Source organism: Opisthocomus hoazin, chromosome 8 (assembly GCF_030867145.1).
Source record: "Opisthocomus hoazin isolate bOpiHoa1 chromosome 8, bOpiHoa1.hap1, whole genome shotgun sequence".
NCBI classification, from domain to species: Eukaryota; Metazoa; Chordata; class Aves; order Opisthocomiformes; family Opisthocomidae; genus Opisthocomus; species Opisthocomus hoazin.
Window position 1 is genome coordinate 54,618,874 of NC_134421.1, and position 1,153,433 is coordinate 55,772,306.

A 1,153,433-nucleotide genomic window follows, 5' to 3' on the forward strand; every position below is an offset into this window, starting at 1 on the left:
TACTATGTCTATTCCAATAAATGTCTGTGCTCCTAAAACCTGTCATAACCTAAACTGTATTATCTCTATAAACCATCAGTACTTTTCTGAAGATATAATTGTCTTCTTTATATCTTATAGCATTCAATTCGTAACTCACTTCCATTTGTCATTTATAAGTATATCTGTTCTTTCTATGACACATTTCATATAATTCTCCCCTATCATTCAGTCCATGTAACAGTTCTGCCTTTAGTTCCTTAATGGACTAAAGTATAACTCTTGAAATTCCTCTTTCTTTATGTAATGAGTACCTTTTTTTGTACTTCTGTAGCTAAAATGAGGCTCCTCTCACACTATGGCTGGCAATGTCACCTAAAACCTTTCTGAAAATCTTTACGCCTGTTCATACCTTGAATGATTGTGTAGTTACATTCATTTCTTGGGTCTACACTTCTATTTATAAATCTAGTGGAGTTTCCAGTTCTCCCCACTAAAGCACCCTTGAGGACTTGGATCTGGCTTGTGTCTTTCCAGTTCTGAATAGACTTACACATGCATAATCATACAGCTAAACATACTCTCATTGAAACTTGTGTATAGATTATGCATAAGGCTTTACAGGATCAACAGCATAATTCTTACATCTGCTGAAGGACCTTCATGTATACTCGTATGCTATGTAACACATTGTTTACCCTTTTTCTAGTGAGCTGATCTAAACACAAACAAGCTTTCTAACAGAATTATTTTACCACATTCATAACTGTAAGCCCCAGAGAGGCAGCCTAGAGACATGGAAGTGTAATGGCCAGTTTGATTTGCGCAATGATCACTCATAGTTCCTTCTACTGACTTGCATTTCTTGTTTGGAATATGCTTATTATCTGATTATAAAAATGAAACCAGACTATTATCATGAACTGGCATAAGTGTTGTGGAGAATATGTGTCCTACAGCGTGTGAGCCAGTCTGAATTCTGAAAGGATAAGTGTTGAGTTTTAGCATAACAATCTCCGTTCCTCTTTTTTGCTTGTAAGTGGGCAGGGAAGTGGGAAAAAATTTGGAAGGAATATTTACAGCTAATAGACAGCAGACATTGTAGAATCAACAGTGGTGAGATAATAAATCATATGCAAGATTAGATATTTTGCAGTTAATTTTCCTTCTTCCTCAGCTTCACATACCTTCAAAAACTGTAGATCCAAAATGAATGTCAAAGAAATCGAACTTCATGCAAAAAAATTTTGAGTACTGAGGATTCCATGCAAAAGAGTGATGTTACTGTCACAACAAAATATTCCACTCTGTTACCTAGGTATTACTATAGTAGCATCATTTGTTCATATTTAATGGATGTCCACTTAATATTTGAAATCTGTATTTTTAATAGAGCCTTTAGCATCTGTTTTATAAATCCAGATGTAAATGATGGACTCTAACCTAACATACCTAATCTAACCATTATCTCAAGAAACTGTTCAAGTACAGCCTAATTCTGCTGTGTGTTTCCATTCCTTATATTCAGGATCCAAAGGCTTCTCAAATTGTACTTCTTGTTCTTCTTCTAAGATTGTTGATGTATTTTACTATATAATTTTAACATAAAATTCATCAAAGACCTGAAAGGAGACGCTGGAATTCAGGGCACCCTCTTCTAAGGGCCTTAATCACTGAGAACACATCTCTGAACTTATTTTAGACAGTAGGATGATGTGTGTCATGCTAAAAGTAACTACCTTATTCCATTACTGTAAACATTATCCAGATGGCCAGCTCAGACATAGATATCTAGACCTGATCATAGGATCTTACATTAATTCAGAAGGTCTTCAAGAAGTCTGGAATTCAACTCCTGCTCAAAACTGGATCAGCTCTGGGTCAGAACAGCATGCTTGGAGTTTTTATCAGTTGGGTCTGGAAAGCATGCAAGGATGGAGACTGCACAACCTCCCTTGTCAGCCTATTCCAGTTCTAGCTTCATTATATTAAGAAAAGAACAACAGACTCCTCACAGTACTTAGAATAAATAAGTTTGGATGCAAATGTTCTAGAAGTGATCCTGAGTGAATAGAGCATTCATCTGCCCCCCCAGCAACAGTACCTGAGTGGGATTGTTAAGTTATGTTGTTAACATGCCTTGGCTACACCAGGAAAAATCCTGTTCCCTTGGGAAGCTGTGTCTGACTTAAGGGCAATTAACTGTCTTGATAAATGTGTACGGAGAGTAGGTAACTAAAAACAAGGCTCTCATTTCCACTTAAGGGGGAATCCCATCACTAGCCATCAAAAAGCACTTTCTTCGTCCCTGAGGTTATGTCTGCACTTTGTTATTAAACAGTGGCTATGAAACCCAGAACAAGTAAAATTTCAAACCTTTAAGGTGTGTGTTAGTTTTTGGGTTTTTTTTTTGGGGGGGGGGTGATGTGGAGGTTTGGGTGGATTTTATTTCTCCCCTGGGACAGGCATATTTGTTGGGGTACAGTGCTATTCTGACTGTGTCTGGATAATTTCTGTTCAGAGACTGTTTATGCCCAGCAAGCTCACCTCCATGAGAAAATAGCTATATACACAATCTCCTTTATGTATCAGCTTTTAGTCTTTTGAAAACTATCTAAACACATACAGTGAAACTAGGAAAAAGGCAAAGAGTGGCAGGAATACTTTCAGCTGGTGGTAAATGTATAATATGTTTCCACTGAAAGACTACATAGAAAATAAGCATCTGCAAAAACTGATATGCTTTTTTTCTCTTCTTACCTACTGTGTCTCTGAGACTGCAGTATTCAGATTGTCTGCTCTGTTTATCTATTTATTTTTTATTTTGCTATTATGGATTTGCCAGTTATCACACAGAACACAAATAACAATATTGACACTTTCTCTGTGTTTGAAGTTTATCATGGATGTGGCATCAGGTTTTTATATTTACAAACAATCCTTAATTTATGTTCATATTGTGCATTTTAATTTATGAAACAGTCAGAGAAAAAAATAGGTATTCCAGAATCCATAATTACAACCTGGACTGTTTAAATCATCTGAGGCCATGACTACTAACAGTTTGTTTCATCCAGAAGGTATGTAGCACAAAAGGACTTAAGCTAAAGGAAACTAAAAGTAGAGGAAAGTAAAAAATTCTAAGGAATGCACTACATATTGTAGCAATGGGTTTTTATAGTAGGTTAAAATCTGCTCTTAGCCAAAGAACAAACAGTGAGCCAATGAGTAAATGAATTAAGTGAGAGCATTCTGATTTCTGTAATAATGTTATAAATACTAGGAGATTGTGTTAAAAAGAGACATCTGAATTTTCTGGTTTTACCTAATCTCCTTACAAACAGAAAGAAACAAGCTCACTATCTTTATTAATCAAAAATATTTTGCTTCTGAGAAGGCAGCAAATTTTTAAAGCAGGTGTCTCATATGCATACTAAAAAAGAAAAAAAAAACCCCAAAAGCAACACAGAATGACATATCCAGTTATTGCTAGCTGAAAATGCACTCTTAAATCTTAAGCAATGCCTTAACTAATTAGCCTCATTAACACTATTCTAATGCCTTTTGGCTTCCGAAGGCCAAGAACAAAGTTTGTACTTGGAACCAAATACATTTTAATTATAAAAAATATTACATCAAGTGCTCTCTAGAAATGAAGCCTTTTTGATTAGAGTTAGTAAGCCCCAAGAGCACTTTAAGAAAAATCTGCTTGCAAATCCTAACCCTTTTCTTGTGCAAATAGTTATCGAGGAATTCAGCATGGTCTAAAATCCTAAGAGGTTCTTGTTGTTCCTTCAAAAGCCTTTAAAAGCAAATAAACTTGATGATTCAGGATGTCAGCCTTTCCAAAGCTAAGCATGAAACACTTCAGGAAGACAGACTAATCATATGTTTATTAACCTCTGCTCTGAAACCGTCATGGCTGGATATCTTTGTTGACTTTAAAGTAAGACTAAGTTTATTAACCTATTTTATAGACAAAGATTAATTGCTGTTTTGTGCTGAATCCTCTTTGAAGGCAGCATAAATTGACTTTAATTGTAAATATAGAAATATTTTGTGAATGATGTGTCCTATTTATAGTAAATCTATGCCAGGACAAAGACAAAGTGTCAGTAGCTCCTGCCGACATACACATATATTTAAGTAAGTGGTATGAATGGTGCAATACCATAAAAAACCATAACGGAGTGTGGGCTACTTGGTTGATACGGTTTTGCAGAGTGAATTAATTCAACCTTGTGTTCTAAACTTTAAAAAATATTATTAGATGTCTTAGGTTAATTAAAACCATGGATTAGGTGCAAACTTCTAGAGATCAGTAAAGGTATTTGAATAGACAATGTGATGGCAACAGAAACTGAGTGTAAATAAAAAGGAGTGTGATTATAGATGGGGAAAAAATGTGGATATTGAAAGGCATTTGGGAGAGTGATGTCCTCAGTTGTAACAAGAAATGAAAAACTTCTTCCCTGTCAAAACCATATTTTCTAAGTATAATGCAGCTGTAAAAACGAAGTCAAAATAAACCAACAGCTTCCCCTCAGGGGAAATAATCCCAAACAACAAAAAGCTCATTTGAATAGTTTGGTGCAAAATATACAAAGTATAGAGACAGACTTTACTATTGTAGTGTTAAAATCAGTTTATATACTGAACAGGAATCTTATATTCATTTATAGACATACTATCACAAAAGAGATGATAGGCACAAAAAGAAGTTAAGATTGAAAAATATTTTTTTTAAGAAACTAAATGATGAAACTACTTTCAGCTTCAGCAGTTCTCAAGTTTCACCTAGTGGTGGTAACTAGAACAGATTACCCTCAATCTTCCAAAGAAGTTTCAAACCTGTTGTAATGCTCGTTTGTATTCAAGTTTAAGTCAACTTCTAACCAATGAGGTTACACTGTGGGTATAAGAGAACACACCATGTAAGTGGACTCAACAATTTATTTTTTGTGTAATTAACATTTTAAAAATCTAATTAAAATACAACCGTCACCATTTGCCCACCTAAAGAAACACTAGCACTCTCAGTATAAATCAATATAGACAAGGATCTTTAATATCCTTTAACTTATTATACAGAAAACTTACTGATATATCTACTCTTTCCTTTGATGCTGCTCTCACCCTTGCAATGTCCCTCTAAAGTTGATGGAGACACTCTCCAGCAGAGAAGTAAGGGGTGTCACAGAGAGTCTCAAGGCCTTCACTGGGAGGGGTATGATTTTCACGGAGAGGATTCCCTCTTCCTTGGTATTGGGGTCTACTTGGGCTTATATTTATGTTTCCTTGCCTCATGCTGCTGCCATCTGGCTGCTCCCAGTTGGGTGTGAATGTGGCCCCATAGCCTCCTCAGGCTCAGCCCCCCACCAGGGCATGATTTGTTGGGCAGTAAGCCCTGACTGTGCCAGACCCTTCCCACATAGGCACTGGCAAAGCTCAAGCTCAGGCAGGGGAGGCAACTGGCACTTGGCCCAGGGATAGCTGCTGAAACCAGCTTAGACCAGCTATGGCCAAGGTGACCCCTGAGCCCTGAACTTAAGGTCTGTAGTTTGCTTTTGATTAATACCAGCAAAAAAAAAACCCCAAAAGTATTTACTCAGCTATGATGTGATTAGAAAGAAACTCCTCTATCTTATTCATCGTATTTGCCCAGCAAAGTACCTGGTTCAAGCCTACACCCCCAAATCAAGCCACTGGTCTGACCCACTGGCATATAACGTTTAGTCCATGTGTAGGATCCCAGTGACATTTAACATTAATTCCAGGCACAGAGTACTTGATTCACCTCACCCTAGGCACTTGCCTGAGGGCTGTAAGGCAGGGGCTGTTGCTGATGTGATTTTCTCTTATTAAACATTTATACATTTTCCACCTGATGTAATTGCTCCTGATGTTAGCTTAGATAAACTTCAGACTACTGCTCTGCTGGCAGCAAAACACTCAACAATGTTTGACACACAGATGAATGTTGTTAAACTTTCTGTAAAAAGAAATAATCATAAATTATATATACTAATAGCTTAATGAGATTTAGAAAGATCATATATCCAGCACAGAACAAAAAAAAAATAGAAAGGTAGAAATTCAAAGTGCCTGGATGCACCTAAGTATTTTGGAATATCAAAACAGTCTTCCTTTTCCCTTTGATATTTAAGCTACCAGGCTATCTGGTATATCATGAGCAACAAAAGACTCAGCATATTAAAAAAAAGAAAAACAACAACCACCACTAAAACAACTTCTCCCTTATTGTTGTTTGGTGGTGGTTGTTGTTTTTCTTTTTTTTTAATAAGACTGAAAAGTGACAAAGAAATCAATCCATGATCTTACTTTTTCTGGACTTGGTTTACCCAACTTCTCATCTTCTAGTTATTTGGTTTCGTTATGGTCTGAACTGTATAATTAAAAATAAAGACATTCCTAAGAAAGCTTACCTGTTCACCCAAACCTCCCTCTACTGCCAATAGAGATAGATAACTTACATCTGTTCTGTTAAATAAAACAGCGCCAAGAGACAAGGTCAGCATTGAACTACTGGTCATCCATACTGTTTAACTGGTTGCATGCTCCCTGGCATATTTTTAGCCATTCCAATTAGTGTTTTCCAGGACACTGCCTGGGCATGATTTAGGTGTTAACATATGCTAGGGATCATTTGCCATAGACAGGAGGGAGAATAATGCGCCATCTGTCTTTCTATGCCCTATAAGATTCTCCAACATTAGCCCAGTTGACTGTGTATCTTCAAACACCCACTATGCGATTTCACCCCACACACCATGGCTGGCCACACAAGCTATCAGGTTATTACTGTGAAAATACCCTCACAATGAACTGCAACACATTTTTTCAATTTCTTGACTTACTTTGAACTGAACCCCCTCCTTCACACGCAGACATGCACACATACACACACCACACAGAACTGAAATTATTTGTTTGGCTATAGAGACACCATGTCAGCCCTGAATAAGCCTTGGGCCAAATACTGTACAGTGTGAATTTAGTGAGACTCTGACAGCTGGCACCAGGGTCAGACAGTGGTCTCTCCTTGTTTTATTTAGCAATATGACATAACAACCTCAAGGGTGATTTGGCCAGTCTAAGTTCTGACTCACCATCTGATGATATCTACCACTCTGTTTTCACAGTGGATATGTTGTGTATATCTAAACATACACACACACACAGAGAAACATTTAGGTATATATAACATATATAGTCAAAGAATTAGTTGATCTAGTTGAAGATGTTCCTGCTCATTGCAGGGGGGCTGGACTAGACAACCTTTAAAGGTCCCTTACCACTCAAATTATTCTATGATTCTATGATTAGAGTTCACTGTAATGAGATTCTTTAGAAGACTGATAAATCAAGCCAGTTTAAAACTTTTTTTAAAAAAAGCTTTCTAGACTGATATTCATTTACAATACATTTTGTGCTTATAGATAGTTCTTACCCACAATTAAGCATCACCACCACATATTAGCTCCTACACATCGTTATCAGTGCCTGTTCAAAGCAGTCAGCCCATAACTATTGTATCATGCATGATCTGTGAGTACGCAATACCATAGAGCTGTTACTGTACAGTTAGACTGATGGATGTAGTCCCTGATGATCTCTGTCATCAGAATTGAAAATTTGTCAGTATGGAGCAGTAGTACAGAAACAGACACGTTTGTTCTACACTCTCTAATTTTCGTATCTAATCCTTTTATAAGATGACTGAGTTTCTAGGCAATTCCCAGTCTCTGGCACCCATCCCCAGACTGCATACCTCAGAGATGCTACTTCCCCAGGCAGCTGCCTTATCCTATTCCTCAGCTGTTTGTTTTGTTGAGTTTTTGTTGGGTTTTTGTCAGGGGGGAGGAGAGTCTCTTCACTTTTTTTCTTAAAGCAGAAGCAAACTTCTCCCTGCTCTTGGGCTCGTGTGTTTTCCATGACCATTAATTGTCCATCAGTAAATTTCCACAGTTTTGTGGCTCTTCTTTCAACTTGTGCCCATGTTTTCAAGGCATGTGCAGTTACCCCTTGTTTAAAGTGCAGATGATAAGACACCCCTGGTAGCAAGCTCTGGTTCACAAAAGACATTCTCATAAAATATTGATAACAAGCTTAACAAGACAGACTTGGGTCCTTGCACAAATAACATAGGGCACAATTAGTAGAAGGTCCATTTCTAGCAACAGCAGTACTGGGCCTCTGGGTGCAAAACTGCAGCTTATACATTTCTGCTACTTTAATGTGCTTGTGTTTGGGGTCAAAACAAGTTAAAGTTAAAGTCTGATGAGAGCATTTCTACTTTTATGGGTGCAATAGGCCTTCTCTTTTGTTACAGAAAAAAATCCTCACTGTGATATATTTCTTCCAGGTACATTGATTACACTGGATATTAGGGTGGCTCCTTCAAGTCCCACAACAATGAAACTGCATCAGATAAAAATATGGAAATCAACCTGAAAGCTGTTCAACCATTCAAACAACCGCATTTTTTGTTTTCTGGAACTTTCTTGAACCACTACTTACATCAAGCCTTCAAAAAATCTAACACTGTGCCTTTTACCTGTCCTTTCACTTGGTGCTTTTTATTACAAAGCAAATAATCTTTTTATTTATAATATTTTTATCAGCATGTCAAAATATTTAATAACCTGCATTAACACAATAATTTGAAGCCTTTCAGTTTTACTTCCTTGCAGCATTGTTTTCTCATTATTCATCTTCACATATGGCACTGAAGAAAGAGAACAAAACAGCCTGACTAACAAACTTCACTACATTTTTAGACACTTATTTTTGTTCCAACTTTAAAGGTGTTTGAAGGCAATGGAATACTATTTGTTTGTTTTCTTATCTTTTAAGAATAGTCTACTTGAAGAAATATAGATGATCCAGAGTACCGAATTAATTAACTAGCTCTCAGCTTCACCATTAATCATACACTTTATTTTCATTCTGATTTTGGTTAATCAATGACATACAGATCATTTTGATCAAATACTTGATTAAATTATTTAATAAATACTTTCTCTAACTTCACCTTTAATTGCACTGCAACTGTTGGAGCAGAGAACGAACCTATGGTCATTCAAGTGGTGTACAAACAGGGAAAACTTTATTGTTTACTTTTTAAAATATTCCCATACATATTCAACAAATATTTTGGAAAACTCAGAGACAGAATTATTTTTTATCTCACATCCTGCTTACTGGAAAGCCATTTATTGTGGCCTAAACCAGTTTGCTTTGTAATTTAATATTATCACAATAGCTTAAGTTCAATTCAATAAGACGTCTTGGATTGTCATATTTGCCAGCATCATCCATATCTGATTATGTTAGACAACATAGGATGTTTTCCAATAACTACTGGTTCATTGTACAGCCTGTATTTTTCGGTAAATTGATGGATGTTCATGAATTGATCATCACTGACTAGAGTAAGTTCTGTGTCTGCATGATCCTGAATTCTTCATATTACAACATACTAGATTTTGTGTAATTTAAATATTAGGATATTAAATTTAGATTCAGCAGATGGTTTGAGAACAGCATTTCACCAAAGCTGGAAGCTTATAAAAGTGATCTACTTCTGGCTGAACACTGAGATTCAGTCTGAGGATAAATATGAGGTCTATATTCATATCTGTGTACAAATTTTTAATTTATAGTAGGGCTGGAACTCTGAAGACTCAGAACAATATAAGCAACTGAGAAAAGCTGTCTGTTCTAATAACTTTATAAATAACTGTGGCATTATTATCTGTCATTAAGTCCAATGCTACGGTTTCTGCATTACACATCTTTCTGTACTAATTTGTATTAGTTGATTAACTTATCTTTTAATCGTTGATCACATGAAGGAAGTTACTGTAGTTCCTTCATATTTAACCAGACTTCAGGAAAGAAGTAGGTGACTCCATTTTACTTTAATGAGAAACAGACAGTAAGAAAAGGACACAGGAGAAACCATGAAAAACAGAATTGTTTTGATGCCTAGAAAATACTTTCTCTTAGACAAGTATTTAGCTTTTTTCCAGCTGTAGAGCTCTTCTGTTTCTACGAATAATTTCTAAGCATTTTCATCTTACTAATAGATGGCTTCCTCATTTTACTGTTGCAGCCTAAATACTATTCAGGAATTAATTCTCTCTGTCAAATAGGGTTTTCCTGAAGGAGGTATTATAACAATGTAATCTTTCACAAGAGCCTACAATAAATAACAGGTCTTGTTTTGTCAATATTATTAATAATAATAATAATATAAATGTAAAACTTGCTATATAAAAGTATTCTTTTATAAGGAATCTAAGCTGATTCTTTGCCATTGACATTTGCATGTCAGGGACTTAGGAATCAGTGCTTTTCCATCAATTCTGTGTTTCTTTTCCATGCATCACCTCAAGTGTTTGCCACTAGGTGCAGATGTGGTTACAAATTCATGTAGCGCAAGTATGTCATTTAGCTAAGCTTTGTTGTAAAAAGATCCAGCCCATTTAAATAAGTTTTCTTTTTTTATAACTCACTGAAACACCATGATTTCACTGTAAGCAAGAGCAACTTACGTTTATCATGTAGTGCTGATTTAAGGATTGACTAAAAAATGATTAGAAAATCGTATCTCTATTGTAAATAAACATGTGTTAAACTTTTGCTATAATTATTAAAGTCATTTGGTGAAACACCAAAATGTTTTAAACAATTTAAAAGTAAAATCATTTTCTTGAAACTTATTTCAGTAAATTATCATGCACATATGTCTCACCTGTCAAAATTTTGTTTATAACTTCAATAAACAGTTTCTATAAACAGGTTCCTGAGTAGCATTTAAAAGCCATATATGTCAGTGGTGTTGGGAGACAAAAGTAATTGACTTTATCACCCTTCAAACTGGTATTGGATGAGGTGAATATTGCTGAGAGTCTGCAGAAGTAACAAATTTGGATGAAAGTCTTAGAAGTAAAGAAGTAACAAGGACCTGTTAAGATACAGTAGAATCTTCTGTAGGTGTGGTAGGTTGACATCATTAGCTGACTGCTGAATGCCCACCCAGCTGCTCTCTCACTCCCCCTCCTCGAAAGAATAGGGGGAAATAATGAGATAGAAAAGCTCATGGGTTGAGATAGAGACAGGGACATCACTTACCACTTAATGACACAGGCAAAACAGACTGAATTTGAAGAAAATTAATTCAATTTATTGCCAGTTTAAATAGATTTGTATAGCGATGATACCTGTAAATGTAAAACTTCCACTTACTAGAGTGCTTGTAATTAAACTAAAGTAGATCCTTACTGTTTTGGGGAGTGCGGGAGAGCTCTAAGATAAAGAGGCTCCTAAATTATTTAGATAACTCAACATTGGAAGAAGCAGATGTACATAACTATAAAGATAAAGGAATGACAAAACAAACACTAAAGCAGAACAGATTACTCTTGATGGACATGATATACATGATCTCAGAACTGAGCATACACAAGAGCAGAGGTCAACCAGTGGACACAATGAGGAAGAGTATATCCTTCATACCTCCGGGGTTCATAAATGGGTATGCACAAAAGAAAGTTAGCATATGTTAATGATTTACCCGAAAAATAATGAATATATAAATTTTTTTCCTCAGAAATTTGATTAATATGTATGTAAAACTTGTATATAAGCTATGCATTTAACCTGAAAGGACACACACAGTTGGAGCAGAACTCCCCTGTGTGTCCAGCACTGCAATGAAGAATACCTGTTTAACAGTCTTCTGACTATTGAGTCTGTAACTCTGGCTTTTCACAGCATCAGTGAGAAACAAAGACAAAAATTTAAACACTTCCGTATCTCCCTTTTTCCCAGATCAACTTCACCCCTTCATTCCAAACTCTTCTACTTCCCCATCAAGTGCTACAGAGTGTACGGGGAGTGCAGAGTTGTGGTCAGTCCATAAGCATTCCTTACTGCTGCTCCTTCCTTGTCATGTTTTTTCATTGCTTCCACATGTGTCCTCCATGTGCTGCAGTTGCTTCAGGGCACATCCACCTGCTTCATCATGGTGTCCTCCACAGACTGCAGCAGAATCTTTGCTCTGGCACCTGGAGCACCTCTTCGCCCTCCATCTTCTCTGACTTTGAGGTCTGTGGGCATATGTATCTCACATGTTTTTTCCTCATTTCTCTCTGACTGTGCAGCATTTTGACCTTTTTTAATTATATTACCACAGAAGCACCACCAGCTTGGCTGATGGTCTCAGCTGTGTCCTGTGGTGGGTCATTTGAAACCAGCTATCTCCAGCGCAGGGCAGACTCTGGCCACCTGTTCTGCATTCAGCCAGGACAGGGTGAATTTTCACCAGAAGCCAGAAGAGGACATAGCCGGGTGGGCTGACCCAAACTGACCAGACACAACAGGGTATTCGATACCATGTGCCGTCATGCTGGGTTCTGGTGGTGGAGCTGGACAGGGGGAAGAAAGTCACGGCTCAAGAGCGTGCGGGGCACTGGGCAGTGAGAGTTGCTCTGTGCATTTCTGCTGTTTGTATTGTATATTCTCCTTATCGGTATTGGTGGTGTTACTGTTCCCTTTGTTTGCTGTTCTGTTAAACTGCCCTTATCTCAGCCCATGAGTTTTTGCTTTTTTCTTTCCATTCTCCTCCTCACCCCAGCCGGGGGGAGGGGCGATAGAGCAACCGCGTGGTCCTTTGTTGTAGACCAAGGCCAAACTGCAACACCTCCTCCTACTTCAGCATCCCCACTACCAACACCTGGATATGGACACCCAGTACAGTATGAATAGCAAAAGTCAGAAATTGCTTGCTTTCATACTATCTAAAGAATAATTACAACAAAGAAATAATTTGTGTGACAGATTTCTGTAGGAAATGAGAGATACATCGATGTTTGTAATCTGATGTATATGATGCCTTGGTTCTAGGTCTGTTAGTTAGCAATGTCCCAAGGTAGCATAGACATTTTCTGACACAGTTCTTACCAACATAAGATTCAGACCTCTGCCTTCTATGGTATGTAATTGCTATGAAGACCAGCAAAATAAAACCTGTTTTGCACAGGAAGAAAAATTTATTGTAATTCCACCGATTTTATGGGAACATAATTTGCAAGAAGCATGGCAATCAGCTCCAATCAGATCATGTTTTAAGGAACTTTTTACTTTTTGTTACTAAGATGTGAAATACGTATATATTTGGATATGATTGTTTCTTATAGAACTGATTCTTGTCACATCCTCCTATAAATCAGGATTATACTTGAGAAAATAATTTCTCTCCCTTGCTTTATGACTATCTCACTGGTATTAAAGACTGCACAGATGAAACTGTTATGAGATACAGTTAGTAGCATTGGATCTGATCTGATGTACTGAGTCAACTGATGTTTGTATCCCTTTGCTCCTTCTTCCCCTTTAGTAAGTTTCCTGTGTTTTCATCATATTTCCTTACGCTAAATATTACTATTTCACACATAATAAATAGAATAGCCTACAAATGATAAGAATTCAATTTTACTTGTACAATTAAATTTTATTAAATACTCTGAACTGATAACTTGTATTCCTACCAAATTACTTGATAAATTACTACACTTCGAGTTGAAATCAACCTAACAGAGCCTCAGAAATCAAATGCTAATGTAACAAATACTTTTACTGCCTACAGGAAGGCAAAACCTTCCTGCAGTGATTTAAATCAAGAAGGGATACTAAACTTTTTCCTGATTTTTTTTTTCCACTAACTTGGAGGATTCAATAGAAGTGTATTTGAGGATGTTATGTTGTCTTTGTATTGGTGGGTTTTTTCCATCCATGATGACCAAAGAATATCATAGGGCTCAGTGAGAACAGTGTGTTTTCACTTCTGCATTCTGTGACCATGTCTATACAGATTCCTGCAGACATATTGGCTCTCCCTGCTCATGCTTTGGACTGTCTGGATAAAATCCAGTCTTATACAGTCTTGCAAATCCAGTCTTGCATCCATAAAGCAGTGTTAACATGTCTTAGCCCATTAAGAATCAAAACCTTTTTTGTAGACATCAATCTCATTGTCATTATCCAAGCTGCCCTCATAGAAGGAGATTCCCTTGGAAAATTGTATCTAATTAAGATAAAGGCCATTGTATCCAGCTTTACCTTGGCAGGACAGCTTTGGCAGAGAGAGAAGATGTTGATGGTCATGTGAACTAGCATGACTACACAGCTTTTGTAGACGACAAAGATCCAGAAAGGAAGAGGAAAGGACAGGAAGACGGCAATATTGCAGGAACGCTGGTCTTCAACAAAGAAGTTGAGTCTGTCTGAACCTAACAGAGAGCTGCTCCTTGGAGTTGACTGAAACTTTCGGAGTTTTTCCAAAGCATATTTTCTTCAGTTTATACTCTAAAAATAATTCCAAATTACCAAACCATAATATCAGAGGTAAATGAACTTATGCAACATTCCTCCAAAGCTTATACAGGTAGAAGCATGACAATACCAATGTTTAACGAAAAGTGGTATTTTAGCATTGGAGAAGAAGTACAGGAATGGAACATGCTCAAAGAACATCTCATATCACATTCTGAAAAGGAAACTTAATTGATACCTATTGGCTGTGAATCCATTTAGATCACCTTATTTCATTAAGGACTGTATGATGAATTACTCATGATTATGCTAAACTAAAATCAGACAACAATGGTAATTTATGACATCATGTCCTGATTGAGAACTAGGTACACAAAATAATGTGTTTTCTCCCTTGTATACATAATGCAACAATTAGAAAATGTTGCAAGGTGTCCATGGCTTAGCATGTTATTAGCTACTGGGTTGACTGCTGTAACTTGTTCATTGTTATAGTCAGGACACTTTAATCACCTGTTGGCTAATTATTTATTTTGTTTTTGGAACTTTTTATTTTGGTCTTTGCATTGGGATGGACAGCAATGAAGGATCCAGGCCTATTGGTAATCACTGAAAGGTTTGACAGCTGTGAGAACAATACTTTGGCTTAGTTCTCTAGGAAACCTAATACATCTGAAAAAGGACCATCTATTTGACTAGGTTTGTGAGTAGAAAAATAAAAAATGTCTCTACTCCTAAGTCTATATTTATTTATCAACTGCTTTTTACCAGAATCATTTCTTCAACTTAAAAATCCATCACATATATAAGTGATACTCCAACTATTTCTTGGACAGTACTGGATTTGTAATCACTTGTATCTCAAATTCTCCACTAAGAATTCCTACCATATAGGAATCCAACCGTACCATGCTTCACAACAAATATTCAAAAAATCTGACGTAACTTATTCTGCCTAATGAGGAACAGTTATCATTATTATTTCTGTAGAGTTGAGCAGCCTCACAGAATGGCTTCAGTTCTGCCCACATTAAAATATGTTTTTAAAGGTTCTGAAGAAAAGTGTTTAGATCAGCATTTGACAATGCTGAGCCTTGTCACACAGAAACAGGTTCATAAGACGTACGTCTATGCTCTTAAGTACTTTTACAGCCTTTAAGTACTTTTACAGCCTTTATTAAGTCAGATTACATACGTGTGTCTGTCAGGAAGAAGATAATGCATTTTTAATAGCTAAGTAAAAAGATATATTGTAGTTTCTATTTTTGTATCCTCATTTTCTGAGGTCAATTCTGTTTTTGTTTTAGTCAGCTATGGAAAGCTGACAATTTCTTTCATTTGTCAGCACCCAGCTGATATTCATAACCCAAACAATTCTTTTCCTGTCAAGAGAATGAAAGAAACCAGTCACCTTTGGTTCCATGACAAAAATGAGATGTCACTCAACACTGGAAAAGAAATGAAGCACTGCAAAATTCAACATCTAGTAATTATAGATATATATAGACAATATTGTTCTATTTATTTATTTATGTGCTAAAGAAAAGGAGAAGTAGATTTCTTGCCTAATGAAATAAGCACTGGTTTTGATTCAAGATCATATTATCATAATAGTAAGAAAAAATGTTTTTGCTGGAAAGAACTTCTTTTACACTTTGGTTAGACAAAGATTTATCCATCTCCTGTGTATTTCTTTAGGGGTGAGTGGAGTTTTGTTCTTGTCTCTAGGTAGACCTTTCAGAATTAATAAGGGAGCCATCATCAACTCGTAGTAGAATGTGTTACAATCTTTTGGTGATAACTACTGTAAATATTTTACCCCCACTGTGAACAGAACTGTCTACTTAAATGTGCAGAACATAGAGATGTCAAAATCACCTATAAAATGAGATATAATGAGCCTAATTCTTTTCTGTTATCTCCAGAAATCTGAATAAAATCAAGGTGAATGGAGTCACTCTGCTTTGCCCAAGTATCAGCTAAAGCAGAATTTGATTTTGTTTATGTAAATCACTTTGCAACTTCTGAAAGATGTTTTAGAGGAAAGCTCCATTTAACACTTGTAGACAGGATACTGTAATAAGAAACATCACGATTAAATTTACCCTTTATCAGAATATAAATTAAGGTTTCAGTAATTTTTTTTCTGGAAAGTTATCTCAAGTGGATATTAAGTTTGTTGTTAGGATAAGTGATACACACAGAAGACAGAGAAGATAAGAATGGTATTCAGAGGTCATAGACTCATAGACTCATAGAATAATTTGGGTTGGAAGGGACCTTAAAGATCACCTAGTTCTATCCCCCCTGCCATGGGGTAGGGACACCTTCCATTAGACCAGGTTTCTCAGAGCCCCTTCCATCCTGGCCTTAAACATTTCCAAGGAGGGGGCATCCACAACTTCTCTGGGCAACCCATTCCAGTGTTTAATCACCCCCATAGTAAAAATTGTCTTCCCTATATCTAGTCTAAATCTAGCCTCTCTTAGTTTGAAGCCATTGCTCCTTGTCCTGTCACAACAGGCCTTGCTAAAAACATCTTCCCCATCTTTCCTATAGTCACCCTCCAGCTACTGGAAGGCCGCAACAAGGTCTCCCTGGAGCCTTCTCTTCTCCAGGCTGAACAGCCCCAGCTCTCCCAGCCTTTCCTCATAGGAGAGGTGCTCCAGACCTCTGAACATTTTTGTGGCCCTCCCCTGCACCCGCTCCAACAGGTCCATGTCTCTCCTGTGCTGGGGGCTCCAGAGCTGGATACAGTACTCCAGGTGGGGTCTCACTAGAGGTCTGTAAGTGTTTTGCAAGTTGAATTCTGTCAAAAGCTTTATTTACCTGGGTCATAATTTCTAAATTTGTGGAATAAGGTTAATGATATCACAAGAATATTGAGAGGTGTAATAATCAGCTGTAATTTTTTCTTTAGAGTATCAGAACAAAATATTAGCTTTACAGTAGTAATTTGCTGAAGTTCTAAGGTGATATTAAACATGACCAACATTCTCAAAAATGACTACTTTTTCCTTAGGAATATAGTATAAGATGGCAAGATGGGAAATGCTGTTCTCTTCCCCATCCTTTGTTGATCTGTTGCATAGTATGAGTTTTTGTTATTTTTATTTTGCTTCTGCTCCTCCTGTAAAATGGATAAGAGTTCCCTAGCAAAATGTTCTGTGTATGGACACAGACAGGAAGTATACTTCAGTATTTGTCAATTGTTCATGGAAACTTTTCTTGAATCAGATATTTTAAAAGTTAATTTTTGCTGTTAACTCTTTCATTTCCACAATTTTTCCTGGTCCCTCCAGTACTAACACTGTGATATAGCTGATCATCTGCTTTGTCTATGTGTCTTTGTGTGCATATGGTGGTATGCTGACTGCTCCTTGTAATGTGCAATTTCTGAAGTTTTGCTTAGTAGCAATTTATGGGTTCATTAGTGGCAATTTGTGGGTTAGACAAGTGGCCATTGAGGTAGATAGATTGAAAGCTGGCTGAATGGACGGTCCCCAGAGGGTTATGATCAGTGCCTCCAAGTCCAGTTGGAGGCAAGCCACTAGTGTGTGTTCCAATTGTAAATATTGGACCAATACTCTTTAACAGCTTCATTAAAGTCCTGGATTAGAGGGCTGAGGGCACCCTCTGCAAGTTAACAGATGATACAAAACAGGGAGGAGATGCTGAGACTAGCAAATTGTGCTGCCATCCAGAGGGACCTGTTCAGCCTGAAGAAGAGAAGGTTCAGGAGGATCTTATCAATGTCTATAAATATCTGATGGGAGGGAATGAATATGAGGCAGGCTTTTCTCAGGCATGCCCAGTGACAGGGGAAGAGGCAATGGACGCAAACAAAAAAGTGTGGAATTCCATCTGAACAAAAGAAAACACACCTTTACTGTGAGGGTGGTCATGGTAAAACACTAGTGCTGATCGTCTAGAGAGGCTGTGGAATTTCCATTGGCTAATCTGCTCTAGGTGACCCTGCTTGAGTAGGAGGATTTGACTAGTTCTTCTCAAGAGCCCGTTTCCAACCAAAATGATTCTGTGACTCTGTGAACTTTGTACTGTAACTACTCTGAAGTATTTGCACTACTGGAAAATACCAGCATGAAGTGCTGCAATGTAAAAGTACCATCTTCCATATATTCTGTTAACCTTACAAATGATTCCTCCCTAGCACTTCTTACTAAAAAGTGGATATAAATATTACTGGTGTTTTAGGTAGATCACTCCTTGACACATGCAATTCACCCAGCCTATTTTAATAACCAAGGTGTGTAAATTAGCCCTTTGTGAAGCTAAGATCTAGGTATATCCACTGAGATGATTCTGTTCTATGACAAAAGATAACCTTTCTAGCTGTGACCATAGTGCCAGTCAGTTTTAAGGGTGACACAGTATAGCCTTTCATAAAAAGGAATAAGAGAATATTTCAGCATATATGCTGGAAATCACCTGTAGCATCAAACTAATGTAATTATATGAAAAGGTTTCAATGTGTTTGAAATTCAACAGAGAAAAATGAAACAGGATAAATGTGGATTATATCACATGGAATTTTCAGCTTTTCTCTATATGAAACTGAACTCCATGTCCTACTGGTTAGTTTTGTTTTTTTTCCCTATTTTTACACATTGTTCATGAGTTTCATTTTTATATATTTACCCCATACATTTAGCAATATATCCTTCCACACTTTCTCAGATAGAAGATAGAAACATTAAATGAAAAAGCATTTCACAGATGGAGCTAATATCAGTTAAGGGACTCTGTTAAAAAAATACATATACATACAATTCAGTAAAACCCTACTGGAAAAGGTATCCCTGATCTTTACTTCAGATTTATACGCACAAGTTTGTATCACATAGCGTCCTCGGTTTGGCCAGGACAGGGTTAATTTTCACCAGAATCCAGGAAGGGACACAGCCGGGCGGGCTGACCCAACCTGGCCAAACAGAGCAGGGTATTCCATACCATGTGCCGTCATGCTGGGTTCCAGTGGGGGGAATCTGGATGGCGGGAACTCACTTGCGGCTCGGGAGCGCACGACAGTGGGAGGCAGTGAGATGTGCTCTCTGTGATCTGGCTTTTTGTGTTGTGTATTCTCCTTATCTGTATCGTTGTTGTTACTGTTCCCTTTGTTTGCTGTTCTGTTAAACTGCCCTTATCCTGACCCACCAGTTTCTGCCTCTTTCTTTCCATTCTCCTCCACACCCCAGTGGGGTGAGGGGTGGCCGCGTGGTGCTTTTGTTGCTGACTGCAGCCAAACTGTAACACATAGTCAGCCTTGCCTGCAAAACTGTTCTGAGTGCATTTTGAAAAAGCACTTTACATATCTCCATTGCCCAGTCTCAAGGCAATTCATCTGGAAACCATATCATTTATAATTTTTGCTAATGGTTTGGATGATAACAAGTATAATCTAGAGTTTATGTTCATTACATTTACATTTTAACTAATCTAGTTGGTACTGTTAAAAAATTGGAAATAAGCTTAGAATTTTGATATAAATGTACTCTATTTGGAGCAGAAGAAAATGATATTTAACAGTAACACACAGAAACTACTAAAAGTAGGCACCAATAACTGAGTACTCAGGTAAATGGTTGGGACAAATTGACTACAGAACAATTTTGAAGAAAAAAATCATGTATGTAGAGGATCACAAGCTGAGTCAACAATCTTGTGAAAAAAGAAAGCACCATTATGGGTTGCATAAATAAGCATATAGAAACCGAAGAACATGAGGTACACCTTTGATAAACATACTTCAAACAAGACCTCTACTGGAGTACTGTATTCAGTCTGGACCAACTGGGTAAGTCTCGGTCGAAAGCTGATGGTAAGTGAGCTAGAGAACACAATTGCCTTTAAAAAACAAAATAAAACAAAATACAAAACCCAACAAAAAAACCAAAACACACCCCCCAAAAAAAAAGAGAATAACCAAACCAAGAAAAAGAGGTTGTTTAGTCTAAGGAAGAGACAATTCAGAGACTCTGTGACAGAAGTCTTTTGATATTGGAAGAGCCACTGTGAAGAGAAAAGGCAGTAGGGTATTTTGGAGGACAAGGCAAGAAATTAAGGCCTTAAATGGCAGCAAGGAAGATTCAGGAGAGAGATTAGTTAATACTTTTCACTGAAGCATTAAGTTGCTTAAGGAAACCGTAGACACTCCATAATTCAAGACTTTTAAGAATAGTTTAAAAAATGTCATAGTGGATCCTGCTTTAGGCAGGAAGATGGTACCGGTGTTCATTTCAGTCTCACAAATTCACACAGTGGGGAAAATGAGCATGATAATGAAATATAAGCTATTGTCATTCCAGCAACTACACTATTATCTTTTTGTTTAGAAGACTTCGACTGCAGTCCCCTTGGGTGGGGATTGACTTTGTTACAGGATAGAATAGCATATGTTTCAGTGATGTCTTGACTTGTAGGTGTTAAAGGGAAAGCACAGAAGATTATAACAGTGCAGGGAGTCTCCTCTTGCTTTTCTCTTTCCAAAATCCAGCCTTTTTTCACACTGATAAACAAATATGTGAGAAAATATGATACTTCCATAACATATCTGTCATAGAAGATCAGTTTCCTAACACACTTTGAAAACACAGTTTCTGTGGTAGATAGAATCTACGCTTATTCTGTTCCTGGGCTAAGTGTTACCAGCAAAGAAATACACAAAAACCCCCAAAATTTCTGTTCAAATCTGCTTTCACTTTTGTCTGCCTCAAAGATTTCTTTCTTAGTGTCTCTAAGTCTACAATCTAAATCCTGTTTCTCCACAGCAAGCCCTCTTTTCCTACTCAACTAGGGATGGCTTGCAGCTGAGGATGCACTGAATCATTCCAGTTCTTTCCCAAGGAGATCAATGACCGTTGACATGCCTGTGTCCCAACCTTTTCTTGGCAGGTTTGCCTGATCCTGAAATGCTGACTGTATTATTTTGTCACCAAATGCTAAAAAGAATACTAGGAAGTAATGGAAACATAGGAAAGTATACAGATATTTCCATACACATTATGTTATTAAAAGCCAGCAGTGTGTAGTCTAGAGGAGCTGAAGACTTGTACATTCACAGAAGATGTGTTAATCAACTGAGTAGCTGACTTTCAATGGGCAAAAGCAGCCACAAGGCTGCTTTAATTCTGGAATTGTTACCGTGATTTTTTTAGAGGATATGGACTTAATAATGATTGTGCAAAGTTCACATTAATAGATTACAAATCTATTTTTAGATTGTTGATTAGGGAGATCAGAAAGAGAGAACAGATGTCTCTCAATATAAATATAACGTAATAACCTCATCAGTAATAGAAGTACCTGATCAACATAAACACCTGCAATATAAATATCTATGTATGGACACCCTGTCACTGGATCAGATATAGACGTTTACACAGTATAAACTAGCAGAAAGGTGAGATGAACTTCATAAATCTTTTTTTTTCCCATAGAAGAACCCTCAGTGGATAGCTCTGATCAGTATGCAGCTGCTGTCCAGACGTAAATGAGGTTATACTCTAGAATAAATGAACTGTTGATTTGCTCACCCAATATTAAGATAACGTTATATGTATCAATGCTACACAGTTATTTGGCATTCTAAGAATCTACACATTTCTAAGCCAATACAGATAAGTCATCTCAAAAAATAATGAAAAAATTATGAATGTAAAATTATAGGAGGAGAATTGAAACTACAAGGTCTGCAACAAAATTCCAGTACCAAGACAGTTTGTACTACTTACTTCAGACAGAAAATGTGTTAAAAGAGTGGATCAAATAATGAAGGATACAAAGATCTTAAGCATTTAATTTTATATTTAAAAAAAAAAAAGGAACAAAACAGTTAATAAGAGACAGATGTTATTGGGCTATCTACTTACAGGCTGGCTGGACCATGGATTCCTAATAACAAGAATATTTGCAACATGGACTCACTTCTTTCTAGACTGAAAGGGAGTCTCACAAATAGCAACCTTTTTAAAAGACCTTGACAACTGTTCTCTGATATATGTTATTTGTTCAGGTTCCTTAAAATGGCACTGAAGAATGGAATGATCTGAGAATGAAAGTGAAAGAATTAGTAATTTTTAATATCCTTAGTGATAAACATCCCTTGTAACTCCTTTTCCTATTTCAACATTCATAAAAGAATTGTGGAAAACAGCCTCACCAGACCGCTGAGTTACAAGTGGCTGTTGTACATAAGTCTATAGTGCAAGGATAATTATGATGGATGTAAGGTAATGTCACTGAAGACTGCTGTGATGCAAGCTGATTGTAATCTATTTTATTCAAGACTCAGGGAATGCTAAAACACTTTGCTTGTCTCTTGAACACTTGTTAGAATCAAGATAGTAGTTGGCAACTTTCGTTAGTCACTTCACTTTGAAATTTCATGGCCACATTTTCTAACTTCATTCCCACCTCTTCAGCTGCACCTCTCCACTCCCTGAAATCTTTAGTGAGGAAAAAGCATAGACAGAAAGGTCTGTGAATGCAATGAGTAGTAGGAACATATCTCTTGGGGTGTTTTGGCATGCCATCTGCTATCTGCCACAGCTGTGAATCTGCATGGCCAGATCTATTCCTACGGACCAGGCACCTTGTGCAGGAGAATTTGTGAGACTTCCCATGGGCTTCTCACTGACATGTACTTTACCTCTCATATGAGCATCTCCTTATCTTGACCTCCTTTTGCCTCTGGGGAAGAAATTAGCCTCACTGTTCTGCCTGTATTTCAAACTCTTTCACCAAGTGTATCTTTGATCTACCTGTGGCTGATTTAACATATGTTCCTCTTCCCCTGCTGCTTTGCCAGTGCACTTGCATAAAAAGATGGCATTTTGCTAACAGCAGGGGTGGCAGCCTCTGCCTGGATGGCACTGATGATCAGTGCTGTGCATATAACCCCACGCCAACAACTTTTTGCCAGTACAAATTTTCGGGGTTCAAGTATATCACATTGCTAAGTACTTAGTAAAATGTACACCTTTCCAGTCTTGTAAGCAGCATGCCATAATGGAAAGGTTCTCTAACTGGGGGGGAAGAAGCTTACTTTCAATGCATAAGAGGCAATTACATTGTCTCTGTAGACATATGCATTATATAATATTCCCCTCCCCCCTGCTACTTCCTCTTTTACTTACAACTTCGCATTAATAGAATGAATGCATATTTCATGTTAAACAGAATTGTTATCTTTATAGATAGCATTATGTCTAGGGCTTTCTGTCTCAAGACTTGCTTAAACAAGAAGTAATTTCTTTAAAGTATTATGAAGAAACTTCCTTCAATGCAAATAATGTAAATATGCTTTTCAGCTACTGACTTCCATCAGTAAGTAATAGAAAACATCTAACCATGTCACCTGGGAAATTAGCACATCTAGAAAAACTGTAGAGTGAACTTATATATGCTGTTTATGTTAACATGCATAGAGGATTTCTCTCCCTGTATGAAACCAAAATGGATGGTTTCCATTGCACTATTTGCTCCTATCATAAAGCACAGCAGAAGGTTCTCTTAGCTTGAAGTCTTGATATGTAGGGATTTTTTTTTTTTTATAAAGGCTGATTAGTATTGCTTTTACCACCTTCCCTGCTTTAAGGAAAAGTATTTGCAGTCATGCTGAGTTTACACATATGTCAACTAGAACAGATTTGATTTGCTATAGCTAGCACAATCACCTACACAAGGCCAACAGTTCATTAACCTATTTTGATAATTTTACATCCAGATACTCTTACATTCTAAAGAAAATAAATTCCACCACTAAGGGCCCAATTTTCTAAATGTTGAGATAAATTTTCTCAGACCAGCATAATGCATGTGCATACATGCTTTCAATTTTGGTTTATATCACAGCAAATAAAGAACATAGACTTGAAAAATAAAACACCCCTAGAACTAACCCATAGACATAAAATTCATGAGTTCTTATTTTTACAAATCCAAGTATCTGAGTATAGAGAAGACAAACTATAAAGGCATTCAATATTTTTTTTTCTTGTATTTTTAAGATCGAACATTGTCGCTAAAAATGACAGCTATGGGAAAAGATGTGCTTTCCTATGAGTTTTCAGACATTAGCCTGAATTTTGCAAGTGTTCTTAGAATTCTATGTAATAAAACAATGTGCTACTCATCATATCTGGATCAGTTAACCACTCCTTGATAGAGTGAGAAAAAGTCAACATTGATGTAAGATGGTGCAATTCCAACGACTTCACTTGATTTATGTCTGCTTATACTTGAGATGAATTTAGTCAACTCACTTACGCATGACTTCATCATCCCAAGCAATTGGAAATAAAAGCATTTTACTAATGTGACCCTCATTCTGTGAACACTTGCAATTCTGTGCATGAGTCACTAAATCTGGTTTCATGGACAGACTTGCACAGGCTTAAGTCATTCAAAAGAAGACCAAAAAAACCCAAAAGCCAAAATCCTACTTTATATCTTTATATCACATTTTCAAAAACTGTCTCTGTAGTTTTGAGGATGTAAAACTCACCATGCTTTGTGATGAAAGCTTATCATATTCTGGTAGGCATGATCCACATCAGCAATGTGACACTTCTCATCCATGAACATTTATGTTTTATTTTGGTGGAATTCTCAGATAATTCCCTATTAGCTTCTTATGCTCTGTAGAAATTTATGGGTTCCTTCATGTTAGTTAGAACTGAAGTGAGAAAACTATGTCAATGAATATAATTGTAGCACCTCAACACGAGTAACGTCTTTTTTTCTTTTCTTTCTGTAAGCTGCTCAGCTTAAGGAAACATACACAAGAACTTTAAATAGAACAGAAAACAGAATGGTGCTGTCCTGTTACTTTTTCTTTTAATATTTCATAATACCTTTTATAGTATGGTTCAAACAGAAAATTGAAGTGAATTAAAACAACCCGCTACCACGGATATCACAGAGATATGGAGAAGCTGCAGGCTTTAATTGTTCCTGTGCCATGGTGTGAAATCACTATTAATATTAATTAAGAGACAAAGAATATGTTGTCTGTAAGTCTTACAGAAGAGTCACTTAGGACTTGGTAAGGCTTGATGTGAAATGGAGATGATCACAAGTCATTTCATTTTCCTCAGGGCCCTTTGAAATCTATATTGAGAGAGCAATTCCAAATACAAAATTGATGGGAAAATGTCAGTTTATTTCATTTTTCCCCATTAAGAAAAAATATGAGAGCTAGGTAGAACTTTCTATTTCACCCTTCGATCACTAGTTAACACGGTTTGCTTGCCTAATCACCATGAAAAATTACTCATATTTCAGTCAGTAACAGTACACAAGTTGTACACTAATTTAGAAACAAAACCTTTGCCTAATATTGCATGCCTCCCAGTAACTGTTTGTCCTGGGTTTGGCCAGGACAGGGTTAATTTTCACTGGACTCCAAGAAGGGGCACAGCCGGGGGGTGGGGGCTGACCCCACCTGGCCAAACAGAGCCCGCTATTCCATACCATGGGACGTCACGCTGGGTTCCGGTGGGGGGGGGGGGAGCGGCGGGGACTCTCTCGCGCCTCGGGAGCGCATGGCACCGGTCCTGTCTGGGAGAGAGGGTCTGTTGTGCCAGTTTGTGTCGTGTTTTCTCCTTATCTGTATCGTTGTTACTGTTCCCTCTGTTTGCTGTTCTGTTAAACTGCCCTTATCCCGACCCACCAGTTTTCTGCCTGTTTCTTTTCATTCTCCTCCGCACTGCAGTGGGGGGAGGTGCGGCTGCATGGCACTTTTGTTGCCGGCTGCAGCCGAAACCAAAACACTGTTCAATTAACTCATGCATGACACTGATGTCCAATGTAGGTCTAATCAGAATCTCTCCAGAGTCAACTCTCCGAGGACTTAAAGTTCAGTTACTTGCAAGGAATGAAAGGACTTCATTGTCATTGAAATCACAATGACATAAGGAGTATTAATAAGTTTATTTCATAAAGCTACTTGTTTACAGTTTTACTTTTTTTGAGCCCTTTTTTATTTGCTAGTTAACTATTTGCACAACAAATTTCTGTTGCAATTTGAGATGGATAAGACTTATCCAATGAATTAGTGATGAATATTATCAACCTAATATATGTTTTTCCTTAACCCTTTGCTGGTACTCAAAGTCCATCATTTATCCTTGACTAGCCCTTGCAGTAAGATCATCATCTGTCTCCAATATTTTCAGTGTGCCTTTTTTCATCATTTTACCTCTGAACAGCTTTTCTTGTTAATTGATAATCCTGCTTCTAGTTTTTTGGAGGCACATTCACAGATCCACAAATGGCTTTGGAGAACAAATGAGTATGTAATAGTCTCTGGACGCAGTGGTAAACAGAGTCTGCAAGGCTGGTGTTCATGTAACATTTAACTCAAAAACTCTTGGATTGGAGAAACCTGGAAAGCTCAGTGATCTAAGAAGTGTTCTCAAGCCCACACTGTGCTACCAGCAGAAAGGCAAGACACTGTGGAAAAATGTAGGACTTGGTCAACTGTTTGCTCAGGGAATATAGATATACTTGCAAAACAATCCAGTAAAGACATAAGAGAAACTCAAGACCCAGATTGTGAGAGCTGATTTCAATATACAGTTTATTCATACCTTGGAAGTTCTAGTTCATTAGGAACTTGACACACATTTTTGAGAATGCAGCCTGGAAACTGATGGCAGCTTCCATAGCTTTCAGGATTGCAAGCAGATTCCTGCAGTTAGCAATTTAAGTCTTCAACATATTTATCTTCTCTTTTTTTCACCTGGAATTTCCATGAAATAGTTCTGAATATAAGCGCTATCCATGCAAACAATGATACTTCAGTTCATGCTGAGTGAATCAGACATCTTTATCGATTATATGCATATGCCAAATATTTAGTGAATGTTTGGCAAATCCATAAGTCAATATTATGCTTCCCAAAAACATCAAGTTTGCTGTTTGTGTGCTGTGTAGTACCTACAGACAGACTTTTGCTTGAAACTGCCTCAGGTTCATAGGTCATTCCACTGCAAAAGTCCGGAGCATGCTTTTAAAAACATGTCTCCAAGCACCTTCAAATGATCAAATCTTGCACACTTCACAGCTTTTGTTACGATATTGAACTTGACTGTCATGAAAATATGAAGCCTGAAAGAATGGAAACTTTGTGATCCTTTGTATCGGGGCTAAGAGGGATTCACATTTTCAGTTGACTCTTCCACAGAAAAGCTTAACCTTGTAGTAAAAAAAAAATTAAGTATATGAGAAAGGAGATTAGGTGTGTGATGGAAACCAGAACAGGCAGTTAATATGGGGGAAGTAGAAAGAGGATCAGACAAGAAAACAAATTATTTTACTTCAGATTGAAAAATAAGCCCAAATATTTGTATAAAGCCCCAAACATATCACTTTTCAGACAATGGATAGAAGTATTCTCTTCTGCAGTTCCAAAGTGGACACTTTTTTCAACCACTACAGGACAGCAGCTAAAATTATTTCAGCTTCTGAGACATTGTCTTTTTTGAAGTATCATGGTTGTTGGTCTGATTAAAATCAGCAACTGCTGTATAATGTCATATTATAAATTGCTATAATTTGAGCTTGCAAATACAAGAGAAGCAATAGAAAGGTAAGCTTCTTTGAGATACTTGGGCTGTATTGGTCTATATATACAATAAGAGCTTTTTATAAAAATGTCACATGTACAACCTATTCTCATATCTTACCTGTTAAATAGGGAACATGTTTTAACTATAGTAAGCATTGTTTTTTAAAAAATAAATTAAAAAAATTTGTTCTTGTGTTTTCAGAAAGGAATGCCTGAGAGACAATACAAAAAAAAATTAATTACTGAGTACTCAGAAATATAAAGAATGTTTGGGTGTGCAGGGGGCAATCCTTATGCCTAATTGCTGACAAATACTATTATTCTATATATATATGTATTTATATAATTTTGTTTATTGCAGGAGTAGTTCCAACGAAGGTGTAACACATAGAATCCCAATCTTGTCTTCTTCACATTTTCTAAGATTAAGAAGGCTTATGCTGATTTCCAGATCTGCAACAGCCAGATAACCTTGGACAAACTATTTTTATTTTTCTGCTTCTGGTTTTTCCCTTAAAAAAAATGGAGCAAATCACAATGACCTTTTAGTACCTTATGTAGAATATTCTCAGTTACAACAGCCACTTCTTCTTCATAATTAAGTGCCAGGTATACTCTCTCTCATCAAGTAGTATCTCTGAGTACCTTTAGATTGAGAAGGGCAATACGACTTGAGTGCCAGGCAGATAATCTTTGCTGCTGACTCAAGCAAATCAGACATTATGCTGCAAGCAACACCTAAATAAAAGATCTGAGTTTCAGATCTCTCATAGTATTGTTTAGTTATATGCTGAGATAGTCACAGAATCATAGAATCACAGAATGGTAGGGGTTGGAAGGGACCTCTGTGGGGTCATCTAGTCCAACATCTCCCAGCTCCCTTAGCACTCATGGGTGCACTACATCAAGGCCCATGGACTTCAGTATGTTGTTTGCTTAAGTATTCTTAAATATCTGTGTTACCTGGAATCAATCTGCAAAACCGCAGCGGCGAGGCGGCAAAAAGCGCCGAGAGAGAGGAGACCCCAGCCACCCCCCCCCCCCCCCCCCCCCCCCCCCGAGGGGGAGAGTGAGAGGTGCCAACGAGCGGCAGCTCTGACTCAGCGGGGCGGAGTTTCGTGTGACAGCGGCCAAACACCCTCACGGATAAGAACAGCCCCCAGGGAGCGCGGGCGACCAGGAGCGCGGGCTACCATAGCCGACAAACAAAAAGAGCTGGCAAACAGAGGCGGCACAGCTGCCGGGGAGCGGCGCAGCAGTTTGCGCGGCAGTTCGCGTAGGGAAGGCGACAGGCAGGGTGCAGCCGCCCCTCCTGGCAACTCAAGTAGTGAGCATCGCCTATCCAGGAGATATTCTAGCCATGGTTACTACCCGTGGTAAAGCTGTTCCTAGAAGGAGTGTGTGGACCCAGACGGAGGCCCCACGCAAGAATGCAGGTGTCCAGGTCTCTGGCTGCAGGGAGTGCCTGAGCCTGGCGCTCGTACCGGAGGACAGCAGAGACAACTGCTGTGTTCGGTGCGAGCAGGTGAATGATCTGCTCAGCCTGGTGGCAGAGCTGAAGGAGGAAGTGGAGAGGTTGAGGAGCATCCGGGAGTGTGAGAGGGATATCGACTGGTGGAGCCGCTCCCTGCCCTCCCTGAGGCCGAGGCAGCAGGAGGCCGCTCCACGAAAAACAGAGAACCCCCTACCCTTTTGCCACCGAGCAGAAAGAGGGGACCTAAGAGATGGGGGGGAATGGAAATGGGTCCCTGTTCGGGGTGGCAAGAGAATCCCCTCCCGGCCTCCCTCACCTGCCCAGTTGCCCTTAAGCAATAGATACGGGGCTCTGGAATGTGAGGGACCGACCACAGAGGAAGTGGGTGAAGGTGAAGCTCCATCCATGGGGTTGCCCGGGACGAGTCAGTCAGCCCCACGTATTACGACTGCCTCGGCTAAGGAAAAAAGGAGGGTAATTGTCATAGGTGATTCCCTTCTGAGGGGAACAGAGAGAACATTACCCCCTCTTGGTAATGCAGGTTGGCGGGGACGAGATAGTAGAGAGAAGTCCCAAGGCCATCAAAAGGGACTTCAGGGCACTGGGACGACTGGTTGAGGGATCAGGGGCGCAGGTGGTGTTTTCCTCTATCCCGTCAGTGGCAGGGAACAGCACTAAAAGGGGCAGGAAAACTCACCTGGTTAACAAGTGGCTCAGGGACTGGTGCCATCGGTCAAATTTTGGCTTCTTTGATCATGGGGAGGTGTACACAGCACCGGGCCTGCTGGCGACAGGTGGATCTCAGCTGTCTCAAAGGGGAAAAAGGATTCTTGGCAACGAGCTGGTGAGTGTCATTGAGACAGCTTTAAACCAGGTTCGAAGGGGGAAGGGGACATCACCCAGCTCACTAGGGATGAGCCCAGGCTCGGTGTGCCAGGGTCAGGGGTGAGACTGACAGCCCAGCTCAAGTGTGTCTATACCAATGCACGTAGCATGGGCAATAATGAGGAGGAGCTGGAAGCCATTATACAGCAGGATGGCTACGACTTGGTCGCCATCACAGAAACATGGTGGGACAACTCACATGACTGGCATGCTGTCATGGATGGCTACAGACTCTTTAGGAAAGACAGGCCAACAAGGAGAGGTGGGGGAGTTGCTCTATATGTGAGGGAGCAACAGGAATGCATTGAGCTTGGCCTGGGGGCGAATGAAGAAGGAGTTGAGAGCTTGTGGGTTAGAATTAAGGGACAGACTCATACTGGTGACATTACAGTGGGTGTGTACTACAGGTCACCTGACCAGGAGGAGGAGGTTGATGAGGCCTTCTACAGACAGCTGCAAGCCACCTCACCATCACAGGCCCTGGTTCTCATGGGGGACTTCAACCACCGACATCAGCTGGGAAGACCATACAGCTAGGCAGGTGCAATCCAGGAGGTTCCTACACAGCATCGATGATAACTTTCTGATGCAAGTGGTGGAGGAATCAACAAGGAAAGGCGCTCTGCTGGACCTTGTGTTAACAAACAAGGAGGGACTGGTGGAGGATGTGAAGGTTGGAGGTAGACTTGGCTGCAGTGACCATGAAATGGTTGAGTTCAGGATCCTGCATGGAGGAAGCAGGGCAATAAGCAGGATCAAAACCTTGGACCTCAGGAGGGCTAACTTTGGCCTCTTCATGGAGCTACTGGGAGGAATCCCATGGGCCAGGGCTCTCTAAGGCAGGGGGTTCCAAGAGTGATGGTCGCTCTTTAAACATTACTCCCTCCATGCTCAGGAGTGGTGCATCCCCCTGAGAAAGAAATTGAGCAAAGGAGGCAGGAGACCTGCATGGTTGAACAAGAAGCTTCTAGCAGAGATCAGGCAGAAGAGAAAGCTCCATGGAATGTGGAAAGAGGGGCAGGCCACTTGGTAAGAGTACAGGAATGTGGTCAGAGCGTGCAGGGATGCGAGGAGGAAGGCCAAATCCCACCTGGAATTGAAGCTGGCAAGGGATGTCAAAAACAACAAGAAGGGCTTCTTCAACTACATCAGCAGCAAAAGGAAGGCTAGGGACAATGTGGGGCCGCTGCTGAATGAGGCAGGTGTCCTGGTGACGGAGGACGCGGAGAAGGCAGAGCTACTGAATGCCTTCTTTGCTTCAGTCTTCAGTGCCAAGGCAGGCCCTCAGGAATCCCAGGCCCCGGAGGTAAGAGAAGAAGCCTACAGAGAGGACGACTTTCCCTTGGTTGAGGAGGACTGTGTGAGGGATCACTTAAGCGATCTGGACATCCAAAAATCCATGGGCCCCGATGGAATGCACCCACGAGTGCTGAGGGAGCTGGCGGATGTCATTGCTGAGCCACTCTCCATCATCTTTGAGAGGTCCTGGAGGACAGGAAAGGTGCCCAAGGACTGGAGAAAGGCCAATGTCACTCCAATCTTCAAAAAGGGCAAGAAGGGGGACCCAGGAAACGACAGGCCGGTCAGCCTCACCTCCATCCCAGGAAAGGTGATGGAGCAGCTTATCCTGGACGTCATCAACAAGCAAGTGGAAGAAAAGAAGTCTATCAGGAGTAGTCAGCATGGATTCACCAAGGGGAAATCATGCCTGACCAATCTGATAGCTTTCTACGAGGGCATGACTGGCTGGGTAGATGAGGGGAGAGCCGTGGATGTTGTCGACCTCGACTTCAGCAAGGCTTTCGACACTGTCTCCCATAATATCCTCCTAGGGAAGCTGAGGAAGTGTGGGCTGGATGAGTGGTCAGTGAAGTGGATTGAGAACTGGCTGAATGACAGAACTCAGAGGGTTGCCATCAGCGGTGCTGAGTCTAGTTGGAGGCTGGTAACTAGTGGTGTCCCTCAGGGGTCAGTACTGGGCCCAGTCTTGTTTAACTTCTTCATCAAAGACCTGGATGAAGAGTCAGAATGTAGTCTCAGCAAGTTTGCTGATGACACCAAACTGGGAGGTGTGGTAGATACACCAGAAGGCTGTGCTGCCATTCAGCATGACCTGGACAGGCTGGAAAGTTGGGTAGAGAGGAACCTGATGAGGTTCAACAAAGGCAAATGCAGGGTGCTGCACATGGGGAGGAACAACCCCATGCATCTGTACAGGCTTGGGGTGGACCTGCTGGAGAGCAGCTCTGTGGAGAGGGACCTGGGAGTCCTGGTGGACAACAGGTTGACCATGAGCCAGCAGTGTGCCCTGGCTGCCAAGAAGGCCAGTGGCATCCTGGGGTGCATGAGGAGGAGTGTGGCCAGCAGGTCGAGGGAGGTTCTCCCGCCTTTCTACACTGCCCTGGTGAGGCCTCATCTGGAGTACTGTGTCCATTTCTGGGCTCCCCATTTCAAGAAAGATGAAGAGCTACTGGAGAGAGTCCAGTGGAGGGCTACAAGGATGATGAGGGGACTGGAACATCTCTTCTACAAGGAGAGGCTGAGGGAGCTGAGCTTGTTCAGCCTGAAGAAGAGAAGGCTGAGAGGGGACCTTATAAATGTTTATAAATATCTGAAGGGTGGGTGTCAGGAGGATGGGGCCAAACTCTTTTCAGTGGTGCCCAGTGACAGGACAAGGGGCAATGGGCACAAACTGAAGCACAGGAAGTTCCATCTGAACATGAGGAAGAATTTCTTCCCTCTGAGGGTGACGGAGCACTGGCACAGGCTGCCCAGGGAGGCTGTGGAGTCTCCTTCTCTGGAGATATTCAAGACCCGCCTGGACAAGGTCCTGTGCAGCCTACTGTAGGTGACCCTGCTTCGGCAGGGGGGTTGGACTAGATGACCCACAGAGGTCCCTTCCAACCCCTACCATTCTTTGATTCTGTGATGTCATTGCAAGGCCACTCTCAATATTCTTTGATCAGTCATGGTATTTGGGAGAAATGGTCAAAGACACGAGGAAAGCAAATGTCACTCAAATCTACAAGAAGGGCAAGAAGGATGATGCAGGGAACTACAGGTTGATCAGCCTCACCTTGATCACTCCATCGCTCAAAGTGATGGAGCAGATAACCCTGGGAACTGTTTTCAGGCACATGAAGGACAAGAAGGTCATAAGGAACAGTCATCATGTCTTCACCAAGCAGAAGTCATGCTTTACCAACTCAGAAAACTTCTATTATGAAATGACTCCCTTGGTAGACAAGGGGTGAGCAGTGTATATTGTCTACCTTGACTTTACTAAGGCTTTTGACACTGTTTACCATAAGATCATCATAGATAAGCTGTTGAAGTATGGTCTTGATAAGCAGACAGTGAGGTGTATTGAAAAACAACTGAAAGTTTAGGCCAATAGGGACCAGATGACCATTGGCATCATGTCTAGTCAGAGACCAGTAACTAGTGGTGTACCTTAGGGGTCCACACTGATCTGGGGTTCAATACACAACACAGGAGGTTCCATCTGAACATCAGGAAACACTTTTTTTTACTGTGAGGGTGAGTAACACAGGTTACACAGAGAGGTTGTGGAGTGTCCATACTTGGAGCCATTTAAAAGCTGTCTGGACATATTCCTGGTCAACCTGCTCTGGGCCAGTGAATGTGAGCCAGGGTGCTGTACCAGAGGACCTCCTGAGGTCCCTTCCAATCTCATCCCTGATGGGACTTCATAAGATGCAGCATATCAGAGCTGACCTGTGGAGAAGAGCAAGGCCTTGCAAAGATGGTTGGTGTACTGAGATCCCTGACAAAAGAGGTAAAGGTCAGGAATAGTGTTTTCAGGTGAAGTTTAAATAACCTTCAACATGGGAAAAACATATTTATAGAGTAGAAAAACACTAAATGTAGGATTATATAGAATAAAACACACATTTTTTTCAATTTATTTTTTTTTAATACTGTGTTTCAGTTGCTTTTGTCCCTGTCAGTTTTGCCTGTTGCATTGAGGCAGCCAAGTCTATTGCCTTGTCTTTGGCTGCAAACAGGCTGTGAACATCCATGTTTAGTGTAAGGCAAAAAAGCTAGTCAAAGCAGTCAAAGCTAATGAAGATTTTTATTTGTCTTTTAATCCATCTCATTTCAGTCTTTTCTTTTTATATTAATTTTGCATACATAAAGACTACAGTAGAATTTAATTGGACTGCTCCTTCTGGGTAAAACACAGGAAATCTGGAAAAGACAAGAACAGACTTGTCTTAATGTAGATGGTTTAAACAGAAGACAGCAGCTCTCGTTGATATTTTTGATTTCCAGAACTTGCAGCATTATCTTGCAGAAATTCCTCGTTTCCCTTGAGAGGAGTTTTGTACTGAGACATGGGAGTTCAGCCAGTGAGTTCACAGTCAGTGAGTTCAGAGGAGTCATTCTCCTTTAAGTACTGAAATGCTGCAATTAGGTCTCCCCGCAGCCTTCTCTTCTCCAGGCTGAACAAGCCCAACTCTCTCAGCCTGTCCTCATAGGAGAGGTGCTCCAGCCCTCGGATCATTTTTGTAGCCCTCCTTTGGACCCGCTCCAACAGTTCCATGTCCTTCTTGTGCTGAGGGCTCCAGAACTGAACGCAGTACTCCAGGTGAGGTCTCACCAGAGCAGAGTAGAGGGGCAGAATCACCTCTCTCGACCTGCTGGCCACGCTTCTCCTGATGCAGCCCAGGACACGGTTGGCCCTCTGGGCTGCCAGCGCACATTGCCGGCTCATGTCCAGCCTTTCGTCTATCAGTACCCCCAAGTCCCTCTCAGCAGAGCTGCTCTCGATCCTTTCATCCCCCAGCCTTATTGATAGCGGGGATTACCCCGACCCAGGTGTAGGACCTTGCACTTGGCCGTGTTGAACCTCATGAGGTTCACACAGGCCCACCTCTCCAGCTTGTCCAGGTCCCACTGGATGGCATCCCGTCCTTCTGGTGTCTCGACCGTACTACTCAGCTTGGTGTCATCTGCAAACTTGCTGAGGGTACACTCGATGTCGCTGTCCATGTCATTGTAAAATATATTGAACAGCACTGGTCCCAGTACGGACCCCTGAGGGACTCCACTCATCACTGGTCTCCATCTGGACATTGAGCTGTTGACCACTACCCTTTGGCTGCAAACATCCAACCAATTCCTTATCCACCGAATGGTCCACCCATCAAATCCGTGGCTCTCCAATTTAGAGAGAAGGATGTTGTGGGGGACCGTGTCAAAGGCTTTACACAAATCTAGATAGATGACATCCATAGGTTTTCCCTTGTCCACCCTTGTTGTTACACCATCATAGAAAGCCACTAGGTTGGTGAGGCAGGACTTGCCCTTGGTGAAGGCATGCTGGCTGTCTCGAACCACCTCCCTGGCCTCCATGTGCCTTAGCATATCTTCTAGGAGGATCTGTTCCATGATCTTCCCAGGCACAGAGGTGAGGCTGACAGGTCAGTAGTTCCCAGGGTCTTCCTTTCTACCCTTTTTGAAAAGGGGCACAATGTTTCCCTTTTTCCAGTCACTGGGAACTTCCCCTGACTGCCATGACTTTTCAAATATCATGGAGAGTGGCTTGGCAACTACATCAGCCAGTTCCCTCAGGACTCGGGGATGCATCTCATCAGGTCCCATGGACTTCTGTACATTTAGGTTCTGCAGGAGGTCCCGAACCTGGTCTTCACTTACAGTTGGAGGGATTTTGCCCTCCTGGTCTCCTTTATGCCATTCATTGACTCGGGAGGGGTGAGGAGAGAGGTTGCCAGTGAAGACTGAGGCAAAAAAATTGTGGAGTACCTCAGCTTTCTCCTCATCTGCTGTTGCCAGTTCGCTGGTCTCGCTCATGATTGGGGGTACGCTTTCTTTGACCATCTTTTTCTGGCTGACATACCTGTAGAAGCCCTTCTTGTTATTTTTCACATCCCTTGCCAAGTTCAGCTCCAGCTGTGCCTTGGCCTTCCTGACCCCATCCCTACACAACTGGGCAGCTTCCCTATACTCTTCCCAGGAAGCCAGTCCCTGCTTCCACTGCCTGTTCAGTTCCCTCTTCTTCCTTGGTTTGACCAGCATCTCTCACCTCAGCCATGCCAGTCTCTTCCCTTCTCTGCCCGAATTCTTACACTTGGGGATCAAGAGCTCTTGTGCTCTGTGGAATACATCCTTAAAGACCTGCCAGCTCTGTTCTGTTCCCCTGTCCCTGAGGACCGTTTCCCAGGGAGTTTTTCTGACTATCTCCTTGAAGAGCTGGAATTTTGCCCTCCTAAAATTTAGGGTCCTGACTATGTTCTTCGTTATTCCCATTTCCGTCTGCAGCGTTAGTTCCACCAGCGCGTGGTCACTGCAGCCCAGGCTACCTCCGATCTTGACATCCCCAACGAGCTCACTCGCACTGGTGACCACCAGGTCTAGTATCGCATCCCCTCGGGTAGGGGTGCTTATTACCTGGCTTAAGAAGTTGTCTTCAATGCATTTTAGGAACCTGCTGGATTGCCTACAGCTTGCCGTGTTGCTTTTCCAGCAGATGTCGGGGTGGTTGAAGTCCCCCAGTAGGACGAGAGCCTGTGAGCGCGAAGCCTCCTGGAGTTGGAGGAAGAACTCTTCATCTATCAGCTCCTCTTGATGTGACGGCCTGTAGTAGACACCAACCACTAGGTTCCCTTTGTTGCCTCTCTCTCCGATTCTTACCCATAAGCTTTCGACCTGCTCGTGGCTATTCTTCAGGGACAGCTCTTCACTCTGTAGTGTTTTCTTGATGTAAAGGGCAACGCCCCTGCCCCTCCTTCCTCGCCTGTCCCTTCTGAACAGCCTGTAGCCATCAAGAGCCACATTCCAGTCGTGGGATTCATCCCACCAAGTTTCTGTGATGGCAATCAGGTCGTAGCTTTCCAGCGCAAGATTGCTTCCAACTCCTCCTGTTTGTTTCCCATGCTGCGTGTGTTTGTATAGAGGCATTTCATCTGAGCTGTTGGCCTTCTTACCTTCATAGCAGAGCACTCCTTTTTTTCCTTGGGGTGCTTCATGGGTATTTTCTTGTTGGCACCTGATACCTCAGGCGCCTCCAGGTCCCCTCGGCAAGACTTCCACATTGCTGCAGTGTCCCTCACCTGCTGCTGGGCAACGGGTTGAGGGCTCCTACTAGCCCCCCATCCCTCTAACCATTGTGTATCCTCCCCTAGCCTGTCGCTGGCAAGCCTGATATGTTCTCCTTCCCCCTTCACCTCTAGTTTAAAGCCCTGTCAATGAGCCCCGCAAGCTTTTGGGCAAAGATCCTCTTCCCCCTTTGAGAAAGCTGGTCCCCATTTGATGCCAGCAAGCTTGGTGCTGTGTATGTAGTCCCATGGTCAAAGAACCCAAAGTTGTGGAGGTGACACCAGTCACGGAGCCATGTGTTGATAGACTGAGTCTGCCTATGTCGCTAAACGTCTCTGCCCAGCACTGGAAGGAGCGATGAAAAGATAACCTGTGCTCCAGATTCCTTTACTAATCGTCCTAGGGCTTTGAATTCTTTTTTAATTGCCTTCGGGCTATTTACTGCAACTTTGTCCGCACCCACATGGAAGAGCAGTAGAGGATAATAGTCTGAGGGTCGGACCAGTCTAGGAAGTTTCCTAGCAATGTCCTTGACCCGTGCTCCCGGGAGGCAACAGACTTCCCTAAGAGAAGGGTCTGCCCAGCATATCGGACCCTCTGTTCCCCTCAGCTGGGAGTCTCCTACAACTATGACTCTTCTCTTCTTCCTTTTGGAGCTGGTAGTAATACGAGAGGGAGGTCCTTCTGATCTTTGTGCCTCCTCTGATGTGGATGGGTCAACCCCTGCACCATCCATCACCTTGTCCTCCACATCTAGAGCCTCATACCTATTATGCAGAGGCACCTGTGGAGATGTGATGGGCAAGGGAATGGTTCGCCTCCTGCCCCGATTGCGGACCCGCTTCCACTCGCTGTTTTCCTTTGCGTCCCTTCCTTCAGCCCGATGGGGTATTTGTTTTCATAAAATGTTCAGAGAGTGTAATTATTATTCAGCTTTACTCAGAATGAGTTATTATAAGACTGACAGTATCTAGTATGCACAATTACTTCCCCCGAAATCAATGTTAAGTATAATGGCGGGCATTTAACATAGATGGTAGTAATAATCACAGAATCACAGAATGTTCGGTGTTGGAAGGGACCTCTGTGGGTCACCTAGTCGAACCCCCCTTGCCGAAGCAGGGTCACCTACAGCAGGTTGCACAGGACCTTGTCCAGGCGGGTCTTGAATATCTCCAGAGAAGGAGACTCCACAACCTCCCTGGGCAGCCTGTTCCAGGGCTCCATCACCCTCAGAGGGAAGAAGTTCTTCCTCATGTTCAGACAGAACTTCCTGTGCTTCAGTTTGTGCCCATTGCCCCTTGTCCTGTCACTGGGCACCACTGAAAAGAGTCTGGCCCCATCCTCCTGACACCCACAAAGCTAGTTTATTACAGCACAACAATTTACATCTAAGTCAACAGAGGCATGTAACCAAGAAAAAGCCGCTAGCCTATAATGTAAAAATTTGACTGTTTTACTTCATGACGTAGGTTGCTCACCTGACATAATAGAACTTACTATTACTTGGTAACTTGGTTAACTGTGGTCATCTATTGACAGAAAAGCATAATTTCTGTGGAATTAAAAATGTATTGTTGCTGCTTCAGTCACATTGCATTCTGACATCTTTGCTGAACGAATTTGCAAATGGGAAAAACTTTCAGAGCTATGGAAAGAGGGAAAACAGAAATATAGACCTATAACATCTATCATCTACATTTTTGTTTGTTACCTATCTGTAATTTTATAATACCTCTGCTGTAGTTATAAGTTTTCTGCTGGATTTATTTCCTCAGTTAGTAAAAGCACAATTTGGATCACTAAATACCATTAAGTCATATGTGACCATTTTTATTAGAAGTGTTCTTCCAAGCATGGTGAACTCGGGAATGTTTCACTAACATTAGGATGTTTCTAACACTTAAAAAACTGTGTGTAAAGCATTGGCAAGGAAATGCTATAACAAAGGGAGGAGATATAGACATCTGCAGAAATCTTAAAGGTTAAATAAAAAGCACATTACTTGGCCTCAGAGACATTAAAATTTCATATATTTGCAGCAGATATAATGTAACACTAGCAATAGCTTCATAAACTTGCACTTTAGGTCTTTGAAGCCAAAATAAGTTCAGCAGAATAATTGAAACACTAAGACCTACCCTGCAAAATCTTGCATATTTAAAAACTCTTATTCATTATGTATTCTATGACATCAAAATATCATGACTCAATGACTGTCATCTCATTGAATTGGAATGTTTATGTTACTAGTTCATATAACTATTTTTAGAAGAGTTTGATAGCTCATGTACTTTCTAAAAAAACAATCTGAAGGCTTTGTATTTTATTTATACAAACAACATCTGAGCACAAAACCCACTGGCTGACAGAATCTGTAATAATCAAAAACAATGAGTTTGCACAGATCTACTGTTCAGACTAAATTTATGCATTAGAAATTAAGTAGTAATTTAGCAGTAATTAATTAGTAATTAAGCAGTACTAAGTGCACACTATTCAAGTTGAAGTGTGATTATATCAGAGTTAAAAAAAAGAAAAATAGATACTTGATTGTGTCATAAGTTTGCTCAATTATCTCCAGTAACTTTGGGTCAAATCTCAAGAGAAAGCACTAAGAGTCTAGGATGAACATGTTCATTCAGTTTCTAAAGCAAGTTGGGGCAAAGGCAAAAGTACCCCTCAGCCAAATCACCAGATAAATACCTGGTTTTATATAATGCTAGAAAAAAAAGGGAGAATTCACAGCATATGCCTAGTATTTCTGTGGAAATTAGTTTATTTTCTCAGAACCAGATGGAGAAAGCACTCTTTATGAACTCTTAATGTTCCTTACTATCATTCCAACTGTAATCCTACCTTTTAAAACAGTATTTGGAGGCTTAAGGTTAATGACATGATAGGCACTGTGAAAACAAAGATCTTGACACACATATCTTGTGTTCTTACCTATGGGAGGACATAATTCTTACCCTCCACCTTCCAAGGAGAATAGGAATATGACTACCCAATTTATGCAGCCATACAGATTCATTGGAAGACATTTTTCAATCATATTGTTCAGTTTAGGGTTGAAGAACAGAATAGCTCTAAATGTAGAGGTCATTAGTAGTAATGAAAATTAAGAAGACCTCCTGAATACTGTGTGACGTGCAAGACAAACCTTGGTCCTGAATACATTTACCTATGCCTTTAGATCTTGACACAGATAAGCAGGTCCACAGGTAACCTGGGCTGCATGAGAAGGAATGTTGCCAGCAGGTCAACAGAGGTGATTCTTCCACTTTACTTCGTGCTGGTGAGATGTATCCAGAGTGCTGGATCCAATTCTGTGGTCTCCTGTACAACACAAATACAGACATACTGGAGTGAGTCCATCCAAGGTCCACAAAGACGATGAAGGAACTGGAGCATCTGTCCTGTGAGGAAAGCCTGAGAGAGCTGAGATTTTTCAGCCTGGAGAAGAGAAGGCTCAGGGGGATTTTACCAATGAGTGTAAATACCTCATGCCAGGTGTACTGAAGATGGAACTAGACTCTTCTGTGTGGAGCCCAGTGGCAGGACAAGAGCCAATGTGCACGGACTAAAACACAGGAGGTTCTGTCTGAACAGCAGGAAGCACTTTTCCTATGGAACAGGTTGCCCGGAGGGGTTGCGGAGTCTCCATTCTTAGAGATTTTCAAAACCTAATTGGAAACAGTCCTAAGCAATCTCCTCTAGGTAATCCTGCTCTGAGAAAAGGTGTTGGACTATGTGTTCTCCAGATCCTGGATCATTATGCGATTTTCTAACTGTTTTAAACGAAATATCTCAGTATTGACTCACATTTATGATTCTGTAAAGCCATGTTCAAAATATTTAGCCATAAGGTAATACAGATTTAGACTCATAAATTTTATTTTTTTCTAAAGTTTTTGAGTTTGATCAGCTTATACTTTTGTGTACATTGTCCTCCATTTCTGTGTTAATATATTGATTAATGAAACAAAGGAATAATAACAAAAAAAAACACCCTGGATGTCCCTGCTTTGGCCATAAGGATCCTATTTAGAATTGATTAGGCTATATATATCAGTTACATTGCTTTAAAACAGAAATTATTTAAAAATTGAAATAAAATCTTATTTTAAATGTGTGAAATTGCAAGCTTGCTTATTTGTTCAACCTTTGCAGAGTTTATTATAAGGATTCTATTTCTCCTGTATTGTTGCCAGTTATGTCTGTGGTAATAGCTACTAAAAATAAGTTCTTTGGGATACCTAGTTTTAAAGATATATTTCTACATACAGCAAGTAACCACAACTTTGGTAGAATAAGACAGAAGTTATTGTCCCTAGGAACACAATTTTTTTGTTCTGTAAAAGTGAGAAAATGTCTCACATCACAGATTTCAGCCACTCTTTTTTTATTATAATTATTCTGAGCAGATTCCCATGAGGTATGGTACCTATCAGCACAATTCCTTCATTAATGAGAAGGAGGAAGTTGTTAAAAAATATATTAGTAAGTTAAAAATATATTAGTAGGTTAAACATCTTTCTTTCTTTTTCTTTCTTTCTTTCTTTCTTTCTTTCTTTCTTTCTTTCTTTCTTTCTTTCTTTCTTTCTTTCTTTCTTTCTTTCTTTCTTTCTTTCTTTCTTTCTTTCTTTCTTTCTTTCTTTCTTTCTTTCTTTCTTTCTTTCTTTCTTTCTTTCTTTCTTTCTTTCTTTCTTTCTTCCTTCCTTTCTTCCTTTCTTCCTTTCTTCCTTTCTTCCTTTCTTCCTCTCTTCCTCTCTTCCTCTCTTCCTCTCTTCCTCCCTTCCTCCCTTCCTCCCTTCCTCCCTCCCTTCCTCCCTTCCTCCCTTCCTCCCTTCCTCCCTTCCTCCCTTCCTCCCTTCCTTCCTTCCTTCCTTCCTTCCTTCCTTCCTTCCTTCCTTCCTTCCTTCCTTCCTTCCTTCCTTCCTTCCTTCCTTCCTTCCTTCCTTCCTTCCTTCCTTCTCTCTTTCTCTTTCTCTTGCTTGCTTTCTTTCTCTCTCTCCTTCTCTCTTTCCTCTTTCATTATTCTTTCATGAAAAATCAATGAAAGAGTGAATTCCCAAAGCACATAACTTGGCAGCCACAAGTTCAACTAAAACAAGAAAAGATTTCATTTGTTTTTCATTTCTTCCTTTCAGGTTTAACCACTCCAGGAGTTCTATTTTCCCGCTGCAGGGAGGAACTCCCTTCAACTTTTACATTGAACTTTCTATTGTTGTACTGGTGAGAAAAGGGTCCCAGGAAACAATTAGAAAAAGAAGAAGGAAGGAGATTGTGACATTTGAGCAACATTTAATCACACTGTTTGACCTTGCATTCCATTTAAAAAAAAAAAAAAATAGTGGGAGGAACAAAGAACTGTCCCAGAGGCTCCCCCCAAACACCCAAAAGCACTTTGTCCTGTGTTATAAAAGATTCAGTGAAGAAACAACTCAGTTGAACATAATCAGCTGATGGAAAATACTTCTATGGCAACACAGTAGCTCTTACAATAACTCATATGACTCACATCCAAGTTTTTCTTTTCACTTAAGCAGCTTGAATTTGGACTTTCCTTGTGAATTGGATCCTTACAGTGTCTGGACAAATTTGATCAGGCAAACTGAAAGAAATATGCTAAGTTGTATGTCACCTTCTGTCAAGAAATGGCAAGGACTTGAATTCCACCATGATGTCAACTTTTCTTAGCTCTTTTCTGATCAATGTTGAGGGCTATGACAAGTGCCCTCTCCAAGTCCAGAAATAAATAAAGAACCAAAATAGAACCTTTCATCTGAACCTTTCAGAGCTTTGGGGGATCTATTAGAAAGTGAAAAAACAACTTTCCTTTTTCACTTCCTGCAAAAGATATAGAAGGTTTGGCGCCAAAGAGACCACCACAATGGCCACATTCTAAATCTTTCACTGGGTCTGAGTTTACATTTGTGGTTAACTTTCTGAACATGCTGGAAAACAGTGATGTGCTACATCGAGAGATCAGGAGAACCTCATCTTTTTCCTCTGTCCTTACTCATTTGACCTAATCACATTTTACATTCCAAACCTGAGGATAATGCATATTTTGCTCTATCTAAGAAACAATAGCATACCATAATCATGTGTAGCTGTTGGGAGGTATTAGTATCTTAACAGTAATAATAAGATTACAATATTCTAACATTGGCATGTTTTTCTTTCACAAATAAAGAAATTTTAATCAGGTAGAACAGGAAGAACTTCAAGCTTTGACTGGTATCTATTAATTTCTTATACAAATTACACTATTGCTATGATGACTACAGATCAGGCCTAACATATCTAGGATGTATCAGATGAAGCTGAAAAACACCAGCAGTCTGTGCAGGGATACTGAACTTAGCTCATATACTGCATACGTATTCAAAGCAGATACAGAAAATGTGATATGTTCAGAATACATCAAATTCACTGTATATGCACATATGTACCAATTTGTGTCTGTGAAATCCCTGTGTTCACACTAAATGAATACACACAGTCTCAAATTTGGTCTACAATACAAACTAACAGTTTCATCTTGAGGGTAGGGATAAATGCAGAGGAAAGGGTGGTTTTCTATTACCTTAATTTCCTTCTTCACATCCTGAAGCCAGTAAATCAAAAACACAACTCCATGGACTGGCCATTCTAGTTCTGTATGTGAAACAGTTTCAGGACATGTTTAAAAAGCAAATAAATTGCAAGCAGCAGAGTGTTGCTGAGACAGAAGAACTAAGTGAAGTCTGATAAAGACTCCTTTAACAGTGTAGAGAGTATGTAAGTCAGTAAAGCAAAGATCTAGCATCAAGTGTGACCTTCTCAACAGTTCTTTGAATGTTTAGATGCATTCAGTTTTGCTTGCCTGTGAGTTTATAAGAAACATGTATGATCAAAAGCTTGCTGAATGTTCATACTGAGCAGGTAAGAACACTGTGACTGAATTCACACCTGCAATCTGAAATCTAGTTCAGGAAAACAGTTATTTTCAGGGCAAAACCTGCTTTCTTTAAATCAGGACAAGAATCATACTTATTTAACTCCACTGGCTATGGATATAGATACAGAAATGTTTCCTAGTAGCACTACAGCATAAAAACTACTGTGGTCATATAAACCAGGAAGAGAATCCTACCTGCATATCACCAAAAAATTTAAAAAGAAGTGCGATTTCAGCAGACAGGAGGATTTTCTAAGAATGTCATTCTACTGCGTGCTATTGTCTCTTCCAATAGTCTCTGAGTATTTTTGTCCAGACGGACCTACTCTGCTGCTGAATCTGACCAGCACCACATGGCCATAATTCCTTTAGGTACCCTCAGCAAGTTTGCTGATGACATCAAACTGGGAGGTGTGGTAGATACACCAGAAGGCTGTGCCGCCATTCAGCGTGACCTGGATAGGCTGGAAAGTTGGGCAGAGAGGAACCTGATGAGGTTCAACAAAGGCAAATGCAGGGTCCTGCACAGGGGGAGGAACAACCCCATGCATCAGTACAGGCTTGGGGCGGACCTGCTGGAGATCAGCTCTGTGGAGAGGGACCTGGGTGTCCTAGTGGACGACAGGTTAACCATGAGCCAGCAGTGTGCCCTGGCTGCCAAGAAGGCCAATGGGATCCTGGGGTGCATCAAGAGGATTGTGGCCAGCAGGTCGAGGGAGGTTCTGCTTCCCCTCTACACTGCCCTAGTGAGGCCTCATCTGGAGTACTGTGTCCAGTTCTGGGCTCCCCATTTCAAGAAAGATCAAGAGCTACTGGAGAGAGTCCAGTGGAGGGCTACAAGGATGATGAGGGGACTGGAACATCTCTCCTACGAGGAGAGGCTGAGGGAGCTGGGCTTGTTCAGCCTGAAGAAGAAAAGGCTGAGAGGGGACCTTATAAATGCTTACAAATACCTGAAGGGTGGGTGTCAGGAGGATGGGGCCAGACTCTTTTCAGTGGTGCCCAGTGACAGGACAAGGGGCAATGGGCACAAACTGAAGCACAGGAAGTTCCGTCTGAACATGAGGAAGAACTTCTTCCCTCTGAGGGTGACGGAGCACTGGAACAGGCTGCCCAGGGAGGTTGTGGAGTCTCCTTCTCTGGAGATATTCAAGACCCGCCTGGACAAGGTCCTGTGCAGCCTACTGTAGGTGACCCTATTTCGGCAGGAGGGTTGGACTAGATGACCCACAGAGGTCCATTCCAACCCCTACCATTCTGCGATTCTGTGATTCTGTAAAGCAAAAGTTGATTTCTAATTGTGCTATTACCTTATTTTAATTTCCCATGTCCCTGTGTGGGAGGAATATGGGGAAAAGAACCTGGCACTCAGCTTTCTGTATAAAGCATAGAATCATAGAATCATAAAACGGTAGGTTTGAAAGGACCTCCAAGCTCATCAAGTCCAATCATCCATCCAACACTACCATGCCTACTAAACCATATCCAGAATTGCCACATCTACACATTTTTTTAACACCTCCAGGGATGAGGACTCAACCACCTTCCTGGGCAGCCTGTTCCAATGCCTGACCACTCTTTCAGTAAAGAAATTTTTTCCTAATATCCAGTCTAAACCTCTCCTGATGCAACCTGAGGTCATTTTCTCTCGTCCTGTTGCTAGTTACTTGGGAAAAGAGACCAACACCTTCCTCACTACAGCCTCCTTTCGGATAATTGTAGAGAGCAATAAGGTCTCCCCTCAGCCTCTTCTCCAGACTAAACTGCCCCCCTTTCCTCAGCCACTCCTCATAAGACTTGTTCTCTAGACCCCTCACCAGCCTTGTTGCCCTTCTCTGGACATGCTCCAGCAGCTCAATGTCTTTCTTGTAGTGAGGGGCCCAAAACTGAACACAGTACTCAAGGTGCGGCCTCACCAGCGCTGAGTACAGTGATCTGGGGTCCCAGAGTTGTTCTTGAGAAACAAGTGAAAATTCAATGTTGAATATACTCTGTGTCCCCTGCTGAGGACCCAACTAGTAGTGGTTATTTAACAGCATAGTTGAGTGATCATTATGAGATATTGAAATAAGCTTTCCTGAGCTTTTGTGGCAAGCAACACAAAACCAAGTTGCTATCTTTCAGAACCTATTTATTCATTTCACCAAAAGCTTCTATCAATATTAAAAAAGAAAAGGAAGCCATTACAAGACCAACATGATGAATAAAAAAAAATGGAAAGTTTGATCGCATTTACAGAAATTATGTATTTATTTGTGACCAGCCTAACCATTTTAGCTAAAAAAACATCACAGGAGAGGAAAAATATATTTTCTTATCCTGTCTCTTGTGCTAAATTTCAGGGTTGAATGTCATATCCTTTCACATGCCAGAATGTATTTTCTTTTGTCTTGCCACTTGCTTTTTAATAATTCATAAATATTTTTGTTTCATTTTTGGGGAAAGAATAAGATGACAAGGATCCTTCTTAAACTCAAGACAGACAGATGGGAAGAAAAGGGACAAATTATTTCTTCAATAGTATTGTGTTAGTGACAGAACAGACTAGCTCCGCCTAAAGTCTAATTAACTCCCTGAAAAATGCTGTTTAGAGACAATGTTAATCAGATACTTTGCTACTATACTATAGCTTCTATAGCTAGCTTGTACTTGGGGACTGGAAAAAATATGGCATAGGCCCTTGAGCTATCTTGCTACCACCAACTCTTCAGTAAACCAAATCCTCTAATTGTGTTCTGTCTGAAAGTAGTAGATCTAGATCAGCAAAAGAGATCCCTCCATTTGGCATTCTGTATTATAAGTGCGAAATAAAATAATTTAAGACCCAAATGTACAGTTTTGTCTGCCCCAATCCCAGATCTGCACTGAATGCACTAAAAAGGGTGCATCAGGCTCCTATGTTATTTATTAGCTTCTTATCACAGCAGTGAGTACAGAGTTGCTTTCTGTAAATACCTAGTTGATGCTTTCTACTGATGGATGTTTGCATGCAAATCAAGCATCATGTCATTTAATTATAAGAAGCAGGGTAATAAATGTGAAGCTAAATATTTCACAGACCTTATCAAGAATTATCTTTTTAAATCACTATTATGTGTTGAGAACTATGCTCAGCAATTGATACCAGGCGAAGACATCTAAAAGAGAATTACAACTGTGCACACTATAGCATGCCTATTTTCAATGTTGGGTTTATGTCAAAAATGTCCAAAACCAACTAGAACATTGTATTGGCTTTTTTGCACAGATTACCACATTTCCTTCTGTGCTGAGTATAAATATAACCTTCTTTATAATACTTCATTTCTTTTGTAAAAGATTTTGAACTTTTACCTATACGGAGATTTTGATGATCTTTTTTTCTTCTTATTGACAGTTACACAGTTCATCAAGAGTGAAATGTCTCATGCTACTAACAGAAGGAAACAATAGACATATAAAACAGATTCACCAGAATACTGTGCTTTTTTTTCAGTGCTCTACAATAAGCATAATCACATTTGTAACAGATTTTTGTCAAGAAGTCCAAGATTTATTTTCAGAATTATGTAATAATCAATTAAAATAAAATAATAAATCCAATTCAAATGTAATATTTGGAAGTTATGATGTGGATTTTCTGAGTTTTTAAAAGTGACAGGAGAGGAGGGAAAAGTCATGTGGTAGTTTGGAAGTACCATATAGTCCAAGTACTTTATGTATATGCATTGTTTTATGTACTATAATTTGCTGGGATGGGTTAGTTTACCTCCAGGACTTTCTCTTATTCTCTTTCTCTTAGGCACACACAGTTTTCCCTGATCACCTGTCATGGCCACTGTCCTTCTCATCAACCTGAGAGGGAATGGTTGAAGCTTTCTGGGGAGACCATCAGTTTCACCCTCTCATCTGTCAAGAGAGCACAAGTGAATGGAAGAATTCACATCTTCTCTCTAGAGTTAAGCACTTTTTCTTGGATTCAGCAGTCCTCTCTGCATTTGACCTGGTGTGGATTGATGCTTGATTTACACTTTTAAATATGAAGTTTGGGTTTTTTTGTGGGCCTTGTTTTTTTTTTCACAAGAAATGATGGTCAAAGACATTTAGAAATCTTAGTTGTTGACAGGAACTTTATCTTGTACAAATTGCAGTACATTGCTTTTTCTCAGCCATTCTTAAATGACGTTCAAATCTAAGCTGTTATAGAAAGTTAGTCAAAATGTAAGAAGAGTCACTGGTTTATGTTCTGGTATACTATTCATATATATATATTCGTATAACTAACTTGTTTAGCATTAATGGCTAACTTCACTGAAGCCTTAGGCTTGCACGCTGTGAATTTGCCACCTGGATATAGCAAACTTTCCCTGGAGGCTTGCCAAGCTAAGTGAAGGAGGGCCCCAGGGACTCAGTAGCACCTAGAAGATAAGGAAGTTTAGTCATCAACTGAGAGCAGCAGGACCTCTTTGAAGATAAGGGAAGAATCCTAACCCTACCCAGAGACAGTGAAGGGGACCAATAGGGGTCAGAGAATCCCAGACCCAAATAATACCATTGGATCAAGCTGTCCCTTGGACACAACATGAACTACGTGTGTGTGGTGGGAACTTAAGACTGTAAGGGATTAATTGCTCAGGGGTTTGTTTATTCAGGGTCCCTCTCCAGAGGCACTCAGCTCAAGCTGATTTACACTGCTATATCACTCAGTAAATATGTTGTGGTGTATGTCTGTCAGAAATTCTGCTTTGGGAAACCGGGGGTTACAGTGTTCACTAATGCAAAGTTTATACTGTGCTGAAGATCTCTATAATGCATGCCTTGGCAATAATTAGATGCTTAGTAGGCTAATTATTTTGTGAATAAAATCAAACCAAGTAATTAAACAACAGGCAGAGAATATGTTAAGACTTGCACTAATAATTGTTGAAGTTCTGATTTAGCAGGGGACTTTATGTATTAATAATGTAATGTTATATGCCAATAAACAAAGGAATGTATAAAAATGCTTATACATAATATTCTAAAACATTTGCTTTCCTGATAGTAAAGGATGGTCTATTTTTAAAATATTTTCATTGTATGTAATGGTACAGGAAGCAGAAGTTAAAAGCAAAAATTCTGAGTAGGTGCATCTAAAAAGAAAAGGTTCTGACAAAATTGTCCTAACACTTTGCTTCATATAATACAGCTCTATCACTGTAGAATGCCACAGAAAAAAAACCTCAGGGTTATTACTATCTAACATATTTATTACATTCTAAACAAAAATATTAGCATATATCATAGGTTATTTGTACAGTCTTGGGGATTGACAACACATTCTGCTGGTGAAAGTACTTTATTGTTCATACAGAGTTCATATTATTCAAGAAATTCACTAACATACAAAGAATATTTTATCTGACATAAGGAAGTATGTTGGGTAAGATTAAGGGAAATGGGAGGAGAAAGAAAAATGAAACCATGAAAAACAGAAAAGATAGAAGATAAAGGCACCCAAAACACTGAAAAAACAGCTTTTCTAAAAATCAGTCCTGAAATTTGAAAGGCTCTTGATAAATCTAACTGGACTACTTATAGGTTTAGAATTAGTTAAAAGTTTAAGAGTTTCTCTAGATCAAAATAAAAATTTAATCAAGTTGTATCATTGAGCCACAGGTAATCAAGTTGTTCCCTGGAAATATTACCAATATACACATTTGTTCACATCCACATACATACACAACTGTCGTGGTTTAGCCGCAGCTGTCAACAAAGAACCACAAGGCAGCTCTCTTAGTCCTCCTCCCCTCCACGGTGGCATGAGGAGAATAAGAAGAAAAAGGCAAAATTCATGGGCTGGTGTAGGCGTGGGTTACGGATCCGTTGTAACGATGTGACCCCAATATGAGTATGATCGTACACCTTTATTAGTCAGCAAAACAAGGTTTATATAGCAAAACTGTTACAGCATCTGAATGGTTAAACCCCCAATCCATATATAGGCAAAACTACTGCAACTCGTTGTGATTGCTGCAGAGCTGCATCTTGAAGTGAAAACAGTACTGTGGCAGGAAACAACAATGTGGCAGGAAGGAAGTGAGAGTGTGGCAGGAAACGGTGACGTTCCCCCTGCTCCAGTGTTCCGAGCTCGTCGCTCTGCCTTCCCAGCAGGGTTCCGTGTCAGCCGCTCCCAAGGCTCACTTCCGGATCAGAACCTGGGTTGCTCAACGCACCAAACTATGTCCCCTCTCATCCAGCCAGGACTCCACAATTCCCCCTTCTTGTTTTTGAGCAAGCCAAGTTTGCTTCGTCATCTTGGAGAGAGACTTTTTAAGACAGCTAAAGCAAATACATATTATAATTCCAACAGCAAGTAACACGATACATATGAGTAAAATTTCTATAATTAAACCGTTAAGCCAAGCGGGCAGATTACCAAAGAGAGAGGTGAGAAATCCATCAAAAAATCCCTGGTTTTGTTGTATTTGATTGGCATGCTGTTCAAGCCATTGTAATTGCTTGTGGATGGACTTACTATGATCGGACAAGTTCATACAGCACATGCCTTCAAAATCCTCACAACCATGTCCCTGAGCCAGCAGTAAAAAATCAATTGCAGCTCTATTTTGCAATACTGCATGTCGTAGACTACTCTGATCTTCTAGCAGGGATTGCAAGACTTTTGTGGTAACACTGGCTTGCTTCTCTGCCCAGCGTTCCGTGTTCACCAATCTACTTCTGTAGCAGTGTTCCGTGGTTCGCTACTTTCAAGGTCTATCTCCATTACCAAGCCTGGGTTGCTCAACAGCACCAAACTATGTCCCCTCTCGTCCAGCCAGGACTCCACAATTCCCCCTTTTTGTTTTTTGAGCAAGCCAGGTACAGTTGATGAGGTGGTTGATGATGATGAGAGCTGACATAATTTTGGTCTTCAGCTTGCCACCTTGCTCACTTTTTCAGAGGCCCACACAAACTACAATACTAACAGTATAAGAACACAAATGCTAATTGAAGACATAGAGATGTGAAGTGCATACCGCAACCTGCTGTATATAAAGAAAGATTAAATTAACTTGAGAATGATACATACTGATGGTAAATCTGTTACCTAGCATATGGGTGTAGATTAATTTACTTGTATTCTATTTTCTTGCTGGATTTACTTGTATCCAATTTTCTTCCTGTGTGGACGGTGGGACTAAAGTACCGCTTGACCACAACATATCATTATTGTCAATGGGAGGGGATGCATCTCATCGCATTAGGCGTCGAAATAGAAGTGTATCAATAATATGAGCTCAGTAAATTTGCACTTGGGTTATAGGTATACTTATCACATATACAAACATCCATAACATTTAGTATTGGCTATCGATATTAATTACCTAGGTTAAGATCAATGTATCTAGAACTATGACTCATTAACTATATAGGCTAAAATTAATGTACATAAAAGCATAAAGCTGCAAACATCACCACATCTATTCCCTGCTGCATCAAATGCTTCCAAAGTTTTGATAAGTCAGAGTCCAATTACAACAATCTAAAGTCAAAAGCCAGAAATAGTCAATACCTGCAGAACTTACCAAACCAGAGACACAAAACAGTTACTTAGTCCAGACAAACCCGTTAGATCACAGAAACCCAATAAATCCATCAGATCACAGAAATACAAGCACTGTAACATGGAACCACACATTCATGGTCGCGACCACACACACACACACAGGCACACTAAATTTTCAGCATAAATCCAAATATTGCAAAGACAGGACTTACAATAATATTCAACATTTACCAGACAAATTCCCAAGCTTCAGTTTCAGGAAGAGTACTCTCTTTTCAATTTTGGATCAGAAAGGATGCTTTCCTTTCTCGTCAGGGATATAGCTCAATGCTGTGAAGCTTTTACTATGACTAACAAATAGGCAACAAGAAACAATACTGGAAGAATGCCTTTGCCTTATTAATGATTCATGCTCAGAACTTTTTGGTCCAGTGATCAGAGGTTCTCCCCGAGAATCCCTCGGTGCCGGCTGGAGGTCCTGCAGTCCCTCGGACCATTGAAGTTCAAGAGCAGCGTCCTACCTGGGTACCCAAAATCTATTACTAGAAAGCAGCAAAATAATTAACTTCCTAAAACTTAATGTTGGAGTTCTAGAAAGCAGGCATTCTTTACTGCAGTACTGAACGCACAGGGAATAGTTCTACTCAAATGTGTGTACCGAAAAGACACTCTTACTAGATATTTATGCCATGTTAACATACATAATCATTACATTTCTGCAAAGTACTTATCATTCTCCATTTCTCCCCTCCCCCCCTTTTTTTTTATTTTTAATATATATATATATTAATGTCTTTTGTACATGCATATTGGCACCTCTGGGCAGTCGTCGGGAGCCCTCAGGTGAAGGTTTATACTTTTCCTCACGGTGTCTGCTAGTTGACCTTTGCTCTTGTGCAGACGCAGTTCTAAAATCACGTATACCGTGTTCTCCAAGATTGCTTCGTTGTACAAAAGCTGTTGTAGAAGATAATTGCCAAATATGCAAGGAATGTATTAATTGATGTGGGTGATACACCCACTGCAGTCATCAGAGTACTTGCGTTTGCTGCAATTTTTTCAGTGTTCCCTGTGTAATAGGATCATCCAGAGTGGATCTCTTCTGCTTCCACGTCAGAGCTTGCTCCCTGAGAGTGAGCATGGTCACCTCTGGCATCGGATTCTGCGTTACGTTCTTTCAGCTTATGATATAGCTTCACATATTTTGCCAGTAACCATCGAGGGCCTGTTGAAAGAAGAACACATGCATACCCTCTTCCCCACATTATTAGTTCTACAGGACTTGTCCATTGTGATTCCCCAAATTCTTTATACCATACTTTTGGTTGAACCACAAATGGAGGGACCATCCCGAATTGACGGTCAGCTGCTGTTGTAAATAATTGATCATCAGAACGATTTTAAAAATTAAGTACATTAACTGTTCCTGTGGGGTAACACTGCCCATAGGATTCCCCCTTTTTTGTTTATTTAGCATAGCTTTGAGGGTCCCGTGGACACTTTCGACAATGGCTTGTGCAGTAGAAGAATGTTGTATACCTGTAACATGTTGTATACTCCAGTCCTGTAGGAAAACAGAAATTGTCCGTGAAACGTTCCTTTTCTCCTGTATGTGCCGTGGCTACCAGAAATCCTGAGAAAGTATCCACATTAACATGTACACAATGCAGTCAACCAAATGTTGATATATGTGTAACATCACTTTGCCACAACTCATCAGCTCGTAAACCACGAGGGTTCACTCCTGCACACGATGGTACGGGTGTAATGCATTGACAGTCAGGGCATGCATGAACATTTTCTGTGGCTTGCCCCTGGGGCAAAGCAAATTGTTTACGCAAGGAAGAGGCATTTTGATGAAAGAAGTCATGAGATAATTGGGCTTGCTTGAAACTGTGTGGCAGTACTGCTGCCATTGTCAATTGATCAGCTACAACTTTTTCTTCAGTTATTGGTTTTAGTAGAGTAGTATGTAACTATATATGCATTATAAAATATACACGTACACGATTTTCTAATTTCAATAGCAATTGCATCTGCAATGCGTTGAACAATATTCACAACATATGCAGAATCTGTGACAACATTGAGTGGTTCAGTCGAAAACAATTCAAAGACATGCAAGGCCACTGATTGCTTAAAAATTTGTGTGGATCCTTCAACGACTAAAATAGATGATTGCTAATATGATGAATTTGTTTGTTTCCGAAACACTGTCCGTGCTCCTTTAATAGGGACAGAAACACATCGGTATTTTGGCTGCAATGAGATTTGAGAGAGGGAATGTAACAGCTTATGTTGTGGAAGGGTATAACGTATGTTATTTAAATAATCAGCTAGAGCAGCTTGCAGTGATAAGGATTCACTATTTAATGCCACAAAGTCATCTTTAGCCAGCAGCAGGCAAATAGTATCAACTTGCTGACAGTGATTCCAACCTTGTGCTATTAAGGACACTATGATGTGTACCTTTGAAGTCAATGTTTTCATGGGTATATGAGACAAAAAGATTCATTCCAGAGTCTTCAACTTCTGCGTGTTAACACACCACTGATCGAAAAGAGGGTAAGGCTGTAAAACAAAACCTTCATAAATGATATACAAATTTGTAGGCAATTCGACATTAATTCTGAAGGTAAAGGCAATTGCAATTCTATCTGAAATCTTTTGTAAAACAGTTTTTGCTTTTGGCATTGATCTTCGGGAAAATAATAAATCTGAGTCCCTTTTAACAAAGTAAATAGAGGGGACAAACCTTCAGCTGTAAAGTCAATATTTTCACCTTTCAACAGAGTGAATAACATAATCTAGATAGACCATCTGAACCTTGGAAAGATAATAAAGTCCAGCTGTTTGTTCACAAGGAATTCTACTGCAGTAATTGAATTGCATACATTTTTTTGTAACCAAGTCCTTGAATGTCAGAAAGATGGTTCTTGCCGCGCCGCTTCTGGGCTGCCCGGGACGGGCCGGCGCGCTGGGATCGAGGGAAGGGGGGGGGGGGGGAAAAGGGGGTGGGGTGGGGGGGGAACCGTGCCGCCGGTTGCCCGGGGGGAGCCATGTGCCCCACCAGGTGTAAGGTTTGCTGACCCCTTCGATGCGGTGACTGCTGGCGCGGTGGCTGTACAGCGTCTGAGGGACTGTGCAGTTTTATGTTGGAATTCACCTCGTTTTGATCTCAGGTGGGGTACGCCAATTGCTGTCTAGAGACCCTGTTGTGCACTTTCGGGATGCCGGATTTTTACACCCCACTTCCAATTTTTTCTGGATTCAAAGGATCGTCAGGTTTTGGCAGATTTACTTCCCGCACTTCTCACGTTCGGTAGGAATTTCGTCGTATGTAGGGTTAAATTTCAACAGACTGCTGCTCTGTCCCTGCTTTTGAGATAAGGACAGAGGTATAGCAGCTGCTTCTAAGATAGTCTCTGTAAGTTTTAGAACATTTAAAGCTGTATGCACTGATTTCCAAGTAATGATTTCCTCAGGTATTTTAAACTGCAAGACTTTGTTCTTTCAAACTTCACTGTAAAAATTCTTTAATGGAGCCTTCGCTCCTTTTCTCAGTGACTGTCCCATTCTCCAGCGAGCCGGGGGTTGGGGGGGAAAACAGACCTGATTCCTGCTCAGGGTCTGTTAGACCCAGCCCCTGCTCACGGCTTTCTTCAGGTGGTAACTTAGTGGCCACTCCTCCGGCCAAACACCTGTACTTACGATTGTCATCCATTAACCTGTTCCACAGGACAGGCTAAGGCTTGTGTACCTCTGATAATGGTGGCAACGTTCCACTGTCCATCTAGGATGGCATCTCTTGTAACACCGCTCCAGCGGGTAGGTGTGATCGGTGCCAGAGGCCCAGTTAAACATCTCGGAGAGGAAGCCTCATTTTCCCGGTGGGGGGGTTGGTAACGATTGACATATGCTGGAACTGCGAGCTCTTGCCTTGAAGATTATGCAAAACTGACTGCAACAGATCGCACGGTTTTTGGTGGGTTTTTTTGGGGTTTTTTTTTGGTTTTTTTTTTTTTTTTGCAACTCGTTCTGGCCGGCATCAGAGGGCGTCGGGAGTGGAGATGCCTCACTGGAATGTGGCAGGGATGGATAGAGAGGAGGGGCCCATGTTGCAAGCCGCGCCCCAGGAGGGGCCGATGTCGTAAGCCGCACTCCTTCTCCCTCCCCCTCTGGGGGTGGTACTAGCCGCTCCTCCCCTCTTCTGGAAGACAGTCGCAGTTCCGCGCCCAACTCCTCCCCGTTCCCCGGGGGCGGTCGTACTACTGCATCCGGCTCGCATTTCAAGTTAATGTCTCTGGCAGCAACTTCCGGTGGGCCACCCCCCTCTGTGCCGAGACCGGAATCGCACGCTGCACTCGCTCAAATCTCGGCAATTGTGTTACAAGTGATCCCAATCATCCCTCTAACAGCAGGTAGCCCGAAAACCCATGATAATGTCCCAGGCTTAGGCGCGTGATCTTTCCAAGGCTCCGGAGCTAGCATCCGAGCTGCAGCACATGCCACCTCTCGTTCAGCTTTCATGGCTTTTAAGGTGTGTAATACTGTTCGCCAGAGCTCGCGGACGGCTTTTATCTCCTTTTCCTCCTTGTCCTCCCCCGTTATTGTCCTTTCCCACATCGTCTCTCCTAACTCTTGCCATTCCGAGATGGAAAACAGTAGCGGGGTATCTGCAAAGTGACCCCATTGTTGCCCCAGTTTAATCAACTTCATGAGTTGCTTTGCCGTTGCGTCTATTCCTCTCTCAGAGAGAATACCGACTAGCAACGTTGCCGCAGCATCCACCTCCATGCCTGCGACCACGGCCTCCACGTTAAAATTTAGCTGCGCCAGGCAGCCCCAGTGTGGCTCGAAAATCCCTGGGAGTCGGCCGTCCGTACCTGCCCTGTGCGTTCGCACCCAGGCAGGACCCTCCCAGCCATTGTTCCCACGCCCCCCTCTCTAGCTGCTCACCGCAGACCGAGGGCCTCCTGCAGGGAAACCGTCCATCCTCTGCTACCAAATGTTGGCGTGGGTTACGGATCCGTTGTAACGATGTGACCCCAATATGAGTATGATCGTACACCTTTATTAGTCAGCAAAACAAGTTTTATATAGCAAAACTATTACAGCATCTGAATGGTTAAACCCCCAATCCATATATAGGCAAAACTACTGCAACTCGTTGTGATTGCTGCAGAGCTGCATCTTGAAGTGAAAACAGTACTGTGGCAGGAAACAACAACGTGGCAGGAAGGAAGTGAGAGTGTGGCAGGAAACGGTGACGTTCCCCCTGCTCCAGTGTTCCGAGCTCGTCGCTCTGCCTTCCCAGCAGGGTTCCGTGTCAGCCGCTCCCAAGGCTCACTTCCGGATCAGAACCTGGGTTGCTCAACGCACCAAACTATGTCCCCTCTCGTCCAGCCAGGACTCCACAGGCTGGGATAAAGACAGTTGAACAGAACAGCAAAACAAAGGAAAAATAACAACAATATTAGTGGTAAAAATAATATACAAAGCAAGGGATGCACAGTGCAATTCGCTCACCACGGCCAGCTACCCCAGCTATATAGAGAGCATGATGTCACATGGAATCAAATATCCCATTTGACTAATTTGGGTCAGCCTTTCCGGCTGTGTTCCTTCCCAGCTTCCTGCAAAAATTATGCTAGACAAAGCCAGGACAACAGCATGTCAAGATAATCCTTCTTCTGTTTCTTTTACATCAATCCTATTTGTTGCAAAACAGGAAAGAGAACAAGGAAGTAAACAGAAAGCAGCAACAACAAAATTTTGCTGAATCATATATGGACTCTCAGTAGGAAGATCTCCAATACTAATCCTACAGGATGCATTTCTATCTCAAATTTATGTGTTTTATTCGCAGATTAGGTCCAAATTAAACAAACTTTGAAAAGTTAATTTGCATTTCATAAATCCCTGGTTAGAGAAACACAATTTAAAACAAGTAGACAAAACAGCAGAGGTAGAGGATATTCCTACAAAGTTCAGAAAATGTTCTGTAGTTTTTGATTTGAAAGTTAGTATTTAATCTGTACTATACCTGTAAATATTTCAAAAAATATCAGTCTTTCAGCAGTTTGGATGGTGAGATACAAAAACATAAATTAGCCAGACAGTGTCCAACTAAAGACACAGTTTTGGTTTATTTTCTGTGCCTGATATTAACCACAAATTTTTGGTGAGGAAGACATATTTAGATATTCAGAAATTTTTAATGATATTTCCCACGGTACATCTGTGCAACTGTCAACTGTATGAGTCTTAGGGACATCCACGTGCTTGGGTTTAACAATATTTACTTCCATTACTTGGTTTCATTATCTTATCTAACTCTTGAAAGCGATGACCTAATCATTGAGTATAACAGCAGTATTAAAAATAAATAAATAAATACATACATACACACATATTTCTTCTCACTGTTTTACATCAGATGTCTGATAGTTTCATAGAAATACCCTCTGATTTTCAATCGGTGAGAAACAAAATGCGATCATTATCACTTCATATTCCCCTCAAAATTTGTGACTTTAGAGCCCTCTATTACATTTATGCTTTGGTAAGGACAGCATCAGTATTTTTAGCAAGCGGCACCGGCCAAATACAAGTGACCTTCAACAACATCAAAGAACTCAGAAGGATGAGGAGTGTGTTTTTCCTTTCGCCATGCTGAATTCTCTCAGTATGCTTTATTTATCGAAGGTTCCACTATTATTTTTTTCTTTATAACAGTTTTAACCCCCTTTTTCTTAGCAAATTATAATTACCAGTCTGTAGTTTTACAGATCACTTGCTGAGCCCTTGTTGAATTAGGTATCCCAATCCTGAAAAGTTTCCTGATTAACTATGAGGAATTTGCATGACCTTTCCCCCTTTTCCAAATCATCTAAAGTCTGAGGCAAATCTGGAACATGAGCCTCATGATCCTCCTGTTATACTACTTTAGATACTTGACTATCAGTTTGTTTTATCCCTTGCTGGTCAACTTTGGCTTGAGCTTATCTCTGATCTTGAGGCACTGGTATGCCTAGCACAAATAAACGCTAGTCAAGTGATCTTTGTTTCATTTTCCAAATTTACCTTGGATCCCAATAATCAACATCCAAATAATTTAACTGTCCTGCTTTCAAAGATATTCAGGTACTTAACTCCTTGATTTTAATTTGAATTAGGAACCTCCCAATATCTTTTAAAATACTGTCAGTGTGGTTTTGAATTACTAATTTAAAGACAATATGAAACACTACCTTGAAAAAATACAGCACAGGTAGAAATCAAGAGAAATCTCTATAGAGATTCATGTGGACCTCAAGGTAATGGAAATAAGATTTTTCCTTGCAGGGAAATTTTTTTTTCAACTCAAGACACCATGAAATTTTCTTGACTGAGAGCACAAGAGGAGGAAGGGATCTGTTTTTAAAAGACATAGCAGAAAGGGGGGAGGCTTGCTATCAAATATTCCATTATAACCTCTCAACTAATAATTCTGATTTTTTTTCTTATAAAATGCTACACAGTATTTAAAGAAAACCTAGTTTCTGTTACTTTTCACCTGATAATTTTATAGAAAAGATGGAAGTCAAAACAAGCAGGGTTCTGTAAAATTCATCACACTCATTAAGAAATTCAATCATAGGATATTTTTGAAAGAGCAACTAATAGTTGATCATATGATATTGAATCCATTGTTGCATTGACAGGTTCACCAAGTGTGGTGTCACGTCAGGCACAGTCATTCCATTTGGTAACAGTTGGAAAACTAGGTAAAATAGCATATGATATTGGGTTAATTTAGTAAAAATAACATTTATTGCAAAACATTGCTTCTAAAACTCTATGTGTAGCATGTATTATCATAATGCTTTCAAAGTTGATTTGATCTGTGCATAATATGCATTGTGCAGCAATTTTCATTTCTGGAAAAAAACCCCAGCCTATACTATGTTTGAAGACGATGGTGTCTTTGATTTAAGTATAGTTTATTTATGTAAAGAACAAACTGAATATATATTGTCAGGAGCATACTGTTTTTTGCAGCTTTGCTATTATTCATTCTCCAAAGCCACTTTAATATGTTTCACTGTTCGATTGGCTTGCTGGAAAAGTGCATGTTTTGAAACTTGAGCTCATTTTAGCACTATTCTGTTTCAAGATGTGAAATAAAGCAAATTCAAAAGTGACAATAAATTGTGAAAAGCCAATTTAAAACAGATCTTTCATCCATGTTTTTAAATGTTCACAGTTGTGCCAACATTCCACTGAAAGACAGAAGCAAAGAAAAATGTAGATATTGAACCTAGGGAAAAACCTATAAACATTGACAAATCTGATGTGATGCTAAGAAATAAATTAGAAGAGTTAAGTTACTCATAAAAATCTTCTACTATTCCAGTAGAAAACTAGTAGTATAGGAGGTACATCACCACTACAGTCAAAGTGAAAAAAGACAAATTAGCACACACTGAGTTCTGTGCTTGCAGTTCTAATGTAGCTGATTAGATACACCAAATAAAAATATTTTCTGTAGATGTACACTCACAGGGCTATCTTTAAGTGAAGAAACATCCATTGTCGCTAAGACACAAATTCCCCTGTGACACATAATGGTACAAATTTGGAGCCATTCTATTTTATTCTGGGTTATTCCGGATCTGTATGGATGTGGAAATTGCTCTTGCTATATGGAATGCTTTGACAGCAAATCAGAAAAATCAGTTTTGTATAGCTAGGGCTAGTTATGTAGAATGAAGAAAATTTAGCATATGGCAAGTGGGAAGATAAATGGAAAAGACAATATACAGGGACTGAGAAATTTAGAATTAGTTTAAAGATGACACTGAGAAATGACAAAAATACATTATGTTTATTGTTTAAGATGTGTCTAGATGGAATAAAGGGTATTTTACTCTGAAAGACTAGCACTTCTCAGGTGGCAGTAGTGAGATTTGGACTTAAACTCTTTTCCTACCACTAATTCAACATGTGATGGTATCACAGCTCAGTTCATACCATATCAGGACTTGTTGTTTAACTCAATGGTCGGTTGTATGATGGGATGTGTGCAAGGATTATTTCAGATAAATAGTTGCTAAAAACCAAAAATACACTGCAGATATAACCTACTCAAGTGTAAATAGACAGCTGAAGTTTAACCAAAACTACAAATGTAAGTTTGAAATAATGCATAGTTGAAAGAACTCGGAACCAAGTACCTCCAGCAAAAAGAATATGGGGAGGAAAGTAGAGAAAATAACCCAGAAGTAGAGGGATAAGCACTAGGATCCACATGTGTGAAGATACTCTGCATGAAACTGAAGTAAAAAGAGAAGCACAGGGAAAGGTGTCAGATGAATCTGTGAGAAGGAATACGAAAGGCCAATAGCAAGTCCCTATAGTGAAAATGTTTAATGACTGTAGTGTATCCTAACACTCTAGGAAGAGAAGTGAGTTGAAGGTAACAAATTCGAGCACTGTGAAAATTATGCACAATTTACACATTGTAGATTACAGACATTAATGACAGATAAGAGAATACTGATGTTCTATGTTTTTCCCTTTCAAATTTGAAAAAAAAACCACTAACTGAAGACCAAACTAAGAAGAACAGATACATAAATATGCATAGAAATTGTAGGGGAAAGAAAAGGGGAAGAAAGAGTACTAGTGGATGGCCAGTTGAACATGAGCCAGCAGTGTGCCCGGGTGGCCAAGAAGGCCAGTGACATTCTGGCTTGTATCAGGAAAAGTGTAGCAAGCAGGAATAGGGAGGTGATTGTCCCCCTGTGCTCGGCACTGGTGAGGCCACACCTCAAATACAGTGTTCAGTTTTGGGCCCCTGACTATGAGAAGGACATTGAGTTGTTGGAGCATGTCCAGAGAAGAGCAACAAGGCTGGTAAAGGGACGAGAGAACAAGTCCTATGAGGAATGGCTGAGGGAACTGGAGTTGTTTTAGTCTGGAGAAGAGGAGGCTGAAGGAAGACCTTATTACTCTCTATAACTACCTGAAAGGAGGCTGAAGGAAGACCTTATGGCTCTCTACAACTACCTGAAAGGAGGTTGTAGTGAGGCAAGTATTGGTCTCTTCTCACAAGTAACTAGAGATAGGACAAGAGGCAATGGCCTCAAGTTGCATCAGGGGATGTTTAGATTGGATATTAGGAAAAATTTCTTTACTGAAAGAGTGGTCAAGCATTGGAACAGGCTGCCCAGGGCAGTGGTGGAGTCACCATCCCTGGAGGTGTTCAAAAAATGTGTAGAAAAGTAAAGTTAAAGGATTTTGAGTAGTAAAAGTTGCCTGAAGTTTCTGTCTTAATAATGGAACAAAACTCCAGACCAGAACATCTGGACAAAGAAGACAACAATTGTGTCAACAAACAGAAGAATAAAATCTAAGAACTGTGGAAACCTACCAGAATTTTATGTTAGATGATAGCCAGTATTTTCTGTGCCCATGGAAAATGCGAACTGTGGTCTCTGACACAGTAGCTGGTTATCCAGTTACAAGTTCAATGTATGAATCAAAACCTGACATAATACAGCAATAACACATATTAAATGAAGACATCACAAGCACATGTGACAGTCAGGAGCAAGGGATGATGATGGTTACACTGCAGTAACCCAGTTTAACAAATTAACATAACAAAGTCAATTCAAGTGAACACTGAGTTACACACATAGCAGAAAGGAGCAATAAAGGCTTAGATAAAGCAAGGGATGTTTTTTTAAATTTAGGTTTGAAACTATATTTACATATCAATACATAAGGAATATAACTGTTCTTACAGCTCAGACCATCTTTAGATTGTTTTGCTTGTTATCACATTCAACCATATAGGCATTCAACTATGAAATCAAAATTAAGGTTGATGTTGGAGTGAAAATTATATGGAACTAGCAAGCATTGCTTCCTTCAGGCACAGTATTAGTATGCATAATGATGGAAAAATTTAATCAGAAATCAAAATCGTCTCAGTTGTCACTGAAATATCACCCTCAATCCACGTACTTCCTCTTCAAAAGAGATACAGGGAATCTGCTTCTGCAAGCAGACTCCATTCTCAGTCCATTTGTTAATGGTAGAGACTATTTTGTTCCTCTCACAATCAGTGTAGGAAATAGCGAGGATGACAAGAAAGACAAAAAACTTCTTACTAGTGGGTGGATTGAAACATGTTTTCACACGGAGTTATAATAACTGTATGCTGTGGGTTTTTTTCATTCCAGATAGGCTTTGAAGTATAAATTAAATTATTAGCTGTGAAAAAAAACCTCTAGTAGACAAAATTCTTTACCGTTTTTGAGTTTTGTTAGAATTTGTTGACTCTGTGAGTGCCAGGAGTTTCAAGCAGCTATCTTTTCTCTCTTTCTCTGCAGCACCATAATATACAAGTTTCGCCTTCCTGTTAGATCTTAAAAGTCACATTTTTTTTCACAAGTCAAGACTAATTTTTGCTCTATATACCTTTCCAGTTCTCTTCCAGAAAGCTTACAGACAATAAAACTATGTATTAATAAAAATTGCCTGAACTGGGGAAAGTGCAGCTTAGGTAGCTGCTTTTTGTGGGTTTTTTTAGCCAGATGTGTTCATCAATGATTAAATTAAATCACAGATTCTTAAAAAGGGGGTATCCTCTTCATCTAGCAATCTTTCTTCTTGAGTTCAGATACCCTTCTGCTTAAAGCTGCAACAATATTTTAATTGCACTTTCATCAAACTCTGAAAATAAAGCATTGCGTTATCTCACTTATTGACTTTGAAATTGAATCAACAGAGAAACAAAGAAATAAGAAAAATTCTTGAGCTTCTTTTTCTCTGTTGAGTGTGGAGAGCTCATTCTTTCCTTTCTTTCTATGGACACAAAGTTAGCTATAATAGGAAAATTTTTTGATCTTTGAAAGATAAAAACTGTTGCAGATGCTCACTTAAAAATGACACATACATTCAAGACACCTTAATTAAAATCTTGAAAAATACAGAGAGGCAGCTAGATTAATTTAGATTATTCACATACACAAGAGTAGGAGATTAAATCAATATAATTGTAGTGTGTCTCCGTGTTCAAAAGGTCCAACTACCAGTGGGTCTGGATGCATCTTATTATCTGACATCTCTAGAATGCCAAGCACCTAGGAACTAGGATTTGTGCTGTCTTTCAAAGTGCCAACACTGAAGAGAATGGCTGTGGCAGAGAGTGCAGAAGCAGCATCCCTTTACAATTCATAAACAGATCACCATCTACACCACTCCTGCTTTTTTATTTTTTTTCAGATAAAGAGTGGAAGGAATAATAGATGCTAAAATGTTTCAGAGATGTTACATATTATGATATTTTTCTTCTTTTCTTCTCCTCCCATCAAATTGGCAACTGCCAACATCTAAAACCAATTTGCGAATCCATCTGCTTAACAAATGGAGCATTTACATCCCTGCAACTGCCTTTCAGGCAGAGGAATAGCTAACACATAATAAAGTCAATTTGTTCCTCCGTGTTTCCTGCCAATGCCAAGGTAAACCAATGGAGAGTAGGAGGAACTGAAAAAAAACACAACTCAGAACTTTAAGCATAAAACTCTGGCCTGTATTGGCCAGTCTGCCCTTTTGGCCCCACAATCAAAAATCTTACTTCAAGTTCTGCTAAACTCTGTCAGAAAGATTTTGTGTCATCCGATCTACTGACTTCAGCAAAACAACTTTGATTAAGTTCCTGACTCTCTACACAGTAAAACTTCTATTGTCTTTAGTTTCACGTATTGTCAATCTGAAAAAGAGAACTTTCTGTTGATCTAGTCTATAAGACAGATGGCAATACTTCCCATTGATGTTGATGTTGAGATGATTTTAATGTTGCTAATGACAGAGAATGCATTTGGTCTTCCATGATTTGTAGTCATTAGGCCCTTTCATTAAGTCAGAAATTAAGCCTATGGAAGAGTTGGAAAACACAGATATTCTGGCTGTATTAGCAACACTCCTGTGCCGTATTCTGACCTGTGGAAACTTAGCTGTGCTCCCTTGACATACAAAATTTACTCAAAGAAGACCAACAGAGAATTTAGTTCAAAATGTTGAGGCCTGTCCTGACTATGAACACATTGCAGAACACACAGATGAGTTGGAAATGCACCTTAAAATGAAGGTTACAATGTGTTCAGCTAACATAAAAGTTCAGTTTAAGGAAATGCAAAAACATATGCCCCAAAATTGCCTCAAAGCCTAGTAACTGACAGCTTAGAGATAAACAGAGGTTATTATGTCTCGCCAGCTGTAAACAAAAAGATTACTTCAGTCCATAACTTTGGATTAATAAAACATATGAAATCTGTTTCATTGAATTGCACTGAATTTACAGTATAATTCATAGTTACTGCATAAATAAAAATTATCCACCTCTTCCCAAAATATTTATTTATAAATTTAGATATTGTCCTTCTCCTGCTAATTAATTACAAACTGTTCTGCAGTATGTGCTAAAACCATCCATGGGAAGAAAGGTGAGAAAGGACTTTAAAAGTTGTGTGCCAAAAAGCTGTTCTTAAAAATTTAAGTGTTTTTATGGTTTCAGTAATTACAGTCAATCACTGTTTCCACAAGTTTCCCAAGTTTTCATCAGAAAAATATGTTCCCAACAATATTAAACAATATTTGCAGTGTGCATTCTCCATCTGGATCAAAGCTCTTTTAAGAAGAGTTCAAATCTAGTAAATTCGAGTTCAGGTAATGTTGCTAATGGAGAGCATGCATTCAGAGTAAGAGCCACTTAAAGAAGCAATTCCAGTACGAATCCCAGCTAGGTGTTACAGCTCTGTGTGTTCACACAGAAATACATTAAAAATGAAGACTTCATCCTACATGAAGAACCATGCAAGAAGAGCATTGTTTTGTGGCAGAAAACAATAGAATGTTTAATGGAAGTCTGTTTATAGGACTGTCAGGATTTGTGTCATAGAAATCAAAGTGATTTGCCTAAATTTACGCAGATGAAAAGCCTCACAGGTTTCTATGATTTGATCAAATTACTAAAAGAACAACCACTTCCAAAAGTGTTATTTGGGTATGTAGTAGCATGGATTTTAAACACATATTTACTTGAGGTATATAAAGCACCTTTTTCTCTAAATATCTGGCAAATGTACATGTCATGCCAGCTGTTTATCACTAGTTTCTCTCATCTGACTAGCTGCAGGCAAAGAGCACGGTTTCATTTCCCAGACAGAAGATCAAGAAAGGGGATATCACTGTCACTTTTATTCCAACTATGAGAAGATAGAATGTTGTTGTGTTTCTCCTGACTGACAGATGAGTGAAGAAGTCAACCAGCTGTGTCCTATGGTTCAGGTTATTTCCTTCAGAGAATATAAGAATAAAATTGAAAAATAAGTTCTTGCTATAGAACTGGTATAAAATTGTGGGATTTCTGGAAGAACAGGGACATATTGTGAACAACCCAGACGCTCTGAATATGGATGTGATCGGTCTGTAGCAGCACAGGCCTCAAGGCTATCGAGAGTCCGGCTGTGGATAAACAGATGCCCCAAGGCCGGCAGCGGGTAAACAGGTGTTCTATTAATAGATGCTTTATGAATAGTGACCAATCATAACCGAGCGCTGTACTGAGTGCTGTCTATGTGCTGTCTATACAATCCAGATTCTTTGCTAACAAAGTTGACTGTTATGGATCATATTGATCGAGTCCTCGTTCCCGATGCAACAAATGGTGCCCGAACAGGGACCCTCAGATCGGCACTAGCATCTACAGGTGATTCTTCCAGGAAGACCGAACCTTGAGGGAGCGGAAGCCAGACTAAGGTGAGTGCTGCCCCAGCACCCAGAAAAGGCACTAGCTAGCGTGAATTAAGGGAAATCCTGCCCTGATCAGGTGGGTAGCCAGGGAGGAGATGGGGTCCACACTGACACAGGAAGAGTCAGCAGTGGTTAACCTCCTCCAATATATCCTCTCTGTGAGAGGGTTACTATATGACTCGGCTACCTTGAAGTCTCTGTTGCTTTGGGCACGGAGAAATGACTTAATCCCTTCAGTTAACGCTGCCTTTGAAGTTCAGACACGGGCTGATATAGGAGTGAAACTGTGGGAAGAAATTAGGAATGGGATCCAAGGAAGCGAGCAAATTCTCCACTTTGTGGAGGCTGAACTATGAGACTTTAGAAGCTGTGAGTGCTGAGAGGGGAGCCGCTGCCTCTGCTTTTGCTGCGTTAACACCCGAGGGAGGGTCCTGCTCGGCGGCTAGTCTGCTGTTCCAGGGTCCCAGTATCCCTGCACCACCTGTGAAAGCACGAGGGGGTCAGAGTCAGCGGCCTGTGGAGGCAGGGGAACCTGCAGTCCAGGAGAAGGAGCACGTGTGGAGCGACCCTCTGGCACAGGAGTTTCCACCCCCACCGCCAGAATCGCTTCCACCGCCACCGCCACCATGCAGCGGAGAGGGGTGCGCTGAGGCGCCACCGCCCGCAGACCAGTCGCGCACAGCCGCTGCCCCTTCCGATCATCCCATGTCCCCGAATCCCGTACCACGGTATCCTCCACTTCCTCTACCTACGCTGCCGTCTCCCGGGACTCCAGTGACTCGTTGCACAGACGAGAAGTCTGCCGCCCGAGAAGTGCAAGAGGACCAATTCAGAGAGCTGATAACTAAGTTAGAGAGACTGCAGGCACACCTGGACCAGTCTCCCGGGAAGGTTATGGACATTCCGCTGCTGGAGCCACCAGTCCCTAACCCATATAACCCATTGTCTCTTCCAGCCCCACCTTGTGCCGGGGGTATGGTGGAGAGGGATAGATACAGTGATGGCAGTTGCAGTTGCGGTAGTGGTGCGACCATTGGTCACAAAACAGAAAAGGAAAAAACAGGACAAGAGTTGTTTTAATTGTGGAAAAAACGGTCACTTTCTGAAGGAAAGTGGAGTCAAAGGACCGGTTAGCCAAGGGGGAAGAAAGTAGTGTGTGAACTGTAAGCGGGATAACCACAATACCAGTGAATGCAGAAAATCAGGAAACAGATCAGTTGTTCGACTCAGATGTGTGGCAGAGAATCGGGGATTCTGTGCATGCAGGTCGGCAACAAAGAAGAGCGATAATTAGCTCCTGTTTTTCGAGCTGTTGTTAGCCTGACTCAGAAGTAATGGAGTGCCCGCGGAATCACCGCGTGTTTTTGGTGTTTTAACTTGGACTGAGTCAGGAGAATTACCTTTTAAACATACTTCAAGGGGTGATGTGAATGCGAGTCGAGTATTAACAACTTGGTGTTTGGTTTATGAAGCATTAAAAGATGTGTGAGCAAAAAAAAAAGTAGTCAGCGCCACTCAGAAAAGTCTTTCTGTTGCAAATGTACCACCTGAAGAAAGCTGTGAGCAGGGGCTGGGTCCAACAGGCCTTGAACAGGAATTGGGTCTGCCCTCCCCCCCCGGCCCACTGAAGGATGGGACAGTCACCTAGAAAGGAGCGAAAACTCCGTTAAAAGATTTTACAGAAGATTTTGTAAGAACAAAGTCTTGCAACTTAAAATCCCTGAGGAAATCATTACTTGGAAATCGGTGCATACCGCTTTAAATGCTCTAAAACCCGCAGAAACTATCTTACAAGCGGCTGCTACTCCTCCACCCTTATCTCAAAAGCAAGGACAGAGCTGCAGTCTTTTGAAATTTAACCCTACATACGATGGAATTCCTAACCCAACACGAGAATTGCGGGAGGTAAATCCGCCAGAACCTGACGATCCTTTAAATCCACAGAAATGTGTACAACAGGGCCCCTCTGCAGCAATCGGCGTACCGGACCTGAGATCAAAGCAGGGTGAATTCCAGCATAAAACCGCGCAGTCCCTCAGACACGGCACAGCCCGCAGTGCCAGCAGCCACCACACCAGACGGGTCAGGGAACCTTACACCTGGTGGGGTACACGGCCCCCCCCGGGCAATAAGCAGCGCGGTCCGCGCCCCCCCCCTCCCGCCGATCCCAGAGGCGGCGCGGCAACAACCATGTTAATCGGCTGGACTTTGTTGTCTTTCAAGGCTTCAGAAGGCCTTTTTGTATGATGTTGTTCACCCTGTTGGAAAGTGAAAATATTTGCATCACGAGTGAAGAGTTGTCCCCCTCTATTTACCTTGCTAAAAGGGACTCAGATTTGTTATTTTCCCGAAGATCGAAGCCAAAAGCAAAAATTGTCTTACAAAAAGTTTCGGATAAAATTGCAATTGCCTTTACCTCCAGAATTAATGTAAATTTACCAGAAAATTTGTATATAATTTATGGGTTGTTTTTTCTCCCAGCCTTATGCTCTTTTAGTTAGGTGGTGTGTTAATGCACAGGAGTTGAAGACTCTGGAGTGGATCTCTTGGTATCATACAACCACGAAAACATTAACCACTTCTCGAAAATGTAATGATTATGTATGTTAACATGGCATAAATATCTAGTAGGAGTGTCTTTTCGGTACACATATTTGGGTAGAACTATCCCCTGTGCGTTCAGTACTGCAGTACAGAATGCCTGCTTTCTAGAACTCCAAAACTAAGTTTTAGAGACTTAATTATTTTGCTGCTTTCTAGTAATAGACTTTGGGTACCCAGGTAGGACCCTGCTTTTGAACATCAATGGTCCGAGGGATCGCAGGACCTCCAGCCGTCACCGAGGGATTCTCGGGGAGAACCTCTGATCCTTGGACCAAAAAGTTCTGAGCACGGACCATTAATAAAACAAAGGCATTCTTCCAGCATTATTTTTTGTTGCCTGCCAAGTAGTCGTAGTGAAAGCTTCACAGCATTGGGCTATATCCCTGGGGAGAAGTGAAAGTGCCCTTCCCAAAACAGAATTGAAAAGAGAGTACTCTTCCTGAAACTGAGGCTTGGGAATTTGTCTGCTAAATGTTGAATAATACTGTAAGTCCTTGTCTGTTCATAAATTTTTGCAATATTTGGATTTATGCTGAAAACTTGGTGTGCCTGTGTATGTGTGTGGTCGCAACAATAAACGTGTGGTTTTATGTTATAGTGTTTGTATTTCTGTGATCTAACAGATTTGTCTTGACTAAGTAACAGGTTTTGTGTCTTCCGGTTTGGTAAATTCTGCAGGTATTGATCATTTTCTGTTTTTTTTTTGACTTTAGATTGTTATGTTTGGACTCTGGTTTATCAGGACTCTGCAAGCATTTGATGCAACAGGGGCTAGATGTGGTGATGTTTGCAGCTTTGTGCTTTTATATACATTAATTTTAGCCTATATAGTTAATGAGTCGCTAGGTGATTAATATGGTTAGCCAATACTGAATGTTAGGGATGTTTGTATGTGTGATAAGTATACCTATAACCGAAGTGCAAATTTACTGAGCTGATGTTATTGATACACTGTTATTTAGATGCCTGACATGGGGGGATGCATCCCCTGCAATTGGCAATAAAGATATGTAGTGGTCAGGCAGTGCTTCGGTCCCACCATCCACAAAGGAGGAAAACTGCATGCAAGTAAATCAGTCTACACCCTTATGTTAGATAACAGATTTGGCATCAATATGTACCATTCTCAGGCTAACTTGACCCTTCTTTACACTTGGCAGGTTATGGTACTCACTTCACATCTATATATCCTTTTATTAACATTTGTGTTCTTATGTTTGTCTTTAGTATTACACTGTAACAGGGCTGTTACTGGACCATAATGTCAATTTAGCACCTATTTTAAATTCATTAAATAAAAATGGAGGAGATGTAGAGGAACGGGACAAAAGCAGATTGCTGTGACAATGCAGATTGCTGTAACAATCAGAAGAGAAAAATGCTGAAGTAAACAGGACTTGTGGATTTGCTGAAGGAGCTGAGTACATGACCAGGAGTTAAAAAACAGTGGTTGTGTACTGCCAGCCAGTGCACGGGCAGCGCAACCTCATCAGCAGCAGCAGCAACAGCAACATCATCGGTTGACCTGGCGTGTGATGTGGCTACAGATTGGACAGAAGTAGAACAGAGACCCTTGTGCAAATAGCTGTCTGATCGGGATAGAAAGTTCCCAGGAACTAGCATCCAGGTACATGATCATCTGCACAAAACTGGATTCAGCTGGAACCACCTAATGCTTCCGGCGTCTCGAGAATCACCTCCTATCCTAACTCATTTTCTGTCACTACAGAATGCTGATATACGGCCTAAGGCAAAGGTGCTGGCAAAGGATTTGCAATCAGGATCTCGGACAGTGCCATGGGAACTATTAATGTGGGGGCACGGGTATGCTTGTGTTTCCACAGATGTAGGACCTAAATGGTTCCCAGCAAGGTGCGTTGAGCCGGCGCTAAAGAAGCAACAGGCAACCACAAAAGACCCTGAAGTGCCTGCTGAAGCATCGGAAGACATTTTGAGTAATAACACACTGTTTGATGGGAAGTGATTGGTTTGAGACTGTAAGGAGTGGTGTATCAGGCCTCACTAGGCCGCAGGTGTCTATACGTTTAGTCTGTAAGCACTGTTGTAGATACATTATTGCACATGATATATTTTGTAAAAGGCATATGATTTATTTTAATGGTAATCAACACTTCTGTCTGAATTGTAACTTAACACCTTTGTGCCTTTGCTGTGGAAGAATCGATACCGTAAGTAAGATCTATTCAATCCACTGTTTTGCTGTAACACAGACCGGTATATAAGATGGAAATGAGGACAATCCTCTTTGGGTGTATACAAGCAGTATGGGTGCCACCGCAACCAAAATGAGTGTGTGGGTCACACTAGCAAACCTGACAAGACCAGATTCGATTTGCCTGTCCATAGCATCTCCAGGGAACCCCCTTTTCCACATGCCTTATTGGTGTCCTTTTGGATGCATGGCCCATACTGCCGGCACTGACCAGTGTGGTCCCCCCAAACAATGGCACAGTCACTGATATGTGGGACCTATGGACTGTTCAGCTGCCATTGGCCCAGTTAGAGCCTCAGGAGATAGAGTTACTTTATACCAAAGGACTTTTGTTTGTTTTTTAGCTATACAGGGAGAAATCAAACACATGCATGGAGCGTTAATACATTGAACATTATATATCGCAATGCAAGTGCTTGGTGCAACTATACCACAAGCAGCTTATCTAAATTGATTAACCAACAACTTGCTTTACCCCATGGAGTATTTATCATTTGTAGGGACCATGCTTAGCCATCCATCCCATCCCATCCCATATAAAGGAAGGTCCCTGTAGTCTAGGGAGATAAACACTTTTAACACCAAATCAGATCATGATGATTGGCCACCGAAATACACGATACCAAGGGAAAAGAAGAATTCATGCTTTTACCTCAGATTGCAAACACAATATCGAATTTTGGAATAGCGGTGAAATCATCACTGCATCACTTTTAGCTCCCAGGACTGCAACCTTTCAGGCTCTAGCTACCCCAATGAAATTGGGATGTGGGTTAACCAAGAAGACTAATGTTACTTCTTAGGTCTTAAGTAGTTTGTTTTTAGATGTTGATTTGGTTAAACACGCGACTTTACAAAATCATGTGGCAATTGATTTTTACTTTTAGCACAAGGACATGGGTGTGGAGATTTTGAAAGAAAGTGTTGTATGAATTTGTGTGACCACTCAAAATCGATACATCAACAATTGAGTGAGCTATGCAAAAATTTGAATGCTATAAAGGTAGAGTCAAGATTGACAGACTGGCTCAGTCACCTGGGCTTCAGTGGGTGTTAGATCTGGTCAAACAGGGGACAGTGATGTTGGTTAAGATTCTGATCATGCTAGGCATTTTTGGATGTTTGACAAGTTGTGCTATAAATGTGGTTAAGAAGAACTCTGACTTCTAATACTAGTTTTGTAGATTTATGAAGTTCACAGCAAAAGTACAAAAGTAGAATCTGTATAAAACTAATAAGTAGTTCGAACGTCTACAGGATGCTGAATAGTTTTGGCTGTCTAAAAAAAATACATAGATATAAAGTCATAGAATTTGTGTAACACAGTATTTCAACATAGAGAGAGTATATGGGAAAAGAGACACAGCAGATCTTCAAAGCTTTGAAAAGAGCACTTCAAAATAGAACAAAAACAAGGTAAAAAAATGAAGATGAAACTATACGACTGTCATGATGATGTTGTTAAAATATTTCTTTAGCAGACAAATAATGAAGAAGATACGAAAGACTAAACAGATCAGTTCTGGATCTGACATAATAGTACAAACAAAACTTGAAAGTCGACTTCAAATTCATCTTCAAACTATTTCTAAGATATTGTTTGTTTGCTTCTGACTATGGTTTTGCCATCTCTTCTTACTGAGCCTCTTAAAATCATTCAGCGTTTTATATGGTATATCACATGAGAATGGCAAACAATTCTGTTGTATGTGGGATATGGTTTTAGTACTTCTTGTATCTCCTTGTAAAAAAAAGAAGAGTATTTTCATCTTCAGTGAGGCATTCACAAACCTTTACTTAACAAAAATAGAAGACAGTAGTTTAAAAAATAAAACTAAATCTAGCCCAGCCTCCTGTTCAGATGTCTTCTTAGAGGTCAGACCAGGCAGCTCAGAGCTTTATCCAGAGGCGTCTTGAAAACCTCTCAGGAGGGACAGAGGCTTCACAATCTCTCTGGACAGCCTTTTCCACTGTCCTCACAGGGAGAGAGTTTCTCCTTATCTTCACTGAGACAGGCAGGAGGCCAAGTCTTCAGCTCAGCCATGCCCATTCATGGACCTTTATGAACCCTGTTGATTCAGTCCTCAACCTGTGGACTGACTTCTTGGCTTGACCTTTGGACCTTTCTCTTGTTATCATGGACCTGCCCAACCATCTCTGGGTGGTTTCTGACCCTGGTAGCCCTCACCAAGATTATTCTGATCCCTACTCACTGACTTGCATTCCTGCTGCCCTGACCCTGAGGAAGCTTTCAGCTCCTGTGATATTCTAACACTTTCTGTTTGTTTCTGCTCATATAGTCCAGGTGGCTGTTGTCTTTCTCTGCTGCCAGGGTGCTGCTGGCTCATCCTCAGTTTTCTGTATGCCAAAGACTCCAGAGCCTTTCCTGCAGAGCTGCTACCCACCATCAATCCCCAGCCTGTATCACTGTGATTAGTTCTTCCTTCCTGAGTGCAGGAATTTTCATTTGTCCTTGCTGAATTTCACAGGGTTCCTTTTGCTCATTCATCCAGCTTGTCTAGGTCTCTCTGCCTCAAGTAAACTAAGTCATCTCAGCTTGGTGTCAGCTGCAAACTTGACCAAGAGTATATATCATTGTGTCCTCCAAGTTATTAATAAAGAGGTTAACCAAGACAGATCCCAGAATAAGATCCCTGTGGTACTCTACCTATCAGACTGCTGGCTGAGGAAATCCCATTAACCACGGAGTTTGATCATTCAATCCATGTTATACCCATCTATTTATCTACCCATACAGACTACAATATCCCAGTTTGGATACAAGAGTATTGTGGCAGACCGTGTCCAAAACTTTGCCTTATAAATTATATCTATGCCTTTCCTCTCATCCACAGGTCCAGCCATGTGATCTTCAGGGACAATCAGGTTGGTCAGACATGTTTTACCTTTTGGTAAGTTACGCTGACTGTTCCCAAACACCTTCTTCTCCTTCACATTCCCAGAAATGTTCTCCAAGAGGACTTGCTCTACAATTTTCCTAGGGACAAAGGTGAGGCTGGCTGGCCTTTAACTCCCCTGGTTTACTCCTGGCCATTTTGAAGATGGATTTTTGAACTCTTCTCTTTCTGCAATTGTTGGAGCCTTTCCTCAGTCTCCATGCCTTTTCAAACATGATGGAGAGTGGCCTTGCAAGGACATCAGTCAATTCACTGATCACCTTTGCATTCAGGCTGTATGGGTCAAGTCACTTCAAGCAATCCTAGACTTGGCTCCCATCTACTGCTGGTTGTTCTTCTCTTGGAACCATTTCTCTGAAGGCCTGGGCAAAGAGGTTGTGTTGGAAACGGCTGAGGCAAAGAATGGTTTGAATACTTCAGCCTCATCTGTGTTCACTGTCACTAAAACACCTACCCTATTCAACAGAGAGCCCACATTTTCCTTGTTCAGATTTTCACTACTAATGTAGCAGTTGAAGTTCTTATTGTGCCTTTGATGTCCCTTCCGAACTTTTATCTGTCATTGAGCTTGGCCTTTCCTGACGCCATCCTTACATGACATGGCGATGTTTCCAAGCCCTCCTTTGTAGCCCATCACTCCTGCTTCCTCCTGTATGTAATAATAAAAAACTTGAAAAGTGTGCTATTTGGTTGATGCAATATATCAAGAGAACTATGTAGTCTCTCTACTCTTCCATAGAATTTTATACTGCAAAAAGAACAGTAGTTTCATTGTCTTTCATCTCTAGACATTGTTGAAGCTGAGTGTATCTTATACAACATTGTGTATCCTTTTGTTAATAAACACTATGTGAACAAATTTTACAACCTGTAGTGTTTCCCATTTTAATAGATAGTATCGTTCTTACCTTTACTAGCTAAAAATCTCTTTTTACATTTATTTCTTAAAAATATGTTGCATTATTCCAACACAAAAAATGGGTTCAGTCAGATCCTTCCAGTCTCCTACAACATGAGAAAAAGCTGATTTTCAACAAAACTAAAATTTAATATATGTCTATTATTTTTTACCTTTACTATAACCAGTGGAATTCAATGCTGTAATGCTGTATTTAGCAGGATTAAAAAATGGACTGACTGAATCTAAACATGAACATCCATAATAATATATTAAGGATTATATGTTATTATGCACATAAATCTTTCCACTTTAGAATGCATTGTTACACATTCAGAGTTCAAAAACTGTTTTATAAACAGATTATTGTGTAATTATGGTACCTGACACTGGTTAATTATCAAAGAGAAAGTAGAAAATTGATAGCATAGATCATTGGTCAAATTTAATATGCAGCTTTGTTGTTTTCCTTGAAACATGGAGTATTCTTATGTAATATTTACACTTGTTTTATGTAGACATTAAGCAGCTTTAACAGAACAGCAATCAAATCCCAGTTTTGAGGCCAATTTACAAGACAGAACATTGCTTTCATGAGTAAGAGGTGATTCATAATCCCTGCAACTACACCCAACCAAATCCACATTCATATGCAAGAACACCTTTGCACTGCAGAACATTCCTTATGAGAAAAAGCAATTATTTCTTCTTGAAGGAAACTTATTTGTCAACAAAAACAACCAGAGGAAGTCTAGGTGGAAAACAGTGGAAAGTCAGAACAGAAATTTCCAATGTTTTTGAACAGTTATACCCACATTTTTGATTTAACTGATAAAAAAAAAAAATCTTTACTATCCTAGCTGTGATGACCTGTGGAAGTTTTCATGAGAACAAGCATATCTCACTGCATATTCTTCCTTTCTTCAAATAAGACAGAGAAATGTCTTTTCTAAATAAATGATGATTTCAGAGAACCTGGTGTAGAGATTTCTATCATGAGAGACAAGAGAATATTGATATGTAAAATCCAAATCCTGAACTGGAATAACTGGGGATCTAGAATGTAAATCTGGGAAAGAAACCACTTTTAATGAAGTCAAACTTCTTGAGAAATCTGAAAGATTTCCTAACCAGCTTCATGATGAACCAAAGATTTTACAACAGAGAGCAGAGAGCCCCTCATCTCCTCAAATAGTCCCAGAGGCTAGAGAACTTATTTAACATTCAGACATGCATTCCAATGCTCCCAGCGAAAATAGGTTAACAGCACTGACTTTTCTGTTGGATTCTTTCAATTTAATTTAAATATCTAAGTAGTCAGTGGTAGTCAGTAGTCAGTCAAGTGAGACTTGAACTTTGATCTCCCTGTTTCTAAAGGAATTTCTTATATACTAGGTTTTTTTTTTAACTCTTCCAACCCTACACCTGGGAGAAGGAGGGACTTCAGAGTTAAAATTCTGTAGGCCTGTGTTATGTTGCAAAAGCATTATAACATTAATAAATGAATCTGTTATTTGGCTTCCAAATTCTCCTGGGAAATGAGCAGTTGAAATTGTCATTGTTATTTATTTCCTCTTGAAACAAGAATGGTAATAAATAAATTTCAAAATTAGTTTTCATGTGTACTGTCACAGTTGGTAAGAAATATTTCTTGGTGATCAATTTTTTTAAAACACAGAACCAAAATAATCAAGCAACATGCAAATATGAAACATATTTTACAACTCTCAGGCACTACTTCTCATTCATAGGGCATAGCATATAAACAGGATCTTAAGAGACTGAATTAGTGCTATAGTATACCAGTCACAACCATTTCCAAAGAATGTCTGTTCTCCAAATAATAGTATTGTCTAGTGCCTGCATAATATCCACAGCTGCACCTGTTGAGTGTTTTTTCTTCCTGAAAGCAGATGTCAGATTTATACCTGTAGCATGACCAAGACTGCAAATATTAATTAATCTTTTACGGTTAGTGACCAAATGAGCCTGACTGGAGTGTACAACACTGGCAAACGCAAGCTTTGCAGTAAGTAGCTTCACAGGATCAGTTTGGCAAAAGCTGGTCAGGGATGCATAGCACTTGAACACTACTTCAATAGAGACTGAAAGGTATGGTTTTCACCTGCACTTTGGTGCACGCTGCACTTGGTAGTCAAAGCACATATTTTAGAGAGATGACTGTTTTGCAGTGGTTTGGGATTTTTGGTTTTTTTGCTTTATTTTTCTTTTAAAATTAAATGTTTTACTCATATAATTATCAGTGGGCTGCATGGAAAATATCAGTCTCCCAGAAAACAAAAGCTGTTTGTGGCTTCCATTCTTTTGTGGACAATGGGAGACTTATCATATTATGAATACTTGTCAATGTCATGGATATTTCTATTATGTTTTTCAGCTGGCTAAGCCTTCCTAGAGAGACAGTGGTTAGAGAAAGCAAAAAGTAAGACAAAATAATTGAAGGATTGGATTCAAATCTGCCTAAGCTAGGCAACCAAATTGTGCCAAAATTTAAAGGTTTTAAATTTTGGCACAAGCATTCCTCCCAAATACATGCTGGTGGGCAAGGTAAAGAAGAAAATATGTTTGAAGGAGTAGAGAAGAAAATCTTGTCTGCCTAACTTAGAGTCCTGAAAATAATCCCACCTTGAAAACACATCCCTGGGTAATGGAAGTGAAGTTTGGACATGATAAAAAGACACTTATCCATGTGCAAGGAAGAATTACAGAAGCAAAAAGATGCCAAAAATTTAATTGCTTTTTCTTAGGTAGAGAAGATCACTCTATCATCAGAAGCAGTTTGGGGGGGTACTATTGCTGACATTATACCTAGGACAAAGCTGCAGCATAGGGGATAAAACAGTCTGGCACCAAGCCTGAGCAGAATCAAGATGTGACAGAAGCTTCTCCCATACAGAGGATGCCTGGGTGGACGGTGAAGAAAGGTTCAGGAACAGCTTGTTCCGAGGCACAACTATACTGTAAACCATAGCTCAGCAGTGACATTTTCTGTGGCAAATATCTCTTATATTGAAGGCACGGCTGTCCCTCAACTACCTCAGCCCACCCTGTTGCCCTGCAAAAGAATGATAACATGGCAATGATTAGGAGGTTTTAAACTCCTGTTCGTTAGGACTTGACTATCTTCCCATGCAGAGAATGGAGATACGCCAATTTTGCTGTCATTTGGATCATATTTCCCTGAAGAACAGATGTAAAAATTAGGTCAATTTACATTATATTGCAGGGCAGAACAATTTGGCCATACTTTGCATCACTGGGTTTCTGATCAGGCACAGAACGACTGATGTGCATTTATCCTGGAAAGGGTTATTGCCTAGAAAATGAACAGCTATATATATTCAATGGGTCATTGAATGCAAAATTTTTTGAATTTTGAATGATTATTACAGTGTATTGTGTCATAAAATCATATGGAAATTCACCTTACTCTTTAAACCAAACAACAATCATAAGAAAAACTCTAGGTAACATAGGTCTAGATTTAAATTTCTTTTGCTCAAATATTGCCCTGCCTGGAATCACATTTCACTTTGGAGAAGTCTGTAGAATTTACTTGCAATACTAATTTAATGAATGCTCAGAATCTATTAGATATTAGATAACACTATTGAAATAAAAGAAGTGGTGAGTGCACTGCAGCAGGTGTGTAAAACATGGACTAGGAGCTATTTGTCACCTCCGAGACTTGAACGAATTCATTCACTGTAGCCACCAACAGTCTGGGAAGCTGCCCATGTTATGTTTTCCTGGAACTCAACAATCAAATCTGTAGGTATTTGCTGTAATAGGAAGGTCTCTGTTAAGTTGCAAGCTCATTAAATCCTGCTCTAAAGCAGAATTAAACCCTCTGTGGTTCTAATCTCCCAAACTGCTGATTGCACTCACTAAATTAATGAGCTGTTGAAAGTAGCAAAAAGGAGAAACACATCATTCAGACCTTAAGAGTACTTTGGACACAGATAAAGGACTCATGTCGCCTTGGAGAAAAAACAAAGAAGTCAACTTTTGCTTTGAAGATACCTTTGCTTCCATTTAAAACATTAGTTAGCCCCAAAGGTATATAATTTCTCCATGCTCATCATCAGAGAGTAGAGATGGCCTTGAAACTACAATGGCCTTACTTCTATGTCCAAAGGGCATAGCAACGACCGTGCTTCCAATGCTCTTTTGTTAGCTTTTATTGTTCACTCCTCTATTAATCTTTTCTCTGTCTTGTTTAATATTCTGCTCTGCTAACCCTTGTCAATACCTCTTTTATATATCCTCCACCCTTGATTGACCTTGATTCATCTAACAGGATGACATGATAAAAACTTAAGTGCTCACAGAGGCACAACAAGGATGCTCATGGAAAGATTTATAACAGGTAGTCAGTCTCATAGATGAAGAAGTTGCAATCCATTCTGAAAATAAAAAGGTCTCTGAAAAAACAGTGAACAAACCTGATGGTCCTGTTCGTGCCTCTCCACTGTCCATACCATATACCTGTGTATTTAAATAATGTATATTTCTTAAGTTTCTGGATGCATTTCCCTCATTACATTAATTCATACCAGAAAAAATTGCTTCAATATCTGTCAAATCTCCAGCCTCCACTTTTCAGGAGCACAACCTCAACAGGTAGTAGGGTATGGCTACACTTGTTCGATTTCGTAGAACAACAATAAATATGACTAAGTAAAATGCATTCAGACTGTGTGTTGAGAACTATCCCATTTTGAATATATTGTTCAGTCTACAGTAAAAACACTGATTTATATCCAGGCAGATGTTTTCCCAGTTGTGATGAATTTCATAGCTGACTCAGCTGTGTGGGAACTACTGCTGCAGTATTGCAGGTGAATCCAGGAGGGTGGGCCCTTATCTCTTTCATGTGAATATCAGTAAACATATGTATGAATATAAATGGCTGGGTAGTTGCATTAAAAATCAGTGCCTTTGTTTTTGATGAGAATGAGAGTCAGCTATAGTGTATGGAAAATTTTCTTCTTGCCTGCAGATATTCAAAAAACTGTAAACAAGTTACTCAGGAACCAAGACTACATTCATTTTAGATTTCATCATTTCCGCCATTTTAGATTAGATGCACTACTAAAGATAAGGTAGTCTATGCTTGTGTATGTTTTGAAATCTTTCAACTTGTCTGAAGCTTTGTTAACTGCATATTGGTCTTTATCACAATGACGTTGTCAATTTTTAAGTTACCTCAAGCTACATGTTTTGACATATAGCTTTGAGACAGACTCACTGGCCAGAAGTGAAAAGCTTTTTTAATAGCTAGGTTACAAGAAGCCAATGAACCAAAGTGATATGAAATTTAAATACTGGTAAACCTTTAACTATAGCATTGCACTAAACTTCCTATCTAATATGGCACTAATCATCCTATCATTCTTCAAAAAAATATTGTTCTGCAGATGAAATATAACAACTGAGAATCCCACTTCAACATAAGTCAATAAACTAATAAGCTTGCTAAAAGAAAATAATTACTTGGATGCAGTCTTTGAAGAACATCTATTTATTTTTAAATCCTCTGAAATACAAGAACAGAAAAACGAATAAATCTTATCACAGGAATAAACCTTCTCTCTTGGTTTTCATGATAAATTAATAATTAGCAGACTGCTTATGTATGAGGCTAAGTAGCTGAATGCTTAGAAATAGTCATACAGACTTATCTCTTTCCTCAGAACTTCTGTAACAAATACAGTTTTTTTCTTGACATATTCATAAGCTACATGAAAAAGAAACTTCTCATCAAATTTGAATTTCCATCTTTCTCAATCACTATACTTCTAGTGGCATCAGCAAATTTGGATTTCATATTTGGGTTGTAGGACTGGTGAGTCTAAACCAGAGCCCAGCTGCTTGAAATTAGTTTAATGGGGAGAAAAAAGTACATTAGGGAAAACATCCTCCATTCTTCCATAATTTCATCTTACAAGCATGTTACACCAGGACTGATCAGATGACTGCTCATTCCATGGAGGCTTAATAGGTTTCTAGATGCTTCTGCTTCTGAATAAATTTGGCAATAACACAGGCTAAAACTGCAGTATAAATTTTAATTTTAAAGCCCACAGACACCAAAATTTGGTCTTATAAAAAAAAAGTTCTAGAGGATCAACAAGAAATTTTCGGAACAAAAATAACGAAGCCAGACTTCCAATGAATTTGTGCTTGTTGGTTATTAGGACTGCATCATAAATTACTCTCATGAAATCCAGGAGGGTAGGAGGAGTGAGAGAGAGAACTTTGCCTGGGGAACAGTTTCTCTGATATCTGTTTGATAAGTGCACACTCCTGCTCAAGTTAATTTCCAGAGTTCTCTTAGCAATCCTCACCTTTGTGTGTTCTTAGCGTAATAAGGGAAGAAGTAATGCTCGGTTGTTTCCCTAAGAGGCAGCCAAAGTAGATTCTCTCCTTCCTATCCTTTTTGTCTTTCTGTCTGGAGAAATTCTACATTAGTGATATCTTATCTCATGTGTATCACAGTATCACTTCCATTTTTTTCACGTTATTTTACATGACCTTATCCTGTATATCACACTCATTATAATAAAGATGTAATCAAATTTGCATTATATTGTTATAAAGATAAAAAGAGAAAGAGGATACAGCTCACAAATGCCTCATTTAAGCAAAGTGAAGTCTAAATAAACAAAATGTGTTACTTGTGCTGTATTCAGACCCAAAACCAATGTTGTTTCCTTAAAGAATTTCTGAGGTTACCTTAACAGATAATGCTATCTTCTGCTGAGTATTTACTTTACAACTTAACCTAAAGAAATACAAACATCAGGTCTCTGAATTTTACTTTTTTTTCAGTGAAGTGTTAGCAATACCAGAATCTATGTTGATATTATAAGATATCTACATATTTGATTCTCAGGAATATAAACTCCTAACAAAAAACTGCTAGAAAAATACATTCATGAACATATAGTCTAAGCACTACAAATGGCAATTAGTGAGTGACATTAATTCACTTTGATTAGTAAAGTATTAGTAGATTACCCAGTCTTGCCTGTGACTGTCAGTGACACTGATGGATCTGCATTTTGACTGGATATCAGATCAATGACTCTTGTTGTCGTCCCATCAGTACAGTCAGAGGTGGATTTTTGGAAGTAGTCCCCAATAACCTCTCTTGCTTGCAAATTGGAGGTGATCTTCAAGTGAGCTCTTTTGCCCACCCTGCGTAATTCACAACACGTTAGGATGACCTTTCATGAAGACCCAGAAGGAGAAAAAACAGGGACACAAGAATAGCTCCTCACTAGATCATCTGAAGAACTTCTGTTATTAGCTATTCAATGAGAGTGGAAGCCTGAGAATCTAGCAACTGTCAAAGTCAAATTATAGTAAAGTAGTGGGAACCTTATGGGCTTACACACTTGAATTCATGTCACCTAACTGAGACTCCAAATCCAGAAGCCTACTCACTCTTGTTTAGCTCTAGTCAACAAACATTAATAGATGCTTCCAGCAGTCATTTAGCACACCTGAACTGTGAATTACCCTCAGTACAGCTTCCTGTATCACTTGACTGTGAAAGAAGGATATGTATGCATGAATTTTACCATCTCAGGCCCTTAAGCCAAATAAAATCAGTACAGACAGAAACAGTTCTATAATTAAAGAGACACTGTAGTGTACCTAAGCCTTAAAATATCTAGCATACAAGAGACTATTGCTGGACAGAATATTTCAGAGTGGATGGATTACTGTCTACCTGTGGAGTAGGAACTTCTATGACATTAGAGTATATACTTACAGAACACCAGACTTTTACACATCACTAGGCTAGACAACAACATTTTGGAAAACCTCTGCAGCACTAGACTGACTGCTTTCTACAGAATAAATAAAATTTTGGTATAGAAATTTAGGTCATTCTTCTTAGGTGCTGTGAGTTTTTTTGAAGCTATAGACAACTGTATATTACAAAACTCTATAGATGGTCTGGAGCAGGCAGTTCATTAAGTGTGGTTTATACTGATCTTAATTTTATTTTTTAAAATATTTGAGGTATAGAGTATTGACAGGTCATTCTGAAATAACTGAGGGTTTCAATTATATCTAGACCAGAAAAAGAAAAGCTGCTGATCACACCCTACTCAGAAAAGGAAACCAAAGCAGCAAATCTGTAAAAAGTGGGTCTTCTGCTTATGACACAGGTTGAAAAAGCAACTGAGTACCCCATTTCTAAATTGCAGTTCCTCTCTCCAGCAGCAGTAAGCCCACGTTTTGAAAGAAATAATATCCTTTCTCCATTCACCACCACAGTCCTCCGTGGAAAATATTTCCAAAGTATGACAGCAAAGAAGCAGTGGAAATTGAACTTCTTTTACAGACTTGCCTGTTCCTCTGCGAATGGAAGTAAGGAAAAATATTCCTGTCTTAAACAGAAAATTTCAGACCAAAGAGGCAAATAAGATTCTGGAAGCAGATGAAAGCTATAAAAAATTATTCTGAATTTTTTTAATATCATCTCAAAAGCTGAGGTCTGCTCATAGAAGCTGTTTCAGATCATGTTGCCTAGTTAATATAGAAGATAAGAAAAGTCTGGTCTCCTAAATTTTTTGAAAAATCTTAATTTAGAGCTTCAGAACACTGATTTCTTCCATGTAACTTCTTTCTTGTCCATTTATCATACCTAAATATTTTTCATTTGGCATTTTTAGTTTCCTGTGGGGTGAAAAATGAAGTGATCATGATGAGAGTCCTCTCTTAAACCAAAGTAGTAAGCAAGGCAGATGCCTATAAAATCTTTCAGGCCTAAATAGTTTGTACCACTGGGTCTGGGTGCTTAGTGGTTGTCAGAGTCAGTGAAAATGAAGAATAATTTCCTATGCAAATTAAGCAAAGTAATCAAATATAGATCACTTTGTCTTCTGGAGACTGTAAATTAACTAAAGCAGTTATTGTGCTGTATCAAGAAAGACAGCGACTTCTTATTTATAGGCTAAGTAAATAACAGTGTGCACTTAGGGCTCTCAAGTAGAACAAATTGGGTCCTAATGTCCAGACGCCAGTTTGTGATTTAAAACTCTATACCACTTCTTTATGCCAATCATTTTAGCCTGACAATGACGGATGACGATCTACCACCTGACTAAGTATAAAAAACCTATGTCAGGTACAATGTGCTTAAGCAGTGCAGCTTTGTACTAAGGCTTAGAATTTTACAGGGTTTTAAGAATGTAAACAGGCACATAAGACATCAGCTCCTCTGTGAGCATCTCAAAAACTGCAGTTAATGTAACATCCATATCATTTGGCTTCTAAAATTATCACAATTCTGTCTACTCAGATCTTTAAAGCAGGTTAAGCACTGATGTTACTCAGAGCCCTAGATTAACTTAAAGAACACGTAGCCAAACTATTAAGCAGAGAAAACTATGTGGCAGGTGGGGCCAGGTTCTAAGAAGACGATGTTTTTTATATCCCACAGGAAAAAAGTTAAAAGCAGTCACTGTCATGTAGCCAGGCAACACAATGAGCAAGATATGTAGGATTAGAGGGAGAAGCAAACTAAGCTTGCACAGAAGAAGAAGGGAAATTATTATGGTCTTAGAAAGTTTGCTGCATGTGGAATTCTAGTCTTCTTGAAAGATAACTTTAAACCCGTTGCCACCCCAAAATGGTTAATTACTGTTATGGCTGGTCTTATTCATGCACTTATCCTAAACATGTGTTGTCCTAGTTATGTTTCTTTACATATAGTATGAAGAAAATGAAGGTGTAGTACAGAGGCATTTCTCACTGAGAAAGAAATGAAAGAATGTCCTTGTTTCAGCTGGGATAGAGTTAATTTTCTTCCTCGTAGCTGGTATAGTGCTGTGTTTTGGATTTAGTATGAGAAGAATGTTGATAATACAGGGATGTTTTAGTTGTTGCCGAGCTGTGCTTGCACAGAGACAAGGCCTTTTCTGCTTCTCATGCTGCCCCATCAATGAGGCTGGGGTGCACAAGAAGTTGGGAAGGGACACAGCCGGGACAGCTGACCCCCACTGAGCAAAGGAATATCCCATGCTATATGATGGCATTCTCAGCATAAAAGCTGGGGGAAGAAGAAGGAAGGAGCGGACTTTCAGAGTTATGGTGTTTGTCTTCCCAAGTAACCTTTATGCCTGATGGAGCCCTGCTTTTCTGGAAATGGGTGAACACCTGTTTGCCAATGGGAAGTAATGAATAAATTCTTTGTTTTACTTTGCTTGCATGCGTGGCTTTTGCTTTACCTGTTAAACTGGTTTCATCTCAACCCACAAGTTATCTCACTTTTGCCCTTCCAACTCTCTCCCCCATCCAACCCGGGGCGGGGAGAGAGCAAGCGGCTGTCCGGTGCTTACTTGCTAGCTAAAGTTAAACTATGGCAGAGAGTGAGGAGTTCAAGAAATGGCTTAACATATCAAACACTACAGGTGACACCGTCTAAAAAACAATTAATGCTTTCATAAGTGAAGAACCGTGGTATTGCTTAGTTGGAAGACTGAAAAGACACTCATCCAATTAAACTAGTAGTAAAAAAATTACTACTTTGTCATTATAAATTTTATAAATTTTTGGCATATCTCTAGAGCAGGATAACAGCACACCTTGTTTAGTTCCAAGTGTATTCTCCAGACTATCAAAGGGTAATAACTTGCCAATGTATGGTTCTAGACATATCTGAGTGCTTTTATCACAGGGTCCCTGAGAGGAAAAGATGTTTTTCAGGCAGTAACAATGGGGACAGATAAAAGACAGGTAGCAGCCAGCACATCCTGGATCTGAAGATTTCTAGGAAGTCTAATGAGAAGGATTGTTTAGATTATGTGCTTCAAGGAAAGAAAAAGTGGAAAACCATACAAGAGAAATTTAATACGCATGAGCTGTTAGGCACGTAGCCTTGTTCAGAAGTAGATTTAGGTGCCCATGATGGAATTTAGGTATCTGAGGTTGGGATTCATCTGTCCTAATTCAGAGTTTTAAACTTCTAAATCAAAACTCCATCAGTCAATGGTAGAAGAAATAAGCAATTCAAAGGGCAAATTCTCTAACGTACCTATTTTCCTGTGTAAAGGGTGGTGCTATCATCTTGAATACCTGTAAAAGAATCTGAGGTAAATAATTTTCTGATAAAAACTCCCTGTACACAAAGAAAAAAGGTACAGAAAAGTTCTCTTGCAGTTTTAATATGCAATTCACTAATGTTTTTTTTAGCTGAAGTGTGTTGGTTTAATTATTTTTCTTTTCCCTTTGTTTTTAACAAAAATGTAAGAGTTTCTTAAATAGGATTCTTAATGCAGTACGAGTAACGTGGAGAGAGACGGCAACATTACAAACAGAAGACATGATCTTTTAAAAGTGAATAAGGCTATATATGTGTCCTGTGCCTATTGATTTTACCTTGCCATGAATAAAGACATCAGTTATGATTCTATCACAATAACAAAAAAGTTCTGATGAGAACTCTAAGTTGGTATAGTGGAGTATCATCAAACCCGTAAAATGAACTTACTGAGGACAAGAAGATATGGAGTAAATATTTCTGTTCATAAAGTTTTGCATTTGAAGGAAAGTAGTATCATAGAAAATTAACTTTGTTTGGTAATAGTTTTACAAAAACAATGTAATATTTTAATAAGACTACATTGCTGTGGGGTTATGACAACATCACAAACAACTCAGGCTTCCTCTGTTATCTGGGTACAATCCTATATCATTGTGTGCTTATGTTTACAGATCTCAGTCACCTTTCTGGCATTATATTCTTATATAGATACAAAAATTATTGTCATAAGAGCTTTTAAATAAGTATCTCTGCTCTTGCATATCCCTAATACTTTTTAAATTAATGCTAACTTTTTTCACGAGAAGACTGTGGGTTTTCTTCTTGCTTGTTTCCATGGAACCGGAAAAACACCTTCCACATTGTATTCCGGCAACATACCTTTTTAAAAATCAGCTTATTTCTATCCCTGCTGCTAATTACAGAACTATTTATTCAGAGTATGAATCTTCCTTTCAGTGCCTTTCTACGCTGTGACAGAAACTCCTATTAGAAAGGAAGATCCAAAAGAGATTTTCTAAGAGATAATTAAACACAAGGGGCCATGCTTACTAGTCTGTTACTCCACTTTCATGGTAGTGTAATTCGTTGAAATCAATGCAGTTACTCCAGTGTAAGACAATAATTTTGTTTAGTTATTCAGAACCAAGTTTTTAGTGTTTTGTCTCTTTTCATAAGTGCAGAATAGAGGCTTTTGAAAGTCATTTGAAACAGATCAAAACATTTGATGTTATGACCTTTGCAGAGTAATAGTATCTAACAGGTATGAACATGTTTAATGAAGTGATTGAAAACATTCTAAATCACTTTTGCTCTAAAAAACAGCGTGTCATAAATTGTACTACTTCCGAACACAACAACCAGGGCAATCGCCACTCAGGTATGTTAGTATCAGTCTTATTGTAGCAATGTCACTGAGAGAGGATCTTAGCTTTTTTAAGTAAGTGGTATAAACGTACAGGAGGGCATGTATTCTGTCCTCTGGTAACTTTAGGTTATTAAACATACTTGCTTTTCCACATGGGAATGAAGACAGAGCTTGCCAAATATGCTTAGCAAAAGTGAGTATGTCTCATGCTATTAATTCCTACTTAGAAAGGTCAGACTTGCAGTTCTTACGCTTTCTCTCCTATCATGTACGTACACATACACATGCATACTTTAGAAGTGACTAGGAAAATTTGGACCTCAGCAGTCTTCTGGCTGAAAATTTAATTCAAATTTATACATCTTCATGAAAATTTTTACTTCATTAAAACAGTAAATTTCAGCAAAAAGGCATATTCCCAGAAATATTTTAACCAGCTTCTTGAACAGTAACAGTGTTTATGTTCTCTTACAAATTATTAGGAGCAATAAATTTCTTTCGTTGTTGTTGTTACTATTATTGTTTGAATTCTGTTCTTCTACAAAAGGTACATCAGGTTAAATGATGAAAGAGACATTTTAATTCTATCATTTGTCAAATCTATGATACCTCCTCACAAAAACAATTTGTCTTTGGCCTGAAATATTGACTGGCAAACTCCCAGCTTACAGCACCTGTTTCATAGCTCACAGTGCAGATTTTATAAATACCTTAGAGTCATCTTGTGAAATCATTCATTTCATGATATGACTGAAAGTCATTCCTGGAATTATAGGCATTCTATTACACTATTTAACTGTTCCACTGGGTTGTTATATGAAATGCCTAGAAGTGTCAGGCATATCAGGAAATGGCTGGTGTCAGTGCTTTAGTCATTTTATGAAAAATAGCTTTATGACATTTTATTCACTAATGATGCAAAAAATCAATTTTTTCCATAGGAAACAATGTCTTATTAGAGTCCCACTGATATAAATAGACAGATTTGTCATATACTCCTCACAACCCCTCAGCTGATGCAGGCCTCGTGCAGACTGCCTTTTCTGACTTTGCTCAAACAAACAGACCTCCTCCACTTTTGCATCCGTATTCCTGCATGGTTATATCTCAGCATTTGTCACTTACAGAATGAAGAATATCAAGGAGAATTATTTTATTTTATTTTATTTTATTTTATTTTATTTTATTTTATTTTATTTTATTTTATTTTATTTTATTTTATTTTATTTTATTTTGCTTTGTTTTATTTTATTTTGTTTTATTTTATTTTGTTTTATTTTGGTCTACTTTTGTTTTGTTTTGTTTTGTAGATAACCCATACCCGAGTCTACATTCAAGACTCGCTTAGTAACATGCAGCACCATTGACACACAGATAGCAGAAAGTAGAGATAATAAAAACGCTCACTTTCCTATAATTGACCAAGGCAGAATGGGTCCATGGAACAGTTTGGCATCATAAAAGACATAGATGAAAAAGGTCTGAAAGGGATTGGTTTGAAAAGTAAAATCTGTCATGGGAAATTTTGTAGGAATTAATTGGGTTTGTGTCCCAAGCAGCTTCTTCAGGGGAGGAAATTATTAATGATAATAATTTTTCACTGTTTTGGAGCTCTGATGCTGAAGACCAGGGTTTTGTAAAGGCTGTGGCAGCTGAAAGAAAAGTAAAATAAATAAATGTAAATGTTACAAAGCCAAACTGAATAACTCAGTACTACATACGGCTGTAGAGCAAAATATGAAAGACCTTGTGATTTTAGAAATAAAATTATTATGGAAATACTTTAAAATATTCTTTTAGGTAAATATTCATAACTAATCAGGAATTGAGCATTTCCTTTAATTGCATACAATGCCTAATATTGTATTCATTGCACAAACTGCTTCACAAGCTAAACGATAGCAAGAAAGCTCAGTAGTAATCTTCAGGAGGAATTTAACTGTTTTCTTTTTTTATTATATGCTCTGTCACATTGAAGATCTTTGAATACTTATGACTTTCGTCTTTTTTACAAGCAGCTGGATTTGGGAACTGTTCAGTTATTCCATGGGTGAAAAACAGAAAACAAGAGAGCAGGCAAGAATCAACTAATCAAGAAAAGAGGATTAATAAAAATGAAAAAAAAAATTACATACAGATGGATCTTAAATTCTACTAAGTGATGCGAAATAACAGACTTCTTACCAATAGGTAATGGAATGATCTACATGCACAGTTATAATATTTGTGAATTATTCTTGAAAAGAAAGGTAAGTTCTAGCTCTCATGAGGTATTTCAGAAATTTTTTGTGTGTAGTAGAATAAGGGCACTCCCATTGAAGCCAGCTTAGTGGCTTACGAAAATCTATTTCCATAATCATGCTGCTAATGATTACCTTTGCTCATTCACACTAGAAGTAACATAACATAAGGTGAACAGATTTGCACAGTAGGAAATATACGTAGGCAGACATGATTTTATAGTTGTTTGACTAATTTGGAGACATTCGCAGAAAACACCAAGCATGACTTTCACTGTTGTTATCTGATGTGCATTGCACTGAATTTCTCTGCTATATGCAAGTTAGCTGAAGACCTAGATCTGCCATTTTTATGATAGCAATATTCCATTGCAGCGAATAATTTTTCCTGCACTAGAATGGTAGAGTGGAATCTTAAAAAAAATTAGAATTTTCCAGAATTCCAGTTTTCTTTGTCTTTCTGTCTACGTTCATCAGACTGTACAAAAATTTCTTACTAAAGATAAACTCCCTATGGTTCAATTTCCAGTGTTTGCTCAGTTGGATTACATCAGAAATCTCATTGGTTTTATTAAAAGAACTGAAATAGTGGAAAGCACAGGACTTGCTTATACAGCATTCAGGTTTATCAGATTCTTATATCACATTCATCACTTTATATTTGAACAAATTCTAAAAGGGCAATGTGCTATAATTTGATTTCAGCTATTTAAAAGCAACTTTTTATATGAGTTTTGTTGTTTCTTGTCGGGAAGATATCTTGGAGACTTCAGAAATTCCTGGAGGAAGTTTCTTGTCTTGGACTGACTCTATGAGGGTCTAAAGGTTTTTTTGATAGCTCTATATTAGCTATCTACTTAACAATTTTCCCATATTTCATTTACTTTCTCCAGAAGCAATACAGAATCTAGGAAAATCCATGAACAAAGTTCTCCTCTGCTGTATTACATGTCAAAGAGGAAATAATTGATCAAACTTCCTGAGGATATACAGCGGATAGTGCCACCAGCACTCAGAAGTTCAAGGAGACTATACAGGTGAAGTATACTTATAGCCATATTTTTGCAACGTTTTTTCTTCTACCCTTGTGTTTTAGCAAATGACTGCAAGACTGGAGTGAAAGGTAAATAATGCAATCAGACTGCATTGTAAATAGGAAGCACATTTGATCTTGCCAACAACTTGTGTGCATTCTGCCTACAAATGTCAGGAGCAGGTATGATGCCTCTAGCTTAGACACATTTCCTCCTCCCTTCTCAGAACACAATGTGGTCTAAGAGTCTCGGTTAAGAATTAAGATTACCATGTTTGAGTGATTAAAATATCTCTATGTTGTCATTGAGTCTGCAAAAAGTATTTTAGAACATATCCAGGTTCGTAGCATCTCGACAAACCTCTTTAAATTATGTGTATTTTTTAATTGTCATGATAATACATTTTAATACCTGTTTCTGCATATATTTGTACAGTCAAATATTGCAGACCTTGAAGAAGAGAAATGGAACCTATGTTTTCAACCCTGCCTAAATAGGGTGATAAAACCAAGTCCAGTACTTCATTATGGTACTTCTAGCACAAATACCTTTTAACGTATCAATTGCAAGGGCATAATAATATTCTTTATGAGTGCAGCACTCAAATGTTAAATGAAATTGAAAAATTTCTGTTAAGAATTGACAAAGGGTGCCTGGACAGATATTATTTTGTAAGCAATATTTAAAAAGAGAGAAATCTGTTCTCTCATTTTACTGAATATTTACACAATCACTCATACAATGAAAGCAGGTTAGATCGCCAAAGAATATAAGAATGAATTCTGTTTCCCAATGTCTGAATGTTCCTACACAAATGGAATTAGGCAGATTTCTCTAGAGGAAGAAATCAGCCACCATTGTTCTACATGGTTAAATTAAACAGAAGAACAGAAGAAAAGTTTGTCTGAGAAGAAAAAAAAAATCATGTCTTAAAATTTCCCCGATACAACTCTTCATATTTTCTTGCATTGCCTTTATGCTTAGTAGCCAAGCTTCACCATTGCTCAGTTGTTGTAACAAAGAGTAGAACTCTGCTCTGCTCAGTTTTCTCACAGCATGGGACAGTTAGCAAAATAATGGTGTAAGTGAACAGATAAAAGTGGGATGCTAATTTTACAAATGATCCTCTGCTACTGCCAAGTACTTCAGAAGGTTGGCATGAGCCCACTAACAGGAAATATCCCTGTGTGCCATTGTTCCTGAAGAATGCCAGCTATTGTAGAACAAAGAGGAGTATGAATGTGTCAAGCATAAAGGGCTATATATAAGGCTAGAGATTATACTAGGGATATATTTGGCTCAGAGTTTTTGAACGATGATTTAGCATTTTCTACTAGGAGAGCTAGGCATAAAAAGCATCTGGTTGTTTTGCAAAGAGGAAATAAGAAGTGCCCCAGAAGACAATACTGAGAAAAGCTTTTGCTCTTAGCAACTTTGTGTTAGCTGAACAAATTTGTGTTCAGGTTCCTGCCATAAAAACTGTGCAGGAAGTGATTGAAATAGAACATGTTAATTCTGCATCTGCTGCCCACCCATTTTCTCTCTTCTTTGAAATAACCAACTTTCCCAGGACACTCTACAACATCTATTTGGTGTCACGACAATTTCATTAGATACATAGTAAACACACAGTTTGCAAACTGAGGAATCAAAAGGCTAGCTAGGAGAAAACCAAAGTGAATATACCACCAGAACATCTGAAGGGAGTACAGTAGACACAGAAAAAATCAAACTGAAGCTTTGGTCAGCAAGAAAAAGATAAAAGCCCATCAGGTGCGTGAAGGTGAGCAAGAAAGATCAGAGACAACAAACAACGGGAATAAGCAGAGTGATTTCTCAAAGCTTTGTAGAAGTGCTTTGATATTCTTTTTCCAAAAATTCTTTTTTGTAACTAACCTTACTGTGTCCTGCACATACACACATACAGGAGTATGCATTTCTTGCCCAGTCCACTACTTTGACTCAGATTTGCTGCTTTGTGAGTAATTTCTTCCAATAATGTTTTTTCTACACAATATTTTCTGCCCTTTTTGTCCTGTACAGCAGACTATGCATCTTCTCCACCTTTTGTGTCCTCTTTTTTCCAGGAGGAAGGCAACAAACACAAAAAGGGAGGGATGGCTTTCATTCATCCAAAATGTCTCAGACTATTGGGAAATATTTCTTCCTCACCTTAACAGCACAGCTGAAGGTCATCAGGAGTCAGTCCTCTGACTCTCACTTGGTGTTACTTTGCCTCTCCTTCTTCAGTTACTCGAATTGATGGCTCTGCCCATCAGCTGTCAATCAGCTATACACAAAAAAAAGGAAGCATATTCGAATGGCTGTTTACAGATATACTTTGTGAGCTAAGAATGGTTTGTTTGCGTTTGTCTTCTTAACAGAAGAGTTAGTGTTGAAAGAGAAGATAAAACTTCTTCCTTGCTCCTTAGCAATAAGAGCAGCATTTCAAAATAAATGCAGGGATTCAATGAAAATAGGACTACTATACATCTTTTCAAGGTTCCGCAGGTATCCACCATGCAAGCACAGAGAAAAACAGCCTGAAAAGAACTTAATATTGGAAGAAAATAATGTACCCAGAGAAGAAAGAAAGCTTTCTGTTTTGATGTATTCTCGACATCTAATTGGATCTTCACCAAGGTCTTTTCATCCTGTGTTTGATCTACCTGGAAAAGGAAAAGAAAATAAGGGAGATGCCATGGGAAGAATCCAAAAACCTGGAATAAATTCTGCTGAGTTTGGAATAATGTCTTAGCTTTGGAGGACTTGCCTGTCTTGTATTCTGAAGGAAAATCATGAATAATTGAGCAAATAAGATAAGTGGAAAGAAAATACATAGATACGGCAAATTTTAGGTCAGAGGACTCTTCTGAGTTATCTCCTCAATTTATTCCGCTCTCAAGCCCCATTTTGAAAATTTAGGTGAGTCAGAGACTCTGGGATTCACCTCGTCAGGCAGAATTTCACCCCTTTATTAATGCCTTCCTCCTGAGAGTTTTTAAACTGATACTTAGAAATCAATCGGTAAAAGAACACAAGAATGAGTTTTGATCAGCAGTCTTTGACACTACTCAAGACAGAGTCAGTGAGGCATTTCTCATTAACAAGGCTGATCTTGCAATGCTTCTGCAACACTCTCTCCATTCCTCCTTATGTTCATTCAAAGCACAAGCAGCAGGTTCAGGTACTAACATGTCTTAGAATTGTCAAATGCTACTTATGCAAGCGTCAAAATGAAGAATTATTTCTTACTGTGATTTCAGTCAGAAAGTATAATAGTTATGGCTGACTCATGTGATGAATGCATATACAGCATTATGTAAAAGAGCGCAAAGGCATAAGGACATCAGAAATTACATATCAACCTGTGTTTCAATCCTGAATTTAGGTCTAGGTCTTCTAAGAAATTAGAATGAAATTAATGCTTTTAATGACCTCAACTGGTCACCAGGAAAGAGCAATCCCTATTCTTCTGTAGATTAGAAGGACAGAGAGGACTAACAGACAATAATACATGGAGATCTCTGTAACAAAAACATAACATTTCACCACAATATTTCTGTATAAAGTCTGGTAACTTCTGTACCACTAAAGCAGATGTTCCAGAAAAGTTCACTCATATGCAGAAGTGTTTCATCCTCTATTTTTACACTAATTAGAGTAGCAAGAGAGAAAATTCAGTCACACGCTATATGGATTTATGTCCTACAATTTTTAGTTACATTTGATGTCTTAGTCGTACTGATGCAATAAAGTTCACTGCACTGCCAGAGGAATGTAGATTGATCTTTGAGTTGTACTTCTGGCAACAAGGGATTTGTTTCAATAACCTCTTTGTCTAGTTGCTTTCCCAACTTTAGGTGTACTTAGTCCAGAATTCAAATGAGTTTTTCATTCCCTGCTAGATGTGTACTTGCTTGAGGACAATCACACTGCAAATTAGGACAGTGTTGCAGTGGCTACAGCTGATATCGATTTGACCAGTCTGTCAATCTCAGGGTCAAGAAAGGGGGTCTCAGCAATCTTAGCCTCCAGTCACAATTGTGCCAAGGCTATGGGGCTCTAGACATTTTGTGTTACTATATTGCTGGGGTTAATACACGTTAGAGAATGAACTTAAGGCAGATTGTATAACACTTCTAAATTACTATTTAGAAAGACCATAGTGCTTTATTTGAGATTACAGATGGCATTAAGCTGCTAAATTCAATTCTTTTCAAAAACAAACCATGGAATTTAACAATACAGTTAACAATATTTTGGCAGAATCTAGGTGTCTAGAGAGCTACTTAGATAACACATCCAGACACCACCTTTAAGCTTATGTTTGCCACGTGTCCGCAAAGTTCATCACTCAAATGTTAGGGTATGATTAAGATAGATATTTCAGATCCCTCCTTATCTAACTGCAGTCTAGGCCATGTATCTCATCTGCCTTGCAGAAATGCCTCATCAGCAGCATTATAAAGTAAAACGAGAAGAAAAGTCCTTCCAAAAATGTCCTCCACACTGAAGGACTCAAGCCAATGTAAATTACAGGTAGCCATGGTACAAATATCCTAAATCCTGTCACTGAGAGCTGCATCAGGGAATGTGTTGGACTTTGACTTTTTCTGGGTTCTGCCAATGAAAATTCTGGACACATTCTTTGACTATTCAGTTGTTAAAGCTCACAGGCAGCAGATGACAGGCATCTTATATGTACATACTATTTTTCTGCAAATAGCTGTGGGTCACCATTATCTCCCTTCCTTGTTTTAACAATAATTCACATGCCCTGAGGACAGCAACATGACTTCCAGCTGAAATTTTAACTCACAGATGAGGTGCAAGAGCATGGAGAGAGTATGCAGCACTGTGTAACAGTGTGTCTGCCACCATGACTGAAGTCTTGCAGAGCTGTCCAACTTCCACCATGCAACTCAGTGCAAGGACTGAAGGAATGTGGTCACACTGCATCTGGTGGAACAGAAGTCATTCCATGTTGTGCCAGTCAATCACTTTTTCCCAGGAGAACAGATGTATCAGACTACTGTCTAGGTTCCAACTGACAGTCTAAATACAGCTTTAAGTAAATTCAGAGGATCAGAGAGAGCGCAAACAAAACTGAGTATCATGCTTAGCCTCCACAGTAAGTCCAGAATCCTAATATTTGCTCCTCTTGTTGAATCATTTTTTATCCAAGAATTTGCTAATATATAATATACATGCAGACCCCAGAGCAGAGACTAAACAATCTTAATCATCCCTCCTTACCCACTGCACTTTGTACTCCACATCAAAAGACATTATGTGAGGGTCAATATAGTAAAAAGTGTAAGGAGCTCTGATACTGTAGTGACAAGGCACAGACCAGCTCAAGTACATCTACACCAACGGACATAGCGTGGGCAATAAACATGAGGAGCTGGAAGCCATTGTACAGCAGGACAGCTATGACTTGGTCCCCATCACAGAAAAGTGGTGGGATGACTGTCATGACTGGAGTGCTGTGATGGATGTTTATAAACTCTTCAGAAGGGATAGGCGAGGAAAGAGAGGTCATGGGGTGGCACTGTATGTTAGGGACTGCTTCCATTGTATACAGCTCAATGATTGTGATGACAAGGTCGAATGCTTAAGGGTAAAGATGACGGGGAAAGCCAACAAGGCAGACATCCTGCTGGGGGTCTGTTACAGACCACCCAACCAGGATGAAGAGGTAGATGAGGTTTTCTACAAGAGGCTGGCAGAAGTTTCACAATCGCTAGCCCTTGTTCTCATGGGGGACTTAAACTTACTGGACATCTGCTGGAAATACAACATGGCAGAGAGAAAACAGTCTAGGAGGTTCCTGGAGCATGTAGAAGATAACTTCCTAACACAGCTGGTAAGTGAGCCTACCAAGGGAGGTGTCTTGCTAGACTTGCTGTTTACTAACACAGTAGGACTGGTGCAAGATGTGGTGGTCGGAGGCTGTCTTGAGCTTAGCGACCATGAAATGATAGAGTTCTCTGTCTGAGGTGAAGTAAAGAGGGGGCCAGCAAAACCGCCACCCTGGACATTCGGAGGGCCGACTTTGGTCGGTTCAGGATGCTGATTGAGAGGGTCCCTTGGGAGAGAGAGCTGAAGGGCAAGGGGGTCCAGGAAGGCTGGACATTCTTCAAGGAGATAGTCTTAAAGGAACAGGAGCAGGTTGTCCCCATGTGCCACAAGACGAACCATTGGGGAAGACGACCAGCCTGGCTGAACAGGGAGCTCTTGCTGGGACTCGGGAAAAAAAGGAGGGTTTACCACCTATGGAAGACAGGGCAGGCGATGCAAGAGCAGTACAGGGGTCTCATTAGGTCATGCAGAGAGGAAGGAAAGGCTGTGGATGTTACCTACCTGGACTTTAGTAAGGCCTTTGGCACTGTTCCCCACAGTATCTTCCTGGAGAAACTAGCTGACCGTGGTTTGGATGAGTGTACTCTTCACTGGATAAAGAACTGAATGAACAGCCAAGCACAGAGAGCGGTGGTGAAAGGAATTAAATCCAGTTGGCGGCCGGTCACAAGTGGTGTTCCCCAGGGCTCAGTTTTGGGTCCAGTCTTGTTTAACATCTTTATCAACGATCTGGATGAGGAGATTGAGTGCTCCCTCAGTAAGTTTGCAGATGACACCAAGTTGGGTGGGAGTGTCGATCTGCTGGAGGGTAGGAAGGCTCTGCAGAAGGATCTGGACAGACAGGGTCAATGGGCCAAGGACAACTATACGAGTTTCAACAAGGCCAAATGCCGGGTCCTGTACTTGGGTCAAAACAACCCCATGCAGCGTTACAGGCTTGGGGACGAGTAGTTGGAAAGCTGCCCATTGGTAAAGGACCTTGGGGTGTTGGTTGACAGCTGGCTGAACATGAGCCAGCAGTGTGCCCAGGTGGCCAAGAAGGCCAATGGCATCCTGGCTTGTATCAGGAATAGTGTGGCCAGCAGGAGTAGGGAAGTGATCGTGCCCCTGTACTCAGAACTGGTGAGGCCACACCTCGAGTAGTGTGTTAATGTTTGGGCCCCTCACTACAAGATGGACAGTGAGTTGCTGGAGCATGTCCAGGGCAACGAGGCTGGTGAGGGGTCTAGAGAACAAGTCTTATGGGGAGTGACTGAGGGAAGTGGGGTTGTTTAGTCTGGAGAAGAGGAGGCTGAGGGGAGACCTTATTGCTCTCTACAGCTGCTTGAAAGGAGTTTGTAGTGAGGCAGGTGATGGTCTCTTCTCCCAGGTAACTAGTGATAGGATGAGAGGCAGTGGCCTCCAGTTGCGTCAGAGGAGGTTTAGATTGGATATTGGGAAAAATTTCTTCACAGAAAGAGTGGTCGGGCATTGGAACAGGCTGCCCAGGGAGGTGGTTGAGTCACCATCTGTTGAAGACTGCTACAAACTGGTTTTGTCTCTACATTGCCATTGTCATCTCTTGCTGGCCTCTGGAAAGAAACAGCCACAATCACCTGCAGGAAAGCACTTGCGCACAGAGTAGCGCGTGGATGGGCAAGAACGGACTTGTCTAAATGGGCATCACGCATGGCAGGAACTACACGTATGCGGAGACGCTCTGCGCATGCGCAAATGCCCCTATAAAGGGGTAGCACATGCTCCTCGCCGCCCTCTTGCTCTCCTCCTCGCCACCCTCTTGCTCTGCTCCTCGCCGCGTCACTGCTGGGCTCCACCCTCGCTGGGGTCTCCACACCTGCACAGAGACTGATCCGACCGCACATCGCTGTACATATTTGAATCCATGGTGGTGGTAACTGATCCCCTCCTCCCGCACTTCTTTTCCTCGCCTGGTGGGGTTTTTCCAACTTTACTCTTTTTTTTTTCTGTCTCGTCTTCTCCTCCCCCCCCGCCCCAGCTGCCGTCCTCGCCAGACCTCCAATTCCTGGTTCACTGAAAATAAAGTTTACAAGGTTGCCAGGCATATGACTGCGTTTGCGTCTTAATCTCGTCTCCTGGGATCGCATCAAAACCTCCCCGACATCGGATCGGGACACTATCCCTGGAGGTGTTTACATAACATGTAGATATGGTACTTCGGGATATGGTTTAGTAGGCATGGTGGTGTTGGGTTGATGATTGAACTTGATGATCTTAGAGGTCTTTTCCAACACATGATTCCATGATTCTCCGATTCTATGTTTCTGTGATAAATACTGCGAATATCCTTCAGTATCCTGTGATACTGCTGCACTCTGAAACAGTAAAATTAGTAACATTTTACTAATATATTAATGTGTACTGCATTGTTTGGGTAATTCTTAGAAGAATAATTTTGACAGAGATGGCATGAGAAGCATTGTCAATATTGTTATAGATGGGAATAAAAACCTCCTGATCAGAACAATCATCTCACTTCTGTATGCATTCCAAGTCCTTCCAGACATCCCAGGGTGTTTGATTTAGCTTTGAATCTCCAGTTGAGCTGAAAGATGTGTGAGAACTCATGTACCCAGACAGCTTTCTGTTAGCTCTACACCTGAGGAGTCTCAAGAGTACAAATTAATCCTTTCAAAGTCAATTGTAACTTGCCCTCATCAAAATGGCTTGAGATTGTTCTGCTTGAGATAATAGCATATGACTAACTTAAACATTTTGCTAAACTCTGCTTCTTTCCCCACCTCCTCCCTTTCTTTGTCAAAATCTGTTTGACTTTGTCATCAGCTGTCATGCCTGCAGAACAGGCACATCTTAGACTTTTTATTTTTGAGAGGGGGACAGCACTCTGATGCAGCTAAATGTGTGGTATACTACTATATAAACACTACCTGATCCTGAAGTGTCTCTTATCTGACTGGAAGAAAGGGAATCAATGTAGATGAAAAGGCAAAGTGGAAACGGTTGTGCAGCCTTTGGTGGATATCCATTTTCCACCCTTTTAAGAAAGTTGTTGCTAGTATTTAGTATGCACTCAGAACTCTTATTTTTCCTAAGACAGTAGCAGAATACAAACACTGGCACTTGTGTGAGGGCTAGTGCTTCAGAATAAGTTCTGTCACGGAGGCGGGTGAAAGTAGCAGTGCTGCAGAGTTCATTTTTCCTTGAAAATTTCTGATGTCAAGGGCAGTGAACTTTGCAGGCTGTCCTGAGGACTACTGCTTCTTCTGGAGAGGTTGCTATGCAGCAGAAAGGTAACATCAGGTTTTGGAAGCTTGAAGAATTAGAGAGGCACTTTTACTTATGTTGGTGAGTACAGCTGCATGCATTTGGGTGAATCACTTAATTCAGTGAAACAAACTGTCAGTTGCCTCTCAGTCTGGTCCGTATAGACTCAATATACTTATATCAATAAAAATTCCAGTAATATGCAAATGAAAATAAGGCTGGATTTAACACTTCATCTTTCCTACTACCTCACAAGGATTATTCTTCCATGAGATACCCTGTACTCACATTATTATTGTCTAGATTCAAATCTTTCTGGCTTAACATAGAATTTGCTTTCAAGGACAAGTTCCTTTTTCCTTTATTGTCCCTATAATTTCTCTAATTAAAAAAAAAAAAAAATTTTTGATCAACATCCAAAAAAACAAAAAAGGAAGTGAAGATAGTCAAGGATAATGACAGGTCTCTGGGAAAAAAAGAAAAATTTAAACATTCACTTTGGCTGGCATATCTTTCCCGTTTTGATAGCTGATCTCAAAAGCAAACAGGATTCAGAAGAAAAACCCTCACTGTTTCAGCAAAATCTTTAAATTAGTCATATGCAATCATATCAAGCAAAAACAGCTTGAGCCAAGTTATTGAACAAAGATGCAATTGATTTTTTTTAAACTTTCATTTCTATCTTCCCATCTAAGATGGGTTGTAATAGAAAGATGTATGGGTATTCGAGTTCTCACACCCTGGCTTCTCTACACTAGAGAAAAATAATTACAACGGATTATGAGTCTTTATCTACTACCAGAGTGCAATGCCCAGCAGTCATGGAGAGTGCCCAGCAGTCATGGAATCTTGACTTGAAAATGGTGTAGCACCAAGTAAAACCTTCTGATATTAGGCTGATACCAAATAAGTATCTGTGAAAAAAAGGCATCCTGAGAAATTAATGGCAGTGGTAGATTCCTTATTTTTCTCCTGTTTCTTGGTTGCACTTCCAACTCCGTTTCCCGCTGCTCAGCTCCTGACTTCAGCTTATCTCTACTTCTGGTTCTCTTGACTGTCACCTCCCATTTTCTGCTTGCCAGCTTTAGTACATTCTGCCCTGATACTTTCTTTCTTAGCTCAGCCTTCTCCTAAGCATACTTTAGTACACTGTAACCCTGGTCATGGCTGTAACACTCACTCAGTTCTCAAAACTTCATAGAATGGAGAGCCTTAGATATGTTTAATCTCTCTTGTTCTGCTGGAAGAACAGGGAACCAGCCATAATAGACCATAAATCAGCCAGTTACAGGACATATAGTACTTTATATAAAAAGAAGAGCTCCATTTCTAAATGTAGACCCTTAATTAATTTAGCAGCTTGGGTGTGTTGAGGTCTGGCTTACTTTTGGCTGTGTTGAATTGATAGAAGATGTACAAAACTATGGAATCCAAGCTGATGCTGGAATTTAGAGAGATTTATAAGGGAGTTCTGTATGTAAGAGTTAAAGTAATCTTCAGTTTTCTCTACACTTTTGAAAACAGATAGGAAAAGTCATTAATGAAATACATTTCCCTCTGTTAAAACATTACAGATGACAAACATTTCAAGAAACACACAATCTAAAAAAATTGATTCTTCCTCCAATAATGTCATATCTCTTCCTTTGTTGAATCTTGTAAAGGATTTACTACTCATAAGATAAAAGCACAAGAATTTTTCCAATTAACTCTCCACAACATGCTTTAATTAAATAAAATAAAGTAAAATTTTGATGTTGGCTTAATCTATATAAGCTGTATAAAGTTCCTTTATTTCATCCTCAGTCTCTCCAAATTTATGTATCTCCTCATGGTGCAATAAATATTTTAAATGGAGCATAAAGACATAAACATAATTAAAAGTACTGCTGCACCATCTCCTTATAAATATTTTATAAATTTTTACATTAAAATAATATGAGTCTGAACATAGTGAATGTGATGGGTATTAGAAGCATCTGTTCAATACTTGGTAAAGAATAAATTCAATTTCATTAAACAATAATTTACAAAGTACAATGCAAATCTTTGTATAATAGGGCATATCTCAGTATATTGCATTGTTTTTTACACCTCAGGGAGATAAGCCTGACTTTTATATCGTTCTCTGAATTATAACAAACTTCGTATAGTGGAAGGTGGCACTTGAAATTTTCTAGGTGAAAAGTTTACATCAATAAGAAGTCATTAATGTATAATTTAGGATAGTATGTTTACATACAAAAAACAAATGACTGTATTAGGCATCATTGGGTAATTCAGTCAGATATATTCTAGCTATATTTTAGTGAGAGAGACATAGTGTAATTTACAGTGTACTGAACAAAAACTTTTGACTACTACAAAATCTAAAACCAGAACAGAAGGAAAACTCCTATCAAACCTGACTTTCAAATACTCTGAATCCCTGGCTGAGGAGATTGACGACATGGACTCCGATATCCAAATTGAAGACCCTTTATTTATCAGAAAGCTGCATTTTATACCCTTACAAAGCTGTTCACACGCTCCAGCCCCAATGCTTATTCCCCAACATACATTGTTCACCCGCCTATCCTAAACATTCAGTTGGCTAACTTAGCTGTCCATGATTTCTTCGCTTGCTCCGGGAGTTCTGCCAAAATCCTCTGTTGCAAGTGATAAAGTCCTTATTTTAGTCTTGTTCAGAAACTCTCAAGGACATCATGACCTTCGTTAATATAGTATGTTCCCACACCTGGCTCCCACAGAAGAGTGTCAGCACAGTTATGGATCTAACTTGTGCAAATATAAATGTGTAAGCTTCTTAAATATGAAGACATTCAAATAACCAATCTGATGTCAACCTAATTAGCCAACTGTATAAATTAATTATACAGTTAATGTATGTGGTTAAAACCACAGCTATAAAGACATAAAGGAATGTATTATGGGCATGGGATTCTTATGTATTTGTTGTTCAGTTCAAGTCAAGAAATTAATTCAAAAGGATCAACAAAGATATACTTTCTAGTGCCAAGTCCACTCTGTCATTTGTTTCAAACAAGCAATAGTAAGAGGTGGTCACTAGTTCATGGATATTATTTCTTCATTTCACTTTCATAGGTAGCAGGAGAGCACCTGATATGCTGGAGGCCCTATATTCTTTTAGGGAATTTGTCTCTGGTGTGCAAATGGAGAGGGATCTATTTGAAGCATGATTCTGGGAAATTTTCTTTCAAGCTAAGTTATTTTTTTGGTATAAGTTATAAAATGTATCTGTGTCTAAGGCTCTATAGCATACACTTCAGTGTGTTTCATATGGCTCTTGGCTTTAAGCAAGTATGGATGTTGTCCTGCAAGCTTATTTGTATACTGCAGTTTATAGGTTACCATTTTTTGTATACTGATCATTGTCCCTCAGAAAATAATGTAGAAATATATGTATTAAATTTTCATAGAAATATAATGATTGTTAGTTTTTGACTGCAATAATAGGCTTGCAATCCAAATGACTTTATGCTAAAGATGAGGATACTATGTAGCTGCAATGCGTCGTGGACTTTGTGGTAACTTATTCAAATCTCTTTTGAACTTATTAAAAATCTCATAAAAAGTTTGGCATATGATGAGACAATCAGTTATCTGTCATAATCTAACAAAACGTTTATTGTGGAAAGTAAGTTTGGCATGAGTAAGGTTGACATGTATGAGACCAGAGAGTTGTAAAAGTCATATTTCAAGTACCTTTGATGTGCTTCTTGTATGCACTTTAATTTACATTTCTATCCTCTGTATCTTTAATTTTACGGACACAAAATTTACAAAGTTTATTAAAATTTTTTAGAGCTGTAATAACTTCTTCAAAATACTATCAAAATTCTCCTTATGAAAACAAAGTAATCTTAGAAATATCTTATTTAAACTTCCTTAGTTTTCAAAATTAAAACATCCACATGGGCTTTTCAAAATAATCCAGTCCACCCATATAACCTATCTGCCATTTTTCATTGACTTTTATCCTCTTAATAAAGTAAATATATGTAATTCTTACTTATCATATGAGAACTTACAGGAATTTTAACCAACCCATCTTTTCAGAATTTCTTCCTACTTAACACACTAAGGTGACAAGGACCCCTAAATGGTTCATGTAGTTCTGTGCATGCTTATGTATTAGGATGCAATGACATGTAGCCACTATTTTTATAGATAAAATAAAGGCCATAACAAATCTCACCAAGCATGAGAAACTGCATGAAACTAGAAGATTTAGTGTTTTGTGCTCCGAAACCGGTGATCAGACACATCTACACACCACTAGAGATCTGATCGCTAAATAGAGGAGAGAAGGGTGGAAATAATTTCGTTCTCGGTAATAGAGCTGAGCTGAAGGAATACCTCACCTCGTTTCTTCATCACTCTTCCATCCTATATCTGCTAATTAGCTGGCATCAGACTTACCTAATTGCTCAGTTACAGCATTATTTGGAAAGAAAAGCTCTTAAGCCCAGTCCAGGTGCAGCACATTGTTGCCTTGCAAGCACAACACAAAGAAGGATCAAATTAAAGAGGAAACACAAAACTGTAGCATCAGAATTTCTTTTATCATTATTGAAAACACCAAAATGACTTTTATGTAAGAACATGTCTTAATAATTTGTTATTCAATCAGCTGTTTTTTTCACACTCACTGGCATAATCTGTCTCTGCTGATTATGTCTCACATTTCCACTTTTCTAACTTCTCTATATTCAGTGTTGTTTGCCTCCTCTTCCATTTCAGAACTATTTGTGAATAAGCAGGGTTTCTATTTAAAAATGTAAACAGGCCCTTGTGCTGCAAATAGTCTGTGGCTTAAAATTTATGTGCTGAAGGAAAGTCAGAATTTCATTCCTGAGGGAGGTCACTTGATACTGGTGCTTGAAACCCTTCAACTGATAAATCTCTCATTAAATTAGACACCTCCACGGTTGGGAGAACTGCCTTTTATGAGCCTACTGTGCATTTTTAAGTATAAGTGCAAGGAGCAACTAGCTGTTAAAAATGATTTTGTAAAACATTACTGAACTCTAGAACCACGATAATGATTTCAGACACTACGCGAAAAAGATGACTGCTTTATCTGAAGGAGATTTTGTTTAATAACTACTTGCTACATTACAATATCTTGTAAGACATTTGATAAATATTTTACTAAGTGTTCAGTTCCTAGAGTACAAGAAGTATAACTCAAGACATCAATACATAAAAATATGTGTTCCCTAATAACATTTAATATTGAATATTGGTTTATTTTGTTCATACCAATGTCATAAAAATCAAATGGAAGGTGAAATAAAGTGAAACATCTTTAATGCCTGTTAGTTGTAGTATTTGCAAATGTGCCCCACCTGCCACCTCTGTAAGACAGCCAAATATTCAGCTACCAAATCATATCAAATTTTGGGAGCAAATTTTACATACAAGTCAAAAGAATTCCTGAAAATTCCTGTGTAGAAATAAAAGCAATGAATCACTCACAATTTAATTTAAATTCAAGAAGGAACTTGCATTTAATTAATGGAAATTAACACTATCTTGCTGAGTACAAAAAAAAAAAAAAAGAATCCATAATTTTTTGCATGTATATGTTCTTATAAAAACTTAATTACAGACAGCTATGGCCTATATCGTTGAGACAGATCTATAAAATATGTATCATGTCTGATGAGAAATGATCAGCATTTCATGCCACTTGAGAATCCTGTAAAGAGTTGTCTGCCACCTGTAACATCACTTAACATTTTCAACAGCCTGTTGCAATCCTCCATAAGTACAACAGTTCCATGTCCAAAGATGCCCTTTCTTCTTGCAGGGCAACTACATCTCATTTGAATTAGTGCATTAAAAAAACCCATAGCAGTACTAAGAAAACATGGAAAACCTGTGGACAGTAAGGTTCAGTGAGATCATGACAAAGTTTGAATTTTAAGCAATCATGGCTAGTGATGTCCTCCTGTTGTCCTAAAACTGTTCCTCTTGTAGACCGGATAACTGAAGATAAATATTTTCTTCTGTACCTGAAGCCGTCTGATACGGTCTCTGACTCACTGACTATCAGTGCTGCAGTATAGTTATATTTCTTACAATTCTGAACACTAAGCAGAATTATCGAAATATTTTAATATTTATGACTTCAAATGTATATTATGCAAATAAAATTACTTGCTTGTATATCAGAACATGTAGACTGTCATTACCAAAATTCACTCATAGACGATTTTTCAAGGCACTCCTTGACTCCTAAAAGTTTAAGATGTTTTTTAATTAGTATTGGAAGTTACAGTGTCAGTCCTTTAAGGGATTTGATCAACCTTGAACATTGCACAGTACTGTCAGCTTACCATGATTAATATGGGAATTGTGGAATTTTGTCAAAGTTGTCCTGGATCCTAAGTTTTCCAAAGTGAATGAAAATATTAAAAGAGCAATTAACCTTGCTGTATACAACTGTTTGTTAAAAAAAAAATAATTAAAAAAAAGCCCAAACAGACAATAGCAGTCTGATAGGACACAGGATTAGATTCACAGAATCACAGAATTGCAGAATAGTAGGGGTTGGAAGGGACCTCTGTGGGTCATCAAGTCCAACCCTCCTGTCGAAGCAGGGTCACCTACAGCAGGCTGCACAGGACCTTGTCCAGGCGGGTCTTGAATATCTCCAGAGAAGGAGACTCCACAACCTCACTGGGCAGCCTGTTCCAGTGCTCTGTCATGTTCATTTCAATTATCTAAGCAATGAGTAACACTCTGACAGTAAACATAAAGTTCTTGCTAGTAATCTTTCATTAATACATTTTCTTTCCTCAACGTATCTTTTTATTAATCCTATTGTTTATCTTTTGTTTTTTACCTTCTCTCTATAAAACATCTGGCTTAGCTAAAGTAATAGGATTAATCTTCTGTAACAGTATTGCAAACCTATGGCTAGGAAAGCAATATAAAATCAATGGCTTAAAAAATTTCATGCCAGAAAATTCAATTCTTTGAGTGGCAGATAAGACTATGTGATATATCTGTATTTTTCCACCAGAAAGGGTGCATGGGCGAGTAGGATTCAAGACCAAAATTGTCTGCTTTATATTTTCTAATCCATTTTTACTTCATATGTATTTAGCAATATTTCCTGTTGAGGGAAGTAGCATCAGTCTTCAGATTTTTAATTTTTTTGTCCCCTGAGGACAGCTAATGTCATCAAAATTGAGAGAGAATACAGGAACTGCTGACATGAAATCCCTAATTATTTTTTTAATGCTTTATCTAGTTTTTCCAAACTGAATTCTGTATCTTCACAGTGGCTAGAAATCTCGTTTTGCTAATAATGATGTTTGATATAATGAAGGGAAAGTAAGGATAGTTCGGTCTGAGGAAGCAAAAATAAAAATTATTGTTATTAATGTTATGAGTGGAGCTTTTTTTTTTTAATTACCCTCATTTTCTTCTTGTTTTAACCAATTTCTAACGCCTTCAGTTGGAGTACAGACACTTCCTCTCTGAATAAAATATTCTCCTGGGTAATTTCAGTTAGAATATTTCTTTCATAGTATCATCTATAAATGATGTATGTTAGAGACAAAATAAATTGGTTGGACCATTGGTACAGACTAGTACAACAGTTCTTAATGTTATGAATGAAAGAATCAATTTAGAAACCTTTAATGACAAATTTGGGTTGAGTAAAATATTCAAAATAAAAAAACTATCTGCAAAAATTACATTTCTGCCTTTCAAAAGATAATATTACATATGCTCTGACTCAAACAGATATGAAGATGAAATCTAATTCAAACATTTAGTAGCTACATCCCTGAATGTAGTACACTCAGGAAGAGGCAAAAAATATCAGAATTTGGCTGAAAAATTAAGTAAGCTTGGAAATCCCTTGTTTATTTCCTATTCAATATTTTCTTCTTGCAGTGCCCACAGGTGTATTTTCTTTTTTCTCACATTGACATTACAATTTTGACATCAAAGGAACAGACAATCAAGTCTATTCATTTCATACAGGACAAAAGAAGAATTTTTATGCCAGCAGACAAACCACCACTCGTATAGAGAAATTTTGGCAGTGGTTGTAAAGGACAGAAACTTTTCTATGGAAGAAAAAAGACTTGGCAGTGGGGGTTTTGTATTTTTCTAGTAGGTGCACAATGATTGTCACAAGGTACTGGGTCTATCCACCTTATAATAATACACTTAGAGGTGGAATTAAGGATACACTTACAGTCTTAGCACTTATGTTTCCTCTTTTGCATATTTAATTGCACAGTTTAAGTCTTAAGAACACTGGTTTGCATACACTCTAAATACGACAACATAAAACCAGAGAAATTCCCTCCAAAATGTGCTAGAAAACCAAATTTTAATTATTTTAAGTTCATTTGTCATTCTATTTGTCTAAAATTTTAAAATTAGCGCCCCATTTCCTTTTTTTTGCATTCACTAACAATTGTTGCCACTGAAAAATATTTTGAAACATTACATAGTTTTTGCTTGTCTTGGTCTCTTCCAAAAATTATAATATCATTATAAATATTCAAAGACTCCATACATCATTGCATGATTTGTTAATTAAACCTTGATATTTCTCAGGTGCTGATGAAATTTCAAATATCAATCTTCTATAACACTGTGGTTTTGCATGTGTTGCAAATAGCACGCTCATTTTATATTTGGACTCCAGCTCAACCGAAATGTTCACACTCTCGAGGCTCTACAGAGTCCTCACTTGGATGCTGCAGACAGTTAAAAAACTGACGGTCCTGTAACAAACAAAACTGATACACAGTTGTAGAAGATAGGGAGTCATTTATTACCGTGATACCACTCCTGTTCTGTAAACTGTGGAAGTCTGTGCACATTTAATCTACTCAATTTTCCCCATATTTTTATCAGCTTATTTTAGTTTGGAATTGTCAGAATAATGCCTTTGTGCAGTCAAGAGTGCAGTCAACTTCCCATTAGCAGTGCTCTTTTAAGTTCCTCAGGGTCAAGAAATTGCTTTCAGCAGCTTCTATACAACTGCAAACAAATAGTTCTGCTCTACCAATCCACTTAGTAAGCAGACGGAAAAAATACACTAATTCATGCATGTTACTTTTATATGCTAGATATACACACACATACACACGTACTTGACCACTTAGGTGAGGTGATGAATCAGTGAATACAAGTAACAGAGGAAAGGACTGGCTCTAGGATTCAGCACTCATGAGTTTCCAGTAAACAGCTCTGAGAACAGCAGGCTGAGTTCAGGCATAGATCCTTGTTACCTACATAACAGACAGATTCAGTCTTAGTCCTCCTTCTGAAACCACGTCTAACCTACTAAAATATCTCGAGCTAAGAGATTAGCTAGTAAACATATTCAAAAATAAAAGTGTACAGTTATAGCACCTTTATAATGTGTTATCTTGTAATGATCAACTTATTTTCTTGTCTAGACAGGGCCTGCAACCTCTGTAAACTTTCCTATGAAAGGAGAATTTTACAAAGACTCTGTAGATATCTTTCTGAAGTTCTAAACAATAGCTTTTCCATCCTCACAGGGGAAAGACAAAAGTACCTCTCAGTCTGGAAATCTGACCAGTTTATTCTCTGAGCAGTTTTTTTCTCACAATTAAATTCACTCATTAAAATCTCTGTGTACGCACACAGCATTGTGTAGTAGCCACTATTTCACATATAGATACATAGCTACGGTTATAATTCACTGCTTTGATTTGCCTAATTTGGCTTTCACTACTTTTTCATTTTAAACAACTACAGGGTACCTGAGTATCTAATATTTAGACTTACATCCAATGCTAGATGAAGACTGATGATAAATTTAAAGTCTGGGGAGGTCTGAGAGCCTGGAAGAATTTTAAAAATTTTACGAAACATTTTTATAACTAAATATTTTGAGATAGTCATTTTATTGCATGGGATCCATTAGAAAACTACTTCCAAAAGGATTCCATTCTTTCCTAGATACACATCTGCAGCTCCTACAGCTGTAATACAGTAGAGCTTAATTTTCTGTAATACTGTTCATCCAAACTGTATCTCAAAGCACTTTAAAGGGGTGCAATTGGAGACAGAGTGAGAAATTAAAATGTAGTTTTATAACAAAGTAACAACAAAATGGTTCTCTGGGGTTTTGTATTTATTGTGTCTCACTGATCCCATTAAAAATTTGCTTAGGTTAGCTTAGTTTATGAATAGCAGATTGATTTATTTATTAACCACAGTGCTTCAGATTCCATCTAGGCCCTGTGAATCAAATCAAGCGGAGTTATTTCCTCCATATTTTTTTTTCAAGACTAATAAATGATTGTATGAAGGAAATAAAAAGTCATGTTCAAAATGCAGCCCAACCACGCAACAGCTAATCTTTAATCAAAGAAAAAGTGAAGCAGTGTCTGCATCATTTCACTAGTCTTTTTTTACTCCATGTGTATTTCCATCTTGATTTAGCTTTTGAAATATCCAGACATAAGAGTTTTCAATAGCTATTGGTTCTTCTAAACATCCAGGAATTTATTTTCTGTGGACAATTGTAGTTACATATCTTGCTTTTCAACATTGCTAAGATTTCTTGAACAGGACTTACAATCTCCTTGAAATTCAGTTTAGCAGAAATTGTTTTCACTGAGAAATAGTAAATCAATTATTTTGCCAAATCTATAAGTTTAGCAGGTGCTTTGTAAGCAATACATAAAGACAAGACCTTGTTCCAAAAAGCTTACAGAATAGTTGATAAGGTAGGCAATGAAGTATAGAGGTGATATAAGGTGATATAAGATGATATAAGGAATAGCTAGAAAAGGACCCTTCTCTAAAAGGAATAATAATCATTACATCCAGGTGCATGGTGGTTCACTAGTTCTACATATGGTTAATCCAGCAGTGTAGACACCAACCTGCTGGCAGATAGCATGGCAGGTGTGATTGCTCTACAGTGATCTGAAACAAATGAAGACACACAAGTAACTCAGAAGTAGATTTTAGCAAGACATGGACAACCTGGAAAAACCATAGGTACAGTAGTGAGATAAACAGGAAGAAGGTCCCAAATCTAGTGTCATCAACAGTAGATTAAAACATGACAGCATCTTGCTGACAGAACTGGGGGATGCATGACTGTTTTGAAAGTAAGACCAGGATGTCTGCATTAGATCAACTGTAGCAAGTCCAGCAAATTCCCAACAATAACAGCTTGCTTTGATATTAACGCACAATGTGAAATAATTCGTTGGTAATTTTGTGCCTATCACAGGTTAAAAATACAATCTTAGGAAACTGGAATCTCCTTCCACGGGTATTAATTAATAAAAAGAGGCCGGATCTTTATTCTGTCTCTAACAGAAAGCCAAACCCAGAAAATCCAAAGTCAGTCATACTAACGGGAAATACATTAGAATAAAGTTTTCAGATGTTTTATTTTGTTATTTTTGTTTGGTTGGGGATTTTTTTCCTCTTGTTGTGCCTACTGTGTATAGAAATAGTAATTAAGGTACTTGATTTGATTTCTGTAGTTACAATTAATACTATATGTTCATTTGCTGCTATAAAAAAATCCCTACTTTAAAAGCTTTGCAGTGACTTAAAAATATTCGTCCTCTGATTACTCAGTAGAAATACCACATAATTTATTCCCATTCAGAAAGTTTGCATTCAAAACCTAAGAGACTAGCCCCTCATTCCTCATCTACAACATTTATCAGTGGATCACACATCTCACCAAGCAGATGGCATCCAGGAAACTGTTAGAAGGGCTTAATTCTTTTCTCTGTGAGAAAGGGTGAGCTGAGATGGAATTTCATTAAAGTCGAAAGACTTTCACTGTTATGAAAGCAGTCCGAATAGAATCAAGCCTGAAATGCAGAAGTGTGCAGGATTCAAATGAATCAGCGCTGGCAAGCAAGAACATGGCTGTCTGCAAGATAATTTGCTATTCACAACCTGTCCTGACAAAAAGCAAATTTGTTATAAAATGTGTGCCATGTGCAAAATTTTCTAGGAAGGAGCAGTACTGGAGTAAATAACATTCTGTAGCCATTCACATTATCAGCATATAACACTGTAATGCTAGGATAGAGTATAATATAGTTTCCTGCATTAGATGTCACTCCTATAAGATTGCCTTCAGTGCTCCACATGAGAATGTGAATATTGCCATAGAAGAACAGACCAACATTCCACCAAACAATGCCGATGGAGGGGAAAATTTTGTATGAACACATCTGTGAAATTTGACTCAAGATTCAGTTCAGGTACCTGGTTTTTGTCCTCTCTATCTGTCCCTTTTTTTTTTCTTTTCTTTTTTTCCTCAAACTATTTCCAGTCTCCTCTGCACTTCTGTAGGACAGGGTCTTCTCACTGAATGTAACAGGGAAGAATGATCTAGTACCCAAATCAAATGGTTTCATGTTCTACACACTAACAAATTACACGTATTTGCTCTAATCAGACTGTGGAATATTAAAGTGCTTCTCAAGTTGCTGTATAGATTTTCATTTTGAGATAGTTTTTTCCTGTTTGTGGGTTTGGAGTATGTTTGGGGGGGGGGGCATTTTTATTATTTAATTGCTTGAGTAATGCATGATTATCACAGTGGTTTAAGCATACTGTTTTCTTTACTACTATGCATCATTAACACACAAATAGTTCTAATCAAAGATCATTGAATGTAAAATATGAATAAATCTTTATCACTTAGGGATTATGCTGTAGAAGAATTTATTTCATTTTGTGTGTTTGACAGTATTTGGTCGTGCTGAATGGCAATGTCATTGTGACTTTCTGAAGTAGTCACATAGCTTGTTGCTATGTCAGTTACTTCAGAAAGGGACTTACACTGTTATGATTGGAGGCCTGGGAATTACACACAGCTTTCCCTAAATAAGGTCTACCATAGCAGATTTCAAAGAAGCCAGTATTATTTTTCTTTTTTATTTTTCCCTTCCTCTTGCTTTTGTAACTTGTCTCTTCAGAAAGCAGAATGTACCATCAAGATTCATCATCATGTTGGACTTTATAAATAAATAAATAAATACAACAAATTATTAAGGAGAAATTTCAACCATATTCTCTTCACTGGAGACAGTTACTCAGTATGTGGCAGAACTGAAAAAAGCGATTTGATACGGCTTTTAGCTTAAAAGACATAAGCTTGGCTTTCAGCTGGGTTCTCAGCATTATTTCTGACTATTTCATTCTTCCAGAATAAAGAGCTTTGAGAAGTGATGCTAGAATACAAGACCTTCCTCCACTGGATTTGGTCACATGGCTCCTTGTTTTCTCTTCCTAGAACTTCAAGAATCTTCCAAACTTTATTATATTTTTGCTCAACTTCAGAAAACTTCGGATATGGACGATATTACAATTTTCTTACTATTTGATGTCTTTAGAGAAGTGGAAGGTCTGATTTCATATCTCTCCAGTTTGAGGAGTCAAATAAATAATGAGTTCTGTAAAAAGCAGACTATCTGTATGAAGTGGGCAGTGTGGCCCCTGGTGAACCTTTTGAATGCAATGGTGTTTTAGAGGGGAGGGCAGAAGGGAGGATGCTATTACCAGCTGTCCTCCAGAGATCTCTTCCAAACTTCATCTACCGTCAATTGTCACACAATATCATAGCTAAGCAGTCTCAAAACGAATCCACAAGCTTTTCACAAGATATGGACACAGCTCTACCAGAAGCCAAACTGGAGTTAAGACATCTTTGTCTGGAGGTAAGTAAGAGAAAAAACTCGAAGTGTAGGGATCTTATGTATTTACTGTTGGTGGAATGGAGACACCTCTGTCAGAAATATCATTGAAATGGATGATTTTTGAGAAGTATCAGGGAACATTAATTCCTATGTTCTTCCTGCTAATCAAATGCTGGAGCATGTGGATGCTGAAGATTGTTTTCACCTGATATTAGACAGAGATTGGTCATGCTAGGGCTCATGCAAAACCTCTTGGAATCTAAGGAAGTGTTCACAGTATTTCCAGGGCACTGGGTCAGACTCCTATAAAAAATCAGTCATCTGGAGAACTAAGTTAAGATTTCTTCCTATGGCTATTACTTGATATTTTGACTTTAATGGAAATACAGTGTAAATTGGAATTGAATGATCATTTTTAATTTTGTTAGTTACACTTCTGCCCAAATCCTCATTTACACAGAATCACAGAATGGTAGGAGTTGGAAGGGACCTCTGTGGGTCATCTAGTCCAACCCTCCCGCCGAAGCAGGGTCACCTACAGCAGGCTGCACAGGATCTTGTCCAGGCGGGTCTTGAATATCTCCAGAGAAGGTGAATCCACAACTTCCTGGGGCAGCCCGGGCCAGGGCTCCGTCACCCTCAGAGGGAAGAAGTTCTTCCTCATGTTCAGACGGAACTTCCTGTGCTTCAGTTTGTGCCCATTGCCCCTTGTCCTGTCAATGGGCACCAATGAAAAGAGTTTGGCTCCATCTTCCTGACACCCACCCTTCAGATATTTGTAAGCATTTATTAGGTTCCCTCTCAGCCTTCTCTTCATCAGACTAAACAAGCCCAGCTCCCTCAGCCTCTCCTCGTAGGGGAGATGCTCCAGTACCGTCACCATCCTCGTAGCCCTCCGCTGGACTCTCTCTAGTAGCACCTCAACTTTGTTGAATTGGGGAGCCCAGAACTAAACACAGTGCTCCAGATGAGGCCTCACCAGGGCAGTGTAGAGGGGAAGGAGAAACTCCCTCGACCTACTGGCCACACTCTTCTTCATGCACCCCAGGATGCCACTGGCCTTCTTGGCAGCCAGGGCACACTGCTGGCTCATGGTACACCTGTTGTCCACCAGGACTCCCAGGTCTCTCTCCGCAGAGCTGCTCTCCAGCAGGTCCACCCCAAGCCTCTACTGATGCATGGGGTTGTTCCTCCCCAGGTGCAGGACACTGCATTTGCCTTTGTTGAACTTCATCAGGTTCCTCTCTGCCCAACTTTCCAGCCTATCCAGGTCATGCTGAATGGCAGCACAGCCTTCTGGTGTATCTACCACACCTCCCAGTTTGGTGTCATCAGCAAACTTGCTGAGGGTACAGTCTAACTCTTCATCCAGGTCGTTGATGAAGAAGTTAAACAAGACAGGGCCCAGTACTGACCCCTGAGGGACACCACTAGTTACCGACCTCCAACTAGACTCAGCGCCACTGATGACAACACTTTGAGTTCTGCCATTCAGCCTGTTCTCAATCCACTTCACCGACCACTCATCCAGCCCACACTTCCTGAGCTTCCCTCGGAGGATATTATGAGAGACAGTGTCAAAAGCCTTGCTGAAGTCTAGGTCGACAACATCCACGGCTCTTCCCTCATCTTCCCAGGCAGTCATGCCATCGTAGAAAGCTATCAGATTGGTCAGGCATGATTTCCCCTTGATGAATCCATGCTGACTACTCCTGATAACCTTCTTTTCCTCCACTTGCTTGTTGATGACGTCCAGGATAAGCTGCTCCATCACCTTTCCTGGGATGGAGGTGAGGTTGACTGGCCTGTAGTTTCCTGGGTCCCCCTTCTTGCCCTTTTTGAAGACTGGAGTGACATTGGCCTTTCTCCAGTCCTCAGGCACCTCTCCTGTACTCCAGGACCTCTCATTACACTCATGTCTAGAATGAATATCATGCTAAACCAGATTTAGCGTTTTGTAGTACTGTGCTGATGATTTCTGTTTGGTACATTGAAAAGCTAAATATGACACAGATTGAGAGTTCAATAGAAAAACACTCTCTTTACGTAGATGTTTTCCAACAGCATTAGTTGGGGATAAGACTACTACATGCTGCTCTTTTTGGCACTAGTTTTGTCACTGAAATTTTTCCTCATACTCTGCAGCAACATGGAACTTCGTTCCTATCCTCCTAAGGACTAGAAAAAAACATATGCTAGAACTGAGAGAGAATCCAAAAATCCTGAGAGAACCAGAACACATTTTCACCAACCTGGTATTCAGGCAGTCATATTTCTCTGCTGGATCACACTTCACAACTATTTTCCATTTTTATACTTCTTTTTCAGAAACTTCATGTTATTAAATGATTGAAAGAGAAGATAGCTGACCATTACAGGAACACAACGCAGTTTGTCATTTTAAACTCTTCCCCAGAGTACTGTATACTTTATATGACATTCAGTGCTTCCATCTCCTTAGAGAATCAGGTACAGTCTAATAAAAACACCTGATAGTATTTTGAGCGACTTTAAAAGTAAGGTATACAAAACAACAGTTTGCTTGCCTATAGAAACATCCCTGGGAATATTTCTGGAGCAATCCAGACTTTTCCTGGGGAAAAATAAATTCATGGATGTTACCTAGATCTAGAAAACGATCAAGAACATATTGGTTAATCATAAAAAACAACATTCTGAATTCAGATACTAGGTAACAAATATTAGCTACAGAAAATGGTTTGAGTTTCTTCCCAAAAGATCCTGCCAGATCACCTGCCAAATGAGAAACCTGAAGACAGTGACAGTTCAGTATACTACCAGAACTACATGGATTACTTAGGTCACACAGGTACAAGGCAAACATATCTCAAGTAATGTGTTGAGAAAAGCATTCAAGTAATCAGAAAAGGCTGATACTGTTGATAATAGGTAGAAATAGCAGATGTAGATGCATCTTGTGTTTCTATAGCCAGAATTTTATCACGGCAGTGTGTCTGGAATACCAAAGGCAGATTTTCAGCAGTGACAAAAACCAAAAAGATGAGAAAGCAGTTTGGTTGAGACAAGATATCTGATACCGGAATAATAAGTTTGAATTGAAGATAAAATACAGCTGAAATGTCAAAATGAGAATAAAATATATGTCTGAATTCCTGATAGGAATAGCTAAAAAAATGAGATATTCAATTTTTTTTTGATGCTTTACATTTGTCTATAAATACTATTTCCATTGTGTTTTCCTTAAGAAAATAGAGGTCGGAGCTCACTTGTTTTTTTGAAAAATGCATGAAAATCCTTGTGCTAAATTAGTTGGAAAGCGTCGTCATAACTAGTTGGAAAGCTTATACACCATGTCATGAAATAAAATGAAGTCAAAATAAATACTCACAAAGACATTGTAAAGACCTGAGCTTGAAATAAAATCGTGATTTTGGGGGTCAATTATTGCCAGGCTTACTGAATCAAGTCACAACTAAAACTGATTAGTGTGTGGTGGGTTAACCCTGGCTAGACATCAGGTGCCACCTATCACTCTCCCTCCTCAGTTGGACAGGGGAGAGAAAATATAACAAAAGGCTGGTGGGTCGAGATAAGGACAGGGAGAAATCACTCACCAATTACCCTCATGGGCAAAACAGACTTGACTTGGGGAAATTAGTTTATTTTATTAACAATCATGTCAGAATGGAGTAATGAGAAATAAAAACTAATCTTAAAAGCACCTTCCCTCCACCCCTTCCTTCTTCCCAGGCTTAACCTTACTCCTGATTTCATCTACCTCCTCCCCCCCGAGCAACACAAGGTGACAGGGAATAGGGGTCGCCAACAATTCTTCACACATTGTCTATGCCGCTCCTTCTTTCTCACATTCTTCCCCTGCTCCAGCGTGGTGTCTTTCCCATGGGAGACAGTCCTCCACAAACTTTTCCAACATGGGTCCTCACCAACTGTTCTAGAGTGGATCTTTATCCCAGGGTGCAGTCCTTCAGGAACAGGCTATTCCAGCATGGGCCCCCCACAAGATCACAAGTCCTACCAGTAAATCTATCCAGTGTGGACTCCTGTCTCCATGGATCCACAGGTCCTGCCAGGAGCACGGGCTGCCCATGGGGTCACAGCCTCCTTTGGATTTCTACCGGCCTGTGGTCCTCCATGGGCTGCAGGTGGAGGTCTGTTCCACTGTGGACCTCCATGGGCTGCAGCGGGACAACTTGCCTCACTATGGTCCTCTCCACAGGCTGCAGGGGAATCTGTGCTCCAGCACCTGGAGGACCTCCTCCTCCTCCTCCTTCTTCACTGATCTTGGTACCTGCAGAGCTGTTTCTCTCACATGTTCTCACTCCTCTCTTCTCCAGCTGCAATTAACACAGGTTGGGCTTTTTCCCCCTTCTTATGTATGTTATCACAGAGGCGCTACCACCATTGCTGATGGACTTGGCCTTGGCCAGCAGCGGGTCCATCTTGGACCTGTCTGGCATTGGCTCCATAGGCTGTGGGGTAAGCTTCTAGCAGCTTCTAGCAGCTTCTCTACCAGTTCGTTATTCCTTTGCAGTTCTCTGCTAAAACTCAGCTTTGCAATTATCTTCAGCAAGAACCCTACAGCTGAATTGTTGGGAGAAAAAGACTTACCTACTTCTCATTTTTAAATTGCTGCTTGATCATTTCAGTGCCAACCCCCTGCCACGAGCATTGTGCAATCTTGAAGAAGCTTTTCCTTTAGCTTTTTTGCAACAGTAAGTATGTTGCAGACATGTATAATCAATGTACAATCACTATCCACACTTGTTCTGGTTTTGGTTGGGATAGAGACAATTTTCGTTGCAGTAACTGTTTTGGATTTAGTATGAGAAGAATGTCGATAACACTGATTTTTGCAGTTGTTGGTATCAATCAAGGACTTTTTCTAGTTTCTCATATTCAGCTAATGAGGAAGTGTGCAGGAGCTGGGAAAGATCATAGCCGTACAGATAGCCAAGCTGGCCAATGGAAATATTCCACACCGTAGATGTCATGCTCAGTTTATGACTGGACTTGGCTGGGGGAAGGAAGGTATTGGGTTTTTTTATTTCTAGGAGTTTGAATACTCTCTTGGCCAGGAGTCCAAAATTTTTTTGGGCTGCGAATTGGTCATTGGGTGGCGAGAAAAATTGTATTGTATATAGTTTGTTTTGCATATTAATTATTATAGTTGTTAGTATTATTAGCATTATTAGTAGCATTAGTATTTACTTTATTGTTGTATTAAACTGTATCTCAGCCCACGAGTTTCCCCTTTTGTCCATTTCTCCTCCCCATCCCACTGTGGGGAGAAGGAGATTGGTGAGAGAGTGGCTATCTAGTGCTTAGCTGCCAGCTGCCAGGTCGAAATATGACAACACTGAATATTCATAGACTTTTAATCACTTATTTAAAAACAACTAAACTTTCCCTTTTACTGTATAACAACTCAGTTCCTCAAAGAAATACAGGCGGAAAATGTCCTTAAAAGATTTTAGAAATCTAAATACCTTTTAACAGTCCACTCACCTGTCTACATGATCCCTCACTGCACTTGAATAGGCTTGAATTTTTCCTAGGAAATAACGGAGTTTGTAACACCATTATATTACAATGGTTTCAAATAGTTTGCCTGCTAAAGAAATTTGTAGTCATCTAATATTGCATAAAACTTTTTGAGAAAGGAACATTTTAGTCACAGCATACATATAACAGGTAACAGTTTTGTTCAGTTCATTTATGTATGATATCCTTCAGTACTTATGGGTTTCATATGGGTTTCATATGGGTCTTGCAATTTCCTGTATACATTTTATTGATATTTTTTTAACTTTCTCTACATATGGTTTTGTTTGAGACATTTCCTCAGCATGGACCAAGCAAAGTAGAGTTTCTAAGCTCATTTTTATGGAAAAGTAACGCAACTCTTTTCTTTAGGTTTTCATCTGTGATCGTATCTTTGAGCGATTTTTCCTGACTTCACTGACCACTTTACTCCATCAGTTCATGGTCTTCACAGACACAGGTCACCCTGCAGCACCCTGCCACCAAAACATCACAGTTATGCCCAGTGTGGGTCCACATGGATGTTTACCAACCTGCAAGAGAAGTTACACATTGTTATTATAAAATCTTCTTCTTCATAATTTCCTCCTTAACATTTAGCTAAGGAGAATGTCTACCATTTATTGAATGCAGGGGAGAAACATAGTAACAAAGGATGAGGAAGAGGTTGAGGTACCTAATACCTTCTTTGCCTCAGTCTTTACCAGTAAGACCAGTTCCTCTCAGGGTACCTGGCCCCCTGAGCTGGAAGACAAGGATGGGGAGCAGAATGAAGCCTCCATAATCCGAAGGGAAATGGTTAGCAACCTGCTACACCACTTAGACATAGGCAAGTCTACAGAGCTGCATAGGATCCACACAAAGGTACTGGGAGAACTGGTGGAAGTGCTCACCAAGACACTTTCCATCATTTATCAGTAGTCCTAGCTAACTAGGGAGGTCCCAGTTGATTGGAGGTTAGCAAATGTGAAGCCCACCTAAAAGAAGGGCCAGAAGGAGGATTTGGGGAACTACAGGCCTTTCAGTCTGACATTGGTGCCAGGGAAGGTCATGGAGCAGATCGTCTTGAGTGACATCACAAGGCACGTATAGGACAACCAGGCAATCAGGCCCAGTCAGCATTGGTTTATGAAAGGCAGGTCCTGCTTGTCCAACCTGATCTCCTTCTATGACCAGGTGACCTGCCTAGTGGATGAGGGAAAGGCTGTGGATGTTGCCTGCCTGGACTTTAGTAAAGCCTTTCGCACTGTTTTCCACAGCATCCTCGTGGAGAAAATAGCTGCTCATGGCTTAGACAGGTGCACTCTTCACTGGATAAAAAAATTGACTGGATGGCCGAGTGAGGAGAGTGGTGGTGAATGGAGTTAAATCCAGCTGGCAACTGGTCATGAGTGGTGTTCCCCAGGGCTCAGTACTGGGGACAGTTCTGTTTAATATCTTTTTCAATGATCTGCATGAAGGGATTTGAGTGCACCCTCAGTAAGTTTGTAGATTATAAATTGGGTGAGAATGTTGATCTGCTGGAGGGTAGGAAGGCTCTGCAGAGGGATCTGGACAGACTGGATTGATGGGCCAAGGCCAATTGTGTGTGATTCAACAAGGCAAAGTGCCAGGTCCTGCACTTGGGTCACAGCAACCCCATACAAGAGTAGAGGCTTGGGGAAAAGTGGCTGTAAACTTGCCCATAGCAAGAAGTACCTGGGGGTGTTGGTTGAGAGCCAGCTGAGTATAGACCAGCAGTGTGTCCAGCTGGCCAAGGCCAACAGCATCCTGGCTTGTATCAGGAATAGTGTGGCCAGCAGGAGCAGGGGGGTGATCGTGCCCCTGTACTTGGCATCGATGAGGCTGCACCTTGAATACTGTGTTCAGTTTTAGGTCCCTCAATAGAAAAAGGACATTGAGGTGCTGGAGTGTGTCCAGAGAAGAGCAATGAAGCTGGTGAAGGGTCTGGAGAACAAGTCTTATGAGGAGTAGCTGAGGGAACTGGGGCTGTTTAGTCTAGAGAAGAGGAGGCTGAGGGGAGACCTTATTGCTCTCTACAACTACCTGAAAGGAGTTTGTAGTGAGGTAGGTTTTGGTCTCTTCTCCCAATTAACAAGTGACAGGACAAGAGGAAATGGTCTGAAGTTACACTAGGGAATGTTTAGACTGGATATTAGAAAAAAATTTTTCACAGAAAAGATTATCAAGCATTGGAACAGGTTGCCAAGTGAAGTGGTTGAGTCGCCATCCCTGGAGGTATTTAAAAAACATGTAGATGTGGTACTCTGGGACATAGTTTAGGGGTGGACTTGGCAATGTTAGGTTAACAGTTGGACTTCATAATCTTAACGGTCTTTTCCAACTTAAGTGATTCTATGATTGTATGCTTCTATGATTTTAAGCCCCTACCACCATTATCTTGTCTCACCTGTGATGTTACATGTTAAGATTACAGGCAACAGAGATTTTGCAGTAAGTTTTGATGCAGTGGTTTGTTTCATGGGTTTGAATCTTCTGAAATTCATAACAAAATACTGAGATCCCTTTCTATCTTACTCCTGTTCAAAGAGAAAAGGCTAGAAAATACCAAGGTACATTGTTTCACTGTGATTCAACTTACGAGAGGAAAGAGGTCTGTCTTTGTTTCTTACATACGTGTGATCAGTTGAACAATATGACAACAAAATGCAACTAGGATCTTAATCTCTGATTCAGTTTTGATGATAAACAGGGAGAGGAGGAGCAAACGCTCCTGAGAAAATGGGGTACTCATAGAAATGCAGGAGATACAGTATAAGAAATAGGGAAAGTTTTCCCTTTCAGGTAGAGAAAATCACAGAATGCTTTGCAAGTGCAATAAATAATGTAGCACAGGGCACACAGACACTAAAACCTTTTCATTTAGCAAGAAAGCTAAATCATAGACTGGGAAGAGACTTGAAAACATGTTAAGTGTAATAGAAAAAAACATGCTACTTTCTAATGTAAAACTGAGGCTCTGGACAATAGTTTCATATTCCACAAATTGTTTCAACTTTCTCTCTAGGACCAAAATGACTGGGTTGTTAAAGTGTTCTGTTTCTCTATTTATCAGCCTATTTGACTTCCTTAAAGAAAGATATATTTATGTTTAAAGGAATACTGAAATATTTAATGTTCTGTGACGTGTCCTAGAAGAACAACCTAAACAGCTAAACATATAAAATGCTACAGATTTTTTCTTCAACCAATTGACCAAGTTATTATAAAATACAAGCCTGAATTTGAGTAAGGAAATCAACAAACTATGGCTAACAGCAGTCATGATCCTATCATCATTGCTGATGCAAGGCCCACACTAAGCTATCCTACATGGTTCAGACCTACAGCTGATTCTGTACCTCTTCATAATCAATAGAAACATCAATAGTTTGAAGCTGAAAATATACATATATATAACTGATTCTTAGGATGCAATGCATGAACAAAACAATAAAAAGAAAAAGTCACTTGGAAAAAGGAGGATGACTTGCAATTAGGAATTGCCCTATCTGGGAGATCTTGAGCCAATAAATGTTTAACTACTTATGCAGACTGGGATGGCTGGAATGCTTTCAAGACTTATAGGACGTACTTGGAAGCCTGTTCCAATGATCCTGAGAGATGTGGTAGCAGAGGCTTTGTTGCTAATCAAACAGAAATTTCAATGCACAAGAGCTAAAATAAGATTCAATTCTTTGTTGCGCACTTATTCAGGATCACAGAAAGCTAATATCTTCTCTTGGAGAAAGCATAATTTATATGAACTCTGAAATAAGTCTTGGTAAAACAGATATAATAATACTAGGAAAAAAACCCCAGCACAAACCCAAACTCGAAAGCACCCAAACAAAACCAACAAAAAACACCCAACAAAAACCCCCAACCTTCAAACAACGAAAGCAAGATGTGAAATAGGAATACATCATGTTTTGATATCTCCAGTTTATAGACCAGGAGCATGTACCCGTGACTTCCTTCTCATACATTAAATGATGCGAAAGTAGATTCCTCCAAATTAGAAGATCCATGTTTTTTAACACAGACAAGACATTCAACAAGAATCAAGTACATGACAAGCAGTTCTAAATTATCAAATGTGCCTGGCTTTGAAGCCATCAGGAAACTAGTCCTAAGGCAAAAAGCTGAATGACTCAGTATCAGCTTTGTTTTTTACGTAATCGATGCTATCATTGCAGATGTAGAATAAAATATTTTATGCTTTTTTGCAGTACAATATCATAACTCTATAGGGGACAAATAAAAAATATGGAAGGAGGCTAAAGAGTATCCACATGGTATAAGGCTATTTTCATCAATAGTGTGCGACTTAACAGGGAAGCATCTTAAAAATAGATGGATTTTGATCCGAATGTCTGCCTATTAGATTATTGTTCTAGAACTTCATAAACAAATTTGTTAAAAACTTTTTTCTAATTTCCAGCCTTGTGTTATTCATGAACTTTATGCACATACAGCATAATCCATAGGAAACAATTTTAAAATGTTCTGACATAGTCAAGAAAAATGTTTATTCAGCTAAAGAACAGGAAAAAATGAAACAGGATGAGGTGCACAAATACGTTTCTTCTCCTCATTGTGATCTCTTAGTAAAATTACCACAATTCTCCTCTGTATGATCTCTTAGTAAAATTAATACAATTCTGCCTTGTGCAGTCAGTGCACCGATACAGCTGTGATGGTGTCCTCCCCCACCCTGACCTGACAATTTCCCACCAGCAGCGGTCGTGATGGACGTGCTTGGTCAAAGTAGATTGTTATCGTGTTGCTACACGATAGCCAAGGACTAATTTGTGGCAATGTGCGCACCTAACTGATGCTCTACTCTAGCCAAATTTGGAAGAAACTAACATCTGCAGTCAGTAAGCAAATAGGACTACAAGTCAATCATCTTACCCCATAAATAGTTAACCCTTTGAGCTCTCCTGCAAGGCAGCAGGCTCCATGCCAGAATCTCCCTTTGATTAAGGATGCCACTCGAGGCTGCTCCTCGAGGTTGAGAGAATCCTTATCACATCAGACACTCGGTAGGTGAATTGGGAATAAGCACATTGAAACTTTGTAATCTTAGCTAAGTGATGTAAAGGATTGATTGTGCATATATAATCCTTTAGACATAAACCATTGACTGAGTCTGGAACTAAGTCTCGATCCAGCCGTGCCTAGACTTGTCTCGGAGAAGGAGTTTAGAACACAAGGTGTTTAGAACACAAGGGGGTGTTCTCTGAAGCTCATGACTCAATGAGAGGGTCAGCAAATAGTTTCATCTGACCTTGTGCTCTACGAAGTAAATAATCAAGTGTACCTTGCCATTGGATCTTGTGAAACCACTGTGGTGTTTACCATTGAACTTTATTAACTCACTGTCTTCTATCTATAAAATGTATTGCTGCTTCTCTCTTGCAAGTGAAGTGCATCACTCCATCTTCGACAACAGCCAATGCACTGTGAGTAGTTCAAAGAGAGAAACTGTGCCTGGGGCACTGGAAAATCGTCTTTTATGATTTTAACTTGTTCCGTGTGTTAATAATAATGATGAAACAGATAATTTGTAAATTTTATTCAAATAGGATAAAAATTGTGATTGAGTAATCTCAAGCCATTATACTGAACCTAAATGTAACTTTGCAATTATGTTGTACAATTTCCTAAAGACATGGGAGGTCTTAAGGCCTCTATGATTTTTAAACACATATTCTAAATATCTGTATATACAAAAATCTCAAAAAAAATTAATCCCTTCCTTGATTCCTTATAAATGGGAAGACTGCTTTTTCCAGAACTAGGTGATGTTCTTTGGGAAGGAACCCATGCTTATAATAACTGATTGTTATAGATCATATTAACTGTACATTTACTTCATTGGTCTTTCTGCACAGTCAGGTAATACTGAGTTTCATAATTTCCCTGTGAGATTATGTTTATTTAGCACATCAATAAATAGCACAGATTTTAAAGCTATTTAATGTAAATAACCTTCAAATTATTAGCTTAAATATTTACATGTATTTAATATGTTAAAATATTTTTTTATTGACTGGAATTTAGTAATCTGTTTTTTTTTTTCTTATATTTCAGTGTAGATGCTCTTACTACTGTCACAAATGCTTAAATCTACCAAGTGACTCTACGTTCCAGTAAAAATTCTGTATTAAACTCTGGAGAAAAGCGTTGTCTTTCAGTCTCATGTATTGTTGTAATTTGGATAAGATTAGAATATTTCCTTCTTCCTACAATTATTTGCTTCTTCCCATCACTTGTTCTCTGTGCTCTGTTATTTTATGTACAGCTATATATCAACTAAGTTCCATATATCTTCTCTCTAAACATAACTCAAAAGCTTTACTTTGCCAAACTAATGTTTCCTTTTTTCTTTAGTTTTTATTTTTGTTGTGTTTGACTGCTGAAAAGGATCATTTTATATTGCTTTTGGTAACTTCTCAGAAGAGCTATATTTTATGAATTATCCATTCAGTAATCTCTTGGAGCCTTGATTAGTGTTTGAAGAAGTTACTGGGAACAGCAAAGACAGAATAGACCTCAAACTGTAAAGATATCTATTTCGCCACTTGATATATCCTGTGTGGCTAACTTTTTGTTTATGTATTAAAGTTCACATATTGCTGAAACTAAAAGTTACAAATGTACTTTTGCTTGTTTATATCTTTGACATTGTAATCTCCCCAAAATTATTTTTAAAGTCTGGAAAGTATGTTTGAAATATGGTTTCTCAACAGGTGTGTAAAGCTTTCAGCTACATATTTCAGAGTGCACTTGTGCAAAATGAATAAAGTAATAATATCATTAGATACCTCTTACTTTTGGAACTGTTCAGGTCATCTTCACTGCTTAACGGCTGCTACAGAATGTGCTTTGAAGTAACAACTTTCACCTTTTGAGGTCTAAAACATATTCCTTGCACTAAGATCTGAGAGAATTCTCAGGTGTCACCACTGTCACCCTTTGATTGCTTTTACTATATGCTGAAAGCACCTGAAAGTCTCCTGTTCAGGTTGCTGTAAGGTTGACAATGCCTCCTGAAATCTTCTCTTTCCTGACTTAATTGCATCGTTCTTAGAAAGGCACTCCAGAGCCTCATGTTCAAACTAAATCTGTCATATTAAAATAAGACTTTTCAGTAGCCTTGTACGATGGCTGTTCTTGTTTTTTATGCTGCAGTTGAGTGAATTATCTGTGGTCCTTCAGGGCTGCAAACAAATTAAAAGATTTAAAACTGAGCTTGTATTTATCTTCTAGAAGTAAGATTAAACTACTGTCTCTTCTTGTTTTCTTGTTGTTTACCTTGGTGATGTCCTTATTTTAGATATGTTTAACTACTTTACTTTTTCAAGTAGTAGTCATGCAGTTCTCCAGAATAATGTGACCTTTGTTCTTTTGATACACTAACAAACAGCAAAAGAAAATAAATGTGCATAATCATGTCTTGGGTTATTTTTGCTGTTGCTGACTTAAATGAGAAAAAATATAAGAAGCTTGCAATAGCAGATACTGAAAGAGAAGGAAGGGAAAGGTGTATAATTTTTTTCTCACTGAAGAGAAACAAGAATTTTTTACCAATGAATCAGCAATCAGGAAAAGAACAGATAAACTGTGATTTTTATATGGTATTTTCTGAGCTATTGTGTATTGAGTCTTAGGAAGATTTCATCCAACAATTTGTACTGGAGAAGAGTTTGGCAAGGCAGTGGGACAACCCAGGGGCAACCAGCAGCAATCTGGAAAGGCAGTTTATCACCTACTGGTAGATGCTTTGATAGGATGTTCCTCCGCTACTTCACTATCCATGCTCAGTAGGCATGGAAATAACTGCAGCCTGGAGCAATGACCACAGAAAAGATCTGATATCTTCACTCAACCCCTGCCAATATACAGCAATTTTGTGCACTTTCAGAGGGCATTTGATGTAGTATTAAGGCTTTACTTAAAATAAATCTAAACTTATATGTCTCTATAATTAGTTTAACATAAGTCTGCGGGATAACAAAATGCCAACAAAATAAACATCCTGTTAATGAAACATAGGACAACATCAGGGTTTCACACAGAACTCAGAATGCATCCTAATAAAACTCAATGGGAAGCCAATTTTAATCACACAATTTAATTTTAGTCCTGAGATTAAAAACAGTGAAAAAAAAAAATCACAATTCATTAATTCCTGCAGGACACCAACTCCAGATTTAGGATATGAAAGAAAAAAAGAAAAAAAAAGGAGTGGGACAAAAAAATCTGGAGTTAAATATAAATTACATATTTTTAATAAAAATATTACTTTTAAAAATAAAAGTTGCTCCTGCTGAATGTTATATTGTGTCACTATTCACATTGTTTCAAATATTCTTAATCTTATAGACTAAAAAGTCAGATATCTTTATACAAGGAACTCTATTCAGTAACTTTAAAAGATCTGCTGTTTTAAGGGTTGAAATTGACACAATTTTATGAAAGATTTAGACAGAAACTCAAATACCAATGGAATAGAAAATGTAAAAAAATATACCTCACATTTTGAATGGTTACTTTAAAAATTTATTCACCTTGCTCAATTTTGGGGGTCAGAACTTTTCTCCTGGTTTTCATTCATTTCCTCACGGCTTTTCTTGTAGTACGGGGTTCAAGCGAAACATAGATCAGTGTTCAGTTCAGAGATTTTAGTATGTCTGGGAAGTGTATCCTGCTAAAATACAATAACAAATATTATTTGACAGCTCTGCAGATTTATGACTAAGACTTGGGATGTGGGTTTTTTTTTTAGATGTATATAAACACAGACACAAAATAAAATGTCATAGAGCTTTTTCAAAGATGAATCCTGCATGGTATGCAAGCAACAAAATTCCCTTGAACTGTTTGACAAAGATCAGAAATTTATTGCTAAATTCCATCCCTATTTTTCTATACACAAATACAAAATTTTAAGTACTTTACATGTTGTTAAAGCCCTCTCATCAAAACTTTTTCTCCTTATTCACTCTGCAGGATGAAACAAAAAATTAGATTGGGAAGGTGTTATAGTTTGGTTATGGCCGGCAACAAAAGGGCCACATGGCTGCTCTGCCGTCCCTCCCCCCGCTGGGGTGCGGAGGAGAATGGAAAGAAACAGGAAAAGTCTCGTGGGTTGGGATAAGGGCAGTTTAACCAAACAGCAAACAAAGGGAAAGCAGTAACAACACCAATACAGATAAGGAGAATACACAACACAAACAGCAGAAGGCACAGAGCCTCTCTCACTGCTCCCTGCCCCGCGTGCTCCTGAGCTGCGACTGCCTTCCCGCCACCCAGCTCCCCCCAACCAGAACCCAGCATGGTGGCACATGGAGTCGAACACCCTGCTCTGTTTGGCCAGGCTGGGTCAGCCTGCCCAGCTGTGTCCCCTCCTGTCTCCTGGTGAAAATTAATTCTGTCATGGCCGAACCCAGGACAGAAGGCTAGGTCCAAGTGTTGTGGTTTGGCCTCAACTGGCAACAAAGAACCACGCAGTTGCTCTCACTCCTTCCCCCTCCCTGGTAGGATGGGGAGGAGAACCGGAAGGAAAAGGCAAAAGTCATAGATGGCGAAGGTAACAGTTTAAAAGAATAGCACAGAAAGAAGAAAGTATCAATCAATAATACTGATAAAAAGAACATACAACATGCAATGTTCTCACCACCCAATGCTTAGCTTGCTCCTGAGTAGCAAATCTCCCCGCTTCAGTCAGCTCCCCACTTAAATACTGAAAATGACATCACATGGTATAGAATATTCCATTTGATTGGCTGTTTGGGTCAGCCCAACCAGCTGCTTGTGAAAATTAACTCTATCCCAGCTGAATCCAGGATATTATCCACTCCTTATTCTATACCATCTATGTCATGCCCAGGGTCCACACTTTACTATCGCTTTTTCTGGTTTTATATATATATATGTACACACACACACACATACAAATATAATTAAAATCCACATTCATCACACAATCTTCACAAACTACCCCAGTGTGCGTCCTTCCATGGGGTGCAGCCCTTCAGGAACAGACTGCTCCAGTGTGGGTCCCCCACGGGGTCACAAGCCCTGCCAGTAAACCTGCTCTGATGTGGGTCCTCTCTGCATGGGTCCACGGGTCCTGGCAGAAGCCTGTTCCAGTGCAGACTACCCACAGGGTCACAGACTCCTTCAGGCATATACCTGGTCCAGCGTGGGGTCTTTCACAGGCTGCAGGTGGAGATCTGCTCCACCTTGGACCTCCATGGACTGCAGGGGGACAACCTGCCTCACCATGGCCTTCCTCACGGGCTGCAAAGGAAAAAATCTCTGCTCTGACATCTCGAGCACCTCCTCCCCCTCCTTCTTCACTGACCTTGGTGTCTGCAGAGTCATTTCTCTCACCTAGTCTCACTCCTCTCTCTCGACTGCCATTTCCCTGCAGGTTTTTCCCCTTCTTAAATATGTTATCACAGAGGCACTACCAGCCATTGCTGATTGGCTTGGCCTTGGCTAGCAGCTGGTCCATCTTGGAGTCAGCTGGTATTGGCTCTATCAGACACGGTGGAAGCTACTCGCAACTTCTCACACAAGCCACCCCTGTAGCCCCCCCCGCCCCGATACCAAATCATTGCCACACAAACCCACAACACTGAGAAAGATTTCAACCTCCAAAGAGTGGCTTAAAATTATACACATCAGTGTGAGACTGAGATTATGAAAAAGCCCTTGCACGGCTCAGAAGTACTTAAACTCCAAACCTCTTCTTAGCAGACTGCAGAGTTTTAAACTACGTATAACTTCTGGACATTGACTTTCATGGGACTGGGAGTACCAATGTGAGATTCAGTGTACCTAAATTACACACCTAACAGGAGGAATGCACTATTACATACCTACTTGGTAGAGAGTGGAATAGTAGAAGGTTTCATTTTATATTCTCCAAATAAATGTATACTTCCTCTATTAATGCAGTGTGAATCACCTCTACAGGTCTTGGGAAATTGCTTGGTCCTCCTAAATTAGGCTACACAGCTCTGTGCCTTGATCCAAGAGGATTCCAGAGGAAAACGCAAGATCTTTAACTCCACTTGGAATCCAGTTGCCTTATCCTCCTGCGGAGTCTAGTCATCTAAACAGGTCTTGTGAAGAAAGACAAAAATGATAACGTTGAGCAATCAAGAGTATTCTGCAGAGACACTACAACTTACAAGACAATCTTCTTACAAAAGAGTGGCCTGGGGATGCGGTCTTTTTTTCCATGAAGGCTTCTGCTTTTTAATAGCTAATGCAAAATGTATTTAACTGTCATGGATCAGGATCTCCAATGACTCTTCCATTCCCTCTCTATTGAGAAACTCCCTCTGGCAGCGATTCAGGAAGTAAATTGTCAAGGTGGCAAAACAGCACAAGAGAGGGACAGTGATCAGCTGTTCTGGCCACATCTCAGTCCAACAATTTCTGCTTCTAGTACTGCTGAGAGCAGAGTAACTGAGAGACTTTCTTGTCTACTCTTTCTACAATTCCCTCCCTGCCTGTCGATCAGTTGTGTTTTGGGTTGTGAAAGTTTCTAGATTCCACTTAACTTCAGAATAATTTTTAACAAAATCTCCTTTGAAATATCATTCCTTCAACAAAATGAGGCAGTTGCAAAACCCTAAGTGAACAGAGGCATAGCTGAAATGACTTGGGATGCCTTGGAAACAGAGTGCTCTAGGATAGAGAAAGAATTAAGAAAATATTTTACTTAAGCAACAGGAAGTGATTTTTGTCTTAGCACTGACAAAGATGTCAGGACTTCTGAATATGCTGTTGTGGATACATTCTCAACATTTCCTCTGAAAAATTTGACGATGCCTGAGATCTACCCTATGGAAACAAACAGGGAATCAGAGGATCTCAGGCATTCCTCAAAACTAGGTTCTGGTTATGGAAATAAATTAACTAAACTTAGCAGAAATTTGAACAGCTTGTAAATGTGCTACAGGGCAAACTCCCACTTAATGAAAGTTTCTCGGAGTCATTGGACCAAATTTTTCTTGTACAATTTTGCTGAAATTGCACCAATACCAATGAAGTAAGATTCTGCCTCCTGCTCTGTGTTTTATTTCAAATGAAAATACTAAATACAGGAAAGTGGAGAGTGTGGGAGAAGGAAATAAAGCATATGAAAATAAGTCTCATAGAACAGGAAAGAACTAGTGTAGCTTTCTTCTTAAATCAAAATCTGCTAAGTTTGTGTATGCTGTCATTGTCTTCATATCTACTTCAGGCATAAGAAGCTGAGCTCATTCTGTGCAGATATTCTAGAGTTGTCCTAGAGACAGGATATTCAAAATACTTAACTGCTATCTTGTGCAGCAAATAATTGTGAGAAAAGCATTTAATCGAGGAATTACTCCAACACGATGCTGCCAAACCATCCAAAGGCCACTCTTTCCCCCTTTAGCAAGAATCCCTACCTTTCATTTGTCTGAGTCTTGTGAGCAACAGAGTGAAAACTCATAGCACTTCTACAAACAAAAATTCTGAGTGTGATACATCTGTGCAACAGCATGTTCTTTCATCTGCAATACAAACAGTCCTCCATCCTCAGGAAATTGGAAGCCAGCTACAAAGACAATTTTGTCTCATGTGTCTAGTGAACCAGGCCTCCAAGGAAGCGAAGAAGCCTAGGCTCTGCTCTTCACCTATTCCCTCCAAGAAGAACAACTATGCAGGGTAACATTTTCAACTAACATGTGGAACTGAGGTCCCAAAAATGTTGTTACTTGTCTGTTTGAGAGTACATCAGAAAGAGCTATCTTGAAAATATATTATTTAAACTGTAATAAAAAGTGTTGAACTGCTAAAAACCAGCAGATTCCTGTTCCCTGTAGAAGCTAAATACAAGCTTCTAGCACATTTCTCCTACATCGTAAGAAAAATAAACCCTTTGTGGAAGTAGCATCCTCCTGTGTAATTAAGGATGTCCTTGAAATAAAGTTATGGCTCTAGAACTGCCACCCTTACGCACACATAAACACATGTGGACACTCTTCCCTCCTTTCCTAGGCTGTTTGTATGCAGCAGGCATTCTCACATACAAACCCCTTTCCTAATACACTCGGGTTGAGCCAGCATTCAGTGTCCTAGCTCTAACAACAACTTAACGACTGGATAAGAAAGCACTGTTTTACTAGTGACTTTGCCAATGAGTAAGACAAAAGCCACAAATAATCCAGAAATGCTAGATGCTTCCCAGTTTCAGAAATCATGTTGAAATAACTAGATACTGACTCCAGACAAAAAAGTGTTGCCCTTTTATTGGTTAAAGCCAAGGCCAGGTGTGGTGGGTTGACCCTGGCTGGATGTCAGGTGCCCAGCAAAGCCATTCTATCGTTCCCCTCCTCAGCTGGGCTGGGGAGAGAAAATATAATAAAAGGCTGGTGGGTCGAGATAAGGACAGGGAGAGATCACTCACCTATTACCATCACAGACAAAACAGATTTGACTTGGGGAAGTTAATGATTTTATTAACAATCAGATTAGAGTAGACTGATGGTTGGTGAAGTGGATTGAGTGGTCGGTGAAGTGGATTGAGAACTGGCTGAATGGCAGAACTCAGAGGGTTGTCGTCAGCGGCTCTGAGTCTAGTTGGAGGCTGGTAACTAGTGGTGTCCCCCAGGGGTCAGTACTGGGCCCAGTCTTGTTTAACTTCTTCATCCATGACCTGGATGAAGTTAGAATGTACCCTCAGCAAGTTTGCTGATGACATCAAACTGAGAGGTGTGGTAGACACACCAGAAGGCTGTGCTGCCATTCAGCATGACCTGGATAGACTGGAAAATTGGGTAGAGAGGAACCTGCTGAGGTTCAACAAAGGCAAATGCAGGGTCCTGCACCTGGGGAGGAACAAACCCATGCACCAGTACAGGCTTGGGGTGGACCTGCTGGAGAGCAGCTCTGCGGAGAGGGACCTGGGTGTCCTAGTGGACGACAGGTTAACCATGAGCCAGCAGTGTGCCCTGGCTGCCAAGAAGGCCAATGGAATCCTGGGGTGCATCAGGAAGAGTGTGGCCAGCAGGACAAGGGAGGTTCTCCTTCCCCTCTACACTGCCCTGGTGAGGCCTCATCTGGAGTACTCTGTTCACTTCTGGGCTCCCCAGTTCAAGAAAGATGAAGAGCTACTGGAGAGAGTCCAGCGGAGGGCTATGAGGATGGTGAGGGGACTGGAATATCTCCCCTACGAGGAGAGGCTGAGGGAGCTGGGCTTGTTCAGCCTGGAGAAGGCTGAGAGGGGAATCTCATAAATGCTTATAAATATCTGAAGGGTGGGTGTCAGGAGGATGGGGCCAAGCTCTTTTCAGTGGTGCCCAGTGACAGGACAAGGGGCAATGGGCACAAACTGAGGCACAGGAAGTTCCGTCTGAACATGAGGAAGAACTTCTTCCCTCTGAGGGTGATGGAGCACTGGCACAGGCTGCCCAGGGAGGTTGTGGAGTCTCCTTCTCTGGTGATATTCAAGACCCATCTGGACAAGGTCCTGTGCAGCCTGCTGTAGGTGACCCTGCTTCGACAGGAGGGTTGGACTAGATGACCCACAGAGGTCCTTTCCAACCCCTACTATTCTGTGATTCTGTGATGAGAAATAAAACCAAATCTTAAAAACACCTCCCCCACACCCTGCCCTTCTTACCAGGTTTAACTTCACTCCTGATTTTGTCTACCTCTTCCCCCTGCAGTGGTGCAGGGGCATGGGGAATGGGGATTTTGGCCTGTTCATCACATGTTGCCTTTGTTGCTCCTTCCTCCTCAGCAGAACTCACACTCTGCCCCTTCTCCAGCATGGGGTCACTCTCATGGGAGACAGTTCTCCACAAACTTCTCCAATGTGAGTCCTTCCCATGGGCTGCAGCTCTTCACAAACTGCCCCAGCGTGGGTCCCTTCCACGGGGTGCAGTCCTTCAGGAACAGGCTACTCCAGCGTGGGTCCCCCACGGGGTCACAAGTCCTGTCAAGAAAACTGCTCCAGTGTGGTCTCCTCTCTCCACAGGTCCACAGGTCTTGGCAGAAGATTGCTCCAGCGTGGGGCTTCCCACAGGGTCACAGCTTCCTTTGGGTGCATCCACCTGCTCCAGCATGGAGTCCTCCACTGGCTGCAAGTGGAGGTCTGCTCCACTGTGGACCTCCATGGACTGCAGGGGGAAAACCTGCCTCACCATGGTCTTCATCATGAGCTGCAAGGGAAAACTCTGTGCTCTGGCATCTCAAGTACCTCCTCCCCCCTCCTTGTTCACTGACTTTGTTGCCTGCAGAGCTGTTTCTCTCACGTAGTCTCACTCCTCCCTCCAGCTGCAATTGCTGTTGCGCAGCAGTTTCCCCCCACACACTTATGTTATCACAGAGGCTCTACCACCATTACTGATGGGTTTGGCCTTGGTCAGTGGCAGGTCCATCTTGGACCCGGCTGCCATTGGCTCCATCGGTGGTGGGGGAAGCTTCTGGAAGATTCTCACAGAAACCACCCCTGTAGCCCCCCCGCTACCAAAATCTTGCCATGCAAACCCAATACAGCTAGAAGTGATTCTAAGCCTATTGCCTTCACAAGATTAATGGTTCAACGTTCACCCATATTTTCTAACCCTTATGTTTCTTCTATATTAATGCAGTAGCCTAACCTTTTTGCACATTTCCAAGTATGAAGAACTCTTAAAAGACTGAATCTCCATTTCATATGAAAGTTAATTATAGTTTGGAACAGCAAAGAAAAAAAGAACAATTGGATTAATTTTGACAACACTGTGACAGGGTTTTGCATATGATAATAGAACTATAGCCTTTGAGTTCTGAGTAGAGTCGGATAGCTGTAAAATCAAAAATATTTTGAACACACAAATGTGCATAATTGTGACAAAACTTTTTATTTACTTTTTGCCACAGTTGTAAACAGTAGAGATGACACAATTCCCTGAAGTTTTCATATCTTTGCTGATGTTCCCAAACATAACAGATTGTGCACTAAAATCTCTTCAACTTTTCTAGGGTAGCTTTTGTATGCATTCACAATAACCTTGTAAAAAGGAAAACTATTAAAATTCAGGCAGCAATACTACTTTTTCTTATCTTATGTGTTGCTTTAGAATACACAAGACATAACAAATATAAGATCACTGTACATAAGTGATTTAATTTCTAAAAATTGGTAATTGATTTTGTTTTGGTTTTAGTTATGTGAATTTACATTTTAGCTAAATTAAAATACATTTTTAACATTGAAGTTTTATTATTACCGTCAATGTTAATAATAAAATGAAACACACACAAACTTCCACTTCATAGTCAACTTAGTGAATATGTTTTTTAAGAATTTAACAGGGAAAGGTCAATTTTTATACATGAATAACTTGAATTTGTATTTCCGATTCATACGCTTTAGTCCCTGTAGCAAAACTTTCAACTGAGCAGAAAATATTTTTCCAATGAGCCATTTACTAAAATAACCACATACATGTAGTTCTAACACTGCATGAACTACCACTGTGACAATTTGCCATGATTTAACTTTCAAATTTGGAATTGCTGACAAAAATGACATACAACAAAAGCAAATGCATTACAGAAAAGGGCAGGCTTCTTTTTGTAATTGTCACAGAATTATGTCAAATGGACTTATAGCTCCTGTTGTGCATAATTGTCTCATACCTTTGATAGATTCCAGCTTCATACTGTGTATAATAATTTATGGCTCTTGGAGAACAGGTGTCATCTCCCCGAAACAGTGCATTTTCAGTCCTAGATACTCCTTTATGTTATTACTTAAAGTCTTCATTCCCAAAATTTTGTTTTGCACATCAGTTACTTTTTCCATTATTTGTTTCCATATATTCTTACAACGTATTTCTAAATGAAATAGCCTTTAATAACCTCAATGTGTTAGCAATTTATCATCTTCTTATAAAATATTCTTTTCAAAATTAAGAAATCAATAATTTTATAATAACTTATTTATTATACTTTAATATAAAGATTTCTTAGTGTTGAGTAGTTCTTTTTTAGTCATTAAAAGAAAGTATTGACTCAAGTAATTTTTCCACCTATATAAAGAGAATTTTAAAATGTGTATAACTTTGCCCCAGAAACAGGCTTTCTTACTGTTGTGAGATATTGTTGTTCCTTTATAAAAAAAAGAACATGCCTGATTTAATAAAGAAGTGCAGATATGAATACAGAGGATCTAAAGACATGATGTACTTTACAAACTATTAAACAATAATCATTTGTCTCCTACTAACTCTTGTTCTAAAAAGACTGAAGAACTGCAATAAGAACAAGTTTATTTGCAAGTGAAGATTTTTTCTGCATGAAAGATCGTGCTTCCTAAAAAGAGTTTAAATGACAGTTTTCTCAATTTTCCAAGCCATAAGGTAATCAAAACATTTTTAAATAGAAAGGTAAAAAGAAAATCCATCAAAACTACCTTTTGAGGGAAACTCAGCTTATGAAAACAAAGAAAAAAAAACAACAAAAAATCAAACAAAAAACCAAAGTTTGTATCCTGAAAAGTGACTTCTGAATGTCCCCAATCCATCTAAAAAAAAAGAAGCTCAAAGTATTGAAAATGTATTCTCCCTCAGAATGTGAACATGTATCTGAATATGACCATTTTGAATTTTAAAATTTCTAAATTTTCTATTTCATTGATATTTTGCATAGGGCAGGAAAAAAGAAAATTATTTTCTAATAAATTCATGTACATTCATTGACTACCTTTAAGGGAAAAGAACATGAAATAAATATTATTCTTGATAAACAACATGCATGCGAAAATTTGAACAGCATTAATATTTGAATTTGCTAGAGGAATATTTTTTTAAATTTCCCATTTAATTACTTATATATTCAAAGTTATTATCAACAAATTCTCTTTTCATTGATCTTATTAACATTAGATGCACAAGAAACCGATTTTGTTATGCATGAAACTAGCAAGAAATAAACTTTTAAAGAAATTAATATTACCATGATATTCACCTTTTTTGCAGTTTATGACAATATAATGATGAATTGTCTTGCAGTAACACTCACTAAAGTCATGAAAGGTTAATAACTCATTTAAACATTCATTACATGTCCCTATCAAAGTCATCTTAATTTCACAAAGACATCTAAGTTTCTCTTTAGGGAAACACTCTCTCAGGATTCAAGTGTGATTCTTTATTAACAAAATGGCAAGTGCAAAGTTACATGTCAAAATGCTGACTGATGATGCTGCAAATTGGTTCTTCCACCAAAGCAGAAGACTTTAAATTACTGCTTTTTAAAGGCGTGCTCCCTCAAAGGCAATTAATGTGTCAGTTGTCAGTCAGGATTATTTAATTTCCCAGTGAGGGCTAAGAAAATGGGCATAGCAAATTGATGAACAGAACGTGGTGCTGCCCACAAGGGAATTCTAATAACTCTACTGATTTTCTACCTCTATTGGGTCTAAAATTTAAGAATTGAAAGTTCACTGTGTCTGTAGTATTTGGAAAGTTCTTTACAAAGAAAAAAAACCTCCATAAAACAAAAAACCTGCACTCCTAGGACCATATTTTTCCTAGACATTTATAACTTTCCCCATGCAAATCAGAAATAGGAGTGGTAAAATTGCTATTTGCAGTATATCTCTTTTGTTATTTATCTATTTGACCAGCTATGTCCCATACAGCCCTATCTCAGAATGAACAATAGTTCACCTAAAAGTTGTAGGTAATCAGGTTTTAAATATTCTTTATATTGTGATTTAAGGCAGTGATTTTAAACTGGTGTCCTGTGTTTTACAAATATCATAATGTTCTGAAATCAGGACTCTTTGCATCTACATTACTAATTTTTCATAATTCAAATCAGAAGTGCTCTTCAGAAGTGGATCTTTGAGTTGAATCCACTTAAATGCTGTTTGGTTCACATTGTGCAGCTTTCTCAGAGTGCATCAACTGGATTCCTTATGGATAAAATTAAATTGGAAAATGCAATCCAGGATGCCTAATGCACTCTCACTGTTATCAGCCATTCAGCCCATAAGACCACTCTAAAGCCAGCCTGAAATATACTCTCAGAAATTATAACAGTCTGAACATCAAGTTCTCAGTACCATCTACTACAGTGTATAAATCCATTCCAGCTGAACCACATCATTTGCTAATGTACACATAGCTCATGTCTCTCCTGCTGGTGCTGTTCCACTTGTCTTCACATAAACAGTTTTCCAAAATATAAATATTTCTGCACACATGCAAGGTGCATTGTAATTGAAATAAATACCGAGAAGTTGAGAAACAGAAGCCATGTAGAACTTTGGTATGGAAAAAGTCATACCAGTTATGTTTTTCTCCTTGCAAATACTGATGCTTTAAAAAATGAAACAACATTAAAACCTAACTGTGCCTTTCAATAGGATAAATGTTTGCTGTGTACACAGATCGAATTTCATAAACCCAGAGGGGTAACTTACAGAAAAACACGTGTAAGTTTTCTAGAAAAATGAGGTCATATGCAGTACATTCCATTCTCCAAATAAATATGATCATCAAAATTGCTGTCCCGACATTTGTCAGATTAATTTTGCAGTGTGTGATATTACTTACATCTATCATTTTTAATTTTACTTATTCACAATTCAGTTTTTCAGCCCTCCAGTAATAAAATGCAGTGTTTCCAAAGATAGCACAACAGATTTAAGTAATTTCACTTTAAACATCTTAAACATGCTGAGTTGTTGGAGAAATTATTATCAGAAGAAGCTAGCATTCCCTGGAAACTGAGGCTGTTGTATACTGGAATGTAAAAAGTCAGGCCTCTTCATGTATTCTCCTCAACTAGACATTTTATATTAGAACAGGGACCAAAATATCCTACATATTAAGAAAATACTGAGGGCTGTAAGCTGAAAAAAAAGAAAAATAGATAAGACAACATGAGCTAACTTTTCAAACTGAAGCACTTGTGTTCTGTATGACCAACAAGGAAAAGAAATTATGGTTTCATTTTCTACTTTCTGCCTTCAAAGACCTATAAGTAAGACTGGATATTTGAAATGCAATGTAAATGACATTGTTTTTGATAATCATTACAGAATGTCACATTGCCATGAAGAAAGAATGCATTATCTTTAAAGAATCTAGTCCAAACTGCATGTAGACACTAACATGCTGCTTTTAAAATCCAGGCAACAAGAGCCTTTGACTTGTTTAAAGCCACAGCTATCACAAGGATGCACAAGTAAAGACCATATTGCCAGGGAAGTGTGTAAAACAGACGCTGCTGAAGCATCTATCCATTCAAGACAGAATCATAGAATATTTCAGACAATATATTAAATTAATTTAGAAGTATTTTAAGTGTGAGCAATAGGATCGTATACAAGAACATAATTCTTTAAAAAAATACTTAATGGAATAAGGTTACTATTACTGTTGAACTAATGCCAAGAGCTTTTTGTTTTCTGCAAACTTCTCTTATTTCCAAATTTAATTAAAAAGTCATTTTTAACATAAAAATCTACCAAATTAAATTTAATTGCATGTCCTTGTATCTTATTAATATTTATATTCAAAATGTCTATTAGTATGTGTATGTAAGTGTACTTTGTCAGTCTCTGTATTTCTTTTCTAGAACACGGCACATGGCTGACAAGGACTGAACGTCACTCTCAATACACTTGGCCATGTGTATTAAAATATTTATTAACATTTTGCTTACTGGAAGGCTTGTCTGAGGAAGTACTAATTTCTGAATAATCTCTATTGTGGCATCTGACTCAGGTTAAAATTCATTTTTATCAGAGTCATCTTATTTTTTCTGCAACTTGACAGAATAGCTTGAGCTTTAAATTCCTCAGCACGTGAAAAGTTCCTTGCCCAGTAACAAGGTTTTCCTTCATTCATTTTCTCTAATATTTAAAATCATCTTGCTTTCACTGTCTTAATCTCCACACATTTAGTCAGTTTCTCGTAAAAAAGCACCCAGATTTAAAGCTGCTAGAAAGGAAAAAAAAATCCCTGACTTCTGCACTTGTTATGTGTCCACAAAGGATGGCCTTTGTGTTGTTCCTTTTCTGAAATGCAAAGTTTACTGCATGGATCAACAAAAGCAGAAAAATTTTTTGCATAAAGATGTATCTGAAGTAGAGAACAATTGCACTCTTGAAATCAAATGGATGGAAGGATCCTTCCTCTGTTTCATAACTATGTAAAAGACTTGCATATCTTTAGAAAAGCAATCATCACCAGTCAGCCAAACAGTTTTGGAAGAACAAGTGTTCTCTGAAGAGTGTTATGCAACATCCTTGGGCTGGGGCGATATTCTGCCGGACAAGATTCACTAGGGTGACATGAATGCTGCCAATTTTTATCCTGTTCCAGGGAAGAAACTTGCAGGCCTTACATAGTTTTTGCATTTAACAGCATTTAGTTCAACTTATTCCAAAGATGGAGTCACTCATGGCCAAACTGTTCTTTGTCTTCAAATACATATTTAACTGGAAAGCTGGGGACAGGAATAGATGGAAGAACCAAGCAGTAGTTAAAAAAAAGTGATCTTCATACGTTTTTAAAAACTGACTATCATAAATACACCTTTTAGTACCTGTAGTTTTCTTTCAGAAAAAATGGAATTTCCCCCCCATCCGAACAGCAAGCAAACCGCTGTAGTTTGCATGTAGCTTGGGGATCAGAATATAAACATCTGCTGTAGTCTTGTTCTGGACTGTCTCTGGGTCTTATTTCTGGATGTTGGGACTTAGGATGCTGTAATCTTATGAACTTTTGCCTGCCATTGAAGCTCAGACGAAGATGATCTCAACAGCATCCTTTCAACTGACATGACATATCTGACTTTGCATCTGTCCTCTTCATGACTAGAGTTATTCTGTATTTTTTCTGGAACTGATAGAGCAACAATTCATGGAAATATAAAACAGGTATATTTGGAGCATCGAGTGAATTTTCTTCCAGTACTATACATATATTTCCATAATCTATTCAAATTTAGGAAACAAGTTCTGATTCCACTGAAGCCAGAAAACTACTTGTCATTATATTCAATGATAGAAGAAATGGCAGGAGGCAAGGCAAGGCAAGGAGAGGGGAAGGGAAATGATCTTGTCACTGTTCAGATACAAATATTAAATTCCAAAGGGAAGTTATTGCTGGGAAATCACACACTATGCAGATTAAAACACATTTGTTTAAATTGCCTCACTTCCCTGGCACTTTTTAAAGAACAGTTTTCTCTTATGATGAAAACACAAAAAGCAACTGGAAAGCCTTTGAGGATTTAATAATGAAGCACACTTTTCCCTCCAATACTTTGATTCACATGTTAAAAATTTACTATAATGTAAAATATATATTTGAATGAGTTTTAATAAATTGCATATAGGAATGACAGAAATGTCAAAATCTGAAAACACAAGGGGTTGTTCCTTTACTGGAAAGATTTCTCTGTAGGCTGAAGATTAAGGAGATAACGAATTTGGAAACCTGCTTGCCCCTTTCCATTAGTGTCAGCAAGGTCAAGGAAAGGGAATATGCATATGAAAACATGTAATTTGTTTCGCTTCTCTTCCCCTGACTGGGAAGTCATAGGTCCTTACAAACATTGTCAGAAAGAATTCCACAAACTAGAGTTATCATTGCTACAGTCCGTAGTGTGATTAGTGCCTTTTCATCTAAGTGTTTGTTGCTTAATTCTGTGCCTTTACTTAGCCAGTGATATTCTATTGTCAGACCAAAGCTACCCAGCAGTGACTTTAACCTGAAAGAAATCTTAACAGCTCTGAAGTCAGCCTCTGTATTCCCAAAGAACTGGAGTAGCAGTGGTCAACAAAGTCCTGCACTTCTAAAGTGTTCGGAGCAGACATGAAACAGAAGAGAATGTGGGACGAAGTTTATCACGAGGGAGGACGTAAGTCATGAGCATGATGCAGGGATGTAAGTTGAGTGGCTGACAGCCTCATCAAGTCTTCAAACCACTGTATTATGAAGTATTTTGAGGTGAGGCTTTCTTAATTCCTCTTGCAAAACAACTCCACTAATAAAATACATAATGATCTTTTCTTACTAGTACTTAGCCAGACCACTAGACTATGATAAATATTTCAGATTTTCACCAGCTGAATAGAGCCATTATACACTTGTGCCTGAAGTTCATATCTTCCATCTAAACCAGGCTTCCTCCTCCGACTGCTGCCAAAAAAAATACTCAAAACAACAGGTAAACCTAGGTTGTATACTGTGCACAAGAATAACATTTACAACCCAGGATCCTGAATGGAGAAAAGCATTCATAATGAGATATTAGTTTGATTCTTGCTTTCTGCACCCAGGAAAGCAACAGAACCCTAACCTTTATTCTTGAATTTAATTGAGCTTTATCAGCTTTCCACTCAACAGATTACTGAGAATCCCATCCTGAAGTGTTTCCTCTCCTCATGCACAATAGAGTGAGCTTAGATAGTTAATTTTGTGCTGAGGATTCAGCTAAGTGGTGAATCGGCTCGCTTATTTTTTGCAGAAGCATTACAAATGCCTTAAATACTGCAATGCACAGGAAGGTCTATGCATGTCCCACAAATCACTTCAAATCCCAAAACAGAGTTTCAATGTAGTGTGTGCTATTCATAGGTCATGTATTTCCCCTTTGCAAAACATAAAATCACTGACAGAGTGCACAGACACAAATATTTAAAAGAAAATGTCCAGAGAAGTCTAAAGAATGAATCACTATACAGGGAACAACTCTGCTTAAAGTTAAAAGGTGTATTGAGAGAAACTTGGCAATATTTCAGTGACACCAGCAACACCACGTCTCAGGTATAGCACCTCTAAAGCTACCAGCCATGTAGATTGGTTCTTCACACTCCTTATGCACCATGCCTCAAAGTTATATTCTATGTCTTTTAAGTTATGGAATACAAGGTATTTGGAGGTTAGTATCAGGTTTCCTGTGTGCACTAGCTTTGGAAACCAGCATGCCATATCCATTTAGGATTCAAGCAGACAGAAGAGAGCACAAAAGTTCTTTACATACATTAACTCAGCAACTCTACCACAAAAAACACATGTAACTGAACAGGAGACAAATATCAGCATAACGTTTCAAGAGAAAGCTGGTACAGGTTGTAAATCTGAAAGCAGGAAGGGGAGTTTGAGGAGAGGAACCTAAGTAAGTTTTATTCTGTCATCCCTGGTATAGGCATGCCAAGGAGTTTTGCAAGGACAGAAAAAAGTGAAGGAAGCCTTAACAGAAGAGGAATGTCCAAGGCCAGAGATTTGCAGGAAGTGACTGCAGCCACAGGAATATTTTGGGAGGAAATAAGCATATTTACAGGGCACCCGGCTGTACTTTGAGGCCAGGTAGCTTAGTGGGAGGGGTGTGAGGCAAGAAAGTTCTTGGAATCCCTCTTCATCCACCTACACTATGCCTGACTGGGGCAGGAGTTTCCATGAAGGATTGTGGTCTACTGTTAAGGCAGTGCAGAATATATCCAAGGATGCACAGGAAGAAGCCTAAATTATTTCAGAAAAGATGAAGGGAGAAAATACTCCACAAACTCAGAACTTCTGTTGAACAGTGTTTCTTTACAAACAAAAAACTCCTGTCTAGTAGAGACTGCATTTTGTACAAAATCCAGTACACTTTAGATGGACTTTCAGATGGACTACTAGATGAAGATCTGTATATTTGGAGCTGATAACTGATTTATAACATTGGGCATGATGGGTATCAGAGAAAAGTTGTCTAAATTTTTTCTTCTGTATCTTCTAAAATACAGTAGTAAAAGAAATATTTTCTGAAGTGTTTCAATTTAGCAGTATTTAAAAAAAAATTCTTTATTAGCTAGAATATTAGACATATAGTCCTGTAACATATGTGGCTGAAAATGTTCTGAATTTTCATTTGGGAACCTCCTACTTTGAAATTCGAATTATATATTTTTATACTACAAAAAAACCAAAATATTTTATCTGACCCAGATTAATACATTTCAGAATTTTTTATGATACATACTTTAATTTTGGCTTATCATTTTGTTTGATAATTAACTCAATTCAGTCTTTGATTCCTTTTCATTTTAATTAGCTGTAACACTCACCTATGGAAAATTTGAATGATATGTACATGCAGTAATTTAAATTACGATAGAGTGCAATCCCAGTTCAGCTCATACTTAAGTTCATTTGCATGTATAATCCTACACAAATCATTTAGACAACTCACAGCCTGCAACAGTTTGAAGATTTTGGAAGGTATCTCTAGATTTCCGAGATATAGATACTTTCCTGACTGCTATCCTGTAGTTTTACAGGCAAGATTTTCTGGGTTTTTTGCTATGTGCAACTGTTAACATATTCCCCAGAATTCTATTCTGTTTCAGATGCTGAGTCTTAGTTAAAACGGAATGCAGTGTGGACAAATTTAACTATTTTCCCTTTGTATGATTACTTATTTCCTCAGCCTAAATAAAGAAATTTAGCTGACACCAATTGTGCGAACATTATGTATATCATTTATATGAAAAGACATAGAATTTCCCTACCACATTTTTCAGTAAGCTGGAAACAAGATTATCTCAAGACAATACACAAGGGAAGCATAATACATGGAAGAAAATGTGTCATTAATGTTAAAGAAATTATCTCAAAACAGAAAGCAGAATACTATAAAATGAAGTTGAAATGTGCTTTTTATAGTTATTAAAACAGATACTTATCTTACAATGCTTAACCAGATGAAATGAAAATCCAGTGTAATAAAAAAGGAAATGAGACACTTGATAACATATCTAAAGAATGGTTTAGACGTGAATTTGAATGATTCATTCATATTTGTTTGTTGTCAATGTAAAATAAATCTAGTAGAACATGAATGCAAAACAGAATTTATTTAGACTGACTAATTGGCTCATTCCAAGTGGAACAATAGTATAGGTTACAGTGATTATGGCCTGTATGAATACCGTGGTGGAAATTTGGACATTAATTTCCCTGAATAAAAATGCACATGATTTTCCTACTTGTTTTCTCTGTGTTAGATCAGTAAAGTGCCATTAAAAACTTAATCAGCATTATGAAGACAATATGCAAGGCTACTTATGCTTTCACTTTTGAAAAGCCAGTGCTTGTATTTACAAAATCAAAACCTATACTAACAAAAACTGCAGTATACATACACGCTACTTCTTTCATTCCCTATGAAATTATTACATTTCTTCTATTAAAATATTTCAATATATGGAGAATATCCAAGTGTCATTTCAGAAGAACAACTTTCTGATGCTAATTCTCAACTCCAGGCCGGTCAGCCTCACCTCCATCCCAGGAAAGGTGATGGAGCAGCTTATCCTGGAGGCCGTCATGAAGCAAGTAGAAGAAAAGAAGGTTATCAGGAGTAGTCAGCATGGATTCACCAAGGGGAAATCATGCCTGACCAATCTGATAGCTTTCTACGATGACATGACTGGCTGGGTAGACGAAGGGAGAGCCGTGGATGTTGTCTACCTCGACTTCAGCAAGGCTTTCGACACTGTCTCCAATGATATCCTCCTAGGGAAGTTCAGGAAGTGTGGGCTGGATGAGTGGTCGGTGAAGTGGATTGAGAACTGGCTGAATGGCAGAACTCAGAGGGTTATCATCAGCAGCTCTGAGTCTAGTTGGAGGCTGGTAACAAGTGGTGTCCCCCAGGGGTCAGTACTGGGCCCAGTCTTGTTTAACTTCTTCATCAACGACCTGGATGAAGAGTTAGAATGTACCCTCAGCAAGTTTGCTGACGACACCAAACTGGGAGGTGTGGTAGATACACCAGAATGCTGTGCTGCCATTCAGCGTGACCTGGATAGGCTGGAAAGTTGGGCAGAGAGGAACCTGATGAGGTTCAACAAGGGCAAGTGCAGGGTCCTGCACCTGGGGAGGAACAACCTCATGCACCAGTACAGGCTTGGGGTGGATCTGCTGGAGTGCAGCTCTGTGGAGAGTGACCTGGGAGTCCTGGTGGACAACAGGTTAACCATGAGCCAGCAGTGTGCCCTGGCTGCCAAGAAAGCCAATGGGATCCTGGGGTGCATCAAGAAGAGTGTGGCCAGCAGGATGATGGAGGTTCTCCTTCCCCTCTACATTGCCCTGGTGAGGCCTCATCTGGAGTACTGTGTCCAGTTCTGGGCTCCCCAGTTCAAGAAAGATGAAGAGCTACTGGAGAGAGTCCAGTGGAGGGCTACAAGGATGATGAGGGGACTGGAACATCTCCCCTACGAGGAGAGGCTGAGGGAGCTGGGCTTGTTCAGCCTGAAGAAGAGAAGGCTGAGAGGGGAATCTCATAAATGCTTATAAATATCTGAAGGGTGGGTCAGGAGGATGGGGCCAAGCTCTTTTCAGTGGTGCCCAGTGACAGGACAAGGGGCAATGGGCACAAACTGAGGCACAGGAAGTTCCGTCTGAACATGGAGGAAGAACTTCTTCCCCTCTGAGGGTGACGGAGCACTGGAACAGGCTGCCCAGGGAGGTTGTGGAGTCTCCTTCTCTGGAGATATTCAAGACCCGCCTGGACAAGGTCCTGTGCAGCCTGCTGTAGGTGACCCTGCTTCGGCAAGGGGGGGTTGGACTAGATGACCCACAGAGGTCCCTTCCAACCCCTACTATTCCTGCGATTCTGTGATTCTGTGATTCAACATCTTTAACAGCAAAGACATTCAACTCCTGCTGTCAGAAGGCTGAGTTTATTCTTCATAATGATAATAATAATAATGTGATACAAATCTGACCAACAGAACAACAGAAAGGGCTTCCTTGTGAAAAAAAAGAGGAAAGTAAAATGGCATGCAAAACATTATTAGCTTTGAACAAGGATTATGCTACAGCTTAGGATAAAAGGATGAAAGGATTAAGTTTTTAGACAGACTTTATGCAGTTAAGCTGGACATAAAAAAGCCATTGATTTGCAAGCATAAATCTCAAGTGCATGTTGCAGAGATCTTAATATTTGGATGTAACAGAGGAAAAGGATGCGTATTTTTCACAATCAGACATATTTAATCAGAATAAAAAAGCTTTCCTTGTATAACATGGACAGTTCATATTCAGAGAGAGTTTAGATTTAGACTCTGTTGCTTCCACATCTGCATTTCACAAACTGTGAAAGGAGAACTAAGTCAAGCAAATTTATATACTTGATACTGCGCTGAAATCACATTAAGGATTAAATCAGGGTTTTTTTCTTTAGCCAATATCTAAAAAGAAAGAAAACTATAATTTCTCTGGTAATTCTAATAATTCCGTCTAGGCAGACTTTGCTAACATCAGCATCACTTTCCACCTCATAAAACATCTGTATTAGTATTATGAGGTCTAGTAGTATAGCAGAACTTATTTCATGTTTAAATATAGGTGGATAATGACTTTCCTATGAAACTCAGTTTGGATTTAGTATTCATTCCCCACCTTTCACTGAAAGCAGTAAGAAACCTGGAAAGAGATGGAAGACAGGACCACACTTCAGCTTACAGAGTGTATCGTCTTTGTTTTATTCATGTAACAACACAAGGGGATTCAGATCAGCTATGGAAAGGAAGGAAAGGAAAGGAAAGGAAAGGAAAGGAAAGGAAAGGGAAGGAAAGGAAAGGAAAGGAAAGGAAAGGAAAGGAAAGGAAAGGAAAGGAAAGGAAAGGAAAGGAAAGGAAAGGAAAGGAAAGGAAAGGAAAGAAAGGAAAGGAAAGGAAAGGAAAGGAAAGGAAAGGAAAGGAAAGGAAAGGAAAGGAAAGGAAAGGAAGGAAAGGAAAGGAAAGGAAAGGAAAGGAAAAGAGAAGAGAAGAGAAGAGAAGAGAAGAGAAGAGAAGAGAAGAGAAGAGAAGAGAAGAGAAAGAGAGAAGAGAAGAGAAGAGAAGAGAGAAGAAGAGAAGAGAAGAGAAGAGAAGAAGAGAGAGAAAGAAGAGAAGAGAAGAGAAGAGAAGAGAAGAGAAGAGAAGAGAAGAGAAGAGAAGAGAAGAGAAGAAAAGAGAAGAAAAGAGAAGAAAAGAGAAGAAAAGAGAAGAAAAGAGAAGAAGAGAAGAAAGAGAAGAAAGAGAAGAAAAGAAAAGAGAAGAAAAGAAAAGAAAAAGAAAAGACAGTTGGAAACTGAAAAGGAAAATTTGAGAATTTTGAAATGAAATATTAAGAAATATTTAAGAAACACTGAAACATACATTTTCTGAATTTGCCATTTGTATTTTCCTGCAAAATAGAATTCTACTGCTGTAATTGTTATAATTAAAAAAAAAATTCCCAGCAAAACAAAAAATCACATCAACAAAATAAAAACAAACAAAATGAAGAAATAATTATCAAAGAAGATTGAAAAATGGAAAGCCCAAATAACACTAGATATCTCTGGAAACTGATTCGGCTAAAATTTTTTTTTAATAATCACATAATTTCTGTATCCGTTACTAAATATTTGCTTGTTTCTGTGTCTGTTTGCTGAAAATTATATTATACTCTATATTCAGCTTATCATTAACGGAGTTATTCTTCCAGCTCTATTACAAAGTATTTCAAAAGTGGTAGGTTATTAAGGAATAAATAGATAATTCTGAGAATGAATAAAAAGCTAGCTGAAGTTAATTCCATTTAATATTTTCTTTATTACAGTGAACATTCCCATCCTCTGTTGCTGCCTAATCAGCTAAATTAAAAATTAGGTCTACGTTTAGCTGCTTAGATTTAGCTGAAAGCACATGAACAAAAAGTTATGGTCTGAAGAACCTTCTCAACATGCAAAGGGTCAAATGTTCTTTAATATACAGTAAGCAAGAAACACTAAGAACACAGAGATTAGTGCTTTGTCTTTCAGGTATTTCTTTGATTTCCTGTGACCTACTGCAGCTCAGAATTCTACCTGTGACCTGTTGTTCTTCCAAAACAACCTGAAGGTTTCTTGAAAGATCTGCAGTTTTTGAAGGACTGTGTTTCTAATTAGAGAAAAGTAATTTCAAATACGCTTTTAAATTCTCCATCTCAAAAACGCTTCCTAAAATTACAGAGCTATGACAAACTACCACTTACTAATTTACCTCAAGTCAAAAGAAAGCTGTCACAAGATACTGTGAGTTTACAGTATTTTATCTAAGCATCAATATAGGGAACATACAACTAACAGAAAGCAACCTACATTCCTAAATTAAGAGTTTGAACATCATGTCTTCCTTTATTTATTTGCTAACTTTTGAATTATTTTTTGTTTCTTCATGAAAGATGACAAATCCAAAATGTGATATGGTAACAAGGTACCATATTCAGCAGTGTCAAAAACAGCACAAAATTCATGCTGGCCTGTAAGTAGGAGTAGGCACATCGAGTCATATTTGAGTTTACTTGGTAACAAAGCTTTCTGCAATTTTTAGTCCTAAAGCAAAAGGTCCAGAGAGACTTTATCACTACTTTTAAAAAAAGCAAAGTACTGCCCCACAGAATTTAATTTGCATAATTTCTCCAGGGAAACTTTCACTGTGGAATGTAAAGGGGTAAAGAGACCCTTAGAGTGCTGTTAGCCTGGGAAAGAACTCTGTTCTTGTGCAAGGGGTTTATTTCCAAGTGGTAAGATTTTGCTCAGAGGACCTAAGCACTCTTGTCTCCAAAGGTACTCAGTGCCAAACCTTTCATAAAGGTTTCTATGTGAGGCATTTGCTGTAAGAGCTGTCATAAAGATCATGCGAGAAATAACACAGTGGGCAGCAGCAGAGCTAGAGGACTCCCTTGGGACCTGGTTTTAATGCTGATCATTTTTAAAAGCCAATTAGTAAGTATAATTGAACAGAGCTTTCTCAATAGCATTTGACAAGCGATTTGTTGAGTCTAGATACTGACCTGCAACCAAACACTTGATAATACTTGATTCAAACTGAAAGCGACGTCTAGATATGTGACGTGGAATCTATAACTGTTTTCTCCTGTGTTTGTGATGGGGTAATCTCACCTTCATATCAATTTCTTCTTTATATTCAGTCTTAGAAGACTTTATGACTCAGAGTTATACTTGTTAAAAAACTCATGAATTCACACTCCAACTTTGAAAATTATCAGTGAAATTCAAACAGTTCTGCTATTTGCAAAGAGGTCATTAGATATATTGACCTTTTTTGGTGAAAAAAATAAAAAGGTAACACCCTGGCATCATTTCTTCCTATGTTTAGATTGTCATTTACTTCTTAACCTAACTACCCTCTTTACTGTAACATCCCTTACCAAAAAACATTGTTTTAAAAGTGATTTGTCCCTCTTCTTTAATCTCCTGACACATAATCTTTGTTAAACCTTGCTTACCAGTGATGATTTTTTCAAATTTTTATATTTGTTTTCATTGTCTTAGCTTGTCCTTTTGAAAAAAGAAAAAAATCAGGTCAAGAAGCTTGTCTAAGCACATATTTTTGACATGTATCTGTGTCAGTGCAGTAGCATTGTCTACAAATCAGACATTCAAACATAATTTTTTCATATTTCCACCAATTCCCAATCTGTGCACAGGAACAATACTGAAAATTCTATAGTATGGTTAGGAGTGTCAATTTTTAATTACAAAGTTTCGCTGATACCAGTATTCTGACCAGCATTTATAATATAAAATTCTTGACAGCATAGAAAACAATAGATTCCTTAAAGCTTTGTACTATTTTTCAGCCTTAAACTTAAAAGAAATTCTACCTCTGCCACAGAAAGTGATCCTTTGAGATATCTTGGCATGTAATCAAATCTGGCTCACATATATGAAATAAGCTTTACCATGATACATCTCAGATGATAGTGATAAGTTTGATGGAATTCCTCTCATTCACTTTAGACATGTACGTCTGCTGACCAGTGGAGATCAAAAGGCTTCTTAGGAAGATGTTCCTTAGATGTAACTTAAATATTTATTCTGGGATGATATGAGTCATATCCTGGTCTCTAAAGGGAGTCTGGACAACTGTCTCTGATGCCTAATAAAGGCATTAGATGAATCTCATTCAGAATTATTAAGTACGACACGTTGAACTCACTGCTAAGAAATAGGTACAGGTAAGATAGCTCTTTAAACCAAAAAGTCTCATAGGAATTTGCATCCAATTTTCTTTCTCAGTAATTTTTCTGATGTCAATATCCTAGTAATGCTATGTAAATTTATCATCATTTAGCTTTAACAGCCATCTATCCCAGAAACTCAACAGATATTGATATTCATGTATCCAGCTTTCTACTAATTTTTTTTTTTTTTTGGATGTAAATTTCACTGATGACTACAAATAGAGAGTTTCTCCTGCTTAACAAGGTTGTTCTTACATAGCCTTCAGTAGTCATTCACAAAAGGAGGGGAAAATAGAAGACATTATATCAATAAAAAGAACTTCGGGTTTGGAGTGCTGTTTTTTTCTTTTCTTTTGCTTTCATCCATCAGGCCGAACAATCATTTACTGAGCTGGCTCAGAATTTATTCGTATTGAATCCAGATTTTCTCAAAAATATGGAATCAGTTGATCTCAAATCATGGTATATCCAGGAAATAGTATTGTACACACAGAATTAAAAAATTAATTATTTTTAATGTATATGTACATTTACATTTAAAACTTTTCCTAGTTGTACAGGCCAAACTTTCCTTGGCCTGTTGGCACTTCTTTTTTGTTTCTCTCGTCACTCAGAATAATATCACTTTTTAAGACAAATTGTTTGCTAGTGCCTTTTTACATCTTCCAGATAATTTCTTTACCATCTCGGCTGTAATCACGAGCAAGGAAATTATATTATCACAAAGTTTGTTTTGAGTAAAACTGCATATTGTACCTGCCAACTTTATATGCATGAGCAAAATTGGTATGGAAATAGGAGCTGTGCTGGGTGAATTGTGACTCTTTTCCCTTCCTGGTATGATCTTGACTCTACAGTTTAGTTTCTATAGCAGAGTAATAAAAAATTCAGCTTCACTAGATACTAAATGGAAAACAAAATAGTTATAACAAACCTACATTCAGACTCTTTGTCATTAGCTACTTCATTTGCATTTTCTAACATTTTAAGAAAGATCATTACTGAGTGCCTAAAAAAACAGTAATTTAATACCAAGCATAAGCTAAGTGTCGAATATGGACATATTTATGAGGTATTACTGTTAACACACAGAATTGTAGGCAAGCCACATCAACAGACTGAATCTAATTCCAGATTCCTGTAATTTCCACTCTGGATTCTTACTCTTTCTGGAACAGGACTTGAATATCTTAGCTATGATCGTGCGACACCAGAACTTGGTATATCCAGAGATTTATATTGGAATACTGAATTTCAAGAAAAGGATCTAGCTATTAAATGAGTCTGTAGAAATGTTTCACATCGTAAACATTAGTGTCAAAGTCATAGCGGAATCCAGAAACATCAAATTGCTGTTGCTCTTTCAGATACTCATTCAGCTTCCTTCTAGCACCTCATGCTGCATGTAGAGACTTCAAGCAGAGAATGAAATTCATGTGTATATGTAAATGTGTCAGCATTCCTGGCTAACAGGGGAGGTCCCAGCTGACTGGAGGATTGCTAATGTGACACCCACCTACAAGAAGGGCCGGAAGGAATATCCGGGGAACTACAGGCCTGTCAGCCTGACTTCAGTGCCGGGCAAGATTATGGAGCGGCTCATACCGAGTGCTCTCACCAGCCATGTGAAGAGCAACCAGAGGATCAGGCCCAGCCAGCATGTGTTGATGAAAGGCAGGTCTTGCTTGACCAACCTGATCTCCTTCTATGACCGGGTGACCCATCTGGTGGATGAGGGAAAGGCTGTGGAAGTTATCTACCTGGACTTCAGTGAGGCCTTTGGCACTTTTCCCCACAGCATCCTCCTGGAAAAACTAGCTACTCAAGATTTGGATGGGTATACTCTTTGCTGGATAAAAAACTGGCTGAATAGCCAAGCCTGGAGAGTGGTGGTGAACGGAGTTAAATACAGTTGGCAGCTGGTCACAACTGGTGTTCCCCAGGGCTCAGTACTGGGGGCAGTTCTGTTTAACAACTTTATCAATGTTGTAGATGGAGGGACAGAGTGCTCCCTCGGTAAGTTTGCAGAAGAGAAGGCTCTGGGGTGACCTTAGAGAAGCCTTCTAGTACCTGAAGGGGGCCTACAGGAAGGATGGAGAGGGACTTATCACAAGGGTGTGTAGTGATAGGACAAGGGGGAATGGCTCTAAGCTAAAAGAGGGCAGATTTAGATTAGATATTAGGAAGAAATTCTTCACCATGAGGGTGGTGGAACACTGGAACAGGTTGCCCAGAGAAGCTGTGGCTGCCCCCTCCCTGGAAGTGTTCAAGGCCAGGCTGGATGGAGCTCTGAGCAACCTGGTCTAGTGGAAGATGACCCTGCTCATGGCAAAGGGGTTGGAACCAGATGATCTTTAAGGTCCCTTCCATCCCTTACCGTTCTATGATTCTGTGATTCTATGACACCAAACTGGATGGCAGCGTCGATCTGCTGGATGGTAGGAAGGCTCTGCAGAGGGATCTGGACAGACAGGATCAATGGGCCAAAGCCAACTGTATGAGATTCAACAAGGCCAAATGCCGGGTCCTGCACTTGGGTCAAAACAACCCTATACAGCACTACAGGCTTGGGGAACAGTGGCTGGAAAGCTGCCCATCGGAAAAAGACCTTGGGGTGCTGGTTGACAGCCGGCTGAACATGAGCCAGCAGTGTGCCCAGGTGGCCAAGAAGGCCAGCAGCATCCTGGCTTGTATCAGGAATAGTGTGGCCAGCAGGAGTAGGGGAGTGATTGTGGGGCTGTACTGGGCACTGGTGAGGCCGCACCTCGAGTACTGTGTTCAGTTTTGGGCCCCTCACTACAAGGACATTGAGATGCTGGAGCATTTCCAGAGAAGGGCAACAAGGCTGGTGAAAGGTCTGGAGAACAAGTCTTATGAGGAGTGGCTGAGTGAACTGGGGCTGTTTATTCTAGAGAAGAAGAGGCTGAGGGGAGACCTTATTGCTCTCTGCAACTACCTGAAAGGAGGTTGTAGTGAGGTAGGTGTTGGTCTTTTCTCCCAAGTAACTAGCGATAGGACAAAAGGAAATGGCCTCAGGTTGCATCAGGGAATGTTTAGATTGGATATTAGGAGAAATTTCTTTACTGAAAGAGTGGTCAGGCATTGAAACAGGCTGCCCAGGGAGGTGGTTGAGTCACCATCCCTGGAGGGATTCAAGAAACGTGTGCATGTGGCACTTCGGGACATGGTTTAATAGGCATGGTGGTGTTGGGTTTACAGTTGGACTTCACCTTAGAGGTCTTTTCCAACCTTTAATATTCTGTGATTCTATAATTCAATGATTTAATTTTCACCGCCTGCTTTCTCAGTTTCCAACCATTCAAGGTACAGGAACCTCTTGCGTTAAAAGGCATTTCTTTTATTTAGCACCTCTCAATGGATTTTCCTTCCAAGTACTTCCCCAAATGCAGTAATAATACAGCAAATATGGAGAAATTGGGTATTTGTCCCGTTGGCTTCTCTGTGCGTACCAATATTTATTAATTTTAGAAGTAACTCTACATACTAGACTTGTACCAGAAGTTGGAGAAGTTGTAAACATTCTTAGTAGTCACTGTATCAAGTGGTGGCACTATCTTTTCTTTTGGCTATTTTCAGCATAAAGGGAGTTTAAACAGTCAAGCTGGAAATACATTAACAAATAAGACAGATGAAGATCAAGAATTTTGTCTGACAGGTACGCAAGTCCACATTAGAAAAGATTGTCAGGAACCTGTATTCACAGATTTCATTAAAATAAGCACAAAATTCTCTTTCTCACCTAGGAATTTGGATTTCACTTAAGTATAGGGACCTCAATAGGTTTGCTTAATGAGGTTTTAGTTCTTCTTTGTAGTCTGAGATTACAAAATTCTGCTCATTTCAGCACAATTAGGACAGTGACCATCTTGAAAAGGATAACTGATCTGAGGCTCATTATGATTGATCTGTCTTCCCGGTCTCTTTCTACAGACGATGGAGAGACAGACTCCTCCAGAAGGCAATACAAAGCAGGAATTTATTTGTGATATTCCAAATCACCCTGCAGAGGAGCCATTTTCTGAACACTGGAAAACTTGGAAAAGAACATTATAACATAGATACCTAAATTAGCTGTCTCATCTAAGGAAGCCTCATACAACCTGATAAGCTGCCTGAAAGAATTTTAAAAAATGATAATCTTTGAAGGAGGACTGCAAAGGAAAATACCCGATCACCAGTTTCATGCAATCAAGCTAACAACTTTACATTAAAAAATATGATGTATAATGAAATATTGACAGAGTGGACAGAGCAAGCAGGTAGTCGTCTTTGTTCTAGGAGATTTATGTATGTACGTGCATGTCTACATATGGGGAGGAGAATAGAAAATAAATGCAGAAGGATTATTTGTAGCAGGTAGAAAGTAAGCTAAATATCTCCACAGCAAGCTGCTACCGCAAAGGACAAGGATTACCAAAATGCAGTTTTTAATTGGGTTTGACAGATTTCTGAGAACAGGAAGCATCAGCACAATTGCTGTCACCATGTTCAGGGATCATAGCCAGAAAGCGTGGTCTCTGAAATGCATTAACATTTTCTGAGTCTCTCTGGCGTTGTGACTTTAGTTAGAATCAAGCATGCCTCATGATTCAGAGGAACAGCACATACTCTGCTACATAATCATGAAAAAAGCACCTGGAATGCAGGCCAGGGATGTGCTTGATTATTTGTATACTAAGGAGGCTGTTGTTTTCACCAAGTGTTACAGTGCTGCAAATTCAGTAATCTCAGCATAATGAAGGAATGGGAACACAATCACAAAACACACAGGCTATAAGAAATCCCTATTGAAACATCTACCTCACTGGTGGAAGAGGCATCTGATTTTGCCTAGTTTAGGTCTAGTTTGGTATTGAGCTTCCATGGATATCTTCTGCTGGTGGTCTGTTTTATGAAAGTGTAAATACAGAATAACAGAAGAGATGAAGCAAAAGGTCTGGAGAGAAAATATTTTTTTCCTGTCATTCTGAACACGACATTTGCAAGAGCTGTTACCTGGGTGTCACGTCGTGAAGGGGAGAAGATTGTGTGCCATGCCACTTCCAAGTATTCAGCCACAGAAGCATTCTCAAATGAAAGACTAGATAGTCTGTGACATAAAAATGTTCATTCAACTGATAATTAGCCACTTAGTCATCTCTGGCCAAATTTGGAGGTCTTTATTCACTTTAACTTGGGCTTGTGAACACTAAGATTTCAAGGCTTAGTTGGAAGTTTTCAGAACTGTTCAGCACAGTACATAGGACCCAAGCATTATAATCGGGTATAGAGTCTGAGAGAAAAAAGAGAGTTCTTTGTATTGTGTATACCTCTCAGAGTGAGTCTGAGAAGCCTTGCTGATAGGACTAAAACTCTGCAGCTATCACAACTGTTTGTTACTTTTCTCAGTACGTCAACTCTTTCCTAACATATACTGGGTTAGGAAGATGCCATGTAACTACCTATACTATTTAAAACAATTTTTCTCGATAATTCTGATTTTGCATAGCAAGTCCATATAGCCAGTCCCTCTGAAATGTAGGAAATCCAAATTTATGAGAACAATGCAGCATCCTCTGTTATCCACAACAGTCCCAAAAGCAAATACCAGCAGTGATAAACCATCTACTTACTCTGACATAGCTGCAGTCTCCTGAAACTCTCTGTGATGTGATTTGTTTAAAAACAAACACTTCCAGAATCAAAATATGAATAACACAGTCTATTCACCAAAAAGCAGAGAGGAAAATGTCAAAAATTCAAGAAACATGTATTTAAATGCAATTTCCCCTTTTTATTTTACTTTGAATGCACAAAAATTTGTAAATAACACAGGGAACTTATTTTCACTAGTTGAACATATATCTTTTACATTTTTTTACTCAGCCCTCTCTGTCCCATGTACTAGGGTTATGCATCTCAAAAAAAGGTCCACTGAGTTTAACACTGCAGCAATAGAGAAGCAGGGCTTCTTCATAAAGCCCTGTGATTATCCATGTAAAAGTTTTGTGCTCATTCTCAGGCAGTGAAGAAAATCATTATTATTGTTACTAACGATGAGAAAATGGTATTTCAAAGTAAAAAGAAAAGGACTTTATGAATATAGAATGCCTTGTTTCCCGGTGCTGGTTGTTAGTGTTCTTTTGCTATTGCCCGTAGCTTGTCTTTATTCAGTTTCACTACAGAAATTTTATCACCCTTTTGTCCTACTCTAATTTTCCTTCTTAATTCTCATTTCAGAAGATAATAGTCAGCCTGCACTCCATTTTAAGACCTGAATAAGAGAGATCTAACACAACACAGACAGAAAGATTGTTTGAGAAAAATAACACACAAAAACTATAAAGGAATTTCTGGCTTCCTTTTCTTATCAATGTTATGTGTAATCTATCTTTTTTTCAAAGTTTTAATCCAGTAAATGGCCGAAAATTCTGGCTCTAATATAGCCAAGAATTTAAACACATGCTTAACTAGAAGCTTACATATCCATTTCTTTGAAGTCAGTAACGCTACAGAATTCTAAACTCAAACACAGTCTCTAATGCTTTGTTGAACAAGGAACAGAAGCAAACTTTCAGTTTTGTTTTCTAGAAGAGACAAAAGTACCTTCTACATGTCGTGCCACTGCTTTTGCTAGTATGTATATGGTCCTATTAACCCGGGCAGTTTGATGCAAAGAAAAATCAATGGCATATAATTTTAAGGGTTTTTTGGTTAGTTGGTTGGTTTGGAGCCTGTCTGTTTTTTTTTTTTTGTTTCCAGGTGATAACTGTCCTGACAATTGGGTTTATCCTTCTTTAGAATACTCTTCGACATCAGTACTCACCAACTGCAAATTTACCCATCACTTCATGGAGTTTGTAAGCCAAGAATTGTGTTGCAGTGAGTCACTGCATTATGCTGAATTTGGCTGATATGTACAGCAAGGTACACAATTATTTTTAATGTATTCCTACAGAATAATAGGAGTAAACGGTGCTAGAGATTTCAAACACTGTGTTTTCCATGAGTGAGGAGTATTTATAATGACTACAGTTGCTTTCTTCTTCAGTCTGGAAGAAGTACAAGAAAAAGACTCTGTCCGTTACGTATGGGCTAGGATTTCTTGACAATACATTGCTGGAGATATTTGTTAAGGATATAGAGCAGTAACTGCTAAAATACATGACTCAAAATTATGACTTTTAATAATGGAACCAGGGATAATATAATGCTGTTTCCCATTGCAAGTTCCTTTATCCATTGATTTATAAATCCGAAGTCTCACAATGGTATTAATGGTGCATCTGGACATTTTCAGCATACACATTGTTTTGGTTTGGCCTGGATAAATGCCAGATGCCCACCAAAACCGCTCTGTCACTCCCCCTCCTCAGCTGGACAGGGGAGTAGAAATATGACAAAAGGCTCGAGGGTCGAGACAAGGACAGGGAGAGATCACTCACTAATTACTGTCACAGACAAAACAGACTGAACTTGGGGAGAAAGGGAAAATTTAATTTATCACCAATCAGATCAGAGTAGCATAATGAGAAACGAAACTAGATCGCAAAACACCTTCCCCCCACCCCTCCCTTATTCCCAGGCTCTACTTCACTCCCATTGCTCTCCCTCCTCCCCCCTGAGTGGCACAGTGGGACAGGGAATGGGGGTTATGGTCAGTTCATCACATGTTGTTTCTGCCACTTCTTCCTCCTCAGGAGGAGGACTCCTCACACTCTTCCTCTACTCCAGCCTGAGGTCCCTCTCACATGGGACAGTTCTCCACAAACTTCTCCAACATGACTCCTTTCCATGGGGTGCAGCTCTTCACAAACTGCCCCAGTGTGCGTCCCTTCCACGGGTAACAGTCCTTCAGGAACAGGCTGCTCCAGCATGGGTCCCCCACGGGGTCTGAAGCCCTGCCAGCAAACCTGCTCTGGTGTGGTGTCCTCTCTCCATGGGTCCTCAGGTCCTGCCAGGAGCCTGCTCCGGCGCGGGTTCCCCATGGGGTCACAGTCTCCTTCAGGCATACACCTGCTCTGCCGTGGGGTCCCTTCCACAGGCTAGAGGTGGAGATCTGCTCCACCGTGGACCTCCATGGACTGCAGGAGGACAACCTGCCTCACCATGGCTTTCATCACGGGCTGCAAAGGAAAAAAATCTCTGCTCTGACATCTTAAACAACTCCCACCCTCCTTCTTCACTGACCTTGGTATCTGCAGAGTTATTTCTCTCACAGAGTCTCACTCCTCTCTCTCGACTGCCATTTCACTGCAGATTTTTCCCCTTCTTAAATATGATATCACAGAGGCACCACCAGCCATTGTTGATTGGCTTGGCCTTAGCCAGCAGCTGGTCCATCTTGGAGTTGGCTGGCATTGGCTCTGTCCGACATGAGGGAAGCTACTTGCAACTTCTCACACAGCCACCCCTGCAGCCCCCCCGCTACTAAAACCTTGCCACGCAAACCCACATCAGACATATTGAAGAAAAAATTGCCCTTCGTTAGCCACCTTTATCTCTTTCCTTACACTTTCTTCCTCAAACAATTATCTTTTCAGAAACATCCTAATAACATACACATAACTCAAACAGCAGACAAGTAGTTTTCACAACAAACTCATGCTTACATACATCTAGAAACTCTAAGACCAATTTCTTAGTCTTTTAATGTGACTTTTGGCGAAAGCAATGTTTAAATCCAAGGTAGCAATTTCATTTTATGGTAGAGCTGTCAGCAAAATCCCTATAGTTTTTGTAGATGTTAGAACACTAGAATCAATTTGTGGGATGAGATGCTTTTGAAGAAATATGTTCACTAAGATAAAGGCTCATCCCTCCTGATTTTAATCACTTATTATTATTAGTTATTTTATAGTTATTTCAACTATATTATACACCTAAGCCACATTAGGATGAATTGTCTCGTGCAGGTTCCTCTCCGCAGATGATTGATAAGTAGCTTGGAATAGATGTCTGATCTCCAAGAAAGTCAATTATGCTGAGCTAGATCTTAAGCCAAAGGAAAGGCCTGAAATGTATTGTACATTTCTCTTACTTCTACCCCCTGTCCTGTCTTGTTGAATGCAGTGATGGAAATCTTGGCCAATGACAAAAGCTTTTGAAAATCCTATACAAAGTCTAGTAGTCTAGAAAGATATTTAAGCTAAGTAACTAGCTCATTCAGTTTTCTGTCATTCTCCTAGTGCCTGCCCACATGAAAGGTTAATAGCAATCCATTTTCAAATGTCTCATCCAGTCTACATAGTATTGTACTAATATGGCACATAATAGGAATTAATTAATGTTTGAAAAATTCATAATACTCATTGTATGGTCTACATAAGTATCACAGGTTGCTATTACATTCAATATACTTCCTCCTCCAAATCAATGTAATCTGCAATGGACTTCATGTCAAAGATCAAACGGGAAGAAAAAAAAAAGACACTTTGAATCTCTTCTTGTTACTTGGGTATCACAGAATCACAGAATGGTAGGGGTTGGAAGGGACCTCTGTGGGTCATCTAGTCCAACCCCCCCGTCGAAGCAGAGTCACCTACAGCAGGCTGCACAGGACCGCATCCAGGTGGGTCTTGAATATCTCCAGAGAAGGTGAATCCACAACCTCCCTGGGCAGCTTGTTCCAGTGCTCTGTACCCCTCAGAGGGAAGAAGTTCTTCCTCATGTTCAGACGGAACTTCCTGTGCTTCAGTTTGTGCCCATTGCCCCTTGTCCTGTCACTGGGCACCACTGAAAAGAGCTTGGCCCCATCCTCCTGACACTCACCCTTCAGATATTTATAAACATTTATAAGGTCCCCTCTCAGCCTTCTCTTCTTCAGGCTGAACAAGAACTGGACAGAGTATTCCAGATGAGGCCTCACCAGGGCAGTGTAGAGGGGAAGGAGAACCTCCCTCGACCTGCTGGCCACACTCTTCCTAATGCATCCCAGGATCACATTAGCTTTCTTGACAGCCAGGGCACACTGATAGTTCATGGTTAACTCATTGTCCACTACGACACCCAGGTCCCTCTCCGCAGAGCTACTCTCCAGCAGGTCCACCCCAAGCCTGGGGTTGTTCCTCCCCAGGTGCAGGACCCTGCACTTGCCCTTGTTGAACCTCATCAGGTTTCTCTCTGCACAACTTTCCAGCCTGTCCATGTCACGCTGAATGGAAACACAGCCTTCTGGTGTATCCAACGCCCCTCCCAGTTTGGTGTCAACAGCAAACTTGCTGAGGGTACAGTCTAACTCTTCATCCAGGTCATTGATGAAGAAGTTAAACAAGACTGGGCCCAGTACTGACCCCTGGGGGACACCACTACTTACCGGCCTCCAACTAGACTCAGCGCCGCTGATGATAACCCTCTGAGTTCTGCCATTCAGCCAGTTCTCAATCCACCTCACTGACTACTCCTCCAGCCCATACTTCCTGAGCTTCTCTAGGAAGATGTTATGAGAGATAGTGTCGAAAGCCTTGCTGAAGTCTAGGTCGACAACATCCACGGCTCTTTCCTAATCTTCCCAGCCAGTCATGTCATCATAGAAAGCTATTAGATTGGTCAGGCATGATTTCCCCTTGATGAATCCATGCTGACTACTCCTGATAACCTTCTTTTCCTCCACTTACTTGATGATGACCTCCAGGATAAGCTGCTCCATCACCTTTCCTGGGATGGAGGTGAGGCTGACTGGCCTGTAGTTCCCTAGTATCCTTCACCTTTGACTTCAGCCAATTAGTTCCTGCCTTTGTGAAATTTCAGTTTAGCAGTATTTGGTGTTTCCTAATCTACTGTGAAAGATAAATTTTAAAAAATTCTCCATACTTCTGTAATGCTTTACTGGATGCAAAAGCCTATGTTTACAGTATTTTGACAGGAAAAAAACCAAAACCAAACCAAAAAAAGCCCCAACGGTCTAAGAATAAGCAAGCAGGAAGAGTACAGAATAAACATACAGGTTTTCATTATTTCTTATTGTATGTGAATTCTTTCATTTGGACCTCAGCTACCCATACCCGTATATTTTTGGCCTCAATGAGACAAATCTCATATTTTACAGGTTAATTTATGCATGTGCCACGTTAAACTTTTACAAAGCACTTCGTACATTTCTTCTTTCATCATTTTAGTATGTAGAAGCAATAATGCAAACAAATAGTAACTTTTTCTTCTGACTTCATGCAAGCATGTCCATCTTTAAAACAGAAGATATCATTACGGACTAGTGATATTTCCAGAGAGGATGCATTAACATTAAAAATAAATGCTATTCATTCACATAAAATCAGAGATAAGTTTATGCAATAAATCTCAGTTTTAGATTCACATTATTCAGTAATGTGTAAGAAAGTGGTTACAAAAAAGCTTTTACCATATATATATGTATGAGTACACAATTTACTTATCGCTTTTAGGAAAAAAAAAATCCAATGCTCTTTAGCAAACCTGGATGCAATTAAATTCAAGCAGTGTGGTTCTTTCACTAATGAGAAGGGTGGCTAACAGTCCACCAGTTAATTTACTGAATAAATTCTATGTAAAGAACAGCTTAGTAGTGTGTGTTCATCTGTTCCAGGAAACTCTTCAATTAAATATATTTAGATACAAACTATAGTGTCAATGCGGGTTTTTTTACAAGAGATCTTGTTGCATGAGGGCAAGATGTGACTTTAATTATATTTTCTATAATAATAGATAGATGAGAAAAAAATAATTAAAAAAAAAATTACTGTTGTATCTGTAGCCAGAACTGTAACTCAGTACACATGATTTTTGCCAGTTGTATTAAAAGACTCTAGGCTCTGCCCTGAGCTGAGGGCACAGGTCTCAGGACTGGCCAGGTATCACCTTCACTGTAGATGGGCTGAGCTGGTTTCAGCTTCTGCCTCGGAGCCAAGTCCCTGTTGCCTCCTCTTCCTGAGCTTGAGCTCTTCCAGCGGTGGGAAGCGTCTGGCACACCCAGGGGCTCCTCATGTTTAAGCATGGGGAAACTGTGGGGGCTGTGTTCATCCCTCAGCTGCAAGCAGCCAGAAGGCATCAGCCTGAGGTAAGGAAACATTTAACAGGAAGTCCAAATGTATCAAACTGAGGAGGAAGTGCCCACCCCACTCCACATACAAATCTCCCATGCACTCCATAAATAACCTGTTGCTCCTGGTGAAGACTTTGTGATGTTCTAAACTCATTAAAACCTTTCCATCCTGCAGCTCATGAGGCATACTGAAGTGCTGACCAAGGACACTGGAAGGGTGAGAATAAGATCAAGTAAAAGGGGTAGGTCCTAGCCAGTTCACTTACAACAATTTTAAAGTATTATTACAGACCTGTCAGTGTTAGTTTTGTATTTAAACTATTGGACTGTTAAATAGTTAATTGGACTAACAATAAATTCATAGCTGAAAGTATATTATGTTTCTTTTTGCTTACAACAAGATTTTGAGTGTAATAGAGCATAGCAGCAAGGCAATCAACTTCTAAAGAACAAAGATGTTTAATTCTGTTTTCCCACTTTGATAAAAAAAATTCTGCAGCCATCACATGAGCGTGAAAAATCATAGAAGGGAAAGATTTATTAAAGTCCTAGTTAGGTAGTAGCCCCTCTGCTTTACTCAACTCTGCTCTAATAAGCTTTCTGCCTGAAGATTTAGTGCATTGCCCCCCCCCCCCCCCCAAGAAAAGCTATCTTTCCAACACACATTGACCACTAAAATGCAAAGTTAGGAAGGCAGGTAGCTAAGACATGCATGGCAACAGAATATACATGTGGTATCACAGAAGCAAATGTGTACCTGTGAACGAACTTGACTATCTTTGCTTACCCTTTACTCCAGGATAGAAGGATCTCCCTACCATTTCCCTTAATATCTTTGCAGGGATTTCTTTCACATGGAGTGAAAGAGAGAGTTTTAAACAGTTCTGTGCAACTTGTTATGATATGCAGCCACAGCATTTGGGGGTGTACCTTTATATATCACAAAATAAGAAGAGTTTGTCTAGGTCAATGTTTAGCTGAAGAAACGTTAAGGAGCAACCAGAGGTTCGAGGACCTTAGGTGCTCTTCTGCAATAATATGTTAAAAGGCACAGCCAGGTTCCAGTGATATGCTTTCAGCTGAAGCAGAACATATATTTTCAGAAATTTTCAATCTTAAAAATTATGTGTAATGTTGGTGAACAAGCTAACGAAATAGTAGGTAAACTAATGATACTAACGAATATTACTCAAAAAGGGGAAGTGTTATTCCTCATTTATTTCCTGAACTATGCAAGATTGCTGTGCACAGAAAACAGATCCACACTTTGGAAGTAAGCTGCACTCAGTGAGCGAAGTGATCTCTCTCCTTATATTGCACAAGTCATTTTGAAAATTTCCATGTTTTTCATGCTGAGGATTGTTTACAAATTAATGTGAGCTTTACAGGCAAAAAATAATTTAACATAAAACTTCATTATGATCATATTTTTAAACATTCAAAATACCTTAGTTTACTGTATGGACAACTTAAACAAACAAAACAAAGACATTGAATATAAATAATTAACACATTTTGCTACTCTTATTAAATTGAGTGTTCCTCATTTCCCTTGTGACATCCTTTTTGTATCAGCTACCAAGAGATAAAAGACCTTCTGTTTATGAAGGGGTAGGTTGATATCTCTGTTTTGCTGGTACACAAAACAATAATTACACAGACATCAGTAGAGCAATTAAAAAATATACCAATACAGTTGAGTCAGAATTAAAAGATCCCTAAATTCAAAAGCTGCCAACATGCTCGCTTAGTCAGTTTAATTCCAAACGATGTTCTCCTACATTTATACACCTGTCTGCATAATACATTGAGATATTAGAAGACATTGCGTGCTTTTGTTTACCCTATATGAAATTTGTTTCTGAATGCATAAGTTTGCTGATGACATAGCATTGGACACTGAAGAATTATAAATAGTGATTTTCACTATGGTCATGTCTTTCTGTTTAGGTAATGAAAAATGAATTCAATTTAATAACATTAAAAGTTATTGTTTATAATAGTGTGATATATTAGCAATAATTTCTAGCTGAATATTTTGCAGTACCCAAAGATTTTAATGAATCTTGAATCACAAGGTCAAGAAATACCCAGCACACAAAGTTAACAGCAGTGATTCCTGAATAAACTTAAATTACTTAACATTTTAAGTGAAACAGTCTCAACAGTTAAAATAATCCCTACTCAAATAAGGCTTGCTGTTTTCTTCTTGTGAAGACATGGAAACATAATCATAATCTTTCTACATGAAGATACTTATATTTATATCCTTCTAACATAAGTTCCATATTATCTGAAAGTGATTTCAGATGCATTGTTAGAAAATAGAAAAGACATTTTGCCAATTCATAGAAATATAAAAGGAACGCCGAGATCATGATGGAAGCAACATGTGGAATGTTTCTAAAAAATACCATGCAGGAGGAAAACAGAAATGTGTCTGGAGATAATCCAATCCTAATAAGTAAACAAACAAACAAATACTTCAGATGAAAGTATATGAAAACAAAGAGATTTGTGAACTATTGTTGCAGTCAAGTCTGAGATAAATTGTGAAGTTGACAGGAATATCTCAGTCCTTGATATAAGGAAATGTCAGACTTAACATAGTAAGCGTGAGTACAATAATATAAGCAATGGAGAACATTGTATGTGAAGATATGATATCATGTATGTAGTTTGATAACTACAGTGATGGCAGTTTAGAGCATGGGGAAAGTTAAATTTGGAAAGCAGTGTTCACAGACAGCATATTATAGAGCTCTAGGGTAGAATAAGAGACATCAGAAAATATTGTGGCAGCTAAGGGAATCTTGTAAATAGTTACAATAGTGATATGAAGGGATTTAAATTCCCTAGATATTGATCACAAGTTTCAAAACTGAACAGGGAAGTGTCAGATATTGCCTGATAATTTACATAGCAAGCCCCAAGATCATTGGCTATTTTGAAATATATCTTAGGAAATAAACCATTTACATGGTAGGGTGCATGTGCTGAAAAACAGAAACACTGACATTTGATCCTGCAACAGAGAAGGGTATGAGGTTATTTCATTTCCTTTCCATGCATTTTTTTTTTATGTTTCCACCTCTGTGGAGCAGAGCTGTGGCAGCTGTTCAACACATTTTCTCATTCAAGATAGAGGAAATAAGCAAAAGAATAAAACAGACAAAGTGTGAAAGGAATATTGAATATTTTGAACAAAGCTGCTTGTTCCTCCTCTCTTCACAAAGAAATCTTTCTTCAGTCCTAGATAGTGTATTCTCAGCTGGTGTGAAATCTAACTGGAAGTAGGTAGTTACATCTGTGTGCACTGTTATCCTTTATCCAATACATGAGTTTTGATCAGGAATTATTAATTTGTTATGATTTTTGTACAGCCTAGGTACAGTTGTTCTCAAGCTTTCATACCAGGCTCTGCTCTGCTCATTTGTAGTAGTTTGGGTGGCTCTCTTTCTTTACCTTTACCCTCTTGCAGCTCTCAGAAGGCCCTACATTCAGAAACCCACAGAAGTCTTCTCTCCACCACTTTTAGCCTCTGTGTAAAAATTTCTGGGGAGCTGGCTCAAGGTTAGCGTAGCAGCCTTGTGCTAACTAGGCAAACCCTGTTGCATTTGAAGGAGAAGTTATAGACTTGTCTTTGAGGAGAAGCAGCAGTAACATCCAGTGAGTCAGTGGCCATCACAGGTAAACTGAGATCCAGACCAGGCCTTTGATCTTTAATTTTCTCCTATTCTTCCATATTCATTAGCGCAGAATTAGTATGTTAACTGGAACAGATGTGGGGCACCGAGAAAAGGGGTAATGAAGACTGAGACGAAATGAAGGCTAGCTTTTGGGACTTCTCCCTTTTTTACCAAACACCTTCACTTTGCTATATGTAGGATGTTGCTTGCAGCTTGGGAACAAACAATAGAACCCATAGCTCAATGCTCTGTTGCAAAACAGAAGGAGAAGCAGTATTCACTGAGCTTTAGTCTACCTTAAAGGCCCATCTCCCTACGTTCCCTCTGTATTTAGTAGAGAAAAAGCGGATTCTCTAAGGGACTATTTGGAGTGTGACCTTGTAACAGTTGTTCTGAGCAGTCTTTGTCCATCAATAGACTTCCTAAGCCAAAGGTCTCTTGATGAATATTCCATAGCGATCAGAACAACAAGGCTTAAATTTACTTCTCTGACATACCTACACAAGGTTACTCCTATGTACTGTAACTTCAGTTATGCAGCTTAACACAACATTGAGCTTAACATATCACAAGGGACTTGCACAGACCTGCTTTAGCCCACAGTTTTTACAATAGTTTCAACCTAGAGTGCTCTGATTCAGAAAAAAGCCTGGAAACTTGTGTTTTGAGTGGGGTGGGATTTTTTTCCTATATCTTTTAAATGGAATGTGTGAATGAGAGATATGAATAGACTAATTAACTTATCTGTCATTTCTCTCCCATGGCTTGCAAGTAGTGCACCTCTTATACTCTTATTTTTTGTGACAAAGTGCATTCTCTCAAAAACCCCTTTTTAGGAACTATTCCCATTGGAATCTCCTGAATGAAACAACAGCCATAGACAGAAGCAAATGTATATGTTTTAATTTAACTGGAATAACTCCATGTATTATTTCGCTGTTTTATTAATGTACTGAAGTTGGACTGGATGATCATAAAATATTTTTCTTTTTAACAAAACTTGGTGGAAAATCAAACTGACATTGAAGACAGATTTTTAGAGAGATGCTCAGACAGAAGCTAGACTTCTGTTTGAGAGAAGGAAAGATGACTAAAGGTAAAATATCACAGGCTTTGAGAAAATATTTGTCTGTCCTATTGTTGTTGCTTTCTTTCTTTTATGAGTTTGATTATATAAATCCAGCAAATTTGACATAAAAAGTTCTTTAAAAGGAAAATAATTTAGAAAAAACTATTTTCCCAGTAGTGTTATGACACATAAAATTACCTGTAACTTACTGATTGCATATTAATTTCCATAGCATTTGATGCTGCAGTTAGTGTATGTAATGGACAATGTCCACTCCACTGAATCGGTGCGTACGCAGTATTTTGTTATCTATTCGTTATTCAATGCCCCTCCCTTTCTCATCCAAATTTACAGCTTTCTATTCAAAACTGGTTTTGAAGGGAGAATTTTAAACATTGCTATGGATTTTTCTCAGCCATTGATGAAGATTAATTCTTTTTGTTTCTCAGTGACTTTATCTCATTACTGTCTTGTGAGAGGCATGTGTATTATTTCCATTTTACAGATGCAGAATGCAGATACATGGAGGTTAAGACTGGCCATATCCAATGACCATACATGCATTATTTCTAAAAAAGGTCTGATTTTTTCATTGTATAGCACTGCTCTCTTTACAGTTGTGAGAACTCAGTACTTCTAGTCTGTTGTTATCCGTCCAAGTTTTTTGTGGTGACCTTACTAGGGAGGATATCTCCAGTTTGACTTACATTCTGCAGCTGAATATATCTTCAAAGATCAATTTTTAATATTCAGCTCAAGTAATATTTTATTCTTTAAATTCAGCTCCCATAAAATTTGTAAATTTTGAATGTCATCACAGATTGAGTCTTGGGTCTGAAAAACACAAAAATTTCAAAGTTATCCTTATGAAAAACATTCAAATCTCATACAAAATTATAATGAATGAATAATGAAAAAAATGTAGTGTTTATAATACCTATATCAGACTATATATAGACCCTGTTATACTCTTAGCACCTAAATCACAAGATACTAGTTCCTTAAAGAAAAGCAAAAAGACACTGAATTTTGTTAAAATAATAATTACTTATTGCATATTTATATGCAAGCTATGCATGTGTCATAATTTAGAAAAAAAATTACTTGCCATTTTAATGTTTTGCTTTACAAGTTACCTGATTCTAGAGCATTGAACCAATTGAAATCAAACTAAATGAAGCTGCTAGACAGAAATCTGCATTTGGAAAAAGGACAAAGAGTGCTAGGAAGGAATGTGAAGAATATTTTTTTTTAAAGCCAAGAAAAAAGGCAATTCTATTTCTATGCAGAAAACTATAGAGTGTTTTCATCAATAAAACAAAGGTATTTCTACAAAATATTGGAGAAGAGAACTTTAAGCACTTCCTTTTACATATTCATAGTGACATATTTGGTAAGTTAACTGGCATGCATGAGTATGTATTTCCAGTTACTGATATGCACATTATTGTTACTCTCTACTGTATGCCAAACCCTGTTATCAGTTTCTTATCTGGCTGTTTGCCAGTGCAAATGCTTACTTTCTAATAATGAATTAAATCTCCACCAACACTTAACGTATTTCAAATAGCCTGATTATAGTTGCATATGGTGTGAAGTAGCGAATAGAAAGAACACAATGCATTTTTGTAATTTTTGGATAACACGTTGTAGCAAGTGGCTGTATTGAGCCTTGCATAAGAGTTCTTCATTCTCAATGTAAATCGTACACTCTAGGGAAATACAAATAATAATATCATGTGTGAAGCTCCAGAGGTTGCACTGATAGCCATAAATTAATGAACAACGCAAGAGAAATTCAAGGAACTAAATCATTTTCAGAGTAGTCAAAAAAACAACAGGAGTCAAGCAAGGTTGAACCCAATGCTGAGTTCAGCAAGGATTTGGAGGAAATCTCAGTTCTAATTCTATTTATGTTTTACACTAAGCACTAATTTTATTTTAAAGAAAACTGAGACCAAATCTTAGAACCTTGATTATTTCTCCGGTACTTATTACCCTAACCACAAAGCTATCAAGTCAGAAGACTATATTTCTTCTTCAATTATTCCCTGGGCCTATAAAGCCCTGTGTGAAGGAATGAGTGAAGAATTTCCATGCACTACCTTTGGTCTGATAAACAGGGAACTTTCACAGAATGTAGGATACATTAATCAGATCCCCTGACATGGCTATGTGAATTTACTAACCACTGGGCTAAATGGAAAAATGACTCCTGCAGTTGTATGTCAAAGGCAGACCTGTAACTCCTTCTTGTTAGAAGAGTCATTGGTGTCTACACTTAGCAGGGGGGCTCTGAGTGTTCAGGTCTTACACAGATTGCCATCATAACTTTACACCATGCAAATGGTGACTGAGTCCAGGACAGAGGATGAGACTTAAACCCAATGTGAGGCACCTAATTCACCCTGTACAAGAATCGTAACAATCTGACACCCATCTTTGGTTACCTGTGTGCCTACGAGTCTTGAAAAAAACTCTGTCCCTTTCTAGTCTGTGACTAAAATCAGCAATTCTCTACTCCGCTGATTTCAATAGCAATAGAAGCAAAGGTTTTATGAGCCAAGTCATAGACCTTGTGAAGACTTCTAATTAGTTTCAGGAGTTTGGGTTCATTCCATTTAGATGTTGAATTTTAATGGGATATACATGTCTGCATAAATTGCTCATTGAACAAGGTCCCAAAACACCTAAGTGGAAAACTTGTATGAAATATCCAAAAAGCTACACCACGGACATGAAGTTCATATTCTGTATATTATGTTTGATAATAATAGGCAGTATTGTGAAATAAAGACAGAAAAAAAAAGACAGACTGGAAAGAAAAAAAGAAAAGATGAAGAAGTAAAAAATCTTTCTATGTGTTAATTTGAGAGGAATGTGTCATGAGCCCCCCATGGCAGGGGGGTTGGAACTGTATGATCTTTGAGGTCTCTTTCAACTCAAACCATTCTATGAATCTATGTTTCTGTGACTTTACCTGTAATATATTCAATGTCATCACTGAGGACTTACTAAGGAGTAGAAGATGTCTTAAGAACTCGGGGCCAGATTCCAAATTGTTTTCTTTTCACAAAATCATTTATAACTCTCCAAAGGGGATTAAAATGCTAACCAAATTTTAGACATAATTTCTGATTTGATATTATATTCCTTTAATATTACAGATACATACAGTTTTATGGGGCACAAAACAAAAATTAGAGCAGTACTTTTCACAATTCAAGTGGCATTGATTATTTCAGAATGTTATTTGAGGTTCATACAAAATAATTTCATGAAACTGGATTCTATTCTTTAACATATTTTCTTTTTTTTCCACCAGAGGAGGTGGAAAGGAGGCTCATTAGGGAGCTAAGGCATCAACAGTGTCCAGATTAAATAGAAAGAATCTAAAAGGTTTTCTGCATTTCTCATTTAATCTCTTTCAGTTTTCTGTTGGTAATTTCAGTTTAAAGATACTTTGTGACACATCATAGGGCAAACAATCTCACAGCTGAAAACCGGCAAGGGATATTAATGGGCCTGCTATTTAGTAAGAGCAAGAATGTATTATTCTATAAATGGCTTTTTTTCCACCTTGTAAACTGAGCCCTCAGTATGTCCTTGATAACTGAAAAATACCTCTGGCATGAGGAGACCAACAGGCAGTGTCTCAGATATTTTAAATTATAGTTGCGACCGCAGGTCTTTTTGCAACGGAATGATGACCAAAATCTGAAAACATTTCTATAAACAAAATTTCATAAAAGTATTTGACAACTTGTTGTTTTGTTTTAATACTTCACAAGAATCATTTACCTTTATTAGATGGCTGCCTCCATTGGGGAAAAAAGGAAAGTCCAGGTCTAGCACTCCATCATTCTTCTTTTGAATCCATTTCAGATTAATAGGACCCTGGTGATTTCAAACAATTTACCAGCCTGCCACTGGTAACTTCATAAGAATTTTTCCCTGAGGGATTGCAGGATGTGGAACTGCTGAGTCTGAGTACTGGCACTACATCACTAAGTAGATGAAAGTGGTACAATTAGATGAGAGCAATTTCAACACCATTTGGTCCTTGCTGTTTTGCAACAAGAAGCCCTGTTGTGCCCAGTGTGTGAGATCATGGAGAGAGAAGATACATGTTTATAGAGTTACCTGCTCATTCATGAACAAGTGTGACTGAAAAGTACTCACCAACTACAACTTTTTTGGTAAGTAAAAGCTTGTAGAAGTGGTGAAAAGGCAAGATGGATTTTAGCCTCTGACTTTCATGGAAAGAAAGATTGAAAAAATAAAAGAAGAATGAGAAATTGTTATAACCAATGTGCATCTATAAGTCTATAAATATAATAATTCAGAAGGAAATTTGATGTATTTTGTATGAAATAATGGGGATTTCAAGGAGAATCGTGTCAGTCTTGCAATTAATTCTTTTTTAGAATGCCATTTATTATTTGAATCGCAGCAAGAATAAATTTGGATGTATCGTCAATTTAATATGCAGTCTTCTATCAGAAAACAATCAAGGAGTGCTTGTAAAGAGGGAAATCCTCTTGGATTTTAAAGTTCCCTCCCCATCTCCTTTCAGTTTAGTTTAAAGGTTGCTGTTATTTTTGTGCCATAGTCAAAGCAGACATACACCTCTTTATCTGAATTCAGAATGTAATATCAGACATGCTGTCATGTACAGTAAGAAGGAATCATTGAGTGTCCATGTATTTCGTAAGATATAACACCAACCCAAATAAAATAGCATAGTGGTTTTAAACCTGTTCAGTTCATAAAATGTCACCTTTGGCACTTAATACCAAAATAATCTACTGGATTCCTTACCATTCTAGTGCAGAGCCATTATCTTCAATGGCATACCAACTGATGAAGGAGTCACAGTAGACATGTTTTAAATGTTCATAAAGTCTAGAAAACACTGACCATGTGGAAATGTTATAAATAATTTCTGAAAAAAAAAGGTTAAAAAAAAATCCCTATTCCTTCTCTGTCAGAAATCCAAAGTAGATGAGTCTTCAATCCCTTATAAACTTTAATAATATATACAAAAAGACAAAATAAGTCTGTTCTTTAAGCAACTACAAATTATCGAGTGTGGCTTTATTCTAACTATTTAATATGAGCTATATCATTGATCTCAGTCATTAGGATCTAGACTTGTAAATATTAATTACATTATTACTGTGAAGGAAATACCCATAGGTCAAGGTTTGTAAATGTGACTTCCTTAAATTAGTAAACCTTTAACTTTATATGAGTTCTACAAAATTTCAAAAATCTTACTGAAGTCACACTGGCTACATTATATCACCACTGCAGTCCTACATCATTTTTGTCATTGACGTTTCCCTTTTTTTAGGTAATTCTAGAAATGATCCACACAGATAGGGATATTAGCTCAGGCAAATTTGTGGCGCAAATTCTAAAGCATATGACATTTATTTTTTAATCTTATATGGTGCCAGGTTAAAGCTGGAAGTCTTTGAAGTAGAACAAAGTAGAATTTCTGTGGAGCACATATTGTAAAGTATATGCAGGTTAGAAATGGATACAAGTTCACATGAGCTTATTGACCAGAAGTCTCTGCCACTGTGATTTATAGCTTTGGAATAGAATCCTATAGATCATCTCAATTTCTGTAGCTGTGCAGTTCAAAGTTTTGCAGATGTCTTGTGGAAAGAAAGACATCACCACTTAAGTCTGTGTATCTGAGACATTGATACGTTTCTCATTAAGACAAATGACCCTGGGATACAAATGAAAATGAGATGTAACTGCTCAACTCAAAACGTTATTCCAATGTCTACAATGTGAAATAGAATTTCAGAAAGGTTTGTTCCACTAAAAAATAACAAAAAAATTATCAGTGGACTTACTTTAATTAATTCATACCATATGCCAAACTATTCTACTAAAAACTGCTAAGGGTCAAAGTGATGGAAGGAGCCTTCTCCTGCAGTCTAGGCGAAAAAACAGTCATGAAGTTGCCCTTCAAAAGCCTTATCACAACTCTAGTGTCACAAGCTCATCTAGGACTGGAAACAGTGCAAGTGTATACTGTAACTGGTGGCAGTAAGCTGCCATAACTGAAATATTCAGGATTTCTTAAATTATTCCAAAGGTTCTCCAGGCTCCAAGAAACCAAAAATCAGGAAAGTATCATTGGCTAGCGCTGCTAGAAGTGTCTGTTCTTCCAGATGCAAGTTCTGTGATGTACCTTTAAAAAGATGAAGCAAGGAACTCTGAAAATGTCAATGAAGAATAATATCTTGCTAAGGCGATTAAAGTCATTACCACCTGCAGCTACCGATATGCCATGCTGTTCTGTGAGCACAAAGAAGGGTATTGCACAATTTTTGCAACCCCAGCTCATTGTCTGCTGTCTTAACTCCTCAGCTAACAGCACAGTAAATCATGGTAATACAGTTAAAAAAGAGGTCTCTGCACAGAAATGTCTTGCAATCAACCGTGTGCAAACAGTAGGAACTTGTGAGCTGCTCACATAATTCATTGTTAGACTATTACGCAACATATTTTTAGAACTAGTGTACATTTTTGCTGGTTTGTTCTTTTAATGAAGATACGAATAAGCGCTAATCTCTGTGATACATACATTCATATATGTGAGCTATAAGCATACTTTTTACCATTGAGAAATAGTTTTTTCTGGTTGGCCTCAGTAAGCTAGCAAAGTTTTCTGAGGTTAGCTTCCATCTTAATATGATAAATGTGATAAATTCTATTTATTCGTTTGCTCTCCACACTTGCCATGTTTCAGGTAAGGATCCAGGAATGTCATGACTTACATGCATGCTCTATTTTCTGCATAGTGACTTTCATTAGAACTATTAAATCAAAACCAATGCTAAAAAGTATAGCTTAGCTTTCCCCTGGTCTTTGCACCAGTCCTCCTCGCACTGATATCAATGTCAAAATTCCTGTTGATTTTCCTGAGAGGAAGATGGGCCTCATTTACTGCATACTCAAGACCCTAAAGGCTCTTTTAAAGCCTGCAATAAACCAAGCTGTACTGTACTGTACTGTAGCTGATTAATTCTGTCAGATTTATTCCCTGAGTAACACTCCATTGAAAAACATTTTTTTTTCATTTCAATTTATTTTTTCTCATACCATTTTATTGCCTTTAAACTATTCCCTTTTCTTCGTTTTTCGCAATTAGCTCCAAATGTCTTCTTAGGTTAACAAACGAATTTACTAAGAGGGCAAGCAACAGATGATGAATCAAGGGCAAAACAGAGCAGTAGAAAATCAGAATTACTGGAAAAGCAGATGCTATTTCAAATAGTTTTAAGAAGTTACTCAAATGCCTCTACTTCCATTTTTTATAAGGCTCTTGACACTAAATGCTTCAGTTAGGTGAATCTTACAGTTGCCTCAGCTTTCAGTAGCTTAATACATCTTCAAGTTAATATTATTTCCCCTGAGAGATACAAACCATAAAACCTAGAGATAAATCATTGAAGTTTGAAATAAATTACAATTTTTAGTTCTTTCAGCAAACAAAAATTGTCTGCAAATAAATTTTGTCAAGTAAAAGGGTTTCTTTTGCGTTTCAGACATTTTAATACTTTTATTTAATTTTCTAAATTCATTTCAAAACAGAAAACGCAAAAGAGTTGCTTCAAAAGATATTGAAAAAAACGTATTATAGCATTTCCAAACTCACAATTTTTCTTTATATTTCCCCAATATAAACATCTTCTTTAGAATAATCCGAATTAATGATTTTTTTCACTCTATATAGAAAACCATATTTAAACTGCTTTTATATTAGCCAAAACATATTTGCTCAGCTATACTGATTTGCATCAAAGATAACAAAGAGCTCATATACACACAGGCACATAACTGTATGTATACAAATGTGCATTTGTAGAACCTTGTGTGTGTTGTGTATGTATTTACTTCCATCCACCCTGATGTTCTTTCCTTTGCAGTTCATAGCACCAGCTGTAAATTGTCCTCCAAATATACAGTATGTAACATGACATAACTGTCAATTCACTTTTCCAGATGCTCTGAAAAGGGCAATGAATACTGGAAAGACAGTTAACTTGAAATGCCTAAACTCATTTGAAGGAAAGTAACTGAAAGGAATTGACAGTACGTTCCTGATTAGACCTCTTCACCCGAAATCATTTTTCATTCTCTTTCTGTTGGCATCACCTTTTATTGTAAGGGGCTAGGTTTGTGCAAGATACTTTTTAGAGCCAGTGAATAACTAAAGCAAGCTGTGCAGCTACTGTGAAGTGTACAAAATTATACTCTACTAATGAAATCAAGCTCTGTCTCCTTATGGGATTAGATGGATGATAATTAAAACCTCCCTGCTTCAAAATGACACAAACCTGTCAGCAACTCCAGCTCACCATTTTTAAAGAAATGGTATTTGTAGCGTGTAGAGTTGCAGAGTTCGATCCTTTTGTGACACACATTGGTTTCCTGTCTGTGTCAGGGGTCAGGGACCTGGATCACTTGCTCTGAAATGTACACTGTGTTGACATTCGCAATAATTTTTCCAGAGACAGGATAATACCTGGGAAAGATGGCTAGTAAAAAGAGAGCACAAAACAAAGCCACACAGCAGGAGTGTCACAAAGCACTCCGCAACTGCATGAAATATAGCTGTGTTTATAATGATGCTGTCTGGCAGGACAAGACTGCACGTTACAGTGTGAATATTTCAGAAGGCTAGTATCGGTTCCGTGTTCTTACATCATCTGCACTTGCTCATGCTCTGTGCTACATTAAAACATGATCCAAAAGTGGAGCCAAAATGTTTTCAGATACACATTAGTTCAACTACAAATGAAGGGAATGGCAATACCTGCGTGCCACTCCTCTTTCTGAGACTCTTAAGTTGAAATCACTGTGACTGACAAGCAGTGAAACCCCCAGGGCAAAATCCTTCAAAAGATTCACCCAGCCCTGAAATCTGTTACTGCCACAAGCTAGTGTTTTAACCAATGGCTTAATTTTGTTCAGTTCATGAGCAACAGAAGAAATTGCCTTGAATCTTTTCAATGGCTTTACTGGATGTTAGGTAGACCCCTTGGGAGCTAAGTTTCAGATGTCATAAGTTTTCATAATGCTTTAAGACTAGTTTAACTGTTAATAGCATCCGGAGTTTTTTAGGCATTTTTTGTTCTCCAAAACATTTTATTTTCTTGAAATGTTTACTAAAAGATCTAGTAAGCTAAATTTATTCTTCTCTATTGCATCTGGTTGCACTTCAAATCAATTTCTCTTTTAAAGGAAAGGTTTAAAGGAAAAGGTTTCTGAAATATAAATCATAATTTATGAACTAAGCCATGATATCACTCATTTACATCACTTAGCAAAGCCATATGCAATTGGATTCACTGGGCCTGAGAGGAAAAAACTGGTCAGTGTCAAAGATTGCCTTTTCATAGTCAGGCTGCAACAACTTTCCAAGTTTCTGTAAATAGAATAATAGAATTATAGAATCTTAAAATGGTAAGGGTTGGAAGGGACCTTAAAGATCATCTGGTTCCAACCCCTTTGCCATGAGCAGGGTCATCTTCCACTAGACCAGGTTGCTCAGAGCTCCATCCAGCCTGGCCTTGAACACTTCCAGGGAGGGGGCAGCCACAGCTTCTCTGGGCAACCTGTTCCAGTGTTTCACCACCCTCATGGTGAAGAATTTCTTCCTAATATCTAATCTAAATCTGCCCTCTTTTAGCTTAGAGTCATTCCCCCTTGTCCTATCACTACACACCCTTGTGATAAGTCCCTCTCCATCCTTCCTGTAGGCCCCTTCAGGTACTAGAAGGCTTCTCTGAGGTCACCCTGGAGCCTTCTCTTCTCCAGGCTGAACAATCACAACTCCCTTAGCCTGTCCTCATAGGATAGGTACTCCAGCTCTTTGATCATCTTCGTGGCCCTCCTCTGGACCCACTCCAACACATCCATGTCCTTCTTATGTTGCGGGCTCCAGAGCTGGACGCAGTACTCCAGGTGGACTCTCACCAGAGCAGAGTAAAGGGGCAGAATCACCTCCCTTGACCTGCTGGCCACGCTTCTCTTGATGCAGCCCAGGATATGGTTGGCTTTCTGGGCTGCAAGCGCACATTGCCAGGTCATGTTGAACTTCTCATGCACCAGTACCCCCAAGTCCTTCACCTCAGGTCTGCTCTCGAGCCCCTCACCGCCCAGCCTGTACTTGTGTTTGGGATTACAAAATACAAATACAAAACTGTCTTGCACTTCCTCATGAAATGTTCATGTATTATCTTCAAATATTAAGAACAAAATGTCCTGAAACTACAGGTTATCTACACAGAGTACTGTCACCATCTACAGGTGTATTTCGTATAAACACATGATGGGCAGTAACCAGATGGGACAGTTATATCACAGTTTACATAAATATTATCACCTAATGTAACTTCTCTAAATTCCTGGAATATTTGAAAGATTACTGAGGTTACCTGTAAGCAATAAATTTAAAAATCTGCTCTGAATTTATAAAGCCTTAAAGAGAAATTACCTTATTTTTATTGTGGATTTTTATTTTAAAATTTTCAGTAACAAAGGAACAGTAAAGCAAGCTGTTGTTGTAAAGCAAGTGAAAACACAAGTGAAAAAAAGGAATGTGATGTTTATTGTGGGTTTGGTCTGATAATAATTTCACCCACACAAGTTTAGTTTTGGGAATCTTTTCAGTCATTACAATTCACTTTCTTTAATGAATTAGTGCATTCAGTCTTCTGGTTTCCAGAGCTCAATGCTCTGTGATTAGTACTGCTTCCTTGCACACGCAAAGGGACTGAATACACAAATCATTTGTAGCAGGCTGCAAGACTATTGACATATGTATTAACTGCTACATGTGGTGGGATGGGCCTTAGACCAGTGATCCACAGTAGCCAGCACACTACAGCACTGCACAACATAAACCTCACTAAAATGAAAATAGTACTAGAATTTGAACCAATTTCATGCAATAAAATGCTACTGTGTTATAAATTGTGCATAGCCTGTTTTTGGAAGACTCAGCAGCAGCAAGTGAAATTACAAAGTTCATGCTTTTTATTTAACTTTGAATCTGCCGATACTCATACTATGACTCAATGCCATACGTCCAAAATAGATGTCAAGGTCTGACTTGCCAAGAACACCCAAGGGAACTTTGAAAACTTTATGTTGCTTTTTTGCATTAAAGCAATATGTAATAAATATTGCTTTGAACTGTGTGAATATTCAAACGGTATTTCAGGGTCATTTCTTACAAGCTAGAGAACCAAAAAAAAGTTGGAATGACTCACTGTGGAGAGAGAGAGAGAGGAAGGAGTAGACAATTTTTTTCTTCTCTGTCGGAAAACTTCCTGTCTGCTCATGACAACTATGTGCATTATGGAGAAATCTATAGCACATGACCTGGCCCCAGATGTTGAAGTCAAATAGAATTCAGTATTATATTCCTATCATAGATTTGAACAGAAGGTACATCCATGGATATGTAGTATGACATTGATGGTAGTCTTAGGGAATGGGGAGTCTTAAGACTTGTTAAGATGGTTTGGTCATGCTTGTCAAATCTCAGGCATCTCTGACTCATTTAATTCTTTTTCTATTTTTACATTGAATGTTAGGATGTTTTATATCGAATGCTAGGATGGAAGACTGAATAGTAATATCCATATTTAATCTTGTGCAAGATGGCACAGCCCTGTGGAGGTTGGCAGGATCTACTGAACAATGAATATGTATGTGTGATTGGTGTGCACTTCGCATCACGTTGCTGTCAGCTCTTCTCCAATGCTGGTCAAGTCTGACTGCAAAGCATGTCCTAAAATTCTGCACAGCTAATCTGTGCAAGCACAAAATTATGTGGAAAACCAAGAACTAAGCAGAATTCTAGTCATTTGGAATATTGCCACGAGGAACAGACCTTTGGTAATTCATATGAGGACAGGAACTTTATGCTTTGGCATTTTATTTGTGTGGTAGCAGGAGAAATTGTATAAAATATCTTCAAAGCTATTGGCTTTTGAAACAGAAATTCTTCCACACATCAATGGTTTTAGATGCCATAAGAAATTAACAATTTAATAACAAAAGGTAAAAAGAGAATGCTGAAAGTGTTTAGTATAAGAATTAGTATATTAACTCAAGAGAATTTTCATCAGCCAGTTTTTCCAACAGGAGAAAATTCTGCCACATATAAAGAATATTGGGGAAGATATGACTATTTATACAGAAATGATTTTCACATACTCATCTTCAACATTCATTAGCTTTCTCCATGAACCTCTATTTATTACAGCAAGACAGATCATAAACAGACACCCTTTCAGCCTTACTCAAAAATTATAAAAAAAGTTTTAATAAAAATCAGCCTTCCATAACTACAGAAGGAAAGTGAATGAGCATGGTGGGTTGACCTTGGCTTGACAAACAAGACTTCACTAGAAACACTTACTCCTAACTTGGTCTTCTGCCCAGCCTCAACTTCATTACTAATTCTTCTACCTCCTCCTCCAAAGTGGCTCAGATGGGTGGGGAATGAGGGTTGTGGTCAGTTCATAACCCTCTGTCTGGCACTCCTTCTTCCTCACACTCTTCCCTTGCTCCTGCGTGGGGTCCCTCCCATGGGAGACAATCCTCCATGAACTTCTCCAGTGTGGGTCCTTTCCACTGCCTGCAGTTCTTCACAAACTACTTCAGCAGCGGTTCTTTCCACGATGTACATTTCTTCAGGAACAGACTGCTCTAGAGTAGGTCCCCAACAAGGCCACAGGTCCTGCCAGAAAACCTGCTCTAGTGCGGTCCTCTATGGACTGCAGGGGACAACCTGTTTCACTATGGTATTCTCACAGAATCACAGAATCACAGAATGGTAGGGGTTGGAACGGACCTCTGTGGGTCATCTAGTCCAACCCTCCTGCCGAAGCAGGGTCACCTACAGCAGGCTGTAGAGGACCTTGCCCAGGCGGGTCTTGAATATCTCCAGAGAAGGAGACTCCACAACCTCCCTGGGCAGCCTGTTCCAGTGCTCCGTCATCCGCAGAGTTAAGAAGTTCTTCCTCATGTTCAGACGGAACTTCCTGTGCTTCAGTTTGTGCCCATTGCCCCTTGTCCTGTCACTGGGCACTACTGAAAAGTGTTTGGCCTCATCCTCCTGACACCCACCCTTGAGATATTTGTAAGCATTTATGAGGTCCCCTCTCAGCCTTCTCTTCTTCAGGCTGAACTCCACAGGTCACAGGGGAATATCTGCTTGGGCTACTGGAGTGCCTTCTCCCCTTCTTCTTCTCTGACCTTGGTGTCTGCATAGTTGATTCTGTCACATTTTTCTCGCTGCTCTCTCTCACAACTATTGTACAACTTTTTATACCCTTTCATAATATGTTATCACAGAGGGGCCACCCACTTGGCTGATGGGCTCAGCTATGTCAGCTTATTGTATGAGCTAGGAGCATGCATCACATCTGTGCCTGGGAAGATCATGGAACAGATCCTCCTGGAAGATATGCTAAGGCACATGGAGGCCAGGGAGATGATTTGAGACAGCCAGCATGGCTTCAACAAGGGCAAGTCCTGCCTCACCAACCTAGTGGCTTTCTATGATGGTGTTACAAGGGTGGACAAGGGAAAACCTATGGATGTCATCTATCTGGATTTTTGTAAAGCCTTTGACACGATCCCCCACAACATCCTTCTCTCTAAATTGGAGAGCCATGGATTTGATGGGTGGACCGTTCGGTGGATAAGGAATTGGTTGGATGTTTGCAGCCAAAGGGTAGTGGTCAACGGCTCAATGTCCAGATGGAGACCAGTGATGAGTGGAGTCCCTCAGGGGTCCGTACTGGGACCGGTGCTGTTCAATATATTTTACAATGACATGGACAGCGACATCAAGTGCACCCTCAGCAAGTTTGCAGATGACACCAAGCTGAGTAGTACAGCTGAGACACCAGAAGGATGGGATTCCATCCAGTGGGACCTGGACAAGCTGGAGAGGTGGGCCTCTGTGAACCTCATGCGGTTCAACAAGGCCAAGTGCAAGGTCCTACACCTGGGTCGGGGTAATCCCCGCTATCAATACAGGCTGGGGGATGAAAGGATCGAGAGCAGCTCTGCTGAGAAGGACTTGGGGGTACTGATAGCCGAAAGGCTGGACATGAGTCGGCAATGTGCGCTGGCAGCCCAGAGGGCCAACCGTGTCCTGGGCTGCATCAGGAGAAGCGTGGCCAGCAGGTCGAGAGAGGTGATTCTGCCCCTCTACTCTGCTCTGGTGAGGTCTCACCTGGAGTACTGCGTTCAGCTCTGGAGCCCTCAGCACAAGAAGGACATGGAACTGTTGGAGCGGGTCCAAAGGAGGGCTACAAAAATGATCCGAGGGCTGGAGCACCTCTCCTATGAGGACAGGCTGAGAGAATTGGGCTTGTTCAGCCTGGAGAAGAGAAGGCTGCGGGGAGACCTGGTTGCAGCCTTTCAGTACTTAAAGGGAGCCTATAGGAAAGATGGGGACAATCTTTTTAGTAGAGACAGCAGTGACAGGACGAGGGGTAATGGTTTTAAACTAAAACAGGGTAGGTTTAGGATGGATATAAGGAAGAAATTCTTTGCAATTAGGGTTGTGAAACACTGGAACGGGTTGCCCAGAGAAGTAGTGGAGGCCCCATCCCTGGAAACATTCAAGACCAGGTTGGACAGGGCTCTGAGCAACCTGATCTAGTTAGCGGTGTCCCTGCTCGCTGTGGGGGGGTTGGACTAGATGACCTCTAGAGGTCCCTTCCAACCCAAAACTTTCTATGATTCTATGATTCTTGTAGGCTTTTACTTCACTTGCAACAATACAAAAACAAAATGGAAAACTCATTGTCAAAAAAAGCCACAACTAGAAATGTAAATAAAAATATCTGATCTACAAATATGAATGAAAGCCTGTGTTACACACCATACAATGGATATAAAAGAATCATCCACTTAATATAAATGCTCTTCTAATAACAGAGTATTCGGCATCTTTGGGAACACTTTGGAACAGTTGTCTAAAGATGAAAGGTTGTCAAAAAGAAAGATGTTTTGTCAGATTTCACAGGAGCACAGATACACAACCAATACTTATCTGATTACTGAAGAAATATTCAAAACTGTTGCTTACATTTCTGCTTTCCTTCAGTAATTCATGCTCCTGATGTTGCCCTTAGCAAACAATAACTTGCCAGCGGTAATTTCCATATGATCTGTATGGATGCAAATGCACCATCCCTTACTACAAAAAATTATTCATAGGACTTAACATCATATTGTTTTTAAACAACTTATTTGTGAAGAATTACATAGAATTCACAGCAAAGAGGCTATAAAGCAGTTTTCCAGTCACCCAGAGCAGCTATATGATTTTTAATAAAATGTTTAGCAGGCATTTACTTTAGATTAAGAAAAAGCAAGATCACAAATTTGCTGCCAGAAACAAGTATCTACTCTGGAACTACTAATTTTTTAGGTGCTTTGAGAGCAAAAAGGCCATTGCTTGCTGAAACACTGAAATCTGTGCTTGGTTTTGAGTCAGTGAGAATAAAGGCTGACTTCCATGCTGCAATTTTAGTTGCCAAAATGGTAGTATTCTATGAAATTTTACAAATACTTTGAAATTTTCCCTCTAAAAAATAAGCCTGACGTGGAACCCTGCCTTCTCTTTCTAGCAGAAGAAGGATTCAGGGTAGAGTAATTGAAAGTACTGTTTAACAAATATTTGAGTAACATACATACAGATAATTTTCTGGGAGATGCAGATATAAGGTCACTTCAGTAAACGTAGTGAAACCTCCCTGGATTCTGCCGGTGCAGATCTCATTAGCCGGGTGTCTGTCTTCAACAGATGGTAGGAGATAATTTCACAAACAGCCTCCAATGCTGCCTTTCTCATGCAACATCAAATGGAGTAGAGAATCACACTCAAAGCATGAGAGAAAAAAGTTGTTGTCAAAGCATTAGTAGCCAAACTAAAGAAGATCACAACTAAGAGTATGAAGTGAAAAATTTGTGTGGCAGACATTGCATATAACTGCATCCAACAGAAAACTGGTGGTAGACATGGAAGAAAAGAGATGATAATTATGACATAAATTTCACTCATTTATACCCAGCTGCAACTGTATTTTTTTTCTCTTTTTGCTTTATAATTCATCTTTGCCAAAGAGATACAATGGGAGAGATGAAAAGAAAGGGAGAGAGAAAAAACATATTTCTACCGTATTTCTTGCAATTCTTAATTTGTCTTCCTTCACTTCTGGCTTTTTGGGATAGGTATTCAGCTGGTAATATGTCCCAGTTTCATTAACGTCGGGAGAGCAACAACATTTCACTCCAGCTTTGTATCTGCCCGGTCGTATAGTATATCATGTAAAACTTCCCAGCCTGACTTACTCATTTCTTTCTCCATTTTAGCAATTATATGGGCATTGAGTAATCCAAGCAATTTTTAGCTGCTTATGGCCATGTGTTGTATTGTGTCTCCTGCTCCTCATCTGAAAGAACAGAAAGGTTTTTTTGAAATGCTTCATAAAAGCAAAGAGTTTCAAAGAAAAATGATTTGATACTAGAGAGACCAAGGAGAAAATGGAGAAAAAATCCCTCCTTTCATTGATGAAATTAAGAATGAATGAGCTTCACTACTTTTTTCACAATACACTTTAATTCCTGTTCGTTTTCAGAAGGATGAGAAAGTTTGTGTGTTTGATATGAATTTAAATGTGATGCCTTTGTCACTGAACTTCACAGATAATAAGCTCCCTTAGCCAATAGTGTCTGGGAAAAGGTCATGTGATACATAACAAGGCCAAGTATTTTTTCTAAAGCAGGCATTATTTTAAAGTTTTGTAGTACTTACTCAGACATTCTCCCTAACAGCAGAATCTGTTTCAATGGTAGAACTTTCAGTTTAGGGAACTAGACAGTATTAAAGCAAGCAACTCAAAGAATCCTGTCTTTTAAATCTGTGCAAGATATAATTCTTATATGCTACCATATAAAAATGGAAGATTCTACCATGAAAGCTAAGTGATTTATTACACTGATATGGAGCACAGGTGAACATATTTCTTCCTTTTTCACTGATACTATTAAGAAGTATTGCTTCATTTATCTTATATATTCTACCTTCATTTACCTTTTATATTTTACCTTCAACACTGGTTAGCAGGCTGCAATACAAACTTTTAAAAGAAACTTTTGGTACTCAGTGAGATTCCTTTGTACAAAATATGGTTTAGGAGACTGTGGAACTCCCTTCTTTTCACTCCTTCTGTGGGGAGAAAATTAAAAATAAAATTAGTAAACAATCTTGAAAGAACAGAAACATTAAGCTCCATCTTACTACTAGTCCTCCCTTTTTTTGTGCAAAAACAAACTTAAAAAAGTTTTTATTTGGGAAGTGTGTGATAACAGATGAATATACTTCATACTTCAATATCTCTCCCACTGAATGATGAATTACATTAAGTTTTAACTCATAGAGTGAATAAATCAACCACAAGATTAGAAACAGAATTAAGCCATGGGGAAAAAAATAATATCAGGAACATCAGAAAGAGAGATAACAGGGTATATTCGAGAAAAGTATCACAAACAAACAAGTTTTTGAGTATGAGAAAGCAAATCATTCTCCCTTTGCCTCTCCCATGATGTCAAGAGATGCGGTTAAGCACATCAGGGTAAAACTTCAAAGCTCAGCAGACACTGGATGACGTAAGACAAGTGTTTATCAGGCAGGAAGACATTCTCTTTGAAACTGCTGTGAATGGCTTTCAATGAAGTTGCAATAGATGAGAGACATGAGAGACATACAGAGCTAAGAAATCCAAGGGAAAAAAAAGAAGAAAAATACACATTAGCTAATGCAAAGTCTAGTAACTGAAGGAAAATAAATTATAAGATCTACCTTCTTATTCTAGCTTTCTCACTGGACTCGCTACAAGCTATGCAAATGTTGTAGTTTGGCTGTGGCCAGCAACAAAGGGGCACGCGGCTGCTCTACTGCCTCTCCCTCGGCTGGGTGGAGAGAGAATGGAAAGAAGGTGGCAAAAACTCTTGGGCTGAGATAAGGGCATTTTAACAGAACAGCAAACGAAGCGAGCAGTAACAACAACAATACTGTAAGGAGAATATACAAAACAAACAGCGAAATGGACAGAGCAACATTCACACCCAGTGCCCTGCCCGCTCCCGAGCCGCGACTCACCCCCTGCCCAGCTCCCCCCACTGAAACCCAGCATGGTGGCACATGGCACTTAATACCCTGTTCTGTTTGGCCAGGTGGGGTCAGCCCACCTGGCTGTGTCCCCTCCCGGCTTCTGGTGAAAATTAACCCTGTCCTGGACGAACCCAGGACAGCAAATTAATTAAAATATAATTGTTTCTACTACAGAAGACAAACCCCCAGAAGTCAAAATCGTTTTTGCAAACAAAAATTTTCTCCAGATATTTTTCTGTGTTGTTGCTGACATTTTAGCAACACTATCACTGTACTTCTAGGGATTCCTCTTAGTTCTAACCAATAAGAATCTATATGTCCAGCAAAATATTTCTGCTTTATTAGAATTATCACACGATTAAGATTGTTCAGAGGAATCAGAAGTATTTCCTCTGAACTATCTCTCATATTTTTTACCTTTCTAGAAAAGTTAGTTTGAATAAACAGTATGTATTCTTTCTCTCTTGGATGTGTCATGTAACTTCAGATGGAATCAAACATTTTCTATGATGAAAATCATATTAGTAACAAAATTTGTTTTTCGGAGAAGTAAATGATTCCAGACATGCAAATATGCAGCCACATTTCTCCTGTGATTAGGACTAGAGAGAATAGTTTATTTGCTCTACTTTTTCATGATTGCAAGACAACTTGTGCACATTTATAATTTCAATTTTCCTTTTCATTTCACTTTTAAATGTTTCATGTATTCACACAGAAATTAGGAGACAGAACATCCCCATACCTTACAAAGAGAATCACCATACTAGAAGACCAAGAGACATAAGCATACATATAGTTTACAACACAGAGAAAGCTCAAGGGTTGCACTAAGCCCAATGCTATAGTGGTAAAACTAATACACACAAAATTCCCTAACAACCCGAGCAAGTGGATCATGCCCTCTGCTACACAGAAAAGCAGAAAATCATGGCAACAGCACAAAATCCAGTTTATCACAGCAAGAGGGAGATTTATTCCTCTGGTTCAAAATCTAAAAACTATTTTAAACCTAGGAGCATGAGCAAGTTATACAGAAATAAAACAAAAGACAGTAAAAAGATTTTTATAGAACTGTAAATATACTATACTTTGGCTAATATCCTAAATAAGTAGTGCAGAGCCTTCCTTCATCTCTTCATTTCTCAGGGTTAATCTTGAATCAGTTTAGGAACTCTGCCCCACTCCCTTGTTGCAAAAGCCAATCTAGAGTTTCTTTTGTTAAGAATGTATTGACCCACAGAAAAGCAAAAGACATTACCATGTCACAAGTCTAGGTATTTTTTGTAGTGTTAGGTTATATTTTTAGCCAATTTTTCTATTATAATGGAGTTTCTTGTAACTTCCCTCTAAAACTAATTTGGAATCTAATAATGAGCCTAAAGCTACATGGATCATATGGATACTTTTTTTCTTCTTTTTTAAAAAATATTTATATATCATTTAGGTGCAAAATACTGATCTCTAGTCATTGGAATTCTTCAGTAGCTAGGTTCTAGAGAAAAATGCCTTAGTACAGATGTAAAATTTCATCAGTAGTTTGAATTTCATAATAAGCAATGGAATTTTTGTGTCTGTGTTGGATATTGTCGCTCCCATTGTTCTGTATTCAGTTCTTCTCACTTCTGACCTCTGCAACATCATTAGCCTCATAAAAAAATATGAGAAAAATAATCAGTGATCTACATGTAACTGGCCAAGATTCAGTTTGTAAAAACTCAATTTCTCCATTCTTGTTTTCTTTTTCATGTCGAATAAGAATTTTTTGCAATGTTTTTTTGGTTGGCTTTTTCTTATGTGTGTTCTTGTTGTTGTTGTTGCTTGTTTTGGTGTTGATTTGTTGTGGGTCTTTTTTTTTGTTGGGGGGAGGGAGGCTCATCTTAGCTATGTTTAATCTTATCTACTCTTAGCTATATAAAAACGAGCAACTACTGGTGTACCCCAAGGGCCAGTAGTGGGTCCAGTCCTGTTTAAAATCTTCACTGATGGTCTGGATTATGGGGCAGAGAGTTCCCTCAGCAAATTTGCTGAAGACACAAAACAGGGAGGAGTGGCTGACACACCTGAGGGTCATGCTCTCATCCAGTGAGACCCTGACTGGAGAATGGGTCTGACAGAAACGTTACGCAGTTCAGTGAGGGGAAGTGCAAAGTCCTGCACCTGCAGAGGAACAACCCCATCCACCAGTACATACTAGGAGCCACCCAGCTGGAAACCAGGTTGACAAAAAAGGACGTAGGAATCCTGGTGGACACCAAGTTGAATATGAGCCAACAATGTGCCCTGGCTGCAAAGAAGGTTGATGGTATCCTAGGCTGCATTAGGAGGAGTGTTGTCAGCAGGTTGAGTGAGATGATAGTTCCCCTCTACTCAGCACTGGTGAGGCCACACCTGGAGTACTGCATCTGGTTCTAGGCTACTCAGTACAAGAGAGATATGGGCATACTGGAGAGATCGCAACGAAGAGCCACAAAGGTTATTAAGGCACTGGAGCATTCCTCCTGTGATTCAAGGCTGAGAGAGCTGGGACTGTTCAGCCCGGAGAAGACAAGGCTTGGGGGAGAAATCATCAATGTATATAAATACCTGAGGGGAGCTTATGAAAGAGATGAAGCCAGGCTTTTTTTCAGTGATGCTCAGTGACAGAAACAATGGCAATGGGCACAAAGTGAAAAACAGTAGGCTTCTTCTGAACATCTGGAAAAAATTTTTTACTATGAGGGTGACTGAACGCTGGCACAGGTTGTGGAGTCTTCAGCCTTGGAGATATTTAAAAGCCATCTAGACATGGTCCCTGGCAACTGGCTCTAGGTGGCCCTGCTTGAGCAGGAAGGTTGGATCAAATGACCTCCAGAGATGCATTCCAATGTCAACCACTCTGTGGTTCTGCAATTCCTTGATTTTTGGCCACCTTCACTTGATTTCTGAGATTTTCCAATTTTCAAGACACAGTTCTTAGTAAATTTTTTACATGTCTTGTGGGTTTAATCTTTTAATATCCTGTCCAAGAAATCTGAGATATCCTTTCTGTATTAGACTCATTTGTTGGGACTAGCCATAGCTTTTCTCTGTCATTATTTAATTGAGCTCAAGATGCCACTTCCAAAGAACGCTTTCACTATGACTTATAATAATGTCACATCTTACCTAGGTTCAGATCTAGAGCTCATCTTGAGCGCATTTGTCTGGTCCGTCTAATTTCCTTTGCCTTTTAAAACTTGCACTTCTTAAATATCAAAGCAACTCAAAAACATGGAGGTTTCTCGTTTATTTCTTTTTATTATCACCTTGTCTGTATCATCCTTGTTGATGCCTAAAAAGTCTAAAATACAGTCACTGTCTTTGGTTCATTGACTACGTCCTGGAGTGAAGTACTAGCTCTTATCTAGTATGACTGTGCTGAATACTGTGCCTAGCTCCTCGTCTGATCACACACATCTTTAAATTGACTGCTGCCTTTGGCAGAGGCATCTAGTTCTTTGAGAGCCAGTTCTTAAGCCTCCCAGTTCCTGAAAGGCTGCAAGAGTGCATCTAGATTCCTAGATCTGCCTGTTGCCTGACCTAGTGTGTACATCGTGCTATGGAAAGATCCTGCTTTCTTCAGAAGGAAACAAAACAGAAGAGACAGTTATGTTAAAGTGTAACAAGGTAACACAATGAGCTGCGTCTAGGAATCTCTGAAAGTTTCCACAGGCAAGCAAAGCCATTGAATTTATTGTTTTGCATGAATTGTGGAGGGTGTACCTAAGAAATACTAGGTACTTCCACCCACCCAGGACCAAAAGTAGTTAATTTTTTTTAATGATAAGTAACTAAATAAATGGGCCTAACTGGAATTTTGTTTCCTTTTGCTAGTTAATGGTTAACATATTCGGTAAGTGATCCCTACATTCTAGATCCACCTTATCTTGATAAGACTTAAACAAACATATGGTTTCTCTTTCTGAAGTTGGACTCTCCTCTATGAAAACTGGCTATATTTCATATAAGATCACCAATGAATAAAAACAATTCTTGGAATGGGGGCCAGTGTCTCATTCTACATACTGCAGCTTAGTAAGGCTTACATGGCCAAGCTACATCAGAAGTGGAGAATATTTCTACCCAGCATACACCATAGCACTGTGGTTTCAGTTCCCTGTTAGGATATTAAAGCCATTTTTCAGTATCTCTTCAAGTTAGGGGGTGACTCAAACCAACCTTCACACTCCCTGAGTGACTGTCACAGTTTGTCGGGATCCTGTGACTCTTCTAGTAACAAGAAATGTAGGAGTTTAGTATAAAAGGTAGGCACCATCCCAATGACAAACTGGAACATTAAAGTCCACAACTAGCAGATTTGATTCAGAGACATAGGCAAAATGTTGTCCCTGGGAACTGGACAGATGGGAGTTGATGGGAATCCCAGGCATGTCCCACTCTCTGTCAGCAAGGGAGCAAGGCAGGTTGGGGAGGTGGAAAGCCTAGACACCACATTATCAGACAAGTTTGTGGTGATGAGGTGGACCTCAGGTCAAGCCAGAAACATGGGTCAGGATTTGGCCTGCTGAGGGTATCCAGAGACAGACACAGCCCTGGGATGGCTAGGCAGGGCTGTGGGCATAGGGACAGACCATTTCTGAAGTTCATCACTGTTTTCAATTGCAGGTTTCTGGGATCTTCTCTTCCTAGAATTGTATCAGGTGATTCTTCAGTTATAAAAATATTTCTTTACTGATGAAGTATCTAGATTGATGTACTATCCACAGCTTTTACATATGATTCACTTCAATATCTGCATCACATTCTGCACTTAGCCTACTTTACTACCATAGTTGTCCTCTCCATCCCCCCTTATGGAAAAGCAAGCAAACCTCCACCAAAATCAGCATTTCACCTTCAAACTGCTATTTGCTCATGTTTGCTTCCTTTGCTGATGGCTTTCCCTTGCTTGGGACTACATAGAAGAAATTCTTCACCATGAGGGTGGTCAAACACTGGAACAGGTTGCCCAGAGAAGATATAGATGCCCCCTTCCTGGAAGTGTTCAAGGCCAGGTTGGATGGAGCTCTGAGCAACCTGGTCTAGTGGAAGATGTCCCTGCTCATGGCAGGGGGGTTGGAACCAGATAATATTTAAGGTCCCTTCCAACACTTACCGTTCTATGATTCTATGATTCTATGAACTGTGCCTGTACTGTAGTTGACTGCAGGGTTGTGTATTTGTCTGTGCAGAAGAGAGCTAGGAAAAGAGTGTTAAAAATGTCACCTGTTAGTTTTTAAATCTATAGTTGCTGAAAATACATTTTAATTCCACAGTTCAGAGCAAATGATTGTACTTATTACTTCTAAATCAGTCTAAGTTTGCTAAGAGCTTTAATTCAGGTAATATTTAAACCCATGACTGTACAATAATTTTCCTGACCAATGTAAAGGCCGAAGTGCTGTCAAAGTTGCTTCCAAAGTTATTTCTAGTGACATTGTTGTAGTAATGCATGAATAAACAAAAAGTCACAGCAAATGTTTTCAGAAATAGGGCAGGACAAAGGCATGTATTTTTGGAAACTGGATATATTGTGAAAATGTACATTTTATATAAACTTATATAACTGTGAATTTTCTTGAGACATACAGTCTTTTTGTCTGCATTCCACATATCCTCCTAGTTAATATGAAGAAGAATCTTTCCTTTTTTATTACTATTTTCTTTTCCTATAAATTATTTCTATTTTGTGTTCTTCAGGGAAACCGTTGAAAAAGTTTTAGAAAATGAACATCAAGTGAGTGTAAACTTCGCCAGGATCCTACTGAGCAGACACAGAGAGCAGAGCACATACAGGCATGTTATACTTGCATTCATGTTCTGATACTTGCATATCCAGCTTTAAGCTTATGGGGATTCTAACACTGTACTCATTATTCTGTTCATTATATAGTGTAGTAAATCTCAGTGACTGTAAGGAATGGAAAGCAGTACTGATTTTAAACTAAACTAATTTTAGTTGTCTGATACCATTTTTCCATGGAATTAATTCACTTTCACACTCAGGTATGCTAACAAGCATCAAGATGCGTAGAATCATAGAATATCTCAAGTTGGAAGGGACCCATAAGGATCATTGAGTCCAACTCCTTACTCCACACAGAACTACCTAAAAGTAAACCATATAACTAAGAGCATCTTCCAGACACTCCTTGAACTCTGACAGGCTTGATGCTGTGACAGCTTCCCTTTGGAGCCTGTTCCAGCGACCAACCACCCTCTCAGAGAAGAACTCTTTCCTAATTTCTGTATTTCCCCTGATGTAGCTTCATTCATTCCCTCGTGTCCTATCACTGGTCAACAGAGAGAAACTAGCACCTTCCCCTCCACCACCCCCCTTGAGGAAGTTGTGGAATGCGATGAGCCTTCTCTCAGCCTTCTCTTCTCCAAGCTCAACAAGCTAAGTAACCTCAGCCGCTCCTCGTAATTCTTGCCCTCAAAATCTTTCACCACCTTTGTCACCCTTCTCTGGACACACTCCAAGAGTTTGACGTCCTTGTTATACCAAGGCACCCAAAACCACACACAGTACTCCAGGTGGGGCTGAACCAGTGCAGTGTAGAGTGAGACAATCACCCTCCTTGACCAGCTAGCTGTGCTGTGCTTGATGAACCCCAGGACACAGCTGGCCCTTTTGGCTGCTAGGACACACTATTCACTCATACTCAAGCTGCCATCAACCCAAACCCCCAGATCTCTTTCTGCAGGGCTCCTCTCCAGCCTCTCATCCCCCAGTTTTTATGTATAACCGGCGTTACCCCATACCAGCTGGAGAAACTGGCACTTGCTCTTCTTATATTTCATGAGGCTGGTGATTGCCCAGCTCTCTAGTCTATCCAGATCTCTCTGCAAGGCCTCTCTATCCTTGAGGGAGTCCACAGCTCCTCCTAGTTTAGTATCATTGGCAAACTTACTTAATATACTTTCTATTCCTGTGTCCAGATAATGTATAAAAACATTAAAGAGCACAGGCCCTAAAAATGAGTCCTGGGAAACCCCACTGCTGACTGGCCACCAGCCTGATGTAACCTCATTCACTATCCCCCTTTGATCCTGACCTGTCAGCCAGTTGTTCACCCAACATATTATGGACTTGTCTAGCTGTGTGCTGGACATTTTGTCCAGAAAGATACTGTGAGAGGCAGCATCAAAATCTTTGCTAAAATCCCGAACCACATCATCTACTGACTTCCCTTGGTCAATTAGATGGGTGACCTTGTCATAAAAGTAAATTAAGTTGGTTAAGCAGGATCTTCCCCTCATGAACCCATGCTGGCTATGTCCAAAGACTGCATTGTCTCTCAAGTGTTTTTCGATAAAACCCAGAATAACTTTCTCCATAACTTTACTAGGAGCTGAAGTGAGACTGATATGCCTGTAATTACCAAGGTCTTTCTTCTTCCCCTTCCTGAAAAATGGGACAACGTTTGCCAGTTTCCAGTTGGCTGGGACCTCTCCAGACTCCCAAGACCACTGAAAAATATAGAGGGAGGTCCCACAGTCACACCGGACAGCTCTTTCAGTACCATGGGACAAATCCCCTCAGGCTCAACAGATTTGTGCGCATCCAGCCAGAGCAGCAAGTCCTAAACAAGTTCAGAGTTGGCTGGGAGTTTGTCATCCCCTCAGTCACAGTCTTCCAACACAAGGCTCCAGGGGTCCCAGGGTCCATCATCAGTGATGAAGACAGAGGTGAAGCAGGAGTAAGTCTAGGAAGTTCCTGGAGTATGTGGAAGATAACTTCCTGACACAGCTGATAAGTGAGCCTACCAGGAAAGATGCCTTGCTTGACCTGCTGTTGACAAACAGAGAAGGACTGGTGTAAGATGTAGTGGTCGGAGGCCATCTTGGCCTTAACGACCATGAAATGACAGGGTTCTTGATTCTTGGTGAAGTAAAGGGGGGGGTCAGCAAAACCACCACCATGGACTTCTGGAGGGCAGACTTTGGCCTGTTCAGGACGTTGGTTGAGAGAGTCCCTTGGGAGAGAGTCCTGACAGGCAAAGGGGTCCAGAAAGGCTGGACGTTCTTCAAAGAGGTAGTCTTAAAGGCACAGGAGCAGGTTGTCCCCGTGTACTGCAAGACGAACTGGTGGCGAAGACAACTGGCCTGGCTGAACAGGGAGATTTTGCTGGGACTTAGGAAAAATAAAAAGTTTTACTACCTATGGAAGAAAGGGCAGGCGATGCAAGAGGAGTACAGGGGTCTCATTAGGTTGTGCAGTGAGGAAATTAAACAGGCAAAAGCCCAGCTAGAACTCAGGCTGGCCATTGTTGCAAGGGAGAACAAAAAGTGTTTTAACAAATACATCAACAACAAAAAAGGGCCCAGGAGAATCCAAGGATGAGGAAAAGGCTGAGGTACTTAATGCCTTTTTTGCCTCAGTCTTTAATAGTCAGACTAGTTATTCCCAGGGTAGTCAGCCCCCAGAGCTGGAAGACAGGGATGGCGAGCTGAATAAACCTCCCATAATCCATGAGGAAGCAGTTAATGACCTGCTAGGCCACCTGGACACTCACAAGTCTATGGGGCTGGATGGGATCCACCCAAGAGTACTGAGGGAGCTGGCAGAGGAGCTGGTCAAGCCACTCTCCATCATCTATCAGCAGTCTTGGTTAACAGGGGAGGTCCCAGATGACTGGATGATACTAATGTAAAACCTATCTACAAGAAGGGCCAGAAGGAGGATCCTGGGAACTACAGGCCTGTCAGCCTGACCTCGGTGCCGGGCAAGATTATGGAGTGGTTCACCCCAAGTGCATTCACCATCTACATGTAGCAGTTACAAGACTGTAAAAGAAAAGATATTTCCACTCTTCTTTATGAAAAACACCCTGAATGTTTCTAGAGTTAAATCTCTCACTACAGCAATTTAACATCTTGGTTCACTGTGGAAAAGCTCCAGAAGTTAACATGTTCTTTGGAGGTGAACCCTTCAAGCTGAGCTCCTTGGTATTGATTGTGTCATTAGCTTGTCAGCATGAACATCCAATATCCTACTTAGGCAATATTTTTCATTAAGTTGCGTAGGCTGTGGACAGCATCAACCTAAACAAATGTGCAGTGTCAGAGGACAGGCAAAGTGCAGCACCTAGTTTTAATAAACTGAAAACAATCCACCCGACAATCTCTTATAATTTTAACTCTGACTCAGTTTATACTTTATTCTATCCAACATCCCTCTTTTTATCATTACTCTAGTTTCTGCTTCTATAATCTTTCTTTTTTTTCCAAATGAGTGGCTTCATAGAGGGCTTGATACTGCTTCATTGATTTAAGCAGTAATATTCTCATTGACAGCAATGGTCCAGTATCAAGCTCATCCCTAACAAAAGTAAAATTTTTATTGCCATTGCTCTAAACTGTGAAGAGTTGAATACTCTTCTCTAGTTATATATTTCACGCATTAATTCTTCACTAGATTCACAGATTTTAAAGCATGAAGAAATCAGCATAATCAGCTAATTAGTATCTTGCATAGCATAGAGCATATAATTTCACCTCATTCTTTTAATGAGTTCAATACTTTCAACTACACCACCTCTTTCCAGAAGTCATGTTCTCTTGAATGAATGACATCATATAAGGCAGAACCTGTCATAGCCTTTGATAAGTTGTTCCAATGGCTCATTAAATCACTAAACAGTTGCCTTTCAATTTTCAGTATGTTTTGTTTATGATGAAGTCACCTCTTAGAGTGCTCTCATATAAACCAAAAAGCATGTCTGTTAAGACACAGTGTCAGACTTTGAATACTTTCATATCTCTTTTCTGAAGCTGTTCCTATGGGTCATTTTTGCTCTAAAGAGCTTCACACAGTCAGTATTGAGGTAATGACCTCACTAATGTAAGGTACTGTGGTAATATAAGCTCCCTCTTTCTTCTCAGTGGTCTCTTGATTATTAAGACTCAATAGTCTCAAGCTGTTGCCTGCCAAGGGAAGCTCAAAGTGCTTTCTAATTGCTCACTTGTCAAAAAATATTTGGGCTTTCTCATGATTTTTGGTTGGTTGGTTAGCTGGTTTTACATTTAACTGTCTTAAAGGGCAAGTGAGTTTGGCTGCTGAGTAGAATAGTTATCTGTATGACAGCTAGAATTTGTGTCATCCATTGGTTTCACTAGAAATAACTTCGTATTTTATTCTACAGACATTCCAGCTCCTTGAATGATGTCTCAGATGTTTCTGAAACTATGTAAAACAGGTGGGATTTTTTTTCAGTTAGAGGATATAGAAGAAAACCCAACATCCACTAACATGTGTTCTTACAGAACTCTCTCGGACTTCCTGTAATAGAACTCCAAATATAAAACAAAGAAACTAACAAACAAAAACTGAGATACTGTGGAAATAGTTGAGAGTCAAAAAGACTAAGTGCAGGAAGTTGCGATTACACTGTCTTTATTAGTGCCATGGCTTCAGAGTCTCTAAGTTCAAATTGAGTCTGTAAGTTTAAAAAAATTACAGTCTTTTGAATTTTGTATTTAACTTTGGTAATAAAGAGACCAGATTATGCCCTGCTGAAAGTGGGACCTGATCCATTTTTCTTATTAGTTTTGAGTTATTGAACAGAACCAAATTTCAGGAATCCTGTGTATTCTTCATATTGACTTAATCTGGCTATCAAACACACAGTAGATTAGGCATTTAATCATGGTTTACATAACAAAGTCAGAGCCACAGAATTATTTTTAAAATCTTAACTAAATTCCCCAAAGCCTAGAAGACTATGTTTGGTATATGTGTATAAAATAAACATGTCTCTGTGACAGTGAAAGATATGCAAGAAAAATGAAATGTGTAAAAATTCAGATAAACCAGAAGTTGGAAATAGGAAGAAAAATAGATGAGTAGAAGCAAAATGGCAGAAGGGAAAAACTCTGGAAAATAAAGAAGAAGTAGTTTTGAATTGTAGCATTCTATATCTATAGATTGAGGAATCTATAGATTTGTGGAAAAGCTAGACATTGTAATTTTGTGAGATTTAAAACATAAAAGGCTTTCCATTTTAATGGAAAATCACAAGATTGCTAAATAACAGTATGATAGATGTTGTTAAATCAGCAGGTCTGGATAATTTTGCCACGAAGTGCTCTAAAGATTCAGCTCAGGAGATCTCTTGATCATCAGTGATGATTTTCAATAAGTCTTGGAGCACTAGAGCATTTCCACTTGCACTAGAGCAAGTTTGCTGATGACACAAAACTGGGAGGTGTGGTAGATACACCAGAAGGCTGTGCTGCCATTCAGCGTGACCTGGATAGGCTGGAAAGCTGGGCAGAGAGGAACCTGATGAGGTTCAACAAAGGCAAATGCAGGGTCCTGCACCTGGGGAGGAACAACCTCATGCACCAGTACAGGCTTGGGGTGGACCTGCTGGAGAGCAGCTCTGCGGAGAGGGACCTGGGCGTCCTGGTGGATGACAGGTTAACCATGAGCCAGCAGTGTGCCCTTGTTGCCAAGAAGGCCAAAGGGATCCTGGGGTGCATCAAGAAGAGTGTGACCAGCAGGAAGAGGGAGGTTCTCCTTCCCCTCTACACTGCCCTGGTGAGGCCTCATCTGGAGTACTGTGTCCAGTTCTGGGCTCCCCACTTCAAGAAAGATGAAGAGCTACTGGAGAGAGTCCAGCGGAGGGCTATGAGGATGGTGAGGGGACTGGAACATCTCCCCTACGAGGAGAGATTGAAGGAACTGGGCTTGTTCAGCCTGAAGAAGAGAAGGCTGCGAGGGGACCTTATAAATGCTTACAAATATCTGAAGGGTGGGTGTCAGGAGGATGGGGCCAAGCTCTTTTCAGTGGTGCCCAGTGACAGGACAAGGGGCAATGGGCACAAACTGAGGCACAGGAAGTTCCATCTGAACATGAGGAAGAACTTCTTCCCTCTGAGGGTGACGGAGCACTGGCACAGGCTGCCCAGGGAGGTTGTGGAGTCTCCTTCTCTGGAGATATTCAAGACCCGCCTGGACAAGGTCCTGTGCAGCCTGCTGTAGGTGACCCTGCTTCGGCAAGGGGGGTTGGACTAGATGACCCACAGAGGTCCCTTCCAACCCCTACTATTCTGTGATTGTGTGATTCTGTGATTCCAAAGGGCTGGAATGAAGCTAACATTACGCCAATATTTTAAAAGTATAAATGGGACATCTAATTATAGGTCTGTCATCCTGACATTGATCCCAGACAAATTATGGAACAAGAGATATGGGATTTGATGAATAACCTATTAAAAGAGGATAATATAATTAATGGCAATCAATCAGCATGGGCTTATAAGAAAGAAATACTTTTGAACTTGCTTGTAAGCTGATTGGGAAAAGCTATCTTTGGACTGATAAGGATGATGCTGATGATTTTGTTTTACTTCCATAGCTCATTTAGTTTCATCCTGAACATGCTGATTAACAAAGAAGAAATTGCAAACACCAACATTATACTTATTAAACTGAATAAAAGCTTCCAACATGCAGTTTTAAATATAAAACTGTATTTAAAGAATCATCAATGAACATGTGTTTTTCTAATAAAATGCCAGAGAGAGTATCTTTGGCTGTATTTGCAGCCTCAGTAAAACACAGTATTATTACTGAAAAAATTGTGGATAACACAGCAATTGGAGGAGCAGTAGATAAGGAAGAAGGAAGGTTGCTGACAAGCAATTGGCATCCACCAGTAGGTCAGGGATACCACAATTTATTTTCTTATAGACAAAGAGAGTGATGTATCTAGGGGCAAGCATCAGTGTAAAGAATGGTTAGGGAATGGGAACTGTATCCTGAGGACTAGAACTCTAAAACCTTGGAGATGACAAGCAGTAACATACCACAACTGGAAAAGCCTAACGATGTAATCCCCATCTGTTCAGCATTCAGACTATCTCTCTTGGAATATGAAGTCTAACTCTGTACTCCTCAATTAAAGAAGACACTGGTATATTGAAAAATAAGTATAGAGGATCTTTATAAAATTATTAAAACATAACAAAATAAAACTTACACCTAAACTTCAGATACTGCTCTAAATTTCCTGATGTAGCAGTTTCTTTCACCTCTTTGAGCATACAGAACATAGCAACAATGCTGGCAGGAAGAAGTCAGCTTTCATGACTAACCCCAAGATGTTTAATCTGTTGAGATTTACAAAAGAAGGTGAAGGATTCATTTGACCATAAGCTGTACCTGCATTCAGAGCAGAAATAAGGCTGTGGAAAAAATGCAATAACCAGAATCCATTCACCAGAGACTGAAGCTTAATTTCTATTTTTCCCCAAAAAACAGACACTGATTCTAACAGAAAGGGTAGTTAATTTATTTGTTGTGAGCCTGTTTGACTGCACTCGTTTCCCCTACTAATTGGCTTCCACAAGTCAGCATTGTTAGATTATTCCCGTAGACTTTGCTCTTGCTATGTACTGTCCTTCACGAATCCTATAGAATACAACAGCATTTGTGAGATTTATGGTTGATTCCCCATTCACAAAGAGTTGAAACTGAAATGAAATTATTTTCCAAAAATTAGTTCAACAAAGAGTTAATTCAGGAAAATGTTGTACCTTGTATTACATGAGATACCATACGACACAATGACCTCACATCATTTATGGTTTATCAGCCTCCTGAGACAATGACCTTTGAGTAAACCTCTAATTTTTATTTGAGTGTGTCAGTTCTGACAGAAGGCAAAGAAATTACTTTGAAGAAGGTGAGAAAGCAGCTAGAAAGTTGGCAGATTTGCCAGATACCACCAGTGTAATTGTACTGATGTCCTCAAGTTAGGCAATTTGCCCCAAATTACACAAGACCATATCGAGTGTCTTTTGGCCTGAGCACTCAAAAGAGGAAGAGAATGCACACAGTTCTCTTACATTTCTGCACAGAGATGTACATCAAAGATCTCTGCTATACCCCCATACCATAAAGGTGTATAGCAACAGACAGGGACGAGATGAAATTTCATATATTATTTCCCTGCCCTTCTTACCTTCTTACTCACCAAAACGAAAAAAAAAAAAAACAAACCACAAAAAATCTACAGAACAATCTGTAGCCAGCAGCAAAAGAAGTAGCACAGATCTCTGGGCAGCAGAAAGTAAGACTGCAAAATATGAAGTGAACGTTTGCTTCTCAGTTTAGCTGTTTTTCATTCAGCTTGCAACAAATTTGCCTTTCTCTGGAATAGAAAATAAGAGCAATTTATATTCCCAATGTTTGCTTTGATTTCTAGAGAATACTGCATATTTCTATATTTTGAGACATAAAGAATGTGTGCTCTTTTTTTAAGACTAAAAAGTCATGCTTTGAACTCCTTCATTTTCACCTGGCTATTTATAGAGCAACCTACCTTGAACTTCTACTGATTCTCTATGACTTCAAGTCTTCTAGTCTAGAAAAAAATGCACAATTGCTGGACAGCATTCCCAGCCCATTCTAAGGAACTTCTGTAGAACAAAATTGAGATAGTATAATAATATAATGTAGTCTATATATAATAATAACATTTTACTTTACTGGATGTTGTCCATCTCTGTGTCCGCTGAATTCAACATAATCCTAACTAAAGGTCTCAAGCAACAATGTCAAGGAGAGACATGATTCCATAATGCTAATTGAGGAGTCTTCTGCATAGCAGACAAAAGTTATTGAAGAAATAGCTGCTCCTTTCAGTCCTGAGAGTTCAGCACTTGTCCTTTGATTGTGAAAACAGTAACAATATAACATCCAAACAGAAGAAATCTTGAAAAATAAAGATGTTTTGAAAACCAAGCTTAGTATAAAAATTTGAGTTGGCTTTTCAGCTCCGATGCTATTATATGGTATCAACAATTTAAAGCAAAGTGAAGTACGTGCAAATGTGTAGAGGCTTGCCAAGTAAGGTATGCTGTTTTTGAAAAAGAGTAATTCATAGAAGTCTTATTTTATGAAAGACTGCATAAAACTGCTTAAATACTAAGACTGAAATCTGGTAGAGCAATTTTTCCCCAAAGAGCAAAACCTCATGTAAGAATCTAACTTTCCAAAGATGCAGTGCCGGAGTTCAATTTTCACTAGAGAATGTTTATAACAAACTAAAAAATCTTTATCCTACTATTAACTGATTGACCAAAAGCAGCAAAATCACTGCAAATGCAACAAATTTTCTGGTTCCCAGGTATTTCACAGACACACACTGCCAAGGTACTGGAGCTTGAAATCAGTGCAGCGCTTATGCAATACACAGGCATAGTGAATATGATTATACGTAAGATATGATCCTAGTAATGATAACTTGAAGCTCACACTACGGCAATTACTCATTTATATCTGGTGATAAGTGTAACAATTTTAACGCTAAAGGTCTCTATTTCAGTCACTCCAGTCTAACAGCACCTGTACGGATATATCCTATGTAACCATCTACTAACATGGAAACAGTTCATTTTCTGTTCAAAGGGCTGAGGTTGGGATGGGATTATTTTTTTGTTAAATATAAGTCTTATTTCAGTTCTGTGTGGCATATGTATGGCTAAAGGAATTTCAGTCTGGCATGCAGTCAGACCACTAAGCCATGGAGTACATTTATAGAATAGAATAGAATAGAATAGAATAGAATAGAATAGAATAGAATAGAATAGAATAGAATAGAATAGAATAGAATAGAATAGAATAGAATAGAATAGAATAGAATAGAATAGAATAGAATAGAATAGAAAAGAAAAGTTGGAAGGGACCTACAACAATCATCCAGTCCAATGACAATATTTGGTCATACATTTTACAGGTTATTACGCTGATATGTTGACTGCAAAATTATAAGATGGGTCAGTATTATGCATGTTCTAGAATGAAAGGGCAAAATACATGAAATGGGAAAAAAAATCTAAGGCTAAGGCTAGGTACTGATCACAAAGTATCCGGATATTTAGTCAGGGTCAGCTGCTCATGAATGTAGACAGATTGTGGTTATATTTTAATACAAGGAAAGCTTGGAGCTGAAAAGATAAGATAATAAGGTCCCAAATCTATCACATGTAGAAGTTCTTGATTATTTTTTTTCTTACTGATATTTGGAAAAGAGGTGAATTCTTTTCTTTCTATTTCACTAACATCATGCACAAAGAAGTGCATGTAACAATATCTTGAATAAAACTTATATCGACAAAAGAATAGGATTGAGACATAGATTGAAAAACAACAGTAGAGGTGTGAAGATATATCTTGAATTGTGCAGAAGCATTTGGTCCTTTACCACCAGCTCTAGTATATCTCTAATCCACTTATACAAGAGTATGTATTCAGCATGAACTGACAATTCGCTGTGTAGTTGAACACAACACCAACCATTCCTAGATCTCTAGTAGACAAACTATGAGTTTTCAAAGCATCCCATTCTCTTGAAAACTATAAATTATGACATAGCACATGCTCAGTATTTAAATTTGTTTTTATATAGACAGCTGAGTGGCAATCATCTCTTATTCTGCCACTGAAGCCAATTTGCACAGATCTTCTCAAGTGCTGATATTTAAAAGGAAAAAAAAAAAGTCTTTGAATGTGGACCAGAAAATATCTTGTTCTTCAGGCAACTGCAATCACAAATAGATGCAGGTGGGTGTCCTAGGCATCTATCTTTAACTTACTACTGCTTTGTACCGATGTCCTCAAGCAAGAATTCTTAATTTCATTTCTGAACATATTACCTACTGAATTATAAATCTAGAAACAGACAACTAGCCTGAAGTAAATTAATTTTAATATTATCTGAAACTTTTGTTTGGATCTTATTTTCCTCCTATGGCAGTATAATCACCAAGATAATTTGTATGACTAGCTGGAAAACTCTGTCTTAATACTAAACATGCATGCATGAAAACCCGTGTGGGTTTATTTTCTCATGTTTTTCAAACTGAAACTGAAAAAAGTGTTTTGTTCTTGAACCTAATGTTCAGGAGTCCATAGAATAAGTACATTTTAAAAAAATATTTGAGGGAGCAGATGGATCAAGTATTCTTCTCGAGACAATAGCTTTCATCTTTCCTCAAAATCTTAATATTAAACCTGTGTGGAGTCAGTAATGGTCTCATTTCAAAAACTTGCTTTATCATGAGTCTCAGAATTAATGTCTGAGAAAGTGACAAATTATTTCATTCTAAGGTGACCATTAGCCGATACTGTTGTTGCCGGTGTTATGTATCATTTTGTACATAACCAGTCCTTTTCTTTTTCCAGTGTGATGGAAACAATATTCATGGATGCTAATATTTTCTGTAAAAAGTTACTGCAGGAACAATATCAGCACCACTTACTATGCAACTTAGTCAAGCAATTTTTGTTTCTTTGTAACAGGTTATCTGTCTTGTCTGAATTTCTCTCACAACACCTTAGCCATTTCTAAGAAGGAGACAGAGATTTCTTTTTTCCTCAGATTGAAACACATGCTAGTGAAATTTTCCTTTGAATGTCCCTATGTCTATAAAGTCCATGGTAGCAAATTCAGTTTTCCCAGGTATGATAGTTGTGTTAAGAATCTGTCCTCTTCATTACCTTTTTCTTAAATTGCTCTGAGCTTTGAAAATGCTAGCACTTCTCACAGACCCTCACTGAAATTGCCCAAGTTCTCCTAGCACCTCAAAGATGACCAGAGTTGTTATTCATAATGCCACTACATAAAATAAGTGTATGCACCCTCTATCACAACATCTTTGTATAGTAGACTTGTTCTTGTTCTTGCCTTTCCCCACACCCCAATTCCTCCTAATTCAACCAGGGTTGTCATATGGGAAAACCATTTTCTCTCTAATACTGCTTCTGTCTAACCTGAGCTGAGTTCTACCCCTTTCCTGACACTGAAATGAGAAAACCTGTCTTTTCTGGGTTTGCAGAGACATACATTTCTGCTATATCCAAACAGCACTGAAGAGGGCGCCACCCAAACCAGAGAGAGATGTCGTTTTCATAGGCTAGTAGAGGTGAACAACCCAGGAACAAAATATGTAGCCCAAGACAATCAAGAGCCAAGGCAGGGGAGTCTGACTGAGCAAAGCTACTGAAACTTGAGAAACAAGATACTAGAGATGGGGACTGAGGAGTTAGGGGGCTTGCTTTGGAGCATGATGGAGCTGAGGAAAGAGCTGGAAAAAGACTAGGCCTAGCCTTGCAAGTGACGACTGTAAGGAGCAGTGGTGAAGGAGGACATAAGATGGGGACCAGGGTCTCCTGTGACAGGGAATAGTGTGACACGGACCTGGGACTGGCTGAACAAAAAACTGGGGTGAAAAGAAAGATAAATGAGTTTAGGTGACAAACTTAAGTGCAAGGAATAAGAGGAAAAGCAGATGAATAAAGAGCAGAGCAAAAACTGATGAGACACGCTTGAGAGAATATTTGTCCTGGTATCAGAAGCCCATTTTAGAACTGGAACAATACAGAAAAAACAATAAACACCCACAAAACGCAACCAATCAAAAGAAAAAGAAAAACACAGAATGGTCACGTGAAGAAATATCAGAAAGTAATTATCACCACTAGCAGCACATGCCTCTTCCCCATTTGTCTGCCTGTTCAACATATTTGTACAATACCTGTACATAGATGTTGCGGGCGGGATTAAGGACTCGTCATACGACCAATATGATCAGACAAAGCCAGTTTATTGTGCTACAAACCCGTGTTTATATAGTTCTTTGCCACACAATAGGTCTAACGAGATTGGATACATGCGCTGTCCACGTGCTGTTCATGCGTACTTCTCAGTCTCTGATTCGTGCGACGTTATCGATCACGCACATCAAACTGCTCCTCAAGATCTTGTTTTTTCTTGCTAATCGCAGTTAATGCAGGCCTCATTGTTCCTCATTGTGACCTTGATGCCTGCTCCATTACCGGCTATCAAGGGTATCTGGAGGGCTCACCACATGGCCGTGGTTCCCCAACACATAGGTATAGTGAAGGGTGCAATAATTTTCATCTATAAAATATTATAGAGGAAAGGCCAATAAGGGGAAGCAGTATTAATCTGAGCAATTAGTTCTTACCATTCAGTTTCCAAAATAGACAAAGATTCATGTCCTTCGTGACATGTCACTGAAACCTCTCTTCATCCATGTAGTAGCTAAAACCAGGGATTTCGCTTTACTCCATCACCCTCACTAGAAGAACTACAGCTGATGGAACTGAAGGTCTTTCTCATCCAGTTGAAGACTTAGGTGGAAATGCAAATTGTATCATATATTGGAAATTTTTAGTTTCTTCAGCTTGCTTTTACAAGAATTGGGAAGGTATGTTCAAAAATCCACAATACATCTACAAAGGCAACATTGAGATTCCCAGATTTGCTCACTGACCTGAAATAAAAGGTGTAATAATTTGTCACAAGACATCAAATAAGGCAGAAACAATGAAAGAACATGTTCTCAGAAAAAAAGACTTGTAGGTCAGGTGCTGGACTTGCCTCAGGAGATTGGTATTCATTTTCAGATTCAATAACAGATTCATTCTATAACATAGAGCAGATCTGTGCCTCTGCCTCCCATTTGCAGAGTAAAGATAATGCTATTTACCAGACTCTCTAACCACAACATCCCCCAACTGATATGAATTGCTGAACGTTTCTAAAAATCATTTTTTTACACCTTTGTCTTTACAGCCTCCGCAAAGAAGAGGCTGGGGCACAGGAATAAGCAAGAATTTCCTTTCCCACCAAAAATTTTCTTCCCCTGTGCTCAGCTAACATGACTGCATTTGTTGCTGTCTAGCTACTCTCATTGTATTGTCCTTGTATTGGCCTGGTAGCCCATCATCAAACTCCAAGTATGTTACCACTTCAGGGAGTCTTTCAGCAGATGTATCACCTTGTTTATTCTTGCATCTGCAGAGAATCTCACCTATTTTGCTTCTGTAAATTCTGGCTTTATGGAAAAGCAGGGATGTTGGAAAATCCCTGTAATACATCCTTAGAAACAATTTGGAGCTGAACAGAGAGTTAAAAGCTTGATAGCAAAATGTGGACACCATACTATTTGGTGCTCAGCACCCAGTCTACTTTCCCTTTTACCTTTTGTCCCAGTCATTCATAAGAAAATTGAGTTCTTGTTAATTATGTATTGCATCATGTGCCAGAATAACATGCCATATACTAAGATCAGAAGAAAAAAATACGTGATATTTTAAAGCATAGAAGTAATTTTTGAAAAAAAATTGCTTCTAAAGAAAATATTTTTTCTGAAAGTTGCAAAAGAAACACTGTGGGAATACCCTCTCTGTACTAAATTGTCCCAGTTGGATGTCTAATGCATTAGTTTTGGAAAAGTAATGCCCAAGTGATCTATAAATTTCACACAAATCCTCCAGTTATTTACCAAGTGATTAAAAATCAAATATACCATAGATGTATTATGGATTTTTTTTTTTTGCTAGAATCTTAAAAATGCTGTTTCAGACATGCCCTTTTGTTGCTAGTTTTCAATACTGATACAGTTTTATTCTCATTTGGAAACTTGTTTATTTTTATTATAATTTCTTTATATTATTATATTTATATTATTTATCTTTATATCATTTATATTTTATGTTATTTCTTTATTATTATTCCTAAGATTCAAATCATAATTTTGCTCATAAAAATGTTTTGAAGCTGTATTCACATTAATAATTTAACAATAACATTCTTTATGTAGTGTTTGAAATGCCTATTTCAAACAAATTTTAGACTTTTTATATTTCAGATTTTGATTATGAAGCTTTCTGAGGTAGGGAGCTGAATTTTTTCCACACAGGCTCTTTTATATTCATAAATGAATTTATTTTTACAGAAAATTTTTCATTGCAGTCTGAACTTACAGTATCACATAAGTAGTGTTGTATTCCTTTCTTCCTTTAGTTGGATACACTCACCAAAATTATCAAAGAAAATTTAAATGCATTTTTTTTCTCCTGTCTCAGACACAAGGCTTTGGGTGAGAAGACTTTTCTTTGATAAGTACCTATCTTTCTCATTTGAGTTTAGGGCTTATGTGAGAGTAAGAAAATTCTTATGAGAGGACTCTATTTTCTATGGTTTGAGTCAGAAACTGGAGCCAGAAATTGTGAGTCCGTAGCAGAGACGGGTTTCTAAATACTCTGTCTCTGAGGTACTCCCTCCCTTACTTGAGGACACAAATGGGAACATCTATTGTCCGATAATATAAACAAATTAATCATTCATAGAATGGAACTTTGTTTGTATTCATGTTTGTCATATGCCTTGAGGAATCTGCCTGCTGCCGCCTGATCCACATCAAATTCAGGGAAATGTGAGGTTTCCTATTTAATTCCAAAGCATAACCATCAAGCTACTGTTTTCAAGTGGCACACAGTATCTCTCTTCTGAACTGACTATTAGCTATAATATGTCATTCATGTATTCTACTCGGAAACACAGAAAACATTTTTTCCTTTTCCCAGAATGTTAATAATAATTTCCCAGTACTAAATCAAGACATCAGTTTCTTCTTAGTATTTTCATTCTTTACTCACTTTTTTGAAATATTAATATGGAAAAAAAAAAAATAAAACCAGAGAATACATTGTTATATTCATCTTAAGAAAAAATACAGTTACTGAGCTGGTAAGAAATACATTAACTTTAAGAGAGGTTTGTCTTTCCACACTTGTCATATCTTTATGTCTGAATTACAATCATTCTTAGATCCTAATCTTAATTTAGGCTAATAGCATACTCACAAGTACTACATTCTGTAAGTGTTTACACTTGCTCCACATTGACATTGCATTGAATGGACAAGAAGAATAAATTATGCATGTAGGATTAAGTGACAAGCAATAGAGAGAACTATAGAAGTTCCTGTGTATAACAGTCGCTGCAAGGAATGGGCAGGATTTACAAAATCAGGTAGCGTTTCGGTACATCCAGTAAATTCTACCGAAAGTCCTAAAGCTGATCGGAGGTAAGGTACCTTTAGGACTACAGTTCAAATAATCTCAGTGCTAAGAACTGAGACAATCAAGAATCCTAGTTTGAACCTTCTTCTAATTAAACATATTAGGTAAACATCTGGGTGGATGGGGGGTGTTCTTGTTCTTCTGAAGTGTCATAGGTACCTTGAACATTTCTTCATGCATCTTTTTCTCTAATTTGTTTATGATTTCAAAAAGCTGCATGTTTCATTGCAATATTGGTCTCTACTGCATTAGAAGAAAGACATTAACACAAAATACCCCAAAAATGCTTATGCACTGACAGTTTAAGCTTCAAATAGAAGAATTTGTAACAAGAATCTAGAATAAACCAGGTTAATTAAAGTCCCAAATGATCCTTCTTTCGGTGGCAAAGAAGTCTTAAAACTAGGTTGCTCCACCCTAAATAATGCAAAAGTATTTTTTTCTTGTAGGAGTGCTGGCACATTGCACTACTCGTTATCCTGGTTCTTCCCAACTCACTGGGGCACAGCTCGATGTATAATCAGAAGATGGAGTGTGGGGCAGAAAAGTCTACTATTGTATGCAGGAGGCTACTGAGAAGCCATCATTACTACTCACTACTGTCAGCAAGGGAAGTATGTGTTGAGGTGCCTGATCAGCAAGTTGAAGGAAGAATTTTACTTTTTTTTGACCCAGAGTCAGGGTGGTTTTATATTCTCAGCACATCTAAATAAAGTCAATGTCCAGAAAAACACTCATGGAATTCTTCCTGCTTAGTGTTAAGGATAAAGCTTAATCCTTTACTCTGTGCCCACTTGTAGCTTCCACTCATGCTTGAACTTGCGTGCAGTTTGTACACTGCACAAAGCCTTATAGCATCAGGGCTTTTGCACAAAAACTGTAAATTAATCTGAAGGATCCACATGTCTGAGCTGACAATACTACCGTATGATAAACTACTATTTCTATTTCTCTCAAACAAATGAAAAAAGTAAGTAATGGTATATAAAAAAAAATAATTCCAAGTTGCAAGCCATGAAGATATTAAAAAAACCTAGGTAGATATCAAGAAAAATGTTCTTCCTTTATGACTATTGGATGCAACATACAGTAAATACATACTTTCTTCCTTTTTAAAAAATGCCTTAGATACAACAGTAATCAGGTCAAATGATCTATGGATTTATTATTTCTCTTTGAAAAGTAATTTCAAGGCCAATACAAACCCATTAGCTGTCCACCTGTTGTACAGTGTGCCAGAAATACCCGAGAAAAATGTACCTGTTGTGCTTTGCAATATTGCAGAACTTTCTAAATTAGAAGTGGATTAGAAATGAAATATTTAATATTTATTAGGACTGATCACGAAATTAAATCTCATATGGAAAAATTATAGCAGTTTGCAATTTGCTGAATATCTGTACAAAATTGAGATCTCTCAATTTTTCATAAAGAAGTGCAGGTAAATATCACAGAATCACAGAACCACAGAATCACCGAATCACAGAATGTTAAGGGTTGGAAGGGACTTCTGTGGGTCATCTAGTCCAATCCCGCTGCCAAAGCAGGGTCACCTAGAGCAGGCTGCACAGGACCTCGTCCAGGTGTGTTTTGAATATCTCCAGAGAAGGAAACTCCATAACACCTCTTGGCAACCTGTTCCAGTGATCTGCCACCCTCAAAGTAACGAAGTTCGTCCTCACATTCAGCTGGAACTTCATCCAGGTCATTGATGAATAAGTTGAACAAGACTGGGCCCAGTACTGACCCCTGGGGGACACCACTAGTTACCAGCCTCCAACTAGACTCAGCGCTGCTAATGACAACCCTCTGAGTTCTGCCATTCAGCCAGTTCTCAATCCACCTCACTGACCACTCATCCAGCCCACCTTTCCTGAGCTTCCCTATGAGGATGTTATGGGACACTGTGTCAAAAGCCTTGCTGAAGTCAAGGTAGGCAACATCCACTGCTCTCTTGTCATCTATCCAGCTGATCATCATAGAAGGCTATCAGACTGGTCAAGCATGCTTTCCCCTTGGTGAATCCATGCTGACTATTCCTGATAACCTTCTTTTCCTCCACTTGCTTAGAGATGACATCCAGGAGCTGTTCCATCATCTTTCCTGGGATGGAAGTGAGGCTGACCGGCACTTATGTCCAAATATATACATATTAACAAAAGGCACAGTCAAGCTTTTTCTCTAGGTGTCTCACTGAAGCTGTCAGGCAGTTGAGAATTTAGGCTTTATCTATTATTCTAATTTGCTTTGACCAGAAAATACTTTCTAAATAAAAAAAACCAAACCAAAACAAAACAAAAAAACCCTTAGAATTTATATGTTCCCACTAAATTTTTCAGTTTTGATTAATAGATGTATTTTGACAAAATTTGTTCCATTAAACATTCCAACATGTTCTTTGCCCAGCATTCTCGAATTTTAGTGTTTTAGATAAAACTGGACACATATCTGAGTAATTTCCATTTCAAAACCTAATCCACGTAAACCAATGTTTGCCAGAGTGAAAATGAAAGCAAGATACAGTCTCTTTAGTGCAGCTGTGATCATAATAGGTTTAATCACATCAGAATGTTGAACTCGGGATTGTATTTCTTGATTTCTATAATTGCTGCATAGTCTAGAAGTTGAAACTGAAACTTAATTATAAACCATTGCCACTCATTCATAGAGATAAGATAGTTGAGACTAATAACAGCTATTGTTGCTTGATAGCATGTTAAAGAGATTGCATCTGCCATCGTGATTCGACCATTGCCTCTTCGCTGAGTGAGAGAATAATAGGTTTGTTTTATTTGCATTATGTCCCACTTTTAAAATAGAGATGAAATCTATTTCATTTTAATAAAATAACACCTCTGAATGGAAATGTATTTTATCTTACGCTGTATCATTTGGCTGGTATTGATTTAAGAGGAAAAAAGGGATATAATTCAAATATCATATGATTTAAAAAAAAAGAAATCAATTAGAAAGCAAAAATAACTTCTCATAGATGAGAATTTAATAAAGTAAAAATAGAGTTCTGTATCAGTTGCAGTTACCAAGAAACTTTTGTTGGCAGAAAAATATACAAAAGAATAGTTAGAGTCATGAGCCTGAAACACATAACCATTCAAACATGAGCAAAGGAAGCCTGAAATTATATATAAATCTCAGGGGGTCCATCTATAAACTGTGTGCTACCACAATGTTGCAGAACCATAAATAACACTGGACTTGAAGGCTAAGCTTATGTTACTATTTCATTGTTCCTGCGGTTCAGACACCAGTTCTCACCGTTAACTACCACAACCCTGCATTTAAGCTGGCACTGACTTCTATAAACTATTTCCCCATTTTGTGTAACTCTTCTGTTCATTGTGTTGATCAAAATTTTGACCGTGACCGTGAATGTTATCAATCATCCTACCAAGGCTTCCTTTATTCCAAACACTTAATTACAGAACATATTCTGAGTTCCGAAACTTTGAAGCTGGTATAATTTTTTATGTACTTGAGCTCAAGTTCAACTTCTTAGAATACCCATCTTTTACAGAAGAAGCAAATAACAAATAGTGCATAAGCTAATCTTAAATCTTTCTGAGTTTTCTCAGTGTTACAGGATGGGGTTTACATGTTTATAATAGTCTTCAATAACTATCAATATTTGATAAAATACTTCTTCACCATGAGGTTGGTGAAACACTGGAACATGTTGCCCAGAGAAGCTGTGGATGCCTCCTCCCTGGAAGTGTTCAAGGCCAGGTTAGAGGGAGCTCTGCGCAACCAGGTCTAGTGGAAGATGTCCCTGCTCATGGCAGGGGGGTTGGAACCAGATAATCTTTAAGGTCCCTTCCAACACTTACCATTCTATGATTCTATGATTCTAAAAAATCAATTTTTCTTATACTTTACAAAAGTGAGAGAATACCCAACATAGTAGGCATTACTGTGACAGACCTAGTTTTTAAAACAGTTGAGAGTACTAGAATATGTACCAGATTCCATATTTTTCAAAATTCAAGTGGATTTATCCCTTAGTTATCATATGATGAAGACAAAGTTCATTAAATTAAGGTATTCAAGGATGAAAGCTTGTTGTCTGAGCACAGAGGTACATCTTGTTAAGAAAAACAATTGTATGTATCTATTAATTGCAAGGACTTGATGAAATCTCCATTTAAAAACTGCAATGTGCCACACACGCCACTATGTTGAAAGAAAACCTTAAATCACTTCGGCAGGAGAATTTGAAACAAATGGTATGGTGGACCCTCTGAGATTTGCACAAAATTTGGATGTAGGCTGAAAGAACAATATTCCACATAGTGAAAGATAACTCAGAGACAACGGGTATTGCCCGCAGGACAATCCCAGGCATAAAGGAAAATTTAAAAAAACCCACCAAGCCTAAACAACAAAACAACAAAACCAGATTTGTAAAGTGAGATTATGTAGCAAATTTGTTTCTTTCTGTGATCAGTGTCTGAATGTTCTACTCTAAAGAGTCTGAATGTCCCATAAGAAGCAAGGCTACCTCTGACTTCACTTACTGCAGCAGAGAAACACAATGGACTCTTATTTTGGCAGTTGCCGATAAAAATACTTTCCAGAATAAATACTTCTTAGGGCCATGACTGGCATTTTAGCTGCATACATTAATCTCCATCTGTTACAGTACGCCTGGGCACACTCATTTGATGATGACTTCAGGAGGGTTAAGGGCCATCTAGGAATCATTTTAAAGGAGAATCTGCAGAATATAGCTAGTTCTATTTCTTCTCTAAGGAACTTCTAGTTAGTGACAACAATGACCAATAAAACTTTCACACCTGTTCACAGTTGTATTCCAAATCAGAGTTGGATTTGATTGCCTGGATTTGGTGATACCACAGCTGTATACAACTCCAAAGGCTACCCAGCAAGGATTTAAAAGCCAGTAAAAGAAAAAGCATACATAGTGAAACCAAAACAAATACATTCTAGGTCTGGACAAGGTACAATTCCAGTTTAAATAGACTGAGCTTCTTCTCATCTGCACATGCACTGAATCTTTCCTTTAGGTTAAAAATAATTACTACCGAATATGGAAAATGTTAAAATGGGAGAAGAAAATCAATAAATATAAATCCTACAGACTTGAAACTGTTGAGAATATGTATCAATCACTTATTGATGTGTTTCTCAGAGAGGGACACAAATAAGTAGCTGAATCTAATAATTCTGTGGCTTTTGAAAGACAGCTGGAAAAGATGAAGATGTGAGAACAGATTCTGAAGCTGCATATTCCAAGTCAGTATCAAGTCACTCCTAGTGAACAGAGATAAAGCAATGTAAATAAGATTCAGAACAAGCAAATGTTATTCAGCACCTTCTATACTTTAACAAGACTTTACAAGAGTACACAAGTGAAAGTAGTCAGTTTGGTTTCCAAAGTGGTATTAAAAATTTCAACTTCAATTCCATAGTCAGGATAAGAAAGTTGAAACTAACAATCTTAAAAACTGTGGTCCCATCCCTGAAAGTACGTGCTCATTATAGCTCTGAATGAAGCAGGTTTAAAAAAAAAGACTCTCTGAGAGATGATTTGCTTATTTTCTTTGTCAGTTAAGGACAGAAAAATAAGTTAGTCTTACAGACATAGATGTGTTAGAAACAGTATTGCGATACATAATTTGTCTTCATGAAACTGTAACTGTTGTAAAATGTCATAAAATCTTTCTTACTTGATATGACAATCATACATTCATGTGGGTCTCCAGTAGATGGTGTACATAATTTAACATCAATTCAACATTTACTGATGAAGCTGTGGTTGAACACTTGACAACTATCCAGTTTACCCCACTGCACTATCTGTATTATGTCTGTTTCCTATTATAATTTACAGGTTTAACCACACCAGTGTCGCTTACATAGTGCTTTGCAGTGCTTGCTGTTGACTTATAAATTTAACTGTAATAGTTCAAGATCCTGAAGATAACATTTACTTGGAAAAAAAATGTGTCTTTGCGATCTGATATATTAGGTATTAATACATTAAACTATTACCATTATGATTTCTTATTCCTTTCATTTGCAATTATGTATGAGATTTCAATTTTATTTAAGAGCCTTTATTCCATTGGAATTTACAATGGAATTATGAGGTTTAGATGTAAAACGTCTTTCATATACATTCAGTGAATAACTGTAAATGAACAAAATTTCTAACATATAGGTAATACAATTATTCTTATATTGTTCTACTTTAATTTTCCCCTTGATTAAATTTTGTGCAGGTTGTATTCTAAGCTCTGTGATGAAAAGGTATCAGTTTGCATCTAAGCAGTTCATGCAGAATTACAAAACAGAGTGCCAAGATAATTAAATAAGTATTAAGTGAATTAGTTGGTCACATCCCAAAGCTCTGATAGGGCTTTTCAGTGGGAAAGAATGCAAAATTACTACAAATCTGATGGTATAATTTCAGTTGTGGATTTAGCTGTCTTTGTGAGAATGAGCTTTTACTTTCTGCCATATTTTTTACTTGCCATCTTACAACAGCTACCAAAGGCTAATGACCATGTTCTAAATATCTGCTATTTTCAATATCAGTTTACATGGGCGAGAAAGGGTCTAGAATGAAAATCTGACTCCTTGTATTTCCAGATAGATTTCATAAGGTATGTTAAATACAGAATGTTCTAATTTCTTTTCTTCTACACTTGTAGAAAATGTGAGTGTCATACTACGGGCATGTCTGCACTATTCTGCAGGTCACAACACAAAAAATCCGGATATAACTGCTGATGGATGTTGTAGCTGCTGAAATACAAGTTCAAGTCCTGAAAGTCCAATAGCTGCTTTTAACAACCAACATAGCAGAAGAATATCAGTGAATAATTGTTCTTTTAATCCTTAAGTAAAATCCCCTCCCCATCAAAAAAACAAAAGGCAAGATATCAGCAGATATCAATGGGAATGGGATTCCACCTCATGCCTTACTGTGCGGCTTCCAAACTTAATTTAAAATTTTTAAGCAATAGAGAATTTATTATATGCCTTGGAAACTTGTTCAACTAATTGCTTGCTTAGTCTAAAATGTGCAAATTTTTTTGGTGTAATTTTATCTATATTTTCAGTTTTCCCAAAGTTTCATATATACATTTCTACCAATGAAAAAACCTTAGGGTCAGAAGTTCATAATTTTGTATCTTGATATAATAGAGTGAGAAGAACAAATTCAAGTATTTGAAATTAATTAGTTTTAGATAGTTTATAAATTGAGATAAAGATTGGGATTAAATTATGAGTTTCTGCTTATTTTATTTCTTTTCATAATAGATTAAAAGAGACTACCAGGTTTGTAAATAAACAAAGACGGTGTTGTAGAGATACAGATCCCAAGAACGTATTGATAGAGGGGATTGTAAGAAATGTGAAACTATAACAAAAAGCCTAAATATTTTCTAGTTTTTAGTAGTCTTTAGTACTGTAACTTGTATTTCTTCATGCATAGTGATCTAAGGATGCAACTGTTACACTCAACCCTGTTTTCTCATTAAGGAATGTAATGGAAGGACATGGGCACAAGCTATCACTTAGTCGTTAGACAAAATAATTAATTGAAACAAAAGTGGTCTTGGTTCTCAGCAAATAATTGGGATAATTGTGGGATAAAAGAGACTCCTAAATAATTCTACCCCAGACAGCTCGGCCTTGGGAGGGCAAATGCAATAAGCTACAGAGATAAGGAGGCACCAAGAGAGCAACAAGACTGGAGCAAAACAACCTGAAAGACATGATATACGTGATCCTAGAACTGAGTTTGCGCAGAAACAAAAGTCAACCTGTGAACAGCTTGATGAAGAGGATGGGCCTTCATCTTGGGACCCGCGAAGACCACCCAAAGATGCTAACAGATATGCGTGAAAGATATTTACATATGCTAATTAGTTCCTAGAAATGTAATGAATATTTACATGTGCGATTGTATTTACATGAAGCAACAGGGTGCCTGACGCGCACGTTTGGAGGAAAAATCCCCCATGTGCCCAGCGCTGCAATAAAAAATACCTGCTTAACAGTATACGTTGTACTGTTAGGTTTTTCCTACCGGATCTTCGAATCAGTATCTGGGTGTGTAATTTCATTTTTCATTCATCAAAAATATGGAACCGAAGTGCCTTTAAATTCTGGATACTTGCTATTTGCAGGAATTCAGATAGGTAACATTGTTCAGGAAAAAACAAATTGTTCATATTTCCTGCTAAACTGCTGTTTAGTTTTGAACAGTTATTTAATTAGAATTAATACTTACAGCAGGATCAAAAAGTTTTAGTTTAAGTGGTGTCTCAGAACTCAAATAATACTTTTGAAGAAACAAAAATACAGAAAGGACAACGCATTGGATAAATACAGGAATTGTTCTTTTAAAGACAGTGACCAGACTTCTTTAAGTGACAGTCTCAAGGACTACAGACAGAAATGAACTGGAGTGATAGCTACTTTTCTCCTTCCACTTTGGAAATTTGAATTATTCCACATCCTGCCTAGTGGCAGAGTTCCACTGCTAGCCATGTGATGCGACCCTGGCAAGGCAGCCTCAAGCGAAAACTTGATTTCGAAGTCAAAATCTATAAGCAGCTACAAGCTGCTCTAAAGTATCACTTTAAAAAGCTTTGGCATCCTTTTTTATAACTGTGTTCCAGTTTTCTCTTTTTTGTATTTGGCCTGGGGAAAGGTACTTAAGCAAGCACAAGGGACCTGTTTCATTGCAGGGATTTAAATGTGTGTTAATTAATAAAGTCTATATAATAATCCTTCACAAGGAATCTGTACAGGAAATATTTGTCTTTTCTTGGAATTTTCAGTGTTAAAAAACTGATGAATTAGCTTTTAATTTCATCTCTAATTCCCTGGAAATTATATATTTTTGACTTATGAGCCTTGTTCTTTGCTGAGTTCTCTCTCATGAAGAACAATGTTGCATTTTTTCTTCTAAGTGTTGTCCATATTTTGCAATACCTTTTCATGTCAGGCCACAGCTCTCTAGCAAACCCTCCTACTTTGTTTCAGGTATTGATCTCTGCTGGATTTTGCTTTGGAACTCTGAAGAGAAATTTGCTTTTGTGACTCAGTTTAAATTCTCAATAACAAAATGTTAAACTTCCTCAAGGTGTTTCACTGGGATTCTTTTCTCCAGTAACACCCCTGGCTGCAGCTTATTAATTACAGACACATGCTGAATTTCTAAAATATTATGAAAAGAATTTTGTTTTAATATGCCAAAGACTTGTGGATATCTGAATGGTTTATATGTTTCTTTAAAATCATAAAAAGACACAGAGCAGATCCATAGTTAGCAGACACTGGATAACAATGTAAAATCAGAAGATAATTATAATTAGTTATTTACTTCCTTGCTTTCCAGGCTTTAGTCAGCAAAAATTATCTGCTAGTAACAGGCTTATGCTGCATTGTTGTAGTTCTGTACAATATAATAAACTACGTATCTTCATGACCAATTTTGAAATAATGAGATTTGAGACCATTTGAATTTTATATGCTCATTATTTAAAAGGGATTTTATTAAAGTAAATGTACATTTATCTGAATAAGAGCTATGGAATATTTTGTCAGGGTAACCTTTTCTTTCCAGAAAATATGGAAGATTGTATCAGAAAAATACCTTTTTAAAGTGGTACGTGTGTGCTACAAAATAATTTTGAACATATTTGTCTTTAAGTATGGGAGAGTTGAAGTAAAGGGAAAGTCAAACAACAGAGAAAACACCATTACAAAAAATGAAAATTTTGCCTCTTTGAGTTCACAACTGTCAAATCAGGAAATGCTGGAAACCGCTGTTTATATAGACATACATTTCCTTGCAAAAATGGTATCAATCAATCAATGGTCATTAAAACTGGGAGGAAAATTGAGAGATAAGAAGGTCTTTTGAAAAGGCAGGACTCTGTCTCCCTGTATTGAAAAGAAAGGAAAGTACATGTTAGAAAGGTACTGGGACAGAGTATGGAGAAGATGTAGAAAAAGCAGGAGTTACAGCAGAGAAAATATTTGTGTTACCATACGCATATAGCTCTTTTACCATCAGTTCTCTGAGGTGTCTTCATTTCACTAGAGTTTTTAACTAACTCTTCAGGTTGAGAAAATCAGTAAACTGAATATAAAGTTTTCCACTGAAGTGACTTTATGCAAATGAGTCATTAATGCAGTCTCCAGGATGTTGTCAGCCCAATCTGTTTCTATCTTAACATTAACTTCATAACATATGTTTGCATCTATTTTATGATACTGGTAACACCTCTTTCATGTGAACCAGGAATTGGCTCCAAAACTTTTGCATAGTAGCAGCTTGCTATACAATACAGGAAGCTGTTGTGGAGATCCTTTAAAAATGATTTAAAACATTCCCAAAACATCGCTTAAATAAATTGCTCTTTTAAAGGATTATAGAATAAATGGATAAATTGGTTCTAGCTATTATTCATGCTTCATTCTAGGCTATATTGCAATGTGTCATTTCTGGTGACTTTCCTACTTTATTTCCTTAGCAGTTCAGATATGACATGCTGTCACTGTGGCTGATGCAATTTTACAGGACCTGAAAATTTACATGCCAGGAATCAGCAATAAAGAGTACCAGTGCTTTGTTTTGCACTTTTATGTGAATTAGTATTCTAAATATTGTACACATGAAAATATTTTTCTGATTGTACAATCCGTGTCAAAAAATCTCTTTCTTAAACTGGTAAAACCAGAGTTCTTTATGTAACTTGTAAACAGCAAGTTGATGCTATGACTCTTCTGCTCTCAATAAAAATGAAAATTCAAACCCCAAAATTTTCTTTTTTGGCATTTCTAAATCTTTGATAGCTGGCTTTACACTTCGCAGTTTGAAACATTGTCTGAAGAGTCCAAATTCATTTTTGAAAGTGCCAGGTTTGCAAGAACTGAGAAATACTCAACTATTATCTGGTATAAAAGGTATTAGAAGCCCACTGAGCAGGGACTGAAATTCTGGATGACTTCTTAAGCCGTTTCATGAGTTTTTGAATGAAATGTAATTTTGCTACCGCAAGAACAAAGAACAGGGCTTGGCCAGTCATGCCATTGAAAGGAAATAGTGGAGAGGCAAGGCTCATAGTCTCCTCATCACAGCTGGAGGGAGTGGGAGCAAAAAAGAGAGAACGGTGACAGCTTCAGACAGGAGGGTCTTCTCACTCTCTAGCAGTAGCTGTTGTCCCAACTTCTCTCTTTGGAGCTGACAGCAAAAGTGAACCCAGATTTCCGCAGCTCTGGCACAACAGGGAATGCAATGGTGCAACAACTGGTTTTCCGACTCCAGCAGGAAGCTGTCTTGGAGGACTGTACAATTAGCAGCTGCTCTGCTTTCTTCTTAAGTTATCATTCATAACAACTGCGCTTCAGCTATGCTTCCACTTTGTTCTTTTTTGCCCTGGTCTCATGAATCATATACTTTGATTTGTACAGTGATACAGCTTTGTCATATAATTAGCTCATAAGAAGTGGTCATGATGAGATATGGATCTGCAACCATTGAGCTGAAATGGGTATTTTACCTTATCACCAATTTTTTGCATGATTCGTAAAACATTACATAAAAAGTTGTCAGGACTTTTTATGATTATGCTTTGAAAGAAAATAGTGGCCCATGGGCAGTAACAGCTATAGATGCTTAAATACAGAGAAGTCCAGTCTCCTTTTGAATTTGCTGAAGATATCTACCTGCAGTTAAATCAGAGGCCTAAACCTGAAGAGCTTTCAGATATCAACTTTGTGGTCATCCTTATTTCCTAAATCCCTATCAACACACGAGTATTTTGAATCATCTAGCTTCTCTGTGTATTGCATAGGCTTTCCCTCTCACATATTTGGCTTTTCCTCAAAAAAAGTCAGGATTTCCGAACAAGTGGCAGCCTAAGATTAACTGAGGGAAAATTTCCATCTTTAACCCCCTTGCAGGATGACAGTGCAAGCTAATGAGGAGGTTGTTCCATCTTATCTTTTTTTCACCTACAAATTTGCGTCTGGATACTGAAACATTTGATATGTTAAGGCTAAAAATTTATTTTGGATTTTGCTTATTGACCTGTCTATGGTGGATTTCTTTCTTTTTCCCTACAGGTTTTCAATGTTGTTATTGTCATTTCTGTGACATATACTATTTTTTCACCACTAAAATATAAAAGTAAACCACATATTCTCCAAGTCTAAACAAAACAGTCACCAGGGACATCACTGTAAGGGGCATAACTGGACCCCTGGGAGCAAAGCAAGAGAAAATCATTCTCCCAGAATATTCTGCTTCCAAAGTTGTAGCTGTGAGGAGAGAAGATGACAACCAATATAACAACAAAGTCCAAGATCTAGAGAAGAAAAGAGAAGGAAATGAGGTAAAGACACTCAGTAAAGGTACTCATTAAGGAACAAATGAAAGAATATGTCACAGATCAGAAAAGAAAAAGAAATGACTGTTACTCTTTGCTTTATCAACATCGGAAGCTTAAATACGGTTTCATTCTCTGTATTAAGGGTACGAAGTACATTCTGTGATTCTGTGATATTAAGTATATTAAGATACTTTGTGTAGATCCTTGAAGGAGCAGAAGCGCACAGGATACTTCAAGGTTTTCTGTTAAATACCTTTAAAAAGTGGGATTATTTCCTAAACTTGACTTTCAGAGAAAAATTTCTATAGGAAATACATGTCAGAATCTGTTTCTGACATAATTAATTTGTCATAAAAAATCATTGAAACAGAGAAATGTCAGATACGTGTTTATATTTCAAACTGTATGTTTGTTTAACTAATTTCATGAAGTGTGCTCATTTAAGCATTTTTCAACTTTCACCTGTAAATACAGGTAAGGCTTGTAGTGCTGTTCAAGCTTTTGCATGTACGAGAAAGAACAAGTTCATCTGAGAGGTTTATCAAAGGAGTTGCTTGAAAACTACATCATTAACTGTAAGATGATTCTGCATCACCTTTGTATAAGGTAATACTGAATCAATTTTGTTTCATAAAGAGACATGTCAGTAACACTCCCTCCTTGTATTTCTTCTGCTCTGTCTTCTTGAAATGTGTGATTTACATGTGTATACTCCTCTGAAGTAGCTTTAGTCTGGTTGAAAATAATATGTGAGTATATATGGAAGGAGAGTGTCTGCTCCCTTAAAAGTACATGCTCAAAGGAGCCATAAACAAGAACACACAGAGACAAACCTGAGCACACAAGATAAGGGAGGCTATGATACTAACAAACATGGTCAGTCACACAGATCAGTAAGGATATATGCAGAGTGAGAAGGTTTATTTTGTTCAGTTGCAAGGGTAAGGAAAGGAAGGGAGACAACACACAGAGGCATAAAACTTGACCAATTAAAGTTAACAAAGACAACTGGAAACAAACCTGGTCATTAGCACTAACTGATGGGCTATCAGCAAACTGCAGGTGAACCAGGATATTGCAACTGATCAGGACACAAACCTGAGGGTCCAGGATGTTGGAGGAGGTCGTTGGGACTATGACAACTGAGGAGGTAACATGCAGGGTAAGGGGAAGCAGGGAGAAACAAAGTGGGGGTAGACAGAAAAGGGTATAAAAGGGAGCAGCTATGCATAAAATGGGGCCAGTCAGTGCACTTGTCTGTTTGAGCCCTGTGTCTGATCACCACAATCTATCCTATTTTCTCATGTCTTCTTCTTAAACCTGTTCTTAAGTATGTCTCTGTGTAATCTCACTCTATCTTGCGTGTATGTGTGAGGTGCAAGGACTAAATGCCAGCTACTGCTGAGATCTCTGTGTATGTGAGTGAAAAATGGTGCCAGCTACTGGAGTCATACCTGGGGGGTGGGTGCCCCTGGACTTCCAGCCATGGAGTGGGAATGGCGCACCTCGCAAAACCCAGCTACTGGGGAAGCCAGCGTGAGTGAGGCACTCAGTACCAGTGGCTGGAGTGAGACCACAAGACGTAGCACATGTCCCATATGTTGGCTGCTGGGGCTCTGAGCATCTTTATCTCCCCGGTCCTTGTGTGCATGGAGTGTGCATATATATTCACTGATAAACCTTAAGCTGGACCAGCTGACAAGCAGGGGACCTCATGTCTGGGCCAGCGTATCAGGTGGGTAGAGAGTCTATGCTGGTACCTGGGGGATCCCTGATAGTGGAGTGCCTGTGGGACAAGTGTGTGAGTGCTGCATGTGTGCAGCGAGCACCGAGCTGGACCAACTGGAGAAGAGGGGACCCGTGGGTGGGTAAGAGGGCTGGGATGCAGTCAGGGGTGCCAGGCAGACAGAGATGCCTTGCCAGTACTCAAGGGAGCAACAAATGTGCCTGTACTTGTGAAACTGGAGAGTGTCATGTGCGCCTGCACTAGTGACCTCCTGCCTCTGCCAGCCCAAGGTGGGGGGGGACCTTTGCTGTCTGCACTTGTGTTTATGTGAGTCCTGTATGCATGTGCTGTTGAAGGCAGAACCTTGTCTGTGTGACCGGCCATGTCAGTGTCCTGCTTATGCATGCATATGTGTGTGTGTGTGTCCGTCTATCTGAGTCTGGGATAAGTGCATAGATTTGCTACTGGTTGTACCAGCAAACACGAAAGCAGCAGCTGTGTCCCTCGTCAGACCCCAAGTCCTCAGGAGGGAAACCTGGGACAGAGCGGCTGGAGGAGGAGTCCACACTCTTAACATCACTTGACATAACATACTGTAATGCAGAATTTCTTTGTTAAATTTGGAAAGAAGTGAATTCCATGCCCTTTTCTTTAATTCAGTGCAGTTTTCATTTGAAAAAAAATGTATGTTGTTAATGTGTATTTGTCAAGGATGCTGAAATACTTACCAATCAGTTTTTACTAAACAAGTTCTTATTAAGATATATGAAGCTAAAAATGGCATTTTAGCCTTTTCTCTTGATTTTCCTCTTGAATAATGGTTAAAATTACTTACCCCTCTCTGGTGAGACCACACCTGGATTACTGCATCCAGCTCTGGAACCCTCAGCACAAGAAAGATATGAACCTGTTGGAGCAAGTCCAGAGGAGGGCCACAAAAATGATGAGAAGGATGGAACACCTCTCCTGTGAGGAAAGGCTGAGAGAGTTGGGGTTGTTCAGCCTGGAGAAGAGCAGGCTCCGGGGAGGCCTTATTGTGGTCTTTCTACACTTAAAGGGGGCTTATAAGAAAGATGGGGACAAATTTTTTAACAAGGCCTGTTGTGATAGAACAAGAAGTAATGGTTTTAAACTAAAGCAGGGTAAATTCACACTAGATATAAGGGAGAAATTTTTTACAGTTGGGGTAGTGAAACACTGGAACAGGTTGTGCAGAGAGGTGGTAGATGCCCCATCCCTGGAAACATTCAAGACCAGGTTGGACAGGGTTCTGACAGATCTAGTTGAAGATATCCCTGCTCATTGCAGGGAGGTTTGACTAGATGACCTTTAAACGTCCCTTCTGACCCAAAAGACTGTGTGACTCTAAGACTCTAAAAGAGCACAGTATGGATCAGCTGCTTGGATGTGTCATAATGATCTATTTCTCTTCAAATTTCCACATCAGTTTTGAAAATATAAAATGGTAGACCCTTTGTGCATCAGATTATTGACAGCACCAGTCCTGATATTTAGTGTGTAGCAACATGTAAGTCAATGAACTTGTTATTTGTAATGCTTGCAGACTGAGAAGCAAAACTGATGCCCAGATTCTGATTCAAAATTACTAGTAAATCAAACTGTACATTTCCTCTTCAAATCTGATTTCTTTCATCGTATGCAAATAAACGGCAAATAAAATGAAGACAAAAATATTTCTACATATTTAAATAGGATCAGTAGTTCAAAAATGGGTTCATGACTAATTTCAGTGCCAAGTTAAAATTTTGCTTTGTCTTTTTTCTTAGACTTAATTAAGACAGTATCTGTCAAATGTGCTTTTGAAGTTATGGAAATCTACTGGATAAATAATTCTTATGTAACTTCCAATACTTAAAGCAAAGACTACTTCATAGAATTTTTGAAGACAGCTCAGCTTTGTGTAGCAACTGAATGTTCATTTTATGCAATAAGGGAGCATTTCATTGGAAAGCTGCCTTTTTTTCTCTAGCTACAATCTACGAGCATCCAAAAGAGCATTTCCAACACGGTGCAAAGGCAAGGATGTAATGTGAATGCATGTCTCCAAGCCAATATAACTTTCTCACACATTAAGAGCCAGAGCCTCTGTGATAACTCGAAAGGTCTCAGGAGTAGAGGAAGGAGGAAAAATGTTTCTAAGTCACATTCACCTTTCTGAATCCTAGCACGAGTCTTGCCACTCATTAGAGCTCCCCAGTACAACTTTGCCATAGGGTGCAATGTGATCCTCCTGCTTTATCTTCAGACACTTCTATGTAACAAGTATCAATACTAGAAGCTGGTTAGAAATCAGTATAAAAGATGCTCACTAGGTGGATCTAGACTACTAGAAGACAAATTTCGCAAAATCACAGAATCACAGAGTCACTGAATAGTAGGGGTTTGAAGGAACCTCTGTGGGTCATCTAGTCCAACCCCCCTGCTGAAGCAGGATCACCTACAGTAGGCTGCAGAGGACCTTGTCCAGGCGGGTCTTGAATACCTCCAGAGAAGGAGAATCCACAACCTCCCTGGGCAGCCTGTTCCAGGGCTCCATCAGCCTCAGAGGGAAGAAGTTCTTCCTCATGTTCAGACGGAACTTCCTGTGCTTTAGTTTGTGCCCATTGCCCCTTGTCCTGTCTCTGGGCACCACTGAAAAGAGTCTGACCCCACCCTTTTGACACCCACCCTTCAGATATTTATAAACATTTATTAGGTCCCCTCGCAGCCTGAACAAGCCCAGCTACCTCAGCCTTTCCTTGTAGGAGAGATGCTCCAGTCCCCTCACCATCCTCGTAGCCCCCCACTGGACTCTCTCCAGTAGCTCCTCATCTTTCTTGAACTGGGGAGCCCAGAACTGGATGTAGGACTCCAGATGGGTCCTCACTAGGGCAGAGCAGAGGGAGAGGAGAACCTCCCTCTTCCTGCTGGTCACACTCTTCTTAATGCACCCCAGGATACCGTCGACCTTCTTGGCAACAAGGGCACACTGCTGGCTCATGGTTAACCTGTCATTCACCAGGACTCCCAGGTCCCTCTCCGCAGAGCTGCTCTCCAGGAGGTCCACCCCGAGCCCAAGCCCAAGTACTGGTGCATGGGCTTGTTCTTTCCAAGGTGCGGGACCCCGCCTTTGCCCTTGTTGAACTTCATCAGGTTCCTCTGTGCCCAACTCTCCAACTCTCCAGCCTGTCCAGGTCACGCTGAATGGCAGCACAGCCTGGTAGTGTACTAGCCACTTCTTCCAGTTTCGTGTCATCAGCAAACTTTCTGAGGGTACACTCTAATTCTTCATCCAGGTCATTGATGAAGAAGCTGAAGAAGACTGGGCCCAGTACTGACCCCTGGGGGACACCACTAGTTATAGGCCTCCAACTAGACTCAGTGCCACTGATTACAACCCTCTGAGTTCTGCCATTCAACCAGTTCTCAATCCACCTCACTGACCACTCATCCAGCCCACACTTCCTGAGCTTCCCTATGAGGATGTTATGGGAGACAGTGTCAAAAGCCTTACTGAAGTCAAGGTACAGAACATCCACGGCTCTCCCCTCATCTATCCAGCGAGTTGTGCCATCATACAAAGCTATCAGATTGGTCAAGCATGATTTCTCCTTGGTGAATCCATGCTGACTACTCCTGATAACCTTCTTTTCTTCCACTTGCTTGATGATGATCTCCAGAAGGAGCTGCTCCATCATCTTTCCTGGGATTGAGGTGAGGCCGACCAGCCTGTAATTCCCTGGCTCCCCCTTCTTGCCCTTTTTGAAGACTGGAGTGACACTGGCTTTCCTCTAGTCCTCGAGTACCTCTTCTGTGCTCCAGGACCTTTCAAAGATGATGGAGAGTGGCTGAGCAATGACATCTGCCAGGTAAATTTCTTACTCCTTCCATTGTTCTTCCCTTGCATCAAAATAAAAGGTGAATGTTCTAAAATTTCCAAGACCTTTAGAGACTCTTCAGTGAAATACATACAACAGATGTTGCACAAAGGTTGTCACAGGAAAGAAGCAGGACTCCCAAGAACGCTGAGTCAGGCATGAATTCATAAGGTAATACCAACTAATGACATGTAAAATTTGATACGGAATCACATTTTAAAATCATCACAATAAACAGGGAGCTGAGCCAGTGCAAAAAACTCATTTCAGGGATAGTGTGATAAAAAAATTTCGGTCTGTGTCAGGAGTCTGACTACCATACGCCAGATGTAGTGAAAAGGACATATAGGGCACCAATAAAAAGATCATAATACAGTGCATAGCTGTAACTGAGTGTACTACTTATAAAGAACTGCTGCAGGATTGTGTACTGCCCTTAGTGAAACAGTGAAAGAGACTAACTGTAGGCATTTCTAATTTCAGAGAATTAGAAGAACAATCTCTTTTGCATTTTTTTCTAGAGAATGAAAAGCAGAAATTTACAGCAATACTTAACAAAAACACACAAACAAAATATAAGCAACCCCCCTCCTATAAAACTCTAACTCACAGCAAGAGATGATATCTAATCACATATCCAGATATGGGTTCAGATCTTAGATCTTCATATTATTTCTGTTAAGGTCTAATTCTAACTATCAAAATAGAAGAGCCAATGAATTATATTACACTAGTGTTAATATCTGCTTTAGTTCTGTACTAGTACCAATGATTTTAATGAATTATAAACAGTATAGTGCTCCCTAATCCAAGAATAATACAGTTTTGGTCTACGTAGCAGTTTACAGGTTCCTTTGTCTTTACCACTCCTGAAATTGAAATGAAAAATGCAGTTTAAGAGAAAAGTTATAGCAAGGAGAAAGAGATTGGTAATATAAGCATTCTCTGCCTGCAGATTAGATGGACTGAGTTTGCAAACTTATGTGTGTTGGAAGGAACTCATTCTGTAAGAGTTTCTGGCTCTTAATGCATCTGTATGCACTTAACATGTGAAATCAGTATCATTCTTCCTAATATAAAATTGACTATACAGAAAGGCAGAGATATGTGTCTGCATGCATTCAGCACAGCTGGCAGACTCCCAGGCACCTCTGTCTGTACCTTCTGCTCTAGAAGCATGCCAGCATAAAAATGATCTGCAAAATCTCATCCAAAAATGTATTACCACCTGTGTAACTGTGATCTTTTTCAAAACTAACTATAGAACTCAGAAGAAACTGACAGGAACTTAAGAAAAAAATTTAAAGCTTTCATTCTATGTAATAACTATGGATCAAACTCCAAATCACTAAGTCACGTTGTTCAGACCTTGTATAGCATTGTGATTTAAAAAATAACTCCATTGTTTCCTCTTATATTTCAATGGTAGAGATAACAACACTTCAAAATCTACAATTAGGATGTCTCATGAATTCCAGGTGATGACAGATGTTAGCGATTAGAGAATTCCTGCTTGCAGTGGGAACATAGTCCTCTGAAATATTTATTTAAAATTGTTAATAAAGTTTTAAGGTACAACAGATGAAGAATGTCATCTATGTATTAAACATCTGCAGAGGAAATGTCTATCTATTAAATTCATTCTCATTTTGGTATAAAACAGCCATTTTGCTCTATCTCATTAGTATTAGGACAATAGGATCATAGGACTATTCGGCTTGGAAGGGATCTTATGAGGTCTGTAATACAACTTCCTGGTTCAAACAGGGTCAACAATAAAGCAAGACCAGGTCTCTCAGGGATTTACCCAATCTGCTCTTGAAAATCTCCAAGGATGGAGTATGTACAACCTCTCTGAGCAACCTTTTGCAGTGCTCTCCCTTATCATAAAAATTTTCTTTCCTTATACCAGGTGTTTCCTTTTCAGCTACTACTGGATGGTGGCTCCTTCTTCATCAGAAGATAACACTTTTTCTACTTCTTCAAGCAAATGCAACAAAGCAATATAAGAATCACAACTTAGTTTTAAAAATGAGCTAACACTTAGGCATAGATCCAAAACCACCCCTCAGGCAATTTGAAGTTCAACTCTTATGAAATCCAAAAAAATAAATTCAAAATTATACTCCACAAAATCTCTGCCTAATAACACAGTCTATATGTTTTTTAGCTCTGGTCACTAAATCTACCCAGATATCTACAGTACATTCTCAGAACTGCTGTCACCTTGGCTAACCAAAACATCTTAATGCCTACCTCACGCTTAAGTCTCACCTGCTTTGGTCTCTGGTATGACACTGTGATGACAACACTATTTTTGGGGGGACTCTTTAAGTTCAGTTGTTGGTTTCATGACTTCCTCTGCACTGGATCTTTTGTCTATATGTTGGAAAATGCATGCCTATGAAGCAGAGAAAGGATCCCAACATTCTTTCCTCTCATAGGAATCCCTCACCACTGGGCTGCAAAATCCTGCTTTCGTTTTATTGTTCTTTTATTTACCCCTTCATCCCACCCAGACTATAACAAATGGTAATGGAACCTTGTTTGCTTTTCATAAGAGGAGGTACAGTAACCCATACATAGCCAGCTACAGACATTCTTCTGTCCTATAACGTCTTGTGCATTAGCATGAAGCTGACACACACAGTTCAGGATTTACAGGAGACCAGCAACCTTTTGAAGCAGCAGCTGGAAGCTGGGAGGGGGACTCTAGGGCATGCACCTGGCTCACCAACAATGTAGTTGGAAGAGGGGACTCTGAACACTTAAAAGTACTTTGCTAGACCTGCAATTCATCTAGCAATAACAAGACAGCAACTGATCCTTATGTCCTTTTACAAATTAAATTTGATCTCCAACACTAGAGTCAGGTAGCACTCAGTGAACTCCGTGTTTTCTCCCACCTTTCTATGCACTGAAAAGGCAGACTTGGAGGAAGGATTAAACATGCAGGTCTCCAGGCAGCCTGTAACTCTCTTCAGACAGGCCAACAAGGAGAGGTGGTGGAGTTGCTCTACATGTGAGGGAGCAACTAGAATGCATTGAGCTTGGCCTGGGGGCAAACGAGGAACAAATTGAAAGCTTGTGGGTTAGAATTAAGGGACAGGCTCATAAGGGTGACATTACAGTGGGTGTGTACTACAGGCCACCTGACCAGGAGGAAGAGGTTCATAAGGCCTTCTACAGGCAGCTGCAAGCAGCCTCACAGTCACAGGCCCTGGTTCTCATGAGGGACTTCAACCACCCTGACATCAGCTGGGAAGACCATACAGCTAGGCAGGCGCAATCCAGGAAGTTCCTACAGAGCATCGATGACAACAATCTGATGCAAGTGGTGGAGGAACCAACAAGGAAAGGCGCTCTGCTGGGCCTTGTGTTAACAAACAAGGAGGGACTGGTGGAGGATGTGAAGGTCGGAGGTAGACTCGGCTGCAGTGACCATGAAATGGTCGAGTTCAGGATCCCGCGTGGAGGAAGCAGGGTGATAAGCAAGATCAAAACCCTGGACCTCAGGAGGGCTGACTTTGGCCTCTTCAAGGAGCTACTGGGAGCAATCCCGTGGGCCAGGGCTCTCGAAGGCGGGGGGGTCCATTAGTGCCGGTCGCTCTTTAAACGACAGTTCCTCCATGCTTTGGATCAATGCATCCCCCTGAGAAAGAAATCGAGCAAAGGAGGCAGGAGACCTGCATGATTATAAACAAGGAGCTTCTAGCGGAGTTCAGGTGGGAGAGAAAGGTCCATGGAATGTGGAAAGAGGGACAGGTCACTTGGGAAGAGTACAGGAACGTGGTGAGAGCTTGCAGGGATGCGACAAGGAAGGCCAAGGCTCACCTGGAATTAAAGCTGGCAATGGATGTCAAAAACAACAAGAAGGGCTTCTTCAACTACATCAAGCAGCAAAAGGAAGGCTAGGGACAATGTGGGGCCGCTGCTGAATGAGGCGGATGTCCTGGTGACGGAGGATGCGGAGAAGGCAGAGCTACTGAATGCCTTCTTTGCATCAGTCTTCAGTGCTAAGACTGACCATCAGGAACCCCAGGCCCCGGAGGTAAGAGAAGAAGCCTACAAAGAGGACGACTTTCCCTTGGTCGAGGAGGACTGTGTGAGGGATCGCTTAAACGATCTCGACGTCCACAAATCCATGGGCCCCGATGGAATGCACCCACGAGTGCTGAGAGAGCTGGCAGATGTCATTGCTGAGCCACTCTCCATCATCTTTGAGAGGTCCTGGAGGACAGGAGAGGTGCCCGAGGACTGGAGAAAGGCCAATGTCACTCCAATCTTCAAAAAGGGCAAGAAGGAGGACCCAGGGAACTACAGGCCAGTCAGCCTCACCTCCATCCCAGGAAAGGACATGGAACAGCTTATCCTGGAGGCCATCATCAAGCAAGTGGAGGAAAAGAAGGTTATCAGGAGTAGTCAGCATGGATTCACCAAGGGGAAATCATGCCTGACCACTCTAATAGCTTTCTATGATGATATGACTGGCTGGGTAGACGAAGGGAGAGCCGTGGATGTTGTCTACCTCAACTTCAGCAAGGCTTTTGACACAGTCTCCCATGATATACTCCTAGGGAAGCTCAGGAAGTGTGGGCTGGATGAGTGGTCGGTGAAGTGGATTGAGAACTGGCTGAATGGCAGAACTCAGAGGGTTGTAATCAGTGGCACTGAGTCTAATTGGAGGCCTACAACTAGTGGTGTCCCCCAGGGGTCAGTACTGGGCCCAGTCTTGTTTAACTTCTTCATCAGTGACCTGGATGAAGAGTTAGAATGTACCCTCAGCAAGTTTGCTGTTGACACCAAACTGGGAGGTGTGGTAGACACACCGGAAGGCTGTGCTGCCATTCAGCGTGACCTGGATAGGCTAGAAAGTTGGGCAGAGAGGAACCTGATGAGGTTCAACAAAGGCAAGTGCAGGGTCCTGCACCTGGGGAGGAACAACCCCATGCACCAGTACAGGCTTGGGGCAGACCTGCTGGAGACCAGCTCTGCGGAGAGGGACCTGGGTGTCCTGGTGGAAGACAGGTTAACCATGAGCCAGCAGTGTGCCCTTGTTGCCAAGAAGGCCAAAGGGATCCTGGGGTGCATGAAGAAGAGTGTGGCCAGTAGGTCGAGGGAGGTTCTCCTTCCCCTCTACACTGCCCTGGTGAGGCCTCATCTGGAGTACTGTGTCCAGTTCTGGGCTCCCCACTTCAAGAAAGATGAAGAGCTACTGGAGACAGTCCAGCGGAGGGCTATGAGGATTGTGAGGGGACTGGAACATCTCCCCTGCGAGGAGAGGCTGAGGGAGCTGGGCTTGTTCACCCTGAAGAAGAGAAGGCTGAGAGGGGACCTTATAAATGCTTATAAATATCTGAAGGGTGGGTGTCAGGAGGATGGGGCCAGACTCTTTTCAGTGGTGCCCAGTGACAGGACAAGGGGCAATGGGCACAAAATGAATAACAGGAAGTTCCACCTGAACATGAGAAAGAACTTCTTCCCTCTGAGGGTGACGGAGCCCTGGAACATGCTGCCCAGGGAGGTTGTGGAGTCTCCTTCTCTGGAGATATTCAAGACCCACCTGGACGTGGTCCTGTGCAGCCTGCTGTAGGTGACCCTGCTTCGGCAGGAGGGTTGGACTAGATGACCCACAGGTCCCTTCCAACCCCTACCTTTCTGTGATTCTGTGATTCTGTGATTCAGGCAGCAGTTATATAGCTATAATGGCATAAAGAAGTAAGCTAAAGACTCTAAACACCAATATGTCCTGGGAGATAGCACCAGATCAGAAGACATAATCTCTTTCTTTCTAGTTTTCTGGGTATGGCGGAGTACACAAGTGAATCATACAGTTTCTTTTAGGAAGGATCCAAATCAGTCAGAAGCACAAGGGGCATATGATTTTCCCTCTCGTATGTTCACCAGAGTTTAATTGCAGAAGAGCCATTGCATAAGCAAAATGAGAGTCAGATGAATGAGGCTGGAAAGGTAGTTAAATTGTTTGACTTTCTGGCATAAAATATTTCGTATCACACTCATTTTATTTTATCTTTCAGGATATCTTTTTTTTACACTCACTACTTTGGCATTCTGAAGCTCAGTGTTCATTTTAAAATATGTATAGGCTTCATTTAAAAGAAATGAATCTAAAACCCTCTGGGGTGAAACCATGTTTGGTGTATCTCAGCTAGCTTCAGTGGAGTTACACCAAGGTTGAATCCAGCCCTATGTCCTCTCACGTCATGAGCTTAGAGAAAAAAAGACTGCTATAAAAACATGGGTTATTTTACATTCTCTCCCTCGTCTACTTTTGTTTTTCTACCTTAGTAAAAAATCATATTAGTGGGATTTTATGCATTTATGTTTGATAACATTTCTGAGCACTGTGATAAAATCAACGGAAATTAATGTAATTTTTTCCAGCCAGATTCAATAACTGTAATTACTGGCCTTTCTAGTCAAACTGCTTAATATGCTTAACTATCCAGTATACTGAGGGAAGTTTAACTACCGCTGACTCAGTGTTCTTTTATGTTTGTGTAACAAAACATAATCGGAAGAGTAAATAAAGAAAAAAATGATTTTGCAAATTTCTATTTTTCATAGAATTATCATTCAGGATATTGCAGAGCTCCATAGAAATATATGAAAAATCCAATCAGGAATATTTTGTCATGGTGTATTTACAATTAGAGAAAACTTTATGAACACATTATATGAAGCAATGTGCTATTACAGTAATGCATTTTTAAATTGAAAAACATCTTTGATATCCTAAATTAACTAGCTCTTTCTGATAGGATATATTCATCACTGTCTTCGTACTCTTCTACAACCTTATTTTTATGTTCTTCTTGACTGAAAATGTCTCCAATGAAAGAAGACCAAAGAAAAAGACCTAGAGTACTGATTAGTTTTCTGAATTTGATCAAGGAAAGCAAAGATCAACCATAACCTACTTATATTCAGAAGAATTTTAAATACATCTTCTTGTAAATCATTCTGTTGTTAAATTCCAAAATAAAAAATTTATTAATCTATCACTGAGTTCTGGACATTTTGGCTTACACAGATATTACTCTATCTTTTTATCTAGAAAATGTACTATAAAACCCAGGCACAAAGTATGACTGATGTCAACTTTCTCTACTTTATCACAGCTGACTCATGTGACTCCAAACAGTATGTTCAACTAATTTTTATGTTACCAAGCTATTAACAGGCACAGTATCTCTGATACCCTAAGATAACAAACTGAGAAGAAAGACCGAGAGCATAATGTTCAGCTGTGTGATCACCAGGGATGAAGTCACTGCTCTAACATATGATAGATAAGCAAAATACCTAGCTTCTCACCACTGAAAATATAACTATTTATATGTTCAGAGACAGTCAAGGTTTGGAAAATGCTTTTGCATTTTCTATGCAAACATAATTGTTCAGAGCTTGTTGGAGATATTTGATTATAACTAATTCTTCTCAAGGCTGTAAATCAGGTGATTCTCTGACTTTATTACATGTAGCTCAAACCATGAGATCTAAATACATAGATCACACTCTACTCTCTTTAAAATAAACATTGTCATCACACAGTAAACATGGAGAATTGTTTTTCTGACATGCTCAGTTCCTAGAACAAAACATATCTTTTCTGTTCAGTCTTTACTTTAGAAAATCAGTTTCCTATGCAATATCTGAAAGACATACTTATTTAGCTTTCTGCCTATATGTCCCAGCAGTAAATTTCAATGTGCTTCTCTATGGTGTTCACTTTTACTTGTCCACAAACCCAGCTGAGACATATTAAAAACATAGAAATCTACATGTCTTGTGTTACATGCATGTCCAGAAGCTCAGCTACCCATTGTGTTTAATCTGAAGTGAATATAAACAGACTGTTAGTCTGATGTGTTTGTCACATCCTTTTTTTTCCTGAATAGACAAAATTACCTTCACTGCAGAGCAGTGGCACAGCACCACTACACTGCTCACAGTGCTCTAAATTCCTGACCTTTATATTATTCCTCTTCAAAGAGATACGTGTCAAATTTAGTATTGTAAGACTGGTAAACATTTAACAGTCCTGAGTGTCTGTAATTTCTAGAGTGAGATACTAGGTCCTGTTTATTTTCTTAGCTTGCTTTGTCTATTTTAATTCCTGTTCTACTCTGACCTGCTGCTATATCTTGTGGACTAGTGCTTGTGTCAAGCATATTTTTTTTCTGTTCACATGGAGCCCCCTGCCTTTAGGGTGACTGTGACAATCCCAGTAAAATTCAACACCTCAAAGAAACAGAACGCTTGTTCTCGCTGAGAAATGCAGTAACCACTAAAATTTAGGGATGTGACCAATAATGTTAAAATAATAGATTTAAAGAATAATGACCAGATTCACTCAGTGGGACACAGGGAGCCTCAGTAATTCTAAACATCCAAGCTTAAATAAGTCCTCAGGCTGCACAATCGTAGAGAGCCCAATGAGAAATAAAAGCACCTGGGAAACCAGACTCTCTTCAGGAGATCCAAACTCTCAATATTTATTTTTAGACGGCTAGCACTCTAAAGCTTCCTTTAGTGATAATATTAATATTCCTTATGTATTTCACCATAAAAATGACGTTGTTTACTTCAGTAGAATTTTTTCTAAAACAAATACTTCACAAAGTGGTTTAATACCATTTGATGATTTTTTAAATCTTTGTAGCCATCTCCCTTTTTGTGAACTATGTTTGACCCTGGCCTCGATTTTTTTATTCTTTATTAGAGTTTCACATCCTCATCTGAACTGTGTCAGACAGAAAGATGGATTGTAGGTGCCACACAAAGTGAACACAATCTCAGTTGCTGCTCTGAAAAGCTGCTAATGCACTTCGTATCGCTGAATGTATAGAGTAGTGATCACTAATAATAATGCACAATAATGAAACAAATGTACAATGTATATAGATTAACCCACGTGTTATAGATCTGAAGAAAATAACCTAGTTTTTTTCACCTTTTGGACTTTGACCTTTTTTTGCAACTAGGAGAAAAAATTAGGAGAGCAAAATAAGGTAGTAAAATTGCTTCATGAGGAAATGTGAAAGTTACAGGTGGTCCTACTGAATACAGATTTACTATCAGGTATAGAAGCTAGTACAATCAGGAGGTTTGGAGGAATTATTTTTTTTTCTTTCAAGCAAAGTAATTATTAACAGTTCATTCATAGATTACATTCTCAGAAGCCTTACATATTTATTAAAAGAGCTGAATATTTTCACTCAGGTGTAAAATACAAGATCTTTAAAGCAATATGAGTGCTTCCTTTTTTACTGTTTTTCCACACTGAATTTGCTTTTTTTGCTCCCCCAGTATTCAAACACTCCAATGATTATTTACCCTCTTTCAAGGAAAAAGTTCCAAAGCACCGCAGACCCAGTAGTGTGTTTTCTACATCTGTCCAAGACCTTGGCATACTTTCCTGTGCTCTTCCAGCCTCAACCCTAAGGGCAGCCAAAGGCAAAAGTACTTTCAGCAGACTAAGAAACACTGTAAGCTTCAGGGATTTCTGGATGACAGATTTTAAATTGTAGCCAAAGTAGAGGTGTGATCAAAAATAACAAGAGCTAAAAACTGTCTCTGAATCGTAAAGGAAAATGTGCAAATTCAGCTTTCCTCAGCATCATAACTGGTAATGGAATCTTTTCTAAGTTATTCATAAAAGTTAAAAGCAGGATCAATATATTATGTTCCATGTCCCTAAATAATACAGTAAAACACTCTACAGTCCATTTTGCTGTCATTTTTTGCAGTCAGGATTCAGATGTTTTGAAACCGTCCTTGCTGTATATAAGGTGCTGACATGAAATGCCTGTGCATTTCTTGACTGTTAAGGATTTTAATTTCTGAAATTCTGAAGAAAGTTTTATGTTTTTGTCATTCCTAAAGCAGGTTGTATAATCACAGCAATAAGAATAACAACTGCTTCTATAGCTAGCTCAGTCTAATTAGCAAAGCTGCATTTAGACAGACTACAGCATTAAAATCATGTAAGGTAGTAAATAGTATCAGCTGAAACATGGAAACTTGTGGAATTCGGAATTAATTCAGTATAAAGGAATATTTATAGTTATAAAATTGGAATCAATTCTGCACAAAGGCCTAAGTCCGTCTGAGTAATGGTATATACATTGGCAATTCTGCTACACATCTTGAGAGTAAGTGTGGTAACTGAACAAGTTATTTGCAATTTTATAACAAAATTGCTTATCCCGGGCAAAATGACCCACAGATATTAAAAACTGAGGAACCTTATTGTGAATATAAAACAAAACTTACATGTGTTTTGAGCTATTTCCTGTCTTTGCACATGAGAACCTTAACCCTTTCCATCAAGTCTTCTACCAAGGACTGCTTTTCTTGAGTCAAAAGGCTTTGCCACACCAACTCACAAAATGGTTTTCATATCTCACTCCACCTCCAAAATAATCTGATTAGTTAAGACTAAGATGTCCTTCCAAATGCTTACTTCTCATCCAAGCCAAAGTGTCTCTATTTTTTTTTTTTTACTTGGAGAGTATAATAGATTTCCGTTATCAATTTCTTGAATCCAAGTTACACAGAGTAGGTTGCTTGAATTCCCACCAGTCTTTTACTTTCTAAAGCATGTCAGGGATAAAAGGAACGCACTGTAAAATCATAAACCAGAATATATCTTCAGTGTAATTAAAAACCTAAGAGAGTAACCAAAGAATTATTGCTATTCCAGTTACAATGACACTAACAATTATAGTTCAAATTATGTGCAGTTAAATAGATAAATATACAAAATACCATTTTCTGGTGTAGTGTTCATGTAGTCACTGTCCCTCTAAGTCCTAAGCACGGACTTCTGTTTGGGTGCAGAAGGTGGGGGTTTGTGGGGAGCCTTCTGAGACTATGATGCTGATCTTGGTGATTTCCTCCTCTTCCCTCTAGGACTTGCTTGAGAACATTTTTGTGTTTGCTGATACACTTTACAATTTGTTCCTTCTTCATTGGTCTTCAAGTTTACATAGACCTGAATTTGTAATCTATGGTGTGTTTCACTCATGTTGGGTACTTGCTCTTTATTCCGTTGCTCCCTAAATTTTCTTTTACTCATCTCACCATGGCATTCCTGTGATAAGAAGTGGTTGGTTGATCACTGTTTATAGTCCTGGGGCCTCCCATGTTGTCCTGTACCTGTATTATTAAGGTGCTTAAATACAGGTATCGTGTCACCAGGTAATCTCACCTGGTCTCCAGCAGCCACTGCAGAACGGTACACAGTTACAACTTGTATCATATCTGCCAGAGTTAGAGTGTCTAAAATGGAATTGCAGGTTTAAATTTAGGCCACTGAATCACTTCTGAAGTTCCTACAACTTCTGAGAAAATCTGTAGCTGAATCAAACTGAGAATAAAAATATAGTAACTCCCCAAATGGCAAAAAGCTATGGGACAAACCCAGTGCTTTTCTGTCCAGTTTGTCCATTTGTCGCAGTCTTAAATCAGTCACTGTCTTAAATCACAGTCAATCACCACACATGTGGGCCAGAATCAGCTATAACAAGTGTTGGCCTTTATTCAGCTGTTAATATTAGGTCACAGAAAGAGATGAAGATACAGCAGAGGAGTTCAGGATACTGAGAAGGAAGGGCAGAGCAGGTAAATGGAGGGCAAATGAAGGCATTACAGGGAAAAGAGCTTGGGACTGTGGGAAGGTACTGCAGGAAATGCCTGATAGATTCTGTAGTAGAATGATAAAGATACATGGAACAAAATGTTACATGAAACCAGGTTTCACTAGTTCTGCTACTAATTAAATACTTGTCATCATTTATTTTAAGATGATGTTGTGTAGGATATCTTTATTCTGTCTTCTGCTTCTGGAATTCCTGGTTACTCCTGAAGTGATTTATGTAATAATACAATTTGCCTTGCACATGTCAGAAAGATGACTTTGGCCCCTGTCTTATCCCCTTGACAGCCCTGAAGGATGTTTTGTTCCTACCTCTATTCACACCAATACATTGGAATTAGAACTGTTCCTCCAAATCAGCCCTGTCCCCTCAGACCATCATTCCTTTTCCTTTCATCAGTTAAGCTGTCTAGTTCTCACACTTTCCCAGCTCTACTACCTATTTTACAGATTCCACTTTCGTATGTAGGTTCTACATCAATCACTTTTACATCAGCTGGATGGTGACAGATTCACTTCTGTTCCCTACCAAGTTTTCCATCTTATCTCCTACATTCAGAGACAGAAGGAGTGATCGTTTAGAGCAGGACCTTCATCTCTAATCCGGGTCTGAAGGAGGAGGAAGCAATTTCAAAGCCTTTTGATCACCTTTTCCTCTTCCTAAGGAAGAGTTGTAAGGATAGAGAAGGAACAAACAGAAGGAGGAGATATCCCTGCGTTAAACGCACAAAAGAATCTGCCTTGACAATCTCGTTCTTTCTGTATCTCCTTTACCATCTAATTTAGGAAACAAAAATGTCACTGTTTATACTACCCGACAAGACAGGTCTGTGGAGAAAGTCTTTCTCCTTGAGAAAACTTATCGGACTAGAGGAACTTTCTATGTCACTGAAAAATTTTTTTCAGTCCCTGACAAAAACTTGTTATTCAAATTTTCATATTCTTGATTGACAGCATTGTCATGATTAGGCATATATTATAAGTAAATTTCTTACACATTTCATTTTATACACTAGGCAATAATAACTTATAGTTTCAGCTGTTCTTTTTATAATTACTCTAAGCCTCCAATCTCAACCACATAATTTTAAAACATACCATGTTACCTTTCAAGACACTAAGGACTTTCTGACAAATAATGGCAGCAGTTGTAATTCACACATTTTGTCTTTGGGTTTTGTTTTTGCTTTTATGAACAGGTCTCTGGACATATCTATTTCAAAGTAATAATAATTTATATGCTAAGTTTGTGAGTATTGAAAATGAATATATTTGCGTATAGATTAAGATTTGTACCAGTTAGGGAATTAGAATTTGTGATAGGATTGACGTTAAGAAGACAAAAAACTCAGGTCCATGGAGCTGATGTTGTATTGTTAGCAAAAATATCTGCGGTCCTTGGTGGTGTTTAGTCCCTGAAGCCAAGGTGATTAGGCTTGAAAGCTCTTTAACAAAGAAGTCAGGACTATGAAGTGGAATTGACATTTTTCTCCAGCTTCCTCACTTATGCCAGATACATTTATACTACTCAACTCTCCATCCCAAAGAGGGTTCTCATTTGTTCCTGATGCTGCTTATCTTGTATATGCTTTTTCTAGTCATCCTTGTGGATTTGGCAAGAAGTCCTGCCTATCTGCAGTCCCTTGTGCTTACCTTGTTCTTTGTTCTCTAATTTGAAAGACCTATGATTTGAATGCCTCCTGGGAGACACCACACATGTCTTGGTTTGTCTCTTAGATAGTAACATTGCATACATATTTGTGCAAAATGTCTATACATTTTATTCACCTATGCCATTACAGTATTACAAAGTACTTAGATGCTTCCATCAGTCACATTATTGTAGTACACTTATAATTTTGTTTGAGGCAAAATAATAATAAATGTTTCCTGATCAACGCACTTTTATCCTACAGGTGTCACAGATGTCTGCTTGAGCTGTATAACTGTCATTACAGTATTTTTGTTTGGTATAGTTATCAACTTTGAGATCTATTAATTTCCTGGAATATGTATTATTTATATGATACCTTGGCCAAGTCAAAGAAAAAACAATGTAAAACAACTTCATAAAACTGCAATGCAATATCCAGAAGTAGAAATATTGGAAAAGAGAAGGAAAAGAAAATTACAAGCAATTGAATTCTGAGCATATTTGGGAGAGGAAAAATACACAATTTAAGCAAAGGGAAATACAGAAATTATAACAAAGGAAGTACCCATGCCAGAGATAACTAATATCAGGGCTTGTGCAACTCTTGAGGAATCCCATCCTTCAAAGTCTGTTCCGATTTATGATCAACAGATTTATTTGAACACATAGGCTTTTTTTTTTTTTTTGTAATATTCCACCATCTTCCATTTAATACGCATTAGAATTTATCTGAATCTTCTTGTGTATGGAAGTTGGTCATTCTTAGATATTAATGTAAGTGATGTAACTGAAGATCTGTGATCACCACAAACTGGCAGCCAAGTTGCCACATCAGTCCACAGTAGAGCACAATGGAAATTCTCATCCCTCATGGAAGCTACTGTGAATTGCATTGCACTTTACACAAAATGGATGGGCTTCATCTTGCCTAGTTGAAGATATCTACAATGTAGGTTTCTATGGCTGAGCTAACTGCATTAGGATTTGTTTAATCAGTAGTTTTTATTCACAGAGGAAGAGATGATTTTAGGACATCATTCAGCTGATGAGATGAGGTGTACCCATGATATGCCATTTGCTTTCCATTGGCTATGAAGGGAACTAGGGGTAACCAGCTCAGGTACCTGTATTTAGCAGGACACCCCACCTGACGGCTAATTCAGGAAAGGAGCAGAAAGTCGTCCAACTGAAAGAAAGTAGTCCGCACCTCTAGCCATTTGACTGTGTAGCTGAGTGTTCTGGTTTGGCTGCAGCCGGCAACAAAAGCTCCACACGGTCGCCCCTTCCCCCGCCATGGTGCGGAGGAGAATGGAAAGAAGCAGGCAGAAACTGGTGGGTCAGGATAAGGGCAGTTTAACAGAACAGCAAACAAAGGGAACAGTAACAACAACGATACAGATAAGGGGAAAACACAGCACAAACCGCACAACCCAGAGAGCTGTTCTGCCGCACTGCCGCCACTGTGCGCACCCGAGCCGCCAGTGAGTTCCCGCCACGCTGCCCCCCCCCCACCGGAACCCAGCATGACGGCACATGGTATGGAATACCCTGCTCTGTTTGGCCAGGTTGGGTCAGCCCGCCCTGCTGTGTCCCTTCCTGGATTCCCTTCCTGGATTCTGGTGAAAATTAACCCTGTCCTGGCTGAACCCAGGACACTGAGTAATAAGACTTTCATATCTCCATGTTTAACTTGCAAAATGTAACAATATAGGAATTAGTAAATGGCTAAAAATCCAGACCCATTAAAATCAGTAGGACATTTGGCATGGCACTAATTCTGGCCCTGCATTCCTTGTCTTAAGAACCAGAAAAAGAGGCAGATATATTTCTTTCCTGGAGAAGTAACTGTAGTGGAGTTAGTAGACTCTTTTCTGCCTTTCTGATTAAATGAAAGCCAAATGTAGTCTTGACTTCCTTCATTCAGATCACTTGGTAGGCTACATTTGCTTACATTACTTATCGTGTAATTTACAAATGGGTGTTGCTAAAATAGCATCAGTCTATAATTTATGTCTATTTTAAAGTTGAACTTCTATCCTAAATTTATCTCATATTTGATCTTTCCTATGAAAATATATCTGAGTTTAATAGCGTGAGAGTATATTTCTTTTAGAATGCTGTCTTTGCATTTTTCCTAAATGTTACTTGGAAAGACTCCCATTAATTTCAGAAGATTTGGTTCGGGTCCTTTTTTAAGGAAAAACATTCTATTTTAAGAATTCTGTGTTGCCAGTTACAATATTTCCACATAGAAAATTATTTTCAATTTATTTTTGAATTCAGCATATCACAGAAATGTACTTCAAACATAACAAATACACAGGGATTTATACAAATTGGAAATCCTTTTTAAGTCAATATGCCAAGAATAAGTAATAGGAGATGGTTATATAAATTACATCGATATGAAAGTTGATGTGATTTAAAGTGAGAAGTAAAAATAGATGTCTGAGATAAGAGTGATTGAAAATTTGATGTAAAGTTGATGTGAATCAAACCCAGAAATTGAAGCAGACAGGGAAAATAAAGCAATTCACAAAAACTGATGATGTTCTATGTGAAGAATGGAAATCGTGAACTCAAATAAGATTGATGTAAAACTTCAAAAGATTTAAAATGTGAAGCAGAGACATAGAATAGGTGCAACTGAAAAACCTATGTGATTTAAAGAGAAGACTGGAAGCAAGGACCTGGAGTAGAATTAACCAAAAACCTGATATAGTTTGAAGAGAGAAGTAGAAATAGACAGTTGAATTATGACTGGTAAATTTCAAGAAGGAAGACACACTATTAGATTACTTGCTATGTCCTTGCTGACATCCAGGATAAATCCTGCATTAAACCCATGCCAACTCTCAAATCTAAATGCCAAATGCTTTTATAAGAATTTTCTTCCATTCAGGTATCTTTTGGATGGATTTTTCTTTTGGACCTGCAGTTTTCTGTGGAATCTTATATGCTTATGCCTTATGCTTCTGCAGTTTCTAAACCTAAGATTTTCACCTATTTGCCCCATTTTATGACTGAACTATGGCTTTCATACCTATCGTGTGATCCATGCTTACCTGTGTTTCTCAGCATCGAAAGATTTTAGAATATTAAGAGATATTGCAGAAACATGCTGGTTTCATTTTCTGCAGTCAGAGGTTTTCACAGACCTTGAGTGATATCTTCTTATATTTAGAGAACAAGGATATGAATCATGAGTGAATCCAACCTTGGCACTAACATTGACAGTTCTGTGGTTCTGGACAAGACACTTTGTGTTTCTTTGTCAATTTCTCTTTTTGTAAAACTCTGATATAAACACTTCTTTGTCTGTGCACCCTTTCAGTGAGTAATTGAATTTGTGGGTGTTCAGACCATTACTCGTGACAGCTTTTTGGCACAGAAAGACTCAAGAAGAATGCTGGTGCCATGGGGAGAGTATAAACTCAAGGAGTTAACAAGGAGGATCTGGGAGTGACTATACTGCAGCTGGGCAATAAGAAACTTAAAGTATGACTCCAATTATTGGACAAAACCCTAAAATACCTTAGCAATGACAATGAGTGATGTGATTTAAACTTCAAGTAAACCTACTATTGTTAGAAGTGCATTTATTGACACTCTATTTGTTCTGCAGTAACATTAGAATTTTTGGACCAAAGTATTAGTCTATAGCTGTATCTCTTAAAATGCAGCATATTGCATATATCAGCTGATGAAGAAGTTAATCTCTGCAATTTTGTGCTGTGAGTTTTAGTATTTTATGGAGCTGCTGATATAGGTCTGACTAGGAGAAAACTGAGGTTTTGTCTGTTTTACTACTAAATACAAACTTGACTGTTCTGGATATGGTTTTAACTCATAAATAAGCTGTATTGTCATTAAAAGTATATAAATAAGTGTACCACAGCAATAAGGGTGGAACAAGTACTTACACAAGGCACATTATTGATGGCAATTCACTTTTCTTCCCTGAGGTACTATCAGGTGGAGATTCAGTGAACCTCTTACTTAGGCTGCCCCATTCCCAGTTACATTTCACAGAACGAGTTTCTATAATTTTCATGGAGAACAAAACTGTGAAGAAAATCAGGAGGAAGGCTGATTATTCACTCATTCCAGACATTTAACTGAAAAGCTTAGGGAGAAAGTTTCACAATTCATTTTCCTCAGCCATGAAGCTGACTGAAGTTTGGGGGAAAAAAAAGGAGAATACATTTTCCACTTATCCATTTATTTGTTCAGTCCTATGAAACAGATTATGAGAACAAGCTGTTGAGGCATTTAGATGAATTCTATAAATCAGTGTTGTCAAATGAGTAATTTACTAATGTAGCTGACAGTTCAAGTGATAACTTCTTATAAATTCAAACTTCCAGCTTTTCTCATGCAAACACTGTTGTATACCCTTAAAAGCACGGATTATCCCATTAACTTAATGGGACTGCAGCCATGTTTCAAATTCAGGAATATATAGAACTGTTTGCAGCAATGGGGGCAAATAAGTAGAGAGTACACTAAAGTTGAAAGTAATAAAGTAGTAGTATACCACATTTTTATCTGTCAGTGGGAAAGGTCTCTGTGAATATAGATATGTTATTACTGTATCAAAACTTAAATTCTCTTCATCCTTGGTCCATTTTTGGTACTGCTTTGAAGAAGATTTTGAAGTAGTAAAACGATGATTAGCCTTTGATATTCATCCAAGCACAAGTTAAGATTCATGACAAGGGCAGGGGAGGAAAGATTTAATTAGCATCCAATCTGCTTACTTGCAGATATATTTTTGTTGCTAGTATTCTTTGATGGCACTCTGCTGCTCACTTGGTTCTACTTAAAATCCAGATATTCAAGACAAATCAGCTATAAAGTTAGGCCTTACTTCTGAGTCCTAGTATTTGAGATCGGTTAAACTGTTCAGTACCTATGCATAAATGTCTGTGTGTGTGCACACATGTAAAGTCATCATTTATCTGTTTGACAGAGAGTGTATTATACAGCCACTGTCTTAGATTGCTGTATCCAGACAGATCAAGTAAGGAAACCTGAATTTACTGTACATGAGACTTCATTTCTCCGTTCTCTTTAAGATAGATGGGCACTGGATTAAAACTCAAAAGACTTGCATCTTAATCCCAGTTGTACTACTAGGCTTCTCTGCTGCTCCTCGTAAGTCATTAAAATATGTTAAAACTTTAAAGGAAAACAGGACAAGTATGTAAGCCTTCCCTGAGAATACGTGTTCCTTTATGCTGTACACCTTCAAGATTCATTAAGGTGAATGAGTGGATGGTATGTTGTCTTGATTCTTCTTTTGGAAGGGCCATTTTTCACTTTCCCGGAAAAGACTGAAGATTAGACACTGCAGATTTAAGTAGTGCACAGAGGTCTAAACAGATTCATTACTAGCAAAAGTGATACTGATGACTGCTGTATTAGTACATGTCACGAAGAAGTGGTTAGGTCGCTTAAAATCACTCAATGTTTTGGCAATAAAAGATTTTACTGAAAATTTAGAAAACATGATCTTACAGAGTTCATTGGCAAGGTTCACTCTATGTCTTATCAAATGAATGGAATACAAAATCAAAAGGGGTTTTATACAGAAAATGATTTATACAGAGTAGAAGAAAAGTGTAAGGGGTAAGGGACACCTTCCCGTGAGTCACCAGGTTTGGACTGGACCCCCTTGCTCTCTAAACTATTTCTGAGAGAGGAGCCTGTGTGCAGCTGGATCCAGAACCGGCCTTAGGCCACAACGGTTTATGTCTAAGGAATACCTTTACCAGCAATTCAGGGTGTGTTCACAGCTTAAAAAGAGAAAGAGAATCATAGGAATTTAGCTGCTATAAATCACTGGTTAACTCAGCATTTACAGAGTGCTTAGAAAGAATTTACTGTTACAATCACAGTAATAGGATATTATGCTTTGAATCGATTCACATACACACACACAATCCTAAAAACTCCCCTCGAGTTCAGTAAAATACTCACTTTAAATAAAATGATATCTCAGCGGTGAAGGCTGAGTATCAAGGATATCAGCTCAGGTAGTTCCCGAGTTGCTCTGAGAAGCTGCCCACTCAGAGGGAGTTACTGGGTGCAGCCCACTGCAAACCAGAAAATCTCAAAGGATCTTCCTTGGTACTGCTGTTTACAGGATCTCAAGATGATTGACATTAGGCATCAGTAATTTTCCATCCTGGTCACAATCCACATGATGCAAACCTGATATTTAGAGAGCAACTGCACAAGTCTAGTACTACCCAGAATGTACAGTTCTGACATTTACCAGGTGGGTGAGACTCCAGGCATCGCGAGTTTCAGGTGCGGTCAGGGACCACCTGATCAGCCCAACTCACTGCTCTTGTACAAAGTCAAGGAGAGTGCCAAGTCATCCCGACTCAATGCACACCAGACTGGTTCTGGGATTTCCAGGTGTGAGGGGAGGCTGCACCACCACAGTACATGAGTGTCCATGTTATTCCTACTCTGGATCTCTCTGGTCACATAAACCGATCCTTGTATTTGGAATGCCAGGGTAAAGTCAGCAAGGTAGTGAGGGATCTTGTAGCACAGGTACCATTTCCTCTTTGTGATCTTGGATTGCTGGAACTCCTCTTATTACTACTCTACATCCCACCAAAAAAAAAGAAGGGGGGGATGACACCCCCCAAACCCACCAAAACCTTCTAGAGCTGATACAACAAATCTTCTATGTATCAGAGATGAAAGCATATTTTTTCCTGAAATCAGGACCAATCACTCATGGCTTATTCCAAGGGGAAGTTACTGTCATCAAATAGCTTTCATCTAGCATATAAAGCCTTAAGAATAACTAAAGGTCATTCCAAAGCTCATTGAACTCAATGCAAATGTTGCCTTTGCCTGTGCGGAAAAGGCGTAAGAATTAAATAGCACAGAAGTGACATGTTGGATGATTTGAAAGACAAATTCAAGATAAAACTGAATGAAAGGAAAGAAAAAGCAGATAATTAAATTAATAAAGGGAATAGTTCAATGAACAAGAAGATAACGAAAGGAACGAGAACTGAAGTGTGTGAGACACAACCAATAGAAGGTACAACACAAAAATTAGCTAGAAGCAGTACAGGGAAAATGATCTTTTAAACAGAAATTTGAAAAGTGCAGCAGAAGTAGAAGGATGCAGGATATAATTGACTAAATGCTGCTTAAAAATCTTTAATGTCTTCATTATCGTTCCTGATTTTTTCCCCCTCATTCTTCTGTTTCTTTCACCAATCTGGTGCTGAAGTTTTTCCTGCAGTGATCAGCAGACAATCCCTAAGATTCTCTTAAAAGAACCATTTACTGTTTGTTTCAAAGGCGAGTTAAAGCTCTATATGTCTATTTGTTACAATTTGCGGCTAGCAAAATTTACAGATACCGTATTTGCTGTCATAATGGCCACAGTTCCCTCCTGATTTTGCCATCAGAAACAAGAACACAGCCATTTATGCACATCTGCTCTAAAAATAAAGCAATCCATTACTAGCTACCCACCAGTTATGGATTGCAGTCACATGCTACTCATAGCCATTAGCGAAGAGAGGTGCCTTCTATCAAACTATCAGAGAAAGTCTCTTGAAGAAGTCAGTTGAAAGACGCAGGAAAGGAGCCCCAGCAGTGATCTGTACGGAGAGGCAGGCAAGTAAGAGGTGAGATAATATCACTGACTAGACATTGTTATAAAATAGAATACTTTTCCCTAGTGTGTATTCATTTTCACTTTCAGAGGAAACACAAATGTTTTTGAGAGGAAAAAACATGGCATTTATTATCATCCTTACTTGGACTAATACAGTGCCTTTGAGTTCCACTTATGGTGAAGGACCTCACTGTGACAAATGGATTAGATGTATAACAATGTTCAATGCTTCTCTATGCATGTTTTATATTACTGGTAAATCTAAATAATAACTAAATAAAAAATTTCAGATAGTTGACCTTGGGCAAATGACACTCTTCTTATGTTTTAGTGCCACATCTGCAAAGCATGGATATTAACACCCTTTTTCTTCAACTTTGTTTAATTTGTAAGTACTTCAGAACACGGTTTGTCTCACTGTTTAATACACTGATATCCTATTCTTGGTCAGAGTTTGAAGATGCTTTTGTAATAAAAATAACAGTTCTCTCTTCCATTTCTTTTTGCCGAAAGTTGAATAAAACTTAAGAGATTCTGCAGAGAGCAGATAAAGTGAATGTACCTCCTTAACATACTGTAGAGTATCTGTATCTGAGGGCATGCTATATCAGCTATTCTATAAGGACACTCAAGTCTTGTTCAGACAACCAAAATTCTATTGATTCCAATGAGATTTAAGCACTCCACCACCTTGCAGGGCGCTTACTGTCCATCTGACCCACACTGTCTATTTCTAGATGGTATGAGAGCTTTCGAGTACACCAATATGCTATCATAATAATAATAATTTGATGGAAAATTTATTACTCCCAATCTTGTCACTTGGTGAGAAAATAATAGCTAATTAGCAGGAGTCCTTCCCCAAAAGCTATCTGTAAAAATAACCTTATTATTTTATTACCAAGTCTATGAAAACACTTCAGTTTTCTTTTAAATTAATTTTCCTGTGCTGAATGTTCACTGACACTGGAAGTTATCACTTAAAAAAGTAACTTCAGTCAGCAAGACAGACTAGCACTTAATACAGAAAAAACCTGAGAGTCAGAGGCTCAGCTCTTGGACTTAAAGAGCTTCTCTGGTGAAACCATAGGAGCTATACAGATTTACACCAGCGAAAGAATCTTTCAGCCTCACTGCCCCTGCAGCTCTAGGCTTTGACACTCTCTGAACACTACCCCTAACCATAAAGGTGGGCTGATCCTGAGCTCACAGGTGCCATCACTTATCCAGAGGAGATAGCTGTCAGGGGAGGAATCTTGGTGCAGCCTTGCTGGTTTTTTTGCATACTTGTATCCACTGCATACTTTCTTAGAAGTAAAAAATAATTAACTTCTAAAACTTAAAGGAGACATTAGGAATCAGTTTAAATTTGGTGAATTATTTCAAATCCAAATTACTTACTTTGGACATTATAAGTCAGCAACTACTGATGGACTGACAGCTCATGATTACTTAGGGTAGGAACCAAAATTCTGAAACCAGATTTTTAAGAATACAATTAGATCATATAGCCCAGAATAGATAGGTCCTAAACCATTTTAAATTACAGTATCTTGCTTCTCTTAGTTAAGAAGTTACATTTTCCACAGATTGAATGCTAAGATACAGACAGGTCGCACACTTAGTGATATTCAGTTGGCCTTTCACTAACGTCTTCCCAGAGATATTTATTATGTTATAAAACACCTTTTTATTTTATTCACCCCTCCTCTGTGAATAGCTAATTTCCTTATTGTGAAAGATTGGTTAATAATACATCTACAGCATTATGCTATTATGCATCTGTCTTTCTTTCTTGATTTAGAAGCAAGAGGGTGACCTCCCAATATAGCAAATTTAATCTACAAAAATAACCTTACAAATTGACTTGCCAGAAACTAATACTAGATGAAATCTTTGTTCTATTGAACCTGACTGTCATTAGTGATTCCCCATGAAAGGCTTAATCTACAATTGTAAAAAACCTCTACTAATGTTGTCTAGTTTCATAAAATATCTATTTTATTAAAAAATTAGTGATGTTGACTCTGGTGTATATGCAATATTTGGGTAGAAAGCCTGGATCTGATTTAAATTCATACCACCTTTTGTGCTGAAGTTTGGTAGAGCTGAAAAAGTGCTGCAGTAACTACTATAGGTACCAGTCAGGACTACATGGTTTTAAGAAAACATTAATTCTCCTAGGAATGTGAGACACTTTGTTTCCTATGAAAAGCAAGAATTAGATCATTAGAACCTTTTTCAGCAGTCACCATTAACATGACTATGACTTTCCTTTTACCTAAATAACTGTACTAATTATTTCAGATGCCTTATACCACCATATAGCAAGGGCCGATCTTTACAGCAAAATGAATATGTGATGGTAGTGCACACTGTAGGTAGTTCTGAGAATAGATAGTGTGGGTCAAGATTAGAGCTGAAAGACAGGTTCACAAAACAAGTAAAGTCTCTTTGAACACCACTTCACAAATGGTGAACACGAATTCAGCTCAAAGTACAAAACCAAGGGTTAGAACTCTTCCTTCTAGTGGTCCATTGTATAGTGCTATTAAATACTGAACACTTTCATCTGAGGCCACAGGAAAATATGTGCGTGTGTGTGTATGTATGCTTCCAGAATTAGTCTGGTTTACACAGTGAACTGATTCAAGCGATGCACAGCTCTTGCTTGAATACTATTTTCAGTATATGTCTGAACATTGTCATCAGACCTTGGACTGTCACTTTAGGATACACAAGTACACAAAGAGTACAAAGATTTATATTTGTCCAAGTTGTATGTGTGTATGTATATTGTTTTATACCATACCTGCATTTGTAATATCAATATATGATTATGCATAAATATGCAATACACAAAATACAGGTAATTTGCTACCTGTGCCAATAGCTGTGCAAGTACCAACTAATTGCATAGATGTATTTATTTATATCTGTGTACAAAATACAACCAGGTACTGCCTGTGATATTGTTGTTTGGAATTACATTAACTTTTTTAACACTTAAATCCTTAAAACCTATTCAGAAAAGCCTGATTTTGAACATTGAGCTTGTAACAATGGATCAAATCACACTATCATTTTTTTTAAATCAAGTACGTGAATTCAAAGGTGATGCCTATTTTTAAATTAACTGCCAGTGCTGTGTAGAATAAAGGAACTATATAAATAGACAAGAGGGCATGGGAGCAGGCTTCTGATGAAGTGCTGATATTACACAGAATGTGAATTACACTTGAAGAGCAATTTCAACTAGGCAACAATGATTATCCATTTGAATTGCACTGTTTGCTTTGCATCCTATTAAATAAATAAACATGTTAATGGGCCAAATAACTTGTGTCCGTATAAAAAAGTTTCGATTGTCACAGTGCATACTAGCGCCTTCCGTTGTTTCTTATGTGTTGGCTTGAGCTTGGGCTATAGTAATGCAAAACATCAGAACAATATTTGATCAGTTTTTAGAAAACTCATGTTTTCCTTGTCAAAAAAGCCACTGTAGAAACATTACACTTCCTCTTGACAGTACCTTTTCATGAAGTAGTACAATCAAAGGAAAGCAATTTGCATGCTTACAGCATGCATATCTGCATCAGGATAGTCAATATACTTCTCCAGTATTATGAAAATTTCTACCCTACAGTTAAAAATTATTGGTTAATAGCTTTCTCAGGGAAAGATGTGAGTCTGAGCAAGAAATGAAGTACAAAAGCATCCTGGGACCCCACCATTTTGCTGTCCCTGTTTGTATGGTCACTTATTCCAAAAGGCTTTGTTCCTCTAGCAGGCTGCAGCTAGATCATCAGGAGAAAGTCACCCATTTGCTGTGTTTCAGCTGCTGCACTCTGAGTCACCCAAATCCTCCAGAAAGTGGAGGTGAGAAGGGGAGTTGCTCGTGTATGGAAAACGACAGGGCAGGGCAAGCAGACTAAAGACAGTAATGATAGAACCTGAGGCACCCAGAGAAAGATGGATCTTTCTGAGATGAACCAGAGGGCAGGCTCAGCAGTCAGGGGTTGAGATGTGATTATGTAGAGTTTGTTTCAAAGCAGATGCAGCTGGAAATTGCTGGATCAAAGCAAGCCACAAGGCTTAGAAATGTTACCTTCAAAATCTTGTTATGAGCAAAAGGAACCACATTAGATATATGGAACTAGGGATTTATTGCCAGCAAAATTAATGTTTTAACAGTCTAAAAGTCCATGTTATCATGCTGGAATAGAAAAACTTCATTAATAATACAACCAGAATTGTATGTAAAGAACCTAATATCTGCTACTGTTCCTGCTTTGCATTCACCTTTCCTTTCTCGCTCTGGATCTAAAGTTTGAAAGTTTCAGTCTTTCACAAATAGCACTGGGTGTATGTAAGCAGATAATATATAATATGCCATATCCTAAGACCTTCACTGGGAGGGATATGATGTTCATGGTGGGAGTCCTCTCCGCTGAGTCTTGGGTGTCCTGCTCCGGCAATTTTTATATTCTTCCTTGCCCCATGATGTCGCCTTCTGTCTGCTCCCAGCTGAGTGCGAGCTTGGCCCCACAGCCTCCCCAGGCTCAGACCCCCCCCAGCAGCTCCTGTTTGTTGGGCAAACCCCCGGGTTTGCCAGACCCTTCCCACAAAGGCACTGGCAGAGCTCAGGCTCAGGCAGGGGAGGCAACAGGCACTTGGCCCTGAGGCAGAAGCTGAAACCAGCCCAGCTCTGATCAAGGTGAGTCCAGGCCAGCCTTGAGCCCTGCGATGCAGCTCAGGGCAGAGCATATGATTTCTTACCGGAATTGCCAAACCCAATTGGTCAGGCTATACAAAGTGCAATTCTCAAGCTTCAATTTCAGACCCTAGAACTGTAAACAGATATTCAGTCTTTATCTACAATCATAAACACATATGAACATATGTTTTCTTGTGTAAATAGTGAATTGGAATTAGAAAAAAAAAATAGTGAAATTAAGTAACAGAAATGGACAGAAACAAAAGCCCAGCACAGATACACTTCTAGTAACATGTAAAGTTTCAGTGGAGTGAAGAAACCTGCTACCTTCTCACATACATACACGCACATATAACAAGGAGAGGCGTGTAGGACCTCGCAAAATGATTAGCTGCATGAAGTGGTGAAAACAGAGTGTACACACATGATTATATGATAATTCATTGCCCTGACCTGAAAGTAGAATAGAACTACATCATGCTTGATGATCTGGCTGATTATATAATCATCTAGAGAAAAGTATGGAGAAAGGAAATATCTTGCACCCTCAAGAGGAAAGCAGAAAAGTGTTTTCAACTTCCAAGCCAAGTGTAACTTCAAGAAGAACTATGCCTTTCAAAGGTATAGACTGATTTACAGATTTATTTTACGACAGAAAAAAAATAATTTCCATAACAAGGTACTGTCTACTTTCTGGCATTGCAGCAGGAGCTGTTGAACTTAAATTGCAAGGATCAAATTACAGTTCATCCTGCAGTTGTAGTTACAGCATAGCTGGGAATCAGGTCTGTGTCAGTGTTCAAACCCAGTGCACTCCGATCATTAATTCCCTGGGTGGTTCAGCATCCCCTCAGCTAGTCATTTGCATAGACGGGCTGACATGGTAGGGTGGACCAGTTTGAAAGAATGGAGTCAGTTGAGACAGGGTAACTGACTGAATACCTCTCCACCTTCACATTACATAGCTGACTAATTCATGCGGTAGCTCCTCAGGCAGTTATATCGTACCATCATGAACATTTTCCTGGGCAGCTCCCACAGTGTGCGGCTTAAATATTAAAATCCTGGGCAGAACTTGGCCCTCCTGGAGACTCCACTAGGTGGTTCCTGCTACAGAAGTGATCAAACTGTGCATAAAAGATATTTCTGGATAGGCAGTAGAAACTGTTCCTCACATGCAGACATGGTCAAGTGGGACAGTCTTTTGTACATAGTTAAGATAGGAGATGTATTGCACCTAGTTTAAAACAATCTGCAGCAAAGGATCATGAATGTGCTGGTATGGTCACACAGGACCCCATGGATCAGTTGGATTGTAAGAACTGAGCAGAACAACAGCGTGGAAGGTCTTACCAGATCCAGCTGAAAATGCTGCTGCAAGGACTCTTGCAACAGAATTCCTGTCACCATACAGCCTGTTATCAGTTATCCTGAGAGATTTGCTGCCCCACACAAAGCACTATGCCAAGATTTCAATAATTTTTGTTGGTTTCTTTAAGGAACATTCATGATTTCATGAGTGTGTTTGCAGTAGCATGCTAAAAATATGTTCATATGAAAGACAGGACCACATGGTTTGCAAATAAATGCACAGACACTATTCATTTGAATAAGGGTATGGTGGATTGACCTTGACTGGCTGTCAGGTGTCCACCTAGTTGCTCTCTCACTCCCCTCTCCTCAGCAGAGTAGGGACCAAAAATAGGATGAAAAACTTGTGGTTCAAGATAAAGACAGTTAAATTAAAAAAAAAAAAAAAAAAAAAAAAAAAAAAAAAAAAATACAAAAACCAAACAAACACAAAAAAAACCCAAACAAAAACCAAAAACCCCAAACTCCAAACACCTTAATGATGAATGCCCTCCCCCCTCCTTTCTCTTAGCTTTCGTTGCTGAGCATGATATCATATGGTATGGAATATCCCTTTGGTCAGTTTGGGTCAGCTGTCCCAGTTGTGTCCCCTCCCAGCTTCTTGCCCACCCTCAACCTACTGGCCTTTAGGAGGGGTTGGGAGGATGATGGATAGACAGTCTTGATGCTGTGTGAGCACTGCTCAGCAATAGCCAACACACTGGCATATTATGAACACCATTCTACTTATAGCTAGAATCACAGTGCTGTATTGACTGTTGTTGGGAAAATGATCTCCAGCCAAACCCGATACAGAGGGTCATGAAGTCATATGACTTCACCTTTAATTGAATGAAATAAAAGAACAGCTTTATGATAGATGTTTATTTCCGAGTACTTAAATATTAAATTTCTGAAAAGCATCAATATGCAGTCATTCTTTCCTGGTGATTTTATATTATTGTCTCAATTTCACTTTTTTATAATCTTGAAGTTTTTATAAATATTGGAAAAGAACCAAACTTTTATATTCGTTGTTCTGCTTATATTTCAGCCACAACTTGGCAGTCTACCTTGTGCTCCTTGTCTTGCCATTGAATGCATATTTAGCATTCCTATGTAAATAACTTTATACAAACATGAAGTTCTGATGGCTTTAGAAGACCTCTGTAGATGTACAAAGTCACCAAAGTGTTTCTTTGCAGTCTTAAAAACATATTTCTTTTTTTTCTTCTATAAATGACAGAAAAATATCAGGAAAAATATTTATTTCAGTAAGGGACTTGGGGTGGAAATCTTGAGGCAAGGCTACCTCTGAAGAAACCAGGTTCCAGTTGGTTTTCAAGTTGATCGCATCCTGTTAAATTGGATAGTTTTCCTTCTGGAAAATTGGATGGGAAAAAATGATGATCTGTTCTTCTAATACTTTGAAGCTCCCCTGCACTCTATATGAATTACGGAGATCAGAGACAAAGACCAGGGAAGATCTTTAGAGACAAGGCATTGCCCTAGACTTAGTGCCCTCCCCACCCCAAGTTGCTCATATGCACATATACATAAGCTTAATTGAGGTGGAAATTTTTAGGATAATATATTCAGACACTTGGTAAGAAAGGTAGGTGCAAAAACACGCCTCACTTACCACAGCATGGTTGATTCTGCAAGGGAAATTTATAGTAATATACTAATTCTTCATGCTATACAGGCCTGAACTCCAAAATGTACCAAATCTTCACTTTTTTGAGAGCTTAGTAATGTAATATAGCTATATATCAACATAAAAGTAGTTCTACCCACATCCCGTTAACCTCAGAAAAAATGTGCACAAAAGGAAAGATAAAATTATAATTAGGTAAGACAATAAAGGAAGAATTTTGAGTAAGATCACCAAAACATCTTTAAGGGTTGGAAGAAACCTAAAGCTGCTTCAGAAATCAGCAAATTAACTGTGTAATAACTGCCAGTCCTTTGAACTATCAATTAATGATCAAAGCAATCAAACCAAGGCAAAAATTTAATGTAGCTTGCTACACCCATATTTACTAGGGAGGGCAATGAGGAAATTTCCTGACTGAAAGATAATTTTTGTAAGAAATTAATGCATGGACTTAACAAAGGCTGATGCCTCTAAGAAAGATGTTATTGAGCAACTCAAAAAAACTTAAGGGCAGTAAATCACTGGGACCAGATGGTGCTGATGCAAGAATTCTGAAGGAACTGAAGTGTGAAATAGCAGAGGTAGCAATGAAGATATGGAATATATCCTTAATAAACCACACACTGTTCCCAAAGATTGGGAAGTGGTTACCTTAGTTTAAAAATAAAATAAAAAAGCTGTAGATGATCCTCGGCATTACAGACCAGCGAGTCTTATATCTGCTCTAGGGAAACTGGTTCCGAATTTAATTAAAGACAGAGTGATACAGCATTCATGTAATTATAGCCCAACAGGGTATGGCTTCTGTAAGGGCAAACCTTTCAAAGATCCTAGAAGTTTTAAATGACAGCGGGAAAAAGAATGGTGCTCCTTAACTGATCAGACTAATAATGTTTTACGGGTTCAGCACGTTACCAAACACATGGGGATCACAGTATACAATCTAATAGATACAAGTGCAGAAAAGGTACTTCATTTTACCTTCCCAGAGTCATGGTGTCATGAGAGGCAACTGGGTGCTTCTGAAGTGCCGAAAATGTAATTACCATCTGAAATGAAAATAATCTCACTAGCCTGCTCCTGAACACCCTAATCTCAGGAGAAACTATTCTTTGATGATCTTTCCAAACAGTGTCACACAAATAAACTCTATTGACATCCCACTGATACATTTCTGTACTTGCTTTTACAGCAACTGTAAGTAAGGTGGTCATGAAAATTTAATTCTGAATAAGCAGACATCTATTTGGAAAGGCTCAAAACTTCGCTTTAGGGGAATTACTCTCATTTTTCGATATGGTCTCTTTTTTTATTGCTAAAGTTCTCATTCTGTACCTCACAGCTTAAAAAAAGGTAGCTGCTAGAGGCCCTGAGGTAGCAAGCATTCGTCATTAATCTTCCCATCACTTCATCTTTGTTCCCACCCTTCATACCTAATTAGAGCTTTAAAGAGAGGAGTAATTCCATTTCATGAAAGATTTTATATTTTTGAAGTTTAGGTTCAATTCAGAATTGGAAAAAAACCAAAAAATACCTCTTGTTCTAGGTGAAAGAAAACAGAACCCTGTCTCAAACACTGGAAGATCTAGGTTGCCTAGAAATGTGTATCCCAGAAACACCAGAATCCATGCTTCTGGGTTGAATCCACATGGATCAAGATTAGCCAACATGGAAGAATTGCTTGGTGTTACAGTACTGGTGTGCTGTGTGCGCCTCAGCCCAGTGGCAATCAAAATGCCTGGCAGCTGCATCAGCCAAGTTACCTCCCTAAGTGAACCTGTCTTTAAGTAAAATGTCAACAGGACACACTGTAACACCATACAGATACATTAGCACAATTCCCAAAGCAATATATTCAAAACTATCTTGAATTCAGTTCAAGGTCTTGCTTGCTCAGCACCAGAGCATGGCTCTCAGCATCATGCGGAGCCATGCTTGCAGAACTGCACACCTCAGAAGCCAAAACTGCTGATGGATTGTGCAAGTGAATTACCAGGAGCCTAAGCAAGATTCCCAAAAGATGCAAGCCATGTATTTAGGACTGATTTATAAAGCTTACAAATTTTCTATAGGGTTATTTTTTATAGAATTTCTAAATTTCAGCAAAATACTGTGATATGACACCCAATTATTATGTATCATGCCAATTACCTGAGGCTTTGGCTCAATCTGTTTCTCTATTGCAGAGCCCTCATGGAGCTTCCACCTCCCTGCTTCTCTATTACATTCCTTTTCAAATAAATACTGTATTACAGACGGTGGAGTTTTATTGTATACACACTATAGTGCAATGAGTTGTTCTTCAGGCAATACTTCAATACAAATATTAAATAGCAGTAACAATAATTTCATGCAAAATACAATTATATCAGAAGAGACCTGAGTTCTTACTTGAAAAAGCATAATATATTTGCCTGTTATATGGCAGCTTCATTTTTCACTCTTGTAGAATAGTTATCTAGTATAAACAGTCAATATGTTTTCATATTCTTATTAGCCTCTTTTGTAAATCAGTAGTACATTTATAAATGTTTATTCTTGACATACTGAATGTTATAGATTCGAAACAAATGATTTTTCAGCATGGTATAAACAGAATGGAGAATTTAGTTAAGAAGGCTGTTGAGTTTCACAATAAGAACACATCTGTCTTCATATCACTTTTCTGACTGTACAATACTCTTTTGTAATGCAAATATCAGAGTAAAGCAAACATAATGCTGAGCTTAATTGCCCTATGAAATCTTTATTCATTTTTCAACATGCATTTTACTCAGTCCACTATTCATTAACAGATAGTTTGCTATGTGGACATAATATTTTTAGTATGTAATGCAATTTATAGAGTATAAAAGTGCCTACAGTACAGAGCTGTTATATAGGTCATTGACCTATATGGAAATTAATGAAGAAAGCTTCTTAACTTATGAGCCCCAGTGAAAAAATGAGACGTGCTAACAATGCAAATGGATCATGTTTACGTATGTAAATCTTCTCTGTATCAATCAAATCTCAGACAAAAATCAATAAATTCAACCATTTTTTTTCCTTTTTTCTAGCAAGCACTCTATTACAGCTATCAAAAGCAAAAATGATCTTTAGATGTTATTCACTATCACTTAGGGTGACATTCAAAAATTAACATCTACCAATAACTAATCTAAAACAATACTTGCATGTAAATTCAGGTGTAACTTAAACCAGTATCAGTTCTTTGTTCTGAGGCTAAATTAATTATGTCTTAATACTAAGACATACCAAGACATTTATTTCCCTATTTAGATGTAAATGGGAAAAACCTGAAAAGAGTGATATATCAAAGAATCATAGAATTATGGAGTCTTAAAATGGTTTGGTTTGGAAGGGACCTTTAAAGCTCATCTAGTTCTAACCCCCTTTCCATGGGCAGAGACACCTTTCACTAGACCAGGTTGCTCAAAGCCCCTGACCTTGAACACTTCCAATGATGGAGCATCCACAGCTTCTCTGAGCGGTCTGTTCCAGTGTCTCATCACCCTCACCATAAACATTTCTTCCTTATATCCAGTCTAAATCTACCCTCCATTAGTTTAAAACCATTACCACTTGTCCTATCACTACAAAGTCTGCTAAAAATTTTCTCCTCGTCCTTCTTATAAGCCCCCTTCAAGTACTGAAAGGTTGCAGTAAGGTGTTCCTGGAGCCTTCTCTTCTCCAGGCAGAACTACTCCAACTCTCACAGCCTTTCATAAGAGGAGAGGTGTTCCAGCCCTCAGATCATCTTCATCACCCTCCTCTGGACCCAATCTAACAGATTGCTGTCTTTCTTGTTCTGGGAGTTCCAGACCTGGACACAGTACTCCAGGTGGGGTCTTACCAGACCAAAGTAGAGGGGCAAAATCACTTCCCTTGACCTGCTGGCCGCACTTCTTTTGATGCAGGCCAGGATATGGTGGCTTTCTGGGCTGTATGAACACATTGTGGCCTCATGTCTGATTTTTTGTCCACCAGTATACTCAGGTCCTGCTCAGCAGGGCTGCTCTCAATCTATTAATCCCCCAGCCTGTATGGATATTGGGGATTTCACCTACCCAGGTGCGGGCTCTAGCCCTTGTTGAACTTTATAGAGTTCACATGGACCCATTCCTCAAGCCTGTCAAGGTCCCTCTGCATGGCGTCCTTTGCCTAAAGTGAATCAACTGTACCACTCTGGTTTCATCTGCAAACATGCTGACGTTGCACTTGATGCCACTGTCTATGTCATTAAAAAAGACATTGAGTAGTACCGGTCCCCGTATGGACCCCTGAGGCACACCACTTGTCACTGATCTCCATCTGGACATGTAACTTGACTGTAACTCTTTGGATGTAACCCTGTGGATGCAGCCATCCAGTCAATTCCTTATCCATCGAATAGTCCACTCATCAAATCCATGTCTCTCACACCTAGAGACAAGGCTCTTGTGTGGGACCGTGTCAAGGGCCTTACAGAAGTCCAGCCAGATGACATCTGTAGCTCTTCCCTCATCCACTGATGTGGTCACTCCATCACAGAAGGCCACCAGATTAGTCAGGCACAATTTGGCCTCTTGAAGCCATGATGGCTGTCTCTAATCACCTCCCTGTTATCCATATGCCTTGACACAGCTTCCATGAGCATCAGTTCCATGATCTTACTGGGCAGAGGTGAGGCTGACTGGATAGTAGTTCCCAGGATCCTTCTTTTTATCCTTTTAATATATAAGTCCTCTAAAACTTCTGAAATATTAATTAGTATCACTTTCCAGTTTTTGAGCATATTAAGCATACACAAAAATACTGCTAGCGTTTAATTAAATACTTTTTGACATAGATGTTGTGGAAAGTAATGTATACTTTTTTACAAACATACTTAAGACTTGAAGTGGTGAAGAGTTGTCTTGGGTTCGGCTGGGATAGGGCTAATTTTCACAAGAAGCTGGGAGGGGTGACCCAGGTGAGCCAGTGAAACGGGATATTCAATGTCATGGTCATGTGATGTCATGCTTGGTATTTAAGTGAGGTAGCTGGCCAGAGAAGGGTACTTTGCTACTCGGGAGCGAGCTGAACATCAGGCAGTGAGAAAATTGCACTCTGTATATTCTTTTTATCAGTATTGTTGTTATATTCCTCTCCCTTTGTTGTTCTGTTAAACTGTCTTTATTCCAGCCCGCAAGTTTTGCCTTTTTCTTTGATTTCTCCTCCCCATACCACCAGTGGGGGGAGGAGTGAAATAGTGACTGTCACGGAAGTGTGAGACTGACAAGAATATGTTCCACAAATCACTTTTAAAGGTGTCAGAAATAGAATGGTCGAATTGAACTGGAATCTTTTATTACAAACAATTCAGCAGAAACAACTTATTTACAGGTTCAGGATGTCAATTTGGAGCTAATAGTACATGGTGTGTAGCTAGATCTATTCAAACAAACTTTAAATTGTGACTGAAATTAAACAACCAAAACTAACAAAATAATGGGGGTAACCAAGACAACAGTCCAATAGCATTTAACAAATTACAGGTCTGGTATTACAATCAGGGATGCTATGACTACACAACAACGCGCTAGAATAGTGGTCCAAGGTATGCACACATTCACTCACAATGGGGAAACTCTCACTCAAGGGTACCCAGAAGATAGAATCGTTCACCCAGATGGGGTGAGGGCTCACTCAATGGTATCCAGAAGAAGCAATCCCTCATTGAAAGTGGGTGAGTGCACTCAGTCCTGGGAAGTTTCCATAGGCGACATCTCGACCCATAGGGACAGTCTCTGATCACAGGCCTGCTGCTCCATGGAGAACCAACTGTCTCTCTCTCAGGGGGTCTCTGTTGGGGGTTCCTTTTGTAGCCTTGTCAGATCTGAACTGTGGTCATTTACGATCAGAGGTCTAGCAGTTTCTTGTAGCCGAGGCATGTCTTCAGTTAGGACCCTGCCTGCCAACAGAGGGGTCCCGCCTTTCTCTTTCCCACCACGAGGACGGGGGCATGTGACCAGGATCATGGTGTCCCAGCAGGGGAGTGGTGGTCAGCGCCGGATCACAGGTGTGTATGTGACCACTGCCACTGCAGAGCACCAGACATGCCAAAGTCAGGGCACGAAAGAGCCAGTGGCGGCCATGTTGAAAAGCCCTGGTTCTTATCAGGGCAGATGCACCAGCCACAGTGACTGCGTGGTTCTTTGTTGCTGGCTGGGGCTAAAGTGCGACAAGTCCATTAACATTCATCAGCTATTCTAGTATTTAATACTGTGTGCCGGTTTTTGAACCTAAATTAATCTGGCTTCTGCTTTTAGTTACTATTCATTTTCATGCATTTGAAATAAGTAATCTGATTCTATAAGACATCTATAGTGAGTTGGGATTTTTTATTTCCCAGATTTCTCTTTAAACACTTATAAGTCTGTGATCATGCCATTTTTTAAACTACTTTATGAAGGTTAGCTGGCTAAACCCTTCTCTCCAAAGTGCTAAAATGGGATTTCCACCACTTGTGTCATTCTTATAGCTCTTTTCTAAATCCTGTCTTATTTTTCTATATCCTGAAGGGGAGTGGGAGTAAGGGGTAACGCTACAGCATTACACTTTCCCACATTCAATAGTAGCGTTACTTTCTCTATATTCACTTATGCATTGTCTTCTATGTCTCTGGTTAAATTCCTATATGCATTTCTTTTATTGGCACAATCACCTCTACCTGTGGTCTATATATTTCCAAAATCAGTGGAGAAATGGATAACACCTCATAATACAGAATCCTAGTCTACTATTGGCTCTGTCAGCAGATCTCGTGAAACATCATCGATATGATGAGGACCCAACCATGTAAAAATACAGGACTGTAGCAAATCCAGAGAAAGAAGAATGGTGTGTAAATTTCTGATATAGAAGTGATACAAAATGAAATATAATACTTGTCATTGCTCTTGGTACTGCCACATAAGAAGAAATACTGAAGTTCTGCAGGTACCTGGATGCAAAAAGGGGTAAGAAGAAGAAAAGGGGGAGACTGTGACATCATCTATGTCAGATGTCACAGTCTGTCAGATTTTTTAAGTTGTCAGACTTTTTAACCACAGAATGAACATGAGATGCTACACTGGCAAATATATGTTGATTTTGGGCTTCTCATTTTGTATTCATCACTTTCTGTCACATAAGAATGTGTTTTTATACATATGTGTGCAATTCTTTAAAACTTCAGTAGGACAGAATAGCGTGTAGATGACTCAGGGATTTTAATCCCAAACTTCAGGATTACATGGTTATCCTCTGTTCTCCTTGTTATATTGGGTGTTTTTGGTTATGATAAATTCAAAATGTTAGGAGACAGTTGAAAGCAAGCAGATCATCACCCACTGTTTCCAGAAAGCATAACTACATAAAATCTTCTGGCAGCTTTGTAAGTAAGAAGGAACTGGTCACGACTGGCCATTTCAGCACTGAATTCATGCATATTTTCCTCAATATTCACAGTTCCCATTCCTAATGGGAGCTGACAGAATGTAAATGAGTTTCTAAAGGAACCAGCAAAAGTGGCAATTTTTCTCATTTAATGTTCAGATGAGCTGTCTGTCTCCCAGCTGCTGAGCTTCATTAGAATTCTGAAACTAATTTCACCTATCAACAGATGATTATTGGTTTGAGTGAGGTTTTTGGGATACTCTGAGTAAAAATCACTCTACAATGCAGAGTTGGTTCAATAGAAAAAGAAAAGAATAGAATAAAACTGGCAGGCTTCAGAACAGTCAGTTCTTACCCTGAAGAAAACTTACATCTATCTTTGGAGTCTGGTAAAAGTTCATCCTATACGGATCAGCAATGTAAAAACATGTGATATGTAGGAAAGCTACAAAGAGATTATACTTTATTTGTTAGCATAAAAGAAATTATAAAAGATCAATATTTCTGCCTAGTGACAAAAGCCAGTATCCAGCAATTACTGCTGTGAATTCCCAAAGATTATATATGAGATCTGAATTGCAAAAAAAGTAGAATATACTGCAAAAAATAGAACCACTAAATGATTCCGCTATGTGAAGTGAGCTAGTTTTAAATATTAACATTGCATATGTATAATATTTTCCATCTTTTCCCAGCAGTCATGCTATAGTCACCCCTAATATTCATTATTCTGTCATTTGTCCTTAAGAAAACAGTTAGCTGTCTTTTTTGAGATCTGTGAAGACTACTGATGTCATCACAGCTTTGTCATCCAACTATATGTTTACAAAGCAAAAAAAACAAAATTACTTTTGTATATTACACTTCATCCAAGAAATGATATATGTCTGCAGGAGATGGCTTTAATTGTTGCCATGACTCTGTGTCCTTGGCACTGGACAATTGTGTTGTGCTGTGATTGTCTCCACTTTTATTACAAAAAAATCTGTTTTCTGTCATTTGTTTACCCTGTATTTTGTCTTTATGAATCAGTGCATGTTCATAACAAGATATACTTCATTTCTCTCACTGTCTTTATTTGGGAAGTCAAGCTTTCACTAATCTTGCAAACTATCCCCTGGTCTCTTAAAGTACAGTTCATTTCTCACAATAATTCAGCTTCGACCTAGTTATCAGTTGCATCACAAATAATTTGTCTCTGTTGGTCTATCTGTTATGTGTACGGCTTACACGATTTAGCTTTATTATGTAGGGCTAACAGAATGGCTAATAGTCTCAACTAGCAGGTTGTTTCTTGTAAAGAAAATGCCTTTCCCATGTGATATTATTGAATGCATCACAGCAGTCTTGAAATTTCTAAGTAATTTTGCCTAGCATTTTACCTTCCCTGTCTTTCTCCCAAAAGAGCATTGCTCTCAGCTTGCAATACAACATTTTGATTGTTTCCAGCTCCGATTTCTCTACACTATTACCCACTTCAAGTCAATGCAATTTTACACCAGGAACCTCTGACACAGGTTTTAAGGGGCTGCAGAGGCACTGAGCAGAGAGAATGATGTTTACTTCCTTTTCTGGGCTGCATCAAAAGAAGCGTGACCAGCAGGGCAAGGCAGGTGATTCTCCATCTCTACTCTGCTCTGGTGAGACTCCACCTGGCATCCTGCATCCAGCTCTGGAGGCCTCAGCACAGAAGAGACATGGACCTATTGGAGCAGGTCCAGAGGAGGGCCACAAAAATGATCAGAGGGATGGAACACCTCTGCTATGAGGAAAGGCTGAGAGGGCTGGGGTTGTTTATTCTGGAGAAGAGAAGGCTGTGAGAAGACCTTACTGTGGCCTTTCAGTACTTACAGGGTCTGTTGCGATAGGACAAGGGGTAACTGTTTTAAACTAAGAGGGTAGATGTACACTAGAGATCAGAAAGACATTTTTCACAGTGAGGGTGGTGAAACACAGGAACAGGTTGCCCAGAGAAGTGGTAGATGCCCCATCCCTGGAAACATTCAAGGTCAGGCTGGAGGGGGCTCTGAGCAACCTGATCTAGTTGAAGATGTCCCTGTTCATTACAGGGGCCTTGGACTAGGCAACCTTTAAGGGTGCCTTCTGACCCAAACTATCCTATGAGTCTATAATTCTATTATCCATCAGTCTCATGGCATGGGGCAGTTTGCAGAAAGGTAAATGTACCACAACAGAAATTAGCAAAACCTGACACAATAACTGCTGGACATATAGTACAGAAAAAAAGAAACAAGCCAACACTAAAAAATAAAACCTGTTTTTCAAGGTCAGACAGCTATTTTTTTTTCTGAAAATCAGGATGTCCCAGGAAATAAATAGAAATTCTCGAATACAGGAGGACTTGGTGCCAAAATAGCTTCCTAATTCCCTTTCATTTCAACGATCGGTGGCGAACAAGGACTTAAATAAATAAATAAATAAATAAATAAATAAGACATAATCATACAGATTCATACAAGTGTCACTTGTGTTTACAATTTGAACTCAACAGCCAGTTTTTAATGAAACGCTTATAAGGAATGAAAAGTAAATTTTCAGCTAGTTTGTGTAGTATAGTGTACATATATATATCACAGAATGAATGGCGACAAACTGTATCCCATGTCATATGTACAGGTTTACACCACAAGCTTAAAGAGGACATTCTCATTACAAAGCTGTTAAATACCTGCGAAATATGATCCAAGATACAAGAATGCAATAGCTTACATTTTGTCTGAAAACTTTGCAACTGTATCAGAGATCCTTACTCTTTTCCAAACTACTATCATTAAGAATGTTTTTTTACACATCCGTACTTTATTGAAGTGTTACTACTTTACAGGAAGTTCTGCAGAATAACCACAGAAAGTTATTATTATTCCATATAGAGCAAGTGACTCTAACAGGACTGTTTTTCATTTGCCATATTCATGCCTTTGGTGTAGTTAATAACACATAAAGCACCTTTACAGTCAATTTAACATGCTTTAAAACTATATTTGTCAACCATACAACAAACTACACCTGCTGCAGTTCTTTCAACAGGTTACCATTACACTAATATATTACAGTAAAGTCAATGATAAAAGATTTGACATACTGTAAAAGTGAATCTTAACAATATATTATCCATACAACCACAGTCTCTTTCCTGAAGAATGGTCTAAACTCTGTCTTCTTTTTGTTATTGCATACTGTAATTAATTTCTGCAGCTTCTAAACGCTGGTTTCCTACTTTTTCTGGGTTCTTACTTCACGGTGCTTGATATTTCCCTGAAAATTGTGTGGTATGGACAGGAAAAGCAAAACGCAGGTCTGAAGCAGATGACAAGGAGGGCTGATATATGGAAAATGGAAAAGGTAAATTAGGCTAATGGAAATAACTGCAGTAAAGTAATGATGCACTAAAAATCCAAAACAGTCCATAGAAGGGTATTTTATTGTGTCAAAACTGTTATAATTTGGGGGATTTGACATTTTAAACTATAGTAATGTAGTACTATACTGAATGTGCATTTTAATAAGCCCTGGTCATGGTCAGCCTCCTGCTTGAATATGGCACAAAACCCAGCAGCCTTTCCCTTTCACGTTAGATTTGTCAGTGTTCCCTCACAAACTCAGACAAATCAATTTCCACCCTCAGGAGCACTCATTTTGACCACATGCTGTAGAAACAAGCATGGTTAGAACACTTTTTACAGTATCTGCCTGTACTCTGTATGAGGGTCTTGGTATCTCATTGCATATTTACTGGAATAAACACATTCTTAGAGTGAAAAATCTAAGATACTTAGAGACAAAACTGTTCTTTGCACAGGATTTCATAGCTATATAGAAAGTGTGGACAATTTGTGGTTTGGTTTTTTTTCTGATCTGTTTTTAGGTCATTTTTCTATTTTGATGGTAATTTTTCCACAGGTTCAGTTCAGAGGCTCTCACTATCTACAATTTCTGTTCCTGGTTGATAACTCACTGATGATTCTTAATCTCATAATGAAAAAATCAGGTCCTGGGAACAGATACTGTCACACAAGTTATTAATATGGGTACTGTATCTTAAAGAAAAGAAACCCACAACAATTCACTAAAAGGTAATAATTAAAACAGGAAAAGAAACACCTGATTAAATATCACTGAAATGAAAACCATCCTGAACGGCATACGGACCTAAAGATTAGACAGCTATGAGCAGCAAATAGTATTTTTATCACAGTGATACAAATTCTTTTTTTCAATTCCAATAACAAATTCTTACCTCCTCACATGATTTCAGTTACCTGATTGGTGGCTCTTCTTGTCTGATATATATATTATTTTTTTGTATTTATTAATATCCCCAGGTCTGATGATTTTTTTCTTTATTCCAACTCATCAACATAATTCCTTTTTTTTTATAATGTCTATGTTTTGTCTTTTGTTACAACATTCATCTCTACTTTGTGTTATACACAAGATCCAAGCAAAATCTTAGAGAAACCCACAGTTTCAAGCATTCTGTATGGGAGAGGCAGCACACTGACAAAAGGTTACAGTCTCAGGGACCACTGCTATTTCTGTGGAACCAGTGAGATGACTTCCATTGTTTCCAAAACTGTCAGATCAGTCCTAGATATGACTAATCAGACAATTGAGAAAAAGTATAGCTGAGGTTATAAAGCTACTTTTAACTGATTCTGAATTGCTTTTCTCAATCTCCTCATCTTTCCTGTGTCACGCAAGTTTTTGCTAGAGAGGATAAACAAGGATGTGGGATATTCAAGGAAAGATGAGGATACAGGTGTGGTGTCATTTTATTTACTTTTACAAAAGGACATTCAGAAAGCATGAGTCATTGCTACGTTCTGCAGTCTGTGAAATGGTTGATATTAAAAAAAACATCAAAAGTGGAATAACCTTATTTCAGACTTCTTTCTCGCTTGTCATCTTTATACACACAGCATACATTATACTGGACTGCTGGCCATGGTATAAATCCATTTACATAAATGTGCTTCATTAATTGAACTTGTATTTTTTCCATCCTTTTCTCTGAGTTTCTAAAACTATTTGTGTGGAGCTGAAGCTTTTTCATAGTTATAAATGTCATTCACAGTGGTAGATTATATTTATTCATTTGCTTAATTAGTTCATTTATCAAATGGATGTGCTCCATTGTAGAGAAGCCTGATTAAAAGCCTGTCTTTTCTGTTGGTTGGTTGGACTCCAGCTCGGCTGTGAGTTGATTTCATGAAAACCAGCCAAAAAGTTTATAGAATGAAGACATGAGCCTGAGCAGTCTCCAGTTCCTCCTGTTGTGTTCAGAAGAACATTAATAACAGGGAATTTTTCTGAAAATGAGGAATTTTCTTCCATTTGTCCATTGAGGGCAGAGTTAAAATTGGCCTCATTACTATTTATATTGGAGTGGTTTCACTGTGCATGCTACAAATGTGTAACATAGACTCTTTTAAAGACCTTAAATTTTAAAGACAGGAGACAAAGGGTGAAATGAGTAATGGAAAGTGAGAAAGGTGAAGTAGCTGCTTAGAGACCACACTGCAAGGCACAACAAAACCCAAAACAGAACAAGTCTCTTGTCTTTCAGTTCACATTGTCTCCAAAATCCCCAGTAAAAGTTCATAAATTCTCTGAAATAAGTTCTTTAAATGTCAAATATCAGTCTTCTTGCTATCAGTTGTGAACATCTGCTATTTTCTTGGCGAGAGTTCCAGCCATTCTGAGGCACATAATATGTTTTGTTCCTCTGCAGCATTCATCATGGTACTTCACAGAAATAAGTGTAATTTAAGCCACGCCAACATAAAGCACGTATTACAATACATTGCACCTAAGTATTGACTAGAATGGGCACAGCAGCGGGTCAAACTTTGTGTGTTTGGAATATTCTGTGTACACTTCTGTTGAAAACAACTAACTTTGAAGGAAAGCAAAGAATGGTGTTTATGTCATGAAATGCAAGAACGAAACAATACCTATAAGATGAGGAGTTCACTCACAATTGCTGCATTTAGCAGACTTCTAACAAATAAATTCAAATTAAAGAGACTGAGTGTTTTTGGCAAGATAGGGCAGATTGGTCAAGAAACTTTAATGTTGTTGCAAAGCTGATAGTTAAATCTTACTTACCAATATATCTTTTCCAAAGATCCATAGTAAATTATAGCCTAAACCAATGATGGAGCAAAACCATTGCCAGCAGATCAGCTCCAATGCACATAGAACATGATTACTGAGAATGACTAGCAGCAACATGGTTATTAGAAATAATTACCGGAGAACTACGTCATAGAGACTGATGAGGTATCTGGTTCCTTGGACCTGAGGGAACAGCTGACGTAAGTGGCTAATGGTTACTGGGCATCAGGACTTGGTAATTTTGGTGAGGCCACTCTACACAGTATTCTACATTTGGCCTGTCATTGTAGGGCCCTGAAAACTCATCACATCCTAGAAGTGTAAAGAGTAAGTGATGCAGGTGCAGAGAGCAGGAAATCTTCATCCTGCTGATTCTCTTGCCAAATTAGGGGTCCAAAGAGCATGAATACTAAGACTATAGGCAAGTGCTCTAAAGTTATTTTCACTAAGTATTAAAAACTTGGGAGTTTTGCAGTCCAAATTAGTTTTCACAGTTCCGGCTACAGAGAAGGGAGGGTTAAACACCTCCTGATTCAATGCACATTTCTTATACCTATCTTCAGTGTTTTAAGACAGAATGAAATATTTTCTAACACTTTTTCCCTGTCATTAACTCTGGATGCAATCTACATGTCTATGCGCCGATGAGAGAGCAAATACAGTCTCAGAATGATATTTCCCTCAGTTTAATATTCTCTGAAATTAGAAGCAGCATCCTGTTGTCCTTGTTGCTCAGTTAATGATCATTAACATGTATGAAGATAATGTATAGCTCAGCTTCCTTCTTGATTAGCCACAGAAATTGTTAAACTTGAAGTGCTAGGAAGAGGAGTAGGAAAATTAAAAGCAGAATAAATACTATAACCGTTGAAAATATCTTTAGTTTAGTACTATACAGACTCTTAAACGAATACCACAGTAGAGCATAAAGCATGACATATGTAGGTTTTTAAGAACTCCAGATATGCTTGCATCTTTGCTAAGGTAGCTGAGATAGCTGTGCACAAGGCTGACCCGAACAGGTGGACTCCCTTGTTATTCTAACTATGGTGGAATATTTCTTCTCTTATCTTCCTATTGCTTCCAAATCACAGTGTAATTATTTCCCTTCTTATTTTCAGTTATGTTCTTCATCTTACTTCATGTTCCTTAAGAATATTCTTCATTGCATTTGGCTGAATTCATAAATGTCTTGTTTTCATGAGTTTCCTTAGGAGTCCTTAGTTTTATTACTCTTCCATGTCAAATTCAATTTTGTATTATTTTTGGTGTCTTGATTCTGCTAAAAAACATTCCCATGTGGTTCACTGCTGTTCATAAATTTCAGTCAAGTGTTTTCTATTCAAAGCTGATAAAAAGGTCATTTGGTATTAGCTATTTATAGAAAAAAAATGTTTCTATATATAGAGAGAAAGGCAAAGAGCAAGAGTTGTATGTACACTTCTAACTATTTTACTAACTCCTTAGTCTACCAGGTCCTTAATTACAAAAGCACAGCTTATTATAAGCCTAAGGCCGAAAAGTTGTTTATCCCTGGCTCACTTTCTGTAACTTAGCCAACAAGATGGATACCAATATGAATTAGTTCATCCACTTAGATAAAACTTTTTAAAAAAAACCACCTATAAATAATAATCCAAGGAGTAGAGAGGTGATCATGCCTCTGTACTTGGCACTGGTGAGGCTGCACCTCGAGTACTGTGTTCAGTTTTGGGCCCCTCACTACAAGAAAGCCAGTCAGGTGCTGGAGCCTGTCTAGAGAAGCGCAGCAAGGCTGATGAGGGGTCTAGAGAACAAGTCTTATGAGGAGAGGCTAAGGGAGCTGGGGCTGTTTAGTTTGGAGAAGACGAGGCTGAGGGGGGACCTTACTACTCTCTACAGCTACCTGAAAGGATGTTGCAGTGAGGTGGGTGTCGGTCTTCCAAGTAACTAGCGATAGTAACTAGGACGAGAGGCAATGGCCTCAAGTTGCATCAGGGGGGGCTTAGATTAGATATTGGGAAAAGTTTCTTTACTGAAAGAGTGGTCAGACATTGGAACAGGCTGCCCAGGGAGGTGGTTGAGTTTAAAAAACTTGTAGATATGGCACTTTGGGATATGGTTTAGTAAGAGCTATGGATGTCAGCTATCGGGACTTCTGTAATGCCTTTGACATGGTCCCCCACATCATCCTTCTCTGTAAATTGGAGAGATATGGATTTGATGAGTGGATTGTGTGGTAGATAAGGAATTGATTGGATGGTCACATCCAGATGGTAGTGCTCAATGGCTCAATGTCTACATGGAGACCAGTGACAAGCGGTGTCCCTCAGCGGTGCTTACTGGGACCAGTAATGTTTAGTATCTTCATTAATGACCTAGACAGCGGGATCGAGTACAACCTCAATAAGTTTGCAGATGACTTCATGTTGAGTGATGTGGTCGACATGTCTGAGGGATGGGATGCCATCCAGAGGGTTCTGGACAAGCTGGAGAGTTGGGCCCGTGTGAACCTCATGAGGTTGAACAAGGCCAAGTGCAAAGTCCTGCAGATGGGTTAGGGCAGTCTTCAGTATCAATACAGGCTGGGGGGTGAAGGGGTTGAGAGCAGCCCTGTGGAGAAGGACTTGGGGGTACTCATGGATTAAAAGCTGGACATGAGCCAATGATGTTTGCTCACAGCCCAGAAGGCCGACTGTATCCTGGGCTACATCAAAAGCAGCATGGCCAGCAGCTTAAGGAGGGTGATTCTCTTTCTCTACTCTGCTTTGGTGAGTCTCCACTTGGAATCCTGTGTCCAGCTCTGGAGCCCTCAGCACAGAAGAGACATGGACCTGTTGGAGCGGGTCCAGAGGAGGGTCACACAAAATTTATCAGAAGGATAGGACACCTCTCCTATGAGGAAAGCCTGAGAGAGTTGGGGTTGTTCACTCTGGAGAAGAGAAGACTGTGCGGAGACCTTACTGTGGCCTTTCAGTACTTACAGGCGGCTTATAAGGAAGATGGGGAGAAACTTTTATCAGGGTCTGTTGCGATAGGACAAGGGGTAATGGTTTTAAACTAAAAGAAGGCAGATGTACACTAGAGATCAGGACGACATTTTTCACAATGAGGGTGGTGAAACACAGGAACAGGTTGCCCAGAGAAGTGGTAGATGCCCCATCCCTGGAAACATTCCAGGTCAGGTTGGAGGGGGCTCTGAGCAACCTGATCTAGTTGAAGATGTCCCTGTTCATTACAGGGGGCTTGGACTAGACGACCTTTAAAATTCCTTTCCAACCCAAACTGTTCTATGATCCTATGATTCACGTAAACATTGTTTATAAATTTTCCTGTTGTTTATACTCATTAGGATTCACACATCAAATCTGACAACAAATCAATATGAAGAGCAGGCTCTATAACATGCAATCTCTAGCAAGGTTGCAAAATATTTCATATATATCTTTTTAAGTACATTTAATGAAGAAAGAATGGAGACAGCATGCATATATCCATTTAGTTTGCACATATATACTATTTCAAACAGATAATAGTTGTGCTTTCTTCTATACTCTGTATATATATCTATTAGGAGAGATGCCCGAGGACTGGAGAAAGGCCAATGTCACTCCATTCTTCAAAAAGGGAAAGAAGGAGGATCCAGGGAACTACAGGCCAGTCAGCCTCAACTCGATCCCAGGAAAGGACATGGAGCAGATTATCCTGGAGGTCATCAACAAGCAAGTGGAGGAAAACAAGGTTATCAGGAGTAGTCGGCATGCATTCACCAAGGGGAAATCATGCCTGACCAATCTGATAGCTTTCTACGATGACATGACTAACTGGGTAGATGAGAGGAGAGCCGTGGATGTTCTGTACCTAGACTTCAGTAAGGCTTTTGACACTGTCTCCCATAACAACCTCCTAGGGAAGCTCAGGAAGTATGGGCTGGATGAGTGGTCAGTGAGGTGCACTGAGAACTGGCTGAATGGCAGAACTCAGAGGGTTGTCATCAGTGGCGCTGAGTCTAGTTGGAGGTCAGTAACTAGTGGTGTCCCCCAGGGGTCAGTACTGGGCCCATTCTTCTTCAGCTTCTTCATCAATGACCTGGATGAAGAGTTAGAGTGTATCCTCAGCAAGTTTGCTGACAACCCAAAACTGGAAGGAGTGGCTGGTACACCAGCAGGCTGTGCTGCCATTCAGCAAGACCTGGACAGGCTGGAGAGTTGGGCACAGAAGAATCTGATGAAGTTCAACAAGGGCAAGTGCAGGGTCCTCCACCTGGGAAGCAACAGCCCCATGCACCAGTACAGGCTTGGGACAGACCTGCTGGAGAGCAGCTCTGCGGAGAGGGACCTGGGTGTCCTGGTGGACAACAGGTTGACCATGAGCCAGCAGTGTGCCCTGGCTGCCAAGAAAACTAATGGGATCCTGGGGTGCATTACGAGGAGTGTGGCCAGTAGGTCGAGGGAGGTTCTCCTTCCCCTCTACACTGCCCTGGTGAGGCCTCATCTGGAGTACTGTGTCCAGTTCTGGGCTCCCCACTTCAAGAAAGATGAAGAGCTACTGGAGAGAGTCCAGCGGAGGGCTATGAGGATGGTGAGGGGACTGGAGCATCTCTCCTACAAGGATAGGCTGAGGGAGCTGGGCTTGTTCACCCTGAAGAAGAGAAGGCTGAGAGGGGACCTTATAAATGTTTATAAATATCTGAAGGGTGGGTGTCAGGAGGATGGGGCCAGACTCTTTTCAGTGATGCCCAGCGACAGGACAAGGGGCAATGGGCACAAACCGATGAATAGGAAGTTCCACCTGAACATGAGGAAGAACTTCTTCCCTCTGAGGGTGACGGAGCCCTGGAACAGGCTGCCCAGGGAGGTTGTGGAGTCTCCTTCTCTGGAGATATTCAAGACCCGCCTGGACGGGGTCCTGTGCAGCCTGCTGTAGGTGACCCTGCTTCGGCAGGAGGGTTGGACTAGATGACCCACAGAGGTCCCTTCCAACCCCTACCATTCTGTGATTCTGTGATTCTGTGATTCTGTGATTCTGTGATTCTGTGATTCTATGTACTCTCTGTATATATGCATAGATATCTATACTGTATTTTCTTCTGTTCTCTTCTATTTTGTAATGATACGTAGAGGACAAAGCATTTTCAATACTCTTCAGATCTATGATACATATAGGACATAATGACTGCATAACTGCAAATGAAGAGTTGCCTTAATAGTAAAAGAAGTTTTTTTTCCCATACTACTGAAAAGACTGAGATACTTCTAATGGATTTGAATAATTGTTGCACTGAGTCTAGGTAGTATTTATACTGTTTCATGCATCTTTGGTGTTTCTTCAAGGCAGTGTCTCCGTTTAACAGTTCTGACATAGGTTTTTAAGACTTTTGGAAAAGGACATTTCACGATTTATTTCAAGAGTCCTGGCTTTAAGGTCAGCAACTTGAAAGGTACTACTTGGCAATGCAGATTAGAATACTTCTGAACCTCATCCAGCTGAGGCTGAGCATTAACTTAACCCCATCAGCTCTCAGAAATTGTATTAATAAGGCCAACTATGGTGTTAACTCCCTTATCTGTGTGAAACGAGCCGTGTGTGTGCAAGAAAGCATGTTTGCACATCCCATTATGTAGTTTTAAGTCGTGTTCCAGACATACCTCAGTAGTTCAGTGTTTAAGAATTCACTTCTCATTGCTTCATACAGCTGATTACACATATACACACCGTGCTATTGAGTACACAGTGCAAGGGACTGTTTGTTAACAAATGTTCCGTGCCACGGATGAGGTGGCACATAATTACAAAGACACAGATCTTCTTTTCCTTTTGTTATTCTTTTAATAACTGTTTTAAAACAAGTAGTGAAACATTTCTACTCCCAATCATATTTTCAGTAACAAATTGAGTTAACTTTCTTTCTAGAGTCTAACATTTTTAGTCTGTACGTTTGTCCCTGGTCTAATAATAGATTAAAGAATGTGGGATCGCACCCTTTGTTACAGTAAGTCTTTCTTTTTATGTCTCTGCATCTGTGAGAGCAGCTGAGGATGCATTCAACCTTTAGTTATCCTCAGTAGCAGCTTAATGTGGACATATAGCTTTCAAGACCAGAGCAGACACCTTTTCACGGATCTATACTAACCTGTGAGATAGCTTAGAGCGAAATCTGAGAGGCCTTAACAGTGCAACATTTTAATATGGCCTTCTTTTTCTTGGGGCTGCTCTCAAAGAATTAGATGAAATTCATGGGAAGAACTCTATCCTACAAAATTAAATACGTCTTTCATAGAAATACCTTAAGAAGATTATGGTGGAGTAAACATCATGTACGCATTAAATCACTTGTTGCGTTACCATGTGATATTTAATTACATAACTGCAGAGACCTGTGTAGAACTGATACACCTATTTGAACAGAGTATGGATTTCCCTAATGAAATGCCATGTTTCAGTCTAGCTTGTGGATTTGATGCCCTAAGTAAAGATTGTCTGAGGAGGTTCCTCTATGGACCGGATATCGATTTCACTCATGATCTGGCTGTTGGTCTACAGCTATACCTCAACGTACTGGGAGCAGCAGAGAGGAACTGACCACAACCCCTCTACTCGATGTGCTTCTTGATGGAGGAGTGGAGGGGGTAGAGGACTCAGGAATGAAGAAGTGAAGTTGGACCTGGGAAAAAGGAAGGTATTGCTTTAATTTTGTGTTTGTTTTTCACCATCTGAATCTATTTTAAGAGGCAAAAAATTAAATTATTTTTCCCCATGTGTCTTGGGTTCAGCCAGGACAGGGTTAATTCTCACGAAAAGCCAGGAGGGGACACAGCCGGGCTGACTGACCCAAATTGACCAAACAAACAGGGTATTCGATACCACGTGCCATCACGTTTGCTTCTAAGTGGAGGAGCTGGCCAGGGGGAAGTTAATTGCAGCTCGGGGGCATGCTGGGCATCGAACAGTGAGAATTGCTCGGTGCATTTCGCTGTTTGTTTTGTATATTTTTCTTATCAGTATTATTGTTGTTACTGTTCACTTTGTTTGCTGTTCTGTTAAATTGCCCTTATTCCGACTCATGAGTTTTTGCCTTTTTTTTTCCATTCTCCTCCCCACCCCAACGGGGAGAGGGGCGATAGAGCAACCACATGGTCCTTTGTTGTCAGCCATGGGCCAAACTGCAACACTATGTCAAGACTGTTTTGCACATAACAGAAATTGATGTAGCCTACATGCATTTATCTTGACCCACAAGCTTTTTCATATTTTTCCTCCTATCCTGTTGAAGAGAGGGAGTGAGAAAGCACCTGGATGGGCAGCTGGCAGCTGGCCAATCTCAACCCACCACAATCAATAATAGAAAAAAAAAAGGTCCCACCTTGTTTCCCAGGAGGAACATGTCTTAAAGCAGAAATGAAATCAGTTCAGAAAAATGGGACAAATTATTTGCATGCCAAGTCCCGCATCAATGAACAGGAGACTTCAGAGTTCTTCAGATCTTTTAGGTCAGCAACTTTTAATATTACAAATTCTTATTAAACAAACTGATAAGATGGTATTATATTTCCCTGACTGCAGTTAAGAATTCAAGCTGACTATTCATAAAAGTTAACATTTTGGAACCATATCACTGTAGAATTAGACATGCTTGAAAGGCACCATCATACACACAGATTTTCAAGCAAATGTTTTAAGGAGTAAGTTTCATCACCAGATGAATTATATTCACCTCTTCCCAATTTATTTCCATGGAGCTCAGCACAAATCTCCTAAATATGATTGTAGGTTAGAAAGATTTTAACTCTTTGCCTTCACATCGTTAAAGCTTACAATGAAAGAAAAAAACAAAAAAAGATTCTTGACTTAGTCATACTTTAGTTATACTGTCTGTGGAAAAAAACCTTGAAGACCAGAAAATATTTAAGACGCCTGGGAACTGACTTGAGAAGTTAATCTAGCTCCATCTAGCGTTAAAAGAAGAAATCACTATTTTCTTAGTTCTGTTTCAAAATAAATTGGGCATTGGAAAATGAGACAAGTGAAAAACTTACAACGAAGCTGGAATATCAATTCTAGTTTCAGTTTAATAGTGCTTTTTTAATCTACTGATTTTCCAAAGTTTTCCAAAAATTTTAGCCCATATAACTATTCAAAATATTTTCTGTCTTTTGAACAATCGTAGCTCCTTGGAATTAATGGATATTAGTAGAGAGGCAATTTTGAAAGATGGCATATCCCACAAAACCAGACATATATTCTTCAAAGACCATTTATATAATTTTAGGTTTTTAAAGAAAAAAAAAAATGCCCTGCTAAATGACACAGTTGAAGAAAAGACTGCTGAAAAAAGAAATAAACATCTCCATAAAATTCAGGAAGTCTATGAGAAGAATAATCAATACAGAGATATAAACATCAAAACTTTTGAAATCATTTGCGGATGTTCCTCATAAAACATCACAGAAAAAGAACAGAATCTTTGGGAGTGGAGGGAGGGATTTTGCATTCAGACCTTCCTATTTTTGCATATTTGTGACTGATAACTCATTTGGATGTTGCTTCTTTTCCTGTTCCCAAACTCTTGGTGAGCAACTCATGATTGTTTTATTTCAATTTATTTTTGCTTAAGTTTTTTTCAGAATGACTGCTGCTGTTGCTTGATCTCTTGGTTGTTCACATACACTGTGTTATTCTTAATTCTAAATTAAAAGCTGTTTTGATTGCCCATGCAACAAGTCAGCATTACAACAGATAGCCAAACCCAAACATGCTGCACACTGCGCAATACTCAGTTACAGAAAATGAAATACGCAAGAAAAGAGTGAAGTTTAGTTGTTTAGTTTGGACTATTTTATATATATTCATATGAATATTTGTGCTGCAATCTGAAACACCATTTTACTTTCAATTCACAAACTAGGACAGAATTTTTCCCTAAGAAAGTATCTGTTGCTACTGTTTGTGTTTCTTACCATTGTTTCCCAAAACAGTCAAAGCTTAAGAAACACAATCTTATCGATTATTTTTTACGATGTGAAAAATATAAGCCAATTGTCTCAACAATATGCACATAGCAGGTTTAGGAACCATCATTCTGTATCCATATATTCTAGCTTACATATACTGACAGTGTGAGTCCTTTTTTAAAGCTTTTGTCAACAGATATATATCTGTGTATAATATAATGCATAGTCCTCAGAAGGAAGGACTTAGAGAAAAAGTCAATCATCATGAGATCTTGATGGGTCAACTCCTTACTGAAGTTCGTAAGGTTATTTGAAATGTTTTCATTAGTTGAGAGTGGTAGAAAATGCATTTATTTCTGTGGTATATAAATAATATTTTGCATGAGAACAATCTCTGCAGTTGTATCATCACTTTGTAATAGAGCGTGTCGAATTCTTAATCCTCGTATTGTAAATGAATATAGTGGGTACCTCACTGAAAGAGAATCAAAATCAAAAGGCTTGAATAGCTTAAAAAAATGCTGAACTTTCATACAATTCAACAGCTAGAAAGGAAATTCATGCTATTTATAGAGCAAATTAGAGCCTCAAAGGTCTATTTTGTCATCATACCAATGGTTACCCAAGCACAGTGAATCACAGAATCACAGAATCACAGAATACTAGGGGTTGGAAGGGACCTCTGTGGGTCATCTAGTCCAACCCTCCTGCTGAAGCAGGGTCACCTACAGCAGGCTGCACAGGACCCCGTCCAGGCGGGTCTTGAATATCTCCAGAGAAGGAGACTCCACAACCTCCCTGGGCAGCCTGTTCCAGTGCTCCGTCACCCTCAGAGGGAAGAAGTTCTTCCTCATGTTCAGACGGAACTTCCTGTGCCTCAGTTTGTGCCCATTGCCCCTTGTCCTGTCACTGGGCACCACTGAAAAGAGCTTGCCCCATCCTCCTGACACCCACCCTTCAGATATTTATAAACATTTATAAGGTCCCCTCTCAGCCTTCTCTTCTTCAGGGTGAACAAGCCCAGTTCCCTCAACCTCTCCTCGTAGGGGAGATGCTCCAGTCCCCTCACCATCCTCGTAGCCCTCCGCTGGACTCTCTCCAGTAGCTCTTCATCTTTCTTGAACTGGGGAGCCCAGAACTGGACACAGTACTCCAGATGAGGCCTCACCAGGGCAGTGTAGAGGGGAAGGAGAACCTCCCTTGTCCTGCTGGCCACACTCTTCTTGATGCACCCCAGGATCCCATTGGCTTTCTTGGCAGCCAGGGCACACTGCTGGCTCATGGTTAACCTGTCGTCCACCAGGACACCCAGCTCCCTCTCTGCAGAGCTGCTCTCCAGCAGGTCTGTCCCAAGCCTGTACTGGTGCATGAGGTTGTTCCTCCCCAGGTGCAGGACCCTGCACTTGCCCTTGTTGAACCTCATCAGGTTCCTCTCTGCCCAGCTTTCCAGCCTATCCAGGTCACGCTGAATGGCAGCACAGCCTTCTGGTGTATCTACCACACCTCCCAGTTTGGTGTCGTCAGCAAACTTGCTGAGGGTACATTCTAACTCTTCATCCAGGTCGTTGATGAAGAAGTTAAACAAGACTGGGCCCAGTACTGACCCCTGGGGGACACCACTTGTCACCAGCCTCCAACTAGACTCAGCACCGCTGATGACAACCCTCTGAGTTCTGCCATTCAGCCAGTTCTCAATCCACTTCACCGACCACTCATCCAGCCCACACTTCCTGAGCTTCCCTAGGAGTATATCATGGGAGACTGTGTCGAAAGCCTTGCTGAAATCAAGGTAGATAACATCCACGGCTCTCCCTTCGTCTACCCAGCCAGTCATGTCATCGTAGAAAGCTATCAGATTGGTCAGGCATGATTTCCCCTTGGTGAATCCATGCTGACTACTCCTGATAACCTTCTTTTCTTCCACTTGCTTGATGATGGCCTCCAGGATAAGCTGCTCCATCACCTTTCCTGGGATGGAGGTGAGGCTGACCGGCCTGTAGTTCCCTGGGTCCTCCTTCTTGCCCTTTTTGAAGAATGGAGTGACATTGGCCTTTCTCCAGTCCTCGGGCACCTCTCCTGTCCTCCAGGACCTCTCAAAGATGATGGAGAGTGGCTCAGCAATGACATCCGCCAGCTCCCTCAGCACTCGTGGGTGCATTCCATCGGGGCCCATGGATTTGTGGACGTCGAGATCGCTTAAGCGATCCCTCACACAGTCCTCCTCGACCAAGGGAAAGTCGTCCTCTTTGTAGGCTTCTTCTCGTACCTCCGGGGCCTGGGGTTCCTGATGGTCAGTCTTAGCACTGAAGACTAAAGCAAAGAAGGCATTCAGTAGCTCTGCCTCCTCCGCATCCTCCGTCACCAGGACTCCCGCCTCATTCAGCAGTGGCCCCACATTTTCCCTAGCCTTCCTTTTGCTGCTGATGTAGTTGAAGAAGCCCTTCCTGTTGTTTTTGACATCCCTTGCCAGCTTCAATTCCAGGTGAGCCTTGGCCTTCCTTGTCGCATCCCTGCATGCTCTCACCACGTTTCTGTACTCTTCCCAAGTGGCCTGTCCTTCTTTGCACATTCCATGGGCCTTTCTCTTCTGCCTGATCTCCGCTAGAAGCTCCTTGTTTAACCATGCAGGTCTCCTGCCTCCTTTGCTAAATTTCTTTCTCAGGGGGATGCATTGCTCCTGTGCATGGAAGAAGTGTTGTTTAAACAGTAACCAGCACACTTGGACCCCCCTGCCTTCGAGAGCCCTGGCCCACGGGGTTCCTCCCAGTAGCTCCTTGAAGAGGGCAAAGTCAGTCCTCCTGAGGTCCAGGGTTTTGATCCTGCTTATCGCCCTGCTTCCTCCACGCAGGATCCTGAACTCAACCATTTCATGGTCACTGCAGCCGAGTCTACCTCCGACCTTCACATCCTCCACCAGTCCTTCCTTGTTTGTTAACACAAGGTCCAGCAGTGTGCCTTTCCTTGTTGGTTCCTCCACCACTTGCATCAGAAAGTTATCATCGATGCTCTGTAGGAACCTCCTGGATTGCGCCTGCCTAGCTGTATGGTCTTCCCAGCTGATGTCAGGGTGGTTGAAGTCCCCCATGAGAACCAGGGCCTGTGACTGTGAGGCTGCTTGCAGCTGCCTGTAGAAGGCCTCATCAACCTCCTCCTCCTGGTCAGTGAACATTCTCCTTAAGCCAATAAACGTGTAAGAGATGCTTAACAGCCATTTCATTGTTTCTAATTTAGTCTTCAAGAAGTAGTGAAGAAAATTGCAAAGACACTATTGTTTTCCACGAAAGAGATTCAACATTTTTGAAGATGCTGTCATTTCAGCTTATAGTGGTATTCACACTTCCATTTACACAAACATATGCACTTTAGGTCAAGATGGACACCACATGAAAATGTGAAATAAGAACCAATTCCAAAGGCCGTCAAAATAGGCCCTGGGATTTGGTTTGGAGTTCAGTCTGCTTTAAACGTAGCACACTTTTCCACATAAATCCATTTTATATACTAAAAAGAGCAGACAAGTATATATTTTTAGTTCTTACAATCATTTGCTGTGCTAAAAAATGGATAATTGACAATTGTGACAGAGCCAGTACGTTTTCATGGTTATTTTTTTATATTGCTATGAGAATAAAACTTGGCTGTACTTCCCAGTTTAAAGGAATGGGAAAGAATGAATGACTGCTTTTATGCAGGGGTGTTTTTCTGTTTACTGTGTATCTTCTCCATAAAATATCCTGTCTGGATCAAAGAAAAGCAGTGCTTCAATTATTATCAACACTCACAAGAAAAAGAAATGTTTTGGTTGCGGGAAGGATGTATATATGGTTAATAAAGCTAATAGTTTGAGATAGGAATCTCCTTAATAGATTTCCTTCTGACAGGATGGTAAAAAATTCCCAAGTAATTAAACAACTTTATAAGGCAGAAATAAAATTACAATAATAATAGTTTAGTCACTATTTAAGCAAAATATTCTACAAAGCCTGTCATGTTCTTATACTATTTCAAAGGCCATTTCTTTAGCAATGAAATGCATTGCAGAAGATTTGTTTTGATTTGTTTATTTGTACAAATTGCTGTATTATTCCTCAACACAGTATCTCAACTCTATATTTAACATACGATATTTGTTTCCCTTTCAGAGTGGAACTGGTGAAAACTTAGATGATGAGGTTCAGATCCACTTTCTTCACCAAATTTTCCATGTTCCTACAGCCCAGGAGAATGAATGCTATTATAGCTTGGGTGGGAATTCATCACATCAAAATAAACTGCTTACACCATCATCACAAACACTCCAGTATTTGTATATGCACGCACTGAAGAGATGCAGACATTATAAGGGAGAAATCAACCCACCTGTGATCTGAATTGTTCTATGTGAATGTCAGTCTGTCTTCATTTCCTACATAGGAACTGAAGATACTTCTGTTCAGCGATGATGATGCCCAGTTTGGGCACGTGGGCAGTTAAGGGTTTCTGCAGTCTGAGCTCATTCTGAACAAACTCAGGTGAAGGTAAGCAATGCAGAAGGACAAAAAAAAAAAAAAAAAAAGGATAAAAAAGGAAAAAAGAAAGAAGGTATATAACAAGCAAAATTTAGAGTGCCGTTGGGCTTAACCCCCCCCTCCCCCCCAAAACAGTGACATGAACAAGGTCTGGATTCATTCCGCTTCACTTGAGATAGCCTGCTAGGTTAGGACCGTCACTCACTCTACAGAAAAATAAATTAGAGACAGGAACCGTAAGCGGGCAATTTATCCTACCTAAGAACCAAGTCATCTCCGTTGGTATACCTCACATTGTTAAATACAGGGGAAACCCTTGCTCCCAGCTTGGGTATTTCAGTTCGATTCCTGAAGGTGTACTTAAGCTTAAATAACAGAAGGGCAAAGTGGCAAGAAAGTAGTAGGACATGGAAATTCGTAGTTGGGAAATAAGCAAAAGTTAAAGAGCATAAAAGAGAAAAGATTAAGCACAAGTTAATTGCCATGGAAGAGAAAAATCACATAAAGAAAACTGAAGGACTGAAGAAAAAAGCAAGAAATCACAAGGAATTCATAACAAAAGAAGGTTTTGCTTCTTATTTATAATTTCAGATGAGCAGGGCTGGCATTAATAGCATGAATTAAGAGGCCATACTGCTTTTATTATTGTTTATATTATTTTTATATTGCCATAGGCTGGAATAGCTTTAGCTAATTGGCAAATGTCTCTCCATGCATCATATGTGGTTTAATGTGATATAAAGCAGATGATGGTTTTAAGTATGCTGGCACTTGCAATGTTTCAAACCTCCCAAATTATGTCTGAAAAAATTACATCCGTCCAGGCAGGCAAAAATTCTCTAAGCACCTTTGCTAAATTCCCAGATCCTACTGAGAACCAATGTCAAAATTCCCATGAATAACCTTTGTATAATATGTATATTCACTCACTTTAAAAGAGGTGAGAAGGAAAGTGTGCAGAAAATGAAAAAGCATCTTATACTAATTTTTAAGCCATCTACAGTAAAACTGGTTAACAACATAGCTAAATATTTATTAATTTTTGAGCAATGTATCTCTTTCGCTAACTAAAAGGCTGTAATACTGCCATTCTTTTGTTGAACAGAGCACCGTCTTTGACTTGGGAGTTGTGCAGCTACTAAACACACGTAATTTACACAGACTATTTAAGATGTTAAATGAACCATAAAGGGCAGATGACAGACACAAATAATACTTTTCACTGAAAGTGCATAGTTTCAGGGCCTGCGTCTCCCTTTCACACTGATGCAGTGTATGACACTGGAGGGCCTCACTATCACTTTCTATAAATGACTTAACCTTCAGCTTTTCATGTCTACTACTTTTCTTTCTACTACTACTATACTCTGTCAGTTAAAGAATATCAATATCTGGCACTTCAATGCTGAAAACATGGAGCCCCTTTGGAGGTAAATAATTAGTTCAGAAATGCTTTAGGCAATAATTAACCAAACTAGACTTATTAAGAACACTCGCCTACAGCATTTTTCCTTCCCAGAGGTGTTTAATATCTATCACATAATTTTTAAACGATTTATATTTAAGCATTTCAGCTTTTAACCATGTTATAATTAACATTGTTTGACTGGTTAGTCTTTTACACAATAGATTATTCTTGAATCACAACACCTTAGTGAACTTTTAGAACTCGTGTTCATTTATTTCAGTCTACAAAGAGAGAAGCACAATGAATTATTTGATTCAGAAACCTCTGATTGACATTGCTATTCAATACTCATGGAGACTGGTGATTGTGTTATATGTTTCTGTCTGAATCACAGATTATCGATTTGATTCTACAACACTTCTGCACACATTTAAGCCACTGAGCATGAAAGTGAAAGGCTAGCACACTTGGCTGTCTGTGGAATTTTTACCATTGTCTTTAGAAGGAATAGGAAGCTATAGAAGACTTTTATGGTGAAGTCCAGTTATGTGTCCAACGTATTTCAAGTTTACCTCATCTGACTCAATGGCACGATAGAAAAATGTCATTCATATTGACCACCAGCTACCTACATTATGATTAAACTGCTGGCTGGAAAGAGAGTGGCAAGAGGAAGAGGTAACTTTTGTCAGACTATATGTTCATACTCTTCATGAGCAGCTGTGGAACTATTACCCAGTAGAGGCCTTAGCAATTGCTCAGTTTTGAAAGCATTAGTATTCTTGCTGAAGTCAGCAAAGCTTCTGAAGTCCTGAAATGCATGCAAATGCTTTACAGGATCTGGGCTTCCATCTATGGTTCTGTTGCTTTTATGTCACTGGAAAGTTGACATGATGAAGGCAAAAAGACACTTCATACTTCTGGGTCTGGTGCTCCTGTGATATCCTTATACTCTGTGGACTGAACTATGGTCCTGCCACCATTCTTGTGCAAGTAATTTACAAGAGCAGAACAAGTGAATTTCACACAGCTGGGCTTGGGGCTTGCGTGTTTGTGCACACATGTGTGTGGATGTGCACTTAGTGCTGATTAGAAATCCATCCCCCATCTTTACAGATTTTAAAGAAAACATTTTTTACTAGGACACTTACACTAACAAAAGTAAAAAATAATCCTGTATTGCAGTTTGGTAACTAAACAAAATAGTCATCTTCAGCCCCTCTGAGGGCTTCCTCAGTGGAATGAACTACAGAAACTCCATACAGAATACTACCCCTTTTTCTCCTCTAATTGAACTCTTTGATGGATAAAATTAGTATTGTAGGTAATCTATTTCATCTAGTGCCTCATGAATTTCATGAGCATAAAAGTACACTTCATTTTACTAGGCTATGAAAAAAAAACCACTATAGAAATTAACAGTCCTAGATTACTTTCTATATTTTATAAGATCTATATCACTCATTTCACGATGTAAAGGTGGCTAGTGAGGAAAGTCAAAAATAAAATTGTAATGATTTACCCTATAAAGCAAAGAGGATACTTCTGGGAATTAAGACACCCTAAACTAATGCAGAAGAGAATTGCCCTACTTTTATTCACCTACCAGTCTTGAAATGCAGAAGTACAAATAAAGTAAGTTAGATATCTGGCTTAAGTTACACACTTAAGCTTCCTCTGCAGTTTCTACAAAGAGCACAGGCACTTATATATCCTGCAATAGAATATGTAACCTATCTTCTGGAGCTGATCTATTGGCTTTCATAGCGTTATAAGCAGCTTATAGTAGGGGCAAATTGTGGCCTCATTTTAGTAGTATAGTATGTAAGCAGCTACATGGCTAGCTGTTTAAGCTCTCTTTACAGTCAACAAAAATCAAGCTAGTAATTTGTAGGAAATTCACTGGGACAAATGTTGTTGTCTCCCTTAAGCTAAGGTAAATTTTTCTCAGGACACTATTATCTGTGCTTACAAGACCTCCACTGACTATAATGGAATTCCTGTAAAAAATCTCACCTGTACTTGAGGCAGTTAAAACTGAGGGAAGAAAAATCCTACTCAAGATGCCTCACTTTCAGGTATATAAATTTAGATTAGATGAACTTTACCCATTTTTTATTTCACACCAGACCTTTCTCTGCCCATTATCTTGAAATTTCTTTTATATAACTGTGCCATATCACATGGCTTCTATTTCCACTTAATTCTTTCAGCTTTTTATCACTGACCTCTCATACACTCACATTATATTAACTGTGTGAATGTATTATTTTCATTACATGTATTTAAATTCCAAAGGTTAATTCATTTACAATACTTTCGGCTACATCCATAAGAGGTTTAATTAAACACGATCTATTTCATACTAGTATTATTTGAGTGACATAATTTTATTTGCAGCAGATGACATCTAACAGAAATAAAACTTCTAATAAGGCCAATATTTATTTATTACAAAAATTCTGCCAAGGAAGTGAAATATTCATTTAACCAGTATGTTTTACATGTTTGGGAAAAAAATATAATGTGACTATATACTTGTCTGCTTTATGTGATGGGTTTGAGTTCAGCATACTGGGTAAAGAATATTAAAAAGAAAACATGCAGTCACCTGAAATTATTGTAGAAACTCTTTACGGGTGATAACATAAGTTTCCAAAGAAGTTGCTAAAAGATTTTTTTTGAAGTCCAAGGTTACAAGAAAATAAAGTCAAACGGTGCATTTTATTATTTCACATGCATTACAACCTCATGGGTAAATGGTACCCTTACTGTGAAAACAGATTAATTAATTTTCCGTATATTCCCATATTTTTATATCCTTTCATTGTTCTTCACCTTATTTGTGTTCTTTTGCCTTTCATGGACTGTTTACCACAGGAAGTCTGAAGCACCATTGCTAGTGCTATTTCTGTTCTCCCTGTGAACCTGGCTTTTTTACTATTACAAGCATTTAATTCCTTTTTTAACAAGTTGAGGGAAGTCTAAACAAAAGAATGAAATCCCAGACTTTTTTAAATCCCTGAAAGAAATACCATTTGTATTTGTGTCAGAACTATATCAATCTGATGTCTTAGAAGGCTTAGGTGCAGTGAGCCATCTTCTGCAATATTGGATTGTTTTCCACATGTTGTTTAAATTTCTTTGAGAACATGCTTTCCTCCAGGGATATAGGGACACTCTTAGTTCTTAGTAAACATTGTACCTCATTCTATAAATGCTGTATTGTGTTGAAAAAAGTGAAGAGCCAAACACTGATGGAAGAGAACCATTGACAGAGTCTAGAGGTAGGATGCCCTGCAAACCTGAGGAACAACATAAGGAAATGCAAATCGGGAACAAGAACTTTAGTGTAGATAGTAATTCTTATATCTGTATGACCACAAGTCATCCTCAATAACAGTTTAGCATGAAATAATCATACAAGCCTCTGCACAGCTGGGGGAAGAGCTCAGTCTAACAAAAGCAACCATTAGCATGAGTGAAAGGTTGATTACCACTGTCAAGACTGTCAACTGTAAGTTCTTGGAACAATAAAGATTACATTCCTGTGTTCTCATTAAATTGCCTGCTGTATCACAGAACTATTTCCACCAGAATTTCCCCAGTTTTATTGTGAAACTACATTCATGGAAATTTATTATAAAACTGACAGCTTTTAGATACCTTCAACAGAAAAACATCCAACAAGTATTTAACCTCTGAACTGCCAAACATTTTTGCAGGTAATCAGTTGATGTTTCTACACTTAAAATCAAAGATATACTTTGTTCAAAGTTATCTCAGAGCTACTATTTGAGATTCATTTATATTTTCTGTCCTTTTTTCAATACACTGTCTGGTAACCACTTATTAATTGAAGAACTTTCAGAGAATTTAGAGCATCCTATATCAAAACTGACCTTGTCTGTATCAGTGGAAAAGCAACAGAACACATGTATGAGATCAAAGTATTGGCATTTTCTCTGACATGTTAGCAGTGATGAGGAAAGCAGATGGCAAAAACATATTAGTTATTGATCCCCTTCTCATTCCTGCATACCCTTTAATTAGATTTAGATTGTAAACAATGCTACTGTATCTTGTGGCTTTATGCATTAAATGGTGGCCTGAAGAATGTCTATGTATATTTTGAAGTATTAGTTAAATTGAGTGCTTGGGATTTATATACATTAGAAACAGATCCCTGTAGTCATGTTGCAAAGTTTCTTAAGAATTACTTTTTTTTTTTTGAAGTAGAATGCACTTTTAAATGCATTATGGGAAATATACTAATCTCTCTTTTAAGAAAAGGAAGCAAAGAAATTCATATAAGGATGCATTGTTAAAGGTTATATTCCAAGTGTGCAGGCAATATAAACTACCACGGGCAGCAATAGGTTATGATTTCTGTCCTTTTATTACGCCATGGCTGGCACTGTAGCTACATCAGCATCTGCCAAGCCAGCACCAAGCAAACAAGCAAATATGTCTCTCGATTTTACACATACAGTGGTACATCACAGAATTATCACGGAGCCAATGTGAGTTCAGCAGAGCTTATCATTTTAGATCTATTGTCATACAGGGATAGCTCTCTGACTTCAGAACCAGCTCTCTGATTTCAGAACCAGCTCCCTGCTACACCAAAGCATATTGACATATTACTGATCCCACTCTCCTATGCTTTGCCAGAACAGCAGCAGACCCGAGGAGACAGCTGAGTAGTCTGTGTAATTCTGCTGCACACTTCAAATTCTGGAGGGGCTTATTAGAAAGGGATGTGTGTTGTGCGAATGTAATTACACTACATAGGGTGCTATGCTAATTCCTGGTACACAGGTGGTTCCAGCTATCAGTTATTAAGACAGCCTGGATTCAGGAGTTTTGTGCAGAGAGGCACTAGAATTCCACACAGAGACAACTTATGTTTGAAAGTACTAATAATTATTTTTCCTTTTTACAGATGATCTAACTTCTTCCTGTTTATATTGCAGATTAATGTCCTTCAGAGAAGAGAAATCTCTTCACTAGTGGAGACTGGACTGTATAACCAGGTAAGTCTTTTTCCTCGAGCTGGCTGTTGAGACCATTGCAATCAAAAGCAAACACAAAATTCCATTGCACAAGAGAGTGAAAGATGGTGCTGTGAGCAGGCTCTGAAACACTGCATAAACAAAAATGAGTGGGAACAAGGGTCTGTTCTGTGAAAACAGAAACCTAAGTTAAGTCAACTTGCTCCCTTGTCTACACCTTTCTGTTTTGTCTCCCATCACTGGATTAGTCAGCCAGACATGTCTTTGCTCCGCTAATCTCAAAAGACCACTTCGATGTTGTTTAAAATAAATACATAAACTTTTCCCTCTGAAATGAAATTTACTGTTACATGTAATTAAAGTTACCAATTTGGAATTTTCCATTCTATTAGGTAGTGACATGGAGTAGTGATGAAATACACTCTTTTCAGTGGAAGACAAGCTTAGCCAGTAAGAAAAAAGGCAAATCGAAATACAGGAAATTCCATTTTAACAGAAGAATTTTTGTTGTTTTTTTATTTTAACTGTGAGTGTGATCAAACACTGGAACAAATTGTGGAGAGAGACTGCGAAGTCTCCATCCTTGGAAACACTCAAAACATGACAGATCAAGGCCCTGAGAAACCTGCTGCAGTTGACCTTGTGTTGTGCAGGGATGTGGGACTAGACACTCTCCAGAGGTCCCTCCCAGCCTCAGCTATTCTGTGAAAGGACATACATGTTAGTGAATGCCAGGTGATTTTTAAGATATACCAGTATTTTCTTTCCGTTTGAAGAGCATTGCACGAATATGCTGCTGCCATGTTTTCTAATATTTCCCACTCGAGCACCAAAACTGGCTGTGTTTTTTCTAAAAGTGGGTTGCACTTCACTACGGTGGGATGGATCAGAAAGCCCAGCATGCCATTCATAAGAGTTATTCCTGCTCAAGGCCATCTTATTAAAATAACAAGTTTCTTGAGATTTAGCAAATCTGAATTTTTCCTTATAAAATATTATTCATTGCAATGATGTCTGATCCACACAATATGTAATCTACTTACCTGTTGCTTCCTCCCAAAGGAAGACCAAGCATAAGTTTTATGAAGAGGTTGGGATGGGGAGAGGAGGTGGAGAAGAAGGTAGGATGTTATCTCCCAGTGATTTTTGTTATGGACTACCTATTGCTATTGACATTACATGGAATGGATACAGCAATGGGCAGCAGTACTGAAACTTTAAATAAACTCAATAAGATGGTCTGAATGGAATAGTCTAAATGAAGTGACTAGTCTTCAGCAAACATGAGTAAATGAAAAGTCATTGATTACAACTCTGTATCAGTAAGCGCAATATACGGTTCTCCACTGACTGCAATCTATAGTCAAAGAACTTCTAAAGTCTATGTCTCAGATACCTGGAGCTGGCTGTATCAGACAGAAAATACCTTTTCAAAGGCTCTTGCTTTTCCTTATTTATTACATTACAACTGTAAACTCCAAATTTGGTTTGGTATTTAATCCAGTGAAAATACAATTATTGCTGGAGATAGGAGATGAAACAGACTTGGGAAAAGGGAAGTTTGCTCAGTGCAAAATAAGATTGTCAAGGAAGTAAAACCAGACTCTATTGGCTTCACTAATTTACTTGTTTCTTTATTTTCTTCAGGCCTCAGTACCTCTGTTAAGAAACACTACCATAATTTTTTACAGTGATGTCTGCAGTTTGGAAATGAATTTTTTTAAAAAGTTGTTCCTTAAGTGGCATTGACAATCAGTGGAGTTTTCTTTTGAAGACAGCTGCTATTAATGCACTGGATTATACGCTAAATCCCCTCTATTGTAGTTAATGAAGAAAGCTGTGAGAAAAAAAAACGCAGTTAAAAGGAAAAATGAAAACACCCAAACACACTCACAGCAGGTAGTAGAACATGTGGCTTTGTGCAGCTTTTTGGATGAAATTGTCCAGTGGAACCACTGGGAGGAACATCCAGACTGTCTGGAAATACCTAAATGAAATAATGTGCCTGCTGGATACGCGCTGATGGAAGTGCATGCTGCTGCCACTGTCTTTGCAGAGCACATCACCAGGGGTATTCAATTGTTCCAGTTATACAGTGGAGTAAAGAAACACTGATTTCTCCCCACAGTTATCCTTTTGTCTCCTCCTGGTGCATTTCTCTGCTTTTTCTTGCTTCACATTCTCACAGTAGTGCCAGATACCAATGACACAACACTTACAGCAAGACACACTGCATTGGGTGTCCACGCCCAGGCAGAGGTTGGGGCTGCCTCATGCAGGGCACAGCCAGTCCCAGCCCGCTCCAGCTGGCCCCACCACAGGGCACAGTGGAGCTCCTCAGGTAGCAAGGTGGCACCTCTGGAAAAACAGATTTAAGAAAAGGCAAATGCTGCACGGCAGTGAGGAGTGAGGAAAAAAAATGTGAGAAACAGCCCTGCAGATACCAAGGTCAATGAAAAAGGAGAGAGAGGAGGTGCTGCAGGAACCAGAGCCGAGAATCCCCTGCAGCTTATGGAGGAGACCATGGTGGAGCAGGTATTTTCCTGTAGCCTGTGGAAAGACCATGCTGGAGCAGATATCCACACTACAGTCTGTGGAAGAAAATGTGCTGGAGCAGGTGGTTACGGTTTGAAGGAACTGTGACCTGGGGAAGACCCACACAGGACCAGGTTTCTCCTCAAGGACTGCAGCCCATTGGGAGGACCCCAATGGATGCAGAGAAGGCAGAGCTACTGAGTGCTTTCTTTGCTTCAGTCTTTAGTGTTAAGGTTGGCCCTCAGGAATCCCAGGCCCCTGAGGTAAGAGAGGAAGCCTGCAGAGAGGGTGACTTTCCCGAGGCCGAGGAGGACTGTGTAAGAGATCACTTAGGCAATCTGGATGCCCACAAACCCATGGGCCCCGATGCAAGCCACCCATGAGTGCTGAGGGAGGTGGCGGATGTCATTGCTGAGCCACTCTCCATCAGCTTTGAAAGGTCCTGGAGGAAAGGATGGGTGCCCGAGGACTGGAGAAAAGCCATTGTCACTCCAATCTTCAAAAAGGGCAAGAAGGAGGATCCAGCGAACTACAGGCCGGTCAGCCTCACCTCAATCCTGGGAAAGATGATGGAGCAACTCATACTAGATGTCATCATCAAGCAAGTGGAGGAAAAGGTTATCAGGAGTAGTCAGCATGGATTCACCAAGGGGAAATCATGCTTGACAAACCTGATAGTTTTCTACAATGGTGTGACTGGCTGGGTGGTGCTCACGTGGTGCAGCTAGATGGGGAATGGGGAGCTGAGGTTAGTACACAACAAAAAATATTGTCATCTACAAGCAGGACTACATTGCAGAGCCTTCTAATATTAATAATGAGAGAGGCATGTGTTTGAGGACCAACCTGCTTTCATTCTTCCTTCAAAACTTCCTTAACAATAAGATGCACCAGTTCTAAGGGCATTAGGAATGTATTAGTTCCTTAGACAGCGATTTGGCTGCAGGGAATATATGCTGCACATTCATCTATTGCTCAGCTATAGCATGTATCAGGTTCCAAGGTAATACTGCATTGTTACATTCATTTCACTGAAAGTTTTCCCTTACTAGAGTGCATTGACCAATATTTCAGTCCTAGCATGAGCTAAACCAGCATGCTTACTACTTCAATGAAGTAATTCCAAATGTAAAAAATAAAATTAAAATAAACTTACACTTAGTTATTAAGAAGTCCAGCAGAGAACTGTTACAGTGACAGATGACATTAGCCTATAAGCCTTCATAACTTACATGGTAATAAAATGGGGTTACTTTTTTGAATTAAATTGATAACATGACCGAATCGATTTCATTATTGTGTCTGTCATATTTGCTGTTAATGATGGCTAACAGTGGAATAGAAACTGACAACAATCCTTGAAAAACTGTGCAGATCAAAATTATACTATACTAGCATTCATGAATTTTAATATCCTTTTTTATCATGTTTTTTTTGTACTCCCTTTTAAATTGGAAGCTCACAAGAAGAGAATTAAACTTTCTACACCTGTCTCAGCTCCTATTATTTCTTTTGTTACAAGTAAATAGGCTCAAGAATGGAAGACGTTTCCACTAACTAAAACAAAAAAAGGCCTTGCTTGAGAGTCTTTCGTGAGTGCTTATGGGCCTGTGGATGAATCTCCACTGTTAAAGTGTTGACATCAGAGTCATTCCTCTTTAGTGACTAGAGAGCTTTAGGACACACAAACTGCTGTTTAGAAGACTGTGGAAGATGCTATTCCTGTTAATAGATATTGGTCCTCTGGTGTGTAACTCCCTTTAATGCCAATAGAAATTCTGCAGAAATCTACAGGAGAGTATACCTACTGTCATGAATCATCATAGCTTTCTAATCCTATTAGTAGGGCTTAAATGTATGTGAGTTAAAAGTATGCAAGTAATGAAATGCTCACCTCAGAGCAGCAATTGAGAACATCAAAATACCCTTACGTAATGAGATAACTTGACCTCTCTGCTACTTGAAAAAGTGACAAGATATTAGATATGTGTCATGAGCTGAAAGACCATCACTCTTTCCTATATCAAGTCCCTGACTGGGACCTTTTTCTTGCACTAAAATTGTGTGAAAATGGATAATTACTAAGGAGAAGCTATGGAGTTATCTGGGCATGGATAAGGTAAAGGTAAAAATAAATCTTTATCTTAAATATTTTATTAATTAAATAACGCTATCTTAAATATATTACACATATATCTATACAGATATATACATACTGAATTACATTGTGTCTGATTTGAGCTTATTGTCCTTCTTGCTCTCATAGATGATGCCTCTGTTGTAATCAGCAGCTATGATAGGGAAAAAATCAGATGCAGTCTGCACAGCTTGGATGGTAGAGGGAGAAATATTTAGGCTATCATATGTGGGAGCTGTACTGACCTTTAGAGCATGTTGCTCTTTCAAGAGAAACTTCTTCACATCTTCTAAGCTGCTATCAATAAAATTATTGAGATTTTAGTGAGATTCTTGCTGTAATGCACATACACTCATAGGCTGCAGTTTCTTCACAGAGAAAATGTCTTTCTGTGTGTGTTGACAATATCCACCAAAATATTGCTGCTCTTGGTATTCCAAGTAACATCATTTGCATTTTATATATGTGGTCAGATGACCTTGGCCTTCAGCCAAGAGGGAGAAAAAAAGACAGATTTACGGAGATAACTTACCAATTAACAGCATGTGCAAAACCAGACTGAACCTGGAGACAATTAGTTCAATTTATTGGCAGTTAAAATAGGTTTGGATTGTAAGAAAAAAAAAAGAAAAATAAAAGAACACCTTCCCTCTTCTCTTTTTCCCAAGGCTCAGCTTCATTCCTTCATTCCCAGCTCCTCTGCCTCCCCCCCATCCTCCCGTGGAGCAGTTGGATGGGGAATGGGGAGCTGACGTTAGTACACAACAGTTCCTCTTTGCTGCTCCTTCCTCCTCACACTTTTCCTTGCTCCAGTGTGGGTCACAGAATCACAGCATCACAGAATGTTAGGTGTTGGAAGGTACCTCTGTGCGTCATCTAGTCCAACCCCCCCCCCCCGCCGAAGCAGGGTCACCTACAGCAGGCTGCACAGGACCCCATCCAGGCGGGTCTTGAATATCTCCAGAGAAGGAGACTCCACAACCTCCCTGGGCAGCATGTTCCAGGGCTCTGTCACCCTCAGAGGGAAGAAGTTCTTCCTCATGTTCAGACGGAACTTCCTCTGCTTCAGTTTGTGCCCATTGCCCCTTGTCCTGTCACTGGGCACCACTGAAAAGAGTCTGGCCCCATCCTCCTGACACCCACCCTTCAGATATTTATAAGCATTTATAAGGTCCCCTCTCAGCCTTCTCTTCTTCAGGCTGAACAAGCCCAGCTCCCTCAGCCTCTCCTCGTAGGGGAGATGCTCCAGTCCCCTCACCATCCTCATAGCCCTCCACTGGACTCTCTCCAGTAGCTCATCTTTCTTGAAGTGGGGAGCCCAGAACTGGACACAGTACTCCAGATGAGGCCTCACCAGGGCAGTGTAGAGGGGAAGGAGAACCTCCCTCGACCTGCTGGCCACACTCTTCTTGATGCACCCCAGGATGCCATTGGCCTTCTTGTCAACAAGGGCACACTGCTGACTCCTGATTAACTCGTCATCCACCAGGACGCCCAGGTCCCTCTCCACAGAGCTGGTCTCCAGCAGGTCCGCCCCAAGCCTGTACTGGTGCATGGGGTTGTTGCTTCCAGGTGCAGAACCCTGTACTTGCCTTTGTTGAACTTCATCAGGTTCCTGTCTGCCCAACTCTCCAGCCTGTCCAGGTCTCACTGAATGGCAGCACAGCCTCGTAGTGTACCAGCCACTCCTCCCAGTTTGGTGTCATCAGCAAACTTGCTGAGGGTACATTCTAACTCTTCATCCAGGTCATTGATGAAGAAGTTGAACGAGACTGGGGCAAGTACTGACCCCTGGGGGACACCACTAGTTACCGGCCTTCAACTGGACTCCAGTCTCGGTGTCCAGTTTGCTTAAAAGGTCTCTCACTTGATGCTCCTCAACCAAAGGAAGGTCTTCCTTTCTCCAGGCTTTCTCTCTTACCTTCAGGGACTGGGATGCCTGTGGGCCAGCCTTAGCACTGAAGACTGAAGCAAAGAAAGCATTCAGTAACTCTGCCGTCTCTGTATCCTCTGTCACCAGAGCACCCACCTCATTCAGCAGCGGGCCCACATTTTCCCTAGTCTTCCATTTACTACTGATGTATTTGAAGAAGCCCTTCTTCTTTTCTTTGACTTCCTCCACCAGATTTAATTTCAGGTGGGCCCTATCTTTCCTCATTGCTTCCCTACATGCTCTGACTACATTTGTATGTCCGTTCCAAGTGGCCTGTCCATCTTTCCATCTACCTTAGACATTTCTCTTCCATTTGAGTTTTGCTAGAAGCTCCTTGGTCATCCATGCAGGTCTCCTGCCTCCTTTGCTTGATTTCTTACTCAGGCAGATGCACCAATCTTGAGCATGGAGGAAGTGATACTTGGACAGTAACCAGCTCTCTTGGACACCCCTCCCTTCTAGAGCCCTGACCCACGGGATTCTTCCAAGTAGCTCCTTGAAGAGGACAAAGTTAGTTCTCCTGAAGTCCAAGATTGTGATCCTACTTCTTGCCCTGTTTCCTCCACAAAGGATCCTGAATTCCACCATCTCATGGTCACTGGTGCCAAAGCTGCCCCCAACCTTCACATCCTCAACCACTCGTATTTGTCAGCACAAGGTCCAGTAGCACACCTCTCCTTTTTGGCTCCTCCTCCATCTGTGTGAAGAAGTTATCATCAGTGCTCTGCAGGAACCTCCTGGACTGTGTGTGCTTTGTGGTCTTTCCAGCAGATGTCAGGGTGGTTAATGTCTCACATGAGAACCAGGGTCTTTGACAGTGAAACTGCTTTCAGCTGTCTGTACAAGGCCTCATCGACTTCCTCTTCCTGGTCAGGTGGCCTATAGTAAACACCCACAACAGTGTCACCCATATGAGCCTGTCCCTTAATTCTAAACCATAAACTCGTGACTCATTCTGCATCCACCCCCAGGCAGAGCTCAATGCATTCCAGTTGCTCCCTCACATACAGAGCAACTTCACCACCTCACCTTGTTGTAGTTTCCTAAAGCTGTCATTATGACAGGTGTCACCAGATGGCATCATTATACACAGACTTCCGAATTATTTCACTGAGTGAGCAAATGTTTAACCTTGGGAAAGCTCTCACCTCTGAACATAATCTTATGCATTATCTTAAGAAATGGAATGAGAAGTAACAACAATTTTCTTTTCATTTTTACCTCCTGTTCAGGTTGGTTCTTGAGGAAGAGCTGTTCTCAGAGCATTAAAAAATACTGCTGGATCCAAACAACAATCTAACAAGCTGATTGCCTTGTTTCCAAACCCAAGGCATCTTAGAAGTAGACAGACAACAAGCTTTATTGTGCATATATCTAGACTTCATATTCCTAATTCTTCTCCACAAGACAGGCAAGGAAAGAATGGTACATGACTTCTGGTAAAGCATAATTTTCTTTTTTAAACAAGAGAGAGACAGTGAAAAAATCGTCCATCCCTGTATTCCTCAGAAAGGCAGTCAAACAACAGCAGGTTAGACCAGATGATCCTTGAGGTCCCTTCCAGACTTGTATTATATGATTCTATGATTCTAATTTCAGATTATGCAGCCTATTCAAAATCCCCTCAGAGTAGCAAACCTGGGGCTCGCTAGCCATCTGGCATAGAAGTGCACTTAAATAGTTTTTTTCCTGCCACAGTGTTCAATTTTTCTGAGGCAAAGCTTTCTACTCTTCCCACATTTGTCCTGCTGTCTTCAGAGTCTCCATGTAGTAAGAAGTACCTGGGACATAGTAACGTGCAGCCTGCATTCTCTGAATTCCTCTTTCCTAGTAGAGTAAAGGGACCCATGACTTCTTTTTTCTTTTTTTTTGAAGAAGGGGAGCCTGACAGTCCTATCAGATTTTAAAAATTATGAATATGAAAACAAGTACATGATTGCATGGAGTTCTAAGTGCTATTGAATACATTATATTGCAGATTCTCCTATGATTGTAATAGTTTGAGTAAGAATGAGATAACAAGGAGCTTAGGTGGCATTACAATTATTGGTGATTTTCTAATTTCTGTGGGCATTAGTTTCCTATGCAAAGTGAGGTCATTGTTATTTCCTTACCTCAAATTCCTGCCCTTCCAGATTCATCCTCATTTGACTTGCTTTTCATGGGCTGGAAGTTACATTATGACTGTCATGTTGCTCTTTTCAAAATTCTGGGAAGAAACAAATCTATCTGTCATGAAAACCAAGTACTTCATGGCTTCATTGAGGAAGAATTATGATTTGAGCCAAATTAAACATAATTTTCTTCAAGCTCTCCATATTTTTTTATTGTTTGCTAATAGCATATCAGTCAGTGTAATATGTAGTAAAGCTGTAGTCTATGTTGTATTTCTGCTCTGGAGGCTGCTGAAATACAGAAGTGACTGGGGTCTGTGGACAGAAGTGTCCCACATTTGTTCTCATCTAGCTGTGTGAATATGTTCTGCATATACAGGAGTAAGTATATTACCTAACACGTATAAGTAAATATATTACCCTTGCATTTGCATTAGTCATTGCGATGGGAAGACGTTCCTTACTGCCACTGGGGCACTGTGAGCTCCTGTTTTGTGCAATGTTTTTGTTTTTTAACAACTGGCTCAGGCTGCTACTGCCAACCTTCTGTTAGCACCTCCACAACTCAGTAAGTAATTTTGGATAACAGCTAATGCCAACATTTCCTGTCGTTATAGTCTCTGCCTTAGGTGGCTGACATGCATTGTTATGCCTGTGTAAGAACCCATACTAAACCACCTGTCTCTCTCCTGGAGTGAATAGCAATAGACATAGGCTTCCTCCTGTGCAGTGAAGGCAGACAGGCACTTGCTCATGGTGATTTAAAACACTGTTTGAGGTAGTGCTCAGGTTCCTTAGCTAACCTAAATTGCTCCCTGCACACGCTTACATTGTTCCTTTGATTATACCTGGCCCTATACTCCTAACATAGACACCTTTGAAGTTTCCACTACCAAACTTTTTCATGGTTGTTCTGAAAGTTCTTTACAGAACTTTACTTTTTTCCCTTTTCTAAATTTTTTTGCCATGTATTTTTTTTTACATTAACCACCTCTATTTTCATTACTTCAGTTGTTCTTTGCATTTTATCTAATAATATTTTTAGAAAGATTGCTTTTGATTACATGCTAATCAACTTTGTTCATTTGCATAGGTCATTTTGGATCAGTGCAGCACAGCAGAGTAGTTTAACATCATTTTCACTAACTTAATATTGGCAGCATCAAACCTAGAAAATTGTGGTCAAGGTCTGTCCAAGCCAGCTGCAAAGAACACCAGTGCCACTAGAACCTTGTGCCTTGTGACTGCAGATATGTATCCTAGGGCGCCTCCAACGGCTTGCTTGAACTCTGAAAAGGCATAGCTAACATGGGTTTATCAGATTAAATCAGTAACTTGACCTAGGCACTGAGCAGCTTGAAACCAACATTAGTATCAATCTCAAGGACAGAATGAAAGAAGTCTTTCCCTTTTTCAAATCTGTCCAAAAGTTTTACATAACTGAGGCCATAATGGCTTTGCTGGAATGAGAAATGATAAACTGAAATTCCTGATATTCAGTTCTCCATTTTTTGTAATATTTTGCGGCCCATTTTGTCTCTGCAGATCTTCATATGCCTCCCAGATCTTCACTAATCTCTGTCATTCACTGATAATAACAAACTATGCAACCTCAGTGTTCACATTTCATTCATAGTCAAAAGCAGTAGAGGAACTTGTGTTGATCTTCCCACAAAAAAGCTCATTATTAGTCACTGTCTATTCTGACTTATTGTCATTTATTTCCACTTTTCTCCTATTTTTTAGTTTATTTTTAATCAGTGGCAGAATTACCTTTATACATTACCCATGGGTCTCAAATTTTAATGGGATTTATATCGCAAAAGAAGCCAACCATATTGTAAGTAAAATTTTCATCTCTTGCAGTTAAAATAGTATATGCTTTCTTATTTTCTCATTTCAAATTTTTCTCCTTTTGTCTCCCCTAGCACTTATTAAATACTAAAAAGCACTTACTAAATACTAAATTAAAGATCTTTATTTTTCTCTGGTCTTGTTTTCTTTTCAGTTTCCTTCATGGCTTCCTTTCTTTATTCAAGTCTCAACTTGAAATCAGATGTAGAATATTGTGTTTTCTGTCCATCCTTACTATCAGAAGAAACTTCATATCAGTGAGGGCTACACCATAAAGGTGGCAAGTCACTTTCATTTGCATTAGTTACTCTCCTCAAAGAATCATTACCCAGTTCCAGGCACAAAATTACTGCCATGATTGGGATGTCTGGGAGTTGTTTTCTGCAGGTTTTGAGCAGGAGGAATAAAAGTACCTGGAAATCACTTTTACTCTTAGCCCACCTCGAAGTTGCTTGAAAATCAAGCTGGTCTGCAGGCTAATATAATTTATACTGATGGAGAGCGGCTCTTATGAGGCTTAGTGATGGTAGCCTGCTGCCTGTGCTCCCTGGGAAGCAGTATGGTAGTTAGAGAGTCTTTTATCTTCCAAGGATTCTCGCCACTAGAGGAATTCTCCTCTGACTAAGCCTGTTATTCTAAAGGTTGCCTTGGGAATCAGAAACTGTGGCTATTTTCCACAATTTCACAGTGGCTCTCACCCAGTCTTCATTAGGTCCATGTGAAACCTCATAGAAAATGCTATTCTACATTTTACTGATCCAGCCTTTCATCTGAAACAGTTTTAAATCTTGGAAGATTATGTGCCAAAGGCTTCTATTTTTCTGTCATCTCTCACTTTGTCACTTTAATGGGAGGAGTGACTGCTTGTGTAGATGTATACAACACCTCTAGTCAACTCATTCCTGGTCTTCAGTTCTTACTCATGTGTATGTTATTCTTAATATAAATCACACAAAGAGGTTTAAAAGAAAATGCCTTCTTTTGCATGTTTTTTTTTTTAATTGGGAAAGATACTGCATATATGTAGGTTTATGTGATGAAAGTTGATTCTGTTGATTTTTTTTCCCTTTGAACAAATATTTCTCTTTTCTTTTCCTTTTCTTTTCTTTTTCTTTTCTTTTCTCTTTTCTTTTCTCTTTTCTTTGCTTTGCTTTGCTTTTTTCTTTGCTTTGCTTTGCTTTTCTCTTTTCTTTCCTTTCCTTTGCTTTGCTTTTCCCTCACCTTGCCTTGCCTTGCCCTGCCCTGCCCTGCCCTGACCTGCCTTGCCCTGCCTTGCCTTGCCTTGCCTTGCCTTGCCTTGCCTTGCCTTGCCTTGCTTTCCCTTGCCTTGCCTTGCCTTGCCTTGCCTTGCCTTGCCTTGCCTTGCCTTGCCTTGCCTTCCCTTGCCTTGCCTTCCCTTGCTTTCCCTTGCCTTCCCTTGCCTTCCCTTGCCTTGCCTTGCCTTGCCTTCTTTGGCTTCTTGTGTTTACATCCACTGTTGGCTTGTGCTTTTTTCTTTCCACTACTTCAGTGGCCTAGCCAGTTAGTGCTGTGATTTTCCTGTCAACCAATCAGTTTACCACCTTCTAGTTCAGCTGTTTCTCATAGTCATATAAGGTCTTCAGACACAGAGTTGAATTCTTTATTTTCTTCTGGAAACTCTTATTAGTACTCACAATTGTGATGAGTAGGCTATATTAGATAGTAAGTGCCTGGGTTAAAGATTTATGCAATAGCATGTGGGTACATTTTCAGTAAACAAGTGAATGATTGAGGATCCCACATGCATAAAACCTGAGTTACTGCAGAGAAGAAATTATTTCGGTGATAAAAAAAGGTAAGAGCATAATTGTAAAGTTGGTGAAGGATGTGTCATATTGATTGCTACAATGTATTAATATTTGCTCCATTTGGTAGCCCAGAGGTTTAAAGCAGTAGTTACACCTGTCCTTGCCTGGCCTAACAGAAATCTACAGAGAAGCTTTTTTTCAGAAAATGTTTAAAGGTCTACTGTATTTCTAGAGGTTGTTTTTATTAGTCTATTGTGTGTTCTTCTGTATTCTTCTGTTCCCTTTCAAGTGTGTTTTGAAAAAGTTACTTGTTTGCAAGCTGAGAATTGAAGGCTATTTAATAGTATTCAAATAAGACATTACCCTCTGTGTTTTATATTTTGCTTTGGAAGAGGCACATAAAATACTTTCAGAGACAAATAATTTTTTTATGTAACTTAGCTTTGTAAAATTAGGAGTTCACAATATTCTGAAAACGTATTATTCCTGAGAAACATTTCACCACTGCTCTTAGAGTAATAATTCAGTGACGAAGGCAGCCAATATATTCTGTTTGTTTGAAACTGTACATTTTGGGGGAGGAGGGAAAAGTACAAAACACATTTTAAGTGCCTTGAGGTGTCTGTTGTACACAGGAGACTCAAGAACTACAATGCGTCTCTGTTGAATAATCAGAATCTTTGGTCTTGAACATTCCTTCTCCAGAGTAGACCTTATAAACGGTGTACACCTACCTTTATTTGAGCATTTAAAGTGCTCAGAAAACAAAAACATAAGCTAGCATATTCAGAACTGATAGGAAGTTATGATTTTAGACGTAAAGATTTCAGATGTCCATACTGAGATCCTCTAGTGGGATCTGGTTTCCAGAAAATAAATGACCTTAATCTGATCTGTAACTGAGCATACCAGAATGAAGGCACCCAAGACCTGAAAGGGGTAAAGGTAAAACTTCAATTTCAAAACACAACCCATGTCCTCAATTTCCCATTCCGTTGCTAAGCCTTCCCCTCTGTGCCCCCACCTTAATTATCATCTGGTGAAAATTTTTTGGTGATGTCATGCTCAGAGAACAAAAGTCTCACTTATAAAAGGATTTTCTTTATTTTTCATAATTTAGCTGAACCAACACAAAACTGAATACTGTAAAGCAACAAAAATGATGTAACTTCTTTAATTGTTCTGTGTTTACTAAATAAGGCTACTACACTCCCTTTAAAATAAATCAAAACAGAGAGTTGGTAGAGTGAGGGATCTGGCTTTTGAGGTCTACATGTACAGTAAATGTATTTACCATCATTTATTGCATGACATGTTAAACCTGACATTGGTCATTTATAGTGCAGTCAGTCCATAACACTTTTCAAGTGGCTGGGCTTTAATTGCTACTTTGACACTGGTCAAAATCCTAAGATTAAATAAGAATTTTGTACATATTTATTTTACTTGAAGACAAAATGATCTATAGTTCATGTTTCCTGCAACATCTGCATTAAATAAGCCTCAGTAATAGAACAGGCTTTAAAAAAAATTCTTTAATCACCTTTTCATTTTTGTACCTTCCATCTATGGTCACTTCAACAATCTCTATATATTTTTCTTTAGTAGAATAGAACTAGCATAACACTAAAAGTTAATTGAAGTATTAGGTAGTATACTTGAAACCATACTACATTTGCCAGGAAGAAATTAAGCTCCCTTGTTGATTGCATCATACCAATATGTACCAAACTTACATACCGAAAGGTACAGTAAAAGGGAACAAGGTTTTGTTTGTTTCTCTGTTTTGTCATAATTTCCCCCGCATCTATGCTGTCTTTGTTAAATTTTCACTAACCAATAATGCCAAAAAAGTGGGCTTTTAACAATGAGGTAAAACACTGAAAATGGGATCAAAGAGCAGGCTTCAAACTGACCCTTACATAAAAGTAGGAGAAGAGAAATAGAGAAAAGGACACAGAGAGAGAAAGAAAGAAAGAAAAACAAACCTTGCTATGAAGAGCAATGAGTAAAATATTTTACACTCTATTTTTATCAGTACATAAAGACAAAAAATAAAAATAACATAAAAATAAAAAATGCCTTCCAACAGTGCAATGGTTGAATGCATTTATGTAATATAAACAACATTATTCTTTGCTTTTTCTACACAGTCCTTTCTGGTCATGCTTTACATCCAGAATGTCCCAATGGAAGAAAGCAAACGACACCAGTCACTTCAGAGACAACTGAAGTAATAAAACACAACTTAACTCTGAACGACTTGTCATGACTGTCAGAGTTATCACGTTAATTGTTAAATAGGATTTTCTACAAATATACAACATATAAAAACTGTTAAATATATAACTTTAGGCTTTTCAAAATACATTTAATGATCTCTTTCAAACAAGTGTTACTTTTGTTTTCTCTTTAATTTGCTTTCTGGTGATAAATGGTGTATCAGATGAGACATAGGCCACAGATGACCAAACATGCTCTTTGCAAATACTGTATTATCCAACTTTAACTATCAAAAATGGAACTGTAGAAGAGGCATGTTTAACTGGTTAAAACTGAAAATGATTTTAGTACGAGAAAGTCAATCTAAGTACAGAGGAATAAAGGTGCCGTGTAGACAGTTTATGTTCTTTTTTTCCAAGTTTTTCAAACAGGTCATTTTCTCTCAGTGCTCCATTATGTTTTCTCAAACGTGGCATTTCAAGAGCAAGTCTCCAAGTTAGTTTTTACTGCAGTTTTCCATAAAGACTTCTGCTGGACAAAAACATCTCTGCTTTGTGAAAGCTGGAATCATGTCTTTGTGGAGACCTCCTAGAATTTAATGACATAACTGTGTTAACAGTAAGATTGTGTCCACTTTAAAATAGATTTTGCTCTTTGGTCTATTGTATATACTGAAAGTATAAGAAAATAAAAGCAATTCAGACAGTTTAGGGCACAAGAAGAGTTTCTCTTTTGCACCTCAGTGTCCTCCCATAGGCAAAACAGTCTTCTCTAAGGCTGATTGGGATGATACTCTTCATTGTAGCAGACTCTTCGGATTAAAACATGTAGGTAACAGCAAGTCCAGCAGTGGTGTATAACGCAGATGAAACATTAACCATGAACTTTTTTGTATTGCTAATGCCCAAGCATATCTCTTTTTCTATATTCTTTAGTCCAGTGATCCTTAGTATGGCAGAACAAACTTTAGCTCATAATGTAGAGGAATTATGCTGTCATTCATGAGATACAGAGAAACAGACAGTTGAGCTGATGATGACATGTAACGGATGATGATCCACAGCAGTGAAACTTGACTAAGTTAAGTAGCTCACACAGAGCCTAAACCACTCCTACAAGGATTCTGTGTTGCTGCATTTGTCAGGAGACCTGTAAATCAATAAGAACAAATGAGTCAGTGTTTTAATTTACAATCCTGGTTATCTTTGCAGTCCGTTATTTTAAAATGTACTGTACTGAGATTTTTCAAGGAGACAGTTAATGAATTAGAAGATATTTATTTTTCACAGCAAGCATTTTCCCTGAGAAACAACTTCCGAACAAACCTATATTTTTGTTCATTATAAAAAATTAACACTTTAATCACTATTTCTAATAAGGTCATGAATATAAATGTTAATTTACAATAACTTCAATGCCATCTACCTTCTACCAAGCTCCATGCACATTCTTTTTCATAAAAATTATATCACAGAATGTTATTTTACCTGCATAAAAATTACATATAACAATATCTAATACACATGGTGATTAAGACGATTATTACTTTTTACATATAGGACATGATGAAAAATGGACATGAAAGCCACAACCACTTATTAAAAATGCAAGGATGTTTATACTGGAGGCTTTTCTGCCTTAAAGTTTCCAATGAGCACTAGAGTGTGCCTAATTTAATCAATACTGCCCTCTAGCGATGCTATTACAAGTGCAAATTAATGTAAATAACGTTTATTAATAGTCAATTTAATCAGAAAATTGTTTTAGTTACACAGCAGAAAAAAAAACCTAAACGAATGAAAATGGGCAAAGCATAGCCTGATGAGCCTGTTTAAAAGAAAATGGAGTGGAAGCAGTGGTTTGAAAGAGAAAAGGAACCAAAGTTCACACTATTAAAGAAAACAAGAGTACTGGAAGACAGCACAAACACAAATGAGAAAGTAATGACTGATTTATACAAGTAGCCAGCTACTCATGCTCACCCAAAATACCAGCTTAGAAATGGATTCAAAATTACACAGACACTGTACAAGACAAAATGTTTTGAAGTGTATTAAGCAAGCATGATTGTTACAAAATGCTGTTTGAATGTTCAAACACTATCTTCTGCTTTGGCATTGTTCTGTCTCCAGATAGTCAGAACGGTTATTACTGATGAAATACCATGCATAACTCCAGAAAATACTGAATAGTGAATGTGAAAGAGCAAAACAAATAAGAAAATCCAATTCTCTTGGTTCAAGCCATGTATTAAATTTTGAGTCCTCAGAGCAGTATATGAAAGAAATACCTGCCTCCAAATCAATTCAGTGACAGCTTGAAACATATGGATCTCTATACATGTATGTAGAAAGATAGATAGATAGATAGATAGACAGACAGACAGATAGATAGATGAATATTTTCCTTATAAGGCATAAAGTGTATGTCATAGATTTCTGCTTTTGTCCTCTCACCTTTTCCAGGAAAAAACACCCCAGAAATCTTGCAAACAGCCTTCCCTTTTCGGACTAGTGAACAGATCTCCAAACCACATGGCCTCAGACAGGCTGAAGGCAAAAAACCTCATTGATTATTTGGTATATTCCCCTTTTTAAATATACATTCAGAAAGATAAATTATTTTAAAGTTTTGCTTGTAGTAATTGTTCTGTTTCCCTCTTTTACTCTTTTTTGGGGTTTCCACCATGCCCCCTATTTTTCTTCCCATTAGAAAAGAACACAGCTTCTAAGGTAGCAATACTTTTTAGGCAGTGAGACACAAAACAAAAGATTTATGGTTTATTAGGTCTGAAAGTAAACTACTATTGTGTTAAGAATTAGGCTGACTTAGCTCCATCTTTCCTGAATTATGCTGGAATGGCCCAAAGCTAAAAGCAACAGTGTAAACTGCTGATGGACTGTGTGTTCAGTGTTTTCATAGTGTGCTTCTCTACCATATCAGTCCCAGGATGGAGAGAAAATTCAGGTACAACCACATTCATTTGCAGATACCTACTGCTTTGTCATTTTATGGATAGAAAAGCTTCCTTCCTGACTTGGTATCCCTGTCTCCACTTTTCACATCCCTGCTGTGTGAATATGGTATCAACACTTTAAAAGAAGGAGAGGAGAGAAGAGAGGAAACAATTATGCATTTTAAAAATGCTGAGGCAGGGCAGAGAGCAGGCTTGAAATAAAGTGATGACAGAAAGAGGAGCAGATTAGAGAACAGAAAGTGAATTTACAACTTTGGACAACGACAAGAGAAAATGGAACGAGAGGGAAAAAAAAAAGGCATAGGTTAGCCAGGGAAGTTTAAACATTATTTATGAATGAAGGCATTAAAAAGAAGTAAGACAGGTAATTGGAGCAACATATAAAAAGGTGAGAGAGGACAGGAGAGAGCGTGAAGAGTCCAGAGGAGAGGAAGAGCATGCACACCCACCCTCCCACTTCCATTTTTTCCCCTTTCATTCCTAATTACAGATAAATTAATCACTCCCCAGAAAACCAGACAGACCAAGCAAGAGAAAAGAGGGATTCCCAAAATGACCACAAAAAGGACTTCTTTACTATTTATTCTAATAGTTCAAACCATGAGAAGTACTACATCCCTGATAGGCAAGTTTAAATGAAAATGGTGCTCCTGATGACTGTTTGGCAGCAATTACTAGAATACTATTTAGGTGAATAAATTGCAATAAGAACTGTAAATTCAATAACTATATACACAAAACTGCTTTAAATCTTAGGAAAGGTGTGTTGACATTGTTTTGTTCCCTTTTTCCCTTCACTTAGGAAATTTGCAGCGGCATCAAATTGAAGAGAGACTGCGTACCAATCACGTAATATAAGATTTTCCTTTCTGTCCATTTCTACACAAGACTCTCATCAGTTCCAGGTACCATTGCACAAGTCTGTTTTTCACTGACTTCAATGGAGTCAGAATTTCTCCCCAGTGCTTCAGACAGCAGGTTCTGCTCCCTTCTGAAGGAGCCAGATGTTCTCACTGTAAATTTGGAGAAATCTTGAGCTTGTTCAACTTTAAGATATTGAGCCAGCATCTAGTACCAGAGATTAAAATACTACTGTACCTTATCTGACTGCTTATGTAATGGAAGCTCAACCTCTTGTGTTCTCCACAGAACTCTGCTCAAGAGGAAAAATAATTTTTCTGACTGTGTATTAATAGATAATCCAAAGCATAAGAAACAATACATTTCATATGACCATATGTATTTTATTATAGTTCTTGGATGGCTTGAATATGTCCTGGGAAGGTTTGACTTATTAGAAGAATTATAACACAGTCCACTTAATTTGTCTTATTCTGGAGGGAGTAGAATAAGGGAGTCTATCTCCAACTGTGCCCTAGTGGCACATAAAGCAAAATAATTCATTGGTTCATTCCTATGGTCAAAGACAAAGGAAACAAGTTATGCAAGTCACCTTGAGAAGATGGGAATATGTCATTCTTTGCTGACGTACACAGGCTTTCCACTGAAAAAAGCCCACCCAAAACCATGTCTTTCAGTGCAGTATCTAGGATTGAATTTAGTGACAAAATGTTTGAATTTCTCATCACAAATCAGAAAATTGAGCCAGGCATAATGTAACTGGCAAATATTTTCAGAGTATCAGAGTAGGACTGAGTTTCAAGCATGTCTGGCCTGACCTTTTATTTTAAATAGAATCCACATAAGTACCGACAATTCCATGTCAAGCCTGGTAAAGCTTTAGCAGTTTCATCTGGTTTACACTCTGCTTTTTTAGAAAAAAAATGAAAGTCAGAGTGAACCAAAGTCATCATTTTGCTACAGTAGCCAAGTGCTTTTACATGACTGCCTGTTGAAGTTATACTGGCACTGTGTGATGACAGCTCTGAACTATCTATCATGTGTCCAGCACTGATAACTGGAAAATTTCTGGATGCCTACAAAGTAATTGGTCGTATTGAAGAGGTTTCTGTCTTGCTGAACAGCTGAACTACATGTCTAAATTGTGTACTTTACACTTTTAAACTACAGTGTTAAAAATGCCTCTGTGAGTCTTAGGATTCTGTATAGTACCCATCAATGTAAATGGCTTTTGTTTTTTATTTGTTTGTTTTCCTTCTTGTACTATTATGTGAAAAAAAACCAAACCTCACAACATTTTGCACAAACACAATTCACAGAGATGGATGTAGGGTGAGCCAATCTCCGTCTCACAAATCTACTCATAATGGAAACAGTTCCAAACCTTTTACCAAATGACTGCAAATTAGATAAAGAGCATGCCTTTCCCCTCTGCCTCTGCAGCTGTCTGTTCGAGGTCCCTGAATAACTAAGCATGTATAATGCAGAAAGAAAGACATAAAAGCATTAAAATGCCCAAGGAAAACCTTACACTGCCTTGTAAGATATCTCAGGCTTTATGGGAATAGAAATTAATTTCTGGTGATGATCCAAGCAGTAGTAATGACCTGTTGCATTTATGAAAACTCCCATAGTCCCTCCTGAAATTTTAGTCTGTTTTCCTCCCTTCCTCTTCCTTTCCTCATGCTGGTCGTATATGCAGATTGAACTGTTTAGTCTTCAGAAAAGGGCATGCTAATCTACCTTTAAAATGTCTGCGGCTATTAGGAATAAGAAAAAGAAGCACTGAAATTACTATACCCAGTAGTGCTGTGTTCTGTCTCACTGAGCTAGCCACAGGAAGGACATCTTCAAGGTTCAAACTGTAACACCCGCAGAACTAGGACTAGTAATATTGGTCAAATCTAGTGTCTGTTTATAAAGAGTAGCCTAGCTTAGTATACAGTGTATATACACCTATGCTTTCTTGTGTTGCATTCATGAGTTACAGATAGTAGAATCCAATTGTCAGCCACCTACTAGGACATCATGTCTTTTCTTGAACACTCACTGTTTGTTTTTTTTCACTTCTACTATTCAAGTTAGACACAGAAAGAAGTATTTATTCCAACTCTGAGACTTTGCAAATTAGATTTTTTTCCCCAATAACAATTATTTTTAATAAATATACTAAAATCAAAAAGTGCCATTTCTCGTTTAAAAACACTCTAAGGTCTATCTTCTCAACTTCCCCTGACCATCTACCAGGACTATCACCTTGATGATTATTAATTACCTTTGCTGTTAAAATCCTGTTTGCCTCCTATTACCTTTTTTGAACTTACAAGATCTTGGAATGTGCTGGGTGACATCATACACTCCTTCCTTCTACTGATTGTCCATAAGCAATACCAGTGAAGGCAGTGGGACTGTTCTTGTAATTAGATAATCTTTAAAAGGAATGAAAATGTTAGAACCAGGTGTTGTAACCCAGCTGAAATACTTTTGACCATGGATCATGTGTGTGACCTGTGTTTAAGATCTCAGGCTTAGGCATGTATAATAATGCAAGCTTGCTTTGCAGCATCTGAACATATGCTAAGGAAAAGAAATGGAGATGGCAGAAGAGATGGCAGCAACAATATCTGAGCTCAGAACACTCAAAGCCCGTGAGCACAAAGGTGATCATGGGAGATTTTTGGTTGGAGTATCATTTGCAGCTATTGTGGACAACAAAAGAGCCAGGCAGGTCTCATTCTGCCCCCCATGAAACTCTAAAGCCACACTTAAAACAACTCTAGCTAAAAGCCTTGAGCAAGTAACCCAACAGTATCTGATTTCTTTTTGCTCTTTTAAAATGGTTAGAGGTGTGCACCTATATGAAGCTTAGTAGCAAGTAAGACTAAGAAAGTTTTGTAACTGGCATGGAATTGTACACTTGAAAAATTACTACTTCTCTGCCTCCCTTTTACTCTTCAAATAAAAGCAACTGCAGTATTAGCACGATTGCAAGTGTATAAGAATAGCCAGGGGCTTTCCTCAGGGTACCAAAAAATTAACCTGGATTTACCATTCCTGAGACTTTTCTCTAAGGTAGGAGACAGGTTCAGACTAAATCACCAATGCATTTAAGAATCTATTTTTATTTAAACACAGTAACTTAAGGTATACTGAATTCTGAATATTCATACCTATATACCTATATTGAAAGCATACTGTTTATAGATTAACAAATCTTAACAAAGACACAACCTTAATTACATTAAACCTTGTTTGAAAAAAATGCCTTAATTACTTGTGTGTTAAAAAAATCTATTGCATATAATGATCTTCCATAACAAAATGCTTGTAATGACACAGCAGAAGAATATCTCATGAAAAGGGTGATGTGAGTTTTAACTATAAAGTTTACAAATACTCTTTCTTCTCTAATTAGAGCAGAAGATTGTTCAGGGGCATCTCTGAGTGACATCTGATTGACAGGCAGCTGGTCTGGAGCAAGGTTAGTCTCACACTCACAATAAAAATTGGAACTATGATTGCCTAAGACTGATTGTGAAAATAGTTGAACTTAAATGAAAAATAGATTGAAAAGGCAACTTGCTTTTAGATGGAACATTTAGGATATTTCATCCATTGAAAGAGATAATTCTGACTTACAAATCACAAGCTTTAAATCGGAAGTTCAACTGACAGTGAAGGAACAGAACAGTCAGTGCTCAGCAGTGACATACTGTGTCTGCTTTATGTATTCCATCTGCGAATTTATTGCTTAAGAAAGTAGTCATGTTTTGCATCATTCCAGAAAGCAATGTAGCACAGTAGATGACTTTAACAATCAATATTTACAAATATGTTGTGTATGGAAAATTACTCTGCTTAGCCTTTGTCTGTAACTTGAGGAGAAAGTAGCAAGTGGACAACTATGGGGAGTGCGAGTAGAGGAGGCATATACATGTGTAGGTCAGGTAAGAAGAATGCAGTAAGATTTTTATTCTCGCATAGCCCTGTTTGAAAACAAAAGCAAGAACAGACAGAGCATTCATCCATCGAAGTAACATACAGGCATCCACTGCACACACAGAAAAGCAAGTGTGGTCTTCAACAAGCTCAAATGTATGCTTACACGTAAATAGAAGAAAGCCCACCACTGCTCTTAGTCATTATGCCCACTACAAAGAAGGGCACATTTTCTAAAGGTAAAATTTTCTAAAACAGACTTTTCTTAGACGGTCCTCTAATATGTACATGCAAAACAACACAAGCATGTATCAGCACAAATTAGTTTCGCTTTTTAAACCTTGATTCTACTCACTTTCAGTGCAAAACCAAAAATTCCCAGCCTAACAGATTGTTACATCCCTTAACAGGTTTATGAGATTCAGTTCCTGGCCTGAGAGACACATAAAATGTGAAAAATCTCTTCCTGAACAACCTCACCACAGAGATAGTGACGTTGTTCAGGAAAGTGAAATCTGTATTCCTTAAAAAGTCAGTGTTCCTGCCTTGTATCAGAATACACCCAAAGTTTTTTAGCGATCCTTCAATCCTTCATTCAACCATAAACATTTTGAAAGGATAATGAAAAATGTAGTGACTTCACAAATTATTTTCTTCAAGATTTGGGGCGGGGGATGGTGTTTCTCAACAGGGTAAGGTGAAAGTTGATAGGAGTAGAGGATTTTGCATATGGCAAAATATACTCATCTTCTGTTTAATGACAACATACCCATACACGTTTGCAGACTTTCAAATCCTTTTGTACTTCTTTTCAGGAAACTGTGATATATTCTTATAATCCCAACTAAAATATCTTCTTGCACATCAATGCTCATGCTCCAGTTTGAAGTTTTGCATGACTATGGCAAAGCTTGGAAGAAGGATGAGACAGAGAATTCAAGGATCATGATCCAAACCAGCCAATTAAATTATTTTTAATCCCGTAGTGGCAAAGCAGACACCTAAATGCATTATACTGTGAAGCATTCTGATTAACAGTGGAAATATATTTAAACCTAACACAAACTAGGGATGCCTATGATGCAGTAGCTCAAAAATCAACCAGTGGGTCACTGTCTACCAGAGGCAGAGCGCTCTGTACGCTGTGCAGCATATTGCATCTAAATTCTTTGGCAAGATCACAGTTACTCTCCCTACCCTGTTTCTGTGATATTTTGGCACAAAGTGCTGTGGTGATCAGATTTCTGCAGTAGATTGAAAACAAACAACAAAAGAGGAAATATAAACTGTGGCAAATGTGAAGGAATTTCTAGAATTTATAACAAATTTTACGCACACAAAAGACAGAACTATATAAAAGCAGCTGCAATGCAGCTTTTGGAAAGCAAGACAGGAAGCGAATTTGATCTTCTCTTGACACACAAAGATATGAGTCTTGAATAATCCTATTACCTTATCTAGTTTCATGTGCCTCTCATAGCAGTGTGGTGAATCCACTACCTTATAGTAACTGTCCTTAATCAGATTTTAGGGATTCCTAGCCCAGTGTCTCTTCCATGATGGCCCTTCAACTCTCCATTATTACAATGCCCTTAAGTCAGAGACAATGAGACCTAAATGTAGGTATCTAAATGTGATGGTGAAGTGCAATCTCAGTCATGGTCAACAAAATCTCCAGTTCAATTCTGTCTAAACATAGATGCTTAGTGCCTGTGGCACATCCTTCGGCATCTCCCCTGATCTCCAGATGCTGCTTCAAAAGACCTTATGCCATCTGGAGTACTGTGTCCAGTTCTGGGCTCCCCACTTCAAGAAAGATGAGGAGCTACTGGAGAGAGTCCAGCGGAGGGCTACGAGGATGATTAGGGGACTGGAGCATCTCTCCTATGAGGAAAGGCTGAAGGAGCTGGGCTTGTTTAGCCTGAAGAAGAGAAGGCTGAGAGGGGACCTTATAAATGCTTATAAATATCTGAAGGGTGAGTGTCAGGAGGATGGGGCCAAACTCTTTTCAGTGGTGCCCAGTGACAGGACAAGGGGCAACAGGCACAAACTGAAGCATAGGAAGTTCCACCTGAACATGAGGAAGAACTTCTTCACTCTGAGGATGACGGAGCACTGGAACAGGCTGCCCAGGGAGGTTGTGGAGTCTCCTTCTCTGGAGATATTCAAGACCTGCCTGGGAGCAGTCCTGTGCAAGCCTGCTGTAGGCGACCCTGCTTCGGCAGGGAGGTTTGGACTAGATGACGCACAGAGGTCCCTTCCAACCCCTAACATACTGTGATACTGTGATCCTGTGACACATTTGTGCTCCTGAACACATCTTAGGCCTTTGGAGCATCTAGGCTGCCCTTGACACATGAGTTCAGAGAACTTAATTCTGCCCTTATTCTCTTTTCTCAAACTGAAGAGTCTCAGGCAGCTCCTGACTGTGAATGAGTGGGCCTCATTTGGTCATGAATGACCCTAGTGCAATTCCGCATGCATCACTGCCCGAACCATATTCTTGTGACTGAGCATTTCCTTTGGGTTGAGTCACAAGGACGACAGGGAAGAGGAGTAAGATACCAATCTTGTGATCAGTCCTTTTGCCTAAGAAGAAAGCAATCACGGTTCAGTTAGCTAAGGCTATGACAAACCATGAAACATTTGTGTGGATCCATCCTTAAGAGAGAAACGTCATTGTAGTGATAACACATTGCTAGAAGTTCAGGAGGATAGGATCACAGACAAAAGTCTTATTACATTAAGTACATGATTACAAGTGTTATGAAAGCTGTCAATTTGTTTCTTGGAAACATTTATCCAACCTTTGTTATCTTTCAAGCTTGTTTTCACATCATAAGAATGAAAAATAGTAAAATCAGACCCTTAGAATACCTCAGAAATGACTGAGCTATTTAAGAGACACTTCTGGATTAAATCAGAGTAAAAGGGAGTTTACCACTCCTCACTTGTTGCAATTGTAGGTGTAGAATGGAGCTTGCTGGTTCATAAAACAGTTACTCAGAAGAAATTCAATGAACCTGAGAAGCAAATAAGCTTCAGGTGAAGACACAGATCAAATTATAGTAGTGACAATGTTCTTAGTGAATCCAGTGTGATGAATCACACAGTACCTGTGCTGTTCTTTACAGTACTGTTTCTGAGTTCATAACCTAATGCAACAAATGGACTCCAGGAACCACTAACATGAAACTTATTTTTCAAAATAGTATTTTATACTTTGGGTCTTTACTCTTTTCATTATGGTAAGATTTTTGCTCCTGAGAATTCACAGATTTCTTTTTCTCATCATACATTTTCTCAGATTTGAAAAAAATGTACAAGAGATTTGAAAGACTTCAGCTGCTGGCAGTATCAAGCCCTTGGTTCCTCTGATATGTCTGGGTTTATGAGGAGGAGGTTCTCAAGACAGAAGGAAGAGATATCACCATGTTTTAGCAGTTACAAGAAAGTACATCAAAGTTAAGGGGATGGGTCCTAAAATATTAACTATAGTCCAGATGGCCTGTGTGGGTGAAACTTGAGAATGTTTTATGAGAAATCACACAAAACTCAGATGCTATAGAAACAAGAGACAAAACAGTAAAAGAGGAAAATGTATTACTGACTCTGTCAGACATGCTAGGCAACATTTCATAAATATTAGATGGAAGACATCATCATCAGTCTTTCCTCTGAGGTCAGGAATGACATGTCATATAGAACAGGAATAATGCACAAATGACATCATATGGTTTGAGTTTCTGCTGTCAGATACGAGATCTGTACATTCTCCTCAGAACAGGTCTTGACTTACCCTATGAGGTTCTTGAAGATGTCCCTGTATCAGGGTTAATTAACAAAGCATAGTGTGTGTTCCTCTGACATTGGCCCTTTTTTCTCTAATTAAACAGAAATGGAAAAAAGAAGCAAATTTTTAATTTTTTAAATTTTTCTTTTAAGTAGGAGAGGAAATGTGCTCTGTGTAGGAGACAGTGTGGGTGTGTTCCACAGATTCTGTAAAATTCACAGGGACCACTGTAGGAATTACAACATAGGCAGGAAAGTGCTATTGAAAGACAACCTTGAAAGGTACAAGCATAAAATTTGCCCAAGCAGTCACGTCTGTTTGTTAGGCTTAGCTGCAGCTCTCCTCTACATGAAACGATTAACTCTGTTCATAAAGTGGTTTATCACTGCTAAGCTCAATAGGTGCAAGAACATGTAAGAGTTATTTTGAATAATTTTGCTTAAGAAAAACTTTCTGTTTCAAAAAGTTAAACTTTCATTTTAAAGTGAATCAATTCCTTTTTCATTTTCCATCCCAGGATTAGTACTGTGTAATAAGATGCTATTATGAGTATTTACTATTAATTTTGACATTTATTACTTAAGTAATTAGGATCGCTTGTTAGTAAGAACTGGCTGGGATGTCATATTTTCAGTGTCACAGTGTTACCTGTTTGTGCTACGGTGAAACTATATAATCACAGAATCACAGAATAGTAGGGGTTGGAAGGGACCTCTGTGGGTCATCTAGTCCAACCCCCCTGCCGAAGCAGGGTCACCTACAGCAGGCTGCACAGGACCTTGTCCAGGCGGGTCTTGAATATCTCCAGAGAAGGAGACTCCACAACCTCCCTGGGCAGCCTGTTCCAGTGCTCCGTCACCCTCAGAGGGAAGAAGTTCTTCCTCATGTTCAGACGGAACTTCCTGTTCTTCAGTTTGTGCCCGTTGCCACTTGTGCGGTCGCTGGGCACCACTGGAAAGAGTCTGGCCCCATCCTCCTGACATCCACCCTTGAGATATTTATAAGCATTTATAAGGTATTTATGTCACTAAGTTTTCAATCTTCAGTAACACCCACCCTTCAGATATTTGTAGGCATTTATAAGGTCCCCTCTCAGCCTTCTCTTCTTCAGGCTGAACAAGCCCAGTTCCCTCAACCTCTCCTCGTAGGGGAGATGCTCCAGTCCCCTCACCATCCTCGTAGCCCTCCGCTGGACTCTCTCCAGTAGCTCTTCATCTTTCTTGAACTGGGGAGCCCAGAACTGGACACAGTACTCCAGATGAGGCCTCACCAGGGCAGTGTAGAGGGGAAGGAGAACCTCCCTCGTCCTGCTGGCCACACTCTTCTTGATGCACCCCAGGATCCCATTGGCTTTCTTGGCAGCCAGGGCACACTGCTGGCTCATGGTTAACCTGTCGTCCACCAGGACACCCAGGTCCCTCTCCGCAGAGCTGCTCTCCAGCAGGTCCACCCCAAGCCTGTACTGGTGCAATACTTCTATCTGAAAAATAAAAACTTGGGGTTTAATAATTTTCTCATTGATCTCTGGGCATCTAAAAGGCTAACTGAGGGTTTTATTAGTCAAGGAGATTTTATATGGAAAACCAGACATTTTGAGGTGGCTATATAGTTTTTCAGCGCAGACTGCAACTATGTACACTTATCTTGGTTATCTTATATAGATGCCTCCAATTAGAATACATAAATGGTATCAAATGTTCTAAAAATGCATAGCCGATAGCCTTTGAGGAAAAAATGCAACTTCTTTTATCATGCAAACGAAATGAAACCTTACCTTCTGGAAGAACCTATGTCTCTCTATTGATGATGGAGAAGGCTAACAGAAACTAGTTTCTGAAGTCGTGTAACTGGTAAGTGCCTTACACAGAGGAATTAATCTGGATGTCACTAATGATTTTTTTGATATTTTAAAAACTATGTTCCTTGGATTTTTTGGGGTTTTTTTGTTTTGTTTTGTTTTGTTCTGTTTTTTGTGTTGTTTTGCTTTGTTTTTAAAAAATAAACAACTGTATGCTGTGCAACATCTGAAGATTATGTTTTCATCTCAAAAAAAAATTATTTCAAGGTAAGATATTAACAGGAAAACAGCTGCTTTTCTAATTAGTAGATTCGATGCTTAGCTTCTTTTCATTACAGCACAGACAGAGGACACTTTGATCTAGATGTTTTAATCAGTGTTAAGTAGCAATAGGCCCTAATAATTTAAAAATAAGACAATCACAAAATAAAATGTATACCTAAAAATTTATTTGATAAATACATCCTCTTATAACACATGAGTAGGTATGAAACACATCATAATTGCTACTGATATGCCATAAAACAATGTCATTAGAGTAATGAAAATGAGAAATGATATGATACAATGAAAAAATTTCTATTGGATTCCAAAGTTAAAAGTTTTGAAATACTTCATTGTCAAAAAGAAGTGAAAATTCCAAGTTTTAACAAGAATAATTAGATATTGCTCTGATTGTTTGTTAATTTAACATTTGGATCAGGAGAGTTTGAAATTGTTCCTGAATCTTCTCTCTTCCCTTTTAAAAATTCCACACCAGCACACTAGCTGACTAAAAGACAGTGGTGAGGAGGGTTCACAGCATCATAGAATCATAAAATGGTTTGGGCTGGAAGGGATCTTAAAGATCATTTAGTTCCAATCTGCCTGCCATGGGCAGGGACACCTTCCACTAGACCAGGTTCACTTTTTTACAATATATGCACTGTCAAGTCGTTAAGCTTACTCTGACAAAGTGTGCTTAATTAACCTGTGGTACTTGTTCTTCACAGAGGTTTTCAAAATGCAGAACAGCTATATCGATGGGTAATAGAAGACCTTTTCACCATGATTTTCCATTTAAAGGTGCACTTGTGTTGATACTTGATTACACTAGTGTTCTTCTATAAATAGTAGAATATCTGCATATTCCACCAATAAGCTCTGTTCCTGGGACTTTTCTTTCACTTTTCTGGCACTGTGGTAAGTCAGAGCTGTGACATCTGGAATGCTTTGGGCTGACTCCAGATGGGAAAAAAAAAAAAAGTATCAATATTTGCCAGAGGTCATCTTTCTTAAAGAATGATCAGGCACGCATGGCCAAGCACACATAAACCGCAATTGAGCACTTCTTTGTCATCAAAATTAACAAACAGGGTGACTTGAAAATGATCCTATCATTCCTAGCAATGACACTGCTTTGCTCACTTATGAGATATACAGTTGTCCTATAGGCCAAAACCACACAAAGAGCATTAAAATTTTGAAAAAAAGGATAAAGATTATTAGTAGACATAATTCAGAAGCTACAGATTCAAATCAATATTAATGTCAACAAAGAGATAAATGCATTTTGATTTAAAGCCTCATGCATAGTTTGATCTGCAATTAGTGCCAAGATTCATCAAAAGCTGTCAATTGCCATTTGCTGTGCTAATTTGAGACATTCGTGTACTTAAATATAAGTATACTTTTTTGTTTTTCTGCAGTCCTGCAGATTCTCCTGAGACCATTATAACTGGTTTATTTCCTAGACATGTCTGTAAAGGACATTCTGCTCATAGATAATATAACATATAGTGTCCTAAAGTGAAAAGTGTGGCAGAACAATTCTGTCTGGCAAGTTTGTGAGTTAGGGGAAAAACGTGTTTCAATCTTAAGATAAGAAGGATAAACGGAGCTCTTGGCTAAGTCTTTAAGACTTACGAAATACAAAAGATTAAAACAAATGTTCCTTGGTCCTTTTGCCAAATAAATTGAATTATTTACTTTTTGATTAAACTTGTGTTTTTTAATATTTATAGTAACAAGCTTTTGATATATGACTGATCAACTGTATGAACAAAGACTGTAGATCTCACAATTCAATTCCTAACAAAGAGAAGGCAAATGGTCTGTTGTAATATCTAGAACATCAGCTAACGGTCATACTTTTCCTTAAACATAGTTCACAGCTATCACCTAAAAACTGACAAGAAAGTTATTCACTGGAATTCCAAAGAGGGAATAAGGTGTACAGCTCTGTAACACCTTAAATCGCAGAAAGAGATAAGGAGATATTTACGTGCAGTATCTGGAAGCGGTATGGCTGTTAGCATAGCAGAGTTATTAAATTTTATTATATCCGAGAAGCACTTGGGTGAACTGTGTGAGTCTGCAGGTTCTTGTTAGTACTTCTTTGGTGGATGTCTCACAGCACAGTGTCAACCTGTTCACAGATTCAAGTCTATTTTTAATCAGATGATGTGTAAAGAACTAGCAAGTAGTTTTTCCTTTTCTTTCTCTTTTTTTTTAAGGATCCCTGCAAAAGAAATCCTCTGTGTTTAGTTGCAGTATCATGTTCTCCCTCCTCCTTGCAGTGTTCCTGGCTGCACAGTGGTACATCTAAAACAGGAAAGGTTTAGTGTTTGTTCTCCCTTACCTTAACTCTAGGCTAGAGACAAAGTAGATTTCAATTCCTACACTGAAAAGAGAATAGAACACAAGTTTCTTGCCTCATCAGTAACTATTTTTAATTAGGTCTAAGCACTAAATTTATGGGTTTAATTCATTAACCCCAGCATGACATGTGCAGATGCTTTCATGTACTGAATGCTGATGGACCTGAACAGGCTTCAGAGACCATGGATTCCTGCTTACTTTCCTTCACCACGAACTGCAGCTCCTAGTAGCGAAGCATGCTGGCAGCTGTGGGAACTACCCCACACAGGAATAAACTGCAGCAGACCAGCCACTTCCTTGAAGAGAATCAGTCTTCATCAATCTTCTGCCTTACACATATTATGTGACAAAAGTCTTCACAGGGAGAGGTAGAACAGACTACCTAACTTCTGATAAATTGACTTGGTAGAAGTTTGGACATCCCCAAAAACCCAGAGGTTCCCAGAAGTATTAGTCCCCAAGCAGTTAACCTGCAAAATGACATTTGGACTCTGTGAAACCTCCTGAGGGATTGGATTCTGGCTTTGACTTCGAGTGCTCTGTGGTATTATTACAAAAAGGTGTCTGGTGCATTCTTCTCCTGCTCTGTTTTTTGAGGAAGTTACCTTTGGATTCAGTGTTTTGTGTAGAAACCCAGACTACCAATATACAATGGATTGGCCTCAAATCAGACTTAAGTGAGGGAATACACATTTAGTGGTTAGGAAAGCTAAAGCTGTGATAGAATTAAATCTGGCCAGGGACATCAAGGGCAGCAAGAAAAACTTCTGTAGTTACGTCAGTGATAAAATAAAGACTGGGGAAAATATAGGCCCTCTCTGGAAGGAAACAGGAGACCTGGTTAACTGGGATCTGGAGAAGGCTGAGGTACTCTACAAATTTTTTGCCCCAGTCTTCACCAGCAACTACGTCAGCCAGACTGCCTAAGTCGCAGACAGGAAAGGCAGGGACCAGGATAATGAAGAACTGTGCACTGTAGGAGAAGATCAGGTTTGAGACCATCTAAGGAACCTGAAGGTGCACAGGTCCATGCAACCTGATGAGATACATCAGTGGGTCCTGAGGGAACTGGCAGACGAAATTGCTAAGCCACTATCCATCATATCTGGGAAACACTGGCAAGTTCCCACCACCTGTAAAAGGGGAAACTTAACCCTCATTTTTAAAAATGGAAAAAACAAAGACTGGAGGAACAACAGGCCAGACAGTCTCATCTCTATGCCTGGCAAGATCATGGAGGAGATCCTCCTGGAAACTATGCTAATGCACATGGAAAATGAGGTGATTGGTGACAGCCAACATGGTTTCACTAAGCGCAAATCATGCTGGAGTAATTTGGTGACCTTCTACGACAGGGTTACTGCTTTGGTGTATAAGGGAAGAGCAATGGGTATCATCTGTCTGGACTTGAGCAAAGCATCTGACACTGTCCTGCATGACATCCTTGTCTCTAAATTGGAGACATGGATTTGATAGATGGGTCACTCGGTGGGTAAGGAATTGGCTGGATGGTCGCACCCAAAGTGTTGCAGTCAATGGTTCGATGTCCAAGTGGAGACCAGTGATGAGTGGTGTTCTTCAGGAGCTGGTATTGGGATTGGCACTGTTTAAGATCTTTGTCAGTGAAATGGACAGTGCAAGGTCCTGCACATGGGCTGGGTAATTCCAAGCACAAAGACAGGCTTGGCAGAGAATGGATTGAGAGCAGTGCTGAGGAGAAGGAAATGGGAGTGCTGGTTGATGAGAAGCTCAACACGACCTGGCAGTGTGTGCTTACAGCCCAGAAGGCCAACTGTATCCCGGGCTGCATCAAAAGAAGGATGCCCAGCAGGTCAAGGTTGGTGATTCTCCCTCTCTGCTCTGCTGAGACCTCATCTGGAGTCCTGCGTACAGCTCTGGAGCACTCAGCACAGGAAAGACATGGAACTGTTGAAGTGGGTTCAGAGGAGGGCCACAAAAGTGAGCAGAGGGATGGAACACCTCTCCTGTGAGGAAAGGCTGAGAGAGCTGGGGTTGTTCAGCTTGGAGAAGAGAAGGTTCTGGGCAGACCTTATTGCAGCCTTCAGTACCTGAAGGGGGCTTGCAAGAAAGCTGGAGATGGACTTTTTTACAAGGGCAGGTAGTGATAGGACAAGGGGTAATGACTTAAAAGTGAAAGAGGGTAGATTTAGATTAGATAGAAGAAAGGAGTTCTTTACTATGAGGGTGGTGAGGCAGTGGAACAGGTTGCCCAGAGAAGTTGTGGATGCCCCCTCCCTGGAGGTGTTCAAGGCCAAGTTGGATGGGGCTCTGAGCAACCTGCTCTAGTGGAAGGTGTCCCTGACCATGGCAGGGGGGTTGGAACCAGATGATCTTTAAGGTTTCTTCCAACTCAAATCATTCTATGATTCTATGATCACACACACTTAGTTACAAGACAGGCACTAAATTGCTTAGTTCTGCCACAGTAGCCACACCCCTGGCTGTGTGCAGAAGAGAAATGATATGCCTGTAAGCAACTTTACCAGGAAAAATAGGTTGTTTAGAAAATCACAAAGACCAAAGGTACTAGGCAGAATATTTGCTGAACGCAATCTTGGATTTAAGCTTTATCAATAAAACAGGGATGGTATATACACTTATACAGAGAAGAGTCAATTAAAGCATGGTTCTGTTCAAGAAAGCCTATTTCCCTGTGTGCTCCCTTCGATAAATTGTTTCCATTAATATTTGTGCCTTCATCACCACATGAAATCTATTCAAAACCATTTTAAATGCACATCACCTCACTGTTAGAAACCACTCACAACTGTATCGACCATGGGCTATATTTCTCATTAATTACGAAATGGAAGTCAGAGTGAATAAAGCTGGGCCTAAATTGCTGTTGAAAACAATCCTGAATATTTTGAATGCTGTAGCGTAATAGAATATTAACTCATTACCACTCAGGTGCCTTTCAATATAAATACGATAAATAAAGGATCACAAGATTCAAGAGGAAAAATCTACCCTAGGAGCAAGGAATGCTGACAGGTCTTGCATGTGGTGGGGGAGCAGGTATCCTACTGCACATCTCTTCATTGTCACCGTTCACCTTCTTCCTTGTTGTCTTTGAAGGATGTCTCCACGAAAGATGTTTCTCCCCAAGAATTGGTTCACAAGGCAACCTATTTTAATTTTCTTAATGAAGTTAACTTGATCTGGAATTGCTGAAGCACACAGAGAGTGGAAATCAGCAAAGTTATTTTGCAGATGTTTTTCATAGCAAAGCTACACAGTAGGCATGCAGGAATGACTGGAATGTCTTACGTCAGACCTGTTCTGAAAGACCTCAACCAGATCCTCTCAACAACCTCTACAAGATGTTCTGGAAACACGAAGAGGGGACAAAAAATGACAGAAACTTTCATAAATCTATCATACCCTCTGAGGACTGCATTTATGACCCACCAAGGCATACTTTGTCTTATTGTTAATACGATCCTGATATTTGAATATGTACATATATATTTAATATATAAGAGCAATATATTCTGTAGAATTTATTCTGTATTACCTGTAGTAAAAAAAAAAAAAAAGTAACTGAAAATACAGGAGCAAGGGACTGTAAAAGATGTGTTGTCAAATTCTAATGGCAATCTTGTTCTGTCTTTTAAAACAATCACGTTTTCAAGTTCCCACAACGGTTACTTCTTTCCCTTGAACCGGGTTTAGCCTCCAAAGCACCTTTTTTTATTTATAATGTGATTTTTAAACTGCTCAGGATAGCACAGGATAAGTGCCACTTCTGCATGACACCCACAGCCTGCCTCACGTCTCAGCTCCAAACACAAGGAGACATAAACAGATGCTTTTTATGACATCTTACCTGTAACAAACACACAAAAAAGGATGGGAAGAGTGGAGTCTCAGCTCCTTCTCCTTTTCCATCAATCAGCAATGGGCTATACTGCAAAAAAGGAGGTGAGTATTGTTCTGTCCCATACAGCTTCCTCAAGTCAAGTACTGCCTGTCTGTGGTGCATCCCAGGGGCACGAAGGGGATCTCAAAGGTGATCTTGTATGTGGCACAGCACCTCTTCTAGCACCTTCCAGCTTCACACAGCTTGTCCCCAAGGCCTATCTCATATTACAACACAGTCAATGCCCAGTTTATTTGTAAAGCTAATTTGGGGCCCAGGACTGCCCACCAGTTTAATGCCCATGAAGTGAATGAAAGATTCACACTCAATAGCACAGGCAGGAGGTGACTGAGAGACAGCCTATGACCTTGAAAAGCACCCTCATTCCAGCCACTTCACCAACACATAGCAACTTCATAGTTTTGTTTTGATCCTAAGGAAGTAAATGGAAATCATGTAACTCCTTATGAAAAAGTAAAGGTATAAAAGGTGCATGACTGACTGATCACTAAGAAAAGCTTAAAAAAATCTAAAAAAGGAAAAAAGCCCAAACCTAAAACCTATTCTCCTGCTTTCAAACCCCTTCCTCCCAGTTTCAGAGTCACATACATTCATTTATTTCCTCTTGGAAAGAAGGAAGGTGAAATTTAAGGCATTTCTGCTGTGGGTGAGTGTCTATCAAGTGGAGCAGATGTACCAAAAATTTCTCTGTGGTTTTGGACAGCACTTCCTCCACGGCGAGACTGTCTTTAACTTTCATGTTGTATAAAAAACCCCCCAAAAATCCCAAACGGGTCTGGGGAAATTTCATTTTGCTCACGTATGTTATGTAAAAAAAAAATGAAAGTAAAAGCAGTCCGTATGCAGGTCTATGTTGCTAGTGGGAGCTGTGGTCATGCTGATATCAGAAACAAAGGACAGTCCTATAAATTACAATATACACATTAAAAAAAGCTGCCATACCGACCGGGCTGCTTAATGGTATAGTACTTTGCAGAAGATCTTTTATTTTTTCCTCTGTGACTTTCACTTGCAGTCAATGCAGGTGTTTGACCAGGTCTTCTGAGGACAGGGAGATACCCGATAGAAACCAAATACCTGTAAGCACACATAGACCACCTTTCCAGGGAATCCCTTTCCATCTTTCTCAAACACACTTGTCACAATTACCACCTGCTGACTGAAAGAGTAGAATATAGTAGAATAAATGAAGGACAGAATGCGAGGTGGCATGGCAGGCTGTCCGGTGTTTCATAAAAGGTTTAAAAAAGGTTTGGTTTGGAGGTGAAATCTTGCCACACACCTCAAGTTAAAGCATGAATCCCTTAGCATATGGCATCTTTAAATGTGTGCTAAAAGAAAGAAGAAGATAACTGCACAATTAGAACATGAAGTTTTTTAATATTCAATCCTACTAATAAGCTCAGGGAATGAAGAGCTCTTCCCAAATCTGGTACGCAGCGGAGTGATAAGTCTGCTACTCAGCTCTTGACCTGCCGTTTCTCAGCCCTTTGCCTCACTGCAGCATCTGGCTGTTCACACTGTGGTGCTAGAGGGAAAGGATCCCTACTGATCATCAGAATAGCTAGGGCCCAATTTACACCTAATTAAAAAAAAAAAAAAGACACACCTCCAGTTGCAGGCAGAAGTAAACGAGACGCCAACACAGCATCCAGGGAAGATGTGGTTGTCCACTGATTCTCGTATCAGTGGAGAGTTGCATTTCGTGTTACTAGTGTCTGAAGCTTTGTTGATCCTGACTTTGGCTGCATATGTGGGTGGGGAAGGTTCTGTACAAAAGTCTTCTTACAGGCTATACATAGCAGGCTCCAGGCCTACAAAACCTTCTGCTGACAGAAGAGTATATAAAATTTTAACACCATTAAAAATCATAACAGTGATCTAAGGAAATGTCTGTATAAAAAAATTTTTAGCAGCCACAAACAATGAACAATGACTACAGTGCCTTTTATGACAAAAGTTGGTTGTAAAGTCAAGAAAAGTCTATCACAAAGATTTCTTTCCAACCCCAGTTTCTTTAACTAAATATATTCATTTTATAAAATAAGCTTTCCAAATGTTCTTCTTATACAGTGTCTTTTCCAAACTTTTATGTTATCTGGACTTCATCTTGGTTTCTGTCTTAGACAAGCATCATCCTCACTCATTCTTCCTTTTTCTGGCAGAATACAAAAGCTATTGTGAGTAACGTATCTAGAGAAAGTAGATGATACTGTCATTCATAGTGATGGTATCACTAGGACTTTGTTCAGATGACACTGTCATTGCTAGTGCTGGTATCACTAGGACTTTGTTCAGACCCTTTGGACAACACTTAGGAAGCTTATAGCATATTTTCATTGCACTGTGTACTCCTGGCCTAAACAGGGAATACCAGTTTCCATTTAAAAGGCAGAATTTTTGAACCTTCTAAATTATTATACTACAGACACAAAATAATATTCAAGTTTGAATGCAAAAATTATTCTTTTAATTGAATCATTTATTCGGTGTGCCTGATATGTTAAGTAAACACTCAAAATGATAAAAAAAGAGTCTAAAATAACTGCATTCACAAATCTAAACAACTTCAGCACATAATCAGTTCTTTTCTGTGTATCAGTTGATTTCATCTCTTTTCATCCTTTCTGTCTTCTGCTTTGTCACACAAGTGGAACAGAGAGATAAATCAAGCATTTACTTGCTTTATTGCATAAATCTCACAGCAATAGAATGGAATTGATCACATAAAGAAGTTTAAGATGGGTTTCAGTGAATCCTTGAAATGCTGTAAATTAATCACACAAGCTGATATTATATTTCCTCAAGGGAAATATATTTTAATAGATCTTTTCTGAACATTTTCTTCCTTTAATATACTTATAAATGCTGCTACTATTCTTTTTTTTTCTAAGATGATTAAACCATTATTTTTCCCTAGTACTGTGTGTTGCAAAATAAATCAAGAAAATCTCTTCAGGACTTAGAAAAATATACAACAAAATCACTGGGAAATTTAAAATAAAGGTATGAATATATCTTCAGCAATAATTAATGCATTCCTAACCTTTGTTTAAATCAAAATAGATGACACTGTAAGAGGATCCACAAAAATGGAAAGCTGTACTACATGTAGCACGTAATGCTATCCTGCAATAAGTTTTAAAGGAAAGAAATTTGAGCTAGTGAACTAGTCCTTTGCATCTAATTGACAGTGTCCATAACACAGTATTTTAACCCATTAAAAATGTATTTCATTAATTTCAAAGCTGCTTGATTTATAATACTAGAGAATATAGTCTAAATTCCCATTGGGAAAGTACAGATTAATGATTTTATGTGGACAGATGTAATTTAAAACAGGATTGGTATTAACTCACTAATAGCTGCTGTATGAATATTGTTCGTACAAGTTCCTCTTCACTGTCACGTCTCTTTCTCAGAGACTTGAACTGCGAAAGTGCAGTCTCTGCTTGATCTTGAGCTGCTATACTAAATCTGCCCAATATCTAGTGATTTTTGCAAATTGAGACAATTCTGTTCTAAGACAGTTATCACTCTCCAAGAAATTGGAAGCAAAGCGTGAACATTTTTGTACTGGTCCCCACAGTGGAAATGAACATTAACAGAAATAGAGATCTAGGTTAAACTACAACCATGAATATGAAAGCATTTTTCCTATCCCCAGTCTTAAACAATTTATTAAACCCGAGTAGTTTATTACGGAATTACAGGATTAAAACATCTGAAAATAGTGACAGATATGGTGATATTCAGTCCTTTAATAATACAATAATATGTCATGGTTTTAGTTTGCTCTAAGACTATTAATTCTAGAGTGACAACTGCCACATCTGTGTGATTCCTAACCGTCGACCCTAAAAAAAAATCTGGTGTACTTTTATTGTTGTTATTACTATTACTTTTCTTACTGGTGAACAGCTGACTGGTGAATCCAGGTGGAAACACTCCATTGTCAGATAATCAAAGTTACTGTGAGGCTGATTCACATTAAGGGGCTTATGTGAATGGAAATCATGTGTTTTTTGGGGCATGGAACAAGGTTAGCAATCTTTGTATTTGCTTTAGAGTACAAACTCAGGGTTACTTGTGTACTGTGAAATGGATAAGGTGAAACCTAAAGCATGAGACAAATTTGTAACATCATGGAAAATAAGATCAGACTTTACTACACAGGGTAAACGTTGACAGCTGTACACAAATAGTAGGATTTGTGTGGGATACTGTAACAAAAAAATTTTCTTTATGTTTACATAGTATAATTTGGTTCACTGTTATTGAAAGGAAATCCTAGCAGATTAAGGGCATGGTAAATATTTTTGACAGTATTTCACCTTGTTACCATAATTTGAATGGACTGACACTTCACCATCTTCAGATAAAAGAGGGTACATGTGAGATAAAATAAAAGGATGAAACAGGATAACTGATTTCAATAGTAAAGCCAGTGCCAACCTACTAACTCTTTTACTTTAATTACTAGACTTTCCAGATATAGAAGTAAAGGTGTGGTTTCATTATACACTACACTAGTACAGCTATAGAGTTCCCTCTTCCCCTTCTTTCTTGCACCATACGCAGCTGCTTATCCACTTGTTTCAAATTTAATTATGGTGCAATCAAAGAAGGAAGTGGAACAGCTCACTGATCTGATAGAAAATGAACTCATTAAAAAAAAGGAAAAAAGGCTTTCTGTCAGATCAGTGAGCTCAACTGATTTATGTACACAATTGCTAGTTGCAAGAGGCGGACATGAATTTCCAGCCAGCCCTAGAAGAACCTTCTTTTCAGAGGCAATGTATAGCTGTACTGAATTAGGTGCAATCTTACAGTGTGTCCTGAGAAAGATAAATACAACAGTAATGACTGGGAGATGTAATAAGCCAGAAAAACTTAGTGATCAAAAGTTTTTAATCTTGTAGCTTTCACATAAGCAAAATAAGAATTGCTTTCTATAGAGAATTTGTACATACAGGACTCAAAGTAGACCATTTCATCAGATCTGTAGGCGTCCCATATTAGAACTGGCCTTTTTAAGAACCATAAGCTTCAGCAGAAGGTTACTATATTTGTAACAATTAGCACAGATTTTCAAACAATGCCATTTTCACGAAGACTGTTTCCCATCTTCCCAGGAACCAGTCAGCTATTTGCAGACTACCATATATTTCACAATACAATCGTTCGTTAACTAAAAGTAACTTAACTTTACAAATGCTACTTACTAGATATTAAGTGGTGTTCTTAACTTTTACTTATCTCCTTTCCCCTCCTCTTTATCTGACATATTGCTTCCCACACATTTGGAATGGAAAGTTTTGGGGACAAGTAAAAGCTCATGTCGTATGTGTACAAAAGCCGACATAATGGCTGCTGATCATTTTAGATGATTTCTATATTAATCAGCATTGATGTTCTATATTAACAGGAAAAGTAACAGCTGATACCAAGGTTCAGGAAGGTAACCTGCAATTTTAAAGACATTTCACAACAGTCATCCAGCATCCAGCATCCATGAAACATGTTCCAAATAAAGTTTAATGATAAAGAGAAGTATTGGCCTTCACTCCTTTTCATTAACAAGCTAACAATGCTTCATTTCCTTTGCCAGAACTGAGATCATTTTGATTTACAGTGGATAAAACAGGATAAAATGTTTAGAACTCAAGTTGGACAATCTTTCTTCAGAGACATACTAAGTATATCAAGCTCCTGGCTAAAGAATTTTGAATTTATTGTCTTATCAGAGGTCAAGCTTGTCAGCTATTGTTGTAATGGCTCAACCTGCACTGCAATGTCTACAGCACCTCGGATGAAAGGATTAGTGACACCGCTTTCCACCATGTGGATCAATAGATAAAACACTTTCACAGATGCCTCTGAAGTTCCCTCAGATTATGATTAATAAGTTCATGATGTTTTCCTGTTGGCTCTCCAGTTCCCTCACTATAGTTTGAGCTAAGAAAAACCCATGATTTCTTTGCTCTCAAGAAGCCTAATTTCCAGGTTGTCTGATGGCTGATACAGTTTTGCTTTTCATGAACAGCATACTCCACTCCAGAGAATTTGTTCTGTTTACATGACCAAGATATCTCGGTAAACACACCGATGAATACAGGCAGCAAAGAGCAAGGGAACATGGCTGATCAAGCATTAAAATGTCCATTTCTGCCCTTAATTCAAAAAGTCATCACATTACCTTTCAGTCCAAAGGAGGCATTTCTATCGGAAAGAACTCTTATCATGAGAAAGCAATACCGTTAAGAATATATCACGCAGACTTCAATGAAGTTCATTACTACTCATGGAATTAATATTTTTAACTCAGAATATGAATGAACATTTTAATGCTTCTTTTGATTTTGTTAGCAAGAAGAACTTCGCAATATCAAACAGAAGGTACTGAAGTGATGATTTAAAATACATATACCATTTCTGTGGTAGTATATGTACAGAAGGATGTACTGTTGTATCACTTAAAGGTAGTAATTTTCGCCTCTTTATTGCAATATTTTACTTGCACCTTCTTCCAAAAATTTGAACTGTTCTCAAATGAAACTTCACACTAGAAGTTTTGCTGTAAAAGTTGACTTGCTGAGTTGAATTACTATGTAGCTAGTTTTTGTGAATTCAAGATCAACTATATTTTCCTTCTATGACACAAAGCATTGTTCTTTGACAAAGACATTGTTTCCAATTCAACAGCTGCTTCAGGCTGTATAAATTTAGAAACCATTCTATACTGCAAGATAGGATACACTTCTGGAATGGCACATACCTTACACAATACATAGAGGCACCAAAGAAAATAGCAGAAGGGCATTTGTGTTGACAGTGCCAATTTAAGTAATCAAATCTTATTGATCTATCAAGACTGAAAAATCTTGAGGGTTTTTTTTTTATTCACTGTCAGATGTCTGGTTTCAAAATACTATGACAAAGCTGGAATCTCCATTCTCTCAGAAGCTGGCAGCTCTGAGAGTGCTACATACTGTAGTACTGAAGTGACTGAAGCAGAGCCAAACATCATATTTGTCATCATATTTCTGGATTTCCATTTTCTCCCATGGCCCATCACTGGAGCAATTTGTCTTTCTCCTTTTCAGAAAATGTTCCCCTTCCAAATCACCCCTCAAACAGAACAAGCTTCCAAGAAGACTGAAAGGCACATGCAACACGTCACGATAGGTTGTAATGAGTGCTGTGGGTGTTAGCAATTACAATGGGTGCACTTGGTGTTCCAACTACATGGTACTTTTCAAGTTTGTATTTGTACATATGGCTACTTGCAGTCTGTATTGTACATCATAAATAAGGATTTTCTGTAAGGTATTCTAGGCATACTGACCAAGAAGTTATAATATTGTTTTATTAGCAGGCCTCTGGTATCATTCATTTCTGCATCATTGCACTGCTGTTTTTTCCTACATAACATTCTGATGGCATTTTCAGGCTGAGGTGATATATTGATTTCTGTGGGTCACATACATCTACCATATACAGCATGCTACAGCCCAACAGGGGTTCTCAGGTTTCTTTATGGCAATTTTAGAAGGACATATATAGGATTTAATGTCTATATATTTAGCATTTTAAATGTTATCAAAGTAGTGTTTTTACCCCAGTGTCAAGCATTTTCAATACCCCAGCATCCTCCTAGTTTGAGGGAGACATTTTGTTAAGCTATGTGCACTCACACAATCTGTGCTATAATTGTGTTAGGAATTACAGAAGTGCTGCCTTCCACATTTCCCATATCTCATACATAAAGACTTTCACTTTTCTGAGTGTATGAGAGACTGTCACCTGTGAAATCCCACCCAGGCACCCTCTGGAGGAGATCCTGTCTGGGAGCAACTATGCCTGGTCAGACTCTGAATCAGCAGCCCTTGAGGACTACCTCAACAACAATCTGGTGTATGGGTTCATCTACCCCTCTGAGTCCCCCGAGAGGGCTTCCGTACTTTTTCTCATGAAGTGTGGGAGTCTGCCCCTGCAGGGATTACAGCAGGCAGAAATGCATCACAGTGAAGAACCAGTACCCCCTGCCTCTTATCCTGAAATGCTCTGAACAGCTGCAGTGGGCTCCTTAGTTCAACATGATCTACAAGGGGCCACTATGAGCATCCTGTGATGCCATTCGGTCTCTGCAATGCTCGAGCCATATTCCAGTACTCTGTAAATGCTGTCCTGAGAGACTTGCTTCATAGCTATATGACAGTATACTTGGATGACATCCTGGTCTTCTGCACCTCTCAAGAGGCACATGTCAACAGCATCCAGGTTGTTTTCCACCACTTGCACCAGTGTTGACTCTGCGACAAACTAAAGAAATTCTCCTTCCACCAACAGAGAGTGGAGTTCATGGGGTAACTGTGGGCAACATTGACTTGTGCACAGACTCCAAGGAGAATGATGACATCACAAGTTGTCAGCCCCCTTCTAGCATGGATGCAATGGTTTTCAGGATTCACCAGCCTCTAATGACAGTTTATGAAGGGGATTTCTGGTATTGTGGCTGCCATAATGGCACTCACCCAAAAGAAGGCTTAATTTTCATGGATGCCTGAAACACAAGCAGCTTTTGAGAAAGTAAAATGAGGAGTCACTGTAGTTTTTATCCTAACCCTGGCCTTTTACTGTAGAAACAGATGTGCTAACGTGTACCTGTTTCTCTGGGTAACTCACCCCACTGGGAGGAATTGTGCCTGAGATAATGAGCTGCTGGCAATCAAAGCTGCCTTTGAGAAGTGGCAGCGCACCTGTAAGGGGGCAGAGGGACTGAAAGAGGTGATGACCAGCCACCACAACCTGGAATAGTATTGAGAGATGAAGTGCTTCTCTGGCCACTTTGCCCTCTGAGCCGCCTTCTTTTCGTGCTTCACTTTCCTCACACATGCACCTTGTCCCCTTTTTATCCGAGTTCATTCACTGCAGCCATGGCTGAGGTTGAGCTCATGGCAGAAGTTCACCAGGCCACTGTAAACAACCTGCTTCTGGCCCAGCATTGTGATGGCAAGGTTTCCACCAGCCTGGAAATGGACAGGCAGGTAACATCCCACAGGGACTGCTGAAAACATGGCTTCTTCACTGATGCCATAGTGCATCTGAAGCTGGAAAACAGCTTCAGTGCTTGAATACCCGGTCCTGCAGTTTATGCATGGTATGGACATGTGTGGTTGATTATGTTTGGGTCTGTAACATCTCTTCTTGCACCAAAAGGCCTCTGCAAAGACCACAGGGTGTCTTACAGCCACAATAAGAAAGGATGGCTGCAATGCCTTCGTAGTGTCTTAAGATGTCTCTCTCTCTAATCAAGCTACAGATGTAAGCACCTGCATTGTTCTTAATAGCTCTCATTGGAGCAAGTGAGTAGGAAAGATGGATCAGTATTTCCATCTGTCTCTCTCCCCTCCCCGCATCATGGATGGAAAGAAGGAAATACCTTTTGTCTTCATGCTCCAGGTCTTGGGTTAGAAAAAACAGACCCTGCACTTTACACTGGCCCTTTGAGTAAAGTGCAGTTACACTGAGAAAGGACAGCTGTCACAGTCTTTTACAAATTTCCTTCAGCTGTGCTTGTCCCTGGCCAGAGATCACCTTCTTACTTTTTCACTGCAGGCTTAATTTTTGAAATGTTATTATCTCTCATCACTATTTCAGTGCACTTGAGATATACATAAAGGAAGAGTTGTCAAAATGTTTGTTGCATAAGTGCCTGGCACTCACACTCTGACGGACTCTTTCTTCTCTCTCTTACATGTGAGATACCCTGTTCAAAATAAAATTTTAAACAGTATTTTATTTGCATAATCGATGTATCTCTACCAAATTACGACTTTGAGATTATTAAGTATCAGTTTTCTCATGTCCTCCAACAATTAAACAAAGTGTTTTCCACAGGATCTTCTTTATTTTTTCCTGATCTCATGACATAACGTAAGAGAAAAATCTTAGAGCAACATGGTATTTATCAAAGCTTCATAATTACCAATATAAGAACACTCTTCATCCTCCGTAATGAATCTATAGCCTCTAACTCTTTTATTGGCACTCTTATGCCCTTCATTGTGCATCGCTTTTTCTGACTTTGTCAGATTATTTTTCTAATTGGAAAATGCAAGCTGTCTAGCACATACTCCATCTATTACCAGCTTTAGTCCACAACTTGCAAAAAGTCTCAGCAAACTGTTAATACAGAAGCAGTGTTAATTGTAAAAGAGGTTTTCTGGTGAATTTTCTTTGGATCAGTGTGTGATGTTTTGAGGCTTTGGACATTGGAACATCTCTTAAGAAAACATTAACCATTCTGATTGGACTACCATTTATCTGAAAAGGTCATATACACTTCAACTAACAGCAAAATCCTCACAGTTGCACACAGAAGGTGTAAAGACACCATGTGAAAACAACATTGTAGAAAAAATAAACTGAAAGTGAATATGTATAATATTGCAAATTTTAATAGCACCAGCTTTGTGTTATATAAACTGTGAGGTGCTATTAGCAAAACGAGCAAAGATAAAAAGAACAGTCATCTCATAAACACAGAAAAAGTAGGAGAAGCTGTAAACAGAGTACTAAGAAAAGAGCATAGCCTTTTTTTGAAAGCTCACTCCATGATTTGTCCAGGGATATTGGTACAGAATACTGGAAAACGCTGTGGTTGTGCCTAGTCATGTGGAAATTTGATTACTGCAATGACCATTTATGATTTCTGCTTTGCTAGCTTGACAGTGTCAGTTGTTAAGCTTAGAGGTCCATATATACAGCACTGAGATTTTGACCATAGAGTTTTGTTGCTGTTGTTCTTAACGCTGTTCCACTGTTCCACAGCAGCCTCCTGAGCTTTGGCTCTGCAGCATTTTGTACTGTAGCATTTCAGGCTGCCGTTTCTTGCAAGGCACCTGATTCACTGCTCCTTCAGACAGTACACCTGAGCTTCATCCATGGGCAGAGTCTTTCATGGTGCTGTTTCCCTGTATCAGCTGTTGCTGTTTCACCAATTGCTTCTCATTATGCCCTTCTGGCAGCTGGTAAGATGCTAAGGATACTGGTTGCTCTCAGCTGAATCACCACCAGACCTTGTTCCCTATTCACCGGATATCAGACGAAATTGGAAAAAAGCTTTATACTTCTCTGAATGCATGAACCGTAATTTCGCTCAGTTCTTAAAAGGTCCTCACAAGCTTGGAAAACTCTGTAAGTCCTTCATTTCCCATATGTATTCACATAACGTCAAGATACGTTCTGGCATGTAAGAATAATTTTCAACTTTTATAGAAGTGAATTTATTAGATATGCATAGGAAGAAAGATACTTGGTATGCATTGTCTGTAGTCATTTTTCATATAGAGCTCTCCTGGATTCTAATGTAATAAACACATATCTTTGTGCAAGTTACACAGCCCTATTCCAAACAGAAAATATTTATGTCTGGGAGGTAGTTTCAATACAGCTCTGGGTCAGAGAGCTTGCTTTAGGTACCATCTGTATCTCAGCTATCTCCAGACACAGCAGAGGACATTTTTCCTTCTTTCTCCAAGGACTGAATGACCTTCTGCCGGAAAGTCATTCAAGTGATTCTCTTAACGTTTTAAAGTTAAATGCAAAACATTTCTCAGAGTTATTTCCCACTTGATACTATACACTTGGCTACATCTGTTATTCTTTCCTTGTATCACCCCTTGCTACTTGAAGGACAGATGATAAATCTGGGCTAGATTGTGTCAGGCATTGCATGAGCTTGTAGTGAATCAGACAAAAGTGTACAAGGAGCTGTTTCTGCTTCCTTGAGCACCCAGGCAAGGTGCAGACACAAAAGACAATCTCAGCCCTGATTTAGCAGTGCTCTGAATGCACACAATTGGTGTATTTAACATTTCTGGAAGAACTGCATGCCAAAAAAGGAACTAAGGCCATGGTCTTCTGATTGGGTCAGCAATGGACTTTGGTGACATTTTTTCATGAGCTTCACTCAGAAATACAATCCAGAGGAGACCAAGTATTTTAACAAATGTAGTTTCAATATCTTGACTAGCTTTACCCGACACTTCAAAATCAAAACAAAACCATAAACCCAAGTAAAACACTTTCCCACCCCCTCAAAAAAAGGCTACAATGACAGTAAAATTAAATATAATGTTTCAGTTTACTTTCTCTCTTGATTTTTTCAATTGGATCAGCAAATTAAAAAACCCCTATTTTTTACACAGTATAGGCAATGAGAAAGGCCAGTGCTCAAGGAACACAAACTGTACCCTTTAAAAAGAGCAAAGGAATACAAGACTGTAAGGGTCCATCAGACCCCTGAATATCACAGAATCACAGAATCACAGAATACTAGGGGTTGGAAGGGACCTCTGTGGGTCATCTAGTCCAGCCCTCCTGCCGAAGCAGGGTCACCTACAGCAGGCTGCACAGGACCCCGTCCAGGCGGGTCTTGAATATCTCCAGAGAAGGAGACTCCAAAACCCCCCTGGGCAGCCTATTCCAGTGCTCCGTCACCCTCAGAGGGAAGAAGTTCTTCCTCATGTTCAGACGGAACTTCCTGTGCCTCAGTTTGTGCCCATTGCCCCTTGTCCTGTCACTGGGCACCACTGAAAAGAGCTTGGCCCCATCCTCCTGACATCCACCCTTCAGATATTTATAAGCATTTATTAGGTCCCCTCTCAGCCTTCTCTTCTTCAGGCTGAACAAGCCCAGCTCCCTCAGCCTCTCCTCGTAGGGGAGATGTTCCAGTCCCCTCACCATCCTTGTAGCCCTCCGCTGGACTCTCTCCAGTAGCTCTTCATCTTTCTTGAACTGGGGAGCCCAGAACTGGACAGAGTACTCCAGATGAGGCCTCACCAGGGCAGTGTAGAGGGGAAGGAGAACAATTCATCCCTTTCATACACCTATCACACTATACATTAAAATTGATTACACAGTCTTAGCTTACTTCTCCTACTAGGACGCTATTCCAAAGCCTACTTCCATTGACAATCAGAAACCTTTTAATTTTAGGATCACAGTCGTCCATGACTACTATTATAATCCAATTGTTTTTATGCCAGTATTATTCTTAAAACAGTTCATTCTCTCTGGTGTTTCCTTTCTTGCCGATGTCCAATGTGCAATTACATACCTTCCCAGGTTTTAGTTCTCTCAACTGAGCCACAAAGCCCATTTTTTCTTCAAAAAAGAAAAAAAATGACCTTGTTTTAAAAAAGGCTTTCTTCTGATTGTTATAGATACCCTTTTCTTTCCATGTTCCAGTGTGAAATAACCTTTAATGGTGAGTGCAACTAACCATAACAGTCTAGATGAAGTTGCAGTTGTGTCTTATGCAATGGCATTAGTGCTTCTTTTTAACTCCAGGATGTGGTTCTCCTGGTGCTTCTGAGAGTACATAACATTTACCTTTCCACATTAACTCCTATTTTTTGGAAGGCCTGATACAGAAGTGATGGAGTTAATAATAAAAAAAGCATATGAACAGAGTATATTCCTGAGGAGTTTGAGGAAACTGTTATAATAAGACTATATTTACTGTGGGTTAAAAGAGAAAACAAGAAAAAGACAAGTGTTGTTGCTATGGCTTTGGGTCAGATAAACTAGATTAAAATAAAATTTATTTTAGCCTTGGGAAAAGAACAGTAGCAAGTTGGGAAATAAAAGTTATTATTACAGTTAGAAATAGATAAATGTAAATAAGATCGGCTAAGTAGTTTAAATCAAGTAACCAAGGGTGGAAACAGGCCTGTACTGTAAAAATGAGGCTATAACTGAAGGCAGAGGTTAGGCATTTTTGAGTTCTTCGCTTACTGTCTCCCAATATGCTGTTGGACTGATTAGCTACAAGTGTTTCCAATAAGGATGTAGTGTCCACTATCCAATTTAACTTCACTTCTGAAATACAACAATTTGAACACATAAAGCTTTCTACCTGGGACACCAAAACTTAGACCCATATTACCATCACTATTCAACATTATTCTTACTGAAAATAAAAACAATTAATTTAATTTGGAGAAAACAGTTGTATTACTTTCAATGTCTTAGCAATCTTTTTTTTTTCCTTTTCTTTCTTTTATTTTGTATTTGTATGATCAATAAGCACATTATGAAGTCTAAAGCCCCATAAAATTTTCATTTCAGTTTGACTTCTGGAAATTCTCATTTTATTCTACAAGATGTAAGATTTTGCCTCCTTTGCAGTTTCCCTGTTTCGTCTTAATGTCTTATTTGCATTGATTATTTATCCAGTTATGAGCTTTTCTGCAATGTCTTCCAGCTCTCTGGTTGGGATGCATGTTCAATAATATTTTTGGTCATGCAAGACAAAGGACTTCCAGGCCTCTTTCACATTCAAGTGAAATGTTAATCTGAGCTCTGTTGCCTGTTTGAATAACTAATTACTTTTGTCTACCTTAGCTTACCTATTTGGAACCGACACCCTTCATTATAGGCCTCTATTTACTCTTCTATCTAATTAGAATCATGGAATCATAGAATCACAGAATCATAGAATGCTTAGGGTTGGAAGGGACATTTAGAGGTCATCTAGTCCAACCCCCCTGTAGTGAGCAGGGACATCTTCAACTAGATCAGGTTGCTCGGAGCCCTGTTAAACCTGGTCTTGAATGTTTCTAGGGATGGGGGCCGCCACTACCTCTCCGGGCAACCGGTTCCAGTGTTTCACCACCCCCCACAGTAATAAGTTTCTTTCTTATATCCAGTCTAAATCTACCCTCCCTTAGTTTAAAACCATTATTCCTTGTCCTGTCACAACAGGCCTTGCTAAAAAGATTTTCCCCATCTTTCCTGTAAGCCCCCTTTAAGTACTGAAAGACCACAGTAAGGTCTCCCCGTAGCCTTCTCTTCTCCAGGATGAATAACCCCAGCTCCCTCAGCCTGTCCTTATAGGAGAGGTGTTCCAGCCCTCTGATCATTTTTGTGACCCTCCTCTGGACCTGCTCCAACAGATCCATGTCCTTCCTGTGCTGGGGCCTTCAGAGCTGGACACTGTACTCCAGGTGGGGTCTCAGCAGAGCAGAGTAGAGGGGCAGAATCCCCTCCCTTGACCTGCTGGCCGCGCTTCTCTTGATGCAGCCCACAATACATTTGGCCTTCTGGGCCGCGAGCGCACATTGGTGTCTCATGTCCAGCTTTTCATCCACCAGTACTCTCAAATCCTTCTCGGCAGGGCTGCTCTCAACCCTTTCATCCCCCAGCCTGTATTGATACCATGGGTTGTGTCGGCCCGGGGGCAGGACTTTGCACTTGGCCTTGTTGAACCTCAAGAGGTTCACAAGGGCCCACTTCTTGAGATTGCCCAGGTGCCTCTGGATGGCATCCCTTCACTTAGGCATGTTGACCACACCACTCAGCTTGGTGTCATCTGAAAACTAGCTGAGGGTGCACTTGATACTGCTGACTTGCTCATTGATCAAAATATTAAACAGCACCAGTTCCAGTATGGACCCCTGAGGCACATCACTTGTCACCGGCATCCATCTGACAAACTGAAGCACAGGAAGTTCCGTCTGAATATGAGGAAGAATTTCTTCTCTCTGAGGGTGACGGAGCACTGGAACAGGCTGCCCAGGGAGGTTGTGGAGTCTCCTTCTCTGGAGATACTCAAGACTCGCCTGGACAAGGTCCTCTACAACCTACTGTAGGTGACCCTGCTTCGGCAGGAAGGTTGGACTAGATGACCCACAGAGGTCCCTTCCAACCCCTACCATTCTGTGATTCTGTGATTCTGTGATCTGGACATCAAGCCATTGACCACTACCCTCTGGCTGCAACCTTCCAAGCAATTCCTTATCCACCAAAACAGTCCACCCACCAAATCTGTATCTCCCCAATTTAGAGAGAAGGATATTGTGGTGAACTGTGTTGAAGACATTACAGAAGTCCAGATAGAAGACATCCCTTGCTTTTCCCTTGTCCACTGATGTAGTCACTCCACCACAGAAGGCCACTAAGTTGGTCAGGCAGGACTTGCTCTTGGTAAAGCCATGCTGGCTGTCTTGAATTACCTCCCTGTCCTCCATGTGCCTTAGCATAGCTTCTAGGAGGATCTGTTCCACGATCTTCTCGGGCACAGAGGTGAGGCTGACAAGGCCAGTAGTTTCTAGGGTCCTCCTTTCTACCCTTTTTAAAAATGGGTGCAATGTTTCCCTTCTTCCAGTCACCAGGGACTTCACCTGACCGCCATGACCTTTCAGATATGATGGACAGTGGCTTGTCACTGACATCACCCAATTCCCTCAGGACTCTGGGGTGCATCTCATCACATCCCATAGACTTCTGTATGTTCGGGTTCCTCAGGTGATCACGAACCTCATCTTCACTTACAGTGGGAGGGGTTTTACCCCCTTGTTCCCCATCTTGCAGTCCATCGACTCAGGAGCGGTGAGGAGAGAGGTTGCTGGTGAAGACTGAGGCAAAAAATTTGTTGAGTACCTCAGCCTTCTTTGCATTTGTTGATACAAAATTGACATTCTTCTTCATCAGGGGGGTACACTTTCTTTAACCTTCCTTTTCTGGTTGACATACCTGTAGAAGGCCTTGTTATTCTTAGAATTCCTTGCCATGTTCAGCTCCAGCTGCACCTTGGCCCTCCTGACCTCATCCCTACACAACCGGCAGCATCTCTATACTCTTCCCAGGATACCTGTCCCTGCTTTCACTGCCTGTGCAGTTCCCTCTTGCCCTTTAGTTTGACCAGCACAACTCAACTCAGCCATGCTGGTCTCTTCCATTCCTTGCCTGATTTCTTACACCTGGGGATTGAGAGCTCTTGCTCTCTATGGAAAGCATCCTTAAAGATCTGCCAGCTCTGTTCTGCTCCCCTGTCCCTGAGGACCATTTCACAGGGGGTCCTACTGACTAACTCCTTGAAGAGCTGGAAGTTGGCTTTCCTAAAATTCAGGGTCCTGACTATACTCCTTGCCTTCCCCATATCCCTCAGGACTGTGAGCTCCACCAATGCGTGCTCCCTACTACCCAGGCTGCCTCCAATCTTGATGTCACTAATGAGCTCATTTGCATTGGACCATCAGGTCCAGTATTGCATCCCCTCAGGTAGGGGTGCCTATTACCTGGCTTGAAAAGTTATCCTCACTGCCTTGTAGGAATCTCCTGGATTGCCTACAACTCACCGTGCTACTTTTCTAGCAGATGTTGGGGTGGTTGAAGTCCACCATTAGGATGAGAGACTGAGAGCGCAAAGCCTCCTGGAGCTGGCGGAAGAAGGCTTCATCAGCAGGCTTCCCTTGATCAGGTGGCCTGTAGTAGACACCAGCCATAAGGTTCCCTTTGTGGCTTCGGTCTCTGATTCTTACCCATAAGCTTTCGACCTGCTCACGGCTATTCTTCAGGGACAGCTCTTCACACTGTATTGATTTCTCGATGTAGAGGGAAATATCTCTGCCCCTCTTTCCCCGCCTGTCCCTTCTGAACAGCCTGTAGCCATCAATAGCCACAGTCCAGTCATGAGCAGCACAGTAGCTTCCAACTCCTTCTGTCTGTTGCCCATGGTGCATGCATTTGTGTAGAGGCACTTCCAGGCTATCGACTGTGTCACCTTCTTAGTGGCACACCCCTTGTTTCCCTTGGGGTGTTTCACAGAAGTTTCCTTGTTGGCTTATACTACCTCAGGAGGTTCCAGCTCACCTCTGCAAGACTTTGACTGTGCTGCAGTGTCCCCAGCACACCTCTGGGCTACAGGTTGAGGAACAGTACTAGCACCCCGTCTCTCTAACCAATGTGTATCATCCCACAGGTTGTCACTGGCAAACCTGATATGTTCTCCCTCCCTCTTCACATTTAGTTTAAAGCCCTGCCAATGGGCCCCGAAAGCTCCTGAGCAAAGATTCTTTCCCCATTAAGAATGGTGAATCCTGTCTGATGTCAGCAAGCCTGGTGCTGTGTAGGCCATCCTGTTGTCAAAAAACCCAAAGTTGTGTCAGTCACACCAGACACAGAGCCGTGTATTAATAGATTGGGTCCACCTTTTCCTTCCAATGTCACTGCCCACAACTGGAAGGAGGGAGGAAAAAATAACCTGTGCCCCAGATTCCCTCACTAGCTATCCCAAGGCCCTGAAGTCTCTTTTAATCACCCTTGGGCTATGTACTGCAACTTCTTCCCCATCCACATGGAAGAGTAGTAACAGGTAGTAGTCCAAGGACCGCATCAGGCTAAGAAGTTTCCTAGTGATATCTCTAACCTGGGCTCCTGGGAGGCAGCAGACTTCCATATGAGGAGAGTCTGACCAGCATATTGGACCCTCTGTTCCCCTCAGAAGGGAGTCTCCTACAACTATGACCCATAATTAAAACTCAATTACCTTAAGATCATGCAATCCAAGTCTACATTTTACAACTGACATTTTGTATAATGTCCTCACTACTTAAAAAAGCCAAGTTTAAAAGCAAATCAGCTTTGTTGGTTCATGGTGAAGGAACCTAATCATATTCTGAGGGAACTCATTCTTTATGAGTAGCTTTTGGTCAGAAGCTCTAGTCAGGAAATTAAACAACTCTGCTGCACATGATTTTCCCAGGGTACACACTGACAAGATTTTGTATATTCATTCTTAGGAGTGTGGTGGCATAAAACTCTTTCATGACAGGTAAGCTTCTCTGAGGCATCCACTTCACTGACTAAGAGTGGAGGTTCTTGAATGCTCCAGAGTAATTGCCCTGGAGCTTCCTGGGATGTTCAGAGTAGCATTAGTGGGGCTTTACCTACAGTCTTCCCTCACGACCAGGTGCAGGTTCATTTCTGCTATACTTTGCTTTCTTAGTTTTCCACACTGCAAAACAAGAACATTCTCCCCATTACTTTTATCTTTTTTTTTTTCTTTTTTCTTCTTTTTTTTTTTTATTTTTTTTATTTTTTTCTTCTTTTCTTTTTTCTTTTTCTCTCTCAGACAACGAAAACCCATATTCTGGAATAAATTATAATATATAAGCTTGAGTTTTAAATAATAGAAACTACAGACATAATCAACTAACATACATGGTTTATCATCTTTTACTAGCCGTGCTGTAACAAAGTAATTTCAAAGCTGTTTCTAATTCCTTCACATGCAGGATGAAGCAAGGTACTGAATAATAGACAGGTATCTGTGAGATGCAGAAGGAGTGGCTGTAATACGTTTGTCTTACTTATTTTCATACTAGGCTTACACAAAGGGGGTCCTCTAGAATTAATCTAACAAAATTTATGCTCGTCTGCATCACTCTGTTATGTAAAAGGAAAATTTCTGTGTGATGCTCTTTCTCTGAGGGCTTTGGCTATTCAGCTACGTAATTTTTCTTTTGAAACTTTTACTTTCTTTTCAAAACATTCAGTCAGACTCAGGAAAGATCCCATTATTGTTCCATGGACTGTGTGGTTCCACATATTGGTACTGAATGAAAGACTCGATGCACTTCATCAGTATGAGTGCACACCAGTACTTTTTAGCACAACATTGGGAGGTTATAACACAACTTCTTCAGGGGATACCAGCAGAACACTATTAATTTTAAGAAGTATTCAAAATAGATTAAGCCAAAGACTACCTTCTGCACAGAGAGTGCTACCCCTTTCCCTATCTCAGATGCCTCCATCCTGATTGAAACAATCCAAACATTTAGGCACATACTTAGTTTACTGTCAATATGCACGTGCTAGTCTGAAAGCAGGACAGTGAATCACATTTCCCAAAATTAATTAGAGGTGACTGTTCTTTGGCAGCATTGCTTCAACATTACTCCATTTCTTTTCACAACTCATGTGGGGTCCTGATTTACACTTGTGTAATTCCAGTGTAGCACTCAGCCTCTAACGAGACTGCAGCATGAGTAAAAACACTTGCAAGCAGATTTTTATCTTCCTGCAAATTAGTAATTCTGCAAGAATGTCAAATGGTCCTGCTAAACACATTGAGTTGGCCATGTCTGAAATTAACTTTCTAGTCATTGCTCCAGCCCACGTGGCACTTGACAAGTGCTACAACACTCAGGAAAAACCATGTTAATTATCACATGACTGTTATTTATATCTCTGTTTCTTGAAACACTGTTCAGTCATTAAAGATAGTGAAAAATGGCACAATCCAGAATGAATATAAAATGAGTATTCATAACAGCTAATTGTCACTGACATCTCAAATTTCATTATAATTTCTGTTTTGCTTAGCACTTTCTAATGCAATAAACCCATTACTATACTGTTTAATTACTGGCTATAACAGAAGTCCAGACAACAGAAGTTTACATTTCATAATCAGCTATATAGCTAGTATATTTGTAGAAATGTTTCTTATATAGATTTAGATGTATTTATGTAGCATAACAGATCTTAACATGTTTAACAGAATCTCCCATTTTTTTCAGTATGTATCGCATGTTTTAATTCACAGCAAATCTAATAATTCAAGAGTTTTTAAATCTGTTAGTGGAACTAAAATAAACTTTTCTCTTCTACTGGGATATTATAATAGTCTTTATTTCTTTACCCTGGGCATTTCATCATTCCTTTGAAAGTGCAAGTAGGAAACCACAACTAAACAAGAAGGCTTGCAAGTGAGCCATTCTCATGTTTATCGAGACCATGATTTCTCTTGCAGGCTTGTTAAGCTCTTAAATATGTATTAGTACCAAGCTAATATAAGCCCATGCTTTTTGTGTAGTATCACCTACTTCACATACACATAGACAATAAGACAGCTTAATTTAAAAATGGTTACAGTTATAATGCTGGCTATATAAAGCCACAGGGAGATTATTTTAGCTTTAGAAATTGACTTGGGGAAAATTAACACAGTTGACAAGCACATTAAATACTAACTACTTCAAAACATACTGATTCTTGCTGCTGCTAAAGAAGGCAGTATCTAATTTAAAATATTTCTCAGACTTTAAAGAGTACTTCTCTTACAAATACTTACCTTTACAAACACTATTTTTTGAAGCGCATTAAAAAAGGAGATGTTTATTGGCAGCTGTTTAAAGCCGACAGTTTTGGAACAGAACACTGTGATGAAGGAGTCTGTCACAGACAGAAAGCAGTCATTTGGGGAGGATAAATTATGATGGTTTGATGATGATGTATTTATTGGAGTTCCTGGGAATCCTGGGAGGTCAATGGATCCTCCTTTCTCTAAATGAGAAGAAGTCGAGCCCTGACTAGAGGGCGGTCAAGCCATGCTGCACTGCATGCCTAGCAGCAGAATGCCCACTGATTTCTGCTTGTAATAAATGTCAGCCTCTGAAGCTGTTATTTACAAGCTCTCTCTCTGGTAGCCCTGAGATTCCCAAAGCATTGTTGGTTGCAGCATTATGCACAAGTTCTTTCAATCAAAGCAATCAAGGTGACAGAGATTGAAGCTGACAGGTCACAACCCCATTACACTTTATAGCGACTGACATTCTTTTTGTTTAATGGATAAGTTTAAAAAATCTAAACCAGTTTAATTTTCCTAAGAAAATGTTTGTGTATCTATAAAAAAAATAGCTTCTCTCAAGTTCTCTGAGGTGTGCTATCATTCTTTTTTTTTTCTTTTCTTCCACAGAAGATTCACAGATGTGTAGAAGCAGGAATGACAAAAGAGCTGACTGTGTGAGAAAGTTTTAGCCTGATTGTACATTTTCATTCTCTAAAGGGGTAACAGGCAATATCTGAAAAATTCTTTAAAGGAAAAAATCAGTGCAGACCCTCAGTTTAAAACTGCTGCTGTCAGTATGGCCCTTAAAAAAGCCATCCATGGTTATTCCAACTTCGATAAATAGCGAATGGAAAAAATCACAGCAAACAACTATCTGAGCAGCACGTTGTTCAAACAAAGACTGTTTCTTGACAAAGGACTGTCTGGTGACACTCACAGGCCTAGTTAGCTGCCTGCTTTCTAAAAGGGACTAACGGCTAATGACAGTCTGTCAAACAAGTTCTGTTGGAGGTCAATTTGATACTTGTGGCATTTAAAACAGGAATGCAGGAAAAAAGGGTAAATACTGGGAAAAGAATGAATGAAGTGGGAAACCACGCAAACTTCACCAGAATGTATTTGTTAATCTCCATCTCTACCTACAATCACCAGTATTTTCTTTACCCTATGAAGTAGCTACGCACCTTGCTCTAAGCCACAGGAAGTCTGTTTAAACATGCTAAATATAAAGATATATTTTAAGTGAATTGAAAAATATATCTGTAAGCATGTGTTTAAATGACATTTTATACAAGATTTTAATCAAGTTCTTCCTTGGACTGAGTCCTTGATCATCAGTTAATCCGCTGGGACAGAACAGCTACACTATGGGAGTGCAGAAGCATGTGAAACAGGGCGTAAGATTCAACTCATGGCTAAAGTACTCCCAAAGATGCTGGAGTCACTGTTAATAGCCTGGATTCTCCAGGTAGACCAAAGGCAAAAAAAGCAGACAAGGTACCTTAAAAATTCAACTGAACCATGGAAATTAGAAAATGTTCTCATGTAAGAACAATCAGGTTCTGTAGCACCACATATTCACTGCATTTTTTTCTAATCGTTGTGATTTGGGGACAACTTTTCAAATGTGATCTAGTAGCAAACTAGTGTTGTGTTTTCTTCTTCAGTTTGCAGTCAGAGCAGTCCAGGAGGAATGTGAAGATATGTTTCAGAGCTTTTAAAAAACACACGAATTTTAATGAGAATCCCTAAATTTCCCTTTGGTGTGGCTGATACTGCTTTTCTGATTACAGAAAATGTTGAATAAAGCTGCTATTAAGTTCTTTAGGGCTCTAAACTGACAGTACTGAAATCACTATGGGAAAAAGAAATCAGCTGTTAGAAAATACCTGGACAAATAAATAAATATACTGGTGGAAGTCAAAGAAAATTATTTTGCAGTAGTGTTATTGAAATTGAAGTGAAAGAATGTCTTTAATCCCTTAGAGAAACTCATTCAAAGAGAAGGCAAGACTTCGACAAGAACAAAGAGGGAACAATGTGAGAGCAATTATACACCAGATTATTACTATATTACTATTACTATTACACTGGTACATCTGTCATGTTTGACCTCACCTGTAGAATAGTTTTTATACAAAATAAGCAACAAAGAGAACACAATGTAGTACCTCTAATAAACACAATGTAGCAAAAGACTATTTAATTGCAAATTGTGATCACAAAAAAGAAAGACAACAAAAAGCAAGCCAGGTTGTAAGCCCTTGTCCTCTAAATGTCCCTTGTTCTACTCAGTATCTAGTGGGTGTTTTAGTTCAGATAACAAAATACCACCTCAACTGGTGATGAGATTCCTCTCATTCAGCTGTAAACATTGAGGTCAATGAGGTTTGACTCACAGACTGAGACACCAAATTTAGGTATCTACATGTGAATTAGATATCCAAGACCCCAGTCTAGCCAGTAAAATACTGGAGTTTCAGTCAGCTGTCTAAACACAGATGCCTTTTGACTTTCCATTTAAAATGCCTTCTTAGGGTATCTGAGACAACCTCATGGGACTGGCGGATATGACAGAGGATGTCAGGGACACTCTCCTGAAGAGGAAGCTGGAGGCTAGGAAGGTATACCTGAGGTATCTCTAATAGCATTAGACATCTATGTATGGACAACTGAAGCAAATCCTAAATCCATTCGATCAATAGATCCAGAGAGCTATTCAACCCACTCGAAAGAGGACATCTACAGCAAAGCAACTGACGCCCTTGTAGAGGACCAGGATGAAATCAGCTTTATGAATTCAATGGTTTGCATCTTTGTGCTTCTATACATACATATTAAGCAGTTGGTTAAAGGTTCTTCAGCAGTGCACATATTCTACAAATGAGCCAAGCCTTTGATTCACTGTTAACCAAGTGAACTTCCACAGCAGTAAATTTTACAGTCTATCAGGTAAACCATTGGAGAGAAAGAGGATTATCGTCCTGTCTTATGAAGCTCCTTTATTTGGAATACTGTGTTCAAATAAAGGAACTTAATTCTCAGAAATAGATTGGCAAAATGGAAGGAGTTCTTCAGAGAACAACAGAGATTAGGAATAAATGCTTAGATCTTTACTTCTTAAACCACTTAAATTTTCCAAAGAACTCAATGCTCTAACTGCCATGGACAACTGACGAAAAGGAGGAATATTATCAGCTTGCAATAGCAGAACTCTCAAGAAAAGAAGGGAATTATAGTATACATTAGGATCTAATTAGAATCCAGAGTGTGAAAACAAAGACAAGAAATATAAAGAGAAACTTCCCAGTCACTGACACTTTTCTAGTTATTCAGTAACCTCTGAAATGTAGAAATCCCACTCCATGGGATACTGAAATCCAAGTTTGATTTAGTAATAGAAAATGTACCTTAGAAGAGTGTCCTTTATCAACAAGGAGACGGATGGGATAATCTGAAAAGCTCATCTATTAGCAACACCTATGAATTCTTCCACACACTATTAGTTGTCAGATATTTTGTCAGAAAAGCAACTATCCTGATAAAGCAACAAGATTTGTCAAGAGAATACCAAATAACTCTTACTCAGAACTCACACTGGTAGGCCCTTAGGAGCACTTCCTTAAATCATATATATCCACCAATATTTCTGTTTAGCAGATGCTCATTGGCCAGTACTTATTTTGGACTCACTTTAAAGTAAAAGATTAGAGGCACTGAGTATTAATAACTAAATTAAAAAGGCTGGCTGCCAATTGCTGTAACAGTAAGTAATGAATAAAGAGCATTGCCTGCTCTGTGTCCTCTTGACCATGCAGAACAATCATTAAGAATTAAATGCTGTGATTCAGTCCCCCTCCTTCCTTTTCCCCAAGAGGCAATGCCTCACACACCACCAAGTACGCAGTACTCCGGGAACAAAGCCAAAAGTAGCAACTCATTCTCTGAATGAGTACGGTTCAAAAATAGGTCTTACCCAAGAAGGAGCCCTGGGGGGAGGGGAATGACAACTTTTCCTACTATTGCATATAATGTACTTTTTTTAATGGAATGAAATTTGTATTAAGATATCTTTTACTGTCTTTCTTAAATAAAGGATTTTGGCTGAGAGGCTACATTAAAAATGTGTAATAACAAGACACTGTTTGCTTTACTCTCAACATTCTTTCACTTTTGCAATCATATACATAACGTAGCTAGAGTGACTTTTGTACAGGCGGGTCAGGTAAATCACAGCAACTGATTATGTGTGAAGTTTTGCAGGAAACACCTTCCACCATTCCACATTCCTCCTTCTCTGTTCTCCACTAATCTCTGCTCCTGGCACATATGAAAAAAAAAACAGTAGCGTGATATCTACACACATCTATCAGCATTATACACATAGGCTGGCTTATATGTGTATATATACACATAGACTTGCATTAACCCTTGTGATTAACTCAAAGAGCTATTGTGAGGATTTAAAGAAACTCTTCTACAGAAAACTAAAATGCAACTAAAAATACAGCTTAGAAACAGAGACCCTGCTGTGGGCCTGAGTTTGCTGTCTTAGACTGATTATACCAAAATAAAGGCTTTGACTTCATTATAACTGAAAGTAGGAACAAACTACAACAAAAATCATGTAATGCTTGCATCTGTTTTTAAGGTACTTAATATATTCCCTGTAGAACACAACACAACTTTTGAATGACTCTCTCAATTACATTTTCAAAGGGTTTCTCTCTAATTTGCTTACAATCACCTGCTGAATGCTTTAAAATGCATGTTATTTTGCACTTGGAAAACATGTGGTGTTTTTTTTTTCTATATGCTTTCATTTCTAATGATGCTCAACACTAACGTCACTTCTCCATTTACTCTGTTTTCATATCGACCTTGATGTCAGCAAAACACTGATGCTGGATGTGGTTAGTTAAAAATAGTTCCCTCTGTTCGCTGTGTAGCAACAGAGCATAAAACGGAGATGATCTCTGAATCCTCCAAAAGCAGTAGCTATTGTTTAGCTGTTTTTAGATGTTATATCTCTGTTGATGACTACAAGGTAGAATGGGCTAAACACAAGCGGTTATTGAATTCAGTGGGATTATACTGACGATTCATTTAATCAGGTATGTTTAGCATAAAGAAAACATTAAATACTCCCCATGCTGTGGCTGGCCACACATGGGTGTGCAGATGGCAGAAAAAAAACTACCCTTGCAGGTGGGAGCCGCAGGAGTACCGGGGAGGGCAGCCGAGGTTAGCAGAATTGAGCTGAGCAGCAATAAACAAGCTCTGAACCGTTTCAAACTGTGGCTGAGCTCCTCCTCCAGCATCCCTTCTCTAGAGGTCTGGCACCCTCTGAAAAGGCTTCAGTATGTGACGGATGAATCAGAGAGTATTCCTTCAGGGAATTCCACTGTTGCACGGCTCCTCTTTGTCTCTTGTTCCCTCCAGTGTAACACAGTGCATGCAGTTACCAAGTTCAAATTTTCAAACCCCAGATTTGCACACAAATACAGGTGTTTGCATCTGCATAATGAATACACCTCAATTTTTTAGGGTATGCTCACAATGACTTTAGCCTTTAATGTCTGATTAAATTAGGAGGATGTGCATTATGACTTTATATAAACTTCATGGAACGATTCTCAGATCAACAGTCTATGTATTTTAACTGTTAAAATACAAGCGTCTTTCAGTTGTTCCAAGTTGGGATTTTTTGTAGTTTAGGGCTTTTTTCATACTCTACATATGGGAGCAGGGCATATCTTACATATTTGTTAGTATGAAAAAAGTATTGTAGTAGGTATATGAGAGTTGATAAAACACAGTGAAGATCTGAATGTTTTTCTTGACTGAACACAGTTTTCTTGATATCTGACTTTTAAATACCTTGAAACAAACTGGACACTGAGCTTGCATTGCAATCATTGAAGGAAAAAAAAACTTCCACCTCCTCCAGAGAACAATCTATCTTATTTTCAGATAAGCATCTGAGATAGGTCAGTATATTGCTAAGTGCTCATTTCTCTGTATAAATTACAGTTAGAGGCTAGGGTGGATATCTTGGACTTGTGAATCTACATTTTATATGTCCATGGTTAGAGAAATCAGCACAAACCCAAATGTCCAATGTACCCCTGTGCTTATCCTAGTCCTCCTCCCTTTTTACACAGATTTCATCACGGAATCACAGAATCTCAGAGTGGTTGAGGTTGGTGTCGACATCTGGAAATCCTTTAATCCAACACCTCTGCTCGGAACAGGGTCAGCCAAAGCAGGTTGCCCAGGGCTGTGTTCAGTTGGATTGTGAATATCTTGAAGGATGGAAACTCCACAATCCCACTGTGTTTGACCATTCTCAAAGTAAAATATTTTTTTCTTATGTATAAGTGAAATTTCCTGTATTTCCCTTTGTGTCTATTGTCTCTTCTCCTTTCACTGGACAACATTAAGGACAGTCTGACTCCCTGTTCTACATACCCCTTCTATCAAGTTCTTACTGACATGGATAAGATCCACCTGAGCTTTCTCCTCTCCAGGCTAAATAATCCCAAGCTCTCTCAGCCTCTCCTTGTATTGCAGATGCTCCAAGTCCTTAATAATCTTTGTGGTCTTCTGCTGGCCTTGCCCTATTAAGTCCATGTTTCTCCCATGCTGGGGAGACCAGCACTAGACACAGCACTCCTGATGTGTCCCACCAGTGCTTAGCAGAGAGGAAGGCACCTCTCTCTTACCTGCTGGTGATGCTCTGTCTAATACAGCCCAGGAGGCTGTTGGAATTCACCACAAGACTCCCAAGCCTTATTCCACAAAGCTGTTTTCCAGCCAGTCAGCCCCCAGCCTGTATTGGTGTATGAGGCTATTCTTCCTCGGCTGCAAAACCCTGCATTTGCAGTTGTTAGACTTCACAAGATTAATACCTCAACTCATTATAGCCATCAAGAAGCCAATTAATCCAGTCCTGTAAGTCATCCCTACAGTCAATTGGAAGAGTGAAACTGATGCAAAGAGCAATTCATCCCTCTATTCCACCATGTAATGTCTGGGAGAAACAGACACACCTTTCGCCACATATGTGGCCAGTCACAAACTGAAGAATATAATGTTTTCTTTAAGACGAACATGTTTGCTTGCTTCACAAAAATTCACTATTAATGCCTTATGCTTTCTCGTCTCAAGAGAATATGGATGCTAAATCTCAACTAAACATGGTTGTGATGATGCTTAGCTCTTCTTTGATCCCTCGTTTCCAAAATGCAAATTCTCCTCCAAGTGGCAACCTTCCCTCTCACTAAAGCATGTTCTTTATTTGCTGTCTTATTTTAGTCTTCAGCTAGCTTATCCAGTGTCTCAAAAAATTTTACTGTTATTCACAGTATTTTAAAGGTATTTCCGGAGTATTTTATAAATCCAAAATGGTAAATATTGACTATTCATATATCCACTCAAACTCACTACCTTTAATCTGCCTTGAGTTTTTTCACAGACACTACATACGTTATGCTTGATTTTAAAGTCTGCTTCATACAAACTACTTCTTCTATCACCCTTTCAGCAGTTTTAAGAGTTTGTGTAATAGCAGCTTTCTGCAAAGACAGGACAGAACTGAAGTCAGTAAATTTAGATTTTTTTCTGGAATAAATGCAGAAAAGCTGGTTGTTTTTATTGCATGCATAAGGCATTGAATAATATTTGTGTTGCCATTGGCACTTTGAGTCCAAAGACAGATTTTACATTAAAATCATAACATGAAACTCTCTTGTAACTACAGTATAGGTTCTGTTACAAAACTCTACGAATTCTGGGGTCTTTTCCAAAAACTGAAAAATGAAGATATAGCTATGTTGGTTAAAGGAACAACTGGGCTAAGTGAAAATTTGTACACAAAAAAGAAGAAAGAATTATTCTTACATACAATAGGTCCTGTCAATACTTATCTCTAAAGTGAGAAATCCTGTATTACTCATGAGAAGAAGTATGTTTCAAGGTAGGGTTTTATGATGGAACCCTATTATGTTAGACTCCTTCTGGAGTTCTTGTTCCCAAAAACTTTGTCCTAACAGTAATTGTTACACACACCATTCCATTAGGCCAGGTTCTGAAATTTTCATTCATTTTTCCATCTACTCAGCCAGTGGCCTTCAATAACCCTTCTAAAAAATGATGGAGTTCCCCCTCTGGCATGCCCTCTCCAGAGGTGTGAATCCCTTTGAAAATAGGTCAGCTTGTGCAATATACACTATACAATGCCAGAAGCAGACTGTTGAAACAGACCAATCATTGTAAGTCACGCATGCTTTCCTCCACCTTTGTTTCACCTTCGCATCTTAATTTTTTAAGGCTGCTGGGAATCAAACTAGCCCCTGGCATAAGTAAGGCATTCTTAGGAGTCACCTTGCTGGGCTAAATTATCGCAGTGATGCAGAAGGGCTTTGCATTTGTTTTAGTACTTTTACTGTCCTTGGTAGAATAGTTTTGAAGGACAAAGTAAACAATGTAATATATGTCACAGTGTATTACACAGTTTGTATGAGGCCTTCAAACTTTTTTGGAAACAACTTGAAAAAAGGGCTTTACATTTAAAGATGTAAATCTCTAAGGAAAAAAAAAACAAAGCATCCAAATCCTAACTAAAAGAAAACAACAGTCTTTGAGGATCTTAATGGATATTAAACAATACTCCTGCTAAACAATATCCTGCATTCTCATATAAAAAAAAAAAAAAAAAGAAAAAAAACCAACCAAACACCAAAAACCAAAGCCAAATACAAAAATCTCTCGTTTACATTGTGACTCAAAAAGAATTTAGGTACACAAGACGTGGGCTGTACAGGTGTTTCCAAAAGTTCCTCAACTTCCTCCTTGATTTCCAGACAGTGAAATTTTTTTTTAAAATTACCGCTAACATTTTCACTAAATGACTTTCTCCTATGCTACATTCTTGCTTCTTTCAAATGTGTGAACTGTGCGCTATTTCCTTACAAGCCTGTCCTCAAGCAATCCATGTAAGCTCTTGCCTGTCATTGTTTCCACCTGAACAGCACTGATCAGATAAGTGTATTTTTTCAGTACGTGTTACCATTTTATTTTTTAAAGCGTAGCAACATAATTTGTTGACACAAAGCAAGGCTGTTGACATCTGCTATTGTTACGGTCCTTTGATGAGAGAGGATAGGACAGCACATCATTTTATTTGGATTAAAACAGACTGGTAGGACCAATCTAGAGTCAGATTAGGGTTTGCACTTTTATTTCTGATTAGGAAGTATACTAGGGCATGATGGCCAGTTGCATCCAGAGGCTGCCCATGTAGCACCCACACCCAAAGCAGATCACAGAATCAGAATCACAGAATCACAGAATAATAGGGGCTGGAAGGGACCTCTGTGGGTCATCTAGTCCAACCCCCCTGCCGAAGCAGGGTCACCTACAGCAGGCTGCACAGGACCACGTCCAGGCGGGTCTTGAATATCTCCAGAGAAGGAGACTCCACAACCTCCCTGGGCAGCCTGTTCCAGGGCTCCGTCACCCTCAGAGGGAAGAAGTTCTTCCTCATGTTCAGACGGAACTTCCTGTGCCTCAGTTTGTGCCCATTGCCCCTTGTCCTGTCACTGGGCACCACTGAAAAGAGCTTGGCCCCATCCTCCTGACATCCACCCTTCAGATATTTATAAGCATTTATTAGGTCCCCTCTCAGCCTTCTCTTCTTCAGGCTGAACAAGCCCAGCTCTCTCAGCCTCTCCTCGTAGGGGAGATGTTCCAGTCCCCTCATCACCCTTGTAGCCCTCCGCTGGACTCTCTCCAGTAGCTCTTCATCTTTCTTGAAGTGGGGAGCCCAGAACTGGACACAGTACTCCAGATGGGGCCTCACCAGGGCAGTGTAGAGGGGAAGGAGAACCTCCCTCGTCCTGCTGGCCACACTCTTCTTGATGCACCCCAGGATTCCATTGGCTTTCTTGGCACCCAGGGCACACTGCTGGCTCATGGTCAACCTGTCGTCCACCAGGACACCCAGGTCCCTCTCCGCAGAGCTGCTCTCCAGCAGGTCCACCCCAAGCCTGTACTGATGAATGAGGTTGTTCCTCCCCGGGTGCAGGACCCTGCATTTGCCTTTGTTGAACCTCATCAGGTTCCTCTCTGCCCAGCTTTCCAGCCTATCCAGGTCACGCTGAATGGCAGCACAGCCTTCTGGTGTATGCACCACTCATCCCAGTTTTGTGTCATCAGCAAACTTGCTGAGGGTACATTCTAACTCTTCATCCGGGTAACTGATGAAGAAGTTAAACAAGGCTGGGCCCAGTACTGACCCCTGGGGGACACCACTAGTTACTGGCCTCCAACTAGACTCAGCGCCACTGATGACAACCCTTTGAGTTCTGCCATTCAGCCACTTCTCAATCCATCTCACTGACCACTCATCCAGGCTATACTTCCTGAGCTTCCCTAGGAGGATGTTATGGGAAACAGTGTCGAAAGCCTTGCTGAAGTCTAGGTAGACAACATCCATGGCTCTCCCCTCATCTACCCAGCCAGTCATGCCATCGTAGAAAGCTATCAGATTGGTCAGGCATGATTTCCCCTTGATGAATCCATGCTGACTACTCCTGAGAACTTTCTTTTCCTCCACTTGCTTGTTGATGACCTCCAGGATAAACTGCTCCATCACCTTTCCCGGGATGGAGGTGAGGCCTCTAGTTCCCTGGATCCTCCTTCTTTCCCTTTTTGAAGATTGGAGTGACACTGGCCTTTCTCCAGTCCTCGGGCACCTCTCCTGTCCTCCAGGACCTCTGAAAGATGACGGAGAGTGGCTCAGCAATGACATCTGCCAGCTCTCTCAGCACTCGTGGGTGCATTCCATCGGGGCCCATGGATTTGTGGACATTCAGATCGCTTAAGAGAATCCTCACGCAGTCCTCTTCGACCAAGGGAAAGGCAATCCTCTCTGTGGGCTTCTTCTCTTACCTCTGGGGCCTGGGATTTCTGAGGGCCTGCCTTGGCACTGAAGACTGAAGCAAAGAAGGCATTCAGTAGCTCTGCCTCCTCCGCATCCTCCATCACCAGGACACCCGCCTCATTCAGCAGCGGCCCCACGTTGTCCCTAGCCTTCCTTTTGCTGCTGATGTAGCTGAAGAAGCCCTTCTTGTTGTTTTTGACATCCCTTGCCAGCTTCAATTCCAGGTGGGCTTTGGCCTTCCTCATTGCATGCCTGCACGCTCTGACCACATTCCTCTACTCTTCCCAAGTGGCCTGCCCCTCTTTCCACATTCCATGGACCTTTCTCTTCCACCTGATCTCCGTTAGAAGGTCCTTGTTCAACCACGCGGGTCTCCTGCCTCCTTTACTAGATTTCTTTCTCAGCGAGATGCAACACTCCTGAGCATGGAGGAAGTGATGTTTAAACAGTAACCAGCACACTTGGACCCCCCTGCCTTCGAGAGCCCTGGCCCACGGGATTCCTCCCAGTAGCTCCATGAAGAGGCCAAAGTTAACCCTCTTGAGGTCCAAGGTTTTGATCCTGCTTATTGCCCTGCTTCCTCCATGCAGGATCCTGAACTCGACCATTTCATGGTCACTGCAGCCGAGTCTACCTCCAACCTTCACACCCTCCACCAGTCCCTCCTTGTTTGTTAATACAAGGTCCAGCAGCGTGCCTTTCCTTGTTGGTTCCTCCACCACTTGCATCAGAAAGTTATCATCGATGCTGTGTAGGAACCTCCTGGATTGTGCCTGCCTAGCTGTATGGTCTTCCCAGCTGATGTCAGGGTGGTTGAAGTCCCCCATGAGAACCAGGGCCTGTGATGGTGAGGCTGCTTGCAGCTGCCTGTAGAAGGCCTCATCAACCTCCTCCTCCTGGTCAGATGGCCTGTATTACACACCCACCGTAATGTCACCCGTATGAGCCTGTCCCTTAATTCTAACCCACAAGCTCTCAACTCCTTCTTCATCTGCCCCCAGGCCAAGCTCAATGCATTCCAGTTGCTCCTTCACATACAGAGCAACTCCACCACCTCTCCTTGTTGGCCTGTCTTTCCTAAAGAGTCTGTAGCCATCCATGACAGCATGCCAGTCATGCGAGTTGTCCCACCACGTTTCTGTGATGGCAACCAAGTCATAGCCGTCCTGCTGTATAATGTCTTCCAGCTCCTCCTGTTTATTGCCCATGCTACGTGCGTTGGTATAGACACACTTGAGCTGGGCTGTCAATCTCACCCCTGACCCTGGTACGCCAAGCCTGGGCTCATCCCTAGTGAGCTGGGCAATGTCCCCTTCCCCCTTCAAACCTAGTTTAAAGCCCTCTCAATGAGTCCCGCCAGCTCGTGGCCAAGAATCCTTTTTCCCCTTTGAGATGCAATGATGTGGGCAAGTAGATGCTGCTGTTATTTCAAAATAGCAACTCTTTTTCCAACATCCTTTTCTTTTTGTTTGGACTAGGTATTCAAGCATCAATAACAAAACACCTTTGACTTGTATCTGTAAACCTACAGTTGTCTATAAGGGCTGTCTTTTCCCCACATTAACACAGCTTTTCTTCAGCAGTTTATCTCAGAACCCTTTCTCTGCTGTGAGCTTTCCTTCTCTAAACAAAAGCCACACCTGAAAAGTGAAAAGATTGATAGAATGTGAGCAGGAAGGTTTGATTACCTTTAATTTCTAACATTCTAATTGATTGCTGCCATAATCATGCATATAGTTTACCTATATCTACCTAATTCTAATGTAGGTTTCCAGCAGACAGCCTGTTAACAAGTAATAATTTCAAGGGATAACTCCACTGTAAAAGTCACACTTCTGTATGAACTGTTTTTATCTATTACTTATGTAAAGAAATTTTGAGATTGTCATCTCAGAGAATGAAAAAAAAAATGTTCTGGGTTTTCAATCTTTGTTTTTTGCATGTAACAGCCTTCTTCTGCATCATTGTTCTGTTCCCGCAATGCCTTCAGTTTTAAACAGAATGTGATTTGGTTTATTTAAGTCCATAAGAAATGACAATACACTAATACATAGGAAAGTTTACGTGAGTTAATAGTATTTTTCTCTTGGCACTACTACTGTTAATGCTTCAACAAATTCCCCTTTATTACTCTACCAGAAAAGCAGAAAGCCTGCTTTGCCATCAGCAAAGTCTGTTCTTAGTGAGGGCCAAAGAATCATGTCCTGTTTCAATCACAAACACAAGGAAATGTTTCAGCTTATTTGAAAATATGTCATAAGTGAGAAACTGTAGGAGGCTTCATTTGTCTTTAAAGTTATTGACGTTTTATCTCCGATTCTTCATAAAGTGGGATCAGCTATTTCATCCTTGTGCTCCTTCCACTAGACCAAGCTGCTCAAAGCCCCATCCAACTTGGCCTTGAACACCTCCAGGGAGGGGGCATCCACAACTTCTCTGGGCAACCTGTTCCACTGCCTCACCACCCTCATAGTAAAGAACTTCTTTCTTCTATCTAAGCTAAATCTACCCTCTTTCACTTTTAAGTCATTACCCCTTGCCCTATCACTGCCTGCCCTTGTAAAAAAGTCCATAGCCAGGTTTCTTGCAAGCCCCCTTCAGGTACTGAAGGCTGCAATAAGGTCTGCCCAGAACCTTCTCTTCTCCAAGCTGAACAACCCCAGCTCTCTCAGCCTTTCCTCACAGGAGAGGTGTTCCATCCCTCTGCTCACTTTTGTGGCCCTCCTCTGAACCCCCTTCAACAGTTCCATGTCTTTCCTGTGCTGAGTGCTCCAGAGCTGTACGCAGGACTCCAGATGAGGTCTCAGCAGAGCAGAGTAGAGAGGGAGAATCACCAACCTTGACCTGCTGGGCATCCTTCTTCTGATGCAGCCCAGGATGTAGCCGGCCTTCTGGGCTGTGAGCACACACCACCAGGTCGTGTTGAGCTTCTCATCAACCAGCACTCCCAATTCCTTCTCCTCAGCGCTGCTCTCAATCCATTCTCTGCCCAACCTGTGTTTGTGCTTGGGATTGCCCCAACCCAGGTGCAGCACTTTGCACTTGGCCTTGTTGAACTTCTGAGGTTCACACAGGTCCACCTCTCAAGCTTGTCAAGGTCCCTTTGGATGGCACCCTTTCCCTCCAGTAGGTCAACCACACCACACAGCTTGGCGTTGTCAGCAAACTTGCTGAGGGTGCACTCAGTCCCACTGTCCATGTTGTCAATAAAGATGTTATGCAGCGCTGGGCCCAGTACCGATCCCTGAGGAACACCATTCATCACTGGTCCCTATTTGGACATCAAGCCATTGACCGCAACTCCTTGAGTGCGACAGTCCAGCCAATTCCTTATCCACCAGGTGGTCCTTCTGTCACATCCATGTCTCTCCAATTTAGAGACAAGGATATCATATGGGACAGTGTCAAATGCTTTGCACAAGTCCAGGTTGATGACATTAGTTTCTCTTCCCTTATCCACCAATGCAGTAACACCATCGTAGGAGGCTACCAAATTTAAATTCATTAAAACACATTGAAAGTCATTAAAGACAGTGAAATGCCATTAACCTTTTTAAGACCTGGATATTAATATAATTTTAAAAGCTTCTTTTCAGATTTATTTTTACTAGATTTCTTTTTAAGAAATAAAAATTGCAAAAACTACACTACAGTCTTGTCATTCTTTGCTAAGGCTGTCACTTCTGGCAATGTGTTCTCCTCCTCCACCAAGCCGTGTCATTCAGGGTTGTCATATTTATCCTGTGTGCTGTTTGCTTATGCAGACTCTGTGCATTGTAGACTAAATACACGTGCTGCACTGCATACATATTCCTTTTTTCATCTGTTTTTTTGAAAGGAACATGGGTGTCTTCTACATGTTATATTCTATTGTATTTTAACTAAAGTTAAATTACATATTACATATACTATATTCCTTTCCTCAGATAGTCACACTCAAGCTCTCTTCACAGCCAAAAACTTGTAGAAAACTATTAATTTACCCATATACACTAGATACTTTAAGGATGAGAGAAATCACTCCCTGCTAGGGTCTGCTTCTCTTCGTAGAATCTAAATGGGATTTTTGATGACTACACTTTGATGAGTCCCGTTCCGTGTCTGTCTTTTTAATCCACAACTCACCTAATGTGCAATTAAACCATGCCTTTATCACTCTACAGGAGTCTAGTCAACATCTGAAAACTAAAACCTCTTATCATATTTAATTAGGCAATTTAACCATACTGATTTCTGAATTACATTTCTTCTTGATTCACATTTGAAAACAAACCCCAGAATGTTTAGAAAGAAACTGTCATGTTGAACAGCAGCTCAAGGAGCTTTCCAAATCATAGTATCAGTCTTTCCTGATATATTAGATCTTCAGGAGCCTTCTCCATGACTCTAGTAAGCTGGGGACCAAGCAGAGAATTTAAGATGTTGAAGACTGGGAATGCGTGGAACTGGAATTATACTCTAAGCCAACACGACTGAGAATATAAAATGCTAATCTACTTCTCTCGCCTTTCCCACAGTAAAGGTGTCTGGGCCTGGTTTGAGTTCAATGTAAACAGCTTTTTTCTTTTAAGAATGAGTACGGAGACAGTATCTTTTCAAGAAATAAAAAACATCTTCAGTATAAGGTTTGTTCAGCTTGCAGTTTAGAAAGCTGAATGAAGATCAAAGTCAGTATGTAGCCTTTCATTGCATGTGGATAACTGCACAGCTCACTGATCTTACCAGAAAACAGAAAGTCTGAAACTGTATGACCAAATACTCATGCAATAATATTCTCAAAAATTATTTTCCAAATGAAAAATACTGAAAAAATATGGCACCTTCTAACCTCTCTATTCTGCTCTATTCAGGAAGAACAAATGCAAAAGCAAAAATTCAGTGGAGCCAGGATAGATTTCTTGGAAACAATTTACATCAGCCTGTATGTGAGAGAAGATATTGCTGGATGAATACTGATAGAGCAAACCTAGATATAATACTAGAGATTTTAAAAGAAGAAACTTAGTTCATTATCTAACACCAAAACTTCCTTTCTTATGAGTCAAACTGTGAAGCTACAAGGAGTTATTAATGGTATGCAGTTAGATTAAAAAATTGAATACATGTCATGAGGAGAAATGTAGGAAGTTCAAATTTTTTCCACATTGCATATAAAAACCATAATTTGGACATTTGGAGAGCCATCTAAGTAAATGCATCCACCATATAATTTTCTTTTGTTTAAGAGTTGTATGATTGACTGATTCTTAATAAGTGCAAAAATAGCTGTAGGCAAACAACAATACTAAGCTTGCAGTGCACAGAAGTGAGCTAAAAAACAGATGGCAGCCCTCAGCTCTTCCTGTATAAACTGTACATGGTAACGATAGCAAAGTGATTCCTTAAGCATATTTTCTAGCCTATTATTCATCACTATCTTATTTCATGCGGCACTTCAAAATGCGCTTTTGTACCTGGGTTGCTAGAACAGAATATCAGCAGCTTTTTGCTAGTGCATATAATTGAAAAGCTGTTACTTAAAGCAGGCACCACTAAAAAGTCTGAATTTTCCAACAACAACAACCCAATGCTATGCCTAGAACAGAAAAGTAATTATGGTATTCTGCTGCATTTGAAAATGTTGGGAAACCCTGATCTTTTTGAATAGTGAATTCCGTTCACAGTAAGAAGCATAGACCTGGAGGCTCTTTTTGTAGTCCATGTATAACTATTATAACACAAAGATTGTAAGCAGGTAAGATAGAAAGAACTATTTTATCAGGAATTAAACTTTAAAAAATTAACTCCATTAACTTTTAAAGGACCTTTCAAAATTTTATATTTTTGTCAGTTCTCTTAATTGGAGTGGTGATGACCGAATTCACCTTCTAGAAATGAGACTAGAATCACATCTTTTTTTTCTCCTCATGAAAGCACTCCCAGTGCTAGACCTGAAGTACTTAATACTGCTCTTCAGCTTTAAAATGAACACCATTAACAAGTCCTGACTACACATTGCTCAAAGAGGATGAAAATCAAGTGACTTTGTATTCTAATTTTGCCGGAATAAAATCCTGCTACTTAGGTGAAATCAAAATAAATTCTCAGTACAGCAAAGAATATGTGTGTTCTGCTATACCGATGTGTCCTAATGGCACTTCATACAGTGCAGCACGTTAAGTACACTTACTGTCTGACAGCTTGCGCATTTTGTTAAAGCGGGAACCCATCTGTCATTTCTGAGGTACAGTGAAAGGACTAGGAGGTTAAAATTATTAAATGCAGTGCCTTTCATTGCTGAAAATGGTCTTGAATGTGAGGGCTCCTATATTGTTGTACATAAGCTGGATTTGCACTAACAGTACTGTACTGATTATACCTTCAAGCAAGATTTACTTTCTTGTAGAAGATCATCCTTCTCTATTTACTGAGCTAAGCACTTCATGTGCATTGCCTTGTCTAGCATAAAATAAAAGGGCTTGTATTTAAAAAGTCTTCTGGTGAATGAAGAGTTACATATGTCTACATTTATTTCCATTATTACAATGTATGGATTTAAAACGATTGTAAGAAATACTGTTTTATGGAGAATTGATATTAATGTTTTACAATTACAGCAAACAGCCTTTGGGAATGTAGTGGCAATGTTTTCCATCCCTGTGTTATCCCAAATTGAAGCACGCATGAATGTCAGCTTGATCAACTGTTGGGGTCGATCTAGCTTGAGAATCAGCACAACTAGGCCGTTTAAGCAAAACAGTTAGCATAGCTGGACAGGCTGCTGGAAAGGACAGCTAAGAATAAACATGATGTGGGTTAGCAAAAACAAGATGTGTTCAAGGACATGGAGGTGGTCTGTTGCTATTGGCGTTAGTGCATAGTTACCAATCATAAGGGAATATGGGGTGCGTGAACAGCGCGTGATTTATGTCTGTAGCCTATCCGAATAAGCGTGATCGCATGTGCAGATACGAAGAATGTATATAACCATGCAAGCAGATCAATAAAGGGGAATCGGCTGTGCATTGCATCAATGTGTGAGAGTCATTCCTGTCCCTGCGTGGATGCTGAAACTCGGCATTGTGGTGACCCTGACGTGATATCACAGCCGAAGAAGGCAGGGGACTGCTGACCGGTGAGGTAAGCCGGGCTGCCCGAGAGAGGCAGGAGCGGACCTGCGGCACGCCGGGGGGGCGTGAATATTGGCAGTATGGGTTCCACTGTATCAGTGTTGGAAAATGCGGCGCAGAAAAGCCTGCCGGAATTGGCGGATCGAGCCAACGTGAAGTTAACTGAAAGAGGGATATCGGGTCTATTATTGTGGTACCGCAGACGAAAGCTGATAGCAATGACAGATCAGTTGTTTGACTTGGCTGTGTGGCAGAGAATCGGGGACTCTGTGCAGGTCAGCAACAAAGAGGAGCGATTATTAGCTCCTGTTTTTCGAGCTGTCAAAAGCATGATCAGCTGAATGGAACGAAAGCTCAATTGAAATATTTTACAGAGAATTTTGAAAGACCAAAGTCTTGCAGTTTAAAATCTTTGAGGAAATCATTACTTCGAAATCAGTGCATACAGCTTTAAATGCTCTAAAACTTGTAGAAACTATCTTAGAAGCGGCTGCTACTCCTCCACCGTTATCTCCAAAGCAAGGACAGAGCTGCAGTCTTTTGAAATTTAACCCTTCATACGACGAAATTCCTAACCCAATGCGAGAAATGCGGGAGGTAAATCTGCCAGAACCTGACGATCCTTTAAATCCAGAGAAATGGGAAGTGGGGTGCAAAATCCGGCACCCTGAAAGTGTACAACAGGGTCCCTCTACAGCAATTGACGTACCCGACCTGAGATGAAAGCAGGGTGAGTTCCAGCATAAAACCGCGCAGTCCATCAGACACAGCACAGCCCGCAGCGCCAGCGACCACCACACCAGATGGGTCAGCGAACCTTACACTTGGTGGGGCACACGGCCCCCCTCCCCGGGCAACCGGTGGTTCGGCGTGGCCCGGCCCCCCCCCCGCAATCCCAGCGCGCTGGCCCGTCCCGGCCAGCCCAGAAGTGGCGTGGCAAGAACCATCTTCCTGACATTCAAGGACTTGGCTGGAAAAAGTGTGTATAATTCAATTACTGCAGTAGAATTCCTTGTATCCTTATCGCTGCAAACTGTTCTAGCTGATTATGATATTAATGTATGCTAATGAGTTCTCGAGAGTGCCTGCTTTCTAGGGCTCCGGAGTTAAGTTTTGGAGAGGGAATTATTTTGCTGCTTTCTGGTAATAGATTTTGGGTACCCAGGTAGGACGCTGCTCTTGAACATCAATGGTCTGAGGGATTGCAGGACCTCCAGTCGGCACCAAGGGATTCTCGGGGAGAACCTCTGATCCCTGGACCAAAAAGTTCTGAGCACGAACCATTAATAAGACAAAGGCATTCTTCCAGTATTGTTTCTTGTTGCCTGCCTGTTAGTTGCCGGCTAGTCAGAGTGAAAGCTTCACAGCATTGGGCTATTTCCCTGGGGAGAAGGGAAAGTGCCCTTCCTAAAACAAAATTGAAAAGAGAGAACTCTTCCTGAATCTGAGGCTTGGGAATTTGTCTGTTAAATGTTGAATGTTATTGTAAGTCCTTGTCTGTTTATAAGTCTTTGCACTGAAAAAAAAAAAAAAAGAAAAAAAAACATAAGTCTTTGCAACATTTGGATTTATGCTGAAAACTTGGTGTGCTTATGCGTGTGCGGTCACGACTACAATGTGTGGTTTTATGTGTTTGTTGTCATAGTGTTTGTATTTCTGTGATCTGATGGATTTATTTGGTTTCTGTGATTAATGGATTTGTCTGGACTAAGTAACTGCCTTTGCGTCTTTGGTTCGGTGAGTTCTGCAGGTATTGTATATAGCTAACGAGTTATACCCTTAGACACATTGATTTTAGCCTAGGTGATTAATATGAATACAGGTTATGGTATGCACTTCACATCTATATATCTTTTTATTAGCATTTGTGTTCTTATGTTTGTTTTTAGTGTTGCACTGTAGCGGGGCTGTTACTGGACCATAAAGCCAATAGTGATGCTTAGGTGTGTCAATGTAGCACTTGCTTTAAATTCATTAAATAAAAAAGGGGGAGATGTAGAGGAAGCAGTGATTATATTGGTTCTGTGTATAATACGCTTAACACAAAAGGCACTAGAGGCAACTGTGAAGAAAATTTTTGTGATGCAACTAACACCAATTGAGCAAATGTTTTTAAGGCAATGATAAGATAGCTTAGCTTTTTCTGAAAAGAAAAAGGGGGAGATGTTGGGGTAGATTTAGCTTGAGTATTAACATGACTAGGCCGTTTAAGCAAAACAGTTACCATAGCTGGACAGGCCGCTGGAAAGGACAGCTAAGAATAAACATGATGTGGGTTAGCAAAAACAAGATGTGTTTAAGGACATGGAGGTGGTCTGTTGCTATTGGCGTTAGTGCATAGTTACCAATCATAAGGGAATATGGGGTGCGTGAACAGCGCGTGATTTACGTCTGTAGCCTATCCGAATAAGCGTGATCGCGTGTGCAGATATGAAGAATGTATATAACCATGCAAGCAGACCAATAAAGGCGAATCGGCTGTGCATTGCATCAATGTGTGAGAGTCATTCCTGTCCCTGCATGGATGCTGAAATTCGGCAATCAATCACATTCAGCTGTGTTTTTTCATCCTAAAAGTTAAAATCTTTGGCTTTTTTTAATACTTAACACTTCTCAAAACTTATATTTTTATCTAAATAAAGAATACAATTAATAAATTCCTATAATCTTTATTAATTAAAGGAATACAAAACATTAAAAAATAGCCACAACAGTAACTTGGAAATTAAAGGTAAAAATATTACCCTTTATTCTGTTCGCTGAAAGTGAGAAAACTAACTTGATGCTGTAAGAGAGTAGAAGCTCACTAGAGATTGATCGATTTGTATAATCCAGTTTTTTAAAAATGTTTTTTCTTTTATTGCTACAGCAGACTCTGGTATGAGAACACAAATGTGTTCCCTCTTAAATCATCTGTTATTAAGTCACTAGAATGATATTTCTTTTACTTTGTCAATACTAGCTTTGTATTTGCAATGCAGTTGAGGCCAGTTGAGGAGAAATAACTAAGCTAAGACAGGAAATTTTTGAGAATTCAGGAAAAGTGTCTCCACATTAGCCTGAACAGAGCACATTCTGTTCCCTTTTTAATGTATTTTCTGTTCTAGCAATCAAAGATACTGTGGAGTCACCAAGATGGCACACAGAAATTCCACTAGCAGCACAAGTCTAGAGAGTACAGTTCAAGCACCTTAAAAATGACACAAACCGTAAGAGTATTCAGGCTCATTCATTTATTTTTTATTTTTTTATCAGATGAAACAAGGACCAGATTCCTAAGAATTTACTTTATTTCAGGCCAGCTCCCATGGGCAATAGAATGAATTAAAACAAGACAAGACCTCACATTTGGCTTAGTAGCATTTGTAATGCTGTATGCTATAGTCTGAGCTGTCTGTCTCTCTGAAGAATACCAACTTTCCTCCATGTTTTTGAATGTGTGTTTCTCTGTCCAGTACCACACATTCACAAATTTGTAGTAACATTCTAAACGCTACTCACTCTGCAAGGAAGAGGAGAAATCCAATGTACTTTGTACTTCAACAATGGCAGGAGTGGTTGTTATTCTAGATATTTTGGGTCAAAGAACAGAATGATGAATTCCAGTTTCATGAGTGACCTTAAGTGCAGAAATTCAATACAGCAGCTCTATGCATATAAGGGGATAGAAATAATGGTAACAGTTTGTGACTCTGTCCTTCACTGGCATAAATCTGAGAGTCTACATAGACAGGCAGACCTTGCAAATGTCATACTTTAACAGTAAATGCTCTTAATAGGGTGAGTGAAATATTTCCTCCTGTTCATACTTCTTCGCGAAGGTGAGACTGATCCCGATGAAATGTTGAGGTCTTTCAATTCCTTATATCTTAACTGCAAGTTGAATATTTCACACAGTCTAACTTTTGATTTGCTAGATTAACTTATGTCTTTTATTGCCTTTCTCACAGTCCTGGGTAGCTATCTCAAGGAACAGACTTTCCTATAATAAAATCAGGAGGGACAGGCATAGAACTGTCAAGATCCCCTAAGTAGTCCTCGAGGATTTTGTGTAGGTTTTTCTGTACTTTGCAACATTTTAAGCATGTAGAAAATATTTCTCATGGGCTAACACTCTATGAATTTTCCTATTGCTTTCCACAAAAGAAAAGCAGTATTAGTTAAATTGTAAATTTATTCTGAAGGCATGAGATACTCCAACAGAAAAGCTAAAACTTATCAGTTACTTTTCAGCTTACTTATCAGCTTACCTTATCAGTTTTAATGTAGAGTTCTACAAATCTGTTTTTATATTAAAAATAAGGAAAACTAAACCTAGAATTTTAGTAAAGAATCCACTAGAATGGAACTAGAAACTTCTTAATTGTTATACAAAGCATCGCAAAGCTTTTATACAAATCAACGTTGTCTAAAAAGATCATGGAGAATTTACTAGCAGCCAGTGTACAATCATAATTATTTTCTCATGTTCTTAGTTTATACAAGTCAGACTATGTTTTTTAATTTTAAAAAGGAAGAAGTTTGTCCCACCAGCTTCTAAAAAGTAGAAGACATGAGATTTTTAATGTAGTATAAATAGAAAACCCCACTTAACAGTGTTTCTACTGCACCTACCGTTAAACCAGAAGATCATAAAGAAAGATACATTTTACATGAACTTTTACTTCATAGCATTTACATTTTCTCTGTGAATGCAAAGGAATTCCTGATTCAGCCAAAATGCTCATAACCTTCAATTTGGAAACTGAGCTTACTTGAAAGACATCTGGATTTTAAGACGTAATAAAAGTTGAAAAAAAAAAAAAAGAAACTTTTTAAAACTAGCTAGCTGGCTGCCCATCAAATTGCAAATATAAATGGATCACCTTTACCTTTACTGACCGTGCTTCCAGAAACCATAACTTTTTTCTCTTGCAAGTAGGTCACTTCTTGGCCCTATGATTTTTAACCTATACATAAGTAAGTTGCATCACAATGAACACTCCACGTCACCTCCAGTAAAATATACAGTAACACAAATAATGTGAGCAGGTAAATGAGCAGGTCTGTTCCTTGCTACAGAACTGTTGTGATTGCTTGGTAAAGTGCGAACAGGAAAAAAAGAAAAAAAAGAGAATATTAGTATGGTCAAAAATAAAAATAAGATTATATCTACATCAACAAAGAATGAATGACATTCTTACAGGATATTATGCCGGGTTCTGGGCTAAAATAAGTCTGCAGTGTGTTGTAGGACTGTGACTGGGCTAACATAACCTTCCTATAGGAGACTTATCTAATGTGCATATAAAAGGAGGACCTTCACCATTGAGTCAGTAAAGCACTGCTGTCCAAGATACAACCAATTTTCGAACAGCCTGTTCAGTTTTGCTAAAACTGTCATCCAGGAGATCTCCGATAAAATGGAGGGATTTCAGAGGACATTTGAGAAAATAATTAAAGGAATGAAAACAGACCTGAGCAATTCAGAGTCCAACTTATCTTACCCAAGGAAAAGATTAATGGAGAAGCGACTCAGTCACAGCCTGTAAAGATCTATACAGTTTTTATCATGCATTTTCCCATCCAGCAAACAAAGGTAAAATAAGATCCCATGACTGGCAGGTGACGATAAAGAAGTTTGCCCTAGGAGTATAGTGAAATCTTCTAACTGAAGACTATCAGAAGCGTTTATCTAGTATTGAGTATCGCCACTCAGTGAGTTTTAAAATCAATTTTGTAAGTTTTCTTAAAACTTGCTTTTTAGAACATTGTTTAAGAACATGGTGGTCTTTTCCAAACTAATAATCTACAGACAACTTAACTGATAAGTAGTGCTTCTAATATTAGAGGGTAGATTAATTCTTTGAATGATTCAGAGAAAATACAAGGCTAATTCACCAATACCCCAAGTGAAGAAGATCAGCATTATAAATCTCTATTTCATGAACAGACCCATGATTTAAACACATTTTTGCAAAATCTCCTAAATGAAGATTTATTTCTTTTTTGTCAAGAAGTCTACTTCTTTATTCACAAGTCCACAGTTCTTTAAAAAATAGTATCCATTGTAATTTCATCATTTGGGAAGGCAATATTTTGAGTTAAAATCCCATCTATTCAGGTTTCATTTTTGTTTAAATGTAGTAGGACGTGGACTACAGATAATTTGAACAACAAAATCTTCTGTTCTTTGGCAAGTGCTTACTCACTTTTAAACTCCGGATGTCTGTGATCGTGCACTAAAGCACTGTAAGTAAAACATGGAATGCTGGATATATTTAACAGGTTCAATTTTGTTTGCTGGTTAAAGATTGAGAGACCAAAAGATGGAGCCTGTTAACAATACTGTATGAAGAAGAAGAAATCACTGCAGACTGAAGTAAGTCCCACTGGGGGCCTAACAAGCACCTGCCATTTCCACGCGGTGAGAGATCAATCAAGTCTGTGTATGCAGCAAGCCGACCTGCCAAAAGCAGAACCACAAGTGGGAAAGAAGAAAAATGTTCAATTCCCCGTATTCTGTGCTCTGCAGTAATAAAATGCTGTGCTTTAAACACTTACACTGTCTTTGCAATTGTGATATCTTAGTCAAGTTCAAAATCTTGAGTGAAACTCCAGTCTGATATACAGAAAGAAACGTATCCAAACTGTACTAGAAAAGGAATTCTCTCTATTGTTAGTGTGTAAATTCAGTTGCATTACAAGGAAAATAAGTTTTGGGGTTTTCAGACTTACAGTTGTGAAGTACAAACACCCATTTTTTTGTTCTTATGTATCAGACTGCAGTTTAAATTTTACAGACTTCAGTTCATTGCTTATTTGATTTCTGCTTGCAGTGGAGCAGAGAGTTGGCTAATAGAATAATAAAACAAACTAAATATGTACCAAACACAATAGTGGCAACTGGAAATGAAAACAAGAGAACTGGAACTTGGTATTTCTCTATTTGCTAGGAAGTGTAGTTATCAACACCCCTATAAAGTTCACTTATTATCAAGCAGAAGAATAATCAAAGAATCATAGAATACTGGACATAATTCTAGGTTCTACCAAAACTCCAGGCTGTTACTGGCTTGGGTCAGTGCCTGGACACATGGATATAGTTACATGTTAAGGTAAGGAAAACCAACCTCAGTCTGTGAAGATCAGGAGCCATGAACAAAATCTCTATACACTACTATTCTTTCTTAGGGAATCAAGTACTCAAATACATCCTAAAAGCTGACATGATCAAACAAAATTGTCTGGAATTCTAGGGAAAGCCCTGAGATCATGCACTTCTCACATGATTAGCCTGGATTTGTTAATATTCTATCTATCTATCTCAAGTGTTTTTAAACCATTTTCCCACAATATGAAGTGTCATTTTTCATTTCCTGTGATACAGACGGCAGCTGTGGAGCAGTGGTACAGTAGTAAATAATACAGGATGGGAATCTGTTTGGTATACTGAAAAAAAAACCCACAGAGACTTATTAGAGATATTTATTTGCATTTACCCTTCACTACTGTTAAGAAAAAATGATGATTATAATGAAACCCCACAATTAAAAAAGTCCAAAGCTATCTTTTGATGAAACAGAAGTCCAGACCGGTAAAAATGTAAATAGAGAAGACAGCCAACTAATTCAAAATAATATGGTGTTCTTCATTAGTCAACTAGAAAAATATTTCTGTTTGAAACATAACAGTGGAAGCAAATGGTCTGATCTTCAGAGAAAATTGTTTGTTTCTCATTCACTTGAGAAACTGTTCCAGAACAATTCATCCTTGCACAAATATTACCTTTGAAATATTATCAAAGTCACTGTCTGCAGAGGTTATCTGCTGAGCAAGTGCCTGTAGTGTTAGCTCAAGAGAGATCCAACGAGGCTATAACTTTTCCATCAATCTTGCAGAAGAAACAACACGAGTTTTATTGTATACAGACAGACTTCTAAATAGCTTGTTCAGTGCTGTTAGTTCCTGCTTTAGTCTGTTCTCTGAGACTACATTTTTATTTCAGCGAATCTATCTCCCCATTAGTTTTGCTTCTCAAATACCCTTGTATATATAATTTTAATATCACACCTTCAGTTGCCTCACAGGGGCAAATACCACATGACATCATGTGGACTGTTCTGCTCTTCAGACTGAGGTGAAGTTCTGACTTCATTGAAATGAACAGGAAGACATCCACTGATTTCAGTGCGATCATGGTTTAACACATAGACTCTATAAAACACATCTCTAGGGTCTGCACCATAAATCCTGTTCTTTCTCAGTGACCCAAACAAGTTCAGTACATTAACATTCAGCAAATTAATTCTTACATTAAAAAAAAAAAAAAAGATTTAATCACTGACAGTTATGTAGACAATCTTTAAGCAAATAATTAAAACATGTACTTGATTCAGATTAAAAAGAAAGAAAGAAAAAAAAAACCCAAAATTAAAAAACCCACAAAAAACCCAACAGTACAGCACATGAGGAGGCAAACTGATAATAATTTCTTTCACATGAAACAGAATACAAGTCAAGCTGTTCTGTAACATGTAGCATACTTGCCTATTAAATAAAAAGCAAGAGATTCCATGTTCTTAGCTTTCAGATATCACCAAAAATATACCCTGTACTTCTGCATGAGAGCTAAGTACACAAATGCTGAACAATGCTGCAGTCTTTAGTGATTGCTTTTTTTTCAAAAAATGATTCCAGTATGACATAAACAACTTGCTAGCAAGTTCAGTATACGAATTCTGTGTCACTTGGGCTTAATGTGATACAATGCCTACAGAAGAGATTCAAAGGTATAGCTATGCAATAATACTCAGAATACAGACTGAATTATTTCTCTTTCTAGGAATCACTATGATCGCAGTAATAGTAGGCTAAATTAAATTATGTATAAAGTAACATTTGGAGACCTTACATCAAGTCAGCATTTTTACATCATCTAATATCCAGCTTTATCTAGTCCTGAAAGCATTTATACTCTCTACCCTTTTCTCAGTTTGATCTCAACTTTCCCTGTGGTGTTATATTAAATATCAATGTGTGTGCATTGATACTGATACACAGGGAAGCATATGCTCTGGGCATAATCCTGTCTTTCTTCTGCCTAAGCTTTTCTATGATCTATTGCACCTAAGCTAAATTCCACCTAACCCCCCAGAAAACCTGTAAAAATTTTTATGATCAGCCACAATCTGGAAAGAAATGGAAAATGCTGTGCTTAACTTCTAGGTATCAACCTAATGGCTATCATCCTTATTCCTTGCAACACATCTATACAACTTTACATTCACAGCCTAAACATATCGAAAAGTTTCCAAGAGCTCAGCTCAGAAGTTTGAACGCAAAATTGTCAATATTAGTTCTCAGATATTTTTAAAGCATGTCAACGCATTTTTCCTGCATCATCAGCAGGAACACTGTCCATTTTATGCTGAAAAGGACTTCTGTTACAATTGCAGAATAAGTATTTCCAAACACCACTTCGCTAAAACAAATTACAAGGACTCCTCTGAGTATTCATAGTACATGCTTACCAACTATTTTAATTAAAACACATATCTCTATAGTTAACTTGAAACCTGTATTTCAATCCACCTGCTTTATTATATTTTTCAAGCTTCCTGTGTCACACGCGCATACATTTTGAAAAGGAAATAGAAATAAAATACGACAGAATAAACACTGATTAGAACATTTTAGAACATCATTAACATACCCAACTTACATGGCATAAATCTGCTAACATCTACAGTGATATAAAATCCCCCAACTTCTTTCACACCATGAAGATGAATGCAGGTTGTTGTTTTTTTCTTCATTTGGTACAATAAATAAAACAGTGTATTTCTTCTATTTTGCATTTAATGAAAAGCTGATGAGTGTCATTACAGTGTGTTAGCATAGAACATTAAAAGGGAGAAGATGGAAATATGATGCTGAGCAGTTCATGTAATGTGTTAGCTCAGGACCTAGAACAAGAAATTAACATGAACTTTTTACATCCAAAAATGTTAATAGCAGTATAATCTCCATTGCTAACAGCAAGAGAAAGATAGCTTCACCAGAGCAAAGAAAGTAGTAAAAATACCTTTTTTATGACAGGAACTATAGCTGCTGGACTTCTCATATTGGTTACTTATTTCATCATTTCCTCTAGAAAGATCAAATTGCTCCTGCAACCAAGTCAAGTCAGCTTGCTCAGGCTCTAGGGGAGGCAGAGCACTGGAAGAGCAGCAGCTCCTTAAACTGGGGTCACCGGGTCACTGCCCTATATGAGTATCTAACTCAAATGACCCAAGTGACTAGCCACCTACTGCAGATGAAAACTCTCTGATTAACCCTTATCAGGGCTGTGCTATCTTCAGAGGACTGAAGAATGTTAATGAGATTACTAATGTTTAAGATACTGTTCATGATAAAGCAGTGAGGGGGATCTGCAGCAAGACCTCAGCTGAAGTGACACTATATGTCTGTCTGTGGGCCAATAAACATCTCGCCTGAAACCTGCCTGACAGCTGGCAAATGATACTGCAGGCTTTACATTGCTTTAAGGCAGTGGTAAGGCAATCTAAGATTTTCCAGGAAACCCACAGAGATTTTTCAGAAAACTTTTAGGAGGGCATTGGCATGTATATAGTTGTATTAATACTTTTAGTCCCTTTCCAAACCCTCATTTCAGTTCCTACTCCTGTCATCTGCACCATGGTGTCCCCTCTAGGGGTCAGGTGCAAGAAAGTATAGAATTTCATGGTGGCAATTATATCATCAGAGCTATGGGAAGATTCCTGGAGCTAAGAGGCACAGTTAGACAGAAATGTTCTACTGAAACTTATACTATAGACACTACAAACACAGATATTAGCCCTGTTTTAGGGGGTTAATAGTCTTTGCTGCAGTAATCTTATTGGCTCATCTTTTTTCTCTTTATTGACTTCTAATGGAATATCATTTTTAAAGGGGATTGCTCCAGAATTCATAGTACACAAAGACAGTATCAGACAATTAAGAAATATAACCTATTAGTTTATTTCTACACTGGTATTAGGCCACTTAAGAATAACCCTCTTCAAAATAACTTGTGAGCAATATTACCTCTATCTTATGGGCTTTTATAGAACTCAGTTTTATTTTTATGGATGTTGTTCATCTACTGAAAAGGTTAAAGATCTTCTAAAGTATTCGATTATTCATCAACAAAAGACCATTTTTACACATCCTATGAAGAAAAAGAAAAAAACCTAAAACCCAACACCTGGAAATTATAACCAGAATATAGAGAAATAACAGAATGAAGAGAACAAAAAGATTACCAAATCCCTTGCTGCAATTCAATTACTGCTACCATTATAAACTAGCAGTAAAAACCCTAGATTTTTCTTACGTTATATGGTACAGTTAGCATAAAACAGTGTAATATGATGAAATATACATACTTAGTGCTGGTCAACACCGTATTACTGAACTAAGCCCAATAAATTCTGTTCTTCCATATCTAGTAGGACTCAAACAAAACACTATCACCATCAGCAAATAAGGTAAGAGAATGGGGTTTCAGTTCTGCTCTCATGGAAAAGGAAAAACAATGGGAAAACATTTCTCAGTAGTTGCTACATTAGTGTCTCATTCACACATGACATGATTGGAAACTGCTCCCACATTTCTAAGAAAAAATCATGTGAAGTCCGTGATTGTTTCTGCTTCACTTGCTGCCTGCCTTGGAAGCACTGGCCACGCGTAAGGGTTAAGTCTTCTAAGGCTGGACCACAGCGCAGGCCACACCCAGCTGTGGAGAAGAGGAAGCTGGCTGACTTCTGAGCTTTTCAGTCTATGGAAGATGCCATTATGCACAGAAGTATGTGGTTACATAGGTCTATACTCCTAGCATAATAATTGTCTACCTCTGCATTTTTAAGTAGGTACAAAACTATCATTGAAAAGGAAATCTCGTCTTATGAAAAGGTTTATTTGGGAACATTCCCCTCTGTGAGTACGGAATTAAGGGGCTATTGAACTAATGTACAGAGAATTCAGTGTAATTGTATTAATGCAGCATGCTGACAACTTAGAACTCGTACCAAGAATTCATAGTTGATGCTGTAGTCAATACAGTACAGTATGTCTTCAGTCTTGTTGATGCTAGCAAAAATTTCACAACCTGTACATGATTTGAGAGTAGGCTGTGCCTGGACCAAGGCCTCATTAAAAATGAAAAAAGAAAAAGAGAAAAAGGAAAAAAAAAAAAGAGTAGGAATTATTTATAATACTCTTGGGAGCTACTTTATATCTCTCCAGTGCATCATTTTGTCAGCAAAGGTGTGACAACTTTGGGCTTTAAAAACTTGTGATATGTACAAAATCGATCAATAAAAAACAGTCTGAAAACATCAACAATAACACACTAACTTTATTACTTAACACTCCTAACCTGGTTTCTGATCATGAGCTTTAATAGTCACTTCTCAACCAATTGAGTTTGCAGACCACTTTCACCAATTTTGACAGAGATCTCAAAAACACTACATCCTTGAACGTTTAAAAGGTTGGCAATAGGGCTGAGTAAAAATTTAGTACTGACAAATTGATGTTTATTTATGGTCCTAATGTCAGAAGGACTGTTGGTCAGCACAAGCAGCCTGCTCTTACTGCCAGCAGGCCAAAAATGACAGATAGGGTATCAATGGGATTTTGTAGGAGGGAAGGAGCACAGGGCATATTAGGGAGGGGAGGCAGGGGACACAGAAGAGAACTAGAGGCATTTGCAGGTTCTGAGAAGGGCTGGAGGTCTTGGAGTATTGGGTGACATGAAGGAAAGCTAGACAGCATTGCAGGGAATAAAAACTATTGCTTCGTTAGTCCCAAAGTTCACAGGACAACCCTACCACTAAGACACCATACATTTGAATTTGTAGTGTGACATATATTAAAAAAAAATACATTTTTTACATCTTGTAACTGCAATAAGTGTGGTTTGTTTATTTGCTTGCTTGTTTTCTTTCAGATTATGCGATTTTGCTTAAACTTTATAACACTGTAATGAAGATTTCTTTGAAAGGTCATATAAACCCTGTTGTGTAGATATTTCACTTTTTACAACCCAGCTACAATACTCTCCTAAGCTATGGTGCAAAGTTTTTATGCAATGCTTGGTTTCATGGCAGAATTCTTTGTATGAATACAGACACTTATATGGCAGATGTTTCATGTGTGTCTATTTTTTGTTTTCCTTTCAAAAATTGTGTTGTGTCTATGTAAATTCCCTGTACTTCAATAATTTTGTGAAGAGCTGACAAATACGCTCAGTACTGTATCTTCCAATAGGAATAACACTCAAGTATAGACAGCCTTGTCAGCATCTTCTGCAACACTTTGGGAGATGCTCCAAAATTTTTTGTTTCATTTTAAAGTTCATTAATGTGACACATTTAAAATATATATGCGTTATAAACCCCTGCATTTCTAGCTTTCATTAAAATGTCTATACTGTAGAGAATGTGATTTTGTCTGTTCCCTTTACTTTCTTCAAGTGCACCATTAAAAAGACAACATATCTGTTCTTTATTAGAGTTCGAGTTTGACTTTATATGTTGAATCAAAAACACATAAAAACTTGGCACAAACATACAGTATAAGGATGTTTTGGCCCAGTTTTCTTTTGACTTTCCAAAATGAAAAATAAAATATTACTTCTAGGGGATGGAATGGGAGTGGATTTCTGCATTACTAAGTATATATTGATCTCCTAATACTAACATGACAACCCATCAGAACAGTGTGACTATTTCTCTAATGCAGGTAGAGATATTTTCACACTCCTTTGAGCAGAACAGCTGCATAGTATGCTACCAGAGTACTCTTGGCTTGACTTACTAATACACTTTTAAACATCTGCCAGCGGTCTTATATTTTTTATCAGTTACTAAGAAGGATGAAGAGATTACTTAAGAAACCTAGCCATTTGGCAAAGTATTTATATTGTAATTAGACGAAGTACTATCTAGCATCATTATATAAATACCTACATTTTTTCTTGATGTAATGCCATTGATTTCAGTTGAGTTAGTTACACCAAGAATGAGAAGAAAGAGACGACAGCAGTTTGCAAAGAAAAAACATCGTGTTTAATGTAACACAGCCTACTGAAAAATGGGATTACTCCCATACCTAAAAAGTGCAAGTACGCACTTAATCTTCCTTCCAAAACAACAAATGAAATGGAGGTGAAAGCAAAGCTGTCCTCTTCCAGGTCAAATTGTTTCCTGGAACGAGAGCACCAGGCAATGATTTGACTTAAAAATAAAGACATAAAATGTGACTATAAAAATAAAGCTAGGCATCAGACCTAAATGTTTGGAATCCGCCTTCTGCAAATGCTTTTTGCATCACTCCTCCATCCTCCACTGAACACACTTACTCCAGAATTATAGGGTAAATCTGATCCTCTGGATTGCCTGCAGTAGCCGAGCTATGCCACAGCCTGGGTTCAAATTCCCTAATGGCTCCAAGTTCTTCTTCCACAAGTAGTAACTTAGTATGGAAAAATTTCAGAAGTCAGAGCAAAAACTCTGCAACGAACACTAGACAAGTAACATGAAAGGATGAGGCAAGCCGCCTAAAATGTTAAGTCTGGTCATAAACATCTAAACCTGCCAAATCCATTTTTTTTTATTTGCATGTCTCTTAGAATTTATATTTATTCAATATCTCTGAAATTAGTATGAAATTTACATTTTAATGAAATTCGAAATTTTCACTGGTGATATATACTTAGAAGTGCGTATTCTGAGGAGATGGACATCTGCGTTTCCAAACTAAGGCCCCTCTGCTATCCTCCAGATTCAGGCAGACAAGAATATGAAGTCTGGCTAAACTACCAGGAGGAGTTAGGAAAGATGCGGCTGTATTTCAGCCAAGGATGGTAACAACAGGGCCATACATCTTTTCCACATCAGTCTAGTAGTTAAAGCATTTATTTAGGATGCATCTAGGCTTATTTATTGCCAAGGGGACTGAACCCCCATTTCTTGCATTCAAGGCAAATGCCATGATCACCAGGCAAATATCTCAAATATGACTGTTTTTCACTCCTCTTCCAAAAGCTAAACCACTGTGCAGCAAACCTTGAAGTCCCATGGAGAACAGGCAGGTCTAAGCCCAGCAGTTGACACTGATCAGGGAACAGAACAGATGATACAGACCTCTTTCCCTGAAACATAGATGTATTTTTATATTGGCATTGAATAAATATCAGCTTGAAGACATTTAATTGTCTTATGGAGATACCTAATCTGCCTACATACCCACTGAGGACAGAGAATTCAATGTCCTGGTGGAGATCTAGATAAGCACCTACTTCTCTGGCTGGATAGTAAAGCTGGGCACATTTGCTCATGTCCTTGGCTCAGACACTTAAGCTGTGACTAGTTATGAATTCAGTTCAAAATTTGTATTTCTCAGAAAGAGCTCACATCATATAATTGAAGTCCTAGTCCAAGCCCCAGATGTGTCAAGTCTCACAGACAAAGTGAAAATCTCAGGTAATTGGCTTTTACGTGATCTTTCCCATGCTAGAGCTGTGTGTCAAACATCTAGAGGCTGTTACAGAAATAGGATGTTTCCTCTTCACCCAAAGCAGCCCTGAGCACCTCTCAGCTACAGTAATCCCTATACCTGATATAGTGCCATTCCTTAAGAAATCACCTAGACCACTAAATGCACCTTCAGTTGTATGACTCACTTCACCTGGAAGACAAGAAATTACCTCAGAAGTCTGCAAAATACCACCCTTCAATAAAATATATCAGGCATAATAAACACCAGCATTCAACCTCACCTCATCTACCCTAAGTGTCTTTCAAGTGGGTGAAAAAACTCCTTTAAGGGTTATTTAGTGGGAAAAGGATTCAGAAGGCTACCTCTACTGTTGTAACAACTATCAGTCTTCTCATAACTCTGACAACTTTTTGTTTTCTTATTACATATTTTACCACACCAGAGAATGTATAATTCTTTTGTGGCTGGAACTATTATAAGAAGTGTTCTGTAAGGGAAAAAAAACCCTCTCAAAAGAGATATTCAGGACAACATGGATAAAAAGGAAAAGAGGCAGGAAGAAAAAGGAAAAGAACAACAACAAGAAGAAGCCTTCAGGGGTACTGGTCTGTGCGGAGGTTTACTGATTCTCATTTTATTTCAAAGTAATCAGTTGGTCATTTTATTAATGAGTTCAAGGATATAGGAAGTGAGTTCATTCTGCCTTAAGGGAACATCTCCCACATCAGTGTGTATTCTGTTTCCTGCAATTTAGTGGATACACCCTCAACTTTCTATTTAAGACTTGACTGCACATTTTTTACTGCGAAGTCCAAACTTGCTATGATCATAGACTTATTCTACTGAAGGCCTAATTTTGGCTACAGGATGCATAAGACTGATGTAATACTGAAATAACCCCTACCATCCATCCATCCATCCTCTTCCAGTCACATAAAAGAAGAACTATTACTCCACAGCACAATTCAATAGCAAGTTTCTGTGACCACTGTCTGTGTGGATGAACAGACAACTAATCTCTGTGAGAAAAATTGTGTCTGATGACTCAAAGCAATCTCAGGGTATCACAACTCTTCCCCTCATATGGTTTATGAGTTATTCCACTACATTTTTTATAAAGATGGTTAAAAAATAATCATAACATTAGAGCTAGTAAAGGCCAATCAGTTAATCTATTTCATCTCCTACCAATACAAGGCTGATCCCCACAGCACTCTTTCTAGATCTTTATTCAAGCTAGCTTTGAACTGAAAAATTGGTGACGTTTCCAGCCCTGAGAAACTATTCCACAGCCTAATAGACTGAACCACTAATTTTTTTTTTCCTAAATTTTTAGCTAGCCATACTTTCACCTCTGCAGGCTACCTTATATGTTTCCTTTTCCTCTATGATTTTACAATGTTGAATTAGTTATGGATTGTTAGTGGCTTCATCTCTGTCTCCCCTGTTAGCCACCATTTCAGTCAGTTCAACAACTCTTTCTGCTTTATGTTAATCTGCACAGATAATACTACATGTGTTTTGATGTTCTTTGATTTTCCTGTGGGATTAGGATGTGTTTTATCCATATTTTCACAGGAGCTGTCATCAGTTTGTTACATTTTAGCTCCTTCAGGGATTTTTACATTACCTTTCCAGCTTTATGGGGACCCTTCTTTTAAATTCCATTTAAGTCTTAACATAGACTTCAGTTGTCTCAAGGCAAATTGAAGTAAAATAATTTGGGGACCCGACAGAACAGGACATGAAGATATGTAAACGCCTGAGGAGAAGTTCCATAGATATTCATGAACGCCTTTGTTTGAGAAGCAAGGCGAATAAGCTTTAATACTGTCTGAAAGGAGTGTTTCAGTACCTAAAATATGCATAAGTCTCCAGAGCACTCCTAACCTGCTACCGATGCGCAAACCATGCCTAAGTCACCTGTAGAGCTCTGAATCCATCAGAAACATGACCAAGGGAGAGGAGTGCATTTCTCAGGTCTTAGACGTATTTAATGAAAAAAAAAAAAGTAGGATCAGTACTCAGTGCTTCCTTCTTGCTCAGAGGAGTCCCCTTCTTACTAGGTCACAAACTCAGGTTACTTTTTACTTATTTTCGCCATCTGGACCCATCAGTCTTTAATTGCTTTCTGCACAAGAATCTCCAAAAAAGGCTACAAAGGGGCCTCACCTGGGATAGGCCCCAGTCTGGCAGGTTGTGTGATTTGTGGAGTAGTGTGGCAGCCTACTCTAGATGTTCTGTGGATACTCTGTGGATGTCCTTATCTTGTTTCCTTGATCTCTGTCGGGTTGATACACACCTCAGGTACTAAAGGAAACACTATACAGGGCCTATATGCTTCCTTCCCTAAGTGCATTACCTTCCTAAGCTTGGCCCCTATCACAAGATTTAGGGTCTTAATTATTTGCATGTGACCTCCAAAATTTACTACACACTTAAGCCCTGCAGATCTCAGCCAACTTCTTTTTAGGTACTGACAGAGATTAAACACTTAATTTTCACTGACACCATGCTTCTCCCCCCTCCATTCTTCTTTTATTTTTATGACTCACTGGTCGGAACTGGCTCCTTACAAGAACTTCTTGGCTGTATTATCACATGTCCAGCTAGGTCCCTGGAATATTCCTCCAAAAGAGTTTCCCTACAGCACATCCTACTTCTTTTCGAACAACCAATATTATTTCCTCAAGGGAATATCTCTCAGTCTTAGATGAAATCCAGATTTCTTTATGTACCTAGAGATGTCCAATATCTATCAGTATGAACAAATATTTCTCCAGACATCGATCTGTTGCCACATTATTCACAGAGGGACAGCATGCAGATTTAGAATTGCGATATATGTCTTTATACATTCTTTAATGTAAATGGAGAATAGTCCTAAAGAGTAGAGAGGCTACCTTTAAAATCCCCACTCTAGAAAAGTATAGCATCCTCCACAGTTCAGGACATGGGCTTTCAAATATTTTATCCCCTTCACATAGGGTACACCAGTGTATTTCACATGTGGGACACATTTCATACACTTTGTCTGCACCCCAGAGGCAACTTTTAGAATTCTTTGGCAGGTGCAAATGGGGAAGAATAGCAGTGTTACCTGAAAAAACTAACTAGGTATCTAGCAGCAGTTGCTGATGACCCAACAGGTGTTGGAACTACATAACAAAGGCAGACATACCCCACAGGTTTTGGCCTAGAATAATTTAAACTGCTCTGTATCTGTGTTTTCTGGGTTAATCTGCAGAATTACAATCAGAAGCTGATGTGGTTGAAAACTAAACCTGGCAAAAAGTGGTGCCCGTTTGGCATCCCAGACATTTGCCCAAGCACTTTGTGCCTGCTCAAAACAGAGGTCAGGCATATACAGCCAGAGTGTGGTGGGAGAATGGGACTGAGGCAGTCTGGATTTGGATCGGTTTAGGTTACCATGAAACTGCACTTTCATTTGAAAGAAAGGTCCTATTCTTCTATATTTTGCTATTTGATTTTAGTGTCCCACCTTTGCCTGGTTTTATACGGATCAAGGATCAGCTGGTTTTGTTCACTTCCAACCTCCAGTCTCAGCCATGTGATGAGAGTGCTAATCTGTAATGAAACTTAGCAGTAGCCCAAGATTTGGACTACCACTTTACCATGACTCTGTAAATTGAAATGTCTTTCTTCATAGCCTAGCATGCCCTTATGCAAGTGAACAGCAGGAGTAGGTGAGAAGACAGTCTCAGACAGGGGCTAACCAGATCAAAAAGAGGGAACCTTACCCTTGAGGTCTGCCCCCAAGGTAGAGAAACTTGTGTGCAGACATAATCCTACTAAGTACTGGAGCTATACTCCAGATATTTAATGAAAATATAGCAGAGGAATAACAGAAAGCAGAAATGTCTGTTATGTGCCTGCCTTCCACAGATTTTCAATAACACTTAAGAGCTTAACATCTTTTATATTCTTGAAACCATTCTTAATAAAATAAGAGTAGTCCTTTCAAAAATCTGTTGCTTCCTGGGCCACCTTGACCTAGATCAATACACTTCTGTTAACTGTTATTATGCACTGTTCACAGGTCCTTCATCAGTAGCTTGTTGAAATAGCAGTTTTCAATGTGACAGGCCTTTCTGAATTGATTTTCAAGTATGATTTTAAGAAATAATGTGTCAAATGGATTATAAGAACCCCTGTACCATAACACCTATTTAATTTTCCTTATTTACTGGTCCTTTTTGTTCAGTCCAAGAATTCTCGCTTGCTTTGCGTGATTTAATAGAAATATTTGGGGGTATTCTTAAAAAAAGTTACAAAATGGATATACATGTGCAACACCCTCATCTTCTAACACTTGTACCATGAACATCCTCACTGTGTGAAATGGGTAATAAATTCAGCATAATTTTAAATTCTTGAAATTGTTGTGACATACCAGTTTCCAGCCTTCATAGTTTTCCATTGCATGCCCACAAAAAATATGATTCAAACTATATAGTCAAGTTCTGTCTTTTCCAGCTTTCTTCCTCGTTTGCCTTACCAAAACTATTTTTTCTTCAACATATACAATGTATCTGTAGTCCCCTTCAGTTCAACAACATGGCATATAGCATCTGTTGAATTACTTCTTACAGTGTGTTGTGCTGTTTACAGGGAATCAAGAAATTGCACAAGTAACCTTCAGACTTGTTTCCTCATATAGTCTCTCTTTGCAATCACTTATTAAATGAAAATTGATTTTCTCATATTCATGCAAGAAATCAGAACCTTCATACAATGTCAATCTGTCATGAAGCATACATGGTAGGAGTGGGCAGCACTGTATCAAGTTGTCTGGTTTAGCAGATTGGGGCTGGGATTTAGTTGCTTAACACAGGCAGCTAGTGAACTAGCATCTCCTGCATGGCCTCCAGCCGCCACCCTGCAATGGCACTGACCTATAGGTGCTCTGTTATTCATGCTCACCCTATGCAAGATGTCTTCAATACCTTTAAGTATCCGAATGCACAAAATGATAAGCTGAGGAAACTAAATCCCATTTAGAATGTTTATCTGTAATGCTAAGAGTTGTCAAAACAGAAAAAGACCCAACATTACCATTATGAATATGAATATGGTTTAACTCTTCTTGTTCCATTTTTGTCAATCTCAGTTTATTAATGTACTAATTCTTAACATGATAATTTCTTAGACCGGTTACAATGCTATTTCAGCGTTTGCGAAGGCCTAACCAAATGTAGATGGTGACTAAGGTGCTAAACAATAGTAACAAAATGTAGCATCAGCCTCTTCACATCCACTCTTTGATGGGCCTGTAATTTTCCCATGCAGCAACCTGAATCATCCATTGTTGATCTCAATTGTCTACGTCCTGGGCCCTCCATTTTTAAAACTAACGTTCTTTTTTTGTTTCTGAGGAGATTGATGAGAATCTTACTCCCATATGAAAATATAATTTTTACTGATGTACTGTAAAATTACGGAATTTTGAACGAATTTCAAATTAAAGTTTTGGGTTTTTTTTAATCAGGACCAACTTAACAATTCAAGCATTCCTTAAAGTGCAGCTTTTAACGTTTTGTATACATTTGAACTTGGATAGACATCCACCATTTATTGGGTGGGTTCACACTATGACATAGTAGTCATTGAACTCCCCAAATTACAGATGTGGTTTTGTATATGTTTCAGAATTTTGTTTTCAAAGTATAGAAAAAATAAAACCAACCCATGCCATTTTTGGGGTTTATTTACTGAAAACAAAATTTATTCCACAAAACCATTAAACAGATGATTGGAAACTTATTATTATTGCCTGGGGTAGAATCTGCTTTTGTTTACTTACTCAAAGTGACAGTTCAGACCTCAAATGGATCAGAAGGTAGCCCAAGTGAACTAACTGGTTTTAAATACAGATTAACCCATACCACAAAAAACCCAACCAACAATTCCTAAGGGTTAATTGTTAAACCAGGTTTACCTCACTGAATCTAAATCTGTCCTGCCTCTAAGTTAGCATAGTCAGATGGGACTGAACACTAGAAGCAACCTCCCGATATGAATATCAGTTAAAAAAAAGTAATCCTGAAAGAAAAGTTATCTCTAGAAATCTTGTCTATCTGAGAATTGAGCTTATTTATTCATGCAGGATTTGCAATATCTTTAAAACAGACCACACAGACCACGTGAGGCTATTTTAATTCCCCATCAAAATCTGAAAATATGTGTTCTGAAAGAAAAGAACAAAACCTGTGTTTTCCTATTTTCTTCCACTGAATTATGGGAGATGTCAACAAATGATGATTTGAACTTAGGTATTTTACTCCAAGCTATTCGTGGAGTAAACTGTGGTCTCTTTTCAGGCACTGTGAATCACTGAACATCAGTAGAACCCATATTTAGCATTCAGGACAGAGGAAGGCACCTAACCTCTTTAAGGTGGATCTTCAAGTTTCTGCCAGCTCCTTTCAACACGAAGTTTACAAAAATCGCAAAGCCTTTGCTAACATTTTGGATTTAGGACTTGAAGATAAGTTATTTGCCGTAAAGCAGTGTATTTCGATAAGGATGATGGAGAATTGAATAGGCGTGTTTCAGCACATTGGTGCTACAATTGAGTGCACAGCTTTGAAAAGACTGTACTAGTTGAAGAATTACTAATATCCAAAAGAACTTGCATATTACGAAGCAATAGCATGGGCCCACTCTGCTTTGGTTCTTCAGCTTCCTGACAATTTTACTTCTGTTTAGCTCCCTCAGTGCATGAAGGACCTATGACATGGGGCCACGAAGACTATCCCACCTATCTACTTGTAAGCTTGTCTTGAGCTAATCTTACTGCGGGGAGATTGGACTAGATACCCTTTACAGATCCCTTCCAACTCCAACTATTCTATGATGTTATGATTCTATGCTTCTTCTCTAATACAAGAAATAGAAATATGGCTTTTAACCTTTCTGAGACTTAAGACATCCAACTCACATGCTAACTTGTTTGGAAATTAATAGAAAGGAATCTAGTTCCAGAACTGCAATGATGACCCATTTGGAAATTATGATAGCTTTTCTAAACAACTAGAGCAATGGAAACTCTGTTCAGAGCATAGAAATCTCTTGAAAGCCATGGAAATAAACAATACATTGAATCTAGATCTTGCAGTACATATCTACAGAGTATACACCGAAGCACAAGGCTATGACACGTCAAGAACTGGTATTTTCTCTCATAATGACTGCTAGTACTACTGGGAAGATAATCACATGAATAAAAAAATATTAGAAAGCTCAGTTAAAGCACTGGACCATGACTAGGGCTGATCCTGTAGATATGCAGTTACATTAGAATAAGATGTTGATTATGAGCAACCTAGTTCTGGTACTCCATATATACAGTCACACATCCAACAATACCTGTGGAAGATCTTCTGCAGAAACTGTTCATGTTCTACCCTTTCTCAACTTGGTATATAAACATAAAAGGCAGAGCACATAAACATTTTAACATATAAAAGGCATTTCAGGCTAGCTTCCAATCATGTGGTAGCGGTCTCAGGAAACTTTATTCAAATAGCAATTTCAGAGCTACCCTACTGAGACCTGAGTTAGTTTTAGAGGACTTTGTGATGCATAATACTTGATGAAGCAATGGTCTCAGAGCTCATGAAGGTCTAACTGGCTGACAGCAGGAGTTAAGTATACAGATGCCAGTGATTTTCATAAACCAGATTTCTTGAAATCCAACAAGAAAATCAGAGTGAGCATGGTTGAGGATGATCTGCAAGAGAATCAAGCTGAGTTAATGATCTATTCCACTACCTAAGTGTATATGTGAGAGCCCTTTCTGCTGCTGCTAAGATTTCTCACAAGGCAGTGACAGGCATGCCATCATGAAGAGGTCCACACAGAAAAAGTTAAGACAGAGAAGACATTGGGACTCACAGTTGTACATGTATATGGACCTTGAACCTGGTCTCATAGCTTAAACACAGCCAAATATTCTGACTCCCCAACAGTCTTGGCTATGAATGATGGCAAATTCAGGATTATAACTTCCTGCTTGTTTCTAAAAGCTGTTTTTAGGATTAGTATGAGGGGATACATTAGCCTCATGAAAAATATGTATCTTGGTCTGTATGTAGTGTTCCTGTTACAGTTAGGACAGAGAGGGAACTTGGCAGATGAACTTCTGACAAGTAGATTTAATGTATCTGTTTCATAAGTTGATTACTTCTGACAAAGAGGAAAAGGGAAACTTAATTTGGCACGGCATGCATGCCTGCATCGTTCCACTGCCCTAACTTAGTGCTGCCTAAAATCTTGTTTTGGTGGGCATTGCCAGAACTAGAACTGGCAGGATGTCAAAAAACTTCCAGAAACAGCTTAACCAAATAAAATCAGCTGACCTGTGGAGATGTGAAATGCACATTTAGAAACACCCAGAGCTGGAATGTAGGTGAGGCTAAGTACAGGAATTCCAGGGTTATGTGAATATCTAACAACAACATGAATATCACCAATAAGGACATCTATAAATAACAGTATTTTTATTTTTAAGTAAATCTGAATTTCTAAACCTCTTGAAATATTAACTCAGGACTCCCAAATTCACTAAAGTAGGTAGCTAAGGATTTTTAATCTTATTTTTACTGCTGGGTAAACTGAGGCAGAGAAGTTCAGTGACTTACCCAAGGCCACAGAGGGAGTCACTGTCAGAGCCGGGATAAGAGCTCAGGAGTTTCTGGCTCCCAGTCCCAAGCTCAGACCACTAGACCATGGCCTCAGGACATTTCCAGCTGGTCTTCAGTCTAAAAAAAAGTAAATTCTCAAGTATGTTACAAATATGTAACATATAAATATATTTCTTTTTACTTTGAATGTAATAATGAGAACACATTGCTCGTAAGTCAATGATGAAAAGCAAACCAGTACTTTTTATCTGAGTTACCTTTATCACACATATGTGTATGATAAAGCTCTGCAGAAAAATCTTAATTTCACTTGCAGCCAATACAAATAGCTGTTGTATTTTTCAGGGTAAGGAACAAATTGCCTTTCCAACCCAGCCAGCATGTCATTTATATTAATGGTGAGGAATGCTAAGTTGCTCTGTGTGTAAGTAAACTCTATTAAGAAAGTCATGTCCCTTGGTGAAGCTAGATCCTTAGTAAATTCTGCTAGCTAAGCACTGAGCTCCATGTCAGAAAAATCACACCTTTTATCCACTGTGAGCTCTCTCTTAGCTTCTTCATACTCCTTAATTTCCCACTTCAGCTAATTTAGCAGTAAAACCGCAGAGGTTTTAAAAGGTTTGCTACTGAGGAACTGGCGCATGAATGTTCTGTTAAGCTCCATCCATTGAAATCACATCATGTAGAAGAAAGAATTAATTAATTAGCAATTAGGTAGTGATGGATCATTGACAACATATATATACTTTGGTGCTAAAATTAATCTCCCCTCTAAAGCAAATACTTTGTGTATCTTCTCATCTATATACTGGCAAATTTTACACTTTAAATATAAATGGACGGGCCCTTCAGCAATATCTCTTTAAAAAAAAGGCATATATTCTGACACTATTGAAACTACATACTCTTTTAAAAAATCATACAGCTTCATTTAAAAAAAAATTGAAAGATTAATGAGAATAGCAAAAAGAAAATAAATTTTTAAGAAGGTAGGTGATTTTAAAGTGACTGTAAGGACTTTTGTTATATGAAAGTACTGAGTACGTTGAAAGTGCTAACAATTGTGTAGTATTCTCTTGTTATCTTCTTTTACAAGTTGCCATATTGTTTCCTTGTATTGACAGTCAGCTTCTTAATACATAGATTGGCAGTTAGCCCAGTCAATACTCAATTCTAAAAGCCTCTTAGCAGATGAAAAATCTTTGGTTCATTCACACCTTGTAGAAAGGATGACAGGGCAGAAGTGACATCCAGATCCATTTAGAGTATAATCTGAGTCTGATTTTCCTTTGCCTTGCACCTTGTGTAGTCATTTATAGCTGTGCAAAGTGAGCACAAAATGGATATAAACTACTATTACCCATGTGAGGAGAGTATTCTGATTTGGTTGCATTATTTCCAGAGGTGATCACAAAAAGTGCCAGGCAGTGAAAAAATCTGTCTCTACATAAAAAGTGTAAACAATTACGACACAAAGCACAAAGTAGCAGTAGTGCTTTCCAAACAATTTGCAGAAATTGCACTTTTGCTTTAGAGAAATAGGTATTTTCATTTGCTCTATACTTGGTATTTCCATAGAGAAAATACTAAATGTTAAACTAATTTACAGAAAACAATTCCTATTTTTTCTGTTTTTTGGTAGAAACATATTTAACTGTGAGTCCTAAACAATATTCTCACATAAGGAAGAACATATTTAACTGTGAGTCCTAAACAATATTCTCACATAAGGAGAAGCGGAGGAGCTGATGTCCTACATAGGATCTCCACTAGTTCTATCTTTCCACGCGCTACTTCTAAACCCAGTACCTAAAAAGTTACACTTGCACACAACCTCCTGGAATCAATGAGAAAACTGGTATTACCACAACAGCTGGTCTCAGTCCATCAGAGTTCAATACTGTTCTGGTTTTAGTATGGGTGGAAAATTATTGTCTCAGCATTTACCAAACAGTAATATCTCTGCTATGTGATCTACCACCTCTACGATAATGCAAGACCTACTGCCAAGTATCTTCAAGATACAAACTAATATTAGCAGGAAAGGCCTGCAAATATTACATTAACAAATGTGTGTTAACAAAATTGATAGTTAACAAATTAAGGACCTAATCTGGCTTTTGCTGGTGATGTGGTCAAGAATTATTTCTACTTAATAACAGACATTTTGTTTATAGCAATTAATTCAATAAGTTTGGACATTTATTTTCCCATACTATCTGGTGGCCATTTTTCTGGCCCTTCCCAGCCAGAAACCCTTCATGTTACACCTAGATGCCATGATAGGCCTGGCAACTCAAGTGCGTTAATTAGGAGCAGATATAGAAATTACTTGATTGCATCAGCAGCTGTTGACCTAAGAGTACTGCTACAGTAAATAATGTCTCTTTGTGTTTCTGTTAGAAAATTTATTTCTTTTTAATCATAGCCATGAACCTCACAGAGTCATCCTAAGACAGTTCCCAAATCTATTACCATTGTCCAAAGCTTATCCTTCAACCAAGCAGCTAAAGAACAAATAAATGTATTTTTTTGTTCTTAATATTCTAGTAATACTGTATTATTACTGGAATAATACCCCAAGACTGGGGTTTCTTGGGTGCTTTTTTCAGGTTTTTTTTTTCCCCTTATCTTTTTTTCCTGCTTCCCCTTCTGGATTCAGTGCTCCTTTAAGTATTTTGAGTTGCTAGTCTGGTTTGACTGAAAAGTACTGTGTGTTTGTTGTGCATCTGTAGTGTGATACCAACTGTTGAAGACTGCTTGATGTTAGATGAGGGCTTATGCTCAGAGCTGTTCTACAGTTGGCTCTCTGGCAGAATCTCTCCTCACCAATAACAATGATGTCTCTGTGTGGGGGAGAGTCTGTTTTATAATACTACGCTTGCCATGGACTTAATTGCACTGATAGGGTATGATTATGATTTCATTTACGTTAATCAAAATCATGAGTCATTCCATTCATTTCAATAGCATTAAAGAGCTATACAGACAAGGAAGAATTCAGAATCAGGCTTCTGGTGTTTAATCTGAAAGGATATCTGAATCACTTCATTAAGGATAGATACTGAAGGATAGATCTGTTTACTTTGCATTACTCAGTCATGCCATTAGCATAAAACATCAAATAAAGAACTATAATGACAGCTGGCAATGTGTCACAGTACATGGGTTTTCTGTGTATCGCAGGTACAGCAAATACCCATGAATTAACAAGATTTAAGATAATATTTCAAGTATGACAAAGGTACCGTATTAGGTCTCCTTGCCCTTGGAAGTTGGCAGTAATGTTTCAAAAGCTTATTTCTTTCCTTTGTTTTTTTATGTCACTCTTACATAATTTGAATGCAAAAGATCAAAAGGCAAACAATATAAGTAGAAGTAAGACCTCAGAGACTGCGTTAAGTTTTATAGTCCTGTCCATATGGAATATTATGCCTGATAAATACAGGAGCATCAAAAAATGTATCTCATAAAGCCCTATCAAATCTTCTTTCTTTTTTTTTTTTTAAATGAAAAACATGGAAATTTTCCAAAATATAGGCATTCTAAAACAATAAAAGGTTTTGTACTGCAGTCTGTCTCCTGCTCAGACAGACAAATTGTGCAGGGAATGATGGGCCTTAATTTAGTCCTCACTGATAAGTAGTTTTAAGACTAAATATTCTTGAAAATGCACTTCTGTAAATTACACTCAAGCTCCATGTAAATCTAAAAAACAAGATTATAGGGGGGAAATCATTTCAAGAGGTGTAGCAAGCTATCAGAGTATTGCTGTATTATATGTCTTCACATATTTTCCATTTCTGAAGTCAAAGAATTATTAGTATTTGAGAACATTTTCTAGAAATCTAGATATGTTAAAGGCCCTAGAAACTATTACTACCATATATACTGTCAGCTTCACCACAAGCACATGCCCCAAGACACCAAATCAGAGTAGAGTGTTTTATCAGCAAGCCAGGACCAAAAGGAATTTGAAAGAAGGGATCTTTTACTATGTTTTCTATAGGTCTCACTGATTGTCTCGCTGAAAACTAAAGATCTACCTGTGCAATTTGCTTTTCCAGTACACTGGGAATAGCAAAAAATATTTTCTCCCCAATTCCCAATGACAGCTCTCTTTTCAACCTGCTAGACCTGTGTTCAGTTTTATACCCTACACTTCCTCAGCATAAGAAAATTTTTCTACAGCAAAGCAATAAGATCCTGTCTTCAGGCTGAATACAAACATTAGTTAAACCACTCGTGCCTTTTAAGAAAACCTTGATGTAATTTCCACGCTTTGTAACTGTGGGAATTACACATTTTTCCTACCTTTGTGATAACATTGCTGTGTATTTCACTAATCACACTTGGGCATACAGCTTAATTATAAGGCAACAGACTTTATATATCTGTGCCACAATTACAGTTAGAAATCTCACTCTTTATTTTTCAATAACCTAAAGTAAATGAGAAACTGAAGAAATATAGAACAGAGAAGTGACCTACCGTGGTTGTCTTTATCCGTCCTCCGGGTTGTGTACAGGTCCAGCCTGATTTATTGATTAGCAGATCACAGCCTTCTCCTTCTAAACATGGAAGCATTTCACACCACTGTTTTGTTTTGATAATTCGTGCTATGGAACAGAAATGAAAAAAAAAACACAACTAAAAACAATTGGCAGGAGAATTCACTTTTCACTTATCTCTAAACACTTTCTCATTTGAGTTGTCTATTTTTATCATCTGATAATGCAGCCATAGGTTATGATGTAGACAGCCCTAGGCAATTTACAAAATTATTTACACCACCTGCTGTGCCAAAAAATTTCATAATAAAACTAAAATTTAAAAAACAACAAAACAAAAGACAGCTCTGTTATAAATTGAAAGAAAATAGAAGTCAGCTAATTTTCAAATTCTGTGCTCCTTACAGTAAAGAAAATATTGTTGGAGAGGGGCTAATAAATGAAGATTTACTATCCTAACTAATCATTATGGTAGCCTAAAAGTGACCTACAACTAGGATTCATTGTGTTAGTCTCTGTACACTCCTGAGTAGACACTCCTTATCCCAAAGTGCTTACAGTGTAAATAGATATGAGACACACTGGAGAGAGAAAAGCTATAATAAACTGGTAGAGGGGTCAACATAATGACAACAATTGTGAAACTCTGTGATACTTGCAATGGTAGGGGCATAGTTAGGGGCAGGAACGAGGAACATAAGAAGGGCAGGTGATGAATGAAGTAAAGGTTGGGAAATCATGGCAAAGGAGACAATAAGCAGAGGGAAAAGATTGGAACAAATACCCTATTACCCTATTAATACGAGAGAAAGGAAGTCTAGTCAGGAAGGCCCCTAACTGTCTGAAAAGTCATGCTGTGTGTGCTCTGTGGCTCCTCTTAACACTTGCGTCTCTGGTAAGGTAGTTCTGCAGAATTTCCTCAAGGTCACACACAGCAAGTTGTCTTGGAACAACAGAGCTCTGACTGCACTAAACTAGATGCAGAGGAGCTGTAGGGCGAAATTTTTATTCAAGGCAGGGAGAAAGGGCGCTTTAATTCCTGTAGACTTCATTCTGGATTATAATAATATTTTTGAGTTCACCTCTGTAGTATCTGGGTTCCTTCTCACAGAATATTAAGCAATATGACTAATATCTAATATGTTGTCATTCTTTCACTCTATAGGCCAAATTGTAGGGCGGAGTGTTAGTTTGGGACATTTTTTATAAAATACATATACAGAGATGCACTCGCTTACATGGTGCCATATACTTGTCCTAAACAAGGTAAGGCCCCCCCAGACAATCTGTCTTTTACTCAGACTGTAAGGCTTGCAGTCCACAGAAAATGGTCCTCAGTTCCTTCAGAGATCACCTCGGCAATCCTGGGCTAGACTATAAGAAAGCTACACCCCCTCAATTTGTACATAACTCTCCTAGGATTCAAGGGCAGAACAAGTTCCACATACAGGGACGCAGATCACGTCTTCCTCTATGTTGGTGTGTGACACCAATACATGCAATACATCTTCAATAGTCATGAGTCCAACAAAAAGAGAACTACAGGAGGCATATTTATCAAGATAAGAATACAAGAAGCTTATGATGCTCCAAATCAATTTTGGGTCTGAGAAGCTTACAAGCAGGCATTTATACCCAGCAGTAGCTGCAGCTCTTCATGTTCACCTGAATGTGTGATTCAGCCTCTCTACACCCCTGACTTCTTCTGTCTGGAACTACTGAAGAACACAATTCCCATTGCCACTGGATCATGTCAAGAAATAGACATGTAATTTAAAGTCTTTTAATAAAATCCTTTCCAACATTTTGACATGAAACAATTTGTGTCCTCAGTCCTGGTACAATTGGTAAACTCTAGCAATACAAAGAACACTGATTTCTTTCAGTGGAAGCTCAATCTGAAATTCATACTAAGATTTTCATTATGAAAAACACTTTAGCTCCCAAACGTCTACATAGGAATTTGCACTGTTCATTAGGCAATATATATATTGCTGGAGGAATGATTCCCAAACAATTTTCATAACTACAGTTTTTTGAAGCAAATCCAGTAAGTTTGTATAGCACATAATATACAGAAATCTGGACTGTGCTTGGGGTCTGTAGGTACTGCTCTGCTGAGAACTGGATCATATCAGTTTTTGAGGCTAGCATTTCCTATGTAACAGATGCGAGCCTCGTCCTTCCTGAGTGAAGGCGTGCATCCAGTTGCAGGCTTTACAGAAAAAGCTCAGTAAAATGTTAACACCAAACCTCACCCATTTGCATGCATATATTTTGCAATTCACATATCAAAATGGCTATTTCTATCGATGTTTCAACAACATGAAGGATCACTGAAAGACTGAATAGTCAGTTAAACTCAAAAATATGTACTAGATTGCCTCTGCTATCTCAGGTGGGAGATTTTCCTGGAAACATAATTTGGACTAGTCTTTAAAAAAATATATATATTTATCTTCTTTGTGAATTACTCTTAGTGTTTGCTTGGCTGCTATCTCAGAATGCAGCTATTGGTAATGCCACAAATATATGGAGTCTTTGCTCTGAGTATTGGCTATATCCATACAAATTTAGAACAGACCAAGAGCATTTTACAGAACATAAAGTCTAAAACATTTCTGCGTTAAGTATATAGACTAGCTCATGCATTTAGGCCTTGAGAACTGGAACAACTTCTCTCGCAGGGAAAAACTACTCACCTCATGTGGTTTAAAGCAGATCAGTATCAAAATGGTTTATTAATTTATTAACGACACATAACTAGCATCAGTGTGGGATCAATACCAGTAATACAAAAAAGCAAACCATATTACTAGACATGAAATGTCCATAAACACTTGGAAATTCCTAAATGGCCTCTCAGAACTAAGCCCAGACACTTCTAACACCCCAACACACGCCCCGCGGGAGGCAGCAGGGCCCGGTCCACCCCAAGCCGGCAGCACCCCTCCCTTAACCCCTCCACCCCAGGGTCCCTGCCCTGTCACAGATCTTCGTAGTCATTTCACCCAGCTTTTCAACGAGACCCTTGCTTTGTTTCCGAAGCCTCACAAACATGCACACTCTTACACCCCCGTCCTGACAAGCCCCCCTTGGTGGGCCATTTGCCAAAAGCAGGCCAGGCAGAACCCTCACGCTTGGGTGTGAATCGATGTCTGCACAGACTCATTGCTCTCGTAAACACATGCAGTCGCAGTTGCGGAAGGGAGCCCATATTCGTGCCCGTGAGGTTACATCTATTTTTGCATTTTCACTCTTCAGTTTGCCCATTATAGCAGAGTATCACAGTGAAGCTAAATACACAATATAGGGAGCAAAGCATGCAATGATTTTATCAGCATAATATCAAGACTTTCTATCAGGAATTGAAACTGAGCAGCACTAGTCAAAGCACAGGAACACAATGTATTTCCTGAGGCAGTATAGTTGCCTTTTTACTGTGTATATTCACTAGGGGTGAAATTCAGCCCTCTGCAGACATGACAGCAAAAAGCCTATCGGATTCTGCAAATCCACTCCAAGCCACATTATAAAGAAATAAGTGGCACTTAAATGATACACAGGCTTTGTGCAGACCTTCTACAAAGAACTGAACTTCGTCTTAAGAATCTGAGCTGACACTACTTGGCATATCCTAAGAAGGGCTGTGCCCCTTCAGTTAAACTGAAGTTAATAGGAACTGACGGTGCTCGGCACACGGTAGAATTGCTTTCCCTGGTAATACCATTGGAACTGGGGAACAAACGGACTCTATCCGAGGGTTTTTCATACAAACAGTTCTGAGGTGTTGCAGGCAAGCACAGGTTGTATCAACACGATGCCAAGCTACCCATCAAAATGTTCTTAACTCTTTAGTATGGTAGAACAATTTGCAATGGATTTCCAGTTATTAGAAAAAATAAATTGTCTAAAATACAAATAAATTCTAAAGACTCTAGTCATTATCAGCATAGTTCAATTTAAAACCGTTTAAATGAGTCATGTTTCAGAGCACCACAGATTATTTTCTGCTAAATATTGAAACTAGATATGTTTTGTGACTAAACTTGTCAACTGGTTTAACACTATATATATACTTTCCTATAGAAAACCAGCTTTATTTTCTATACTTTTTTTTTCATACATTCATGCTACATTCTGGCAGTTATCAATTGCTGCATCTCTAGTCAATCTCATAACTGAAAATCATGAACTTTTTGTTAGAGCAAAAAAAGTGAGATATATCTTGTTCAGGAGCAGTAAATAAAAAACTTACAGCTGCTTAAAATATGTGAGATTAAAACACTCAGATTGTTACAGTTTTCTCATTTTTTTTTAAATGTTGGACAAAGAACATGGAAATAAAAGTAAAAAAATTTTATGTTTTCGTCGAATAAGAATTTTGATTAAAATAGCATTTGGATGCTGAGACTTATGATTTCAGAATACATGATGCTCCTATGCATAAAAGATGCTATGCAAAATGAATATTTACAAATCATAACAAAAACCATGGTACAAGAACCTAAATAAAGTAGCTAAGACAGCTTAGTTGATGTTAAGCAGTCAATTCCAGATGCTTGAAGCAGTGAATGGAAGATTCTTTGCAGTGAGGAGTAGTGAAAATTTCTCCTAAGCCCAAGCAAAATATACCATTTTGATACACGCTTCTTGAATGAGAGCTTAGCTCACCTGTGCTTCTTATACAGTGACATTCTCCTTTACGTCATTTTTTTCAGTGATAACTTGTAGCACTTAATGCAAGATGTAAGTATGCATTGGAGAAAATATTTCCTTTTTGATTTTCATGCTTTATTTCACTGTTGTTTACCTTGAACACTGAAGAAAGCTGATCAGCACAGCTGATTCTCAAAGTTCAGAAACGCCCGTGGTTTCATCAGTTTAGATGTAGCTAGATAAATTTGTTTATCCTAGTGTTCCTCTCCTGCCCTATTAACTCTGAACAGGACTCACATCTTTTTTTATTAATCACCTCCAACTGATCGCACCTGGTTCCGTCATCCCCCCAGTACTCTCCTAACTTCTGTGTTCTCTTTACTTCATATTTTTCCTTCTACCTTCTTCCATTTTTTTCATCTGTAGCCTTTTGCTCCAACCATTTCTCTCCTCTGCCTGATTCAGTATGTACACACTATCTACCTGTCAAAGATCCCAAAACACTTGGCAGAACTTCCTATGTTTAGCTAGTTTTACCTATGGCTGGTAAATGCTGTTCATTGTCCTCATTTTGCACAGAGGTTAATCAACTTGACTGTGGTCACACAAGAAATCTGTTGCTGAGCTGGAAACAAAATCTCCGAATTCTTAGTGGTTGCTAGCATGGAGACCTTTCTCTATCCAATTTTCCTTCAGAAAGAGAGTGTGCTTTAGTGCATATATATAAGAAATTAAACAACAACAAAAATATGCAAAAAAATAGGCTTTAAAAAACATCTACCTGTTAAATTGCTGCAGCAGGAAATAGGCCAGCAGAAACACAAACTGAATCACAGTACTTTAATAAGACATTGCAGTTGTGAACAGTCTTCAGAGCAGCAATTTGACTGTAATAATGTATAAACCCCAAACTTAACCTATGTTACTATAGAACAAGGAAACATCACATCACAAACTTTGGACACCTCTTACACCAGTCTTTCTGTTCCACTTAAAAAATTGGAAACAGTGCTAATTCACGAGCTAGCTCGACTCAATTATTCATAGGGCATCTATTTAGTTCTAAGAACAGCAATACAGCAATGTCTAGACACCCTTTTTATCATTTAGCTCTTGCTGTCAAGATTGGGAGGGATGCTTGAACTGAAGGTGAAAAATATGTGGAAAAATGTGATCTCCTGTGGGCTACAGAGAGGCTACAAATCGAGACCAGGTAACTAGCTGAAGAGTAAAAGACTGAATGACAGGGCAGAGGCTTTTTCTGCAGCTCACCCCAATCATAGTTCCAGGGGTAAGTCTTATTCCAACTCCAGGGTTGAGAAGAACTCTTCAATATTGGCCTGTTCCCTGAAAAGGGATTGAAATCTTGATTTACCATAAACAGTGAAGATTGCACCATGCATGATGTATATCTGGGAGGAGCAGGATAATATACAGAAGATGATCTCCAAATTACAGTCATCTGTGTCATCCCAAACTGCAAGTGCCTAAGGGGCACTCCTGCCAGTTACATGAATGGTCCCTAGGAATTCAGCCATGGCATAAGAGGTTGCTGGACTAAGCTGTGTGAATACAGGAACTCACTTAGCAAATCACAGGGGCGTAGGTTTGACTTTAAAACTACTGCATTTAGCAAGGCATCCAGCCATCTGTTTAATCTTAAGAAGGTACCTAATGTTTTGCTGAATCTTCATAAGACTCTGTAAAATAAATACATACTGACAGCTTAGAAGGGAGAAAGGTATTCCACAAATCAGAAATGATTATTAAACATAATAAATCCCCAGAACACAAGACAAAGGATAAAAAAACCCAAACAAACCAAAAAAACCCACAATTAAGCAAACAAAGTCTGAAGTAGATTCTAGATTCTAGGAGCACTCTCATGAAATTCAATAGCTCTTCTCTTCTTTCCTGTTCGCATCTACAAATAGCAGAAATTCCTCATTATGGGGCCCTAAACAATAAATAAACAAGCAAACAATGAAAATAAACATATGAGCATAAATGCGTAGGAAAACAAGATAGCTGACCTTTTCTTAGTGTAGAAATAAGCATGTATTTATTTGGCCTTTCTCTTTCCGGTTCTTCGAAAACCTTGATACTATGTGGCTCAGTGATGTCTAGTGACAGGCATCTTAGATTTGCCTACATCCAGATGTTCAAATATTTGTATGACAGAAGAACTACCCTAAAATGGAAAGTGTCCCACAAAGCAGCTTCACTGTCAACTTCTGTCTGTTTTCATCTTAATTTTCAAGGGCCAGTTTTCTTCTACTTATAATTGCTCTAATTTGAGATTGTAATATATCTCTGTATTTGTTGTCAACCCCTTAGCCTTTCACTGGCAGTTACTGCAATCACTTACAAAGAAAAGTAATACAGCAAATATCACACATATTTTTCAACTGCTTATAAAGCAATCTAACAGAAACTGAAAAAAAAAATCCAGTGCCATTTACCAAATCTCACAGGGTCACAACAAGAACCCTGAAAGTCAGAACAAATAATAGATACAGATAAAATCTACTTGCTGAATTTTATTTAGGTACAATACGTGTGTTCCTAGGCTCTTCTAAGTTAGTGATTTCTAACTTTACATTAAAATGCCAGTGCTTTATATTAAAATGCCAGTACCTGGCCCACAACTTTGCCCAGGATTTCAGAACTTTCCTGAATAACCACAGATGTACATGTTCACTGGTTTTCAATCTGTGAATGAACTAGTGCTTCATTGTCTGTGGGTAGTTAGCATTTGCCATCTAATGAGAGATGCTAATTGAACACCTACCCCTAGGGAAAGTCTTTGTCAGGACTCAGTGTCTTCTGTTTCTGTCCCCTGTTGTTCTGCTCTGCTGTATTCAATTAGTGTGCTGGAAGCAAAGTAAAAATTACTAAAAATCTGATCTGTGATATGCCAGCAAAGAACCCTTCAGAGATCAGGCTTTCATCACACTTCACTTTGCTGCCAGCACATGGAGAACAGCAAATTTAACTGGAGAGGAACAGCAGTTTCAGACCTGAAGAAGAGAATCTGAAGACAACGGTAAAGAATAGAGACAAGGGAGGGATACAATGGAGAGTAACAAGAAAACAGATAATAGAAAAAAGAAAATGGATAAGGCAAGAAAGGAAGGAAAAAGAGGACAAAGCCCAGCTATATGTAGTAGCTACTGGGTAGCAGATGGGTAAGGTCAACTTGTTCAGTGGAGTCAGTAAGACAACGTGGGTAAATGAAGGCTAAAGATCAGTTTGGGTGTTTTTTTCTCTTGAGTATACCAAATTCAGTCCTCCTGATATGAGCAGCCTACTGCAGTGGAAGACCAGATTTACAGTAGTTAAAAGAAGAACATGAAAGAACTGGGCAGATATTCATGACCATCCCTCTATGTTATGCAGGGAAGGCTGGATAGCTGTGGAAGAGAGAGAAGGACTCCAAGAACTCCTAGCTATGAAACATGTGAACATAGCAAGGCAACCATCGAGTAGACAGCAAAGCAGGAATTTAAAGGAGAAAGCCATAGTAGGAATAAAATATTCTTTAGGTTACATGTTAGAGAGCGATAACTGACATGGAAAGAAGCTGGGAATAAAAGATTATGAGGCTGATAGTAGAAAGGGAACGAAGGAAGGATAGCTGGAAGATTATAAATCAATCTTACAACAAGTGTCTGAAAACAGACTGAGCCTCAGAGTGTAGATACCCATGAATCTGGCTGACAAAGGATTCCTGGATACTTCACCCCATCTGCGGCTTCACATTTGCCTGCACAATATCTGATTCTGTACTCATGATACACACTTTAAAATGATGGCCAAGGATCAAGGTCCTCCTTGAGACTCTAGCTGTGGAGTGCTCATATGTTTAACAATCTCTGCACATGGTCAGTAAGGAAAAAAAAAAAAAGAAAAAAAAAGAAACAAAACCAAAGAAGACCACTCCATCTGACAACTGCTTTTGCATGGACAAAGCAGGGAGAATCAGAATGTGAGACTCTGTGTGCACGATAACTGAAATCAGTTATTCTTTAATCTTTTTAAAGCTGTTTCTCGGAATTTTAGTTAATGTTCTCCATGCACATTCAAAGGACAAGCATTCAGCCAAGTGGTTCTGCTCCAGCCCTCACTGCTTTTGGTACTTTCCAAGTCCAACATCAGCATGCACACTGCTGTTGTGACATGGTGGTGACATTTTATTGTGCACTGAAAGAGATAATAATTCAGCTGTTCTCAAGTACAATGGGCTTCCTTTGTCAACAACCACGGCAATGGGAAACTTTGCCCTCCTTTTGTCACGTATGTAAGAACAGAACATGTAAGCAAATTGAGCTGAAATGAGCTCAATGGCTAGCACAGAAGGAGACGAACAGCTGTCTCTATGAAAACAACTAGAAATATTAAAAAAGGAAATTTAGGAATGAGGCTGTACCTATCCCATACCCCCTGTGATTTCCCCCTATTCCACATGACTGGATGCTGTGTTACAGTAAACTCTATGCTCTTTGAGGTAAGCCTGTGACATTTTGTTTTGATCAAATAGTAAAAAGAAGCGATGGTTATGCTGGGAATTTTAACACAAATTGATGGAATGTGAATGAAAATTAAGAGAAAATGGAAAAAAATAATTGAAACTGGTGAAAACAAAGAGAAAGGAAGACAACTATATGGTACCACCTTTCACAGTGAGAACATACTTAATATAATCACTTCTAAATCTTTTAAAACTTTTGTTCATAAATATTACTTTGTCAGTGCCCCAGGAAACTTGTCATAGTGAACTGTAATGTTGACCTTTAGATAGCTTGGAAACTGGCTTTTTCTCATGCCTTCTACTTTCACTAGCCAGTGTTTGACCAACAGAGGAACAAATATGTTTAAATACAGCAAAGATGTTAGTTTACGTAACATATATTGAACTCGTACGCTGTCCATGGGAAACTTTGTTACAGGTGGATATGTTGTATCTCGACTGCACAGGCAATCACACATCTTGTCAGACAGCAGTTTGACATCATGACTATGCAGAACACGATTTCTGACTGACAGATGAAGCCATGTGAATTTTTTAATGTAGCTTTTCATATATATATATAAAATAATACTGTTACTTACCCAAAACTTACATGATCTGAAACATTTTTACCCCTTTTTGTAATAAATTTGAGCAATTACTGATATCAAAACTTAGTAAAGCTTTCTCCATATATACCTCAGTATTTGGCAAAAAACTAAAAAAAATTACAAATGGCTGCCTTCTATCTATGTAAGGTTTTGATTTTTAATTTATAATATTGTACATAATAGCAGGAGACAGCTATTTTAAAAACACAAATAATGCAATTCATCTCCAAAATTCAGCTAATGTGAGGATGTTTTTACCTCGTGTGTATAATGCACAGCGGAATTGATTTTGAAAGATTCATCAGATTCTACTTCACAAAAATTCTTCAGATGTTTTATGTAGTAAATACACTACAGTTCAGAAGGAGATCTATAACAGAAATAGTCACTGATTAGAAGGAACAGTCTTTCTTCACCTAACAGGCAGTATTTTATTTATTGAAACACATCCAGCAAATCTATGAACAGCCACAGAAAGTACTTTAAAAGCCAATAGTCTCCCTAGTCGTCTTCTCCACCAGAAAATACAATTTGAAATTTCCAAAATTATTTCTGTGAAATCAGACTAGAGGGTCATACGGTGAAAAACAGGGAAATGCTGCCTCTTTCCCAGGGCAGGCAATGCATGTGCTCATACGCTACAGCCATAGTGTTTGCAAGCAGGAGTCCTGTTCCCTGTCAAAAATGGCACAATGGAGGCTGGTTGGGCCAAAGGACATAGTGACAGCACAGACTTACTTTTTTAAACTAAGAACTCTGAAAATACGGTGCCATAAGCACTTGTGGTTCTGCAGCAACCCCACATTGTTAAAATTCGGATGACCAGGCACAAGGTAGTCGACCAGGACAGGCCACTGAAATTTAAAACTACTTTTTTGTATTGCACTCCTTTACAGGAAACATGATGGAGTCATAGATTTTAGGGACAGAAACAACCAGTTACAATAATCTAATCTGATCTCCAGCTTTATGAAGGCTATAAAATTTAATGCAGGAATTTCTGTAATAATATCAACAATTTCTGGATGAGATATGACATATCTTTTAGAAAGACATCCAGTACCGATTATCAGAGAATACTCACATTTCTACAAACCCTTAAAACAGCTTATACAATTTAAGAGCAAAGGCAAAACTCTTCAGTTCTATAGATTTTAATATTATTTCTGTGGGACTCCTATGTAACTCTTATAGGAGTATACTCATCTTCCCTTACTAAACTCTGGAGTGGTCTGCTGTCAGTTATAATAATGCCATGTGCCTGACAAAACACTCAGTCTTCCTAAAGGTTAATCATACAAATTTTTAATCTCTTGCTGTTGTGTTTTTTTTTTAACATTGAAAAGCATCTTAAACAAAATAAAAACAACCCCTGCACATCAACAACAGATGCAAATGAGTTTAAAACCCCACGAACTTAGCTCAGTTCAGTGTCTGTAATCTTTGCTTTTAAAGATGCTGATGGAAGCAAGTTAGAATACTCCACCTGCAGGAATTTCATTGCTTTCTTTCAACAGTGACTGCCTGCAAAACAGCTTTCTCAGCCAACTACACCCATCTACAAGAAGGGCCGGAAGGAGGATCCGGGGAACTACAGGGCTGTCAGCCTGACCTCGGTGCCGGGCAATATCATGTAGTGGTTCACCCTGAGTGTGCTCACCAGGCATGTGAAGGACAACCAGGGGATCAGGCCCAGATAGCATGGATTCCTGAAAGGCAGGTCCTGCCTGACCAACCTGATCTCCTTCTATGACCAGGTGACCCGCCTAGTGGATGAGGGAAAGGCTGTGGATGTTGTCTACCTGGACTTTAGTAAGGCCTTTAACACTGTTCCCCACAGCATCCTCCTGGAGAAACTGGCTGCCTGTGGCTTTGATGGGTGTACTCTTCTCTGGATAAAGAACTGGATGAATGGTCGAGTGCACAGGGTGGTGGTGAATGGAGTTAAAACCAGCTGGTGGCCGGTCACAAATGGCGTTCTTCAGGGATCAGTTTTGGGTCGGTCTTGTTTAACAACTTTCTTAATGATCTGGATGAGGGGATTGAGTGCTCCCTCAATAAGTTTGCAGATGACACCAAGCTGGGTGGGAGTGTCAATCTCCTAGAGGGTAGGAAGGCTCTGCAGAGAGATCATCAGATAGGTGAGATACACCAGAAGGCTGTGCTGCCATTCAGCATAACCTCGACAGGCTGGAAAGTTGGGCAGAGAGGAACCTGATGAGGTTCAACAAGGGCAAGTGCAGGGTCCTGCACCTGGGGAGGAACAACCCCATGCATCAGTACAGGCTTGGGGTGGACCTGCTGGAGAGCAGCTCTGTGGAGAGGGACCTGGGTGTCCTGGTGGACGACAGGTTGACCATGAGCCAGCAGTGTGCCCTGGGTGCCAAGAAGGCCAATGGCATTCTGGGGTGCATTAGGAAGAGTGTGGCCAGCAGGAGTAGGGAGGTGATGGTGCCCCTGTACTCAGCACTGGTGAGGCTGCACCTCGAGTACTGTGTTCAGTTTTGGGCCCCTCACTACAAGAAGGACATTGAGGTGCTGGAGCGTGTCCACAGAAGAACATCAAGTCTGGTGAAGGGTCTAGAGAACAAACCTTATGAGGAGCGGCTGAGGTAACTGGGGCCGTTCAGTCTGGAGAAAAGGAGGATGAGGGAGGACATTATTGCTCTCTACAACTACCTGAAAGGAGGTTGTAGTGAGGCAGGTGTTGGTCTCTTCTCCCAGGTAACTAGTGATAGGACGAGAGGCAATGGCCTCAAGTTGCATCAGGGGAGGTTTAGATTAGATATTAGGAAAAATTTCTTTACTGAAAGAGTGATCAAGCATTGGAACAGGCTGCCTAAGGAGGTGGTGGCTTCACCATTCCCGGAGGTGTCTGAAGAACGTGTAGATGTTGCACTTCGGGATATGATTTAGTAGGCATGGTGGTGTTGGGTGGATGGTTGGAGTAGATGATCTTAGAGGTCTTTTCTAACCTATGATTCTATGATTCTATGAACTCTTGCTTTATAGAAGTAATGGGGAAGGCTTATTGGAAATATTTATATTGTGTTACAACACAATCAGTAGAAGTTTCCAGTCCTCACTCAGGCAAAACTTGCAATGATTTTCTTGAGAGTTGCTCTCAACAAAGCACTGCTTGACTGAGTCCGCAGCTTGAAAATAGCCCCTTGCAGATCAAGAAATCACAACTGCTTGTTCTCTGTGCCTCTCTTAAGTACAATACTGAACTACTTAAGTGCTTGTATAGTCTCAACAATTTGAACATACCAACATAAAATAATCTTCTGGAGGTCTTCCAGGGAAATTTCACAAATTTTTAATACTTTCACATAGCAGATCTAAAAATTGCCCTTAAAATTATACCTGTATACATAATTACATAAGCACATATGTATGCATGTGTCCATGCATCTGCTGTACTAGGAACAAAAGTTGCTGTCACCACTTCTCTGCAATGTTTTATCTCTGGTCAGCAGGACATCCTGTCTAACCACTGTAGTCACGTGGGAATAACATAAATAATTTTTATGAAATTGTAGAATAATGTGCACATTTTCTAATGTTGGACTGAAAATCAACTTTCATAATTTCATCTGTGTTTAAAAGTTTAGAGTCTATTTACATGGCTTGGTTGCTGGAAAGTTAACTGGTGAATTCACAGCACACTAGCCACTCTTTACTAACTGTGCTTTTTACAGCTTGAGGTGCACTTCTGTTAGCACATTTCTTATCACCTGATGCTTTTATAGACAGCTTTCCATGCCTGAGCAACTTTGTTTAAAGATAGATCAGGTATTCCTATATGTAAAATTTGCAGCATGGATATTAAATCCAAGCAGAGGGCTAGGAGGTGCATTGGCTTTCTGGTAGTAGGAAGGACAATGGCCAGAGTTTTTTTAATCCTCTTTTTGTTCAAGAACACAATTATGCATAATTTTGTTAGTAAACATAAGATTATTCAGATACCTTATGCCGTTATTAGCATATTTCATATCCTAGAATAATCTGCAAATTCCTAAATTTTGGCTAGTCAAGTGAAACGGTAGCTATTGTTAACTGTATCTTACAAAGACTTCTGAGTTCACCAAATGTAAAATATTTAAGATAAGGGAGAATCGTATCATGAAAACAGACATCACAGTCTGATAACATGGAAACTGGCAATTTCTACCACATGGGCTAGCAGGCACTTCAGCCTGCTGAAAACGTATGCCTCACCCTTGTTTCACATGTTACACAGGCATGTGTAACACATACACATACAAATTTGACAGCAAATTCTTCAGCAGGTTTTGAATGCTTTTTCTTTTATTTTTTTGACAAAAATTTGTAGTGGATGCTACAGCTTCAGTACTTTGTTTATTATATGTATGGTCTTGACTGCTTGAATCTGTGCAACCCATTCAGAAACAGACTGCAAAATGCCAAAGACTTTCTTTCACTTCCAGTCCTGCTTAAGTTTTCTTTGTGGCACTGCTCATCTGAATCATTGCCTGTTTCTTGCTTACAAAACATTCATATTCAAAGCACCATTAGCACAATAGCAATTAACAAAGAGCCTTTTATGCCAACGTGCTACAACTTCATCTCAAACACCCTTTACAGGAAAAAGGTCTTTTCTCTGCTTTCCAGTATCAGTGAAGCACTCATGCCATGTGAAGTGAATGCTCCCTTTCAGTGCAGAGGGGACATGACTGCGCCTTATGTGAATCTACTGCATGTACAACTGAGGGAAGGACTAGGTGATCTAAAAGATCTTTCTCATCTCTAACCTCTATGGAAATTCACAATATCAGGAATTGCATATTAACAACCAGATGCAGGATTTTGTGTGGATACAGCAGAGTGCTTTACCAGGATGTTTTCCTTATTTTTTTTCCTACTGTAAAGGCAGGGAAGAACAAGAGAAAATGGAAATGCTTTATACTGTCTCCTAATAAGAATTTGTACGCAATTCCATAAGGCAAAAAAAGTGAGTAGCACCGAGTTGGTCAGAAAAACAGAGAACACAAACCCATTTGCAATAATGGCATATAAGCAATATCAAGGCATTTTACAGTAATATAAAGATGTGGGATAGATGTGAGAATCTAACTGCCCCAAAAACATCTTCTGTATGTCACAGTATTTCCAAATACCTGAACTACACAGCCCTGTGACATGTTAATAAACTTGATAATTTGGTGGCAGCTGTAACACTGCCTAGACTGTGTTACCCCGAGTTCCCACTAGCACAACACACACTGGTAAAACAAGAAACAAAAAAGAAACGACCCCTCAAAGGCTCTTGTGTGCCTTTATTTCACACTGAATAAGCAGGCACAGTACAGCCTGCTGCTAAGCTTTTCCTTACCAGTTGGTCAAAACATGGATAGACTCTTGGTTACAGCTCCTAATGTGTTGATCAACTGACCCAGAATAACAAAGGCTAAGGGTAAGCAACACTGAAATTACTATACTGGATCAGACCTGAATCAGTCTAGACTAAGATCCTGTCTCTGCGAGTGGCCAGAGGGATGTGTAAGAACCCCGCACCAGCCAGCTGCCTCTATTTCTGTATGTTCTAGCAAGAACTGTTCCAAGAAGAAATAACTTAATATGCTTAGATTTCTTTGTCCACATTTTCTCAGTTACTGCTTTGCAAGCTGTTGACTGAGGGGCAAAGGGTGGAAATTGTATGTCTCTGAGGAACAATTAACTTCTTTATTGATCCTCTGAGGTGTACCATAAGCCATAATACCATAAATTATCCCAAGGTGAATTTGTCTTAATAGATCTAAATTGACAGCATTATAAAATGCTCATGTATTTGTATTTAAAAGTGCCTCTTTTATTTCAAAGAATTTTGCATTGCCAATTTGAGGAAAAAAAAGTATAATTTTTTTCACAGTAATACAGAAAGCATTGCATTTGCATCACACATTAATCACAGAAAAATTAAGGACACAGAAAAACAAATATGATAAATCACATATCCTTTTGCCTGAGACATAATTCAACATCAGGCTTGTATAAATCATTAACTACTGTGTTTGCCATTAATACTTCACAAAAATGTGTGAACATAGAGCTGCATCACGAAGCTGTTAAAAAAGAAATCTGTCTTTAATTTTTCATGCTTCACTTTCCTCTATACATTATATGAAAATCAACCATACTGTGTACATTTCCTTGTCTAAAATACATACAGAAATTTGCTATATGATAGAATCTGCAAGGTTTTCTGTTCACAGACAGTACTGCCTGCCTGAGAAGAGTTATGTCATACCTATACTATAGTATTCTCCCTCCCCCCACCCCCGAAATCTTTCCTGAGTAAGCCTGACTTGCTAATACACTATGCTGTTCCATTCAGCTTCTTACATAGCACTTAGCTGTGCTGGACCCAAGTGCCTCTTGGTAAGGTATGAGCAACGTGACTCTCATTTATCATGTGCTTTCTCACTCCCCAGGGCAAAAAGTATATGCAGTGAATGTTTTGTTCAACATTTTGTTGTTGCTGTTTTTCTTAATGCACATATATATATGTATATAAGTAAGGAAAAACAAGTCAATCAAACAAACCCTGTACTTAGAGCGGAAGGTGCTGAGTCTTGTCCTTAGTTCTCTGGAAAATTTATTTCAGTCGAAGTTAGACTTAGCACAGTCACACGCCAAATGAGGCTGCCGAATGCACTCTCATTCCCACCCACTCTTGTAAATAAATACATGTTTAATTATATTAGACTTCAAGACATTTCTCCAAACATCTATCCTCTCAACAATAGCAGCTCTCAAAATAACTCCCAAACTTTTAAAGAAATCATATTCATCTCCTGCAGTTCCTAAATATACGCCACGTTTCAGGCATCTGAAAGCTCTATCTGCACAGACTATTCTATTTGGATTCTTTCCTTTACGAGAAAGAGCATGACTGGTCTTGTCAGGCTCTCTGGCACCTACACTTAATACAGGAGAATTTTAAAGACAAAACCACATGTATTCTAATAAAGCAAAGTGTTAACACTGGGAACACGAAAATGAAATATTAAAAAAAATTCTGGATCTTAACATCCAGCTTTGTACTGTGCTACTCCGGTATCTTACCCTACATGGAGCACTTGTGGTCCACCGTATTATTTAACAGAGAGGAACTGCCTTTAGGAACTCTAAGTCGATTTGTTTTTTACTGATTCAGTCAAAAAAAGTCCCTACAAAATGAATAATTCTATCTCCTTGGCAGACTCTCTGGGAACTCACTCATATCCTCTAGTATGTTCTTCTACTTTTAATCCTATAATTTCATATATTTTTGATGCAGTTCATGTCTAGATCATGACAAATATTCATGCATGCAAGTACCTGTGTAGTATATATATCCTTGAAAATTTATAGCCCCTCAATAGCTTCATAGTGACCATACACATTAGATGATTGACAAGACAGAGGTTCTGGCACTTAGAACATCTCCTAAGCCTGCAACCCTTTCTTCCTCTTTCGTGAGCACAAGGAGCTTGTGCTTTCACAGCTGTTTGTGAAGCTGGGACCTGGAATGGAGAACCTCCTCTAGATACTCTGACTATACTTGCTATTTCACTCACTTTCTTTAAGATACAGTGTAAAATGTAAATATGACTTAACATTTTCCAGTAAGGTGATGTAGGCACTGGAAGACAAGTCTGCCGGTTTGTCATGCAGTGAAGTACGTTACCAAAGATATCTATCAGTGCAAGACTTTTTCAAGCACTTCAGGATTCGTGCTTCAGCCAAACAGTAAAACTAGTTATGGCCTTAACTCAGACAGTCAACTAAATAAGTAATCTGTCATTATAAAACTGACTCATTAAAACAGTGTGACAGGAGTAACCTTGAAGAAAGATTTTGAAATATGATTTTTAAGATAATGTAAAGAGAAATGTCTGAATATAACAGTGGATAAAAATAAGCCCTGGTTAGGAAAGATCTCTTAATATTTTTAGTGAGTCTGACTTAACATCGAAGACGTAGCAGAAATGCAATTCTCAATGACTATCCCACAGTAAGAATCACTGAAGCATAATTCCAAACTTCCCACAACAGTTTTTAAGATCTCTGCTTTTATCTCCTTTGTGATTTCTTTTAGCAAGCTACTAGAGCAAGACGCGATTTTAATGGTTATTATTACCAATATAAAGAGTATTTGTGCCTTTCTTTCAACTGGTATAAACCAGAATAATTCCACTGAACAAAAGAAATGCTTTTACATCAATGCTAAATCCAGAACTGCTTGTGTTTATTAAGTCTTGAGATTTTCCATTCACTAAGATTTTATGTTTATACATACACATGAACATATTTGACAATTAACAAAATTATAGTTATTCTCAAAAACTAGAAAATTCAAAATCTGTGTTTCTTTTGAGAAAATGCAAGCCTGCAGTTCATGTTTTAATTGCAACAGTTGATCTTAATATAGCAAATAAAAGCAGAAATCAATTGCATGCAAAACTGTGTAAAAAATCACGATGATAGGTTAAGAGAGAAAAAAATAAAATACTTTTATATATAGAAACATAAAAGCAATACAAGTTGCGTGAAGAAATATGAAGGTGGAAAACACAGGAGCTGTTAACTTATTTTATGGACAACAGACTGTAAGACCAGCAAGATCCATTGTAATTCTATATTCTGACCTGCTACACAGTGTTACTCAGAGAAATTCCTTGCAGTCATCACTCGAGCCACCACAGCTAGCAGTAGCTGTAGCAGAACGAGTGGACTGTTCTGGAAAACAAACAGAAGATTCTGAGTTTAAAATTTTCAAACCGCAACTTCAGTGACTTGTCCCAAAGGATAATGGCAATTGCTGTTAGAAAAACCCTGTTCTTTTTCTGCCTTTTTAAAGTCAAAGTCACAATAGTAGTTCCTTTACCTCTGTACTGCAGAGTTAGAGCTGGAAGAGGCCTCAGGAGGTTTCTGCTTCTCTTAACTCTTAAGCAATGCCTTAATTAGTACCAATTGAGCTCCTGCAGCCTCATACAGCAAAGCATGCTCCTTTCATCATCACCAAGACTGTTCTCTGAAGTCTTTCCAGTTTTTCAACATCTTTCTTGAACTGTGAACATCAGAACTGGGCATACTAGTCTATTAAAATCTGCCCCATGTCTCAAATGTGTAACAGTATGTTTTCCCGTGTTCACCCAAGGCTACATTAGCTTTTTCAGGCTGTTGTCTGTAAGTTGTTCACCTTTAGGAGCAATGTCCATCTTCCACCTCTTTCATTTCAGCATGTGTACTGGTTCTGGCTGGGCTGGAGTTGATTTTTCTCGTAGCAGCTGGTGTGGTGCTGTACTTCAGATTTGTGACTAAACCAGCACTGGTAACACACTAGTTCTTTAGTTATTGCTGAGCAGTGCTTGCACAGCATCAAGGCTTTCTCTGTTTCTCACTCTGCACCCCGCAGCGAGTTGTCTGGGGATGGGCAAGAGATGGGAGGGGACACAACAAGGACAGCTGATCCAAACTGGCCAAGGGGATATTGCATGCCATAGAATGTCATACTCATCAATAATAAATAGGGGCTAGAGTTTTCCAAGGTAGACATGCTGGCTGGGCATTAATCTGCTTGGGAGAGGTGGTGAGTGACTGTCTTTGCATTGCTACCTCCCCTTCTTTCCTTCACTAAATAAACTGTCTTTGTGTCGACCCACAACCTTTTCTTGCTTTGTGTCTTCTCTCCCTGATCCTGTTGCTGGAGCTGGGGGTGGAGGGCTGTGAGCAAGCAGCTGGTGGGTGCTTAAGCTACTGGCCAGTGTCAACCCACCATAACATATAATAAAGTACAGTTCACATCGCTACATGCACTCTACCTTCTGACAATGCCCCCACAGCATTCATGGATAAATATCCTTATCATTTCCAGCCTTGGCTTATGAAACATTTTGGAGGAAATTCATCCAGGTAGTCTTTACAGCAATCTCCGCTCTGTGCTTTTTGGATTACCCCACACTCAGAAGTGACCTCCTAGAGCTGCTTGAATTCACAGAGACATAATCCTCCAGTGCAATGCAGCAGATGCCACACAGCCATGTTCCAACATCATTCTTCCATGCTCTCACAACTTCATATATGGTTTATCTTTTCACAGGCAGGATATAGTAAAAACCTTACTTGTAAGAGCCTAGCACTGCATGGTGCACCACATGAGACTGCACAGGAAAAGCACTACATGCGCAGCCACAGTCAAGAGGCACAGCTATAAGCAGTGTCCATAACGATCACTAAGAACAGAGCAACCTCACACCTTCCAGCACTTAGCTTCTACAGATGCTTAGCTTAGCTTCTATAAATGCTAGTCTTTACTTGGGCTCTTGCCCTGACATTCTGGTTGAGAGCTGAAATGGGAGTATCCCAGGCAACTCAAATCAGTCTAGCAACCACCCATGTCAGCATGCATAACAAGGTCATCACAGTATGTTTGCTATTTCCCATGGCATCATCTTGCTCCTTGGCAGCTACAGAAAACAGATGCACATGGTGCCTGCTCAACCTTGGCTCCTGATGCCAGCAACCAGAAGCCAGCTGGACCTGTAATCCAACTTTTGACAGCCAGCAGCACTGACCAGACCTGATATAACACACAGTAGAGAATAGCTAACAGAAATGGTCCTTATTTGGTCCGTACGTTAGATGCCCTGTGGACCCACTGCTTGGTGCTGCCTGGTCCTACATGTCTAGGTCTGCCAGCAGGCACTGGTAAACAATAGCACAAATCAGGTGTTCACAAAGCCATGACAGGGACAGCTTGAAGCGTGGAGGGGAGCCAGTGGGGGGACAAGTTCTGGAAAGGCTGTGTTGAAATCACAGCAATGGCATCGTGGGGTATCTGTCACTCTTGAAAGCTGTCCTTTGTGGTATGAGGTGACTGGGATCATCTTAAGTGCTTCCAGTAGGAATGTAAATAGGTACTTTAGCATGTAGTGCCATCACAGGTGTCACATGAAGAAGTTCTCTAGCAAAGCAGGACAGGTGAAGCCATAAGAACTACTATAGCCATTGAGGTTTTTATTATCTCCTTTTAGTTTGTGAATCATCCACAAACACCACTTTACATTTTCTTCCAAGTTAATAACAAAGAATATTAGGTACTACAGATTAAAAGACAGTTTTCCATCAAAAAAACAGCTGTTTGATGGGACGTTCCCTTTACGTTTGCTTACCAGGCCATACAAATTACTCATTTTTACACTTCTTACATGATGTGATTATTTTTAATTTCTTACTGTTTTTATTTTTCTCCAATTTTTGTGTCTGTAGAGGAAGTGCATCATACCAACACTAGCAACTTTATCACATAAAAATGTAATAGATTTAGGAAAAAAATAGGTGGGGAGCAGCATACTAGTTGAAAAACAGCAATTTAAACTAGTCCAAAAGATCTGCAAATTGAACTAAACTTCTTAATTTATTTTTGACATATGGATTGAAGCAAATACGCTACCTCACATCTTTTCAGAATCATGTTCATATGTTTCTTTCTAGTGCAATGAATATTCAGCAATTTCATAGAATCATCATAGGTTGGAAAAGACCTCTAAGATCATCAACTCCAACCATCCACCCAATACCACCATGCCTACTAAATCATATCCCGAAGTGCAACATCTACACGTTCTTCAAACACCTCCGGGGATGGTGAAGCCACCACCTCCTTAGGCAGCCTGTTCCAATGCTTGATCACTCTTTCAGTAAAGAAATTTTTCCTAATATCTAATCTAAACCTCCCCTGATGCAACTTGAGGCCATTGCCTCTCGTCCTATCGCTAGTTACCTGGGAGAAGAGACCAACACCTGCCTCACTACAACCTCCTTTCAGGTAGTTGTAGAGAGCAATAAGGTCCCCCCTCATCCTCCTTTTCTCCAGACTGAACGGCCCCAGTTACCTCAGCCGCTCCTCATAAGACTTGTTCTCTAGACCCTTCACCAGACTTGATGCTCTTCTGTGGACACGCTCCAGCACCTCAATGTCTTCTTGTAGTGAGGGGCCCAAAACTGAACACAGTACTCGAGGTGCAGCCTCACCAGTGCTGAGTACAGGGGCACCATCACCTCCCTACTCCTGCTGGCCACACTCTTCCTAATGCACCCCAGGATCCCATTGGCCTTCTTGGCCACCTGAGCACACTGCTGGCTCATGTTCAGCCAGCTGTCAACCAACATCCCAAGGTCATTTTCTGCCAGGCAGCTTTCCAGCCACTCCTCTCCAAGCCTGCAGCATTGCATGAGGTTGTTGTGACCCAAGTGCAGCACCCGGCATTTGGCCTTGTTGAAACTCATACAGTTGGCCTCAGCCCATCAATCCAGCCTGTCCAGATCCCTCTGCAGAGCCTTCCTACCCTGAAGCAGATCAACACTCCCACCCAGCTTGGTGTCATCTGCAAACTTACTGAGGGAGCACTCAGTCCCCTCATCCAGATCATTGATAAAAATATGTTAAACAAGACCAGACCCAAAACTGAGCCCTGAGGAGCACCACTTGTGACCAGCCACCAGCTGGATTTAATTCCATTCACCACCACTCTCTGCACTTGGCCAGTCAGCCTGTTCTTTATCCAGTGAAGAGTACGCTCATCCAAGCCATGTGGCGGCTAGTTTCTCTAGGAGGATACTGTGGGGAACAGTGTCAAAACTGTGGGGAACAGTGTCAAAAGAAGCAGGAAGAATTTCAGCAGGACTGATGAAGAGAGCTCCTTCAGAATAACCACTGACATAAGTGGTCTTTCGACATGTTAAAAACATAGGCATTGCATCACCTAGAATTACCTCTTTGCCTACTGGAATTCTTTATTTAAATGTGTAGCAGACATTCCATTGTTTGTCCCAAGCTGCCACTAGATTATCAGGTAAAAATAACCAAGCTCAGCCTCCACTCCCATGAATGCTTTCTACCCGTCTCTGGTCTTCTTCCATAATTCTTAGACTTGCTAAACACTGTACTGATAACCAGAGAAAACAATCTTCTGTCTGGGTACTCTAAAATTATAAGCAAGAAGTTATTTGCTACTACTACTTGCAAAACTCCAGTTGTTGTAACAAAATATTTTACTGTTATTGTCTTCATCTAATATGAGTTTATCTTTTTCCATAACTGTAGACACAAAAAACAGAAAAAGTTTTGAATGTAAAGGGCTGTTATAATCGAAATTATTAGGTAAACTACAAGAAAAACATTGAGTTTATTCAGTAGTTGAGAAAGCATTTATGGCGAAAGTCTGATCTGTTAAGGAATAAAATAAGATAAAACCAAAGTAAAGGCTGCTTGATAATATTAAGTAGCTAAAGACCATTGTTTACATACCCACAAAGGAAACTATTTTATCTGACATTCATTGCTGTGACACATGCAAGGAATATAATTCAAAGCAATAATGACAAACACAAACACATAAAAATACCTTAAGTCTCACTAAACAGGTGCTTTTAGAAAGAAGATTCTATAAACAAAAATAATTTTGTTTTACATAGACCCAAACAGATCAATCTGTGCAATTTTCCTCAAGCAGTCTCTGAAAATAAACCTTTGAGAAAATCTCAAATTACCAAAAGGATTTGATTTTATTATTGTTCAATATAATTTTACTTTAAAATTAGGCAACACTTTCCTTTTTAAAACTAGTGAAGTAATAATTTATCTCATCATGTGACATCAAAACAAAGCTCTGGGGAAGATGTTTAAGAGGAGATACACAATCGTTAGCATAGCAGGCTCATACCAGCTTGGAAAACAAAGTACTAACAAGAAAACAAAGAAAAAAGGCCAAAACTCAAGTTCCTGTGGAGAAAAATCTACTTTCCGTTACGGTTTTTTTTAATTACTTTGTTTAAAAAATGAATAAAAAGTATAAAATAGTGCTAAAATATTGCAATACATAAAAATATCATTAACCTACTGCAGCACTGAGAGACTGGAATATTGACGAAATATTTATGCCCATTTGGATAAAACAGAGAATGTTCTTCTACATTTGAGACAGCTAAGCTGTTAGCAGGATTCTTTCCTTGCTGCCTGCTGAAGACTGCTTATCAGTTATGAATTTTACTGGCAGTTCAGTAGTTTTACTCCATTCACAGCTCGTTTTAGAGGACTGAACAGTGAAGTAATGTTCTAGAATGTATTTTACCGTTTGTCTTTACTGTACTAGGACTTCACATCCACATAGCCTCGGTTACCTCCACTCAAATCAATGCTTTAACTTTTGATCAATTTAGAAAGTAAATCAGAGCAAAAAGTGCCATTTGGCTTGGGTAGTAGTGTTGTACAGTCACAGCGTGGTTCCAGGATTTCACGACCTGCACAGCTTCCACTTTGATTTTAACTTACAGGGAGCTTTGATCCAGCAAAGCTCCAAATGTGCTGCATTCCACCCACCTGAAATGATACCACAGCTAATACCAACAGAGAGGCTTAACCTAAATTCCTTCCTGTTTAGAGAAATCTGAGTGTCAATACATTGCTTTTTATGGCAACTTTCTGCTCTATGGGACCCAAATCAACCAGACTTGAAGTAGAATTACCTTCATCTCCCTTGTCTTCTTGAAGTGAGCACATCAAATGATACTTGGCTTCCATTCCCTTAAGGTATGCTTTACTAGAATAATAAAAACCCCAGAACAAAATCACTCTTACAACACAGAAAAGTCTGAACTGCTTGGTGAAACTTCAGATGCTTGTAAATAAATGTATCTCTGCTCACTGTTCTTAGAGTGAACTGACCTTTCTCCCAGGTTTCCTTTTCAGTGCAATAACTTTAGTGAGTTTTTGCTTGACAGGCTGGAGAAATGGGCTGACAGAAACCTCATGAAGCTCAGCAAATGAAAGTGCAAAGTCCTGCACCTGGAAAGGAACAACCTCATCCACGAGTACATATTGTGGGCCACCCAGCTGGAGAGCAGTTGGGCAGAGAAGATCTGGAGGTCCTGGTAGACAACAATCTGACTGCGCACCTGCAATGCACCCTTGCAGCCAAGATGGCTAATCATGTCCTGGGATACATTAGGAAGAGTGTTACCAGCAGGTCGAGGGACATGATCCTTTCCCTCTTCTCAGTGATGGTGAGGCCGCACCTGAAGTACTGTGTCCAGTTCTGGGCTCCCCAGTACAAGACATGGACATACTGGAGAGAGTCCAGCAATGAGAACTAAGATGACTTAGGGACTGGAACACATCTCATATAAGGAAAGATGAGAGAGCTGGGACTGTCCAGCTTGGAGAACAGAAGGCTCAGGGTGATCTCATCAATGTATACGGATACCTGAAGGAAGGGTGCAAAGAGGATGGAGCCAGGCATCCAGTGACAAGATCAGAGGCAACGGGGACAGACTGCAACACAGGAGGTTCCCTCTGAATATCAGGAAACACTATTTCGCTGTGAGGGTGGCTGAGTACTGACAGAGGTAGCCCTGTGAGGTTGTGGAGATAACCTTGGAGATATTCAAAAGCCACCTGGCCACAGTCCTGGACAACTTGCTCTAGGTCTCCCTGCTTGAGCAGTGGGGTTGGATGAGATGACCCCCAGAGATTACTTCCAACCTCAACCATTCTGTGATTCTGTGATTCTTCAGTTTTCACAAAATCTGCCTGTTGCCCCAGAGCAGAGATCAGTACTGCTCCCTTCTAACCAGCACTTCTAAACAAAATACATGATATATGTGAATACAATACTATAAGATAAATGTCGAACGGTTCTATTATTAGTCATAAACGTGCTCCCTTGTACCTTCCAACCTTTAGTTCAAACAGCAAGATAACAGTTGTTTTTGCATGCTGCTCTAGAAAACATCATTGGTGGATAGATTATACTGTGAAGTGTGGCATTTATGGATATGGGCTTTGTCTGACTATTTGCATAAGTGGCTATTTCAGCTTGCTAGTTTTTCTTGCATATTGTGCTTGTAGTCTGGAACAGGTGCTTCTTTATATTAGTATTTCAGATACCCAGACACAGATTTTTTAGAGAAACTTAAGAGTCTCCATGCAGTTCACATGTTGGCACCAACTGGCACGGCACACATTCCTCCTCACTTGATGGGTCACATCATCCTGGGTTTGCAGAGGCTGTGTTTGTGCAGGGTGGTCACAATTTTATTTTCTGCTTTCTAATTTCATTTAAATTACATCACAGATTCCATGGACAGAGGATGGGTACAACTCTTTTTTACCTGCTGCAGAACTTGTTACATTGTTTGCTTAGTTCATTATGTAAAGCACACATCTACTACCCTGTTAATTACAACCTTATTTCATTTCAGTTGCACTTCCACAGTCCTTTTATACCTAGCAGATTTGAAATGGATAATTTCTGCCAACAATGCCTTAACTTAAGAGTGGAAACAGCAGATCCTTTTCTCTCCATGTTTACACATCAGTAACACAGAGAAAATCATAACATAATTTCTCTGAATTTTCTCTGAATTTCTCTGAAATTATGTTATTACATCACAATAGCATAATTATCATCACTTCATACCAATAGTGTAAATTACACTACTGCTGCTACAATGAACCAATGTGTACACAATTTCAGTGCTGAATGAGCCAAAGGAAGCCTCACTTCCAGCAGCAGGAGATACAGATTTACTATTTAGTCTTCTGCTCCTGAGGGAAATGTCAACTTTCCTGCCTTAATTCTCTTTGGCATGAAACATTCCCTGGAAATACACCTGGTTCAACAGAGAATGCTACAATTAAATACTGAATTCTGCTCTAAAATAAGCAGTTCAATTTAAATACTGAATGTCTCTTCATATTTTTTCTATCATTTTTAATTATAATAATACATGCAATTACCAGTATGTAGTACTTTTCAGCTTCAGAATCCCATAGCCAAAATTAGATCATAATAAAATATTTCTTCGGAACCTTTTAAAATTTCAATAAAAGGTTCTCTTTCACTCTTTTTTAATGTGAACGTTCATTTTAAAGGCATCCAATTTAAACACTATAGCACTCTGACAGTGCATTACAATAAAACATAAAACTGACAGAATTAATTAACGAACAGTAATTACTGTAATTTACAGTCATTCTGTCTGACAGCATCTAATTACCAACAGAGCATCCCTATGACTATAAAGGTAAGAATTTTACTGCTTCTCATTTTATAATGGGGAAATTGAGGCAGAAATGTTAATTAAGCACAGAATACTGAAAAATTAGATGTCCAGAATTTAGTCTGGTATGTATCTGTGCTTAGATTTAAAGCTTCTGTCTTTTTATGGAAATGGATCATTACTCTTTAGATTCTCTTATTGCTTCAGCATATTTTCAGAGAGCTAAGAGTCTTATTGGGAGGGGCAAGAAAATTTTGCAGATGATACATTTTGCTAACGTTTTAATTTCTCATAAGGGGCCAAATCCCATATATGTTAGTAGAGCTACCAGATTTTAGATTATCTTGAAGGGATTAACTATCAGTAGTTCAAGTATAACAGCTTTCAGGCTGTTTTGAGAGATTATGTCTCCTTAAAAAAAAAAAATCCACATTGCTCTTTGGATACTATTTCCTGAAAAAGTTATCACAGGAAACAAGCATTGAGGATGTGCCATTATTATGGAGTAGCCTAACACCATGCAAATCTATTCCCTTGTTTCCCTGTGATAAATAGAAGACTTCTTACCTTCAACAAAAGCAGGCTGAGCAGACCCAAAGCCAATTACCTTAGAGTAGTTAATACAGTCTCAAACCAAATCCATCTTACACAAATCATTGCTTATGATTCCTACCTTATATCTCATATTTTGTATTGTACTCTTATATGAACAAATGAAACAACCTAGAAATAATCCAGGATGCTTAACTGGATATAGAGAAGGGTATGCAGAAGACCTTTCTTGATCCCACCTACCCTGACATGGATGTTTCCAACATATTCAGGAACAAAATATGCAAGCATGTTAGCACAAGTGAGAACTTCTGATCATGTGCCCTTTTTCTATTTATTATAATTGGGGAAAAAAAACACAACAGGATGAGACATCAAGGCAGATGTACTACTTGTATAATCACAGCACTCCTATTCTGCTCCTCTCCCTTAGATTATTAGCTTTTCCACAGTTTATCCTTTCCTGTCCCATCTTCATCTTTTTGTCCCAGACATGTTTCCCACTACAGTTTCCATGTAATACCATGTTATACCACACGTTAACCTTCCAAGCACCACTAAGTCTCTTAATTATTGACAATATGAAGTGCATTACATTGACTGAGGATGAATTAGTATATGTCCTTAGAGTTCTGTATAGGTGTGTGAACACATAGCAAAATATGCTTCTCACAAATATATTCCTTGGGCACAGACATGCCAGGGATGGAAGGAATTCTTAGGTTTACATTTCCCCATCCCAGTACTTTTACTGTCTGCAGTGGTACACATTCCTGCACCAAAGCCCAAGGCTGCAACTGTGTTCCTCTTCAGTTCTCTGTTTACAGACAAGCCATACCTTTCTCTGCTCCTTAAAATTACCACAGTGTAATGTAAGAAGAAAACAAGCTCATTACACAAACGTTGGAAATATAGTATAGATATAAATACTGCTGAACTGGAAAAATTATGCCTTTCAAAGCAACACCGTATTTCATCGTGCTATACAAATTGTACCTATCCCCTTGGAGTTCATTGTTTCTTGGTTTCTGTTAACGCATGACTCTGCTTACTTTAACCAACAGCTGGAAAAGATGAATCATCTAAAACAAGACCTGTGAGACTGCACTGGAGTTCTGCACATACCATTGCACAGTCTTAAATTCATACATGCCATAAATGGCAAAACTGCTAGCATTTTTCTGAAAGGCATGGAAAATTTGCACACATCATTAAAAGGTTCAAAAGTAGAATTATTTCCTCAAACTTTGCCGAACAGTAGAGCCTATGAAGTAACATTTGCTATCTTTTTTTTCCTTTTCCTCAGAAAAGGCTTTGAAGTCAATACAGAAAGCTCACTTTCCATTTTCCAGGACATGGGTAGTGCATAAATGTACAGCATCACCCCTGATTTCTCTCTGACAAAGAAGAAAGAAAAAATGAGACAGCATAAACAAGATAGCAGTTTCCATGGTCTCTGGGTTTGGGTATAAAAGACATTTGCCAGGCTTTCTCGTTGGCTTTGTTACACAATCCAATTACAGTTATAATCAGGGGTAATTAATGGATCACCTATAGTCTCTCCTGAACCTTCTTCCCCCTTTTGGTTCACTAGCAGATGTGTTACTTATACATGCTGATATTCAAACATGCCTGTAAGTCCAGGGAATTGCTGAGATTCTTACAAATAGTACTGTTTGCACTATGATACTGTATCTGAAGATGTAAACAAAATGATGACACAAAATGGCATCAGGATTTGGGATGAATTATCCACTCACCTGCATGCACATTTAGTGCAAACTCTTTCTTAGTCAAGGGCAAATTCTGCAGGATCTCCTTTTCATTTGAAAACAACCAAGCATTCTGGGCCCCTTCTGTAGCATCAGTCACCCAAACGTGAACTGAGTGTAAATGGATATAGCTGGGACTCTGTAATCCTCACAACAGCCAGCTCAAGTGCCTCTGCCACTACTCCTAGCTTCACTAAGCCACAGAAGAATAAAACCTGACTTGAATTTTATCACGTGTACTTGCAGATACTGTGAAAATTGTCGACAATACAGTCACCTAAGGAAAGTGTAATAAAGGCACCTGAAAGCCACGATTTGGCTGCTTACATGCCACAGGTATAATGTTTTGTGAAATACAGACTTGCTTTTCAGCAGCCTAACTACTTAACTGTTTGTGTTTGATGGGGAACCCAATCAGCCCCTGCATAAATAAGCTGGTAGTAAAAGGAGACACCTTTGAAAAGTCTAACAGCTGCTGCAAATTACAGTGTTTCTCTTGTATCACAAGATTATTCCCCATCTTATCTATGCAGAAGAAGGTCACTCCATTTCATGGAGGAATTTAATATTCCAAAATCTAATTTCAATCTGATTGAGAACAACAGCCACCAAATTCAAATATTGAAATTCTCAGTTAAAAGGGATGCGTTTATTGGATGTTAAAGCCCTAGAGCAGTTTGCATAAAAGTTCCTGGTTACAAGGTCAGCTCCTGAAAGGCTGCAGCCTCAGAAAGCCCAGATTTCCTGCACTGGCAATTAGCCATTATAATTTATTCTTGATATTTTGGCCAAACTGTACAATTTCTATGAAACATTCCTGTTTAATCATTCACTACATTCCAATGAAACACACTGAATGTTTTTCCTTCTAACTTTGGCTACATTGCTGAGCTCTTCCGTTTCATTGAACTTTGTTTCCACCACTTGGGAAACCACTCCACTTCTTCAGCACAAAGCAGGCTGCCTGGAATGTCATGTAATACTTAAACAAAGCAGGCTTGGTAGTGAGAAGCAATATAGTCTATTAGCCCTAACGATCAAACTTAGCTAGATAAGCTAGCAGACTCAAAACCTCTTCTTTGGGACAATATGGGACCACAAAAAATTACTAATTTGAATTCAGCTTTCAATTACAGTAGACCTTCACTGTATCAATCTGCTAAGAGGTAGCAAGTAGCCTTGGAATGCAGTTCATGCAGCCTTGCAGTAGCTTCATACCATGGCAGCTGCAAAAGAGCTGCAGTGCAAATAAAAATCAGGATTTTCTTTTTCTCACCATTGAAAGGATCGATTTCAAATCAAGACGACCTGTGAAATCAAGAACTTGAAAGGAAAGTACAGTGAATTCTAAGGCCTTCTGAAGCCGACACTTCTCATTTTACCTGCTTTTATAGGTTTTAGAAAATAATGCAGCATAAAGACTCAAAGACTTTTGAGAGTATGTATTCCGCAGTGATAAAAAAGAGCTGCGTAATAAAATACAACATACTCATTGCTCAGCAATAACAGACATTTCTTCCCGTGAAGGGTGGATATAACACGGATCAGGCCATGGATTTCATCTGGTAGCTGTCAATTTAAGAAAAAAATAAGGAATAAAGGGGGAAAAAAATCTTGGCTTACAAGCAGCTTGTTAAAGCACGGCACTTCAAACCTGCATCTTAGATGTCATTTCACTGGCTTTTTTATCCCCTGTAATCCATCAATATAATATGGCACATCAAAGCTAGACTCTAATATTTTAAATTAATATTTTAAAAAGATTGCAAGTGTTTTGGTTTGGCTCCTTGGAAATGCTTTTTATTTTAACGAATGGAAGGCAGATCTCAAGATGTATGTTTATAATGTTATTGGTGCACTGCTGACGTTGCTTTCTTGACTTAACAAAACCAAGATACTACAATTGCAGTTTGGAGTTTATTTCTCTTATCGCTTACTGGCTATCAGTAAATCTCAGATAAGGTTTCTGTGGATTAAAAACTGTCACCAGGGAAGTCCCAACAGCAGTATTCATAAGAAATTATTTTGCTAATTTTTTATTCAGTGTGGAGCATTCTTAATAGCGTTTTTAATTATTATGGGATAGAAACACAACATACAGCACTACAGTGTTCACAAAACAGGCCACAGAAATCTTGCCATTTTCAGATTTGTATCTACTACATTTTGAAATTGGGAGGAAATACGCATTTTTTAGAAAACAATGAATGTGAAGCATTACAAATTCCCTATTTTGTGTTTCATGGCAAGAAGATTTGTACCTAGGGGAATTTTGCCAAGACTAAAAGTTCAAACTCCTCTGATGAAGTAGAGAGGTACCACAATTCAGCCAAGGCAGGGTCCTTGAGAGCACATAGAGGCTGTGTCTGTATCAAAAAATCCAGTACGACTAAGGGATAAAGGTTGCAGAGCAAGACAGATGGTGCTGAGAACCCAGTGTTAACCGTATATGGATTTTAGGGGTTTACTCCACACTAGATCTATCCTGGCTCAACACACTGAATATCCACTCATAACTGGTCCACACTAGATGCATTCATGGAACACATATTTCAGCTGAGTTTCACCCAAAAAGAATCTAGCTCAAAAGCTCTCAGACTGACATGCTATGTAAAGTAAATCATGGTAAAGGTGGGTGACTGAGAGATTTGCTCTGAAAATGCTTTAGTCCGCTGTGCATCTCATCTGTGCAAGTTCTGGATGCAAATACTCAAAGAATTTCTTCATCTTACGACCCTTGCTTGTATTCAGTGATAGGAGGAATGATCCATGAGAGATATAAGCTTGCTAGACCCACCGAAAGTCTTAAAAATGCCATTCTATTTCAGCAGGTGAGAGTTACCCACCTCACCCAACTCTGTCTGCTCCCCTTCTGGCATTTCTGACAGCACAGCAGCTGAGCTTCATAGGGTGCAAACAGTAAAAGTTTTTACTATACCACAATGCCCTAGAAAATACTGATTAGTGCCATCTCTTCTGACATTGATTCAAAACTTACCAGGCTGAAGCAGATTCTGACTCTGTTCCACTTCTTACGTTGGTACTCCAACTACGACTAAGTGAAAAGTGGGTGAGCGCTGACACTGCCTTATTTTGTAAAAGATCCAGTCCTGATATTCTGTTCCTTTGTTCAGTATAGAGATAAGATTGCAAGAGGACTGAAATTTCTGGCACTGGCTTCTCATATTGTATGGTGATTAACTCAGATAGGACCACTGCCTGAGGACCTTCAACGTCTCTCCCTCTACTGGCCCTAAAGAGGATATACAACATTTATTTTACAAGAATTGAATACAGAGGCTTGATTTACATGCCCTGGTTCCCACATCTGATGGTTAGTAATTTAAATATAGTGCATCTTTTTAGATTTATACTAGAAAAAATGGTCTGGTGCTATTCGTTTCATTAAAAAGATAACATTTTTTCTTTCTTTGGCAAAAATCAAAAAGGGTTTTTGGGAAGGGTCCAATAAAAACAAGACAGGTATGTGACTGAGAAAAGGCATGGTCTTAGTAAGAATCAACTTTAATATCTTATAAATTCAGTATTCAATTAGTTCATCTTGAGTTTTTCAGGATAGAATTTTCTTTGGTTTTTTGTATAAATTTTATCCTTGATTTGCATCATAATGTAGTTCTGTATCTATACATATTTTTAAGACATTGGATCCTGTTACACAAGGTGCACCCTCTTTCTATTCAGAGAAAGATTCCTGAAAAAGACAGCTTGAAGAAGAATCACCAGTTCTTATTGTGTAGCTGGCAAATGTTACAGCTCTTAATCACCAACCATGATTTATTTCTTTTCTGCTGTTGGGTCATTAGTTGCATACGTATCTTTTCCCACTAAAAGTCCTCTAAAATGGTTTCTAATTTGTTGGTACAGTTTCACCACTAACTGTGAGGGAAGGATGAAAGCTTTTCCTACCTGCAACTGAGTGCTACATCAGCTTGTCTTAGCAAATGGCCAACAATAAATCAATCGTAGTTTGCACTACCTAAAGAGACATATCATTCTAATCAAAGTGGTGATTAACCAGACTACAAGCTAGTAAGTTGTTTTTTTCTTTCATTAGACTAACTAAAAAAGATTTTGTTCTTTTAATCTTAATTATGTGATAGATTGCTATGAAGCACTAGAATAAATATCAACTTACTCCTTACATCGTTTAACAAAACTAGGATACTGCCAATTGGTCTTATAAGCCTTCTAATCTAAGGAATAGCTTAGTGTAAAAAAATCCCGAACTTATCCAGTTCTTTTCTTTTGAAATAGCAAAAGATAGAATAGAAAGGACCGCACCAAAGAAGAGACTTTTAGTGATGTTCCACAGCAGTTCTAAGAAATCCTTCAAACACATCATCTGTTTTTCTATCAATGTTTAAACAAAAGAAATAGAAAGCAGAATTTTTTAGAAAAGCAAAATATTCTGAATCATTTTCATTCATCAAAGTCACAATGTTGCAATGTTTGTGTTAGCATTTAAGTTAAAGCCGTGAGAAATTTCCAGTAGAAGTTTATATGACAGTAAGGTCATTGTGAAGGAGAGGATGCTCTCCTGTTGGAAATGAGTTTATCTATATGCTGGCTATTGCATTGACTTACACTGTTTGATTAGGATTTGATTATGCTTGATTACACTACTTAGAATTTCCTTATCAACAATTTCTTTTGTGCAATTTTGAAATGTGTTTATTTGCATCTTGATTCTATTTGCAACAGCTTAAAGAATAACTAAGATTATATCATATCAAAGGTAAACAGATGATAAAGCCTCAACAGTTTTTCGAAGATAATTTACTTGAAAGCTGGAAGAATACTTCTGCACACAGCTAAGGTCATTGGATAATTCATAATCTTTTGTGAAAACCAGGCACAATTAGTCTAGTGTGGATAATATACAAATCTACAAAGACATCTGTTAATCACCTTTAGTCTTTTGTCATGATTATTTATGACAGAAGTTCATAATTACCAAATTTTTAATGAAATGATAGTAAAAAACATAATGGCATGCCAGTCTTGCTATTAATGCTATGAGGACCACTAACAAACACATTTTGACTGTTGTTTCCTAGAATTTACAAACTTTTTCCAAAGCCGCAAGCAAAAGTATTCCTCTGAAGTTATTTTGTCTGGTTTTGGTAAAGAGTTTAATCCCTTTGAAGACAATGCTAAAATGCCTGTTTACTTAAAGGGGTAAAGGATTTCACCCAGAAAGTAAATAACAAATAACTCCACACTGTCTTAACATTTCACATTTAAAATTAGAGTAACTGCTGTCTGATCTCAGTCTTCACTATGAAAGTATGCTATTGTTACTGGATACAACAAACTCCAAGTCCAGACTATTGCCCATTACATCATTTGGACAATGTATCCTTAAAAATAATGACAAAAAACAAATCAAGCTTCTGAAACCACAAACATTAAAGGAAACAAGTTCAAAGCAACTGTAATAACGTGAAAACTTAATGGGCCACATTCCCTGGAAACACTGCTCTAGGGCAGTTTCTACAGAAGTGAATTTGGCCCATTTCTTTGTGTTTCATAACTTCTACTGAAACATGATGAGAATGACAAAGAAGTAAAAAAAAAGCAATGTGTGTAATATCAAGCAGACAACAATAACAAGAAGATTTTTAACTGTATTTACGTACAAGTAATAAACGTTTCCACTTGGGATTCCATCGTACAAAAGCTTATCTTTATATATCCTGGTAGTTTCATTATTGTCAATGAGATCACAAATATGGTCAAAACCAGAGATTTGAACCTTGCCTATAACAGAAGACATTTCTGCTTATAAATATATTGGTATATTTAAATCAATCAATCTTATAAACAGTGGTGTTATTATAGCACGCTTTTACCCATCTAGCATATACACTGATGGTCTGTACAAGCCAGAGGTTCCTTTGACTGGCATAAATTATACCAGTAAAAACCAGACATGTACATACAACTTTGTCTGCAGTGTCAGTTGAAAAATAGAAAGTGTATCCCTAACTAACTCGATTATGCTGGAAAATCACAAGTACACTTGGACTTGTTCTACTTTTTAAGCATTACACAAACACTTACAAGTGAGAATATATGCTCCCAGAGGAAAATAAAAAAAAAAGAAAAAAAAAATAATTTTGAATGCAAATTGAAAAATAGCGAGTCAGATGAATAATTCTGGCTTCTCACTGTGTCTAACTATAATGCTGAAGAAACTACTAATAGTTCAAGAACAGACAACAGAGGAAGCAAAGAGCTAGCAGCAGGAGGTGTCTGCAGTTGAGGTAGCATTAGTTTCAGTGATAATCTGGACTTTCCATCCCCACAATATACCCTAAGCCGTTTATCTGATTATAGAATTCAGAAAGATAAGAAAAATAACGAGTTCTTCACACAGCAAGGTAAAATTCCTCTGTAAGCAATTGGTAATTCCACCAAGTGCTGAATTGACATATATACATAGGATATATTTCAAATTAACCTCCATATCTTTACTTCAAAAAGGTAAACAAACCTCAGCCTGTGCTAGCCTCCTCCCCAAGCTTTCCTCCCTCAATATGGAATTCTGTCTGAGAATATAGAGCTATCTGAGGATGAGAAATCATTCTTGCTGAACAACTAACTTCCTCTCCCTTCAAAAAAGCCCTGCTTACTTTCTGTTGGTTGTGGTGGTATTAATGAATGGATAGTCAAAGCGGTCCAGAAAAAAATACTCTGTAATTCAAAGCAAATATAAGTATCTCAAATTACGAAGACCCAAAGTAAGAGCTATGGAGATTTATTAAACATTCTATAATCTACTATTTTGATAAAATGTCCTCTGTTTGTTTCATTGGGGATGTCTAATAGTTCTGTGCTCCTCAACAGGCAATTGATAGTGAGTTCAGATGTTATAACTATGTCTGAGATGCTCTGTAGGAAAAAAACCAAATAAACAAATAAAAAAAAACCCCTCCTTTAAACTCGAAAAAAATTCTCTGTTTTTATTTAGCAAATTAAAAAGATTGGCTGCCAGATTCTCTAAAGATACACTTTTTACTGAACACATTCCCTTTCTTCATGATTTGCCTACATATTAATGATCTCTGAGCAGAGCTCTTTCATGGCCCAGAATAGCAGTCCCTTTCCAAAGAAGGATTTTCCTTGCAATGTGCAGTTCTTATTATTGAAATCTTGAAGAGACAAAACTGGCGTAAGCTAGTGGAAGAATTCAGCACAGGAAGGATTCAGACGGGCAACAAAAACCAGCTGGATCTGTAACCACAGCAGGATATTGCCTTATAAAACTCAGGAATTCTTCCAGTGGCAGATAACCTGAAACACCTGAAAAATATGTCATGTACATCTTGGGGCTGGTACAAATAACCTAACACTGTTGCCAGTCACTTTGTGAGAAAGCTTGATTAAACTATTTGCAGTACCTAAGAACCTTGTAGCACTAGCAGGAAGATCATCCAGTATCCTTTTTCACTGCCTTTGCCTTCATGATACTCTTCCCCAACCCTACCCCCCTGAAATCCTTTGCTTTTCATCAAATGACTTCTAACACAGAAAAACTGTGGCATAGACCCTATGGGTTCTTTCGTAATTTTTAACTCATGCAGAGACCATGTTCTGCTTTTTATACTTAGTGGCGAAGAGATATTGTGGAAAAGGTAATGTGCAGTGGCAGCTATCACTTAAAGGACGTAGTCGCTACCTTTTATAGAATTACAGACTCATAGAATGTTTCCAGGGAGGGGACATCTACCACCTGTCTCAGCAACCTGTTTCAGTGTTTCACCACCCTCATTTCTTCCTTGTATCTAGTCTAAACCTACCCTCTTTTGGTTGAAAAACATTACCCTTGTCTTGTCATAAGAGGCCCTGCTAAAAAGCCTGTCCCCATCTTTCGTATAAGCTCCCTCTACTTACTGAAAGGCCACAGTAAGGCCTCCCTGGAGCCTTCCCTTCTCCAGGCTGAACAGCCCTGACCCTTGCATCCTGTCCTCGTAGGAGAGGTGTTCCATCACTCTGATCATTTTTGTAGCCCTCCTCTGGACCGACTCCTGACATTCCTAACATTGGAGAGACATACCAACGCCATGGCTCTAATGTGAATATCCCTTCACACTGAATTAGCAGCTATAACTAGGCAGCAGCTTACCTGCAAGTACACACGACCGCAGGGCTTCCTCCACAACTGATGACCAATATGGTCTTGACAGCAGAAGCCAGGACGTCAGTGATTAATACAGATCAACATGAGCAGGACATTAAGTAAAAAATAAGCACAGCTGCTTTCCTCAAAGAGGACCATTGTAAAATAAGTACAGCTTTGGTTGGAAAGGCTTTTTCTTTCCCCATGCTCTTCACAAATAAGAGAAATGTGAATTAAAACTAGGGGAAAGGTTTGGATCAGATGCAGAGGACTTGCGGAGAGTCACTGAAGAAGAAGGTGGAAAGAAGCAAGAAGTGTTAAGGAAATAAGAGAGGAAGAAGAGCTGTGTTTGCTGGGCAGTGACCGACGGGACATCCTTAGCTTCAAATTCATGTATGGGTGACTCAAGGGAGGGAGAACAACACTTTGCACTGCACCAGATGTTCATGATAAGGGAATACAAGGAAGAAAACAGAAGGGACCTTATACCTTTTTTCTGTCACATAGCCATAAAAAATATTTAGCACCTTAATATTACAAATGAGGAAGTACCCTTGGAGAAATCAAAGAGGGAGCAAGGGTCTGCCCTTTTTCAGTTCTCCAGATCTGTCCTAGGTGAGTTGCAGTCAAATTAAATTGCTTCTTTTGCACACAAAACTAACGAGCAATTCAAAGATCTGACTTACGTTAAGTAAATAACTTCAGTAACAGGAAGACTGCTTTTTATAACCCTACCAAATTGCCTACAGAAAAAGAAGTGTTATGCTTTCACAAGTGTGTGATTAAAATTACTGGCTATTGGGTGAATTGACAACCCGGTCTCTGAACAGATTACGAATATACAAAGGTCGCTGTTAAACATGGTAGAATTCACACCCTGTGAGGAACATCCAGTGAGACAAACTACCTATATTTCTACATGTAAATATGGAGGGATGCTAACTTCCACCCTAGTTTCTAAATCTTAATACATGTGAAATTTGATCCAGAATCATTGCAACTAATGGAAAAATATGCTTAAATTTTTGTTGATTCTAATCATGTGATTAATTCTTCTTTATAGTTCTCTGTTTGGAAGTTTTTGTCCATGATCTCAGGGAAACAACAAGATTTTTCAATGGATGAAATGAGATGATGTAGCTACTGTGAACCATGACTATCGCTATATAGTTTCAGAGGGAGAGAAAACTAGGGCATGTACTGTGAATCCCAACACTAAGTTACAATGTGGTAATGAAACAGCACAGTAAGACTCTGCGGCTGTGAATAAAGAAGAGAAGACCATCCTCACACTGACTATGTGACTATGGAGTCTTTTTTCAAAATGCGCTTTGTTTCATAATGAACACAACACTCACTTCTCATTTTACCTTGTTATTGCTTCAAGCCTTGACCAAGGTCAGCCAGAAATCTGGTATTAGTAATGGGAATCCTTTCAGGTGTTGAACGCTCATCAAGTGAGGAAGATCCTATTCACTCCTTAGTCAGCTGAGGCGAAATAAGAAATACCCGTTCTGTCATAAGACTCAGGACAACCATTCGGCTCCCACGAACCAAGAGGCACTGCCACAAAGCAGTTTTTTCTGACTAATTTCTCCTTGCACATTCTGCAAACCTCATCTTAGCTGATGAAGTAAATTGTTTTCAAATCATGCTAGCATTCCGGATTCGTAGACTAAAATGGCCATTTAAAGTCAGTATCACTTTGCCTGAAATCAGCTGCAAGGGTGGTCTACTGAATAGGCTGTGCTTTCCAGAAACAATCTAATGAAAAAGTAGATTCATTTAGGTGGGCCTAATGTTGAGTCTTTTGCCATAAAATACGATGTGCTACAGTCACGCTGCATCCACAACTCACATAATTATGTGTGGTTTTGAACAAGAATGTTTTTAAACAGTAAGGAAAAGGAAATTTGTTGTGCACTGTTTTAGATACAGCCATTTTAAACTTTTTTTTAATGCAAAATTGAATTATATTTATAAACCCCAATATAAATTGTTAGTACAATTAATTAATCTTTACAATCTCCTCGTAAGAGATAAGAATGCTCTGTAATTCTTGTGCCATTGGATATGAGTATGCATAAATGCATACTTAAGATAGAGCAGCTTCTCAGGCAATTGTTTTTCACTAAGGTTTTATGTGTAGCAAAGTTCCTTTATGTTTCATATTAAAAAATTAAATTATAATTCCAAGTTAGAGTTTATCAACTTCTCATTACAATGGTATGTGAGCAAAATTGACAGTGAATACTTGTCCAGATTAGAAATAATTTAAAATAAATCAATCTATGATTAAATGAAAGAACTCATCAAAACAGGTATCTGTAATTAAATTTTTTGTTCTTACCAAACTGTTTATTTATTATTTTTTAAAATCAAGCATATACAAACTTGCTACTTTTCACTTTTATTGCTACTTCTTAGCATATTATGGGAAAAAACTGCCTTTGAGAATGAAGTAAACATCATTGATGATTCAGATTCTCAGTCAAGAGCTATTTAAAAGACACGTAGATGTGGCACTTAGGGACATGAGGTTGGACTTGACGATCTTAAAGGTCTTTTCCAACCTAAACGGTTCTATGATTCTATAAACTACTCCCATGTGAACTAGATTTTTTACTCAACAAAAGAGATGAGACTGCTGACAAAGTCCTTTATAAGCCTTATTAATGTAGTTGAAGGCTTATCTGGGTGCAGTGAGACACCCTTCTTGTTGGGAAGTTTTATTTCCAGTATCATCTTTTGTCTCTGTGCTAAAATCCTATAGCCAGCCTTTGTCTCTCTCCTGAAACACTCAACAGAAGTACAAATTTGCATCAACAGAAATGGTGTTGTGTGATGTCTTGCAGTGTGAGATGCAGTGTCTGCTTGTGGTTTTTATATGCAAAATAATATTCAAGTCCTCAATATAATACGTGGAAACGTAATCAATACAGCCAGGTAGTTCAAGGCAGTTCAGCTCATCTTAAAGTAGACACCTAATATTATGTAAACTCAATTGCTCCTCGTGCTCCATTGACTAGAGTAGGGTTTGCTTCATTTTTCACATGTAGACATCCTATGCCTTCTGAAATGGCACAGGAAGTTCTGCCTACCCTCCCTCTGACATTTTATCTCATATCTGCCAGACCAACCCCACTGTTTTGAACACTTGGGTGTCCTGGCAACAATGCCCAAGAATGGACAATGAAATCAAATGCTAGAGTTCCATCAACTCTAACGGGAGGTTAGATACTTGTTGACATGCAGACACTTGAATTTAAATACCTTAGTAAAGATGTTTTCAACTGAGAGCTAAGACCTACCCTTGTTTTCTCTTAGCCATTGAACTGATCTTTCGTTCTTTCATATCAGTTTAGACGGGTGCATTTTAAGGCTTACAGAACAGAAGCTCATGACTTACAAAAAGTTCCATGAGGGGTTATAATCTTTTAAAGTCAGAGATGTTAGGCATTATGTTTCTTTTTACAAGTCTCAAAGGATGTTTTTTAAGAGCAAAAAAATTGTACAGAAATGCATGGAATCTGCAAGTATAAAACCAAAAAACAATACACATGGAAGGACAATATTACTTCAAATATTCTGAAATTAGCAGATTCAATCACTTATCAAAGAAATATAACTCAATGTCCTATGAATAATTTGAGGCTCATATTTACCCAAAACAAATCTGGTCAAATGAGGTGGTGAAAACATACTTTCTAATAAGAAAGAAAGTAAAAGGCATCTTCATGAGAGATTTTTCTAACTCAATGTTAGGACTTTGAAACAAGGCAAGGATATAAAAGAAGCTCATGGCTTGAAATAATGCAAAAAAATTGGGGAGGAAGGGATAGAATGGATGTTTCTTACAAATATTCCATGGTATTTGGGACACAAGAAAGCACTGGTATTTTCCTCTTTTTGTCTTTAAATCTGCAGCTCTGCATGCTGAAAGTGACCTACATCTCTCTCCATACAATACATCAAATAACCCATTATTTAACAAATCAGTGAAGCACCTCTACTAAATGAAAGAAACCTATAGCTTTAATACCACTTCGATTAACTTTGTTGTTCTCAGAAAGCAGACCTTAATTTATATCAATTTGCAGTAATCTTTACAAGAAAATGCTACTTCACTTACACATGCTGTTTGACAGCAAAATGAATTTTTCAGGCATCATATGGATACTCTATGATGGTTCCAATAAAAATTCTTCCTAGTAACAATGAAGAAGTTGAACATTTTCTGTCTGCTTAAATGATTTCTTTGGTTAGACAGATGATGAGGTTTAATGATGTACGTTGTGAATTCTTTCCACTGACAAATACAAATATTACTTTGATCAGTGGAAAGACCTCAAAGACATTTGGTACAGCCATTTAAAGCTTCCTGTACATCTCTGTAGACAGACATTTTGTTAGTGTATTCAGATACAAAGCTATACATCTCTGTAAAGGACAAATTGAGTTAAGTATCTCTGAAGGACAGCAAGCCAACATGTTATTTTTACCAATGGGTAAACCAAGGAAAGGAGTTTTTCAGGATAATGTTTGAGAAGTGGGGCAATCTAAATGTAATCAATTAATTACATAATTAGGCACTATACTTAATTTAGGTGGCCTAATTTTGTTGAGTACCTACACTTCTCAAGTTAATTGATTATTTTTTGGAAGTCTTCTATCTGTGTGCAATTTATCAGGGTCTACAGACTGGGTCTTGAAAGACAGTCAAACATGTATCTCTTATTTATTTCCTGAAGTATAGTGGGACTTAGAAGCTGAAGCAGAAATAGAAGCTTCAGTATAATTTGTACATGTACTTATTTTTGCAGAGTTAAGCCTAAATCCATAACAAGATCTGCTCAGATACCAATGAGATGCTCAAAAGTCCTCTTAAATTATTCCTTAATCCCATAGTCATTCCAAACCCCAGAGAAACCAACATTTTTGCCAAATAACATGCATACAACTAAGCCTTGACATGCCAAAAACATCAGCTGACCAAACCCCAGCAGATCAGCCTGTTCATTTCTTTTGCACCTCAGATGTTATCACATTCAAGTAAGTATATGTAAAACATACATGCTGGAACAGGTTTGGCATTAGTAAGAGACCACCTGTGGACCTGTTTGTTAGCTCATACACAACAGCCAATGGCTCCACAGGAGGGATAGTCAAAAAAGAAATAGGATCCCTGTTTTCAAGTTCCCACGCTATCATGAAGCAGAGCCTGGATCTGGAGTGTAAGTGCCTTAGCCTTCATTTGAATGACTATTTAAAAAAAAAATAATTACTAAGTTGAATATCTGCAGCAGAAAGGACTGGATTAGCCTTACTCCAAAGGAATCCCTGTCGAAGACTGAGGAATTCTCTGCAGTCTGAGAGATGTGTGTTCGACATTTTGCTTCACCTCAGCAGAACTAATATTACAAAACACATGTTTGACCATCGATGGGTGACTAAAGTAATCACAGGGCTTCAGTATGTTACACAGGTGAGGGAATGTCTCTGCTTATTTTCAAAATGTCAGGACTAACTAATGGACTGTCTTAAAAAACAAACATCAAGGATCCCAACAATAAGCACGAGCAGAACTAGACATCTCACTTCCATCTGTATTTAAGCAGATTTAGAGCCAAAGTAAACTCCAGAACAAGTTTAGATATTTGAGTCCAGACTTCTATTCAGTTGCTTGCACACAGGTACCCAGTGCTTTCTGCAGGGCCTTTAGGTTGCTTGGCCTCCAGCTGGTGATTTAAAAAGGCACAGATCTCTTGAAAGTCTACTGCCAGAACTGCCAGCCTCAGGCTGATGCTTTTGACATAGTAGAGCATCTCAGGTGTGTTAGGTGCCTATAATGAGGTAACTGAGCAGAGCCCTTGTCCATGCAGTCCAAAAAGTCCAGAAAGTTGTTCACCTGATCAAATGAAGGCATTTGTTTTATGCTGAATGGCTCTCCAGACTTTGTTGACTACAGACTAGTCATTAAGATACCTAAATTTAGGTGGTTTTATCACAATACTGAACATTGCAAGATTTAGGTTCTGTGGCAGATTTATCCACAGGATTATTTTACTCACCACAAAATCACCACCAAAAAATCAAATAAATGGACTTGTTTCACAAAGCTGAAAAATCTCACTTCTGGGTTGCAGTTCTCTGGTTGACATACACTCTTAGACCCAGTGGTGAAACCAATGTTAGGGAAATGTTTTCTTAAAGGTATTTCTTACAAACTGTTAAGCAAAAGACACGCTCAGAAAAGCCATCTTAGGATTTGGGATTTCTAACTAAAGATGCCAGTCCTGAAATTCTTTTTTTTATATCACCTTAGATTATTTTGCACAATGTTACACTGTGAGCGTGTGTATAATTAATGTGGCAGCAACAAATCCAAACATATGGATTTGTATGTTTTGTGCTGGTCTTTTTTAAAAGGATAACAATCTGTACAAACACAAACAAACCCTGTTGCCCTTCACTCTTCCCTCCCTCTGGGGTTAGCATTGTACCAAGAGTAAAGGCAGACAGTTTACAAAGCTTTTTGATGTTTAAATACCTAGACATCTAAGCAAATGATATAATTTTGCAGTTAAATTTTATTTATACATAACCTTTTACTGATATATGGTCAATTAATTATGAAGTGGATGTCTAATTAAAGTTTGGATAAAATGTTGGTTGCACTTTTAATTTGTTGTTTAGACATTGATTATTTCAACTTTAAGATAAATTTGTAAGAAAGATGTTAAGGTATCATAATACCCATATTAAAGAGATGATATTTTATCTAGGCCATTAATGACAACAGTTCAGCCTAGCTTCAGGTAGATGACATTTTAAAAAGGAAAAAAAAAAGCAGTAACAAACAAACACAAGCACAAGCAGGTAATAGTTTTTGGCAGCACAGTTTTCATGTTTGAAGCCCACTCTGGGGCTCAAGTGTTGTGGTAGCAAAAGTAGAGATGCACCCTAGAAAATAACAGCTTTCCTGAGGACAAAAGGAGGGGGTAAGGGGAGCACCATGTGTTTAAAATTAGCAACTCTTCTCAAAGCTGATGATTATAGTTAAATATAAATGAGGGAATCCAGCCCATGACTGTCAAATAAAAACAGCTCCATAGCCCTAAGGGACTTTCTTAAAACCATCTGAGTTTTAGCCTGCTATAAGAAAGGTGATCAGTCACGCATCCCACAATCATACAGGGGAAAAATACTTAATAAGAGTTTTAAGATATTTGACCCAAAAGATTTGATCTAATATTCTTTATATAATATAAAATTATCGTGCTTGACTTCATCAGAAGTCCCTGAGGAGCTATTGCATAGTCACTGCTACTGTGTTTTGTTAACTGCCCATTTTTTCCTCAAATGAACCTTGCTGCAGATGCCTACTCATTTGAGCTTTCAGAAAGGTCACTCCTGATTTTGAAAGCATGGATGAAATACAAAAAATACTGATATTCTTTGTCTGGCTTTTATGATTTACTCATTTCCCTGTTTGCTTGTTCCTTTTCTTCCCTTCACTCCCTCTCTTCCCTTTTGGCTCATACTCATTTTGTGCATGGATGCCTGAGGAGAAAAAAAAAAAAAAAGCCTCATAGATGCTTTTTCTCTTTTAACAAGTTAATGAAGAAATAATAGTCCAGGATGAAGCTATACTGGAAACACAGAGTCTTTATCTGACAGATGCAAGCAGCCTGTCTCCTAATCAACAGCCAGATACCTAGCTACAAATTCTGCCAAAGATACTTCTTTTATTTAATGGATTGTCATTCAATCAATAAGAAAATGTATCTCAGCCAAGAAGGGAGCTAAAATTTATCAATCTTAAGTGATCTGAAAAAAAGCCCCAAGCAAACAATGGAACAAAAGTCAGGAAGTGCATAGGCATGCTTCCCTGCTTATTTGCATTTTTTTCTCTGGTAATACATTATGCCAATATAAACGAGTGCATGACCAATGCCTGAGATTTACATTTATTCTTCTAAAACCCTATAGAAAATCACTCAAGCTACTGCTCTTGCAACTAAAACATCTGCACTGCCATGGATTTATTTCATATTACACTCTTAATTAGCTCATATGTGCATAAAATATGAAGATGAAAAATGTCTTTCCTAATACAAGCAGGCAGGGTTTTCAGTGTCTGAAATCCTATTTATTTTTCTTTCAGATATGTTACAGCACATAAAAAATATGCGGGCTGCCTGGAAGACTACGTACATTTGAACTGAGAGTTCCTACAAGTAAGATTTAGTGTCATGAAGCAATAATAAAATCTCGATTGTACAATTACTTACTTACAAAAATTTTTACTTGAAGTGAGAAACTAAACAATGGCTTAAAAATACAATGGACACTTTCACTGCTTCTACCAACTCTGCAAGTGCATGATGTTTTATTTTGGGTTATATTTCATTTTTGTCTCGTGGGGTTTTTCGGGCTTTTGGGGCTTTTTTTGGTTTGGTTTTTTTCCTGAATATTGGACCCCTAAAGAAGCAGGCAAAGTATTTCATGTGATATACCACCAGATTCTGAGAGACTAGAAACTGAAAAGGCCTTTTTTCTCCCTCAGATCTTTTGCAGTTACTATAATCTTAGATGATCTCTAGTTATCTATTTTTCAGGCAGAAGTGTTTTTTTTTAAGCCATCACTGACCCTTTAAAATTGCTAAAAGGTTTCCATTTGTTTCCAGATTTTAATGACTTCAAAAAATTCAGCTTCACTTTAAACTGTCAAAGCTCATTCTCAGCCCAAAAGTAACATAAACAAAAATCAGAAATTTCTTCCTGACACTCACTAATTTGACATGACAAGACACAGTGATTGGGAGGGGTGGAAACACATGATTAGTGGAGCTTTATAGTGAAGCAACCACAGCACATTGTGTGCAGGTTGCTCTATAGCATAGCCACATCTCCATCAATCCCTCAGTATCAGCCTGGCTGATAGGAGATACTGTCCTGATTTAAAAACACACACACACAATTCATCTACCTTATTTTTTTTTCCAGAAAATCAGCAAGAGACTGTAACTTGATACTTTGCTTGGCTGACAGGGGAAGGACTGATTTCATCCATCAGTAGAGATGGGAATGCAGGAAATGAAAAATACAATACAAAAATAAAACAGACAGTGACTGAAATTTTACATCTGGACATGCTCAGTGATGATCTGCTAAGATTTTGGCAGAGCACAAGGAAGAACCATCTTCTTTGTGACCTCGCTGCACATTTTCTCTGCCCAGCTTGGCAGGCACATCTGCTCCTGGAACAATTTGCATGAGGCAAATTTTAATTGAGTCACTGAAACACATAGCCATAGTCTGCAAAAATGAAATAGACCAACCCTGCTTTTGCATACGACATAGGGAAAGATGCAAGTCTGAGAAAATAATAATTGGTCTAGTAATATTAAAGTATTTCCAATCTTTTAGTTGCTTTATATTTTCAAAACTTTATCTCTTCTTAACCCTTTTCTTTCCCCCTACAACAGTATTTTTACTACAGCATACACTGATATGCTTCTTGCCCTATTAACCTGATCTTCCAAAGTGAATGAATCTTAGCAATCAAGTTAACCAGCAAAACAAAAGCATTAGTAAAAAAGTTCTAATTTCACTCCAAATCCAACCGTTTGTCTCAGTAAAATGATAATTTCACCACCAATTAAGGCTGGTTAAATTCTAAAATAAGCAAAACATTTTCCATTTCTCTCTTATTTGAAAATAACAAAGAAAATAACACTATAAACCCAATTACATTAAAACTAATGTTCAGCTAACATTTTATTGAAATCTAAATGCTGATGTGAAGGTTCCTGCCCAGTGGCCACACTGTATACCCTACATCAAAGTGAAAGGTTTTGGTCCTTAACTAAAGTCCCAATCCTGTAAGCTACCTTTAGGAGTATATATGTACGTTTGTGTTTATATACACACACACAGATCACACTGCCCATTAAGTACATAATCACAGATTTTTCACAGCACCGTCAGTGAGCAGCACTGTCTCAAGATGACAAAGAGGTAGCCACATACATTTCATGAGCAATTTGCATCTGGTTCCCATGCTGGGACTGCAGTACGTGGCCAGTCTACTGACATGACGATTTTGGGGTAATCCAAGTTCTCTGTCAGAGAAAATGAAGCAATTAGGTTATGAGAGTAACACTGCAGTCTTCCCTGGTATTGAGTCGAACGCCTAGCCCAACCCTACCCCACAGCAGAGCAGATATTAGGAGCATTTTAAAAGCCTGTTTAAAAGCTGCTTTCAGAGTAACCCCTCCAAGCAGCCCCACTAAGCACGTAGCTCTGGATCTTGTCCAGATGGACATGTCGAAATGTGGCTCTTGCAGCCATGAAGGCTGGCCAGCCTAATCCACCCCGCTGCTGAGCTGGTTGACATCAAACAGTGGTCTGCAGCTTGGGGAGCTTCCTGGCCAGCTGTGCCTATCCATGCTGACTGACTCAGGTGACCTACATATGCTCTTTGCCCCAACAACAAAAGACACCAGTACCCTTCTAGGAAGCAGACTTTTTGGTCATATGCCAGTACCTCAAAAGCAAATACTATACAAGAAAGTGGAGATACCAGACATGACCTACTGGTCTCACACAAGTTTCAAGGAGAGGTATACTCAGCCTCGAGGAAGATGCACCATAGAAAGAAACCAGTCTTTGTTTCTCACAAGTTTCCACCCACCTGATGGCATACCATGGGTGTAGGCAGCATGAGGGCATGCATTTCCTCCATGGAACCATCTGTTAGAGGTCCTTTACTGAGGACAGGGAACACCCACTATAGCCAGAATAGACTGTTATTCCTTCTAAACAGTAAAAAAGGAAGCTAGCTTCCATAACCAATGCTTTTAGAAAGCGTCAGCATTCTATTAGTGGCAGAACAATTTCTTTAATAACGAAGGTATTTTTCACTGGATGTAAACAGAGCTTGTTTAACAAGAAAATCTAAGCAGAAAAGCAGAACTCGGCAATACATTTAAGAAAAGAAGTAGGAAAAACCTCATAACTGTGAAATGGGGCTGAATTAATACTGCCATAGGAGTTCTAGTTTTTGCTGTTTCTAATTCCATTAATAGTTGTTCAGTTTTATTAAAGTACTGAAGTGCTTCAAAAATGTGTTTATGTTTTGTATACTATACCCTTTCCAGGAATACCTATGAGGTTCTCCATAAAATGTGGAAAAGAAGCCACCAATTTATCATTTTGCTTTATTTAAGTATCCTGACAATTCATCAAAAATATTGCAATATGCACCATGGTTCTCATGCAGTACTGGCTGTAGACCCATTAGGAATAGGAAATTGAGTCAAGAAAGCATGCAGGTATACACAGTGTTTTCTAAATACAGAGATCAGGCCAAAAGCCAGCACACTGTAAAATGGGAAAGCATCCAAAAGAGAGCTTTATGCTGTTCTTGGGCATAAATATTTATCAACCAGTGCAAAAGAATGTGACACTCCTCCGCAAGCAAAGAATTTGCTCAGAAAGCATTCCAGGAGACACAGACAGGAGAGAGAAAGAAGAAGGGAAAAAAACCAACCCGCAAAATACTGTTGCCTTTATGATGTCAAGCTGGGTTATACCATAGAGCCCCAACTAAGAAGCTGAACTAATCACTGTTACTTTTGTTGTCAGGGAGAATGAAGCCTCTTCCAGAACACCAGCCATCTCCATGACCTGCCAACCACTGAGTGCAGCACAACCGAAGTGGCAAAAGATCATTACACCACATGAAAGCTAAAGATAATTTACAAGTTGACGCATGTGCTAAATGAAAACAAGCAGGCTGTGAGCATGCACCACACTCATCTCATTAAAGCATTACACACCTTTTCTAGCTTTCATTTACTTTCCTCTCAGAGAAACACAATCAGCTTGCTTAGTTTCCTAATGAGTATAATAGACAATCATGTAAAGTAGACTATTGCTTGGTAAAAATGCAGTGGAGAACTGCAGGCAGTCTATTAGATGTAAACTTGCTTAATTCTTTAATTATGTGTCTTTGATCAAAAGCAGCTCACTTGGAAAGATTTTTTAAAAAGCGAAGTAATGAGCACTCACCTCTCATGTACTGCATTGACTGTTAGGCCAACCTGATACAACTGTGGTATCACTGATTGTATGTCAAGCACACCACTACAAATTGAGATAATAAATGTTACTTACAGCTATTAAAGCTTTTCTTTTTTGGAGACACAGACCTGTAAGAGCTGTTCTGCACTTTTAGCTTTTCTTTCCATCTGTGTCAAGAATCTCAGGGAATATTTAAAAGAGATAATTGAGGCCATTTATCATTTTTTTTTCCGCTTTATCCTCAACCCCTTTCCTTTCCTCATTACCTTCAAAATCTCTATTGAAGATCTCTTTCCTATAACTTCCAACAACTTACAGTGTTCCTTGGACTTCATCTTCTGACAACCCTTAATCTAGACACAATCTCCTCAAGCCTCTCCTAGCTGGTACCTATTTATCACGTATACCTATTTCCTCCTCACCTCCTTCCTACCTGTTCCCTCAAATAATTTTCTCTGTTCAAGCTTGGTGTCATTTTGTGAAAGTCATGAAAGAGTTGCAAACAAAGTTACTGTTATTTGCTATTTAGTTTTTACAATCACGCTAAATTATTGGCCTGGAACTGGTGTCACAACTGGAAGAGTTCCAGAAACCCTTGCTCCAACCTGTTGCTTACTGAGCATAAACCCGTTTCTATCATCTTTTACTGGCCAAGGCTTCAGCCCACATTGTCAGGGGCTGGCAATGAAATCAGCGGCCATGCAAGAAAAAAGAGTGAATTGACCATCAAATGGCTTCGATCCCAGACTGAAACATGTCATGGCAAGTAGGGTCTAGAATGGAGTAAAAAAACTTTTGAAAGCAGTAAAACTGGGAGTTAAATTAAATTACCTAGATGTTTTGAATAATGAATTGGAATTATTTATCAACAAATCTTACGTAAATTTCTGCAAACATATGTAGCCATGAAAGAGTAAACTTTAAGATGTTCATTATTATTTCCCCTTTATACTGAAGCATCAGCAAACTTATGACTGATATAAAATCCAAGATTAATTCATGCTATCTACTTCAGTCTAACCTCCTTTCGGGAACAAAAATACTAAAAGCAGCTAAGAGACTGAAATTAACAGGAAACTAAACTACAGGAATGCATAGGAACGGTCTGTGCAGCATTCCTGCAGCTTGCCGCATACCGATGTATAGTCCTTTACAGAAACCGCTATTCCTCTCCTGCAAGTGTACCTTTTAGACAGGAGCCTGTGAGAATATTAAGTACCACAACCTGAATTCCTTTTAACCGATTATTAATGTACTTCTTTTCTGTAAATGAAAAAAAATATTTCTCGTAAAAAACTTCTGCTGTATTCAGTTTCATCCCAAAATGTATCTAAATACTCCTCATGCCCTACACAACTGCATGACTTCCGTCCACCGTTCAGGTCTGCATTATAAATTTTCTGTAAGAAGAAGAATCTACACACTGTACAGAAAGTTCCTGATTTGTCTTTCTTCCAAATAGAGCCAAAGTTTATGCAGGTTATTGTTTCATAAAAAACAAAAAATAAGTGCTTAACAGTATTGTAGGAGGGCTTACCAAAACCAAAAATGTCAAAACAGGAAAAATAAAAGAAGATATATACAATTCTGAAAGCCTGTTTTACATCCACCTGTTCACTTATTCAAAGTCTACAGTCCAGAATCTATTCCAGCTCCCAGAAATAACAGCCTGTATTGTTATGCTGTTTCTATTTGCAGTTTCTTCTCTATGTCAAACATGATGACCTAATTCTCTGATACCCTTGTTAGGACACATGTAAATCAATATCATGTTTGCCACACACTGCCTCAAAGTTTCCTTTTTGGGTAAAGACATACGTACAAGTACTAGAAGACCATAAAGATTTACTTGGATTTTAGAGTCAAGAAAATTTTCCTTGACTTGCATGAAATGTTGATCTTGTTCTTTCTTTAAGCTAGATTTTTTGGACAGTTTTCAGCAACATTTCCAAGACATTAGTGGTTTCTGACTGTGATGACTGTTGATCATATAATTTACATTAATGCTAACTTTCAGAAAAACAAACAGAGGTTTTTATAAAAGATGAGAATGTTTCAAATATTCCTCTAACTCAAATTCCACTTGCTTCTCAGAATCATAAATTACACCATTAAAAAGCAGCCTAAGTGCAAATATTAATATTATGTTGAAGAATTATTGACAAGAGTAAGAATTGCAATTACAACTTGCACTAGGCAACTGTGTTCCAATGTAAATGAAAAAAATAATTTCTTATCACTGCAAATAGATACTATTCAAGAAGCAAAACACTTCAGATTCATGTAATTTTTAATTGCCTTTAACTAAGACGTCTAGGAAATGGATCTTGGTTTATATATTTTAGTCATAAAATTAGCACAGCTCTTCTGCCCCATATCTGTTTAGTTTCATATTTGTTCTTCTACCTAAGCTGAGTTGCACCAGTTGTTAGCTGCCTGCAGCAAAGTGAACCAAATAGTTTTCACCAAATGAACAAGCACATTCCATTCTAGCTAGTTCTGTTCTGAAATACCTGTGGTGTTGCAATCAATGACACACGTGCAAATCTACTGAATGCAGTAGGAAGAGCAAGGAGCTACCAATACAAATTCCAGGCCTGGGTACAGCACCAAAGAGAAGACATACTCTGTATGTTTTTTTCTTTTCTTCTTTTCTTTAATGAGATGCAAAATACAGAGTTTGTCTCTTGAGAGTCCAGAGTAAGTTTCCAGGGATGATAGCTAAGAGAAAATGGTTCTGACAGTAATGTAAGCACTTTTGATTGCACAGCCCTCAAAGATAATATGCAACTGTAATTGTATTTTAAGTTTAGAGTAAAATATTACATGGGAAAGCAGTGTTTTTTTCTATTCTGAAAAGTGACTAAAAATACTAATGTGAGATTGCAGAGTTACTGCTCACAATGTAGGTAAACAACAGCGTTTCTGCATTTTCTCTGAGTCACTAACGTAACCCAGAAATCTAATTCACCAGTGTCTTAGCAGTTTTACAGAAGCAGTGCTACCCCGTGATTTTTCTCACTTCGTGATCTACTCATCTGTTGATTTCTGCACATCTTCCCACATTTCCACAATGCTGTTTTTGCTTCATCCTATGCCTCAGAGTTAAAAAAAGGAAATTTAAGAGCCTGATGTAAATCAGCCATTTACCCCCACAAAGTTAACCTGCATATGTAGGAAAAACTTCTAGCACTTTATACATGTGTTCATGAAACACAGGGTTTTAAAGCAGGAAGGTGCTACATACCTGCACTGACATAGTGGCAGACTTTGTGGAAAGATCAGCTCAGACTTAGTCATTATTGCATGTACTAGAAAGTTTTGCTTGCACATTCATTCAATTCTCTGCACTAAATCCCTGCTGCAGCCTCTCTGATTTTGCGCATTTCACTGATTACTCTAAATGAGGAGTGTGGTCAACCGAGTTACTTTTGTCGTGCATGGAGAGAGACCCTTTTCTTGATAGAAAGTAACTCAGCATTACTCAGACCTTCTCTTTAAAGGTTTTTATGCTTCTCTACTGATGATAAAGGATGCTTAAAGAGACTAAGATCCTAACACTGGGACCTCTGAAAAACACCTGAAGTTAGGTGGGATCAATCTTGGCTCTAAGCACTGCTAACATACTGAAAGTGCTACATGCAGCCACATTATGGATGATCATCTTATGAAATGTCTTACAGATTGTCCAGTCTGAGAGTTCACAGAACACTCAAGCATCTTTCTTAAGTCTTCCAGTTCTGAAAGGCTGCTTGTTGAACCTATTCTTTTAAGTAAATTTTAGAAGAAAGAAAGCTTTGAAGCAAAAAAGGAAGAAAGAAAGAAAAGAAGAAAGGAAGAAAGGAAAAAAGAAAGAGAGAAAGAGAGAGAGAGAGAAAGAGAGAAAGGAAGGAAGGAAGAAAGGAAAAAAGAGAGAAAGAGAGAAGGAGAGAAAAGGAAGGAAGGAAGGAAGGAAGGAAGGAAGGAAGGAAGGAAGGAAGGAAGGAAGGAAGGAAGGAAGGAAGGAAGGAAGGAAGGAAGGAAGAAAGAAAGAAAGAAAGAAAGAAAGAAAGAAAGAAAGAAAGAAAGAAAGAAAGAAAGAAAGAAAGAAAGAAAGAAAGAAAGAAAGAAAGAAAGAAAGAAAGAAAGAAAGAAAGAAAGAAAGAAAGAAAGAAAGAAAGTGAGAAAGCAAGCCCAACATGCATCTATTTTACAGGATTTCAGCACCAAATATTTTTTTAAGTCTTCCCCTCATCCCCATTTTTTGACTGACTTCTTCCTTAACCATGTGAGTAGGGACAGGAACATAGATTACTAGTGAAGGATAAACCTTCACTTAGTAATGGGATGTGAAGGGTATGGGGACATATTGCTTTCTTAAGCCAGAATGGCTGATAAAAGGGGTTAAGCTTCCTCTCGTTGAGCTAAAGTAATGACCTAGTGGTCAAAACAGAAGACTAAGAATATGGCGTTTGTTCCCTTCCTTGCTCCAAATAAGCTGTCTGAACTTAAATATTTATCTTTTATATTCTCTATGCCACTGTTTCCATGTCTGTATCATAAAGATAATAACACTTCCTCATAAGGTTACTGCAAAGTTTAATTCATTAATGTGTGCAAAGTACTGAGCAATTCTTAGAATGGTACTGTAGAAAAGTGAAATATTATTAAACTGTCAGTTATTTTCCTATAAAATTAGACCCTTTTGTCTAAGTAAAAATAATTGGTATGTCAAGAAGATTGAAAACTTCTACGTATAACATAAAAGCTTGCTTATAATGATGAGGTTGTCAATTGACAACATGTACTGCAGAAATTGTGGTTCAAAGACTGTAGCATGACAACAAAGAATTATTTTGGCTAGCTTAATTCACATTTATACATATTCCAGTATTATTACCACACAAAAAAAAGAAAGGACAAGAGACAAAGAAACAAATGCACCTCTGAGAAATCTTTACCAGCTTGACAGTTAAAAAAATACTGCTCCACTGCTAAATTTTATGATGGATATTACAGGAGTCAAACTTTGGAGTTGTTCAACAGGCATTCAAAACTACTAAAGCACAAGTTTCAAGGAACTGCACCCAGAGAGATGAACTACCAGAATTACAGAAGAAGATTATTAAAGAGATATTTGATACCTGTAAAAGAAGGCTAGGGTTTTATCTCACAGGAATTCTGGCAAGCAGTGTGCCTATGTGTTATAATAAGAAATGACTATGAGAAAAGCAGCATGCTGGGAATAAGCAGAAAGTTGAACAGCAGATTTTGACAAGGACTTTTTCAGTCAGGCAGAGTTCCTTATAACAGAAAGTGTGTTTGAAGAAGGCAAGTTAGGAGCCAAAGAGTGGTAACCTTAATGAATAACCCAGACAGGCAGCAGAAGGACCATGCGTTCTTTCAACCACCTCACTTTTGACAGGACCCATGGCAGAAACTCACTCTGCCTCCTACATTCCTAATCCTTAAATGTGATCACAGAAGTTTGGCAACACCACTTCTTCCCTAGCAGTGAAGCGTACTGTGTACTGAGAGACAACCTAGTGTGTGAATGAGTAGTTAAAATTCCTCTCACCGCCTCTCTTACCTTCAAGGGAGCAAAGACCAGATGTTACCTCTAACACAGAGGTATTGCCACTGAGCCTCAGCCACTGTTTGGTTCTGCAGCTCCCATAGCAACTGCTATTAAGTGCTAATAATATGATTAGGAGAAAAGAAAGAACTGCTTGAATGAATAAAAAGTAATAGAAACATTTTACACCAACCCTGGTAGGTGTACATATCTTCACACTTGATGTCATAGGAAATGCAACTGAAAATTCTGTTTATGACACAAAGAAAAAAGGAAAGAAGTGCATCAAATAATGCATGGTGGGATAAATACTGCTATCTCATATTTGCTGCGAGGTAGCAGTGTGCTAGACAGCAGAGTGACAAGTGTACCTTAAAAAGTATAGACCAACTGATAGATACAAGAACCGAATGACTCGCAAGCCAAGTGATCCTATCTACAAGCAAAAAAAATAGAATTCCTATATAAAATGTTCAAGCTGGGATATTTTATGATCGTACTCTAAATGAAGAAACAGTGACAGCACAAGGAAGATAATACATGGTTGCAAAACAAAATTCAAGACTGTAATTCAGCTGAGGTCTGCTGATCCCACAAAGCACAAAAGCACAACTCAAACTACTCCTGAATGACAATGAATTACTGAATTCCTGTTTCATTATTTCAGGTAAAATGAGAAAGCAACATAAAACAGCAGAACAAGACTCTTAAATCTGTTTCTTACAGTCTGCAGGTGAAAAATGTCAAAAAGCCAAAATGGTAGCAGCTACCATTTGTGAATTTTAAACAGATAATCAAATGAAAGAAAGCCTCCTGTACACAGACAGGAGATTTAAAAGGTTAATGAAGGTATAATAAAAAAGGAGATCTGACTATGAATGCAATAGTGACTTGAAAAAACAAGTGTTAATGATGAGCAGAAAATAAAGCTGATTAAAATAATTTCTGTTGAACTCTTGCCTTCCCACTTCCATTGCACTTTTTCTGGTCATTTATTATACATATGTACATACATGAAATATAAAAACATATAAAATTTATGTCTAAATACAGAAAGGCATATCTAAAGATATTTTTTCACCACAAAAGATCGCTTGGCTGAAAAGCCAGTCAGAATGTAGATATTTTTCAAAGAGAGTAATGTGGGATCTCAAACTGTGACTACCTCCCATGACCCGTTCTGAATCAGCAAGGTCACTAAGAGAGCATAGGCATGTTTATCGAAAAACTATCATATAGTTTTTATTTCAGCTCTTATTCACCTTGCTAAGCATCTGTAACAAGCCGAAAGTTTATTTATCTTTCAGTAGCTATTTTATCTTTTCTCAGTATTTTGAAACTATCTAAGTGTATGGGTGGCAGAAACAACTTCCACATTACTACGATGTTTTACTTTTCCAGCCAGGTAACTTGGGTGGTAAGACTGGAGGTAAATATAAACTTTCTCTTACTGATTTGCAGTTTGCTCAAGGTGGATAGAGCCAAGTTATTTGTTTCTCCATAGTAAGATTTACAAAAGGTATGACACAGGGCTTGGGTTAACACAATAGGTATTAGGAATAGTATCCTTGGGCAAACACCATCTTAGGCAATCTTCAGAGCTCTTGAATTAATAAATGCGGCATATTTGGACAGTGTCAGGTTATTTCTGAGTTTCTGATTTCCCATAAAAGTACTTCTGTGATAATGCACACCCTATTCATGGGGTATCTCAAAAGATCCAAAAAGTCTCTAAACTTTTCTTTGTATCTCTCAAAACTTACATTGGACCTAATGCCTATGAGATATTATTTAAAACAATTTAAACTGCAATCTGGATTAATTACAAATATGCAAAATAACAACAAAAATGCATATATATTTGGTTGTATAAAACTCATTTGTAGCATTACTATTGTCCCTCAGGCCGTATCTTACAAAGTAAATTTTGAAAAAATGAAAGCTCTTCTGAATCTAAGTACCACGGTGTCTTCATGTAGCCCCTAACATACCAAATATTTATCCTGCATACTGTATACAGATGTAATACTGTTCTCAATCAATGTAAATAATAGTTGCTTAAATCTACCTCCTTCTTTCAGTAGAAAATAACCTCAGTGATATTCCTGGAAAAGGAAAGGAAAGTAAGGCTATTTATAAAATATTTTTACTGACAAAATAGCCAAAGCACAGGGTTTATCAAAAAGATCCTCTACCTCCAAATTCAGGTGGCACTATCTCAAGGGACATGAATGTCCTAAAATGTATGTTTAGTTTTAGAAAGCTTTTCATCAACACAAAGCAAAACAATTCAGCAAAACCTACCTGGGATTAATGCGTTGGGCCCAGAAACTAAACTGTGTGTGCTCACAGAAAGGTGAATTTAAGTCTTTTTTTGCATACCAATCTCCCTTCTAACAGAGTTGGACTCCAAAATAGGTTAGAAAGGACTCAAGGTGTTAACATCTATTTTTCCTTGTCAAAGCATCAGACTGACTAAAACCACCACTAGCAATGGCTCCTCTTCCTAACCATGCCCCTTTACAAGAGGATAGGAAATCAGTAGGGTAGAAAATGTATGAGCGGTCCTAATCCTCTGAATATTTTCTACGTAGGAGGAATTTGGGATGGTGGTAGGTTAGCATATATTGCAGGAGGAGTGTAGAGCATCCTCAATAAATTTCCACTTTGGCAAGCATATTCTCACTGATTTCATAATTGCTGACAGTTGTCAGTTGGCTGGGACCAAGCTACAAGATGATTGGAGTTGAGAGTAAGCAAAGTAGAGAAACTGCTTAAAAAGGGAAAAGGAAAAGAAAGGAGTGCTCTGGCATCAAATATGAAACAAAGCAGTAAAAAAGCAAGATCCCAATACTGGTAATAACAGTGGAATAAACTGTAATGCATCACTCTGCAATGTCTGGATGTGGAAGAAAAGGGGCAGTCCCCAAGGTAGCATCCAAGTCAAACAAGCAACCTACAGAGTGCATACGTGACCTATACACAGAGTGAGCTTGTTATGACATACAGACAGATGTTCTGGCCTGGGATTTAGCTAACGCAGTAGGCCATGAGAAACTACTGAACACAACATGAGAAATTGTTGGACACAGTAAAGAACAGTGTGAGAAGGTGACAAAAGGGAACAGAGCGGTGGTGAAGGGGGGTCCTGTGAGAAAGACCAAACTGTATGAGTACTTCAAGGGGAGAACTGCGGACCTTTTGTGGGGGGAAGAGACTTGCAAGGCCATACCAAGTAATGCCATAAAAGGCCAAGGTTACCTTGGTAATGACAACAGAAATACCAAGTTTGGGTATGGATGTAGGACAGGAGCACCGAGTCCAGCAACTGGTGAGACAGGGATTTGTGTCTGACCCCTGGATAGACCACATGTGTGGGGCTAGCTCCACATCTGTGCATGTGTGTGTGTGTGTCACTGCATGACCACCAGCAAGCTCTTCTTCTCATCAGCTGGACAAGAGTGTGCGGTGGGTGTTCATGAGGGTGCCACTTCGGTTACGGCTTGCTTTGTTGGCCTGTGTGGCTGGTTGTGTCTCACAGTGTGTGGTGTGTGCATATGGTATGTACGTACACCTCGGGAATACATGCTATCCTTGCCACAGGCTGGACCTGCAAATGGCAATGGCACTAAACAGACTGAGAGGAGCAATCACCTGGGCTGGAAACTCCACTGGATTAGGGATGCTGTAAGAAAGCTTATCTCTGGAAGTCCTCTGCTCCCACATAATAACTGTGGGGTTTACACTTGAAGATGGAGAACCTCTGTTGGTATAATAAAACTGAAAATCACATTGGAAGTTTAAAGGAGTTGCAGAAATGAAATATATGTGCTTTGTCTAGCTAAGAAAATAAAATCCTTTCTTTCTCTTTCTTACCTGCCCCATCTACCCTATATGCATTCTTATGTATATCCATGTGTGTATGCATAAATCGGTACATAAATCAATATATAGGCAGATAGGTGTAAAAGAATCAATACATTTCTATTCAAACATTTTTGTTCAGCTTGAACTTCTTGCTTAAACCTAAGAGAGGGGCAGGATATATTTCTCTGGGAGAGAGCAAAACCTTCATGCTACAGATGTCATTGAACGTACAACACTTACGTGTAAAGTTTGGTTTATCCAGACAGATAAAAAATTAATTTGTATTTCTTTAAGAGTTCATTTGTTGAGGATATGGAGGGGGGGGGGGGTTGTTTGGTTTGTTGCTGTTGCTTTCTGTGTGGTTTTTTTTTGATGAATCATTGCTTACGAATGTAGGCAGGAAGGACATGAACAATCTGAATAGATCTACAGCCATGCCTCCTCCTAGTTTTTGACACTGTTTTCAACTACGTCACTCAAAACAGGAGTAATTTAATGGTGATAATGTATTTCTAATGTATCCAAATACTTTGTGATGAACACCAGCTTTCATCTCAAAGATGCTTTATCAGTAGTACGACCTTGTCAGGCGAATATCCAGGGAAACTTACTGATATCAGCATACAAGAAGAATTAGGCCATTACTACTTAATCCCTGTATCTGTGCTTTTCTTTCTGGTTTTGCCTATGTAATTACACTGAAATAGCAATGTAATGCCTAATAACACCATTCAGTTAGGAACTCTATTTGTACGATTCATAGCATGCAGTTTTACATAAGAATCAAGCAAGTAAATGCCCTTAGACATCCTGTGTGTCATCTTGTCTACTACAAAAGAAATCAGAGGACTCAATCCGCTGAAACAACTTCCTTCAAAGCATATATATCTCAGCACACAGTGGCTACTCAGTGGGCATAGCTGTCACAGCTGGGTGCTCAATTAGAGATCTCTGAGTTTGGCCTACTAAAACTAGTTTTTAATTCTGTTTCAAATGCCTGCAGAATGTTTGCTTTGCTTCCTTTCATATCTATATGTTACAGCCTTTTCACGGAAATTTATATTACATGGTACAACAATCCAAGGAGATAAAGATAAATAAATGGCAAACTTGTAGATGCATTGAAGTAATTTTGACGATTCTTTTTTAATTTTCATAGTATTAATTTCAGATGTGCCTCTTATTTAAAACAGAAAAAAATGATTTTATAAACAGTCCACTTTAAATTTAAAACTAACATGTCTTTATGGTAATAATAATGTAATAAAATAGAAGCTGTGAACTCTAATATTAAATGTATATACTTCAAATCTAGGTTTTCCATTTTGCAGATGCTTACAGATTAAAGCGTATCTAAGCATGGAACAGCATTTGTGGGGGTGGTAGTAACTATATCTGTCAGTCATGGTGCCACTGTTGCACTGCTGCTATAGTCAACATTAAATCTTAGCGCTGGATGCTTCACAGCACACTAAGCAATAAAGCACAAAAGTAAAGAAAAAAAGTTAAACTGTTTGTTATCCCTATTGAGTAGAATCACAGCTGGCATAAATCACCACATATTCATTAACCCCTGCATAGTTACGCTGTTATATGACCCGTTTTTTTAGAGATGTCATTCATGATGTCATTCTGTTCAGGAATACATGATCAGGTATACATGTATTTCCTAAAGCTGCATGAACTATAAAAATACACATGCAGAGAAATATCCTATTGAAGGAAGGGGTTAAAAGGGATTTTAATAGAAGTGGCATTACCTAATAGTTGCTGTGCATTTAAAAAACTGATAGTGCCTATCTATTGTCTAAATTAACTGAAGCAGAGAGTCTTACATCTCCATACAAAGGGGTTAGTTCCTGGTAAGGACTGGGAGTCGCCTAGAACCGGTCAAGACTGACCCTGCTGTGTGGATGGGAGCCAGGAGAGAACTGAGTTTGCGCAGAAACAAAGGTCAATCAGGGAACACTGTGATGAAGAGGATGGGCCTTCATCTTGGGACCCTCGACGACCACCACTAGGAGGCACTGTGCAAGTGCAACTGGGAGGAGTCTATGGAAATTATTTCTCAGAACTGATTTTGATATGCAATGAGGATAGATGCATATGTATAGGTGTACTGGGAAATATAATGTATATGTAATATTTGATTGTATAAATTGAAGAGACACGCTGCTGCTCGGCGCACACGACTTTGGTGGGACTACCCCCAGTGCTGCCTGGTGCCGAATAAACATACCTACTTTACAATCTTACAGATTGTGGATTCTGCTTTCCGCACGTCACTATCTTCAGACAAAAATTACTAAAGCTAAAAGAAGTGTAGAGACAGACAAGATGATAGTACTCAAACCATACAATTTGAAACCAAAACTCTGACAGCAAAATTGGTTTGATCTGTAGACAAATGTCAGCTCTGTGCCCTATTAAAGTTGCAATTGTTTTAAAAAGACATGTCATAGAATCATAGAATCATGAGCCCTCAAATGTTGAACAAATGTTAATTGGAGATCAAAGAAAATATCATGAGCAAAATAAAATATACAAAGAAAAAGTACTTTCAACCTACAACACAGTAACAGCTGGATCCAAGAAAGAAAAACATTGCCATATAGTCAGATTCCATCTTAACACAAGACCAGACAGATAAATGGAGATAGTTTAATTTTAATGAGCATAATCCTGATTTTTTTTTCCAGTAGCTACCATGAAAATGTTTTGCTTTTCAGGATTTATTTGCATGATTACATTCATTGTTGAGTTACTTATTAGCTATCCTACATATGCTAAGCAGGATAAAAATGCATGGGATTTCCGATTGCTATATCATTGCATACCCATGTAAAGCATTAAGGATTTGTATAATCTAATTAGAATAAGGAAATAACTATTTGTAATGTTCTACCTTTTTATTATTCATCCAAGACGAAGTATTATGAATGACTTTTTTTAAGTATTTCAATCATTTTTCTTTGGTACTTTTGTACAGTTCGACAGTAGCAATTTAAAAATGAAGACAGAAGAGGGATTTGATTTTTATTTTTAATTATGGAAGTGCAATCTTCTTCACATCTACTTTAAAAATGATGACTGCAGGCTATTTGCTTAAGTGAATGGTGAACAGTATGAAGAGTGAATAATCACAGTTACTGCAGGTACTGTATAACTTGTGAAATTATACTATAGGGCTGCTAGATATAATACTAAAGGGAAAAGTCATCAGAACATTGTATTGTATATCCTACTCATGAGTAAAAACAGCATTTTGTTGGAATGAATTAGTGACACCTTGTTGTGGGACAGCAGTCATGAATTTTGTGGGTATACGCTTTTCTAAATCCTGCTAAGAATTTTGCATCTTGGTAAAATATTTTAAAATTTTTTAAACCTAATAATGAAATAAAACCTGTTTATTTAAACGCATGTAGTATTACCAATGTCACCAGTTTAATGTAATCTTTAAAAAAATCAAATGCAGTAATTATTATAATATTACTGACGGAAAAGAAAAAAAATATCTGAGGTCAAATGATTTCTAGTTCAAAACAAATGCTGGCAGAATATGCCAATAAATGAAATAAACTGACAATGCCTATTCTGTGATAAAACAAGACATAAAAGCTTGGTTTCATATGAGTCAGTGAGAAATTTTGTATTGGCACAGGCTGATCAACTACTTGATTTTATTTTTTTTTTCTTTTTTTGTTGAAAAGGATATTTACATTTCCAGTTCTGCTGATCGGACACTTTGATTATAACTTGCTGAATTTTCCCCCTCTCACACTCTTGGAGAAGAAAAGATCTGATAAAACAACAACAAAAAAGGACCTCTCACTATTCATTTATCTTCAATATACAAGTGCGTCTGGAGAATTATCGATGGGAAAGAATATACTGTCTATTATAAAGTTGTAATCCTTGGCTAACTACCTTCAAAGATCTAATTCCCATACTCTCCAGAGAAGCATTGGTTTTAGCCTTGAAATATAACCAACCAACTGCAATGGAGTCAGTCAATCAATGTCATGAAGGCAGCTTCAGTAACCTTAACTAAACATTCCATGTGTTTTTTGCTGGTAGAGAAAAAAGAAGGAAAAAAAAATCCACCTTTACATACTCTTCCATTCTTCTTACTTTGATAGGCCTTACTTGAGTGATGAAAAGTTTTGCTGCCCTAATGTTTTACTGTAGCAAAAGTTTTGTGATTTGGTTTATTTAAGTATTGATAACAAGAATAAGCCTGTACATATACCTGTACATGTTGCACGGAGTATGTGCATATGAAAAAAACAAAACAAAGGAAAAACCTCAAAAAAAACCACAAAAAAAAAAAAAAAAAGCTCTGATAGTGACTGCTTGACCTCAAAAAGCAAAGGCTTACGAAGATTTACAGAAAAGTTTTCTGCTCTTTAGACAGTAAAATAGGATCCCCTGACAGATTTCTGTATATTCCTTGAGGAGTGCGACTCACTAGCTGAGTAATCCTCTCTTAAAACTGCATAACAACAGAGGGAAGAAGGGAGGAAATCAACTATAAATTTTAGGTTGTTAACTTTAAACTCCCCTGCTGAGGGGTTAATCTCCCTTCCCACCCAAGGGAGAGAAGACTCCCTCCAGATTATGAATTTGGTCTTCTGAACTAAGCTCTGAAGAAGCCTGTTAGCTACATAGGAGCTTTTCACATGAACTCTCTGGAGGCCTCACGCTTTTTGTTGCAAAGGATACCATCCATTAGGGCTTGCATGAAAAGGAGAGTAATTTAGCAGTGGAGTTTCACACGAACATAGAAATATGAGAAAGATCTTGTTAATGTAGTTAAGTAGTACAGATTGTCCCTTTATATGCAAATGAAGTGCCACGCAAGTAGCTTTCACACTATGCCCAAAGCTAACATTTTTATTATAATTTAATTTATATGTTGTACTCCTACTTACAGGACAGCAGAGATAATTTGAGTTTATATATATTGAAACATAGGTTCCACGTCAGAAGCCTTGAAGGCCTAGTATTTCATTAGTTCCTCAGGTTATTCTGTTTTCTCTTTTTAAGAAACTAATACAAAACACCTGTCCATATGGTCAGAACAGCAGTGTCTTCTAACTTGTTCTATAATAATAATCTCCAGAAGCCAGTGTTTTAAATGTTTGTTGAATGCTACACAGAGGATTTCTGTAATGAGAAGCAGTGTAGCCAAGAGAAAAGTTTCTTAATAAAATGTATTCAAATTGAGAGCGCAAGCTTTTCCAGAGAGTAAGGAATGTTAATTACATGGTAAGCATACACAGGATGTTACATCGTCCTTCAAGTGTTACCATCCATATATGTGATCAGCATAACACATAGTACTAGTTTTTCTTAGCAGTACAAGTTTTAAAAATAATTATAAAATTATTTCTCACTAAATATATCAATAAACTGTGATATTAAGAAAAATATGTCATCTCTGCATATGCATATTTATGGCATTCTATACTACCTTTTTTTCTATTGCCATTTCAACTATTACTGTTCTTAATACAAAATAATCCTTATTTGGTGGGATGATCCTGCCACATTTTAGTTTTCAGCTGTCCCATCCTGCTATGCTTCATGGAGTGCATCAGCACGTTAGATCAATCTCCTAGTCTACAGTCATGTATTACTCACCCCTTTTTTGTACCTTTCCTCTTGTTTGACTCATTGTCCATACTGCTGCACATTTATGGGCACAGATAAATCAGAATCTTTTGGGGTTTATGGACTATTAAAGTTCAGTCACCTCTTACTATTATTTATCCCTTCTTATACGTTCATATGGCAGTTATGGAACAGCATCATTTTCTTTATTTCCCAGAAGGGCAATGCAACAAAGAGGATGGAATAGATCCTATGCAACTTCAGACATTCATCTCATCTAAAAGTGGCTGTCTAAAGCAGTGCAGATGAACCACATCCAGTAGCGTCCATTTCTCTCCAATGAATAGGAGTTTAGGCTGATTAGTTGAGATGCAGTCGTCTGAAGTTAAGGGAGATGAATTCAAGTCCACCTGTCCAAGGTCACCCAAGAAGTCTGAAAAGACATTTCAACTCAAATCTCAGGTTTGTATTTTGTATGCTGGAACACCTAAGAAGTACACTGATAGAATAAATTTGTCAGGCTAGAGAGAAAGGGTTAATAGTGTAGTAGTGTTCTTATGAACTGAAAAACAGCTTTTAGTTTATGGATGCCATAATTCAGGAGACAAAACCCCACTGTCTTCAGAATCCATTTGATATAAATTACTTCCATCCTCTTCAAAATTTTAGAAGCTATGGCTATAGTTTTTGTTATTAATAAAAATTCTTTAAAATAACCAGCTCCTTAAGAACAAAGTGCATTTAAAAAAATAAGTTTACAGTTTTTAAAATCAAATACACAGATTTGAGATCTCCCTGCACCTAGGCCCATTCATTATTTTAAGTACAAACAAAATGAATAGTCAATGATGGATATGTGAATATTTGTATTAAGTGTCATGCAGGAATAAGGGATCTAAATGCTATTGAAATAACTGAGCTATTGAAGGCTGAGATCTGACTTCTACAGCAATAAAGAACGTCTCTGTTATGCGAACAACACATTTCGTTGACTCAGGTAATGATAATTTATACAAAAAGGTGTATTAGTGCATCATATTAAAACCTAATACTGGTTTTACTGATATTTTTTATGGTTTTGTGACATCCCATAATCTAATCTTTTGAAAATGAGTTGAACAGTGCACATGAAAGCACCAAACAATGGATGAAGACATGGCTAGAAGTGAATAAAAGAAGATAATTTCTCCTTTCCTTCACTTTGATGTCCTGCTCTCACACTATTTTTTATAGCATATAGTGTCATTCTCAGTTGAAAATGTGACTCCTATTAGCATAAGTTTGAATTATTACCCAACACAGAATGACTTTAAGTTCCAGCTCTTACTGGGCAAAGACACTGACAACATCAAAACCTAACTAGCTCTTTAAAGAAATTGTTTTTTACAAATTAGCCACTTTCTTAGTCCATACTTGTCAGGTTCTGGCCTGACAGGATAGTGTAACTGAGTGACTGACTGAAAATTAAAATCTCATATGTTGTTCACATCCACTCCGAAGGACTGAAATTATTTACACATATTTGTGTTACACCACATGAACGGTGTATTGTTTGCTTTGTTTCATTTTATGGATGGTTCTATTGTCCTTTTACCTGTGTTTGCTGTAGAAGACAAAGGGCTGCATTTTACTTATAACCATTAGGGCCATTTAGCCACAAACAAATCCTAAGCACCTCTTTCCTGCTCAGCTGCTTTCTGTGCAGCTTTCATTGCAGGGGTGCGACTTCAACAGTTAGCATTGCTATACTTTGCAAAAGACAGTTTACACATGCACAGTGAAAGCTGAGCATAGGCAACTGTGACAAACTCAATCGTGATTTACACAAGGCATAAATTCGCCTGGACCCCTAAAAAGATCAAGGGTCTTGTGACAGTCATTTAGTTATTTAAACAGTGTTTTTCCTTGAACAATAAATAGCATGTTATGACAAGCCTAATAGGGGCTGACTGATATGGAATTACACTGATAGAGCCCTTACAGCTGTTCTAGCATCAAGTTCTCCAGAATTTCTTAATAGCCATTGCATAACTAACTCTTCCTCTCAACAGAACTTGGTACATGCTGGGAAAGCAAAGATACGACATCCTTTTTTTCGTGTCACTTCTGAAATGGTTTTTACTTTAAATATTACTAAAAAGACCAGGAAGGCTGCAACTATGCCCTCTTATAGTGCTAAAGAGGATGAAAGCTTTTTCAGCTCTTCCATCAGAACAATTTAGCTCATGGAATAGCAACTTAAAGAGGTTGCTTCTACCATCTACATTATTTTCTCATGAAGCCCACCTGTACTACAATCTGAGAATAGGTTTCTGTACCAATTAAACACGTGTCTTCTCGAAACTGCACTTAACAAGAGAATATTTACCTGCAAAATGTAATAGAACTAAAAGCTGCGGGTGTATTCATTCTCAGAAAATCTCCCAATTTCCTCAAAAAGAAAAAAATATGCAGTATTTCTGTATACTAAAACACTGAAATTGTTCTGGAATGAGTAACATTTTCAGTCCTCATGATTATTTCTAGCAACTCAAAACAGCGTGTTCCGCTTGTATAATGAGTATTTAATTTAGACTGATATGCACACTCACTTCTATACAAGCTGAACTCCATCATAAGCAACCTCTTCATTTCACTTACCTTGATTTACCCTCATAAGCACTCTGAAGACTGCAGTATACAGAAGTGATTAAAACAGATTAACAGCAAAAAGGGACCAGGTCAAGAAATATGTGTAGAAACAGTAAATAGTACCATCAGGAACTTTTTTAAAAAACACTTTTTTTTCAGAATGGACATAATATGATATCAAATTCCATATTACAAGATGAGATAGGTGGTCTGTAATTCACTAGATGGTTTGTAATTTTAGATTTTGCTTTTCCTTGTTGTTTTGACAAAAAAATACACCACCACTCCCCCTACCCACCCCCCCAAAAGTCCCCAAGCCCTAACACTTCAAAATATTAAAAATGTTCACAAGTGTCATTTTTACTATTACAGGATGATTTTTAATCAACAAAGTCCATAAATGTTAGGCTACAATTTCTCTTTTGTAAAATGGATTTTTTTTTCTCTCTCCCTTTTAGGTTACAATTCCTAAGCCTCTTTTTCCCCAAAAAGGAAAAGTAAAGCAAGAGAGGAAGAGAGAGAGAATAAGCATCATTCAACTCACGTAATTCAGGTAGGAGCATACAAAATTCCCCCGTATTTATCAGTTCCTATTGCAACTGAAGTCACCCCTAGAATCATAGCATATATGTTAATAAACACTAAGACTTTTCTAAGTATGTCTTTGTCTGTATTGACTTTCTTGTCTCTAAGTATAGTTTTTCTCATGTATGTCATTGCAATGCACTGATTACTGTCTGGGAATGTACTACCAAACTGGAAAACATCTGAATTAGTACTATAATGAAATACATTCTGAAATGCAAATAGGATATTTAGGCATTACGACTATTCATTCTTGACTTCATATAATGACTTACTGTGTCAAACATGAATAGTACAAGAATCTGACCTCTGATCACAGCTGTGATTTGAACCTGTTTTTTTCAGTGCTAAAGGAAGAATAAGCAGCTGGTTAGCTGTGCCATTCTCTGAAGCTGTGTTTGGAAGGACCCAAGGATGTGCTCAGAAGATCTAACTACTTTTTCTCTGAACTTCTGACTGCCTAATAATCAAAATTTCAAAGGCAAAGAAAAAATAGGAGGGTTATGTTTTCAAACACACAGAAAAAGGGTTTTATTCTTCCGTTAAATATGTATCATTGACTTCTATATCAAACTTCTTCCCAATGTAAACTAAAATACAATATATGCTTACAACTATGGGAATGATAGGAGGGAAGGCTTGGTTTTTGCTGGTTTTGCCAATCACTACTAATACAATGGTGAGTAGATTAACAGATGCTGCCAGTCATCTCTGGGGATGTGCAAGTACATTAAGATGACTTTGCAATGCATCACTCTTGCTTACCATGTAATTAAGTTACAATTTTTTTAATATAATTTCATTAATATGGATTAGTCAGAATATCAATGCACAAATAAATGCAGACTTGCAAAACATGTATGTCGATAAAATAAACATAGTGTTCTAGTAACAAGGTGGGAGTCTAACTTCCATAAGATGGCTATTCAATACTGCTACTCAATTGCCATTCACATGGGTAACTGAGGTTATCTGAACTGTGCATTTACAGCCATCTCCTTTTGACAATTCCTCACTATTCTAATATGCTGTGAGAAATGTTTTTTTCAGTTCTCTGAAAGTGGACTCTCCTGTTTACTTGAACCAATTCTCTGGGTTAACTTTATATAAAAGCAAAGGTGAAAACCTTATGCAAGATGAATCGACTGTGGTGAGGTAACTCATAACTGAGCCAGCAGCCCATCACAACAGACCACAGAGTCAGCAAAGATTCTGTCACATTTACAGTCAAGAGGAAAATGAGATTTGAAGGAAACATAAAATAAATAGTGAGTGTCTACCTGGTGAGAAACAGTGTGTCCAAAATTAATATATTTTTCATACAGTACTAGTATGATTTTTACACAGAACTTTGACGTGTACCTTTCTGATACAAAGTATTGTCATCTTTAGAAAATTGCTGTTCTTCCTTAAATGAGCATCTTACAAATGGGAGCTAAGTAGTAGCTAAGAACCAGAGCATCTGTCCACAGTTCTTTAAAGGGGGCAGGCACTGTCTCATGCTGAAAAAGAAATGAGGGGCTCTAAGTTTATTTTCTCCCTTCCTCCTTTCCTCTCTCCTTCTTTCTCTCTTTCATTCTTCCATCCTATTTTCCTTTGCCTTTGAAAATTAATTACACTTATAAGCATGTACAGTTCTATTTGCCACTTGCCTATAGTTAGTTTTATAGAATATTATTCAGAAAAGAAAAATTGCATACAAATTCGTGTTTCCATTCTTACCTTACTGTCAAAGACTTTGAGAGGGCAGATTTGTCATAAACTAATCAAGAAAAGGTAAGAGATTTTGATTTGCTGACATGTAGTTTATTATTACAGTTAACGTCATGGCAATAAGTTAAAAAGGAAAACCATAAAGGCTGTATAATACAACATGCTTTTAGATCCCTCGGAGAGTTAGAAAAAAAAAAAGATATGGGCTCTTAGTTACGTATTTTTATCTTGAAATATTAATATCTATATCTTTTTCAGCCTGAATTTATACAGAGGAATGACAAATAACATCTCCTGGCGCAGTTGTGCTTGCAGATTAGTACGGTTTGAGTCAGAGAGAACTAAGCTCTTTCACCTCCCACAGCAAAGGTAAAGGTGATGAGTTTCTATTAATAAAGCAAATAAAATCCTACACCGCAGTAGACTATCACAAATAAATCATGCGTTTCCAGGACCATGCATTAAGATGTTGTACATTAAAAATAAGACTGATGCAAGGAAAAATGACTCAAACCGAAGTACAGAGACATAGAGATTGACGGCATTGTTCTACAGAGAACACAATGGCTTACAATCCTGTACAGCTGTTGAGGAAAAACAAACAGACAAAACGAAAGCAAGCCGACTGCTGTTTTCTGAAAAGATAGGAGGGTAACACAATCTTCAAACATAAAATAAATTAATAGCTATGATAATTCATTCCTCTGAGCTTATTTTCCAGCAAGTTCCCTGTTGGCTTGTTAATGAGGCTAATAATGTATAATCTTTACAATTGAAAGTCTCAGAGGAAAGTTTACACTTCAGGAAAAAAAAAGAACGAGACAAAGTGCCTTAAGAGTAACCTAAAGTCTCACTGGGCTAGATCCAAGCAAGTGCTATTGTAAGCCTTAGGAGAAAATTGTATCCAAGTTGTGCAGCCCTGTGCACCTGTGGCATAGCTGCATCAACACACCAGAGCTCCTGATGCCCAGAAGCGCATTTTTTTAGATATCTAAACCAGATTAGGGTCAAAGACTAGGCAAAGACACCTCCATACTCTGCCTTATGTGATATAGCATATATTTCCAGAGAAAATCTAAGTATTACACACATACACACATGCAAACAACAAATAAACATATATAATCTTACTATATCAGGTAAAATGCAATAGTGACAGCTGTTTTTCTTTAAAACTGGGGTAGTGAGAGACAATACATTTCACATGGTCTTGCAACGAGCCAGGTATAGATTCAATGCTTGTCTTGCCCACGATGCTTCACACACACCTCTCTTGCTCTTCGGGAGCGCCTTATAAAACTGCCTCAGTGTGTTCTTCATTCCTGTTGTTGATTATCTGTCATCATGCTGAAAAATATGCAACCTACATCAAACACCAGAAAAAGTGACCCATTGTCCAAAACTGTCCAATGCTACTGCTGTTCTAAAATATACTGGATTATCGGTAGTGCGCAAAATTAGTCTCCTATTATGAGACTAGGTAAACTAAAAAAAATGATGTAATTTAAAATATCCTGACTATTCCTGGCCTAATTCTGACATCTGTGATAATGAGCACGACTGTGATTCTGATACTGCCAAGTATCTTGTCCTGAAATGACAATTTGTGACAAGGAGAGACAACCGTGAAGCAAGGAGAGGGAAAAATGTATCTTTAAATACATAATAAACACAATCAGGCAAGACACTGCGTCATAAACCTGAAAGTTAGTAAGCAGGTATTATTTCTACTAGTATTACTGCATTATAAAGTGTACAGACCCAACAGATGAATCCAATATGCTCTAATGTAAGTTGTTTTTTCCACTTCTACACAAAACCTACTCTCATACATTCCAGGTGGTATTACTAGAACTGTGAGAGACTATACAGTAATTCAGAACCAACACTCCATATCTAAATGAGGTAGCAAAACTGTAGAGCTGCAAAACTTCAGATTATAAAGTTTTCTTGCTGTTGCAAAAGAGCTACAACCTGGCATCTAACTCTCTTTTTTTCTGTCTTTTTACAATAAAAGGATCTTTGGCTGTTCTGGAAACTCAAATATTTGATCATTCCTCAATTCTTAGATTTTTCAGCCTATCTTTTAGATCTCTGAACACTGCTAACAAACAATAGTTTGTAAAAAAGCGAAAGACTTTTCTTTGAAGCATCAGATGATCAGGACTCCGTGTTCTGACTCATGGCTGTTGAAAATGTAGTAATGATATAAAAAAACCCCTCTTAAACAGAGACAGAACAGGCCTAAGTCTGGAAAAAGGATGTAGCTCTGCTATACCAACAGTGTTCTTCTCCAAGAGCGCTAGTGTGTTGCCAATAAATACTTAACATCTTAATTATATACTTAAATGTCATATTTGTCCCTCCTGTTAAAGAGTTTTGTACTTCAACTTCTCATAAAATCAGTTCTTAAAAATGTAAGGGACTAGTACTGACAGAAAGCTGTATGTATAGTCTATAAAAAAAGTGAAAGATTACATGTTTTCCAAAAGAAAGTTGCGGAACTAAAGATGCAGCAACCTTAAAGCTATTTCTGACCATGCCTCATTCCAAAAGCTACGAAAGAAATGGTCTCTTCTCCTTCTGCCAGTCCTGTCCTTTGGACAGCTATGCAAGATTTTATCACAAAAAGATGTACCTTCCTAAAACTGACTGCTGATCAGCTTGTGTTTGAAGAAAGGGACTGACAGGCAGTGAAAGGTAGCCACCTGCCTGTTGAAAAGAAAACTGGATGTTCAAAAGTAAGTGCAATCACAGATAATATCATTTTGGACTAGAGAAAGGATATACGAAACAAAGACAAGAACATCGATGTTAAAATTAAAAAAAAAAACAAACAACAACACCAGAGCACTGTCTTTTCTTTATATCTAGAATTTTAATTAAAATTTTTAACAATAATAAGCATGCCATCAGACTTGTAGCTATTACAGTAGGGCAAAGGAGAGAGATGCTTGTTTGATACGGTATTAAGTTAATAATGTGATAAATCTACTTATTACTTAGCATTAATCCCAGAAACTACTGAGAAGCACTTGATAAAATCTGCCCTTAGAGAAATGACTTTCTCCTTGTTTGAGGAATACATCTAATTGGGTTTGAAAATGGAGTCTGATCTGCTAATCTGACAATTCAGAATGAATTGGTCTCTCAGGTTTTATACACTGATAAATCTGAAACTGCTGGGCTTTCGGTAGCATTCTCATTTTTAAGTGTTTTTGAGATGAATCAATGCATATTTGGACAGATCACTCTCTCTTTCATCTCGATTAATCCATTAAAGTTAATGCTTTAGACCTCGTCTGCAGCAGAATCTCCTTGAAAACCTTGGAAGGTAAGTTAATCATGGAACCAAGGTGATGCCACATCACAGTCCTTAATATCCCCCATTCTGATAACCTGATTAGTAGATCTGAAATGTTAGGGAATTATTTTTAAGACCTGAGGATCTGAGTTTCCAATTTAAACTTTGCATTACTGACTGCAAGAAGTAGATTACTTTTGTCAGCTGTGTGAGAATATAAAAGGAATTCAACTAAATGAGCAGTAGACTTCAGTGCAGCGTACAAGCAGTGAAGAACATTTCTATTCAAGTAACATTTGTAATATAAATATACATCAGTGACATACAAGTATAAAAATTGAGAGCAATATCAACATTGAAGACATTTACTGGCACACAATAAACACATCAAAATAAAGAACACAAGAACCTGATTTTTCTTCTCCTTCTGAACACGCTCAACTGAAAAGTTTTGCATACTGCACAGTAGTAGCAGTTATTGAATATATGACAAAATGACTGATAAAGTGATTAATAATTAAAATAATGTATTTATAGCACAGGACCTTCTTGCAAAATATAAACCACAGATATCAAACAAGCCCAGAGCAGTCACTATCTGCATCAAGTAGTGTTTTAAAATTAAGGACACTTCAAAGAACGTCTTCAGTCTCCAGAAGATACTCTGTTGAAAAAGACACTATTCAGGCTTAGGGAAGACGCTGCCTATCTTTATGAAACCAATGATGCACTCAGGCGGATATTGCCTTATGTGAAATTTTTATTTCTTCAGGTACTCCATGTGAAATCAGTGTTTTGGATACAGCATAAGCATATATAAACAGACATAACTTGCTAACAAGCTATAATTAGAACAAGAAAGAATACAGGAAAGATCTTTCAAATTCTAACTCAGCAGTTGTTTTAAGAAATTTTATTCCTTACCAGTAGCTGGAACAGATGCAAGGCATATCACACTGAAAGGAATTTCAGAAGTCTCAATTATAAATATACCCAGTATTCTTAACGTTACTTTGATTTTCTATTAATAATAGAACTCTCTCTAAATGCACACAGCAACACTGGACTGTCACATCAGTAACAGATGAATTAATAAATTCCACTATTTTGAGTTGTTGTGGTGGATGAAGGAATGAAAACCACCGTATGCCACAAAAATTTGGAGCATTAAATTCTAGTCATTAAAAAATCCAAAATGTTAAGTCATTCCAGTTGGACCTGGATTTCATCCCTAAATTTAGAGCCATTCTCGTTTCTTTAGAAAAAAATAAATCTACAGAAATTCCCATTTACTTCACTAGAACCAGACTGTGTTTTTTAGTCATCTGAATAGTGGCTGGCCTTTAAGGCATTTTGTTTACAGCATTTTAAAGCACAATGGCACAGAGGTTGCTGAAGTGTTTCAGTGGAAAGAGGCACACTATGAGCAGCACCAGAGTCACAGTTGTAATAAACAATTATGACAAACACTGAGAGGCCTGGTAAAGAGAAAAGACAAACTGTTAAGAAAGCCCTTCCTCTGAACAGAAATCGGCAGGAGGGATGAACCCTCAGAGACGTGTAGTAACTTCTCAGTGTGAACTGTCAGGATATACCATTTTGTAATGCTTCTTTTGGAGTTCACCACCTTTTCCATTAAGGAAATTCACATCAGACAAACCCTGACACAAGGTAACCCTCAGTGAAGTCAGGCTGACATATCAAGAAGTAGCACAATCTCAGAACTTAGGTTCCTCCAGAAAATGAGGAATACCTAAATAATGAATGATTTGTGAAAAGTTTAGTGTGACTTGTCTAGAAATTTGACTTAGAAATTCGTGGCACTGGTAGGAACAAAATTATATTTTCAAGGATATAATTCAAGAAACAAACCTTTCTACAGATCTGCTTCTTTAATTCACCAGTGAAGGTTTAACATCACAGCAAATGAGCTCTGACAACACTGCCTGCTCTGACCATGACAGTGTCTGCTCGTACAAGTATAGCCTTGCCTAGCCAAGTGTACAGATAGCCCTGTCTCAACTTTCCAGCTCAATTTTGCCACCTTCATAATCTTCTTCTAACAACTTCTTTTCAGTCTAACTTCCTAAAGACATGATACTGTACAATAATGCTGACTGAGCATCCCTGCTGCTAACATTTGAACTCAAAAGTTATTTGGCTGATTTCAAACAAGGTTGGTGAAGACCAACAAATATTTCTAGAAGTTCTGGAAAACAGATATCTGGGGGGTTTAAAGAGATGCTTCTTATAGAAGGATAGGTGTCAGCCTGAGCCCATCATGAGACCTGACTTGACTGGAAACCATGTTCCACAGGCTTGCTTATTAATTTTACTTTTTTTTGGGGGAGCAGGAAAAGCTAGCAATTAGAAAAATGAGAAATGCCACTAGATGACATCAAAACAACATGAACACAGAAGAATGATAAGCATATTTTGCATCTTAATGACAAAGATCTCTGCCTTTTGAATTAACTATCAGCACCAGTAATGTGTATTGTCTACATCAACACGAAATAAAATAAGCCAGGGAACATTTCTTAGTCCCAAAGTCAAATGGCACCAACTTAGATCTTCTCCGAGTCTCATATAGTAAGTTATTATTTGGTTCTATTGTTTTTTTGTTTGTTTCATTTTCTGGTTTGAAGTGTCTGAAATAATGGGAGGGTGGACTGCAGCCACTCACAGTGGTATTTTTTTTTAGCACACGACTGCTTATGTGTCATGTCCTGGGATAGGACATGACAGCACATGGGAGTATTTGATGGTGAAAAGTGTGCCGAAATAATGACGGAAAACTGTGGAGGGAGTCAAACTTGATTTTATCTTGTTCACCGCTCCTCTGGTAATGGCATTTACGCCTTCAGGTAGGTACTGTCCCAAAGAGCACTAGCTGGCCCAGACCACCAATGTGACAGGGACCATGCTAATAAGTGGGATGGAAGAGTGTAGTCCAGGGCTCAAGCTGGTGGTCTGGCCCTGTTTTACTTACTATAAAGATCCTTGCCATAGAGCCAGCAGGATGTTGAGCTGGGAGATGAACAGAGGAGCTAGATGTAGATGAGAATGGGTTTTACTGATGTCAACTAACAGAGAAAGAACAGTAAAGTCTGGAAATCATAAATATATTTATATGGGAATATCCTTCTACTCATTTTCTCCAAATTAAGCCCATATGCCTAATTCTCTTCAATTTGCCGTCATATCAAACTGTTTTATTAATTTCTAGCTCTTCACTGTTGCCCCTTTCTGCTCACTTAGTTCCCATCTTCTCTCCACTGGCTTCTCCCAGTTTCCTTCCTCTCCTACCCATTCCTAGTATCATGCTTAACAAAGCAGAACATATTATTTCCCTAGTCTTTTTCTTCAAAACAGATGAACCATATTTAACCTCAGGCAAACAGCTGGAACGAAAAATTTCAGTTCAAAAGGATAAAGTTTAGCAAAGTTCCAAACAATCAAAAACAAAGACCCACCTTTATGTTAGACAAATAATATGTTAAAGATGTACGTACCTAGCCTAATGTAGAAAATAAATAAATAAATAAAACAAAACCCAACTATGCCTGACACCCTTCTAGCAGTATAGTATCGACAGAAAGATCTATACTTTTGAGATTAAAATTAGCTTAGAAAAACAGTCGCAAACACAGTATTGGGGAGTATATTCTGAAAAAAATAATAATAATAAAGACAGACAGATAAACCAATCAAAAGGAAAAAAAAGCATTTGCTACTTCACAGGTCACCTAACACTCTGAACCCTGCCCTGCAATTTTTCTGATGCCAAGTAACCTTTGGACACTGGAGAATAACATGCATTTCCTCTCTGGCATGTTGCTGGATGTACCCCTAAATAGTAGAAAGATGTGGCAGCATTGACATAAGAATTAAGATAACTTAATTTAAAAAAAAAAAAAAGGAGATAAAAAAAATTAAAAAAGAAAAGGATCTTGTCAGAAGCAAAAATCAATGGTTCTTTCTTTTTTGGCATACTCCAGTTATACAAACCAGGGATGGAAGTATAGTTTTTCCAAACACATAAGACCACTCTTCCTAAAACACTGTGAAATCAGCTGGTACAATCACATGCTAAATTCAGTCTCAAACAGCAGCAAAACAAAGATCTGGGGGAAGATTTTTATAAGGACTGGACAATCTTAGGAAAAAACCCGAGGGTTTCTATCTATCCTATATAAGACAACAACTTAAGCTCACATTAAAGAACGCAAGAAGGTTATTACAGAATTAAGGAACTTACAGTCATCACTGACTTGCACAAAGTAATGATCTGAGTTTTAATGCATTGAGTTTTGGTATTAATCCTCTAAATGACCAGCTTTGTCGCTAGCTAAGGTAAAAACTATAGTAGTGAGCAGTGGCCTGATTACGTATGATAAGCACCAAGTTGCTGCACATGAAAAAATTTTAAAAAGTCAAGAACAAAGTGTCAAAATTAAATAGTTCATATATAAAGTTATCAAATTAATGGAGCATCTGAAAACTAAAGCCCTCCAGTGAATGTGACAAATCTAAGTTAGTGTGAATGCTAAATTCAGTATCTAAGATTCAACCAAAAGAACTTCACAGCTGCACCAGTGTGCACAAATGATTAACAGAAATGAGAAGAATTATAGAATGTGTTATTCATTGGATGTTATGAGACAGTGGTTATACTTATATAGTTAAAATAGTTCTTTAACTCTGCTATATCTTTAAAAAACTATCTCTTATTTTTCACAGCATGCCTATGAGACGTAGGATGGAAATGGGTCTATGTGCTCTGTTTTCATTGTCTGGCAATCTGCAGTTTCATGAATGCACTAAGACTACCTCATAAACCAGATGGCATTGCAAAATGAAATTGTTTTAAGTTGACTAAAAGATAGGAAAGACTATCTGTAATACTAGAGAAATTCTGCAATAGTGCATAAATGATAATAGTTGGGCAATTGCAAATATTTTATCTCGAACTATTGCCAACTTTGTAATTGTGGTAGGATATGAAAGTACATATAAGAAGCGCAAGCAGAGGCATTTATGCAGAGAAAAAAATACTACCATTTCTAAGTTGTATTCTTATACTTCTGAGTATCAGAATAAATTTGAAAACTAAAATCAACACCAACAAAATTCCCTTTAATAGATACAATGCAGTAAAAGCTTTCAAAATATAAACCAAATATGTTTCCTGCAACCTAAGGTTGAAAATAAAGTGATGCCATTTTTTATGAGAGGTACGAACTACCCCATTCACCTCCCTACAGCATTATTTCCAATAAACCATTATTATATTTTAGTAGCTTGATTCTGAAAATTTTTCCTGCTTTTCAAAGCATGGAAAAAAAGCAAACATAGACTTCAAGCATCCATTAGTGAGAATAAAAATCCGAATGCTATATGAGTAATTCTTGGAACTACACACAAACCAATAACAGACAGGACAGCCAAAAAAAAAAAGTCAAGGGGAAAAAACAGTCCCCTCCATAAAGGAGGGGGATCTGAGAAACTGATCGTTTTCACAGAATCACAGAATCACAGAATAGTAGGGGTTGGAAGGGACCTCTGTGGGTCATCTAGTCCAACTCCCCTGCCGAAGCAGGGTCACCTACAGCAGGCTGCACAGGACCTTGTCCAGGCGGGTCTTGAATATCTCCAGAGAAGGAGACTCCACAACCTCCCTGGGCAGCCTGTTCCAGTGCTCCGTCACCCTCAGAGAGAAGAAGTTCCTCCTCATGTTCAGACGGAACTTCCTGTGCCTCAGTTTGTGCCCATTGCCCCTTGTCCTGTCACTGGGCACCACTGAAAAGAGCTTGGCCCCATCCTCCTGACACCCACCCTTCAGATATTTGTAGGCATTTATAAGGTCCCCTCGCAGCCTTCTCTTCTTCAGGCTGAACAAGCCCAGTTCCCTCAACCTCTCCTCGTAGGGGAGATGCTCCAGTCCCCTCACCATCCTCGTAGCCCTCCGCTGGACTCTCTCCAGTAGCTCTTCATCCTTCTTGAACTGGGGAGCCCAGAACTGGACACAGTACTCCAGAAGAGGCCTCACCAGGGCAGTGTAGAGGGGAAGGAGAACCTCCCTTGTCCTGCTGGCCACACTCTTCTTGATGCACCCCAGGATCCCATTGGCTTTCTTGGCAGCCAGGGCACACTGCTGGCTCATAGTTAACCTGTCGTCCACCAGGACACCCAGGTCCCTCTCCACAGAGCTGCTCTCCAGCAGGTCCACCCCAAGCCTGTACTGGTGCATGAGGTTGTTCCTCCCCAGTTGCAGGACCCTGCACTTGCCCTTGTTGAACCTCATCAGGTTCCTCTCTGCCCAGCTCTCCAGCCTATCCAGGTCACGCTGAATGGCAGCACAGCCTTCTGGTGTATCTACCACACCTCCCAGTTTGGTGTCGTCAGCAAACTTGCTGAGGGTACATTCTAACTCTTCATCCAGGTCGTTGATGAAGAAGTTAAACAAGACTGGGCCCAGTACTGACCCCTGGGGGACACCACTTGTCACCAGCCTCCAACTAGACTCAGCGCCGCTGATGACAACCCTCTGAGTTCTGCCATTCAGCCAGTTCTCTATCCACTTCACCGACCACTCATCCAGCCCACACTTCCTCAGCTTCCCCAGGAGGATATCATGGGAGACTGTGTCGAAAGCCTTGCTGAAGTCAAGGTAGATAACATCCACAGCTCTCCCTTCGTCTACCCAGCCAGTCATGTCATCATAGAAAGCTATCAGATTGGTCAGGCATGATTTCCCCTTGGTGAATCCATGCTGACTACTCCTGATAACCTTCTTTTCTTCCACTTGCTTGATGATGGCCTCCAGGATAAGCTGCTGCATCACCTTTCCCGGGATGGAGGTGAGGCTGACCGGCCTGTAGTTCCCTGGGTCCTCCTTCTTGCCCTTTTTGAAGATTGGAGTGACATTGGCCTTTCTCCAGTCCTCGGGCACCTCTCCTGTCCTCCAGGACCTCTCAAAGATGATGGAGAGTGGCTCAGCAATGACATCCGCCAGCTCCCTCAGTACTCGTGGGTGCATTCCATCGGGGCCCATGGATTTGTGGACATCCAGATCGCTTAAGCAATCCCTCACACAGTCCTCCTCGACCAACGGAAAGTCGTGCTCATTGTAGGCTTCTTCTCTTACCTCCGGGGCCTGGGATTCCTGAGGGCCAGTCATAGCACTGAAGACTGAAGCAAAGAAGGCATTCAGTAGCTCTGCCTTCTTCGCATCCTCCGTCACCAGGACACCCGCCTCATTCAGCAGCGGCCCCACATTGTCCCTAGCCTTCCTTTTGCTGCTGATGTAGTTGAAGAAGCCCTTCTTGTTGTTTTTGACATCCCTTGCCAGCTTCAATTCCAGGTGAGCCTTGGCCTTCCTCGTCGCATCCCTGCATGCTCTCACTACGTTTCTGTACTCTTCCCAAGTGGCCTGTCCCTCTTTCCACATTCCATGCACCTTTCTCTTCTGCCTGATCTCCACTAGAAGCTCCTTGTTTAACCATGCAGGTCTCCTGCCTCCTTTGCTAAATATCTTTCTCAGGGGGATGCATTGCTCCTGTGCATGGAAGAAGTGTTGTTTAAAAAGCGACCAGCACTCATGGACCCCCCTGCCTTCGAGAGCCCTGGCCCACGGGATTCCTCCCAGTAGCTCCTTGAAGAGGGCAAAGTCAGCCCTATTGAGGTCCAGGGTTTTGATCCTGCTTATCGCCCTGCTTCCTCCACGCAGGATCCTGAACTCGACCATTTCATGGTCACTGCAGCCGAGTCTACCTCCGACCTTCACGTCCTCCACCAGTCCCTCCTTGTTTGTTAACACGAGGTCCAGCAGCGCGCCTTTCCTTGTTGGTTTTATCGCTGTACATCACTTTAGGTGAGCATTACATATATATAATTACTATAAGTGGAGCTATTATTAATTAATTCTTGCACGCCATGTTCAAAATAATTGAATGCCAAATAAATTTTAGACAATTTATTGTTGTAAATACTTTCCTATATGCATTGTCCTGAACCACAAATGCTTCACAGATGCTGTTGACAAAGGCACACAGCAAGTTCCAGTTCACACGGTATACTGCTGTAAATTTTGTTTTTATTATTTATTCCTTACTCTTACATTGATTATTTTTATTTATTAAATATTGCTATAATCTGTATTGAGTAAGCTCAAGACAATCACTAGAAAGGTTAAAAGAGCAACCTGAAAAATACTGAATGGAGCTCCAGAAAAATCTCAGAAACATACTAGAGATTTCAAAAATATAAATGAGTTCATGTCTTCCCACTTTCTTAAAAATATAGAGAAACAAGATATTTTATTAAAGAAATTAGATGTCAGGAGAAACTGTTTTATTAATATACAACCTAGTTGAAAAATATTCTATTTATTTGGTCTGTTGCAGAACAGGGTTTTTCAGTCCTAAAAAATCTACATGTTACTAAACAGCATTTCTAAGAATGTCTGCATTTTTTTGCCATCATAACCTTAAGCTAATATACTGGCTGACTGAAAATAATAACTAAAACTTTCATACACATTTGCTCACATGGCAGAGATGGCTGGACATGAAACAGTATTTGTGAACTCACATCTGCCTTCTCTGTATATAGACTTCCTTTATCTTTCACACTTCCACTTTATAAATTCAAGGGGCAAAGGAGTTAGTAGTTATGAACGATAAATTCTAAAAGAGTAGAATAGTTCAAATTACTTGGAATATATTTTCTACACAGGAAATATACTCTCGCTAAACAATACCTCCAAAAAAGCTCAGAAACTGTTTCTTACCAAATCCCTCATAAAATATATAAACGTGTCACGGTCACATTTTTTGTAGAACTAGACAGTTTTCCTTTGTTTATGACAGACTTTTGATATGAAAATGCAGTAGAAATAATGAGAACTAAGTAAGACGGGTCAAGCTTGTTGCATCTCAGTATCTTTTCAACAGCACTCTCACATTTAACACAAATTTCTTCATCTTTGTGTTTTGAAAGCTTATTTGCTGCAAAGATTGAGAGGAAAAAAAAAGATATAAACAAGACAACTAACTAGCAAAGATGTATTACCAGTAATCACGTTTTGTTGGTAAATATTCACTTTGTGCCCTAGACTCTCAAGCAATTTTACAAACATTTCCTCTTAAAACATTTTTAGCTGCCGTACAGATTTACATGCCAACATATGACAACATATATGGCTATTATCAGCCAATGGCACACATTTGTTTAATGGTTCCAGCATCAGCTTTTGTACACCTGTATAATGATAACTGTCAGTTCTCCCCCTCACTGGCATTTATGGATTATCTTTCCTTGCTATTCACAGCTCAGGACCCAATCTTGTTAACATGAGCAGTTTAATTTGCTTAAAGACTTTTAAAATTAGAAACAAAGATCACTCCTTGTTAGCAGAATCATGCAAATAACTCTTTGCTCATGTGAAATTGTTTAATTTCTGAGAACAGACCATGATCAGTCCTGAAAAATCATATGAGAACTAAGAAAGAGTGTTTTTTCAGGTCTTCCTAATTAATGAAGAACCAAAACAAAAATTAAGTGAATGACAGCAGAGGTGCACACCAGATCTGTCACGGGCAAGACAGTCATGTGCATGAGACAGATACAAAATAAGGCTTAAAAATATTGAGCACAGATGATCCCAAAACTGCTGACGGAATCTCCTCCTTGTTGTATGCAGTATTCATCTGTTTTACAAAACTTTTGGTCAATAGAAATTTGAATAGTAAAAAGCAGAAAATTTGCATCTAAACCAGCTGAGGTTCCGTAATGGGGAGGACGCTTCAGAGTATCAGGCTATGTTTAATTGAAAATGTGTGCTTTGCTATTACCTGTTTTGGAACTTGCTGTGGCCTCTAAAATGCACTACACAAACGGTTAGCTACTAACACGGTATTTCCTTAAAAATAAGGAAAGAGAATATAATGTCTTCTGAAACTAAGATACCTTAAAAGTGAACTCTCAGAATCCATGATATATATGTTTGATTCATGCTAATCCCAGGTTACAACAGCATAGCTGAGCATAGCTGAGCATCGGTGTACTTTAACAGAAAAAGATGTACACACTTCAGTTCATCTAAGGACTTTTGCCAGGTGTATTCCTCATCATGTAGGGGGAAAACATTAAAATGAATTAAATTTCTTGGTTTAGAACTCATGTGCTTTTAGCTAATGAATTTTTAAAGGTACATACTTAAAATACAATTTTGTGCATTTTGCAGTGCCTGCATCAGTGTTACTAGGGTAATGCAAGGCATTATTATCATGTAGATACAAAAATAAAAATACAGGGTTTCAGAATGTGAATCTCATTCTAGTCAATAGTCAAATCCTTAAATTCTGGTACTGGTCACACAGTTCAGACAGTTAATATTCAAGATGTTTTGGAAGTTAAGCTTCCTTCAGAGTTCCTCAAACTGGATATCAAAATCACATGCAACTACTAAACTAGGGGAATTATTTCAAGGGCCATGCTGTGGGATATGGTATTCCACCCCGGCTGTGCAGGGTGGTCATACTCAGGGTATTTCCACACAATCCTAAGATCAAAGACTCTCAGGGTGATAACTTAGATAAACTACACCCACATTGACATGGCTATATGGCTTCCAGTACTTGAACTCAGTGCTGAGGACTACTGTGGGTATCTCAGAAAGAGTAAGGCTCACACAATCAGATACAGGCTATAACTTTTTCCGGATGAGTATCATACTTCTTGTTAGTTACATGTGAAAGAGAGGACATTTCTACACTGGCGTCTTGTTTTTGTGGGTGTAATAAAAGATGGTAAAGTTGAAGCCAGTGTAAAACTTTATGAAGAAACATAAAGAACGGAGGAAAACACGAAACTCTTCTCCCACTACTCTGCACTTGATTGGACACATTCTGCCACCTGTGTTGCTTCACGATAATTTAACCTCTGAGTTTATACACTGTATGTATCTACAGTATCTACTATATGTATCTACCAAGTTTATACACTGTGTATATCTACAGTTAAACATGTTATTAATAACCGCATTTCACAAAATCTCCTCTCTCTGGGCACATAGTATGTTGTACCTATCTGCTAGGTCTAAAGTCAGTGGGCAGATGTTGCAAGTCATCCACATTATAGCCCACCTCTCTAGGGCCTGTGTGTGCAGCAGCCAGCCATCTGTCTTCTGGACTCTCTGATCTCCCCATTCTTTTAAGGCCAGCCCTATGGAGAATGCTGGCAGCAGTGGCTTGTCATCCGGTGAAAAAAATATCGCACCAGCTCCTTTACTTTTTTATACTGCCTGGAGAATGTGGAATGGATTATTTTAATTATAAGTCACCTTGTTAATTGCATTGTGTTTGTTGAGTTAAATCTGTTCAACCTAGAAGTTGTCTAAAGAGATCTATTAAATTTGGATTATGTAAGCATTTATCAGTTATCCAATTACAGATAACAGCTGACAGGGAAAAAAAAAGAAGGGAAAAAACCCTAAAAAAAACAACCAAAAGCCTTTTCAAGTGATAGGATGGTTTGAGCCATTTCATTCTACACTGTGATTCTGTTAAATGTCACATGCTCTTCAGGTAAGCCCTGATCTGTGAAAACAGCTGGGTCATAATTGTTCATTAAGAATTTCACTGAGCACCACACAACTCAGCATTCAATAGTGTATCCAGACAGCCCACAGTAGTGTAGTAAAGATATACTCAAGCTCGCTCAGAGTAAGAACAAGGTACTGGAAAAATAACAGCCATGAACTCCGCACAAGCAAATATTGCCCTCTATTTTTCAACTTCGTTAAACTGATGTGAGCAAAAACATGAAGACATTATCTATTTTTGATCCTGAAATTTCATTGCACTGTGATTTCTTCTCTGTTTCACGCCTCCCTACTAAAATCTACTCAAATGTATGTAGCATCTTCTGTCTGCAAAGGGAAATACTACTATGCAGATAAATGAATTATTCTATGGAGATTCCTTCATACTCTGTCCTCTAAATATGATCCACACTTACAATGAGAAAGTAGAAATCAAGATCAACACTGCTTGTATTAAACAAACTGTTATCATTATTTTGCATTCAGAGAGTTAATGAATAAGGACCTGCAAGCAATGCAATGATTTCTCGTCTTCTTTTGAACACTCTTTTTCAGTCTCGCAGTTATGTTGGAACAGAAATGCCGTGGGAACAAAGTTACTTCCTTTCCTAGCAAAAATCAAATTGCGTATTTCCGTCTTTTTTTTTCTTTTCTTTCAAACTTGCAATTTTCATGACAAAAAGACAAAATAAAAAGTGACAAAAAAACTCCAAGGAAAAAGATAAAAAATAATACTTTAATAAAATAAAAACTTGGGAAATTGAATTTCATATATTTCTGTTCTCTAAAGCTGGAAGTTAGAGAAAAACGCAAATGTCATATTTCTGGATGGGAAGTGTAACTTGTTTCAGAAAGACAAAGAAAATATAACTCGATTCTGTGTGCTACACTTCCTCTTTCAAATGATGGTACTGGAACCAGGATGAGGATAAAATGACCGCAGAGCTACTCGTAGTACTGGAATTAATCTCAAACTAACCATTTAAGGTTTTTATTTTTTCCTCCAATGAAAGTCCTTAAAATACTTCTTAGTTATCTCTTTGTTTATGACAAAATGTTTATGAGAGGTACCCGGTCAAAAAAAAACTGGATTACACTGGAACTGAAGATATGCAAAAGTGAAATCTACTCTTGGCTTCAGCAGTCTCTGTTTTGACATTGTCTCTTAAACCAAGACCACAATTCTCATGCAATCCATATCTATATATTAACTGGCTGTGTCACAGCATGTGGTGATTACAGAATCACAGAATGTTAGGGGTTGGAAGGGACCTCTGTGGGTCATCTAGTCCAACCCCCCTGCTGAAGCAGGGTCGCCTACAGCAGGCTGCACAGGACCTTGTCCAGGCGGGTCTTCAATAACTCCAGAGGAGAATCCACAACCTCTCTGGGCAGCCTGTTCCAGTGCTCCATCACCCTCAGAGGGAAGAAATTCTTCCTCATGTTCAGAAGGAACTTCCTGTGCTTCAGTTTGTGCCCATTGCCCCTTGTCCTGTCGCTGGGCACCACTGAAAAGAGTCTGGCCCCATCCTCTTGACACTCATCCTTAAGATATTTATAAGCATTTATAAGGTCCCCTCTCAGCCTTCTCTTCTTCAGGCTAAACAAACCCAGCTCCCTCAGCCTCTCCTCATAGGAGAGATGCTTCAGTCCCCTCATCATCTTTGTAGCCCTCTGCTGGACTCTCTGGACACTTAAAACCCGCCTTGCATGCTGGACCGAAACACTGCACATACTCAACTCCATTTCGGGCTTTGATGGCAGTTCTGCATGAAATAACCACAGATGGTGCCTGCTCAGCCAAATCCATCCTGTTCACTCCTATTGACTGCCACAACAGTGTTTAAAAGGACGTTGTGCTGCCCTATGGCCACTTTTCTGAAGTGCATAAGCAGACAAGTAGTCCCCATAGTAGCCAGACTTCTCCTGTCAATCTGTACTACACAGTCTTACTGTTTGCCCTCACTGGCTCAACCTTCCTCTTCCCATCGCCACTCTGTATGGCAACAGCTACACAGTGCCGAAGCGTAAGCCAACACGAAGCTTCAAGCAAGCTACACCGCCTCAATTCCTGACATCAGGGTGAGGCACAGGAGGGCTGTGCAAATGTCACAGCCAGGTCTGGAAGGGGTGTCACGCCTGAGCTGGACCCACTCTGAAGGGGGTACCTTGAACATGGTGTGGTTGCTCTTGTGGGGCTGCAAGGGCCTGCAATATGGATATAGAAAGACTGGCCATATGGAGGGATCTACAGGAAGCGCAGACATCAACAGCTAATACAGCTAAAAACTAGGAAAACACTTCTTTACTACAAGTTGATCAATGTTATGATATTCTCAGCAATTACGTTTCTAAGAGTAATGGGATGACTTTGTTTCTCAATGTATATAGACTAGTCATAATTGCTTTAATTAACTCAGTAAATGAGTAGTGAATTTTTGTGTTTAGATTGTAGTCTTAGAAAACAGCTGCAGCATGTCAGCTACACCCTCACACTAGGGGAGAATCAAGAGTCACCTTCTGCCTGGATTAGAGTGGTTTAAAATTAAAAATATATATACTTTCTCTTAAATAGTAGTTTCCCCTGTGTTGGCAAGCACAGAATGGGGCTGAGCCATTACTCCTCTGAGATCACTTTTCCCTGAGTAAAAGTGTCCGGAGTGTGGCCAAGAGGTCTCTTCTAAGAAATACCTTCTGTACAGTCTAATGAGGACAAAGGGAGAAAGACAGGCAGAAAGTCCTGACCACTGTGTCGCATGCAATCTCTGAATACAGTCTGAAGATACAAATTAGACCTGGGTACACAAAAAAGAACTTTGCATTTGCACATTTAATCATCCTGTTTCTATACAGATGCATGCATGTAAATCTCTTTTAACCTCGTTTTACATGAAAATTTTGGAAAAATCAAAAGCCTTGCTAGGTTGTTAGGTTGTTGTGAGTGAACTCTTGCACTTTCATTGATCCTTATTTAAAGTTTAATAGGTGTTATACAGGTACTTTGTGCAGATTGCAAAGTGAGACTTTTTTTTTAAGAAAGAGGAAGCAAACCAAATTATACTTATAAACGAACAAAGAAAAAAAATACAGATGTGGTTCCCATTACAACATCACTCTCATTAGACCTGATCTGTATTAGAAACTCCAAATTGTCAATACCAGTTAGCAAATTTGAGGTGCTGTAATATATATAATTTTATGGGAATGACTGCCTCTTAATGAATTAAATAAACACCAATGTTTTCTGACAACTCAGTTACTTGCCACAGAGTAGTTAGCAACTACTGAGAATAACAATGGGAAACAGACCAGTACATCATATGCAAGCTCTTACAAGAAGGCATATAAAAAAATAAAGAAGGAAACAAACAAATTAATAAATAAAACCTACTGAATAGGGAAAAAAAACTATTGGGAGGAGTTTGATGTAATATTGTGCACATAATACAGGATTATGCACACTGACAGAGTGAAACAGAGAGTGTGCTTCTTCAAAACAGTTAATCTCTGCATAGTATTCTATATTAAAGCAGTTAGAATATCACTTCTTTCACCATTTAGCTAAAGGAGTTAAAAGAGTGTGACAATACTTCTCCGGACGATTGTGCTAGCGCATTAAAAGAAGGATGTAAATATTCTAGTCTGGGTTAGTGGAAAGAGAAAACATGCGAAGCCAGTAGTTATTTGATCTGGTTGAACAGTTTTCAAATACTACACATCTCAGACGACATTTTTCTTTTTTTTTTTTTTTTCATTTTAGAATCATAGAAATTTTAGTTGAAAGGGATTTCTTAAAGTCATATGGTTCAGCCTCCTGTTTCAAGAAGGACTATCTTCAGTCTCGCATCAGTCCAGACATGGCTTTATCCTAAAGTCTTTAAAAAATCTAAGGATGACAACCCGTTCGAGCTTCGATCTGTCACTGCTGAGGTAAGTTTCACTGTGTCATCTCTGTAACTCTCCTTCAAGTACTGATAGGTTTCTATCAGGTAGCTCTTTAGCCTCCTTTCCATGACAGCTATTATGTCGCCTCCTCAAACTCTCTTCATAAATTATGCTTTACGTCTCTAATCATCTTGGTAGCAAGTTTTCTGCAAATTTTCTAGAAAAATTATTAATATTCTATTATTAAATGCAGTAGTTAACATTAATAATAATAGAAATGGTTCTGGACACTTAAAAAATGTCTTCCATAGAACTCTAGCTTGTTCATCATCAACCTGCTCTGGAAAGCCTACTGTATAGGGATAGCTCTGTCTCAGGTAAAATCTACCTCATCAGTAAGACCTCGCTCTGATTTACTTTTCATTTCTTCATTCTACCTTACTTCCAAACTCTGGAATAGACCATAGAAATAGAAATATTATAAATATTTTGTAAATTATAACTATTTTCTGAGATTTAAATGTCACATCTTAAAATAGCAAAGTTGTTCGGGATTTCCACAGAAACATGTTCTTGTGTCTAAATGATTGCTCTAATACTTTTACAGAATTGAGTGTTTTCTTTCATCTCTTCTAAACTGTGGCACATAGAGTGGTGATTTGATCACAACCTCTTACAACTTGATCCCCTGTAAAGACAGATGAAGGCAATGCCTTTGAGAGAGAGAGAGTGAAGACAAATTGAAAACAGGGAAAACAAACAAGACTGTAAAATGTTTTACTAATAAGAAACCCCCGAATTCTCTTTTTAGCCATGCTTAAGACTTTCATGTTTTTTTAGTTGACAATCTGTAGAACTACTTAATTACAGACAACAATTAAAAAAGGAAATCTCAGACAGGTTTCAAATAACCCTTGTTGCTTTATGATTTGTAAATCTTACAAAGAAAGTTATCAGCAACCTGCCAGGAGCTTATGAATTCACTTTTATTGAAGGTTAAAAAACATGAACGTTGGAAACAGAATCTCTTTTTATCTATATTCTTTCCTGCATATAAGAAAGGATAAGCTTTTTCAGTACACTTAATATCATAACTCCACAGGTGCCCTGAAAGCACCTGTGAAGTAAATCAGCTTGTCTGCTGCCTGGGATTTAGGCTATCTTGCCAGAAGTCTGACAGTTTAACTGAATAATTCATGATGCTTTATGATATGAACTGCTGTCCACGAGAGACAAACAGACTTATTTTTCTGTTTTGGTTTCGGCTGCCGCTGGCAACAAAAGCGCCACGCGGCCGCCCCTCCCCCCGCCGGCGTGCGGAGGAGAATGGAAAGAAAGAGGCAGAAACTGGTGGGTCGGGATAAGGGCAGTTTAACAGAACAGCAAACAGAGGGAAAACAGGAACAACAACGATACAAATAAGGAGAAAACACAACCACGAACCGTACAGACAGCCGCTCTCCCGAAACCGGACCGGCGCTGCGCCCGCCCAAGCCGCGAGTGCCTTCCCGCCGCACCGCCCCCCCCCACCGGAACCCAGCGTGACGTCACATTGTATGGAATACTGGGCTCTGTTTGGCCAGGTGGGGTCAGCCCCCACCCCCCGGCTGTGCCCCTTCCTGGAGTCCGGTGAAAATTAACCCTGTTCTGGCCAAACCCACGACATTTTCTTATGTCCTGAAATTGGACTCAAAATGTGAGCCAAATGAGAGAGGAAAATATGGTTTTACTCCCTCATTTAAATAAGCTTCTTACCTTGCGAGAAATTAAGTCTATTGCTACTAGTGAGTAATTGTGTCCTATGGTAAAATTGTTCTGATGAAGACGGTGAAGAGCTTATAAGAATGTGAGTTTTCTGAGGAACATTTATTTAAAACCGAGGAGGTAAAATGCAAAGGAAAAAGTGGCAGAAAGCAGACCAACTTTTGTAACCTGCTATATTTGTAACACTGTTATGCTACTTAATTCTTGTTTTGGAATGGTTCTAATAGGTTTGTACTAAGTATTACTTGTGTACCTCAAACCTTTCTGCAGAATTGAACCAAGCGTGAAGATTGATTACAGGCCAAAAGGATGTAGGAATGGCATTTCTTGGGTGACAATCTGATTCTCGGTAATTATTACTTTTAAATTCTATGGCAATTTGTTTTATCAAATGACATCTTTTTTGTGTCAGGTATCTGTAACCTTTTACACATGACTGCACTCGGTAAAGAATAATTTTGATAACAGAATGTTAGTATAATGTCAGCACCATCAATGTTTCCATCTCTGAAGTGCTCCCATCAGAGATGTGGGGTGACTGGTATAATAATATATGATCTGTCACTTAGCTATGCAATAATCAAAGATTAAAAATCAATCTTGATACTTCTGCATTACAAATACTTTACGTTGTATTAGTAGGTAAAAGGAAAAGACCTTAAAATGCTCTAAATGAATTGCCCAGCCTACTGTATTTCCTTTCCTCATAAGATAAAATGGTATAGGATAGGAAAATTCTTCTTCAGAATTTGCCTTAAAAATTTTAATGCAACTTTAGCTTTTAGCATTGTTCAAACTAGTGTGAATAGCGTGTACTTTCTACAGCCATTCTGACACTAGCATTACCATTACTAATTTACCAATGAAGTCTATAAAAAATTTAATTGATTTTTGTATGGGTGCATTCTCTTCTCAAGTGATACTTCTGCATAGACTCTATTGAGTGGGATGGAAAAGTGGGAAAAGGAAGTGGAGCTAAAGAAAAGCAAGCTGAAAGAAGGAGTCATGTAACTTAGAAGCTACCCAAAACTTGTCACCTAGTCTAAAACACTTTTATTGCCCTTTTTGATAAGAAGAGCTGAGCTTCTCCAAAGGCAAGGTATCACACTTTAAAACACCTTTCTAAGGCAGGTGAGATCAAGAGCCCTCTGGAGGTACTTGACTCTTCCCAGTAAATATTAACAAAGCCTAGATAGCCTGCTCAGACAAAGTGCTAAACTTTCTAAAACTTAAATTAGACTAATTCTACTCTGTATAGTCCTAATTGCAGACCAGTGATTGCTGCCTTCAGAGAGTGGGATTCATCTCATGTAATAATGGATTTATACAAGTTAACATGTTTAAATCTGAGCTTATCACTCTAGGCTGTCTTAACAATCAAAAGACATATAGATAAATGGGTAGGATTTCATAGGAACATAAGCTAATTCAGGCTGGGAGGGACCACAGGGGATCTCTAGTCCAGCCTCCAGCTCAAACCAGGGGCAGCTCTGTAGTCAAACCAGGCAATTCTAAACTTTATCCAGTCAGGTCCTGAAAACCTCCAAGGATGGAGAGAGATGGAGAGACTGCATAACCTCTCTGGGCAACCTGTTGCACTGCCTGACCAGCCTCATGGGAGAAAAGTTTCTCCTTATCTCTTGTCCCTAACCACTGCCATTATATCTTCTGTCAGCTGTACTTTGTCTTCCCACATTGTTCTGTTGTGAAGAGTCTGGCTCCTTTCTCTTGTTAACCTCCTTGCATGCTGCTTGGTGTCCCCCAGAGCCATCTCTTCTCCAGGTTGAAGACCAGCTCCCTCAGACTCCCTTCACAGGGCAAGCGCTCCAGCTCCCAACCACCATGGTGGTCTTCGACTGAACTCACTCCTGTTTGTTGTTGCTGTTTATATTGCAAAGCCAAAACTTGATGCAGTATTTTACATATAGTCTAACGAGCACCAAATAGATTGGGAATAATCACTTCCCTCAATCCAGTGGCTCTGCTTCTGTTAACACAGCTGAGGAGGCAAGCAGCCGCCTTTGCTGCCAGGGAGCTGCTGACTCCTGTTCAGCTTGCTGTCTGCCAGGACCACCAGGGACTTTTCTTCAGACCCTTCAGTCACCAGCCTGTATCACTGCAAGGGACTCTTCCTCCTCAGGTACAGGACTTTGCAATTTGTCCTTGCTGGATTTCATAAGGTTCCTGTCGTCCCATTCCTCCAGCCCATCTAGATCCCTCTGGATGGCAGACCTGCCTTCAAGCATATCAAATGACCCTTTCAATTTGGTGGCATCTGTGAACTTGACTGTGTGTCATCAACTGCTCTAGATCATTAACAAAGCTGTTAACAAGACTATCTACAGATACCCACATTTTGTGACCACATCAGGTTCTCCTGCCTGTTTTACAGGTTGCATTTCTTTTTGTACATACATCTGAGGCAGCTATCCCTTTGCTATTTTTTGTCACTTCTGAGGTGTCTCTTCTTCCCATAACTCAGAAACCTTTGCTTTATACTCTTGATCACCACTTCCTCACTTGTGTCCCAAATTCCTAGTTTAAAGCTCTCCTCACCAGGCTGGCCAGACTGTTTGCAAGGATGTTCTTGTCCCACTTTGTCAGGTGGATTCTGTCCCTCCCCAGGAGTCCTCAGTCCTTAAAATGAATCCCATGGTCATAAAAGTCAAATCCCTGTTGTTGACATCAGCTGTTAAACTAGGTGTTATTCACCAACATTCGTCTGCTCCCACCTAAGATTTTTCCTTTTACCAGCAGGATTGAAGAGAAAACATCTGGGGTGCCATGTCCTTCAGCCTTAAAGCCCTGTAGTCACTCTTGGTATGCTCCAGCTGTTCCCTGGCAGGGAATTTTAGACAGTTAAAATTAGACAGTTTCCATACTAGCCATTTTCACTTCAGATATTGCAGAAAGGTTTTTAATGGACAGTGGTATCCAAGATAGTCATTAGCAAGTGGATTTAGTATGTGGGTTTTTTCTCTTGCTCTTCTTCGGTTTCTTTCTAGCTTTACTTCGGTGGAATTACTCAAGCTGATCATAAATTATGAGGCTGCTCAGGAAATACTGCTCCCACATACACAAAGCCATAAAACAAAACGCTGATTAAGGTCAGGCTGCTTTGCTGAAGCTAACATTACTTAAATGCATACTTTCACCAAGAATCTCAGTGTGAGTTTGCCACCCAGCTATGAGGATATTGCAATGATTTAGTCCAATAGTGAATTTCTGTTCGCATCATGGAGTGTGATTCCATGGAGAACATATTAATACAATTATACTAAGAGGCTATTTCATTCCCTTTTGGAGGTATGAAAGTCAAGATAAATTACTATAATAAAACCTGGTTCTCTGCAACTTGTCTGAAATAATCTGGTTAAGAAACCAGTGATATTATGGTATATGTAGTTGTTTGACTGGACAATATGTGAAAAGAAACTGAGTTCATTGTGGGTTGATACATAAATGGTAAGGAAAGGAAAAAAATAATAAGCTCATCCATTTTCCCATAAACACAGCGAATGAAAATTACCTGTTTCATTGCATTGGACATGGAAGGAAATATTTTTTGACTCTTATAACAGAAATTTCTGCTTTAACTGAATGGTGTATCTGATGATGACTCTGAATAGCCATAACATTATCAATATCATATTATGTTAGAAAATGGTTTGGATATTTTAGTTTTTAATCAGAAGGTGCAGATTCTAAGCATAAGCATTATACTAAATAGACTCAATATTAAAATGAGTAAAGATAGCGCTGCATCAAGTCCAATGAAATTGCTATTTTCTCATGTAATCTATAGTAATCCTACTCTCATTTAGAAGCACGGTAATTTTTACATTCATGCCCTGAAGCTAATACCATCAGTGCTGTGTAAAATTAATAACATTTCTGCAGATTTCAGAAATAAATTGTTTAAATAGGATTTTGCCATTCCTCATATTCTTCCCAATTCTGTTCTGTTTGTGGGGCACCTCTGGCAAAGGTCAGATGAGACGCAAATTTGATTAAATGGCTCCAGCTGCCTTGCTGACTTTGTGTTACGGTCCATGGCAGCAGCAGCAACAGGGTGCACTCTGTATTGCATTCAAGCAGTGGAAGAGATGAGGTGTGTGCTAGTCTGGACAATGCCAAGAGGGGCAACAGCATGTTGCACAAAGGGACTTCTTTATGCTGCATTTACTGTGACTTCATGTGCCCCTTCCCCCAGACTCCCTTGACTCCTTCTTAAACAACATGGGCAGCATTTCTGAAAATCAATGAATTTTCAGAGTGACATTTCAATCTAACTGAAGATTTAGTTCACTGACAGAATTCTCCCTATGCCACCTAACAAAATAAAATTCTATTGGTAAATACATTAAACTTTAGGAGACATTTTTCATCACTCATAACTAGCTATGACAATTAAAAAAAAATCATTGCCCTTGGTGCCAACTGTTTTCAAACATACACTAAGTGTCAATACTCCTTTTAGACACTAAAGAGCTGAAACAGTATGTAAGGACACGAAACAGAGCTACTATTTTTTGGGTAACAAAACCTAACTCTGCAGGCAGAGCACATGCTATGGCAGTGTTGAATCATAGAATCATAGAATAGTTTGGGTCAGAAGGGCCCTTTAAAGGTCATATGGTTCAACCGCCCTGCAAGGAGCAGAGACATCAACTAGATAGGTTGCTCAGAGTCCCCTCCAACCTGACCTTGAATGATTCCAGGGATGGGGCATCTACCAGCTCCCTGGGCAACCTGTGCCAGTGTTTCACCATGCCGCACTGTAAAAAATTTCTTTCTTACATCTAGTCTGAATTTACCTTCTTTTAGTTTAAAACCATTACCTCTTGTCCTATTGCTACAAGCCCTACTAAAAATATGTCCCCATCATTCTTATAAGCCCCTTTTAAGTATTGAAAGGCCATAGTAAGGTCTCCCCACAGCCTTTCCTTCTCCAGGTTGAACAGCCCCAACTCTCTCAGCCTCACAGTGAAAGTGTTCCAACCCTCTAAACACTGAGCACCAGTGCTGCATATATTGCTACTGCAGATAGGTGTTCCTGTCTGTCTTCTACACTGACACTGAGATTTGCTAGACAGTTTTTATTCCTTCACTCATGTTTGTAATAACTCTTTAGAGAAAGGAAAATGGAATATGTGACTTCTGCCAAGAGTTTTGATTTGCTGTTCATTCATTCCACCTCCTGCTCCAGAAGTGAGGTATCTGCTGTTGTCAAATAATTTGTCCCAGCACCACAATATCAGTATTAGTAACCCTAAAAGAACAATGTTTGCTGCAACACACTCAGATGCATCTCAACTACCGTCGCCTCAACTGTTGTAAGCAACTAACAGCAAAAGAAATTATCATGTTCTGCACTCTCATGTCCCATACACTGTCAAATTCTAAAATTCAGATTCTAAATCAGAATGTAGCAGCATGAAAAAAGGTTGTAAGTGCTGCATATGTACAGATCTAATTTGTACAGGAAGGATATGAGTACAGAGTTTGCAAATATAGCTACTGTATCCACAGAAACAAATGTCAGATGTGATTGTCTGTTTGGGTGTTAAGCTGGGTTCTCTGTTACAGAGTGTTACACTTCAGCATGCACTGTGGAGGGAACCATAATTAATCCATTACACAAACAATCACAAATGTTAAAAGTCTCTAAAAGGAGAAAATACGAAATACATTAAAGTAATTGTAGCTTTTAAAATTAAGCTAGTATTACCTTATACACAAAAAGCTCTGGTTCATTTCAACCAATGAATACTCAAAACTCATTGACAGATTGTTACGATCTCCCAAACAGGGAAATGTGGTAATAGGAATGCAGTAAGCAATTTTATCAGCAGATCACAATCTCAGATAGCTACGCTGTGTTGAGGTTTAAGGGACTATGATCACATTCCTGCAGCTGACAGCCACACAGATCTTTCAGTTTTTCAAAGGAAACACCATTTATTTATCATATAAAACCTTTATAGCTGCCTCTTCAATCAGGAAAGTCCTACAAACTGCGCAACGTTTGGAGAAACCTCAAATTTTTAAGTGCTATATTTTTGCATTATTTAGAATTTGTGATAGCTTTTTTAACTTGTTTTTTCATAAAATAAAAAGGATCAATCTTGTAGAATACGATCAACAATCACCACTTTAATATCATCTAATATCAGAACCACAGCCCAAATAATTTCAGGAATTACTTTAAAAAGAAGAAGAAGAAAATAGATAAGAAAAGATGTCCCCATTATTCCCACACCTGAATTTTAGATCTCAAAGATATAAGAAAAGACTGAGATGTTCTGCTGCACGTGCATATGGGATTTGCACATAGAAGACCTCTTAAATACACATAACTATAGGAGAAGCTTTTCTGGAGCATAGGGCTGCCCTGTCTTTGAAATTTTTGTAATAAAGTTACAGTCCATAAGGAAAGCTTCTCATATATTTAGGGAGACACAGAATCACAGAACCACAGAATGTTAGGGGTTGGAAGGGACCTCTGTGGGTCATCTAGTCCGACTCCCCTGCTGAAGCAGGGTCACCTACAGCAGGCTGCACAGGACATTGTCCAGGCGGGTCTTGAATATCTCCAGAGAAGGAGACTCCACAACCTCCCTGGGCAGCCTGTTCCAGTGCTCCGTCACCCTCAGAGGGAAGAAGTTCTTCCTCATGTTCAGATGGAACTTCTTATGCTTCAGTTTGTGCCCATTGCCCCTTGTCCTGTCACTGGGCACCACTGAAAAGAGTTTGGCCCCATCCTCATGACACCCACCCTTCAGATATTTGTAAGCATTTATAAGGTCCCCTCTCAGCCTTCTCTTCTTCAGGCTGAACAAGCCCAGTTCCCTCAGCCTTTCCTTGTAGGAGAGATGCTCCAGTCCCCTCACCATCCTCGTAGCCCTCCTCTGGACTCTCTCCAGTAGCTCCTCATCTTTCTTGAAGTGGGGAGCCCAGAACTGGACACAGTACTCCAGATGGGGCCTCACTAGGGCAGAGTAGAGGGGGAGGAGAACCTCTTTCGACCTACTGGCCACACTCCTCTTGATTGCACCCCAGGATCCCACTGGCCTTCCTAGCAACAAGGGCACACTGCTGGCTCATGGTTAACCTGTCATCCACCAGGACGCCCAGGTCCCTCTCCGCAGAGCTGCTCTCCAGCAGGTCCACCCCAAGCCTGTACTGGTGCATGGGGTTGTTGCTTCCCAGGTGCAGGACCCTGCACTTGCCCTTGTTGAATTTCATCAGGTTCCTATGTGCCCAACTCTCCAGCCTATCCAGGTCTCACTGAATGGCAGCACAGCTTTCCAGTCTATCAGCCACTCCTCCCAGTTTTGTGCCATCAGCAAACTTGCTGAGGGTACACTCTAACTCTTCATCCAGGTTGTTGATGAAGAAGTTGAACAAGACTGGGCCCAGTACTGACCCCTGGGGGACACCACTTGTTACAGGCCTCCAACTAGACTCAGCGCTGCTGATGACAACCCTCTGAGTTCTGCCATTCAGCCAGTTCTCAGTGCACCTCACAGACCACTCATCCAGCCCACTCTTCCTGAGCTTCCCTAGGAGGATGTTATGAGAGACAGTGTCGAAAGCTTTGCTGAAGTCGAGGTAGACAACATCTACTGCTCTCCCCTCATCTACCCAGCCAGTTGTGCCATTGTAGAAAGCTATCACAGTGGTCAAGCACGATTTCCCCTTAGTGAATCCATGCTGACTACTCCTGATAACCTTCTTTTCCTCCACTTACTTGATGATGACGTCTAGAATGAGCTGCTGCATCATCTTTCCCGGGATGGAGGTAAGGCTGACTGGCCTGTAGTTCACTGGGTCCTCCTTCTTGCCCTTTTTTGAAGATTGGAGTGACATTGGCCTTTCTCCAGCCCTCAGGCACCTCTCCTGTCCTGTGGGACCTCTCCAAGATGATGGAGAGTGGCTCAGCAACAACATCCGCCAGCTCCCTCAGTACTCGTGGGTGTATTCCATCAGCGCCTATGGATTTGTGGGCATCCAGATTGCTTAAGCGATCCCTCACGCAGTCCTCCTGAACCAAGGGAAAGTCTTCCTCTCTGTAGGCTTCCTCTCTTACCTCCAGGGCCTGGGATTCCTAATTTCATCGTTCATTATTTTGAAAGAGCAAATATTACTATCTTATAGAAACAGACTAATATTTCGAAGTTGGCATGACAGCTGTAAGTCTTCTCCAAGTGACAGAACTGATAGAAGCATAACTGAAAAAAATGTTTTCATTTAATTAACAAGTGCCATGAGCTTTCTCAGACAAAGGAACAAAGATTATGGAAGAATTGGACTTCATAGAATCATAGAATGGCTTGGGAGTTGGAAGGGACCTTAAAGGTCATCTAGTTCCAATCCCCCTGCCATGAGCAGGGACATCTTCCACTAGACCAGGTTGCTAAGAGCTCCATCCAACCTGACCTTGAACACTTCCAGGGAGGGGGCATCCACAGCTTCTCTGGGCAGCCTGTTCCTGTGTTTCACCACCCTCATGGTGAAGAATTTCTTCCTAATATCTAGTCTAAATTTGCCCTTTTAGGGCTTGTGCTGATAAAGAGATTTGTTATCCAACTTTCTAGTTTTGAAGAATTTACAGGATTTTTTAAGGAAGTAAAATTAGAGAAATCTTTTAGGTCTATTTATAAATTCTCAAAAATAATGTGAAGAAAGGATTTTTTTTTTTCCCCCTGTGAACTAAAAATGTATTATAAAAAAGTCTCCTCCTCCCTTCACTAGAAAACTCAAAAGTAATAATTTAGATTAAGAACATCTTCCAGGTCATAAATCATGTGAGAAATAAGGAATTAATTGGGAGGAAACTGCTGTACCACTGCCTGAAGCTGCAGATACTGACTGTCAATCTTAAGGTGAGATTTTACCAAAAAGCAGACATGCATGCATCGTGGAAATGTCACACTATAACACAGAAGAAACTGCAGTGTCTTGGTCAATAATCCAGAAAATTACAAGACAGTTCTGACTGACCTTCAGCGGCACACATTCAGGAGTTCAAGCTGTGGCTGACTGGATTATCCGCACACTCAGAGGAGACTGCGCAGAATGCCGATCTCGGGTCTGCAACGCAGGTTTGGAACAGAAGCCAGAGAAACAGGCATGGCACTGACTCTTTGAAGAAGACTAGCTATACAGGGGACTTGCATGTAGCAAAGATGCTGTCTGGAAAACGTACACAAAGTCTTGTTGCAGAACAAGTACTAAGACATATTATACAATGAAATACTAAAGGAAAGGATGAAAGTAACTGCATTACCACTCTTTTGGGTCAGGCTTTCAAATCCTTATGTTTTACGGTTCACAGCAACAGAATACTGGTGTTCACCTTATTACGCTTTTAGCTCTAATACATCATCAGTCCATGTCTTCTTTGCAAACTCATTGAGCTCATATGCATCTAAAGGATGCTCTCAGGAATACTCTAGAAAGAGCAGGCCCAGTGTATTACCTCTTATTTTTTTGAACACCATCATTTATCTTTATTGACTTAACTATATTTAAAACAGATCACTGCATCTTTTTCCTGTTTTTTTTTTTTCCATGCTGTATTTCCTCTACTTTCTGCTTCTAACTTATGTCCTCTAAACTTAGCATTCTCTTACATTTTGCTGTCTACATCTTCCTCTGCTAGTCTCTTTTCTCTCTCTCCAAAATTGACTCAGAATCTCTATTCTTCCCTACTATCTTTTGTAAAAGTTACTTATTCCACCTTTACAGCTTTTATCATACCTCCCTCAACGGATATTCATCATCTACTTGTTACCTTATAAAGAGAATCTAGAAATACCACTAGACACCTAAAAGACAAAAGAAATATGTCTGATAACCAAAGAGTTTTTTTGAAATTCAGACTAATGTTCAGGCAGAAACCTAACTGTGTCCTGTCCAAATCATCCCCACTGCTGGAAAATCGGATTGTGAAGGGATTTCTAACAGGACACAATAGTTGGCAGGAAATTCAGGGGACTAGTACTTCTTATCAGCTATAAAAAGTAAGCTATTTTAGTAATGCTTTAAGAGACTCATATTTTCTAACATCATATGTAAAATTAAGATAAGTTTATAGGATATGTGACTATGTTACTTTCTTAATATGGATGGAAAACGTAAAGCTAACCGTTGAGAAACTAAATCCCTTGGAAATACTTTATAGATCTACTTCTATAAATTTCTTTCAAGAGTAGCTTAAATAGAACCTAAAGAAACTATTTGCGTGTGCTGATTGACGTAGGAATGGTCCTGGAGAAGTTCATACTAGAGCATACAAATGTGAAATAAAATCAAATTAGCATGCTAAGGAAATTAACACTAATATAAATACATTCTTGAATAGTCACAGATAGCTAATCCCTGGGAAGAATAACTTAAATTCTGATATTATTTATGAAAATGGATTCTATTAGAGTTCCACTTGCTAAAAATGCTCTAAGCCTTAGGCTATGCCTAAAGGCAAGAGACTTTATATGTGCTGTAAATGCCAACTATTTCAAGTATGTCTTCTTAAAGTTATGCTAAATGTGGCAAAATTATAATACCGTATAATGAGTTTGACATTCAACTAGATTAACAGTATACATATACATGAACTAATTTCCTGTTTGAATTATTTGATACATCTAGTTAAATTATAATTTAAAATACTACTAATCTTTCTTAATCAGCAGCAGTGAATAAAGGTGCCTCAAAAGCAATAGGTTTTGTATTTTCTTTGAAAACTTCAAAGATAAAACAACTTGTCACACTGATTCAGTAATGAAGATAAAAGCATTTAGCATCTAAAAATCTGAAAAAAGAGTGCAAAAAATTCATTAATAATGAAGAATGAAACACCTGTGATACATCTGTGAAAGTTGTCTTTTTAAGCCAACAGAATAAAAATAATATTCTACAATACAGATGTAAAAAAGTATAATCTAGATTAAAAATAATGCAAAAAATAAGTAACAATAAAAAAAAAATCAGATGCCAAGGAAGGAAGATTTTTAAAAATATGAATTCCAAAACTTAACCTTTCTTTTATCTCTTCTCCCAGAATATGTTTTAATGTCTTACTAATCAAAAAAATTTATTTTCTGTACAGGTGATATCCAGGGAGTAATTTTAAAATCTTACACACAAAACCCAAAGTAAACAAACCGACAAAATAGCTCTGTATTTTCATCTGCTTGTTTCAACCATGACAAAATGCCATGTTAGAGATATGGGTCAGAAGTCATTTTGGCTCGAAGCTTAGTTTACAGTGTCAATTATTCTACACAGGCACTAAATAGATTGTGAGATCATTTATACATTGTCTAATGGTAAAAATTCCTACTGTCTCAGTGTATTTTGATTTAACAAAAAAGAAACAATCTTGGCTCGAAAAGTTTTGAACTAGGACTCATGCTGCCACTAAGGAACTGACAAGTGTAGAATTTTTATTAAGGGTTAAGGATTTTTGTAAACTAACAGTGCACATTTCTTTTGTGTGTGTGAATTTGCATGAACTAATATGTTATAGGCAGACTCAACTACATTTCTATCCACCTGACAATCATCATAACCTTTCAGCTTGCAAGAAATTAAAGCTTTCTTTACAGAAAAAATGACAAGGAAAAAAAGGAAAAGAGAGTAAGAAAAAAATCATAATGTGGAAAGCAATCAGGTTAAATGCTAGTCAGCGTAGTCAAATTATTATTCTACAATAAAGAGAAATTTTCCAACACCAGCCACTGCCACCAGACTGGAAAAAAGACCTGCTTCTGGAGCTGCAAGGCTGATAAACTGACAATTCCCAATCCATTTCAGAAATTCACCTTTTCAGACAACAGGGGGTGACATATGTTAAATGAACTAACTTCTCACAGGTATGTTCTCTCTGCTTTTAGCATCCTTGATCTACAAAGGAAAACAGAGATCAGAAAAAGTAAATGTAAAAAAAGCCAAGGATAACCTGAAGTCTAATAATCTTTCTTACACTCAGAAAAGAGCACAACTGTAAAGCTTGTTTGGTATTAAGTTTGCTAACAAACAGGATGAAACACAGACGAAGAGGAATTGGAATGTCCAACAACCAGGAAACTGTGATGCTGCAGCTTTTACTGAGCTGGAACTGTGAGGTGCATATGCTGATGGAAATACATTATTCTGAGTGGTAGAAAGAAAACCGTGAAAGCTACAAAGAGATCTTACACTGCTGTGAAACCGGATGATAAAATGGAAACTGATATCTAATGTCAATTAAAAAAAAAGTAATGCATGTAGAAAAAAAAAACAGCTCTAACTACAGATATACAGGAAGGTACTCTAAATTATCTACTGTCATCTCGGAGAGAGATCTGGGAATCAAACTAGAAATGTTTCAAAAGAAACATCAACCCAGTGCTCAGTAGCTGTCAGAATTGGAAGCAGAATGATACAAGTTACTAAGAATAGAACAGGGAACAAAACAGAAAAAAAGGGCCACCATTATGAAGCTACGTAAGCCATACTACCCTAGGCAGTCTTAACACTGGAAAGATACAGTTGAACTAGAAATGTTCAAAGAAAGGAACAAAGAGGGTCAAATCACTGGAACACCTGATGAGGTCAAATTAAACAGGCAAATCTACTGGAAGACCACATATTTATGTGCACACACACAGTTTGAGTGCCCTAGGAAAACTGAATCATTGCTTACAACGACACGCAACAAAAGTACTAAGGACATAATATAAAATTTCCTGACACAACAAAATTTGAAGTAATTAGCTGAAGATATTGTGAAAGCCCAACTTTACACGAGTTTGAACAGCAACAATTAGCAAAAGCCTTCAGGGAGAGAGAAGGAAGGAAGGAAGGAAGGAAGGAAGGAAGGAAGGAAGGAAGGAAGGAAGGAAGGAAGGAAGGAAGGAAGGAAGGAAGGAAGGAAGGAAGGAAGGAAGGAAGGTGGAACATGCAGTGCCTTCACCAGTAAATGTTGGAGACTACCAGAGCTAAGAGGGTACTGCGAAATGCTTGCCACCCTCTTAGGCTTCCTTCCTTCCAGCACAACAGGATAATGGACTACAGAGCTGCCATCTTCTTACTTTGTCTTGTAAGCCAATATAATACGACTGTTACTGGACATATCACCCTTCACTCCTCACTGGTAAGATTTTTGTGAAATCAGTTGAAAACTCCTGACAAGATCACTAGTCAGTATTATGACAGGGGCAGAAGGATGAGTAATAATGGATTTTAACATTTGATTAACTTTTCTAGATTTATCAGCAAGCAAATACTCACTCTGAAGCACATGTGAGATGTTACTGCTCTCTCATTATGGCAAAACCGCAAATTACTTGCTACTAAATTACCTGTCTCTCCACATAAGAAATCTAATACCACATCTTCTATTTTTCCCACCCTTACATTGAGCATACTTGAGTACCCTCAACCCTAAGCACTCCATTCAACCTCCTTATCCCATGAAGCTCAGGACTGATCCACATTTTTTTAAACCAAAAAATATATAAAACACATATGCAGAAAGCACACACAGGGGACAAAAAAGGAGGCGAGAAGAATTCTGTTTATGGAAACTTGACAACATTCTTGTCCTACTGCCCAAGCAATGAGGAACAAATTTAATCATATTTTATTTCATATTGGTTTTAGAAATATGATAACCTATTAAGTACTTTGCAACAAAAGAACACTCTGGTCTGAACAGTCTACCCAAGAAAATGGTAGAAAGAAGTAGCTGAAGAAACTTCTGAAAAAGTTACTTGCAAAAGAAGTTTTCTTCACCAAAACTGTGAAAACTCTTTGTCCTGAACACAAGACGAAAAGTCATGCACCAATGTGGATTTGAAGTAACTCTTTGGTTAGCAGTCGTATTTCTATTATGTTTTAGACAACTGGTGGTATTTCCAGGTTCTCTTCATAAGGTGATGATCTGTTAACGGGTGTGTGAGAAAAGCACTTAAGGTTGAGGAAATTACTTTTAATAAAGATGTCCAGAAATGAGGAAGCTTTGGAGCTGCTTCAGCACGACTAACTTAACTAGTTCGCTAATGTCTTCCTTTAGGAGATTAATTAGTCCAGCTGACTGGAGCAAGTGTTATGGGTAAAAAGGAACACCGTTCTTCTTATATAAAAATATTTAAAAGCAGCTCTATGGAAGGCAAAAGTAAGGATATTTTCAGGGATGTATAGCAATATTGATTTCCCCTGTTTCACTTTCCTGATTGAGGTTCTTGCATCCATCACAAATATGAGAACAAAATGGGCTTCTGTTTCTGTCTACAGGTGAATCTGTACCTGGTCTTTTTATTCCATCTGGATTCAAAGCTAATTACAGCTTTTACTCTCTTGAAAATGTGTGCTATTACCACTGCAATTATTCAGTTCCTCTGTATTGCCTTTTGATTCACCTCATTAGCCAACCTCTAATTTTACTTAACCAGGCCACAATATTTAGCTTCTAGTCCTTGTCTCCACCCTCTCCTCATCCTCTATGTCCCTTTATGTCTTCCTTCTTTCTTCTACAATCCTGCTTCTTTTTTATAAAACTAGAGTATTCCAGCATCCAACACCACTAAAAAAAAAAAAACCACCACACAAAAAACCCTCAAAAGTAAACATCGTGAAAACACCACAGCCTCCAATAATATGCTAAAACTAACAGAAGTATATATACAAACAGCAAATGAAAAAATCTTTGGACACTCAGAAGAAGCCCTTAAAACATTGCTAGGACTTCCTCTGCTTTATGTTGACTGGCTCTGAAGTCCTTCACTCTTCATTCTCTCATATATTAAATTCAGCTTCACTGAATACCAAGACTTCTCAGTGTCTCTTCTATGGCTGTATCACCCTCACACCTCTTCCCTTCAGAATCTTTGTCCATCACAAACTCTTGTCATCTAGCTCTACCACCTCTCAGCAGAACTTAATTTCTCTACAAGGCTACAGAGATGAAGTCTTGATGAACATACTATTTTTCCTAAAACGCATTTATGAAAACTAACATAAATAGGCTACTGAACTTTCTGCCAGTCCAAAGATTTTTTTGAGTAAGGGTAGGGAAAGTGTTATTTTCCTGTTACTTTTATGGAGTAATGGCATGGTTGTATCCAGCAGCAACACTCCATTTTCAGAAAAGATCTATATTAATGATTATAACCTCAACTCTACTATTGAATGACTACCAGAAAATGGTGGGTACGCAATCTACACCTGAAAAGGAAATCCACACTGCCCTACTGAAAGCAATCACAAAAAACTTTGGTAGATAAAAAATCCTGATAAAACACATATAAAACATAAAAACTTGGGTTCAGTAGCTACTGAATATCTTACAGAAAACAGGAAAGGTCTTCATAGCTAGATATACCTTATTTTTCTCAAACCATCTATGACTGTTGTTAATGGAACTCTTATAAGCTACTAGTTATCTCTACCTACTCAGCCACCCTGCCTCTTCAGCATAATGAAACTCTGGTATGAGGATAGAACATTCTATTAATGGAAGTATTATGGGCACAGATGGTTATCAAGGCTACAGATTATTGAACACCAGGGCCCATTTTCTAGCTGATATCATACAGTATCAACAAATCTGGGGCACATATAGCTTTGTAGAAAGCATACTCCAGCATTCTGCAGAAGCCTTTACTGTTCAAATCCAGGCAGGCAAGGGATAGGGAAAAGAGAGGGAAAGAAGTGTTTACTCCATTCTCATGAATGACTAAAAAATTATGGTTTTTCGAAAATGCTAAAATCTTTTAAAGACCTTCAAAGTGGTTTCAGCTTTACATCATAAAGGTACAGTCTAGGAGGACAAAAAATAACATCTTAATTCCAATGATAATGTGTGCTAATATGAAACCATTTTTTTATATATTATTGTACACGCTTACTAATAGTCTCATAATTTTCTTAAATCTCACTTTCACAGACATCACAAGCATTTCATATTCCTGTAATTTCAATCATTTTACTTTATTTTTTTCTTTATTGTTATCATGTGTATACATATACCCTGATGTATTTTCATAATAGGTATCCCGTGCTTATAATATACAACATTTTTGTGATTTATCATTTAGGCTTAAATATCCTATTCATCTGTTTGTCAGTACAGAAAATCAGGACATTTTGCGCTATGGGAAAACAAAAATAAAAAGCAACAACTTCTCTGTGGTAAATATAATATGTAGATGTAGTATTCCTAACAACTGAAAATTTAAATCTCAAATATTGCACAAATTAACATTTTGGTAAAGTTCCAAAAGTTCTTTTGAAAAAGACTCAGAAATGAAGTTGAAAATTGAAGCTAGCAGAAGCACACTAGCAGGATGTCATGTCTCTAAATTTCATCATAATATGATATGAACCCAAAGGTCAAAGTGCCCAGAATGCTATTTTTCACTATTTTAGTAAGCAAGCTCCAAGAAAAATATCACCTTATACTAACATTGCAGAGTATAAGTAAAAAATTCCAAAGTAGGGAAAAGAATATAACCCAAACTGAAAAGCAGTCTGAACTATTATTATTTCTTCAGCCGAAACCGAGTAAGATTTTAGAATATTGTGCAATCTTTGTCAAACCTGACAGCAAATAAATTAAATTCAAAATGTACTTTTATTTTGTTTATTTTCCTCATTTTTTTTCTAAAACATGAATGGAATCAGTAATATTAATTCAAGTTTTCCTTAGCACTGAAAGATAATATTTTCAGCTACAACTTCATCTGAGCCAGAATCAAAAGCTTTCTGGCTTGACATCCCACGCAAAGGCAAGGATATAACAGAAGCTACACCCTAAATCTTTCATTTGACCTATAGACATGCTCTGAGAAAACTGTGCATCCAAACATCAAAAGGATGATTCAGAATTCCAGTGAAAGCAAGACTATCAACTTTTTAAAAGCCAGGATGTTCAAGGTGCAATTTTTTCAGATTAAAAGTAAAGTTGGAAATGCAGCGTTGTAAGGTTCTAAACACCAGTTTGTATAATAAAATTAAATTATTATTGCTCCTTTGGTATTCATCTTTGTATATTGCATGTTAAAAAAAAGTTACCTTGAGTCTTTTTATGTGCTTATTTTTATGTATGTGCTTATTTTATGTGACCTCTTTTTACATGAACCAACTGATTACAAACTGGCGTTTGCAGCATCTCCCATGTGCAATTGATTTCATCTGTATGCCAAAAGCTACTCCATGTGGCTCTTTCCATAGTGTCACATAGCCAAAATTACTCCTTAAAAGGCATATCTGTATGAAAAGCTAGAAAAAGTGAGAATTTCATGAGTTAACTTGAGTGTTTTTCCAGAACAGACCTAACCACACACAATGAGGGAGAAAGAAATAACTATGTCCGAAAGAAATACGACTTCAGAAAGAAACTACTCTGGACTTGGAAGAGTAAGAAGTGTGGGTAGGGACCTAGCCTTACTGTGGCAGGGATACAGAGGTGAAGGTCACATCCCTGGAGGAAAAAAAGTTTTATCAATTCCACAGTTTAAATAGCATTTTTTTCTGATTTTTGCCTTCTAATTTTCATCCAAATTCATCCAGAACATTACATCTAGAAATGCTCCAAGGTTTCCTAGGTGTGCACACTTATTAGTGTTTTTCATATAAAACTCCCTATTCCAAATAAAAGCATGCAGTAGATTATTTCTTTACAGTGAAAAGCACACTATTTAAAGTAATTGTCATAAAAAGTTCATATATGGAAACCACTAATACAAAGAACTTCAGAATTCAAATTATTTTATATAAGAACCTGAACTTCTTCTCCAAATTTCTTTTTTACAGGAAGCTTGATACTGCATTGATTCCACCATTTTTTTTAATTATATCTGTCTATCTAAGGGAGTACTGATTCAGTAAATTCAAATTCAAGGAAACACGTTCATTAGGTTCAGTAGCATTCTTAATTTTACTAAGAGGTTAATGTATGTGAACCTTAAATTGTAAGAATCTCAAGACAGGAATCATGTCCTTCTGTCTGAGTAGGCTTTTTTATAAATTCTGTAATAGGATATAAACTTAAGTTCATGTTCCAGATACAGTCATCAACATCTGAAAGAGAAGTAAAAACTACTTCAAGTACAGGAACTTTTCCATAATCTTTGTTTGCACACTGGGCACAATGTAATTTTAGAATATCCTACACATAGAACTGGCACCACTTAATTCATAATAAATTAGTTTAGCCATTGTAATAGATGGATGGCCTCTTACACTAGTTTAAACCTGCCTTGAGTCCTCTGGCTTGTCCCGGAAACTACACTCATGGGTATAATTAACCGCTTAGGACAATTACATCTGATAGGTTACTCTGTACAGTACTGTCCGGTTTCTCTCTTAGAGACTTTTATACTTGAAAAGTCATACTTGACAGGGCAAGTAATTCGGTAGTAGAAGCACTAATTTCTGAGGAAAAGTTTTGTGTTTTGGCCTTTCAGCTCCTAATTTATTCATTCTAATGCCACGTCATAATAGTAATATAAAAGGATTTTATATTTACTACATATTTATACATTAAACTATTTACATATCTAAAATTATATATAATATTAATATAAAGGCAAATATGAAAAACACCATACAATTACCACAAAATAAAATCTTATGCTGTCTAAATTACTTACAAAACTGAAGGCAGCATAATACCTAGCATATACATTTTGCTTCTAAATACATAAAACAAAAGGTTCTACAATTTGTGAAGAGGTGCAAAACTAGCTGGACTCTATGCTGCCAGGGAGAACACACCAAAATGTGCTAGATCAGTCACTGATGCTGTTCAACAAATGCAGATAATGTAGTTGACATCACTGGTGAAGGAAGCCAGCACCGACACAGCACTTTTTAGTGTATGATGGCGTAATCACAAAATAATTAAATTCTGATTTGAATCAAAATGAACAAAGGTCAGGTACTGAAAATATTCATACAGACTGAGACTTCCACTTCTGAGGTCTGAAAAATGCAAAATTGCAAAACGCAGTTCTTTTGCATAAAGAGTCTAAGAATTGCTCTTCAGGAAATCTGGTACTAAACGTCTAGTAGTATTTTCCTAATAGTGAAGACCTACCCCACTATTGTAAACCCAGATCTCCTCCTGCCCCAAAACTGTGAGGCTAGTATGCTTCATCAGTTTATCTGCCTGCCATCTACGACTGCCACAGAGAGCTGCCAACATTCAAACTGAAATTACTAACCAAGTTGTCTGCATTTGCAAATCTGAATTTCAGATAGAGACTGTAGAAAAACACAAGTTAAAAGAGATAGACACCTGTGGGATTTTTTGAGGTTCTCTGAGATGAAAGGCACAGAGAAAACCTTGATATTATCGGCTAAAACATGGTGCATCCCTGATCCAGTTTCACGACGTCATATTGCATTAAAATCGGATTCCAGATGCTTAGTGGGAAACATTAGTCTTACCAAGGAAGCTTAAATTCCAGCTAGGCACAAATTGCTGATGCTTTTCATGCAGGCAACAGGCCCTTCTATTTGGTGCCTAATCTTGTTCCTTTTCCAGTCACTGTATGTCTCAACTGAATCCTGACAACACCAACAAACCTCTTAAAATCTTTTAAATTGTATTACATATACCCCAGACAGTCAACTTTAAAAATACAAAAAAAAAAAAAAGATATCCTCAAGGTTGGGAGGACTCAGTCTTCCAATTATGTAGGACTGTTAAAGGATATATTTAAAATCTAAACAGCAAAACAGTAATAAAGGAAAATACTAAAATATTATAATTGGATAAAAAACAGGTGATTTTTTTCCACTGGCTCTTGTTATTGTAATGCCAGTGCTAGGAAGTGCATCAAAACACCCTATTACTACTGAAGAAAAAACAATTCACAGATTTTTTTTCTTTTTTTTTTTTTTTAAATTCAAACTCCAAATCAGTTCTATTCTTTATATGAAACACTCCATAACCATTATTTTTTTTCTGCCCTAAATAATACTTCTCCATTGTGACGCACAGTCTAGACTGCTACATATTCTCTTTGCTGAGGTGAAGAACTTCTAGCCTTCAGGATGACTTCATTCCGTACTGCCCTGGCCCACTCTCTCCAACCTCTGTCTTTTGGTCTTTCCTCTTTGAGCTCTTTCGAACCACTCTATACCCAGTAGCTCTGTGTCGCTATGCCTCTTCCTGCCTTTGCTTTGTTCCATATCAGCAGTGTCTTCCCTGAACCCTTACGTTTTCACTTTGAGAATGCACCACTTCAGTAACACTGCCCCACAGATCTTTGATTGCCTTGTGTTGGTCCTGTGGTCCAAATCTTCCCCTCCACAAGTCACTGAATCAGCAAAAATTAGTGGGGAGCTATGCAGGAGTGCTGTGTGCAGGCTGGAGGACATTTACATTGTGCAGGGCCACGGAGAGAGTCTGGACGAGGGACTGACTGAGTGCCCTGGTGATGTACAGCAATAGCTGCCTAGTGCAGTGTCAGAGAGGCAGAGGAACACCACTGCTGTAGCACAAAGGTACTGAACAAAGAGGCGTGTGATGTACAATAAAGGCACGGGGCATGGAGGTTGGAAAGTCAGTGTGTAACACAGAATGCGGGGAAATACTGAATAACTTTGGAGTATAATACGAAATATAGGGGGGAAAACCAGATGCCTCCTAGTTAACACATAGCCCATCAGAGGTATTGTCCAATTCTGTTTAATTCTCAGTGATAAAAAAATTCTTTATTGATTGCTGTGAGGGGAAGAAGTTCCGGGAAGGAAGTGGGAATTAACTGGCTGGAAGGTGAGTCTGACTTCAGGAGACTTGTAACTGCCAGCTTAATTTATTTCTTTATACAAGATGAATTTACCATGGGAGCTCACAGAATGAACAATAAACAGAAGGTACTTTTTGTATGCGTTAGAAAATATTGAAAGGACAAGAAGATTCCTATCAACTTCAGGCTTACCTGAGTTTTGTACTGCATCTCTTTATTGCAAACATTAAGATGTTTGCTTTCACAATACCACCTTTTTCTTACAGACTACAGCCTAGCTCTGATGTCCTCTCTCCCCTCTCCTTTAAGAAGAGGCAATACTCTCCTTCATTCCTTTTCATTTCTCTCCTACCTAATCCTCAGAGTCCTACCTTGACTAGTTGTATATCCTCGTCCTTCACATTCAATTGGGGCTTAACCTTGCCCTCTCAAAAGGGATGAGCAAGGGTAAAGGTCCTCTGTGTATGCCCTCCGAGGGAGGATGCTAGAGGAAAGACTGAAACTCTCAAAGAAATACTCTGAAACAAGTGGATGGAAATTTCACTTTCCCACTTCTACCTCATCTGAGAGTACAAAAAAGTTTGGAGGGCTTTCCTCCTTATCCTACTACCCATAATCTGGATAATTAACAAAAGGAAGCATCTACATATCCTTATTTCCTTGTACTGTTGTACAAACAAGGACTCAATCTGTCATTAGACTGCAAGTACTTTCAGTCTAGGACTGTATGACACTTGCTCATGAAGCACCTTGCGTGCTTATGTTGTTGTTGAAATAATACAACAGTAAGACATAAGCAAAATAAGTTATGTGAATAAAAAATACAGTCATACCTGAAGTTTATGATATGAAAATGCCAGCTTTAATGCCATAAATTTTTTTTTTGTTCCTGCAGTATGACCTCAACTTTTAACAACAGGGGAAACCCAACTCCTTTGCATCACTTTAAATAGGTAGCTTTCTAAGGTTCTGTCTTCAAAGACAGTATTTTCTCTGAATCAGCCCTATGGAGAGTATTCTGAAAGAGGCATACAAAAATGCTTAGCATTAACTACTCTGTTCCAGGTGCTGGATGTAGTAGTGCTATTAATGTTGTTGCTAATTTAGCAATCAATTTTAACATTTTCTAGGAGCCTTCTGACACATCATCTATCATCACAGATATTAAATCTAAGGCAAGTTAAAAATAAAGTGTTATACAGCTTTAAAATGCCATTTCTAACCATATTATAGTCTTTCTTGATTCACTTTTTATGAAACATATTATTTCTCTGTTTATAGTTCTTGGTGCTTAATGAGATTATTGGAGGGGGGTGACTACTCCTTGACCATGCTGCATTCACGTAGTGCCAGAAGTGTCACTTAGCTTTAGTTTTCTCTCAACATTGACGGCAGAGGTATTTACATAGGCTCATGTCTCTATGTTCTCTTGTACTTACTGGAGACAAACATGTTGCCCTGACAGAAGCCCACCTTCACACATGAATAATTTTGAAAGTTTCTCTTTTCCCTCTCTTCTAGGGATAACTAGAACCTAGGATGACAAGCAGAGAGGGTAACATAAACATGTTACATTTTTTCCTTAAACTGCCTCTAATTAGTGAAGACAGTGACTTTTCCAGAAGGCAATCTGAGCAGCTGATGGCCTGAAGTGTTTACACACATTACATTCAAGCAGAAAACCTACTCTGCTAGTCATCCTACATCCTCTTCAATCCTGTAAGAGATAAAAAGAGAAGCCTTCCGAAGGCGATTCCAATATTGACACTACATGACCTCTGACATGCCCATCTCATATCATTGTCCACAGAGGGAGCTTATAGTGACTAAATTCCCGAATTTAGGAGCGTCTCATTGACCTATTGCCTGGAGTTAGCTGATGAATCAGACTGCAATCAGACTGCTGTGGTTGTTGCTAGTGCTCTGCTGCAAGAAATCAAGCACAGAATATTCTACCCAGTGATGCAATGCATACTTATGCTAATGCATAATGTTCTCTAGTATTTTGTCCTGTTCAATTTAAAATGTCTGTTCCAATTAGGCTTCTAGCCACTCCCTTGGAAAACTGTTTCGCGATGTAATGTCACATAACCTCCAACCATTTTTCTGTGCTGAAACTGTCATCAGAGCACGTAGAGGAAAGAGGATTAGACTACATGGGTGACTGCTTAGGAGCGCCAAGCAACTAAAGGAAACAAAGCTGTTAGCATTGATGAACTAATGCCTCCAATGCAACACCGGGAGGCTGAAGGTGTTGTCTTTCAGACAAAATGTGAAAGCAAGGCATTAAGCATTAGAGGCAATTAAAGTTCTCTCAGCACTCTTTGCAACAGCACCAGTGTTAACCCCTGGTTCCTGGCCACCTTCCAAATCACATAATTAAATTCTGCTTTGCTAAATATTTCCCTGCACTATCATTTAGAAAGACAGCCATCACTTAACCTGAAATGGTGTACTGATGCCAGGTTTAACCTCAAAGGAGGATGCTTATGAGTAAAAAGTAATTCCAGTTTGGTCAATCTGTCACAGGTACAAGGCTTAGAAAACTATTTTATCTTCAGTTGCATTTTATTTATACCTATCCCAGATCTATTTCCCTTATATATCCAAAGTGTTTGCTCTCAATGTGGTGTATAATCCTCCAGGATCTTGTAGAAAATAATCTGCCATTTTGCTACATAATTATTTAAACATAACTTCTCTACATCACTGATTTGTTACTCCACAAACATTCTTAGATCATGGAAGAAGATCTATAGATCTACTTGCCATCAGGAAGCAGTTGATCTCTACCAAAAAAAGAGAGCGGTACTCAGCCTGAGAACCCCTAAACCCATACTGTGCCTGACTTTCAAGCTCTGATCAGTACTCACTCTCTGCTGCTTGACTGCTGAAGAATAAATTACTCTGTGGAAAACACTAGCTTTATGCAAAATCTTGGTCTGCACCTTTATTCCACATCCAGTCATTGAATCATAGAATGACAGAATATCTCTAGTTGGAAGGGACCTATAAAGATCATCGAGTTCAAATCTCTGCTCCTCACAGGACTACCTAAGAGTAAACCATATGACTAAAAGCATCATCCAGACGCTCCTTGAACTCTGGCAGGCTTGGTGCCATGACCACTGCCCTGGAGAGCCTGTTCCAGTGACCGACCACCCTCACAGTGAAAAACCCTTTCCTAATGTTCCATCTGAACTTCCCCTGATGCAGCTTCGTTCATTCCCTCGTGTCCTATCGCTGGTCACAAGACAGAGGAGATCAGCACCTCTCCCTCCACTGCCCCCCTTGAGGAAGTTGTAGACTGCAATAAAGGTCACCCCTCAGCCTTCTCTTCTCCAAGCTGAACAATAGAAGTTACTCCTGCTGCTCCTCTTACATTTTGCCTTCAACACCTTTCACCACCTTGGCCACCCTCTGGACACACTCTAATAGTTTGATGTCCTTTTTATACTGAGGCGTCCAAAACTGCACACAGTACTTGAGGTGGTGTTGCAGTCATTTGAGTTTAGGTACCAAACACTTCATAACATAATGAAGCCCTTCACTATTGTTCTTGATGAAAATACTCCTTTAGGGTAGTTACTGATCTGCTTGTTATGTTCCTAAGCAGTTCTTTTTTCTTCCTTGGTTGGTTCCTTTTTTGTCATGTCTTTGGTTATTCCTGTTGTTGATTCACAGCCAGGAGGGGAACCGTAACTTATGTCCCTGTATTTCTTATAGACACATCTGTGTTGCCATTGATGCTGCAGCTACTGATATGTTTGTTTTATACTGCTCGCTTTCTGTCTTGAGGTTGAACAGTGGCATTTCTTCCCCAGAAACACTTCAGTCTTTAACTGACACTGGACATTCTTGACCAAAAAGCATAAATGTATTTTATGTGTGCATGTTTAGAAGATTTTACCAAGTTTGTGTTATTATTTAGATAAGAACCATTACTCAACTTGATTCAGAATGTCACCTGTTGTCCTTAAGTTTGGAGCAGGCAGCAAAACAACCAGAGTGAAACTCAACTTGCTGCACATTTCTAAATGAGAAGTGACCCACAAGGTGGAAATTGTCATAATGTGCCAGAACCATGCATAGGAAGGGGAAGCTTCTGAGTCACAGAGACAATTTTAGTTCCATTGTCAGTAACTGGGAAAATATTCAGTTCTGACAGAGTTGTCTAGAGGCAGCTGAATGAAAACAAAGCATTATACATGCTTTGGTGCATCTGTAAGCACAGATGCCATTGTGACTGCGTATATAGGAGTTGGGGTGAGGAAAGGGAGAAAGGAATTAGTATGTCTTTAAGTTAGGTCAAAAACTATGCATATGGTGCTGGCAAATGCATAGCTGTTACTCTTCCCCCACTGCGTAAGCAAAGGAATATAGTTAAAGGTACTTTTTTTAAATTTTAAAATTATTTCTAGGTAGGAGTAAATAGAAATACTAAGGTATGGCATAAGATGAGTACCCAATGGTTATTTCATAAAGGAGCATATACAGGCTTGAAACACTTCAGATATATCATACAAAAAACCACTAAATGACAGCCAAGGCTCAAGAAAGTATACTAAAACTTAAAATAAGGGTATATAAGCAATGACCAAAATATTATTTATTCCATTCCTTGAGAGATATTCTAATATTGCAGTGCATTGTTACAACCTACCAGTAACATACTCAGCATTAAATATGACCACCGGTTAACAAGTTCTAGGATTGTTTAAAAGCCCTGATTGTACATAGATCTGCTTTCTTCTTTGGAAATTAAACTCTTGACCACAGTCAGAATATTCCCAGGTAAATATTAAACCATTACATACACACTTCTTTACTATTCCCTGTGGCATTTCACTCGGCAGTAATATTAAGTACTTACAAATTAGAGATTTAATTTTCAGGGGTGCTAGACATTTTCTTGACAGAAGGTCCTCTGTACACACCGGTCACTGAATGAGTTAAACTTTTTACTATACCTGAATCTTCAAAAATATAAGAAGGTTCTAAGCTGTTCTGTGATTCCACAACTGAAATGTTAGTATTGACAGCAGTTTTTGATACCCAGGCTTTCTATGAAAATAGAGAAATGTAAAACCCAAAATGTATCACACTTTCAGACCCAAGGGAATCAGCCAAATTTTATTAGGAGAATGTTTCCAAAATGTTCATTACAGGCGAAATATTCTCCAGTTTAAAGTAATTGTCACTCTTTCCAGTCTCTCAAGAGGAATGGCAAGGCAAGCTAAATAGGTGTTCTAACTTGTTTAACTTGATAAATACATATTAGAATAGACAATTGTTTCTCTACCACCATACTGTAATTAATACCATTTGCCCAGGATCAAAGAGAATCATAAAATATTAAGATAGTTTGGGTTGGAAGGGACCTTTAGAGATCATCTAGTCCAATCCCCTGCCATGGGCAGGGACATTTTTCACTGGATCATAGAATCATGGAATGGTAAGGGTTGGAAGGGACCTTAAAGATCATCTGGTTCCAACCCCCCTGCCATGAGCAGCGACATCTTCCACTAGACCAGGTTGCTCAGAGCTCCATCCAGCCTGGCCTTGAATACTGCCAGGGAGGGGGCATCCACAGCTTCTCTGGGCAACCTGTTCCTGTGTTTCACCACCCTCATGGTGAAGAATTTCTTCCTAATATCTAATTTAAATCTGCCCTCTTTTAGTTTAGAGCCATTCCTCCTTGTCCTATCACTACACAACCTTGTGAAAGGTGTGATCAGGTGGCTAAAAGCCCCATCCAACCTGGCCTTGAACACTTCCAGGGAGGGGGCATCCACAACTTCTTTCTTGTTCATAGAACAACCTGCTCCACCACACCTGTCACATCATCCTCATTATAAAAAATGTCTTCCTTCTGTCTAATCTAAATAGGCGTACCTCTTTTAATTTAAAACCATTACCCTTTGTCCTGTCACTACAGTCTTTGCTAAAAAGATTTTCTCTTTCTTCTATGCCTCCTTCACATATTGAAAGGCCACAATGAGGTCTCCCAGAAGCTTACTCTTGTACAGGCTGAACAACTCCAACTCTCTCAGCCTTTCTTCACAGGAGAGGCGTTCATTTTCATGGCCAAACAGTGCCACTCTCCTCCTAGACTCAAATCTTCCACACTGTACTGTACACAGCTTCTGATCCAGCAACGTAGTGTTGTTCAGTCTCCTTTTAATTTCATATCCGTCCCGCTTTGCCTTTTGGTTTTACTTGCTTTAAATTTATATACTTTAACACAGCTAAATGTATAGTATTTACTGTGAGGAAACATTTTCAAATATCTGCAATAAAACCAGGATAAAATAATATATATAGCACATTAACAAACATATGAAATACTCTAAATCTAAAACCCAAAATTCTCATTTCTGCAAGTCATTATAGTCCTCTTTATTTTATTTTATTCCCCAGTTTGGATAAGATACTTTAGAATCATGAAGCTCTCCAGGTATTAGGCAGCTTTGTTTCAAGTGTATGACCTGGGATTCTATTAATGATCAGTTCTGACCCCTACACCTCCCCGTAGACTCCTAGAGATAATGAGAAGAGAAGGGAATTATCGATCAAAAATAACGTGGCTTCCTTGTGGATCCTCAGTTTCTGTGTTAAACAAAATCAATCAATGCCAACTGAAAAGCATGTTAATCATAATGTATGAACAAGCTATATGAACTAAGATTCTATAGAAAACAATACTCTTGCAATGCTTGCAAAAGAATTAAAACTTTATTAAAATTTAAAAAGTAAAAAAAAAAAAAAAAAAGGCTTTGATTCACAGCATAAGTAGTCTGAATGCTTTGAATTCAGCTCCCTGAGCTCCAGCTATTCCAAATTTACGAATTTTGGATATGAGGATCAATATCCTGGGATTTCTCGTAGCATTTTTTGGTCATAAAAGTAGCCAGAACTCAAATCTAGAGCATGAGAATCTTCTAATTACAGAATTCAGGTAAGCAAATTAAAGATTGCCAGCCTCATTTTCTCAAGCAATTAAACTACTTTGCTCATACCACTTTTCCTCTCATCAACTGTTTCTATTTTCTGGAGAAAATTGCTGTTTATTTTTGAGCTATAAATATACATTGGACAGAATGACTGGAATCTATTGAACATTTAAATGTTCATCCCATTCTTGTCAGGTTAATATACTTGTATTTTAAGAAACACTTTGGCATAACAAACTTTATTTTCAGATAGATACGAACCTCGTGAAAGAACGCAAATGATGGTGCATGTGTACACACATTGTTATCAAAGACTTTTTGTCACTTGCTTTAAAACAATTTGAAATTAGTGAAGGTACTGGACAAAAACAGAGAATAATTTCTATCTTCCAATCTCTCACAGGCTCCAGCTTAAAAAACTGATGAAGCTTGACTGACACACAGGGAAATTACTCTGGTGATAAACCAGATGCGATGTTGAAATATAATATCTTATCAAAGTAATGCAACTGAGGTCATTGCTATGGAATTTGATCTCCAAAAAGGGACCAGGGAATGCTAGTTGTCAATAATAATAAAGTAACTAAAAGGGCAGGCAAATTACTGTCATAATATCATAAAACCTACATTCATGAATAAAAATTACACCACAACCAAACATACCAAATATACATGATGACTCGTGGGTTTAGGAATGAAACAATCAACCTTAAATCAAGCTTGAGATCAGGTTGAATATTGATGCCATTTTTTCAATTTAAATTAGCAATCTGCCATACTTTAAGACTGCTAGAAAAAGATAAAGAGTAAATCAGCACTCTCCATCACAGGGAAACCTTCCAAGAAAAACTCTGTTCTTCATGCTTTGCTCAGATCAAACCCTAAACATTGTATTTTCATTTTTAAGAATTCCATTTTTATCTATCTGACGTATATTATCTTTCATTTCTTAGGAAACTACCTTAGCTGATGTAGCAGTGGAAATCAGAGTGGATTTTAGTAATTAACTCAGGACTTACTCTAAGAGCTACATTGACACGTGCAATCTCAGACAACTCTTGTGAGGTTTAAGAGCCGTTAAATTACTTAGTCTTTTTGCTGCAATAATTGATACTTTTATTTCAGAGCTCCAGGAAATACACAGCATGACTGAATATATTCTAAGGCACTTCATTAATCAATGAACAAATGGTAGCCAGGTACAACACAATGTTTTTTAAGGTTGTAAAAGTTATCAACTTTGGTACTGATTCTTCAAAACACTCTCTTGCCAGAAGCTGTTAGCTAATGTTTTCTTGAGAGTAGGTTAGCAGGTCATGCTTAGCAGGTCACCTGCTTCCTTCACAAATGACTTCGCATTAGTTATTTAAGGTCTAAGGTCTAATTCTGCTACCTTGCTTCAAAAATAATCTCATTAAAATCATGGCAATATAAAGAGTAAAACTAAAAGAACCAAATCTTTGGAAAGTAAACTGGGATGAAAAAAACACTGCCCAATGTAACTTTTTTGTTTTTGACAGCAGAAATGAAATCTCAAATAGAAATTATGTTCCTAACATCAACTATAATACAGAAAATTTACAAAAAGCATACTCTGTGTCCTATTTCAGAAATCTCAGAGAAGGATTTATTTGTTTGTTTGGAAAACGGGATTTATAAGAAGAAAGTGAATGAAATGTCTGCTAGGCAGAAGATTTCTGTAGAGGAAAATACCTTTTATGGGGAAAAAAAAAAAACACAAAGAAAAAGTTTGGCTGTTGCACTCCGAAACCAGCAGTATTTGACTTAATATCAGAGACAAAACTGGCTTTTCTCAGACACAATTTTATGTAGATTTCATGTCCAGAAGAAATCATTTAGTAGCTCTGTTTTAAACACTTTGTTCTAGAAAGAAATATAAACAGTACGGAAAAATTCAATGCATATTCTTTAAACTATGAACCTGTTAAATTCACAGATGGATACTTGTTAGTCAATGGGCAATTTATCTGCCAGCTTTATTTGCAAGCAGAAGATTAGAGACAGGATAAAGTGCTTATTTATTCTTTGCTATATAATTGTGTTTATATGAACTATGTAAAATTATGTTTTTTAGCTTAATTCACAAATAAAACCTACAGATCAAAGATTTGGCTTGTGCCTTTTTCTTAATAATTAACTCGATATACAGTTCTAGGTATCATTAATCTTTTTGAGCTTTGATTACATAAGACCCCTAACAGTTTCCAGGAAAGCAAAGTAGCATGTCCTACATGTCTTGCAGTTATCACTCTTAGCAAAGGGCTCAACTTCCGAACTAACATTTCACAAAATACAGAACCGTGTTATTAGATCTTATTAGAACTATGTAGAAAAGCTTTAAAAAATGAATGATAATACTTGGACAGATAAGTTCATGGGAAGCTCAACTGATGAACTTCCCACTTATTTTTCAGATGTGGAGTATTACATAAAGAACCTTCTCCGATTACACAATATCTACCTATAGATCCTGTCATGCAGTGATGACCAAGCACATTGAAAGAAAAAGCAGAATTAGAAATAGTCCTTCTTTTATTTAGTTCCCAATAAAAGAAACAAATCAATAAATAAATAAATCAATTTCAAATATTAAATGGCCTCAGACCTTCCATACTTGGAAACTAAGCTAATATTGGCGGATGAGGTATAGTCATGTCTTCTTACCGACATGTACTTTCTAGCTACCTAAAGTCTCATCACCACAGGTGTCTTAAGGTAAGGCAGAGAAACAGTGAGTAGCAGCGAGTGCTAGACCTGATGTATATTAGGCACTCAGGATGAGGTAACTTACTCTAAGAAGGTGCCTTTTGCTCATCATGGGGTATAAAGAAAAACTGGAGTTACTAGGTTAGATAAATAACTGGATATCCAAGTTACAACAGATGCATCTCACCACAGGCCATCACTGACTGAGGAAAAAATGTTTTTATTTCCCTTCAGATATGCAAAACTCCTATTTTCCCTTACAACTTTGCTGCTTTAAAACGGGAAACATATGTTGAGTTTTTAAATTGCTAACAAGTATTTTTGCTAAAGTTACAACTATAAATGACAAAATAAAATAATTCATTTCTTAAACAATTAAATCTTATGATCTTACAATAAAACAGGAAAGGAAGGAAAAGAATTACTGGATATAGTATCACATTATGAAAAAGACAGCTAAGAAACCATCTTACAGAGTACCAAAAACAGTAAAAGGAAAATGCAAAAATAGAATGTGCATGTTGTTCTATATTTAGCTTTGTGGGTAGGCTCTGAAATCTCCTTTGAGCTGTCTTCTTTGATAATGACTGGTAAGACAACTCTGAGGCAACAGTAGGCTGTTCTCAGCAATATTTTTATTTGAGGACTCAAACCAGTCAGTATTCAAAGGCAATCTGTGAATTTATTACAGTTCTATACATAAGCATCTTCTTTATACTTTTGTTAGCTGAGCCTAGATCAGAACATACCATTTTGCATCAACTTTTTTCAATATATCTCCAATTTTAACATGAATGCTTGCTAATAGCCTTGCACTGGCAGACCTGTCTTGAAGATTGTCCCATTGTTACTGTCTTATTTAGCTGTAACACAAGAATTAATTTGTCTCAAAAAATGATTTCAAAGTGAAATACTTTCATACCTCCCTGTACGTCAGCATTTTTGCAGCTGCATGCTATCACTGCATCTGCAGTGAATCATACAAAATCATCTTTTTAAGGACACAAGAAATGCTGGACATGTGAGGTATATTCAGACACTATATCCCAGCTACAGTATCAGTGCTTTCTTCAACAAATTTAACTATCACACAGGAGCTTCCTAGTGGCATAAAACATTTGAGGCTCTTTTTGCAGTGTTTTTTTTAATGTTATAAAGAATAAAAAGTAAGGGGAAAAAAAAAGCCATTTCACTGCTAATTCTGTCATCACATGCAAAATATAACAGCACCATACCCTTAACGTTCAACTTCAGATCAAGCTAAAACAAAAGTGAAAATTCTAATCAAAAAAATTGTAACTGAAATATCTATACTATTAGTCATTGATACCCTTTCAAGGAATTTGAATAGTATTGCCATTGCTAGTTGGGACACATGAAAATTTCTTTTATGAGTTTTTAATTTTTATGACAAACTACCAGTTTACACCACTTTTGTATTGGCAGATTGTATTGATTGAATAGATCTTTGCTTCTTACCATCAACACAGGCTGGCCTTGCTCTTGTTGTACCGGCAATCTGTCCTTTTTTACATGCACAGCGAGCTGTTTGTCGGGCTATAGTCCTTCGGGGCTGACTGCTATCTCTGTCCAAAGTAACAATCTCACATGTACCTGCAGCCAGTTGACCTGGAAAAAGAACCAGCAACAGGTACCAGAGTCACTGAATGCACTACAGGCAATCTATTACAGCTGAGTAGAGTCATGGCCCTATGTCACCGCAGACATTCCACAACAAATGGGCAGCCAGCTGATGGATATAATCAAACCGAGATGACATACAATTTTTCTTTGTGGTGCACATACGCAAACCCTGCAAACTGGTTCTGTCAGTAAAAGATTATTGTTCCACAAAAGCCAGTGAGCTGAGGTCACACAGGTTACTTGTACTTATGTTGGCTAAGTAAAGGAACAATCTGCTTTCACAGCAATGAAATTTAAATGGTGTGCTCTTTATGTACTTTCAGAAAAGAAATTATAAAGTATACGGAAAATAGAAAAACTTCCCTACACGTCCATGAATATAATGAAGTCTTAACTGCTTTGTGTGTTGTTTTTGAAAGAAAAAGTCTTTTAGAGTATGCCTGTGTTTGACCAGATTGTCACTCCTTCAGTTCTTGCTTCATCCACATCGAATGGTAATTCATTCTCTACCTGACTCCTATCTGAAATAGTTGGTCTTTTTTCTTTTACCAAATTTACTATGTAACACCTGCAAATGACAGTAAAATGACACTGCCCTGTTAGCTCAATAACATTGTTTGCCTTTTATTGACTTTAATATACGTATCTTTTCCTGAATACCAAGGAAATCCACACCACCTAATTCTGAATTCAGACCATGCTATGAGAGGCAAAACAAAAAGTTGCAAAAAATTTTTGTGAAGAATATTAGTCTGAAGTTACTGGTATACATTTAAAATTATGTACTTCCTCCAGTACAACCAAGAGTAGGCTACTAGTATACCAAAATACTACCTTTTACAAGCAAAAAAGATACATTCCTGAATGTCAGTGCATAGTAAGATTGAAAAAAAATCCCAGTTAGCACTTCGTATTACATTCATTTTCTAGATTTTATTGCACAGTAATAAATATAACTTCTATTGGATTTTGTCTTTGTAGGCAATCAATTATAAGCCTTCAAATGAATATGTGCAAAAATGTATCTGCAAATCACAAGATTATTATATTTTGTTTTCATAAAAAATAAGATTTGCAAATGCAATATTGTATTTATAAAAAAGTCATGCAGTTTAAATAATATTCACAGTAAGTTATTTTTACACTGTTGAAATATTGAAAAAGAATGAGACAAAAAGAATAAATTTTAAAGCTCTAATAACATCAAAACTAAAAAAAAAAGTAAACACAAAAACCCCTGAAATATATATGAATGGCATTTCATTTAAGCCTAAAAGTGTAATGATATTTCTGTATACTGCATTTTTTCCATTCAGTATTCAAGTTTACCCAGTATATTCTTCTCAGAACCAGCTTATGATGCTTCCTATTGTGTGGATACTGTTTTTAACCTGTCAGAATAGCAAAATATCATAGGCTGTCAACAGCACTGTGACTGGTACACTGCTAAACCACCAAAATTGTGTGTTGTTGCGACTCCTACACTGCAGGGAATTACAACATGGTAAAACTGATGATCTCAAAGATGAATATGGAATAAGGTACTCCTGAAATTCATGCAAATATGTGACATATATGTAAGTAATATATATTAAGCATTTATAAATAAGATATTCATGATGGTGAACACTATCACCATAGTGTTTAAATAGCTCCTGGCAACTAGGCTTATGAGCCATGTTCAGTACTGTGTTTCTACTCTTTTCCACCCACTCTTTTAATAATCCACTTAAGGATAAATATACTGATGAGAGGATTTTTACTCTGTTGTGTGCTGTTTTTTTCTTTATTTCCTCTGAAATCTTGGATTAGAAAGCAAAGGTTTAGCAAGATAGTGGCACATGATTTTCCAGATAAGGAAAAGGGAAATCCAGCTACACTGAAACATCCTAAACTGAAAGAAAAGCATTATTTTCTCCCCTGTCACTAATATATTTCATTTTTGGTTGCAGGAGATGTATTGCTCCCAAGGAATATAGCTGTCTTAGTAGATCATGTAAAAAAGACATAATCAGAGGTGTATTTAGATCTTGACCCCTTAGACATTTGGACATCATTATTACGGTCCTATACTGAGAAGAGAGATTGAATGGAAGCCAAAGAAAAAGTGGAAGCATAAATATGATACGTGTAAGTGTTCCTGAGAGTATGGGTTGCCATATTCTCCACTATCTGTAAGTCTTTATACCATTGTTGCTTTCATTAAAAGAAATGGTAAATCATATAATCTAGGTGAATCATTTTATAAACCCCTATTTCGGAGGAAAGGAACTGGTTTTACAACACAGCGAAGGTGAATAAGGACTATACTCAGAGAAAAAGAACAAGGAAGCTTTATGTCAAGATAATTCGTGAAAGCAGAAAGCTTTCCAAGGAATGCAAGCAGTGACTATCGATAAGAACGCCTACAGATAATTTTTTCTGCTTTTGGACCAGTCCAGTTTTAGCTTTGCATAGGCTCATTTTGCGCCAGCTGGGCTATTTGGTTTTTATGATTATTTTCAGCTGTTTGTTTTGTTTAGAGATGATAATTTCTTCCAGGCACAAAGACTTCATTTTTTTCACGAACTTTGAAAACTGGGATACCTAAAGGCGAGCAATTCTACAGAAATATAATGTCATGCTGCCTTTCAAGAAATTTTGTACAGCTATTAAGAATAAGGGAAAATTGGAAGGATTTTCCTAACATTTCATAGATTTTTATTTCTTTTTTCAAAAATCTTTTCTCTGTTGACATTCTTGTTTCTATAGCAGAAGAATAGTAAAAGCTATTGCAGAGCTACAGCAGCTCTTCCCACATACATGACATAAATACTTCCTGAGCATTGTGTCACAGGGTGCAATGACTGCAAGTATATTGATCACTGCAACATAGTACACATCCACTGTTACTTGGCTTTAGATGGCTGTGAAGCCTGAAAAGTATTAGTTAAGGTTATGGAGGCTCACCTATAGAGAGAGAGCCGTCCTGTTGTAGAGCATATCTTCTCTGTTTCTCATTAAGTCAAGAGTAAGTCTACAGGATTAACTTCCTTAGATGACATGTATGCTACTTCAGCTTTTTAACAATTTAATTTAGACTTGTAAGGTACAAAATGATGGAACAAAAGCAATATACTTCTTATAAGTACTGAGTTTCAAGAATTAGGGTACCTTTCATTTTCAGGGAAGTTAACGTAGTGACCTCTTTAAAACATATTAATGAAAAAAGGCCATTCATCTGTGAGCCTCTGAACACTCTCCACTTCACTCCTAACCACAGAGAAGAAATCTTCAGGCAGCAACGAGTGGAGTTTCACTGGAGCTTTTCCATTTGAGAGATTCAGAGTCACAGTCTATGTAACAGTCGTAAACACTCCATATTTTCAGTAAATCGTATTTATGTGTTTTCAGTACACAAAGCAATTCACCATCTTCCAACCTGAATGAAATAATCTTGGGGAAAAAATCACAAGCATCATCAGAGAACTATGATTCAGTCTAGCTTTGTCTGAAAGTTTTTCTTCCAAGAACAAAAAAATGTCATTTTTTATTATTTTATGGACCAAGCATAAAGATTATTTCAGAGTTACTGTTTTCCAAGTAAATGAGTGGGTACTTATTTGTTGTTGTTACTGATTTAATGTTATTATATATAAAAAATATATATAAATATTTTTGATACATTTGTTTCAGTAATTTAGACCTCACTGGAAGTTATTTGATTTTATGTTGCCACAATCTGGCTACTGAACAGAGAAAAGGTTCAGGTTTGTTAATGCTTTTCTGTATTGTTGTATTGCACTCTTAAAATGCCAGTTGATGTGTCCCTTCTTTCTCCCACCACAAGCACACACGTTTCTATATGGTATTCTTTCAGGAAAAAGGAAAACTACAGGACTCAGAATTGAAAATGTAAGTCAAATTAAACAAAAATCAAAACTAAAAAACCCCACAACTGTTAAAATTCCAAATACAACAAGATTAGGCTTTTGGCTTCTAGTCTGCACCCAGAGACTTTTTTATAGTAATTCCTGAACTCAGCACCTATTTTGCTTTTTTCTGAATGAAGTTCCACCACGATCGGTTCTGAAACAGCTCTCTGTGAGACTCTCATGGAAGTCTGTAGGAATTAGTGAGTTTAGGTACATATATTTAGCAAATGGCACAGGAAATACTCAAGGTAAAACTATTGTATTTTTTTAAAGTTCTTTAGTACTGACACTCTTGAAAGAAAAGAGTTTGTTACTGAAAACTTTAAAAGTAAATGGTATTTTCTATTTGTGTTACTAAGAGCCCTCTGTGAACTACTTGCCATTGCTGAAAGAACAAAGCTTTTGAAAGATCTGTATTGTCTGTCATAGGTAAAACCCTCAAATATTTAGTATTTTCATATTACATGGAGGGTAGCTGGGACAATACTTTAATTTTCTGTGGAGGAAAATATTTCTGTTTTCTTACAGAAAATAAACACTGCCTTTTTAAAATCTGCCTCTGAATTTTTAATTTATGCATGCTGAAAAGCTGAAGACTTTCCCTCAAATTCATTTAAATAAATAAAATCAGATGATAAGCTCATGGTATCTGCAGGTACCATGAAAATAAAACTTGATCTAAATACACGGGTCTTTCCAGGGTTTTAGATTCCATGTTTATCCAGAAAATCTATTTCTCAGTTGTATGTGCAGGCTTATATTATAGTTTCAGTGAACAATTTTTCCATGCATCACCAATTTGATGCCTAGCAACACAAGCTCTTTGAGTTCAAAATGCATCGTTTGATGTTATTAAAAATCTTGGCTGGATTCAGATACTCTTTTGTCAGTGAACACAATGCATGGGTTGCTTCAAAATCAGATCATAGGAATACATTCAGTAGTTTTCTATTACAACATTGAAGTCTTTCTGACAACAGAGCCATGCCAGCTCCTGAGCAGAGGTGAATATCAACAATTCCTACTGAAATAAGGGCGAACTTAAGTACGTAGTGTCACTCATGATTTGTAGTTTGACATTCACTCGAATAACAAGTACTTAAACATATTTCAATAAAAAAAAATAAAAAGTATATAATTAAGCGGAATTTGAAATTTTTTATTAGATATCCTTCCTCAAAGATAATCCTCCTATCCATTGATCACAAGTACCAATCTCTTACACTGAACATCATCCAATTTCAGACAGTCATATTACATTTTCTCTTTCAATTTTAGTCCAGAATGACAGAGATTAGGGCAAGGAATCAGTTTGCCCCAAAGAACCACACTCGTGTTTAAGCTACAATAGCAAAATTTGTAGAAATCCAACTAGCGTAAAATAAGAAAGCTACTGAAAAAACATATTTAATCTGAAGTAACAGATCGGAATTGGCTCAGCTTGTGTAACTCAGTGTGGGGAAATCCTGTTCAAATGAATCAGCACAATTTCAGAATAACTATCAAATAAGAACATTATCGCAATCTTAATTTATGAGATACAAGGGCATTTCAATTTTTCAATAGAATATATTCATAGAAATATGAATATTTCCCTTTTCTGTTACTTAAGTCACTGACAGTGAAAGGATTTGTTTAAAGATGCTTCGTATATCGTATAGGACCTTGTATCTTGCTATTGAAACAAACGTTGAGGATGTTTAAGTAACAGACTACACAAAGCAATTCTTCATGCCAGTACAGTTACACAACCTGTTTAAAATGGTCTTTACCAATTTTTCTTGAGAGTATGATTATGCTGTCAGTAGAAGACAGGAGCAACACCACTGCCTGAAACAAAAAGTAACTAATTTGGATAATCCTAACTACTGATATAACCCACATGTGTCCAGTAAATTAAAAAGCAGCACACCAGTTTTTTTTCAAAACTTTCCATAGTTCTACTTCATTACAGATTCAGAGCTGTATTTGGCTGGAATCAGCCTTAACATGTGCCCTCTGTAGCTTCCCAATCTTAAAAGTAGTGATTCTGGATTTTAGTGGTATGAAAAAAGAGAATCTGTCTCAAAAGATGTGGTTTTAGTGTTCATTTTATGCAGGAAAACTCACTGTAGAACCTAGTTGAGTAAAACTTATAAATAACAAGAGAAAAATACAATCAATGCCTTCTCCTTTTAAAAGTCAGTTTAAGTACTTTCTGAGTTCCATTGCAACGAAACAGTACATTATGTCCCCTTAGTAATTACTAATCTTATTGCAATTTTCAGACTACCACTTAGCCATCTCCAGCACATAAACAGCACAGACATTAGGAGGATGGGAAAACAGCTTTCAGCCATTCCATTCTGAAATAAGCAGTAAATTTTAATTAAGATAGATTCCACTCTTCTAAATATGTGCACAGGAAAGAAAATAGCATCTGTGGAGATTCAAGTTACATTCAGGACCCATTTTGAGAATTCTCTTTTTCCCAGATAAGACTAATGTCCCAACTTACTGCACCTGATACTGCTAGTGTAGATAATTGCTTAGTATTTTGTTGTGTAATTAGGAAACCTTTCCCCTATATCTTACTATTAAAAACATAACAGAAAGAAAAATCAGTGTAAAACTGAAGTTCAGTAAAAACAAACTTCAAGACTGAAGTTTCTGAAGGCAATTCTCAAACAGAAATGGTACAAAGTGGAATTCCAGTCAGAAAACGCTTGTAAAATCAAGGCAAGGATGCACAAATCAATGCAGAAGCCAAGGCATTCATATATATGAACCTACTTCTAAACAAATTTTCCTATTTGGTACACTACTTTAAAAAGAAATTCATACAGATTCTATGGTTTTAGGACATGGCGATGTCATTTCTCAAACTCCTATACAGTCTCAGGTCAAAACCAACACATTTGATATGCTGTATTTTACAAAAAAAGAAAGAAAAAGAAGACCACAGCTCAAGTACAGTATTTAGAGAGAAATTGATGTCAGAGCCCTGAGGGCTACAACAGGCCTCACTGCTCACTGCTCCTGCCTGGCACAGCCTGCCCGCAGCCCAGGACCCCATTCCAGCCCCCACAGCTCCCCACAGCCCTGCCCTGCCCGGCTATGGGTCCTGCTGAGCCAGGCCCACCTGTGGGCCCACAGTCCAGCCTCGGCCTGTCCCCGTCCCCAGGGAGGTGCCTGATGGCCAGGGCTGGGGCTGCCCCGGTGCCTCCCTGGCTGCCAGGCCCTGCCCTGGTGGGGCTCCTGGGGAGCATCCCGCTGATTCCAGCACGAAGACTGGAAATTCACCAAGCTGCAGCTCCAGAAGACCCAGTGAAATGTCTTTAATGCATAGTCACACAAAACTCAACCAAATTAATCCCACTAATGCTGATTTCATGATTATTATATATGCCTCCCAGCCTAGTAATTTCTGGGGTTTTGTCTCAAGTTTCCAAGTCTCTTTTTGTATAGTGACCTAAAAGCAGACCTTACAAATAAGGAAATTATATAACTGATGCTACCAAAAAGAAATAGAAACAACAAGGCATTTGAGTCTTTTCTCTTTTAGTCCTGCCTCTATGTAAGTCAGCGTGAACTGCAAATCTCAGCTACACAAAGCTCCTCCAAGGAGGACCTGTAGCTCTGAGGGCCTCCTGTTCACTCCTCTTCATGCAGGTTTAGTTAATTGCTTCTGGAGGCCTCTATTGGTTACAAAAAGGAAATAACTGCATGAATTCAGGATTAAACAAAAAGTTATGCTTATTTGCATATGTTGGAAAGTGGCTGTCACTCTATTACTTTCCTAAAAATATTTAAAACTGTTAAAAAAAAAGAAAAAGGAAGAAGAAAAACACCCTTCCATGTCTTTACCAGCCTCTACATGTAAAATAAATCTAGTCTGTTTATAAAACAAACAGAACAGCCATAGGGGGAAAAATGTTATTGGAGAGATGCTGATATTTCTCTTGAGAAAGACAGGAATAAAAAGCATAGGTTTGTCTAAAAAGCTACTGACATTTGTTGGAGCCAGAAGCTGTATGTCAGGAAGGAACAAGTCTGTTGTGTTAGCAAAATATGTCACTGCAGGGAGCATGAAATCCATTTCAAGGAACATGCAGATAAAGTCATCTATCAGAAGCAGATATAATGTAGCAGCAAAGGTAGCAATGTTTCGAACTTCTCCAGTTTTCCTTTTTACAAACTGTTTGTTATTCTAGATGACGTGAAAACTATTTACATATGTAACACAGACTCTAAAAAGTCATCATACAAATGCCCTTCCTACTGGTATCAAGATCTGCATTGCAAGATCCTGGGTTCAACAGCAGATGTGGGGTAAAATTTGGTGCAGTAGGGGTCATGTGGGAAAGGAGAACCTATATGCTGAAATTTTATTTTCTTATATCCTATCAATATGCCTTAGTTCTTAAACTGCAGAAATAATAATTCTAACTACCATTCACCACAAAGTGCGTGATATCCTACGCAACAAGAACTGTGTCATTCTTCCATGCCTGTGGCCAAAGAATGCAGCTGGAAACAACTGCTACCTAACAATATCCAGCCTGGTTAACGTGCCATATATTAACTCCTACCTATCAATGAATGAAAAATTCAAATGATGGACATTTTCTGTCATTTTGGTGGGACAAATGTGATCACACTAAATCATCCACTGTACTCTTACCAGATTTAAATTATTTCTTTAAAATAAACCTGTTTATTTTGACTACTGTCTGTAACACTACACTTCCCTTTTTGCACAAGCCTATGACACAGAAATCTGTTTTCTTTCTAGTGATAGCACTGTGATGTAGTTGTTTTTTTGGTAATCTACATGGTAGGTTTAGTGTGAAATCGCTAGATAACAGAGGAAATGTTCTAGTAACTTGTGTCACTCTTTTGCCATTTTTATTCATGGAAAGAGTCCATAAACATTCTCCATACAAAATACAGTCTCTCAAGACTTTGTACTCTGTGGTACTGCATTTACTGAGAATATACAGGTACAACAGCTCACACACAACCACAGGGAAATATAAACTTATCTTAGTAACACTGCAAAATAAACACTGAAAAATAGAGGCACTGAAGTAGCATAGTACCCATATCCAAGAAGTAAACAAATTCCAACAGTTCTGAATGTCTTACTACACCTGAGAAGAAATAATGCCACTGAATAACATACGACATTAATCACACGTATTACAGATGAAGCCAAATGAGGGTTTGATGCTGAGAATCTTCAGCAGACAAAGGATCCTGAGGCCTAAAGCTTCAACAGGCAGAATTTGCACCACTTGATGTGCCTCTCTCTCTGCAGTGACTGTAAAGGAAGTTTATGGTGCATAGGTTCAGTTAATCGGGGTGCTAGCATGAATTCTCAAATCGAGCACATCATAAGGACCAGAACAGAACGGCATGTATCTGCTGCATCTGCTGCTCCTTCTTGCTTAGCTCTCTGTTTCATTACTGAGCACGTAAGAACAGTGTAATGTTCCTCCGTGTACCTGCCTCTACACGTTTACTGCATGGAGCGACCAAGTCCCTCGCTTAGGTGCTATGCTGAGCACCTGGCTAGATTTTGCACACAAACCCAACTATTGCAGGTACATCACCACGGTTTTAGACAATTAAATTGTCTTAAAAGTTAAGAAATACAGATGTAGTACAGTAAATAAACATATCCTTTCTGTTGGACTAATACCAAACTTCAGCACCAAACAGAGAAAGTGGACTTGACAGACTCCTTAACTGATGGATTTGAGTGATGGCTTTCATTTTGAAGGTTTGTCTGAGAACAGTGTTTTACGTAAGTGTGACAGAGAAGCATGAGTATGGTGGCTATTATTCTCAGCTGTTCTACAGACTTGGAGGAGTGATTTTCTGTCTGGGCCAGCTTCACTGCTGCACTTTCCATTTTTATCCGTTTTGCTCAACATGACTTATGAAACAGGTGCACACTGAAACTAAAAGTTTTCATGGATGAAATCCATGATTTTTATATCCTCATTTCTAGTCCTCCAAGAAGATAACCATTTATGGGATAAGCTTCTCTTCTGCACAAGTCAGAAGAGGGTGACAGCAAAAGAGGTTTAAAGCTGCTCACACATATCCAAGGCTACCCGAAGACAGTGCAGTGAGCAAGGACTACAGTCATCTCAATCACCTTTACAAATCAGTAAAGGGCTCAGGATTAGAGACATACACAATACCTCTTCCTGTGTCTCATTTATCAGGAACAATGTCTTCCATTTACACCACTAAGTGTTCAATCATTGTGTACTCCCACCATCCATTATTTCACCTCTAAACCATAGAAAGGCTTACCCTCAAAGAAGATCTATGTCATGTATACATTCACAGCAGATATAGAATATAATCTCAAGATAACTGAAAATCTGAAAACATTTGAAGTGTATAAATCCATTCTGTGCTTAGCAGCTGTAAAATAGACACAAACAAAACTATCAACAGAAGGAAATCTTAAAGGTATGTGTTCATAGCATAGAAGGCAATGTTAAAAAGTCTTTACACTGATGACCTTTTAAAAAACTTTAAATTAACCTTTTTTATTATAATTATTCCCCCTATAACAAGGTCCATCTTTTTATGTACTGCTTATCAGTTTTACTAGCTAATAAAAAGTTAAATTATGCTATCAATTTCCCAATGAATGCCTAATAAATAATACTTCCTCAGAACAAAGTCCTTAATAAAAAGGAATGAAAATGAGGCCTGTCACTGTTTTACTCAGCATTTTGATGAACTAAGTTTATTATTACTCATTCTGTACCATCCTGAAATACGCTGAAATACATAAAACAGACTGTAGGTTAGTTTCTTAAACACAAAAAATGTGTACTTAGATAAACACACACATGTATATGCATAAACATATGCTTTGCAGAAGGATGTGCTGTACTATGAGACCTTGAAGTTGAAGGTGGTTTGTTGCCTTTGTTGGCGTGGCGACCTGGTTCAGGAACGGCACGGCGACCTACTGGTTATCAGGAGAGGAGGGGGGGGGCCTACCTTTCCGTACAGCACGACATCTTCCGACCGCCAGGCCCTAACTATCCACAGTGGTTCAGAATGTATTGATTCTCCTATTGATCATAAGATATAAGCAATTTGCCAAGACCTTTCACAATAGCTATTATACTAATACCTCAGAGTGAATCAGTATGCCTACTCTTTATGATACTGTACTAAATGGATGCAATATTTTTCCTTCACAGTATATAACTTTTAGTCTAACCCAGAGAAAAATCTCAAAGTAGAAACTACCTGTGTAAGAAATCCCACTGATTTGTAAGGGAATGCCACATGCAAAAAAAAAAGTCATGTCCGAGACTGGCATTGGCTATGCTTTGCACTGCTTGTTCTCACCTACTTGCTAGAACTTTGACACTACAATATTGACTGTAGTAAATATTTCAGTGTTCTGACTGTCTGGTGGATGACACTAAATTATCCCCTCAAATTTGTGATTAAGTGTATCATAAGTCATCATAAACTATATTCCATCTTTCATCAGCTAAGCCTCTAAGAAGAAAAACTAAGCATGTGAGATGTGATCAGCTCAATGGGTCACACTGAAGCAGCACTGACCCGAAGTTCTCTGGTGCAGAGGACAACAAGAAAGCTGTCAAGTTTAAGAGCACTGAGCATAACTAGGTGCTCCTCCTCATCCAGAGGACATGCTGAAGGAGAACCGTTAACGTTGTGGAGAAGCATTAACATTTCCTACCCTCCTTTTGGTGAATATACTTAAGTTGTTTAGGTCAATGATACTGATACTGGGTTTCTGTGGTAATGGTATGTAGGCAGGAGAAAGTATAAAATTCATGAACAGGAGAATGATCCCACTGGGATGAGTAAGCAAGCAGCAAAGAGAGATTTATTGAATGAATGTTTGCACTCACCAGATGTAATAAAAATTGAACGATATCAAGCAGTTCCAGTACATATGTGAGAGATACATGGTCATGTTGACTACTTATGGTCTACCCTTCTTATTTTAATTTTCCCAATGGCAATATAACAGCTTGAATGAAAACTGAGGATAAGCTGATATGAATCAGAACAGAAAAGCTGGCAATAAATATTTCATTAAAAAAGGGTTTCTGAAAGGCCATATAAACTTTTGTCTAAATGCTTCAAATCCAAAATGTATGAGGTTCAAACAAAATAAAGTTATTTTAATTAAGTATAGGCAATCTGAATTCATACAGCAACTGTTAAAGGAAGAGTCATTATGACACCAAGACAAATCCAATCATTCAGACCAAAGATGGGGTAGGTTGTCTCTAGAGAAAATAGGCAAACACAAGCATGTATTACCTAAGAGGCAACCAAGGGTAGTGAATTGAATGATTAAACACAGCTGTAACTACACATCACATTATTTGTGTGTATGTCGATGCACACACACATATATTTTGGTCTCCTTCTGAGGAGGATAACAGCAGAGGGAGACAGTCAATTTGCAATGAAGTGAACATCCCTTAACCTCATTGCAAGAGAAACATGAGCCTGGTTATATACAGAAAACAGTGACTGTATTATTGTCCTTTAGAGGAAGGAATGTATTAAACAGCAATTACAAGGTCTTGGTTTAAAAAAGGAAGGACAATCAAAAGACTAGGATTCAGTTTTTGATGTTGCTATATATTTTCTGCACTGGCTGGCCATTTTGTTCTTGTTAACAGGAGGATACAGCACTATTGTCAGTGGAACTACACTACCAGCAAACTCACAGTAGTCTAAAGCTGAAGCCATGAGAATTGCAATATGAATCAAAATTCAGTTCTTCTAATCTGCTGAAACTTAAAGAATTAAAGAACTACAGTTCTTCTCTACTTTTAAGTGAAAACAGTTGTACACCTTTTGTACAACATGAATCTTTGCACAATGACTAATCCTGCTCCCAATATAATTAATCGAAATTTTACCACTAACTTCACAAACAGCAAATTCAATAAAATCATGAGTCTCCACACTCCCAATACCAGCCCTTTAGCAAATCTGTGTTATGTCTTAAATAACTGTGATTCTGACCCAGGACATTTGTCAAATGAATTGTTATCCAAGTGAAAGCTCTATTTTAAGAACCATTCACTTTGTATGACTTTGTATGTACCACAAGTCATGGTAGCAGCTCTGAACAAAGGTGCTCTGGGATCAGGAAGAAGAGATAGGCAAAGCCAAAGGCACATTTCTTCAGTGTTGTACACAGCATTGCACTGTATGACTATTCTGTGGCCCCTCTATCTTTTTCAGACTAGATAACCCTCAGGCATCCCTTCCACCCTAGTCATTCTATGATTAAATGATTCAAATAATGTACCAGTATACACTAGTGTAACCTGTGTCTATACTCTTGTATATGTAGCAACTTGCTTATGGCTGTTGATGCTTTAGTCTTTAAAACATGCGAATTTGGTTCACCACTTCTATTCTAGCAATTTCAAGTGGACGATTTGTCTTTTCTACTGCTTTGCGATTTCATATATTAATATCAATTTGCCGAAGTAGAACTGTTCTGTCGATAAAAGATAAGTTTACTCCAATACCATTCCATTTAATACCTGAATTCTGATATCTTCAATCAACAGGCTTCCCAGAGAGGTTGTGGAGTCTCCTTCTCTGGAGATATTCAAAACCCACTTGGACGAAGTCCTGTGCAACCTGCTCTAGGTGAACCTGCTTTTGAAGGGGGGGTTGGACTAGATGATCCCCGGAGGTCCCTTCCAACCCCTACCATTCTGTGATTCTGTGAAACAAATCTGGTCACTGCTGGAAAAGCAAATTCAGTAAAAGATCCGAAGACCTTAATAAGAGTAAAGTGTATACATAAACTATTTCTGACTATGCAAAACTCCTTAAGAGAATATAAAACTACATGTAATATAGAAATAGTGTATATACATAGTATCTGTATATATAATGTACAATATAAATTGTGTATACTTGAAAATTGTTAGGGTATATTCCCCTCTCAAAAACTTCAGAGATGATAGAACATTGCTTGATGACACAAATCGGCATTAGTATCTAACCAGAACACATAAGTAAAATTATTGCCTAAATAGCAAATATACACTTCTGTGTACTTTTGTGTATATATATATATACTTATGCATATGTATGTGTATGCATATATATGTTTTATAGATGAATTATAGATGACATCTACTAGGAAAGAAGAGTAAATTATGGATGAAATAAATGGATTGTGAAAGGATGTTTTGAAGTACACATATTACATCATGTTGACACATATGCATGTCTCATATAAACCTTATGCACAAAAATGTATACATTGCTATTAACTCACATTTTCCTATTAAGATCAGCAATACTATTTCCCATGCAATGTGCCCAGTTGTAAATGGGTATAGAAACACAAAGCAGTGAAACACCAGGCCTTTGAACTGCAAGGAACAGGAAATTTGGCTCCATTCTCAACAATGAATATTTAATGGTTCCCTGTTCCACTTACATCTGACAGTCCTTCCTACCAATTATCCTTTTCACTAACCGTAGCACTTAAAACAAGAGTAAAAGATCAAGACTGGACGGGTTGCTTAACCCTTCACATAAACCTCTGCAGAGTCAGGCAAATGTTGCGAAGTCCGAACACTTTTTCTCCTCTTTTTCAATACGATTACATAACTGACACGTTGCATCCTCTCCTATGCAGTGAGAGTTTCATAGTGATGACTGAGATTGTATATACAATCTTACACACATAAATGTATGCCCATACTCACAAACACAAAACAGATGCGTATCATATCCTATCATACGATGGAACAGGAAATGATAATATCAAGTTTTTTTGCCTTCCTCCTATGAGAAAAAATCATTGATAGTAGTTACTGTGTCATCAGTGGGCAACTGGAAGAAAAAAACAAACAGTAAAAAGGAGAAAACCCTCAACATATCGAGGCAACCAATCCATTGCACATTGTAACAGGTCTCTTGAGTGAAGAGACTTCCTTGGAGTTGGTGAAAAATTCGCATCTTTGCCAAAGCTCCTTGGTGACAAAGGATGCAGATCTTGATATTTCAGTCGCTAAACACAAAGCAGTAGAATCAGTAAACATCAAAGAAAACAAATCTATTTAATAATCTCATTAGTTTCTACCTTCCATTTTTCCAAGGGTGGAGCTGTATCCAGTGACAGTGTAAACATTTTACTTTGCACAGTCTAAGAATCACCATAGAAGAGTGTAATTAGCGCTGGAAAGACATTCTTACGGAAGTATTTTGATTTCAAAAGATTGTTGGAGTGATTGTCACCCCTGCTGTGCTTGGATTCTCTCTTGATGTGCATAAAGTGTGAATGCAGAATGCATTATTATGAAACTCACTCGTCCTTGCCTTTGTGTGCTCATTGCTTTTGCCATCTTGTGGTGACCAAAAATAGAAATCTACAGAGCAGCATATAATTCACACTAGAATAATGTTGCTGCATTTTTAAATGAACTCTTCAGTGCACATACTGAAGATCTACAACTCAAACCATGCTCTGCATTTTGTCATTTATTTAACAAATGTGCATTCATTTTCCTTTTCAGATTGAGCTCACTTAAAAATAAAAATCGTAGTCTAAACACTTAAAATAAGCACAAACATCAATTAATACTACATAAATATCTCCAAAAGGATTTTACCAAAATACACTGAGAACTTCTTTTTAAGGAATTAAAGTGCTTCTGTTCTCTCAGGACGTATAAAGGCAATACCTTTATAAAAATTGCCATGTAGCCCAACTACAGAACAGTTTAATGTGTGCTAAAAGAAATTGGATTTGAACTTCATAAACTAGTCAATAATTATTCATGGAACAAAGTCATTTGTGGGTTTTAGTTTGTGGTTTCTTCTTTAAAGTATAAAGAAAAGCAACGAATATAAAGTATCTACCCCTCCTGACTTTAACTTTTAAAAGAAGTAACACATTTTTGAGTTAGTGGTCCCAAGGGAGAGAAGATGAGGCCTTCTGTTGCTAAGCAAGAGTTTGCCAGTTATTTCAAGCTTTAGATGAGTACAAGCAATAATCACTACTGCCTGAAATATATTGGAATGAAAGTACATGGGACCATTCATGACACTTCATCAGCATGCAGGAGGCAAACAGAGTGACTGCAGTGATTGAATACAGGCTCAGACTACTGGCTTTAATCTCCATCTCATTCATTCAGCCTTTACTTTTGGCACAGCTGTATGATAAACACTCTGACATTCTTCCTTGCCCACTCTCCTTTGGAATCCCATGATTGCTGTGTGCATATTTGTTACATATTAAAGGTAGTCGGGTGTTTTTTTTTCTTTTTTTCCCCAGAAAAAATGCCATAAATATTTAGATATGGGTAATCTAAAGGTTTATTACTGTTGCTATCAAAGCACCATTATTTTCCTGAAGGGAAGTCATGTTCACTTTGTCTCTGCAGACATCTTAAAACAAAACAAGGTAAATTTATAATTCATACTAATTCTTTCTACTACCTTCTGTGCAAATTTGCATATATAGAGTGAATGTATATGATTGTAATAAATAAAGTATAACTGGTTTACAATGGTATTACACAGAATTTTAACACTATTGCTGATGTTAACGAAATTCTGACCTTAGAGAAATTGCAGTTCATTGCTCAGTATTGGGCTTTTTACTTGTTTTGTTTTTTTTAATTTTTGTTGTATATCACTCACCTTCTTGACAAGAAGAGCTTATGTGCAGTTCCGTATCATCTTCCCTGAAATTGCCTTGGCTTTACACCCAGCAGGTACTAAGGGTTCTGAATAGCTTAGGGCCTAACTGGTAGCTTAAACATACTATAGTAAAGTTAATGGAGTTACATAAGCAAAGTCAGTAAGAAGTAGAAACCCCTGCAACTCTGCAATTGGGTAGCGATTGTGTTGTTGATGTGACACTTGTGTCGATAACTTCTCTTTTTATTACTCCTTGAACAAATTAAAACACCCAATAGCTTTGGGGAAATCTGCCTGGTCTTCTTCAAGAAGTTAGGCTGAATTCTCCTGCTCAGTATGCCAGACGCCCTGAAATCACAAGCCTGCTACACAAAACTATCACAGCTTTTCACTCGCTTTTTGAATTGTATTGAAATTGATGCTGTTTGATCACTACAACAGTTGTAATTTGATAAAAAAGGTAATCTTAAACCAAACAAAATACTATAAAGAATCTATCTAATACTCTCCATTCTGACTAAAATGGGAAAGAATTTGCAGTTTAGCTGACTGAAGGCATGTGGCCATTCCTTAAACTTCGGAGGGACAGAGGTGTGCAGGGCTGGTTCTAGAGTGCCTGTTACCGACGTGAAGATGCCAGTTCTCTTACACTAAGTTTTATCTGCTGCCAAAGAGTTACTGAGCAGCCAACATAACAAAAATAAAGAAAGAGAGAGGAAAAAACCACACCCTGTTCATGCAACATACAACACCACCTCTTTCAACTAAAGAGCAATTGATAGGCTGCATTGAAATCTGGAGACAGCAAACAGATCACTGAGTGAAGGAGATAGAAAAGATGAACTTTGCAGGTTCCCAGGGAGACACAGAAATATCCTTGGGATAGCTAAAATAAATCTTATAAAGAAAAAAATACTCAGTTAACTACAATGCTACCTAAAGGAAGGGTTCTAAAATCTATGTTCAGATAACAAAGCAAATTCTGTATTTTCTACTCTGTTTTTTATATCCAGGTTTAACTTGCAATAAAGTCTACTAGATTTCTAAAGCATATGAAACTTTCTCTTGATTCAAATGTTACCAAAGACAGCAACAGAGAAGTGGAAAAGTGTTTGAAAAGACCCTCTTGAGCTTTTCTGTACTTAAGTAGCAGCAAACAATCCAGCACCTTCCACTAAGTACTCTTATATTATGCACTCTTAAGGAACCAATTTCATCACCTATTCACTTCAATTGAAATAAAAAAAAAAAACACTTTGAATTTGAAAAAACTCAGTCCATCAATTGTGAGAGATAAAAATCTTCTAAGTAGCAATAACAAATGAACACAACACACGTAGCATAACAGACTAATCTTAGGACCTGTACATCCTTATGGAAAAGGGAGCTAGGATGACTCCATCTCCACTGTAGTGCAAATACCTTGAATTGTCAGCTAAGGACTGACACCACTCTATTTATTAAACACTTTCCTACTGTGACAGTTCTATCTTTCCTGAAAACAATCATTCACTATTAGTAATTGGTCAGTAATCTTGAATGATGTGACTATACCAGCTTACATTACGTTGTTTTTTTTTTTTTATTCTTTATTTAAAAACAGAGAATGTCACCACCACAAAAATATCACAAGTTTCAGAGCCCACTCCAAAATGTTCATACTGGCTGCTTAATTCCAGTAATTTTTCCTTAATTAAGAACAACAGGCTTCCTTGCCAAGAAGTTAAATGTACTACCAAAAAACAACTGAAAAAAAATCACAACTGTTCAACAGGGTGCACAATCTGATTTATTTAAGGCAGATATGAAAAAAACATTCTGTTCATGAGACATCTATGTCTTAAAGTAACTGTTCTATCAACCGTTCTTATTTCTAACGTAGAAGTTACTTAGGATGTATTGTAACTGGTGGGCTAACAGACTAACAGGCCACAGAAAAGGAAAAATGACACATGATTGCAGGTAACCTACCAGTTTACTGGAAATATAAATGATGAATATCACAGGAGACATTACCAGTGCATTGTGACCTACTTAAAAAAAGAAAAAAAACATTTTTATTTTTTTTTTATTCCAGCGGTTAGATCTTCCTTTTTAACACCATCAGACAAAGCAGCTTGCTCTCTTTCTTTTCTCCATCTCACTTTCTTTCCTTATTAAATGTAGGGCAAGAGCAACCTTGCTTCCCAGTGTCAGGATTTATGAAGTCCTTTTCACAGTATCCAAAGATTTGCAATAAAACCATCCTGACCTTGGTTAAAAAGAAAATCACTCTGAATGAGTTTAATGAAGATTTGAAGAAATGGCCTTGGTGGTGTACTTTGAATGAAAAAGTAATAGTGTCTACATTCTGCCTTGTACTTTATGAGGAAGCATGAAACAAATTATATTCGTCATTTTGCATTTGCTACTTTCAATCCCCACACAAGTTGCTTATACAAAGGAGCTAATAAAAATTGCCCAAATGAATAATTATTCCTTTCATCTGCAGTACTTCGTTCCATTTTTTTTCTGTTGACTCCAGAAATAACATATTAAGGCAACAGAACAGTAAGTCAGTATCACTGTGGGTAGACTTCAAATTTAAGACTTCAGAGGCAGCCGACGATTGTTGATGTCTGAAATGTTTCTTTTGATTTTAGCTGGAAAGTTTTTTTACTGCTCTATGAGCAAATAAAACAAATTCTGGGTTTTTTTTAAATATTTTAGAAAGATTGTGGATTTGTTTTAAAACACACATCACTGCTCCACTGAAATGTAGATTCTTACCCTGCCTTTAAAATTAACTAACTCATCAACAAAAAGTAGACAGTGTATTTTAGTATTTTCTCCCCCTTTAAATACACTTCAGACGTGGTCTTCTTTGTCATGCCCTCTTTTGGATGTCATGGGCCATAAATGCCCTCAGTCTGAATTTCAGCAGGTATTGCACAGACATGTCAATGTTAATGACAGGAGAGATACTTCGTTCCCTGAATAAACTTATGTAGCTGTAGCTAACTGTTAGACATAAAGCTAAGTAACTAAGTGTGTAAGATAGAACACAACTAAGACACATGCTTATCAGTGGACAATCAATATATATAATGAGATTTGGTAAGTAAGACTTCAGAGCACAGAATGCTCTGGAGTATTGCTCAAGAAGTCAGCAGGATTTTTTTCACTGACTTCAGTAAGAACCATGTAAAACCCTGTATGATACTATCTTCTGCTCATATAAACTAGTCCAAATTCAGTAAAGAGAGATTCATACTGCTGACACAAATGATTAAATGTCATTTTTAACATGTCTTTTTGTTGTATTCATTAACATGCCCCCAAAATCAGAGTCTGAAAAATCATCAAAATAGTGCAATTTGAATGTAATCTTGTTCTCCAATTGTTTGGAGTGCTCTCAACTGCTTCTGCATCTGACCAGAAGAGGAAGAGAGAAAATAAAAGTAATATTTCCATGTCTGTGTAATAAAACTGGAAAATAAAAATCTGTATCAGAAAAAGAATGCTAACCTATATTCTGCAGGTGTAAGTTTAAAAACTACATGCTAGGAGAAAAACTTTTAAGCAGAAGTCAGTGCCAACCTTAGCTAGAATAACCTGTGTTCTTTAGACTTCACAGCTTGTCTCTTGAAAGTTCTCTGGCAACATGTGCTTTTTCACATTTGTCAGCTAAATCAGAGATCCAAATGCAAAATATAACATTAAGGAACAGTGAGTGCATTTGCAACACTCCTTGGAGAAACCAGGTACACATAAGGCAATGGCTACATTACATGGAAGTATAAGCACCCTCTAATGTAACTTTGTTAAACTAATTTAATTAAGGAATATCAGTATTCTCTCCTAACGTCAGTGCATACTACTGATATTCTGCTTTTCAGAAAACTTAGCTATCCCTAGGTATCAATGAAACAAGATACATGACAACTTGGCACAGTATTTCAAACCACATACTATTACCCTAATTATTCACAATGATGTACAAGTATAGACACAGAAGTATGGGAAAGTGTCTACTCAGATTGTGTGTTCCCCTGATTATGAAATGGAAAGAAGTAACATTTCTACATTTCAAGTGTGATGCATCAAAACAGTTCTGCTGAAGAACTTGAACTAGTAGTTTCCAGCCTCTTTGGACTAATTTATGATTTCACTTTGCAAAACTCTCTGCAATCAGTACAGCTGCAGGGAGGTAAATAGTAAATTTTACTGTAGTGTGGTTGCACCTACCTGCTGCAGATTGTGGACAAGAGACAGTCTGCAGATGAAATCTGGGGATCATTGGCTTATGTGGTCTGTCACAAAAAGTTTATTTAGAATATAGGTCACGTTCTACGGAATTTACCATAATGCTAGGCAATTTCTTTGCAATGAAATAATAATCCAGTACATCATATTGCTCAGTTACTAAATCCGGTGTTCAGTTTCAGAAATTAGCTGATGTTGAAGAAAATTTCTGAGGCAAAGGACTGATGATGTGGCAACATTTATACATGCCTTCTACAGAAAAAAGATATGCAAAATATACGGCATGATGCCTTCAGCAATCACTTTCCCATCATAGTGAGATAGCCCATATGATAGTGATTAGTTTTGTACTTGCTAAATGCTGCTGAGGATCACTGAATCCTAGGGAGCAAAACTGCTTTTTAGAAAACACTGTGCTGTGGAGTGATAGCCTTTATCACCGCGAATATAATCAATGAACAATACTTTCATCAACAAAACCTACTGGCTATCCCAGATAGTGAAGTCAGAGAAACAATAAGTACTAAAATAAAGTAAAATTTTACAAAATGCTTGAAGCGCATTGCAACTGCAAATCCAGCTACATACTTGCCATTGAAACCACGAAGTACCGGTACGGACCTCACTGAGTACTCCTCTCCAAATCTCTTCAAAAGCCACATACACAGTATGAATTTCTTAAATACTTTGCTGTTATGAGACATAAGGTATATAAAATATTGCATCAGTCACCTTTTTTTAGTTCCCCCCCAACAGTAATTTAGTAATGTATATACATCAGCCATTCTTACATAAAAGCTTATATTTCAAACCTAGACTAAATGTGTCTAATGTCATCACTATTATCCTCTAAAGCCTTTTATAGAGCAAAGCTTTAAATCACAGGCTTCAGAAGGAATCTTGATCTTTTCTTTATTACACTATGACAAAATCAATTATTATTATCACGAGGAAAAAACCACATTTTTCATAAAAGCATTAACTGAATATACGTTACATATGCCCTAAACACAAAATTTAAGAAGATTCTCAGCAACAAGAAGATCTTCTAGCAGCAGGTACACTACTAACTCTAGTCTTCTCTTCTGGGCAATACATTAGACAAGAATATTTTGAAAACTTTACTGTTCTCCATGTTACTTAAGGATTTGCAGCAGATTTCGAAGATTACTAGAGGAAATTGTGACAGACTCCATCTCGTGTAAGTTAGTGCAGTTCCACTAAAATAAAATAAAATACAAAAGAAAAAATCTGATCCTTTGAGGGAAAGCTTTAAATTATCTGAAAATATATGTATGTGCTCCAGTATTAATCCTACCTTTGTAAAGATTTAGTTTATAATTTTTTAAACTTCTTTAAATAATTGTCACATTTACATGTCCATCATTTGTGACCAGCAAAAATAGTACTTTAAAAATTCTGTTGAACCAAAAATAAAGATTTCTTTCCAACAGCATCAAATGCTTATTTTGTTTTATAATGATTCTGTTTTAAAAATACCTAGTTAGAATCTTTGGGTAGAATGCGAATAGCACTTTTTTTTCCCTACTTGTTACTTACTTTTGTCTGATAAATCTAGTATACAGGTTCTGAAGGCCTCTATTGCATTATTTTTGAGCCCCTACTCTCTAATTTGTCTTGAACAAATTTCCTTTTCTTATTTTTCTATCACACAAGTGCATTCCCTAGGATGATTATGCTCAGATTCAATTTGTAGGTTTTTTCTCCCTCTCCTTCATTCATCTTGAATGTTTTCAAATGATGGAATCATATCTTCTTGAACATGTATCATTTCATTACATTTTAAATATTACTTTGGGCTTTAACTATTATTATGTATAGCCTAGGCAAGCAAAACAGTGAAAGGAAACACTTTGATTATGAATTTACAATGCAGTAATTAATCACGGGTTTGAGCATTAAGACAATCTGTGCATCTACAGTTACATATATAGGATTGTACAGTAAGTAACTGAGGCTATGCTCAGGTAAAGATGTTGTAAACAATATCTACTAGAACAATAAATATATAGACATTAGTTTATATATGAGCATCTGAACTTTAAGAGCTTTGCTTTAAAAGCTTTGAAATTTAAGGCTGTTGCTGAACACGAGCGTATTTCAGTAGGAAACATGCCTTCAGGTCAGTAAGTGCTCTGAGGTCTCCTATTTGAATCTGTCCCCATCTTACTCAAGCTAAAAATAGAGAGAAAAAAAAAAAAAGAAGAAGAAAAAAAGCCTTCAGTCCAAGAATGTTATGAATCTTAGACTCCATTCCCAGTCACATCAGGTTAAAGAAAGGTATTATACTTTCATAATTAAGATCAACTCTACACTATATTTTACACAATTCTGGGTTTTTTGTTACTCCTACAAGAGCATCCGCTACTGTAAAACACAAACTTTTCTTCTTCAAACTGAATATATTATATCTACACATAATTGTTTACAAAACAAATAATGTTTGTATACATTGTTATATGTATGCCCATAGAATCATAGTTTACTTTATTTTAAGTAAAGATTCAAATGTATTCTGTTTGCTCTTTAATACAAAAATTCAATACATGCTTTATAAGTTTTGGAAGCAATTAAAGGGATTTATGAGGAGGCAAACAATCTTGCCCTTGTCACTTGCCTTTAAATAGTCTATTTTGAAAGAAATAAATTATTTAGGACACAACACTAAACTGTGATACAGAGCATAATTAATCTGGATCCTGATTTTGCTTAGCTGTAGGAAGGAAGAATTGTTTAAACAGATATTCTGAACTGTGCCAGAGCCTACATGGCCTACTGAGAAGCTCAGAGAGTGCATCTTTGAGATATCAAAGTATCTTATAACAGCATTATAAGAGTTCTACTGACAGCTGTGATTATCTGGAGCATATGCTGACCTCTTTCAGTTAACATCACTCCATTCTGCTAGTACACATGAGATGAGACAAACTAAACAGCCCAGAGGATCTCTTCTGACTTTGGAGGAATATGTCTATTCCCTTTCTTTCTCATTTATATTCCTCCAGCAATGTAAAAGAAAGGTTATTCACTCAGTAATTCCTGCTTCAAAATATATGTGTATTCATAGCGTAGGGTCCGTATGCCGACGTTGCTTCAGAAGTACGCATGGTAAATGAGTACCGGTCTCCCAACCCTCCACAGTACTGGTAATGAATCAGAACTCCACTGAGCTCTTAGGTTTAAAATGTCCAATGGAAAGGAGAAACAGCTGTGAATTTGCAATCAGATAAATCACTTGAGGAAGGACTGCTAGAGACAAGTGATCTTTCTTTTTCTCATGATGTTGTGTTACAGAATGGTGGCTCTAAGCAGTAGTCCCCAAAAAAACTCATATATTTGAAGAACAGTCTCAGGATCTAAAGTTGAATAAGGACTGAAAAAGGTCTCCTACAAGAGCAGCATCACATCAGCATGTCTGTAAGGTTTGGTGGATTTCAGCATGAAGCTCTAGGTGGCAGCTAGATGTGCAGCCTCCATATGCTAGGGATGGAGGCATTCTGAAGAAAATAAGACAGCTATGTTAATCTAAGGTGGCTCCAGATCAGCAGACAAACTTCTTCCCACACGGTTAGCTATCCAGTAAGACAATCTGTTGAAACAGCTGACTTCTAGCTCACTTTGTTGTCATACGGACAAGCAAGGATTCTTCCTGAAAGGCCTCATCCTGGCAACGTAAAAAGAGACAGCTTGCCTGGGAAAAGTGTAAGAAGAACTAGCACATACACTGGGGCAAAGATAGGTAGCCTTGGCTTAAACAAAATCCAGCGCCTTAGTTAGAAAATAAAGGGTGTTTTGTGAGGATAACATATTACAGAAAAATGTGGGGGAGGAGGGTGTAAATATGTATATACACCATATCCATATATAAAGAATCAGCCACAAAGATCAAGATTTCTCCCCCTCTCTTGGTTGGAAAGGAATATCCTTAAGGAGAGACGACAGAGGCTAAAGTTGTCTGAAGGCTCAAAAGCCTGCCCCGCCAGTAATCTAACAATTAGTTCAAGCTACTGACTATGTTAACATACTGGAGGAAATAGTTTCTCTGGGTACAGATTCACAAGTATGTTTTGAAGGACTCCTGAAACTGGTCTGGCTCTGTCATTTCCTTTTGATGTTCCAGCCAGAAACACTGACTTCAGGATGCACCTCCTCCATATTCAACTTCCATTTATGGTCCTGTATGCAGTGGCTCACACAGTTTACAATTACTTAACTGTCATTACAAGAGCAAATTCCTGATTAAGTTATTTGATGACTGAAATCTGCCAGTGGTTTGTAGTAAGCCACACAACGAGAAAGAATTTCATGTTATTTTCCTTCCTCTAGTACAAGTTGCAAAATATACATTTGGTGTACATTATTTGTAGCTGTTGTCCTTTCTACACAGGGACAGAAAGCCTGACATCTCATTAGTGTGAACTCCAAGACAGTGATGAATATACTGAACTTCAAGGTCAACTGCAAACCCTGATCTCTGAGATCACTGAAGTGAAATACCCATCCAAGGAAAGAGGAATTCATCACTATTAACTTAAAAAAAGGAGGGGGAACTGAGGACCGATGTCTATACCCACTATGTGCTACCCACAGGGAGATCTTGCAGAGCTCTTCACTACATCAATAAGGAAGGACAATTAGGCAAATAAACCATTTGGAGCTATATAGACACATACTATCTAAACAGATAACAGTCCACTGTTGTAGAAGACAAGTCCTATAAACAAAAGCAGCAAAAAATCCTCAGTTAATTTGTTAACAAGTTCAGTTATTTCAGCATTTGAACAGTATATGCAACTAAACAGAATGGAAGGTCTTGCACAGGAAAGCTGAGGAAATACCATGTTCATTCAAAATTTAAAGTCAAAACTGGAAGGACATTCAGTCCCTGAACCCTAGGGAACTGAAGAAAGGCTGAGAGAGTTGGGGTTGTTCAGCCCGGAGAAGAGAAGGCTCCATGGAAACCTTATTGCAGCCTTTCAGTACTTAAAGGTGGCTTATAAAAAAAGATGGGAACAAAAATTTTTAGCAGGGCATGTTGCGACAGGACAAGGAGTAATGGTTTTAAACTAAAAGAGGGTAGCTTTAGACTTGACATAAGGAAGAAACTTTTTATGATGAGGATGGTGAAACACCAGCACAGGTTGCCCAGAGAGGTCGTAGATGCCCCATCCCTTGAAACATTCAGGATCAGGTTGGATGGGGCTCTGAGCAACCTAATCGAGTCGAAGATGCCCCTGTTCATTACAGGGGGGTTGGACTAGATGAACTTCAAAATGCCTTCCAACCCAAACTATTCTATGATTCTACAAAACATACATCAAGACGCTTGACATCTTTGCTAGAGTCCGTTGTTCAGGAAAGACAATCACTCAATTTTTAGTGGTGGGGAAAGTCTGGTATCAGGACTCTTAGCTGCAGACTGTCAATGTCACTTTTCTGAACTTGAATTTCTGAGTTTCAGAATGTGTCTTAAGCCTTTTCAATTCCAAGAATACCTTACTGCAAAAAGCCTTCAACTTAGATGAGTTCTATTATTCCCCAGTCCAATAAGTATTTGTACCTTGTCAGAGAAGGCTCTCATGGACAAGGTCTCCAAAACAAGGAAAAGGGCTGAGGTGCAGAAAAGTTGAAAAATGAGTTAAATATCCATGAGATGAAATATGAAGCCTGCACAACACCAGAGTTTAAGACTCCCATGACAGAAAAAGTATAAAGAGGGTGGAACTCAAGAAAAAAAAAAGAGGTTAAGCATATCCATCTTTCTTTCAAAGATTTTCTTTCAAAATTTGGATATATATGGGAGAGTGCAGGACTGAAGAACACCCGTGACTAGGTCACTGATACATCTCTAAGCTTCCTGGTATTTGAAACACTTTGAAGTAGGGTATGGACACAATCCTTATTTTAGATTTTTAGATTTAACGGTATAGGGAAAGGAATATTACAGTCTGCCAAAGCTGGGGTACAAAAATTACAAACGCAGTTTACTGCATTCAGGATGAGAATTCCCAGTGCAAGTGCTGAGGTGTCAACTATTTGAATGTTTCCACTTGTGCTGGAATGACCCTAATGGCAGGTTCCTAATAACACCTTCACAAAAGTGTATCAGGAACCTGCGAGGAGCAGGATGCCCATCCATTTAAGTAGCGATTTTGGGACCATTTTCTGCTAACAGCATGTTACTGGAAAGATTACTTACTTGAAGGATTCTTGTAAGATCTAGGAACTGATACTAAGTTCCATCACAATTGTTTGCATGGGTTCTCAGTAGATATTCTTGGTATCTGTACTGCTAAAAAATTAAATCCAGCCTAAATCATGTGATTCTTTCAAACACAAGGCGTTTTTTAAGGCAGAATAAGCAGTTACTCTGAGTACAACATTTTGAGGAACAATGGAAGAAGTGGCAGATTAAGTCTGTACTACTAGTACTTTACATTCTGGTCAATCTTAATAAGGTAGTTGAAAAGAACTGAGGATGTGATATGCACCATTCATTTCCACTAAAGGGTACAAAACACTGGTGTGTAGGACTTAAAATGCAGGCTCTCCGGGTATTTCTGAGGAAAAAAAAGTCTTGAATGTTCACTAGAAAAACTGTTAAGCTATATTTTCCATGATGATTCCATCTACCATTGGAAACTGATTATAGAACCTATCATCAATGACCAATTATCCAGATAAAATTATTGTCAAGACTCTGCGTTGTCAAGCAACTATTTGTTACTAATAAATACATCTTTGCAACATTTTTCCTCTATATATCAGCTTAAAACACCTGTTATTAAACAAATAACCCAAAACACTCTCATGATTACACTTCTGTTCAAATCTTGCCATCATAGATTGATGTCTTCTCACTGATAATCGTAAAAACGTCACTGAAACTGGCTTTTCTACAGCAATATGAAATTACATTTTTGTTTAAAATTTCCTGTCACCATAATTTATTTTTCAATTATGATTCATTGAGAATGCAGAATATTTTCTGGCTAGGAATTAATCACATTAAAGACTGGCAAACTATGTATACTGATGGTAGCTGAATAACCTTTCGGCCATTTATACTACTATTTGCAATAGGACAACAATTTATAAAAATGCAATCTATGAAAAATGTGCCCATCTTATCTTAAAATAAGATTTGAAAAATAACACCTCTATTTACCCTATCTGTGCTCCTTTCTTATGATAGAGTACAGATTTGGGTACCACGGTCATTGCAATGGGATAAACTGAGAGTCTAAGCCAAACTTTGAAAGTATGACCATCTACAGTAATGCAGAAAAACATTAATATGATGTTTTAAAAACAGTATGATATTATAAAAATAGTATGATGCTATAAAATCTCATTGTTAAAGATCTCTAATAAAGTTTATAGTATAATTTCATGACACAGGCAGTGGAGGCATCTTCCCTGGGGAGATTTAAAAGTAGAAAATATGTGGTGGGAAGTGCACTGAAATATCTAATAACTTTCATCTTTACTTTCTGCAGTATATGATCTACTTTCAGTTACCCTGGTGTAAATGCCAAAAAAAGAAACCAGAATTGCAAATTCAGATCTTTCTTTAGCTCTTCAGTACACCTCTTATAAGGGCACATCAAGTGATGAAAGAGTGGATATTCTTAATTTGGGACACCTTTTCCCCTGCTAGCTGCTTTGCAGAAAGCATATCTTTTAAAGATCAGCAAATATATTTACCAGACTGTAACCAAAGCAGTATAAAGACCTATAATTCAAGTAGGAAGACATTTCTAAAATACAGACTCAGTGCTAGAAAGGTATGTTCAAATTTTACTTTTCCTGCATTGACTTCAATCTGAGAAGCATCATTCCCTAAAAATGATCTGGAAATTCATGAAATGGGTTATTCAAAATAAATATTTATTAAAAAATCTTCCAGCAGTGAGTAAGAGGCTGGAAACTTCTTTTAACCCAGCAGAAAAGCCAAGAAGTAAAGGAACATACACACAAATGTTTGGAGGATTCTGCATTTCACAATTAGGAAATAAATCTACAATAGATTCTAAAAAAAAATCCAAACAAAAAAAATAGAATGCGAAAACTCATATGCAATCTTTAAGTCACATATTTGGAGTTCTATTCCACTCCCCTATTTCCATACACACCTCTTCACTCATAATAATATCTATCATGCACGTGTACATGATGGCATTGTTGACAACATTTAACATCTTGTCCAGCATAATTCCATCACCAGTAAGAGAAGAAATGCACCATCACTACCAACTTTTAAATGCTAAGAAAAATGCGGCATTTAAAGAATCTTGGTCTGCCTGAAAATTTCTACAGCAGAGAGCTAGAGGCACCACAGCAAGTTCAATGTTGTTGCTGTGAGGTTCCGTCTTTAACACGGTGGGCCAGAAACTCCTTATGCTCCGAGTGGTACTGCGTAACCACAGAAAATATAGTGAAAACATCTTGCTATCAAGATGAGCAGTAGAACCAATAGACAAAGGGAAAAAATGGTAAAACTGACAGATAGGATAACTTATGAACATTTTCTTGAGCCCTTCACGTACTGTTAAGTACCTCCGTTTCAGCACTCCTCTCAAGAGGTTGTGTGTGTCTGTGCATGTAATTACGGTATAAAACTGATAATATGAAGACCAGATAGAATTAATAACCTTTACTAATTTTAGAGTACAAATAGCAATGTAAATATCATTCAGCTTCAAAATTTATGTCCAATGGTGTCCTGCAATCCCATCCATTAATTCAAGGAGTGTGCTTATTAATTTTTCTAATAGCTTGGAAAGTACGGGCGTGTGACTGCTAAGGCTGGCAGAGGAATCCAATTCACCTTGCATCACTTTCCCTTTAACAGGGCACAATACTGTTGCATCTCTGAAACTTATAAAACTATATTTGAAATAATGCACTGAACTTAAATGGTTGAGAACTTAAGTTGTGTTATTAAAACTCTTGCAGTGAAACTGAGACTTAAAACAGATTTACAACACCCACTGAAGCATCACTGAAGACAAAACTCCACAGCATTCCACTCAGGGCACTACCACTGGATGTCCAGGGACTGCAGACACGAGGCATCTACTAAATCACACACTTACACTTGGCAACAGACTAATTCAACCTGGAATTTCCCAAGTGATCACTAATACAATACCATCACCTGCCATTAAATATTCTCATGCATTTAATAGATACTCCTTCAATGAACCTTTCAAGCAGTTAAAGACTCTTAACTTGCACTGCACCATATAGGTGGAAGTACTGAAGAAGACCTAGTGATAGCCAGCTGAAATACACATATAATCACAAAAAGAGAGTTGAAAAGGGACTGCAGGATTTCTGCACTAATTCTCTCAATTATTTCTGCATCATGTGCTTGCATATTGCAGTAAGATGTGTGTATGCCGTGCATAGTAATGAAGCCCATTCCCTAAGTTTAAAGGCACGTCCCATAATTTTGCACTGGAGTAAATTACATCACATAATTTTGCACTGGAGTAAATTACTGAGTTTAGTTCTACTGACAAACTATTGCCCCTTTCCAAGCAGTTGCTTCTCCAAGACTTCATTAAGTAAAAAAATGATAAATAAGAAGTTTGTCATTGAAACAATATGTGACCAAGTAGGTAACAAGAGAGTATCTCCTGAATATGGTATAGCATAAATGGGAATATACAATGAAAAAATAGTGCTCTACCAACTTCTAATTGTACCATGTTGCAATGAAGTTCCTGATGTGATGATTCAATAAATGGGAGTTGGATAAAATATTCCTTTGGATTTTACATTTCAAAACTAAAGAATTATTTTATCCATTATCCCAACCACCTGCTTTAAAATTTCATCTAGTTAACAATGTACTGAGACCAATAATTTGTTCTTGGCAAGAGTCAAATAATTTCCTGAGAGTTATTTAGTTCTAATTTGACAACGTCATGTGATGGAAAAATCACTTGTTTCTCTTGGCAATTTGTCCCAGCGGTTAATCACCTCCGTACTGAAAGTATTTGCCACATATTTAATTTGAATTTCTGGCTTCAGCTTCTACTAACTTGCTTTGCTAAATTAAAAAGCCTTTTATTACTAAGTGTTTTAGACACAGTTAGCAAACCACCTCTCAATCAAATCTGTGATAAGCTAAATGTATTCTGATGAATATGAAACTGTATGTCATTTTCTCCTACCAAAAGCCCAGTTTTAGTATTCTTCTCTTCACCCTCTTTACTTCCAATATTAAAAAGAACAGCCACAATTGAATATTAGTTCTGACACTTCTTTATACTGAGGAAAAATAACCCCATAATCGTTATTTATTACTTTGCTTTACTCCTTCAAATAGCTCATTTACTCTCTTGTCATTGTTAATGTCCATTCCGATCTAATTTGAAGTTCAAAAGAAATAGCCTTATTTAAAGACTTACTACTGATATGTTTTCCTCCTTCGTTTGAAATTTCCCTCCCAAAAAAGTTTAGTGTCTTATTCGCTGAGGGAACTGGGCTTGTTCACCCTGAAGAAGAGAAGGCTGCGAGGGGACCTTATAAATGCCTACAAATATCTGAAGGGTGGGTGTCAGGAGGATGGAGCCAAGCTCTTTTCAGTGGTGCCCAGTGACAGGACAAGGGGCAATGGGCACAAACTGAGGCACAGGAAGTTCCGTCTGAACATGAGGAAGAACTTCTTCCCTCTGAGGGTGACGGAGCACTGGAACAGGCTGCCCAGGGAGGTTGTGGAGTCTCCTTCTGTGGAGATATTCAAGACCCGCCTGGACAAGATCCTGTGCAGCCTACTGTAGGTGACCCTGCTTCGGCAGGGGGGTTGGACTAGATGACCCACAGAGGTCCCTTCCAACCCCTACTATTCTGTGATTCTGTGATTCTGTGATTCAACAAATGACTGTGCAATTTAAAGAAATGATCAGCAATTGGGTATAGGCTGGCATGAAATGAAACATCTTCCAAAGGCTAAAATTTGCTGTATTTACATTGTCATAACTCTCCATTAATTGAGTCGCTTATTACACTTACTATTATTTCGCCCATAACTGATACAAATGAATCAATCATGAAGCCACGTCTCATTTGAAATATTCAGAAACATTAAGAGTCCTTCTGTCTTCTGTCATCCCACTGGTGCTCTGAGTCTATTAAACAGGAAGGCCATGAGATTAGAAAAAATAAATACCCTTACTCAAATCATTGAAAAATCATGGCTGCAAACTATCTTCAAGACAAGGAGAAGACAAAAACAATTGCATAGGTATGCCAGGTATTTCTATACTGTTAAATACAAGGGCCAGGGAATGATCCATGACCTTAAAATCAAATGGAACAGAGTTTTTTAATAACATTTATGGATTTGGCTAGTTTTTTCCAGAGCAAACTCACTGGGTCACATTACCTAGTATTCGGGCGCAAGCTGCCTCTGGACCCACACGCTGCCCCTATGTCCCTAAGAAACAATTTGTATTTCCATTGGGGGTGCACAGGGACTGTCAGTTCAAAACATCCAAATTATTTTTTTTTTCCCGTGTCACACTGAAAGAAAATTTTGTCTTTCCTAGATATGATCTGAAAACCTCTGGTTAGAGCTAAATGATGACGTGGGTACAAACAACTGGCACAGTTTTGTTTCTGCTGCCTGTTTGGAGTGATCTCTGAAGTAAACTAGATTATTTCACCCCTACCCCAACCATAGATACATATTAGAAATATCTCCTTCAAATGTGGGTAAAAAGACGTAAGGAAGAGTTGGACAAGGGATTATGCATTGCTCAGAAATTCCTTGTATAGGCTATATTACATATATCCTCCTAAATAACACATGTAAAGACTCATCAAGGTGATTCAAGGAAAAAGAACACTTAAGAAAACTAGGAAAACTAAGGATCTTTCTCTTCCTTTAGATAAACCCTAGACCAAATGATTAATAAAGCACATGTAACTCCAAACACTTCAAAAATACTGCACATATATACAAAAGATTTACTTTGGACTATCTCATTTGAATTTTCCAAGTCATACTAACGAAAACAATCTATATACACAAACTTCTTTGGTGCATGCATAGCATTGTACACTGAAACCTTGTTTGTACAGAAAAAAATGAGAATTTGCGCACCTCTGTGCAAAAAATTACCAACTGAATGCTTTTCTATTGAAATAAAATTTGATGTTGATTAGACTAAACACAGCCAAGGGATAAAAAACCCTATATATGTGATGATTTTTGTTTAAATTTTTTGACTTAAAATATTATTAAAAGTATCTCCAGTGAAAGATTGATTTATTTTCTTTTAAACTCAGATGGAGGAGGAACTGTTCAGACAAACATTAACTAGATGAACACTTCTGTTCATAATCTGAGGAGGGATTATGCAGGCTACCTGGCAATTTTTATCATCATATCACAGAAGAGCTTCATGATTACAGTATTTCCTGGATGCAAAATTATGTCATAAACTAACATTGCCTTCCTGTAAACTATATAATATTATGTATAGAAACCATCTAAAGAAAGAAAATAAAATGGTACTTTAATGTTCATGATTATGTGCCAAACATCATTAATCGGGCTACTTGACCTAGATTTGTTATATTGTACACACAGCAGCTGTGTTATTCTTCACATGGAAAATGGTGGAAAAGAAACTACACAATATGAAATCTGCGTCCAGCAAAAATTGTTGACTGTTCACCGAGCTCATTCATAGATACTCCCTATGAAAAGAAAAAATAGTTTCCTCTTACAAATCTAGCTTTGCCAGAACTAAAACAAAATTCAGGCATAGATGAAATTAATTTTCCATGGAAGGAAAAAAAGTAGTTTATTTTCCTTGAACAACAGTTTATCTGAAAAAGTAGGTTACTAAGAATTCCACGTTATTGATTCTCGTTTGTTGATTTATTTGTAAATGATGCAGTAGTTGGCTATCAAGCATGGAAAGGTGATGAAAAATGTGTCCATGCTAGAAGTTTTACATTTTTAATAAATAACCATTAGATATATTCAGTGCTGTGCATGGAACCATGCAGAAGTAATTGTAGTGATGGCATAAGTACTTAAAATGTACCCAGAAACACAGGTTGAGAATTCTCTATATAATCATATAATGTCTTAACACTACCCAGTGCTTATGTGTTTGCCTGTACTATTTGTTTTGGAAAGAGCTGTACTTCACTTTATAAGTACTTCACACCAGAAATATCCATAGCCTATGAGCCAACTTCACAGAAAAATGCAAGAGTTTCTCAATAAATTGTTCCACAATTAATAAAAAAGGGTATTTTTCTCCCGAAAGCTACTGCCCTATAGCTTTACATAAAGCAACTTTTAATACAATCTTTGTCTACATTGCCTGATAAATTTAACAGAAATAAGTACTACCTCCCACACTCCATTGCAACAGAATATAAGAATATGATATTAAATCACCTATTAACAGAACAGGTTTTGCTGTCTAATCCCCAGTTCAAGATATTAACATAAAACTATGCGAATATGTCTTCATATGAAACACATTATTAAAATATGTAAATGTAATGCAAACATAAAAAAACTGATAGACTACTTTCACAAAAGTTTTGAAAAGTGTTCCACAAATTATATATTAACAAAAAAAGCACAGCATTTAAATGGCTTTTATTGCAATTCTTCATTGACTTATTTTTTTGATTTACTTCAGGCTGAAATCACAGACTTGGAAAATAAGTGAGTAACAGTTAAATTGTCAACTGACAATTTGGAAAGTTGTCCTTTCCACCCACCCCTTTATTTCTTCTTCTTAAAATGATGTTATTCTTTCCAGAATAAAAGCATAACTATTCTATTCCTCACACGATCAGAAGAAAAAAAAATCCAAGAATAAGAACCCAAAAATTAAGAGTAATCCTGAATCTCAGTAAAAACACACAAGAGAGAATTTACAAGAGACAGATAGACATAAATACACAAATACTAACAACCTCACCTCACACAATGGCAGAACAGACATTTTCTTGACCAGATTTTCTTCAGTATGAGCAGTTTAAAAATTAGGTCATTCAGAATCATCTGTTTAAAGAGATTATCATAATATTGGTGCAGTAAAAATATTATCAGAAAAATGAATAATAGAGAACAAACAGTATAAACACTGGGAAATTGACACACACAAGACTGCATAAGCATTAATGTCATGACATAAGCCATTTTTGGAAATTCTAGTCATTTTCTCGGCGTGTGTTTTGTTTGTGTTCTGGGGTTTTTATTTATTCATATACACAGAATATAAGTCTATCTGAAGAAAAGCTCAACCTTTCAAGCACTGGATCAGGACAGCTACTCATGGGATGCGTAGGAGGTGGCAGATGAAAAGCCCACTTTTTGTCTGTGGTACAGATAAACAAGGTCTTCTCTCTCCTTTTGTTATTCAAATAAAGTGAGTAGAAATTAGATTGGTTCTTTAAAACAAACACTAATATTTAGGTTTTCTCTTCAAGGCAATGTCATACAGAGTTTTGAAAGGTACTACTATCACAAGAGCTGAAGGAAATCAGACATTTTAAGGAGCTATCTCTTTGGGAGCTACGGAAAAGAAAGTGCTAGGGTAACACCTACTATATTCTTTCTTTCTCAAATGCTGCAACTCCTTTTTGATTTCCATGACTTGGCTTTCACTGGTGGTTTAGAGGGATACAACATGGCTTGAATAATATTAACACAAAAGAAAGTGCTATGTGTGCTTCCTGTCAAGAGTTCTTGTGTTGAAGGAGCGATGTGACAGGTATCATACTGGGTCTTCAGAGGGGTGAAAGTGATGGAAACAGAGGAAGAGGAGCTCTACATAATCCTTCCAAAGCTTCCTTGGGGATAGGAGATGTGAAAGGCTTTGTAAGCCTTTCGTTAGCTCCAGTGGAGCTCCTCTTACTTCCATGCAAACAGTCAGGACTTGCACTATAATAACTGATAAGAAATAGAGCTTTTTCCACCCCTACAAAGTTCTCTCAGGTAACTGCTGACTGAGGATGGTCTCATGCAAGCCAGAGAATGTTATAACACTAATATACAGCCAGGATAAAAAAGTTACTGCATTAAAAAACTAGACATTTGTTACAAAGAGACAATTCTCTAAGAATTCAATGCTTAAATGTCAGAATATCTTATTTAAAAAACCAAAAACACTTATATGACATAACATGTGACAGTACACATATTATCTGTGTAACAGATAACATCTTTAATCATTATTTCTACAGTTATTCACACAGAAATGTGCTGTGCACACCACACATTGTAACCTCTTCTTAATCCATTCCACACATATTCAGCATTGAGCTACTTTGAATTCTTCCAGACATGACTTTGATGTTGATGACGTAGCAACAGTAATAACGTGCAGTCATATCGCAACAGCACATTTCTGAAAGAGAAGAGAGCTGAGCATGAAGGTTCTCTCAAAATGTTGCTGCACCCTTGAAAATAAGAAAGTCTGTACTGATTGTCAGCAAAAGGAAAGCACAAACAAGCAAACAAAAAAACCCATTCACGAGCATTTTGGGTTCTTATGCCACTAACTCACAAAGTGAATGGGAGCAAATCATCTGGCTTTTCTGTGAAAATAAACCAAATCAGAAAACACGAAGGGTTAAAGGAATATCTTAACTTAAAAAAAAAAAAAAAAGTGGAAAATACCCTACAGATGGTACATCTGAGATAAAGCTTCTGAGCTGAAGGAATCACAAAAGCAGGAGGAAAATCAACACCTTTGGGTTTATTTTCATACTATCTGTACTAAATAGAACTATTTACATCAAGCTGCATGAAATACCAGAGCAAATCTTTTTCAGGACATTTTTCTATTTCTCTGTTCTCAAAAATCTAAATCAAAGGAAGTAACCAGTCTTTTCTGAAGCGTTAGAACACCACTCAAAGAATAAAAAATAAATTACAAATGACAGTTGGATGCATCTGAAGGAATAAATTTTGCCCATTAAGTTTTAAAATAAAGCACAGTCCAACAAAAGCCACTCAAAACCCACAGTGCAGAACTGGATTATTTGTTCTGAAATCCGTCAGGTGAAGTTCGCTTGTTCTGTATTTAACACGGGAATATCATAGGCCTGTCTGAAGCAAAGGCCTCGCTAGATCTATGCAACAAGAACTAGAGGGGCAATAACCCAAATACTTTAGGTAACTACAGCCATTCTATACTCGAGTATATTATGCTAGTAACACTTTATAATGAAAGTGCATAAGGCAGATTACAGTGGAAATTGGTGATAATAAATACAACAGTATTACATTGTTTCTCACTTGTTGCAGCAGACTTTTTAGGTGCAATTATGTAATTATTACTCCTAAAGAAAATTGAGATCTTCAGTTGAGAGATTTAATTCTTACATAATCCAAAAAGTCAATAATCCTATATTTGTTGCCTCTAGTCCATTCTACTCTGCAGATATTATGTGATGAAAAGTTCATATAAATTCAGATTTCAAAAATACATTATTCCAAAGATAACTCTGAAACAACTGCTAGATGATGCACTATAAGCTTGAAGCGTTATTGCAACATATTTTTAAGTACCTCACCACTAAAAGGTAGATTTATACATTTGTTACAAAAAGTGAAACAAATTTGATGGCTAGACACCATCAAGTATCTCTACAACATTAGTGTGAGATCGCTTATCTAGAAATACTTACAATATTTATAAAAATAATGAAAAACGCCACTGTATGAAATATTTTCTCCAATTCTATATATTTTTTAAAAAAAGATGCAAACCAAATAAAAACTCTGTTCAGATGGATAGCAGTTATTTCCTAAAAGGATTAATTGCTACTTGTAACAAATGGAAAATTGCTGTTGCAGTCCAACTTTTAACAGAATAAAATCAGCTATTCTTTTTATTTGCTCTTTAAATTTTGATTGTAAGTGAAACAGTCAGACACAAGAGACCTCATCCACAATGAACTCTTTACCCTATTTTCTTCATAAATTTTCAGTCTTGGAATTTATAGCCCTAGAAAACTGGAGAAGCAGAAACTATGAAGCCTTCATGTGATCGTATCGTTTTGCTTGCTAATATGGCAGCATTTACGAAAGGGTATTAAAAGAAAATATGGACACTTTTATTGTTCTCCTTGAGGCAGAAAATACTGCAGCGAAGAGGTTCATTACTAAATATTTTACCACTGTCCAGCTGCCTTACAGTCAATGATGTTCAGTTAATGTGCATCTTAATGAAGATCTTGACATACAGTTATAATCACAAACTGTCTGCTCCAATGTCAGTCTTTAGTTCATGATTGATACTTTGTTGACATAATATAACAAACACTTCCTAATTGTGTTTCAGTTCATTAAAATTAAAACAGAGTTCAATAAAAGCAACTGGCAACATGTTATGTATTTGAGCAAAGAGATAATCCTATTCTAGAGAAAAAGGTGCAAGAAGTAATAAAAAAAAAAAGAAAAATGCATGGACTAAAACTACTAATATTGTGCCTGGTCAGTACTGAGGATCACTTTCAGTTGGTTATTAAAGTTTTTATGCAAATATTCCCCATAGCAAATCAACACAGTCCAGCAATGTCGTGTTTTGGAAGCAAAGATATGTGAAAAGAAGAATACCTCCAGAACACAAAGGTACTGCTGCAGCAGATTTCTCTTTCAAAGCCCATGGAGGCTGCTATGCATGAAAAACAGACAATCACAGATCGACAAAGATGAATCTATTTGGGAAATGAGAATACTAGGAAATGCCAGAAAATGAGATATTTAGCAAAACATGCTCCATTGTTTCTTAAGCAGATTTCCACTCGAAATATATCCTCTAAGTTACCACCCATGAAACCATGAGTACATCCGTGTTGCAGGTTGTGGGCAGAGTATTAACTAATATCAATGCATCCGTATCTCAGTCACCAGGGATGAAGGGAATGGCAGCCCATGCCGCAGGAGGGAGAACACTTCTCAGCAAGTATTACTGACTACCATGGCTTGAATACAGATTGTGCACCACGCAACTCACTTGAATTTTATGCCCCTTTTTAGATGGAGGTAATTCCATTAGTTTCACACTGGCAGAGAAGAAAATAATCTATTTCTCAAGGTGTTAGAAATAATAAGTATGATTTGGGGACAGAAATGGGACCAGAGGCTGGTCCTCAGCTTCACCGCTTTGTGAGGGTAAAACTGAGACTTCAGCAGGTTGTTACTTCACAATGTTACTGATAGGAGGGAAAAAACCAGCCTGTAATCAGGAAATGACTGTGGTGTGAGGAAATCATATTTCAAAATATCCTTCCAATGAAAGAAATGTCTAGTTACAGCACCAGGAATAAAAATATTGTTGCTCCAAGATGAATATGTGAATTTTACATGAGCATTTTTACGGCAGAAAATTGCTATTTATCACATGCATTATGCAATTCTCTAATTTTATCTATTACCATGGACCTCTTGTATTAAATCTTTCCTACTTTCCTCATAAATATGCTTCTAACAGAGTAGACTGCAAATTTTACAAAAGTGCAGGGAATAATACTCCAAGAGAAACAGTTCCAGTTTTTCATAAGAAGATATGGTGAAAGTGCCACAATTAACAGACAACGTATGTAATTTTAACTATTCAATATCCAGGGGGGAAAAAGACCAAGAAACTATTAATTGTCTCAAAATACTAAGTAAAACAAAGGTGAAATTCTTCCCACTCCATCCTCACCTGACCCTAGGTGATGAGACGCAGTAAGAGCTTGCTTAGACTCTTTGCAGCCTGGATACATGCATGATAACTGTATTATCACTGAAGACTTCCAGTCAGTTAAGACTGATCTGAGTAGGCAAAATCTAAAAATGCACAAGAATTCAGGTCACTGGAGAACTTAGAAAAGCTCTTGTATATTCAGCACCTTTCCCGCTTCGAAGAACAATGTGATAGCAAGATGTGGTCACAGACTTGAAAATTCATTCTCCAACTGAGTGTAACTCAGGTTGTGAAAGAGTTAAAGTTTAATCATTTGACATACAAAGAAAGCATCAACAGGAAAAATGTATTTTTTAAAACTATACAAAAGGTTGCAAATGTATGACTCATAGCAGTTTCTGATTGTATACCTTTTTATTGTATTCATTGAAAAGAAAAGGTTGATTTATGTATGTATAGAAAAAAAATCATTCTTGCTTTAGACATATCTCCTGAATGCCTGTAAGTGTTTGCAAGGGTCTTAAATTAACAGGAAACTGATTTTTTTTAACCTTTGTATTACCTCTATGTTAATTTTCTTCCCCCTCTTTCTTCTACAAGAAGTGATGGTATAAATCCACTTCACCTACCGATAACAGCAATAAAATGGGTTTGATTCACCTTCCGGTTCCAAGTCTCATCACGTTAAATGAAACTGAAGAAAGAAGATTTCTCCCTTCTGCCGATACTTTGGTTTGTACTGCGTTCTCCAAATCTGACCTACCCACGCAAGCAGCAGATGCCACTTCCCCTTATCATTGCATAGGGAATAGTTACTTTTGTTTTCTCATTGCAAGTTCGGAATGTAGCCAGTGCTGTAGAATGAAACAAAAGTCTCAAACACATACTGACATTTAAATGATTCAACAGTCTGTATGCTTCATTCTTCTATTGTTCTGCAAGAAGAAATAGTAAAAAAATTTGCTAGTTCTCTCATCCAGAAAATAAAAATGGTTCACCCCCGATGGAATGCACCCACAAGTGCTGAGGGAGCTGGCAGATGTCATTGCTGAGCCACTCTCCATCATCTTTGAGAGGTCCTGGAGGACAGGAGAGGTGCCCGAGGACTGGAGAAAGGCCAATGTCACTCCAATCTTCAAAAAGGGCAAGAAGGAGGACCCAGGGAACTACAGGCCGGTCAGCCTCACCTCCATCCCGGGAAAGGTGATGGAGCAGCTTATCCTGGAGGCCATCATCAAGCAAGTGGAAGAAAAGAAGGTTATCAGGAGTAGTCAGCATGGATTCACCAAGGGGAAATCATGCCTGACCAATCTGATAGCTTTCTACGATGACATGACTGGCTGGGTAGACGAAGGGAGAGCCCTGGATGTTGTCTACCTCGACTTCAGCAAGGCTTTCGACACAGTCTCCCATGATATCCTCCTAGGGAAGCTGAGGAAGTGTGGGCTGGATGAGTGGTCGGTGAAGTGGATTGAGAACTGGCTGAATGGCAGAACTCAGAGGGCTGTCATCAGTGGCGCTGAGTCTAGTTGGAGGCTGGTAACAAGTGGTGTCCCCCAGGGGTCAGTACTGGGCCCAGCCTTGTTTAACTTCTTCATCAACGACCTGGATGAAGAGTTAGAATGTACCCTCAGCAAGTTTGCTGATGACACCAAACTGGGAGGTGTGGTAGATACACCAGAAGGCTGTGCTGCCATTCAGCGTGACCTGGATAGGCTGGAAAGCTGGGCAGAGAGGAACCTGATGAGGTTCAACAAAGGCAAATGCAGGGTCCTGCACCTGGGGAGGAACAACCTCATGCACCAGTACAGGTTTGGGGTGGACCTGCTGGAGAGCAGCTCTGCGGAGAGGGACCTGGGCGTCCTGGTGGATGACAGGTTAACCACGAGCCAGCAGTGTGCCCTGGCTGCCAAGAAAGCCAATGGAATCCTGGGGTGTATCAAGAAGAGTGTGGTCAGCAGGACGAGGGAGGTTCTCCTTCCCCTCTACACTGCCCTGGTGAGGCCCCATCTGGAGTACTGTGTCCAGTTCTGGGCTCCCCAGTTCAAGAAAGATGAAGAGCTACTGGAGAGAGTCCAGCGGAGGTCTACGAGGATGATGAGGGGACTGGAACATCTCCCCTACGAGGAGAGGCTGAGGGAACTGGGCTTGTTCAGCCTGAAGAAGAGAAGGCTGCGAGGGGGGAGCTTATAAATGCTTACAAATATCTGAAGGGTGGGTGTCAGGAGGATGGGGCCAAGCTCTTTTCAGTGGTGCCCAGTGACAGGACATGGGGCAATGGGCACAAACTGAGGCACAGGAAGTTCCATCTGAACATGAGGAAGAACTTCTTCCCTCTGAGGGTGACGGAGCACTGGAACAGGCTGCCCAGGGAGGTTGTGGAGTCTCCTTCTCTGGAGATATTCAAGACCCGCCTGGACAAGGTCCTGTGCAGCTTGCTGTAGGTGACCCTGCTTCGGCAGGAGGGTTGGACTTGATGACCCACAGAGGTCCCTTCCAACCCCTACTATTCTGTGATTCTGTGATTCTGTGATTCACAGAAAGCTTTCCTGGCATAAACAGAATACGAAGAAAGAAATCTTGAGAGTGGTTAGGCCCTCTCTAAAAAATAAAGCTGTCTTCACACTGAAATATCCAAATCATAGTATCATAGAATCATTAATGTTGGAAAAGACCTCTAAGCTCATCAAGTCCAACTGTTGTCCCAGTATCTACATGTTTTTTAAACACCTCCAGGGTTGGTGACTCCACCACCTCCCTGGGAAGCCTGTTCCAATGTCTGACCACTCTTTCAGTAAAGAAATTTTTCCTAATATCCAATCTAAACCTCTCCTGATCTAACTTCAGGCCATTGCCTCTCATCCTATCTCTAGTTACTGGAAGAAGAGACCAACACCCGCCTCACTACAACCTCCTTACAGGTAGTTGTAGAGAGCAATAAGGTCTCCCCTCAGCCTCCTCTTCTCCAGACTAAATAGCCACAGTTCCTTCAGTCACTCCTCATAAGACTTGTTCTCTAGTCCCCTCACCAGTCTCATTGCCCTCCTCTGGATACACTCCAGCCCCTCAATGTCCTTCTTGTGGTGAGGGGCCGAAAACTGAACACAGTACTAGAGGTGCGGCCTCACCAGTGCCGAGTACAAGGGCACGATCACCTCCCTACTCCTGCTGGCCACACTATTCCTGATAGAAGCCAGAATGCTGTTGGCCTGCTTGGCCACCTGGGCACACTGCTGGCTCGTGTGCAGCCAGGTGTTGACCAGCACCCTCAGGTCCTTTTCCACCGGGCAGCTTTCCAGCCACTCGTCCCCACACCTGTAGCGTTACAAGGGGAATGTCAAGCTCTACTGGGGAGAAGCAGACCAATCAACACAGAAAAACTGAAAGTTACGAGACATGCAATTAGTTGAGTTGACCTCAACTAAGAGGGGAGTAAAAATTACCTATGCTTTGCCTCTACTACACAATTTTCAAATCAAGATATGAAATTCATGAAGGAAACACTTATTTTAGTGGGAAGCTACAGTCTAAAGTATTGTAAGCATCTACCAAAAATTCCCACAAGTAACTCTTAACTACTTGAAACGTTTTTTAAATCCTACAAAGCAGTATTTAATTTCAGTTTGTAACAACATTAGATATTTGCTCCTCTTTTCAGCACAGAAACTTGCAGGCATGCACACACAAACACACACCTTCTTTCATCAGCAAAGAAAGGAAAAAATATGTTTAAACAATTCAGGAATAAGGTAAAGGTTCACTCAGAAAACCTTGTGAACAGAAGAAAAAAAATCAATGAATATTTTCAGTAACAAAGATAAAAATTTTAAAAAGTTACAAGCTTGTGAAAGCAATAAGGGCATCTGCTTTACAAGGTACTACATAAAACCAATGAGATAACAAAAATCAGTGACATAAAATCTTTTGGCCTCTGTAAGTTGCTTTCATGTACTGCACATACGAGCTGCATGCCTGAATCCTGCAGCAGAACCACTGAGCCTCAGGAACCTTCTGCAAACCAAGGCTCAGTAGGGCTAGGAAATAATTCAATAGTTCCATGATTCTGCTGAATAATTAGAGACAATGTTACACATGTTGTTTAGTCCTGCAGTTAACAGCAGTGATGTAGCATTTTTGGTCCATAATTGTGAAAAAGACTCAAATCACACAAAATATGTCAACAAATATCTAAATTGATGAAGATCCAAATCCATGCAAAGGAATAATTTGTTTCCCAACAATGTGATGCACACCAAATACCTGAGGGGACCTCATCTTTCTTAATGTTCTCCTGGTCTTTCACATAATACAGAACAGCAAACAATTACCTCCTTATTTCCAGCCAGCTTTGCTGGCCAAATACATCTGGTATTGTAGCACTGTTTCCTTTTGTACAGGGGCAGACCTATCTAAAAATTATGTGAGTGACCTTAGTACTTGCCATGCTGCAGGATTTACCAGCAGAAAAATTGTGTAATTGTGTGAATCAGCTGGCCACTGCAAGCTTTTTTCTAGTAGGATAGAAAGTGTATATTTTAAAAAAATTAACCAGCGTATTTTAAAACTGAAACTTGAATCATGAAAAAGACCTTGTGAAACAACTTTGATACTTTTAGCTGTATATCTAGATTACCACTTAAAGAAGTTGCTAATGAGCAATGCAGCTCCATAGCATCACTTTATCAACCTGTATTGAAATACACCTCAAGTCATACAGTTCCCAATGAAGCAGCTTTGTCTGCCTTAGTCTTTCCAAGATTTTAGAATTTACCTCTTCATTTAAACAGAGAAGTTCTAACGCTTTTTTTTTTTTTTACTATTTAATGTGCATATTACAAAAATATAGGTCAGGAATCTTCTGCATTACTACATGGTAAACAATTGTGTTACTAGCAGTGGGCACCCAGCACACACCGTGTTAAAACCTATCTTGAAGAAGGCAATTTTAGGCTGCTGAGGTTACTTAAGAAACGGGCTTATTCAAGATCAAATGCAATGTGGTTTCAATTGCTTCAGTTTACTAAATAATTGACAAAAACAAACCTCTGTCATATAAATCAATAAACAGTCAAGATAAAATTATTTTTGATCACAGTTGATCTAAATTGCATTCCTTCAGAAAGACTGTACTGAAAAATGTCTATCCTCTTTGTAAGTCTGAGATAATAAAACGTTTTTTTCTTTTCTTTCCTTTTCAAACATAACAAGCAGTTAGGGAACACAGGTATTTGAAGACTATCCTAATTCTGTCAAACAAATGCTTGTAAAGTTTGCAAGTGATTTTGATTCCAAGGTTTTTTTCTGAGCTCAAGAGCACTTCTTTCTCCAGAAAACTGCTGCCACTGAAAGCAGAAAACTACCACTGCAAACCTGTCCTTAAAATAAGACTCTGATAGGGCACTACTAATTTGCTAGCAATAAAATATTGTGGGCATCCAGCAAGCTTTAATGAGTGCAACAAAGATAGAAGCACAAACAGGCAATGAACCTCATTTTCTTTGCAAACAATGTCCATAACAGTCTTTGTGCTATCATTTACCCCATAAAAATCAAGAAAGTACTGCCAGGTTTTTGAGATACACCAAATAGGTTTATCTGTCAGCACCATCACTTTCAAAATCACATGCTGCTCTACAAGCTCAAGAAGTGGGCCCATGCAAACCTCACGAAGTTCAACCAGGCCAAGTGCAAGGTCCTGCACCTTAGTCGGGGCAATCCCCAGTACAATACAGGCTTGGGGATGATGGGATTGAGAGCAGCCCTGCCGAGAAGGACTTGGGGGTACTGGTGGATGAAAAGCTGGACATGAGCCATCAATGTGCACTCACAACCTAGAAGGACAACTGCATGCTGGGCTGCATCAAATGCAGTAAGGCCAGCAGGGCGAGGGAGGGGATTCTGCCCCTCTACTCCTCTCTGATGAGACCCCATCTGGAGTCCTGTGTGCACCTCTGGAGCCCTCAGCACAGGAAAGACATGGACCTGTTGGAGCGGGTCCAGAGGAGGGTCACAAAAATGATCTGAGGGCTGGAACACCTCTCCTGTGAGGAAAGGCTGAGAGAGTTGGACCTGTTCTGCCTGGAGAAGAGAAGGCTCCGAGGAGACCTTGTTGTGGCTTTCAGTACTTAAAGAGGGCTTATAAGAAAGATGGGAACAAACTTTTCAGTAGGGCTTGTTGCAATAGGACAAGGGATAACTGTTTTAAACTAGAAGAGGGTAGATTTAGATGGGATATAAGGAAGAAATTTTTTATGATGAGGGTGGTGAAACACTGGAACAGGTTGTACAGAGAGGTGGTAGATGCCCCATCCCTGGAAATACTAAAGCTCATGTTGGAGGGGGTTCTGAGCAACCTGACTGAGTTGAAGATGGCCCCGGTCACTGCAGGGTGCTTGGACTAGATGACCTTTAAAGGTCCCTTCCAACCCAAACCATTCTATGATTCTGATTTCTTGACAGATATATACAAATCTTAGGCAAATTTCCTTTACCAGGGCAGAAATACGTCCATGCAATATTACAGATGAGGGGCTGATTGCCTAGAAAGCAACTCTGTAGAAAAAGATGTGGGGTCCTGGTGGTCAACAAAATGAACACTATTCAGCAGTGTGCTCTCAGTGCAAAGGTGGCCAACAGCCTCTTGAGCTATATTAGTGAGAGAGCAGCCAGCAGGTACAAGGAAATGATCCTTCCACTCTATTTACAACTTGTGAGACTATATCTGGAGTGCAAAGTCCAGTTTTGGGCTCCCCAGTGTTAACAAAGATGTGGACATACTGGAATGAGTCCACTGGGGGCCACCAAGCCTGTCAGAGAGATGGAGCATGGGACCATCCAGGGAATCTGTTCAGCTGCATCTGTTCAGCGTAGCAAAAAGAAGGCTTGGGAGACCTTTTGGCTGTCTTCAACCACCAAGTTAGAGGATACAGAAAAGACAGAGCCGGACGCTTCTTAAAGGTGCACAGCAATGGGATGAGAGGCAATGGACACGGGAAGTTCCTATTAGATATAAGGGTGAAAAAACTATCCTGAAAGTGGTCAAAGGGTGGAACAGGATCCCAGACATGCTGTGGGAACTCCATGCTTGTAGACTTTCAAACCCCAGACATGGCCCTGAATAACCTGCTATAACTGCACCAGCTTTGTACAAGTAGCTGGACTAGATGGCATATGGAGTTTCCTTCCAACCTACACAATTCTATGATTCTAAGAATATGTTTGGTTTTTATAGTGCTCAACATTACCTCTCAGTAGTCAGACATTAGTTTCTTTGCAGTGTATTAACTAAAGAAGTACTTTTGCATATAATTTTTCTTAATAAATCCTGTCCAAAAAAGATACAATGCTTTAAAGAAACCCTACGTATCTCTCACAACACAGTAATGAAACTGTTTAATTGAATCTTAATTTTAAGCCAGAATAGATTTTTTTGATGCATAAAGTCAGCACCATAAGTAGTTATCCAAAATATAATACTGCTTATTATCTCAAACAACTATTAAAAAGACAATGTAAGTCAGATAAAGAAGGAAAACTGCCTAGTTATGCAGCTATATAAACTCTTTCTTCATAACATAATTTCTTCTTTCTTTCTTGTTGCTAATTGTGTTTTTAGAGTACTGTTTTTTTCTGTTAAAATTAATGTCAGTCTCCATGTAGTTTATCAGATTGGTTGCAATAAACTCAAAAGTTTGTCTTTGGTATAATGATATAGCATTAAGAAGAAGTGAAAACTTCTTCACAGAAATCTCTTTCAGTGACTCAGCAGAGAGCTTACGGAACAATAGGTGGATTTGTTTTCATTTATCTGCATTATCTGGCCCTTCTGTTAAAAAACTTGGAAGAAAGACAAGAATTAGTAACAAAAGCCCAAAATTTTCAGAAGCATGACTAAATCCAGTAATCCTGAGTGACCAAGGAAAAGTATTAGATCAATTTGACCAAACTAACTAGTCATTAAGCAAAGTTTTGATATATATTTATATAATAATAAAGAAAAAACAAACAAGAAAAGAAAAAAAGTTTGGTATAAGGATACATTTGAACTAGATACATTTTGGCCAGAAATTTGGTGCCCAAATGTACATGTCAAAAGGATTTATATGCCTTAGTAAGTGTCTTATTTTCAGTGTAATGATCTCTAGGCACCTAGGTTTTACCTCCATTGTGCCTACCATTACCTCATGATCTCTGGACACCTAGAATTTTCCCTCCCTTGTTTCTATTGCTGCCTCAGTCAGAATGTTTCTGTCCTTACACAAATTCCTCCAGAGACCATAGCTAAGCTGTCACTGCTGGAACAGGAACTGAAGCCAGATCTCCCACAGTTCAGGTAAAAAATCTGAATCAGCAGACAATGACTCATGCTGCTTCTCAACCCTCTCCGCTCCACAAATTGGCAGTTCTTGGCTGTGTAAAGGAATGACTGACTTCACATAGCTGCACAGGTGCTGGGCCTCCCACCACATTATACATGACAGCTAGGTGCCAGTCTCTGTCCCGAGAGCTGCAACTGAATCCCCTTAAGGTGAAAAAGAAGCTGAGCCCAGTAAAAGGCATAATCTCTAAGATATAGCAAACGTAGGTATCACCCTCCTCTCACATTAACATACACACATATCTCCTCTGCTTCCAGTTCCTCAGAGCAACAACACAAATTGATCAGGACTTCAGAAGAAGTACTGTGGTGCCTATCAGGTTGTGAATGGCAAATGGAGGAAGGTGCCATCCTGAACATCCTGTGACAATCTGAACAAGGAGCTTGGTCTCCAGGGAGAAGAGCGGTTTCAGATAAACTACCTGTGCTTACTGTTTCCTACAGGCTACTTGTAGGCAGTCCCAGCTGGTTATTCCATTTCCTTTAGACCTCATTCCAAGGCATTATTTTTCCCCAGGAACATATAAGGAGTCAAGAAAACGTAATACAGATTTCTGGATTTAGTTACCAAAATCTTTTTCTGTACCTTGAAATTAGTATCTACAATAGTCAACTATGAAATTTTACCTTTTTTTTTTTTTTAAATTTACCTGGCAACTGCCATGGCAAAAATCTGTAGAAAGATATTCTACATGCACTAACTACAGATTTCACAAGTATATTTTTTAATCCTAAAATCTCTATCATCAGTTTAGTCCTGAACTGCCACAAAATAGGAATGTTATCCAGCTTTCAAAAAGGAAATGCGCAAGTGACTTCAATTTTGCTCCAAATGGTAATAAAGATACTGGAAAAAAGAAAATGTTCTTTGTCTATGTTAAACAATGAAAATATAGAACATGTATTACTATAAGCACAACACAACAGTAGGTCAATAATTTATTTTTCAGAAACTGCAACTTATTCACTCAGTAGATGTCTCAGTAGGATACTGTAAAATCATAACAATAGATGTCCCATAATAATTTTTAACATCACAGTGCAAATGCAGAAAACACCCCCACCAATTCCACAAGAAGCAGCTCTTAGTGAAGCACACTGGCTACACAAGGCAGGAGTCAGATGACCCAGATTCAGCCCAGCTCCTCCACTGACTCAGGGATGATCTACCCAGGGAAAACAACCTGTAATAGCTTCTCCTACAGACACTCTCATTCCGTTAGTCCTAAAATTTCTTTGTTTGGGTAATTTAGTTCACTTTAGAATTTAACTGAAGACAGCACAGAATACTTACCATGTTTAAATCTCATACGCCAGCTTATTTTGCAACAGGTTCAGTGTGTAAACAAGATTTGATGATAAGGCTCAAAATAATCAGTATTGGTACTTGGTGCTTTGATTTAGTCATAGGATAGATGGTAATAATTTATGTTACATAAATCAGAGTAGTATTCTGAATTTTCAAATATTCAAGAGCTATGTCTAGATCCTCACATAACGCCATATAGATCTAATACCAACATGTAATTGGCATTTTTTTCCTTGACTGTTTAATGATTATGTAAACCACTATTTTCTGACTTCTACTCCTCAGCAACCCAAAGAAACATTAGCTAGTTCCAGACACAGAAGAATTTAAAGAGATATTTCTTGCACAAGAAGGCAGAAAATTCGCTTCCCTTTTGGGAAAATTAAAGAGGATTCCATTCTCTATGCACAAAATTATTTGTTAAATTGCATGTTAGAGTGCAGCCAATTAATACACTGCATTTAGAAATTCTTTTAGTTCAGCTTTCACTTATCTATTTTTATGAGGTAACTTTGAACTGCAATTTAAAAACAATTCATAAGCGAATATAAACATTTTGTGCTACGTCTATATAATAAAGGAAAACAAAAATAGCGACTTACATCTTATTCTTGATCAAAACATAATTTAAACTTATAAAGGTGCTTACTTTCCATCTGAATGAAATGTCTTAAAGCTACAGGAATTCTTACTATTTATTTATGTTTGTTATGTAACTGACGTGAAATAACTGTATGTTTCCTGGCATCCCCGGCATTTCAGTAATCAAAGTGCGTATGTGCTTGTTTGTACAGTCTAAAGCTAATATTACTTAGTGTAAAGAGTTTGTACTACACCAAGAAAAGACAAGTTAGCACTGTCTGATGGAATCGAAACAAAATTTATCTACAACTGAGTACCACAAACAAAATAGCATTAATGGAATTATTAAAGACACATATTTCTATTGAAGACTTGTAACATTCCTGCACAGAATTTTGAATCTGTAAGTGTGACACGCTAAATAAAAGTCCTGCTGGTTTTGGCTGGGATAGAGCTAAATTTCTTCACAGTAGCTGGTATGGGGCTAAGCTTCAGATTTGTGATGATAACACAGGGATGATGCGGTCACTGCCGAGCAGTGCTTAAACAGCATCCAGGCCTTCTCTGCTTCTCAGACTGCCCCGCCAGCAAGTCGGCTGGGGGTGCACCATCAGATGGGAGGGGACACAGCTGGGACAGCTGACCCCAACTGACCAGAGGGATATTCCATACCATACAACGTTGTGCTCAGCAACAAAAGCTGAGGGAAGAAGGAAGAAAGGGGGGGAAGTTTGGAGTTATGGCGCTTGTCTTCCCAAGTAACCCTTACACATAACGAAGCCCTGTGTCTCTGTCAGATGCCTCTGACAAACATGATATGATAAAGCATTGCTATTTGCTCGTTACTTTATTTTAAAAATTCTTCATATATTGTCTTCTAACAGTGAAAGTTTCTCATACTTCTTGCTCTTTTCAACAAAAGTTATTTTTTACATAAAATAAAAGTTTAAGTTTGCCTCACAAAAAGATAAATGAGTTCTGCCTTTATATCATGTAAAGTTTCAGTGTAGGATACTAGAAGGAAGTGGAATCAGGATACTTTTAGGAAACTGACTCTTTGTCTCCTGTAAGGATTTCAAACATTTGACAATTAATACCGACCCAATTTCCATTTTATCTAAAATACGTTTAAAATGTGGTCTTCAAGTGAGTGAACACACTGCTTATATTTGTGGACTGCTTCCAGGAAGCTACCTCCTCCCTCTTCCCTTAACACTATCCCACTATCATTTTAAAAATTAATTTGTCAAAACAGTCTTTCCCTTCTCCACCAAAATTAGACCGATCACTGTTACCACTTACTGAGAGAAAACCACATCTGATTAGCAATAGCAATAGTCACATGTTCAAGTCTGCCCTCACTGAAATAAAATTTCTGCTCATCCCATCTTGTGTTCAAAGTTTGTTTTTTAAAATGCCAAACATATATCCAGATTCAATGTCTGTTTATTGCTAGAGTAAGCATCTCTACGGCTTTTCCTGACCACAATCTTAGTTCTTCCTTCAAAAGAGGAGGAGGAGGATAAGCAGGAGGAAGAAAAAGCTGTAATTCTGTAGCAGCCTAACACTCCTGGTTCCAGCATTACTTCACTTTTTTTCATGCTACCAGATCTTCATTTCATTCACTGACTATTTTGCTGGCACTATCATTAGACCAGGCTATCAAGGCTTTAGAAAGTCCTTTCAAACAGTGATGAATGCTCCTGGTATTCCATATGTTTTGTGACATTTGAGACTCCAAAGTACTACATTTAATCAGTGCAATATGCTTCAGTGGTTCTCATCGTCACACAATCTCAAAGTCAAAAAGCAACAAAACGACCTCGCCCCAAATCCTTTTAAATGTGATACCTTATCACAGTTGCCAGCATAAATTTTCCATTAGTGACAGCTCATTTTTTCTTCCAAATCCACAGAATGAATTCATTCTATTTATGGAACACATAGAATTATGCAGTGAGTTACAGTATGTGAACACTCATATCCAAATTTAAAACATGTGAATGGATTTCATTGAGATGTGCGGAATACTCCTAAAAGATTTTTTTTTTTTTTTTTGTGATCCAAAGATGGTAGCTCTTGAGTAGTTTAATAAAATTTCATGTAATTAGCTGATAAGGAGACATATCTGAGTCTTAGTGACTAAGTACGTTTTACTATTCATGTCAAAAGACTACTTGCTTAACTCTTTTCATTAACAACTCATACAAGTTTCAACTCCAAAGAAAGAATAGTTACGCACATTTGTTTCCAAACCACTTATTACTGATTATTCATTACCTCTTCAATATTACGGGTTTTCCTATCTTATTTCTTGTCTTTATATATATTTTATAAAAATATGAGAAAATAATAGTCCTGCTGTCAAGAAGTCTTATTTAATTGAATCACCATGTCAGATAGGTTAGGCATTGCTCTCCAGAAAATATTTATTGCTGAGCTTTTCTAACTTTCAAAGAGCAACATAAAAGCCCAAAATCTTTCAGGAATTATTAAAAAAAAATACTTCAATGTTTTTATAGTTTTGGAATATCTACAAAACACACACATCCTAGAGCACTGTATGATGTAAAACCTGTTTCCCTACCTACAGACACATTTGGAAGTCTCAGTCCATTAAATCAGGCATTTCTCAATACTCCAGGCAAGGCTAAGACCACAGGAAACTGACTCCATTGCTTTGCGTAACTAGTGAGTTCACTGAACTCTTTATCCATACAAAAAAAGAAAAAAAACCCATACATACTCACAGATGTGCTCTACTGACTGCTAAAATGAAAATAAGGTAAAATAAGGATCCCTTTCTTCATTCATAACATAAAAATGTGGCTCTACCAGGCATACAAGTAAAAGCAGAAGAAAAATAATAAAATTATTTGGTGCGAACATAAAATAATGAGAAATTACTGCATAAAAAATAAACATAAATATCCTTATTAATTTCCTCTCCAAATACAACACTGGACCATTGGAAGTTCTCCTCCACATTCTAAAGAGAGAAGGGAATTGCTGTGATTCCTTATTCTAAATGGAAACGTCCCTAATCTTTTGTGTGAGCCTTTTTCCAACAAAGAATAGTGTTCTAATATATATATAATTTTATAAAAAAATCTATTTATATCTCAAAGCTTAAGGCCAGTACCAGGACTATTTCCATCAGCATTGCTGGCAGCTGGTCCCTCTGTCCAGGGTTTCCTTTCTCTGCACAAGGCTGACGAGTATCGATGTGGAGCAGAGCTCCTAAGGTTTCTGGACTACCAAGAAAAAAGGGCAGCCAGACCCCCAGGAAGCCTGTTTGCCTGCTCAGCAAATACATGTTGAACTAAATGACAGGTTATTCCTTTCCCGAATCACCTAGCTGCATATCTGGCCATCTCTTCACTTAGGCAATCTGTCCTTGGCCTGCAACACGGACATTTACACCATTTCTCCAAGGCACCAAGACTCCCAGGCAGCCTAAGCAGCAGCTCTGGCAGCCATTCAGCTTGGCAAAAAGATCTGCCTTTTCTATTACTACCATAATCTGAGGTGGTAAACCACAGTAGTAAAAAACTTCGCATGGCCATGAAACTACATCCGGTAATCCAGGAACAATCAACAGAATAATTTACTTCAAAAAATAAAAAACCCTCCAAAACTCAAAGATGAAATAGATAATAGAAACCAGAAATTACATTTGTTAGATTAGATTTATTAGGATTTATTAGATTACCATTTTATCATCTATGCAATAAACATGTCCATGTACATAGCAACACAATCGATACTTGGCAGACTTGAAAATAGTAACCGTTTTTCTTTAAATGCAACTTTTAAAGGACTTGTTCCGGGAGAAATATACTACTTGAATGAGTAAAAACAAAAGAATAAAATCTATTATTATTTTTGGATGATACTGTAAAAATAATTGAACAACATTATATTGAGCAGTAAACAAACCTGGGCAACACAACGAAATTAAAACTAGAAAAGTAAAAATGAATACAGCTGGAAGGCTGATTCACAAGTGATTTTGTCTTGCAAAGTAACCGCAATACTGCAATAAAAAGCTAGAGGTGCTAGTAAACAGCGAGACTGGTATAACTGTGTAACAGTATACAGCAATCGAGGAGGCAACCACTCCTAAGGGTATCCTACCACATGCCTCCAATGTGATAGACTGTCTGTAGTATAACAACCAGTGTAATTTAATTTAAACTATGACAGTCAGTTTGGCTACCCGAACTCCAAAAAAAAATGATGGAGCGAAATTGGAAGCAATTCAGATAACAGCTACTAAAATAATGAAAGAGTTGAAGGAACTGAGTTTTGTGTAAAGGTCAGCAGAGTTAAAAGGCAGCAGAAGGCAATGTGGCATCACTGAGAAAGGACTAAACTAACACAATAGCTTCAGCAGTAATCCAGTGTCTAACCTTAGGCATACTTCCCCCCTCCTCCTTCTCCGTCTCCCTTTTCTTTTTCTTTTCTGGCAATTCAAATTTCTATACAGATGTGGACAGGCACTGAACTCATTCTGACTGTGTCATACAATGGCTAAATGGGAATCATCTCCAACCAGAAAGAGATTTAATGACACTATGGTGGAGTGTCCAAGCTAGCAAAGCATGCTGACATCTTCTCTCTATATTTACAGTCTCTCTGGCCCAACTGGATCATAATGTTTGGTTTTGCAATGTAAACAAAAATATTTCAGACATCAGCAAAATGACAGCAAAGATAAATTTATCAAAATGCCCATTATACAGTGATCTTCATCTGTCTATACAGAGGGATTGTAGCCAAAGAAGCATAACGTGACAATGTTATCAAATCATTAGACATCTTTGGGACAGGCCTAAAATACAGCCCCAGTTTGTAGTTCAGAAAACAACCCACTGGGGAATTTATTTTCAGATTAGTACCGTCTGTGCCTTCATTTATTTTGGACACTCCAGCATTCAGCTATAACAGTCCCTGACACGTCACAGGTCCTGTAGACAGAATCAGGCAGTGCTGATATTACCCAATGCAAAACCATAGTATGATGGTTAAGGCAAAGCAGAGTCCAGTTCAGGCTTCAAAGCTTTGAACTGGTTCAGGTAAATGGTTCAGGTTTTTTGAGGTTCAGGTAAATATTTTTGTGACTAGTCAAGATCCCTACTGCTGTGGCTATACTCTTATCAGTACTCATACCAGTTGATTTAAATCAGTTTGAGCATAAGATTTGAGAGGCCTTAATATCTTGTCTGTAGCAAGAACATCATCTTTCCAGTTGTCTCTATTGCTCAAATAATTTTTTTATCTTTCATTAATCACTACTTTCACTTATGTTGTCAAATAACAGAAAATTCAAGGAGCTTCTGTTTCCTTTCATGAGCTGGAGAACCTCTGGCCTTATTTCTGCAAGTATGGGTTTTGAAACTCAGCGCTTATCTAATAAATCATGTAGAAATTGCTCTTTTGCTAATTAACACAAGTCGAATGGCTAGGAAAATACTAATAGACTGCATGCAAAGCTCTTGCATTACAAAAATTATGCTAATGTTCTATGATGCATTTTTCTTATTTTCTTTTTAATTGTAGAGACACAGAACATAATCCTGTGAACATCCGAAACTGATGGCACTTATTATCAAACTGAACACTAGGCAATCTCCTTTCTGACTTCTAATATTTTCTGCTGCCAGTGTTTTTTGTTTTGTTTGTTAAACAGCTGTCTCCAGAGACTCACAGGCATGAGCATCTCTAGAAAGGATCTTCTCTTCCAATACTTGGCTCCGCATTTTAAAAGATGCAGCCAGCAACCTCTCCCTACAGACTTTTGCTGAGGCAAATGGGAAGACTCCTATGAGTCATGGTACAGTACAGGCTAAGCCAGTCAGTCTTCCTCCTCTTATTTTATAAATTTTATGATCAGAAATGCAGTTGCCATCTGCACAGCACACAGATTACATACTGATTTGCATCATGCATACCTACGAAGGGCAGAAGTACAAACTCACCGCAACCGTCTATGTATGAAATTAGTAAAAATTGTTAATGTTTATGCACTATGCTATATATAAACACAACGCCTAAAAATTCATTCTCAGAAATGGAAACTTACAGAAGAGTTATGATCACACAACTGCAGATTAATCTGCCACTGAATCTGCTAATTGTTAAGCAATGCATTCCTTTTTTCACTCTCTGTGTCAGCATTTCAAGGCTGTCTGTTTCCCTATTTCTCCTTTTGTGTATTTTTTTCAAATCCATAATTCTTAGGGTTTATTTCCACTGCAGAGGTAAATCTATCTGCTGCTCAGCTGCACTGCCAGTGTCATCTGTGCTTTATCCAACAGTGCTTAGGCCAAAGACATTAAAATACCCAGTCCAAACAGGCCATTCTGGGATGTAGGCAAACTTGTGCAAAAGGTTGACTAAACAACATGTTAGTCCTAATTTTTCCCCTGTAATTCCCTGTCCGTGCCCAGAGAGGCTGCTGAAGAACCAGTGGTTACAATTCCCAAGATGCTACAGCCTATCGTGAGTGCAGCACTAGTGTGGATATCATACTTAAGCTTGTCTTTAAAATGTGCTCAGCCTCGATATTTAAATTGCGAGTGGCAGTGCAGACAGACAACTGCCTCACTTGCCCTTAAACCGGTCTTTACAGTTTCCACGTTAAAACAGTTGGAAATTTTGCTGTGCTAGTAGAGGACTGCACCCAGCCTGCCCTGCAAGCAGGTACATTGGCCACAGCAGCCTCAGTGGGACAGAGTGTGTGGGGACGTGCCCACCCTTCCAGATCACAGCACACCTCAATGCAAACCTGCCTTCAGTTTGATGTTTTAAGCTAAATTGCTGGCATAGTTGAAATACCGTACTGGTGTGATTGGTGTATGTTCTTCACTGCCAGTTCTGCTGCAATGAACAGTAACTTCCAAAAGAAGCCCGTTAATACCTGAGAGATATAACATTTTACAAGGCTGCAGCCGCATTTACTTCAGCTGGTCTATCAAAGCACATACTACCACGAAGGCTTAAGTGCAAACCCTTCTCTCCCTCAGGTGGCCGTGACACAGACAAACAGCCTTTTTAAAACCAGTCAGCAAGTGAATCTACAAGCCTTTTTTTTTTGGCAAATAGAACAAAGCATTGTAGAAAATTAGTTTAAAATACCAAAAAGCCGACATGATTAACTAAGCTTATTAATCTTATACTTCAACACAGCCTACGTTATATAGGCTTTCCTTTGAGTTATGGCAATATAAATGATTCAGTCTGAATTTCTGTAGAAAATCTGTATCACTGGAGATTGTTTACTCACTCCAAGGGATACCCCCTTTTCAGAAAGACCAGTCCTGCCCAGGTAAAGCAGAGGTCACTTTTTATATGCAGCAATGGCTACTATTACTGGGCTTAGACATGAAATCCTTCTTTTCTCTCAAAGTGGTTTTCCATCAGGCAGTCCAACAAGGCCCGAGTGGGTCATTCCCTCTGACTGACAGCTGAACCGCTGTAGCATTTACAACCCACGATGGTAGCCCTTGTCCTTTCAGCAGAGCATGCAGCAACTACCTCTTCTCTCTCTTTCCAACGTTCTTTTCCAGACATGCTGCTGGCAACACAGCTACACACCTGCTCACAAAACTGACAACCATTTTCAAATGTTCATACAGAAAGCTATTACAGAACCAATCATATTTGCGTATTGTCTTTCTCCTATTAACGTTATAGTGACTTCTACTATTTTACAAGCAATATCCTTCTGCCATTTAGTGAGAATGTGGTTTCTATTTATTATGAACAGACAGGCAAATAATCACAAATGCTGTGTTTCCCAGACTGAAGGTTCCTAATCCACAAATAAAAGATCTTCTGCAACAGATTATAGCTACTTCTTCAAATCACAAATTAGAAATTTTCAGTTTTTAACATATCTTTAGCCTGGGATTGCTTTTATTTTTGCTGTTTTGAAATATGTGTAAAAGCTAATGTTTACTACTGTCAAAAAACATCATGTTTTTTCAGAAGATGAGAAGGCTTAAACCACCCCTGGTAGTAAACTCCTGGGATAATCACTTTGCATCAGTACTTTCAATAATAACTAAACTTGATTTAAAGAGTTCATACCTATGAATCTGAGGTCAAATTTAAAAAAAATGGAAAGCATTACCTCAGTGCACAAGTCTCACTGAAACTAAAGAGCTAATCAGAAACCCAAACCTCCTCACATGGGCCTAACCTTAAAACAACCCTCCACGTTAGCAGACTCATCATCAAAATTGTCATCAACATACGCTGCAGCAAGCAAATCTTCCTCAGAATGAAAAACAAAATGTGCCTCTTCACAACTGGGATAAATACCTGACATAATAGAGCCATCAGATGCGTGGATCCTATGCACGCACACATGCGCAGGGCACCAAATACTGTTATAAAACTATGCAGGTCAAAGTGAACAGTCCTTCCAATACCAGAATGAACTCATATATGAAAACAGTAAAAGACAGGACATGCAGTTAATGGAAGAATGGTCTCCACAAAACATTTATTACATATCTGATCACTCCTCTTTCTCTGCTCTTTCTCAGCAGAGACTTAGCAAATACCTCCAAAAGATAAGCTTGGGAACTAAACTTAGAACTTTGCAAGGTACTCAAAATTATGGACCTAACAGCGATACATTATTATTTCTCTCACATCCTCTCCCCAGATAACTCCTCCATGTTCCACGGGTAATAATTATCTGTCTCTTTTCATCCCACAGAGCTAACAACTTGAATACCTCCAGCCTTGCTAGCAGCTTCTTCTGTCCCACAGGTAAAAAACAAAAAAAACGTACCATTGTTTCTCAAATTGTATATTAAATGAACATAATTAAATTAAACAGAGCAACTATTTTCAACATGTACTGGTTTATTTCAGTTTTGCAGAAAAGGTACCCAGGAACTGGTTTATTTTTCCAATATCACATGCTTATGATGCTCACATGCACACATACACATATCTATCAAATCATATATAATGAAGACTTACAAATATATATATACATAAATATATGTAAAACCTCTTAATATACCTTAATAAAAACCTTGCCATACCAAACAATTAAAGAATCACAGAACGGTAGGGGTTGGAAGGGACCTCTGTGGGTCATCTAGTCCAACCCCCCTGCCAAAGCAGGGTCACCTACAGCAGGCTGCACAGGACCCCGTCCAGGCGGCTTTTGAATATCTCCACAGAAGGAGACTCCACAACCTCCCTGGGCAGCCTGTTCTAGTGCTCCGTCACCCTCAGAGGGAAGAAATTCTTCCTCATATTCAGAAGGAACTTCCTATGCTTCAGTTTGTGCCTGTTGCCCCTTGTCCTGTCGCTGGGCACCACTGAAAAGAGTCTGGCCCCATCCTCCTGACACCCACCCTTCAGATATTTATAAGCATTTATTAGGTCCCCTCGCAGCCTTCTCTTCTTCAGGCTGAACAAGCCCAGCTCCCTCAGCCTCCCCTCATAGGACAGGTGCTCCAGTCCCCTCATCATCCTCGTAGCCCTCTGCTGGACTCTCTCCAGTAGCAATATTTTCAAAGCTTACATTATCACACCTCACAAACATGTAAGGGTTTAATTAGGCAAGAAGAGATAAAAATCATAAAAAAATTAGGGCTTTGAAAAAGAAAGGCCTCATCTCATCCATCCCCCTTACTCTGGGGGAGGACACTGTACCCTTAGACTGTTCTTGATACAGATTTGCCTCACATATTTAAGACTCATATGCTCTACAGTTTTTTCAAGTACTTAGCTGTGTCATACATAAAAAGAGTTTTCTTGTCCCAAATCCTCAGTGTTATAAAGTATGCTGATCATTTATGTTCTGTTTTTTATGATTTTGGAAACAGAACCATCATGGCTCATAATAATCTTTCATATGATAAAAGACAAATTTTTTGCAATATTATTGACATATATATCTCTCAACCTTTCTACTCAAAACTAACAAACCTTCTTTTGTCCTTATATTATCTGATGCTGGTTATTGTTTGTCTTCCCTGGACGTCATCCATTTAATCTATTTCTTTCTTTAAGCCCAATGTCCAAGACCAGACAAAATACTTCTGTGACACTCCACCCACTGAAGGAAGCTCAGCAGCAACTCCCATCTGTTGCAGATGACATTCCCATCTCCACGCTATCCACAGAACTATAAAAATGCCTTCTATTCCAAAGGATCTTTTTACCTTCTTCCCTAGGTACATCTAATTATACTAGCGGTTCAAATGGAATATACAGTCCTCTTAATTTAATGAATTTTGTGATTATGGTTGAGTTCATGGAATGTATAGTTTCTAAATATGGTACATATGTTGTAATACACATATTCAATTTCTTACCAAAAGCGCTGACATAGCTATGGAACAAGAACTGCTATTAAATACTTCAAAAAACAAAGATAATTCAGTGTACAAAGAAAAAAAGCATTTATAAAGGAGAAGAAAGTAAACTAATTCAGAAAGCACAATTATGGCAAAGAAAATAAACAGCTATGACTTTCTACAACATGGAAACACACTGCAAAACAAAAAGTGGCAAATAATTCCAGACAAAGACAAAATGCCAAAATAATTTAAAAACAAAACAAAACACAAAATGCTTTCTTCACTGTTACTTCCTTGAACATTAAGGAATACATACTGTCTACAGGAAATTCTACAAATCTATCACCATATCAACAATTAGATGTCAAAACAATCTCCAAAGTAGATTTTTAAAGAACTTTCTATTACTTTCAGATTTGCAAATAGATAATTAAAAATACATAGATGTGAACTGGTTAGCATAAAATTTCTAGAAAAAAAAATCTATTGAACTAGATAACTTTTTCCTGTTAAAGAAAAACAAATTTTCAAAATAAAAAAAGTACATGCTAATTTTACACAACCTTGAGTTCCTTTCATAACTGTACAGCTCTAGGAAGTGGAGGGATAAAAGAGAAGATAGGGACAGAAGCCAAGCTGTCGTGAGGGACAACTGTCAACCACATTACCTCTAAGAAATGGAATGTTGAACCAAGAAGGTCATCAGGAAAAAGTGGAAGTGTAACAACTGGAGACAGAAATCTAGCAGAATAAAAGTTTCAAAAAGCTTTTGAACTGCACAGGGCAAGGACGGAGAGCAGATAAGTAGATCTAATATCAAAAGAATGCATATGAATACCCCAAAAATGTCTTCCCAGTGAGTGAAACATACTGCAAAACATTCCTCCACCTTAAACCCTATTAAACACTTACAGTAAAATACAGTATCTTTGGTACAAATTCCCCAAAACAGCATTTAAATATGATTCTTTTATTTTTACTAAATCTCTACAAGGTAACTACAGTTTATACTGCTTTACAAATGGATTGACAGAGACAGTGTTACTTGTTCACAGTCTCACACAAGAAATGTGGCAGGATGAAACTATTTCAAATCCCAGCCCTCTTCATCACGTATAATATCGTCCTTCCTCTCCACTTTTCCAAGTATTTTCTTAAGATTGGCATCAACAACTACACCGACAGCAGAAAATTCTTTTTTCATGATGTGCCTTCAACTGTCCCACTAGATATGCAAACAGAGTAATACAATCCACCTCTTTTGGCATAAAAGACCTGCTGATAAAATTCATTTATAGGTGCATAACTGAAGCTTGGCAGTATCGAAAATAGATGCATATACATTCTGCCATTTTTACTATGCATAAGCCAAATGGATTCTGAACACCTCAGCTCATATTCATGGCAAAAAAATAAGTTAACTCAATCAACAGTAGAATTAATTGCTTAAGAACAGTTCATTGACACTGATCTTTGGCAGTCACCTTCAAACCCTTCCTCCAATAGCAAATTTATTTACTTGATAAATTGAAGAACCGGAGAGCTCAAAGGTTTCTATGTTAAGCATTTCAAAATTATTATAAATGATGCATTCTGTAACCACTGAATGAAACAGTAGTTTTAGAATTAACAGTTCAAGCATTTCACAAGTTAAGAAGCAAAAAATCTGTTCCACCACGGGGAGCCATAAAGCAGTTAATATATAGAAATACATCAATATAGAAAAAGCTATAAGTATAAAGAAATAGTAAGTAAACTAACAGTTTTCTAGAAAACTCACGTCCTACATTTGGTGGATCATTGATTCTTAATACTTCTCCATAAAGCCCCGTCTATTGCCTTTAGAACTGGAAACTGGCTTAATAGGCTGACACATGTTTACACCCACACAAACACACAGATTTTTCCATTGCCACCATGCACTGAGCAGGGTGCAGTGATCAGGTGTGGCTGGGAAAGAGCTGGGACTGCACTGCAGTGCAGCAAACAAAAGCTGCCATTTTCATGTTTTGAAGCTGTTGCTTCTTAGGTTAAGGATGGATAGAGATACGCTACACCTCTCAAACCCAGTCTGGGATTCTGGTGAGTTTCCCTAGCTCCCTTGGTTGGTAAAAGAAAGAAAGAAAAAAAAAAATGTGTACATAGTCTAACTGGTAAAATACCTTTTCTGTCTGCCTGCAGACAGCACGACAGAATACTTCCAGAAGAATGTTTCTCAATATTAATTTACCCTTGGAAACTCAGACTGAGTGAATCACTGCTGTTGTCCAGTGCAGAAGTAAAGATAACTTAGGGAGAGATTTCCCAGTTTTGAAAATTTCTGAGATTTCAATATTATTCTCATTTTGATACAAAATTCAAACCAAAGCTACCTCTTTACAAACAAGATGTAGGGGCTACATAAGCATTGGAAAACTGCGGAAAACAGCATAGTTCAAAGAACATATGCGCTTTGGCTTAAAATTCAGCTTCAAGCCATCAAGTACATTAAGGAAATATTTTTTACATACTAGTTACTTCACACAATGCTACAATCAAGTATTTTTTTAAGATAGTATATCTGATTCTACTTGTCTCTTGAGATACAATAATAATGCAAGTCACATCAAGAGTCATAAGGGTCAACAAGAATCTTGTTTCCTGAACCCAGAAAAGTATTTCAGAATACAGTACTTAAGGAAAATAACATTGGTATTTCAAGAACCCCAAAAAAAGTCACATATTGCCCCCTACTCCCCCAAAAGACTGACCCCCAACTCATGACACTTTTCCTTTACATGATAAAATTATTCTAAGAGAAGGGTTACTCTATCTCCGGACTTTTTAGCTCTGCTCATCTTCTCCACAACTACGTATGTAAAATAACTTGAAGTTGAAAAATCAAATTTTAATGCACTCTAATATGCACATATCTCTGTCTGCTCCGCAGGAGACTCCACCGACCCACTCTTCACCCTTAAGTTCAGAGAAATGCCATTCATTTCCTATTACTGTCCTCACTCTTTGCCATCCTGCATTAGAGCAATTAAACAGAGCTATCAGATGATTAAGCAATAAAAAAACCCAACTGTGGAACTTACCTAGAGAAGGAAGCTCATGGGGCATCAACAGGCAGGCAAGCTGCGCTGCTGCACCTGAAGCTACAGCTTTTACCCAGTGTTCTTTCCATTTCCACACATCTGGAAACAGCACGAGGACTGCTGCTAGTCAGCTCTGTTGCAGATTCCCTACACTCACACGCACGCACGCATCAAATCCTGATTCAGTACCAACAGCCTGCACCTCACCCATCCCCAAATACTCATTCCCTTCATTGCTTCGGCAAGGATCAATTGCTATCCAACTTCTTTCAGCCTGTACCCATATCACTGACCTCCGTTCCTCTCTTTCGCATACCTAAATCCATGTCCTCTCAGCCACCTACACATCGCTGTTCTCATTTGCCATGCAACTTTCAGAAGGATTTCAGTATTCCTTGCAGTTCTCATCTTTTGTTTCATGTTTCTTATGCTGCAGGTAGTGCTTATAGGCAGCTCTTGCACCTGGGTTCTGCAGGAAATAAGCTGCTGACATAAATTAAAACTACTCAGCTGATTTCAGGAAAAAGAGCTTGTACTTGGAGGGAATGATGAGACAGACCATGACACAAACTGGAACAAAAAACCCACAATGTCTTGGAAATATAAACCTAGCTCTCAGAACAAGTAAGGCAGATATTTTGCTTGAAGATGTAGTTCCATCCTCACCAAAATCAATGTGGCTGACTCTATCCAAAAGCACTTTTAAAAAAAAAAGTCAATAAGTAATGACAATTTCTGCCATTCCTACTTAATGGCCACAAGCCGTGCCCTGAGCTGAGAGCAGCCAAAAGGCAGCAGCCCAGGGCAAGGAAACACATAAAAATAAACCCAACCAGGTCCAAGGACTCAGGAGGTGGGGACTCCCACCATGAACATCACAACCCACCCAGCAAAGACCTCCGGATGGTGATGGTGCAGCGGTACCCACTGCGGGCTGGGAGAAGCCATCAGTCATTGACCCAAAGACTCAAAAGAAGCCTGGAAAGGTGAGCACAGCACCAGAGAAAAGACGCTAGGCTAGGCTTTGTCTCAAACCTTTTCTATAACCATTTTAAGGGTGTTATTAATGAGATAAGTGTTTGTACTTTTGTAACTGGACTAATAACTATTTCTTGCATTTTGTTTAGATACAAACATGGTTGTGAAGATATTAATCAGACTAAGAATAAGTTCTTGTACCTCTACATGCAGTACGTTCTCTTTTGACCATACGGGATTGTATTTTGAACAAATTCCACTACCACAGGTAGGTAGAATGATTTTCATCTCATTGACTTTAGCAGGTGAAGTACTGGTTAATGTAAGTATAAGAAACACTACATGATGGCATCTTTTCATTATGTTTCCAGGCGACATGTTTAAAAAAGAGGGAAGTGGAAAAATAACAATAGTATATATTTACCCAAACTATGTAGTTGTAAGATAGTAATACAGAAAAAAAATCTACAATGTGACAGAGGTTTTAAAAAAGGAATGCAAATAATGAAAATGTAGAAAATATTCATGTTTACAAAGTGGCAGAAATTAACAGAGACTCAATTCTTGAGTGTTTCTGTCTTGACAACTGCTTGAAAGGGGGAACACGTTTGGGTAAATTAGTCTAGCTGAAGGAAAAAAAAAAACACAGAAAAGAAAAAAATCCTAAATCAGGCTAATAAAGAACGTGAAGAGAACTAAATTAGCGCCTTCTTCAATATATCGAGGTCTAAGTTCAAGCTCCATATAGCTAAGGAGTCTTAAAGAAGTCTTATTTCTGGACCTCTAACGATCTAGCAATTTATTCCTTGGTGTAATGATTCCAGTAGGAAGTGTCCCAATGCCTTCATAAGACAAAATCATCCTCCAGATTACAACTTTATTTCAGGACAGAATGAGTGCTTTTTGGTCCTCACCTTTGCAAGCTCATTAGAAGACTAAAATAAAATAAGAATGGTACTAGCTCCTTCTAAGGTTTGACACTCATCAATTTTACCTTTGGATTTCCCGCAACACCGAAGGTCTGATATCACAAATATCAATTGTTTGATATTCCATTCCCTCATATTTTTTGTAGTCTTTGTCATATAAGCATGCCAGGGATGAAATTACTGTAAATCATGGTAGTATTACATATCTTGTCACTTCGCTATAAATGACCATGAAAGGTGGCAGGCAACAGATAATTGGGCCCATAGTGACTACCAAGTCCAAATGAGGACACTTACTTGTTTGAAGTCAGCAGGCAGGTTAGATCTAGACTTTATCAGCATATATGCCTCCTCTGTACACTACAAAGAACATGAGCCAGCTTATAAGTGATAGGTAAAGGGCTAGTGAGTCTGTTGACTCCAGGTAGCAGAACTTTAGAATACTGCAAGAATATGAGACATCTGATGGACTTAAATTCATCCTTCAGTGAGATGAAGGCAGTAGCAAGTACAAGTGTATAAACCCTTACTAGGAAAATTATGGGCAACTAAGACAGTACCTGTGCTTTTTTATTGCCATGCCACAGACTATTTCGCAAAAAATTAGATGTCTCCCTACCAAACAAACTCCAGAGAAGGAAGAAGAGATTTCACCTTCTACAGTGCAAATGACTTGCATGTGTACTTAACTCACTTTTTTTTTCTTTTTTTTCTTTTCTTTTTTTCTTACTTAAATTTCTGAATATATTCTGTTGATCAGAAAGCTCTGTCACCAACATTCAGTCAGAATGCAGGGAAAATTACTTGCTGAGCCAGATGGTATAAAGTATTCCTTTAGGTAAGTCTTAAAAATAAAGGGGCTTCATAAGACTGTTATATGGACACACACAAACTGTCAGAGTTTTTCAAACATAGGATTCTGGCTTGAGCTCTCCTTTGATATTAAAATGAAAGTTAACCAACAGAAATTACTTCCTTATAGTGAACGGGGTTTTCCTGGCAGTCATAGGCTATTGTTGCAGGCAGCAGTTACTGCCAGGGACAGCAGCTACACTGTGCCAGCGCTGTGCTCAATTTTATCATCTTTACTTCATTGTGTTGCTTGTTTTCACACTTCTAAAGGTGTCTTTCTATGCCAGCTACTTTCACAATAAAAGCCTGACTGTGATCAAAATGTTGAGGCAATTTCTTCATGAATTGCTCGCAGTGGGCATAGCTTGACATTTGATGCATTTTAGAGGTTGCACCAGAACCAAGTGAATACATTTTGGGGCTTCGTTTCCTATTTCATCTCCTCTACGTGACGGGAGACCAGTGCGGAAAATGTGGGGAAAAAAAAAGATTCAGGAAGTCCTCCTTCCCAACAAATGCTGAATTTAGACAGAAAGACAAACACCCTTATCCCAAAGAAAGTCACAAACTACGAATTTCAGAAGTTTAAAGAACAGAAGCTCACAATCTTCTCTTTGCCCTTATTGCTTAATATATTTTACCTTATGGATTTTAGACAGTGAGAGAAAGCAAGAATAATTTTTTAAATTGCTGCTATTAACCCCACAGAACTCAGCACATTTTCTTTCATACAAGGAGGTATATCCTCACACAGATTAAAAATGTTAAGAAAAGACAGAAGGCTGAGGTTCACAATGACATACAGAAGAGAAAATATTACCCAGCAGGCTATTATATGAATAACATAGTCCAGAAACACCTGGGGCATGCTTTTCTAAAAAAGCAAATGCATATTTTCAGTCCACAATCACAAGCAATATAAAAGACAGACACTGGAATATGTGCCAAGTATTACACAAAACCCTACAAGTTCTGCAATTTAACACATTAAAAACAACATATGCTTTATACAGCAACAAGCAACTGACTTACCTAACATTTGTAGCATTTTTTATTACACTTTTGTCCAATAATCTATCTGTGATCCTCCTAATGCTCTGAGTACTATCACATAATGCTCTACAAATTTGCCTTTTAAAATTAATTTATAACTCAGGAAGAGTTCTCAAACTCTCATTTAGAAAAAAAATTCTATGAAACAAAAATTAAGGGGGAGAAGCTGGTAAGTTTTCTGGCTAGAATTTAGTGAATTAAAAAAAATCAGAAAAAAGGCTGTAACAAAAGTAAGCAAACCATTTATTTCAACTAAGTATGTTTCATATATATGTATTATATGTTTATGCATATATATAGAGAATATACTTGTACAGGCTTAAACTAGTATGAGATTAGTTAAAAAACTGAGCTCAATTATACTGTAAAAACAGAATCCACATAATAACTTTTGATTAAAAGACCAACTGTAAATTTACCCCTGCTCTTTCTCCCTTATGTTACCCAGTTGTGTTTCCATGGTTACTCAATTTTAGAAATCACGGAGTCTTACTGGAACGTGAATAATGAACATACTTCTTTATCAATATATTTTACGCAAAGATCAACCAGGCTAGATTTCTGAGCAGTACAAAGTAATGTTCCCTTTTTCTATTTCTTTAATTATGATTTAAATACTAATTAGGCATACACATAAACAAAGCAAACAAGTGGAATAAAATGTCAAAGATATAATTAAAATTGAGTTTGAATATTTAATTCTAATTCAAAATTTGAGTAATAACTTTCTCAATTCCTTTTTAATGCATGTGTATATTTATTAAAGTAAAGATGTTCTTCTTGGTTTCTAGCGCTGATATTAGAAAGGGAAAGGAAAGGGAGAGAGAAGTGTTATATGTTAAATAGCAGCATGGCTTTGCAGTTTACAGAAATTAATACAAGTAACTACACTTGACTGAAACTTCCCTCTAAAGGCAAGTTATTATCTTCATTCTGTTGCTAAACAGATCTCAGTAAAAGTAGATTCATTCAACTTCTTAGCTAAAATCTATATGTTGGAGGATGTGCACGGATACCAAGCTTTCCACAAATTTGGGTTCTCGTGATACAGATACATGGAGAGAATCCCTTTTTTCTGAGCCACCATTTTCAAAGCATTACTCATTTAAAAAATTCCTTTCATGCTGAAGGGTAGTAGGGGTAAAGAAAGAGGGAGAGACTACAGAATCGCTTGAAGTAGCTAAAAGACCAGGGTTAATTGTTTCCTCCTTTTCTTTCCCAAAGATACCACCTAAATGAGCGCACTTATTTATACATTATTTTGCAGGCACAAAAAAACTACCTTTTAAGTATAGTCTTTCAATGCAAGCCATCTACATTTTAAAGAGACAGGCTTATTTAGAACTCCAGTGATTGCAATTCATGTATTATTCCCTCACCATGGTTACCAAAATAGATAAATAAGAAGAAAATTATTGATAACTGATTAGATAAAAATAAAGGAAGAAAAAAGTATTTTTTTCAGTATTATGCCAGCAACTTAAATACTGGAAAAAATAGGCCAAATGGCATACAACTGTTCAAAAATTATATATATATATATATAGTTTACTGAGTCTTCTAATTTACACTTTCTCTCAAAGGTACTCTCTTACCATATCTTTCACATCTACCACAATTACATTTAAGTACTAAAATAATATGACTTGTCAGTAGTTCAGCCATAGTTATAAAAAAGTGGTGGTTAAATCACAGAATCGTGGAATCAGAGAATAGTTTAGTTTGGTAGGGACCTTTGAGGATCCTCTAGTCAAACCCCACTGCCATGCGCAGGAACATCTTCCACTAGATCTATCCAAGCTGACCTTGAACACTTCCAGGGAGGGGGAATCCACAACTCCTCTAGGCATCCCGTTCCAATGCTTCACAACCCACATCATAAAGAATTTCTTCCTCATGTCCAATCTAAACCTAACCTCTTTCAGCTTAAAACCATTGTCCCTTGTCCTATCACTACAGACACTGGTAAAATGTCTCTTTCCATCTTTCTTGTGAGCCCCTTTTAAGTACTGAAAGGCCACAGTAAGGTCTTCCTAGAGCCTTCTTTCCTCCAGGCTGAAAAACCCCAACTTTCTCAGCCTTTCCTCATAGGGAAAGTGTTCCTCTGGCCATATTCATGGTCCCCCTCTGGACCCACTCTAACAGATCCATGTCTCACTAGAGCAGAGTAGAGGGACAGAATCGCCTGCCTTGAACTGCTAGCCACATTTCTTTTTATGCAGTCTAGGATATGGTTCGCTTTCTGGGCTGCAAGCGCATGTTGCTGGCTCATGTACAATTTTGCATCCACCAATATCCCCAAGTCCTTCTCCATATGGCTGCTCTCAATTTGTTCATCCCCCAGCCGATATGGATATTGGGGATTGCCCCAACCCAGTTGCAGGACCTTGCACTTGGTCTTGTTGAACTTCATGAGGTTCACATGGACCCGTTCCTCAAGCCTTCCAATGTCCCTCTGGATGGCATCCTCCCCTCAAGTAAATCAACTGCACCACTCAGCTCTGTTTGAAACTTTTGTCTGCAAACTTATTGTGGGTGCACTCCATCCCATTGTCTATATCACTGACAAAGATATTAAATATTATTGGTCCCAGTATGGACTCGTGAGGGACACCACTCATCACTGGTTTCCATTTGGACATTGAGCCATTGACTATAACTCTTTGGAAGTGGCAATTCAGCCAGTTCCTTATCCATCTAACAGTCCAAGCGTGAAACCCATATCCTTCCAATTTAGCAGCAAGAATGTTGTGTGGGATCATACCAAAGGTCTTACAGAAGTCTAGGTAGATGACATCCATAGCTCTCCCTTCTTCACTAATGCAGTCACCACACTGTAGAAGACCACTAGTCAGGCATGATTTGCCCTTGCTGAAGCTATGTTGGCTGTCTCTGATCACCTCCCTGTCTTCCTCAGGTTTCAAAATGTCTTCTAGGAGGTTCTGCTCCATGATCTTATCGCGCATGGAGAGTGACGCCTGACTGGTCAGTAGTTCCCAGGGTCCTCCTTTTTACTCTTTTTAAAAATGGGTGTGATGTTTCCCTTTTTCTAGTTACTGAGACTTTGCCTGGCTACCACAACTTTTGAAATACGATTAAGAGTGGCTTGGAAATTACGTCAGCCAGTTACCTCAGGTCCCTGGTATGCATCTCGTTGGGTCCCATGAACCCACGAACAGGTTCAAACAACCTGTTGTTCAAGGTGGTCTCAAATCTGATCGTCTTCCCCCAGTCTCTGCCCCAACATTCAGGGGCTTGAGAGATTGGAAGAAAGATTACCAGTGAAAACTGATACAAAAAAAAGTTTTAATACAAATGCTGTTCAATTCCATCTACTGTCTACAAAATAACAGTACTTATTACTCACTCTGTTAGGAAAATCAGAATTGGTTTCATGTTTTCAGCCACATGAGACTTAGATACCAAGTCCTGAATAAAATTACCAAGAATGTATACAAAAAAAAAAAAAGCATCCCAAATAACCCAATAAATAAAGGTCCAGGCTGCTAACTCCATTCCAGATAAACTTTTATCTCCTCCCTATCACCAGATTCAATTTGCAGTGCTTACTCACTCTCTTTCTTGTCCCCAAAACTTCTAATATATTTGCATAAAAATGTAACTCACTCATACAGGCTCAAAATACCACTGAATGAAATGTGTCAGGATTTTGTCAACCTGAATCTGCCTCAAGAGTCAAGCTTATGTACTTCTACGTAAGACAAAAAATCAGTTCTTACAGAAACCGGAAATAGCTGACTAGATCAAAAGTCAATTGATACTTTGAGGACTGAGGAATTTTTTATGTTTAGTTAGTTTGGGTTTTTTTCTGGTGTTTTTCCCCTCTTCTGCCAATGCTTGGTGTGCATTTCAATAAAAAAGCAACTTGAAATGCTATTTCATTAGTTCTCTTCAGAGATGTCAGGGCTGGAAACTGTTTATGAATCAGGATACTCAGTCTTCAGCAGAGTGTTACTTCAGTGTGACAAGTAAGAGAGACTCAGCAGCTTGCGAGGCAGCACTACACTTCAGAGGGACGTATCTCCAAGGCCTTTCCAGCCAACTTCTTTCAGCACTATCAGCTGACAAATCGTAGAACAAAATTAAGACTCTGCTGTACTCTGTGTAAGCTAGTAGGTAGCATGAGGCTCCCACCATTGTGGTGGTTGAACCACAGTGCCACTGTCATCTCCAGTGGCACAGGAACTAACATCCATCATGTGCAATGTGCTGTCCCACCTCTCTCTTGGGTAACTGCTGACAAACATGCATCAGGAACAAAGGAAAGAAGAGAAGGAAAGATGACGAATCACTTACTGAACTACCAGAGAAAACCAGTTCTGGTCCACCGAACAGGGTGTCTGTGCCCAGGCACTTGCAGTGGAGGTTGCAGAGTGGCTGCTGTGAGGAGAGCGACCCCACTGCAGGGCACAGCTGAGCCCCTCAGCCAAGATGGTGGCACCTCTGGGAAGACGTATTTAAGGAAGGGTAAAACCACCAGAGACTAGTGCAGAGTGATGAGAAAAAGAAGTGTGAGAAACCACCCTGCAGACACCAAGGTCAATGGAGAAGGAGGGGGAGGAGATTGTCCAGGTGCCAGAGCAAAGATTCTTCTGCAGCCCTTGGAAAGGACCACAGTGAAGCATGTTGCCCCTCTGCAGCCCAGGGAGTGGACCATGGTGAAGCAGATATCCACGCTGCAGCCCATGGAGGACCCCCATGCCAAAGCAGGTGAATATTTCCTGAAGGAACTGTGGCCCATGGAGAGCCCATGTTGGAGCAGATTTATCCTGCAGGACTGCAGACTATGGGAAGGACCCATGCTGCAGCAGGGCAAGTGTGAGGAGGAAGGAACTTGAATTTTAGCTTTTAGCTTCTGACTGAACAAAGTTATATATTTTTCTTTAAACAACACTGTATTGCTTGTGACTTCAAAACTTTCAAGAAAAATACATTAGACAACGAAAAAACAGTACACAAAGGAAAACACAAGAGATATCTAAGTAACTTACTGGACCAGCTGCTCTGTACTGGCTTTGTACAAGAAGGGAAAGCAGTAAGGAATTAGAGGCTTTTGTAGAATGAACTTGATGGAAACAGCTCATAGCACAGGAAAGGAAAAAAGTAAGAGCCATCAGCAAGTTCAACATACTGGGAAGGGACAAAGAATTTTGCTTCCACACTTATGACTGACTAGACAAGGGAAAGTACATTAAAACTAGTTTATGGAAGATGTAATAAGGTTAGCTACAATTCCAACAGGGTTAAAATAAAGGAGTAAATTCCAAAAAAGCAGCAGCTTACAACAAACTTCAAGTGGCCTCTCTAGGAAAATCACATCAAGTATTTCATGTTAACAAAAAAAAAAAAAAAAGAAAAGAAATAATTCAGTTCCTTGTAATAAATAGCCTTATGGAAAGGATAAGGCTAAAATCAGGCGGCTAGGCTTCAGGGCCTTTTTCAAAGTGGTCCTGATATTTTAGAAGGTCTGAGGGCCAAGATGTGCTGATGACAGCTTCATTTTTCCATTAACTCATTCTTTGGTTTACTTTGCTTAGAATAGTTTCTATTTTAAACCGCTTAAAGGGAGCTAATGACACATTTTATTTATCAGAAGGAGGGTTTTTTGAGGGGAGATATTTTTATGGCATAGTTATTAAAACATTAAGCCAGGATGACTATTAAACCAAACAAATAAGTCTACAAATTCAGAAGAAAAATACTTTGCTTTCTGCACACAGCCTCATATGTAAATGTCAGTGACACCATAACTTTACAGGTCCCATTATAAGTCTATCCTTCTTCAGAATGCCTTGCAAGCATCACTTTTTTGCACCTGGACCTCTGTTCTGGTCTTCTTCCCATATGTCTAAGATACCTGCAAGTACCATTTTGGACAGTTTGCTTTTTCCATTGTGTCCAAAGAATGACTCTACCAATGACAAGCCCTGAATATAAAACAGTAGGCAACCAAAATGTCCGTCCTTTTGGGAAAGCAGTTTTGTTTTGTTTGTTTGATTTAAAGTAAATATGAGGAAAAAAAAAAAGGAGCACATAATAATTAGATGGGAAAAGATGGGAAATGTTCCAAAACTATGCATTTAAAAAATATCTCAGTATAGTTCAATAACGAGCAGAAAATCACATATGCTAAACATGCAAAAGCATTGGCTTTCACATTGCTGATTTCAGAGTAGAAGCCTTTTAAAGGTTATTTGAGCTCAAGTAAGAGTAGAAGCCTTTTAAAGGTTATTTGAGCCCAAGTATTAATACAAGCTCATCTACAAGAGATGAAACAGTATCTCAGCAAGGACACTTGGTATAATTGCAGTCCTTAGTGCTTATCCTCCTTGGTCTGTAACTCAGCTGGAGGTTAGTAGAAATAAACGATGATTTAAAGAGAAATAGCAAATTGAAAATCACTCATTTTTAAAAGACAAGTTTCTCTCCACGTTATTACTCTTCTGAATTATTGAAACCAGTATAGCACTCACTTTTGTCACATTATTGATTACTATATTTTTTTATACATTCATCTTGAATAGTAAGACCTATCTAGCCATTTTCTTTTTATTTTACATCAGTTTTTATTTTGTTCATCAGTTGTTGGCCAATTTTTGCAGGTGAAGTTTTTAGACAAACTAAAAGATATTCCTCAATTATAACTGAAATTTTCTAAACCTTTGGCACACAGAAACTCCTTGCTGACGTCTGACTCAAGGTGACCATGTCTCTTCAGAGTTTCACTAACCATCGTGATTCCAAACAGCTCTTGCTCTGCTCTACAAGAAAACAGACCTAAGTGCGACTGTAGACTAAAAATTCCTGTATTCTCACTGGTACTAGCCGTACTTATTAACAAGATACATGACAGGTTACTCATCATGTGTCGACTGATGGAACTTAGTTAATAAAAACAATGTGTAGGAGAGCCAAGAATAGTCCTGTTTTCACTGATAATTAAAGGTATTGATGTTTCACCCTGAGATCATTTTATCCAAGGATGACATCTTTTCTTGCAGAGAAATCCCCCGTATTTCATGACAAGTATGACAGGTGCATACATAACCCATCTAAAAGCAAAACAAGTTTGTAACAGCCTATTTTAAACATCAGAGCTTGTGCTTTGTTTATTACAACATGAACGTTTGCAACATGAAGTGTTACCAGAAGAAGGTAACTCCTAACTCAAGGAAACAAGATTACTGACACAAAATGGTTTTGAAACATACGAACTTGGTTTTTTACCCCAAATGAGCAGCACTAGTATTTACAAATAAATACGAGATATTATTTTCACTTGCTTCAACATCTGCTTGGACCCAAGAAAAATACTCAACTATGTTAAATAGCTCTCTAATAGTAGATGGTTTTCTCATTAACAGTCAATTTCTTCTCACTGACTCTGAGACAGAGCAAAGTTCTAAGTAAAATGTCCTAATTATTAGAATTATGCAAAGATAACTTCCATTTATGACAATTAAATCATTTAGCAACTTGCATATAGTTAATGAAGCATAATAAATATTAAACTAATGACACTGTAAGTCCACAGCAGATAATATGCCAAAGCAATTCACAGTCATCATTTGCTACACAGACAAGTCTAAATTTTCACAAGTGTAGTCTACTCCCCAATCAGATATGAGGGTTTTATTCTTATTTTTATTCTTATTGCTGGTGGGGGTTATTTTTTTCGCAAAGTTTTAATTCTATTACACAGCAATGTTTTAGATACCCTATGAACAGCTAGCAGTGCGAAAGGAAAACTGGAACACTAGTAAAATTTTGATTAAAATTCATGATAAAATCACACCAAAACATGTGTTTACAGAAGGTGAGGAACAAAATGAGTATTTTGCAGAAAACATAGATTAGACAGCCCTTAATTTTCTTTCCAGTCTTATGGACAAGCTAAGCCATTTCCAGCTGAAATTAATAATGTATTTTGTCAGTATTGGACATTATTTTACACACAGCAGAAACCATCTCCTGTCTACCTAGAAATTAAGCACTTCAGTGAGAACCCAAACACTACAACTTTCCTTCCTCTTCTCCCCCTTCCTCAAAACCAGTGAGAATCAAGTCTTGACTGTCATCCAGGAGACACAGTGATGTTCTGCCACTTAGGGAAGCAGGTTCCTCATCTTGCTATTTGCCAAAAGACACAGAAATGCTGCACAAGATAGGAAGCCAAATACCCACCCCAGCTACACGATACTGTGCTCCCGCCAGTGGAGAAACTGGATCTTCGTAGCATGTGAGCAGGCAGAGGCCTTGTCCTCCAAGAACCTACACCCTTCCTACCGGCGAGAGGATACAGTGCAGCTCTGTGTGTGACACGGTTTCCGATAACATCCTCCTAGGGAAGCTCAGGAAGTGTGGGCTGGATGAGTGGTCGGTGAGGTGGACTGAACTGGCTGAATGGCAGAGCTCTGAGGGTTGTCACCAGTAGCGCTGAGTCTAGTTGGAGGCCAGTAACTAGTGGTGTCCCCCAGGGGTCAGTACTGGGCCCAGTCTTGTTCAACTTCTTCATCAATGACCTGGATGAAGAGTTAGAATGTACCCTCAGCAAGTTTGCTGACGACACAAAACAGACAGGAGTGGTAGATACACCAGAAGGCTGTGCTGACATTCAACGAGACCTGGACAGGCTGGAAGGTTGGGCAGAGAGGAACCTGATGAGGTTCAACAAGGGCAAATGCAGGGTCCTGCACCTGGGGAGGAACAACCCCATGCATCAGTACAGGCTTGAGGCGGACCTGCTGGAGAGCAGCTCTGTGGAAAGGGACCTGGGCGTCCCGGTGGACGACAGGTTGACCATGAGTCAGCAGTGTGCCCTGGCTGCCAAGAAAGCTAATGGGATCCTGGGATGTATTAGGAGTGTGGCCAGCAGGTGGAGGGAGGTTCTCCTTCCCCTCTACACTGCCCTAGTGAAGCCCCATCTGGAGTCCTGCATCCAGTTCTGGGCTCCCCAGTTCAAGAAAGATGAGGAGCTACTGGAGAGAGTCCAGCGGAGGGCTACGAGGATGATGAGGGGACTGGAGCACCTCTCCTACAAGGAGAAGCTGAGGGAGCTGGGCTTGTTTAACCTTAAGAAGAGAAGGCTGTGAGGGGACCTAACATGTGCTTACAAATATCTGAAGGGTGGGCATCAGGAGGATGGGGCCACACTCTTTTCAGTGGTGCCCAGCAACAAGACAAGGGGCAATGGGCACAAACTGAAGCACAGGAAGTTCCGTCTGAACGTGAGGAAGAACATCTTCCTTCTGACGGTGACAGAGCACTGGAACAGGCTGCCCAGGGAGGTTGTGGAGTCTCCTTCTCTGGAGATATTCAAGACCCGCCTGGACAAGGTCCTGTGCAGCCTGCTGTAGATGACCCTGCTTCGGCAGGGGCGTTGGACTAGATGACCCACAGAGGTCCCTTCCAACCCCTACCATTCTGTGATTCTGTGATTCTGGCGGCGTCACAACAGTTCTCGCTGCCTCCAAATGGTCCAGCTGCAGGCTGGTGCCAGCAGCTGAGGAGACGCAGCTGCCAGCCTGCAAGCGACAGGTCTGCAGTGGCCCGAGAGCAGGCGCCGCAGGCCTCATGGCACACAGGAAACAGCCTCCAGCAGTGGTCCGAGTAATCAAATCGGGCAATTCCTCATCAGTGAAATTTTAGTGTTCCTGGGGCCGAATTCACGAAAGCGTCACACTTTTAATAAAGTTGGCACATGCTTAATGTCCTGATCAGGGCAATGTCCCTTCTCTTCTGACTCAGGTTATGAGACCAATAATATAGTTCATACTAGTATACTAATGTTCCTCCATGTGCACGGTATCCATTTAGTCATATAATAATAGAAAGAATCAAATAACATTCTCTTTTGCCATAGGTCATTACATATCAAGCAAAATTAATATCTAAGAGGTATCCTTACATAGAAAGGTTTTCAGACTGTAGAAGACTTAGATAACAAAATGCAAAAAAACTTTTTAGTAAGAAGACGATGACTTTTTTAGTAAGAAGATGACGACTAAAGTAACTTAGGAATATGTCTGATATTTATACATGTAAAAAACATTTATATAGATGTGGTATTTTCCACATTATTTTATTTGTATAATTTTTATAAAGTATATATCTTATAATTATCTGATTGATTTATGATTATATAATTTCCAATAATTTGTAGGTTTATATATATGTATGTATGTGGTTTTTCAATGAAAGTTTATCTATTCCAAAAAAAGCATTTCCTTTCTGGAATTCTTATTGCATAGATTTTTTTTTAAAAAGAGTTACTGAAGTTTCCTTGTCTTCCCAAATATTCATTTTTTATGGTATTATGCTAGAAGATATCTTGTCAGGAATTATGCAAAATCTTCCTCTGAACCACCCAATGGCAGAATGAACATGACTTCTTTGGTAATCACTTCCACCAATCTAGAAAGGAGCTTTACTACAGCATCCAGATATTAAAATAAAAAAATCCACGCCAAATTAGTTATGCCCAGATTTTGAAAGATGCATAACTACATGCACACATACACATATATTCACACAGACTATATTACATGCATTTCCTTCTAAAACACAGAGTCAGTCAGGACTACATTTCTAAATTCTTATAGAGAATTTTGCCTTAGATTATACTCACTGTTTTTCAAACCAGCCAGAAAAGCAAAAATTCATGAAGTTTCTTGATGTTGTCTGAAAATTGTGTACAAGCTTTAGAATGTTCCTGGTAATGCCAATGGAACTTTGGTTCAACAAATGTATTCTACCATTCCCTATGAATACCAAAACTGTGCTTTAAATATATTCCACTGTTGTCTGTGACTCAAAAAGTCACTGCTGTAGCCAAGGAATGAGTCTTGCAGTCAGAACCTAAAGAATTTACTGAATTCAAGAAAGATTTTGAGAATATTTGTGTTGTTTGTTTGTTTCCTTCCCTTTTCTCGGCAGTGGGGAGGGGAGTAAAATGGCTGAAGCTTAAAATAAGTAACTCCTGGTCAAATGATTTCCTCAGTAGTATGGCTTCCTTCACACATGGCAGTCTTTGGCTCTTACGAGCAGACTGTGAAACCTGCAAATCTACACAGACTGCCAGGTTTTCCGCAGCATCAAAAATCTGCTGGATGCAGCAGACCCATGATGGGATGCAGCCAGGAAGTGTTTTCTGTCCCAGGCTCAGAGAATACAAGGCCTACACAAGGAAATGCTTTTACTTGTCACATTCAGGACCAACATCCAGTCATAACACAACTAAGGACACAGCCAGAGTACACTGTGCTCCAGCTATTTCCCTGGCATCTCCTTTACAGGAGTAGTAGCGGAGAAAGAGGATTAGCATTGACCTACTATATCTCTACAGCCACTAGAGAAGTTAAAACAGCGGACTATCCTGCGCTTATCACCTCCCCTCCATGGGAGATGCTCAAATGGGGACTTTCATTCTCACTTCTCATCCTGGGATGAACTCACTAAAACAGCTTCCCCAAATGTCTTACATGATATGCTTCAGTTTTCTTTAGCAGTGCAAATACGAGCATTTCAGAATGGAAAATGAGAGCTGTCTTAGGCAGATTTGCAGTGGCAATCTCCTGAGCTAAAAAATATGAATGCCACATTACTGGCATCAGACATCTAAAGTCAGGCTGACTCTGCCAGAAAGGAAGAAAAGAAGTCAAGTAGCTAAAAAAATGTCCGGTTTCAAAATCATATGAGCCTGAAAATGACTTGTTTAGTTCCTGTAGTCACTGGACCATGTCCAGAAGAAAATAGATAGGTGTTTGCAGAAACGCAACAACTCTTGAAAGCCTTTCTACGACTGTCTTCTTTCCTCTTGATCAAAACTCTCGTTATGCTCTGCCCCCTTCCATGAGGATACTTATTCTTTTAGTAATGCTGCCAACGGTTACAAGATGTTCCATTCTTGGCTGTACAGCAAATATATTCACTTATTAATCAAAGGGAACAGTCTCTTTAGCAGTCTGCTTTTCAGATCTGCTTCTTCTTGAACCAAAAAGATAAGGAGGGGGAAAAACTTCCTAGGAAGCTGTCAGAAGCCAGAAAGTAAGGGGCCACAAAAATGTTCAATAGGTTGCACTAATATTCTGAAAGTTTCCTGTCTGATGCATGCGGATATGGTTTCCTCGGACTGAATTCCCTTTGATCTCTAAAAAAAAAAAAAGAGTCAGAGAATATTACTCCTTCTGATGCAGAAATGTCAGGAGGAGTAGGAGGGGGAGGAGGAGTAAAACTGACTCATCTTGAGAGTCAGATTCAACAAACTCTAGATATATTATCCATCAAGAAGACTCTAATCAAAAATATGAACAATAGATTGTGCCACATGGATGATGAACAATGAATCTGAAGTAGGCTGGATGCAAGGTCACTAAAAGCATGATTCTATTGTACTAAGAGAGGTCATTTTGATATGATTAGAGATGATACGGTTAACACAGCTTTCCATCTCCTACAGTTAGATGAGATGGTAGGATTACAGTGCAGTTTCAATACAAGACAATCAAAAAGGGAAGCAATTGAAAATGTTGATTTATATACCTAAAGAAAGGAGTGAAAGAAAGCAGGGGAAGAATTGGTAGGTGGAATGCAGAAAGTTTACTAGCCAGAAAAAAATAAAAGTAAAAAAAATACTCTATCCTGCCTACCTGCTGCTTAGACTGAGACAAAACAACAGTCACCAGCAATACCCAAGAAAACTTTCCTGTCTGTTGGCCATACCACACCACGACAGGTCTCTGTTTCCTGTAAGAGTGCTACAGGGAGAATCAGAAGGATAATGATCACATTTACAGTTAATTAAAAACACTGAAGCTCTTGGAGATCTCTAATGACCAAACATTTGCTCAAGATCTGGGCACAGTCTACTTGCAAATTATATGATGCCCAGTAGCTTCATATTCAGTCAGAGCAGACTAGTGTAACAGAAACACAAAAGAGCTTTGAAAACCCAGTGGGTTCTCTGACCAAGAACATCTTCAAAGAATACTTCGCTTTTCTGGACCCAGGAAATATTTGCACATAAAGTGAGCGTAAAAGCAGCTGAACCAGGAAGCAGCATTATTCTCTACGTGTCTCTGACTCCAAATCCTTTACACCTGTCCAAATGAAGAAATGAAGCAAAGATGGTACACGTATAAAAAAGAAACAGAACAGGAAAAAAACATTTTGTGAAAAACAAACTGAAGCATCTAATAACAGCAGAAAAAAAATGAGTTTGTCTTTGAATGTCTGAAACACATCTGTATTGCATCTCACCAACAAGTATTTTTTCTTTGAATCTTCACACTAAGTTTGCCTCCTAAAACTAGGTATGCTTGTCATCAAATTCAAATAAAGTAGTTTAATTACTTCTGCTGTCATTAATTTACAGCCTGTAGGTTCTTGCTAATTAAGAACCCTAATCACTGCTTCAGTCTTCTCCATCATACCTCTATCACCTGGTGTGATTCACACCTGCTGATTCCCTTCAGGCACTAAAGTCATATATCAGAAAGACTTTGTCTAGGATAAAAGTAAACTCTTTAACTATGTAAGCATTAAATGGAGGAGATTTACATACCGAAATTTTATCCTTGCAAGTTTTAAACAAAGCATCACAATCCCTATATTCTATAGAAAGGCAATGCTCTGAAAAAGTGTGCAATTCAACTTGAAAAGCTTTTTGACTTCTACAAGATGACTTAAAACAACCGCTTTTTATCAATTTGCTCATTCTTCATTGAAACTAAAAAGTCAAGAATAACAAAAATTATGAATACCAAGAAAACTTACATAAAAAATCAAGAATATGAACGCTTAACTTGCCAACGAAGCAAAGGAAAAATTTAGCAATTAAAAAAAGATTTCACAACTGAAGCTTTTCTTCTCTATTTATTCATTCCATTTGTTAGTTTCTAAAAATTTCCAAACTTGCATAGTCCTGTTCAAAGAATTTAGAGTTTTTTAAAATATTGTCATGATAAGACATTGATATTTTCTGGAGTATTTCCCCAAAGTTTTGCCTATATTGAACCTTAAATGCACATTCATTTAAGCTTCATATTTATGTTACTGTACTCCTGAATTGCATGTACTGTAATTCATCCTTTGTAGCTGTTTCAATTTTTTCACAAGTGCATCTGCTATTAAAAAAAAAAAAAATCCTTAGTACAAAGTCAGTACAGTCAATATAGATTTTACAATGAAAATAAAGCATGTCCTAAAAGCGACCAACACCACCTTCTCTTGCTGAAATCCTTACAACGTTATTCTCAGGATTTTTGTGAAATGAACCATTTTTAACTCTTCTATGATGACTTTGATAACGTAACGCTTTAAATTCAATGGAATATATGGTCCTTCTTATTGATGAGGAGTTTGAAACAAATGGAGGGGTGGTTTAAATCAGCTGGGATATGTTTCATGGACCTAGCGTGAATTGCTATTTATCAAGCACAAGCATAGAAACTTCACCTCAACAAAGTATGCTGGAATAGCCGAAAATTAATACAAAATCTTTCTTACATTTGCCAGTCTTGATTTTATAAAAATAAACATTTTGTAAGTCTAGGTATTTTATAAGAGCACAGAAATTACAATGTAAAATTAAAAGCTTTAAATGTCAACAAACACAGTAAATCTAAATTTGATAAATGGAAGTAAGACCCGGCTAGTTTAATTAGAACCAAAAGGTCTTCTATTGGCGATACTCTGTTGTGTCACAATTTCTTCTAAGACAATATTTTTAAGGATCACATATAAAACCCTAGATCTTCACATCTGCTGCAACAGGACTTCCATAACAATCATTCAAAACAAGCTGAAATCAGAGACATCCACATTTAAATAAACATTATTACACTTGGTAGAACTTTGCTTTTCTCATTTACAAAATTTACAAAATTTACAAAATTTACATAATTCTACACTACTACTTGTGGGTGGAGTAGGAGTTCAAAACAAATGAGTCAATATTTCTCTTCAGGAAAAATACCATTAGTGGAGCATTCATGAGCAATCACATAATCACAGGCAACTGTCCCAGACCCATAATATATGATGACAAACACGCTTTAAAGAAATAGCTCAGACAGAAGAAAGCTCTCAGTATGGAAAAGCCAAGATGTTATTCCAAAAACAATGAATTAAAGTAAAGCTTGACAACTTTCCTGTAACCAATTATAACACACTTCCCTCAACTCTAAAGTGAGATTATTAATATTCCTATTCTGCCAGTCTTTACATTTTTTGCCTAGTCGCACTTGAAGCTGCTCAGTGCAAGAACTTGCTCTTATCCTATTAACTAAAATCTGCCTCAGTGGGATCTGTTATATTCTGCTGAAGAAGAGGAAAGGCACACTAAAAACACAAATTCCCATTGTAATAAGCTGTAAGAGATAATACTCTGGAACTGATTAAGTCAAATGACCAAAACTACTATTGATATTTTACCATCTCCTATATGTAGGCATTTATGCATAACAGCAATAAAAAGGATAGAAAAGACTAGTTTAAATAGATTATTCTGTAAAAAGTTACAGGAATCCAATCCACTACAAAATTTCTAGCTCACTTGTTGCGTGATGAATTTGGAGAATATCTTTCTATCAAAATTATTTGAAACATTTTGCAGTAAACTTCCCTGCTGTCTGACAGAAAGTATGCATAACTGCAGCCAGAACGGTCACTGAACCGGGTTCAGTACAGATTCAGAAGTGACTGTACTTGTTTCAGTGAAGATACTTTACTACCACCCTTCAAACAACAAAGTCTTTGTGCCATGGTGTGCCAAACAGAAAACACACTAAAATTGTAAAACAGCCTGGATATGAGCAGCCAAGCAACAGCTTATTCCTACAATTGAAACAGTGGATCCTTCTCAAGCCTTTCTTCTCTTTGCCGTTCTCTCCTTTGCAGAATTATCCATCCTATTAGATCTCTGCATCCCTGGAGCCCACTAAACACCATATTGCTACTGCTAGTAACAAGTCACACTGTCTTTGCAACTACCTTTGCATGGCCTTGGGACTGAGGCCTGGCAGATTTGCTTTGCCTCAACTTGGCTTGGCCTGCGTAGAGCTTTGCTTTAACTTTTTTTGGTGCAAAGAGAAATTTTCTATGGCTCAGGTGACTACTGCCTAATTTCTATTTGAATAATTGTGTGCTATATTCATAATTTTTACAGACAGGAATAACAAGTAGTTCTTTACTGAAGAAGGAATACTCGTCACCCTGGCACAATGGCGTAATGCAAAGGAATACAGGCATGATATGATAACAGAGGCCTCAATAGTGGGGACACAGGATGCAGTGTAGGGGGGTAAAAGCATAAGACCATAAGAAAGCGGATCCTTGAAGACCCCAGGACTGTAAAATACCACCAATGGTCTGCTGAAGGAATGCAGACCCACGAACTGAGCAAAACCAGGTGCTGGTGTAACAAAGACCATAAGACCATAAGGAACTGTACCCAATGTATTAGACACTTTGTATGTAATAGATTCATCAACGACCTGGATGAAGAGTTAGAATGTACCCTCAGCAAGTTTGCTGATGACACCAAACTGGGAGGTGTGGTAGACACACCGGAAGGCTGTGCTGCCATTCAGTGTGACCTGGATAGGCTGGAAAGCTGGGCAGAGAGGAACCTGATGAGGTTCAACAAAGGCAAATGCAGGGTCCTGCACCTGGGGAGGAACAACCTCATGCACCAGTACAGGCTTGGGGTGGACCTGCTGGAGTGCAGCTCTGCGGAGAGGGACCTGGGCGTCCTGGTGGACGACAGGTTAACCATGAGCCAGCAGTGTGCCCTGGCTGCCAAGAAAGCCAATGGAATCCTGGGGTGCATCAAGAAGAGTGTGGCCAGCAGGACGAGGGAGATTCTCCTTCCCCTCTACACTGCCCTGGTGAGGCCCCATCTGGAGTACTGTGTCCAGTTCTGGGCTCCCCAGTTCAAGAAAGATGAAGATCTACTAGAGAGAGTCCAACGGAGGGCTACGAGGATGATGAAGGGACTGGAACATCTCCCCTACGAGGAGAGGCTGAGGGAGCTGGGCTTGTTCAGCCTGAAGAAGAGAATGCTGCGAGGGGACCTTATAAATGCTTACAAATATCTGAAGGGTGGGTGTCAGGAGGATGGGGCCAGACTCTTTTCAGTGGTGCCCAGTGACAGGACAAGGGGCAATGGGCACAAACTGAGGCACAGGAAGTTCCGTCTGAACATGAGGAAGAACTTCTTCCCTCTGAGGGTGACGGAGCACTGGAACAGGCTGCCCAGGGAGGTTGTGGAGTCTCCTTCTCTGGAGATATTCAAGACCCGCCTGGACAATGTCCTGTGCAGCCTGCTGTAGGTGACCCTGCTTCAGCAGGAGGGTTGGACTAGATGACCCACAGAGGTCCCTTCCAACCCCTACTATTCTGTGATTTGGTTGTAATATGGATTTGCAGACTGAAGAGTAAAAGCAAGGTATAATGTATGACAGGGAACATGCAATAGTAGTCCCAAAGCAGACACTAGAGTGAGAAGGAAGAAACCACCAACATCAACTTCACAGTCCTCCTTGGAAGAGGACAAAGGAAGCCCCACCACTGACAGCATACTCTCCCAGCAAAGAACTCGTCGTGGTGGTGGCTCACTAGCCTTAGCATGCAGAAAAGCATGGGAAGGATGAATGTCACATCACTGAAAGGGGTGAATGTAACACCACTGAAAGATTTTTCCTTCACTGGTACTCTTTCCCTTATTTTCTTTTCTCTTTTTCTGTAATAATTAAATCTGGACTAAAAAGAATTCTTTGACTGGACTGTTAAGATTTAAAATACACTATTTTTTTTTTTTTTTATTTTTCCCATAACGTGTGTCCTTTTGGGCAACAACAAGACTAGGAGTACAACATCTCAACATTTTCATAAACTTATTTTCCGACTTGGTTTACGTGACTGCAAGTCTTCCCTTTTTGTCCTATGCCTTCTCTTGTGCTTCTCAGTGTTCAAGATCCTGATATCCAAATTACTCCAAATAGCTAACACAGATTTGGAAGCCAGATGCCACCAAACAACTGACTAGAGTATCCAAATATTTAAATTCAGGTTGCTCTGTCTTGCTTTACTCCTGCTACAGCGCAGTACTAATCCTATTGAACTCAAAGCAAATTTCTCACTGACCCTTTCAGTGTAGCCTAAGCTCTACCTTGTCAAGCCTAATGTTGATGAGCATGTAACTGTTGCAATTTTTTAGACAACAGATTATCTCTCTCTCAAAACAACACAGCTCCTTGTTCTGTACATCGGTCTCATCACTAGTTAGGAGCCAAAAATTCTGACATGGAACATGTCACTCCAACATAGTCAGAGTCCCCCAGGAACAGACATGTGCCATGCCACTTTGCCACCCACTTTTGTGAATCATAGCATGTCATGATTACGAAGAAGCGCTGAAGACATGTGGGATGCCTCTTAACAGTAGGAAAAGTAGAATCTTTTCAATAGCTTCTTTGATTACTTTTATTAGAATTTAGTTTTGAGAAATTTCCACACAAAAGGATGTCATGTATTCCTGTAAATCACAATTTTAACTTGCAACACTTTTGCTTAAATTTCACCTTCTGGCCTACCCTTCACATCACTGTCCATTTTGCTAGACTCACATCACAAGAGCTAACTAACCTGAGAGGACAGTATACACTATTAAAAGAAAAAAAGGAGACTTACTAAAAAGCAAAAATTAAACATGACCACAAGACCAGACCATTAGGCAGAGGTAAGAGTAATTATTATGAAAAAAATTAACTACGAACGTTGGCCTATACTCACATACTGCTTTAAGGAAAGATACTGAAAGACATCAGCTTGATTTTCAGGGATGCTCTCATATCTCACAGACAAACCACTCAAAATTAGGAGTCTCCACAATCTTTGAAGAGTTGACTATTGACTCCAATGTCTATTTATGGATATAAGTAATCAGATATAAGGACTCACTCGTAGCTTTTGCCTACTGCAGCCTGTGAATACAATTTTTTGCTATTCCTAGTAGTGTCACAGGCTCTGCCCTGAGCTGAGAGCGCAGGTCTCAGGGCTGGCCTGGGCTCACTTTGGTCAGAGCTGGGCTGAGCTCGCTTCAGTGCCTGTCTCGTGGTCAAGTGCCTGTTGCCTCCCCAGCCTGAGCTTGAGCTCTGCCAGTGCCTCCATGGGAAGGGTCTGGAAATACAGTTTATTAGTTGCTGTCTAAGAAACAAGAGCCCACGGGGAGGCTGAGGCTGGGGAGGCTGTGGGGCCACGCTCACACGCAGCTGGGAGCAGCCATAAGGCAGCAGCCTGGGAAACACAGCGAAATAACCAGAAGCAGACTCCACTGCTGAGGAGGAAGGAGTTCAAATAACACTGAAATCCTCCCAGCAAAGACAAGCATCCTGCGGTCTCCTCGTGATCCCTCCGACCACCCCTCTGCCTGGGCAAAACTGACACCATCAACCCACAGGGATGCTGGAAAGGTGAGCACAGCACCTGAGAAAAAGGCAGAAAGTAGCAATTGCTCCTGTATAACAATTTTAAGAGCATTTTTAGTAAAAATACTTTTCTGTATTAATTTAGACTCACATTTTTGAACCCGATTATTGCCTTTTGATTAAATTGCTAAGATTTTAAATAGACCGGTAGTAAATTCTCAGGTCCATGTATGGTATGAGTGTAACATATAATGTATTTATTTTTGGTACAACAGAAAAAAATCTTGGATAAAATAATTAACATTTATAATTAACATAGGAAATATTTATTAAAACACACTCTGGCTTAAGCTTTATCACAAGATACTTCCTAGATGAAAACAAAAAGGAAACCCTAAGTTAGAATTACATCAGCAGTAGTAACAAACTTTTACAAGAACATGCAAGCAGTACAAAATGTAACAAAATGAATTTGGGAAAGCTTTTAATGAATCTGTGCTCTCAGCAAAGTATTAACTTACCATAAGCACAGAAGTACTTTTCATTCAACCTTCAAGGAGTAATGTTCTGTATTTGACAGTGAGAGAGAAAGAATGGCCACAAATCCTCAGATTTCTGGTGAAATTACCCTTGAGAAAATACTAGATGTAATCATGCCCCTAATGCTGGGTTCTATTGTGCAGAATTTACTGTAACACGTTGACCACTTCTGTACAGAACTACCATACATAACTAATTCCAGTTTAGAATGTGTAAATGAAAAGTGACTGAAAAACCTGTGTACTTTTTATGGGCCTGTGTAGGCTAAAGATATGAGTACACATAAATAATGAAAAACTAGCTTTGCTGCCGGACACTTGGTTCTTGAAGCATATTAAAAATTAAAGGAACACTATGGATGAAAGAGGGAAATTACATGTTTGCATGTGAGCAATGTGCACTATGACACTAACAGGAAAACAATTGAGTTGTCAATTCCAGTAGGTCGTACTTACCTTAGCCAAAAGTTGTTTTTGTAATTCAGTGGAGTATACTAAATTTTCCTCTGTGCTGCTTTTTAGTAACTTTAAATATTAATCCTCTGGACTAGCTAATTTAACTACTTGTCTCTCATTGAAGTAGTTATAAAAGTTTCTATCACAATAGTTTTCTTTTCATGCTACCTATGTACTGTGTTTGTTTTAACAAAGAAAGATATTACTATTCAATATGTATAAACTTTGGAATGTAAATATTAAGATTTCTACTAGCTGAAACTATTAATTGAAAGCACTAATCAACAGGAAAATACACAATGATGCATAGTCTATATGTGTCCCATCTACCCATAGATATGAATTCTCTCATCAGAATTAATCCCTGGAAAACCTCTGTATTTTATGCAAGGATTTATGTGGTGCACATGAACACTGAAGGATCAGGGACCAAAACTGATTTTGGTCTCTTCAAAAGACTGTTTGAATCACTAGGCTGAGACCTAGTGACCCTTATACAAGCTTTTTCTGTCTCAAAAATGCCTGAACCCCTGGCTCCACTGGGGTTCAGTTTTCACAGTCACAAGGGGTGCCTTTAGGGGTTTAGTCACTCCTTCGCAGTGGGGATTCAAACCTGCGCAGTCTGAGAAATGCAAATAGCAAGTTGTTCTAAGCTCGTGTGCAGAGAGACACAAACCCTTCCTCCAGAAGCTACCCGAAAGTCTGCTCATGTACCCCAGATAAGTACTCCAGTGCAGGCATTTAAAAAAAGAGAAGTGCCTGACAATACAGCCTGAGCCTGGTATTCTCTTTTGGTTACCTCTGCTGAGGCTTGATGAATTTACACATCTACTTAGTCACCTTTACCATTGACTGTATAGAAATCCTTGTAAACCTAGCTTGCATAAACTAGCTGATGCCTTCTCTGTAGATGCTGAAGTGCCTAAAGGTGGTCTCATTCTTTCTCCTGACTCGCCTTCTTGCTGTTCCCAGATTTTCTTCAATTTGCAAGCACTGAAAACATACCTGGTATTCAGGGTAGGATTAAATGTATGGATTAAGCTGACCAAATTCAGGTTTGTATTATAAAACAGTTCCATAGACATACAGATAGATACATGTAAACGTTTGAGATGTCTTACTCTGTGAGAAGAATGGCAACCCCTACAGAACACCACAAGACTAAAGCTAAGAGCAAAGTTTCCACAAATAAGAACCCCAAACATTTTGCCTGAAATCTTTATTCCCTTTCCAGCTGTGAATGAGGAGGAGTACCAGGAGTTCAGCTGAAGTACTACTCCCCAGCTCCTGACTTGCTATCAGACTCGCCATGATATGTAGTGCACCTAACTTTGCCCTTCTCACATAAATCTCTTCATTTCCACTGAAGTAAGGGAACACTTCACTTCTACAGACACTAATCTTTCTGGAAGAGAAGGATGGAAGAGGTCCCCAAATACTTTGTTTCGACATAACTTTTACCGCTGCTTTTTCCCTTTTGAAACTTCTTGCTCTATAAATAACTCCAGTTACTACACAGAAATGCCAGTGGCAGATGTCCAAAACTTGCAGGATTATGTTCTGGAGAGAGATTTCAAAACAGCAAATTAAAATCAAGAATGAAACAAAGGCAATAATTTCACTCCTGTGCCCAATGGCAAAGATCGGAAGTGTAGCATCAGCACTGGATCCCCACGTCTCCAAACATGAGCAGATACACTAGTAAAGGTTCATACACATTTCCTATCTGATAACTATAATAGAAGCGCTACGATATTTCTTTATTGACCCTAAATGTTCAAGTCCCTAGAAAGTGCAATTCCCGTTAAAAAAATGGCCTAATACCAGTCTCAAACAAAGAGTCTGTTAGAGATTTTTATTCGAAGTAACAAGCTGTCAAATTTCTAAAAAAATAAATCTGCTATTTTTTGTATCCTATGTGAAATGCATTTTGGCAAAAAAGAGAAAAAAACAGTAGGAAAACACCCCTGGGAATCCTTCTAGACTTTTTTAGATCCTTGGCATAAGCAGCAGACTGTTTGCAGTCAGGGAACTTCAAGGGTATCTGATTATGGCCTCCCACTGCCACACATATCGTTACTTGTCTATTGTTGGTGAGCAAGGTGGGAAATGCAAACTTTTATTTTCATGTGGAAAAAGCACAATACGCAATTTTTATTTGTATACAATGAACTAATGACTTCTAAAAGGGAAATTTAACACGGGAAGAGAGAATGCCTTCTAACAAAAAAAGTACTGCAATAGCTTTGTTTTAAAATACCAAAGACGACCTCCAGCAAGTTTTCTGTGATAGCCCAGTGAATTTCTCTACTTCTTCCTAACAAAACAAATACATTAATGTAAAGGGTTTTCTATTTTTCATAGCATCTTTCCAGACAATCTTGTTTGCTTTACTAAATTTCATTTCTTTCGATAAAATTTCAAGACATTAACAAATTTTCTAGTTTCAAATTGGGAACAGAACCTTCTAGTTATATCAGCTTTTTCTGAAACAGATATTATGCTCCACAAAAAGATCAGTGAAAATTAAAAATCAAATTATATGTTTAGAGGGATATTTAGAGAGGGAACCCTGAACTTCTTATGGAGAAGAAACTCCTAAAACGTTCAGTATTGTCTCTATTTTCTATGATTTCTTATGATTTCCTTTTGTAACATGAACTGCCCTCATACCAGCAGCATAAAAAGAACTATTTTATGTGCATGTCATGAATTCTGTTTTAGCAAAATACAGATATAATAAGTTATTGAATATTCTGACAAACCCTCAGGAATGTATTCTGACTTTACAAATGTATGTTTTATTTTGGTAATGTAATGCCCGTGCAATTAAGATAAATGAGATAATCAGGCACTTCTATCACACTGAAACTTTAATCGTAGATATCACACAGACCAATAATAAGTTCCGACTACATATGGAGCATACTAATAGACGTATAAGGTTCCCAAAATCTCAGTAGTAGTGCAGTCATGTGAACAGAAATATTGCAGCTCTTTATTGGTTTCACACTGTGAAAGCCACTAACTTTCAATTTTGTGATGTTATTCAACACAATTTGATCAGCTATTTTATGCCACTGTGCATAACAACAACGAAAGACAGAAGACAAGTAATAAAATAAGAATTTGTTAAAGTCAACTGCCTTGTCCCATTATGGAGATGATAGGCTGAGAAAAAGAGGCAGTAAGTTAGATGCAGAATTGTCAAGCTCTATTAAGTAATTTTCCTCTGATTATGCCAATGAGAGCAAAAGAAAGAAAGAATTAAATAAGACAGCATCTTTTTCAGTAGGTTAAAAAATACATAGTTACATAAAGAAAACCAGTTAAAGAATAAACATTGCATCTAAACGACAGTCTCTGCAGAAACCTTATTCTTTTATCAAGTGAAAATTCACTTTCTTAATTCATTCACTTTTAGCTCCTTGGGTGTGATTCTGAGGATGTGTTCCATGCTGCTGACACACGCTTTGCTTCCTTTTTACTAATATATATCGGTTTCTGGTATCTCAGACATCAATTTACGTCTTCCTAGCAAAAAGAAAAAGAAAAACAAAACAAAACAAAACAAAAAAACCAACGTGGAACACTAAAATGGCATAACCTATATCGTTTTCCATGTTTTGTAGTTTTGTAGTTTCTGCTATTGGTTAATATTTATGAAATATTTTAAATATAACCAAAAATGTGCGATTCTGTATTGGCTTTAGTTATTCAGCAAAAGCAAATATATATGAAATATAATTTCCAACTCTCCTGACTGCATTTATGCAAATCTTTAAAACATTTGGAAAACACACAGGGTAATGCATTCAGATTTTGTTTTTCAGGAAGTTAAAAAAAAAATAAGGCAATCCAAGATCAGTAAAATGCTGAAATGTCTCTGTACATAGACATTAATGATAAAACTACAACACTTAATTGCTGCAGTAGTGGTCTAGCATTATTCACTAACCAGTCTATGAATGAGAAATAATAGAGAATCCGCTCTCTGTCCATAAACTATCCTAATATTCAACTGGCAAAACACGATTAGCAAGAGTCTGGTGTTTTATTTAAAACAGTTTAACACCAGTCTTCACCACCAAAACCCTCTAGAGATATATTAAGTAACTCATGCTTTAAAATGCCTCTGAGAGTCCCCTCAGACATTTACAGAAAGTAGCTCTCATAAAACAGCTTTACAGCTGAAGTGTTCCTTTTTTCACAAAGAAAGAGAAACATTCATTATAACTTCATATGACATACATAACCAAAAGAAAATTTCAAATGCCTAGGCTAACCTAAAGTTACTGATGGCACACTACTAGTCACCTCAGAGTTAATGTCAGAAAATGTGTATTAAAAACACGTAACTTTGCAAAAGTCAATTTATATCCATCAAATCTGCCCACGAATGCACTCTAACTAGCAAAATAATACCAAAATGAACTTCCTGTATTTGGTTTTCATGTGAAAATAAGTTACATAAATATATTAGTAAAGGTAATATTTTATTGAGCAGTTTACAAAAAAAAAAAACCCTTAAGTCCAATTGTAGGCAAATTACCCCAAAAAATTCTGGGCAGTAAAAAACTCAGTAAGCAGAAAAAGTAAGCAGAAAAAAACTCCAAGCAACCTTGTCAAACCTAGAACAGACCATAGAAATCACAGATCAGGCACAAAAACCTTATGAAGAATCCAGTCGATATCCTTGTCATCCAACAGTTCAACTCAAAACAATGTATCAGTCACCTCTTCAGGTTTTTAAGGAGCTTATTTAACAACTTATCACCCTGGTCACTGTTCTAACATCAGATGAGACTTTGTAGAACTGCAACTTCTTTCAATTTGTCCAGGCACATATGATGCTTAAGAAGGTTATTTCAAATTTCTGTAACAGAAGTCGTATCTCTCATTTGATAACATGCATTGATTGCAGTGTGTTCATAAACCATGCTGTATTTTTATCTCAGCAGAATCTAGTAATTTTCAGTAATGCAATATCAGCAAAAAAAGAGGGGTATATGCCCAGGTGCCTTACAAGGAAAATTATGAAAAATGAGCCTCTAAAAACATTCAATATTTCTAAACCATATAGACAAACTGATAGAAGCTAAGTTTGCCAACGTTAATTTGACCTTCTGTTTCCCTTAGGAGTTTATACACCTTTCAGAGAGAAGCAAAGATAGCCACTTGGGCTACTCAAAAGAGTCACGTATTTATGTTATGACAGGCATCGATTACACTATTTTGATAAGTCAGCTAATGAATAGCAGTAAAAACTAGCTTGCAGTGGAAGTCTGCCAAAATTCTATTTAGAAAACCACATCCAGATATAACAAAAAACTCTTTACAGATTAATGAAAAGCAAACAAAAAACATTGGCTATATATTAATTATGTTTCAAAACCAAATTTTCCAATTAAGTGGGAACAAATGCACTTCGCTTCACCACATTTTCTCATTTTAGTTTTAAAAATAACACCCTGTTTGAAAGGGAAATGGGAGCTAGTAAAATGCCCATAAGGAAAAAAAATAGCATTTTTGAAGCTTACGTTCAGAAGCTGGACTGATTATTCAAAACTTCTGTGTGCTATTACAACAGTAAAAACATACCAAGTGCATGCCATCCAGCAGAGAGGTGCTCCTGTGTTTATAATCCAAATCATCTCAGTGATATCATGCTGTCCCAAAATAAATGGAAATAAATTGTGAGATGATAATTACGTTTCAACACTAATCCAAGAAGAAATACAGGTGGCATTCACTGAGGCTAAAGTCTAATCCCAAATTCGGTGTTAAGAAAAATTCTTTCTCTGATTTGCTTCCGGAAACAAAGGTCCCAAGCACAATATGTCATTTCAAGCCCCGGAACTTTTTATGCCTTTTTGCAGTATAGACTCTACCTCCAGTAGACTAGATACATCTCCAAACCACATTAAAAAAAAAAAACAAAAAACAAAATCCTGCATGGATGCAGTTATTTGGCAGTTACACAGTGAGCCAACTAATTTTACACCATTACTCTAGAGACCAGCGTACTTCCTGGGACAAAATCAAAAGCGTACATGATGTAGGCATCATGTGCATCCTGATACACACCAATTTAATAAAGAATTTTTTAGTGATTCCTATGTAATCCCATGTAACTCTGTGAAAATGTAACACAGTTTGAAAGTACTGGCTGCCTCATAAAAACATTAAGTATTCAGTTGTAGAGAGTATATTATACCTGAATTATGGTATCCTTTAACTCTTGAGGGCCACAGAAATAAAAGACTGATTTGGCAGTTTTTTATATTAATCTCAAACAACGGTATAATCTTCCTCTTGTTCTTCTTCACCTCCATCCTTATGCATTAATATCCACTTCAGTTCTTTCTTTGTTCAGCCCTCCATTTAATGCATACTTAGCTCTATGGCCTGCATACACACTACTCTAGGAGCATCTGCAGAGGGAACCACAAGAGCAAATCTCCAGCTGTGCTCACCGCCTACCTGCAGAGCATCTGCAGGAGATTGCCCACCTCCAAGATTCAGCCTTGTCTCCAACTAATGCATCGTTAAAGCCCTGGAGAGAACACCATCCGTTCACCCAATATGCTCTTCACCACAGCAAGCACAAACAACATAGTTTTTGGTCTGTACATGCAAGTTGCATTTGTCCGGCGAAAACTTGAATACAAGCATGGCAGAACCTCTCAGTCAACCAAAGCACACGAGCAAACACAGCAAAGAAAGCCAGCCCTGCACCAGGTTTCCTACAGGCAATTTTTCCAGACAGAGGACCAAGATTAGCACAAACCATGCTGCCCTTGCTGCCTCTGCACTGGAACACTATCCAGGACATGCCACCACCAAAATATGCAGAACCTGCCTGAAACGATGAGGACTAGGAGTACTTCTGCCAGGTCACAGGAAACGTTACTACAGGGAGAACACCGAGGCAGATCACAATTAGAGTAACAGCAATGTCCATCTAACGAGCGGCTGGGAATACTCCAGCACTTGCAGTGATCCAGCATAGGCAGCTGAGCACCAAAGTGAGCATCACAGGCTCCATGTCCACATCCCGCCTGGATCACGGTGATTTCTCTTTCTCCTCTTATTGCTGACAGCACACCTTCATGAGCTGGCCAATACAGAGCCTGTGGGACAGGGAAAGCACCCAAACAGGGACCGAAGAAGCTCCTTATACTTGCAGTAGCTAAAATAGTCAAAGCAGCAGCAGTGTTCCCACTGAGTGGAAGCATTTGTTTCGAAGGTCCTCACTTTTCTTAACTGTAGTAAAAGGGTAGGTATCTTCTCAGGGCAGGATGGGCTGAACAGCTTATTTTCAAAGCAAACCTGCAGTTATGAGAGATTCCATCTCTAGGCACCCAGTAAAAGCTGAAGATGTGGCTCAAGGCCTTGTGAACACCGTAATTCATCAGAATTTTGTCAGGTAAACAACTTCAGCAAAGCAAGTAGGTAACCTCATGTGATATATGTCCATTTCACATATGTCCCTGGAGAAAAAAATACTAGAATCCTGGGACATATAAACCTCAGACAGGTAGAAGACACTGTCAGCGATCAATAAGGTCGTGGAGTGGACATGGGATTGTCAAGGCTGTTCCTGCAATGCCTCCGGCAAGGCTGTCACGATTCCTGAGACATCAACCAGGGGAAAAGTATTAGGTAGAGGATGAGCTGTAATGGCAATGATAACCATGCAGACTCACTGCAGACGTGCTGTGCTGCAAACTGGCACAAGCCTGGTTATGGCTAGTTTCAGAGAAGAATTCTTCTCCGCTTCTGGGCTCCTATTCAGAACTAGAAACAAATGTGCAACCCCCCTCGTGTCAAGGGCAATTCATCACAAAGAGCCATGAAGGCTATCTTGCACATTTGAAAATTATCAGTCTGTGGGTGGCTATTTCATGTCTGATCCCACAGGGTTTACTGACAATATGGACAGCCCATAATGCAAAGTTTTACAGTTCTGTGCCAGCCTCTTGAGAGATCAGCATGACCCATGAGATAAATTGGGCAGACAGCAGCACAGACGCCTAGCTTGTGGGCCTGGTTCATGCTCCACCGCTGTGCCCTTTTCTTTCATGTTAAAACCAGTTTGCTTTATACTAAGGTTGTAACAGTCAAGAGGATGCCGAGTTACAGCAGTAATCGGATCTCCTGAGAGCTGTACGAGGTCTCAAGGGTTGTACAGAGCACAGGTGGATCAAGAACAGCACACCTGAGAAAGGATTATGCTAAGTCTTGTAGGACTGATGGCATCTCTGAAAGCATCAGTCTGAATTCCAGTAAAGACATATCTGAAGCATTCTACAGAACCTGTGAATGATGAACAAACACTCCAGCATGAGACACTATCACTAGCATCATAGACTTTCAGGCTATGCTTCTAAGCAAGCAAAACAAGCACAGCCACAAATTCTAGGTGAACCTCTAACTGCACAGGCATTCTCCATACTCCAATGCTCCTCAGACTTTCATTGCTAGAAGCGCAACCATCTGACACCATTAATTTCTCTCCTCACAAGTCAGTGCAAAAGAGCAAAATCAGAGGGTGACAGTTTCAGCAGGCCTGTGTTCTAGTATTAGCTCTGCATAGGCCTCCCATGGACAACTCATTTGCATAAATTGTAGTTTAAGCTCTCAAAGTGTTGTAATAAAGAAAAAAACCTACACCAACCTCAAAAGGTATTGTGAAAATTAGTTCACTCATTATACAGTATTCGGCATTCTTCAAAAGAGAAATGCTGCACAAAGATACATTGCTACGAAACCATTACCAGTCTACACAGGACAAATGTTGACAAAGGACAGAGAGGATTATGGCCTTCAAGTAAATCATTTTTATTTTATATCTTGGCATTTTTATGGACCTTATCACTGTAAGGTCTGAACAACTCACAAATACTAATTAACTGAGCCTGTTTAATTATTCTCCCTGCTTACACAAGGGAAACCCTAGACCCAGTCCAATCTAAGTTCTCCTTTAACAATAGATGAGTCAGAGGGAAGGAAGGACAAAGCACAGTATGTGATGTTGATACTCACTGACCTAATACATTCTTCCAAGAAGCGTGTACGAAGCAGAGCAACCTCTAAGTTATCTGAACACATACACAGGGTCTCATGGTGCCATATGTGAAACATTTATAAGCCTCTCAGCGGTGGGTCCAAATGCTCTATACAGTGTGCACAACCAGTAAGGCTTAAACATGTAAAACAACCAATGTTAATACAGTCAAGGCTCCTTCCCTTAAACCCAAGACTGTTTCTTGAAACATTTGCAATAAAAAATCATGGATTTTAAAAAAACAAAACAACACAGTATTGTGGTTATAAATCCATTTATCAGATAAAGTTATTTCTTGCCAATAGCAAGACTGTACCAATCTGCCTGATCTTCCTGTACATGCTTCAATGAAACTACAAAGTAAGCACTGGTGCAATCATTCTGTTTCATTAACCTGCTGAAAAAAAATCTGTAAGTGCATATAATATGGAAATTATCAGGTGGACTACAACAATCCTCCAAGTTCTCAACGCTTTTGTTCTAGTCTTTGGGAAAAAAAAAAAAAAAAACAACAGAGAGATTTAGCTATCTGAAAATGGAGATTTTCTATCTATAGAGGGAGTTACATTACTTAGGAAAAAATTCTATGGTATTTACTCAACCCGACAACATGTATCTTCAGTGAAAGAGATCTCAGATTAATTTAAAGAACATATCAGGTCTCAGCTATTTTTGGTTCTACTTTAGTTTTGCAATGTTTGAAAGCCTGAGTCTCTTTCCCCTTTTCAACAGTGAGGGACTGATCCTACAAACAACTTCAGCGTAGTGCCAAACTGCAGCTAACATTTCAAGTAAGAGTAGGAATCTGTGATGAAATACCAGACACACTCTTGTTTTTTTTAAACACAGAATATATGGGCTGGTCTCACCTGTCTCTTTGAACACAGATGCTTCCTCATCTCTGCTCTTTCTGACCTCCTTATTCAGATATTCCAGACAATAACAGTTGAACCGATCTGCTCAAGATTTGCCTTTGTCTTCCTTTCAGCATGGTATGTCTGCCCATTTTCAGGGCAGAGCCTTTGGTGACAGTAACATTGTTTCTCTCAATCTGCAGACCATAACTAATGTAAAACAGCATAATCATATGAAATAATGTCAGGGAAAGATAGCTCTGACAAGCTTGGAATTCAGTACTATCTAGGCCAAAAAAAAAGAAAGATAGGGTTAGTGATTAGAATTTTTCTAGAAATATTTTCAGTTTCAATAAAACACAAAAGTTAAACACAAGCAGAGTTTCTAGGTGCCAGATACAGCTCAAATAAGCACAGAAGCAGGAAGTGAGGGATTGATGCATGCCCTTGCAATACAGGAAAAGCTTTGTATGAGATGACACAACAGCAAGAATTCAACACTACCTTTGCTAAAGCTCTGGGAAGCAGAGGACCTCTCTTCCTCCCGCTTTGTCCTCCTCCATCTTCCTCACAAGCCTATGTTGATAGATGAACCACAGAATCACAGAATCACAGAATAGTAGGGGTTGGAAGGGACCTCTATGGGTCATCTAGTCCAACCCTCCTGCTGAAGCAGGGTCACCTACAGCAGGCTGCACAGGACCCCGTCCAGGCGGGTCTTGAATATCTCCAGAGAAGGAGACTCCACAACCTCCCTGGGCAGCCTGTTCCAGTGCTCCGTCACCCTCAGAGGGAAGAAGTTCTTCCTCATGTTCAGAAGGAAGTTCCTGTGCCTCAGTTTGTGCCCATTGCCCCTTGTCCTGTCACTGGGCACCACTGAAAAGAGCTTGGCCCCATCCTCCTGACACCCACCCTTCAGATATTTATAAGCATACTTCTTGGTACTTCTTCATGAAACAAAAATACCAGCACGCTGGATGCTACTGTGCAGCCTTCTCATGTACAAATCCCTACTCCGAGCAACATAAACCGGCACCCCTCTCTCAACAAAATTAAAAGCAGTATTTTTACCAAGTTGCTAATGCTGGCTTTAGGGTGGGACTGTGTGCAGTCCTGAAGATACATTCTTAGAGCAGAGCTACCTCTGAGGTAAAGTTACCGGAGTGCTCCAGGGCAGGTCACACAGCCCAAACAACTAAGCTTCCCCATACAGACACATAACAATGGCAAATGGTAAACTGATCATTTTGCTGCATTATTCTGGTTATTTTAAGCTGAAAGCTAGACAGGATACTGTCAAGGGAGGTTCTCCTCCCCCTCTACTCTGCCCTAGTGAAGCCCCATCTGGAGTACTGCATCCAGTTCTGGACTCCCCAGTTCAAGAAAGATGAGGAGCTACTGGAGAGAGTCCAGCGGAGGGCTACAAGGATGATGAGGGGACTGGAACATCTCCCCTACGAGGAGAGGCTGAGGGAACAGGGCTTGTTTAGCCTAGAGAAGAGAAGGCTGAGAGGGGACCTTATAAATATCTCAAGGGTGGGTGTCAGGAGGATGGGGCCAAACTCTTTTCAGTGGTGCCCAGTGACAGGACAAGGGGCAATGGGCACAAACTGAAGCAGAAGAAGTTTCACCTGAACAAGAGGAAGAACTTCTTCCCTCTGAGGGTGACGGAGCACTGGAACAGGCTGCCCGGGGAGGCTGTGGAGTCTCCTTCTGTGGAGATATTCAAGACCCGCCTGGACAAGGTCCTGTGCAGCCTGCTGTAGGTGACCCTGCTTCGGCAGGGGGCTTGGACTAGATGACCCACAGAGGTCCCTTCCAATCACGAGCAGTTTGTGATTCTGTAACTGCAGTGCAGAAAGGTCACTGTTGTCCCCACATGTCCACTAGAGACTGTTTCCTGCAATGGATACCCCAGAGAAGAGAAGGATGAGCACTTACTAAGTTTCAGAAAAAAGACTGTTCCTGTTCCTTGGTAATGACCATATTGCAGTTCTTTGTGATATTACTTTCTCCCTTTTTTTCCAGTTCAGAAAATAATCCATTCCAAGTTACAAAACCATTCTCCAAATGGGCCATTTATCTAAAAAAACACATCCTTTACCTTCAATTAAAATCAAACAGGTGCAAACCAACTTATCTGCTGGTTTAATTTGGTTAGCAAGCATTTTCATCAGAAATTTTTTACTTGTAATTAGTTTTTTAAACAATTTCAAAAAAACAGGGCTCCCTCCATTCTTAGATTCAATTCCAGTTTGTGACATTGAATATCCTTGTTTACAGTATCTGACAGGGGAAAAGTAACTAAAAGAAGGCTGACAGGCTTCATATTTTCATGACAGCACACAAGGACGGATCCTGTTATACGTCATGTGCATGTTCACAGCTGGCACACTGTCAAGGGGCACTGTAATATGAATTAAGGTCGGCAAACGAATCACAGTGTCAGCGTGTGCACAGCTGGACTCTTAAAAACAGATGCAAAGACTCATGTCTTCCCACCTTTATATTCACAGATAACTGAATCTACTAGTTCATACTTTCCAAAAATAGTAAAATATATAAACAGCAAAAATAGCAACAAAGGGCCTTTCTTTGCCTGACACAGGCCTCTGTGAACACATTTTTTTTGAGACAAAGAGTAAATAGGTACCATTCTCATATTATTCAATTTCAGATCTGTATATAGAAAGATCCTTCCCCCTGTGCATCACCCTTCCTGTGCAGTATGGAAGAACCTGGGCTGTCAGAAATTCTTGCAGATTTCCCAAGCAATTGATGGTTTCTTTGCTTACATCTTAGCAGCTGCCCTGCCAGCCTGAGTTCCTGGCAGAAGGAGCACAGGGGTCATGGGAAGTGGACCTCTGTGGTCTAGAGCACTAACCCCTGTGTGGAAGACCCTGGATACTTCAGTTCACTGGGACCGAAGTCTGCTTTTCTATGACAGTTAAATGAAGAGGATAACCTCAGTTTAATATCCTGGAGTCAGTTTTTAACTGTTTACCACCAAATAAAAGGAACCCTCCAGGGGAGGCGAATATCTAACCCTATTGATTTCATAGCAACGAAGCGGACTTACGTGGGGTTTTTTTTCCACCTGCTGATGTTTCGCTGCAGACTATGTGCACGGCAGCACAGGCACTACAGAGCCCCTCAGTGCCCTTGGCTCTGGCTGCCCGCTGCACTGGGAGCAGTGCGACTGCAGGAGCCAGCCCACCCTGCGCCCAGGTCTGCCGGGGCAGCGACGGGGCAGGGACGGGCAAGGGACAGGGTGACGGCTCACCTCTGCTCTTCCATCAGGCGAAATGGATCTGCCGAACCGAAGACCATCAGGCAGTTTAGATTAAATTAAACTCCATCTCTGAAGGGCAGCTTTCCCTCTTTCTGCTTGATGAGCAGTGCTAATATGCATGCTATATTCCAGACTTATTCAAAGTCTAGTCCTGTACACACTAAACACATTGAGAATTTGGTAATATTTCTTATTTAAAAACATGTCATTTGTGTTAATATCACTTTCTTCTGACTGGAATTAGTTTACACTACATTGAAAACTCTATTTGATTGACCCAGAAGTAGAGTAAATTGAGAAAATTAATGACTTGTTGAAATAAATGACTTTTTCCCTCTATTAAGCATGCTGAATTTAGAAAAAAAAAATCCAGACGTACGACACAAACTGTGGAGCATGCTCTTCTTAACAGTAATAGAAGTAATAGTTGAACAAAAACATGCTAATTCTAAATGGAAATTGACTTTAATGTTCAAAAAAATGGAAGATAACAGCACTGTAATGTTTATATGGAAATGTCTATTTTCATACTTTTCTATTTTTGCATAATCACACCACTTAATAAAGCTCCAGAAAGATACTGTGCACTGCAAATTTTAATTTATGCAGCATGTAATTCAGCTGTAGCTCGAGACAGCCTTACTTCTTAGAGGATTAGAGCACAGTATTATTTTAATGTTGCTCCATGAAGACATTAATTAAACAGCATACAGATATGTTCAAAGCTGGCTGAATTTCAGGCCAAGAAAGCTTTCTAGCTATCTTTTAAAATGTCTTTTGTAGACGTTTATCAAGTTCTGCAGGTTTGCTTGCTGAAACTGATAAATCTTATTTACATTTGAGGAATTTTAAGCCAGCCTGTTCGGTGACTCAGATGAGCAGTGTTTAGATCAGTTCCACAGCTCTCCAACCTGCGAAGAACTTCTTCCTTTGCAAGCTCTTACTACTCCTGCCAGAATTACTCTATGTATCCATTTTCTACCAGCCATGTTTGTGCTAGAGAAACACAAGCCAGAATCTTGTCAGCTGAACTTGCTACTTGCTGTCTAAGCATTGTTGCTGCTGCAGCCATTGAGAAGAATATTTTGATTCCAAGGATAAGATTTATAGCTTCTCAAGTTAGTAAATAAAGAAGAAGTCATAGCATATACAAATCACACTTGCAAGGTTTAAATTCTGTAACAGTTTTGCCTTTTCTTCCCCTTCAAAGTCTTCAACAGAAAAAACTCTATTTGAAAGGCATAAAGATATCTCCAGATTTTGCTGCAGTATTTGAAAAACACACATTACAGAAAAAAAACACAGCCTAAAATAGAAATCCTTAATCAGCGATTACTGTGAAGCAATGTAAATACTGACGTATTTACAGATGAAAGGAGGTCACACAACTCAGCCAAAATACTCCGTTTTCAGGAAATCACCATTCTAGTTGTGATTTAGTTTGCAGTATTAAAAAACCCTTGTAAATTTACAGTCAGATTATAGGCAGCTAGGGTACACTGCCTTCTCTGGTAAAATACGTACTTCCATATAAATCAAGTTTATAGTTTGCACTGTGCTGTAAATGTGTTAAGTCTGTTCCTTTTAAAAGTGTATTAACAATTTTCAAAAGAAGGTGGAAGATGCCATTTATAAAGCACATGCCTCTGGAATCCTCCTGAGGGCAAATGATACAAGCAAGGGACCAGCAGGAGGTAACAGTTTCATCACTCACTCTGACACAAGGACCAGGACAGAATTTTGAGATTTGTCCATAGCATAAAAGATATCATTTATGAGAGCATTAGAGATGGAAAACAGCTTGCAGGAAAATGGTGTTTTTTCTTTGCTCAGCGTAGTTCATATGAGTTCATAAAATCAGAAACCTCTCCTGGATAACGCGGTTTGGTTCAACACTGAGCTACGATTCACCTAAAAGAATCATGAACTTCCATTAACCTTTCAGCAAGATTAAGTCAGGAAAGTGGTTCCTGGGAAAAATGGGAACTAAGAGTTTCACACCATATAACTGCACTAATCTTCCACTCTAAAGCCAGTAAAATGTTACTATTTGCAGGCACTTATGCTGGTCTGAAAGCAAAAGTCCAGATCTTCCGTCACAAATGAAAGAGGTGAGCAACTTCAGAAAATCCTCCCTGGGAAAAAATATGTATTTGGGAATCTAATTTCACCTATTCAATTGCTAAAAATGTTTTGGGTTTCTTTTTAAACGAAGACAGATATTTCATGACCAAAACCCAAAGCTTCTCTGTCACGATTTATGTTTAATAATTTCCACTTTATTCAGTAGGGTCTTTGGGGGATCCTAAATTTAAAGAGGTTCTTAAATTTAAAAAAAACAAACATGAGAAACTCTGAAATTATTCTTCTCCTACACCCTAATCATCTGTTTACAGTAAAAATACTTAAAAAATCAAACTCAACTTGAAAAGCCCACATCCCTAATACACTGGAAAATGTGCAGATTCACACACTAAGCTTCTCCTTGTAGTCATAAAAGCCGTAGCAATTTCAAACTACATTTTTCAAACAGCAGGTATCAATAAAAGTAAAAAAAAAATTTGTTGTGCCACTGTCCGAGAACAAATAACCCCATTAATTCTTCTGCTGATACTTTTCCTAAAGCAACTAAGTGAAAACCATCACACATTTTGAGTGGTTTTACAGCTACAAACATGAAGACAAAACACAGAGTATAAAATTAGAAGCTATTCACTAAATATTAATTGCCACAGCTAAACCAACCACTCTGAGTTCAGTTCTGTTAAAAAAAAAAACAAAACAAAACCAAAATACCCCTATTTTTCTAATTTAATTATGAAAGCCTGGAATATTATTTCATAAGTCCTAAAAATACGAGCTAGCTATACACACTTGTATTACTTTTGTTCACCTCTTCAGAGACACAGGCACCAGTTTTAATTTGGAAATCTAACCTTTGAATGCCAGCTTAAACACATGTAAGATGTTAAATCTTGCTTTTTGGCCCAGTGCTTTTTTATGTGCAAAATAAAATGTTACTGCAAATGTGGTTACTGAATTCTTTTTATTGTACAGCTAAATTAGAAGCTCAAAAGAATTCTGAGACACAAATTTCAGAGGCATTGTTAATACAGAAAAAGCTCAAAATACAATATAGGAAGAAACTGAACGTTTTTCTGATGATGGGTTTAACAGAAGTGGGATGAGAACAATGAAGTGGAAAGTCAAGTAGGCAGGAACTAAAAATAATTTATACGAAAAATTTGGGAATTTACCAGTTGGAAATGACAGAGGCAGAAAAAAGACTAAAATGACGAACTGATGACAGATTAACTGTACATTATCACCATTCTGAGGCTGTGAAAGGACAACTGCTACCCTAACAAATGCGAACAGGAGAGGCACTGCTAAAAAGAGGGAGGCAAATACAAACATCAGTGCTCAAAGCCACTGCAACACACTTAAAATTCAGGTTATACCTTTTCAAGGCACTGTTTGTGGGGAAAAGAAGTAATAGCAAGCACACCGCAAGCACACATTCTTAAGTAATGCTGGAAAAATAACATTTTTTTCTTTATTGTGGCAAAACAAAGGCTGAGAAGGAATCTAAGTATATGCATAATTTCAGCAGGGATAAAAACTGGAAGGAGGGATAATGCAAAATAACAAATGGATACATGCTACAAATAAATTAAGGCTGAAAAAAAATCAGATTTCCAGTAACAAAAGCAATGAAACTTTGAAACAGCCCATCATAGGAGTAAGGGGAGAAAAAACTTCCCACAAACTCAGTTTATAGACAGAATATAATGTAGTTGATTTCTACGGTCTGTGATTGAATTTCAGGTGCTTAACTTGAAAAAATTAACTAGATGAATAAAAGTTGGGAAGGGGGAAAAGAGATAGCAAAAGGACTTGAGCAACAGAAGAGTTGCAGAGCTGATCAAAAGAGAGACAGGACCCACAGTGTTTAAGACTATTAACTTTTGATTTATAAGAAAACATAATTCATATAGTTAGGGCTGAAGTGTCTTTTTGCCAACAAATGCTTCAGTCTGCAAGCTCAGAATTTACCATTGCTAACTGACAGGCAGCAATTGTCTTTGACTAGCTGACAGGGGTATAATTATTCTCCATCTTCCACCTCTTGTTACAAACCTTTGAAAAACAAAAGTTCCTTAAAACTAATGACATATACTAATATGCATTTAGTCAGAGAACTCAAATCCCTTGCATACTGCATTTATGAAATGTTCTTCACCTTCATATTCATGGCATATGTACACCTAAACCACAGAACACAAACGTGCACCTTAAACATGTTTACTCAATTTTCATGATGCTGAGCACTAAGGATATATAACTAAGAATGTTTTTGCCTGTACAGAATACGAAAAGCTTAGGTTTCAAAATATAAGTAAACCTTTCACCACTTGCTTGAATTAACGATTCAATAAGTATACCATTTATGTGGTCACAACATTTCCTATGTTCATCCAAAATCCAAACTGCAATCGTTATATACAACTGAAAACCAAAAGCACGTTCCACGTCCTGAGATGCAAATGAACATGTGTGAAAGCTCACTTACAAGCACAGCCCATCCACGCTGCTGCAAGCAGTCACTCTTGCAGCTAAAACAAAATTTGGTCAGAACACCATCCACAAATGTGCATTTAAGCTTGTCAAGCCTCAGAACTGTACGTAAGTGTCACAAAGCTTCAGCACAGCTGGGGGTGTGATACAATCGAAACAGAAAGTAAAGCCTTCATAGCAGAGGAGTAAGGGCAATACAACTGCTGTTTCACCACCAAAGATTCATTGCACATATCTGTACACAGAGACCTTCTGAGATACTTGCAGAATTGAAAAAGAGTACCCACTGTTCTAGCTGGATGGGTTAGAAAAGAGTTCTGGTTATTTATTTACCAGCGGCACATCATAGTGCTATCAAATGTTATTTGAGAAGAGAAATCATAATTGCAAACTATGGAAATTATCCCACAGAAGGACAATGTGGGTTTCATCGACGTAGCAGCCTATCTTTTGCATACAGGAATACAAAGGGCACTTTGCATTACTGCAGTTTAAATGAGTCGTTATGTTTATACATGATTCAAGCATGACAGTATCTAAAATATGAGCTGCTCTATCACATTCACAAATACAGTAAAGTATTGCTTTACTTGTGGGGATGCAATTCATATTGTTGTAACATCGTAATAAGCAATACAGAGAGAGGAAAAAGCAATTTAACCATGCAGTTTGCTCCTGATTTCTACAATTTCTGTTAAGATTGCTGTGTATAACTACATCTTTTCACTAGCTCTGAGCGTCTCCTTCTGTGTGATACTACAATGATTCCTAAACTCTATGTCATGGCAACAGAGTCCATTGCTGTAGATCAACTGTGATGTCCCATGTTCATTGTTACTCAATGGCTGGAGCATCAGGTGGAAGAAAGGAAACTGGAAAGGAGATGAAAGTACTAGTTTAAAAATATCCTGCGGTGGTATAACACTGCTTTTTGAGAAGCATCACAAGACACTTCACAAACTCACATCCATGGAAGACAACTTTGTGTCTAAAAGTTTCAGGTACTACTAAAGTGCAACAAACTTCTTACTGCACGCAGCTTAGAGAAGGAGGACCTAACTGATACATTGGTGATGACTTACAGAAAGTCCAATGCCGTTCAATTCAGTACTACTCTTCTTTTGCGTTCCTTTTCTGTCTTTCTGAAGAACCGCCATTTTCAGAAGCAGAGACCCTATTTCCCTGAAGTACTGGCATCAAGCAGCGCTATATTAATCATTCTAAGCACAGGACTCAAGTTCTCCTCAGCTGCCAGTCCAGATTGAGCTTGTGCAGGACACACTACCACATCCATAAGGTAATGTGCATGGTCTCTAAAACACAAGTATATGCCTGCCACACAATATACAAAATAAATCAGTGTGTCAACGCATGCTTGTATTCTCATGCTGCATTTAGAATACTTTTAGTGGTTTTCTTACTGGATCAGCTACAAAAGCAGACAGGATGTCAGGGCCCTGCAGGCACTGATGTCCCTGCCTGGCACAGCCTGCCCGCAGCCCAGGACCCCATTCCAGCCCCCCAGGGCCATCAGCCCCTGCCCCAGTGACACCGCAGCAGGGCTGGTCTCCAGCTCCCCACAGCCCTGCCCTACCCGGCCATGGGTCCTGCCGAGCCAGGCCCACCTGTGGGCCCACAGCCCAGCCTCGGCCTGTCCCCGTCCCCAGGGAGGTGCCCGATGGCAGGGCTGGGGCTGCCCCCAGCTTCCCTGCTCCTGGCCAGGGTAGGACAGGCCCTGGCTGCTGGGCCCTGCCTGGCTGGGTCTCCTGGGGAGCCCCAGTGGCCCCCGCACCCCAACCCCAGGGAGCCGCCGGCCCTCACGGCACCCTGGCATACAGAAATGCAGAAGAGGAACTTCAGTTCAGTGCATGCAAAGAATGGTTCCTAGTAGTTTTTGCACTCTAACATACAATTTAATTACCATCTCTGCCACACTTCTGAAAACAGAAACACAAAGTCAGACTTTACAGCGAAGCAATTAGAGATGGATGATTTTCAAAAATATTCAAGATTGACAACAGCAGCAACTGTGTGTCCTAAATGCTTCCAAGAACCAAATGTTTAGTCAAAAATGGATTTAAAACCTGACTTTTCATCCTCCTATTTCTCAGTTTTCTCCCATTGGACAGAGGTTTGCCAGTGACCTCCTTCAAAATGATCAGAAGTCGTACTGCTGGCGAGCAAGGTGTGCTTCTTCGAATGCCTTCTCTACCTCAAATGAAGAGGAACTTGTGTATTGTTAAAACAGGAGAAAAAATCAATAAAAATTCTCCCTTACACATTTACCTTTCTATACGAAGCAAAGCAGCATGAGAAAGACGTTAGTCAAAATATGGAATGCATTGTTATGAACTGTGTTTGCAAGACACATAGCAAGTCTTGGGCAATTACAGTAAGTGGTCAAGAGCTTCATGGATGCTACTCGTAAACAGCAACATGCATGGACTTTGCATTTAAGAATTCTGAAATATCATTCAATAGCAATCCTTGGCAAACTGTAAAACCACTTGTGGTCTGTTGACCTGGGATATTTTGGAAAAGCAGAGGAAGAGCACTTACGGCAGTACCAGAAGCCATTTTGATGCTCCAGTGACGTGGAGTTGGGGCCCCCCAGGGTGTAAGCACAGGATGATGGCAGAGGCAGGGGATATAAACACAAATCACAGTCAGTTAGTGGTTACTGAAGGAATGTGGCCTTGGGAGTTCAGTAGAACCAGCATTACAAGCAGAATAAGGAACATGCATCTCATGTGTGTAAAATATCCTTGTATGATGTGCAAACACAAAGGTGGCAACAAGCAGGTGTAAAAAAATGGCTGCAGGCCCCTCAAGGGCAGGAGTCAAGGAAGAACGGTAAGGAAAAAGAATTGTCCCAGCACTGTCTCCACAAGATGGAATGTCACACCTCACCGCCAATCTTTGGTGTCCTCAGCAGGTCCTCCCTCCTCTCTGGCAGGGAGTGAACACTGCATTTTGTTTTGCTGTTCACCACATTCTGCAACTGCAACCCAGCAATCGTACATAAAGTACTATCTTTATGATTTAATTGGGTTAAGTATGTAAGGATTTCAAAAAGCTGTGTGTGTGCTTTCTGCTCCAGCTTTCCCACATGACAAAATGATTGATACGGCAGCAACCACTCAGTAAACGCAGACATAATAGATGAGCGCAGCATGAAAATCCAGGAAAGCTGTAGAATCTCCATCATCAGAGGTCTTAAAGCAGAGCAATGGTTTAGGTATACTCCATTCTGTTGTAATCTATTGATTCATTTATTATGATTCTATAGCAAACAACTTAAATGCTACTTAAAAAAAAAGATACTAATAATTTATAATGGAAAAAGAGATTTTGCAATAGAACTGCAGCTGAAAAGTTGTGGAATACCTTAGTGCTGCCTTGTGGTAAGTAGTTTCTGCTATTACATTTAACATATTTAAAAACAATAGCTATTTTTAAAACTAACATACCAGTATGGAAGAATTATTCAAGCTATAACACTCAGCTGAATCAGGCATCAGCAAAAACTTCACCTTAAGAATTTAAATAGCTCAGACACCCCATGAGTCAGGAGGTCACCAGCCATCATCATTAGAGCTAGATCCAACACAACGATATTTAGAAAGTGTCAGATGATGATTGCAGGCAAGCATTATTATTTCTTACATAACTCTTAAACAGTATAACACATATAAATAGCACTGAAAATAAAACCGGCTGTTTGCCGAGACTTGAGATATGCAGTAAATTAACCAATTAAACAACTGACCCTGCACATTGCTCCAGAAAAGTAATTTGCTCAGTTGGGCTGCACATGGAGTTAGAAAGCTAACAGAGCAGTCCATTGCACTCGGAACTAGAGGTTATAATACTCATAGCGCACAGTACTAAAACTGGCCTTCTAAGATAGCAAAAATGGATCTCACTATTAACTCTCTATTTTGGTCTGTTTACCAAGGCTCTGCTTCATACAGAAAATATTATTGGTAAATTTGTTCTAGAAAAAAAAAAGTAGTAAATTAAATAGAACTGAAAAGAAAAATATGCGAAAAGACAGAATATACTGCCCCACATATTTAAAAATCATCAATATGACCTGCGACAAATTCTTATACTGAGAAACACCTATATATTTTACTATTTTTTTAGGAAAAAAATCAAACAACAATTATCTTAGGAACAACATAATCAGAAAGCTGATTGGAAAAGGCTCAGTTTACATAACTTACTAAGGCCTTCATATTCTACTATGTTTTGCACAAATGTGAACTATTTGAGGCCAACCCCACAAATGCACAGAATTATGCTCTTTCTTATTCACAAAACTTGAGAAACATGTCGTGTAAGTTAAGAGTTTCCTCAGTCTGATACATCAGATTTAGAAAATTTTTGCAACCTACATGTTACTATGGCAACTTTTTGTTTTTTCAAAATGTAAATTAACAGTGAGGCTTCGTTACAAACTCTTTATTTCCTTTCTGTTTGTACATAATCTTTTCTCATATATGGATTCAGAACAGCTCTTTGTAATTCAAATGGCTACAGTTTATATTCAAAAATGAAGCTACATTGAGAAGTCAGGATTAAATCACAGTTAGTAAGCACATATCTGCTTAACCTTGACCACTTTTAAACCATAACATAAATAAGTGCAAGAGAAAGCAGTCAAACAAATCAGTAGTTCTATGCCAAAGGTTTCTCTGTTTGGCTTTTCTGATTATAAACTATTAGAAAATGAAAATATGCTGCAAATTGCAGTCATTTTCTTGCTCTTTTTGCTGCTAATTCCATTGACATTTTACTGTGTTCTTTTCTCTTTTTGTAAAGAAAAAAAAAGGCAGAAAAAAAATATGATTGCTCTGTTTTCTTAGAAAGAAAATTGTGTTTTGACATGCCACACTAGTACTGGACAGCTTTACTGAATTGAAGAACCTGCCTGCCTACAGATGCACAGGTGTCTCCAGTTCCCATTACAGTCAGCAGGAATTATATAAGCCTAGAGATGGATCCGACATCTTCAACATCATGTCAGAAAGTCATAGCCCTAGAATGAGCCTGAGAGACAAGCTACTCCTTTTTAATTTTATTTCCATCATTTGTCTGCTGAAAAAGGGAGGCTCGCAAATCTCATCTTGTGAACTGAAAATAATTTTCAAATAACTCATTAAAATACCTGTAACAAATAGAGACTTCACATTCAGTTTACACCATAATACAAATTACTAAACATACATAATTTCTATGAACTGAATTTAATATTAAGAATTATTATGAATCTAATGCATTTTAAATCTGACCATAATAGAGCTCACAAAACTGAAGAAGAAAACTTAAAAGGGTAACGCTACAATAAAATGCATTTGAAAATATACAAGCTTAACTACATCTAGATTCGGTCTACCCAGCATGGTCATTTAAACAACCTGGTCTAGTGGAAGGTGTCCCTGCCCATGGCAGGGGGGATAGAACTAGATCGTCTTTAAGGTCCCTTCCAATCCAAACCATTCTATGATCTGTATGGGCTTCCTTAGGGACTGGCTGCCTGGAAATTTGCAACTGAGTCATCTAGTGAAAAATTCCCATCTAACAAAGCTGAAGTAATTATAAGAAGGGTGCAAGCTCCTTGTCCATCTTAGTTCTCTATCAGTATTAGAAAATAAACTTTTCAGACTGCATTCTAATAAAACTAGATCAGAATACTGGAAATTCATTAGTTAATACACAATGCCCTCATGCCCAATGAACTAGATCATACGGCCAGCCATATTCTAACCTAAATATCAGACTGGAAGAATTCTGTAACAAGTAAAGGGCAGTCAAGGCTACACATATAGGTATATAAGCCTACAGGCAAAGCTAATGTGGTGTTTATTTCTGAGAGCCTAGAAACTAGGGAAGAAAAGTACAGTGTTCAGAATCATAACAGATCCCTTGACCATCTCCTTTTTTGCCCATGTTGCCACACATGAAGCTGCATTCGCCTGGGAGAGCATGCAAAACAGAAGGCAGAAGGAGCGTGCCAGAAGTGGACAAGGACCACTGAAGAAATTAGGCAATTTTAGCTGGACAGAAGCATTAAGCCTGTGAAGAGACACTGAGGAGAAACAACAGTTCATAACCTCTGTTATTTTAACTACTTGCTCATGTATACTTTAACAATCTTTTTCTTGTACTTCTTTTGTGCAATGCGAGCGTCTCGAGTTGTGAAGTGACTGCAAGGGTACGGTTCTGACTCTAGGTAAGGCTTCAGTGCATAATTAAACAGAAGCACATCCTACTAACACTAATACTTTACTGCATTGGACTATGCTGTTACACAACAGCCATAGTTTTTAGCATCTTTAGAACAAGGAAAATGACCACATTTTACCAGTAGCAAGACAGTGTCACCAGGAGCTGGAGTGCTCAAAGTACGGGTCAAGGAACTGTAGTATGAAGCAGAACCTGCCCAGTGAAGTACATGCTTTAGTCAGCTGATTTGAAAAGAGCTTCAGTAGGAGTTGTCTTTCAAAGTCTTTTATGTCACACATCTCATGACAGGAAAGGATGCTTTCCCAAGTCAATAAATCAATTATATACCAAAGTAGAACCTCATGCTGCCCAACACAACTAAAACTGGGTCCTCGGTGAAGACAGCAAGAAGTTCACCAACAACTCAGATGGAGACAAGATTTCATTCCTAACATCAAATAGAGTAGTCATTTTCTCTAATCACATTGCTTCCTCGACTATCATACCTTACAGATTACTTTCTGAAGGCTGTTACCAGAGACAGTTTACTTAAAAGTGAAAAGCTGTGTGTGGCTTGCAAAATGCTTTTCAGCTCAGGAAAGTGCAACAAAAAGGAAAAACTGCTGCCAATGTATACACCAATCTTACAATGCATTTTTTTTATAAATAATTAACAGTACAAGTGATGTATTTCACAAAAAAACCAGATATTTCTCTACCTATGAATTAACCAGTAACAACAATAAACCTGTTGGGCCTTGGCATGAAATTAGCAAGTGGACACGGCCAGGAAAATGCTCAGTCCATATCTCCAGCTGCTAGCAAAGGGAGTTTTTGGGTTTTCAGCCCACTTGAAAATCATGCCACTTATTAGCTAAATAACAGGTAAAATACATTTTTAATATTGTTAAAAGTCTTTAGGGAAGACATAAAACTTCTCATAATATTAAAATATAAGAAGTTTTACTATAATAGAAATCAAAATAATGGAAAAGCGAAATGATTCTATAAAATGTAGCTGTTGCTATACACTACCAAAAAATAACACACAGCAAAGGGATTTTTGTCTATAAAGGCTTGTCTCTAAGACTCATCAGCAACCATTATAATTCTATAAAATAAGTTAAGGCAGCATCTGGTACAACCTATATAGTTTTATAGTCAAGCATACAAAAATGCTACAACAGTTATGAGATCTTCTCGCAATAAATGAAGCTGAAGCCTCTTTACTTCATCTACCAGCATGTGTTTAGAAAAACAAAGGCAAAAGCTAGAAGAAAAGGGGAACCCAGAAGCAGATCCATTTCTTTTAATGAGTAAAAAATACTTTTAGTGCATTAACAGATAGCGGAAACTGCTGATGCACAGGAAAAGGAAGCTTCTCACAACCATTTTTGTTTAATCTCAATTAGTTCATAGTTGTAAGCAAGGTGATACTCAACTAGTGACCGTTTCAAACAACTGTTTGATTCTCTCGAGGCTAAATCTATTCCGACATCTACGATGCACATCTTCAAAAAACGTACAACTCTGAATAATGAGCAGCGGTTTGTTTTTTCTTCCTCAAAGCCATAAATTTGTATTGAAATAATCATGCAGAAAACCATGTAATATACTACAATAAAAACTGGAGCAAAGTACAAAAGATATCATATAACATCATTGTCATGATTAATTAGCAGTCACCACAGAACCACATAAAATGTGAGTGCTTTTTGACAAACTTTTGTAACAGGTAAAGAAATTTTAATTTGCTAAACAGTAACTTCTAAAAACTTTCTTATTTCTAGTCTTTAAAGAAATATCGGTGGTGCTCAAGGAAACAATAAATAGTACTCAGCTCTTCTACACCCCTAAGTAGAACCACTTTGTAATGCATAACTGTACCAGAGAGATGAACAAATTCCAGACAGGACTTGCTCCAAGCACAAGTTGTGGAGTATGACTGTATTGGGTTTGCATGGCAAGGTTTTAGCAGTGGGGGGCTACAGGGGTGGCTTCTGTGAGAAGCTGCCAGAAGCATCCCCCTCGTTTGATGGAGACAATGCCAGCTGGCTCCAACACAGAACTGCCGCTGGCCAAGGCCAAGCCCATCAGCAACACTGGTAGCGCCTCTGGGATAACATAGTTAAGAAAAGGGGGGAAACTGATGTGGAATAGCAGCCGGAAAGAGTGAAAATACGTGAGCGAAGTAACTCTGCAGACACCAAGGTCAGTGAAGAAGAAGAGAGAGGAGGTGCTCCAGGTGCCAGGACAAAGATTCCCCTGCAGCCCGTGGAGCAGACCACGATGAGGCGGGCTGTGCCCCTGCAGCCCATGGAGGCCCACAGTGGAGCAGATCTCCATGCTGGAGCAGCCTGTTCCTGAAGGACTGTACCCTGTGGGAAGGACCTATGCTGGAGCAGTTTGTGAAGAACTGCAGCCTGTGGGAAGGGCTCATGTTGGATAATTTCTTGGAGGGCTGTCTCCCATGGGAGAGACCACATGCTGGAGCACGGGAAGAGTATGAGGAGTCGTCCCCTTGAGGAGGAAGGAGCAGCAGAGACAACGTGTGATGAACTGACCACAACCCCTATTCCCCATCCCCCTGCAGTTCTTGGGAGGGAAGAAGGTAGAGAAATTGGAAGTAAAATTAAGCTTAGGAAGAAGGGAGGGGTGGGGAGAAGGTTTTTTAAGATATGCTTTTTTTTTGTCATGACTCTACTCTGATTTTGGCAATAAATTCAACTGATTTCCCTAAGTCGAGTCTGTTTTGTCCATGATGGTGAGTGATCTCTCCCTATCCTTACCTTGATCCATGAGCTTTTCTGTCAGGATGATTTGCTAATTTTCCTTTTATTGCTGAATTTGAAACCATGCAAATATCATAAAAATTGGACAATATTGCATCAAGACACACCTGAGGAACAGGATGCCATGGAGAGGGACCAAGAAAAGCTGGAGAAGTGGCCCCACGTGAAACTCATGAGGTTCAACAAGGCCAAGTGCATGGTCCTGCACCTCGGCTGGGGCAATCCCCAGTATCAATACAGGCTGGGGGATGAAGGCATTGAAAGCAGCCCTGACGAGAAGGACCTGGAGGTACTGTTGGATGAAAAGCTGGACATGAGTCACCAATGTGTGCTTACAGCCCAGGCCAACTGCATGCTGGACTGCATCAAAAGCAGCAAGGCCAGCAGGTCGAGGGAGGTGATTCTGACCCCTCTACTCTGCTCTCATGAGACCCCACCTGGAGTCCTGTGTCCAGCTCTGGACCCTTCAGCACAGCAAAGACATGGAGCTGTTGGAGTGGGTCCAGAGGAGGGCCACAAAAATGATCAAAGGGATAAAACACTTGTTCTATGAAGAAAGGCCGAGAGATATGGGCTGTTCAGTCTGGAGAGAAAAGGCTCCAGGGAGACATTATTGCAGCCTTTCAGTACTTAAAGGGGGCTTATAAGAAAGATAGGGACAATCTTTTTAGCAGAGTCTGTTGCGATAGGACAAGGGGCAATGGTTTTAATCCAAAGGAGGGTAGCTTTAGACAGGACGTAAGGAAGAAATTTTTTAAGATGAGGGTGGTGAAACACTGAAACAGGTTGCCCAGAGAGGTGGTAGATACCCCATCCCTGGAAACATTCAAAGTCTGGCTGGATGGGGCTCTGAGCAACCTGATCTAGTGGTAGATGTCCCTGCTTATTGCAGGGAGGTTGGACTAGATCACCTTTAAAGGTCTCTTCCAACCCAAACTATTCTATGATAAGATACACACCTTTACAGACAGCAACGAACACAAAGTTCTTAATCATGCATCGCACCAAACAAGCACAGGCCGACAGAGAACCTCTCTGAAGCCATTTGCAGCTCACCTTGTTGTGGGATTGGTTCTGGGCTTCCCGTTCTAGACATCAGAGCAGCCATAGCGCCACCTGGACATAAGCCAGGTGCTGGGGTAACAAGAACAGACTGGCAGAGCTCAATCCTTAACCCAAATCCTTATCCCACAAGAAATACCAGAAAGTGAATTATACTAGTATTCTAATTTCACTGTTCTTTGTATACAAAGAAGAGTGAACAGAGCAAGGCCCTGCTTCAGGATGCCTTGAAGTCCTGAAGAGCTTGCAGCATAAATAGCACTTAGAAGAGTGATCTTGAACTACATAAATCATGGGATTTTCTGTTCTTTTTTTTTTTCTTATTACATCTGCAACTCAAAAAGTGGCATAATTTAGCTAATAACATACTTAAAACACTGGCTGTTTTCCTGAGGTTGTATTTGTCCCCTGAATACTTTCAGATCCTAGTGTGTCTCCTCAAGAACCTATTCACTTCAGCAGTCAACAGAAAACTGCCCTAAAGTCAGATGTTTAAATACCGTTCATCTTTCCAAGTAACTTTCAGGTAAGCACATATTTAGGAGAAGACTTCAAAGGACTTCAAGAACTCACCTAGTCTGCCTGTCTGCTTCAACTTGATGACACTATTCCCAACAGGTAATATTTTAACCTGAAAGTAAAACTCTCCAGTTTCACAACTTCCCAAGAAAATCTATTCCAATGCTTAACCGTTCTTGCCACTGGCAAGTCTTCCCTGATGCACAGCACAAGTTTGCCTTGTTGCAATCTTTCCTAATGTCTAACCTAAATCTCCCTCAAATCAGTTTACACTCATTGCTTCTTACAATCTTCCTGCTTTACAGAAAGAACAGTTTGTTGCTCTTTAGGCAGAATTTTACCCACTGAAAACTCTTAACATGCTAATAATCTCTAAACTTCATAATTCTAGTCTCTTTAGTACTTATTTCTAGGTCAAGTCTTCTAAAGCTGCAGTTATTCCCCTTGTTTTCCCGTGGATCCACTTAATTTGGCCTACATCTTTTCTCCTGTGTGACTGCAATTAAACCTCTAGACTTTGGAATACCATATAGCCTTGTGGCACGTTAGGAAGAAGCTGAGATGCAGAATATACCAGTCTATTGTAAATATAATTTTTCACCTGATGAATTAACACAGTCTTCTACTTTCCTCCATATGGTCAAAATAATAGATCACTCACATGAAAATACACATTAGTACAGCAACTGCTTTTAGCTATTGACCCACTACATTTTTTTTTCTAGTTATTTATACGTTAATTTGATCTTTGGATATATTTCAAACATGTTACTCATTGCTTTTCACGAGACTAACAACAATTAATAGTAAGATTTATTGTTCTGACTAGCATTTACTTGTGAACTGATGTAGTGCCAAAGGTAAAATATAATGAATAGGCAGATTCATTACATTATGTTGGATTTCTAGAACAGGCATAAAAAGCACATTTAGGCAAATAATCGGATTTTGTTATTAAACAGAACCTTCTATCACTATGGGTTGTAAGTGGCAAGAGGATATGATGTCTGAGCAAAATAAATCTTTGCTAAAATCCAGACACTGGATGGAATAGATCTCTGGCTTGGACTTGTACGAACATACCCTACAGCTGGCCAGTCATACTTGACGGAGCCACCAATTACAACTGGGACATCTAAATACTACCAGAAAACAAATACTGTTGTTATCATTAGTACAAAAACTTGTGTTGCCTCTTTTCTTCATATGATTATAAAAAGTTCTTTTAAGTATATGAGAAGAGAATATTTTTGCCTGTATTTTGACTAGTGAATTAAAGACATTTATGACTTTTCCTACCAGTACTATAGTGAACCCTTGACTTCTAAATACGTGCTTTTTTTCAATGTCCCCATTTAAATTCCATTTAAAAAAATCTCAATTGTATGTGTCTTGTTTTTATTCCAGTTTTATATTTGATACAGTGTATGCCTGCTAAGAAACAAGAAAAATAAATGTTTGTCAGCAGATCTAAAAAGCATGCACTTCTGTATGATGTGACTCAGATCAGTCTATAGTATGTCTTTAAGAACAGGTAGTGCTGATAAGTGCTGAGAAAGGTCAATAATTCCTCACTTGTGCTCCTGGGGCACGAAAACAGGCAGTCACAAAAAGGCTACTGGAAATCTGTTACTAATTCCTTCTTTTCAAGTTGCTCAGTCGGGAAAAGCAGGGGATTTATATCATCTGTGGTGCACTTCCCTGTGAAGGCATCCGCATCTTTCATTTTCATCAACCAACACCAAAGGCTATTTCAGAGTTACGTTCCATGGGTAGAAAAACTGCCAGACACCCCCTCTTGGTATATCCCAGCACAGCAGATGCCAGATAGAGAACATCTTTCTTGCCTCCCTGAAGAAAAAATCATTGAGAACTTTTGTCTGCATAGCTTCTTTTCACTGCTATACTTCCCTAACCCTATCTTAAAAACATCCTCTGAAAATATCAAAAATTTGCAAATACGAAGCTATTTTATCTCGAAGCAGGACCTTCTCTCATTTTTCTGCAGTCCCGATGTGCCACACACTATCAAATAGCCTCTAAACTGGGTCTTCCTAATTTTATTTATTTGCCATAAAACTACAAAGAACTGCAAACAAAACCCCCAGACTGACTACCTTTCACATCGTCTTTCCTTGTGCAGCATTTATTCAAGCTTAGGGGTTTTTTAACCAGCAAATCTGTTTCCTGGATGGGAAGAGAAACCTTCCAATTCTGCATTCTGTGCCTCTCTCTAGCCCGATGTGCTGCTCTGATAATATCATTCATATTTGCCTCTCCACAAACCAGAAGAAAAAAAAATGTATAGAAGACAAACAGGAGAAAAGGATTGTACTATAGCATGTTGAAAGTAACAAACCCCTCAAAAGCAGGCAAATTTGCAGCTGGGACAGACTGTCCTCAAGTCAGTTTTGCTATATATAGGTAACATATGCAGCACATCTGGTATGCAAGGTATCTCACTGTTCTGAGACACAGGTTAAGCATAAAAGGACAAACTGAAAAAAAACAACTCTGACATAAAACAAACTTTTTTCCCACATTCTTTTAAGCAATTCTCTTTCCCACTTTGCTTCATTGTTTCAAGTCTTTCTTTTTTTTTTTTTTTAATGTTTAAAAGATGAAAGAGAAATTTTAAAGGAATGGAAGTCTGGCAATATTAGCTGTCATAACTCACATTCAAATTCTTTCCAGGAAAATTTTGAGGGCCAAAGTCTCAAAAAGTTTTAGAAGATAACAAATCCTTTCCTCAAAATGTTTACACAGCGGTAAACATTAATGTTACCAACTTTGTGAAGCTATCAGGTTATATGAATAGAAAGCTCTGAAAAAATTATCTTGGGTATAGCGTCAGCAGACATTTTCAAACATTAGCAAAGGAGTAGCCGAGTTGTCTGGAGTTACATACCTAAATATAATACTGTTCCTTCTTATTTTCAGTGTCAAAATGTATACCCTAAGAACACAAAAATATGCTTAAAGCTTTTTCCATGCTTTTAGAGCAGGCTAAAATATTTAAATCTGTAAAAAGTGACAGAATAAATACATTAAGTATAAATCTTAACCAAGTTATTACGTGTAATAAATGCATTCTTTTAAAGAAAGTGCTGCAGTATTTTTGATACTGTGACACTAATTCCTCTTTGACAGAGAAGTGCCAACAAGAGGGTAACCAATAATTGCTAACTTTTGCCTAAGGCAGAAAAAAATTATAATTATGAAAAATGAGCCAAACATACACTATTCATAAGTATATACCAAATCTGCACAAGTGATACAAAAATTCTGGTTTATAGCCATAATCATGTGGTTATAACAGAAGTATCACAATTGTCTTGTCTCTACTTAACGCTGCACTGTATCAACGTAAAATCACCACGTTTTACACAGCTTACTACTGAACATCTACCCAACAGATTACGCATGTGGTTTTGAGATCTGAATGCTCCAATCCTCCACTCCACTTCAAGCAAGATTATTGAGATTGAATCCACATTAGTGCATAGTCCCTCTCCAAACAAGGCTCACACCACTCTAATCTCATAACCCATTCAAAATATTAAATCGTCCTTGTTAGAGAAGACATTCCAGTCTCTTAATGAGCAATCACAGGATAAGCAAGGCTTTAAAGTATATCCAGGGCTGTAACACACCCTGGCTGCGATATGTACGAACCCTTGTGAAGTTACTCCCTAACTGCACTACTTTCCATGGGTTTCAAACACAGATGTAGAAACTGTACCCTTTACCTTTCCCCATCACTACTGTGTCTGAACGGTTAAAATGTTCTGCTGGGTGAAAAGGGTACTTGTCTGGGGGCAAAGGAGTTCCCACAATTAATGTGTAATATCAACTCAATGTTTTTGAGTTCTCTTTGAATAAATACGTTAAACAGTAACAGATTATAAATTATTTAGTCAGACATGAGTACCGAATTTTACTTTACTTTTGCAAAGTGAATTAATTTACTTTTAATTCACCATGGTGCATGCAAAAATTTTTTGATTTTTCAATTTTTAACACCCCTTCATACTCACTGCAGCTGCCTAGAGCATGCTAAACTGCTTTGCAGGAAGATCAGGCAGGCATGGGACTGCAATTATGTACCACAATACCCTTTTCTGGGTTCACAGCTCTATTCATCTTTTAGAAACACTGAAGGACAGATTGGACACAGGGGAACGGATTAGCCACAGGACGACCTGTATTTCCACACAAAAGCCTAAGTGTGGAAAAATGGCACCCTGTGTCACCCATTCTTCACTTCCTGAAAAAACCATATTCATGAAAATAGACATTTAAACAGCTCTTTCCCACTCACCTCAGAACAAGCATTCATTGTTTCTTAACACCATTTAAATGGAAGCAATGCAATGCTACTACTAAACTGCCCTAATTCAAAAATGTATGTAAAAATATTTAAGAATTACGACAGGACTACTTCCAGAAAACTCCAAGTTCAGCATAGGAACTAAACTGAAAAATTAACAGCGTGAAAACTCTCAGTTGACTGTTGCAACACACCTTCTCATATTTACGAACGTGTCTGAAGGAGAATTTGGTTCTGGTAATAAGTTTCAGCTGGATGTAATGGAAGTTCTACACACTATAGCCACGCAGTACAACTGAAAATGTAAAAATATATTGTGTTCATAGGTGATTGACAGGAGTTTAACACAACAGCTAACATCACTAATTCCAAGTGAGTAAAAGGAAAATAAATACAGAAAAAGATGTGGCAATTGTATCACTTTGAGATATTGTAAGAAGTGAAGATTATGAGAGTTTTCTGTGAAGACCTCCCTCTGGACAAATAACATGCAGTAAATATTACAAAACATGTAAAAAAGGAAAAAGTGTGCATTAATAAGTGAAGTCAGATCTTTAATTAATTTTACATGCCATTCTTCTTAAATCAATTGTCTTGCATACAGAAGAGACGCTTGGTGTCTGAACCTGTACTGTCAAATTGTCTCACGAGATATGTGCTATCAGCTCATCTGGGCACACTAGGCAAACCGGTGGCTTACTTGCCTGTTCTTTGGGACTACAGGAAATTATCCTTCTGCACAAGAAATAATGAAATGAAAATGTCCAGGCATTTAACTTAGCAATTTGACCACACAGCTGAGTTACAAGCAATGAGCCCATGTAGTTCATTAGGCTCCAATGGGAAATTAATCTTTTTGCCAGGAAACCAACAGTCTAGCAACCTCATGTGCAATGAGACATACCATTCCTAACTTTTTAGCCTTTCACATTGAAATTTTCTAACTCTGATATCAGAAAAGAATTTCAAATCTTCTGAAAGTAACGTAACAGCCATCTCACTTGTATTCTTCTTTATACATATTTGTTTAGAAAACTAATGTGGTGGGCATACGGTTAAATGATTTGCTAGTCCTTTCCTCACACTTCTTTCCCTTGTTTTCTACTGAAAATAATAACAAAAAAGAACGTTTTAAAAGTGAAAAAGGAAATGTAAATCTTGCTTTTGCAAACTGTTTACAATATATAGCTTAAATCTTCTGTTAGCTATTTCTCCTCTTAGATGCCTGCATTTGAACATATTCTGCTTAAATGAATCATTTTTACTGGATATTTTAAAAGTTCTTCGTAAAGAAAAAACTCCGTTATATCATATAGACTTTCAATCAGTTCCACTGCACTATTCAGTGTCATTACTGAAACTACAGGGAGGAATACACACGCTGCTGAAGTAATTATACCAAAGGGGTCAAAATCCTATTGTGGACATTAGCACCCGTCAGGAAAAGGCTGACAACCAGCCCAATACACACAATCTGTATTTACAGTAAGTATACAGTCCTCTGTGTTAAACAAAGCAGAAATTTTTTTTTCACAAATATAAACACACCGATGCAATGAAGTTATCCGACCAGCTCAAGAGCTTCAGTTCTCTCTCTGCGGTCCACATTAAGAGTGGCTGTAATCACTGGAGAAGCAGCAACGTAAAATGTGTTAAAGTCCCTGCTACATTCTATTTTTATATATTAACTTGCTAGCTTTCTACTTCTACAATGCAAGAAGAAATAACGTAAGTGAAACAAAATGCTTCTTCCTTTATGGATTATGTGCAGTAACACAGGTCTCAAAATCAAGCAGTGAAAGACTGAAGAAAAAAAGAAAAAAAAAAAGCAGCGTAATGGCAAACACTGACAAAAAGCAGCCTGAAATGACTGGCATTATTTCATTCCGCAAAATCTCCTCAAAAAGTCATCTCTTTAGACAGAGACATCTAAATACACTAGTCGAGCATTTTTAAAAGAATGTTAAAGAAGTGACAATGTGGGAGGCATTGCACACAACGCAATTAAAGCATGGATAGGTTTCTTGAATAAATCTCTGGCACTGGAGATCTCTGGATAAAGCTTCGTAATTAACCAACTCAGGAAAATCAGTGTTTATTCATTTCAGAAAAGATCTGTGAAAACCTACAGCCTCATGCTTTTTTTTGGACTGACACTAAATTAAAACCATTAATACTTCGGCGGTTGCAAGGTTGTCGCTTTGCCCAGTCTGGAGTGAAACTTTGTCCCAGTCTCCTGAAAGTTTGTTGTTTTTTTTTTTTTTCCACGCTTTGCACAGCCAGCGCTCCAAGCTGAGCTGGGCTCCTTCTGCTGGCAGCTACCATCTCAACTATACTACAATGCTAAAAAAGAATAAACGCGCTCACCAAAACCCCCACACTGTCGTGTTATATTTGTTAACGCTGCTGAAAGAACAGCACTGGGCTTTCCCACACACCACCAAATACGTATACACATCTCTCAGGATTCACGCTTGAATCTCCGACTGCAGCTTGCTTTACAAACAAGCACGGGAATCAGTATTTTAGGGGGGGAGGGGGGGAAGAAGAGTAACTTCCTGAGGAAAGAAAACAAAAAAGAGCAATACGAGGGTTACTCCCCTAGAAAATTCCTCTATTCACTTAAATAAACATCTTTTTCTTCCACCTAATTCATGCAAGAAAAGAAGAAAAGAAGGCCTGCCACACAATCCCAGCTATTTTCTCCACTAAATTGTAATCACAAGGTGGAAAAAACAGGAGCCTTGAAACCACGCAAAGGCCTCTTCCAGTCTTGGGGCAGCGAGGAGGAGGAGGAAGATGCTGAATGCCCAGGATTTGTTCTGCCCTGCCCTTTCCATAGAACTTTAGTGCCATCTATTGAAAATTCACCGAACGAGGACGAGGGAAAGGACGCCGATTGATTCGGTATAAAAACAAGACGTTTAGTTTTTAAGGGGTTTTCGGTGTATTGATACTCCCACGATGACTCCTGTTCTGTGGTCATCCGACAGCAACAAACATTTTCTGTGCGCTGTCCGTGCCCCGTAAAGGAAGGAGACACTGGCGAAAACGTCGAACACAAACATCACACACGGATTTTGTCTGTACGCACGCACACACACACACACACACACACACGCGTACTGAGAATGTAAGACTAAAGCTACCTATTATCTAAAGGAACAAAAACGAGCAGGCTTTAACGGAAAGGCAAAACGGCGTGGAGGCACTGCTGTAAATAGAACATACTGGAAACAGTAAAAAATAATTAAGGCACCTCGTAAAGAGCTTAGTACGAAAGAACAGCGTACGTAGACATGCAGAGATAATTACCTTCCTTAAGAAACTGTGAGTGGATGACAAACACGAGAAAACAGCAGATCGCTGCTCCTGCTAGTGCCCATAGAGCTTTCAAGAGCTGCATCTCGGTCTGAAACTCAGCAAATACCCAGAAAGTCACACAATGAATTTCCACAGCGACGCATCAACGCTTCCCTCCGTGCGCCAGGCGCGGCGGCTCCCGGCGGGGACCACACTCCCGAGCAGGGCGGGCGGACGGGCGAGCCCCGGGGGCTGCGGAGGAGGGGCCGGGCCGGGGCTTCACACCCCGCGCGGGGGCAGCGGCGGCGGCGTGGCCGCGCTCTCCCGGCCGAGGCGGCGGGCGCAGGGCCCCATGAATCAGCAGCGCTCCGTCTCCGCGGGCGCCGAGCCGAGCCGCGCCGGACCGCGCAGGGTGGCGCAGCGCCGAGCCGAGCCGCGGAGGGCCGCGCAGCGCTGAGCCGCGCAGGGTTGCGCAACAGCGACCGCTGCGCCGCTGGGGCGCCGGGGCCACCGTCCGCTCAGGGCGCGCCGCCGCCGGGCGGCGCGGGGCGCGCGGGGGCCGGGCCCAGCCCGCCGGGGCTCGGCGGGAGCCGCTGCGGCATCGCTCGGTCTCCGGCTCGCTCGTCGGGCCGCCGCTCCGCCGCTCGCTGCCACGGCTCGGTGAGGAGAGAGAGAGCGAGCGGGGAGGGGAGAGAAGAGGGAGGGAGGGAGCCAGCGAACGGGGGAGGGATCTCTCTTCGCTGCAACTTCTCCCGGTTAGCGGCAATTTGTTGCACCCCTCCTCCCCTCCGCCTCCTCCTCCCACCCCCACCCCCCCCCCCCCCCGGCTCGGAGATCCTCTCCGCTCTGCGGGGGTGGGGGGACGCGGCTCAGTTCCCTTGCACAGACCGCTGGCCGCCCCGCGGGCTCGCCCCGCCGCCGCCGTTCGTCGCCTCGCTCCCGGAGCTGCCCCGGGCGCCGCGGCCGGCCCCGCGCCCCCGACCCCGTCCCGGAGCCGCTCCCCGGCGGCGGCACCGCAGAGCACGCAGCGAGCAGCCGCGCCGGGCTACGGCGGGAGCTCTCGAAGCCTGCGGCTCGAAGCCTCCGTTGCAGCCATCCGCACGGAAAGCACGAACGCGGGTGAAAGAATGCCATAAATCAGAAAAAAAAAAAAGAAAAAAACCAAAAGACCAAGGCTGTGAATTTGCTGCCGCCCTCCCGCTCCGGGGGAAGAACCGAGCCGCGGCGGCTGGCCGGCGTAGAGCAGGCGGGCGGGGGGGGAAGGCCGGGGAGGTGCTGCGCTGCGGAGCCACTCCGCGGGGGCCGCCCCGACGGACGGGGTCTGCTCGGTACGGGCAGCGGGCACCGGCTCCGCGCCGCACCGCGCAGGCGGCTGGCGGCGGCTCGGTGCGGGAGCCGCAGGGGCGGAGCGGGTGGCCGGGGCCGGGCCGCCGGCCGGGTGCCCCTCCGCCCGCGGCCGCCCCGCGTCTCCCGCGTCCGAACGCCGCCGGCTGCCCCGCGCAACTTCCGCAGGAGAGACCCGGGCAGGGGCGGCTGGCAGCACGGCGGAAAGCTGCGGGCGGGAGGCGGCTGGAGTGCCCGGCAGCGCGGAACGGCCCGGACCGACCCGGCCCCGCAGGGGCCCGACCCTCCCCGCCGTGCGGCTCCGCAGCGAGCTGGAAGTTGCGGGGCTCCCCGGGCCGGCTGCGCTGCGCTGGCAGCCACAGTAACGCACCGGTGGCGACGCGTCAGCCAGGTCTGTCTGGGACAGGCGTGAAGGCGCATCAACAGTTCTGAGGATATAAACCCAATAAGGGAATACTTGCACGCCGAGAGCTTTGTTTTCATAGCTCTTTGGTTACATGTATGCGTTTATGTTATTTTTCTGTAATACTTAGTGTTTAAATATTTCCTTAATTTAGAAAAGCGGGAGGGTTTCCAGATGCTTGGAAGGACAGATTAATAAAAGATCAATATTTTCGCTGGGCAAACATCTTCTTTGTTGTTGATGATGTGTGTTAAATTCATCCCTGTGATTTTTGGTTTTTTACTGATAGCGCAGAGAAACATTAAAAACAACTATCTTTTGAATTTTAAACTTCACACAAATCCCTAAAACCCCATTTGTTGCATTTACTATATTTGAAGATTATAGCAATGCAATGTTAAAGTAATGTCATAGCTACACTACAGGCACACCACTGTAAATCTTTCATTCTGAAATGTACACTTTGGTGAGATATTGGCCATGCATGGGCGCAGCTCGAGTTGGGTTTTCTTTGTTTATTTGTCTCTGGGTGAAAGAAAAAAGCGTCTAGTAGCTAAAGAAAATTCACACATTTTATACTTACGCAAACACACACACACATACCCCTTCTCCCCCCCCCCCCCCCCCCCCGACACAGCATCTTTTAAGTACACAGAAAAGTGGATTCTAAAGGTGTCTCAAACTGAAGAGTTTATGCAGTCCAGGAGAAGCAATATGTATCTTTCAGTTTGAACATGCTGAGTTCGGAGAGAAGCCCTATGACAAATTTTACACATTACCTTCCTTTTTGACTAAAAGCATGTGAAGATCCACTGTCAGTAGGTCAAAATCCCCAGACTGCTTGCTCCTTTCGAGGTGCAAGATGATAGCCCTTCTCCCATTTTAAAGTAGTCTTACTTCTTCGAGCTTCTGAATCAGACAAATACTCCTGGGCTTCCCTGGGCTTTGGGTCAGACCCTTTCATCAGCAAGACGTCCGAATGCAGCACTGTGATTCCCAGCCGCAGGGGAGTCACTACATGCACACTAGTGGAAGTGGGAGCAAAATCTGGTTCAGCGCTCACACTGTGCGGAAATATTTAGTCTCATAGCAACAAGGGATTCCAGAAGACTTCCCATTTGGGAGGACACTGGTACCTGGCAACGTCGCTTGCTGTACTAAATATGGTTCAGGGTGGTTTTTGTATTTTCTGAATAGCTCTGGACCTTTCAAACAGGGTAAGTCCTATTCAAAAATATCCATCTTCAATTTCTTGACTACCACCTACATAAAGATTTATAAAATACTAAAGATATCTCTAGTTACCAATGTAGACTTCTCTGGAAGACTTTCCTGAATAAAATCCACTGTCAAAAATTCCCCCTTATCTTCCAGCTTATTAAGATTTGCATCCTGAACTAATGGAATAACGCCCAACAAACAACTTCTAAGCTGCTTAGGCCAACAGAGATTTACAGAACTATCTTACTGTGAATTTTCAGGTTTTCGCCAGAGCTCTGACCAAATACGTCTCCTGCGACACAGAGGCAAAAGGCTGTAGACTCAGGAGTAGCTCCTGCCAGGGAACCGCTCCACAGGAATTTCCCAGTTGTGTTTTAATGCTGAAGGAGGGATGCTCAGCACCTGAAGGCTGGTAAAGGATAGTGATGGCATTGGAAGACATTTCTGACATAGAAGACAGTTGCAGCTGGGAAAAGTAGTGAGGAAGTGAGGAATGCATTTTCCTGATGATCAAGGAGGAAGAGCAAACGTGCATGAGATACCAATTCTTCTGAGTTCTTACGGGAAAGCGGCACGACAATGAAGCGCATAATTTCCAAACGTGTGTTCTCTTTTGGAAATACAGCTCATTTGTTCTTTTTACCAAAACTTCAGTCTAGTTCTACAGAATTACTAAAACTGAAACTCTGTAGCAAAGTCAGCAGCCTTTGCTCAATTCTAGAAGTTTAAAAATATTGTTTATACTCTGCATTTAATTCTGTGAAAAAATTCTACCGAACTTTAAAAGGTTTATTCTTCACTACTGAGATATTTTACAAATAAAAACATGCTAAAATTCCTGGAACACAATCATGTTCAGATTGTATTCCATATACCCATAACTAAGTCCCTAGTATTTTCAGTTGCATCGAACACCTTTTGCATAATTATTTTACTCCTGTTCATGCAATAAACCCCAAAATTATGCAAGGCCGATGCAGATCTAAATGCAGTAGCACAAGCGATGACGTTAGCCCATTTTCACTAATGAATTTGGAAACTACTACTGGCTTTGAATCACCAAAAATAGAGCAGACAATATCTATTATTAGGTTATGTAGACCAAACCTTTGCCAATGCCCACTGGATTTCATTTTCGTTACTTTTGAGTTACTCAGGCAATAGTCTGTCACCAGTCACTTGCGGCGATTTTTCCAGCGCAGTGGTTCTCTCAGCTGAAATGTTTCTCCTGATGCTAAGTTTAACATTTCATTTTGTTGAAATTCACCCAGTTGATCCTTCACATATGCCTGAAGTGGCATTATAAATATTTTTTTCATTTTGAGTCTAACCAAAATAGATGATATAAGAAATATATAGTAATGAATACAGATGGCTATATTTCCATCAACTAGTTTTTGCATCCTTTAACAATTCTTTCCCACTGTTGTCTGCATGGCAATGGCTGGTTCACATTTCTTTGCATCACAGCTACAGTGGTCCTCAAAATTTTGTCACTGATCTTCATCTGATGCTGGGCAATTGCACTGCAGTAGAAATTAATCTCGAAAGAGATTCTGTTAGTCTCTGGTTGGTGACCTCATGCAGCTACCATAAGAAGCCCAAATATGTATCCATTTGACTACCTAAAAGCTTCATTTCATTGTTCCTTCACTTTTACCCAATTAATTGATATGTTAATATGTCTTTAATAATTCTTGACAGACCAAACCGTATTTCCAGTTCGTTATCCTAGTGGCAGATTCATACGAGGGATAGCGCAGCCTAGACATTTTAGAATAATCAATGTGGAATTTCCCTGCTACAGCGCATCACATCTGCTTAGAATTTCTCATATATTTTTCTTTTTAAGTCATTTTGTTTCCTTTGGCTTTTGAGTTGTATTATTTTGCTGTTCTTGTCTTCTTCCTACTGTCTTACTGACTTTCTGTTCAGGTATGATTTTCATCTTCTTTTCTATTTATAGAGAAAGAACTGTGCCAGCAGTTCATGTCATGTGCATGGTTGCCCATTGGGAACCCACTGCACTTTCTCCCACTTAGCAGTAACCAGTTGGTAATAGCTTTTGGCCACAGTATAGGAGCTGCCTAAGAAGAAGTGGAAGGTTCTGTAAGACCACTCTGATACCTGGAACCACTGGTAAATTCCCCTGAAACACAAATCTGAATCTACACAATATGCCAGTCACAGGTGCTATGGGTACTACAGTCAAAGTATGTTACCATGCTCCCCGTTCCATGTTGTACTCACGGATCATCTTCCTCGTATCTGCTCATCGAGCAATCTCCCCTTACATAACTGACATCTTTAAACAGCTCACTTCTGAAATGTAGCTTTTGTCTTCTTTCATTTTACCTTAAACACTCAACCTGTTACAGGGAGCACCTAGCCTTGCAGTAGCTACTCTGACACATTTAACAGCACAATTATAGATGACTTGGTAACCAACCATTGACTAAAAATAACCTAGCAACTGAAGACACACTTAGGTATTTATACTTAGATATCCCAGAGGAACCCTTCACAGCTCCTGTAGCTGGGGAAAACATATGTATCTCACCAAATGCAGTAGGCTTGGAATCCTCAGGGATGGAGGCGGGGGGACATAGGGGAAGCAATAACATAGCACAGCTGAAAGATTTTCCAGACAACACTCTGCCAGCTAATCCAGCTCTTCTCCAACTAGCTCTGCAATTAAGGTTTCCTACTGAGAACAATGACAGCATTATGACCTGGGGAATTTTCCACATAGAAAAACCCCAACGCATCTGGGATTACAAAATTTAGAGCCTTAAAAAATCCAGGTCCTACACTGATGGTACTTGCAACCAGTACAGAACCAAAAGAACTGGTGCCAGTATGCATATGAGAAAATACACGAGCTGTAATGAATGAGCTGCCAACGAGGAGAGAGCCAGGGCAGAATATCCTGTGCAAAGAACCTGCAGTGCTGATACTCATTCTTGCTTTCCAGAGCATGATTTTTTTTTTATTTTTTTTTTAATATGAGATGTACCAAGTCTTCACTCAACATGTTCAGGAAGAAATATTCTAATGTCTGAGGAAAGAGACATCTAAAGGATGTGATTTGGTTTCCATGATACATAATTACATATGCTATGGCTGCTTATGGATAATTTTATGTATTTGAAGGGAAAAAGAAACTCGGTATTAAATCAGTAGAACCACACATGTCTTAATGGAGAACTTCAGTTTTGTTTTGGCCTGGATAAATGCCAGGTGCCCACCAAAACCGCTCTGTCACCCCCCCTCCTCAGCTGGACCAGGGAAAGGAAGTATGATGAAATGCTCGAGGGTCGAGACACGGACAGGGAGAGATCACTCACCAATTACTGTCACAGACAAAACAGATTGAGCATGGGAAGATAAAAAGTTTCATTCATCACCAATCAAATCAGAGTAGGATAATGAGAAATAAAACTAAATCTTATAACACCTTCCCCCCACCCCTCCCTTCTTCCCGGGATCAACTTCACTAATCTGTTTCTCTACTTTCTCCCCCTCCAGCAGCGCAGGGGGATGGTGAATGGGGGTTACGGTCAGTTCATCACACGCCTCTGCTGCTCCTTGCACCTCAGGGGGAGGACTCCTCACACTCTGCCCCTGCTCCAGCGTGAGGTCCCTCTCGCAGGAGACAGTCCCCTACAAACTTCTCCAGCGTGAGTCCTTCCGATAGGCTGCAGTTCTTCACAAACCGCCCCAGCGTGGGTCCCTTCCACGGGATGCAGTCCTTCAGGAACAGGCTGCTCCAGCGTGGGTCCCCCATGGGGTCACAAGCCCTGGCACCAAACCTGCTCCGTTGTGGGCTTCTCGCTCCACAGGGCCACAGGTCCTGGCAGGAGCCTGCTCCAGCGCGGGCTCCCCATGAGATCACAGTCTCCTTCAGGCATCCATCTGCTCTGGCGTGGGGTCCCTTCCACAGGCTACAGGTGGATATCTGCTATACTGTGGACCTCCATGGGCTGCAGGGGGACAACCTGCCTCACCATGGTCTTCATCATGGACTGCAGGGGAAAAGTCTCTGCTCTGGCATCTCAAGCACCTCCTCCCCCCTCCTTCTTCACTGACCTTGGTGTCTGCAGAGTTGTTTCTCTCACGTAGTTTCACTCTACGCTTTCAACTGCCGTCTCACCACAGATTTTTTCTTCCCCTTCTTAAATATGTTATCCCAGAGGCGCTACCACCATTGCTGATTGGCTTGGCCTTCACCAGCAGCAGGTCCATCTTAGAGCCGGCTGGCACTGGCTTTATCAGACATGGGGATGCTTCTCGCAGCTTCTCACAGAAGCCACCCCTGTAGTCCCCCTGCTACCAAAACCTTGCCATGCAAACCCATAACAACTTGTAATATTACAGTGTCTGTCTGCCCATCCTTTCCTGCTCCTCCCCCCCCCATTTTTTTCTGGTTTGTTTATGGCCTTGATCTATTTTTGTTTTCAAAAAGACTTGAGTAGTTAGCAATTTACATTCAGGAGGATAACTACTAATCTCAAAGAGATAGTCTATGAGGTCTCAAGGATCTTTCTACCTGCCTCCAGTTGTAAAATTATTGCCTTGAAATGGCAATGAAATGTTCAAAGTCAGGTTGGACAGGGCTTTGAGCAACCTGAGCTAGTGGAAGATGCCCCTGCCCATGGCAGAGGGCCTGGAGTAGGTGATCTTTGAAGGGCCCTTCGAACCCAAACCGTTCTGTGATTCTATGATAATTCAGACAGAGCATACAACTACTGAAACTCACAGTTAAGACTGATGGGCAAGATATAGGCTTGCATGTTCCAGTGATTACAGGGCTATTCACAAAAATCACAATGAAATTGAGAGGGCTCACCCTCATATTTTTACTTTTTATAGATTTTAAGATCATCTAGACTTTTTAACACTTTTCAAAATACAATTGTTTATTCCCTTTTTTAGAAAAAGGATTCATATTACAACCAGGATGATTAAACACATGAAATTAATGGAATTAGTTATGATCCATAGTTTCCAGCATCAGTTCCTGAGGGTTTAACCTAAATGCATACAACTAAAACGCTATAACATTCAATGAGTAAGCTCTTAATTGAAAATGAGACCCATGGAGAAAGCCATGCTTAATAAGCGGTGACTCCATGTGTCAAGTCACAGCAAACTTTTACAGAATGGCCAATAGCAGTGTTGTATGAAATAGTTAATAAGCGAATACATTTGGGGGTTTTGTTGCTTCCTCCCACCTTAGAGGAGAGGGAAAATAACAAAAAAATCCAAATTCTACATGAGTGAATTCTACTATAAAAACTCGTACCCACTGGCAACTTAACCAATAAGCCTTTTGACCTATACCTTGAACTTTAGCCAGAGATTTTTCTTTACTTTTATTTAGCTGTTGACTTTCCACCTCAAAACCTGGATATCATAAAAATTGATTAGGAGATGAAGTCAAGCCACAGTGGACACTTTTAATTCTTTCCATTAGTGATTCTTACAGTAGCAACTAGAAAAGGGAGCTGCAGGAAAAATGGAGCATATACAGAACAAACCAGGCACCTCCACAACTACTCAGAACAGGGTCTGAACATATGAGAAAGAGACAACGTCTGCCTCAGTAGTATTTGAGCATATTGGGTGATTTTACTGAGGAAAGAGGTAATCTTTGGTTGCCAGTAAGCTAGTGGACGGGAAACAAATATTTTTCAGACAAATGTTAAGTGCAGATGCTTTAAAAATTATTCAAAACCTCAAATAAACAGTTGAAAATTGTTACATGCACAAAATAAACAATTATTACATTTTAAGTATAAATTAAAATAGGTTTACCACTATGGCACTCTTGGTTTTAACCTGAAAACTCTCCTTTTTTCAGGAGATCTACACCTGCATCAGACTGTGATGTTAAAGGAGGCCCAGAATTTTCTATATAAAGTTTCTTCTGGGTCTGTGTTGGGGACTTCATTCCAAAATCTTGAACAAGTAAAGCAGAAAGTGGTTTTTAAATTTACAATGTTAAGTCATAGAACACAAACTCGTTTGCCATTCTGAAATATAACCCAATAATTTTACAAGCCATTCATGTATAATATAGTTCACTAGTTGTTGCTAGTAACGAGAAAAAACAAAAAACGTATTAGCCAGTCTCTAGCTTTTACTAGATGTGGCCAGTTAATACTAAATGGTAGAAGACATATTTTGTTCAATAGGATGAACATGGATTACTGCAAGCTAATCTGAGATTTATTACTGGACTCAGTGGAATTAACACCCTGGAGGCCCATCTATGTACACCTGGGATGAGATAATGGCAGGAACTGCAGATTAATATAATCTTCCCTTGCATACACAACCTATTTATTATTGCTTGTCTCTTTGTTTTTATGTGAAATTTATTCCTTCTATTTACCAGATACATGGGGCAGCCTATAGCTTACTACAGTTAATGAAATAGCCACTGTATAGCAGTGTCCCCGTTTTTGTGAAAAGCATATTTTTAAAGGGAAACATCCTCTTTGGTTTTATTTTCAATTGTGCTATTCTAATAGGAACCATTTTTCTGCATGCTTACGTTGTTTTAAAATAGAAAGCTTTAATTACAATATGAAATGAAGCATCTGAGATTTTTGCATTTGACAAAAATGCAGCTATTAAAATAGTACCCTTGGCACATGGGGCAGTATTATCTCTGTTAAGTTGCAACTTAAGCTAGTGAGAGTGCACAGCCTAAACTAACTTCTGTAAAAATCCTGGAGATATTGTAGCTGATTCAGCTGGACTTCAGCTCGATAAAACATTACAAAGAGCATTATACAAACATTACAAGAGACAGAGCATCCTTCTCTACAGCAGAATATACACTCTCCCTAGATGTTGCTTAACCTTAAATAGAGAAGGAGTGAAGTGGATCATGGACGCATCTTTGTGCCAGTTCCTGGGAGGTTTTAGCATCACACCTGTGTGGGACTGCCCCGATCATCATACTCGTCAGCAGACTTTTGAATAAGAGACAGAAAGCTTTCTCTGATTTCTTTGCTTAATGCACGCTTAAGTGAAAGCCCCACGCCAACACCCCGTGTCTATACTGTCCTTCATGCACAGGCTCATGTCCACTGGCCTGTATGTTTTTAGTCGCCTGTGCCCATATACAAAAGGGCAAACGGGTCATGATAACTAATTGCTCCTGACTGAACAGAAGTGTATAAGGTAATACGTAGATAGTAGAGCTGATTCCCGAATTATGGCTTTAATGTGAGTTTAAGTCTTAAATTAGCGTATTGGTTAAGCCATGTCTGCAGAAACAGCTTTGACCTTAAAGTCACAGTAAAAATCTGAGTACGGTTTACCTCACCAGTATACTAATATAATGGTAATATTATGGCACTATATTAGTATAATATTATACATTGAATGGCTACTATAGTAACAGTAGACATATCAGAAGTGGGTAATGATGGATTAAAGTTTTTACGTATGTATTACCACATACAGATCAGATATTGCATTTAATTTTTTGAAACACTTGTTATCTTTTTTTTTTTACAAAAAAATGTTTATTTGGTTTTGTTTAACATTTCAGAGGAAACTGGTATAGTCTATTCTGTCAGCAACAGACACAATAATAGGTCAGTAATACAGTTTATAAACTATATGCTCTCAATCCATGCCATAGTGCTTTGAGAATGTGTCAACACTCAGTGATTTCCTTACCCAGCTCAAAAGCATCTTGGAAGCACCCCGGGCAATGTCTCATATACAGCCATTGAGGGTTATCCGCTCCAAAATAGCTGTTATAATCTGAATGGAAGAACCATAAATGATTCAATTGAAATCACTTCTGAAAACGCAAAAGGAAATGAACACAGAATAAACTACAACATTAGGGGGTCTAACATCCTGCACACCTGAAGATTTAGAATTGAAGACTGGTGTTTCCCCTTACAATCATCCTACTGTATGTAACAGCTACTTTAGGATGCTGAGAACAGTATTCATAAAATTGACCTTCACCGATTTTAGAGGAGGTTTTTGCATCATTTCAGATACAAGTTAACCAAACGCATCCAACTGCATCTGAAATAACTAAAACTAGGTAAGAGTCTCTCTCTCCCCCTCTCTCTCTCCTTCTCTCTTTGATCGAGGTTAAGTATTCATATTTTCCCTATAAGGGAGATATAGTATAGTACATACTACTTCTCTAGTTACAGCCTTCATAGTAAAACTGTGTTAAATAAAAACTTAAAATCTAATGCCACCAAATGCTGGATCCACAAACAGCTTCTTTGTGGTTTTTTTTTTTTTTTTTCTTTTATGAAGAAGCAATGCCAGGAAAAAAATTATTTTTTTCACAGAAAGCTACTGGAATCTATAAAACCAGAACAAATCATACTCCCAAAACACATGACAATTACTTCTAGAAACTAGGGACAGCAAAAGACTAACCAGAGTCTAGTATACTAACCAGAATAATTGTTATGGTTAAATAGGATATTTCAGATTTATTTTGAAAGCCAACCATATTTTGTATTATTTTCCTCTCTTTGCCTACACATAATGGAATTTTTTTCTTCCATTAGGTACCATTAAGTTTTAAAATATTTTTTTTTCATAATCACTTCAGAACAACATGGAGGAGATATGGGAAGCAGGTGTGTACTTTATGCATTAAACTGAAATATCAGATAGTATGAGCAAGGTAACGTCTAATTGTCTATTAAGTATTGCCTGAGGGATCAGCAAGGGAGAAGTTACTCTGTTGATGCAAACATGCGCAACTGGCATCAATCCTAAAGATATGCCATAGGTGTGAGGGTGTTTATCAATGATGTTGTCCTGTCAAAGTGGATAGAATCAGTATATGACCAGTGACCTCCTATTGTGAGAAATAGCTGCAATTTGCTTTGCCATAAGTAAAAGGCCTTACCCTTTCCAAATTATGTACCCTGCTGCTTCTCATACAGAAAAACAACCTCAGGAAGACAGTCATTAAAACATAGTAATGTAACTGTAATAGCTTGGGTAGGTTTAACTGTTTTCCAGATATACTGCCGAAGACGTGTATCTTCCTTTTGAGACACAATATAGGGCAAAAAATATTTAACACAAATTGGAATTTTCCACTGTTTGTGGTTCTCATCTTGTTTAATTGGCTGACTATCAGAACTGAGTTTTTTAAACAGGCATCTTCTGGTTTTTTAAAATAATTTTTTCAAACTATATTAATCTTTATCATCCCAATTGTTTTTTGTGTGTGATGCACACTGTGTATCAAAGAGGATTAGTTTGACACAAAATGTAAAATATTTCCTATTTTTTGAGAAGATAAAAGTAATCCTTTGAGTTGCATTTTTTCCTGAATATTTTGGTAGAGATTTTATTGACATTGCAGTAGCCTACTATGAAAATACATTCACACAGGAAAATTCTGGTAATAAAGGATTTGACTCAAATAATGCCTAATAAACAGAAACCTGCATAAATTAAAAGTTGAAAAGAGTTGTTATGGTATAAAACAACTGAGAGAAAATAATGTTTCATTAACAACTGTTAATGATGCTTCCTCTCCTTGAATTCATTGATACTTTTTAGTCAATCCTTCATCAAGTTATGTTACAAGATCTGGAATTCTGATTAAGAATCGCCTCATATAGGTCTTGCATTTACTGACAAAATGAAAGAAAAGATGACTGTACAGAGTCTTTAGCTAAACCTAGAAAACAAGATACAATACTTGAGGGTGGGAGCAGCCTGATCATTGTGAATCCAAGTTAAGATTAGGAGTTCATGCTCATGAATCCTTTTGTAATAAGTTTGTACAACACTGCAATAGTGTGCTTTACTTCTTTCTTTCATTTTTACTTCTTCTGTCCAGAGCAGTATACGTTACACATGTGTGTAACGGAGGACAATATCAAAAGAAAAAAAGAAACAATCACAAACCTCTCTTCTCCTGCATTGTGAGGAAAGTCTAACCATAGCCTTAAAACAATATTCATCTTGAGAAGCCATCATCCTGAGAAGCATTTCCACTATCACTCATATGGGAACTTTATTAAAAGCAATCATCTTCAGTACATATTCAAACAACAATAGTGAAGGGATTGACTTCACAGCGAACAAGCAATCCCATGAACCCCAGAAGAGATGAGCTGAGACCTATTCTCGTGTATGTTTACGTCTTGTAACTGACTGCAAGCTTTGACTTCCTACAGTTGAATATTTTTTAAGACCATGTCAATTCTCTACATTTAATATGGGAGGAGAGTTCATAGTATCTGTTCCCACCATTGGGACATTTACAGGGTCACTGTCTTCTAATGATCACCTATTTTCATAAACATTTTGAAACTTATATTTGATACTTCTGTCTCTCTGAGTAAGTTGACTGAACTCAGCCCCCAAATTAAAATATTTTACATGGAAGCACAACAGCTATCTTGCTTCCTGAGCCTCAAAAACTGCAGACCCCTCTTCCCTGTCCTCAGGGACTGCTCACACTCTTCCAAATTCTTTACTTACATAATTTGTCTGCTGCCACTAGTTTCTACACATAAAAATAAAACAAGCCATAACAAAACAAAACCCTTTACGAAGTCTTTGCAGCACGTATTCCTCTATGTTGGAAATCTCTCACCAACAAGTCCTCTACAAAGGCCTTGGGAATATTGAATATTCTTTCCCTTCTCCTTTGTGCTAATTCTCTCAGCCCCATATTCAGATTTCAATACTGTACAGCACTCAGCCAGGCAAATTATCAAATGAAATTACAGTGGCTTACCAATTTACCTCCCATCAGCTCTCAAGCAATACCTTGTTAACCTGCTACAACCATGTTGTGTGTCTGAACTGAACATGTATGAGTGAAGGTTATTTCAGAAAGAAAGGGCAGACTGAAAGAGCAGCTTATACCCACAAGGAAAAAATAGGGTAGACATTTGAGTGAACTGTTTAACTTGAAAGGCAATTAGGCAATGGAATGACTTGCCTGAGGAGGTAGTTTAGACAATGTAATAAGAAGTGCTTAAAATAGAATAAACTATTTGCAAGACAGATACAGATGTAAATAATCCTCCATGTTTTGAACTAGATGAATCAGGAGAGGAATCTTTTCTATTTGAATGTCTGACTATAAAAATTCTATTCTCTTTCCTCAGGAACAGCTTTCAAACTTATGATTGTTTACACCTGTTCTGAATACTAAAGTGAAACTGCACTCCAAAAGGCAGTTTAACCTCACTGTATCATTATAAAGTAGATTTATTCATAACAACCATCTATGAAAAACTTCCAGCAAAAAAAGGCCTTAGTCAGGGAGATGCACATTGTTGCAAAAATGGATTGTTTCTCTAAGTGCTTATATGGCCCCATCGCTATAGCATCCAAGCGCCTTACAAACATTAATGAATGTATTCTCACAACACCCCTGGGAGATAGAGATAGTATTATTAGCTAATGCACAAAGAGTAGCTTGTCCAAAGTCACACAGAAAGTCTGTGGCACAGCCAAGACTGAAAACTGATTTCCTGCCCACTGCTGTAACCATGACTATATTCTCCTGTCCATATACAGCATTTCAAAATATGTTACGTATAACCTCAGATCTTTACACAATAAGCCTTTCTGTTCAGCTGTAGATCCCACCACTGACTTAATAAATAAAAATAACTTTGTTTATTAGGAAGCTTCATTATGGCACCAAATTTGCAGGTTACTGAAACAATGACAGTTATATGGGCCATAACCAGTTCTGATATACAAGTGCAGTGAAAGAGAATTCCCTGATCGTCGCATTCAGAACAGAAGGCATCATATCCAGAGCATGACTTTGATACCAAAATATTTTGCTTCAGATAATGTAAAGCGCTATACAGAGAAGTCTGGTGCTGAGAAAAATTTAAAGAAAAAAAAAAAAAAAGGAAAGAAAGGCTAGCTGTATTCCCTACATAATTGCTTTTGGATAAACTATTTCTGTAATGAGACGTACACAGTATTTTCAGTTTTAATGAGGTCAAATCTGGAGGGACAACTGCAGTAAGTATGTTTACCCCTGAATATCATAGAACAGAATTTGGCTTATAAATTTAATATTATAACCATGCAAATATGTGATATTTATAAATATATATAGCTTTGCAGTCATTTAGATTCATTTTAATGAATTCAGAACTCTGAACAAATGATAAAAGGATTCTTCTGAATCAGGAACACAGAAACTTGGCTTTCATTTTGGCAGAGGGGAAGCATAAGCATTACATTTTTCCTCAACTGCTAAACAAATAAAAAAGAGAAAATAGATGACAACTGCATAAATAATGGAAAAGGGAATGAAGATGTAGTAGATCACAAAGTGAATAATGATCCCAAAACCACAATATTGTTGCAATGAAGTGAAGTACAATTTGGGAATTCATTGGCAGAAACTAAAGACAAGGTAAGTAGTGTCTCCTGAACATGACTCCTGAATTCCAGCAACAGCACTTTTCTCAGTTTGTGGCTTTGTGTTTTAAGACAGATGTAGATAAATTAGACCTGGTTTTAATTAGAGCTACCAGTACAGCAAAGGCGATTTACATTAGATGTTAATTGAAAACAGCCCAAGTATCAGGACAGTTAAATGATGGAGCAGATTATCATTGGCAGGGAATCCACATCTCAACACATGTTTAAGAGCAACTTAAATAAATATCCATTAGGGGTGATCCTAATTCACACAAGAGGATAGACGAGACTGTTTTCTCAGATACACTTCAGGCTAACACATTTATTCAATAACTGTACAAATAGTACAAACAGTTTTTCAGATCACTTATTCTCCAAGAACCCCTATTCTAGAATCCCTTATTCCCTCCTTTTTTTATCCCTCTCTCCCCCACCTCTCTTTCTCTCTTACTCTCCCTTTCTCTCTCCTGTTTTCTTTCTTCCTCCCTCCCTTTCCCATTAGTTCTATCTCTGCCTTTCTGTCTTTCTCTCTTTCTTCTCCTGTCCTTTCCTCCCTCCCTCTGTTCTTTCTTTACACTTTTAAAGTGATACATCCTGAGGTGGACTGGAAATTCCTTAGGTGTCTACCTTCAGCAACCTTAGCATGTTAAAGGAACGTCCTGTTCTGAGGGACCAGATATCCGCTCCCTATAAGACTACATAAAGATCCAAATTTAGATAAAATGTGATTTAAGTTCCTATCATACCTTCAATACAGGACCAGGAAACTGCAATGACTGGGCACTTCTGGGTAACTTTTATTATCATTTTTATTACCACTGAGTAATAGAAGAATTATGAAGATAGACTGTACATTAGGAAAATTATCAGATTAGAGAAACAGAGACTCTTGTTATTAAAGAGCTTAGGTGCTAAGTTAAGTTGCAGGAATAGCTTTGAATTTTCTCTGCTTCTCCCAAGTCCAGGGCAAGGTTTTTTTGCCTGTTCCTGTAAGCTAACCGATTATGTTTGCACATGCAAAAAGCATACTCTGATTCAATATGATAAGTATAGATGTTTCTGTTTCATAAAAGCCAAACAAATGTCACATGAAAGACAACAAACTGGTGTCCTGTACCATCACTTTGTCTCCTTTCATTTCTTTTCAGACTGTTGAAAGAAGAACTAGATGGAGATAACTGGAACTGTACTCAAACAAAAGGACAATAGAATTAAATTGTTCCTAGTTCCAGGAGGGATGCAGTGTTTAAACAGTCAAACAGGACTAGAGGAAAAGTTTTTAAGGAAGCACTAAAGGAAGACTTTAAACTTGGAGCACTGTCTTGGAGATATAATCCCCTCTCTGACTGCTTTGCAAAAATGAGATCACACCACATTATCTAGTTAGAACAGGTTACTGTGTTCTTCAGCCTACTTCATCTCAAGAGACATACAGTTGATTGAGAGAAATTATTCTGTTATCTGAAATCATACAAAAGCCATTAAGAATATCAACAAGTGTATTTTTCCTGTATGAAATGGCAGCCTACATAGCTGCCACTCAGGAGGAGCATGGTCCCTTACACAAACAATTCACATTCACTGGGGTACCATTTCTTAGAGTGGCTCATGTGGCTCATGAATGTGCGGTTCAGAAGGGTTTATTAAAAAAAAATACTTGTTTGGCAAGTCAAGAGGTGCATATATGGAGCAATGTCCTCACTCAAGGAGAAAATGAACCTTTGCCTAGAATATGGAGGAACCTGCAGGATGCTTGTCAGAAAATCTGGAAAGAAAGACTACTGAAGCTAAAAGCGGGTACCAGAGAGCCCACTTACAAGATGTTAGCAAGGGCCCTCTGCTGTGAAGTTTGTGGAGTGCCTGGCCAAACACTAATGAAGAAAGCCACAGGAATCCCATACTGGAAACTGAAAGTTAAGCTGTTAAATATGAACATATGGAGCTAGGAAAGCTGTAGGAGTCCCAGCTAGTTGTTTAGACAATAGACAATTGTCTTTCCTCTTACAAAGATCATATCAATGAAAGGAGTCTTAGAACTGTATCAGTTAAAATGTATGGCTTCACTTAAAATGGACAGCTTCACTTAAAAAAGGACAACCGCCATCAGCATTATCAGCAAAGGGAATGATGATGACTCACTGACCAAAAAAATCATAAAATGTTACTTGACATTTGGTCATGAGCAGCATTGTGCTAATTTTACCAGGAGCTGACAGATTGCCAATAACATATACAGGTAAGATCTCAGTGAATGGCAGAAGCAAACCAAATTCATTCCCTCTTGTGAAAGGTTTCACTTTCATTGCCTGCATTAATAATCTCCAGTCTGGCAAATGAATTTGTATTGGGTTTGCATGGCAAGGTTTTGGTAGCAGGAGGGGGCTACAGGGGTGGCTTGTGTGAGAAGCTGCGAGAAGCTTCCCCTATGTCCAATAGAGCCAATGCCAGGCAGCTCCAAAATGGACCCACTGCTGGCCATGGACAAGCCCATCAGCGATGGTGGTAGCGCATCTGGGGTAACATAGTTAAGAAGGGGAAAAACCTGCTGTGGAACTGCAATCGAGAGAGAGGAGTGAGAACATGTGAGAGAAGGAACTCTGCAGACACCAAGGTCAGAGAAGAAGGAGGGGGGAGGAGGTGCTCCAGGTGCCAGACCAGAGATTCCTCTGCAGCCTGCGGAGAAGACCATGGTGAGGCAGGCTGTGCCCCTGCAGCCATGAAGGTCCACAGTGGAGCAGATGTCCACCTGCAGCCCATGGACAACTCCATGCTGGAGCAGGTGGATATGCCTGAAGGAGACTGTGATCTCGTGGGGAGCCCGTGCTGGAGCAAGCTCCTGGCAGGACCTCTGGGCCCATGGAGAGAGGAGCCCACGCTGGAGCAGATTTTCTGGTGGGACTTGTGACCCCGTGGAGGGGGAAGGACTGCACCCCACGGAAAGGACTTAAGCTGGAGCAGTTTGTGAAGAAATGCAGCCCATGGGAAGGATTCACATTGGAGAAATTACAGGGGACCTAATATATGCTATCAAATATCTGAAGGGCAGGTGTCAGGAGGATGGGGCCAAACTCTTTTCAGTGGTGCCCAGTGACAGGACAAGGGGCAATGGGCACAAACTGAAGAACAGGAAGTTCCACCTGAACATGAGGAAGAACTTCTTCCCTCTGAGGGTGATGGAGCACTGGAACAGGCTGCCCAGGGAGGTTGTGGAGTCTCCTTCTCTGGAGATATTCAAGACCCACCTGGACAAGGTCCTGTGCAGCCTGCTGTAGGTGACCCTGCTTCGGCAGGGTGTTTGGACTAGATGACCCACAGAGGTCCCTTCCAACCCCTAACATTCTGTGATTCCATTCTTACCAACACAGCTATTTCATCATGGTAAGTAGGAAGAATTTTTAAAGAAATGGGTAGGTGCTCAACTTGTGGGAATAGTAACCAAACTATGCAAGGATCAGCACTGCCTATTTGTCAGAGAGTTGGAAAATATTGTGTAATTGTAGGATTTTCTTTTTTATTCTACTTCTCCTCATTTTCCTATTTAATAAACACCTTCTTCCTTACGAAGTGCATCTGACTTAGAAATGTACTTGCAATCTCCAGCAAAACATAAGTAGTTTCAGCTTTGAAAGCCAACGTGCAGGAGTGGTCCACCAAAACAGCTGAAAATGTTAGATTTCTTGTAAATGTGCATCTATTTTATGTTGCTTTTAAAGATGATTTCTTAGATCTCTCTCTGCTTAGCCCAAGGTTTTAAAATGGCTATTAGATGAATAAAATAGAATTCTGTGAAATCCAATTGAGATCTTAGAGTTCTGTAAGCACATTACATCATTAAGATTTCTTAAACATACAGCTGGCATTTTGCATAAATGCAAGTTTAGCTCTGTAATGAGTGAATGATTTGTTTATTTTTTAATATCAGAGAACTGACTGAGTGTGAATTTAGGTAATATATTACTGTATGGAATGATTAGGAATTGCAACATTATTTAAAATTGGAAAAGACAAAGACATGAAATTTTCATTTAGAAGGTTGTAATTATGGCACGTGTAAAAAACCACACTATTAGAAATATTTCAATAATTAATCCTCAATAAATAGCAACATCAACAGAACTGCAACTTTCATTCAGGAATCTTTAATATACAAGGACAAATTTTGTTCTAAAATCTGATTTTGTACTAGCTCCTGCTGAAGCTTAAGAGAAGGTGGGCCCACACATTGAGCAGAGAATCTGCTCTGACAAGGATTTTAAACATCTTCAGGGCAATCTGAGGTCAGACACTGAACACAGTGTGAGTCATTTAAGGCCACAGAGAGACCTAGTAGAAGAGTTAGATTCAATTTCTTTCTGTCTCTGCCCATCAAGACATTATTCCTGGTCATTAATTACATCATTTTCTGTAATTATAATAAAAGTGCCTTGTCTTTCCCTAATAAGCATATCCTCATATGTGTTACACTTTCGAATTGAATATTTATCCACAAGAGTATTTCTCATGTTTACCTCCAGAGCAAAGTTTGTTTGAGTGGTTTGTTTGCTTGTCTTCTAAACTGAGAAGCATACATACAGCATACAAAAATAAAAAGATCAATAGGTTTTCAAAGTTTGCTCAAAATATCAAAGATTAAATTCCTAATGACTGAGTAAATGGGTTAAGAAAAATTAGAGCCAAGTGTTAATAGCATCTTTACAATTCTGCTGGGTTTGTTTTGTACAACTAAAGCCTAATAGTTTGAACTTTTCATCACTACTGAGTAACATAACAGATTAGAATCATATTGCATGACTTCCCAAAACAAGGGATTTGCAGGGAAGCTGAGGGGCAATAACACATCATGCTACAAATTAATGCAACAAATTAAAGAAAATAAAGAGTGAGAGAGAGAAACAAAACAAAACAATATCCAGTATCTTAGTTTGTTTCTTCTCCTAAGCACCGAAGCAGAAACACTTACGGAAAGGACTTTATCGCTGCCCTTCTGAAGGACAGGTTTGCATGACGTCAGAGGAAGTAGTGTAGTCCATAAGGAAGAAGAACACTACAAATACTTGTTCATAGTCAGTAAGATTTATTACAAATGCACTTCTGAAGACTTTTAACTGGTCGTCTCTGTACGGCGGTTGTGTACCCCTGGCGCACCCGTCAGCATGGAGGCGGTGCGTCAGCGCTGCCAGGAGCTGTCCTTTCAGCACCACCACCTCCCGCAGCGCCGGCGGTGCTTGTGCGGCTGAAAACTGTGAATTAACGCCAGCAGTTAATTGACCTATGAAACAAGAAGAGCGCTGCACTCGTTTTCAGACTCTAAAGCTTGTATATGTAAAAACACAAGTTAAACTATTCAAACTGAGATCCGAGGCACATGGATATAAAAGCAGTCATTTACAATGAACTAGAAACACTGATAATTTTATAAACCACTATTTTCATAGAGGACAACAAAGAAATTCCTTTAAACCTATTTATTGCTCAAATCCATGTGTGTTTCAAAATCCTGTCAGAGTTGCAAATCAAGAAATCATTTCAGCTCAACAACTGAACATTAATAATAGAATTCCTTTCAACAGCCAAGTAATTATACCAAATCCCACGTTATAAAAATTTATCATTTACGCAGGTGATAAGTGTAGATTATGTTTTCCTTCCAAAAACTTTAAGTGTCTCTGTGTGTTGTGAGCTTGCGTGGCAAGATTTTGGTAGAAGGGGGGCTACAGGAGTGGCTTATGTGAGAAGCTGCTATCACCTTCCACCATGTTCGATAGGGCCAATACCAGCCAGCTCTTAGACGGACCCACTGCTGGCCAAGGCCAAGTCAATCAGTGACAGTGGTAGCGCCTCTGGGATAACATATTTAAGAAGAGGAAAAAACTGCTGTGGAACAGCATTCGACAGAGAGGAGTGAGAACATGTGAAGAAGGAGGGGGGAGGAGCTGCTCCAGACGTCAGATTTTTCCCCTTCAGCCTGTGGAGAAGACCATGGTGAGTCAGGCTGTCTCCCTGCAGGCACGGAGGTCCACGGTGGAGCAGATCTCCACCTGAAGCCCATGGAAGACCCCATGCCGGAGCAGATGTATGCCTGAAGGAGACTGTGATCCCGTGGGAATCCCGTGCTGTAGCAGGCTCCTGCCAGGACCTGTGGCCCTGTGGAGCGAGAAGCCCACGTCAAAGCAGGTTTGGTGCCAGGGCTTGTGATCCCGTGGGAGACCCACGCTGGAGCAGCCTGTTCCTGAAGGACTGTACTCCATAGGAAGGACCAATGCTCGGGCAGTTTGTGAAGAACTGCAGCCTGTTGGAAGGACTCACGCTGGAGAAGTTTGTGGAGGACTGTCTCCCGTGAGAGGGACCTCACGCTGGAGCAGGGGAAGAGTGTGAGGAGTCCTCCTGCTGAGGAGGAAGGAGTGGCAGAGACGTGTGATGAACTGACCGTAACCCCCATTCACCATCCCCCTGCGCTGCTGGAGGGGGAGAATGTAGAGAAACAGGAGTGAAGTTGATCCCGGGAAGAAGGGAGGGGTGGGGGGAAGGTGTTATAAGATTTAGTTTTATTTCTCATTATCCTACTCTGATTTGATTGGTGATGAATTAAACTTTTTATCTTCCCAAGTTCAGTCTGTTTTGCCCATGACAGTAATTGGTGAGTGATCTCTCCCTGTCCTTATCTCGATCCTCGAGCCTTTCATCATATTTCCTCTTCCCTGTCCATTTGAGGAGGAGGAGTGATAGAGTGGTTTTGGTGGGCGCTTGGCATTTATCCAGGCTAAACCAAAACAATGTCACAGAAATATCCTTCTCTGTAAGCACTAATAAGAACATCTGCAGCAACGTCTTTGATGTGCTGCAGGACCACAGTTCTTTGTGAACAGAAGAGAATGGAAAAAATATTCTTAGACAGTAAATCTACTACCTTTTACATTTTTCTTTTTTTTCCCCTTTAGGTCAACTATGCACATACATGACAAGAAGATTTAAAACCACACATGACAAGAAGGTTTAAAACCAGCACTAACTCTGCATTAAGACTCATGACCATAGGAACAGTTCCAAAGTTATCGCCTTCTGTTGAATGTTTATACCTAAAAACACACATGCAAATTTCAGATATAACCGAAGTATAATATTTAGGAAGATATTATGTTTACTCCTTGTTGATATAATGAAGACATTGTTCATGCTGCAAAGTTCAGAACTCCACCTTGTGGTGATAATTTTAACTATATGTTGAAAACTGGGGAGAAGAAAAGGAACACTGAGGTGCAATCAGGGAAAGCAGGAGAAATTCAGGTCTGAACTATGGTGAATAAATTCCATAGAGGTTCATTTGGAATAGCGTGCAATTTCACTCAAGACATGTGAGGCAAAGCAAAACCATACAATGTTTTCTTTATTTTAGGAACTAATTTGCAGAACAATGTAATATTCACTGTGAAGATAGGTAGGCTTCCTTCACTGCTCCACCTTTTCTGTCAAGCTAAATGACTGAAAGCACATACCTATGTTTATAGTGACCACTCTATGGGTTCCTTTAGTGTTCTGCTAGCAGCAAATGCAAAGCATTCTGCTGGACTTGAATTGCTTAAGGAAAACCAGACTGACCATCTCCCACCACCACAGACTGCAATAAAAAGCAGACAACCAACAACACAAATTCCATCACTCAATGTTACTATATACAAAGCAGATACTGTGCTAGTAAAATATCCATCCTCTTTTATTACTGAAACAACAGGAAGGGAACAGAGGATCTAAGCCACTGGAAATTTTCTCCAACTTAAAATAAAAAAGATCATAGGCTGATACACAGAATCTGAAAAATGCATGTGCACATATAAAAAAGTCTCAGGTACTGCCATTTTCTTCCCATGGTTATGAAAAAAAAATAAGGCAAAAAACATTGTGGTTTAATTTTTCATTACACTATAGAATAGGAGGCTTAAGGGTGACAAGTTAGCTGACCAAGTTAATATGCAAAATTCCTACAATTCTACAGATGCTATGATTTATCTGTTCGTTTATCTTGGGGTAATCACAAGGTTTCAGGTATCCCTATTCCCTTTCACTATACTGCTGAGTTGTAACTGAGCATGCTGATGTGTCTTTGTAGAAAACACAAATTGAAATAGCTCACCTATTCAAAAAATAAATCAAATGCTACATATTTGACTACTAATACTGTTTTGTTTTTTTACAGTACTAGTTTAATTAAATAATTTACATGGAAAATTCACTATCATGCCACAGATAGTCTTCTCCTGAAGAAAAGGACACTGTTTGAACCTCGTCAATCACAGAAATGCTTGAGGTATAAAACAACGCATCTAACCTGCCAGGGATCCTCAGCTTTTCAGTGTAAGTAGCAAACTCCCATTTCTGGTCAGAAATGCCTTCATTACTGGAAGCACCAGTGTGTTGCAAGAGATATGAACAGCTTTATGTATCATCACATACAAACTGAAGGAGGAGACATCATTAACTATTCCTTCGTGTGTAAGCCCTCATACACCATCAGGAGTCTCCTGCAGAAGGAGGATACGGATAGCAAAGACACTCTGATAATCTTCCTTCTTACAGAAGACATTAGAAATAGAGTATTTAAAAAAGTCTTCCTGTGATTACTGTACATTAATTCATTGTCCCCTAACAGATCACACTAAAAAAACCATCTGCATTCAAGTGTTATGCACCCTGGAGTAGGCATTACAGAATCACAGATTGTTAGGGGTTGGAAGGGACCTCTGTGGGTCATCTAGTCCAACCCCCTGCCGAGGCACGGTCACCCACAGCAGGCTGCACAGGACCTTCTCCAGGCGGGTCTTGAATATCTCCAGACAAGGAGACTCCACAACCTCCCTGGGCAGCCTGTTCCAGGGATCCGTCACCCTCAGACGGAACAAATTCTTCCTCACGTTAAGACGGAACTTCCTGTGCTTCAGTTTGTGCCCATTGCCCCTTGTCCTGTTGCTGGGCACCAATGAAAAGAGCTTGGCCCCATCCTCCTGACACCCCCCCTTGAGATATTTGTAAGCATTTATTAGGTCCCCTTGCAGCCCTCTCTTCTTCAGGCTGAACAAGCCCAGCTCCCTCAGCCTCTCCCTCATAGGAGAGATGTTCCAGTCCCCTCATCATCCTTGTAGCCCTCCGCTGGACTCTCTCCAGTAGCTCCTCATCTTTCTTGAACTGGGGAGCCCAGAACTGGACACAGTACTCCAGATGAGGCCTCACCAGGGCAGTGTAGAGGGGAAGGAGAACCTCCCTCGACCTGCTGGCCACACTCTTCCTAATGCACCCCAGAATGCCATTGGCCTTCTTGGCAACCAGGGCACACTGCTGGCTCATGGTTAACCTGTCGTCCACCAGGACACCCAGGTCCCTCTCCGCAGAGCTGCACTCCAGCAGGTCCACCCCAAGCCTGTACTGGTGCATGGGCTTGTTCCTCCCCAGGTGCAGGATCCTGCATTTGCCTTTGTTGAACCTCATCAGGTTCCTCTCTGCCCAACTTTCCAGCCCGTCCAGCTCACGCTGAATGGCAGCACAGCCTTCTGGTGTATCTACCACACCTCCCAGTTTGGTGTCGTCAGCAAACTTGCTGAGGGTACATTCTAACTCTTCATTCAGGTCGTTGATGAAGAAGTTAAACAAGGCTGGGCCCAGTACTGACCCCTGGGGGACACCACTTGTTACCAGTCTCCAACTAGACTCAGCGCCCCTGATGACAACCCTCTGAGTTCTGCCATTCAGCCAGTTCTCAATCCACTTCACCGACCACTCATCCAGCCCACACTTCCTGAGCTTCCCTAGGAAGATATTATGGGAAACTGTGTTAAAAGCCTTGCTGAAGTCGAGGTCGACAACATCCAGGGCTCTCCCTTCATCTACCCAGCCAGTCATGCCATCGTAGAAAGCTATCAGATTGGTCAGGCATGATTTCCCCTTGGTGAATCCATGCTGACTACTCCTGATAACCTTCTTTTCTTCCACTTGCTTGTTGATGACCTCCAGGATAAGCTGCTCCATCACCTTTCCCGGGATGGAGGTGAGGCTGACTGGCCTGTAGTTCCCTGGGTCCTCCTTCTTGCCCTTTTTGAAGATTGGAGTGACACTGGCCTTTCTCCAGTCCTTGGGCACCTCTCCTGTCCTCCAGGACCTCTCAAAGATGATGGAGAGTGGCTCAGCAATGACATCCGCCAGCTCACTCAGCACTCATGGGTGCATTCCATTGGGGCCCATGGATTTGTGGATGTCCAGATTGCTTAAGCGATTCCTCACGCAGTGCTCCTCGACCAAGGGAAAAGCATCCTCTCTTTGGGCTTCTTCTCTTACCTCTGGGGCCTGGGATTCCTGAGGGCCAGTCTTAGCACTGAAGACTGAAGCAAAGAAGGCATTCAGTAGCTCTGCCTTCTCCGCATCCTCCGTCACCAGGACACCCGCCTCATTCAGCAGCGGCCCCACATTGTCCCTAGCCTTCCTTTTGCTGCTGATGTAGTTGAAGAAGCCCTTCTTGTTGTTTTTGACATCCCTTGCCAGCTTCAATTCCAGGTGGGCTTTGGCCTTCCTCGTCGCATCCCTGCATGCTCTGACCACATTTCTGTACTCTTCCCAAGTGGCCTGCCCCTCTTTCCACATTCCATGGACCTTTCTCTCCCACCTGATCTCCGCTAGAAGCAGAGGCAGGTCTCCTGCCTCCTTTACTCGATTTCTTTCTCCGGGGGATGCATTGCTCCTGTGCATGGAAGAAGTGTTGTTTAAAGAGCGACCAGCACTCATGGACCCCCCTGCCTTCGAGAGCCCTGGCCCACGGGATTCCTCCCAGTAGCTCCTTGAAGAGGGCAAAGTTATAGCCCTCCTGAGGTCCAAGGTTTTGATCTTGCTTATCGCCCTGCTTCCTCCACGTAGGATCCTGAACTCGACCATTTCATGGTCACTTCAGCTGAGTCTACCTCCAACCTTCACATCCTCCACCAGTCCCTCCTTGTTTGTTAACACAAGGTCCAGCAGCGCACCTTTCCTTGTTGGTTCCTCCACCACTTGCATCAGAAAGTTATCATTGATGCTCTGTAGGAATCTCCTAGATTGTGCCTGCCTAGCTGTATGGTCTTCCCAGCTGATGTCAGGGTGGTTGAAGTCCCCCATGAGAACCAGGGCCTGTGATTGTGAGGCTGCTTGCAGCTGCCTGTAGAAGGCCTCATCAATTTCCTCCTCCTGGTCAGATGGCCTGTAGTACACACCCACTGTAATGTCACCCTTATGAGTCTGTCCCTTAATTCTAACCCACAAGCTCTCAGCTCGTTCCCCATTTGCCCCCAGGCCAAGCTCAATGCATTCCAGTTGTTCCCTCACATACAGAGCAACTCCACCACCTCTCCTTGTTGGTCTGTCTTTCCTAAAGAGTCTGTAGCCATCCATGACAGCATGCCAGTCATGCGAGTTGTCCCATCAGGTTTCTGTGATGGTGACCAAGTCGTAGCCGTCCTGCTGTATAATGGCTTCCAGCTCCTCCTGTTTATTGCCCATGCTACGTGTGTTGGTATAGACGCACTTGAGCTGGGCTGTCAGTCTCACCCCTGACCCTGGCGCACCAAGCCTGGGCTCATCCCTAGTGAGCTGGGCGATGTTCCCTTCCCCTTTCAAACCTAGTTTAAAGCCCTCTCAATGAGCCCCGCCAGCTCGTGGCCAAGAATCCTTTTTCCCCTTTGAGACAGCTGCGATCCACCTGTCGCCAGCAGGCCCGGTGCTGTGTACACCTCCCCATGATCAAAGAAGCCAAAATTTGACCGATGGCACCAGTCTCTGAGCCACCTGTTAACCAGGTGAGTTTTCCTGCCCCTTTCTGTGCTGTTCCCTGTCACTGAAGGGATGGAGGAAAACACCACCTGCGCCCCTGATCCCTCAACCAGTCGCCCCAGTGCCCTGAAGTCCCTTTTGATGGCCTTGGGACTTCTCTCTGCTATCTCATCCCCGCCAAACTGCATTACCAAGAGGGGGTAGTAATCAGAAGGCCGCACCAGACCAGGGAGTTTCTTCGCAACATCCCTAACCCGGGCCCCAGGGAGGCAGCAGACTTCCCTGTGGGATGGGTCCGGTCGGCAGATCGGGCCTTCTGTTCCCCTCAGAAGGGAATCACCTATGACAATTACCCTCCTTTTTTTCTTAGTTGAGGCAGTTGTAATCCTTGGGGCTGTTTGACTCGTTCTAGGCAACCCCCTGGATGGAGCCTCACCTTCACCCACTTCCTCTGTGTCCGGTCCCTCACATTCCAGAGCCCCATATCTGTTGCTTAAGGGCAACTGGGCAGGTGAGGGAGGCCGGGAGTGGATTCTCTTGCCCCCCTGAGCAGGGACCCTTTTCCATTGCCCCCCATCTCTTAGGCCCCCTCTTTCTGCTCGGTGGCAAGAGGGTAGGGAGTTCTCTGCTTTTCGTTATTTCAGAAGACGACTGTGTAAAGCTGAAAAAATAAGGACCAAACTTTTTCCACTAGTAAATCAGTTCACACCTGTCCCCGAAACGGGGTTAGACTAGATGATCCACAGAGGTCCCTTCCAACCCCTACAATTCTGTGATTCTGTGATTCTGTGAAATATACTCTCATGAAACACCACGGGAATAGACTCTTCAAAATTAACCCATTACTATAAATAAATGTACACAAAACAAACATACAACCCACATATACACTGGTACATATCTATCCTGACATGAAACTAGTAGCAAAAGCAATAAAAAGCTTGCTTACAAGGGTTGCATGCAATTATAAACAAGTCATGACAGAAAAAAAGTTATACTTGCCAAAGGAGAGTCAAATCTGCAGAGCAGCTATAAAGAATAGTGAGCTTTTATTAGTTTTTAGCATGGCTGCCTCTTAATGAAATGTTGCTACCATTATTCTGTGCTGCACAAACAAAACAACAAGAATGAAGGCCTGCCAAACGAATGCATTCAATTGCAGCAGAACTCTGAAAGACAATAAAGGTTTTAGTGGCAGGAATTAAATACTTTTTTTATCTTTCTTTGGTTCCTGTAATGACCAATGCACCCTACCATGAAGCAGCTGGTTTAAAATTGAGCTCAGTCTATGAATTATTGCAACATAATAAACATCAGGCAAAATGGGCAGGCACAAAAGTGCATCATACCAACACTTCTCCAAGCCCCAAACATATAAATTTGCACTTTTATGTACATCAGTAACCATGGTCATAAAAGTTTTCCTAGACCCCAACTCCTTTCTGTATCATCTTTTTCCCGGCAAGAATTCTCCCTCTCCGGTGCCCTTAGATTCCTACTGCTGACCCTGCCCACTGCTCTCCTGACAACAGCAAAGTAGACAGAAGTTTCCTTTGGGACTTCCACATTTCTTCACCTTATTTTCTGAATATCCAAGTTCAAAATTCATCAGATACCTGTGTACCTTTTCTACATTCTATGCAGAATTCTCTCTGGTGGTAGAGAGACCGATGCTGGGTTATTACCTTTTTGGCTGTGATGGTTTTACATAGCTTGTAAATATATTACTTTTGTTTCAGTATTTCAAATGCCCACTCTTAAGGATGGTTTATGCACGTACTGTGTCCTTGACAGTACTTACTTTTTATTACAATTTTTATGTCACAATAAGTTCTAGAGAGGGAATCCACTGGTAATAATTTAGGGCCAATTTCTAAGTGAGAAATTCTTTTCTCAACAAACTTAGCCTACGTGCCTTTATCACTGCCAGATTCCTACACGATACAATAACCAGAGTTCATGTAAGTTGTTGCTTTCATTGGTGTAATTGGGTATGGACTGTTTGTAATATAGATTTTCTTCAACTCTGCAAGATTTTTTTCCCATTTCTCACAGATTCTATTCATTTGCTAAGAATCAAGTTGCTCAGCTGAGCAGTGTACAGGAACCTTCTACTGAGCTGACCTCCAGTACTGCACCAGCTCTGGTCCTGTCACTGGCTGGCTGCAAGATGCTACCCTTTCTCACTCTTTTTTTGCAAAGCCACCATTTATGCTGTACACAGCACCACCAGCCAATGTTACTGACATTCTGCCACATTAGGGAAAAATATAAAAGTAGTTAAAGAAAATATACTTTACAGTAGACATTCCACTGAAAATTGAAAACAAATCCCTACAAAACTAAAGAAAATAAAGTCCTGTAAGCAGAACTTCTGCTTCTTGAACAAAAGAAAGCAACAAATTCTAAAACGGATATATAAGGAAAGAATCTTAATAAGGCTTGTGCAATAAATTCCAGTCAGTGTTCCTGGTGAAATACATACTGCTTTTACTTTTATATTTTTAGAGAAACTATGTGGATTTCTCAGTGATCTTAAGTTGCATTGCCTACTAATGTTCTTCAGTAGCATCCTTGCTAAAATCTGTACATTCTGTTGCGAACTAAGGAACCACAAAGCAAGCCCACAACTTAGGACAACTAGCTATGTCAACATATAGATTATTTGCACATGGTTATTCATTGTTGTCAGGTAGCCAGGATAATGGTACCTGCTGATGAGAGCTGAAGTCCAACACTTTCAACTTAATATTTACAAGCCTATACATGAAAAGGTTGTTAGAACATATGTGGTACTTCACATACTGTATTTGTTTTCCAAAGATCAAGTATTTCCAGTTAATCAAATATTTCTGATATATATGGCTACTGTCCCAGGTAACTTTCCTTTCTGTGAAAAAACACAGACAATAAGTGACGGAGCAATGGAACAGGCTGTCCAGAGAGGTTGTGGAGTCTCCTTCTCTGGAGATATTCAAGACCCGCTTGGACGAGGTCCTGTGCAGCCTGCTGTAGGTGACCCTGCTTCGGCAGGAGGGTTGGACTAGATGACCCACAGAGGTCCCTTCCAACCCCTACCAGTCTATGATTCTATAAAGCACAGCAGCACATTCCACCACTATTCCTAAAGCAGCTTCATTCAAAACCTGGAAATTTAAGATGCTTTTCCCTTTAAAAGATGGTATCTCATCAGACCAACTTCTCACTTGGGTGCGATCTCATTTTCTCAGTTCCAAGAAGCAGTAAGTATTCCTGCTTAGGGATGACAACTTTAAAATGACCGACACGCAGAATGGCTTTATTTAGACTTCAAAGAGCAATCACAGAAACCCACACACAGGTTGACTATGACTGCATTTTTTTAAGTATTTCAGAATTATATATATATATATATATACACACACACTATATGTATGAATATACAAAGAAAGAGTTTTATTTACAGAAATTTTAAGTATGTTTAAAAACAAGACAAATGAAGTATGAACTAAATCCATGTATGATAATCAGAAACTTTACTTGTTAATTTAGTAGGTTCATGCTGAAATAAATTAAGAAAATAATGATTTGTTTTAAAGATCATATTTTTATTGCAAATAACATTATTTATATCCAAAAGCACTACCATTCATTTGACTCAAAATCTAGATTAATCTTATTATCCCTGGTTTCAAATAAATGTTACAGATACATGAACCGTAATATATTTTTTAAAGAAAAGTAAGTATGTCTCAACTAAATTTCAATTTCCAAGAACACTTAATTGCTCTTTTTCTTACTGGTTTGGTTAATCTCATAGAATTTATGTGAGAAAAATCCACCAAAACTAAGTAAAATGCTTTTTTTTTTGGTAGAAAATTACTGATCTTAGTATGTCTACGCCACATGTAATGCACAGAAAACCTTATTACTTCCAGGAAAGGACAGGGAGGTACTAGAAAAATAATTTGAAAATGTCATGGAAAAGTGTAGTACTGATTGCCGCATTTATAGTAATTACAAAGGAGATGAAAGTAAAAATCAGCAACTGCAGACCTTCTCAAGCATTTGAAGTACTCAAGGTGAAAGGATGAACCTACTTCCTAAAAGTTTTCTGGCTTCAGACAAATTCCTGTCATTGTCTCAATTCTTCTCTCTATCCTATTACTCTTAACTCCAAGTTATCTATGATTCGCTCACAGGATTTTCTTAAGTTCCCAGCTCTGCAGTAAAAATAATTAGGCATAAAAAAACCCCACATACTCGGAGGGTAGTTGTCATCAGTCAGTTGTGCAGGCACAATATAAGCATGACAACTGTTTCCAATTTGGTGCACAGCTCAAAGCAGTTGCAAACATTCCGTTCATGGTTGTTGGCAGAGGCTGGGTAATAGACAGTATCTAACATCTACTGCTGTTAGCAATGTGCCAAAACAAAATTCTGCACAAGAAAGTGTTACAATTCTCTTTAGAAATACAGAATCCAAGGGAAATCATGCCAGTAGAAAACTCGTAAATATACGTACTCATAAAAAAATCTTTTGTTTGGCTTATATTTATAAACAGGTCATAAACAATGTTCTATTTGCATTTCAATCATTTAAAAAAAATCAATTTTCCACACTGCGTTAGTGCAGTGATACCGTGTTGATGTCCAATAGCCATTATCTAAAATACCCACTACAAAAGCACAGCATTAAAGAGTAACACAGAGGAAAATGTGGAATTTTGTACATCAGTGAACTAACTAACAATAGAAGACAACTTGAGAAATAACGGAACATAACTTCCCTGCCTCTACATGCCTTTAATGTATTCCTGTTATTTAGAAGAACACTTTAATGTAAAAAGCCCCAAACTTTAGACAGACAATTCTAATTCATCTTATCAGCTAAGAAACTACAGGAAGCTCACATTCCTCCCAATACAGTACATAGCTCTTAACCATTCAGCTGAATTACAGGAAGGCAATTGAGGTTTCACATCTCAAAATGGGAAGCGGCAGGCTAACTGAAACCGTGCTAAAGATAGAAAGCTTACTGAGCCCTGAACTATAGAGTTCAGTGTATAAGGTCTTCTCAGGGAGGTCGTACAAATAGGGTGGTGTGAGAATAGAATCATACCCAGGTCCTAGGGCAGTACCAGAACATCTCTAGCATAGGTTATAACACTGCGGATAGAGTAGTACTATGTTAATTCAGACCTTTCCGATATGCATTTCTTGTCATTAACCTATAGACTCAAACACTGGCTGCTGGTTTATTTGCAAGGCAGAGTAGTCAGTAGTTTCTAGCAATAGTAAGACATACAGTACCATTTATCATGCAAACAGAAACTAGGCAAATATCAGTATTTTTTAAAAGCAATTTCTGCCATGAATTCTCCTACCCCACCAACTTGTAAAGAACCTAGAAAGCAAGAAAAATAAAATCAAATATCATGACAAATTATGTAAGAGATTATAAGAAGTAAAGTCTACTTACTCTATGGTTATTAGCCTGGATACCTTTGTCTAATGTTTTGGGGAAGATATTTTAACTTGAATAATTTAAAACCCATATTATTATAACCACCCAAACTGTTGGATCATTGTTGGTGGATCATTGCTAAGACACGCAAGACAACATTTCTGAGTGGTAAGGATTTTCAGCCTAGAAGAGGGAAAATATGGGGACATGATGGTGGCTGACAAAATCACGGTGACATGGGGAAAGTAGATAGGGACCAGCTATTGCTCGTCTCTTCCAGTACAAGAACAGGGGACTATCAATGAAGCTAGCAGCAGTCATGCTCTAGGGAAACAGAAGTACATGGTTCTCAACACAACTAGACCAGTGAAACACCTTGTGATGACATGGATGGATATAAGAGAAGACAGGGCAAGTATGCAGAAAAAAGAGTCATTGAGAGTTACTAATGTGACAAATCATATCAGGCTCAGGAAAACTTCTAATCTGGGAAAAACTGAAAGAGTTGTACTGAGGAATACTACATATGCTTGTCCTGTTTGCACTTCTCCTGAGCACCGACCTACGAGTGCTGCTGGAGTCAGGATAGAGGAGATGGACCATTGCACTGAACTCATATGGTCATTCTTAAGCTCTTACATTCTTGCTTGAAAGCATCTATTTTCTTTGCAATAAATAAGGGAATGAAATAAAAAAACCACAACATTTTTTTTAACACTTTACACTTGCATGTTACGATTTCAATGGTGTCTGTTCAACAGACTACGTTTAAAGTACTCCGGCTTATTAGTATTGGTTTAGGATGTCCATGACATTTTGTCAGTGCATTTTCACTTTTATCAGAACTATGATCAGTGTCATAATGGTTCAGGTTGCAAGTCACTGACATATTTCCACACATTTCTTCTCACTATATGTTTTCAATAGGTCTCTGATGTGACTAGAGGGAAAGCCTGATTGCTATCAAGGCACAGCAGCATGGAAGCCACTGGTGATTTCATAGTGGAATACTACACTTATATCCTTTTATGGCTTTTTGCAGTAAGCATCACACTAAAAAGAATTCTTGGCATTTGTAGAAGACCGCTACAAACTGGTTTTGTCTCGACATCGCTATTGCCATCTCTTGCCGGCCTCTGGAAGGAAGCCGCCACAACGACCTGCAGGAAAGCGCTTGCGCACAGAGTAGCCCGTGGACAGGCAAAAACGGACTTGTCTAAGCGGGCAACACGCATGGCAGGAACTGCACATATGCAGACATGCTCTGCGCATGCGAAAATGCCCCTATAAAAGGGCAGCACATGCTCCTCGCCGCCCTCTTGCCCTCTTCCTCGCCGCCCTCTTGCTCTCCTCCTCACCGCCTGGCTGCTGGGCCCTACTCTCGCCGGGGCTCCACGTCTGCACAGAGACTGAGCCGACCGGACATCGCTGGACATCGTCGAATCCGTGGTGGTGGTAACTGATCCTCCCCCCCCCCTCCCCCCGCACTTCTTTTCCTCGCCCGCTGGGGTTTTTCCGACTTCACCCTTTTTTTTTCTGTCTCGTCTTCCCCACCCGCCCCCCCCCCCCCCCCCGCTGCCGTCCCCGCCAGACGTCCGATTCCCGGTTCACCGAAAACAAAGTTTACAAGGTTGCACGGTTTATGACTGCGTTTGCATCTTAATCTCGTCTCCTGGGATCAAATTGAAACCTCCCTGATATCGGATCAGGACAGCATTTAAAATCCAAGCCAATTTGTTGCTGCCACTTTCACTCACCTTTGACAAATTAAAAAAATTGAGATAGATGTAGTCCAAGATCAGAAGTTGGCTTAGGGTATAGATCACAAATTATGTTTAGCTGACTCTTGTCATTATGAATGCAATGAAAGTTCCACAAAAGGTGTAAATCAGTCTTCCAGTACACAGATAAATAATTTTCTGTGATTTGAGGCATGCAACTGTGTATTACTGGAAAAAGCTAACATTGCTGGTATCTATTCTCTGATTCAGCTCTGCTGATTTTGATTTGAATGCAGAAGTCCCTTCTGTGGAAGGCAGCTTTTAAAATATGATATTTTTGCATTTAGACTGTCAGATTACCTACTTTACAACTTATCAGCTACTGCTGAATTTAGGTTGCAACGTTACCAAGACAGACATTTACTTCTTCACCACTGTGTAAGATGCAGCTGTTGTTATTACTATTACATTCACATTCTAGATTCCAAGAAATTTTACTTTTTAATAATCCTGAGAAATACAGAATGGGTTTATGATTAGTCAAAGGTCTGCTGAGTTGATTATGTCCGTGACTGAATTGTCTACAGTACTTCAGAGATGATTTGTGAAATATATACGTCACTTTTAAAGAATTAACCAGATCTATAGGTTGTTCTTACAGGGAAAATGCATTTCTTATTTCAACAAAAGTGATGTTTTATTATAATAGTTCCAGCATTTAATATGTTATGTTGTTAACATTTCTTTCAAACATAACGTAAATGCCTAAAAAATGTTGTAAAAATAACGTAAATAGCATTTATGTAAATTAGAACGTTATGTTTTATGTCATACACTTACAGTAAACACGCATTGTAAAGATAAATGCATAAAGAATTTTCTTTCACAAAATGTCAGCTATTTTTATTAAAAAGAAAAGGTAATTTCGTATTTAAAATGTTTCTGTGGATGGATTCCATACTTTGGATGGACTGAATAAATCCAAATAGATGTTTTCTAGAAGCTAACAAGAACATAAATTAATGTAAATAAATAAACTGACCCATATTTTGCATTTTCCCCAGAGATACAATCCCCTAATAGAGCAGAAAGGTGGCAATCTGAAAACATATTGTTACACATGCGTAACAGTGCTAATAGTAAATGTCCAGTGCTTCAGAAATTGCTATGATTGAAATTTTGTTGAAGAAATTTTGGAATCCTTCTTCTTAGCTAAAATTAATTAAATTAAGAACATTAGACTTTCATAGTACAATAGAGGGAAATTTTATCATGAGGAAGCTCTCTGCAATGAGTTTATTTAGGACTGTGTCAGATCGTACCTATTCAAATATTTTTATTCTTTAAACAGATCATATATATTCTTCCTCTATGGGTCATAATGAATAAGCAATAAATCATTTAAATACACTTAATTTTTTGTGGTTTTGATTCATTTACCCAGAGTGACTGAGAAGAAGAATCCACAAGAATTCTCCCTAAAACAAGATTTAAACATCTAAAATTTAATTAAATCAATTTATTCTTTAGTAAGGTATACTGTAATCTAACCTCATTAGGACATTTGCCCATACCCATATTTCTAAGGCCATAGATTCCTTTATATCCACTGCTATCCTGGCTTAGGTCCACACTGCCTGGTGTCTCTGAAGAAGATGAAAAAAGTAGACTCTGTAGAAACTGTATTTGTTGTCACATAATCCATCTTTGCGTTTAAAGCATTCATACTGGAATTGTGAGATGGGTTTCCATCTCTGCTCAACTCAGAAATATTGAATCGCTGTCTCAGAAGACATCCATAGTATTTATCTCATGTGAAATACTTCCTATCTGTGTTCTTGAAACTAGGCTACGCTACTGCGTAACCAGGAAAGCAAGCAATGCTGGTTCTAAAATAGTAGTATCTAAAAGCAGAAATCGGTTCATTTCTTCAATGTCTAATGTTAAATGGATATGCATTCAAGCAACTGTATTTGGACCAAATCTATAGCTTGTGCAAACTCATTGCTCACACCATTAGACTAAAATGAGACCTTTTCTACTTTCTGTCCTGGTACCATGACTGTTGCATCCTTTGTTGGCATACAGGTTCAATTTAGAGAAGAATCAGTTTAAATACTCCTATCTGTGACACCTGCAGCCTGGTTATTAGATCACTTGTCAGAAATGCAGAAGATGAAATTTAATCTCCATTCACCTACCAGATTACTTTAATCATTACTTATTATGCAAAAGACTAGTGTTGTAAGTACTACCACTCCCAAAGAAAAGTAGGCAGACAGGATCTTCAGTGTATGGGAAGACATTTCTGTTATTTTCCTGTGGACTTGACGAAGAATGAACTAAATTGCCTTCTGGATACACAGTCAAAAGGGAGCTGTCTACCTGGGAAAAAACTCTGCCTACAAATCTTTAAAGTATAGTTAATGTATGTATTTTAGATTATGCCATCTTCTAGAGCTACTGATTGCAATGGATTCAGGTTGTTCAACGAGGACAATTGTAGATATGGACAAGGAAAGTGGAAAGGGATTTGTTAAGCTCAATTTAATTTATTTAAAGAAGGAAAACACCATGAAAGAAAAGAAATAAACCCATAGTTGATTTTAAATATAACCTACAAGTCAAGAATTGCAAACACATTGGTTTTACATGAGGATAATAGGTTGTCTTTCCAAGTGCTATGTTTCAAACACTTAACAAGTTAAAAATAACACAAGAAAGAAATTAAATTGTCAAAATTAATTACTTCTCCCAGTTACCCATTAGATAAAATCAATATCTATTTTCCATATGACCAGCTCAGAGAAAAAAAGCAAAACAAAACCAATGTATCTGCAATTATCTGTGAATTTCCTAGGCTCCTGCATACGCTTTCCTCTCCTGGGGTTCAACCACCTGTTCTGAAGCTGAGTGCTGATATGGCACAGCTGCACAACCTCAGTTCAGCCTGCTGTGAGAAAGAGCTGTGAGAATCAGAGGCCTTCCTGCTCCTATGCTGAGAAGCTACATTTGACCTCAGGCTCTGGCCCTTGGTGGCTGGCTGAGCTACAGTACTACCATGCCCATGCCTGGCCATGCACCCTGATGGTCCTGGCCCTGACCCTGACCTGGGGACTTGACTACTTGGCTTGTGCTTGAGAGGCTTGACCTGCCTTCTCACCACTGACTTGCCTGGGGATCACTGCAGTGGGGCTGATCCTGCTTACCGTCACTGGACCTGATCCTGACTTGCTGACTTGACTTCCCAGCTTGACCTGGAACATCCCGTATCACTTCACTTCTGCGTGGCGCTCTGGACATTTCCCTGATGCTGGTTAATGCAACTGGACCTGCTCGGCTCACCTCATGGGGGTACTGCAGGACTAGTGCCTTGCTGGTGAGGTCAACCTTGCTGTCACGCTCAGCTCCCAACTTGCCTTTCCCTGTGGAGCAGACCATTCTTGCTACTCCTTGATGTTATTGATAATCTTATGAGAGTAAATCAGGGAATGGTCCCATACTCAGTCATTTTCTTTTCCTACAAAGTCAATTTCTTTTCCTACATATTAGAAGACACCATAGAAACTAACAAGGTAATTTGATTTTCAAGTGATGAAATCACTTAAGATTATTAGAAATAATGAATGGATTAATAACTAAAAGAACAGTAAGTTACATAAAATTAGAATTGAACGCATGATACAATGAAGGGATAGTTTAGTAATAATACTCAAATGAGATGTGAAATTTTAGAATTCAAGATATTTTTTTGGGAAAAATAGAGTCTTTCACTCAAATGAGTATTTTCAACAGGAAATGTAGCTCGATAAAAGTAGTATTAATTCAGATACTAAAGGCGCAGGAGGTATATTTCTATTCAGCTAAAGCGGACTCCCTGCCAAGCATCCACAGCATAATCCAGTAGCCACATTTAAATACGCCAAATAAAAGTTCACTGGAAATAAAGTATGGATAGTATCCTATAACACAATTCAATACTAAAGTTCTTTTAAAGAAAAAAATGAAAATATAAACTTCTAAGAAAGGCAGGATAATATAATTAAAAGCACTATTATTATATAAGGTGTAAAGCTCACAATTCCTCTTAGCATTGTCTTAAATGTGAAATATTTCTATTATTTCTAAAATAAGTACAGAATTTAGGAGAAGTTCATGGCTATCTCAACACTCCACCTTGAATTTATGCACAGTTGATATATATAACCCTAGCTAACGACTGGTAAAATAACAAATTGAAGGAACTAGCTTTATACATACAGGAAAATAGTTGTAACAGCCATGTAGGGTGTTTCAGCTATTACTGATTAGAAGTGGAATTAGTAAGACAGAATCAAATGGTGGAAGTAAATCATAATTCAATCACATACAACGTAAAAAGTAAAATTATAGTAAGATAAAGGGAAAAAAGTTAGAAGCACAGTTAGATGTAATTAGGGAACCTGTCATGAAATTAAATTTTTACAGTCACAGCATTTCTATAAGTAAACTTCATAAAATTCAGGAGAGCTAATACACGAAAGATATACAATGCAAAGCATTATGTTTTTACTATTCAACACAGATAAAAGTAAACTGGTACAAACAGGATTAATCTCACCAAACTTTCAGCTTGAAAAGCTTCGATGCTTAGCCTCAGCTGCTCATCTAGACTCCTTCTAACTTTAGAGGGAAGGCAGGCACCCTAGATGGCTTCACCCTATGTTTGACAGCTACCTGAAGATGTCTACCTCTTCTCTAAGTGTAGCCTAGACAGATGTTTATCTGTGCTGCTGTACCTACAGTGGTCTAAGAACACAGATGAAACAAAGCTTGTAGGTAGAGACATAATGCCTTTACCTTTAGAGGACTAGTATTCTAATGCATTGGGCGTTGGTCTGTAACGTTAGTATTACACAGTTAGTATGACAGTTGGTGTTACCATGCCTCTGCCTTCATACATGCTTCAGATTAAGCTAGATATCTGTTGGAGGCAGCTAAAGATGCGGTCAATTACATTAAGTGAGCGCACTGGTACGGAACTTCAAAGCGCCAGTGCACATACTTGCTAAGAAAGACAAACTTCCGTACCTACAGACATGTAATACAACCTCAGCTGGAAAAACAACAACAGCGACAACAAAGCATGCCAGTGTTTAGGGTACACATAACTGAAAATTAAAGCAGCACTGTCTGCAGTATTTGGACAGTTCTCCTTCCCCTCTACACTGCCCTAGTGAGGCCTCATCTGGAGTACTCTGTCCAGTTCTGGGCTCCTCACTTCAAGAAAGATGAAGAGCTACTGGAAAGAGTCCAGTGGAGGTCTACGAGGGTGGTGAGGGGACTGGAACATCTCTCCTACGAGGAGAGGCTGAGCGAGCTGGGCTTGTTTGGCCTGGAGAAGGCTGAGAGGGGACCTAATATATACTTACAAATATCTGAAGGGTGGGTGTCAGGAGGATGGGGCCAAGCTCTTTTCAGTAGTGCCCAGCGACAGGACAAGGGGCAATGGGCACAAACTGAAGCACACGAAGTTCCGTCTGAACGTGAGGAAGAACTTCTTCCCTCTGAGGGTGACGGAGCCCTGGAACAGGCTGCCCAGGGAGGTTGTGGAGTCTCCTTCTCTGGAGATATTCAAGACCCGCCTGGACAAGGTCCTGTGCAGCCTACTGTAGGTGACCCTGCTTTGACAGGAGGGTTGGACTAGATGACCCACAGAGGTCCCTTCCAACCCCTACCATTCTGTGATTCTGTGATTCTGATTCTGTGACAGTGAGTAGGCTGCATGGCAATAAGTTCCCTAGTCCATTATAAAAAATATAGGTCCACGTGGTGGTAATGAGGTGCAGAGAAGATTATGATATCCTCACCTACCCAACCTACCAATCCAATCTGTACTGAGTACTGAAGCAAGGTTTGCTCACAGTCATGTAGCTTTATAGTTTGTACCACAGGAGACAGAGATCAGATCTGGTCTGCTTCCTTTCTGTCTTGCACCTCTATGCATGCACATGCATAAAACCACTTCCGCACTATATAACTAGTTTGACAGATCAAGTGTCACTACTTCTTCTCTACTGTAGTAGGTGGTATCCATGCTTTTGAGAAGTTCATCATTTCGCCCTAGAGTTCCTTTGTTCTTATTTAACATTGAACTAAAATCAGTAATACTAATGGAATTATTTTAAGTCCTTAATTCAATCTCCTTTGTAAATTCCCAGAAGAAATGTGTTCCATATTTTCTGGATTTTTCATCTTTTTCATAGTTTGAAGTTTCCCTTCTGGTAAAATTTAATTTTTAGGATTATTTAAACTCACCTGTATGGAGTTTTTATGACTTACGAAGTTACTATTCTAACTTTAGATTCTAGATCTTGATATAAGAAGGAAAAGGGGGAGGTGTTTTTGCCTCATAACAGATACACAGTATTATGGATTTGATTTCACTTATTTTCAGTTTCTAACATAGCAAGAGATACTTCATTATGATTGGCTGATACTGGAAATCTTCTCAAGGAAAAAAAAATGTTTTCATAATTTGGTTGTTTACGCATGTTTTTGTGGGCTTGTCTAAACAGTTTGGTGTAGAGAGTAGCTCATGAGCACAGCCCACACTGCAAGCAGCCAGAGTGCGCCTTGTCCATGATCCAGCAGCTATTAAGTCATGTTTGCAGAGAACTGTGCCTGTGTTAATGAATCCTTCCTCTTACCTGATTCTCTAGATACCCAAAAGAGTATAAACTATGGGAACTCTGATATGATTTGTTATTGTAATTGAAATGTCTGCTTACAGCAATAACTGTAGGACATATTCTTAGTGGGCAAATATTTATGCATTTATCTACAACTGTATAGAAGAAAATTAATCTTTCAGAATTATATTATTTTAAGCTTATATTTTGTTTCCATCAAAGGAATATTATTTGTTGAGCAGTAAATATATTCAAACTGTCAAAACAGACACTTAAGCAAGGTAAAAGAGCTATAACCAAGTTTGCTATTTTGGGTTCTTCTGTTTGGGATTCATGAATGTTTCAAATACAGTGAAGACAGTTTTTCTATTTGTTTTCCTTCTCAACATTACATTCTGTTCTTGAAAACTATGTAGTCGTACGGATGTAAGTTACAAGGTAGAAAGAGATTCAAATTAAATTTCAATGAAGCGATGTTGCCCTAGGAAATTCAGGATTTTTATTCAACTTAGTAGAAGCATATCCATGCAATCTATCTATTTTTGATTGAAACAAATAGCTTACAGTTTCAGCCGAGAATGATCAAAATGTTTTTTCAGGGTAAAAAATTATTCCTTAGGCGCAACCAAAACACATTTTTAGAACTCCTTTTAGAAGACCATACAAAGTCATTTGAAATGTTCATGAAAAAGATATATATACAAACAATCCCTAAACAGGATATTCTTGAATCTGTAGATAAAAAAGCCAACTTAAACTGAACTGCATGTGTATGAGGACAGCTGGTCAAATTCTGGAGCAATCATAATTTTGTGGTTTAATCTGTTAAGACAACAGTTTTTATTAATACTCATTTATTACTTGTGATAAGTTGCTGACATAAATTGATGATTAAGCTTCTATGACCTTCACTGAACCTTAGTAATTCTCATTTGCATTCTCATTAAAGCTGGGTTTCAGTCTCATTTTTTTCAAATCTGTAATACCACCATACTCAAGTCTCTATAAAAAATCTTCCTCAAGAGCAAGTAACTTTTCCATATACTAAAAAAATCTACATCTTATTTCTAGTGGCATTCTGGTAAGTGACCTACATGACAAAATATATTCAGAGAGTCTCTGGTGTAGTAAAGAATCCCAGTATTCTTAATTTTGATTTTATGTTACTTCCAGACACTGAAAATCTGCAGAGTAATCAACTTATATGGACAATCAGCATTTAAACAGACAAATGTAATAACTGTTTGCCAGGCCTACTTTGACAATCATCTTTAAAATTAACTTAAATCAATTTTTAAGATTACAGAAATATTTCTAGTATCTCTATTAGTCTGAAGAACCTAGAGAAGTCAAATATAAACACCTTATTTAAAAAAAAATTTGCTTTAAAGATTATAAAAATAGGCAAGTGGCTGAAATTTTCGTATGACTCTTTCTTTTACGTCAGTTCCTACAAGAAAATTGAACCTTGACAAAAATAATAATTAAAAAAACCCAGCACAACCCCCAAATAGGTTCAGTTAATACATATTAGAACATCCTGAAACTATTTTAAGCATCATGTACTTAGCAAAAATGCTGATAGGGTATTTGAAATGATTGACTTAATTAAGCACGTGCTAAATGTACTCAACAAATTCTAACTAATTCAATATCCACAACTGAGCAGAGAGGAAAGTAAAGAGCTAGATGAGCAAGGAAACAGAAACGTGAATACCAGTGATGCCTAAACTGGAATACACTGGAAAGTATCATATTCCAGCCCCATAAGCTTACACAAAAATCCAAACACAGACCCAAATGACTAGATACTATGACTTCACATTGCAACTGTAATTCATACATACTTTCAGAAGAATTAATGAAGAATAGAAACCCATCTTCAATGTCTGTATAAATATAATACAAATTGCATAATTAGGGAAAACTATCATGAAGCTGGCTATGTTTCTATGTCTAGGATGTATTAAATTTTTATAATTTTGTCTGTCCGTCACTGACAGTTTCAGGTTCATATTGAGTACTGGCCTCGTCTGGATGGAGCTGTATGAGTTATAATACCTACCTTTAGTCCTCATTTTTCTGCCTGTAACACAGGTATCCGTATTGTACATCCTGACTGTACCAGACTCTTACAACAACCAGTTGTATCTTTCCTCTCACATCTGTCTCGTAATTCCGGGCAGCAGAAAGAAGTGTGCTATGGTAATATCATTAGTAGTTATTGTAAAAAATTTAATGATATCCAACTTTTTGCCAGTAGGCACTCAAGAATAAGCTTTTACAGTGAACAAAGACTGCATATATATATTTCCTGTTTCAAAAATTTCTGAAATAACCTTTCATTCTTTACCTTACTGAACTCCTTTCCTTGCTTTGAGTAGAGGAAAAATTTCTCTGACGTCACTAAAGACCCCAGCAGACATGAAATTGAGTAGATCTTATTTTGAAAATCCTTTCTGGAAAAAATATTTTTTAAAATAACATGAAAAATGCTCGTAAAAACTTACACATCATTTCTCCTACAGTGGTCCACTGTTTAGCACTGAGAGGTTTGGATGGTCACCTCTTGGAGGTCTTTTATGTCTTCTCCTTGACTGTGTTGAATAATTAAATAACATTTCTTTCTTAAAAATAATCTAATACTTCATTATTATTTTAGGAAACAGGAATATGTATGGCAAATAATTTTAATACCTGTGGTATCATCAGATTCTTTTTACCACATTGCATGTTTTTAACTCAATTTATTTTGCCCATACAGACAGGCAAATTGAGAAGGTGTTGAATGGTAAGAATTCTCAGCAGTTCTAAATATCACCAGAACAAAAAGGATGGAAACATTTTTACCTTACATCTTAGGGTGAACAAGATACTATTTCAAGTATTACTACAAATATCTCTGTGAATACTTTTTGGGGAGTGAACCACTTCACCAGTATTCTTCATTAGGGAGATGATAGCAGAAAAGGTCATCAAAGCTTAATACATTAATACACAGACTTTCAGATATTTATTGGCATGGTCACTTAAGGAATTCCCCCTGATATTGCTATCGATGGATGAGCATGACCTATTGAATTACTGTGGTTAATATCATGCCTACAACTTGAACACACTGAGCATATTTTGAGATCAAGACATTTATAGTTTCAAATGGTTTACCTTTAATAAATGACTACTACAATAAGTAAAGCAATAAGTATAGTCTTAAGAACATACCAACTATGGGAAATACAAGAATATAACTTCTTTCTTCATAGGATTTACTTCAGGCCTGTTCAGGAGCTTTCTGGAATACCTGTACAGCCTATGAGCAAGTTACTGAGCAATTATTTTGCTAGTGCAGGTTTACACTTGACGTGATATGAAAGTCAGTTCCTCATTTTGATCTACTTAAAAAAGAGAGAACAATCTAGTCTGAGAGAACACTCAGAAACTGTCTTGTCTAATTGGTTCTTCATTCCATACTCTGACAACTTTCCTGTAAGTATAAATACATAGCAAACATCTTCAAGAAGAATTATTTCAGAAAGGTGAGCTGATAATCTAACCAGAGGCAGATTCCAAACAGAATAAAGTACTCAATGGAAGAACGTATAGACCAATAAGTTTGGTTGATTTCATTAACCTTCCTAGCCTATGTTTGGTCACCTTCATCACAATAGGATATTAATGCTTCAGCTAACAAAACATCAGTTATTTACAGGATAATGTGTTCCACTGGACAAAAGATGCACAGAAAATTTCTTTTACACTGATTCACACAAGCTATTAAAAAAAAAAAAAAAAATTCCTAAATGCACTTCTGTCCTATAAAAGAAGTCTCAAAAATAGTAAACACGATTTCATGAAATGTTGTGGCACTTCCAGGATATGATCTGGTCTCCAGCCAGATGAAAAAGATTTCTGAGCAGAATACAAGAAAATTATTTACCTAGTTTCAAAGAAACTATGATGTGACTTTTCATATGAATTTGACTTACGCTGTACCAGCCGGTAGGAACTGTGTTGGATCTTTTTCATACATTAGTACAACTAACCAAGAAATGGCTCTATTGTCTAACATGACAAATCCATGACAAAATCTCTTCCTCCTTACTCTGCAGAACATCAGACACCGCTCTGCCACAGGTCTGATCACCTGAATTACTAGCAATACTATCAAAGTTCTTAAATTCATGTTAAAGGATTGAATCACCTCCCTAATATGAAGATTTGGATACAAATCCACCGGAATAGATGTCTTTCTGACATCTGTAAATCTTCCTATATGTTGAGAAAGCATGTAATATGTCCATATATTGATTAATTGACTATGACTTTTTAAATTGTGATCCATGTTTAAAGACTGTGTTCCTGCATTTCCGTGTTTTCTACTTTGCATTTAGCTAACCTTGGATAGCAAGCCCTCTGAACTTGCTGTGCTTGAATACACTCATGCTAGGTGAAACTCAATTACCTTCTTCCATCTTGGTAAATCACCTTGTGGTTTTGTACAAGATTAGCTATACAGTCCCGCTGCATACATATTTCAGGTACCTTCTAGCTTTGGATAAAAATGTAGCTTCTGTTAAAAATATCTAACTACTTCTTGTTCATTCAAAAGCTGCTAACAACACTTTATCATGTAGTATCACAAATAAAAGAAGAACCCTGTAGGTCTGGTTAGTTTCCCATTTTGCCTTTAACTTCTGTGAAACTCTTGACAACAGGAGTTTGTTTGGCCTTTAATAATAGAAAATAAAAGAAAAAAAATGTTAGCTGTTTCTCAGTTCTGAAACAGCTACATATTGTTTTTACTGTCATAATCTCATTATTTCCTCCAAAAAATAACATTTCCAAGGTTCCTATCAGCCAGAAAGTGCACTGAACTGCTGGTAAACTACATGGATAAGAATTTAAAAAAAAATTGTATGTTTTGCTTCTTGTAGTCATCAGGAAATAATAGAAACCACCCTTCTGCATTAAAACCAGGATGAAGAAATACATGTCTTCTAACCTGCAGTTGTTTAGAACATAATAGTATTTATGAAGGTTAAACAAGACTTCAACCCCCTCACCCTCATTTTTTTCAAGGGTGGGAAACAGGGTCTATGTGAGTATTTACCCAGGTATCACATTGAGCAGAACTGCATTCTTATTTAGGTCATAAAGAATTTACCTTGCCTGAGGTTAATAGTGTTAATTAGTATTAGTACTAACAGGAGAAAGAAATGAACACTTAAAGACTGATATTATATTGCTATTCTATAACTGTTGTAAAGATGTATGGGATATGAGGCCATTTAGTTTAGGCTGCAGTATTCCTAAATACCTTGTGTCACTTACATGCTGAACTATTTTCCTATTATAATTAAATTTATTACATTAAGAGATGCACCTACGGGAGTTTGCACATTACAATGAATATATAATTTCTAATTTTTGCATATCCTAATATTTGTTTTGTAGAAAGTCTTCCTTTAAAAATAAATTGATTATGCAAATTACTATATACTGATATTCAGTAGTAATACAATAGCAGATTACGCTAAATAGCTCAATATAAGATTTTTTCTCAGATATTAATATGATGCTTTAACAGTAGAGAAAGTGTATGCATACACAGAAAAGTTATGCATAACTGTGAAGCACTAAATTACATTTTGTTGAGATCTTTGCATTCTATATTTTTGTTAAGTTTTATAGCTACAGATGATATTTGCATGATTAAAAACTGCTAATAGCAAAACTGTTACATGAAAGGTACTTTTCTGAACAACAGTACTGAATGAGGGCTAAAGCAAGGACTACTTCCTAAATACAGGCTTGCAGGCAATTGTTCTTCAATAAAAGCTAAAAAAATAATTTCACTCACATATTCAGATGGAATCTGGTCACAATACTTGCAGAGCATACCTCTGCATCATTAGAAAAGTGAATGTGGTATATTTATTGCAGAACATTATTAGTCAGGCCATTCATCTTCAAGAACTAGTTTCCTTTCCTGTTTTAAAGTTGAAAGCATGAGATAGATTGAACATTTACTGATATCCAGGCAATCCTGGTGAGTCAAATGGGTTTGAAGCCTTATATTGCTAAGAGCTTTGCAGTTGAATATACCCTATGGTTCAAATATTTTATGAGCATTCAGTATAGTCTGCGCTCTAAGGGATCTGGTCTTGCCACGTCAGTGACTGAGACACACCAAGTTTTAAAGCTTGGGCCCAATTACATCTCTTTTATACTGAGTTTTGCTCATGTCAAAGCCAAGAAGGGTAGGAGTAGTAGTGCACTGAGTAAACCAGGCAAATTGATGTCAAGTCAGCATTTTTTTAGAGGCAAAGATTACTAGGCAGCAGATTAATAATAATCTGTGAGTAATAAATAGAGTGATAAATCCCTTTAAATAATAAAAGTGATGACTACATGAATAAACTAGCCCTCATGATGGGAAAAAAAAAAATCTAAAACCTTATAAAGTGCTATTTTTACAGAATACATCTGTATTGCCAGTAAATAGATTCACCCACCTGGATTTAATGATTACCCAACTGCAATATTTTATTGATTTTATGTATTTTTGCATTGGTGCCAAGTTTTTAATGGTTTAGAATACAGATTAGTACTGAAAGATGCAAAATATTACAGGCTTATTTTTTGCTTATAGAATGTTTGTGCGCACTTCATATATTCTAGAAACTTCAAAAAACAATACACAAGATATACAGTGTAAAAATACCAGTTCTGATTTATTCCTAAACTTCATATACTCTAGCCACAAATGTACTAATTTATCATTTGGAAGATGCCCTTTGTGTTTATTTAATTGCAAACCAAGAGGCAAGATCCATAAACAAAGAGGCATTAAAATAATGCCTGTACATGATATACAAACCTTAGAGGATAAGACAGTCATTGGAATCTTAATAAAAAATAGGGGAAAGCAAACATAATTTAGAACAGGAAATTCGTCAAATTCATCCCTTCAGTTTTGATTCTGCGCCAGTTCTGTACATGCTTATTTTCAAGTCAAATTGATAGAATTCTCACAAAAACAACCCAGAAGATTCCAGTAGTAACTGAATACAAATCTGAATACAAATTTCAGACACGATCCAGTTTTGATCTCTCACAAAATCTCAAATTGAACATCTTAATATAGTTTTCATGCAAGAGTTAATTGTATGAGAATATTATGGAAGCCCTTTTTACCTTTGTAGTTTCAATGAAAATTTTATTTTAATTGGTGGCATTGTAGTTATGTTTGTTATTTCTTAAGTTATAAAGAGTAGGATAGTTAACAAATACTGAGGTCTTCTTTAAAGGAAAAGAACCAAAAAAATACTTAAAATACCACTTTTAGAAGGTTGTTCCAAAAGCAGAAAGGAAAACTGTCTGTAGCAGTAAAAACAGAATATTGCTGCAACCCATGGCAATAAAACCCAATATATCTCATGACATGTCCTTTCACAGAAAGACAGGAAGAAATTAACGTGGTGTTAAATAGAACTAACAATGATTTCTCTTTCTTGCTTTAGTGTTCATTGTAATTAAATTGGAATCCTTCTTTGCAGCAGTTTGTGTACTGAAGCCAAGCATCCTTCTTTGTGGGATATTAATGACTGCATAATTAACTACAACAATTTCATGTAGACTATTAATTAGTGGTGGAGTACAATACTAGTAAGTGAACCACTGCTTTCTGCAGGAAAGAATCCTAACTTTTCAAATCTCATAACTTCTCTTTTTTTTTTTTTTTTCAACAATTATCATCTAATAGTTAGTCATCAATTTCTTACTGATCCTGATGCCTCAAAGTCTTTAACATACTCACTGATCGCTCCTCTTTTAATAATTTTAAAATGCTGGTAAGTGAAGTAATGTTCTAGATTATCACTTACTACTATATCTAAAAAAAAAAAATATATTTACCTTCACTGGATCTCTCTTCTAACTTTCCAACCCAGAATTTTTGCCCTAAATTCCAACACTCTCAGAAAATTAACTGCACCTTCCCTATCATATCATCATCCTGCAAGGCCAGCCTCTATGTTATAGCAGCCAGTCACACTAAAGTGAAAAATCACTGAAGTGATTGTTGCATGTGTAAAGAATGTGTAAAGAATTCCCAGTCACAATCTATGAAGCCAGCATCTCCTCCACCATTACGTTTCTCCTGCTGTCATACACACTGGCATAAAATGAGTAATAAAAAGCTTAACAACCAAGTATGTCAAAATACTTGTTTGTGCTAAAACCTCTAATTATCTTTGTTATCCACTCTCTTTTCTTTTAGCTTATCTGCGATTTGGCATCTTCTAATTTTGTAAGTTACTAGCTGTTTGAGGTACCCCATTTGAATGGTGTCCTAACAAATGGAGTCTGAACTAATTGAGTTATCCATTACCAGCCATTAATGCAATAAATACTAAACATATTTTTATTATCACAACCGGGAAAAGTTATGTGCATTCCTTTATTGCCATGCCTCTGTTTTAGAACCCTCAAGCAACAATTAGGGGATATTTGAGGTAAATGAGGCACAAAATAACTATTGTGCCTTTCTGGCCTTAGCAGAGAAATGTTGCAAAGCTGCCTAGAATGAGCTCCCTGAAACAGGACAAATTCCTGACAGCAATGTCATTTCCCCATCCTACCTTAGAAAATTGTCCCTCTTTCACTGTTGGTCCAAGCAGCAGTGACTCACCATTTCTAAAACTTGAGGAAGGATGCTCTGTGGAAGCAGCACAAGCAGAAAGGCAAGCACTACCTTCCTACGTAACACAGGGAGAGAGCAGCTTATGAGGAGGGAAGCCATACCCTTTAAAGAGCTCCCTGCTGTGTTGACTCAGTTCTAAAAACCACAAACACGAATCAAAACATTAATATCTTGCTGAGAAATTAAGATAATGAAGAAGGTTGGTAAACTGTTTAGCATTAATCTCAGTATTTAATAAATACTATATCTCACACAACTCCTTGTCTCCTTGTGATCTTAGTGAAAATATTTCACTCCCAGTTTCTTGTCTTTTCATCATTTGTTTAGAAACATCTGTAAGGAGCTTCTCAACTCAAAACGTTAAAATATTGTCGAATAGTTGCTTCTTGCATTTTATTTTCTGTGATTAATATTAGTTCTGTTTATGGAAAATAATAAATTAAATTTGCACTTATAAGGATAATTTCTGTTGGTGAAGTTTTTCATTTTATAAGTAAAGCAGCATTATAAAAAGAAACTTCACTAGCTATTTAAGAATTGCCATCCAAGATACAGCGTAACTATGGCTAACATAACTCAAAGGTAAAGGTGTATTAACTCAGGATCAGTCCAAAACTTATGAAGAAAAGCTGAGTATTAACTGGAAATAGGAAGATGTTTATGAATCATAGAATCATCAAGGTTGGAAAAGACCTCTAAGACCATCAAGTTCAACCATCAACCCAACACCACCATGCCTGCTAATGAATGAACTTGAGATAAACTCTGTTTGGAAGTACCAAAACGACACAGGATAAATCTCATTTTCGGCACTGATCTAGGAATCTTGCTGCATTTTAATTATGGAACTCACACAGCTCACATATAGACATAACCTAGACAACTTCAAACATGGTGCAATTAACAACGGTCTCAGAAGCCAGACCTCAGCATAGACTACATAACAGATAAGTATTTATTCAGCTTTTCAGACTCCATAGTCTGCTCCAAGACACATACAGCCATAGAAGAATCAGCAAAAGCTCTGCTCTTCACCAGGTTAGAGCTAGTTGGTACCTAGGTGTAACCATAGGAAAATATGGAGGACCTCATCTGAGCAGCAGATTCAGTGATATGGTTATAAATCCCACATGACATAGTCCTTGGACAGGCATTACTTGGAGCAAGGACGGAGTCTGGCTTCCACCTGTTTCTCTGCCCCAATGACTCTTCAACTCCTTTCCACACAGGGACACTGCTACCTCAGAAAAGGTGGAATAGTTCATCCCTCTTCTCTTCCATGAAGCCTACTTCACAGGGCAACTGTTTGGAGCATTTTTAGATGGGCTTAAAAGCTCTCTTCAGGACAGAGGAGGCCAATGAAAGGAATTGGAGAGTATGCATTTCAAACGAAATATTTAAGAAATAAAGTGTATGTTATTTGGATACAAATTCATATATTAATTACCAAATTCACATTTAAAGGAACTACCACCATCCAGTAAGCAAAGAATACAACTGTAAGCCCCGCACAGCTGAAAAGACAGGATACAGTCTTGGGTGAAGGTTTAGAGCAGGCCATACGAGTGCAGAATGGCATCATCGAGCAATGCTCACCTCTGCCCCAGCATTCTTCACGTCTGCGCGCTACCTGTTGGCTGTTATAAGCCTCATTCTCACCTATTTACCAGGAGTATTTGTAGTCCTGATACCAGCAGTTGTGTGAGTATAGTACTGTTTACCATGCTTTCACAAGGAAAAGATACACAGCAGAAAGGAGGATCAGATAGGACATCTTGTAAATGTACTTCAGAAATACATAGAACCCTGAAGTTTGAGGGTTCTCAACTGGCAGGTGGTTTAGACATCTCTGATCTTCAGAGGAACATGTGCTACCATTTGCAAATTTCATGCTTTTCTTAGTCCACGGGTAAATATTTTATACATCATCAATTCATGCCTTCTTTCTGTTGTGGTTTTCTTTCATCTTTTTATATAATCACACTAATAAAATACACTCTGTGTTCCCCAGTGATCAAGTAAATATAGCAAACAGGGCCATACTGTATCCTCTTGGCTACTAACGCTTGTCAGGCCTTCCATCCTGCCCACAGGTCCAGTATGAAATTATGAGTTACAGACACAGGATTTATTTAGTGCATTCTTAGCATTCCCTATCATTCTATACAGCTGAATCACTGGTATCCTGAGGCAGTGAAAAACCTCAGTCACCAACTCTTCATACTGTTGTTGCATCGTGTTCTGAAACACACAATGAACTTCTGATTCTCCTTAGCCCCAGGCTAGGCTCGTTACAAAGGTTGTTCTTTCTCTGCCCTACTTTCAGTTCATTTTATCATGCAGAGCTTAAAGCCCTTCTTCTAATTTATTTATTGGTCTGAACACCAAAGGAGCTTTCTATTATGATCTGCAACCATAGCTGCTTTTAAAATAGATTTTAAACTTAATATCCTGCCAAAACTAGTAGGCATAATACTTGAGAGTGTGTGAAAAATACTGACCAAGCTAAGGAGTGATTTAAAAAAATGTATACTCAACAATAGACAGTAAAATTAATAGAAAAGATAGTGGCATAGTTGATTTCTCTATTGAATTCAGAATTCAATTTGTTTACTTGCACAGCTAGTAAGTAAACTAATGCAGATGTTAATTATATACTTTCTCACACCACTGGCCCTGCAAGGCAGTTGGAGATTGCAATTAGCAGAGTTTCTCCCTGTAATTCTGTTGATTGTTCCCAGCAAAACTAAAAATTGAGAGATTTGGGTTGAACACATCACTGAATTCACGCAAGAATCTGAAAATAATCATTCTCCAATAGGAACACTGAAAAGTTTGGCAATTTTGCAAATGCCAGTAAATGCCTACAACCACCTAAGTACAAGAAAAGGAGCCTTCTTTAACTCTTAGAAAATAGATTTACCTATATGCAGTACTTAGTACGATCCAATAAAATGGTTCAACAAAACACTTCAGGGGAATTAAAAATGTCATATTTTCAACAATATTACAGAGAATGTTTGAGGATGAAAGTATATTAAAAATTGCCAATTTAAAAGTATGACCTGCAGCACTACTGTCACTGATACTGGAAACGTGAAATGTGAGACTTAAAACTAATTCCAATTTTAAATAACTAAGCAAAATCATTAGAAGTTATTAAAAACCTTCATGTGTACTGTGTTAACAGAACACATAAGTATGCATAAATACATATATCTGAAAAGCTATAAAAGCTTAACACTAATTCCAGTCTTTATGACAGATGTTTAAAAATGGCAAAAACCCCCTCCAAATGATGTCTTAATAACAATTTCAGATGAAAAACAGTATGAACATTCTCTTAGCTGAATAATCCCTTACCCTCACTCTTAGAGGTATTATTTGATAGTCTGAGTGTCGAAGTTTATGAATAGTATATTCCAAACATACAGAATGTTTTTGTATAGAAAAAAAGTAAGTCTTCTAAGAACTGTATACTGCATTTGGCTGGTTTTCCTGTTTCTTAATGACAACAAAGATACAGTAATTCTACTTTTTTAAAAGACAATCACAGTAGAAGACTTTCAAATTCCAATCTCCTTGTTCTCACTAAAAATGCATATTTAATTTGAAGTTACTCTAGTACCACAGCACTTTGCTAAAACATTAATGAAAAATTGAGGTCAATTTTGCAGAACCCATAAGTGAAAAAATTCCAATTCAAAAAAATTTTAAAAATAAACAATTATCAATTTTTCAGGTTTCTAGAAGTACTGTTTAGGAAAGATATGAAAAAAGATTCAGTAGTCTGAATTAATTAAGTCACCATTACGAATTTCATAGCCTATTAAGACAATTTTTGTTCTTACTAAGTGACCTTAGGCAGAAAACTGACCTCTTTTAGGCTTATGCTCCCTCTGTTTGAAGTCTAACACAACTGATTTTTGATGGCTGAAAAGTTTTGATTGCACACTGACTGGAGAATCAGATTCCACTTTCAGCTGCAATGGCACAAAAGCAGTCATGACTGCGAGTTTTTCACAGTTCTTTGTGGAATGATGCTGATAGATACTAATATTGTTTACAATTCACATATCAACTACATGTGCTAGCCTGTGTTCTTCACACCCTTTCTTAAGCTATTGAAGACATCTGTCACAAAAACTCAACTATTAAAATGGGGAGGTCTATCAGAGATGGGTGCTAGAAAAGTCAGAAATTTCTGGGTAGTGTTTATAGCATGACTGGGCATGAAGATGGGATAGGTGGCCACTGGTGACACTGTTCCCTTTGAGGAGCAGTATCTGCAGGTGGGTGGGATGGCATGATTTTGTCTGGGACAATCTCAGAGATGGTTTTTAGCAGAAGTGTGATCAAAGTGTTTGATACTAAACCAACAGAGAGATCCACTGAGCTGTTGCCTCTCTGCTCTTCTCATCCAGGAACAGAGGTCAAATGAAAACCATGACCACAGTGTCTAAAGTCAGATCCAAAACGACCAACATAATTAAACCCATTTTCTATCACTTTGTACTTCTATACCCTTTAAAAATGGTACTTACCCACTCATCACCATTAGGTAACAGTTATTCCATTTGAATAGTACATAGAAAATAAAGACCTAAAGTATAAAGCAACAGAGGATCACTGCCAAGAAAGAAAATCATTACATGGAAGGTAGGTAGACAGATACTTCACAGTACTGCTGGAAGTTGATAAGTAAAAAAAGGATTGGGTTATTCAGGCAGAAAAACAGAACAGAATTTGACCCCTATTGCTGTTCATGAAAATTAATGACATTTGCTTTTTCCGTATTCTAGTATAAGTTGAACTTTAAAGGAAAGTACGTCCATCTTTTTAGCTCACACTTAAGTCCAGGTTCAAATAGTTTCTCTTTGTGACTAATAAAATATTTCTACTTAGAGAACTACAGTTCAAAGAGATGAAGAACTGAAGTCTTCTAAAGGAGCACATCAGTGCAAGTCTTTTTTAAAAAACAATTAAAAACCAGAAACAGGGCACTTATTTTATATATTGCTTGTCATTAAATTAACAAAAATGTAGGTTTAATTTGGTTCCACAATTCAGGGTAGGGTAGCCCATAAAAAAGGATAACAGCAGTTACACAGCACATCTGGGACAGTATTCTCAACAGCAGTTAGTATCGGTATAATTCTGTTACCATTAATATTTCCTGCGATAAAATCATCGGTGCCTTTAAAACCACAGTTTCATCTCTGGTCCTTTCTGCTTTGGACTTCATATCACTTCATAACAGGTAATATGCACATGGTATAGATTAATATAACATTTACTGTTCCTAGATGCATCACATGCTCTTCACCTTTGAGATCTCACTTACTCCTTAAGACATCTGAATACCACAGTAAAAACTGAACTTTTTCATGTTAGATTCTATGGTAGAAACAACAAAAACAAAAATGCAGGCACATGAAAGAATTAACACTGATTGCTATTTCTTGTACTTGTTGCACTGTTTAGATTGTATGATTGCTATTTCTTGTACTTGTTGCACTGTTTATATTGTATGAACCTCATGTTTCAATGTTTCTGCTACTTGGAAGGGTTGAAAATGATAATTTTTCTCAGTTCATTACGTGGCTGCTAGAGACTACTTTCCCTTGAAGCAGTGGGCATTGACCACCGTGAGAGAGAAGGTAGAGAAGGTTATGTTGGTAGTTTTGCAGGTACAGACTCTATGAAGTATTTGGGTTTTGTGTCTTGCATGATCAGGTCTTAATCAGATACAGGATTCTCCATCAGGAAAAGGTCTTCCTCTTGTCAGATGGGCAAGAAACATTGGGTCCTCTGTTGCCCAGGGCACAGTCTACTTTGGCATCTTATTTGGGAAGTTCATAGTATATAAACATACATTTTGGCAGAATATACATATATAATAAAATGGTAATACCACAATCCAGCCCTTACATAGTTTATCTTTCTAGTATATCTCTTTTATTTATCAGTAATGGAATGAGTCCCCTTAGAAACTATGACAAGCCAAATTAGGATTGGGAGAAGCCAGCATGGATTTACCAGTGCAAATCATGCCAGACTAACCTGATCGTCTTCTACAAGAAAGTCACATTTTCGGTCAACATGGGGAGAGCAGTGGAAGTCGTTTACTTGGACTTCAGCAATGTGTTTGACACTGTCTCCCACAGCAATCTCCTGGATAAACTGGCATGATACAGACTGGATGGGTGGTCTGCAAGATGGGCTGGAAATTTGCTAACAGGGCACATTCAGGTTTTCAAGGTGTGATTGGACAGGGTGCTAGATAATCCCATCCAGACTCCCTTTTCCATTAAAGGGCGGAACAGGTGATCTTTCGAGGTCCCTTCCTACCTGGGCTGTTCTAGGACTCTACAATTCTGTATCTCTAGATCTTACTCTTTAATATGGAAGGCAGTTATCAATAACTCCCTTTTCAGATGGAAAACCTGAGGAAAAGAAGTGACTTGACTATCTTTCGGTAGGTCACCAGCAGAGTCGGGACTAGAATTTCCCAACTAAAGAATGTTCAGTAAGATTTTTTCCAGGTAAATTTTCAAATGTCATTATAAAGGAATGGTTTCCACCAGTTTATTTTCACTTATTTCCAAATCATTTATTTGGACAGACCAATGCAGAAAGTCTGAAAAATCTTTTAGATTTAGAGTTCCCTGGTGAATCTGTTTACTAAATAATTTTCTTTGTAGCTGACTCAGCCAAGTAAGATCTAAATTTTTCCAGAGCCAACATATACATAAACAAGTGAAAGACTTTAAAATATTTAAAATGGGAAAAAGAAACCATTTCGTGGGGGTAGCAAGGTTTTCAAAATGAGGCAAATTAATTCAATACCCCATGTAGCAAGATCCTATTTCAAACATGTGGAAGAGAACTTAACATCAAACACAATGAATACAACACATAAACATGTCTGCAAGTAAAAGATAAAATTAAGACTACTGGGGATAATTTTGTAATACATTTAATCTCAAAAAATGGTAGGAAAATGAATTCAGAAAAAGATGTCCTTGATGCTTCCTCATTTAATTAGAGGTTACTGTACAGGTGACCATTATCTATGATAAATATTTTTTATGAATTTGTCTGTATATGAAAGTACCACAACTAACTATTCCCAGTACAACAAAGTCATTTAAACTCTCTGGAATCAAACTGATACAAATGTTTACACAAGGCAGGGGGAACAGCCAAGCTGAAGTCAGCAAAAATGCATCCTCAATAAGGGGCTGTCAACGTTTAACTATTTTGAAAGAAAAATAGTAAATGAAAAGTTAATAATGGAATGTTTATAATGGATCCTATAAATTGTTCAAAATATCAGAAAAGGCAATCTGGTCTTTTAAAATAATTGATGTGAACTGTAAAACTTATGAACAGCACACTTATGGTTCTACTAAAAGCTATTTTTATGGAAAACTATTTACAATTTTATTCACTTAACAAACCTTACTCACTCATCAAAAATCCCAAAGACAGATGCTTTCCATTATGTACAGAAGAACTGAGAATTATTTTACTATATTATTTCAATTATTGTTTGCGATGCCACGTGTCCCATCTTCTTAGCACCTTTCCTTTAAGGATATCTATTACTGAAGGTATTATTTCTTCTATTACTGCTAACATTCAAGCCAATAAAAGAACTATCAAGCAGTAGGTCAAGTGGAAAGTGTTCACAAAACCAAGAATTCCCTAGTATGAGGAATGCCAGGGATTTACTGATTTGGGTATGTTACAGGGTTAAGAACAGTGACAGCACATTAAATATTTAAAGAGAAATTATGTTATCTCTCATGTCAACTAACTGTATGAATTCACAGACTGTTTGGACTCTGTCGCTACATACAACTCAGTTAACTGAAGGAAGAGTTTGAAATGAATTCGTAAATATTTTAAGAGGAAATCTCTCCTGTCCTGTATTTTTTTTTTACTTTTTCAGTCATGTTTTAATAACAATAAATCAGTACAGTCTGGATGATAATCTATGGGACAAATAGATGCTTGTGTTTCACCTGCTATTCTGGAAGATACAGGGAATGAATGTTACAGAAGTGGACAACGCTAAAGAAGAGAACGTCTTTTCCACTGGCCCAGAGCCCTTGTTAGTGCTAGACAGGAGCTTTGCTACTCCCATCATTAATGGCATTGAAGACTAGAACAATATCTTTATTCATGCACAGCCCAGCACAGGGCAGCCCCAGGGGTAGCTACATTAACCCTGGCACACAGAGGAGTCTCTTCTCTCCAGGGCTGGTGTTATCTGAACATTGTGCTTGAGCAGTGGTTAGCAGAGCAACAGTACTGAAGAACAGCAAAAGCTATAATAACAAAGATTCACAATCTTTCTTGCAATGTACAGGCTTCACTCACTGCAAGGATAATGGACTATAATTCAAAAATATTAAAATTTTAAACCTGTATTTAAACAGTAATTATACTGACTAAACTATTGCACATTGTTTTTAACATCTGCCTTTTATTTCCTTCAGAGTAGCACAGCATCTTGCCTGGCTAAATACTAACCTCTGCAAAGAAGTCCACTGTCTCTAACCACAAATAGCATTTTACAATTGCGGTAATTTTAATTCTGAGACATCATGTAATCTGTTAAACAGAAAAGTTGAATAAGGCCTTTTGACTTTCAATATGCTGTAGTAAGACATCTGCACATTAAATTTTGTGAAAACTCTGTAAATCCCCCATAAAAAATGAAAATTGCCTTTTAAAAATCACATTTGTATGGAGATGTGTCCCTGTGGCTTCCTCGTATCAGCTGCCAATGACAGAATGCACACCAGAGGTAAATGGAACTGAGCTGCCCATCTGCGTGCTTTAAACACAGTTGTGTGCTAAAAGCTAAGAAGTACATGTACAGAGATACACATATAGATGTATAATACAACATCAAGCTTCTTTGTCCTGGAAAATACAGTTTGAAAAGTAAAGTCATGGTAGTAGTCCATGACTATCATCTAAGTTAAAAATGCATCAATTGAAGCACCATTTGCAAGTCTGGGACAGAAAGCAGTACTATTACATTGCCTTCGGAGCTCTGCCAAGATGAACATGTGTTGTCAGGGCAGACATCAGTGGAGAACAGAGCTTGACAAGCAACCACTGATTCAACCCTCTTGGTGAGTATCACTTGCCAATTATGTGGTATCAGTCAAAGGAATTTCTGAATTACATAAATTTGTTGCTAAATGTTAAAAAAAAAATTAAAATTCACACGTTTGCCTTCTATTGCTTTATTCTAGCCTCAAGAGGTAGCCCTTTTCCATAGATTACATTAACACCTAAGGAAGTATGGTCCAGATTAACATAAATTTGGATTGAGTTTAGACAGATAATGAAAGCAGTTTTTTATTTTATCCTGCTACACTATTGTTCTAACTGTATCTGTAACATGAATAAGTCTGAAATATTTGCAATTAAAAAGTTGAAAATACCAAAAAACCTAAAATTTCATTTTCTTATTTTCAGTACTTAGTCTATACTTGATATATCTTTTTTTTCTTCCATGCCAAGGCTAGTTGGCATGTATCTATAAAAGTACATTTCCTAAACATCAATATAGTCAAGCTCTAAATGAGTTCATTACCCACTGACCTACTTCCACCAGTTTTTCATATGAAATCTTTCATTAGCTATTGTGTAGAGCAAAGCTTTAAAAGTGAAATACGCTTCCATTTTACATACATACAATTACCTTTAACGCTAAATGTAAATCTGTCTTTCACAAGACATAAAACATTTTTAGCAAGTCACATTGGTTTCCTAAAATGAGATCAACACTGCCAAATCTCAGCACCCCAGCAAGCGAGGGTCTGACGTCTAAACTTCCCCCTTCGCAGCTTTAGATTCACTAGTTTCTCCTAGAAGCTGTTTCACTCTATTTCAAGCTGATTTGCTAATGTCCAAAAAAATCTTAAAATTCTTGAAACAAACAATTTCTCAATAACTATAGTACAGTTTTTTATTGCCTATGTATCATCCTGTTGGCACATTCAGTATCACTTCCCCCCAGAAAAGTTGTTTGACTGTGTTCATGAAAGGCGGTGTATAAACTCAACTCAGATTGATCCTTCTTCTATAACTTAAAAAATTAATTTTAAGATCAGGTTACTAGACTGAATATAGTGTACAAGCTTTGTGCTAAAGGAAGTATCCCTGTTCCACCAAACATCTAAAATGCAGTAGATAATGCAGTAGATAACACGGCTCAATACTGAAATACTCTCGTGTGCAGGTTGTAGGGCTAATTTTGCAAGCATCATTTACTTTAATGATACTAAGTCAGCAGCAAACTGACCAGGTGCAAAGCCCAGAGAAGTCCAGGTCTTAAATTATGTAGATAAAGAAAGGCAGAAGACAAACATTGGTAGTCAGCTGGTAATGACAAGCAATTTCATTCTTTGTAGGCAAGTCTATGCAAAACACACTACCAACTGTAGAGTTACTAAATAAATGGATGCATGCCCACAAGCAGGCTAATCAATGGAAAAGATTAGCATGGCAGCAGAATTTGGTACTGAATGCACAAGGACAGTACCTGACAGAAGAGAAGCATCCTCCCTGCCTACACATGACCCGCTGGCTTCACCAGTGCTGGTGACCACCAACAGCCTCCAGCTTGGCTGGGAGCACATCAGTCACGTCTGACTGCTCTTCTGCCTGTTCTGTCTGTCTTACACCTTCACTTCTGGCTGTCTCTTAGGTCATCAGCCCACCAAACAGGCAAGTGAGGATGATCTTATGGGTGAAATCGTGACACATAAATTAATTTTTTTCACCTAAACTGAGACTTTCACAATACTGATATTTAAATGTCTTACCTGTCTAGATTCAGCTGATAGCCAATGGACAGAAATGGATCCTTCTGGAAATGCCACTTACCGCTTCTCACAAGGCATGGCCGGAAATGGTTGTGTGAATTGCCCTCAGAAGTGTCTGTTTCCTTTCATTAACTATAGAGGAAACCTAGAGAATTAGCTCAGTGCAAACATCTACACTATGGTTCATATGTTAGGTGAGATGAAGCTTATCTGTCCCCACAATTTGTCACTACAGTGTATATTATGTGTCTAGAATTGCCTAAAGAGGCCAAAGAGCCCCACTGCAATACTGAGGATTGTTTTGCCAGTGCAAGTACTACAAAAGACAGTTTTAATAACGCCTGCTAAGGAGTCAAATTAAGGCTTGGCATACAGAGAGTGCCATATAGAGACAAGATGACAAAATTCTTCAAAACAGTTAGTCCCTAAATCAGTGTGAGGAGACTCTCATAACTTGACAAACAACACTGACAGCCCAAAGTTTTAACAGGTCACAAGACGAAAGGGATGAAAACAGCTTACTCGCAGCTTTCTTCTTCTCTCTGGGCAGTGGGAGAGTAAATTTTATCTCTTGTAGGATATGTTTCTATTAAAATAAAATTTAACTATCTGTTTGACCCCATGTTTATAAAAGAGTATAAAAAAAAACCCATGGCTTTGCACCTATCAAAATTTTACAGGTATGTGATATCTGTCATTAATTATACTCCAGCAAATATATATCTTTTCAATGATGAAGAACAGGCCTGTCTTTTGTTATTCTACCACAACAGTCAAGTAGGATATTAAATATGAAGAATGTCTGAGATAAAGGATACTGTGCTGGATTGAGACTACCAATTGAATCAACAATAAGCTCCTAATTAGGAGAATATTATTTTAGAATTAAATCAGTAACTCAGTATCCAAACCTCTGTATCACATTACTCAAATCTAAACCACTGTATCTCCTCAGATTAAAAAATTCTGGTATTAGGGCATTAGGCCTAGATTATCTGAAAAAAATGACTAGAATTGCTCATTATCCATTTTTTATGGGAATTATTCGGAAATAATTACAGCAGAATAACTTGTTCTGGTCTATTTCCTTTTTATAGACAAAACTTTGCTCTAATGTAATTCTGCTGATTTCAGAAGAATTACTCTCAATTTTCCCCAAGTGAAACATGAGACTCAAGCTCATTGTGTTCTGATCACCTTCATATGTTACACCTCCAAAATAGTCATCAGTTACTAATCTCTGTTGTCTCTGGACTTAGAGGTTCCATTCATCACACTATAATCACCCAGTAGAGAAATTTTCAGAACATCTCTGGGTCTAAGGACAAGACATAACTTTATCTCTTTATAACCTTCAGTTTTATCCTAAATATGAAATCATCTCTGCACAGAATATACATGCACTACATTCTTCAATGTTAATTTGGAACATAAACGTGATTATCCCGCTCATCTAAGGGAAAAATAGGACAATGAATGGATAAATGTCATTTCAGAAAGCTCCACATTTTTAAGGAAGTCAAACCATATTCGCTTCAAGAATCTATTTTTTTAACATACATTAGTAGGACACAGATTGTCAGCATTCATCTTGAAGACCCCCTTAAATGCCTGACATTACAGCTATCAGGTACTAAAATCAACCAGATTACACGATGGAGGGCTCAGAAGGTGGGGCGTGTAAGGAATTTATTTTGCTCTCAGGCAAGTAGATCAGCTAAATTAGAAGCAATGGCTTAGATGTCACGGTATAAATTGTATCAAATCTGAAATGCTACAGTTGATTTAAACAGTCTAACGTGCATCTGTGAGAATCTTTACTCCAAAACTCCATTTAATATACAGGATGCATCTTAAATATTTATAATTAATAGTTATCGACTTAAAATTAAAAAATGGCAAATGATAACTTTTACCCTTTAGAAAAGAGGGTTGTTTTTTTTAGAAAATAACTGAAGTGGCACGCAAAAATAGCCTGTACACAAAGACAGTTAGCTGCCACTTACACCATTTTTCTCACAACAACCTTAGACACATCAGAGCTAATCTTAGGATTTGAAAACCTTTTGTTCCAACTGCCTATATCTACTTATTACTGTGAAACATATTGCCATTCATGTGAAAATTATGAAAAAACAGCATTGTGTTTAAATTCTATGTAAATCAAACCTTACATAGGTCAGTACTCACTACTGATTTCAGTTAAAGTAACCCGTTTACATCAATTAAATGAGAACAGAAACACGCCTAATCAATAGCTACTAATCTTAAATATCTCTGTAAGAAGTTCTGCTACTTTAAAACCAAACACTGCCGAGATTTTGTTTGTGCATATGTGAGTGTGCGTGTGCATGCATGCACATTTAACTGCAAAAAACTGAATTTGGGACTTTGACCTTTGCGTGTGAAATCTCAGACAAAGATGTAAAACATATTTCAGCAAGCTGCAGTCCTCATAATTACATAAATTCCAGATGAAGATAGAATATACAGTAAGTTATCAAATGGTTCATGCTTTAAAAAATGCAGCATATTCACAAAATGGTTAAAATCACATTACAGAGACAGTCTTAATTCTTACATCTTCTAATTTCTGAGTAGTTGACACTGAGACATGAATAACATTGATGTAGCATATTTTTAGCTTATTTCTTACAGGAACAAAAAGTAGATCATTGCTTTGAATGTCTGTCTTTCCATCTGGCACTCCTTAACTTTTTAATCTTTTGGACAATTTCTGCCTATCTGAAAATTATAGTCCGTTGCTTTCCTAGAAGTTTTATAAACATGGGTCATTCAGTAGAGTCTTTCTAAAAGTGAGACCCAGGGAGAACAGAGCTCCTAACACACTGTTTGACAGCAACCAGCTGGCCAGTCAGATATATGTATTGGCCAGCTGATCAATATATGAACAGCTCTAAATGAGCCACAGCATGTGCTGTCTCTTGCCTAGAGGTTTTCCCATAAGAAGAAAGCTACGCTTATTGCAGCAGGAAGGAAGCAAAGATTAGGGATAAAGAATACAAATCCCAAGAAACCAGGTGTCATTAGTTCCACTTGTCATGGAACAAACCGTTTTCCATGTACTTTCACTAACTGTCACCAGAGAAAACAAATTCTAAAGCACTGGTGAAAGAGTAAACAGGTTTTTTCAGTCTTTATATTTGCATACAAAGCACACACAATCCACAGAGCAAGAATATTTCTCACTCTAATACCACCAAAGCAGCTTTTGAACACAAGGGAAATGGTGCTTTGTCTTCACTCAGAGGCAGTACGGAGTGCCTACGCATGTGCCCGCATCACCTGCTCAAGGCATTCAGAGTCTGGTGGTAATGTATTCAGTTCTACAGACACATCTGATTTCTTCTCTTGTCTTGCAGGGGGGAGAGTGTAGCAAGCTTAGTGCAGCCCTAAGGCAACAACAGTGACTATGGAGTGAGAACAAATAACACTTTCTCTCTCCCCATTTTCTTTTTTTTTGTGAGTTGGAAGGAGATTGATTACTTCCCTCTGATTTTCTCTGGTTATGATAGTGGCAAGAAGATGGTTTATTTATTTATTAGGAAAGACAGATAGTGTGTGCTTGTACTTTCACATTCTTTTAAATGAGATCTGAAGCTGCTCAGCACCATGAAAATTATTCAGGACCTGAAACTAAACATCCAAAATCAGAGGCACTCAAAAGAACCCAATGCTTTTGCTTAAGGATTACTCATATCTGCAGTGTGAAGAACAGAAAATTGACTTCTGTGCTCCTAATCTTGTTCTTGTATCACCTACTTTAAAACTTTACTTATCTAATTGTTGACATAAAGTCTCACTGAAGCCTGATTATCATTTAATCAGGCTGATTACTTACATAAAAAATATGCTGGCCTTAGCAATATAAGATAGTTTAGGTACTACACAAATCACACAGAGCAGTAATTGTGGTTGTGTGAATTTTCTGCAGTGAAGATGAGGCAAACAAGTCTCTTAATGGTTAAACAAAATAGTCTGTTGTTTCATGAACGACAAAGATCACTCATGAAGACAACTAGAAATAAGAGAAGCTGTTGGCATGGAAATGTAACAGTTAAAATTTTCTCATGCTATCTCAAAATATCAAATTTTGATAACAGGGTTGGATTCCCTGCTCCTCATAGTAAACTATTTGGTGAAACAAGTGCTGGCATGAATCTTTGACAACACATCATCTTCAGTGGTTGAGCAAAGCCATATGTCTACACTATACAACAACAGTAGAAGTTTCTCAAATCGCTTGGAAAGCAACGTGGGGGAAAACCATCAACACTATGATAAAAAAACTCAGATTTTGGACATCCTGTCATTTTTGACAAAGGTATCACTTGGGTTTTACAGAAGCTCATCTAGCCTTACAGTGCTCAAACATAATTAAATTCAGCTCCTTGTTTGCATATGGTATAACAACCATTTAAAATACTGTTCCCCCTAAAGTTCCCAGCAATGCAAATTTCTGCTCGTGTCACACTTTTTCCTAAAAGGCAGTTATTGTATGAATTGTATCCCTGACTAATTAGGAAGAAACAAGCTATTCCAACACTTGCACATCCAGATGTAACAGTGTTTAAGCTATTTCAAGAGGAAAAAGAAATAGGAAGACATTTCAAATAGCCTGCCAGCACTGTTATAAATTGACTTCTGCTTAGCTCAGCTGTTTCATCTGCTCTCAGTCCGCTCTAGGGTTGCCTGAAATGAATGGAGAGTCCTCTGTGAAATTGGCCAGAGAAGTGTGCTTGCAAGAAGCACAAAATTGTGCGATCAAATCTTTTATGAATGTCTGCCATAGCAAAATGGAGAATAGTACAGTACTTCAGATGAGGCCTGGTAATGAATGTATCTATAACATATATGCACATTTTCTCCTGCATAATTCTAATTATCTCCAGAATAATCTGTAGGATGAAGCAACTTGAACTGGAGATCAGTTAACTTTAAAGTAGGAGATAATCATTTCATTGTCTCCTCTCCCTCTTACAAGAAAGCAGCAATGATCAAGATGGAGGAGAGGGTTCTGCCACTATAGATTTGGCATAATGACTAAGGAACTATACAGTATTTTAATTTTTAGAGATGGGAAGAAAGTATCAGAATTTTCACTAGTAGGTAGTTTCTGGTTGGATACCACTGGGTTTGCAAAGGTAGAAATATCTCCAGGCCCTCAACATTTTATGATAATTCACAACAAGGAAAAAACAGTCTGCTAAAGTACAGATATACTAAAAATCCTTCAACTCTGTTGCTGAAGAGTGGTTCTTAAAATGCCATGTGCATTCAGAGTCAAGCACATCTCTTGTTGTTTTTTTTTTTTGTTTTTCTTTTTTTTTTTGCAAAGCCAAAGGTATGCCATGCAGGAGTATTTTATTTTATGATAACTGATTTTCATATGAGGAAAAGATAGTATCTAGCTCCAGGCCTGGCTGCTATATTTAAAAACTGGGGAAACATTTCAAGTATACTCCAAATCCGGGGGGTCCTTTTGCTATGCAGTAGATGTCTGTATAAGGAGCCTAAGCGTAGTAGGCAATATTTCTCATCACTCTCTTTCCCCAAGGCTAGCATCATGAAGATTACCATGATACTGTAATTGAACAGTACAAAAAGAAATTATACTATCCGAATCCCTAAGAGGGGAGCTGCAACCAATCATTGTCTTTGGAATAGATGGAAAACAACTGCTCCACTTAAATGTGAATGACGCTAGAACAATACTTTTCTTTCCAACCCAAGGTCCATATGTTGTCACACTTACAAGTAATGACAACAGAAATCTATGGACAAACTGCTTAGTAATTCTTATTCTGATCTGTAATCATATCAGAAAGCTAGATCAGAAAAAAATATCTTCAGGGTTCCTCAGAATTTTGTTCTCTTCTTCAAATGCACATGTAACTCAATCAATAGAAGTAATATATGCATCACATTATTAAGAAAAAATAGACTCTTCAGTAGTTTCAGCAGATGTTTTACTCCAGGAAGGAAGGATCATTTTTGCTAGCTTGGCTGCTTAACATTTAAATGTAATGTTCCTGAAATGTTTCTCGTCTTTATGAAGAAATAAAATACCAGTAGAGCAACACAAAATTGTACTAAACAACATGAGAATAAGATTAAAATGACGGTCAAAATATCTTTTTTAAAATGTTTATTCTACATAGCCATCTAGCTTAACTCTTTAGAAACTGAAAAGTAAAATCTAGGATGTTGGAATTTATCATCTATATTTGGAAAGACAGCCAGATTAGAGCATTTTTCTTTCTCTCAAAAGAAAGCTCATTTGATTAGACTCTTATTTGGGTGAACCATCAGCTGAAGTTTTGACATGTAATATAATTAAAGAATACTGCAAAAGATGGATATTACCTAACCCTGATGCAGTAATAAAATGTAAGTTGACATACAGGACGTTCAGCTGATTCTTGCATTAGCCACCACTTCACAGTTTTCTAGGGATAAGCGGTTATGCCACAGTGATCACTACGCTGAATACATGCATGCCTAGCAAAGAATCAAAATCGAGAAAATTTAGGACAAACCAAATACAATTATGTCCTTTAAAATATTTGATGCCAAAAGGGACTGTCTTAGTACACAACACCAGACAATTCACCAAAACCTTGTCTGTTGTTGAAGCTTAAGTAAGTAACCAGAGAGAGGTCCAGGTTTACTAGTGGCAGAAGAATGCAGAATCTTACAGCAATATGTGAAGCTGCATCCATCTTTCTGTAGCAGTAATGAATCTGGCTCACCCAGTTAGTACTGCTGTTAGGTACCAGAATGAAAACTAAGAAGAAAAAAAAGTTTTGGGAAGAGAAAGCATCAAGAAGCTCAATTCATGTTCCAACAGAAAAATTGGGGAAACATCCAGACTGGGGCAAGTGGCATAGCACACACACTTTATAGCTGAAGAGTATCCTCTATAACAAGGCTTTTCACAAAGAATGCCATTCTAACATGGCTTTACTGAAAAATTCACTATTACTATGCTTTCTTCTTGCCATAATGATAAACGAAATTTACTGCCTGTTTAAATTGTGCTTTACCAGTCTAAGACAGCAGCAATAACTGCTTAGAAATTGGATTGCATGTGACTCTGAAAGTGGGACATGAGTGAAAGCTTCTGTTTCTCATATGTTTGCAAAACAAGCTTCAGGGCCCAAATATAGAAAAGTAAGGTAAGGAGCTCTGAACATAGGTGCTCTGGGAATATTTAGATAAAGGATATGCCACATCAATAAACTTCAAGATGGCTTAACCCCAAGAGAAAGAAGACAAGCTCACACATCTTTCTGTGTCATTTAATTCTTTTGGTTGCCAGCAGAACTATCGCATTCCTTGAACTTCATTTTCACTAAAACTCATTATTCACTTTTTTCTTCAGAGTTTCAAAAAAGTAAAAAATATGAATAAATGTCTGAAACAAACTTTTTCTTTTTTTCAGAAAAAAATGAGCAAGGGACTAGGGGAAGACATTTCACTGAAAAAAAAAAAAAGGGCTGTTCTTTTAAACGGTGTTTCAAGATCTAGCCTAATCCACAAGAGACCACAAGCAATCTGTTTCTAGAATTTTCACTGTGTTCTGTGAAAATATTTCTGTAAATAAATCTGCCTAAATTATTTAGATTACCTTGACAGATTAAAGTTCTATTTTCATGAGATCTTACATAAAGCTTTTATCAGCAAGTGATCACTTCTGGGACAGCATTTCAGAAAATCTCCACATAAAAACCTTTAGTACTAAATACATAATCTTCCTGAAAAAAAACATCTTCTATCCACCTTCTGCATCTGCTCTTCTTAGAAACAGAAAAAAAAACATTAAAAAAGCTCTTCTCATCTGGTAAGATTATAGTTGCTATTATGAATCTTTCCTTAAGAACTTTCTTTTTAACAATAGTTTACTAGAAAAAGGTGAAAGACATGAAAATTTGCACATGGTTGCACAGAAGTGTTTAGAAGGTATAACAAAATGCATAAGAAACCTATATAAAGTACATATCTCAAAATAGAAGAAAAACTGGAGAAGTCCTGAATTACTGACTCTGTTTTTCCCCCAAGTCTTTTTGAGGCAGAGTTCTCACTGGAGTATGTTGAACTGTGCACCAGAATCAGAACAAGATGACCTAATTTTACGTTATGCTGAACGATGTGTGATTTCAGAAGAAGTCACTTAATTTCTCACAATTTTAGTTTTCACCTTTGAATAGTAGGGGCAATGTTTTTTACATTATCAAAAGACACTTCAGAGAAGTGAAATATATATTACTTCTCAGTTCTACATTTTATATTTCAACTACCTCATCATGGAAAAGCAAACCCACAATCAGTTCCTTGATGAAATCTGTGCTGTATTTTGCTGCACATTGGCAACTGAATAAAATACTGCTATTACTGTCTTCTGCTTCTTCTTCTCTTTCCTCCTCTGAAGTATCAGCTGGATGTCAGGGAAAATCACATGTATCTGAGATGTTTGAACTTAGAAGCACGGTGAGAAAATGGGAAGTATCCTATACAAAGGGAAGGAAAAAGGCAATAGGATATGTCTCATGGTGGAGCATGAGGACAGAGGGCTGCTAAAGCTACACAGGTAGCAGTAGAAACAGAGGTATCGCAAACATAAGTTATTGAATCATTTTGGTTCAATGATTAAATACAAAAAACTTGCTAATGGATAAAAATGCTGACTCCAAACTGTAAATACAGGTGGTATCCATGTTAGAATTTAAATATAATTATCTTATTTTTTCATCTCAAAAAATAAATATCCAACAATAACTACAAAACAAGAACAAAAATTGCTGCCTTCATGTTCCAGAGAGATGGTTTGATGACAACATTCAGGTTTCATGATCCAAAATTAAGTGCTGACTTAGAAGTAGCTTGTAATCAGTATTCACCCATTCAGCTATTCTACATATTTTTGAACCATCACAGTGAACTCCTTTATCCAAAACCAGGCATTCATATTCTCCTGTCCTAACACTTCTGTGAGAATGGCTATATCAATCGAGACTAACCATTGTCAAGAAAATACAGTTTAATAGAGAATTACAAAATTATCAGCTGGATTCTGCTTTGAGAGCTTCTGGATCTTCTGCGGACTCATGAGAAATGTGAGGGTACCTACTGCTGCCAGATAAAGACAAGGTAAGGACAGCCATGCAGGTGTGAGCCTGAGTCAACTCTAGCCATTTCTACCACGCTGAAATCCACTGCCTGTGATCCAAGAATACCTGCAGCCTTTGTGACAGACCCTTTTAGCTGGTGCTTGGGAGAGGCCAGGGCTGAAGCACAGCTCCCAGAGTGTAGCTAACGGATGCAGCAGCACAAAGAGGTGGCCTCATCTCAGTTCAGACCAGACTAAACATTTTCAAGTGCAGTAGCGATGTGCCACAGAGCACATTCCCCAGCAGGTGTTGGAGCAGCTACCGCTGCCAGGCCACAGGCTTCAACACAGACAGACCTTCAGATGGTGGGTACAGCCCTGCGAGTCTCAGGCTGCAGCGAGTGCCTGGGGCCTCCCCCTGAGGCTGGAGAGATGGTCCCGTTTCCTGAGGAGGTGTGATATTATTGAAGAGCTGTGTTGCCAAGTGAAGAAGTTACAGGAGGCAGTGACCAGGCTGCACAGTGTCAGACAGGATGAAAGAGAGATGGACAGGATCTTCTCAGAGACCCTACAGCTTCAGAGCCCCGAACCCCAATTGCAGTGGAGACATAGGCAGAGTCTGTCCATAGCAGAACCATCAGTAGAAACTCTGAGGAAGGCAAAGGCTGGAAGCTGGACTTCTGGCACCAAGAGCAGGGCTCCTGCTCAATCTGAAGTCTTGCAGCTATGCCTGAGGAGGTGCTGGATGTGCTTTCAAGTGAAGCATCTGGACTGACTGACCCTGAGCCACAAAGGGAGCACCAGGAGAAAGTGGCAAGTGATAGCAGTGGTGAATCCCTGCTGCAGGGAAAGAGGCCCCCAACTGTTGACCTGACCTATCAGATAGAGAAGTTTGCTGCTTGCTGGGCTCCTCGATCTGGGATGCTGTGGGAAGACTGCCAAAGCTTGTCTGAGCCTCTTACGGCTACTTCCCCTTGCTGTTCTTCCACGTAGGCATCAATGACAGGTGGTGCCAGGGGCAACCTGGAGAGTATCAAAAGTGACTACAGAGCACTGGGCGTAACAGTCAGGGGCATGACAGCCCAGGTGGTATTCTCATCAGTCCTGCTGGAGAGGGGAAAGGGTGTGAAGAGGATGGAACTGATACTGCATGTCAACAATTGGTTGCACAGCTGGTGTCAGAAACAGGACTTTGGTTTCTATGACCATGGGACCATGTTTCAGGATCAATGCCTCCTTGGGATCCACACCACAAAGTAGGACACAAGTATCTTTGCCAGTGGTATGGCTGACCTTGTAAGAAGGGCTTTTACACTAGGAACAATGGGGGAGGGAGAGACTTTACAACACCCCCTGTGAGGGAGTGATGGACAGAGTTGAGAAGCAAAGGACCTGGCATGGTAGGAATGAAAAGGAACACAAAACCAACAGAGCAAGGCTTCGGTGGGCTTACCTCCTGCACTTCCACGTAAGCAAGGAAGTGCTTACAAGGCACTGTTATGGGGGAAACTCCCCAAACCCATTCTGGGAAATAAGCATGCTGGGGTGTCTCTCTGAAGTGCCTTTATGCTAATGCACGTAGCATGGCAAATAAACATGAGGAATAAACATGAGGAAACAGAAGTCTGTGTTCAGCTGCAGGGCTGCAGTCTTGCTGGGATCACGGAGATGTGGTGGGATATGACTGGAGTGCTGCCGTGGAGGGATAGAGGCTCCTTAGGAAGGCCAGTCTGGGAAGATGAGGTGGAATTGCATTCCATCTGCTGTCACACAAAGGGCATAGACCTCTTCCTGGTGACGGATGATGGGCCAACTGAGAGCTTATGGGTAAGGATTAAAGAGCAAAGCAATGTTGGTGATATTGTAATGGGTGTCTTTCAGGCTGCCTGAAAGCAGAACGAGTGAATGAAGCCTTCAACAAACAGCTGAGGTAGCTTCACGTTTCCCCTTTATGGAGGACTTCAACCACCCTGACATCTGCTGGAGTGACTACACAGCAAGGCGTAAGCAACCCAGGAGGTTCCTGAAGAGCGTTAATGATAACTTCCCTACACAAGTGATAGAGGAGCCAATAAGGAGAGGCATTTGGCTAAATCTCATGCTCACAAAAAAGGGCTCATTGGGGATGTGAAGGTGAAAAGCAGTTTTGGCTGTCCTGACCATGAGATGGAGTCCAGAATCCCAAGGGGAGGTTGGCAGGTCAAAAAGCAAGATCACAACCCTGGACTTGAGGAAACCAGACTTTAGTCTTTTTAAAGATCTACTTGAAAAAGTCCCATGGAATAAAGCCCTGGTGGGAAGAGGTGGGCCCAAGGAAGCTGGCTGATATTCAAGAGTATCTCCCAAGGGCAGTCCATGCCAACAAGCAGGCAATCGGGCAAAAACACTAAGAGGCCTGCATGGATGAACAAAGAGCTCCTGGCAAAACTTGAACACAAAAGTGTAGTACACGCAAGGTGGAAGAAGGGACAGCTAAGATAGAGATGCTGTCTGAGCATGCAGAGATGCAGTTAGGAGAGTCAGCCTGGAGCTGAATCTGACAAAGCATATCAAAGGCAACAAAAAAGGCTTCCATAAGTACATAGGTGACAGATGAAAGACTAGAAATGTGGGCCATCGTGAGAGATGTCCATAAGCTGGAGAAATGGGTTGACAGGAACCTCATGCAGCTCAGCAAAGGGAAGTGCAGAGTCCTTTCCCCTGGGGAAGAACAACCCCATGTACCAGTACACATCGGGCACCAACTAGCTGGAAAGCAGCTTGGCAGAAAAGGATCTGGGGATCCTGGTGGACAACAATCTGATAATGAGCCACCAATATGCCCTTGAGACAAAGAAGACCAACAGCCTCCTGGGCTGCTTTAGGAGGAGTGTTGACAGTAGGTCAAGAGGGGTGACCCTTCCTCTCTACCCAGCAATGGAGAGGCCACACCTGGAGCTCAGTTCTGGGTCCTGTTTTGGGCTCCCCAGTACAAGAGAGACACAGACATATTGGAGAGAGTCCAGCAAAGGGACTTAAAGTTGATAGACTGGAGCATCTCCTCTATGAGGAAAGGCTTAGAGAGCTGGAACAGCCTGAAGAAAAGAAGTCTCAGGAGGATCTCATCAATGCATATGAATACCTGAAGGGAGGGTGCAAAAAGGACAGAAACGGGCTTTTCTCTGTGGTGCCCAGTGACAGGACAAGAGGCAATGGGCACAAACTGAAACACAGGAGGTTATGTCTGAACACTGAGAAGCAATTTTTCACTTTGAAGGTGACCAAGTACTGGCACACGTTGCCCAAGGAGGCTGTGAAGTTTTCCCCCTTGGAGATACTCAGAAAATATCTGGACATGGTCCTGGGCAACGTGCTTAAGGTAGCCCGGCTTGAGCAAGGGTGTTGGACCAGATGACCTCCAGAGATCCCTTCTAATCTGGACCATTCTGTGATTCTCTTATATGTAGATTCAAATCAGTATATAAAAACTGTCATTATGATAGTCCCTATTAAAGGATAAGAATACTTGGGCACAGAGATGGGGAAGAAAGCTTTTTATCTAAGGCCATTTAGTGGGCTACTGCCAAAAAACGACCAGAGGTTTCCTGATACCAGTCTAATACAGTGCTTACACTGTCTGTAATAGTAAAATATACTTATGACAGTATCAAGACTACCAGGTGCCTTGTACACATTTCAGTTGAATCCTGTTTTAATTTTTTATCTTTAAGTGTTTCTACAAAATTGTTTTGCCCACACACATTTGAGTTTGAAATAATTGCTACAACATGATTTTCAAAGGAAATTTGTTCTGTGGATGATGATATTGAGAATGTAAATGAAATAAATAATGTAAAGTGCTTACATGCAAGTTAGAACATCAACAAGCGGATTTAAAGAGTTTTGTGTAAAAAGTTCTCATTACCAGGTCAGGAGGCAATAATTTCAATTACGATACAAGATTAGGCCCTTCAGATTAAGGTGGAGGAACTTGAGAGCTTTACTTAAATCTGAGATTGGAATGTTCCTAAGCAAACAGAATTTCTCTAACATGTCTGTTCAGGATAGTTTTTGTGCCATAGAACACACATCGTTATGCAGTACGGCAACTGCAGAACAGTACATCAAATTAGGTAGACAGAAGTAAACAAACAGAACTAAAAGTACTGATGCAGGAAAACTGGGATATCACCGTTCCTGTATGATATAATGTACCCTCGGAAGATGACAAATATTTCTGAGTATAAGTAAACACTTTAAGATCTGGAATTGTTCTAGACATTTTATTATTCAGAGCCAGTACTTTGTCAGAATATCAGCGAAACAGCGGTGCTTTAAAATGTGACTTGAGCCCTGGTGCTTCTGCAAGATGAATTGAGACCTGATGAGGAAAAGGGAAAGAACAACACATAATGAGAATAACAAGTGTTCTTGTCCAAGTATTATACTCACTCATTTTCCTTCTGCTTATCATGAGATTGTTGTATGTACAAAATCTCTTCTGAAGAGAGATGAAATGAATGTACCCTCAGCAAGTTTGCTGATGACACCAAACTGGGAGGTGTGGTAGATACACCAGAAGGCTGTGCTGCCATTCAGCGTGACCTGGATAGGCTGGAAAGCTGGGCAGAGAGGAACCTGATGAGCTTCAACAAGGGCAAGTGCAGGGTCCTGCACCTGGGGAGGAACAACCTCATGCACCAGTACAGGCTTGGGGTGGACCTGCTGGAAAGCAGCTCTGCGGAGAGAGACCTGGGTGTCCTGGTGGACGACAGGTTAACCATGAGCCAGCAGTGTGCCCTGGCTGCCAAGAAAGCCAATGGGATCCTGGGGTGCATCAAGAAGAGTGTGGCCAGCAGGACGAGGGAGGTTCTCCTTCCCCTCTACACTGCCCTGGTGAGGCCTCATCTGGAGTACTGTGTCCAGTTCTGGGCTCCCCACTTCAAGAAAGATGAAGAGCTACTGGAGAGAGTCCAGCGGAGGGCTACGAGGATGGTGAGGGGACTGGAGCATCTCCCCTACGAGGAGAGGTTGAGGGAACTGGGCTTGTTCAGCCTGAAGAAGAGAAGGCTGCGTGGGGACCTTATAAATGCCTACAAATATCTGAAGGGTGGGTGTCAGGAGGATGGGGCCAAGCTCTTTTCAGTGGTGCCCAGTGACAGGACAAGGGGCAATGGGCACAAACTGAGGCACAGGAAGTTCCGTCTGAACATGAGGAAGAACTTCTTCCCTCTGAGGGTGACGGAGCACTGGAACAGGCTGCCCAGGGAGGTTGTGGAGTCTCCTTCTCTGGAGATATTCAAGACCCGCCTGGACAAGATCCTGTGCAGCCTACTGTAGGTGACCCTGCTTCGGCAGGGGGGTTGGACTAGATGACCCATAGAGGTCCCTTCCAACCCCTACTATTCTGTGATTCTGTGATTCTGTGAAATAGAGACTGCTTTCTGGAGTGTGGAGAGATATTTTTTATGTATTTACATATAAAAATACCTAAGATTATATTTCTAGATATCCGTAAGTATATAAAAACATACAAAAATATGGAAAATATTCTATTCAAGAAATGAAAAATCTCAGACCAGCTCTCCCATTCTTAATGCTACAAATTTATGTCCTCTGTAGAAATTAGAAGTCAATTAATGCATTTAAGGTTGTGACTTTAGAGTTAGGTGATTACAACAAAATTAGCAATAATTAGGGCTTGTTGGAAGGAAGTGGAAGGGTTTGACTGTTCTTTTTAAACATATTTCTAAATTTTAAATACTGTTCTTTAATAAAGAACATCAGTAATGTACATGGTGAAATAGAAAATATGTAAATACATTTTGGTATTCTGAAGTACGCATCCGTGAGTCACTAACAGCTGTATTTCTTAAACCTGTCCCCACACCATTGCACCAAAGCAGGTAGGATTGCCATTAGCAGAGTTAATATTCATAAAACTCTAATAAAAATGAAATGCCAATACATGTTGCTATGGCCTTTGATATGACGCATGACAAAGACCTCTGCACAGCTTTAGACTATGCTGAAAGACAATGCCAACTGAAACCACAGAGTAGTCTCCAAGTGTCCTAAGGTATGTCTCTGCCAGTAAACTAAACAGGTTCATGGCAAAGGCTCTAGTACTGCTCCGTTGCAACCCCTGGTCGTGAATCATTAGCCTGCTCCCTGGTGTGGTTTCTGTTCATGCCACCGAACAGTCCCAGACAATGATTTAGGAATTAGAATGTTCCAGAGCACACTGACAGAGCAATATGGATGGGACCAGGTACGCAACACATTCCTTTAGTTTAATGCTATAAGCACACCTTTCTGATGAGCTTCACTACAGGCCTTGGATTACTTCAAATATTTTGAATCTAAAGCAACCAGCTTAAAATATTACGTTTGGTATCACAGGACCCCAGAGACATCACATAAGGCCAGCAGAGACCCAGGGTCAAGTGTTATATAGTGTGGGTTTGGCCAGTCTGTTTCTTTATGCCTCAGGTCCATAAAGTGTTCTCTGCATTATTCAGAGACATAGCCATATCTCTAAGTCTTGGAGAACAGGAAAAAAAAGGTTTTAGCAAAAGCCAGTATGGCCTTTGAAATTCTCTGAGACTCTTTTCTTGCTTTAATATGACCTTGCCTCCAGCAAAACCTGAGAGTATCAAAATACTGTTTCCTCTCCATACCAGAAGCATGACTGCATCTTATGCAGATGTACCAGCATTAAACTAGCCAGCTCAATGCACTAACAGCTGCATGCAATCCACTGCAAATTGTAAAACTACTCTGAGGCTCTGGATACACTCTCAGGTAGTCAGCCTGTTCTGAACTACACAGTCCCCTGGCTCAACTGCTAACCTGACTGGCACCCACAGCCTTAGATAACTTTATAAATTGTGTTCACAAGCTGTATTCTTATCTGCGGCACATAAAACAAGTAACTCCCAATACCACTGGGGCTTGCTGACCATCAGCCAAGTACTACAGCTGATCTAGGTCTTGATAGATTAGACAGAGTCACACTACACAAAGACAGGACACAAGTACTACTGTGTGCTTCAATAGAGATTGTCAAGCTCTCATTCTCACACGGAAGACTACAATTTTTTAATACATGGCAGTACCAAATGAAAGACAAAAAATAGAAGGCCACGCTTGGTGGGCTCTCTCTCCTTTCAGGACCGAAAGCCCAGAAAGTGCTTCAAGGATGGAAGGCTTTGGCTATGTCTACATCAGCAAATAGGGTAGTTTGATTGAATAACATCTGTACTGTAAAACAGATAGTACTGAATATCTGATCTATATTAAATCTCCTTGAAAAAATTATATTCCTGACCAGATCAAGCCTGGTCCCTCTTTTTCTGATTCCTTTCGAAAGGAACCAAATTCCCAAGCTCCAAGACCACTCCACAATGTGATCAGTAAGTGAGGATTGGGAAACCTCCTGATCTACATTAATGTAGATAAATACCTTTTATTTACTTCTTCTATATCTTTGTATCTTCATAGTAGTGATGCTGGTTTAGGGACATTTACATACACAATAAAAACAAAACTTAAGGATCATGCTGCTCTCAAGCTATGTTTGATTCTTCCAACTGATTAAAAAAGGTCCTTAAGATCAGTGTTCCCTTAAGAAGTCTCTTGTTATTACATCTTGGAAATATTTATATATGCTTAATTTAGGGGGGTTATATTTTTCCATATAAATATACCTTCAAAAAAAAGGCTTCAATATTAGTTATTTTTTAAACACCTTCTACGCAAAGTTTGTCAAACGTGATTTGAAAAAAACTACTTGACTAGTGGGTCCTCCTTTTCCTTTCACTCAGAAAACCATTTAGTAAAAAACCTGGTGTTTAAATTAATCTTTTCCACTACCTAAAAAATACCCTATTTTTACAAGTATTATTCTGATACTTCAATTTCATACAGATATGACATATATTATACATAGGATAGATTATTTTGTCCTATAAAAATTAAATGGTAGCCATTTTATTCTTTCACATGACAGCATGGCCAGATAGCTGTGGAAGAGATGCTTACTCAGAGAATTAGACATGGAGGTGGGTGGAGGAGAAGAGATTTTTGGTGATGCTACTCTGTAACTAGCTAATTGCAATTGGAAATCTTCGTTCTGGATGTGCGGAAAAGTGTTTCCTATATCAAAATACTGAACAACATGTTTCTGACAGGGCCCTGGAGCCATGCAAAATTGGCCAGCAGAACATTTGAAGAGAACAAGAATGGGAAATAAAAATTCTGAATAAAAGAAAAAATGCTTTTTGATGAAGGCCTGAATGTTTTGTCTTCATAATTTCTATTGATGGCTTGTCCAGTGGTGCCTGCCAACTGAACCTAGAGGAGCACGAGATTTGCTGTGTAGCCAAACTAATACATTTCCCCCTTGAACAGCTGATAAAACTACTGGGCTTCAAGAAGTTGTCAAAACATAAATGGAGCTCTTTGCTTTCAGTCTCATTTCTGCTTGTGCAAGATGGCTGCAAAATGCTAGCAAAATTGAGCTGTGGTTTTCTTATCACCACTCTACATGGTGCAAATGATATGTTCAGCTGCGGGTATTCAAAAAAGCTTTTGGATTAAAAAGTTTTGATTGTGTTGGAAAGCTTTTTTTTCTAACCTCAGTATTTCATACTACACCAATAGCACCTTGAAATACTGTCCAGAAAGGGTGATTCAATGCTGCTCTTTGGTCTTCCCAGCTGCCAAGGCTTCTGCAATGCAGAAAGCCACAAATTAGTTAGAAGAAACTAACTCCTTTATAGTCAGAGGCAGATGGCAGTAGTTTTTAAATGTCTCAATTACCTTATTCTCCACCCTGTTCCCCCAAAGTTTTCCTAAGAGGAGCGGTAATTTTCTTTAGCTTTTGTATCTGAATATGTAGTTAGCAGATTTACTGTACTTCAGCATCTTCTCCTGCTTGCATACCCAAAATTGTCTGCATCCAAAAGTTAGTATTAGTAAAACTCCCACAAAGAAACAACTTAATCGAAAGACTGACCTCAATTGCTGGAACATCTTGGAAAACAATATGAATCTGATTGATTGATTAACTGATTTCATAACATTCACTGTATTGCAACATTTTTAAAGAACTTATTCTCTGCTGACTATTTACTTTCAGTCCTGTCTCCTCACTAATCCTTTGGTCCAGTTGTTTGGGTTTTTCTGTCAGCATAGCTTCCTTACTTATCAACATAGATTTGTGAGGTCACAATCAGGATTCAGAAAGCTTATTATAGAAAGCTTGTTATAAATAAACTGTTCTTATTTTTATTTAAGAGAAAAAGAAATCTTTTAAAAATGACAAACATATTCAAATAGAACTTTATATGAGGAAGTTTAAAAATTTTGGATCATTTAGAGTACATCTCTAGGGTAATATGTATTACTGTTATGTTTAAATTAATTTCTCGTTAAACCAAATCAGAAATATTTTCCAAAATTTTTGACCAGTGGGCCATGCATCATCAACTGTTGATGTTTTTGTATTATTGCCCAATAACTGATTTGAACCAAGATAGCATGTTTTTAAAAGCATCTGTCGTTACATTTGTTTATCCTATTTCTTTAAACAAGCAAATAAGTTAGCCATCAAGGTTAATAAAATTTCTCACTTAGAGATGTGCTAGACAGATTACTGATATCAAATTTCATCAAAATGCTTTAGGGAAAACCCAGTAAACAAACAGTATGTTCAGTACACAGACAACTTGGTGACATTCTATGGCCTACTTAAAATCAGAAGTGATTAGATACTGTAATAATCCCTTCTGGTCTTCCATCTATGGATAAGGAGTGTGTTTTCTAAAGAAGAAAAGAAGCAAAGTACAAAATTTCACACTTGATAAATGTTCTCTACAGACTACATTTGGGTCAACATTTTCCTCCTCTGCTCCTCTTGTCATTTCTTCTGTAGCTGCCGTAGTACTAGTATGAAATGACTAAGCCAGACCCCTAGTCTCTGATTTACTTGCTGTTCCAAATATACCATCTAGTCCTAAATATTGAAGATGAGAAGCACTGCATAAGTAGTAATGCACTCCTCTCATAAAACGCTAGCGGTGTATGTAGTAGGCCTGAAAGAGCCTCTGCTGTCACAAAGTTCTGATTATTGCTGAAAATAGTGACCATCAAGATCTACTGCAGAAAACTTTATGGCTCAAACTAGTGAACAGGTTCTGATCAGCAACAGAATATGCATACAGTGGGAGGAATATGTGACTATTTAATGATAGATAATCCTGTGTGGGATGGAAAAGTTAAGATACCAAAAAGTTAGTGCATGACTGCATTTCTATCTCATGTAACTAAGTTAGGAGCCTCTTGGATGAACCTTGATCTTCCAGATCTTCAAAATAGATAATTAAGATGATTGGAAAGCTTTATATTTTATCTCAGAGAACATTTCAGTTCTTGTGAATTTTCCAGTAACAGAAATTTATTCGGTCCTCTAATTGCATGTCAAACAGACCATACCCATATGACAATGAAATGAGATGCATTCTAAAAAAAATATTTGAGATTGGAATATTTTTGTATTATCAGTGCCATTATATACACTTCTGACACAAGAACATTTATACAATCTAAAATTTCTTAACCTCACCATTCAGTTAAGTTTTTGTTAAGTTTATTGCTAAAATGCATGCTTTCCCTTCCAGGCTTTAGAAGCTGGGCCTGCACAGAAGGTCTGTGGAAACTGCAGAGTGAAAAAATAATAAGCTTAACTGAAAAGAGCAGTCTACAGAACAGTTTTATGCAAATTAAACTGTATATTCTGGGGATCATTAGAGGACTGCATAACCTAAAGCACTAAAATGAATCCTCTGCAAAGAAAAGTGAGACAATACTCACATGAATAGTTACTTATTATTACTATTTTGTAAAGAATGATTCAACTGTTTTGTTTAGACACAAAGATGATTTTGCTGTCTCCCTTAAAAATCTACTGGTCAGATTAATATGCCAGTGCTTCAGTACTTCAGCACAGTACAAACATTTTATTTTCTATACATTTATAGAATAAATTCAACAATTAGTCACAAATTGCTTGTATATGTCCTGCTCTCTGCTTCCTTTTGCAAAATGTATTTAATTATTCTTTGGCACGCACATTCATGGTAGGTTTTTTCCAGCATTCAAAGAATATTCTTGAAGTGATTAGTCTTCTTCTGGTGAAAGGTCATGGCTGAGAAGTTCTCATTATATAAGAGAAACTAACACAATGTGAAATGAACATACAGATTACATAATCCATATCATATTCTGAAATCCAATTATCTGAAAAGGAGTAGGATGGTTGGGTAAACACCCAATTAAAAAATTGTTTTCCAAACTAGCAGTGAAATGGTCAAGAACACAGACTATCAATCCCTTCTTTTCCATAGGGTTTTTTAATTCCCTTCAGTAAAACATTCAGCTGAGACTTAACCGCAGCTACTTCAGCAGTCTAAAACACATTTAGCTGACATTAGTCTTCTTGGTTCCACCACAGGCCACCAAAAAGACATCTCAAAAAAACTATTCATTCTGTCATAAGATATATGGCCAAAATAACAGGATGAATCACAGCTGGTTGTGCATCTTCTTTTCCATTAACTCTAGAGAAAGTCTAGGGAAATAGCTTAAATTGAGCACTTACATTTTTAGATGGCTACTAACTGTTCAAATCCAATAGAATTAGTTACAGTTTAATATTATGGATGTTTTCAGAATCAAAAAATGTGAGGTCTTCCAGAACAGAAACCAAAAGAGCAAATAAAGCAAAGCCACCTGAAGTGCATACATAAAGCTAAACACTATGACAATGACAAAAATAATGAAAAACAGATGCCTCATTCACAGCTGGAATCTTCTGAGGTCATGATCTTTCTACCAAAGAACAAAAGGGTTATCTTTCAAGAAATGCCAAAGGAGATATCCATAGCAGTGATCACCCTTCACGCCCATGGCTTAGTCCCTGGCAGCAGGATACAAGCCAATTTCTTGTAGGTGAAGACTCTAACCAGGAGGCTGCATTGGCTAGGGCTACATCCTTTCTCTGACCTAAGGGAGGTAGGAATGCATCAGGTAAGATTCTGGAAAGACAGGAAGTGTAAATGGCTGTATAATATTCAGGTAAGGCACTTAAAAGGGAGAAACCTCAGGTGCAGTTCCTGCTTCAAGGCTAGGAAGGAATTGAATACTTGTGTCTCTGAGTACCCTTAAGAGGTGGGACGCTACTACAGCTTCCTCCTAATGGCCTGTAGTTTTAGGTACTGTATAACGCCGTGGCTTACTGACCTAAGCAACATTTTGCACCTTTTCAAAAGAGAAACAGGAGCAAATACAACCACTGTGTTTAAATTACACTTAGTTTGAGACGTGCAACCCACTGCTCCCAAATTAGAACTTACCACACAAAAAGAGTGGGCCCTGATCCTTTGAAAACCATCAGATAAATTCCAACGTGTATAGCTTTTGCTCCTCAAGTCACCAAAGAAACAGTTAAAAGAAAAGAATTAAAAGAAGGCTATCAGAGATTGTTATATATCACACTGACATTTACTTTCTTCACTAAGAGTGAACTGATGAAAAAGTCAACCTCAGACAGAACAGGATTTAAGCAGGTATCAGAGTCCAGACCTCATCAGAAAGGTTGAAACCAAATCTCAAACTAAGCACAAAAAATAGTACTAACTTCTACAATATAACATAATATTACATTTCTTTATGTTATGATTTTACCAAGTGAGCCTTCTAAAATTCCAGAACTGTACCACTGTACCTGTAGTGATCATAACCAGAAGCCCATTGCCCATCGAGGAGCCAGCAATCCACATGACAGTTAACGTGGCCAGGCGCACGCCTGTGCTGTGCTATGCCTACAGCCGTGCCATCAGCCTACGCGGTGCTGTGCCTGCGCCTGGGCTGCAGGATAAGCTTAGCCCACCCATGGCAACGGGAGGAGCCTGCAGGCAGCTCCCACTCAGTACCGGTGATTATACCACCTGTGTGTCCTTGTGATTTTCTAAAAATGTGGCAAGTTGTCATGTGAACATCCCTTTTATTTTCACAGTAGAAATTATTAATAGAACTGTTTACTGTTAAGAAAAGCCTGTAAGAGCTCAAAAGACCTTCTTTACAGTGTTAGCTCCAACAAATGGCATTTTAAGTGGTGTTTTACAGAGTGTGAGTGCCCTTCTTATTACGATCCTAACGAACCAGCACTTACAGATGCAACACAGTAACCAAGATACCTTATGCTCCAGTTAAAATACCAGTCTTTAGACCTTGAAATAACTAACTCATGTCTACTAACATCTATGGTGTTAATAATACTTTATCCAGAACATACCATTGTAAAGCCATAATTTTGCTTTTTGAAATACACTTAAAATATGTCCTAAAATCAAATGGTGAAAGTAGAAATTTTTGAGTAAGCTTCAGGTCCAGTCCACACCTCTAAAATCCATGACACTTAAAACTCTGCTTAAGAGTGAAATACCTGCCCAGCTTTTTAAGGATACACAATCCCTAATACTTCCTTGTTTCTGGCACTATTTTGAAGAGCTTCATACCTAACAGACCTAACTCTTTAACAATATTATAATTTCCTAGTTACATGACCAGGAATTGCAATCTTCACCTCCTTCTTACATATAGTTAACAGAAGCAACTGCCCATGAGGATTACAGACCCTCATCTAAATAATTACAAGTTTGTTACGAGAGCTCATTTAAAGTGAGGTCCAGGTCAGGGTGAAAATCCCAGAGACCACAGTGCAATCTAGTCTCCTTTCAGCCATTCCAAACATAGCTACTTAACTGGATAACAAAAAACATGTAAGTATTACATTCTTCCACACTAACCTCCTTTTCCCAAGGAGTTCACAAAACTTAGCAGCTGAAAATACATGCCTATCTGGGAAGAGTGGAAAAGTGTAAGAGAGTTAAGCAGGTTTGAACATAAAAATTCTGATGTCAAATTTGGTTCTTACATCTCTGTAAATTCTGACTAAGCCACAGACTCCAGGGAAATACTCCAGATATCTTGTAAGATCAGGCACTAACATAAAACTCTCTCCTAATAATTCCAGCGACTTCTATCCTTTCTAAAATGGGCAATGACTTACGGGTTGGGAGAAGACTTGAGCACTATCTCTTTTCCTGGAGATGTGACTCCCACTGATCCATTTTGTTTCTTTTTTTTTTTTTCTTTTTACCTGCTTTATAAACAGGTACAACAAATCATTAGTATTTTTTATCTTAGCTTCTTAAAGATGTATGCCCCTATGTTAAGGGAAACACATGGTCTATGAAAAGGCTCTTCCCTCATCTGGATGCTAATTAGGCATTACTGAAGGTACTGTCAGAGAACTTTCCTTGCCCTACAACAATATGGCTACAAGGCAACATGTCACAATCGCAACTAGGGAACAACTGCAAGAGAAAAGACCATTATCTAACCGCGCAGGACTAGAAATTTAATGCTAAGTTTTTTCCGTGAGTACTTTTCAATCCAGTTGAAATTTCTTTTCCAGACTGTGATTTCCTAGTTTGTTTTCATAAAAATGATGTTTTGTGAAAGCTGGACAGTCAAAATACAGAAGTATCAAATAAAGAAGGAAGAAAAACTCACAGAATATAAAAATCACTACAACTCCTTGTGTGCTCAGTCAGACAAACCACAGTTCCAGCAACACAGTAGATCTCTGTTAATTTTCCTAAATGACACATTCAAAAAACAAAAGCAAAATAAAAGGATTCATCAGTTCAACACTTAAGAAAAACACATTTGATAGTATATTTTTAAATGAAATCTCCTCCTCCAATAAAAGTCCCATGTTGCAATCTTAAAGTCTATTCACAGTATACCAACTTGATCATCTCATTATTCTCCTGCAAAAAACCTAGAGCATACACAATGACAGTGTAATCAACATTTAAATGAATTCACAAGACATTGTCTAATCTTGTATAGACCACAAAAGATGTAACGATAAGCGGCATAGAAACCCTCTTCGCGATCCTGTATGGATGAGCTTCCTACAAGTGATGATCTCAAAGTTTAAGATGAAATTAATGAATAGAGAGATAATGGAGATAAACAGCATTTACAGTCTCATCCAGACTGATGCTGAGTCTCCTCATCTTCCATGTCATTCATTCTCAGGTGAAGACACTTAGCAGGATTGGTGTTTGTCATGGTTTAGCCCTGGCTGCCAACGAAGAACCACATAGCCGCTCTATTGTCCCTCCCCCGGAGAACTGGAAGAAAGAGACAAAACCAAGGGGTCGCAATAAGGGCAGTTTAACAGAAAAGCAAAGGAAGCGAACAGTAACAACAACAATACTGATAAGCAGAACATAAAAAAGTCAAGGTGATACACAGAGCAACTCTCTCACCGTGCGATGCCCAGCGTGCTCCTGAGCAACAATTAACCTCCCCCTCGCCAGCTCCCCCACTCCAAACCCAGCATAATGTCACAGGAATTGAATACCCCATTTGTTTGTCCAATTTGGGTCAGCTGTCTGGGCTGTGTCCCCTCCTGGCTTCTTGCAAAAATTAACCCTATCCCAGTCAAACCCAGGATATTACTCACCCCTTATTCTATACCATGTACATCATGCCCAGGTCCCTCATTTTGCAGTTAATCACCACCACCACTTTTCCTGCCTTTAATATATGCACACAGATATCGTTCCCTTAGTCTACGGACCATCCCTCTAAAATGTCTGTTGAGTTCATTTAATACATGGTGTTGGGCTCCATCTGTCTTCCAGGGCAGGAGAGATTTGGTGTTTGATGGCCACATTGTGCATCTGGAGCTTGTGGCTGGTGTATCTGATGCAGCCCATGCCCACAGTCTGGGGGTTGAAGATGTTGATCTTGATGAAGTTGCGGGGTGCCAGTTGTGGAAGCCTGGTCCAGTCCTATCAGCTCTGCACTTTGCTCAGTTTTATCAAAGTCCATCCTTCATTAGTTTGGGTGATTCTTACTGTAATACCATTGATATAGCATATAACAACTATAGTAGTGATGAAAGACAGTGACAGGGTTATTTAGCAGTTAACAACATATAATTTAATTTACTGGCTATTCTTGACCAAAATCAAATCCACATAAGGTACACATCAGACCTCCCCATCCTTCTTCATCACCTACCAGGTGTACCCAGGTCCTTGAGTAAAAGCAATTCCACGGAGGGTTTACGTTTGCCCGAGGCAGGACTAACCCCGACTGTCTTCCCTAACATATTCTTCATGTGCATTATGGGGACTTTATCCCCTTCTACAGGGTGTGGAAGTTTTGACTGGGCAGGGCCAGCTTGGTTGGTGGATCCTCTGGTGTTAACCAACCAGGTGGCCTTTGCTAAATGAACATCCCAGTGTTTGAAAGTCCCACCCCTCATTGCTCTCAGAGTAGTTTTTAGCAATCCATTGTAGCATTTAATTTTCCTGGAGGCTGGTGCATGACAGGGCTTGTGATATATCCACTCAATGCCATACTCTTTGGCCCAAGTCTCTATGAGGCTGTTACAAAAATGAGTCCCGTTTTCTGACTCAGTTCTCTCTGAGGTGCCATGTCACCACAGAATTTGCTTTACAGGACAGCATTCTGGGTGGCAGCAGGGGGCATAAGATAGTTTTCCAGCCATCCGGTGGTTGCTTCCACCACTGTGAGCACATGGCACTTGGCTTGGCGGGTTTGTGGCAGTGTGATATAGCCCATCTGCCATGCCTCCCCACATTTATATTTTAGCTATCATCCTTCATGCCACTGAGGCTTTACCCGCTTGGCTTGCTTGATTGCAGCGCCTGTTTCACATTCATGGATAACCTGTGCGATGGTGTCCATGGTAAAGTCCACTCCTCGGTCACAAGCCCATCTGTATGTCGTGTCTCTTCCTTGATGGCCTGAGGTGTCATGGGCCTACTGAGCTATAAACAAGTCATCCTTATGTTGCCAGTCCAGATCTACCTGAGATACTTCAGTCTTGGCAGCCTGATCCACCTGTGGGTTGGTTTGCTGTTCCTCAGTGGCCCAACTCTCAGGGACGTGGGCATCCACGTGAAGCACTTTTACAACCAGCTTCTCTAGCTGGGCAGCAATATTTTGCCACAATGGGGTAGCCCAGATGGGTTTGCCTCTGTGCTGCCAGTTATTCTTCTTCCATTGCTGTAGCCAGCCCCCCCTGGGCATCTGCCACCATCCATGAGTCAATGTAGAAATAGAGCACTGGCCAGTTTTCTCATTCATCAATGTTTAAATCTGGCTGGATGGCTTTCACTTCTGCAAGCTGGCTCAACTCACCTGCTCCTTCAGCAGTTTCTATGACTTATTGTGTAGAACACATACAGCAGCCTTCCACCTTCAATGCTTTCCCACAATGCAACAGGACCTATCAGTGAATAGGGCATATTGCCTCTCATTTTCTGGCAGATTATTGTACAGTGGGGCCTCTTCAGCATGCGTCACCTCCTCCTCTGGTGATACTCTGAAGTCTTTGCCTTCTGGCCAGTCTATGATCACTTCCAGAAATCCTGGGAGACAGGGGTTTCCCATTTGGGCCCACTGTGTGATCTGTGCAACCCACTCACTCCACATTGCATGATGTGTAGAGGGGACCCTCTCTTTGAACATCCAGCCCAGAACTAGCAGTCGGGGTGCTCTCTCTCCCACTGCCCGACGCCTAGCATGCTCCCGAGCAATGATTAACATCCCCACAGCCAGCTCCCCCACTCCAAACCAAACATGATGTCACATGGCATCGAATACCCCATTTGTTTGTCTAGTCTGGGTCAGCTGCCTGGGCTGTGTCCCCTCCTGGCTTCTTGTGAAAACTAACCCTATCCCATCCGAACCCAGGACAGTGTGCAAGAAGATCATTTATGTTAATGTTTCATCCAAAGCCTGCTATGTTTGTTTCTATCTATCTCATCACTTAAAAGAACCTAGAACACACCTACTTTTTATTTTGAATATGAACTGCATTTATTTTTTTTGAAAATGCATTTGTTCAAAACAATAAAGTTACGGATTTTGTAGCCTCATATTTTTATATGAAAAATTGATATATCAAAACCACTGATATAATTCTTCCATCAAGATCCACGTAACTAAACTCTCATCTAACCACATGAATAAAAATCCTTTAGGAAAAGGATCACCTTTTGCATCAAAGCCCTGAAAACCCGGACAGTCTGTCTGGCTGCACCAGAGAAAAGACTGCTAATCTAGCATTCAGGTTCTTTAGTCCTTATCATCCCTTAGTGAAATACACAGAGCTACTGGTTCCATTTAGAGAGCTGCTAACTGTATTGCCTCGGAGGAGCAGTTTCTAGGAAGTCAAGTTTCAAGCTTTGTAGGACTCATAAATCAGTATCAACTCCTTATATTATACCCTGACACAAATGGGAAAAGCCCCTACACTGTCGTTCCTCTTCCTTACATTAAAAGTCTGTATAAAGAGAATATTCCACTTTAGCAATGTGTATAGCATGCTGTGACTCTCATTCTTCACGCTAACTAACATTATTTCCCTCTGGTCCTTTCAGAATTTATTTTCTTATCTGTAGTCTTACAGCTGAATTATAAAATCTCTGGAAGGAAATGCTTTATTAACAACATTTTCAGTACCTAAAATGAAACCTAGTTCCTACCCTATGACTGTTCCAAGCCTGCAACAGACTTGGACAAGGCACATTTTTGTATCTTTACATTAAAGTGACATATTTGTCACTTCAGCAACACAAAATAGATGAACGTTATTTTTCTTTCATTATAAAGAGGACTAAAGCTTAGGCTGTATGTGGTGTCCTAATACAAAGGCAACAGGCTAGCCTGTTCTAGAGTGTTTAGAACACAGAGTGTTTCTCTCATGTAGTATTCATTTTGCCTGTTCAAAACACGTGACAGTTAGGGATCCAAGACAGATGGTTACCACATCACATAGAGAATATTTGTAGACTATCCAGAGTGAAGTCTTGTCCTAGGCAACAGCAATTCCTAGTTAAACTTTGGAAGTCTAATCTTCTTGAACCTCCATCAATTTTACATAAACATATGAAATTTAACAAGAGCAAGTGCTGGATTCTCCATCTGGGATGGGGCACTCCTGGTTATATCAACAAATTGGATGAAAGGTTGAAAAGCAGTCGTACAGAAAGAGATCTGGGGGTTTGGGTTGATGGAAAATTGAATATGAGTCAACAGTGTGTCCTGGAAGCCAAAAGGGCCAACAGTGTCCTGGGATGCACCAAGCACAGCACAGCTAGCCAGTCAAGGGAGGTGATTGTCCCACTCTACACTGCAATGGTGTAGCCCCATCTCAAGTACTGTGTGCAGTTTTGGTCACCTCAATATAAAAAGGCCATCAGACCATTAGAGTGAGTCGAGAGGATGGTGACCAAGATGGTGAAAGGTCTTGAGGGCAAGACTTACGAGGAGCAGCTGAGGTCACTTGGTTTGTTCAGCTTGCAGAAGGAAAGGCTGAGGGGTGACCTCATCACAGCCCACAACTTCCTCAAGGGGGGCAGTGGAGGGGGAGGTGCTTATTTATCTCTAGCGACCAGTGATAGGACACGAGGGAAAGAATGAAGCTGCATCAAGGGAAGTTCAGATGGGACATTATGAAAGCATTCATTACTGAGAGGGTGGTTGGTCACTGGCACAGGCTTCCCGGGAAAGTGGTCATGCCACCAAGCCTGCCAGAGTTCAAGGAGCATCTGGACGACACGCTTAGTCATATGGTTTACGTTTAGGTAGTCCTGCAAGGAGCAGGGAGTGATTCAATGATCCTAACGGGTCCCTTCCAACTTGAGATATTCTATGATTCTCTGATTCAATTTCTACAACTTTTTTATTTTTCTTCCTTTACGGTGCTACTACCAGCTTCATGCTTTTTCTGCAGAAAATGAAAAGTCAATATCTGTAATGAATTATATTATTAAAGCAGGAGAGCTTTTTGGAGAATAAATACATGTAGTATATGCTTAAGAACCATACTGAAAACATCATAAATAACAAGCTGTATATTATCATTGTGTAATATACTGGTTTTATTAAATTCTGCTTAGACATTGAGAAAGAAGAGGCTGAACCAGCCAAAGAGGATTAATGTCAGAAGAAAGAAGAAAAAGGTGTAATTTAAAAATGCTGGGAAAATTGAAATTGCTTAAGAAAAGGATATGGCTCCATAGTTTGGTGAGCTGGTAGCTTGAATCCCTGAAAAAGGGGAAGTAATGGGCTCCTTGACTTGGAGTGCTACCTCTGTTTAATTGACTACCCTATGCTCTTTGTCTTTGCAAAAATTCTCAACACAGAATTAAATAGCTTCTAGCAGACAGCCAATCTTACATATTCATCAGAAAATCTCAGCTTCATGTGTTTTTATAGCTTACACAGACAAAAAGTGGCAATGTATTTGGCAAAAAACAGCTCTGCACCAAGTAATAGGTACTCTCCATCAGTGAATAGACAGGCTGATGGTTAAGGAGAATTCTACTGTACATAAACCAGCTCAGGTGGGATCAGCTTCCCTTGTCTAATTACTGACTCCCATGAACTGAGGTACTTCTATCTAAAATGTTCTTAGAAAGAATCACTGAACTATGTAGCTTTTTCCATGAAGTCCATGCACTACAGTAGTGAGCTGATAGTTTGGTGAAGTTATAAACACCTGCTGTACAATAGCATTAGTGCTGGCTTATATGTGTTTGGTTCTTCTAACGTTTGTGACTAATACTTATTTAATACACAACATCTGCAATTCTCATATAGTGCAGTGATATATGCATAAATGAGCTCAGATCAGCAGCTACAAAGATTTTCGACACTAATTCTCCATTTAGTCGAGACTGGCCTCATTAACATCTATGTGACTTTCTTACAGAGTCATGTTGCAAGAGTAATTTATATGTAATAAGTTTATCCTGTATTTATTTTCTCTGTTTCACTGTTTCTCCCACTTGCTCAGTTTCTGCTAAGTGGATACGATAAGAGAAGTACTTAGTCTTATGCAGTGCCTTTATCAATACTCACAAAATGTTCCACAAAGAAGGTTTAGTATTGTGATCTCCGTTGCTATCAATGGAGAAACTTAGGTACAGAAAGGTCAAGTGCCTTTTAAAGTATACTTAGCACACAAATCACAGAGCTAAGCTAACAGGACTCGAGTCTCAGTCCTGTACTATATTAATACGGATACGTTCTCTCCCCTAGAGACAGAAAAAGCTAAAATCAGGTGGCTAATTACAAGTAACCACAGACAACCAATAATCCTTGAATAATCCACTTTCAAAACCCTTGAATTATTAGTTTCATAGATCCCTTGTAAGCCTCTGAAGTAATTAAAGCCTGACTGAAGAGCTAAGCGATCTTTAGCTCAAATCCTATGAATAGATTAGCTTGTGAACATAATGTATGCTATTAATGTACTATTTTGCTGTATAAGCAGCAAGCATAATTCAGCAAAACCGTACCCAAACTGTACATATAATAGACCCACTTCATCTTTTAAAAGCTAAAGCTAATGTTAGGAGAAAGCATCAAGAAATGTGATTTTATCTCTTATTATACCAGTGACAACATAAGATACAGTAATTGACAGAACACCGCCAGATACTTCAAGGCTCCATGGGATGCAGATCTGTGAATCTTTCCAGAAATGAAGAAATGGAGCACTGTCTGGTGAGGGAAGTCTAGTGACAGGAGTATGAACTGTTACTCTTCCACCATTTTTAAACAGAGATTCTCCATTGCTTCGAAAGCTTACAATTTAAGGTTTTCTAGTATTCTTAAACTAATGTTAATTTTGTATATTTTAAAAGAGAATATCCTGAATTCTCCTCTTGGAAATGTACTGTGGTGTCTAGAGTAAGTTAAAGGTCCCTGAAGTTACCTGGAATCTCTCCATTGACCATGCAGGGAGCGGAGATTATTCATTAAATAGATTTGTATTTAAACTGCACGCATTGAGCAATAAAATATTTATATCACAACCATTGCACGCTATTTAAAAGGAATGTTCATTAACTCAACTGTATGTCTGAGATCATTAAAACCGTCAGCACTTCATCAGAGAATAAAAGATTATTTTTCTCTATGTGAAACTGGACTGAACCTAAGAACTCATTTTAAATAGTCACAGTCACTCGACTTCTTTCAGTCACCAAGACTAGAGCCTCCCTTTGACCCATCAGGTACAATCTAGCTTAAATGTGAATTTGATCTAAAATGAAAAGAACAACATCCATCTCTGCACAAATTTTTGGTCTTTTTCTATTTTCTGCATCCATTTTCTGTTGACTTTTAGTGCACATTTGGAAAGAAATTACAATTATTGGCATGTTCTGACTCCAAATGGCATCATCACTTCTCTGTTCTAGTCACAAATGCTATATCCTCTCATGCCTTCTCTTTGCCATTCCAAATACCTCCAAACTTTTTGTTCCTCCTCCTTTTGGAGGTCCTGAGGGTATTTCCTAACTCTTGGTAGCATTAAGACTAGTCAGGCACACTTTCGTGTTAAGAAAGTTTCTTTAAGCCACCTGTCTCCTTTTTGAGAGAGCAGGAGCGGGGAGGGGGGGGGGGGGGGAGTGTCGTGAAATCTCTTGCTAAATAGGTAACGCAAACACTACGTAGTTTAAAGTTCAAAATTCAAAACCCTATTTCAATTATCGGAATTGTTCAAAGAGTTCTTCAAGCCTATGTAAGACACTAACACTTCTGGCCTAATAGCTACGGCCCTGAAAATATGCAAGTGATGAAGTATTTCTAAATCTCCATTAGAAGCTTAGATCATAATGGCAGTTTAATGAAAGACTAGAATTAACCTAGCTGAAATGCAAAATTATACTAGAAGACTCTTTATATTATACTAACAAAGAGGTGAGATTATATAAGCTTTTGAGACAGCTTAATGTTGGGTCCAATTTTCAGCTGTGCCTTGCAAAGATGAGAAGAAAAACCTATTACATCTCTGGTGCACTGCTAAGAAGCACAGCGTACATATAGTTAAAGTGAATAGGAACAATAGGTCAGCATGATGGAACTTGCGGGGAAAAAAAGACTAGGAAATTTGGAGGTCTACAAAACACTAAAATATATATATACCATCCCTTAAATAATCTTTGGACTCATGTCTTATATTAAAAAATAAAGGGAAAAAAAAAAGGAAACCAGATCTTTGGCAAAATAACAGAGAGCAACATAAAAGTGCAGATAGAATTTGCAGCTGTGCTAATTTGAATGAAACCGGGGAACACTTCAAAAGGTTCCAAGAACCAAACTTTATAGAACTTTAGTGTAGAAATTCAACAGTAATGTGACTTCTGCTTCCTTCTTCTGACACTTACTGTTATACCTTCAGATATACATCCCATATATTCAGTTAACATCAAGAGATGAGAGAAAATTTAAGCAAACTGACCTCAGTCACCTCTAAAGATCTCTCAGTAAGTCATCCTATTATCTCTGAATAATCCTATAAAGCATCTCATAAAAACTGGAAACATCACTCACTTATTTGCAATACAAGAAGCAAGTTACCACATCAGATAAGGCTGGCGATTCATCTCGTCTAGCACCAAGCTACTGACAATGGTCAGGTTCAGCTTCCTCTAAGAGGAAATTCTGCTTCTAACATGTACAGAATATAATGTCTATGTGGAGGCCTCTCCATAGCTATCATAAGCTATGGATAGGCTTATCTTGTAAATCATTAGGTTTTATAAGTGTAATTTTATTTTTATTTTGCCTAGAATTAACTATGTTTACATTTTCCTTATAAAGAAATAATCATACTTTCAATTTCATCCAGCTTTCAACCTCCTTGATTCCTTGTTGCAATAGGTTAAATGGATTAATCATGTGCTATCTAAGAAAAGGATTATTTTATCAATTCTGAGTTTGATTTCTTTGTTTTTGTTGAACATTACTTCATTTTTTAATTCTTAGCAAGGGAAGAGGAAGCTACAACACATCATCTACACAAAAATTGTCATCTTTGTACCACTGTTGTGCTTTCCACCATATAAACTCTCTACAGCATAAGTCTGTCCATCTTTGCTCAATACGCTGCCCACTTTTTCTCTCTACTTGTCTGTAACACATAATGAGCCTAGACCCACAAAACAGCCCACATGCAACTATTGTCCTATTTGGATGCTAAATTCTCATTTATCTAACAGGAAACAGGAACCAAAACATCAAAAGATTTGATTCTCTGTATTTTAGAAGCTCAAGAAAAAAAATTATATTTGTAATTCATCCCATTGAATGTAATTTGAAACAGATATCTGAGTTACAAACTGTAAATTAAAAGAAATAAAAAGAAACCAACCGCTAATAACAATGAACAGCCTGGAGCAATTAATGATCTTTTTAATAACAAATAGAGTGCATCTGACTATAATTTTAATCCCTCTATCATATTTGTCTGTCATATTTAACAGATCAGAATCATTTGATGCTGTTTTTTAGTTACAGCTCTAAAGATGTATTAGGATATGACAGATCCAAGAAGCCATACTTTTAAATAAAAATTCTCCATCTTGTAAATAGTCCTTTAGAATTTCTAGCTTTAATCATCAGTTTAATGAAGTCTAATGGATCTGTTATTATCCTTTCCCTTTAATGTGGTGATGAGAATAAAAATATAATTAAGGGTGTTTGAAATAAAGGAACAAAAGCTGAAGACAAGGGAGACGAAGAGACAGAGCAACACTACATCAATGAGAGGTCAAACAAGCTGCAAATAGCTTTTCTATAGGCAGTCACTCTAAATCATACTCATCCTATGATGCCAAAGCTTATTCACAAACCTGCAGCCTTCTAAACTTGTTACAGAAACACCTTATGCCCCATTGTGTTGTGAACAAAACAAGTCTGAGTGAACTTCGTGCATCAAAATTCACGTTTAAAAGAAAATCAAGCTATATTTTACTAAAAGCAAGTTGTCTGTATGAAGCAGTAATTGTGAAGGAGATGATGTGCACTTTTTGCATATTGTGATTGTGTCTTATTTAAATTAAGGTGACTCTGCAGGCAAAATAAAGTCTGATTAGTTTCCAGTAAGATAAAGAGAATACTAAATTTATGTTAAATATCTGCTTTCAAGAAGCTTCTTGTCTGAATTTTGTAACTTTTTTGTAGTTTTGCTTTCTTCAAGTTGTATTGGGTAGAGGACAAAATCTTAATTTGAAGAAAAATGATAATTAAGATGAGGACACATATGCAACACATGCTTTTTAAGCAACAAAATAAATTATTTGCAGTGTCAGTATTTTCCTTAGAACTTCTCCTAAATTCAGAAGTTTCTACACTGTACATTTCAAGGCATTGTATCAAAGTACTTTTGTCTTAAAAAAATGAAAAAAGCATTTAGTTTTAAATTCAGTTTGGAATTTATGGCAAATGGAAAATCAAACTTCTGGGATGTGTAGCACAAATAGATAAACAAAATCCTCAATTTTATTTTTCCCATACTTGGATAAGGAAAAGTTCATGTAAGATATTTAATAACTAGTATGACCTTTCTTCCCCTTTCTTATCTAACACTAGAAAACATGTCATATATCTTGTATTACAAATATCACATTAATAAAAAAAAATCATTATCACAAGCCTATGTTTTGCCATTATAGTAGTACAGCTTAAAAAAACCCTGAAAATTTGTCCTATGCTGTCTTTGCTTTTTGATTTAAATATGATTATAGATGCTTTTATAATGTAACACTCTACAGTAAAGTTACTTGATATTCTTTCAGCACACTCAAAAATGAGTATAGGTTTAAAAAACAGGAACAGGAAAAAAACCTGAGGTTTGTACATAAAGCAACAAGGGGGACAAGATTAAGTCATTTCCTTTCATAGATGATATGAACCTGTTCAGGGGCTGCGTAGGAAAGCATATCTTATTCGTTTTCTCCTTGGACACTTTTAGTTGCATTTCTTCTTAAAGAGAAGACAATATCTGGAGGTAGATCAGCAGCTAGATTCATCTTTGCTATTGTGTTATTTCAGCTTATCAATGAGATCAATGAAATGCACAAGAGAGATTTATTTAGTCTTTTATACTACAAAAAAGCAAAAGCTACCCAACTCCCCACACTATTTCCTCCCAACACCACCCCTTGAATCTCTTCCTAGATTTTTGCAATGCATCCTACTCCTGTAGTTATTAACTCCTTCGGCTTATCACTTCCGCTACAGAGGATCTACAATTTTCCTTGAAGCCTAAGGGAAATTTGCCAATATAGTACAACTTAAAGGGCTGAGCAAAATGAGCAATGAACCTTGAGTAAAGTAATCTTCGCATACAACTGAGTCACCTCATTTTTTATCTAAAATGTTTGAGTTTGAAATAAGATAATGCCATTTAGATTTCTACTTCATGCTTCATAAGCAGTTGAAAATAGCATATTTTTTGTCAGAAACAGAAAATGAGTATTTAACGAATGCTACTTTTCAGGAAAACGTTGCTAAAAATTTTCAGCTTGTTTTCCCTTCTAATACACAGAGAACTGAATCTCAATCAATTTTTTTTCCATTATAATATATACCTAAGCTCAATATAATACCAAAATAATTCTTCTATGTCTTTTCATGGAACAGTGGCATAAAGGAGTTCATCAAGGTGGACAACTCTGAATAATTTATTCATGACTTCTTGGTTCGTATGAGTTGAGTACATGGCATCACAGCATGACTCTTGGGTTGTCCTATACACGCAAGGATAATGATAATTACACATTTTGTAAAGAATAAAAAGTTAAGCAACTCCTCCTTCCCTCCCTTTCACACAACAGTTGGAGCCAAATGGTTGTTCAAGCTTGTTATGCACAATACTGTTGTTATAGGGAGAACTATTCCATAAGAAGATTAGATATTAGCTTAAGCTGCCTTGGTACAACTGAATAAGCACAAGCCTGCAGATATACAAATGCTAAATCCACTGGTATTATCATTTCTTAAGCATTCAGAAACCTCCGAGCTTTTCTAGATGGTAAAGCATCCTACTACACATAAGTCTATTTCACAGACATACTAAATCTGTTTATTTTGAATAGAAGCAGCATTGTCCAAGTTAAGTTATAGTGGAATAAACAGATTAGGGCATCAGGCAACAGAATTATTAAAAGTGAAAGATCCTCAAAGTGAAGGGAAAGAAACTAATGCCAAATCCTGTATTTCAAACAAAAATGCAATGAAATTTAAATTAAATCTAGCTCAAAATAATTTACATTTTAGTATCATACATCAGTATTTTAAGTACCAATTCAGAAAGTAAATAACAAACCAGGTTGAATGAAAAATTACCCTGTCTCTTTTGATTCAGTGTGAACTTTCAAATTTAAAGTAATCTGTAGTCATTTATTTAGGGTACCTTGATAAAGTACCGTTTGTTACACCAAAGCAGAGACAGAAACTTGCAAGATTTTAACTTGCTCCTGGAAATCTGATTGCATTTCATCTTTCTTCTATTGTTCTCAATGGCTTATGGCAATTTGACAACAATGCAAATGGACTATATGTAACATATTCTTTCACCTGCAAGGGTAAAATTCACAAAGAAAAGGTTCATCCACTACCCCTCTCTATCAGAGTTTAACTAATAGGAGGATAAGTCCTGTGCTCGACCTTGACACAGAACTCTGTCACTGTTATTATCCCATTATAAAGCAAAATCTTTCATCGAAAGTCACAGAAAGCCAGTGATCCTTCCTGAGTAGAAGTTTTCTTCATTATAACATAAAGCTGGCTATAGATGTGTTTCTGGGAGTACGTATCAGTATTTCCATACCAAAGTACAAAGCCTAAAGACTAAGCACTTCTAAACTGTCTTTGAAGGGGTTCAATTTTTCATAGGAACAGAATTTGCAGATACTACCATGAACTGCAGAAACATGTTGCGGGTGGGAATGTGGGTTGCTTTCAAAAAGCTATTAAACTCTAGTTATTTATAGTCTCTTTAAATCAAACTGACTTTATAGCTTCCCTGCTTAGCTTTAGAGTATTTTGCCAAATTAAAAAAAAAAAAAATCTTACATTTAAACACCACTGACCTAAGTTTCTATCACTTTCTAAACTTGACCAATATCAAAAATTGAGTGAAACATTGAGAAATCATGAAATATTCAGCTTACAATAAAAGACCTAAACACAAGAAGCTCAGGCATCCTGTTTAAGCTCTCTTACGAAAATACAATTTACTGGTAGGTATTTGTCTCAAGAATACATATATCACCACCTGTAGTCAAGAAAGAGCTAAAGAAAGAGCTACCTCTGTGTCAATGGTAGAAGCATCAGACCTTAAGAAACTGAACTAACTGGTGAATATTCATGGGAAACAAGAACAGGTCATCTTCTCCTAATTGCACTATTATGCAAATATATTAGAGATATGTGTTTAAACCACATTTTAACAAAAAATAAGCTCTTTGTTATACTCAGGCTGTGTGCTTGTCCTTACAGAAATGGGGGAATACCACAGTGTGCTCTTCAGATAGCTTGGAAGTCAGAAAAATCAAATACATATGAAAAGTTATTGCCTTGGGTTATCTACTGTGGACACAGATGCTCAGAATAAATAAATCACGCTAACAGACTCCAAACTGCAGAAAATGGCCAGGCTCCCATGTTCTCCTGCCACTGTCAAGAGACAGAATACTAGGCTAGTTGGACCCTTGGTCTACATCAGGGGCATTTTTTATATCGTTACCTATGAGAGCAATTTTCAAGTGTTAGATCAAATGAAAACATTATCTTCTAGGTCTGAATACTCTTTGGCATCCTATACCACTTAAGTACTTCCAGCACCTCTGAAGTAATAGAATTAATTGATTGATAGTGTTTCAGACATTTCAGATAAATCTGGGGAATTTAGAGAGAACTATAGTAGGATTTTTCTGTTCTTTCTTTTTAATTTTTATTTTTAGTGACTTCTTTTCTGCAAGGCTTCTATGTGGAGTTTTCATTGAACTACTTCTATGCCAGGAAGTCAGTGAGCATGCTTGTCATTCAAGGATTTGCAGTCCCCAACCCTTCTAATCCAGAGCATTAACAAACACATTTAGCATTCAATTTGCCACCTCTACCTTATGTTGTAAATAAGGCAGAATACCTGGAACTGAAAAGGGAAATATCTCTACAGTAAGTTGTACTAATTCCTTCTCTTCTGACGCTAGCCCTGTGATTCCACTGAGTTTAGTCTTCTCTTTATCTCATTGTTCTGCGAGGTAGGAAACTTCTGTCTATTGCCAACAGTACTAGTTGCTGGGAAACACACTGCAGCAAACAATTGTCCACTCGATATTTCAGTTTTCAAAAATGGAGTTTGAGTGAAAATTAGTTACCCAAACAGAAAAATATTACTTTGGTCTAGACCCAAATTCCAAAGAGGAGACATATTTCTATTAGCAATTGCAGTTGTTCTCTTACGATTTGTGGATTTGCTTGTTTGGTTTTTGTAACATCAGCAGTGTTTTACCACGCTATTTAATGAAACACCACTAGTAATGTGTACTGTTGAATGTTTTCCTTGATCACAGCAGCAAGACATTTTAGCAATACAACCCACTGTTTTTTGCTAATAACTAGAGATAGAAAGGGGCAAGATTTCTTGCTGACTAGTACAACAAGCTCAAAATTTTCTGAAAAGGTCTTGCTGAATTTAATATACAACCATATTAATGTAAAATTCTAGGAAGGTTATATGGAATTATGAGAGAATTTTAATACTGTTTTAGCATAATTTCTGATAGCTTTAATTAGTTTTATTTCTATTAACTTCTATAGGGCACCTCTGCAAAATGTGGTGATTGATTTCAGGCAAATAGTTAGAAATGCAAAGTTTGTACTTTGATGTAATTCCACTTTTTGTGCAATTTGATTTTATTCAGTGTAGCTCTTTTACAACTTCTGCATTTCTCTACCACATTGGTTTGAAAGCTCACTAAAGATAAATGGTTCTGTGACATGGCTAGAGATATCTGTAGCAGAAAAACAAAAGTCTTGTACTTTAGGACACCAGCTGTGAAGGAAAGCATTTGATTAGAAGACTCCCTAAGAACTGCTTCATTTCATAGGTCTCTACAACAAATGTTATCTTCAGCTTTTCCAAAGCAGTCATCATTGCCAAACTTAACGGAGACTTGGGCAAAGATTTTCCACATAGTCCTTTACAAGTCCTATAAATTTCTGTGTAGGCTAAAATGATGAACTGCTTCAAATTGCATTAACAGAACATTTCTTCTTGATGTTATTTTGTAGTGATTTCTAGGCAGGCAGAATTTGGCATTGTCTGCTTTCTTTTTATACTTACTGGCTATACTATAATTACTTAGGATGCTTACTCTGCATCCTTCTCCAGTAAAGTTTCACCTCCAAGTCTTCAACTCTGTTCTAAGTTATGTTAATCCAAGCTCAAGGAAAAGAGCAGGTCCCTTTTCTAACCCAAAATGACTGGCTTGGTAGACAAGGAGAGAGCAATGGATATTGTCTACTTTAACTTCAGTAAGGTTTTCAACAATGTCCCTTAAGATCTTCACAGACAGGCTGTTGAAGTATGGGCTAAATGAGAAGACAGTGAGGTACACTCAAAAATAGTTGAATCGCCAGGCCCAGAGTGTCATGATCAGTGGCACAAAGTCTAGTTGGAAGCCAGTAACTAGCAGGGTACACCAGGGGTCAATAGTGGGTCCAGTCCTGTTTAACATCTTCTTTATTGATCTGGATGATGGGGCAGAGTGTTCCCTCAGAAAGTTTTCAGACGACACAAAACGGGGAGGAGTGGTTGATATGCCAGAGGGTCCTGCTGCCATCGAGAGAGACCTCAATAGCACGGAGAAATGGCCTGACAGGAAGCCCATGAAGTTCCAGAAGGGGAAGGGCACCAGTATATGCTGCACACTGATCAGCTGGAAAACAGCTTGGCGGAAAAGGACCCAGGGGTCCTGGCAGGCAGCAACCTGACCATAAGCCAGCAACGCGCCCTTGCAGCAGAGAGGGCTAATGGTATCCTGGGCTGCATAAGGAGGACTGTTGCCAACAGGTTGAGGGAGATGATCTTTCAGCTCTACATAGCACTGGTGAGGTCACAGCTGGGAGTACTGTGCCCAGTTCTTGGCTCCTCAGTATAAGGCATGGACATACTGGACTGAGTCCAACAAAGGGCCATGAAGATGATGAAGGGACTGGAGCATCTCTCCTACGACAAAAGGCTGAGAAAACTGGGACTGTTCAGCCTAGGGACGAGACAGCTCAGAGGAATCTCATCAATGTATATAATTACCTGAAGGGAGGGTGAAAAGAAGAGAGAGACAGGCTCCTTTCAGTGGTGCCCAGTGACAGGACCAGAGGCAACGGGCACAAACAAACACTGGAGGTTCCCTCTGAACATCAGGAAACATTTTTTTTACTGTGAGGGTGACTGAGGACTGGCACAAGATGTCCAGGGAGGTTGTGGAGTCTCCATCCTTAGAGATACTAAAAAAATATCTGGACATAATCATGGGCAACCAGCTCTGGGTGACCCTGCTTGAGCAGGAGTGTTGGACCAGATGAGCACAGAGGTCCCTTTCAACATGAACCATTCTGTGATTCTGTAACAGAGACTTGTGTCATATACGACCGAAGCCCACTGAAGGTACAGAACTCAACAAAAGTGTTCATAGCAGAATAAATAGTAAGGTGGCAGCCCCCTATATAGAATCAAATTGAAACATTAATTGCATCAGGCTTATCTTCAGCTGATACTGTTAATCCTCCCCTTAAATAAACTTTAAATCCAACAAAATAAAGGTCTTTGCCATGTACCAATACCAACACATTTATTTGTTGGGTAATATGTTATTTATGTGAAAGCTTTGCTCATACAAATGCCTTGATATAAATGCTGACATAAATGTCTTGCTTGGCATATTCATAGGAAGTTGATGAACCTGTGAAGTATATTGATTTATCTTTTATCACATTGTTTCTCCATTAAGACACAAATAAGCGATCAAGGGTCTTTTCTGCTTAAATTTGTCTGTGTACTTTATAACATTATTAGACTGGTTGACAACTTATACTACTGCTACGGACTTCATTATAACTAGAAGAAATTTTGGGCTGAGGAAAATAATAGACAATTTTAGATAATAGACAAAGATAATTTTCTCTCCCACTTCAACCATCTAAAGTTCTCCCAACAAAAAAAAACTAAATAAGGCTCATCCAGTCACAAGAAATACTCACTGTTAACTGTCCGTTCTGCTAGTGGATTGAACAGGTAGTTGTGACTAAGGAGTAATTTACACTAGGAAGATAGAAGCATATAAAATGATCAAGGTAATGATAGCCCATTATTCAGAATCCCCCACAAAATCAAGATACAGTTAGCTTCATTTTATGAATCTTTTGCAGTGCTTTTAACAGCACCTGCATAAGGAGCAGATGTGAAGATAAAACATTATTCCATAATGCTTTACGATCATAAATCTCATTTGGGTGTTTCCACTCTCATTTAATTTTATATCAGTTCAGGCAATGGGACTACGTATTTCCATGGGCTGCATTCCATTCACCAGACAATCTTCAGGAGGGAAATACTTTCAGCGTTTGAAAAGAGTTATTGGTATAACAAGGGTAATTGTAATAGTGCTTTATGCTTTGGAGAGTAAAGTAGCACAGCTCTGGTTCATGGGCAGTAGAGACTTTAGTTACAGTGTATGTGGTGTGGTGTGTTATTCTGTATTATTAGTCCTGCCTGGCATTGCTAAAGAGAAATGGTGGCAAGTCAGGACTAATATAACAGCAACTAGAGTATTTGTAATTCCTTCCTCAACATCTGTTGCATAAAATGTAATTTGCTCATTTCTGCAAGCTGTGCTTCTTAAGAGGCAATCTCCAAATCCTTTTTTGGATGTACCTGTCCCAGTTTGTACAATTTGAATGTGGCCAAAATAGCCTGCATTTCAATTTCATATAATTCGAGAATGCTACAGTGAGCGACCTTTATTTAAATTACATCAAAAACAAAGCAACACAGGGGTATGAATGACCAGAGAGTCAGAAAGGAAGAGTTTGAAGAGGGACCGGTTTTCTGTTTTTTTGGAAGGTAGAGCTCTCAGATCACCAGGAAGAATATTAAGGAAAGCAGTTAATATGTAGTTAAAGGAATCGTAATGCACATGAACATATGTTGTTTTACCTAATTTTGATCAACTTAAAAGTAAAAATGTCTTTATTCTTTCAGTTGGGTTTAACACACCATCTGGTTTAATTATTCCTTAGGTAGCACACTATAAAGTTAATAGTAACAGTATTGTTAAGCCAATCAGAAAGAACGCTTCTGATGTGATTTTCCACCAAGGATGTTTCTCTTAAACCCATTGACTATGAGGTCAATGTAATAAGCTTTTGCATAAGTATTATGTTACTGCCAGTGCTTGGCAGATGTTAGCTCAGAATTGTCACCTCTAGATTAACTCAAATCTGCTTACTCAGTGAAAGAATTTAGTCATAACCTAAAGTGCTCCTTTAATTCAGAGTTTCAGGCAGAATTTTAATTTTAAAACTATTTAAGTAGTTTTAAAATAGTTGAGAAGATGGCATTAAAAACACAAGATCTTACAGGACTGTCTGTTAAAAGCAAATAAACTGCAGTTTATAAGAGTCATGTTGATCAGAGTCAAAATACTAAAGTCAATCTCAGTCCTCATTTCAGCAAGGAAAGATACACCCAGCCAGACTTCTGAAATCCACTGCTTTGATCAACTAGGCAAGTGAAATATGGAGTGTTCATTATTCATTGTACTACCAGAGGCAAGGTAGGGATTTAGGGATTCACTTCAACATCTTTAAATTGAAAAGTGATTTGAAGCAGTTTTGCATAATCCCAATTTTAGAGAGTCCTAGTGAAGTTCACCATTCCATTCCCGCTGTCTCTGAACAGAACCTAGTTGTTGTTTAAAATCCTAGCTAAAAACTACTTTGTGTTGTATATCTTTAAAACTATTGTTCCTAAAAATGAAGGCTGTACCAAATTCTTACAAAACTGAACATTTTCCTACGACCCTAAAAAAATCTGTTTCCCCTGAAGGTGTTTCTGAACTGAAGGGGGAAAAAAAAACCACAACCAAAAAAAAACAGAACAGAATTTTATCTCAACAGATGCATAAGAAATACTTTAGGAAACACATAAACACACAACATACTATTCTGAATTTAGCAAAAGAAAGGGAGAGGATTTAGAATACAATATTGGCAGTGGAGTGCTTGATATTCTTATCATCATAACATGCATACTTCTATTTTCAAATGTAGTATTACATGTTCTTATTCCCTATTCTGTATTTCAGCTATATATGTGATAAAGAAGGTTACATGATGATCATGAATTAACAGACCAGATGCCAGACATACTGAAAAAAAAAATCAATTTAAGCAAACAGGTGTTTCCCCAATTCTTATGCTTTGTTGCCCATTGCAGCTAGATACAATTTAAAGCATAATACTGCTTTCTAAATTACACCAGTTACAGTGGTGTCTGATGACCTCCTGAAATACAGGAGGCAAAAAATAACTTCATTTCTCAACACCCATAATAAATGGAGTTAATGGAAATAATTTGTGGTTTCCTACTTGCCTCCAAATCTCATCCAATCCAGGACTCCCTGAGCAGAAACCAGCTGCGGAACATGAGGGCTTTTGGGACAAGTGTCATATAACCTTGTGCTGTCCTTAGATTTCCCTAGGTATCCATTTATGGCTACTGCTGTGATTGTTGGGCTGAATGACTTGTTGGTATAACAAAGTAAATTTGTTCCTACATTTCAGTATAAATAAAGAATGGAACTAAATAGACCTATAACCCATAAAATAATACCAGACAACTTCAGGTACTTCAATGTGTTTTATCAACAGAACAAATGTTACCCAAAAGACAGGTAACTCTCCCAGGACTCATTCTGGGAAGTTCTAAAGATAAGTACATTTCCACTGGACACACAATATTGATGAACAGATTTCAGCTGTAACTGAAATCTTGAACTTAAAAAGCTATGTCAACCAGTCCAAAGGAACTAATCAACATGTAAGAGATATAAGGAGATGAATACAGTAATCCGTAGGCAATCCACAATTTTGGCGCAGAGTGTTACCAGAAAGAGTAACTCCTCCCTTACCCCAGCCACTTGTTCCTACACACCCTTATGCCAGCCATAGCACTCAAGGAAGCTATCTGTCTGAAAACCAGTTTGACAAAAAGAGGAAGAGGGAGGAAAAAAAGAAGAAAAAATAAAAAGAAAAATGTGTTGGATGGGGATCATTTCCATGATGGGGCTCTTAGTGTGGTAGGAGCTCAAAGTCACGGTGACTTAAAATGCTTGAGAACCAAGGGCTCAAGGGCTGTAAAATATTCTCCTTTGGAAGAACAACTGCAGGTTGTTCTGATTTGTACCAAGTAAACAAAAATACCCAGGTATAAGAATGTTTAATACATGTTGCTGGCTGGCTATTCTATTGTATACAATCACATACACCATGAATCACTGGCAATCAGTACTGGCAGTGGTTTAGAACCTGTTACAGCATCTGTCTTCGGCTTCAAGGAACGGCAGCCTGTTCACATTTCATCCTTCTCAAATACAGATAGTACATGCCCTAAAAGTAACTTACTCATAATCCTTCCCTCTCACAAGCTTGTCAACAAGGGACACAACCTACAGTCTGCAAAACAAAGTGACAGGGGAATCTTCAAGGCTATAGTTCTGATGAGATGCTGCACAACTTTGGCACATAATAGCTTAAATTAAAAGTGAGCCATTGAGTGAGACAATGGACTGTTTGTTGGAAAATAACAAAAAAAGGTAACACAGAAATAAGTTAACACCTAGATATTACCGTCTTACAGGTGCCTAACATTCTGAATAGCAATATCATTAGATGAACAAAAGACTGGAAGAAATCTCTTCGAGTCATCAAATCCAGTGTCTTGCTGTCATAGAATCCCATGTATTAAAATCCTTTTCCTAAATCAATTAAATCCCAATTCCACTTAATCCTGGGCTAACTTTGTCCTTATTTTTTTCCCCTTTTCTGTTGTTTATTCTCCTGATGTACCTTATTACATCTCTCAGTTGTTATTTGACTAAACAAGGCAAGCACTTTTAAACTTCATTTCAGGAGTGGACATTCCATTCTTCTGAACATCCAACCACTTTTCCACCTAGTTCAGTATGAATTTCTGAATAAAGGGAATTATATACAACTTTGCTGATGAAGTCTCAACAATGCTGTCTATAGCAACTTTAATACTTCTCTGTTTTCTAATTCACCTTGGAGTCACAAATCTTCTTCACCATCCCAGGAATGATTCATAGCTATCCTGCAACTATCCAATATGCCAAGGATCTCTATTCCTGGACGATGATAGATGAGCTCTCACTTTACTGCAGAAATTCATGCTGATAATTAAAAAATGCATGATGTTGTGTTTCATCTAACTGTAATTTGTGCCCTTTCTATTACTTAAGTCTTCAATATCATCCACTGGTGTTGTACTTTTTCTTATACTTTGACATATCAGTAGGATTTTAACATGCAAACTAAATGAGATATGTGCACCCTAAATATGTTTGCCTCTTGAAGCATTACATACACGACATTCTTTGACATGATTTAGACTCTTTACTACAATACAAAATATCCCGGACTCATATTGTGTCAAATGATGCTACTGTCAAATCATTCGTTCTAAAACATTGAAACCAGCCTAACAACAAATTCTACATACAGAGACTACTGCAACAGCTATTTGATTTTATACGTGAAAGAAAATGATTAATGCTTTTCATTTAGTAGGAAACAGCTGCACTCCTAACTTTACTATCTGGAAAGCAGGAGGAGAAGTAGCTGTTTAAAAAATCCTGTTATTTTTAGTGAAAAGTGGCTTCAACTTTGGGAATAATTGCTCTTGCCAGTAGGGTGTTAGAAAATTACCAGCAAAGCACCAAAGTACAGTGTACTAAGATTCAGAAGATATTAAAATAATTGTCAATGTGAAATTTAATTACAAATATCAACTGTTGGCCTGTTCACACATACAAGCAGACAAGAATACACAAATCCACCTTAAAATAAACTGTCCAGTTACTCACACACTACAGTAGCTGCCTAAATGTATCAGGAAGCTGTTGAAAAGGGGAGGCTTGAACTAACCACTTAGTCCCTTTCTGTCATTCTCCCTCTTTTATTGCAAGTTCTAACAACTTCATCAATGAAAAAAGAGATCCCAAATTTTTATGCTTTTTGCCTTAATTTTTCTAAAAGTGGAGAATTACAAACTTGAGGAACAAAACTATAAACAAAAGATGCACTGGGATTCAGTGAAAATTAAGCCTTAACCTATTCTTTCTGCTCCCATGTCAATCAAGTGAAAGAAAATATTGATAGCTTTTCTACCATTTTAATAAGTGTAGTATTCTTTGAAAAGAGGTCAAACCAATGATTTTCCTGTAGACAGTCTGACACAATACTTTCTAACTAGTGAAGTAATTGTTTTTTTGTAAATGAAGTTACAAGACCTTGATCTTAAGTTTTAATGCGCATGTACAGAAATGTACATTACATTTACTTCGCTTAGAAAGATTGTTCTTTCAATTACAGCTGCTGACTCAGTGTTAAAAGTACTAAACCATGAAACAGTCTGACACACCAGTGTTGGATGTACTCGCAGCTGCTGGCCAGAACCTGACCATCTTTTTCTAAGCAAGGTGTTCAATGAAGTCGGAAAATCCCCTCCTGTCTAATACCACCTGTCAGCTGGGCTTCAGACCAGGCCACTGGTCTGAAACAGCACCTGTGGCTCTGATGGACGACCTCCACAGCATGGGTAAAAGGAAGACAGTCATATCAATTCTAACAGACACAGCAGCTCTGGTGTATCTCATCTCCAAACACTCCTACTTCCATCCCAAAGACAGCTGCAGAAGGCCAACAGGAATTGCCTGAAACGACTTGGGTCATTTTTCTCAGACCACAAACTCAGCATAGTATGGGGATTTGTTTTCTCTACTATCTACAGACTCTCAAAATGATCATACTCCTCCTATTTATCAGGATCTAGATCCAGAGCGCGAGCAGCAGAATGCAGGCACAACATTCAACTCTACCCCGTGCCAAGTGTGAACATAATAAATCAACAGTTCCTGTTTAAAGAGGAGGTAGTAAGAACTGAATCCAGGAAGGCCAAAATAATGCTGGAAGCTTGACAGAAGTGCTCTGAAAAAGAAACTTCCTCTAGAATTGCTCCCATTTACAAATACATTTGTCTTTGTGTCACTAAATCAGGCCACAGCTTCAAAGACGTCTTTCCTTCCTCTTCTTCGGCTCAGATAGCAATGGTAGCAAAAATATCCCCCTGTATTTCATTTAAGACTTACTGGAACGTACCTGCTTTTCAGGCATGGTTTGGTCCTGGTGAAGCAGTCACTCTTACCTCCAGATTTGTACCGCATGTATGGAAGGAAGAGGGAACTGTGATTTTATGTGGAAATTAAGGCGCCAAATGAGAAAAAATTCAAAAGCCCATGCTCAGCAACAAAAAACATTCGCTAAGCAATAAAAATGTGTACAAAGTCCAGTTTAAATTTTCAAAGGCCTACACTGGTCTGTGAAAGTAACTTCTAAGAGCATTGCCACTTCAAGAAAACAATTACTTTTGTAATTCTTGACAATGAAGTGTAAAAAAATTTTATGACAGTATTAGCATCATTACAATTCTAATTCCCACAAGATGAATGGAATAAAATACAAACCAAATTTATTCAGATTAATTTACCCTAATATTCGTCTTTTGTACACAAAGTAGAAAGAATTCTATAAATTAATTGAGGTATTTATTCTACAAAAAGAGAGAGAGGGACATGCTTGTTGACAGTGTTTTATGAACCTCAGAGTTAATGGGGCCCATAAAACTCCTTGACACTTATTTTTGAGCTTCACAAAATTAGAGTCTGTACCTCACACTTGAAGTGTCAAAAAGACTAGATTCTTTTGCCTGATCCAACCAAATTTCCTGCTCGCAAGAATTTGTTTCTTAGATTTTTACTCTATTCTCTTTAAAAAATAATAGAGTTTAAGTTTCTTGTGGTAATAAGTCTTTTATCAAAGGCAAAAATAACAGATGCATTCTGCCTGTCCTGCAAAAAAACCCATGTCCCAACCACTCTTTTTCAATGTTACTGAAAACATACATAGAAAACTTATTTGTGTTTAGAAACATGTTGTTAGTGTAAGATCAATACTCTTCATCTTAAATAAATCTGCTTTTTATATGTATAGGAACTAGTCAGACAATGAAGAAAAAAATGCTATAAAATGAGGCTTATGCTGTATGTACATATGGGTATCCTATTCAGTACAGACAGAGCCACTTTCTAAAAAAGACATTCGAATAACAAAAGATATTAATTTTCAGTATTTGTAGAAGTTCTACGTATATATGAAGAAGTTTTGAAAATTTATAGTACACTAAACAGAAAACCAAAGCATATTTTAAGAGTGATACCACAGAAGTACCTTTAGAAATCTAGTTGGTTTCAAAAAAAGCTGTATACTTAAAATAAACAGAAGTAAGAAATATCAACTAAAATAATCAGGCAGGTTTGAAAAAAGTTTGGCAGATATTTTGATAGTATTTGTATGAATTTCACATGTGGAAGGTCTTCTTCCTTTGTCAGCTTCACTAGTTCAGACACTCATGCAAATTTCCAATGTGTTGTTTCAGCATTAGTCATCTTAAATCCAAGTTTAGGGAAAAAAAAAAAAAGAAAGAATGTCTTCTCTTTTCACCATTAATTCTCTTTCATTATCTGCAATTGCTTAAAAAGAATTGTTTTCAACTGTTTACAGACAATAAATCATTCCTGATTTTGTGTGTTTAAACCTCTTCAAATTCCCTGTTCTCGGAAAACAAACATTATGGTCATTTTCCTGGAATAATATCAACAGTTAATATATGTAGGTTTTAAATGTATCAAGCAACATTCTTTCTGTCTGAGAATAGTCCCAATAACAGCTGCTTTCAATGTGAAAGAAAATACATTTTTATGGTTATCCCTACTGTATTTTACAGAGCTAAGCATTGCAACAGTGGATGAACCTCCTGGCCAAGATTTGTGTTAGTATGCACAGCAACTGAATGAGTTAGCCAATACACATTCTATAAGATCTTGATTTTCCTGCCTCTCAGCTAAAATACTACCAATGTTGGGAACTAAAATTTTGACAGTTTGTTAACAGCTTTAAATCCTCCACTATAGCAGTTCTTGCATTAAGCAAAACCACAGAAGCGGATGCTCTCCCTTTCCCCAAGTACGGCTTCCTGACCAGCAGTGACATTTCAGACTCAGGTGCCCGTGGAAATATAAATACATATGTGATATTATAAATATTTAAGTGTTTCTACATAATTTTGGAGGAAAGAACCACAGAAGAAAAAATATTGCATGTATTTACTGGTCAAACTACTCCTAAGTAAGTAAACAAAATTACTCCTCTCAAAAATTCCACACAAGATATAAATTAACCACTATGATATCTGAACATTTGTTTCCAATGAAGAAAAACTAAAATGGATGATCCAAAGTGTCATGTTGTTTTCTCATATGTGTATCCCTGTGTTTAAACATCAATTAATCCTGGGATGTAGGTAAGAGGAAAAGCAACCAACATAGAAACAAGCCTCTGTATGAATTTACAAGCTTTCATTTCTTAAGGGCAGAATTTTCTGGAAAGCTGGGCAGAGAGGAACCTGATGAGGTTCAACAAAGGCAAATGCAGGGTCCTGCACCTGGGGAGGAACAACCTCATGCACCAGTACAGGCTTGGGGTGGACCTGCTGGAGAGCAGCTCTGCGGAGAGGGACCTGGGCATCCTGGTGGACAACAGGTTAACCATGAGCCAGCAGTGTGCCCTGGCTGCCAAGAAAGCCAATGGGATCCTGGGGTGCACCAAGAAGAGCGTGGCCAGCAGGACGAGGGAGGTTCTCCTTCCCCTCTACACTGCCCTGGTGAGGCCTCATCTGGAGTACTGTGTCCAGTTCTGGGCTCCCCACTTCAAGAAAGATGAAGAGCTACTGGAGAGAGTCCAGCGGAGGGCTACGAGGATGGTGAGGGGACTGGAGCATCTCCCCTATGAGGAGAGGTTGAGGGAGCTGGGCTTGTTCAGCCTGAAGAAGAGAAGGCTGCGAGGGGACCTTATAAATGCCTACAAATATCTGAAGGGTGGGTGTCAGGAGGATGGGGCCAAGCTCTTTTCAGTGGTGCCCAGTGACAGGGCAAGGGGCAATGGGCACAAACTGAGGCACAGGAAGTTCCACCTGAACATGAGGAAGAACTTCTTCCCTCTGAGGGTGACGGAGCACTGGAACAGGCTGCCCGGGGAGGTTGTGGAGTCTCCTTCTCTGGAGATATTCAAGACCTGCCTGGACAATGTCCTGTGCAGCCTGCTGTAGGTGACCCTGCTTCGGCAGGGGGGTTGGACTAGATGACCCACAGAGGTCCCTTCCAACCCCTACTATTCTGTGATTCTGTGATTCTCCAACTTTTGCCTGTCACATAGTTGTACCAGATTTGAAAGGCATTCTGTTGACTTTTAAAGAAGTGCTGCCAAAGTCTGCAAATCAAAGTTAAAATACAACCTCCAATTCTTTTCAACGTATCAGCAAGCAAAATTTAAAATTTTATTTCCTGTATTATTTTTTTTAAATTTGTACTTTTTTTTTCCTTCTAACTGAGGTTTCCATATTACCTTCCAACTAAAAAAATAATTAAAAAAAAAAAAAAACCCACAAAAAAACCCCCCACACAATCCAAAACCGAAAAAACCCCACCAAACTCATGGCACTACCTCTGCTTTTCAGGAAAAAAAAAAAAAAAAATCGCCAATTTAAGTATGTGGGAAAAAAGTGTTACATTTTGATCAGTTAAGTTCAGCTACAGTGCTACGTCCTGAGAATAAATATATGTATTATTGAAATACACACTGAAAAGAGTAAGCCAGAAAGCAAAATAAGAACATGAAATCAGTCAAAAAAGTACTTTTTGACTACAGAAGAGGCCTGAAATGTTCATTCATATGCTTTATGTGACTCTCCCTTTCATCCAAAGACCAAAACCAGATAGCTCTTAGTTTAAGTTCTAGCTTCCTGCCACCCACTTCTAAGACAGCTGATCCTGTTCCACAACTGGAAAAATGTGTATTATCCAGTCAAAATATAGGTGTGCTTTGCCACACAAAACATACATGACCTGAGTAATACTAACATGCATCTGAAATTTAGACACCGCTGTCATGACAAATGACGTATACCCATCATATCTACCAGGGCTATTCAGCGTTTTCGCAACCTCCAATGTTTATTCAAATGACATGCACTGAAACGAAAAGAAGAATTTTCTCAACAGTTCAGTTTTAACCCTCTGTGCATAGTCCTATCTGTTGTTTTATTATATTTTAAAAATAATTTAGATTTACAGCAGAAAAATGAAGCTCTAATTTTGGATGTATTTATTACACTATCTGTGCACTGCCAATTTACTAAGTTCTAATAAGGTACACACATGCAAGCGTACAGTATGCCATATCACAGAGTTATAATTGGGCTCAGAGAACCTTATGCAAGTGGAAGAAAACTAACCAAGCCCAATTCTCAAACCTCTGCAGATATAGCAGTTGCGAGAAAAAGTCTCTACACATATATCAAGTTAATTTGTCTGAGAGTCACTGGCAAACCATGATTCACATAGCTGTACTTGTCAGACCTAGTAACAGAAAAGCACTTCAGAAAGTGGCAAGACAAACAGTAAGGCCAATTCACCTGACCTTAGATAAGAAAAATAAGTAAGTAAAACTGAAAAATATAGAAAACTAATATTGGGACTCTATGCCAACATGGAGCACTAAATACTAAAAGAAACTCTCGGGAAGGAAATGCACAACAGTTACTAGAAGTAGTGAACGGAAAGGCAGTGAAATATATTGCGCATGTGCTCTAATAAGGCAATACAGGAAATATTTTCTTGAGTTCTACAAATTTGGTCTTTGATGGAGCCAAAAAAATTCCCTATAAATTTCAGGGAATGAACTAAAAAAAAGAGATAGGTAGTTGCTTTATTTTATTTTGCATCTGTGCTTATATCAAAATGTCAAGAGGAAAAGATTACTTTCACTCTGTGAAACTGAGGATTCTGAAGGACATTCTTTTCCTCTATACAGAGATAAATATTCTGAGAAAACATTAAGCAATAGTTCTTGGTATTACACGTGCTCAATACGATGTCAGTCTTACAAGGTCAATGTAATACTTGTGCCAAAGAATATACTGGTTTACCTATATTCCCATCAAATGTCAAAAAGGAAAAAGATAAACATTAATCTGTTTCACAGGAAATACTTTTGAAATGCCACCAACTCAAGTATTATAAGTTGTTTTTAAACTAATTTATTTGAACTGTATCTGAAATAGCTCAAATCCAGTTATGGTAATTACAAGTGGCAGTTCATGCAACTTGTTATCACCCTGAGTTCACAGCAGCACTTTACAGCACTCTGCAAAAACAAGGGAAAGGGAACCCATTTAACACCATAAACTGTTAAAAAGTCTCTTGGGCAAGTCATTGTAAAGAAGATTATATTAGAAAACAATTACATTTAAAGACAGAATTAAGGTAGAGATTTCTAGTCATACAGGCTGCACAACCAGATTTGGCCAGCTGTTAGACAAAAAGAGTCCATGAAGATATACACCATGGAAAAAGGTGAAAAGCAGCAATATATTGCATGAATAAAGACATATCGATAAAAGAATGAGGTACAGAAAGCAACAAATCTCTCCAGACGAAAACGACTGTAAAAATAGCACTTACGTCGAAGAACACAGAAGTGGAGGAACTACTTGGGCCATAAAGCCCAAAACTCTACGAAAAATAACCCCAGAACATAAACTTTTTTCATACATATCTTTTATTTTCCAGGTGAGGGGAGAAGGAAGGGCAGGAGGAGTTGAGGAGGTGGCATGTCAATGCTCAATGCAATTTGTATCTGCTCTTATATTCAAGGAAAGCATTTCCAGTCATCTTTATTCCTGCAGCTTCTAATACATATGTACACATTGTTCACCTTTAAACTTTTTCTTACCTAGATCACTAGTAGATGAAGGTGATTCAAATTTATTAATCACACTACAAAAGGTTGTATAGTGCAAATGTGTTTAATATTGTTTTGTATGGAAGGTGTTTGAAAAATCAGGAAAAAAAATGGCAAAGCTGATCACCTCTAGTACACTCCTGTAAGATTCACCTAGTTGCCAACTAGGGGAAGTATTTTTAGAGTACCCAGAGTGTGAAAATACAGGCAATGAAACTAGGGAATTTACAGTAAGACAAAACACGTTGCAAAAAATGTTCAGGATACAAGCTGTTTGCAAAGATGTCTTCAGAAGATCCCAGTAATTTATGCCAACTACATCCCTCAATTTGTACAAATCCTTTGCTGCAGTAGTTCAGTATCTTGACCTACAGTCTTAATGAATCTGTATCACAAGCTTATTCTTCTTTTTTTTTTTATTCCCTACAGAAATACTGAACCAGTTATGCGGCGTTGAACTTTTAAATATTAAGCATGGGCCTTGAAAAAAAAGTAAGCAACATTCTAAAGATGATGTAATGAAGGACTGGATTAATGGGATAACATATACGTTAAAATCTTAGCAAGTTAGCTAATCTGCTTGTTAGCCAACAAAGGCAAGCACTTCTCAAGTGCTCACTTTAGCTCAAACTACATAATGTATCTGAAACAGGTCACATGAACTGCACTGTAAAAACGTCTATGCTTCCATTGACTTTGAAATGAGATTATGGTAAATATAGATGACTGTACTGCTGAAGTCTAAAGTCAGGAAAGACCAGTCCTATGCAGAAGGAACTGAAATTATATGTCAGCAATTTCTGTTAACCCAACAGGGTCTGAGTTCAAGAACATATGTGTTTGGGGGTTTTTATAGCTGGAGCTGCTAACTTCAAAGGAAAACTTCTGTGAAAATTCTTTGAAATGGTATCTTAAAAGAATCATTATTCCAGGTATTAGGATACACAAACACATGTTAGTTCAAATGCCTTATAGCAGAAATTCATCACCTTTGAATAACATCCAGTGAGAATATTTTTTAAAGCCTCTCAGTTTTAAATATTTATGGTTTTTACCAAGCACACATATACACAAACACATATATACTCTCATTTTAAAATGAATGTTCCATAAAGCACTATTAACAGTGTATACTGAAAAAGTTCTGGAACATTTTTCTGATATTTTTCAATAGAATGATCTTGAAGATTAACTCAGATTATTATACCAGTTCAATTCAGAAAAAAACTTTATATTTTTATGACTCAAGTCTATACACAGAACTACTTTGGAATTTGTTCACTATACAAAAAAAATAGAAAAAGTCACATTTCTTTTAGGTTGCACAGAAGAAAAGTGTCTATCCAAGGTGTAACTAAATATAAACTCCAAAAAATGAGAAACTGGTGAACCCTTTCTGTAATACCAGAGAATGCTATCAGTAACAGGTAACATCTCACAATATCTGTTACACTCGTATTTAGTTTAATTTAAAGCAAGAGAACAAAAGTCACAGAAAGGTTTGGGTTGGAAAGGACCTTTAAATATCATCTAGTTCAACCGCCCTCCCATTGGCGGCAACGTCTTCCACTAGACCAGGTTGCTCAAGGCCCTGTCCAACCTGACCTTGAACATTTCCAATGATGGGGCATCCACAGCTTCTCTGGGCAACCTGTGCCACTCTCATCATAAAAATTTTCTTCCTTATGTCCAATCTGACTCCACCCTCTTTCAGCTGTAAACCACTGCCCCTTATCCTGTGACTACAGCCCTTGCTAAAACATCTCTCTCCGTCTTTCTTACAAGCCCCTTCCATATACTGAAACGCTGCGACAAGCTATCAGATTGGTCAGGCATGATTTCCCCTTGGTGAATCCATGCTGACTACTCCTGATAACCTTCTTTTCCTCCACTTGCTTGATGATGACCTCCAGGATAAACTGCTCCATCACCTTTCCTGGGATGGAGGTGAGGCTGACCGGCCTGTAGTTCCCTGGGTCCTTCTTCTTGCCCTTTTTGAAGATTGGACTGACATTGGCCTTTCTCCAGTCCTCGGGCACCTCTCCTGTCCTCCAGGACCTCTCAAAGATGATGGAGAGTGCTCAGCAATGACATCTGCCAGCTCTCTCAGCACTCGTGGGTGCATCCCATCAGGGCCCATGGATTTGTGGGCATCCAGATCACTTAAGCGATCCCTCACACAGTCCTCCTCAACCAAGGGAAAGTCGTCCTCTCTGTGGGCTTCTTCTCTTACCTCTGGGGCCTGGGATTCCTGAGGGCCTGCCTTGGCACTGAAGACTGAAGCAAAGAAGGCTTTCAGTAGCTCTGCCTTCTCTGCGTCCTCCGTCACCAGGACACCCGCCTCATTCAGCAGCGGCCCCACATTGTCCCTAGCCTTCCTTTTGCTGCTGATGTAGTTGAAGAAGCCCTTCTTGTTGTTTTTGACATCCCTTGCCAGCTTCAATTCCAGGTGGGCTTTGGCCGTCCTCATCGCATCCCTGCACGCTCTGACCACATTTCTGTACTCTTCCCAAGTGGCCTGCCCCTCTTTCCACATTCCATGGACCTTTCTCTTCCACCTGATCTCCACTAGAAGCTCTTTGTTCAACCATACAGGTCTCCTGCCTCCTTTGCTAGATTTCTTTCTCAGGGGGATGCACCGCTCCTGAGCGAGGAGGAATTGACATTTAAAGAGCAACCAGTACTCTTGGACCCCCCTGCCTTCGAGAGCCCTGGCCCACGGGATTCCTCCTGATTTTCCTGATGAAAAGTGCAAGAGCTTAGCTTGAACCCCCTTCTATCATCTGGCTAAACTGTTCTGCCAGACTTTGCGCTGGTGTAGTTCAATGGAAACATTAAACATTCCACTAAAAGGGATACTGACATCTGAGAGTATCAAAAGTGATACAACCATTTGGGGTTAACAGTATCTCATACTGTCAGTCTATCACCTCTTAGAACACATTAGTCAACATCAGTGTTCTAAGACAATCGGAAAAGAAAAAAAAAAATTTCTAAAATCAAAGGTAAAAGCCACCATAAATCAACCTGTGATTAACAAGAACACAGTAAGATTTCCCTTTTACTTTTTGATAGACTTCAGAAACAAAAATTTATTTTTTATATATGTAGTAATTTCTCATTTCTCTAAGAATTAAGGACCTTTCTCTCAGATGATGCAGCTTCATCAGCTAACAGAACCAGCAGATTCTACCGCTGTGTTTGAACACAGTCAGTCACTACAATTCTTCTTTAGAACGGATGGAAAATCAGGAATCAGTCCAACCAACACAGCTTGTAATTCGAAACATTACCAATCTCCTAGGCATTCTGTTCTGGGCTTTTATTCAGTTTTTGGTACACAAAATACAAACAGAGCACATCTGTTAACAATGTTCTGGAATTAACCTCTACACAGAACAAAACCAGAGACCGTCACAGTTCTGGACCTTCAAAACACCAAACTGAACAATGGGGTCATAGCTCAAATTGCTACTTTCAGTCACAGGCAAAGACAGAAGGAAGCTTTATTTTGCCAGATATGTGATCCTAAAAATATCATAAGACCCTGCCCTGTTAAAACACTTTACTGCTGGAAGAGCAGGAGATGCCAGAGGTGGAAGGCTCTTAAAGACAAGGGTCAGCTGAAAACATGTGTTAAGTCAGGCTGCAAGACAATGAGGCAGAGAACACCAAAACTAAAAATAAATAATACCAACCTGCAGCCATGAAGAGAATTGTAACCACAGGAAAAACAGTAGCTAGAAGTCTCTCTAGATATAGTTCATGTTTTCTCCAACAGCAGCATATCATTTGGCAAAATAAATAACATTTTGATCTAGAGAAGTAACTTTCTTATTGCTGTACGGGGCCACACGCATACAAAAGTGCTAGGAGACACAAAACCAGGGATGATCTTGAGAAACTACCTGTTGCACAAAGACTCCTTTGAAAAATAGTTGGTTATCCTCCTCACCTCAGAGTTAGACTAGATACTTTCCTGTTATCTGAGAGCAATCAAGTGCTTGAAGAAAGGTGTCAAAAGAAGCAGTCCATCCAGAGATCGAAATGAGAAAGGCCAAAAAGTCTTCAGGAAATCAACAGACCATCGCATGAATGCAAAACCCTCTACCATTGTACTTGCGATCCCTGTACTATAGCCAAAGTCCATTTACGGAAAAACATGCACGAAATCTTTGAAATAAACCTCTATACCAAAAATATTGGATAACATACTCTCAATACGGTTCGTATATTTTCAAATAGTCAGTGCATAACACTTTCCTATTAGCAGGGCTAACATAAAAGCATATCCATGAAGGGATGACTTCCCAAAACATCTACAATAAGCAATTTTGCCAGCCATCTGTGCAAAAAGCAGTGTAATTTCCCTTTAAACAGAGAAAAAAAAACCCTAAACAAATCCCCAGTCCAACAGCAGAACAACACACCTGGTCAAATATGAGCCTAGGCATGAAAACATTCTGGTCTGAATTTAGCAACAATGAATATGCAGACCAGGAAGACCGTGATTAATCAATGCTATCTGGATTTGCCTGTGTATTTGACACTTCTGTACATAGTTCAGTATCCAAGTGCATTTTTGAGCTACTGATGACAGTCATGGCATACCTCTAACAAAAATTATTTGGTGTGCCGTACGCAGGACTAGCTGCGAATATGGGTTTTATTACGTAATAGCCTTATGGTTACATCTCTCACTAAGAAAGCACTAAATAACATCTAAAAACTGAAAGATTTCATACCCCCAGCTTCTAGCAGAGAAGAATGAGTGGGAAAATGCTCACCCATAAGGCAAATCTCAGTGAAGGACTTACTACTACTTCAATGAAGTCACTAAGCAGAGTGAAAGATTAATGGGACCCCAGTAAAAGAAGATACAATCCAGACTGTGTTTTTACACTCAGCCAGAGCACTGCAGCTCTGCTCCATGCTCCCAATGCTGTTTTCATAGTACGTGGTAAGAACAACACAGTACACAGCACAAACAGAGAAAAAAAAGCAAGTCAAAGATGTCTCAACCTCTCTTCTATCAACCCTGCTGAAAGACAGGGAATACTCCTCTGCCACATACTTAACTGAAAATATCCATTTCTTTCTAGTTCCCCCTCCCTACATGTTTCCCATTATAACCATCTATATCAGTGGGTATACTTGCAATGGAAGTAAGTGTTACCAGAACTCAAACACGTTTGAGACATTGTAAATAGTACTTACTTAGCATTAAACGGTTGAATTCAACATTAAAAGCAATAAAAAGACATTTCTTATGTTGATGCTGATGACTTCTATGTAATACATGATCTGGACAGACTACAACAAAACTGATGAGACAATCTCAATGTCAGTTTGGTACTCACATTGACAGGCAGTATGTTGTAGAGGCCATAAAGTTCAAAGCATTGGTTTTAATTCAAAAAATAAGCCTTCTTAAAAAGGAGAAGCCAGGATGTTACATAAAGAGACAAAATTTTAATACCTTGCTTTTCTTATTTGATGTCATAAAAGCATTGTTTTTTTATTTCTATACACAAACTAAACTGAAAAAAAAAGTCTGAATAATGACAGTTGCTGTATATGTCACACTTATTCTGTCTGCAGTGTTTGGGAAAAATACAAGCACAGTAATTCTTGCAGAAAACATAAAAAAATTTCTTATCATTTCGGACAGATTAAAAAAAAAAATCTTTTTCATTCGTAAAAACTAGAGAATGTGATATGACTGATACAGGATCAGTAACAGGAGCTGTAGGCCGTCATTCAGAGGTGACTTGTTTGCATCCAATATAAATTAGCAGCGACCATTTATCAGCTAACAGCTGTTCAGTAGCCAATGCATGATGGTATGGTAAATCCTGTTGGAGAGGTGTCCAGGTGACAGTCACAGCTAAGTGTCATCCCTGCTGGCAGTTTCAAAGAGCATAAGGGAACAATAAGACCTAGAGACCATAGTAGCCTGTGTCTTCTAGACAGAAAGCAATTCCAGAACAGAATGATGAAAACGAGCAGTGTCCACCCAACGTGTAACAACAGGACCTTAATTTATGGTGACATCAATATAATATTTTTCATGAGAATTATCTGCATTTTGTAATTTCGTAAAATCTTTGAGACACTTTCGTTATTTATGCTAAGAGCTTGATTTCTCTGCTCAATACATTCCACAGATTTAAATGGTAGACTGCAGAATCAGTCATTTAATAGAACTTATCAGTACTTCATTATTACAACTTTGCTACTTTGTATTCTGCAAGCAAAAGAAATAATGAAGTAGAACATTTCTTCTTTCCACTTCTTGTTACTGTGAAAGAACTTGCACTTACAATACAGAACTGTAGAGTTATGTGACATATTTTGCATTTTGGATTTTTGGATTCTTTTTTCCTAGTACTATCACCATTTAGTCAGCATAAATACTGGGCTTCATATTACTGTCTTCCATACACAATACTTAAAACCAGAAGGTGAACTTTTCAAGTACCATTCAGTTTTGGTTGTTCCTTTCAAAACATCCATTTGCTTGCCCTCAGAACTCTTACCTTAACAGAACAGCAAAACCTATACCTCCAAAGGGGTCTAATGTTCTATTCCTTGTGCTTACAAAACAGTATAAAATAAGGAAATCCAAAAGCTCATAACGGCCACAACTTCGCTAAAGCTGAATCATATGTTATTTAAAAATTCACCATTTACATATAAAAAGCACCTCAGTATTTACAGCTAAGCCAATTGAATAAATGCACTAAGAAATAATTCTGAATTTTAGATTTCTGATCTAGCATGCTGCTTTGATAGCACAGAAAATTTATTTAATTTGACCAAACTTTCTCACACAGAAAAATGTAAATCCCAGTTACAGAATGAGAAAAAAACAATTCAATGTACCTTCACAACATAAAAACAGTAACTTAAAGCATTCACTGTAGCTACTTCTCTACAGTCTACCACTGTTCATTAAACAAGTATGCTGAATGCATGCCTGGGATCCCAAAATCAGAAATCCTCTAATTCTGAATTGCCACTGAAGGTAGCCAACCTCTATCAGGACAGCCTTCTGAGACCATTTTCACATTTACTGATGCTTCTGTTAAGTAAACTAACTTGGTGGTGTGACCACCAAGGACCATAAACAGCCTATTTCTACTAGCTTATTTTTGCCTTCTCCTCTTGAGAGCCTACCAAATCAGACCCTTTTTATTCAGTTGGAGAGTATTACATTATATTTATCACTATAGCAACTAACCTAATTGATTTGATGCAGGTTTCTCTTCCACCATAGGATGGAGCCACTATCCCTAAATATAATCTAAACGTTTAAGAAAGAAAAAAAATTCAGTTTATCACTTTACCATGTCAGAGAGAACACAATTGGGCTTCAGAAATTAAACTATAAATGAAAGTCTAATGGAATGTACATATACATCCAGAACAAGCTTTATAAATATGCTTATCCGTCAAGTGGAACTTAAGACTATGGTGTTTACTGGTTGCTGTCAGTAATAAGGATGACAATTGTTCAACAAATACATTACCAGAAACAAAGATTCACAAAGAAATTAGGGGAAGGTGAAGAAACATTCATATAACTGATTCAAGAATAACCTTTGTCAGACCAATGGACTAAAAATGAAAATAAGCAAGGGAGATCACAAGTTTTATTTATAGTGCTAAAAAAAAATTGAAATATGCAAAAGTTCTGATTTTTTTTTTTTTGAGTTGCAGGGTTTGATGTAAATGTAGTAAAATGATATAGTCGGAGATAATCAGATACAAGGTTCCTGTAATTACTTAAATAATGTATCAACTGTTACCATTTTTTTACAGAAGTCTGCTTGATATCAGATATTTAAGTTGGTATGCTTTCATGTACCTACATATAAGGTGTTTAAGGAAAAACACAGAACACCTTACATTGTCAAGTTCTTTTCTTCTGCTTCCTAAGAAATATGGCAAGGCTGTTATTCTTCAAATATAACTGACACCAATTCCCCCCTCCCCCCCAGCTATGCTTTTCTTCAAAAAAAATAAGGCATGGAATGAAAAAAAGACTGAATAAACCCTAGATGATTTCTTAAAGGATTCATAAAATTTACAGTACTACTTTACCTAGAAACAGCTGCACGGTTTTTTCCTTGATTTTTAAACATCTTCACCCTTTCCACAGAGCAAAAACATTTTTTTGCAGTTTTTCAAATACTACCACTAGAGAAAATGTTCATGGTGCTTCATTAACATTTGGAATTGCAGGTGTCAAATCAGTGAAACATTACATAAATGGTGGAGTGTTTTGACACTGCATATTTTAAACTGCATGGTGCTTTTCAGCACTGTCTGGAATGAAGAGAGTACTACATGTTTGAGGAATACCATCTACACTGGCTGAGAGAACTAATTAGAAACCGGTCATCTAAGCACACCAGGCATTGCCTTCATATTATCGGCTAACATTTGCATTGTTCACAGCATCAGTAAACAATACAAAAAATAAAAAAAATAACGATATATAACAATTCAAATGGACAACTTCATTCCTTAGAACAGAACACTGTCAAACCCCTCACTGTTGAATATAAATAATTTTTAAGGAATCGGAGCTCACAGTTAACTCTCTCTGAGGCTATGCTGATAGAAGATATCTGCGTAGAAGAACTCATATCTTCTCATAAAAAGCCTGGGACCCTCCAGACATTTCTAGCACAAACTTAATAAAATATTTCCTATTGCTAATATGCAGCTGAAATTCCCTTTCCGCTTCAACTATTCATCCTGTAATATGCATTTACTAAGACACTTATCTCCCAGTATGCACATAAATTCTTTCAAATTTCAGTATGTTTTTTAGTATACCCTCTATATTAGCACACTGAATACGGTATTATGTACAAAATTAAATTATTTAAGTGTGGCCTGTTTGATATGATTTTTTACGAGAAGAGCAATGCAAAATGTGTTAAATTACAAAAAACAATTACAAAATATGTTATTCTTTTTCGAATAATCCTCCTTCACTGTTCTCAGTACAAAGAGTCCCTGTAACATGCATAAAAGTCAATTAAAGGTTCTCTTAGCCAATTACAATCTTGTTTCAGAAAAAAAATAAACCGCCACTGAAAAAGGAGGATATAATACGGTTGGAGGGAATGGAACAGAGGGTTAAGAAATGCAGCAGGCATGCTCCTGAAAACCAGAATCCATTTCCTATTCATCATAACCTATAGCTATTACAGCTCACCAAGACAAGCCTAGTGCAAAGTCTTTTATGCTACAGCTAATGAAAGGAATACGCACTATGGGTAAATTACAGACCACATTCAGCTCAGGTTGGGAAAATACAGTGTAGGTTCATTTTGGCAAAGTTGTTCACGCCCCTCGTGATAAATTACAGATTTTTTTTATTAATGCATAGAAACTGCTTTTTCTATTCTCTTTGAAAGATTCCCACTCTGGTACTATGGACTAACTTTCATTTCACAGAAGGATGGGCATTAACTGTATTTATATCACATAACTGCTTGAAAATTATTCTTGTCGAGAGAAAAAAAAACTAACAAGAAAAAATAAAGACCTTTAAAAGTATTAATAGTCCAGGCACTTGATTCTTACAGATACCTTATCTGCAACTCAGTGTGATTAACGGACAATCTATCAAGCCTGAAAAAGAATATACAAAATTGCCGATAACCTGCGATGAAGCTCTAACACTGATAACATGGGCTTATTAAACTGCTGAGGATATGCTAAGGAAGTGCTGGGGTGTTCCAACACAATCTCACTGTCAGAGAATCAGGTATCATCTCGGTGATGTTAACACATCTGTCACTTGACTAAGTATGTGCTTCCTAAAGGAACAAACATAAGCAAAATAGCTCCTGCTCATGGAACGTGGACAGGGGTAGGGGAGCGTGTATGCAGAAGGAGCAGTCTGGCAGAGAGCTGGTAACATCTGACAATAAACTGTGAACGGTGGATCACAGTTACCACCACTAAAAAATTTGTTCTTAAGATCCAAGAGATGTTTCCGTTTGGACTGGAAATGCCACATCTACAACCTAAGGGCACCTCGCGCTCCCAAGAAGCTGCAGCATTAAAGTGTCAGTCTACCTGCTTCACCGTGGAGGAACGGGGGGGAGAAGCATCGAGGCGGCGAGCCTACCGCACAGTAGCTACGCCTGCCAGGGCCAGAGCTTGGCCTCTGCCAGAAGCTTTACCTCAGATGGGAAGGGCGTGTATTTACGCCCAGCAAAAGCACCAAGACAAATATGTACTTACTGCAGTAAGCGATTAGGAGACTAGCCAGGATCATGATCGCCCAGAAAGTTGAGGACATGCTTGGCAAGGCGTTGGCATCTTTCCTACTGCTTCTCCTGGGAGATGGAGCCATTGAAGCCACTTCCCCGGTGGGGGGGAACGTCAGGCAGTTTCACCAGGCAGCTCTCCCCTCGACTGATGGCCCTTCTCCACGTGTAATCCTCAAGGAAGACATCTTCCAGCGTCCCCGCGGTTCGTCAGAAGCAACACGGTCTTCTTGCAGGAACCATCTTCCCGCCAGAAAGCCAAGGCAACTCTAAGGTGTGCGGGACTTCGGCACAGCGACCGCAGCCAGCGTTCCTCCCGTTGCTGTCGTGAGATTCACTAGCGTGGCGGGTTTTACGGGGACTCGGGCGTCCGGCGTCGGGCTGAGCTTTGAAAATGTCCCACAAGCCAGCCTCTTCTTGTTTGATTTTTTTGTTGTTGTTTTTTTCCTTTCCTTTTTCAATTCGCGCAAGTTGTTTCTCTTGCTGTCCCTTCCCCTGCCTCCCGCCCCTCCCCGGAGGCAGAACCCCGCAGGGGGGGGGCCCGGGCCGAGGCGGTGCTAGCGCGGAGAGGCCTCCCCCGCCCGGCGGCTGCTCTAGGGACACCCGCGCTCAGGCCTCCGCTGCCGCCCAGCCCAGGGCTGCATGGCGGCGGGGACAGCGGGCACGGAGCGGCGAGGGCACCGCAGCGGCCGCCGGCGGGGAAGGGCTCCGCCTGGCAGCCCCGCGGGGCCCGAGCCCGGCACCCGCGGAGGAGCGGCGGGCGGCCGCGCCCGCCAACGGCTGAGGACGGCGGCGGGGGCGGACGGCCCGGCCCGGCGGGCGGAGAGGCGCCCCGTCCCCCCCCGGCCAGTCCAGCCTGATCTCCCCTCCCGGCCGGTCCGGCGGGCTCGACGGGGCGGAGGCGCGGAGGCGCGAAGGGCGGCCGGGGCGGCGGCGGGCGGGACACTTTCCGAGGAGGGTCGGCGGCGGCAGGTCTGCTCCTCCCCGTGCGCCGCCGGCTCCGCTCTCAGGCTCTGCCGCTCGAGCGGCGCCGGCCCTTCAAGTAAAGGGAAGGAGGAGGAGGAGGGGGACGGCGGTCACGCCCACAGGTGAAGAGCGCACGGAGCGGTCCTTCCCCCGGCGCCGCGCCACCTGCGCGTCCCCGCCGGAGGAGCGCTCCCGCCCGCCGGGCGCCCATCGCCCCGCGCCTGTCCGCCGGCGCCTCGCCTCGCCCCGCTCCTTCGGCCGCCTCCCCCGGTGCGGCGCCGCCAGCGGCGGGCTTAACGCTCGGCGGGGGGAGGGAGGAGCCGCGGCGGGGAGGGGGGGGACGGGACAGACTCTCCCTGCTTGCCGGGTGCGGGGGTCGGAACGAGTCGGGGGCCGAGGGGCGCGGGGCGAGCCCCGTATCCCTGCGGGGGTCGCGTCTGCTCCAGCCCCCAGCGCCTGGCCGCGGCCTTCAACGGAGAGCGGCGCGGAGGGACGGAAGGGGGTGGGAGGTGGCGCCCGGCCGGAGCCCCCTTGGGGGGGGGCTTTGCCCCGGGCTGAGGCGGAGTCTGGGCAGCAGGAGATGGGGCCCGGGGACCGCTTCCCGTCGCCTCACCTGCACGGCGCGAAGTCTGCAGGGTGTGTGCTGCCTGGACAGCGGCCTGAGGCGCTGAGGGAAATACTCCTCCTGCCGTCGTTGTCTGCGGCCCTTACGGGGGCTGCTAGCGCGCGGCTCCTGTCCCTGCCGTGGCAGGGACACATCGGTGTGAGACTCGGGATCGGAGGGCTCCAGTCCACGCGTGGGCCAGTAGCCTTTGTGGTAACGGTAAAAAGCTGAAATGTTTTGAGAGGTATCAGGCAGTTGAGCTTCTCCGTTCAGAGTCTCCATAGCAATGTTGTCCAATATTTGGACTTCTGCAGAAGGTGGGCACGTTCCGGGTGCAGGCAGGACTGGCAGACCAGAAGAGGAGCTTGGTCACAAAATGTCCCAGCCATCTCCTCCTGTGTTTTGCCTGCATAATAAAAATACCATGAAAAAGTAGATCCGTATTCCTTCAGTAACCCCAGGTTTGACTGATTCTTTGCTGCTTAGATATCTGGACTTAAAATTGTGTATGAATGATGCATTTGTACAAGACGGGACTTCAGGGACTCTTTCAGTACAGCTGCACTTGGCTGGATACTCGAAACTAAGTTTGGTTTTGCACCATGACGACCTCGTCGATATAATCTCTTTGATTTCGCATCTGATTTTCTACCAGAGTAAGGGCTGATGTGTTCAAGTACGCTTCACAGAGATCAAGCTTTAACTGTCATTTGGGTACATGCACAACATCCCCTTCCAAGATCTGACTTTCCCTTATTTTCAGTGGCAATTTCTTTTCTATTATGTTTAAAACCTAGAATAGAGCACAACTCAAGCATTAAGGCAACATGCTAAGCTTTATTCTTCTCTGGCACATCATTTAAAGAGCATTTTGTTATGATTTTGTATTTACAGACTAAATCTTTGTAACACCTTCTATCCCTGACTTAGATGCTAGATTTTCTTGGTAAGTCAACATAAATTCCATAGCTCCTTTGGTATTCTGAAGTATTAGTTCAATCTGATGTTGTAAAGTACTACTGCATAATGAGCTTTTTAAAAAAATGGGGCTTTCAAATTTCCTATTCTCAGAACAAATGTAAACAAGTATTAAGCAACAAAAATGCCTCAGTATGATGTGCTGGTTTTCATTGCAATTCCAGGACTAACATGTAAATTAAGCAGTTTTCTGTATGTATGAAAAGAAATTTGATTTCCATTACAGCTGTGCGTATTGAATGTACAGTTGAATAATATATTTTAACTGTCACTAAAAAGAAAAAGCACAAGTATCTTGACAAGAGATATATAGTATGAGGTATAGATTAAGAGACTTTAAAGCCACCAGGGATAGCTGCAACGGTTTATAGGCTGCTATACCTTTCGGTATAGTCAATAGAATTCTATACAGTAAATCTTATGGTTTACCCATTAAGTTGTGGTTATACAAGAGGATTTCCCTTGGAAATACATCTAGCGCTCAGTCTGAGGAGTGGGAGTCGTGATTACTGTTCACCTAAATAAAGCCTGAAGCTTGATGCAGAAACTGAAATATTGCTTTGCTAGTTCTTAGAACTGACGTTGGTCACTTGAAATGGGATTAATTCTTGTGTCGGGGAACTACTCAGTTACTCAGAAAGTAAGGTAGCACTCACTGTGAGCAAGAACCAACAAGCTGGGGCCTTTGTGTTCTATCTACATCTACCTGTAGCAGTTTTACATAAGGCATTTTGTATGAAGAAAGATTTTCAAACATTGCATTCTGATTTGGTTGTCAATAACAAGGTAAGACTTCGAACCACTCTTCAAAAATGTAATTTTTGGTCACTGCTGATTGGGTCTGTAGGTGTATGTTGATCACCAGTAACGGTCTTGCTGCTCTGCACTGTCTTGTGTTGAAAAGTACCTTACCTTAGAGTGATACTACTCACAGAGTAAAATCCAACTCAATGAAAAAGTAGCAGAATGTTATCTTAAATTAATTTGCTTGCCTCATTCTTGACCTGTCCCCTTCACATTGATTCTCAAGGAAAATGCGTGAAGCCTCTGCCTTTAATACCTCCCTCATCTCCCAAGAAATTCCCAGTATTCAGACCTTTTTGTCTTCAGAGATGTAGAAACAATGATTAAACTCATAGGCAGATGTCTGAAAGCAGATAAGAAAATAGAAACCGAAGTTAAAGGCTGTATATCAAAGTGAAACAAGCTTGTCAGAAATCTGGTTTATTCCCATGCAATCAAAGGCACAGATCTCTTGTTCTGCCATTGCTGTTGGGAGAGTTGATATCTACAAGGAAATTAAAATAATATTTAAGCTATTTCTTAAAATAGGTTGTACTGTTGCTCCAACTGACATTACAAGCAAAATGTTTCTGTTGACTAGAAACAAGCATAGTTTGCAGCCTGTTGTATGTGGTATCCGTGTGTCAGACAGTTTGTCCGTGATGTGTATACGCACCGCTGCTTTCTGCTAGGATGTCAGACCTGTAAAGCCTGTGCAGTGATCTTGACCTCTATTACAGGTGCAGCCTACAGAGGATAAATCCTAACGTTCATTTAGCATCAAGCATGTACGCAGTAGAAGGAAGGTAACATTCTTTAGGTCCTGAGTGGCTGTAGAGACCTCCTGTTCCTTTTGAGTTTGCTTATGTAGCATGAAAAGAGAAGTTTTAAGGAAAAAGTGGGTAAATTCTATGGCAGTACACTGATTCAGTGTACTTCATAATTACTGACCAATCATATTCAATCCAACAACTGGGTTTTGGCTTAATGGTTAAAGAAAAACAACATTCTTAGTTACATTTTGTGAGAAGATTTACTATCTTTTTATTTACGAGTCTTAGGCCATGTTTGGAAAAAAGGTTTAAACTAGACACAAGCCTCAATGATTTTTTTAATACCTTATTCAGTGCCCATAATACTGATCACCTATTTATAACAGGGAAGGTTTTGCTATAGGTTTGCATTAGGCAGAAAATTATTATATTTGTGACAAAGAAATAGGAAGGAAGGGAGGCAGAGTGTGTAGATGCATGCTGGTTTCACTGTCAAATTATAATTTAGAGAGTGAGTTCAGTCCTTCAATAACCGAAATCATATTTGAGTCTAAATGGCAGAGAACTGCATATATCTCAAACTGTGGGATCAGGAACTCAGTTCTCACTCAGTATTTCACTAAATTCATTTATTTACAGAGTATTTAAAAAAGATGCTAGTGATAGATTGTGATACATGTTCGTGCAACAGGCTTTTTTGAAGGTCAATAACAGTAAGGTCCTTTACTGTCCACAATTTTCTTAATGCATAGTCAAAATATATTTAGAGGGAAGCTGTTGACAATTCAGTGAACAAAGCTAAGTCATGTTGCTTTATTGCGTTATATTGTCTTATGCGCTGGGTGCTCTCACCGAGGAGTGCTTATGTGGGGTATTACTAACTTATAGCTGTGATGTGTTACTCATAGACTGTGCCTTTTCACTGATCTTCGTTCTGCAACAGGTTCAATCTACCAGTTAATTGTGGTTTTGTTCTAGCCATTATGAATTTAGCTGGGGTTTTTACTAACTTTAATTGCATGCTAATGTCATTATAGTTGTAGTTTGATATAGATACAATTTGAAAAGCTGTAGGTGTTTTTTATTTAACATGAAAGCTTTCATAAGTTATGGGAAATCCTCACCCCGTAAAACGAAATATGTAAAGTTGTTCACTGACAGCTGTGTTAACCTATCCAATTATCTGCAAAGCCAAACATGAAAAAAGCAAGAGAGTGACAGTGGAAATATGCTGCCAATACTAAACATTTTTATACCTGTCTGTATAACTGATGTGTTATCACAACATCCACATTATCATGCTGACGGTGTATTATTTATAGACTTACACTAAAATGCAGCAAAAGCATGAGGGCAAAACACTTAAAGATGCATTTTAGTTCCACTTTGTGTCAAAGGCAAGTCTGCAGTTTTTGTAAAAAATTGGCAGCGATATAATATCCTATCAAAATGTTTCTGCCATTTTTTTCAATAAATCCTAGCCATAGATGACCAAGAGATTAAATGATTTTTTGTAAAATTACTACATTTTCACTTAGATCCCGAAAATATTGAGATTTTAAAAAAAAATTTACTGTTGATATGCAAGAAGCCCAAATATCAGAACTAAGGCTGGGTTATAATAAACAACAGCTCTTTATAGCACGTACTAATAAAATGTTTATTTTTATGATGTGGGTGTGTAAAACTGTTTCTTTGCACTGAAATGCCTACAACTGATGTGGTAGATAGATAAGTACGTTTCTGTCACTTAGCAACCTTCACTGGTTCGGGAAAAAAATTTTGGGGGTATCTGGAATGCTATTATTGAAAGTGTCTGGAGTTTAGCAAATTACCAAAGCATTCAGAAGTGAGTCATTACCTGAGCTACAGTGATGCAATATACTGGATTTGACAGCAAGAACAGAAATAACTCACTTGCATACATGGGTAATTTAGGAAGGTGAATTATTTTTAAAAATTAGGAAAGAAATCAGAACATGAAACAGCAAACAAACCTGAAATAAATCCAAATACGGCAAATTACTTTCATTACCATAAATAGATAAAGAGTAAGAGGGATATGAAATCATAACTATGAGCAAATTTCTGTCTTGGAGATTACATAAATTATTAATCAGATCTGTTGTGGAATAGATCTAGTTTCATTTTGTGTGTTCAGGCGAAAGGGACACTGAATTCAGTACCTGTTCCAATGTGCCCAGAAAAACCTGCCTTTGATACATAACCAGTAACATACGCAATTCTTTCACAGTAGATTTAAAGCAGGGAAAGAATAAACGACTTGTTGGGCAATTCATTCTATTTTGTCTTTTTTTGCTCTGGTTCCCTTTTATTAGTTTTCCTTCAATGACATACCACAATTTGATGACTTACACATCATACAGGTGTTAATAAGTGCGCAGTCACAAGGACCTCATTTTTTTTTGTCACTCTGGTCTTTTTCAGTCCCGCAGGAGGTAGTTTCCCTTCACTGAGTTCTCTAGGAAACAGAAGTCAAGGTATCCTGTACATGTCTGCATATACACTCAGCAACTACCCGTTCAAGAGAAAAAGCATCATTGCAGGTCTGACAACTGCATGATCCTGTCTTTCAGGGAGTGTGCTCCGAGGCCACCTGTGGAGTTACTGTGTAAATCGTTATTTCCTTCCATGTTTTAACACACAACAGAGAGGTAAGGGCATATGCGGCTAACTAGGTGTCTTCTTGGCATTTTGTGAAATCTCACCCCTGCTTCACAAACCTTGCTGTAGGAGAAGAAAGAGGTGATATTGTCTGGAGGTAGAGTACCGGGTTACACTTTGAGAGCAGACTTCTGCTAACGAAGCCAATAAATTTTCTGAGCAACTCTTTGACAATTGTTTCAGTGTCTCTTGTTTCCTTAGTTTCTGCTGGAACCATGAATGGTTAATGGTTCTTCTGTAAAGTATCTAGAGCTGTTTGATGAACTGTGCTGTTTGAAGGTGAGGCAAGGCACAAACATTTTGCTGATGTATTGTTAAGAGCTCATCTCAATGATAGGGCAGTGAGTGTAGTTGTGCTCTGCCTAAGTTGGTACTTGAATACTTAAATTCACCATACAGCAATATGATTGATCAGTGAATAGTAAGATATTTCCCCAGGAAAAAGAAATAAAGAATCTTGACAAGCTAAGAAAAGCTGCAGATTTAAAAGCTAAGTTTTTCATCTAGATCTGATAAGACTTACTGACGATGTGGTTTGTTTGCATTCTCCCATTTTCCAGTTCAGCTATGGGCTCTTTAAAGTAGAATGAAACAGTGTTTCTGGTATCATTATGCCATCTTTCAGAAAGCAGCTTTGTGTAACCAGGAAATCACTCAAACAAGTCATCACCTTCCCAAGTGGAAATTAGAAATTCTCAGTTTGCTGTAAAGCACAGTATATGAACTGCAGCCTATGAACCTGGTGGACTTTTTCTGACAAGCAAACGAGCTTTCTCTTAAGTGATATGCTAAGGAGCAGACAAGAGTTGAAATTTCTGGTGGCTTTTCTGGTTAGCATGGTTCTGAAATGCGTATTTCATAATCAAACACATCCTGTTTCCATCTTCTAAAATAGGATTTTAGATGTAAGGTAGGAGAAGAAAGGGTACTAGAAGGTAGAACAGACAACAGTGAATTACAAAAAGAAACAGTTATATTTTCTTTGGAAGGCTCCAAAGGTGGGTGAATGGTTTACTAGAGACCTTGCTGGTAAAATAATTTTTCCTTTGGGATTTTCAGCTTTGGGTGTGGCTTTTTGGGAGTCACCGGGGGGGTGGACATGAGGTGGTGGCATGGCAGGAAATTCTGAATTATGGAAGGGCTATTTTTTCATTAGGCAGTGGATCTACTTGATTCTGAAGGTGTCGTCTCTATGTGCATCCTGCAAAATTATGTCCATGCTGAAGGCTGGCTTTGGATAAAATGTTTGTCTCTCATGGAACACTAAGCTCATGAAGTTCAAGAATGGGAAGTGCAGAGCTCTGCACCTGCAGAGGAATAAACCCATACATCAGTATGGCCTGGAGGCAAGCTGTCTGGAAAGCAACTTTGCAGAAAAGGACCTGGGAGTCCTGGTGGACATCAAGGTGACCATGAGCCAGCAATGTGCTCTGGCAGCAAAGAAAACCAGCAGCCTCCTGGGCTGTGTTAGGGAGAGCGTTGCCAGCAGGTTGAGGGAGGTGATCCTTCCCCTCTACTCAGCACTGGTGAGACACATCTGGAGTGCAGTGTCCCATGCTGGACTGCCACAAAAGGTAGTACAAGAGAGTACAAGAGAGACATGTCAATCTCTCTGTCCAGTAAAAAAAAGACACAGGCATACTGTACATAGTGCAGAAAAAGGCCATGAGGGTGATTAAGGAATTAGAGCATCTGTTGTGCAAGGACTGAGAGAGTGAGGACTGTTCATCCTCAAAAAGAGAAGGATCAGGGAGGGGACTGTCTTCTTATCAATGGGTCCTGATGGGTGGAGACAGACTCTGCGCACTAACAGTACAGTGAAAGGACAAGACACAGTAGGCACAAAATGAAATACAGGAAATTTCCACTGAAACATAAGAAAAATATATTTTACTGTGAGGGCAATCATACACTGTAACAGGTTGTGAAGTGACATTGTGCAGTCTCCATCCTTGGAGATACTCAAAACCTGTCTGGACAAGGCCCTGAGCAGCCTGCTGCAGTTAGCCTGCTTTGAGCAGGGAGGTTGGGCTAGACAATCTCCAGAGGTCTTTACCATCTTCAACTATTCTCTGAAAAGTAATTGAATAATGCTAAACAAAAAAATTAAGATAATAATCAAGCAATAAAAGTTAGATGCAGTCATGCCTCTTTTTAAGGCAATTGGCTGTTATCTAAGACTTTGAGTAACATTTGTGCTTTCAGACAGCATGGTGAGAGCAGGGTACCCCAGTAAAGGCTCTGAACCTAAAGTCAACAAACGGGTGCAGCTTAAGAAATAAGTAGTAGATAGATAGCCACTTGAAAATGCTGGGTACAAGGGTAACTCCTGTCCTCTCATTAGGATTCTAAGTGATTTTCTATTCATCTGGGTCTTTATCGCAGACCCTACTCTTGAAGGTTGTCACCTGTAATCCTTCCTTCTAACCAAGTGTTGTGTTTAGAGGAGAACCAAGTGGTGGCAATAGGACAGATGCCACTCCATGTCCTTAAGGCATGCTAGTCATTACAACAGTAGTTCGGGATGTGTGTGAGCTCAGTTCAGTTCTCTGCCGTGGGCAAATCTGCATCAGTCAATGGTTCTGTAATGGGGCACTTAGAATCCCCTTGTTGAAACAGTGTCACTGTACATACAATAAATCAAGACTTACAGGGCAGAAGGAGAAAGTATAGAAGTGAAACTGATTCTTTAGCTAACTATTTATGTGAGTACTCACCTTGAGAGGAGACCAATCTTTTTCTGCCTGATCCCAGGACGGTTTCTGTAATTTTAACAATGACTGTATAATGTGCTTAATTATGAAGAAGACAGGCCATTGAAGAAGATTGATATCTAAAAACTTTGATTTACTTCGCCTTAGCTTCCATGCTTTGTCTGTGGATTGGATAATACCTAGTGAAAGTGTGTAGCTTTCATGGCAAATTTGGTATCACATTGCATATAATGAGATTACCCATGGCATTGACTTTCTGACATTGAATCAGTTTCCAACACATAGCTATTTTTTTCTGAATAGTTACATCTAGGACAGGTTTCATTAAATGAACTAAAAATAAAATTATTACATTAGTATTCACAACAGTGTTTTCTGACAAGATCAAAGAAATGTTACAATTAATACACTGTTACTCACTCCTCTGAACTCTCTCTTTAGACTCACATTCTTCATCCTACCCAGACCAAATCTGTTTCTATTTTATTAACATAGACACTTAATTAGCAGAGTGAGGTTACTGGAAATAATATTTTTTTTTACAAAAAATAGTTTTCTTACAGTAAATAGTTTTCTTACAATAAATAATTTTCAGTGGTCCAAAACTTGTTTGCCTTCTCCCCTACACCTTCATTTTTTACCCTTCAAAACCTACAAGTTTCAAAATAAGAAGTCAGATGCTTCTTCACTACACTTGGGATTATTACAGTCTAAATTAAGCATTATTATGTAGTGTTTATGCCTAGCACTTCTGCATATAAATTACACTTGCTCTTCACACAGCACTCATACCTGGTGCTGGAGCCTCCATGGGGATCAATGACATGGACACACTGTGTTCTGCCACACCTGTGGCCCTGCACCACTGGTGCCAGCCGCTCACACCTCTGCCTCAGCTTGATGGGGTCCTGGGTTTTCAGAGCAGGACTTGGTGAGGATGAGGGCTGGAGACCTGGCATGGCATGAGAGAGGGGGTAGAGTCAACTGCCTGTGGTTCTTGTGGATGTTGTGGGGGCAGCTGGCTGGCTGGATGTAGGCAGCTGCAGAAGACTCACCTTTGTGAATCCTGCCCAGAGAGGTTGTGGAGTTCTCCGTCTGTGGAGATACTCGAAACTCAATTGGACATGGTCCTGAGTGACCTGCTGTAGCTTACCCTGCTTGAGCGGGGGACTTGGACCGGATGCTCTGGAGAGGCCCCTTTCAGTCTAAACCTGTGATTTTGTGATTCTGTGAATAAACATAGAATAGACATCATCTTTCTTTGTTATAGAAATGTATGTTGAAATGTGTTGAAACCTGTTGAATATACAGCAGTGTAAGGAAGAAGACAGAATGGCTCATCTGTCCGTGTTAACTTGTCATGGACACATTTGATTCACAAGGCTTTAATAAATGATAATTCCCCAAATGTTCAGCTTATTAGAACTGGTTCATTGGTACCTTAGAAAGGCTTCTATGCCTAGAGCAGCTTGGTTCTGTCTCCTGTTGGGCACACTAAGAAAAGGCTGGGAATATTGATTTTGTGAGTCTCTTTGAGACATCACTTTGTTGCTCCTCTGTGGAGCTTCATTGCCTCCATCATGCCAATATCCTGCAATGTTATCTCCAGTTGAATAAAACTGCTTTGTGTTTGGAAAAGGGTGAGCTACACAGTCTGTTAATCCAATTTTAGGTACTGGGCTGAAAGCATGGAGTGCAAAATTTTAAAAATAATTGAGCTGGCCTTGTCATAAAATGAAGAAACAATATACTTATTTACAAGAACACTAATGAATATTTTAATTCATTTTTATTCTTGTGCTGAGGTTAGCAGGACAATACAATTGAAATCCAAACACATTTCTATGTCATCATGAATTAAGGCAATCAGTAGAATTCCTTGACAAGTTGCCAGCCCTCATCATTAGGGGCTCCTCTGATGGTTATTCCACAATGGATTGTTAAATCTCATCAGCTGTGTGAGCCATCTTTGTCAGGCAGGAAGGACCTTAACAGTGTCTGTATTTATTATCTGGACATCACGTGAAACTAACATGACACTTCAAGGTGGTTGCGAATGTCTGTATGCCTGTAGACTCTCCTTCAAACATGCTTAGTATTGGCATCTGGTATGACACAAACTTTCAGTGTCTTCTGTGTTGCTTAAAATTGTACAGAATGGTTCCCCCCCAAAAAACAACTGCTAGAACCAGAATGCCCTGTCACATACAAAAATCTCTGTGCTTTATACCAGATCTACACAATATTTGAAGCAAGTCGTAAGAAGCATTGACTTTGAGAACAGACTGAGTAAAAATCTTACATATTTTAAAACTCTGTTCTGAGAAGTTTTGAGGTATGAGAACTGTACAGATTTTGACTGATCTGGATGTTCTTCAAACTTCAGAAGTGATAAAAATCGGAGATAAAGGATTTTTTTGGACAGGACATTACAATGATGTCTTCATAGGTGATTTCTGCTGCCTTAGGATTAACTGTGGTGCTGGATGAAGCTTTTCTACACAGTATTCTTTCCTTTCTGGCTTGTCAGTTCTAGTTCCAATATAATTTTAAGAGATAGCTTTTGAATCATTAGTCTTTCCACCTAATTGCAAAGCCATTACAGGCTTAATATGGCAAGAGCTGAGCCTGTCAACGCATACATTTCTTTCAGTTTAATTGCAGTCCATCCACCCTACCTTCTTTCTAAGCTACTTTTAAACTTAGATAACATTCTTTATGAGATTTCCCATAAACTAAAATGTCATTCTCGGAAACTGTAATACTTTCCCAATGTTGCAGAATCATACACGTTTTTTGTAAGGTGATTATGATGCCAAACAGGAAGCAAAAGAGTAGATATCTTTTAAATAATGTCATAATAAGTTGTCATCTTGACTCTTTCAGGAAGATCTGGTAAGAATAATTTTAACAAAACATTTTTCATCAGAAAATGTTGACTTGGTGAAACCAAAGTTTTTCACAGCAATTTATACCTTTTCACTGAAAGTTTCATAATGAAGATTTTTTTTCAGATCCAGGATAGAATTTCTAATCAAATCCTGACAAATCGAGATATACCTACCTCTGTGGTCAGGGCAAGTTCAGAGAACTAGGTTTAAATCTTTTACTTTGACCTGCAGCAGGCAGCTGAGCCTTGGCCTAGCACTTCAAAAGTGACTGTCTTAGTGCTTGAATGATGAGTTTTGGGGTAAATCTCTCTCAGTCTCCCTTAATATCTCATGAGAACTTTCTAAGCATCTTAGTTTTTCCCCTACATGGAGGTAAAACAAATGAAAAATGACAAATAACTTTACTAAAATATTTTTTTGTTTTGTTTTTAAGTCAGTCTGCTTGTCAGAGTGCAAAAGAAGATGCTTGTTTGGATGTATTTAGGTAGGAAGACTCATATCGTATCTTTGAAGCCCTACTTAGAGCTTCAGGTCCCAGCTCTGTGTTGATTCATAACATAATTCTCCTTGATTTAAGTGGAATTACCTCTATGGATACAGGTAGGAAGCTTGAGCATTTTTGTTCATAAGCTTTCACAAAGAAAAAAACCTTTAGTCTTAACACTAAGAAACGATGTCCACATGTCATTTGAATAGACAATTTTATGCACAATTTATACAGCAATACAAATTCTCTGCTTACAATACTATGCAAGTTCCTTCTTGGGTAGATTTTAGTTTCTAACATTCCATGTTATTATAATATAAAAGAATTTAGATCAGTCAAGGAAATAACCACAGAGCTGAGGACTTAAAGTCCTCAAGTAGTTTCTAAATAATGAAAAGTGTTAACATTGCTGATAGCTTCTGTTACAGAAGTGGACTAAGAACACAAGCTACACAATATCATTTCTTCTATGTTAATCCGAGGCACTCAAAATTGTGTGAGATGACTAGAGCTGTCAAGTGGGCAACTGTACATACAAAAATATCATGAAATACATGACTTGAACATAACTTTTGTGGAACACCTTGGCTGTTGGGAATGATTTACTAAAAATTAGCTATTTAGAATGAAATTAACTTTAAGAACATACTATGTGAAAGCCAAATTATTTTTATTTTTTACAATTAAAATAAGCTATGATATGATAATAATAGATAGTGCTACTGATCGTACTACTTTTGGTATATTTAAATAAAGGGAGTATTTATTTAGAAAATAAAAAGGTATGTGAGTTGTCTTTTAAACTGGGCTAGACATTTTGTAGACCACGAACAAAATGCTCTTTACTTTTTCATATACCAAAATAAGTAGAACTTCTTGACAATCAGCTTTTTTAATGCATTATGGCTGAATGGGAAATGACTAGCAGTAATTGAGATCTGTACATTCTGAAGCCTGGGTTACTGAAATAAGGAAAAAGGTGGTTTAGTGCAAAACTGTAACCTTATTAATTACTACTTAGCAGCCATCCATCCAAGGATCACTGAACTGCAGCAGGCAAATCCTTGTTTAGCCTACTCCAAATTTTCACTAAGGCTTTAGAGTTCTGCATCTGCACATGACTGGAATTGCCTTACTTTGGACAAGCACCTGTCTTCTGCCTGTGCCCGGCTGGAATCCATGATCTGACACAGTCATGTCAGGGTTCAAATCTGCTAAGTGCTCTCACGGAGTATCGACTACACATTATCAGAAGAGCAATTACAAAGTGTAATCATGTCCACATTCTTTCTAAAACACTTTATCATGATGTGGAAGGCTGAGCTGTTAGTTCTCACCTTTGGATAATAAACAAAAGACTATGGCCATTTGTTCCTGTAGTATGAGGTAACTTATGTTCTAAGCCTTTCTTCTGAAGAGCATCTTCAAATTCACCTTTCTTGCTTCCCTAGAAAATGAGTGAGTTTCACTGCACAGAAAACATTTTAAACTGAAGAGTAACTGTGACCAAACAAGGTATTCTGCAACAAACAGTAGTTCTATGTCACTTCTGTTCACTGTCAGAGGTTTTTTTTGTTTCTTTCTTAGTTCTTTTTTTTTTTTTTTTTAATTTTTTCCTCTCTTTTTTTCACTAATGGTTAAGGGAAATTTTATATGCAGCCCAAGATGCAAGTACTGTGACGCTTAATTCCTTTAGTGACTACATCTCTTAATTTCTTAATTATCAAGTGGCTAAAATAATTACACCCCTACCCAAGCAGTTTGATGATTGTTGATGAAAGACACAATTTAAAAATTCATACATCAAAAGTGCAAGCATCACAGTACTTCATGGTATTTCATTCCAAAATAAATTGATTATGAACATTTTTTTAACAACATTGACTCTATTGCCATATAGAGAATTCATTTTTTCACTGTTCTCCAATCGGCAGGCAAAAGGTGACACAGTGATTGTTTGATTCTTGCTGGATGTACTGATTTTGTCTGGGATAGAGTTAAATTTCTTCATAGTAGCTAGTATAGGCCTATATTTTGCATTTATGCTGAAAACAGTGTTGATAACACTGATGTGTTACTTTTTGATGAGGAGTACTTACACTGTATCAAAGCTTTTTCTGTTTTTTTGACTGCCCCACCAGCAAGTAGGCTGTGGGTGCACAAAAAGTTGGGAGGGGCACAGCCGGGTCAGCTGACCCCAACGGACCAGAAAGGTATTCTGTACAAGATGATGTCATGCTCAGCAATAAAAAAGGGGGGTGGAGGTGGGCGAGAGTGGCTGTTGCTCCAGGACTGGCTGAGCATCAGTCGGTTGGTGGTGAGTAATTGTTTTCTTTCATGTCACTTGGTTTTCTTAGGTTTTATTTTCCTCAATCTTTGTTGTTGTTTTTTTCCTTACTTTTATTCTTTTTCTTAACATTAATAAACTGTCTTTATCTCAGCCCACGATTTTTCTCACTTTTACCCTTCCAATTCTACCCCATCCCACTGTGGGGGAGTGAACGAGCGGCTGTGTGGTGCTTAGTTGCCAGCTGGGGTTAAAACCATGACACAGGACTAGACACTGGCTGTCAGTCTACTCACTTCATTCATGACTGCATGAGAAGGAGGGAGGCAAGAAGGAAGGAGAAAAAGAAAGAAGAGTGAACCAAGTGAAAAGCATTTTATTCTAAGACACACTGACAGCACGTGTTAGATTCTGCTGAGACGCTAAGGTGACTTCATACGAAGTTATGAATTCAACTTTATACTTTTGAATACTTAGTGAGATTGCAACTTTCAGTACAGATTGCAGTGTACATTTGAGTGTAAGGGTCCGGTGGCCCTTGAGCACGTTGGTTGTTCTTGTACTTCTGTGAAAGAACAGAATGCCATAGTGGCCATATTGTATTTCTTTCTTGTCCTCCACCCATGTAAATAGCAGCAGATGAGTTTGCTCATAAAAATGACTAGTCAGTGGCTAAACAATTGGCTTATTTCAGCTTGGTGCTAGCTAGTTTTGTGCACACTTGGGCACAGGAAAATCCACATGTTCTAGAGAGAGTATTTATTTGCATTCGTGTCTCTACTTTTAGGTTTGCAATTCGCATTGTAGGTAGGCTAGATACTGAAGATGGCCTTTGGATACCCATACTGACTCTGCCTGAGGAATTGCAGTTGTCAGTACTGAACAAATCTTCAGTGTGTTTTCTGGTCAGCCATTTCTTGACTTAGAGTGTTTCCACATAGAAACTGTTTGATCCTCTCCATTTCTTGTAGTATGTGATTAAAAGAGTTTGGAAGGGATGTTTCCCTAAGGAAGGAAGAACATTCTTCTAGAAACATGTCAGTCAAGCCAAATTCAGAGGGGTTGTCTGGCCTAGAGACTGAGACCCAATTCAAGACTCACAGTGTGAGAGCAGACTGGGATTTCTGCATTTAGGATTCCTTCAGTTTATTTTGTAACTTGCTTGTAATATGGAAATGTAAAGAATTCATTGGGAAGAAAAACTGTTGGTAAACCTGTATTTGTAACCAAGGAGCTAGAGCTTGCTATAGCTCAGTGTCATACGGTGGACAGAAACTAGGAACATGTCTAAGGAACTGGGAAGGACTGGTATGAGTGCACAGCATACGGGCTGTGCTGTGCTATTATGTCAGAAGCAAGGTCCATATATCTGTGGCCATTTAATAGACTCAGAACTCAGAAAATTGGGAAGTTATTATTCAGATCAAGAAGGCATTAAAACAAGTGGAAATACATGGCTGGCTTCAGTCAAAACAGGTGTTTATTAAGTAAGTGGAACTGGAACACATTCTGAAAGAAAGTGATGTTTGCTTTTAAAAAGTTTGCTTTGATTTTCCGTGGAGTCACATAAATCCATCTCTGCAGGGATTTCACTTTTCAATAGTTTTTGCTGTTCTAATGTGATGCTCACTTCACGCTTCCAACTCAAATGTTAGAAAGCGAGTGTTTGACTTTGACCTTTTCTGTGATACCAAGGGTGTCAGGAAATGGCCCACTGCTATTATACAATCAATTAAATGGGTAGCTGCAGGGTGTTGGCATACCACAGCTTGTGGCAGTGCTGACAAAGAAACAACACACACAGTGGCTGTCTTGGAAAATGTACAAATGAGAAAGAAGGAAATGACCCAGAAGGGTATATAGCATTTAATTTGTAAATAGGATCTTACAGTACTTTTCTTGTACAACAATCTGAAACACCCTGAAAACCTGCCCTGATATTCTTGTTCTGAACTGTTCCATTCTAGAAGCCAATTTTTTTTAGGCCAAAGGTCTGATAAGTATGTTCTGCTTGTTATTCACATGTATCTGCCCTTGCTAATGAACATGCAGGCAGAACAACTGGCTGGCTTTCTTCCAGAGCCCAAGCGAAAGAATATCTAATGCACTAGCTGTCAAACAGCACGCCATGGGGGATATGTAAAGTGATGATTTGGCACTGGCTTCTGGTTCCTCCCTTGCCATGTCACCTTTTACAGGTGTCCAGACTCTTCCTTGCAGAAAGGGAGCCTGGATGGTCATAACCGTGGGCACGCATGAGAAATGAGACCTAAAACAGCAACCACCTATGGCATAGGTTTACAATAACTGTTCTGATTACATTTTGTTTGCTTAAACCCAGTACTGTAGTTGCTACGAAAAGGCTCAAGAACCTTCATCTTCTGGTTAATAGTCATATTACAAGGTGAGAAAGAAGAAAAACAGAAATAAAATTGTCACAGAATTGAGTAGACTGGGTTAACCTGGGAAGGTTGAAAGATATGATAAAGAGAAGGAAGAAATGGAATGCAAGAGTATAGCTCTTAGGATAATGAATATAATTTGTTTAAGCTCTGTTATGTTTTGTTTCCCTGAAAGGGAACTTGGTTGAATGTTGCTTCCATCAACAGCAAGAACTCTGAGAAAAAAGGTTGGATTACAGTTTAAATCCTATTAATAGAACATATCTATATTATCACTTACAATAGTGAAGTAGTTGTAGCTCAATAGCAAAGAAAATCACCAGGGTGCTTAAAGACTGAACAATTCAGTGGAAGGCAGTATTTTTTCTTTGTTTTATTTACTGAATAATGGTTTATATTCTCAAACATGAGTACAAATAACTTCTTGAGAATGACACTAACTAATCAAGAGAGGTGACTGAGAACATGTTTGTTTGCCTCCTTCTTCCAAATGTTCTTCAGAAGAACATAATGCACTTCATTGATTCTAAAGACTAGTAAAGGTAAAGTTAGTTTTGTAAGAACCCCTCTAACAGAAGGCAATTTCCTTTCTTAAAACTTTGAAGTTGGCAGTTCCATTGAGATTGATGCCCAAGAAACTATCATATTGTTACTCATCTTTTTTTGGTCACTGTGTGGCTACTTCAGCTACTTTGGCACAAATCAGAGCAGCTACATTAGGAGCAGAAATTTGTTATATAGTCAACATTGCGCACTAGAAGCTGCTCAGGGCCAGTTCAGAACACTTAAAATTAATTAAATTGGTATTTAACTAGTCACTATAATCATTGGAGACTAGGGCAGAGGTTTTCTCATCCTTTCTTTAGCGTTGGTGAGTACAACTGGGAACTAAGTATTCTTTCTGTTGATTGCAAGGGTAGGCCACTTGTGACTAGATCAGACATTATAGACATTTAAAGTTAGATGAGATGGACTTCGAAACCTATCTCTTTCCTCAGCTCAGGCAAGCATGGTCAATGCATTACCTCCTGAATCTGCAGCCAGCAGAGCCCACATTAATATACCCAGGCCTGACTACAAGGACAGGTTTGATCTGTCTGCAGCTGTTCCCCTGCTAAGAAGTTTTAATTTCTGCTTTAGCAAAAGCTTTGATTGCTATCAGGTTCCTCAACACACATCAATTCTGGTAGTCATTTAGCGTAGAACCACTGTGAGTGTTAGAAAATCCAGGTCCAGGCAGAGCAGAAATAATAATTGCACTGGGGAACTGGTGTTTGTGGGGACATAGTAACCCTGTTCTGCAGATTTGTTTGAGAATTTCAGTCTCTCTCATCTCTAAATTCTCAGACACTTACTCTTTTCCTGGTGCAGTTTGCAGAATTCAGGTTTGGTCCACATCAATAACTGAATAACCACTTGGACTTTGGACTTAATTAAAATCTTTTTGTGAATTTAAATGCTTTCTTGGGCATGAAAATTGAAGTTAATATTCATGTGTCAGTAGAATTTATAAGAAATGATTGCCCTCAAAGCCTTAGTTCATCTGTTGTCTCTGCTGAGGGGCATATAAAGTCCAAAACCCATATGAAGTACCAACATTAGCTGCTGGTCCTACTCGGAACTACTAATCGTGGAAAGAAAATTAAAAAGCTTTTATCCTGTTGTCCTGTTTTCCTGAGAAGGTTTAAAAAATAGTTCTGTGAACATTTTGACCACATTGTTCCCATTGGAAAACCGTTCCAGAATTGCATCTGAATCAAAATTGCGATCCAAATATATTAATTGCAAGTCTATATTTAAGTGCTTATACCCAAGCAGTTTAAAAGAGGTTGTTTTTCCTCATTGTTTACCTCCACCACATATTTACAGAGCGTAAGACTATCTCATCTCAGCCTTAAATAAGCTGTGTTTATATATAATGCCGTTTTAACTGTGTCTCCAATTAGGAGGCTTTGCCAATTGAGATCACAGTGGTGTGAAATATTGTAAAAGTTTTTACTTCCATTAATTCTAATCCTATTTGTAGGCCTGTGATATGTTTAGAGCATGAGGATAGGGCACATGAATCATTTGCCAATGAAAAGCCGTTGTTGACTGTACTGTACTTTAAATCCTGAACTTCATTATTAGCAGGAAATAAAAATGTTGGAAGTGATGTTCAGAACTGAAGTACAGCAGTTTGAAATATAAGAGAAATTATCTAGTTGAGAAAGGCACATATGAACTAGAATAAATCTGAAAAAGGAACAACTCTGACTTGCTAGAAGTCCAATCAAGTCATTAGAGGCATTTTTCTGTTCTATTGTGAGTTTCACCAGGCTGTTACCCAGTTTCCCTGCAAAGTCAATGTTGATTTAAGTGCCACTTAAGAGGTTTACCTTTTTACACACACACTTATCATGCTTCTGCCTACTCTGCTGATACATAGAAGAGTCTGAGTGGATGTAACATACAGGCCAACAAAACATGAGGTTTGAGTTAAGTACACCGTAGTCTAGATAGCACGCTTACACTCCAGTTTGTAAAAAAAATGGGATGCTGGATCTGATCTGCCTTCTAAAAGCACCATGAAATGTAAGTGGTGATAGCTCTTGTGCGCTACTCAGATCTTCTGAAGATTGGACAACCACATAGCTTTATTGGGGTCTGTTGTGAGGTGGCAAACCAATATATACAGTTCTTCCGCCTTCACTGATTTTGTTCTGCTGGTGCATGAAATGAAAATAATTGTGTTTGAGAACATGGTTACAGATGAGTTGTTTGAAATATTTTATTTGAAAACTTTACCTCCGTGGAGAAAGGAGGAGCACAGACCCTCATGAGATTGGTGACTGCACACGTGTGTTATGTCAGGGTGCCACAAGGACAGGCAGCTGCCTGGAGCTGAGTGCCAGGAGGCACAGGGGATCCCCATGGGCCGCTCCAGCCAGGGTCCTTTCCACAGCCCCCAGCCAGGGAGCGGGGCAGGCCAGGAGGGCAGCCAGAGGCAGCCCCAGACGCCGTCAGGGACCTCTTCAGGGATGGGGAAGTCAGCCTTTGACTTGGGCCTGGCTCAACAGGACCAGCGCCCGGCTGTGGTGGAACTGGAGAGCAATCAACATCACTGGGACGGGGACTGGTAGCTCTGGGGTGAGCTGAAATGGGGTCCTGGACCATGGGGCAGGGGTGGGGGGAAATGCCAGGGGAGGCTGGATAGAGCCATTGAGAGCCATTATTGCCCTCAGTGCCCTGACATTTAATGACCTGTATGTAAAACATAAAAAATCAGTTTGTCTTTATCAGAAAGAATGGTAACATGCTTCTTGATCTTCTAGGTTGATGACCTTTCTTTTCACATTGTTTCCACAAAGATAAAAGAAACTGGCAAGGAAAAAAAAAAAGGAACATTAGTCTGAGGAGCCACTTTTCAATGTTTTCTACCAATACTAGGAAAAAAAAAAGAATGAAAATATACTCTGTCATAGATTTTTTAAAATACAAAATTTATTTTCAGAATAAAGCACTATAAATTCTGGTAACTTCAAAAGTCAGGAGACTGCACTTCTTACTTATCTCTTGGTGTTCAAGAATCAAATAACCCCTCCTGTTTTACTTTACATGGAGATCTGTTGCTCATGGATTGTATTGCAGCATGCTGAAGATGATGAGGTACCTTGCCCACTGAACTATCTGTTTCTTACTTTATCTTTCAGAAATTCACTTCTATACAAACCCACCTTTTTTGTATCAGCAATAATATATCAAAGTGTCAAGGATGATCTATATATGACCATTATTAGAGTGTATCTTTAAAATCTTGATAATAAAAATCATCTCTTGACCTATTCATGGCATTAGTTGTTCACAAATGTAATAAATAGGGATTTTTCATTTACTTATCTGCAAAGCTTTTTCATTTGTGATTTAATTTCACAACTGCATAAATGTAACTTCAAAAATCAACAAGTTTAAAACACTCAGGTAAAATAAGGGACAACTTACTCCCACAAAATGGTAAAGCTTAGGAGAATAGATAAATTTGAATTGTGAGCCAAGCAGTAAAAGAATCTCTCTTATTAAGGAATTACTTATCATTGGAGTTTAATTACAATAGGACCTGTCATTATAAGATTAATGATGAGCGGTTTTTCACTTCAAACGACTGCAATTGAATTAAGATAGTACCATTATTCTTAGAGAGATAAGGTCAAGCAAATGAGGCAAAAGTGGGGAAAAAATGGAGAACCGAACTGTACTGAAATCAGAGAACATTCTATAAGAAGTCAAGATTTTAAAATGCATTACAAGGCTTATATTTACAAATTTTATAAAGTGCTACACAAAATATTGAAGATGATAAAATACCAAGAATTTTTATATGCTTTTTTGTTAAACATGCCACACGGTCGGGTCCAGTACGATTTTCAGAACTGTGAATCATATATAATTTGTGCATTTGCATCTCTCCTTCCTTTCTGGAAATGGAAAAACGTTTCTACAACACATATATTACTTTCTCCGTTAGATTTCATATACCGGCACTCATGTGCAGGGAGGACATTTGACTGTATGGTAGGGATGAGCTCTGAACTGTTGATTGTGAGGTTATTTTTTAATGCACGGGGTAGGGCAGCCTTTGGAGTCACTGTAGTTTGTCCTTATACCTTGCTATACAAAGGCAGTAGCCCTTTCCCTTAGGGAAGAGACATTTAAAGAAAATGAATCTCAAAGGTCTCCTGTTACCTATCCTTTTATCTCAGAACCGGCGTAGAGGAAGTAGGTCCTTTAATCTTCATATGCAACCTCTTTCCTGGAGTGTCTGCATTTGAGAGAGCAGATTCGCAAAATTATTGTAACCTTTATTTACATTAGCAACCATAGTTTTCACATGCTGTACCATAAACTCTTGGCCATAAAAGTAAACCACCTGAGGACACATGTATGGGAAGTGGAAGTGAAATGCTCTGTCCACTAACCCCACTAGTGGAAAACCTTCCATTAGGCGTAGACTGGTTTACTTTAGATTTGTTTCCAAATTCTTTATTAAGTGTTAAAATACAATTTAACAAGGCCCTAATAAAAGGGTTTAAGGGACTCTGATTTGTAATCACATTTCTTTTTAATATAACTTATTTTTCAGTTTTCTGTGTTTGGTATAATCGGAGTTCATGCTTTTCTAACTAATCATGGTCTTTTCCATTTTTTTTGGGCCACTATTGCCATGACCTCTTTTCATACGTTTGAAGGTCTCTGTTATCTTTATTAATGTAAATGTATTCAAAACTTTGTAAAATATATTGCAGAATATCCCACAATGATTCTTTTAGAAATCACTTTAAAAGTTAGATATTTTGTGGAGGAATCAGGTTCTTCAGCTCATGAGGATAACTCAAAGAATAGTAGTGTAAAGATTGTGACAGATTTGTAGAAATATGTCTTCTGTCTTTATTCATGTCTGTCTCTAAGACAAAATCTCTAGGGAGAGAGCAGAATCTGGCTTATGCGTGGCTCTAGCTGTGTCCAGAAGCAAGCATAGGTAGTGTATTAGCAGTTTACCTTGTCACCTCTCTTAATTCAGCACATAATCTCACATTGCTTTCAGCCTGTGAACTAAAGAAGCTATTCAACGTTCCTGATTGCTGACAGAATAAACTAATTAATAAACATGATTTTAGGTTTTAATGAAATTAATATAATTTGGTGTAATCTGTAAGAGAACAATAGGGCTAGTTTTTTAACCCACTTTATTAATAAATTAGTTTGTCTAAGAGCTAGTGCTTATTCTGAGCTCTTCTGAATGTGAATCACTTATATAGACATTTAAAATAGAATAACTTTCAAAATCTCTTTACTTCAGAATAGTTATTTCACACTCTTGTTGAAAGTAATACATACACCTTTTTACATGCAACTGCATATCAGGAAAACACAAACAAACCATTCTTGTTTGTTAATGTAATCTCCAAGAACAAACTGTATCTCTCAACATGCATTCTGTAAAATACAAAATGTTTTCTTTTACACAAGAAAAAGAAAGAACACCTAAACCTGGAGTGATAACGAGCCGAACACTGAATCCCTGAGGATGCATAGATCTGAAGATGTTATAGACTCAATGAACAACGACAGCATAGCACAGACAACATACCTCAAAGATCCAGCTAAGAGACTAATAATTATATTAAAAAAACTATGCTTATTTATATATCCATAAGCATTTCCACCAGGACCCAGCAATGTAAGAATCCAGATAGGAATTTTGTAATATAAAGTTGTGCAGAATTAAATTTGGGATTGTTGCTTTTGAAACTGAGCCATTATGTGCCAACATAAATGAGATTCCTCTATAAATTGCTATAGTTTGGGTTTGTTGAAAATATTTCCAATTTATATCTTCTGATTTGATTGTGGTGGGGTACAACATGTTCTGAAGGCAATTTCAGAAAACCTTCTTCTTAACAGTTGTAGTAAGTATTAAATAGTAATTAGTATGACTATCAGAAATATTATCAGTAATAATAACCTGTCTGAGAGTCAAATATGTCAAATGTAGCTTCTGCAGAAAGCTGGTAGTGTGACAAGAACCGTAATGTTCTCAGCATGAAAGTGCAGTTACTGTATTGTATGCTATATGATGCGACAGGTTGCAAATCCCTTTAGAGTCTGCAGAGTTTAAACGAAACTGAGAAAATGGACTTAGAAGAGATGTCCAAGAAGATCTGTTAGTCTTTGATTAACTCAGGTTATGTTAAATAAGGAAAATACCTTCCACAGGAGGCTGTCCAGAATGGTGTGGTCCCATTGTGGGGAGAGAGAGAGGGAGAACTGGGGTTGCCAGCAATAAAGCAGTTTTAAATGTGGACATAACAGAAGCTTAGGAAAGAGTTTCTTCATTAAAATCTTACAAATCAAATACACCACTTCACAGAAAGGATGCATATAGGACCTAACAAACCCTGGGGTCAATAACAGAAGGCCAAAGATGTGGCAGTGGTTTCTTTGTTCCTTGTTTAGGCACACTTTGTTGCTTCTGTTTATCGATACCCTTTGTTGTCAGCAGTCCAGGCAGTTGTTTAGGGTTTTTTTCAATCAATTGGCCAGCTTTTCCTTTCTCCTCTGACTATTTGCTTTAGACATTAATCTGTGACGTGGAACGTTGTCAGGTGTTTCCAAAGATCTAATTTGTACCCACTGCTCTTCAGAGTGCTGATCTTCTCCCTTTCCATATGTTACCCGCATAGAATTACTGTCAGTAATAGTATGATGTCCTATCTTTTTCTTTTTTTTGTTTTTTTTTTGACTTCTCTAGGCATATTTGTTACTTTTTTTTTTTCCTTATTTTCCCCAAATACACAAGAAAAATCTTTCATTAACATATAGATATATTTCAGCTTAATTTTTTTGGTGTCTGGGTTGGATTTGGTTTTGACCATATAAAGTTTGCCTAAATTATTATTCAGAAGAATCCTGCATATTTCTTACTTTTCTTTCATATATGCTGAATCTACATACGCACCATTTTCAAACTTTGTTAGAATTTTTGTGTAACATCGGTTTGAACATTTTTCCAGGGAATAGTTAAGATTTACATTGCTGATAGCTACAGTTTTTACTAGCAACCTCATAATGTGGCATATTTATTTTCTGGGGTAAGATAGGCTATATTTTTTTACTTAATAAACTATGTAAGAATATGTGTACATCTTAATTTTAGTGATGCCACATCACTTTGTTTCTGTAATATGCTGAGCTGAATTGCTCATTCAGGGCCTCCTTCTGTGTTAAGTAGGGAATCTTCAGTGGCTGAAGACAGCAATTAGGTCAGGATCAGATTCCCAGCTTTTTATTTGCTTTAGGGTTTTGGTAGCATTACATCACCAGTAGCAAAGAATTGAATCAGAGGACTGATAAATGTAAACTAAGAGTGACCCTACTATGGCTCTGTATGTTCTTGCACATCATGAGTTGTACATGGGTTACTCCTATCATGCCGAGGGAGCTGAAGAGACCAGCATCACCACATCGCCACGGGGTTGGCATACTTTCTCCCACACTAGTATATGAAGGGTAGATAAACAGCCAAAAAAGTAGTGAAACCACCTCCTTCCAGTGCATAGGAGCACCTAAAGCAATGCAAAGAGCCAGAAGATGCTGTCGGTGCAGAGCAAGCACAGATTAAATCTACTCAAGGCAAATGTGAACCAAAGACTCTGTTTTTCTCTCCTAGCTCTCTTATAGCTTCTAGTCAGCTCTCATAGTATAGCTACTTTAGTGCAAATGTATTATTTTAGTATTATGTTTAGAAATATGCATACTTCTCTGCCCCTTGCACATTATCTTGAAACCAAATCTTTTCTATCCTGAAGAGAACAGTAAATAATAAACTAAAGTCCATGAGAATAGTTTATGTACTTATGGAGATCACTTCAAACACATTAACGCCAAAATCCTCTGCAGGAACAGTGTTTGAGGAGACAATTGGCCTGTAAGTAAATGGACAAATTATAATGTTCAGAACTAAATAGAATACTATATATAAATTTTCTTTAAGAATAAATACTGCTATTCTGTGGTTATATTAAATCCAAACTGTTGTTTATTATGAAATGATGAGTAAAGATCTCTGGATGTAGAGTAGAATAAAGATGCTTATAAATATCTTAGGGGCAGGTGTCAAGAGGACGGGGCCAGACTCTTTTCAGTGGTGCCCACAGACAGGACAAGGGGCAACAGGCACACAATGAAGCATAAGAAGTTCCATCTGAACAAAAGGAATAACTTACTTACTTTGAGGGTAACAAAGCACTGGAACAGGTTGCCCAGGGAGGTTGTGGAGTCTCCATCTCTGGAGATATTCAAAACCTGCCTGGACGCGGTCCTGTGCAGCCTGCTGTAGGTGACCCTGCTTTGGCAGGGGGTTTGAACTAGACAATCTCCAGAGGTCCCTTTCAACCCCTGCCATTCTGTGATTCTGTGAAAGAAATTTCGATTTTCATCTCAATATCTCAACTTTGTACCCAGCAAGACAAATAACTGTCAGTTCAAAAGCCTCGGAGAGATCCTTGGCACAAGACGCTCTCCAATTCTTTTGACTGATGAAGCTAAATTATATGTTTCTGTGGATGTAGTGGACATATGTTTCAGTAAAGGAGAACAGCTTCTGAGACAGCTAGCATGGCCAAGTGTGCATGTAGCCATGCACAGTGTAGATGCAACTGGTGCACATCAGAGAAGCCCTGGAGCCTACAGACAGTAATGAGCTAGCCTATGAACTCAGACTTCAAAGTGTAGGCAGCACCTAGACACTGCTACTGAGGACACCATAGTTGTAACCTGCACAGTCACAGATCATCTGTGTAAAACAGGTTGCATTCCTGTGACACACCTCTGTCTTCTTCAATAGGCTGAGGTATGTTTATATTTAGATGATATTTGAACCAGATATTTTTTGTGCATATTGCTACCTTTCTAAAAATAGCCTTACACCCTCATTTTACTTGTATTATTTCAAGGCCGAAAAAATCCAGCAACAAAAACTCAATATCCCTGCACTTTCTACACGACTAACAGTAACAACTAATACTGCTGCATGATAGGTGACCAATACCTGTTATGAAGATAACGTTAATCACACAGTCTTGAAAGAAAATGGAAAAAAAAGGTGAAACAGCATATTGTCTATAAATCAGAAAGCTTCATTTACTAATTTATATTGAAATATTTCTACTACATACATTGCATTGTTAATGCATAGAAACCATACATTTTCCTGTCCTGGGGTGGTATAAAGCTCTGATGACAATAAATCTGGATATACAGGTAGTATTACATTCTTTAGCCCATAAATTTAGTAAACAGCAGAGTTTCCAAAAATATATATCGCAGATATAGAACTCTCTCTAGACAGAAAAGCAATATAGTAAAAATGAAGTTCTCTTTTTGCACAGTCCTTTTATGAGAAGGTATATAGCTCTTCTCATTCAATATATTCAAAAATGTGTCTTTCACTCTAAATCGTCTGACATGGTATGACCAATATAAGTTATATTATTTTGAGACTATATTAAATGAAATGCAAGCCACAAGATAATCATTACTTTAATATCACTTAGCTTTTGAGGGTCAAATAAAAGTAATTCAGAAAACGAATCTCTAGTTTGAGCATCTATATTGTGTAAACTGTAATTTGTAAGTTTATAAAAAAAGAAGTAAAAAATACAGATTTAAACAGTTGCTTTAAAATACCATGAAAGAAGAATATACTCCATACGTAGAAAATTTTCAGTGTATTTTTACTTTCCATGTGATATAATTGTTGTAGAAAGTCTTCTGAATTCAAGCTGCCCAAACACCATACTTTTCCCAGTCTTGCCCCAAGTCAAAACCTTTAAACAATCCAAACACAAAACACGGAGAAGTGTGATGAATCATGCTGTTTCACTCTATTAAATAACATCTATGCTAGATAGACTGTATCTTCAGCCTTTTTTTCTTCACTCAGCTCCTCCTTTTTCCTTTTTCCTTTATGGAAATACACTGGGAAGTAGGCTAATAACATGCCAAACAATCTTTCACAGTTGTGTATATGCAGTGGTTCACTACAGCTCATACTGGAGATCAGCCTACAGTCTGCCTTTCACATCTGTCGTGCTTCTGTAGCTCCAAGCAGTGCCCATAGAGATAGTGCAGTCTCTCTCCATACTTCGAGGCTTTCAAGACCTAACTGGATAAAGCCCCGAGCAACTTGGTCTGATCTCACAGCTGACCCTGCTTTGAGCAGGAAGTTGAACCGCAGACCTCTTGAGGTCCCTTCTAGCCTGAATTATCCCATGTTACTATGATTCTGAGTGAAGTTTGGAAGTCCTTCTGGAGCAAATTCACGTATGCACAGTGTACTGTAGTGTCATGCAGAGACACTAGAGAGGCGTATCTTTGGAGCACTGTATTGTGTCAAGTATGCATGCCATAATGTGCCACTTTTGAGGATATTTGACTGCTATTTTTTTAAGTGAATAAGAATTTACTTCATAATTTCCAAAAGAAGCCTGTGATTTTAGCTGCCTTCTTCGAAGAGACTTAGGACACTGCTCATGAATAATTGCCTGTTTCTTATGTAACAGTAACCACTGCTATGGTTGAAGGAATTGCTCTAAACTTCTGAGGTGAAACCTGGGTGGCTAGGTGAAATAAACTTTTATTTAAAAATTCCAGTGTTTCCTTTTTTACTTACAGCCTTGGTTTAGATTACTTTAGTATTGTACAACGTAAGTTGCAATGCAAGAATTTTTGCATTTCATGGAAATCTTCATTAAATAAATAACAATTCACCTGTAGTCCTACTTTGACATCTGTGGATCACAAGCTACTGTATCTGTTAATGGCATTTGCCCCTTGCCCCATTTTCCAGCTTCTCATCCCTCTTCCTTTCATGTCCACTGAAGCAGTGCTTTTGGCCACATTCCATCTTCATTCTTCATACATAACTAAATAAGCTTTCTTTTCCTTACTAGTCTTATGAATAATTTCTTTTGTTCCACTGTTTTCATGTAACTCCTGACCACATTGTTAAAAGAATTGCAATAAATTCTTCTGCTTTCTAATTCAAAATATAATCTGTATTTGTTTTGGGTTATAGATACATTTCAACAGTTCTGAGAAGGCCTTGAGTAACCTGCTTGTGTTGCAGTTACTGTTGTTGCCACAATAATCTTCTGAAATACCAAACAGTATTCATGAAAGTTTTCAATGACCAATGCGAGGTGAGAAATCTGCTATCACGTTATAAGAACAGAGAAACACCTGTTTCAAGAGTTTTGCCTCTAAATGCTGACTGTTTATTTACTGAAAGTCATGCCAGTCTAAATACAGTGATAGTGATACGATCTATCTTTGCACGCTGTTTAGAGGTTCCTCATGCTAAAATGAAAATGCCTTTTTGCTAGCTTCTTTTGTCTCATCTCGATCTTTATTCTTGTCAGAATCTGCAGGTAAAACAGAGTTAATTACAGTAGTCTTCCCATGAAAGCCAAGGCTGCTGTACTATATGGTATTGGTATTACCAGGAACGCCACTTCTGGTTTTAACTCATTACCGAAGCAGTGCAGCAACATGGTGATAAACTGCTTTTTGTGGTGGAGTTCTTTTCTTACAGAAGGATAAAGCCAGGCTCCTGATTACCAAAGAGCACCGAGAGGTGCTTCAAAAAATATAGGCTCCGTGAACCAAATGTGTTATCTGAAAGGAATTTTTTGAAGTTTAGTGTAAGCAGTTGTACACAATGCTAAAATTTACGCTGACAACTTTCATTTGAATATGTAAATTTGGAGTTGAGATAAGCTATATTTCAGATTTAGTATGTCAGAAAAAGAATAATTTCCGCAGAAACCAGACTGTGCATATAGAAAATCACCAAAGCCTTCAAAAAGTTGCATATTTCTAGAGCAAGCTTCTCAAGTCAGTAGAAATAACTGCCACTGTGGAGCTCTTGTTGACTTTATTGCTTGTATGTCCCAGTAAAGACGTTATTGCCTCAATGTAATTCAAATTAGCTAAAGGCAGTGTGCAATCTATTAAAAAGACACCCTGCATTTAACCAACTGGCACTAGTGTAAATAAACACAAGCCTTAGCTTTCATTACATGACCCTATCCATTTTATTTCTAATCAAAAAGTATTTCCTTTCCCACTTTACTTTCCCTGTACCACTGTGATTTCTAAATGGAAACAAACCATAATACTTCAGGGTTTCTTTCCCCATCCCTTTTCCTTTAAATGCATATTATGGGTCTAATTTCAGCCGAATATTTGACACTGCTTGCAAAAATGAGCTTACACATGGCATTATCAACATGGGTGTCCTGCCATTGTGTTTGTAGATACAGTTTTTATTTGTTAGAGTTTTAACTGATCTTAACTGCATTGTTAACTCCAGATTTCAAGGAAGACGGTCCCTGAAACCTGACACAAACAGAAGAGTGGGGTGCAGTTTTTTATTTCCATCTCAGTGAGTATTATCATCTGTACTGACAGTTCAATAATGATCCACTGTTCTCCTAGCAAGGATTGTACAGTGCTAATTTGTTACCATGAATTCTGCTGTGATTATGTGTAAATATCAGGCTTCAAGCTCACCCCAAAATTTTTGCAAAGCTTGACTGATGGTATTTCTTTTGTGTTCATTTCTCCTTTAGCTTTTTATTATTTGTGTGATTCACTTTTTATTACTGAAAGCTTTGTGTCCTTGTTAGAGCTTCTTTGAAAATGATTATTCTTATAAAATGTTTCCTGACAAACAACTTCTGACTCACAATTTTATGGAGGCTTAAGAATAAGATCTCAAAGTCTCTAAAAGAATGAAATGAACAAGAAATAAGTGTTAACTTCTTCAATAGAAGTCTAAAAATGAAAGATTAAAATACAGGGATGGCACCTGTCCCTATGCACACAGAAGTACTCTCTTATTGGACATTTAACTATTAACTAAGAAGCAGAAAAGCCATGGATGCTACGGGCAGTTTCATGTGTTATCAATTCCCACTTTGAAACCAGACACATTTTCTAAATGATGAACACACAGATCATAGAATGTATTTCAGTACTAAACCTTAAGTAATCATGAGCTTAAACCCTTGAGGGATCAGATGGATTGAAGACTAAACTAAGTGAAAAAACCTTCTTAATTCAATTTCCAAAACTGATGCTGGAAGAATAACCCAGAATAAAGTTAAAAGGAAAAAGTTTTTTCATTACTGCTCGAGAATATAGGTAATAGAATTGCCTGTATGTTGGTTTTAAGTTACTTGAATATCCTAACAACATAACCTAATAGCAGAAGGGATGTAAAGGAAGAAGAGCTGTGAAACAGCATGAAGCCCATTCTCACAGTATCTGAAGAGCTAGATTCCACACTGAGGCCACAGAAGCTACATAAAGTCCTCTGCGACATTGGTAGAGGACATTTTATCTTCTGGCTTCCAATCAGTCTTAAGTTCAAGCTGCACTATACTGTCAAGATGTTGACAGTTATATTTTTATTAATTTTTGAGTGACTAGTTTTTAGGTTATTTTTCTACCAAGGTCTTCCCCTCCCATCAATATAAATCCTTCATTTCTTCAGCCACAACCACATATTCTGTAAGAATTGTCACTCAGGTTTCCTGACTTCAGACAGTATGGCAATTAACAAAATGGAGTAAAATTGCATATTACCAGTCAAACTGCAGCCAAGAGCTGTAATAACTGTCCAGGTTCTAAAATCTGAGTTTGACTAACTTCCTTCTTATATAATTATATTGTTATACATTGCTCAATTTGCTAATTGACTACATAATTTGTCTGACATACATATGCACATTAATCAATGGTCTTGCTATGCTTTTGTCATAGGCATACCTCCAATGTTTGGTAATATGCTGACTGGAAAGGATATTTTGAACTGCAATAGTGTGTGTTCATATGTGTATGTATATATATAGGGTTTTCATCAAGTACAGATAATTCCTTTGAACTGTAGGCCTTTTGTTTTTACTAATCTCTTAGTTTCATCATGACCCAATGTTATCCAGCACACCTCAACACAGAATAAGTCCCAGCAGCTTCCCTGCTTGTCGTTATATATCACTTTTGTGATCAGCTGGGCCCCTGTCTGCAACACAAGATAAGGCACATAAAAAAAGGAAAGTAAAACAGTAAAGGCCCTTTGCATTTCAGCTTTCTCCAAGTGCAGAATGTAGCTTTCAGAATTTGAATTAGGCACCTAAATGCCATCTAAATCCCACTTTTTGTATATACTTCCTTTACTGGCTCAAGCCCATAGTAAATTTGGCCTGAGATTTGGTCAGAAAATTAGAATATTAATAAATATTCCTAAATGGATTGTTGAAGGCAAGAAAGGAAGCAGAGGAGGAAAAAGCAGAAGACAGGAGGTATGGTTAAAAGTGAGGAATTTTGGCATGCTGAGATTACATAACAAATAGTCCACAGGCAATGGGTGACCATAGAGACAAAGGGGGAAGAGAGGCAAGACCCGAAAGGAGACACACAACAGAGGAGGAGAATGGCAACAGGAGTGGAGAGACTGTTGCCTATACAGAGTCATGCTTCATTTGTTCCAGAAGCTGAAATATATGAAGTCTGATGTTACATTTACAGGAGCCAAATGTTTGTGTGGAAACTAGATTCTGCCTATACCTCTGCCATTGAGTTTCCCTGTATTTGATGAATCACTTCAACTCTCTTTCTGAAGGTGCATGTTCATAATAGTCTGAATATGTTGCACCTCAGTTACATCAATATTGACTGTTCACAGATGTAATTAAAGTTGATTTGCTGTGCTGTGAATATATGAAGATCCATTAATGCTAATACTATGAAAAATGAGGTCATAGGTATTCCAACAAGAGATTTTTTAATCTCGGTCTCTTGGTATCTCAGTTCTCTCTCTCTAAAATGGTGACAGTACCTATACGTGAAATTCAATTTATTAATGTTTATGAAGCAGCAACACACTCTAATGATAAGTGATGTAGAAATGCTTATGGGGGAATTAAGAATTCCTTCTCCAGATGAGGCTTTCAATCTTATGGAGAAAGTAAAGGAGAAGGTCAAGGGGAGGAGGCCAGGCAGTGGACAATGAGGAGAATGCAAAATATTTAACAGATTTGTGAAATACACAGTGATCTTGTGGAGACAGGGATCCTAAGGAAAACAGAGGTCATCAGAAAATACATTACAAGGCATACATACAACAGGACTCAATTAAGTTTACAGCGGATACCTTTACAGTAGTTGAAACCTTTTCAGTGCTTGATTTTCCAATTTAGAATGGAATGAAGTGGAATTGAACGAAATGGAATAGAATAGAATAGAATAGAATAGAATAGAATAGAATAGAATAGAATAGAATAGAATAATAGAATTAGTTCCAGTTGGAAGGGATGTACAGTGGTCATGTAGTCTAACTGCTTGACCACTTCAGGGCTGGCCAAAAGTTAAAGCATGTTATTAAGGGCATTGTTCAAATGTGCCTTTTAAACTCTGACAGGCTTAGGGCATCAACCACATCTCTAGGAACCCTGTTTCGGTGTTCTACAGCCTCTCGGTAAAGAAATACTTCCTAATATCCAGCCTAAACCTCCCCCGGTGCAGCTCTGAACCATTCCCATGCGTCCTATCACTGGGTACCAGGGAGAAGAGCTCAGCACCTCCCTCTCCACTTTCCCTCCTCAGGAAGCTGTAGAGAGAAATGAGGTTGCCCCTCAGTCTCCTTCTTTCCAAACTAGATGAACCCAGAGTCATCAGCTGCTCCTCATAGGATATGCCTTCCAGCCCTTTCACCAGCCTTGTTGTCCTCCTCTGTAGGCATTCAAGGACCTTCACATCCTTTTTAAATTGTGGGGCCCAGAACTGCACACAGTACCCAAGGTGAGGCTGCACCAATGCTAAATACAGCAGGAGTATCACCTCTTTTCACCAGCTGGTTGTGCTGTGTTTGAGGCATCCCAGAATGGATTTGCCCTCTTGGCTGCCAGGGCAGACTGCTGACTCCTACTGAGCCTTCTGCCAGCCAGCATCCGCAGATCCCTTCCTGCAGGGCTGCTCTCCAGCCACTCCTCCCTCAATCTATACTTGTGCCTGAATTTGCTTCTTCCCAGATACAAAATCTGTCATTTCTTCATGTTAAATTTCGTGCCAATGACAACTGTCCAATGCTTCAATCTATCTAGATCCCTGTGCAAGGCCTCTTGTCCCTTGAAGGAGTCAACAGTACGTTCCAATTTAGTATCACCAGCAGACTTGCTAATGGTGCAGTCATTCATCCAAATCACTGATAAAAGCATTGAACAGAGCTGGCTCTAGAATTCAGCCCTGAGGAACACCACTGGTGACCGGTCACGAGCCAAATGTAGCCCCATTCACCACAACCCTGTGAGACCTGCTGTTCAGCCACTTCTTCACCCAGCGCACGGTGTACCCATTCATCTCATAGTTGGACAGCTTGTCCAGAAGGATGCTGTGCGGGACAGTATCAGAATCCTTACTAAAACCCAGAAAAAAGACATCCACCGTCTTCCTTTCTTCTGCTAGGCAGGTGACCTTATAGTAGAAGGATATCAAATTAGTTAGGGTTTTCACCTTGTGAACCTATGTTGACTCTGCTTGATCATTGCATTGTTCTTTAAATGTCTTTCAATAGCACACAGTATGATTTTGTCTATAATTTTTCCAGGAATTGAAGTTAGACTAACAAACAGATCTGTAGTTCCCTGGGTCTTCCCTCACACACTTTTTGCAGGTTGGAATAAAGTTGGCTAACTTCCAGTCGGCAGGGACCTCCCCGGTCCACCAAGACCTTTGGTAGATAATTGAGAGTGGTCCTGCTGTAACATCTGCTAAATCCTTGAGTCCTCTGAGATGTATCACTATCAGGCCCAGGACCTATGAACATTCAACTGATACAACCCATCCCTTACAATTTTGATGTTCACGAGTGGAAAGTCACTGTTCCTGCAGTCACAAAATCACAGAATATCTCAAGTTGGAAGAGCTCCTCACAGGACTACCTAAAAGTAAACTGGATGACTAAGAGCATCATCCAGACGCTCCTTGAACTCTGGCAAGCTTGGTGCTGTGCCCACATCCCTCAGGAGTCTGTTCCAGTGACTGACCACCCTCTCAGTGAAAAATCCTTTCCTAATGTCCCATCTGAACTTCCCCTGATGCAGCTTCATTCATCCCTCGTGTCCTATCGCTGGTCACCAGAGAGAGGAGATCAGCACCTCCCCCTCCACTGCCCCCCTTGAGGAAGCTGTAGACTGTGATGAGATCGCCCTTCAGCCTTCTCTTCTCCAAGCTGAACAAACTAAGTGACCTCAGCCTCTCCTTGTAAATCTTGTTCTCAAGGCCTTTCACCATCTTGGTCATCCTCCTCTGGACACACTCTAATAGTCTGATGTCCTTCTTATACTGAGGTGCCCAAAACTACACAGAGTACTGGAGGTGGAGCCGCACCATTGAGTGCAGATTGGGACAATCACTTCCCTTGACTGGCTAGCTAGGCTGTGCTTGATGCATCCTAGAACTGTCTCCCATGGGAGGGACCCTATTCTGGAGCTGAGGAAGAGTGTGAGGAGTCCTCCCTCTGAGGAAGAAGGAGCAGCAGAGACAACATGTGATAAACTGACTTCAACCCCCATTCCCCATCTTCCTGCACTGCTTAGGGGGAGGAGGTAGTGAAAATTGGGAGTAAAGTTAAGCTCGGGAAGAAGGGAGGGGTGGGGGGAAGACTTTTTAAAGATTTTGTTTTATTTCTCATTATACTACTTTGATCCGATAGTTAATAAATTAAATTAATTTTTCCCCAAGTTGAGTCTGGTTTGTCCATGACAGTAATTGGTGAGTGATCTTTCCCTGCCCTTATCCCAACCCACCAGCCTTTCGTTACATTTTCTCTCCCCTGTCCGGCTGAGAAGGGGAGTGATAGAGTGGCTTCTGTGGGCATCTGGTACCCAGCCAGGGTCAGCCCACCACCCTGAGTTAGGTACTTAAAATTTACACAGAATTAATCCAGGTCTTTCCCTCCTTTGTAGTCGTGTAAAATCCTGCCAACCAAACTTATTGATGGTGTATTGACATAGCAGGCTGCAATCATTCTCACTGATTTTTTTTCAGCTCTGAATAAATTCCTGAATATTTCTTTTTGGAGAAAAACTTCTTGTGCTATCATTTTCTAGCTAGTAGAACAGAATTTCAAGCTGATACATACAGACTATTGTCTGATAATGTCTATACATAGGTTAATATTTAGATATGAAAATCCATAATCTGTTGGTTTTATCACACTAACAAATTTTTTAAAAAATAACAGTGCTCCAAAAAATGATGTCAAATTTGTATATTTATGAGATCACTAGTGGAAGAATCCATTTGAACGGTGAATTACTGATTTGGACATGTAATTAAGAAACAAATGAAGTCCTTTACTGTCATTTCTTTTTTAAGGTTTCCATATTCAGAAGGAAAATATGTGGTATAAATTACCAGGCTTTTATGCCATAAATATCTTTACACACATGGTTTGTCTGCATGTTGGGATTCTGTATTTCCTGAAATATCTGGGTAACCTGCCTATTGTTCAGACAACTATTAATTTGTACAAACCAAATAAAAATATATAAACATATTTGCAAGAAGATATAAGTGATAAAAAATGTGTCATTTTTTGTGCTATTGTGCTTTAGAATGGATAAAATTAGGTACAGGTGCAAAAACGTGATGCAAAACGTGTATATTTAAATATAAGTTTAAAAACTCATATAATATTATAATTAATATTCATGGGGAGACAATAGAATATTGTTAGTCAGGATCTGCAATTTCTCTTAGATTGAGCATTCAAATATTATCACAGTCATTCTGTCTACTTTAAGTGTAGAAAATTAATTTTTCAGAGATTTTGTAGCTGGTGATTAATCGTTCTGTATTTAATAAACCTCGAATCATTCATAAATGAGAAGTAAATTAGATCAAGCTCTTCCTCATACGATTACTTAATTCCCTCATTTTAGTGACATTTTGGTCTCCTTACAACCGAGTGTCTTGCGGTTATGATTGTCAGTGTTTCTGCAAAGGCTAACAGTCTTAGCTGTGTCTTTGTTATATGCCATGACATCAGAAAGTACAAATTAAAGTAGGATAAAGTTAACCATCTTGATTTTCAGTTTCAATGTTTTAAATCATCAGATTGACCATCATGTTGAGAATGAGTTGAAAAACAGTTTTTCTGCCAAGACACTTCTAGTAACAGCTGTGTTCAAATAAACTGATGCTACATGAAGGCAAGAGTAATAACAAGAAGAAAGTAAAAGCACATGTCACAACAGTACTTAAACATTATTGAATTTTTTTTTAAGAACAGCAAGCTCTAGGAGCAGAGATCAGAGCCCATTTCTCTCCACAGCCAGGGCTATAACTAGTGGGCTATAGCGTAAAACTCCCTGTTTTCAAGTCCAATAAATCTGAAATTGTTTTCTGCAAAGAAGTTGCCTTCAGCAGACTAGCTTGATAATTCCACAGTAACAGAGCAACTCAAGATAACATTTTTAGGAGTTGGGAGATGTGAAATGTTGATCCTTAAAAAGATCTGTCTTGGAATCTGTAGTACTAGACTGGTATGTTATTAGAGAATGCTTCTGCTTCTCCAGTATGCTTTCTTCTTTTATTTTGAATATTTATGCTGTTGTTACTGCTCCTAAAGATCAATGTAGCTCTCTCATGGAAAACTCCATTTTCCTGGCAACTTCGTATTCTGTTTTACAGCTACAGTCATGTCAGTTCATGGATTTAGTTCGGTTTCTGTGGAGGCATATGATGAACTGCTGAAGTATGTCATGTTATGGAATGCAAATGTGTAAAATCCATAGGTTTGATAATTCCTTGTGTGGAGGTATTTGGGTAACTTCATAAAGAGTAAAAATTAAAGTGTCTTGTCTAAAATGTTTACAAATGCATACAGCATGAGGTTTGAAAAATACCACGTCAATATCCTGCCCTTCAGAACAGAACTCTGAGGTATTGGGTTGAACTAAGTGTCTGTATTTTTCCACTGCAATCACTAGAATGAAGATGTAGATGCAACTGGGTAAGTACTGTGAAAGTGGCAAGCAATTAACAAATTGACAAATGAACAAATTAAGAAACAAAACGTTACAAATAAACCAACTGGTAAACAGGAAAACTGACAAATTGGCAAATAGCTTGGTAAGACGGGAGACATGCTTGATGTTTATTCGGAAGGGCAGCTTAGGTACTGTATGTTGGGAAGATTGATTCAAGATCCTTTCAAGCACTGGGTAGTAGTCTTTCACAGAGACGCTGTGAACGAGAAAAGGAGTAAAGTGTAAGACTAGGAATAGGGGTTTGGACATCCTATAATCAAGTCATGTGAGAATTAAATATTAGCCAAGAACTTGGTAATTTTTGGACAAAAAGCTACTACTTTATCTTTACTGCGCATAGCATTTTGATAAAGATAAATAACTATCCCACACTTCGGTATGTGACAGCTAAATGGTAGACTGGGTATCATGAGTAGTGCCTATGTGAAGTATGAAATGGTGTTTAGTAAAAGACTGCTTTACAGAAAAAGCTTGCCCTCTGTCAGCAATTCTGCATATCATCATAAACAAATAAATGTGTCTTGAAAAATATGTACTACCTAAGGGAAATATGTGATCTGCAGTTAATGCAAATGTCCAGGTTCAGTTTAGTATGAGAGCAATTGTTTATAGATTGGAATGGGCATTATCTAAAAAAGACCAAAATTACCTACAATCACTTCATATATGATTTTTTCCTTTTTTTTCAATCAATTTCAAAGTCACAAGAAAGTGTATCGTAAAAAATAGGAACGACAGAGGAGGAAAATACATCAAAAACTTATCCCTTCTCTGCCACAACCTTCTTAGAACAGTAAACTGGAAAAAAAGAGGCACATCAGAAGGATTTACCCCTTATTTCTTTGGAAAGAAAAATTTTCATTTGTTCATGAAATGACTTAAGAGACTTCTGTTATCACCTCCTGCTAGTGTCAGAGTGGTACAAAAGCAAGCAAAAGTAAGAACTGTGTAATCCAACACATTACATGACCTCCACGGCAGTACTGGGAGATACAGCAGATCTGTAAGCCTTACGCTTACTGTAATCGATGGCCTTGCTGGACTTGTCAAATGCAAGACAAAAGACAAACGGACTGAGGCATCAAGAGCCGAAGAGCTAACAAAAGAAGTAAATAACTGGTGCTTATCTTATCAGACAAAAGTAAGGAGGGATAGCCCATCACTGTAAACTCAGTGATCTGTGGGGCACCGCGGAGGCTGCGCAGCCAGAGATTGCTTCAGAGATTGCTTTGGACAAAGCACAGATGGCCCCCGAATGCACATACCAAGATGCCCGCTCCGAAGGCGTGTCACACTGCTGAGTCCCACTTCTGACGACACGACATTCCATGCCAAGAGCCAATCGATACACAATAATTGACTTAGTCCCACCTCGCAAAAAGATTTCCAAACATATAAAAATTGGCACTTGAAAACTCTCTTTGGGAGGAGGAGCCAAGCGAGAACTTCACCTGACGGACGGGTCGACGGGCCTGAACCTCTCTTTCCCCCCTCAAGAAGGGACGCCTTTTTGGTAAGAGTCGCGCCTCTGACTTTGTCAGACGTACCCCCGGGAACACATTGTTAACTAAAGCGCTAAACTATTACTTTGAGCTCAACTTTTGTAGACAGTGCATTTATCAACGGCAATTCCGAATCTGTGATAACTGTCGCTTGAATAAATTACCTATTGTTTCAACTTTGCGAAACTTTCAGTGAAAGTCCTTGGAAGGGCTCTGGCAGGCTAGTTGAATATCAGACTCCCCTTACCCCCCCTTTAACGCAACAGCTTACTAATCTCTGACCTATCTTTGGATAATTGCAGCAGTTCCTGAGAAGTACACAAATATTCAGCAAAATATCGTGTTGCAAAACACAGGAATATTACAAAATAGTAACTGCACTGCACAAAAATTTTTGAAATTGAGATTGAAAACACCAGTCTGAAAATGCTTCTCCAAGACACTACTTCCAGCTTCACAGCTTTTTCATGCCTTAATGATAATTATCTAAACTAGATGGAAATGGAAGTACCTACCGTCAGGTGATATAATATCTTAATTTCAGGGGCCAGTCTCCTGCTCTTAAGCCCTTCTGTTAAATCCTTTGGGAGGGTAAAATGGTTCCAAAAGCAGAAGGAAAAATGCTTAAAGGGGAGCTGGTTTAGCTTGCCAGTAAGAAAAACTTAACAGGAAGGGTAAATCCAGTTAACAGAGCAAGGTAAGCTCTACGAATGCTCTTCCTTCACTGTCTCTGGAAGGGGACTTGCATCTAGGTCCTGAGGCCACTCATGGGCTTTAAAGGTCCTACGTAGCCTCACCTTGGGACACTCACACCCACACCCATGGGTCAAGGAGCCCCATTTCAGCTCAGCCTGGGTCCATCAGTCGCTGTGGGAGATAGGCTGTATGTCTACCAGCCTTCAGTTCCAGCTGTGTTGCAGCCATCCCTGGGCCTGGCCTGGCATGGGCGCCGCTGATCCTGACCCCAACTCATGAGCAGATCTCTGAGCCCAGCCATGCTGCGGCTACGTCTGACACTGAGTACCCTCACCGGGCCTGATCCTGACTCGGGCCCATGGGATAATATGTCCCAGCCTGGCCTCTGCCTATCCACATCCCCAGGGAGGTCCGTGATGCCCAGGGCTGGGGCTGCCCCCCCCAGGCTGCCCTGCTCCTGGCTGGGGGCTGGGACAAGCCCTGCCCAGCCAGTTGCCTTGTCCCCCTTGGTTGCTGTCTCCCTGACCCAAGGGAGCAGCTGACCTGTGCTATGCGTGGATAGTTTGACATCCTCGGTTTCTAAATCCTGACTAACCTGAGGCATTTCCTAAGCTGTTTAGTCAGGGCAGAGCTGGGCATGCACGAAAGTAGGACTTTAATAAACTAGACAATGTTAATTGTTTTAAAGGGTGTTTAATCCGCTTACCATGTGGGTTGGTAGCAAGTGACCCAAAGATTACTAGAAAATAATTTTAGCTTAGATCCCTCAGTTTCCCATAAGCCTTTCTTCAGGTGATGAAGTCCTTGACTGGGCCTAAGTACTAGCATATTGCTATTCTTCAATTTTAAATTTTAGGAAACTTAAAGCCCTTGTTGGAGATAAAGAAAATAAGTCTGGTAAATTAAGAAATATCAAGAATCAGGTGTGACAACTGGTTTATTTTTTGTCAAACATGACACAAATATTAGGATGTATATGATGGTATTTGAGAATTGAATCACTTGATTTCCAAGTTTTATGATTTTGACTTTACTATTGCTTAGAACCAGGTATTTAGAAGTGGGAGTCTGAACTGTTCTGTCGGGCCATGCTGCCTTACAGATTGTATGCTCTGGGGCTGCCATGCTGTGTCTTTGAGAAACCTTGAAGTGCTTCACCACTCTTATGACTATGTGCATGACATGCCTGTGACAAGTATGTATTGTGTCATGACCTATGCATGCATCATCCTTCTTGCACCATAGTTTACATGGGAAAAAATGAGTGCGGAAGTCAAAAGGATCTATGATGAACTTCAACTGTTTTCCATTTTGGTATCTGTCTTTTAATAAAAGCATAGTAACAGAGAGCTAAATTCCTGGCTTATCTGGGTCAACAAAATCATACCAGATACTAAATGATCAGGAAGTTCTATGCAATGAAAAGATAGGAATTTACTCTATTTGACAGTATATACTTGTCTTCACTGATATAAGTTTCAGTGGTATTGCAATAATATATAAAACTAGTGTGGGTTAAAGAAGAATTGCACCTCTAAAACAGTCTGGGATAAGACTATTTCAGGTTTGCTTTAATGAGTTCTGTCTGTATCAATTATGAGCTCTGATTTGGCATTGATATCCAATATCTCCCCTCAAAAGCATATATATATTTGAAATAAATTTAGACTAGAGTAGAATACACTCTGTTCTTGTCAAGCACTTTACCCCAGTAAGAAAATAACCTGATCATGAATTATAAATGTTCAGCTACTCAGAAAGTATGACAGTAGAGACAGGGAGGGAAACAATATGATTATTGTTTCATTAGAGCACAGTAGAGTGCTGAAAACTGGGATTTGGTCTCCTTATGGGTGCCTGAATAGAATATTTAAATATTTTTACAGTCATGTTTGTTGGTAACCTATCATCCTAAATAAATGTCTGTCCTGAGAGTCAGAACTTTATTTCAATTGCTCCAGCAGGTATTTGGATTAATTATATTGAAGTAAATGAAAGCATTTTAGTTATTCCTTGTCTAATTGAAGTAACAGTCTTCCCTAGGAAACAAGCCATAAAGATAACTAAAATTTATTATACAAAAAAGACCAAAAAAGAATCCAAGTTCCCCAAGCGTTTCAGTCTACAGTCACCCTTCTAAGATACATTCTACTCTCACATAAGCCCCCAAAACAAAAAAAGGCATTTTACTATTAAATACATTTAGAGAAAAGGCTTGTAGTTTATGTGCATAAATGCTTATTATAGCACTGTCATAGCATTACCTGCAGGTATGAACTCTCCTCAGCTTGAGAAGGAGGAAAACCACACCCATAGTGAAAAATTAACCACCAGCTTGTACACTTATCTGAACAGAGGTAACGTTCTTTCCTTTTTTCAAAAATCATATCACTCAGTGGGGAAAAAGCTATTAAATTTAGTAAGCTAATGAAAGTGCAAACAAGAACATGTTGGCAGAATAGTAATCTCCATTTTGTTTTGGTACAGTCTTCATACTTCTTCTCTAATGAATCTTTAATGTAAATTATATAAAAACTATTACAGTAAAAATTCTGAAATCTAATGTTGTTTTCAGCTGTGCAATAACCATTCTGCTTTGCAGAAACTGCTAATCTTTGTTGCACTGTGACAGAGCTTCAACAAAGCTACTCTTCCTGCATATTTTGAGAGAAGAGTACTGTTCACCTCTCTGAAACAACAGATTCATTGCACTTACACTGAAAAAAGTATCAGAGGGAGAGAGGTGCATGATTCTACAGTCTTGTAGGATAATAACGAGGCCTAAGAAGAAGGTGGCACTTCAGAAACACTGACCTTTGTATTTTCTGCTGGTAAGTGGTTAACAATACACTGGCATTAACTGCAGTGATTGTTGATGCTATGTATTTCAGACCCCATTCCACATTGGTTCTCAAGCGTAGCACAGGGAGCACAGGTGCCTAACAAATATTCTGGGTTCTCTTCCAGGGTCCTATTGTCCAAAAGTTTCAGCATCTAACTGTTAGGCGAACAAGTTCCTTTTTGGATCTGACTCTTTGGTACAGAAAGAGTCTTTCTGTCTTTAAAATAAAAAGGCATACCCTACTTTTCACTCTTCATCAACTTAAGTCTCTGTAATAACTGAAATTGTTGGAATTTTTGCCTTTGACTTCAGCGGGAGAAGAAGGATCGTTTTTGCTGCAGTGGTATCCAGAATTAAGTAAAACACTTTGCCTTTCAGCCAAATTGTTTCTCTGGGAGATGTCCCAATTAAGCAAATACTCCAATGAAGTGTGTCCCATTTAAGTGGAGATTGCAGTACTTCATGCTTCATACAGGGTAAGAGTGAAAATTGCAATACAGAAATGGTGTCAAAGAAACTGTTTAGTCTTCTAGATAAATGCAATAGTTTTATTCTCTTACTCAGTTATCTTTTATTAGGTTAATTGGTTCAGAATTGAATATGCATTCCTGATAGAAGCCTGAATATTTTCTAGTGTTTCCTTGACTGTAAGACCATGCTATTTGCCCTCTCTGATAACTCTTTTGTGTTAACTGCCAAGCAGATATTGATGACTTTTTTGAAGCTGCCATTGCAAGAACTGTAATGAATTGCTCTTTTGCAAGGTTGTATATCAACTCAAAGATCTCCAGTTATAAAGACTGTTTAAATCTATCATTAACGTACCAGGATGCCTAAGAATCCTGCCCTCTGTGCATTCTTACCCTCTGTCCTTTAATTTATGGGCTTTCATTATTGTCAAAAACTATAGGAAAATGCATTTTGAGAAATCAGCCTTTATAACTCCTGGTGATAAAAAAAGATGAACAGGTCACAGAAGAAAAGTATGTGGAAACCTCAATTTGCATTATTGACTGCCACTATCTCAGAGCACTCACTTCAAAGCAACCAACAGCTTTTTTCTGATAGCAGTCTGTAAATGAGGAGAGTATTAAGGTTATGCACTAGTTTCACCTCACACAAAGTCAAATGTCATTGTACAGGATATCAGGAAGAGCAGACAGGTACAAGTTGTCCTTTTCAGCTGTATACAGTACTTGAGGATTTATGATTAAAGTGACTTTAGAGCTTGCCAATGGCTACTACTATATCTATAAGATTTTCCTTGTGATAGGCTTCACCAACAGGAAAAGTACTAGACTTGATTATAACTTTCTTCCAGGACTTCTCTGATTTACTAAATAAACAAAAACAAACAAAAAAAGACATCCCAAAGCTTTATCTGTCAGAAAAGGCAAATTAAAGCACCTTGAGAAATTATCAGTATTCTTGCTTCAGCAGTGGCTCAAGAACAAACTATAGAATAATCATGGCAGTTTAAAGCCTTTCTATTTTCCCATATTGCTGCTGACTACGCCGGAAGAAAAAAGGGATGTCAAGATGAAAGAGGCTGTTGTAGGGAATCAAACAGAATAAGTGGAATCTTTTTAAGGGTGAGGGGAAGGAAAGCTGGAATAGTATATTTCTGTTTTGAAAGAGTAGCAAACTGTAATTCATATGGGCAGAAGCCGGTTATTATAATGTTGATCCCATCCCTGGTGGCCTAAGTACAGTAGCCTGTCCTTTGTTACTGAAAAATATTGATCTCTTTGCTCTCGTAAGAGAATATGATTCACATGCCTATGAATGATGGATGAAAGAAGAGGAAAGCATGGTGGGAGTATAACAGGAGAAAAAGTGTTTTGTATTGCTGCAAATATCCTGGCTCTTGAGACACTGTAGAACCAGCTACTCTAACTGGACACACTGTCTAGCCACAGGGACATCATTAGAAAATACCATATTTATACATTAGGAGTCAAATCATGTTTCTGGCCCCTGTGATTCATCCTGTCCATTCAGACCTGTTATACCTCAATCCCACATTGCCGGAACCTATTCTAGAAGTCAAGCTCTTCATGCCAGCCCTATATCCCCAAAGAACATTTCTCTTCAAAGAGTTATCAGCAGATTAAGAACATTCAACCACTAATTCACACTATGACTATACTATGTTAAGCTGAGTAGCTCTTGCAGGCTACTTTTTCCCTACCACTAGACTTTGGCTAACAAGAAGTATTATCTTGATGCACCGTAACGGCAGTTGACTCCTTTTCATTCCTGATTACAGTACACACACATTCTTAGGCTTGCTTATAGACTAACTTATTTATAACTGTACAAAAAGTGACTGTATTTGCTGAGGACCAGCCTGGTAAAGGCTGGCATTCTTGGCCAACATAATTGCTTAGACTTGTTGTGGGTTTGCATGGCAAGGTTTTGGTAGTGGGGGAGCTATAGGGGTGGCTTCTTTGAGAAGATACCACAAGTTTCCCCCATGTCTCACAGAGCCAATGCCAGCCACCTCTAAGATGGACCCGCTGCTGGCCAAGGCTAAGCCAGTCAGTGACAATGGTAGCACCTCTATCATAACATATTTAAGAAAGGGAAAAACCTGCTGTGGAATTGCAGTCAAGAGAGAGAAGTGAGACTATGTGAGAGAAACAACTCTGCAGACACCAAGGTCGGTGAATAAGGAGGGGGGAGGAGGTGCTTGAGATACCAGAGCAGAGATTTTTCCCCTGCAGCCCATAATGAAGACCATGGTGAGGCATGTTATTGCCCTGCAATCCATGGAGGTCCGTTGTGGAGCAGATATTCACCTGTAGCCCATGGAAGGGACCCCATGCCAGAGCAGGTGTATGCCTGAAGAAGGCTGTGACACCATGGTGAGCCCATGCTGGAGCAGGCTCCTGGCAGGGCCTGTGAACCCATGGAGACAGAGAGGCCCATGCTAGAGCAGGTTTGCTGGCAGGGCTTGTGACCCCATGGGGGACTCACGCTGCAGCAGCCTGTTGCTGAAGGACTGCACCCCGTGGGAAGGACCAATCCTGGAGCAGTTTGTGAAGAACTGCAGCCTGTGGGAAGGGCTCACGCTGGAGAAGTTTGTAGGGGACTGTCTCCCGTGAGAGGGACCTCACGCTGGAGCAGGGGAAGAGTGTGAGTAGTCCTCCCCCTGAGGAGAAATGAGGGGCAGAGACAACATGTAATGAACTGACTGCAACCCCCATTCCCCATCTCCCTGTGCTGCTCAGCAGGAGGAGGTAGAAGAACGGGATTGAAACTGAGCCCAGGAAGAAGGGAGGAGTGGGGGGAAGATGTTTTAAGACTTAGTTTTATTTCTTGTTATCCTACTCTGATTTGATTGGTGATAAATTAAACATTTTTCTTTCCAAGTTCAGTCTGTTTTGTCCATGATGGCAGTTGGTGAGTGATCTCTGCCTGTCCTTGTCTCGATCCTCGAGCCTTTCATCATATTTCCTCTCCCCTGTCCAGGTGAGGAGGGGAAGTGATAGAGCTGCTTTGGTGGGCACCTGGCATTTATTCAGGCTAAACCAAGACAGACTAGTGTGGAAATATCTGCCCAGAAGGAGAGCAACAGGGTGATCTCATAGCAGCCTGCAACTACTTGAAGGGCAGTTACATGGATAGTTCACCCAAGCCCTTTCCAACCGAAGCAGGTAATATATTAAGGAGCAATTGCCAGAAGTTGCAGTTTGGCAGGATCGTCTTGGCCACTGGGGAAAATTTGTTCCACTAGAAGAGAAGTGCAATGTAATGTCAGGTTGCCCAGAAGGTTGTCCAGAGAGATTTCGTATTCTCTACTCTTGAAGATTTTCAAGGACACTGCTAGTCAAGTCTGTGGCTGATCTGATACAGTGTTGGTGACAGTCCTTCTTCTAGTAGGGGGCTAGACTAGATGTCTTCCAGAGTCCCTTCCAATGAATACTTCTATGATTTTGCAAGTGTTGAGGCACAGTTTGGAAAAGAACTCACATCACTTTGGTCGGTGAAGTGGATAGAGAACTGGCTGAATGGCAGAACTCAGAGGGTTGTCATCAGCGGCGCTGAGTCTAGTTGGAGGCTGGTGACAAGTGGTGTCCCTCAGGGGTCAGTACTGGGCCCAGTCTTGTTTAACTTCTTCATCAACGACCTGGATGAAGAGTTAGAATGTACCCTCAGCAAGTTTGCTGACGACACCAAACTGGGAGGTGTGGTAGATACACCAGAAGGCTGTGCTGCCATTCAGCGTGACCTGGATAGGCTGGAGAGCTGGGCAGAGAGGAACCTGATGAGGTTCAACAAGGGCAAGTGCAGGGTCCTGCACCTGGGGAGGAACAACCTCATGCACCAGTACAGGCTTGGGGTGGACCTGCTGGAGAGCAGCTCTGCGGAGAGGGACCTGGGCGTCCTGGTGGACGACAGGTTAACTATGAGCCAGCAGTGTGCCCTGGCTGCCAAGAAGGCCAATGGGATCCTGGGGTGCATCAAGAAGAGTGTGGCCAGCAGGACAAGGGAGGTTCTCCTTCCCCTCTACACTGCCCTGGTGAGGCCTCATCTGGAGTACTGTGTCCAGTTCTGGGCTCCCCAGTTCAAGAAAGATGAAGAGCTACTGGAGAGAGTCCAGCGGAGGGCTACAAGGATGGTGAGGGGACTGGAGCATCTCCACTACGAGGAGAGGTTGAGGGTTCTGGGCTTGTTCAGCCTGAAGAAGAGAAGGCTGCGAGGGGACCTTATAAATGCCTACAAATATCTGAAGGGTGGGTGTCAGGAGGATGGGGCCAAGCTCTTTTCAGTGGTGCCCAGTGACAGGACAAGGGGTAATGGGCACAAACTGAGGCACAGGAAGTTCCGTCTGAACATGAGGAGGAACTTCTTCTCTCTGAGGGTGACGGAGCACTGGAACAGGCTGCCCAGGGAGGTTGTGGAGTCTCCTTCTCTGGAGATATTCAAGACCCGCCTGGACAAGGTCCTGTGCAGCCTGCTGTAGGTGACCCTGCTTTGGCAGGGGGGTTGGACTAGATGACCCACAGAGGTCCCTTCCAACCCCTACTATTCTGTGATTCTGTGATTCTGTGATCAGGGAATATTCTGAATTGACAGTTTAGATGAAGCCACTCTAGGTTCGGCAGCCTATTTTGTTTGTATTTTCTTTTCATTTATGAGTTGAGTTTTTTGAGACAGAGATGGTTTATCTGTACGTACATGAGTTGGGACATGCCTTTAGAGTTGTCTTGTGCCATGTGTCTTTAGAAACAGAGAACACTTTCTGTCGTATTTGTTTTATTTGCTAGTAAAGATGTAACATATTAAGGTCTTCATCTTTCCCGTACCTTATGAGAAGCTTTCTGGTGAAGATAGATCACTATAGTTGTTAAGAAAGGACAAATTCCTTTATAAAGTGGTTCATGCAAAAAGTGTTCTGAGGGAGGTACAAGAAATGCTGTTACATGTTTTCATGAATGTGCATTACATGGATCTGTGATACTCTAGAGATGTCCTGGAGCCTGCAATGTAGAGGGAAATGAGCATTCCAGCCAAAGGCAGACTTCATGTGCCCTATAGTAAAGCACATTCCATTTAAATTATAAGATCAAGACTTCTTCTCTTCCACTGCAGTATCTTAACAGTGAAAAAAAAAAAAAAATCCATGGTCAATTAATGTCAAGAACAGATATAAATTTTAGGATTTTATGTAGCCAAAATAAAAAAGCAGGGTTCTCGTTATGTAAATAAAATTTCTAAATTGTGATTTATTCCACATAAATAGTAAGTTAACATGTAACTGTAAATGTAGTCTGTTGAAATCTTATAAAGAGCTAAACAAGCATCGGCTAATTTTAACACTTAGTTAGGAAACCTTCAGAAAAAATGTAGGTGTCACAGCATATGAAGTTGGCCATTTGGTGTAATTTCTTTCCAGTGCAATCTCTCGAGTGAGCTGGATGGCACTAAGAGAGATAACATTTTTTTCTGTCTGAACCCTTTCAAATTACTAAAGCTCCCAAGACCCATTTCATAAAACTATTAATTTGCATACATCGACTAAAATCCAATATAAGTAATTATAGCTTATTTCACTGGATGAGCTATACTTCATTACCTGCTCTAGAATTCCATACAATGTTGATATGCCTTGTTTTAGAATTCCGATAAGAATAAGAAAACATTGATTTTCTGACACAGAATTAAACTTTATTGTAGCTCAAATTAAGTATTGTATTTTAGAATTATGCCACAGGTTGAAATGCTAGTCAATTTTGGCCCTATTTTCAGAAGGTATACATCAAAGAAAAGAACTATAGAAAAGTCAAAGAATATTAAGAAAAACACGTATGAGCAGCAAATGCTTGTGAACTTTTATATTTAGAATGCTGAAGAAGTTCTGTAATAGAGATTATTTCCTTTTTTTTTTTAGGTAAACTAACCATTGTGACAACAATTTTGTGAAAAAAAATTATTAGCTGACATAGGATCATTTTAATTAAGAACTCAGGCAATGTAGAAGTAGTTTGTCAACAATGTGTTTTGAAAAATAGATTTTGTCATATTAAGCTGAAGAGATCACAAAATTGGTTAAAACATTACAATGGTGATGGATTGATCATTAATTACTAGCTAACACATCTTCAGTGAAGATGGGTTCAGTAAAAGTTTGTAAAACTTAAACTGTAGTATTACTATCATTCACTTCTAGGTGTTAACTTCCAGGGTGGAGTCCTGATCTAGTTTGAGATTCCCCTGCTCCTTGCTGGAGAGTCGGACTGGATGACCTTTAAAGGTCCCTTCCAACTCAAACCATTCTATGATTCTAAGTAAGTCACTGAAACCTTTATGAAGATTATGAAGGAAATGGACATCTCAGAATGAGATTCCCAGCTTGCAAAGCACAGGGCCGATACACGTTTAGCAAATATCAAGTAAGGAATATTAGGATATACGTATGATATCTGCTGTCCTTGAAGCAGATTTTTTTAACTCAGATGTTAAAAAATAGATGTTTCTGTTAATGTGGGATCAACAATAAAAATTGTTTCTTCATGGTAGGTCAGATAAGTACACAGTCAAACAAAAAGGTCCACTTTCTTCAGATGGGGTGAATGACAATGATGATACCTCTATAATGAGAACAGGATTTTCTTCTGTTTAACAATTGCATGTCATAACCACTAGGCTATGGAACCAGGGTTACCACAGTTCGCTTTTCTCCTGAACTTATAAACCTGAAGACTTACTTAGGAATGTGGATTTGAATCACACACCCAGGCATCTAAATCTGAGGTGTAAAGATGCTGAACAACTGTAAAACTTTCCTTTTTCAAGAGTCCATGGAGAATGCAAAGTTTGAAGATTATGAGCACATATGAGCATAATATGTGTGTTGAAAACAGGTATTTGGTAGCAGAGTGCTCTTCAAGATACTAGACTAAAAGTAAACCAAAGTTTAGTATTAGGAAGTGTATTTAGATGAGAATTACAATAATATTTTGAATAGTGACAGCAATTAACTGGTGGAATAACATATGAAGAACTGACTTTCTTGATGGCAAATTTTAACTAAAACAATGGACATTTCTCAGTCATGATAAAATTTCAATATGTTTTATTCAAACAGGGAGAAACTGATAGAGATACATTGGAAAAGACTGGATGTCCGTTAGAGTTACCTGAGGATTTATAGCCTTTAAGGTCCTCAGGACATTTAATTAAGCACTATTACATTGTCTGTCTAGCAAGGGAAAAAAGAGATGTCGTTTTATATGGACTGGAGATCTGAAACAGTGTAGCACTGAAACTAATTTGAAATTTTGTAATATAGCCAGTTTAATGAATTATGGTATTTTTTTCTATTATTATAGAAGGATAAATAACTTTTGCCTGAAATTTGTCATACACAATTTAAGATAAGGAAAGATAATAACATGAACAAAGGTTGATTTCAAAAGTATTTGAGTGAGAAAAATTAGTGATAATGGAAATGAATACTTTTCTGTACTAATTTAAAATTCAAAGTGAATTAATGACACAAATAAGAATACTAAGATCTCCATCACTACAGGACTTGCATTTTCCTGTTCCTTACTATTTGGGAGATGATGAATGTATTAGGTATCTCAAAGTTTATGTCTACAAAAGGGCAGAGAATCACAATCAGGGTTTTAGCTGTCGTGTAAGCCTGTGGGACATGAACTATCTCCAGCTGTGAATCTTTATAACCGTGTTAACATACCACTTATTTCACTTGACAGACAGGACTAGCGGTTGCATATAATAAGTCCTGTAAGGTTATATTTACCTTAAAAAGTAGTACAGAACCGTAGGAGCATTTTTGTAGAGCAGAGCAGTACTATGGACATGATGCCCATTCTGTCTGCCTTTTGGTGAGTTTTGCTTCAACTCTAGTCTTGTCCTATGGATTCAGTGTCCATAGCAGTTGTAGTCCACCTTCTAGTTCTTTTTGCTCTGAAAGAAAACCTGCTTGTACCCTTTGAAGTTGTTTCTGGCTGCGAACCTGGTAAATGAGGTTGATCAGCAAATGCACTTCAAAAACGCATCTAAACCACTAAATGGTAAGAAATGATACAATAATGAATGAAACAGATGTTATAGTTAGTATTCTAAGTTATACAGCTGTAAGACAATTATTTTCCGGACTGGAAAATCGAACAGCTGCACAAATGTCTGCATCTCATCATGTAGGTCTGCAGTGAGTAGGGGTAGGATTTATTCTAGCTGAGCTACCTATACTAAACATACATACACTGGGTGTTTTTGAATCCTGCTTGAACTGCCTTCCTCTCCTCCAGTGGATAATGTTTATCAAGAGAGCTGTTAATGCAGCCAGATCCCCAGCTGCAAAATGGTGTGAAACAAATACTGCTTCCTTAGACACCCAAAGAGGTGCCTGATTGCAAACATCTCAGGTTAACCTGGAACCACATTAGGTTTAAATTCTTGGTTTTTCTCAACAGATGCTGTGTCTTATTCTCTCCAAAGTAACCTGTGTTATTACACATAGCAGCAGCTAAATTTACAGAAATCTATTCCAGTACAGGGTTAATTTTTTATTACAAAATCAGAATTACTATTGCCACAAGATATAATAAAGACCTACAGTTCCTCTTTACTTGATCCAGTGACTTGACCAGCTTTGAGGGGAATTGCTCCTTTCTGTCCTAGTAAGTCTAGCTTCCCAACAGAGGCTTGGCTTTCCAAGGACAAATCCGTTTATCTGCGTTTAAAGTGGCTTCACAGCATCTCTTATTTACCTGCTTTTATTTTTAATACATTTAATTCTGTTAAGAAGTAAAAGATAGGGCATTTTGTCTCGCCGAGGGTTTCTTTGACACATGATCCTATAATTTATGTATTTAGCTTAGTACATTTTTCTGAGCCTAAATGGCCTTCTTGTCATTCACCTTTTCAAGTGTGTCACAGCATTTCATAAATTGGATATCATAGAGAAAGTATTTATTGTGCATACATTCGATAAAGCTAACAGGCTGTGGTTTGACAGGACAATTTTGGCAGCAGGACAGTCCTTACATTCACCCCTTCCCTTACTACCATCTTTTTCAGTTCATTACTTTTTCTATTGTGTTTACTTTAAAGTAAAAAACCACAACCCAAAACCACACAATTCCCCGTATCAAGCTATGAGAAAGTGATTTTTCTGTTCATCTAAATTTTCCACAGACCACTAAGTCTACTTTTTTTCTGAACAACAATTTTTAAAAGTTTATTCTGCATTTTTTCCTACCCCCTTTCCATATCAAAAGAGTTGGTAGCTCTACTGTGATTTGTGCAATGTGACTCAGCTCTGCAAAAAACAAACTCTGTATAAACCCCCAAACTAAAAACATTATCAATATGAAGTATATTGAGTAAGAATATGATTCTTTTTAAATAATCAATAAAAAAAAAGATAAATTATGCAGAAACCATATGTGGAAACAGAGGTGTCAAGTTTCATCTATAGGGCCCATAAAGTCTCATTAGTTTAAATATAATATATAAGTAATAACCAAAGTATTCTATCACTCCATTAAAACCTGCTGATGTACCTGAATGAAAACACCTTCTATACTTATGAATATATGAATAAATATGTACTTACTTTTCTTCTCTTTCCAAAACATTAGTATTTCTGTTAAGCAGAGAAGAAATAAATGCTGTATGTAGTAGAAGTAGCGAGTTCTCCAGTGTCCTGGATTTGGCCAGGACAGGGTTAATTTTCACCGGACTCCAGGAAGAGGCACAGCCGGGGAGTGGGGTTGACCCCACCTGGCCAAACAGAGCCGGGTGTTCCATACCATGTGATGCTGGGTTCCGGTGGGGTGGGCGGCACGGCGGGAACTCACTCGCGGCTCGGGAGCATGCGGCGCCGGTGCGGTCCGAGAGAGAGCGGGTCTGTTTTTGTCGTGTTTTCTCCTTATCTGTATCGTTGTTGTTCCTATTTCCCTCTGTTTGCTGTTCTGTTAAACTGCCCTTATCCCGACCCACCAGTTTCTGCCTTTTTCTTTCCATTCTCCTCCACACGCCGGTGGGGGGAGGGGCGGCCGCGTGGTGCTTTTGTTGCCGGCGGCAGCCGAAACCAAAACATCCAGTTGTTAAATTTTTAATGAAACCAAATCATGATCATTCCTTAAGATTTCCTGTAGTCACTTATCTTTTGAGTGAATAAAGTGCTATTAATTGCATTTATATGCTTTAAATGAAGTACATCTGATGCTTTTTACTGATGGTTTGCCAGACAATTTGCATTATAATGAATAAATTCCAAAGGATCTTACATATGATGGAGAATTAATGTGGTCAATATGCAAATACACATGTGAAGTTCTTGCATCTGAGATATTCATAGAATCACAGAATGGTAGGGGTTGGAAGGGACCTCTTTGGGTCATCTAGTCCAACCCTCCTGTCAAAGCAGGGTCACCTACAGCAGGCTGCACAGGACCACGTCCAGGCAGATCTTGAGTATCTCCAGAGAGGGAGACTCCACAACTTCCCTGGGCAGCCTGTTCCAGGGCTCCGTCACCCTCAGAGGGAAGAAATTCTTCCTCATGTTCAGAAGGAACTTCCTATTCTTCAGTTTGTGCCCATTGCCCCTTGTCCTGTCACTGGGCACCACTGAAAAGAGTTTGGCCCCATCCTCCTGACACCCACCCTTCAGATATTTATAAGCATTTATGAGGTCCCCTCTCAGCCTTCTCTTCTTCAGGCTGAACAAGCCCAGCTCCAAGACAGACAATGAAGAAAACTGTAAAACTTAAGTAAAACTAGCATTTTCTTAACCTGAATTCTAGTAAATCCAATGTCAATTAGTGTATTCCGCACAACAGAAAGCTTATTTTATTTGGCTTTATTTGCCCTTTTAAATTGGGACGTCACCATGTGACCAAATGAAAATCACTTTAACAAACGGGCACACATTTTCAGATAGTTGCATATGGCCATAGCACAACTTGTTCTTTGTTGCATAGTTTGGTTACATAACTTGTAACACAGGTTTTGTGATAAACTTAACTCCTAAGTCAATGATTCAAAAGTGTACTTATAGTACCCAAAACAGTGCAGCTACGAGGCTGTTATGTAAGTGCTGCTACCACCAACCTTTCAAAATGGATGGTATTATAAGCTGTTGGATGTCTTAGATAATATTTTCTATGTAAAGGAAAACACTTTTTAAACATCACTTTCCTTTGATGAAAAGCAATGCTGTGTTACAAATTGTCTGAATTCCATATTTGCTATGAACAGATGTTAACAGGAACAGTCATTATATTAAGCTGCATTATTTAAATATTGACAGAACAACCTTAGTAGATGAATTTATTAAAACAGCGTGGTGTCTGATTAGCAATTAGTAGATTAATGTATTCATGATTATTTGCATGTGACAGCAAACAATCAGACTGTAGAGAAAGTATTTACCACGTTATAACTCATATTCTCCTTTCCTACCGTTTGAACTAAGAAATTTCCTACTGAATTAGCAAACTGTGTTGATGACTCCCTTAAATTGTTCAAAAATTTGTGTTAATTTTCCATAAAATTCAGTTACCCCTGATTCTGTTAACAACTTTCCTGAGAAACAAAAACCCTAGCTTGTAATGCAGTTAGAGGTAACAGCCCCAAAATGATACATTGGGAAGAACTGAAAACAACATTTAGCAGAGTGCTTTTCCCTCTACAAAGCAGGTAGATAAGTTAGTCAAAGCAAAATAAGATTGCTTTATTACAGGAAAACAGTGTTCTCTTAGTATAAGAAAATTAGCACATCCGTGCAGTTCTCTTTCTTTTTAATAACTTTAACCTTTCACAAAAAGGTTGAGAGGTTTCTGAATGGTGCTAGCTGTGATTCTAATCAAAATAATTGGATACTAGCTGTTTCATTGATTTAAAGAAGGTAGGTAGTCTTAACATTGTTTCTGTGAAATAAACTGTTTCTTTTGTTTAGATTGTCTCTGGAAGGAGAAGAATTATCTACTGATAGTTTGAATTTACTTTCACAACTTGTAATAGGATGAATTATTACAGTTAGGTCATAAAAAAGTAGAATATAAGCCTGTGATTATGTTGTTAAGCAGAACTTTTAAATACCCGTCTTTATTGCTGTGTTCATGCATATGCGCAGTTGTGCATCTTTGTTACCTTCCACAACTGCCTGTTCAATGGCAAGTAAAGCAGTCAACACCTACTGGCAATGTGCGCCCAAATTGCCAATCCACAATCTAGTGCTGCCTACTACAGATCTTCCTATTGTGGCTGATGAAATAGAAAGGAAGGCTGACATGATTCAGAGTCCTACTCTATGGCTGATTGCATCTGAAGAACAAAGTATGAAGAGCAGAACTGATAGAAGTAAAGCACATCCCTCTTCACAGTGCACTGTTCCCAAAACCAGTCCTTCTTTAACTGAAGACTCATGTCTATGATGATACTTTCGTAGGACTTCGCATCCTAAAGTCCAAATGGTTGTAAATTTGTTTCTATAACAAGGCAGAGGATCAGTACTTTCAAGTAGTTGGTGCCGAAGCCACTGCAGCTACACTGTATGAAGTTCAAGAGTTTACTTCAGATCAATCTGGGTTTATTCTGGTCCCCTATACTGAGTATCCCCACAATGCACATGGCTCAAATGTAACCAAAGGACTGATGATACTTGACCTCTGTGTTTCCTGTACGTGCTAAAGAGCATTCAGTGTCAACCCACAGAAACACTTGTGGTTTGGTTTCTACTGCTAGAAATTTAGCCGGAGTACACTAAACTTCTGCTGAACTGAAATGCTGTGTCATAAGCGGAGACAGCCAGGAGACTTGCTAAAAAACTTGTGTCATTGCTCCAGACTGAATGTTAATGTAGTTGCACTGTTATTAGCACAAACAAGGCACTCTGGAGAAACTCCTTTCCCATACTCTATTAATAGTCATTCAAAACAGCTAGTTTCGGACGATTTATGAGAGTCAGGAATAACCAAATGTTTCCCTGTACACTATGCAGTAGTGCAGTGGGATAACAGTGGAGCTGAGAGACAATCATCCTATGTCAAGGCCTTGGACAGATACTTCTTATTTTGAACAGATTTTCTGATTTTTTTTTTTTTTTCTAGTTTTCCTGCTGCTTAAAATGTGATGAGAATTGTCAGTTTGTGGCTTTGACGCATCTTTCCTGAGGTGCCTTTTGGAGAAAACATTCTGAAACTTGTTGTATGAAAACAAACAAGTGAAAAGTTTAACAATGAAGAGGTCTTTAAACATAATGTTTAAAGCATGGGTGTCTTCATAGAATTATAGAATCACAGAAAAATTTGGGTTAGAAGGGACTTTTAAAGGTCATCTGGTCCAAACCCTCTGCAATGACCAGGGACATCTTCAACTAGACCAAGCTGCTTAGAGCCCTTTCCAACCTGACCTTGAATGTTTCCAGGGGGAGCATCTCCCACCTCTCTGGGCAACCTATGCCAGTGTTTCACCACCCTCATCATAAAAAATTTCCTCCTTATCTCTAGTGTATATCTACCCTTTTTTAGTCTAAAACCATCACCCCTTGTCCTATCTCTACAGGCCATGCTAAAAAGTTTGCCCCATTTTTCTTATAAGCCCCCTTTCAGTACTGGAAGGTTGCTGTAAGGTCTTCCTGGAGCCTTCTATTCTCCAGGCTAAACAGCCCCAACTCTCTCAGCCCTTCTTCATAGCAGAGGTGTTCCAGCCCTTGGATCATTTTTGTGGCCCTCCTCTGGACCTGCTGCAACAGGTCCTTCTTGTGCTAAGGGCTCCAGAGCTGGATGCAAGACTCCAGGTGCGTTCTCACCAGAGCAGAGCAGAGGGGCAGAATCCCCTCCCTCGCCCTGCTGGCCATGCTTCTGTTGATGCAGGGCAGGATACATCTGGAAGTGATGCCTATATCAAGGTCAATAAAGTATTAAATAGTTACACTACACAATCTTTAGATTTAGGTGATGACCACTGATTTAAATCTAAACATCTGTTTGAAATGTTACAGGTAAGAAGGACTTCCAAGCCTCGTTTGAGATACAGGAATTCTGAAGAGTCAGTACCTAAAGCCAGAGCATCAGATCTAGCCAGAATGGAAGCATTAGTGGTAAAAGTAATCTCTAATATGTTCCCAAATGATGTATACTTCAGGCTGCTGCAGGGCATCTCCATCTACTTGGGATCTATGACCTAGACAGCCATTCAAGAACCAGAGAAGAATTCAATGTTTTCTGATAAGATAAAGTGAAAGAAGGAGTCTTTCTGCTTATATAATAATTTTTTTGGTATTTCAGACATAAACCATTTCATTTCAGGCTGTTCGCTGCTGCAGTAAATGCAAATCCCCAGCAGCGCCTGCCTGCCTGCATGGGCAGTGGGATGCTCTTCACTTCTCTTATTTATGCCTTGCCCAATTAGACAAGATCTCAAGACGTTGCTTTTGAAAGCAATTTCAGCACTGAACATGCCTCTGTCACCAGAAAGGCCACTTGTTTGCTTTGAGAATACAGAGACCTGGCATCTGTCCTCCACTGTCTCAACGTTAATTAGTCACTGGGAGGGGACTTTATTATGTTAAATCATACTGCAATCACAAAATAGATACACATGTTAAGTGAACATTAGCAATACATTTTGCTTGAATGGCAGAGTTACGCTGAGACTTGGCTAAAGTTGATCTTAATGTGGCATATTTTTCTGTAAATCCTTGTGGCAGAGTCTTTGTTCTATTACATCAGAGCCAAACACCTCATTTCTGTCTCTGTCTGACATGGTCTTCTGAAAGTTCTTCCTTGATCTGTGAGATTGTATCAGTACCTTTGGTCACAAATGAGCTATGAAGACCACATGCATATTAGTAAGTCAGCAGAATTTAAAGGGGTGGAGCTCTTGCTCTTCATAATTAAAGGCTTCTGTGTCTTTATTCCTGTACAAGTTTTGAAGTCCACCAGACTAATGAGTATTACATGAAGAAAATGAATTTTGCTTTCAGTCTGGTTTTGCTTTTCAGTAATTGTATGAAGGCTGGAATACTTTGTGTCTCTGTGAGATTGTCTGAAGCAGTGAGAGACATAAAAGCAAGTCTAGAACTCAGCACCGGTAAATATAGATGAGTAATTTTAGTAGTTCTGAGTAGTAGTGCAAATACATGTAAGTCTACCCAGGATTAATCATTATACTCTAGAGGAAACATTCACTCACAGGTGCATACCATGAAAACAGATAAGAAATGACAGTGTTTAATTTCAAATTATAATTTTTTAAAAGCATAGAATACATAGACTTTGTCTTAAGAAAGAGTCTAGCACTAGTGACTGGTGCAATAAGTAAATAAATACAATGAAGTGGTTCACTCAATATTGATGTAGTTCCCAAAAAAAGTATGATTTGATTTATTAAGCGTTCAGTGACAACAGTTGGGTTTTGTAAACAAAAACCTGAAAATTATGAATTTTAATGAAACATTAATATAGTTCCTCTCTTAGATAGAGTTTAAAGTAATAAATCAAATAGAACATATATGTAGTTCCTAGCTATATGTATGATCCAAATATCTGTAAAATTCTGCTTCACTTTTGACTTTGTCATCTACTTTTCAGGATTTAAGTTAACTGTGCTCCTACTTACACTTGTTTTGCTTAAGCAAACCTCTGACTCACGTAAGTAAGACTTTTACTAAAGTAAAGAACTCGGGATTTTCCCTTAAATATAGTAACTGGCAGAAAGATGTAAGCAAGATCAGCAATTCTTTGCAGTTTTTGGAGGGGGTTTTTGATGTTTGTTTGTTTGTGGGTTTTTTTGTGTTTTTTTTTCATTCTTTCTTTGATATTTAGTAATATGTTAATAGCATGGCTTTAAGACATCTCTCCATCCAGAAAGTCAGTGCATCAACTATACCAAGGAATTCATGTTCAGATAATTTCTTTCAGCATTATAGCTTCTCATCTGGAACTGACATGACATACCACTCATCAGTGTCAAAATCTCTATCTGTAGAAACCATACCATCATTTCTTGGAAAGGACATATTCTAGTTTTATTTGTAGGCTAAAGTGCCATTGGAATGCAAAAATCTATAGAAATGATTCTAAAAATCTGTCAAAGGGTAGAAAGAAATTTGTTTTTCCCATTAAACTATACCTTACAATTTAACAAAGGAGTCTATTTCTCATGCATAATTTTGGAAAACAATGGAAGAAAATGACTATGAACTTCTGTTATTTTCTGCAGTTGATTTTTGTAGGGTAAATATATCACCCATCACATACAGTCATGTTTTCAGCATGCACCAAAACGCAACATGAACAATTCTTTACGAATAAGCATTGCTGGAATTGGTTAGTATGCACTTACTTGCAACAGAATGGAAGCACTTTATGCCATTCCAAAACAGGAATGCAAACTACAAGCATATAGTAATGTTTGGGTGTTTAAAAACTTTTTTTTTACCATTTCAGTAGAAAATTGCTTACACACTAAATGTATTTTTTTTAATGTTACTGGAGCAGTTACGCAGTTGGATCTGAGATACAGCTTACAGGAGCAGTTTAGACAAAGAATACCTAAGATGAGAAAGAGCTTTCTGGCAAGTTGGTTTGCTAAAGCTGAAAGTGTCAATATTGCATACTTTTATAAATTGCTTAGGAATGCTGTATCAGATGTGGTCTGCTACATTACAGACTCAAGTTCTTTGCTTTAACTGGCATGCTACTTATAATTTTCATAGATGGATAAAATTAAGTGTAGTTAGGAGATATTTTTGTCTCTTAATACTCCATTTGGTGACTTCATCTTGTGTTAGAAATCTGTTTCTATTTTCTGTTCTAGTTTAATTAACAGACAGTTTATATCCTTTTTTTTTTAGTGCTGATACGATTGGTGTGGTCAGTTCTTCATCTCTGTTTATCACCTGCTATATTTATAGGGTGAAATCACAGGTGAAAGTAAAAGCCTTCTCTGGCTTTATTGAGCTAACCTGAGTAAGTGAGCTCTCAAAGTCCTTACTGTATGGTTGCTCATATTTTCAGTCATGCTAGTGGTTTTCTGCTGACTCTGTTCCAGTTTGAACTCATTTTCGTTGAAGAATAGTGGCCAGAAATGTCCAAAAACTTTCCAGACGAGGTTCCACGAAGTGACTTGTACAATGACACAAACACTTTCACAGTTCCACTGGAGTTGGTGTGGCTTAAGGTGTTGTTTAAAACAAAGAACAATAGAAAATCAACATGGTACAGTTTAACTGGACTAATAAATGGCCAAGTGACTGGAGTCTAAATATGACTTTTAGTGGAATCCTTGCCTGACAAATATATTTTCGACATTTATCCCAAGAGATCAATTACAAACTATATGCTATTTAGTATGTATCAATGACATGCACAATTTTTAGATAAGATAGAGTAAAAAATGTCATAATAATGAAAGTAACAGGTAAAAGATACAGAATGAAGTGATTTATTTAATGATAAAGTCCAAGTAAAACAGAATGTTTCAAAATGGCCAAGTAAAACTGAATATCCAGGACCAAATAGGTTCAGGTATACATACTGAATGGGAATGTTATTCTAAGAAATAATGACTCTTGTATGTATAATCTTTGTGTAATAGCTCAAATGAAAACCCAGTGAGAGGCAGAGATTCAAAGTGTTGCTATAATCTGCAAATGCAGATCTACTGAACCGCATACAAGCATAATGGATTATTTTTCATGTAATCAAACACAGAGGTAACAAAGCCCAAGACATGAAATTTCAACAAGCCCAGATAAGAAACAGTATTGTTTTAACTACGAAGACAGGAACTTCTGGAATAATTTCTTGACAACCATGATTAAATCAATGTTAATGTCAAACAGACTTATTCCCTAAAAGATGTTAAGTGATACTTTGCTATTGTTAGACAGGCTTTCCTCCATTCTACACATATTTTTTGGTACAAAACAGTCTAAGTGTGAACAGCCTAAGGTAAATGTCTGCTGCAGGTGCATAAGCCACCTGTGATGCACTTATCTCACGAACAATAGCTATTACTAAGTTCCACAGCCTATGAAATGTGTAATCTAAAAGGGCCACTACTGCTGGAGTAGCTTCTAGGAATTTAGCAACTGATGTATTAAATATTCTGTTGGAATAGATATCAAACTAATTCAGGAAAACCATAGAAAAAAAGAAAGTCAAGATTCTAAAAAGTAGAAAGCTGAAGTTGATGTAGTAACATCTAGCAAGAAGTCCTTTTCACAGGTAAAAATAGCTACTGGTTCTTACCAGGTATATCACTACACTTGCACAGCTGTGCATTGCAGTCTGGCATTTTATGACATCAAATTAATTATGTGAAAGAAGATTTCTCTTACTGTAATAATTTATTGCAGTCATATGGTAATTCCTTTGCTGAAAGCACCTTAGATGTAATGAATACGTAATAAATAAGAATTTTGTGGTTTTATTATTTCCACCAGTATAATAGTGGCCATCTGAAATGACAGTACAAATTAGCAGTAGGGCAGCTCAAACATAAAAGGTGAACATCTACTTTTGTAAATGAAATGTAGCAGAGTTCTGAACATGGTAGGCAGTGTGTCAAAGTCTGCAAAGGTCAGATGCTGCGCAATGCAAAACCAGTATCTTCTAAAACGGTAATTAATTTCAGTATATGCAATCAAATGGAAACTGCAATTTATTCTCAGACTAAATTCACCAGAAGAATGTATGTAGGTCAGGAAACACTCCAGCTGCCAAGAAAAACTTCCCTCCCAGATTTAAATGGAACAAGCAGATATATCTATTCATATTTGAATAACACCATTATATGTGCATTTATACTCTGAAGTTACTGGTTGCCCAATATTAAATTTAATTTTGAATAAAAAAATTGCAAAGTTATTAATACATTCTTGTATAAATTTTGTTGAACAATATCTTTAAAAAATATAAAAGAATGTCTGCATTCTTGCTCGTTCACCAGTGATTTTGATGGAAATTGTGGTTTGTAATTATCTTAGTGCTCCACATTTTCTTTAAACCATTGTTCCCAGCGCAACAATCATGACTCAGCTAATGACTGATTTCAGGATTACTGAAGTACAAACTGAAGGATTTAAGCAAAACCTGTGGAGATTACTGACTGTAATTTTAATTTTTTTCTAAATACACAGATTTTTCATTTTATAAAGGGCAAATAAATGAAGTTTTTCAAACTCAGTGTTTCTTTGACTTATTAATAAAATCTGTACAGCATCTGAAGATGTTTGTAAGTTTGAAAATGCAGCATTAATTATCTGGACATCAGCCAACTCTTTTAAAACTCTTATGTCAAATTTATCCAGCTTTGTTGATTAAAAGATGTCCAACCTCAATAATTGTTGTTCTACATGCTCTTCATTGCTGCCCTAATGCAAACTAATCCAAAGTTCTTATAATATATACATATATATATATATGTATAATCTGTCTTTTCCTCAGCTATAGAACAGAAATATTTATTGAATGATATTATTATAATTTGTCCTATTTCTACCTGGTAATTAGCCATTACTAATGATTTATTAAAAATTCTAACTATTCTCTTTAGCTCTGCTGGCCATATGTTTTTCTATGTTCTTCCTTATGAGCTTTCTGCAGTTTTCAATTTATAGCTTATGCTAAGTATTATCAGTTTTCTCTCTATTGAATTTCTTACTCTTGCGTTCTCTTTGCCTTTTAGGCAAAGCTCTTTCTTTAACAAAAATGGAGGCTTTTGGGGAATGTAGTAAAATCTTTTAAACTAGCTCCCAAATATTGATTGTATTGTGGTGTTTACCTTCTCTCTCAGTGCAACTGGCTTGCAATTGTTTTCGACTCTGTGAAATTGGCACGTCTAGAGCATAAAACAGGCATATATTACTGCTTGGGATTTCAGTCTTTTTGCAAGTGCAGAGAAGTTATAACCACTTGGAATTAATCAACAACTAACTTTCAGTTCTATGATCTTCTCCCCTCTATTTCTTTGAATTTAGTTGGTTGAAGTAAAATTCAAGTTACAAAGTATGCAGATTCTTGATTCTCCTTAGATGTGGCAATTGTTTAATGTGTTTACAAATTGCAAAAAACAGCTTTGTATCAGTAACTTGAGGCTTTTAGTACAAACTGAAGTTCCTCATGGTTTTTTTCTGTATGTTACTGAGAGTATTTAATGAATATATATCTTTCCTAATGGAATGTTGTGGTCTTTAGCACACACCTTCTTTAGTACAGCTTGAGTTTTATCCTCTAGGATACCAATTTGTAAGTATTCAAGACTATTTGGAACTGATTTGTCAATGAGCTGGAGATAAGGCCTTCCATTTATTTTGTTTCTCATTTTGTTTGTATAAGGTTTTCTAAGCAGGCTGTAATTTCTGATTTTGACATTCTAATCATTCTACCTACTAGCTTTCAGTGATACCAACAAGACTGAATTTATGTTTATAAATGAGCAATTTATAAGCTCAAATATTTAGAAGGCAGTATCTTGGCAGAAATATATAGGAAATTAAATATCCTTTTAATGTATAATAATGATTTAATGAATTTTCTTCTTGACATCTTGATTTGGTGCTAAAGGAGTGATTATTTTTTCTCTTTCTCCTCTTGTTGCTAGTCAGGAGGTCAACCAGGTGGTCAGCTAGAAGATTTTTCCTTCTTTCACTGCAATAAAGCCTATTCAAAATTATATGCTACTCTCTTAAAATAAAACATGGCAAATTTACCAAAGCTTTCTATTTGATTTTACTCACTGATAGATGTTTGCTAGCAGAATCTTCACTTCTGGGAGAAAAAAATATTTCTGAGAAGATGCCTCAGACACTGTGCTTCCAAGTGAAGAGGAAAACTCAGTAGTTCATTTCAAATAAATCTTGATTTCTTTTGATTGCATCTGTAGGGAAGACAAGTCCCTGCTGCATCCTCAAATATTCCTTTATGGTATTATAAAGAGTTAAAGACAGGAAGTACCTTGTTTACAGCAAAAGCAAAAAATTTTCAAGGTTTCTGTGATCAGCTCCAGATTTTAAAGAACAGAAATGTAAGATGAATTTATCCTCTGCTCCCTTGATCACAATTTTAGTTTAGAGCACAGTTGCCAGCAAAGATGAAGACATTTATTATCTATTCTGGTATCACTTAAGTTGTGCAGAAGCAATCTCAGATGTTCATTACTTGGTCTGTAACTATCATGGACTTTGTTGTTTACATATAGAGGTTGGATGTGAATCAATATAATCACCCTAGTTATTACTGAAATCCAGGGTACATTCTTCTCAAACCATTACTTTCTACCTTTGGATCAATGTGGTTCTATAGGACTAAGTCCAGGAAGCTGCACGCCCCCCATATTAATCTGTGGGAGCGTGACAAGACATAGCTTTATAGACCTTTCTGAGTGATGTGCAGCCTTGAACAACTATGATGCTTCAGTGACATAGTTCCACTTAAGAGCAAGAGAACAGTTGTCACTTCCTGTTCTGTTTATGCTGTACTGAATTCTAATATCTCAAAACCAAGTGAAGCTGAGATTTGGTGTTGTGGCTGTGTGGGCTTTTTTCACACTATTTTTCCTTTTTTTCTTTTTGCTTTTTTTTCCTGGGCTTTATTGCCATATCTCCTGGGAAGTCAGAGAACAGAAACATCAGTTCAAGCTCTGTTTGTACGTAAAGCTCCTTGACTGACTTTGGTGTCAAAAGGTAAAATCTTAGATCCAACCCATAAATGAACTCTGACATCCTATTTCAAACTTCTGTCTGAAATCTCCATTCCAGATTCTAAGGCAGAAAGTGACTAAAATTTTGTAGGCATTGGTCATTTTTTACTTTATCTTTCTGTAAACATACAAAATCACAGCTTTCTCATGTCCAGAACTAACCTAATCTTGAATATCCTGAGCAGCCCTACACTCAGTTCATGCCCAAGACATATACTAAATTCTCCCGCAGTCCCCAAAAGGGCTTGTTACATGTAGAATATTGTACAAACACCTAAGCCACCTGTGTAGATTTGTAGGACACTCCACATGCAGTGGGAGATCCTCCCTCTAAAACATAACTGTAGGAATTGTTTTATTATGGGTGACACTCCCTGTTATGGAATGGTTTATTTGTTACACCACTCAGGGGGTTGAGGCCCAGAGTCAGTTTCTTCGTTTTCCTGAAGGAGACTTATTTCGCACTGACTGGGAAGGAGCCCTTTCCAGAAAAATACTACAGGCATTTCCTGGAAAGGCGAATATTGTCCATTCTGTCAAGTCTCTGTCATCAAACAGGAGGAAAAAAAATGTCTTGGCAAAACCACCAGCTCAAGAAGTGCTTTAGGGTACTGTGATTGTCAGGTGGCTGAAGATGTGGGCAATCAACTTCAGAGACCAAATTCAAGAATTTGCGTTTCTAATTATCTCTTTTTAGTTACCTTTATTTAGCAGTATCTTGAGTGTGCTGACTTCAGATGTCTCTCAGCTTAGGCTGTTGATCCTTTGGAGTACAATTCCAATTTAACTTTCCATGCAAATTATGGGGAATCTAAGGAAATAACATAAGGTTTTTGATCTCATTCTTACATGTTCTATTAAATCTGACACTTAGAAGTCAGCACTGCTATTAACTGTGTGTTGAAGGTCTCTCAGATGGTAAAAAGACAAAATGTATACCAAGTTGAAAGAAAGGGTCTTAGGTTTGAAGAAAACTCAAATTAAAATAGAATCATATTGTTCTGAAAGAGCTAGGTTTGAGTTGCATTATTTTGTCTACTTAATTTCTGTTGCACCATTTAAGATGTTTAAGCCAGCACATTACTTTATTTACAATGCATCACTACAATATTTATCATTCTAATCAAATCTGCAGCTGTTTTTCTTAACTGGAGGTTCAGTACTGACTCCTTCACAAACAGCACTGAATCTTCTTAAATTTAAATATAGTGCTCAAGACAATATGCTCATCAAAAAAAAAAAGCCCGTTCTGTTTCCATTTTAAGGATGTGTTTGCTGCATGTTAATGTTGAGTTCTGTAATGTTTTCCCTTGAAATATCATATAGACTCTATTTTGCTAGAAAATATGTCATAATGTTTTCTGATATTTTTAGATGAGCTAAAGTGTATATCTGTTCTTAATCTATTCCCTCTGCTGAGGCAATGTACATCCTCAGCAGCATATATTTTTTTCCTTAGCAGATCAAACTGAGTTCTGCTGCAGGCACAGAACTTCCTATTTAAATGACAAATGTCTCTGCTTGCAGATTTGAAAACTCACTTATTGACTCTTTCATCTTGTGTAAACAAATAATCAGCACATCACCACTATAGTGGGGAAAGTGGAAGAATAAAAGGGAAAAGGAATTTTTGGGAGTACTGCCAAATGTTGCATTACTTGGAATGACAAACGACTTGTTTGCTGTTAATGTTGCCATTATACACAGGTAGTAGACAGCAATGCTGAGAAAGAACAAAGAAAAATCCACAAAGACTCTATAATACCAAATATTTCTTCACACTTAGAAGGCAGTGAGATTTTATTTTTTTCTCAAATGACAGCAGAAAAGTGCTGATTTTTAACAACGTATTTTAAGTTGCTTTCACAATTAAATTCTGGGACCTGTTTATTTAAGAAATTTTCAACTTGGTTTTCAAGTCTCCGAAGAGTTTAAATATAATGTCATTTAGGTACCGCTTGAAAACTCTAAAGTTAACCTGTTTCTAAATGTTATTTTTGTTTAGGTAAAGCCTATACGCACGTATAAAGGTAATTAATGTGAGACATCCCATATATTTTGTTGTTCCTGTTGGTTGTTTTTGCTTTCATAATGAATTGTTACAAGGAAAATGAAAAATCATTATGTGATCTGAAGACTATGATGTCTGAGTGGTCTTTCTTCATAGAACAGTACTTTGAAATGTGTTATTGCTGAAAAACCTTTACAAGGTAAATAAAAGCAGTGGAATTACTGAAGGAATAAGGTGCTAATCAGTGTATGTAAAAGTAACCTCAGGGAGAAATAGGTCCATAAGGAAGAAAACATACTGCAGGTTTTAGGCCTAATCTGCAGCTGCAATAGTGACAAAAATCAACTACCTATACTGAAGGAAAACCATTTCTATGTTAGATCCATGGAACTGTATTAGTAAATATTGGTTTGGAATCTGGACAAGTAAGATGATTATTCTCAAAATAGGGTTTGTTCTTTTCTTACAAATGTTTTATGGCTCCCCTAAATTAAAAAAGGTGCTTCATGAAAGCAGATGGAAGTTACATGTTACACCAAAGTCTCTGAAACTCAGATTCAGCAAAATTGCTGCGTTCTTAATTCAGCTATTTCAGATGTAGTCAGAGTTGCTCAGTAGAGACGCACAGATTTGCAGTTACAGATGGACTTTTCTCTCATCTAAGAATAAAATCTGTATTCTTTAGAATTAAAGTTTACATTTACAAATGTAAAGTCTTACACATGTAAGTCTTCTTTGACAACTAGACTGTATTGCAATGGAGAGATGTAGTATAGTAGAATGGATGTTTGCCATAAAATAACTAAGTTTTGGGGAATATAAATCATTGCTATGAAGTAGTTTATTTACAATGCACAGGAAAACAAACCTGAATAAATTAAACAATATCTTTGCTCTGAATCTTGTAGTAAGTGACAAGTTTGCAAGCTAGGAGGCAGCAATTTGTTAAGATACTATTGGTCTATCTGTATTCGAGATTAATTTTTAACTTCTGTGTACGAATCATTTAGACTAAGTCACCTACATTTTTAAACATTAAGGAAATGCCCAAATTGGTACTGGAGGAAAGCAGTATTAAGCACATTGTTAACTCACACTGCAATTACTTCACAGCAACAAGAAAAATGCATATCTCTGAATCCATATGGAGGATGAAAATGTATGTATATACAAGACCTACAAGCATGTATTTACAAAGTGGTTAAAGGAATGCTATCAGAATACTTTGTTAGTCTTTTTGAATATCTTCATTTAAGTGTAGATATTGAGTTTGACTTCATCACTAGATAGGTATACTAAATAGAGTAAGTGTTGGGATAAACAGTCATTTGTGACAGGGATATTTTACTTCTAGTTGAAAAAAAGCTTCACCTTTTTCCCCCAGTAACCTTTCTGTTTAAGAAACCTCTTAAATCCTCAAAATTAATTATCTTTTGCATTTCTTTTCCTAAGTCCAATAATGATTTTGCTGACTATCTACAAATCTATTAGCATTCTTACTGGAAGTTTGTGTGGACTGATAAGGTAACTGAGATGAAAAAGCAAAATAGGGAAAAGTTATTTATTTCCTAACTGTAATTAAAAATAAATGTAACTTCATAACAAATGAAATTCACTGAATAAAATCATACTGTGTTTTTAAAAGGTCTCAAATAGTGTTGTACTTGCCTCTTCAGAATCAACAGGGATTTTTTCGCTCTTTCAGTGAGAGAGGAATAAGTTGATTCAAAGGAAAAGCAAATCAAATAAATTAATGATAAAAAATAACCCAGGGGGAAACTTTTTCTGAGATGTACTGATGTAAAATCAATGTTATCTCATTAGCTTCTTTCTTTATGCTGTATCTATCTTGGAATAGAGTAATATTTAGCCCATAAGACCTGTTACAGCAATATAGCTCAACTGATTGAAATGGAATCATCTATCATGCTAGCATAATTTAAATCTGGAATAAAGTATTTGTTTTCAGTCTTCTGTGGTACTTCTTACAAGGCTACAGAGGCTAGAAAGAAAGGCATTTTGGTGTGTTTTGTAGTCTCTTCAGAAAGCCACAGTTAAACTAACCCAAAGAGTTTTATACACAGAGTCACCAACAATCACTATTACCATACCAGAGGGACACCACCTCAGTTTAAAATTCATTCATGATTTATAAAACTATTAGCTTGCTTTCTTGTGTTTGGCGGATGAAGAAGCTAATCAAAATCTCACAGCTTTTGCTATCACTCAAGGACTCCTGGATAGAAAGTAATCTGTAGCTTGGGAATGATGGAAGCCAAAAGTTGCACATTTTACATAATGAGTGACAGCTCAGGTATTGTATTTGACTAAGGCTGGAGCCTGTCTCCCTCTGCTATAGCTGAATCACGTGGGCCAAATCCTCAGTTTATTCAGGCAACCAGCCCACTAATAAGGAAGTCCAAATAAGCAAAAGCAGCAGCTAACTTCAGCAAGCATTTTGCTTCAAGAGGACCTTCAACATCATGTGCTTCTAATGGCTGCGAGTACATTTTAATCAGGAAACCTATCTCAATAAATCTCAGATTACTTGTATGACTGAGGACTACTCATGCAGGTGTCTACAAGGCTCCAAAGCATGAGGTGGAATTTGAAGAGTAGAGTAAATAAATTTATGTTCTTGACTAACAGTCCAGTATTAGTATTCCAACAGTTAGTGCTTGATTTTGCTTTTAAATAAGAAAAATTTAAACTTGGAGAAGGAATTTTAATTTTAAATCCTGTACTAGTCAGTCCATCAGTCACTAGGTAAAGTTTGCACTTTATGCGCCTGCTTGAATAAGCTGTGTATTAGTCATGCTAATTTTCCATGGGCATTTTGGTCGTCAGAAAGAACTGCAAGCTGCAGTAAGAACAGAAAGGAAAAGATAGCCGAAAGTGAAGGTTTTGTTTACCATTTCCTTCACTACATAACTGAAAGTGTTATGTATGAAGAACAAATACCCAATACATTCAGATTCCGAAAGTCTGTGGTGCTGTATAGTAATCCATGGAATAGAATGGAAATTTTGTGTGAGATTTTAAAAACAGTTAAAGCACTGAAATTCAGGAAAGATTATGTGCCTAACTCCCCTACACTACTTTGCAAATAGTTTGCCTTGAGGTAGATAATTAGCTTGAAAGCATATTGAGGATTGAAGTTACAGCTTTCTCTGCAGCAATCTGCAATAAAAAGGTAGACTGAGAAGACTGCAAAAAGATATCCATGGATCAAAATGTTACTGATATCACTACTACATATTTTTAACAAGACTTCAGAGAAATTACTTCATATCCTGCTGTTAAATATTTTTCACCATTATTTATTATGCCAACACACTAGCAGTAATATTAACATTACTAAATATTGGTATAACCCCTTTTAATGTACCTTCTGTCTTGATATGTCTAGGTATACAATCAAAAATGTAGAAATCAAATAATTCATACAGTATGCAGGGATGACAGAATGTTACAGAGGGTACTGTTGCACTTTGGTGACAGAAAAGAAATAATGGAGCACCTCTGAATCGTAGATTGGTAGCCGTAATATATAACTGAAAATTAAACTGAAATTCAGGCCAAAATAGGATGATTGCCCTACATTAATTACTCAGTCCCAAAGAGGCAAGAACAACAGCTAGTCCATCTTTCTGAAAGCACCACCAAGACAGAACCTTCACGAAAGGCTTTCCTCTAAGAACGCCAAAGATCTGTAAGCAGAAGAATTTCTCTTTGGCAAATACTGCTGAATATTAAAAACATTAAACTCTCTGTTGCTAACAATTGCAAAGATGAGTTTATCTATAGTCAAAAGCCAGACCACACTTGCATTTTCCTCTGATGGAACTTTTAGTGTTCATTACTGTAGGTTTTAACTGAAATGCTTACTTCTCCTTTATTTTCTTATCTGTATGTTTACTTATTAAAATCCTTGAGTGTCTTTTCTCAGAAAAAATATATTTAATGGCATGTTTTTTAAATGCAGAATTGTATATGTTGTGAAGAACCTGGTAGCTCAGTCTGATCTTTTCCAAAGCAACGGAAGCCTTTAAGTGCATAATTCTCACCTATTGCTGTGAGTGCACCAGACACATTTAACTTTTTTTTTAAATACGTGGTAAGTGAGGCACTGACACTTCTTTTGTTATCCGAGCATTTGTTTTATAACTGTCAGCTCTATCAATGGTCAAGTCATATTAGTTTGACTGGCAGCATTACAGTCAGAGATAATTGTCTCCTGAGAGCTGATGTTGTGATTTCTGGGTCTCAATGTCTTCCACATAGACATGTGTTACTTGTGTTACCTGGCATCCCATTCTTTCCCTTTCCTTTCTGCCTCTTTGACTGCCTTTCTTGAGTTGTTTCTACAACATGTATCACCATGATGACCATGACCTTTACTAACATTAATGAAATTTTGTTTACTGTAAGACTTTCCTGAGCGTAGTGAGTCACGTAATGTCATACTGGTAGCCACGTAAGGGAGGGAAGGAGGAAAAGAGGTTATGTATATCCTGAAGATGCCAGACTGAAGCAGGGACAGATTGACATATCAGTGTGATGAAGGTTCCCTATGTTTCTATATGCTCAGAGTTCATGTCTATGAGTTGAATAGCTGACGGTTTTCAAAAACTTCAGGTTTTTGACTGACCCTGTTTTGGTTTTGTTTATTTTCCAGGAGATCATAAGAGATTCCCTTTTCCTTATTTTTAACCAGAAATATCCTAACTAATCATTTTGCAACACAAACAGTTTACTGTCTTGAGTAGCTTTTCTCACAGCTCTGCATGAGACTTGTGATGTTCACAACAGCTGTTTTCTTTATATACCTTTCCTTTTATTTCTGACGATTTTTCCAACAAAGCCATGAATTGCTTCCAAAATAAGACTCTCATATTTGATTTTCTGGCTGCAAAAGAAAGCTTTAGAGACATGCCCTGAAAACAAAGAAGTAGGATTGTTTGAAATGTTAGACTTACAGTCTGCATATAGGAAAGTTTGTTTTGGTTTGGATTTCTGTGCTTTTAAGTCTCAGGTGGGAGTAAAGTGACCCAAATCTTCTAGAGCAGGATTGCAGGCAACACACAGAGAAAAAGTGCAGATTATATTGCAGTGTTATTATTTCCTAACCTTCTGTGATTGCTCTGAGGGAGCTAGAGGCTTGAATTCTAAAGTCTTAGGTAAATCTCATATTATGTTCACAGCATAATATTAGCTCTCCTGTCAGTTACTAACATTCACCCAGAAGGGGTTAGCAGTACGTATAGGTTGTGAGAACAGATTAGGAGTAGTGAGAGTTACCACTATTCAGGAGCAAATGAAATGTAATTGTTCTGTATGTATTTTATTAATCTTTGTGTTTAATTTTTTTTAATACAGTTAAGTCCTTAAAGTTTAGGACCTTGCCAATTGTGGTAACAGGCTTGACCAAAGAAACTTGAATAACAGAGAATGACATTCTTTAGGATGCTCTGACATATTAGAATAACTTTCCTGCTTGTAAAATGATATGTTCTGATAGCCAGAAGCTGCTAACTTTCTTCAGAATATCCCATTTTGTGCTATAGGTTAATCATTGCCATTTGCTTACATATTGGCAAATTAATTTTAGGGAGCAAATGTTGCATAACAGGAAATTAAAATAGTGCATATCTTAAAATACTAACACTTAAATCAACAAGGGGTTGGGATAGTTTTCAGAAACAATGTAAACATCTATTCTGGGTTAGTAAGTGTTGTGTTTTTAGAGAAATGGGAGATATGGTCAAGCTACCAGAAAATGTCACATGTTATTAGAAGAGATGATCAGGTACTTCTTCTCTAATTCCTCTTTGTGTTGGTTTTGGAAGTAAACATTCTTTTCTTGACCTGTCAGATGCAACTGACCCTGACTTCAACTGATATAGCCCTCTCATCTGTCTGTTTTTGACTTGTGTGGAAACACTGTGCAGCAATATCCAGCATAACAGCAGAAGTAGAGATCAGTGATAGAAATAAATTGTTTTATGGTATCCTGTTCCCAGAATTCAGATTTTTCAAAATCACAAGTATTGGTATAATCCCTGCCCACCTGAAATTTAACGAGATAGTAGATTCATAGTAAATTCAGGATGAAGAGGAAGAAGAGGGACAAGAAATAAGACTAACAAAATCCTCACTAAGGAATACTGTTTGGGAGCATTTTTATGAACTTTCTGTGTGTTGTGTTGTCCAGACTGGTGCAAAATTGCCTACATGATGATACTCCAGAGGAAACTGCTATTCCAAGGCTCACAGAAACAGGTAAATATAGGCCAGAAAGTTACAAAGTCCTTGAACAGGTAATGGCCATTTTTCTGTTTTTCAGTAAGCAACAGGTACATGTTCTTCTCCTGTTAGTGTTATTTTGACAAGCAGTAACACATGTTGTTCTTATTTTGTATGATACTGTTGTCTTAAACATCCACTGTGTTCTGCTGCCCCTTCATGTCGCTAGAAAAACAGGACAAAGATTTTAGTGAGACTTAAGGTGCAAGTGCACCCTTCCTAGAGTAAGAGCTTATTCTCAATTTGCCTTAAACACAGACATCATGATAGCTCTGTTCATTGGGAGAGCAGAGTGAAGAACACTGTTTTGGCTAGAAGTATTTGCACTGTACCAAAAAGAGACAACCAGCAGCCAACTTAGTTCAGGCTTAGGGACTTCCTCATCTGGCAAGAATGATGCAAAGGTTTGGCATTGACACAGGACTAAGGTCAGCAACTACTAAAGTGGAAGAGAGTGTAGAACATCTCCAATCAGCAAGCAAGCATTCAAAATTAATACCTCAAACTTCAATGCATTATCAAATTACTAGGTGTGTGTTCCCTTGACTTCCCTTCAGTATTCTGTTTCAATGATAGGTTTATTTTTTGAAATATATGATAGGCTTCTTTGTTAGCTTCTAAACTTTGAATATCCTTTCATCATTATTGGCAGTGTTATAGGAGAAGCCCTTAAATGGGTATGGCACTGTATCTATAGAAATATGCAAAGTCATGAGTTTAGGCATGTTCAAATATACATTTGAAAGATTATTTCTTTCATACAATAACAACTTTGCTGCAATATTGATGTGCTTTGCATTTTAAATGTTATGATCCTAGTTTCAGAGATATGCTGCATATCTTATAAAAAATAAGAATCCAAAAATTCCTAAGATGCCTGTCAAAAATAGATTCAGTAACAGAAGAGTAGGAAACTTTCCAGCTGGTTTCTCCAGAACTTCCTTTCATGTTTGATTGATATGATCTCTGAAGGAGTAAAGGGATGAGAAAGAGCCACACTAGTAGTCGGGATAACTTAGGGTAGTTGTTTAAGCAGTATTTTACTCCCTATTAGAATGTGATGATACAGATAACGCTCTGTATCTTATCTCTTAAACTGCTGTTGTGGCATCAACATCAAAGATTAAACAGTTTTTTGTGAAATTGAATGTTGCAGGAATTTTGTGTGCATGAACATTGCAGATATTCTTTCTTCCAGGACATACTGAAGGAATATAAAATCCCAGAATTGCCAAAGATATAAGCCCTTTTTCTTATCCTCTAAAAAAACCAATTCTCATAGTTTTTGAAATATGCAACATTTTAAGTAGAACAACTTATAGACCACTGAATACAAATGTTACACTGCACAGAACAGTAAAGTGAATAATATTTCAATATTGAGTCATGATAAAGAAAAGTATGTCATCAGTTTTCACATCCATGGTAAATGAGCTACTGATAAGCCATAGGTTAGCCCTGAGAGATCTATTACTCATTAGCAATGATCAACTATTTAATTTTTTTTTCCCTGAGATCTAATTTCTTTTTCTTTTTTAAATATAAATCTTTTGGTATTTTAATATATTCTAGTAATGAATTATGTGAGTTCAGAGATGGGTGTTGGGACCAGTGCTGTTTAACATCTTTTTTGTTGATGTGGAGAGTGGTATTGAGTGCAGCCTCAGTAAGTTTGTGAACACCAAGCTATGTGGTGTGGTTGACATACTAGAGGAAAGGGAAACCTTCCAGAGGGACCTGGACAGGCTTGAGAGGTGGGCCCGTGTGAAACTCATGAAGTTCAACAAGGACAAGTGCAAAGTCCTTCATCTGGGCTGGGGCAAACCCAAGCACAAATACAGGCTGGCCAGAGAATGAATTGAGAGCACTCCTGAGGAGAAGGACTTTGGAGTGCTTGTTGATGAGAAGGTCAACATGGCCCGGCAACAAGCATTTGCAGCCCAGAAGGCCAACTGTATCCCAGGCTGCATAAAGGAAATGTGGCCAGCAGGCCGACAGAGGTGATTCTGCCCCTCTGCTCCACACTGCTGAGACACCACCTGGAGTACTGCATCCAGCTCTGGAGCCTTCAGCACAAGAAAGACATGGACCTTTTGGAACGGATCCAGAGGAGGGCCACAAAAAAGATCTGGAACACCTCTCCTATGTGGAAAAGGTGAGACAGTTGGAGCTATTCAGCCTGCAGAAGAGGAGGCTGTGGGGAGACCTTATTGTGGCCTTTCAGTACCTGAAAGGGCCTACAAGAAAGCTGGAGAGGGAGTTTTGCAAGGGCAGATAGTGACAGGACAAAGGGTAATGGCTTTTAACTGAAAGAGGGTAGATTTAGATTACATATAAGGTAGAAATTCTTCACTGTGAGGGTGGTGAGGCAGTGGAGCAGGTTACCCGGAGAAGTTGTGGATGCCCCCTCCCTGGAGGTGTTCATGGCCAGACTGGATGAGGCTTTGAGCAACCTGATCTAATGGAAGATGTCCTTGCCCATGGCAGGGGGGTTGGAACTAAGATGATCTTTAAGGTCCCTTCTAATCCAAACCTTTCTACGACACTCACAAGTCTACACTGTTTTATAGAAAACTGTTTTCTGAGAAACATATGATAAGTGGCAGAATTTTTTTAGAAAACTAAAAATATTTAGTTCTTTAGAACATGAAATTAAAATACGCTACTTTAGATAGGCCTATACAAAGTTTTTCCATGGAGAAAAACACGTGCACTGATTAAAGGTATTAAGAATCCAGATCAAAGACTTCTGTGTTGAAGAATAAGTTTTAAAAGTCATTGTCTCTAAGAAACTTTCTCCACTTCCTTCCTCCAATCACATGTACTACCATATTTTATATTTCTGGATAAACAAGATACCCATGAAGCTCCTTGAAACAAATAAAATCTTTAGAGAGAAACTCCTATAATATAACTAAGAAGAAAAAGCAAATCCAGCAGTCATGATGATATACTCTCAGCAGATCAGAAGCCACATTTTGAGAAACAATGATACGGCAAAGAACAAAGTATGGCTAATATTTCACAAAAAGTTTGCTTGTGTTAAAACTGGAAAGATTTAATAGCTATGCTACATCTTCCACCTATCTCTTCCAATTAATACAAAAAGTAGAACACAACTGAAAATTACATGTGGAAATGGAAAAGAACATTTTTATTATTTGGTGACCAGACTGTCTGCTTTACAGTAAGTTATGAACACTGTAGTTTATAACTGCTTCTTAATCTCCCTCACTTTGATATTGAAAGGGGGGAATAAAATTCTCCTTAAAACTGGTCTTTGTGTAACTGAACCTTAACCCACCGAAGGCGAAGGGCTCTGGAGCAGAGGTTCATGCTGAGGGACCCTTCCCAAAGTGGCAAAACCACTTTGGCAAGGCAGCAAAAGTGTCAGGGGATAGAGAAGACCGCAGCCCTCCCTCCCTGTGGGAAAGAGGAAGCTGCTACCAAGTGGCAGCTCTGACTCGGCATAGGCTGGGACAAGTGTGACAGCAGCCAAACCCCCTCACATACACGAGCAGCCCCCAGGGAACATGAGCAACCAGGAGCGTGATGAACAGGGCCAGCAAACAGGGAGCGGCGCGGCAGCGTGGCAGTTGGCGCAGGCAGGGTGTGCAGGGAAGGCATGAGGGCAGGGCACAGTCCCTCTCCTGGCAACCCAACTAGTGGACATCACCTTCCCAGGAGATATTCTAGCCATGGTTTCCACTCGCGCGAAAGCCATCACCAGAAAGAGCATGGGGACCCAGGTGGAGGTCACACACAAACACAGGTGTCCAGGTCTCTGGATACAGGGAGTGCCTGAGCCTGGCACTTGTACTGGAGGACAGCAGAGACAACAGCTGTGTTTGGTGCGACCCGGTGAATGACCTGCTCAGCCTGGTGGCAGAGCTGAAAGAGGAAGGGAAGAGGTTAAGGAACATCAAAGAGTGTGAGAGGGAAATCAACTGGTGGAGTCACACCCTGGGTCCCTGAGGTCAAGGCAGCAGGAGGCGACTTCACAAGAAACAGAGGACACCCTACCCTCATGCCACCAAGCAGAAAGAGGGGACTTAAGAGACAGTGGGGAATGGAAATGGATCCCTGCTTGGGGCGGCAGACTAATCCTCTCCTGGCCTCCCTCACGTCCCAGTTGCCCTTAAGCAACCAATATGGGGCTCTGGGCTGTGAGGGCCAGGCAAATAAGCATGCGAGTGAAGGTCCATCCAGGGGGTTACCTAGCACGAGTCAGTCAGCCCCACGTATTCTGACTGCCCCAGTTAAGAAAAAATGGAGGGTAATTGTCACTGGTGATTCCCTTCTGCAGGGAATAGAGGGCCCAAAATGCCGGCCAGACCCATCCCACAGGTAAGTCGGCTGCCTCCCTGGGGCCCGGGTTAGGGATGTTGCTAGGCAGCTCCCTGGTCTGATGCGGCCCTCTGATTATTACCTGCTGTTGGTAATGCAGGTTGGCGGTGATGAGATCACAGAGAAATGCCCCAAGGCCATCAAGAGGGACTTCAGCGCACTGGGGCAATTGTTTGAAGGATCAGGGCACCAGTGGTGTTTTTCTCAATCCCGTCAGTGGCAGGGAAGAACACTGAAAGGGACAGGAAAACTCACTTGATTAACAGGTGGCTCAGAGGCTGGTGCCATCAGTGAAATTTTCGTTTCTTTCAGCGTGGGGAGGTTTACACAGCACTGGGCCTGCTGGTGACAGATGGAGTCCAGCTGTCTCACAGGGCAAAAAGAATTCTTGCCCACAAGCTGGCGGGGCTCATCGAGAAGGCTTTAAACTAGATTCAAAGGGGGAAGGGGATGTAACAATAGAGATAAGCCCAGGTGTGGCATGCCAAGGTCAGGGATGAGATCGATAGCACAGTTCAAGCACATCTACATCAATGCATGTAGAATGGGCAATAAACAGGACGAGCTGGAAGCCATTGTGCAGCAGGACAGCTATGACTTGGTTGCCATCGCAGAAACAAGGTGGGATCACTCTCATGACTGGAGTGCTGTGGTGGATGGCTATAAGGTCTTCAGAGGGGATGGGCGAGGAAGAAGAGATGGTGGCGTGGCTCTGTATGTTAGGGACAGCTTCGATTGTACAGAGCTCAACGTTTGTGATGACAAGGTTGAATGCTTATGGGTAAAGATGAGGGGGAAAGCCAACAAGGCAGACATCCTGCTGTGGATCTGTTATAGACCACCCAACTAGGATGAAGAGGTAGATGAAGCATTCTACAAGAGGCTGGCAGAAGTCTCACAATTGCTAGCCCTCATGGGGGACTTGAACTTACCGGACATCTACTGAAAATACAACACAGCAGAGAGGATACAGTCCAGGAGGTTCCTGGAGTTTGTGGAAGATCCGAACACAGCTGGTAATTGAGCCTACCAGGGAAGGTGCCTCACTAGATCTGCTGTTTACTAACAGAGTAGGACTGGCGGGAGATGTAGTGGTCGGAGGCCTTCTTGGCCTTTGTGACCATGAAATGATAGAGTTCTCGGTTCTTGGTGAAGTTAAGAGGGGAGCCAGCAAAACCACCACCATGGACTTTCAGAGGGCCAACTTTGGCCTGTTCAGGATGCTAGTTGAGAGGGTCCCTTGGGAGAGAGTGCTGAAGGGCAAAGGGGTCCAGGCAGGCTGGACATTCTTCAAGGAGGAAGTCTTAAAAGCACAGAAGCAGGCTGTCCCCACGTGCCGCAAGAGAAACCAGAGGGGAACATGACCGGCCTGGCTGAACAGGGAGATCTTGCTGGGACTCAGGAAAAAAAAGATGATCTACCACTTATGGAAGCAAGGCCAGGTGACTCAAGAGGAGTACAGGGGTCTCGTTAGGTCATGCAGTGAGGAAATTAGAAAGACAAAAGCCCAGCTAGAACTCAGGCTGGAGACTGTTTTAAAGGATGACAAAAAATGTATTTGCAAAGACATCAACAAGAGAAAGAAGGTCAAGGAGATTCTCCATCTGTTATTGGATGCAGGGGGGCATACAGCCACCAAGGAAGAGGAAAAGGCTGAGGTACTTAATGCCTGCTTTGCCTCAGTCTTTAACAGTCAGACTGGTTATTCCCAGGATAGCCCCCAGTGCTGGAAGATAGGGAAGGAGGGCAGAACAAACCTCCCGTAATCCAGGAGGAAGTAGTTAATGACCCGCTATGCCACTTAGACACTTACAGGTCTATGGGGCCAAATGGGAATCACCCAAGAGTGCTGAGAGAGGTGGCAGAGGAGCTGGCCAAGCCACCCTCCATCATCTACCAGCACTCCTGGCTAACACGGGAGGTCCCAGATGACTGGAGGATAGCCAATGCAACACCCATATACAAGAAGGGCCGGAAGGAGGGCCCTAGGAACTACAGGGCTGTCAGCCTGACCTCGGTGCCAGGCAAGATTATGGAGCGATTCACGCTGAATATGATCATTAGGCATGTGAAGGACAACCAAGGGATCAGGACCAGACAGCATGGGTTCATGAAAGGCAGGTCCTGCTTGACTAACCTGATCTCCTTCTATGACCAGGTGACCTAGTGGATGAGGGATAGGTTGTGGATGTTGTCTACCTGGACTTTAGTAAGGCCTTTGACACTGTTCCCCACAGGTTCCTCCTGGAGAAACTAGCTGCCCATAGTTTGGGTGGGTGTACTCTTTGCTGGGTAAAAGCTGGCTGGATGGTTGGGCCCAGAGAGTGGTAGTGAATGGAGTTAAATCCAGCTGGAAGTCAATTCCCTAGGGCTTCGTTTTTGGTCCGGTCTTGTTTAACATCTTTATCAATGATCTGGATGAAGGGATTGAGTGCTCCCTCAATAAGTTTTCAGATGACACCAAGCTGGGTGGGAGTGTCAATCTGCTTGAGCGTAGGAAGGCTCTGCAGGGGAATCTATGGGCTGGATCAAGGGGCTGAGGCCAACCGTGTGAGGTTCAACAATGCCAAGTGCCGGGTCCTGCACTTCGGTTGCAACAACCCTATGCAACACTACAGGCTTGGGGAAGAGTGGCTGGAAAGCTGCCCGGCGGAAAAGGACCTTGAGGTGTTGGTCAACAGCTGGCTGAACATGAGCCAGCAGTGTGCCCAGGTGGCCAAGAAGGCCAACGGCATCCTGGCTTGCATGAGGAATTGTGTGACCAGCAGGAGTAGGGAAGTGATGGTGCCCCTCTACTTTACACTGGTGAGGCCACGCCTCCAGTACTGTGTTCAGTTTTGGGCCCCTCATTACAAGAAGGACATTGAGGGGCTGGAGTGTGTCCACAGAAGAGCAACGAGGCTGGTGAAGGGACTAGAGAACAAGTCTTATGACAAGCGGTTGATGGAAGTGAGGCTGTTTAGTCTGGAGTATAGTGAGGTGGATGTTGGTCTCTTCTCCCCAGTAACTAGTGATAGGATGAGAGGCAATGACCTCAGCTTGCATCAGGGGAGGTTTGGATTGGATATTAGGAAAAATTCTTTACTAAAAGAGTGACCAGGCATTGGAACAGGCTGCCTAGGGAGGTGGTTGAGTCACCATCCCTGGAGAAATTAAAAAAACTTGTAGATGTGGCACTTCAGAACATGGTTCAGTAGGCATGGTGGTGTTGGGTTGACAGTTGGACTTGATGATCTTAGAGGTCTTTTCCAACCTATGATTCTATGACTAACTATGCAAGTGTTAATATTAAACTTATAGATTAAGACTGAGAAAGCCCAGAGGTGATATGAATGGATAGATACACTACTTAGATTCCTGTGATACGTACAAACTTTTCTACCTACTTTTAAAAAGAGAAGCTGCAACATTATTTCATACAGAGGAAATGAGTATTTTCAGCTCAACATGAGACATGCAGACCCTGACAGTTTATGTTCACTGGCATTTCACATAACTTTTATTACTCTTACCTGTGTGGAATCCATTTGTACCTCTTTCCTCATATTTAACTTTATATTTAGGATATAATCAAAGGAAAATATAGTGGAAACCATACAGGTGGATCCTCCACCCTGATAAGTTGAATTTATGCTAGTGCAATTTTATAGACTTTGTTATGGCAGCACAGGGAGTCAGGTTCACTGAGTTCTGTTTGGTTTCTATTAGAAACCATAAATCTTTTGCCAGTGATGGAAAATCAGCCCAGGTATCTCCACATTCAGTTCCAATTCGCTATCACATTTGCAAGTCAGAAAAGCTCTTTGAAATGATTGATAAATTAATCATTTTCTGTCAATCACATGATAAGCTAGCTGTGCAAGCCTGTTATGTATGTATTTATGTCTCAGACCTTCACAGCTAACTTCCATAAAATATAAGAGAAATAGAGAACCCACAGATTGCCAAATATGTACGTGACAACCAAAGGAGTGAAATTATTATAAAATGATTTTATTTAAAAAAAAAATTCAAGCTAGTTAAGAGGGTAATCATAGTCCTAGCTTCAATACTGCAGAAGCCTTCTGCTATAGAGACCCAGTGATTTTACAGTAGAGTGGGGACAGATGAGGAAACAGAGCACTGCTCCTGCATGTAAACTTCATTTCAGGAGTTCAGCTATCTGTGCTCCAAAACCCATTTTGTTAAAGCATGGTCACATGTCCTTGGCTCAGTTTTATTGGGAAAAAAACCAAAAGAGAGTACATAAGCTAAGGCGTGATATATAAGAAAAGTAAAAACACAGAAGTGCAATTGGTAAGTCGAGAATTGTTAACAGGTGAACGATTTGCAAGGAAAATACTGGCATGAGAAGATGGAAATCCCTAAGCAGTGAATCAGAAAAAAGCAAGTCAGCAACATGAAGGATCAACCCACTCCAAAGAGCAATGGAAATCAACCCTTCTGATCCTGACTGACAACTGCCTGGCCAGCTCCACCTCATTACCTGTCTGGTTGGGTAGGGTGAGCTTATTAATTCCTCACCTACTGGCATGCTGAAGTCCCAGCTAGCTGCTGTGTTAACCAACAAATAACTGCTCTGTACTCTTGAGTTGTTTAGAACCTGCTTACAGACTCTAAAATGGTAGCAGAGCCAGTAACTAAAACCACCTGTGAGGGTGAGCCACAAGGGGCTAAGAATTCTCCTGAGTATGTGTTCCCTAGGGAAAGAGTAAGGGAGTAGGATGTCAGCAAATTTAATACCTGCTTTGAAGCCTGGCCTGGGAAGGTGGTATAAATCAACCTCTAGAAGCTGACTGTAAAATGTCCTGCTGCCACGTATTTTCAGCCTTTCCACAGCTTTCCCTTCTGTATCAACTGCGTGATAGAAAAATAATACACTACTTTAAATATCTCTTGCTATGTTTTGGTACCTCATTGGTTCAACTTTTTATTTAAGTCTTTTTGTTGATTTTTTCTTCCAGGCATTTTTCCTTTTTGTGCCCTTGTTCACAAATAGCTTTTTACTTTCTCTGAACATAGCAAGTATTTAATGCTTGCTGGACTCTACAGCTGTTCAGCAACCACATTTCATAGTCTTACCATGAAAGCTGGAAAAACTTTATCTCCAGCTTTCCTTCTCACTCTGCTCCCTTCTGTCATATAATCAAACATTCTCTGTATGGCTTTGTTCATGGCAGGGTTTCACAGACTGAATCAAAACGGATGATAGTTTTTAGTATGCTTGACTACACTCCACTTTTTTGTTTCCTTTGTCTGTGTGATGCCTTGCACAAGTGTTATCACTTTCCTTTTATCATTTAATCAGAAATACACTCAGTATAATATAAAATTTTATCCATTAAGAATAATCCATTATTTCTTCCGCTGTATTTCAATCTTGGAAATTATACTTTACATCATTGAGATTCTTTTTGGTTGAACATGTCAATATTTCCTTTTTAATTTGTCTCCATTTTTTTCCCCAAACAAAAGCGTTAATTTCCTTAGATTTCTTGATTTACTGTATAGTTAAGACTAGCACCACAATTACCTTAAGTTCAGTAGCTGTCATGCAGTACTAATAAAGAATCAGAAAACCATGCGCTTTTAAAATGTCACAGTTTATAAAAACAATAAGCATAGCCAGTGAGTCACATCGAGCAGTAATTATTTTTTTTTTTCTAATCCCCGATTGGATGAATCTACAATCTACCACTTGTAGTTTCATATGTTTTCTTTCTATAGATGTTCAAAAACTAATATATTACCGTGTATTTCTGCCAAATTGCTTTTATCATCTATTCCCTCAGATTTTATCACCGCAGATGTCTCATACCTGAAGAGTTAACATCTATAAACATGGATTTTATTATTTATTTCAAAATTTCAATGTGAAATTCAAACTTACATTCTTTCCCTCAGCCATATTCAATTAGCTTATATCTATCTGAAAATTTATTTCTTTCATATAGCATAAGAAAAACTCACAGTAAATTTTACTCATGATCCTGCTGCCTGCCATTTGATAAAATCCAGATCTTACAAAGTAGAGCTCTGGTTTAAATGCGCTTTAATAATTTTATTTTCATTGCTCGTGTCTGTAGATCCATTATTAGCACTATTAGTTACAAGGTTTGTTGGGGTTTTTTTTCCCCTCTAAATGCTTTAATAATTAGATTGTCAAATTACAGAGAAATGCCACTGCAGCTTGAAATCTGTCACCTGAAAAGTTGGAATTTGAGCACGTAGGCAATTTAGAAAATATAATAGCTTTTTTATAGTGTAAGTGTTCGCAGAAGTCAAACACAAAAGAGGCCCAGACATGGATGAAAGGAACTTGTTAAAAGCAAACATAATTATTATTTTCATTTGGCAACTATTATAAAATTTCACAAGAACAAAAGGAACAATTTACCTAAATTATTGCTATATTAGGTGGAAAGTTGTGAATGTAGCAATACACAGGAATAGCAGGATAGAAAAAAGTAGAACTCCAGCCACAGTTTTTTCATGCTAGAAATAACTCTACAAAGAATATATACACAGCTAAACCTAGTCTAATCCACAAATTATGTTCTCAAAGGCCCTCATGAGGGATGTCTACACTGTTTTTTTAGTTTGGAGCAAAATCATACTTTCCATATATATGTCAGTACTTACATATCCACAGTTCACATTGCTTTAGTTTATAGAGCAAACTCAAAGGTTTGTTAAGTCTGAATAGAAAGAAACTGAAAGATATGCTGCACCAGTGCACCATAAGGGAACTTATCTGAATAGCTGAAAATACCCCAGTTACCATTAATATATTTCAGATCACAGTAATAAAGCCTGTGTTTGTGTGTCTCTTTTCTTTCTCTTCTTTCCATCCCCCTGCCAGAAAGTACCACTAGCAGGAAAAACAGAAGGTACACTGAAACTCATCATTGACACTTTAACTTTTGGATAAATTTGTTGAGGCAAATATTATAGCCCTCCCAAAGATATTTTTTAGCCAGCTGGTAAAAAGCACTGGTTTCTACTTTCTGTATGGCTGGCTAGCAGTACCTTTTATTATCTTGACTAGGTAACAAGTAAAACTGAACTTGATAATGGCGGATTAATTTTTCTTCTTTAATTCTTATTTTTTCTGTTGAGAGAGAACATATGCTGAGGAGTTTAAAAATCTTGTTTTACAACTATTTAAAATAGCTTTTGCTATTAAAAAAAAACCCCAGCAAAAACAAAACAACAAAAAAACCCTAATGTTTTGCTGATTTTAACTTTCAGTGTTAGCCTTTTCAATGCTTGTAGGTAGTATGGAAAACTCTTCCTGTTGGATAATGCTTATTTAATGGATTATGCCTTAAGTAAAATTTAACTCGCAAAGCAATTTGAAGCCTGAATAGTGTGCAAATGAGTAAATGATGACTTGTGCAGGTGCTCAGGAGCTGTCTTTTGCCCACACCATATTCCTCCAGCCAGTCTGTTTCTGCTGTATGATTTAATTGATCTTGCCTACAAACCCTTTTGCAACACTTTAAATATTGATTTTTTAAAAGTAGTAATTCACAGGTAAGGCTTGATAGCAACATGTCTGTTGGATGCAGATAAGAAATAAAACTTAATGATTGTGGTCTTGTCTAAACTCTTAAGGGAAACTAGTGAGTGTATTGATTACAAACAGTAAAACCTCATTGCTCGGTTAAGACAAAAACCCAATCAAAAGTCCAATAAACAAACAGCATAAGAAAATAAGTAAACAAGAAACAACAAAAAAAAAGTCTAATTAACCAAATTACTCCTTTTAGGAAACTATAGAGAAGTCATGAGTTATATGCAAGGCTGTGATTGCTAAATGTGTGTATTTTTTACTCATACAACAATTCCTGTGACTTTCCAGAAGGCATCATTAAAGTCCTCCTCACTTGCCAAGTAGATGGTGATTTGATCCTTTTAATACAGAAGTATTCATACCTTATTAAGCAGAAACAAAGAAAAAACAGCATTACACAAAAATTCTAAAAAGTTTGGCCTTCTTTCTAATATATAGCACCAGGTTCAAAGCCATAATGATGTGCTTTAAAGGAGGATGCATCCATGTTAGAATTTCAAATTCACAGATTTTGTTAGTGTGACAAGCAGTAAAAATGTTGCTAAAGTATAAAAAAAGAGTCAGGTCCCTTAGGTATCTACCAAAAATTGGTAAAATTTACGTAGGGCAAGACACAGTATTTGCATGTAGTGACATTGTCTTATTTCAGTATGGTAGCCAAGTAATTAATGATCCCTTTTATGATGTATTTTTACTGCTAGGTATAAAACATCCACGATTGTAGCCACAAGCAGTACAGGAAAAAAGTATGTTCTCATCCTACGTGAATTACCAAAATGCAGACATTTTCCTATTGCACAGAGGAACAAAGCCAAAGATTTTGAAAGTTTGGTGGTTTTTTTGTTTGATTTTGTAAAAACAATAAATACAAGACAGAGAGCCCACATCACAACTGCTAGCTGACAGATGACTCTCCTGTCAAATTAAAATACAGGAGGGCATTAGAAAAATAAGTATTATGAATGTGCTGGTGCAAGCCTTCAATACCTGGCAAAGTTGTGGGGAATGGAGGGGACACCAAAAATCAAATTAGTCTTCTTCATTATTTTTATATTTTCTGTGGTTTCTGTGAAAAGATACAAACACCTTTGTATTGAATTTTCATTATAGAAAACCATCAAAAATTCAAATGTTTATGAAGCTATAAGAAGACTCACAATGTATCGTTACTAGAGAATCCGAATAAATATACTTTCCAGAAGCTAATGTCTGATGTGAGAACTATTTCAAAAGAATTCCCCTAACATAGTTTGATCAATGTACTTTTTCTGATTTTCTTTTTTTGTATTCTTACAAAAATCCAGATCTAATCCAAATTGCACTTTTTTCCTTTGATTTTCTGAGTAAGAAAAGTAGTAGCCCCACAAGCTTTGAAGATTTTCTTGCATACAAGGCATCCAAGCAAAAGGATGACAAGCCACTTCCTCAGAAGGCAGATTATTAACCTGAACAGGAACAGGCTCAAAACTGAGATGCCAAGACTGGCACAGCAAGAAGCAGCTGAGCAGTATCACAGGCAGTAACAGAATCTTCTGTGAGGTTTTGAACACCCAGATCTTGAGAAGATTGTTTTGAATATTTCAGCAAAGAACTGCCTCAAAAAAACCGTAAAATCATATTTTTGGGGATTATTTTTATTTATATCTTATAAGGATATTTGATGTTCCTATAAGCTTTTTTTTTCCTTTTAAGTGGAATTTTGTAAGAACCAAGAATTTGTATTGGCAGAATAATAGTAAAAAATAATTTTTCTAGATGTCTACAAACCCAGGATACTTGGAGCTTTTAGAGATGCTCTACACTCAGATAGGATGGAAGTTAAGAGAATGTAACTGGGTTTCTCAAAGAGATGTTTGGGAGAAGTTAGTGGGCAGACCCCATAAAATTGCAAGTGTGAGTTTGGGGACTGGTACCATCAAATGCCGGGTAAAAGGTAGAAGTCTCCCTGGGCTGGCATAATTCATCGTGTGAAAAAGGATCATCAGTAGAAAAACATCTCTGAACTTTCAGAAAGCCACCTACTGTCATAAAAAATTCTTCCTGCCACTGCTTGTTGACTTGGCTCAAGAACATATTTTCCTTCACATATAGTTGCTGGAAACTATCATTATTTAGATATGGTTTGACTGTGGTGTTCTCTGCATACTTACAGAGAATTTAAAGTCTGTCATGACCCCAAGCAATCTGTAGGAAGCTTGGGCAAGTACATTTAGACAAGCTTAATTTCAGTTTTTACAGATGAACACAAACTAGTTTCCCACCAAAGGGAAAAATATCCCATTGAGAATCTCCGCAGTATTTGTTTGCTGTGGGCAGTTGTCTCATTGCAAAACTTACTTCCATAGGTTTTGCAGAGAATAAGATGATATAAGAAAAGAAATTTTGAAAAACATTGTGAAGGTCCATATCTATGAAACACAGCTGAAGGTGTTCCTGAAAGCAGGATAGATACAGAGAGAGAAGACATACTTTTGTACTTTGTTTTCTGCTTCTTTAAGAATGAGGTTCAGGAAGGATGGTCTTTTGGTTTCTTTACCTTGACTGTTTTTATAACCTTAAATAAAGCAGAACTTTCTACTATTGCAGTTAAGTTACAATGACTCATTCCTCCTCTGTTTAGAATGCAGGATCTGATATCAAATTGATAAAAACTCCAATATATCATTGTAGAGAAGCAAGTTCATTTTCTAAAACACATAAAAGTCTGTTTTAGCAATGGCTTGCTGAGGAGTTTGTCACAATAATGATGTTAAAGGTTCCAGGACTTGCATGGTATCACAAAGGAAATAATCACTTTTATAAAGATTACATTCTAGCAGAATATAAATATTTCAATGTCTTTTTTAATAAGATTTATTTGTAGACTTTATAGATGTCTAATGTCTTCAGAATAAACAAGGAATTACTGAAAATTAAGAACACAGAAAGATGTCACATATATTTCTATATACAGTTGTATCTAAAAATCTGTAAATATGCACACTTAAATCTGAAATTCGTTGAAGAAAATGTAATAACCTTATACTATATTGTAATATATTGCCTACCATAATAATACTATATACCCAGATGCCTTAAATGCCAAAATGAACGTCTAACAATACATAATGCACATTGCATTAGTACCTCAACTGGACTACTTCGACAATCCACCTTGTTCCCTTACAATAAAAGATTGCATGTATCTGCAGAAGACATTGCTATGCATTACCTTTCTCTCATTGGATGCAACTGTGAGTACATCTTTGAGCTTTATGATTGAATCCAGCTAATTGTAAGTTTTTTCATGGCTTTTCTTTGGGGGGTGGGGGGGTGGGGGGGTGGGGTGGGGCAGGGAGGGAAGGGCCAAGAATAGCCATAAACACTGTTCAGCAGCTAGTAGAGACAAGCTTGTAGTGACATTGAGACAGCAGGTAGGTGGGTGTTAACCAATAGATCACTACTTAGTGATATTTTAAATAGACTCTGTTCCAAATACTGGAAATATACATAAAAGTGTGAAAACATAGATTATGTGATCCTGAAATCTCTCTTTTGAAGCGCTGGTGTCGTAAAATCAAATGCATTTCTCTAGGTCTCCTCCATGTGTTAGCTGCAGTCATCTCATTTCTCAGAAAATTTGTCACAATTTCATCCACCACCAAGAAAAAGTCTCTGTTTACATGCCTCATCTGGTTTTTTCCTGCCCTTCTCTGTAGTCACCTGAAAACCTCCTATCTGTGTTCTCTCCTCAACTTCACTCTCCTGCCACATCATCTGGAAGTCTGTCCCCACCACACGTGCAAGTTCAGCTGCTATTCTGGGACTGCTGCTCTCTTTCACAGGTCTCCAGCTCACTGCCATGCCACTTGGGAGAGAACGCAACAGAGATGATAAGGACAGCTGAATGCAGGCATGCAAGGATGACTTCAGGAAAACCAAGGCTCAGATAGAGATGACACTTACCAGGGATATCCAGGGAAAAAAGAGGAGCTTCTGTTGCTACACTGGTAGTAAAAGGCTGAACAAGGAAAATGTGGGCTTTTTGCTGAATGGGGTGGGGGACTTGGTAACAGCAGATACAGATAGGGCTGACATATTAATTGCATTGTTTGCTTCAGCCTACTTCATCAACAAGGTCTGCCAGGCCTCTGTCCTTAGAGAAGGGGTTAAAGGAGGATGAGAATTACTAGCAGCAAATGAGGGTCGAGTCTGAGATTACCTGAATGAAGTCAACCCATACGTGCCCATTAGACTTAACACTCTGCCTCCAAGGGTGTCAGGAGAATCGGATGATGTCCTTGATAAAGAAGAAAGGGAAAGATGAATAAGCCTGTGAAAAGAGACCTTAACCTTTGTAGGGGCAAAGATTGTTCTCCTTTCCAGAAAAGCTTTTGGCCAAAAGTATAGGGCAGATTCTGTATTGTTAGCGGACTAAAGAAACCTTCATGCCAAGATTCAGAACTCCATTAAAGATGAAAGTGAGGTTGAATACTGGCAATTTTGAACAATCCTATTTGTTTACGTGAAAGAACAAAATGAGATAAAGTTTTTTTTTGTTGCTGTTATCTTTCTTTTTACCTTAGTTATGTCTTCTGGTAAAAGACATTACAAAGACAGACAAAAGCTAGCACCGGTCTCACAAGATGCAGTATAAATGCAGTGTAATACAACATGAAGGGAGGAAATTAAGTACTCCAAAAAGCCTGAGAAACTGGGAACCCACAGAAAGCAAGATCCTAGCATGTCTCCTCTCCCTTTGTGGCTGAGGGCTGACACCCAGAACTAGCTCAGGTATCCCTTTGTAGAGCACACAGAGATGAACACTAATCCTTCATTGCATATCATTAGACCTTCATTCCTGATTCACCTAGATAACACATAGGTAAGCTCCAAGCATTCACACAGTCAACAAAAACACAAAATAATTCTCAAACATTTTAGTAATATGTTGGAATTCACATATCTAATTGTCTACAAACAGTGATTAGTAATAAGTTATTAGTTCTATCAGTACATGTCATGCGAAAACTGGAATCTGTTATTGATCATTGTGACAGTTATTTGAAAAATGTTAAATGTGTTCATTGCAGCAGGACAAACTTATTACCAATAGAGGTCCACAAGAGAGGAGATGTACAGCAAAAAGTGGATAATCTGTCACAAAAATCTTATCATATACTTTACAGCATGAATGGAGACCATTTACTGCTTACAAAATCAAACCTCTTTTTGAAGAAATCAGGATGCCATAGAAGTCTAAGTAGTTTTAGTGGAAAAAATGGATCTTTAATAAACGAAATTAAATTGAACCAGAGAGCAATAATGTATATTCAGTAAGCATTCAAAAATTAAACTGACAAATGTAACTTTTGCTCCATCTTGTATTCTCTAGATTTAATTAAAAGTTAAACATGAACTTTAGAGTATGAGTGAGTGAAAGAACCATGAAAATTGACTTTCAGAATATGACAAATGTATGCTGTACAGCCACCTGTTAGTCCTTTAAATCTAATTACAGCAGAAGAGGAAATAGTCTGAATTCTTTGAGAACACATCTTCACTTGATAGAGTGGCGCACTCTCCCTTTCTCCTTCCTCCACTTGCTTTCTACCCTGTCAGATAGCAGCGAAATAATTTCAAAACTGAAAAATTTAGAGCACAGAACAATATTCATAAAGCACAACACTGCTCCATGAATGTGTGGTTAACCTTTGATATGTAGTTATAAAATTATTATAAGCTAATATTATAAAGGGTTAAGTTTAGGGCTGATTAAGGTCAATGGCAAACACCCTATTGGTCTTGAAGAATCAGGGTTTTGACTGTGCATTCCATTTGGCATTTTAAGACCAAGATACAAATTCATAACGTCAGAAACCTTGGCTCTGTCCTGGCATAAATCCAAAACGTTGGGTGTGTAAGGTATAAATGAGTCTATTTGCAAGTCCTTTGATATAAAACCATTTCAGACTCAAAAGGTCATTGCAGCTCCAGAATGACAGCACTGAACCATATATACTGACTGTCTCTTTTTTAGTTAAGAAATTTGCTAAAGGTAGAATTACAATCCATTCTAAACATGGTGTGACATATGCCAATAAGCTGAGGCCAACTGTAAATTCTAGTAACTTTAAGCAACAGCATGAATTTTTTACTTTTATGTGGCAGAAAGACTGCTTAAACTTACATTGTGAATGGTCTTGGAATACCAGTAGTCTATTTTAAAAGCTATTCCATAATTCCATTCCAGGTAGTGCAGCCACACATGTCCTCTTAGGTCTTTAGACTTCCACTAGGAACACCAGCACCATGTGCTAGCAGCAAATAAGGCACCTATTCCACTTTTTGGAGGAGGAAGATGTAAAAGAAGTTTGCTAATGGCTAACTTCTTTCCACGTCCAACTGCAATGCTCCTTTGGAAGAGGTGTAGGGGAACAACAACTCACCTGCTCAGACTTCTGTCCAACAGCTGATGATCTTTTTGATTTCAACCCTTATCTTCTCATTCATGTGTCAGTTTTTCCTGGGTTCGGCCAGGACAGGGTTAATTTTCGCCAGGAGGGGACACAGCTGGGCAGGCTGACCCAAACTGGCCAAACAGAGCAGGGTATTCGATACCATGTGCTGCCATGCTGGGTTCTGGCTGGGTGGAGCTGGGCGGCGGGAAGGCAGTCGCAGCTCGGGAGCGCGCACGGCAGCGGGTGAGAGCAGCTCTCTGCATTTTGCTCTTCATGTTGTGTATTCTCCTTATCGGTATCATTGTTGTTGTTACTGTTTGCCCTTTCCCTTTGTTAAACTGCCCTTAGCCCGACCCACCTGTTTTTGCCTGTTTCTTTCCATTCTCCTCCGCACCCCAGCAGGGGGAGGGGCGGCAGAGTGGCCGCGTGGCCCTTTGGCGCCAGCCACAGCCAAACTGTAACACAGTTCTTGCAAAAGCTTCAAAATGTCGCATTTTTTGTAGTGTGGTTGGGAAGAAGAATAGGAGTTACAGTACATTTATAAGGAAGAGACTGGGGATCAGCGATCTCAACCCTGTTGTCACCCTAAACTGATTGATGATACCAGACATGACTGCAGTCAAGAGCACTTACTCTGCATGTGATTAACAAGTTTCAGTGTTGCTGGCATGTGTGGTTTTAATGCTTGGGCAGACAGGGAAGGAGACACCCAATGAAACACAGCTTGCATCAGTCAGGAATGACAAATAGCCACCAAAGAAGAGGAAGAGCTCAACATCTCATTGGAATAAACAGCTACTCATTAGTAACAGCAGTGCAGGTGTTGACTGCTGGTAGAACAAAAAATGCATCTATATTCCTCTGTGGAAAGGAAAAACCTCAGTCTTATACAAAAGAAAAACCTCCTTTTGACCAGAAAGTAGGACTTGGGTTTTTTTCTTGTTTTGTTAGGGGAAATCCAGACCAGATCTAACAGACTGAGAGAAGCAATGCTGCCACAGCTGCATGGCCTCATGTCCAACCAGTAGCGAGGCTGAGCACACATGCCAGGTACGTACATATGGAGGTATACAGAGCACAGGTATACACCACATATATACAAGTCTGGCCACACAGATCAACACCACAAACTCATAGAGCACTCACAGAAGCACAGACAGCATGAACAGCCTCATCTTGCTCGCGAGGCTGAGCACACATGCCAGGTACGTACATACGGAGGTATACAGAGCACAGGTATACACCACATATATACAAGTCTGGCCACACAGATCAACACCACAAACTCATAGAGCACTCACAGAAGCACAGACAGCATGAACAGCCTCATCTTGCTCCCCTCTCTGCCTGAGCAGGATGGAGGTCTGCCAGCAAGAATATGCATACGTGCATATGTACAATATAGGCGGCCCCATAGCTGGGTTCAGACACCCAGCCTGCACAGCAGCTGGCACCTGGCTATGTGAGCCCTGGGGCCACACACACACAGAGCCTGCTGGGACTCTCCTGGTCCCCAGTAGCCACCCCCCACCTCTACCCCTGTGGCCTTATTTTTAGAGACCTGCTCACCTCTTCCCCCCATCCCCCGGCTCCCAGACTGCCTCATCTACTCGCTGGCTCACCTGGCTTCATCTTCACTGTCACTCACACGCTTATTTGCACACCAACACTTGCTCAAGTGTCTGGCACCAGGGACACATGAGTCCCTGCAACCCGAGGTCCCACTCCAGTTGCTGGCAGCAACATCCACTGACTGGGGGCTCTGCAGTTATTGGCACCACAGATGCACAAGCCCTCCAGCCCATGGTCTGGCTGCACTCACACCCCACATACGCACGAGAATCCCTCACCCAGGAAAAGAGTAAAAAGCAATTGTAAAGGAAGAAAAGGAATTTTCAAACCTGTTTACCAGTCACTATTTCCCAGTTCTCCAGTTTGAAAATGAACACTCACATACTAGAAAATACCAAAGTGGACTGGGCAAACCAGAAGTCTCAGTTTAAGTGGTATTTCACTTAGAACATAGAAAACGTCAACATTCAGGATCCAGTATTTTTCCCATATGTTCAGAATTCTGAGGAGAAAAAAAAAAATTTCTGAAAATGTTAATTACCATTTGCAAAAAAGTTTAATCAGAGTTTTGAACCAAATTTAGTCCTCAGAAGCCTTTACTTGCTTTTACTCCTATCTGTCTTCTGTAGAAGAAAGACCTGATGTGTGCATATACTTAATTGAAACCTATTTGTAAGTTTGAAGAGCAAGTCTGACAAAAAAGTTTCTGTATTTGGTAAACAAGAAACAACAATTTAGTAAATAATTTAAAAAGCCTTTTTAGAATATATTACATGACACAGGACTTCCGAGATGTCCATTCCCTTCTGGACCAACAAGTGGAAGCCAGGTAAATATAGCCCAGAACACCGACATTTAGGGTACTGAACTGAGTCTTTAGCTTATCTGTGGAAACCTCATTTTAGGTGAACTCAATCTTCCTCTACACAGATACTTTTGAAATAAGAGGAGTACTAGTGTATGCAACATTTATCCAGCTACTCAAGTGAGGTTTGAAGCAGTGCTGTATTGCCCCAGCTTCTCTGTGAATGGTGCTCGAGTTATTTTGAAGCTGGGTTACATATGGGACTTCTGGAAGGAAAGAAACGTAGTACTGCCAGACCCAAAACCAAGTGTAAAAGAATACAGATATTTTGAAATTGACAATTTGGAAACAGAAAAGTATTGGGAGCAGCTGTTTCCTTTCTCTTGTTTTACAAAAAATGTAAAACAAAAGGCAGGATTTAGGAGAGAAGAAACCGAGTGGGGCCTCGTTTCAAACCATGCCTCATCCACAAATTCCCCTGCCAGTTCACCCTGTGGTGGTCCAACTCTCGTCCCCAAAATTAAGATGGTACTTCCCATCCTCATAGTTTTGCTGTGAGCTTAAAATCCACTAATGTTAAAGTGTTAAAGGCAGTAGTGTTTTCTAGGAGTAAAATGTCAGTTGAAAAGTGTGATGTGTTTATGCCAATAAAATAAGGATGATTATTAATGTTGGCTGTGACTAAAGCAAAATCTATTAAAATGAGTTGATTATTTATGAAAATATTTTTATTTTTTTTATATCCAACTCTAATACTGAGAACCTCATTAAGACAAAAATTTAACTCGAAGGAAAATGCCAGACTGGTTGGATAAAATCCACTTTTGCTAAATCAGGATTTCCTTTAATAGCTATAGTCTCAATTAGGTTATTTCCTCCATGCTTCCTTCTAAATGATTGCATGTTGTCAATCCTAATGTGTTTATAGTTACTTTCTATATTTTATCCTGCTTCTAATAGCAACTACTAATTTTGCTTTTCTTCAGCCATTAAGTACAAAACCTGTTGATAGGTTTAATAAGAATCCACATTACTGAACTCAGTTTTCATTTGCCAATTACTCAGTATCTCTGATAAAGATTACCCAATCTTCCTGACTCCAACACAGCCATCTGAGTTTTATTTCACCTTAGCTATTGTAATTTACATTCCCATTAGCCATCCTGCCTTTGTCCCTGTGTTAGAAAGTCTTCCTTATTGAAAACTGAGATGAAGTATTCATTTAATTTTTGAGCCAGACCCATATTATCTTTTAGACAATACCCACTTTTAACACATTGCAACTCCACTTTTTTCCTATTTTCTGGAGAACCTTTTCCAGTTGTTGTAATTTCCTTTGCGAGGTCTATCTCCACTTGACTTTCAACAGTTCTGAATTTATGAATAAGAATTAAGTGAGGTCCACCTTCTGAATAGTCCTATCCACCCAGTGAGATATAGCCTTGCCATTTATTTATCAACAGTACCTTTTCTGTTACAAAGCTAGTTGACAATGACTATTTTTACTTGGTAACCTTAATCTTCCATTGCCTCTTTTTTATTATCCTCTCAATGCCACATGCTCTCCATTACATCTCAAACACCAGGAATTTACAAATCATATTTAGCAGAGGCCAACTGAAAATAGCACAGCAGTCATTTGTACCTGGGTGCTGTGAATTGTGAACATCCTTGGAAAATCATCAGTTTTCCACATAGGCTGCAGCAGAACATGTCTTTCTCCACTATCTGGTTTTGACTACAGCTTAGATGTGCCCATTCACTCCTTATTTTTCTTAGCTGAATGGGACTTAAAAAAAAAATTAACCTCACTGTCCTTGAAACTATTTATGCAGGATTTCTAAAATGGAGGTGTCAAAGAAGAAATTGACAAGATGTACCACTTTCTGCTAGATACCAGTACTACAGAAAAGAGTAGTCACTGGAGTTATGCCTAGCACATATTTAGAAAAAGAGGGAAGGCAAGGCAAGATGGTCCTGATTCTCTGCAGTAGCTTGGGCCTGTGAGGGACAGGGATAACCCTATGATCTAAGTGCTTTCATTCCTTGGTCGTGTAAGATCAGAACAAGAGCAGTGCACAGGCATCGAGGCCTAAAAGGATTTCTTACGCTGCCGTACAACAAGAGTAATTTCAATACAGTCAGATCAGACAGAGAAGCACAAAGTTTTTGCAATGGCTCCTTGGCTGGCTAAAATCAAGGATGCAATAGTGAGTGGCAGAAACATGGTGTGGCCTCCTTGGAGGAAAGCTCTAAGCTAAAAGTGGCAGCAGGGGTCTGGAGGTCTCTAAAGTATAGTTCTTTCCTTAGACCACTCATCTGAGTGTTAGGAAACTCTAAGATGTACCCCAAGACTGGTCATACTCAATACATAAACACTCCTTCCTCAATGTAGCCAATGGCTAGAACGTGCTCTTACACAGAGGCATGCTCTTATTTTATTTACAAATGTAATATTTACAATGCTGTTAATAGTCTTTTCATCTATATAAATGGTATGTTCTTTAAAGTAGATTTGTAGTCTCTATACTTATGTCCTATACATTGAAGAAAAGGTATCACGTCTTTGATGTTTTGCGTCTAAAAAGAGACAAAAATGTCTCAATATAACTTCCATTTCCTTAGTGGAAATGTCAGACAAATCCCCCTCTGTTTCTTTTTCTCCTTCACTTTCTAATAATACACTGAAGAACTTTTAAAAAGAGCTGCATATTCATCATCACAAATGAAACTTCACATTTTTCTGGCTGTAGAGATGGTAATTATAGGTTTGCACTTCTAATTGAAGCATTGATGAACATGTCCCACACTGCAGCAAATATAAAATAATTGTTAGGCAGACTATGTGGTGTTCTGAGGGAAAAAAACTAAAGAGAAATTGAAAGCAGCAGCATGAATCCTGATAATGACTACCCCAATGGCTTATTTCCTAGTATCATTTACTGCCAGGAGAAATTAAACCAGTGGGGGCAGGATATTTTTGCAGAAAGTGACAAGCTTCTGGTTCTTCCTTAAATAACAATGCACCTGATGCCTGAAGGCCAGTTTCAACCACCCTATTTGTAAGTATGACAGATCCTGAAGGTGAATTAAATGGGGAAGAACCAAATTACATTGTTCCTCTCTGGCCAAAGGGTCCCCAGATAACCAGACCAAAAAACCCAACAGGAAACCCAAACAGAACAGATTAATAACTTCCTACAGCTCTTCGAAGAACAAAGCCAAGTTTTCCACTTATGGCACAGAATGAAAAAATACCCCTTTGGTTCCTGGTTGATTGCTCACTTTGTCCCCTCCTTGTTCACTGATGTCTAGCGGCTTTGTATTTGTGCCTCAGTCTGAGGCATTTGTTAGCAGCACACTTGAAGCCGACAACAACAGAGAGATGGCAAAACAAAGCAACTCCCCTGTAGTTCTCTCAAGAGCAATTCTAGATCCCCAAGTCGTCTCAACCAAACAACTGCTTTGCACAGTGTAAGTGCAACAGAGTCCATTGGTCTCTGAAGTTACTAATATTGAGAGTCTCTCTGTCTGTATAACTTAATGAGAACATTTATAGCCTATGCAAAACTATAGCAGGTTACAACAGTGGAAATAAAAACTCTAGGCCTGGATTTTGTTTCTTACAAAGAAAATGATAGAAAGATAGGAACAGTACATAGCTTGCTAAGCTTTTGTTTGCATTTCATTCAAGAGGATTGGGTTGTGGATTACCACCTGTATTATCACAACAACATTTCAACCAGTTTAAAACCGATTTAATTCAGGGCATGGACAGGAAAATAACTGATCTCTATCATTCTGACTGTTGCTCAGCTTCACTCTTTGTTGAAAACAAATGCAAAACTGGAGGTGTAACAACCAGAGGGAGTTCTTTTACAAGCTAATGAGAGTCAGATCAGAGACAATTATTATTCCAGATATTCAGTTCCTAGTTGAAGAAAAAAAAAAGTGTTTACAATGAATTACAGAGAAAAAAAAGTTTAAATACTTTTCATAGTAAGACTAACTAGAAGTATTTGGAATTACGAGGGGAAAAGGTAGGTGCTATATTCTGAATTTCTCCTATGTTCAAAAATACAAGTTTATGTTTTAATACTCTTCTTCATAAAATTTTCATTAAAAAAGCAGGCTGATTTTTAACTATCTTGAACCTGACAACCAGTTAAATGGAAAAAAGACAAGTAAGCAAACCAAGCCAAAAAATCATGCAGCAAGAAAACCTTCTTAATAAAGAGAAGGAATTGAGACATACCTGACACTAAGCATGCTTTACAATATTCCCATTAAAAGCTCCTGTCTTACTGAAGGAACACCACCACAAACCTCTAGGAAGCACTTGAAAACACTTAGATTGAACCTTCTGTGCTCAGCTGCTTGGCATTTCTGAGCTAGCTAATTAATGCCAATATTTAGCACAAGAACAGGTGGGAAAACTAATGACTAATTTCTTCTCTCTTCCAACTCAACAACCACCACTATCTTTTAAAAACACAGTTCTTACCACTGCCTGCTGATTCCATTTCTTGTCAGCCTCATTGCTCTGACACCGGGCTGCAATAAACGAACAGCTGGATGCAGCATTCTGCTGCAAGTGGAACAGCTTCATTTCTGCAACAAGTGCCTTTTCTCAATCTGCCCACGTCACCTCCCTCAGATGGGTCAAAAAATGAGGAGTTTTCTAACAGGAGGGCCAACAGCATGTGTGCTGCAAGTGGTACTAGTTCAGTTTGATTGCTGAACTAAGTAAGCTCTGTGAGAAGAGGAAGGGAAAAGAAAGGTATACATTTTTTTTTGAAATTGTGTAGTTCAGGTATATGTAATAAAAGTGAAGGAAGACAGGATAGATCATAAAATTCAGGCTTTTTATTCAGCAACTCAGTAATAAAGGCATTCATCCAAGATGTTGGTGAGTGCATACAAACGTCTACTCTGAAACAGCTGAAAGAGGAGTTGTTTATCTGTGCCTAAGTTAAAGCACAGCCTTTTCAACTTTTCTGACTCCAGCTTCTTCAGTCTGCCTCTGTTATGTACATTGGTAGTATTTAGCAATAGCAAAATTTCCTTTTTTCTGGTTGAATGGTCTGAGTAGTGATCATAGAAGTTTTGATCAGACAGGTCTGGGCCTATGGCAGCTTCTTCATCTTTAGCTCTGACATGCTCCAAACTTTATCTGAGCTAAAGAAAATGATGAAGTCTCTTAGAAGAAACACATCATCCTAGACCATTCTTCAGTGACACACATAAAAAATGTTGATAGGGTACTACCAGTCCCTAATAACGGAAGAGGTAAGCGAACTTGCTTTCACCGTAGTTTAAGGGAGTGCAATTCATGCTGGGTAACTGTTCAGGGGCATTAGGTCTGCTTTGGTTTTAGGCTAATCAAGGACTGGGAATTCTTGCCATGACTGCTTTGCTCTTGACAGTAAAATGTCAAAGTATTTTTTAATTGTTTTTTGTTAGACCTAAAGGAAGTCTTAGAAATGTTTCAAAAATACTTTCATTACAGTAAAAAGAGTTCAGCAAAATTCCCATACATCTTCAAATCTCTTTCGCTGCTACAAAACAATATTTCTGGCAGCCTAATACCTAGTAAAACCCTGTGCATCAAGCTTTTTGAACTGCATACATGAAAAAGTTCGGTAGAACATAAATGCGAATTTTAGCACTAGTTAAAGCTGCAGTGAACAGAAACTCTGAAATGCTCAGTGAAATCTAGCAAAAATAAATGGTTGATTGATAAAGAGTATGATTGTTTCTTTCATACATGAGTTCAGCTCTGTGCTCAATTCTCACTGTCTTTGAAAAGACTTAGGTCTTTCCTTACTTAAGTCCTCTTGGAAAGTTCAGCTTAATAGCTTTAAAACAACAAGCAATGAGAATCAAGAGAAAATTAATAAGTACTAATTAGAAAAACATTACAAGGATTTCACTTCTTCAGATACCAAGAATTTGTGCATATTTAGTTACTCTTGCTTTTAAACACTGTGTAAATCGGATCAATTTTTAAGCCCATCATATGTTGGCTTAAAATTGATACAGCTGGGTGGGAGAAATAGATCAAAATGCTGAGTCTGAAATAAGCATTTCTTTAACAGTATCAGTTTAATAAAATCAGAATCTTTAACAGAAAAAAAAAAGTATGTATTTAAATTTTACAGGAGCTCAAATTTATGCAGAACAGGCTATTTCAGCAGGAAACAAAAGGGCAAAATAGTGAACTTAATTCTGCACCATACAATTCCAAATTCTTCCTTTTCCCTCAGTGATTATTGAGTCTACACACACAGATAATTTTCAGGGGTAAAGTTTAGTAATTGTTTTGTGTATGAAATGGTCAATTGTTCTAACATCCACTAGTGAAGTGACAGAACTCCTTGCTAAAATCTGGCATAGTTTTTGTCTTTAAAAGTTTAATACAAAGCACCATATTACTACTGCGTTATCCCATTACACAGATATAGTTTAATACAAAGCACCGTATTGTGACTGCATAGGGTTCTAGTTCTGAAAGCTTGTTGTTTATTGCCACTATCTTCTATTTGTCAACCTCAAATGAAAAACATCAAGGCTGAGTTGATTCATCAGCTGACATTAACCAATGGAAATGAGATGTATCACAGAGCACCAAGAGAAGTGTTATCTGCATACATAGGATGGTAAAGATCATATTTTTTTACCAATCATTTAAAAATAAGAAGGTTTAGGGGAAAAAAACCCTTGTAGGGTTATATGAATATGATATCTATCCATAGTATGATATATATATGCATGATATAGAATAAGAATGAAAAATTTGAGCTCATTAAGGGCAAGTATGCTGGACTTTTCCATTGTCTGTCTAAATAGCATCAGTTTTCCTCTGACTGTGAAGCTGTCTCTTTAGAGATAGATAGCTCAGTCCACTGCATTACAATTTAGTGTCTAGTCTTAATAATTCAGTGTTAAAATCTGAAATGTGGCACTGAAAACAAATAATTAATGACATTTTTTGGGACAAGTTTTATAGCCCTATCCTACAGTCAACATTCAGCCCCAGCCCCAGTGCCTGAACTATTTTATTCTGGTTGGCTTTGTCCTTGAATCAGTTTTTTCATCTTTAATTCCCAGGGCCTATTTTCCTGAACTTTGTTCATTATCTCCTCTTATACAATATGCAAATTATGTACAGTCACAATGCTATACTTCTCCTGCTTATTGGTAGTGATATTAATTCTTTAGCTACTAGACTTTGGCATTGCAAGACACTCAAAAGTCCTCTAATTCACCTGTACATGTAGGAAAATACTGAAAGATCCTGTGATATGAGATCCTTGCCAGAATTTTTATGGTATTATTTTTCTATAGTATCACTTCTATTTGTTGCTCTGTTCTGCTACACTGCTATAATTAAAACGTTTTAAAATGAACGGCAACTGTTCAGTAGAAAAGTTGATGAATCTTTTTTTAAAAGAAAGGATAATAACTTAAAAATTTATGGTGGTTTCCAATGCTTAGGTTTTGGTAGGATTTTTAAGCATGCAGCCATAAATGACTGCATTCTAGAACAGTAATTTTTCTTGTTTGCAGGTAGCTTAAATTAGTCACCTAAGAGCAGTTAAAACAATTTAACAGAAACAATAACTAACTACTTCTTGTAGTTTTACCAGAAGTAAATTTATACCACTGGTATAAATTATGATATTTACTATATAGTGATTTTAGTAACTGTCCAATGAGTGGATATATTGAGTGATTAGAAAAAAGGATAACAATGTTTGCTTCCTTGTGGTGCCTTAGCTACACTGGTAGTAATTCGCAATGAAGGACAGCCTCATCTGCAAAATGGAAAAGCAATTTATTATGAAGCTGGACACCAGCATATTTGGTATCTGTGTGACATATACAGGCAAATGACAGAAGTAGTTATGATGGGATAGGACTTCAAGCAGAGTGTTTAAATCAGATTTCATCAGAACATCAACTAATACATTTAGCTTTGTAAAATAACAGGAAATGCAGGGATCAAATAGAAATAAATCAGGGTTATATATCAGCACATCTCTATCTCCGACATATCCTTACAGCACAATTTTCTCCAGGGTTGCACTCAGTGACAAAAAGCTCCACAGTCCCCTCTAGGACTTCCAGAAGTGTGTTTCTTTGCAGCACTTCAGAAGTGTGACTCCTTGATCCTTGCCTCCTGTCCACACCAGGAGCTTTCTCCCCTACATTGCCAGAAGGTGCACCCTCTGTGCAGAGATCTAGTTACTGAGAAAATGTTCAGAGTACATTTACCTTGAGCATTAATTCTATTTATCTTATTTATTTAATATTTATCCCATTGTATATATATAATTAATCTTATTAGTATAACATATCCTATTTATCTCATTTATAAGGTCCAATTATGAGATTAAAGCCAACATATTAAATACCACAGTTGAATGGGTTACAACTATAATAGCTTTTCAATCTGACTAAGCTTCCTCCCATTTATTCAGCTGAATCCAGTCAGAAGCTCTAGTATGTTCCAGCATGTCATAGTATCTATCAGTCAACAGAGTAATAAAGGATGTTGCCAAATACAAAATTAAGCTGTGTTTATACTTTTATCAATATGTTCAGTTGGAAAGGAAAAAAAAGATTTTTGTGGTTAAATAGCATTCTCTATAATAGGCATATACATAATTTTATACTATGAATATAAGCTGTTTCATAAATCCTGAACTCTCACTTCTGAAGTGACTGTTACATGTTTAAGGGTTTAAATTTATGTGGCTTATTATTGGGAGAACAAGCTTGGAAAAGTCTGCAGATGAAGATGGTAGTTCCACAGCAATTCTGTGATTACTATCTGCCAAACCATCCATCTTCTGCAAATAATGTTAGCAGGGCATGCCCGATTAGAGTTTTGCAGAAGCTGCCAGTTCTGTTTTGTAGTAACATTTGAGACTTTGACATTTATTTAATTACAGACTTGAATAAAAACAAGATTTAAAAAGTATTTAAGTGAAAATTAAATCCCAAGTTATAGATTTTACCGTGTGATTATCCACTCAGTGAGATACTGTAAATCATATATCCTGTATGTATATCCTATATCACCGTAACCATATATCCTTAGGGTTAGTGCAAAGGTTTCAGACAGACTCACAGGCACGACATTTGGGTTCTGCTTCAGAGGCAATTTTCCACATGTCAATTTATGCTGAGAAGAGTGGCAATGTAAGTCAAGATCTCCCATGTTGCACAACACAACCTTTAGTATGAAGTTGTAGAGCACTTAAAAGTCCCATGTTGTTTCAGCAAAATCAGACTTCTCAGCAAAAGCGAAAAATCACTGAAGTTAGACCCTTTAGACATTGATCTCACTGCATATTTAGACAACATTTTAACCAGAAGTGCCCATCAGTTCTCTCATACTATTTCAGTTGGATGGAGATATACTTACTATTCATTTGAAAATACGCTCAAACCCATGCAATTTCGCTAAAACTTTGTAAATTATGTTTAACCTTTCTGCTCTTCCTGTACAAACATTTTTATTGCCTCTAGTACAGGAATAACCACAACACAGCCCTTAAGTTCATGATTCCTGATATGTAGACCATTTCTTCAGAGTAACAGGCATCAATTAGAGCACCATTCCAGTTGATCCAACTTGCATTAGAAATTTGAGATGACACAGATCAGCCCCACAATTCATGGAGCAATATTACTGTTAATTTCTTGCAGAGTGGGAGTAGATGAGTCATTTTAAAGCATTGTGAGTGCAGACGATTGCATATCAAACTGTAGACACAGCTTGAATTTACCTTTATCAGTAATTTCCCCCCATTTTCCTGTATTAGACTTAAAGTAGCCAAAGATCAGAAGTTACAGAACAACAATACACACTTCCTAAAACCTTTCTTCAAAGGACAGCTTCTTTTATATTAGAGTCATTGGATGCTGAAGATAAGACAATCCCTAGATGGAGCAGAAGGAACTGATGGTAAGATCACAGAAGAGTTTTGGTTGTGTAGGAGTCTGCTGTCAATGGGGAAACAGGCAACTTAATTATTTGTTAGTGTTCTAAAGAAAAAAATTATGCTAAACAAATTACATAAATAAACAAAACAAAAGGAAAAGCCTTCACTGACTGTTAAGGAAAGATAAAACCTATTTCAGCTGAGCATTCAACTACAGAGCAGAGAGAACAGCTTTGATTATGATAATAGTAGAAACAAATTCATGAGCAAGACCCATCTATGTAGCCGCTAAAAGCTACTGTACACTGTGCCAAATTAAAACTACAAGATTTTTTTTTGTGAATATCCTATTGCAAGTAATTATTTCTAAATTCCTGAGTATGTTGTCTTTCATTTTGCAAGCCATAAATGAATAATAGATTTATGAAGTTAGCAGGAAAGTTTTCTTTTTGTTAGGCTATTTCAGAACTAAATATTATGGGGTACCTTGGAATTCCTTCTGCTGTTTTTAAAACAGCCAGTGCCAGAAAAAATTTGCCATACAATTTTATCTCATATAGCAATTACCATATGATTAACTATTAGTAATTTTCTTCTTGGAAGCAGAAGAACATGAAAGAAAGGTAGGATTTGCTATCTCTGATTAGAAAGCAGAAAGGTCAGAGCAGTTATTTTCCTTCTCAAGTTACATGATTTAATAAGCTTTACAGGAAAAGCCCTCTTAAAATGCACAGAGTGAGTTATGTGCTAGTATTTATGTTGGTAGGTGAAGAAGTTCTGACCCGCGCAATAACCAGATGGCAATTTAGAGTGGAGAGAATTCTGTCATTGGAAAGTTTTGTTATTGATCAAAAGATCATCTATTCTAAAAAGTACAAGAGACAAAACTGTTGTAAATATACATCAGTGTAATTCTTTTTTTAAGAATAGTAGGTCTTCTGCATGTCTTAAGTTGTTTATTAGTTTGCTAAGCATTCTTCATTCATCATTCACAACATGCTGTTAGACTTTAAACATCTTTTAGAAACTCCAATTACCTCTAAATTCAAGAAAGTAATGTTTCTGAGACTGCCTGTGGTGCTGAAAGGTTTTGCAGTGCTGAGCCAGACAGAAATCTGCAGAGCCAGTGTTTCTAACTGAAGAACCTCACTACTAACAGTTAAGCAGAATACAGGATGACTGATGTCTTGGAGCATAAGATAGAGTCAGCATGTGATGGTACGACAGTGTGAATTATAATGAGGAAAAACACACAAAACAACACAAATATTTTCTATGAATAAGGGGTTTTTTTAGTCTTAGAGTCCTTCTGCTATCATGGTGACAGTCTGAGGCAAATTTGAGAAATTCTGAGTTCCTGGAACCTCTCAGCATATATATGGTTTGAGATTTGTTAACATGTAGTTAACTAAGGCCTTCAGAGACACCTTTGTCTTGGAGTCTCTGCCTCAATAGTGCATGGGCTGACCAGGATTTCCTTACCTGCTATATTTTCCGTGAACCAAATATTACAACTGAAGTGCTGCTGCTGTTGCTACCAGAAAACTGTTTTACTGTCGTGCACAGCCTGCTACACCAAATAAGAGAGAGAAAAGTAAGAGTGACTGGAATACAGGCAGGTGAGGACTAATAAAAATGCAGGCTTACACCCTGTGTGTTGTAACAACATATTGTAAAATAACACTGCTGAACTTTTGCATGATGTACAGTTTTCAAAAGTGTAGGAGAGACTCATTTTACATCTCAATGACCTAGTTTTCCAGGATAATGGACCTCATATCATTAGGCATAACCCAGCAGTTTTGAAACCAGTTGTAGAAAAGAAACCTAGAGTAATGAAGGAAGGAAGGACTACAGGGAATCAAGAGTTAGTACACTGGTGAAAATGCAGCTAAATATGCCTACAGGCAGTGGCAGCTCTACTGCTTCCATGGGAGTGAATTAAAACTCAGAGCCCAAAGACATAAAGTTGTGGCAGGGGCTAACCCCACTATTCCCAAGTAAGATCTCCCCCTGCCTGCTGTGGAAGGGCAGGTGGAAAGAAGTGGTTAAACCACTACGAAACTAAATTTTTATCCTCTAGCTATTTTTTTATAGCAGAAGGAAGAGAGCAAGGTAACTAAACAGCAGTGTCAAAGGACACAAAGATAAAAAACCAGGTCTTGGATTCATAAATATGATTTCCCAAGTACTTTTTGACTTCTGAATGCTCCAGCTCCCCTTCAAATGTGTACAGTTATCTCCCTTTGAAAACGCAAACTGTAATAGTCCCAGCTGTTTAGATGGAAATTGCATTTACCGTTCCTTGTAGTTAGAGTATGCAAGTCCTTTCCCTGACTTGCTTGCTTTCTGCTGTCTCACTTTGATCCTCACACACTGCTCCTGAGTGAGGATTAGATATGCAACTGGGTAATACAAAACAGTCTTCCTTGGTACGAATTTGTTTTGATTATCTTTCCAAAAAGAGTGGAGTCACCAAAGAAAAGACAAATGCCAAACCAAGAATGTCTTTAAACTTGAGTCAAGTTAATAACTGCTTGTTACAAATAGGATTTTGTTACAAAGCTTTGGTTCAGAAGTAATTTAGGATTTATTAATATATTTGAGATAGATGACAAGATTAGGTTGTGTAATTAGTAACAGCACTTAATCATCAGCCAGTTTAACAGAGGGATTCATTGGACTTTGTTACAATAAAAATAGCGACTTAGTTAAAGATTCGAGAATGGCAAGGATTACCTAAAACTTAGAGTAAGGTTGCACACAAAGATGAAGGTTAAATCAAATCACACATATGGGCAGACAAATAATTCTGAATCATATTTCACACAGACAGGCAAATGATTCTGAATCAAATTGCATGTGCATGCATACACACACACACACACACACACACACACAGAGTTTAACCTGTGATTAAAATTTCTCTTTTCTTGAGTTTCATGGATTACATACTTTTATGTGCCAGCATTTGTCAACAGACAGTCGGTGAACCTCATGAAGTCAGGCCTTTGAGTCCTCATGAAACCATCAATGGACAGTCTTTCAGTCCTCATGAGATCTACCCTGAGAGGCATTACAGCTCCGGGGGAGATCCTGGGTCACACAGCCCACTGCAGTCCCAGAGAGCTCAAAGGGTCTCACCTTTGGATGGTTATTTATAGGACCTTGAGATGATTTGCTTTGGTCAATACTCTCCATTCTGCCCACAATTCATGCTGAGTCATTCTGGTAGACAATTCAGGCAGCAGACGGTCTAGGTGTTACCAGGGAGTGCCTGGCCACTCCAGCTCCAGGGTACTGCATTTGCAACCAAGATAACAGCACAACCACAACGAGATTTTTTCCCAAAGCATGCATGGCTTCTCCTGATGTGTCATTCAGGCAGCAGATGGCCTAGTTGTGGCCAGAGTGCTCCTGAAGCCCAAATCACTGTATTTGTATCCAAGATAATAGCACAATGGGGCTCATCCCGATGTCTCAGAGTGGTCCAGGTGACTGCACCACTGCACTACTGGAAAACAACTTAGGCAAAGCAGAGCTCTCTGTAATATAGTAGTCAATTATTATTTTGAATTCAAACCCATGTTTTGAAACAATCAGTTTTGTACATTAAAAGAGAGGAGGGAGTGGAAGTGTAGACCCAGGGTGAACCCAGTGAGTGTCCCTAATATAGTCAGAAAATGTATTGTTTGGAAGAAATTGGGTTAATATACTGTTCCATGTTTCTGCTCCAGAAAAAATATTTTTATAGTCAATCTTGCCTTAGATCTTTGTTCTGAACAGGCACCTCACTGCAGAAGGACTGCTGGTACAATGGCTCTTCCCAATGGCTGAACCCAAATGAACTCTACTCTTGCCTTTTTAACTCCTTGTTTTACGGTAAACTCTGATAACAGGTCAGAGAGAAAGGCTAAATGCAGTAGTTCTAGCTCATGCCTTCCAAATAGCTGCAAGGCCTGTATACTTAACCAGGAAAAATTGTAAATTATTCAAATTCTGTGCAGTTGCAGTGCCAAAATTACTTAAGGGCTTTGGATTAGCCACATCCTATCCTGTCTGAGCTTTGCTCCGTATCTTTAATGTCAAGGGTGGTGGGCAGGAACCATACTTGTATGAGAGGCCCAGTAGTAGATCTCTTTTGCAAATAACAAATACCAGTTTTACAGCCTTTTTGTATGTTAGCAGCACTTTGAATGGGAATGCTAGACCTAGGACAAGAACCAGCCCTTAAATATTTATTAAACCTTATTCAGATGCCTTAAACACATAATGTATATTTTATTTAAATCTATTATAGCACTGTAAGCTCTCTGCAGCCATAACATTTCAATTTTTCACACATTTTCTTTCTCATTTTGAGTCAATATCCAGTGAAGCCTCACCTTCTTGGTAGATTGCCACAGGTTGCCAGGATTCTATGTAGCATCTCAGACTGTTCAAGAGTAATAAACACAGGTGGGGTCAGGGAAAGGCTTTTTTTCAGTTTTTCCAGAATAAGAGTACATTCTGTTGATCACATGCTGTGAGTAGGTACTTTAGGGACAAGCAATGAGTTCAGCAGAAAAATAGACAGAAAGGCAAAAGGTCAAGAGAACCTCAATTAAAAATAAATAATACCTGTTCTTCTGTTAAGATCACTGTCACAGATATGACAATCAAAAAACACCAACACATTGTCAGTCGCAGATAAGAGCTGGAAAAAACTCATACAATCTGTTACTCATGGTACAATGTCCACTTCTCCTCCCACTTCATCTTTTCCATTAAATAAGTCACCAGCAGACACAAACTCTAGATGTAAAGAGAAATTTTCTTGAGGCCTTGAAAGTAGGAGATTGACAGAGAACTGCAACTTTGAGTGAGGTTTTTTTTTAAATAACATTTACATTATCCATCAGAAGATTCATGATTCCTCTTTTTGATTTTTTTTTAATTTTTATTTAAATTCTTTGGTTTTCTGAGAAAGGCCCTTTATAGTCTAATGTGCTAAAATTTAAGAATCTCTAGAATCCACTCCAGGAGCATTGATTATGGCGGTACTGCACTGACTCTTTGATGCTCAGATTATGCAGCCTTGTATCATGTCATCTTCTGTGACAAGCATCAGCTGTCTCAGCGAAAGATGTTAGAGAGGTGGCAAATGAATCCCCTAACAGGGGTCAGGGAGGAAGGGATTGCCAAATATTTAGATCATGGTAATATTTAGTCTCTGGGTATGGAAGCTTTGCTTATAATTCTGTCTTATTCTTTCTGAGAAAAACTCTGTTTCTGAACTATTTCATTTTTTATTTGACATTCTTGTGTAATTGTGTTTTCTGTCTAATCCTGAGCTGTACAAAGACAAATGTCCTGAATAGCTTCTGAATAGATCACTCTTATCAGCCATTCCCTGTTTGTCATGCTATGCACACAGCTTAAAGGAAGTGCTCAGAGCCAGGTTAGCCAACTGCCTGTATCACTTATCTTCATGGCTGGTTTTGACTCCTAACAGCTCCTGTTCCAAAGTCTTTAATGAACCTTTGTCATCAATCTGCTTTGTGGATGCAATAAAGCAACCTCTAATTCCCTCTTGAAGATGCCTCGATGACTTTTATTCAATGGCTTGGATGTAGCCTGCTGCAAGGTCAGATGGGAAGTTCAGGCAGACTCAGATGAAGGCTGAATTTACTCTGTGAATTGGGTGTCACATACTGAGCCGTACACTGTAGGCAGCTTGGGCTATAGAAGAGCCCCAAAGCCAGCCAAGCAAAACAAAACCTCCTGCCCTCCCTATTTAGACCCTTCAATAGATCAATCAATGGAAGGTACATTTCTGTCATTTTTCGTCTACTTCAGAATACTCATTGCCAGTCTAAGAAAACCAACAGTAATGATAAACTCTTCCTTTTTTGTATTCAAAGAGAAAAAAGGACAAGTCTGAAATTTTCTGTATAGATAGTGATTTTCAGAAAACCTTTAGCTCATTGCTCCCTCAATCTACATCAAAGGTTGCTGTGATTTATGGACAGGAACAACATTAAAGAATAGGGTTTGGCACAAGTCACTTAAACAATTTGGGGCTTTGAAAAATGAGATTTTGTAAATCCTAAAAATTTTCATTTTATTTTATGTGAAACCAGTAGAAATACCTCCTTTTTAATAATAAAGCATATAAAACTGTTGTTACAAGTTACATGCTATGAAAACTGCTATGCTTGAAGGGTGTAGTTAGCCGTGGTAGAAACAAGACTTTAAAAAGCTTTTTCAATGCACATATTATTTTCTGCTTTTCCAAACTACTTATTTATTATCAGTTTTACTGAGCCAGAAATAAAAAGAACAAAATATTATGACTGCATTTGGTCAGAAAGTCTCATTATGCTGCTTACTAAAATGTTGGACTTGGACTCTACATCCAGTTTGCTACATATGCTAAATCAGAATCAAATGGGAAAGAGTTGTATTGTTTCTCCTTTTCCATCTCCCTCCTCATTTAAAGTATTTTAATTTAAAGTTAACTCAGAACTTACATGTATTACAGCACTAACAATAAAAAATAATAATTTTTATAGCTATGGAAAACAATCAAAGGTGAAATGCTTTATGTATCTTTGTTTGAAGTGAGTCTGCTAAGTATAAATCAAGTTAGGTGAACGCTTTTAAGAGCCCTAGTAAAAAAATGAGCCACCGTCAGAGAAAAATCCCTAAGAAAACCATAAATAGGGAGGGGGGGTTATTTTGAAATAAAGAACCAACTGAAAATCTGTTTCTTGAGCAATGGAAAGCAAAACACAAAACCAAACAAAAGTAAAATTTCAGTAGCTGTTGGAACTGGAAGGAAATAAAATTTCATAAAGCTGAAACTCTTCAGTGCCATCTAAGAAGGAGATGTGATGTGATGTAGCCTGAGATAAGCTCCTTTAAAATGCACTGAAACATTCTCTAAACAAAGAAGCAGTAGATTAGTCTGAGCATATACAAATATTTGCATAAGAAAAAACAACTTCTTGCAAGTAATATTAATACTTTGCATTACAGAAGGTATTTGGCCTGATAATCTCTCAGATTGTTTGCAAAAGGTGATTTTCAAAATGCAAATGCACTAAATCCCAGAAGTCCTTTTTTTACCACAGAAAAAGTTACAAGGGCATGTGTGGTTTTAATAGATACATCTGGTTTGCGTGGTTACCTAAGAGATATTCTTACAGCTGTCTTCCACTAATGCGAGGTCAGAAGGGTTAAAGTTCTCAGGTAATTACCAATAGTGGCTAGGAATTAATTTGCATAGGGATAACTCAGAGTCTTGGTGCTAAATGTCATGTAGTCCCAAGCAAACCAGAGTAAGGTTCTGTCAAATGATGGCTCCACCTGCTCCAACAGCTCCATGTCATTCTTGTGCTGGGGTCTTCAGAGTTGGACGCAGAACTCCAGGTGGGGTCTCGGCAGAGCGGAGCAGAGGGGCAGAATCCCCTCCCTCAACCTGCTGGCCACACTTCTCTTGATGTAGCCCAGGATACGGCTGGCCCTCTGGGCAGTGAGCGCACGTTGGTGGCTCATTTCAAGCTTTTGATCCACCTGCACCCCCAAGTCCTTCTCGACAGGGCTGCTCTCAACCCCCTCATCCCCCAGCCTGGATGAATACCAAGAGTTGCCCCAACCCAGGTGCAGGACCTTGCACTTGACCTTGTTGAACCTCATGAGGTTCACACAGGCCCATTTCTCGAGCCTGTCCATTTCCCTCTGGATGGCATCCCCTTCCTTCTAGTGTGTCAACTGCGCCACTCAGCTTGGTGTCATCTGCAAACTTACTGAGGGTGCACTTGATATCGCTAAGTCATTGATGAAAACGTTAAACAGCACCGGTCCCAGTAAGCACCCCTGAGGGACACCACTTGTCACTGGTGCCCGTTTGGACACCGAGCCATTGACCACTGCCTTCTGGCTGCGACCTTCCAACCAGTTGCTTAGCCACTGAACAGGACACTCATCAAATCCATATTTGTCCCATTTAGAGAGAAGGATGTTGTGAGGGACTGTATCCAAGGCTTTATAGAAGTCCAGCTAGATCACTTCCATAGCTCTTCCCTTGTCCACTGATCTAGCCATGCCACCATTGAAAGCCACTAGGTTGGTCAGGCAGGACTTGCCCTTGGTGAAGCCAAGCTGGCTGTCTCGAATCACTTCCCTGTCCTCCACGTGCCTTAGCATAGCTTCTAGGAGGATCTGTTCCATGATCTTCCTAGGCACAGAGGTGAGGCTGACAGGTCGGTCGTTTCCAGGGTCCTCCTTTCTACCCTTTTTGAAAAGGGGCACAATGTTTCCCTTCTTCCAGTCACACAGGACTTGACCTGACTGCCATGACCTTTCAAATCTGATGGAGAGTGACTTGTCAATGACATCGGCCAATTCCCTCAGGATTCTGCGATGCATCTTGTCAGGTCCCATTGACTTACGTATGTTCAGGTTCCTCAGGTAGCCCCAAACCTGGTCTTCCATTACAGTGGGAGGGTCGTTGCCCCTTTGTTCCCCTCCTTGAAGTCCATCAACTGAGGAGGGATGTTCTGGCCCAGTTCTGGGCTCCCTGGTTCAAGAAAGATGAGGAACTACTAGAGAGAGTCCAGTGGAGGGCTGTGAAGACAATTACGGGACTGGACCATCTCTCTTACAAGGAAAGGCTGAGAGAGCTGGCCTTGTTTAGCCTGAAGAAGAGAAGACTGAAAGGGGATCTTATAAGAACTTATAAATTTCTAAAGGGTGGGTGTCAAGAGATGAGGCTAAACTCTTTTGGTGCCTAGTGACAGGACAAGGGGCAACGGGCACACAATGAAGCATAAGAAGTTCCGTCTGAATGAAAGGAAAAATTTCCTTACTTTGAGGGTGACAGAACATTGGCACAGGCTGCCCAGCAGGGCTGCCGAGTCCCCTTCTCTGGAGACATTCAAAACCCGCTCGGACAAGGTCCTGTGCAACCTGCTCTACCTGAACCTCCTTTAGCAGGGTGGTTGGACTAGATGATCTCCAGAGGTCTCTTCCAGCCCCTACAGTTCTGTGATTCTGTAATATTTTCTAAATCATGTTTTCTGTTTGAAATCAAATTGAAACAATTCTGATCATTTGAATTACTCAGAAAGCTCTTATCGTTTTTCATAAAAACAAGAATTCTACTCTTGTAGCACAGCTGAATCCCGTAAATTTTTCTGTTCTTGCCATTGGATAGAGTATTCATTTTAACTTCACATGTCAAATGTTAATAAGAATGTGGTAAGCCTCCTAAACATTTCCCCACTTTCAGAAGGCAGCCACATTCATCTGATTAAATATTCTGTATGCAAGGTGTGTACACCACTTGGCATGCTCACTGAGAAAAAGTACTATATTAATGGGATATTTAATATTGTTCTAAGTAATAGAAGTAGGCTCCAGGAATTAAAAAAAAAAACAAAACCCCAACTTCATTTAAATAATGATTGATAGCAGGACATGATGATACAATAATTAATTTCTCAACTGATAAAACCAGATCAATTTGTAATTTTAGATACCGTTCTTCAAGAGCAGGAGATATTTAAGGCTTGATCTTAGTCATATAGTGCAGACAAAATTCCTACAGACTTTACATACAGTTTCTGTGAAAGGGTCATGTCACTGGTCCTAACTAGAAAGAAGTTACTGGAGAATTTTGTGTCAAAAGGAATCCCCACCCCCAGTACTCAGTAACTACTTTTATCTGCATAATTAATATACTTTCTGTAAATGACAAATAAATATGTTTGATTCAAGGACTGCCCTGGAACTTTTGTGGCATTTAAGAAAACACTGATGCTTTCCTCCTTTAGAGAATAACCAACTACCATAAGCGCCTCACCTGTCCTTGAGTGCATCTGCCTACTTGTGGAGGCAGGATAAATGTGTTTTCCATTTTCTACTATTAACTCTCTCTACTTCTGATAGTGAACATTTAAATACCTCCTCAAATATCTAGGAATTTGCCACATTGCACAGACTAATCTTACCTCATCAGTCATGTAACTGATCTGTGGGGTGAGAGGCTGGGTAGTGCAATTTACTTGGGGTGGGTGAGGGTAAGGTTGGGATTAGGGTGGGTTGGGGTGAGACTGGATTTAGAAGTGACACCAGGATTGTCATAAAAGGCCTTACTATACTCCAAGATCTCTCAGCCTTGGCTAGAAGACCAATCTGAAGCAAATTTATTGTCCTTTTTTTGGTGTTATTTTTGTGGTTCTGTTTGAGGCGTTTTTAAAGATTACTTATAGACTTTTTTTAATTTAGGGTGATTAGTAACATGCCTTAAAACAAACACAAACACTTTATTCCAGGCTCTGAAAGAATTAAACCCATTCTATTTTTCTTCCAGACTAAGTTGCTAGTAAGTCAGTCAGTCATTCTTTCAGTTGAGAGAGTGGAATTTGGCCCCACTTACCTGCAGAAGATTTGCTTTGTTGAGGAGCTGTTTGTGTCTCAGCCCTGGTAAAGTGAATCATAAAAACAGTTTCTTAATTAGCTGTAGGATAAATCTCCAAGAGAACTCTAGGATCTGTGACTAGAAAAATCTCTGAGCAAGCAACCTGGATTAACTAATGTTGAAAATACAGTCTGTTGCTTAAAAACTAATAAAAATGACTGGCTCATTAACTGGCAAAGCAAATGTCTCAGGTGAATGATGGAATAAACCGTCTACCATCTGACAAACAAGATGACTGTGCTTTGTGGATCAATTGACACTTATATAGAGTACTAATCCATGTCTGCTGGTTTAATTGACTAATGATAAAGTCTAACTCCAAATGTAAATAGTGCACAGTTAGATCTAATCTGAGATACCAGCACTCAGCAAGCCAGTGCTTCAGCCCCTCTGAAAGTTTGTGCCAGGCAGACTACAACTCCTACAGTGAATGCGCAGATTAAGGAAGGCTTGAAAGGCAACCAGCTCACTGTTGGTAACAAGTTAAAAATCATCACACCTACTAACTTTCAGCACAGGTTGCCACTGGCAAACAGAAGGGAGACACAGCCAAAAGTAAAAATGAACAGGATCCTTAACTAGACTGCAGCAGAGTACTGTTTCCATAGCTTAGTATTTACCTTGACAATGCAGTCACTGTTCTTCTACTTCAAAATATGTGTTCGATAGGTATATGACAGAGGATTACCAGTAGCAATTGGAAGTTTCATACAGAGCTTCAAAATAGCATCTCTGTTTCACTGGGAAGTTATTCCTTCCATTCAATTATTAATGTGTGGCTATTTGTCATTACATAAACAGGTGGAGTTGACAAATATGCAGTGAGAGGGACTAAGCTGCCCATTTCTCCTCAATGTGGCCTACTGCTGCCCCGTCCACCTGCTTTGAATTTACTTCCAGAATGCAGAATTTTTCACCATTTGCTCAAGTGCTTTCTAAGCGGAGACTCCATCCTGACCACAATTTGTTTTCCACAGAATGCAGAATACAGATCCCCAAGCACACCACACCATTCTGTATTACTATAATTGTTATTAATATGAAGTATTCCCCAACTGCACAGAGTAACCACACTAGTAAATAACATCAGTTAAAATGTCATACAAAGACGCAGACTGCAACAGCTTTGCCTAAGGACTAGAGCATGTAACCTTTTTCCTGTCAAATTCTTTACTAGTTGGGTAGGTCCTTTCAAATCAAGAAAGCTTCATGAATTAATAAAATGGTACTATGCCTCTCAGTTAATGTTGAATCAACCTGAATGAAGGTTGCACAATGTGTCCCAAAAACAGCATGACAGAAAGGAAGTTGAAATAGACAGAGGCATAATACATAGCTAAAATGACCCAATTTGTGTTTATATCATCAGACCAAATAATATTTGCATTTTCACAGTTACTGACTTCTTAAATTAGAACATTTAACTTGCAGTCTAGCAAATCATTATGATCTAGCATGGCAAATGCTCCACGGAGGCAGAGATGGAATTATGTATCGGTACGTATCAAAGCAGGTGATTGTTACCTAACATGGAGCTACAGTACCTGTGCTACAGTTCAGGCTGACACAAAGTCTGATACTCAACAGGACTTTGAATTTATGGAACAATACGGTAATTTAGATTTGAAGGGACCTTCAGAGGTAATTTTGTGTAACCCACTGCTCAAACTAAGCCTACATAGATCAAGCTGTTCAAAGAAATCTTTTGTTGAGTCTTAAAGACTTCCAGTGGTGGGCATTCTTTAACATCCCCAAGAATGGATGTTATAAAAAAACCCCAAAATTTTAATAGAAATACTAAGTGTAAAGACTGGATTAGATTGAGAAAGCGGAAATTAATACAGGAGGAATAAAAAGAGATCATATCAAAGGTTTCTACATGTGAGAGTATCTCACTGGGTTGCTTTGATTATTTTTTGTATCATATTTAAGTGACTTCCCACCTGGAATCTGTCCTTAACCTCATTCCTCATCTTTGTGTATCGATTCCTCACACCACTGGCTACTGTTGGTATTACTAGTGACTTCACACCAGCAGAGATGAATAACCTTAGAGGACATCTCAACACATCGAAAGCATCAGCACAACTAATGCAGATATATCCATGCTGTCACTATGTCTGTAACTAGTTTCCAGAAGTCCATGACAATCTTGAGGGATATGGGCCAGGTGAAGAGTAGAGTCAGGATGCTGAAATTCAGAAGAACAAACTTTCGTTTTTTTAAGTAGCTAGTGTTTGGGATCCCCTGGAAAACTGCCCTCAGGGAAGAAGTTTCTGAAGAGTGCTGGCAGCTCTTTGAGGACGTTTTTGTTCGAGTTTATGAGCTCTTGATTCTCATGCGTAAGAAATCAGTCAAGGAAGGAAGGAGACCAGCATGTCTTAATAAGGACCTCCTGATCAAATTAAAGTGGAAGAAGGAAAAGAACAGGCAGTGGAACCAAGGGTGTGTACCCTGGGAAGAAAGTAGGGACGCTGCCTGGACATTTGAATGAATGGATTGAGAGCAGCCCTGTGAAGGACAATCTGGGGATACTTGTGGATGTAGAACTAAACATGGGCCAGCAATGTGCCCTTGCAGGCCAGAAAGCCAGCCGTATCCTGGGTTGCATAAGAAGAAGCATGGAGACCTTATTGTGGCCTTTCAATACTTCAAGGAGGCTTATAACAAAGACGGGGACAGACTATTTAATAGGGCCTGTAGTAACAGGACAAGGGTAGATTTAGATTAGATAGAAGGAAGAAATCTTTTACCATGTGAGTGGTGAGACACTGGAACAGGTTTCCTGGAGATGTTCTGGATGCCCTGTCCCTGGCAGTGTTCAAGATGAGGTTGGACAGGGCTTTGAGCAACCTGATCTAGTGGATGATGTCCTTGCCAATAGCAGGGGAGTTGGACTAGATGGTCTTTAAATGTCCCTTCCAACCCAAATCGTTCTATGATTCCGTGATTCTATGACCAACAGTGAAGAATTTTCAGGATATTTCAGCCTTTAATCCAGTTCTTCACAAACGACGCTCACTCCAGCAGACATCATATTACCACTGCAATACATTATTGCAATAACAACAATAAATTTGATCTTGGGGTGTTTTCTACACACTGTAAGAGGATATAAATGTTATATTTATACAAGTAATATGCTTTAACAAAACCAGAATTTCTAATGCTGTTTAGGCTTATGTCATTGGAAGTTGTTGCTAGGTGTGTGAACATACTGTATATTGGTTTAAAAGGAGACCAGTTTTGTGAACAGGACCTAGGACCATGGAGATCTACAACCAAACGCAGTAACATTGATCACAGTTTCTATTTAAGCTTTTCCTGCCTCGATGGCTTTTGTATCCATGTCTGCCCAGTGTCCTAGCTTTAACAGCAGACATGGGCCTCATTTTTAGCTGAAGAATTAATCTATGTGATCATTAGGGAACTCTCATTATGGGTACTGATTCCAAGAGGTTGTGAATGATCTAGAACAAATTTTCTACCTACAACATTAAACAAAGCTTGGGATGCTAGCCAGTACCTGCTGAAATCAAAGTGCTTTGGTAATTACTGGATAAATATCTTTTGAAAATTTCTTCTTTGAATTTTGTAGCTTAATGGTTAGGTCCTGACTAAAGCTATATCTGTTTACATGAAATAAAGCTAGAAAATTCTAGGGAGAAGAATGCATTTTTGCAAAATGTAGCCAAGAAATCAATTTTGAGGATAGATAGTCTATAAATGCAACTTTAATTTTTTGTTTAGTTGTTCCAGAAAAGTTATCACAAGAATGTGCTGCACAATCAGGTCAGAAATTTTCCTTGTTTAAGTGTTTGGATTTGATGCAGAATGAGATAGTTGATCTTGTTGGAAAGGGGCACTGGCAGTCATGTATGGAAACGAGAACCAGAGGGAAAGAGTCAAAAGCTTGAGGGAAAGTTTCTGTGCTGAAAGACAAAAATCTGTTTATAAAATGGACCAATAAATCTGTTAGAGTTGAAAGTGAGGAAATAAACATTAAAGGCTACAAAGATGTGGCGTCATCCTTACTGAAATACTTGTGGTGAGCTGTGGGAAATGAGACTTGAACCACCCTATGAGATAATTTTTTGAGACTATAAAAACCTGGAAGGATGCAACTCAGTATGAAATTAAAGCTGTAATGGTTTTTTGAGTTTATAAAAAAAATAAGTGAAAATAAGTGAAATATTTCAAAGTTTATGAATTAATTTTTTTGAATACTCTGTCTTCTTAGAGGTAGCTTGATTATCTGTCTCAGTTCAGGACAAAAACAAATTTGAATAAGAGGAAAATATTTCCCACAGGTTCTGTAATTTTAAATTCAGATCTTTAGTTATGGTCCTTATTAGACATGGAAAGGGTAGGGAGCCTGATGCTGAGTGAAAGACGCCCATTTCTAGAGGGTGGGTGGATCCCCTTTCATGAACATGTAATGGTAAAGGGAAGGTAGCAGGTTACTTTGAACTCAAAATTATCTGCATGAGTTCAGCAACATGGAAGGAAGCCTTACTGGGCTCGTGGAAAATAGTAATGCAAGGCATCTGGCTTTCAGGAGATTTTTGGAAAGCCTATGTCTAGAGGTAGGATGAGGAATTTCATACCTGCACAAGTGTTGGGAATGTTTAGATTTGTACTCTAACTTTGCCACTGCTACCAGTCTCTGTTTAGAGCTGTATGTAGTTCTGCCACCTGCAATTGTGCCATTCCAACTTGCGTTGTAAACTTCAGAGCTAAAACTACACAAGGGAGAAAAAAGTAGCAGATGGAGTCACGTCATTTACACTGAATACTGCAGGAAAGGCAGCCAGATCGCAGCAGATCAGGGGGAAAAATCCATTTTTGTCACTAAGCAGCAGAAGAAAAAATAAATCAGAGATAGAAAGGGATTAATTTCTAAGGGACCAGCTATTAAATATAGCAGGGAAATTGAACTCTATCAGAATTTTGCAGAATTTAACTTGACAAACTGTATGCAACAGTGAATTATTACTTTAAAATCATAACCCAAGGCTGCAATACACGGATAGAGAAGGTAGAAATTAATTAATCAGCAATCTAAGCTGAGAGCAATATTCACTTTAAGATATCTAGTGAACAGAAGTAAGGACACCAAAGGACTTACATAAATTATAGGTCACTGGAGATAATAACACTCAAATCTGTGAAGGTCTCAATGTTAAATGCAGAAGTGGTGTAACAAGATAAATAACAAGTGTTTAATGATAGCAGAAAACAATAATAACCTGCAATCAGATGGATAATAAATTATGGACAGATGGTAGTTGGAATCTGAAAATATTTCATTGTCCCATCTGCTTTGATCCATTGGTATCATTTTAAATTGGATTCCAAAAAAATGCTTTTACCCCGCCTTTTATTTTTCAAAATTCATTATTAGCATCAAGTTGTGTGAATTTGTTTCGTGGTTTGTTATGATACATCATCAACAGGCCTTTGTATTGTAAATTTGCAGCCCTGGAAGAAAGCCAGGATAATTTTGGACTTGCACATTTTTGTCTTAAAAAATTTCAGAAAGTGAAACTTCCTCTGTAAAGAACATTTTTATTGCCGAAAACATATTGGAAGTTTCACCTCAATCAAGCTATGGTACGACTTTGAAAATAAAGTAGATTTTCCTGTCCAAATAAATATATTGTACAAACATACTAGATACCTTGACAAACAAATAGCATTCAAGGACAAAGTGTATAGTCACATTTATTTAGTGATGTTGTTAAAATTACCAATAGATATTTAACTTCATGGGTCGTGAATGAAGAACGGGAATTATTCTGACTTGTGCTTGAAGCACAACTTGTCTCTCAAAAGACCAAAACGAAAATTGGTCTTTTTTTAACATCCGCTTTTCTATGTTTTGATATATGTTGTGGTTCTCAGCTTGAGGATGCTGGAAAATCTCTCTTAAAGTGAATCTTATTTAAAAACAAAAAGGAAAAAAACCCACGCACTTTCTAAGAGTTTGTGCAAGAGGATAAAACAGCAGTAGAGGGCGCTGTCTTTGTAATATCACTCTCCCTAGCAGGCAGGAGGAGAAGGAAAGAAAGAGACAACTTCAACTCATTTGAAGCAGGCTGTCCATCAAAGACTCCTGCAATTCCTCAAACACAACCATTCATCACCACCATCTTACTAGAGGAGAAAAGGGGTTTTATAAGCAACTTAATGAGCTTAATTCCCAAATCTGACAGAGCTTAGCCCCAGGTAGCTGAGTTTTGAAATGGTGGTCTTCCATTTAACAGCTTTATGAATATCTATCTTTTTGTAAAGTGTGGGTGGGGACTGGGAAAGCAAATTGCTGTTTTGTTCCTGTAGTATTCAAGGGTAGTAGATAAAGTTAAGGGTCAGTTTTCTTTTATACCAAACTAAAATGCTAATACCTTATTTAAATCAAGGCATATGAATTTGCATACTGTAGTGTTCTATATCCCATTGAGATCCTCACTGCCTCAGTGTACTGTGTTCTCCTTGTGCTTCTGTTTCAAGGGCTTTCTAACCTGTGGAAGAATTTATTATGTGCCTTCCACACGGAAAAGAAAAAAATAGCCAGTTTATTACAACAAATCTAAAAGAATTATTAACCTTTCACATGTGAGACACAAGACAAAATCCATGTTATTCATACACCAAAGAAATGTGGATAGATTAACTAAATTTTTGAATTGAGAGACTTAACTGTAAGTTAATGATTTTCTAATAGATTTGCATGAATGCATTAAACAGTACAAAATAATCAGGAAGCAGAACACATTTGTGGGCTGGGGGTTTTTCCCACTGATTTCCTTTTTTTTTTGAGAAAGTAGTGTGTTTAGGACTTTAAGCAATGAATGGTAGGTAGGAGTGAATCGTAGCAAACAATATTCTGAAAAGTGTTGAACTCACAGAAAACATCAAACTCCCAGAAAAGTTCGAACTCACGGAACATAAGTTCCTTCCGCTCGGCCAACCGCTGTTTTATACACTGTGAATGAGGTGGAGGACCCTTCTGTTGTGCCGTTGCTGAGGGCTGAAGAACAACAGGTGCCAATCGCTACCACAAGAGTGCACTGGCAGCATTATCACACCAACTGAGACTCAATCTTTTTATCTATGGTGTGGAATATTTCCACTAGCCATCTTGGGTTAGCTGCCTGACGACACTCCCACCTAGCTCTTGCACATCTGTTCATCAGCTGAACATGGGAAACTGAAAAAAGTCCTTGATTTCTTAGCAACATCTAAAAACATCAGTGTATTATCAACATTCCTCTCATCCTAATCCAAAACACAGCAGCTACTGGGAAGAAAATTAGCTTTATCTCAGAAGAAACCAGGACACATGTTGTGTGATCTTCTGCAGCTCCGAAGTTTCAAAATCTCTTTAGCTGAATTGTGCAATATTGTTGAGTATTTATTTTTTTATGATTATTATTAAGATGTAGTATAAATAAGTAGAGACTCATTTTTCAGAGGTTCCAAATATTGGTGACTTCCTCTGAGAATGTAATGCTTGCCTCCATCCCCTTCAAAATATGTATACAAGAGATTGGTTTTTAGATACTTAGTTACATTTTTTCATTATTTATAGTTAGTTAGACATAACAATGAGTAGAGGTGGCAAATGTCCACTGTATTCTCTATTCTGTTCTCCTGCCAGCATTTTATTCTATCAAAACTACAATACTTTTCTAAGATCCAGCCTATCTCTTCTTAGATCTCCTACTCCCCTGGGAATAAAATGGTCATATCCCAAAGCTGTAATACTGAAACAGATCACAGAGTTTTTCCAGATTTTTGACATATGCTGCAGTGCCTCTCAATAAGATTATGCAGCTTGTGTTACTTTTAAGTTCGCATTTTTCAAGTGTAAGTGCTGTCTTAAGGCTCTGGGTGCTTTAGTTCACATCTCTACACTTTAATCTCATTTACCTATCTGTTTCCTTGCCATAAAAAGCTTCTGACTTGTGTGCATGTCAGTTCATGAGGTAATGACTTAATACACTAATTTGGTTTATTTCACCATAAGCTATGCTATTCTGGTACAGTGCTCCATTTCACACCCTTCTTTCTCTGAGACAAAAAGTCTGCTTTCTGTCTCATTGTCTTTCACTATATGAAAGTTTAGTTAGGATTTAACAGAAGATGTCAGTCTTTCTCCTTACCACCTTATTTAATGTCCAGCTATTAAATCTTAATAATGCTGATCTTATTTATAAGAAGAACATTTCCTTGAAATATTTTCCCATTTTTATCATAGTTCTAATTTTTGATGATGACAAACCTCCACTCGCTACTTCATTACTGACACTTCCCTTTTGTCACTGCGTCTTCTACCATGGGAAGACCTATGATCACTCTTTTCAATTGAGAGAAATATTTTGAATTATACTTTGAAATATCTTTTTCTGATGTATCTTGTAAGCTAGATTCCTTCTGTGTATAGACGAATGCCACGTAAGTCTTGTTTAAAGTTCATATTTTATGTCAAGAAGGCAAAATTAAACCTTCTTTGACCTGTATTTCTATAAAATATTTTTTTAAAGAATGAAGCTTAGTAAATAGCAGGGTTTGGTTTTTTTTGGGGGGGTTAGCATTTTTTTTAATACATTTACCCTCAATGATTTAGATGCATTTACATTCTTCTGATTTCAGGCTACCAGACAGAAATAAAGATTGCACACCAGATAATCTGATATTTTTGTAGTTTTACTTTCCAGACAAGATGGTGAACTAGTTAGTTGAATTCTGTGGAATGATATGTTGTAAATACAGCAGTTTGTCTTTTCTCATTTCACCTGCTGCAACATTGCACCTACAAGATTTGTTTGATTTTGAGACTGTGGGAACAGGCAGAGACAGAATGGCATTTTAGTAGCATTTATACACTTTCTAATCCCATCATTTCAGAAGCTGAATATATATGAGAAATCAGTTCATTGACTAGTACTATGTATTTGTATTTTTAGTCTGTTTTATGTTTAAAAGAAAAGGTCTGATACATAATAATTTTCTTCCAGTCTTAGAAATTAATTATTTGGTTTTCATATTAGTCTTCTGGGATTTAATTTTTGCTCAAAATAGTGATCAATCCTCATTCTTTATATAAAAATTGATAAATTAATTTTCCCCTTTAAACATATTAAACAGTGTTAAATTACTTCCAACTGATATTTCAAAGAATAGTTTCATCATTCTTTACAGACTTTGGAGGATAACAAGTGGTCTAGTTTTTCAGTAGTCAAATGTGGGTTGCAATGCCTTGCTCCATATATGATACTTCTGAACTATACCAAGGCATCTCTTTCTTGTTTCTAAACAAAAAAGCTTTCAAATAGAGTCAAAAAGTGAATAGGTGAAAAGATTTCCATATAATGTGATCCTCATCAAGGAAAAATAAAATTTCCCTTCCAATTTATAAAAGAAGAAGTAGTCAAGATAATCAACTTGTGCAAGTCAAGATAATTTTCATGCAATGCACAGCTAAGCTTCCAGATTCCTGCTCACAGAATATGATGGACAGCAAACACATCAACAGGTTTACTGAGAGCTGACATGCAGATGTAGTCTTTGGGTGGGTTTATAAATGGAAGAGAGGGCCTGCTGGAGGAGATAGCACTCTATCTTGCCGTGTTTTTAATCTTTTTCTCTGTTTGGTGTCTGTGGTCACTGTCAAATGGGAGACTGGGCTAAATGGATACCTGGGCAGACATGGAGGACTGTTCTCTTCTCCGTTATTTTTTACTGTGGCAATGCAGCAAAGATAAATCCAAAGCAATGAGTAGCCACTGATGCCATGAGACCTGGAATGGGGACTGATATGGTGCTAGCTGGATGCTCAGCTGTCTCTCAGGTGTTCACTCGGTGGTCAGGGAAACCCTTCACCCTGTTCCCAACCCCATCCTCTGGATAGCAGCAGCAGGTTTGACTCATGTGATTTGGTCATAACAAGAAGTCTGTTTTATTGTCCTGCTCCAGCTGTGGAGATCAAGAATAGGGCTGCTCCACAGGCACCAGTCACATGGTTACATGCTCTTTTGTCCTTTTTTTCCACTGCTTAAGCCCCTTTTCACTGCTGTTCTACCTCTCTTTCTCTGCCCTTGTCTTCTCCGAAATAGACATCCAGCCCTAATTACTTTTTCCTTATTTGTCCCAACTGTGCTACAACAATAACTAAATTCGATTATTTCTGACAACATTACCTAGGTAATCTCATCCTTACATGGTGTTGCTGGTATAGTTACCTGGTTATATCTGGTCTTGCAAGACTGTACTCTCCAAAAGGCCCCCAGTCCTTCCCTCCAAGTACCTGTGCAGTTTGACCGTCTCTCCCTTCAATCTATGAAATCCAGCCAACCTTTGTGGTACTACCTGTAACTCGTGTCAGTGTGTTTCTGGGTTATTTGTTACTGCCAGTTGGCTCAGTCTCAGGCCAGGGTCAAGTAAGTGCCCTAGTCATTTGCCTTCAATACTGACAGAGCCCATTGCCATATTTTCCTCTAAATCAGTTCAGCAAAATGCTGTTTAAGAGATTAAGTAAGTGATATTATCCTATATATAATTGTAAATTTAATTTATCCCATCTTATTTCCAATTTAATTATAATTATTAAAGTTGTAAGAACAGCATTTTATTCTATGAACAGTATCTTAGTGAAGGCTAGATTGAAAATTTCTCCTTCATGCTGGAAAGGTCATGTTTAATTTCAGTCAGTGGAATGATATGCTCACATGTGGAAACAGCTCAGGATTGAACATCTGCTTTCTGCATTAGTTTACCAATGTTGACTTATTGGGTGTCACTGGAGAAAATGTTAACAGAAAAAAAATGTGAATGTTACTGAAATTAATTTTCATGTGAGCTTTGTTTTATATTTGTATGTGTGAATATTCGTTCTGTGACCATTTCCCCTTACTTGCTGCCCTCAAACTGAGCAAGAAGAATTGAAATACAAAAATAGGATAGGAGATAAAAGATGAGAATATTCTACTATATACTTCATTCTAACTCTCTGCCAGAAGGTCTTGAACATGCTAGAAGTTTACAGGTATTCAAAGGAAAGCAGTAAAAAGGAAGGTTACTAATTACCTGGAAAAAACTTATGGCTCAAGAGACACAAAGGGCTGAAGACTAGAACAGCTGAGGGAGAATAGAAGTACCACATAGGCCTGCCTTGTCCCCTTCTCCCAGGGATCTCCTACTGCCCATAGTTAGAAGCTGGGTACTGGCCCAGACTGATCTTTGGTGTAAGACAATGTACTACTTGTTATGTTCGTATGGTTTAGAAACAGTCTTCCTCCCAGAATACAAGGTTCTTTTTGTTATTGTTTAAATAGTCTTCGAAATTCCCATTTAGGATGGCGTCTAGAGAAAGGATGTTCAGCCACATAAACTGTCAGGTGGGTGGTTTTTTTTTTGCCTCTACAATAATAGATGTGATCATTTAAATGTGGGACAGGAAATGCAGCACGCAACTTACCTGGGCAATCACCACAAACAAGACAGCTTGATTTTTGGAAAAGTTACATTCCATGCAAAAAATCCTAAGGTTTGGAGACACTAAGAACAAATTGGAAAATCAAACAAACAGAGAAAATTGTGATCTGACTTTTGGCAGGGAAGAAAAAAAAAGGAAAAATCTTCAGACAGCTTGTTTGGAAAATACTCATCAGTCAAGAATCGAATTTAAAGAACACAGATAAAATGAAATATGCAACAATGTGAACCCTATTGTTGAAAGCCTTATAACACCTTTCAACCCTTTGAATATCTGTAAAGTTCTTATTCATCAGTGTAACTTCTCTTTCTCAGATTTCTATTCATTTTTACTCATACTATATCAGAAACCTCAAAGCAACTACACCTTACCTTACTTCTGATTAAGAGTATAACTTATATCACAATTTAATTCTACCATAGTACCATTTCCTTTTAAAATAATCTTAATAATATGCTCAATATGCTTTTGCTCACACTCTTTATTTTGAGCAGTCTGTCTGCCAATGCAATTCAATGGGTCAACTTCAGAAGAACATTGACATCAAAACAAGCAAGCTGAGGTCTGTCCATGTTTGTATCTATGCAGATTGCATCTGCAAGATAAGATGGTTTTTTTTGTGAGTAAATGTGTAGTTCTTCCTCAGAGAACAAGCTGCCATGTGAGAGCTGAATTCCATGAAGGAAGTCTGCTTCAATGGCCTATCACTGCTTCTTCAAGAAACATCCAGCACTTGAAATCTCTTATCTGTATTGGATGTTTTAGATGTTTCATTGTAATTAATTGGTGGGTTAGACATTGATATTATATATATCTGATGTTCTGCAGTAGTTCAGATTAGATACTTATAACACTCTCCAAATGCCTTGAAAGCTAGTACAGATCTTTCATCCTTGTTGACACTTCACCTCCTGTTTAGTACATACAATAAACCATTAAACCTTGCAGAAATAACGATTAGCCCTCCCTCTGACAGCAGACTAAAACGAATGTCTGGTAAGACATGGATCTGTTGTAGCAGGTCCAGAAGAGGGCCACAAAAATGATCAGAAGGATGGAACACCTCTCCTATGAGGAAAGGCTGCAAGAGTTGGGGTTGTTCAGCCTGGAGAAGAGAAGGCTCTGGGGACACATGGGGGGCTTATAAGAAAGGTGGAGAGAGATGTTTTACCAAGGCCTTTAGTAAAAGGAGAAGTGGTTATAGTTTTAAACTAAAAGAGGGTAAATTTACACTGGATATAAGGAAGAAATTTTTTACAATGGGGGTAGTGAAACGCTGGCACTGGTTGACCAGAGAGGTTGTAGGTGCCCCGTCCCTGGAAACATTCTAGGTCAGGTTGGAGGGGGCTCTGAGCAACCTGATCTAGTTGATGTCCCTGCTCATTGCAGAGGGTTTGGACCAGATGACCTTTAAAGGTCGCTTTCAACCCAAAACCATTCTATGATTCTATGAATATAACAGCAAAAGCATTTACAGATATTTTCTCAAGCTGCAATGTTTTGTGGTTCAAATTTACACTTACTGACGATAATGTCTTTGGGTTTAATAATCCTGAATTATCTTTCTTCTAACAATTTATCTAGTTCCTTTCTGAAGGTATGCGATCTTTCAGTAATCAAGCATCATGTGGAAAAAAATTCCATTACTTAATCATCATCATATGAAAAAATGTCTGTGCTTGCTTATTTTGAAACTGCCACTTAGCTTAATTTCTTTGCTTTGTCAAATAGGAACTTTCATGCTAAAGAGTCCTTGTCTGTCTAGCTTTTCCTTCGGTGGAGGTTATCTCTGTAATTAATTTTACCAGGTCAGTGGAATGCTAATACCCAGATGGTAGCTTCTGGAACTGTAATTTTCAGGCACTTCCAGTTCTTCTTGTGAATCATGTTCTTTCTTCCCTCTCCCTGTGCAATGACATTTCTATGTTCTTGTCCTGGCCTACTGCTTCTGCCTCACATGCAGCCTCTCACACTCTAAAATTCTGATTTTTGAGGATTATGTAGGCTGATTTATTCTGGCTACCATCAACAACACTATACAGATTATGACTTCTAGTGGCACTCTCAGGACTAATAAAAGTCTTGCATTTGTTTATCAAACAGAGGTTTTGAGGATCCTTAAACAGTTTCATCTCTTGCTTCTTTTTAAAGAAAGCAGTCATTGGCAGGAGCAAGCCCAAATTAACAATGTGATGCTTGGAGTATACAGTTCTGGATTCTTTCAAATGTATTTTTACTGCACAGAAATGAAACCACTCTCTTCCTCTATTTTTTAACACAGATCACTTCAAAACAAATCCCATTGATTAATCTGTCATGGCTTGACTTACAAAATTTCCTCTATACTAGCTTATCTGGAAACTGGCCTTCTGCTTCATCCTGAAAGAATATTCACTTCTCACTGTCTAAGACTTGTTTTAAAACTGTGTTGGTCTGTCAAACAGGAGGGAAAAAAGCAGGCTACGTCCCTTCTGGGGAGTCCATCTGTCAGGTGGTGATGCTAAATTAACTTTCTATATAAAAGTAGAGCTTTTCTTCCCTGGTAAAGAGTGGTTGCTCTGAATTTTCAGGCAAAATATCAAATTTATTTTCCTTTCTATCTAACGCTGGGACTAGTAGCTTTTTGATATTATTATCTTCTGTTATATTTTAGATTTTCTTTTGTTATTTTACTAGTTTTAAGGTGCCTGTGTTGTTCTCAAAACCTGTGGGCAGACATATGATGCTTCAGAAGTCAGGCACCCAGTTGTGGGAGAGCAATTCATAGTGTGCTAAACTAGGCATCAAAGCTCTAGATAGATACATCATATGCGGGACAGTAAAGCTCTGATATGCAGCTCATCTGAATTGGCAAATTGCGTCTGAGACTCTCTTTCCAGCAGAGCTTAGGTATCTCCCTAAAGCAGAGCTGACATTCCTCCGGGACCAAGATTCAGTTCAGCAGAGTCCTGGCCCTACTTCCAGCCCTGAAGTACCCAGCACCTCCCTGGGACTGGATTTCTGACAGTTCTTACCCTTGCTGTCATAGTTTTCTGGTCTTTAATTCAGTGATATTTCAAATTTAAAATAGATGACAGACCCTTAGAGATGATATTTACAGATAACTGCCTCAAATATTGAGCATTTCAAGATCTTAAGGAATGTGAGGCTTACTGTTCCCGAGTTTGCTTCCTGAACTTAGATTTCTAAGTTTAACCTGTAGTATGACTGATTGTCCAAAGGTTTGGCTGCAGAGCTGCCCAGCTATTCTGAGAAATGTAGATGAACAGTAGGCAATCTTTATCACTGACTTTAGGCATTCACATAACTAAAAAATTGCTTTCAGTGTTTCACTTGTGTATAATATGGGTATCTATTTCAAAGAGTTACTCTCCCCGCTTTTATGACAGTTGGTCAGCTTATTATCTGAATTGTTATGCTATAGAGGTATTCATCTTTTTGCTACATCTGAAGAAAATCAGAAAAATTACATCTGAGTTGTATTTATTCCCACCAACATAGCTGCTTTCTTTTTCTAGAGGGAAAAATTGAACTTTCAGAGATCTTGCTAGACATAAAACTGCTGAAACAAGGTCAAGCATTTCAATATGGGGATAAAATGTTAATAAATGGGTGCCATTTTCCCACACTGGAAAATTTATGCACTACATCAGTATGGGATCATTCTTGTCATGATTAAATTCATCTAGTAATTTCTGACTGTATTCATTGCCTAAGGATATACTTCTTTACAGTTAAATATCACTAGCTGTGCATTTTGATAGAAGAAATGCAGACTACAATTTATAACCTACACAATAATAAGTGAATAGAAAGTTGCCCATTGGAAGAAATGCTAGAGTATATAAAAAAATAACATTCTTTTTCAACTATTTATGCTGAACTGTACTGGAAGAAACTCGAACTGGAATTCTAATGCCATTTCTGAGTTTCTTCATTCCTGCTGCTCTAAGAACATAAAAACAACAACATATCGTCAGTCAAGGCAATGCAAGATGCAGTGCTGTAAAAACCTTGAGATGGTCAAAGTAAAGCCTTTAGTAAAGCCTTTGACACTATCTCCCACAGCGTTCTCCTAGGGAAACTAGCAGCTTATGGCTTAGACAGGTGTACCCATCACTGGGTAAAAAACTGCCTGGATGGCCGAGCCCAGAGAGTGGTGATGAATGGAGTTAAATTCAGCTGGCAGCCAGTCACGAGTGGTGTTCCCCAGGGCTCAATTTTGGGTCCAGCCTTGTTTAACATCTTTCTTAATGATCTGGATGAGGGCATTGAGTGCTCCCTCAATAAGTTTGCAGATGATACCAAGCTGGGTGGGAGTGTCGATCTGCTGGAGGGTAGGAAGGCTCTGCAGAGGGATCTGGACAGACTGTATCGATGGGCTGAGGTCAATTGTATGAGGTTTAACAAGGTCAGATGTCAGGTCCTGCACTTGAGTCATAACAACCCCATGCAATACTACAGTCTTGGGGAGGAGTGGCTGGAAAGCTGCCTGTCAGAAAAGGACCTTGGGGTGTTGGTCAACAGCTGGCTAAACATGAGCCAGCAGCGTGCCTAGGTGGCCAAGAAGGCCAACTGCATCCTGGCTTGCATCAGGACTGGTGAGGCCTCACCTGGAGTACTGTGTTCCGGTTTGGGCCCCTCACTACAAGGACATTGAGGTGCTGGAGCATGTCCAAAGAAGGGCAACGAGGCTGGTGAAGGGTCTAGAGAACAAGTCTGATGAAGAGTGGCTGAGGGAACTGAGGCTGTTTAGTCTGGAGAAGAGGAGGCTGAGCGGGGACATTATTGCTCTCTAGAACTACCTGAAGGGAGGTTGTAATGAGGCAGATGTTGGTCTCTTCTCCTAAGTAACTGGCAATAGGATGAGAGGAAATGGCCTGAAGTTACATCAGGGGAGTTTTAGAATGGTGATTAGGAAATATATCTTTACTGAAAGAGTGGTCAGGCATTAGAACAGACTGCACAGGGAGGTGGTTGAGTCACCATCCCTGGAGATATTAAAAAAATGTGTAGGTGTGGCACTTCGGGATATGGTTTAGTAGACCTGGTTGTGTTGGATTGACAGTTGGATGATGATCTTAGAGGTCTTTTCCAACCTTAATTATTCTATGATTCTGTGCAAGTATATTTTTGAGAGCACACACTTCTCTGTATTTTGTACAGTTTTCAATACACTGTTGTAATAAATATCTTTACCATGGAATCAGTAATTAAGGGAACACACAAGTAAGATGACCATTGCCCTCCATATTTTAATGTTAAACAGAAATCTCTCCAAGGCCATTGGAGTTCTGAATCTCCAACAACACTCTCTCCAAGAGCTCTATCTGGTAAAAGAATGAAAGACAGAAAACATTGCTTTTCTTGTGTACGTTTATGTAATAACTATATTTCTAGAAAATAAAGTTTCTTTAAAAATAGAATGAAAATAATTTTTGATGGGTGTTATGTTTCATACAAGAAGTAAAATAATTCTTGAGTGTCTAGGAAAAAAATTATGATATCATACTGCAATAATTGGTTTGGGGAGGCTATAGTTGGCAAAGAATCTGGCAAGAATTCCTAAAGACATGCTCAGAAACATCTTCAAATAGCAAAAAAAGAGCTATAATGATCCTTGGCTGCATGTAGAGGAAGCAGCAAGCAGGAAGATGTTTTAAACTCTTCTTGCAAATGTAGAAACAGACCTATGGGGAATACTACACTTACACTAGAGTACCACAGTTCTAATATCATATTTTACAATGGAAGGAAATGTTGGAATATTGTAGAATGTCACAAAATTTCAGACACATTAAAAATATTTAATGTTAACGGAGAGCCTTTAAGAGATCAATATATTTATCTCAGCAAAAAGAAGACTGAGGGGTTATTTCATATAGTTTCTAACTACCTTCACAGGAAGAAAGTACAGGATATTAAAGAACTATTTAATCTAGCAACAAACAAAATGATGGGAACAAAAGATGGAGGATTTCAGGCAGATAAAGTGAAATTACTGATCAGACACATTTTTTTTTCATGCAGGGTGAATATCCACTAAAGCAAAGTGTGAAGTCAGGGTTAGATTCACCATATGTCAATATCACAGACTGAATACTTCTCTGGAAAATCCCAGTCAGTAGGTCAAAGTTGTGGCCTTGAAATAAAAATGAGCCTACATGATCTGCCCTAATCACTTGTGTCCTTAAAAACAATCCTTCTCTCTCATTTGCAGTTGTATCTTCACTTCTACAATATATTTTTTCCTGTATCATCATTCATATGTTTTAAATAATGCTGCTGTTCAAGCCACTGTGTGTACACTGGTAGATGCACAAACAAGGGTGGAAAATATTTTCATATCTATCATCTGACTTGGAAAAGTAGATATATGGATAAATGCATGCACTTAAAAGCTGAGATAGCCTAAGGAATTTTAACAAAAAACACATAAGGAGATAATTGGCAAACTCTGGTAGATTACATAGAATAATAGAGGTTACCACTAAAAAAAAAGTCCTTCCACTCGTATGACCCCACTCTTTTCTGTAGACAGTGCTCAACCGCAGGTGACAACACCTTGTAGCTGTTGCAGCTGACCTTCTGCCAGGTCGATACATATTTGTAACCTCATGTGTTTACATGACGGGACAGATGCCCCCGTCTCACTACACTGCAAAATATGCAAATATAACGTTGAATACAAAGTCAACACACGTTCCTCCAAAAAATATACCATCAGCCTTCATTTTCTTGAGAAGGGATCACAGGTTCATAGGCAAGGAGATAGTTGTAGAAATTTCCAGCTGATGTTGCCTGACAGCTAACAAGGGGACCTGAAATATGTAATGCGCTGCAAGGAGTGTCTACCTCTACCTATAGAAAGAGCAATTATTGGTCCCTTTTCCTACCATACTTAAGTCAAGGATGGAGATTAATAGTTTCAAAATATCCTACGGAAAACTGAATCTTGGTTGGGAGATATGGCTGATGGAGATTGAAATGGAATTATCAGAACGGTAGCGTGGCCAGTTGGTTTAAGGTGCTAGATTAAGTCTCAAGTATCATTGGGGGTGTGGGTTTGAATCCCACCGCTGCCAGGATTTTTTTCTAGGACACAGTAATGCCCAGTACAAGTACAAATTGGGAGAAGAGTGGCTGGGAAGCAGCCCTGCAGAAAGCTATCTCGGGGTGCTGTTTGACAGCTGGCTCAGTAGCAGTCAGTAGTCTGCTCTGGCGTGCGTTTAACACAGCACAACCAGCTGGTCAAAAGAGGTGATTCTCCTGCTGTATTCAGTGTTGGTGAGGCCTCACCTTGGGTACTGTGAGCAGTTCTGGGCCCCACAATTTAAAAAGGATGTGAAGGTCCTTGAATGCATCCAGAGGAGGGCAACAAAGCTGGTGAAAGGACTGGAAGGCATGTCATACACAGAGCATCTGAGGACTTCGGGCTTGTCTAGTTTGGAGAGAAGGTGTTTAAGGGGCAATCTCACTTCTCTCTACAGCCTCTTGAGGAGGGGAAGTGTAGAGGGAGGTGCTGAGCTCTTCTCCCTGGTACCCAGGTATAGGACACGTGGGAATGGTTCAAAGCTGAGCCAGGTGAGGTTTAGACTGGATGTTAGGAAGTGTTTCTTTACTGAGAGGGTGGTCAAACACAGAAACAGTCTTCCTAGAGAGGAGATTAATACCAAAAACCTGTCAGTGTTTAAAAGGCATTTGGACAATGTCCTTAATTGCATGCTTTAACTTTTTATCAGCCCTGAACTGGTCAGGCCAGTTGGACTAGATGATCATTGTAGATCCCTTGCAGCTGAAATAGTTCTATTCTATTCTATTCTATTCTATTCTATTCTATTCTATTCTATTCTATTCTATTCTATTCTATTCTATTCTGTTCTACTGACTTCATGACTTCATGCTCAGCTCACTGAGGCAATCTGCCTTCCTAACAGGGACAGACATGAAAAGCCCCATGAAACACTGTCATCTGAGCAGAGTTCCCACAACTTGGTCTCCAAGGACAGCCTGGACAACCAGCTTCCTCAGTCCATGCAGTCGTTCTGTGTTGACATCATATATGAATTTTGAAGCAAGTCCATCACCTCAGAGTTACTGTCAGCTCTCAAATACAGGTGTCACAAGTTAACTTTCTTCCCATACCTATATGCCAAGTCAGTGTGAGAAATCAGACCTTCTTGAAAACCACTCTATATCTCAAAGATTTAGCTTTCTGTCTTTGCAGGAGTCACTTGAATTGTTCCTGTGAATGTGCAATAATACTCTGCTTTTACGGGAACTTGATCTCAAAATATGGTGGACAGGCACAGAGCACTTAGCGTTTAAAAAGGCAGCAAAATTGTGCTAGCCTTCCAGTTCTCATGACATTCAAAGGTAGACCCATTCTAAACAATTTCTTTCATCCTTAACTCTTCCCTACCCCCTTCCTTGGCATCTCCTTACCTAAATGCCTACAGAGACTCTATTTTAAAAATCAAAGGAACATGTAACTGGAGGCCTTGCAGGTTGTTTTAATGTTATCTTCTATCCTCTTGTCTTTCCCCACCTCCACAGATGCCTCTAAAAACACCTCCACTACTTTTGCTTGTCTGTGGAAAGTTTATGGTTCCAGTTGCTTACAAAGTATTTGAAAATATAATTTTCTTTTCATCAATTAAAGGCCACAAATTATCCCAAAATATGCCATAGACAATACGACAGCAAAGAACATTTTTCAAAGTACTGATGGAAAGACATCCCTGAAGCCCAAATGAACGGGACATAGCTCAGACCTCTGGAATCATAGCTCTATGTCTTGTTAATTACATGGTACTATTACTATTAAATAAGCTAATAAGGTCCTGCAGGAAGGAATTAGGCCATGTTTTTTTGTAATTATGGTATCTACACATTGTGGTATCTCCCTATGGCAGCAGTTTCCAGACTCACCAGCAGCTGCACAGAAAAAGAAATAGAGACTGTGTCTTCTTCTAAATGTCATATATTCACTATGTGAGCAACCCATAATGACACCAAGGCTATTTAAGTTTAGACCAGAGCTCCCTATTTTATGGCAGAGAGTAATACCCTTTAACAGTACTGCAGCGCAGAAGACTCAGGCAGCAGCTAAATCATGTGACACATTTCTCCCAACAGCAGTATTCTGGTGATTACACATAGCTATTTTTAAAGAAAATGTAGGACGATGTGCTGGATTTCCCATCTATGTTACTAAAAACCCTCCTATTAAACAGTTTCTGAAGATCTTCACCATCTAACCTGAGGCATGAGGAGTTTATTACATTAATTAAGACAACATTATGATTAATAGCTCTTTGTGTCAGTCAGAAGGAGATAACACAGCCAAACAACTCCAGATGTTCAGCAACTCTTCATATTAAGCTGGCAAGCACACCTATTTCTTTATTTTCCTCAGATGCTGTTGATGTTCCATTGTGATACTCACCTGATCATCTCATTCCTCAGATGCAAACACTTCTGGTGTATTTCTTACTATTCTTATTTGTCCCAGTCTCAGCTACCGGTTTGTAGATGTGTACCTTTCATCTCTCAGCTGTGACCTTCAGTATCATCAGTTATGTCTGTTGTTTCCACATGCATTTAATCTTCAGGATGGAAGAGATTGTGGCTTTGCTGTCTGTTCACATTATCATCGCAGTAACCATCATGATGCCTTTGGAGTCAGTGGGTCACAGGAGTAACAGGACAAAAGCATAGTTCAATCTCCTGTCAACCAGTAGCTGTGCAGGACAGTGTTTCCTACCTATCCTATCTAATTTCTATGCTTTAAAAGAGCCAGAATACTTCTGCTGTCTGATGCAGCCATATTGGAAATCATAGGTTGTACCATCTGAACAACCTTTTAGTCATTTCATTAGGCTGTGATTTTCTTGTTCTAAAATAATTCCAAAAGTCAAGCATTTGTGTGCTTGCAGTAGGAGATCACTCAATACCTATTTTGAGATGCCATGTGTTGAAGACAGAACACTCTGTTTAGCAAAGGCAGAATGGACTGACATGTCAGGGAGAGACTAAAGTTTTGGAAAGTGGAAAAAAATTCTTAAATAGGTGTTTATGTGCCAAAATAAAAACAGAACCAAAATCAAACACGACCACCACCACCCCACTCCCCAACCAACAATACAAAAATCCTCTTCAGGTATTTTATTTAGTTGGACAGATAGGGACTTTCTGAGTCCATAAAGATCTCATGCAGAAATTGTTCTGTATGTTGTGTCACACTGGACCAGCACATCTGCCCATCTCAAGATCTGTTTTTCTGGTAGTTTTATGTAATTTCTATAAAAAGTATTTATTGCTAGCAGCAAATCATCAGACTTCAACAAGTTTTATTGTAAAGTCATAGTAGGTTTCATTGCCGAATAAGGTTGTTGTCAGGGTTTATCAACGTGGCCATCTTGCACCATTATTTGTAGAATAGATCTGAAATAAATACAGCGATTGACTCAGTGACATAGATTGCTCTTTTCTGAAGGAATTTTATTATGATTCCTGTATTACTCTAAATGTTTTTATTCACAATTAAAGTCTCTGAACTGTATGAGATTTCAAATCTATTTCTGCAAATGAAATATGTAAAGTAGCAGTTAAATGTTTTTCCAAGATATTTTAAGATTATCATCTACATTGTGTGTGATCTAACACATATGTCTATTTATGAAATATCTTTGTGGCTAACATAAGTGCTAGTAGACTCTTCTCAATTTGCACATAATTTTCTTTTCTCTCTGTCAGAGCACAAAAGACATATGAATCAAAGCTTCCGCTTGGAGACAGGCTCCTAAATCATATTTGAGCTTTTTTGCTTGAGTAGTGACTGGCTTAGTTGGAACACTAAATGTGATTACTGAGGCATGTCAGAGTGTTGTCTTTATTTTCTGCAATACTTCGTTGTTTTTTATCACTGTTGCAAAGTTGTGGTCTCACCTAACAATTATTTTAGAGGAGCAGTTAAAGCTGTTTCACCTGTTGTACAGCAAGTTCTCAAGGATCTTCTACACATTTCTGGGAAGAATTTCATGTCGGCTACAGCTTCCATATGTTCTTAAATGGGTTGATGAATATATGTGTCCTATGTATTTGAATGGTTTGTCATGGATGGGAGCTTCTGAAAATGAACTTGGGATGCCATCGTTGTGTCCTTGTCATGGCTTTCCTCAGTGCCTGCGTTCATCTGGGGCTGACACAGCCATTGTCACATCATCGTGTCTGTTTGAAATATCTGCAAGTATTTCTTTGGTCTTTTATTAAAACATTCCCTGTATCAGTTTTTTGCAAGAGGTAAATGGATAATCTTGTAGCTACTGTACGGTGTTTGAAATTGCTCAGTTCAGCTGATTGATTATGTAATCTGGCTTGCCAGGACCTGTCCTTGTTCTCTGTAAAAACGTTTTTGTCAGCTTGTTGGTGCTGTATATCGACTAGTGTGCAGATAGGATGATGCTACCTCAGGATAAACCTGATATTCTCTTGTGAATGCTTGTTAATACAGAATTTCTTATCTGCCATTTTGCTTCCTAATTTTGATGAAACTGTTAACCCATGTGTTTTACTTCTTTGTGATGTTTTTGTAACACCTTTTTTCACAAATTCTAATTGGAGTTCCTTGACTATTTTCTTCTTAAACAGTTCTCAGCATGAGCACTAAACACAAGCACACCATTCTTGGTATTTCCAAACTTGGCACTTTTTTTTCCTATTCAGCTTTGTTACATATTTTATTTGCTCTTGTCCTAGGTGTAGATGAGAAAAGGACCTGATTTTGATCAAACACAGTACTTTTATTGGATTAAAGTAGTTCCAAAGCATTAGGACTTTATTCTAAGTGGAATATTTACAGATGTTTTCTAATAAAATGAGTTAATACTTCCAGGACTTCCTTGCTCTTTGTGTGCAACAAAAGAGATACTTGTAGGTCCTCTTCTCTGTCATCTGCTCCCAAGGCAGATGGATGTGGAAACCTTGTTTCTATTATTTCCAATTCTCAGCAAGTTCACTGAGATACAGATAAGAATGTTTTCTTCATTTTTCTTTTTACTTTCATATTCTGACAAGGTTTCAAATAAAATAGCAAATCCTTGCTTTGTGTGGGTTGTGGTTGCTTCTGACAGCATGTTGTGCTGTCCTTTTACATATCAGGAAGCCAGATTGTGACCAAGGATAGAAAATTTAAAATAGAGCTCACTCTATTAGCAACAAAGCACAATAGCTTCATCAGGCACACCTAGCCCCAGATCCCTTTGATAATTAGGTAGAATTAATTTTAAACAGAATTTGAAGAGATTTAACTTCTATAATTCTGAGTTACCCTTTAAATTAAGTCTAAGAGGTCTATGTCTAATGTTGCCTTTGGTGGGTATGAAGTTTGTGACTTTTTATAGAATATAAGTAGAATATTCTTGTTCACTATCAGGATAATATTTTAAAGATCTCTGTGCATGTCTTTAGTGATAAACCCCACAGTATGTGAGGCTTTGTGACTTTAGTAAGTACAGCTTGTTGTGATAGAATGTGTTTTGCCAGTGGGAAGCTATTCTACAAAAATCTACAAACGTACAAATAGGTTTAGTTATTTTTGCTCATATTTATAGAGGTTTAAAGTCCTCTAAAAGAAAAACCAACAGGCAAATGAAAGCCAAGAAACCATCTCTGAAATCTGGAAGATCAAACATTTTGTGAATCTGCTTTTATGGAGGGTATTTAGGATATCATTATATTCCATTTATTTCTCGCTTCTTATTTCCACCAGTCACAAAAAAGAGCAATGCCAAGAGAACCCCTCCCCCACAATTTAAGGTACAAAAGTGCCAAATTGTTTAACAAAATACCTCTATTGCTGCTTCTATACGGATCTATATCTCCATCTTCTGATTTTTCTTTCTGACATTAGCCTTTGCTCTCCATTTATACTCTATATTTTAGAGTATAAAATGCTGACTATACATTTTGCTATACATGTCAGAAAAAAGTATCAGCTACTCGAGCTTTTACTTAGTCTTCTGCACAGCCACCTCTGAGGAGAATCTTACTGTTTATTTCTTGTAAATCACTGTTCTTGTTGATGTGATGTCATTTTTACTAGACGAGCTGATTTTGGGGGGATTTCTTTAAGACAAAATTTCTTTAAAGATGATCCATAATCATTTAAAACAAAAGGGTCATTAACCCAAGACTTTTTTGGCCTGCTACAGTCTCTGCTGAGCATGCTTTTATTTTGTATTTGGGTCTTGAGTTAGGCATATGTTAAAGAAAAGAGGTCTTGTCCTCTATCACTATGAGTCTACTGAAAGCACTCCATCCTTCTCTTAAGTTCTCAGATCTGCTGTTCCATGTTTTCTTAATAAAAGTTAATGTTTCAGGGATTTCCAAAATACTTCTTTTGTATGCTACCACCTAAAACAGAAGCAGGTCTTCTGAGCCCAGGAAGTCACTAACAAAGAAAACATGTGAGGGTTTTCTTTCCTAAATGTGCTATGTAGAGTACCACATTATGTTGTGTAGTTTGTTGTACAGTGTTACTATTCCGATTTTATTAAAATGGGTTATAAAATCAAGTTGACATATGAATAAAAGAGCAGCATGCTGGTTCAGACCAAAGATCCAATAGAGATAAGTAAATCTCCAGGAAGTGAACACCTGAGGAAGAAGAAGAGGAGGACAAACATGTAGGGTAACAGTCCCTAAAACACTCCAACTGTTCTCAACTGTGGAGGATTTCTGAGTCTGTTGCAGTTTCTCTCAGTGGCCTCCCATGAATGTCTCTTCTAAGAAATTATATGGTCATCCTTTTAACTCAAAGAAATCATTTGCATTCACAAAATCTTTTGGTAAGGAGTACTACAGTTTTACCTGCTGGGTGAGGAACTACCTCCTTTCCTAAGAGAGAACATTTGGAATAACAGGAAATTTGCATATTTAACTGATTTTTTTTTTTTTCATTTAATACTATCCAGCACTTAGCTAATGTTTTTGTAGAATGGTTTATAATAACGCCAAAGTTTTGCTTCTGAGTGCTATTGGTCAGCTGAGAGCCTGTCATTTCGTATGTGAATCTAGGATTGCTTTTCCCTGTGTATATCAATTTACACCTACCTGCACTGAATTTGGAAATACAGACAGGCTATTTTAAATTAGTCACTGCTATCTCTGTGATTGTTGACTTTTTCAAAGAGTATCAGTATATTTCTGGAGCAGAAGTTGTCTTCAAAGAAGTCTCTGGATTTCATTTTTATAAAAATATTTACAGAGACATTCATTAATTTATGCTTTCCTATGATCCATACTGATTTACTTGGTAAGGAAGTTTATTTGTGGTGGGGTTTTGTGGGGTTTTTTTTTGAAGATCAATATCATGACTGCTACCCTCAAGCCTTCATGTACTGAGCTTTAAGAGAGAGGTTACATGCTACGTTTAGTAATTCATCTATTTTATCATTGAGTTTATTTAAACTTTTAGGTGAATACCACCTAGTTCTAGTGAGTTGCTGACGTTCATTTTGTCTCTTTGTGTATAAACACTTTAGTTCAACTTCAGGTATAGCCTCTCCTAAGTCCCTCCAACCCTAAATCTGTTAAGGGATTCCGGAGGGAGCCTTCTCCATTCCTTTTATGGTGAACATCAATTAAAATTATATATTCAGCTTCTGCAAAATTATTTTGTCCTGAGTGCTCGTTTATATCTCAGTGTACTGTATAAGTCAGCACAGAATCCGTATTTTACCCTTTGTTCCCAAAGGACTGCGAGAAGGGTATGAAAGGAGATTGATTCATTTTGCTAGCTGACTTCAGAACTTTTTTCCTGTGTGTGTGTGCCTATTACAATAATTAGAAGAGTTTATCATCTATAAGCTGTTAATGTGTACTTGGTTGATTTTTTCTTTTTGTCTTGCTTTTCTTCATAATCGTATGAGATCTACTTATTTTTAGTAAATGCTGAGGTTCCAAGTTATCAGATGATTCCAGGAGATGTTAACCATAGCAAATATTATGAAACTTATGATAAATTAAATGAACAAACAAAAAGGATAAAACGATTTTTGCATACACTTAGGTTGTTTTATATTTCAATGTACCTCTGTTTAGGTTCGGCCTGTGTAAATGCCAGGTGCCCACCAAAACCTCTCTGTCACTCACCCTCCTCAAGTGGACAGGGAGAGGAAATATGATGAAAGGCTCGAGGGCCGAGACAAGGACAGGGAGAGATCACTCTCCAATTACCGTCATGGACAGAATAGACTGAACTTGGGGAGAAAAGGGAGTTTAATTTATCACCAATCAAATCAGAGTAGGATAATTGGCAATAAAACTGAATCTTAAAACGGCTTCCCCCCACCCCTCCCTTCTTCCTGGGCTTAACTTCACTCCCGTTTCTCTACCTCCTCCCCTTGAGCAGCACAGGGGGACGAGGAATGGGGGTTATGGTCAGTTCATCACTCGTTGTCTCTGCTGCTTCTTCCTCCTCAGTGGGAGGGCTCCTCACACTCTTCCCCTGCTCCAGCGTGAGGTCCCTCTCACAGGAGACAGTTCTTCACAAACTTCTCCAATGTGAGTCCTTCCCATGGGCTGCAGATGTTCACAAACTGCCCCAGCGTGGGTCACTTCCATGGGGTGCAGTCCTTCAGGAACAGGCTGCTCCAGCGTGGGTCCCCTATGGGGTCACAAGCCCTGCCAGCAAACCTGCTCTAGCATGGGCTCCTCTCTCCATGGGTCCACAGGTCCTAGCAGGAGCCTGCTGCAGCATGGGATTCCCACGGGGTCACAACCTCCTTTAGGTATGCACCTGCTGTGGCATGGGGTCCCTTCCATAGGCTGCAGGTGGAGATCTGCTCCACTGTGGACCTCCATGGACTGCAGGGGGACAATCTGCCTCACCATGGTCTTCATCATGGGCTGCAAGGGAAAACTCTCTGCTCTGGCATCTCAAACACCTCCTCCCCAGTCCTTCTTCGCTGACCTTGGTGTCTGCAGAGTTGTCTCTCTCACGTAGGCTTACTCCTCTCTCTCGACTGCTGTTTCACTGCAGTTTTTTTTCCTCTTCTTAAATATGTTATCACAGAGGCGCTACCACCGTTGCTGATTGGCTTGGCCTTGGCTGGTGGCTGGTCCGTCTTAGAGCCGGCTGGCACTGGCTTCATCAGACACGGGGGAAGCTTCTCGCAGCTTCTCATAGAAGCCACCCCTATAACCCCCCACTACCAAAACCTTGCCATGCAAACCCATAACAACCTCAAAATTTTTCTAATGTCTGTTACATAGGTTTTGTTACACTGTTCTCAGATTAATCAATCAAATGAAGCATTCCAACCTACCTTAAAAAATGACTAAGTTTTTCTGAGAAAGATAACTGATATCACAGTCATTATTTATCTTGATCCTTAAATGCACACAGCTTTGATTTTTGTCTATAAAGGTTTATATGTATATCCATTTTGCAAACCACTAATGCTGAGTCTGTCACCTTTTATCTCTTCCTTCTTGGCTACTTGTCGTCAGCTTTCTGCTGGACATGTCTGCCTACAGCAGGGCTTATGAAAGACATCATGTGTGTATCCCTCATGAGTTTTAGTGCAAAATCTGCCACATTAGTTGACGTTGCCATTGCAGATGACATGTGCTAGCAGGAGTGACTTTGTCTTGAAAGAGAATAGGAGCGCCATACATACATTCTTCCTCACAGCCTGCAGAGGAGCAGCTGGGATGATAGTGTTTTCAAACATTTTCCCTACAGACATCTATCAGCAACACAATAAAGTTATTGAGAGGTCACTGGGTGACCCATACTTAGTTTATAATTCATTATCAGACCTTTAAGCTTTACTGACCTTAGATCAGTGTTACCTACTGCTGAGAAGTCAACAATTTTTTACTATTGCATGTTTATAATCCTCTTCCTACTGATCAATTCAGGTGCAATATATTTGTGGACTGTTTCTCATCATCTCAGAGAAATCGACCTGCTCAAAAACTCTGTCTTGGCTTAGGGCTTCGTTGCCTTTGATTCTATACGAAGTACTAGAGTAATCATATTCAACTGCATAATACTAACTTCCATTCTGAGTATAAGTTAATAATATAGCATTTTATATGTCAAGAAAATTAGTTTTTCTAAATCACTCCAATGATGTCTAAGTGTTCATAGCTATAATGAAAAGCGAAGCCTTTGCTTCTCCTCCAAATCGTGTTTATAAAACAGCTTGTGTAAATGGAAAGTTCAAGGTCAAACGCTAGTTATCGTGGATCACCCAAAGTTTGGACGGAATGCCCTGCTATTTCTAGACCATATCCCTTTCAGAGCTTGAAAGGAGGGGGGCTGCTTTTGGCTAATTGGCAGAGCAGAGAATATTATTCTGGTTTTGGCCATTTGTCACTGGCTCATAGGTTTTAATACAAATGCCATCACTACGTTTCAAATTTCCATTCCTTCCAAGCTGTCTCTTGTATCATTTGCATTCCACTGATCAGTGTCATTTTACCCTTCTCTGTTTTAATTTTTTCTGTGTATGTGTGACAGCTGTAATGGGCACTATCCTAAGTACAAAGCAGAACATCTCTTCGCCAGTCATCTGGTAAAATATTTTTTTTCCCCATTACTTGTGTGCTCTCCGTTGTATCACTGTATTACACATCAAACGTCCATGTCTAATTTTTTTCCTTCTGACCAAATTCTGTTTCTACTCCTGGCATTTATTTTGTGATTGGGTGATTGGGATTTAAATTGGTGGAAGAGGCAATCACAGGTTCAACTGACATTGCTCCACAGCAGCTGTGATCCTCCTTCTCAAGTCAGCAAAGTAATTTTGTCACAGTAGTGATTTCTGAATATCTAGGCTAATGTAACTTCTCTGAAAGCAAACTATCTTCCTTCTAAAACATGATTCAGAATGCAGTTTCACCTGGCCTGTCTCCAATCATTATTAAGGAATAAAGTAAAGAAGAAGGTAGTTTAAAAATAAAGTAGATGGATAGAAATTATATAGTCAGTTCGTAGCTTGACACTTAAATAGTGTCAAGCTGACCCTCAGGTGGCGCATGAGGGTATAATTGTAAAGAAGGCAGCGAGGCAGTATATATAGCCCCTGCTTAAGACCTGGTTTCTGTGTTCTGCTTCCTAAAACTTTCAAAGAGCAAAGAGGAGGAAATACAGCACAAATATTTACAGAATAGTCATACCTAAACCAGAAAAACATCTCAGATATCTCCTGAATCTGTGGCACATAGTGTCATGTTACAATGGCAGGGTACAATATAGGTATTACTCCTAGAAGGAGCAACTCATCAGGTTTCCATGAAAGCAGAGTGTAATAAAAATCCAGAAGATGGTTTTGAAAACCACATAAGTTTATTCTGAGCATTTAGTTTTTGAATCAAACCATGATTCAGAAATAAAATCTCAGATCTAGCCAAGAACCTAGCTCTTAACATTTCTTCATGTTTGAGTGGTGCATGAATAAAAAGTCCATCTTTTGAAATGATTCAGATATTATCAGAGACCTATTCTTTCTACCTGTTCGAGTGTATGTAGAATTATCTTCAGACTGACAGCATTCCAGTTACCTAAATGCAATTTGTGCACGTGCATACATTAGAGAAAATTAAATACCATATGGTGCTGAGCCACTCACAATTTGTACTGCTTGAAAATAGCACACTTTTGAAGCCTGATGACAAATTTTATGGGTTTTCTCCCTCGCTAATTTATGGAAAAATAACTCTTAACCATTTATCCACAGAAGCACTGCCTAAGCTGTGGCTGTAAAAATTCACTGCAAGGACTATTTCTCAGTAAATGACTGTCTATAAAACATAGAACACCTATGAAAAAAGATTTTTGCTCTTTAAATACCTACAACATTTTTTTCATTTCCTGGCCTCTCTGGATGACACTGTGTTTTTACTGCTCACAAACATCCCAAGAAAAGGAGATAAATTAAGCTGTTCCTGCTACCCCTCAGACACAGTAATATCACTGTGCATCAGAGGGATTCACAGTGAAGTGAGTAACTCCTTCCCTGGCACAGTGTCACAATGGCATTTGTGCCTTTTACAGGTGGCTAGTGTTAGCCAGAGGTTTTCTTTAAATCCATGGTAAAATATTAGGCAATAGTGAAGAAGAGTTGTTATGAATGTCTGAGTAAAAATAGTGTCCTTGGCCGTTTGTATATAATTTTAGACTAAACTGAAATGCTTAGCATGAGAAGTGATTTTTTTTTTTTGTGGTGTGTGAAAGCTTTAAACTACTGAAGCAGCAAATAGTTCATTTAATCTTTGCATTTGCATAGCACATCCATGCCTCATCTGAGACTGGAGGCTCCTCGTATGAGATATTGGTACATGTGGTAAGAAAACATGGAGAGATAGTCTGTATCTCCTGAGACAACCACAAGGCTCCTACTGCTTAGTGGCATTTGTCCCTGATCTGAGTCAGCTGTTGCAGTTCCTTATGTAGGTAAGGCAGGGAGAAAGCAAGTGTTCTTCTCCTGGACGTACAGTGAAAGTAGTGCGCTGATTAGTGGGTTGCCTTGTCCATAGGCACACAGGTGCCTGCTCAAGGCTGGTAACTATGTCTCAGGTTTGCTGAGCTCCAGCTTGTTACCAGCAGAACCACCCATTTTACAAAACTTCAAAGATTCAGCAACTGCTTCAGAAGCTGGAAGAAACATATAAAAACATAGAGTATGATGCTCTTTTAAAAATGATGGGGTTTTTTTCCCCTCTCCTTATCTCTAGTGTTTCTAGAGCTTTTTTCATTTCTCAGTGTTACACCACTGTTCATCATAGAATAGAATCATAGAATCATAGAAAGTTTTGGGTTGCAAGGGACCCCTAAAGGTCATCTAGTCCAACCCCCCCGCAGCGAGCAGGGACACCACTAACTAGATCAGGTTGCTCAGAGCCCTGTCCAACCTGGTCTTGAATGTTTCCAGGGATGGGGCCTCCACTACCTCTCAGGGCAACCCGTTCCAGTGTTTCACCACCCTCATTGTAAAGAATTTCTTCCTTATATCTAGCCTAAACCCACCCTGTTTTAGTTTAAAACCATTACCCCTCGTCCTGTCACTGCTGTCTCTACTAAAAAGATTGTCCCCATCTTTCCTATAGGCTCCCTTTAAGTACTGAAAGGCTGCAATCAGGTCTCCCCGCAGCCTTCTCTTCTCCAGGCTGAACAAGCCCAACTCTCTCAGCCTGTCCTCATAGGAGAGGTGCTCCAGCCCTCAGATCATTTCTGTAGCCCTCCTTTGGACCCGCTCCAACAGTTCCATGTCCTTCTTGTGCTGAGGGCTCCAGAGCTGAACGCAGTGCTCCAGGTGAGGTCTCACCAGAGCCGAGTAGAGGGGCAGAATCACCTCTCTCGACCTGCTGGCCACGCTTCTCCTGATGCAGCCCAGGACACGGTTGGCCCTCTTGGCTGCCAGCGCACATTGCCGGCTCATGTCCAGCCTTTCGTCTATCAGTACCCCCAAGTCCCTCTCAGCAGAGCTGCTCTCGATCTTTTCACCCCCCAGCCTGTATTGATAGCGGGGATTACCCTGACCCAGGTGGAGGACCTTGCACTTGGCCTTGTTGAACCTCTTGAGGTTCACACAGGCCCACCTCTCCAGCTTGTCCAGGTTCCTCTGGATGACATCCCGTCCTTCTGGTGTCTCGACCGTACCACTCAGCTTGGTGTCATCTGCAAACTTGCTGAGGGTACACTCGATGTCGCTGTCCATGTCATTGATAAATGTATTGAACAGCACCGGTCCCAGTACGGACCCCTGAGGGACTCCACTCGTCACTGGTCTCCATCTGGACATTGAGCCATTGACCACTACCCTTTGGCTGCAAACATCCAACCAATTCCTTATCCACCGAACGGTCCCATGGCTCTCCAATTTAGAGAGAAGGATGTTGTGGGGGACCGTGTCAAAGGCTTTATAAAAATCCAGATAGATGACATCGATTGGTTTTCCCTTGTCCACCCTTGTTGTTACAGCATCATAGAATGCCACTAGGCTGGTGAGGCAGGACTTGCCCTTGCTGAAGGCATGCTGGCTGTCTCGAACCACCTCCCTGGCCTCCATGTGCCTTAGCATATCTTCTAGGAGGATCTGTTCCATGATCTTCCCAGGCACAGAGGTGAGGCTGACAGGTCGGTAGTTCCCAGGGTCCTCCTTTCTACCCTTTTTGAAAAGGGGCACAATGTTTCCCTTTTTCCAGTCACTGGGAACTTCCCCTGACTGCCATGACTTTTCAAATATCATGGAGAGTGGCTTGGCAACTACATCAGCCAGTTCCCTCAGGACTCTAGGATGCTCTCATCAGTCCCATGGACTTCTGTACATTTAGGTTCCTCAGGAGGTCCCGAACCTGGTCTTCGCTTACAGCTGGAGGGATTTTACCCTCCTGGTCTCCTTTATGCCATTCATTGACTCGGGATGTGTGAGGAGAGAGGTTGCCAGTGAAGACTGAGGCAAAAATGTTGTTGAGTACCTCAGCTTTCTCCCCATCTGCTGTTGCCAGTTTGCCGGTCCCGCTCATGAGCGGGGGTATGCTTTCTTTGACCACCTTTTTCTGGCTGACATACCTGTAGAAGCCCTTCTTGTTATTTTTCACATCCCTTGCCAAGTTCAGCTCCAGCTGTGCCTTGGCCTTCCTGACCCCATCCCTACACAACTGGGCAGCTTCCCTATACTCTTCCCAGGAAGCCAGTCCCTGCTTCCACTGCCTGTGCAGTTCCCTCTTCTTCCTTAGCTTGACCAGCATCTCTCGCCTCAGCCATGCCAGTCTCTTCCCTTCTCTGCCCGACTTCTTACACTTGGGGATCGAGAGCTCTTGCACTCTCTGGAATACATCCTTAAAGACCTGCCAGCTCTGTTCTGTTCCCCTGTCCCTGAGGACCGTTTCCCAGGCAGTCCTTCTGACTATCTCCTTGAAGAGCTGGAAATTTGCCCTCCTAAAATTTAGGGTTCTGACTATGCTCTTCGTTATTCCCATTTCCCTCAGTAGCGTTAGTTCCACCAGCGCGTGGTCACTGCAGCCCAGGCTACCTCCGATCTTGACATCCCCAACGAGCTCACTCGCACTGGTGACCACCAGGTCTAGTATCGCATCCCCTCGGGTAGGGGTGCTTATTACCTGGCTTAAGAAGTTGTCCTCAATGCATTCTAGGAACCTGCTGGATTGCCTACAGCTTGCCGTGTTGTTTTTCCAGCAGATGTCGGGGTGGTTGAAGTCCCCCAGTAGGATGAGAGCCTGTGAGCGCAAAGCCTCCTGGAGTTGGAGGAACAACGCTTCGTCTATCAGTTCCTCTTGATCTGGCGGCCTTTAGTAGACACCAACCACTAGGTTCCCTTTGTTGCCTCTCTCTCCGATTCTTACCCATAAGCTTTCGACCTGCTCGTGGTTATTCTTCAGGGACAGCTCTTCACTCTGTAGTGTTTTCTTGATGTAAAGGGCAACGCCCCCGCCCCTCCTTCCTTGCCTGTCCTTTCTGAACAGCCTGTAGCCATCAAGAGCCACATTCCAGTCGTGGGATTCATCCCACCAAGTTTCCGTGATGGCAATCAGGTCGTAGCTTTCCAGCGCACGATTGCTTCCAACTCCTCCTGTTTGTTTCCCATGCTGCGTGCGTTTGTATAGAGGCATTTCATCTGAGCTGTTTGCCTCGTTACCTTCATAGCAGAGCACCCATTTTTTCCTTTGAGGTGTTTCATGGGTATTTTCTTGTTGGCACCTGATACCTCAGGCGCCTCCAGCTCCCTTCCGCAAGACTTCCACATTGCTGCAGTGTCCCTCGCATGCTGCTGGGCAACGGGTTGAGGGCTCCTACTAGCCCCCCGTCCCTCTAACCATTGTGTATCCTCCTCTAGGCTGTCGCTGGCAAGCCTGATAGGTTCCCCTTCCCCCTTCACCTCTAGTTTAAAGCCCTGTGAATGAGTCCTGCGAGCTCCTGGGCAAAGATCCTCTTCCCCCTTTGAGAAAGCTGGTCCCCATTTGGCGCCAGCAAGCTTGGTGCTGTGTATGTCGTCCCATGGTCAAAGAACCCAAAGTTCATCAACGGACGATAGTTTGTGCTTTGTGTTATAAATACTGCTCTTTTTTTCCTTCCTCATTTTTATATAAGAAGAATATGGACTATACTGAAAAGCCTGTTCTAAAAATGATTTGCAAATGTTTTGATATTTCTCAGCTCTAAAAGCATATATATATGTCTGTCTAATTAGAAACGTTCCTATTGCTCTTTCATGGAGTCTGTTTGACTTTGCTGCATTTTCATAGAAAAGAAAAAGAGAATATTTGGAAATGGTGGAAGTACTGTATTTTGGAGCCCTAAATCAGAAGTATTCCATATTACTTTTTTTGCACCTTTCTAATTAAGATCATTGTATAAATTAATTAAAAATCTAAGCTGTGGTCAATAAAAATAAGGACTTCTATTGTAAGTAAAATTTCTCTTTATTTTACTGAGATTTTTTATTTAAGCAAACATATTTTGCTTACAAAAATTTTGTTCATCAGTTTGATGGAGTAATCCACACACAGTAACATTTAAGAGAACCTTAGGGAAGGTACGTTAAATAGGATCTGTGTTTTCTGAGTAAAAAAAATAAAACACGTCCCTTGAACCTACACATTTGTGCAGTTGGATGGTATTCCTCTGCCATGTGTATCTTGATGTCCTGTGTATCTAGCAAATGTGCTTTCTACTACCTGTTTTAAGGGTCAGATTGTGGCTCTACTTTTTCGTATAGCTTTCATTTGAAGTCTCTTCAATCCCCTGAAAGCATACCATTCCTTGAGGTGTTAGTATGACAAAGATACTTTGGAAATGGGATGGTGTGGGGTTCTTATTGCAAGTCTGACAGGGCCACATTTAACTGAAAGCCTTGGCACCTCTCAGGACACATGGATGTGGTAAATCATGAAAAAATTCGTAGCTTTGTAAGAAGTGTCTGACTAAAGGTCAGGACATCAGAAAACATTTTTTTTTCCATTAGAATGCAATCCAAGAGCTGGAATCGCTGAAGAATAAACTGCCTGTCTGTGTCAGCAGTAGCCTGTACCTGCCTGTGAGTTTCTTGTAGCTCTCAGCTGCAGTTGAGCCTAATTCTCCAGGCACGTCACTTTCCACTGGTATAGATTCCTATGTACATAAAGGCCTGCATCCTTATGTGCTTAGGATATTCTATAGCTTAAAAAAGATGCTCAGTTTAGTATTCAGCTCACAAGTGAGGTTCATCAGCCTTTCTGGTCAGGGTCAAGATGTTTTTCCACTTAACTCATCTGAGGAGCTGGATACAAAGCCTGAGCATATGTTTTTTTTTTCCCCTGACCTGCATAAAGTATAAACAAAGGAGCAAATGAGGATGTGTATTCATAAACTGTATACAGAGTATAAACTACAGCAAGACTAGGGACCAGGTCTTCTTTATTGGCCTTTACTTTCCTCTTTGTTGGTGAATTTCTTTGTGAATTAGTCACCAGACCATTCTCATAGACTTACTTCCTTTATTGTTTCAGTTTCTAAAGGGTGTGGTGTGAGTTGTACCTGGTAGAAAATCTTTTATTTTGTTCCTCGCTGGTCATTACCCTAAGAGGTGGGAGATAGGAAATGGCATACAAGAAACTGAGCCCTCCATAACTTCCTGAGCTCACTCTGTGAGCTACCACAGAAATTAATTGTACTATTAACACAAGGCTGACTTGGGTGTTCAAGTGCATCAAGTTAAATCTAAAAGAACCAGGATCCAGTGAGTCAGTCACAGCTGTGCTTCGGATTGTTAGTGCCCTCTCATAAGACATGGATCTGGGCAGAGCAATCCAGACAGTTGTCTCTAGAGATACTTCAAGGGCACATTTCCCGTGTCTGTTTTCCCACCCAAATACAGCAAGATTAATCAACAAACGGTTGTAACATAAGAGAGAAATGTAATTATTTATGTTTGTCTATTAAGTCAACAAACTAACAAACCATTGTGCATTTGACCTGAAGCAGTAAATTCCCTGGTCTTGGATCATATTTGTTGTCTGCATGACATCTACAAACTCTTACCTCTGGATTTTGTTCCACTGCACTTGTGTTACTTGCATATGCCATGATATGGTGTACCATAATTACCATATCTCATGCTTTTACTTAATTTTCCAGCCACTCTTTTGCCAAGCAGTGGCATTCTTTTCTGGCAGTGGCAATAAATACTGTGTGGCCATTTTTCTGCTAGTGCTATCTATCTATATAGATATTAAAAAAAAATAATTTAAGGCTACAACTTTATTCTCTGTTTAAAATATGTACTAATACTTATATCCTGTTAGTACCTATTATGCATAATACAGTCTTCCTGAGTTTTGAATAGACTGCTGTTGTAAGAGCAGTTACAGCACTTTGCAACTTAGCTGTCTTGCATACTATGGTTTGGAGTCAAGCAGTAGGGGAAGATACCCATGTTTTTGCCTTACAGTGACCAACAAGATACACGGTGTATTTTTTTTTACTCATTCTATGATTTCCTACTAACATTGAGTTTATCCTTCTTCTCTTTCATCTTAGAGCAAGGGGAACTTACCAATGGACTTAAAAATCAAGCCAGTTGATCTCTCTCATCCCTATTCTGAGCATTCTTGTTATACTCCAAGTCCCAGTATTGGGCTAGGAAGAAATCACTGTATTTATTGAAGTAGCTAATGATTTATTATTAGTCCAGTTAATATTAAAAAAATCTAATAGTGCAAATTGTCTAATGCAGAAAAGTCTTACCAGTTTAAATAGTTATATCAAAAAAATCCGCACCCCGAACACTTGCCCAGTATCTACCTTCTTCCCTGGTGTAGTGCTTGCCCTTTCAGTGTCTCTTTAGGTCTTCAGGCTGAAAATTCCAGCTTGTCTCAAGAAGAATTACAGATAGTGGTGAGTTTTTAATGAGCTGTTGATGTCTGGAGGTCTATTACTATGAGAAAGGGTGACATTAATGGTGGAATTATCTTCCTCCTTAGTCCTGGGGCCTGCTTGTGTGTATTTTCATGTTTCCTTGCCCCAGGCAGCTGCCTTCTGGCTGCTCCTAGCTGAGTGTGAGCATAGTTCCACAGTCTCCCCAGGGACAGCTACCCCCATGGGCTCTTGTTCGTCTGGCAGTGACTCCCTGGGTTTGCCAGACCCTTCCCATGGAGGCACTGGCAGAGCTCAAGCTCAGGCAGAGGAGGCAACAGGAGCTTGACCCCAAGGCAGGCACTAAAACCTGGCCAGCCCAGTTCCAGTCAAGGTGAGCCCAGGCCATTCCTGAGACCTGTGCTCTCAGATCAGGGCAGAGCCCGTAACCCTTTACTAGGAATGGCAAAAATCTTATTTATCCAGCAACACTGAGCTTCAACCTTGGGAACTATTTTTAGATTTTTCTCTGTTGTGTTTCTTTTCTGTTGTTCCATGTCTTCTTTCTCTTGCAGTGATCAAGGGGTAAATAAAAATAGGTAATATAGTGTGTAATAGGATGAGGAAATACTTTATTCAATTTTTAATTTATACATCTTTTTAGTCTACGTACCAATATCTTGTAAAAGAATAAATATTACTGGAGTGAGCTATCAGATTTGCCTATTTATGCTGTATTGTCAGTAACTTCCTGAATGCTAACAGAAGTTTTTTAAGATGTGCTGACAGGATTCTTTTTCAAATCAGTTGGTGTCCTAAATATTTTTCTGTTGCTAATTCATTCAGTTCTGTTGCAGCTCTGTGTCCTGATCCTGTAAAGAGTTGCTCTAACAGTGCTTGCGGACCTGATTTGTCTCTGCTGTGCTCTCTACCAAATCTGACAAAGCCTGGCAAGGTGATGTAGCCAACTCTGGTTTTTGTATCTTCCACCAAATAGTTTTGGCCTATGTATTTTACCACAGCGCATCACGTGTGGCTTCATTTGTACTTGGCTGAGTTCATGCTTTGCCAGACTTTGGTTTACGAGTTTTCTATCTGTTTTTTTGGTCTCAAATGAAAATAACAGCTTAGTATTTATTGTACTTATTTAGCAAATTCCTATCCACAAACCTTTCCTTACATAACCAGACCTGCAAGACTGGCTCTTTAGCTCCTTGTCAGTCACTGACTTTTTTTGGTGTTTTAACCATTCTGTACATTGTGGTTAAAACAAACAAACTCACAACTTCTTTGAGGTGGATAGAGAACTGGCTTGAAGTGGACAGAGAACTGGCTGAATGGCAGAACTCAGAGGGTTGTCGTCAGCGGTGTGGAGTCTAGTTGGAGGCTGGTAACTAGTGGTGTCCCCCAGGGGTTAGTACTGGGCCCAGCCTTTTTTAACTTCTTCATAAACGACCTGGATGAAGAGTTAGAATGTACCCTCAGCAAATTTGCTGATGACACAAAACTGGGAGCAGTGGTGGATACACTAGCAGGCTGTGCGGCCATCCAGCGAGACCCAGACAGGCTGGAAAGTTGGGCAGAGAGGAACCGGATGAGGTTCAACAAGGGCAAATGCAGGGTCCTGCACCTGGGGAGGAACAACCCCATGCACCAGTACAGGCTTGGGGCAGACCTGCTGGAGGGCAGCTCTGTGGAGAGGGACCTGGGAGTGCTGGTGGACAACAGATTGATCATGAGCCAGCAGTGTGCCCTTGTTGCTAAGAAGGCCAATGGCATCCTGGGATGCATTAGGAGGAGTGTGGCCAGCAGGTCGAGGGAGGTTCTCCTTCTCCTTTACTCTGCTCTAGTGAGGCCCCATCTGGAGTACTGTATCCAATTCTGGGCTCCCCAGTTCAAGAAAGATGAGGAGCTACTGGAGAGAGTCCAGCAGAGGGCTACAAGGACGATGAGGGGACTGGAGCATCTCTCCTACGAGGAAAGGCTGAGGGAGCTGGGCTTGTTTAGCCTGAAAACAGAGAAGGCTGAGAGGGGACCTAATAAATGCTTATAAATATCTCAAGGGTGGGTGTCAGGAGGATGGGGCCAGACTCTTTTCAGTGGTGCCCAGCAACAAGACAAGGGGCAATGGGCACAAACTGAAGCATAGGAAGTTCTGCCTGAACATGAGGAAGAATTTCTTCCCTCTGAGGGTGACGGACCCCTGGAACAGGCTGCCCAGGGAGGTTGTGGAGTCTCCCTCTCTGGAGATATTCAAGACCTGCCTGGACAAGGTCCTGTGCAGCCTACTGTAGGTGACCCTGCTTCGGTGGGGGGGTTGGACTAGATGACCCACAGAGGTCCCTTCAAACCCCTAACATTCTGTGATTCTGTGATTCTCACCTAGCCTTATTGTTGTGACTGCATCTCTAGTTGTTTAGTCACAAATAATAGCTGTAATTACTCTTGCCCACCCTCCTTTGACTTGTGTGTTTAATTTCAGATTGAGAGTTGGGAGAACAGCAATATCCTTTGCCCCGAGGCCCTGTGTCCATCTGGAAGGGTTGGTGAGATGGTTAACTAGAAGATGCCACCTGAATGGTAGTGTTACTTATGGGAGCGAAAGGCAGACACAGTGGTTTTATAGTCTTGTGACTGCATTTACCACAGGCAGCTATAGTTGCAGTAGTAAGCCGGAGAGTTCTGTAGTATACAGTGGAGAAATGTCATGTTGTCAGGAAGGGGAATGGAAGATGACAAGCAGGCTACGGAAAGAAGCTACAGCCAAACTCGAAGCATGGTATATTTTAAAAATATAAAACAGTTACGAAAATTCCAGTTAGATAATGCGCCACAATTATCAAAAGGGTTAACAATCAACCATACATTCAGCATATGTCTCAGTGGCTGTGAACATTGTTGGCAGCATGTATTGACAGGAGAAGTCAAAGCTTTCCATTGAAGTGAGGAGACAGAGAAAACAAACTGATTTCTAGTGCCCATATAGCTTTTATGATTTGAATGAACTTGAATTTTTTCCCTGCAATAAGCTGTTATTTTCTGAATAAGAATGTGAGGTTGCTTACTCAGCCTTCGTTTCAAAGAGTCTGGTGCCTGGGTCTCCTGAGGTGTGTTGTCATAGAGGTATACTTGCAGAAGATTAAAGCACATAGATCTGAATTTCATGATTTTTTACTGTCTGTCAACATTCTTCATTCAGAAACTATAATGCTTCCCATGCATTCATCCCCTGGTCTAAACATTGTCCCCTTGGTAGTCTATACAGCACTGATGTAAGCAGTAGACTGAGTTGTCAGCACAGTTTGTATCCCTGTTATGAAAAACAGTTCTTTATTGCTGCTCAAGGTCAGCATAGAACTTCTGAAAGATTTTACAGAGGGAATAAGTGTCACCTGACAGAGAATAAGAAGGCAGGTCATTTGCTGGAGTACACATTTTTAGGAGCTTGGGTATGAAAGTCTTAACCTCATTCCATAAATTACAATGCTGAATGTCCTTTGTGTTCTAAAATTACACCTTTCATGTGAGGTGAATATTTCTACAAGGTTTTATAGTGAAATAGGTCTTTGAAGCACAAGTTTATTTTTATTTTTTTAATATTCAAAAATAAAGGCATTCAGTATTTAGTCCAATATTTGTAAATACTAAGGGAGTGTAGATTTGGAGCAGTAGATGTAGTAGGCATTTTAAAATTCTTGTAAAGTAATAGTTTGCACTGCAGTTGGAGCTATATTAATCACAAAAAGCAGCAATTATAATAATGCCTATGGAAAGACAATCTTTTCAGCCTTAAACAAAAAGGAATCACTTCACTGTCACTGTGAAACTATTCACTAGAGTCATAGAGACTTAGGTGTTAAAAAAGGAATGATAAAAATTGTGTTAGTAGTAGTCATAGTACAGTCATGTCTGAAATCAGTTCTGAAAGAAGGTTAAGAAGTGATGAAAGAGTAGATTTATTTTAAAAGTAATAATTCATTGAAGCTCCTCTAGCTAGTGGGAAAGAGTATATTTTCTTCTGGTGAAAATGAAAGTTGCAGGTAGTGTTACACTTAGAGAAAAGTTGAGACAGTGCAATTTTAGACGTCTGCCATTTTCATATCCTTCAGCCCTGATGGCTTTTTCTCATGTGATCTTGTGAACAGTGGCAAACTGTTTTGAATAACTCTTGCAGTCCGTAATGGGTTTGAGTATGAAAGCTTAAAAATTCTGGTTTTGGGATTAACTAATGCCAATCACAGAATCACAGAATCACAGAATCACAGAATCACAGAATCACAGAATCACAGAATGTTAGGAGTTGGAAGGGACCTCTGTGGGTCATCTAGTCCAACGCCCCCGCCGAAGCAGGGTCACCTACAGCAGGCTGCACAGGACCTTGTCCAGGAGGGTCTTGAATATCTCCAGAGAGGGAGACTCCACAACCTCCCTGGGCAGCCTGTTCCAGGGCTCCGTCACCCTCAGAGGGAAGAAATTCTTCCTCATGTTCAGACGGAACTTCCTGTGCTTCAGTTTGTGCCCATTGCCCCTTGTCTTGTTGCTGGGCACCACTGAAAAGAGTCTGGCCCCATCCTCCTGACACCCACCCTTGAGATATTTATAAGCATTTATTAGGTCCCCTCTCAGCCTTCTCTGTTTTCAGGCTAAACAAGCCCAGCTCCCTCAGCCTTTCCTCGTAGGAGAGATGCTCCAGTCCCCTCATCGTCCTTGTAGCCCTCTGCTGGACTCTCTCCAGTAGCTCCTCATCTTTCTTGAACTGGGGAGCCCAGAATTGGATACAGTACTCCAGATGGGGCCTCTCTAGGGCAGAGTAAAGGAGAAGGAGAACCTCCCTCGACCTGCTGGCCACACTCCTCCTAATGCATCCCAGGATGCCATTGGCCTTCTTAGCAACAAGGGCACACTGCTGGCTCATGATCAATCTGTTGTCCACCAGCACTCCCAGGTCCCTCTCCTTAGAGCTGCCCTCCAGCAGGTCTGCCCCAAGCCTGTACTGGTGCATGAGGTTGTTCCTCCCCAGGTGCACTTGCCCTTGTTGAACCTCATCCGGTTCCTCTCTGCCCAACTTTCCAGCCTGTCTGGGTCTCGCTGGATGGCCGCACAGCCTGCTAGTGTATCCGTCACTCCTCCCGTTTAGATTAGATTTAGCAAAATAACTCAGGAAACTGCAGAAGGTATCAAATGAGGTTGCTCCCTAGGAAAAATTCTTCCACCCTATTGTGACCCTGTTTTTCTTCTTACCATGAGCAGTCTAAAAGAAGAAGGGACCGATTTAGCTTCCGTGCATAGAACACTGGTCTGAAACCACAATGACTGGCTGCTCTAGCAGAAATTCTTAAAAAATTAATCAAGTTCAGTGATGAATTAGGAAAGGCATATACCACCTAACCTGTAGATATGCAAAACTCAGGACAAACAGCTATTTTGACATTTCTAGCTGGGAATCCTGCCCTCCACAAACATATTTGATGCTCAGACATGGTCTCTTGGCTGCTTGCAGTCCTCCCCATCTGTCAGGATGGCACTGTGCCCACGCACAAGGTGGTACATCAGCTTCACTAGGGCATAGGTGCCAAGTAAATTCTGCTGTTTGCAGAGCTTTGCATGTGCTGGTTCTTCAGTAGGAAGCCTCTGCTTTATTACAGCAAGGCTGCCTCTCCACGTGACTCTCTACACTTGATTACACCTGTTGACACTTTGGTATCTAAGGAAGCATACTTAAATAATACAAGTAAGAAACATCGGTACGCAGGAATGGATTTAGGAATCTGTATTGCACATGTATTGAAAATCCATTGCTACCTGTTTTATTTTTTTTTTTTTCTGATCCCACAAGAAAAGCCTGCTTTTCAATATGAGGCAAAAAAAGATCAGATTTTTGGTGACAGTTCACTTCCTGGCTCATCTTTCTAGTCTGGAGAGAAGTATATTGACGTAATTTATGTCATCTTTATTAACACCTTCAGTTGATTCTCCTTCTCCTCACTCTTCCCCTGCCCCTCACCCCAAAAAGAAACAATTCTAGTTATCATCATTAACTCAACCAAAACAAAAAATAAAACACAATGGAAAATGATTGCTGAAGAAAGGAAAGAGAAGCCTGACTCTTCTGTCTTCTTGATTTTGCGGTGGTGAAACTATACTTACCACAGTGGAATAATCTTTGCTTTATCCCAGTGAATGAACTATGAAGGCAGAGAAAAGCCAGGCACTTCAACTGGGTATTGTGCTTGGGCAACTCAGTGAGCATTCTATATATCTGAGAAAGCATAGGGATAGTTTCCTTAGCAATAAAGGATATAATCACCTAAAAGATGAGAAAATTCTGAAGCTGCAAAGACTTTGCTGTACCTTCTCCTTACAACAGTCCACATACCTGGTCTAGGGAATAAGGCTGCACTGCCTGGGGGGGAACTGAGTTTTCCTGGGTTCTAGTTATTATTGAAATTATTTTCTTTGATGAAAAGCAGAATAAACTGAACTGAACTGTCCTTTCAAAGGACAACTCTGTGTTTCAAAAACACATTCTCTCGTTTGCACATAACTGGCTATTCATAGCAGTCAGAAACAGAAGTCTTCATTGTTCCTTTTATATCTTGTAGACTTTAAATTTCACAGGGATATTTCCTGTAACAATGATGAGACTTTTAGCAACCATACGAGCGCTCAAAATTCCTACTCATCTTTTCATCTCTTGTTGCCATATAACTATACTGTTTCATGTGTGACTCATCCATCTGTGTTTCAGTCTTTTCAATTTCTACTTGTTGCATTGAAAAACTCACATAAAATGAGCTTTCAGCTGTATTTACTCTTTTTTTTGAAGAAAAAAATCTAATTTCCAAATATATATTATATTTTTAAAACCTCCAATCTCCTGATTAGTCATAAATGTCTTCAAAGAGGTCTTTTAAAAGCTAGAAATAATCACAATTTTTTTGAAACCTTCCAGAGACACGCTTTTCTGTTCTTATCTATTTTTATTTTGTCTACTCACTGATTGTAGTGAGACACATAAATTGCGTAACTCAGAAAGATTTAATGCTGCAGAAGGATACATAAAATCACCTCTTACTGTATTTGTTCCCTCACTTGCCACTAAGAGTATCCCTTACTCTGATTTTCTTACATACATCTTTTTGATTGATGTTTCTTATTTTCCCCTCTATTTCCATAATTCCCATTATATTTATTCTTAGACTTTATTTGTACTGAAATAGAAGTATTCCAAGCATTCATATTTTCCTGAATATTTCTCAGTCCTCTAGGTCATAGTAGTGTTTGCCCATTTTTTCTTTTTTTTGGTTCTGCTAAGTTGTTCTCCAATGCTACAGCACTATATCATATTATTCTAACTACGGAATGTATCATTCTACCTCACCTGCCCTACCACGCTATCTCTTAGCGTCTTTGACAAATTATCACCATTATTTCCCTTCTAACTGTTCTTGTGCCATTCATCACCCATGACATCAAATAACTGCTCTTCTATCAAAATAATATACCTACATCATCTAGCCAAGTGAATATTCAACAATTTTCTATTAGAGATGGCCAGAGACTGACATATCTGTCCTACCTGGCTATTCACAGATGAATGGATGAACCGAGCTGTTACCAAAAAAAAAAAAAAATTGTGATCAGGTTTGGGTTTCCAGTTAAAACATCCCTAAAATGGTTTAATTTTCCGTAAGAAGATAATCTATAGGTGGTTTAAAAGAGAAAACTTCATCATGGAAAATGTTATCACTGACCTAAAGTATTAACAGCATTTTAATTCAACACTTTTCTATGTGAAAGACTTAACTTTGATATGTGTGTGTTGCGGTACTTTAATATTAGAAGTGCTTGATCTATTGTAATCACACCAGTTTATAAAATTGATCCATCTCCTTTAAGGCAAATCCATTTTCTGTACCTATAGAGAACTAGCTGAAATGGAGTATTTCACTACCATTCATGCTAATAGTTCATAGTACATTTTAACTGGAAATGAAAAAAATCCCTCCAAATTTCCCTAAGGTAGAAACATTGACAGAAGCCACGTAGATCTTTTGAACTGAGAAAATTATGGTGTTTTATGCTTTTTATTATTTTAGGATTTTAAACATTTGTGATTTTGTGTGATTTATATCACATTTCATTCACTGAAGAAACATATGAATACAATCTGAAACTCTAATTTTATAAATCAAAATATCTGGCAATTGCATTGAAATGATGACATTAGACATTTAGAACTTTTAATAAGAGAATAAGTTGGGCTGCAAGTACTCAAAGAAGAAACAGCTTTCACTATTAAGGAAAAACATTTCAGTTTAACTTTTTTAAAAAAGATGCTGTACAAAGAGTAGAGACCAGACAAAAAATCACGTTTTGTGACACTCGGCACAGAGGATCCTGAAAATTAAACACCCCATTACATTCCCTGTTACTGACATGGCATTCAGCAGGCTTGGATGAAGGAAGTGCTGGTGGACCAACCACAAGTGTCACTCTTCCCAGATTAACAGACCTGATCCTATCCATTAGCATAAATCAATACAGCGACTGGATTTGGACATTCTTGAGAATTCAACTCCATTCAGGCTTAGCTGAGTGCAGTTTTTCTACCCTTATTAAATGACAGGGAAGCTTGCTCGGTTCGTGAGAGAAATTTACATCTGGAAGAAAATTTCAGATGTGGAACTCAAATTCATATATCCTTTTCTGCATCCCTAAATATGGGCTTATGCAGTGAGCATGGTGGTTTGATGGGTTTATCAAGTAATAGTTGTCTGCCCAAAGTCTATTAAGACAGAAAATTATTTAGATTGGTTACATCATGCTTACAGTATTTGTCTTATTTAGGATTTTCATTCCAGTGCAGGATGTCATAGAAATGGGGTACTGTAACATCGACTTTCCACTAGCTAAAGTTGCTCACTGACAGTAACTCTAATTTTTCACCTTTCTAATATAAACATTTAATCTGTACTGAGGTTTAATGACCATTGCCAAGAATCAAGTATACCTTTTCTCTATCTTGGTTTCAGTCTGGCCAGTTTTTCAGTTTTACTACAACTTAATGACATTCATGAAATGCAAATGCAATCTCTAAGCACTCCTTTTGTGTGTCATTGTCCATGTGCCCTCTTGTAAACAGTCATTTATTATTAATTACTTTATTCACCTGAATTAATAAAGACCAAATCTCTCACCCATTCACAATATAAGAAGAATACATTTCACCACTTTTCTTTTTTCTTTTTTGTCTTTTTCATTGGCTAGAAGGGAGAGGTCCTCTGGAAAAGAAAATCTGAACAAACATTTCTTCCTGCTAGGTGTTGCTGTTGAAGGCAATCATGATACCACACTGAGTTTTCATTCTCCTCTGAACAGTCTTGCACCTGATGACATGGAGTTACGCAGCTATTATCAAAGCCTGTGTCCTTTCCTTGGCCACTGTTAATGGACACATGCCAATCTCTGGAAGCAGTATGGGTTATCTATGGTTACAGTAATTTTTCTCTTTACAGATGTAAATGGAATGGTATTACTCCAAAAAATAGAGCTGATTGCTTCTTGCTGTTTACCATGATTGATCTCTAGAAGTAAAAGATGAGTATTCTTTCCCATCTCCTTATGTGTGAAATAAGATTCCAATTAGTGGTGCATCACTGGGTGCGCAGTGAGGAAGCTCTGTTTCCAGCTGCATTGTGATGTATTCTGAGTGAGAGAGAGTGGGAAAAGGCAGATGCATAGTTTCAAGCCACAGCCAGGCCTTCTGCAGCTAACCTGCCATGTCATGTGGCAGGAGAGAGCCTGCAGCCTCTAACTTTTCTTGATGTCCAGGTGGACTCCGCCAATATATAAGGGTAATCAATCAGTCACCAGTGCCCACCTAATCAACTAATTCTGCTACAATTAACAGTAGAGCTAAATTTAGCTACAAAGGAGTAACATGTCTGCCCCCTTCTCTGCAATGCTTGATGTACCATCTCCTTTCTCCACTGCTACCTGGTCTGTCACAGCTATTCCTTGCACTAGAGCTGTTCTACTTCTTTCTTTCCCAAAAGAGAGTTTTGCTTCTCATGCTAAACCTGTTTTGCATAATTCAGAATCTGTGAATATTAAAAAAAAAGAGAATAAATTTCCTCTAATATTGGAAAATTTTGAAAGATACATCAAGTATTAGGCACTGGGTTCTGAGGGGAGTGGGTTTACAGTCACATTTTCTATGACTATTTTAAGGGAAGTATCACTTTTAAGTCTTTGTTGTGCCTCAACTAAGAAACTAGATTTGGGGAAAGAAAAAAAGCCAAACCAGCCCATGCTTTCCTCATGCTTTTCCTCTTCCAACATGCAAAATCCACCCTTTTCAAAGCATCTGGCATATCTACACAGACAGATGCAGATAGCCCCAAATTCATTCTGCCCACCCTGCAAGCTGTCTGGCCTTACTCCAGCTCCCATCCAAAAGCCATGTGGCTGTGATGGAGCATCACTGAGCCTGGACTAATAAACTTGACCTCTCAGAAGCTAAACACAACACCGTGCAGCTAATGCAGCTCTGCAGCTTCTGGCCAGGATGATGTTGGCATTTGGCTTGCTCGGAGCATGAACAAAATAGATTCAGGTCTGTCTGTACTTGTGCTTAGAAATTTCTTTCATGTTTCTCTGTTAGATTCCTTTTTTACCAACACCCCATACAATTAAAAAAATTCCACTCTTCAACCCTCAGCACACCTTCATTCACATAATCTGGTGAATATTAGTACCTATACACTTGTTTATAGTCCAAGCAAGAAAACATCTGAAGTTGATTCTTATTCCAACTCCAGCTTCAAATCATTACCACACAAATGACATACATGACAAAAAATCTGCCTAACTGTACAAATAAAACAGTATAAAAAGTTGAAATAAGGAAGGAGAAAATAGGTGATTTTGTTATTCATTTCTAACTTCCTAAACATCTAATTTTTGGATCCCAATCTGTTAGTCTCATACGTCTTCTGTCTTCCCAGCGTGTGCTTGGCAAAGGTCAGTGGACTGTCTGAGTACCAGGTCAGTGTCGGTATACTTCAGACAGACTGAAGCTGCTCTAACTTCATTCTGCATGCTGAGACACAGTTGGACAGTGGAAGTATGCTGGACTTTCTCTCCTTTTACTGTACAATTATTTGAGAAGGTGAGCACATTTGACAGCAGCCCCACTTCCTTAGTAGCCATTTGATTTTTGTCTCTTAAAGAATACATACAGTAAAGACAGAAAGCTTGGGTTTGGTACAAAACTCTTCGTAAGCACTTCTCCAAGCCTTGTAAGCTACTTTATCTATTTAGTATACAACATACCATTTTAGCTCTTACATTTTTCTACCCAGTTCTATGGAAACCCAGTAATTTCTCAGCAGTGTCTTTTGTAGAAATCTCTTCCCTTTCTTTGAGTCCATTGCTTTTGCTCACAATCCCATATCTGTAACCAGAGCCATTATGTTTTTCCACACCTGAAGGGTACCTGTAGATGACACTGTCATTCGGTATGACTTCTATTACAGAGTTAGAGAAACAAGAAAACAAGTAATAAATCAAGCAAAGACTCGCTGAAGGAGTGAGTGTATGTTTCTTCACTTGTGTACTACAGCAGACCTGTGAATACAGCTGACTGATAGAAATAGGGTATGTGGAAAACAAATTCACTTATATTTACCTAAAGCTATTTTCTTCACAGATATTTGAATTGTCTAGGTGATACATGAGACAAGCTGTACGACTGGCAGAACTTTAAATTTGCTTCAATTAATACAGCCACATGCCTGTAATGACAGAGAAACAGAAGGAAATCTTTGACCTCAGGTGTATCTTATTCTGTGGTTTTAAAGGGTAGTTCTACCCATGAAGAATTTAAACGAACTCACTTTAGATTGTAACATACTGTCATTGGTTAGCTATGAATACCTTAAAGAATATTTAGAAAGCTAAACATGACAGCTAAGATCTTGGTCTCTGATACGCAATTACTGCAAGACTGAAGAAGGACACAGATCAGTAACAGGGCTAAAGAAATGTAGTGGAAGTTTGGACACTAATGAAGTGGTGGGTTTTCCTTAAAGAAAAAAAAGATTTTTTTAATTTTTTTTTTTAAGGTTGTAATCTATGTAAGCACAAAGCATCCTCAGGCCTGCAAATTCACATCTCCACAACCTCATTCATTAAACAAGGTCTTTAAAGCTGAATGAAAGGTACATCTCAAACAACCACATTTTTGGAGATCTGTTTAGTGCAAATAAGTTCAAAGGTTCTTCATTGCACAGAGAAAGGTAAACATTTAGGAAGAGCTATGCATTCAACAGGAACATACATTGACTTTTTGCCTTTGTCATTTATAGACATAGCTGATATGTGGGAAGAAATCTAAATATTAAAGTACACAACTAAATAAAATATTTAATATTTACAACACAGAAGACGAAAAAATACAGAAGTGATAACCATGCACACATGTATTGGAATGGACTAAATGAAATTCTAAAAGCTTCCGTTACTATCTCTAAAACTTTTATAAACTGAAGCACAGAAAAACGGGGGAGTAAGACAAACTGTAAGAATGTGTGCAAAGGATACCTCTAATAGAAAACAATTTAAATGACCTTCTGAGCATATTTCTCTTTCATCGGTGGTAATATTATTGATGGTTAAATATAACGAAATCAAGAAATAAAAAAAAAAAATTATTCAGAGAATAAAAGAATAAAAGAAATATCTGAGCATTGTGAAAAATGTTCACCCAGTTAAAAGAAGTAATCCTTTAAATGACATGCAGGATTATAAACCTTTACTGAATTTTCTCATACCCTAGACAGACAGGCACAACTGTTCAGAGTCCATCAAGGTCAATGAAAGACCCTGATGAGGTGCCAAGCGTTCACTGAAGAAGAGCTTACAGGAACGAATCCAAGTTTCACTTTCAGCTGTTGTAAAACTCATAAAGAATATTGGCTTTTTGGAGTTGGAGGCAATCATGGAATGTGTAGTAGTGAGGACTCTTGAGGAAAAGAATTAGTCATTTCCATCTAGAGGTGAAGAAAATACTCCCATGGACATAAGCAATGTGCTCTTGGTAAAGCATAGTAGTTTTCTTCTGCTAGAAAGTTCCTTCCAGTGTTTAGAGCGGGATGTGATCAGCAGTCTCTCCTCTAGATATTGAACACTGTCTATCTCTTAGCTTGGTGTTGTGTAGTGGTATAACCTGGACTGCAAAATCAAAAAGAATAAAAGCCTAGGGAATACAAAAAATTAGAACTAGAAAAAGATCAGAGACATGCTGTGAGGACGATCTGAATGAAGACAAGCAGACTGCTCAGATGCAGTCAAGAAGAGGGAGTGCTCAAGGAATCTTTCTAATGATTGACAACAACAAGGATTTGTGGTGAAGAGGCAGCTGGAAGCCAGGCACACTATCTTAGGGCAGTGAAAATAAATCTAGACACCTATATAGAGACACCAGAATCACCGTCCCTAAGGTCTTATCTGAAAATTCCGGAGAATATCAGAGGTCATTCACTATTCTAACAGAAACGTGAGACTCCAAATAAAATAGTTTGCCAGATTCTGAGTAAAATGGAGAGATTAGAATAAATGTTAGGACTAGTTTTAAGAAAATCCTCAGCCTGCTCACAAGTCAGGACATAGAAATCAGCCTCGTATTTCTAATATCTGAGATGCTTTAATTATTACAGCTTTATGTATTCATCCTTTTATCTTCATTACAATAAAGTGTACTAAATTACATGGCATTATGTGAAGTTTCATAAAAGAAAATTCTCTACCAAAGAGAGCCTTTTAAATGCTGTTACCGCTAAATGTGATTAAAGTGTGATTTCTTCCATCAAGACAGGTGAAGAGCAGCAAATTGCCCACAGTGCTTGCAAATTGAACAGAAAAACCTGCTTATTGACCACCTAAATTGTTTTAGAGCAGATTGATACATCTCAGTTATTTATGTGAATAAATATCAAGAGAATAAGCCTCTCATTTACAAGAACTCCCAAGTGGTAACTGCCTGGAACACAGAAAATAATCACAATATCAGTTCTTTACCGAACAGCACACAGATTAGATACAAGCTCTCTCTGGACAGCACAGCCAATAACATGCAGCTTGTAAAGTGTAGTATAAAAGCAATTTATAAAGTTAGAGTCAGACTCTTCCACAAGAGGGTGACTGAATATGAAAAACAAGCAACACTTTTGGGAGGCATGTTAGGTAAAATTACAAATTTATTTTTAAGAACTAAGGATGCATTTTGAGTAATATTTTCTCAAATCATGGGAAAAAAACAGCAATCTTGGTTTTTTAAAAGAAGAAAAAAATGGAGCTTGCCACATTACTGATTAGCACATTGGAAAGCTTATCCTGCCTGTGTCATGACATTATGCTAGGCATTCATAGCACTTAAGAAAACTCATTCTACCATCTGCTACAAAGCTTATTACGTTCAGAATGATATTGTATTATTAGCGAACCTTTTAAAGGAATGACCAGCATCCAGCAAAGAGAAAAAATATTAGTTTTTAAAGCTATATTTTGCCATTTAAACCACAGCAGCGGTTGGGTTTTGTCTGAAATCGCAGTTTAGATGATTCTTGTCCTGATTAAAATACCTGCATGAGGTATATAATGAATGAGCATCTGGAACATATTCCAAACATTTTATTATCTTACTGCTGAAAAATTTAGATTAATTTAGCCTTGAATATTGAAGTCTTCAACTAGTATGTAAATGAATGGATACATGATCTAGTTGAAGGTGTCCCAGCTCATTGCAAGGAGGGCTGGAATAGATGACTTTAAAGGTCCCTCTGAACCCAAAATATTGTATGATTCGATGAATAGATGGATGAATGAAAGGGTGGATGGATGAAATCTTCAGCCCTTCTCCGTGGCCTGACTGCAGTCACCCCATCCACCTCCACATGCTTGGGAATATCTGAAAAGCCATACTAGGATGCATGAGGAATTGTGGAAGACAACAAATGGCAAGGCTGCTTCATAAACAGTCCTTTGCAAATGCCAGTGTAAAGGGTTCCTTGTGAATGGTACAGCTGCCTGGGGCCAGACAAAACTATTGCTTGCTATGGGCCTGTAGCTTAAAATATTTTAAGGAAGCTGAATATTGCATCCAACAGTCCAATGAGGTTATCACGAATTGTGAAGACTACTAAGACACTAAATTATACCAAGATCACCTTTCAGCTCCAAAATTGTTTGGACTTGAAAAGACACAAAGATACCTTAAATCTTTCAGGGTCCTCAGCTCAGTTGACTCTTACAGAACATCACTCCTCTACCATAAGGGCTTTAGCATAATCATAGAATCATAGAAAGTTTTGGGTTGGAAGGGACCCCTAGAGGTCATATAGTCCAACCCCCCCGCAGCGAGCAGGGACACATAATGTCTTCCTGTTCTGCAGCTCTGTCTAGAAAATATCAATGCTATTAGAATACATATATTTTATAGGACAAATGCAGATAACAGACAATAATGTGTGCTGAATAGGTCAGTATTTTTCTGATAGTTTGTATTGGGAGTACGTGACAAGGTTTTGGTAACAGGAAGGCTACAGCGTGTCTGGATTCCGCTGGGATAGTATTAATTTTCAAAAGAAGCCAGGAGGGGACAATGCTGGGCTGACCCAAACTACCAAACAAATCGGATATTCAATACCGTCTGATGTTATGCTCACTTTGGAGCAAGGGGATCTGGAGGGGGCGGAGGTCAGTCGCGGCTTGGGAGCGTGCTGGGCATCAGATGGTGAGAGTTGCTCTGTGCATTCCACTGTTTGTTTTATGTATTCTCCTTCTCAGTATTATTGTTGTTACTATTCGCTTCCTCTGCTTTTCTGTTAAACTGCCGTTATCCCTACCCATGTGTTTTGCCTTTTTCTTCCGATTTTCCTCCCCACCTCAGCAGGGGAGAGGCAATAGAGTGGCCACGTCGTTCTTTGTTGCCAAACAGGGCTAGACCATGACAGTCCTTTTTAGGGCCCAAAGCAGAGTTCGAAAGATTTGGATAATGGCAGTCCTAAACAGAACATGCTAAAACAACATTGTTATATTTTGTTATACACATTTATTGTAATAGTTAAATAGTCACTGGTCAAAATGTTGCTGTCTTTGGTCACATGGTTGTGGTATGTAAACCCTTACCTGCTGCATGTATTCACTGTGTTACTGTTCACCATCTCTGTGAAATGGATCAGGATTAACATTTTGCTGTACTATATAGTATCGACTTATGATATGACAACATCCTCAGGCACAAGTTTAGGCTTGTATTTGTATGGAGCACTGCAATAATTTCCATACCTTGGATGCTATCTCTCAGAATTCATTAATAATCGAACCCACTCTATGAGGAAAACTGGAGGGGATACCTTCCCCCACTCTTTCACTCCTCCTCTCTCCTTCAGGCTTGTTGTAACAGCTTTTGAGAATTTCGAGTATCCTTGGGATGCTCAAGCCAGTATGCTGCTATTGTTCTGTCTCCTGAATGTGTTTCAGGTCTTGTTTAGGGTTAAACAACTAGTTAAAAATATCACACAGAGATCTGCCCCGAGGCTGGATAGCTATGAATGGCTGGGTGTGTGGAATAGCATGGGCAAATGCCTAGCACAGTGGGCACCGCTGGTGTTTTGGAACCTCACCCCTGAACAAATGCAGAATCCTGACAAACTAGTACAATATTTGGAAGAAGTGTGCTGCCACCCTGGCAATTCCAGAGAGACACAAATTATTGTAATGTGCTGGGGCCTTGCTCATGTCTACGGAGACCTGTGCAACACTATCCAGTGCTCTAAGGGAAAGGGAGGGAAAACAAAGCAACAAGAACTGCAGCTTGCCCAACCCCCACGGTGGGCACGGTGGCTAAACCAGAAAATCAATCCGTGCCGGTATCAGTCACCCCTATACAGAAAAAGAAATACACAAAAATATCAGTGTGCCCAGTAAGAGATGATGCTGAACCTGGGCCATCCCAAGAGCAGAAGGAGGCAGAGCCAGAGATAATTACCTGATCCCTGTCCCTGAGCAAGCTGCAAGACATGGAAAGTATTCAGCCGCCACCCATGCAAGCATGTTGTTACCTGGCTGCTCTGATGCAGGGATAACTGGGCCAGTAGGTTGGAATTAGAGGGTAGAGAAGCCAGGCAGCTGGGATTCCTGGCCAGGGAAGGGGGCATTGACAAGGTCATTGGAAAAAAGACGTAAGTCCACAGCCTCTGGAGGTGATTTCTGTCAGGTGTGAGGGAAGGGTATCCTTTCAGTGAAGATGTTGTATGTTATCCAGGCAAGTGGACCAAGATGAAGAGAGGTGTCCAGTACCTGAGGGAATTAGATGTGCTGGAGATGGCTTATTATGACCCAGAAAATGCGCAGTTACCCATACATCCAGATGAAGTCCAGTGCACACAACCCATGTGGAGGAAGTTTGTACAGATCGCACCACTGTCTTATGCCAACTTATTGGCAGTAGTGGACTGGAAAGGTGAAAAGGCACCAACAGTGGATGAAGTGGCTGTCCGACTCCGGCAATGTGAAGAAATTCTCCCTTCCTCCCTCATCTCAGCTCTGGAGAAATTGTCCCAGAAGGCCCAGCAACCCAAAAGCAGTATGTCCTACTCCCCACCTGTAAGGACAAGTATCTCAGCTATTACGACTAAGTGTTTGCTCAGGAGAGAAGATGTAGAGGGTACACACTACGAGGCACTCTGTGGTTCTACCTGCATGACCACGGAGAGGACATGTGGAAGTGGGATGGAAAAACCTACCTCAACCCTAGAGGAACGAGTGCAGGATCAGAGATTACTCTGCAGCCCATGAAGAAGACCATAGTGAGGCAGGCTGTCGTCCTGCAACTCATGGAGCTCCACAGTGGAGGAGTTCTGCACCTGCAACCTGTGGAGGAACCCATGCCAGAGCAGGTAGAAGGAGGCTGTGACCCCATGGGGAGCCCGTGCTGGAGCAGGTTTGCTAGCAGGACTTGTGACTGCACAGGGGATCCACACTGGAACAGTCTTTTCCTGAAGGGCTGCACCCTCCAGAAGAAATTATCAGACACTGCGTTATCATTGATTATCATAGGTATTATAGCTGCTGTGTTCTATTTCCTGACTATTCCCAAATTTGTTTTAGAAAGCTGAAATGAGCTTCATAAGAAAAAGGTGTCCTGAAGAAATATATGACTGTCAGGTGAGGCAATCATATTTTATCATACACCATTCCTTAAGCTACAGCAAGTTGTAACAAAAGATGAAATTAAAAAATAGCAAAGGAAGTTAAAAAAAAAAAAACCCTCTTTACTTTTATCTCTGTAATTCCAGCACCGACATTATGTCGGACAGTATTTATTAAAGAGATGCTATTTCAGATGCCAGATGGAGATGCAGGGTCACTTCTGTAATACCCTTTTGTCAAAGTAACTATTTTCGCAAAGGCTTATTGAGAGGGGAAATGACCATCTCTATTACTGAATGGCAACAAAACAGTGTAGATGGAAACAATTGTCTCATCATCGAGCACTGGCTCAAACTGCCCTTGACATCTCTATTTTGACTTTCTGAGTATATTAGAAGCACATTATCACAAGTTAACTCTTTGCTGACACTTTATGGGTTTAGCGTATCATAGGTTACTAACATATACCTTGGGAAGCAGAACGTGAAATAGTTACACTTGCTGACAACAACATCATGCCCTTCCCTGCAGAGCTGCAGTACTTGAGGAGGCAAAGAAGAATTGTATGAATCTTTATGTCCAGCTGTTTAAGAACATTGCTTTGACAAAGCCTTTATTATTATTATTTTGAGAAAGAAGTCCACAATTCATAGATGAAAGCCAGGACAAGTTCACAAGAAACACTTTATTCGGCAGTACAGTAGTGTTTCTGCTGGGTGTTCTTGCCAGAAATCAATTTTACAGTGTTTAGCTGAAAACTGTAATAGATATTAAGACATATCAGCAGAGTTCTTTATGTTAAAATATCACCAATTGCCTTTTTTACATTTCTGTTACAAAACACGTTTTTGTCTTATTTAGCACAGTGCAGTTTTATCTCAATTTTTCTATTTAAAAAGTGCAAATATATGTAGTGCTTTGAAATGATAATAAATTAACCTGCATGTTTACTCTCATTCCTTTTCAGCTGCAGCAATGTTACAGATCATAAGTTCTTTCTACTGGTAATACCTGATCACCCAGGTAATAATTTATACCACAAAATTGAGGTTGAATACACCCCATACAATACATCATTGCTGAAGACTTGTCACATATTTCATACACTTGTTGAAGGTTTAGGTCCCTGCCCTGTGTCTGCAAGCTCATTGAGGCATTAGGATATTCTTTTCTCCTTTTTTGTCCTCTAGAATTCTAACTCTTGAATACAACAGAGACAGAGCAAGCCACTACTCTTGAGAATTTTCTATAATAATTCACTTTGAGCTATACAAGACAAACACAAGTGGCTGAGATAAAACTACTCTTTTGTGAATGTTGGATAAAAATTATCCTTTATTTCTGTTTAGTAAATTGTTTACTACTTTTATTAATAGTTACTGGACTTAAATCTTGCTCCTTTGCACGTGGGAATGAGGATTTCTATCCGTATGTTAAAATGACCTAGGTTTGGAGAACTGTGTTGCATGCAGATGCATCTACCGAAACTGTAGTAAAAGACAGATTTTTGGGTCGAGATACTTATAAGAGTTTCCTTAATGTATGAATCCACCAGGAAGTTATTTCTATGGTAAACATGGTGCAAAAGTTCCAGTATGTTTTTCTGGGATGTAAACACATGAGAGAGTTCTTAAGAAGTGACTTTGAATATGTGATTATCATATTAGTTTGAAAATATTTTTTTATTGGCTTGCTTATGTCCATTGTCGCCTGACAATACCTGAAGGCTGTATCACAGCAAAAAACCCAAAACTTTTGACAAACGAGGCTTGTATGTTCTTAGTTAAGATCCGTGACAACATTTAGAATATATGTGGGGATGAATAACAGTTTGCTGGAATTTGCTACCAATTCCAAATTACAAATGTATCTGTTAGCTCCAAAAGAAAGATTTGTTGCTCAGATTTAAAAGGTCCAATCCACAAGCCATTTTTGGGCACCTTTTGACATTAACATTTTTCTTAGCCATTATAGCCAGTTGAATCTGTTGTATGTTTCAAAAAAAAATCTCAGCTTTTTCATGTGAACTGAGAAGTATACCATTCTCATTTTATCATCTAGAGTACCTGGGTAACCATGAATTCAAAAAGTAATGGTATATTTCTATAGACACATGCCTGTATGTTTATATCTAAAGCTTCATCAACTGTAGAATTGCTAGAGTACTTCCAAAAATTTTTGTGCCACTAGAAACTTGTGTTCAATTTGTGTGTGTCTAAAGGCCTTTTTCCAAGCTTTTTGTTATAAGTCTGTAACAACATCACGGCACGATTCATTTATTAATCAGAACATAGTGGTGTTATTTCCCAGACGTCAGTCAGGTATTTTGTTTTTCCTGTTTTAAACAGATTTGTGTTGAGTAGCTGAAGAATGTGAACTTCCCATCAGTGTAATCGCAATAAGAAGCTTATAACAGCAGGTGCTTTAATCATGTTACAGACAAATAACAAATTTTGGAAGAAAAGATACAATTACACTGATCAAATATATGAAACAGATCCAACAGCTTCACAATTTTAATCTATCAAAATTACAGTATTAAAATAAGGCAGAAAACCAGTTATTCTGAGGCAAATGAAGTCAGATGAATCAACAAATATGGTTTTAATGTGAGGAAGATTTTTTCTCTTTCCTGCTTATTTTACTGAAAGTGTGTTTTAGATTTTTATTAGCTTTGACTTTTATATCAAATATGCATCTTTCACAGAGTAATCTTGAAAACTGCAAGTTTGTCACAGAACCTTTTACATTTTACGATGTTCTCTAGTTCAGAAACGTTTATGTCTATTTAAAGTTATAAGCAGAATTCTTTCAGCTTACACTATGAACCTCTTTTTCTCATTGGGAAGATCATTTAGATAGGTTGGATTTTTTCTCCTTGTGGAATTTCATATCACAGACAGAAGTTCTGAACTTTTGATTCTGAGCAATTGATGACCATGATTACGACTGGAAAGGAGAATTTTGTCACAAAACTTCAATATCTTCAATCTGGTTCCATGTTCTGGGAAGAATATGTGTTTTGTGGAAGCTTCAGTTCCTTTATCTCATCTTCTTTAACCTTTGAAGTGTGTCCTGGGTTTGACCAGGACAGGGTTAATTTTCACCAGAAGCCGGGAGGAGACACAGCCAGGCGGGCTGACCCAGCCTGGCCAAAGAGAACAGGGTGTTCCATACCATGTGCTGCCATGCTGGGTTCGGGGTTGGGGAGCTGGCTAGGGGGGAAGGCAATCGTGGCTCGGGAGCAGACGGGGCGTCAGGTGGTGAGAGTTGCTCTGTGCATTTCACTGTTTGTTTTGTATATTCTCCTTATCAGTATTGTTGTTGTTACTGTTCGCTTCGTTTGCTGTTTCTCTTAAACTGTCCTTATCCCGACCCACAAGTTTTTTGCCTTTTTCTTTCCATTCTTCTCGCCACCTTAGTGGAGGGAGAAGCGATAGAGCGACTGGGTGGCCCTTTGTTGCTGGCCATGACCAAACTGCAGCAAAGTGTAAGAGAATCACAGAGAACATCTTAATTCAATGGAAAAGTACGCAGTATGTAACTTACTGGTGTGCTTTCTGGTGGGGGTTGCAAGTTATTAATCTCAGATCCCAGGTTCTTTTTTTCTTTCAAAATAACTGAATGAATAAAGTTGATCAATATCAATCAGAATACATACTCTTGACACTTTATTGCAAAACAGGCAGTGCATCTTTATCTCAAACGAAAATGCACCAACATCATGATACAGCTGGAGCTCTGGTGATACTAACTTTGTAAGCCAACATAGCTGTACCATGCAAATTTATGTTCTCAGAAATAGCAAGTACAAGAAGTTCAAATAAGACTTTACTCTCGCTAGATTAAAAAAGGACATGGCTGTGAAATAAAATTACTTGATTTCTTATCTGGAAAGTAGTGTTATTAAAATAAACTGTAGAGTTAAACAAAGAGACTAAAAGAACAATTGTTCTAAGGTAGCCAAATCAAGATAGTTCATGCTATGTAAGTCTTAGTTTGCAACAAATGCTGTAAATGAAAAAACTCTTTTGAAATGACATTGTCCAAAGGGAGGGGCAGAAAATTTCAATAGCCTTTCAAATAATTCAGTTATTGTTAGGAAAAGTATCTGTGTAACTTCCTTGGATGTATAACTCCTCTTGATTCCTTAATCTGTTCAATGTTGGAAGGATTAAAAAAAAACTTCAGTTGAAGAGTTTCTACTGATCTAATTTTAATGAAGCATTCAACAGTTTCAAATACATTGATATATTCTGTAGTGTCTTGGGAAGATGAAGAGTGAATAAAAGCTCTTTACAGTCCTATAAGTATAGTTGATCTAAAAAATTTGTTTCCATCCCAGAGGAAATTCTGACATTGTAAAATTTATTTTTATTATTTGCATTGAAAAATGAAAGTGTAGGTGTTTCTTACAGCAGTGAAATTTGGAAAAAAATAGTCACTTAAACATTACTGTGTTTCATTTTCATGAGTTTCCATTCCCATGTGATAAAAACAGTAGAACAAAAAATATCAAATTCTAATATTGAAGTGAAATTCAATAATAAAGTTCAAATGGAATATCTCTTTCTTACTGAAGTGTGGATTACTAACCTAAAACTAGAAGGTAATGCTATTTTATTTCATGCTTTTCATTTAAAAATATTACTGATTTATTGGTACTTCTCTATATTCTGATGAAAAAAATTTATCCCAGATTTGCTTATAGCAACCTTAAAAAAGTAATTCCCTGTTCCATAGGAGACCATGGAGATGTGTATGTATTCAGGGGTGATTTCTTTCTCCCCATTTTGAAATAACATTTTATGGAAATCGGTCTGATGGCTGATATATTATTTTCTCAAGATCTTGTCTTCTGATTTTTTTCTTTAAATATTGAATATTTTTTCAGTATTTTAGCACAAGTATGGGATCACAAGGAATGTTTTTATTTGCTAATTAGGTACAAATCCTCCCAGTCAGTCAGTGGAATCTGTTGATGTCCATGGAAGTTTTGCTGTATGAATCTAACTAATTTTCAGCAGAACTAGAATTAAAATTTTTTGTAAGTTCTAAAAATAACAATTTTGAGTGGATCCAACAAGTTTTTTTACAAAGTTTTTACTGGAAAATAATTTCAACAGAAATTCATCTCAAGAAAAATGTTGACTTTTTATGCATAAAGTTGAAGGAAATTTCAACATGAAAACGCAATAAGTTTTTATTTTAAAAAGAAAAATTTGACCTTAAGCTTAATCAATCTGAAAAAATTTCTGAAAACACTCAACTTTGCTCAGCCTGCACTTTCAGCTACATGGCTATTTCAGCTCTATTTCTCAGTTATCTCCAAATGTTCTTAAAATAAAGAAGCCTGGCTTGCTTGCTTCTCATCTCAGTTCCCCCTCACCTTGCTCAAAGTCTTGATCAAGCAGTTAGCCTACGGTTTTGTATAGCAACTGTCTCCATTGTCTGTAGCCACAGATGCAAATGCGTGTGTTCCCATTCTGCAGGCTGAAGAGCTGATAGTGTCCATAGACACTTTTTCCACGAATGTAGTTAATAAGCACATCTTATTTAGCAGGGAATTGATTGCAAAGTCCTTTGAGGCTAGTTCTAGTTCTTTAGTCCATGTGATTATCACTCTTGCAAAGCAATTGGAGGCTGCTGAAGTGTAAAATGAGACTGATTCACCCCATAATTCTATTGCAGACTCTTGCTTGTTTTTCCTCTCTGTCAAGTTATTGGGGAAGAATTAATTCCTCCTCAAGAATAGTGGTGTTTTTAATGGTCACCAGAGGGTTGCGTTAACTGTGTTGTTAGCTTTAGGTGCCACAGATGACTTGTCTTTTAGGAACAACTAATATTTAGAACATGGCTTCTGAAAACCTGTGCTTTTAGAAAGTTATTTTCTCTTACATTATTAACTGTAATAGGAAGGGTATATTAATCTGTTCCAGTTCTCTGTTTCCAGTAAGTCACCCTTTTTAGTGTTGTTTTGAGGTTATGATGTAGACTCAGATTCAGCATGAGCTCTTCGGGGCTTCATTCTCTGGTTCAACACACTAAAAGGCCTAGCAGGAATGCTTGCTTCCCTATTTGTAAGAAAAAAAACAGAGACAAGAGCAGTTTCCATGACCTAGACACAATACTAATTTACAAAAAATCTGCTGGGAATGATCTTGAAAGCACGAAGTTAAGAAACTAGATACAGGGTAGTCCTATGAGCTAGTGCAGCAAGGTGGGAAAAAAACACCTAACTGTTTCTTCTACAGGACTTTGGATTTGTAGCTAAAAGCATCCTTTACTGTCCAGCTTAAAGACTGGCAGAATTACACTCCAGAACAGAGATGCTTCTCTAGAGTGAAGTGCAGGAAAACTGACTTTGGTTGCTCCCCTCATATGACTATGAATCTTTCAGTCATTGCTGAGAATTTTTCATGCCTCTAAGAAATTTTAACTTTCTATCTACATTTTTTTGTCCTTATATTTGAGGGTTCATCATGCCTGTCCTGAATATTTATGTGATTGTGTACTGGGATACTAATAAGAATGACTAGAATGAATACAGAGTAGTGGAATAACCTTATTTTTAAGGAAAAAACTACAAATAAGATCACTGAAAGAAATGTGATCTGTGTGCATCCCTATACTCCACTGGTTCCTCTATGAGTCAGCTGCCATCTAAATCTTACATACGCCCTTTGAAGAAATGTGAAATGTAAAATGACATCAGGATGGAAATTGTTGCCACCTGGTTTTGTGGTATTTACACCTAACATCTGCACACCTGTCTAGTTCTTGAGGTACTCAGCCAGGAAATGGCATATCTGCATTACAGCCTCTACTTGAACTTCAGGATGACAGGCTTTTGTATCTGAAACTCAAAATCTATGCTCTAGCCAAGTCTATAAAATATTGTAAGTCAGACCTCACCATCTCTCCTGTGACAGATGAGCCCACGGATGCAAAGTAGTGCAATGAGAAGGAAAGAAACAAGAGATAGTCTGAATTGTCCTTTTTTTTTTTTTTGTCATCTATAAAATGCATACTCATATCAATTACCTGGGTTTCAAAATATTTCTGTCCTTTCCTGACTGCTTTAGCCCATGATAATTAGATTAAAATGTCTTCAGTTTCTTCAACAGGAGCAGTAGGGAATATCCCACTTGAAACAGTTATACAGTCTACTGATTTTGGACACAGTAGGTATAGGTTCAATTCCTTTCAGGATGAACAGAGTCTGAAATGCAAATATTCCACTTGGGAGGTGCTTTGAGGGGGAATCAGCTTGCAGGTTATGATGTCTAAATGTAAGGCTCCACATGTCTATAGATCAAGAGTTTAAGCTCTAATTATCCTTAATGGCATCCTTAACAGTTGGTGTAACCTAAATCTGACCATGGCTGTCTGCTTTCCTTAGGATGAGTTGAGTTGTTCTCCAGGACTCCTTGGGTGTCCTGACTGCGTTGTCTCTGTCTGTACTGGGAATTAGAAACCTAGATCATTCGCAGAAACTTCCATTGTGGTTGCGCTGTATCCCACCCCATGTTTCTCTTTTTCCTCTTCCATTACATCTTGTAACGATCCTGGGAACATCTCTGTCAGTTCACTAGTTGTAGGCATACAAACTGAACAAACTCTTTTAACTTTTGCAGGTTTTCAGGTATGCCTACTCTCCAAGTAGGGAGCAGTTTCTCTGCTTATTGGAATATGAAGTTAGACATACTAGATTGTGCTCCTTTTCTAAACCTATTTGTGAGACAGTGTGTAAATGGAGTAGATTGGATTCCACCCTAACTGTGCAACATTCACATTTGAACTATAGGGTGTTTTTATAATTTTGTGCATCTTTAGCTTTGTTAGAATAGCTTCAAAACTTTCTAGTAGTTTTAAAACCAGTTTTGCTGATGCCTTTTTTTTTTAATGTGTGTGTATGCTGATTGTTGTTCTTTCCTCCTTAAGAATATATATTTACATTTCCCTGCTGCCTCAGTTCCCACACAATGTTTGCTTGATTGCATGTTCTTCGTGGTTTCATTTGCTTGGTCGCTCTAGTGTGAGGTCCTGCAAGCAATGTTAATAGAAGATCATCCCAAGAGGAATTTGTGGGTAATTTTCTCTGGCACCTGAAAGATTTATGATGAAAATATTAAACATGAACAGGAAACTGAGCTAAATAAATCACAGCTCATTTCTACAAAGGTATGCTAATTTTTTTATATGTAGGTACAGCACTCAGAGACCCCCGTTTTACTTCAGATTTCTGCTGACATACATAGGTAAGCAACAATTTCACCTCAAGGTTAGTTGTAAGGGGCTCTTACATTCAGGTCGCTATCAGTACCAAGCTCTTCCACAGTCTTTAATGAGGCTTTTGGGGACAGATCCAGAAAAGTTTGTGAGCTGTACCTGTCTGCATTATTCAGACTACATTAGGAACTTCATTTCACCAAAGCAGCACTTAAAGTATCATTAGGGAGCCTCAGCAGGGTAATCCAAATCACCTAAATCAGCAGCCTAGACTCCATAAGTGGACAGTGGAGAGAGGTAAGCCTCTCACAGAGTCTATGAGTACTTACTTTGGTTAGCAAACTATTTCTGTGCCTTGAATTCTTGGAGCATACACACCTACTTCAACGTTACCGCCTACCGAACAAGGGACATCTTACACCCAGGCGAGAAATAGCAGCCCTAGTCTCAGCTGAAAGACTGGAGAGCAACCATTGCCTGGAACAAGATATAACTTGGTGGTTTGTGCCATTTTTTTGCATGAAAAAATACAGTAAAATATAGTAAAAATACATCTGTATTTTTGACCTTTTTCAGAGAAGTTGTAAAAGATTGACAATACATAGAACTATCAAAATAAGGCAGCTTTCCAGTTTCATTCAGCACTGGACAATCTTCTTATGCTGCTTATTTTCTGCTCATACACAATGAAGTGCACAATGACTCTGACAAACTATTAACAGACATTTTAATGATGCTAACCTTTCTTGCTGTTCCTCTTTGTACATCTCCTGTGTTTTAGTTGATTCTTTTCCTGGGATGTGTAAACTATACTTCAAGCTCTCTCTCACAGAAAATGTTTTTAGGGATCTCAGATGTCAGAAAGCTCAGTTTTGTTTAGAAATTTTGAGCCTAGACTCTGTTAATTTCCAAGCATGCTCCTGTAAATGATAACAAACTAACATCATTCTCCAAAAGGCTCACTGCTTTTCAAGTTCCTTTTAAAAATATCTTTGAAATGTACTCTGAAGTTTATTTTAATTCTTCACAGAGCTTGCCATGATATTTACGAAATAAAAATTTGACACTATGTTATAAACTTACAAAGTGATGTAAGGAAATACTGTTTTGGACTAGGTATTTCTTCTGAAAAGGAAAGCAAAAGCATGGTTGTGTATAGTCCATCACATGAGCATTAAAATATGCTGCGTTAGGGCAGTGAGTGAAGCCACCACAGTTATGATGCTTGGTATTCTGGTCTGTTACTGCCAACATTATATTCAAAGTAGAATTCAGGTTTCTGCTTTCTCTGTTATAGGCACTTCCCTGTTAGCATGGATTTAGTTCATCTTAAAATGATGATCATGAATCTCAGTGGTGTTTGAGAGCTTGCAGTGGTGATTAACAAAGGCCTGTTGCTATTCTGAAGTGCACTGAAGTATGTAATTAAACATTTTTTTTTCCTCCAGATTGGAGCTGAGTTTTGAAATAAGAGTGATTTGATTGAAAACTCAGCTTTGTGGAACGGTTGAGTTCTCCCCAAGCCGAAGCCAAGTTCAAAAAACTGATGATATAGTAAAAAGAGCTTGAGCTTAAACTATTAATAGGAGGACCTCAGTGCTGACACTGCCCTAAATCATCCAAGGTCCTACAATTTGTGATGACTTCACATTCATTTCAACTTGCTATAAAAATATACAAATATCTTGGCTATGTTTAATCCCTGGGTGGACACCAGGTTAAAAATGAGCCAGCAATGCACCCTTGTAGTAAAGCAGGCCAACGGCCTCCTTGACTGCATTAGTTAAAACATTACCAGCAGGTTGAGGGATTTAACCCTGCTCTTCTGCTCAGCACTGCTGAGAGACATCTGGAGTGCTATGTTCAGTCCTGAGCTTCCAGTACAAGAAGGACATTCACATACTAGAGCAAGTTCAGCCAAGCACCACAAGATGTCATATGACGAGAGGCAGAAAGCGGTGGGACTGTTCAGCCTAGGGAACAGAATCCTCAGGGGGATCTTATGTGTGTAAAAGTATCTTTGGGGTCCTTAAAGAAAGTGGAGGTAGACTCTCCTAAGTGGTATCCAGTGACAAGATAAGAGGCAATGAGCAAAATTAGAAATATAGGAAATTTCACCTACACAAATTTTTTTTTTTTTTTAATAAATATTGAATGAGTGATGAATATGGTCAAAAACTGGTAGAGGCTTCCCAGAGATGTTGTGGAATCTCCTCCTTGGAGACATTCAAAACTTGACTGGACTTGGCCCATAGCATCCCGTGCTAGCTGACCCTACTCTGAGCAGGAGTGTTGGATGACTTCCAGAGGTCCCTGCCAACTTGAATGATTCTGTGATTCTGTGTGTTTGTGGATGATTCACAGACTAAATGGAAGTAAAAAAGTGACAGTGACTACAGTAGTTTTAATAGCTTCAGCAATCATACGGTGCCAGATCACTACTTCACGTGACCTCCATGATGACATAACGCGCTAAAAGTTCCTTCTAGCCTCAACAATTCTTTGCCATTTATGTCAGTATCCATTCAAATTCTTTTTATCTCAATTTTTTTTAATCTTCCTCATCCTAGAAATCTTTGCTGGGAAATTATAGCATTTCGTCTTAAGAGGAGAAAAAAGCAGAAATGTGTATCTTTTTCTACCTTAAAAATGTCCTTGCAAACAAAGTCTTTCCTAAGCAAAACTATACATGTTATGTCAAGTCATCCACGGCAATAGAATGGAATGGAGTGGAATAGAATAGAATAGAATAGAATAGAATAGAATAGAATAGAATAGAATAGAATAGAATAGAATAGAATAGAATAGAATAGAATAGAATAGAATAGATTGGATTAGATTATTTCAATTGGAGTGTACCTACAATAATAATCTAGTCCAACTGCCTAGCCAATTCAGAGCTGACCAAAAGTTAAAGCAAGTTATTAAGGGCACTGTCCAAATGCCTCTTTAACACTGACAGGCTTGGGGCATCGACCGCCTCTCTAGGAAGCTTGTTCCAGTGTTTGACCACCCTCTCAGTAAAGAAATGCTTCCTGATGTCCAGTCAAAATCTCCCCTGGCATAGCTTTGAATCACCCCCATGAGTCCTATACCTGGGTACCAGGGACAAGAGCTCAGCACCTCGCTCTCCACTTCCGCTCCTCACGAAGCTGTAGAGAGCAATGAGGTCACCCCTTAGACTCCTTCTCTCCAAGCTAGACAAACCCAGAATCCTCAGCTGCTCCTCTTAGGACATTCCTTCCAGCCCTTTCACCAGCTTTGTTGCCCTCTTCTCAAGATATTCAAGGACCTTCACATCCTTCTTAAATTGTGGGGCCCAGAACTGCATACAGTACTCGAGATGAGGCCGCACCAATGCTGGATACAGCAGGAGAATCACCTCTTTTCACCAGCTGGTTGTGCTGTGTTTGATGCATCCCATCCTGGGGTTTGCCCTTTTGGCTGCTGGGGCAGACAGCTGGTTGATATTGAGCCTGCTGTCGACCAGCACCCGTTGATCACTTTCTGCAGGGCTGCTCTCCAGCTGCTCCTCTCCCAACTTATACTTGGGCCCGGTGTTACTCCATCTTAGGTGCAGAATCTGACATTTCAACTTGTTAAATTTTATCCCATTAATCATGGCCTAACACTCCAATATCTCTAGATCCCCATGCACAGCATCTTGTCCCTTGAAAGAGTCAACACCACCTCCCATTCTGATGTCCTGAGCAAACTTGCTAATGATGCATTCAACTCCTTCATCCAGATTGCTTATAAAAATATTGAACAGAACTGGGCCTAGAATTAAACCCTGAGGAACACTGCTGGTGACTGGTCACCAGCCAGATGTAGCACCATTCACTACCACCCTTTGAGCTCTACCATTCAGCCTTTTCTTCACCCAGTGCACCGTAAATCCTCTCATGCCACAGTTGGACGACTTGTCTAGAAGGATGCTGTGAGGAACAGCATCAGAAGCCTTACTAAAATCCAGAAAAACTGCATCCACTACTTTCCCTTCATAAAATAAGATATTCTTTTTACCTATAAAAGAACAATAGATTGTTTGGTCCATAGTTTCCTTCCTGCAAGATTTAAGCATCTTTGTTAGATTTCATATGCTCTTTGGGTCAAGTTCCTAACACATGTATAGCTTAAAATATTCGTCTCGGGGAACCACACGGGGTTAGAAAGCAGATTTACACAAGTGCTCTTCAGAACAAGAAAAAATATTGCAAAATACCTAAATGCTGCCGTATTAACTCCATAAATAATAATGATATCATAAAGGAAGAAAAGATGATCAAATATTTTTTTTTTTGGCTGTAGGTATTGTCTTGGTGGAGATGATATTAGGTCTCAGTGGTGTAGTAATCTTTCTTTAAAATATAGAACATTCAGAAGGAATAAATTAAGTTACATTTTATCAGTTGAAGTTCTTTTTAGTGCATACTGACTCTGCCTTGCATCTGTTGACATAAAAAATATTATGTCAACAATATTCTTTGAAGGTGCATATGCATCCATTTTCTGATTTGTTCCTCCTGTTCAGGATTGACAGTTCAATTGATTCTGTTCTGTGACAAGAGTCAACCCCCTGAATTCTAATTTCCATTAGTGCTTAATAAGTTTTTACTTCCAAAACTCTCTCTAACTGTAACAGTATAGGAAAATCAACTGTAAACAGCAACAGTGATACACAACCATGACTGAATACTTAAGATGGATGAAATGTGCAGAAGCTGAGCTGTTACACGATACCATTACATGATTTAGAGCATAGACCATAGTAAACAATGTTATTGGTTGAAGCAAAGATATAGCAACTATAACTTTCAGAGATGTGATACAGTTCTCCTCAATACTTATAAAGAAATACTAACAAATAGAGCATGAATATGTTATATGAGTAATAATTTCAATAAGGTAATTTCTGTGATTCTGTAGTGGTGGAATTTGATTCAAAACTCATTCCTTGCCTAACATTTGTGTCCCAAAAGATAGTATTTCATTTTTAATGAGTGATATCTGTGTCTTCTGTTTACAGGGAAACTCTCAGAAGTGTAAATGAATCATAATCTGGTACATTTTTGGTAAATCCCAATAACAGTGTCAAATAGGGTAGGTATGAGGCAGCAAATCCTATTCTGGTTGAACATCATGTCTGAAAGATTTCAGCCTTTCCAGTTCAATCATCTTTGGGTTTTGCCTGCTTTACACTATTTTCTTTGATTGCTAATCCTGAAGAATCTGATTGTTGCATAGTTGTTACTTACAAAAGCTTACAAAACAAAGTTCTATAACTGGCTTTGTCTGAAAAATAATGGACCAGAATATTCAGCCTGTGCCTGCTACCAGGTATCAATTACTTCTGTTTGCTAAGAGGAAAACAGAAATCAGGTCTGTAAAACTCTTGAAAGCACTGCAAAAGTCTTCAGCAATGTTTTTTCAACACCCTATCATGGTTCTTCACGTCTCCCAAGTTAGCTTCCCAGGAGTTCTGTTATTTTCGATGAAAGAGAAGTGAAAGGACTGAGGGCTATGCTTACACTGACATTGTGCCAGCCCCAAGGGCTGTCCCTGGCCCTTGGGCCAGGTGATGGAGCTGGGCTGGACAAGAAGATTGTGTTGTTCATTGCTCCAGGGCTGCTTTCAGAGGGAAATCCACTTCAGAAGGGAGCCACAGATATCGATCACACCATCTGCAGTAAGGACAATTATAGCAAAACAGAGATCAGAAGTGAAAAAAGGAGTAATGTAAGGTGGGGTTATGACCCTGTATAAACCTGTACAAGGCATTTATTCTGAACTGTCTTTAGGCAGGTCTGCCTGAGTGCAAACACACAGAACAGTCATCGCACTCCCATACACTGTATGTTTGTCAACTATTGGTACAATTTGTATGCTGGTCTGTCCTGACCTTCGCATGACAGACAGTTAATAACTTGCATTACCATTTCAACAGTACAGTAAGACTCTATCCACAGTATCATCTCATGGGACCTGGTCTGTTTCATCAGGACATACTCCAATCTTTGTTCAGATTCTTGGAGGCCACTCAGAGTAGTAGGTCATGGACTCCTTGTTCTTTTACCTGCAGAAGAAAGCTATAATACTGGATAAATGGTGAATGTGCCAGGTGGCATGACCAGCTGGATAGATGAGGGGAAAGCCATGGATGTTGTCTACCTAGACTTCAGCAAGGCTTTCAACACTGTCTCCCATAACATCGTCCTAGGGACGCTCAGGAAGTGTGGGCTGGATGAGTGGTCGGTGAGGTGGATTGAGAAGTGGCTGAATTGCAGAACTCAGAGGGTTGTCATCAGCGGCGCCGAGTCTAGTTGGAGGCTGGTAACTAGTGGTGTCCCCCAGGGGTCAGTACTGGGCCCAGCCTTGTTCAACTTCCTCATCAACGACCTGGATGAAGAGTTAGAGTGCACCCTCAGCAAGTTTGCTGATGACACCAAACTGGGAGGTGTGGTAGATACACCAGAAGGCTGTGCTGCCATTCAGTGAGACCTCGACAGGCAGGAGATTTGGGTGCAGAGGAACCTGATGAAGTTCAACAAGGGCAAGTGCAGGGTCCTGCGCCTGGGGAGGAACAACCTCATGCACCAGTACATGCTTGGGGCGGAGCTACTGGAGTGCAGCTCTGTGGAGAGGGACCTGGGAGTGCTGGTGGACAACAGATTGATCATGAGCCAGCAGTGTGCCCTGGCTGCCAAGAAAGACAATGGGATCCTGGGGTGCATTAGGAGGAGTGTGGCCAGTAGGTCGAGGGAGGTTCTCCTTCCCCTCTACTCTGCCCTAGTGAGGCCCCATCTGGAGTACTGTGTCCAGTTCTGGGCTCCCCACTTCAAGAAAGATGAGGAGCTACTGGAGAGAGTCCAGCGGAGGGCTACGAGGATGGTGAGGGGACTGGAGGATCTGTCCTATGAGGAAAGGCTGAGGGAACTGGGCTTGTTCAGCCTGAAGAAGAGAAGGCTGAGAGGGGACCTAATAAATGCTTATCAATATCTCAAGGGTGGGTGTCAGGAGGATGGGGTCAGACTCTTTTCAGTGGTGCCCAGCGACAGGATAAGGGGCAATGGGCACAAACTGAAGCATAGGCAGTTCCAGCTGAACATGAGAAAGCACTTCTTCCCTCTGAGGGTGATGGACCCCTGGAACAGGCTGCCCAGGGAGGTTGTGGAGTCTCCTTCTCTGGAGATATTCAAGACCCGCCTGGACGTGGTCCTGTGCAGCCTGGCTGTAGGTGACCCTGCTTTGGCAGGGTGTTTGGACTAGATGACCCACAGAGGTCCCTTCCAACCCCTACTATTCTGTGATTCTGTGATTCTGCGGAAAGTTAGAGTCCAGAACAGTGTTTGTGCTCCCTGTGTTGAAAAAGCAATACCCCCAAGAACATGGTCTCACTAATGATTTCCCTGGGTAACTGTGGTTCTACATGGTCCCTAAACAAGGTCGTGACATGACAGCAGTTTAGCATCCCCCCCACATTACATCTGTCCTTGAGAGGGTCTTCCTCCAGAAAAAGAGCAGACTGAACCTATTTGTGTGCATACGAAACTGTATTTATGTCAGTATTACCAGAACATTAAGCCCACGTGCTTAAAAACACATCAGTCCCAGAGAAAACCAGTCATACCAATTAGTATCTACCCTCTATGGCATGCATTTGTGCACCAGGGGGAGAAACATTAATGGACAATCAGATAACTCTCTGAGGCAGAGGAAGACACTGAATGATCTATCTTCTTAGAAAAACTGCTGTGACAGTGGTCTTTGAAAACCAGAATCAGAGACCCAAAGAGGAAAGGCACACTCTGCCTCAGTCCTCAGAAAAGTTCCAGGAACTCTTCCCTCTCTCAGTTTTTGTTGCTTAAACCGGCGCTGCAAGGAACTCACTGGACTTTGTTGTGTGCTTCCTCCCTACAAAGGTTATTCTGGAGTGGCTTCCAGAGCAGTGAAAACAGTCTGGGCTTGCTAGCTGTAAACAAAGGTCTTGATACCTCGTCAAACTATAAAAGGCCTGGCCCCTCTTCTCATAAAAGCTTTGTTGTAGCATGCAGCTACTGAAATACAGATCAGAAATTTCTCATGTCAATGCTGACAGGCAGCAAGGACCAGCCCACTCTGAGACTTTCTCTTCTAAAAACAGGGAGAAGAAAGCAAGTTCATGCAAGATTTAACTTACCTTTCACTTGGAAACATCAGAGTGTTAATGTAAGATAGTGCTGTTCTTCTAGAAGGAAATGTCTGGTCACATTTTAATTGTACCAAAAGGTTGTGGGATTTTTTGTTGCTTGTTTTGTTTTTTTTTTTGGTTTGTGATTTTTTTTGGTATTCCCGTATTAAGCTGCTGTTGTTAAAAACAGCACAGATTAATTCTTCCAGAAGGCCATTAGAGAGTTCTAATTTCATTTCAATTATCAGTACAACTACACCCCTCTTTACTTTTCATCGTAATGCTAACATTAATGTTACACCCCCTCATGCTCTTTACTTGCCTCTTTTCCCTCCTCTTAACTGCTTTTAGTGGCTTTTGCATCTGCTCTTGACTTTACATTGTGTCACTCCAGCTGACCCCATGTTCTCAGAACTCCCTCTAGCTCACTTGCAAAAGCCCATCTTTTCTTTTCTTCTTTGCAGTCTAACTGCCATGGGCTAAATTTTCAAAAAAGACAATATACAGAGAAGATAATGCACACAGAGAGAACTTTTATTTCAGGTTTTGTTTTAAAAAGATTTATGTTTCTTTTTTTTGTTTATTCCTGCAGTGTATGTATGTCTAGCTCCTTGCTTCTTACTCTAAGTTCATGCTCTGATTTTATATTTATGATTTTACAATAAAACTACGCTATTTTTAAACTGGCAATGCTCAGCGATGAACTGGTACCTCTTAAAGAGCAGTGGTGCAGATTGCTGTTTCACCCTGGCACTTTTCCACTCTCCGGGCAGGCATTAGCTTGCTGTGCTTGGATCCAGCCACTCAATTCCATATGCTTCTGAGGTCTCCTGTTGTGAGTAGTGATGGTCACTGTTCACAGCACCGTGACTTTCAGGGACACACTTTCTGGATGGCTGACACAGTACTTCCAAGGATCTAGTGTTAACATGTGTTCTGCCTGGAGACAACTGGTCTATGTGAGTTCTGCTTTCCTAGTTAGAGGTAATATGGGAACATGGCAGGAGAGCAAGAAATACGTAAATTCCTTAAGCATGCATAGACTTTGGGGAAAAAAAGTCTGGGAAATCTGTGAAAAATGTAATCCAGCTCTAAACAGATTCCTGCCTGTCTTATGCCACTCTTACTTATGATTCTCAGCTGCAAGTGATATAGTCTCTCATAAAATCTCTTTTCAGCCTCGCCTGATTATTCATTGCAGTGAAATTACTTCTGGTCAGAAAAATAGTCTCCTTCTACATCTTTTTGACACACTCCTATGAGGTTTGGTTAGGGGATTGGTTCCATTCAACTTCAGTCTAGCCTGTTACCTTCCATAAAGATGATCCTTTAAAATTAGTATCTTAGGAAATGGAGTCTCTGTTTCACTGCCTGTGAGTTTTCAGCCCTAAGGAACATTGATGCCTCTGTCATTGGGAGTTCTATCTCAATGTGCATAAAGTTACATTCAGAAAAACAAATTCTGTCAGGTTTTGTCAAGAAAGTGGATAGTTCTCTCTTGGACTTGCATCATGAGCTGGTTTGTTCCATGGGACAATTGAAAGGGAGAGAAAGGATAGAAGTAAACAGTTGAGAGAGGGAGAAGATGAGAACTACTTAAGCTGTTCTACCACCAAGAAAAATGTTTGTGGAAACATGGCCTTAAACATCTTAATCGTGATGGAGCTTACAATGCAAGTGTAGGTTGCAATGAGAATGGTTTTGCCAAATAAAGTGGAATTCACAAGCTCATACAGAACTTAATTCCTTAACATCTCACACCTGGTTTTTGTTCTTTAAAATGTTATAGTGCCGACAAGGTCATTTAAAGCATACTGTTCCACCGCACTATAAAAAATGTATCCCTTCAACTCCAAGAGGCAGTACATGGTAGAAAACAGTAGACACCCTGGAAACAATAATTTCAGTAAGACAAATGTAAAGGGCAGCTGTCAAAGGACAGTATTTGTAAATATTTTAAAGAATTTTATATCTATCAGCACAAGTGAATAACTTTATGTTTTGGTCAGGCAGTAAAAATTGCATCCTCTCTTTTTATTCATTCACCGGCAGCAGACCTTAGTTCACAGCTAAAAAAACTATTAGTAACTACAGTGCAGGGGATGAAGCTAGTAACATGTATTAATGAAATGGATGTGCCATTTATTTTTCAGTGTAGTGATAAAAAAAGTACTCATAAAGTCTTTGATCTTGAAAATTGCATTTTAAAATTTAAGACTCAAAGTTAGAAGTGAATATATTTTCATGGTAAGACAACAACTTTAGTCATTAGATCATAGTAAACCATATCACCATAATAGCACTTTAATAGCATTTTTCATCAAATTATCTCAAAGCTCTTTAAAACTGTCAATTTAGGGCTTCTTTGCAATATCTGTGATGTAAGTCTTACACCCATTTTACACATATGTAAGCAAAATAATTATGCAGTTCAAATAGCAGGCTCAAGGCTTTTATTTTCAAAAAACACAAAAGAAAAAATTACATTTGCATTACATTTGCTACTCATAGGAATTATATCAATCAGAGAATATCCTAGTGCTGAGAGTGCTAAGTATCCTTATCTTTTATTGTAACTGAGGTTTCCTGGCTTTTTCTAGGTAGTGTTCTAAAGCTCTGGAATGTAGCCTTTGTGTATTTTCACTCTACAAAACTTGTCGGTAGATTATTAAGTAAGTAATGTTAAAAAAAAGGTAGTCTCAGATTTGAATTTGCTTTGCTACTTCCATAGCTAAGAGTTAGGAACTTGAAAACATGCAATAAAAACACTGAAAAATAAAAAACCCTGACATAAGAGAAAAACTAAGATGCAGATGGTTATGTGAACAAACAAAATGAATTCTGGAAAAGAAAACTAAATGAAACTAGGGGAATTGGAGAGAAAGTCCAAGATATGCATGACTTGGACAGAGAAACCATGCCTTGAAAAAATTTTGGAAATGGTGAAAGAGTTTTAAATCTTACTGTTTGTCATCCTATCACATCTTTTTCTTGCTAAAAAGTCTTTAAATGATGCAAACAAGCAGATCCATTTCAAAGCATCTTTAGTATTCATTATTAAATACTTTTTCTCTGTTGCATACAAAAACCTGGTGATGGAGTATGAATACCTGGTGGTAGTCATGACATTAGAAATCCTCCTCCCACTTGCCCACATATGTAATTTCAAGATACCAAATATGATGCCTTAGAATGTGACTGTGCAGCGTACCAAATTTCATTACAAACCATGAATGAGTTAACTTGGATACAACAGAGACAGGAATAAATGAAATGCTTCTTTAACATAAAGTATAACTAAAGCCTGCAAGACACGGTTCCATATTTTAAAGAGATAAAAAAATAGATTGAATTAAAAAGAACTAGAAAAATTTATGAAGTTAGGATCATTATTGACTGCAAAGATTAATTGTTTGTTTGTGACTTCTTGCTCTGTAAATCCCCTTCTAAATTGACTTCAGCAGGAGATTGGAATTCTTCTTTATATTCCTTCAAATTTCTGTAGAGGAAGTAAATTTTTTTTGTATTTTCCAAATAAAGTACAAAAAGAGAATTAGACACCTCAGAATGGAATACATAAAACCATCATAGGCACGGGACTGAAAATTCCCTGATATCTGCATTCTGTGGTAGGGAAGTTGTTTTCACTTGTACGCTCTCTATATGTTCCCCCTCATCTGCCATTTTTCTGGCCACATGGCTTGCTGTTCTGACAGTCACCTCCTGGTAGCTCTGATTCAGAAGGAGAGGTTCATGTTCTTAGAATACCCTCAGCATATGTAGTACTTAGAGCATCTTTCTTAGGAGACACATTTAACTAAAACATGATGATGAGACAGAAATTAGGGATCTTGGTTTAGGGGCAAGAGAACTAAATAACAACCCATTGAACAAAAGATGGCCATTGTTACTACCATCGACATTGTCTGAAGGATTTGCACTGCTGCTTACCTAAAGAAAAAACTCAATGAGCACTGTGCAGGAGACCAGAGAGTGGCTGTGTCCCCAGTATGAGCATTTGTAAAAACAATGTTAACAACTTTAGTTGGCACACAGGTCATCCAGGACAAGCAGGGATGTGCCTGAATTAGGAAGTCTGCATAGGGCACTATGTTCTAGCAATACGCAATTCTTCAGACATAATTTGATCACTCCCTGAGGCTTAGCTATGTTTTTAGGTGCTCAAACACAAATTTACTTATGGTAACAGGAATGATTGCAACCTCTAGAGGCATGCATGTGTGCTATAATGAGGATATAAAAATCTGATTTATTGCTTTCTAAGATATCTATTGTTTTGCATCCACCTCTGTTTTCTAAAAGAAAGTGGTGCCATATATTTGAGACTGAGGTTTAAAAATGTATGGGATATGTTCAACCTAAATTCCCACTTGTTCTTATATTTCATTTTCTTTCAATATCACCAAATACATAGAGGACTAACTGTATTAGAAGAGAACAAAGTGGGTTCATTTCTGAAAATTTAACTCATCAAGGGCAATACAAACAAAAATGGCACAAGTCAGTGTTTCATAAAGCCTATTTGCATATACGTGTCTCAAATTCCAAGGAATTTCTGTCTCCTCACAGAGCATTGCAGTGTACTTGTTGCAAAATAAAAACAATTTGCTTAGCATGAATGTCTGCACCACAAACTCCAGAAACAGCCAGGCACGCTTATTTCTTCATTTACTGAAAACTCCTGTTGCATCACGGAAGCTGTTGGCCTCAGGTAACGGTGAAAGTCAGATTGGTGAAATCAGTGAGTGATTTCAGTTATAGTAAAATTTACAGAAAACTTTCAGATCAGATATTTTAGAAGACTTCTATAATATGAACCTATACTACTCACATTCACGAAGGTATGTTTCAATCCTGATGTTGAAACGATCTATATTTTTTCATAATACTTTTGAATCCTCCCTGTGATGCAACCCAGAATATAGTCAGATGTGAGCAGTGCTGAAGGCATCTCTGCCTCAGAAAATTCTTCTCTGATCATATCACAGAGGCTTGCTCTGCAATGCTCCATACGCATACTCAAGTTTCCGTATAAGTAAAATTCAAAATTTCTGCCTCTCTCTACACTTTTAAAGGCAACTGGAAAATAAACAAATGAAACCAGCTGTGTTTTGATAATTTTCTTATTTTCTTACTTTTTTTAGACTGCTAGGTGATGGCCTGAAAACTAAAGCAATCTTCTTGCTCTGCTGCTTCCACCGTCACACAATTTATTTTACTGCTAGTATTGTATTTTGAAAAGAAAGATTTTTAATGCTCCATTAGTAAGTTTCCAACATTAAAGGGTAATAGTCAAAAGTCTGATGGTTCTAAAACACTCAGGGTCTGGAGAACAAATTAACATTCAAAAAGTTCTTCTGAAGGACATTACAAGAATAGTTCCTGGGCATTATAAAAGTACCGCCCAGGTTTCTTTAACAAGAACTGAAATACAGTCTTGATAAATGATTCTAGCAGACCTGAAAAGTTGACAAAGCATCCCTAGGATCAACCTGTTAGTTAATATTGGAAACATAGTCTTATTCTCTCTTCTGCAACAGCCATTAGGGAGGTATTGCTCAAACTGTATTTTCCTTTTCCTTTGAGAAAAACAGATGAACCACAATCTTTTGAATTAAGCATAACATTACAAAGGCAATACTTGCACCTTAATGAGAGAGGCAGGCAACTGAGCCAAATAACGGTGCTAACTATGCTGCCGCTTCATAATAATCCCTCACTCTCATACAAATAAGTGGAAACCAGGACCGTGTAAGAGTTAAAAACAAAGCAAAGGGTTTGCAGGCTAATAAAATCTGAATATAATCAATCTGTTTCAACATGCTGGAGACTCTGACCGCAGATTTTGAAGGATGAAATTAGCGGATAAATGACAAAAAAGATTAGTCTGAAATATTTACTGTCTGTGGCGCTAACAGTCATTCCATCTATATTAATTGGCACAGCCTCTTCTATGCCAGATGGTCTACTGCAGAGAGTGAATATTACCCTCATGGATTTGTCCAGATTACGTATTTGAGGTTTAGATGAAAGTGTTTTACTTTTTTCACTAGTTGAGCACTGAGAATTATGTTTGTCCTCTTAATGCTATCATTGCGTACAGGTAATGATATGTCATCAATAAATATGCACATAAAGGTCTTGCTGGATTTTAAGCAAAGACAGATTCGATGAGTTTCTTTGAAAATAGCTCTAAAAACTGGTGTACAATTAATGCCAGTGTTAACCCCAGCTTTCAAAAATAAATCCTGTTGCTAGGATGGTGAGCCAATTAGTAGAGGTGCAAGTCACTGGTAAGTGTAATAGTTTACTGTCTTCCCCAGATCTAGGTATTTTGGGGAAGACCTTGGCTAAAATACCACTATAAGCATATCGTGTTTTGGCCTAATGCCAGTACAGGTGTTAGAAGTTCCCCTCCACTACACGTTGACTGCCTGAAGGTAAGCTGCTCCAGGGCTGACCTCATTCCTAACCACGGTGATACGACAGCTCAGCTCAGACCCCTGACTGACTCCAGCCTTATCATACCATGTCATTCACACCAAAAGCAAGTGCCCTTGGAGGAAGGTGGAAAGGAAGGGACTCTGACTTAACAAGAACATGTGGTAGGGAGAAGGCTGGATGGACTGCCACAAGGGTGGTTGCCAGTCAAAGGACCCAGACATCTCCAAAATCTAGGTTTTCAGTCAGTTATCTGATAGCATCCATATGGGAGTTGATAGTTTGCTGCCTTTTTAATGGTCTCATAAAAAAAAAGAAGTGTCAGTTTACTTGCTATTATATAGCTAAAAGCTTCCAGCACAGACTTGTTATTAATCACGACATAAGAATGTGGCACAGAATGTGAGAGATAAGGAGATCAAGGGCAGGAAGCTCTATGCAGCTTAAAGAGTGTGATAAAAGGTGGGATCATCTGTTCTACACACATATATACACTCAAAGGATATATACTAGGGAATATAAAAAGAGATAGTCACGTTGGAAATAAAAGGATGAGAAACTGAAAAAAGAGAGGGAGGTGGATGGGAAGCGAGACAGAGAGCAGGATGCCTACTGCCAAAGGAACTGCAGTGAACGCAAACAAGAAGTACGAAGTGAAAACAAAATAAATGCTGTTTGTACAAGCAAAGTAAAAGAAAGACGACAGAAAAAAAGGGAAAAGAGAGTGGGAAGAGATGATATGGGCATACACAGAATGGGAAAGAGAGGGAAGATCTAAAGCTGATGGGGAAATAAGTAAAGGAATGGCAAAGACATTTGTACTTGGTGCTTCTTTTTGCTCAAAATCATTTTTCTCTGGTTTAGGAAAAAAAAAAATCCAAACGCCAGAAGGCCAAAATCACCAGACAATTTGTCTAGTAAGAATTGTCCTTTGGAAGGAATATCAAATCCTGGCACTTAGACCTTGACCAGAGTTCCCTCTTTAGCAGGCAAACAGACTGTGGAGACATTCAGTATTCTCTAGTCCATTTTAATCCAAAATAAATCAATTATATATTGGAGGCACTAACAAAGCTTGCAGGAAAAGATTTTCACTGTTCTTTCTACAGACAGCTCTGTGATTACAGTTCTGGGAGGGGTTAGGCTCATTGTGAATATTAAAATAAAAGAGTCATTGAATAGCTACAATTTGCTGCGTTCTACCCTGGCTTACGCTTACCTCAGAACATTCATCTGCTGCAAGAAGTGACTTAGGCTGGAAGGAGGTCAACAGAGGCAAGAAATGTGAATGAACATTAACTGCCTGCTAAACAAAGTGATGATTCATGAATAAAAAACGGGCACTATTCTAAAGGTCACTAGACCCAGTTAAACTGCATGTCTAACTCTTGTGTATCTGGCACACACAATACGCACAACTGCCTTAGGGCAATTAATTGGGTATTCATCAGCATGAATAATTCTGGTCTTCTTTAGCACATAACCATACTAAATTACATAAAGAAAATGAGGTACAGTCTCAGATACACAGTCAGTAGTTTTATTATGCAATTTCCACCTCTTACAGAAATTCTGGCACTCTCTATACCTTTTAACTCTCTTAGGAGATATGAACTATTTCTGGAACCAAGCTCTGAAAAAAATCACCTTTACAGCCTGAGGCTTAAGGAAGGCTTTCTCTTCTGGCAAACACATAGGTTTGTGATTTTGCAGGATGCACTCATAGGTCACTTTTGGATAGCTTTCTGCCTGGTCCATTAAGATGATTTTAGCATTTTATTCAGTAATGCTTTGTTATTTTAATTGAGATATACATTTCTTTTTCTCTTTTTTTTTTCTTTATTGCTGCTTTTATCTGTGGTACTTAGAATGCCAAGACAGATCGCCTCAAGAAAAATAAAAGGCATTATTATATTCCGTCTCTCTCCAACATTTGTGCTTTCAACACACAATAAATATTCAGATGTGTTTGCTGTCATTAGCTAGAATGGGAAGACTGTCACTGAGAAAAGTAAGACTATTTAATAACAGCAGGGCCAAGCTTCTTTTAATATTACAGAGCTAAGCAACCCAATATTTCATCGATGGTCATTCTCACTTTACTCCACTTCTCATCTGCTGTTCAGATTACAGTCCTCCTCCTTCTTTAAATAAAGGAGAAGCCACTCTTGCGGTGAGCTCAGAAAAAGTACTGGAGGGCTTTCAAACCATAATGGCCTGTTATTACTTTCTTTAGTTTTATTCTTCTGCTTGGGGAGGCAATGTGGGCCACAGGCATCCCAGGTCCTACCATTAGTTTGCTGGTTTTCTAGATGAGTCATTTTCTCTTTCACTAGCCCCATCTGTAAAATGCAGATTTTGGTCATAGTAACTGCTCCTGGAATATATATCTTAAGGTGGTTTGAAAAGAAAATTACATATCAATCTAAGTTAGGAATTTGTACAGCTCAAAAATTATGTAGATACATTTCAAGTCAAACATTGTGAAGTAGAGTTTTTTGCTAAAATTCACAGTTATTTTTAAATGTTTTTCCTTTTTTTCTTAAGCCATGTGTATGAAATATTTTAATTTTCACATCAATTACTATTTAAAGGTATTAAATATTTTAAAATGTAGCATAGTTTTTTAGTAACTAGATACCATTCAATTATCATCCTTCAAAAATCATTAATACATCATGAATGGTGTCATATTGTCTTTTCTTCTTTATTAACAAAATTCGATTCATATTTTTCTTTTGTTTTCTGATTACCACTACTAGTTCAGGAAAGAAAAAGGGTCATATTAAAGGATATAACGTTATTGTACATGCAACTTAATTCTGCATCAAGCTCATACTCAGAAGCAAGGCTGTATATTGAAATAACATGGTCTAAATGTAGCACATATTTTTGTCTGTGATTTCACTGATCTAAAAATGAAGCAAACTGCATATTTATAGAAACAGAGCAAAATAAAACTTATTTTCCCACCCTGATTCTTTTGTTTTCTCTTCTCTGCTTCACCTGGAAAAGTTCCACTAGGATACAAGATACTCTATGGCATATATTTATCTCTCCGGAGAGAGACTGAAGAAAAAAACATGTGACAGATGTTAGTCACATTGCTTAATGTACTACTGGAATGCATTCAGAAACTATGATAATGAGCATGGTATAAACAATCTATACAGAAAAGAATCCTGAATCCTTTCCTCTGAGAAAATGTTCATTAATTTCAATTAGACTTTTACCTGGGTAATGATTAATATGGGCTGATTCCCAGATTATAGATATTTTCGGTCTATTTTTAAATAGACATAATGCCATGACTATGTTATTCCTGAAGTTTGTTACCAAAAACTTTCTACTTACTTTCTTTTAAAAAAGTGAATTTATTAAGCAAAATGTACATGATAAATGACAGCATCACAGGCAATAAAAGCCCTGGAACCAACAGCTAAATTATCAGGCAAAATGCTTGTTATCAATTCATACCACCTGTCGGCCAGAATGTGGACAGCACAGTGGAATGGCTGTACTAGGTCAGACCCAAAGGACCCTCCTTCTGAGGGCCAGCTGTCTTCTCAGTCTGGAGATACACTGTAAGATATGGTGAGCAAAAAACAACCCTGTTCTCCCTCCAGTCCTGAGTTTACGGATTTGTTTTGTCTTCCTCCTAATTTGTCTCTTCTCTAGGTAGAAGAGTCTTAGCTCACCCTATATGCCTCAGTTTTATCCTATTTGGAAATAAATCCTCATCCTTAACAATTTTTGTTGTTTTAATCATTTTGCTAACAATTTCCATCTCTAATATATCTTTTTGGACATGGGAGGACAACGGGACAGGGGCCAGAATTGCACAGTTTTAAAGATGGTTCTTGATTAATTCAGCTGAACATTATCTTGTTCTTTGTTTTGTTATATTTTTTTCCTAACAGTTACTAGCATTTGATTTACTTTTTTTTTTGTCTGCTACTGAGCATAGGACTGACATTTTTGTGGAACTAGCTCTCATTATCTCAAGATCTTTCTTCTGAGTGATAATGTTTAGCTTGGAGCTCATCATTTTATATGTGAATTTGTGGCTTTTTTCCCTTGTGCATCATTTTACATTTTTCTGCACTGCATTTCATCTGCCACTTTATTGCCCAATCAGCTTCATAAGTTTCTGCAGCAATTCACAGTCAGTTTGCATTTTTCCTATTCTGAATATTTTAGTAGTAACAGGAAACTTTCCCAGCTCCCTGCAAAAAGCCTGCTCCGGGACTTTCATGAAGACATTGAAAAACACAAGTCCCACCTCAACCCCCTCTAAAATTACATAATGACCTCTCTGCTCGATAAGAATTAGTATTTTACGCTTTTTCTCTGCTTCTTATCTGTTAATCAGATACTTTTATCCATGAAAGATTGCCCAGCTCTGAAATGAGCTGTGACTGCTCATTTTCTTTAAAAGACTTGAGAGATGGCCATTGTCAAAAGACTTCTGGAAATACAGATAGACTATATCAACTAAATCATCCTTCTTATCATGTTTAATGACTTTATCAAAAAAATGCCAAAACATCTATATCACAGAACTTCCCCCTATAGCAGGCATTCTGATCTTTCCAAGTAACTTGTATTTATCCAGGTGTCCACTAATTCTGTTATACATTTTGACTACAAATTTACCTAATATGGAAGTCAATCTTAGAGAATCTATCTACCCCAATCTCCCTGGAAAGCCTCTGATATACCATCTGCTGTAGCTACAGTGACATGCTGAAAGAATTCAAAGAAAATGGAGGAAATTCTGTCTACATTTTAAAAAGAAACACTCCAGGCATTTCCCTACATAAGGTGAAATTTAAATATATAATAGATAGGAATGCTGCAATAGGAATAACTCTCTGAACATTTTGATCGTGGTGTAAATTGCAAAAGATTATTCATATTATGACATGTTGATTCTGAACTGTTTTTGAAAAAAAGTGGCCATGATTATTTTATTTTTTGCTACACCCACATCCCATATGTTCTCCACTTACGGTACTTAATACGTAAACCAGAGCACACCTGTAGCATTTTTAGTTTAAGGTTTACAGATTCCGTGATTATGAAGGCCATGAAACAGGTATCGGGACACTTTACTGAGATGAAATAATCTCATGAGAGGTACTGGAGCATGATTTCCAAGCTGAGTGTGTGCAGTCTTAAGCATCTAAGCAGCTGATCAGAGGTTTCACTCAGTCTTTAAAAATACTATTAGGTGCTTATGAGCTATTGTAGATCCCTCTCCAACATCCTCAATGATACAAATCAAATTGGCTGGATAGCCATACTCAAAGAGTTACAGTCAATGGCTCAATGTCCAAATGGAGACCAGTGAAGAGTGGTGTTCCTTAGCGGTCAATACTGGGACCAGTGCAGTTTAATGTCTTTGACATGGACAGTGGGATTGAGTGCACCCTCAGCAAGTTTGCCAATGACACCAAGCTGTGTGGTGCAGTCAATATTCTCAAGGAAAGTGTTGCCATCCAGATGGACCTGGACAGGCTTGAGAGGTAGGCCTGTGAGAACCTCATGAAGTTTAGCAAGGCCAGGTTCAAGGTCCGGCACATGGGCTGGGGCAATCCCAAGCACAAATACAGGCTGGCTGGAGAATGGATTGAGAGCAGCCCTGACGCGAAGGACTCAGGAGTGCTGGTTGATGAGAAACTCCACAGGATCCAGCAGTGTGCACTTGCAGCCCAGAAGGCCAACCGTATCCTGGGCTGCATCAAAAGCAGTGTGGCCAGCAGGGCGAGGGAGGGGATTCTGCCTCTCTACTCTGCTCTGCTGAGACCCCACCTGGAGTCCTGAGTCCAGATCTGGAGCCCTCAGCACAGGAAAGACATGGAGCTGTTGGAGCAAGTCCAGAGGAGGGCCACAAAAAAAAGTAGAGAGAAGGAACACCTCTTCTGTGATGAAAGGCTGAGACAGATGGGACTGTTCAGCCTGGAGAACAGAAGGCTTCAGGGACACCCTGTTGCAGCATTCCAGTACCTGAAGGGGGCCTGCAAGAAAGCTGGAGAGGGACTTTTTACAAGGGTATGTAGTGATAGGACAAGGGGTAATGGCTTCAAGCTGTAAGAGGGTAGATTTAGATTAGGTATAAGGAAGTTCTTCACCATGAGGTTTGTGAGGCACTGGAACAGGTTGCCCAGAGAAGCTGTGGATGCCCCCTCCTTGACAGTGTTCAAGTCCAGGTTGGACAGGGCTTTGAGAAACCTGGTCTAGTGGAAGGTGTCCCTGCTAATGGCAGAGGGGTTGAAATTAAACAGTCTGCTAACACAAATGATTCTACGTTTCCATGATCCTTTGATTTTAGAGCAGGGAGAGAAAACAATGTTCTCCATTCTGTCCCAGCATTTTAGTCTCATTAAGATGCTGTGATCAGTCATGACAGACCACCTATATCTATTTAGAAGGCACAGCCCAAATGTTAAATTTAATATTAATCCTCAGAAACATCTATTTTTCCGTTACTAGCACAGAAAATAAAATGTGTGACATAGAAAGAGCCCATCCATACAGATTTTTCTTTTTGTAAGAATTCCTGTTGAGTGTACTGACATCTTGTGGCTGCATATTTGAAATGTGCCATGCATGTGTTGCTGGGATCTTCAGCTCTTCTTGGAGACTTCAGTCAAAGGCCTCATGTTGGGAAACAAGGCCAAGTGCAAGGTCCTGCACGTGGGTTGGGGCAATTCCAAACACAAGTACAGGCTGGGCGGAGAGTGGCTCGAGAGCAGCCCTCAGGAGAAGGACTTGGGGGTACTGGTGGATGAGAAGCTCAACATGAGCCAGCAATGTGCGCTTGCAGCCCAGAAAGCCAACTGTACCCTGGACTACATCAAGAGAAGCTTGGCCAGCAGGTTGAGGGAGGTGATTCTGCCCTTTTACTCTGATCTGGTGAGACCCCACCTGGAGTACTGCATCCAGCTCTGGAGCCCGCAACATAAGAAGGACATGGATGTGCTGGACCGGGTCCAGCGGAGGGCCATGAAGATCATCAGAGGGCTGGAGTACCCCTCCTATGAGGACAGGCTTAGGGAGTTGGGGCTGTTCGACCTGGAGAGGAGAAGACTCCTGGGTGACCTTATAGCAGCCTTCCAGTACCTGAAGGGGGCCTACAGGAAGGATAGAGAGGGACTTTTCACAAGGGTGTGTAGTGATAGGACAAGGGGGAACAGCTTTAAACTAAAAAAGGGCAGGTTTAGGTTAGATATTAGGAAGAAATTATTCACCATGGGGATGGTGAGGCACTGGCACAGGCTGCACAGAGAAGCTGTGGCTGCCCCCTCCCTGGAAGTGTTCAAGGGCAGGTTGGATGGAGCTCTGAGCAACCTGGTCTTTTGGAAGATGTCCCTGCTCATGTCAGGGGGGTTGGAACCAGATGATGTTTAAGGTTCCTTCCAACCCTTACCATTCCATGATTCTATGAATATCTTGAATTTGACTACACAGCATTGATTCTTTTTCTTCTTCCTGAGCTGAAATTCTCATACTTTTGGAGGCACAATAAGTACTCTCATGTACATTTATTTCCTTCAAGTCACACAGTCGTTAAATCTCTGTGCTGGAGACACAGGCTAGAGCTGTGTATGACAGTAATTGCAAGAATACCGTCATGTTTTTTTGCCAGAGTGAACTGCTTTTCTTTGACTGGTTCTTGGATTTCTTTTGTGGTCAGATATTAGCAGAAGGAGGGAATGATGTACTGTTTTTTCCACAGTAAACAGGATGGGGGGGCTGCACTCTAGTTCTCTGGGATTTTTTTTACTTTCTTTTTCTAAAATATAAATACCCCACAATCCCTTCTTGTCTCATCCTTTTACAGTCTAGAGATTACTTCTGTCTTTGGTGACTTCTGGCTCTGCTTTTTTTGCACATTCCTCCTATTTTGTGTCTGTAGCGTACTTTCTACTGTCTGTGTTTTAAAACCTGTCTTCTTTCTTGTCTTCTTTTTCTAATAGTTTTCACCCGTGTTCAAATTTCTTCAGCAGAGACTTTGTTGTGCCCATCTGCAGCACAACAGCTGATTCCACTACAAAATTTACCAGCTTTGATACCTTAATTTTTCTGTGAGAGAAAAGGTGAGGAGCAGAGCCTGTGTGCATAGCTTAGGGGAACCTAATAAAGCTTCTCAGAGTTACTGTGAAGACCATTTCATTGCTGAAGGCCTAGCAGACAGGAGGACTGCAGGTGTGCACAACGGAGAGATTTGCAGCAGGTAATCCAGAACTGGAAGCTCTTTTGGGGTTAATAAGATGCTTCTGAGGACAAGGGAAGAGATTCTTCTGGTAGTTTCTGCCTCAGGCATAAGGACTGGCATCCACTGTGCTCAGTGTGAGAGTTAGACAGAGTAAGAGAGGCTCTATGTATACAATCTGTCTCCCTCTGTTTATGTTCATGATTCATCTGTGCCTACATATTCTTATGAACAGTATGCTGCACTATGTTATTAAACATGAAACTGTGTACATAGCTTCTGGGATCTGTATATATGTCTCATAAGAAGAAAAGAAGAGTTTCAGTGAAATCCTGCCCATATGGCAGGTCAGCATGCATTAGTCTCCAGTTTTCTGATGTGCCTGTTCTGAAGAACCGTTCAGAGAATTTATCTAGTGAGCACTACAGGAAATTTCCAAGCAGGAAAGGTTATATATACGTATGTTTCATAAAAATTTGATGAAGTTTTCAAAAAGGTGGTATATCAGAAATGAAAAAGAAGACAATATGGTCAAAGTATGCTCTAGGTTCGGTATATTGTCAGTACAAGTGGAATGCTTACAGACATGAGCTCATAAAGGGTATTTATTACATAATGGAAATGGAAGAGAATGTAGTGACCTGATAATGTTAATCTTTTTAGACAATAATGAATTATTAGGACTGAAAAGAAAAAAAATCTTAATGCCTTCAGGAGATTTTCCAATGCAAATCTAGTAGTTGTAACGTCAGAAGTTATTTGAGAAAATTACGAGATGAAGTTGTTCGTGAGATCAACACAAGAATGAAATAATGGGCCTTGGAATAAATGTACACATCCCAGCAAAATTGTTATAACTCTTGAGACACTTAACATGGGTACTTTCATTCTTGATTGATAATACGGTTAAGAACAAGCCTGTCTAACAGGAAAATACAGTCAAGTGAGGGGCAGATAGAAAACCCAGTCCAGATCAGTTCACTTGAATTGTTCTCTGCCATAAATGCTACTCTTTTTTTCCTGGACTTTTTGATTAAGAACATATTTGAAAATGAAGTATTTATTTTCTTTTCTTTTATATCTGTATGGCTGTCAGGAGGTTTGATATGCATCCCTGTATGTCACAAATAAAAGTTATCCTCATTTGAAGGGCTTTCCAAAGATCCATAAATAAACTACATTCCTTTAAATATGTTTTAATAAGGTTCATGTGGGACTGAAGTCATGCTTGGGCTGCGGAGAAACCTTTGTGCTAGAAAATGAACTGTATGAGCATGGAAACTATAGTTCTGAAAGTCCATTTGTAGGCTCATCTGCTTAACTGCTATATCAAAGTTGCTATATTAAACCCTGTATCAGCTCTTTATAAACTTTATCATCAACTAAAAACGTCTACTTCATTTATAAATCACAAACTGCAAGAAAAGAAGAAAATGCATCTTTCCCTTTCCTTGCCAAAATTTCATTGAGTACTTTTCCTTTTATTTCCTAAACTCTTTAAGCATTGTGCATTTGATTTAAAACACATCATATACTCTGTTACTATTCACCTCAAAGTTTTAAAACGTATTTTTGGAAGTCATCAATCTAAAAGAATAGTGGTTGAATATTCCACACAGCCTCCGGAAATTCATATTACTGTGAATATTTACCCTGAGGTCATGCATGCTGGAGTGAAACCAGTCACAACGGTCCAAGCTGTATCACACCTAATGAGCTTTTTCTTATTGTGATCCTGTAGCACTGATGAAAGATAGTCTTATGAATATTTTAATGCTCTTTTGTAACCATTCCCATTTAAGGAAGTGTTGGCTCTTCCTACACTTGCAACACTGATAAACGTAAGTGTTGCCTTTGTTCAGAGTTTTGGCCACACTATTCAGAATAGTACTTTCTGTTCTGTGAATGAAATCGTAACATGTTTCTGCTTCCACAAAATGCTAGTAATTTTTGTTCTGCTCTAACTGTGATAGGATCTGGCATCATTAAAGCCAAAGTTTCAAGATGGATGTGCTTGTGCCTTCTGCATCTAGTGAGTCCTCTGTAAGATCAAAATATTTTTAAACCCTCGAAGGACACATTTTCTTTAAATAAAAACAAAAATTTCGTTATTCAAGTCTGGAAGACTCAAGTATGGAAAATTTACTTGTAGACTTCCTCTTCCTCTGTCCATTGTCCTTGTTTTTCTCTACTCAATTACATTCTGAGTAGCACAAAGTGCTCTCCACTGTAGTTCTGTAACGTTCTTTCATGAGTTTCAAGCTCTGACCTGTGAATGTAACTGACTGTCTCAGCCATACCTCACTGTCTGTGAGATCCTCTGCCTTGAGTACGCTCAGTAACTCCCTCAGAGAAGGAAACGCCTCCCTTTTCCTCCCAGCAGGGTCTTTGTACCCAGCTGCTTTGATAAGAGAACACAAACATAACTCCAAATGCACAATAAAGCAGATGCCACCTGGCACTATTACAAAACAAAATAGAAGATACATTTCTTTGCTGGTTAGCAGCCACGACACAAAGCAGGATGCAAGTAGTATCTGGGAAGCCTTTGAGCGCATGGTGCATATAGTTGTCAGCATGTGTTCCAATACAGATTGAATAATGAAAGATCTTTGGAAACATCTTGTCTTTGGGAAGTGCTCTGAGCTTCTCTTGCACTATGGGCAGTCTGCTGGGTGTCAGTGCAACCTGATTTGCTAAGAACACTAGTGAAACACGCTAATAGAAATCAGTTCCAAGCACAAGACATTTTTAGAGGTGCTATTTTCAAACCTTCACAGCTCAGCCAAATCAAACCCAGTTTTCCCTGGACACTTGAATGCACTATTTCTCAATAAGGAATAAGTATCTGCCACTTTCTAATATTCTAGATTCAGCTGATTCATCAGTACAGTTCTTCAGCAAGCAGTCATAAGGCAGTTCATAACAGAAGTTGTCAATTTTAGTCTTCTTATATTCCAGAGGTCCAAACAGTATTAATCCAAAGACTGCAGAAAAATAAACAAATTGCAGGTTTAGACTAGGCTTGGAAAATTTTAATCTCCAAGGCAAATATTTCAGGAGAGTAAGAATGGATGAAAAAAAGGATTTTAGAAAGCAATATTTAGGAAACTACTGTTAGAATACTAGCTGTAACAAACACTAATTAGTCTACAAACCAACAACTTTAAACTGTTTTTTCTTGGCACTCTAAAATGTATTGAAGTGTTGATAATCACAAAATTTGAGGTGATTTTCTCAGTAAAGGATTTACAAAGGATTCATTGCAGTAATTCTACAAATATGTAACGATTGTTTATGCATCTCAATTCATAACCCCAAAGTTATCAGTCGTAAACATTACTCCATGGTGGTACATCAAAGTGATGTGTTTGTCTGCCTAACAGTACACTTGATAAATAAGACTGACTGACAAAGTGGAAAGAAATTTTATTTCTCAAAACTTCCTACAAGTAAGAATATTAATGTAAGAAAACATGTCCTCGGATTTGCCCCTGGGTATGGCCTGGCTCAACTGTCGTTCCTTTGGAAAGTCAGGATAGAAAGAAAAGTAAATTGTGGTGGGTTGACCTTGGCCAGCTGCTCTCTCGCTCCCCTTTCTCTATCAGGACGGGGGAGAAACTAAGACAGAAAAGCTCAGGGGTCAAGATAAAAACAGGCAGAATACTTACCAATTGTCGTCATAGACTTCACTTGGGTAAATTTAACTTACTTTATTGACAATTAAAATACATTTGAATAGTGAGAAAAAAAGACAAATTCAAACATCTTTCCCCCCACCCTTTTTCCCAGGCTCAGCTTCGTTGCTTCATTACCATCTCCTCTACCTCTGCCTTCCTCCACTGTGCAGCACAGAGTGGATGGAGAATGGGAGGCTGTGGTCAGTCGGTAACAGCTCCTCTCTGCTTCTCCTTGCTTCTCACTCTTTTCACCTGCTTCAACATGGATTCCTTCCACAGGCTGCAGTCCTTCAGTATAACTGCTCTATTGTGTGTCCTCCCCAGGCCACAGTTCCTGTCAGGAGAACCTGCTTGAGCATAGACTTTCCACAATCTGTGGCTTCCTTCAGGGCACAGACATGTGCTTTGGCATGGTTGCCTCCACAGGCTGCAGGGAATAGCTGTTCCATCATGGTCTTTTCCACATGCTGCAGGGGAATATCTTCTCTGGTGCATGAGCACCGCCTCCCCCTTGATCTCCTTCTTGACTTTGATGTTTGCAGGGCTGTTTCTTACACACTTTTCTCCTTACTGACATTTTTCTCCTTAAATCCGTTACTGGTGGGTGCAGTTGTGTCCTGCAGGCGGTCAGTTGGAGCTGATGTGAACTGACTGTGTCCAACATGGGGACAGCCCCTAGCTTCTTCTCACAGAGGCCACCTCTGCAGCCTCCCCAGTGCCAAAACCCTGCCATGGGCACCCAGTAAAGAAACAAAAGCAGCAGCACATTCATTGCAAAGGTGGACTTCTGGCACTGACGAAAACCATGGACTAGAGCAGCCTATGTCCTGCTTCTGGTTCTGGACCCTGTACCCTTCTTGAGTAGCCTTAGGCCATGTGCTGTCTACTCTCTAAGTACATAAATTCTCCATTCTTGAAGGACTATCAGGTACTCAGATACTATGACAAATATAGTATAGACAATGTCAGTAGCAAAGTGAGATAAATCCATCCTGGTTGTCGTGTTAAAGAATTTCAAGGAGTCTGATGAATGGCAAGGGGCAGAAGCCTTCCCAGTAAGTCACAAAGTTCAGAGAGGACCCCCTTGCTTTCTAAATGCCTTCTCAGACAGAAGAGCCTAGGTGCAGCTGAATCCACTCCTAGTCCCAAACCCGGACAACGCTTTATGTTTAAGTGGTTAACTATGTAGTCACTTACCAGAGTCAACGTTTGTCTGTCAGAGCCTTCCCAGGTACTTTCACCAAGTCAGCTTCGCAAAGCTGAAACAATAGGTAATTTATTCAAACAACAGGTATCACGGATGCGAGATTGCTGTTGCTAAATGCACTCTCTACAAAAGTTGAGCTCAAGTTAACAGCTCAGCGCTTTAGTTAATAATGTTTTCCCGGGATATGTCTGACAAAGTCAGAGGCGCGACTCTTACGAATAAGGTGTCCCTTCTTGGGGGGGGGAGAGAGTTTCAGGCCCGTCGACCTGTCCATCAGGTAAGGTTTTTGTTTGACGACTCCTCCAAAAGAAGGTTTTCATGTGCCAGTTTTTATATTTTTGACAAATCTTTGGTAGATCTTGGAGAGGTGGGACTAAGTCAATTGTTATGTGTTGATTGGCTCTTGGCATAGCATATTGTGTTGTCAGAAGCAGGACCCATCGGTTCAGCACGCCCTCGGGGCGGGGAGCTTAGTACATGCTTAAGGTGGGGTCTTCTACTTTTTAACTGAAGCAACATCTGTCTGTGCAGCCTGCCTTGCACTCCAGGAGTCACACAGTTCATAGTGGTGGGCCATCACCCATTACTCTGTCTGATAAGATAAGCGAACCTTCTTGCTCAAGCTGAACTGCTCTCTTTTGTTAACTCTTTGGTGTTTGACAATGAGTCCAAGCACGTCCTCCTCTGGCATCAACAGGTCCGACAATGCCATCAACCCACACTGATAAAGACCATACTAGGGAATATTAGAAGAGAAAATATTTCCTTTAATTTATGAGCTATTATTTTTAGACTTTCCTGGAAAGATCAGCCATTTTTTACAGTTTCTATTTCCCATTTCCTTAGTGACTACAGGTAGGACAGATCTGTGCTCTGAATTTGTTTTATGACCATGTTTCATGTCAAACTGCTCAGAACTAATGTTAAAAATACTAGCAAATAATTTTTTTCTCAACCATGGAGTTTTGACGTGAATTCAGAGTTGCTTAGAGAAACATCCATCTCACATTCAAACTGCTCAATAAAAATTAACTAGAAACAAACTTGCAATCTTAAAAAAAGAACGGACAAAAAGTCTGACCTCAAAAGAGGTTAAGAATGGGTTAGTTATTCTCTGAAATATTAATTAATTTGTTTATAATAACTCATTTTCTTCCTTCAGCTTTTTCCAGGTTTTCCAAGTACTGACAGGCAGTGAAGATGCAGAGGGAGATGAAGAGAGTTATCAGTCCCTTCCCTTTCCTTCACTTCCTTTCCCTTCCCTTTTCTTTATGGTTGGAAGAAAGGAAAGTTGTTTTGTGAAAACACACATAAAATTAGATTCTATTTGTGCTTCTAAATGAAAATCTTAGCTGCATATCTGATAGCATCACCAATATGCGAGCTTGAAAAGTGTCTTTTTCTCTTCACAGAACTCTGGAGATCCTTACTCATAGGACATTTTGCTCCCTCTTTAGGACCTGAGTTTGAGAAGAGTCATTCATTGGTCCTCATGTCAAACTTCTGAGAGTCTAAGGAAGGTGCCCTGTCAGTGGAATAGTATTTTTACTAGGGAAATTGCAAGCAGTTTCTGGACATGTATGAGCACATTTTAGAGAAAACAATAGCCATTCCATAATTTCCTCTGGGATAATGAGGAAAGGAAGCAGGCCTAACTCCATATATAGTAGACACAAAACACTATCTCATTCTGTTTGAGTCTGCAATGAAGTGGAAATAACCTCACAGAATGACAACTGAATGACATCAGTTGGATACAAATGACTAATTGGTGTCAGAAAGATCTAAGAATGTTGCAAGGAAGATAAGGATGTGCATGTAAACAACCTACAGGATGGACTTTTCTCCTCTTTCTATGCATGTCATCACTGGCCTTGTGTATGTTCTGCCTGGGAACAGATATTTCTTCCTTCTAGTCGCTATAAGAACAATGCTGGAACTCTGCTTTCTCATGGGATTCAGAAAATGATAATGAGCCCTTTCTGCTTGCTCTGAGGGACTCATATTTGAAGCAAGAGACTAGAGAGCTTTGAAAGCTGTCCCCAACTCAGTACTATTGATATCTGGCCTGGTACCAATGGAGGCAGTCTTTCTGTGACTGGATAAACTATCTTGGCATGGGTTTTTGCCTTTGTGCCAGCTGGGAGCCACATTTCACTGTGCCTTGCAGTTCATATACACACTGGCGGAAGCCAGATTTCCCTTCAGGCTGCTTAACCGTCTTGGCATGGCTCTTGTCCAAATGCTGGCTTGGAGCTGGTTCCTTTGAGGCCTTCTCAATTCTCTTGGCCTGAACATTGCTCAGACACCAACTGAGAGCTCAGTTCCTGAAGCATACTGTTTCCATCTGCTAATTCTGAGTGGCAACAAAAAGAGAGGGGCTATCCTTCAAACCACCTCGGACATTTTTTTTCCTTTGGCAGTTGCTGAGGGGAAAAAAAGCCCACTGAGAGATGAAGAAAAACTAAGTAGAACATTCTGTGAAACCTCTGATCCAAAAAAAAAATTATGAGTCCAGCCTCTGTGTGTCTGGGTCAGTTCCACCTGGGTAATCAGGCTACATCTGGTTGTAATTAATCTGCAAAGAAATGAAGGACTGGGCTTTGGGATGCTTTACGTCATCTACTTAGAAAATCCACAGTGATTTCTGTATGATATGCTTCTTACTTACAGATGAGTTCTAAGCTCTTGCTCTTCGATCCTGATCTCTGCATGTCTTTGCTTTAATTCTTTTTGTAATTGATGACTGGCTTGCCTGACTGTATGATTGTATACTTCTCTTCTTAGTCTTCAGTTAAATAACATTATTGAATCAGAGAATCAGAGAATCATAGGTTGCAAAAGACCTCTAAGATCATCAAGTCCAACCATCCACCTAACACCACCATTCCTACTAAATCATATCCTGAAGTGCCACATCTAGACTTTTTTAAACACCTCCAGGGATGGTGACTCCACCACCTCCTTGGGCAGCCTGTTCCAATGCATGACCACTCTTTCAGTAAAGAATTTTTCCTAATGTCTAATCTAAACCTCCCCTGATGCAACTTGAGGCCATTGCCTCTCGTCCTATTGCTGGATACCTGGGAGAAGAGACCAACATCTGCCTCACTACAACCTCCTTTCAGGTAGTTGTAGAGAGCAATAAGGGTCCCCGCTCAGCCTCCTCTTCTCCAGACTAAACAGCCACAGTTCCTTCAGTCACTCCTCATAAGACTTGTTCTCCAGACCTTCACTAGCCTCATTGCCCTTCTTTGGACACACTCCAGCACCTCAGTGTCCTTCTTGTAGTGAAGGGCCCAAAACTGAACACAGTACTCGAGGTGCGGCCTCACCAGTGCCAAGTACAGGGGTACGGTCACATCCCTACTCCCGCTGGCCACACTATTCCTGATACAAGCCAGGATGCCATTGGCCTTCTTGGACACCTGGGCACAATGCTGACTCATGTTCAGTCGGCTGCCAATCAACACCCCAAGATCCTTTTCCGCCAGGCAGCTTTCCAGCCACTCTTCCCCAAGACAGTAGTATTGCGTGGGGTTGATGTGACCTAAGAGCAGGACCCGGCATGTGGCCTTGTTGAACCTCATACAGCTGGCCTTGGCCCATCAATCCAGTCTGTCCAGATCCCTCTGCAGAGCCTGCGTATCCTCCAGCAGGTTGACACTCCCACCCAGCTTGATGTGATCTGCAAACTTACTGATGAAGGGCTCAATACCCTCATCCAGATCATTAAGAAAGATGTTAAACAAGACCAGACCCAAAACTGAGCCCTGAGGAACACCACTTGTGACCACCTGCTGAAGATCTATAGAGTGAAGATCTGTTTCTGTCTGTAGGGAGATGGAGAATGTTTATCTCCTACAAACTAAGACACGGTAAGTCTGAGAGCATTCATTCCTTCTGCAGCTTAATCCATTCATGTATCTCTGATTCTGCTAATCCCAAAAGATGAAAAATCCTGAGTCAGACATGAGAAATCGTGACACTTCTTCTAAAACATATCACTAGTAAGCATTTATAAAAGCTGCGAATCTCAAATGTCCTTGGCATTCGGCAGGTGGAGAGGTAGTGGGGGAGGAAGAAATGTAAAGAGAATGCTTATTACTGGGAATTATTTATCAGAGCAAATAGCTTTCCAATTTCTTTACTGGAGATTTTAGTAGGCAGATTTGAACATTAATACCCCTCCTTTGACAAATGTCTTCATATTTTTCTTAACTTCTTTACTTGTCTTCATGCTGACTTTGAATAAACACTTTGAAAATGTCTGAAGATCAAAAAGAAGACACTAGAAAACTTTAAACCCCCAAAATTTAATATTCCATTGGTTAACTAGTTAGGTCACATAGTCCTTGCCTACTTCTTCCATTGTATACTAGGAAGATACTACTCTGCCTATTACTCATTTTACAATCAAATAGCATGCTAATAACTTTAGATGAATGCATAAACATTTGTGCTAAAAACATGATCTGAAAGACAGTCATCAGTGGGCGGATAGTCACTTCCAAATGTACTTGCAGTCTCTGGGCCCACAAAGCCAAAAGGTGAGTTCCTGACTTTGTAGTCTTTTATTTTTCATGCTGCTATTTTAAAAGAATCTCTGAGCAATAAACTGTAGTAAAAAGGCATACTGAGAGGGGGAACATAACCGGTGTCGTGTCAGCTATAGGGGGAGACAGTTTTGTGCAGTCACAGAATCACAGAATGGTTGAGCTTGGCAGGGACCTCTGGGGATCATCTTGTTCAAGCTCCTTCTCAAGAAGTGTCACCTAGACACAGTTGCCCAGGACTGTGTTTAGATTTTTTTTTAATACTTCCAAGGATCGAGACTCCACAATGCCCCTGGGCAACCTGTGCCAGTGCTCGGTCACCCTCACGGTGAAAAAATGTTTCCTGATGTTCAGAGGGAACCTCCTGTGTTTCAGTTATGCCCATTGCCTCTGTCCTTGTCACTGGGCACCACTCAGGACAGCCTGGCCTGGCTCCTTCTTCTTTGCACTCTCCCTTCAGGTATTTATGTACATTGATGATAGCTCTCTGAGCCTTCTCTTCTCCAGGCTGAAAAGTCCCAGCTCCATCAGCCTTTCCTCATAAGAGACATGCTCCAGTCCCTTCATCATACTTGTGGCCCTTTATTGAACCTTCTCCTGTATGTCTCTCTTGTACTGGGGAGCCCAGAACTGGACACAGTAAGCCAACTGTGGCCTCACCAGTGCTGAGCAGAGAGGAAAGATCACCTCTGTTGACCTGCTGCCAGTACTTTGTCTCATGTAGCTGAGCATACCATTTGCCTTCTTCACAGCAAAAGCACTTTGCTGGCTCATGTTGAATTTTGTGTCCACCAGGGCCTCCGGGTCTGCTTCTGCCAAGCTGCTTTCCAGCTGGGTGGCTCCCTCCGTGTACTGGCGCCTGGGGTTGTTCTTCCTCAGGTGCAAGACTTTTCACTTCCCCTTGTTGAGCTGCATAAGGTTCCTGATGACCCATTTCTCCTACCCATCAAGGTCCCTCTGGATGGCAATGTGACCCTCTGGCGTATCAGCCACTGCTGCCAGTTTAGTGGTGTCTGCACACTTGCTGGAGGTGCACTCTCCCCTGCTATCCATTAATGAAGGTGTTAAGCAGGACTGTGTCAATCTGTAAATATTTTGTGTTTTAATGTTATGTTTGTAAGTTAACTCCAATACCAGAAGATGTATTCCTTATGTTGTAATACTATTAATGATCTATAAATGAGTAGAGATTCACGCTAAAAGCTTTTCAAACACAACTGTACGTAAAATATGGTTGCAAATAACAAATAAACCAGTCCGTGGTGTTTCACTAGTTTATCTGATTTTAGAAGTTTCAATTTGTCTTAAACAAACCTTCAAAAAATTGAACTGCAATGATTTTGAAATGCAGTTTCAAAATGAAGAGGCATTTTTAAAATTTTGATTATTTGGATCCATTATCTAGGTGAGTTATTTAATATGTAGTCAACAGAAAAAAGTGAATTCCATAAGAAGCAGATATTGTTCTGAAAGACAGCCACGTGAATATGCTCCTTCTTAGTCTATGTCTTTATTTTCTTGGAGTATGTCTTGCATACTTGGAATATATCTTCCACAATTACTACCTACCACTGCCAGGGCTGAAGAACTAACACAACTCTATAAGAAATGATGGATTTTTTCCTCACTGGTGTTCACACACTACTGGTAGAATTGTTAATATTCTACTTAGTATTTCAGGAGATGCAATTTTTTGTTCATATGCATTAGTGGCAGCCCACAGGAAGGAAGAACATTTCCGTGGTATAACTGAAAATGCTACTTGATGATCATGGGCTTGCACAGATGTAAATGAAGGCAGTAATCAGTCCAAAGAACCTTTGTAACTGGCAGCGGTACACAACCGAGAAAGAAATGAGTTTTGTTCTCAGAATGCACGTTGGTTTTACAGGGTTGAAATAAAGAGATAAAAGTATTTTTACTGTTATTCTGATCTAATTTGCCCTGAATTACAACACAAAAACATTTTGTATACCACAAAACAATTCTACAGTAAACTACCATTCACCTTGATGGAATTCCATAGAAGAATACATCTGAAAATATACTGGAATAGGGGTGAAAACTGATTTTCTGAATGAGCAGTTTATCTTTATGTAACTACAAGCGCAGTGGCTACTCTAGCTTCCTTTGGGACACAGTTATGAACCCTGATAAAGCTGAAAGTTCAACAGCAAAAATCCTCATCAAAGAAACCCAAACCCCAAAACAGTACAGAAAATAAAACCAAAAACTAACAAATAAAACTATCCTTTCCCAGGCTGTATTATTGTTACTGAACAGCTCTTGCAGGGCTTCAGGAAAAGCACTTGAACAAAATCCGTACTTTTATTTCTGCTTCTACAATGCTGCTTTGCCACTCTTGTCTTCCAGTTCCCTATGTGTCAGCCTTAGCAGAATGTGGGTTTATTAACATGGCTACAGAGACAGGCCAAAACACTGGTATGCTTCGTAACGTATAAACATAAAGAAGGAAATATCTGTAGAAAGAATTTCTCTTTTTTTTTTTTCCCCCCAAAATCCATTGCAAAACAGAAAGCAAGGGAATAAAAGGAATTCCTGGTGAAGATACAGAAGCTTCCTCTGTGTTTTGAAAGGTGTATGTGCCATGTTCAGTTAAAAATCCTCTGTTTGCATATCATCGGAGGTAGCTTAGGGCTACATAATTTTCTTTCTTTGATTAATGAGGTATATCTTTGCGAAGAAAAAAAACCCAAGATTGCCCATATTTAAGACTGCATATTTTTTTACTTTTTCTCAGTGGTAATTGCACCAGTTTTAATTCCTTGGTATTCTGACTGAATAAAACTAATTTCTTTCATTCTCTTGTCTTGTTAAAATCTTAGCTTTCGGGGACTTAAGGAACTTTTTACAGATCATTTCGCTAACGGTTAGTGCTGGGATGGACCACACTAAAACTGATTTCTCTTTGAGTTACTATAAATCAAATAGCAAATGAAATTTATCGTTAATTTTTCAATCAATTTAAAAAACACTTGTAAGACAGACATCTAAAACTAGCCAGTAACACATAAACAATCATTCATTCTTCTTTCATTTATTCTATTTTCCAATCCAACAATACCTGAAGAGGAAGGAAGCAGTATATTTATAGCTAAATAAAAAGATGGGTACCAGGAACTATTGAATGTTTAGATGGAAAGTCTCTTTCCAGCATTGGTGTTTTACATAGTATTAAAAATTTTTGCTGCTGTTACTGTAAATAAATACTGAATTATAGAAATAGTAAAAATATAGTGTTTATAAAAGAATATGGACAACACAGATGGGTTTTATTTCCTTTATTTTTTCATACCTTCCTACAAAATGATGTCATGAACTACATGTAAACATATGTTGTGGGAAATAAATACATCACCGTTTCCTAGGAGGGCATCTGTCCCCTTTAATATTTCTACTGCTTTTTAGCAATCCAATCTTATGCCTAGAGATTTCTCATTAATAGAGACTAATTAGAGGTTTTTTATCACTTTTCAGTTGTTACTGATTTTTAAAGTATTTATTTACTATTTTTCTCACTGAGTGTAAAATTTTAACAAAAATTCCCCTGCCTCTGATGTCTATTTTACTTAGTAATAGAGGAAAAAAGTAATTGGAGCTATTAAAAAGGAGCGGAGTGTTAATAAAAAAGACCCCCCACGGAATGTCTGTGCCAAGAAAATGTTTTTGTGTCAGTAAAATGGTTAAAATCCCATTAGGCTACAAGCTCTTAAATGGGATTTAAGTTTTGCAAAGACCTTTCCAGATTCTCAGGAGCGGGTGATTTCCAAATATATATAGCTAGAGTCAGATTAAGTTCTTAAGGACTGATTTTTCAGTCAGGATGCTAGGAATGTCTTCAATGACATTCAGCAAATGTTTGTTAAGCGGATCCTTCAGGTTCAGATCTAGCAATAAACTTTTTATACATGACCCGCAGTGCGTCATGGGAATTCTTTGCAAGATTGGAGTCTTAGACAAAGTTATTTGAATTCTTTTAAATTATATACCTTAGGCAGTAACTTGAAAACTTGACTACTTAAGGTTAGTGCAGTCAATTTTTATCTTAAATAATGGCCTGACTATGATGTTCACATAGTTATTTTGCAAATAGTGTTATATTAAAGCTGTGAACTGTTCTTCACAAAGTCACATTTCATTCTAATATGAGACTCCTACTGTGTGCACAATTGTTTGTTCACACTCTATTTAGCTCCATAGTAATTGTAATAAATTAATTTCACTGTCAGAATAGTCCAAGGTATCCAGAGCTGTGCCTTATGGAATAAAATCTTCCAATAAAAAGGGGCAAGATCAGATTTTAAAAAGACCCTACTCAAATCTAGACAAAACCTAGATCTAGTCCCTCCCAAGTTAACAGTAGCATTTTCAATTTGAATTAAAAGAATATTTTCAAATAATCTTCCTATCCATAAATACAACTATTACATTTGCATGTATTTTTTTACACTAAAAAGAAGTGCATATATCAGTATATTTTCACTGAGATGGCTAGTTAACTAAGAATGACAATAGAAGATATTTGAGTGATGTACACAGTTGACATTTAGAATTTTTTTTATATTTATGTGACATTTTTATTAAAAAAACGAAACCAAAGGAAACATTGCGATAGGCCTTGCTATATCGTGTCTTAATATGTATGAGCATGTACAGACTTTAACTGAACCATAACTGAAGTACGCACTATAGAAAATGAAACCAACAGATGTACAGAGATGTGCTGTCAGGGTTGGAGGACGGTGTAAGATGGACAGTCCTATAAAATAATGAAGGTAAAGTAGAAAGATGTTTGCTGAGTTCAGCATGGACCAGTGCCCTATGATACAGGTGGAATACAGACATACAGATCAGGAAATCAAGCATTTGACTACTTAGTAAAAAAACCAACTCAGCAACATTCGAAGATGTACATTGGTGTAGAGAAGCCTGCACAGCATAGTGCTAATAGCTTGGTATTGGTAGAGATGTTTCAACATTTTGTCTGTTAGATGATGAATTTGTGTGAGTCATGCCACGTAGACAGCTAGCTTCGCCCACTGTTTGCCAGTGAACCGAGTCTGCTTCTTTTCTTTTATCTGTCCTGTTAATGATATAAGAATAGTGATGGCGTCCCTAGCCAGTGGATGCACTGTTCCCAAGATCTATGAAATTACAGCACTTACAGAAAGAAGGCCCTAAGCAACAGATAGATTACAATGATGTTCCATATTTTCATTAGTGACGTGCATAAATATTTTTAACAAATAAAGTAAAGGAAATGACCATGGAGAAAATTATCATAATTCCATGTGCACTTGAAAGACTAGAAAAATAGTCTAAAATAAATCAATAAATATTTTCAAGAAAATGAAATGTGTGCATTATCTGCCTCTAATGATTTTTAAACACGATATACCATTGAACACATTTATTATATAAAAATACATGCATATGTACACTTTTATATGCATGTGTAAGTTATTTACTTTTGGAAAATGACAGTTATGGTCACTATTAGCGATGAAGCTGTGCCATATGCAAGATGAAATAATTACTGTAACAGTGTTAGGAAGTCACAGGTCAGAGCCTGATGTGGTCTCAAGACCTGGCTGTATGTATCCACACTTCTGTTGCTGTCAGACCAAGGTTCAGAAGTAGTACTGTAAACAGATACCTCAATAATCATTGTATCAATACAAATAAAAAGTCTTATTTGTAGAAAGATGCTTGCCTAGTTTAGTACATGTTCACGTGAGATCACTTTATTTCAAATAAGTAAAGAAAGCATTCTGATGAACTGAGTTGCATCTCTAAGGTAATCTTACACAGTTTTCTCAAAAATGTCTACTCTGAAATTTCAGGGCCCCTTTTCCTGCTCTTCAGTCAAGATAACAATAGGTCCTCTCTTCCAAGGAACGGTATGGAAGTAGGTGGCTGCATGTACCAGCATTCACTCTCCTGGTCTGGCAGATGCCTTTGTTTAAACAAGTGAGTGTTTCCTGTTTTCTTTTACACACCACTTTCTACCAGCCCATCACTGCTTTTGTGGTTCTGGACTGCAAATCCTGAACAGGTTGGTTCTGGAAGAAATCTGAGTGAGTGGATGGTAGAGAAGGTGCAAATACAGATTTATGATGCTTAGTTTTGGTGGTTTTGTTTTGGTTTGTTTGTTTGTTTTTTAAATGTTGATTTTAACTGTCTTTTAAAATAACATGAAAGGATCTAGGTGTATAATTCTTAGTTATCCTAAAGCCCTCTTGTGCATGGCTCTGATACCCACATCGGTCTTAATTAACCAGTTGAGAAACAGAAAAATAAAGCTGCTTAATGTATGTTATATACACACATAATGATATGTACAGAAAAAAACCCCAACACTTCCTATTCATGAGACTCCTTTCCACTTTGGATTTTGTTTCCTGGCTTTCAGCTTATGATTAGTCTCAGACTAGCACCCTGTTCTATGTCAAGAGACTTGACTAACTGGTCTTCTAATTCCATTTCAGTCCCATAACTTGAGTCTATGCTGTGCTTATTTCATTCAATCATCCATGTCCATTTCCCGGTTAAGAAAGCTCTCCTTAACCACATAATTTCTGTTGTTCTGTACTTATTAAAAATTGTGCTTATCTTATGCAGGCACATATATCATAACACAGAGATAGTCAAGTTCCAGTCTGGGATGATCTCCTTGCTTTCCTTCATGCCTGCAGATTGACAGAAACTGTTGCCCAGTGCATAGAATTATTTCTTTAGAGCTCCTTGCTAGCATTGCCAACCTGCACATCAGCACAGGGTTAAGCATAAAACCAGAATATTTCTTCTATCAAACCTTACTAAAAAAAAAATAAATTGATTGGCCTCTGCATTATAAAGATAGGCATTCTAAATAATACAGTAAGAAGCTATCCAAATCTCGTAATGATGTGTCTGTGTCAACTTTTAAACTTGAATACACTGAATATATTTTGAGCTCTAAAGTATGTGTTTTTCTTAATTCTGTCTTTTGAAAACCTCTCAAGAAAATGTACAAAAGATGTATCATGGCACAGAGACCTTGAATTTCAATAGACGTAAAGTACACTTTATACATAGTTGATGTTCATGCCTGTGAGCTAAAAAAGGAGTTATGTAACTGACAGCAAATGAAGGGAACAAGAACAAGGGAAGGACTGTGAGCAGTCTTTAGGAAGGTGAAACTGAAGTGTCATACCTTTTCATTTAGAAAAGATTTCTTCTATTAAATATAATTATTTTTCCTTCAAGTTTTGATGAAGATGAGGTTGCTAGGAAACTCATTCTGTTTTCAGCTGTGCCTGTGTAAATACGGTGTAACCAATTTACACTGATGAAAGCTCCTGGACTGAAATAAGAACAGGTATGGAGTAGTTCTGATGTTTGTTCATGACCAACATAAGGAAGCATGTTACGAATGAGACAAAACTCAATGACCAGTTGTTGCCTCTTGGTCTCTGGGCAACATCTGATACAAGCCACAAGGAATTAGATTTATGCCATCCTTGTAAATCCCTAATTCCTTTCCAGTAGAGATGCATGAAATTCTTGGCAATGAAACACACCTCCACTACTTGCATAATATCACTCAAGATTTCTTTGGAACCATGAATTCATGTTTATGACTCTTGCAGCTTGAATTCATCTGCCATTAATATTAGAAGAGAAGTGATTATTCTCCACGTTGCAGGTTCTAAAGGGATGACAGTAAATATTATAGCTCTTCTTACACCTATACTGCCTTTGGTAGAAGTACCTGAGCACATGCTTTCTTTTATGGGTCAGTGGACATACACTGCTTGTGTAAATGCTACTGTGACTGTAATACTCACTATGCTTATCCATACAGCATTTTAGCATGGACTCAGTAAGTAATGATAAGTACATCACACCTTTTGTATCTCAACACCACTGGCCATACCAGATGTGTGGCCAACATACTTTTGCATACACCCTAGGATCTATCCCAGTACATTTGTATAAAAAAGTCGTTCATCTCCCCACTAAAATTCCTGCACAGCTATGCTGCCTATTGCTGCACCGAGGACATCAAATTAGGTCTGTAAGCAGATTTCTTCCATCCAGACCTATCAGAAGAAATAAAGATTCAAGCAATATGCTGATTTCTGTTACATCATTGACAATAAAGGAAAGACAGACTATCCAGATAGCAAAGCTGCTTCTGTCTTCCCCTCAGGAGATGCACCAAATCACAGCTTTAGACTAGATGTTCTGGTTTGGCTGCAGCCGGCAACAAAAGCACAACGTGGCTGCCCCTCCCCCCGCCGGGGTGCGGAGAATGGAAAGAAACAGGCAGAAGCTGACGGGTCGGGATAAGGGCAGTTTAACAGAACAGCAAACAGAGGGAACAGTCACAACAACGATACAGATGAGGAGAAAAGCACAACACAAACTGCATGACCCAGAGAGCCGTTCTCCCAGACCGGACTGTCACCCACGCTCCAGAGCTGCGAGTGAGTACCCACCCCCCAGCTCCCCCCCACCAGAACCCAGCATGACGGCACATGGTATGGAATACCCTGCTCTGTTTGGCCAGGTGGGGTCAGCTCCCCCCCCCCCAGCTGGATCCCTGTGGAAATTAACCCTGTCCTGGCCGAACCCAGAACACTAGACCAGTCTCCCCTTAGATGATCAGGGAAGACCAGCATTGACTGATAATTATAGACCTTCCTCCTCATCTGGTGTCAAAAAATGATGCATGAGAAACATTATCTTCAACAAAATGCCTGCTTCAGAGCTTCCAAGCCTGTGCAACTATCCCATACTGGTTCACTTTTTTTTGGTTAATTTTTACCATAAGCAAAGAGACTCTGAACACAGAATGTGAATAACTGAAACATTTTTTTATGGTTTTACCGAGTAGTAAGCATAGTAGTATAATATATTAGATATGAGTTTATATGTATGTTAATAGTGTGGCAAGAGCTGTAGAACTAAAATTCGAAGCTGTATATGTAAAAATCAATTTTTTCTTTAATTCTGGTGTAGATAATGATCAACACTGTGCCTTTATTCACGTTTGGAACTCTTAAGACATGAACTCCCTAGCTGGTCTAGGAACTCCACAGCAAGTTATTTACATAGAGGTAACGCTGGTTGTATTGAGAAAATGGACCTCACTTGGAAATTGCCTCAGCTCCTAGTCACCTTTGCGAATAACTGTTTGACTGATCGTTACAGGAACTCTTCATGTGAGATTCTGGACAGTTCTCAAGATTCTCCCACACAGTTCCTGCTACGCCTAATGTAATTTATGTGTTGATTAACACCCTGGGTAGAAATTCCCAGAGATTCCCAGGTCGTTGCTGCTGCAGAAGTGATCAAATTGTACACAGACAAGACATTAGCAAGTAGTAAATAGAAACCATTCCCACAAAATCACAGAATCACAGAATCACAGAATAGTTGGGGTTGGAAGGGACCTCTATGGGTCATCTAGTCCAACCCCCCTGCCGAAGCACGGTCACCTACAGTAGGCTGCACAGGACCTTGTCCAGGCAGGTCTTGAATATCTCCAGAGAAGGAGACTCCACAACCTCCCTGGGCAGCCTGTTCCAGTGCTCCGTCACCCTCAGAGGGAAGAAGTTCTTCCTCATGTTCAGACGGAACTTCCTGTGCCTCAGTTTGTGCCATTGCCCCTTGTCCTGTCACTGAGCACCACTGAAAAGAGCTTGGCCCCATCCTCCTGACACCCACCCTTCAGATATTTGTAGGTATTTATAAGGTCCCCTCGCAGCCTTCTCTTCTTCAGGCTGAACAAGCCCAGTTCCCTCAACCTCTCCTCGTAGGGGAGATGCTCCAGTCCCCTCACCATCCTTGTAGCCCTCCGCTGGACTCTCTCCAGTAGCTCTTCATCTTTCTTGAAGTGGGGAGCCCAGAACTGGACGGAGTACTCCAGATGAGGCCTCACCAGGGCAGTGTAGAGGGGAAGGAGAACCTCCCTCGTCCTGCTGGCCACACTCTTCTTGATGCACCCCAGGATCCCATTGGCATTCTTGGCAGCCAGGGCACACTGCTGGCTCATGGTTAACCTGTCGTCCACCAGGACACCCAGGTCCCTCTCCACAGAGCTGCCCTCCAGCAGGTCCACCCCAAGCCTGTACTGGTGCATGGGGTTTTTCCTCCCCAGGTGCAGGACCCTGCACTTGCCCTTGTTGAAGCTCATCAGGTTCCTCTCTGCCCAGCTTTCCAGCCTATCCAGGTCACGCTGAATAGCAGCACAGCCTTCTGGTGTATCTACCACTCCTCCCAGTTTGGTGTCATCAGCAAACTTGCTGAGGGTACATTCTAACTCTTCATCCAGGTCGTTGATGAAGAAGTTAAACAAGGCTGGGCCCAGTACTGACCCCTGGGGGACACCACTAGTTACCAGCCTCCAACTAGACTCGGCGCCGCTGATGACAACCCTCTGAGTTCTGCCATTCAGCCAGTTCTCTATCCACTTCACCGACCACTCATCCAGCCCACACTTCCTCAGCTTCCCTAGGAGGATATCATGGGAGACTGTGTCGAAAGCCTTGCTGAAGTCAAGGTAGACAACATCCAGGGCTCTCCCTTCGTCTACCCAGCCAGTCATGTCATCGTAGAAAGCTATCAGATTGGTCAGGCATGATTTCCCCTTGGTGAATCCATGCTGACTACTCCTGATAACCTTCTTTTCTTCCACTTGCTTGATGATGGCCTCCAGGATAAGCTGCTCCATCACCTTACCCGGGATGGAGGTGAGGCTGACCGGCCTGTAGTTCCCTGGGTCCTCCTTCTTGCCCTTTTTGAAGATTGGAGTGACATTGGCCTTTCTCCAGTCCTCGGGCACCTCTCCTGTCCTCCAGGACCTCTCAAAGATGATGGAGAGTGGCTCAGCAATGACATCCGCCAGCTCCCTCAGCACTCGTGGGTGCATTCCATCGGGGCCCATGGATTTGTGGACATCCAGATCCCTCACACAGTCCTCCTCGACTAAGGGAAAGTCGTCCTCTTTGTAGGCTTCTTCTCTTACCTCCGGGGCCTGGGATTCCTGAGGGCCAGTCTTAGCACTGAAGACTGAAGCAAAGAAGGCATTCAGTAGCTCTGCCTTCTCTGCATCCTCTGTCACCAGGACACCCGCCTCATTCAGCAGCGGCCCCACATTGTCCCTAGCCTTCCTTTTGCTGCTGATGTAGTTGAAGAAGCCCTTCTTGTTATTTTTAACATCCCTTGCCAGCTTCAATTCCAGGTGAACCTTGGCCTTCCACGTCGCATCCCTGCATGCTCTCACCACGTTTCTGTACTCTTCCCAAGTGGCCTGTCCCTCTTTCCACATTCCATGGACCTTTCTCTTCTGCCTGATCTCCGCTAGAAGCTCCTTGTTTAACCATGCAGGTCTCCTGCCTCCTTTGCTAAATTTCTTTCTCAGGGGGATGCATTGCTCCTGTGCATGGAAGAAGTGTTGTTTAAAGAGCGACCAGCACTCATGGACCCCCCTGCCTTCGAGAGCCCTGGCCCACGGGATTCCTCCCAGTAGCTCCTTGAAGAGGGCAAAGTCAGCCCTCCTGAGGTCCAGGGTTTTGATCCTGCTTATCGCCCTGCTTCCTCCACGCAGGATCCTGAACTCGACCATTTCATGGTCACTGCAGCCGAGTCTACCTCCAACCTTCACATCCTCCACCAGTCCCTCCTTGTTTGTTAACACGAGGTCCAGCAGCGCGCCTTTCCTTGTTGGTTCCTCCACCACTTGCATCAGAAAGTTATCATCGATGCTCTGTAGGAACCTCCTGGATTGTGCCTGCCTAGCTGTATGGTCTTCCCAGCTGATGTCAGGGTGGTTGAAGTCCCCCATGAGAACCAGGGCCTGTGACTGTGAGGCTGCTTGTAGCTGCCTGTAGAAGGCCTTATCAACCTCCTCCTCCTGGTCAGGTGGCCTGTAGTATACACCCACCGTAATGTCACCCGTGTGAGCCTGTCCCTTAATTCTAACCCACAAGCTTTCAACTCGTTCCTCATCTGCCCCCGGGCCAAGCTCAATGCATTCCAGTTGCTCCCTCACATATAGAGCAACTCCCCCACCTCTCCTTGTTGGTCTGTCTTTCCTAAAGAGTCTGTAGCCATCTATGACAGCATGCCAGTCATGCGAGTTGTCCCACCACGTTTCTGTGATGGCGACCAAGTCGTAGCCGTCCTGCTGTATAATGGCTTCCAGCTCCTCCTGTTTATTGCCCATGCTACGTGCGTTGGTGTAAACACACTTGAGCTGGGCTGTCAATCTCACCCCTGGCCTTGGCACTCCAAGCCTAGGCTCATCCCTAGTGAGCTGGGCAATATTCCCTTCCCCCTTTGAACCTAGTTTAAAGCCCTCTCAATGAGCCCTGCCAGCTCATGGCCAAGAATTCTTTTTCCCCTTTGTGATAGCTGAGTTCCACTTGTTGCCAGCAGGCTCGGTGCTGTGTACACCTCCCCATGATCAAAGAAGCCAAAATTTGACCGATGGCACCAGTCCCTGAGCCACCTGTTAACCAGGTGAGTTTGCCAAAGATGAAGAAATTGTCTTTTGTAGGTTGTAAAGATGTTTAAGAGATTTTTAGCCCAAAGTTAAAATAACTGATAGAGATGCGTCATGCATGTGTTTGGGCAGTTGCACAGAAGAACAGCTGGTTTGTGAAAACTGAGTAGAGCAATGTTTTGGAGAGTCTCACTCAATCCAGCTGAAGGTGTTACAAGGACCCTTGCAATGGAGACTCCCACGATTGTCAGAACAGCAACTGACTATTCTGTTTGAGAAATCTCATTACCCCTCCAAGCACTACTCTATGCCAAGATCAGAGTAATAATTTCTTTGGACGAAGCACTCTGTCTGTCAGTGTCTGTGCAAGAGTAGATATGAGTCTGTGGTCTTTTTAAGAAAGGTTCCCCAAAAAGATCAGCACACATTACTCCACAGCTCTGTCAGCAGGGAAATTAATCTTTGATTATGTAGACCCTCACAGATCATGCAAGTTGTTTCATAATTACAGTGGCTTCCTACCATAGGTGTAAAACATATGTTGCCTATGTAGTACAAATCTTCTCAGTCCTAACCTGCAGATAGACCAGCACTTTTGTCTGTGAACAGGCAGAACGTGAATGAAATCAGGGCGCACACTTTCACATGGGTAAAGATCTGCATCCCTTGCTGCCTTTAGTCATACAGTTCTCTGCCCAGACAATCAGGCCACATAGGGAGTTCAATCAAAAATTAATGTTTTATATATGAGAATCGCATTTGGAAATGCCTGAAGGTGGAGATATTTTTTCTGAAGAAAAACTGAATTTGAGACTTATCTCCTGCTGGGTAGCAGTCAAGTGTGCTGTCAATTAGCTGACTATGAGATACGGTATCCTCAGATACAGCCTCAATGACAGTATCCCAAATGTCTTTTGAATCATTGTGTCATGCTGTATCCTACAGCAGGGTGTTGTGTAGGGCTGTCAAGAAGTTACCCTAACTGCAGATCACTTTCACTTAGCCTAGCACAACCACAGGCACTGAGTCTGTATTCTCTGATGGGATGATGAAATATTTTCTGCAAAATCCTTTTATACTCGTGTTTCTGGCCATAGTTGGAAACACCGCTTGCTGCCTTTCACTGTTTCATATATTTTTTCTGTCCCTTCAGCACCCACTAAACAGGACTGAAGGCCTCACAGCAGTCTGAGCGAAAAAGAGGATGTTGTCTCCCAAGGTCTAGTGTCAGGCATGCCTAGCAGGGTACCTCTTGTGGCAAGGAAGTTCTCCTCTTAAAAAAAACTGTAAAATCTCAAAAAACCAAGAAAATAACCCACTGTATAGCAGATTCCCCCAGAAAGGGGAAAAGGGTTTTGCACAGCAGACTTGCCTAAGGTTGGGTTCTCCCTAAGACAAATCATTGCAGAGATGAAGAAAGCAACTGTCAAATCTTCCAGATATTATCAGATTCACATGGGGTAAACAACACAGAGCAGATACAGCAGAATAAACCTAGGCGAGGCTCACAATTCAGAAGGAAACGGCTGTGTTGGCAAATCTATCCACAAAGGCAAGCCCTCACTAAAGACCTATATCAACCTCCTTCCCTGCCCCTCACCAGATGGTATCAGCAGTGCTCTTGAGATGTCTGCCCAGAAACAAAGGAGCTGGCCTGCCTGCACTTTGTGAGAAACACCATGCCTGCAGCGGTTCTATACTTTTTCTCCATATCCTGTTCCATATGATGAGTACCTCAAGCATGAGGAGATAGTAATGACTTTAATTCATTTGAAAGTGGAGTGGACATTTCAGTATCAGCTTGTTGGCTATTCTGGCTCTGCCATCATGCTCTTCCTGACTGAATGTAAACGCAAACTGGAGGGACTACTGAAATCGTTACAAGCTACTCATTGATGTCTAGATGAGCTGGAGTTACTGCTACTTGTTACCTTAGCAATTATTCCTTGTGAAGAACAGTTCTACATATGATGATTTGCAAACAAACTGCTACACTAGGTGCTGAAACCAAGGGAACTGTGAGAGAAGATAAGATAATGACACCCCTGTTTCTGTCCCTCAGTCTGGAACATGCCTTATATAAAGAAGCAAAGCTTCCTGCTTCATCATGGTATCTCAGAGGATACTGTTTCCCTCTGAACCAGAGTGACCGTGCCAAACTCTGAATCAGATGTTGCGATTTGACTGTCTATGAACTGAAGAGGCCAAGAGTGGACCAAACACATCCTAGAGTTGCACGGGTGTATGAATCCTTCATACATTTGCAAATGTGCCTTAGGAGTGTCCAACAACAAGGAGTCTGTGGGGGGCAAGCAGGTTATTTTCTACTTCATAGGCACCATATCATCTAGTCCAGACTGTGACATGTTTATTACTGCCACCCCTGTCACTGCTTTTCCCCGAACATGTCGATGCTGGGGACAGAGATGGGAAAGTTGCTTCTGGAACTTTCGTCTCACTGTAAAGTGTTAAACCCTGCTGATCCCTGCTTCTGGTCTGCCAGAGCCTGCTTACTGTACCAAGCAGCCCTTAGTAGAGCTACCCCCTTAGCAGAGAAAGTTAGAGGGATCTAGATCTGCTAAAGAGTGCAGCTTCTATGCTGCACCTAGGATTGGGATTTAAGTCTTCACTCCTCGCTCCTTCTTGCCCAGACTTCCTTGCTGAAAGGACAGCTTGCACATTGCAGAGCAGAGCTGTAGTGTGCATCACCATGCCGATGGTGTGGATAGTGTATGAATTAAGGTTTGAGTGCTAAAACAGAAGCATTTCAGTGTTACCATAAGACACATCCTCTGTCACCAGGGAGTTCCCAATTAACCTGCTTCACCAGCCCTTTAAAAAAAGCTACATGCAGTCTGTGGATTTTATCCTAATTAGAGGTATCTTGACTGTTCCTGCAACTAGTGTTATACCTGCTGAACATGAACCAATAAATTTACAGCTGTGAAGTGTGTATCAGCTGTGGTGGCAGGGAGGCATCTTTCAGAGTACAGTTTTAATGGTTTGGACAAAGTGATTCTGTACACAGCAAGGATATAGGCTAGAGAGTGATCTGTCTGACATATTTCTGAGGTCTGCTTTTCCCTCTAACATTCAATCAGCACTTCAGCAGGAAGGGCACAGAGATGCAGGTAATTCAAGCAGGACTCTCAGAAGGTGTGAAAGCTGCTATAAATGAAGTCCATTTCAGTTACTAAAAATGTCACAGATTTGAAGTAAAATTTTTTTGTTGTCATTTTTTATTGGAATTCAAAGTCACATAGATGTTCCACTCTTTCTGACAATGTTTTCTTCTTTTTTTTTTTCTTTTTTTTCTTCTTTTTCTTTTTTTTCCAGAGTAATGCCAAGTCTTATAATTTCTTGTACAAGATCTTCCAAAGCAAAGAAGAACTTATATTTAGCAAATGGAATCAGGTGATGATCTCTGAGAACCTAGTCTGTTCAAATGTGCCCTTGGTATGGACACCCCTCCCCCACAAAAAAGGGCAGCACTTCATTTTTCAAAGGCTGGTGCTTTTATGAATAATAGATGGAGGAGAAGGGAAGAAATAAAGGGTATATACACACACAATGAGTAAGGCGAGAGGAGATAAGAGGCACTGAGAATCAGAATATCCATGCTTTCTTCAAGCAACAGAAAGATAGCTTCTTTGACCAGAAGAGTGAAATGTGTAACAGCTGCTGCAGTTATGGTAAATGTCTATGAGCAAGTAGACAGATGCAGCAATGCTAATAAATGTTGCAACAGTAGCTTTGGTTAATACAGGGCTCCTTATCCCACTGATATCCAGACTGTCACAATCTTCTCCACTTCTTAGCTATGGTCTCATCTTGGACGTTTTCTAATAATGTCTGGTTTTAACCTTCACCCAGATATAATCCTACTACTTTAATGACATCCGCAGTTTTTGGAACCACTCTATATTTTTTTAATACAAAATAACCTTGAATGCATGAATCAGAACTCTTACAGCTCTCTTAAGATTTGGAAAATTATATATTTTTAAAGAAATTCATACTTTTCCCTGAATAGTGGAAATAATAGGGTTTTTCTTGACAGTCCGTATCATGTCAGTAGCAACACACTCCACTATCTTCTGCTTGTAAAGTCCCTATTCTTAGACCGTTCTCAGCTCAGTTCAGACCCTCTTCTGCTCCCTGCCAGTTATCTTAGGTGTAGATGAACAAGAGTATTCAGGCACTTGACTACCTTAGGTGTCGAATGGAACTGGGAATGTAAGAAGGTCCGAAATACTCTAAACTTTATTTGCAGCTGTTCATATCAACTTGATGAATGTAATAAAAACTTCTCTATCTCTTTTAGTGCTTCACCACACTTATTTTCATCTATCCTTATAAGGTATTTCCAGAAATCTTCACATAATCTAATAGTTTGTCATTAAAAATACTGATTAGTTGATATTTAGGTATTATTTTTGGAAATCACAGCAGTTAACCATCAGTAGAGAAAAGTGAGATGGGAGCTACGGGAAAGACTGCATATACAATTTATCACATATTCATTATTAATAGTTTTCATTCTTTAGACTAACATCCTGCGTTATCTGAAATTTAATTATTATTTAGCAACCTGTCATTCATCTAATAATTTCTACCATTCAAACAAGATGATTTTAATACTTAGCTTTTTTAGCCATTGATGTCAAGAAAATTTTTCAGCTGAGTGCATATTAAATTTGCAAAAGGCAAACTTACTCAATTTCCATGCAGAAATATCTGTGCATACAGCAGGTACCTTTCTTCACTGTGGCCCAAAATATTTTCTATTGCTTCTAAACGCTCCATACTTAAGTATTAAAAATATCTTAAGGAAGAAGCTGAAGCTTTGGTGGTTTATTGCTTTGTTGCTTCATTGCTTAAGGCACTTGTTATTTGTGAGAATGGATATATCACTCCTAAAACTTACTTTGTGAGATTTGCACCTTTCCTGAGGGAAGGAGAGTGAATTTTGCTTCAATGAATGGTGTTACACAAAATCATAACCACTACTGACATTCTGGAAATCATTTAGATGAGTCTAGTTCGATTTATATTCCTGTTCCCTCTTTGGGCAAATATGTAATTTGGGATCAGATTCCCTTTGAGATTATTTTCACCCTGATTTTTCTTTTCTGAAGATTTGAGACATTCTATGGGAATGTGTTATTTCTATGAATACATTTGCAATAAACTTTTCTAAATTATTTCTGGGTAGTGAATATATGAGGAAAAAAGTCAACAGAACTAAAACTGTTTTGTAACTGAGATACAAGTTTATGAGAAATTGTTGCAGCATTTTTGCAGATACAATAATTAACCACATTTATTAATAATAGATTCTGCATTTACAACACTGTTCAATGAAACAAATTAAAAGGTTTTATATAGATGATTTTCCTTATTGCAGAAAGTCTGCTGGAGTAGCAGGAATAACCTAGTAAATCAGGTATAGAAATTTGTGACTAGGGAGACAGATGCAGAGGCAGGGTCAGCTCTGAGTTACAGTCCCTTACTCCACAGTGGGGGACAACACTCCTCATTATAAGCCATCCTGTCTCCTGTCAATGTGCTCCTATACAAATTCCATCAGTGTTTCCATCTGTTTACTCTGGTCTGTGGAGGAACAAGGGCTTTGTTTTCATTTGTCAGTAGACCTTTGTAAAGGAACATCCTGAAAAAAATGAGAGTAATAAGGATTTATTTAAGAAATCAGTTTGATAAATCATGAATGAGAAAAGATCCCTGCAATCAGAACTTCTGCTTTTATACTTTTGATTGCAGTTCTGACCTGACTTTATGTCTGAGTAAAGGTAATTATCAAGAGTATAAAAGAGTTCAAATGCATTCAGTTCTTCTGGAAAATCAAACCAAAAGGATAATTCTTGTCAAATCGATAATAAGCTGGACTTCTTTGCCATTGTCTCCACAATGGCTTTTTATTTCCTTACAAGATCTATGTAACTCTGAAAAGCTGCTGCTATGCATTACTTTTTCTTGCTGATCAAAAGTACAGACTGTGCAGCATGACTGTACAGCATTTGCAGCTTTAAAAGATTAGACCCTATTACAAAGGACTTTTTCCACTTTGATCAACAGATGATAACATTTATTACCTCACAGAAGACCATTGTTAAAATAATATTAAGGGTATAAATACAATCAACGAAAGTCAAGGATTTAGTGACTTTTTTTTTTCTTTCTGCAATATTCTTTATATGGTATGATTTCAAGGTACTGTGGTCTTTAGACACACAATGAGTTATTACCTGTGCTAGACAGTAACTATTATTACTTCTGGGATGTAGTAAGGGACTGCAACTATTTCATAGTATCATATAAGTGTCGGTTGGAATCTGCTGCCTGAACCTGGGCTATTGCCAGCAGTGCACAGGTGCAGCTCTGTCTGTGTCTGGCAGTCTTCAAAATGCCCAGGAGAGAGATTTCATAGCCTCTCTGTGCAGCTTATTCTAGTAAGGTGCTACCCTCTTGGTGACTTTTTCCCCCCTACGTCCAGTCATAATCTTCCAAGCTGCAGTTTGTTACCACTGCTACAATTATGTTGTTGGGTATTGATGCAACGAGTTTGGCACTGTGATCATTGGGGAAAAAAAAAAAAAACACCACCACCACGATCCTCCCCAAAGCAAAAACACAAAAATGAATTTCTCCAAATCTGTCTCTTCCTCCCCACAAGTTTTTCTAATGTGGACACTGACACATATCCCTCCCCATCCTGTCTTTAGCATTGCTCTTTTTTATTTTTGATTTATTTCATCCCTTCTGTTGAGTGTCTCAGTTTTCAAATATTTAAATTAAAATAAATAAACTCTTTGTCTGGGCATTTTTAATTTGAGGCTTCACAAATATCATAAACAGAATGCTTCAATAATCCTGTGATCAGAAACCAGGCCCAAGGGTGCTGTTAACTGAAATGAAGCAGGTAAAGGAGGTAATGAAAAGCGAATGCTACCATTGGGCACTGTCTTTTACCTGCCTTCTTAGGATTTTGGAGACAATGGGAAGGTCACTGACCCTCTGCCTTCCATGCCTCGCTCAGGTTCTCTCCCTGCTCTTGGGCTATGAATTACGGTGAGGGATACAGTCTGGATAACTTAGACCTTTGTCTTGCACCTAAGTGGTAGATATCTAGTGCAGCAACTGCTTTAAAGTGAGTGCTTGTTTTCCTGTTTATTGATAATAGATGGATTGCTTATCTCAGGAGAAAGTGTTTCCCCTGGACACCCATCCTTCTCCTTTGACTATTGTCAGGGCAAGTGATATGGATCCTTTGGTGTCTCAAAAGCACACTCCAAAGCCCTCCAGAAGTTGCTTTGGTCAAGAAGATGTCTTCCCTGATAGCAGAGAGAAAGCATCAACTTTTAGAATAAGAGCATGAGTAGGGGCACCGTAGGAGTCTGTAGTATTCAATGTGTTGACAAATGTTCTTTTTTGTTAGGTAGAACTAGTAAAGAACCCCTGAAAATTCAGTCTTGTGTTTTTCCATAACATCCTGAATTAATACTGGTAGACAAACAGCAGCTCTGTAAACTAACCCGTTTAAGACAATTTAGTAAGACATTCTGTCACATTTAAATTTTTCAAAAACTAAATAGCAATAACTAAATAGTATAGTACTGTTGTGATGTGGGGCTTAGTAATGAGGGATATTAGAAAATTGTTCTGGAGTAGAGGCTTAGAAGCAAATGTGGAACTTCTTAGAGGCCTTGGATTGGTGCCTTTGTGAAGGAGAATACACAAAGGAGCATTTCAAAAAATGGCTGAAGTTCCTCTTGGGTTTGGAGGAGGAGAAATAATGTGTACTATAAGCCAAGATCTAGGATGATTAGATATTCCTTGTGTTAAAACTGAATATGTAACATCCTTCTGTTTATTCTGTTTTCTTTCTGCTAAACACCTAAGAAATCTAATTTAATACATAACAAGCCAGCCAAGTCTCAAGTCATAAAGAGCAAAAATACATGCTTGCTTATTCTCGGTTATGAAACAGATGAGTCCATTCCTGAATAAAAATGTAAACCACACTGTAGATAGTTATAAATTCCTCAATGACTTAAGAATTTAAAGGAAATTAACTGTAGAAGATAAGACCTATGCAAATGTTTTAGCTGTAGTACAAAGCCTATAGCACAATGCTGAAATCTATAGAGACCACCATAGAAAACATGAAGTGTGAAAAGAAACCTTTGGGACTTGTAAAACAATACATTAAAATAAGCTGATGTTATATATAGTGCCATAGTTTACCTTTACTGGCTTGAAAGAGGACTCCTGAGGTTTGAAGAGAAGACAAATCAGAATAGTTGGCCTCTTTTTCAAAATCTGTTATGCTTCTATATTGTAAAGCACAATACTCCTTCATTAACAAATTTGTGGCAGCTATAATGCTTTATATAGAGGAAGGGAAACGAAAGGTGTAGGAACTTGGACACATAAATTTCTATATGAAGTATAGGTCTGGTGGAAATCTGAGTTATTACTGTTGAATTTCCCATTTTTCTTAGTGTAGGAAGACTTTCATCAAATGCAGGCCTGAATCCAGAGGGTGTAACTAGATGATGGAAGAGGCAGTGCTAGGATGGAGTAAATAAGCTCCTACTTCCATGCACAAATATTCAAGAATTCTTTGCTGAGATTCCCAGAAACCCCACAACGGAGGTTCCCTCTTGGCAACAGTGTAACTAGGAAGTGTTATAAAGTGTGATTAAAACTGAGCAGAGAAGAGTTTTAATAAAAGCCGGATAAGTTCTGACGTCAAATTTTACAAGATTTCAGTCTTCTGAATTCTATTATGTAACATGTAGCAGGTTTTTCATTTGCTTTTCTTTTTTAATTGCTTTTCAGGTTATTTTTGGCAGTTCAATTTGTTACAAATGTATGCACAAAAAGTTAGTGAGGTGGAAAGATTTTGCACACAAACTTCATTATATGAAGCGCTGCATGAACCCTGTGTTATTTATGTACAACTGTGCATAAGCAGCACATAACTGTTTATGTTCAGCTGTTGTTGCGCAGGAAATTATATGCAACTCCTGGCATATAAAGGTATGTCTATTGTAGCTTCTGGCATTTAAAGCTTTCGCCACCCAAAGGTTTTATCCCTCCTTTTCCACATAGAAATATACTTGGTAATTGCCTGGAAAAAATATCTGGGAGCTATTTATCATTTCATGGATAATTCAGAAGTCCAGTGGGTTTAGTACCAGTGTTTTCGTCAGTGCATTTGTATTGTAGGTGGAATATTTAATTCCCAAGCATGCGTTTCTGATTTCCCCTAACCCGTCTGATTATGAATTTAGGAGAGAACCATGTTAAGGGCTGGTTTGGCAGATTGTATGTTAAAATGATAGGTAAAGCTCCCACACCGGTAGGTAAGAATTATTTCTGTCAGGTCCTGCTCCGCACTGCAGGTGTCTATCTCTGAAGAGCTCTGACTCTCCTGTCTCTCCTTGCAGAGTGGTCTGCCTCTGACCAGGCACAGGAGAGGCCCTGCCTCGCCAGGGACTCAACCTCCAGCCTCCCTGCCTCAGTTGTAGAAACAGCTGATGCCTTTGTCATCTTCAGCACTTTTGAGGGATTTTCAAGGGTACTGAGACACTGCAGCTTCACATACTCCTACCTTAACACAGCTGGTCCTAGATCTGTCACTTTCGAAGTGGAGCCACAGCAGCTCTCTCTGCTAAATAACCAGGCTCTGAGCTGAACATCTCTTTGTATTACACAGGTTTGTATACATCTGTCTTAGAAATCTGGAATCTGCTCTGACACCCACTGTGTACGTCAATGAAACAGCATTCTTACCTCAGTACTTCAGCCAGACACATTCCCTTTTCACCCAGTGCAATGAAGCTTTAACACCTTCAATACATTGTTGAAGACAATGTAATTGTTTAGCAGTAGTGCAAGCTGGTTAAAACACAAGCACAGCAGAATGACTAAAGTGTAATTACAAAACATGTTATGTTGTGAATCTAGGAAAAAAAGCAACCAAACCCTAACAATGTAAACTGTTTTTTCTTGTACTGAATTACACTATTTATTTTGTTGCTTTCAATTACTGCACAAAGCTTTGGTTAGACATAGTATTGCAATATATTCATGCTGATTTTCAAAATCTTGTCCATAACCTAATTTCTTCAGTGAACTGCTCACTTTTTTAGAGATTATAATAAGCATAGATTAAAAAGTGGGTTACACATTTGTGACTGGGGCTATAAACCTGCAGAGCCAAAATAAAGCTTGTGGAAAAGCTTTCTGCTTACAGGCAGAAAATGCATGGCATGTGTAATAAGAAAATCCTGCAAAGCTCGTTTGAGCTGGAGAAGGCAAGTTACAATAGTCTTGGTCTTATTTGGGTTCTATTATCTGTTCCAGATTTCTGACGTAAAATGGGATTATGTTGTTCGTTTCTCTGTCTACATTCACATTTTCTATCATGGGTACTTTAGGTCTGGTAGTATTTAAAGTGCTGCTGTCTGTTTGGCAGGAGAATTTAGAGCACCTTCCTTCAGTGAGTGGAGCGAGGCAGATCCACAGCCTCCACAGTGTATGAGGGGGCTGTAGTAAGGTGTTTGTCTCTATCTGACATTGCAAGGCTCCTGCATGCTCAAAAGAGTGACTGAAAATGAATAGGAAATGGAATTAAGAGAAGAGCAGCTAGAAAAGGAGGAGGAAGGAGAAGGGCAAGACAACAGAGCCCTCTCTAAGCAAAGAAGGTCCTGGATTTTAGACTGACAGAGCTTGGACTGCTTCCCAAAAGTGCTCCAACTCCTGGGTTGCTACCCAGACCGAGACTCACTAGTACTCCTTCTGAGGACCGACCACTCTACGGACAATTGCTGCTGCCAGATGTAGCTCGGATGCTCCCCGTGGATTGGGCTTCGCTCACTAAGGCTGGATCCAGGTGGAGTTTGGGCATGTGGTTGCTTATTGTTGATGAACTTTGTAGCTTAGATACTAGTCCCTACTTGTACAGGACCTACATTTTTGCAGTCCTGTAATAAGCTGACGGCTAAATGCACTCTTGCGAGCTCTGTTTTCTCAGGATGGTTATCTGCCTGAGCCACTGCCTGAGCTCAGGACTTTGAACCAACTTCTTGTTACTGTACTGCCTGCTCATGTTCCCCGTAGACTCTGCACAATTCAGTACAATGCTTCATTTGTGTCTGAGGTGTGAAACAGGTGTAACAGGTTTATGACTGTATGCTGTTTCGAAGATTAGTCTGTATGTTGCTAGCAAGCATGTTGATGTGAAAATTTGTGATTTTTTTTTTAATTTGGAAAGTTCATTTTTTTCCCACATTTGTGAAAGGTGTGTATAGTTTTGTTTAATAGTAAAAAGGAAGAAGTACAGCACCTGTAACTTAGTATTTATCAAAGCCTGTGTCATATCTTCATTTTTTCCTGCAACCCTGGCGAACTATTAGAATAAAAGTGTTAAGTCCAGTGGTAAGTAATTTTACAGCTTTTATCTATCCTGAATCTTGCTTATATGATAAATCCTCTTAAACCAATTGCTGAAACAAATACTGCTAAGCAGAATTAATAAAATGTACTAACGTTATTTCTGTTCAAAAAAAATTGAGAAATACACTTTATTTAAATACATAACAGTTTAGATAAGTACCATACATCATATGATCAATTTTCTCCCAAAATATTTTTAGAAAGATAATTAAACTTATCAACCAATATGGATATAAAAATATTGGTATTAGATGTCTTCTGTGTGGCAGGTATACTGGTGTCTGGAACATCAGCTGAATAAGAGTTACTTCAGAGAACTGTGACAGTACTGAATTTTAAGCAACTAAAGAGTTGAACTTGGAAGTTTCAGTTTATGTAACTGAAAGATAAGAGTGGAAGTATATTTTCTGTGAACAAAAAGTAGAAAATCATGAGAAGATGTCATAAAATTTGTCAATACTGTGCATAAAATTTGGAAAGTTTCCTCAAACCTATACATACTGCAATCAATATTCATCCTTAATTTGAAATATAGTTTAAATTGCTTAGTCTATTAGCTCCCATTACTAATGTACCCATAAACCCCAATATGCAGTATCTTCCATAGTAGAGGATATATTCCCCATATCTCTTATACTTTAGAGCAAACATGAACTGAGTATAGTTTATTGCATGTAGACCTGTTGTGTTGCTATTTATTATTTGAAGTGACTGCTTCTGTAGTTCTGCTGGAATGGATAAATGTAAAGGTCTAGAGAATACATCTCTGCCATCAACAAACTTAAAGTAAGGACATGTAAGTAGTATAACTAGTGCTGATAAACAAAAAGAAAGAAGAGTTTGTCCTGTAGAAGTCATGACCTTAATAGCAACGGGCAGCCACAAAATTATTTCAGTGACTAATGCAATGACATTTCTATTTTTTTCTGTATGTCCACTTGCCATCAAATGCACAATGTAGATGTGGAGCTGCTATGCATACTAAGCTTTTTCATTCTCAAAATGTCACAGTTACATATGAACTTTCTACATTCCTGTCTGGTAAGTAGTCTGTTCAATTTATGTGCTATGCATCCCACGGTTCCAAGAAAACTGAATTTGAGCAGAAGAGGCAGATTCAATTTGTCTCTTTCAGACATGTATTCTGTTTATACATTTATATCCATGTTACAAAAGATTGTAGATTTTTTAGAAAAAATATGGAATGTCTCATTTTTCTTACTGTGGTACTCTGATGTTACAAGAGCAATCAGGCAATCAGTGTACAAGGGGTGTCCAATACCTTGAGAACATGGAGTCCACACCTATCAAAACTTCATAACCCCCCGGAAAATCTTTCTGAGCCTTATTTCCCTCTTATGCAAAGTGCAGTGCTAGTATCAAGCCTGGCACTACTACACACTACAACAAGAAGTGCTCACCGAAATATGTATGTGAGCAGGAAATACACTGCCCCTGTGCAGTAGTGTTCAGTGACAATTCTCACAAGCTAAAGATCATTTCAACTGCACTGAGCATACACATTTCCCGATTTTTGTTGTAAAATGTCATTTAAGCAAAATCAACAATAGTTGCACAGAAATTAATTGCTATAAATCTGTTCATGAGTTATTTGAAGCTTAGAGAGGAACCCAAATTATAAAAATTCTCAATTTCAAAATGATAATTTTCTGTAAGTTTTGGAAGAAAATATAGTTTGTCCTTACTATCTAGTTTTGTGATGGAAATAGGCATATTTTTGAAGGAATTAGGAGATACTACTCATGATAACACGTGTTGGACTACAGAACTGTCCCTGTTTACTCGTGTGCCATTGTTCATGCACAATCCCAACTGTATCTAGATATGTTGAAATTCTGCTTTAAGGAGTGTCCTGCGATCACTTTAATGAGCCAAATTACTGTCTGTATACAGAAAGCATGTCTATGTTGCAAAATAAAAGAGGATCAGGGAAAGAACTCAAACACTGGATCTTCTATTGTCCACACTTTAGAACAGTTATTTTGCTTTTTGGTTCTTTGTTTGGTAGTGCTTGAGATACATCTTTGTAGGACAAAAAGCCTGGACATTGTCTGGAAGATAGACCATTCCAGGGAATCTCTAATTAGAAATGCGAACAAAGACACAACAGACCTCCAATATAGTCCTCGAGTGTTATCTGAGAAGACTTTGCGGCCTCAAGACCTTCTGTACAATCAAATGCCAGCCCACAGTATACGCAACCCCTATGCTCATTTTCATATCATAAAATCCACTCTAGTTTCTTATGACACATCTCTTTTTCTTTTGAATACTTTGAACAAAAAGCATAGCTGAGGTGATAATTACATATTATGCTATGTATTGTGCTCTAGATTAAGATAAATTTTGGTCATATGAATCTGAGACACTCTTCCCTGGTTGATCTGGGGGCCAGGGGTCTCTTACTGGCACTGATATATTTACTTGTGTAGCCACTGTGGCTTCATGTAGATAAACATGGGTTGTGACTCTGATGGCAGCTGAAGAGCACCCTCTAGAGCTCACAGGATCTGACATGTCTGAGGATGCCTCCTACCTTCTGTAAATAAAATGTAGTCGCTGGTATACCTAGCCACCCAGTCAATATTAGCAGTTTAGTATAATTTCATGTGCACTTGTGTGCTTTTTGCACCTGACCTAGTGCTTACATGTGCATTTGCAGAACAGGAGGTCAAGACAAGGTGGACTGTTTTGAGAGTCTACTTTGAGACCAGAGCTCGCATACTTTTTGGTGTGGTATAAATCTCAGGCACAGAGCCTAGTTCTTAAACACAAGCTAATATTTTCAGTTTTGGTTTTTCATTATACTAATCAGCACAGTAGTAATTTCTGCATCCAGAAATAATGGACAGGTATACTGGCATTAATGCAATTTTCTCCACCAAAAATACTTGAATCAATAACTCTCTCCGATTTCTGTATCCTTACAAATCTCTTCCGGGTCACACAAACAGTCATGAGAAAGGTTTGTTCTCAGCTCAGTCTAATTAACTAATGAAGTCATAACCAAGAAATATTATTTCCTGAGCCATGCTATACTGCAAAGGTAGAAATCTAGAGAGACTGGAGAGCCCAAGGACTCATTGAAAATGCCAGCCTGAATACTATTTCCTGCCTTCCACATATGATATGATTTCTAGTGCTTTTCTGTAAGTAATTTCAAGCTTCACCCATGTTCAGAACTTCTCTCAGCTGTTTCAAATGTAGTTAATACAATCCTTACTCCTCCTCCTTTATCATCACTTAAATACTAAAGGAAATAAGCTCAACTAACTCTTTTTTACTATCTCCTGAGTGGCTTAACATTAATTTTATAACATGACTATAACATGACTATAATTCTTGTCCAACAAAAATCTTGATCCACAAAGATTTTAGAAATCTATATGGTAACAATAGTCCACAAATACAGCAGTGAAGGTGAGCACAGTTATGGTCTGGGTTTAGTTTTGATGTAACTGCACAGAACTGTAAATGCAATAATTAGACTCTTAAGAGAGTGTGATTGACATAAAGCATTTAATAGGTTCTATAGCAAATATAAAAACATTTCTCACTTTTTTCCCTTTTTTCTTTTTTTTTTTTTTTCTTTTAGACAGCACTAGCAGAGAGATTGTTTTAATGCTTTAGGCAAAATAATTGACAGTATGGCCCTTAGAGGGAGGTTATGCAACAACCCTGGAACAGCCTTCAGTCTGTACCATGAGCCATTCAAGTACAAAAAAAGAAATGCCTCCAGGTCTGACAGAAAAGGAAGCACTCACCTCCTAGCTTTTAAAAATGATGGAAACATGCAACAGAAGAAACAGAAAGAATATTCATTATATCAAGGGTAATTAGTCTTCTTGCTTCATTCTTCTCAGGCCTCAGTCATTGTCAGTTACAACTTTTCCACATATGACATTCAAGGACTGCAGCCTGAATTAGTTAAAGATGTGAATCTAAGCTTCATTGGCTAAATTGTATTGAAACCATGTATTTGATTTAATCAAATTTGTTGAAAAGAATCAATTTAATTCCTTAAACTAAGGCCACTTCACACACTATTTATTGTAAATTTAGTATGTTACTGTATTTTCCTCTGACAGAATACAGAATCGCCATTACTGCATCAAAAAATACACCCTGAGCTGATCTTTCAAATAATTGGTGTTTTAATTCAGTAAAGAAAGGATCATTCTAATATCGTTGTTCTGTAGTTTGTCTTCTTCTGTTATGACTAACACTTCAACCTGTGAAGAGTAAAAAATATCTGGTTTTAAGACTTCATAACATTTTTTCCAGTATATCTTTAATTTTTGTTTGAATTAGAGTAAATATGCCAATTTACCATATGTCAACCAACTTACGGCAAGACCTCATATGTTTTGAATGCATGATTCATTTTTAGCTATCTCTAGCGCAGTGTTCATTGTAAGGCATCATGAAGGTGATTTTATTGAGGACCTAATAGCTGGAACCCCACTCTTCACTCTAGTCCCTCAGATTGCTGGGGACTCACTTGGAAATTTATTGAAAGCTCAGAAATCAACTTCTGGGGTTCACCAGTCTAAGCAATCAAGATTATATTCTCTAAGGTACTCATGCTCCCCAGAGATCCATCACAGAGGAGGTTACAACACATAAACTGAGTAGTACATTTATGCAGGACTATTAGACTCATGAAAATGAAGAACCTAAGCCTTAAAAAATGCTATCACAATTGAATGCCACAATCCTAGCCAGATCTTTTGTAGATAAATGCTTAGTTAAAGTAGCGAAGAAAGACCCTGAAATTTTGATGCAGCTCAACAAAAGCTGAATGCAACACACAGCTGCTCGCCCATTCCACAGCTCAGGCCATAAATCAGTGGGAATTTCCTGTATCCCCTATTTCTGTTTTGCTCTAATTGGATTCATGTATATGGATATGCTGATTTATTATTTTAAACGTTTATGTCAATGTAAGCGAAACTTTCAACTTATTAAGCATGGATAAAACCTTTTCTGTTTTTCTGGAAAAACATTATATCTGTTATACCAGAGGCTAGGCTTTGCTTTTGAAAGACTGTTGGAAAATTCAGTTCCTAAGAACTTTGGAAGGTTTGTGCTAGTATGTGCTGTCGTACTAATCGCACTTGTGTAGGGTATTGTACACCTTAATTATTTGAACGTGTTTGAATATACTGACTAGAGAGAAAGTTTGTGGTATAAAAAGATGACTGCACAATAGCAATGCAAGAGATAATGACTATACTGGAAGCTAGGAAAGAATTTATATTCTAGGATAATAAAAATCAGATTAAAATTCTTAATTTCAGCTGCACTTCTGCTCTAACTTTGCAGCCATGATACACAGCTGAGCTCGGATGTGGTGAAATCAGAAATACTGAAACCACATGGGGTGAACCCCCTCAACTACTTCAATGCACTTGAATACATTTTAAATTTCACTAGTCGTTGGCTGAATTAACAGACTCACTACAGTAACAAGCAATTCCTTGCACACTGAGCTTCCTACACATGCATTGCTTCATGTGTCTACTTCCCACCACTTGTCCAGATATTTCACAGAGAAAGGACAAGGCATACAGGCTTTCCCCTCCTCCTCATTAAGAAGTCTTCAGGACATTTCACCTTATTCTTAAATTTCAGTAACAACATTTCCTATTGGTGTTGGAGTTTTTTTAATATAATCAATTAATTTTAAAGATGAGTCTTGTGTTCATGGATTTGGGAATGATCTTTCAACATATACACAGCATAATTAAAATAAATGAACATGAAAAGTCATTGTCAAAAAAATGGTGAAAAGTCATTAAAAATACATTTTTTATTAGAGAAATTGCTGTATTGCTAAATCACTCTTTGAAAGTGCTGTTTCTGTGACACTTTCTGGGAAGAATTGATAGGATGTTGGAAGCTATGCAGCTGTCCTGTAAATCAACAATGATATATTTCTTACAATATCTATGTAAGCCTGAAGGGAGAAAAGGTATTCCATGTTTCCTCCATTAATGTTTCCAGCATTGTTATTGTGCTTGTAGCTTTGGTTACAACACTGTGTCAATACTCACAGGAAGAGCATCGTGTCTTGAGATTTTGACAAGGGTGTTATAATAAGGCCCTATATATATATTAAAATAATGAACAAACTAGCTTACAAAGGAGATATTTCATGAAAAATGGAAAGAAGCAAGAAAGCCTCTCAAACTGTGTAGTAAGATAAACACAATAACTATACTATAAAGACTTAAACTTGTTCAGCCTGATTCTGCTCTCTCTAACCATGATATTACGCTGTCTGCAATGCTACGAAGCTCAGTATCTTGCATTGGATTTACTGCAAGTGCCACAAAATAAAAAGGCAAAGAGATCACAGATACATAAATTTAAAACCAGCTATTTTTCACTGCCTTGTTATAGTATAGAGATATACTACCAATTAGATTATTTCAAAGAGTGTTTTAAGAAGCAAAGATTTTTTTTTCTATTCCTCCTAACTGATGTAGGCTGCATTTTGTGTTCTGGATTTTTTTTTTCTCACATTGCATTTCTTCCAAGAAACAGAAAACATACAATAATAACTTTGTGGAGAAGGAATGGAGTGTTTTTCTTAGGCACATGCCATCGGATTGTGATACAGTATGACACTGTAAGAAAATAAGTATGAGCTGTTAGACTGCCCAGTGGCATGAGAATATTTCTCTGGGCTTTCATGCAGCACAGCACCAAGTCCCTTAAGTCGTCTTCATTGCTTGAAAGAACATGTCAGAAAGAAGGAATCTCAGATAGCCACTGGTTACACTAGACAAGACCTTTAGATGATTCTAGCTTTGAGCATTTGAGGTGAATATGATCAGTTGTTTTGTAGGCAGCTGCTTATGTCCCTGTGCCTTCAAGCTCTACCCAGTTGGCTGAGATGTGAACAGAAACCCCAAGAGGTGTCATTTTTGAAATGGATCCAAGGCATCGTGGCTCATGCTGTGTTTCATGTAAGTTTTATTTTTGATCATGATGACATGGGTTAAAAATAGCTGAGATGTTTGTACTGTTCATAAAATAGCAAATACTCTGAATTTCTCACTGTCAAAATTAGACAAGCCAAGTATCTTTAGTCTGGCAGCTGTGTTCCTGCTGTCATTCTTATGTGAGCTGGTACTGCTGTGGATGAAACCAGTAGCAATACAGGAAAAAACCTTGCATCTTGCTAGACTATGCAACACAAAAGGGATGTGTTGACAAACTGGTGCACAGCTGTCTTCAGAAGGTGTTCACCTCATATATTAGGGTGATTTTTACATGAATAAAAGTGAAAGTAACTGTGGAAAAAGTTGTGGAAAGATTTTAGGGCTGTGTTTGTCCTTTCTTTCTCTCTCCCCCTCTTTCTATTTCTTCTCCTTTCTTTATTTTTCTCTCTTTCTCTTTCTTTCTTTCTTTCTCTTTTGTTTTTTGTCCATATCAGAATGAATTCCACCTTAATGTTCAGTACACTTTATGATAAATACGTCATAAGGGAAAAGCAATTCTGTGGAAAATTCAGAAAAAAGTGCAATTGGCAAGGAAAGAATCATGAACTCAAAAAAAAGGTCTTCCAGCTGGAAAAACTGAGAAAAATTTAATTTAAGTTATTTGATTTTCATGTTCTGCTTTTTCCCAGTCCTTTTGATTCCAAACTAGTTTTGTGCATAAAAAAAAAATCATCAGAAGTGAGAACATACAAAGGATAATTTATGTTTTTCTTACCTTTTGCTGTTCTGTCACGCTGATTCTGCAGTTTATTTAGCAATCAACTTTTGGTTAACTCCCCTAGTATGTCCACAAAACAAAGTGCAATGAAGACCACTAAATGTCTCCCAGCCTGCTGAGCAATGGGTCTGAGAGTATGTATCCTGGGCTGGGATTCACTGCCACGGGGGAATGTGCTGCAAACAGACTGGAGAACAGCTGCCCCCTCTGCAGTCTACCCACCAGCTGAAAAGACAGAATCAAAGCTTGAATCCCCAGCTCCATTTCTCCACTTAATTTACAACTGTCATTTAACCACTATGATATATATGGTAGTTTCAGGTTTTCTTATTTACACAAACACTCGTAAGTTTATATTCCAGTTTAGGTGGCCTAAGTGCTCTCTCTAACTCATTGCTCGATTTCAGGCAGCTTACTAAACCTTATAGGATTTTAGTTTATGCATCTTTTTAACAGAGGTAGACAGTAGTAATTTCCAGACCAAAATAGTGTTTTTAAAATGCTTTGACTTCTTCAGAGCAAGAAAGTTGTTAAAAAGAACGAGTGCCATAATGTTGTTTTGCCTCTGCTGGCCTCCTGCAATATTAATAAAATTAAATATATGCTTTTGGTTGTATTCAAAGATGCTAGATATGCAGTTTAGGAAAACTGGCAGAAGTATCCCTGGAGTTTAGCTGGTGTGGTTGAAAAATGTTAAGAATTTGCTTCACTCTGTCATTTGGTGAGAGAAAAAGAAGAAGGTAATCTGAGAGACACTAAGCAACCACATGTGTGTATGAGCAAATAATAAATGCCTGGCAGAAATTTTGTAGAATCTAACGCTTATATAAGTTTAGCTGGAATTATCCCTTCTCCTTGGCTTTGTTCTTTAGCTCTAACAAAACAGAGGGAGTTCTAACCTTCGCTCATGAAGTGATAACAGCAATTTAAGAGAATACGAAGTTTTTGGTATGCTATTTCTTTGTAATTCTCTTCACAAATTAAGGGGAACAACATGTCTTAGTCGTTTTACACTGTAGATCTATTAAAAAATGACAACAAGCATGGTGTCAGTGTATTCTTTTTGTGAAATATTTTTATTTTACTCATTAATAGCTCTGATGTATTTATAAAAAGCTAACCATAAAGGGTAATAGCTACAATAAGATTTGAAAGATTTTGAATGTCAAAGTAATACCAGTTCACAGGACACGGTGGTGGTGCAGTCCCCCCCACACCAGGCAATCCCAGAACCAGCTAACACTGTATTCTTACTTGTTCTGCAAGAATAGCTAGCTGGTGTGCTATGGATTGGGATGACTTGGCACAGAATCACAGAATCACAGAACAGTAGGGATTGGAAGGGACCTCTGTGGGTCATCTAGTCCAACCCTCCTGCCGAAGCAGGGTCACCTACAGCAGGCTGCACAGGAACTTGTCCAGGCGGGTCTTGAATATCTCCAGAGAAGGAGACTCCACAACCTCCCTGGGCAGCCTGTTCCAGTGCTCCGTCACCCTCAGAGGGAAGAAGTTCTTCCTCATGTTCAGACGGAACTTCCTGTGCCTCAGTTTGTGCCATTGCCCCTTGTCCTGTCACTGGGCACCACTGAAAAGAGCTTGGTCCCATCCTCCTGACACCCACCCTTCAGATATTTGTAGGCATTTATAAGGTCCCCTCGCAGCCTTCTCTTCTTCAGGCTGAACAAGCCCAGCTCCCTCAGCCTCTCCTCGTAGGGGAGATGTTCCAGTCCCCTCACCATCCTTGTAGCCCTCCACTGGACTCTCTCCAGTAGCTCTTCATCTTTCTTGAACTGGGGAGCCCAGAACTGGACACAGTACTCCAGATGGGGCCTCACCAGGGCAGTGTAGAGGGGAAGGAGAACCTCCCTCGTCCTGCTGGCCACACTCTTCTTGATGCACCCCAGGATCCCACTGGCTTTCTTGGCAACAAGGGCACACTGCTGGCTCATGGTTAACCTGTCGTCCACCAGGACACCCAGGTCCCTCTCCGCAGAGCTGCCCTCCAGCAGGTCCACCCCAAGCCTGTACTGATGCATGAGGTTGTTCCTCCCCAGGTGCAGGACCCTGCACTTGCCCTTGTTGAACCTCATCAGGTTCCTCTCTGCCCAGCTTTCCAGCCTATCCAGGTCACGCTGAATGGCAGCACAGCCTTCTGCTGTGTCTACCACACCTCCCAGTTTGGTGTCATCAGCAAACTTGCTGAGGGTACATTCTAACTCTTCATCCAGGTCGCTGATAAAGAAGTTAAACAAGGCTGGGCCCCTATACTGACCCCTGGGGGACACCACTTGTTACCAGCCTCCAACTAGACTCAGCGCCGCTGATGACAACCCTCTGAGTTCTGCCATTCAGCCAGTTCTCTATCCACTTCACCGACCACTCATCCAGCCCACACTTCCCAGCTTCCCTAGGAGGACATCATGGGAGACTGTGTCGAAAGCCTTGCTGAAGTCGAGGTAGACAACATCCAGGGCTCTCCCTTCGTCTACCCAGCCAGTCATGTCATTGTAGAAAGCTATGAGATTGGTCAGGCATGATTTCCCCTTGGTGAATCCATGCTGACTACTCCTGATAATCTTCTTTTCTTCCACTTGCTTGATGGTGGCCTCCAGGATAAGATGCTCCATCACCTTTCCCAGGATGGAGGTGAGGCTGACCGGCCTGTAGTTCCCTGGGTCCTCCTTCTTGCCCTTTTTGAAGATTGGAGTGACATTGGCCTTTCTCCAGTCCTCGGGCACCTCTCCTGTCCTCCAGGACCTCTCAAAGATGATGGAGAGTGGCTCAGCAATGACATCCGCCAGCTCCCTCAGCACTCGTGGGTGCATTCCATCGGGGCCCATGGATCTGTGGATGTCCAGATCGCTTAAGTGATCCCTCACACAGTCCTCCTCAACCAAGGGAAAGTCGTCCTCTCTGTAGGCTTCTTCTCTTACCTCCGGGGCCTGGGATTCCTGAGGGCCAGTCTTAGCACTGAAGACTGAAGCAAAGAAGGCATTCAGTAGCTCTGCCTTCTCCGCATCCTCCGTCACCAGGACACCCGCCTCATTCAGCAGCGGCCCCACGTTGTCCCTAGCCTTCCTTTTGCTGCTGATGTAGTTGAAGAAGCCCTTCTTGTTTTTGACATCCCTTGCCAGCTTCAATTCCAGGTGAGCCTTGGCCTTCCTCGTCACATCCCTGCACGCTCTGACCACGTTTCTGTACTCTTCCCAAGTGGCCTGCCCCTCTTTCCACATTCCATGGACCTTTCTCTTCTGCCTGATCTCCGCTAGAAGCTCCTTGTTTAACCATGCAGGTCTCCTGCCTCCTTTGCTCGATTTCTTTCTCAGGGGGATGCATTGCTCCTGTGCATGGAAGAAGTGTCGTTTAAAGAGCTTATTGATTTTTTTTATTTTATTTTTATAAAAGTTTATTGATTTTTGAATCAGTTGTATCCCTTTGTTTCTTTTTCTCTTCTTTCTGCAGAAATACAGGGACAAACATGAAAGGGGGAAGAGTTAAGTTTTATCTGTCGGTTCTGCATCTACCCAAAAACCTGTCCTTCCCTCCATATGATAAGTAGTGTTACTGTCCTTGCAACAAGATGGGGCGAACACTGGTCTTCTATGAGTTATGTAAAAAGCAGCTCTAAAGGTGACTTGCCCTTCCAGAAGAAAGGACTGAAATCCTACAGGCCCCTGAATACCGTTCTTCGGCTGCTTTTCAGAAAATGCTGGAACAGTGACTGAATCAGAAACATGGATCCATTTCCTGAAAATTCTTCCTTCTTATGTTTGTTAACCCACTTGTTCTTTTACTAAAGCATGATTGTTGTACAAAATATTTTTCATTAACTACCACCTCTGAATATAACAATTCCTGACTTCTACAGTGCATATATATTGTGTGTACTTATTAAGGATATACATATTTTTTAAATTTAGAACTACTTGTTAAATTCCCTGAGGCTTCACCAGGCAGGAGATACTCAGGTTTGCCTTTGACATTTCTGATCAAAAAAGATTGGCAAAAACATCAGCAGGTTAAGGCTGAGACCAGGCAAAAGAGACAATAATTGCCATTGCAAAACTGGCTTAATTCCCACAACAACATCTGGAGGATTTTAGAATATGGAGACAAATTATAGTAGCAAAAAAGGGTGCTCTTTAATTGGTGAGAAGAAAGGGAAGTCGAGGAAGGAGTCAGAGACATGAGGAAGAGAGGAATAAAAAGATACTCAACAAATTTTTTTTAAAAAATGTTGCGGGGAAATGGTCACATCTGGAGGTTATTTCTTTTCAGTGAGACTTATCTAGAAAAATATTTATTCCTGCAGAAATAGTAAACATTCCAGCCCACAACCTATCCCTTGTCCCAGAAAATAACACACCCTTGATGCAGTTTTAGTGAAAGTAATAAAGAGATATTTGAACTTTTGTCGTGTAGTAAATGACTTGATCAAGTATCCAAACCTTTGGACTATGTGCGTGGATCAAATAAAATTTCAAGCATCAATGAGAGAGTAAAAATAATTGCAACATGATACTCCAGAAGGATGCCATTCCATTAAATCCAGCTACTACTATTCATCTTCTTAGAAAACGAATTTAACCAGTTGGTATTGAGTTAATGCATCTTTATATTTTCAAGTGCAGTAATGTGCCCAATAAGAATAAAATTGTATGATCTTAAATTTTCCAGCATTCAGTGTTGTTTATAGAGTAACCAGAATCACCTTATTAGCTGACTGGATAGTTTTCTGCTTCAGTGTATTTATATCACAGATTAATTTAACAGGATAAATTCCGAGCTCACTCTTGTATTTTACTTCAGAACACAATACTAATGAAACCACATGAAATGTTATCCTGAAGAATAAACTCTGGGAAATATCAATGTGATTTTCAAAATATTTATACATACATACATTTGTGTAAATATACATGGATTTATATATTGCCCCATACAGACATTTTCACCAGTCAGTGAGGAAGTTTCTTGGTAACAAAAACTATGCAGTTGACATGAATATTTATCATGACTTCATTTGCAATGAAGCAAAGATTAAGATTAAAACAAAGGCAGCATTAAAATTACATACTTTATCAATTAACCATGCCCTGCGTGGAAACACAATGGTGCAATTTTATAACAGATGTGCAGATTCCTGCAGTTTTTTGCAATTCTAATAAGAAATAATAATATTCAAATATCTTCAAATTTGATATTTGTTAATGTATTTGCAATCATTTAGACTTGTAGAATACGATCCCTACTAGAACAAATCAAATTTTTAAGCTTAAGATGTAGTGTAAATCATAATGGAAAGTTGTTTATTGGTAACATATGGTAGAATAAGAAAGCATTATCATAATCCTTTTGTATCTAGCCATGCTGGAACAACTGTGGGTAGCCCCTGACAGGTAGAAGTGGCAAACAAAATGCAGCTTCCACATCAAATTTGGAGCTTTGATTTGCTATTTTTTTGAATTTCTGCGTCACTCTAAACTACACAGTGTTGTCTTGTGCTACCTCTGAGTGAGCTAATATCTCCGCATGACCCAGCAGAGCACCATCCTGAAGTAATAAGCCTGGATTTCCAAAACAAAAAATAATAAATCAAAGTTTGGCATAGTGCTACTATAAGTGTACTTTTTCAAAGTTCAGGTCTAGCTGTCTGAGAGCTCACTAAAGTGTATCTGCACAACAGTGATCTAAGAGGCTAACTTGAGAAAGTTAAGCTTTAGGAGTTTAATCATGGTGCTTCAAGCATAATGGTGCTCAAAAGGCATAATAAGTTTATTCCATGCTAATACAGTCATACATTTATTTTTTGTAATTAGTAAAAGTACATGCCTGTTGGATGTTTTCAGCAGTTCTTATGGACCCAGAGAATGTCTGAATGAGGTGCAGCACATCTTTGTGTGATAGATTAGCTAGTCCTGTTTAAAATGCCAGTTTTTTTTTTCCCTCTGGCCTCCTGTACAGTCCTCCTGTTCTCAGCACCTGTTTTCCAGCCCTAAACTGGTTGTTCTCATCATAGGAACTGCAAGTGGACACCAACAGTATAGGCTATTCATTTATTCTTTTTGCGAAGGTCTGAAATGAAATGAAATCTTGCAGAAATGCACAAAGGCTTAGAAATGTTCCTTACTGCACTTCGTCTGTATATTTTTGTTATTAAAATGGCCAAGGTTTAGGACTGAATGAAACTCACAAATGAGGCTAGTAAATCTTGTGCTGAATGGCTTCCCACCGCTACCCAGATATTCTTCACTGGAAGTGCAGTACTCCAAGGGTCAGATCTGCAAGTAAACAGTTTATGCCGCCCGCACAGAGGCTCTGTCATTTAAGCCATGAATTCTGAATATTTTAAGTAGATGTCTGTAAGTTAAACATTTGTCATATTGCTATGACTTTTCAAGGTGAATGTAAGCCATCATATTCATCTCTCCCATAGCTTTGATCTTGTGTTTTCTTTCTGTGAAGTGCTTGCATTCACAGCGCAGGCTATAGCAATCTATCTGCAGTCCTAGATTTACTGTACCTGCAGGCCCCTCACACATGCTGAAAGGGCTAACCCACATAGTTTTCCAGACTCCACTTGTCAAGACTGCAGTTCCTGGACTCCACATTGAGAATCTGCCTTGTTCACCACAGCACATCACTGAAGTTCAGCATCTGAATTCCTGCTCGCTCAGGGGCAATGACAAGGTTATTTTCTGGCCAGACCCTTCTCACTCAATTTATTCAAATCAATAGTATTTCAGAGAAGACGTAAAAGGAGAACAATTCCTGGAAGTTTCCATATAACAGGCCCTGGCTTTTATGGGAGATTTTGTCCTCCTTGTTTCTTGCTGGAATGACAATGCAGTGGGATGCAAGCAGTCAAGCAGATTTCTGAAGGTGACATAAGTACAGGGTGGACTAACTCTGTGTGACGCACAGCTGATTCTGCTATTCGCAGGCAAGGAATAACTGGTTAGAGAGATGGTAATCAATAGCAGTCTTGGCTGTAGTGACCTTAAAGCAGTGGACCTCAGAATGCTAAGGGGAGTGATGAAAGAGAGGAGCAAGAATACAGACCCTGGACTTCAGGAAAGTCTCTGTAAGTGTATTCAGGAAACTTCTTGGCAAGATCCTGCAGCAGGACACTACCCAAGGAAAAAAGAGGACATGGAAGTGGGACAGGCTACAAAGGAACTATTTAGAAACAATACCTAGGTGTTAGGAAAGTCTAAAACTCACTGAGGTGTGATGCTTGCAAGGAATGTAAAAAGCAACAAGAAAATATTCTATGGCTACATTAGTAGTAAAACACTGAAAAGAAAAATATTCGGACATTGCTGAATGGGAAGGGTGACTTAAAGACAGTGAATGCAAGCTAGACTGAGTTACTCAGTGCCACTTCTGCCTCAGTTTTTGTCAGTGGGGTCTCCCAGGCCTCAGTGATTAATGAAAAGCTTAAAGGAAGGCAATAACTATTAGCAGTGGATGATGATCAAGACTGGTATTACCTGAAAAAAAACTCCACCTTTACATGTCCGTATGTCAGGCTGCATCCAAGGATGCTGAAAGAACTGACCAATGTCCTTGCAAGGATGCTTTCTGTCATCTTTCAAGGGTAAAGGAGATTGAGGGGGATTTCTGATAACTGAAGAAAGTCACTCAGCTTCAAAAAGGATCAGAAAAGAAAAGCTGGTAAACTACAGGCCATTCAACTTCACTTTGTTCCTGGGAAAGTCATAAAGCAAGTCCTCTTGGAGCACATATCTAGGCACTTGAAGGCAAAGAAAGTGGCTGTGTTACTAAGGGGAAATCATGCCTGACCAATCTGTTTGCCTCTGTGACAAAATGACTGGATTTACGGATGAGGATAGAGTGAGGGATGTCTTTTGTATAAATGTCAGCAAGGCTTTCAACATTGTCTTCTACCATGTTCTTGTGTGCATGTTAGAAGACTAAAATCTGTGTGAGTGAACAACCAATGGGTAAAAATCTAGTGGTATGATCGAGTTCAAAAGACAGAGGTTAATGGGTCATACTCAGATTGGAGGCTGGTAAAAAATGAAGTGCCAGAGAGGGCTAATCTGGATATGCTGTGTTTAAGATCTTTATCAATGATCTGGAAAAGGCAGTGGAGTGTACTCTCGTCAGCTTTGGACATGATACCAAATTGAGGAGACTAGTAAACATATAGTCAGTATGGCAGCAGGGCTGCTGTACAGAAGGACAGGCTGAAGGAATGTGCTGACAGGGACCTTATGAAGTTCAGCAGGGCCAAATACGAAGACCTGCAACTGGCAAGGAAATACCCCCTACAGTGATACAGGCTGTGGACAGACTAGCTGGAGAGCAGCTCTGTGAAAAAGAAGTCCACAGGGTCTTATCAGACTGCTAGCTGAAAAAGAAGTAACAGCAGGCCTGGAAGAAAAGAAATCCAACAACCTCCTAGGCTATATTAACAGGAGCAGTGCTGGTAGATCAAGGGGAGGGATTACCCTCCTCCATTTACCACTCTTTAGACTGCATCTGAAGTACTGTGTCTGGCTTTGGCCGCTTAATACAAGCTAGACACTGACAAACTAAGCAAGCTCATTGAACGGTCACCAGGATAGGTGAGGGTTGGAGCACCTGCCCTATGAGGAGAAGAAAAGGGAGCTGTCTTGTTTAGTCTGGAGAAGAGAAGGCTTCAAGGAGACAGAATAGCTGCCCCCCTGTACCTGTGGGGTGGTTATAGAGAAGACAGAGCCAGGGGGTGCTTAGAAGGAAGAGAAGAGGCAATGCATGCAAGTTGAAATAAGGTTCATACTGATTATAAGGAGAAACTCCTTCTGCAGAGGCAAGGAGTAGAAGCTGGTTGCAAACAGGTTAACCAGAGAAGTTGTGCCATCTCTCTCCTCCCCAGGAGGTTTTCAAGACCCAACAGGATAAAATCCAGAACAGTCTGGTCTGATCTTAGAGATTAACTTTTTTTGAGGAGGATGCTGGTCTAGAAATCTCCACAAGCACCTTCCATCCTAAATTGTCGCAAGAACCTATCCTATGTTCTCATGATCTTAACACACAGAGCTGCTTATATGGCTGGTGTGCATGAGCCTCCTACATAGTCACTCTTCCTCCCCTTGAATACCACAGTGAATTTGAACTTCCTGTATGCTCTTTTTCAGGGCCTTTCTGTCCCGTGTGTTTAACTAGAGTGTATTCCTCTTGCACATCTAGCTTGTCTTTTTGTGTAGCATTATCCTCTGATTTTTTTCTTCTGCTGTTATGAAGCCTGATGTATATAAGCCCCAAGAAAAAAGTATTGTTTCATCAGTGGGGATAAATTACTGTCCCTAGTGTCCTTAGTTCTTGCAGCAGGTTTTCTTTATCTTATCCTCTTAGTTGGGGCTGCTAGCAATATGAAGTCCATAAAGATACAGAAGATGCTTGAAACACTAAAATATTACACTGACAGAATATAACACAATGCCATAGCTTCTGTCTCTGATCATTGACATTATGGTTATGCATGCTAACTTCTGCAAAGATAACCTGATAAAATGGGTGACCTGATTAAGCACTTGCAGATTGAACGGAGCACTCCATATTAGCAAGTCTTCCGTTGTGCTTCTGCATGCTGGGGGAATGATCTAAAAAAAGCATACAAAGAGAAAAGAACTGGAAATACTTGCTGTAGAGCTATGGCATATAAACTCTGTGCTTACACCTCAATCAAGAGGAGTAGAAATACAATTCTTCATGTAAGGAGGAAGTTAGGTTCACTTGCATGTTGCAAAATCTTTTTCACTAATGACTCCGTAGAGACCTTAATTATGCAGCTGTTAATACTAAATGCAAAATTTACTTAGGAAAGAGGGAGCAACTACTAATATCATTGAAAGCAGGTAGAGAGGTGGTGTCAGTGTACACTATGAGTGCATCAAGGCATTGGAGCTGAATCCCAGAAGCAATGCCATTCCATAAATATCGAGGCAGCTCTTATCAATAGTGTACAAAAAAAAAATCACTTGACTCTACTGTAAAGATGAGAGGACAAGATTTGTAAGGACTGTATCATAATTTAAAGGTTAATAGGATGTCACAGAACCTGGACACGAGGCTATTAACACATCCCAGTGAGGCTCACATGTTTTCAATCACTTGACAGACAAATCCTATGTTGTTGTCCATCTGGGAAGATCAGGTCCTTAGGAGGCTGGGCCATTAGCTATATACACAGAAACAGCATCTGAATGTTAGGAATAACCCAGATAAGGTTCTTCAAGCTGCACATGTGTCACATTAAAAGGGGTAAGGGAGTCTGATAAGCCACAAAAAGAGAGCCCTCATATTGAGTCACGAGGTTCAGAGCCGACCCCCATGCGTTCTAAACTCTCTCTCAGAGAGGAGTCTAGGTGTGGCTGGATCTACTCCTAGTCCCAGACTTGGTCAACGGTTTATGTCTAAAGGGTTAAATGTGTAGCCACTTATCAGATTCAACTTGCCTGTTAGAGCCCCACCAAGGACTTTCACTGAACCAGTTTCGCAAAGTTGAAAAAGTAGGTAATTTACTCAAGCGACAGGTATCACAGATTCGGGATTGCCGTTGGTAAATGCGCTGTCTACAAAAGTTGAGCTCAAGGTAATGGTTTAGCGCTTTAGTTAACAATGTGTTCCTGGGGATACATCTGACAAAGTCAGAGGCGTGACTCTTACCAAAAAAGCATTCCTTCTTGGGGCAAGAAGAGAGTTTCAGGCCCGTTAACCCAACCGTCAGATAAAGTTCTTGCTTGGCTGCTCCTCCCAAAGAGAGTTTTCAAGTGTCAATTTTTATGTTTGAAAATCTTTTGGCGAGGTGGGACTAAGTCAATTATTATGTGTCGATTGGCTTTTGGCATGGAATGTCGTGTCATCAGAAGCGGGACTCAGCAGTTTGACACTCCTATGGAGCGGGCATCTTGGTATGTGCTTCTGGGGGCCACCTGTTCCTTATCCGAAGCAATCTCTGGCAGCGCAGCCTCTGTTGCGCCCTGCAGATCGCTTGATTTACAGTGATGGGCTGTCCCCCCTTACTTCTGTCTGATAAGATAAGCACAAGTCAATTGCTCCCTTTGTTAATTCTTCGACTCTTGGTGCCTGAGTCCCAGAATGTCTTTTGTCTTGCATTGACAAGTCCAGCAAGGCCATTGATTACAACATGTTACAAAAAACTTAAATTGTTATTGTTACTGGCTCAGTTTGTGTGAAGGACAAAGAAAAATTTGGCCCAGAAATACAAATCCACAAAATTAAATACAGCATCTGCACACTCTACACCTGATAATTATATATGTTATATCCAATATTTGGAACAATTTTGTGGTATACGCTACTTTAACAGGTTTAATGAAATATCATCATCCAGCTTTTGTAGAATTACATATATAAATATATATATACATGTAGTTTGCTCAAGTTTCTGGAGCATCTACTATTGCTGAGTTATTGACATCACATTTTCTACTTGGTGGAAGGGCATGGAGAGCAAAAATAGCACTGAAGAATAACAGAATTTGGAAAGTAGCTACCTAGGTGTCAAAGTATTTAAGTAAATGTCCTGGTTTTGGTTAAAGCAGAACCTATTCTCATTTAGTGAATTTTCCTTACAGCAAAGTTCTTCTAAGTGACTGCATTTTTCTGAATTTGGCAGTATATTTTACAGACAGTGTCTGCTCCAAAGCTGATAACACCTATTATTTGTAGTTTTACTGAGCTAACGCTAGGTACAGAAGGCAGAAAAGGCCCAGACTTGTGATTATTACTACAGCAGCCAAGGTCACTAATAGGCCTTTTATGTTCTGCAAGTGAGGAGTCTTAAAGGGTCGGGAGGGACAGACAGAACAGGTGACCCAATATTGACCAAAGAGGTATTCCATGTCATACATGTCATACTAGCTTTAAAGCTAGGGGATCATGAGGGTCTCACCCTCTTCATCTATGGCCGGCTTCTGAAGAGGACCCTGCTCTCTGTCCTGCCTGCAGTCCTGATACATATTCCGATCCGTGCATTCCTGAATCCAGTTCCCATCTGCTGATGAGTCCAGCCCAGGACTTCCTGGAGTCTTTCTGGCAGCTGCTGACATGATACCAGCCCCCATGGCACACAAATCCAGGAAACTCAACATTGGTTTTGTATATTTTGCATTATTTCTCTTATTATTAGTACTATTAGTAAGGCTGCTTTAATATTAGATTTTTATGTCTCTCTCCCTTTTCCTCCTTTTTCCCTTCCCCTGGTGGGGAGAGAAGGGTTTAATAGAGAACATCTGCCACTCTGCTTATTGCCTCCCTGCTTTAAACAGTCACATTAGAAACAAAGACATTTGTAACACATATTTCAGTTGAACTGTCCCTGGAACTGTCAAAATAATCATAAAACAAGCCCTGGAATTCCATGCTCTACAGGCATCACAGATTAATGCATAAACACTTAGGACTTCATTCTGGTTTTACCCTCATGCAGTGGCAAATTGCACAGTGGCAGAGTACCCACATTCCTTGTTTTAGACTCCCAATTTTGATGTTCTGACTTGCTTTGATGCATAGACTTACGTACCTTCATTCATTCATTAGGGAACTTCGGTACTTTACATCAGTCCTCCACATTGCATCTATAGACAATGTGAATACTGCAGTGACTATGTTTGCAATGAAACCTGTGCCTTCACTACACTGCAAAATATGCAAATATAAAGTTGAATACAAAGTCAACACACGTTCCTCCAAAAAATATACCATCAGCCTTCCTTTTCCTGGGAAGGGATCACAGGTTCATAGGCAAGGAGATAGTTGTAGAACTTTCCAGCTGACGTTGCCTGACAGCTAACAAGGGGACCAGAAATATGTAGTGCACTGCAAGGAGTGTCTGCCTCTACCTATAGAAAGAGCCATTATTGGTCGTTTGTCCTACTATATTTAAGTCAAGGATGGAGATTAGTTGTTTTAAAACATCACAAGGAAAGCTGAATTTTGTTTGGGAGATATGGTTGATGGAGATTTAAAGAGCATTACCACCAGGGTAGTGTGGCCGAGCGGTCTAAGGCGCTGGATTAAGGCTCCAGTCTCTTTGGAGGCGTGGGTTCAAATCCCACCACTGCCAGGGGCATCTTTTAGGACAAGGTAATGCCCAGTACAAGTATAAATCGGGAGAGGAGTGGCTGGAAGACCAGCTATGCAGAAATGGGATCTGAGGGTGCTGGTCGACAGCCTGCCCTGGCATGCATTTAGTTTAACACAGCACAACCAGCTGATCAATGTTTAGTTTAACACAGAACAACCAGCTAATCAAAAGACATTGTACTCAGTGTTGAGGCAGCTTCATGTCAAGTACCGTGCACAGTTCTGCGCCCCAAAATTAAGAATCATGTGAAGGTCCCTGAGTGCATCGAGAGGAGGTCAACAAAACTGATGGAAGGAATGTCCTACGTAGAGCATCTAAGGACTTTGGGCTTGTCTAATTTGAAGAGGAGTCTGAGGGGCAACCTGTTTTCTGTCTACGACATATGGAATGGTTCAAAGCTGAGCCAGGGGAGGTTTAGATTTGACATTAGGAAGCATTTCTTTACTGAGAGGGTGGTCCAACATTGGAGCAGGCTTGCTAGAGGGAAGGTTGATTCCCCAAGCCTATTTGTGTTAAAGAGGTATTTGGACAATTCCCTTAATAACATGCTTTAACATTTGATCAGCCCTGAATTGGTCAGGCAGTTGGACTAGATAATCGTTGTAGGTCCCTTCCAGCTGCCATATTCTAATTTAGTCTAGTCTAGTCTAACTTTGTTGTCTCCTGTCTTCACAATCAGCTGGATTGAGCTTTCTGACATGATTTCCTTTTTAACGATGCACTACCATTCCACGACCCCAGTGAATCATTGGAGAGGTAGCTTGTTTTGGGAACTGAGAGCACAGGAGAAAATGGATGTACAAAGGAACTCAGATATTCCACCCATAAATCCTTACAGTACAAAGAGGTGGGGGCTTTTTTTCAGCTAAGACTGGAGATATTTAGGTCTTTCACTAAAATAAAAATTGGTGCCCCTCAACACTTACCTTCTGTCCCTCCAAAGAGAGTTTTGTCTTTACTTCAATTTATACATTGATTAGTGAACTCTGAGCTGTGTCTGCAGTTAGCACAATAAACAGAGCTATGCTTTTTAGCAATATACAGGTAAAGATCATTTTAATTCTTCCTACTTGTCTTTTTCAAGAAAACAGAACATTCTAGCCTTCTCTGATTCATTTGTGCTGTGTTTTGCTTCCTTGTTAAAGAGGTAGTGTGAGTAAAGTAACACTTCAAATTACTCATATGAGTGAGTTAGTGCTCACTAATCATTTAAAAATGTCATGATCTGCTTTATTTTGCATGTTGTTCTACTCAACTGTGCACAGTAATAGGTGCTTCACAGTACTTCACACAGATTTTCAGGAAATACTGTCCTTTCAAGCAGCAGTACCCAATACTGCAGTATGCTGAGGCTTGGTATATGTGTTGGTTATGTTAAGTTTGTGTCATGAAAACGCATGAACAGATTGTCCCATTCCTTTGGCATGGGTAGCATATACTGCACTGTGAGCAATGACACATAATTTGTATCTTGAATCTCAAGCCCATGCAGATCACTAATTTTAACTGTTAGGCACTTGTGACTTTATTGCAAGTTAAAGGTAGGAAAAGTGGGGGAAATTCTCTGCTGATATACAATTAACTGATAAAATCAAAACATCTTCAAGATTCACAGACCAAAGCAACAATAACAGGCCAGCAACAGTTTTATGTATTTCAACCCATAAAGGGTGAAAGCTGTTGTTTTATGAATATTAGCGTTTAATGTTATAAATAGATCACAGCATGACCATCTGGGCCTAACAATCTTCATGTTCAAATATCATTCAACAGTTATGAAATTGTCTGGAAATGTTCTTCTCCTGCTGATTCTAAAAATGTATTTATCTCTTGGTTCTTTTATTTATAAATATAAATATCAGTAGTACATCTCTATGTTATGGCTGGTTGGACCTGGAAATATTGGCTTGGAAAGTAGTTTGTTTTTGAACACTGTTAGCAACTTCTTTGAAATTCGTAAAACTAACGATTTGTTGTTTCAGTCTGAAATTTTTAAAATAGTGTGCATCTAGATCCCAGATTTTTATCAGCTCAGAATACATGGTAGCTATCTCTTAACTAGAATGAAATGAAGTTATGTTTCTAACTCAAATTTCTGAACATCACAGACCCAGAAAATCACAAAAAGAAATTGTGATCGCCTAGTCTGACTTTCTACACAACTTTCTTGTACTGTTTTCAGTTTAAGTGAGACTATATCTCATAGGAAAAAAATTAGTATTGATTTCTATATTTTTAATGATGAACTGCCAAGTGATCTTTTATAAACTTTTCCAGTAGTTAATTTCTCAACTTCAAAATATGCAAAATTATTGTGGTTTTGTCACCAAAAATCCGGGAATAAAACCTCATAACACCAATGTAGTGTTAAAAGGCAGGCATTCTTTATTGCAGCGCTGGATGCACGGGGGATAATTCCACCAAGCGTGCATACCCCATACCTTTTCCGCATAGTTTATATAGATCAAAATATACATATTTATTAGGTTACATAACTTATCCCTTTCATAGTAAAATTAGTTCATTTTCAAACACTCCTCCCACCCGCGCTTGCACAGTGCCTCCTAGTGGTGGTCGTCGGGGGTCTCAGGATGAAGGCTCATCCTCTTCATCACAGTGTCCCCTGGTTGACCCCAGCTTCTGCACATGCGCAGTCCTCTTCTGGCTCTTGTCCCATAGCTAGGTCGCTGTAACTATGTTGCTGTAGCTAGGTCGCCTTGACTGGCTCTAGGCGACCACTAATATTTCAGGTGGGAAACTTTTGTTTCAGTTAATTTAGACAATAGATAAAAACCACAAACACACCTGCAACCATAGTAATGCTATTCTTATTAAAAATTTCCTTCACTACTATTGTTTAACATTGATAATTACCTGGAAACCAAACTCTCTGTTGCTGGACCTAACGTCCAGATGGGCAGGGGCTATACAAGGGACATAACTAGCAACATGGTTTATGTTTATGGTTAACAGATTTCATCCCCTTGGTTACATTTTCAATTTCCAGATGTTGTTTTCTGTTATAATTTGTTTTACTAGACTCAAAAGCCTTCTCTTATCACATAGCTCTTTCTTATGGCAATACCGGGAGAGAAATCCGCAGAAGCTAACTTAGGCTACAGAGGCAAATCCTCTCTAAGTTTCTTCTGTTTTCAACAGAATCTTTTTTCAGAGGTAGTTTCAGAACAGGACTGGGGCATTGGTCCAATAATATTTTTTCCATTTACAACTGCATGATCTTAAAACGATCGGCTTCGTGAAAACTCCCACTCTTTTTTTCCCCAATATCGTGATTAGTCTTGAGGCTTTTCTTTGAATTCTCTTCAACTTAGCAACCTACTTCTTGAGTTATGAATACCAGAACTGGACATGCTATATTAATAGAAGCTGAAATAATGCCAAATGCAAAGGAAGAATACGTCAGGTATTTTATCAATATTTTCATTTATAAATTGACAGATTTTGGTAACAGTGGCCATGTACTCTTCTCATATTTACCTGATTATCCAGTGTGATCTCTGTGTCCTACTCAGAGACAGACAGTGCTTCCCAGGGCTACATCTCTACAGCCCAGTGTTCTTTCATTCAAGGAGTATGTCATTTGATTTTTCTGTGTTAAAATGTATACTGTTTGGTAATGCACTGTTTAAAAAGTAACATGGTTTCCTTTCTGCTTCATTATTTATCATCCTTTGTTCATCTGTAGCTTTATTGGTCTTTTATTTTATTCCAAGTCTTTCAAGACATTAAACAATGCACAACCAATTGGAAAACAATCCAGTTGACCTCAGTGAAAGCCCAATTAGTTCTGATCGCTGATCACCGTCTTAAAATTATTGTTTGGAACCTGTGAGTTTTCAATCTGAGTACCATGTTCCATATGATCAGACATCACTTCAGCTTCTTAATCAATTTTGCCATGTCATACCAAGTAAATTAACTCTTAGAACTCAAGTAAACCACATCACTAGTGTTGTGGACTTATCCCAGTAGGCAGGGGTTTTTTTTGCTTAGTATATGGGCCACCCTGTAAAGTGTTCATAAAATGTCCATAAAATATGCATGGAGTTCATTTAGTCCATAACTTGAGGCTGTTATGGTGGTCACTAACAACAGGAGAGGTGGTGTGTTCCGTGGAGTTGGGCACGAAAGCCACCTCAAGTCAGGTTACTGCTGCACTTGCTCTGTTTCTTGTGAGGCTTGTCCACCATTGGTGCAGGTGATTCTTGCTGTAGTATTTCCTGTAGCATGCAACTAAAATCATGGGTTACCACAATTTAAAGGTACATCCTTTACCATCTCCACATCTGGCATCTTTGGATAAGGCCATAGGGTTTAACATGGCAATGAACTCCTCCCCTTTGCCCCTGCTCCAGCATGGCCTTAGCCATGGGCCACAGTCTCTTCAGGGGTAAACCTTTTACAGTGTGGACTTATCCACATCCACAGATACTTTGACATATTCTGGCATGGCCTGCTTGTGGCCACAGATGCTTCAAGGTGTACCTGCTCCAGCTTGGGCTTAACCTTGGGCCACAGTCCCTTCAGGAGTGTACCTACTGCAGTGTGGACATATCTGCAGCCACAGACGCTTTGAGGTGTACCTGCTCCCACGTGTACTTATACACAGGTCACAGTCCCTTCAACTGGAGTTCGCACTGGAGTTCCAGCCTGTCCAGTACAGCAGCACAGGAACAGCAGTGATGCCCTGGCCATCTGCCAGCCCAGGCACATGGCCATCGCTGTTATCAAAATGTTTCTAGGCACAGCAGAGGAAGATGGTAAGCAGTACAACAAAGCAAAATAAGGAATGCATTCATTACTGCCCTTCAGCAGGCAGATGTTTAGCCGTCTCCAGGAAAGTAGGGCTTCATCATGCATAGCGGTTACTTGGGAGGACAAACACCAACATTTTTATTGCAGAGCACAATGTCATATGGTCTGGGACATCCTTTTGATCAGTTGGAGTCAGTTGTCCCAGATGTAACCCCTCCCAACCTCTTGTGCACCCCCAGTCTACTCGCTGGCGGGGCAGTGTGAGAAACAGAAAAGGCCTTGACGCTATGTAAGGACTGCTCAGCAATAGCTAAAATACCCCTGTGTTATCAGTACTGGTTTGGTCACTAATAACACCATATGAGCTGCTATGAAGAAAATTAACTCTATCCCAGCCCAAACCAGTACATCCAGGAACTGCCAATGTTAGTCAGATTATATTCTAAAAGGTATATGTATTGAGAAGATGTGCTTTCCATAAACCATGCTGAATGACAAGGAATAAAAGGGTAGGCAGTGTGGCAATGGGGTACAGCATCAAAGGACATAAAGTGTTATAAGAAGAAAGATTTTTATACACAAACTAAGAGTGATGTTTCAATACTTATCAAGTAAGAAGGGCCAGTAACAGATGATGTGAAGAAGACTGGGGAGTTTAAAGTCCCTTCAACTTAATTTTCTTTAATAAGGTCAACTGTGATCAGATGGATAACACAATTACTGTCTGTTATGACAGATCAAGAACTGGGAGGTAATAAGAAAATAATAGGTTAGAGATTACTTAGACAAGTTAGATGACATCAGTTCATTCTGGTGTGACAACAGCCAGTCCTAAGAAAAGTGTCCTGTGTTTATATTACTTGAGTACCTATGGCAATAGCTGTAGGTACCAACCAAATTGGGGCCTATTGCTCTTTACAGTAACAAAATTAAGAATATGTGTTGATTAGCACTACCCAGGAATTAGCAGCTACTGCAAATAAATGCTGCCACATTTGTTTGACCTTTGGAATATACACCCTCAAATGAGTAGCTACTTCAGTCAGAACAGTAACAGCCTTTTTGAGTTTAGATCTCAACTATTTTCTTTTCACTTAAATTGCTCCTGGGGAGCCTAGTAGAAGATGGTAATCATTTTTATAAAAAACTAAATAAAATTTTGTCTTTTGTGGATAAAAATTGAAAACTGCAAGTTTTAAAATTCCTGAATCCAAAATAGACCAGGAACAGTTTCTATGCTGAGTGTGGTATTGCCCATTTAAACTCATGCAAGTAACATTATCGTGTGCATCAGCTATATAAAGCAACTCTCTGATCCACAGCTGTCAAGGAAACAACAGTAGAGGATTTTATTTTTAGAGGCTATACTATTGATCCAATTGATTTTAGAACAGCTTTCACAGCTTGGCAGAAGGCAGACAGTATTTAACAGAACATTGTCACTAGGATTCATAGAAATGATATATTTTTGATAAATTAATTTTTAAAACTTTTAGATAAAGGTTCCTGAACTAATGTACCACAGTTTCTTTCAGGTACTATTGCTGTACTGTACATTTTCCTCTGTCCGTAGCATTGTCTTCTTCCCTTTATTTCCTCCATGACTATCTCACTGCAATACCACCGCATCCTTCTTGTTGCCCTTCACTCAGTGCCTCTAGTGTTCTAGAATACAATCTTCTTGTGTGTCTACACCCTTTGCCAGATTTGTAGCGACATCCAATTCTAAAGGTTAGCTGCCTTTCAGCACGTGTTGTGTTGTTCTTAAAATCTTGTTTATGGGCAAACAGGAAGCACGCCTTAGATATAAATAAAGCCATGAATTTGTTGTTCGTATAATGGAAATCTTGGGAATCTAATAATAATTAGTCTGGATTTAGTTGTCACAGAAAGTATAATAATGAAGTTAAAATTGTTTTACACACACTTCTCAGTTTCTACCCCTATTCTTGGTGTTATGCTCACCCTTCCCATGCTCCTCTTGGTTCTAATATTGGTGGGTTTAATCTACCAGGGGTGGAGGTTGGGGCATGTTACAGAAATTCACCAGCATCTGTGCTCCTTTGCCAGGAGTAAAGTGATGTTGATCTTGATCTTGATAGTTCTTCTCTCTCCTCCACTGCTCAATCCGAGTCATTTATATGCTTGCTTAAATGTTTTTACATCTCTCTTTTTGTTCACTGGTTTGCAGCTCCATGTTACATCTGAATTCCTACCTACAGTGCCTTTTCTGTATGTTTGATATAATTTCTTCATTCTCCTTGTTACTCCTAAAATCAGATTTGTCCAGCTCCAGGTTTACATCTCTATAACTAACCTTTGGTCAGTTGCTTACAGCTGCAGAGATCCCAGTGCCAAGGCTGTGCCTCATCACTTACTATCCCAGTCACACACTCCTTCATGCCACATCCTGTATCTCCAGTTTTCAGACTACTGCTCTCATACCGGTTCTCTATATTACACAGAATAATTGCTTATTACTGTTATTGATATAAAACTATGGTTGTACCATGCAAAGATAAAGAAAATTGTTAGAGGAAAATCTATCATGCCAGATAAAACAGCCTCAGAGAGGCAAGGATGCTGCAGCTCCATGCCCCCATGTCTAAAAAGTAACAAGGCTGAAAATGTATTTCCACTAGACACATGCACACTGAGCATGGGTATACACCACACATATACATGTCTGGCCACACAAATAGCAGGCAGACATACAGAGCACTTACACAAACACAGCAGAAGTGGCCTCATCTTGCTCCCTCACTGGCTGAGAAGGATGGAGACGTGTTAATGGAAATTTATATCATAGCTATATAGATAAATACAGCGTGAGTCCCCCCAGCAGCTGGCTTCATACACTCAGTCTGCCCAGTCGCTGCTCCTGTATCCCAGTCTCTCCAGTTGCAGGCACATGGACACAGGAACCCACAAGGCCACAAACACATTCCAGTTGCTGGTACCAACCAGCACACATGCACACACGCATACACCATTGTCCAGGACTCTTCACTCCCACAGCCATCCCCCTGTGCTCTCACATAGGTGCTTTCACACCCAGAGCTAGTCTTCAGACACCCACACACACCCCTGCATCCCAGGCCACTTCACCTTCCAGTTGCCTTGTCCAGCTTCATCTTCACTAGTGATCACATGTTTGCACACTCATTCCATGCACTGGCACCACAGACCCCTTATACACACATGCACATGGAGTGAAGAGCCCCTTACTGGAAAATAATGGAAGGAATTTAATAAGGAGCCAGGACAGACTGTGGTGGTCAGGTGCAAGATATGGCCAGGAAAGCACACCAACCAGCCCCTGCTTACACCTAAACTGACCCTTCCATTACCTCATCCCTATATTTCCCATACTTATTTCTCTCCAAATCACCTAAAAACCTCCCTTTTCCCATGTTTTGTTCCTCCCCTAAACAGACCTTAATAAATCCTGTGCAATCCCAACATGCTTTTTCCCTGTCTTACATACTCTGTCACACCCTTTTAGGCAGCAATTCCCCTTAGTCCAAAAAGTGATGTGGAGATCTGGTCCCAGTGACTCATCATGATGTGTTTAATGTCTGGACAGTGGGGCTGAGGCTCTGCTTGTAGGGTCACACACAAGAAGTCCTTCTGAGTCCTTAATTTGGCCTCCCTGTCTGCCATTTTGCCCCTGTTCTCTGGGTTTGTAGAGATGGGCTTTTGATGGGCTGAGGGTTCTTTGGCAATGGGCCTGGAAGCAGCCAGCAGGGCTCCCCCACCTGCCATTGTGCCTCTGTCTTCCTTTGTGGGTGTGCAGATGAGCTTTTATCATATAACCTAAAAAAAATATGATCATAGATACCTGATGAGTTATAGAAATTACCATTATAGCTACACCAAGTTAAACAAAGCTGCTGGTAGGTCAAGAAAAGTCCAGACAAAGTAAGCTTGCTGGACCTCAGCCCTGAGGTCTTACAAACTCCATTGATGGTATGAAGCTTACAGCCTGCTACCACTGTATTACAGGGCTAAGTGACTATTGTTGGCAATTAGCTGGTATACTAGGTGACACTTCAGAGTCATCATTGGCTTTAGGCCACATGAGTCAGGGTGGCACATTTGGAAGCTGCGCTGCCATATTTCCAAGAGTACTTAAGCTAGCTGGGTTAAAGCTGGCTCAAGCATGTGTGAAAAAGCTGAGGTGAAATTATACATCTCAATTGCTGGTTGGATGCCAATTTATGAAAAAGAAATAATTGATATCCTCTGTTAGACTGATTCCATGAAATACCGGTATGTTACATCAAAAATATAGGTAGCAGGTAATCTGCTGGCATAAACTGGCAGAACTGCACTGCAGTCACCTTTCTGTTAATGTAGTCAATAAAATCAATGAATCTGTGACAAGCTAGATGAGAACTCGACTTGGTTTGAGATGCTGAAATATACAAGATATCAATGAACAACTAATCACCTTATTTAACAATGATGAATAGAAAAGTTTTTTCTGGCCATTGGATGCTTCCTGGAATAAATAAAAAATGGGTCATTTGTTATTGTTGTAATAATATATACATTAATTATTAAATATGGTAATTTAGAATTTATTTTCTATTTGAATTCTTCCACTTAAAAGCATTTCTAGAAAGAATCACTTGAAGAAAAGAGAATAAGAGGGAGATAAATGACAGATTTTTTTTTGGTTCATCTCATATCTAGAGAGGTTATAGGTTCCTTTGTGATGCAGTTTTTCAGTTATCATTTGTATATGTATAAAACAAAAAAAAAGCTTTTTCCAGTTAAAAGTTTTTCTTAATTTCCTACAAGTTTTCCCTTGCAAACTTCTCAATATATCAAGCACTTTAACCCAATTGAAAGAGGGTCTTAGGTCTCACAGATAATAAATTCTTACCATGTTTATGAACTTTAGTACTGGGAGAAACCTGATAACTGCTGCAAATATTTTGAAGACTGAGGCATGAGTGCGTTCTTGGACATTGTGAGTCACACAGAATTCACACTTATCAATATCCCTGGTAAGCAAGAAAAAAAACAGTCAGAACTTGTAATTTTTCCTTTAGATGTTAAGGTCAGTCAGCCATATGGCACAAATGGGTAAGAAACTGGGCTTATTCTGTTGAGGTGGTCATGGAACTTCTAATCCATACAGAGATAAGTTTGCGTCCTTGTCCATCTTAGACTTCATGAAATGAAACTTCCTTGACTAGAAATTTAATCCCCTATAGCTTGTTCTTCTCATTTGGGTTTATGGGCCTTCAAGATTAAGAGCAGTCTACGTTCTGCCTTGCCTCAGCAATTGATTTATGCCATAAAATCATAGGTTGGAAAAGACCTCTAAGATCATCAAGACCAATCATACACCAAACAACACCATGTCTGCTACACCATAACCCAAAGTGCCACATCTACAAGGTTTTTAAACACCTCCAGGGATGGGGACTCCGCCACGTCCTTGGGCAGCCTGTTCCAATGCCTGACCACTCTTTCAGTAAAGAATTTTTCCTAATATCTAATCTAAACCTCCCCTGATGCAACTTGAGGCCATTGCCTCTCGTCCTATTGCTAGTTACTTGGGAGAAGAGACCAACACTCACCTCACTACAACTTCCTTTCAGGTAGTTGTAGAGAGCAATAAGGTCCCCCTGCAGCCTCCTCTTCTCCACACTAAACGGCCACAATTCCCTCAGCCTCTCCTGATAAGACTTGTTCTCTAGTCCCTTCACCAGCCTCTTTGCCCTTCTTTGGACACGCTCCAGCACCTCAATGTCTTTCTTGTAGTGAGGGGCCCAAAACTGAACACTACTCCAGGTGCAGCCTCACCAGTGCTGAGTACAGGGGCAGGATCACTTCCCTACTCCTGCTGGACACACTATTCCTGATACAAGCCAGGACAGCGTTGGCCTTCTTGGCCACCTGGGTACACTGGTGGATCATATTCAGCTGGCTGTTGACCAACACCCCAAGTTCCCTTTCCGCCGGGCAGCTTTCCAGCCACTCCTCCCCAAGACTGTAGCATTGCATAAGGCTGTTGTGACTGAAATACAAGACCAGCATTTGGCCTTGTTGAGCCTCATACAATTGGCCTTGGCCCATCAATCCAGCCTGTCCAGATTCCTCTGCAGACCCTTCCTACCCTCCAGCAGATCGACACTCCCACCCAACTAGGTGTCATCTGCAAACTTACTAAGGGAGCACTCAATGCCGTCATCCAGATCATTGATAAAGATATTGAACAAGACCGGACCCAAAACTGAACACCACTTGTGACTGGCCGCCAACTGGATTTAACTCCATTCACCACCACTCTGTGGGCTCAGCCATTCAGCCACTTCTATATCCAGCAGAGAGTACACCCATCCAAACCATGGGCAGCCTGTTTCTCCAGTAGGATGCTGTGGGGAATAGTGTCAAAGGCCTTACTAAAGTCCAGATAGACAACATCCACAGCCTTTCCTTCGTCCACTAGGTGGGTCACCTGGTCATAGAGGGAGATCAGGTTGGTCAAGCACGACCTGCCTTTCATAAACTTATGCTGTCTGGGCCTGATCCCCTGGTTGTCCTTCACATGCCTGGTGAGAGCACTCAGGATGAACCACTCCATAATATTCCACAGCACCGAGGTCAGGCTGACAGGCCTGTAGTTCCCAGGATCCTCCTTCTGGCCCAGCTTGTAGATTGGCGTCATATTGGCACGCCTCCAGTTGGCTGGGACCTCCCCTGTTAAGCAGGACAATTGCTAAATGATGGACAGTGACTTGGCAAGCTCCTCCGCCAGCTTCCTCAGCACTTTTGGGTGGTTCCTATCCTAAGCCCCATAGACTTCTAAGTGTCCAGGTGGCAGAGCAGGTAGTTGACTCCTTCCTCCTGGATTATGGGAGGTTTATTCTGCTCTCCTTCCCTATCTTCCAGCACTGGGGACTGACTACCCTGGGAATAACCAGTCTGACTATTAAAGACTGAGGCAAAGAGGGCATTAAGCACCTCTGCCTTTTCCTCTTCCACCTCACATCCCATAAGGGATGGAGACTTTCCTTGGCCCACTTTATGTTGTTGATGTACTTGTAAAAAAATTTTTCTTTCTCCCTTACAACACTGGCCTGTCTGAGTCCTATCTGGGCTTTTGCCTTTCTAATTTCCTCACTGCACAACCTAACGAGACCCTTGTACTCCTCCTGAGTCACCTGCCCTTTCTTCCATAACTGGTAGACCTTCCTTTTTATCCTGAGTCCCATCAAGAAGTCCCTGTTCAGCCAGGCCGGTCATCTTCCCCGCCGGTTCATCTTGTGGCACATGGGGACAGCCTGTTCCTGTGTCTTTAAGACTTCCTCCTTGAAGAATGCTCAGCCTGCCTGGACCCCTTTGCCCTTCAGGACTGTCTCCCAAGGGACTCTGTCAATCAGCATATTGAACACACCAAAGTTTGCCCTCCAAAAGCCCATGGTGGTGGTTTTGCTGTCCCTCCTCTTAACTTCACCTCGAACTGAGAACTCTATCATTTCATGGTCGCTAAGTCCAAGATGGCCTCCAACCACTGCATCTCACAGCAGTCCTTCTCTGTTTGTCAACAGCAGGTCTAGTGAGGCCAGCTGTGTCAGGAAGTTATCTTCCACATGCTCCAGGAACCTCCTAGACAGTATCCTCTCTGCTGTGTTGTATTTCCAGCAGATGTCCGGTAAGTTGAAGTCCCCCACGAGAAGAAGGGCTAATGATAGTGAGACTTCTGCCAGCCTCTTATAGAAAACTTCATCTACCTCTTCATCCTGGTTGGGTGGTCTATAACAGATCCACAGCAGGATGTCTGCCTTGTTGGCTTTCCCCCTGATCTTCACCCATAAGCATTCAATCTGGTCATCACAAACGTTGAGCTCTGTACAATTGAAGCAGTCCCTAACATACAGAGCCATGTCACCATCTCTCCTTCCTCGCCTATCCCCTCTGAAGAGCTTATAGCCATCCATTACAACACTCCAGTCATGACAGTCATCCCACCACGTTTCTGCGATGGTAACCAAGTCATAGCTGTCTTGCTGCACAATGGCTTCCAGCTCCTCCCGTTTATTGCCCATGCTACATGCATTGGTGTAGATGCGCTTGAACTGTGCTATAGATCTCACCTCTAAATTTGGCATGCCACACCTGGGCTTATCTTTATTGAGTTGTGTTACATCCCCTTCCCCCTTTGAACCTAGTTTAAAGCCCTCTCAACGAACCCCGCCAGCTCGTGAGAAAGAATCCTTTTTCCCTTTTCCGACTCCATCTCTTGCCAGCAGGCCCGGTGCCATGTAAACCTCCCCATGATCAAAGAAACCAAAATTCCACTGATGGCACTAGCCTCTGAGCGACCTATTAATCAGGTGAGTTTTCCTGTCCCTTTCAGGGCTCTTCCCTGATGCAATTGAGGAAAACACCACCTGTGCCCCTGATCCTTCACCCAATCACCCCAGTACCCTGGAGTCCCTTTTGATGGCCCTGGGACGTCTCTCTGCGACCTCATCATTGCCGATTTGCATAACCAGTAGTGGGTAATAATCAGAGGGCCGCACCAGACCAGGGAGCTTCTTAGCAACATCCCTAACCCGGGCCCCAGGGAGGCAGCAGAATTCCATGTTCGATGGGTCTGGTCAACATATTGGGCTCTCTGTTCCCCTCAGAAGGGCATCACCTATGACAATTACCCTCCTTTTTTTCTTAGCTGGGACGGTCATAATACTTGGGGCTGACTGACTCGTCCTAGGTAACCCCCTGGATGGACCTTCATCCGCATCCTCATTTGCCTGGCCCTCACATCCCAGAGCCCCGTATCTGTTGCTTAAGGGCAACTGTGGAGGTGAGGGAGGCCAGGAGGGGATTTGTCTGCCACCCCAAGCAGGGACCTGTTTCCATTCCCCCCTGTCTCCTAGGTCCACTCCTTCTGCTTGGTGGCAAGAGGTTGTCTGCTTCTTGTGGAACTGCCTCCTGCTGGCTTGGCCTCAGGGATAACAGGGTGTGGCGCCATCAATCAATCCCCCTCTCACACTCCCTGATACTCCTTAACCTTTCCACTTCCTCTTTCATCTCTGCCATCAAGCTGCACTATGGGTAGAAATGTATTTGGACTGAGGTTTGCATAGCAGGGCAGATTCTGATAAGATGGCCTATAACTTCAAAAAATTTTAATCCCATTTTTGTAAGTTGTTTAGTGAATATGTGCTAAATTGCATTGTACTGTGAACTTTGAGGTTGTCTAATGCTAATAAACCAGAAACCTAATAGTGGAAGAATATACGTCATTCAACCTTGCAAGGAAAAGTTGGGGAGAAATTCGAGGGAAATTTTTTCCTTTTTTTCCTTATAGCTTCTGGGAAAGTTCAATTATTCATTGCCCCTTGGAATATAAAATTGTAAGTCAGCATAAGACATTTGAGCAGGAAAATCTGAGAATCATTTGCACTTTTTTTGAACTGATAAGTCCCAGTGTTCATTTATGATGATATTACGAGCTGTAGTGAGGTTCTCAAATATCATTAATCACTGCAGATGGCTACAAACCCATTAAATCTTTTAAGCACCTGTTTGCTTATCAAATGCTCACATGGTAAGCTACCTTCTGGTTCATGTAAGTACATTAGTTTCAGAACATATAATTATCTTACAATAACTATGCTTGTGTTAATTACCAGTCCCTTGAAAAAAAGAAGTGGATCCCTTTGAGTAATGGGGGTGGCTGGAACTTAAAAACAGAGCTTCTAGACTGAGCAACAGGGCTAGATGACTCAATGTGAAGTGCTTGTCTTATTTCTGGTAAGCCCTGTTCACTTCCACAGTGAGTATCTGAGTGAAATAGCTTGATTTTCTCTGTCATCAATTGCAAGGGAACACCACTACACATCATTTATTACAATTTGTCTCTTTTGAAGACAGTTGCAGGATGAAAATAGCATAAAGACCTAATTATTTCTCACTCCAGCAGGTTGCACTGTATTTGAGAATGTGGCGTTGGACAGACTTTGCAATCTCTTGTCAGAAGTTTAAGTCTCATCTATATGAAGCTCTCTGCTAGAGCTCCTAGTAGAGTGCTCACTTTGGCAGAAGTGTTTAGTGTTGTTACTATTTATTCCCAAAGAAATAGCCCCCCTGTTCTGGATGGTAGGGTTTCATTTAATCCTGCAGAATAGTTAAGTTAATTAAACAAACAGACAAACAAAGATATGATCAGGTAAGTTTGTGCAATACATGAGAAGGTTATTTCACTAAGAGATTTCTATGCCGTGGATGCTAGCTTTGTACTAAAGGAAAAGGAAAATTCTTAACCTATGCAAATTAATATAATATTACTAGAGATACCTATATTTCTTTCATCTCTGGGTGTGGCCTGCAATTTTCTCATAAACTACCCTAAATCCAGATCTAGTCTGAATAACAGTATTCTGATGGAATCCTACAGAAAGAATGATATGTGAACAATCAAGTGTCATCCTGACAATACTGAATACTGATCAATTTTTTTCATAAATATTTTCCCAAATGTTTTTATCTGTATACTAACACTGTACATACTTCTGTATAATCCTACCAGAGAAAATACGCTAAAATGAGAACTAAAATGCTATCACTAGAACAGTACTATGCTGTAAACTAGAAACATATAGAAACAGTTACTTCAGAACATATCTATCATAGTCATACCATAAGAGCAACACAAGCCAAATTGCATTTCTAAGCCTTAATTAAGTTTCATTAACTAAAAAATCTGAAAAATTGCAATGTTTTTGTTTTAGTTTCTAAAACAGCTTTTAATACCACAAGATTCAGAAATTTGAAGACTGATATATAGTCACAGTGCAGCACAGTCATTTTGCTTAAGTTAATCAGCAGAAATCTTAACAAAGGCTGCAAAACCCTGAATTATTTCAATGGCAGTATATACGTACCCATCATTGTTCTTATTTATCTGGACACTGACTGCTCCCATTTCATTTGAAATACAATCTGAACAGGTTGTCCAGATGCCAGTGTGTTCTAAAGGACATGCTAGGCATCATCTTCAAATAACGTGAATTGTAAAAAGCTGGAATATCTACTACAGGTTTATTGGTTGAAATGTGTTTCTTCTCAGTCTGGTACTGCCTGAAAGATTTTACCGAAAAATGTTAAAAGTTTCCCAAAATCCTAGAAGTAGCTGACTAAAATATGTGCTGCTGAGCAGAACATACAGGGATAGCTTGAGATAAGAGATAGCTGGCAAATTAAAACTACTTTTAAGCACACCATTAAACACGAATACAAAAATCTTGGCACACTGAATACAAGATATTTCTATTTTAATCCTGCAAAGTTTAGGTCCAAGACAATCTTTGTTAAGAAAGTTTTTAAGCTCAGAGGGTAGAAAAAAATATTTATAAAGTCAAAGGCAGAGTGGGTGGAAGCTCGTTCCTTTATATACCCTCCAGTTTTCTCTAGGCATTCATAAAAAACTATGTTACTTTATTATCCTTCACTGTCTTACTCTCAGACAGAACCAAATTTAAGGATTTGATTTGCAACTTACACATTAACCCCTGTAAATCAAAGGCTATGCCTCAGAGCAAAAGCTTGTTCCCAAAAATCCGTGGCAAATATTGCTGTTCAATCATATGTGTGCCATCGTCTGACTTTGAAAAGTACTTGCAAGTGAAAGGAAAGCCGTCTTCTACCATTCTGTGATTCTGTGATTCTCAACCCTTTAAATTGCTGTCAGTTCAACTAATGGGCCAGTTAATAAACTAATGGGTGTGATTTACAGGCCTTCTCCTGAGGTAAAACAGATTAAATATACCACTTAATTGCCTAGTATGGACTGACAGAGTTTATTGGTGAGCCTGGCCCAAAGTTCCCACAAAATTTCTGGAAGTGCATTTCCATTAGAAGAGTGTCAACAGGTACAGAAAAGGAACACATGGAACATATGGTAATTCTTCTAAAACATTAATGTGTTTCTCCTTAACAAAACTTGAAGTCAGAATGGCAAGATCTACCACGTGATGACAATTCATCTAAATTTTAGTAAGTTTTTGTTAAGAAGGAAGAACTGACCTTTCAATTTTATACAGTAAAAAGTATATTAACTAGCACAAACGAGATATCAGAATTATCCGCCACATCCTATGAAATTGGTAATAATTCTGCTTTACCTTGAACTGCTTCGAACTTCCATACTTTTTCTTTAATATGCAAAATTCTGAGTGCTGCCTCCTCATCTTGACTCCAAAAGGCATTATCACATTTGAAAAATGAGTTTATTCCTGGATTGATAATTGTCTTCCAAAATTCAGTGAACGCCCCCAAATTTGTCTCAAACCACGTGCTTTTTGTTTATTTATAGGTCAGTAAACATTATATTTCACTCTTAAATGAGACTTCCTTGAATTAGACTTGAACTGCTTCTGGCACAGCACGATTTTGATATCCCAAAGATCTTGGGCAACCCACTGTGGGCAAGTGGATCCTGCTGTGTCAGTCTTTCACAGAATCACAGAATCACAGAATCACAGAATAGTAGGGGTTGGAAGGGACCTCTGTGGGTCATCTAGTCCAACCGCCCCGCCGAAGCAGGGTCACCTACAGCAGGCTGCACAGGACCTTGTCCAGGCGGGTCTTGAATATCTCCAGAGAAGGAGACTCCACAACCTCCCTGGGCAGCCTGTTCCAGTGCTCCGTCACCCTCAGAGAGAAGAAGTTCCTCCTCATGTTCAGACGGAACTTCCTGTGCCTCAGTTTGTGCCCATTACCCCTTGTCCTGTCACTGGGCACCACTGAAAAGAGCTTGGCCCCATCCTCCTGACACCCACCCTTCAGATATTTGTAGGCATTTATAAGGTCCCCTCGCAGCCTTCTCTTCTTCAGGCTGAACAAGCCCAGTTCCCTCAACCTCTCCTCGTAGGGGAGATGCTCCAGTCCCCTCACCATCCTTGTAGCCCTCCGCTGGACTCTCTCCAGTAGCTCTTCATCTTTCTTGAACTGGGGAGCCCAGAACTGGACACAGTACTCCAGATGAGGCCTCACCAGGGCAGTGTAGAGGGGAAGGAGAACCTCCCTTGTCCTGCTGGCCACACTCTTCTTGATGCACCCCAGGATCCCATTGGCCTTCTTGGCAGCCAGGGCACACTGCTGGCTCATAGTTAACCTGTCGTCCACCAGGACACCCAGGTCCCTCTCCGCAGAGCTGCTCTCCAGCAGGTCCACCCCAAGCCTGTACTGGTGCATGAGGTTGTTCCTCCCCAGGTGCAGGACCCTGCACTTGCCCTTGTTGAACCTCATCAGGTTCCTCTCTGCCCAGCTCTCCAGCCTATCCAGGTCACGCTGAATGGCAGCACAGCCTTCCGGTGTATCTACCACACCTCCCAGTTTGGTGTCGTCAGCAAACTTGCTGAGGGTACATTCTAACTCTTCATCCAGGTCGTTGATGAAGAAGTTAAACAAGACTGGGCCCAGTACTGACCCCTGAGGGACACCACTTGTCACCAGCCTCCAACTAGACTCAGCGCCGCTGATGACAACCCTCTGAGTTCTGCCATTCAGCCAGTTCTCTATCCACTTCACCGACCACTCATCCAGCCCACACTTCCTCAGCTTCCCCAGGAGGATATCATGGGAGACTGTGTCGAAAGCCTTGCTGAAGTCAAGGTAGATAACATCCACAGCTCTCCCTTCGTCTACCCAGCCAGTCATGTCATCATAGAAAGCTATCAGGTTGGTCAGGCATGATTTCCCCTTGGTGAATCCATGCTGACTACTCCTGATAACCTTCTTTTCTTCCACTTGCTTCATGATGGCCTCCAGGATAAGCTGCTCCATCACCTTTCCCGGGATGGAGGTGAGGCTGACCGGCCTGTAGTTCCCTGGGTCCTCCTTCTTGCCCTTTTTGAAGATTGGAGTGACATTGGCCTTTCTCCAGTCCTCGGGCACCTCTCCAGTCCTCCAGGACCTCTCAAAGATGATGGAGAGTGGCTCAGCACTCTTCAGAAAGATCTTATCTACACAAAATAATTGCTTTCAATGCTGTGAGATATAAGATGGAATTTGAAAAAAACTGAGCAAAGTATTTGCCTTCCTGGTAAGATGAACTCATGAGCTCTCCTCAGCAGCACATATCCAGTAGTTTCTCTGCTCTGCCCATGGCAGTTTGGCTGAGGGTTGCTACTTTTTTCCAGGCCTCTAAGCTGACATTTATCACCTTCATGATTCTGTGATTTTTCCATTGCTTACTCTAGCATTTAAGCTGCATCTTTATTTAGCTCATTCATATAACTTTCCTGTTGTTTTCAAGTAATATTACAATTATATTACTTAAGTTTCTCATTGCATCAACTTGAAAATGAGGCACACAGACTTATTTACTTTCTCCATATGACTGATTTTGCAGCCACCTGGGCTGCTGACTAATATCTTTATTGACTTCTTAAATTCCAGAGCATATGATAAAATCTGCATGAAGATCCTACTACTTTAATAATAAACTCAATACAGTAACCACAAAGCCACTGTTTTGCAATGCACATCTTTTTAAGTGGTAGAATTAGACTTTTGAGTTAGAACTGGCTGTATTCTTCAGAATGCAAGCTTTTGTTAAAAACCAAACCATGTTTCAATCTTCCAGCTCTTCTGTGTTTTGGTGGTGTATAATAAGATGTTTTTATTTTAGAGTGCATATGCTAACAATAACAAGAAAACGGGTGAATTGTACATTAATTGTGACTTTCATGAATGACTGAAGAAACATTGTAAAGTCGTATAATTGTAGGCAGAGATGTGAGTAATTATGCTGCTACTGAGGTCACAGCCTCAGAATGAATAGAGAATGTCCTAGAAATCAGGCTTGGTATAAATTTGTTGGCCTCACTTGTTGTGTATTGGATGCAGAAAGTCCAGATTAATACCTGTGATAGTCAGTTTCAACCCAGTATCTCCTTAACCCTTCTTATTTTAGATTTTTGTGACTGGTGTGATATTCACACTGGATTCAGTGACGACGTATTGTTAAACCCTTTGTGAAGAGCTTACCAAATACACTTCAGAATTTTAGATGTTTAAAAGAAGTTTCTAGTCTTCTGCTTTCAAGACAAACTTCACAATGTAAATCAATCTGTAGGGCCTTTGTTGAATTTATAATGAGGCAACCTAAAATAGCGTTACCAAGAGAGGTTAAATAATAACTCTTCTGACTTTAAAAAATCCTAAGTCTTTGCTGTCAGAAAGAGACAGTTTCCCTGAAGACTGTTAAAGACTTAAGTATTCTGTGGCCTTTAGAGGTTACCCCTCAAAACTATCTAACTTGCTCCAGCAAGAGTTTCCTGTGAACTGACAATTGATAATATCTTTGACCACAAAAAAAGAACCTTTACAATTTCAGCTTACATTTTAAGATCAAATTTGGCAGACTTCAGAGTTCAAAACTGATCACACATTTTAATTACGGATGACAGCATGAACAGTTCTACACAGAATCAGCTTAAATACTTTAAAGAAGATTTAAATATATATTAATAACATTATGAGTGTTTGGAACATTTTCACCTGTGTGATGTTTTGACAAAGTACGCAGGTTCACAAAAACCCTGATGTTCCATAGAGATGTAACTGTTTCCATGCAAATTTCACCTAGAAAGTGTTTGGTTCGAGAATGAACACTTTGATGAGAAAACTAGATATAGCTCAGTGTCTGGAGTACTGTCTTGAGTGCTAAAAGTGTAGATTTAAGTCGCTGATTTGGGATTGAAAATCTCTGCTGTGTTGTAAATACTGCAGTGAGCTGCAGTTGGGATTAATGCACTACTACCTGAGCAATCAGGTTACAAAACCTGATCCATGTAAACAGTAGTAAAAGGATACATAGAAACCGTAATTATGTCTGTAATTTAGATGGTGTTACTTTTCTTTCTAAAATGCCGTGTGTTGTAGTCTTTCTGTTTGTTTATGTTTTGGGGTTTTTTTTAACCAACAGCTGTCAAACAAAAATTCTGGGTGTAAATGATTGATGCCATCTCAGATCCTCAAATATCCTAATATTTCTACTCTAAGAATTATTACAAGTAACTAGTGTAACAACACACCTAAAATTTATCTTGCTGTGTTACCCTTTTCCAATTCAGCTGCACAAAATCTAATAAACCAAAATTACAACTTTTTCACAGCTGATTGAATAAAATGTTCATGTAATGAAAAAGTGTCCAGTCTCATTCTGACCAAAGGTAGTGGAAGGTTTAAAGTCAAGACTATAAACTTAACAGAGAATGTGTTTTTCAAAGTACGCAGTTATTGACAAGCATAAAAGAAAATGCTGTGTCTGAACTATGCAGCTCTTGTAACTCTGAAATACATTTTTTTAAAATATTGTCTTTTAAAAACCTTTTTCCAGGCTACTGGATACTTAAAGAAAAAAGATACAGTCCTTTCTGCAGAGAGCTTGTGATTAAGTAGAGCAAATATATCAAGTATTGTAACAGGGAAAGAAAAGGCTCAGGGGTCCTGATTCATCCCACCTATCTCCAAGCATTGTGCTTAAAAATACAGCTAATGGATGCTCCCTATATAGTCAGCAAGGAGAGAGAGGAATGTCCAGGGAGAGATTCAGATCAAAGAGAAGGTATTTTCCTCTGTGCGTGTCTCTCTCACCAGTATCAAAAATAAAGAACCTGTGGCAACCAGGGTCCTGATATAGGAATGTCTGCCAGGTACATGAAGTCAGAGGAGATGAAGTTGATCCAGGATAGGAGATAATGGATATTCAGCCAGACAATAGTGCTGGCTGTACAGGTGGAAATAACATCTTCATCTTCTGGTCTTGGATCGTGCTGCAAAGTAGCACGTCACAAGTTTTATTAACACTATAAATTGGCAAATATTATAATCGTCTCCAGTTTTAAATAGAACATGATCAGTATGAAAACATGTACATGTCTTATTTGACAACAACTTGTAATCTTACTGTGTAATGTACAGTATATTCAAATCATGTGGGAAGGAAGGATTTTGACTCGGCATTAAACGAATCCACATTTTTTGGGGACACAAAAAAATTGCAAGCTTTACATTAAGGGAGCTTTGCCGAGTTTCAGCATCCATGCAGGGACAGGAATGACTCTCACACATTGACGCAATGCACAGTCGATTCGATTTATTGGTCTGCTTGTGTGGTTACATACATTTTTCATATCTGCACACGTGATCACGCTTATTCGGATAGGCTACAGACATAAATCACGTGCTGTTCACGCACCCCGTATTCCCTTATGATTGGTAACTATGCACTAACACTAATAGCAACAGACCGCCTCCATGTCCTTGAACACATCTTGTTTTTGCTAACCCACATCATGTGCACTATCAGAACTTTCTCAATTGTTATTCTTAGCTGTCCTTTCCAGCGGCCTGTCCAGCTATGCTAACTGTTTTGCTTAAACGGCCTAGCCGTGCTAACTCTCAAGCTACATCAACCCCAACAGAGCTTCTATAATATTGTTTCACCAAAAATCGTTGTCCAGGTGTATGATAATATTCTCAAAACCCATGTGAAAGCAGGAGCAGGATTGTGGTTGTTGCTGCCCTTTCTTTCCGTTCAAAGTTCGGGTCTCTACATTTCAATTATTTGTTGGACATATGTGTCTGCTATGCTTTTTTCCAAACTATTTACCTTTTGTCTTACTTCTACCTCTCTGTTCCATATGATATACTTTGTCACTGGCTTTCCAGTATTGCTAATGACCCCAGAACCATCCCAGTTAAAGGACTGAGTCATGAACAGAAAAGTGAAGTGGAAAATGAAGGGGGGTTTCTAGCCCCACATCCATGAATATTGTGCAGAGGCAATTTCTCTACAAATATTTATACGATCACTCCCTTCACTTTCAAGAAATAATTATTTCTCCTACTTTTGAATAATTATCTTTTCTTAGGAATCAGATTATCCTCAGGTGTTAGTGAGGTAACACCAAAGATGGATATTTTTCCTCTAGGTTTTTAAAATATATTTTAAATAAAGAGAGACTTGGGGTTTTTGTTCTTTTAAAACATGCGTTAGGAAAGGCCTCATGCTCTACTGATTAATGATTTTCATCAGCCTTTAAATAAAACAAAGAGTCTACATCCTTCTCTCTTTTAACCTGTATGCATACTTTGTTTACGCACACACACATATACACATACACATAAATATATCTATATTACACTAATAGCTAAATAGATAACAGGTATAATATTATTCTAACAAAATAATCCATGAAAATATTTATTATTTTAAAAACAACAGTCTGTGGAAAATACTTTTGTTATGTTTTATTGGCTTCATTTTCTGAACATCTCTTGCTCTCACCCACATATTGCACTGTGTTCTTACCGTGAAATGCATTCAGGACAATTTATCACTTAAATATGAAGAATTTATAGATACTTGATTTTATGTGGCTGTGGTCAGGTGGTCTCAAATGGAGGCTGATGCTTTGTAGCTGCAGAAAGAGATTTCAAGTAGCACAACTGACCCCAAAATACATTCAGCTAAAACTTCAGATTTGGAATTGTAGCTGCTTCTTATTGCACAGAAAGATTGTGGTAGACTATCCAGTTTTCTCTTCTGCGTTCAAATAACATAACCATTCATGCTTAATGTAAAGAACTAGTCATACAGATGAAGAAAACAAGAAAATAATAAATCTTCTGTGGACTAGGAAACACACTTTAATATTTTATATTACTTGTCTCTTTCTTATTGCTCACATTCATGCTTTGCTTGTGGAGGATACTCTTGGGGCAAAATATTATACCCTACTCATACATAAAATATTTGTTGACTGCTACGTGAAAAAGGCACTATTACCCTGTTGGAATTTCAGTTCCCAGACGGAAGGGAAGAAGATAACTGACACTTTGACAGAGCACGACATGGAGGAAAGTAGGAACTAGACAGCGAAACGAAAAAAAAAGAAAGAAGGGGACTATTGTGAAACACAAGTTTATGGAATGTTCTCAAAAATAAAGGTGAAACCTGACAAATATAAATCACTCTTGAAAAGAAGTTGCAGTAGTAGATCTTTTGCCTGTGTGGGAAGATTTATCCGGACTGAATGATAAAAATGAGAACAGCTCTTTCTAAAACTCTGTGCCCACATTAAAATTCGTCTGATGAAGGGATGGAAGCTTCTGTTTACAATAATCTACTGCCATAAAATAAGAGCACTGAGGCCATTTCCTTTCTTCATCTTTAAGAAAGAGGATTCTCAGCATCCTGTAATAAATTATGCTGGTTTTGAACAATTTTGGTTCTATACATCTACCCATTGCCAAAAGGAAGGAAAATCATGTGTTGAGATGATCTTAAAACCTCCCCTTATCCTGTTGCCTTCCACTAAAAAGCCAGAATAAAGCACATATAAGGAAATACTTGATAGAAATTTCGTAGAATAAGCTTGACTCTATTTGTCTGACCTGGCTTAAAACTCCATACAGGAAATCTGACAGTTATGCCCTAAAATGCTGTTTTACTTGTCATCTCTTGAATATAATCCATAGCTGAAGATTTATTGTCTGCCTGTCTTCATTTTACAGACTATGCCTTTGCTTATGACTTTATCAGAATGTAAAAGCTTGTTGAGTTAATTTATAGGTGAGATAAATTCTGAAAAATTGATCCAGGATACGTAATTGATTTATTTTTAGTTGCTAAAAACATTACAACAATTTAATACTTTGACACTGTAATTATGTTTAGCTTTAAAAATAGTTTGCTTGTAGAGTAATAGGATTTCCATCAGAACTGTGCTGCTTAAGCTCTAGGTTCTTCCCACAGTAATCCTGCAGCACATCAAGGAGATATGAATGGGAATGGAACTGGGAAGGTATTGGATGGGAGAAGAAAACCTCCTTGATTTTTGATCTTTTGTCTTATTTCCTCAAAATTTCTTTTGCTGTTTTCCTCTTGCTTCTTTCTTCTACCTTCTTTGCCCACATTCTGCTTCACAGCCTGTGTGTTTGGTCTGGTATTTCTACTATGGTACTTCTTGCCTCCAGCTCGCTAGTTTTTGCTACTGTGTGTTTTTTGCACCCATCAGTATGCCCATTTCCTTGCTCCAGGTCTGTGAACACTGCTATTTCTCACAGGTTTATTGTGCTCTATGGCTTCTTACAATGGACTTAAAGCATGTATTCAAACTTTCTTTGAATTCACACAGACAGCCAACGCTGTAGCTGAGAACAGAGACCAGGTCATCTAGGTTGGGAGTCATAAGCAACCAGATTACTCTCTGAGAAATGTAGGGATTAAAGGCATTAACCAGGGTAGCCTATGTTTTTTTTAGACTCATAACCTTTTCTCTTTTTGTAACTCTTTGTTGATATTTGATTTTTTTTCTAGAAGATCTAGATGCTACTTCCTCAATAAAACCTGCACTTTTTACAGTTTGTGATGTATTTTAAGCCAGTCGTACTGCCTCATCTTTGTCCTGTGATTATGAAACATGAAAATTTAGCAATACTCTATTGACATGCAGAAATGACCATAAGCATGGATATACACGCTCCTTTGACTACTCGATTTTGGGAAGGGGGAAGGTGAGCTTTTCACTGATTCTCTGGTTGCATCAGTGTCCAGAGTTTGGCTGCAAACAACTCAGCCTGTGAGACAAAAACGAAGGAAGGAAGGAAGGAAAGAAGGAAGGAAGGAAGGAAGGAAGGAAGGAAGGAAGGAAGGAAGGAAGGAAGGAAGGAAGGAAGGAAGGAAGGAAGGAAGGAAGGAAGGAAGGAAGGAAGGAAGGAAGGAAGGAAGGAAGGAAGGAAGGCAGGCAGGCAGGCACACTGACATTTCAGCAAAAACTCATTTAAAAGCACATAATCATATTTATGGTTGAAAGACGTGGCATGACTGAAATTAAATACTTCTCTAATCCTTTCTTCTGTCCATGTGGAGATAGACATTGACTGAAATGTGCATAGCCACTTGTTCTGAAAGCACTGGAGAACCATCTGCTCCCAGTGACACTGGGGCATAGACTGCTGTTTCTAACACTAACAGAGTAGGAAATTAATATGAAATCAAGTGAATATTCCACATACATGAACACATCCTCTTGTTGATGCCTCAGGGTCTGTTGTCACATTCTTTCAACCAGTTATTTCACCTGCAAAGTGCTGTGCACAGTCTCAGCTTTTGCAGACACCAGTATTTTTGAGGGACTGAACAGGTAACATCGGGATTGAGACTCAGATTAAACATAATAAAATCACGTGATTAAAAGAACTCATAACTGCAATACACAACCATGTAACTAACGATTATCCAGAAAAAAAATTCGTGTTACATGGACAGAACTCATACTGACCCTGCTATGTGTACGTAATAGGTCTTCTCCTGACATGACATTCCAGAGATGTGCTGGCATTTTAACAGCATTGTGAAATGTGACCACGGCATGGAATCTGGGAAGTTATTCCATAGTGAAATGATTTAACAAAATAGGAACAAAAATAAAAAGAAGGGATAGTCACAATGCCTGGTAAACCTGTACTCTCCAGAGGCCAGCCTCCAGCCGTTCTACAGCACTCTAAACAGTACCATAAATAAAGTTAATTACCCAAATGATGCTATAAAGCTAAATCAGACATGGCCTTGTGGAGAAGTCTCATGCAATTAAATGGGGGAAAACCCTGTAGAATCTTGTAGCAAGGGAATACCAATTTTTCACTCCGTTTTGTAGCATATTATTCTTTATTAAAATCTCTACTACAGTGCAAGAATTACTTAGAAAACTGACCATCTTCTTTCAATAAAAAAATGTTTTTTTTAAGACTATATGATGTTTTTCTGTAGCTGGAATCTATGCTGTTGTCTAATCATAAAACACATGACACCATGTTTGAAAGACAGCTAATCGATTCAAGCTAAAATCACATCAAAGACAAAGCCATTAACAAAAGCTCACAGTTTAACTACAGTTTCTGACTCCTATGAAAATAACAGACTGCCCTACTTGACTAGTATTTTATGATAAATAGGAAGAGTTCAGTCAAACAGTGAATTTTGTCATGGTGAGACCATGCTCTCCAAGGTCTGTAGCCCAGTTTTGTCCTTTATATATTGCTTGAGAGGTGTCAGGAGGGTGAAAACTAGGCAGGAAATAATTCCTTTGCTGGGGGGACTGCTTCCTGTTATAATATGTTGGTGAAATTACGCTCTCCCTCCCTTCCAGTTTCATACTGGAGACAGTGGTGCAGGTGTGATGGAGAAAGGCCTTCCCTGATGTCTGGAACTGCTACTGTGCAGTTTCTCTAAAGACTCCAGGTTAATGTTCAAGCCAGAGGTGTACATGCTGAGAGCAAAGAAGCTCTCTGGGCTCCAGGTTCTCACTCCTCTTTTGGTAAGACGTGGTATTTAGTTCTACACTTCCAAGCATAGAAATAAAGTTAGTGAAAATCCACCTGTAAATACTTCTGAATGTCTCTGTGGTCTTGCAATTGTCTTCAAATAATACACTTGGAGACTGAACTATCAATAATTCTTCCTGCTTTACTGTCACCATTCTTAGAACAGCTGTTAAGGATTACATAAATTTCTTTGCTGTAACAGTTTCCATCTTTAAAAACAAATTGTGTTCAGCTTTGTTTGGGCTCATTCTCTTTGTCCTTTTTTCCTTTTTTAATTCAGTCATCAGTCAACCCCAGTATGCGTAATTTCCCCCTTGTCTTTGTAGCTCTTCAGACCTTGAATTGAACTGAATGGAATAGTCAAATTACTTGCAGGCATGATTCCCTTGGATACAATGGAGTTACAAGAATTATGAGCTTGTCTTGATGAGAAATAAGTGTGCACAACTGAGCATTATTTTTCTAAGCACCTTCAATGCCAGTGTAGTTAGCAAGGAGCATAACCTCTCTCATGAGTGAAGCTTAAGACCTCAGATTTATGTGGTCACAGATTAAAAGTGGATGCAAATAGCATTACTGCTCCATCTCTGCCTAAAACTGCATCAACAACAGATTGCTGTCCCTGTAGGATAAGTGATTGAATGGCTCATGAAACAGCTCCTCATCACCCCACATTTCAGTCAGCCTGAAATAAACCATCTCAAATCTTTCTACCCTACTATGACATATTGAAAACTGTGAAGTTTCGGGAGCCGCTTCCTAAAATGTTCAGTGAACCTTCATATGGGAAGAACTGACTCCATTAGAGAGGTAGGATGAATGGCTGTTCAGTTTTAATCTATTGTCACATATGTATACATGTATACAGCTTTAAGGATTCACTGTGACCATCCATACTCCTTTACAGTTTAGTTTCCTGCCAGATGCAGGCTTATGGTATCTGTTAAGAAGCCACATTCTATGTGGCACAGGACACTATGTTGTAATAGGGATTTGGGTAATTGTAAGCCATGACGGTTTTGCTTTCTTGTTTGTTTTGAAGCCGATGAAATAGAGGTAAGTGCTTGGTCCTAGAATGAATATGCTAAATCACTTCGGCTGTTCAGTCTGTAATGGAGTAAGGGCAGGCTGTATCTCAGCGTGATTTAGAAAGTGACTATCAAACACAGAGATCCTTTGATAATGACAGTCGTGAAGTCCTGTCTTCAGTAACATGGTTAAGATGTTCCTCTAAACATTATCACACAACTCCCTTTTTCTCTGAGTTTAAGTTGGAGATAAACTAATGTTACTGAAAAGTGACAGGTAAAGCGTTAAAAAGAGAGGAGTTGTGTTTATACAGAAACTGACAACAGCAAGGGAAATTTCAAGTGTTTTCCAGATTGAGTTGACTTTATACTTGATGAATGAGGGGTTAGTTTGGATTCCATGCGTACTTTGGTGTTGGCTTCTTTTCCCTGCCAACAGGGATATCAATTGTGATAGCAAGCTAAGTAATAATAATTGAGATTCTTGAGACCTATTAGTTACTATCTGCCAGAAGTTACCACATGCTGATATCTCAGATACCAGAACTATTTGACTGTACTTAGCATAGTGTATCTCTCTGGGATTTTATGATGTGGTAACAGTTGGTAATTTGTGAGTTACTAACTGTGACAACTGGTTGTATGAAACCATCAGTTCATTTAGCAATAGCATGTCTATTACGCATTATTCCAGCAACATGAAATGAAAAACAGCTGTGTGCTGGTAAACAATTCTAAACAAGAATTTAAAATGTGGAAAGTGACTTCTAAGAAAAAAAAAATAAAATTAACTGACACTGTAAAATAAAGGCAGGGTAATATTTTGTGAGGCTTGGAAACTATAGTCAAGAATGTAGAATTTTCAATACAATAACTAGTGGAGCAGCACCCTGCCCTCCCTGAGGCAGAGGCAGCAGGAGGCGGCTCCACAGAAAGCAGAGAACCCCCTACCCTCTTGCCACCGAGCAGAAAGAGCGGGCCTAAGAGATGGGGGGGAATGGATGCGGGTCCCTGCTCGGGGTGGCAAGCGAATCTCCCCCCGGCCTCCCTCACCTGCCCAGTTGCCCTTAAGCAACAGATACGGGGCTCTGGAATGTGAGGGACTGGCCACAGAGGAAGTGGATGAAGGTGAAGCTCCATCCAGGGAGTTGACTAGAACGAGTCAGACAACCCCACGTATTACAACTGCCTCAACTAAGAAAAAAAGGAGGGTCATTGTCATAGGTGATTCCCTTCTGAGGGGAACAGAGGGCCCGATCTGCCGACCGGACCCATCCCACAGGGAAGTCTGCTGCCTCCCTGGGGCCCGGGTTAGGGATGTTGCGAAGAAACTCCCTGGTCTGGTGCGGCCTTCTGATTACTACCCCCTCTAGGTAATGCAGGTTGGCGGGGACGATGCAGCAGAAAGAAGTCCCAAGGCCATCAAAAGGGACTTCAGGGCACTGGGGCGACTGGTTGAGGGATCAGGGGCGCAGGTGGTGTTTTCCTCCATCCCATCAGTGGCAGGGGACAGCACTGAAAGGGGCAGGAAAATTCACCTGGTTAACAGGTGGCTCAGGGACTGGTGCCATCAGTCAAATTTTGGCTTCTTTGATCATGGGGAGGTGTACACAGCACCGGGCCTGCTGGCGACAGGTGGATCGCAGCTATCACAAAGGGGAAAAAGAATTCTTGGCCACAAGCTGGCGAGGCTCTTTGAGAGGGCTTTAAACTAGGTTCAAAGGGGGAAGGGGATATTGCCCAGCTCACTAGGGATGAGCCTAGGCTTGGAGTGCCAAGGCCAGGGGTGAGATTGACAGCCCAGCTCAAGTGTGTTTACACATTACCAATGCATGTAGCATGGGCAATAAACAGGAGGAGCTGGAAGCCATTATACAGCAGGACGGCTACGACTTGGTCGCCATCACAGAAACGTGGTGGGACAACTCGCATGACTGGCATGCTGTCATAGATGGCTACAGACTCTTTAGGAAAGACAGACCAACAAGGAGAGGTGGGGGAGTTGCTCTATATGTGAGGGAGCAACTGGAATGCATTGAGCTTGGCCCGGGGGCAAATGAGGAACAAGTTGAAAGCTTTTGGGTTAGAATTAAGGGACAGGCTCATAAGGGTGACATTACGGTGGGTGTGTACTACAGACCACCTGACCAGGAGGAGGAGGTTGATGAGGCCTTCTACAGGCAGCTGCAAGCAGCCTCACAGTCACAGGCCCTGGTTCTCATGGGGGACTTCAACCACCCTGACATCAGCTGGGAAGACCATACAGCTAGGCAGGCGCAATCCAGGAGGTTTCTACAGAGCATCGATGATAACTTTCTGATGCAAGTGGTGGAGGAACCAACAAGGAAAGGCGCGCTGCTAGACCTTGTGTTAACAAACAAGGAGGGGTGGTGGAGGACGTGAATGTCAGAGGTAGACTCGGCTGCAGTGACCATGAAATGGTCGAGTTCAGGATCCTGCGTGGAGGAAGCAGGGCGATAAGCAGGATCAAAACCCTGGACCTCAGGAGGGCTGACTTTGCCCTCTTCAAGGAGCTACTGGGAGGAATCCCGTGGGCCAGGGCTCTCGAAGGCAGGGGGGTCCATGAGTGCTGGTCGCTCTTTAAACAACACTTCTTCCATGCACAGGAGCAATGCATCCCCCTGAGAAAGAAATTTAGCAAAGGAGGCAGGAGACCTGCATGGTTAAACAAGGAGCTTCTAGTGGAGATCAGGCAGAAGAGAAAGGTCCATGGAATGTGGAAAGAGGGACAGGCCACTTGGGAAGAGTACAGAAACGTGGTGAGAGCATGCAGGGATGCGACGAGGAAGGCCAAGGCTCACCTGGAATTGAAGCTGGCAAGGGATGTCAAAAACAACAAGAAGGGCTTCTTCAACTACATCAGCAGCAAAAGGAAGGCTAGGGACAATGTGGGGCCGCTGCTGAATGAGGCGGGTGTCCTGGTGACGGAGGATGCGGAGAAGGCAGAGCTAATGAATGCCTTCTTTGCTTCAGTCTTCAGTGCTAAGACTGGCCCTCAGGAATCCCAGGCCCCGGAGGTAAGAGAAGAAGCCTACAAAGAGGACGACTTTCCCTTGGTCGAGGAGGACTGTGTGAGGGATCGCTTAAGTGATCTGGATGTCCACAAATCCATGGGCCCCGATGGAATGCATCCACGAGTGCTGAGGGAGCTGGCGGATGTCATTGCTGAGCCACTCTCCATCATCTTTGAGAGGTCCTGGAGGACAGGAGAGGTGCCCGAGGACTGGAGAAAGGCCAATGTCACTCCAATCTTCAAAAAGGGCAAGAAGGAGGACCCAGGGAACTACAGGCCGGTCAGCCTCACCTCCATCCCGGGTAAGGTAATGGAGCAGCTTATCCTGGAGGTCATCAACACGTAAGTGGAAGAAAAGAAGGTTATCGGGAGTAGTCAGCATGGATTCATCAAGGGGAAATCATGCCTGACCAATCTGATAGCTTTCTATGATGACATGACTGACTGGGTAAACGAAGGGAGAGCCGTGGATGTTGTCTACCTCGACTTCAGCAAGGCTTTCGACACAGTCTCCTATGATATCCTCCTGGGGAAGTTCAGGAAGTATGGGCTGGATGAGTGGTCGGTGAAGTGGACTGAGAAGTGGCTGAATGGCAGAACTCAGAGGGTTGTCATCAGCAGCGCTGAGTCTAGTTGGAGGTCGGTAACTAGTGGTGTCCCCCAGGGGTCAGTACTGGGCCCAGCCTTGTTTAACTTCTTCATCAACGACCTGGATGAAGAGTTAGAATGTACCCTCAGCAAGTTTGCTGACGACACCAAACTGGGAGGAGTGGTAGATACACCAGAAGGCTGTGCTGCCATTCAGCGTGACCTGGATAGGCTGGAAAGTTGGGCAGAGAGGAACCTGATGAGATTCAACAAAGGCAAATGCAGGGTCCTGCACCTGGGGAGGAACAACCCCATGCACCAGTACAGGCTTGGTGTGGACCTGCTGGAAAGCAGCTCTGCGGAGAGGGACCTGGGTGTCCTGGTGGACGACAGGTTAACCATGAGGCAGCAGTGTGCCCTGGCTGCCAAGAAATCCAGTGGGATCCTGGGGTGCATCAAGAAGAGTGTGGCCAGCAGGACGAGGGAGGTTCTCCTTCCCCTCTACACTGCCCTGGTGAGGCCTCATCTGGAGTACTCCGTCCAGTTCTGGGCTCCCCACTTCAAGAAAGATGAAGAGCTACTGGAGAGAGTCCAGCGGAGGGCTACAAGGATGGTGAGGGGACTGGAGCATCTCCCCTATGAGGAGAGGTTGAGGGAACTGGGCTTGTTCAGCCTGAAGAAGAGAAGGCTGCGAGGGGACCTTATAAATGCCTACAAATATCTGAAGGGTGGGTGTCAGGAGGATGGGGCCGAGCTCTTTTCAGTGGTGCCCAGTGACAGGACAAGGGGCAATGGCACAAACTGAGGCACAGGAAGTTCCGTCTGAACATGAGGAAGAACTTCTTCCCTCTGAGGGTGACGGAGCCCTGGAACAGGCTGCCCAGGGAGGTTGTGGAGCCTCCTTCTCTGGAGATATTCAAGACCCGCCTGGACAAGGCCCTGTGCAGCCTGGCTGTAGGTGACCCTGCTTTGACAGGAGGGTTGGACTAGATGACCCACAGAGGTCCCTTCCAACTCCTACCATTCTGTGATTCTGTGATTCTGTGTAATTTTCAGAATGTATGTTGGTTAAGGTCCTCATTGTCAGCATCGTTGAACAATATCCTTTCGATTAATAGTTCATTTTCCAAGAAATTGAATTTCTTTTATCCTAAGAATCATCAGAAATCTCAGTAAAATTCTGTAGATAGTTTTGTTTGAAAAAAGATGTAATTTTAGAGATATTCAGGTATTCAGGACATTTTTAAAATAACAGCTAGAAAAGGCTGTATTATAAAGGTGAACTAGATATACACTGGAGTTTTGGTACTGTTAATGAACAGATCTGTAGTGATAGTTACAGCGTATATCTGAAGTACAGAAGGAATTCATCTTCAGGAATAGAATAGAATAGAATAGAATAGAATAGAATAGAATAGAATAGAATAGAATAGAATAGAATAGAATAGAATAGAATAGAATAGAATAATTTCAGTTGGACGGCACCTACAACAGTCAGCTAGTCCGACTACCTGACCATTTCAGGGCTGACCAAAAGTTAAAGCACATTATTAAGGGGATTGTCCAAATGCCTTTTAAACACTAAATACACTTGAATAATCCAATTTTCCAACATAAAGTTGGGGTTTTTTTCCTGTACCCTTACTGCTACACTGTATTATCAGATTTAGTTTGACCGAATGGGAATTGGAATATTTTCTTTAAAGCAGGACATCTTTGGCAGTAAGGACCAAAAAAAGTCCTACTTCAGGGTGCTCTATAGTCTAGTGGCTAGCACACTCACTGGTTTGAGAAAAAGCAAAAATGAAGTGGTTTAAATCTTTGTTTTTAGTAAAAAAAGTGGGTGATTTTAATCCATGTTCCTTAGCTTCCAGGAGAATATCTGAATCATATAGCTAGACATGGCAGCCTCAGCTGCCCTCTCTTCCTGATTTGGGTAGCTCGTTCTAAAACACTCACATCTTTCCCTACCCACACTGCATTAAAACCATGTGATCGCTTTTAAACACAAGCTATTAGCTGCTGGCCAAACAAACTGTATATTTTGAAAAAGAAATATGATTTCCATGTATGAAAAATGTGATTTACATTATTTACCACAAAAGTTCCATAGTCCTTAGTCAAGTAATTTTGTTATTACATATGTATGTAAGCATAAATCTTGTTACTAAAATAAAAACTAAAAAAAGAAATTCCACAGTTATTTGCATGGTGCTAATGCCAGTTATCCAGACACCTGAAGATATATGCCTTCTGTCCGTAAACATCAGTGAAATGCAGAACACTGTTTACTTCGGTATCTTTTCCTTAAAACCCAAAATATACTATGCAACAAACATGTAACCCCCACTGCATTTTAATAAATATTGTAATTTCCTTTTTCAAAAGTTTTTTTTATAACAGAGTTGATACATCAACTAGAGCTGGCATTTCTAACAGGGAAATAGTTTGTATCTTGGGTCTGTTGAATATTTTGCAGTGACAGATCCCCAGTCACCACAGATGTGGTTGATATCTTGGAGAACTTTCAGATGAATGTACTGGAGAAACAAAGCAACAAGTTGCTGCGAAATGCTGCAGTTAGTTCCTTTTTGTCAATAGCTATAGTCATATGGCATTTCATGGAGAGATGGAGTTACTTAAAAGATTTTTGGCAGATTACAAAAAATATTTGTTTGGTTTTAAAAATTTGCACAGTATATATATGACTTCAGAAAATGTGCTATCATTTAAAGGCAGCAAAAATCTTCTACTGCAAGCAAATTTGGAAACAAGCAAAAATTCATATCACAAAATCTTTATTTTTGTAGTGTTGAGGTCACTACATGTTAGGCAATGTGAACAAGTATAGATTTGAATTTGTCCAGAGATGTGGTGGGTTATTAGCCTTGGTTAACAGCCAAACTGCCACCAAGCTGCTCCCTCCCTCCCTCTTTCCCTCAGTGAGATGAGGGGTAAACACAGGAAAATACCTGCAGGAACGGTAAAGCTCATGGGTCGAAATGATGACAGGGAAATTGGTTGCCAATTAGTGTTGCAGGCACAGTAGACTCAACTTGGGGAAAATTGACTTAATTAGTTGCCAATTATAACGGCTAGTTAATTGTAGAATTGGATAGTGAGAAACAAAAAGAGAAATATTAAAAAAACCCCCACTTTTCCTTCCCCTTTTCCCAGGCTCAACTTCACTCCTTCATTCCAGTCTCTTTGCCCCATCAAGCTGCACAGGGCGTGTGGGTTGTCGGATTACAGTCAGTACATAGCTATTTCTCTCCGCTTCTCCTTCATCCTCTCATTTTCCTATGCTCCAGCACAGGCTTTTCCATGGGCTGCAGTCCTGTCACGGAAAATCAGCTCGAGTGTGGGTTTTCCTTTGGGAATATCCATCTGCTCCAGTATGGAGTCCTCTGTGTGCTTCAGGAAACACCTGCTTCAGCAAGTGGAGTACGTCCTTTGACCTTGACGTTCCCTCTGCTGTTCCTCACTCTTTTTTTTTCCTTCTTCTCTGCTTGTCCATCATTTTTTTCCCTTTCTTAAAAAACATAGGCACTGCCCACTTTGCTGGTGGGCTCAGCTGTGTCCTGGGGTCGGTCGGGCTGTGTCTGGCACCGGTCAGCTGCTGGACCTCTTCTCACAGAGAGAATCCCTGCCTTCTCCCTGCTACCAGAACCTTACCATGGACACCCAATATGAGAAAATGTGAAAGAAAGTATGCAATCCTGCTAGGAATCGAAAAAGTTAGCACTTTCTTGCCAACATTTCAAAATAGCTTCCGGTTAGGTACTCATTAAAGTACTTAGGAGTCCAAGCCCTAGCAACTAAATTTCTCTCTCTTCTCCCATGCTGCTTAACCGAATGAAATTCTCACCTTCCACCTTAGTTATCTGCAGACTCAGAATTGTACTTGTGTAGACATACACCATCTTGAGTAAACATGGTGCATACTTTTTACAGTCCATGATGTCCACAGTTACTTCTCAACATACATTCCACTTGTAAGCATTTTCTCACTGAGGAAAAGTGTTGGTTCTTTGGTTCCGCCATGTGATGGGCTCAGAGTATCTTACACATATATATTCCATCTGCTGGAACTTGCTCAGAAACCTTTGTTAGCAGTTCTCATGCACGAGGATGAAAATATTAGACATAATTTTCTTCAGGCAAATTTTTGTAACGCATGTCATCATTGCTTTCAGTTCTGTTTCTTTTGGTTTATAAAGCTCTATGTGTGAAGAGATCTAGACAATTGAAACTGAATCTTAAAATCCAGTAGCCATTGTCATCTTTCTACACTTACTCATTGTTATACAGAGTTCTGCAGAGAATATTTAATTCTTCCTTTTTTTTTTTCCTGGTGTTGTGTTTTTCGTCCATTTATTGATATTCTCTGGGGTTTCCTTTATGTAGCACCTCCCTATGGGTATTCCCAAAGTACTCTGAATAAGCAGTCACCATTTTTTGAAATGTCCTTTCTAATAATTGTTTCAACTTTTAGCCTTTCACAGGATTCCCAAATGATGTGATATCTGTCCTCATTCTAGGAAGGCTGTAGTATGTGTTTCAGGACATAAAATATACTTCTTAACCCGCTCTATTCAAACAACACCATCACTCTCTTTATGTACTGACAGGCTTGAAAAGTTAGGGTTCTTATGGAGCCATAGAGAATGCATATATTTAATCTGAATATCTGAATTTGAAAGACCAGTAATATTGTCATTGTTCTTATGCTTACATTTAGCAGGTTCAGTGCAAATAGAAATCTTGCATTAATTTGCTCAGATCATCTATAATATCAGACCTATGCACATTGGTGCAAACTTGTTCCAGGGTTTAGCTTTAAGTTACCTTCAGGCCATTGTACCCTGACTCCCCATTTTCTGAGATGGTTAATAATTCATTTATTTCCTTTTCTTGCCTAAGTTTTTCCTCATTTTCTGACCAATGATAATTGATTAAATTGTGTAAAGAAATGCCATTTTTTTCTGAGTGTGAAGAGCAGAACAAAGCCTCCTGGTTCACCGCACAACAGCACTGTCATGATTCCTGTAAAGCTTCAAAAAAAGTGCTGCCACGCTTCCCTACTGCCACACCACCGCCACCAAAAGAGAGTGTGACAGGTACAGCATGGTGTGCTAAGAATTGAGTTCCGAATGTAATCCTGAATTATTTATTGACTCTTGTAGCAGAATATATACCCTGAATATTGACGTCACTACTTTTTGCAGTCTCAGACTTCTTTGATATCACCACACAAGAGAAAGGAGAGTAGAAAGTTTATTTCACATTAGTGTTGGATACTCTTGTATTAGAATTCTGATATTTCTCTATGACCAAAGGAAGTGACCAACTCATGGAAAAACTCGAGTTTCATATGCCAAAGACATCTTCAGATCAATTATTTATATTGTATTCTAGACTCCATCTGTCCTCTTGCAGAATAAGCACAGGGATTACAGGCTGTCAGAAGATGCTTTCACATAGACATTTCTATTCTGCCTGCTCCTGCTTAATCCCCTCTGGCCAGTACCTTACAGTGTTCCTTGGGTGATTTCTTAATAAGTAAAATACAAGAGGGGCCATAGAAGGAGACTGATGCTGGTGAGAGCCAGTGAGGTAACAGTACGGCACTAAGAATGGAATCATCTCAGCCAAGATTCTTGTTTTATGGCAGAAGCAGGATCGTGTTGAATATGTGCAGAAAGACTTCTGCAAAATCAAAAGTAGGGAGAAACAGCCCACTGCACAGCTCAACATGTGGCCTTTCCTGACATTTGTCATAAGCCCAAACTACTAGAGGCAAAGTGTGATGCAGGGCCTGATTCTTTCAGGCCTGACTAGGATTGAGAGGTATATGGAATAATGTTATTTGTCTAATTGTTTTTATCAATCATCTGAGCTGATATAGGACTTTTTTTAGTGTATAAACCAAGAAGCAGTTCTTCATGTAATTTCTTACATTAATTAAAGCACATTGAGTAAGACTACTTTCTCAAATTGCAGTCAGTATGCAGCTACAGGGAAGACAAGGTGGACTTAACTGCCCTTTGTATTCTGTTGTTTTCTGTCTTTTGCAAAGAACAGAGTGAATTGTAGCAGAATTTAGACTTTCTGGCTCGCACGAATCCCTTGCCCTGCAGAATCCTGAATTCATCTATAATTCCCAGAACTTTCACAAGGATTTATGTTGTAAATATCATCATGCACCAGACCTTCTTGGGAGTCTGAGAAAAAGAAATTACTGTTTTTCCCTTAATTTTCTCATGGGAGGATTTTCCCAGGGTTAAGACACACTTTCTAAGGACCCATATCTATCAATCCAGGAGTTAAACAGGAACTCGTCAGTCTTCTTTCCAAATCACAAGTGAAAATAATGTCAGTTCAGTATGAAAATTTCTGAAAGTCTGATATGGGGACATACTGCATTTTATTTTCATCTAGTTATTTTTCTTCTTTGCATTCCTTATGTAAAATCTGTTCAAGGTCACTTATATTTGGTAATCTCAGTGAACAGTTCATTAAATTCACCTGTTACAGAATCCAGCAATAAAGGGGGATTATTTTGCACTACAGGGTAGCTTTGTTAGGAGAATGACCTGAACTATTTTAGGTCGAGGTTGAAAGTATCAGCAAACTATGGTGGATAGACTTATTAGGTATTCTGGTCACTGGTACTCTTCCGGTTTTGATGACCTCAAAAAGCTCGCTACTTACACCTAAACACATTCGGTGAAGGAAAAAATACATGCTGCTTTACGGAACATTTTTTTCCCCTTGGGCCTAGCAGGCCATATATATATCTCATGTTTCTACTGAAGCTTATTTTTTACAACTACTTTATAAACCACTCAAAGTCATATTTTATTTTGTATGAAAATACTGATATATTTCTAGCAATGTGGAACTGTAACATGTTCCCGCAGTCAAAACTTACACTCAAAAGGGACATTCGAAAGCAAAGACACAGAAAGAAAGAAAAATAATAATTAGGGAGGAGTGCTTAAATTTAGGTACCTGAGTTACTTCTAAACAGGGATTTAAGTGTCATAATAGCAAGGATTCAAATGACTACTGTTTCCGTATGAGCTGTCTGAAATGCAGAGCCCTGTGTTGGAATCACAGGATCCATGCACAATACAGAGAAAAGGTTATAGGTGACAGAACAGCCTCTAGAGAAATCAGACTGCTGAAAGAGGATCTACTCATAGCATCCAGCAGGGACACACTGAGGACACAATGCAGTTTCTACTGTAGTCCGTCTTGGTGGCTTGCTTGTCTAATGGTTGCATCTCCTTAGGATCCCTCTTTCAAAGGAACACAGCTGAGCCTTTTCTTTTTTATGAAAGCCCAGAGGGAACTGCTCTTCTAAAACACAGCAGGCAGTGAGTGGCAGTGATAGTTTTGCAGAGCTTGTACATTATACCTTACCAGTTGAAATACTACCCCGAAACAGGTGAGATCCAAGTTCATTTCCCCCTTCTGTTTGAAAGAATTGAAACGAACACTCCCCAGTGCCCTCCCCAGCAGGCTGCCCACTCCCCCAGCATGGTGAGGCAGCAGCTGTCTTCAGAGCTATTGAGGTCTACAGAAAAGAATGCACACCTTGCCCAGTAAAAGAGGGAAATTAAAAATAGTGATGACTTTGTTCACAGATTGTAGAAGACATGGAGGTAAAAATAGTCCTGGATCCAGATGCTGCTGTTATCAGCTGTTTGTTTCACATTTTAACCAGTGATTGTTTCAAATAACTTCTATGAGGTTAATGAGTGAATGTTAGCTGGAGTGATAATTTCATCGCTAGATGCTCAGGGAAGATAATTTTGATTTTGGTGATAGCTGTTATAAATGTCAACAAATAAATGATTAAATACTTGTGTGAGAAATGAAACAAATAACTTCGGTGTTTTTTCTGCAGGCGTCTGCACAGCCTTACTTTGGATCTGTGTGTGTCTGTCTGGCAAGATGCACTACTGCCTCTTTCACGATCCTTTGAAAAGTTCATGAAATTCTGATATTATAGAACTTGCTTTGAGAGACAAGTACAGTATCTCAGCGATATTGTAGCATGTAGCATAGGCAAAGTAAACAAAAAATCAAGGATATATTCTTATGTTTCTTTTAAAAAGACTTTTTTCTTATCCTTTCTATTCAAGAAGTGCAATAGCACTGCAGATATTTATGTAGTGTAGGAAGAACAGAAATCCCAAAGCACATTCCAATTATGAACATGTGATTTATATTTTATGGGCAAAAAGTGTTATTTCCCCGAGCACATTGTTTTCTTTTATCTGTGTGCTTCCTTTAATCCTGTCAATAACCCAGCATGCAGCTGCTTTCTCTTGATAGATTTTTGGGAAGATAATAGAAATAAGCATGCATGGTAGATAGAACTATTTGTAGGTAACATAAAAATACCTGCTGTTCATCAAGATTTCTGCTTGCTAATTAACTGGAAAAATTTGGTGCGATAATTTTTCTGGTTTTTAACAGAAATAGTGGAACATATTAGCATGAAAAATAAAAAGAACTTCTTAGTTAAAGGTATAATGAAAAGCTAGATTTACTTTTATGTTCTAAGGTGGATAAAAGGTTTACTTATTATTCATGGCTTGAAGGAGCATTTTAATATCTACATAATTTTAAGTATTAAATTGTTGAGCAAGTTGCAACATACATCACGATGTTATCTGAATTAAAATCATTTGATGCAGAAAAAAAATCATACCTAAACTTATACAGGTAATTAATGAGGAAAGAGTTGAACTAATTTGACACACTTCAATTTCCATACACATTATATGGTAATTTGTCAATAATCATAGAACCATAGAATCATAGGTTGGAAAAGACCTCTAAGATCATCAAATCCAATCATCCACCCAACACCACCATTCCTACTAAACCATATCCTGAAGTGCCACATCAACACCTCCAGGGATGATGACTCCACCACCTCCCTGGGCAGCCTGTTCCAATGTCTGACCACTCTTTCAGTAAAGAAATTTTTCCTAATATCCAATCTAAATCTTCCCTGACACATCTTGAGGCCATTACGTCTTGTCCTATCTAGGTACCTGGGAGAACAGACTGACACCTGCCTCACTATCACCTCCTTTCAGATAGCTGTAGAGAGCAATAAGGTCCCCCCTCAGCCTTCTCTTCTCCAGATTCAACAACCCAAGTTCCTTCAGTCACTCCTCATAAGACTTGTTCTCTAGACACTTTACCAGCCTCATTGCCCTTCTCTGGACACGCTCCAGCCCCTCAATGTCTTTCTTGTAGTGAGGGACCCAAAACCGAACACAGTACTCAAGGTGCGGCCTCACCAGAACTGAGTACAGGGGCACGATCACCTCCCTACTCCTGCTGGCCACACTATGGCTGATACAAGACAGGATGCCTTTGGCCTTATATATAATAATATTAATGGCCCCTTCCTTCCTATAAAGTGAATAATCACTTTATGGGGTGAGAAACTTGGTAAGATTTGAAAGGAAGATGACAAGTTTCTTTATTTATCAACAAGAAAACTCCTCAGGTATAATAAAAATTACTGTGGATATTTTTGCACTCTACAGATCAAGACAGAATGATATGCCAATATCGTTTCCCTGGTTTCCTGTGAAATTATTGGACAATTACACCTCTGTCTTTGTGGATTTAGATCCCTTTCCCTGAAGAATACCAGAAGAAGGATCCCATTACAAATGGGCAGGAGATAAATCTGCTTAATTATATGTCTGGCTGCTTTCCATCCATACAGCTTCTCAAATGTCTGAAGTAGTAAATAGCGGGCTGGGATGCATACAAAGTTATCTAATGATTGGTTTTATAGTAGTTGTATATACTGAAATCCCATTCAAAAGAATGTGTGTGGCTAGAGACTGCACAGATGGCCTCTTCGGGATTCAAATTGACCTCTTTGTTGCCTCTGTTTTTTTAGCATTATACACTAGAAAATCTGGGACGTTTTGCTCAAGGAAAATTTTCCCTTACAAATTAGAATACTTCATGAAGTCACAATACCCTCTAATTCCTACTTCCTGTCAAATATTCTCCTATCTTCGCAGACATTGAAAAGCTTTACAGTGAGTGATTCTGTTTTATTACAATTTCTGAGGATAACAGGTTTCAGAGCAGAGTACTGGCAGTGTCTCAAGAGTAAACACCCTGACATGAAATCTAGTATGCTTACAAAAAAACATTATATGAATAACAGAAAACTGGCCGGAGAAACGAGCAGCCCCTACCAACTCCTTGCTCCATCATGTGAGAAACTTTGAATAGAGAGCTACCTTTTGTCATGGTAAATACAAAGCAGGTGATCAGAAGCTGCCCTTGGAAATCGACAATGTAATGATGTCTTGTTCTCTGAAAGCTTAACCACTAGAATTCTATTTGCTTGCTGTGATTTTAAATGAGCTATTAACAATATGTAAAGTGGTTTTTTTTCTAAGTTATAGGGTAGTAAATATGTCATTTTAATGTAATTCAATAAAATTTAATTGTGACATGTGTCTATTCTTTGGAAAACCATAATAAAATTTTTGGTATAGTAAAGCTTAGAGCAGAAACCAAAGCTAGATACTAGCTGTATTGGTTCTCTGCTATGTGGAGAAAAAGGAAACGCAAGATCATGTCATTAAACACAGAGAAAGCTGACAGTTTTAAGTATTGTTAAAGTCCAGAGTGAAGTTTTAATAACACAGAATGGAACCAATTCAGCAAAATCCAAACTCGAAACTGAAGTTTGCAACCATATTTAGACAGACTGACCCAGCTCCACCCCATCCCGCCAAAAAAAAGAAGATGGTGATGTGTGTGCTTGGGCATCTGTTCCTAATGTGAAGATTCTTTGGATTAGTTAGGTTTGAAAAGCACAGCAATATACTTAGTAAACTTAGAAAAGACTAAGTACACATTGTAGTGACTATACTGAATGATTTGTTGGTATATAAATATCAGCCTGAATTTCTGCACCCGTTTATGCAGAAATACATTCCGATTTGTAATATCGCAGCAACATTCTTTGCACGGAATTGGTCATTTGCCAGAGAACTTTGCTTTTGAATCCTGACTGGCATTCCACGTATGTGATACAGGGGATGAAACATTTGCTTATGAGAAGTATTACTCCAAAGATGCCTACTATCACAGAAGTCAGATGGGTTTGTCTAGATTTCTACTTCTTATCAAATGTCAAAAATATAGCCTAATTTGTAAATCCTGTGTTACTGAAAACAGTTTATATGTGTCTGCTTTTTTTTGTTTCTTATCTTACAGAAGTGATGACTTTGCTTAAGGACAGTAAGATTTTTACATATTTCAAAAAAACTTTCAAACCTCTAATGGAAATAATTTTCACCAAACAATAATTAAGTCTGGAAATGCAACACGTTGTGAAGTTATTCAACCTCAAATTTTGACACACATACTATTCCTCAGATTATTTCGATGGAAAAAAGATATATTTTCAGTACAAGTTTTATTATTTTTATTTTATTACTATTTTTTAATCTGATTTGAAAACAGTAATTTGAATCACAGAAAACTATTTGTGTGAATCGATAAGGGAATATTCTGTATTCTCTATGAATATGGAAACTCTTTCCTTTACATTTCACTGTAGGCGTATAGGAGTTTGTTTTAATATGAAGTTCTTAACAATATATTAGAAAAATTAACAAAACCAGGTTGGTAAACATGTTATGTTAAAAAAAAAAGTGATTTTCTTTTTTAACTTTGAAGATGGAAAGGAAAAAAACCAAACCAAACCAAAACAAAATCTTAGACAAAATTTTAATGGGTGAATCATAAAAGACTTTCAGTTGTGGACAAAGAAAATATCTCCTACAGTTGTGACTCCACTTGCCAGCTAAATGGACTTTCACATACTTTTTGTAAATAAGGAAATATTATCAGTTCAGAATTTCTATTTTAATATCAGAAATGTTTGTTAACTTCTCAGGCAAAAAGCACAAATTATTTCAATTCAGATTATGTCTAAATTCTCAAATTACAGACAGTGAGAACAAAATTAAAATATCTGGCAACACAGACTCTATTTATAAGCTACACCAAGCTTTTAGGTCAGATCCTCTACATACATACTCACAGGTAATATTTTATCCAATCATTTCTCCAGGAATGAGGATTATTGGTTGTGTTAGGAAAAAGCTTTAATATCAAAGGCAACCAAACCAGTTCTAAGAAGTTTTATTTTCTTTCCTTTCTTAAATTCAGTTTTAAAACGACATATTCAAAAACAACCAGAAGCAGAATTTTTATGACTGGTTTATAAACATCTGAAATTATAGAGTTATTACAGGATAAAGAGCAATCTATCTCATATTTCTGTATCATGAGCAGAGTTATTACAATAAAAAACTGAAAATTAGAAACTGGCATTGCTACTGCTTGGAACAGGATTTTCATTATTTTGTAACTTATTGTATTCTTTCTGCATATTAATTGTTATAAAAAGGGTTACAATATGTGTTCTAATAACAAAACACTTCTGCTGAATGACATTGCAGTTTAATAAAAACCAGTTCCTTATATGCTGTCAGAAATACATCCATTTCAACTCTTTCACAGAATTATAAAATGGCCTTGCCATATACACAGCATTGTAAAATTTTCCTAGGGCAAAAAATCTTTCAGTTTCTTCAGGCATCGTTCTGAAAAACTGGAGTTTCTAAGATGCATGGGAAGTACATTACAAACAAAGTTCCTAGAGTACAGTATCAATGTGTTTATGTATTTTAAAGAATGTTCATCACATGCTTTCCTCATACATTTTAACAAAGCTGCCTAGTTCTGGGAGTAGCTTTAATCTGCAAAGATCCTTAAATTTGATGACTGGAATCCCTATTAGACTGAATTTGCTCTGAATTTGATATCTAATCTATATTTAGGCTATTTATAAATCTTTTTTTCTTAAAGTGCATGATGATGTAGTCTTCCAGGATGCATTCATAACTATCCTTTCTGAGTGACTTCCTCTCATGAGGTGCTGGCAAAGACCAGTGCAGTAGATGGAGGCAGAGGTACAGTGTTTTTCTTTGTGGTAGGTAAGGACATTGTAGTACAGTTTAGAGCATATATTTGAAATGCATGGAATACCATGGCTTACCTGCTCAAAGGTCTTACAAGAAACAGGCTTTTGCTATTTCATAGAATCATAGAATCATTAGGGTTGAAAAGACCTCTAAGAGCATCAAGTTCAACCGTCAACCCAACACCACCATGCCTAATAAACAATGTCCCAAAGTGCCATATCTACACTTTTTTTGAACACCTCCAGCGATGGTGACTCCACCACCTCCCTGGGAAGCCTGCTCCAAAGCTTGATCACTCTTTCAGTAAAGAAATTTTTCCAAATATCTAATCTAAATCTCCCCTGATGGAACTTGAGGCCATTGCCTCTCATCCTACTGCTAGTCACCTGGGAGAAGAGACCAACATCTGCCTCACTACAACCTCCTTTCAGGTAGTTGTAGAGAGCAATAAGGTCCCCACTCACCTTCTTCTCCAGACTAAACAACCCAAGTTCCCTCAGCTGCTTGTGATAAGACTTGTTCTCTAGACCCTTTATGAGCTTCATTGGTCTTCTCTGGACATGCTCCAGCAACTCCATGTCTTTCTTGTAGTGAGGGGCCCAAAACTGAACATAGTACTCCAGGTGTGGCCTCACCAGTGCCAAGTACAGGGGCAGGATCACTTCCCTACTCCTGCTGGCCACACTATTGCTGATACAAGTCAGGATGCCGTTGGCCTTCTTGGCCATCTGGGCACACTGTTGGCTCACCTTCATTTGTATTTTGACCAACAGCCCCAGGTCCCTTTCTGTCAGGCAGATCTCCAGTCACTCCTCCCCAAGCCTGTAGCGTTGCATGGGGTTATTGTGACCCAAGGGCAGGACCCGGCATTTGACTTTGTTGAACCTCATACAATTGGCCCCAGCCCATCGATCCAGTCTGTCCAGATCCCTCTGCAGACCTTTCCTACCCTCCAGCAGATCAACACTCCTGCCCAACTTGGTGTCATCTGTAGACTTACTGAGGGAGCACTCACTGCCGTCATCCAGGTCATTGATAAAGATATTGAACAAGACTAGCCTCAAAACTGAGCCCTGGGGAACACCACTTGTGACCGGATGCCAACTGGATTTAACTCCCTTCACCACCTCTCTCTGGGCTTGGCCATCCAGACAGGTTTTTACCCAGTGAAGAATACACCTGACTAAGCCTTGAGCAGCTAGTTTCTCTAGGAGAAAGCTGTGGGAGACAGTGTGAAAGACTTAGATAACATCCAGGCAGATAACATCCACAGCCTTTCCCTCATCCAATAGGTGGGTCATCTGGTCTTAGAAGGAGATCAGGTTGGTCAAGCAGGACCTGCCTTTCATGAACCCATGCTGGCTGGCCATGATCCCCTGGTTATCCTGCACACACATGGTGAGAGCACTCAAGACGAATTGCTCCGTTATCTTCCCCAGCACCGAGGTCAGGCTGACAGGCCTGTAGTTCCCAGGATCCTCCTTCTGGCCCAGCTTGTAGATTGGCGTCATATTGGCACGCCTCCAGTTGGCTGGGACCTCCCCTGTTAAGCAGGACAATTGCTAAATGATGGACAGTGACTTGGCAAGCTCCTCCGCCAGCTTCCTCAGCACTTTTGGGTGGTTCCTATCCTAAGCCCCATAGACTTCTAAGTGTCCAGGTGGCAGAGCAGGTAGTTGACTCCTTCCTCCTGGATTATGGGAGGTTTATTCTGCTCTCCTTCCCTATCTTCCAGCACTGGGGACTGACTACCCTGGGAATAACCAGTCTGACTATTAAAGACTGAGGCAAAGAGGGCATTAAGCACCTCTGCCTTTTCCTCTTCCACCTCACATCCCATAAGGGATGGAGACTTTCCTTGGCCCACTTTATGTTGTTGATGTACTTGTAAAAAAATTTTTCTTTCTCCCTTACAACACTGGCCTGTCTGAGTCCTATCTGGGCTTTTGCCTTTCTAATTTCCTCACTGCACAACCTAACGAGACCCCTGTACTCCTCCTGAGTCACCTGCCCTTTCTTCCATAACTGGTAGACCTTCCTTTTTATCCTGAGTCCCATCAAGAAGTCCCTGTTCAGCCAGGCCGGTCATCTTCCCCGCCGGTTCATCTTGTGGCACATGGGGACAGCCTGTTCCTGTGTCTTTAAGACTTCCTCCTTGAAGAATGCTCAGCCTGCCTGGACCCCTTTGCCCTTCAGGACTGTCTCCCAAGGGACTCTGTCAATCAGCATATTGAACACACCAAAGTTTGCCCTCCAAAAGCCCATGGTGGTGGTTTTGCTGTCCCTCCTCTTAACTTCACCTCGAACTGAGAACTCTATCATTTCATGGTGGCTAAGCCCAAGACGACCTCTGACCACCACATCTCGCAGCAATCCTTCTCTTTGTGAACAGTAGGTCAAACAAAGAACCTCCCTTGGTAAGCTCACTTACCAGCTGTGTCAGGAAGTTATCTTCCACATGCTCCAGGAACCTCCTGGTCTGTATCCTCTCTGCTGTCTTTCCAGCGGATGTCCGGTAAGTTGAAGTCCCCCACGAGAAGAAGGGCTAATGATAGTGAGACTTCTGCCATCCTCTTGTAGAAAACTTCATCTACCTCTTCATCCTGGTTGGGTGGTCTATAACAGACCCACAGCAGGATGTCTGCCTTGTTGACTTTCCCCCTGATCTTCACCCATAAGCATTCAATCTGGTCATCACAAACATTGAGCTCTAAGCAAACAAAAAAATCCCTAACATACAGATCCACCCCACCATCTCTCCTTCCTCACCTATCCCCTCTGAAGAGCTTATAGCCATCCATTACAGCACTCCAGTCATGACAGTCATCCCACCACGTTTCTGCGATGGCAACCAAGTCATAGCTGTCTTGCTGCACAATGGCTTCCAGCTCCTCCTGTTTATTGCCCATGCTACGTGCATTGATGTAGATGCGCTTGAACTGTGCTATCGATCTCACCTCTAAATTGGCTTGCCACGCCTGGGCTCATCTCTAGTGAGACGGGTTATATACCCTTCCCCTTTTGAACCTAGTTTAAAGCCCTCTCAACGAGCCCCGCCAGCTTGTGTACAAGAATCCTTTTTCCCCCTTTAAGACAGCTGGACTCCATCTGTCACCAGCAGGCCCGGTGCCATGTAAACCTCCCCATTATCAATGAAACCAAAATTCCACCAATGGTACCAGCCTCTGAGCCACCTGTTAATCAGGTGAGTTTTCCTGTCCCTTTCAGGGCTCTTCGCCATTTCAGCGAAGCTACTGAAGGTGAAGGGTTCTGGAGCAGAGGCTCGCGCCGAGGGACTCTTTCTCCGGTGGCAAAACCGCAGCCGCGAGGCGGCAAAAAGCGCCGAGAGAGAGAGAGAGAGAGAGAGAGAGAGAGAGAGAGAGAGAGAGAGAGAGAGAGAGAGAGAGAGAGAGAGAGAGAGAGAGAGAGAGAGAGAGAGAGAGAGAGAGAGAGAGAGAGAGAGAGAGAGAGAGAGAGAGAGAGAGAGAGAGAGAGAGAGAGAGAGAGAGAGAGAGAGAGAGAGAGAGAGAGAGAGAGAAAAGAGACCCCAGCCCCCCCCCTCAGCGGGAAAGCGGGAGGTGCCAACGAGCAGCAGCTCTGACTCAGAGGGGGCGGAGTCGAGTGTGACAGCGGCCAAACCCCCTCAGGGATAAGAGCAGCTCCCAGGGAGCGCGAGCGAACAGAGCCGGCAAACAGAGGCGGCGCAGCAGCCCGGGAGCGGCGCAGCAGTTTGCGCGGGCAGGGCGAGCGGGGAAGGCGACAGGCAGGGTACAGCCGCCCCTTCTGGCAACTCAAGTAGTGGGCATCGCTCTTCCAGGAGATATTCTAGCCATGGTTACCACCCGTGGTAAAGCTGTTGCTCGAAGGAGTGTGGGGACCCAGACGAGGCCCCACGCAAGAACGCGGGTGTCCAGGTCTCTGGCTGCAGGGAGTGCCTGAGCCTGGCGCTCATACCAGAGGACAGCAGAGACAACGGCTGTGTTCGGTGCGAACAGGTGAATGACCTGCTCAGCCTGGTGGCAGAGCTGAAGGAGGAAGTGGAGAGGCTGAGGAGCATCCGGGAGTGTGAGAGGGAGATCGACTGGTGGAGCCGTACCCTGCCCTCCCTGAGGCAGAGGCAGCACAGGCGGCTCCACAGAAAGCAGAGAACCCCCTACCCTCTTGCCACCGAGCAGAAAGAGCGGGCCTAAGAGATGGGGGGGACTGGAAACAGGTCCCTGCTCGGGGTGGCAAGCGAATCTCCCCCCGGCCTCCCTCACCTGCCCAGTTGCCCTTAAGCAACAGGTATGGGGCTCTGGAATGTGAGGGACTGGCCACAGAGGATGTGGGTGAAGGTGAGGCTCCATCCAGGGGGTTGCCTAGAACGAGTCAGACAGCCCCAAGGATTACGACTGCCTCAACTAAGAAAAAAAGGAGGGTGATTGTCATAGGTGATTCCTTTCTGAGGGGAACAGAGGGCCCGATCTGCCGACCGGACCCATCCCACAGGGAAGTCTGCTGCCTCCCTGGGGCCCGGGTTAGGGATGTTGCGAAGAAACTCCCTGGTCTGGTGCGGCCTTCTGATTACTACCCCCTCTAGGTAATGCAGGTTGGCGGGGACGATGCAGCAGAAAGAAGTCCCAAGGCCATCAAAAGGGACTTCAGGGCACTGGGGCGACTGGTTGAGGGATCAGGGGCGCAGGTGGTGTTTTCCCCCGTCAGTGGCAGGGGACAGCACTGAAAGGGGCAGGAAAACTCACCTGGTTAACAGGTGGCTCAGAGACTGGTGCCATCAGTCAAATTTTGGCTTCTTTGATCATGGGGAGGTGTACACAGCACCGGGCCTGCTGGCAACAAGTGGAACTCAGCTATCACAAAGGGGAAAAAGAATTCTTGGCCATGAGCTGGCAGGGCTCATTGAGAGGGCTTTAAACTAGGTTCAAAGGGGGAAGGGGATATTGCCCAGCTCACTAGGGATGAGCCTAGGCTTGGAGTGCCAAGGCCAGGGGTGAGATTGACAGCCCAGCTCAAGTGTGTTTACACATTACCAATGCACGTAGCATGGGCAATAAACAGGAGGAGCTGGAAGCCATTATACAGCAGGACGGCTACGACTTGGTCGCCATCACAGAAACGTGGTGGGACAACTCGCATGACTGGCATGCTGTCATAGATGGCTACAGACTCTTTAGGAAAGACAGACCAACAAGGAGAGGTGGGGGAGTTGCTCTATATGTGAGGGAGCAACTGGAATGCATTGAGCTTGGCCCGGGGGCAGATGAGGAACGAGTTGAAAGCTTGTGGGTTAGAATTAAGGGACAGGCTCACACAGGTGACATTACGGTGGGTGTATACTACAGGCCACCTGACCAGGAGGAGGAGGTTGATGAGGCCTTCTACAGGCAGCTGCAAGCAGCCTCACAGTCACAGGCCCTGGTTCTCATGGGGGACTTCAACCACCCTGACATCAGCTGGGAAGACCATACAGCTAGGCAGGCACAATCCAGGAGGTTCCTACAGAGCATCGATGATAACTTTCTGATGCAAGTGGTGGAGGAACCAACAAGGAAAGGCGCGCTGCTGGACCTTGTGTTAACAAACAAGGAGGGACTGGTGGAGGATGTGAAGGTTGGAGGTAGACTCGGCTGCAGTGACCATGAAATGGTCGAGTTCAGGATCCTGCGTGGAGGAAGCAGGGCGATAAGCAGGATCAAAACCCTGGACCTCAGGAGGGCTGACTTTGCCCTCTTCAAGGAGCTACTGGGAGGAATCCCGTGGGCCAGGGCTCTCGAAGGCAGGGGGGTCCATGAGTGCTGGTCGCTCTTTAAACAACACTTCTTCCATGCACAGGAGCAATGCATCCCCCTGAGAAAGAAATTTAGCAAAGGAGGCAGGAGACCTGCATGGTTAAACAAGGAGCTTCTAGTGGAGATCAGGCAGAAGAGAAAGGTCCATGGAATGTGGAAAGAGGGACAGGCCACTTGGGAAGAGTACAGAAACGTGGTGAGAGCATGCAGGGATGCGACGAGGAAGGCCAAGGCTCACCTGGAATTGAAGCTGGCAAGGGATGTCAAAAACAACAAGAAGGGCTTCTTCAACTACATCAGCAGCAAAAGGAAGGCTAGGGACAATGTGGGGCCGCTGCTGAATGAGGCGGGTGTCCTGGTGACGGAGGATGCGGAGAAGGCAGAGCTAATGAATGCCTTCTTTGCTTCAGTCTTCAGTGCTAAGACTGGCCCTCAGGAATCCCAGGCCCCGGAGGTAAGAGAAGAAGCCTACAAAGAGGACGACTTTCCCTTGGTCGAGGAGGACTGTGTGAGGGATCGCTTAAGTGATCTGGATGTCCACAAATCCATGGGCCCCGATGGAATGCACCCACGAGTGCTGAGGGAGCTGGCGGATGTCATTGCTGAGCCACTCTCCATCATCTTTGAGAGGTCCTGGAGGACAGGAGAGGTGCCCGAGGACTGGAGAAAGGCCAATGTCACTCCAATCTTCAAAAAGGGCAAGAAGGAGGACCCAGGGAACTACAGGCCGGTCAGCCTCACCTCCATCCCGGGTAAGGTAATGGAGCAGCTTATCCTGGAGGCCATCATGAAACAAGTGGAAGAAAAGAAGGTTATCAGGAGTAGTCTGCATGGATTCACCAAGGGGAAATCATGCCTGACCAATCTGATAGCTTTCTACGATGACATGACTGGCTGGGTAGATGAAGGGAGAGCCCTGGATGTTATCTACCTTGACTTCAGCAAGGCTTTCGACACAGTCTCCCATGATGTCCTCCTAGGGAAGCTGAGGAAGTGTGGGCTGGATGAGTGGTCGGTGAAGTGGATAGAGAACTGGCTGAATGGCAGAACTCAGAGGGTTGTCATCAGCAGCGCTGAGTCTAGTTGGAGGCTGGTGACAAGTGGTGTCCCTCAGGGGTCAGTACTGGGCCCAGTCTTGTTTAACTTCTTCATCAACGACCTGGATGAAGAGTTAGAATGTACCCTCAGCAAGTTTGCTGACGACACCAAACGGGGAGGTGTGGTAGATACACCGGAAGGCTGTGCTGCCATTCAGCGTGACCTGGATAGGCTGGAGAGCTGGGCAGAGAGGAACCTGATGAGGTTCAACAAGGGCAAGTGCAGGGTCCTGCACCTGGGGAGGAACAACCTCATGCACCAGTACAGGCTTGGGGTGGACCTGCTGGAGAGCAGCTCTGCGGAGAGGGACCTGGGTGTCCTGGTGGACGACAGGTTAACTATGAGCCAGCAGTGTGCCCTGGCTGCCAAGAAGGCCAATGGGATCCTGGGGTGCATCAAGAAGAGTGTGGCCAGCAGGACAAGGGAGGTTCTCCTTCCCCTCTACACTGCCCTGGTGAGGCCTCATCTGGAGTACTCCGTCCAGTTCTGGGCTCCCCACTTCAAGAAAGATGAAGAGCTACTGGAGAGAGTCCAGCGGAGGGCTACAAGGATGGTGAGGGGACTGGAGCATCTCCCCTACGAGGAGAGGTTGAGGGAACTGGGCTTGTTCAGCCTGAAGAAGAGAAGGCTGCGAGGGGACCTTATAAATGCCTACAAATATCTGAAGGGTGGGTGTCAGGAGGATGGGGCCGAGCTCTTTTCAATGGTGCCCAGTGACAGGACAAGGGGCAATGGGCACAAACTGAGGCACAGGAAGTTCCGTCTGAACATGAGGAAGAACTTCTTCCCTCTGAGGGTGACGGAGCCCTGGAACAGGCTGCCCAGGGAGGTTGTGGAGTCTCCTTCTCTGGAGATATTCAAGACCCGCCTGGACAAGATCCTGTGCAGCCTACTGTATGTGACCCTGCTTTGGCAGGGGGGTTGGACTAGATGACCCACAGAGGTCCCTTCCAACCCCTACTATTCTGTGATTCTGTGATTCTGTGATTCTGTGATTCTTCCCTGATGCAATTGAGGAAAACACCACTTGTGCCCCTGATCCTTCACCCAGTCGCCCCAGTACCCTGGAGTGCCTTTTGATGGCTCTGGGACGTCTCTCTGTGATCTCATCATTGCCAATCTGCATAACCAGTAGTGGGTTATATTCAGAGTGCCACACCAAAACAGGGAGTTTCCTAACAATGTCTCCAACCCAGGCCCCAGGGAGCAGCAGACTTCCATGTTCGATGGGTCTCATTGAAATATGGGGCCTCTGTTCCCTTCAAAAGGGTATCACCTATGACAATTACCCTCCTTTTTTTCTTAGCTGGGACGGTCATAATACTTGGGGCTGACTGACTCATCCTGGGCAACCCCCTGGATGGACCTTCATCCGCATCCTCATTTGCCTGGCCCTCACATCCCAGAGCCCCGTATCTGTTGCTTAAGGGCAACTGGGGAGGTGAGGGAGGCCGGGAGTGGGTTAGCCTCTGCCCGAGCAGGGACCTGTTTCCATTCCCCCCTGTCTCCTAGGTCCACTCCTTCTGCTTGGTGGCAAGAGGTTGTCTGCTTCTTGTGGAACTGCCTCCTGCTGGCTTGGCCTCAGGGATAACAGGGTGTGGCGCCATCAATCAATCCCCCTCTCACACTCCCTGATACTCCTTAACCTTTCCACTTCCTCTTTCATCTCTGCCATCAAGCTGCACTATGGGTAGAAATGTATTTGGACTGAGGTTTGCATAGCAGGGCAGATTCTGATAAGATGGCCTATAACTTCAAAAAATTTTAATCCCATTTTTGTAAGTTGTTTAGTGAATATGTGCTAAATTGCATTGTACTGTGCACTTTGAAGTTGTCTAAAGCTAATAAACCAGAAACCTAATAGTTCACACTATCAAAGCACATTTGTTCTATTTATTTCAATATTATAAACCCGACAATTGTGTTATCTCTTAACATCTAAACCTGTTTGAATCCAGCAATGCCCATAATCCTTCCGCAGTAAAGAGAGAGAACATTATTTTCAGATTATTTTTATATTGCTGAATTTTAAGTTTGGAATAAAATCCCAACTTTCACAAAGAATTTTTTTTTTTTAAAAACAGTGGAATCTCCAGGGTATCTACTTGACAGTATATTCCAGAGCAGTGAATGTGGGAAACTGTTCTGGTGTCAGAGTGTGCCCCTAGGGCATGCAAGAGCTGCTTTTTAGCAGTGATGTGGCCTTCCTTGTTCTTCCACATTACAGAAAGAAAATACAGTTTGACCAGGGGCAAGAAAAATCACCCTTACCTTCACAGTCCCACCCCTTTCTAATGCTATCATCTAGTTTTCATACCTAATTTGTGCAAGTGTAACCACAATAGATCTGCAAGTCAGAGAACAATCAGCTATAAAAGTTACATTTTAAAGTATTTTCAGCACAGATGATGTTATAACAATCTGATAGGGTGTAATTTTATGTACAAACTGATAATCCTAAGGGTATACCCATAGAGCACTAAGATAAAACAGTAATCTATGTATTTTCTTCCTTTTCTCCATAATCTGTCATGTTTACTCTATAAGAAACAATACCAAGGACCCAGACCACACGGTTCAATATTAAGTAGATGTTAATATATTTACCCTTAAAGAAGCCTCTACTTCACTAAAGGTAGAAAGGTTCACTGCACCTAAAATAACTATTCTTGTAGTCTTATATCTAATTTCTCATCTAACATATATTTCCTAAGATCATTGTGCTGATATTATCAACAAGTACAGTACAAACAGAAGCTAAAAACCTGAATCCACACACCAGAAGCAGTTAACTTGCTTTACACTTTCACCTTCACTTGTTATGACGTTTAACTTTTAACAATTTGAGACAATTTGGTTTACAGTCAAATAATAAACTACTTAGCTGTAAGCTAAAATTTCATTTATCGTATTTTTATGTCCAGTCAACCAGTTTGAACTCCATTAAAGGCATCTTATTTTATCTTCTCATTCATGTTAACACAATCTGAAGTGAATTAAAACACCATCAGTTTAAACTTGCTCATAGGATATATAACAATAGTCAGTGGATCATGTAAGGAAACAAAAAATAGCAGATCCTATAAAATATTTTAGTATCTGTTTTCTGTGTCATGATTGAACTCTTTACATTGATCAATGAACATTGATTAACTTGACAAATAGAAGGTTAAAGCATTAAATCCTTTACATCAAATGTAATTACTTCTTAATTTTTCTAGCCCATTAAATGAATAGATTGAAATCCTTGATGATTCACAGACCAAGATTTTGTTCTAAATTTTGAATTGTCATATTTCTTTGTGAATACTAAGTTATCATGTGTTTGATTGCCAAGATAGAAACAGAACTTTAGTTCTATCATTTATTAATCATCCCCAAGGATAACAAAAGAATTTGAAGGAACAACTAAGCAACAGAATATTTTCTCATCTGAGGCCTATCTGGTCACAATAGAATAGATTAACTAAATGTGAAGATGTGAGAAATTTAAGCCGAATGCCGTACATGCTTTGGGAAGCCAGAGTTACATAGAGAAGCCTGATTTTGTTCAGAGAATGTGCATCAATTTTAGCATCTTTGAAATAGTTGTCTTGATATGATAATAGTTCAGTTTTAAAAATTGAGTCACTTTTTTATTCTTATTCAACTTGGGTAGTGTAATGCAGTTACTAACTGGAAAGGTTGGGTGTTGTCAGCAAAGAGGAAGATAACAGAATAGTACAAAAATATCTGGATTCTGATACAGAACAGTACTATTCCAAGCTCGAGCAAATGCCAGTGGACCAAAGATTCCATCCCTCAGATATTTTTCTTGTAGCAAAGAGAGAAACAGAGAATAAACAGTGACATGAGAAGTTCAGCTGCAGTATTGCACCATGACAATTCAGCTGCTTAGTACAGAGAGGGTTGCTCACTGCTTGTGTTATTTGAATTGTTAATTAGAGATCTTAGCAGCTACCAGGGGAGAGCGTACAGCTTTCTAGAAAAAGATGTTAGCCATACTTTTCCAGGTTTATGAAGTCTAGTTTTCCATACCCTTTTATATGAGAGAATCGTAGGCTGAATATCTGAATCCATCCATGCTGAATAGCTACAGATTTATTCTGTGTGTTTGTGAGGTAACACCAAAGCACAGCAGCTCTGTGCAGCTCGTAAATGAAAATAATTATTTTAGGCATTTCTTTCATTGTTTTATTATTTAAAATATCTTGTTTATGTTGCTTTATAAGCTACAGAGAATATTCCAGAGCCCAGTATAGGAAATGAGAAGAAAGCAAGGAGTAAAAATCAATTTTTGCTGCCACCATACTTATTCTACAGTTAGAGGCAGACATCTGTATGCTCTAGACAATTTAATGAGTGCAGTATCTGCATGCCATATAAGGAGGATATTCTGGTTTTCATACAGGAGATGCATTTAAATTCAGGGCACAATTTTTTAAAAAGTTTTTAAGAAACTTTGATGCCTGTATGAAATTTGTGCTCACGTTCACCTGTGTGTATATCCTGAAGTCCGAAATTTAGACACTGCAAAGATCTCCAAAATCATGAGTTGCATATCACCGAACTCTGTGAATAACCAAACACTTTCCGAGAAGACACACTGACATGGGATGCTGCAGAGTGGTTTGGTTCTCCATCTCACATTCTCTTACTCCTAGTGCAGTTGGGTTTGTAAATACTTCTGCAGCAAGGTCTGTCTCAAAGGACACATGAAGGAAATCAAGGTTTGGGTGATGGAAAAGCAGAAGCATCATGATTACTTTTGAGCACTTTTCTCAATGACGAGATTAAAGGACACCTGTGCCTACTTTGAATGTTGTTCAGTGCTGGTTTTAGATAAAATAGAGAAGTTGTGTTAGAAACAGGGATCAGAATCCAAGTCTCATCTTCCTAGCTGGTGCCTCCTTCATGTGCAGTTACGCCTATCTTTGATTTATTTCTCTCTCTGTTAGCATAAATATTACATCTATCACTGCATTGACATTCTTTAAGGTGTGGGTGTGTTTTCATCACTATTGTGATGAGTTTATTGCTATGAAAATTAGTCACAGAAAGAGGTAATACATGAAATACATTCATGGGAGAAATAAACAGGAAACTGCAATGCCCAACCATGATGTAAGTGCCCATATAGGTACACGAGTACACATTTGGTTTCCAAAGGCAGTGAAAATATGAGCATCTATAAATTTCCAAGCACCTGAGAGGAGGAGTTCTGGCTGGACTTGGTTGCTTGAATTCTGTGAAAGTACTGCTTTGGGTACCTAGGAGCTTTTATGAATCTAAGAGTAAATGAAATTTGGAAATAGAATCTGCATCACACCAGAAAAGTGTTGTTGTAAGCAATTCGCAGAAGTCGTTGGCAAAGTCAGGCTAAGAACAACAGCACTGTAGTCCTTTAAGCAGTTGATGTAGACTGCACTGTTTGGAGTGCAAGATGTTGGCACAGGACACTACTCCCACTAGCGAACACTATTGAACTTGCCAAGTCAAACACTGTCATCAATGCTGCATCCACAAGAACAGAAGCTAGATGTTAGCCTGCGTGGAACATTTATAAGATTAGTTTTGACTAATGTGCTGAAGAAGAAGGCAGCAGTTAATCACGTTCAGTGCTTTGAAGAACCTCGCTATGCTTACCACATACTGTGAGCTGCAGTCACACTTGAAGCTGGTGGCTTAAAAAAGCACAGACTTCTAACAGTATTGTTTGTTAGCACAGTATATCATGTAATAGAACAGCTGGGAGGTTTAGTAGCACTCAACAGTAAGAGGAACAAAAAAAAGAGAAATTCAGGCATTAAGAGCAAAAAGCACACTTTTGACATTGTGATGACTTTCCTTAAAATCTCTTGACACCTCTAGTATTTAGTAAGCATCCTCTTCTCCCAGTATGTAATTTGGTAGCAAAGGTGTCTTTGTGTTAGACTGTTGTCCAGTCTTTTGTGCTTATTCAAAACCATCCTGCTTTGAAGACTGACTGTGTAATGGAGGATTATTAGAAACTGTTTTTTTTTGAGCTGAAGCAGTATTACATGACTCTCGAGATCTCTAACTCACATGTCAGAAGACAGACTATAGGTAGCAAGGCTAATATCTCTAGATATCCAGTCCCCTCAGAGGACAGGAGAAAAATCTCTTCCACTGTGCTCTCATGTTTAGGGCCACTTTGTCTGAGGACTATAAAATCAAAAAGCAGCAACAACAAAATAAGAACACTCACAGAAAAGCCCCACTAAAACAAAACAAATCAAACTGACTAATCTTCATAGCTCTGCAGTGATGTCTTCATCCTGACAGCTTGGAAAAAAGAAGGAGAGGCAGCATGTATGTCTTTCCCAGTTTTTGATCTAGTTGACAATACAGTCATAGATTGGAATGAAAAAGAGAATCCAATCTTTTTTTTTTTCTGAGGTTTTGATGAATTATTACTTCACCCAGTTGCAGCAGTTTTGCCTTTATGCAGCATTAAAGACAAATACTTTGTAAACCACTTTATTACATCACTGTTCGAATATTTTTGTTATGGTGCTAACAGCATAAGATGTGATACACATACACGGGAAAACTATCTACAGTTTCTACCCAAGGGATTGCATCTAGTTAAACACACAACATAAATCCTCTTCAAGTATTTTTATTGGTTAAGAAAAGACACCATCTTGAAACGGAACAAACCTTCAGATGAGACCATTGGTGAATTCTTAAAAAAACATTTTGTGTTAAAAGAAGTTAAAGGAAAAAAAAGAAAAGTAAATCAAAGTACCCGGGCAGCATGAAAAAGCAATGTCAGAAATTTTGCAAGGGATGCAGGCAGAAGGAAGGGTCGCACGTTGATGTGTCTAAAATATATGTAGCATAGATCTCTGCATCTTTGTGCTTTGATTTTTTCCTATCCTTTGAGAAACTTGCTCTTCTACTCCAGCTATGAGGATCACATTGAATAATAACTCAATCTCTCCGTCTTGTCAGAATTTCAAAATTCTCATTCAGGACAGCCATAGCAGGTCCTCCAGCACTGGTTACTGATTTGATAGGACTAAGGGGCAGATAGGGGAGGAAAGCTGGACAGAAGCAGTCATATCATGGTATGAAATAAAGAATGATTCTCTTCATCTTAAGAAGAGGTTTAAAACAGGTCTGATAATTCTCATTGAAGAAATGCTTTCTTTCTCTTCATTGGCTATATTTAAAGAGCTGTCTTGGATGTTCAAATTTACACTGCAAACACCTAAGTCAGAAGAGAATAGTCTTATTTCAGGGCACAAATTTGAAACTGAGCAGTTTTTCATCAATAACTGGGTTTAATGAACATCACCACTAAAACTGCCCCACTTTGAAATACATTATGATTAGAAGTTTCAAAACAATTAAAGGAACAGTATCTCAAGGCATAAAGGTTATCCATTTGCCTAACTTTCAAATTGTTTGAATTTTTGTCCTGTATTTTTTCAGTGTCATATTAGCGATTCTGGTCTTCAGCCTTCAAGAAGCAAATACACCTCCCAGAAAATTTCAATTATGTCTTCCAGTCTCATGTAGATGTTTCAGTACTTCACAATGTCTCAAATCACACTGAATACCTAATGTTTACTGAACTGAATTAATTCTTCTGTGACTGCATGATATACAGGATAATGGAGAAAAAGGAGCAGTACTGTTACTAAAAGTGAAAGCATGGGATTTTGTTTTTTAAAACTTGTTAAAAGTATCTTCATAACTTAATATGGTAACTATAGTAATTCACCTTTTTTATAAAGTGTCTTAAAATATCTGAAAAATAACATATTTGAAGACAAAAATGCTCTTTATGTGGCAATTAGGTGCACTTTTATACATCATGAAATTGTGACAGTAATATTTCATAACGAAAAGGCAAGATTCTGCGTCCTTATCTGTGTATGAATCTTTAAAAAAGAGAAACCACTGAAAGATATGAGCAAATGGATAAATGCCTGGGGTATAACAGTTCACCATCAGCAGAAAACCAGAGCAAAGAGATGTCATTTGTAACTCTGTCTAGATGTAGATATGGTCATAGGTGAATATGCTTCTCTTTCAAGTCACTTCCAGAGAATGCCTAACTTTTACCTCCCTGATGATTTGGAACCATGAGATAACCACCTCCAACACAACAGGAAGTCAAGTTTGGACTTTGTTTTTAGGAGAACCTTGGCTTTTAAGAGTGTGGTTAGCAGTTTCAACTTCACATGCATGCCTTAGCGCTACAGAACCCAGATGGAACATTGTCTCTCTCCCCAGCTCCATGCAGGATGTACCAGCTAAATTAGACTAAAAGAAGGGATTCTCTGGACAGAGCCTGATCCAATCCCCACTGGAGGCAACCAAAAGACTCCCAGGACTTTAGTCAGACCATCAGTAGAAGGAAGCCAAGGATCAAAAATAACAGGTGAATAGATCACAAAGTCAAAGCAATAATGTGGAAAGTGTGCGGGTTCTGCAACACCTCCCCCATAGCACTGGGCTACTTTGACACTGATTGGAAACAAACTCTGATTTGATTGAGAAGCTTAGTACATTGTGAGTGAAACAAAGTATTTCCCTCCACCAGTTGCCATAACAGTTGTCTTCTCTGGGTTGAATTTCAGCCGACTGGATAGCATCCAGGCCTCAAACTCTGCCAGACATGAAAAGAGCCTGAAGAAACAAAACGCTGTCTAGGTCAAACAAAAAGATGTACAACCTCAGAATTTCCCCAGATCCACCAATCTACATCTACTGACAAAAAGAGAATGGGACAGATTAGGTTACAGGATTGAACCCAGTGGGACTCCCCAGTTCAATTTGCTGGAGTAAGACAGGAAAGATTGACTAGCTGTGTTCTACAGTGTTGATTTCAGAGAAAATAACAATACCAATTTGTGAGTGGCATTTTGCCAGGTCTCATAGCCCTGTCTTCACAGCTAAATTTTATCAAAGGTCAAGCTGCATCACCAAGATACACAAGCTTCAATACAGCTGTTCTGGTGAAGGATCAGTGGTGATCTGGGTGATTTCCTTTACTTTTGCCAGGATTTGCTTTTAAACATGAGGGTCATCCAAGAAGCCTGAAGATTTACTGTATTGTATTCTCATTATCTTTTCATTGACATTTCCCAGAAAAAGCAGACTGATCACCAGATACTGAATGGAAAAGACGAATACTATAAGGAATTTCAGTCATTACAAGAAGACTTCTAAGATGATACATAAATGGATTGCATGCTTTAATAAAAGACATGGCAGAAGTATTTCCCAAAGGAGGTACACAGAAGTGATAGACAGTGAGTAGGGTGTATTTTATTACATAGTGGGCATTAACATCCTAGTTATCAATGCTGAGGACCTTGTATGAAGATTCAGGACCAGTGCATTTTACTGCTGTGATAATTGATTCTTGTGGGGGTTTTTTTTAGGATTCTGTTCAGCAGAACATTTAAGCAGGTGGTGTTTCTACAAACATGAAACATCAGTTTGGAGAGCCTCACACAGTTTGACACAAGAAATAGACTTCAGTCTTTTGCCAAATTAAGGCCATAATGTTTCTATACATATCTATAACACAATCCTGTACAGTATGAAACCACCCTGACAGTTCAGATAATACCAGTTCATACTATGTGCTGGGATAGTGCAGCATTTTTGTTATGTATTTAGTGGTTTCAGTGTTTGCCTTTTGAAAAATTTTCTTTTACTAGATGTGAAAATACTGAATTGGGATACTGACACCCTACCTCCTGACACCCTGCCCCAAGACCAATACGGGCAGCGTAGGCAGGATGCCGCCCACATTATGCGTGTAGGGTACACTTCTCTCCAATCACACCACCTCTGGTGGAGACAAGGGGTGGCATGACTCTCATGATTCTCATGACTCTCACCCACAGTCAATAGGCATTTGCATGATTGACCAGAAGACCTGGACACCAAGTATCCCTGGCAGTCTACTGGACGCAAGGCATCACTTATAGTTGTGTGCTTGCTACTGGTGATTGGGTGAGTCACCTTATTGGTGGATTGTTGCTCATCTTTCTTACTGCCCCCATAAAATCTTTGTTTTATAACTTGTCTTCAGACTCCATTACTGTTTGGAACACAGAGACATTTCTCCTTTGTCTAAAAATATGGTATTTTTTTGATATTGTAGTATTAATTCACTAACAGTATTTTTCAGTCATAGTTACTTCTAGGTACCAAAGCATATAGGTAAAAGTTTTATACATGTTTGTCTATTTGTAAAGATTTCGGATGCAGTTTACCCATGAATTCATTTTTACAAATGTGTCTACTCTACGATTTCAATGGCTGTTGTAAGCTTCATTGATGATGGGATGAGAAATGCAGATGAAAGAAGAATGGATGCCAAGAGCCCTCTGCCAGATATGACAGGCGGGCTTGCTTTGCAATGCAACACTAGATATTTTAGCTTGTCACTTGGTTAGTGTAATTTTATTCTTTTTTTTTTTTTCATTTTGATGAAAATAATGAAATTCAAAATGACATACCTGCCTGCTTAGTCTTCATATATTTGAATTTTCAAAACAAACAGAATAACAACATTCATTTTTTAACCTAGCAAGAGATTTTACTGTGAGATTCTCTCTTTCATGTTATAAATTAAAGACAAAGGTGGCTGATTTGAACTGAATGGGTATTAATATACACATGGCAAAAAGCAGTAAATACATGCTGTAAAACGTATTTTCACAAGAAATTATACTTTTCTGGCTTCAAGGTTGTGGACAAATTTAGAGATGCTTTACTGCACACTAAAATCATTGCCCACAGGTCAGTTCATGCTATAGGGATTTTATTAATGGCCAGCTGATGAAAAATCAGCTTGCTTGACCATAAATTGATTAAGCACACCGTCAGATAACCAGTTCATTAACAACAACAACTACCAAAAAAAACCCTGCATGAAAACCCCCACAAATCCCCTCAAAATTTCGTGTAATCCATTTAACAGCATTATTGTTTCAGACCACAGAGGATTGAAGCATAAAAGATAGGTATATAAGAATTTGTGCCTTAAACCCAAGAGCAAAAGAGAAGTCCTTTTCCTGTTTCATCTATTACCTTTTTAAATTATTTAATCCATTTGCCTCATTCCCCACCCATGTTAACCTAGAATAAAAAGTATTAAAGGAAAACATAAGAGTACTGGAGGAATTTAACTTGTTTGCTGTATAGCATTAAACAAAGAAATTGTGTTTCTACAAGAGAAGAAAACAAAAAAAATCTTGTACTAAATATTTTTTGTGAGTTTCTGGTGTTTCATAGAAGTATTAGAATAGAAGTATTAGAATTGTCTAGAACTCATTTTACATGTATATAGAGCATGCATATAGATCCTCAAAAACACTATGGTTATTAAACTATACAATATACAATATAATTGAGGATTTGTGTTGAAACACTGTTCCTCAAAAATGCCTCTTAGTCCACTGTGGAGTCCTGGCTGGACGAGAGGGGACATAGTTTGGTGCCGTTGAGCAACCCAGGATTCAAACCAGAGATGGTCCTTGAGAGCGGTGAACTTGGAACCCTGTAGGGAAGGTAGAGCGACGAGCTCTGAACACTGGAGCAGGGGGACTGTTACGTTGCCGCCTCCTGCCACATTGCCGCTTCCTGCCACATCGCCGCTTCCTGCCACAGTGCTGCTTCCTGTCATATCACTGCTTCCGCATCGAGAGATGAAGCTTTGCACCAATCGCAGCGAGTTATAGCAGTTTTGCCTATATATGGTTAAGGGTATCTAACCAATCAAATGCTGTTATTGCTTTGCTATATAAACCCTGGTTCGCTGACTAATAAAGGAGAACGATCATACCCATACTGGGATTGTATCGTTACTGCCATGATCCATCTCCCACGCCAACAGTCCACTTCCCAACTGAATGACTCTTTACTCATACAAAAAGAAGTAAATAACTACTTCTGTCAGGCAGGCGAAAGACTGAATGAAAAAATTTACTACACTGGCTCAAAAAGTGAGACATATTCTTTGGGGTAGTTTATGTAAAGCACAATGAATGCCATGGTATGCATGTAGTCCTATAAACTGAATTAAATAGTAAAGATCCCCTAAACTTCAATGCTCTTTGTGCCTTCCATGTGCACCTTATTGAGAGAAAAAACAAACAACTTGTTCCATAAAAAAGTATGTGAGACATTTATTACTGTCTACATGCCCTGGAATCAGACAAAGGCTTTACTTAGTATTGGTTTAATTTCCTCTTTCTCCTTTCATTCTTTCCTCCCTCCTTTTCCTGGTGATTAAAGGCAACTTGACTATAAAAATTTGGGGTAGTCTAATAAATACGACCTGCGATAGGAAAACAAAGGATTAGCAAGATAACTGTGCTTTTCAATAGAACAAATGTGTTTTAACATGGCCAAGGCAGTCCCTGAGCCTGGTCTCTTCCAAGCTGCTGGAAGGATTCATTAAGGTGGTGCCTTTACAGATACCTAGCGCTTTAAGGTGTATGTAGTTGACCTCATATTTTATACACAACAAGCGTGCCTTCATTTCAGTTACTAGTAATTCCACCTGCAACAGCTGCTCTTTGTGTGATAATCCCCTTGACTGTCATAATTAGTTCTTCAGTCTACTCTGAGCTCAGACCTTCCTTCCCCTTTACCCTGTGGTTCCTGCAGTTTTGAGAGTCATCTGGGCTCATCCAGAGTTGCCTGTATGTCCCACTGGCAACATTTCCTCTTCAAAGTGTTGCATTGCCTTGGCATCTGAGGTTGTGGAGGGAGTGAAGGCACTTTAAATTAATGTTGACACATTCTACAGACCACTGCACAGAACAGCTACTGTTCAGAAAACAAGCAAACAAACAAACAAAGTAGAATGAGAAAGAAGAAACAAAACTTTCTTTACTGGTTGGCAAAGGCCCTACTGTTTGGTTCTTCTAGCCCTCTGCATAGTCAGTATGGATATATTTTCTGTTTGTGACAATCTTGGCTGATAGTTTCTTCTCTCTGTATAGAACTGAGAAGAGGCTGAATTCCTGCTAAATTCTATTTCTCTACATGGGCATTTAGTATACAGCAAGACATGAAAAATATTTATCCTTGCGTTTGCTACAGATACAGGAAGTTCCTCTTTTAAGCATGGATCTTTATTTGTGTGTGTGATTTCTTTCGGATCCTGAGGATGGAATTCAGATACAGCACAGACTTTCATTTTTTACAGCAAAGCTCCTTATGGAGTGGAGCTCCTGCCTTTTCAACTCTTGTGTAATCCACCTAACTCTTTTGATACTCCCACCTCTCTGTGATGACAGTTCCCATTGGCTTTTGCTTTTGTGTATGTTTTATCCATTGTTTATCCCAGATGATTTCTTATTCTTGTCATGGACTGCAACAATTCAAGGGAAGTCTAGTTAAAAGGGTGGAACAGCCAACAACAGTGTTTTTCTTTTTGAACTGAAACATGATATGATGCAGTATCATGATTGTTTCGATGTTTGCTACCTGGCGAGGACCCTGCCAGGAAGGCTCAGTGCACTTCTGTTTCCAGTGCACATTTCCAGTTCCTGTGTTTCGTGACACTAGGCTTGGGTCTGGCACATGCCCCATCCACCCTCAGTGCAACCAGGAAAAACTCAGAATCAGAAACTTCTGGTGGATTCAGTATGTAAACATATTAATTGAATGTTTGATTTCTGCATACCCCACTTACTGAACTCTTAGACATGAGACCATACGTCTTTTTCAGTCCCCCATCGACTGCTTTCTTCCTGGTGTTTGGTACACACACAACCAGACTTTGAGTTCGGGATGTAGCTTGCAACAGATGCACAGTTCCTTACTCCAGACTTCTTTACTGCCTTGTTCTCCCTCTCTTGTCCAAAGGCAGAGAAAAGCCCAAGGAAGACAGTTACTCTGCAGAATAATTCCCAGTAAAGGTGTATACAGGGACCCTCAGCACATCTTAGAGTTGTGCTCCAGAAATCAGAAGCATAACTCAGACGTCTTTTCATGCATTCCAAAACCTGGAAGGCTGCTCTGAAGCTACTCAAGTACCTAGACAGGTTTTGTAGTGCCAAGTATCTGAATCACTTTCTTGGGCCTCACAGGTAGGACGCAGGACTTACAGAGAAAACATGTCTTTTTGTAGAGGAAACCAGAGGCCAGGTGTGATGCACTCAGCATCTAAAACAGTGACGGATTTTTAGGCAACTTTATTCCACTCCCAAACATGTCCTAAAAACTGTGTACAAGTTTTAGGGAGGAAGTATGAAATCTATCAAGAATAATCATTTCTTTCCTGATTATGTGAAACACAGTTGTTTTGGGTTTTTTCCTTCAAAACAATCCAAATTAAATGATAAAAAAATTTTGTAAAGCTTCTGAAACTTGAAGCATTTTTATTTAAAAAGTTTTTGAAAGCTATCTTTGATTTACAATGGCTGAAACCTCCATTTTATGTTTCTTTTCAGAATCAGTTAAATCTTTGAATTAGCACTGAATGGAGGGCCAGGCCTGCCATTAAGTTGCAGGGCAACCGAAAAACTAAGGTGACTAGATATTTTGGGGACAAAACATGATGAAATCACAATATGGGCAAAACATGATGAAATCTGACTTCTTGAATATAACAAACCGAAAACCAAATTCTTGAGCTTAAAATATTGCTCTGGTTTATACACAGCTTTATAAAGTGGAATGTTACTGTTGTATTTAACTTGCAATATATCATGGACATCAAATAATGAACACGAAGAGTTTTAAAAAGTTGAATATTTTGTATGAGAAATAAGACTATACGTGGTTTTCACAGCCGTAACAGAGTTAATCAGAATTCACAATTTAAAACATAAACTCAACAGTGAAAAAGTTGTGAAGGATTTTTCTTCCAAGAATATTGTTCTTATCTATGTTTACATCCCTTATCTTCTCCTGTAAAGCAACAGCCATGACAAGGGATTTATAGATGTTTTTCGAATTTGTAATAGATCTTATGGGCTAAATTCTGATTTAGTTAAATCTTTAGCATTATTCCAGTTTTACCTAATTTGCACAGATCAAAACTTGCTCTTGTGAACATAATTTTTTGCAAATCTAGCATTGCAATTTAAGAATTGACTTAAATGTAATGTTAAATCACATTAAAACCTAAGGAGATGGTTGTGGATTTACTTTCAAATGTACATATAAGAAAAACTTATTTGAAATTGTAATGTGTTTTCACTCTATTTTCATACAGTGTGTATTATCTGCCTGCCCAACAGTGTTTCTTATCAATTTCACCAGATGCAGAGCAGATAGCTAACAGTGTAATATTAGAAGCATCTCTACAGTGAAAATAAAATATAGCTTCCTAATTTATCGAGCATCCTTTTCAAAGCTACTAGAAGGTAATGATACTTGTGTAATTACTGCTTTTATCACCAAAAAAAAGAATTGTTTCAGAATAATTTGCAATTTCGTCAGATTTCTAGTGTAAGAAAACAGTGAGGAAATCTACATGCAAAAATATTTATTTCTTAATAATATAGTTAAATCCTCCCTGGTTATATTCTGAAATAGCCAATTACATCACTTAAAATGTGTAATGACTATCTATATTTGACATGTTTACTCATGTGAAGAATGTTATTGTCTCTACTTTTTCAAGTTCTCCAGGAAGGTGACTCTGCCAGTGCTGTTCGGTTTAGGTTCTCTTTGCACCATAAGTATAGAGGCTTACTTTGTATGCTTTACTTACAAAGTATTTGCATATGTTTTAACACAAAGTTTGTGGTTTGGGGTTTTTTTAGTTGTTGTTTTTTAAAATTTCCCCGCAGCCTACACAAACTAAAGTTTTGTGGGACTATTTTTCACCAGTTTTTATGAAAAGTTTGCTTCTTTATTTTTTTCTTTTAAGACCTATATAATTTCTTATAATGTATATCGTTTACTTTTACTTGGACAGAATAATGGTCTGCTATTTGTTGAAATGTTGAATTATAAATTTTGTCCCTCAGTTCTTAAAAGAATACAAGTTCTGCTGAAAAAACCCACAGTTGATGCAAGAAACCAGAAGTTTCATCACTGCTAATTGATAGCAAAATCATTCTGAAATCTTTCATGTAGCTCCGATTGGCAAGAAGACTAATTTTACATAATCAACCAGAATGCCTCCTGTCCAAGAGATCTGGCTTTCAGACCTAGCTGACTATATAATTGTGATATTACTAGCAGTAAAATGGTGTTTTAAACAGCAGCAAAACTATAGGATTCTTTCAAATGGTTCAGGTAAATAGTTACCACACATTTTAAAATAAGAAATTCTTTAGTATTATTTTAAGGAAACTGTGTTGTGGATAAATGTGCCAATTTGAAAACATCTTATTGGGAATAATGGCCATGAAGATCATGTGCATTTGAAACATTCCAATTCAAGTATCCTGATACACAGAAAAATTTACCTAAGGTAATAGTGCAATTATCGCTGCCCTGGCAGCAGTGGCAGATTTGACTTGTCCTTTCAATTTATTTTTTTACTTTTTCTCAGAAGGCTTCTAAGTCAGTCATTTTAATTGACTTGTGGATTAAACCTGGTGTACACATCCTTGGCCTGGAAGCAATTTCATATTAAGATAACAGGCCTACTGTTTTGGAGCTAAAATCCATGTCATACTGTACTTCTTTTGCCAGTCATAGATCTATGAATGCATATGAAAATGGAGATACATAAGCATGTTAATGGACACACAGAAGAAACACTTTCTTCATAGACTACAAGGAAACATTAACCTGGTAACAAAAACATTTTTCAAAACATTTTTCAGGAATATAATACACAAGATAGGTGTTAAAATATGTTTTTATTATACATTTAGATAACAGACTATGGTTCTGATGAAGGAGCTATTAGATTTTACAGTGTTAACTCTCCTGTATCTTCAATTATGACTATTTCTGCTTTTTTACATTCTCATAAACTCTGCTTCCAAATGATACTTGCTACTTCTTTCATAGAATCATAGAATCATAGAAAGTTTTGGGTTGGAAGGGGCCCCTAGAGGTCATCTAGTCCAAACCCCCCGCAGCGAGCAGGGACACTGCTAACTAGATCAGGTTGCTCAGAGCCCTGTCCAACCTGATCTTGAATGTTTCCAGGGACGAGGCCTCCACTACCTCTCTGGGCAACCCTTTCCAGTGTTTCACCACTGTCGCGTTAATTTGGCAGAAAATAAACGCCCTTGCTTTCTAACGCTCTTCACTGGAGTGAGAGGCTAGATGCGGCTATGTTTAAATTCTGAGTGATATCCAATTTGCCACTACCAGTCCAGGCGCGTTTAATATGTATATTAAACTACCACGATTCTGGATATACTAATAGCAGTCTGCATCTTCAGTCCAGTCGTGCTCATGAACTGGCACGGCCGCATTCGGTCGTGTTCAGTGAGAAACTGTGACAACTGGCTACTTAAACAGTGCAGTTTTATTTGTGCAACAGATATATAGGTTTTTTGAATTGCCGGTCATAGTGACTGTCTGCAAGAAAGCACGTGCAAATATAAAATGCGTGAAAAGATCATAAATAATACAGCCTGGCTATAAACATTAGGGAGTAACTATTCCCGAGAAAAGCACTTAGTTTAAGTCTCACCCAAGGCATCCCAAGGGGGGGAGAAGCAAGGCTCAGCCCGTCGGCCAATCCCGGTTGTCAGAGGCAGTCTGAGATGGAGTTTCCCTTGACTTGCTCACGGTGTTATCTTCTTTTCCTCCGAAGATCTTCTTCTCCGAAAATCTATGGTGTTATCTTCTTCTCCAAAAATCCCCCATTTTCCTGGCTATTTTTATAGCCTTTCTACCTTTAAGGTGGAGTTAGAGTGACTGTAGTCATACATACCTTTTATCATGATTGATGTAAAATTCTCTTGCTTCACATTTAAAGGTATAGTTTACGAAAAATTGAGAGCGCAGACTCGAAGAGGGGAGGTCGCACCTCGGAGGCGGGTAGCCTTCGTGATGGAGGTGTGTTTTGGTATTAAAATGATATTAAAATGAGCAAAGTTCACGAGAGGATAGCACTTTGGCAAGGTTTCAAAAACCTGTTGGCTCAGGGGGCCAGATGAGCTGCTTATCAGTTCTAGAGAACCATTTCTTCCCGCTTTATCATCACGGAGCATGGCCACGGAGTCTCCACTCCGTTCCGTCCTCTATGGTACATTGCAGGGAGTTGCTGTGTGAGTGGATTCCTCGCATGCCTGCTGCAGCTGTGTTCCATCCTCAGAGATCCTTTTGATTTCATGCTTTCCCTCAATGGGTGAACACTGCTACGTTTTTCATATAAACCTTAATTTTCAGATGTAAAACCTTAATTTTACTAATAATTCCACAACCACCCTCATTGTAAATAAATTCTTCCTTATATCTAGCCTAAACCTACCCTGTTTTAGTTTAAAACCATTACCCCTCGTCCTGTCACTTCTGTCTCTACTAAAAAGATTGTCCTCATCTTTCCTATAGGCTCCCTTTAAGTACTGAAAGGCTTCAATCAGGTCTCCCTGCAGCCTTCTCTTCTCCAGGCTGAACAAGCCCAACTGTCCCAGCCTGTCCTCATAGGAGAGGTGCTCCAGCCCTCACATCATTTTTGTAGCCCTTCTTTGGACCCGTTCCAACAGTTCCATGTCCTTGTGCTGTGGGCTCCAGAGCTGAACGCAGTCCTAGCTATTGTCTATAACCTAGGACTTATTTTTAATGTGACTTATAAAACTCTCCATGTAATACTGATTGACAAAGACTGTACCTAAATAACACAGAAATGGCAAAGACGTTGACTCTGGAGGATCTGAGTACTCTTACAACATATTCTTGGAGTTCTACTTCGGAGTTAAGAGTGCTCATGATTTTGTATCACCAGTCCTGAAATCAAGAAAATCTTCACATCTATAATTAAGCCTAATGACATATAATTAGCTGATGTTGATGTAAAATGAAGAATTGTAATTCTGGATTTGTATCTGCTAAACACATCCTACAAAACAGTTAAGTCACAAAAATTTCTTGTGAAACCTCTGTGGAAAATGCTTCACCACTGAAACATCAAATGCTGTCTCCTTTCTCTTAAATACACAGAAATTTCAAAATGTGTGTATTTTGTTGAGTTTCACACTGAATAATATAGGTATTTTTTCTGGCTAGCTGCCTTCAGAGTCATGTCACTCCACACCTCTATGACATGTTTTGATACTATATCATCCATGCTGTTTTGATGCCTATCTCCCCTATATATATGGAGAGGAAACAGAGATAGTGTAGTCTCATGGTACGAATTGTAGGCATGTATAAACCCATGAGAAAGATTTTGCTTAAGGATAATATGGAGCACTCTTTACTTTTAGAGCCCTCTTTTTGTTCTTCTGTAACTCTGAGACAGGAGTGTAAAGGAATGAACCGTCATGGTTATTAGCATGTTTCGTATGTAATTTGCAATACTGAGTGTTACTCATCTACCTCTGTAACAGTCTGTTCCAGGATAAAATATAAAAGGGTTCGTATGAAAAGCAGATGATACATAAAAATATTAACACCTTATATGAAAAAATCCCCACAGATTTTGTTTGTTTTTGTTATTGTTTTTAGTGACGTATGTAGCCTGGATAGGGGTATGGCCATTTATTTTACAAGGTTAGTAAAAAGTCGGGAAGTGGCATTTTCCCATCAAAAGATCTTGGTCTTCTTTGGTCATCATTTAAATGGTTTTGTATTTTACCCTATTTTTAATAATTCCCTAAGACTCAGTATTCTCATGGTTTTTATATTCCAGTATTTTCCAATATTTTAAAGAGTAATCTAAAATCCAGAGTATCCTAGTTTGCAATTTAATCTTTGGTTTGGGCATTTAAGTTGTACCCAGTTTGTTGCTGAACCAGTAATGTAAATTTAAATTTGAATTTTAGGAAGATGAATGTAAGACAAAGTCCTTACCAAGCTCTAATACTGCTAAAACTGTACTCTTCCTTCAACGCAATTCAGGTTCCATGGCCCTTTAACAACTTGTCTCTGTAGCCTCTGATATTAAATTGCTTTGGCCTTTATATGTCCTTGTAGTGTGACAGCATATCTTCTATCCACTTAAATTGCCATAAACTCCTGCAATGCTTGATAAAATACAAAACAGAAAACCAAAATAAAAACCAGTGTCTTGTTTGTAGGGGAGTTGCAAGCATATCTGTCTACCTCTGAAACCAAGGAGAACAGAAGACTCTAAAAGACATCTCCAGAAACATGAAGTGTGTTGTGAGTGTTTTAAAGGCAAGCGCTACAAAAAACAAGCGTGAAAGACATTTTTAAACTCAGATCTTTTTTTCTTAGGGCCTCTGAAAACTATTTATTTACATTTCTTATGCTCTTCTGCACTGACAGAAAAATTCATGTCAACTGTCCTCAGTTCCAATCATAATGTATTTGTCAGGCATATTTAAAAATAACTTTGTCCTTTAATTTTTTAAAATAAAAATGAAGATATTTATATACTTTAAAAAAAAAGCTAGGAAAAAAAAGTACATTTGAATGGGAAATGTGTGACAGGAAATTATTATTTGCACCTTGCTGAATACAAGAGAGGAGATGTCTGTGTGTGGGTTGCAAGTGAAGACAGTTACAAAAGGAGTGCTATAAATAGAAATAAAACCAGTGTAGTATCACAGAAGTAAAAGGTTACTGTCTCTTAACGATGTGAGAGGATTGAGATGACTAAGAAGACAAGACCCAGAGCTTACAAGCAAAAGAAGAGAATGTAGGACAAGAGAAAAGCACATGCACTGTGCTGTGGGGCAGTTCACCCAAAGGAAAGGCGGAAACAGTTTCCTGCCCTTCTGTTCTCCTGCTAGATTCCCCAGAAGGAGCAACGAACCTCCCATATGGAGTTGGCAGAGGTGCTGTCTGAAGTGGGGAAATACTCTGCTACTGAGTGACTTGTGTGACATTGTAGAATGACAAGTCGCCATATTATGAAGCTGTGACAAGTCCCACTGTTCAACTGCTTATCCAGAGACTGCGAGATCTCTCCTTACCCCATGTCCTCACAAGTACCCATGTCTGTCTGCTGCCTGATAAATTCTTCTGGGGAGGGGAGGTACAGAAGCCTGTCTGCTCCAAAGTGGCAGTACCATTTTAGTGCCTTGGCATGCCTGTGACACCCAATGTAGTAATAGCATACACACACTTCCATGAAAGTATGCAGCAAAATTCAAATATGAAAAGTAAGTAAATGCCAGCTGCAGTAAATGCCACACAATGCAAATTGCTGTATTCTTGAATGCAAACTGTGGAAAATGCAAGATAATGAAAGCTAAGAAAGCTAAGAAATTAAGATTTAACACACTCAGTCTATCCTTAAGTTACTTGCTGTTTAAATAATCACGGTATCATTACCACTAGGAGCACCATGGGCAAATTCAATCAATCAGAGTCACACAAAAGCTTTAAAACAATCTAATCAGTCCAAGGCTTCCACTGTAATGTTTCCACAAGATGGCTTCAAATGCAAATTATTTTCCTTCTTTAAAGTAATATTCACTCCTGCTTCCATCCAACAAATCCTAAGGGGCAGGAAAAAGAAGAAACTGTATTATATGAAATACAGACTAATAGAGTATGTGGCTTTAAGAGCATGACAGCTTAAGTCACAATACAGGCAGAGAGGAGGAGCGGGAGAAAAAAAAGGATGAAGATGTATAGCAGACCTGCCTGGGATATGTATGTTATGGAATAAGTGGGAGTAAAGTAAAAGAAAATAGAAATCCAATTTTTTCTTGAGGTGGCTGGTGAATTTATATCATATGTCTCTAAAGAGGAATTTTTAGAATTTATTATATTTATTTTACAATTTATATACCATTAATCTCTGAGCTGATATTCAGTTTCTAGGCAATAGTTTTGCAAATTTGAGTATTACAAGAAAACCCAAGTTTAGGTATTTTTACTCAAAATCATATTGAAATACATCATTGTGTTTCCTCATAGAAATGTAAGGCTCGTCAAGAAATTTGACTGATCACTTAAAATGAAAAAAAATGTTTTTGGGAGATGTGGGTTTGAGCTCAGTAGATAGATCTGTTGAATAAGAATGAAGGACAGAACGACAATTTTATTTGTAACAAAGACAAGTTAAATCTTTATTGAGGTTTTAATTCTCACTAAACTTGAGGGAGAAGTCCCTGAAGGAAAAAACAGATGAAGTTTATATGAGTCTGATAAATTGTCTCTGAAGATGACAGGCAGTATACAGAAGGTTGCTTAAGTCTACAGAGGGGTTTACTTTCCTGTCTGTCTCCAAGATCATTCTTTCCTGAAAATCTTGACCTCTCAGTTGCAGGAGTTACTGGCTTCCTCAAAAGCTTTCCTTCAGATGTAATGGAACAGACTAGATATTCCTAGACTGGTAATGGGATGACTGTGTTAAATACCCTTCCTGTTCTTAAAGTGGTTTTCTCCAATATTCATTAACCCACCTGTTTGTAATTGAAATAATGAGCTCTGATTCACCACCAAATAACATACCATGGTGTTTCAAATGGAGATGAAATCTGGAAATTGGGACACAGAGGACAATTTGCAGGTGAGAAAACTGAGCAGCTAAAGCTGTGTGAAATACTGTGTTTCAAACAATTATTTTATTTCTGCCTGAGGGAAAGTGGTACAACCAAGAAAGACAGACAGCAAAATACAAATATTTTTGAGGGGTTTTTTTTGTTTTCTTTATTTTTTTCTATGAACATTGCCAGGAGAGAGGTACCAGAATTACTTATTAACAGAGGAAAATGTGTTTTGCATTGGCCAGGAGTCACATCCAGGACAAATGTGCATCAGGTGTTGCATCACCAGTGAACTGTCAGCACCAGTAGCTATAATAAACTATTGTCTGTTGAGTGTGAGTATGAGCTTGCACTCACATCCAAACTCAGAACTGCCAAATTTACATGCGGTCTGAGACCAGGCCATCTTGAGACAAAATTCAGGGCCTGCTAGACAGAAAGGACTTGGTCCCATATATCTGCTTAGAACATCCTGGGGTGCATCTAGCTGTAACGTGCTTTTCCAGTTGTTAGGAAACCGCACCATAACTTCTGAAATCCTTTCCCTTTGGATAAGGCAAGTCAGACAGATGTTCTTGGTCATAATGGTCGCTTTCTTGGTAGTTATGGTGCACAGGCTGGTATGCCTGAAGACGACCATCAAGTAATCCTTGGTGATAGGCCCATCATGGCCAAGCTTAAGTGTGCAGGTGGGTCTTGAAGCACTGTGGGATCATGCACATTGGGCACCTGAGGAGCAGTTTTTTGCTCAAAAGCTCTGTATTCCTTTGGCAAGAGCAGATCTCACAAGTACTACAGTGCAGGACGTAAAGCAAAGCAGCGACACCACCAGTAGCACAGGGAATTTTCCAGGCAGCTGTGGCAGCCAGGTGCTTGCAGGGAGATTAACCTCCAGAGGACTTGTGAAAAAACTGGTTTGGTTCATTCTTTTAGGCAAAAACTAAAGTAAACCTCTTGAGCAATGTTGGGCATGTTATGGAATCTGCCACTATCTATCCTGCATGCCTTTGCAGCAATGTTCGACGACACTTGACAGTCAAGTTAGAAATGGAGTCCTGTGCAGAAGGCCAGAGCTGCTAGGACAGGAAGGAGTTGTAACAGAGCTTATTATTGTAAAGGATGAACAAATATGAAGTAGGTATATTCTACAGCTAATGCAGTTTGTAACTGCACAGATCCAGGACAGAAAGTGTAGACAGATCTCTGTTTCATTTATGGAAAGGGTATTTTTTTCTTCGTTGGATCTTGCCTGTGTTATGAATTATATTATTTTCTGAAAATATATTACATGACGAGACTAGTATCGAACAATGACCAGGTAGCTTCCTGCTTCTATCTAACTACAGAGAAAAATGTCTAGTATGAAGTATCTCATTTTCTTAGTTTTTTGATCTTATTCTTATTTTTAATTAGTTTTACCTGATATTCTTAAATATGTATATTGTTATGCACTTGTTAGATAACTGTCAGAAAGCATACTTTACCCTTTGAATGCTTGGGGTGGTAACATGTTTGTGGTCAAGATAAGCACATTTCAGTCTGGCCATGCATCCCCTAAGAACACAGAGAAAAAGAGAAACACAGAAAGAAAAGTTAGAAAAGCAAATGTTCTGAAACAGGTAGACTGGAAAGTCTTAGTTGCAGATTCTGTAGTTAGAAAATATTGACACCTACACAAAAAAATTGAAGTTAAATGAAGGATGATTTTGTCAAACTATGTGTGGTTAGTCTGTGGAATGCAGGATACCTGCAAGGTCAGGACAGTAATAGCATATGAAGAGGACAAATGTGAAAATACATAAGACCTTTACCTGAGATACAGAATTTGCAGCCACAGCTAGCAGCTAGGAAGCTAAGAAATTTTTTTCCTCTCCTCTGGCTTTCCTCTTTCCAGTGAGGTTTTCAGTGCTGGTCAGTATCAGAGTTGTGCTTAATCAAGAGTCAGAAGCAAGATAATAGTTCTTATGTGTGTTGTGGTCTGCTCTGTGTTTGCTACTCTCATTACAAATTTTCTGTTATTTATCTTTCCAATTTTCCTCGCTTTGGAGTTCTCCACTCTGGTTTTACTGACACACCTTCACCTTAATTCTGCACCCACTTCTTCTCCTTCCCTCCTGTGTTCTTCCTTTCCTCTTTGTGGATTACTTCCTATCTCTGTGGACCCATTTCTACTTCTCTTTTCTTTGTTTTCTCTGTTGCTTCTCTCCTTGCTTTGCTTGTTTACCTGGAGGTCCTCTTGATTTGGTTCTCCAAGCACTGAGCAGAGCAGGTGGAAGATTGCTAATACCGAATTCCTTTTCTTCTCTATTACTTTACTAAATGGTGGACTAGGAGCTGCTGTAATTAGGCAATATACAGAGATGTCCAAGATACTGTGTAAAGTACATCAAATACTTTCTTGTTAAAGGAAACCATTAAGACCTTTTCTAAGTCCTACAAATTCCTTGTCTGCTTTCACCAGAGCTGTCACTTTTTATAGATTATATCTAAGTGTCCCAGCCAGAATAAGATTCTCATATAATTTACATGTATTTTGCATAAAATTACATAAAATTACACTTCTATGTATAATTTACTATGTCAGGTATAATCTCCTACACCTTTAGTTCTGTGTCGAAAGATTATTAAGTGAAAAGAATACCCTTTATGCCATTTTTGATTCAGAATACCATTATCACACTCCCTATTGGTGGTGGTGCCTCTGTTGTTTGAGAGCTAAAATCAGTAATGACACTTTGCTTGCCGGTAGTACTCGACTCCTGGGCAAAACTTCCTCAACTAGGATCTTCCCATATGGAATTCACTTGCACTGCAGATAGACTTTATTTCATAGATGTAGATAAACAAGAGATTTACAAGCCTGCTGGCATGCTGCAGATCTTCTTGTTATGCATAGTTCTTTTTTTTTAATTTTATAGTTCATGTTTTGTTTGAATAAAACTTGTATTTCAGGAAGAGAATGAGTGCCCTGATGCCCAACTAGCTAAGAAAAGTGGCACAGAAACCAGTGGTGTCTCTGCAGCCAACACCTGGCCACGATAGGTCAGAGCAAGGCGAGACTTCATGTATTTGTTTTCCTCCTCTACCCCTTCTCCCCCAGCAGACAGGTGATAGTGCATAGATGTATATGGAGAATTAAGTGGTGTAAATGATAGCAGCCAGTGACTTTTGATCCAGCTAGGTGGCAACAAAGCTGCAAGATGTTTAGATCAATAAAAACAATCAATTAAATGACTAAGATATCACAGATGGCTAGATCAATTAAAGGCAATCAATTAAATAGCTAAGAGATCACAGATGGGTGGATAAACTAATAGTGCAAATAAATCAGATGTTCGGGATGCTCAGGAGGAATATAACCTGAGAAGATAATCACTGGGTGAGTGTCAGCGAGTGTAGTGTTTAGAGTGATGGCTGTGTGAAATCTGGAGCATTTGTGAGAGTGTGTGATGCTCTTTGCTCTACTCTGCAGTGTTATTACTTCCACAGTTTTGCCATGCTATTATTCAGCTCTCCCGCCAGCCTTAGATGTATTGCTGTTGATTTTTGCTTTTGGTGAGAATTTAACTTTGAAAATCTGTAGATACGGAGAACTTGAATATCAGTCTGCAAAGGCTGTGTGAGTTTATAATAAACAGTAGATTGAATGTTTAGCAAAACTAAGTTTATCTTGTTGTAAGTTCCCTCTCAGGTGAATATAATGAATCAAGTGGAATTGTGTGCTTATGCTGCATATCTACAGACCAGATTTGTTTGTGTGTAGGGGTGTGTTTATGTACAGATAACTCTGAAATGCAAGACCTTTGGCTTATATGAAGGATATGGTCACCTTCTTAAGTTACTCTTCCACATGATTCATCTCATAATTCATCCTACTTGTACAAAAGCCATAGTTCTGCACAACCAGAAACTGTAAAGGGAAAAGTATTGTTTGTTTTTTATTTTTTAAGAACTTGTATGCTTTAACTATTCTTTCAATCCCTTCCTCAAATAAAATCCTACCAGTTACACTCCAAATGTAACTTTTACACTATTTTCAGTTTCTGAGTCCAATTTCATCCTTCCTGTTTTTCTTCAGAATATATGTGTAGTGTTGTAACTTTGCATTGTAATGTTTGTCTTGGGCAAATGTACTTGTACTTTTAAAAACAAGTAAATGCAACAACAGTAAGATCTGTTTATCTCCAGCTGATTAGTATCATCCTACTGAAGCAACATGAAATTATGCGAGAGCCCAGATACAGTGATTTTTGTATTTCTAAGTACCAGTATATTAAGAAATGGGCAATTACCAGTGGCAGGAAAGAGTGGCTTTAAAATGGCAACTGATTCTATGCCAGTAAATTTAAATCAAGTGATGGCTGTAAATATGGAAAGTGGGAAGTGAAAAATACCACTGGTGGTAAACTGAAGGGAAGGCTTAAGAGAATTTCTGCACAAGAGAATGAGGAAGTATTGCCTGGGATGGCAGAGGGATGGAGAGCTGGATCTTCCGACACTGATTCTAAGTAATCTCCCTGCTCTGAAGAAAATACATCACATATTCAAACTGTTCACAGCACATTAATTTCTTCATTCTTCCCTGAGAAATTCAGGGCTTACAGTGGTGATGTTCAGCATTGTAAGAAGAAATAGAATGGAATAAGATTAACTACATTCAGTCCTTTGGACCTCGTCTTCGAGGAAGGGGTATATTTTTTTTTTTTTCCCCCATTCATGTGGACAGGACATTCCAATATATATTATACTGGAGTATTTGGATATTACTACAATGAAATACAAAATAAATGAGAGAGAGCACTAACATATTGCTCTGCTGAATCTAAAAGCTCAGAAATGATAGTTTGTGCTTGCTTTCTCATTTCTTTTTACATTCACTGAAGAAATACTTCTATGAAACAGCTCTGTACTTTTCTTCTAGCTACCTATATCTACTGTAAGAAATCTGTTCTGGATACTGCTAAAGATTATGGCTAAGATACAAAGATAAACCTCTTGCAGTCCTGCTCTGTGCTTGTCCAATCTAACTCTTTGCCCTTTATTTAACAATAGTTGTATAGCCTTGACATTTTCAAAGCTCTATACAAGCACAAACTAATTAATCTTTAGTTTGCCTTTGAGGTAGGTGAATCAGTATTCTCTCTTTCACAGATATTACAGTCAGAGCAGAGGAAGTAAGCGAATAACCTGAAGTCCTGCAGAAAATTGGTGTCAAACCCAGCATTTTAACTTGGGCCCTCTTGGAAGAAAAGGTGTGTAACCCTGAAATGTTTCCACTTTCCCATGTCAACTCTCTGCATGATGTGTTGTATTTGCATTATTGACTGAGATGACTAATCTGAGCACAGAGAGGAGCTGCGTAGCTGTTTGTCTACAGTATTTGTTATGCACTTTTGAAGGGCTGACAGAGGTTGCAGTGGTATGAAAGCCCACTTCTGATGCTGTGTTTGTATGCTGGATGTTACCTCTTGCTTGTTGACAGAATTCAAGCCAAAATGTGCACTCTCCTCATTCCTGTATACTGGGAAATAAAGGATAGCCCAATTCACCAGCTGCTGCTACTCTTGTCATTATCTTGCAAACAATGAAGAAATTATGCTCATACTGGTTGCTTTAATTCTACATATTCTTCTCTGCAGACAAAGCATTACGCATCACACAAAATATTTAAGGAATACACACCCATAAGATGACACCTGCTCTGTATCATGCCGTCTCAGTTTAAAAGGAGGAGATGCACTTTCTGACTCTGCCAACTTCCAATCTGTTACCACAATGACTGTGCTGAAGAGAATTCTGACAGAATCATTAAATACATATTGATTCAATAAAATAATAGTACTAGTATCTCATGTTTCCATTTAATGGAATGGTAGTATAGAGTGTGTACTGCTGCAACTGTCTGAGGTTTTTAATTTGAAAACAGGAAAACTGAAATTGCTGTTCAGAGGTCAGGTTTGCATTGCAGATGTAGAATAAGGCTGAATAGGAGAGCTCCGGTCCTCTATTATGTATTTTTACCTTATTTTTTGGCTAGGAATGAATATATCTGTTTCTACTGGGAAAAACGTGAAGACCACTCCGTCACTTCTATAGTGGTATTATGCCAATAATTACACACAGCCTTTTAAAACCTTAGCAGCAGTGGTCAGGGTCTGACACTCTACCTCGTGCTAATTTACTTGGATACCAACGCAGTATCTGATATTACTTCCTTATCTTTCCTCTTTTATGTGTATCCTAGAAATGTTATACAGGCTGATATAGAGCCTCCAAACTGAAAAACATCATCTAAGATTCTGTCCTGTACTAATCATAGAGATCTCTTTGAAGTCATGTGTTCAGAAGATGAAGGCATAATAAGTCTGTAAAAGCTATAAACCAAAGTTATTTAGGAAATTTGTGTGGTGTTTGCTTATCTGAGAATTGCATTTAGCAGCTGATGTTCTGATTCCAGAATTTCTTGTGTATAGTTGTACTCATGTCCTCAAGTATTCTTATTAAAATCAATGGGATTAAGTACCGAAATAAGTTTTTCACTCAACTGTTGACATTTACCCTTATCTATTTAACCAGCAAAGCTAACACGTTGTACCAGTCTCTGACAGATCAGCAGACTCTTCCCTTTGCTTTTATTCATCTGATTGTTTCTTTTTATTTCAATTTTCTTTGCAACTTCTTGCCAAAATGTATGGAGACTACAAAATCATGCATGTAAACCTTCATCTGAATTATCTTAATCTTACACAAATTTGGGAATGAAGAAGGTAAGCAAGCTTCCATGGAAACTTAGTTTCATTCTTACAGAAGTTAATGTTTCTTGATAATGAACTGTGAAATAAAAAGTGATTGGATACAATACATCAAGGAATAGAGACACAGTGCCTGTACTGCTCTCAAGCTTCCCACTGATTAGAAAAGGGGAAACATAATGCCCATTTTTAAAAAGGGTAAAAAGGAAGTGCAAAAAAAAAAGGCCAAGTGCAAGATCCTGCACGTGGGTCAGGGCAATCCCAAACACAAACACAGGCTGGGCAGAGAAGGGATTGAGAGCAGCCCTGAGGAGAAAGACTTGGGGGTGCTGGTTGACGAGAAGCTCAACATGACCTGGCAATGTGTGCTTGCAGCCCAGAAGGCCAACTGTATCCTGGGCTGCATCAAAAGCAGCGTGGCCAGCAGGGCGAGGAAGGTGATTCTGCCCCTCTACTCTGCTCTCGTGAGACCCCACCTGGAGTCCTGCATCCAGCTCTGGAGACCCCAGCACAGGAAAGACATGGACCTGTTGGAGTGGGTCCAGAGGAGGCCACAAACATGATCATAGGGCTGGAGCACCTCTACTATGAGGACAGGCTGAGAGAGTTGGGGCTGTTCAGCCTGGAGAAGAGAAGGCTGCGGGGAGACCTTACAGCAGCATTCCAGTACCTGAAGGGGGCCTACAAGAAAGCTGGAGAGGGACTTTTTGCAAGGGCAGGTAGGGATAGGACAAGGGTAATGGCTTTAAACTGAGAGTAGATTTAGATTGGACAGAAGAAATAAATTCTTTACAATGAGGGTGGTGAGGCCCTGGCACAGGTTGCACAGAGAAGCTGTGGATGCCCCTCCCTGGAAACGTTCAAGGCCAGGTTGGATGGAGGTCTGAGCAACCTGGTCTGGTGGAAGGTGTCCCTGCCCATGGCAGGGGGGCTGGAACGAGATGATCTTTAAGGTCCCTTCTAACCCAAACCATTCTGTGATTCTGTGATTCTGTGAATATCTCCAATGTCTAAGATAAGAAATGTATTCAGCAGCTCCAAAATACTCTGTTTTTCTTGTCTGTACTCAAGGTGAAATGCCCCCATTCCTAGTTCCTTTGTTAATTCTCATTTTTAGTAAGATTAAAATGTTTAGTGTACAAAAAATCTTGACATCTTAAATGCAAATGAAATCTGTTTATCAGTGTTCAGTGATTCTCTTTGTTTTCTCTTTCAAGAAGGTTAGTGAGATGCTGAATAACTAGATGTGAAGTTACAGCCCAGTCACCAAGAACCTGTTCATTCTTTTGTTAGCCAAGTAGTATTTTGCATTGACTCTTTTTATGCCTGAAAACTATTTCTTCTATTCAGAAATATCAACTGTCTCTAAGGATGGGACAATGGAGTCACGAGCAAGACACTTCTGGGTTCATGAATAAACAACCCAAGAGGAAAAAGGTCCCTAAGCGAGAAATGTCAGGGAGAGAAGTTTACTGAAGAGCATAGGGGAATCTCTCAGAACCATCTGAGGAATGTGCTGTGGATTTTTTTGTTAATTTTTAGTGGTGGTTGGGTTTTTTTGTTTGATTGGTGTTCTTTTTTGCAGCTAGCTATAGTTATTGAGCTGCTGGCACATTCCTGCTTTCATATATCGATTTTTTTTATTGCTCAGTTATTTGGCCCAGCAGTCATCCACATCCCCTCTCCAGCTAGGATCTGAAGTGTGAGGACTGACTGAGAGGCAACTCCATAAGGAAAGTGAGAAGCTTCTTCTCATACCTGTACTCAACACCATTTGGAAGAGGGTGACACAACTGAAGCTGGATTTGCCATAGAAGTGGCCTAGAAAAAGTGATTTTTCTTCCATCTTTATCAAAAGACATGAACCAGGGAACATCAAATGAAACGACTACATGTCTTTGACTAGGGTAAAAAAATTAAGTATGTTTTCATGGAGAACCAAATAAACTACAGAATTAATTGCCAGATTATGCTGTAAATATGAAAAGATTCAAAAATAAACGGCCATATTTAAAACAATTTCCTAAGATTATTAAATCTGAAGATCTATGCTTGGCTCAGGAAAACAAACTGAAGATTTTAAAAAACTGTCAAGGAATTGTCCAATTCTAAAATTAGGAAGTCCAGCTTCTGTTTTGACTGACAGTCTGGGATGAGTCACTGATTGCAGAATAAAACCCAGCCAGGGCAGATAACAATCTTTGTAGTCAAATGTAAACTGCTTTTTCTTCACAAGCTCTTTTTAAAATAGAGATTCACTAGTGGTGAGAACCATTTCTTTCTTTTAAAATTAGTTCTACTCTGAATTGCCTCCAGAGCATGATACCAGACAGGAAAGGTTAATATCTCTGCTGCTCACAGGCTTGAAGATTACTGCAGTTCAGAGGTGTCTGGTTTTCTGTAGCCAGAACGGTTTCGTTTACTGCATCTGTATCCCGCCGTCTCTTTCTATTTCCCGTCCGTTTTCTCTCATTTCCACAGAATCCTTCACAAAAACAGTCTGGGACAGGCTTCAGAGTTGTACCCTTTTGCTCTTCAGTCAGACGTTCATGGTCTAATGCAATTCTTTTTAAGGACGAGAGATTACCAACACACCAAGCCAAGAAAACAAACAGTTGTGAAAAGTAAAGGTATATTGTCAGACCTGAGGTCAATCTCCACAATACTACTGCTATCTGAAGACATTATTTATTACTTACACAATGTAATCCAGAAAATCAGAACTGTTACTTATCATATTAGCAAAGGAGGAACAGATGTTCATTCTGTTATGTCCCAAAGATTAAAAATATTTTTTGTTCATCTATTTGTTTTTATTTTGTTTGTGAATGTTTCAGCTTGGAGCCAGTAAGAGTGAGGACTCCTCAGACTCCTGATAGCCGGGATTACATAAAACAGGTATAATACTGGAAGCCTGTTTAACAATGTTCTGCTTGAGCCATTTTCTTGGGCATTCCTTCTAGTGAAGATTTAAGTCATTCTGCATATAAAATATTACAAGAATTTTCAAGGGACTAAGTTAGTCTGGGATTTCTCCTGCTGTCATTGGGGGAAAGTGAAGAGTGATGATAAGGTGGATCTCATCCAGAATTTGGTCAGAATGCTTATACAGAATGCAAGGCTTCTTTCAAGAAAATGTTTATTTCTTGTGGTTAAATAGCTATTTTTACACTTTGCATTTAAATCCATCTTAGATCTTCATCTCTTCTCTAATTCTGAGTATATGGATCTAAACTGGACATATGTTTGACATTTTTACCAAGTCTGATATATTTATAACATCCTTTATATGGATACAGTTACATAAATACAGCAGTTATACAGCTGTATCAGAAAAAGAGAGAGAGACAATAATAGAGACAGTCTCTTTGTTTTACCGGTGTGTTTGAGACTATGATATTTGTGTATTGATAAGTCTTTATATTTATACGTAGACTGACCTTGAACTTGATATAGTTACATAAAATTACTTCATTATATTTCTGAAATTTTGATTTCCTGACTATAGACTATAAATGTCTTGGTCAAGGACCAATCACCTCATCACTCTAAATGTGTACTGCGAAACACCTATGCTGTGTCTTCCCCTCTTTGTACCTTGTGATGCTCAACACTGTGCAGTTACAACATGGACGAAGACTGGCAAGCCCAGCAATATCTCATTCACATATTCCAGTACTGTCATACAGTTGTAATTTTTAATTTATGCAAAATATTATGTTTCTTGCAATAATCTGCACTGTTCTCATGTAAATTTGTGGATGACTGGAGGCCTGCCAATGTGACACCCATCTATGAGAAGGGCCAGAAGGACGATCCTGGGAACTACAGGCCTGTCAGCCTGACCTCGGTGCTGGGGAAGATAACAGAGCGATTCATCCTGAGTGCGCTCACTGGGCATGTGAAGGACAACCAGGGGATCATGGCCAGCCAGCATGGGTTCATGAAGGACATTGAACAACTGCTTGACCAACCTGATTTCTTTCTAAGACCAGGTGACCCGCCTAGTGGATGAGGGAAAGGCTGTGTATGTTATCTACCTGGACGTTAGCAAAGCCTTTCACACTGTCTCCCACAGCTTTCTCCTAGAGAAACTAGCAGCTCACGGCTTAGCCAGGTGTATTCTTCACTGGGTAAAAAACTGGCTGGATGGCCAAGCCCAGAGAGTGGTGGTGTATGGAGTTAAATCCAGTTGGCGTCTGGTCACAAGCAGTGTTCCCCAGGGCTCAGTTTTGGGTCCAGTCTTGTTCAATATCTTTATCAATGACCTGGATGAAGGCATTGAGTGCTCCCTCAGTAAGTTTTCAGATGACACCTAGTTGGGCAGGAGTGTCGATCTGCTGGAGGGTAGGAAAGGTCTGCAGAGGGATCTGGACAGACTGGATTGAGAGACTGAGGCCAATTGTATGAGGTTCAACAAAGTCAAATGCCGGGTCCTGCACTTGGGTCGCAACAACCCCATGCAACACTACAGGCTTGGGGAGGAGTGGCTGGAGAACTGCCCAGTGGACAAGAACCTTGGGGTGTTCGTTGACAGTTTGCTGTATATGAGCCAACAGTATGTCCAGATGGCCAAGAAAGCAAACAGCTCCCTGGCTTGTATCAGGAATAGTGTGGCCAGCAGGAGTAGGGAGGGGATCGTGCCCTTGTACTCAACACTGGTGAGGCTGCACCTGGAATACTGTGTTCAGGTTTGGACCCCTGACTACAAGACGGACATTGAGGTGCCAGAACATGTCCAGAGAAGGGCAACGAAACTGGTGAGGGGTCTAAAGAATAAATCTTACGAGGAGCGGTTGAGGGAACTGGGGTTGTTTCATCTGGAGTAGAGGAGGCTGAGGGGGGACCTTATTGCTCTCTACAACTACCTGAAAGGAGGTTGCAATGAGGCAGATGTCAGTCTGTTTTCCCAGGTAACTAGTGATAGAACAAGAGGAAATGGCCTCAGGTTGCGTCAGGGGAGGTTTAGCTTAGATATTAGGAAAATTTTCTTTACTGAAAAAGTTGTGAAGCTTTGGAGCAGGCTGCCTGGGGAGGTGGTGGAGTCACCATCCCTGGAAATGTTCAAAAAACTTCTAGATGTGGCACTTCAGGATATGGTTTAGTAGGCATGGTGGTGATGGGTTGGTGGCTGAACCTGACGATCTTAAAGGTCTTTTCAACCTTAATGATTCTATGATTCTAAGCTCCAAGTCTTTGTAAAGTCATGCCATGGTATTATGCTGTAGGAGGGTTTTAAGACAATTCTAGCTCCACAGGGTACTTGTCTTCTTGGTAATGACACCCAGCACTGTGATTGCTGTGTGAATACAACTTGTTTCGATCTTAAATTCTCAGGTGTCTATACTTGTTTCAGCATATACTCAGAATGCCTGAACTCTGTGGGGGACTTCTGAGTCCCCTGTCTACACGCATAGTTCAGTCTTTCACCATACCCTGCTTCTGGGCAAGTATTATTTCAGGCACTCACATGCAGACATGACAAGAAACCAAGCGTGAAGCTCAGAGTCATTAAACAAAAGATACAGATCTTATTCTGTCAGTGTCAGAATCGCACAGTTCTCTTGGTGTCTGCAGACTCAGTCTAGTTCTAGATTCTGTCGTATGACTTCATTACAGGTTTGTCTACTCAGTCTCGAACCGTAAGAAGCCTCAAAATTCCTACTTCAAATATTGCTTTCTTTTGAGAAAGGAAATAGCAAATCATAGAATCATAGAACTGTTTCTGTTGGAAGGGACCTCAAAGATAATCTAACTCCACCCCCCTTGCCATCATCAGGGACACCTTCCACTCGACCGGGTTCCTCAAAGCCCCATCCAACCTGGCACTGAACACTTCCAGGGAGGGGGCATCCACAGCTTTTCTGGATCACCTGTTCCAGTGCCTCAACACTCTCAGAATAAAAATTTCTTTCTTATATCTATTTTAAATCTACCCTCTTTCAATTTATAGCCATTGCTCCTTGTCCTGTCACTACATGCACTTGTAAAAAAGTCCTCCTCCAGCTTTCTTATAGGCCCCCTTCAGGTACTGGAAGGCTTCTATAAGGTGTCCCTGTAACCTTCTCTCCTCCAGGCTGAACAGCCCCAACTCTTTCAGCCTTTCCTCACAAGAGAGGGGTTCCAGCCCTTGGATCATTTGTGTGGCCCTCCCCTGGACCCACTCCAAGACCTCCATATCTTTCTTGTGCTGAAGGTCCAGGGTTTGACTCAGAATGCCAGGTGAGGTCTCAGCAGAGCAGAGTAGTGCAAAATCACCTCGCTCAACCTGCTGGCCACGCTTCTTTAGATGCAGCCCAGGATGCAGTTGGCCTTCTGGGCTGTGAGCACACATTGCCAGGGTCATGTTGAGTTTCTCATCAACCTTCACCCCTAAGTCCCTCTCCTCAGGGCTGTTCTCAATCAATTCTCTGCCCAGCCTGTATTTGTGCTGGGGATTGCCCTGATCCAGGTGCAGGGCCTTGCATTTGGCCTTGTTGAACTTCTGAGGTTCACCTCTCTAGCCTGCTAATGTCCCTCTGGATTGCATCCCTTCCCTCCAGTGTGTTGACCACAAAACACAGCTTGGTGTCATTGGTAAACTTGCTGAAGATGCACTCAATCCCACTGTCCTTGTTACTGACGTAGATGTTAAACAGTGCCTGTCCCCATACCAACCTCTGAGGAATGCCACTCTTCACTGGTCTCCGCTTGGACATCGAGCCATTGACCACAGGTCTTTGAGTGCAACTAACCTGCCAACTGCTTATCCACCGAGTGGTCCATCCATCAAATTCATGTCTCTTCAAAACACATTTTTCTCTTTCCCAGAACTTTTTCTGGAGGCTATGAGAAAGACAATACAAGAGCATAAAAGAAACCACAGCAGGTTAGACCAAAGTTACCTCTACCCCAGTTATCTGTCTCCTCTTGTGAACACAAGCAAATGCCCAGGAAAGACAACAGGAATAGGGAAAAAAATTCTGATGTTTTTTTCTACATATTCTTCTAACCTCCAGCAATTCACAGAGCAGGGACTTCGCCAGTGTGGTATGGCTTCTTTTTACTTTCATTGTCTCAGATTAGTCACTCAAAAGAAAGCCAAAAAAGAACTTGAAACAAAAGGAACCTTGGTCAGGTAAAGACTACAGAAATCATCCTTGGCCAATTAATAATTTATAATTCAAATTTTATCCTGATAGTAGCAGTTCTTCTTGCATCTGCTCCTTTCATTCCCTGGGTCCTCATAGTCGTCATCATAGGAATCACTGAGTTTATGGTGGAAGAAAACCTAACACCCTATTCTCCTATTCAACAGCAACTATAAACCCTGAATGTTTCCCTTGTATTCTTTAACCAAATGTCTTAATGACTTCTTGATCACTTTTGAAACACTCTTAAACTCATCCTAGTAGCAATTATATAATGAGTAGAGGAAAACTATATTAGGGAAAACAAAATCAGAGCAATACCTAATGGCATATATTAATGTCTGAAATTACATAGCCATAGAGGGAAATATAATGCAAACAGTGAAATGCTTCAACTATTATTAAACAATGGCAGGTTCTTAGAGACAATTACAAATAACGTTTCAGAAGTATGATAATTTGAAGAATGAATAATTCTAAACATCACTAGATAAGGAGCTTAAGAGCAAGGAAAGGGGGAAAAAGAGGTCTGCGCATTGATTTTGAAAGAACACAAGGCCATCCAGGTAAACCACAGTGGAAAGACAGAAATGGATAATGCAAAGTATAATAGAGGAGGCTGGAGGTAAAAGAATGGGGAAAATCAGACCCATGGAATAAAGAAAAACATATTTTGCTAATTGGCTGAATAGGACAGATACATAAAAAATATTGCAACACTAGTAAAGAGCGGCACAGAAAGCCACTCATGCAGAGCACGAAGCTGAACTCAGTGAAGCAAGACTGGAGACAGTTGGACTGCTATAGAAGGGAGATAACAGGATCAGAAAAAAATGGCTAAAAAATAGAGGGATTAATGAAATTATAGGGAAGAATTTGAAGCAGTCTGTAACTTGCATCACACAATAACTCAGTATGAGCAGCAAGTCTGCATGAAAAGAAAGAGGAAGAAAAAATGCAGTAATGATATAAATGAAGTGTTCTGTTACAGAGGTTGAAGTTCTGAAGGTAGCAAGCATCCAAATTAATAAAATAAATGACTTGTTAAAAAACACTTGTGCAACAAGCAGCCAGACACCCTTCCTTTAAATCCATGCAAACTAGCTCTAAATGGACAAGATGATGAATACATTTGGTCATGATTCCTACTTCTTTATGAATAGAATTTTGATTAAAAAGGCTTTTTCCATAGTTAAAAGGGCACTAACAGCTTAAATACTAATTCTTATCTTTTTTTTTTATTTTAAAGGTATCAAAATTGCGCAACTGAACAATGGATTCAGGTGCCTAACAAACTGTGTGCAATATGTAATTTCACTTAAAATTGGAAATTTTATGTGGATTCACTCATTTATGAAAACTGTGATATGTGTATCTCATTCTTAACAATTCAGTACTAAATAGCTGCTTTCAACTGCTTATTATATTAGATTAACCACTTAGTATTTAAGATATTTTCGTAACAGCATGAAGAAAATATTGTAGGAAATTCTACAGAGGCAAAGCTGACACCGGAAAATTTACCTTCACTCCATTGAGAATAATTAGCCACAAGAATAGGGAAAAATAATCATAATATGAAATCCGAGTGTCAGTTGCTGATCCAAAGATCAGCATAAAACTCAGTTGTGTAATTTATTATACATTGATCACAGAATGAAAAACTAATAGCTAACAAAATACTGATTTGTTTTGACAAGGGCAGTCATAGAAGGTATTACATACACAGTGAGTAGGGAATGGTCTAAGGAAACTTCAATGAGAAGACACTTGAGTAAAGCTGTTCAAAGACTGAGCAGTCTGTTGGTATTTCATTGACATGGTATGTTCACATATCATGAATAATGAAGACACTTATTTCATATTGCACTAATATGCATTTTCATTTCTGTCAAGAAAACAACTATAAGCAGCAACAGCATTTTCCCCAGATGAAAACAGGTATGTATCACTCACATTTCTGGGTAGGTTCCAGGTCCTGATTATTTAGTCACCTCACATTGGTCTGAACAGTGAGAGTGGATGGACATGGCATCATTTACAAGGAAATAATCTTTTTCAGTATTTTTTTATTTCTTTAAAAATACTACACATTAGTAATCTCATCCTCGTTCCGTAATGTGGATATAGTTATTGTCTGAAGTACTTTGCCATTCTTCCTACAGAACATGAACTTTTGTTCAAGTATTTTCAAAGCAACACTTTCCTCGAATAGCATCTTGGTTTTCTTTGTTTGAAACCTACGGAGCATACTCGTTTACTGTCTGACTATCTTAATGAAATATATAATTCATAGAAACTGCATTATAACTGAGCGGGAAAAAGTACTCCATTAAGATTAGGGGGAGGAGGACTTTAGCTTCAGTTCTGGGAAAACAGAAGTATTTCTTGTTGATCACTCAAAACTAAAGAAAACAAATAATATCTGACAAAGAGGAAACAAAAATGTTTGAGAAAGAGCAAGTGTGGAAAGGAAACAAGGCTTGAGTTCTGTTTAAATTGCATGTCGTTCTGCATCCTTTGAGCTTGATGTAGTGGGAATATTTGCTTCAATGACCCTGAGAGTTCTGCCAATAGAAGCTTAACTTTCTGCAGGACTACCCAGTCTCACAGACTGGACAGATCACAAGGTGGAAAATCCAGATCCCTCAGGTTAAAGCATTACTAACACAATATCCTGCTTTAATTGAAAAAAAAAGCATTATAGGAGCACAAAAAGTAACTCTTTCAGCAAGCAGTGTGATAGCAATTATTCAGCTTTACTTATGGCTAGATGATATCTGACAAGCTGGGAAGGGTTCAGAATGAAGAGTAAAAAAGTGAAAATGAAAGCAAGAAGTCTTGTATCTCAATAAAAAAACTAAATTTACAAAAGATTACTGTAAACACAATTTGAAGCTGATAATACTTATGTTATGAGCCTTAAGTGGGAAGCTGACCTAAAAAAAAATAAAAAGGAGGATAGTAATTATTTCAGTGCAGCTAAGTATCCTATTTACAAATTCATGTTGAAATATATGCAAAACTGATAAACAAAAAGCTAAAAATCGACCAGAAAGAGACACTCTGTGGTGCTTTAAGCAAAGCACATATCAAAAGCACCCTGAAGAGGTCAAGAAGGACATCTTTCATGTATATGTCTCTACAGGTTTTGAAGCTATTGTGAACATTTATTATTTAAGATCTATCGACCCTTCTACACCTGAAACGAGTGATTTCCTTATGTTAAGTTCTCAGTTATAATTTTTTAGTTAATAGTTCTTTTATGGAATTTTCTTTCTGAAGTGCTCTAATATCTTCTTTCTTGACTTGAAGGGAATGAATGTGAATGTCTGTATTGCTTGGCAGGATTTTTCGCCCATTATCCTATCACAAGGGGAAAATCGAAGGAACAAATATCTGCTAAATGAGTTTAAAATTAACCTGTATTCCTTCCAAGGATCTGGAAAAAAGACAATTCATGCTTATTAAAGAAAATATTAAAGGGAGTGGAAATAAAACTGGCAAACATGAATAAGAAAAATGTGTGTTCAAAAATGTCTAAATATTAAATAAAACACTACTGCAAGGCACTCAAAAATGAAACTGAAAAGAGTACTTCACAGCTCAAATAGTTGCAGATGTTCATGTTATCTGATGCATTCCAGAAAATTAAGGTGCAAAATTTTGAAACTCGATAGGTTTTGCTGCTGGATATTTAAAAATAGCAGAGTCCCTGGAAGAGACTGGCTACTATGGCTATTTCCGGGCATGGAAGAGTCCTTCAGAGTGTCCATGTGTGTTCCATCATCACAGCAAGTTACCAGGTTTTTATTTTCTGACATTAGAACAGTAATAATTGTGGACCAACTTCATCAATGACTTTATCTTGTAAACCACAGTGAAGTTGCTTGCAGAGTAGGATGATGTTTAGATTGACAGAATGATTATTTCAACTCAAGTTGGTTCTCAGTCACTCACTGAACTGTATCTCATGCTAGACATTAATTATTCTTGCTCAGATGTAAATACTTTCAACAGATTGTTTAAAGTAGTGCCTTGCATAGTGTCTCTTATAGCTCTAAAGGATGTGGAAAGGCTGTCCTCCTTCTCCCTATTGTGTGTCCAGCATCTACCGTGGGTACCAGAGATAAGGAGGAAGGACTCTTGTACTGACACAATTGAGCCATTCGTTCTGGCTGCCAGCTTGGAGAGCTGGAGTACGTTGTCAATGGTTGAATGTTCCCACAATGCTTGATATCAGTACCACATGACTTCTCTTCACCCTATCCTCCCCCTACCTGGATATATAAGCTATTACAATGGATCTCAGGACAGTAAGGAATTTTTTTTACTCAGGTTTTTCTTTAAGTAACTATTGAGTAAAGCACTTAAGCACTTTGCCAGTTCCCAGTCTGTGAAAATGAGAAAATCTTCTTTCTAAAGTGACTTTTAAATATGCTGTAAAGATATAAAAATAGCAGTATTCATGGGGTTTTTTAACAATTGTGATTAGAAAATATTTTAAAATACCAATGTGATTGATTCCTTATAAATTTCCCAGATCGATTTAAGGAGTTCAAAAAGCATAAGCAGGATGTATTTTTTAACTTCTCTGCCCTGATAATGAAGCTACCAGAACAAAAGTATTTTGATTTTTATTTACAAAGTGAAAGTATTTAGTTAATAAGACTGGAGCAGAGATAATCAGGAATCAAACCTTTCCTCTTAGGATCCCCTCTGGGAAGTATTGTTACCTTCCTATCTTAGGCAATTTTCCTTATCCATCCCTATTGACCTTTGGGCCACACAACAGAAGGTTCTGCCCTCAGCCACTATCCTTTTATTAAACTGTGACACTTCCTATGCTGCTGATCTTGCCTGCTATTCTCTACCAAAGAGGAAAGGGTCAATAAATTCTCAAATAATAATAAAAAAACCACATCAACTGATAAAAATTTCCCTCTCATCCTCTGTAGAATTTATTTTTTATCCATGAGTTTTCACACTATCTTCTCTTACATTCATACAATGTTTTGGGTTGGAAGAGACCTTTAGAGGTCATCTAGCCCAACCCCCTGCAGTGAGCAGGGACATCTTCTACTAGACCAGGTTGCTCAGAGCCCCATCCAACCTGGCCCTGAATGTTTCCAGGGATGGGGACTCCACTACGTCTCTGGGCAAAGTGATGTGGATCTCAGTAGGTATATGATTTGTCTACAATAATAACCTACGGAAAAGCATCAATAGAAATAATTGTGATTACATGCAAAACAGTTTTGATTTATGTATGGCTAACTTATAGAAAACTAAGCAATCCTGAATCAAAATATGTATAATATTTAATCCTAGACATTAGAATTCAATAAACCTGAATTTTAGACTCAATAAGACTAGGTGTCTGATCTGTTTTTCTATGTTTCTCCAGCTATTGCAAGACCAAACACTTCTCCACCCTTATTTAACATGTAAACAGACAACAAAACAGACCTACATGGCCCTACTAGATTGCCTGTGGCAGAAAAGATTGTTTTCTAGGTTAGTATAACATTTCACAAATAATGAAGTTATTTATTATAATAAATATAATGAGCTGTTACTTGTTCAGTTCTATGATTTATGAGAATTTTGGAAAGCTCTATGAGAGTTTAATTTTGAAATTATTAAAAAGCCATAAAGCCATTTGTTTTATTTTTAAATGTATCTGAACCATTATAGAAAAATGAATGAAAGACAGACGTATAAGGTGCCTAATAATGTTTTATAAATGTTGGTGAAAAAAAATCATTAGAATACTTTAAATTTTAAATATATTTCAGGAAGATGGGAAGTAAAAAATAACAATAATATTTTTTTCATTTTGAAATATTGACATGTCAACACTTCAAAACGACTAATTCCTTTTGCTATAACCTAATACATGATTTTAATATTTAACTGCTCTTAAATAAACGTTTTCTCTCCATACAGAAGGGTGAATCTGATGCTGTATACCAGTTTACTGAATGGATCTATTTGTGAAATTGTGAACTCTGGAGTACAGTGAAGCATAACAAAATCTAACCTATAGTGTCTTTATTCCTCCCAAGTTCACTGACATTTATTGTCTTCCCTTTTACTTTTTAGCGTAAGGTACAGCAATTTCACAGGAACCTTTCCTATATGAAATACTATGCTTTCCTAAGATCTGTTTGTATTCACTCATAAACACTCCCTTGAACCAAATTAATACTTCTTTCATCCTGAATATGCTTTGAGAAGTCTTTCTTGTTCACCCTGACACCGTATTGACTAACAATGACATGTGCTGCCCTAATCCTTCCCTTCTTAACTTGCTATTTATTTTACTTCTCTTTCCAGTTCTTCTCCTGCGGTATTTTCAACAATTTCTTCCTGCTGTGGTGCTTTTAAAACATTTTCAGTCTTGAATTGCAGTTATACAAAAGCAATTGCATTTTCAGAATTTCTTTAGGAATTGAATACGCTCCGCATTTATCTTACAGTATTTCAAGGTTTCAAATATTTTAAAGGCATTATAGTTAGAGGAAAATGCTGTTAGCATAGATACACCTATGGTAGTGTGATATATAACTCTCCAGAAGTCTGTTTTCCTTTTTTTTTTTTTTTATTTAAAAAGATGTATTTCCTCATAGTCACAGCCTAAGGAGAGCACAGGAAAGGTGTACTGTGATGAAATGTTTCTACTAACCTGTGCTAAAAACTGTAAACATGTTCTGGACAGAATGAAATGTCCAATTTAGAAATATTGAATAGATGGATACACAGCAATTTAGGTGTGGTTTTGCTTTTTCCTGTCGTGTGATCTGAATTTCTATGAATGGAGGAAGAAGAGCATTCAGCTGGTATTTATTCCTAGGAATTGTTTTTTAGAAAATACATGCTACTGTATGTAGTCTGGTCTATTCAAAAAACTGAATAACCTGATGAAGTTCAACAAGGGCAAGTGCAGGGTCCTGCACCTGGGGAGGATCAACCCCATGCACCAGTACAGCCTTGGGATGGACCTGCTGGAGTGCAGCTCTGCAGAGAGGGACCTGGGTGTCCTGGTGGATGACAGATATACCATGAGCCACCAGTGTGCCCTGGTTGCCAAGAAGGCCAAAGGGATCCTGGGGTACATTAAGAAGAGCGTGACCAACAGGTTAAGGGAGGTTTTTCTCCCCTCTACTCTGCCCTAGTGAGGCCCCATCTGGAGTACTGTGTCCAGTTCTGGGTTGCCACTTCAAGAAAGATGAAGAGCTACTGGAGAGTGTCTAGCGGAGGGCTATGAGGATGATGAGGGGACTGGAGCATCTCTCTTACAAGGAAATTCTGAGGAAGCTGGGCTTGTTTTGCCTGCAGAAGGCTGCGAGGGGACCTAATAAATGTTTATAAATATCTCAAGGGTGGGTGTCAGGAGGATGGGGACGGACTCATTTCAGTGGTGCCCAGCAACAGGACAAGGGGCAATGGGCACAAACTGAAGCACAGGAAGTTTCGTCTGAACATGAAGAAGAATTTCTTCCCTCTGAGGGTGACGGAGCCCTGGAACAGGCTGCCCAGGGAGGTTGTGGAGTCTCCTCTGGAGTTCAAGACCCATCTGGACAAGGTCCTGTGCAGCCTGCTGTAGGTGAGCCTGCTTTGGCAGGAGGGTTGGACTAGATGACACACAGAGGTCCCTTCCAACCCCTAACATTCTGTGATTCTGTGATTCTGTGTGAAAACTGCTTTCCAAAGGGGTTGTTTATCAGTCCCAGAAATGATTCTTCACATTTTTCTTATAATGTGTTACACGTTAATGTCAGCAGAAGAACTAATATCCTACCCTCTTAAAAAAGGTGACCAGTGTAGTTTTTTTACTTTTGTGCCTATCTTTCTGAAGCTGTCATAGGATTTTTTGTTGCTGTCGTTCTTTTTGAAAACACAAGAATAGCACAGTCTTTTTTTTCATTGTTTTACGAAAAGTATGCAAAATAAAATAAACCCCACTAACTTCAACAATGAGAATAATGAGTCATCATCTCTCTACGTTTTTTAAGGTAGAATATGTACCAGAGAAAACTTAATCACCATCTTGAAAAGTCTTAGCTAAAGTAAGAAGCTTTATGACAGAAAATGGAGTTAAATGTTTAACAGTTACTTAAGCTTTTTTGTAACATTCTTCCCGCTGTATTGTTCAGCTTTGCGATGCAACAGATGACAAGAGACTAGCAGTAGTTGCAAGTATTTAGATGAAGATAATCTGTATATAAACAGTTACAATTTATATTTTGTTGTGGTTTTTTTCATTTTGGTTTGTTTTGATATTTTTGTGATTGTTTGTTCTGATGTACAGTGATTTATTTATTTAAAAGGACTTAGCTACATGCGGAGAAGTCACCTCGAGTTCTGGAAAATTGTGCAGTCTCTTCAGTCACTATCATTCCTCTTACAAGTACCAGTCATATATTGTACACATTGCCACAAAAAGGGTCAAAATTCACCTAACAATATTTCTCTGAACTCACTTTAGAACTTTAATGAAAAAGTCTAAGCCTTCTAAATCATAATTTGAGATTACTGTGTGGGTGTCTTTGTTTACTGAAACCCTTATATAGTATATAACTAGACAATGTATGAACAGATGGAGAAAACATTTTAGAACGATATAATATAGAACAATTTGGCCAAGTTGAAGTAAAGCTCATAATTATTTTTCTTTTTTTAAATTTGAGAATTCAAAATATTTGTCTTCCACAGCTCAGCAGAAAAGATTTACTGAGGACAACTTGTAGCCTGAAAAACTGCAGTGTGTGAGTGTCTGGATTTCACTAACAAGCCTAATGGATCTATTCATAGCTGCTAGGCTATTGCATATTTATCCACACAGTATTCATCAGAAGTGAAAAAGTAAGAATTAAAAAAAATTAAAATTAGAAATCTCAATCAGATTATAATCTTTATACTTCCCGAAAGATATATGCAAAACATCGTATAGATTGGACTTCTTTTAAATATATAGCTAAAATTTCTGTTGACGGTAAGTAAAGGACAAGGCATTAAACTATTAACCTCTCATCCGAAGAAAGAAAGTATTTTAATAAAACATCTGTGGTTATGCTTATTCAAAGAATTGTTACAGAAGGTAAATGGAAGGAAAATGCAACACAGAGATGAATGGAACTGAAATATGCATGTTACTTCAAGAAACAGATTCACTCTCATTCACTGAAATGTACAAATTACTTGAAATAGTGCCTCAGAGATCCTCTAGACTCCCAAATTGTACAACCTGGCATTACTTCATAGAACATTTAATTTTAAAGGACTTTTGGACTCAAAACTCTAACTTCCTTTCCCAGTAATATTTAATATTCGAAGAGGCCAGTGTTTATGAAAATAGGTAATTCAACAAAAATTTTCATGTTCAAGGTATGGAAACCTGGTCAGATCAACCTATCCAATGTCTTTTCCTTGATTCACATTTTATAATTTAAAATGTTACTTCATAACTGATATAGTTAAACCTTTACTTTGTCTGACTCAAATCGAAATCTGAACCCTGACTTCACCTGTATCTAGATTTAAACTCCACTATGCCTAAGAAATTTTACATTCTTGCAATATTAAACTGTAAACATAAAGTACTAAAAAGGATTATTTTTTTTTACTGCACTGAGACCAACAACAGAATGCCAGAAGGCTTCCTATTAACAGAGCACTTGAGGACTATATTCCTTGCCATAAAAAGGAATATTTATTTATTAACTTGTGAGTATTTAGTATATTAAAACAGTGAAATTAACAAATATGTTGTTATTAACTATTCACTAATGTAACTATAATAATTGCATTCAAATGATCATATTGATACTATGTAATTAAATTGAAACTTCAAGAAGTACCTAAAACCATTAAAATGTTACTTTTTCTCAGTGAAAAAGTGCTGGTAGTACAGGGAATTACAAACCTACATAGGCAGTTTACAAATGCTGGGTATAAGCAAACCAAGCGGTTTAAAGAACGACTGGTCCAAGCCCTGGAAATAAAAGATAGGATTACATGCTTTAGGTGCACACTTACAGAGGGAAATGAACAATGTATATTTAGACCGATGATGAATGTATATTAGTTTATTTTTTTCAACTTAAAAGGGAAGGTCCCGATCTGCTTTACAGTGACACTTAGGAAGTTTTAATAAACTAGTAATTACTTTGTTAATCAATCATCACTGTTTATTTGTAACCTTAAAATATATTTTTTCATTTTCCACATAACAGCAGGAAGAAATCTGTTACAAATATATATTGACCTAAGACTATTCTATGTGAAAAGGTTGCTTGAATTGTTAATGTCCTTGTAATAACATTTATGAATAGAAATAGAAGTAAATCAAAGAAACATGTTAAAGATGCAGCTTATATGATGAAAACGCAGTATTTTTGCAGACGAAGAGTTAAAGTGTTATTAATTAGCATAGAATTTTTTTGTAATGAGTCTGTAAAAAGACTTACATCTTTTTATTTTTGTCTTTATGCAGCTGCAGCTGTTGTTAGACTGAAACATGTAAAGAAATTCAGTAGTTCAATAATTTGTGGTCAAATCCTTTTGTGTTACCTAGGTTTCTTTATAAAGATTTAAAAAAATCCATCTATTCAGATTCACTGATGCCTCATTTCAAATGTCACATCACTTACCATCATCTGTATGCATGAATATGTGCTAAAAATGACAAGTATTCTTGGCAATTTAAAAAGACATACATTCTCTTTTCCAAATACACATGTTAAAGAAGCTGAAGCAAACATTTTGACATCTGAAATTATTTTAAAAATCATATTCTTGATAAAACTTCAGGTAGCTCTTTTTAATCTGCAATATAAAGCAAAGGTAGCAGTAAGTCTGATATCAGACATTCAATGGCGTATGTGTAAGAATGAAGAAACATACAGGCCCCGTAATTTCACGATCTCAGGCCCTGAGTCTGCAAGCGTTTCCTTTCACATATATGAAATGACTTGCTGAATCCAAAGAGACTGATCAAATGCTTGAAATTAAACATAGAACTACTTTCAGAGCCATGGTCTTAGACAATAAACTTTCAAATTTCAAACTGTTATAAAATGTGAGATGCGAGTCATATGTACCCAGCGGATTATGCTGGTAGAGACAGTACAGCACTTCCTTTAATAACTGTGCACAGACCTCCACTCTTCAGAGACAATTTTTATTATCATGTGAACAAGATGATCATACAACTCTCAAACACTCTCAAACATTACATTTATTTCCCAAAGTTTCATTTTGTTGTTGATCATCTTTTTTTTACGAAAGCATATTCACCTTGATCATGCATCTAAATTCCATCAGCTTGACTGGTAATTTATGACAATACGTTAAAAATATTGATCCTTTGTTTATTACCTAGATTGTCTAGAACTACTACTACTATGATTCTATGATTCTATGATTCTACTGTAATCAAAGTTCCGTTTATGATAAGTAAAATTAATATACAAGACGTATGTAAGATTAAGTGTAAGCAGTGAACAAAACCTCTTCATTTCAATCCTATTTCTCCAGTGCTGCAAAGAAATAAGTACTTCTTAATGCTAGCATTAAGTGTTTGACAAGTCTCAGTGGTGCTGTTCTTGCAGGATCATCAATATACAAACATATGGTAAATACTGCAGGTATTAACTGATTTTTTTGTATAGCCAAGAAAAGACTGAACATCTCATAGTGCTCCTGCTAACTTTGCTATCTACGAATATTTTTAGTTGAACAATTATATGTAGTTCCATTGCAAAATATGCATTTCTTATTACAGATCCATTATTAAAATTACTGTATTTTTAAAATGAAGAAAGAAATTCTTTTCATATGTAAATGTATATAGGTAATTATTAGGTGTTTCACTTATGATCTTAATCTCTGAAACTGTTAACAAAAAAATGGTATTTGAAAAATGATGAAATCTAAAATCTGTATTTTAAAATTTGAGGCAATAATAGAAATGTATTGTCCTTTCTATGATTCATTTCTGTGAGTATTCAAAATAACATAAGAAAAAATTTGCAAGAGTTACAAGAAAAAATTACAAGAGTTTAAGTACCTTGTAAACTTGATTAAAATACCCAAGTGTTAACATTTTACTTCTGTATTTATATTAATTAGAATTCCTTTATTGAATTCCTAGGTAAAATCGATGCTTTTTTATTATTGATACGGAAAAAACAGGCTGAGCAGTCTTGTTCTTTATGTTGGTATAACCAAAAATAATAAACTTTAACACCTGCACTATAAATTTATTCTGATACTCTTTTGTGAATGACTTCTTTAAAGAGAAGGCTCTTTTTAAAATACTTTCATGTTTCATAAGAAAAGCCTACAGTTCTCCAAATCATGAAAGATCTCTTTTGTGCTTCTATCACTGCCTGTCATTTCTAAATGAAGACGTAGTAGTACAAAATATAGAAAACCTAAATGATCAAAGCTTAGCAGCTAGTACCTCAATATACCACCTAACAAGGCTATTAATATTTTTAAAGTTCATCTTAGACAGAAAATTCCTTTTCCTGTCATCTCTGCTAGTGTTTCTCTCGCAGTATTTAACTACTGCAAGTAACTGCAAACCTAGCTTGTGAGCTGTGGGCTGCAGAATCATAGATTATTTTAATAGTGGGATGCAGGATGCTACATGGTCTAGTTAGAGGACAAAGACATACCTTCTTTCTGTACAACAAAAAGTTTTCCCTCCCTACCTGTTTGTATATCTGCACTAAGATTTGACAAGCTCTTTTTCATGTGGACATGTACCTGCCTTACACCTGAGTGGCAGGTTTGTGATAGCACAGTAAGATCCTAATGAGGAGGAAACACACAGTTCAGACATGCTAGCCATTCTGGGGTTATGTTAGGAGAGCCTGTCTCTGTGAGATCATTATTAGAAAAACTTGGTAACCAGGACTATGTCCTTCAGTTGATACTTGCCATCTAATGGAAAAGGCTTTACTGATCTTCTATGAATGTAATCATAGAGAGAGCCCTCCTAGGCTGTGTATCAACAAGTTAGGTGCAATACTTAATTTCTGACCATGGGCAATTTACCATTCCAGTGCCATACTCCTGGACACATCAGAGAAAACAATGTATTTTTACCCACTTGGACATTAATGCATACATACTGTTGTTCTGGAAGAGGGAGCTGGACACAGGTCAAATAACACCATAGTCAGGCAACTACTGAAGTCTGCTTTAGCTAAGGATTCATGACATTACTTAATGCTTATGGACCTGCAAAAACTTCCCTTCAGTGAAGCAAACACTAATTAAGTCCATTAGCGCCAACATTAGGCAATGCTTCTTTAGAATACGTGATGTCCCTGTGATTAAGGTACATGACTGAGAGGTAAGAGAAATGACCTCAAATTCACTTTCTTCCTGCTTCAGGCCAAAGATGTGAACTTTGATCCCCTAACTCCAGATGAAGCTTTTATGCACTAGGATCTCAGGTTTCCTGCAGCAGAGCTCTCTTTTGTTGGAGCTGTTCCAGGTTTCATAAAATACTTTAATAGTCCTATACAAGTGAAATGGCTCTATCCTTTGATAGTTGATGTTTACTACAAGACCTAATCACTTTCTGGATAGCTCCATCTGGATGGCTATCTACCAGTCCCTACTCTGGACCAATTCTCTCCTGTCACCAGTTACAGTTCCTGAACAAATTCACCAGCTGTCAGACCCAGAGGCTAAATAAACACCCATCAGATACCAAAGAACATGAGGATGTGAGACACCTGTTATAGAGTCCGTGCTCCAGTGAAGGTGGAGAACTGTTTCCCAACTCAGAACTGAAGGAAACCAGCCTTCTTTCTCTCCAAATGGGTGATATTTAAGAAAATTTCCAAAGACACAGGTTCATATCCAATCATTTGTGAAGGAAAATGATTACCCTAGCCTGAGTAAATGTCCCCAATGCTGTCTTCTTAGAGAGGAGAGGAGAAAAGCTCCATTTATGTCTTAATGCAAAGGAAAGCCTTAGTTATCTTTGGTTCTCTTTTTACAGCTGACTTGAAAGCTTTTGTGTCTCATGGAATATTTTATGTAGGTAAAAACTGATTTTTTTGTAGTTTGTCATTTCATCGAGAAAAAATAAAAATAAAAACACCGCTGAAACTGATTTTCTGTTCATTGCTTTCTCAGACTGATGTCAGTACCAAAAGCCAACTGAGAAGTCATTTTGTTGTGGCTATATGCTGGCTCTAAATGACGTGGAAGCTAAACCATTTATTGGAAGAAAATTAAAACTGATAATTTCCACTTCAGTGTTAAGCAAAAAACGTCTTTGGATCAGTCTTTGTGCTTCACATATAATCCATTAGACAGAGATCCTTTGCTTTCCTTTGTTAATTCTAAATTTAAATGTAGTTTTCATAAAAGTTTGGCATCATGTTGCCTACGTAGGCGTGGCGACCTGGTTCAGGAACGGCATAGCGACCAACCCCCGGCCGCTCGGGCCATCAGCTCGCAAACACCAATGTGGTGGACAGCAAATGGCGTTTATTGATAAGTAGCACAGCATTATATAGCTTAGGTTTACAGCGTCACTTCCGTCTGCTTACATCATGGGCTAAAAGCTATTGGCTATCAGGAGAGGAGGGGGGGGCCTATCTTTCCGTACAGCGCGACATCTTCCGACCGCCAGGCCCTAACTATCCACAGCATCGTTCAGAATTTTTCATAGTTAGCTCATATTGTGGATCTAACTTCCCAGAAATAATGTTATGTTTCCCCAGAAACCCTCTGGAAAAACATAATCTTAGTTCAGTTTATACATCTTATTCTCACAGTGCTCTGATTTATATTGGTTCTTCCTTAATTGGTTTTAAGCCAAGATACTAAAATATATTTTTAAGGTCATTTCTGCTAACACTAAGAAGTTGATGAACAAGTTTACTATCACTGTTGTCCTGTGTTTGCCAGCTGGTTTTGTATTCTTTGTTTGCTTAATTGGTTCCTTGATGCAAGATCACTCTTCAGACTTCTAGAAAGTAGAAAATTCATAGCATTGAGTGTATTAAAACAGAGATTGCTATGGGAGCTTTTCAGAAACTCCTTTCTGTTGACACAAACACATACAGCAGTAGGCTTTCCAATTATTTTGACATTATTGTTAGTATGAAAAAGAAATTATTAAAAAGGTCAGCAATTGAAAATCTATTTTTCTTTTCTCCTACCTCATCAGCTCTCTGCTGCATTTTAACTTTAAAATAAATTTGGTCAGCAATCCTTTAAAAAAATGGGTGACTTATGAATAAAAACCTGTGTAAGGGCTCTTCCTCATGCTTTCCAGCAGTAGTCAATCTGCAATACAGAAAAATTTGCTAAAAATGTTTTGGAAATCTTTCTGATTTGCTAGAAATGCAATTATGATGGAAGACGTTTTGCAGCTTCACTACTGTAATCCTAGAATACTATTTTACTTAATACCATGTGAGTGAGTGAATGAATGTGTTGCTACATATAATAGGGAGGAGCTTCAGGAAAGAAATGCACCTACAACTCAGCTGCTTCAAGGAATGTTGTTTACTACTGCAATTTCATAGTCCTAGCATATCCCTAATCAATGAGCTTGTTTTTTCCACATAGGAAGCAGGTGAAAAAAAAAGGTTTTGACCAGTTTTTGCTTGTCTCTTTTCTAGCCACCACCTAGACAGCAAGGAAGGAATATTAAGTATGTGTTCTTTCCATCATCATGTTCAGCTAACTGTGGAGTCAGAAAGCTTTAGAAGAGATAAGCAAAAAAACTGCCCAGCTTTCCATTGGTAGAGCATCAGGGACAGTTAGGATAAAGTCCACAGGTTGAGACAGTTTTCCCAGGCCTTATTTAGGATTCTCTTTAATAGTTTAAATAAAAGTGTTTCATGCAATGACAAATCGGAAAACATTCAGGAGCATCTGATCTTCCAACAGTATGCTAAGGAAGTGCAACTAAGCATCATTAACCATGTCAGGGCAAACATATGTGCAAAGTCTGTGGGCAACACAAGGAGCCTGACATGTGAAACGGGAGATCTAGACAGTAAACATGAGAGTTTGGAGATATGCTTATAAGGAGCTCGTAGTTTGCGGAAAAGGTGTTTGACAAGGTAATGACAGTGCGACTTCTTGCATTTTTGCATAAACTGTATGTTCCCCAATATTTATTACAGCAGTTTTTCCTGAACGGTTTTATTTTTTTCAGTCATTCTAGTATTCTAAGATAAATCTTCATAATGAACACTAGCTGGTTGGTTGTTGCGAATTTCGTACAAGGGGAGAAGTATCTTGACATCACATGTGAAACTGATCCTCAGTCAGCTGCAGCTAAAAACTATTGAATAAGTAATCTATACTAGTAGACTTAGGAACTAACAAGATGACTTTTTCACATGTAATAGATGCTTTACCTTTTACCTTTATGCTCTTGTTTTGTCCTTACAAGCAGTATTGACAAAGTCTGTTGGTATGCAACAAAGACATAATAAAAATAACTTTCTTTTTACTGCCAAAGATAAAAAAACAGTAAGATGGACTTATAAAAATCACCTTGCACTCTAGTTTAAATAGACTGCTGGGGTATTGCTTACTCCATTCTCTAGACCTTTTGCCAAGAACAAAGCTTTCCAAATTAATATAGATGAGGAGCACAATATTTCAAAAGATAAAAAATAAAAATCAAGATCAATATTGTTTAAAAAAAAACACAGCAATTTATTATTTAAATTCCATATTCTTAGAGATGAACACACTATCTGATATATGAAAATAATGTTATCAGGCAAAGCAAGAGGAAATGTGATGAGCAAGTGCAGCCAGGCACTAGAAAAAATGGAGATTCATTGCATAGTGTTCATGTTGAGTTTGGGCAGCCAAGTCCAAATTGGATTTCAGAGATTGCTTCATTCCCTGCTTTGTGCCACAGTCATTTGTTCTGAAGCATCCAACAGTAGAAAGGTTTTTCCTTATTCAGCCCAAAATCTGTCTTACCTTAAGACCCACCAGGATTTAGAAGCAAGTCATATCACACACCTTTGAAGAGGACTCTTCTTCCCATGTACACTGGAAAGACGTAAAAAATGCACAGACAGGACAGGGACATAAAGAAAAGCATTTGTAACTCTTTAATTTTATAATATGAGTTTATGGGAAGGAGTTGCTTATTACTTTGAGTAGTTAGAGAACTCACTGAAGAAATAAAAGACCAGATCTTCCAATTTCTGACAGTCATGAACCCTTTCTGAACTCCTGTTGCCAGTTCTGACCCACCACATAGAGAAAAGGGAAACAGGTGTCTCTGGCGTATGAAGACCCCTATATTGTGGTTTAGGCATCTTTGTCTATTCTAGTTTATTTGTTCCACAATCAGTATTTTTTATAATCTCTTTAGTAATTAATTAACAGAACATTAACAAAGATGCAAAAGGGCACCACAAGCTCCTGCTGTCCTAGCTGATGCTTACCTAGAAGGAACTGCTGTTCTGTTCCAGTGGACTTTTGTTCCATGGACTTCTGCAGTCTTGTGTCCAGAGTCTTGTTCTAGCAGCAGAAATGAGGGCATTACCGTCCTAAACTCTTCCTAGCACTGCCTCCACGCACTTCTTCCGGCAATAGACTCTCTGGCCTTCAGTTACAGCCAGAGTTGGAAAACAGGCAAAATGTTCAGTGCTGGCATTACATTTGTATCCTTATGTTCGATCATTGATAGCATCTACCATGAGCATATCTGATTAAGTACTGATAGCAAAATATCTAGTGTGCTCTACCAAATCTTCTAATCTCAATATTTACTTGATTGCCACAAAGTATATTTCTAGGTGAGGCAATTCTGGTGATAAGTGGTGACAAACTTGAGGAGTGTTTACAATAGTTAAAACATCTCTTTACGATGAAAATGCTTTGTTGAAGATGGGGTACTTCAGTTATGGCTTTTGATTAGTCTCCTTTCATCAGAAACTCATTCCACAGTTGAACTTCTTGCCTGAGATTATTTTTACTTGAGTCATTACTGAATCCAGACAACTGCAGCAAGTTGCTAAAAAAATAAACTTCCTGGATGTTATGAAAACCTACATTTTATTTTTCTGATCAGAAATTCTCCTTCTTTCGTGAGAAACATCTTGTATTTTGAATGGTGACATTCCCTCAACAATAGAAAGAACTAAGATAGTTCTCTCATCCTGCCACAGGGTTCCAGGATAGTTTCAAGTCTGTACTAATAGTATGGTTCAGTTTGTTATGAGGAGATAAAAACGCAAAGCAAAGGGAAAACAAGTAAGGCTTTGATTTGACTTAGTAGATTGAAAAACTGGTGACATCTTTGTCTGATTTCTGAAGTGAAATCTTTACTGAAAGTGATAAATAGCTGAAATAATAACCATTCAGTATCATCTGTTTAGACAACAGTAAGAAAAAAAAAGGATTAGCAAGAAATGATTCATCATGAATAATTTAACTGGCATGTGAGACAAAATGTAAAGATTCATGGTCCATTCCTATATAAACACATCATTCAAAAATTTTAATGATATTAAGGGAATTTCTGCCTGAGTAACAATTACAGAGATGAGATTTTTGCATTTTTTCTTTCTTCCAAAGACTTCCACTTCTTTTAGACCACTGAATACTACTCTCTATGGTCTGCATATTTTTTTTTCTTTTAGACTCAGATTACCATTTTCATTTTTCAAGGTTCATTTCAGACTGAAACATGGAATGCACTTCCACTTGTTCAGTAGCTCTGTGAATGCTGTTGACAAAAATATTCACTCAGCCATCATCCAGTGGCAGAATACAGGTTTTTTTTTTATTTAGTTCCTTGAAAAGCACCTTGGAAACACTACAGTAAGTGGCTCACCTAAACAAACTGGGGATGGAGCAATCCGTTAGTCATCATGTCACCTTACTTTGCCACCACATTACGTTGGCAGAGAAACAGAAATGAGCAACAGTAAGAACCATTATCTATCCCTGTGTTTTAAAATGTGTCCTAAGAAGATGGTGCAGCTTGTGGATTAACTTCCTGCAATAGTCGCTCTAAGGAAATAAAGACTCAAGGAATTATAGAAGCTAAAATCACACCTAAAAAGAAAAGCAAATAAGACAAATGTCTTGCCAGCTCTTTCCACCTTAATTTGAATTTATACAACATAAAAACTATTGATGTGAGAGAATAACTTAACTTTTAAGAGGCAAACTGGGGGCAAATGGTGCCAGTAGATTATAAAATGAAATAGAACATACCTGATTTAAAAATAAGCATATATTAAAGGCAACTGGATATTTACAGTCCTGAATGCAAAATTTACACTACAAAATGTAGATATAAATGAAGTAAAACATATTCCAAAGGAGGTTCAATTTTAATGTAGGCAGTGCCACGGGGTCACTGGTAAGTTAGTTTACAATGTATAGTGATAATTTGTAAGAAGAACAGGTAGTTGTGCAAGTATATTGTAATACCAATCATGCCCTTCATTTCAGTACATAATTTAATGACAGTCTGCCAGTGTGGTTTGTTGTAGGGGGTCTTTAAGCACATGCAACTCAGGTTGCTGTGTAATCTTCATTTTGTTATGGAACTCACTGTGGCACAAAATAAGCTTTGATTCTAAGCTAGTGTGAGGGAAATACTAAGAGGTTTTGTTGGTTTTCCTTTTTTTGTTCCATTTACCAGTGAAATATATAGTCACTGCTCTTCTCCATGTGACCTCTGGTAGTGAGTAAAATACCTTTTGGTTTCACATAGGTGCAATGAAGGGGAGGAAGGCATGCTCACTGTGTCTTTTGCTACACTTTGGTAGTAAATTAATGTCCTGCGTTCTCACTCAGTATCTGCAACACCATCTTTGAAGGCCTTAGCAAGAAATGAGAAGTAACGTAGTAAAAAGGGAGTACTTAAGCATTGGTTGTGCAGAGAAAGCAGTAGGAGAGAGCAAAGAAGTATTAATCGGCTTCTAAAGATAAATTAATTTCTGCTCCCTCTTTTAATATAAAGGTCCAGTTCATGCATATTCAGCTTATGTTTATGGAGACATAGAATTTATTATTGCTTGTCTGGTTAAATTGTATTTATGCCTACAAGATTCCACCCACAGGTCCAGAGTCTCATTCGTGTTAGTTACTCTGTTTTTTTGGTAAAAGAAGTACTTGGGGGAAGGAGGGGGGGGAGGCGGTTTGTGCATTTTCTTGTCACACCAAATCCATCTTTTCCTCCCTCAGCTTCACAGTGTATCCCCACCCAATTACACACATATCTCTTAATGACCTCCTTTTGCTCTGGACTTGCATGCATCCAGTAATGTCCTTCCTGGTAGCACTTCTCCTCCTGTCCTTCAGGACAGCTCCTTGAGCAGCAGCAGTCAAGCTACAGCTACCACTCTTCAACTCTTTCCTTCTTCTGAATGCTACTTCTTTCTTCCTCTGTTAAAAATGACCATTTATCTGTTCCCCTCAACCCCAGATTATCTGATATATATCCCCAAGGTTAGGCCTTATTTTTTCCAGTTTCGTCTGTTCAGTCACACTAGCTCTTTTCACCTCACTTGTACTTCTGATTCTTTATCACTGACACCAATGGTCAAAATGGAGCTTCACTGTTAGCAGGCAAGAACCACAGAGAAACAGGTCCCCCAAATGGTGTAATAAACCTGAAAAATATATGCTCGCACACTTAAAAATACATACTTACCTCTCTGTCTGCAAACACTAAGGCTAAAAATATGACCTCATTTTTCAAGGTCTAATATTTTGCATGCTTATGGAGTTAGATTAACAATTCATAATCATAATGAAATGCAAAGCTCACACTGCATGTTCTTTCAAAGTAAGGAAACTGCCACAGATGCTGAGTTTACCGCTTCCTCAGACATGTTCGTATGGGCCAGGGGGAGAGCACCAGAGACACAAGCCGTATCTTTGATTAAAAACATGCAGGAACTCTTAAGATTCTCGGGCCAACAGTCCTTCCCTGAAGAAAAAGACCTGCAAAGCTTCTAATCTCAGTATCATATTGTGATCAGGAGAACAGTTTTCAGCAAAGAGACCATACAGCACATATGCAATCCCAGAACATCTATTAATACCCCATGGAGGCACTGTGTAAGAGAAAAAAAAATGCTTTGGAGTTCCCTATGTCCCGCTTAGCTACCTCCTTATTTTAATCAGACAGTTACTAGATTGCTTCTTTCTTTAAAGGACTAAAATGGATTAAATCCTAATAGCAAAGTCAGCTCTGCCTCTTGCAAAATTCGCTTCTTGGAGGGAACTGTTTAGTGCTAAATGAGAAAATTTTACACGAGAAAAGCAAATAAGTGTGTGCTTTTATTTTATATTACACTGTGATGTGTTTTTCTATCTATGTGGCTTATGTGTTAAAAAGATCACGAGATTTTGTATTAAAGGCTTAACGAAACTCTTTTTCAAGGCTGAAGATTGCATGTTTCGTGACTCATTGCTCCATTATTTCATGCTTGCTTAGATGAAAGTAAAGCTGTTAGGTGAATAAACATGGAAAGACTGTTTGGACAGATATTCTGTTTCTAGCTTTGTTCTTTTGTTCATTTTCGGTAGAAGAAAATAGCTAATAGCCCTGAACTTTTCAGCCTCTGAAGGAGGAAACTATGTGGTTCATGTAACTCTTCAGCACCTGAGTCATTCTTCTTTTCTCTGCTACCAAGGGCAGTCATTACAGTTCCTCCCCATCTCTTTCTCTGTCTTTGCTACATCTTTGTTAAATTGTCAAGGATGTTTGAAAGCAATATAGTTCTCCTTTTTTCTAACTTCAAAGTTTGCTAGTAGATTGATAACAGACTTCTTATTGATCTCCTCTGCGCCAACATGATTCTTGCTTCTTTGTAAATACAACACAAGAAAACACAGTATAGTGACAGACAGTTAACCAATATATCCTTCTTTCAGCCTTGTAATCAGGACTGGGGAAGAAAAGTTATCTTTTCAAGTCAAACTTTTTAAGCAGAAGGATAACCTTTTCAAATGTAATGGAAGTCAAGCATGTAAATGTTTTTTTCCAGATACCAAATTAAATAGCTGTTTTCTCAGAGTTACGACAAGTGTGATTTCTAGTCGCTTCAGTGCTTTACGCTGTTCTAGGGGCCTGATCCGAAGTAATGGATTTGCATGAGTTTGAGGTAAGATACAAGGTAAGGCGGTCTGAATAGGTGCTCTTCTTTGGATGTGGAAGTGGGACAGACAACTAGTGTAAAGACAATGTTACCATGCCTTACTTTTAAGCACTCAAGTCTGAGAGAATAATTCAAAGGTGAGACACTAAAGAAGGTATAATGACATAAATCTGGAATATGGCTCTTCAATATGTTGATTAGGGCACAGAATTATTGCTGCTGTGATTGCCTCAATTTGGAACATAGGCAAGGATACAAAATTTTTTTGATCTTGCTTTCTCAACTCTTCACCAAATACCTGGTGTCAATTTCTTAGGAAAAACTATCGAGGTAGATCAATCTGTGGTATAAGAGTTATTATTACTATTATTTCTACCGTTATTATATCAGTGAATATATTATTTTTGCCAAGTTCTTTAACGAAGTTGTAAAATACTTTGAATTTTCTAATTTAATTTTTAAGATATCTCTGAATAAAATAAGAATATTCTTACCTCAATCCCAGCTACAAATATAATAGAAATGTGTATATATACAGGTTTTATATTACAACTATATACATATTTATTTATTTAAGAAATGAATAATTGTAAATAAAGACCTGTATGTCAGGGCTTGAAGAAAAGCCTTGCATATCCAGTATTGGAGGAAACGTTCAAGAGCAGTTCATCCTTGTGAAAATAATTACCTTCATAAAGTTAATTAGCTGCATAAGTGCTGCCTGCATGAGGTAGCTCTGCCCAAGGGCAACTTAGCATTCATGAATCAGTGTAATTCATACACGTCCATCTCAGTCCTTTCTACTTTTTTGATGTTTTATGGCTTTGAGTACCCCCTTTTTTAGTACTGAATCATTTGTCATGTAATCATAGTGAGGAATGTTATTTTTATTGCGCATACCTAGGACTGCTCTTTTCTGAGACCTTTCTAAACAGGTTCCAGAGAGGTTTGTTTGTAAATGTTTATTAAGTATTACAGGCCTTTCATAGCTAGACAGAAGTACTGGCTATTTAAAACAAGGACAACCAAAGAAGAAAGAGAACACATGTTCATATTTGCACTCTGAATATGCAGAAATCTGTGAACCTTTTCCATAAGGAACCAATTCAGACACAGTTAGCAAATAAATTTATTCTACCCTGATCCATTCATTGGAAAGAAATTTCTTTAGGTCACACATAATGCACTAGCAGATTCTTCTAACATTAAGAGATGAAATTTTAGTTCTCAAAAAAACCACAAACCTGTTTAAAATGCCACAAAACCAACCGCCTCTACCTGAGTCGCTTTTGTACTAAAGCCTGAGCTTTCAATGGCTGAAGGGCCTAAATTACTTGTGAATAACATTGGTTACTATGCACAGCCATTTGCAAATGCACACATGGACACAGAGTAGAGTAGTCATATGGAAAGCGCCCTGAAAAAAGAAGGTCAGGATTTGCTCGAGACCACAATGGCTGCCAAGTAGGGGTGCCAGCGTCACAAACCTGGGCTCCCAGAGTTCTGTCACTGGTAAAGTAACTAGCACCTCCAGAAAATGTTTCAGCATACCTAAGATCTTCAATCTGAAATATTTTACTTCAAAGGGGGAATGCAAAAAGGGAAGGAACTTCAGAATGAGACTGTATCTATTCAAAAAAGGGACCTGAATACCTGAATCTTCTCTGTTCAGGGTACAGAAATCACCTTGAGGTACTACTGGGCAAAAGATACCCCAGTTTCTATGCCTTTTCGAATTTGATTCTTGATATGAAAATACCTATTATATCAGACTGAGGAGATGCTGATAGGACTTCAATATGTATGGGCTTGCCTTCCTGACAATGTCCACATGTATCTTCCCAGACTGACTACAGTAACATGGCTTACACTTCGGTGAATTATCTCACTTCCTTATATTGCTTGTAGTTGTGGATCTAGTTTAGGTACATGGTAGTCAAATATGCTGTGTAGATGCAATTTCATTGGCTTGCACAGTCAAGATTTAAATAGGAAAAAACCTCTTTGTGGGAATTTTAGTAGAAAACCTTAATTATTCATAGATTTTAAGGTAGGGCAGCAGAATGCTGAGTGGGATCTCTGAGGATTTAACTACAACTTTTGCATATCGTAGGGCAGGTACTTGGATTGTAGACACTCAAATTCCTATGCAGATAGACTTGAGCATCCATTTTAAACCCTAAGTCTTTACTACTTCATTGTTTCATTCATGACACAAATTTCCTTGATTCACAATGTCTCCATCTGATAGGTAAAAAGAAAATGTAATATTTGCTGGTGTAAAATATAAGCTTGAGCATACACAAGTACAGATTCTGACTATTGTCAAGGAATGAGATAAACAAATACTAAAAATAATTAATAACAAGGACTACTTTTGCTTTCTAAGGTGTTCTTTGTGAATGTGTACAGCAAAAGAAACTGGCTTATTGTACAGTAACTTCAAAATTAATGCTTTTTGAGGGAAAAATTGAGTATTTGAAAAATAACTCCACCAAATTCAAAGCTGTTACATTGTGTGTCTTAGCATTTACCAAAATATTCTCCTAAAAATGAAAAACATTAAGTCTATGTGAATATAGTAATTACACAGATGAATAGCTTACTAAAACATCCTGATTGCACTTATTTGTGAAGTTGATATCACACTTCATATCATAATATTGCTATACACTGTCATGGTAACCCTTACAGTTTTTTCCCGTGGCAGTGATTTCACTATCATGTCTGCTTTGTATAGGTTTGGGCTTCAATGGGAATGCTTTTTTATAATAGCTTCTGCCTTTTTATATTTTTCACAATACTTGACAGGGGGGTATAAATCCACATTGATTCAGCAACTGCATTTACACTACTTCACAATATGTGTGTGAAACACTGGGACCCAGACAGGTTCTTCTAGTCATCTGTTTCAGAGTTTGATGTGTTTTCATTGCAGGTAATTTCTTCTGAATTGGTTTTAGATTAAAACCTAGTACTCCTTTCTCCCAAGAGTTTAATGAATTAATGAGCTGATCAGCACAGTAGTTCACAATATGGCTGCTAAAAGCTTATTGACTGTCAGTGAGTAATCTAAGAATGGATGATGTCCATTAACATAGACAGATGGAGCCTTCCTCTGCCCAGACAGTAAAAAAACTATGTTGACCATTGTTTGGACTTCATTATTACCTATTAAGAAAAAAACTTTTTGACATCCATAGTCCTTGCTAATGACAGAATAGGGTTCAAAAATGTCAAAATTATGACCCATACAAACCTGCATGTTGAAAACCTTAGAATCATAGAATAATAGAATTACAGAATCATTTATATTGGAAAAGATGTTTAAGATCATCAAGTCCAACCATAAAGTTTGCTTTATGCAACTTCATACAAGAGAATAGTGTGTGCGAACCATACTGTCACTTGATCATGGCTAGACAGGAAGGGAACCACATCACTTTGCAAATAGGGTAAGTCTGAAATGAATCCCTCTAAAAATTACTTTACATCTAACGATTGGAATCTGATGTCAGCCCAGTCTCTTAGTGATCCTTCAACAGATACAGGAATGCAGAGATTTGATCTGAAAGTCGAGATTAAATTTTGCTGGTTAATGGCAGTATATATAAACAAGAAATATGTATCAGAAAGAGACACTATCTTTTCTATAATAATGTAACATTTGGAAAATTTAGGAAGTAAAAGATTTTTCTTCTAAAGCTTCTAAATTTGAGAAAGCTCATGACTGGTGATGAATGTTTCCCAGAAAAGTGCCCTAACTATTAAGTCATTGTCACAGAGACATCTGGGGAGGAGGGTAAGGTGCTGTTTATCCATCCTTTTGAATTTATACCCTTGTGTGCATAGCACAAAATTAAGTGGACTGGAGGGAGAGAAAGAAACAGGAGAGGGTGTCAGAGAGCTGGAGAGATAAATCAAAGGAAAATAGTGTCCCAGCTCTGGAGTCCAGCAATGCATTCCAGATGCCCTTTCTTTGGAGAAGGCTGTTGACTGGCTTGTCTAATAGATATTTTGAATTCTGTTCTCTGGTGACTATTTTATCTGACATATTCTATAAAGAACTAGCGGATTCATCTCATCTTACTTTTGCCTTCTCTTCCCTCATTCTTTCCAACAACTTACAATTATTTATTTCACAATGGAACTGTTTCACCAGGAGGAAGAAAAAGTATTGTGGTAGACTGGTTATTGTCTGCTGAGATATTCTATGGCAGACGTGAGAAGGAATCTTTTTAGATAGAGAGGGAATCTGAGTCAGTCTTCCTGATATTCCTCTCCCAATAGTGATTGATCTAGCCATTGAGTGATTATTTAAGAGGAAAATTCACATATACAAAAGAGAAGGAATCTCTGGGTTGTCTGTAACATGGGTGCTATGAAGAAATTTATCAGACAAATTCAAGGAAGGTATATGTTAAAAATAATGCCTATTCTTTGATTATTTCTTGCTTTGGAATCAGCTGTGTGCTGAATGGTTTATTATTCTCAAACCTGAGTCACTAAGTCTGTGTCAACAGTTTTTAACAAAGCTAAATGTGGCAAGCTGTAGTGCCCGTGGTGGTTAAGCATTGCCTTAGGTAAAGTGACAATGGAGTGGGAGCTTCCCATTTTGTATCTTTAAACATTGACCATCGAATTTTTATTTCATTCCCTTTTAAAGATCTAAGTCCTCTACCAACACAAACATACATGTCTCCAGGTAATATTGGAGCCAGACAATGTCTTAGTCAGGTTACAGGCCAGTCGCACATTAGAGATCAACAGTCATGGTATCTGCTGAGCACAATGGAAATCAGAGCAGTGTGATGCACCTGCCCAAATACATACCATAAAAAGATTCCTGTCTGCACCGAGGCAGGAAGAAGAAGAGTTCACAAAAGGACTCTTCATAGAAAAAGTGGAGATATGAAACTGATACCTTGCTAGAAACAGCCACCAAAACAGTTTTGAAGAGCTGAGTGTATTGGCAACTCACAGCATTCGTCCTTGTGTACCTCTTCTTCTATTGAAACATTCATTCCTCTTCTCTGATTAGAAATTAATTTTTAGAATCTCCTTGAAACCTTCTCTCCTCTTCTCATTGATTATTAATTAATTTGTGACATTTCAGGAAAGTGAGAACATCTTTCTGCATAATGTCATTAGTCTTAACAATAAGAACTGACCAAGCCTTGGTTATATTTTCCTACAGACTCTCTGAACTTCTTGAACAGCCTTGTACCGTGATTTGTAAATTTACTTTTGAGCCCACAATTAGAAGCAATCAGTCTTGGGGCTTACTATCATATGCAATAAAACCTGAACAATTTCAATCACTTCTATGCAGGTAACAAAATGTATAAATTCATTATAAATGTATAAAGCTTTATAACCCAGCAAAAACCTGGCAGCCCGTAAAGTCACTGTGGCGATTAGATGTAGTGGTTTTGATTTGCAATGTACTATGTACTACAGAAATATCCCCATTCTTATCTAGCTAACTGTTTTTAAAGAATATTCTAGTAAGATAGAAGAGCAGTATTTTTCTATGTCTTGTTTTCAGAATGCTGGCCCAGGAGGAGAACTGGAAATGTATGAAGAAACATCACTAAAGAGAAGATGGAAGGAACAAACTGCTATCTATTTCAGCAGGGCTATCATTTTTAGGTTAAGGTAGTCTTCACCAGCAATGCCTATTTGTCAACCTCCAATTAAACCTCAGTATACTGATTCATTTGCAACCCACAGGAGCCAAAAGTTTCCTAAAGTTAACCAGCAGTAACAGAATGAAAAGGGAAAATTGCAAGCAAGCAACCTCTACGTTTATGTTCAGTGAACCACTGTTCTGTAAGTAACAGAAGTAAACTGAAGATCTAATCTTGTCTTCACTGTAAGTTAACAACTCTGTTAAACAGCTATATAATATTTCAAGTCTTCTTGAACAGCAGTCACTAAAATCCCACATGTAGTTCTATGTATTTAAAGCCAAGTCATGAAAGATACAACTGTGCAGCACACTACACAGATGAATCTGCTTTCATACTTCTGTTTTAGAAAACACAAGCTTTAATAAAGTTTTCTGTGAGTACATTCAAAAACACAAGACAAAGAATTATCCATTCTTGACAAAGGAATGCAAAGAACAGCCAGCTAATGAGGATATACTTCTTAGTGAAATGATGAAGAGATGCCCCATCAGTATATTTCTATTCAGCTTTTGTTTCCCCTTATCTCCTTCAGGTAATAGTATCAGATGAAAAACAGCATGAGAAAATTCTTGTCTCAAGTTTCAGACAGTCTAATTCACATCTGAATTTAAGTAGTCTGATTCAGCCCTGTTTGTCCATTTTTTATAAAACTGCCTGAGGTCCCCCAACTCCATTTAGAATTTCTCAATGTCACCTATCTTAGTGAACTGATGTCATTTACAGATGAGACTGAGAGTGCTCGTGTGAGCCCCAAGACTAGTCCATTTTCAGCCTTGTGAATGCTAGATACTGTGGAAACCACAAAATTGTTATTAATTGCCAGGATGAAAGAGGAACAATCACTGTAAAACACTTTTTACACACTCTATCAATAATAGACAGTAGTTTCTAATTTATTTTTAACTCATATATTAAAAAAGCTTATCTTGCCCTTGCTCCTTGTCTAATATTTCTCTATGTGTTGAATGCTGCAGTCATCATAGTACTGACGCTGTGTCCTCACAATGCGTACACAAAGTCTAACTGAAACAAGTAACAGTGGAAGAAGGAGAACAGAGGAAAAAAGAAAAGAAGAAAGTCACTCATTAAGTGGAGGCAGTATTACAATCCTTTTCTTTCAGTATGTTTACAAGAGAATGTATCTTCCAGCCTTTCTGACTGCAAAATGACACTTTAAAGAGTCTTGAGCAACACAGATTAAAAACATATCTAGTGCTTTGATTTACTAAGAGGTGGGTATCACTAGCTGAAAATGCTTAAAGGTGATACAGTTCCATTTTCCTGTGCATTGACACTAGAAATATATATTTCAGAAGCTGGCTGTCCTCTGTGATATTAGACTGCTTAATATGAGAGGGTAGAAGGCAGAAATCTCTCTTCCAAAATGTCGACAGTATCAACGGGATTCTTTTGGTAGATTTTCATCCCTGTCTTTACTGATAACACCTTGTTGTTTGATTATATCCCATCCCAAAATATTTCATTTACAAGATTCTTATTCTGGCTGTAGTTCTTTGTACATTAAAAATGAAAATGCCCAATGGTAGTAAACAAACTGCTGCGTCTTGTAGGTTGTAGTATCTTTATGTTAGAAATAAAATTTTGTGACCTGACATCACTTTATTTTTTCCAACAGAGAAGTATCTCTTATGTCTTCTCCACAAGTAAAATTGGGCTAAATAATGGCATATAATACAATGCAAAGGAATCCCCAATTATATTTTACTTAAAGCTGAGGAAATCTTTGGTGTTAACATTTTCCTGTCTGCTTTTTCTTGGTAAAATTTCGTACGTGCTAGCTTACAAAGAACTTTCTCTTGTGGGATTTCCTCAACAGAAAGCTAGTCTGATATTATCCCCAGCAGTGATTCCCTGAAGAAATAAGCATGTAGGGAAGGTGGTAAATTATCCGAAGTTCTCACAATGTTACCTCCATGCATAATTCTAGAGGATTTAAAAATGGCTCAGGTTTTCCAGCCATGGATGTTGCAAGGCAGGGATGAAATGTTCAGAATTGTCTCAGGGCATTATCTTTACTTGCAATAAAACACCAAAGCCTTCACGGAAGTGAGGTGGATTTCTGATGGTCAAATCCAAGACTGCTATCCTGATACCTCTCTGCTCAGCAAAGCGATGTCTTCCTTTTTCTGTCTTAGCTGAGAAATTAGACTGTTCAGGCAGCACACAGTAGATCCCAGCTACAAAGGCCTCTGCCTAATGGGAATCTGTCCAAGACTTTGGTCTGCTAAAGGGGCTCACTGTCCCTGTTTATCCACTCCTGGGACGCCCCACCCCTACTCATGGGCCCAGGGGCCCCTATCATCTCAGCACGGGGTCATCAGTCCCTGCCTCAGTGATGCTGTAGGTATGCCTGGCTCCAGCTCCTTCTCCCTGAAGAGACCTCTGTAAGAAGCTTATGTCCTGAACAGAACCTGAGAATGCATCACAGCTTGCTCTGCCCTGCCTCTGACCCTCTCTGCTGGACAGACCTCGGATGCACATTGCAGCCTGGTCTCCAGCCTAATCAGGAGCAAAGGAGATGCTCCTGACCAGATCTAAGTCCTGCCTACTGTGTCCAGACCCTGTGGGATGGTACCTGTCACTGAGGGCATGCTTGGCTCTGGGATTACCCTAAACCCTTTGTGAGCAGCCTGACCTCACTGCGCCCTGACAGAATGAAACCTAAATATTATTCTGTGGCTTGTCCCCCAAGTGCCTCGTGCTGGATATCTTTGTGCGGGTTTATGCATCTGCAATCCCAACTGCTGAAGCTGTACCTCTATGCAAAAAATGAACTTCAGTTTCATCAGACCAAAGGACCTACTGGTGAGGAAATATCTGAGCTCCAGCTTTTGCTCTGAGGTTCTTTTTTGTGTTTTACACGCAATGGTCATGAATAAAATGGATTAACTGTATTTTATTCATTTCAAGGGGAATGTTTAATAAACCTGAAAGTCATGTTCTCATTTTCTCACTTTTCTTGTCCTTTTCTTTTTCTCTGTCATCTCAGACAATCTTGAATTCTTTCCTATATAGAGTCAACAAGATGAGAGATGAACACTCCCCCCTGTTCCAAATAAACTATCTTGTTGATTATTGCGTTTGCCAAGGAAGTGAGAGATGAAAGTTTGTATTCCCTGTGACATAAACTGGCATTGACCCTAGGTCTCTCCTGGTGTGGGGAAGAGAATTAACCATTGAAATATTTTGTAAATGGGAAAGAGCAGATACAGCATCATGACTGACAATGCTTGAAAGAAGGTCATCGTGCTTTTTCTCTGTAAAGTAATTAGCACCAGAAGTAAGAAAGCCTAATTTTCTATGGATTTATTTTTTGCGGCTGATTGACTCTGCAGTCTATGAAAATACAATCTCTGACTGAAGCTTTTCCTTTGACTGGGACATGTGTATTAGAGCATAGTAACAAATAAGGAATGGGGTTTATGCTGAAATATTTTCCCTCAATCATAACACTTCCAGAGTCTCTAGACTTCTGTCACCAAGTTTTTCAAACAAGTAAATAAAGTTGGGAGGTGTGGTTGGCAAGGCACAGGCTAAATCTGTATTAATGACTAAAAAAAGACAGGGACTAATCTCTGGGCCTGAAGGCAAAGGCAAGGCAAGATTCACTCTTTCTTACCTGAGTGGGTTGAGCTTGTCCATACTTCCTTTTTAACATCATTCTTCGTCTGTGATATCACTTGAACTGTGCTGGGCTTTACCTGGAAAACGTTTCCCTTGAGGAAAAGTTTTTCTAGGGCCTATTGTAACAAACATAGTCATTGACCAGTGTAGAGTCCTTGTGCTGTTTCAGATACAGCCATTGAGAAGAAGATACACATAAAGTCTAATCTGTAGGAAATAAGGTTAAAATAGCAAATAAATTGTTTAAATTTTAAATATGTTGAGATTTGATTTTTAGAGAGACTTACGGAATCGTAACAAAGCTCCTGATTTTATTGAATAAAGCACCATTGCACCTAGTAGAAGAAGGCTTTAAGACACCACCCATTCTCTATGTTTCTCTGTTAATAAGTCTCTATGCCTTTTAGACTCAAAATGATGCTGTGGACAAAACCGGGATATAACTTACCTGTAGACTCAAGAACTTCTTATTATCTTAATTTAAACTTTAGCAGCCTGATAAAAATACAAAAAAACAATTATTATTAGTCCAGTTAGAGTGATATAAATACTTCTAAACCAAAGTTTCCAAAAGTTTCCAATACTTCTAAACCAAAATCTTCCTTTACAATAGCTAAAACTCTTGTGCAAAAAAAACTTTCTGCCCTTTTGTGCTCACACTGTTACTGTCCCTCTTGGTGCTAAGGCTAGTGGGGCTAGTCTTCCTTAAGAAAAATTAGAAGAATTAATTAGAATTAATTAGAATTAGAATTAGAATTAGAATTCATATGAAGAATTAATCAGAATTAATCTTTCTATTTTGTCCCACAGGTTTGTTACACAGTGATTCCCCAATTTTGTTAGACCTGTATCATATATGGTTAGACGATACCATTACAGAATTAGTACTAAGCTATCGCATAATAAGTCATTGCAGAAAAAGTGAAAAGCTATTAGAAAGAGCCCTCCTGAGCCTTCCCTTACACTTTCCAGTTTTGAAGTTACAGGTGAAACAGACCCACGACTGCACATGACAATTATCAATAAGTCCCAAGGTCTGAGTTAAATCATTATGAAGCCAGTAGCCTGCTGCTAATATTTTATTGACTGGGTGTCCTGGGTTTGGCCAGAACAGGGTTAATTTTCACCGGAATCCAGGAAGGGGCACAGCCGGGGGGTGGGGGCTGACCCCACCTGGCCAAACAGAGCCTGGTATTCCATACCATGTTCCCTCACGCTGGGTTCCGGTGGGGGGGGGGGGGCGGCGCGGCGGGAAGGCTCTCGCGGCTTGGGCGGGCGCAGCGCCGGTCCGGTTTCGGGAGAGCGGCTGTTGTACGGTTCGTGGTTGTGTTTTCTCCTTATTTGTATCATTGTTGTTCCTGTTTTCCCTCTGTTTGCTGTTCTGTTAAACTGCCCTTATGCCGACCCACCAGTTTCTGCCTCTTTCTTTCCATTCTCCTCCGCACGCCGGCGGGGGGAGGGGCGGCCGCGTGGCGCTTTTGTTGCCGGCGGCAGCCGAAACCAAAACATTAAATTGGCGCCCAGACGTGGGGCGGGGATAACGGCAGGGCTGAGCAGCGGGTGTTAAAACTGCTTTCTTAGATTTTGTTAAATTTTGTTGTAGGCATTTTTTCTGTGTTACTTAAATAGTCGCCGGTAAAAATGTTTCTGTCTTTCATCAGATGGTTGTGGTTTTTGAATCCGTACTTGCTGTACTTGTTCCCTGTGGTGCTATTCATCGTCACGGGGAAAAGGATCAGGATTATGATTTTACTGTACTGTACAATATCGACTTATGATATGATAACATCACTGTGCATGAAATTAGTCTTGTATTTGTATGCGGCACTGCGGTCATTTCCGTACCTCGGATCCTATGTCTTAGAATTTGTTAATAATCAAACCCAGCCTGTGGGGAAAACCGAAGGGGATACCTTCCCCCACTCTTTCGCCCCCCCTCTCTTCCTCAGGCTGGTCCTAACTGCTTTTGAGAATTTCGAGTACCCGTGGGATGCTCAGGGCAGCACTCTCCTTTTGTTCTGCCTGCTGAACGGGTTCTGGGTTTTGTTTAGGGTTAAGCAAGTCATTAAGAACATCGTGCAGAGACCTGCCCCGGGGCTGGATAGCTGTGAGTGGCTGGGTGTGTGGGACAGCATGGGCAGATGTCTAGAGCAGTGGGCACCACCGGTGTGTTTTAAACTCACCCCTGAACAAATACAGAATCCGGATAATCTGGTAAAATATCTGAAAAAAGTGTGCTGCCACCCTGGGAACTCCAGAGAGACACAGATCGCCACAATGTGCTGGGGTCTGGCCCACGCCTACCGAGCCATGTTCAACACTGTTCAGTGCCTTAAAGGGGAAAGGGGGGGAAGCGAAGCGGCAGGCGCTGCAACTGGCGCTGCCCCCCCAGCCGGCCCTGCAGCCCCTCCAGCCCAGCAGGCAGTCACAGCCCCCCAGACTGGCACCGCCGCTGCCACAGCTGCAGGGTCTGCCTCGGTTTCCCTGGCAGGCACAGCAGCTGCTCCAGCCCCAGCTCCAGCTGCAGGCAGCGCGGCTGAGCCCAATGACCAACCTGTGCCAGTAGCAGTCGCCCCCGTAAAACTAAAGAAAGACGCAAAGAGAGCAGATCGCTCAGGGAGGGATGATGATGAGCCAGGGTCATCACGGGAGATAGAGACAGAGATCATCACCCGGTCCCTGTCCCTGGGCGAGCTGCGAGACATGCGGAAAGATTTCAGCCGCCACCCAGGCGAGCACATTGCCACCTGGCTGCTGCGGTGCTGGGATAACGGGGCCAGCAGCTTGGAATTAGAGGGCAAGGAAGCCAAGCAGCTGGGATCCCTGGCCAGGGATGGGGGCATTGACAAGGCCATTGGGAAAAAGGAACAAATCCTCAGCCTCTGGAGGAGACTTCTGTCAGGCGTGAGGGAGAGGTACCCCTTCAGTGACGATTTTGTATGCTATCCTGGCAAGTGGACCAATATGGAAAGGGGTATTCAGTACTTGAGGGAATTAGCTGTGCGGGAGCTGGTTTACTGTGACACAGACGACGAGCAGGTACCCACAGACCCAGATGAACTTAAGTGCTCACAATCCATGTGGAGGAAGTTTGTGCGGAGCGCACCCTCCTCACATGCTAACTCACTGGCAGTTGTAAACTGGAAAGGTAAAGACGCACCAACAGTGGATGAGGTGGCTGTCAGACTCCGCCAATACGAGGAAAGTCTCTCTTCCTCCCTTGTCTCAGCTGTGAATAAACTGTCCCGACAGTTCCAGCAATTCAAAGAGGATATGTCCTACTCCCCACCTGTGCGGGCCCGCATCTCAGCTATTAGGGGCAAGCGTTTCTCTGCTCAGGAGAGAGAGTACAGAGGCTACACACCACGGGGCACCCTGTGGTTTTACCTGCGTGACCACGGAGAGGACATGAGGAAGTGGGATGGAAAACCCACCTCAAGTCTAGAGGCACGAGTCCGTGAGTTGCGAGGTAAAACAATCACCAAAGGGGATTCTGTTAGGAAAAATGCCGCTCCAGTTTCCAAAAGCCAGCTCTCCCAGACCAGGTAGACAGTTTGACCTTGATTCCGATCCTCTGGAGGGGACCTCCAAGTCATTTTTACAGCAGGTGAGCAGCAATTTCTCTGACGAGGATTAGAGGGGCCCTGCCTCCAGCCAGGTGGAGGAAAGGGACAACCGTGTCTATTGGACGGTGTGGATTCGGTGGCCTGGCACGTCAGATCCACAAGAGTATAAAGCTCTAGTGGACACTGGTGCACAGTGTACTTTAATGCCATCAGAGTTCAAAGGGTCAGAGCCCATTTGCATTTCGGGAGTGACAGGGGGGTCCGAAGAGCTGAGTCTACTGGAGGCTGAAGTGAGCCTCACTGGGCAGGACTGGCAGAAGCACCCCATTGTAACTGGCCCCGAGGCTCCGTGCATCCTTGGGATAGACTATCTTAGGAGAGGCTATTTCAAGGACCCAAAGGGGTATCGGTGGGCTTTTGGCATAGCTGCTGTGGAGACGGAAGAAATTAAACAGCTGTCCATTTTGCCTGGTCTCTCGGAGGATCCTTCCGTTGTGGGGTTGCTGAGGGTTGAAGAACAACAGGTGCCAATCGCGACCACAACGGTGCACCGGCGACAGTATCGTACCAACCGAGACTCCCTTCTCCCCATTCATCAGCTGATCCGCCAGCTGGAGAGTCAAGGAGTGATCAGCAAAACTCGCTCACCCTTTAATAGTCCCATATGGCCAGTGAGAAAATCTACTGGAGAGTGGAGACTGACAATAGACTACCGTGGCCTGAATGAAGTCACACCACCGCTGAGTGCTGCGGTGCCAGACATGCTAGAACTTCAATATCAGCTGGAGTCAAAGGCAGCCAAGTGGTACGCTACAAATGACATTGCTAATGCATTCTTCTCCATCCCTTTGGCAGCAGAGTGCAGGCCACAGTTTGCTTTCACCTGGAGGGGCATCCAGTACACCTGGAATCGACTGCCCCAGGGGTGGAAACACAGTCCCACCATTTGCCATGGACTAATCCAGACTGCACTGGAAAAGGGTGAAGCCCCAGAACACCTGCAGTACATCGATGACATCATTATATGGGGCGACACAGCGGAGGAAGTTTTTGAGAAAGGGGAGAAAATAGTTCAAATCCTTCTGAAAGCCGGTTTCGCCATTAAGCGAAGTAAAGTCAAGGGACCTGCGCAAGAGATCCAGTTTTTGGGAATAAAATGGCAGGATGGGCGCCGTCAAATCCCAATGGATGTCATCAACAAAATAGCAGCTATGTCTCCACCAACCAGCAAAAAGGAAGCACAGGCCTTCCTGGGTGTTGTGGGTTTTTGGAGGATGCACATCCCAAATTACAGCCAAATTGTGAGTCCTCTGTACCACATGACCCGGAAGAAGAATGATTTTGAATGGGGCCCTGAGCAACGACAGGCATTTGAACAAATTAAACGGGAGATAGTTCATGCCGTAGCCCTTGGTCCAGTCCGGTCAGGGCAAGATGTTAAAAACGTGCTCTACACCGCAGCCAGGGAGAATGGCCCAACCTGGAGTCTCTGGCAGAAAGCACCAGGGGAGACTCGAGGTCGACCCCTGGGGTTCTGGAGCCGGGGATACAAAGGATCCGAGGTCCGCTATACTCCCACTGAAAAAGAGATTCTGGCAGCATATGAAGGCGTTCGAGCTGCTTCAGAAGTGGTGGGCACTGAAGCACAGCTCCTCCTAGCTCCACGATTGCCGGTCCTGGGCTGGATGTTCAAAGAGAGGGTCCCCTCTACGCATCATGCCACCGATGCTACGTGGAGTAAGTGGGTCGCGCTGATCACCCAGCGCGCCCGAATGGGAAACCCCAGTCGCCCAGGAATTCTGGAGGTCATCATGGACTGGCCAGAAGGCAAAGATTTTGGAGCATCGCCAGAGGAGGAGGTGACACGTGCTGAAGAGGCCCCACTGTATAACCAGCTGCCAGAAGATAAGAAAACGTATGCCCTGTTCACGGATGGGTCCTGTCGCATTGTGGGGAAGCAGCGGAGGTGGAAGGCTGCTGTATGGAGCCCTACACGACAAGTCGCAGAAACTGCCGAGGGAGAAGGTGAGTCAAGCCAGTTTGCAGAGGTGAAAGCCATCCAGCTGACTTTAGACATTGCCAGTCGAGAGAAGTGGCCAGTGCTCTGTCTTTACACCGACTCTTGGATGGTGGCCAATGCCTTGTGGGGGTGGCTGCAGCAATGGAAGAAGAACAACTGGCAGCGCAGAGGCAAACCTATCTGGGCTGCCCCATTGTGGCAAGATATTGCTGCCCGTCTGGAGCAGTTGGTTGTAAAAGTCCGTCACGTGGACGCCCACGTCCCTAAGAGTCGGGCCACTGAAGAACATCAAAACAACCACCAGGTAGATCAGGCTGCTAAGATTGAAGTGGCTCAGGTGGATCTGGACTGGCAACATAAGGGTGAACTGTTTATAGCTCGGTGGGCCCATGACACCTCGGGCCACCAAGGAAGAGATGCGACATACAGATGGGCTCGTGACCGAGGGGTGGACTTGACCATGGACACTATTGCACAGGTTATCCATGAATGTGAGACATGCGCTGCAATCAAGCAAGCCAAGCGGGTAAAGCCTCAGTGGTATGGAGGACGATGGCTAAAATATAAATATGGAGAGGCTTGGCAGATTGACTACATCACACTGCCACAAACCCGCCAAGGTAAGCGCTATGTGCTCACAATGGTGGAGGCCACCACCGGATGGCTGGAAACCTACCCTGTGCCCCATGCCACCGCCCGGAATACCATCCTGGGCCTGGAAAAACAAGTCCTGTGGCGACATGGCACTCCCGAAAGAATCGAGTCAGACAACGGGACTCACTTTCGCAACAGCCTCATAGACACCTGGGCCAAAGAACACGGTATTGAGTGGGTGTATCATATCCCCTACCATGCACCAGCCTCTGGAAAGATCGAACGTTACAATGGGCTGCTAAAAACCACTTTGAGGACAATGGGGGGTGGGACTTTCAAAAATTGGGATACCCATTTAGCAAAGGCCACCTGGTTGGTTAACACCAGAGGGTCCACCAACCGGGCTGGTCCTGCCCAGTCAAAACCTCAGCGCCCAGTAGAAGGGGATAAAGTCCCTGTAGTGCACATGCGGAACATGTTAGGGAAGACGGTTTGGGTTAGTCCTGCCTCGGGCAAAGGCAAGCCCGTCCGCGGGATTGCCTTTGCTCAAGGACCTGGGTGTACCTGGTGGGTAATGCGGAAGGATGGGGAAGTCTGATGTGTACCTCATGGGGATTTAATTTTGGGCGAGAATAGTCCATAAATAAATTGTATAAAGTTAGTTGTTAAATAACCCTGTCACTGTCTGTTATCACTGTTATAATTGTTATAGTTTGTACCAGTAGTAGCATAGTAAGAATCGTCCAGATTAAAGAAGGATGGACTTTTTCGATGAAAACCTAGCAGAGCACAGCGATGATGGAACTGGACCTGGTTTTCAACAACTGGCATCCAGCAACTTCATCAAGATCAACATCTCCTGCAGACTGTGGGCACGGGCCGCACCAGATACATCAGCCGTGAGCTCCGGATGCAGCAAGTGACCGCCCATCACCACACATCACCTCCCCTGCCACGGAAGACCATAACGACAGATGGAGCCTGAAGTCATGGATTAAATGAACTCAATGGACACTTTAGAGTGATGATCCATAGACTAAAGGAATGATATCTGGAGACAGGAGAAGTGGTAGTGATCAACTGGAAAATGGGGGACCTGGGCATGACGTAGATGGTATGGAATAAGGGGTGGATAATGTCCTGGGTTTGGCCAGAACAGGGTTAATTTTCACCGGAATCCAGGAAGGGGCACAGCCAGGGGGTGGGGGCTGACCCCACCTGGCCAAACAGAGCCTGGTATTCCATACCATGTGCCGTCACGCTGGGTTCCGGGGGGGGGGGGGGGGGGGGGGCAGCGCGGAGGGAAGGCTCTCGCGGCTTGGGCGGGCGCAGCACCGGTCCGGTTTCGGGAGAGCGGCTGTTGTACGGTTCGTGGTTGTGTTTTCTCCTTATCTGTATCGTTGTTGTTCCTGTTTTCCCTCTGTTTGCTGTTCTGTTAAACTGCCCTTATGCCGACCCACCAGTTTCTGCCTCTTTCTTTCCATTCTCCTCCGCACGCCGGCGGGGGGAGGGGCGGCCGCGTGGCGCTTTTGTTGCCGGCGGCAGCCGAAACCAAAACACTGGGGTAAGTGGTCTTTATGTTAGCAGGCTGAGATTTTTTTTTTTAAACTCCATTTGTGGGTGCCTTATTCACCTTACACAGCGCAAAGGACCCTTACACAGAATTTTGGACACCGGCAGAAGTTCAGATCCTAAATACTGGGTATACAGCACTCATGTTTCATTTTCTGTCTACTTGTCTCTTAAGGGCTTTAAAAGTTTACAATTTTACTCACAGCTGTAGGTAAGTACATCATTTATACATGGTACAGCTGATATTACACCTGATATTTTTTCCTTTTTTTTCTGTTGTTTTGGGTTTTTTTTTTCACAAGACACAGTACTGGATGAAAAAATTACCAAGAAAAAATCAGTACACAAGGCCAAGCTTAGCTATAAGATTTCTTTGAGATAAGGGGTCCTGATTCTGTATCAAATTGCAGAGGTATAAGTCGCACTAGTTTGCTAGAACTTCTCTCTAATAAATGACAAATCATAGGAGTAGTTGGTTGCATCAGAACATCTATATGTATTCAATACTCCACAACGCAAAGAAAATTTGCAAATCATTAATTATCACTTATGAACATCCTTGGTCAATGCTTGTGCTGTCCCTTTTGACTGCCTTTCCTGAATTCCCCTTGACAACGCAGTGAGCATCATCTGTGCATGGATTATATAACTTGGTCTAACAGTTAAAAAATGTTTTAGCTGTAGCAAACCGTGAGACAAAATAACAAAGCTGATGCGTTAATAATCTCATAAGTCAACATATACTTGTCCCCTGTTTATAAACCAACACTTTCAATACTGTGACTTCAAAGAACTGACTCATACGTTTCTACTTTGCTTGCAGCTGCTAAATACATTTTCAAAAAAATTTAAACTCGATTAAATGCTCTCTCATTATTTTTCAGCATATGCAATTTATGCTTTCTTAACAGAGACCATAAGTAATCATGAGTGGGATAGATGTGAGCTACGTGTTTGGAATACATATTCTATAATAGAATCTCTTTGTCAGAGTGTGATACATACTAAATAGTCCAAAAATCTCTGTTTAAAATCCAACATATTTTGTGATTCAGATTTTTTTCAAGGTTGGTCAAAGTCTGAGATTTATGTATCATACTGTATTAAAACTCTTAAATGATTTCCACTGTTACAATACTAGTATTATGGCTATAAGCCCGAATCAATATCAATAACAGCAACTAATGCCAACCCCACCCCCCACCCCCGATCTTGTGCTCTAAGCACTTGCATCAAAACTACACTAAAACTCTGGTACTAAAAACTGGAGCTGTGCAACTTGCAAATACTTCTGCAATTCTTCTCACCACTTACAGTACAATGGAGTAACATTTTTATAAGAGAATAGATGCTATTGTTGCAAAAGAGGGCAGTCAGACAACCCAAAGGAAAACAGATGATTGAATGCAGGAAAAAGCATCCTGGCTGAAACAGTTAAAGGCGTAATAGTTAAACTTCCACCTCAAAGCAATGGTAAGCAAGAACACATTCCTCTAATTTTTTTTGTAGTAATAACAAACAAGAGTCTATCTACACTTAAATAATTGAAACGTGTTTTTTTTCTTATTTGTTCAAATAACAGAACAGTACACCTATGTGCATGGCTGCCATCCAATCATAAACAGCTGAAACCTGACCTCTGCATTTGGAGTCTTCTTAGTATGACTATAAAATAAACATGTATAAATGGAAAATGAATGTTTCCTAATTTCAAAAAAAACTTTTTACAGCCATATTTTTCTAACATCACAAAATTTCTTTGTGTCTGAACTTTTCATGGTAAATGTGATTGCTTTCATGGGAGATAATGACTGAGATAAAACCATGCAAAACTCAGAATACGATCATTTATTCATATCTCTTAATTCTAGCAGAGATTAAGGTAAAATGTGATTCTAGGTAAAAATTTTGCAGCGGATGAGTTTAATCTGTGCTCTTAGGTGAAAGTAATGTACCATTGGAGAGTGAAAATTCTGTAGAACAGCAGCAACAGAAGGTGGCTCAGTGGTTGTGTTTGCACAGGTGGTTTTAAAATATGCTTTCTGTCAACTATCTAAAATCTCAACCTGCTTTCATTGAAGCCAATGGCAAAATTTCCATTGAATTCAGTGGGGGCAAGAACAAAGTTCTTATTGTGCCTTCAGAGTAATTAATCTGCTCTTCAATTCTCATGTAATATACATACACAGTCTACTGCTTGAAAATGTCATATAATTAGTGTTTAGAAAAACACTTGCAAAAGCAGGCTTAATTGAACATCTGATAATTTGAAAAATACTGACAGTTCTTTTTTTCCGTAGAGCATTTATGTTTGACAAACTACTATTGACTTTATGAGTCATGTTAGTTTAGGAAGTATTTTTGCTATTGTTAACATTATGAAAACATACATTAAATTAAATAATTCAATAAATTACATCCAGGATTTCTAAGTCTTTTAAAAGACAGGAGACACTATTAGACATCATGAGAGAAGTAGAATAAATAATAACATGTAAATTGATAATTCAGATTGCACGTTTTCAGAGCTCAGACATAACTCTCCATTTGTCCAATCACATCACTAAACAAAACTTTGTTAGCAACAAGTACTGAAACTTTATCATATTTCTAGTTACCTTTGTTTCATTTTTCTGCAGCATAATCCAATGGGGTCTGGCATCAATCCATTGCTTTATTGTGAATATCATTAATTATTTTTCTGCCATTTCTTTAAGCATTTGAATAGCTGATTTTACACACTTTATGTGCTCTTCCTTATCAGTTTTTATTGTTAATACCAAAAGGACCACCTTCTTTACAAACCATTTTTAAACAGTATATCAGTTTAATGATTTTTGTTTATATAGTTTTTGGTCTTAAACATTGTGCCAAGAGCTATGATAGTTAAGTTATAAGAGAGTTTTAAGTATGAAAATCAAATTTGTTCTTTAGTTATAATTGTGCGGCAGCTGGGTTTCAGGCCTCTGACTGTATGCACACCAGTCATTAATTCCTTGGGTTGTCCGGGAACTCCCCAGACAGTCGTCTGCACACATGAATTGATGGACAGGCTTGACACAATAGACCAACTTGAAACCAGGTGGCTGACTGATTGAACCTTCACAACGACATATTTGACTAGTGGTTACAGAAGCCCTCCAGATGGAAGCTTTGGACAGTTTGGCAACTCTTTCTGTGTCTAGTTCAATTTGGGTGCCTAAATGTGTTGATTAACAATCTGGGTGGAGTGACTGAAGGACTCATCTAGATCATTCCTGCTACAGACATGACTGAGCTGTGCCTGGATAAGATAGCTGTAGTCAATGGAAACACTTCCTGCAGAAAAGGTTGCATAGGACAGTCTTTTGTATGTAGATGTTTAGGAGATGTTTTGTACGCATTTTAGGTGTATCAGCAGTGGCAAATTATGCATGTGATTGGCTAGTCACATAGGACATTAGGTGATCTGATTCTCCATGCAAGCATTATACTATGTCAAGATCCCAACAAATTAGGTTTTCTTGCTTTTTAATAAGCAATCTGAGCATCAGAGTGCAACAACACTATCAATGAGTCAGTCACGTAGTAACAGGCATCTAATGATGTTTAACATGCTTGAAATTTTCCTGCCTGGCCTGAATCTGACTCTGCAGAAAACATAGCTTTCCTCTAGGTGCCATGTCATGTCTGGCTGTCTCATGTTGTCTTGTTTTGTAAGTTGTTCCAAATGGCACGGATTTTGTTTAGGTAACAGTATAGAGCTCTTAATGTTTACCTTAAAGATCTGAATTGTGCTCTAGTCTCCACTGACATATCTCTACACAGACATCAAAATTTCAGTATACTGAATCCCACTTCTCATGTTCAGTCAGCAGAGTTACACTTTTATACTCCACTAACTCTTGCTTTGATATCAATCGACTATAGTAGGAGCTTACACATCCACATTTAGACACCCCAATATTTTGAACTGATTCCCTTCCCTGATGCCTGGTACAGAGTGACTCAGAATCTACATGGAGGAAGTGTTTGACATCTGATGGATGTTGAACGTAATAGAGAAAAGATGATATTGAGATCCAGCTGTTGAAAACTGAAAAGGAATATGTATTAGAAATAATCTTGCATTTTTAATGCTAAGGGCAGATAATTATCAGAAAAGCTTATTTTCGGAGGTCTTTGAATGAGAATTAAACATCTTTCATGAAGACAACAAATTCTTATTTTCAGTCTTCTCTTTTTAATTGTTTTGCTTAGAATAGCTTGTTGCTGTGTTTTTTCTTCCTTCATATTTTCTGCCAAGTTTGAGTTCATTAAAGACCTAAAGCTTTTTGTGGTGGCTGTTTTGATGAGAATGCAGAAAACCTTTTGCTTCTCAAACTAAACAGAAAGGAGAACAGTCTTGTCAATCTGGCTAATGGCTCCATGTATTGATCAAACATAATCCTTATTAGATTTTTGAGACAGAAGACTGCAGCTTAATATCTATCTAATGATCATTCTTATGTTAATCTGAGCAATGATAATTACACTGTGATTAACATTGCGATTGAGATCTCTATCAATTTATTTTCCTCAGCTGTTTTTGACAAGTTATCTCTTTGGCTGAAGTGTTGGTACAAATTGCTGATACTGATTTATCATATCTTTAAAATTTTGTACTTTATGATTAAACAACAGAATTTTTATACAGCAGTAAATAATGTAAACAAAATATTCTTCCTCTGGTTGACAGTTCTATAAGTTTGTCTTTTCTTTGGACCTGTATAATCTTCCACTTCCTGGAGTTTTAACAGTACCCGTGTGTTATGTCTGAACAATTCCTAAGTGTACTCAGGCTCCATGAACAGATTTCTCAGCATCCTTTGAGGAACATTGTATTCACTGAAATTGAATCAGAGAATAGAATCTCTTGAAAAATGCATGTTGGAGTACTGTATTCTCATATCAGGCTCTGTTCAATGATAAGGTCTGAAAATCTTATTAAGCACTTAAAGCAGGACATCGACAGACTTCCTAAGCTCATGCAGCCTCATAGAAAATGCTGTTTGCAATCTTCAAATTTGAAAGGCTGCCAGACTTCAAGCTTGCCAAGATTTGGCCTGAAAGAAAATCCCTAAATGCCTCCAATTGGTCACTGCATACCTGTCCAGAATGATCCGGATGAGAAAGTGATAGAAATTGACTCCTGCTGACTGCCCATCTGGACCTAGAACCTGTACAGAAGAATATCCAGCAGTGGAGCACTTTCTGCATCAGTTTAAAATGATGAGAACTTTGTGCCTATCACACTTCAAGATAATCTAGTCGGAGACAGCGGAAGAGATCAGGATGGACCATTTATTCTTCTGGTGGTTGTGTTACTACTATGTAGAAGAGAATCAAGATCCTGGGTATATGAAGCAAAAAATGAGGGCACATACTCTACTGTAGAGTGGCGAGTCTGAGTTTCTCATGTCTACTTCAGAAATACTTATGTGTTTTGTAAATGATGACCAGATAAAAAGCTCTAAAACCAGAGGCAGGGACTTAAAACCACCATCTTCTCTCCTTTGAAATATATACCTTAATTATTGTAAAACCAGGATCTTACCTACAGGATTTCCTTCTGCCGTATTTTTTATATCCTTTTCGCATAGAGACACAATCTGAAGAAAATGGAAAACCTCTCTGACTCCTCTATTCCATTCTGAATATTCCTTTGCTTAAAGATTATAATTATCCCAAAGAAATCTAAAAACATGGTCTTGAATCTTGTTGGACAAAAGATGAATTCAGCTTTGAAATAAAATTACAGGTGGACAATTTTATGACTTCTGTGATGGTCTGGCAATTTTGTTTAGAAAAAGAGAGCTGTGAGATTTTTAAAGAAGGTCGCCTCACCTTCCTTCACAAGAGGTATGGATTTTACACTATGTATTGCAAGAAAATTATTGCCTTATGCTTGTAATTCAAGAACTTAAGCTCTCAAAAGTTGTCCAATTTTGACACACTTCTGTATCCATTATTTCATGCTGGATGAAATAACGCCTTAGGAGGCTCTCCACTCTGCTTTTCTTGAATGTATTTATTGCACTTCTTCATTGTAGATAGATCCTATTTCTTTAATTCTGGGTCTTGATACAGATATAATAGAGAAAATAGTATCTGTTTCATAGGCATATAGGTAATTTAAGAAATGTACTCTAAAATGTCTTCAGAGTTTGAGACAGTTAAGAACTGCTAGCACAGTCAGGTTTTGTTAATATACGTTTTTATGTGAACCTTTCTCTGCATCAAAATATCTTTACGAAGTCAATATTATCCGCAGAAAAATACAACATTTCTTCTTATGGTCTTATTATAATATGATTTTTAAGTTTTTTCATCTCTGTAGACATTATTTTGAAGCAGCCAGAATTTACAAGATAACTTAATTCTGTTTTATCAATTTTTGCAGCTGTCTTTCAAGACCTGTAATCTGATCCGGCAAGAAGAAAATGTTCTGAGTAGTCTCTTATTATTTGCTGAAACAACAGTTTGTCAGCAGGTTGAAATGTTAGGATTCCATGTTCACTCATTCCAGCATTCTGTGAGTTGATTTTATCTCACTGAAGAGTTTGAAGTTAACGCATGTGTATCCAAGATATACAATAATTAGCATGTGCACTTCTCAAAATAAAATTCTAAATGCCTTTCCAATTTCTTTGTTTTCAAAGTATAACTTACATTTGAATTTAATTGCACTAAACACAACTGTTTCATAGATTCTACTATCAAGCAAATTATGCTACACAATTATATGATGAAAATGTGGCTATATCAATATCTAACAATCATTTTGATTGACTAAAATATAATGTAATAGAAAAAGCAGCCCTGTAGAAGACGAGGTCAATAGGGATTACTTATGAGATTTCCTTCTGTTTTCAACTATTTTATAAAGTCTTTAGAGATTGCTACATTTCTCTTAAATAATTTTCGTTAATTTTCTTTTATATACATAATAAAATTTTTGCAGATGATAAGTAAGGAGCATTTTTTTATTGATTCTGAAGATAAAAAGCTTAAAAAAGGAAGAGGAAGAGTATTTTTCTATTCATACTTCATGCTGAATAAACTCATTTCTTCAAATATTTAATGATCTGTTCTGCTTCACATTTCGCACTTTCTACTAATCAGTGTTTTCAGAGTCTGCCGCAATCTTCTGTTTCCACTACCATTTGTGACACTGTGATGTTACACTTAAAATCATGAGATCTTCTAGACCTTCTCTTGGGTCAGTCATGGTACTACTTCACGTTCTTGGACAATTGCCTTAATCACTGCAGCAGCAAATTATCTCCAATTGCATGTCCTGTTACCACTGAAAATTTTGCCAGCTAGGTAGAGCCAAATCTTGTAGCTGGTCAGTAATAAGAAAGAAGTACTAATGAGAACTGGCCAGGACTGGTCTAACCTAGGAGAGAGCAAAAGAGGTTTGAATGCACAAATCAACAAAAACATACCCACAGCACAAGTGCATTGAACTGAGCCTGTCCAGGGTGTGCAGGGGCAGCTGCCCCCAAAGAGGATTCAGCCAGCAGAGAGAGGACACATAGCCATGGAATTTCTTTTCCTATTCATGTCAAGCTGTTGGACACTGCCTTTGTGGGAAACATTGAATTTCCGAGGAGTTTTTGGTCTGACCAGCCATTTGACTGGGAATGACATAAATATGAGTGTATGTGTGTGTTTTCCCTGTGAAATTCATGCATTTCTGCTCTCTAATTTGATCAGCAACGTTGAATAAATAATAAATTGAAGATGGTTTGTATCTAATTAGTTACTCCTTTGGGTAACAGAAGCTCATTGGAACAGGTGTGGTCTCCTACTATGTATGCATGCAGTATCATGCTCATCATGCTGAAAGTCTCTAATCACTAATGTTTTGCAATTAATGAGCAATCCTCAAGCGAGAGATGAATCCAGAAAAAAATCATTTGTTCTTTTCCTAAATCTGGATTTATTGGGTCTTAACTGATCTCATATACAATAACATATATCACTGGGTAGAGGTGGAGGACATGAATCTGACTATTTGTCACTAACCTATGTTTATAAATGAAAATCCAGTCTTAAAATTCTTGATGTACTGTGTGGGGACCTTTGAATCCTAATTTCAATTCCCTTGTAAATTCCTTACCTGAAAAAGCATGCAGGATAGGAAATCCATTGTTACCCTGCTAAATCTACTGTTCATTCATTCTTGCTTGACACAGATATCCTTCCACTTCCAATTCTTATTGATTTTTCATACCATCTCTTTATGGAAAATCTTTCTGGATTTAAAACATTGAATGTTTTGTGATTAACATAACATAAAACTAGGAAGAGTTTAAAAATCAGAATATTTCTCTTCATAAGTATTTGTTGTCTTTTAAATGTTTTTTAAGATTTCTTGTTTATTACAGAAAAACGAATTTACTAATAAATCATATCTGCTTATGCATTACATGCTTATCAACCATTAGTCAGAGAGAAAACTTTCAAAGGTTTCAGTGAAAAAAAGTTAAGCTATTTGCCTTTCTTGGTTTCTGTAGACATTTGTATTTTTTGTCAATTCTGAAAATATCTGCTACATATTATACTAAGAAATTCTGCATCTTCAGAAAGATTTTCTGTATCTAGTTTTAGAACAAAATATTAACACCTTTGTCTTTAATTAGAATTTGCCTCATATAACTATTTCTTAATTTCCTGGACTGTGTATCATTTTATATATGATTTATTGCTTATTTTCCATGTGTTTCCCTGTTCCACTTTGGAATGATAGGAGGTTTAGGAAGACATCGTGTTCCAGCATGAAAAATTCCAGAGCTTCCTGCTCCATCAGCTCATGAAATATGTCCTCTGAAATGAGGATTTTTCCTGCATGGCTTACGAGGCTGTGAAGAGTAGACTAAGAGTCTACTCTTAGTTTTCTGAAAACACTTTTTATGATAACAATCCAGAAAAAAAGTGAGAACAAAGCAGATTTCACAGAATCACAGAATCACAGAATAGTAGGGGTTGGAAGGGACCTCTGTGGGTCATCAAGTCCAACCCCCCTGCCAAAGCAGGGTCACCTACAGCAAGCTGCACAGGACTGTGTCCATGCGGGTCTCAAATATCTCCAGAGAAGGAGACTCCACAACCTCCCTGGGCAGCCTGTTCCAGGGATCCGTCACCCTCAGAGGGAAGAAGTTCTTCCTCATGTTCAGACGGAACTTCCTGTGCCTCAGTTTCTGCCCATTGCCCCTTGTCCTGTCACTGGGCACCACTGAAAAGAGCTTGGCCCCATCCTCCTGACACCCACCCTTCAGATATTTGTAAGCATTTATAAGGTCCCCTCACAGCCTTCTCTTCTTCAGGCTGAACAAGCCCAGTTCCCTCAGCCTCTCCTCGTAGGGAAGATGCTCCAGTCCCCTCACCATCCTCGTAGCCCTCTGCTGGACTCTCTCCAGTAGCTCTTCATCTTTCTTGAACTGGGGAGCCCAGAACTGGACACAGTACTCCAGATGAGGCCTCACCAGGGCAGTGTAGAGGGGAAGGAGAACCTCCCTCGTCCTGCTGGCCACACTCCTCTTGATGCACCCCAGGATCCCGTTGGCTTTCTAGGCAGCCAGGGCACACTGCTGGCTCATGGTTAACCTGTCGTCCACCAGGACGCCCAGGTCCCTCTCCGCAGAGCTGCTCTCCAGCAGGTCCACCCCAAGCCTGTACTGGTGCATGAG

At 39.1% G+C, this 1,153,433-nt stretch overlaps 1 protein-coding gene and 1 non-coding gene across 11 annotated transcripts; one reads left to right on the plus strand and one right to left on the minus strand.

Moving 5' to 3' along the window:
- Positions 1-265,823: 265,823 nt before the first annotated feature.
- Positions 265,824-761,063, minus strand: TAFA5 (TAFA chemokine like family member 5). Of its 10 annotated transcripts, XR_012764910.1 has the most exons (7): positions 760,384-761,063; positions 646,903-646,989; positions 512,539-512,688; positions 390,676-390,803; positions 386,182-386,301; positions 305,552-305,644; positions 301,402-304,244 (listed from the first exon to the last, which is right to left on the minus strand). XR_012764910.1 is itself a non-coding variant. In XM_075429210.1 (6 exons), exons 1-5 carry the CDS (start codon positions 760,493-760,495, stop codon positions 281,998-282,000), a joined length of 576 nt encoding a protein of 191 aa, XP_075285325.1. In that variant the 5' UTR covers positions 760,496-761,063; the 3' UTR covers positions 265,824-265,871; positions 281,959-281,997. The 10 variants fall into 10 exon arrangements, 6 of the variants coding, with proteins under 6 accessions (XP_075285325.1, XP_075285328.1, XP_075285330.1 ...); XM_075429210.1 differs by lacking the exons at positions 301,402-304,244; positions 305,552-305,644; positions 386,182-386,301 and adding exons at positions 265,824-265,871; positions 281,959-282,096; XR_012764914.1 differs by lacking the exon at positions 386,182-386,301.
- Positions 761,064-1,016,211: 255,148 nt separating this feature from the next.
- On the plus strand, positions 1,016,212-1,016,293 carry TRNAL-AAG (transfer RNA leucine (anticodon AAG)). Its single transcript has one exon. It is a non-coding gene; the product is annotated as a tRNA-Leu (tRNA).
- Positions 1,016,294-1,153,433: the final 137,140 nt, after the last annotated feature.

Coding starts and splice junctions, on each gene's coding strand:
- TAFA5 (XM_075429210.1), bottom strand. CDS start 760,495: ATGGCTCCATCTCCCAGGAGAAGCAGTAGGAAAGATGCCAACGCCTTG. Junction 646,990..760,383: donor TCTCCTAATCGCTTACTGCA/GTAAGTACATAT, acceptor TCTTCCATTCAG/ATTATAACAGCTATTTTGGA. Junction 512,689..646,902: donor CCAAGATGCTTTTGAGCTGG/GTAAGGAAATCA, acceptor TTCTTTTTCCAG/GTCAACTGGCTGCAGGTACA.